The sequence below is a fragment of the Mytilus galloprovincialis genome, chromosome 13 (assembly GCF_965363235.1).
Source record: "Mytilus galloprovincialis chromosome 13, xbMytGall1.hap1.1, whole genome shotgun sequence".
NCBI lineage: Eukaryota > Metazoa > Mollusca > Bivalvia > Mytilida > Mytilidae > Mytilus > Mytilus galloprovincialis.
In genome coordinates this window covers 779,616-1,933,048 of record NC_134850.1, presented here as the reverse complement: position 1 = coordinate 1,933,048, position 1,153,433 = coordinate 779,616, and the positions used below count along the sequence as shown (strand labels likewise).

The 1,153,433-nt window shown below is 32.4% G+C and overlaps 22 protein-coding genes and 2 long non-coding RNA genes across 37 annotated transcripts; 13 read left to right on the top strand and 11 right to left on the bottom strand.

Moving 5' to 3' along the window:
* The first annotated feature begins 27,445 nt into the window (after nucleotides 1-27,445).
* Nucleotides 27,446-29,119, top strand: LOC143057362 (cyclic GMP-AMP synthase-like receptor 2). The gene has a single exon (XM_076230666.1). It carries the CDS (start codon nucleotides 27,446-27,448, stop codon nucleotides 29,117-29,119), a length of 1,674 nt encoding a protein of 557 aa, XP_076086781.1.
* A 15,579-nt stretch (nucleotides 29,120-44,698) lies between these two features.
* On the bottom strand, nucleotides 44,699-60,932 carry LOC143056116 (uncharacterized). Its single transcript, XM_076229199.1, has 5 exons — nucleotides 60,855-60,932; nucleotides 57,516-59,325; nucleotides 49,763-49,960; nucleotides 48,288-48,449; nucleotides 44,699-45,998 (listed from the first exon to the last, which is right to left on the bottom strand). Exons 2-5 carry the CDS (start codon nucleotides 59,283-59,285, stop codon nucleotides 45,414-45,416), a joined length of 2,715 nt encoding a protein of 904 aa, XP_076085314.1. The 5' UTR covers nucleotides 59,286-59,325; nucleotides 60,855-60,932; the 3' UTR covers nucleotides 44,699-45,413.
* A 3,635-nt stretch (nucleotides 60,933-64,567) lies between these two features.
* LOC143057361 (uncharacterized) lies at nucleotides 64,568-67,916 on the top strand. Its single transcript, XM_076230665.1, has 2 exons — nucleotides 64,568-64,812; nucleotides 66,859-67,916. Exons 1-2 carry the CDS (start codon nucleotides 64,568-64,570, stop codon nucleotides 67,667-67,669), a joined length of 1,056 nt encoding a protein of 351 aa, XP_076086780.1. The 3' UTR covers nucleotides 67,670-67,916.
* Nucleotides 67,917-119,805: 51,889 nt separating this feature from the next.
* Nucleotides 119,806-127,349, bottom strand: LOC143057925 (uncharacterized). Its single transcript, XR_012972871.1, has 4 exons — nucleotides 126,971-127,349; nucleotides 124,149-124,305; nucleotides 121,444-121,521; nucleotides 119,806-120,122 (listed from the first exon to the last, which is right to left on the bottom strand). It is a non-coding gene; the product is annotated as an uncharacterized LOC143057925 (long non-coding RNA).
* Nucleotides 127,350-213,036: 85,687 nt separating this feature from the next.
* On the top strand, nucleotides 213,037-214,821 carry LOC143057360 (cyclic GMP-AMP synthase-like receptor 2). The gene is made up of 2 exons (XM_076230664.1): nucleotides 213,037-214,010; nucleotides 214,807-214,821. Exons 1-2 carry the CDS (start codon nucleotides 213,126-213,128, stop codon nucleotides 214,819-214,821), a joined length of 900 nt encoding a protein of 299 aa, XP_076086779.1. The 5' UTR covers nucleotides 213,037-213,125.
* Nucleotides 214,822-257,967: 43,146 nt separating this feature from the next.
* On the top strand, nucleotides 257,968-275,765 carry LOC143057729 (uncharacterized). Of its 3 annotated transcripts, none has more exons than XM_076231101.1 (9): nucleotides 257,968-258,475; nucleotides 258,829-258,968; nucleotides 260,022-260,319; nucleotides 261,192-261,359; nucleotides 262,658-262,831; nucleotides 264,093-264,245; nucleotides 267,728-267,833; nucleotides 268,556-268,677; nucleotides 272,013-272,443. In XM_076231101.1, the coding sequence occupies exons 1-9, from the start codon at nucleotides 258,026-258,028 to the stop codon at nucleotides 272,283-272,285; spliced, it is 1,884 nt and encodes a 627-aa protein (XP_076087216.1). In that variant the 5' UTR covers nucleotides 257,968-258,025; the 3' UTR covers nucleotides 272,286-272,443. The 3 variants fall into 3 exon arrangements, with proteins under 3 accessions (XP_076087216.1, XP_076087214.1, XP_076087215.1); XM_076231099.1 differs by lacking the exon at nucleotides 272,013-272,443 and adding an exon at nucleotides 270,977-271,289; XM_076231100.1 differs by lacking the exon at nucleotides 272,013-272,443 and adding an exon at nucleotides 275,478-275,765 and having other exon boundaries at nucleotides 257,969-258,475.
* A 5,612-nt stretch (nucleotides 275,766-281,377) lies between these two features.
* Nucleotides 281,378-314,203, top strand: LOC143057866 (uncharacterized). 4 transcript variants are annotated; one of them, XM_076231304.1, is made up of 9 exons: nucleotides 281,383-281,764; nucleotides 299,455-299,548; nucleotides 301,058-301,210; nucleotides 302,181-302,327; nucleotides 302,879-302,951; nucleotides 303,378-303,602; nucleotides 307,145-307,242; nucleotides 309,054-309,122; nucleotides 312,508-314,203. In XM_076231304.1, exons 1-9 carry the CDS (start codon nucleotides 281,738-281,740, stop codon nucleotides 312,684-312,686), a joined length of 1,065 nt encoding a protein of 354 aa, XP_076087419.1. In that variant the 5' UTR covers nucleotides 281,383-281,737; the 3' UTR covers nucleotides 312,687-314,203. The 4 variants fall into 4 exon arrangements, with proteins under 4 accessions (XP_076087421.1, XP_076087419.1, XP_076087418.1 ...); XM_076231303.1 differs by lacking the exon at nucleotides 281,383-281,764 and adding an exon at nucleotides 287,647-287,695; XM_076231306.1 differs by lacking the exon at nucleotides 301,058-301,210 and having other exon boundaries at nucleotides 281,378-281,764.
* Nucleotides 314,204-320,010: 5,807 nt separating this feature from the next.
* LOC143056584 (uncharacterized) lies at nucleotides 320,011-328,221 on the bottom strand. The gene is made up of 3 exons (XM_076229685.1): nucleotides 328,124-328,221; nucleotides 322,294-322,914; nucleotides 320,011-320,894 (listed from the first exon to the last, which is right to left on the bottom strand). Exons 1-3 carry the CDS (start codon nucleotides 328,143-328,145, stop codon nucleotides 320,623-320,625), a joined length of 915 nt encoding a protein of 304 aa, XP_076085800.1. The 5' UTR covers nucleotides 328,146-328,221; the 3' UTR covers nucleotides 320,011-320,622.
* A 217-nt stretch (nucleotides 328,222-328,438) lies between these two features.
* Nucleotides 328,439-333,937, top strand: LOC143057203 (conserved oligomeric Golgi complex subunit 7-like). The gene is made up of 2 exons (XM_076230461.1): nucleotides 328,439-328,788; nucleotides 331,787-333,937. The coding sequence occupies exons 1-2, from the start codon at nucleotides 328,491-328,493 to the stop codon at nucleotides 333,751-333,753; spliced, it is 2,265 nt and encodes a 754-aa protein (XP_076086576.1). The 5' UTR covers nucleotides 328,439-328,490; the 3' UTR covers nucleotides 333,754-333,937.
* Nucleotides 333,938-340,755: 6,818 nt separating this feature from the next.
* LOC143055840 (prostamide/prostaglandin F synthase-like) lies at nucleotides 340,756-348,367 on the top strand. Its single transcript, XM_076228883.1, has 7 exons — nucleotides 340,756-340,955; nucleotides 341,989-342,193; nucleotides 343,164-343,215; nucleotides 343,863-343,926; nucleotides 344,210-344,285; nucleotides 345,660-345,826; nucleotides 348,123-348,367. Exons 3-6 carry the CDS (start codon nucleotides 343,178-343,180, stop codon nucleotides 345,821-345,823), a joined length of 342 nt encoding a protein of 113 aa, XP_076084998.1. The 5' UTR covers nucleotides 340,756-340,955; nucleotides 341,989-342,193; nucleotides 343,164-343,177; the 3' UTR covers nucleotides 345,824-345,826; nucleotides 348,123-348,367.
* A 47,729-nt stretch (nucleotides 348,368-396,096) lies between these two features.
* On the bottom strand, nucleotides 396,097-406,627 carry LOC143056947 (myeloid leukemia factor 1-like). Its single transcript, XM_076230158.1, has 6 exons — nucleotides 406,466-406,627; nucleotides 403,510-403,744; nucleotides 403,087-403,221; nucleotides 400,878-401,037; nucleotides 397,502-397,675; nucleotides 396,097-396,420 (listed from the first exon to the last, which is right to left on the bottom strand). The coding sequence occupies exons 1-5, from the start codon at nucleotides 406,513-406,515 to the stop codon at nucleotides 397,506-397,508; spliced, it is 750 nt and encodes a 249-aa protein (XP_076086273.1). The 5' UTR covers nucleotides 406,516-406,627; the 3' UTR covers nucleotides 396,097-396,420; nucleotides 397,502-397,505.
* A 14,425-nt stretch (nucleotides 406,628-421,052) lies between these two features.
* On the top strand, nucleotides 421,053-935,713 carry LOC143056233 (solute carrier family 35 member F6-like). Of its 3 annotated transcripts, XM_076229318.1 has the most exons (9): nucleotides 421,053-421,394; nucleotides 422,582-422,651; nucleotides 425,232-425,454; nucleotides 439,851-440,021; nucleotides 440,950-441,060; nucleotides 443,493-443,648; nucleotides 444,200-444,520; nucleotides 446,185-446,212; nucleotides 447,635-449,778. In XM_076229318.1, exons 1-8 carry the CDS (start codon nucleotides 421,306-421,308, stop codon nucleotides 446,196-446,198), a joined length of 1,155 nt encoding a protein of 384 aa, XP_076085433.1. In that variant the 5' UTR covers nucleotides 421,053-421,305; the 3' UTR covers nucleotides 446,199-446,212; nucleotides 447,635-449,778. The 3 variants fall into 3 exon arrangements, with proteins under 3 accessions (XP_076085433.1, XP_076085432.1, XP_076085430.1); XM_076229317.1 differs by lacking the exons at nucleotides 446,185-446,212; nucleotides 447,635-449,778 and adding an exon at nucleotides 935,491-935,713; XM_076229315.1 differs by lacking the exon at nucleotides 446,185-446,212.
* Nucleotides 460,096-474,269, top strand: LOC143056237 (glycine amidinotransferase, mitochondrial-like). Of its 6 annotated transcripts, none has more exons than XR_012972258.1 (8): nucleotides 460,096-460,200; nucleotides 461,766-461,917; nucleotides 465,502-465,765; nucleotides 466,208-466,379; nucleotides 469,806-469,971; nucleotides 470,931-471,052; nucleotides 472,035-472,185; nucleotides 474,049-474,269. XR_012972258.1 is itself a non-coding variant. In XM_076229322.1 (7 exons), exons 4-7 carry the CDS (start codon nucleotides 469,863-469,865, stop codon nucleotides 474,198-474,200), a joined length of 534 nt encoding a protein of 177 aa, XP_076085437.1. In that variant the 5' UTR covers nucleotides 461,779-461,917; nucleotides 465,502-465,765; nucleotides 466,208-466,379; nucleotides 469,806-469,862; the 3' UTR covers nucleotides 474,201-474,269. The 6 variants fall into 6 exon arrangements, 1 of the variants encoding a protein (XP_076085437.1); XR_012972260.1 differs by lacking the exon at nucleotides 474,049-474,269 and adding an exon at nucleotides 473,982-474,024; XR_012972259.1 differs by lacking the exon at nucleotides 474,049-474,269 and adding an exon at nucleotides 473,777-473,855.
* Nucleotides 499,673-572,979, bottom strand: LOC143057338 (uncharacterized). Its single transcript, XM_076230640.1, has 9 exons — nucleotides 572,909-572,979; nucleotides 570,340-570,405; nucleotides 552,630-552,875; nucleotides 547,613-548,167; nucleotides 544,720-544,841; nucleotides 541,614-542,795; nucleotides 536,438-536,495; nucleotides 503,799-504,002; nucleotides 499,673-499,704 (listed from the first exon to the last, which is right to left on the bottom strand). Exons 1-9 carry the CDS (start codon nucleotides 572,922-572,924, stop codon nucleotides 499,673-499,675), a joined length of 2,481 nt encoding a protein of 826 aa, XP_076086755.1. The 5' UTR covers nucleotides 572,925-572,979.
* On the bottom strand, nucleotides 577,586-609,555 carry LOC143057337 (uncharacterized). The gene is made up of 6 exons (XM_076230639.1): nucleotides 609,519-609,555; nucleotides 582,435-582,499; nucleotides 580,906-581,077; nucleotides 579,155-579,460; nucleotides 578,021-578,075; nucleotides 577,586-577,688 (listed from the first exon to the last, which is right to left on the bottom strand). The coding sequence occupies exons 2-6, from the start codon at nucleotides 582,465-582,467 to the stop codon at nucleotides 577,586-577,588; spliced, it is 669 nt and encodes a 222-aa protein (XP_076086754.1). The 5' UTR covers nucleotides 582,468-582,499; nucleotides 609,519-609,555.
* LOC143056806 (uncharacterized) lies at nucleotides 622,451-633,821 on the bottom strand. The gene is made up of 3 exons (XR_012972521.1): nucleotides 633,584-633,821; nucleotides 624,202-624,772; nucleotides 622,451-623,548 (listed from the first exon to the last, which is right to left on the bottom strand). It is a non-coding gene; the product is annotated as an uncharacterized LOC143056806 (long non-coding RNA).
* On the top strand, nucleotides 649,923-664,857 carry LOC143056234 (glycine amidinotransferase, mitochondrial-like). The gene is made up of 8 exons (XM_076229319.1): nucleotides 649,923-650,004; nucleotides 655,095-655,259; nucleotides 656,514-656,777; nucleotides 657,104-657,275; nucleotides 658,270-658,435; nucleotides 659,333-659,454; nucleotides 660,134-660,284; nucleotides 664,647-664,857. The coding sequence occupies exons 2-8, from the start codon at nucleotides 655,147-655,149 to the stop codon at nucleotides 664,796-664,798; spliced, it is 1,140 nt and encodes a 379-aa protein (XP_076085434.1). The 5' UTR covers nucleotides 649,923-650,004; nucleotides 655,095-655,146; the 3' UTR covers nucleotides 664,799-664,857.
* Nucleotides 692,108-741,308, bottom strand: LOC143056236 (uncharacterized). The gene is made up of 6 exons (XM_076229321.1): nucleotides 741,087-741,308; nucleotides 730,902-731,516; nucleotides 721,733-721,854; nucleotides 704,228-705,454; nucleotides 697,755-697,809; nucleotides 692,108-692,227 (listed from the first exon to the last, which is right to left on the bottom strand). Exons 1-4 carry the CDS (start codon nucleotides 741,169-741,171, stop codon nucleotides 705,197-705,199), a joined length of 1,080 nt encoding a protein of 359 aa, XP_076085436.1. The 5' UTR covers nucleotides 741,172-741,308; the 3' UTR covers nucleotides 692,108-692,227; nucleotides 697,755-697,809; nucleotides 704,228-705,196.
* Nucleotides 809,352-958,622, top strand: LOC143056235 (glycine amidinotransferase, mitochondrial-like). The gene is made up of 7 exons (XM_076229320.1): nucleotides 809,352-809,499; nucleotides 811,738-812,001; nucleotides 812,442-812,613; nucleotides 950,578-950,743; nucleotides 951,933-952,054; nucleotides 952,743-952,893; nucleotides 958,456-958,622. Exons 1-7 carry the CDS (start codon nucleotides 809,387-809,389, stop codon nucleotides 958,605-958,607), a joined length of 1,140 nt encoding a protein of 379 aa, XP_076085435.1. The 5' UTR covers nucleotides 809,352-809,386; the 3' UTR covers nucleotides 958,608-958,622.
* LOC143056661 (glycine amidinotransferase, mitochondrial-like) lies at nucleotides 813,068-817,808 on the top strand. The gene is made up of 4 exons (XM_076229820.1): nucleotides 813,068-813,192; nucleotides 814,562-814,682; nucleotides 815,371-815,521; nucleotides 817,606-817,808. Exons 1-4 carry the CDS (start codon nucleotides 813,068-813,070, stop codon nucleotides 817,755-817,757), a joined length of 549 nt encoding a protein of 182 aa, XP_076085935.1. The 3' UTR covers nucleotides 817,758-817,808.
* Nucleotides 863,293-888,439, bottom strand: LOC143056051 (uncharacterized). Of its 2 annotated transcripts, none has more exons than XM_076229122.1 (7): nucleotides 887,879-888,439; nucleotides 886,442-887,029; nucleotides 885,732-885,830; nucleotides 884,467-884,769; nucleotides 881,701-881,928; nucleotides 869,903-869,941; nucleotides 863,293-865,255 (listed from the first exon to the last, which is right to left on the bottom strand). In XM_076229122.1, the coding sequence occupies exons 1-7, from the start codon at nucleotides 888,411-888,413 to the stop codon at nucleotides 864,420-864,422; spliced, it is 2,628 nt and encodes an 875-aa protein (XP_076085237.1). In that variant the 5' UTR covers nucleotides 888,414-888,439; the 3' UTR covers nucleotides 863,293-864,419. The 2 variants fall into 2 exon arrangements, with proteins under 2 accessions (XP_076085237.1, XP_076085238.1); XM_076229123.1 differs by lacking the exon at nucleotides 863,293-865,255 and adding an exon at nucleotides 865,264-867,353 and having other exon boundaries at nucleotides 887,879-888,433.
* Nucleotides 958,623-1,004,677: 46,055 nt separating the features above from the next.
* On the bottom strand, nucleotides 1,004,678-1,057,053 carry LOC143056232 (uncharacterized). The gene is made up of 10 exons (XM_076229314.1): nucleotides 1,056,944-1,057,053; nucleotides 1,054,663-1,054,719; nucleotides 1,047,205-1,047,504; nucleotides 1,045,413-1,045,712; nucleotides 1,032,507-1,032,761; nucleotides 1,031,088-1,031,645; nucleotides 1,030,072-1,030,190; nucleotides 1,026,813-1,027,997; nucleotides 1,015,563-1,015,623; nucleotides 1,004,678-1,006,000 (listed from the first exon to the last, which is right to left on the bottom strand). Exons 3-10 carry the CDS (start codon nucleotides 1,047,323-1,047,325, stop codon nucleotides 1,005,180-1,005,182), a joined length of 3,420 nt encoding a protein of 1,139 aa, XP_076085429.1. The 5' UTR covers nucleotides 1,047,326-1,047,504; nucleotides 1,054,663-1,054,719; nucleotides 1,056,944-1,057,053; the 3' UTR covers nucleotides 1,004,678-1,005,179.
* A 4,155-nt stretch (nucleotides 1,057,054-1,061,208) lies between these two features.
* LOC143056231 (uncharacterized) lies at nucleotides 1,061,209-1,067,677 on the bottom strand. Its single transcript, XM_076229313.1, has 5 exons — nucleotides 1,067,589-1,067,677; nucleotides 1,064,671-1,064,842; nucleotides 1,064,012-1,064,317; nucleotides 1,062,111-1,062,165; nucleotides 1,061,209-1,061,299 (listed from the first exon to the last, which is right to left on the bottom strand). The coding sequence occupies exons 1-5, from the start codon at nucleotides 1,067,619-1,067,621 to the stop codon at nucleotides 1,061,209-1,061,211; spliced, it is 657 nt and encodes a 218-aa protein (XP_076085428.1). The 5' UTR covers nucleotides 1,067,622-1,067,677.
* A 34,073-nt stretch (nucleotides 1,067,678-1,101,750) lies between these two features.
* Nucleotides 1,101,751-1,111,725, top strand: LOC143056809 (glycine amidinotransferase, mitochondrial-like). The gene is made up of 7 exons (XM_076229971.1): nucleotides 1,101,751-1,101,904; nucleotides 1,103,309-1,103,572; nucleotides 1,103,937-1,104,108; nucleotides 1,104,876-1,105,041; nucleotides 1,106,096-1,106,217; nucleotides 1,108,682-1,108,832; nucleotides 1,111,572-1,111,725. The coding sequence occupies exons 2-7, from the start codon at nucleotides 1,103,532-1,103,534 to the stop codon at nucleotides 1,111,721-1,111,723; spliced, it is 804 nt and encodes a 267-aa protein (XP_076086086.1). The 5' UTR covers nucleotides 1,101,751-1,101,904; nucleotides 1,103,309-1,103,531; the 3' UTR covers nucleotides 1,111,724-1,111,725.
* Nucleotides 1,111,726-1,153,433: the final 41,708 nt, after the last annotated feature.

Sequence of the window (1,153,433 nt, the reverse complement as noted above, 5' to 3'; positions counted from 1 at the left end):
CGAAGTAAAGGTTCGAATGAGTCACACAAATTAAATGCATAAATAAATAAATGTTCTTCTATCTAAAAATGTAACTGCTGTGGGTTCTTATTCGATTCAAGAAAACATACTTTACATTACCACCCACATATCGTTTGGATTATTTAAAGCAACATTATAAATAGCCATTACTGTTTTTATACTTATATTTATAATGATTCTGTATTGTTCTGTTTAAAGGGATGGCGATGCAAATAGTTGGCTCTGAGCGTTCCCGATAAAGGTAAATCAAGAAAAGCGCTTCGGACGCATTAAATTATTAAACGTGTTGTTTTTACTTTTTTATTTTGTAAAAAGTAAACCATAAAAGGCCAAGACCCGCTTTTCTATATTTTTACTGTAATGTATAACATGTATATTTAGATTGTTTTTAATAAGTTTGCTTATACAAGATTGAGTTATTGTAGTTTAAGGAGTATACATTTGTACATCAATGAGACAATTTTCAATAAGAAATGAAACATTTGTTTTTTTGTTTTTTTCTGATATAAAATGACTGTTTAGTGGCATTTTAAGATTTAATGTTCCAAAATTAAGCTACCCTATACATCAACAGATGACATGACATTAACACATATTATATATGTAGGACTATAAAGTGCGATGGTAATATAAAGTGCGATTGCCACGCTAAAGTGCAATGGTCTACGCTAAAGTGCAATGGTCTACGCTAAGTATGGTGTTGTCTCATGCTAAAGTACGATGGTTGTTTGGTTGCTAAAATACGGTACTAAATCACGCTAAAGTGCGATGGATCAATAGGGTTAGGTTCGAGGGATTTGAAAAAAGTTAACGAACATTCAACATGTTCAATGTTAAAAAAATGTCTTTTTGCAAAATCACGTATTATAAGGTATACCATATGTGAAACCCATTATACTTTAACAGTAGTCTGATGTGAATGATACCAAATGACCTAGTAATAATTGCTAAAAAGGTAGTTTAGGTGTCACACAATATGATATTTCTTGTAAATGAAAAACAATGCATCTGTGTTAAATATTGAGATATTGGGGTAGTTTGCCGATAACATGTTGTACATGTAGTCTATCACTTGTGGGAACACCTTCTCTTATAATCGTCTTTGTAAAGCACAAATACAAAATTCGATCATTGTCGGAATATGTAACATTAATTTGTTTACGCTTTGATTTAAATAGGAGAGAAAGGCGATGTTCGCAGAGCTTCATTTTCTCCTTTTGTAGCGACTTCACATCCATATTTACATGCAATGTACAAACTAATGTTTTAACCGACAGTTTATAATTTACATATGAACACATGTAGCTTTATTTGTTTTGCCGACGTTACTTTTCAATAAAACCGACAATATTTCCACAGGGACCGCAAAGAAAACAAAAAACTGCTACAAAAAAAAATGATTCAAATGTATCCATTCGTTTGAAATAAAATCAGGATACAGGATATTAATGTGAATACTACTTTTATCTTTAGAACCAAAAAAAAAACCGGTCGACTGCAGGATCTAAGTTCTTCTTCCAACTACCAAAATAATCACCATTTGTTTTAGGCATCAAAGCAGGTAAGGGTCAGTGTAATTTTGTCACTGATATTTGGATTAAAAGTTCTTAAATAAATATTTGTAATTTGCCTCCGATGTGTCCATGTTTAGTTTGTATAAACGACTATCAAAGTCATAATCCAACTACGTTTTTCACGCCTATACTTTCGCATACCATCGGACATTAGCGTATGGAGGAATCGCACTTTAGCGTATACCATCGCACTTTAGCGTGATCATCGTACTTTAGCGTCCCCAACGCACTTAAGATTCCTACATATACATGGATAAATTTGTGAAATACTTGAATATAGTTTTGTTGTTCTACTGCTTAAACGTTATTGATTATTCGTGAAGTCAATTTTCCCTCTTTAATTGAATTAGAAAATTATACAATTCAAACAGATAGCTATGCAACTCAGTATAAATTTCGTTTGCTCATATCACCTCTTTTATGAGTCAAAAACATATATTTAAATCAATGTGGTTTTATCTAGAAGGTACATCATTATTTCGGCAGTTCAACTGAATATAAAGATTTCATATTCAATTCAGTAGCAACAGTCTCTTTGTTGCAGAATTGTACGCTTTATTCGGTAATAATTATACAGACTGTTAGAATACTTCTGGTGAGGTGTTCATGTCGCCCAATAATTCTAAAGCAATTACAAATAGCGTGTATTAGCCTGTACTGTATATCAATAAACGTTCTCATGTAACCAGTTGTAGACCTTCATGGGAATCCTGATATTCTCTCACACTATTGACATGATAATGAGAAATACAACTATTCTGCTTTTAGTCTTAGAATTGCAAAGAAGGAAATAAACATGCACGGTGTTAGGAAAGAAACCCGATTTATTCTGTCCCTCAAAAGTTCGTCTGGTATTAACCGTATGAGATATACGAACATTATTTTAGCACATCAACAACACTCTACTCGTGGTAAGATGCAATTTAAGTGGTTTATAATGGAATTTTTGACATAGAAATATACCGGTACACTTTAACGGGAGTACATTTCGATATGATATAGAATAGCGGATGACGTGTCAAGCCATATTGAATTGTTTTGTCTTATAAAAATGAAGCTAGTTTTTGTCTTAGATGCGTATTTTGATTCTACTTCATGTTATTGTAGATTTTTGGGGGTCTGTTAGATCTGTACTGAGTATCATTTTGTTCCATTCTCAATTTTATATTCATTTGTACTTTGTTTAGGTACGTGCATCTTAACTTACTAACATCAACTTAGTCTATGGTAGTATTTATAAGTTTTACTGACAGTCATACCACTTTTTTGTTAGATTAAGAAAGTTAGGTCCACTTTATCATGTTTGCCATGTATTTTTTTTACATAGGCCATCCCATGCAAAAACTTGTTCTTTTGACTATTTTGTTTATTAGAAACAAGCAAAATCGAATTACAACATTTTTCAGGATTTAATATATCATGTATATTAAAAACTGAAAGGGTGAGATAAAATTTATTTACGAATTTTCCTCTTCGAATTTGTGAGTCGGGATACGACCGAGGATATTCCTAATATGAAGTGGTTGACTCATTTTAAATGCATATATAACTGAGTTAGTTTTCAATCACGAGACTATTTGTTAAGGTTTCCAACATTTTTCAGCGAGCAACTCCGCAGAATTTAGAGTGCCTATATGAACAAAATGTTCTACAACAGATTGTCATGTTTTTTTTTATCCTCATAGAGCATATGCTATAATGTTAGACTGTATCAACAAGTATGAAATAACAGCCTTTGGTTGTGGAAGAATATTAATTTAAATATACAAAATGATATTCGGGTTGTAAATTCGAGATTTGGTATATATCACACTGCAGAAAAAACTATAAACTATAAAATAAGAAAATTCAGATTCATTTTTGTACATAATAGTTATCAAAGGTACCAGGATTATAATTTAGTACGCCAGACGCGCGTTTCGTCTACATAAGACTCATCAGTGACGCTCATATCGAAATAGTTATAAACCAAACAAATACAAAGTTGAAGAGCATAAAAGAGGAAAAGAGGAGCTCTTGTGATTATGGACTTTCCGAATTTATTTTCCTCTGAGTTCAGTATTTTTGTGATTTTACTTTTTATAACGGAAGGATTTCCGTTTATGCGTGTGTTAAAATTGTGTCATTCATTTTAACCTATACTTCAAATTGTTCGTACTTTTTTTTTACATAATTACAATCATTTTTATATATTTTGTAAATTTTCTTTTACAAAACTTTAAATTTTTTGAAAAACTAAGGACTTTCTTATCTCAGGAATATATTACCGTAGCCGTATTTGGCTCAATTCTTTTGGAATTTTATGTCCTCAGTGCTCTTCAACTTTGTACTTGTTTGGATTCATAACTATTTTGATCTGAGCGTCACTGATGATATTAATGAAGACAAAACGCACGTCTGGCGTATAAAATTATAATCCTGGTACCATTGATAACTATTGTAACTTGTAATCTAGAATTTGTAAAAATGAAAGTAAAACTTCAAAAATTGGATGCGTCCGAAGCACTTTTCTAGAGCATCATGAACGCCAAACTATTAAAAGAAGGACATGCGAAAGAGCAATAAATTGGTCTTTGCATAAAAAGTCAGTTTATTCAACGATTTTAAAATTATGACTTTTGTGGTAATTTTAATTACCATGTTAAGATAGTCTTGATACATTTCACGTATATTGACCAAAAGATGTCATATCAAGTGTAGTTTTTAGTCAAAACATATATGATTAACCGACAATGATATTTTATACAATTAATCCATGGCGTTGTCAGTTTATTTTAGCTTTATGAGTTTGACTGTCCCTCTGGTATCCTTTGTCCCTCCTTTAATCACCTCCGTAAAATACATTTTGTAGTATATATTTTTGTTATGGTAAAGTTGTTGTTCATACATTTTGTACCTGCAGGCACATCTAGTCGGATTTTGGATATCATTGATTTCTTGTATTCCTTTATTGAATATAGTGTTCATCATATCTATTTTACCACAGTGCAGTTTTTTAATGATTACTGTATTTGCATATGATTTACTTTTCGTGCTTATGTTCACCCCTTTTGTTTTATTTGTTCCTTTGAAGAGAAGGAAGTACGCATTTGCTAGTTCCTTGCACAATTGTGTCACTACAACGGAACTATACACAGCTTCTAGTGGTCGTCCAAGTAGAAGCTTACGCAATCTATACAACCAGGTTCAACACAGCACTTTTTTCGAAAACAATTATTAATCAAGTCCGGAGTATGCGTAACTTTTATTGATATATCGTTTATAATCTGTTGAATATCAGAGTTGGAACGCTGTACAGCCTGGTAAATTGAACAAAGCGGATATAGACACATTATGAGTGTATAAATACTACTGTTTTATCAAATGACAAAATCAAAACATAAAACGAATAGATAACAGCTGTCTATATTCCTGATTTTGTACAGGTATTTTCTTATGCAGAACATGGTGGCTTGAACCTTGCTTTAAAGTTATCTAAACATATCACTTGTATGACAGTTGCATAAAATTCCATCATATTGATAACGACGTGTCAACAAAACAAACAGAACTGATAGATACAAAATGTAAACCAATAGAGATACAGCAGTTAACATTATGTAATAATATAAATCATTATGAAAACAAATACATATATACATCAACAAAATAAAACGGAGAGGGATATGGACAGAGCACATAAGTAAACACAAAAGACAAATATAATTAATTTGACATAGCTCAATAACCACTTCTTTTGTTTTTATCCAAACTCTAAGGTAGTTTTATTTATTGTAATCAATATTACACAGCGAATTGTTATGAACTACTGCCCATGTTAAAACATTTATATAGTATTAAAGTTTTATTTGAAACAAAGACAAGATCTAATTACAAATTTCTTCGCTTCCTTTGTACACAATTGTGTATTGTACCTTTGTTTGAACTTTAACCATGTTTATTGTACCTTGAATTTTAAATGCATATTACAAGGCAGTTATACGTATGTTTAATTATATAGAAACGATAGAACGGACAAATCTGATTCAGACTAAATCCTATAACAGGCTAAGAAGATGGCAGGTAAACAGTTTTTTTTTAAGATAAAAATAATGTGATTGAAAGTTGTAAACTGTCATCTTTGATAAATATATTTGAATGGTTTATGACAAACGAGACGATTTTAATTTTGAAATTAACAATCCCCCTTTCGCACCTTAGTAGCAATATACCAATTTTACCTGCATATTGGAAATTTATTTCTCAACCTATTCGGTGTTCCAGAGCTTGCAGCTCCTACCCAGACTCTGTAAAATGTCACAAGTGTGTTAGTAGAAAGTTTACAAACCAAGGGTTTGTCAATGAATTTCTCGTTCTTTAAAAAAAAATATATCGGAAGGTAGCTAATTATTCTCTATCAACTTCACAAATACTAAACGATGGTTTTGATGCATAGATTCTGGGTAATAAAGCTGTTTATCATTTTACATGTAATAACGTGTTACAGTATTCTTTTATTTGTCTTGATTAGTATGAATTTCACTGGTTTGTCTGTTTCGATGATATCCACTTGGCGTGGCTCTGTACTTGTACGTCCAATCATTGTGTTACTGTTCTATGATAATTTTATATTCTTGTCTTTCATTTTCGGTAACGTACTGCGTTTATATGTCTGTTTCTGTTTCTTTAATACATATGACGTGGCTCTGTACTTTTACATCCCGTCATTGTGATATTGTGCTGTTGTACATTTTGTATTCTTGTTTTTCATTTTTGCTAATGTACTTTGTATATATGCCTGTTTGTGTTACATATTTGTTTGATTCACAGTGATAAATAGTATTACCTTATCCTGAGATCGTGACTCATTGCTCGACTGAACAACCAGGCGGGATACAACAACATGCTTTTGTTAAACGAATATTAGAATGATGCATAGTAGGATAGCGTGATTTTGTTTACATATGGTGGGAAATATTTAAATTGTTGCGAATTTATTGCGAATTATTGTTTATTTTATATGAAATGAAAATTTCCAAAAAATACGCTTAGATTTTATACAATTTTATTGGTTAATATCGTGAATAACTGTAAAGTAACGGTCTGATCGAAGAAGTATGAGAATGAATCACGGATTGCCAGGCTAAGGGGATAAAAAGGGGGAGTATAGGGTCATTAAGCAGAAGTTGAAAGGGAGGTTCTGAATCTGGAATGTTTTGGTCTTATGGTTTGTAATTTTCTATAGAACATAAATTCAGGAATCGGTAACTCTTAATTAAGCTTCTTGACCAGGAAAAATAAGTAGGCATGAGGAAAGGTATCACTCGGCCATCAAAAGCTTTTTGATAAGAGCCTAGGATGCCACACGGTCTAGCTAGACTGGCAAAGTGCGGGCGGTTTCATGCCACAATATCAATGAATATCTCGGTAGCATGTGATCGAGTCCCGACGAGGGAAGAACAAAAAAAAGTGTGAAAGCAAATTTACAGATCTAACACTGTTGGGGTGTTGTTAAGACGAATAAAACAAAAAAATACACCCTTTTCATCTGTGACACAAATATCGGTCATAAAGTTATTAATAATATATAGAAGGAAGATGTGGTATGATTGCCAATGAGACAACTATCCACAAAGGACCAAAATGACACAGACATTAACAACTATATGTCAACCAACGGCCGTCAACAATAAGCAAAGCCCATACCGCATAGTCAGCTATAAAAGGCCCCGATAAAACAATGTAAAACAATTCAAACGAGAAAACTAATGGCCTTATTTATGTTAAAACAAATGAACGAAAAACCAATATGTAACACATAACAAACGACAACCACTGAAATACGGGCTCCTAATAAGTCTAAATTGCAAAAAACGTTCAAACCTATGATTGCGTTGGATAACAACCGCAATTTGTATACGTGTGTATGCAACACATTTCGTTGTAGAAATGTTTAAATACAGCACAAACAAGAAATCCGATAAATAGGTAGGTCACATTCATGAAAGGGAAAGGGATTGTAGTTAACAAAACGCATTTGATATATATTCCAGTTTTAATTGAAAACAACGTTTAAACTTATGATTACGTTGGATGAAAACTGCTTTTTGTATACGTGTGCTATAAAAATTTCACTGCAGAGGGATCTGAATACAAAACAAACAACATTGTTCAAAAGACCGAAAGAGTGGGAAAATATATTTTAACAAAACGCAGTTGTCTAACTGGTCACAAAATTGAAGTTTTAAAACCCTGCTTAATGTCATTGACGATTGCCAAATCAATTGATCACAAAATGTACTAAACTGGATCTTTATATTTATTTTATATCAAGGAGAAAACAATGAACATGCGGAAAAGATGGTAAACCACAACATGAGATGCTTAATTGTTGACATTATATACGGATTTCGACAACTAGTGTCATTTCAGTGATGTTTGGGATCGAAAATTAGTTAGAAAGTCATTTAATTTACCTCAAATTAGAATAGACTCTTGAACTTAAAAGAGTCAAAATAGAATTAACGGATTATATAAACCGGAGGGAAAATATAATACAAGACGTAATGTTGGAAATTAAAATTCAATTTAAATACGTGTGCATGTTAACAAATCCGTTGAAGATGGGTCTAAATACAACACAAACAACAATTTATAAAAGACCAAAAAGAGTGAAAAAATATATTTTAACAAAACGCCTTTGACTAAAAGAGGGATACAAGATACCAGAGGGACAGTAAAAGTCATAAATCGAAAATGAACTGACAGCGCCTGGCTAAAAATAAAATAAAACAAACAAACAAACAAACAAAAGAGCACATGACACAACATAGAAAAACTAAAGAATAAGCAACACGGGGTGATCTCAGATCCTCCTGAAGGGTAAACAGATCCTGTTCCACATGTGGCACCCGTCGTGTTGCTTATGTTATGGCAAATCTGGCATATAATCTAATTCGATAGGTCACATTCATGAAAGGGAGGGGGATTGTAGTTACAACCTAAGAAGCATATCCGATATCACTTGTGAAACGGTTATTCCATAACGGTCAACCAACTCGTGATGGCGTCCATAAAATTTACGAAGGGATGATTTCAACTTCACCTTTTGGAACTCTCGGTTCTTGTGAGCAGCAACCCTCTATCAAGAAAATCATCATAGGACATGCAACCACGGGAAGATCGTAACAGTTGGGAAATATATACCCCATATGCAGGTGCTGCACAACAGTATCAACGTTTAAAGCAGAATATTTTTTCCCGTCCGGAGCACCGGATTCTATCCCTAATTTTGATGGGGTTCGTTTTGCTTAGTCGTAAATTTTCTATGTTGTGTCTGGTGTACTATTAGTTGTCTGTTTGTCTTTTGTTGAAGACTTCGTGTTGTCATTTTTCTTTCGGTCTAGAAGTTTGAATGACCCTCTGGTAACTTTTGCCCCTCCTTTCACATAGGAATAATACTGCCTTAAAATCAATAGTAGTTTTTATTGTTTTTTTAATTTTGCCATGTGATTATGGACTTTTTGATTAAATTTTCCTCTAAGTTCAGTATTTTTATGATTTTATTTTTTCCTTAAGGATAGTATTAATTAATTCAAAAACACGTTATTGTATATTTCAAATACTTTAAAATAACTGACAATTATGACTTAAACTGTTGGTATTTGTTACTGCTTTTGATCATGGACCCCCGTTTTTTTGTTAGGATGCTCATCTGACCCATATACATTTTGTTTTTTAATTCTTAACCTATTTTGATAGAAGGGAAGTGCCAATATTTTTAAGAAGGAAATGGACCATGATAGATAATTGTATATTGATCTTTTAAAGATTTGTTGCGTTGAATAAACGACATTGTCTTCGGACGCAAGAAATTATTAAACGTGTAAGTTTCAGTTTTTTGCACATTTTTATGTGAAACATAAGATATAAAATTGTTTAATTTGTGGACCAAACTTAAGGTTTTATTTACCATGTTTACCCTAATCATGTATGATTAAGTAAAATATAATTGATAATGGAAAGGGGGAATGTGTCAAAGAGACAACAACCCGACCAAAGATCAGAAATCATCCGAAGTCCACCAATGGGTCTTGAACACAGCGAAAAAATTCTGCACCTTGAGGTGGGATTTAGCTGCCTTCTAAATAATAAAAATGTTCTACTTCAGTGAAAATGGACGTCATACTAAACTCCAAACATAAATGAACTATAACTTAAGAACATACAAGACTAACAAGAGATGGAGGATCCTGACTTTCGACAGTCGCAATAACGCGGCGGGATTAAACATGTTTTGTAAGATCTAAACTCCCTATTCCTCTAGTCAATTTATAATAATCATGCACACAACAATACGCAAAGTATAACTTAGTTTTAAGGGAGATCCAGTCCGATGTCAGAAAAGGTAACAAAAGAAGCTAAGCAAATTGATAATAATACATAAATCAACAAAAACTATTAGCTGAAAACTGAAATGCCAGCTGCAGATTTCAAGTATTCAATTTAAACAAACAGGTTTTTCGTTATTGTGCAACATGTGCAATCAAACATAACTTTTGTCAATATCAAGTATGTGTCTTCAGAAGTGATTGGACATGTAAAGTCAGATTTGAGTACCGAGTACCAAGTCCGTTTTGCTTCATCTCTTTTACTATTTTATGCTTTGAAGACTGCATTTGCTGGTTTTTTTGTCAATGTTCATATGAGGTTGTCAAGTGACATTAACTTTAGTGTGTTGAAGGTGGTCACTGCTGAAAAAAGTAGAAGGTTTTCAGTTTTTCCGTTCTTCGATATATACATCCTTTATGTTGTATTATACATATTTTGTGTCGATTGTTACGTGGGGTTTATATTTTCTCCCTTTTTGATATGTGTCACCACTAATGTTGTGTTCAACATGTTTATTTGTGCGTATATTAATCTATAAAAATCATTAAACTGCCCGGACCTTTACCAGTGTGCGCTTTTGTTAAATGTTTTTCTTCATTGAAGTGATCTGATGAGTTGGGCACTTTTAAATCTGAAATCTTTGCAAACTTAGTAATATTTAAATATTTTAACTGAGCATCCTATACGAGACATTTATAGTCGAAATGAACATATTGTCATCGTTTATCTTATTTTAGAGAATATTAACGAAGTGATGTTTTAAAAAGTTCCATTTATCCCTCCCAGAAACATTATGTGTGCACAAAAGTTTGACATTATCACTAACATATCTTGTCATGTTATCAATGGTTTGACAAAATAATTAATGATCTGTTCTAATTTACCTACTTCCTTCTCTAAACTGTAATTACTTATAAGGAACCTATCTAGAATCAATATAAAGCAGATGTGTAAATCCAACTCTAAATGTATTTATTCACATTCTTAGGTAGGTTTTACCTTAGACGTATTTAACACAACAACTTTTTGGAATTTTAGATCCTCAATGCTCTTCAACTTTGTACTTGTTTGGCTTTATAACTAATTTGATATGAGCGTCACTGATGAGTCTTATGTAGACGAAACGCGCGTCTGGCGTACTAATTTATAACCCTGGTACTTTTGAGGCATTTCAATCTTTAATATACTATTAATAATTATGAACTGCTGCCTATGTTACAAAATATTGCACAACTTAAATATCAACAGTAACATAAATAAATAACAGTAGTATACCGCTGCCCGAAGTTCATATATCGATTGAGAAAAACAAATCTGGGTTACAAACTAAAACTGAGGGAAACACAACTATGAGAGGAGAACAACGACACAAACCCGATCTATCAATCATATCTGTAAACAAGATCTATATACAACCTAATTCACACCTTGTGTACACATTTTTTATTGATGTGTTAGTTTGTCACAATGTGTAATTTACCTGAGTTTTTAAATGCAAGTTACAAAGTAGTTTTGTCTACATACAGGTGTTATCAGTTGGTTTAAAATAAATGGAAACGAAAGTTGGTATAACGGAAATACACATTTCATATAAAATCGTATAACAGGCTGAAAGGATGACAGGTAAACAATCTAACTTTAATTTATATCAACAATCTTAAACATAAAGTGAAAATGAAGTAACGGTCTGCTGTCTATGTAAAACATACACATATTAAAGTTCAATATGAAGATAAACAAACACACTAATATATAATTTGTCACGTGTGTATACAATTTTTGTTTTAATATCTTAGTTGTCCTTTTCGCCATATTGATATACCTGGGTTTTAAATTCAAATACAAAGTATTGCGTAGGTGCTATATCTACGTGGAATTCAAATGGAAACGAAAGTTGATATTACGGGAAAACATATTTCCTATCAAATTCTATAACAAGCTGAGAGAATGGCAGTTAAACGATTTAACTTTAATCAGCATAGACAATCTTATTTATAATGTGATAGAATAGTAACCAACTGCTTTTTTTAAATGTAAATCTTGTCGTGTTGTATGTACATGTACATGTTTTTTAAATTAGAAACGAAAGCATATATTACAAAAATTCACGGTTCAGCCCCAAATGTATAGATAATTAACGATAGGAAATGAGAAATCATATCTTTTATCATAAGTTTTAGTATTAAGCTTTCCGTTAATATTATAGATATCAAGATCGAGGAAAGGGCAGTGGTCATTGTTAGTATAAGCTTTATTTGAAGTAAGTTCAACAGAATAAATTTCTTTAGTATACATACTGAAGTCGTCATTATTGAGAGCCAAAATATCATCCAAATATCTAAAAGTACTATTAAATGTGTGTATCAGATGTTGTTCGATGGGTCTTTGCTGATTTTTTTCATAAATTGTAACTCATAGCAATACAAAAACAGATCCGCAATTAGTGGTGCACAGCTAGTCCCCTTTGGAACTCCGATAACCTGGCGATATACGGAATCTCCAGAGCGAACAAACATGTTATCTAGTAAAAATTCAAGTGCAGATATAGTATCAAAGCATGTCCAATTGACAGAGTTTTTTGGTTTATTGCTACTAAAAAATGACCTAATAGAGTTTGAATATATATATTATCATTCTGACTTTTTAAATGCCCATTTAATTAGGTGTGTGAGTTTTTTCTTAATGAGAATGTGAGGCAATGTGGTATATAGGGTAGAAAAATTTAAACTTTGAACAGATTCAAAAGCACCAATATAAGCATGCAATTTATCAAGTACTTCCAACAAGTTTTAGACACTCCAAAAGTAATTAACTCCACTTTTTTCGAAGGCCTTATTTGCACAATTCATTATCAGGGTTTTGATTGTACCAAGTGTACTGGTAAGAAGAATAGATAATTTAGTAGTGGAACAATGGTTTGAAGACGAAATAAATCTATATTTGTAAGGTATTTCACTGTTTGTAGCTTCGGAAGCCATTACATAGTTAGGACTTTCATTTTTTTTTGGTTCTGCTTGTACAGCGGTAGCTAAAAGTTTATAGATATAGGAAGATTTGGTGTGAGTGCCAAAGAGACAACTCTCCATCCAAATAACAATTTAAAAAAGGTAAACCATTATAGGTCAATGTACGGCCTTCAACACGGAGCCTTGGCTCACATCGAACAACAAGCTATAAAGGGCCCCAAAATTACTAGTGTAAAACCATTCAAACGGGAAAACCAACGGTCTAATCTATATAAAAAAACCAGAAATATGTGTTACAGATGTTGTTTTCTGAAAATGAAGTCAGTTGGAATGTTGGTGAATTGGTGATTTCTTTTTGTAGAACCTCAATGTAAAATTTATGTCAAACAATTGTAATATTATTAGCAGCTTTATCTGCCGGGACAAAAACAAATTCCTTGGCTAGTTCTTTAAGTTTATGTTTGACACGCGAAATGTTTATTGTGGTTATTTTTAAGAGTAAAATGTTCTTTAAAATGTTGAATACGTATATCAACTATGTTCATTACTAAATAAAAAAAAGTCCAAAGATTTTTTGTCAGCTTTTTCCCGTTTTATCCATTTCAAACAGTAAGTTCTGAGTGAGTCATGGGTGATATTACGACACTCATTCCAATTAATAATTGACAGGGGACGGTATTTAGGTCCTTTACTGAGGAATGATTTTAACTCTCGGTCTTGAACGTATATTAACATCTTTAAAAAAAATGGCTATTATTAAACACAAATTTCCGAATAGATTTCTTGTAAATATATCACAAATGAGAGGGAGCTCAGTATTATCAAAATATTCAGGAATTTGTTCTTTAACAGAATGAACGTTTAAAATACAGGCTATATTTACAAAATCAAAACTGTCATTAACGTACTTTATTTAATAATAAAATGTTTTTATGATCTTCAGGGTGATCAATTTTGGGAAACAGTTTAGAGTAACAATATGCCATTATAATGTGAACGATTTCATACTTACATGTAGGACTGCTATATGAAATTGTGTTGCAATCCTATAAAATTTTATTTAACCTGTTAATCGGTAATGAACAGACCTTTGTTAACAGATAATGTCTGCCGTTGTTTTTTGAAATAGAAATTAGGTCCGAAATATTGGTATGATTAGTCCGAAATTTTCTTTAATCATGTTAATTGCAATTTAGTCTACACAGCTACGTTTGCATACGTACTATTTCTGTACTAAAAATATGCAGTACTGAAAACTTACTTTTAATATTCAGTACTGTTTTGTTACTTTAGAATTATTGTAATATTTAGGTACCTGTATTTTACAGTACTTAATTTGTACTTGAAATGTATGTACTATAGATTTTTGGATAACACCGTTACATTCTCAGTATTTTGAAAATTTTTCTATTTTAAATATCTTAAAATTATGATTTTTAAACATGGAATATTGTATCATTTCTGTACCAAAATATTTAGTACAAATTAAGTGCTGTAAAATTCAAGTACCTAAATGTTACAATAATTTTAAAGTAAAGACATAGTACTAAATATTAAAAGTAAATTTCCAGTACTATAAATTTTTAGTACAGAAATAGTACCTATGCAAAAGTAGCTGTGTACGACTATGAGAACAGTTTTTTTTTTAACAGTTTTAGAAACTATATCCAAAATGTTAACAGAATCAGTTCCTGATATATTGCCAATTTCCATGATATTATCATTAAGACCGAGAGGGTAGACTGTCGGTAAAATTTTAATCCAATTTAATTCAATTATTTTCCGTAATCGTACAAACTTTGAATGAGATTCACCTGGCTGCTTATTTACTACTTCCTAAGGTTGAACTACTAAATATTTAATAGGATGATTGTGCTTCTTAAGGTGTTGATAAATTATACTTTTGATTTTTTGGAGTCTTTTTAAACGTTACAGATGTTCTTGAGTGCGTTTAAATATCGTCTAGTTTCACATGTTTCACCTACGTACCGAATACCGCATCCCGGTTTATTTCATGTGAGTAAATAGATCATACTGTTTGTTTTTCAAGTTATATCAGTTTCAAATTCTAAAGAAAATGTGCGACCATTAAACGCGGACTTTAGCGTATTGTTGATGGAAAGACGGGGAGATGTAAGTAATTTTTTGGCATGACACTTATCGATATAAGGGTAACCACGATTTTTATTCTTAAAAATGTTAGCGATGGTACTTTTAGATAAGCGATTTGGAAGATTGAGACTTGTAAATAACTTTTGAACAATGTTGAACGAGTTTAGTATTTAATAGTTTTCCATTTCTTAGCTTCATATTTGTTTTTTCTTTGTGAATTATATTAGAAAGGAGCAAAGACTAGCGTCCAGAATATGAACCAGCATACAATGAATTAAATTATGTAAAAAAGATAAATCTGTTCGGCTAAAGATGGTTCGGCTAAAAATGTCAAAAGCTATCCGTATTAATTACCCAAAACAGATAGGTATATCAGGGTAGCGACTGACGTCTGACTAAATAGTAGAATGGGGCTGAATATTGAAGTACTACTTTTACAAAAATATCCCTAAAGTAACGAACTAGAGAAGTTCTCGCTCTGACACACACTCCATAATCTAGTATATTATAAGAGCATAAACCTGAAGCACGGGGAGGCACTACAAGTAATCGATGCCTTGTTAAGACTGTTTAAAAAAAAAACCAGATCCCTGGGATTTTATTTAACAATAAAAAACTATCCAAGCAATATATTCAGGGAGAGATTACTCTAATACAAAATATATTTAAATTAATTCAAACAAAATGAGAAAATTTTGCGCGACTTTTACAGTTTGAGTATGAAAAATAGTACGGTCACTCATACTTCAATAGGCGTTTTGTAGAAAAAAATCTATATTATGGAAGAGTTTGAAGGAAATACGTTTTCACCAACGTTACGTTTAATTTGTGTCTCTTATTTCTTTGTTTTGATTTGTAAGTCCACTTATGTATTTAAGAGCTTTTTCCTGACGCAAATTAATTTATTTTGAACTTTTACTCTACTAATATTTTTATTATGTCACATCATCTGCATATTCAAATCTCGTTTGATTTAAGTGTAATGTTGAAAACAAATGTACTGTGGAGAACTTAACTGTTAACAAAATTAGTGAAGGAATTATAAATGTACAGTTTTGGATATGTACCTTGAACAATGTTCTTACCATGTTTGTTTTAATTTTCTAATTACAGATCTTATAACATCAAACATATCACTAGCTCTGTATAACTATCTATGTCATAACATCGTAGGAACAGAAGAACATGTTAAAACAATCAGATTAATGAACGCGATGAGAGATAATTTTTTAAGTAGCAAGTCACCTACATGTATAACAAGTGGAAGCTATGGAGAAGGACTTGAAATGCGAGGAAGTGATTTAGATATAATGCAAGTAATAACATCTATTAAGGTGAATGCGGATAAACAACCCGACTTTGATACAAGTTTTACTTATCTGTCCATGGATGCAGACAATGTAAAACCTGGTTTTACTCAATTAAGGCTAGAATATAGCAGAGATCTGGATATTTTGAAATGTTGTGAAGAACATAATGGTAAACATTTTTTTTCGAGTGCATTATGGAAGAGAACTATATTATTGTTTATGGGAAACGGCAACACAATTCATGGACCGTGTATAACTGACAAAAAGGGAGCTTTTGATTTGGCCTTTTCTTTACATTGTAAAACGTGGATATCTTCTGCTGTAAATTGGATAACAAGATCAAGTAGCTCATGGCCAAGTCATAACGTCATACAAAGTATTATAAAACACGGAGTACTTTTTGTACCGATAGGAGTTCACGGATCACCAAAGGAGGATCTAGAATGGCGAGTATCTTTTTCGGTGGCTGAAAAACTTCTAATTAATACATTTACTCATACCCAATTAATGTGCTATGCTCTCTTGAAAATAATTTTGAAAGATGTTATAGCAAATGACGATGAATGTAAAGATTTACTCTGTTCTTATTTCCTTAAAACAATTATTTTCTGGATATCTGAAGAAATACCATCATCTGTATGGCAGCCTGATAATCTTATACCTTGTTTTATGTGATGTTTCAGACGATTAGTATATTGTGTCGAGCATTCAGTTTGCTTGCATTACTTTATTACAGAAAACAACATGTTCGCGAACAAAATAGAGGGCCGTGCTCGTGATGTACTTTTAAAAATAATAAACACGTTACACAGCTATGGTTGGCGATGCATTTTATTTTCAGATCAAATATCTATCTTTGATGTAGCGATGTGGAATTTTCCAATTGAACCATTTACATTATATGTGAATGACGTTAAGAAAATAGTGCCATCCAGTATGTTGTATACTACAAATGGTTTATTCGACACTTTTTCTGAGTTAGATATATTCAACTCAGGATTGTTACACAACATATGGTGTGACCATTTTCCACTAAAGCAATTATATGCATACTACATGTCACGGAGGTGCAGAAGACTAGCTCAGAGTTTACCACTTGCTGGTGCAATTATCAACAATAAATACCAATACAAACGGTACAAATCCTGTTTAAGTACTCTGCTAACAAATGTCTATCATGATGCTATTTCTGGATGGCTTATGGTAGCTTCACTGTTTTACAAAACAAAGCAATACAGGAAAGCTTTACACATCATTAGGTATTCTATATCGAAATGTACTTTCGACAAAATGTTCCTGGGAATGACTTTATCAGAAATCCATTACCAGTCACTTAAACGGTTGTCATTCAACAAGAAGAGTGTTGTTTATCTTCTGAAAATACTATTCGTAGATTTAATACAATTAAAAGTGAATTCAACGTTAACACCAGACGAGCTTGTAATGGAGGGATGGAAAAAACAATTTGTAATTCCATCCACAGCGTATGCTTATTTCCTAAGTGTTCTTTGTCATTATCACCTCAATAATGTTAGAAATTGTCAGGATTCTCTTCAAGACTTAAAACTTGTTATTGAAGAACGATATTTGATGCCAGATTCGAAGTGTATAGCGGAGGCCTACACCTTATTAGGAATTGCTTTACAATTATTTGGCGACACGGAATCCGCACGACAAGCGTTTTTACAATCTTTAGCAATCGATTCCGATGAATCGTACAATTCTGCCGCAAGGAGACTTTTGTAATGCTGTGAAATTGGTAAAAGTCACCACCATTTTGCCAACGAATTATTCAAAAACAATGTATTTTTGTTTTGAAATGATATGCGCATGACAATTCGTGGACTGTGTATAACTGATGAAAAAAAGAACTTTTGATTTGCTTACTCTCTACATTGTTGAACGTGGATATCTTATACAGTACATTGGATAACACGATCAGGTAACTCATGGCAAAGGCAAAATGTCTAGCAAAGTATTTTATACCAAGGGGTACTTTTTATACCGAGAGGAGTTCACGGATCATCAAAAGAAGATCTAGAATGGCGATTATCTTTTTCAGTGGCTGAACAATTTCTAATTAATACATTTACTCACACTCAATTAGTCTGCTCTGCTTTCTTGAAAATAATTTTGAAAGATGTTATAGAAAATTACCCTGAATATAACATTATATATAAATGTTTGGTCAAGAATGTAAAAACCATCATAAAAGAATAATAACTGTGTTGCGATGTGGCCATGGATTTATCTTATTTACATGACCAATACGACGGGTGCCACATGAAGAGCAGTATTTGATTTTCCTTTCCGCTATGCTTCACCCGAGATCCCTGATTTTGGTATGCTCGGTTTGTCAGCCTTTTTGATTTTTTGTTTTGTTTTGCCATGGCGTTTATTTTCGGATTATGAGTTCCAACACTGTGAGGAATGGTAACGGTATAATGTTTTGCTCGGCTTTTCCGCCCCTATCGGGTTTGGCAACGGACTTACCTCGTTTTGAATCAAGACACCATAACACACAATGAGCCAAATAGACAATACGAAATCGTAGGTGTTTATTATTTTTTATTACAGAAGGCAATCGGTAGCACTTATGACTTCCCACTAAACAGGACTGTTACAGTATTGTTATTAATATGTGAATTACAGTATGCAGATGGAGTGATTAAATTTGATAACACTCATATTGAAATATAAACCTTATTGCTAAAACATATTTGGTAATCGTAAGATAGAATAACTCGTATAAAACAGTATATACACATTATTTGTAAGAGTAATATCCAAAATCAGTGGACATATAAACCAAATGTCTTTTTCACGCAGGTCATGTTATGGAATTCCAGCAGACATTATACATGTACTGTTACCTCTCATTGTGTGGTGGTGCCTGGCATGATTTATTTACCACAAGTATGATAAGGAATGTTTAACATGTTCTAGTTTGTGTTGATCATGCATATTTTGTAACTGTTTAGTGTGTTAATTTGAAAATTTACTTGAAACTGCATTGTTTTGCATTTGTGTGAATACTTTGGAACACTAACATTAAGATTCGTAAGGCTTATACTTAAGGAATAACAGTACTGTAGTTGAAGAGTTGCCACCACCAATTGTCGATTTCCCGGTGGCAACTCTTCCGCTACAGTACTGTTATTCCGATTGTAATGCATTACTAAAAGAAATAATATCTTAGAGCTTGAAATAATGTATAATTCCGTTAAATCACATTAAAACGGCGAATTAGAGGTAGTTGTTGTTTTATTTTCGATAATATTGTAGTAATCGAACATTTGTTGATCCAATCTATTCAAAATGGCGGGTCCTTCCTTAGTTACGCCTGATCAACTGTGGATTTTAGCCGATGAAAATTTGTGAAACAAAAATTGCATTATAATTTACGTTTTACTCTATAACACATTATCATGAGACTTGATGTGTGCATTTGAACACAACGGTAGCTACGTTTTAAGCAGAATCTGCTTTCCCTTCCGGAGCACCGGATATTACCCGGAATTTTGATGTGGTTCGTGTTGCTTAGTCTTAAGTTTTATATGTTGTGTCTTGTGTACTATTGTTTGTCTGTTTTTTGTTTGTTTAAGGTATGGTGTTGTCGGTTGTTTTTTTTTTTATCTATAAGTTTTAATGACCCTCTGGTATCTTATGCCCCTCTTTTCAAATAGAATAAATACTTCCTTAAAATCGATAGTAGTTTTCCTTAAGGATTGAAGTATAAATTCAAAAATACGTTATTGTATATTTCAAATACTTAAAAATAGCTGACAATTATAACTTAAACAGTTGCTATTTTTAACTGCTTTTGATCATGGACCACCGTTTTTGTTTGTTAGGATGCACATCTGACCCATATACAATTTGTTTTTAATTATAAACTTATTTTTTAAAGAAGGGAGGTGCCAATCTTTATAAGAAGGAAAAGGACCATGATAGATAGTTGTATATTGAACTTTTGAAGATTTGTTGTGTTGAATAAACGACAATGCCTTCGGACGCAAGAAATTATAAAACGTGTTGTTTCAATTTTTTGCACATTTTCATGTGAAACATAAGATATAAAACTGTTTACTTTATGGACCAAACATTATGACTCATTTACCCTAATTTTTTTTGATTAAGTAAAATATAATTGATAATGGAAATGAGAAATATGTCAAAGAGACAACAACCCACCAAAGAGCAGAAAACAGTCGAAGTTCACCAATTTGTCTTCAACACAGCGAGAAAATTCTGGAACTTGAGGCGGGATTCAGCTGGCTTCTAAATTAATAAGTGTTCTACTTCACTGAAAATGGACGTCATACTAAACTCCAAACATAAATGAACATAAATGAACTATAATTAAAGAACTAACAAGACTAACAAAAAATAGAGGATCCTGACTTTGGACAGGTGCAATAACGCGGCGGTATTAAACATGTTTTGTAAGATCTAAACTCCCTATTATTCTAGTCAATTTATAATAATCATACACACAGCAATACGCACAGTATAACTCAGTTAAAAGGGAGATCGAGTCCGATGTCAGAAAAGGTTACAAAAGAAGCTTAGCAAATTGATAATGTTACATAAATCAACAAAAACTACCTGTAGCTAGTGACATGCCAGATTTCAAGTATTCAATTTAAACGATTATTATTTTCGTTATTGCGCAATCAATCTTAACGCTTGACAGTATCAACATGCGTTTTCAGAAGTGATTTGATATGTAAAGTCAAATTTGAGTACCAAGTACCGAATCCGTTTTGCCTCGTCTTTTTTGCTATTTTATGCTTTGAAGACTGTATTTATTTGTTATTATGTCAATTAAAACATGAGGTTTTCAGTTTCTCCGTTATTCGATATTGACATCCTTTATGTTGTATGTTTTGTGTCGATTGTTACATGGGGTTTTTATTTTCTCCCTTTTTTTATATGTGACATCCTTAGTATTGTGTTCAACATGTTTTTTTGCGTTGATTTCTATAAAAATGTTAAAATGCCCGGACTCTTCATCCAGTGTGCGCTTTTTGGTTAAACGGATTTTTTCTTCATTGTAGTGACCTGATGAGTTGGGCACTTTTAAATCTTAAATCTCTGCAAACTTAGTATTATTAAGATATTTTGAACTGAGCATCCTAGACGAGATATTATTAGTCGAAATGCATATATTGTCATCGTTTATCTGATTTTAGAGAATATAAACGAAGTGATGTTATCCCTCCCCATGACAATATATATGTACCTATACGTTTGACATTTTAACTTAGATATCTTGTCATGCTATCAATGGTTTGACAAAAAAAATAATGATCTGTTCTTATTTACCCACTTCATTCTCTATTCTGTAATTACTTATAAGGAACCTATATAGAATCAATATAAGGCAGATGTTAAATCCAACTCTAAATGTGTTTATTCACATTCTCAGCTAGGTTGTAACCTTTAATATACTATGCATAATTATGAACTGCTGCCTATGTTACCAAATATTGAATAACTTAAATATCAACAGAAACATAAATAAAGGTAACAGTAGTTTACAGCTGTCAGAAGTTCATAAATCGATTGAAAAAAAATCAAATCTGGGTTACAAACTTAAACTGAGGGAATCACATCAACTATAAAGGCAACAGTAGTATACTGTTGCTCAGAACTCGTAAATCGATGGGAAAAACAAAATCGGGGTAACAAACTTAAACTGAGGGAAACGCATTAATTATGAGAGAACAACGACACAACAGAGACATAACACCCAAAGGTAACACCAAAGGTATATTTTATAAATATTTTGATATGAGCGTCACTGATGAGTCTTACGTAGACGAAACGCGCGTCTGGCGTACTTAAATATAATCCTGGTACCTTTGATAACTATTTAAACCACTGTGTCGATGCCACTGCTGGTGGACGTTTTCTCCCCGAGTGTATCACCATCCAAGTAGTTGACACTTCGGTGTTGTCATGAATATCAATAATGTGGTCATTTTTATAAATTTCCAGTTTACAAAACATTGAATTTCTCGAAAAACTCAGGATTTTCTTATCCCAGGCATAAATTACTTTAGCTGTATTTGGCACAACTTTTTGGAATTTTGGATCCTCAATGCTCTTCAACTTTGTACTTGTTTGGCTTTATAAATATTTTGAAATGAGCGTCACTGATGAGTCTTATGCAGACGAAACACGCGTCTGGCGTACTAAATTATAATCTTGGTACATTTGATAACTATATACAGATACGAACTATAAATTGAGGGAAACAATCAACTATAAGAGGAGAACAACGACATAACATGTATAAACCAGATCTGTATACAACCTAATTAATCCCGTGTGTACACATATTTTATGGATATGTTAGTTTGTTTAATGTTTTCAAATGCAAATTACAAAATAGTTTCGTCTACATACAGGTGTTATATGTTGGTTTAAGTTAAATGGAAACGAAAGTTGGTATAACGGAAATACATATTTCAAATAAAATCTTATACTAGGTTGAAAGGATGGCAGGTAAACAATTTAACTTTAATTTATATCAACAAATTTAAACATAATGTGATAAAGTAGTAACGTTCTACTGTGCGTGTAAAACATGTATATTTTAAAGTGTAATATGAAGATAAACAAACACACTAATACCTAATTTGCTGCGTGTGTACACAATTTTTGTTTATTATATATACGTTTTCCTTTTGACCATGTTTGACTTACCTGGGTATTTAAATTCAAATTACAAAGTATTGCGTAGGTGCTATGACTATGTGTAATTCAAATAAAAACGAAAGCTGATATAACTGGAAAACACATTTCTATAACAAGCTTAGAGAATGGCAGGTAAACAATTTAACTTTAATTAACATAGACAATCTTATCAATAATGTGATAGAATAGTTACCAACTGCTGTGTTTTAAAATGTAAAATCTTGTGTCCGTCTTGTATATACATGTACATGGTATTCAAATTGGAAACAAAAGCAAATATTACAAAAATTCAAAGTTCAGCCCCAAATGTATATAACACTCTAAGAGGATTAAAGGTAAACAATTTAGATTTATTTCATATAAAAAAAATCATATATTATCTTTAAGTTCTTTTATCACAAAACCACGAATAGATTTAAACACATGAACAATCTCGAATACATCATTATCACAACCCGTCATCTTCCTTTAAGGGCATACGATACAGTTACAGGGAAGGTAATGACGATGTTAACGTAAATTGTTATTTTAGCGCCGTCAAACGGTGACTTTTTGGGTAACGATGCAGTTTTCGGCTGATTTTTATCATTCAAACTCATATATCTTGAAAACGTGTTCGTAGACCCCTCTTTTTTTTTAAATGACATTTGATTTGATTACGTAAGAAGATTAGGTTTACCAATTTTCCTGAAATCGTAAATAGTGCATTTTTTTTAAATTTGATTAGTATACAGCAAACAACTATGTGTTTTTCTACATTCATGAACTTTTGATAAATTTAAGTTACTTGATAAAATAATATGTACAAAGGACAAGGTACAATAAGGGCTATTTGTGGCCCCCTCTCCAACTTGAATTTTATAATTTCAATAGACTAAATATAAAAGCTTTAAAGGGGCGGATCCACCCATTTTGAAAGGGAGAACTCTATGTTCCCATTCAAATGCATTGATTGTCCAAACAAAAGAGGGGTTCCTTCCGGACGCCCCTCCCCCCTGGAACCGCCACTGTTAATAACCTTTTGCTACACACTCAACGACATCGGCTGCAATATTATTTCTTCAAATGACTTCTTTTCTACTTCTCTTAGAGACGACATCAAAAGTTCAGGATAAAAATTCACATAGTTTATCCACTGCTTACCGCCATCCCCACCCCTATCTCCCTTAACTTCATTTAGGAAAAAAATAATTGACCAATAGGGATACATGAAAATCGATGTCAAAGAAACAAAAATAGCAGCAATTGTAGCATCCCTCCCAGTAATGAGTCCCCTACCGACGAAGTGGGACTTTAGTTTTGCACTTAATCCATCTGTCTGTCTGTCTGTCTGTCTGTCTGTCTGTCTGTCTGCCCATCCGTCAGTCCGACAAATCAGCTTTCCACCCTTTTTTTCTTCGTTCTTAAAGATATTGATTTAATATTTGTTATATGGTTTTATCATGACAAGTTATAGATCAAGTTTGAATTTTGTTCCATTCTGAAGATGTAGTCCAGAGCTATGGTCCATAAAAATCCCTATCTAATGTTAGAATACTGTGTTAAACCATATTTCTATACAAAGAGAGATAACTCATTTTTTTAAAGAAATTCATTAGTAAATTGTTTGAAATATTTGTGCCAGTTTGATTGTTATTTTGTATTGACTAATTTTTTGAACGCTATATATATATAAAAATAGTATCATGTGGCATCCTTTAACTAGATAATAATCTATTTTTATTACAGTATATATTTCATTACATTACATTGTATAGATACAAGTTGTTGACACTATAAATAAGTTACAAATCTATATTAGTTTGTGACAAATGAAAGAAAAAATATTTGGAACTATTAATTATATATTTGATTATAATTTGAAAATAGATATACATTATATTACATCAATAATTTTAGAGAACTATTAATCATATCCAATGTTAAGAGTGTTTTTCCAAACTTTTTTCGTCATGCCTGCAGATATTGATTAATAATTGGTATATAGTTTTAGCATGACAAGTTCCAGATCAACTTCAAATTTTTGTTTTGATCTGATTATTTTCTGCATATTATGGTTCTTGGACTTGAAACATCCACTCCTATAATCAGTTATTCACACTGTTTTTAGTCATGCTGAGATATAATGACTTAATATTTAATTTTTGTTTACACCATGACAAGTAATAGAATAAGTTAGCATTTTGTTCCAGTATAATTTAATTTTTACTAGGTAGGTGACTATGTATTGCCATGCATTACTCTAAGAATGCTTGTTTAATATAAATATGTTATCCTTCATTGATCTTTTGATGTCGTCCCTTATTGAAAAAATAATTCCAAAGTGAAAAAAAAAGGAATGAGGCTCAAACTTAGAATAAAAACCTGTTACATCCCATTGAAATGACTCAAATTGAAAATGGAAATGGGGAATGTGTCAAAGAGACAACAACCCGACCGTAAAACTTTATGTTTAAAAACCAGACTAAATATCTGGCTATTTTATCATGAACTCGAACATTTGTCTGCTCCTCCTTCTTTTTTGAAAGAAGACAAAATTATAAAATGATACAAATTAAAAAAAAATTTAAAAAATTTACTAGTGATAGTGATGACATTCGAACGTAAGACGTCCGGACAAAAGGCAACGGTGTTCCCATTACACTACGTTGTCACCCTGTCAAGATGTATGCAAAACGACATACTTAACACTACTGTTGTTTTTTTTTTTGTTTTTTTTTTATCCGTTTATTCTATTTGTCGACGAAATTTTTCGGACATTGGAAATTATCTTTTGGCAAAAATTGTTAAAATTTTATGTTAATTCATAACAAAAATCTCCGGTTAATGATAGGTAAAAAATGGTGTTTTCGGCGGTTGTCAATTTTTCAAAGTCGTCTGCAACCGGACCGATATTTTGTGCCATATTTTTACATATTCTGAGTAATGTTTGTACTTGAAACCAAACATTTTTGTAATCATTCAAATTCTTTGTAGCTTTAATTTATATTATGACTCAACTGGAGGTACATAAAAATGTGTATCGTGTGTGCCAAATGCATGTACGTTTTCGCCATTTGTTTGTTGATCCAAATTGATTAAACAAAATCTAGATTGATAAAAAGAAAAGAAATACCATTTGAAAAATAATTGCCAAATCTTAAAACTTAAAACCTCACCTTTGGACATATTCTTGATGTAGTTGATGGTGTCTGGTAATCACAGCCGAATGCGGTGTTTTCATTCCTTTCTCCGATTTCTCTCCGATTTTACTATTACGGCGAAATTGTTGTTTTTTTAGGAGAGAGTTTTATTCATATTTGAAGGCCTCCGCCAACGAGAGCCAATAGTTTTTTTTTTCCTTATCAGAAAATTCCGTTTGAATGCTATCCTTATCACCAATCTTTTCTGTATCTTAATCCGTATTTTGAGGAAATATCTGAAATTTGAACCTCAATTTTCTCTAAAAGTAGCACATGAAGGTATATTTTTTATTAAATATTTGATTTAATCAGGTAAAAAATAGCATACATGCACATTTTCATCAAAGTTTAAATACGGGATCAAAACTGTATCGTATGCCCTTAATTGTGATATCAGGTAATATGGCTTATCCCCGAGTTTAGAATTATCAACATAACGATTGTAACTGGTTTGAACTTACCTTTAGGTAAACCAAGTTCTGGAAGGGTTCGTGTCAATTTTCTTGTTTTTATCTAGAGGTTGTTCGAAAAATACCCCAATTGCTATGTTTCTTGCCATTTATAACCAAATTACAAAGTGAAAAAGTATATTGCGTAGAAAGTATTTTTAGTACGTCAGTTTTATTTAGGAACAAAATAGATTTTACAGAAAAAAACACCTAAACTGCAGGCTATCGATATTGTAGCTAAGCAACGGCTTTAATTTGTATATTCTTACAATTTTTTTAAATGAGTACGAGGAAAGATTTATCTTAAGTTATTCTGTTTTCACATGGAAAATGAAACATGTGCAATTTTATGAAAGCGCATCACCATAGCTTAGAAGTGAGTTAATTGTCATCAAAATTGTCGAATACTTCATAGATGTACAGTTTTTGTTTATATATCTTTTACAATGTTCTGACAATGTTTGTTTTACTTTTTTAATTGCAGACACTATTACACCCAACATATCACTAGCTCTTTATCGCTATCTATGTCAAAATATCGTAGGCACAGAAGAACATGTTAAAACAATCAGATTGATGAACACGGTTAGAGACAATTTTTCAAATAGTGAGTCATCTACATTTATAACAAGTGGAAGCTATGGGGAAGGACTTGAAATGCGAGGAAGTGATTTAGATTTAATGCGAGTAAGTAAAACTATTAAGGTGAATGCGGATGAACAAACCGATTTTAATCCAAGTATAACTTATCTGTCCATGGATACAGACGATGTAAAACCTGGTTTTACTCAATTAAGGCTAGAATATAGCAGAGATCAGTATATTTTGGAATTCTGTGAAGAACATAATGGTAAACATTATTGTTCGAGTGCATTATGGAAGGGAAATATATTATTGCATGGGGGTGATAAAGGCAAAACAATTCATGGACCATGTATAACTGACAAAACAGGAGATTTTGATTTTGCCTTTTCTTTACATTGTGAAACGTGGATATCTTCTGCTGTAAATTGGATAACAAGATCAAGTAGGTCATGGCCAAGTCATAACGTCACACAAAGTATTATAAATCACGGAGTGCTTTTTGTACCGATAGGAGTTCATGGATCACCAAAGGAGGATCTAGAATGGCGAGTATCTTTTTCTGTGGCTGAAAAACTTCTAATTAATACATTTACTCACACCCAATTAATGTGCTATGCTCTCTTAAAAATAATTTTGAAAGATGTTATAGCAAATGACGATGAATGTAAAGATTTACTCTGTTCTTATTTCCTTAAAACAATTATTTTCTGGATATCTGAAGAACTACCATCATCTGTATGGAAGCCTGATAATCTTATACCTTGTTTTATGCGATGTTTCAGCCGATTAGTATATTGTGTCGAGCATTCAGTTTGCTTGCATTACTTCATTCCAGAAAACAACATGTTTGAGAACAAAATAGAGGGACGTGCGCGTGATGTACTTTTAAAAAAATTAAACACGTTACACAGCTATGGTTGGCAAAGCATTTTATTTTCAGATCAAATATCTAACTTTGATGTAGCGATGTGGAATTTTCCAATTGAACCATTTACATTGTATGTAAATGACGTTGAGAAAATAGTGCAATCCAGTAATTTGTATATTGCAAATTGTTCCTTAGAATCTTATTCTGAGTTAGATATATTCAACACAGGATTATTACAAAACATATGGTGTCATCATTCTTCACTAAAGCAAATATATGCATACTACATATCACAGAGGTGCAGTATTCTAGCTCAGCGTTTACCATTTGCTGGTGCAACTATCAACAATAAAAACCAATACAAACAATACAAATCATGTTTAAGTACTCTTCTAACAAATGTCTATCATGACGCTGTGTCTGGGTGGCTTATGGTAGCATCATTTTTTTACAAAACAAAGCAATACAGGAAAGCTTTACACATCATTAGGTATTCTCTATCGAAATGTACTTCCGATAAACTGTTCTTTGGAATGACTCTGTCAGATAATTATTACCAGTTACTTAAACTGCTGTCATTCAACAATAAAAGTGTTGTTTATCTTCTGAAAATAATGTTCGTAGATTGTATACGATTTAATGAGAATTCAGCGTTAACACCAGACGAACTTGTAATGGAGGGATGTAATAACGAATATTATATTCCATCCACAGCGTATGCTTATTTCCTTAGTGTTCTTTGTCATTATCACCTCAATGATGTTAGACATTGTCAGGATTCTATTCAAGATTTAAAAATTGTTATAGGAGAAAGATATTTGATGTCACATGTGAGGATTACAGCGGAGGCCTACACTTTATTGGGAATTGCTTTACAATTATTTGGCGACAAGGAATCCGCACGACAAGCTTTCTTACAGTCTTTGGAAATCTACACGGATGAATCGAACAATTCTGCCGCAATGAGACTTTTGTAATATTGTGAAGATGAACACATAATTTTCGAGTGCATTATATAAAAAAAATATATTCTTGTTTGGAAATGATATGCGCATGACAATTCAAAGACCTTGTTTGGAAATATCCTCGGATGAATTGACAATTCTGCCGCAAAGAAACTTTTGTAATGATGTGAAGACGATAATGATAAACACTATTGTTCGAATGCATTATATACAAAAAATAATATTCTTGTTTGTAAATGATATGCGCATGACAATTCCTAGACCGTGTATAACTGACAACAAAAGAAAATTTGATTTGCCTGCTCTCTGCATTGTTAACGTGGATATCTCCTTCAGTATATAGATAACACGATCAGGTAACTCATGGCCAAGTCATAATGTCAAACAAAGTATAATAAAACACGGGGTACTTTTTGTACCGAATGCTAGCGCTCGTCACTTTCGTAATTTACGATTACGAAAGGTTTTTCGGATTGACGAAAGGGTTTTCGGATTGACGAAAGTATTTCAAATAAATTTCATCACTAAAATTTTAAAAGTGTAAAAATAATTTCGCATTAAAAAACAATGAATTTACCTGTCTTCGTGTTTTTGACAGTTTTATAACCCCAGGTAGTTAACATTTTCAACAGGTGTTAGAAGTTGTGATTACAACTAATCCGATTATCGACATCAGATGGGTCACTAATCCGTTAATTATTAATAAACCTCATAATTGACCATCATAATTATTATTCCAGGAAAATCAGTCAGTTGGAATTTCAACAACCAGGAGTATACTATAGTTTTCGTCATTTGATCGAAATTGTTACCCGGGACAGTTCGCATTTGAATTTCAATATTTCTCAAACGATCACAATTTGAAGTTCGTTTGTCGATTTTATTCGAATGCATTTGCGTCATAATTGATATAAATTGCCATCAAAAACTTTCGACAATTTCCATTTTTAAACGTTTTTAGAGAAGTCTTCACGAGTTAAACAGGTACTTCCTGTACTGAGTGCTACGCATGCGTGAAAGTATTTATGACTATTTATAGACCCGGATTAAAATTGTAAAATACGAAATCATTTAAAATCAATTAAACGAGAGATACAAAGATATATCTCTTACTAAAAGAACTTAAACCGAACAATGATAATTTCCTGATAAATCCGGACTCGTTTCGATTTTATCAACCACGTGTCACTTCCCGGAAAAAAAATTGATTGCTTATATGATGGTTTTGATTGGGTTAAATGATTAAAAAATAATGCCCTTAAAAAATGAAGATTAGAGAAATTAGTGGTCTAATTTTTTGAAGATTAGAGAAATTAGTGGTCTAATTTTTTGAAGATTAGAGAAATTAGTGGTCTAATTTTTTGAAGATTAGAGAAATTAGTGGTCTAATTTTTTGAAGATTAGAGAAAAAAGGGCTGAAATTTTCGAAAATTAGAAAAAAAAGGAGTGAAAATTAAATGTTTACAGATAACACCCCCCCCCCCCCCCAATCCAGACCCTCTTAAATAGGGAATCACTGAAATGTGACTGGAGCGGGCCCCCTCTTAGGCAGTTAGTGATCCCCCACTTATGAAAATTTCTGGATCCGCCACTGGGCCAATACAGTCAAATCATACAATACTGACTGCAAATCATGCCTAAGTCCTTTAAAATCTGACAAAGTCAAAGATGAGGCTAGTAATATATATCCTTGGTTCCTTACTGTTACACAAACACAAAGGTTGATTTTCATAGCGCGCAAAAGTGACTAACGCCTTCAAAAATCCTACAGAAGCTTCAATGGAGTTAACAGTTTAGTCCATCAGCTGGTAAGGTAAAATTTCAGTTCTGTGTTACACCCCAGGGTACCGCAATTTTTTTTTTTGTATAAATCTAAAGTGTAATGTTTGAAGAATATTGTAAGAGGTGTTAGACTTTTGAAAAAGTGTCCAAAAGGGGTTAAAAGGGGTCTTATTTAAGAGTATATCAAAATCTTCGTTTAACCCATATATACAGAAAACAGAAAATGTAACCAAGTATTCGGTACTATTTCTCTTATCAAATTGAACAAATCATATCCTATTAAAACGGAGGCTAATTTTTATTTAATTTTTAAACCGTATAGGATCAAGAAAAAAAAAGGTAGGGTAATATCCAAAATTCATGATAATGAATGAAACAAAGCATACATACTAGTTTTCTTGATAAAATTTTTTTACACTGAACATAGAGCATCAAGTAACTAAAGGCAGTTGAAAACAAATTCAAAGATAAGAAAGGGAGAAAAACATGGAATCAACGACAAACACAAACATAAGCAATGTACATCACAGTCATAAAAAACACACACAGCACTAAAAAAATAAAAGAACTGTCAGGGTTTCAAGATTTATATTAAAGTTCGTTTAACAACAGAATCACCACATTTTAATGTCATGAAGAAGGTCAATCCATAGAATCATCTTCATTTTCGTCAACGCCATCTACCGAACTATCACCACCATCATCTTCATCATCTTCGTCGTCATCTTCAACCATATCAACGATTTGATTACTTTTGTTGCTACGAGCATTCGTACATTTGCAGACATCTGTACAGGATAAACCTTGTAGAACACATGAACATATTTTGGTGGCACAACCAGCTTTACATGAACAGCTTACCAGTATCAATAAAACATCTAAACTGGCGGTTGGTCTAGTCAATTGATGCTGATCAAATCGTTCTTAACAATCAAACAATGGTTGTTTGGCGATGGAACAGCGTTGTGTTGAAGAGCAGATTTCCAAATCTTTGCCTGAAAGTTGGCTCGTTTGATGTGCTTTAACATTGCATCTTTTGTTAGGGGTAGTAGATGATAGTTACACATTTATTAATCTGCATTTGAAATATGAATATTAGAGCTGATATAATTCTGAAAATAGCAGGCCAATTCTTCCACATCCGTGTCAGACGATTTTATACCAATGGAATCGTAATCTTTGTCAGCTACGTGTTTAGCATGAAGACACATCTTTGTGTCGGCTTCTTTCTGTATGCTTAGAAGCTCAATGCATTCTATACTTGTCACTATTTCATTTTCAACATATATTTTGTGGCACTGACTTCCATATGATACAAATAAACTGGGACTATTATACTTATAGTATTAGTTTTAGTCTACCAACTGACAAACATTTCTTCAATTGCCGAGGACAAGATTGTTTTGATCTAGACATTGTCGTAATGATTTGGCCTCCAAAGGACCTGCGATCTCGTTCTAAATTTTTTATGGATATTGTGGGATACTGATCAGTGGGAAAATCAATGCAGGAGCTCTTTCTGAAACTAAAAGGGTGTTCTATTAAACAACAATTGCCAAATCAGAGAAAAGTATTTGGTATCTTAGTAAAGGATTGAACTGCCGTACCATCAAATATCTACATGCTTTCCTCAGGAATGACTTGCATTTGTTCAACGTCCTTTTCTTAAAGACCACATAGGACAGATATACTTGTCTTTACAAGAGACCATGGAAGAGGACATAATTCAAACTGGAGTACCTCTCGTATATCCAGCTGTCTAGTCTGGGCTACGACATGCAGGCTACCAAAAAGTTGTTTATCTGCTTTTTAATATGATGCTGTTCTTATCACCCATTAACTGTTAACCTTTTATTTCCTTTGTTGAAAATGTAAGCAATGATTGTCTTTTGATTAGTTTGAAGATAATGGTTGACTTTTGAATAAGCCGTTCATTAATGACATTTTCTGATGCCGACTTTCCCTTTTCATACGCGTTTGGAAGGTCGCACCTTAATTCCGAAGAAGCAACAGTACCCGAGGAAAAGCCAGATAACTGCTTAGAGGTTTCAAATGGATTTGTCTTCCTTTGCAGTGTCTGAACCAATTTTAATAGTCAGTTTCTCCTCGCTTCATTGCGTTTTTCAAGTTCTTTTTGAGCGGATGTTTCAGGATTAGCAATTCCTGCCAAATCTCAACATTTTAATGATATTGAAGCTCTTTCATGTGCATTTAACAACCAACATTTAGTAAAACTTTGATTTTCACTGAAACCAACAATGCCGTCTCCTGTTTTTGTATCTCTGTTCAATGTTTGCTCTATTGTTTGGTTTACTGGAGATCTAGAAAATCCATGAGAGCTTCTCTGAACACAAAAACAACCAGATGAAAAATATTCATGCGCATCAGGATTGATATTTTGCATATGAAGCAAATAGACTGACATGTATCGGGAATAGTTTTGACGGTCATATGCAAAAAAACTGACTGCAAACAAAGTAACAAAATCATTTGACAATATGTACAAAATTTAAAAAGCAAGACTAAATTCATTGAACAGTGATGCAATATGTCCAAGCAAGAAGGAAAGAAAATGGAGAAAAACACTATCAAATGAAGAACAATGTATACATTACGAAAAGCAAATAAATAGTAACCAGACGGATGTCAAATCGACTTAGTTTTGTGCCAAAGAAAGTAAAAAGTCTTAACAAATTCCCAAACTGACTATTTGACCTTCTTTTAAAGCAATGTTTGTCGAATAAATGACTTAACAATCTGAAATCAATCACGACATAAGTAAAACACAAAATGTAAACACGCACACCTTTATTAAGTTCGATAGAGTGCACCCTTTCAGAACGCAAAAAAATAACTTCTATTTGTCATTTTTTCATAAATATGTTTTTACACATTTACTTTATATGGAGGTATATTCACTCAGGTATGAATATATTATCGACTGAATCGAAGACGGTAATGTGAAGATTTCCGGTATTTCACGAGTATTTGCACGTACATATGTTTTATTGAATAATTCATATTTTAGACGATATATAAATACTGCAAATAGTTTAAACATTGCATACCGGTCAATTTTAAATTTTAATTCACAAAAACGGATAATTGCATTATGAATTTCTATATGAAATGAGAAAATATGCCTTAATTTTAACCCCAAAAATCGGATTGTTTGTAATGTAAATAAACATTTTTTTTAAAACAAAAAATCTTCAGAGTTACATTAAATATGATATTTTTACATCTGTTTTAGTTGTTTAAACCTATAATTTATTTTTTTTAGTCGCTTTATATTGAAAATTTTAATTAAAAATTACTTAGTCGTGATAGCTAAATGAGGGGATCATTGAAAGGAACGTTTTTAAACCTCTATTGGACACTTTTATTTTAGTCTAACACCTTGTATTTTATCAATAAGATAATGAAGTTGAATTCTATCAAAAAAATCGCGGTACCCTGGGGTGTATCACAAACTCCTTAACTAGAGCGCTTTTGAAAACTAGCTGATGGACTATTTATGATAGGGTCGAGAAAGACAATAACAAAACAATATCGATGACGACACTCATCAAAAGTTATATCTGAATAATGATTGTGCATTTTAAAGTTATTATTTGTTAACCATGTTCATGTTAAACTGTGTTAGGCCGTGTTCACATTGACCTAAACTCGGTGTAGTGTAAGTGTAACTCACACGTAAACTAAACAAAATTACGTTCCCATTGATAAAATACAATGTGTACATGTAGTGTAAAACATGTTTTGTCTACATGCAGTCGATACTCGGTGTAGGCCTTGTGTAGATTAAGTGTACACAAAACTAGGCATTTAAAACAAGTTTCACCGTGTATATTTAAAAAAGAAACATTTTTTGAATAAAATTGATATTTATAACAATTATTAATAAAAATGTTTGTCACTGGTCTTAACTCAAACAACCATTCACTCATAAATGCATTACTTAAAAAGTGTGAGGTAAATGTATTGTTTGTCTAGTACATGTATCTCGGATCCGTTAAATTACCCTTAAAACTAAAAAAAAAAACATTACCCCTCCCTTTGCCAAATACTCCTTGGAAAAGAAATATACCATTTGAAACAAACAAAAAAGATAGGAAAATAGTGATCTCTAATATAATCATTCCTTCGTCTCCTTCAATCTCTGTACCGATGTAATGCATTGGCTTTATGAGAATAAAAATACATATTCTTCGCCTGTAAGCACGCTGCTGCAGCCTACGTTTTCTAATGCTTGATCGAGACATCTTTATTATTTTTAAACTACTGCAAATCATCAAAATGGCTTTCATAAAGAAGCAACCACTTAACATACAAAAAGGGGGGGGGGGGTATTTTGTTAATTTATCTTAGCCAGAAATTTTTCCGCGCAAAAGTTTTATTCCGGTTTTTTTTTTCGATGCTGGTAATCAATTTTTTTTCAACATTTAACACTATAATGTATGGGGAAACTCTTGATTTAGAATATATTTGTATCATCTGTAGGACCTTTTTTTTTATCCAATTGGGGTTCGGAATATTTCCATCGATACCCCCACCCCCATTTGAAGTCAAATGGTCGTTCCCTTACTGCTAGAAAAGTTGTCCGAAAACTTTGCATTCGGTTCTACGTAATGAACATTTAAATGACATAGAGTTTACAAATGTGAACAAATCTTATGTACAGGTAATTAAACAAGGTGTATAGATGTGAACAAATTTAATGTGAAACCAATGTCCAGTACGTTAAACTAATTGTAAACAAGTTTACTGTACATGGCGTTTGGTGTAAACACGGCCTTATTCGAATATACATGCAAATGCACGATGGTTTATGTTCAGTATTTTTCAAGATATTTGCTTAAGAAGCTTGAAAACCTGAAAATTAAAACCTGCCAATATTTGCTGCATATCAATAAAATAATTTGGCAAACATCATGTACATTACTAATCGAAAGGTCCTTCATTTTCAGAGTTTTCCAGCAAAAAAATCATTAGCATGATACACATTTTGAAAGTATGATTATTTTTAAACCTCAGTTGTCGAGCACACCCATCTGCTTTTATCACGTGTACATTTATTTGTCTTTTCGTGAAAATAACCATTTAAAAGTCTTTTTGTGCAGGTTAACCAGTTTTATACAGTATTATCTTCCTATTAATCTTTGTGCACTTTTAAGAAAATGTCATGTCAATATTTTTATTGTGGTATTTTCGGTTTTCTCGATCTATTCATATTTAACGTTTACATCGATATAGAGCATGATTTATTTGGCTTAGTAACCTTATAGTTCTTAATGTCTGTGTCAGTTTGGTTTCTTGTGGAGAGTTATCTCATTGGCAATCATACCACATACTCTTTTTTTTTATCTTAATTTAAAAAGTGCCAGTCTATTCTGCATATCTATCGATTCCTTTAAATTTTTTCCCGTATTTGCTCTGATCGATCTATATATGTATATACGCAAAAGCAGCTGTTGTCATCGTTTGCTACTTAAGGGGGAAAATGAGAATTTTGAATGATAGTTTTATTTTTATTTTTACTTATTTTTTTTTACAGGAACGTTTTTCCGTGAAAACTAAACTGATAGCGTCCTTGTTAAAATGGGACAAACATTGACAAGATCTAGTTTTTCATATTGACAGGGGAGGTAATACTTTGTCACTAGATTACCTCTGCATTTATTATACTTTTTTCATACGGAATGATTCAGAAAATAAAGGCTGAAGCAATGTTAAATATTTTTAAATCCTGTAAAGTTAAAAGATTTACATTTATCAGGACGAGGATAGCAGGAAGTACTAAAATTCAACGCATCAATCGTCAACATCCCAATATCCAGGCGAAAATAAACAAACCAAGTACCACATGATCATGATTATAGTTATTGAAAAATATAACAAATTTTTTTTTTAAATTGTGTTTTATATAAGTTCATTGTACCGTGATGCAGGCAAACCATATGTAATTTGTTCAATTAAAATTAAATATTCTAACAAGATGTAACTACGTTGCATGTAATTGGAAAGAGTCATGTGAATTTAAACGATAACGGTTTTCTTACATTTTAAATACCACTTCCTTATACCCAAATATAATTCGTACAAAGTTACCTTATATAACAGGTAAAAGTATTCAAATGTGTCGATAGGTTAGAATAAATGACACCATTATAATACAAAAAATAAGTGAAATTCCTTTTTAATGATCAAAAGTTTCTGCATCGTCTTCCTATCACATTCTTTTCTATTTGTCATGTTTGATATGATAACATACATAAATCTACAAACCAAATATCATTTTGAATATTTAATGCAGTATTAGTTAAAAGTAATTACTACTTTTTATATTTGTTTATACTTTATAGCTAACAGTATAAAAGACTGTATTATACAATTTACAATCATGCTAAACTATAATAAAACCGTATACTAAAGAAAGAAACCTTAAACCCTGACACGGTTAATTACTGTGGATTTGCTTGCTTAACAATGTTAAAAAGACACTAAAATGTTTTTTCACTAAAACTTTATCAAGGTCGCTCCATATGAAATAAGTCCGCTTTTTAATATTGAACATGTATTCACTTGCACCAAAAGCTCACGGACAAAACATGTTTTCGTTGTTTGAAATAATTTCTTACTCTTAAAAATTGAAGTTACAAAGAAGAACGTTTAAAGTTTGAATGCATACTAGTTTGTTCATTCCGAAAAATGTATTGATATACGATTTACTTGTTCAACCTATGTATAGAAAGAACAAATGACTAGCGTTTAACATGGCATTAATTCAATGCGCATAAAAAAAGTAGACCTTTACTTTTGGACGTTTAGAAAAACCCGTAATATTTGTTTTAAACTCTATGCAAGAAAATCAAATAAAATGTAGTAGTAGACTACTACAGACAATATGCAATGCCTTTTACATTATTCAAATTTTTAACTTTGTTTGATTCGAGTGTCGCTACTGAGTTTTTGTAGACAAAACGCGCATCTTGCACAAATGCAAAAGTTATATCCTGGTACATGTATATATGATGAGGGTATTAACGCACATGAAAAGTTCATATATTCCGAAGTTTAGTATGACGTCCATTATCAATGGACTAGTACATACTTTTGTTTAGGGGCAAACTATAGGACGCCTCGTTGGCGTTTTTTTTTTCATTGTATTGTAGACACATTGGTGGTCTTCGGGTGTTTTCTGTTCTTTGGTTTAGTTTTTGTCGCTTTGTCATATATCCTATTTCCATTCTTAATTTTGAATCAATATAGTATACATGTAGTTTGCTATAAAAGAAGCCGATGTACAACAAATGATTAAATGTTAAGCATTCATACCTGGACTTACATCTATAAATTGACACTGGGGGTTGGTAGCGGACAAAAGAGTTTGTAAACAACGATTGGGCTATCGCTCGGGAAAAAAATAATTACGAATATATTGCCTATTCATGTTTAAATTACAATAAAGTATAGCTTGCATCAATTATTTTTTAAACATAAACAGGAATTACGATTAAAAAATATACAAGACTAACAAAAGGCTACCGGCTCCTGACTTAGGACAGCGCTAAATATGCGATGAGGTTTAACATTTTTTGCAAGATCTCAATCCTCTCCTATACATCTAGGCAATGTAGAATGAATAAACACAGATCAATACGCACAGTAAACCCCAGTTTAAAAGAAATCTGAATCCGATGTCAAAATAGTTTTTAAAAAAAAAACTTGGTCAAATTGATAATGATACTTATAAATGCACAAAGGAATACTAGTAGTTTCTAACATGCCAGCTCCAGACACCCAGTATCAATTTAAATGTATTTTCGTTATTGTACAATCACCCTTAACTTGTGAAATTATCAAAACTGACATTCACGAAGTGACGGGACAAGTAGAGTTAGATCTGCCTACACTTATCATAAGCACCGAATTCGTTTTGCTATGTCTTTAGCTTGCTATTTTGTGCCCTGTTGACCGTATATACTTGGTCTTCTGTAGATTATCATTTAAGGTTTTCAGTTTTACACTTCTTTGATATGTGACAACCTTTATGTTGTGTTTTACGTGCTTTGTGTTAAATGTTACATGGAGTTTTCAGTTTCTCCCGTCTTTGGTATGATACATTCTTAATGTTGTGTTCAACGTAATTTTCTGTGTGCGTATATTAATCTAGAATGAAGATTTACTGTCCAGATTACGGATCCACATCCGGTGTCTGCTATTGTTTGAAATGTCTTTTTCTTCTTTGTCGTAAATATTTGCAAACTTAGTCATATTTTTAACTCAAGCATCACTGACAAAAGTTTTCGAAATGCACATCTTCCAATCGGTATCCTTTATCTTATTTCAGAGAAAACTAGGCAGTGATGTTTTAAAAAGTTCAATGTATCCCTCTCTTTGAGAAAATATTTATACCTACGTTTGAAATTTTCAGTTTGATAACTTGTCATGAAATCATTAATTAAACAAAAAATAAAACTTTCATCATCAAATTTAACAATTATTGATCTGTTCTTATTCCTCTACGTCTTGTTTATACTGTACTTATAAGAAACCTAGCTAGTTTTAATTCAAGTCAAATGTTGATATTTAACATTTCCATACAAGCGGGAGGTTTGGCGAGCCACGGAGCCAGGTTCAGCCAACCATTTTGTTCAAATGTCCTTTGCCCAGTCGGGAGAATGGCCATTGGTGTTATATATTTCGTTTCTATGACTGTAGTATTTTTTAGTGTTTCTGCTGTGTCGGTGTTTTCCTCTTGTGTTTGATGTGTTTATCTCGGTTTTAGTTTGCAACTCGGATTTTTTCTTCTGCTTTTATATAACAACCAACTCTTCATGTTTGTATTTGTATTTCTAGGTAGTTTTTGTTTTTGCATTTCAATCATAAGTACACTACGAATATTTATGAACTGCTGCCTATTAAAACATAGTTCTAAATATCAATAATCCGTTTTAATTTACCTACTCCAACCTTTAAACAAATTATATATAAGAAGCATAGCTAGTACCAAATACGTGAAAATGTTTAAAGCAAACTCTTAATGTTTGTTTCCACATTCTATGTAGTTTGGTATTCGTTTCAATCTGAAATATACTACGAATAGTTGTAAATAAAGGCAACAGTAGTATACCGCTGTTCAAAATTCATAAATCACACAAAACTATGCTCAGATGCCTACGTTACAAAACAAATTATAATATGAAAGAAAGAAAAAACCAGATCTATTTACAACCAAATTCATCACGTTTGTACACTTTTTAACTAGAGATAAAGGATACTACAGATACAGTTAAGTCAGGCTCATATATTGACTTACATCTAGAAATTGACAATGAGAGTCGGTTGAAAACAAAACTTTACGACAAAATAGATGATGTCAGCTTTCCAATTGTGAACTTTCCATTTCTATGAAGCAACATGCCAGCAGCATCTGCATACGGGGTATATATCTCCCAATTGATACGATATTCCCGTGCTTGCATTTCCTATCATGATTTTCTTGATAGAGGGTTGTTGCTCACAAGGAAGCTATTAAACAAAGAGTTCCAAATGGTGAAGTTGAAATCATCCCTTCGTAAATTTTACGGACGCCATCACGAGTTGGTTGACCGTTATGGAAAAACCGTTTCACAAATGATATCGGATATGTTCCTGACGTCGTAACTACAATCCCTTTCCTTTTCATAAATGTGACCTACCGAATTAGACTATTTACCGGATTTGTTATCACATAAGCAACACGACGGATGCCACATGTGGAGCAGGTTCTGCTTACCCTTCCGGAGCATATGAGATCACCCCTAGTTTTTGGTTTTGGTTCGTGTTGTTTATTCTTTAGTCTTCTATGTTGTGTCATGTGTACTATTGTTTGTCTGGTTGTTTTTTTCATTTTTGCCATGTCGTTGTCAGTTTATTTTAGATTTCTGAGTTTGACTGTCCCTTTGATATCTTTCGTCCCTCTTTAATGGTATGTTTTTACTTTCACTATGTACCTTGGTTTTTAAAAGGCAAATTACAAAGTAGTGTGTAGGTGATTTAAGAACGTGTTATTTAAATGAAAACGAAAGTTAATATTCCGGAATACAATTTTTACATCAAATCCTATTTCTGGCTATATAGATTTAATTCATATAGAAAATCTGCAATATATTGTGCTAGAATATTAGTAGTTACAAAAAAATATTGGGAGGAAACACACCATACATGTAGGTCGATTTACTATCTAATTGGTCCTGTGTGTACATAATTTTTTTTATTAGACCTTAGTTTTCATTTTCACCTGGGGTTTTAAATGCAAATTACAAAGTATTGCGTAGGTTTTAAAACTACGTGTTTTTCAAATTAAAAGTTGATATTACGGAAATACATAGTTCATATCAAATCCTTTAACAGGAGGATGGCAGGTAAACTATTTAACTTTAAGTTCCATATAACATCTTATTTAGAATGTGATTATATAGTTACCAACTGCTGTTTTTAAATGTCAAAATATTGCATACATTGTACGTGTTAAATATTTTAATTAAAACGAAAGCACATATCATAGAATGGCCCAACTCTAAAACAGACTAACCCATTCAATTTGATTTTACATAGAAAAATAATTCCATTTCATCTATAAGTTTTCTTTACTCACAGAGAACAAAACCACAAAATAGATAAACACATCATGCACATGCACAATCTCGAAAAAATCATTATAACAACCCGTCTTCTTTCTTTGATAGTGATATAAGCTAGTTAGACTCATACCCCCTGAGCTTAAACCCAAACTTGTACTAAAAATTATCAACATAACGATTGGAACAGGTGTAACCTGTTCCACTTACTCTTTGATAAATTTATTTCTGGAAATTTTTGTATCGAATTTCCTGTTTTTCATTACATTGCTGTTTCTTTCAAATTCATGAGTTTTGAATGTATTGCATTATACACGATGGGTTTGAAGTATAGATTCTAGATACTGACATTGTTATCACCTCAATAATGTGTTATATAATTCTTGCATTTGTCTTTGGGAATATTACTTTTACTGTTTAGTCTATTTGTAGAAATATATCCATGTAACATGGTTTGGTACTTAAACATCCCGTCATTGTATTATTCGATGTCATTGTGCTATGGTAAATTTTTGTATTCTTGTTTTTAATCTGTGCTAATGAGTTTTGTCTATATGCCTTTTTGTGTTTCTTTGTTGACATATTTGTTTGTTCTAACAGTAAAACAGATTGTAACACAAGATTGACTGTTGTTACCCTATTTCTGACATTTACAGCTAATATGTCTCTTTATTTTGTTCAAAATCGTTGTCAATATATTGGTATTTTGTGCAACTTTCATACAAGTGAGAAGTTTAGCAAGTTATAAAACTAGGTTTATTCACTATTTTCTACATAAGAACATGCCTGTATCAAGTCAGGAAGACAACAATTAAAATTCATATGTGTTGATGTGTTTGAGGTTTTGATTATGCATATTGACTATTGACTTTCCTTTTTGAATTTTCCTCGGAGTTCTAAATGGGTCTGTGAATGTATTATATGTAAGCACATCTAAACGATTCTTTTTATTCATTTTCAAATGGTTTTGTATACAGAAATCGTTGTGAACAGATACGATCAGATATTGTGTATGGTATTTTATACATTTTGTTATATTTCATATAAAAAAGAACTCGTTGTTATATCCACAACTTTAAATATTGATAAACCATGTGTGTAAACACAATTATTTATATCTTGAACTAGTTTAAAAAATACTCCAATTGCAATGTTTCTTTCCATTTATAACCGAATTACAAAGTTAAAGTATATTGCGTAGTCGTTACTAATAGTCCGTCTGTTTTGAATAGAAACGAATATAGGCTTTACAGAAAAACACACATCGCACCTTAATCTAAACAGGCTATCGAGATTGTAGGTAAGCAATACCTTTTATTTGTATGTTCTTTCAAATTCTTAACTGAGTATGAGCAACGTTTTATTTTATACTCTAAGGTTTTTACATGGAAAATGCAATTCAAATGAAATCACATCACCATAGCTTAGAAATGACGTAATTGTCAGCAAAATTATCGAATACATTATAGATGTACAGTTTTTGTTTATATATCTTGTACAATGTTCTTACCGTGTTTGTTTTTACTTCTCTAACTACAGACACTATTACACTCAACATATCACTAGCTCTCACTACAAACTCCTCAGAGTCTGAATTGACCAGTTTTTGTGCTCGACCAGTAAAATCGAGCACACATTTTACTCGACCTGGCTCGACCTGGTCTCGACAGTACTTAACTGTACTGATTTGTACTCGACTTCAGTCTCGACTTTACTTGAAAAATCAGAATTGGTCTCGACCTTTTCTCAACCAGTCTCGACTTGTCTCGACAGTGCTCGACCAGTCTCGACCAATGCTCGACCTGTCTCGACCAATGCTCGACCTGTCTCGACCAATGCTCGACCAGTCTCGACTAATGCTTAATCAGTCTCGACCTTTAAATTGAGTCTCGACTGGTATCGACCAAGTCTCGACTGGTATCGACCAAGTCTCGACTGGTCTTAACCTATTCTCGACTTGTCTCGACCAAATTTTCCAACCAAAAAAAATATTAGAAGAAATCTACTTTGTGTAGTAACAGATTTGAATAAGAGTTACTTCCCCTGGCTATCATTGCAACAATAATTTAACAAAATAAATCTACATGTAATTACATTCATGTCTTGGAATATTGAAATGTAAGTGATTAAGACTTAATTTCAAAATTATTTGAATGATAATTTGAATTTGTTACCTAAATGAACTTTGACAAAAGATAAATGGGTGTATCCAAACACCACCAAAGATATCTTAAAAAATACTGCAATACAAAGTGATGCAAAATAGTTGTGGGTATAAAAACTAATCATCATACAACAGGTTTTAAAAAAAAATACCATATCTTAATTTTTGGATGAAAACACTATGTTAGGTTTTGAGTAATTTGATATATCCAGATAAAAAAAGATTTTGTTTGATAACACATGTCAGTAATCGACCGTTATAAAATTCCTGACCCATGAAATCATGCAGTGATTAAATTATATATTTTTATTCCTTCTGTTGATTATAATTGTTGTAGAAGTTATAAATCCTTGTTTAAAAGAGGGACGAAAGATACCAGAGAAATAGTCAAACACATAGATTAAAAATAAACTGACAACACCATGGCTAAAAATAAAATGACAAACAGACAAAGAATGATACAGAAAACATAACATGAAAACTAAAGACTAAGTGCTAGCCTGCATAATCAGTGGTTGTTGTTTGTGTTTGTGTAACATAAGTAAGGCCAATAGTTTTCTCGTTTGAATAGTTTTACATTGTCTTATAGGGGCCTGTTATAACTAATTATGCGGTATGGGCTCTGCTCATTGTTGAAGGCCGTACAGTGACCTATAGTTGTTAATGTCTGTGTCATTTTGGCCTTTTATGGATAGTTGTCTCATTGGCAATCATACCACATCTTCTTTTTTATAAGCAACATTAACCCCACCAAAAACAGGGGGTGATCTCAGGTGAACTGTTAAAGCAGATCCTGCTCCACATGTGTGTGTTAGATTTTTTTTCTTTTTGAAATGACATATAAACTGCCAAATATTGCAGATGCTGATATCATTTTAAATGAATGTTCAAGACGAACTTGGTGATAATAAGATGACGAGTTATTGATGTAATTCAACAAAGACGTCTTTTTTTTCAATTTAATTTCTAGATGTGTAAAATAAGAGATGTATATACATAGATCAAATAATTTATTTCCAGCACAAACTCAATATTATAAATAGTGATATAATATATATAACACAAAACTTAAAACTATATATATAATAAAACAGATAATAAAACAGATATACACACATTTACTCTTTAAACTAAACAAAATTTGTGTTAAAATTTAAAACAGTTAAAATACAGCACAAAGCAAATCCAGGATATGAATAGTTTCCACAAATTCTTCAAATTCTATTAATTTCAAAATGGAATTTTATTAAATAAATTAATTCACTTCAACTTCTGCTAAGTCATGCATTTAAATAGAAATACACGCTATTCTTTTATTAATAATCAATATCAATAAGGCATAACAAAGATATTTGTTATTATTATTAAACAGCTCTCAGAAAAACAAATGGTCTTATTTCATACATAGAGATTCATGCAATTTCCCCTTAAAAAATAAAGTGTTGTATCTGAATAAATTTTAAACTGTTAATGTATACATCAAGAGGCTTATATCAATTTAAAGTTGTTCCCATCAAAATTATTCATTAATTTAGGAAAATTTAAAACTACAGATATCCTACACTGTCATGACTGTGAAAGCAAGTGCACACTTTATACAGTCCATGAAAAATTTATTTATTTTATTTAGGAAGTTTTAAAAACACAAAGGTATCCTGCATATTAGGCACAGGCACATCCTAAAATTCTTATGTGTGGTGATCCTTATGTACGATAGATGTTATCACTAATTTAATCATACATTCAAAAACCAACGATTGTCCTCTTCGACAGCAGAAACAAGTGGATCGCTTATGTCACTCAACAGGCAAAGATTTGTCATTAAAGTCTTGTTTTCAGAAAACCAAAATAGTCCACATTGTTCTGCTAATGGAAAACGATCCAGCAGTACCCAGGTGTACACATTGTTCCTAAATGAATGTCTGTACAATTTTTTTATTTTGCCAAAAACCTTTGAAGGATCTCTTGTATGAATTATAAAATCACATGATCTTGCTGAAATTTGATGGGACTCTGTGGCAAAGAAAATGTCCTTTCTTTTGGTTTTGTCGTATCTTGTTGTTGTTTGTATTGATTCTACAACTGGATCAATGTCGCACATTTCAATGTCAGAATTGCTGAATATTTTGCAATACTTTTCCTTGATTATTTTGATGTGATCAGTTGGAAGCATTGTCTTACTTGAATGTTTGTTGGTTTTTAGCAAGTCTTCTTCTGAATTGCATATCTTCTTGACAATTCGTCGAAGTGATGTCTGCCTATCAGTTGTTTCTTGTTTAACTGTACCGCTTAATAAATTAAACACACTCCAATCATAAATCTGAAAGAAAAAGAAAATTAATAATAAAATGCAGGACATCTTTAAATAAACTATTATCAATGAGATATGTCTCGCCTTTTTTTAATTTTGATTACCATTATGCAAATGTCGAAACTAAAATAGCAAATATTCAAAGTCGACGAACTATGACTGAGGTACATCGCTTAAGAATCTCCATGTAAATGAGATGTGCCAATGCGAATACAACTGCATACCAAATACCATTGACTTTTTATAAACTGTTGTCCCTTTCAACAAACATAAACTTGTTAACTAAGTCAATGAACCATGAAGAGGTGGGAAAAAGGGGGGGGGGGAGGGGCAAATATAATCTCCATTGAAATGATTGCTTACTAATTATCATTGACTTCACATAAGTAGTTCCTCTACACTGATCTAATCAGAAACTTATAAATTTAAACTTAGCAAGAGTTTACAAGTTGTTAGACAATGACTGAGGGGGCATGGACAAATATTCTCAATGGAAATTAGATGTACAAATGCTTATGCAATTGAATACCAATTTACATTGGCCTACAACTAATGGTTCCCATTGAACTGACCTAATCCCAATCAAATACATGTTAACTTAGTCAAATTTTCAAAGTCAATAAACCTTGACTGAGGGGGCAGTGGAAAATGGAAATGAGAATGTGTCAATGCTAAGGCAACTGCATACCAAACAGGATTGACCTACATGAATGAATCAAAATATACAAACAGGTGTTAATGAAAATTATTTTTTTCATATAAAGAAACAGATTTCTACATAGTTACTTGTGGATTATCAAATTTATCAAATCTCAATAGTTAAAAGTATGAATTTTAAAGGTCCCACCTAGGCTTGGGCTTAAAAAGGAGTAGGTCCAGTAAGACCCCTTTTTGGCCCCAAAATATAACAGTTTTACAAAATTGTTAAAATGTAAACTTTAACTTATTTATTGGACAGTTGAATGCTTCTGCTACATAAAAATTGGCTGTTTTTGACAATACAATTGACATATATCATGTTGTGGCACCATTAAGTCATGCTAAATTACTGAAAACTTCAAAATTCTATCATTTTAGTTAAATTTTTGACGGTTTCCCTTTTAAAGCGAAAGTGGCCGCATTCATGTTCATCCCTAATATTGAAATGTAAGTTGTATTTTATGATAATACATAACATATATAGAGGTTGTGGATGAACACGGATGAGGCCACTTTCAATTTCGACAAAAACAATCTGAAAAGTGACCTTTTTTGGCATATTTGAGAAATTTTGCATATTTGAGCTTGAATCGGATCAATTTTAATTACTAAATCAGTAAAAATCTTTCACATTTACTAATTGAATCAAGTGAAATAGACACTTAAGGTAGTATGGGTGTCTTCCTCCATCTTGGATTGTTAAAAACAGAGAACCAAAGGTCCAGATTTTCTAACAAATTAGCAAAATTTGATGCAGGAATGCAGATATTTAATATGAATTTTCATTAAAAAACCAATTTATAAGAATATAACTTATAAATATTAACATTTTTGAAAATGTTGATTAATATTGTTTGTTTTTTTGTTTTTTTTTAAATTGGCATTTTAAGGGGAGGTATAGCTCTGAAACAATGCATTTTCTAAAGGATTCTACATGGAATTTTCCTATTTTGTATTTTAGCTGAAAAAAACGTACAGTGACCCTATCTTTTCCTTTGATATTCTCCGAGCATTGTCTGAAAGCTATCTTTTCCTTTTTCAACAATTCTATCATTTTGTTTACTTTTTAATCACAAAATGGTGTTTATTCCTGTATAATCCATACAAAATGTGTCATTTTGTCACATCCTGTAGCTTGAGAAAATGCGCGGTGACCTATCATTTTTATTATATTTTTCAACATATATCAATAGATACTACGTTTTGGCAAAGTATGAACAAATTCTATCATTTCTATTTTAGACTCCCAATACCACCTTAAATGTTTAAAAAGTGGTCAAAATCTTTTGTCAGATGAAACTGAAATTTGAGGCCAAAATGAGTCCTTACCGGACCTACTCCTTTATAATTCAACTATCTTGATCAAATATTTAGTAACATGGACGCGGAACCTCTTGTGATTCTTGCTGCAGTGAATATAAAGTTTTATCAAAGACAATTTTCAATGATTTTAGATGATAAGAAAATAGAAAATTTATATTCCTATTATAAGACAAAATATTGTGCCGATAATTTTTTTTTTTTTATCCTTATACCGCAATTTTTTAATGATCAAATTGTTTTTTAGCACTTGTTGACAAAAATAAATTTAAAACTTACACGATATGTTTGCATAACTGTTGACTCCTCATGACCATGTTGCACGATCTGTCTTGTAATCCAACTATTGGCTCTTTCTAATGGATACAACCATCTGTCGTACAATGGCCCAAAATCATTATAGCCTTCAGAAATGTGATGAAGTAAGTGGGTGGTCAAGTTCTGCAAATCAAGAAACAATTTCTACACATTATAATTATTATTTGTTGTAAGTGTAAAGTGATTCTTAAAATAAAGTTAGAACCTGTTAGGCTGACATTTATTCCAATCTTTCAAGTTATTTGGAAACTAATTAGTATCACCAGAAGTAAAGTTTTCATATGCCAAAGAGGTCAATGCATATTACAAAACACACATGTTGATTATTTACTGCAATTATAGAGAGAACAGGAACTGCGAACGAGTTAATTATACTAAATTGAATTAATTAAAAGGGGGATCCTGCATTTATTACATCATATGACTCATACACTAGAAGTCCTACGATAAGGCCCTAATCAGCAAAGGTCACCATTCTTATCTGGCCACTTCAATACATTTTGTGAACATAATTTTCATATAAACATGATAAATCATTTTGTTTAATAAACAAACCCATAAAATATATATAAAAAAAAAGGATTTATGTGGTATGATTGCCAATGAGACAACTATCTACAAAAGACGAAAATGACACAGACATTAACAATTATAGGTAAATGTACAGCCTTCCACAATGAGCAAAGCCCATATACCACATAGTCAGCTATAAGAAGTTATTTTATGTCACAAATTTATAAATAAAAACACTTTCTGCGGTAACAGGTTTCAGATGTTTGGTATAAATCATATTATAAGCAAAAATAATATAATATCTAAAGCTAAACAACTCTGTTAAATCCGCCCACCAAAGGCCATCTTCATCACAAAGATACTTTTCATTTTTCCCACCATGTTCTATTTTCAATAAAATTGGCTGTCCTCGTTGGTTGCCAAGTCATTATTATTATATATGTAAATGTATATGTACCCAGCCACGTCTAATCTGTGTTTATTTGTTAGATGTATATTTCTATTTGTACCCATATGGTATCCATCTGATGAGTTAAGCCATTTCAAACAGATTTTTATAGTTATTTAATATGTTGTACTGTAACACTACTGTCCCACTGTTTCACCCTGCCACATTCTGTATGTATGTACCTTCTCAAGTCAGCAGCCTGTAATTTAATGGTTGTTGTTTGTTGATGTGTTACAAATTTATTCTATTCATATTTTGTACATAAATTAGACCATTAGTTTTCTCAACTGAATTTGTCATTTACACTGTAGTGTCCTTTTATAGCTGACTATGCGGTATGGGTTTTGCTTATTGCTGAAGGCCTTAGTTGTAAATTTCTGTGTCATTTGGTCTCTTGTGGAGAGTTGTCTCATTGGCAATCATACCACATCTTTTTTTATATATTTTAAAGTACAGATCTGTAACCCTATTTTACCTGTAAAGTGAGTGGAAAATCCCTTTCAAGCAATGCCACAGCAAGATGAGTGTCTGCTATCAATGATGGTATTTCATCTTTCATGAAGGTTGGTTTAACCAGTCGACTAAGAACAGTAAACAGTTGGAAAAGGGTTTGTTCCTGTTGATGTCCAAGTAGTCCTCTCAAACACCAGGCAGCTACATTGTAGGTCACAAACTAAAACAGAATTTAAAAATTCAGAATGCATTGATATTCAAATTCTATTTATTAATGTTCTACTCTACAAACCCATCCTTACCATGATTCATTTGATTTATTTGTAAAAACCTTTCTAACTTGCCCCATGTAATTATTATGGCTCATTGTTATAGTTTTTAAAGGCAGTGCTTTAAGGCCTGACTTTCAAGTCATGAGGTTCATCTTTCCTTACGCAAATATTTGCTGGGGGTCATTTTGCAAGAAATAGATCCGGAAATGTTTAAATTTCTCCTCTACTTTTTGTGGTATGTATTGGTTTTTGTTCCTTTCATTTACATTGGGAAATAAAGAAACGATCAGTGTGTATTGTTCGTTTTAAAAATCTGTTTATTAATGTGTATTTTGCATTATAAGCAGTCAATCTGATTACAAACTATCATTATTCGAATTCCGTGTGGAAAGAGGTCCGTTCAATTTCGAGTACTATTTGCGATCTAAAGATATTTTAAAATCATTTCACTCGTTGATATAACATGATATTATAATTAAAAGTCGACTGACCGTGAATTATAATGCATATATACAATTTAAAGTATTTCTGTACGTGAAGCCGTATGACGTTATAGTTATTTCGGTCTCAGTTATGTAAAATACGAAATTATCGTTCCTGAATAGGGTTCCACTAATTAAAGACAAGAAGCGTCAAAAAGTGATAAGAAGCGACAATAAAATTAAAATAGCGATAAGAAGCGACAATATAATTAATTTAGCGAGAAGAAGCGTCAAGAAGACTATATAGCGACTATACATAAATAAAAAAAATGTCATTGCAACAACTTATTCCCCATAGATATTAAAAAAAACATGCATTATTTTTTATTATAGGGGCGGTTATAAAACATTTTTTATATTACTGTACATTGATAGATAAAAATATGTTTTTATTAAGAAGAAAGGGATTAGTTTTTATTAGATATAAAAAAAAATATATTTTATGCACACGCTAAAAATTGGCCATCAAAACCAAAAAATTTCAATTTCCTTTTAAAGAATTTATTGAATCAAAACCATTCCTTTCTAACAGTGAAATTCTTCTTTTTCATAGGGACATATTTGATAGGTGTAGCTTCACCCTATCACATCAAATGAGAATAGCCTCGTGAGAGAATTACGATTCGCTTGTCCCTTGATAGTCGGTTAAAGAGCTCACCAGAGCTCATGTTTTCTCTGTTATAATGTATATATATGCCGACTCTAAACAAAATTTACTTACTTACTTACTTACTTGTTATTTATTGTCGCTTCGTCACTAAATTAAACTTCTTGTCGCTGTTTGTCTCTAAAATTCTTCTTGTCTCTTATTAGTGAGACCAGTCAGTTCCGTCCTTAACTTCCGTTTTTGCACTGCAAAACAATCACACAATTAACGATGCCTAGTCCTTGTTGGTGTGTACCTGAGTGTCATTTAAGAGGAGGACTTGCATTTCTAAATGACTTAATAAGAAGGAAAAGTTGGATCAACGCCATGGCTCAAACGTAAATTTGTCATGTGCGATGCAATCGTAGAACCCATATCAATCAGCTGTTGTTTGCAAGGCACATTTTACTGAAAACGACTACGTTCAGGAAACTATTCATGGTAAAACTTTATTTTCTTTAAGAAATATATACTGTTATTTATATAATCGCCATGCAAGTAAACCAAAGTCTGTTTGCAACCGCAATTATCTATCTATCTATCTATCTTCCCGTCAAGGAGTGGACTCATATTTGAGTGTATATACTCCAGCGTGAGTGAACAGCTAAAAACCTTCAAGTATGTACAATTAAAAGAGATCTGTATGTACAGTTAAAAACGGTGCTGTAATTTAGATGTGGAGTAGTGTCGACACGCTGACATCTTGGATGGCGTGTCGAAAGTGTTCCACAGACGGGGAAGCTCGGATATCTGGAGGTATGTTGTTCCAGGATATGATGGTGGCTGGGATGAACGAATATTTAAAGCAGTCCAGTCTGGTCCTTATCTGTCTGATGTTATTTGATATGGAACCACGGGTTCTGGTATCATGATGGCAGAGCAGGTGGTGAACAGGAACTTCTACAATATGGTTTATTATCTTGTAGAACATGATGACTCTGCTCCTGGCTCTCCTATGTTCCAGTGGTTCCCAACCTAGTTGCTGAGTCATTTTAGTCACACAGCCTGGTTCTCTTGAGAAAAAGTCCCCCATTACGAATCTAGCAGCCTGGCGTTGTACATTTTCCAGTTGTTGAATTTGTTGTTGCTGGTAGGGATCCCAGACAGCGCTGGCGTACTCAAGGACGGGTCTTACTAAAGTCGTATATGCTTGACTTTTTACTTCCTGAGGACAACTCCGGAGGTTCCTTCGCAGGAATCCAACAGATCTGGAGGCTTTGGCTGTGGTCTGGTTGATGTGCTCACGCCAAGACAGGTCCTTGCTGATGTATAAGCCAAGGTATTTCCCGCCTGGGACGCTTTCAAGGGTATGGCCATGCAGATGGTAATCGCATATGGTGGGTTTGCGTTTCTTGCTGATATGGATGGTAGTACATTTTTGCGGGTGGAACGCCATTTGCCAATCATTTTCCCATTTTTCTAATTTATCAAGGTCATCTTGTAGCTTGATGGAATCGCTAGTGGATCTTATAGGACGGTATAACAGGCAGTCATCAGCAAACAATTTCACGCTCGAGTTAACCGATTCAGGGAGGTCATTGATGAAGACAAGAAAGAGCAGGGGTCCCATTACTGTACCTTGTGGTACACCAGAAACTACCTCTGCTTCGTCTGACATTGTTCCCTCCACTAGAACATGTTGTTTCCTACTGTTCAGGAAGCTCTCCACCCATTTGAGAGTATAGTCACTGACTCCATAGTATTGGAGCTTATGGAGAAGTCGCTTGTGTGGCACCTTATCAAAGGCTTTGGCAAAGTCTAATAGTATTGCGTCGATTTGTTGGCCATCTGATAGTCCATTTGCCAGTTCATGAATAGTGGCGATCAGTTGAGTCTCACATGAGCGTTTTGTGCGGAATCCATGTTGGGCTGGTGTTAAAATGGAGTGCTTTTCTAGATGTTCCATTATCTTCGAGTGGAGTATGTGCTCCATCACTTTGGAGCAAATTGCTGTTAGAGACACAGGACGGTAATTTGCCGCAGTACTCTTGTCTCCTTTCTTGAAGAGGGGCACCACATGTGCCATGCGCCAGTCATCTGGAACTTGTCCAACATTAATTGAGACTTGAAAGATGTGTGCAAGAGCAGGCGCTAATTCTGATGATAACTCTTTAAGGAAGCGAGACGATATCGAGTCAGGTCCTGTTGCCTTGTGTGGGTTTAAATTTTGAAGAAGCTTGGCCACACCTGTGGTTCCGATGATAATAGGTGCCATTTTGGGATAGGGACTAGGTCCCTTATCTGGCATTGTGTTTGTATCCTCCTCTGTGAAGACAGATTTAAATTATCGTTTTAGAATAAAAAGGGGGGTGAATTCAAGACGTCACAACTTTTGGGATTACGATTCAATATCATGTTTGACATTTTTTGGTTAATACTACAATTGTATGGTTTTTCTACAAGAGATATATTATACTGATAATTATTTTAGCAGTAATTATGTAAATTTCGGTTGTAATGACAAGAATTCATGAGCTATGCCCCGGGCTTTCTTGAAAAATATCAATGACAATGTAATCAGGAACAAAACATTGACATGAATGATGCTCTCCACCTATGTTATAGTTATTTAGGTATGTGTGTTGCACAAGTCTTTCACAAGTTTCAAAAAAGCTAATGTTATAAAACTTTTTTCAGGGTACATACCCACTTTATAGAGACTTGTCTACTGCTGTGACGGGATTGCTTCCCTTAGAATAACTTAGTAGACACTTAGTCAGCCGTAAGCGGTTGAGCTAAGGAAGTACTTCTTTAGCTCAGTCGGTATACGCGCTGCCTTGTAACACAGAGGTACCGGGTTCGAGTCCCGGTGGAGACAAGCAATTTTGTAATGAAATTCGTGCTCTCCGGTTACATTGGCGCCCAACAATAATAACCCACGGTTAGAAGAATTACCTAGCCAGGTTAAAATATAAATATAAAAAAAAAAGATGAAAATATCATCATTATAGAGTATAATGACTCTTGAGGTGGGGGAAGTGTGACGGGATTGCTTCCCTTAGAATAACTTAGTAGACACTTAGTCAGCCGTAAGCGGTTGAGCTAAGGAAGTACTTCTTTAGCTCAGTCGGTATACGCGCTGCCTTGTAACACAGAGGTACCGGGTTCGAGTCCCGGTGGAGACAAGCAATTTTGTAATGAAATTCGTGCTCTCCGGTTACACTGCCATGCATTCCCATCCTATTTGCATGCACCATTTGTAAGCAAGAGACTGAATGGTTTACAAAATTAAAAATCAGGACGGTGTCCCGTTAAACCAAAAGAACTAAACTGGATGAATATTGTAGGAGAAATCTAGAGGAAAGTTTTGATTTGTGAAATTGGTTTTCCTGAACAGATGTACATTCATCCTGCGGGAAAGATTTATAACTCTCCACCACCAACTGACGAGCTAATGTTGAGCTTTACAGATGGAATTACTCAAACACCATAAATGCCTATGTTTTCAGCACAGATTTCACAAATCATGACACAGCTGTGCATTTGTATGCCCCACCTACGATAGTAGGGGGGCATTATGTTTTCTGGTCTGTGCGTCCTTTCGTCTGTTCGTCCGTCCGTCCGTCTGTCCCTCTTCAGGTTAAAGTTTTTGGTCAAGGTAGTTTTTGATGAAGTTGAAGTCCAATCGACTTCAAACTTGGTACACATGTTACCTATGATATGATCTTTTTAATTTTAATGCCAAATTAGAGTTTTTACCTCAATGTCACGGTACACTGAACATGGAAAATGATAGTGCGAGTGGGGCATTCGTGTACTGGGGACACATTCTTGTTTATACCTGTTAAGAGTCGAAAACTAAATATTATTTTTATATAAATAAACATATATTGTGTCATTTTAGAACTTATATTTTTCCAAAGGATGCATGAATGAAAGTAGTGAAATTCATTTTGCTTTGATATATATATAGATTTGAATTACAATTGTTCATGTTATTGTAATGCATATAAAAATAAGGAGATGTGGCACAATGTAAATATATGATATTCTGTGAGTTTATCAAACTGAAGGGGATAAGAAATGGGTATAAGCAGTTACAGGACTGTACTACTGTACAATCTCCAACAATGAGAAAAACTCATACTGTAAAGAGAATTTCATATTTACAAGTAAGTTTTGTTTTTGCATTGAATAATTTTCTTCTATTGTCTTAAAAGCAAATATGGGAAGTGGTTAAAATGCTAATGAGACAGCTTTTATGGCCACCAGATGTCATTGTTACCTTGATTAAAAACTCCTTTTTAGCTCACCTGACCTGACTCATCACTTGGTTTCGTCGTCCATAAACTTTTACAAAAAATCTTCTCTGAAACTACTGTGCCAAATTTAACCAAACTTAACCAAAATCATCATTGCGGTATCTAATTTAAAAAATGTGTGGTTAGACCCGGTCAACCAACCGAGATGGCCACTATGGCCAAAAATAGAACATACAGGTAAAATGTAGATTTTGGCTTATAACTCTGAAACCAAAGCATTTAGAGCAAATCTGACATAGGGTGAAATTGTCTCTTCAGTGAAGATCTATCTGCCCAGGAATTTTCAGACAAATCTGACCACCCGTTGATGGATTGCTGCCCCCAAATTAGTAATTTGAAGGAAATTTTGCAGAGTTTGGTTATTATCTTAAATATTATTATAGATAGAGATAAACTGTAAACAGCAATAATGTTCTGCAAAGTAAGATCTACAAATAAGTCAATATGACCAAAATTTTAAGTTGACCCCTTAAAGAGTTATTGCCCTTTATAGTCAATTTTTAACAATTTTCATAAATTTTTGTATTTTTTGTTAATTTGTTTATTATAGATAGAGATAATTAATTTGTTTATTATAGATAGAGATAATTAATTTGTTTATTATAGATAGAGATAATTGTAGCACCAAGAATGTTCAGTAAAGAAAGATCTACAAACACATCCCCATCATCAAAAACACAATTTTGTCATTTCATATGTGTCCGTTGTTTAATATGCACATAGACCGTCCAAGGTGAGCGACACAGGCTCTTGAGAGTCTCTAGGTCATTAATACAGGTAGATAACTTGATCATGTTTATACTGAAAAATAATCTTGCTTGGAGGGAGAATTTTAAAAAAGTTCTGTCTTCAAAAGAGTTGACATGTTACTATGTACATTAACCATTATGTTACTTGATGTTCTAGCAATACACACAGAACGGAGACTAGTCAATCTTTGTGAATTATTTTTCATAGGATAGGAGTAATTGAATATGTGTATATAATCAATAATTAAAAATAGTTTTATTTACATTAAAAAGGAAAAGTTCTTATGTCTTAAAAATGCATTTCATGGCGAGGTACAGAAAATATACTGTAAACAGTAGACTATAGATATAGGTGAACTAGGTACAAGAGAATTCTAAATCTTAAATACTACAAACCACCTCTGTTCTATGGAAGATAATGATATAACTGGACTAGAAATACACACAACCTGTAATTAACTGCCTTTACAGCGCTTTCGCGCTTTGATTTAAATTGTTCCTGATCAAAGTTCTGATGATATGTAAGTGTGAATGGTTCTCTTAGTTAAACTTATGTCAAATCTTTTTTTTTTACTTTTCAGAAACTTATTACATATCTTTAACCAAATTAATTGACAGTATCTACTTATATAATAGATAATAAAAAAAAAAATTTTGTTAATCAAATAACTATGGAGCTTTGAATCAATATATTGATTTGAAAATAATAACACTGGTGTTTTTTTTTTTTTTTTTTTTTTTTTTTTTTTATCTTAAACTAATAAACATGAGGTTGCAGAGATTATCATGGACTCAATACAGGTCCATTTATAAACAATTAGATATATATATGTAAAGGATCTTATCTCAAAATACATATATATATCCTAGCTCACTTTGACTTTAAATTTCTAAGAAGCCAGATTCTCAGATTTTAACAACAAAAAGGGTAAATTTACTACAAAGGTACGTTACACAATTCTAATATGATCAAGAAATTTCAACAAAAAAAAATTTAACATGTTTGAGAGATTAAAAAAAAACGACTTTTCAAATATCAATAAATATATTGAAAAACACCAGGATTTGTCTAGCTTCAATGGCAATATTTGGATAAACTCAAAATAATTTTCAGATTGATAACTCTTCACCTGTGATTCTGGCATAAAATTATGTAATTTAATCTTGGACCAATATTTGATTTGAATTTTAATGATTTTGGTGATTTTGAAAAAAAAATTATTACAAATATTTTAAAAATATTATTATAAAAGAGGGACGAAAGAGTATAAAGTATTATGAATTTGCTTCAAAAATTTAAAAACCCTGAAAATATCCCACAGGTTACATGCCTCTAAAACATAACAATTTAAGAAATTACTTACTTGTTGCTTTCCATGCATGGTTCTCAGAGTCCATTGTCGGGTGAAGTGATCAGCTGGAGTGTAGTCAAAACCTTTTGGGTATTCTATTGAACCAGCTCTTTTGTCTGCAACCTTAATTTTTAATTTGGAAAGTGACCATGGTGCCTCTGGTATTGTAGGTGCCTCTGGTATTGTAGGTGCCTCTTCAAGACTAGTGGGAGTAGATTTGGGTTTTGGCAGTTGAGTTTTCTTGCGCTGCTTTGATGGTTTGGCACAAGGTGCATCTGGTGCCTTTCTCTTCATATTTGGCCATGTCTCTTCAAATCGTTGGTATTGTTTCTCACAGTTACGAACTTTAATGGTGTCTGTCTTGCCACTTATCAAGTCTAGGATGTTGCTGATGACATCAGAGATAGTGTGCATGCCATCAGTCTGCATCTGTTTAAGTCTATCAAAATATGGTAGTGAAGTAAGTGGATGGATACCCTTTACACCAGTTTGCTTTTGAAAATTTGTCTTTTGATTTTTGTTTGGTTTTTGGTCAAACTCCCGTCTTGCTGCCATTTCTTCCTCATTAGTGAAAGACTCAGGTCTGGTACTGTTTATTGCACTCTTTATGGCAAATGATTTACTATCAAGTCGTAGTGGTGAATCTGCTGGTAAAAATTGCCTATTACATACATGTAAAGTCTTGTTCAGTGTGTTGCTTCGGACACCATCTTCTTTACAAAACACACAGGATCTCAATGCAGCTTGGCCTGATAAATGCAGCAGCTTGGAAAAAGCAGGGATGTCGCATAAGTACTGCAGCAAAGCTATCTTCACAGTTACAGGTGCCTCTTTATGGGAGTCATACATCTTTGATTCCATGTTCACAAGTAGTTCATCAACTAGAATCGATATGTAGGGGTCAAGAGATTTTGGTTCTTTACGTCCATGACCTGGTACGATTCCCAATAACATCATTGGACCTAAGACATAGCGGATATCCTGTGGAAGAGTTATCCAAGTAAGAATGATAGGCCACATCGATTTTAAGGCTGCAGTGTTTTTATTTGGATTAACTCCATCTGTGAACAAAGCTAGTGGTACACAGCTAGATACATCAGAATCTTTAAAAATACCATGTTTCATCTGATCTATGAATATTTTACCATCAGTATAGTCACTAAGTTGGCCATTTATTTTCACCTTATCTGCATGTATAAGTTTTGCAAGATTTTTTGTACCGTACCAGCGGTTGATCCTAGGAACAACAGGCATGTAGTTGTAAGTTTTCCTACACCTATTACTGTCTTTGTAATGTAGCAGTTCGTTACACACTGAGCAATTGCGGACATCATCATTTATTGGGAAGCATTTACAGTCATTAATGCAGCATTTGTACTGTATAATTGGCATCAGAAGTGGCTTGATGATATTAAGTGCTTCTTTATAGGTTGCTGGAAGAAGGTTAGGCTGTGGAAGGATATGTTTCTCATGCTGTAAACACTCTGTAAGAGCTGCTTTTGACATGCCATTGTTCGTTGAAAAAATTAGCATATGTTCTGCTATTGCGTCAAATATTGTTCTTGAAGATCCATCAAAAAGTGGTGTCTGATAAACATCTTTCTCCTGGCTTTTCTGCAAATTGTAAAGGTGGTCTACATCAGAGAAGTTCTGCACATCTGCCAAATTGTTTATATGTTCATCATGTGCATTCTTGCAGTGTAAACGAAAGGTCTTTATGTTCACAAATTTCCCATTGCAGGTGTTGCACATGCAACAATGTCTCTTGCTGTCTGATGACATGATAGAGTAAAATATGCCTGCTGGTGACGGCACAACCTCACTGAAATATAAATTGAAATTGTTACTAAAATTGATTTTTTGAGATTTTTTCCCAAATCAATAACACTATCAAGAATAAATAATTTTGCTGACTACTGTTCTAATTCATGACTGATAAAACAATGGATTCTTAGGGACGACATCAAAAGATCAATGTAAGATAAAAAACTTATTTCAAATAGTTTGGGGGTGGGGGGTTGAACTGCTACAAGATTTGGTTATCCGACGTTGATTTTTACATATATAACCATGATAACCATATGGGTTAATCAATTTTTCCCCAAAATAAGTTAAGAGGGGGGTAGAAGGTCAGTGGAAAAACTATGTGAATTAAGTTTTTTATCCTTCATTGAACTCTTGATGTCGTCCCTTACGGTATCTAGGGATTTTATACTTTACATTTCTGTGTTAACTTATGATCGTTAATCAAATTGTTTACTCTCACAATTTTTGTCATTTTTAGACTGTTTTTATTATACGCCTGGGACGGGATGTATTATGGTATACCGTTGTCCGTCGGTCTGTATGTCCATCCGTCCGTCCGTCTGTCGTCCACACTTCGGACAATAACTCAAAAACACCTTCACCTATATCCATAAAACTTAAGTGAATTGTTTATATCTATTGGCGTAAGCTCCCGTTCGTTTTTTTTTTAATTTCAGATTTTAAGTTTTGGATTTATGGGGCTTTATTCATAAAAAAGGGGTGATTTTCAACACTTCGGACAATAACTCAAAAAGGCTTTCACCAATGTCCATGAAACTTTGGTGAATTGTTTATATCTATAATTGAAAGCTCCCTTTCACTTTTTTTGTAATTTCAGATTTTAAGTTTTGGATTTATGGGGCTTTATTCATAAAAAAAAGGGGGATTTTTAACACTTCTGACAATAACTTAAAAAGGCATTAGAAAAAATACATCGGTGTTAAAGAATGACTGACCAGGAGCCTGTTTAACAAAATACTATGGCTTGATCTGGGCGGAGTCTCTGATCTGGGTCACAAAGATGGCCATACGCGACGGCATAAAAGCAATTGCTTTAAAAAATGATAAGGAAAGACAACTGTTAAGGGCAGACAATTTAAAATTCTGTTAGAGCAATTTTAAAAATCTGTAAAATTTAAGAAAAAAAGATAGGATGACTTTTTCACTTATAAAATATATAAGTAAAACAATCTGAATGTCTAAGGGATATAAGTAGGCCAATTTTATTTTAACATGTAAAAGTAAATAAAATTCACTTGTATAAATATCCTACAAATAACTTGTATATATAAAGTATCCTACATATTCCATTATATAAGTATATTTTATTTTACTTTTTCAAGTAAATAAAAATCACTTGTACCAGTAGTACCTAGCTTGCATGCATTTTTGTTCAGGTTGAACCAACTATGAGAAATGAAGGTGATATCAAATTAAAAACATTAATTAACTTAGAGAATTCGCTTCACAATTGTTCAGTTTATATATAGCTTATTACAGTCATTATCATAGACTAAAAAAAAAAGTTTAAAAAAAAAGACTCACCAAAATTTCCTGGTCTTCACATCTTGAATTTTAGCACATGAAACAATGATACAGATAAACAAAACTATAATCCTCTTTAACATTTGGAATTTAAATCAGCTTGTGAATAGTTTTACTGCTGTACCTTACTCTTAATACCTGTAATTAGTATGTTCTGTCAACCCAGCAATGATTGACAATTTTATTGCCCTGAATACTTTTGATTGGTTAAAAGAACTTACCTTGCCTTTTGACACTCCCACTAGATTTATTAGGCCATTTTAGAAATATATCTATAGGTGTTTTTTTTTTATATAAATCCTGTTAATAACACTAAAAATTGTAAGGAAGTTCTAAAACCGAATATAAATAAGCTGTTCATATAATAATACCACAAGGAAAATCTTTTTTTTCTCTCTATATTTCTCACCTTTTCCCCCCTTTTAGATTTAGGAAATATATTTGGTTTGCTATACTATTAAATGTAGTCTACTAAGCATAATTTTTCTTATAAGGAATATTTTAGACAGGTAAGAATTAAAGAATAATTCTCTTTTTTTCAGATTTATTTTGGTGGACTTCATATCTTTATTGTTACAATTAAATATTTAAGATGCAATATCTGAATGAATAATATAAAGAAGATAAAATCTGATCAGTTATCCTTCATATTGATTTTTCTGATTGTGCAAATCAGTATTATTTTGGTGTACAATCTATGTAAGTATGCGGGGACGAATCCAGCCAAATTAAAATGGGGGGTTCCCAACCCAGGACAAAGGGTGGGTTCCAACCATATCCCCCCAATGATCGGCCAAAAAAAGGGGGGCCAACCCTTTTTGGTGATAAACATTTTTCATTTAGACTCAAACCATTAAAATCAAAACTGTACTGAATTATGTGGTGTTGCATGGGATCTTGATTTTCTCTGCAAACATTTTTTTTTTTATCATTTTGAGACATAGTATTTGTATAGATTTTTTTCTTTCTAATTTGTGAACTTTTAATTATGTTTATTTGGTTCAAATTTATACAGAAGCATTAGAAATTACATGCAAGATATGAAATTATGACATGATATTTGATAACCCTTCCACATCAAAATTCTTGATTTGAAAAAGTTTTAAACAAATTTACAGAAAAATTTGTTTACTAAAAATATGAAAAAATGAATAAATAGAAAATGTCTTAATGTTAATAAAAATAATGACAAAAGATCAGATTGCTCAATCAGTTTTCATTAAAAGTACACCTGCAGTATTTAAATTAATAATATTTAGTAAATTTATAGGTGTGTTATTTTTATTTCATAAAAGTAACATTGTTTTAGTGTTATGTTTTCCTTCATACCTATTTATTGGTTAATCATTATAAAGCATTTACAAGAGCCAGGTGGTCAGAAAGGCAGAAATTTTATGACCCCTTTAATCTGTGTTAAATAACAACAACAAAGTAGTATTAATTATCTGATATTTAGAAATAGTGGTAATTAACCTGTTAAATAACATGCATGTTTATGGCTTATGAAAGGGTTAATTTCAGTTCTAGAAATTGATAATTAATTAATGATAATTCAACCTGTAATAATTACACTTTGATGACCAAATGATAACACCCAAGAAGTGTGAACTATCAGCTATATGAATTTAAAACTTATGTGGTAATTAACCTGTAATAAAATTAAAGTTTAATACCCATTAAAGGGTTATGAGTTTAAGGCTGCTTTGAAGTAGGTGGCTTCTGAAGGAAATTTCAACCTATACAAATTTTGTTTTATATATCAGAAACTGGATGTCTAATATATACTTATATGAAATAAATGATGACTATTTTAAATTATCAGAATTTTTTAAAATAGGCCTACTGATCCATTACTTTATTTTTTTATGGTTATAATTGAGCTGTTGAGTTTTTCATTTCAAATTTTTACTTCTTTTCCCACAGCAAAACACTTAAAACCTTAATTTGAAACTTTGTCAACATAGTGATGAATTATATATATACACAGTATGAAAAAAATACATTGTCCTAACTTTTATGTAACATGGAGTGTTGGTATAACACGTACTGCCCTAAATTTCAGGCTTTCTTAGTAAAGTTCAAAGTTTATTTGTTAAGATTCTGTAATGCCTACTATCATTTTACTTAGGTCTGCGGGAGTCTAAATCTGTACGCCATTTTTAGAATGGCAAGTTTAACCTAGATATCATGTACTTTGACTACGTCTGGGTTTTTTTTCATTGAAAATTATTCAATAAAGTGGAGATGAAGCCTACTATGAAGGAGACTTGAATTATTTGTTAATATGACGGCCGTTATTTGTCCTGTAATGGTTATTCTTTTACAAATTGTGACTTGAATGGGGAGTAACTGACTTGTGTCATTGGTACCAATACCACATCTTCTTATATTTATATATATGTTAAAACAGGCGATCTTTAAAGGTTTTCATAGAAGGTTATTATTCTATAAATATGTCTTTGTGCATTCATAGCAGAGGTGGATTTAGGGGGGGGGGGGGCAGGGGTCCCGGGGCCCTCCTTTTTGGGAAAAAATTTGGTTGCTTATACAGGGAATGACTAAAGCGTGACTGGAGCGGGGCCCCCTCTTAGGTCAGTCAGTGGGCCCCCACTTATGAAAATTTCTGGATCCGCCACTGCATAGTTATTGATTCATAAATGATTCTTAGCAGCTGAGTTCTAATAGTATATGATATCATCTAATTAAAACAGTGCTAATGCTACATCATATCTAGTTGATTGATAGTTGTGAAATGCGACCTTAGCAGGCTTCATCACATTAAAATTTATGCTCTTGTTATAAATTATTGCAATAAGAAAAAGATGTGTATTTAAGTTTAAGAGGTATGCTTTCTATTAAAAATCAGTATTGTAAATACATGTACATTTTTATGTCCACCTTATGATAGTAGAGGTGCATTCTGTTTTTTGGTCTGTGGGTTGATTCGTTCACTCATCCCTTCGTTCGTCCTGCTTCAGGTTTAAGTTTTTAGTCAAAAGGTATTTTTTGATGAAGTTGAAGTCTAATCCACATGAAACTTTTTTGTTTTGTATTGTACATGTTCCCTATGGTAGGAACTTTCTAATTTTAATGCCAAATTAGATTTTTATGACCCACCTACGATAGAAGTCCAATCAACTCCAAACTTAGTACACATGTTCCTTATGATATGATCTTTCTAATTTTTAAGCCAAATAAGACTTGACCCCAAGTTCAAAGTCGACTGAACAAAGAAAATGAAAGTGGAAGTTTCAGGTTAACCCTTTTTGGTCAAGGTTGTTTTTGATGAAATTGAAGTTCATTCAACTTTAAACTTAGTACACATGTTCCATATGGTATGATCTTTCTAATTTTAATGACAAATTAGATTTTTTACCCAATTTCACAGTCCATTGAAAATGGAAAATGATAGTGTGAGTGGGGCATCTGTGAACTATGGACTCATTCTTGTTTACCCCAATTTTACAGCCCACTGTACATAGAAAATGATTTTGAAAGTTTCAGGTTAGAATATTTGGTCAATAAAGTTTTTGATGAAGTTGAAGTTCAATCCACTTGACACTAAGTACACATGTTCCTTAATGCCAAATTAGAGTTTTTAACCTAATTTCACAGTCCACTGAACATAGAAAATGATAGTGCCAGTGGGGATTCCATGTACTTGGGACCTATTCTTATTTATTTTAATTAATACAAAATATGGATTGATTTTCATGAATTTAAATAATTTCCAAATTAAACAATCTTTTCTAAATTTCATTTCACAGGCAGAAATTAACAGAGTAGTTAAAGATAACAAGTTCCACAGCACATCAGATAAAGGGTTTTGGTTTGAATCTGCCGTTACCTGCATTGTTAGCTTTTTAAGTGGCCTCCAACATACTCCAACAACAAGAGATAAGGTGAAGCAAAGAGTAAAGAAAAGAATTTATAACCAACAAAGTTACCAGAAAACCAAGTAAGTATTATATACATGTACTGAATTCAAATTAACCAAGCTTAAGGTAGATGGGGTGTCTAAATTTTAATCCATAGAATTTTTTAATACTTTGCCACAATGTAGTTTATATTATATAATGCTTTTTTTTTCAATAATAAAAAAAATATGAAGCTGACAGATTTTGTATAGATTATGCATGGAAAACCCAATTTTCCGCAATGAAGCATAAACTACACCATAGAATTTTGAGATATATATCTTATGAAAAGATAACTAAAATAAAATGCTTTCGGAAAAAGTGGGGCCACCGGACCCGTTTTCTTGCTACTTTATAAAATAGGTAAATTCCTAACACATTCTATTGTAAAGTTACTTTAATCTGAATTATCTGCCCTTGAATTTGCGGTACCTCCCCTTAAGTGGAAAAGTTGGAAAAAATTTATTCAAACAAAAGTGTTCTTTTTTTTGTAAAATACAACCATAAGTATAATAAAACATGTCATTTTCTATATTGAAATGAAAGTTCTTACACCTGAATTATCTACTTCTCTAAAAATTTGCACATTTTATTAAAGATCTAGACTTTGTTTTCTTGAATTTCCATATCCAAGATGGAGGAAGACACCCTATCTACCTTAAAAGAGAAACTGATAAATCTTTCCATTTTTTGGACCACATAAAAATTTCTGTCATATTAAGACATTTGGTTTTCAGACAATCATGGTAGCAAAAGTTTTTAAGTAAATGGATCATTATGAAATTGTACCACAAGGTTCCATACTACAAAGGAAGGTTGCATTTGATTTTGGGGGTTATGATCCGAACTATTTAGAAATAAGGGAATAAAAAACAAGCATTTTATAAAACTTTTAGATAAAATGTTTATCTTGACCAATTTAATATGACGAATCTGAATTGTGTACCTTAAGGATGTTTGCTTCTCTATTTTTTGAATTTTGTCAGATTTTCGGAATCCTCTGGTTTTATCCATGTATTACCCTTTGAAAAATTGGCACACTAACTCCTATATTTCTTTTTATATTTTTATTGCATATAGGTTAAGAGGCCATATTTAAAAATGTTATAAAATTGTTGTTATTTTTTTATAGTTTTTTAAACAAAAAAAGTGCCAATGTTAAATGTAAGAAAAATCTAGAGAGAAATAATTTCCCGCCAAATTTTCAATGGCTTATATCTCGAAAACAAGCACACGGACCCTCAATTTTTTTCTGCTTTTTTAGTTTCATTATTTATATCCTATCAATTTATAACAGTCTTTTAAAAAGCTTGTTATTTTTAAACAGAGAAGTGAACATCCTTAACTTTTTATATTTTTTTTACTTGTTTTCAAGTTGGTTCAAAATTGAACTGTGTTCGCTTAAATTAATAATCAAATTCTCCAGGTCTCTGTTATGTGCCTTATCTTAATTATTTATTAGTACTGTGAGTTGTAATGTCCTTGTACATGTATATCAATCTGATTTAAATGTGTTTATTAGCTATAGGTCTTGGTAGGCATTGGTCTGCACTGTTTTCAGTTTTAATATTCATGAGTTATGGTCCTTGACTGTGAGAAAAATTAAAATAAATATAACTTTTCTTGCTTTTTTTTTTATAAATTACATAATTTCTATAAAGAAATATAAATATTGTTATTTCAAGGCAATTTTTCCTTTTGGGTATTCATGCTACCAATGTTAATTTCTACACAAGAGACACAGAAATTGACAACTATAGGTCGATGTACAGTCCCATATTGCACATTAGTATACTTTTGAGAACATTTCAACTACAAATTCAAACATATTATTCTTTATATGAAAACAGATGTAAATATTAATTTTAAAGATTTTCTTGTGCTGTAATGGAATTATTGGCCCGAATAAGTACAAACAATGGATTGCTGTCACCTGTAAAATCTTTTTCAGTATTTAAAAATAAGACTTACCAATGAGTTTTCAACTTGAGTTAAGAAAATTATACATGAATATTAAACTGAAATACAAAAATGATATTAATGAACTGAAATGCAAAACTTTACTTATGAACTTAACTTTTATTTAGACAGATTGCTGAAGCCAATGGTGTCAGTGTTAAAAAATGCCAATCTGTAGCTGTAAAAAGAAACTTAACTTACCCAATTGAAACACCACCAACAAATACCAAACAACCAAGAAAATCTTCTCCAGTCCATTCATCTCCAGTCCTTTCATCTCCAGACCGTTCTTCTCCAGTTCGTTCATCTCCAGTTCGTTCATCTCCAGACCGTGCATCTCCAGTCCGTTCATCTCCAGTTCGTTCATCTCCAGACCGTTCTTCTCCAGTCCGTTCATCTCCAGTTCGTTCATCTCCAGACCGTGCATCTCCAGTCCGTTCATCTCCAGACCCTGCATCTCCAGTCAGTCCGTCTGCAGTCCGTTCGTCTCCAGTACATTCTTCTTCAAGTAGATCTTCTCCAGGTCAACCCGTCACGTTGAGCTCACCTGAAGCTGTTGGGTCACCAGAAACAACTAAGTCATTAAATCCACAAGATATCATATCATCACCAGCATCAACTTCATCTTCTGTCACAACAAGGGTTAAAGTCTTCAAGAATTCTTCTGGTGTAACATTTCATATTCAGGACACTGTTTGTATTGTCCGTGGTAAAAACAGTTGCGATTATGCAAAGGTAACAAGTGTTTGGAACACAAAGGTGGACATAACTTACTTAAAGAAGACAGCTAAGGGCTTGAAAACATGGATCGTTTCCCATGACAAGCCATATACAGACAGCGTTCACATCAACACAATCTTTTTTTCATTTGGGAAAGCAGAATGGTCGTCCGACATTCATTGTACAATTAAAGATAAGCTAGCCAAGTTGTTTGAATAGGTGAACCAAATATGAATCAAAATTGTTATATTGTGTGAAATGCTATCAAAAGGCACATGTAGCTTTGAATTGAACAATGCCATGCTCTTATTATATAAACTGCAAAATATTTCACAAGTGTACATGTTTGCTAACTTGTAATGGAGTTATGTTTATATATATATATATATGTAGGATCATTTCTCAGTATTGTCAAAAATGTTTACATTAATCATGATAATGTTTTTAATAAATAATCAGTGCTTTTTATTCCTGTACTTTTTTTGTGGTCATTTTGAAGAGAATAATCTATGCATCCTGAAATGAATCTTAAAACCCTAGAAAAAAAACCAAATGATGGTTTTGAGTATATATTTTTGAAAACACACTGTGTTGCTATTATACATTAAAATAGAACATAAGAAGACACATGATACATGTAAACAACACTTGCTATTTTTCATCAGAAAGTATAAAAAAGACACATTGAATCCTCCATACATTGTCTATGAGCTTCATACTTTTATCTCTATGAACACCACTGAACAGAATTAAATCAAACTATGCAAATATGTTTCTGTCTCTTCGGGCTGTAACTTTGTTGTTTAGTCTTGTTATATTTAGAAGGTCTTCTCAGACCTCAATTGGTCAATTTGGTCAAATTTCAAAGATGTATCTTTAATTTTTTATACTTGTTTCAACTTTGGTGTCTGTTGTTATATCAAAATGTCTAATTGTGAATTTCGAAGCCTACATTCAAACCTCTGTAGAATTTGTTACTTCTTTCTTATTGCGCATATTTGATGTTGATCACAGAAAAACAATCTCAGAAGTATAGATCATGAAAAGGTGTCTACACATTTTTGGTTTTTGGACATGCAAGACCATTTGATAAGACCTAAAACAATTGTGTAGGTAATTTTTCTCGCTTTTTTTTATTGATAGATATATATGTGCAATAAAAGCAGATTGGGTGATTAATGCTCCTAGAAGCCTCAATATAATTTATTATAAAATACTTGTATTTAAATGATATTTTGAATATATAAATTCACAACTTATTAAAATAATATAAATGGTCAGGGAATACGACATTTAATGGAAAATAAGGAAATGAAAATCTAATTACACATGAAGTAATGATCACAACACAATAATTTTCATTTTAAATATATTCAATTTATTGTTATTTTTTTTATAAGAAAATTCATATAACAAATACAAAAATATAGCAGGGACAGTTAATATTTTTGTTATTTTAAATCAATCGATCATACTATTTAAGGTGTAATGTTATTTTTTGTAAATAGATTGAAGAAATAATGCAATGAAATAGAAAATCACAAATTTCGATCTAGGGAAGGGAAGCAACTCTTTTATATAAACAAATACAAAAGTATAGTCATGATAGTAAGGAAAGTTATTATTTTGATTATTTTAAATCAATCATACTATTCAAGTTGTAGTTCTTTTTGTAAATAGATTGTTGAAATAATGCAATGGAATAGAAAATCTAATGTTGATGATTAAGGGAAGGGAAGCAACTCTCTTGTATAAACAAATACAAAAATATAGTAAGGAATGTTAATATCTTAAATATTTTAAATCAATCATACTATTAAGGTTGTAATGTTCTTTGTGTAATTAGATTGTTGAAATATTCGCAAATAGTAAACATATTTAATCTGATTAGAATATTTTGTGCATAGCTACTTTTTTGATTGTAATTATGTTCAAATGCAATGAAATAGAAAAATTAAATTTTAATCAAGGGAAGGGAAGCAACTCTATTATAAATTTTTCCCTGTATGGTCAAGACTAATTCAGACTATGTCGAGACTAATTCATACTATGTCGAGACTAATTCAGACCATGTCGAGACCAGTCGAGACTAAATTTAAAAGTCGAGACAGGTCGAGACTGAGTCGAGACTGATCAAGCCTGGTCGAGACCAGTCGAGACTGTTCAAGAATTGGTCGAGACTGGTCGAGCATTGGTCGAGACTGGTTGAGCATTGGTCAAGACTGGTCGAGCATTGGTCGAGACCAAATTTAGACTTTAAAATACTCAATCAGACTTAATAAGTAAAGTCGAGACCTTAGTCGAGTACAAATCAGTACAGTTCAGTACTGTCGAGACAAGGTCGAGCCAGGTCGAGTAAAATGTGTGCTCGATTTTACTGGTCGAGCACAAAAACTGGTCAATTCAGACTCTGAGGAGTTTGTAGTGTCTGTGTCGCTATCTATGTCAAAATGTCGTAGGAACAGAAAATCATGTTAAAACAATCAGATTAATGAACATGATAATTTATCAAATGACTAACGGAACACATTTATATTCAGTGGAAGCTCTGAAGAAGGTGTTGACATGCGTGGAAGTGATGTTTTAAAAAAAGTTCAATTTATCCCTCTCTCAGACAAAATATTTGTACCTACGTTTGAAATTATCAGTTATAACTTGTCATTTAATCATTGGTTTGACAAAATATCTAACTGTGGTCATCAAAATTAACAAATATTGATCTGTTCTAATTCACCTACTTCCTTCTCTAAACTGTACTTATAGATTATCGTTGATCATCTCAACGAGATTGATGTTCTCGCTTGAGCCGGGACGGCGAAAGCAAAAAAGGCTATCGAGTTTAGATGACCAATGATAATTTATTTATCGCTATTTTACCTATGACGACGTTGTCAATTTCATGTCAACCTCGTTAGCAACGCCACGTGCCTGCTTAGTTTCTAGCGATAATTTTCCATCTCAAGCGAGTAGCCTGATATGAAAAATGATCACAAAAAAATATCAAAGGAAAAATGAACAAAATAGCGATAATTATAAGAATCCTAGCTAGTTTCAATTTTAGGTAAATGTTTACAACCAACTCTTAATATTTTGATTCACATTCTTATGTAGACTTAGTATACTACGAATATTTATTAATTGCTGGCTTTTTAGAAAAAAAGTTCTAAATATTAATGATCTGCTTAAATTTACCTACTTTACACTCTAAATAATTACTTAATATAAGAAATTTAGCTGGTAGCAAAGAAGGCAAATGTTCAGATCTACAATCTATTCAGTTTTTATTCATTTCAATCTTTAGTGTATATACTATAGTCATAAAGTGCTGCCTATGTCACAAAACAAATTAGAATATGAAAAGAAAAAAAAATTAGATCTATTTACAACCAAATTCATCATGTGTGTACACTTTTGTTATGGTATATTTTACTTTCACCATGTCCTTGGGTTTTTAAGGGCAAATTACAAAAAAGTGCGTAGGTGATAAACATGTTATTTAAATGAAAACGAAAGTTATTATTCTGGAATTCAAGTTTCATATTAAATCCTATTTCAGTCTAAGAGGATGGCAGGTAAACAATTTTACTTTAATTGATATAGAAAATCTTCAATATATTGTGATGTAATATTAGTAGTTACAAAAAAATATGGGAGGAAATACACCCTAGATCGATTTACTATCTAAGTGATCCTGTGTGTACACAATTTTTCATATACCTTAGTTTTCATTTTCACCATGTTTAATTTACCTGGGTTTTTAAATGGAAATTACAAAATATTGCGTAGGTGTTATAACTACGTGTAATTCAAATGGAAACGAAATTTGATATTACGTAATACACTTTTCATATTAAATCCAATAACAGGCTAGGAGGATGGCAGATATACAATTTATCTTTAATTTTCATAGAAAACTTTAGATATAATTTGATAAAATGTTACGAACTGTTGTACACGTTTGATTGTATTAAAGTTTATTATGACCCGATATTTGAGGGTTCGTGTTGATTGTCAAGTTGTGTCAGGGCATTGTCAGTTTCTATTCAACTCCTGAGTTTATAAATGTCTCTTGGTGACTATTCACTACTTTTAAATAATACACGATCAGCTCAATAATATGTTCTAGTATTCTATTATTTGTGTTTGTGAATAATATTTTTACTGGTTAGTCTGTTTTTGGTTATATCCCTTCAAAGTGGTCGAATGCACCCCGCCCTCGTGCTACTGTGCTTCAGTAAAAAAAAATATACTTGCCTTTTTTTGCAGATGTTCTTCGTTTATATGACTTTTTGATTTTTTTTATGTTGACATATATGACATTGAGATTATAACACAATGTTGACTGTTGTACCCCTACTTTGTTTTTGTCACCTATTATGTCTGTTTGTTTTGTCACATATCGTAGTCAATATAATGGTATTTTATGTAACTGTCATAAAATGAGAGCCTTATCTAATTATAACACTATTTTAATCCACCATTTACTACATAAGAAAATGTCTATAACCAAGTCTGGAATATGACAGTTGTTATCCATTCATTTGATGTGTTTGAGCTTTTGATTTAGCCTTTTGATTATGCACTTTGCATCGGAGTATTTCATGGATCTGTAAATATATTAACGTCTAAACGAATGATTTTATTCAATTTCAAATGGTATAAGGTCGAGCTCTTCATTTATTTTCATAAGTTTTGGATTTTTTAAATATTTTGAATCGGGAACCACTGGAGACATTCCTTGTCGAAATATGCATCTGTTGCAGAAAATTGGTATCATTAATCTAATTTTTTTAAGAATTTTCACGACGTGATGATTCACAAAGTTCGTTTTATCCCTCTACGTTTAACATTATCAATTAGACAATTGTGTTATAAATAATTTGCAAACGAATGAACTTGGTCCTCAAAGTTTCATCAATTGAAGATTTGTTATAATACTCTTTTGACATTTTTCTTACTTATAATGAACTATATAAGACCCAAATTAGGATGAAGGTTCAAAACCACTTCTATAGGACTATATCCTCTGCGCCATTAGATAATGGGCACAGGTCACAATTGCTACCTTACTCTGGTGCATGTTGAGTCAGTACAGACTTCATGAACAGGATTGTACCCCTAACTACTTAAAACAGGCCGCAGATATCAAAGGGATATCAGTCGACGATAATATCTAAGAGAAATACAGATAAAACAGCAGCCAGCTCAACTCAAGAAATCGAAGTCACGGTTATAAAAGGTTGTGTTTTATGCACTACTGTTTGTCAGTTTATTTCGACTTAAGTGTTTGAAAGTCCCTCTGATATCTTCCGTCTCTGTTTCATATGCTTGCATCTATTGTAATACAAAACAAATACAATCAAGTCAATTACACTGTTCAAAACAGTATATTCAAGTAAAGGCTGTTTACGGCTAATTTGTCACACAGCCACTGCAAACCTTTACTGGGATTAAAACTTTATTCTGAATCACAAGGACATTTACAAAAGCAAGTTTTTTTAAATGGAAGCAGCAGGAAAAGACATTACTTTCTAGACAGGGTTCTTTTGACATTTTTGCACTGATATTACAATTGTTTTATTTCCCCCATTCGTAAATTGATATTGATATTGCCAAATTGTATTTTGCAATGATGAAATGTTTTGAAATTGATGTCCAATGATGCTGGATAAAAGCTCGCTATATTTGGTATTCACACATTTGACCCCTACTGTATTAGATTGCACAACATGTTAAATATCTAATGCTTAACAATCATATTTGCAATATTACTACAGAATTCGTGGTTTAAAAATTTTGTAGTGTTTTAAAACACTTTGGACCAATTGTTCAAACTCAATTATATTTCTGTTTTGAAATAATTTTTGTCGCCAGTTTTGCATGTATCGAATTTAATGTATATAACCAATACGTTAGTTTCCGCTTTCAATGAGGTATTCTAGATGGTTATATTAATAAATATATATTTATTTATAATTTCATATAAATGTTGTAAAGTTGCGACGGCCGTTGTTCTTATTACTTAAAAGATAAAATTGAGAATGGATATGGGTAATATGCCAAAGAGACAACAACCCGACCATAGAAAAAAACAACAGCAGAAGGTCACCAATAGGTCTTCAATGTAGCGAGAAATTCCCGCACCCCGAGGCTTCCTTCAGCTGGCCCCTAAACAAATATATGCTAGTTCAGTGATAATGAACGCCATACTAATTTCCAAATTGTACACAAGAAACTAAAATTAAAAATAATACAAGACTAACAAAGGCCAGAGGCTCCTGACTTGGGACAGGCGCAAAAATGCGGCGGGGTTAAACATGTTTGTGAGATCTCAACCCTCCCCTATACCTCTAGCCAATGTAGAAAAGTAAACGCATAACAATACGCACATTAAAATTCAGTTCAAGAGATGTCCGAGTCTGATGTCAGAAGATGTAACCAAAGAAAATAAACAAAATGACAATAATACATAAATAACAACAGACTACTAGCAGTTAACTGACATGCCAGCTCCAGACTTCAATTAAACTGACTGAAAGATTATGATTTCATCATATGAACATCAGGCACAATCCTTCCCGTTAGGGTTTTAGTATCAAACCATCATAACATATATGAGAAGATCATAACCCGTGTCATGCCAACAACTGTTTTTTGAATAAATGTGTTTAGTTCCGATGCAAAGACCCTATAAGTGAATCAATATTAACGCCAAAATATGCAATCTTTAATGACCTGACAACAGTATCGTAACTTTATTTTTAAAAGAGTACACAATTTTAAACTGAAAAATTACCCCCTCCTTTTTGTAAAGTTGCATACGTGTACTCGGAAAACTAATTTCTAAATGAGTTTCCATTTTTTTTGTATTGCAATCTAAATAAGAAAGAAAATAAATTCAATTTTGTTTTTCCTTGAAAACGACATGCGATCTTAGATCTTGATTTCTGATAAACTGCCCTATATTTTCTTTTGACGACCAAGTCTCAAAGTACACATATTTCCAAACCGAATGATATCTTTAATAGCCGTATTATATTTTTCGACAATTAAAATTGCATAATTCCGACATTGATCACCGGCCTACACGCAACAGGTAAATGTTTTAACCACATCAGTCACTATATAAGATTTCTATCTGAAATTTTGAACGATTCTAGATTGACATGTCAGGTGAAACATGCATTGCAGGAGGTGATTATCCTTTAAAAAGTTCATGTTAAAAAAATGGATAAATTTTGTAACTATTTATATTTTCGTGTTTTTTTTTTAATTACTTTTAAAACCAATTGCGTATGTTCTATTATCTGTAGTCAACTCAATATTACACATCATCTGCATATTCGAATCTTGTTTGATTTAAAATGAATGTATAACCAATATATACTGTGAGAACTTTAAATTATAAACAAAGTCATCGAATGCATAAAAACTGTACGTTTTATTTAATAGATGTTTTTATTCACTTACTTTGTTTATCTCATTTTTTTACAGACATTTCAACATCAAACATATCTCTAGCTCTTTATCGCTATCTATGTCATAATATCATAGGAACAGAGGATCATGTTAACACACTCAGATTAATGAACATGATGAGAGATAATTTGTCAAATGAAAAGCTGAAAACAGTTATAACAAGTGGAAGTTTTGGGGAAGGACTTGACATGCGAGGAAGTGATCTTGATATAATGCAAGTTAGCAAATCTATTGAGGTGACCGAGGATGTAAAACCTATCTTTGATCCATGTATGACTTATTTGTTTATGGATACAGACGATGTAAAGCCTGGTTATTCTCTACTAAGACTACAATATAGCAGAAGTCAGTCCCTTTTGGAACACTGTGAGGAACATAATGGAAAAACATATTTTTCGGGTGCACTATGTAAACAAAATGCCTTCTCGGTTGGGTTTAAAAATGGCGAGACAATTCACGGACCGTGTATATCTGACCCTAACGGAGTTCTTGATTTAGCTTTTTCTGTACATTGTAAAACGTGGATATCTTCAGCAGTACAATGGCTAACAAGATCAAGTAGCTCATGGCCAAGTCATAATGTCAAGCACAGTATTATGAATCACGGGGTATGTTTTGTACCGATCGGCGTAAAAGGGTCGCCTAAGGAAGATCTAGAATGGCGAGTATCTTTTTCAGTGGCTGAAAAACTTCTTATTTATACATTTACTCACACACAATTACTCTGCTATGGTCTCTTAAAGATCATTCTTAAAGATGTTATAGCAAAAGATTATCAATGTAAAGATTTACTCTGTTCTTATTTCCTGAAAACAATTATTTTCTGGATATCTGAAGAACTACCATTATCTGTATGGAAGCCTAATAATCTTATTCATTGTTTCATGCGATGTTTTAACAGGCTGGTTTATTGTGTTGAGTACTCCGTTTGTTTACATTACTTCATTCCAGAAAACAACATGTTCGAGAACAAAATAGAGGGACGTATTCGTGACGTTCTTTTACAAAAATTAAATACGTTACACAGCTATGGTTGGCGATGCATTTTATTTTCAGATCAAATATCTAACTTTGATGTAGCGATGTGGAATTTTCCAATCGAACCATTTACATTATATGTAAATGACGTTAATAAAATAGTGCAATCCAGTATTTTGTATTGTGCAAATAGTTCCTTCAAAACTTATCCTGATTTAAATATATTTAATACAGGAGTAAAACACAACATATCGTGTCACCAATTTTCACTAAAACACTTGTATGCATACTACATATCACAGAGGGGCAGTAGACAAGCTCAGTGTCTACCACTTGATGGTGCATTTATCAATAATAAATACAAATACAAACAGTACAAATCCTATCTCAGTACTCTGCTAACAAATGTGTTTCATGACGCTGTTTCTGGGTGGCTTATGGTAGCATCACTTTTTTACAAAACAAAGCAATACAGGGAAGCCTTACACATCATTAGGTATTCTTTATCGAAATGTACTCCCGAAAAGCTATACAAAGGATTGACTCTGACAGATATCCATTACCAGTCACTTAAACTGCTGCCATTTATCAAGAAGAATGTTGTTTATCTTCTGAAAATAATGTTCATAGATCTTATAGGATTTAATGTGAATTCAACGTTAATTCCAGACGAACTTGAAATGGAGGTAAGGGGTATCACTGATTTATTTCCAGCCATAGCGTATGCATACTTCCTTAGTTTTCTTTGTCATTATCACATCAATAATGTACGACAGTGTCAGGATTCCTTAGAAGGTCTAGAACTTGTTATAGCAGAAAGTTATTTGATACCAAATTGGAATACGAAAGATGCCTACATTTTATTGGGGATTGCTTTAGAATTACATGGCGACAAGGAATCCGCACAACAAGCTTTCTTATAATCTTTGGCATTCTCCCCTAGATGAATCGTACAATTTTGCCGAATGGAGACTTTTGTAATACTGTGAGGATGATGATGGTAAACACTATTTTTCGAGTAAATTATATAAAAGAAATATATTTTTGATATGCGCTTGACAATTCATTGACCGTGCATAACTGACGATATACGAACTTTTGATTTTGCTTGCTCTCTAGATTGTAAAATTCGGATATCTTCTGCAGTACATTGGATAACACGATCAAGTTACTCATGGCCAAGTCATAATGTCAAATAAAGTATTACAAAACATGGGATACTTTTGGTACCGATAGGAGTTCACGGATCACCTAAAGAAGGGTAAGAATGGCGAGTATCCTTTTCAGTGGCGGAGATGTTTCTTATAAATACATGTACGCACACCCAATTTCTGTGTTAACAAATTTTTCACAAGATGTCATAGCAAAATACTGTGAATGTAAAGATTTACTCTGTTCTTATCTCCGGAAAACAATTATTTTCTGAAGAACTACCATTATCTGTATGGAAGCCTGATAATCTTAGACCTTGTTTTAAGCTAGTCTATTGTGTCGATTACTTCATTTCAGAAAACAACATGTTCGAAAACAAAATAGAGGGTTGTATAACCAGTATATTTTAGATACAAGAATGTTAAAATGTGGAATTCAAAGATTTGTTATAATTTAGTATTAGTTCAGATATTTAGCACTAGCTTAAGAAATAATTTACTTGATAAATAGTTAATATAAATCATCACAATTTTAGATAGGTGAAAAGCAAATTATTATGTAATCCTCTGAGGGCTAAATTGACATTAGAGACTTAAGGATTACAGAAGTGTTATATATATAAAAAGGATTACTGACTTTTTAAGATAGTTAGAGTTATGTCACAAATACTGGATATTTGGGAAATAGATAAACTAGCATTATTATGTAAATTACGTACAGTCACGTATTGGACACTTGTATTTTGACACTTGCAGTGGACACTTGTGTTTTAGACTTGGATATTAGATAGTTGTAATGAGTTGATATTAGACATGCAGTTTTAAGTATGACTCCACCTAAGAATCATGCAATATGAAGAAAAAGTGATTTACCCTATGTAACCAATATGCTAGATATTTGGTTATGTGACATACTTTGAGTAAAAATTAACATATTTTCAACCATAATTGTTAATGCCTACTATAAATGTCATTTATACCCTAATAAAAAATCAGATGGGCATGTTTTTCTCACTATATAAGTATTGGAAATATGATGGATGCTATAACATATATCTGTCGTGAGCAGGCGAGTTTTAGTAAACCAAATAGCATTTCAGAAAATATGGAATCTCCCAAACAACATATCAAAAAATTATATTTGTAGCCTATGATCAGTAAACAGTTATTTTCATTTTAAATTACCCGCTTTTTCTTACTATTTCAAGGAAATACAACTCATAATGTATTCTGCATTTATTATAAAACTGCAATTAACAGTGTTGAGGAATTGATAATTTAGTGTAGATTCATTGTTTATTGCGTTAAATTGGATAGATAAATCATTTTTACCGATGATTTTTGTTCTGTGCATCGTGTTTTGTAAACAATTTATCACTTCCGGTTCTGCTTCACAACATGTGGAGGCAAATTTACGATGTTGTTTATCATACAATATGAAGCTGTCAGCAAAGAAATTCTAGTTGTGTTCTTTAATAATGTTACCTTAAAGACACAACTAAAGCTAAGTTTGTGTCACAGAGATGGAAAATATCATTTGAAATTATCTTCTGGACTGAAAAGTATCGCTCCGTACAAATACTTCAATCAAGAAATAACAACTGAAGAAAGCAGACTTGTTTATAGTGTTATCTCACAGAGAATGGATGTTTACTACTTACACTTCACTCAGAGTTTATACACCATACTGTTACAAACTTGGTATAGAGTTTCAATAGGGTAATTAAAAGTTACAAATGGAAACTTGACATGATGATGAAGACAAAATACAGACAGTCAGAGGCCTTTTCATAGCCAAAGGAGCCTGAAGGAATACAACATACTTCTCCCAGTTGAAAGTGGTAGGTTTAACAACATGATTACTTTTGTTTTTATTAAATGTGGAATAAAAGTACATTCAGAAAATTTTTATTTTTTGGAAAGGGGGAGGGGCAATGACTCAATTTAGTATGTACATGTACGTGACCAATAGCGTTCAAGCTGCTGGTCCCAGTGAAATGCTAGACATGTAGTCAAGACAGTTAGCCTGTTTAGTTGAATTATTTATTTTAATGTTATTAATATTAAATAAACCTAAATATTTGAAATATCCAAACAGGATGATTTGGAATGATTGCCGTTCGCCCTGATTCACGTTCACCCTAGTACCTGTTCGCCCTGATACCTGTTTGCCCAAGGTCCATTCGCCCTGATTTTTTTTTCCAAAATGTTTTCTTGTTTCTTTGTTTATTATGACTATAATGTGAACAGAATATATTGAAATTTTGTTGAAAAATTACCCTAATAATTGTACATATATCATGTATATAGCCGAAACTAATTTATTATTTTTCCTTTGATTTGTTATGTCATTGATCAATAATTGATCAAAACAAGCCATCAGCTTTTAAATATTTCCATGATACAGTTTTCATAAATTTAAAGAATAAAAATATCTTTATTCAACTTCAATGCTCTCAATATCATTTTTTAGTAGGGCGAACAGACTTTACATGTATTGGCGACTGAACCCAGGGTGAACATGTTATTAGGGCGAACGGACCCGATAGCAATGAAAGCATTCTCAGGTTGTTGTCGCTTTGACACATTCCCCATTTCCTTTCTCAATTTTATTTATTACCATGCTACATGTTCATGATGTAATAGGTAGACATGCTAGAGATCAATTGATAGTCACATAAATGTACTTTCTATGTTACTGTCATTAACACTATACATCCTTCAACAATGAGTTAATCCATACTGTGTAGTAAGATCTGAATAACCCAGAAATAACAAATGTAAAGCATTCCAAACAGAAAACTATTAAACGGTCTGCTTTATATCCATTTTTTTTATATAAAAAACAAATGTCGTAATGATACATGTACATGTACAAAATGATGTATATACATGTATATACATGACATATATACAACATTTATTTAGTACATGTAGAAATGTACATAACCAACATGAACAAAGGACAACCACATGCACTGAATTATATGTATTACAGACTTTTAAGTGAGTAATTTGTGCTTTCTTGTTATCGTTAATGTTATATTTTTTTTTGCCATTTACATGTAGTTGTATATTGGGAATTTATGGATGCAACTCCACAAAGACAATGAAAGACCAGGACTTGGATTGCATGAAACTTTCAGAAATCTTCAATATCTTGATTACTATGTCATGATGCCTTTGCATTGTAAAACTATTTTTCTTAATATGTCAGAGTGAGCAACTGAAATTTTACATAAATTGTTTTTACTGTAATATATCACAGTGGACATCACTGACTCTATATTACTCTTTATAATTACTGTTGCCCGACTCACTTTTAAGAATCTTGGAATTGCATTTGTATTTCACTTTTTTTTTGTATTCCTAATTAATATAAAAAAGAACATGTGGTATGATTGCCAATGAGACAACTGTCCACAAGAGACCAAAATGATACAGACATTAACAAATATAGGTCACCGTACGGCCTTCAACATTGAGCAAAACCCATACCGCATAGTCAGCTATTAAAGGCCCCGATAAGACAATGTGAAACAATTCAAACGAGAAAACTAACGCCCTTATTTATATAAAAAAAAATGAACCCAAAACAAATATGTAACACATAAACAAACGACAACCACTGAATTACAGGCTCCTGACTTGGGACAGGTACATCCATAAATAATGTGACAGGGTTAAACATGTTAGCGGGATCCCAACCCTCCCCTAACCTGGGACAGTGGTATAACAGTACAACATAAGAACATAACCCAATATATATACAAAAATATGTTTTGAGAAAAGGTATGAAGGTTAAAATTGAGAATGGAAATGGGGAATGTGTCGACCATAGACACAAAATAGAACAGACAGAAGGTCACCAGTAGGTCTTCAATGCAGTGAGAAATTCCCGCATCAAAAGGTGTCCTTTAACTGGCCCCTAAACAAATATATATACTAGTTCAGTGAAAATGAAAGCCATACTGAACTCCATATTCTATATTTAATTTGTTTTGTTTAGCTTAATTTAAAAATCAGATGAATATTTATTATTATTAATATTAATCTGTTTTTAAGGTACCTTCTACAAGTCATCTAGTGTCATTTAAAGTTACTAGAGCAGAAATGTAAGCCATGAAGAAAGTGATGCATTGTTTACATGGTAATTAACCAATAGAAAATATTTTTTTTTTAAATATTCTTATATTAGACAAATTAGTTGTTAAAACAAACATATAAATAGAGAACTGTTAGTAGATTGTGCCACTTTTGTTTTCTTGTTCTTATTTTTAAAGTTTATTTCAAATGAACTAGTACTGATCCTTTTGATTTCTTTACACACATTGTAAAAGTACATTATATTACAACTAGGCTGAAAAAGTTCAATTTCATTGATATGAAATGTTGACCAATATATACATGTATATGAATATTAAAGAATACTTTATTAATCCAATTATGGACCCTTGCCGGTTTTAAATTTCGTACAATGATTACAATGATTTGTGTTATAACAATGAAATACATCACAATATATTGTTAATACATATATTACAACAGCACTTTAAAGAGTCAATTTTGTTTTGAAAACTTGGATCAGATAAAGATAAATATAGATTTTTTTTTTACTATTTATCAAATCTATTCATAACAATGATAACTGCTAACTGTCTACTTCCACTTTTTCCTCTCCCAAAGCAATTAAACTAAATTTAACGGTTTCAAGTTTTGATGTCATATGCTTGTTGAGTAAACAGGCGTTTATACAATGTAAGTATGACATTTGATTTCTATGATTTTTATTCTTACAATTATTTTAAACATGATCATACATGTACCATTATTAATTTGCATGTATTATAATATTTTCATTTCTGTTTTGTTGATTTTCTAGAGGAACTACATATTGAGTTACATAACAGACATAGAGCTATCACAGTCACACACATATAATGTCTTGAAGTAGCATTTTATAAGATATCAATAAGACAGTAGACATACTACCCTTTTGGATGCATTATAGCCTGAAGAAGTTTTGATCTGACATTAAGGACTGGGCCATACAACTTTTGCCCAAATGCTTCAAGTGGTTTGTTTAGAAGGGACTGAATAAACTTGTGTGTGTCTGCATCTTTAAAGGAAAAGACTTGATTGACTATTTGTAAAAACAAAAAATTTATAGAATTATAAAGAAAATAATGCTAACTGATTTTTGTATTGCCTGTTAAAATAGAGCTCTATATATGGGAGACGATTTACTGATTACTATCTGGCTGCAGCAGTGTAAACTATTTGTATACAGCTTTATATTTTAAAGGGGAGAAGACATGGATGCTTCAAACCTTTTATCGAAAACTTTATGCTAAGAAGTTTCCTTCTGTCAGGTGTCCCTTTTCCTTGACAACATTTTAATGTTTAAAATAAACAAAACCATAAAAAAATATAATTACCAGATAGTTTGATCTGCTCTTGACCTCATGTTCATGATTCATTGGTCAATGTTAAGTTTTGTGTTTTGGTATGTTTTTCAATTATAATAAGCAAAACAAGATAAAACTACTTTAGTGTACTGAAGTGAACAATTGTAAGGTGTACATGTCTGTCTGACCTTGACCGCAATGGCTCATTGTCATGGATCTTTAAAAAATGTTTAGTTGATGAGATACATGCGTATTCTGATCCTATAGAGCAACCAATTTGTTGTCCTTTTTAGAAACAGTGTTGAGCTTTATCTTGAACCATTACTACTATATTGATAGGGTTCTTACCCCCCTTTTCTTGTCCAAATTTCACATTCACATTGAATTCTCTAGAAAAAATTAAGGAATAAGTTCATTTTTTAATGATTCAAAGGCTATTTCTTGCACTACAACATTTTGTACAAACATATCTGAAAAGCTTTCATTGATGAAATATAGAGCTTAACTGTCAGGAGGGGGGACAAATATCGTCCAACGGTTGTTTGAAAAATTTAAATATAGCATCAATATTTTATATTTTTGCTCCTTACAATGATTTTGTACAGAAAATCATAGTTTGAACAAATATTGTTTAAGTGATTTTAAACGAAGATTTTGTAAATGTTGGCATTTGTCTCCATGACGACCAAATTTCCTTTAATTCATTATTTTAATTAATTTGATGTTACTATGTATAACATGGAGAAAAATTTAAAAAAAAATGCTTGATTAAAATTTTATCATTATAAAGCATACATTTATCAAAAATGTGTGATTCTCAAAATTGGTGTGTTCTGTTTCCATGGAAACTAGTAGTTTGATTTAAGGATAATGATAAATAAGTAACTGGTTTCTTTACTTGTTTCAATATTTAGGTGTCATATAAGCTAAAAAGACACAATCAAATGAATTGTTCTATAGACACATGAAAATAATCAAGCTTATTGAAAGAAAAAAAAATGCAAAAAAAAAAATTGAGAAAAAAAAAACTTTTTTTTCTGAAAAATCTAAAGGAGGCTACAAACGATTTTTTTTATGTTATAGACAAAGGTCCAATGAACAAATGCAAACAAACAGGTTATCCATAGGACCCTGCTCTTGGAAGAAAATAACATTTGAAAAACGTAATTTTGACTCCTTTTAAGAAAATGAAAAACTGCAAGAATTGTAACTTTTGTTTATCAACTTCAATTTTTAGAACAAATGAGGAACTATGATAACATATATTTGTTTTATCGAAATTAATTAGCAGTTTATAAAAAAATCTGTGATGAAAAACAGAAATTTTTAAGGTTTTAAGACTGAAATTAAAGGGTTGATATGGTGCCATCGTAACCATAGCAACCAAATGTACAACACATGTGTAATTGTTATTTTTTTTAGTTTCTTATCAAAATAGAACATATGAAGCCCCAAAAAGTCAATTTGACAACTATCACTGTATCACCCTCTGCATGATTCTTAGGTGGAGCCATACTTAATATGTCTCAGGAACTTATGTGATTATTGTGATTGATAAACTAGACTGAAAGCTGATTTAATAAACATTATATATAGAACTTTAACCTGTGTTACGTTGACATGTATTCATAAAAAAGCTACCAGCTAGTTCCCCCAACCTAGCAAGATGAGTAACCAGGTCAGGAACGAGCATAGTACTGGCCTTGGTTATAGTTGTGCTCGTGAAATACTTATAGAAAAGTTGTATACGTTGCCTAGCTATGATTGGCGATGCATCTTATTTTCAGATCAAGTATCTAACTTTGATGTGTTGATATGGACCTTTATCAAACCATTAACCTCATAGGTAAATGATGTTTAGAAAATAGTAGAATCCGAAATGTTGTTTTATGCATATAATTAAAAACTTTATTCTGAATCTTATATATATTCAAAACAGGATTAGCATACACACTTATGTCAACAATCTTCATTAAAATGTACAGCGAGATGACCTTGTCAGTTCTCCATCACCAATCACTTAAACTGCTATCATTCCACAAGAAGAGTGTTGTTAATATGTTGAAAATAATGCTTGTGACTGTATACAATTTACCGGAGATTCAACATTACACCAGATGAACCTTTAATGGAAGGATGGAATTGTCCATTTCCTCCCACAGCATATGCTTATTTCCTTAGTTTTCTATGTTATTTTTACCTCAACAATGTAAGGTAGTGTCAGGATATCATTGATGGTATACAACTTGTTACAGAAGAAAAGTATTTGATACCAAATTGGAATGCATGGGAGGCCTTCGCTTTATTGGAAATTGCTATAAAATTATTCAGCGGCAAGAAAATCCATGCGGAAAGAATTGCATTGGTCTGTTGAAATTTTTCAGAATGCATTGCGCAAATTTGCTGCAAAAAGACTTTTATTATTGAATTGTGCATTTTTGTACCTATAAGTTAAAATAAAAGTTATTAGAACTATGTTGGTGATAAAAGAGGTGAGAGATGGAGCATACGAAATTCATATTGGGATGCGTAGATCGCTTATGATATACACTATACCTCGCAACCTACATGTACTAGCTGCTGTAGGATGAAAATAAATAAGCTCATTCTTAGACATGGGTTGATTTTTGAGTTATTACTGGGTGATTTTTTCACATGTCTTGATCAGAGTAAGAAACAAATTTATCATCAATACTGAAATATCTGGTCTCTGTGTTACGATATTTTTCAACTCTCAATAGTTAAATTTTAATTATGTATTTCAGGAGCTTTTCTTAACTCAAATTCAAATATTTTGAACTTAGTTTTACCATTATTTTTGATTTATCATATAATTTGCATATTCAAATTTCGTTTGATTTAAGTAAAATGTACAAAGAATATATATTGTGAGGAACTTAAAATGCTTTTAAAATGTACAGTGTTTGTATACATGTATATGTTATGTGCAATGTTCTGACACTGTTTGTTTAACTTTTATAATTGCACTGTAACCGGCGCGCTAGAGCATGGGTTCGAATCCTGGCGAGGGAAGAACAAAATATTTGCGAAAGAAAATTTACAGATCAAACATTGTTGGGTTGATGTTTCGACAAGTTGTATACAGAATGTACACAGCCATGTATCACCATGATTGCTGGTGATCCGATGGATAAATCTGTTGTAGAGTTGTCACTGGTTCAGACATACTTATAAATATAATTATTTTCTGTGACTGTATCTTGCATTAATTTGTAGGATCCTTTACTATAGATAATTGAGCTGATCTGTAACAATAACATCTTCATGTCTTATATATCATGTACTGTATTACGACGCTAGATTAAAACTGACGAGAAAAGGTGACACCTGGCCCGGAAAGATTTATTATTGTGAAGTCAAGGTGGTCGTGTGGTCTAGCGCACCGGATACAGTGCAGGCGAGTTGGTGTCACGATATTGCAGTAGCATGGATTCGAATTCCGGCGATGGAAGAACAAAAAAAAATGCCTTTTTTGGGGGGGACTGCTATCCATGCAGTTGTTACATCTCAAATGTCACCATCTTTGAAAATTTAGAGTTGTGCCAGTACACATCGCAAAACACTTTTTTTTATTTTGGCATATCTTTGTAGTCTTTGCGCCGTATTTGAAAATTTTAAAATTGTACCAGCGTCTGTGATGTTCGCTTGAATTGTATAAACTTAAAGATTTTGATAGTGTTTTAATTTGAACATATTGACATGATTTATTTTAAATCGTGATATTACCGAAGAAGAATATATGTTATCCGAAATATCTAATATTTGTTCATTCTAAAGTTATTTTTATGGTGATATGTACCCTTTTAGACTTAATATTTATCATATTTTGTAGTATACTGTATCATAATTATTTAATCTATCGCCCCGTAAGATTTATCGTCGAAAAAATATTCTCATGAATTTGACAGTGTAATTAATCCTACATTTTATTGCATTTAAAACATTTCTGTGTCATAAACATATGTCTTAGGTATTTCAAAACACGATTATTTTTTATTTAGGATTTCTATAGAATATTTTGTAATCTTGAGGTTTCATGGTGACTAAACCTTGATGGGTATATGCAATGCAATGTTATGTGAATTATTCCTTTAGAACTGGACAGGATAAAACTGTACTCATGCCAAATAAAGGCAACAGTAGTATACCGCTGTTCAAAACTCAGAATTCCATGGACAAAAAAAAACAAAGTCGGGGTAACAAAATAAAACTGAGGGAAACGCATTTAATATAAAAGGAGAACAACGACACAACATTAAAATGTAACACACACAGAAACGGACTTAGCATTAGACAAAATCCTATGAGAATAACAAATATAACATCAAACTCAAAGACATGAATTTGGGATAGATAAGTACCGTGACACGTCTTATAGTAATGTGAATTCACACTCAAAAATAAGAGAAAACAAACGACACAACGGAAACACAACGTTAAAATGTAACACACCCACAGAAACGACTATAATATAACAATGGTCATATTCCTGACTTGGTACAGGAATTTTTAAAGGCAAAAATGGTGGGTTGAACCTGGATTTGTGGCATGCCAAACCTCCCTCTTTTATGGCCATGTAAAATATAATATTAAAATGTATGACAAGTATTTCTTTATTTGAAACAAAGATAAATTCTGCACATTTTTTTTGAAAAGTGCAAATTTAAAAAAGACAAATAGGGGAAAATCAATGGTGGTATTACATCTAATATGGGAAGCTGAACATGCATCTTTGACTTTGTGAGTAATCTCATGTGTTAAAATTTCTTGCTATTTAAGTGAAATACTACCCCAAAAAAATAAATATTCTGAGTGGATTGCGTCTCCAATAATATGCACCACGGAAGTTTTTGAAAATCCGTTTCTTGGTCTGTTAAATTAATTTTAAACATGTTAAAGGAACCGACGTTTTAATAAAAATAATTGTGTCAGGTAATGGGGTGTTGCACTGTGTGAGTGCATCTTCGAAACCCGTTTCATGATAAAATAATTACTTTTATACATTTTAAAGAAACCGACGTTATGATAAGAATAATTGTTTCAGGTAAAGGGGTTTTGAACCGTCTGAGTGAATCTTTAAAAATCGTGTCACGTGATTTGATTAAAATCCGTTTTATGATATATTAATTTCTTTAAAGCTTGTTAAATGGACCGACGATCAAATGGGGATGTATCAGGCAGTCGATTTCTATTTCATGTAATTGCCCGAACTTCATGTCTACCTTCCGTCAAACAATTATCACCTTAGTAACATATCAACAATAAACTTTAGATATGAAATTTACCGTTTTATATATATTTAATTATTTAAATTATTGCTTGAGTGGCTCCGTTTTTGAATACTATATATATATATTTAGATATTTAAATGTGTAATGAAAGGAGAATATTACTAAATTTTGTGGTTATGTACTCAAAAATAAGGATATTAAAAGTAAAAGATTTACAATTGATTTGAAAAATGGTGATACTACAACGTTTATTCTTTATTTGTGTTAACTGTATACTTTCATTTGTTTATTCAAGACATTGTGATATTACAATACGTGTGAAAGAATTACGATGTGACTGCAGTTCAAGGAATGTAACATTCATACCGGCAGAATGTCCATCAAACACAACAGATTTACTTCTGATGAAAAATAACCTTAATAGTCTAGGTAAGAACATTTTTACTAGATATACACAGCTGAGATAACTGGATATAAGCAGCTGTAACATAAGTGCAATAGATAAATCAGCTTTTGAAAAATTGACACTTTTAACCGAACTCAATTTATTCGATAATCCAATGAAAACGTTTCAAGGGAATATATTTGTACCACTAGATGACCTACAAGTACTTCATATATCACATGACTTGTTGTCAACGTATCCAAGAGAGGCGTGGTCGGATGTTTTAAATTTAACAAAGGTGTTTACTTATGGTGGACCGTCAAATGGATCATTCGCGGAGATATTTTCTGTCATGAAAAATCTTCATTATTTCCATTGCGATTATGAAGGTTATGTTATACATAACTATACATTTGATTCATTTAAAAGGACGCCATTAAAGTATTTATGTATCAATGGCGGTATACGAGAAATAGAAATCGATACTTTTGCACCGTTAGAAGTACTTTCTAGTCTTAGTACGCTAGGTCAAAGATTCTCGAAACTATCAAATACTTTACAAGCTTTACATGTGTTTGAAAATCGACAGATGGATGAATTGGAATTGAGCGATAATTTCAAAAGTTACGGCGAATACGTTATTTCTGCTGATCTATTTGCATATATCGGTAACATATGCGTAAAACGATTATCTTTAAGAGACAACGATATCAGATATAGATGCATCCGCCTTCCAGAAAATGAAATACAGAAACTGTCTTGAGACTTTAGACTTAAGTAAGAATAAATTTGATTTTCACCAGGAATATATCTTTTTATATTTCAATTTCTTTATCAATATCAAGAGAATAGACATGTCTTTAATTAGTGGTAACTTTATACAAAATATTCAAAAACAAAAGAGTGATAGTTCTAGACGAACGAGAGACCATGGTCTTAAAACTGATAAAAGATTACTCAATAAGACTTCCTTCTTCTCTTGAATTCTTAAACGCCTCCTTTATAATTGGCCATGATTTTGGCATGATCAACAGTATAACATTCAAGGGTATCACACGATTGAAAATCATTGATTTTACAAACACATCACTTGCGGACTGCAACTACACATTTAATGGACTTCAGAACGTGGTAATACTTAATATTTCACATTTCAAATGCGGACTTTTAAATCACAACCTTCTGCAATCTGCCGTTAACTTGGAACAGTTAATAATGCAAAGTTCTTCACTAAGTGTTGGTCTTAAAGAGGATCACCAAGGTAAATTCCTTGACGGACTCAAACATTTGCAGTATATAGACTTTTCAAGAAATGCATTCGAAGACCAATTCAGAACTTCAACATTTAAAAGTCAATTAGACAGTTTACAATGTTTGATACTTGAAGGAATTTGTTTTACAAGTATTCCATTAAATCTAGAAGACTTGAACATTCTTAGTTTCCTTAACATCAGAAACAACAAAATAGCGTATTTAACAACTAAAGAAACTCACGCGATTGAAGTGCTATTTGAAAAATCAAATAGAACAATGACAGTCTTATTAGAGGGCAACCCTCTTGTTTGTACTTGTGCTTCATTAGATTTTGTAGACTGGTTATTTACTACTAAAGTGAAACTTGACAGCAATGGTAGTTATTCGTGTGTCGGAAGCGATGGAAATATTACAACAAATGTTGTCTACAATCAATTGCAAATTATGAGAGTAAGATGTATTACGACAGTATGGTTAATTTTCTGCAACTTTATTCGGTGTACTTCTATTATTTATTCTTCTTGGATATCGCTACAAATTGCACCTACAATACTTTTGTTTATTTATCGGAATGGCCAATCCACTTTTCCAGAAGTCAAAAGAAGAAACACTTGAATATGATGCATATATAGCTTATTGCGAAGGCGACTATAAATGGGTGTATGGACCGCTGCGTTCATTTCTAGAAGAGAGACGCAATTATAACTTCTTTTGTCAGACAGAGGAGATGGGGATGTACGGCCTGGTCAAAATAGACTTGCCATAAGTAATTCCATTTCAAAATGTAAAAAGATGATCTTAATTATTTCAAATGAGTTTGTGAACAATGAATGGGCGAGCTATAAAGATACTGGTGGAATTGAGCATTTTATTGGGTTACAAGCAAAAATAATTGTTATAAGCTTGGAGAGTATTACCAAATCAGAAATACCGCAATGTGTAATGCAAATGGTGTCACTGGACGCCAATGACCACATTCGTAAAACAGACACATTAAATGAAAATAACATTTTCTGGAAAACTTTGGATCTAGCCATGAAACGTTAGTGAAGACAACTTTGTCATTTATAAATGATAGATGATTAAATTACGATATTAAATAATTTTTGAATTCATACTTTTTGAATTTATATATATGCTGAGATATATAAATTAGTGGGCTTTGTATTAGTATAAAAAAAGAGAAAGACATCAATATATTACATTTATCATATTTTTTGTTAAATGGGGAACACTAACCCCTAAGAAAAATAATTGTCGAATATTTTTTAAATCATGTAGAGATAAAATTTTACATCTATTTGGAACGATAACTGTATTTATCAAAGTTTTCACACGAAAAAGGAAAGAGGAAGTACCAATATTCAACGTATCAATCACCAACATCCAAGTACCCAACAAAAAAGGAAAAGAGGAAGTACCAAAATTCAACGCATCAATCACCAACATCCAAGTACCCAACGAAAAAAGAAAATAGGAAGTACCAAAACTCAGCGCATCAATCACCAATATTGAAGTACCCAACGAAAAAAATAAACAAAGATCACGTGACTGTCATTGAAAAATGTGTAATTATTTTGTACAATATGTGACGCATACAAACCATGTGTATTTTGTTCAATGAAAATTAAATATTCTAACAGGATGTGACAACGTTGCATGCAATAGTAAAGTTTCATGTTTTTAAACGGTAACGTATTTCTTTCATTTTAAATACCACTTCCTTATACCTAAATATATTTTGTATAAAATTTCCTATTTTAACAGGTAAAAGAATTCGAACAAATTGAAATAAAGGTTTGAAATAGTAAATTTTTAAAAATGTAACTGCTTGTGTCCTTTTATTAGATTCAAGATAACATACTTAACACTTCCACCAAATATCATTTGGAAAATCTAAAGTGATATTTTTAAATAGCCATTACTGTTTTTATACATGATAGTGCATTGTTCTGGGGACACAAGCTACGAGATACATACAAACTTTTGTTCAATCATTTATTAAACTGAAATAAATACAATTCGCTATTAGCAGTCAGAATGCTTATATTTTGTCAAAATAAGCTAGAAAAACATCGATAATTAATTAATTATTTGCAAGAGAATAATAAGACCTCATTGAATTCGTATCCAATTGAACTTTAATTTAACCCTTTAGCTAGAGATGGATTATACATGACTAATGATTGTTATGATATATAAAGGAAAAGAATGTCAGCATTCATTGAAAGTGAAACAGAGGTAAATAATTTGATGTGTCTGATTCAATCAACTAAAAATCATTCTAATACAGGTAAAATCGAAAATGTACATCCTTTTAACCTCAAAATTGAAATCACAATGACATAGAAATATCCATTTGCATTAGGTCCATATATCTAGTTATAGTTATGTTTATATCGTGTTATATGACCGTCGGGTGTTTCATTAGTCATCTCGATAGTTATTTAGATGGCGCCTAGGCTAAAACACACGAAACGAAGCTACATATTATCAATCGCATGCCTTGTGAATTGCTTAATTTTGACTTTTTATAAATTGGATAAATATTTTATATGTTTTTATATTATAAATCTAATATGAGAATTTGAGTGCAATCGATGAACATAAATTTGGGAGCTAATGCCCTTATAAAATGATGCTTAGCTTTCATAAAGTCATCTGCTAAAAAATAGATTCCTAAATAAATTTGAAAAAAACAGGTTAAATAATCTCGATAATTTGTTCATAAATTCTTGTATAATGTCAAACTCATGTATTTGACCTAAAATGCAATTTCAATTTTATAGATTTTTTTATAAAAATACATGTTTATATAAGCGTTTACCGATAATGATATTTTACTTTTACAGTCATATGATCGTCTGTAATAATATTTTTATATACATTTGTGTTAAGATAAATTGTTGCTCATACCTGCAAGCACATCTAGACGTATTTTGATGTCATTTGTTTCTTTCATTCCTTTCGTTCATATAGTGGTCATCATATCTATATTACCACCGTGCAGGTTTTAAATGTTTACTTTATTTGTATACGTTTAAGACTGACAATGCATTTGTACAATGAAACAACAATTGTTGAATAGCATGAATTGAAAAAGTCATCACGACACTGTTCTTCATTAACGTCTCATTGCTTGATCTAAACATTTCCAGAAAATGTTATTTTCATTTAATATGTCTATTTTGCGGATATGATCGTTGGCGTCCAATGACATCATTTGAAGAACACATTGCGGTATTTCTGTTTTGGTTATATGTTCCAGGTTTATAACAATTATTCTCGCTTGTAATCCTAGGAAATGTTCAATTCCTACAGTAGCTTCATAGTATGCCCAATCATTGTTTACAAACTCTTTTGAAATCACTAAGATTATCTTTTTGCATTTTGGAATTGAATTGTTTAAAGCAAAAAGTCTATGTTCTCCAGCAAGGACATCTCCTCTATCTAACAAAAGAAGTTTGTAATTCCGTCTTTCTTCGAGAAATATGCGCAGAGGTCCATATACCCATTTATAGTCTCCATCGCAATAAGCTACATATGCATCATATTCAAGTGTCTCTCCTTTTGACTTCCGGAAAAGTGGATTGGCCATTCCAATGAATAAACAGAAGTATTGTAGGTGCAATTTGTAACGATATCCTACTAGAATGAATAAAAGAAGCATACCAAATAAAGTTGCAGAAAAAAATAACCATACTGTAGTAATGCATCGTATTCTCATAATTCGCAAGTGATTGTAGACGACATTTGTTGTTGTAATATTTCCATCGTTTTCGACACACGAATAACTACCATTGCCGTCAAGTTTCACTTTTGTAGTAAATAACCATTCTACAAAATCTAACGAAGCACAAGTACAAACAAGAGGGTTGCCATCTAATAACACTGTCATTGTTTTATTTGATCTTCTAAATAGCACTTCAATGGCGTCAGTTTCTTTTGTTGTCAAGTAGGCTATCTTATTATTTTTGATGTTAAGGAAACTTAGACGGTTGAATTCTTCTAAATTTAAGGGAACACTTGTGAATAAATTTCCTTCAAGAATCAAAGATTGCATACTGTCTAATTGACCTTTAAATGTTGATATTCTGAATCGGTCTTCAAATGCGTTTCCTGAAAAGTCTATATACTGCAAACGTTCGAGCCCAGAGAGGAATTGGCTATGGTGATCATATTTAAGGCCAATACTTAGTAAAGAACTTTGCATTATCAACTGTTCCAAATTGACTGCAGATTGCAGAAAGTATGGATTTAAAAGACCACATTTGAAATGTGATACATTAAGTATCAGCACGTTCTGAAGTCCCCTCACTGTGTAATTGCAGTCGTCTGCAAGTGATGAGTATGAAAGGTCAAAGATTTCCAATCGCTTTATACCCTTGAAAGTTATACTGTTTATCGGATCATTTCGTTCGATTATAAATGATGCATTTAGAAATTGGAGTGAAGAAGGTAGTCTTATAGACCAATCTGATCGAGTATCGAATATAGCTCTGTGATCCAGGATTCCTGTGCAATTACTGTTTTGTTCGCGAATGTTTTCAATAGATCGACTTGTTATCGAAGAAATGTCTATTCTTTTAATGTGAATAAAGAAATTAAGATAAAAGATAATAAGATACTGGTGATAGTCAAAGTCATTGTTATTTAAGTTTAAAATCTCAAGACAATGTTTGTATTTCATCTTCTGAACGGCGATAGCATCTATCCTCCTAATGCCATTCCAACTCAAAGATAATTTTTTGACGCAAATGTTACCGATATATGCAAATAGATCAGACGAAATTACATATTCACCATAATTTCTAAAATTATTTCTCAAATCCAATTCTTCCATTTTTCTATTTTCAAACACGTGCAAAGCTGGTACTGTTTTTGATAATTTCAGAAAATTTTGATTTGTAATAATAAGACTAGAAAGTAATTCTAACGGTGCAAAAGCATCGATTTCTATCACTCGTAAATGACCATTGATATTCAATTGCTTTAAAGGCGTCCTTTTGAATGATTGAAATGTAAAGTTATGTATAACAACACTCTGATAATCAACTTCGAAGTAGTTTAGATTTTTCATGGCAGAAAATATCTCAGAAAATGTTCCATTTGATGGGCCATCATCACAAACCAATGCAGTAATTCTGCAAACATCAGACCAGGACTCTCTTGGATACGTTGACAGCAAAATATGTGAAATGTGAGATAGTTGATATACGTATTCAACATTTTAAAGAACATTTTACTATTAACAATAACCAAAATAAACCTATTTCTCGTATCAAACATAAACTAAAAGAATTAGCCAAGGAATTTGTTTTTGTCCCGGCCGATAAAGCTGCTAATAATATTATTATTGTTTGACGTAAATTTTACATTGAGGTTCTGCAAAAGGAAATCACCAATTCACCAACATTCCAACTGACTCCATTTTCAGAAAACGAAATCTGTAACAAACATAAACTTTTAGCCACCGTTTTACAAGCAGAGCCAAATACAATAAAAGTCCCAACAATGTATTGGCTTCCGAAGCTACACAAAACCCCTTACAAATATAGATTTATTTCGTCTTCAAGCCATTGTTCAACTACTAAATTGTCTATTCTTCTTACCAGCACACTTGGTACAATTAAAAACCTTATAATAAATTGTTCAAATAAGGCCTTCGAAAATAGTGTAATAAATTACTTTTGGAGTGTCAAGAACTCGTTGGAAGTACTTGATAAATTGCATGTTTATATTGGTGATTTTGAATCTATTCAAAGTTTTGATTTTTCTACTCTGTATACCACATTGCCTCACATTCTCATTAAGAAAAAATTCACACACCTAATTAAATGGGCATTCAAAAAATCAGAATGTGAATATATATGTTCAAACTCTTTTAGGTCATTTTTTAGTAGCAATAAACAAAAAAACTATGTTAATTGGACATGCTTTGATACTATATATGCCCTTGAATTTTTACTAGATAACATTTTTGTTCGCTTTGGGGATTCCGTATATCGTCAGATTATCGGAATTCCAATGGGGACTAACTGTGCACCACTTATTGTGGACCTCTTTTTGTATTGTTATGAGTTACAATTTATGACAAAAATAAGCAAAGACCCATCAAAACAACATCTGATAAACAAATTTAATAATACTTTTAGATATTTGGATGATATTTTGGCTCTCAATAATGACGACTTCAGTATGTATATTAATGAAATTTATCCTGCTGAACTTACTTTAAATAAAGCTAATACTAACAATGACCACTGCCCTTTCCTCGATCTTGATATCTATATCACTAACGGAAAGCTGAATACTAAAATTTAAGATAAAAGGGATGATTTTTCATTTCCTATCGTTAATTATCCGTTTTTAGATGGTGACGTTCCCTTGTCACTATCTTACGGTGTTTATATATCTCAACTTGTACGATTCGCTCGTGTATGTAACAATGTTTTAGATTTTAACGAGAGAAATTTATGTATTACTGAAAAATTATTACACCAGGGTTTTCGATATCACAAACTAGTCAAAACATTTACTAAATTTTATCATCGGTATAAAGACATCATTCGTAAATATAGCTCAACATGCAGACTTCTTATACGTTCAGGTATTTCACATCCAATTTTTTATGGAAATATTCTTTATAAAGCACAAAGGTGTCAGTATTCACCTCAGAAACTTAAAAAACCTTTGAATAGACTTATTAAGAAGGGATATAATTACGATACTGTTGTCAAGTCATTAAAGATTGCATATTTTGGCGTTAATATTGAGTCACTGATAAGGTCTTTGCGTCGGAACTAAACACATTTATTCTAAAAACAGTTGTTGGCATGACACGGGTTATGTTCTTCTCATATATGTTATGATGGATATAGGAAGATGTGGTGTGAGTGCCAATGAGACAACTCTCCATACAAATAACAATTTAAAAAGTAAACCATTATAGGTTAAAGTACGGCCTTCAACACGGAGCCTTAGCTCACACCGAACAACAAGCTATAAAGGGCCCCAAAATTACTAGTGTAAAACCATTCAAACGGGAAAACCAACGGTCTTATCTATATAAACAAAATATGATACTAAACCCCTAACGGGAGGGATTGTGCCTGATGTACATATGATGAAATCATAATCTTTCAGTCAGTTTAATTGAAGTCTGGAGCTGGCATGTCAGTTAACTGCTAGTAGTCTGTTGTTATTTATGTATTATTGTCATTTTGTTTATTTTCTTTGGTTACATCTTCTGACATCAGACTCGGACTTCTGTTGAACTGAATTTTAATGTGCGTATTGTTATGCGTTTACTTTTCTACATTGGTTAGAGGTATAGGGGGAGGGTTGAGATCTCACAAACATGTTTAACCCCGCCGCATTTTTGCGCCTGTCCCAAGTCAGGAGCCTCTGGCCTTTGTTAGTCTTGTATTATTTTAATTTTAGTTTCTTGTGTACAATTTGGAAATTAGTATGGCGTTCATTATCACTAAACTAGTATATATTTGTTTAGGGGCCAGCTGAAGGACGCCTCCGGGTGGGGGAATTTCTCGCTACATTGAAGACCTGTTGGTGACCTTCTGCTGTTGTTTTTTATTTGGTCGGGTTGTTGTCTCTTTGACACATTCCCCATTTCCATTCTCAATTTTATACTTTAATACAAGATATATTCAGGATTACCTACTACGTTGATACAAGATATATTCAGGATTACCTACTACGTTGATACAAGATATATTCAGGATTACCTACTACGTTGATACAAGATATATTCAGGACTACAAGTGTTGAAGGAAACAATAATACAATATCTGGAGGATGAAATGAAGGACCAATGTTAAGGGATTTATCAGTATTATCAAGTTTTATCCCATCTATCTAAACTTTATTTTGAATAAATTGATTGTTGTTATCCGACATGTCTAATCTCCTCAGATGTGTAAACAAATTGATATATCAAAGCATTGTAACTTAAGTTTAAACTCTCCAAACAATGTTTGTATTTCATCTTTCATCTTTTACATGTTTTGTGTTAAATCTTACATGGGGTTTTCAGTTTTTCCCTTCTTTGATATGACACATTCTTTATATTTTGTTCAACATTTCTTTTTTTTTTGCATATACTAGAAAAAAGACTGTCCGGACTCCACGTTCGGTGTTTGTTTTGTTAGATATTTCTTTTTCACTGTGATAATCTGATGAGGTCAGCACTTTTTAGTCGTAAATATTTGCAAACTTAGTGATATTCAGATATTTTGAACTAAGCATCACTGACGAGACATTAATTTTCGAAATGTGCATCTTCCAAATCGGTATAGTTTTTCTTATTTCAAAAAATTGATAAAGGAAGTTAAGTTCATCCCTATCTAAGACAACATATTTTTACCTACATTTTGTTTTATCAGTTAGATAAATTATATGTAATCATCGGTTTGTAAAAAAACCTGTTATCATCAAAATTAACACTTATTGATCTGTTTTAACTCACTTACTGCCTTCTCTACATTGTACTGATAAGAAATCTAGCTAGTTTCAATTTACGGCAACTCTTAATGTTTTTATTCTCCTTTTTATGTAGTTTTTATGCATATCAAGCATAAGTACACTACGAAAAAGTTCTAATTATTAACGATTTGTTTTAATTTACCTACTTCACACTCTAAACAAATTAAATATTAGAAAAATAGCTAGTACCAAATAAAGGAAAATGTTCAAAGCATACTTTTAATCTTTTTATCCACATTCTATGTAGTTTTTTGTTCATTCAAATAATATACTACGAATAGTTATAGAAAGTGCTGCCGATGTTACAAAACAAATTAGAATATGAAAAGAAACAAAAACCAATTCAATTTACAACCAAATTCATTACATGTGAACACTTTTTTTTTTGATACTTTTTTACTTTGTACCTGGGTTTTTAAAGGCAAATTATAAAATAGTGTGTATATGATATAAGAACGTTAAATTTAGTTGAAAAAGAAAGTTATTATTCAGGAATACAAGTTTCATATCAAAAGCAAAGAGGATGACCTTTAATTGATTTATAAAATCTTCAATATATTGTGATGTAATATAAGTAGTTAAACAAATTAATGGGAGGAAACACACCCCAGATCGATTTACTATTTACATGATGTAATTGGCCCTGTGTGTACACATTTTGTTATTAGACCTTAGTTTTAATTTTCACCATGTTTAATTTACCTAGGTTTTTAAATAGATTACAAAGTATTGCGTAGGTGTTATAACTACGAGTAATTCAAATAAAAACGAAAGTTGATATTACGGAAATACACAGTTCATATCAAATTTTATCACAGGAGGATGGCAGGTAAACAATTTAACTTCAATTTACAAAGAAAATCTGATTTATAATGTGATAGAATAGTTACCAACTGCTGTTTTTCAAATGTAAAACATTGCAAACGTGTTAAATGTTATTTTAATTAAAACGAAAGTAAATATTACAGAAAGACCCAACCCTAAAACACACAAAGAGAATGACAAGTAAACCATATAATTTTATTTCATATAAAAAAATAATTTCATTTTATCTTTAAGTTTTATTTTTTTGCAGAGAACAAAACCAAGAAAATGATAAACACATCATACATATGAACAATCTGGAATACATTATACACCATTATTTCAACCAGTCAAATCTCTTTGATTGTGATATCAGCTAATAAGACTATACCCTCTAAGCTTATACCCAAATTTTTATTTAAAAAAATATCAACATAACGATTGGCACACGTGTAATATGTTCTTCTTGGGCTGCGTGCACACCAAACATCGTGTACAGTAAACATGTTTACAATTAGTTTAATGTAATGTACACTAGTTTCCCATTAAAGTTGTTCACATTTATACACCTTCTTTAATTACCTGTACATAAGATTTGTTCACACTTGTAAACTATATTTCCTTTAAATGCTCATTAAGTTGAACCGAATGCATATTTTCGCACATCTTTTTCAGCAGTTAGGTAACGACCATTTGAACTAAAAACAAAAGGGTGTGTGGATTTTTTCAATTTCTTTGCTATCATCGAATAAAGATGAATAAAAACGTTTGCCCTTTTTCTTTTGTTTTTGCTCCTTTATAAAGGCAATTTTGATGATTTACACTAGTTTCAAGATACCAAAGATGTCTCGATTACACATTCAAAAACGTAAGCTGTATCAGCGTGCTTACAGGAAGAAAAAGAATTGAGATGTTAAGTATCACTTCATTTCGATCTTTTGTATCTGTTTCGAATGGTATTTTTTTTCTTTTCCAAGGAGTATTTGGCAAAGGAAGGGGTAATGTTGTTTTATTATTATTTCTAAGTGTATTTTAACGGATCTGAGATACAAGACAAACAAAACAATTTACCTCACTTTTTTAGTCATGCATTTATGTCATGCAAATATACATGGTGAAATGAGTATTGTTAATGCCTAGTTTTGTGTAGACAAAACATGATTTACACTACATGTAAACATTGAGTGTTATCAATGGGGACGTCATTATGTTTTTTTTACGTGTGAGTTACACTAACACAACACCGAGTGTAGGTCAATGTGAACACGCCCTTATTCTGAGAAAAACTAAGTTTTGGAAGGGTTCGTGTCGATTTTCCAGTTTTGTCATTGCATTGTTGTTTCTTTCAAATTCATGATTTTTGAACATGTTGAATGTATGGAATAATACACGCTGGTTTAGAATTATACATTCTAGATACTGACATTGTTATCACCTCTTATTTGTCTTTGTGCATATCACTTCAACTGTTTAGTTATGTTTAGAAATATCCATGTAAGGTGGTTTGGTACTTATATATCCCGTCATTGTGTTATTCGATGTCGTTGTGCTACAGTAAATTTTTGTATTCTTGTTTTTCATTGTTGATGATGTGCTTTATCTATATGTTTTTTTTTTCTTTGATGACATGTTTGTTTGTTCTTACAGTAATACAGATTATAACATAATGTTGACTGATGTACCCCTATTTCTGACATTTTCAGCTTATATATCTCTTTGTTTTGTACACACATCGTTGACAATATATTGAGATTGTAGTTAAGCAACAACTTTAATTTGTATTTTCTTTCAAACTTTCAAATGAGTATGAGCAACATTTTATTTTATACTATTCTGTGTTTACATAGAAAATATAATTTAAAGGAAATTACGTCACCATAGCTTGCAAATGACTTATTTGTACTGTAAACAAAAAATTAACATGTTATGCTATTTTGAGATATATTAAGTATAATTCACGATGTTTGGTTGTATAATAGCATTACATAATAAGGTTAAGTTCTTTGCTTAAATCTGTAAATATTTTGACAGATTGGCAAACAATGTTTGACACAGTTTTATAAACAAGGAAACACAAGTGTTTTATGCAATATTTAAACTATACTAATCAACAAAAGAAACGATACACGACTTTGGAATAAAATTAATCAAAAAGTATAAAATATAAAACAAATTAAGATACATTATTTTAAAGACCTTTCATTTGCAATGTATGCACTTACGATAATGAAAATAAAAACCTTTCGAAAAGTAACTAAATTCCGTGTAAATGATCCTAGGGTGCAAATTATACACACAATTTTCTAAGTACTAAATGAATTTTCAAATTTGTTTAAAAATATTCAATATGCTATTCAAGTCATGTTCATTATGTAAAGCTGGGGTCACACATTCACGATTTTTACTGCCGTCCCTGACAAGACCATTCCCGATTAAAATTTATTAAAAGTCTGATCAAGATCCTATGAATCGTGGATGGAAATTCAAACTTTAATTAAAATCTGTAAAAAAAATGTTTTAATCACGACAACAATCAGATATTGTTCAGGAAGCGTCGACATACAACCGTTTCCAAGCGAACGCGACCAGTAGGAATCTATTACGAACTAAAACGACTGCGTTCAGACAATAATAGGACATTCCAGATAATTGAGGATACTAATCCGACTTTTTCACTTTTCGTGTCGTATCGCTGTCTGATCTCAAACGAAAGCAATAATCGGCAATGTGTGAACCCCGCATAACAAATGGGTTAAACTAATGTTTTTTTTTAAATTTTGGAAATCTAAAAAAATGCACAAGAAAACAAGAAATAAATCGCCTCAAATAAAAAAAAACAGCAGATGGTAACTATTCTATCACATTATAAATCAGATTTTCTATGTAAATTAAAGTTAAATTGTTTACCTACAATCCTCCTGTGATAGGATTTGATATGAGATCATTTAAATAGTGAATCGATCTAGGGTGTGTTCCCTCCCATTAATTTGTTTAACTACTAAAATTACATCACTCTATATTGAAGATTTTATAAATCAATTAAAGGTCATCCTCTTTGCCTTTGATATGAAACTTGTATTCCGGAATAATAACTTTTTTTTTCAATTAAATTACACGTTCTTATATCATCTACACACTATTTTATAATTTGCCTTTAAAAACCCAGGTACATAGTGAAAGTCAAAAAGTACCATAAGAAAAGTGTACACACGTAATGAATTTGGTTGTAAATTGATTTTGTTTTTGTTTCTTTTTTTCATATTCTTATTTGTTTTGTATCATAGGCAGCACTTTTTATAACTATTCGTAGTATATTATTTGAATGAACAAAAAACTACATAGAATGTGGATAAAAAGATTAAAAGTATGCTTTGAACATTTTCCTTTATTTGGTACTAGCTATTTTTCTAATATTTAATAGAATAGATGGCAAACATTGGCTTTACCTTTAAACGAGAGAATGGAATCATTAGTTGGAACTTCTGTTTTTAAAATTGTCGTTTTATGAAAATTTTGTCAAAATATTGAAAATTGCCAAGTGACGTCATGAAAGCAAAGTTACATGAACAAAGCCAAAGTGTGGTATACAATATGTAGGACAAACAGGACGGGAGTTTTTTAAACGAACACAGGAACATCTACACCGCTTCCGAAAACCTTAGAAATTCAAAAGTATAATTTATCAACATGAAGGTAAAAACAACCACAATATTACATTAATTAAATTTCAACCGCTCGAAACGGTCCAGAAACAATTTGAAGATTCCCGTAAAATTATCAAACTGTCTTGGATTAAACGACTTCAAACAGCTTATACCCTGGGTCTAAATGACAATATACTTGGACAAGGGAACACATCTACTACTTTTTTATTGATATCATGAATATTATTGCTGACAAACAACGAAATAATAGGTCTCATGGGAAACGTATCAATAGAAATCAACGAGTTAAACATCGTATAAATTATACACTTGGTAATCTCCTATATATATTTAAAAAAAATGGTAGGCATAATTTATTATGTTTTTAATTATACGTCGGTTACATCAGACGTGAATATAGATATTAATACTCCCTTAACTTAAAACTGTGAATCGTCGAAGTTTAGATATGTTCCCTATGGACATGGTATAAAAGGGGATCTTAATATCGTCCAGGATAGAGATAAAAAAAACTTTTCAAAAAAAGGACTTTAATATCGTCCTCCATATAAAATAGGTTGGAAAGAGTGTCGTCAAGTCACCAAAGATGCTCTTTTTTCTCGTTTTGTTAAAAATGGTGTAAACGGGAAAAATCTGATAAAAAATCTCTAGATTTTTATTTAAATATATGTATGAGTGTGGTAAACGAGAGAATATCACATTTTGAAAATAATTTAGAAGTAAACAATAGAATACATAATACACCTATTTCCAGAATAAGAAATAAACTTCAAGAACTTTCAACGCGGTTTGTGTTTGTACCGTCCGACAGAGCAGCCAACAATAGGGTGGTGGTATGCCGTAAATGTTACACGGACGTTCTTAAGAATGAAATTTTAAATTCATCTACATTCAAGTCCATCCGCTCAACAGAGAGTCATATAGTAAACAAACATATCACAACCACATCAAAGCTTAAGGCTTCTTCTAAACATGTGAAGGTCCCTACCATGTATTGGCTACCTAAACTAAACAAAAAAACAACATTTAAATATCATTTCAGCTAGGCCTCAAGTAAGTGTTCTACAACAAATCTTTTAGTGCTCTTAACTAGTTTATTAACTTCTATTAAAGAGCTATTCATAAACTATTGTAGTAAAATATATGAACATAGTGGTATAAACCATTTTTGGAGTGTAAAAAATTCTTTGGATGTTTTAGATAAGTTACGTGCATTCGGTGGTCCTTTTGATTATGTTGACAGTTTTGATATTTCTACTCTTTACACTACACTTCCACACTACCTTATTAAAGGAAAGTTTTCCTATTTAATTAAATGGTTGTTTGGTAAAGCTGAATGAAAACATATTTGCTACAACTCATTTAAAGCCTTCTTCTCTGATGAGAAAGGTAAATATGCTAGATATACTTACTGGAGGTGTGATGAGATGATTGAAGCTGTTAATTTTCTTCTTAATAATATTTATGTACGTTTCGGCAACAAAGTTTATCGACAGGTTGTAGGTATCCCAATGTGCACTAATTGTGTCCCTTAAATAGCAGACTTGTTTTTGTACTGTTACGAATCACAGTGTATAAGACCCGTCGAAATTGCATTCAATTGATAAATTCAACAACACCGTTATCTTGATGATATGTTTTCGTTAAATAATAAAAAAAAAAACATCTCAATATACTGCTGAAATTTACCCCAAGGAACTTATTTTAAACAATTCAATTTATTCGGTAATAACTGTCCTTTCCTGGATTTAGATATTTCGGTTTTAAACGGGAAACTCCACACTAGAATTTACGACTATTGTTAATTTTCAATTTTTAGATGGCGATGTTCCTTTGGCCCATCTTACGGTGTTTATATTTCACAGCTCGTTCTCTATGCCCGTGTCTGTTGTGACGTTTTTGATTTTAACGAACGCAATCTATGTTTTACTGGTAAATTATTAAACCAGGGATATCGTTACCATAAATTACTTAAAACCTTTACTTAATTTTTCCTTAGATATAAAAATTTGGTTTTGAAGTTTGGTTGTATCTGTACTTGTTTCAAACGGGATAGCACATCCTCATTTTTACGGAAAAGTTGGTAACCATGACCGGTAATTTAGAAACGATCCATGTAAACTTGTCGCTCCTTTAAATAAACTTATTCTAAAAGGTTACCTATTTAACATGTTCAACACTGTAATAAGATCATTGCATATTGTTTTTATTGGTATACATATATTGATTGTGTTATCAGTAAATTAAAAGCTAACTAAATATTACTAGTATGTTATATACATATACATATTCATGGATCTACAATATGTCGATACCTATAACTTTTAAGCATTGCACAAAGTCATGTTTTTCTCTCATTGTTTATGACGTCTTTACATTAATTCCATTGAATGTTGGATGTGTACGGATTGATAGGTTAGTCTTAGATGCATGATTTTTTATGAGTTGTTAGCGGCTGTGAACTAGCTGTCAGATAACAGTGAGTAATCTCAGATTTGTTCATTGTGTCTTTTTGTGTCGGGATGTATAAGTACCCAGCCACGTCCATTTGCATTTTTGTCCATCTGATGAGTTAAGCCTTTTTCAACTGATTTGTATAGTTCGTTCTTATATTGTACTGTTATACCACTGTCCCAGGTTAATTTTTTTTTCAAGTAGTCACTGAATTATTGAAATGAGGTCAAGGACATTGCACATGTTACTGACAGAAACTCCGTAACATGAGACATCTATATACAAAGTACCCAGGTTAAGGGAGGGTTGGGATCCCGCTTACATGTTTAATCCCGCCACATTATATATGTATGTGCCTGTCCAAAGTCAGGGGTCTGTAATTCAGTGGTTGTTGTTTGTTTATGTGTTACATATTTGTTTTTCGTTAATTGTTTATATCTGGGCGTCACTGGTGAGTCTTGTGTGGACGAGGCGCGTTTTTGGCGTATTGAATTTTAAACCTGATGCTTTTTGTTATCCATTAATCATGTGTTTCTTTGTCTAACACGTTTATCTATTTATTTGTATTGTAGTCCTGTAATATTATGTTGTCATTTCAATGTTATATTTATCATTGCCATTAAAGTGCAAGGTTTGGCATGCCACAAAACCAGGTTCAACCCACTATTTTTTCCTTTAAAAATGTCCTGTACCAAGTCAAGAATATGGCCATTGTTATATTATAGTTCGTATCTGTGTGTGTTACATTTTAACGTTGCGTCGTTTGTTTTCTCTTATTTTTGAGTGTAAATTCACATTGCGATAAGACGTGTCACGGTACCCAAATTCATGTATTTGGTTTTGATGTTATATTTGTTATTCTCGTGGGATTTTGTCTGATCCTTGGTCCGTTTCTGTGTGTGTTACATTGTAGTGTTGTGTCGTTGTTCTCCTCTTATGTTTGGTGCGTTTCCCTCAGTTCTAGTTTGTTACCCCGATTTTGTTTTTTTGTCCATGGATTTATGAGTTTGAACAGCGGTATACTACTGTTGCCTTTATTTATATAAATAAGGCCGTTAGATTTCTCATTTGAATTGTTTTACATTGTCTTATCGGGGCCTTTTATAGCTGACTACGCGGTTTGGTTTTTGCTCATTGTTGAAGGCCGTACGGTGACCTATAAATGTTAATGTCTGCGTCATGTTGGTCTGTTGTGGACAGTTGTCTCATTGGCAATCATACCACATCTTTTTTTATATTTAAGTATGAAAAATAAAAGGGTCATAACTACTATAATAGCAGTTTTGAAAAAAAGTATGGTTAATCAATATAAGAGAAAAGCATGAATCAAAAACGTTTTTTACTGTACGAAAGAATAAATAAATTTTCAAACATTCCATTTTCTTCATGTCTCCAATTAATTCATGTCAATTTATTAGCTCTCTTATGTATTTAAGAGTTTTTCTCTGATCAATTTCACTTATTTTGAACTTTACTTTACTAATAAGTGTTATATAACACATCATCTAAATATTCAAATCTCGTTTGATTTAAGTTTAATGTTCAAAACAAATGTACTGTGGAGAACTTAACTGTCAACAAAATTAGTGAAGGCATTATAAATGTACAGTTTTGAATATATACCTTGAACAATGTTTTTACTATGTTTGTTTTATTTTTCTAATTACAGACATTATAACACCAAACATATCACTAGCTCTGTATAACTATCTGTGTCATAACATCGTAGGAACAGAAGATCATGTTAACACAATCAGATTAATGAACGCGATGAGGGATAATTTGTCAAGTGACAAGTCATTTACATGTATAACAAGTGGAAGCTATGGAGAAGGACTTGAAATGCGAGGAAGTGATTTAGATATAATGCAAGTAATAAAATTTATTAAGGTGAATGCGGATAAACAACCCGACTTTGATCCAAGTATAACTTATCTGTCTATAGATACAGACGATGTAAAACCTGGTTTTACTCAATTAAGACTAGAATATAGCAGAGATCAGTATATTTTGGAATGTTGTGAAGAACATAATGGTAAACATTATTTTTCGAGTGCCTTATATAAGGGAAATTTTTTATTGTTTGGGGATAAAGACAAACAAATTCATCCTTTCGCTGTTCATGGACCGTGTTTAACTGACAATAAAGGATTTTTTGATTTTGCCTTATCTTTGCATTGTAAAACGTGGATATCTTCTGCTGTAAATTGGATAACAAGATCAAGTAGGTCATGGCCGAGTCATAACGTCACACAAAGTATCATAAATCACGGGGTACTTTTTGTACCGATCGGAAGTCACGGATCACCAAAAGAAGATCTAGAATGGCGAGTATCTTTTTCAGTTGCTGAAAAACTTTTAATTAATACATTTACTCACACCCAATTAATGTGCTATGCTCTCTTGAAAATAATTCTGAAAGATGTTATAGCAAATGATTCTGAATGTAAAGATTTACTCTGTTCGTATTTCCTGAAAACAATTATTTTCTGGATATCTGAAGAACTTCCACTCTCTGTATGGACGCCTGATAATCTTATAACTTGTTTTATGCGATGTTTCAGCAGATTAGTCTATTGTGTCGAGCATTCAGTTTGTTCACATTACTTCATTCCAGAAAACAACATGTTCGAGAACAAAATAGAAGGCCGTGCTCGTGATGTACTTTTAAAAAAATTAAACACGTTACACAGCTATGGTTGGCGATGCATTTTATTTTCTGATCAAATATCTAACTTTGATGTATCGATGTGGAGTTTTCCAATTAAACCACTTACATTATATGTGAATGACGTTAAGAAAATAGTGCAATCCAGTATTTTGTATTCTACAAATGATTTTTTAGGAACTTTTTCTGAGTTAGATATATTCGACACAGGATTATTACACAACATATGGTGTCACCATTTTTCACTAAAGCAATTATATACATACTACATATCACAGAGGTGCAGTAATCTAGCTCAGCGTTTACCACTTGATGGTGCAATTATCAATAACAAATACCAATACAAACAGTACAATTCCTGTTTAAGTACTCTGCTAACAAATGTCTATCATGACGCTGTTTCTGGATGGCTTATGGTAGCTTCATTGTTTTACAAAACAAAGCAATATAGAAAAGCTTTACACATCATCAGGTATGCTATATCGAAATGTACTTTCGACAAATTGTTCTTTGGAATGACTTTATCAGAAATCCATTACCAGTCACTCAAACGGCTGTCATTCAACAAGAAGAGTGTTGCTTATCTTCTGAACATACTATTCGTAGATCGTATACAATTAAAAGTGAATTCAACGTTAACACCAGAAGAACTTTTAATGGAGGGATGGAACAAACAAAATTTTATTCCATCCACAGCGTATGCTTATTTCCTAAGTGTTCTTTGTCATTATCACCTCAATAATGTGAGACATTGTCAGGATTCTATTCAAAATTTAAAACGTGTTATAGGAGAAAAATATTTGATGTCAGGTGTGAGGTGTACAGCGGAGGCCTACACTCTATTAGGAATTGCTTTACAATTATTTGGCGACAAGGAATCAGCAAGACAAGCGTTCCTACAGTCTTTAGAAATATACCCGGATGAATCGCGCAATTCTGCCGCAAGGAGACTTTTATTTTGATTTGAAGATAATAATGGTAAACACTATTGTTCGAGTGCATTAATACACATAGTTATATTCTTGTTTGTAAATGATATGCGCATGACAATTCATAGACCGTGTATAACTGACGACAAAAGAAATTTTGATTTGCCTGCTCTCTGCATTGTAAAACGTAGATATTTCCTTCAGTATATTGGATAACACGATCAAATAACTCATGGCCAGGTCACAATGTCAAACAAAGTATAGTAAAACACGGGGTACTTTTTGTACCGAATGCTAGCGCTCGTCACTTTCGTAATTTTCGAAAGGGTTTTCCGATTGACGAAAGTATTTCAAATAAATTTCATCACTAAAATTTTAAAAGGGTAAAAATAATTTCGCATTAAAAAACAATAAATTTACCTGTCTTCATGTTGTTGACAAGTTTATGACCCCAAGTAATTAACATTTTCAACATGTGTTACAAGTTGTGATTACAACCAATCCGGTTATCGCCATCAGATGGGTCACTAATCCGTTAATTATTAATAAACCTCATAATTGACCATCATAATTATTATTCCAGGAAAATCAGTCAGTTGGAATTTCAACAACCAGGAGTATACTATAGTTTTCGTCATTTGATGGAAATTGTTACCCGGGACAGTTCACATTTGAATTTCAATATTTCTCAAACGATCACAATTTGAAGTTCGTTTGTCGTAGATTCTTTATTCGAATGCTTTTGTGTCATAATTGATATAAATTGCCATCAAAACCTTTCGACAATTTCCATTTAAAATATAGAAATTTATTCAAACGGTTTTAGAGAAGTCTTCACGAGTTCCTGTACTGAGTGCTACGCATGCGTGAAAGTATTTATGACTATTTATAGACCCTGATTAAAATTGTAAAATACGAAATCATTTAAAATCAATTAAACGAGAGATACAGAGATATATCTCTTACTAAAAGAACTTAAACCGAACAATGATAATTTCCTGATAAATCCGGACTCGTTTCGATTTTATCAACCACGTGTCACTTCCCGTTTTCGTCTCTTTTTAAAACCGAAAATAGTAAATGTGATCTATTCTTGATTTGTTTATTACCTCATTTCAGTCATTATACTCGTTCCAAAAAGGATTGTATACAGTTCCAACTTATTAGAAATGATTCTCAAATATCGATTTAAAGTTTTATAAGAATACGGATTATGCAGTGATATAATCATTGCAAGTTAATTTGTGCTGTTATTTCTTGAATCCAACTTTTGTTGATGAGGAATGTCCTCTGGAACAAACTGAAGAGAAATTGTGAACTAAGTTTCCACATCGCATGTCAGAATCTTTCATAATAAGGGCCACAGAGGCTGATTAAGGGGCAACCTCCCCCCTTTTTGGGAAAAAATTGGTTGCTTATATGAGGGTTTTGATTGGGTTAAACGATTAAAAAATAATGCGCTTAAAAAATGAAGATTAGAGAAATGAGTGGTATAATTTTTTGAAGATTAGAGAAAAAAGGGCTTAATTTTTTGTAAATTAGAGAAAAAAGGAGTGAAAATTAAATGTTTACAGATAACAGACACGCCCCCCTCCCCAATCCAGACCCTCTTAAATAGGGAATCACTGAAACGTGACTGGAGCGGGCCCCCTCTTAGGCAGTTAGTGATCCCCCACTTATGAAAAATTCTGGATCCGCCACTGGGCCAATACAGTCAAATCATACAATACTGAATGCAAATCATGCCTAAGTCAAAGATGAGGCTAGTACTATATATCCTTGGTCTCTTGCTGTTACACGAAAATAAAGGTTGATTTTCATAGCGCGCAAAAGTGACTAAAGCCCTCAAAATCCTAGCTTCAATGGAGTTAACGGATCGTCTAAACAAGGTTAAGAATGGCGAATATCTGTTTCAGTGGCTGAGAAATTTCTAATTAATACATTTACTCACACTCAATTACTCTTTTATTCTCTCTTAAAAATTATTTTAAAAGATGTTATAGAAAATTTCTCTGAATGTTATGATTTACTATGCTCTTTTTTCCTGAAAACAGTTATTTTCTAGATATCTGAAGAACTACTACTAGCTCTATGGATGCCTGATAATCTTATACCTTGTTTTATGCGATGTTTCAGCAGGTTACAAATCTTAATTAGACTATTTACCGCCTTTTTTATCACATAAACAACACGACGGGTGTCATATGTGGAGCAGGATCTGCTTACCCTTCCGAAGCACTTGAGATCACTCCTAGTTTTTGATGGGGTTCGTGTTGTTTATTCTTTAGTTTTCTATGTTGTGTCATGTGTACTATTGTTTGTCTGTTTGTCTTTTTCATTTTTAGCCTTGGCGTTGTCAGTTTGTTTTAGATTTATTAGTTTGACTGTCCCTTTGGTATCTTTCGTCCCTCATTTATTACCACTAGGTCGGTGTCTTTGCTGGTGGACATTTTGTCCCGAGGACATCATTCGCCCAGTAGCAATACTACATTTGCATGAATTTACGAAGATCAAACAGGAAACTGGCTCGGACATCGCCCAGTATAAAAAGGTCCGAAACAGACGTCATTATGGACACGGTGTCGTCTGATACGGCAGGTGTCATCTCATCACCAGACATGACAAATATCGCAAACATGACTCATTAAGATCATCGTCCTAGTGACAATAGCAATATTACACATATACAGCCATGTTCAGTTCTCATTAAAGACATTTTGGTTTTTGATGACACAGTACAACACTGTCGCATCTCGAAATGTTGGACCAAAGGATGCAAAACTTGTGCAATTTTCATTACAGATGCTGAATTTACTAGCAATTTGACAAAGAACTCATATTTTATCAGACGTTACGGTGATCTGAATTGTAAATCGATAAATGTCGTCTACGGATTAGAGTTCAACCTTTGCGGATTGGTATACGTCGGTGAAACGAAAGGAAGGCTGAACAAACGTATGTGCGGTCATAGATCAGACATTAACCTCAATGCTAACGACATTCTATACCAGCATTTCAATCAGCCCATTGTTTCTATGACAGTTCGCATTCTTGAAAAAATATACCATAGCTCTAACAATCCTAATCTTTCGACGACTCTCGTAGACAAAAAGAGGACTACTGGATTAGACAATTGGGAACTGCGACACCTTATGGTTGCAATGACAAAATTGATGGTACAGGTATTCCATCAAGTCCTTCATGTAACTCGGTGAATGTGATGAATATTTTCAACTCGACTCCTCAACGAAGGCGCAGTCATGGTCATCGTCATTATGCATCACCTTCTCTACATGATGTCTCTTTTAAATACTTGTTCCCATTTATACAAAAGCCGTTAGGTATTCATCACATTCGCACCAAACTTAATTCATTACTCCTTTCAAAACTTCATTCTCTGTTCAATTCACGTTTTGATTCCACTGTTAAAAACCCTCATTCAAACCAATACAAACTTAAAGCTATAATTTCAGATAATGCAAGTCACAGACTTTTCAAGCCAGTCCGCATTGGAAAAGATGAAAAAGAGAAAAAAAAATTCCTTAATCTTAAGCGTCAACTTAGGCAATATCCTTCATCATAAATTAGTTCAATCGAAAATAGCTCCTTATTTCAAAGACCAGTCTGTACCAATCATTTCTTATACCTATACCAAACCTATTGCAACTAAAATTTTAAATTACAAACACGTTTTGCAGGATCTCGATATTGACGACTTCAAGTCTAAACCTCCTAATTGCACTTGTGCTAGTTACCAATTCACATATAATCCTGCTGGCCATTTTATTACCGGTGACCTCAACATTGTTAATAACACTTCTCTACGAAATGTGTTATCGAAAGATTCGAAAAATCGTGAGCCTAAATTCATCAATTGGAAATACAACTTTAAAATTGTGATAAATTCAATCGAGGATTATGCCAGGCAAAGGGCTAAGCACGAGAAGGAAGACGTAGACACTCTTTCCGAATGGATTGAGGCAGTGAGGTCGTTGATACAAATCAGAATTAAAAAACTGAATGGGTCTATCAATGCCCATGCTACGTCAATCTTTAAAGACCCAAATGTTGCAAAACACCTATCCTACCTCCATGACAAATATGTTGTTGTCCCCGCTGATATAGCCCCAAACAACATAGTTTTTGTGAATGGGTCTATCAATGCCCATGCTACGTCAATCTTTAAAGACCCAAATGTTGCAAAACACCTATCCTACCTCCATGACAAATATGTTGTTGTCCACGCTGATATAGCCCCAAACAACATAGTTTTTGTGAATGGGTCTATCAATGCCCATGCTACGTCAATCTTTAAAGACCCAAATGTTGCAAAACACCTATCCTACCTCCATGACAAATATGTTGTTGTCCCCGCTGATATAGCCCCAAACAACATAGTTTTTGTGTGTAAAACTCATTACATTAACTGCTTGATAAACGAATTAGGTATTGACAATTCACTTGGAAACTCAACATATACCCTCATGACACTTACCAAAGAGGATATCCTTGATAATCACAGGTCTGTTTTATGTTCCTTTGGACTGGATTTTCCATCACTGTATTGGATACCTAAACTACATGTGTCCTTACAAACAACGGTATATTGCTGGGTCTTCCAAGTGCTCCATTAAACCTATTTCTAAATTTTTAACATATATTTTATCAGCAATCAAAGACGGGCTTCCAAGTTATTGTGAAACTGCCTATTCTAGAGGTGGCGTGAATCAGATGTGAATACTTAAAAAAATCCAAAGATCTTTTAAAGTACATGCAATCTAACTCTCTTTCATGTTGTAACAGTACTAAAATATTTGACTTTTCTACTTTTTACACAAGTAAATCACATTCCAACTACAAGAAGAATTGAAAGATTTGGTATTGCTTTGCTTCATAAAAAAGAATAACCAACGTTGATACAAGTATCTGACTTAGAGAGGGATAAATCCTACTTTGTAAAGGATCACTCTGATTCAAACAAACAAATTCTCTGACACTGATATTATCAAGATGCTTGATTTCTTGATTGACAACATATTTGTTACGTTCGGAGGACGTGTCGGCATTCCAATGGGAACAAACTGTGCCTCTCTACTTGCCGACTTGTCACTTTATTATTATGAGGCAGACTGCATGCAGTAAATTCTTAGGAAGAAAGAAGTTAGCAATATCCTTTAACTCTACTTTCCGCTATATAGATGATGTTCTTTCACTAAATAATTCAAAATTTGGTGATTATGTGGAACGCATCAATCCCATCGAACTAGAGATAAAGGATAATACAGATACATATAAGTCGGCCTCATGTCAATTGTGAACTTTTCATTTCCAAGTAGGAACATTCCAGCAGCACCTGCATACGGGGTATATATCTCCCAATTGATACGATATTTCCTTGCTTGCATTTCCTATCATGATTTTCTTGATAAAGGGTTGCTGCTCACAAGGAAGCTATTAAACCAAGAGTTCCAAATGGTGAAGTTGAAATCATCCCTTCCTACATTTTACGGACGCCATCACGAGTTGTTTGACCGTTACGGAATAACCGTTTCACAAATGCTATCGGATATGTTCCGTACGTCGTAACTACAATCCCCTTCCCTTTCATGAATGTGACCTACCGATTTAGACTATTTACCGGATTTGTTATCACATAAACAACACGACGGGTGCCACATGTGGAGCAGGATCTGTTTACCCTTCCGAAGCACCTGGGATCACCCCTAGTTTTTGGTGGGGTTCGTGTGGTTTATTCTTTAGTTTTCTATGATGTGTCATGTGTACTATTGTTTGTTTGTTTGTTTGTCTTTTACTTTTTTAGCCTTGGCGTTGTCAGTTTATTTAAGATTTATGAGTTTGACTGTCGCTTTGGTATCTTTCGTCCCTCTCTTAGTCTATTGTGTCAAGCTTTCAGTTTGATTCCATTTCTTCATTCCAGAGAAGAACATGTTAGAGAACAAAATAGAGGGATGTGCTCGTGGCGTACTTTTAGATAAATTATATATGTTACATCGCTATGGTTGGCGATGCATCTGATTTTCAATTCAAATATCTAACTTTGATGTGTTGATGTGGAATTTCCCTATCGAACCATTTGTGATTGTATACGATTTACCGGATATTCAACATTACACCAGATGAACTTTGAATGGAGGGATGGAATTTTAGATGTCCATTTCCTCCCACAGCATATGCTTATTTCCTTAGTTTTCTATGTCATGTTCACCTCAACAATGTAAGGCAATGTCAGGTTATCATTGATGGTCTTCAACTTGTTACAAAAGAAAAGTATTTGATACCAAATTGGAATGCATGGGGGGCCTTCACTTTATTGGAAATTGCTATAAAATTATTAAGCGACAAGAATATCCATGCGAAAGAATTGCATCGGTCTGTTGAAATTTTTCAAATGCATTGCGCAAATTTGCTGCAAAAAGACTTTTATTATTGAATTGAATATTTGTGCATGTTGTTGAACTTATATTTGTGCATTTTTGTACCTATAAGTTAAAATAAAAGTTATTAGATATTATTATTATTATTATTGTTGGTGATAAAAGAGATGAGAGATGGAGCATACGAAATTCATATTGAGATGCGTAGATCGCTTATTGTATACACTATAACTTGCAACCTACATCTACTAGCAGCTGTAGGATGAAAATAAATAAGCTCATTCTTAGACATGGGTTGATTTTTGAGTTATTACAGGGTGATTTTTTCACATGTCTTGATCTGTGTAAGAAAAACAAATTTCTCATCAATACTGAAATATCTGGTCTGTTTATTACGATATTTTTCAACTCTCAATAGTTAAATTTTAATTATGTATTTCAGGAGCTTTTCTTATTTTCAAATATTTTGAACTTAGTTTTACCAATATTTTTGATTTATCACATAATTTGCATATTCAAATTTCGTTTGATTTAAGTAAAATGTACAAAGAATATATATTGTGAGGAACTTGAAATGCTTTTAAAATGTACAGTGTTTGTATACATGTATATGTTATGTGCAATGTTCTGACACTGTTTGTTTAACTTTTATAATTGCACTGTAACCGGCGCGCTAGAGCATGGGTTCGAATCCCGGCGAGGGAAGAACAAAAAATTTGCGAAAGAAAATTTACAGATCAAACATTGTTGGGTTGATGTTTCGACAAGTTGTATACAGAATGTACACAGCCATGTATCACCATCATTGCTGGTGATCCGATGGATAAATCTGTTGTAGAGTTGTCATTGGTTCAGACATACTTATAAAAATAATTATTTTCTGTGACTGTATCTTGCATTAATTTGTAGGATCCTTTACTATAGATAATTGAGCTGATCTGTAACAATAACATCTTCATGTCTTATATATCATGTACTGTATTACAAAATGTATTACGACGGTAGATTAAAAATGACGAGAAAAGGTAACACCTGGCCCGGAAAGATTTATTATTGTGAAGTCAAGGTGGTCGTGTGGTCTAGCGCACCGGATACAGTGCAGACGAGTTGGTGTCACGATATTGCAGTAGCATGGATTCGAATTCCGGCGATGGCACTGCATGAAATGATGCATTTAATATAAAATTAAATGCATATGTTATGCATATTAAATTTCAAATTACAAAAAATATTATGCATTTACTTTGCTGGAAAATTTCTAATTTAATATAGATTTAAACTAAATTTAATATTGCAAATAAATTCCCAAATTTCAACCTAGTTTAAAGGTATTTTTAAATCTAAATAAATTTCAAATTTAAAGAATTTAAGTATACACTAAATTTGAATAAATTTCTAATTTAAAGAAATGTTTATGTAAATTAAATTTGAATAAATTTGAGATTTAAAGAATTTTTAATATAAATTAAATTTGAATAAATTTCAAATTTAAAGAAGTTTTGATATAATTTAAATTTGAATAAATTTGAGATTTAAAGATCTTTTAAAATAAATTAAATTTCAATAAATTTCAAATTTAAAGAATTTTAAATATAAATTAAATTTAATTAATTATGTAATTTAATTACATGTAAATTCAAATAAATTTCTTGTTTATGACTTATTTAAATTAGAACTTCCATCAAATTTAATGCAATTTAAAGTCAATATAATCCTGTATAACTACTTACAAAACAATAGTGCAAATGAATAATAAAGAAAAGGCAGAATTTTTCCCTCTGCTTTTTGGAAAAGGGATGTTGGGGATTTGTTTTTACTTTAACCCAAATATCTGGTTTGAAAATATCTAATTAAATAAAAAAACAAAAATTAGGAAAAACAGGAATTTTTAATGGTGATAACTTTGTAGCTACTGTACATATAAAATTGATCCTCCAACTTTTCTGATCCATGTTTACAAAGTATTAGACTTGAAAGGCATGGATTGCTGCTCTGTGTATTTACAGTAGAATAATATTTGTGGTTTCAAATGGCAATGTACAAATGTATAATTTGTCAGTAACATTGAAGACTGTATTTTTCAGATGAAACTTAAACAATAATCCAACGAATACATGTCACTCATTTGCAAAGCTCAATACCATTTTGTAAATATGCCTTTACCTATATGTAAAGAATTGCAACGCATCTGAATTTATATAAGAACTTGAAGAGTTAGAATCTAAGACATACAAAAAACACAAACACCAGATATAAACTATAGGACAAGGCTATCTATGTGCGATTTGGATTTTGGCAATGGCAGCAATATACAATACAGGAGATAACAAAAACTTTTGGACAAAGCATAACCATACACAACAATTTCTAGCATTTTCTTATTGTCATCCTGTCTTGGGCATAGTTATTTTCACTTCTAATCGGGTCAGAATAATAAAAAAAAAACAATTTTGAGTTATCTCCCTTTGTATATACTTCAATAAAAGAAACAAAGTATCTAACAAATTAATTTTATTCAGATACTGACAAATTAGAGTTGTTTTGGTGATAAATTAAAATAAAATGTCAAAAAGTTTGTTATACAATTTTAAAAACATTTAAAACAAATAAAAAAACACTTTTGTTTAAAAAAAAGTCAAGTTCTACATCAAAGAACCTCATCAAATTCAAACTAATTAATAAAATAATGGTTATTGACAAATTAACATGCTTACTTGTATAGATTATTTAAGAATCATAACAATTGGGTTATAACAAAAAGCAAACATAGGCACCTCTAAATTTCAAGTTTGGCATCATAAAAATATTAATGAATAATCTCCCCTGCTAGCATTATTTGTCAATTTTAAAAACTTCAAAAAGCAAAAAACAAAAAACATAACATTATTTACATGATTAACATAATTCGTAAATTCACAAGAGTGCACACACTGAAATGTCTCGCCTTCTTTACTTATCATTGATATTATGTTGATAGTCCTAAGTATAAAGCTTTATTAAAAACTGTCACATAAACTTAACATTAACCAAGATAACTAAACAAAGAGCAATGAACCATGAAAATGAGGTCAAGGTCAGATGAACCATGCCAGGCAGACATGTACAGCTAACAATGCTTCCATACAACAAATATAGTTGACCTATTACTTATAGTTTTAAAAAAATAGACCAAAACACAAGAACTTAACACTGAGCAATGAACCGTGAAAATGAGGTCGAGGTCAAATAAAACCTGCGCGACTGACATATAGATCATAAAATATTTCCATACACCAAATATAGTTGACCTATGGCATATAGTATTAGATAAAAAGACCAAAACTCAAAAACTTAACTTTGACCACTCAACCATGAAAATGAGGTCCAGGTCAGATCACATCTGCTCGCTAGACATGTACACCTTACAATCATTCCATACAACAAATATAGTAGATCTATTGCATAAAGCATGAGAAAAACAGACCAAAACACAAAAACTTAACTATAACCACTGAACCATGAAAATGAGGTCAAGGTCAGATGACACCTGCCAGTTGGACATGTACACCTTAAAGCATGAGAAAAACAGACCAAAACACAAAAACTTAACTATAACCACTGAACCATGAAAATGAGGTCAAGGTCAGATGACACCTGCCAGTTGGACATGTACACCTTACAGTCCTTCCATACACCAAATATACTAGCCCTATTGCTTATAGTATCTGAGATATGGACTTGACCACCAAAACTTAACCTTGTTCACTGATCCATGAAATGAGGTCAGGTCAAGTGAAAACCGTCTGACGGACATGAGGACCTTGCAAGGTACGCACATACCAAATATAATTATTCTATTACTTATAATAAGAGAGAATTCAACATTACAAAAACTCTGATCTTTTTTTTCAAGTGGTCACTGAACCATGAAAATGAGGTCAAGGACATTTGACATGTGACTGACGGAAACTTCGTAACATGAGGCATCTATATACAAAGTATGAAGCATCCAGGTCTTCCACCTTCTAAAATATTAAGCTTTAAAAAAGTTAGCTAACGCCGCCGCCCGATCACTATCCCTATGTCGAGCTTTCTGCAACAAAAGTTGCAGGCTCGACAAAAAAAACATCCTGCTGCTGGAACATTGATTAAAATTTCATTCCAAATGCTGTATGCAAGAATAAAAATAATAAGGTGTAATGAAATACTTCAAATATGTACAATTGAATAAAATAGCACACAAATAAACTTTTATCAACAAAATTATGTAATGTCAAGCAAAAAATTATCAATATTGAATATGTACTTGGACAATTGAAGAAAATAATAAGTTTATATGCTTATAAATATATATTTGGTGTATTGACTGTCTCCTGATTAGTTAAAATTTTTTAGTTTTATTTTCAATTTTTTTTGTTTACAAATTTTATGAAGTCAACATGTGCATGATGTGTGTACTTTGTTATTATTTATATAAATAAAATAAAAAAATTCTTTGAGCCTTATTTTTGATAGAAATTTATTTATAATGAATGGCAATAACTTATTTTGATTTTATTGAACCATAAAATTAATTTTCAACTATTTACATTTTACATAATCCTCTTCGCAGATTATCTAATGTGAAGATTCAAAAAGTTATCTCCCTTTGACCAAGCGATTATAAATAATGTGAAATCTTACAGGAAAAATCTTGACAGCAAATACAAGACACTGAAATGAGCCACACTCAAATTATTATTCAGCATTTAATTAATTAGAAAAGGCAACAGAAAGTTTAAGTAAAAAGAAATATGTGTAGCTTAACCAAACACATTAACATAATCTGATGTCACCGATATGCTGCACTTGTAAATAATTTTAATAAAAAATGCAAATGTTGAAATAAAAGAGCAGTAATTCATTTTTTTACTTTAAAAAATAATCAAATTCAATAAACCAAACCACTTCATTTTAAGGGTTCCCCCCTTAAACTGAAAACTGTCAACTATAATTCAAAAGTAAACATGAAGGTATTTTTGTTCTTGCAAATTCCAAAAGTGTACCTTTTCATATGCCCTTAAGTAAAAATCCATGCAAGTTCTGTACATTTCTTGTGACAAGGCCTCTCTGATTTACTTGGACCTCAGCTCTTTGCCTTGTGCATTCAGCTGTCTCTGGTATTTACAGTCTAGTAAATGACTTTAGTTTATCCATGTAAGATTTAAAATCTTGTGACAGTCAAATCCCAGTTGTGATCAGGCGAGTTTATCTACAGAATCACTGTCCCAACTTGACATTAAATCAATTTGCATGGCCTTTCTAAGTTTGTCCTTTTCTGACACTGGCAGTTTCTTGGTTTAAAGGGCCTTAGCTCTATTTTGTAGCTTCTGTAATAAAGTAATAAAAAAAATGTTTAATTTTATTAAATTGACAAGTGATATATATGTGACAAAAGCAATAATTTTCTGCATGCAATTATTCTATCTTAATGCAGTTGTAATCAAAATCATATATTTAAAAGATATTCTAATGAGTGACCCAAAAATATCTCGTGGAATAACTCTATAAAAAGAATAGCTAGAAGTTGTGATAAATTTTCTATTTTCAATGGACCATGAAATTGGGGTCAAACCATTAATTTATCCTTAGAAAGATCATAACATAAGGCACATGTATATTTATTTTTAAGTTGATTGGTCGTTAACATCATTAACAACTATCCTGACCAAAAACTTTTACCAAAACTTGAACCTAAAGCAGAACAGATGAAAGAATAAACAAACAAAAGCATGGATCATTAAACATAAACCCCTTCTACTATTGTAGGCTGGCATAACAATTTATTACAACTATTACACATTGTGATTTATTTATCAACATCAAAAAAATTATTGATTTGTATCAGTTTAGTTTTTCAATTATATTTTAAAACTAACTCCTTCTATCATTGTTTGGTCTTATTCACGGTGTAGAATATATACAACTTTTATAATTTGATGTGTGATCCCCTCAGGGGTTCAGGCTTATATTTTGGCAAGTGTTTGATGTGTCTATGGGCACTATGGAGGTCTAAAATTAGGTAGCACCCCATTTTTTCCCTAGGGAGATTGATATTGGAATAGCTCATTATTGAGTTTGTTGTCTTTATCAATTTCAATATAAATCACAATATCAGGTACAGCAATTTTTTTTTTCTTTTGACATATAAGAAGTATTTGTAAATAGTATTAAAATACAATCAGCTGTATACAATATAACCAAAACAAAAATCTGAGACTGGATTACTGCCCTTTTATCTATTTATTATTTGATCTATAAAATAATATTTAATCAATAGAAATGTGAAAATTTCAAACAAGATTTAAGTCAGTTATTGTTTGATTTGGCTAATTCTACTAAATACACAATTATTTTGATTTTTGTTGTTGTTTTTTTTTCCTGCAATTATTTTGTAACACTCTAATAAAAATGAGTATGAATTCAATCCTCCATGATTCTATTCATGCTATTTGTTAGATGTCTCTACTCTCATTGGCAACAACACTTCATCTCCTTATAAATTAATTTTTGCAGGCCTCAACTAACAGTATTTTCCATAAAAAATATAAAACAATAAAAAGCTAGTACAATCATGACAATGAGTACTATTAATTTATCCCAAGACTTGGTCTGGTCATGTCAAATTAATGTAATCATCAAATAGCTTACTTCAAAATAGAACCAGCTGCTGTTTTACATGTCCAGACTAGATTGTTTATGCCTATAAGCATCACAAACAGCTGCTTACTGCAAAATAAAACATAAAAAGTTCCTAAAATAAATGTGTATTGCCAGGAGATAATTAGTTGAATTTAAACATTCATATTATATTTGTTAAACTTGGTCTAAGGAAAGGGTGTACAGGATTTCCAATACTCAATATATATATATATATGTCTAGCGGGACGGCTGCAGTGCAGGCGATTTGGTGTCACGATATCACAGTAGCATGGGTTCGAATACCCGCGAGGGAAGAACCAAAAATTTGTGAAAGCAAATTTACATGTACAGATCTAACATTGTTAGGTTGATATTTAGACGAGTTGTATATCTGTATATATATATATACATGTATATAGCCCAGGTGGTCGTGTGGTCTAGCGGGACGGCTGCAGTGCAGGCGATTGGGTGTCAAGATATCACAGTAGCATGGGTTCGAATCCCGGCGAGGGAAGAACCAAAAATTTGCGAAAGCAAATTTACAGATCTAACATTGTTGGGTTGATGTTTAGACTAGTTGTATATATATATATATATATATTTTTTACAATGTTTGGCTATTTGAAACATTATGATCACATGCATATATGTATATATTCTGACAGACATTTCAACATACATGTAATATACATAAGGTATATTTATAGATTTTAACAAGGCTAAGTAAGCTTATAATAAATTGTTCAAATAAGGCCTTTGAAAATAGTGGAATTAATTACTTTTGGAGTGTCAAAAACTCGTTGGAAGTACTTGATAAATTGCATGCATATATTGGTGATTTTGAATCTGTTCAAAGTTTTGATTTTTCTACCCTATATACCACATTGCCTCATATTCTTATTAAGAAAAAAATCACATCCCTAATTAACTGGGCATTTAAAAAGTCGGAATGCGAGTACATATGTTCAAACTCTTTTAGATCATTTTTTAGTAGCAATAAACAAAAGAACTATGTCAATTGGACATGCTTTGATACTATTTATGCACTTGAATTTTTACTTGATAACATTTTTGTTCGCTTTGGAGATTCCGTATATCGTCAAGTTATTGGAATTCCAATGGGGACTAACTGTGCACCACTTATTGCGGACCTGTTTTTGTATTGTTATGAGTTACAATTTATGACTAAAATTAGCAAAGACACATCAAAACAACATTTGATACAAAAATTTAACAATACTTTTAGATATTTGGATGATATATTGGCTCTAAATAATGACGACTTCAGTATGTATACTAAAGAAATTTATCCTGTAGAACTTACTTTAAATAAAGCTAATGATAACAATGACCACTGCCCTTTCCTCGATCTTGATATCTATATCATAAACGGGAAGCTTAATACAAAAATTTATGATAAAAGAGATGATTTTTCATTTCCTATTGTTAATTATCCATTTTTAGATGGTGACGTTCCCTTGTCACCATCTTATGGTGTTTATATATCTCAACTTGTACGATTCGCTCGTGTATGTAACAATGTATTAGATTTTAGCGAGAGAAATTTATGTATTACTGAAAAATTATTACACCAGGGTTTTCGATATCACAAACTGGTCAAAACATTTACTAAATTTTATCACCGGTATAAGGAAATAATTCGTAAATATAACTCAACATGCAGACATCTTATACGTTCAGGTATTTCACATCCAAAATTTTATGGAAATATTCTTTATAAAGCACAAAAATGTCAGTATTCTCCTCAGAAACTAACAAAACCTTTAAATAGACTTATTAAAAGGGGATATAGTTACGATACTGTTGTCAGGTCATTAAAGATTGCATATTTTGGCTTTAACATTGATTCACTGATAGGGTCTTTGCATCGGAACTAAACACATTTATTTCTAAAAAAACAGTTGTTGGCATGACACGGGTTATGTTCTTCTCATATATTTTATGATAGTATGATACTAAACCCCTAACGGGAGGGATTGTACCTGATATTCATATGATGAAGACATAATCTTTCAATCAGTTTAATTGAGGTCTGGAGCTGGCATGTCAGTTAACTGCTAGTAGTCTGTTGTTATTTATGTATTATTGTCATTTTATTTATTTTCTTTTGTTACATCTTTTGACATCAGACTCGGACTTCTCTTGAACTGAATTTTAATGTGCGTATTGTTATTCTTTTACTTTTCTACATTGGCTAGAGGTATAGGGGGAGGGTTGAGATCTCATAAACATGTTTAACCCCGCCGCAATTTTGCGCCTGTCCCAAGTCAGGAGCCTCTGGCCTTTGTTAGTCTTGTATGATTTTAAATTTTAGTTTCTTGTGTATAATTCGGAGTTTAGTATGACGTCCATTATCACTGTACTATTATGCATATTTTAGGGGCCAGCTGAAGGACACCTACGGGTGCGGGAATTCTCGCTACATTGAAGACCCATTGGTTGCCTTCGGCTGTTGTTTGCTCTATGGTCGGGTGGTTGTCGCTTTGACATATTCACCATTTCCTTTCTCAATTTTATTATACTAAAAAGGCATATATGTACATGTAACTCTATCTTTTATCAAAGACAATGGCACGTCTCTATTTGAATTACATGACTTACAATGTACATTTATATCTTTTGATAGATTTTTAAAATCATAAATTCAGAAAATGTAGACAAAATATATATATACAATATACAATGATATATACCTTTATATGTGAAGGAACATGGATGGCTGTTGTATTCCCTTATCTTTGAGCATCTGTTTCTGCTTGAAATCGATTCTCTGTAACAATTGGTGCAATTCTTCAACTTTTTCACTGTCATCAAGATTTCTGTTTGGGAATCCATCATCTTCTTTATTAGCTAAGTAAAATAAAAACTTTTTGAGAAAATGTAAATATTCAACATGATGTTCATACAAAATGATATTAAGTTTAAATTCTTTTATATAAATGCCTTTTAAACTTGAGTCGCTGAACTGTAGTAACATGTATATGTTACAGTAAATAGGTGAAATTAGGAATTACATGTAATTACTAAACACTTCAGTAAATACCTGTAATTACTAGCCAATTTAGTAATTACATGTATTTACTAGTTGTTTCAGTGATTACTGGTCACTGATTTTTTTTGTCATTTTTACAGCTACATGTATTTACTAACTTGATGTTGTTTTTTTTTAAATTAAAAACATAATTCAAGATATCAAATAAGAAAGTAAAGGGGTAGGGATTTTAACGGCGCTAACTTAAGGATGTAGGAATATAATGCACATCCAAAGTGCATACTCTTTAGTGTTTGTGAATTAAAACTGGAAAATGGTTGTTTTATAGGTTTTGAAACTCCGTAAATATATGTATGCAAGACAATGATATCTATCCAAAATCAAACTAAAATCTCCATCATGCACTGTGGCTCAAAACTTTAAAAAAAACTTTCTCCAAATATCCTGGATTTCTACCAAACTTCATGAACTTGGACAGAAGCTAAATGTTTATGATCATAAAATAATATCCAAAAGTAAAGTTTGAAAAAAAAATCCTTTTTTTCGTATATTACTTATAAACATGATAAATGGACTAGTTTTGTCCCAGTTAACATTACATACACTCTGTAGTTAAAGTTTTTAAAACATTAGATTTTATAAACCATCCTGGATTTTTACCCAATTTTGACTGAAGCTTCTTACAGTACTAGTCAACAGATAGTATCTAGAGGAAAATTTTAATATTTTTTCCTCATTTTTGTTGAGCCTGCGATTAACAGCAAAAGTAACCGAGACTACATGTATTTGTTCTGCAAAAACCCTTACAATTTTAATAGCTTAATACATCGATAACCCATCTCCAGCTAGGGGTTGATTTGAAGGTCACATGAATACGTATTCAATGAGGTCCAAATATTCACTTGCAAGTGCACAACTCATCAACCTTGTTTCTCAGCTAATTTAACAAAATAAAACCAGAATGGCTGCTAACAGTGAATTATAATTTTACAATATCATTTTTATAAATGATTTAACAACAAAAAAAAGATATTTTTTTTATATATCTCGAAGCTAATGCACATAACAGTTCATTCCAGTTCTTAACCTACATAACGTTATCTTATCTTTACAAGGTCATAAGTCTAAATATTCTTCATATTCAAAGAGTTCTTTAAAAAGTTAAGACATAATGCTTTGGGAGAATTTTCCATTTCTGATTTCCATGTCTGCTAAAGTTGGTCAAAAATTATCTGTATTATAATGCTCAACTTAAACCATTTTGGATTAAAACTAAAGTTACTCTGATTTAACCAAATATTTGAAAGTCCATACATGTATTTATTCAAGATATTTTTTATACATATCAACCATTCAAAATTTTAAGTGTACTAACTGATCTTCTAGTTAGTATTACACAGCTAAAACAATGTTGTATTATGGTCAGGTGATCAAAAGTTATGGTTGTGTTAGCAGTCAGTAAATAGGTGTAAATATTCATTTTAAATTTAGTAATTACTGGTAATAACCATGATAACTGGGCCGTTTAAGGAATTACTTGTATTAACTAAGTGCATGAAGTGCATCGGGAATTACCTGTAATTCCTAAATTTTAGTAATTACATGTAATTCCTAATTTCACCTATTTACTGTAACATATATAAACAGCATGTAAAGGTTTGAAATGTTTCCAAAAAAATACTCAATAATCATAATATAAATGAAGGAAGTATGGTAACCTACATGTATGTATCATTTGTTTGGCTATAGTAATTGGATCAACATCAGTTGGTCTTTAGCGGATAGCATTTATTTTGGAAACATACCACATTGTTTACTTTAATCTAATTAATCTTCATATACAACATGTACAATGTACATATACATGTATCTTAGTTTTCTCGTTTGAATTGTTTTACATTGTCATATCGGGGCCTTTGTGGTATGGGCTATGCTCATTGTTGAAGGCTGTACAGTGACCTATAGTTGTTAATGTCTGTGTCATTTTGGTCTCTTGTGGACAGCTGTCTCATTGGCAATCATACCACATCTTCTTTTAATATATCATTAAGCATTTGAATCACAGGCACTTGTTTCTATCCATTGGAAGACCCACTATCAACGTATATTTTCGAGAAGGTACCCAAGTAATTTTTTCACCTCTCCGCTTAAAACCATTATTTCTGGTAAATATATATACGTTAATAGTGGGTCTTCAAATGGATAGAAACAAGTGCCTGTGATTTGAATTTATACCAATATCAAGGGTACAACTGATATGTCACCTGGGTAAGTAAGGTACATGTACCTATAGAACAAGTCAATTATCCAATAATCTTAAAAACTATAGCACAGTTTGTTATTATTCCGTGACAATAAACAATAATTTGCTTTGCACGACACTTTGACCATGTCCCCTCCTTTTTAAATAAGGTTTTGGGAATAAAATATATTGGGCATGCATATCAGATTAATCATAAAAAGTAAATTGATTGTGTAAGGTTATGTAATATATAATGATCTATATTAAAGTAATGCGGTTACCAAATCGAAAATCATGTTGAATTTGAAGTGTGTTCTTCTTTTGGGATTTGAAAATCCCGCAACATGACGACTTAAACATTGCTATAATAGAAAACACTCGAGACAACCGAAAGGTGCACGGTCGCACTAAATACCAATAATATGTTATTAAGCCAAATAAAATAATGTATCCTAATTGATAGATTGATATGATGCGTATATAATATAATTGTTTAAAAGATGTGAATAACAGAATAAATGACAGACACATGATCTCCAGAAATTAACTAGTAAAGATAATAAAGTATTTTCCTGGTCTACTTTTTGGTCTTAACTTACACTGTTATTATAACAACATTCCAAAAAAAACGCGGGACATGACCAGATAATAAATATAATTTTTCATACGTACAAATCAAGTTGATCGAGTTACCTGGACTCATAATATTCACCTATTAGTATAACCCTTAATATATATTTCTCAAATTATTGCTTTAATAGTAAGCATAGGTACTTGGGTACAGGACATTTTTTTTACCCTACCCTTTTTTTCCAAAATCTGTTATATTTTCGTTTTCTCACTTTCGTATTATTTATTTTTTTCGCGTCTGTCTGTACGTGTCATTAGAACATAAATACACTACAAATTACTTGGTTTTGCTATTTACTATCAATTCCAAGTTTACTATCCACAGCGGTCACGGATATATTACTAAAGAGAGTGAATTTTAAAATAGAAAACGAAAAAATAACGGGGGAGGGTAAAAAAAATGGTGACATCCCATTAGTCTGACAACCATTATTCGGACAGCCCGATACTCCGACAACATGTACTATTCTGACAGCCCATTATTACGACAACCCATTACTCCGACAGCCCATTATTCCGACAATATGCGTTTTTCTTAGTGTATGGATAAATTTTCTCTCTAAAAAAAAAAACCCAACTCCGCTCTCTGATATTTGTGGTTGTCCGTTTTGATTCCAATTTTTTTTTGCATGCGGACATTAATTTTGTCTCAGTATATTGGAGTTGATACACATGATTATAGCAACTGCTCAGTCCTTAACCTCGCCCCTCTTTCGTTTTGCGTGTCTAGTTACTTTATTTATCTTTATATTTCGTTGTTTGTGTGTCTACTATCAGTCTGTGCTGTTCTAGCTCGCTATTTCTTGCATGTGTGTCTTGATCTACCTTCTTTTCACTAGATCTTCGAATCCCCCTTTTCGCGTATCAGGGGAGTGAGGTTCCCCCACTATGAACTACATAAATAAATAATACATCGGAGTTGGAAAACACTACCCGCCCTCTTTGGTCGCAACACTTTCTCTCCTTGTATCACTCATCTGAGTTTTATTTAAATTTATTTTGTTGCAGAAATAATGGGATAAAATAGCGTCAGTCAAAATTAGAAAAACAAACGGAGACAAATACGTACCCTGAACCTAAAAAATAAGAAGACAAATAGGACGAAATATGTGCTCAGAAAAGATGAGCAATTCCAATCATGATCAATCATGAATACGGTATCATGTTCGGGAATGAGAATCCACGAAATACGGAGACAGTACATGTAGCACTTCTAATAGCGATCGTTCAGACATAATCCGAGAGATGACACTCAATATTTTGTTGGGAGACCGATTTTGTATCCTAAGATTATTTTAAATTCTAGAAAGATATGCCTCTTTTTTAATGATTGGTGGAGATGCAGGACTGCATGATGATTTACAACAAAACTTATTACGAAAAACAAATATGACGGACATGAATATTTCGGCAATTTCTATCTAAATATGCATAAGGAAAAGTGATATCGGGTCAGTGACTGTATATGTCATAGAAATATACCGTCAACGCATTTTGACTGCTCAAGTAGAACGAGTGCAGCATAAAAGACAATAACAAACTAGTAGAATAAGACAATGTGTGACATTCTTGTCATTGTGTCTTTGTCAAATTGTTTAATTGTAAAAACTTAGTAATATGTGTTTTGTGGGAAACTTATTTTTCATTTAAAAATTGGTTTCAAGAAGAAACATATTTAGATATCATTGATTTTAAGAAAGGTAATTTATATGTTAATTCAGAATCGGTGCTCTTCCATTACATGAAGAATTGAAAATGCTAAATACTCAAAAAATCGTATTGTACAGCTGATAAAGTTTAGGATGAGCGTCATTTTTCAATCGAATGCTCACTTCATTATAATTTGAGGGAGGAATTCTTTCGCCATATTTCTAGCACATATCAGAACTTTAAAACGTTAGACAATTATGATTAATTTCGAAGTGAACACAAGAAAACTTTACTATTATGGAGAAAAAAATGAGGATCATATCGTTAGTTCTTTTGAATAATGTAGTACATGTCTGGATACTGACTGTTAATTGATATTAATACGTATTTTTTTTTATATATATTTTGTCTTAGCTCCGATTGTGACTGAGGCTTATAGTGCTATAAATATAATTATATCATATTAGTATTGTAATGTCTTAATGTTGACACAATCATTAGACTGGCCGCCGCTTCGAAAAAGTGGGGGTATACTGTTTTATCTCTGTCTGTCCGTCCGTCCAACCGTCCATCCGTCAGTTCGCCGCCCGTCCCATAACTATTTTTGTTGCATCTTTTTCATGAACTACATTACAAGGATTTCTGAAAGGTTTATTGAAGTCAGTTATATCGTGTGATGCTTTTTCAAACTCATTACTCATTACATGACAGCCAAGTTGAAAACTTTTGTCACATTTTTCTCAGGTACTACAATACCATGATTTCTGATATTTAACTTCAAGGTTTATATAAGTCAGTTATACTGTGTAATGCTTTTTCAGATTCACAACTCAAAAACTTTCTATCTACCGAAATATTTGGGCAGGGTATCATCAGTAGCTCGCGCCATCAATGCTTGTTGTTGATTTACATAGATCCTTTAATTTGGAAAATAAAATATTATTTTCTGTTTTATTCTATATACAGATTTCGAATTGAGAATTAACATTGAAAGTATACGAACTACCTTAGCCTTGTATTATATATACGGAGTTATTTCTTAAAATATGTTATTACAAATATAAACGTAATAATACAGACAGACACATTTTATTTTACCCTGATATCCTGATACTTGACTTGATAAGTGTCGGAATTATAGGTTGTCGGAGTATTGGGCTGTCGGAGCAATGTGTTGTCGGACTATTGGGTTGTCAGACTAATTGGTTGTCGGACCAATAGGCTGTCGGATTAATGGGCTGTCGGAATAATGGCGTGTTACCAAAAAAAAACAAAGTTCCGATGATAGTAAGACCCTTATTACTATACACATCCTTGATTCATGACAGTGATATATGCATTATAAACTGTATACAGAAATATACAAGATATTGACTTCTAAATTAACTTAATGTTACCTCAGTTACTGACTCCATGTTGACATTATTGTGTAATGTTGGTGTTAAATGAGATAGGTGTTGAAATTTTTCGTCGAATAACTGAATTTGGTGTGTCGATATCTTCTGATCCTCCACATGCCCCGGGCAAATCCAGAGGCGCTAACCGGGCATTCTTTTGCATCTGACCGAGAAGACTTTCAGAAGGACTGTATAGACGAATCTTTATTTGTTTTAGAACCTTCATCAGACCCGAGTCTTGCATGGAGATGGACACTGATAGACTTAAGTACTGGTACATTGTATTAACGATTTCACTACGAGGAATATCATCATCTTCAGAATGTGAGAGACAAGCAAATCCGCCAGACGACATATCCAGACAGACTTAGTCAATGATGCAAATAATATTCTTGTAGACTTGTAGCCAGACTGGTATATATATATATATATAAGCAGACTGGTGGACGTGTAGGACATGAAGGCAAACTGTTAGAAACGTAATATGGCGGGTAAACATGTATATCGACTTGTAAACACGGAGACAGACTGACGGACACATATATAGAGACCGCGGTTAAAACGTAGTGACTTGTGGACATATCCAGACTGTTGAAAATCATATGGACAGACTAGGGGTCTATAAGAAAGACTTGTGAAAGTAAAAACAGACTAGTGGATGATTGAAAAACTGGTGAACATGTAGACAGACTTGTGCAAATGTAAATTGACAGAAAATATTTGTCAGCCTAAAAATCTAATTCTAACTCTATTGGGTTTGATTTTCAGACTTACATGTATATGAATACGAAATCTATATTCTTTGGGGGGGGGGGGGGGGGTATTATGTTGTAGGGCAAGCTAGGGTAACAGTTATCAAAGCCCCCCCCCCCCTTTTTCAAATAAACGATTTTTTTTATTAATCTTCATTTTGTCGGATTAGAAATGTTCTATAATCTCATCTATGATTTAAGTATAAACTAACACTTTTTTACTTGGTTGTGCTATAATGAATTTAGTATTACCATTTTTTTCAGTTAAGAACAAAAATGAAATAATGGATTATTTAAGGTTCTCTCATTAAAATATTCAACATAATGATTCTTTATTTGCAAAACAAACAAAAAACAATTTTGATTATGGCAAATACATAGACTAAACAAACATAATGAAAAATTGTAAGGTTAAATTAACTGTAATATTTATTTCCAAAATAAATTCAACATCATGTCAGCTCATCGGGTCAATTTAATTAGCCGGATATCGTTGCCTTTACCAATTATTTCACACCACATTTTACACTAGTTTAACAAATAATTCATACTTTTTATACTGATTCAGAAGCGTTGTCTATGTGGTTTATTTATTATAAAAGTTGTAGGTCACTGGGTCATTATCAAACACTACAGGAAATTAAACAATGTATAAATTTGTCTTTGGTATACACGTCTATATACTATACTGACTAATATAAGTTCAGCAGCGCATATTTTAATATATTTCAACAAATAAACAATACATATTGTCTGTGTGTGTGTTACAAGTATGCAAGTGATCTAATTATTACAGGAAATAAATGGAACCATAATGCGTGATTTTCTTTACTTGAAAATGGAAAAACTTGACAGAAATTAAGATAGATTTGACTTGAATGTATCTGTTGTTTTACCTTTTTTGTAAAGCAGTATATTTTGAATTTGTTAATAGTATAGAATTTTTTATTAATAAGTATCTAATCAAGAACCCATAAAGGGCATCATTTTACAACACAATATGTTAGTATACTAGTATATATAATGCGACGTAGGTAAAGATTTTTCTTTATAAAATATTATCATTTCCAATTTTGATGAAAACACATTATGTGGTCAAGAGGATAGCGTTTAAAAACTAAATAAATGCATTTCGCCATTTTTTAAGTTAAATGGTCAGTTTCATTTGGCCTTATTATTAACATTTTTTAGTCGAGCGTCAATGATGAGTCTTTTGTAGACGAAATACCTGTCTGTCGTGAATGTAAAATTTCAATCCTGGTATTTATGATGAGTTTATTTACCATATTTACAAATATCTTTCTATTAAATATACCAACCGAGCTATACACTAGCTGTTGGCGCTTTTAATCTTGGTTGCAGTATTGAAAATAAATTGTAAAAATGAAACAATGTTACTTTTCTTAAAAGAGGATTTACGTATTCAGCTTCTTTTTTTAGAGTGAATGGCAATATATATTTTTGTTTAAACAAATACATGACAGGGTGCTGCCTGAACTAAAGTGAGGGGTATCTCAAGTCAGTTATTCCCTTTATGGTATATAATCAATAAAAAAAATCCCACAAACGGGGGACCCGGACCCGGGCCCGCCCCCCCGCCCCCCAAAAAAAATGGATCCGCCTATACCAACCGAGCTATACACTAGCTGTTGGCGATTTTAATCTTGGTGTTATTTAACATTTGCAGCTATTGAGAATAAATTGTAAAAATGAAACAATATTACTTTTCTTAAAAGAGGATTTACGTATTCAGCTTCGTTTTTAGAGTGAATGGCAATATATATATATATATATTTTTATATATTTTTTAACAAATACAGGACATGGTGCTGCCTGACCTAAAGTGGGAGGTCTCTCAAGTCAGTGAATCCTTATATAGTATATAATCAATAAAAAAATCCCACGAAAGGGCCCCCCCCCCCCCCCAACTGGATCCACCTATACCAACCGAGCTAAACACTTGCTGTCGGCGCTTTTAATCTTAAGCTATTGAAAATAAATTGTAAAAATGAAACAATATAACTTTTCTTAAAAGAGGGTTTAAGTATTTAGCTTCGTTTTTAGAGTGAATGGCAATATTTTTTTTCTTTTAACAAATACATGACAGGGTGCTGACTGACCTAAGGTGGGTGGGGGTCTTTCAAGTCAGTGATTCCCTATATAGTATATAATCACTAAAAAAAAAACCACGAGAGGGGGACACGCCCCTCCTTCCCACTGGATCCGCCTATACCAACCGAACTATACACTAGCTGTTGGTGCTTTTAATCTTGGTGTTATTTAACATTTGCAGCTATTGAGAATAAGTAAAAGAGACAACGACTCGAAAACAAGCAGACGATAGACGAAGGCAATTGGGTCTTCAACGCGGCGAGAATTCCACGCAAAATACGGATATAACTGAAAATGTTCTATAATTGCCGATCCGACACATGTATTGTAACTATCCATGCACCCATCGATTTAATCGAAAAACTCGACGTACGACCTTCGACAATAAACCAACACATGCGAAATGTATATACGTAACAATTTATAAAATGTCCCGATGTGACAAAATGTGAAACAATAGCCTAGAGTATGTAAAAACAAGAACAAAACAAAAAACAAAATTTGATAGAAAGCAACCATTGCATCCCTGAAAAATAACTTTCAATTCAGAAACTCAAATGTATTACGATCTTAGAAATCTTAGAATTCATGGCTATAAAGCTGAAGAGAAATGTTTAAGCAAACTGAGCACTATGAGGTTTTGATTTTTTATAAGTATCAACTGCAATTTCAAGCTTATTTTATGACCTCACTTTCATCGAAGGGTATATTAATTTATCGCCTACAGGTTCGTTCGTCTACCCGTTCGTCTGTTCGTCAAGCTATAGATTGGTTTGTCTGGCTATCACCTCGTACAGTTTTTGAGTTGCAACTGAAACATTTAAGTCAAATATCCTCAAAATTCAAGGTAGTTGGATACATTTTATTATAAAATGCAGAGAGAGATCATCGTTTGTCCTGCTTCCTCTTCCGACATTTTTTTAACTATAAATTTATAGTTTTAATTAATATTTCAGAGGTTGTCTGAACATACAATTGAGATGTTCATGCATCTTGATTTTTGTCAAATATTCTTAAATGCCAGGAAGTTGAACCTTAACAATTATGTATATAACCAGCATCTATAGAGCTACTCCTACATTTTTTTAAGCAAAGACCTTGATATCTTGTAGGATGCAGAGGCGTATCAAAGGAATGCGGTAGCAGGTGGGCCTCCCCCTTTTTTTGTGTTATTGATTATAAAGAGAAGCACTGAAACATGACTGGCACAGGCCCCCTTTTCGGCAGTACTGAGACCCACTTTTGAAAATTTCTAGTTCCGCAACTGGGATGTTTATACGCATAATAGTGATGTGCAAGTCCATATTTAGTCTTAGATACATGATTTGTTTTATTAGTTGTTGGTGGCTTTGAACTAGCTGTCAGTTAACTGCGAGTACTTTGAGATATGTTCCTATAGTGTCTTTTTGTTGGGGATGAACAAGTACCCGGCCACGTCCACTTGTAGTTTTGTCATCTGATGAGTTAAGCCATTTTCAAACGATTTTAATAGTTCGTTCTTATGTTGTACTGTTATACTATTGTCCAATGTTAAGTGCATGGGGTTGGGATCCCGCTAACAGGTTTAACCCCGCCACATAATATAAGAATGTGCCTGTCCCAAGTCAGGAGCCTGTAATTCAGTGGTTGTCGTTTGTTTATGTGTTACATACTAGTATTTTTTTTTCGTTCAATGTTTTATATAAATAGGGCCGTTAGTTTTCTCTTTTGAATGGTTTTACATTGTCATTTCGTGGCCTTGTATAGCTGACTATGCGGTATTGGCCTATCTTATTGTTGAAGCCCGTAGGGTAACCTATAATTATTAATTTCTGTGTCATTTTGGTCTCTAGTGGAGAGTTGTCTCGTTGGCATTCATACCACATCTTCTTTTATATATATATAGGATATTTTTTTCAAATATACATTCATATACATTATAACTAATAATTGGACTAAATCAACTATGGCTGGGGTATTTAAACGTGTCTTATAGACACACATAATTTACGTTTTACTTCTGTATTGCTTTTTGCTAAATGAAATGTATGCAAACCTATGTTGTTTTATGCAGTGGTGTCACAAGGGGGATGGGGAGGGATCTTCTGCATGCATATGTAGTTCCTAAAATTTTATACTATATTCATTTAAATCTGAATTACCCGGCATAGTTTTCTCGTTTGAATTGTTTTACATTGTCTTATCGGGGCCTTTTATAGCCGACTATGCGGCATGGGCTTTGCTCATTGTTGAAGGCCGTACGGTGACCTATAGTTGTTAATATTTGTGTCATTTTGGTCTTTTGTGGATAGTTGTCTCATTTGTAATTATACCACATCACCTTTTTTATGTAGTCTTTCTAAAACATTCGATGAACATCTTTTCATTTTCGCCAATACATTATTTTTTTTCATTCGCCCAAATTTTAGATACATGGCGTAAACACACACTAGTTGATTAATAAAAAAAAACACACTTCTTTCTGCTATTTGCACCCGCCTTGTTCGCCATTGGACATGAATGTGTGATAATCATATATAGGCGGTATGATATAACTTATAATTTTTTGTGAACGGGATGACGATCGGAATTCATTTTTGTTAACTTCGGAAATTAGTACATACATGTACATGTAAAAAAAAAAGTTCTTATTAATAATCGTGTCAAAAATATCGCTCTAATATATATTTTGACAACCTGGCAGTCAGCACTGTTCTTCTTTATAATTCTTAAATGTATCACCCTACGCGACATGCGTTGCGGTAGAAATAAAACTTGTTCATGGGCGTCCGAACGTGTCCGTGTTTCTGTCCAGCCACCTCTCATGTAAAATTCTTTGTCAATTGTGAATCAAACTTATATCAGAGATGAATCGTTACAAATGGCTCGGACCAGTATTGAATTTCAACATTTTTTAAAATATTCGATCTCTCTTTTGCACCGATTATTATTACTATTATCATCATTATTGACATTATTATTACAAACCTCTACTGTTCGCTATTTATATACACATGTTATAAATTGTCATAATAATTGTTGTTCCTTGCAAATAGGCTGCTGTCGTTTTCATCTGGCGCAGAAATAACTGGTTTGTGTGTGTGTGTGTGTGTGGGGGGGGGGGGGTCCAGTCTGTTGGGCTAGTAGAGAGAAAACTCAAGTGAAATTGGTAAATGGCTATCGCAGTTTTGCGGTGACCATTCCTTCCCCCATGAAATCGAGGATTGCTTCACGTTTGACATTATATCTGACGCTCGAAGCCGTCATCCATGCATTCTAAGATGTTGTACTTGTATATGCTGAACTTCAAGTTAGCCATCTCATTGCTGGTCGGCTGCACGCGTTGAAAACTGTAAGAATAACGGTGCAGTTTTTCATGGATGTAAACAGAGTGCTTTTATCTTAATTTTACTGGTATGTTTTTAAACAGTTATACCATTGGCATTGTCCCACGTTAGGGCGATGGTTGGGATCCCGCTAACATGTTTAACCCCGAAACATTATGTCGGTAATGTGCCTGTCCCAAGTCAGGAGCTTGTTATTCAATGGTTGTCGTTTGTATATGTGTTTCATATTTGTTTTTCGTTCATTTATTGTACAAAAATTAAGCCGTTCGTTTTCTCGTTTAAATTTTTTTACATCGTCAGATAGGGACCTTTTTTAAGCTGATTATGAGGTATCGACTTTGCTCATTGTCGAAGGCCAAATGGTGACCCATAGTTGTTAATTTCTGTGTCATTTTTGTCTTTTGTGGGGAGTTGTTTCATTGGCAACCATACCACATCTAAATTCTTTTTTATAATCCTGCTCGGAAGCCTACTTTCACCTCCTCTTGAGTATGTTACAACAGTTATATACATGTTATGATTGACAATTTATAACTTATGTACTGGCTAACGGAAGAGATTTATAATGATCAAAACGACCCTGTAAGTAACATGTACACAAACAACGCAAATGAAACACAAATTCGGCAAAAAAGAAATAAAAAAAAATCAGCGAAAAAGAAATGCAGATCAGACCTGTGCAAATGATGAGTAATCAATGATAGCGTTAAATTAGAATTTGAATGTTATGGTCCCATATCATGGTTTAAAAGAATTAGGGACAAAAAACTGGCCATAATAAGCAAAACAACGTTTTTCTGGTTTCCGGACAATAACTTGTGTAAAAGTGTATTGATATCTATAAAATTATACTACAAATATTTGCACAAGGGAGGGAGGGTTGGGTTTTATTTTGTTGGTTATAGCTCAAACCGTTCAGGAGTAAAGTGCAAACAAGAATGTAAACACAATACACGGATGCCCAACTCGCACTATCATTATCTATTTTCAGTAGATAGTGAAATTGGGGCCAAAACTCTAATTTGGCATTAAAATTAGAAATATCATAGTATAGGGAAAATGTGTACTTAGTTTCGAGTTGATTGGACTTCAACTTTATAAAAACTACCTTGACCAAAACTTTAACCTAAAGCGGGACAGACGGACGACGAACAGACGAATGGACGCACAAAGCAGAAAACATAATGCCCCTCTGCTAGCGTTGGTGAAGAATACAAATGGGTATTTTTAATAATTTTCGGAATATCAGTATACTAGTAATAATATCTATAATTTAAAGCACAAGATTCATAAGACCCAGAGGCCCCCTCCCCATTTTTGTGGGAACAAAATGGTTGATTGTATAGGGAATCACTGAATCATGAATGGAGCGCCCCCTTTTAGGTCAGTCGACGGGCCCCTCCTTATGAAAAATTATGCATGGATCCGCCACTGAGGTTTCATTCCACAAAAGAAAGGTTGGGTCGATTTAGGGGTTAAGGATATATTGCTTAAAATTGTTATAATAATTGAGGCCAAAACAAGACTTTTTGAATACTTTGTAAAACCTAGATAGTTATTAATCAAAGAAACAAAAACCCTTTACTTCTCCGAAATCATTCCAACTGAAAATGTCAGTTTAGTTGTATACATAGAGATGAACGCGTTACGGACATAATTTTGCATTTACTAATCAATACTTGTTGAGTTGTACAATTCATATTTCACTAACTGTTTTTCAATTTTCACTGAAGTTATATAAATATAATATATATGTTCGTGTTCCTAAATTCATGTCTTTAATGTGTAAAGATGTTTAGTAACTTTTTGTCACAGTAGTATTGTCAGTTAAAATATTTTGGTTAATCTTTGGTGATGTATTTTTTTCCCTCAAGTTAAAGGTACATAGAGCAATATGATCTCTTTTTAAAATGCATCAATATACTTTTCTATTGAACCGTCTAAAATATATTATAAGCTTATATAACACATTCACCTTTTAAATAATTTCAATACATCAGTTTTATTTAAAATTAAAGATAATTCTTCTTCTGAACACCCCCCCCCCCCCTTTTTTTCTTTTTTTTTTTATATGTTGTATCGAAAAGAAAGGATCTGAATCAGAATTTACATCTATTTTTATCTGTGATCATGTTTCATTGAACGCAGCTGTGTACCTAGTTGCATGGGGTTGATATAAATGACATGTTAATTGGAAGTTATGCAGTTACTGATAAGTTTCCTTGTCAGTTTTACTGGATAATTTAAGAGTGTTAAGGCCAATTCAGACTGGAGCGTTGTCAATGTGCACAACTTGTGTTTTTAAATTATAAAATTTCAATAGCAAGGTCAACATTCCAAAACTGAATGATTACCTTTGGAAGACAAAAGTTTAGTCGGAAGAATAGCCTGCTACAATATTGTACAGATGCTCGAAAAGCATCTTTAACTGTTGTTTTTGGGAGAGGAGTCGTCAAAATTATAAAAGAGGATGTGTCAAATTCAGAGGCGGATTTAGAGGGGACCAGGGAGCCCCCCGGGTTTCTGGGGGAAGTTTGGTTGATTATATAGGGAATCACTGAAGCATGACCAGAGCGGACCACCCCCCTAATCTTAGGCAGTCAGTGTGCCCCCCACGTATAACACTTCTGGATCCGTTAGTTAAATTCCCTATTCTCATACTATATATTTTTCTTATCATGGAACTTAATGCATTAATTCCCAGGGGAAGGCTATAGGGATAGCTTGGATAGGTCTTTCAAGCTTCATTAATATATGAAAAGGGTGGGAAATTTAAAACGGTCAGGGTTATTTCTAATTAAGTGTCTGATGCTAGTAGTATTTATCGTGTTGCGGTTAAAACCACATTAAAATTTTGTAAATGTGTCAGATGTTTCCGGCATTATTTGTAAATTTGCACCCATTTGACATCAAAAATAGACTGTAGGAATTTGCAAGTGTCGATAAGCTTTGTTTTAAAAATGTTTTAAGAGGGAATGGCAATGTAGCGCAAATCAGATCATTATATAGGTGTAGGTCTCCATTTTGGTATATAAATATCTGGAAATATACATAGACATGTATATCATGTTTAAACAAAAATATACATTAGAAAAGGGACAGGTTATAAGCAGATCCGGGTGGGTGGGGTTAGAGGGGGTCGACGGGGTCGCCCCCCCCCCCATTTCCTAAAGAAAAGGGTTGATTATATAGGAAATCACTGAAGCATGACTAGAGCGCCCTCCCCTTAAGGTCAGTCATTGCCCCAAACCCCTAATGAAAAGTTCTGGATCGCCACTGCAGGTATATGGAGTCTTAATGGCTGACATCTACCTCCAAATAAATGAACAAATTAAATTCAAGATTAAACGGCCTTTTGGGAATAACTTTTTTGAAATGCCTATTTATTTTGATATTTATAAACATCATACAATAATATTTCAATAAAATCTTACTCGCAATGGGGATTCCTTGAAAATAAAGAGAAATTGTCTTTCAAATGACAGCACGCAGAACATGTATCATTTTCTATATACATGTATGTTACTGTACGGCTTCGTTATCGATCCGTAGCATACCACATCGTCTTGGTTACATGTATATGCATAATTGTGTAAATTATGTTTGCATTTTAACCCGTTTGGGTATTATGGTTTGCAAAAAGATTATCAGCTAATTAAACTACTTATTTGGGTTTTTTGGGCCGCTAATTTGGGCTTAAATTTTATTTAAAAATTACCAACTTGACTGCCAAAAAAAATCTAAAAATGTATATATTATAGTCCAGGCATGTTTCATATTAAAGAATTCCCATAATCAAGTTCTTATCGATATTAAAGTCAAACATCGAGTAAGAAAAGAGAAGATAAATGTTTAAGTATCGAGTTAACAAAGTAGGTTCACATTGTCGATCGGACTCAATCAACACTGATCGATGAAGCCACCAGAAGATTGATTTGACTCGTTCAACGAAAATGTTCGGGTGTCTATCTTGCTTGACACTGATTCCAATTTCTATGCGATAACCTTTGAAAGTCAATAAAATTCGAATAGGGATCAAGAAGTAGAATCCATGCACTAGATATTCGTCGGGAAATGTTAGTATATATATAGAGAGATCAAGAAAGGTCATCATACAAATATTTGAGGTAAACGGACAGAAAGTCACAGGACAAAAGTCACAAGACAGAAAGTGAAAATTTGATAGGACAAACTAAGTCACACTTACAATCAGTCACGCCGTTGCCGAGGAGGCATTAATTTTTAACCTTGTCTGTTCGTACGTATACGTAAAAATGTACTAATCTTATCGGGGCCTTTTATAGCTGACTAGGCGGTATGGGCTTTGCTCATTGTTGAAGGTCGCATGATGACCTAAAGTTGTTAATGTCTGTGTCATATTAGTCTCTTGTGGACAGTTGTCTCATTGGCAATCATACCACATCCTCTTTTTTATAAATACGTCCGTACGTTCAAAAAAATGTATCCGTTCTTTAACTTCAGTTTGCCTTAACCAAATGTAAGAATCTCACACACAATGCTTATCACCACATAACACATATCAAGTTTGAATTTTGGTCTCAATAATTTTCACCGTTCCAGAGTTATGCCTTTTACAAATATGCAAAATTGCTGAATATTTCGTTTCCTGTCTCTAACTCAAATTTGCCTCAACCAAATGTTATGAAGTTTAAAAATGCTTACTGCCACAAAACTCACATCAGGAACACACTTTTAATGTTCTTGATTTATGAGCCTTTATAACGTCTTATGCAAGCGGGGGGATTATCTGCATATGGCCCATGCACACATTCCCTATTTAGTTTTTTTATTAAGTGTTTTCTTTTTCAAAGAAAACTAATCTCAGAACTAAATTGTGACTATTTTGCCAAGTGACTTTTTGTCCGTGACTTTTTGTCTAGTGACTTTCTGTCCTACATATTTTAATGGTCAGTACTTGATAAGCTTGACTTTTACTTGATAAATAAATATATACGACGCTTGGAGCTCAATGCCATTAATCTGCGTTTTATCTGTTTTCTAGATTTATTCGAACAATACTTCTTTATCACTGGCTGACTACTGCCACCATTAATAAATCCAAACCTGACCTATATTCGACTCTACCAAACTCGATCGCCTTTTGATTCCTATACTTAACCATGCACATGCACGAGTACAAATGATCGCTACAAGACTCTATGAAAGATATCCACATAGATAGGAAGATGTGGTATGAGTGCCAATGAGACAACTCTGCATCTAAGTCACAATTTATAAAAGTAAACCATTATAGGTCAAGGTACGGTCTTCAACACGGGGCCTATGCTCACACCCAACAACAAGATATAAAGGTCGATAAAAAATTACTGGTGTAAAACCATTCAAACGGGAAAAACCAACGGTCCAGGTCTGATCTATATATATAAAAAAAAACGATAAACGAGAAACACTCTTTCGATCGAGGTATAATATATATCTGTTATTAGGGGCTGAAGGGTCCTGCCAGTCCATTCCATTAATCAAAATATTCATTTCATTATTTAAAATTGGCTATTTTTCAATGTTCACGCGTAATTCGTTAGTTTTCTCGTTTGAATTGTTTTACAATGTCTTATCGGGACCTTAAATAGCTGACTATGCGGTATGGGCTTTGCTCATTGTTGAAGGCCGTACGGTGACCTACAGTTGTTAATGTCTGTGTCATTTTGGTCTTTTGTGGATATTTTTCTCATTGGCAATCATACCACATCTTCTTTTTTTTATATTTCCTCATGCATTTTTACGCATGTTGTTGCATTTAGGTCCTCCGTAAACCCTCTTATAGTCATTGTGAATCAAAATATAGCTATAGTGTCACAGTCAATTTTTTTTTATATTTATTTCACTATTCACCGCTTCGATTTGAATAATGAAACATAAAACATTTTATTATTCATCATTCATTTTTTAATATTGAATAGTGAATAGTGAACTATGAATAATGGACGTACTTCAGCGCGGTTCATATATGATATATGGGTAGGCCCAAATTGAATACTAACTTTTTTGCAATCTTTATAATGTTCATGTCGTGTTTTTGATACTTTTCGTATTTCATCGAGCACCCATAATATTTCATAATTGAAGGATGGCTAAAATATAGAAATAAGAAATATATTGTTTATTTTCAAATACCACAAATATCTGCCAAAGACCAAACGACGGTAAATTAAACAAACAAGTTGATAGACGGCCTTCAACAATGAGCAAAAGCCATAAAATGTAATAAATTGTTAGACAATTCAAACGAAGATCACCAACAGCCTTCGGTATGTTATGATAAAACATGATAAGACAGAAAGCAAAAAATCAGGTCCCTGAAAATTTGATTTTACCCTGAACACAGACTTTAATTTTACATGTGACAGAATCACGTTGTTTTATACTTCGTGCTTAAGAAAATAGACACATGCATGGCCCAGAGGATTTAGAGGTTTTTTTTTAAGTTGGCAGCCCCCCCCTCCCAATTTTTGGTAAAACAAAAATGGTTGGTCAAACAGGGAATTGCCGAGGCATGATTGCAGCGTACCCCTCTTCGGCAGTCAGTGATCCTCCCCCTTATGAACATTTCTAAATCCGCCACTGTATGCATGGCAAATCAGAAAATAAAAGTCAGGAATAAAAGACCAGTTTAAAAATCTTTGTTTTCTACTAACACTGTCTATATTTTAAAAAGAATATTTAAGATAATATCTTATTTGAAAACTATTTACTAGTAGGTTTGTTTGAAATTGGTGAGAGAAAACAATGTTGCAGGGAGAATAAAGATTTTCATTGAACTTTATATTTCACTCTAAGTCATAAGCCCTGATTTTACACATAATTTACAGTTTTATCTCAGCATGTTATCAGTAATCTATCTGTTACATATATAAACTTTGTGGTCACACTTTCTCTATGGTTCACTAATTGTAACCAGATGTATGTTGACTAAGTAAACCTCAATGTTAAACTGTTTTTATCAGAAATTGTTTTGTATAATTGGTATGTCCCTGTCCTTCCACAGGTTTCATTGTATTTTCTGCTCTCTCTGGTCAAAAATATGATGATTTTGAAAAAAAATCTGGGACTATTAGACCTTGTTTACACTGACAAATAAGATCGATCTTATCGAACGCGGCCCTTGTCTTTTTAAGATCGATTCAAATAAAGATCGATTCAGTTTCGTTGCCAGTGTAAACAGGGTCTTATACTATTAGTATAATAGTCCAGATAACATTTATAATAAGAAAAAAATACAAGATTGATAATGAAAAAACGAATATTTATTTTCTATTCCTTGTATTTCTTAATCTAATTTAATTTAATAAAATGTATGGAAAAAAAAATCTATATAAATTTCTCATTAACCTAATGACTTCCTATTTTTTAAAACTATTGTTGAAGTGAATTCAGGAAAAAACAAAGATGTACCATAAACAATTATTCCAGCATCGACAAAGGATCTGATATATATATATATTTTCGTGCGTAAAAATTAACTCTTAAGTAGGCACGAGGTATGCATTGCCCTGCCTGTCTAGTTTGTTTAAATGATCAAACAAACTTTCAATTCCAAGTGTAATACGTAGCTGTAATTAATAGAAAACAAAAACTAACAGATCTTGGAAAAAGGGGGAGGGCTTAACAAAAATATTGTCCTTGATCTATGGATTCATTTTTTATTTATTTTAAATTTTAGATATTGATTGAACTTAAACATACTTTGGAGTAAAGTAGTTTTGAGATTTTAGCTACCATTTATTTTACTTAAACTGCGGAGTCCTTGGGACTTTTCTGCGTGACAATTTCTTTTTGGCTTACGGTAATTCATCTTCTTGAATATTTTGTTTTCTTGGGAAAAAAGTTCTCCCTTGATGTCTTTAGCAAAGGTTTTAGGTCCAAAGTTGCATTCAATTTCTCCTGATTATAATTTTGATAGACACCCTTGACCCTAAACAAGAAAATCTGGAATAGGTGCAAAATGAAGACTTGCTGACAAGAAACCTGTATTTGAAAGACAATCTACTGTAACATTTTTTGCAAGTGTCTGAACGGTTTATTCAATTTCATTTCATTTTGAATATTTTATAAGTTAGTATAAACTATACGAAGATTTCAATTGAACAATTTGTTTAACTTTAAAAATCATCAGAATTAATTAATCTATAAGTAAATTTTATAATTTCCAAGCTGGAAACGTTACAAGGTTTAAAGAAAATCCATAAAATAGGGTAACAAGAATTCTGATGGTTTGTGACCATAACGAATCACCTTCACAATGTTATTCTATGAAACCCTACTATAGAAAATTCTAAAAGGTTCTATACGGAACTAGATACTAGCTTTTGATCATAAACAAGGTTCTATCCAAGTTTGGCAGAAATCAATGACAGTTTGAGAAGGTTATTATCATTTTTAAACCTTTTACCACAGAATGAATATTTGTGGAGGCCGCAACCAACTACGACGGAATGTAGGATGGCTATGTATCGCTTTTGCGACTAAAGTTGCAGGCTCGACAAAAAGGGAGAAATATTAAAAACAAGAAAAATATCTGAAAAAACTGAAGAAAATAAAACATAGTAAATTAACTAACATGCGATACAAAATTTCAAGAAATTCCATCAAGTAATATGGGAGAATATTACAGCACACACAACTATATAAATCGAGATATAAATGTTGAAAAATAAACTTTGAAGTCCAAGAGAATTTGAGCAAACTGGATTTTATGACAATATGCACATGACTTTGTTTCATTTTAAGACAACAAATCCATATTTATTTAAGTACAAATGCAGTAATAGCAACACATGATTTTCAAAAACTTGAAAAACATGAACTTGTTTCAGCTACCTGTATTTACCTATCTGGTTAATTAGTATGATTGTTTTGATAAGCATTCCTTTTTGTTGTAATAACTACTTGCACCTTTTTTTTTGTCATTTCTAAAGATATCTTACATATGTCTTCCTATGTAAGTCAATAAAGGCATATTGCCAAATTCCATTTCTACAAAAACTGAGGTAAATATGTCATTTGATATATAACATGGTGTAGCTTTTGGTGTCATTTCAACGTCGCACACGCTCTTGTCAAAATCAATTTTATCAAAAGATAAACGAAAAATATTAATTACACCCCAAATGACTATCCCCCTTTCTCCCCCATAACAGTACAATGTATTTATCAATTTCTTCTTTTCCAGCCTTGCCCATTAATGCTTGACAATATCTGAACCTATGTCATTCTCTTTTTAAAAGTGTGTAATATCAACTTCTGATATCAAACTTTCACATAGAATCGATTCTAAATTGGCTAGATTTGATTTAGTCAGTTCTATACATAGAACAGTATTAAGAACTCTTTATCTTAAATGTAAATAAGTCTTATTAATAATAATATATACATATTGTGAAGCCAAGGTGGTCGAGTGGTATATATAAATATATAAATATATACATCTCGTCTAAACATCAACCTAACAATATTAGTTCTGTAACTTTGCGTTCGCAAATTTTTTGTTCTTCCCTCGCCGGGATTCGATTAAAACTGACGAGGAAAGGTAACACACGGCCGCTGAAAGCTTTATTATTGTGGAGCCCAGGTGGTCTTGTGGTCTAGCGGGACGGCTACAGTGCAGGCGATTTGGTGCCACGATATGTCAGTAGCATGGGTTCGAATCCCGGCGAACCCATGCTACTGAGATATCGTGGCACCAAATCGCCTGCACTGTAACCGGCGCGCTAGATCACACGAACACATGGGCTTCATAAAAATGAAGCTTTCGCTGGCCGGGTGTTACCTTTCTTCGCCAGTTTTAATCTAGCATCGTACTACAGTACATGCTATAAAAGGCATGAAGATGTTATTTTTACAGATCAGCTAAATTATCTATATATATAGTGAAGGATCCTACAAATTAATGTAAGATACAGTCACAGAAATAATTATATTTACAAGTACGTCTGAACCAGTGACAATTTTACAACAGATGTATCTATCGGATCACCAGCAGTGATGGTGATACATGACTGTGTACATTCTGTATATACAACTCGTCTAAACATCAACCCAATAATGTAAGATCTGTAAATTTGCTTTCGCAATTGTTTTGTTATATATATATATATATATATATAGGGCAGAACAAACAAAAAATACGAGAGTAAATTTACAGATCTAACAGTTCTACCTATAACAGTTTAATACAGTTCTATCTAAAACTGATTCTGACAGTTCTACTAAGAACAGTTTTTGGGGTAGAACTGTTCTAGGTAGAACTGTTCTAGGAGAGTTTACAACAGCTCTATGACAGATTATTCTGACAATTCTAACGAGAGATCAGAAGTTATATCCACTGTATGATTCCAAAAGAAGGTCCTGCATTTATTGTTCCCCTTCTTTTTTTTTTAAATCAGGTCGTCATTTTGCACTTTTTTTTTTTAATGACTCAGAGGACATAAGAGAAAAAGGTAAGCACGTGTAACCTGCCCCAAACGTTAGATTGTGTTTACGATAGAAACAAAAAGAAAAAAAAGCTGTTTACTTAATAAAACAGAATAAAAAGGGTGGGTTACGCCAACCTTGATATCCCTTTCCCAGTCTAGGCGTATCAGTGCATGTTCATAGATCTCCGTTGTAGAAAAACATCTTCCTATATCTATTTGAAATACATCCAATTTGGGGTCCTCATTGCGGTCTGCTTTTAAATCATTTCGATTTCTTTCAGAAACAAATAAAATACAGAATTGTGAAAAATATAAGATTCAACTTTTGATCATGTTCAGTTCAATATAACTACATATGTACAGTCATTTTAAAAATGAATTATCTTAATTTACTTGTCATAGTGTTTCTGAAAAACTAATGCGCGCCAATGTAATTACGCAAACGTAAAAAAAAAACAAGGAGTAATTGTAACAGGATGCTGTTACGAAGTCTCCCAAACAAAGCTCCCATAACTCGCCATTCCTATGGTACCATCCATTTACAAGTATTCAAACAGGAGGGGGTGGTGGTGAACAGCAGGAACTTTACCTACATTTCATTAGATTTGTTTTATCGTCCCATACAAGAATATATATGGTTTAGGGGTGGGGATCTCAATCATTTAAAAGTTGTGGGGTGGGGGTGACCCCATGGACTCTCCCTATATTTCATTTGATGTGCTTTATTCTTCCATTCAAGAATATATATGGTTTAGGGGTGGGGATCTTGACCGTTTACAAGTTTTCTATCAAGATGGGGGTGGGGTGACTCTCTAGGGATATCCCTTTTATTTCATTTCATTTGTTTTATTGACCCCTACAATAATATAGATGGTTAAGGGATGGGGATCTGGACTGTTTACAAGATAATAGCACATTCTCAAATTGAACAGGGTGGGGATGACCCCAGGTACTTCCCTTTAATTTCATTTGATTTGTTTTATCCTCAAATTCAAGAATGTATATGGTTTAGGGGTGGGGATCTGGACCGTTTACAAGTTCTCAAACAAGAGGGGGTGGGGTGACTCCCTAGGGACTTCTCTTTTATTTCATTGCATTTGTTTTATTGTCCCCTACAATAATATAGATGGTTAAGGGATGGGGATCTGGGCCGTTTACTAGTTAATAGCACGTTCTCAAATTGAATGGGTTGGGGGTGACCCCCCATGACATTCCCATTAGTTTTATTTCATTTGTTTTAGTGTCCCATTCAAGAATATATATGGTTTAGGGATGGGGATCTGAATGGTTTACAAAATAATAGCATATTCTCAAATTGAAAGGGGTGGGGGTGACCCCATGGACTTCCCTTTTCTTACATTTGATTTGTTTTATTGTCCTCTACAAGAATATATATGGTTTAGGGGTGGGGATCTGGACCGTTTAAAAGATAATAGCACATTCTCAAATTGAATGGGATGGGAGTGACCCCCGGGACTTCCTATTAGTTTCATTTGATTTGTTTTATTGTCCCATTCAAGAATATATATGGTTTAGGGGTGGGTATCTGGGTCGTTTACAAGATAATAGCATATTCTCAAATTGAAGGGGGTGGGGATGACCCCCATGGGACTTGTCCTATGTTTTATGCAATTTGTTTTATTGTCCTTTGAGCATTTCTGACGACTGCATGTGTCTATCACTTATAGTTTTCAAGTAATATTCTTTTGAAAATTTTAGAAAATAAAATCCCATAGGATTCTATTGTAAACCCCTCCCTTCTTTCTGCCCCCCCCCCAAAAAAAAATACCCCTAAATAGACCCCAATGCACAAACGAACAATAAATTGCTCATCTAGACATATAAGTCTAACATTCTATGAAACCCTAAGTTAATCTGACAAGCGATTTGTAGAAACGCTGCGGACAAGTTCATTTTTAAAGTGGCGGAAGAAGAGGAAGAAGGAGAAGAAGAAGAGGAAGAAGAAGAATAATAAAAATAATAAGAACTGAGCAAAAACAATAAGTCTCCAAACTTTGTTTGGGAGACTTAATAATCACAAAATGCGCGCAAATGAAATGCGTCCGCATAACTTTCACTTACGGAAAAGCGATTTATGTTGTACAAACGGGTATCATTATTTGCGAAAGAGTCGTTAGCAAAATACGACGACTGGGAAAAAAATCCCGTTTACTTCGTGAATATTGTGAAATTTGCGCTAAAACAGCTTTTACTTTTTTTTAGTGTGCCCTTTTATACTAGTATGCGGCACATTTGGTTATTTTTTTTTAAAGAATTATCCACCCATCTGTAAAACTGTGTTGAATATATTAAAAAGAAAGACAAATTTTAAAATGTATAATCTTAAATCTTTACGCTTTCCAATGTAATGGGAGATAACTTATTTTTAAAATAAATATTTTCCTCTGAAACAGATATGATTGTTGACAAAAAGAGTTACATCCCATCATAAATATTATCAAAAAAGTAATACGATAATTAAAAAATATCTGACAAAGTGCACTGTATAGAAGTAAATTTCGTATATATATGATTATTATAAATATCAAATGAAAGAAAAATGTCAAAATGTCAAAATATATTTAGTTTATAATAAGGGGGATAATCAAAACTGCTTGTTTCTAAAAATATATTCTATTTGTGTTGTTGATATGTACATATGTACTTCGATAAATACATGTTGTTTAAACTATTCATAACTGAATTATTCCTTATAAAAGACGACAAAAATCAATCAATGAAATTTAGCCATTATCCAAGCTCTTGTTATTTGTTGTGTTTTGTATTTTCTGTTACTGGGATAAAAGATAAACAGAACGTCCATGGAAATCTGACGAAGACCTTTACTTACTTGAAAATCTCTAAAGGTTTGGGGGATTTTCAAGATTTAAATATTGATTTACGTAAGTTGTAAATATTTTTTCAACGAAAGTTTCTTTTTTCTTCTTCTTCCTTTTGAACAATTATAATAAGCCCGATCGTAAAGTCGTCTTGTTTTCTTAATAACGTTTTCGCTCCATTTTATTTTGTACAACATGTATTCATATGACAGTAGTGAAGCCTTGTTGACCCTTAAGAAGAAGAGTTACTTCATCATTGAAATTAAACAAGAAACATAATATAAAAAAGAAGATGTGGTATGATTGGCAATGAGACAACTATCCATAAAAGACCAAAATGACACAGACATTAACAACTATAGGTCACCGTTCGGCCTTCAGCAATGAGCAAAGCCCATACCGCATAGTCAGCTATAAATGGCCCCGATAAAACAATGTAAAACACGTTACCAAAACTGGCATTAAATTTCAAATTTACCGAAAAAAAATTGATCCGTATAAACTTGTTATTTAATCTAAATTAAATTTCAGTTAAATCGTCTGATATTAGTAGTTTCGATAAAAAATAAACGTATACCAAAACTGGCATTAAATTTCAAATTTACCGAACAAAAATTGATCAGTATAAACTTGTTATTTAATCTAAATTAAATTTCAGTTAAATCGTCTGATATTAGTAGTTTTGATAAAAAATAAACGTATATTTAAACGAAAAATTTAACGGTGATAAACTAGATTTAAACCTTTTAAATAACAAATTTAAACTGCTATTATTTTTCAAATAAATAACAAGTTTAATAACCCATAAATCGGAATTAAACTTAAGAAAATAAGAAATTAAAAAAAATTATTAAACTTTCATAAACTACTAAAATAATTCTTCATAAATCAGACCTGAAATTCAAAACTAGAAATTTAATTTATGAATAAATTTTTTAAACGTATCATTTCATGCAGTGTGGAAGAACAAAAAAAATGCTTTTTTTTTGGGGGGGGGGACTACTATCCATGCAGTTGTAACATCTCAAATGTCACCATCTTTGAAAATTTAGAGTTGTGCCAGTACACATCGCAAAACACTTTTTTTTTATTTTGGCATATCTTTGTAGTCTTTGCGCCGTACTTGAAAATTTTAAAATTGTACCAGCGTCTGTGATGTTCGCTTGAATTGGATAAACTTAAAGATTTTGATAGTGTTTTAATTTGAACATATTGACATGATTTATTTTAAATCGTGATATTACCGAAGAAGAATATATGTTATCCGAAATATCTAACATTTGTTCATTCTAAAGTTTTCTTTATGGTGATGTGTACCCTTTTAGACTTTATATTTATTATATTTTGTAGTATACTGTATCATAATTATTTAATCTATCGCCCCGTAAGATTTATCGTCGAAAAAAATACTCTCATGAATTTGACAGTGTAATTAATCCTACATTTTATTGCATTTAAAACATTTCTGTGTCATAAACATATGTCTTAGGTATTTCAAAACACGATTATTTTTTATTTAGGATTTCTATAGAATATTTTGTAATCTTGAGGTTTCATGGTGACTAAACCTTGATGGCTATATGCAATGAAATGTTATGTGAATTATTTCTTTAGAACTGGACAGGATAAAACTTTACTCATGTCAAATAAAGGCAACAGTAGTATACCGCTGTTCAAAACTCATAAATCCATGGACAAAAAAAACAAAGTCGGGGTAACAAAATAAAACTGAGGGAAACGCATTAAATATAAGAGGAGAACAACGACACAACATTAAAATGTAACACACACAGAAACGGACTTAGCATTAGACAAAATCCTATGAGAATAACAAATATAACATCAAACTCAAATACATGAAATTGGGATAGATAAGTACCGTGACACGTCTTATAGTAATGTGAATTCACACCCAATAATAAAAACAAACGACACAACGGAAACACAACGTTAAAATGTAACACACCCACAGAAACGAACTATAATATAACAATGGTCATATTCCTGACTTGGTACAGGAATTTTTAAAGAAAAAAATGGTGGGTTGAACCTGGTTTTGTGGCATGCCAAACCTCCCTCTTTTATGGCCATGTAAAATATAATATTAAAATGTAGGCCAAGTATTTCTTTATTTGAAACAAAGATAAATTCTGCACATTTTTTTGAAAAGTGCAAATTTAAAAAAGACAAATAGGGAAAAATCAATGGTAGTATTACATCTAATATGGGAAGCTGAACATGCACCTTTGACTTTGTGAGTAATCTCATGTGTTAAAATTTCTTGCTATTTAAGTGAAATACTACCAAAAAAAAAAAATTCTGAGTGGATTGAGTCTCCGATAATATGCACCACGGAAGTTTTTGAAAATCCGTTTCTTGGTCTGTTAAATTAATTTAAAACATGTTAAAGGAACCGACGTTTTAATAAAAATAATTGTGTCAGGTAATGGGGTGTTGCACTGTGTGAGTGCATCTTCGAAACCCGTTTCATGATAAAATAATTACTTTAAGACATGTTAAAGAAACCGACGTTATGATAAGAATAATTGTGTCAGATAAAGGGGTTTTGAACCGTCTGAGTGAATCTTTAAAAATCATGTCACGTGATTTGATTAAAATCCGTGTTATGATATATTAATTTCTTTTAAGCTTGTTAAATGGACCGACGATACAATGGGGATGTATCAGGCAGTCGGTTTCTATTTTATGTAATTGCCCTCACTTCATTGTTACCTTCCGTCAAACAAATATCACCTTGGTAACATATCAACAATAAACTTTAGATATGAAATTTACCGTTGTATATATATTTAATTATTTTGATTATTGCTTGAGTGGCTCCGTTTTTGAATACTATATATATATTTAGATATTTAAATGTTTAATAAAAGGAGAATATTACTAAATTGTGTGGTTATGTGCTCAAAAATAAGGATATTAAAAGTAAAAGATTTACAATTGATTTGAAAAATGGTGATACTACAACGTTTATTTTTTATTTGTGTTAACTGTATTCTTTCATCTGTTTATTCAAGACATTGTGATATTACAATTCGTGTGAAAGAATTGCGATGTGACTGCAGTTCAAGGAATGTAACATTCATACCGGCAGAATGTCCATCAAACACAACAGATTTACTTCTGATGAAAAATAACTTTAATAGTCTAGGTAAGAAAATATTTACTAGATATACACAGCTGAGATATCTGGATATAAGCAGCTGTAACATAAGTGCAATAGATAAATTAGCTTTTGAAAAATTGACACTTTTATCCGAACTCAATTTATTCGATAATCCAATGAAAACGTTTCAAGGGAATATATTTGCACCACTAGATGACCTACAAGTACTTCATATATCACATGACTTGTTGTCAACGTATCCAAGAGAGGCGTGGTCGGATGTTTCAAATTTAACAAAGGTGTTTACTTATGGTGGACCGTCAAATGGATCATTCGCGGAGATATTTTCTGTCATGAAAAATCTTCATTATTTCCATTGCGATTATGAAGGTTATGTCATACATAACTATACATTTGATTCATTTAAAAGGACGCCATTAAAGTATTTATGTATCAATGGCGGTATACGAGAAATAGAAATCGATACTTTTGCACCGTTAGAAGTACTTTCTAGTCTTAGTACGCTAAGTCGAAGATTCTCGAAACTATTAAATACATTACAAGCTTTACACGTGTTTAAAAATCGACAGATGGATGAATTGGATTTGGGTGATAAGTCCAAAAGATACGGCGAATACGTTATTTCGGCTGATCTATTTGCATATATTGGTAACATTTGTGTAAAAAGATTATCTTTAAGAGACAACGGTATCAGGCTTATAGATGCATCCGCCTTCCAGAAAATGAAATACAGAAACTGTCTTGAGACTTTAGACTTAAATAAGAATAAATTTGATTTTCACCAGGAATATATCTTTTTATATTTCAATTTCTTTATCAATATCAAGAGAATAGACATGTCTTTAATTAGTGGTAACTTTATACAAAATGTTCAAAAACAAAAGAGTGATAGTTCTAGACGAACGAGAGACCATGGTCTTAAAACTGATACGCAAAAAGATTACTCAATAAGACTTCCTTCTTCTCTTGAATTCTTAAACGCCTCTTTTATAATTGGCCATGATTTTGGCATGATCAACAGTATAACATCCATTGGTATCGATTTTACATACACATCACTTGCGGACTGCAACTACACATTTAATGGACTTCAGAATGCGGACATTTAAATCACAACCTTCTGCAATCTGCCGTTAACTTGGAACAGTTAATAATGCAAAGTTCTTCACTAAGTGTTGGTCTTATAGAGGATCACCAAGGTAAATTCCTTGACGGACTCAAACATTTGCAATATATAGACTTTTCAAGAAATGCATTCGAAGACCAATTCAGAACTTCAACATTTAAAAGTCAATTAGACAGTTTACAATGTTTGATACTTGAAGGAAATTTTTTCACAAGTATTCCATTAAATCTAGAAGACTTGAACATTCTTAGTTTCCTTAACATCAGAAACAACAAAATAGCGTATTTAACAACTAAAGAAACTGACGCGATTGAAATGTTATTTGAAAAATCAAATAGAACAATGACAGTCTTATTAGAGGTCAACCCTTTTGTTTGTACTTGTGCTTCATTGGATTTTGTAGACTGGTTATTTAGTACTACTAAAGTGAAACTTGACAGCAATGGTAGTTATTCGTGTGTCGGAAGCGATGGAAATATTACAACAAATGTTATCTACAATCAATTGCAAATTATGAGAATAAGATGTATTACGACAGTATGGTTATTTTTTTCTGCAACTTTATTCGGTGTACTTCTATTATTTATCCAACTGGGATATCGCTACAAATTGCCCCTACAATACTTTTGCTTATTTATCGGAATGACCAATCCACTTTTCCAGAAGTCAAAAGAAGAAACACTTGAATATGATGCATATATAGCTTATTGCGAAGGCGACTATAAATGGGTGTATGGACCGCTGCGTTCATTTCTTGAAGAGAGACGCAATTATAAACTTCTTTTGTCAGACAGAGGACATGGGGATGTACGGCCTGGTCACAATAGACTTGCCATAAGTAATTCCATTTCAAAATGTAAAAAGATGATCTTAATTATTTCAAATGAGTTTGTGAACAATGAATGGGCGAGCTATGAAGCTACTGTTGGAATTGAGCATTTTATTGAGTTACAAGCAAAAATAATTGTTATAAGCTTGAAGAGTATTACCAAATCAGAAATACCGCAATGTGTAATGCAAATGGTGTCACTGGACGCCAATGACCACATTCGTAAAACAGACACATTAAATGAAAATAACATTTTCTGGAAAACTTTGGATCTAGCCATGAAACGGTAGTGAAGACAACTTTGTCATTTATAAATGATAGATGATTAAACTACGATATTAAATAATTTTTGAATTCATAGTTTTTTAATTTATATATGCTGAGATATCTAAATTAGTGGGCTTTGTATTAGTATAAAAAAAAGAAAAAGACATCGATATATTACATTTATCATACTTTTTTGTTAAATGGGGAACACTAACCCCTAAGAAAAATAATTGTCGAATATTTTTTAAATCATGTAGAGTTAAAATTTTACAATCTATTTGGAACGATAACTGTATTTAGCAAAGTCTTCACACGAAAAAGAAAGAGGAAGTACCAATATTCAACGCATCAATCACCAACATCCAAGTACCCAACGAAAAAGGAAAATAGGAAGTACCAAAATTCAACGCATCAATCACCAACATCCAAGTAACCAACGAAAAAAGAAAAAAGGAAGTACCAAAACTCAGCGCATCAATCACCAATATTGAAGTACCCAACGAAAAAAATAAACAAAGATCACGTGACTGTCATTGAAAAATGTGAAATTATTTTGTACAATATGTGTTTGATATAAGTTCCTTGTAAACGTGACGCATACAAACCATGTGTATTTTGTTCAATGAAAATTAAATATTCTAACAGGATGTGACAACGTTGCATGCAATAGTAAAGTTTCATGTTTTTAAACGGTAACGTATTTCTTTCATTTTAAATACCACTTCCTTATACCTAAATCTATTTTGTATAAAATTACCTATTTTAACAGGTAAAAGAATTCGAACAAATTGAAATAAAGGTTTGAAATAGTAAAATTTCTTTTATTTAAAAATGTAACTGCTTGTGTCCTCTTATTAGATTTAAGATAACATACTTAACATTTACACCAAATATCATTTGGAATATCTAAAGTAATATTTTTAAATATCCATTACTGTTTTTATACGTATACATTTATAATGATAGTGCATTGTTCTGGGGACACAAGCTACGAGATACATACAAACTTTTGTTCAATCATTTATTAAACTGAAATAAATACAATTCGCTATTAGCAGTCAGAATGCTTATATTTTGTCAAAATAAGCTAGAAAAACATCGATGATGAATTATTCACTTGCAAGAGAATAATAAGACCTCATTGAATTCGTATCCAATTGAACTTCAATTTAACCCTTTATCTAGAGATGGATTATACATGACTAATGATTGTTATGATATATAAAGGAAAATAATGTCAGCATTCATTGAAAGTGAAACAGAGGTAAATAATTTGATGTGTCTGATTCAATCAACTAAAAACCGTTCTAATACAAGTAAAATCGAAAATGTACATCCTTTTAACCTCAAAATTAAATCACATGGACATAGAAATATCCATTTGCATTAGGTTCATATATATTTATGTGTATATCGTGTTATGTGACCGTCGGTTGTTTTATTAGTCATCTCGATAGTTATTTAGACTAAGGATCGAAATTAAAAAGGGGCATGGGAAACTTTTCAACCAAACACTTGTCTTAAAACTCAACTCCGTATTATTTAGTCATGTTGCGGTTTTGGCCTTTTTTGTTCTGTATAGCATGTATATTCTTCTTGCTATTACAAAAGTCTGTATGTAGACTCTTAATGTTGATATTTATGCGTGTCGTTGGGTTGCTGTCGTATTGATGTATACCTTTATATGCATTTTCAAAACCAAAGGTTTGATTGGCAATAGAAATATTGACATCTCTGGATTTCTCCCTTCCGACAGTATATCTTTGCTAAAATTGAGTGCGGCCGTTTAGCTGTTCGGATGTATAAAATATTCAGCCATGTTTGGTCGAAATAAAAATGTCGTTTATTCGATGCCTGGTGTAGTGAGAGTTTCACGCTATCTATACGTTAAAGAACCACCTGAATAAATCGTTGAGGAGGAAATACGATCTACGATTGAAATTTCTAAAAAAAAAAAACAACAAAGGTCACCTGGATCTTTAAAAAAAAGTCGCATGGGTGATGTTAAAACATCTTTTGCACCTTTTGCAAGGTCAATTATACGTAAAAAAATCTTTAAATGACAAAACCGAAACTTTTTTCATCCGATTTTGCTTTTATGACAACTCTACCAGATATATATATATAAAAAATTGACACAGCAAATTTTGCCACCTACACAGGCAAATTGTATTCACATGAATTTCACGTGAATTTAAATTTATGTGAATCTCACGTGAAATTCACATGAATTTCACCTCAAACTTGCTTATACGTGAAACTCACGTGAAATCAGTTTATGTTAGTTTCACATTAATCTCATGTGAGTCTCACGTGAATTTCACATGAGAATCACATGAATTTTGTTCACGTGAAATTCACATGAATTTTTGAAATAAAGTAATTCAAGCAAAATCTAAATTTTCATACTAAAGTAAAATCATTAAAAATTCCAATTTTTTTTTTTTTTTTGGAAAAGTTCATGTGAAATTCATGTGAAATTTTTCACGTGAGAATCATGTGAATTTCAATTCACGTGAAATTCACATGAAAATTTTCACGTGAGTTTCATGTATAAGCTCGTTTGAGGTGAATCTCACATTAAATTTTTCAGGTGAATTTCATGTGAAATTCGTGTGAAATTCAAGTGAGCAAATTTTGCCTGTGTATACGAGACTGCCGTGGTTTTACGTTTCAAAATATGAGTTATTGTATGTACTCAAGGGAGATTTTTTTCTGTTCTCATCCCCTCCTGCTTGTTTGGCTGGATACAATGTAACTCCTGGTGTGGACTACGCCGGTTACTAAATTTTAACAACAAAATAAATTCAAAGAGAAAAATGTCGAAAGAAATTCTAAAATGTACGCTTAAAAAATCAAATAGAAATAAAAATTAAATACACAAAAAATGAAAAACGTTTTTTAGACAATTATCAACTGAGAACTAATGATATATTAATTGCTCCGGTAATGTCCAGTGGCAAATATATCACGCATATTCACGACAAGATGCAAAGTGGATCGACCTGAAGCAAATGATTGACACATAACTAATATATAGAGTTTGCTAGAGGTAAAACGTATGCTGTACTAGAATAAAGTTGAAACATGATCAAAATTATAAGTTAAGCTATTAGCCCACCCCCCTTTTTTCTCCACGGAAGACGCACGCAAAAAACAAAACGACATGAATTTACGATCAATAAAGCCCACTTAAATGTTATGAAATATGGACAAACTTTGTAAATAAATTCCTATTGCAGCCAGCATTTCCCTGTTTCGGACAGGTTTTTGTTTCCACTAAAATACCGTCTGATTATTGACCGAGGATATTTTAAAATTAACCAAAAGCACTTTGATGGTATTTTTTTTTCCTTTCCTATTGTGGACCCCTTAAATTTAAGACGGCGTGTCTAATTAGTCATGCACGATTAACTTTTAGTAAATGGAACCTGCAACTTAAAGACCTACACCGGGTTAATAAGTTCGAGGTACAATAAGTAAACAAAAGAAATCCTATTTGAAATTGGATCGTCCCAAGTATCTTAAATAATTATTTTGCGTTGAATAACAATGACAAATGCACGATCAGGTTTGTAAGTATATGTAAACTGAGTAGATGCAGTTATTCAACTTCCAACAATCAAATTTTTGAAATGGGAAGAACTGTTACTTATTGATACTACAGAATGGTCAGAATATTTCATGAAAACAAAAAAGTGTTGTAGAGATGCTTATTTAAGAACCTTTAAATTATATTTTTTTGCATAGGAGTATAGCAACTAATACCTTTTGTTCAAAATCAAATTAAAAAATACAAGGTTATGTACATTTTGTAAACTTGGAGAAGAAACCATTTAACACCTGTTTTTGAATGCCCAATAACATTTCAATTGTGGCAGTCTTTTTCCAATATTGTGAAACTTTTTTTGTAAACTTTGATCTCAACAAATAGAATGTGTTTCTTGGTTGCAAACATGAAAGTTTATTATATAATCTGCTAATCATAATTACAAAGAATTGTTTATATAAGTGTTTTTTTCATTTTATCTATGTTTAGTTAAGAGAAAAGAAATAATAAATAAACTATGAGCAAAATTCTATTAAAAAGTAAGTCATGCTACATATTGTAGAAAACAGATGAGTGAAAGTATTAGTGTTGTATGTGATATATGTAACCTAAAATATTCTTATACATTTTGTATATTACTTTTTTTCATCTTCTGTATTATTTACCCCTTTGCTCGGGAGTGTACGGGCATCTTTACTTACTAACATGAACTTAGTCTATGACAGTATTAAGATATTTTACTAACAATCATACTCTTTTTTGTAAAAATAAGAATGTAACGTCTTTTTTACCGTGTTTGTCATGTATTTAGTACTAAGACCAACCCATGCTGATACCTTGTCTTGTTCTTCGGACTATTTCGTACATTTATTGACGAGGACAAGAAAAATCGAAATTCATATTACAAAGCAATAACTGAAAGCTGAGATGCAACCGAGGACACTTAAAATCTTAAGTCGTTGACTCAGTTGAAATGCAACAATAATTGAGTAAATTTTGAATGACGAAACTTTTTGTTAAGGTTTCAAACAATTTTCAACATGCGAGTTAGAAGAATTTGGAGGGCCGATACATGTTATATATGAACAGAAAGACTTTTTGTGGTGTTCTACAAAAGATTGTCAGGTTTTTTATTCTTCTATAGAATATGATATAATTTTAGTCAGTATCTATAAGTATGAAATAACAACCTTTGGCTATGGAAGAATATTGGTTTAAATAAACAAAAGGATATCCGAGTCGTTCTTTCGAGTTTTGTATCTATCGCACTGCACAAAAACAATTATACTGTTAAAATAAGACATTTCAGATACGTTTTTGTAATACAGAAAAGATGAAAATAGGAGTTCTTATAACGGAAGGATTTCCTTTTATGTGTGTATTAAAATGGTGTCATTCATTTTAACCTTTACTTCTAATTGTATTTAAATGGGAAGAAAACAAAGACCATCGTTTTACTTCACATAATTTCCTGACCTTGTATTGTATGCAATATAGCTTCGTTCTGTTAAAATATAAAAATATTAAAACTTTAAATAAACAGATAAGGGTTGTTTAAAACACATAATAAGCATACAATCAAGCATGTCTTTTTGACAAAATGATGTGACATTGTTTTTTAATAACAACCGGTGGTAATTTGTAATCTAGAATTTGTATCAATGAAAGTAAAACTTCAAAAATGGGTTTCGGACGAAGCACTTTTCTGGAGTTACATGCACCATAAACACCAAATTCAAAAAAGAAAGACATAAGAAGATTAGAGCAATGAAATGGTATTTTGTATTGAACAAATAGTAAGTGTTTTCAAGGATGTGGTCATTTTTATAAATTTCCTGTATACAAAACTTTGAATTTTTCGAAAAACTAAGGATTTTCTTATCCCACGCATAGATTACCTTACCCGTATTTGGCACAACTTTTGTGAATTTTGGATCCTCAGTGCTCTTCAACTTTGTAATTGTTTGGCAATAAATATTTTGATATGTGCGTCACTGATGAGTCTTATGTAGACGAAACGCGCGTCTGGCATACTAAATTATAATCCTGGTACCTTTGATAACTATTTCAAAATTATGACTTTTGTGCTAATTTGAATAAACAGGTTAAATAATCTCGATATTTTTTTCATAAACTCTTGTGGGATGTCACCTCATAAAATGTCAAACTCATGTATTTGACCTAAAATGCCATTTCAATTTTACATATATTTTGTTTAAAAGTATATGTATATATAAGCGTTTACCGATAACGATATTTTACACAGTCATATGATCGTCTGTAATAAGATTTTTAAATACATTTTTGTTAAGGTAAAATTGTTGCTCATACCTGCAAGCACATCTAGTCGTATTTTAATGTCATTGGTTTCTTTTATTCCTTTCGTTAATATAGTGGTCATTATATTTATAGTACCACCGTGCATGTTTTTAATGTTTACTTTTTATTTGCATACGCTTTACACTGACAATGCATTTGTACAATGAAAAAAAAAATGTTAAATAGCATCAATTGAAAACGGCCATAACGACACTGTCCTTCATTAACGTTTCATTGCTTGATCTAAACATTTCCAGAAAATGTTATTTTCATTTAATGTGTCTGTTTTGCGAATATGATCGCTGGCGTCCAATGACATCATTTGAAGAACACATTGCGGTATTTCTGTTTTGGTTATTTTCTCCAGGTTTATAACAATAATTTTCGTTTGTAATCCCAGGAAATGTTCAATTCCTACAGTTTCTTCGTAGTATGCCCAATCATTGTTTACAAACTATTTTGAAATCACTAAGATTATTTGTTTGCATTTTGGAATAGAATTGTTTAAAGCAAAAAGTATATGTTCTCCAGCAAGGACATCTCCTCTATCTAACAAAAGAAGTTGATAATTTCGTCTCTCTTCGAGAAATATGCGCAAAGGTCCATATACCCATGCATAGTCCCCATCGCAATAAGCTACACATGCATCATATTCAAGTGCTTCTACTTTTGACTTCCGGAAAAGTGGATTGGCCATTCCGATAAATAAACAAAAGTATTGTAAGTGCACTTTGTAACGATATCCAACTAGAATGAATAAAAGAAGCACACCGAATAAAGTTGCAGAAAAAATTAACCATACTGTAGTAATACATCTTATTCTCATATTTTGCTTGTGATTGTATATTGGTTGTTGTAATATGTTCACCCTTTTCGACACACGAATAACTAACATTGCTGTCAAGTTTCATTTTTGTAGTAAATAACCATTCTACAAAATTTAACGATGCACAAGTACAAAGAAGAGGGTTGCCCTCTAATAAGACTGCCATTGTTCTATTTGATTTTTCTAAATAACACTTCAATGACGTCAATCTCTTTAGTTGTCAAATGTGCTATCTTGTTATTTCTTATGTTAAGGACACATAGGTAGTTAAAGTCCTCCATACGTAATGGAATACTTGTGAACAGCTGGGGAAATTAAAAATCATTGTTACTTAAGTTTAAACTCTTCAGACAATGTTTGTATTTCATCTTTTGAATGGCGTCGGCATTTGTCATTTTTATGCCATTGAAGGTCTTTACACAAATGTTTCCGATATAAACAAATGAATCAGTTGCCATAATGAATTCACCATGTACTCTAAAATCATTGTTTAAACTTAGTTCAACCGTTTGTCGATATTCAAACACGTACAAAGCTGGCAAAGTATTTTATAGTATTAGGAAACGTGCATTTGGAATTACAAGACTGGACAGAAATCCTAATGGTGAAAAAGTATCTTTTTCTATCGTCATTAATTTGCCTTTTATCTCTAGATATTTTAATGGCGTCTTTGCAAAGGTATGAAACGAAAAGTTGCGTAAAACATGAGTTTTAATCTCACAATATAAATACTCAAGATTTCTAATGACAGAAAATATCTCTGTGAATGATACATTTGACGGTCCACCATACGTAAACAACTTTGTTATATTTAAAACATCCAACCACGCCTCTCTTGGATACGTTGACAGCAAGTCATGTGATATATGAAGTACTTGTAGTTCATCTGGTGGTTCAAATATATTCCCTACGAAAGGTGTTCATTAGATTATCGAATAAACTCAGTTCTTTTAAATGTGTTAAATTATCAAACGCTGATTGGTGGATTGATGCCACATGACCATCACTTATGACAAGATATGTAAGCTGTGAATATTTAGTGAATGTTTTCCTTTATGTAATGTTAAGATTATTATTAGACAAATCTAATTATGTTGTGTTTGATAGACAATCTGTTGGTATATGTGTTAAGTTCTTTGAGCTGCAGTTACATCTTACTTCCTTTGTAGTTAATGTAATATCACAATGATTCGATAACACATCAGAAATGACAACAATAATCCAAAAAACAATTGAAATTGACAGAAAATCATTTCTAAAAAATCTTCGATAACAACTGCTGAATATCACTGTTAGATTATAAGAATGATAATGTTATTTCAAAAGTTTAAAGTTGTATTTACACACAACAAATATAACAAGCCATGCAAAACTTTACAAAACAAATAGTAAACCTATCACATATCAGTATAATTAAGTGTCTTATAGCTGAACAAAACAATTAAACATTTGTTGTCCAAAATGTAAACCCACATTAAAAAATGACAATAAAATGTGACGATTGTTTTGTTCATTGTTCACAAAACATTAGGTGACATGCATAATAGACATGAAGTACTTACTTTCTATACGGCCCTTGATAACACAATCGACAAATGACTGCTTAAACTGAAATTATCGTATACTATGAGAACTGAATTACATATACATTATGGATTACCCCTGACTTAATGTTATTTTCCACTGCAGGTATTTGTTGAACATACACAATGCAGCATGTATATTCATTACATGTTTATTGTTTCTTTAATATTTTGAGTAATCCATTTAAATGCACCTTTTTTTATTTTGACAATTTTTGTTTCCGTTAAGAAATAGTTTCAATAAAGTTTTAAGATATAATATTTTGTGTCTGTATGTGTGTGTGGCTTTGTTTTTTACAACACATATATTGAAAAACCCAACTTAATATGTTCGGCATACGTGAAGGATTTTTAAATTTGCTGTGAACATAATTTTATCGTGTATGTGATAATTTATAATAACACTTTTAACATTAAACATTAACATTGAAGTATTAAAAGTGTAAATTGCGTGATTTTGTATTAAAAATGTATTTTTGACTGAAGCACGTCATTATTTTCCATCTGTGAGCCTCTGACATTCCTTAGTGTTCTGTATAGCTTTTGACTACGTCACATAGTAACCGGTGTTATGATGACGTTTTTTAGGTTCCAATTGGGGATAAAAACGGCGTATTTACCCCGGCAGTTTCCTGAATATATACTGACATCTCTGTGTTGTTATCCAATCACAAACCTCGACACATTTGTAATCCGTAATATACAAATATATCATAGGGTTGTTTTTTTTCCTTCTGTTGAGGCGTATGTTAGAAAGATTTCATATCGGATGTACTAAATTTGGCGTTTGACGATCGTAAACTTTTCACCTTTTGAACTTTTACCATAGTCAACTATAAAAAGTAAAAACACAAAAAAACTGAACTTAGAGAAAAATCAATTCGGGAAATCCATAATCACATGGCAAAATCAAATAACAAAACGCATCAAAAACGAATGGACAAGAACTGTCACATTCCTGACTTGGTACAGGCATTTTCAAATGTAGAAAAGGGTGGATTAAACCTGGTTCTATAGTGCTAACCCTCTTACTTTAATGACAGTCTCGTCAAATTCCGTTATATTTACATTCATGCGTTAAATAAACAACCACAATAAATAAAATAGTCTATTAAAGACCCCAAAATGAAAATGTAAAATAATTCAAACGAGAAAACTAACTTTTTGTGATTAAACTCTTCAACGGTTTTATTATCGATTAAAGTTCAAATGCACAGAAGGTAAGTAATTGTGGCGACTGTACGGCCTTCAACAATGAAAAAAAAAACAAATACTGTATGGTCTGCTATAAAAGTCTTCGACATGAATCGATTTTGATACAATTAAGTTGAGAAAACTAACGAGTATATTTATACCAAAATATTCTACGAAAAACAAATATGACAGACATGAACCAACGACAACCATTGACCTAACGACTACTGACTACGTACAGGAACATAAATAATGTGGCGGGATTAAACATTTTTGTGAGCAATTAACCCTCCCCTAAGATTGGCCAGTGGTGTAACTCTACATAAGAACAAACTATACAAATCAGTTGAAAAAGGCTCAAGTCATATATAAGATGGATATAAATAAAAGTACATCAAACACAACACAGAGTGGACGCGAACGAATACTTATACATTCCAAAAACAATCAAAAAACCACACTAAGTACAGATCTGAGGATTCTCGCAGTTACTGGCCAATAACTACTATTGCAAAACATCACGTATATCAATCAGTACAACACCCAGCGTATTATACTAAGATATAACATAGGAAAGATGAAAAATAGATTGGAATGTACTAATTTTATTCCCTTTTGATTATATATTTAAAGCTAAATAACACTTTAAATAATGTGCATTTGTCATTTTTATATATGTAGTATGGTTTAATGATTACATGCATTGTTAATAAAATGACTAAAAAACCAACAATAGACACTATAATGATATAAGAAGATGTGATATGACTGCCAATGAGAAAACTCTCCATCCAAGTTACAATTTGGAAGAGTAAACCATTATAGTTCAAAATACAGTAAAATTCATCAGATGAATACAAATATAATTACATCTACAAAAACAGGGTGGACGTGGCCGAATACTTGTATATCCAAACAAACAAAAAAGACACAGAGTACAAATCTGAGAATACTCGCAGTTACAACTACACATAATAAAAATCATGCATGTAAGACTAAAATGTAAAAATTAATACCCTTATTCAAAATATCTTGTTTTTCAAATAGCTGTTGAAAAAAAGTAAAATCACAAAAAATACTGAACTAGGGGAAAATCAATTCGGAAAGTCCATAATCACAAGGCAAAACCAAATAACAAAACGCATCAAAAACGAACGGACAAGAACTGTCATTTTCCTGACTTGGTACAGGCATTTTCAAAGGTAGAAAATGGTGGATTAAACCTGGTTCTAAAGCGCTAGCCCTCTCACTTTAAGGACAGTCTCATCAAATTCCGTTATATTTACATTGAAGTTTGCGGCGTACCTTACATATAAGAGGATTTTCTTAATTCCCATTCTGAACACATGTATTTATAAGATAAATGTCACTTGATAAAAGCGGCTAGCAACAAATTTTTTTTTATTGGAGAATGTTCACAAAGGGTTTAATTGCCTTCAAATCGAGAGTAGGTTACCTTTAGCATGATAAGAATAGCATTATCAATTCAAAAACACATAAACGTATATTTAGAATATTCAGAAGATAAAATGACTAATCAAAAATCAGTACATTAACACTCATTATTAGAACACCATTATCATGAAATCTTATGAAGAAAATTGTAATTAGGACTTAAACCTTCGCTACACTTTAACGGTTATTTCTCATCGTGGTGCCATCAGCCACCTTTTTTGTTAGGATGTACATCTGACCTATATAAGTTTTGTTTAAATCATAAACTGATTTTGATCGAAGGGTGGTGCCAATCTTTTTAAGACAAAATGTACCTTAATATATATTCATTCACATAAATGAACATATTACAGCTACTGAACCTTCCCGTTTTTCCGTTTTCGCTCCGTTTTTCATTCGTTCCGTTTGCGTGTTTCGTTCATTCCGTTTACGTGTCATTCATTCCATTCATTTCGTTCATTCCATTCCGTGTTCCATTCCGTGTTCCATTCCGTTAATACACGACATAGCATTATAACAAGCGTGTTGTTCGGTAAATTGTGAAGCTAATCATTTCGTTTTAGAACGTTTACAGCGTGTGTGAACGATTATATCATTCTAAAACGAAAGGTAATTGGGTTCGTTTCACAGATAAATTTCGTATTTTATAATCACATCATCACATGTATTTTTCTTTATTAAAAAACAAACGACAATCACCACATGATGGTCACTGGCTCAGGTTTGAATAGACCGTCTTTTTTAATTAAATGATGTGAAATTTTGTTAAAACTTTTTTGTTCGCAGTATAGTCATTAAAAAACTTGTTGAGACATGGAAATATTATATTTTACTTTCATGCTGAGATTAAATGTATTCACAGGTTCATTATTTATTTTTTGTAAAAAGGATGTTTAAGAATATCCCTATATTAAAGTGTACTCTACACATGGCTTACTGGATATACCGAGTTGCAAATATCTACATGTAACTTATTTACAATAAAACGAATGTAGAAAATTGTAGTACGGTAGTTTGTAAATAGTCTTCTTTCTATTTTAAATGATTAAAAGTAAATGCTGAATAAAATGTATCAACGATTGCTTAAAACATAGGGACAATATTTCAATAAGTCTGTATTTCATTTAATTTGATTTAACAAGCTAGATTTATATATTTTTTTAATACAACTACTGTAATCTTAGTATTATAGGAAAATATTTTTTTTTATTTGCATATCATAAATACAATGAAATATCATGCATATGAAACATGTATATGCAGCCTTGTGTTTAAGTTTAGTGGACTATTGACAATAACATATTTCTGTAAAGCTAAATAGACATTTTATTGCAACAGATGTGTATTAATTAAAGTGGTGATAACGTTTTCGAGGATTTCATACATTTTTTAATCAATCCATTAACCAGCGGGCGTACTCTGCAGGACATCTTTTTAAAACTTGCCAGACATTTCACACTTAGCTTAGTTGTTTAACAGATAATTATTCTACTGCCAATCATTAAATGGAACTTTTATTTTTGTTATTTTTAGCAAATGAGACTAATAAAGATATTGATATATTTACAATGATCTTGATTTTTTTTTGGTGTTTCAAAGGAGTAGGTCCGGTAAACCCCCGGGCCTTTTTGGCCCCAAAATATAACAGTTTCACAAAATTGTTTAAATGTAAACTGTTAGTTATTTATTGGACAGTTGAATGCTTCTGCTACATAAATATGGGCTGTTTTTGACAATACAATGCACATATATCGGGTTGTAGCACCATTAAGTCATGCTAAATTACTGAAATCTTCAAAATTCTATCATTTTCGTTAAATTTTAGACGGTTTCCTTGTAAAACGAAAGTGGCCGCATTCGTGTTCATCCTTAATATTGAAATGTAAGTTGTATTTTATGATAATACATAACATATATAAAGGTTGTGGATGAACACGGATGCGGCCACTTTCATTTTTGACAAAAACCATCTGAAAAGTGACGTTTTTTGGCATATTTGAGAGATTTTTCATATTTGAGCTTGAATCGGATCGTTTTTAATGACTAAATCAGTTAAAATCTTTCTCTTATACTAATTAAATCAAGTGAAATAGACACTTAGTTATAAGTCTTTAAAAAGTGGTCAAAATCTTTCGTCAGATGAAATTTGAGGCCAAAATGAGTCCTTACCGGACCTACTCCTTTGTTCAGAAATATAATTCAGTATTTTTATTTCCTTTATTTGAAATGTTTACGCTTTCAGCTAATCTGTCAATAACAGTGTAGTTATAACGTGATACATATTAAGAGAATGATAAACGAAAAAAAAAGTCACAGGAAAAAAGTCCCGGGAAAAAGGTCACAGAGTCCCTAGAAAATAAAGTCACCGGAAAAAAAGCTACAAGAATAAAAATCACAAGAAAATAATCACAGGGAGCTGACAATGCGGTATGGGCTTTGCTCACTGTTGATGGCCGTACGGTGACCTTTATATGTGAATTTGTTAAAATTTCTGTGTCATTTGATCTCTTGTGGAGAGTTATCGCATTCCAATCATACCACATCTTCTTTTTTTATATATGTGTTGTGCAAAAAAAAAAAACCCATTACCGTGAAGTTGTCGATTTATTCATTGACAGTTGCTTTTTCAAATTTAAACAATTTTTTTAAAGAAAACATTTACATATTTAGGTTCTCAAATATGGAACAGTTTACCAAATGAAATAAAAATGAGTAATACACTTGTATCTTTTAAAACAAAATGTTACATATTTTTCATTAATTGTGCAAATTAATATGCTTTTTCATTATTATTTAAATACAATTGTATATTGTGTATAATATAACTTTAAAATACTCTATGTACTTATAAATATGTTATTATTATTTTGAGGACTCTGAGGAAGATTAGTTTAAACTTATGGGATCATCCTCTTGAAATAAAGATTATTTATTTATTTATTTATTTATTTATTTATTTCAGTTAGTGAAACCGTTAATAAAAACAGTCACGTACTTTGACGTTTAAAACTAATTTGAATAAGCAAAGCATACATGTACATATAGATACATGTATGTAAGTTTAACACTAGTAATTTTGAGGCCCTTTATAGCTTGTTGTTCGGTGTGACCTATAATCGTATACTTTTTTTAAATTGTTATTTAGATGGAGAGCTGTCTCATTGGCACATTTTAGAAAACCATAAATAATATGTGTAGATATTTCAGCTTTGTCTTAAACTTTGCAATAAAAAAGTACCTTCAAATATTGAATCAAAACTCTTTTGAAACAAAGAAATTTGTCCAGATACATGTATATATATGTTGTATAAAGAATATTTTTTTCCGTGTTCTATTCCGTTTATGCACCACATAGAATTTTCCGTTCCTTATCAATTGTACTCATGACTTAAAGTAATGTGAAATTTTACAACAAATCATCTATAAAATTGTACTTTAGTGTCAGTAAGGACAAAAAGTCATATTTAGTGTAAAGTGCAAAGTCCAAAAATGTAGTTAGAGTGATGAATTTTCGTTAATTCACATTTTATAAGAAATATTAACATTAAACCGGGATAAAAAAAACTCAATTATACTAAGAAAAGAATATTCAATGAATATTATACAATATGCTTCTTCGTAAATTCGTGTAAAACATTAGACAAATAGTACAGTTGCATTTTATCGACTGGTCAGTGTTCGGAACTTATGATAACAAATAGTTATAGCGTATTAAGGACGAGAAAACGAATAAAAAGCTATGTTTCGCAAGAAACAAATATTCACCAGAGACAAAATGACTTATAGATGTTAAACTGGTCCGCCGTTCCATCTATACATGTAGGTTTGCACTTCGAGGTGAACACAACAGGGGTCCAGTTTGTATAGATGTGAATTAATAAAGGTAGCCGTCTTAAAATCCTATGCCCGTTTGAGTTTCAATTCCGCGATAATTACACGGGTACATCAACGTGACATATACTTAATATTCGTTAATTTTAAATACTCAGAATGAATAGCTTGATCGTTTATACAGAGAATAACATAAATTTAAAATAAAAAAAATATTTGGTATGATTGCAAACTAGACAACTATTATGCACGTGTCACACTGTCCCGATTTTTATATACGATGGACACCCGAATGCGAAAATTGTAAGTTCGTACGAAGTTGGTCCCGATCTCGTTAAAATACAAAAAAGTGACTGAAGCAAGTACGATGAATAACGAAGTCTATACGATGTTGCCGAAATTATATACGATAGCAAAAGATGGACATACGAAGGTTAACCGAAGACGGGTATTTAAGCTTCATATCTCAGCCGAAGCCTACACGATAGATCACAAAGGCTACACGATGGATTACGAAGGCTACACGATGGATTACGATGATGGCGCGATGGCCATACGATGTCAAAAAGATACGAACAGAATTTCAACAACATATCGTTTCTGTACAAGTCGGCGGGAAATCGATCTTTTTGTCTAATTCTTATAAAACTTAGTTTATTATCCCCTCGCCTATTACATGTAAGATGCGTGTAGATAAAATTGTTATGGACACTCTAGAACCAAAATGCTCAAAACTTGGTATGGTGTTACTCGTTAAGAATATCTTAAGCGCTATTGACTTTAAAGTTCAAAGGTCAAGGTCACAGTGGCAGTTGTAATACAAGGCAATATCACCCTTGTGGACACTCTAAAACCAATATGCTTCAAAAGATTTTAACCACATTTGGTATATTGTTCCTCCTTGTAATGATCTGACATTTTTTACGTTCAAGGCCAAAGGTCAAGGTCATGCAGATGGACTGGTTTTTTCTCCTTAATATAGCATAATACACAGGAAATTGGTTGCTCATTTTTTTAACTGCTGGTTCTAAAGACAATATTAAAGGTATTTCCAGTTACTAAATGCTTTGGTTGATTTCTAAAACAATAGTTTATGTATCAAATATGCATATTCAATTTACCATTTTCTGCATGTGTCATATACAAATATAGTGTCCATATTTGTCCCCAATATGTTACATACGAGGGGATGCCACGCTCGGCATTGCCTTGTTTGGACTGTAAAATGTGTGCACTAGTCTGAATAATCACCCATAATTATGCCCATGTCTACTGATCTATCTTAAAGGTAAGGTAATGGGTTCGTTGATCCATTTTATTCAAAAAGAGCTCTTTCCAGGAGAATAACATAATAACATAGACAAAAGGAAGGATGTGGGGAAAGCAACAAATGCGGCAAAATATGACATATAGAAAACAAAATGGTTATGGAGTAAACATTCGTGTGACAACAACTCAGACGATACATAAAAAATCAAAATAATGAAGAAAAAGTTGGTTTCCCTATATACGTGTACCTGCAGTGTTGGTGTACGAGGCGCGTTTATGATTTTCATTATGTTACTTGATATGAAAAATTGACAAAAAATATTTTTTTACTTGTAAAAGTAAATCCTGAGCCTGTAATAGCTGCTCTTCTTGTTTCATTTCAATTAATAGAAACAACGCTGTCGCCTTTCTTGTTCTCATAGAATCATATGATATGAGCTCCATGTTTTGTGAACGTCTTTCTTAATTGTCGTATTAGACTGACCAGTGCATATCGCGCATGGCACTTTAAATGTATATTAGCGCGAAAATTAACTTACATTTAGCTGGATTTATTGCCGTCGTAGTTCCATCTTGCCGCCTTCGTACTTTTATTCGATGGCAACACGACGGGATTACGAGGTCTTCACGAAGTCGTGTTGCCATCGTAAGACCTTCGGGTATCTTCGTGATTCATTCGTGGTATACAGACATCGTAATGTCAAAACTGCCCGATGGAAACGATGGAAAGACGAATGCAATACGATGTGCAAAGATGCGTTCCCGGTGACATTACGATGATGAGGATGGTGATACGAACTCAATACGAACCCTTAACATCGGACGCACCTTCGGGGATTTTTTAACATGTTAAAAAATTTAGAACCCTTCCCGAAGTTGTCCCCGAAGACTAGAAAAAGTGGCCGATGGTTCTACGATGGTTAAAGATGGCACTACGAATAGCCCGATCTGGATACGATCAGTCCCGATTTTAAAAATGTCCATTATCGTGTTGCCATCGGCGTAAAAATCGGGACAGTGTGACGCAGGCATTAACCAGAGTAGATGACAGATGAAAGCAACCATAAGTAACCTATAGAAAATCCATACCGAATAGTAAGCTCTAAGAAGGTTCCGAAACAAAACAATTCAAACCAGGAAATAATTAATCCTGTTGCTGTAAAGACTTTATAACAGTTGTGTTCATGAATAAAATGGTTAAAGAAAGCATCGATCTGTCGATTGCTTTCTTTCGCTTACTGCGCTACATCGATGAGTGTCAATTTCATTTTTTGCGAAAACAGAAATATTTTGTTAAAAAGAAAAACAACCTAAACATCAGAGATACATTTAATTTCAGTTCTGTTTCTGTATCAATTCGCAGTTTTTCTTAAATATTTTTTTCTTATATGCGAAGAGATTCCGTGCCTTCAGTTAGGTTTAGTATCATATAACCGAACGTTTAATTATAATATAATATACTAGTAGGAACCAATAAATTATTCGGTCCAAGGCCTGATTGATGAAAGGGAATTATCGACAACACAAAAGCAGGAAATAGTTGTATACAAGAATTGAACCACGCTGAAGTACATCCATTATTCAAGGTTCATTATCTATTAACTAATCAAAAGGTCGCCTAGTTACAGTAACTGTAAGTAGAAAAGGGTATACATTTGCATCTGCATGGATAGTAAGATTGTACAAGTAAAAAGTAAAACGCTAAGTATTCCACACCTTAGGTGTTAATTGACTTCTTCATTTATGACTTAATAGTATTATATATATATATGTAAACGAATTGGGAATCTGATTTATTCTTCCCGTAAAGTGGACAACCTTAGCGTGAATACAAGTACTTTTTCGTGATAATTACAGCTAATATCTTTATTCATGCAGGGTAAGACTTTGGTAAGTTTGATTGCTTTGTTTGGATATTGACAATTGGAATTGGGATAACTTTCAATCAAATTTTAATATAAAATATACTTGTTTTAATAATTCCTGTCTATATTGTTTGCAGAAGTCGATCTTTATAATAGTGCTTAAACTAACGTTAATACAAACAAACCAAGCAAGCCAACTGAAGTTTTACTCTACAAGCATTAGGAAATTAGCTGTAATGGTACAATTAAAGCCAGGAGCATTTGAGATCGTAAATAAGTTACTGCAACCTAAAACACAGCAGTAATCCGTTTTAAAATCGTTTAATGTGTCATTGTAAATAACGTTGTCTTGTCAATATAATTTTTATTTCTTAAACACATGTATGCATGGTCACTGCTTATCAATCTTAATCCTCAACAATTAAGTGAACTTTCGGGAATTATCGCGTGATTCAATAGCTCGGATTTTTAGATTAGATATGCGCCGTTAAATGTGAAACTGATCTTACTAGGTAAAAGTGCCTTAACCTTTGTTGAGTTATCGCATGCACGTGAGTAACTTACTTAAAAAGTACATGATTTTGTCTTCGCCGTTTTACTAAACATACAGCTTTTTAGTTATCACTATACTGCATATAAGATATATACATGTACCCTCCCCTCCCCCCCGAAAAAAGAACAAACAAAAAACAACATTCATTGTGGAAATATTGCGCTTAAAAAGAGGGGCAAAAGATGGCAGATATCAGAGGGACATTCAAACTCATAAATCGAAAATAAACTAACATCGCCATGGATAAAAAAGATATAGATAAACAGACAAAATATAGTTCACAGAACACAAAAATAGTTCACAGAACACAAAAATAGTTCACAGAACACAACATACATGTAGGAAACAAGGACTGAGCAACACAAACCCCACCATATTTCTTTATTGTTCAGTAGCTGTCAAAATTCTTATTCTATTTTGATGAACACATTTTAGTATTGTAGTTTTTCGTTATAACTACTTTTTCGTCCGGAATATAAGTGAAATACTTGCCACTGTACGTTAAGAAAACGTCACAAAATAAGCTAAAAATCAATTCACAAAGCTATCATACATTATAAAATAAAAAGAATATATGCTAATTTGTTGCTATTATAAGTATTTTTTCGAAGTTATATGTTTTAATATCAATTTTGAATAAGTACATGTGCAAAATGTACCTGTGTGTTGTAAGTATAACGGTGTCGTTCAATTTTTATTCAGTAGGGGTTACGGGGTTAGGACCTACTTTTTTTTACGATCAATGCCTTTTAATGTGGTAATATGATTGGAACTTCAATTTATCCTGAGTTGGAACCCACTTTTAAAAAAAATGCTGGATCCACCCATGAATATTTCCTAATTTCATCATAGATACTTGTATTCAATAAGACTATCCTTGAATTATCCTGGATTTCCAACTTAACATGACGTAAAATTGAGAATGAAAATGAGGAATGTGTCAAAGAGACAACAACCAGACTAAAGAGTCGAAGACAGCCGAAAGCCACCAATGGGTCTTCAGCACATAGAGAAAATCCCTCACCCGGAGACGTGCATAAGTTTGCCTCTAAACAAAAATATGTACAAGTTCAGTGACCTTGGACATCAAGCTTAATCCGAAAATTATAAATAAACATATTAAAATTTAGGCAATTAATAAGTTTGCTATAACAATTTTGCCAACGATTAAATCTATCCGAAACAAGTGTACAACAATTAGCAATTTTCTGATTTATTACTAAACAAATTCCTAAATCATCGATGATAAACGTGATTAATCTGTAACATTATCACGATTTTATTTTGACTGTTCAAACAACAGAAAAGTTCCCGATTGTGAAATGGATAACGACTTGTTATTTTTCAACCCAGATGTGAAACTTCAAAGAGTGAAGGTGATAGACGGATGCTAAAAATCAACATGTAAATTATATGGACGAGTAATAAAAAGGTGTTAACTGTATGAAGTTATTCTGGAAACTGTTATCAATTAGCGAGATTCCGATCAAAGCTTTGTATTTGCAATCTTCGAAGAACGCAAAAAAAAAAGGCAAAAATAAAGAGTGATATTATAAATGTAAAAGTTCAAAAAGTTTATTTTAACATATTTCTATTTCCAAGCCAATGGTCACTTACTCACATTTAACATAAAAACAAATATGTTTTAAATATTTCTTAACAATATATTGTTTTTAATATTTGGTCTTTATTCTACTTTTCAAGACATTTCCAATATTTGCATATATAATTATATATATATTTTTTTAGATATTCAAGGCAGTTTTATTTCTTTTTCAATAACTTTTAGAATGATTTCCTTCTCTTATTTTTAGTTAATTTTCTGTATTTTATAAACGTCTTTTTTTATGTGCGTTAGATATATTTTCTAATTAAATCAACCGTTTAATTGTGTTGAGTCATTTAGGAAAACAGAAAACACAATATAATAAATGATTATTTTCTTCACTGAATATTCTTGCTACATTATGTAAGTATATTTGTGAGCGTAATTCGTCCTGAACATTCATGATATATGTGCCACTGGACTTCAAGAAACGAACAACCAATCATTACTAGCTAGTGTTTGCACTTGAATAAAAAAATAAAAACAAATACAGTACCACTGTACATGCATATGATAGCGGATTATGCGTGCACTAACAGATAAATTGACTGACTTTAGAAGTACTAGGTTATTTTGAAAAAGGTTAAATATACGGATCATACGCTAATGTAAAAGACGGGAAATGATTACACTAAAGTCATCGAAAAAAATGTTTTCCCTCCATGAAACGAAATAAGAATATTTTTCATCTATTTTTTGGAAAAACTTAATGGGCGTTAGTTTTGAAATAATTTACAAACACGAATAGGGTCGTTCATTTCTTTAATAAAGAAAACTATGCAAATAGTTTGACGTGGATAACGAAAAAGATTGACACACACACATGTTTTGAAAGCATAATATAATTTATTCTATTTATTTTAACCAGGGATAGCGACTGCCACTAAATTATGTTTCTGAGATACTCCTTAAATTCTCACGTCTTTTACGATGTACATCTCACTCACTTATATGAAAATAAGTAGAAAAAAAATGACAACTTTAATAATAAATATGAATAATAAAATAAAGAATGTTTCCATCCTATTTTTTTAAGAAGAGAAGGTATTTTGATATTTAAATTGATCTTGTTTGCCTTTCATAATTTAATTATTTTTTTTATTTTACTATTTATCTATTCATTTCAGAGCTATCATTTTTATTTTAAATGCAATATCCAAGTAATGTAATGAATTCTATTCATAAATAAACAATGAGTAGTACACTATACCGATTAACTTTTTATATTTATTCGTTTCATTTGGAAATTTGAAAACTAGCATAATCGCCAAACAACCAATCAGGTGAAATAGTATCGTTTCTGAACGAAACAATGTTTGTTTACACGGAATATATTGATCGTTTCGTTCGTTTCGTTCACACACGACTTTGAGCGGAAAAACACGAGTTGACTTTAATAAACGAAATGAGTGGAGATACACGATTCTGACTGCTTTAACTCGTTCGTTCTCATTTCATTCCATTCGCGTGTTCGTTCCGTGTTCGTTCCGTGTAAGAGGGAACGTTGAGTGGTTTAGTAGCTGTACATCAAACTTTTGAAACTCTGTAAACATTGATAAACAAAACAATGTCTACTTTGTACATTTTCGACTGAAAATGTGAAACATAAGACATCAAATATCACTGTTAGGCAAAACATTAAGCCTCATTTAGGATAAAACGCTATTGTCGCTATTTGTACAAAACCTCTCAACTTGTATCTCTTAACTTCATGAATGTGACCTACCGAATTAGACTATTTAGGGACGGTGCAATATTTATCAAGCAGGGGGGACCGGTGCAAATCGCAAAACCTGTTTGGAAAAAAGTATTGTCCCATGCTGATGTGATAGGAAAAAAAGTTATGTCCCATGACCTCTATTCATTAAAAAAAGTATGTGTCCCATCAATATCATGAATATATTGAGTGAATAAAAACACAATCTGTACCTTAAATAACGTAAAGCAGCAATATTTATTGTGATATAAATGTTTTTGACAATCATTTTAACATTCTCGACTAGTCTTGACCTTCAAATTTAGTTTTGACAGGTCTAAATCAGCCCATCTAACTAAATTAAATATTGATCTTACAAAATTCAAGCTTATTAGGTAGTTTGATGTATTGCTGTGAAATGAAAGAATTTAATTTTACAATAGGTAAAAATCAAAATTATTTATACATAAATTCAGATAGGCATCTTTATTTTTTTTTATAACTTTTTCAAATCAACTTGGATTTTCATCAAACTGTGCAGCTATCTTAGATATATATTAAGCTTACTGAATCCCATGTCATTTAGTTTTTTGTTGTATTGCTGTAAAATTTAAGAATTAAAGTAATCTTGGTAAAAAAAAGCTGGGATTTGCAATAAAGATAGGCATCTTTAATTTTTTTAATAACTTTTTCAAATCAACTTGAATTTGCATCAAAATATGCAGCTATCTTAGAGATATATTAAGTTAACTGAATCTTAGGTCATTTTGTTTTTTGTTGTATTGCTGTCAAATTTAAGAATTAGATAAATCTAAGTAAAAAAAGCTAGAATTTGCAGTTCGAACAAAATAGAGATAGTACACTTTACAATTTAATTGTTAAATTTGACAGCAATACAACAAAAAAACAAAAATGACCTGGGATTCAGTAAGCTTAATATATATCTAAGATAGCTGCTTAGTTTGATGATAATCCAAGTTGATTTGAAAAAGTTATTAAAAAAATTAAAGTGTACTATCTCTATTTTGTTCGAACTGCAAATTCTACCTTTTTTGACCTAGATTGATTTAATTGTTACATTTGACAGCAATACAACAAAAAACAAAATGACCTGGGATTCAGTAACCTAATATATATCTGAGATAGCTGCATAGTTTGATGAAAATCCAAGTTGATTTGAAAAAGTTATTAAAAAAATTAAAGTGTACTATCTCTATTTTGTCTGAATTGAAAATCCTAGCTTTTTTTACCAAGATTACTGTAATTCTTAAATTTTACAACAATACAACAAAAAACTGAATGACATGGGATGTAGTAAGCTTAATATATATCTAAGATAGCTGCATAGTTTGATGAAAATCCAAGTTGTTTTGAAAAAGTTATTAAAAAAATTAAAGTAGACTATCTCTATTTTGTCTGAATTGAAAATCCTAGCTTTTTTTACCAAGATTACTGTAATTCTTAAATTTTACAACAATACAACAAAAAACTAAATGACATGGGATTCAGTAAGCTTAATATATATCTAAGATAGCTGCATAGTTTGATGAAAATCCAAGTTGTTTTGAAAAAGTTATTAAAAAAATTAAAGTATACTATCTCTATTTTGTCTGAATTGAAAATCCTAGCTTTTTTTACCAAGATTACTGTAATTCTTAAATTTTACAACAATACAACAAAAAACTAAATGACATGGGATTCAGTAAGCTTAATATATATCTAAGATAGCTGCATAGTTTGATGAAAATCCAAGTTGATTTGAAAAAGTTATTAAAATAATTAAAGTGCACTATCTCTATTTTGTTCGAAATGCAAATTCTAGCTTTTTTTACCTATATTAATTTTATTCTTGAATTTGACAGCAATACAACAAAAAACCAAATGACCTGGGATTCAGTAAGCTTCATATATATCTAAGATAGCTGCATAGTTTGATGAAAATCCAAGTTGATTTGAAAAAGTTATAAAAAAAATTAAAGATGCCTATCTAAATTTATATAATAATTTTTATTTTTACCTATTGTAAAATTAAATTCTTTCATTTCACAGCAATAAATCAAACTACCTAATAAACTTGAATTTTGTAAGATCAATATTTAATTTAGTTAGATGGGCTGATTTACACCAGTCAAAACTAAAATTGTTTATCATATTCTGTTTCTGTTTGAATGTTTCTTGTGTGTATTTTTGGGCTAATTAAAATAAAATGTTTACTACTTAAGCATTTGAAAAAAGTGTATGTCCCATGCATTAAGATAATGAAAAATCATCAGTTCCCACTACTTTGCACGTTGAAAAAAGTACATGTCCCCTTACCATTTGCACCGGTCCCCCCTGCTTGATAAATAATGCACCGTCCCTTACCGGGTTTGCAATATTATGAGAAACACTACGAGTGACCCATGTGGAGCAGGATCTGCCTAACCTTCCAGAGCTTCTGAGATCAACCCAAGGTTTTGGTGGGGTTGGTGTTGCTCAGTCTTTATTTTTCTATGTTGTTTCTTGTGTACTATTATTTATCTGTTAGTCTTTTTCATTTTTATCCATGGCGGTGTCAGTTTTTTTTTTATTTATGAGCTTGACCCACATCTGGTATCTTTTGCCCTCTTTTACGGCATATTATAAATGAGACTTTGTATCTAAATTAGCAACAAAAGTACTGTTTCACTTCATGAAAATCTGAGGACACTCCTTAGTTTTGTTACGCAGTTTTCTATTGATTTGTTTAATTTCTGTTTAATGTACACTACACGATAAGGCAAATTTACAACAATTTGGGCAATCATGTAAATGTTTGACAAATGTAACTACTTTTCTGCCAGATATATTTGCGGACCTACTAATGTATATGTAAATGCATTATTCCTTTGGCATTATTTAGAACGTTCTCAAAGATATGTTAAAGATAATTATTTTATTTCCATATCTTTATTCGTATTCTAAAGATATGTAAAGATGGGCAGTATATTTGCATGCACTTTCCAGGATAGGAGATGTATGAAAAGTTTAAAATTTACATAAATGTTTTCCAGAGGTGTGGGCAGTTTTGAGAGACCGCGGTTTATAAAACATTTACAACCAATGTAAATGCTGTCAAATGTTTATGTTATATTTGCAAACGTTTTTCGATATCGTTCATGCATGTAAAGAAATGTATTTTTTTTACTAATACTTTCCAGTATTATAGTTATTTTGATAAATATCGATATTTGCAAAATATCTTTACAGACGTATGCAAAGTTTTGAGAGACCGCGGTTTATAAAACATTTCCAACCAATGTAAATGCTGTCAACTGTTTGTATTATATTTGAAAACGTTTGTCAATATTGTTTATGTATGTAAAGGAGTGCATTTTATTTACTTATACTTTCCATTATCATAAATATTTTGATAAATATCGATATTTGCAACATATCTTTACAGACGTATGCAAAGTTTTGAGAGACCGCGGTTTATAAAACATTTACAACCAAGTAAATGCTGACAAATATTTGTTTATTTTTGCAAACAATTGTCGGATGTATTTATGAACGTAAAGAAATGCATTTTATTTACTTCATATATAGTTAGTATACGAAACATTGATACTGTTAAGTTGTCTTCACATATGTATAGCTTTGCGTGACTGCAGTTTATATCTCGCATGCACAACAAACGTAAATGAGGGTCATGATTAGAGCTAAAAGAAGAAAAAAAAAGAAATAATTTACTCCCAAACAATTAGATAAAAAGGGTCTAATATATATAGAAAATAATCAGGCAATGGGCATACAATATAAAAAAAAATAGAGAAATTTGATCTAAATTATCATAGAATACAGATATGAAAGACCCCATCCAGACCCCAGTAAATGCTGTGAGATGTGTCGATTATTTTGCAGTTACGAAAAAAATAAATCCATATATTGTATAGTATTTTTTGCAGCAAAGTTCACGTATTGATGGTTTCAGAGAGTCACGACGAGCGAATATTTGAATTGAAGTAGATATTGTTCTTCCCGATTCAAAACAGAACTGCTTGAAGATATAATTAATGATATTAAAAAATGGCAAGGTGCTTTTTATATGTCGGACCGATGATATTTTTTTTCTATTTGAATAGATAAGGAAATCTCCTATGCTTTGCTCCAGAACCATGGATTTTTTTTTAAACAGTAACGGGATTTTTTTTTTAAGATCTTGCTTGCTTAATAAAACACTGCTTTAAATGTTCAGCTTTTCCTTTTGTACTTCAAAATATGAAAACAGCGATGTCATTAAGAATGAACTCTAAACTAGAATAAATAAGATCAAATCGATAAACACGGTACGTTTTCTCAACCCAAGCTTAAGTCTACCAATCTTGGAGTTGACTTGGAAAAAAGTTAATTTAGCTTCTGCTTATTTGTGATCTTTTTTCATTTTAAACAAGAGAATACAAAATAATTATTTCAATATAACTTGAGCCAAGGCGTGTGTTTTGCATGATCTTATAATTTGAAAATACACGAGTATGCACATACATGTATTTTATCAGAATGTTGTCAGAATGTTTATGTTTACACTTGAAAATGTCTAATAATACAATGAAGAAAGAGATGATGATGATGGGAGTTTTTAACGACCTTGACTGGCTATACTGCGAAGAAAGAGCATGAATTAACTATCCCTTAATAGGTGGCAAATGTGTCACTTGTATGTAAATGAAGGGATTTTCCTGACTGTGAAATGGTTTATCTTTTAGCAGTGTCCTGTAAAAGGCAAACCGTATGTGTTAATTACCAAGATCGATCAAATACAATGTAACCCTAATTGTGTATAATAAAATCCAGAGATTGTAAACAGATTATACCAATTACGCAAGCCAAGAGTTGCCAGATAAAGACATAATTAAACATGCAGTTTGTATTCGTGAAAACCGCAGATACTTTAAAAGTTTATATGCTAGAAAATTAAAAGAGAAATAAGGACAGTTACTGTAACATTGTATCTAAAAATATGTTGAAATTATATACAATAAAACTGTTTTTAAATAATTATCTGTTGTATATAACAAACAAAAAAAAAACATTCTCGTTTCCCCGCTTCTCATACATGTAGCAGATATAATAGATTTGATGCAAAGCAAGTAATTTATATTTTGAATCAGGTATAATCTCTGTAGTTCGTGTTTTAACAAGAATAAAAATGACCAACAGTAATGAAAAAAATCTACATCAATTTCAAATAACCTTCCTGCTCCTGTATCAGTTTTATTCTAAAGATATATATAGTAGTATTCAATCAATTCAAAATTTTCATAAAATATCTTGGTGCCCTTTGGTTTCCCGATCTTGACTTTTTCCTATTTAAAGGTAAACTGTAATGATAAAAAAAAATCACAGTACATGTATTTGTTCTAATCGAAGGCTCAAATTTTTTAAAGCATCGTCAATATCGAACTCTACCTCCATTTTCTCCCCAGTTACAACATATTAAAATTTGAAAACCTTTGGATTAAAGGTTCATAAGTCATCGCACGGAAACGACTGGAGCAGTCCGCCTGCTCGTCCGCAGTACAACAATAAACTGGACCCCTGTTGTGTTCCCTTATCGCTACACTAACGGTGCGAAGCTTAAGATGGAATGACGGACCAGTTTAACTTGGGACAGTGATGTAACAGTACAACATGAGAATATACTGTAGAAATCAGTTAAAAAAGGCTTAACTCATCAGATGGATACAAATAGAATACATCTAACAAAATTAAAGGGGACGTGGAAGGGTACTTATACATCCCAACAACCCAAAGACTTAAAGTATAGAATACTCGCAGTTACTGTCAGCTAGTTGAAAGCTAATAACAACTAATACAAAAAGCATGCATGTTAGAGGCATAATCCGGGATATTATGTTAGTTTTTAGTTTTCTCCGTATATAAGAACAAAGCCATCTATTGAAAAATCTTTAGGAAAAAAAAAAGAAAAGTTAAAACAAGGCATTTTCCCTGTGTAAATTTGTCGTCGAAATTGACGTTTTCTAATTAAATTTACGAAAAAACATTAATGGTGACTGCCATTTTTTTTATCACATATTCCGATGTAACTCGATTAAAAGTACAAGTGTGCCAAACATTTTAGAAATCGGGAGATATGCCATTCGTGTCGTGTTATCTTGAAATATAAGTACACAGTTTTGGATTATGAAGACAAATTGCCCACTTAGAGGGGAACACGAAACTGCATTGAAAATGAAAAAAAAATCTGGAGCAAAATTAAACATACAAATCTAGGTTAGAAAAAGACACTACTTTTAAAAAAGAAATAAAAAAAATTAACATTAAGAGATACAATCATAATAATTTAGTGAAATAAAAAAAGACGTAGATAACTAGAATGGCATCTTCTATGAGGGTGTGGATGGATTTTACAGAATAGAGAATAATGGGCTAAAAAAATAAAGAATAGAAAAGAAAAGGATAGGATAGGCCAAAAATTTAAGAATAGAGAATAGTAAGCTTCTAGAATATAAAAAATAGAGAATATTGGGCAAAATTTATATAGAATAGAGAAAAAATGGCGTAAATAATATTAAGAATTGAAGAACATCCACCTCCCTCCTTTTCCAGGCCCTCTTTTATCCCATGACTGTTAAAAGAAAGAAGCGCCGTAATGCATAAGAACAAATAGATTTGAAATATATTATTTTTTCTCATAAAGTCTTTTGTATAGTTGGACTGAAACATTGTCAACTAGTTATACTTATTATTAGAAATGAAATTGATATCTATTCGTTATTTCACGAATCACAGAGTTCAGTTTACTAGTGCATTTTACGAATAAGGGACAAACATTAAAAGGACAGGAAATCACATGACAAAAAAGTCACGATTTACAAAAAAGTTACGTACACATTAGGTTTGATTATCATTTTTACAATGAACAAGATTTATATTTGGGGTAGTTCATTTTATGACTTTCATTTAACATATTTCTAGTCTTAGGTTATTTTTTACTTTTGTGGACCATTTCGTTCATTGTATTCATCCGCTGGCGTTGTTGCATGTCTCCTCTCTACTCTGACGTCTTGGGTAGCATTTTTCATTTCTGTACTTTTGTCTTTTTGTTGTAAACGTTCACACACTTAATGTTATGTGTAAATGCTTAATGAAACTTTGTTGATAAAAACGAAGCACTCAGTCTGTCATAAATTAGTTTTGGCACAATCTTAGTGCTAAAGATTAAACTCATCTGCTTAGGGTGTATCTAGTAGCAATCTAAGAAGGATTGACCGCCTTTAAACTCATGTTGCGCTTGCAACCCTTAGAGTACTCTTTACCCTTCTCGGAACGATCGGTTAATTTGTATTTGCTCTACTAAAATCGTCTTTGAATTCTCATAGCATATGATATTTGTCAATATCTTTTTTACTAAAAACTTTACAGAAAATTGTAAGAGTGGTCAGGGGCACCCCAATCTTTATCCTAGTTAATGAAAATAGCAACTGCAGTTTTTTTTCCAGCGCATAACTGTTGTCCTAAAAAAACAAGAACCTAAGTTCACGAAACATAACAAGCAGATGCATCACATAAAAAAAAACAATACAAAAAATCACTGTTGCTAGTACCTGAACTATGACCTACGGCCCCCAATGATAGTCTATACGGGACCAGTACTAGTCCATAACTTATGTGCATTGATTAGTAGATACAATCATGAAATGAGTGTGCGTCTGTTGCCAAAAGCAATTCATTTTAACATTCCTTTTTACATTTGAGCCACCTGTGATTTTTATTATTTTTGAAGCATTTTTACAATGACTATTAATTTATAAACTAACCTCACATTTTGAATAGCAATTTGAATATATGGACATTTACATTGATAGATTCTGCCAGATTTGCACTTTGCATAATTAACTAATTACAAATTAATTTATTTAAAAATGTCACGTTTGGTACCCAAAGAACTAAAACTTCAATAGATAAACCTTGAAATTGAAGTTCAACCTGCATAGGTATTACAACATCGTGAACGGAGGAGTTGTATGTAAAATAAAAGATGTCGTATGATAGCCAGTGGTACGATTACTGTTATCTGCCAGGGACCAAAGGAATTGACATTAACAGCTTCAAAGATAAGCATGATGCGAGTTAGATATTGTAAAAAGTGTATTAGAAATGTGCCTAGATATATATATAGACACAGGGGCTTGTCACCTTTTTTGTTTTATTCTTTTATTGGAAAATATTTCAACTTATTTAGAGTTTTAAAAACTTATCAATGCGATTTAACAATAATGGTAGTTTATGTATGTTGCCCCTCTTTCATTATTTCCCGCCTGTGTGGAAAGCAAGTACAATGATACATGTGTTAGACTCGGCTGTTAAAGGACAAATGATACATGTAGTTATTTTAAGACTTTGCGTAAATATGTATAAGAAAGAAGTGCAAGATATTCCATTATTCAAACACGAATCATATACATTTCCGCTAAAACTATAAGTCTAGACTTCGTCTTGTTGTACAGGGTACAATTGCCTTATTTTTTTTTAAAGATAGGGTTGTCATGATACGACCCCTATCAACGTTAGTGTAATATGTATTTTTCGTTTACAAATCTTCTTTTTTTTTATCTTTACAAATCTTCTTGAATTATGTTAAAACTTTTTGAGACTTATATAACCTTCAATCTTGTTCCAATGTTATTTCAATTGAAATGTGTGCAAAGACTATGTTAAATGCAATTATTCGGTGCACCAACAAAAAACACAAAATAAACTTATTTGATCATGATAGAAAATATAAACAGCTCCGCCATGAGCGCATGATACGCCCGTCACCTTTTTAAAAAATAAAGTTCAATAACTTCTCAATGTCATATATATCAGAAAATCATAAAAAAAATAAAGGGAGGTTATCTTAATAGATATAAACCAGTCACCAAAGTTTTATGATAACTGCTCAAAGCATTGTCCGAAAACTGGAAAGTCCTCCCTTGTTTTATAAATAAAATCAAGTAAATTAAAAAGGGAGCTTATGTCAATAGATATAAACAATTCATCAAAGTTTCATAAAAACTGCTGAACGCATTTTTGAGTTCTTGTCCGAAAACTGGAAATTCACCCCTTTTTACATATATAAAACCCCATAACTCGGAAACTTTAAATCTAAAATTTATAAAAAACGAAAGGGAGCTCACGTCAATAGATATTAACTATTCACCAAAGTTTCATGCGAATTGGGTCATAAAATCTAAAATTTATAAAAATCGAAAGTGAGCTCATGTCAATAGATATAAAAAAAAATCACCAAAGTTTCGTGCAAATTGGTGAAAGTGTTCTTGAGTTATTGTCCGAACACTGGAAGATCCCTTTTTTTCATAAATAAAACCCCAAAACTCAGAAACTTAAAATCTAAAATGTATAAAAAAAACGAAAGGGAGCTCACGTGAATAGATATTAACAATTCACTAAAGTTTCATGCGAATTGGGTCTAGCGTTTTTTAGTTATAGTGACGGACGGCCGGACAGACGGACAACGGTATACCATAATACGTCCCATAAACGGGCGTATAAAAAACGATTCCTGTCAAAGTACATATGAACGCTATAAAATTTTAGGATAAAATAGGCGGTAAATGAGATTTCGAATGACTGATAGTTCGATAACTTGTTTTAAGTTTTGCGTATTTAAAACAACACAATCAAATGATAACGGGAGCATTGTTTTAAGACAATTTATAAATCATAAAGAAATGATAATTATTTGTGCCTTATTATATTGATGGATATTGATACTAGCGGTTGTCTTCTATTGATCTTTTCGGACCAGATCTTTCTGTAAAAGGTGATAATTGTCACACTTAACTGCTGATAAACCCCGTTGGTCGGAGGAAGGGCGACATATCGTCGATGGAATGATATTATCTATCGATTTTGTTTGATTTCATTGGTAAATTGTGTGTCAATTATGACACGTGGCTCACTGGTTCTTTGTTTGTAATTTTTAACTTTAACAAGAAAGTTTTGCAGAGGAAGCTTCATGAAGCACAGGGAGTTCAACATCTCGTGACAGGACTTAACGGATAAGGAAAATATTCGTCCATAGATTTAACGTTTATATAATTATGTGTGCAAACTAGCCGATTCTTTAAAAAAAAGCATTCTCTTAAGATGTGTTTTGTGTCAAATATTATGTGGCAACTTTACTACAGATGAAGGAATATTTCTAGACTATTTCAGAAACTTGGACTTTTATAAAAACTTGATAAATCGCTCGATAACCTTCCGAATGCTACCGATTTTAAATTTGTTACTATCTAGTATTGTGTTGGCTTAATTTGTGTATGTGTATTATTTCTACCAGTAACAAGAGACATATATATATATAGTATATACTAGAACACACCCGTGATATCGCGGGTCCGTGACTGAATTAAAGTATATAACTATGCGCAAGCCTTATCTTAGTATTAGTACTGTCATCTGATAAAGTCATGCCGATTATAAGATACACAATTTTCTCTGCTTTCAAATCTGTCTGTTTGAACCCATCGAACTGGAACTTATCAATTATTGGTAATATTAATTATTTGGAAAACAAAAGGTCCTGGAATGGCGTATTTTTTAATCAACAGCATTGTCCTATATTAGTTATAAATAAAGTTGAATTCTTTGATTCGCTGTTTTACGTCATGCCCGCTAACAAATTGAAACTTATTTTTAGTCCAGATTTTTAGTATTCGTATTGTTAATTATCTTAGAAAGTCTTACGGATTAAAATACTACAATAGGTAACAATTTGACAATTTAGTAGTGTCAACCCTGTGATTATGACCCGTGTATATAGCATATTAATCCTGAATACACCGTTTGGTGGTGCGCCTGTCAGATGCGGAACGTACAGATAAGGTAATAGGTAACAGGTGATTATACTATTGTATCGGTATCGGACTCGACCCGGAACTTCCTAATTATTGGCAATATTAATTACGTGGAAAACAAAAGGGCCTGGAGTGGTGTAATTTTTAATCTACACCTTTGTACTATATTAGTTGTATATAAAGTTGAATTCTTTGATTCGTCGTTTTTACGTGATGACGGCTGACAAATTGGACCTCGTAATTTTAGTATTATAGATGTCTCTGCAGTAACATACAATACATATTGTAGTATATGTCTCTTTTAAAAAAAGTAAATTCTATGTTTTATAAACAGAGTGAATTATGACTCGTGCAATTCCAGAAGTTTCAAAGAGATACTCAAAGGAAACGATCGTGTTATGCTACGCGAATGAACCATCATAACTTCCCGAGAGTAGAAAATGTTGATGGATAAAGAAATTCACGCAGTATATCAAGAGATCAAGAACCGATTTTGTAGACCCGATTTGTTTTTTATTAAAACGAAATTATTAAAATACATGTATAATAAATGATATTACCAATATGCCAAAACCAATCCCAAAGCAGCTATATTTGTCATATCATAGCTTAGTAAAGCTATGGCAATATCTGTCCATATAATCTGCACCTTTCAAATATATCAGCAAACTAAAAGCAAATATAACTATTTACCATACATTTCTAGCTGTCTGAAATATCTTTCTTTATCATTTCTTTGCATATGTATTCAAAGTTTCATATGCCCAATATATTTACACATGTCATTTGGCCACATTTCTTAATTAAACAAATTGTCTTCAAATCTCTGTATTTATCATACATTTAGGAATATGCTCAAAGGCTTTTGATATGTTCTGATTTGACATACATTTTAGCTGACTATGAAGACTAACAAAAATATTTCTTTACAATACATTTGACAGGTCTCTGCAGATTAAAGGAAATGATGCTTTACACCCTTCTATAAAGTTCTCGTTTTCAATTGGTTTACATACCAGGCAAATGTAGATGCACCTTACACTTTATAACCCCTATAAAATTATTTAAATGATGATGCTTTGCTGTCTAGTTAAAGAAACACATTTGCGGATAAATTTACATCATAGAAAAATACATGACAAAGATTTCCATTTGCAGAGGTATACAATTTTTTTTTTGTAAGTTTGGTATCGATAATCTAATTTTAAAGAATTTTCACGATGTCATATTTCACAAAGTTCGATTTATCCCACTACGTTTGACATTATCAATGAGATTATATCTCATACATATTTTGCAAACGAATGAACTTGGTCATCAAGGTTTCAACATTTTGATATTTGTTTTAGGGCACCTACTTCTTTGTCTTTTACTTATAAGGAACAACGTTAGAACCACTTCTATGTGTTTTTTTTCAAAATTCAAAGTTTATCATACTTCAAACAGTTATGAACGTTTGGATGGTAATAAGATTTAAAGAGTGTAATACGAAGATAACAAAAATACCTTAAATCAATTTACAACCTCTCTCCGATTGTGTAAACAACATTTTATGGTATCTTAGTTTTGATTGTCACCATATCTAATGTACATGGTGTAAAAGGGTTTTAAATGCAAATTACAAATCAGTGCGTAGGTGTTCTTATTATATTTGATGGATTGAAAAACGAAAGCTAACATACCAATAATACACGTTCCAATCACAACTCTATAGCGGGATTTAGAAGATGTCAGGTAAATAATTTATTTGTTTACTTACATAGAAATCTTAAGTATAATGTGATGAAATGAATTTTGCTTGCATATTATCATAAGGTTCTTGTTTTACGTTTACAATAAACAAAAGAAGTGTATACACATACGAAAAAGTGTATGAGTACCAATGAGTTACAAAACTCCATTGAAGGCATAATGTATACAATGTAAGAAAGTATTAGATTAAAGCACAATTTTTCTAACAAAGAGCTTGGGTTAATAACTAACAGATGTTTTTTCAGTAGTAATTGTTGGAGCTCCTCATAGCTTGCTATTCCTTGTGAGCCACGGTTCCGTGTTGAAGACCGTACTTTGACCTAAAAAAAATTGTGATTTGGATGGAGAGTTGTCGCATTGGCAGCCTTACCGCATATTACACATATTAAATGACAGACTTAGTCCTTGGACAGTTTCTTAATAACTGCTTTGTTAAAGTCTGCTTTTAATATAATTTTTGAAACCAGCTGTGCACACAATTTACTTTGAAGAAGTCAACTTTGATTTAATCTGAACCGTCCTTTAGTTAAGTGTTGGTCTGATCTTATCAAACTTAATACGAAAGAAGGAGATGTTATATAATTGCAAATCAGACCACTATCCCCAAAGTAAAAATAAAGTAGGTTGGAGCAATTTGTGTTTAGTTGTTTCCATAACCACCTTGGAGATATAAAAACAAATGATTTAATATTGTCATCTCGTTGATAACACTACAATACATATTAAACTTTGATTGAATTCAAATAAAGGAAATATACCGTTGTTCAAAAATCATAATGCGATTGAGATTTAGTTTTTGATCTGCCTTTTAAAAACCCAAAACAGATATTTGTTTGCCTTTTTAAAATTTAAACAGCTTACGCAAATAACCTTTGTTCTAATATCGATTAACAATTGCCATATCTTCCCTTTAAATTGAAACATCTCAAGTTTGATAAATTATGATATATTAGATTATAAATCATGCTTATTGATAGTAACATTACACGTTACTTGGTGTTGATTGAGAGTGCCTACGCTTCTTCTTTTGTTTTTTACTAAACGGAATCGGCGTCCAACAATGTACAAGCAGAAGTCTTGATATATGAAATAGTTTGTTCAAATGTTTATCTGTATACTTGTAAAAATGTATCAGTTTCAAATTTTAAAGAAAATATGCAACCATTAAACGTGGACTTTACCGTATTGTTGGTGGAAAGACGGGGACATGTAAATCATGACACTTATCGATAGAAGGGTAACCACGATGCTTATTGTTAAAAATGTAAGCGATGGTAGTATTTTTAGATCAGCGGTTTTGAAGAGTGAGACGTGTAGATACCCTCTGAACGAGTTAAGTATTTAATATTTGTCCATTTCTAAGCTTCATATTTGTTTTTGTTTGTGAATTATATTAGAAAGGAGCAAAGACTGGCGTCCAGAATATGAACCAGCATAAAATGATAAATCTGTTCGGCTAAAGATGTTTCGGCGAAAAATGTCAAACGCTATCTGTATTAATTACCCGAAAAAGATAGGGTATATAAGGGTAGCGACTGACGTCTGACTAAATAGTAGAATGGGGCTGAATATTGAAGTACTACTTTTAGAAAAATATTCCTAAAGTAATGAACTAGAGAAGTTCTCGCTCGGACACACACTCCATAATCTAGTATATTATAAGAGCATAAATCTGAAGCACGGGGAGGCACTACAAGTAATCGATGCCTTGTTAAGACTGTTTAAAAAAAATACCAGATCCCTGGGATTTTATTTTACAATAAAAACTATCCAACCAATATATTCAGGGAGAGATTACTCTAATAGAAAATATATTTAAATTAATTCAAACAAAATAGGAAAATTTTGCGCGACTTTTACAGTTTGAGTATGAAAAATAGTACGGTCACCCATACTTTAATAGCGTTTTGAAGAAAAAGAAAATCTATATTATGGAAGAGTTTTAAGGAAAGACATTTTCCCCAACGTTACGTTTTATTTGTGTCTCTTATTTCTTTGTTTTGATTTGTAAGTCCACTTATGTATTTAAAAGCTTTTTCCTGACGCAAATTCATTTATTTTGAACTTTACTCTTCTGATATTTTTATTATATCACATCATCTGCATATTCAAATCTCGTTTGATCTAAGTTAAATGTTCAAAACAAATGCACTGTGGAGAATTTAACTGTCAACAAAATTAGTGAAGGCATCATAAATGTACAGTTCTTGATGATATATACCTTGAACAATGTTCTTACCGTGTTTGTTTTAATCTTCTAATTACAGATACTATAACACCAAACATATCACTAGCTCTGTATCGCTATCTATGTCACAACATCGTAGGAACAGAAGAACATGTTAACACAATCAGATTAATGAACACGATGAGAGATTATTTGTCAAGTGACAAGTCGAGAACAATGATAACAAGTGGAAGCTATGGAGAAGGACTTGAAATGCGAGGAAGTGATTTAGATATAATGCGAGTAAAAAAATCTATCAAGGTGAATGCAGATGAACAACCCGACTTTGATCCAAGTATTACTTATCTGTCCATGGATACAGACCATGTAAAACCTTGTTTTACTCAATTAAGGCTAGAATATAGCAGAGATCAGTATGATTTGGAATGTTGTGAAGAACATAATGGTAAACATTATTTTTCGAGTGCATTATATAAGGGAAATATTTTATTGTTTGGGGATGATAAAGGCAAACAAATTCACGGACCGTGTATAACTGACAGAAAAGGAGTTTTAGATTACGCCTTATCTTTACATTGTAAAACGTGGATATCTTCTGCTGTAAATTGGATAACAAGATCAAGTAGGTCATGGCCTAGTCATAACGTCACACAAAGTATTATAAAACATGGGGTACTTTTTGTACCGATCGGAGTACACGGATCACCAAAAGAAGATCTAGAATGGCGAGTATCTTTTACAGTGGCTGAAAAACTTCTAATTAATACATTTACTCACACCCAATTAATGTGCTATGCTCTCTTAAAAATAATTTTGAAAGATGTTATAGCAAATGATTCTGACTGTAAAGATTTACTCTGTTCTTATTTCCTTAAAACAATTATTTTCTGGATATCTGAAGAACTACCATCATCTGTATGGACGCCTGATAATCTTATACCTTGTTTTATGCGATGTTTCAGCAGGTTAGTCTATTGTGTCGAGTACTCAGTTTGTTCACATTACTTCATTCCAGAAAACAACATGTTCGAGAACAAAATAGAGGGCCGTGCTCGTGATGTACTTTTAAAAAAATTAAACACGTTACACAGCTATGGTTGGAGATGCATTTTACTTTCAGATCAGATATCTAACTTTGATGTATCGCTGTGGAATTTTCCAATTGAACCATTTACATTATATATAAATGACGTTAAGAAAATAGTGCAATCCAGAATTTTGTATATTGCAAATGCTTTCTTCGAAACTTATTCTGAATTAGATATATTCAACAAAGGATTATTCCACAACACATGTTGTCACAATTTTTCACTAAAGCAATTATATGCATACTACATATCACATAGGTGCAGTAATCTAGGTCAGCGTTTACCACTTGATGGTGCAATTATCAATAATAAATACCAATACAACCAGTACAAATCCTGTTTGAGTACTCTTCTAATAAATGTCTATCATGACGCTGTTTCTGGATGGCTTATGGTAGCTTCATTGTTTTACAAAACAAAGCAATACAGAAAAGCTTTATACATCATTATGTATTCTAAATCGAAATGTACTTCCGATAAACTGTTCGTCGGATTGACTCTGTCGGATATCCATTACCAGTCACTTAAACTGCTGTCATTCAACAAGAAGAGTGTTCCTTATCTTCTGAAAATACTATTCGTAGAACTTATACATTTAAATGTGAATTCAGCGTTAACACCAGACGAACTTGTAATAGAGGGATGGAAAAGACCATATGTAATTCCATCCACAGCGTATGTTTATTTCCTTAGTGTTCTTTGTCATTACCACCTCAATAATGTTAGACAATGTCAGGATTCTTTTCAAGATTTAAAACTTGTTATAGAAGAAAGATATTTGATGCCAGATTTGAAGTGTACAGCGACTGCCTACACGTTATTTGGAATTGCTTTAAAATTATTTGGCGACAAGGAATCCGCACGACAAGCTTTCTTACAGTCTTTGGAAATCTCCTCAGATGAATCGCACAATTCTGCCGAAAGGAGACTCTTGTAATAATGGTAAACACAATTGTTCGAGTGCATTATTTACAAACAAATTATATTCTTCTTTGGAAATTATATGCGCATGACAATTCATAGACCGTGTGTAAATGATGACACAAGAACTTATGATTTTGCTTGAGTGCTACAAGTTAAAACGTGGGTATCTTTTGCAGTACATTGGATAAAACGATCAGGTAACTCATGGCCAAGGCAAAATGTCTAGCAAAGGATTATAAAACACTGGTTACTTTTTATACAAGAACAAGAAGATAATGGTCTAGTCATAACGTCACACACAATATTTTAAAATACGGAGTACCTTTTATACCGAGAGGAGTTCACGGATCATCAAAAGAAGATCTAGAATGACGATTATCTTTTTCAGTGGCTGAACAATTTTTAAATAATACATTTTCTTTTTGGAATTTTGGATCCTCAATGCTCTTCAACTTTGTACTTGTTTGACTTTATAAATATTTTGATATGAGCATCACTGATGAGTCTTATGTAGACAAAACGCGCGTCTGGCGTACTAAATTATAATCCTGGTACCTTTGATAACTATTACTCTGCCATGCTCTCTTGAAAATAATTTTGATAGTTGTTATAGAAAATTACCCTGAATATAAAGTTTTACTTTGTTCTGATTTTCTGAAAACAATTATTTTCTGGATGTCAAAAGAACTAACCCTCTCTATATGGACGCCTGATAAACTTATACATTGTTTTATTCGATGTTTCAACAGGTTGGTCTATTATGTCGTGTGCCTTGTTTACATTACTTCATTCCAGAAAACAACATGTTCGGGAACAAAACAGAGGGACATGCTGTTGATGTATATACCTTGCTTAGCTATGGTTGGCGATGCATCTAATTTTCAAACCAAATATCTAACTTTGATGTATTATTGTGGATTTTTTCTACCGAACCATTTACTTTATATGTCAATGACGTTAAGTAAATAGTGGTATCCGAGATTTTGTATTATGTAAATCGTTCTTTAGAATCCTATCCAGAATTAGAGATATATAATATATAATTAATTCACAAAATATCGTGTCAGCAATCTTCCCTAAAACACTTATATGCATAATAAATATCACACTGGTGTAGTACACAATCTAATTTTTTACCAATTATCAGTAACAAATATCAATACAAACAGTACAAATCTGGTCTATGTACTTTAATTACAAATGTCTATTTTGACGCTGTTTCTGCATGGCTTAAGATTGCTTCATTTTTTTATTAGACAAAACAATACTGTAAAGTTTAATACATAGTCAGATATTCTCTTTCGAAATGTAGTCCTGCAGAACTTTACCATAGAATCAAAATGTCAAATATCCATTACCAATTACTAATACATCAATCATTTCACAAGAAAAGTGTTGTTTATTTGCTGAAAATAATGCAAGTAAATAGTATACGATTTGAGATGAATTCAACACTGACTCAAAATGAACTTTTGATATAGAACTGGGTTAATGCTCATATTTTTCCATCTATCCACAGCGTATGCCTATGTTCTTAGCTTCATTTTTTTACCTTATAGTTCAAAATTCATCTGCAATATAACTTTAAGGAAAGGTGTATTATACTATGGTAATATTCAAACTTATAAGTCGAAAACAAACTGGTAATGCCATAAAAAAAATCGTCAAATTACTACCATGACAAACATTTGAACAGCAGTACTAGTACAATGAGTAATCAAATTCTGAGAATGATTTTTGATGCTCTTAAAGGTTAGTAGATCCTGCTCGTCATGTGACATCCGTTACTAGGAAACGTTACTAACGAATCCCCACCCCCTCCTCCTCCCAAATTATGTAAGTCGAAATATTAATATCAATTGTAGCAGGAACTCTAAAAGTCAGACGACAAAATCACACTCAAGAAAAAAATTAATTTCATGTAATGTAAATACAATTTGATAATGTGCGAACAGTTTACTTGATCGGTTTATGCTTTTTAAAGTTCTATTGTAAAAGATAATAATTATGTAAGAACTATAATACAACAATAGCATTGAAGCTCAATGTAAAACATGTGGTACTGCAAACAGAAGCTTTTATGAACCACAATTCCTTTCAATGTTATTTTGAGGAGACATATAACAAGTGTGTGTTACATTGATATATCAAATACATATAGAGCAAATCGGTTAACATTATGTAAATCTTCACACTTAAATGTTGGTGATTATCACACTAGACAGATTTTGTTTTTAAGATGGATTCATTCAAAATGTCCTACATTCAAGAGAAGTTATTGTATTTAGAACAGAAAATAAATCAGTGTATATAAAGTGCGAATCCAGCTAGTTCATTTTCACTGTCATATGCGGGTATTTCTATTGTAGAATAAAGGATCATGGGAAAACTGTATTTGTTTACGTTTTGAAAATACCAAATTAATTGATTTGAAGGAAAGTTTTTACATATTTTCATTGTGAAATGTCTTTAGTATGTACAAACATAGCATTAAAGTTCAAATAAGTGTTATAAAAGCAACATAATATAGCATATCGATTTTTGAAATCGATCCATTTTAACTATAGATGCGATGAATTATCACTGTTAGTGCAGTCATTTCTGATGTGGAATTTTCGAAGATGCGAGGAATTTTTATTGTAGATTTATGTGATAAATGCACTTGAAACAAATGAAAAAAACTTAGTAGATGACTTTAGAATTTATGATAAATGTATTTTCAAATTGAAATACAAACTCCTCATTCATTTTTTATCAAATATATAGCTTTTCAAACTTGTAACAAAAACGCTTCTCAAAATGTCATATTGTATTCTTCAACTTACGTTTTTCATTGATTTAAAAAAAAATTAAAAGATATTTCTGTATTTTTTTTTAAGTCAAAGATTGATATTGCGGAGTTTAAGTGCAGTCTGTGTAAAATAGAGACGAGTACATTTGAGGACGTTATCTTCCACGTAATAAATACACTTGCGAACAGAGAAATATGCATCTTGAAACGCAATGGTGACAGAAAAGCTTATAAAAGATTAACTTTCCCCAGCTGTACCCTCAACTGCTTCGAATTCCATATTCTGAAAAAGACAGTTTTGGTAGAACAAATGTTCTTGACTCGAATGTTGCTTGCACGATTTTAACTGTATAAGGTGAAACGTATGTGACACAAATTATCCACAGTCATTAAAACATGAAATGTAAGGTGTGGGCGAACTTTTTTGTTTGCATTGGTACGTGAAGTAGAGCACCCTTGATACAAAAAAAAATATCCGTAATGAACAGCTCGATACCAGAGTAGTTGGGGACCAGGGGGTTGCCCCCTTTTTGGGAAAACATTTGGTTACTTTTATATGGAATCACTGGAGCGGGCCCCCTTTTATGTAGTCATTGGACCCCTACTTATAAAAATGTCTAGATCCGCGAGTGGATACTACCACAGAGGTCAAACAATGCACATTTGGGTAATTGTACACAGCATGCATGCTACAATTCATGTTTGATGATCTTAGACCCTTTGGACCTCTATGTGGGCTATTTCGGTAACTTGGTAAAAATCCCCAAACTGGATACAAGTTTAGATTCAGCATGTCAAATCAAAGAACCCCACATATCCATAAGGTCTTTTGTCTATAAAAATGCATGCATGGGATACATTTGTTATTGAAGGCATGACTGTAACAATAGGATGAAGATAAAACAATATCTTATTCTGGGGTCTCATTGGGGGGGGGGGTTCTGATCCCTGATCCCGCTTACTGCTTTATCAGATTCCCGTATCCCGCTTATACTATGCAGTTCTCATTTTTTTTAAATTTTCCGTGTCCCGCTATACTTTATTTCTCGTTTTCAAAACACAATCATTTGACTAACACGTGTCACGCTTACAAAAAAATCGGCAATTCTGCGTCACGCTTATTCCCCAACGCGACCCACTATTCTACTCTTTTCTGACTCATATTAAGCCCATTATAAATATATTAAAAAAGTGTGTTTTTTATCCCTTTTTATCCCGTCTCGTTTCGGGTTGAGCCACAGATAGATAAGATGTCATATGTGACAATGAGACAACTCTCAAAACGAGTCACAATTTATAAAAGTATACACTTATACGTCAAAATAAGGTCTTCAACATGGAGTCTTGGCTCACACCGAACAGAAAGTTTTAAAGGACCCAGTGTAAAACATTTTAAACGGGAAAACCAACGATTCTATCTTTATCAAGATGTACGTAATTAGTGGTGAAGTGTCATGGATAAAAAAAACAGGGATATGGAAATGGATAAAAAAAAACAAGGATAAAGATCCCTATACGATTCATAAGAAATTTAAAAAATGGAATACATTTGAAATAAATGTTATTTCTATTGAATGTATTTAGAGTGTTTTAAAACCAAACTTTCCTCCGTAGTCAAATTTTATCAAATCCGTCTCTTACTTTATCTATTGTTTGAGCAAGTCGGCTAAATTAAGGCTTTACAGCTAATTTCCTAATGCATGTAAAGCAAAACTTTGGTTGACTTGATTGTTTAGTTTGTATAATTGTTTAAACAAACTTTGTAAATAAGATTGACATCTTAAAACAAAATGTATCGGCATAGTTTAACCTGTATTTATGTAATTATTATATTTGAACTAAATTGGGTGTTATCATAATGATTGTACAAAAAAAAGCAAGCACGCAAACTAAAGCCTTGCTTTACATGCTTAAAAAAATATGCTGTAATAGTTAAAAAAATATATCATACAGTGAAAATGCGCCGCATATACAATACTAATGAATCGCTCTACAGTGAAAATGAAAGAGTAGTATCATTATTCGACAGTAAACATGACTCGCATAAAGAAAGCATCATAGTGGAATTCAGTTCAATATGAAGAAACTGAATGACAAAACCTATTCTACGTTATACAACTTTAATAATTGTGTTGAAATGAATATTTTTTCTGCAACAACATCTTACCTGTTAATTATAAAACACCTGCACGATCTGTTCGTGAAATGTCCTAAATATTCACCTATTTTGGTATATATTTCACAGCTATTTGGATTTAGGCGCTAAAAACCCCGTTCGCATCTCTTACTTTGTTTTATTAGTATTATGTGTTTCTTAACATATACTTTTTAACTAATTTTCTTCATTTTCTTCGAAAATAAAAAAAAGTCGTCTGTTTATTTATCATTCTACATATAAAATTACTGGCATATACAGTGAAAATGATATTTTAGGATCCGCACTTTACATACACTGATAAATCTATATCGTATTTAAGTACAGCTCTTTATAAGAACCAGGCAGAGTGCCACCATATACATGTGATACATGGGGGGTTTCAGATTATATCTATAATTGGCCTAGTAGAAGCAATAAATGAATCCTGCTCAAAAAATTATTTTGAGTGGGAAAATATGAGTGGTTGAAATGGTAACGGACACACAATTGTTTGGTTGTTAAGCGTAGTAAAATCTTTCAAAAATCAGCTAAATCACCACATTTCAGAGCCTGAGTATGAAAAGAATCATGCATAATTCATTAATTTTCATATGTTACATTGATAGAACTTGGTTTAAGCTTCATTTTAGTGAAGATTGCATGTCAACCAAATTTGTAAATTTTTTGAAAAATTTTGCGAAAAAATGCATATTTTCAACTTTTCCGAAATTATCAAATTTTCTCTGGTGTTTTTCAGAAAAGTGTAAATGTGTACAGAATAGTTAGCACTGTAGTTATGAAGTTTGGATACTACTTTACCAAATTTAATAGTGTGGGATTTTTTTTAGAGTTATCACCATAGCAACCGATTTTTTCCTTGGAAACTGAATTTTCATTTGCAGAATATTGTAGTCTAAGAGCTTAAATGTCCTGAATTGTTTAATAAACGATAAGAAAATACAGAAAAGCTAACGCAAACTTTAAATTACTATCGTCAAGTGTTGTTGACTTCATTTGTTACCACGGAAAGACATATTATCCATAGCAACATCCACTCAAAAACTGCATAAATAGAAATATATCTGTAGTATCCTTTATCTCTAGCTCAATTGTGTGAAAACCAAGAATCGTGTTGTTTATTCTTTAGTTTTCTATGTTGTGTCATGTGTACTATTGTTTTCTGTTTGTCTTTTTCATTTTTAGCCATGGCGTTGTCAGTTTGTTTTAGATTTATGAGTTTGACTTTCCCTTTGGTATCTTTCGTCCCTCTTTTGCATATCCGGTAAGTGCTGCCTTACCTTGTATGTTTATTGTGTTGTAAAATACATACAAGTCCGTTGTGTATGGTTGCCAATAAGTTGGAACTACAATCACATTTAATGTTCCTTTCACTATTTATGATTTCACAATGTCCAGAATAAATAATATAACAACAACATCGAAAATAGCATGTAGGGTAAGTAAACAGTATAGCCAAAAATAAACAATAAAAGATGAAATGCCAACATTTTGTAAAATTCTTTCGTCAATTTTAGAAATTCACCTTTCACTATCAAATAAATGTAAAACTGATATCATCGAAAATATCATGTAGGGTATTTTAACATTGTAGCCAGTTATGTATATTTGAATACATGACACTTTTAACACACTATCGACATTCAACTATTCGTTGCAAATGGATTTTGTTCACAACGAGGTTATTGATGATCTAGCTAGGGTTTTTGGAATACAGAATAATTGGAATCATATGCAAAGTAATGCATGAGTAAAAGTTCAAAAACACTTAAGAATAGTGAAAAATTAGCAAAATGATAAAAATAAAAGAGAGAATAACGAGTCCTATGATAATTAAATAGATTAGAGAATAAAAGTAGTGCTAAGCAGACAATTTCGGAACTTAACTCGGTAGCCGAATTATTCAAATATTAACTTTGTTGGATTTTCGTGACAAATCTATAAAAAAAACAATATGTTTCCAGATAAAAAAAAAAATGATTTGGATTGTTAAGTAGAAGTGTTTGACCTGTCAGAATAAAATCTGTTTCTGCCACTTTTTTTAACATGACTAGATTGCTTCATTATTATATACGAGACGATTTTACTTTACAAATATATTCTGAAAATTAATCTAATATCATGTAAGTCTCTAACAAACAAAATATTTTACTACATCTGTTAGAAATGGTAAATCATGCATGGCCTCTGATGATAACTGACAGCTTTAATTTGATGAAAAAAGATTAAATCGTCTTAAGAAATTAGCGAAGGAAAATGGGGACCTTGTATATTGATAAGAGTTTTCTTTATAAAACCAAAAATCCATTTATAGGGAAACTTATGATAACACTCCAGGCTTTTATTTGCCTACAGAAAATTCAGGATTAAAGATTGTTATTTTTCGCAAGAGGGAGAGGGGGTAATGATTTTGAATCCGTGTCCGATGGAGACCGAAAAACTTAACAATGTGGAGGAGTTTGTTATTCTATTAAGATCCGCTTCATTTAGTGTTTTTGTATTTCTAGTCGTTTGTATTGCATTTTATGAATATCTTATATAAGCTGCCAAAATTGAACCATTTATGGCTTATATTTCCTTTTATCTGAAGCCTATCTTTTTGTAAACCCTATAGTCGTGGTCAAAACCGTGTTTATAATATGAAAAGTTCACATTATGCACGTTATTATGACCGGCATGCTACCTTCTATCGTAGGCGGGCATAAAAAAGAATGTTATAACCTCAATTAGCGCTCCATTATTTCAGATAACAAATTTAAGCTTAGGTTTCTACTTTGTTTAGTTAATACATAAGTACTAAGTACTTGACTTTTATGTATCATTATTAACAAATATATAATACATTGTCCACTTAATACGACTCCATGTGTATGACAACTGGTTGTTAATACATGTCTAATACAGAAAACGCGGTTAAAACAAAAATTTTACTAGTCTCAATACGGAATTTGTAACTTATATACGCCAGTGACGCATTGGAGATTACTGGAGATAACTCGTGTAGAAAACAAAAGGCTAAGGTTTATGATTCATTATTTACCGGTAGTAAAAGGGATGTTCATCGCACATTACTAGTTATAGTAATAATCGACATTCCTTGCAATACAATAATGATTTACTGAAATAGTTCATATGGATTTGACAGCCAATGCCCCTGCAAGATATATGTGCTAGTCAAGAAAAAACATTCTTCCTAATGGATTTGTCAGGATTATGTCTCACATTTAACAGTCGTTCCATGAAGAATCTTTGTTAAAATTTTATAAAACAAAAATAGGTTAATCATACATCTTTTTTATATCAATTCTCTGATCTTTCAAACAAAATAATTCATTATGTTTTGCTATTATCCTCATGAGCATTCATTAATATACCTAAAAACATAATGTTTGATGATATTCAAATATCACATCTGGCTTCGAGCAATGTTCTCGTTGCATTTCTAACAATGAGTTGACCATTTTGTATAATTCTGACAAAAACTATTATAAAAACTAAGGATTTTCTTATTCCAGGCATAGATGTACTTATCCATATTTGGCACAGCTTTTTAGAATTTTAGATCCTCAATGCTTTTCAACTTTGTACTTGTTTGGCTTTATAAATATTTTGATTTGAGCGTCACTGATGAGTTTTAATTTAGACGAAACGCGCGTCTGGCGTACTAAATCATAATCCTGGTACCTTTGATAACTATATACAGAAACGAACTATAATGTAAAATTGAGGGAAACAAATCAACTATAAGAGGAGAACAACGACACAAACACGATCTATAAACCAGATCTATATACAACTTAATTAACCCCGTGTGTACACATATTTTATGGATATGTTAGTTTGTTTAATGTTTTAAAATGCAAATTACAAAATAGTTTCGTCTACATACAGGTGCTATATGGTGGTTTAAGTTAAATGGAAACGAAAGTTGGTATAACGAAAATACAAATTTCATATAAAATCTCATAACAGGTTGAAAGGATGGCAGGTAAACAATTTAACTTAAATTTATATCAACTTTAAACATAAAGTGATAAAGTAGTAACGTTCTACTGTCCATGTAAAACATGAATGTTTTAAAGTGTAATATGAAGATAAACAAACACACTAATACCTAATTAGTTGCGTGTGTACACAATTTTTGTTTATTATATCTACGTTTTCCTTTTGACCATGTTTGATATACCTGGGTATTTAAATTCAAATTACAAAGTATTGCGTAGGTGCTATAACTACGTGTCATTCAAATAAATACGGAAGTTAATATAACTGGAAAACACATTTATATAACAAGCTGAGAGAATGGCAGGTAAACAATTTAACTTTAATTAACATAGACAACCTTATCAATAATGTGATAGAATAGATATCAACTGCTGTGTTTAAATGTAAAATCTTATGTCGGTGTTTTATGTACATGTACATGGTATTCAAATCGGAAACAAAAGCAAATATTACAAAAATTCAAAGTTCAGCCCCAAATGTATATAACCGACTAAGAGGATTAAAAGTAAACGATTTAGATTTATTTTATATAAAAAAAAAATCAAACTGTCTTTAAGTTCTATCATTACAAAACCACGAATAGATTTAAACACATGACCAATCTCGAATATATCATTATGACAACCCGTCATATTCCTTTAAGGGCATACGATACAGTTTCAGGGGAGGTAATGACGTTGTTAACACAAATTGTTATTTTAGCGACGTCAAACGGTGACTTTTCGGGTAAAGATGCAGTTTTTGGCTGATTTATATCATTCAAACTGACATAACTTGAAAACGAGTTCATGGACCCCTCTTTTTTAAAATGTCAATTGGTTTGATTACGTAAGTAGACTTAAATCGTAAATAGTGCATTTAAAATTTGATTAGTATACAACAAAAAAATACGTGTTTTCCTACATTCATGAACCTTTGATACTTTTAAGTAACTTGATAAAAGGTACAGTAAGGGCCATTTTTGGCCCCCATTCCAAATGAATTGAATTTTATAATTTCAATAGACTAAATATAAAAGCTTAAAAGAACGACAATATTTTTTGTAACAATCATTTGTTCGTTGTCTAGCAACATATTTAAAATCTGCTAATTATGCGGTATTTTTAACCATTTTCATTAAAAATATGCCTTTTTATATGAATCAAAATGTATCATTGTACGATATATATATGGAAATCTCAAACAGTTATGTCTTATTTATCTGAATTATTTATACGAGTATTAATCAACATTTTAGCAACCAGAATGACCCTTAGCAATAATAGTTATCAAAAGTACCAGGATTATAATAACACTGTATACCAAGCAACCACAGCCTTTAATATCTCTTCAAGGTTAATGCAACCAATAATGTGTTAACCAAATCTAGGTATCTATTGTTAGGTGATTACAATTGTAAATAACTTACATTTTGTTAGCTTTTTAATACTTAGAAACAACCTAGCAACCGTATCCATTGCATAGCAACGACCTTTCTATATATGATTTACGTTGATATTGTACTTTTCTTAGGTTAATTTGTTATCTATACGGTATTGATATTTGGTAGATTTATCACTATCCGACTATAGATTGAAGAAGCTTGGTGTTTACTAAACGAAAGTAAATTCAACTCACCCCCCCCCCCCCCCCCCCACCCAAAAAAAATAAAAAAATAAATAATTAAAAAGTAATAAAGTCTTACGAAAAAGTTTTACCAAAAATCAAAGTTATAATGACCTTCAAGGCCCTCTCATCATGATATCATAAGTACTACGTTAAGCCCTTGTACAATAGCATTTAAGTTTAAAACAGAATTCATAACTGGAACTTTTGATTTATTAAATGATCAAACAACAATTATATAAACAATTTAATAACAGGCAGTTTTCTTTGACAAAATTACACGATGGTCTGTTAATGTTCGTGGAACCAATGAAAATCATCCTTTGTAAAAAGTTCCACTGTATGAATAAAACTTCACCTTAATTATATCATAAAAATAAAGTTGAAATGGTGAATGTGCATGTCAAAGAGACAAAAATCTGACTATAGAGTATAAACCGCCCAACAGGTATAGTTTACTACTGAGTAAGTTAAGTACATATTACGCAGAAACGTGTAAAAAGCATCTTAAGATATAGTCTAATATGGACAACAAAATGTACGCCATTGTTCTGTATTAAAACTGTCGGATGTATGTATTAAAAGTGAAGGAAATTAGATAAACCTATCATAGTGCATAATCATATAGCAACCACATTCCTTATAGTATATATGTACGTAATACCACATAAACTGTGTCTCCAAAGTGACCAACGTCTGGTTTATTAAAGACACATAACATCACACGTCAATCAGTTCCAAAGAGAAAAAAAAACTTTAATCAGATTTGTTGACAAGGTTCACCAAAATTTTTTTTTTCTATTTCAGAATAATTGTAGTTCATTATTTAGATTTATATACTGTTTTATGTAGAGTATGTTCAGTAAGAGCAACACGACTGATACCTAAGCTATGACTAAAACTCACCTGGATCTAACCTCATTGGCAATCATACCACATCTTTTTTATATATATATATATATATCTGCTGTGTGACTTATAAAATTGTGTACAAACATATTCGTATTCTTAATTAGTGAGCAGATAATTAACAGTAAAGTATGTACGATCTGCAAGAAAGAAATGTATGCAACAATAAAATCTAAAGAATTTCGCAAGACAATAACAAGAATCGGATGTTGATTTCCGAAAATAATAGTTTTTTAAGACAACAATGAAAAAACTCACCCCCTGTTAAATGAATTCACTATTACTATGCATTTACATCTTAACCTCTGTCAATAAATATGAGTGTAAGAGAGTCACATAAAATAGTTCGTATGTGTCTGAAACAACTACAAATGTATGTTATATCTACAATTTATATATGAACTCCCTTTATATCCGATTTCGTTAAGTGTGTAGCCAAAGGTAATATCTTTGTTTAGCTTGCTTTTTAGCTGAACCATTCGGTCATTATTAGGTCAGGTGTACTACCCTCTTTTCAAAGTAGCTTAGTCCAACATTCAGTTAAATTTGCCATCTGTCGGACTAGTCTACTCTTTAAGTAGGGTAGTTAACCAAACCTGACAATGACTACTGTTCAGCTAACAAGCAAGCTTAACAAAGATATGACCACGGGGCGGATCCACCAATTTTAAAAGGGGGGACTCTATGTTCCCATTCAAATGAATTGATAGTCCAAACAAAAGGGGGGTTCCAACCCCCTGATTCCGCCACTGTTAATTACCTTCGGCTACACAGTCCACGAAATCGGCTGCAATAGTATTTCTTCAAATGACTTTTATTCTACTTCTCTTAGAGACGACATCAAAAGTTCAGGATAAAAATTCACATAGTTTATCCACTGCTTACCGCCTCCCACACCCCATATCTCCCTTAACTTCATTTGGGAAAAAAAATAATTGACCAATAGGTATACATGAAAATCGATGTCAAAAGAACAAAAATAGCAGCAAATGTTATCATCCCTGCCAGTTATGAGTCCCTACCGACGAAGTGGGACTTTAGGTTTGCACTTCATCCATATGTCTGTCTGTCCATCCGTCAGTCCGGCAAATCAGCTTTCTATCCTTTTTTTCTTCGTTCTTAAAGATATTGATATTTAGATACATAGATATTTGTTATATGGTTTTATCATGACAAGTTATAGATCAAGTTTGAATTTTGTTCCATTCTGTTTTAAAAACCAGATAAAATATCTGTCTTTTATATCATGAACTCGAACATTTGTCTGCTTCTCTTTCTTTTTTGAAAGAAGACAAAAAATGATAAAATGATACAAGTTATAGTGATAGTGATGAGATTCGAACGTAGGACGCCCGGACAAAAGGCAACGGTGATCCCATTACACTACGTTGTCACCCTGTCAATGTGTGTGTAAAATGACATACTTAACACTACTGGGTTTTGTTATTTGTTTTTTTTTTTCTCCGTTTATTCTATTTTTTTGAAATTATTTTTTGGCAAAAATTGTTAAATTTTCATGATAATTCATAAGAAAAATCTCCGGTTAATGATAAGCAAAAAATGTTGTTTTCGGCGGTTGTCAATTGCTCAAAGATGTCTGCAACCGGACCGATATTTTGTGCCATATTTTCACATATTCTGAGTATTGTTTGTACTTGAAATAAAACATTTTTTTATCATTCAAATTCGTTGTAGCTTTAATCTATATTATGACTCAACCGGAGGTACAAATGAAAATTACTGTTTATCGTGTGTGCAAAATGCATGTACGTTTTCGCCATTTGTTTGTTGATCCAAATTGATTAAACAAAATCTAGATTGATCAAAAGAAAAAAAATACAATTTGAAGAATGATTGCCAAATCTGAAAACAAAAAATCTTACCTTTGGACATATTCTTGATGTAGTTGATGGTGTCTGGTAATCACAGCCGTATGCGGTGTTTTTCATCCCTTTCTCCGATTTCACTCCGATTTTACTATTACGGCGAAATTGTTTTTAGGAGAGAGTTTTATTCATATTTGAAGGCCACCGCCAACGAGAGCCAATAGTTTCTTTTCATTATCAGAAAAAAAAAATTCTGTATCTTAATCCGTATTTTGAGGAAATATCTGAAATTTGAAACTCAAAAAGCAGCACATGAAGGTATACTTTTTATTAAATATTTGATTTAATCAGGTAAAAAAGCCTACATGCAAATTTTCATCAAAGTTTAAATACAGGATCAAAACTGTATCGTATGCCCTTAACTGTGATACCAGGTAATATGACTTATCCCCGAACTTAGAATTATCAACATAACGATTGTAACTGGTTTTAACTTACCTTAAGGTAAACCAAGTTCTGGAAGGGTTCGTGTCAATTTTCTTGTTTTTATCTAGAGGTTGTTCGAAAAATACCCCAATTGCAATGTTTTTGCCATTTATAACCAAATTCCAAAGTGAAAAGTATATTGCGTAGTGAGTATTTTTAGAACGTCAGTTTTATTTAGGAACAAAATAGATTTTACAGAAAAAAACACCTAAACTGCAGGCTTTCGAGATTGTAGGTAAGCAACAGCTTTAATTTGTATATTCTTACAATTTTTTAAATGAGTACGAGAAAAGATTTATCTTAAATAAAGGCAACAGTAGTATACCGCTGTTCAAAACTCATAAATCCATGGACAAAAAACAAAATCGGGATAACAAACTAAAACCGAGGGAAACGCATTAAATATAAGAGGAGAACAACGACATAACACTGAAATGTAACACATATAGACAAAATCCCACGAGAATAACAAATATAACATATATATATATAACATCAAAACCAAATACATGAATTTGGGATAGACAAGTACCGTGACACGTCTTATCGCAATGTGAATTTACACTCAAAAATAAGAGAAAACAACGACACAACGTTATAATGTAATACACACAGAAACGAACTATAATATAACAATGACCATATTCCTGACTTGGTACAGGGCATTTTTAAAGGAAAAAATGGTGGGTTGAACCTGGTTTTGTGGCATGCCAAACCTCGCACTTTTATGGCCATGTGAAATATAACATCAAAATGACAACACAGGACTACAATATAAATAAATTGGAGAACACAATTGACAAAGAATCACACGAACAACAGCCAACAAAAGGCAACAAGTTCAAAATTTTAATACGCCAGAAGTGTATTTTGTCCACACAAGACCTATGTGTGACGCACAGATACAAAAGTTTGAAAGCCGAAACGAGTACAAAGTTGAACAGCATCGAGGACCAAAAGATCAAAAAGGTTGTGCCAAAAACGGCAAGGGTTTTCCGTTAAGTTACCAGAAAATCCCTATAATTTAGAGTAATTTATACTTTTGCAAACAGTAAATTTAATAAAATGAATATTCAAAAGATGTACATGATAAAGCTGAAGTATTAACTAATTACAGGAAACAACTGAAATACATTTACATAACCAGACATTTGAAACACAAAAGTAGACACATCCGAATACGTTTAAACCTCTACGCCAAGTGACGTCCTATTTGAAACTGAAAAATGACGAAAAAATGACGTCATTAGAATTAGTAAAACAGAGCATCAAAAAATGAAAAATGACGAAAAAATGACGTCATTAGAATTAGGATTAATTTAAGATTATATATTTGAACTAAATACTGATATTGCATTTAATAACAAATCACATTTTAATTCTTATTAATATAAAACTGAGGTAGCAATTAACTATATTATAAAACTATGTCAGGTTTGTTATGAATCTAACTTCAAACGTAAAATATCGTACTGATTACTTTGAACGAAATCAAATCTGATAAATGAAGGCGGTGATTAATTTTCTTTACCATAACACATAAATATAATAGAAAAGACGTCAACACATTTGACAAAATCCGATGAGAATTACAAATATAACATTAAACATTTAAACTAAATACATGAATTTGGGATGTATAAGTACCGTACCACGTCTTATAGTAATGCGAGTTCACACTCGGCAAAACAGTCACAATCGGGAATAAGTCACGTTTGGTAATTAAAAGATTAGACGACATTATGACAAAACACAATCTACCATGTGGTAAAAATGTCCTTAGCTAGTTTGGTCAACGAAACATCGTATGGATCCACCAAATCGTGATGGTGTCCATAAAATTTACGGAGTGTCAATTTTAATCTGTCCTCCTCATAACTTTGTTGGAGCAGTTTCTGCGTAAGGAGCACACTCCTGTATATGAAGTCCGTATAGTGTGAACAAGCACGTGAATAACGTATCAATTGTGATACGTAAACACCATACGAAGGGGCAGAGGGTATGTTACTGCTGAGAAATGGGAAATTGATAATTGGGAAGTTGAAATCGTCCCGTTTATCATAGATTTTCGTGTGAAGTCGTCCATCTACGTCAATATTGAGGAAAAGATCAAGGTATGAAGCAGTCCTTCTAGTATCAGTGGTATCCTTAATTTCAAGTTCACTTGGATATATGAGATGTAAGTATTGGCTGAAATATGGGTTATTCAATGATAGAACATCATCAATATATCGGAAAGTAAAATTAAAGAATTTCGCAAGGTGCTTTTTCTTTTTGTCTTTTAGAAGGTTCTGAATGAATTCTGCTTCATACGAGTACAAAAACAAATCAGCCAGCAGGGGTGCACAATTAGTACCCATTGGAATACCGACTGTCTGTTGAAATATAAATCCTCCAAACTCAACAAATATATTGTCGATCAAAAAGTCCAGCATTTTGATAATATCATCTTCTGTATATTTTCTGGGAGATTCAGTGTGATTTTTCACAAAATATGAATTATTGTAACCCAAAACAAGAAATTTGTATCTACGATTTCCATTTTTATAGAAAAAGCTTTGTTTTATGAGATGGTGTAGTCGATCTTTCAACTGAGCATGGGGAATAGTAGTATATAGCGTAGAAAAATCAAAAGTTTTTATGTTGCTGCAAAATTGCAAAGATTGTGATTGAAGGTTAAGCAGTAGATCTTTCGAATTTTTGAGAATCCACATCTGGTTAACACCACTGGTAGAATATATCTCCTCACAATATTTTTGAAGCCCATCTTTAACTGTCGAAAGAATAGTAGTCAGTACTTTAGAAAGATGTTTGGTTGAACATTTTGAAGACCCAGCTATGTATCGTTCTTTATATGGAGTTTTGTGTAATTTGGGTATCCAGTATAATGAAGGCAAGTTTTCTTCGTTTTCTTTGATGTTGATACCAAAAGAAAGAAGGACAGATTTATGATTTTGTAAAAGTTCGTCCTTGGTAAATGATGTTAAAGAATATGTAGGATTACCAGTAGTTTTATCAATTCCAAGCTCTGTAGTGAGACATTGCAAATAATGATTTTTACATATGAAGACAATATTATTGGAGGCTTTATCTGCTGGAACAACGACATATTTGTCATGCAAAGAGGATAAAGCATCCACAACCTCCGGATTCTTGAAAGGGTTAGAAACTTTAGTACTCATATTACATCGTAGTTTTTGTATGCGCCTCTGAATGCATGATCGAATAGCTTTGATCCATTCAGACAAAGTATCCAGTTCTGGTTCGTCTGGTTCGCGCTTCACCCATTTTCTTGCATAGTCCTCAACTGCATCCATCAGTAACTTGAAATTCTTTTTCCAGTTGATGGGCTGGGGGATTCTATATTTTTGGTCCCTTGGCTAACAACTCTCTTAGTTGTTCATTGGTAACGATGCCAAGGTCTCCAGTAATAATATGACCAGCTGGACTGTAATTGTATTGTGACGATGCACATGAGCAATCCGGAGGCTTGGATTTTGTATCTTTGAGGTTAAAAGCCTCTAAAACTCTCTTGTGGTTGAAAATCTTGGATGCAATAGACTTGGTGTAAGTATAAGAAATAACAGGTGTAGCTTTATTTTTGAAGTAATCAGGTATAGTTTTTTGTACAGATTTTTGATGGAAAATATTGCTAATATTTATAGCATCTAAACCTTTATTGGCGAATTCTACCTTAAAAAAATAACGTTTTTCCTCACTATTGGATGTAGTCGATACGGGTTTGAATAGTCTATGGTTAGCAATGTCCATGATAATTGCAACTAATCTATACAAAACAGAACGAGAATCAGTAACGGAAGTATTTTGGGCATCTTGAAATAGTAAAGAAAGTTTTGACAATGGAATGGAGTATAATTTAGTTCTAATATGATGAATTCCTAAAGGTTTTTGAACAGACGTTAATAGACTATCAATTGTCACGGTGTGTACAGCAGGTGGTATATATTTTCTGTGACCATGACTTCTAATTCGTCGAGCAGAAGTATTAAACAATTGTAATGTATTGACAGTACTACACCTGGGACTAGACAAAATACCTACACCATCAATTTTGTCATTGCATCCATAGGGAATGGCTGTTCCCAACTCTCTTATCCAAAAGTCTTCTCTTTGTAAACGATATGGTGTACTCAATATGGGGTCATTTGTTGGATGATATATTTTCTCTATAATCCGGACTTTCATTGAAACAATAGAATGGTCGGGCTGATTGAAATGTTTATAGAGAAATTTGTTGTTATTAGGATCATTTACATTAGACCGATGATCATTCATCCTAAAATTGAGTCTTTGTCGAGTTTCCCCGACGTAGATCAATCCACAAAGAGTACATTCAATACCGTATACAATATAGGAAGCAGTGCAATTCAAATCCTCATGACTATGTGTATTGTAATTTTTGGTGGTTAAATTACTTTGAAAGTGGGTATCAGTTATAAGTATATCACAGGTTTTACAATTTTTACGGTTACATTTGGAAATAGAGCAATATTGATGGTTGTCATTGAAATCTAAAATATCTGAAAGTTGAACAGTACACGGCCGAATATATTCAAACTTGTCTGAATTTTTATAGTATAATGAGGATTCAGAAGACTGCACGTGTGTCATTTTCATAACATCATTTAAGATGATCCTTGGGACACCTGATAAAATCGGTGTTGTTGTGTCCTTGACAACAGCCGATTGACACCTTTTTATCCTGGGCGTCGTATCATCCAGTATAATATTTTTTGTTCTACTAGTTTTCATGCTGTTAGGCTACCGGACTGGTAGAATCCTCGGGGACAGATTGTCCACCAGCAGAGATTCCGGTCCGGTGGTGATAAATAAAGGCAACAGTAGTATACCGCTGTTCAAAACTCATAAATCCATGGACAAAAAACAAAATCGGGATAACAAACTAAAACCGAGGGAAACGCATTAAATATAAGAGGAGAACAACGACATAACACTAAAATGTAACACATATAGACAAAATCCCACGAGAATAACAAATATAACATATATATATATAACATCAAAACCAAATACATGAATTTGGGATAGACAAGTACCGTGACACGTCTTATCGCAATGTGAATTTACACTCAAAAATAAGAGAAAACAACGACACAACGTTATAATGTAATACACACAGAAACGAACTATAATATAACAATGACCATATTCCTGACTTGGTACAGGGCATTTTTAAAGGAAAAAATGGTGGGTTGAACCTGGTTTTGTGGCATGCCAAACCTCGCACTTTTATGGCCATGTGAAATATAACATCAAAATGACAACACAGGACTGCAATAAATTATCCTGTTTTCACATAGAAAATGCAACATGTGCAATTTTAATGCATCACCATACCTTAGAAGTGACTTAATTGTCATCAAAATTGTCGAATACTTCATAGATGTACAGTTTTTGTTTACATATCTTGTAAAATGTTCCGACCATGTTTTTTTTTTACTTTTTTTATTTCAGACACTATTACACCCAACATATCACTAGCTCTTTATCGCTATCTATGTCAACATATCGTAGGCACAGAAGAACATGTTAAAACAATCAGATTGATGAACACGGTTAGAGATAATTTGTCAAGAAGCGAGTCAGGTACATGTATAACAAGTGGAAGCTATGGAGAAGGACTTGAAATGCGAGGAAGTGATTTAGATTTAATGCGAGTAAGTAAATCTATTAAGGTGAATGATGATGAACAACCCGACTTTGATCCAAGTAAAACTTATCTGTCCATGGATACAGACGATGTAAAGCCTGGTTTTACTCTATTGAGGCTAGAATATAGCAGAGATCAGTATATTTTGAAATGTTGTGAAGAACATAATGGTAAACGTTATTTTTCGAGTGCATTATATAAGGGAAATATTTTATTGTCTGGGGATAAAGGCAAACAAATTCATGGACCGTGTATAACTGATAGAAAAGGAGTTGTTGATTATGCCTTTTCTTTACATTGTAAAACGTGGATATCTTCTGCTGTAAATTGGATAACAAGATCAGATAGCTCATGGCCAAGTCATAATGTCAAACACAGTATTTTAAAACACGGAGTACTTTTTGTACCGATTGGAGTTCACGGATCACCAAAAGAAGATCTAGAATGGCGAGTATCTTTTTCAGTGGCTGAAAAACTTCTAATTAATACATTTACTCACACCCAATTAATGTGCTATGCTCTTTTGAAAATAGTTTTGAAAGATGTTATAGCAAATGATTCTGAATGTAAAGATTTACTCTGTTCATATTTCCTTAAAACAATTATTTTTTGGATATCTGAAGAACTACCATCATCTGTATGGCAGCCTAATAATATTATAACTTGTTTTATGCGATGTTTCGGCAGGTTAGTCTATTGTGTCGAGCATTCAGTTTGTTCACATTACTTCATTCCAGAAAACAACATGTTCGAGAACAAAATAGAGGGCCGTGGTCGTGATGTACTTTTTAACAAATTGAACACGCTACACAGCTATGGTTGGCGATGCATTTTTCTTTCAGATCAACTATCTAACTTTGATGTAGCGATGTGGAATTTTCCAATTGAACCATTTACATTATATGTAAATGACGTTAAGAAAATAATGCAATCCAATAATTTGTTTACTGCAAATAGTTCCTTAACAGCTTATTCTGAGTTAGATATATTCAACACAGGATTATTACACAACCTATGGTGTCATCAATTTTCAATGATACACTTTTATGCATACTACATATCACATAGCTGCAGTAATCTAGCTCAGAGTTTACCACTTGATGGTGCAATTATCAACAATAATTACCAATACAAACAGTACAAATCCTGTTTAAGTACTCTTCTAACAAATGTCTATCATGACGCTGTTTCTGGATGGCTTATGGTAGCTTCACTTTTTTACAAAACAAAGCAATACAGGAAAGCTTTACACATTATTAGGTATTCTATATCGAAATGTACTTCCGACAAACTGTTCGTGGGAATGAATCTGTCAGATAACCACTACCAGTCAATTAAACTGCTGTCATTTAACAAGAAAAGTGTTCTTTATCTTCGGAAAATATTATTCATAGATGTTATACGGTTTCACATGAATTCAACGTTAACACCAGAAGAACTTTTAATGGAGGGATGGAAAAATCAATATTTCTTTCCATCCACAGCGTATGCCTATTTCCTTAGTATTCTTTGTCATTATCACCTCCATGATGTTAGACAATGTCAGGATTCTATTCAAGATTTAAAACTTGTTCTAGGAGAAAAATATTTGATGTCAGGTGTGAGATATATAGCGGAGGCCTACACTTTATTGGGAGTTGCTTTACAATTATTTGGCGACACGGAATCCGCACGACAAGCTTTCTTAAAGTCGTTGGAAATCTACCCGGATGAATTGTACAATTCTGCCGCAATGCGACTTTTGTAAGATTGTGAAGATGAACACTTAATTTTCGAATGCATTATATAAAAAAAATATATTCTTGTTTGGAAATTATATGCGCATGGCAATTCATAGACCTTGTTTGGAAATATTCTCGGATGAATTGATAATTCTGCCGCAAAGAGACTTTTGTAATGATGTGAAGACGATAATGATAAACACTATTGTTCGAATGCATTATATACAAAAAATTATATTCTTGTTTGTAAATGATATGGGCATGACAATTCATAGACCGTGTATAACTGACGACACAAGAAATTTTGATTTGTCTGCTCTCTACATTGTAAAACGTAGATATTTCCTTCAGTATATTGGATAACACGATCGAATAACTCATGGCCAAGTCATAATGTCAAACAAAGTATAGTAAAACACGGGGTACTTTTTGTACCGAATGCTAGACCTCGTCACTTTGACAATTTACGAAAGGGTATTCGGATTGACGTAAGTGTTTCAAAATAAATTTCATCATTAAAATTTTAAAAGTTTAAAAATAATTTCGCATTAAAAAACAATAAATTTACCGGTCTTCATGTTTTTGACAAGTTTATGACCACAGACAGGGGTCGAAATTAGCGCTAGTCCGGTAGTCCGGGACTAGTAAAATTTGCGTCGGACCAGTAGAAATTTGTCGACAAAAATCACTGATTGCATCGCAATCTCCGTTTGTTTACAAAACAATTTACCTGTGAAATCAATTACACGGTACTGGGGGGTATTACAATTGATCAAGTTAATTAATATCTCGGGTGAGCGTCCTTCACAACAATATAAAATGTGGAAATTTTTGGAAGGAGATAAACCGACGGACTGAAAATCAAAAGGAAGATCGAAATAAAGTATACGAAAGTGACAAAGGAAACGCAAATACCAAAAATCATGGGAAAAAGATCGTGAATGGTTGCATTATATAGTAGATAGGAATTTAATGAACTGTACAATATGTGAAAAATTTGCAGTGACAGACCTAGATAGGAAATGTATTTTCGTAACTGGATCGTCACATTTCAGATTGGATTATGTACTTGCTCATGAGCAATCAGAACAGCACAAAAAATCTACGGCAATAAAAGACAGGAAGGCACCCGAGGAATCCAAGGCAGGGAAAATTATTCAAACTTTAAATGTTGATAGTTTTTCTGTCCTTGATCCTGATTTTGATAAAGAAAATCATTGAGATTACCAAAGCCTTTATCAAAATCAGAATAAAAACTATTCCTTTGTCTAACTTATGTAAACGAAAGCATCAAAATAAAATTAAACGTCTGTCATTTATATTAGTGTATGTCACAGTAATGTCATTTTTGCAGGATCAGTAGATTTAGAGCCGGACCAGTAGAGTTTTCAGTCCACTGGTCCGGCTGGCCAGTACACAAAAAAGCTTAAATTCGACCCTGACCACAGGTAATTAACATCTCCAACATGTGTTACAAGTTGTGATTACAACCAATCCGATTATCGCCATCAGATGGGTCACTAATCCGTTAATTATTAATAAACCTCATAATTGACCATCATAATCATTATTCCAGGAAAATCAGTCAGTTGGAATTTCAACAACCAGGAGTATACTATAGTTTACGTCATTTGATCGAAATTGTTACCCGGGACAGTTCGCATTTGAATTTCAATATTTCTCAAACGATCACAATTTGAAGTTCGTTTGTCGTAGATTCTTTATTCGAATTTGTGTCATAAACTTTCGACAATTTCCATTTCAAAAATAGAAATTTATTCAAACGTTTTTAGAGAAGTCATCACGAGTTAAACAGGTACTTCCTGTACTGAGTGCTACGCATGCGTGAAAGTATTTATGACTATTTATAGACCCTGATTAAAATTGTAAAACACGAAATCATTTAAAATCAATTAAACGAGAGATACAAAGATATATCTCTTACTAAAAGAACTTAAACCGAACAATGATAATTTCCTGATAAATCCGGACTCGTTTCGATTTTATCAACTACGTGGCACTTCCCGTTTTCGTCTCTTTTTAAAACCAAAAATAGTAAATGTGATCTGTTCTTAATTTGTGTATTACCTCATTTCAGTCGTTATACGCGTTCCAAAAAGGATTGTATACAGTTCCAACTTATTAGAAATGATTTCCAAATATCGATTTAAACGTTTTATAAGAATACGGATTATACAGTGATATAATCATTACAAGTTAATGTCTGTTGTTATTCCTTGAATCCAACTTTTGTTGATCAGGAATGTCCTCTGGAACAATCTCAAGAGAAATTGTGAACTAAGTTTCCACATCGCATGTCAGAATATTTCATAATAAGGGCCACAGAGGCGGATTAAGGGGGGACCTCCCCCTTTTTGGGAGAAAAAAAAATATGGTTGCTTATATGAGGGTTTTGATTGGGTTAAATGATTAAAAAAAGAATGCACTTAAAAAAAGAAGGTAAGAGAAAGGAGTGGTCTAATTTTTTGAAGATTAGAGAAAAAAGGTCTTAAATTTTTAAAAATTAGAGAAAAAAAGGAATGAAAATTAAATGTTAACAGATAACACCCCCCCCCCCCTCCCCAATCCAGACCCTCTTAAATAGGGAAACACTGACTGGAGCGGGCCCCCTCTTAGGCAGTTAGTGATCCCCCACTTTCTGGATCCGCCACTGGGCCAGTACAGTCAAATCATGCCTAAGTCCTTTAAAATCTGACAAAGTCAAAGATGAGGCTAGTAATATATATCCTTGGTCCCTTGCTGTTACACAAAAACAAAAGTTGATTTTCATAGCGTGCAAAAGGGAGTAAAGCCCTCAAAATCCTAGATTCAATTGAGTTAACGGATCGCCTAAACAAGATTAAGAATGGCGAATATCTGTATCAGTGGCTGAGAAATTTCTAATTAATACATTTACTCACACTCAATTACTCTTTTATTCTCTCTTAAAAATTATTCAAAAAAATGTTATGGAAAATTTCTCTGAATGTTATGATTTACTATGCTCTTTTTTCCTGAAAACTATTATTTTCTGGATATCTGAAGAACTACCACTAACTCTATGAATGCCTGATAATCTTATACCTTGTTTTATGCGATGTTTCAGCAGGTAACAAATCCGAATTAGATTATTTACCGCCTTTGTTATCACATGAACAACACGACGGGTGCCATATGTGGAGCAGGATCTGCTTACCCTTCTGAAGCACTTGGAATCGCCCCTAGTTTTTGGTGGGGTTCGTGTTGTTTATTCTTTAGTTTTCTATGTTGTGTCATGTGTACTATTGCTTGTCTGTTTGTCTTTTTCATTTTTAGCCTTAGCGTTGTCAGTTTGTTTTAGATTTATGAGTTTGACTGTCGCTTTGGTATCTTTCGTCCTTCTTTTATTACCACTGGGTCTATGTCTCTGCTGGTGAACATTTTGTTCCGAGGACATCATCCGTCCAGTAGAAAAAACTACAATTGCATGAATTTACGAAGATCAAACAGGAAACTGGCTCGGACATCGGCCAGTATAAAAAGGTCCGAAACAGACGTCACCATGGAGAAGGTGTCGTCTGATACGGCAGGTGTCCCCTCATCACCAGACATGACAAATATCGCAAACATGACTCATTCAGATCATCGTCCTAGTGACAATAGCAATATTACACATATACAGCCATGTTCAGTTCTCCTTGAAGACATTTTGGTTTTTGATGACACAGTACAACACTGTTGCATCTCGAAATGTTGGACCAAAGGCTACAAAACTTGTTTAATTATCATTACAGATGCTGAATTCACTAGCAATTTGACCAAGAACTCATATTTTATCAGAAGTTACGGTGATCTGAATTGTAAATCGATAAATGTCGTCTCTGGATTAGAATTCAACCTTTGCGGATTGGTATACGTCGGTGAAAAGAAGGAAGGTTGAACAAACGTATGTGCGGTCATAGATCAGACATTAACTTCAATGCTAACGACATTTTATACCAGCATTTCAATCAGCCCAATCATTCCATCGTTTCTATGACAGTTCGCATTCTCGAAAAGATATACCATAGCTTTAACAATCCTAATCTTTCGACGACTTTCCGTAGACAAAAAGAGGACTACTGGATTAGACAATTGGGAACTGCGACACCTTATGGTTGCAATGACAAAATTGAGGGTACAAGTATTCTATCAAGTCCTTCGTGTAACTCGATGAATGTGATGAATATTTTCAACTCGACTCCTCAACGAAGACGCAGTCATAGTCCTCGTCATTATACATCATCTTCTCTGCATGATGTCTCTATTAATGACGTGTTGCCATTTATACAAAAGCCGTTAGGTATTCATCACATTCGCACCAAACCTAATTCATTACTTCTTTCAAAACTTCATTCTCTGTTCAATTTATGTTTTGATTCCACTGTTAAAAACCCTCATGCAAACCAATACAAACTTAAAGCTATAGTTTCGGATATTGCAAGTCACAGACTTTTCAAACCAGTCCGCATTGGAAAAGATGAAAAAGAGAAAAGATTTTTCCTTAATCGTTCATTTGCCAACAAAGGTTTCGATGGCGTCAACTTAGGCAATATCCTTCATCATAAATTAGTTCAATCGAAAATACAATGTAGCTCCTTATTTCAAAGACCAATCTGTACCAATAATTTCTTACACCTATACCAAACCTATTGTAACTAAAATTTTCAATTACAAGAACGTTTTGCATGATCTTGATATTGACGACTTCAAGTCTAAAGCTCCTGATTGCACTTGTGCTAGTTCCCAATTCATATATAATCCTGCGGGCCACGTTATTACCGGTGACTTCAACATATTGTTAATAACACTTCTCTACGAAATGTGTTATCGAAAGGTTCGAAATATCGTGAGCCTAAATCCATCAATTGAAAATAAAACTTTAAAATTGTGATGGATTCAGTCGAGGATTATGCCAGGCAATAGGTTAAGCGCGAGAAGGAAGACGTAGACACCCTTTCCGAATGGATTAAGGCAGTGAGGTCGTTGATACAAATCAGAATTAAGAAACTGAATGGGTCTATCAATGCTCATGCTACGTCAATCTTTAAAGACCCAAATATTGCAAAACACCTATCCTACCTCCATGACAACTATGTTGTTGTCCCCGCTAATATAGCCCCAAACAACATCGTTGTTGTGTGTAAAACTCATTACATTAACTGCTTGATAAACGAATTAGGTATTGACAATTCACTTGGAAACTCAACATATACACTCACGACACTTACCAAAGAGGAAATCCTTGATAATCATAGGTCTGTGTTATGTTCCTTTGGAATTTCAACCAAAGATGAAGAACTGGATCTTCCATCACTGTATTGAATACCTAATCTACATGTGCCCCTACAAACAACGGTATATTGCTGGGTCTTCCAAGTGCTCCATTAAACCTCTTTCTAGATTATTAACATATATTTTATCAGCAATCAAAGACGGGCTTCAAAGTTACTGTGAAACTGCCTATTCTAGAGGTGGCGTGAATCAGATGTGGATACTTAAAAAATCCAAATTTCTTTTAGAGTACATACAATCTTACTCTCTTTCATCTTGTAACAGTACTAGAATATTTGACTTTTCTACTTTTTACACAAGTATTCCACCTTCCAAATACAAGAAAAAATGAAAGAGTTGGTATTGCTTTGCTTCTTAAAAAAGGAATGGTCAACGTTGATACAAGTATCTGTCTTTGGGAGGGATAAATCCTACTTTGTAAAGGATCACTCTGATTAAAACAAAAAATTCTCTGACACTGATATTATCAAGATGCTTGATTTCTTGATTGACAACATATTTGTTACGTTCGGAGGACGTGTCGGCATTCCATTGGGAACAAACTGTGCCTCTCTACTTGCCAACTTGTTTCTTTATTATTATGAGGTAGACTTCATGCAGTAAATTCTTAGGAAGAAAGACAAGAAGTTAGCAATATCCTTTAATTCTACTTTCCGCTATATAGATGATGTTCTTTCACTAAATAATTCAAAATTTGGTGACTATGTGGAACGCATCCATCCCATCGAACTAGAGATAAAGGATAATACAGATACAGATAAGTTGGCCTCGTATCAATTGTGAACTTTTCATTTCCAAGTAGCAACATTCTAGCAGCACCTACATACCGGGTATATATCTTCCAATTGATACGATATTCCCTTGCTTGCATTTCCTATCATGATTTTCTTGATAAAGGGTTGCTGCTCACAAGGAAGCTATTAAACCAAGAGTTCCAAATGGTGAAGTTGAAATCATCCCTTCGTAAATTTTACGGACGCCATCACGAGTTGGTTGACCGTTATGGAATAACCGTTTCACAAATGATATCGGATATGTTCCTTACGTCGTAACTACAATCCCCTTCCCTTTCATGAATGTGACCTACCGATTTAGACTATTTACCTTCCGAAGCACCTGAGAACACCCCTAGTTTTTTGGTGGGGTTCGTGTTGTTTATTCTTAAGTTTTCTATGATGTGTCATGTGTACTATTGTTTGTTTGTTTGTTTGTATTTTCAGCCTTGGCGTTGTCAGTTTATTTAAGATTTATGAGTTTGACTGTCCCTTTGGTATCTTTCGTCACGCTGTTAGTCTATTGTGTCGATCATTCAGTTTGTTTCCATTTCTTCATTCCAGAGAAGGACATGTTCGAGAACAAAAAAGAGGGATGTGCTCGTGACGTACTTTTAGATAAATTATATATGTTACAAAACTATGGTTGGCGATGCATCTTATTTTCAATTCAAATATCTAACTTTGATTTGTTGATGTGGAATTTCCCTATCGAACCATTAACCTAATATGGAAATGATGTTTAGAAAATAGTACAATCCGAAATGTTGTTTTATGCATATAATTTATAACTTTTATTTGAATCTGATATATTCAATACAGGATCATTAAACACGATATTGTGTCAACAATCTTCATTTAAACACTTAAATGCATGTTGTATATCACATTGGTGCAAAAAATCAAGCTCAACGTTTACCACTTGATGGTCCAATTGTCGATATACCAATACCAACAATACAAATCCTGTTTAAGTAATCTGCTAACAAATATCTATCATGACGCTGTATCTGCATGCCTATTGATAGTTTTCTTTTTTTACAAGAGAAAACAATACAGTTAAGCTTTACACATCATACGGTACTCTTGATTGAAATGTACAGCGAGACGACCTTGTCAGATCTCCATCATCAATCATTTAAACTGCTATCATTCCACAAGAAGAGTGTTGTTAATCTGTTGAAAATAATGCTTGTGATTGTATACGATTTAGCGGAGATTCAACATTAACACCAGATGCACTTTTAATGGAGGGATGGAATTTTACATGTCCATTTCCTCCCACATCATAGGCTTGATGGTCTACAACTTGTTACAGAAGAAAAGTATTTGATACCAAATTGGAATGCATGGGAGGCCGTCAGTTATTAAAGTTATCCTAAAGTTATTAGAACTATGTTGGTGATAAAAGAGATGAGAGATGGAGCATACGAAATTCATATTGAGATGCGTAGATCGCTTATGGTATACACTTTAACTTGCAACCTACATGCCATTGCTGCTATAGAATGAAAATAAATAAGCTCATTCTTAGACATGGGTTGATTGTTGAGTTATCACTGGGTGCTATTATCACATATCTTGATCTGTGTAAGAAACAAATTTCTCATCAATACTGAAATATCTGGTCTGTTTATTACGATATTTTTCAACTCTCAATAGTTAAATTTTAATTATGTATTTCAGGAGCTTTTCTTAACTCAAATTCAAATATGTTTAACTTAGTTTTACCAATATTTTTGATTTATCACATAATTTGCATATTCAAATTGCGTTTGATTTAAGTAAAATGTACAAAGAATATATATTGTGAGGAACTTAAAATGCTTTTACAATGTACAGTGTTTGTATACATGTATATGTTATGTGCAATGTTCCGACAATGTTTGTTTAACTTTAATAACTGCACTGTAACCGGCGCGCTAGAGCATGGGTTCGAATCCCGGCGAGGGAAGAACAAAAAACAAAACATTTGCGAAAGAACATTTACAGATCTAACATTGTTGGGTTAATGTTTCGACAAGTTGTATACAGAATGTACACAGCCATGTATCACAATCATTGCTGGTGATCCGATGGATAAATCTGTTGTAGAGTTGTCTCTGGTGCAGACGTACTTATAAATATAATTATTTTCTGTGACTGTATCTTTGTATTAATTTGTAGGATTCTTTACTATAGATAATTGAGCTGATCTGTAACAATAACATCTTCATGTCTTATATATCATGTACTGTATTACGACGCTAGATTAAACTGACGAGAAAAGGTAACACCCGGCCCGGAAAGATTTATTATTGTGAGGTCAAGGTGGTCAAGGTGGTTGTGTGGTCTAGCGCACCGGATACAGTGCAGGCGAGTTGGTGTCACGATATTGCAGTAGCATGGATTCGAATTCCGGCGATGGAAGAACAATTGCTTTTTTTGGGGGGTAAGGGACTACTATCCATGCAGTTGTAACATCTCAAATGTCACCATCTTTGAAAATTTAGAGTTGTGCCAGTACACATAGCAAAACACTTTTTTTTATTTTGGCATATCTTTGTAGTCTTTGCGCCGTATTTGAAAATTTTAAAATTGTACCAGCGTCTGTGATGTTCGCTTGAATTGAATAAACTTAAAGATTTTGATAGTGTTTTTATTTGAACATATTGACATGATTTATTTTAAATCGTGATATTACCGAAGAAGAATATATGTTATCCGAAATATCTAATATTTGTTGATTCTAAAGTTATTTTTATGGTGATGTGTACCCTTTTAGACTTAATATTAATTATATTTTGTAGTATACAGTATCATAATTATTTAATCTGTCGCCCCGTAAGATTTATCGTCGAAAAAAATATTCTCATGGATTTGACAGTGTAATTAATCCTACATTTTATTGCATTTAAAAATTTTCTGTGTCATAAACATATGTCTTAGGTATTTCAAAACACGATTATTTTTTATTTAGGATTTCTATAGAATATTTTGTAATCTTGAGGTTTCATGGTGACTAAACCTTGATGGCTATATGCAATGAAATGTTATATGAATTATTTCTTTAGAACTGGACAGGATAAAACTTTACTCATGCCAAATAAAGGCAACAGTAGTATACCGCTGTTCAAAACTCATAAACATGGACAAAAAAAAACTAAATCGGGGTAACAAAATAAAACTGAGGGAAACGCATTAAATATAAGAGGAGAACAACGACACAACATTAAAATGTAACACACACAGAAACGGACTTAGCATTAGACAAAATCCTATGAGAATAACAAATATGACATCAAACTCAAATTCATGAATTTGGGATAGATAAGTACCTTGACACGTCTTATAGTAATGTGAATTCACACTCAATAATAAGAGAAAACAAACAACACAATGGAAACACAACGTTAAAATGTAACACACCCACAGAAACGAACTATAATATAACATTGGTCATATTCCTGACTTGGTACAGGAATTTTTAAAGGAAAAAATGGTGGGTTGAACCTGGTTTTGTGGCATGCCAAACCTCCCTCTTTTATGGCCATGTGAAATATAATATTAATATGTATGCCAAGTATTTCTTTATTTGAAACAAAGATAAATTCTGCACATTTTTCTGAAAAGTGCAAATTTAAAAAAGACAAATAGGGGAAAATCAATGGTGGTATTACATCTAATATGGGAAGCTGAACATGCACCTTTGACCTTGTGAGTAATCTCGTGTGTTAAAATTTCTTGCTATTTAAGTGAAAAACTACCAAAAAAAATAAATATTCTGAGTGGATTGAGTCTCCAATAATATGCACCACGGAAGTTTTTGAAAATCCGTTTCTTGGTCTGTTAAATTAATTATAAACATGTTAAATGAACCGACGTTTTGATAAAAATAATTGTGTCAGGTAATGGGGTGTTGCACTGTGTGAGTGCATCTTCGAAACCTGTTTCATGATGAAATAATTACTTTTAGACATGTTACAGAAACCGACGTTATGATAAGAATAATTGTGTCAGGTAAAAGGGTTTTGAACCGTCTTAGTGAATCTTTAAAAATCGTGTCACGTGATTTGATTAAAATCCGTTTTATGATAAATTAATTTCTTTTAAGGATGTACTTAGGTGAGGTTTTGGAATTTGTGTCAAATGTTCGGACTCCTTGGTGTTTTTCCATACAATACAATGCAAAATATGTTGCCCCATAGCACCCATTTATTTTTTCATATAAGACTTAATAGCTCATAAAAGGGCATTTACCAAAATTTTAGAAGATTCTTAATTGCAAATATAAGGTAAAAGTCCGAGTCAGCCTTTTCCCGCCATATTTTAAATCTCATATATCTCGAAAAGAAGGTCCATGACCTGTTAATATGTTTAGCTTATTTTTATCTTTAATTGATGCTCTACCAGTTTATAGTATTAATTTTAACTTCTTAATTTATTAATTTTCACCTAACCTCACCTAAGTACATCCTTAAGCTTGTTAAATGGACCGACGATAAAATGGGGATGTATCAGGCAGTCGGTTTCTATTTCATGTAATTGCCCGCACTTCATAGTTACCTTCCGTCGAACAAGTATCACCTTAGTAGCATATCAACAATAAACTTTAGATAGGAAATTTACCGTTGTATATATATTTAATTATTTTGATAATTGCTTGAGTGGCTCCGTTTTTGAATACTATATATATGTTTAGATATTTAAATGTTTAATGAAAGGAGAATATTACTAAATTTTGTGGTTATGTACTCAAAAATAAGGATATTAAAAGTAAAAGATTTACATCTGATGAAAAATAACCTTAATAGTCTAGGTAAGAAAATATTTACTAGATATACACAGCTGAGATATCTGGATATAAGCAGCTGTAACATAAGTGCAATAGATAAATCAGCTTTTGAAAAATCGACACTTTTAACCGAACTCAATTTATTCGATAATCCAATGAAAACGTTTCAAGGGAATATATTTGCACCACTAGATGACCTACAAGTACTTCATATATCACATGACTTGTTGTCAACGTATCCAAGAGAGGCGTGGTCGGATGTTTTCAATTTAACCAAGGTGTTTACTTATGGTGGACCGTCAAATGGATCATTTGCGGAGATATTTTCTGTCATGAAAAATCTTCATTATTTCCATTGCGATTATGAAGGTTATGTTATACATAACTATAAATTTGATTCATTTAAAAGAACGCCATTAAAGTATTTATGTATCAATGGCGGTATACGGGAAATAGAAATCGATACTTTTGCACCGTTAGAAGTACTTTCTAGTCTTAGTACGCTAGGTCAAAGATTCTCGAAACTATCAAATACTTTACAAGCTTTACTTGTGTTTGAAAATCGACAGATGGATGAATTGGATTTGAGCGATAATTTCAAAAGTTACGGCGAATACGTTATTTCTGCTGATCTATTTGCATATATCGGTAACATATGCGTAAAAAGATTATCTTTAAGAGACAACGATATCAGGCTTATAGATGCATCCGCCTTCCAGAAAATGAAATACAGAAACTGTCTTGAGACTTTAGACTTAAGTAAGAATAAATTTGATTTTCACCAGGAATATATCTTTTTATATTTCAATTTCTTTATCAATATCAAGAGAATAGACATGTCTTTAATTAGTGGTAACTTTATACAAAATGTTCAAAAACAAAAGAGTGATAGTTCTAGACGAACGAGAGACCATGGTCTTAAAACTGATAAAAGATTACTCAATAAGACTTCCTTCTTCTCTCGAATTCTTAAACGCCTCCTTTATAATTGGCCATTATTTTGGCATGATCAACAGTATAACATTCAAGGGTATCACACGATTGAAAATCATTGATTTTACATACACATCACTTGCGGACTGCAACTACACATTTAATGGACTTCAGAACGTGGTAATACTTAATGTTTCACATTTTCAAATGCGGACTTTTAAAACCCAACCTTCTGAAATCTGCCGTCAATTTGGAACAGTTAATAATGCAAAGTTCTTCACTAAGTGTTGGTCTTAAAGAGGATCACCAAGGTAAATTCCTTGACGGACTGAAACATTTGCAGTATATAGGCTTTTCAAGAAATGCTTTCGAAGACCAATTCAGAACTTCAACATTTAAAAGTCAATTAGACAGTTTACAATGTTTGATACTTGAAGGAAATTTGTTCACAAGTATTCCATTAAATCTAGAAGACTTGAACATTCTTAGTTTCCTTAACATCAGAAACAACAAAATAGCGTATTTAACAACTAAAGAAACTGACGCGATTGAAGTGCTATTTGAAAAATCAAACAGAACAATGACAGTCTTATTAGAGGGCAACCCTCTTGTGTGTACTTGTGCTTCATTAGATTTTGTAGACTGGTTATTTACTACTAAAGTGAAACTTGACAGCAATGGTAGTTATTCGTGTGTCGGAAGCGATGGAAATATTACAACAAATGTTGTCTACAATCAATTGTAAATTATGAAAATAAGATGTATTACGACAGTATGGTTAATTTTTTCTGCAACTTTATTCGGTGTACTTCTATTATTTATCCTACTTGGATATCGCTACAAATTGCACCTACAATACTTTTGTTTATTTATCGGAATGGCCAATCCACTTTTCCAGAAGTCAAAAGAAGAAACACTTGAATATGATGCATATATAGCTTATTGCGAAGGCGAATATGAATGGGTGTAGGGACCGCTGCGTTCATTTCTAGAAGAGAGACGCAATTATAAACTTCTTTTGTCAGACAGAGGAGATGGGGATGTACGGCCTGGTAAAAATAGACCTGCCATAAGTAATTCCATTTCAAAATGTAAAAAGATGATCTTAATTATTTCAAATGAGTTTGTGAACAATGAATTGGCGAGCTATGAAGCTACTGTTGGAATTGAGCATTTTATTGGGTTACAAGCAAAAATATTTGTTATAAGCTTGGAGAGGATTATCAAATCAGAAATACCGCAATGTGTAATGCAAATGGTGTCATTGGACGCCAATGACCACATTCGTAAAACAGACACATTAAATGAAAATAACATTTTCTGGAAAACTTTGGATCTAGCCATGAAACGTTAGTGAAGACAACTTTGTCATTTATAAAAGATAGATGATTAAATTACGATATTAAATAATTTTTGAATTCATACTTTTTTAATTTATATATACATGCTGAGATATCTAAATTAGTGGGCTTTGTATTAGTATAAAAAAAAAGATAAAGACATCAATATATTACATTTATCATACTTTTTTGTTAAATGGGGAACACTAACCCTTAAGAAAAATAATTGTCGAATATTTTTTCAATCGTACAGAGTTAAAATTTTACATCTATTTGGAACGATAGCTGTATTTATCAAAATCTTCACACGAAAAAGGAAAGAGGAAGTACCAATATTCAACGCATCAATCACCAACATCCAAATACCCAACGAAAAAGTTAAAGAGGAAGTACCAAAATTCAACGCATCAATCACCAACATCCAAGTACCCAACGAAAAAAGAAAATAGGAAGTACCAAAACTCAGCGCATCAATCACCAATATTGAAGTACCCAACGAAAAAAATAAACAAAGATCACGTGACTGTCATTGAAAAATGTAAAATTATTTTGTACAATATGTGTTTGATATAAGTTCCTTGTACCGTGACGCATACAAACCAGGTGTATTTTGTTCAATGAAAATTAAATATTCTAACAGGATGTGACAACGTTGCATGCAATAGTAAAGTTTTATGTTTTTAAACGGTAACGTATTTCTTTCATTTTAAAAACCACTTCCTTATACCTAAATCTATTTTGTATAAAGTTACCTATTTTAACAGGTAAAAGAATTCGAACAAATTGAAATAAAGGTTTGAAATAGTAAAATGTCTTTTATTTAAAAATGTAACTGCTTGTGTCCTCTTATTAGATTCAACATAACATACTTAACACTTCCACCAAATATCATTTGGAAAATCTAAAGTGATATTTTTAAATAGCCATTACTGTTTTTATACGTATATATATATAATGATAGTGCATTGTTCTTGAGACACAAGCTACGAGATACACACAAACTTTTGTTCAATCATTTATTAAACTGAAATAAATATAATTCGCTATCAGCAGTTAGAATGCTTATATTTTGTCAAAATAAGCTAGAAAAACATCGATGATGAATTATTCACTTGCAAGAGAATAATAAGACCTCATTGAATTCGTATCCAATTGAGCTTCAATTTAACCCTTTAGCTAGAGATGGATTATACATGACTAATGATTGTGTCAAAATTGAAATCACAATGACATAGAAATATCCATTTGCATTAGGTCCATATATCTAGTTATGTTTATGTTTATATCGTGTTATGTGACCGTCGGTTGTTTAATTAGTCATCTCGATATTTATTTAGATGGAGCCTAGACTAAAATACACACAAAACCAAGCTACATATTATTTATCGCATGCCTTGTGAATTGCTTAATTTTCATTCCGAAAAAAAGTATTGAAATAACGTTTCGCGTACTCGCTCCAATTTATGGATCTCAATACATCGAGTATAAATAAATAGTTTTAGCATGGCCTTAGTTCAATACACATGATAAACATGATTATTATAGAAGAACTTACTTTTTGGCGATGAATTAGCCGCATCTTTAAAAATTATATGCACTAACAATTAAACAAAGGGAAGTATGATTGCCATTTAAACCACTGAAGACCACTAGAGACCAAATGAAATGCATATAAGTAACCAAAGATGCCCGTATGCACTTGCATTGATTGCGCTTATCTTTAGTTACAAGAGTATACAAAAGTAACAACAGAGATGCTATAAGAAGAAAGTGAATTGTTACTAAAGTGTTCACTAATATTTGAAATTAATATCTTAAATACAAAATTGAACAGATTATAAAGAGATCGGTTATTGACTTTATTTCTATAAAAGACACAGATAAGAAAATGTGGTATGAGTGCTAATGAAACTACTCTTTATCCAGTTCACAATTGAAGATGTACCCAGAAAAGCGCCTCGGACGCATTAAATTATTAAACGTGTTGTTTTTTTTTTAAATACAGCACTGGGTCGATACCTCTGCTGGTGAACAATCAGTCCCCGAGGGTAGCATCAGCTCAGTAGTCAGTACTACGTACGGTACTGACATGATTATAACAAACCTTTCTAAAATTGGCCGTTGATAAATTTTGAAATAATAAAGAAACTAAGGTTTCAACTCTCTCCGGCAAAGTTTACCTTAGATGGATTAGGCTTTATTTAGGTATTTTTTGTTATATACTTCTTCAACTGTTTTGGTATTTATACATCATCGGCTTTATTTAGGTATTTTTTGTTATATACTTCTTCAACTGGTTTGGTATTTATACATCATTGGCTTTCTAATATTTGGCTCTGAACGTCACTGATAAAAGTAAATCTAGAAATGCGCTTGGGACTCATTAAATAATTAAACATGTTGTTTTCAGTTTTTGTTATTTGTAAAAAGTAAACCATTAAAGGCGAAGACCCGAATTATGTTACTGTGATGTATGACATGTATATGTAGAAAAAATTAAATCAGTTTGCTTGATACTTATACAAGATTGAGTAATTGTATAATAAGGAGTATACATCAATGAGACAGTTTTCACCAAGAAATGAAATACACATAATGTTCGTTTTTTTAATATATAATGACTACCTGTTTAGTGGTATTTTAAGATTTGTTTTAATGTTCCAAAATTAAGCTACCCTATACAGTTACAGATGACATTACATTAACACATATAATATACATGGTTACGTTTGTGATATACTTGAGTGTAGTTTTGTTGTCTTACTGTTTAAACGTTATTGGTTATTCGTGAAAGTTTCTTGATAACTATTTCCCACTTTAATTGATGACGTGTGTGTGTGTGTGTGTAGCAGGGCCATTGGGGTTCGTACTGTTGTACGTTGGGTGAGTAGCATGGTCATTGGGGTTCGTACTGTTGTACGTTGTGTGTGTATCGGGGCCATTGGGGTTCGTACTGTTGTACAGTTCTTTGTTTTTTGGTGAATTGTCGTTTTTCTATGCCATCAGATTATCAGTATGTTTTTGACTTATGAGCCTCAATATGTTCTTGGTGTCTTTCGCCTCTCTGGTTAGTTTAAGATCAAATTATGCTTGCGATACTATTTTTAAGTGACTATCTTTCTGACAATAAACTCATCATAGATTCAAGGATTAAATTTAGTATTAACGCAAGGTGTACATTTCGTCTACCAAAGACTCATCAGTGACGCTAAGTTCCCCAAAAAATAAAAAGGTCAAATAAAATACGAAGTTGAACAGTGTTGAAGAGCATTGAATCCAAAATTCCTAAAAGTTGTGTCAAATACAGCTTAGGTAAACTATTTCCGAGGTAGAAAAGACTTAGTATTTCAAAACTTCAAAAGACAAATGAGAGTTCTAATAAGCAAACAGTTCTACATCAGAAAGTTTGATATGTTTATCAAAAGGATCGTTCGTTGAATACACTAGCAATGTTGTGTGTTCCTTGTTTAAAGTACAATTAATTTGGATATAACTTTAACTATAGTTATTCAAAATCAAATTATAACTTGGCGTTAAGATATCCACAACCTGCTATAATATATTTCTATTTCCCTAATCTCTCACACCTAGAGATGTTTTCTATTTTGTTCATGCATTGTCGCATACCGAGCTTTTTTGCTAAGTTGGTTTACATTTTCCTGTACTGAGTCTGATGTTGTAGTTGTCGTTTGTTGAGGTGGTTCATAAGTGTTTCTCGTTTCTTGTTTTTTTTAAATAGATTAGACTGTTGGGTTTCCCGTTTGAATAGTTTAACACTTATCTAGTAACTTTTGGGATCTCTTTTTTTGAGGCCTGGACTGAGTCGGGTGTGTCTATTCTGTGTTGGTCATTCATTATGTATTCGTGTTTGTTTTATGTAATGAGTTAATACTTCAGTTTCATTATGTATATCTGTTATATTCAAATAATTAGGATGTTCTTATCCCAAGCATACAAACTTAGCCGTATTTGAAACAACCTTTTTTCAACTTTTGATCTTCAGTGCTGTACAACTTTGTACCTTTTTTTTTTCGCTTTCAATCTTTTATATCTGGGCGTCACTGGTGAGTCTTGTGTGGATGAGGCGCGTTTTTGTCGTATTAAATTTTAAACCTGATGCTTTTTGTTATTCATTAATCATGTGTTTCTTTGTCTAATACGTTTTCCTATTTATTTGTATTGTAGTCCTGTTATATTATGTTTTCATTTCTATGTTATATTTAACATTGCCATGAAAGTGCGAGGTTTGGCATGCCACAAAACCAGGTTCAACCCACCATTTTTTCCTTTAAAAATGTCCTGTACCAAGTCAGGAATATGGCCATTGTTATATTATAGTTCGTTTCTCTGTGTGTTACAATTTACCGTTGCGTCGTTTGTTTTCTCTTATTTTTGAGTGTAAATTGACATTGCGATAAGACATGTCACGGTACTTGTCTATCCCAAATTCATGTATTTGGTTTTGATGTTATATTTGCTATTTTCGTGGGATTTTGTCTGATGCTTGGTCCGTTTCTGTGTGTGTTAGTTACATTGTAGTGTTGTGTCGTTGTTCTCCTCTTATATTTATGCGTTTCCCTCAGTTTTAGTTTGTTACCCCGATTTTGTTTTTTGTCCATGGATTTATGAGTTTGAACAGCGGTATACTGCCTTTATTTAGCGTGTGGTTCAGTGTGAGCCAAGGCTTCGTGTTACTGAGATTTCTGCCAGTGACATTTTATTCTTAGATATTTTGAACTTTTCTTCTTTGGATGATTTCCTATATTACATTCAATGTGAAAAGGGGTCTTTACAGTCAGTAAATGACCTTATTAATCGTGAAAATATGATTTTTTATATAAATTTGAGCAATTTCAAGAAAAAGTACAAATCAACAATTTTATTAAATATTATGGTTTGATATCCCTAACACCATGAAAAAAATGCTTTAAAGAAAACTGTCTAAATCAAGATTTAGATAAGTCTAACACTGGTGATACTTTCTTTAAAAAAAAAAGAGGTGTAATGTGAAAGCCAAATTTGTAAATGAAAACTGAGTAGATGAAGTTATCAACTACCAACAATCATTTTTTTGAAATGGAAAGAACTGTACTTATTGATACTACAGAAAGGTCAGAATATTTCATGATAACAAAAAAGTCTTGTAGATATGCTTATTTAAGAACCTTTCAATATAAATTTTTGCATAGGATTATAGCAACTAATACCTTTTTGTTCAAAATCAAATCAAAAGATACCTGGTTATGTACATTTTGTAAACTTGGAGAAGAAACCATTGAACACCTGTTTTTGAATGCCCAATAACATTTCAATTGTGGCAGTCTTTTTCCAATATTGTGAATCTTTTTTAGTAAACTTTGATCTCAACAACGAGAATGTGTTTCTTGGTTGCAAACATGAAAGTATATTATATAATCTGCTAATCATAATTACCAAAGAATTATTTATATAAGCATTGTTTTCATTTGATCTATGCTTAGTTAAGAGAAAAGAAATAATTTATAAACTATGAGTAAATTTATTCCTATTTATTGAATCTGCTAATCATAATAACAAAGAATAATTATTTTAGTTAAATGAAACAAAACCAAATTTGATTGACATAAAGAATAAAATGAAGAAATATCAATTTCTTGAAAATATCATGTTGGTCATGCATTTAGTACTAAGACCAACCTATACTGGTAACTTGTCTTGTTCTTATGACTACTATGTACATTTATTGACGAGAACAAGCAAAATCGAATGCATATTATAAAGCAATAACTGAACGGTGAGATGACATTTTTTTATGATTTTTCCTCTTCGAATCTTGAATATTTTTTTTAAGTCTGTGAGATTGAGTGCAACCGAGGACACTTAAAATCGTAAGTGGTTGACTCAGTTTAAATGCAGCAATAATTAAGTCAATTTTGAATGACCAAACTTTATGTTAAGGTTTCCAACAATTTTCAACAAGCGAGTTAGAAGAATTTGGAGGGCCTATACATGCTATATGAACAGAAAGACAGCTGGTGGTGTTCTACAAAAGATTGTCAGTTTTTTTTTATTCTTCTATAGCATTTGATATAATTTGAGTCTGTATCTATAAGTATGAAATAACAACCTTTGGTTATGGAAGAATATTGGTTTAAATAAACAAAATGATATTCGAGTCGTACTTTCGAGATTTTGTATCTATCGCACTGCACAAAAACAATTATAATGTTAAAGTAAGACATTTCAGATACATTTTTGTAATACAGAAATGATAAAAATAGGAGCTCTTATAACGGAAGGATTTCCTTTTATGCGTGTATTAGAATGGTGTCATTTATTTTAACCTATACTTCGAATAGTTCGTACTTGTTTACATGATATATAAGGTAATGTTCAACAACTTAGATATTGATCTGAATATTGATATAAGGAAGTGTTATATATTTAAATGGGAAGAAAAACAAAGAATATCGTTTTACTTTTCCCGACCTTGTATTTAATGCAATATAGCTAAGTCCTTTTAAAATGTAAAACTATTAAATCTGTAAATAAACAGATATGTTTTGTATCATACACAAATATGCATACAATCAAGCATTTTTGTTTGAAAAAATGATGTGACATCTTTTTTTTTTCCATAACTACAACCAGTTGTAACTAGTAATCTAGAATTTGTATAAATGAAAGTAGAACTTTAAAAATTGTATGCGTCTGAAACACTCTTCTGGAGTTACCTGCATTATAAACACCAAATTCCAAAAAGGAAGACATGAGATAAGATCAATGAATTGGTCTTTGCATAAATAGTCAGTTTATTCAAGGATTTCACAATTATTACTTTTGTGTTAATTTTAATAAATATGTTAAATAGTCTCGATACATTTGTACAGAAAGTCACACGTGATGTCATCTTATAAAATATTGAAATCTACGTATATTGACCAAAAGATGTCATTTCAAGCATAGTTTAAAAAAAAAACACACAACCCTGTCTTTATTGACGTTGCATGGCTTGATCTAGACATTTCCAGAAAATGTCATTTTCATTTAATGTGTCTGTTTTACGAATGTGATCGTTGGCGTCCAATGACATCATTTAAAGAACACATTGCGGTATTTCTGTTTTGGTTATATTTTCCAGGTTTATAACAATTATTCTTGCTTGTAATCCCAGGAAATGTTCAATGCCAACAGTTGCTTCGTAGTATGCCCAGTCATTGTTAACAAACTCTTTTGAAATCACTAAGATTATCTTTTTGCATTTTGGAATTGAATTGTTTAAAGCAAAAAGTCTATGTTCTCCAGCAAGGACATATCCTCTATCTAACAAAAGAAGTTTATAATTTCGTTTCTCTTCGAGAAATAAGCGCAAAGGTCCATAAACCCATTTATAGTCGCCATCGCAATAAGCTACATATGCATCATATTCAAGTCCTTCTTCTTTTGGCTTCCGGAAAAGAGGATTGGCCATTCCGATAAATAAACAAAAGTATTGTAGGTGCATTTTGTAACGATACCCAACTAGAATGAATAAAAGAAGCACACCAAAAAAAGTTGCAGAAAAAATTAACCATACTATAGTAATACATCTTATTCTCATAATTCGCAAGTGATTGTAAACGAAATAGGTTGTTGTAATATTTCCATCTTTTTCGACACACAAATAACTACCATTGCTGTCAAGTTTCACTTTAGTAGTAAATAACCATTCTACAAAATCTAACGAAGCACAAGTACACACAAGAGGGTTGCCCTCTAATAAGACTGTCATTGTTCTATTTGATTTTTCAAATAGCACTTCAATGGCGTCAATTTCTTCAGTTGTCAAGTAGGCTATCTTGTTATTTCTGATGTTAAGAAAACTTAGTCTTGTAAAGTCCTCCAGACATAATGGAATACTTGTGAATAAATTTCCTTCAAGTATCAAAGATTGCAAACTATCAAATTGACTTTTAAATGTTGAAATTCTGAATCGGTTTGTAAATGCATTTCTTGAAAAGTCTATATACTGCAAACATTTGAGTCCAAGGAGGAATTTACTGTGGTGATCATATTTAAGGCCGATACTTAGTAAAGAGCTTTCCATTATCAACTGTTCCAAATTGACGGCAGATTGAAGAAGGTTGTGATTTAAATGTACGCATTTGAAATGTAAAATATTAAGTATTTTCACGTTCTGAAGTCTATTAATTGTGTAATTGCAGTCAAACAATGAATAGAATGCTAAATCAAATATTTGCAGTTCTTTGATTCATTTCAATGTAAGGCTGTTGATTGGTTTCCCTACTACTTTGATACAAGATATATTCAGGATTTCCTACTACGTTGATACATGATATATTCAAGATGTCAAGTGTCGAAGGAAACCATAATACAATATCTGAAGGATAATATGAGGGAACAATGTTAAAGGATTTATTATCAAATAGATCAGTATTATCACGTGAATGTTTTATTCCATCTATCTTAACTTTTTTTTATTAAATTGATTGTTGTTATCCGATATGTCTGACCTCCTCAGATGTGTAAACAAATTGAAAACCATATTGTTAAAAGCTGGTGAAAATCAAGGTCATTGTTACTTAAATTCTCCAAACAATGTTTGTATTTCATCTTCAGAACAGCGTCAGCATTGATAATTTGTATGCCGTTGAAGGTCAAAGATAATTTCTTTACACAAATGTTACCGATATATGTGAATAAATCAGTTGCTATAATGAATTCACCGTGTACTCTGAAATTATTGTTTAAATTGAGTTCATCCATTTGTCGATTTTCAAACACGTGCAGAGCTGTCAAAGTATTTGATAGTTTTAGGAAACGTGCATTTGGAATTACAAGACTGTACAGAAATGCTAATGGTGAAAAAGTATCTTTTTCTATCGTCATTAATTTGCCGTTTATCTCTAGATATTTTAATGGCGTTTCTGCAAAGGCATGAAACGTACAGTTACGTAGAATCTGAATTTGAATATGACTATGTAAATACTTCAGATTTTTCATCACAGAAAATATCTCTGCAAACGACCCATTTGACGGTCCATCATAACTAAACACTTTTGTTATGTTATGAAAATCCGACCACGCCTCTCTTGAATATGCTGACAGCAAGTCATGTGATATGTGAAGTACTTGTAGGTCATCTGGTGGTGAAAATATATTCCCTACGAAAGTGTTCATTGGATTATCGAATAAATTCAGTTCTTTTAAATGTAATAAATTATCAAACGCTGATTGGTCGATTGCTGTCACGTTACAATCACTTATATCCAGATATTAAAGCTGTGTATATTTAGTGAAAGCTTTCTTAGATATTATTTGCAGATTATTATCAGACAAATATAAATATGTTGTGTTTGATGGACAATCTGTTGGTATATGGGTTAAATTCTTTGACCTGCAGTAACATCTTACGTCCTTTTCAGTAAATGTTATATCACAATAATTTGGTAACACATAAGAACTGACACCCATAAACAAAAGAAACCATAAACATTCACAGTAAATCATTTCGAAAAAGTCTTCGATAAAATTACTGAATATTACTGTTAGATAATACAAATTATAATGTTGATTCACAAGTTTAAAGTTGTATTTAAACACATCAAAAATAATAAGCCATACAAAACATTACATATATTTATTAAAGTTATGTACACCGGTATGTAAACATTACCACGTGTAATTGTTTATAAAATTACACGTGTTTGAAAGTATATAATAGGTTAAATGTTTTTCATTGGTCGAGTTAGAACTGACCATAATATTTGAATAAGGTCATTTCAGATATTTCGTGCTATACTTTTGGCGGTTTTGTATATTAAAGATATTGTCATTCGAGGTTCGCGTTTGGTACAGTAAAGTTTCCCACCCTCCCACCAGACTTAATGTATTTTATTTGTGTTATTTTTTATTAATGGGAATAATAATGTGTGTAAGAACAAAATCTTTATTTGATTCATAAAATGTATTTTCGTACATAATGAAAATTGTTTTTATTTTTGTAGATTGGTTTTTGTGTTTGTTACCTGCAGCGGCCTAGGCAGACAGTAACACTGATGAGCATTTTTTACGTTGCATTTGTCTTTAATAAAATCAAAGCTTTGCTGCACACTGTCAGGCGAGCTGATCCCATACAAAGGTGTTGAGTTTATTTTGTAAATAATTTATGTTCGCTTGAAGTTATGAATTAGAACATAAAAAACAAATAGTAACCTATCACATATCCATATAGTTAAGTGTCTTATAGCTGAATAAAACAATTAAACCTTTGTTGAACAAAATATGAACAAACTAAAAAGAAATTCGGTGAAGATAACCATTACAATTTCCCGAGCTACTTATTTTACAGTTCAAAAAAGTTCAAGGCTACAAAAAAAAACATGTAATATTTCCTGTTGATACGAGACTTGATAACAAAAGGACAAATGACTTCTATTTAACCTTTTTACACCTGCAGTTCAGAACTACTACAACATGTGAGAAAAAAATAGAATTGAAACAATTGTATTGATCGCATATGAATATTTTGATTGCCAATGAGACAACTACCAAACATAACGTACAAGTTTTCTTCAATATCTGTTAATTTAAATTCACATGTCATAGTGGTATTTCTCGTTACTGTATTTCTCTTTAATTCGCCAATTTAATGTTCAACTTGAAATTAATATTCAGCGACGATACAGTTTCAGTTTCGATTTTCTCACTTCAATTATCCAGTCTATTTTTCCGTCGCTGGACAGGTTACTGGACACAGAAGTTGTATCTGACCAGAAAGAGTAGGGAGCTCGTGAAATGCATCGCCCTATTTGTTGTACCGCCAAAACAAACTTGGTGCAAATTAGTCCACACAAATAAACTGCATCAGCTACAATACAATAAATTGATATCAAATACATATCAAGAAAAGCACTTGGAGTCACGTCTGATTCAGATATAGATTTGAATCTTATGTTGTTGATTTTTGTCATTTTTTTTGCTAGCAATCAAACACAATGCAAAATATAAAACAGACATTTAGGGTCACGATACGGTCTCATTCTTGTTTAAGACCACTATCCCTAACCCCAAAAATAAAGGAATGAAAGGAAATTAAAGTACTGTCTTTGATCGAATAAAAAGGAAAATATTGAGAGAGCGAAGCATAGTGTCAAATATTAATCAGTAAACTAAAAGTTACATTGTGACAAAAACTTACCAATTGCAATGACAAACTCGTTCATAAATTCTGTAAGGCGCACACAGCATGCGTAACTATATTATCGATGTGGCTTTTGTCCTTCAGATTTAACAAGTTCAATGTTAAATGTTGAATAAAAGTATGTTACAAGAATGTTGGACAAAAGGGAGAGATATAATTCATATTTGTTTGATAAGGAATGTTTTGCATGTTCTGGTTTGTGATTGTTGTGTCTATTTTGTAACTGTTGATTGTGTTTATGTGAACATTTGCTGGATAAAATTGAGAGAAAGGAAATGAGGAATATGTCGAAGAGACAACATCCCGACCAAAGAGCAGAAAACAGTCAAAACCCACCAATAGGTTTACAACACAACGAGAAAATTCCACACCCGGAAGCGGATGCAGCTTGACCCTAAATAAAAAGATGTATTTGTTCAGTTAAAATAAACGTCATACTAAACTCAAAAAACATATAAATAAACTAAAACTAAAAAGCATACCTAGCAAACAAAAGCCAGAGGCTCCAGACTTGGGAAAGGCATATATGCAACAGGGTTAAACATATTGTGTGATATTTCCTCTACCCATGCATATAGCCAATGTAGGATAAACAAACACACATCAATACATACAGTAAAACACAGTTTAAAAGAGGGCCGAATCAAATGTCAGAATAAGTAACGAAAGAAACTATTAGCAAATTGATTATGATACATAAAAAAACAACGGGCTACTGGCATTCCGGCTCCAGACTTCAATGTACACGTTATTGTTGTTATTGTACAATCACTCTTATGTTGTGACATTATAAAAATGAGACTTCCGAATTGATTGGATATGTAGAGTTAGATCTGATTTCACTTCAAAAGCATCGACTTCGTTTTGCTTAATTTAAAGTTCGCTAGTTTGTGCTTTGTTGGCTGAATTTACTTTTAATTGTCTTTTGTCGATTGTCATATAAGGTTTTCAGTTTGGTCTTTCTTTGATATGTAAAATCCTTTATGTTGTGTTTAACATGGTTTATTTTGTATATTTATCTATGAACAAATTTTTACTGTCCGGACTCCTCATCCGGTCTTTGTTTTTGTTAGATAACTTTTTCCTTTTTGTAGTTTTTGTACTTGCAAACTTAGTGATATTCAGCTATTTCGAACTCATGCATCACTGACGAGACATTAACCTTTACTTTTTATCTTATATCAACGAATACATAAAGGAAGTTCAGTTTATCACTCTCTAAGACCAAATGTTTGTACCTACGTTTGAAATTATCAGTTATATAACTTGACATGTAATCATTGGTTTGACAAAATAATTTACTGTGATCATCAAAATTAACAATAATTGATCTGTACTAATTGAAATTGAGAATGGAAATAGGGAATGTTTCAATGCAGCGACAAAACTCCCGCACCCGGAGGTGTCCTTCGGGTAGCCTCTTAGCAAAAATATATACGAGTTCAGTGATAATGGACCTCAAACTTAACTTCGAATTATACACAAGTCTAACAAAGGCCAGAGGATCCTGAATTGGGACAGGCGCAAAAATGCGGCGGGGTTAACCCTTTATTTTTATAGATTTATAGCTGGAAGCAAATATATGAAATGCTCAAAGCAATGATTTCATCAGCATTCTATGTCGTTTAAATTCATTTCAATGCCAGCTCCAGACTTCAAATATCACTTTAAACGTTATTTTCGCTATTGTACAATCACTCTTAACTTGTGACATTATCCAAACGACATTCCAGAAGTGACCGGACAAGTAGAGTTGGACCGGATTTCACTTCATAAGCACCGAGTCTGTTTTTTAATGCTATTTTGTACTTTATTGACAGTATGAATTTGATCTTTTGTAGATTATCATATAAGGTTTTCAATTTTACACTTCATTTTGATATGTGACAACCTTTATGTTGTGTTTTACATGTTTTGTGTTAAATGTAACATCGGGGTTTTCAGTTTCTCCCTTCTTTGGTATGATGTTGTGTTCAACGTAATTTTCTGTGTGCGTTTATTAATCTATAATGAAGATTTACTGTCCAGATTCCGGATCCATATCCGGGGTCTGCTATTGTTAGAAATGTCTTTTTCTTCTTTGTCGTAAATATTTGCAAACTTAGTCATATTGAGATATTTTTAACTCAAGCATCACTGACGGGACAAAAGTTTTCGAAATGCACATCTTCCAATCGGTATTCTTTATCTTATTTCAGAGAAAACTAGGCAGTGATGTTTAAATAAGTTCAATATATCCCTCTCTTTGACAAAATATTTATACCTACGTTTGAAATTTTCAGTTTGATAACTTGTCATGAAATCATTAATTAAACAAAAAATAAAAATTTCATCATCAAATTTAACAATTATTGATCTGATCTTATTCCCCTACGTCCTTCTCTAAACTGTACTTTTAAGAAACCTAGGTAATTTATATTCAAGTCAAATGTCGATATTTAACAATGCCATAAAAGCGGGAGGTTCGGCGAGCCACGGAGCCAGGTTCAGCCAACCATTTTGTTCAAATGTCCTTTGCCAAGTCGGGAGAATAGTCATTTGTGTATTATCTTTCGTTTCTATGAGTGTAGCATTTTAGTGTTTCTGTTGTGTCGTTGGTCTCCTCTTGTGTTTGATGTGTTTATCTCAGTTTCAGGTTGTAGCTCGGATTTTTTTTTCTCAATCAATTTATGAAGTTCTAACAGCGGTAAACTACTGTTGCCTTTGAATTACAACCAACTCTTCAGGTTTCTGTTTGTATTTCTATGTAGTTGTTTTTGCATTTCAATCATAAGTACACTACGAATATTTATGAACTGCTGTTTATTAAAAAAAATCTTAATATTAATGATCTGTTTTAATTACCCTACTTCACACTCTAAACAAATATCATATCAGAAACATGGCAAGTAGCAAATACAGGAATTTTTTTTAAAACAAACTCTTTTATGTTTTTAGCCACATTCTATGTAGTTTTTTTCCATTTCAATCTTTAATATACTACGTATAGTTTGCTGCCTATGTTACAAAACAAATTAGAATATGAAAAGAAACAAAAACCAGATCAATTTTCAACCAAATTCATCACGTATGTACACTTTTTTATGGTATGTTTTTACCTTAATCGTGGTTAATGTACATATGAACCTGGTTGTATAAAGGCAAACTAAAAAAATAATAAGTAGGTGATAAAAGAACGTGTAATTTAATTGAAAACGAAAGTAATTATTAGGGAATACATCATCTGCATATTCAAATCTCGTTTGATTTAAGTAAAATGTACAAAGAATATATTCTGTGTAGAACTTGAAATGCATTTTAAATGTACAGTGTTCGTATATACATGTCTTCTACAATGTTCTGACAATGTTTGTTTTACTTTTCTAATTACAGACACTACAGCATCAAACATATCACTTGCTCTGTTTCATTATCTGTGTTATAATATCGTAGGAACACACGATCATGTTAAAACTATCAGATTAATGAACGCGATCAGCGATATTTTTTCAAGTAACCAAGCATCAACAGTTATAACAAGTAGAAGCTATTGGAACTTGACATGCGATGTAGTGATTTAGATGTGATGACTGTATGGAAATCAGTTGAGTTTATGAGGATTTAAAACCTAGCTTTAATCCAGGTTTAACATATCTTTCCATGGATACAGACGATGTAAAGCCTGGTTTTACTCTATTAAGACTAGAATATGGCAGAAGTGAGTATATTTTGGAATGCTGTGAGGAACATAATGGTAAAAATCATTTTTCGGCTGCATTATGTAAACGAAAAGCCTTTTTGGTTGGTTAATTAATGGCGAAACAATTCGCGGACCGTGGATAACTGAAGTTAAAGAACTTCTTGATTTAGCTTTATCTGTACGTTGTAAAACGTGGATATCTTCAGCAGCTCAATGGGTAACAAGATCAAGTAGCTCGTGGCCAAGTCATAATGTAAAACTAAGTATTACAAATCACGGAGTACTTTTTGTACCAATCGGAGTTCTCGGATCACCAAAAGAATATCTAGAATGGCGAGTATCTTTTCCAGTGGCTGAAAAACTTCTAATTTAAACATTTACTCACACCAATTAATGTGCTATGCTCTCTTGAAAATAATTTTGAAAGATGTTATAGCAAATGATTCTGAATGTAAAGATTTACTCTGCTCATATTTCCTTAAAACAATTTGTTTTTTATATCTGAAGAACTACCATTATCTGTATGGAAGCCTGTTAATATTATACATTGTTTTATGCGATGTTTTAGAAGGTTCATTTATTGTGTTGGTTACTCAGTTTGTTTACATTACTTCATTCCAGAGAACAACATGTTCGAGTACAAAATAGAGGGTCGTGTTCGATAAGTTCTTTTACAAAAAGTAAATACGTTACACAGCTATGGTTGGCGATGCATTTTATTATCAGATCAAATATCTAACTTTGATGTATCAATGTGGAAGTTTCCAATCAAACCATTTACATTATATGTAAATGACGTTAAGAAAATAGTACAATCCAGTACTTTGTATTGTGCAAATAGTCCCTTCGAAACTTATTCTGAGTTAAATATATTTAATACAGGAGTAAAACACAACATATAGTGTCATTAGTTTTCACTAAAACACTTGTATGCATACTACATATCACAGAGGGACAGTAGACAAGCTCAGTGTCTACCATTTGATGGTACAATTATCAATAATAAATACAAATACAAACAGTACACATTCTATCTCAGTACACTGCTAACAAATGTGTTTCATGACGCTGTTTCTGGGTGGCTTTTGGTAGCTTCATTGTTTAACAAAACAAAGCAATACAGGAAAGATTTACACATCATTAGGTATTCTTTATCGAAATGTACTCCCGATAATCTATACAAATGATTGACTCTGACAGATATCCATTACCAGTCACTTAAACTTCTGGCATTAATCAAGAAGAATGTTGTTTTTCTTCTGAAAATAATATTCGTAGATCTTATACGATTTAATGTGAATTCAACGTTAATTCCAGACGAACTTGTAATGGAGGTAAGGGATATGACTTATTTATTTCCAGCCATAGCGTATGCATACTTCCTTAGTTTTCTTTGTCATTATCACCTCAATAATGTAAGACAGTGTCAAGAATGGCGAGTATCTTTTTCAGTGGCGGAGATGTTTCTTATAAATACATTTACGTACACCCAATTACTGTGTTAAAAAATATTTCACAAGATGTTATAGCAAAATACTGTGAATGTAAAGATTTACTCTGTTCTTATTTTATGAAAACAATTATTTTCTGAAGAACTACCATTATCTGTATGGAAGCCTGATAATCTTAGAGCTTGTTTAAGGCTTGTCTATTGTGTCGAGCACTCTGTTTGCTTACGTTACTTCATTTCAGAAAACAACATGTTCGAAAACAAAATAGAGGGTCGTGCTCGTGAAATACTTATAGAAACATTGTTTACATTGCTTAGCTATTGTTGGCGATGCATGCTATTTTCAGATCAAATATCTAACTTTGATGTGTCGATATGGAATTTCCCTATCGAACCATTAACTTAATATGTAAATGATGTTTAGAAAATAGTACAATCCGAAATGTTGTTTTATGCATATAATTTAGAACTTTATTCTGAATCTAATATATTCAATACAGGATTAGCAAACACAATATTATGTCAACAATCTTCATTAAAACACTTAAATGCATATTGCATATCACAGTGGTGCAAAAATCAAGCTCAACGTTTACACTTGATAGTCCAATTGTCAATAATATATACAAACAGTACAAATCGTGTCTAAGGAATCTGCTAACAAATATCTATCATGACGCTGTATCTGGATGCCTATTAAAGTTTCGTTTTTTTAACAAGAGAAAACAATACGGTGAAGCTTTACCCATCATACGGTACTCTTTATTGAAATGTACTTCCGAAAAACTGTACAGCGAGATGACCTTGTCAGATCTCCATCATCAATCATTTAAACTGCTATCATTCCACAAGAAGAGTGTTGTTAATCTGTTGAAAATAATGCGTGTGATTGTATACGATTTACTGGAGATTCAACATTAACACCAGATGAACTTTTAATGGAGGGATGGAATTTTACATGTCCATTTCCTCCCACAGCATATGCTTGATGGTCTACAACTTGTTACAGAAGAAAAATATTTGATACCAAATTGAAATGCATGGGAGGCCTTCACTTTATTAGAAATAGCTATACAATTATTTAGCGACAAGAAAATCCATGCGGAAAGACTTGCATCGGTCTGTTGAAATTTTTCAAAATGCATTGCGCAAATTTGCTGCAAAGAGACTTTTATTATTGAATTGAATATTTGTGCATTCTGTTGAACTAATATTTGTGCATTTTTGTACCTATAAGTTAAAATAAAAGTTATTAGAACTATGTTGGTGATTAAAGAGATGAGAGATGGAGCATACGAAATTCATATTGAGATGCGTAGATCGCTTATTGTATACACTATAACTTGCAACCTACATGTTATTGATGCTGTAGAATGAAAATAAATAAGCTCATTGTTAAACATGGGTTGATTGTTGAGTTATTACTGGGTGCTATTATCACATGTCTTGATCTGTGTAAGAAACAAATTTCTCATCAATACCGAAATATTTGGTCTGTGTATTACGATATTTTTCAACTCTCAATAGTTAAATTTTAATTATGTATTTCAGGAGCTTTTCTTAACTCAAATTCAAATATTTTTAACTTAGTTTTACCAATATTTTTGACTTATCACATAATTTGCATTTTCAAATTTCGTTTGATTTAAGTAAAATGTACAAAGAATATATATTGTGAGGAACTTAAAATGCATTTGAAATGTACAGTGTTTGTATACACGTATATATTATGTACAATGTTCTGACAATGTTTGTTTAACTTTTATAATTGCACTGTAACCGACGGGCCAGAACATGGGTTCGAATACATGTATACAGAATGTACACAGCCATGTATCACCATCATTGCTGGTGATCCGATGGATAAATCTGTTGTAGAGTTGTCACTGATTCAGACGTACTTATAAATATAATTATTTTCTGTGACTGTATCTTGCATTAATTTGTAGGATCCTTTACTATAGATAATTGAGCTGATCTGTAACAATAACATCTTCATGTCTTATATATCATGTACTGTATTACGACGCTAGATTAAAACTGACGAGAAAAGGTAACACCCGGCCGGAAAGATTTATTATTGTGAAGTCAAGGTGGTCGTGTGGTCTAGCGCACCGGATACAGTGCAGGCGAGTTGGTGTCACGATATTGCAGTAGCATGGATTCGAATTCCGGCGATGGAAGATAAAAAAAAATGCTTTTTTTGGGGGGGGGACTGCTATCCATGCAGTTGTAACATCTCAAATGTCACCTTCATTGAAAATTTAGAGTTGTGCTAGTACATATCGCAAAACACTTTTTTTTTTATTTTAGCATATCTTTGTAGTCTTTGCGCCGTATTTGAAAATTTTAAAACTGTAACAGCGTCTGTGATGTTCGCTAAAATTGGATAAACTGAAAGATTTTGATAGTGTTTTAATTTGAACATATTGACATGATTTATTTTAAATCGTGATATTACCGAAGAAGAATATATGTTATCCGAAATATCTAATATTTGTTCATTCTAAAGTTATTTTTATGGTGATGAGTACCTTTCAGACTTAATATTTATTATATTTTGTAGTATACTGTATCATAATTATTTAATCTATCGCCCCGTAAGGTTTATGGTCGAAAACAAATATTCTCATGAATTTGACAGTGTAATTAATCCTACATTTTATTGCATTAAAAACATTTCTGTGTCATAAACATATGTCTTAGGTATTTCAAAACACCATTATTTTTTTATTTAGGATTTCTATAGAATATTTTGTAATCTGAGGTTTCATGGTGACTAAACCTTGATGGCTATATGCAATGAAATGTTATGTGAATTATTTCTTTAGAACTGGACAGGATAAACTTTACTCATGCCAAATAAAGACAACAGTAGTATACCGCTGTTCACAACTCATAAATCCATGGACAAAAAAAAAACTAAATCGGGGTAACAAAATAAAACTGAGGGAAACGCATTAAATATAAGAGGAGAACAACGACACAACATTAAAATGTAACACACACAGAAACGGACTCTTATGAGAATAACAAATATAACATCAAACTCAAATACATGAATGTGGGATAGATAAGTACCGTGACACGTCTTATAGTAATGTGAATTCACACTCAATAATAAGAGAAAACAAACGACACAACGGAAACACAACGTTAAAATGTAACACACCCACAGAAACGAACTATAATATAACAATGGCCATATTCCTGACTTGGTACAGGAATTTTTAAAGGAAAAAATGGTGGGTTGATCCTGGTTTTGTGGCATGCCAAACCTCCCTCTTTTATGGCCATGTGAAGTATAATATTAAAATGTATGCCAAGTATTTATTTATTTGAAACAAAGATAAATTCTGCACATTTTTTTGAAAAGTGCAAATTTAAAAAAGACAAATAGGGGAAAATCAATGGTGGTATTACATCTAATATGGGAAGCTGAACATGCACCTTTGACCTTGTGAGTAATCTCATGTGTTAAAATTTCTTGCTATTTAAGTGAAATATTACCAAAAAAAAAAAAAATTCTGAGTGGATTGAGTCTCCAATAATATGCACCACGTAAGTTTTTGAAAATCCGTTTCTTGGTCTGTTAAATTAATTTTAAACATGTTAAATGAACCGACGTTTTGATAAAAATAACTGTGTCAGGTAATGGGGTGTTGCACTGTGTGAGTGCATCTTCGAAACCCGTTTCATGATAAAATAATTACTTTAAGACATGTTAAAGAAACCGACGTTATGATTAGAATAATTGTGTCAGGTAAAGGGGTTTTGAACCGTCTGAGTGAATTTTTAAAAATCGTGTCACGTGATTTGATTAAAATCCGTTTTATGATATATTAGTTTCTTTTAAGCTTGTTAAATGGATCGACGATAAAATGGGGATGCATCGGGCAGTCGGTTTCTATTTCATGTAATTGCCCGCACTTCCTGTTTACCTTCCGTCAAACAATTATCACCTTTGTAACATATCAACAATAAACTTTAGATATGAAATTTACCGTACGTGTATATATATTTAAATATTTTGATTATTGCTTGAGTGGCTCCATTTTTGAATGCTTTATATATATTTAGATATTTAAATGTTTAATGAAAGGAGAATATTACTTAATTTTGTGGTTATGTACTTCAAAATAAGGATATTAAAAGTAAAAGATTTACAATTGATTTGAAAAATGGTGAAACTACAACGTTTACTATTACTTTGTTTTAACTGTATTCTTTCGTTTGTTGATTCAAGACATTGTGATATTATAATAAGTGTGAATGAAATAAGATGTGACTGTAGTTTAAGGAACGTATCATTCATACCGACAGAATGTCCACAAAACACAACAGATTTACTTCTGATTAAAAATAACCTTAACAGTCTAGGTAAGGAAACGTTTACTAAATATACACAGCTAAGATATCTGGATATAAGCAGCTGTAATATAAGTGCAATAGATAAATCAGCTTTTGAAAAATTGACACTTTTAAGTGAATTGAGTTTATTCGATAATCCAATGAAAACTTTTCGAGGGAATATATTTGGACAACTAGATGACCTACAAGTACTTTATATATCACATGACTTGCTGTCAACGTATCCAAGAGAGGCATGGTCAGATGTATTAAATATAAGAAAGGTGTTTACTTATGGGGGACCGTCAAATGGATCATTCGCGGAGATATTTTCTGCCATGAAAAATCTTCAATACTTCCAAGGTGATTATCTCAGTGTTGTTATACATAACAGTACATTTGATTCATTTAAAAGGACGCCATTAAAGTATTTAAGTATCAATGGAAATATACGAGAAATAGAGCTTGACACGTTTGCACCGTTGGAAGTACTTTCTAGTATTAGTATTCAAGGTCAAGAGTTCCTGAAACTATCAAATACATTACAAGCTTTACGCGTGTTTGAGAATCGACAAATGGATGAATTAGATTTGAGCAGCAATTTCAAATTTTTCGGTGAGTACGTTATTTCGGCTGATCTATTTGCATATATTGGTAACATATGCGTAAAAAAAATATTTTTAAGAAACAACGGTATCAGGCTTATAGATGCATCCGCCTTCCAGAAAATGAAATACAGAAACTGTCTTGAGACTTTAGACTTAAGTTACAATAGATTGTGATATTCTTTTTATATTTTAATTTCTTTATCAATATCAAGAGAATAGACATATCTTTAATTAGTGGTAACTTTAATCAAAATATTCAAAAACAAAAGATTGACAGTTCTAGACGAACGAGAGACCATGGTCTTAAAACTGATAAGTAAAAAGATTACTCAATAAGACTTCCTTCTTCTCTCGAATTCTTAAACGCCTTCTTTATAATTGGCCATGATTTTGGCATGATCAACAGTATAACTTTCAAGGGTATCACACGATTGAAAATCATTGATTTTACATACACATCACTTGCGGACTGCAACTACACATTTAATGGACTTCAAAACGTGGTAATACTTAATGTTTCACATTTCAAATGCGGACTTTTAAATCCCAACCTTCTGAAATCTGCCGTCAACTTGGAACAGTTAATAATGCAGAGTTTTTCACTAAGTGTTGGTCTTAAAGAGGATCACCAAGGTAAATTCCTTGACGGACTCAAACATTTGACTTTTCAAGAAATGCATTGGAAGACCAATTCAGAACTTCAACATTTAAAAGTCAATTAGACAGTTTACAATGTTTGATACTTGAAGGAATTTTTTTTACAAGTATTCCATTAAATCTAGAAGACTTGAACATTCTTAGTTTCCTTAACATCAGAAAAAACAAAATAGCGTATTTAACAACTAAAGAAACTCACGCGATTGAAGTGCTATTTGAAAAATCAAATAGAACAATGACAGTCTTATTAGAGGGCAACCCTCTTGTTTGTACTTGTGCTTCATTAGATTTTGTAGACTGGTTATTTACTACTAAAGTGAAACTTGACAGCAATGGTAGTTATTCGTGTGTCGGAAGCGATGGAAATATTACAACAAATGTTGTCTACAATCAATTGCAAATTATGAGAATAAGATGTATTACGACAGTATGGTTAATTTTCTGCAACTTTATTCGGTGTACTTCTATTATTTATTCTTCTTGGATATCGCTACAAATTGCACCTACAATACTTTTGTTTATTTATCGGAATGGCCGATCCACTTTTCCAGAAGTCAAAAGAAGAAACACTTGAATATGATGCATATATAGCTTATTGCGAAGGCGACTATAAATGGGTGTATGGACCGCTGCGTTCATTTCTAGAAGAGAGACGCAATTATAACTTCTTTTGTCAGACAGAGGAGATGGGGATGTACGGCCTGGTCAAAATAGACTTGCCATAAGTAATTCCATTTCAAAATGTAAGAGATGATCTTAATTATTTCAAATGAGTTTGTGAACAATGAATGGGCGAGCTATAAAGATACTGGTGGAATTGAGCATTTTATTGGGTTACAAGCAAAAATAATTGTTATAAGCTTGGAGAGTATTACCAAATCAGAAATACCGCAATATGTAATGCAAATGGTGTCACTGGACGCCTATGACCACATTCGTAAAACAGACACATTAAATGAAAATAACATTTTCTGGAAAACTTTGGATCTAGCCATGAAACGTTAGTGAAGACAACTTTGTCATTTATAAATGATAGATGATTAAATTACGATATTAAATAATTTTTGAATTCATACTTTTTGAATTTATATATATGCTGAGATATATAAATTAGTGGGCTTTGTATTAGTATAAAAAAAAAAGAGAAAGACATCAATATATTACATTTACCCCTAAGAAAAATAATTGTCGAATATTTTTTAAATCATGTAGAGATAAAATTTTACATCTATTTGGAACGATAACTGTATTTATCAAAGTTTTCACACGAAAAAGGAAAGAGGAAGTACCAATATTCAACGTATCAATCACCAACATCCAAGTACCCAACAAAAAAGGAAAAGAGGAAGTACCAAAATTCAACGCATCAATCACCAACATCCAAGTACCCAACGAAAAAAGAAAATAGGAAGTACCAAAACTCAGCGCTTCAATCACCAATATTGAAGTACCCAACGAAAAAAATAAACAAAGATCACGTGACTGTCATTGAAAAATGTGTAATTATTTTGTACAATATGTGACGCATACAAACCATGTGTATTTTGTTCAATGAAAATTAAATATTCTAACAGGATGTGACAACGTTGCATGCAATAGTAAAGTTTCATGTTTTTAAACGGTAACGTATTTCTTTCATTTTAAATACCACTTCCTTATACCTAAATATATTTTGTATAAAATTACCTATTTTAACAGGTAAAAGAATTCGAACAAATTGAAATAAAGGTTTGAAATAGTAAATTTTTAAAAATGTAACTGCTTGTGTCCTTTTATTAGATTCAAGATAACATACTTAACACTTCCACCAAATATCATTTGGAAAATCTAAAGTGATATTTTTAAATAGCCATTACTGTTTTTATACATGATAGTGCATTGTTCTGGGGACACAAGCTACGAGATACATACAAACTTTTGTTCAATCATTTATTAAACTGAAATAAATACAATTCGCTATTAGCAGTCAGAATGCTTATATTTTGTCAAAATAAGCTAGAAAAACATCGATGATGAATTATTCACTTGCAAGAGAATAATAAGACCTCATTGAATTCGTATCCAATTGAACTTTAATTTAACCCTTTAGCTAGAGATGGATTATACATGACTAATGATTGTTATGATATATAAAGGAAAAGAATGTCAACATTCATTGAAAGTGAAACAGAGGTAAATAATTTGATGTGTCTGATTCAATCAACTAAAAATCATTCTAATACAGGTAAAATCGAAAATGTACATCCTTTTAACCTCGAAATTGAAATCACAATGACATGGAAATATACATTTGCATTAGGTCCATATATCTAGTTATAGTTATGTTTATATCGTGTTATATGACCGTCGGGTGTTTCATTAGTCATCTCGATAGTTATTTAGATGGCGCCTAGGCTAAAACACACGAAACGAAGCTACATATTATCAATCGCATGCCTTGTGAATTGCTTAATTTTGACTTTTTATAAATTGGATAAATATTTTATATGTTTTTATATTATAAATCTAATTTAAGAATTTGAGTGCAATCGATGAACATAAATTTGGGAGCTAATGCCCCTATAAAATGATGCTTAGCTTTCATAAAGTCATCTGCTAAAAAAAAGATTCCTAAATAAATTTGAAAAAAACAGGTTAAATAATCTCGATAATTTGTTCATAAATTCTTGTATAATGTCAAACTCATGTATTTGACCTAAAATGCAATTTCAATTTTATAGATTTTTTTATAAAAATACATGTTTATATAAGCGTTTACCGATAATGATATTTTACTTTTACAGTCATATGATCGTCTGTAATAATATTTTTATATACATTTGTGTTAAGATAAATTGTTGCTCATACCTGCAAGCACATCTAGACGTATTTTGATGTCATTTGTTTCTTTCATTCCTTTCGTTCATATAGTGGTCATCATATCTATATTACCACCGTGCAGGTTTTAAATGTTTACTTTATTTGTATACGTTTAAGACTGACAATGCATTTGTACAATGAAACAACAATTGTTGAATAGCATGAATTGAAAAAGCCATCACGACACTGTTCTTCATTAACGTCTCATTGCTTGATCTAAACATTTCCAGAAAATGTTATTTTCATTTAATATGTCTATTTTGCGGATATGATCGTTGGCGTCCAATGACATCATTTGAAGAACACATTGCGGTATTTCTGTTTTGGTTATATGTTCCAGGTTTATAACAATTATTCTCGCTTGTAATCCTAGGAAATGTTCAATTCCTACAGTAGCTTCATAGTATGCCCAATCATTGTTTACAAACTCTTTTGAAATCACTAAGATTATCTTTTTGCATTTTGGAATTGAATTGTTTAAAGCAAAAAGTCTATGTTCTCCAGCAAGGACATCTCCTCTATCTAACAAAAGAAGTTTGTAATTCCGTCTTTCTTCGAGAAATATGCGCAGAGGTCCATATACCCATTTATAGTCTCCATCGCAATAAGCTACATATGCATCATATTCAAGTGTCTCTCCTTTTGACTTCCGGAAAAGTGGATTGGCCATTCCAATGAATAAACAGAAGTATTGTAGGTGCAATTTGTAACGATATCCTACTAGAATGAATAAAAGAAGCATACCAAATAAAGTTGCAGAAAAAATTAACCATACTGTAGTAATGCATCGTATTCTCATAATTCGCAAGTGATTGTAGACGACATTTGTTGTTGTAATATTTCCATCGTTTTCGACACACGAATAACTACCATTGCCGTCAAGTTTCACTTTTGTAGTAAATAACCATTCTACAAAATCTAACGAAGCACAAGTACAAACAAGAGGGTTGCCATCTAATAACACTGTCATTGTTTTATTTGATCTTCTAAATAGCACTTCAATGGCGTCAGTTTCTTTTGTTGTCAAGTAGGCTATCTTATTATTTTTGATGTTAAGGAAACTTAGACGGTTGAATTCTTCTAAATTTAAGGGAACACTTGTGAATAAATTTCCTTCAAGAATCAAAGATTGCATACTGTCTAATTGACCTTTAAATGTTGATATTCTGAATGGGTCTTCAAATGCGTTTCCTGAAAAGTCTATATACTGCAAACGTTCGAGCCCAGAGAGGAATTGGCTATGGTGATCATATTTAAGGCCAATACTTAGTAAAGAACTTTGCATTATCAACTGTTCCAAATTGACTGCAGATTGCAGAAAGTATGGATTTAAAAGACCACATTTGAAATGTGATACATTAAGTATCAGCACGTTCTGAAGTCCACTCACTGTGTAATTGCAGTCGTCTGCAAGTGATGAGTACGAAAGGTCAAAGATTTCCAATCGCTTTATACCCTTGAAAGTTATACTGTTTATCGGATCATTTCGTTCGATTATAAATGATGCATTTAGAAATTGGAGTGAAGAAGGTAGTCTTATAGACCAATCTGATCGAGTATCGAATATAGCTCTGTGATCCAGGATTCCTGTGCAATTACTGTTTTGTTCGCGAATGTTTTCAATAGATCGACTTGTTATCGAAGAAATGTCTATTCTTTTAATGTGAATAAAGTAATTAAGATAAAAGATAATAAGATACTGGTGATAGTCAAAGTCATTGTTATTTAAGTTTAAAATCTCAAGACAATGTTTGTATTTCATCTTCTGAACGGCGATAGCATCTATCCTCCTAATGCCATTCCAACTCAAAGATAATTTTTTGACGCAAATGTTACCGATATATGCAAATAGATCAGACGAAATTACATATTCACCATAATTTCTAAAATTATTTCTCAAATCCAATTCTTCCATTTTTCTATTTTCAAACACGTGCAAAGCTGGTAATGTTTTTGATAATTTCAGAAAATTTTGATTTGGAATAATAAGACTAGAAAGTAATTCTAACGGTGCAAAAGCATCGATTTCTATCACTCGTAAATGACCATTGATATTCAATTGCTTTAAAGGCGTCCTTTTGAATGATTGAAATGTAAAGTTATGTATAACAACACTCTGATAATCAACTTCGAAGTAGTTTAGATTTTTCATGGCAGAAAATATCTCAGAAAATGTTCCATTTGATGGGCCATCATCACAAACCAATGCAGTAATTCTGCAAACATCAGACCAGGACTCTCTTGGATACGTTGACAGCAAAATATGTGAAATGGAAAGAACTCTTAGCTCAGTTAATGGTACAAGAACATTACTTTGAAATTTTTTCAATGGATTATTTAAAAATTTCAGGTTTTTTAATTGTGTCAAATTATTGAAAGCTGATTGGTCGATTGACGTTATATTACAGTCACTTATATCTAGAAAGCTGAGTTGTGTATATCTAGTAAATGTTTCCTTACCTAAAAGGCCAAGGTCATTGTTAGCCAGATATAACTCTGATGTATTTCGTGGACATTCTGTTGGTATAAATGTTAGATTCCTCGAACTACAATCACATCTCATTCCGTTCATACTTAATGAAACATTACAATGTCCAGAATAAAACGAAAAAGTACAATTTACACAAAGAAAGAATAAACATAGAATTGTCAACATTTTGGTAAAATTATTGTGCAGATTTTTTAAATTTAATCTGATTCCTGAATATATCACCACGAGATGAATAAAACACAGTATCATTAAATATCTTTTGATCGGTTTTTTATCATTTCAAATGAAGCCAGTCAGGCAATACGTAAACATTTAAATATAGATCTGTAAAACTTATACCTTAAGTTCATTGTGATAAAAAGCTATTGTTACCAATATTTTAATTGTTTAATTGTTAAATAAAAGGTTTACAATCAAAACAGGAAGTTTCGCACTACTGCGTCCAAATTGAATGTAAATCCCCACTACATATAACAATACATCCATATGATGTCGTCAGTTGCTTAATTAATATCTAATTATATGATGAAATAGATAAAAATAGATTCAAATTAATTTTTTTAATCATCACTGGGTTTTTACTTACATGTGCAACACGACGGGAGCACCTAAGATCAACCCCGTTTTTATAAGGATGTTGTTGCGTGTTTTTGGTTGTTTTTTTTTTTTTGTTATTTTTTTAGGAGGGGTCTTTTTACTTCTTTTTTTCATGATGTTATTTACTCTTTTGCCTTCGAAAGTTAATTTTTTTATCTCTTTTACAGACAGAGATATATGTTACAATAATTCTGATGAAATGAATGAATTATTTTTGACATGCGACAAACGGACTGAAAAAACATCACCATCACCGACTACAGTAGTAGAGCTTAAATCAATCTTTTGAGACCCGTGAGTTACAAGTATAACTAGCATCTATATGAGTCTGATCTATAACAATAGTTGTCCAATAGAACACAGTCGAAAGCCTCACTCATCTTTTCACTATCAAATCTTTTTGAATTATGTCTTTGTGTTTATTTGATTTGGAATTACACGTGAGAACATTGCATGTATGTTACATTATAATACGTTATTTTGGTTGGCTTACAGCAATCTCAAGACATTCTAAAATTAACATTCATTTCAAAATTAAATCTAACATCCATGAGAACACGAGCAGGTAAATAAAGAAAATAGAAAGTTGATAGATCGTGTTTTTGTGATCCTAGAAAAATGTAATTATAGGTATTGGATGTTTCTTTAAGAAATTTATAGAGTTGTAAAGGCGTTGACCGTGCGCATGCTTTTAGAGTGACGCACAACAAAATGTACTTCGATCACCGCGTTTACATCCCAAAGTTTTAAAACAAGAAACATTTAGTTCTTAAATTTAGGGATGATTGTTAAGAAATTTAAAAAAAAAAATCGCAGATGCTACTAAAATGTGAGCAATACCTGGCTCCCGTTGTGTTTCTTACGTCTGGACAAAAACGTTATTACTTTCATTCGATGATGCCATAGTCGACACTTTTGGATGAAAGAGCATTGATGATGTTGCGCCAGTCATAAATATTAAAAAAATATGGATCATTCATTATCTGGTTAGAAGATATAACGTTACTCAAAATTTATAAACTAGCGTGATTTACTTCATCATGTTCATATATTTAAAAAGATCGAAAGTTTTTCTCTAGTTGACCGTTATGAAATATCTTTGTCACAAATGACTTCGAATAAAGCAATCTGTCTTTGTAATAAATACGTCTGAAAACACCAATGGAGCAGAAACCTCTTATTTTGTGCTGTAAATGTAATAGTGGTAATGGCATCACCCTTTTATAACATCTATATAATCACCCTTCAATAAAACCTCGGCTATTTATCAGGTTCGTGTCGCCAAATCTTTAATTTTCTGTCTAAAGTTCTGTTATTGTTGTCTGTATTTTGTTGGTCATGGTTTTGTCTCTTGAATCGTTGGTGAGCTTTTACTTATCTTTTCATTTAGTTTGATAGCACCAAAGATAATCATAATTTACTGATTAAAAGAATAGAAAAACATATTACGCATAAGATATTACAGTAACTGAAGTTTTGTTTAAATGGCTCACACTATTTTCCCTTTGTTTGTCGGCGAAAGCAAAAACCGAACAATTTTATGTTTTGAATGGGTTTTTTTCTTTATCATATAGGTGTACACATTTTAATATTGTTTTATCAAACCTATGTTAGTTCTACCCCACTTCTATACACACAAACAACACGTTGTTTAGATAGTAAAATAGACAAGAAAAATCTATATATTGCCCCCTATATGTCATTTGGTTATATTTGTTTTTGAATTTGGTTTCTTTTTAACTATCGTATAATCCATTCCTCATTTTATTCATATCAATCTGGAGAATGGAATTGAAAGCAAGAAAATGCATATTTCAGTGACGAAAGTCTCTGAACATGAAATGAGCATCCATTCATGGCACCGATCAAGACATTCAACAACAGAATTATACCTTTCGTTCACTTATTAAGACAACTGTAAAGATACGCTTCAAACGTGTACAATTATAGAACTGTCTAGAAAGTAGGACAGTCATTTCGTAATTTAAAGATAAGAGCTATAGTATACATGTACTATCAGAGTTTTCACTAACTTCAAGTAGAACTATCACCATTAAGACAAGTCCAAAATGGCGATAAAACTATTTCTTTTTTTGGGCTATTTTGCGTTGATTAGCTGTTTTAAACCACCATCAACGTCGGATATTTCTGAAACAGTTCATAAATTGTTCGAAACAATACGCGGAATGCAAGCAACAAAGACCATGCTGCCCGATCCGCCATTAGAATGGGCAAAATTCAAAGGAAATTATGAAAGTGATGTCAAGTTGTATTTCCATGGTAACTCGACAATGAGTGCATTACGGTATATGTTTAAAGTGTATGATAATAACATGTTTGCCACGGCATGGATAACGTCTTGTTTGGTTGAGGCCTATCGCTATGGAAACGCACCAAAACCAACAGAAGACCAAATAATTATGTCGGTTGATGCCATTATGGATCATAGAAATAAGAATTTGAAATATGCAAATTCAATCATGGCGTTTTGGCCTCAAATTTTGGATGAAGAATTTAAGGTTTGTTCAAAGGTTTTGTATACATTATTAAATTGTAATGAATGTTTTAAAAGCGGTCTTTTTCTTTGCTCTTAGTTTCTTTGTAGTTCCTGTATTGATATGTTTCATAAATTGCTACAATGTAGCATTTCTCTTTTACAACTCATGACAGAAAATTAAAAATAAATTTAACAACAACAACAACATAAACAGCAGACAAACATAACAAAAAGACAAGAATAAATTTGAATTTAATCGAAATATTGAAATTTTCTAACTTAACTTTGACACAGAGTACTCGATGCTATATTTATCCTTTTACTGTCTAATAATAACTGTGATGTTAGTTTCATTTTATCCAAATTCACTTGCAGGTTTATCAAAGTACCCCTGTTAATCTTTTAGCTATGTTTAATTTGACGCAGACTACAAATTGGACTTTAGTTTATGATCTGTTTGATAAAATTGGACTGCATGATGTCACAGAGATTATGAAACATCTTCTGGCAACAAGGTAAAGTAAAAGAACTACTTTTGTTTGTAATGCAATTAGACATGTAACATCAGTTTTGATTGGCAAACGTCTTTTATTAATTTAACTACTGACGGTCGGAGTCATTGGCAATAACATCGCGCAATCGCAGTCAACGTTTACAGGATATTTAAAAGAGAGCGTGGAGAGGGTATACAGAAAAGATAATAATTGACAATAATAATAAGGGATATAGAAAAAAAATGGGTCAAAAATTAAAGGGTAGAGAATAATGAGGTGCTGAAATATAATTAATAGCGAAAAATGGCCTAAAACCTAAAGAATACAGAAATGAAGGACTCCCATCCATCATATATATCGTCAATTGGTCACCAACAACAATGAATACTATGATGAAAGATATTCAGTAGTAATTATACAATCATAATGTGTTTATATCCGCTTTAATGTTTCAGATACCAAGATCTATAACTTCAAACTCTGGTATTTAATAGATTATAAACGATATATCATTAAAAGTTACGCGTACTCCAGACTTGATAAATATTTCTTTTCGAAGAAAATGCTGGGTTAAACCTGGTTGTATAGCTTGCTGAAGCTCCCACTAGTAGTTGTGTATAGTTTCGTTATAGAGAAAATTTTCTATGAGCAACTAGCAATGCGTAACTTCTCTTCAAAGGATTGATTGATTATTGGTTGCTTAACGTCCAGTAGTAAATATTTCATGCATGTTCAGGACGAAAACAAGTTAACATTAACTACAATAGGTTTGTCTTTTTATAGAGGCCATCCGGGATGAAGGTCGAGGAAATTCGGACTGACACCCTGAAAATGAGGGTATATTCGATAATGAAGAAAACAACTTAAAACAAAAGGGGTGAACTTGACATGGCAGAATGTGCAACTACTCCGCAACAATTTTGTATTTTTTTAAGTTGTTGATATGTTTTTGTTGGTTTTACAGTCATTGCTGTTGAAGATGTTTTGTACTATGCTGCTGTTTTGATTTTCTAGTACTGATAGTTATCTTGAAATTTCGTCACTAAGCAATATTTTTATTTATTTTTTTTACAGAGAAGGATATCAACACGTGTTCAAAATCCCACCTGACTTCGACGACACTTCTGTCAATTTAGGTCTAGGATCACTCCTGAGAGACAATGTCATACACTTCCCGTACGCAAGCGCAGCGTGGGAAGGACAAAACAGTAACTTGTCGTCTGTGTTCAATGCCATGAAGCACTACGCTTACCGACCGTTGTCAGGAGACAGACGTGTCAACACCATAGATACCAGAACATACTTTTACATGAGGAAATTTTTAGAAAAAGCTGCTTCAGAAAAGAAAGACGTTTCCTTGGTTACGACTTGGGTAAGTCCAGATAAAAATATTATTAATGATTATCATGAAGAACAAATGTACTCGTTTTGAATTAATTCCAATAAAGCAGCCAGTGCCATGATCAGGTAAAGGCGTATAGAACATTACACAGAAACAATCAAATATGCAAAACAAGCCTAACAATTTGAGATGAAAAAGCACTTTTAAAACATTGTTACATGTGGAGCAGAATCTGTGGAACATCTACTATAACTCCATGTTTTCATCGAGTTTGGCTTGGATATTGTTTATTTGTCTATGTCTTGTTTTAGGCTTGTTTTTTTTTTATTAATCCAATTTATTTTTTTTTTGGGGGGGGGAGGGGGGCATTTTGTTACAATGCTGGACTCATCAAACGAAGAATCATTACAATACATGTGAAAACGCGTATTTTTATTTTTTTTAATTATGAGTTTGGATAGTCCTTGTTGTATCTTTCTCCTCCGTTGTTGTTTTTAGTTTATCTTTCTTGTGTTTTGTCTATATTGCAATTGTTTAATATGAAAATCACTGTACTGACTATGTCCATAATGGATCCTCTATTGTAAACTTTATCTGATCTTATATAAAAAAAAAAGAAGATGTGGCATGATAGCCAATGAGACAACTCTCCACAAGAGACCAACATGACACAGATATTAACAACTATAGGTTACCGTACGGCCTTTAACAATGAACAAAGCCAATACCGCATAGTCAGCTATTAAAGGCCCCGAAATGACAATGTAAAACAATTCAAACGAGAAAACGGCCTTATGTATGTACAAAAAATGAACGAAAGACAAATATGTAACACACAAACAAACGACAACCACTGAATTACAGGCTCCTGAATTATAGTATATTCAATTGACATTTTGTAGGTACAAGATCTTGTTGATGTTAAAACCCAGTATTTCCAAGGTATCGATACTCCTGGTAATGTTAACAACGTTGATATAACAGTGTGTGCCAATGCTCTTTTCGGAATCACTAATGCAATATTATCTGGTCTGGTGACGTCAGAGGTACTTTATGATCCAGTTTTACAGGTAAAAATATCATTTTGTTTATGATTTATTACTTCATTTTGAAGAACTTAAAATTTCTTTTTAAACCAAATGTAAGATACTACGCTTGAATCAAAACGAGAGAAGGTTAAACTTATACTTTTATTTCCCATGATCGACAGTATTGATTATACGACTTCGATCAGCACTGTCTTTTTTTATCTTCCATGGATCATCTTCGCTTTTAGGAAGTGATAATTTATCACAAATTTCAGTTTTGATATTAATTTTCCTTTTAAATAAAAGAAGGATTTTGCGGAGAGTTGTACCTATCTTCTCATTCTATTTATTTTAACTATATTGTAAATAGATTCAGTCGACAGTAAGCATTTACCCAAAACACATTTAGAATTATGATGTCATTGATTTCAAATAATGTGGACTAGTAATGCAAAAGGAATAATAAGATATGGAGTTGTCTTTCTTTTACCTGGGTTTTTAAAAAATTTTGTCAATAAGACGGCAAGTATACCAAATTACCTGGATTTTTTTTTATAATTTTTGTCATTAAGACGGCAAGTATATAGCAACCCATGAAAAAAAAACATTTAACGGTTATTTACATTTGAAATCTTTTGTTGTTGATGAGAGTTGGTGTGCTCTGTTCATTAACTATATAACTAATTTGAAAATGCCTGTACCAAGTCAGGAATATGACAGTTGTTGTATATGCATTCGTTTGATGTGTTTTATCCTTTGATTTTGCCATTGGGCCATTCCAGTTAATATCTGATCAAGGGGGTTGGATGGTCCTTTCTGAGGGGTATAAAATTTATACATCTTAGGGGTGAAAATTTGGGTTTTTCATCTGACACGCAAAAAACTTCTGAGGGTCTTGCAGCGGTAAATAATTTAAAATAATTACATCTTAGGGGTTACAAAAATGCCCATGTCAGATCTTAGGGGTACTTTGGAATGTAGACAGTTGCGTATCATGCATTATCTGGTATTGTATTTAAAATTCTGATGGGTACAATCCTTGCAGTAAAAAATTCTGATAGGTCATTTTTTCCCCATGAAAGCCCATCCACCCAGTACGAACAGAAACTCTACATCTGATAGGTCTTAATTTTTAGATCTGATAGGTAGTTTTTCATGATGTTGTTTTCTGATACGTATAAACAAAATTCTCCCCATCCATCCCCACCTGACAGAAATTAACTGGAATGGCCCATTTGAGTAACAGACTTTCCATTTTGAATTTTGCTCGGAGTTAAGTATTTTTGTGATTTTACTTTTTACCATACATTGCATTACGTGTTCTTTTTTTCTTATTGCAGCAACTTTATTTGAATACATCAACCATGATCGAGTTCCAGATACAAACCAACTTTTCAGGTAGACCAGATCTAGCACTCACATATTATCCGTCTGTGTTCGAGTTCTACTGGTTCGTGGCTCGAACATACACGCAATTAGAACGAAAGGCAAGGATAGGAGAACTACCACATGAGGTATAATAGTTGTTTTACGGAGGGGAAATTTCATAAAACGTAAATTGTATTTGATTTTTGCTTATTTACTAACATAGATTTCACCTCTCGATATAATTCTTCAATTTAACGGTAAAGAATTCAAATTTTTATTTGGCATTAATTGGGTTCTTTTTTTGCGAGGTTAAAAAAGAATTCTAAAAAAAGAAAGCCATGACAATAAACGTTAAACGAGGAACAAATACATAGAAAACTAAATATTGAGCAAAACGACTTCTACAAAAGGGCGAGCTTCGGAAGAGTTACAGATGGTACACACACATTGTTACTCAGTTACGTTTTTCGGGTCACTGACTGTGTTATTCTGTAATTAGGATTATAAGAAATAAACTCATCGTAGATACCAGGACTAAATTTTGTATATACGCCAGATGCGCGTTTCGTCTACAAAAGACTCATCAGTGACGCTCGAATCCCCAAAAAGTTTAAAATGCCAAATAAAGAAAGCGATAGGAGTGCAGTTTTTATTAATTCCTCTTTTAGATATTAAATCTAACATGAATAAGTTCAATCAATAGTAGTATTGACTGTTTTGAAGAGAACTTTCATTTTTTTACATGAATAAGGGCGTTAGTTTTCTCGTTTGACATGTTTGAATTGTTTTACATCGTCTTATCGGGGCCTATTATAGCTGACTATGCGGTATGGGCTTTGCTCATTGTTGAAGGCCGTACGGTGACCTATAGTTGTTAATGTCTGTGTCATTTTGGTCTTTTGTGGATAGTTATCTCATTGGCAATCATATCACATCTTCTTTTTTATATTGTCAAAATCTGACTTTAATAACATGTATATTTATCTCAAAATATAATACTGGTACTGATTTTAGATATTACATACTAAATGTACACCTGTAATATAACAAAACGTTTTGAAGAAACCCGTAGCATATAAAAGTTTCATGGATATTCGGAGAATGGTTTCAAGAATTATATCTCCTTGTTCATAGTACAAATGCTTTAACATTTGAATTAATCTTTATCTTAAACTTCTGAAAATGATTCAACTTGCAATAATAATACATACCACAACTGTCTCGTTGTTTTTTGTTTTTTTTTTGGATTTATAGTTTTCATTTGAAATCGATATTTAATTCCTGAACTTTCATATATAAATTGAAATATAAAACAGAACAATAATACCAAATACCAAGCAAAGTATAAGTATTTGAAGAATAGAAAATAAACCAAAGTTGTTACGATAATGTTAATATTTTCTTTAGGCAATGAGAACTGTAATGGAAGGTCTTGGTAGTGCACTTAAAGGCAATATGACACAACATGTTATTTCTCAATCTAAAATGGAGGGCAACGATATGATTTATTATGATGACTTCCTTGGTGATGGGGATATAGATAATAACAAAAATCATGTGGTGAGTCTTTCATGTAACAATTGGTGGGTCGTTCTACTTCATTACATCAATTTTACAAAGAAGTTACAAAGAAGTTAAATTTTGCGGGGGGGGGGGGGGGGGGTGATAACAGCTTTATAGTTGAAGATAAAGCTCATTCTACTTGCAAGGTGTATGGTGTCTCCCTCGTACTAATATTAAATTCGGCAACCACAGCTTATATATTGTCAATAAAAATAACGAATGTCTTTCAGTATATAGATACATAAATTTTTGTTATAATGAGTCATAAGGAACAGTCAAACTCATAAATCGAAAATAAGATGACAACGCCATGGCTAAAAATGAAAAAGACAAACAAGACAAATTATAGTACAGAAGAAAACAACAGAGAAAACTAAAGACTGATTTAATTCTTATCAGAGAAGAATCTAACAATGTTGTTTGTTAGGTAAGACCCTCACCCGGGTTAACTATTTGTCACCGGAGATGAAAACAACTTTATATTGTAGGTTGACATAAGACATAAGACATACAGCTTTATATAGAGTCAGCTTAAGCAAATAATTACAAACATAAGCCCTGAAGAGTTTAAAACCGACAGAAAACAAGAGGCTCTCAAGAGCCTGAATCGCTCACCTGGTAAACAATGCCTTATTGAACATATTGAACCATGCCAGGCAAACATGTACAGCTAACAATTCTTCAATATTACAAATATATATGACTTACTGTTTATAAATAAAGAAAATGAGACCAAAACACAAACACTTAAAACTTAGCAATGGACTGTGAAAATGAGGTCAAGTTCAAATAAAACCTGCGTAACCGACATATAGATCATAAAATATTTTTATACACCAAATATATTTGACCTAATGCATAAAGTATTAAAAAAATAGACCAAAACTAAAAAAGTTAACTTTGACCACTGAATTATGAAAATGAGGTCAAGGTTAGATGACACCTGTCAACTAGACATGTACACCTTACAATCATTCTATACACCAATTTTAGTAGACCTATTGCATATAGTATAAGAAAAACAGACCAAAACACAAAAACTTAACTGTAACCACTGAACCATGAAAATGAGGTCAAGGTGAGATGACACCTGCCAGTTGGACATGTACACTTTACAGTTCTTCTATACACCAAATCTACTAGACTTATTGCTTATAGTATCTGAGATATGGACTTGACCACGAAAATTTAACATTGTTCACTGATCCATGAAATGAGGTCGAGGTCAAGTGAAAACTGTCCGACAGGCATGAGGACCTTGCAAGGAACGCACGTACCAAATATAGTTATTCAATTCTGCCGCCGGATCACTATCCCTATATCAAGCTAACTGCAACAAAAGTTGCAGGCTCTACAAAAATGATCAAGACAATTTTTTTAATTAATCATTTATTAAGAGAAAAAACTTGCATACATGTACTTACTATACATCTTTTTCTAAAAAAAAATTTACCCTGCTAGGTAGAGAATAGGTAGGTAGATTATGTTGGACATTGTTAAACTTTGAACCCCTTAACTAAGAAACATTGACTATGAAGATTACCTCAGTATACCATAGTATTAGTGTGTTAAAATATGGCCACAATAAAAAATCCTCAATTCTCATCCCCTCCCATATTGATTTTTGAGTCTCAAAAAAAAAAATTAGATTTTTAGCCAATTTTATGTGATTTTGTTTTAAATTGACATCTCTTTCAATTAAAATAGTTGACTGCTAAGCATTGTACAACTGACCACTTCAAAATGCCAAACCAATCTACAGCATTTAAGCTAAGAAAAGTGTTACGAAAATTTTAACATTTTATAGTATCGCCAAACAAGATGAAGTTTGTTGATCATGCCAAAAGCACTTATACTTTACAACTTGTCACAACAAAGCTGAGGTAATCTTCATACCAAATATTAAATCAATCTGATGCAAAGTAGCTGAGAAAATCTCAGTTTTCAAGACAAATGGAAGGACAGGCATCTGTAAACCTTAAAACACAATACAACGGTGTTGCTTGAAGATAAAAATATATCGATTTATAGTTAATCATCGTAAATACCTGTAGTAAGGGATAGACAAAGAAAAAAGATGCAAGGGGTCAATTGACAATTTTGGTCATATTAACCTATTTGTAGATCTTACTTTGCTGATCATTTTTGCTGTTTACAGTTTATCTTTATCTATAATGATATTCAAGATAATGACCAAAAACTGCAAAATTTCCTTAAAATTACCAATTAAGTGGCAGCAACCCAACAATGGTTTGTTTGATTCGTCTGAAAATTTCAGGGCTGATAGATCTTGACCTAATGAACATTTTTACCCCATGTCAGATTTGCTCTAAATGCTTTCGTTTTTGAGATATAAGCCAAAAACTGCATTTGACCCCTATGTTCTATTTAAAGTAAGGGCGGCCATGTTTTTTTAACGGATCAAAAATCGAAGCACACACTTTGTGCAGGATAATCTAAGGAACTATCATGCTAAGTTTCATCCAAATCCATTCAGTAGTTTCAGAGGAGAAGATTTTTTAAAGTTAGCAAATATGATGATCAAATTGTGAAAAATTGTCATTAAAGGACATTTACCCCTTAAGGGGTCAATCGACAATTTTGGTCATATTAACCTATTTGTAGATCTTACTTTGCTGATCATTTTTGCTTTTAACAGTTTATCTTCATCTATAATAATATTCAAGATAATGACCAAAAACTGCAAAATTTCCTTAAAATTACCAATTAAGTGGCAGCAACCCAACAATGGTTTGTTTGATTCATCTGCAAATTTTTGGGCTGATAGATCTTGACCTAATGAACATTTTTACCCCCATGTCAGATTTGCTCTAAATGCTTCCGTTTTTGAGATATAAGCCAAAAACTGCATTTGACCCCTATGTTCTATTTTAAGTAACGGCGGCCATGTTTTTTGACGGATCAAAAATCGAAGCACACACTTTGTGCAAGATAATCTAAGGAACAATTATTTTAAGTTTCATTCAAATCCATTCAGTAGTTTCAGAGGAGAAGATGTTTGAAAATTTGTTAACGACGACAGACGACGACGACGACGACGGACGCCAAGTGATGAGAAAAGCTCACATAGCCTTTTAGGCCAGGTGAGCTAAAAAGTACAACAAACAAAACAAAACATAAGATAAAAAGATTAAAAAAAAATCGCATTTTTAAAAAAAATCGAACGATCTCGAGTCTCTGTGAAAGTGGACAAAAGACATATGTATACCTTTTTGCAAATTCAAAGTCATGTACTATTAAATAGAGGATAGAAGCTGTTACTACCCTTTTCCAGATACTCCTGAAATCGGGATTTTTTTTAGTTGTTTGTTTAGTTTTATACTCTAGTATGTAGAATTGTTAGTGGAATTTTTTCATATAGATGAGAGTTCTTATATATTATATCTAACATCAACGATACACTCTTTTCAATGACAATAGAAAGATGTTAACCGTATATTGTGTATTTCTGCTGACAGGAGTTTGGAGAAGATCGTCTGTGGACTACATCAATGGCTATAAATGCCCTCATTACAACATGGACAGTTTATAATGACGCCACACAAAAACTTAACTGGTACGATGGTGAGTTTCCCTATTATCATGCAACATTGTATCCTGTCATATAGAGGGGTTAAATTTGTTTGCAGGCAACCAATCCTTCTCTAATCTGGGACAGTGGTGTATCAGCACGACATTTAAACAAACAATAAGAATCAGTTGAAAAAGTTGTACCTCTGTGACGGAATTGCGTCCCTTAGAACATGTGGTAGATTTTAGTCAGCCGTAAGTGGTTGAGTTATAAGGAAGTACTTCTTTAGCGCAGTCGGTTAACGCGCTGCCTTGTAACACATTTCGATTCCCGGTGGAGACAAGCAATTTTGTAATGAAGTTCATGCTCTCCGGTTACACCTCATAAGATCGAGAAAGGACGTGGCCGGTTATTAATGCATCCCCACTACAAAACCACACCAAGTTCTGACTTGAAAGTATTCGCAGTTACGGAGACAGCGGCTAGTTCAAAGCCAATAACAACTGATTGAAAAAATCATGTATTTTAGTAAATGTACACCACTAAGATATATAGCGATGTTTTTACGTCTGTTTTCTTTTTTACTATGATCGATTTTTTTTTAAATTATTTTACAGTTTATCATTTTATGTAATAGCAGTTGCCATGTAATATTTGAACAGTTTCAATATTTAATGAATGAAAAGGATTTTTTTTCATATTTAGAAATAAATCAATACTTTCACATATAATTATTGACATGAAGAGTAAAATACCTTGATCTCATATTATCTAGATACACCAACAGAGGTCAAAACGACAGTGCAGAAGGCGACGACTTGGTTAAACACGTACATTTTGAGCGGGAAATATCAGCCTTGGAATGCGTTCTTCTCGGGATCATTCAAAGGCTTTGGTGTAAGTTTAAACTCATATAATGTTCTAGCCGGGTACCCGGTTGAACAATGTATTGATCTTTTTCAGTTCATGCCACTGTTTTTACTTAAATTGCATATTCAATATGGACTCTCGATATTTGAACTTTGAATTATCATATGTAACACAAGAGTTGGGGTATATAACTTTTAAGACTCCTTGCGTTTAACATGTTCAAGTTTAGTACTAAACAATATAGCACTGTCCATGCGTTTATTCAAATGGTCACGTGTTACTTTATTCGTGACCCGTTCTTTTGAGTTTACACTGCATCTCTCATATTCATAGGTATCAGTAAGAACCTGTATGTGGATCTTTTTAAAAATACAAACCGATACATGTGACGTTTGAATAAATCTTAAACTATTGCAAATGCTAATATCATATGTTTAAAATAAACAATATAAGCACTGCTTAAGACAACCGAATAACCATATGTTATAAAAGAACATTTCGGGTACTCTTTATGGAGTATTTGTGCCAGGTCTTTTGTTTTATTATCACAATATTATACCCAGGACAATATGCAGCTTGGCACATTGTACCCCGGTTCATTGTATAATACTGTATTGACACTAATGGTACATAATTTCTGACAAGATGCGCATTTCGACAATACATTCCCTACACCAAAATATTTAAAAATCAAAAACTTATTAAAACTACGAAGATTTCGACATAAATCTCGATGATTAAAAAGTATTGTAAAAGTCTGTAAAGTAATCGGAGCTTTTGCATGAGGGGGATGTATTCCTAAATTTAAATATGCTGCACTGCACTCTAGACAATTTTTTTACTTCTCTTTTCCTTTTTAGCTCACCTGGCCCAAAGAACCAAGTGAGCTTTTCTAATCACTTGGCGTCCGTCGTCGTTAACTTTTACAAAAAAATCTTCTCTGAAACTACTGGGCCAAATTCAACCAAACTTGGCCACAATCATCATTGGGGTATCTAGTAAAAAATGTGTCCGGTGACCCGGCCAACCAAACCAAGATGGCCGCAATGGCTAAAAATAGAACATAGGGGTAAAATGTAGATTTTGGATTATAACTCGGAAACCAAAGCATTTAGAACAAATCTGACATGCGTTAAATTGTTGATCAGGTCAAGATCTATCTGCCCTGAAATTTTCAGATGAATCGGACAATATTTTGTTGAGTAACTACCCCTGAATTGGTAATTTTGAGGAAATTTTGCCGTTTTTGGTTATTATCTTGAATATTATTATAAATAGAGATAAACTGTAACCAGCAATAATGTTCAACAAAGTAAGATCTACAAATTAGTCAACATGACCAAAATGGTCAGTTGACCCCTTAAGAAGTTATTGCCCTTTATAGTCATTTTTTACCAATTTTTCGTAAAATTTTGTAATCTTTTACAAAAATCTGCTTCTCTGAAACTACTGGGCCAAATTTAACCAAACTTAGCCACAATCATTATTATGTTATTTAGTTTTAAAAAATGTGTGCGGTGACCCAGTCAACCAACAAAGATGGCTGCCATGGCTAAAAATAGAACATAGGGGTAAAATGTAGATTTTTGCTTATAACTCTGAAATCAAAGCATTTAGAGCAAATCTGACATGAATTAAATTGTTGATTTGGTGAAGATAATTCTACCCTGAAATTTTCAGATGAATCGGACAACCCGTTGTTTGGTTGCTGCCCCTGAATTGATAATTTTAAGGAAATTTTTTTCGTTTTTGGTTATTATCTTGAATACTATTATAGATATTGATAAACTGTAAACAGCAATGATGTTCAGCAAAGAAGTGAGATCTACAAATACATCAACATGACCAAAATGGTCAGTTGAAGGAGTTATTGCCCTTTATAGTCCATTTTTAACAATATTAGTATACGTTAAATTGGTATTTTTTTTTTAATTAACTAAAAGTAACTAAAGGGCCAAGTTTATTATAGATAAAGAAAATTGTAAGTAGCAAGAATGGTCAGTAAAGTAAGATCTACAAACACATCACCATCACCAAAACACAATTTTGTCATAAATTCATCTGTGTCCTTTGTTTAATATGCACATGGACCAAGGTGAGCGACACAGGCTCTTAAGAGCCTCTAGTTTTTAATTGCTTTCTTATGGTTCTTGATCCATATAGTTCTGTTTTCCTCACTTTTCCTGTGAGTCCGGGGAGAAACGCCGATGTTCAACAAGAAAACTTTCATTTAATTATGATTTCACTGAGACAAAAAGAAATTTAACAGAAAACCCATCTGTGTTGTCAAAAGATATCCCTTGGTCAATATAAAATTATTTCACAGACATCACAAACGGAATATCCAGCCAATCGTGATGAGTATTTCAATGGTACAAAGATACCAGGGGACGAACACCATCATGGGCCGACAATAAGAGGAATGGAAGGAGTGGCGACAGAAGATTGGTACAAACAACAGTTAATGATACCCCATTCTGATCGACTTACTCCATTAGACTTCCATGGTTTCAACGACCAAGACACATACTTTCCGTTCTGGAACTCTGAACCATATACATATGTTACTTCTCTGTTGGCGCTGGCAACGTTTTCTAACATAGAATAGATGAAATTAAAGCATGTTTGTTTTTTCTTTATTAATTGGTTGTTCTTCCAAGAGGGAATCGAATGGATTGTAGCTTTTAGTCCGTTATTGGATGGTGTATAATACATAATAAATAGGGATGTCAAAAGATCTGAAATTTAATACTCGAATACTCGGTCAAGATACTCGAGTACTCGCGAGTACTCGGATGAATCTTAAACGTCTATTGAAAAGTTTAGATTTTAGGTGGGATGCAGTATTTTTGTTACAACTTTTCATAAACATAAGACAAATGTACTACTAGTTTGCTCCTCTGGTTTTTTTTCTGTGTCAATTAAACAATGAATTACCGACCGCCGTTTCTACAAATAACATATCATAATACCAATTATTGTTTGTGTATAGTACGTGTTCATGAACCAAAATCCGTTCCTGAGAAGTTGGTATTTGTTATGATACGACTTGTCCATTAATTTGTCAACAAGAATTTGGACTTCAAATTACTTGTGCTTTTTCGTGTTGATCAGTCTTATTTGTTCTGTGTCTTTTAGTGTTTTTTTTTTTGGACCATGATGTTACGTTGGTTATTTTTATTCTGGGGTTCGAACAATGAAATTATCGTCTTATATGGGGAAAATATAGGTGTTATGAAAGGCCACTACGCATGCACCTGATACAATGTAGCTACATGCATGTATTTAACTTTTGTATATATTGGTGATTTTATTTTAGCCAATACTAATTATAATGGTAAACCATTTGATCGTTTTTTCAGACCTTTTGGTCTCAGTTCCCAGCGAACCGAGATGAATATTTTAACGGAACAAAAGTAGCTAAAGACGGTAAATATCACGGTGGAGAGACAATTCGTGGAATGGAGGGTGTAATGTCAGAGGACTGGTACCAACAACAAATTAAATTAGACCACGCTCCAGTCGATTTCCATGGTTACAACAGTCAATCCGATTTTTTTCCATTTTGGAATTCTGAACCATACACTTATGTCACCTCACTCTTAGCGTTGTCAACTTTCACAAACATAGAATAAATTGAATAGCTAGAGATTTCTAAATCTAATAGTTAAATAAATGTTATATTATTCAAGTGCTATATTATTATTTTGCTGGTGTTTGTATAGCCCAACATGTACACTTTATAATATCTGTACATAACGTAATGTCTATAGTAAATAAATATAACACGGTTTCGTGTTGTTGTTTTTTTTTTATATACTTCGTACCACTCCCATAGAACACTGAAAGCATTCTTTAGTTTGTCTTTATATCAACTTAAAACTTAATACAAATTGGTATTTATGAATTAGACTATATTTATAGTAAAACCAATTTATAGGGTTTAGACCCAAATTGTGTGGTTCATTTAACATGAACATTGTGCGAGCGAGGTACGGTGTCCAATGGACACAAGTCATTTTCGTTTTAATAATACATTAAAATATAACAGGGGAAACAATTACGAACATCTAAACAAATCATACCAACGAAAACCCGTGACTCCTACGGAAAGAAAACCGAAATATTATCAAAGGCAAACAACAACAAAAAGCTAGGTAGATATAACTTAGTGTACAGGCACAAAATTGTGTTAGGTTAAGGATGTTCGCTTATTTTAAATTTTTGTCAGATATTCGGTGCACTTTGGTTTTATCCATGTTATGCCATTAAACAGTTTGCTTCTAATCCTTTCTTTCTTTTCATTAATTTGTTACTTTTGACAGGTCATATTTAATAATCTTATATATCCTTATTAATTTTTTTTATAGTTTTGGAAAGAAAACAAAGGAGTAGGTCCGGTAAGGGCCGATTTTGGCCTCAATTTTCAAGTTCATCTGACGAAAGATTTTAGACACTTGTTAAACACTTAAGTGTCTAAATCGGATGATTCAATTATAATGTGAAAGATTTTTAAATATGAAAAACTCATCAAATATGCCTAAAAATATCACTTTTCAGATGGTTTTTGTCAAAAATGAAAGTGACCGCATCCGTGTTCATTCACAACCTTTATATATGTTATGTATTATCATAAAAACCAACTAACAGTAAAATATTATGAATGAACACGAATGCGGCCACTTTCATTTAAGACGGAAACTGTCTGAAATTTAGCTAAAATGCTAAAATTGTAAAGATTTCAGTAATTTAGCATGTCTAAATGATGCTGGTACCCGATATATGTGCATTGTATTGTCAAAAACAGCCCATATTTATGTAGCAGAAGCATTTTACTTTCAAATGAATAACTAAAGTTTTACAGCGTAACAATTTTGTAAAACAGCTATATTTTGGGGCCAAAAAGGGGGCTTACTGAACCTACTCCTTTCAATGTTAAATGTATGAAAAATATAGAGAAAATCATTTACCGCCAAATTTTCAATTGTTTATCTCGAAAACAAGTATACGGACCATTAACTTTTCCCCTGCTTTTCTAGTTACTTTTTAATTATATTCTATCAAATCATGACAGTCTTTTAATAAGCTTATTATTTTGAAACAGAGTAGACATAGGGCTTTGCTCATTGTTGAAGGCCGTACGGTGACCTATAGTTGTTAATGTCTGTGTCATTTTGGTCTTTTGTGGATAGTTGTCTCATTGGCAATCATACCACATCTTCTTGTTTATATAGGGAATATTCTTAGCAAATGTGTTGCATGGGATAGAAATCAAACTTAAACAAGTGCACGCATAGTCGTATATATTACGTCATGATATTAGAAGGTTTGGTATGAGAGCCAATAATACAACTCTCCACCAAAGTCACAAATAGTAAAAAGTAAACCATTATGGGTCAAAGCACGACCTTCAACACGGAGTCTTGGCTCATACCGAACAGCAAGCTATAAAGGGCCCTTAAAATTACTAGTGTAAAATCATTCAAACAGGAAAACCAACGTTCTATTCTATATGAAAAAGGGGAAACACTAAGTCTTAAAACAAACGAGAACCACTGAACAACTAGGTTCCTTACAGGTAAAATAAACCAAATGCAGCTAGTTTGAATGTTTTAACAGGCGCCAACCTTCACCCTAATATGAAGTAGTGGTATAAGACTTTGTTGATTTTGGAAAGTTCAAATTTGGTGAATGTTTGTGTAATTGGCAATTATACCACAACTTCTTATTTTTATATACCGGTAAGCGAATAAAAGATGGCGCATAATTTGGAAAAAGGATGGAAAATTGCTCGCTATTACAAGATTCTTATTAAGAAATCCATAACCTGTGTTAAAATACTGTCGCTCAAAAAGTAACTTAATAAAAAAAATCTTAACACACATTATGTAGTATCATTATTAAAGTAAATTAAAATCTCCAGTTTTGTAAGATGCATTTAGTAAGTATTTTTAGTCTCTCTCTCTCTCTCTCTATATATATATATATATATATGCTCTAAATTCGTAAGACCAGTGATGTATAATGCAAACGACTCGTCTAGACGATATCTCATGATATCACGTGGCCATCGTAATTTCACAGAGAAACGTACGAATTAAAATCTTCTTTTTAATTAAAATTTAACAAAATGTATTTGGACAAAACCTATACAAAACCATTCATATTTTTACATAAATAAGGCCGTCCAATGAGACAACTATCCACAAAAGACCAAAATAACACAGACATTAACAACTATAGGTCACCGTACGGCCTTCAACAATGAGCAAAGCCCATACCGCATAGTGAGCTATAAAAGGCCCCGATAAGACAATGTAAAACAATTCAAACGAGAAAACTAACGGCCTTATTTATGTAAAAAAAAATGAACGAAAAACAAATATGTAACATGTTTCTGAAAAGACAAGACTTTTCAATTGTGAAGTTCTTACAATTTTAAAAACTGTTGAACAAATATTGAAAAAGCTTATTCAAGAACCATTAAAATTGTTACATGCAATGATAACACATATACATGCTCCCCTGCTTACCATATAATACAGGCGTCTTAACTTACCCTTGGTTTTTTATGATTTATTTTTTTTTTTTGGGGGGGGGGGGGCGGGGAGCTTTCGTCTTTCTCAGTCTCTAGTTATCTTTATTGCAGGCTGTTGTCTGTCTTTTCGTATTTATTTTTTTTAATAATTTTGTTGTCATTTGGTATCTTCCACCTATCTTTTAAGAGACTGAAAGATTCTGATTCTGATTCGCATTCACTTTTTATTTTTTATTTATCATTTATACTTTTAACAATACAGAACTGTAATTAATTTTATCGTTTTCAGACATCCTGGTCTTCCTACCCAGCTAACAGGGACGAATATTTTAATGGGACGAAAGTACCTCATGATGGTAAACGGCATTACGGAGAGATCATACGTGGTATGGAGGGTGTTATGGAGGAGGACTGGTACCAGCAACAAATTAAATTAGACCACGCTCCAGTCGATTTCCATGGTTACAACAAACAATCCGATTTCTTTCCATTTTGGAATTCTGAACCCTACACTTACGTCACTTCACTCTTAGCGTTGTCAACTTTCACAAATATAGAATAAACGTGACCTTCTGAATTAGACTTATCACTGGTTCTACACTAACACTAGCAATACGACGGTGCCACATGTGGAGCAGGATCTGTTTTACTCCCGGTGTACTTACAACTCCTCCCCCCCCCCTCAATTTTGGTTGTTTTTGTGTTGCTAAATCTTTATTTTCTATGTCGTGTTTTATGCATTGTTGTTCGTCTATTTGTCCTTTTTCTTATTTCGCCATGGCGTTGTCAGTTTGTTTTTCTTGTTTCGCCATGGCGTTGTCAGTTTGTTTTTCTTGTTTCGCCATGGCGTTGTCAGTTTGTTTTTCTTGTTTCGCCATGGCGTTGTCGGTTTGTTTTTCTTATTTCGCCATGTTATCTTGTTTCGCCATGGCGTTGTCAGTTTGTTTTTCTTATTTTGCCATGGCGTTGTCAGTTTGTTTTTCTTGTTTCGCCATGGCGTTGTCAGTTTGTTTTTCTTATTTTGCCATGGCGTTGTCAGTTTGTTTTTCTTATTTTGCCATGGCGTTGTCAGTTTGTTTTTCTTGTTTCGCCATGGCGTTGTCAGTTTGTTTTTCTTATTTTGCCATGGCGTTGTCAGTTTGTTTTTCTTGTTTTGCCATGGCGTTGTCAGTTTGTTTTTCTTGTTTCGCCATGGCGTTGTCAGTTTGTTTTTCTTATTTTGCCATGGCGTTGTCAGTTTGTTTTTCTTGTTTTGCCATGGCGTTGTCAGTTTGTTTTTCTTGTTTCGCCATGGCGTTGTCAGTTTGTTTTTCTTATTTTGCCATGGCGTTGTCAGTTTGTTTTTCTTGTTTCGCCATGGCGTTGTCAGTTTGTTTTTCTTGTTTCGCCATGGCGTTGTCAGTTTGTTTTTCTTGTTTCGCCATGGCGTTGTCAGTTTGTTTTTCTTATTTCGCCATGGCGTTGTCAGTTTGTTTTTCTTATTTTGCCATGGCGTTGTCAGTTTGTTTTTCTTATTTCGCCATGGCGTTGTCAGTTTGTTTTTCTTATTTCGCCATGTTTTCTTGTTTCGCCATGGCGTTGTCAGTTTGTTTTTCTTGTTTCGCCATGGCGTTGTCAGTTTGTTTTGCTTATTTCGCCATGGCGTTGTCAGTTTGTTTTTCTTATTTTGCCATGGCGTTGTCAGTTTGTTTTTCTTGTTTCGCCATGGTGTTGTCAGTTTGTTTTTCTTATTTTGCCATGGCGTTGTCAGTTTGTTTTTCTTGTTTCGCCATGGCGTTGTCAGTTTGTTTTTCTTATTTCGCCATGGCGTTGTCAGTTTGTTTTTCTTGTTTCGCCATGGCGTTGTCAGTTTGTTTTTCTTATTTCGCCACGGCGTTGTCAGTTTGTTTTTCTTGTTTTGCCATGGCGTTGTCAGTTTGTTTTTCTTGTTTCGCCATGGCGTTGTCAGTTTGTTTTTCTTATTTCGCCATGGCGTTGTCAGTTTGTTTTTCTTATTTTGCCATGGCGTTGTCAGTTTGTTTTTCTTATTTTGACATGGCGTTGTCAGTTTGTTTTTCTTGTTTCGCCATGGCGTTGTCAGTTTGTTTTTCTTATTTTGCCATGGCGTTGTCAGTTTGTTTATCTTGTTTCGCCATGGCGTTGTCAGTTTGTTTTTCTTATTTTGCCATGGCGTTGTCAGTTTGTTTTTCTTATTTTGCCATGGCGTTGTCAGTTTGTTTTTCTTGTTTTGCCATTGCGTTGTCAGTTTGTTTTTCTTGTTTTGCCATGGCGTTGTCAGTTTGTTTTTCTTGTTTTGCCATGGCGTTGTCAGTTTGTTTTTCTTGTTTTGCCATGGCGTTGTCAGTTTGTTTTCGACTTATGAGTTTGGATGCACTTTTGGTATCTTTCGCCTCTCTTGGTAATTAAGTATGAACGTAATATATTTGCATAAGAAGCCATATTTATAATGATCTTAGACAAATTCTTTTTACTGAATCTTTGAAATTGATGAACACTTTTATATAGTTTTACCGAATCAAGATAGTATTAGATTATGTGCTGTTACTTTTTTCTGAAAAGACGTCGAAAAGTTTTAAATTGTAAATAATATCACAATTATGCTGTATATATGGGGTCATGTTTAAAATAAAATTGGCTTTTTATGACTTTGCGCGAAACAAAATTCTGATTAAGTAACCCGAACCCGCCCATCCCACCTCCCCAAACCCCATCCCCTTTTTGAAGTTAAATAGTCGCTTCCTTAAGTGAATAAGATTTTGTTATACTAGACGGATACCTTTAAATATTATACTATGATGCCATGTTTGCCATATAGCAGACTCTGAAATTATTTTCTTTGCAGTGTAGAATAGATCGTATATGCAGTTCAGCTATTAATATTCTAGAACTTCTGGGAATATAGATTCTAATAACAGGTCAAATACTTACTTAACAGATTTTATTTGAAAGCTAGCTCCATCTTGGGATTAAACACAGACAAAAACAATCGCTTAATTACCGGGAAAAATTGAATATTTTATGAATTAACTGTCTGTCGCAGGAAGACTTGTTATTATCGTGTATTACCATATACATATAAGATGGATTAGGATTAGGGATTATGCTATGACCATATATATATGTATAAAGCATAAAAACTTATCTTAAGAAGTATTTTATAACTCTTATTTCTCAATTTATTTGTCTGGATTCTCGTATCTTTGAAATGATATAAAAGTACAATGTTCTTTCCTGTCAGCGTAGTGTATTGGTAAATCGGTCAGCGTTAGTTTGTCGGTAATTAGAGAGTGTAAGACAAGAACAGAAAAACAAGGTATTATATAAAGATGTTTATCATTAACGTTGAGGAAAACGGATTTATATAAGTTTTTTTTAAATAAAATTGAGAATGAAAATGGGGAATGTGTCAAAGAGACAACAACCCGAACATAGAAAAAACAACAGCAGAAGGTCACCAACAGGTCTTCAATGTAGCGAGACATTCCCGCACCCGGAGGCGTCCTTCAGCTGGCCCCTAAACAAATATATACTAGTTCAGTGATAATGAACGCCATACTAATTTCCGAATTGTACACAAGAAACTGAAATTAAAAATCATACAAGCCAGAGGCTCCTGACTTGGGACAGGCGCAAAAATGCAACTTGTTTCAGAATCCAATATTTGAACTTCATTGAATATTGTAATACTTTATTCTAGCGATGTTTCATTAATAAATATATACTGTTTAAACTAAGATTGAGGAAGGATGCAAAGCTAAACGTTTCATTTCTCCAGATAGAATAATTAAGCTCTTTGCAACTGATTTTACAGTATGTGCTGTTATAACACTGTCATCTTCGCTAGCCAAGGATTACGATTCATTCCCTTCCTCTCCACGGAGGGGAATGGATCGTAATCCTTGGCTAGCGAAGATATACACATGTCCAAGGTGAGGAGATGGATTTGGCCCTCTCACTTACTTATGGGGTTTTAACGACCTTGACTGGCTATAAAGCCCTCGCAAGGACGACCCTGGCTTGCGCCTTTTTGAGTATTTTTTTTTAATCTCTGGCCCTAACAAACATGTTTAACCACATTATGTATGTTTTCCTGCACAAACGAGTGCTAGACGATATCATTTTACTTCTTCTTATTTATAAGATTTTCCAATATAAAGAAGCCGATAAGTCTATGATACTGTCTGATGTTAAACTTTACCTTTAATATTTTTAAAATCAGTAATTTGTTTTGTAATAGTAATCCCATCGCTGTTTTTTTTTTTTAGCATTCGTGTGACATAGAAGTAAATTAATCTGTGTTTCATAGAAGCTCTAATTACATTTCTGAAAATGGTTGGCACATTGGTATCATTGATTTATAATTTCATATTCCTTTAAGGTGGTACCTCACACTTTCACTAAAATTAATTTGGCTCGTTTAATTTTCTTAAAATTTTGACAAAGTATTTACTTTGACCCTTTAACAAAAAATATAAAATTTGGAATCAACCGTTTTGTCAGAAAAATTACACTGGTTATGTAGCAGTTTGACATACACCAATTTTGATCATTGAGAAGCTTAATATTCCATTAACAACACAACGTAATTAAAACGTTTAGCTGATTTTACAGAGTTATCTCCCTGTAGTGTTAGGTACCACCTCAACTTATGTCTTACTTCCTATAAGCTTTAACACTTCTATCATGAAAAGCTAGCCGCACTCCGCCACAATTCCTGTGTCTGCCAGGAGCCTTGCAGTGGTTGTTTCTGATCATATCCGATCATATCATAAGTAATGTGTCTTTTCGAGAATTTGATACTGTTTTTACGTGTTGTCTGGTAGCTGTTTCATTTTCTTTAAACCACATTTTTCGTATTGTTGCTTCTCGTGCGGTTTCCTCAAAATAACTATTCAACTACCAAACCCCTCCATCCGGGCTATACATGCAAAAAAAAGCACTATATGACTGATCCCGTGCAAAACTAACAACTAACGATCAGGAATATCACACCCTTACTTTTACGGTAATATCGATGTTGTTCTTGGAGCCTGTGTTATATACCATCATTGTAAGCTCATAAATATTTAAATAAGCTTATTTTCAAAGGTTATCAATTTTAATTTTGTACAATTCTATGATTTTTTTAATTTTTGTATTCATCGGTAAACAATTTTCTTATCATGCAATGAATTTAAACATAAGATATGAGAAGATGTAGTATAGAGCCAAAGACTAGTAGCGTTAACCCATTCAAACAGGAAAATCAACATTGCTGTATCATGTTTGTTCTTTGTTTACTTAAAATACTGTATGTGTTATAATAAAATAAAAAACGCAAGTCAAGTGGGTAGAAATGTCTGTGGCAACATAACACCGGAATGCCCTCACGATCATATGCTGAAAAAGAACATTTGAACGATTTAAACAAAACCCGCTATCAACTGTTGCCGATTAATGGTCATCTAATTCGAGATTCCCTATAGTTATAATCGATATATTTACAAATACTTGACCACAGTAATTTTATTTTTCTTCATTAGTTTGGTGACGTTAATTTTATTTTACTTTTACAGAACATTTTCCGTTTTATTTGATATGTTACTAAACAGACTGAATAAAGGTCGTCTAAATCGAAATTTCCTATTTATAACCGATTTAACAAATACTTTTGACCACGGTAATTGCTAAGTAGTTTTTCTTCATTATTTATTGAACTGAAATGTATTAAAAAGATAATTTTTATACTAATTCTTTAACAGAATATTTTCGATCTAAATAGAAGAAAGAGGCTTTATATTGTATTGCATAAACTGAAAGAATGGTCGTCACTAATTCGAGATTCCCTATTTTTCTAACCGATATATTTACAAAGACTTGACCACAGTAATTAGTATTTTCTTCGTTATTTATTGAACTGAAATGTGTCAAAAAGCTAATTTTTATACTATATATATTTTAACAGGATATTTTCCATCTTAATAAACAAAAATAGTGGCTTTATATAGTTATTGTATAGACTTTATTTAATAATGTCAAGATTTGGTTCTTCTGGTTGCTTATTATTTATTTATCATGTTTATTGCTACAAACGAAGTCATTTGAAGGGTGTTACGGAGAGTATTGTATTTCCAATAAAAAGTTCCTCGACATAATATCTTTAGTAATTATTTTACCAGAGAAGTGCGATGTCTTATTTAATAGTCACGCCGCGGCTTAAGAGTGACCACAACTGTATAATTTGACCATTGGAAATAAAAAATCGCTAATATCAGAAATTTACATACTGCAAAAAACATCGGCATCAGCACTTAAGAGCCTCGTTCTCATTAAATGTCCTTTAGCAGCCCACGATATTACGCTTGTGTCTAGACTGATTCTATTAAAAGCTACGAGCTGACCAAATCAACTTCCGCACAGACGAAGTTTTTCAATGACATAAGCGATGAAATAAAACTTCTTTTACCATACAAATTACGTGGCCAGACACTGGATTAATACATCAATCCGGCAGACTTTGGAAAAACATGATTAGTGTCCGGTTTTTTTACTTTCGATTGTCGGTATACGATGAAAATCACAGCTTGCATTCTACAGGTAAGTTTAATTTAATAATAATTTTAAATAATATTTTTGTCTTTTAATTTTAAAACCCGAGGAACAAATTATTTATTTTATTTTTTGGAGGCAAATTTCAAAAATCTTATTTATTTTTTGGCATAATTTTACTGCCTTGTTTGCCATTGGCGACAATGATGGCAAAAATTAAATCGGATCAAAGATGATTTAAGTCGAGGAGAAAATTCCGAAACTTTATTTCGGATTAAAAAAGATATGGAAAATGCCTTGTTTCTGAACATTAGAGGGATAACAATCGTTTGTTGTCTGTACATATATTAATCTTTAAGTTTATTATACTATTGTACTCAAAAATAGTTATAAAAATGAAAAAACCGTGACTTTATAAATTGCATGTGTCCGAAGCGCTTTTCTGGATTTACCAGGGAAGTACAAATCCGAAAATTTGAAAACAAAGTATGTAACAGAACCGAAACCAGACGAAGAGCTTTATGTCCGAAATTGACTTTAATTAACCTTTATAACTATTTCAGTAAAGTAAATACTACTAGCACTGTGCTATTTATTTTTTTACTTTGGTTTCTCTAAATGCGGGAGGGGGGGGGGGGGTGTTTGACTATTATTTATCTAAGGTATTCTCAAAGCGAGCGAGAGAGGTTAACTAAAGTAAAGCTCTCCCCCTTTTTAAATCCTTTATTTTTTCTTATTTTCAGTATTTTCATGTATTTCTGTGTAATAGTTGCATAAATATAAAAGAGACAGCATTTGTTTACGGTTTACTATCACTTGCTAGTTCACTAGCCACAGCGGTCACTGATAATCTAGCTATGGTATATCACTAAAATAATTGAAATTAAAAGAAAACTATATAAATAACAGATGTGGGAGAAGGAAAAAAAAGGAAAGGGCAAGCCTCCGAAGTACCAATGTGAATACTCAGTCTTGAATTATGCGTTATTTTTTTATGTTGGAGACAAAATCTAATTTCCATCCATAGAATTTCTGTTTACTTGAAGTGTGAAGAGTGATTGCAAAGAAAAGCTGCGACAGAAATTTAGGGAGAAAAGAAAATCAAAACAACACAAAATGACAATACTGAACACCCGAAGCCATTAGTCCATCAATCTTACTTATTAAACAAAATACTCTTCCCTTTCCTTTATTTCCAAATAACTTGATCAAAATATAACAAAAGAATAAACCCTCCCCTAATGACCCAATCCCTCTAAAAAAAACTTGTCTTTCTAAGTTTTGTTGTTACTCTATTGTTTCGGGAAGGGATGAAGGCTTGTATCTATATTAAAACGTTAAAACCCGCTGCATTTGTGTGCACCTGATGTTTTTAGTCAGGAAGCTGATGTTCAGTAGTTTGTGATGTGGTTTATATGTGTTTTCTCGTTTCTCGTTTATATATATATATAAGACCGTTGATTTTCCAATTTGAAATTTTTGTCGCACTTTATAGCTTCACTCTTCGGTGTGAACCAAGGCTCCATCTTGAAGACCGCACTTTGACCTATATTTCTTTTTTTTTTTACTAATTGTGACTTGGATGGAGAGTTGTCTCCTTGGTACTCATACCACACCTTCTTATATCTATATAACACAAACACACACCAAAGTTACCTTATATTTAACGAAATCAACAGTCCATATGTACAACCCCTAAAACATGTTTTTATGCCCCACCTAGGATAGTAGAGGGGCATTATGTTTTCTGGTCTGTGCGTCCGTTCGTCCGTCCGTCTGTCCCGCTTCAGGTTAAAGTTTTTGGTCAAGGTAGTTTTTGATGAAGTTGAAGTCCAATTGACTTCAAACTTAGTATACATGTTCCCTATGATATGATCTTTTTAATTTTAATGCCAAATTAGAGGGTTTACCCCAATTTCACGGTCCACTGAACATAGAAAATGATAGTGCGAGTGGGGCATTCGTGTACTGGGGACACATGTTTTTAATACTTTTTCAAACAGCAAAAACAACCTATAAGAAGAGTTAATATATTTATATAGTGGAGAGGGCTTACACAGGCTATGCCTGTTGCCCAATCCAATTCAATTTATTTGAATAAAATATTGTTTAAACTAAACTTGTATACTTATGGGAGATATAACTTATACGGTTTAGTATAGTTTAAACATATTTATTTATAGTGGATTAGGAAACAAGTTATTTCCACTTTGCGGGTGCGAGTGTTGCCTTGTAGCGGCATTAGCCTGCTCTTTTTCGGGTGTATTTTACGTTCAAGAGATATGGCTCTCTCTTAACACGGGTCAGCCATTGATCGTCCTCTTCCGATTGACTATCATGGTTTCTCAAGACCATACTCGCAAATGGTGTCAAATTAGAGACGAAAATTAAGTCCCTGAAGTTTTGTCCCGGAACTTTTGTGTTTGTAGTCCGATGCACTAACCACTACACCACGGTTCTCCTATAATACGGTATAAAACATTAGTAGATATTCTATTATCAATTATTTGCACCTGTTTAGAAACTTAACATGACATTAGGTCGCTTCTAATATCTACTCCTAGGTACTTGGGACAGGACAATTTTTTTGGACCTCCTCTTTTTTCCCAAAATCCGTTATTTTGTTTTTTTCTTTAAATTCAATTATTTTCGTGTTTTTATGTATTAAAAGAACATATAAGAGGGCCCTCATGGGGTTTTTGATTATGTGATTACTTGGCCGTTTTTTTAATGATTATTTGATTATTAAGCCAAATATTTCATGATTATTTGATTACCTAGGACTGTATTTTTAGTTTATGATTATTTGATTACTAAAGATAAGCAAATATTTAATGATTATGTGATTATATTGGCAAAAAAATGGTGATTATGTGATTACTAGGACCCCCCCATGAGGGGCCTCATATAAATATGCACAAATAACTTGTTTTTTTACTATTTACTATAATATTAATTCCAAGTTTACTATCCACAGCGGTCACAGATATATCTCTGTATAATGTTCTTATAATACAGAAAACGCGAAAATAATTGAATTTCAAAAGGGCATTCGATACAGTCAGTTACAGCGGAGGTAATAACGTTGCTAACGTAAATTGTTATTTTCGCGACGTCAAACTGTGACTTTAAAAATCGTAGAAAAGATGCAGTTTTCGACTGATTTTTATCATTAAAATTGAATTAACTTAAAAACGAGTTCATGATCCCCTGTTTTTAAACTGACATTTGGTTTGATTACGTATGAAGATTATGTCATGAATAAGTCAATAGTGCATTTTTTTTTTTAATTGATTAATATAGAGCAAAACATAACGTTATTTTCCTACGTTCATGAACATTTGATAAATAAGAGTTATTTGTAACAATATAATGTACAAATTTATAGAACATTTATATAGAAAAAAATGCAAATAATTTAATAAAAAATGGTCTGTGTTTATTTTGCAAAACAAAAACGTTATGTATTTCTGTGAAAAGGAAAAATACGTCCACAAATCCTAATTTTGAGGAAGTATCTGAACTTTCAACCTCAATTCACTCAAAAAGTAGCACATGATGGTATATTTTTTATAACATAAATGATTTGATCAGATTAAAATTAGCCTTTATGCAAATTTTCATAAAATTTTTAATAAGGGATCAAAACTGTATCGTATGCCCTTAAAAAGGGGGAGCAGAAATTGTACCTGTGCCCCTATTTTGAAGATGGTTTATAAAAACTACTTTTAAGTACAGCCACCGCTTTTTTTTTATTTTAGGGTTACATTATTTTATGTCAGAAGGTTCAGTACTTTGACATTGTCTGTTTCTATGCGATAGTAATGTATGAATATCTTGCCTACCTTTACATGTCTTTTATGTGAACTGTTGAACATGTTGTGTGGTTAATGTCTATTTAAAGGTTACACTAATAACATAATAAGAGTGATGTTCGTGTGTGTCCAACACATATGGCCCAACGGGGTACATCTACATTCCTTAAAAAAAAATTACCAATTAAATAACAAAGTCGGATTTAATGCTCGTTTTCTTGTACCACGCAGTCTCAATTTATAATTGCCATTTTACAAATCCATCCTTTCAATATTATAGAAATTTTTAAACTAAAATAATCATGCAATTGTCTATATTGTCTAAAATATTTGTCTACACGCAATTGTTTAAATTTATCTTAAAAGATAAGAATATTAATCCTTAATCAATCTACATTGAAATCTAATGTGATGTAACCTTTCGTGATGTTCTAATATCTCTAGTGCCACCTCTCTCAGGAAAAATGAAAAACACTTTAGAGGGGGCGTGTTTTTTTTGTTAATTTAATCGTTTGTAAGTAAAGACGAGGGATATAAAAACAACTTCGATAAAACAATACAATTCTTGTTTATGTATGTTTATATTTAAAAAGCAGGGGTTTTTTCAAGTATACAATAAGTGTTTGTCCTTAGGAATAAAACATCTCTCCCTATCCTTAACCATATATCCTCACAAATTATGAACAGTCGATGGCTTAGATGGTCTCTTTGGTCTCTCTTGGTCATGTAGCTCCACGCGTCTTAATATAATTATACTAGGCTTTTAATTAAGTACTTGGCTGTTTGCATGGCGATACAACCACCGACAATCGGCAAGAAATCTGATAACCCCCCTTTTTTGACGATCAATGCATTTGAATGAGGACATGTAGATGGAACCCCCCCCCCCCCCCATTTCTGTCCTGGGTTAGGATTCCCCCCTTTTTTTGAATGGCTGGATCCGCCCCTGGCACATACTATTATCTATTATGGAAAACATATTTCTATAGCTATCTCATTTACACAACCACCGTCTAGTACTTTCTACTTCTACTCATTTAAATCATGCACAGTATACAAAAAGAAAAAAAGATTGGTCATATGAAAAAAGTAAAACAAATAGTTGAAATTAATCAGTAATAGTAAAGAGGGACGAAAGATACCAGAGGGAGAGTCAAACTCATAGATAAGAAAATAAACTAACAACGCCATGGCTAAAAAGACAAACATACAAATAATAGTACAGAAGTCACAACATAGAAAACTAAAGACTTAGCAATACGAACCCCACCAAAAACTTGGGGTGATCTCATTTGCTCCGGAAGGGTAAGCAGATCCTGCTCCATAGTAAAATTCGCATGAAGCTACACTAGTATTTAAAAAGATGATTTTTTTATGAATTTCACTCCTTTGCAAAAAAAATAACAAATGTGATTTCAAGTATCATATGTGAACCTTTTAAAATGTTGATACTACGAAGTTAAACATGCAGCCTAAAGTGTGGTCATTTATACTTATAACTATTAAACTTGATAAAATTGAAGACTGTTTATAAATCTCCCCCTCTTTATACACACGTTAGTTTTATCTTTTCATGCCTAACATATTTAAAATTCCACGTTGAATAAGTTAAGTCATTTTTACAAATTAAAGAAATATTTTTTGTCTTTCAAATCTTGATAAAATTCTTTTGTTGCAATCCGTTGTATATAATTTAATATTATGAAGAAAGTGAACATTAAAATTTCCGCGTTCACTCTTTATCGAGAATATAATGTGAATTAAATGCAACTAAAGCGGTAAATATTATTGTTGCTTGAGGAAATTTTAAATAAAGTTTATTTATAAACGCACGAAATACACTATGGTATTGTTATATTTAAATAGGCATGTTTGCCAAATAATGAGGGCCCTCATGGGGTTTTTGATTATGTGATTAGTTGGCCGTTTTTTTAATGATTATTTGATTATTAAGCCAAATATTTCATGATTATTTGATTACCTAGGACTGTATTTTTAGTTTATGATTATTTGATTACTAAAGATAAGCAAATATTTAATGATTATGTGATTATATTGGCAAAAAAATTGTGATTATGTGATTACTAGGACCCCCCCATGAGGGGCCTCAATAATGGAGGGATTCTCAATGTTAAAATCTGGATTTGTTTTGATTCGTTATACGGTAGGTAAAGAGAACATAAAGAAAGATACCTTAAATGATATATATAAAACTTAGAATAAACATAAAACATTCGAGGATAGTTGTCTCGTTTGGGAAGCATACCACATCTCATTTTTATCTTGAAACAGATAAAAAGTTAAAGTGCGTTTGATATACTTGATTGTAATGAGCTATTTGGTTAGTACTAGCTAATGCTATGAAGATAAGTAAAACTGTCTGATAAAAATATGACCCTTTTCATTCAAAGCACATTGTAAATGCCTGTCTATGTTTAATGCTTTTACACTAGTAATTTTGGGGTCTTTTATAGCTTGCTGTTCGGTGTGAGCCTAGGTTCCGTGTTGAAGACCGTACCTTGACCTATAATGGTGTACTTTTATTAACTGTGACTTGGATGGAGAGTTGTCTCATAGCCCGAGTTCACTTGAAACTCTCCAGTTAACTTTACTTACTCGGGTTTCAACAAAACGATTTTACTTGAACCACTCGAGTTAACCCCTCATACCCTGGTTCCAACCCTCACCGAGCCAGAGTTAAACTCGAGAAACTCTTGAATGACGTCAAACCAATGAGAATATTTTATTTTTTATGCTTGGTCAGGGCCTTATCCTAGAGTTACTTAGAGTTGTTCCGAATATCAACTCAAGTGCGTACACGTGATAATCTATTAACTCTGAAGTCGATTGAAGAGTTTCAAGTGAACTCGGCCATTGGCACTCACACCACATCTGCCTATCTATATTTAACTCGTTTAAAGCCTTCTTTCTAATTTTAAAGTGTTTAAAAGTCATAGGTGTTAACTGCTTGTCGATTTTTAAATATTAGTAAATAACAATCGTTGATCGCGTCACTCTCACTTGTGTACCTTTGATATGTTATGTGCTACCTTTACTGTAAGAAGACGCAAAATGAGAAAAAAAAGCAACGTAAATCTATCCCCAGACAAAAGGATATTTATAGTCTCCTAATTAAAACACGCCTAGAAATACATTTTTATGGCCCCGCAACGAAGTTGTCAGTGCCATATAGTTTTACCATTGTCCGAAATTCCGATATTCCGTAATTCCGTAATTCCGTCATTCCGTCATTCCACAACAAACCATTATACGGAGTTTTTTTCTAAACACCTTCAGATATTGGGCTGATTTTTGGTATGTGAGTTTACCATGATGAGTTACAGATCAAGTTTAAAGTTTTGTTCCGCTCCACTAATTTTTTTACGAAATTACGGGCTTTGGACTTTAATAAATTGTTAAAAATCACAGTTAAACGGATTTTTTTTCTAAACGCTTACAAATATTGGGCTTATTTTTGGTATGTGAGTTAACCATGATGAGTTACTGTAACAGATCAAGTTTAAGTTTTGTTCTGCTTGGCTAAATTATGCCGAAACTGGGTGCTATGGACTTTGATAAATTGTTGAAAATCACAGTTATACAGACTGTTTTTCATAACGCTTTCAAATATAGGACTAATTTATAGTATGTGAGTTACCCATGATGAGTTACAGATCAAGTTTAAGTTTCCTTCCGCTCTGCAATTTTTTGCTGTAATTTCGGGCTTTGGACTATGATACATTTTTGAAAAATCACAGTTATACAGACCTTTTTTCTAAATGCTTTTAGATATTGGGCAGATTTTTAGTATGTGAGCAAACCATGACTAGTTACAGCCGAAGGCCACCAATGGGTCTTCAATACATCGAGAAACTCCCGCACCCGGAGGTGTACTCCAGCTGGCCCCTAAACAAAAATGTATACATGCGTTTCTCCGTTGCAGTCGTCAGTGATGAAAAAAACGATTTACCTCCACATTTCTCGTTTAGAGATGTATACTCCTCTGGTATTAATGTATATTTTAATGGACTTCATGACTTGGCTTTTGTATAAATAGTTTCGTACTTTTAATTAGCTGTCAGTGTCAAAATTTTAGGTACCTGCTATTTAATTGTCTGCTCTGGTTTTATTGCGGTTGTTGTTTTACCGAGACGCACTCAACATCGTTCCACGTCTTTGAAACCGTCAAATAACAAACAAACGTAAAACAGATGCAAACTTTAAATTTAATCATAAGCAGAACTTAACATTATTTTGTTTTCTGATCTTGATCGCATGTTTTTGAACCTAATCATAATATTAGCATGCAGACGAATGCTTATGATATTTCGGTAGATGTTTTTGAATTCTCAATGGCCGCTTGTTTGTTTTTATTTCTTTCTCGGTGTAAACGTGACCTAGCTGTACTAATTAGTTTCTGTACAAAATATCGTGTTACTGGATAAGAAAGCAGTATCTTAAGTGCAATCTATGAAGATTTGAAATATTAATTGGCATGTGTCTGTTAACCGGTACACTTTAATTTCTGATAATAAGTATAGATTTGCCAGTATTTTCTAGTGACAAGTTGAATATAATTTTATAAATCTAAATAACTTTAAAAAAAACAATAGAATTCTTAATCAGTGTCCTCTTTGAGAAAGATCTATACTAGAATTGGTGTAAAATAGAATAGAATTTCAGTTGTTCCATAGTTGCATGTTGACACTGGACGGTCATCAAATTATAAACATAAATATCTAAACCCTCTCATTTTTACAGTAGGGGGACAACTTCCAAAACATGCAAAAGATTAAACACATGCATGTAGACCATTTTTGAGGTTTCGGCTTTTTACAATTTTCTATAGATATAGAAAGATGTGGTGTGAATGCCAATGAGACAACTCTCCATCCAAATAACAATTTAAAAAAGTAAACCATTATATGTTCGGAATAACTTTTCTTCCTGAGCATCTGAGTTCAACCACGTTTTGTGATTAAGTTTATGGTGCCCGTTCGTAAGTTTGTTATATGTCTTTTTTTGACAGTCTTTTTGTTTATTTCATTTTGCGATGGTGCTGTTTGACGTTTTGAACTATGCTATCGAGTACCTTTGCGATGGTGCTGTTTGACGTTTTGAACTATGCTATCGAGTACCTTTGCGATGGTGCTGTTTGACTTTTTGACCAATGCTATCGAGTACCTTTGCGATGGTGCTGTTTGACGTTTTGACCTATACTATCGAGTACCTTTGCGATGGTGCTGTTTGACGTTTTGAACTATGCTATCGAGTACCTTTGCGATGGTGCTGTTTGACGTTTTGACCTATGCTATCGAGTACCTTTGCGATGGTGCTGTTTGACGTTTTGACCTATGCTATCAAGTACCTTTGCGATGGTGCTGTTTGACGTTTTGACCTATGCTATCGAGTACCTTTGCGATGGTGCTGTTTGACGTTTTGAACTATGCTATCGAGTACCTTTGCGATGGTGCTGTTTGACGTTTTGAACTATGCTATCGAGTACCTTTGCGATGGTGCTGTTTGACGTTTTGAACTATGCTATCGAGTACCTTTGCGATGGTGCTGTTTGACGTTTTGAACTATGCTATCGAGTACCTTTGCGATGGTGCTGTTTGACGTTTTGACCTATGCTATGGAGTACCTTTGCGATTGTGCTGTTTGACGTTTTGAACTATGCTATCGAGTACCTTTGCGATGGTGCTGTTTGACGTTTTGACCTATGCTATTGAGTTCCTTTGACAACATTTCACTTCTGTTCTCCATTCAGAAATTTTGAAAATATGGTTTATTGCAAAAGGAGGCGGTAAATAAAAAAGGGATACTTAAAGTTAGAAACGAACTGACAGTGTGATGACAAGAAAAAAATCAAAATACTAAAATAAGACAAAATATAGTGTATAAGACAGCAACACAATTGACAAAACAGAACATCTAGACGGTTGTTTACGGTCTTCAACAATAGACAGGTGTATATTTTACAATGCATGTGTCAAGCTCTTCAATTCCTTGTGGCTTGAAAAAAGAGTTAACGTACAGTATTTAATATCATCAAGGTGTAATACTAGCAATTATTTCCCCCTATTAGTGTTTATTACATTTAAAAATTGTGCAGAATTTATTTTTGTTTCAAATAAAGAAATACTGGCATGAGTAAATTTTTGCCTGTCCAGTACTATAGAAAACATTTCACATAATATGTCATTGCATATAAAGAAATAACCATCACTGGAAAATTACCAATGAAATGTCCCCCTTATTTAACCTGTGTACAATCTTTAGTAACCATGTAAGCTCCAGTTTCCAAAATATTCTATAGAAACCCCGGAAAAAAATAAATAATGGTGCTTTGAAATACCCAAGACAAATGTTTATGACACAGAAAATGTTTTACTGCAAACATGTAGCATTAATTACCTCCAACTGTCAAATTCATGGGAAATTTTTTTGTCTTTCTATTTTCGTATACAACCGGATGTGACGTGGCGTACATTGTACCATGATTTGGTGGAATTACATCTCAATACAAAAGTTTTTTTTTTAAATTCTAAGAATAAAAATTAGAACCAAAAAAACATTAAGTTATTACATGTAATAGCTGGACACGAAGGTGCTGACTTGCTAAATCCAGCTTATCTTGCAATGTTTATCCCACTCCCAACTTATTTTCTTTCTTTTTTCCACATACAACATGTTGATCCCTTATATCCCTTCTAATAGTCGGTTAAAGAGCTCACCAGAGCTCATGATTTGCTTGTTATTATGTATATATATACCGACTCTAAACAAAATTTACTTACTATATCCCACGTCCCTATACTTTTTTACCCCTTATATCCATAATCCCAAAAGTTTGTCAACATGGACCAAATAATTATCTGTGTACAGTCTTCAATCTATTAAAAAGTTGAACTTTGTAAAGGTTTCCTGAAATTTATTGGCTCGTTCATATACAGTGAAACCTGTTTAAACTGAACCTCCTCGCGACTTAAGATTTTGTTTGGTTTTACCAGGTTCACAACGCACATAATTTGATACGACGGTGCTCACGAACATGTTTGGTTTATGCATGTTTTTGGTTTATATAGGATTCGGTTTAGTCAGGTTTCACTGTAACTGTATACAGAACATTAAATTCAGTCATAACTAGGGCTTCAATATCTGATAATGCAGTGTAAATGAATATTTGACACCGTAAAAGTACGAGGAAAAGACGCGCAATGGTCATAATCAATTTAGCGGTCGCACATTTAAATAAATGGACATTACTTATTGGGTGTTGGATACTTGACAATTTTTTTCTCTTTACTACAAGCGGAGAGCGGATAATTCATTTATAGGATTGCCTTCATGATTGACCACAGTAATAAATGACCTTTTTTCTGGTCATTTCCAAAGATCGATCTTACTCGGACAATTAAGCTAATGGGGTTGTCTTGGCGAACAGAAATAATTTATAAACCTTATTTGTAGAAATATTCAGACAGTTTTCTATTCCTGTGAGAATTATATTTGGAAAATTTCGTCGTCACTAATGATGAAGAAAGAAACTAAGGAAACAATTGAGGGGATGATTTGGAAGGATGTTAATTTAAGAATATTTATTTTTGTATTCTATATATATTTTTTTGCAATTATTCTCTATTCTCACCATTTTTATTTATTATTTTTTAATTATTTGTTTTTAAATTTCTGTAGATTTGGTCCATTATTCTCTTTTCTCTTTTTTCACTTTTTTAAATTTTTCATTCTTTTTTTTCCTGTAAATTTGGTCCATTATTCTCTATTCTCTTTTCTCACTTTTTTTATTTTTTGTTTTTCATTTTTCATTTTTTTTTTTCTGTAGATTTGGTCCATTATTCTATATTCTGTACACCCTATCCAGATCCTCACAAATTGAAAACAACCAATTGAATTGTTTCAAATTTTTCATGTCGGTGCCTTTTATAGCTAACTATAAGGAATGAGTTTTTCTCATTTTCAATGAAGTTGTCTATAGTCGCTTACATCCACTTCATTTGAACTTTGGTGGATACATAGTTGTCTTATTGGCAATATTATTTCCTCATTTTCATATCATTTAAAACGTGCTTTGTTTTTTTTTTGTTTTTTGTTTTTTTTTTTTTAGATTAACTTTTAGAACTTTGACATTTCTAAATTTCCACTTTGTATTGCATACAGTTCAAAATTATTCATTCTAATGAATTACCATATCTTTATGAATATAAATTACGAGTCATCTTCATGAAAAACCATGCCACCATCATTTATAGACTTAAAGGTTGATTGTCAATGATACCAATATTATATCTCTGATACCACACTTGTTTTGTCCAGTCAAATTACTATTAAGGCGTCAGTAAATCAATCATTAATTTAAGCATTCGCTTCAAACAGTTTATTGACCATGAAAAAAATTCTATATGTCATGTCGTGACTGATAATCCAAGTTAATCTGTTTATTCCGAGATAACACTACTTAAGTGTTCTTTGTAATAATCGGCAATTTAAAAAAAAAATTAGAACATGGCCGAAAACATAACACCGACATAACCATTCATTTTTAAAGTTATCCTTATCCTTAGTTAGAAACGGTAGGTCTTTTGTTTCAGCGTGTCTGGTAATTCAAGAAATCTCGTGTTAAATTTTGATTCGATTGAAAGCGAACTACGGAGTAGCCCGCCCCCCCCCTCCCCCTTAATGTTTAATTTCTACTGCATTTTAACTAAATTACATCTTTAATTACAAGATTAGGAAGAGGAATCGATACTATATTCGTGCACAATTCTACAATTTGAGAATAAATTAATGTCAACTTGAGTGTGGTTTTTAGTTTTGATTTGTCATGATTCTTAGTAAGTTTGGCGCTTATTATTAATTTTTAACATCTACTTTATCAGCAATCAAAGCCGGGCTCCAAAGTTATTGTGGAACTGCTTATTCTAGAGATGACGCGAATCAGATGTGGATACTAAAACATTCCAAAGATCTTTTAGAGAACATACATTCTAAGACTCTCTCATCTTGCCATAGTATTAAAGCATTTGACTTTTCTTTACTAAACACAAGTATTCCCCATTTAAAACTTAAAGACAAATTGAAAAAGTTTGCATTACTTTATTTCATTTAAAAGGATGGCAAACGTAGATAAAAGTATTTTGCCATGGAGAGGGATAACTCAAACTTCGTTCTTATGTTGTACTGTTATACCACTGCCCCAGGTTAGGGGAGGGTTGGGATCCCGCTAAAATGTTTAACCCCGCCACATTATTTATGTATGTACCTTTCCCAAGTCAGTAGCCTGTAATTCAGTGGTTGTCGTTTGTTTATGTGTTACATATTTGTTTTTCGTTCTTTTTTTACACAAAATTGTTGACAATGAGGGTCGGTTGAAAACAAAACTTTACAACAAAAGTTATAATTTCAGCTTCCCAATTGTTAACTTTCCATTTCAATGTAGCAACATTCCAGCAACGCCTACATACGGAGTATACATCTCCGAATTGATACGATATTTCCGTGCTTGCATTTCCTATCATGATTTCCTTGATAAAGGATTGCCGCTCACATGGCAGCTATTAAACCAATAGTTCGAAAGGTGAAGTTGAATTCATCTCTTCGTAAATTGTACGGACGCCATCACAGGTTGGATGACGGTTATAGAATAACCGTCTGACAGATGATATCGGATATGTTCCTAATGTCGTAGCTACATTACCTTTCCCTTTACATGAATGCGTCCTACCGAATAAGCCTATTTACCGGATTTGTAGTAACATGAGCAACACGACGGGTGCCACATGTGGAGCAGTATCTGCTGGACCATTTCGGAGCACCTAAGATCACCCGCAAGTTTTTGGTGGGGTTCGTAATGCTTAGTCTTTAGTTGTCCATATTGTGTCTGCGGTACTTTTATTTGTCTGTTTGTCTTTTTATTTTTAGTCATGGGTTTGACTGTTCCTCTGATATCTTTCGTCCCTCCTTTATGAACGAACGCGATCATTTATATTTTCAGGTGCGCATGCTTTATTTGTCATGCTTATCCTTTCTTATGAAAGAGGGACGAAAGATACCAGAGGAACAGTCAAACTCATAAATCGAAAATAAACTGACAACGCCATGGCTAAAATTGAAAAGGACAAACAGAAAACGATAGTACACATGACACAACATAGAAAACTAAAGAATAAACAACACGAACCCCACGAAAAACTTGGGGTGATCTCAGGTGCTCTGGAAGGGTAAGCAGATCCTGCTCCACATGTGGAACCCGTCGTGTTGCTTATGAGATAAAAAATCCGGTAAATATTATGAGTGTCTTGATGCGCACTCTTATATTTTTTTGTTTAATAATTTGTTTTTAGCATTTCCTCTTGGTTGACGTGAATTATTACAGGGAATATTGGAGCATCATTGACCATTCTTTAAAAACAAACTTAACTTTTTCTCAGATTAGGAATTATAAAGCAGTTTACTACTTTTCTACATTGGCTAGAGGTATAAGGGGAGGGTTGAGATCTCACAAACATGTTTAACCCCGCCGCATTTTTGCGCCTGTCCCAAGTCAGGAGCCTCTGGCCTTTGTTAGTCTTGTATTATTTTAACTTTGAGTTTCTTGTGTACAATTTGGAGTTTAATATGGTGTTCATTATCACTGAACCAGTATATATTTGTTTAGGGGCCAGCTGAAGGACGCCTCTGGGTGCGAGAATTTCTCGTTGCATTGAAGACCTGTTGTGTTGGTGACCTTCTGCTGTTGTCTGCATCATATAGTCATTCTCATATTTGAGATTTTTTTGGCGTTTTGATTTGAACAATTTCAAATATCAAACATTAGACCTAAAAAATTTAAATGTTGCCAAAAAATGCCTTAATATATAAGCGAAATAAGTGTAATATTTATTAACAATGCTGAAAAAAACAATAATGAGCGACACAAACTCCAATGAAACGGCACACACCATAAAATTGAACAAAAAATGAAAACACTAATTAAGAAAATCAACTTTACTAACCATGAACCTAAACCTTAAACCTGTGTAACACAAACTTCAACCAAGCAACACAAACCATGACTTAAAGGAAAAACAAAAACAAGAGGGACAAAAGAAATAACTTAGCTCTAAATCAAATCATTAAGAATCAGCGACACGAACTACAACAAAGCAACACAATTAAGTCATACATTGAAGGTAAAATGACAACATTAGGCACAATCAAGTTTATAAAGAATAAATCGAAACTTTGTTTAGTCTGAGCAATACACCTTTTCGCTATTTGTCCGCCATTACTGGATATCACACAGGTTCCCGTAAAATTTTGACGTCATAAAGCAAAATATCTGACGCCACAATGGAAAAGTGATTTTTGTATGCGTCAAAAGTTCAAGCGGCCGGGTCAGCCGGGATTAGCGATAAGGTGTATACAACCCCAATCAAAGCAACACACTATTAATAAGAGGGAAAATGAGAACACTTATCTAGGGACAATCAGATTTACAAAGCACTAAATCAAAACCTAAAGTTGAGCAACACAAACCCAAGCAAAGTAACACATACTATAAATTGAAGGGAAAGTGGCAACACTAAGGACAATTAAGATTACGTCTAGCACTTAAACAAAACCTTGAAAGAAAGCAACACAATATCATCAATATAAAGGAAAATGACAACATAAGAGACATTTTTTACAAAGCAACACATAATCAAACAAAGTAACATCGGTTTATACAAAGCAACACAAATTCTTAGAAAGCAATACAGACTCTTAGAAAGCAACACATACTCTTAGAAAGCAACACAGACTCTTAGCAACACAGACTCTTACAAAGCAACACAGACTCTGACAAAGCAACACAGACTCTAAGAAAGCAACACAGACTCTAAGAAAGCAACACAGACTGACAAAGCAACACAGACTCTGACAAAGCAACACAGACTCTAAGAAAGCAACACAGACTCTAAGAAAGCAACACAGACTCTGACAAAGCAACACAGACTCTTAGGAAGCAACACACTCTTAGCAACACAGACTCTGACAAAGCAACACAGCCTCTTAGAAAGCAACACAAACTCATAAAGCAACACAGACTCTTAGAAAGCAACACAGACTCTTAGAAAGCAACACAAACTCATAAATCAACACATGCAGACTCTAATAAAGTCGTCAGTGTTCTTACTCACCTAATTGCACCCGTAAACTATGAACGTTTAACCATATTATCTCTAAAAGGTATTATAATAGATTCTAGGTATTAGACTAGAAATTACGGAAATGGAAAACTGTTATTACATAGAAGCTAAAGTAAAATAAATAATCAAGACATAAACATAACAAAAAATGCTTTTTTCTTGTCTTATTTTCAATTACTTAAGCACAGACGAGACGATCTTAGAACGAAATAATTCAATCTATCGTGTTTACTATGGAATCTTAGACGGCCAGTCATTATATAACTTCTTACATACGGCTAATTCATTCAGTTCCAATCATTAATGTAGACATATTGATTCCCACCTAATTGTATATAGAACATAGATCATTTCTTCAGCAGACGGTTCGATCTGCACGTGTTAATGTTATGATATATGCAGCAGACGTTTCGATCAGCTTAAGTGATGACTTAAGTCTTGATTTAGTCTACTTTTTTCCAGACATTGTAATGTCTAATTTGTCATGTCAAACATTTTATTGTATCTATTATTCAATAACCATAAGTTAAAGTAAAATTGGTTAAATTGGGTTAAAAAAATGTTACGTCAAAATGTATAGCACAAGGTTATATGAACTAAAGAGTTTAGCTAGTTACAGGAATATGAAGGAAATAAGAAATGACATAATGTAACGAGTTTCATGATTATCAAATAAAAAAGAAAAGAAAACCATGTGAATAAAGATGGATACTCATTTGTAGTAACGTAGCTACATACAAGAGGGGCTTAGTTTGCGATTCTTCATTATTTTATTCTTTTAGTGTTCATCCATTTTTCTCTGTTCATTATAATTAAGCATTTATTATTCTCTGTATGCTTATACCTGTTTTGGTCCTATATTTTGCACGTGTTACCAATTATTCTCTATTCTGTAAACCTAATTAAGACCCTCACACAAATGACATGCTGATATATATTGAAGTAAAATAGCAAAATTACAGAAGGAAAATTCAAAACGGAATGTGTCTTATTAAAGAACAAAATCTTCTGTTTAATTTGTATATTAAAAGTTATAGAATAACAACCTTCTGTTTAGTTTGTATATTAAAAGTAATAGAATAACAACCTTCTGGGTGTTCTCTAAGCATTGAACAAACGTCCTTCGACAGTATTATAGCTGATTTAGATTTTACTAAATATCTCCTCATACTAAAGATTCTTACCAAGTTTATGTTGCTTAAAAATGTCATTAAAACTAACCTAACATTAATCTGCTCTTATGATACCCAGCAATGATTTTTTTGATTTTTGGAGTTGAATTAAAGTACATTTGTTTTGATCTTTTGTTTAGTTTTTTTTTTTTTATTAAGAACTAGAATACATTTGTATTATCTGAATTTGTGGCTTTATGATGTTGAACCTGTTAAGATTTTGTGAATCAATAAACTTGTACATGTTGTTGTCGAGTTTCATTTTTCTATTTATTTTAATGTTGTCTGCTTTTTACCGACTTTTTGTTCTCTTACACATTTGTTAGGCATCTTCTCTTTAGTATATGATTTTCGTTTACATACATATTTGTTGAGTTTCTTCTGTTTTGTCTTTGATTTTTTGTTGTTTTTTCACATTTATTAAATTTGTTTTGTGTTGACAGCTGTAAGAATTATATATTAAAGTAAACAAATCGTCTTCATTCCTATTTGGGTTTTTTTTCTACTTTTTGTTAATATGAATTATGCATCAAGGATTATTACCTGATTTTTAATTACAGATTCTATTACAAATCGGTACTTGTGCGATGGTAAAACATTACAATACTTCAACAGGGAGGTCAGTTTTGTGTGAATCTGTCAAATGCCAGGGAGGTTTGTATAATTCAGTTTTACTTTGACCAATAAGGGTTCATTTTTACAATTTGTGACTTGGATGGAGAGTTGTCTCATTGGCTCTCATCTTTTTATATCCATTTAGCCAATTTTCTGAAGCTTATGTAATTGTTTTTTTTTTGAAGATATTCAAATTGTGCGATACAATAAATCAGGTATATGTATTGTCATCAACGGTTAGATTGAACAATCTGTATGTTAAAAAAAAAAAGAATATGTGACAAATAGTTTCTTTTACTCGAGCTATTAATCTTATTTTTCTTCACTATTTTTAAACAGTACGTCTTGATATTATTGGATATCATATTTTCAATATCAAATATTTATACATATTAAAAATAGCACTGATCGTGTGTAAAAACATCTAATAATGACATATTGATGTAGAACATCTATCCGTGGTGAATGATACACAGATAAAATACTTTTAAATATATAGACGATTTGCATGCTAATTAAATAGACGTCTATAGAATTACTTTGATGTGGTGATGTGACGTCTAGAATAACCTTGATGCGGTCATGTCTTAGTGTCAGTGTGTAAGTTTCAGAATAGAGAAAAATGGCGAAATAGATAAAATAGACAAAATAATCAAGACAAAAGAGAATAATGGCGTTCTTAATTGTACAGAAAAGAAATAATGGTCAAAATGATTTAAAATAGAGACAATGGATTTAATAAATACATGAAATGTAGACACAGGACTCCTCGTTCGGGTAACAAACTAAGATCGATGGTCACTTTAAAAATTGGACCAATAGTTATCAAAGGTACCAGGATTATAATTTAGTACGCCAGACGCGCGTTTCGTCTACATATGACTCATCAGTGACGCTCATATCAAAATATTTATAAAGCCTAAGAAGTACAAAATTGGACCAAACTCTTTCACAACAAAATGATTTGAATTATACTTAAAATTAAACATATAAAATGAATTATGATGGAGTAAAATGAAAGGTAACCAAAACAAAAATACAAAATAATGATAAAATTGAATTCTCAACAAAAATACAAAATAATGATAAAATTGAATTCTCAACAAAAATACAAAATAATGATAAAATTGAATTCGCAAATCCTTAAATAAAGGCAACAGTAGTATACCGCTATTCAAACTCATAAATCCATGGACAAAAAACAAAATCGGGGTAACAAACTAAAACTGAGGGAAACGCATAAATATAAGAGGAGAACAACGACACAACACTCCAATGTAACTAACACACACAGAAACGGATCAAGCATCAGACAAAATTCCACGAGAATAACAAATATAACATCGAAACCAAATACATAAGATATATAAACTCACAACAGCTACCACTGCAGAAATTGTGTCCGCCAGACTTTCATCTACAACAGACTATTCAGTGATGCTCGAATCAAAAAGTAACAATAAAGGACCTTAATTCCTGACGGGAAAATATTTTAATACAATTTAGTATGCTTCAATATAAAATGAAAGAAGTTATAATTTATTTCAGCACTTGAATTTTGCCACGTGAACTACACAAGAGATATTTGTAATCCGTGTCCACTAGGCTCGTATATGGTAGATACGATTGATTCACGATATTTTGAAAATGACAGATCTGTTTTCAAATGTGTTGACAGTATGCATTGGTCCTGCCCACCAGGTAAATTAAACACTAAAAGATTGATCCGTTTTCAAATGTGTCGACATGTTCTATTGGTCAGATTGATCTGTTTTCAAATGTGTCGACATGTTCTATTGGTCAGATTGATCTGTTTTCAAATATGTCGACATGTTCTATTGGTCTTGCTTTTATGAGTGGTCAATATGTTTTCAAATGTGACTACCATTTTCGGAGGCTTACATTTCATGTAGGTAGAGCCCAAAAAGTTCTATCTGTTTTCAAATATGTCAACATGTATGAAGGTAAAACTACAGTAACAATTGTCATTGTTCTCCTGGTGTGTAGAACATTAAGTAAGCAATCTGTTTCCAAATGTCACCAATTGGTTTTGCTCAGTGTTTCCTGTTAAACAATGTAAATATTGATCTGTGTTTAATTAAATCAGTCATTGATCTAGGTAAAACATGTAATCAATGTATACCTCCTCCAATTTCATATATGTCGAAAGTATTATTGGTATTCCTTCTGTGTAATTTCCAGATATGGTCCCTTTCTTCATGGTGACACAACAAAATTGATTGAAAACAATAAAAATATTGCTCCTTAGGTTTAGCCAGAAACGTATTGAGATCAAGAAAACCGCACATCGATGAAAAAAATAATATTCACCAGTTGGTGTATAACTCAAAAACAATTAATGAATTAATGTAACAAATGAGCATTTTGACTTTGACTGAAGTATTTGGAACCTTAATGTCTTATTATTTTTTTTATGGAAAAAGCATGTTATAAATATTGTTCAAACCAAGGCTTTACCTGTTGAGCTGATCATACTCTCATGGACTAACAGTTCCAGTCGTGGTATCGACCTGGTTCTAGTAAATGATGCATTAGCAACTAAAGTCTGATATTTTATTCATGTGACTCGGAAGGGTACACATAAACAGATGATTATACAAGTACATTATGTTATACCACGTGTCAATTCCTCTTATTTACCTTCTTCTAGAGGCAGAGATGGTTTATGGTAAAATAACAGATACTCATCAGCCTCCATGTGAATGTGATAGGTCAAGAGGTTATTATGGGTCAAATTTTTATAATTGTGAGTTAGTAGAGGAACCATGTGGCAAAGGATTAGAATTATCTATTCGTGGTAAGTAGTATTACTAGTCCCTTATATGATATATGGTAAAGCAATCAACAATCAACAAATCAAGGAGAGGAATTTGTATAAGTGACTTATCACTTGTTTTCATGTTTTGTATTGATGTATATACATCTGTTTCTAAATAAAATATTGTTTACACTAACAATCAAACAATATGTGATATACATGTACGTCTGACCAACAGAGGAATTGCACAAGCCATATTGCAAATGATTTCTGAATTTCTTTGTGTCTGTTCCCTTAATGTATCTTTTAATTGATTTACGACATTTGAACATAGGTAAACTTGTGTCGCAGTTTGATAGTATGTGTACTACTACTATTCCTTCTATATGTTATATCAATCAAATGGTATTTGTGATTATCATAAACTTAATTCTTTTTAGTAGTTTATATCAATCCTTTTCTTTAAACATTGAGGTATGTGGGGTATTATTTATTGTACCATGTATATCAACAAATAGATACAAATTTTCTATTGATTTTAAAGAGTCCCTTAATTAAGGTATACGTCATTATTTTAATTTTTATTGAAGGAAACTGTGTGCCTTGTCCATATGGTACTTTCAAAAGAACTAAAAGCTTTGAACTTTGTATCAAGAAAACAAAGTAAGTTTATATATTTTTCACAAATGTTTTGAAGACTATTTGGCAATTTGTGACTTTCGAACAGCGGTATACTACTGTTGCCTTTGAATAAACTCGGTTCTATGAATTTTGCTTCGATTTGTTTGAAGCATTTTTTGTTTTGTTTTTATTGAACTTCAACAGGAACGCCCCAAAAGCACAAAAGTTAAAGGCATGGATTTCCAAATTATTGAGGTAATATACGTCAAAGAGGAATGTATTATAATTTGTAAAGAAAGTATGTACACTGGGGTATTAAAAGATAGCGAAACCAGATTAGGTCAGCTTTACCTGTAGGAGTTGTTACACTAGACAAATAAAAGAATATAGCATTAGATTAATTTTGAAGTTAAAGATCATGTATTTTGAAATGTTTTGATATGATATATGTATTTTCTATATTTGCAGTTGTACATCGTTTAACAGATACGCAATAAGCCTCGGAAGTACTCATTCAGATGCAATTTGTGGGCCTTTAATGCGCATTACATCTTCAACTGAAAAGGGTCATAAACACTATTCAAACAATGACTTTGAAAAGTCAACAGTTGATGTGCATTCTATCCCATACAAGTCCAAAACTAGTGATGAAATATCAAATATTTTTACTAAAAGAAATATTTTTCTTATTATGTAAGTCTATATTTATGTTCATTTATGTTCAACTGAGGTCATACATCCCCAATGCACCAATGACATCGCCTAGTTCATATTCGACATAATTGCTACCAATGCACCAATGACATCGCCTAGTTCATATTAGACATAACTGCTCATAGTAAATTCATTCAATAAAAGGGGGAAAAAGATATTCAAACTCATATGTATATTGAAAACAAACGCATTGCCACGGCAAAAAAAAAATCTTCAGTAAACAAAACACAATATACAAAATTGAAGACTGAACAAGGGGGAATCTAACCAAAAACCAGAGTGATCTGAGATGTTCAGGAAGGGTCAGTAAGAAAGTTCTGTTCCATATGTGACATCCGTCGTGTCATGAAACTAATTGTCCTATTAATTTGAAAAAATTATTGAAAGTGTCAATATGATGGTAAGAACGTCGCATTTTATTTTGCACTAAAAATTGCCAATGCAACTATTACTTTCTGCAAACTAAGTAGGGCAACAGCAGTTTACTGGTGTTAAAAGTCAAAATCGATTGAGAGAAACAAATCGTGGTTAATAAAGGATTATAAATATGAGTTCTTTTGCATTCAACATAATAGACGCACTCAAATGAGGAGAATTTGTGTAAATATTAATTTCAAAAAGTTCATATGTTTCTGGTGGCAATGAAATCGAGAAAGGGAAATTACCAAAGAGATAACCAAAACTCCTCAGTCAAGGAAAATCGGTAACCCAATGACAAAAGTCAAAAAACGAGGAAAGAGAAAACAACACTGCAAAGAAACACTTAAAAGACTTCGTATCATAAATCCCATCAAACACTGGTTAAGATCGCAGATGCACTAACAATGTTTCCTTGTACTACATACAATGTACAGTAATATATGTACTAATCTCAAATAAAAAGCACAAGTTGAATGGCGACAGAAGATCGGAAAGTGTCGGTCGTTGACATATGACATATAAAACATACAAGACAAACTCCATTCTATAAAAAAAATACACAGTGAAATCAAGAAAAGGGTGATATGAATTTCAACAAATAAAAGGTTAAACACCTTAAAATATCTATCCAAGGATACAAAGCTAATGAGTATGTATGCCCAACGTATATATCGTCTATATGGTCCGAGTCAACAATTATCGTCCATTGATTTAGTCCCAAGTGTTGACAGTGTGTTACTTGCGAATATTTTTAAAACCCTTCCGAAGTCTATTTCGCCTTGTTTTATACCCCAAATAGCATTTAGGGGGTCGGGGTTGAAAGTACACCACCAAAACACTTGGTCATCAAATTTAAAGTAAAGTAGTGATTTGATCCAGCTGAAAAATGTTAAAAATAAGCACTACGTAAGCTATCAAAAGCTTTCAAAAACCCCTTTACATAAAATTGTCCATATTTTGATTTAGAGCCGGTGATGTTTTCTATAATTTTGTTATAATTTGTCCCAAAAGTAGTACAACACACTGTAAACTTTTTATTGAGAAAGCACAATGGGATTTTTTAATTTTTATTTATAGTCTAAAAGAAATGCCCTATAATTGTGGTCTCGGACCATATAAGACTTATTAGCAGCAAAAAACATCTCAAGTTTAACAATGTTAATGACCTTGTGAAAGGGTCGCAATAAAATCCCATGCATCATTTAGTGTAAAGTAAAAAAAATTCAATATGAAGACGGTGTGTTCATAAATGACTTAAACAGTACACATATACATATATAAATTTTGATGAAAAGGGAAAAAAATGGAATAACAAATTTTATATTTACCGAATAGACACCAAAGATACAGTTCAGAAAAAAATGGAATTTTCATCTTATGTTTGATTTCTTCCAGTAGGTGTGTGTAGTTGTAGTTGCACTTGATAAATCGATAATTGTTTGACCTCATTTAACCCAATCCAAAATAATATCATTTGTAGACAACAGAATGGAACATCGTTATGTTTCTCTATACTTTAAAACCGTGTCTTTATCTTCCGAGGCGTGTTGACATCTGATAAGAAATTAGGAGTTACGGTATGGTTGCCAATGAGATAACTATTCATCTGTTTTAATGACGAAGATATAAATGATTATATATAAACTCATCATAGATACCAGGACTAAATTTTGTATATACGCCAGACGCGCGTGTCGTCTACAAAAGACTCATCAGTGACGCTCGAATCAAAAAAAGTTAAAAAGGCCAAATAAAGTACGAAGTTGAAGAGCATTGAGGACCAAAATTCCTAAAAGTTTTACAGCTAAGGTAATCTATGCCTGGGGTAGAAAAGCCTTAGTATTTCAAAATTTGTAAACAGTAAATGTATATATATAACCATATGACCTTCATTAATGATAAAAACTCATACCGTTACATCAGACAGTCAAGGCCCCGACTAGAAAAATTTGAAAACAAACAGCCGAATTGATAGCAATGCAATTTACGAAAACATAAATATGACAGGCATGAACAATCGACAGCAACTGAACTTCTGGTTCTTGATTCGGGACAGACACATGAAGACAGCGGCGTGGTAAAACATGATTGTGAACTCATTTATTCCCTTAATCTTGGATATTGGAAAATAATTACAACATTAAAAAATTAAATTACAAAAATAAAGAACTCAGAGGAAAATTCAAAAAGGAAAGTCCATAATCAATCGGCAAAATCAAAAGCTCAAACACATCAAAGAATGGATAACAACTATCCTGGTCCTGACTTGGTACATGCATTTTCTTATGTAGACAATGGTGGATTGAATCTGGTTTCATAGCTAGCTAAACTGTCACTTGTATGACAGTCGCATCAAATTACATTGTATTGACAACGATGCGTGAACAAAGATATATCAGTTGTAAATCACATAACTCTGTCGATCTATAAGAGGCACAAACATATACAAAAAAATGCACACAAAGTACCGACATAAGAGTTTAATTTATATTTAAGTGTAGAATATGTAGAATATGTGCAAGTTTTATTTTAAGACTTAAGTTTGCACATATGTTACAGGAAGCCAAAATTTGTGATAAATTATCCCATCATATTAATATATATTTGTAGGTCGCTTCTAAATAGACTTTCCTAAACAATAATTATACTTGTCTTCCTGTCCTTTGATGACTTATGGATAGTTATCCCATTGGCAATCATACTTTGTCTTCTCTTTTTATAACTTGTACCAGGAACTTGTGTTAAATATTCAATTGTGCGATTTCAGTACGGACAACACCAAATGGGTAGTCAAACTCAGAAGTAAAAAAATGACAAAAGACAATGCTGCGGCAAAAACTGAAAACTACCGAAAAATGCTACGGCAAAAACTGAAAAATACCGAAAGATGAACAAAGTGTACAAAACACAACATAGAAAAACTAAATACACAAAAAATAGACCCTACATATACGCGAGGTTGATCTAAAGTCGATGTTAAATAAACGAATGGAAAGAGGAAAAGGGCAGAGTTTAAAAGATTTTCATATATACTCTTGTGAATGATTTAACTATTTTTCCCAAAATAATAGTTCTATATATCTGTTTTGTTTTATCTTCAGTATCATTATTCCTGCTGTGATATTAGTTATTGTTGGACCCATAGCGATAGGATTTTGTATCAAGAACAAATATTCTGTCCACATAAAATGTTGCATGGGTGAGTAGTTAATTTTACATTTGATTTACCAATATACCAACATAAAATACTCAATAATTCATGAAACTTAAAAATATATACGAATAACGAACTATTGTTAATGTCATTATAGTTTTATCATAGTGTCTCCAAGTGCCTATTATTGACGCAAAGTGATAATATGGTATCTTATGCTTTAAGGTTTATTCATTACTTTGGTGATCATTGAAGTTTTTTCCTTATATTGCCCATAATATTGCGACAATAATGTAGCTCCTCTGGCCTTTATTTCGTTAAAGTTAATATAAAAATCCAAAACTTATACAAATATTCAAGAATCCAGTTTTATTGAAACTTTACATTCATACAAAATTTTGTTAAATACGTTTTGTTTTTTTAACCATGAAACCATCATACAGGAATACTTTTTCGGTTATAATGCTGCATCTTAAGTCTTGAAGTATATACATAAAAAAAAGGAATAGAGGAAATAAACAAAAAGGATTAAGTGCAAGAACAAATGATAGAGGTTCTGAACTTTAGACACGCGCAAAAATGTTGCAAGGTTAAATATGTTTTGTGAGATCTCAATCCTACTCCAATACCTCTGCCAAAGTGGAACAAACAATCACACAACAATTATTTTGAAACATTGTTATTTGCAAAATCAAAGTGTATCACCATTATTATGATAAGTCCACTTAAAAATAGACAATCATGGATGGGACAAAAGGAAGATTTAACAAACACGGAATAGGTGAGCATCTTCTGCAAGTCATACATTTTTGTATATGGTTCTTCATTATGATATATTGAAATTTATACCACAATCAAGGCAAACTCTGTGTCAAGTGTCAAGGGAAAGAGAGATGTTGTGACAGAGTAACATGTCAAAACCATTTGAAACATTATAGCACTTGAACATTTCCTAGATGTCTATTAAAGTAGATCTCTGTGCAGTGATTCATTCATTCATTCTTTCATTAGGAACAAACATCGAGTATATTGAATAAACGTCTCTTTGTGCACTATGTGGTTCAATATTGACATCTACTTACCGTATGAATGTCTTCAGAAGGATATACAATTGAGAATGGAAATGGGGTATATGTCTAGGAGACAACAACCCTACTATATAAACCAAAGAAAAAAAAACAACATAAAAACTAAATAACAGATCAAATGTTTTGCAAGGTCATGTCACAAATATATTGCTAAAATAAATCCACGTCCACAAATGAATCAACAGTACCAATCAATTTTTGCCGACGAATTGTCAATTGTCTACTATACGTTTTGGCAAACCAGTAAAGCCGAAAATCAAAACTTCTACATAGTTCTAGCGAGAAAACTAATGGTTTATTTGTAACAACATAATTAACGATAAGACATACATTATACAAGGCTCTGGACTTGGGACAGGCACATAAATTATGTAGCAGCGTTTGTGAACGCCTCAACTTCCCTTTACCTGAGACAGTGGTGAAACATCAAAACATGAGAACCAACTGTTAACGTTAGGTGCATTTTATCTGTTTGACTTTTGTTTTTATCTCTTGGATTTAAAAAAAAGTGTGTTAGTATGTTTTCCTGGCAGAATCGGTGATATCTAAAATGTGACTGAACGAAAATTACATGTATATAAAACATCAGATATGGCCTAAGATATGACAATTTTGGCTTGTAATTCATTTTCAAGTATCTGTTCCGTGGAAGGTATTCAACGGTACGCAATTTAGCAAATGTCAGAGGAACAACATTAAACTGTTGTTTCTTGCATCGGATAATGAAACAATAAATAAAGGTTGGCATAAATAATTAATATTTTACAGAAATCAATAGGAAGAGTGGCAGATCTAGTAGAAAAACATACGATATTCCTCTCAAAGACCAGGATAAAGGTCAGTTTCTCTATCAAATTAAACCTAGCTGATTGATATATTGGTCAGTATACAGCAATTATTATGAACTGTGGTCAGTAAGGTCAGTTATCCGTTTCTCTATCAAATTAAACCTAGCTGATTGATATAATGGTCAGTATGGAGCAATTACTATGGACAGTGGTCAGTAAGGAAGCAATTACAACAGACTTCTACTTAATTGACTTTGTTGACCGCTTTCAATCTTCCATCGATATCGTTTGGGTCATTGATCTGTTATTGTCCATGACGTTTATGAATACCATGTAAAGAGATACTAAGTATATATTTACCTTTATTGGGAATTTTTATATGATCAATTTACTAGTAAGTGGGTTTTTTAAATGATCACTGTGTGCCAAAGAGCATGATGCAAAAATGCCCTTAAATAAAACAAGCAATTTTAAAAACAGTATCGGAATGAAAAATACCATTGGCTCAAACATATCATTAACATTATCTTAACAATTCATTTTCAATTTATCATTGACGTTGTTTTTTTTTTTAATTTTTTTTTTTTTTTAAATTTTGGTTTGTTTAGCTTTTCTGACTGTTCCTTTGAGGGTCAGTTTAGAGCTTATGATGTCTTCGTTTGTATAGTTTGCAAACTATAAATAAACGTTATTTATTTATTAGAACATTGCCTGTAGAAACCGAGCACTATCGTGGTGAGGGATTATGTTGTAAAAATGCATTTGACAATTGGAGCAGTATCATCGGATGTAGTTATCTTCGTTGGAACCGATTATTCTATATGTAATTCGTGTCATGTAAACATAAGTAAATACGAGTAAAGCTATCTTTAAACAAGAAAATTTGACCTATGTCGGACATTCTGTTTGATAAAATAAAGCCAAACTTATTTTGTTAGCCTGTCACAGATATTGTATTTCAATTTAAAGTGAATAATACTTGTTTTAACTATTACCACGGGAAAAATCCTGCTTTTCAGGAGAATGGCTTCATTTTTTAGAAAAGTCATTTAATTTTACTACTCATCATTCACTGCTTATGGTTATGACAGTCTTAGTACAGTTATAGTATATAGTTATAACTGGGTAAAATTAAGTCCAAGAATAATTTTGAATGCACATTTTATAGATTAAAATATAACCTTAAAGATTGACGTGACCGATAGAATACCGTTACAAATAATAAACCAGATAATTATTTAAACAAACCTATATAGCTATAAGGTTGAGTCTGATCGTCTTTGCAAATTCTTCATTGATTATCACCTATATATATTCTAATGAAGAGAGAGAAAGAAAACTGTTTACAGCTTTTAGTTGTCATCATTAACTAAGAATATATATATCCTTGTTGGTCATTTCTTTTTACTAAATAAAGAAATAGTTATTTAGTCACTGTTTGGGCTTAAATGTTGAATACTTGTGTATAACATAACAAGTAAACTCATCACAGATACCAAAATAAGTTTCAGATGATCTGGAAAAAATCAATGAAAGATTCATGTTGACATTTAAGGAGAGGCAGTCTATAACAACAAGATATAATTATATATATATACAAGGACAGTCTGTGTGTATGAACTTGTTTACGTCCAACCTTAATGTATAAGTGTGACTGGCTATTGGTGCTTGGGAAAGTCCAGAATATGACAGTTGCTTTTCAATCGTTCTGTTAGTTTATTATGTTGAATTTGTTAGTTTTCATTGACTTCAACTTTTTAAAATTTACCTTAATGTTTGATATTTTTCATATGTTCAAATACTTTAAATACTGCTATTCCAGCAGCGACTGTATACGGAGTATATATCTCCCAATTGATACGATATTCCCGGGCTTGTATTTCCTATCATGATTTCCTTGATAGAGGATTGCTGGTCATTAAAGCTATTAAACCAAGAGATCCAAATAATGATGTTGAAATCATTCCTTCGTTAATTTTACGGACGCCATCACGAGTTGGTTGACCGTTATGGAATAACCGTTTCACAGATGATAACGGATTTGTTCCTTATGTCGTAACTACAATACCCTTTCCCTTTTCACGAATGTGACCTACCGAATTAGACTATTTACCGGATTTGTAATAACATAAGCATTTTGACGGTTGCCACATGCGAAGCAGGATTTGCTTACCCTTCTGGAGCACCTGAGAGTTTGTGTTTTTGTTTTTAGCCATGGCGTTTTCAGTTTATTTTTTATCTATGAGTTTGACTCTCCCTCTGGTATCTTTCGTCCCTCTTTTATAGTTTTGGAATATAACCCTTCTATCATTAAAAAGAAAACTTGTGGATTTTGTTTCCAGAATTCTCTATGACTTGTATACATTGTGTTAATATGCGATAGTAAATTGTTGAATTTTTGTCCTTCAGTTTTTCTTTGTGTATATGCTGTTTGTGCATCTTTATTAGATATTACACAATGTTCACGGTTGTACCCCTATTTTTGACATTTTTATGATGGAATTTAATGTGACTGTCATAGAAGTGAAATGTAAAGCTGGCTTAAAAACTACAGAAGAAAATGCCTGTACCAAGTCAGGAATATTACAGTTGCTATCCATTTTTTGGTGTGTTTGAGCTTTTGGTTTTGCAATTTAATTAAGGAATTTTCCTCGAAGTTATTTATGTATTTTTACTTTTTTCTTAATTGATTATGCTATATTTCAAAGTGGAATATTACTTATTTATGACTCACATGAATATTTTCTAATGACATTGCTTCGGAATATTTAAAAAAAGAGGGGTGAAAGATACCATGTATCGAAAATAAACTTACAACGCCATGGATAAAAAAAGAATAAGACAAACAATAGTACACAAAACACAAAATAGATAAATAAAGATTAAGCAACACGAAAAAATATCAAAAACTGCAGTTGATCCCATGTGCTCCGGAGGGGTGAGCAGGCCCTGCTAGCGTTGATCACATGTGCTCCAGAGGGGTTAGCAGGCCTACTAGCGTTGTGTTGCTCATATTAAAGAATTCAATTTGGTCGAACTATTAGATTTATTACCCAACAATAGTTATCAAAGGTACCAGGATTATAATTTAGTACGCCAGACGCGCGTTTCGTCTACATAAGACTCATCAGTGAAGCTCATATCAAAATATTTAAAAAGCCAAACAAGTACAAAGTTGAAGAGCAACAAAAGTTATATAACAAAAATACCGAACCCCAAGAAAAATTCAAAGCAGAAAATCCCTTATCAAGTGACAAAATCAAATGTTCAAACACATCAAACGAATGGAACAAAATTGTCATATTCCTGATGTGGTACAGGGATTACCTTATGTAAGAATTGGTGGATTAAACATGGTTTCAAAAGTAGAGAATTCCATTATTATAAACAAAACAATTAGTCATATCCTTAACGTTATGTGCATTGATTTTCAGGAAGTGTAGGAAGCGGATGCAGTGTTGACCCTCAACCACTCAATGCAGATATTCAAATGGACAATGTACCTGATGGTCAAGAGGAAAGTGACATTACCAGAATAACTGTTCATGTACACAGTAAAAATGATACTCAGCTATTTAGTGAAGATAACAGAAATTCAGAGAATTTACTATAAAATAAATCTTGACAATGAAAATGTCATTTTTAAGGAGTCAATGTAAGGATCTGTATGATTTCAATTACTAACAGACTAAAATACAGATCACGTGTTCAGGCTTTGCTTTCATGGATTAGAACAAATTTTACTTTTAGTTCTGGTAATTATCAAACCAGCCAATGAAATTTAAGCTTTCAGATTTATAAAGGTGTGCAGTGTTTCGACAAATTCAGAGGATCCCGAAAGGTTTCTGAAACAAAAAGTCGATTGGAGTATTTTAAATTATTATAACAAAGCCTGGACAGGTTCTCTGTGTTTTAATCAGATTGTGTATGATTTAAAAAGGCAAATTATTTCATGTATTGGCAGTCAGCTGACCGTTGTGAAATTACAAATGCAATAGGTGATATTTGTTATGCTTTGTTTGTAAATTATATGAAAAGATTTGGGATCACTCCCACTAAGCATGCATAAAATATTAATGCAATGACTATTAACCAATAGACCACTTTCAAGTTTGACCGTCACCGCAAAAAAACAAGTCAATTATGCGCGTCTTGATGACTTTATTTACCAGATAGAAGGGATCGCCTGTATCCCTTCACTTTTAACGTCCATCAAGCGTTTTAGTGATTGTCATTGTGCAGGATAAACTCGAAATAATGTTGTTCTGTAAGTACTTAATTGCAGTTCCCTAATGACAGCAGTGCTGATTGTCAATTATGAGAATCAATTTGCCGAATAATTCATGCAATTGTAACCGTAGAGCATGAATTTCATTACAAAATTGCTTGTCTCAACCGGGACTCAAACCCGGGACCTCTGAGTAACTAGCCAGCACGTTAACCGACTGAGCTAAAAAAAAATGTACTTCCCTAGCTCAATCGCTTACGGCTGACTAAGTATCTACTAAGTTTTCTAAGGGAAGCAATCCCGTAACATTTCCCCCACCTCAAGAGTCATTATACTCTATAATGATGATATCTTCATCTTTTTTATATTTATTTTTTACCTGGCTAGGTATTTCTTCTAACCGTGGGTTTTTATTGTTGGGCACCAATGTAACCGGAGAGCAAAATTGCTTGTCTCCACCGGGACTCGAACCCGGGACCTCTGTGTTACTAGCCAGCGCGTTAACCGACTGAGCTAAAGAAGTACTTCCCTAGCTCAACCGCTTACGGCTGACTAAGTATCTACTAAGTTTTCTACAGGAAGCAATACCGTCACACAATATATCTTAGTTTTCCAACAACTCGCTCAACATAGGAACGGAAGAACGATGCCCCTAAACGCACGAATGGCGTTCACTAAAACCAAAGTTTTTGACGGAAATGCATCGAACTCGAAAGTTGTCTATTGTATATCTGTGTTTTATTGATGTTTGAGTAGAAGGTGCCAGGAATAACAACTCATTACCTCTTTTTATTGTGCCTGTTACATCGACAACTTCAGAAGTGGTTGTTAATTTATCTATATTTGTCAAGTATTGTAATACATTGCTATCATTAAAATTTAGAAATAAAATATAATCTGATTATTTGTTCATTGCAAATAAATAACAATCATATATATATAATCATATATCATATCATATCAAATCATACTTTCAAAAGAGGAACGAAAGATACCAGAGGGAGAGTGAAACTCATAGATAGAAAATAAACTGACAACGCAATGGCTAAAAATAAAAAGACAAACAGACAAAAATAGTACAGAAGACACAACATAGAACACTAAAGACTAAGCAACACAAACTCAACCAAAAACTGTATGTACAGTTGCATATATTACACAAAGAATATGATCTATACTGTTGTTGGCACATGTCATGGTTTGTAAATAATCTAAAAATACAAACACAGTGATGCTTTTTTAAGCCCCATTTATGGGCATTATGTTTTCTGGTCTGTGGCTCCGTCCGTCCGTTCGTTCGTCCGTTCGTCCGTCTGTCCCACTTCAGGTTAAAGTTTTTTTTAAACTTTGTACTTTTTTTCACTTTCGATCTTTTATATCTGGGCGTCACTGGTGAGTCTTGTGTGGACGAGGCGCGTTTTTGGCGTATAGAATTTTAAACCTGATGCTTTTTGTTATCCATTAATCATGTGTTTCTTTGTCTAACACGTTTTCCTATTTATTTGTATTGTAGTCCTGTAATATTATGTTGTCATTTCAATGTTATATTTAACATTGCCATTAAAGTGCGAGGTTTGGCATGCCACAAAACCAGGTTCAACCCACCATTTTTTCCTTTAAAAATGTCCTGTACCAAGTCAGGAATATGGCCATTGTTATATTATAGTTCGTTTCTGTGTGTGTTACATTTTAACGTATCGTCGTTTGTTTTCTCTTATTTTTGAGTGTAAATTCACATTGCGATAAGACGTGTCACGGTACTTGTCTATCCCATATTCATGTATTTGGTTTTGATGTTATATTTTTTATTCTCGTGGGATTTTGTCTGATGCTTGGTCCGTTTCTGTGTGTGTTACATTGTAGTGTTGTGTCGTTGTTCACCTCTTATGTTTGGTGCGTTACCCTCAGTTCTAGTTTGTTACCCCGATTTTGTTTTTTGTCCATGGATTTATGAGTTTGAACAGCGGTATGCTACTGTTGCCTTTATTTACTAAAGTTAGAGTGCGAAAACTAAAAGTATTCGGACGACGACGACACAAGACGACGCAGGACGACGACGACGACGCCAACGTGATAGCAATATACGACCAAAAAATTAAAATTTTTGCGGTCGTATAAAAATACACGTATATCGCAACAAATACCAATGTGCATCTCAAATCCCGAGCAAAAGTTATAACAAAAGAAAGGCAAAAGATACCAAAGGGACATTCAAACACATCTCAATAGATCATCAAAGATACCAATCACATGTACATGTCAAAAGATACCAATCACATGTACATGTCAAAAGATACCAATTACATGTACATGTCAACAGATATCAATCACATGTACATGTCAAAAGATACCAATCACATGTACATGTCAAAATATACCAATTACATGTACATGTCAACAGATACCAATCACATGTATATGTCAAAAGATACCAATCACATGTACATGTCAACAGATACCGATTTCAAATGCATCTCAGCAGATACCAATCACATGTACATCTCAAAGATACCAATCACATGTACATCTCAAAATTAAGATAGCGATTTCAAATGCATCTCAACAGATATCAATTCCATGTACATCTTAACAGATACCAATTTCACATGTATCTCAACAGATATCAATTCCATGTACATCTTAACAGATACCAATTTCAAATGTATCTCAACAGATACCAATTTCACATGCATCTCAACAGATACCAATTTCACATACATCTCAACAGATGCCAATTTCACATGTATCTCAACAGATACCAATTTCACATGAATCTCAACAGATAAGAATTTTCAAATACTAAGGATTTCTCATCCCAGGCATAGATTACCTTAGCCGTATTTGCCACAACTTTTTGGAATTTTGGGTCTCCAATGTTCTTCAATATTTTACTCGTTTGGTTTTATAACTATTTTGATCTGATCGTAACCGACAATTCTTATGTAGACGAAACGAGCGTCATGCATATTAAATCATAATGGTACCTTTAATAACTATTATGTTCTTCCCATTAGACGCCAACTTTATATCGTCCTACATTAACCAATGTATGGTCATCCCAAAAGATACAAGGAAGACCCATTGGCAACCTTCAGCTGTTGTCTGCTTTTTGGTCGGGTTGTTGTTTCTTTCGCATGTTCCTCATTTAATTCTCCATTTTAAATTTTCTATGAATTTCAACTTATATACCAATTGTATGTGCATTCCAATATATACTTCAGGATCCTTATTAACTCAGGTTACAAAACTTGTATACGACTATATTTTGACACAGATATGTACTGCACTTTTAAATGTTATGCTAGACAAAAACAATCAAATATTAACAAACATTTTATTATATACTACACAATATGCAAGTAGTTCTCCGATTAAATATGTAACAACTAACAATAAATAAATGCCATATCAAAATCAACAATAGATATACTGAGAATACATTAGTATTCGTAGGACACTTATATTCCTGCATCTTTTGGTTAAGGTCAACAATGGTTTTACTGTTCAACAAAATACTTATTGCATATAGGCTTGTATTCGTCTTATATTTAAACCAAATATCTAAGTATCCACACTCCTAGATCCATGAATATTGGCACCTACAAATATTAATAATTTCATAGTATCCATATTCAATACTATCTTAACAATCACAACCATTTCAAAACATAACATATTAAAATCAACAAATGCAGACATCAAAGATATACAATTTGATTCAAATGTAACAATAACAATTTCCACATACCCATAACAATAATAATAACATAGAATAAATGCCATAAAAAAACAATATTCTAAATCATTTCAACACATAGAAAAAACAAATAAATTAAATATTATTAAAATTAATGAGCAGTAAAATAGGTGTCTTACATCTACATGTATTACTCCATTTATTTCACTTGACTGGGCGGAGTTTAACCGATTCGCTCACAATAAACCAGTCCATCTATAGATAGGTGTTTTAGGATAAACTCATCAATGAAGTGTCCAGTCATTCTTTTGTAAATTGCTTTGATGAAACTGATAGGTGATTAGAAATCAGTTATAATTATAACAGCAATCATCCTTATCACACACATCTTCAAATAGACTGTCCTTATGCAAATTAAAACGTAAACTCCGCCCGATCAGTTGAAATAACATTGGTAATATGTGAGGTTCGTACTATCTTTTTTTCTAGAAATTAATTAAAATTAATTTATACATGCATACGTGATCCCTACATAAGTGATGCCTCCTCTGTCTATATTTTAATAAAATAAGTGTTTGATTTTATTCCTGAATGAAGAATTTTGTAAAAAGGTACAAACCAAGTATGTCAGCTATTGATATTCTGAAGCAAAAAGGAAAATTTGTTTTAAGTCCTAAACACTGCTTGTAACAACCCGACCAAATAAAAACAACAGCAGAGGGTCACCAACAGGTCTTCAATGTAGCGAGAAATTCCCGCACCCGGAGGCGTCCTTCAGCTGGCCTCTAAACAAATATATACTAGTCCAGTCAAAAATGGGAAAATTATCAAAATTTGGTACTTTCAAAAGGCCGTAGCAAAAAAAGAAGTGCACCACCATATGATTTTTTCTTCATAAATTATTTTTTTACAGACATATAAACCCAAAAATCAGGTTTAGAAAAAAATTTTAATTCTAAAATTATTTGGCTCCTCAGAGGTGTACATGTACATCCTTAATTAAAATTTAAAAATTTTAGCATTAATTAATTAGTCTTGCATTTCATTGTAAACTATATAGGAATTTGATGAGACTGTCATCAAAGTGAGAGGTTTAGCGCTTTAAAACCAGGTTTAATCCACCATTTTCTACATTTGAAAATGCCTGTAGCAAGTCAGGATCTTGTCCATTTGTTTTTTATGTGTTTTGTCATTTGATTTTGCCATGTGATTATGGACTTTCCGATTGGATTCTCCTCTGAGTTCAGTATTTTTGTGATTTTACTTTTTTCTTACTTAAGTTGCTAGAAATCAGTCACATTTATAAATTCCCACAGTAATTTCTGTGCACATTATGACATAATTTATTATCAACATTGTAGCCACAACTGCCTATGAAAAATGTTTATAAAAGATTTGACTTGAGTATTAAAAAGTGTATAATTAAATGCATAACAATAACAAGATACTATTCAGAAATAGAAATATTCATGACGATAAAAAAAACTTTTAAAAAAGTAAAAAATATCTTGCTTTTGAAAACAAATGACAGCTTATAAACACAATTTGCTGAACTAAGTAGAGAGGTTTTGTAAAACTCAAGGAGGTAAAGTCAATTTTCAATATTCACAAATCACTGAAAAGTTTATGTCAACCATTTTCATAAATCTAATGTAAGCTTCTTAGTAACTCAGATTATTCTTATTCTATTGCACATGAATGTTTAAAAAGAGTTGAGAAAAGAGATTATCCATATATTTTTATCATTATACATAATTATCTCCCTTTAATTTTAAATCAATTTTGAGTATCATACCTTGTTTGAATATCTGACCTACTTAAAATTACACTTATCAGTGGCGAATTCAGAGGAGGAACCCCCCCTTTTTTTTGGACGATCAATGCATTTGAATGGGGACATATAGTTGGAACCCCCCCCCCTTTTGTCTTGGGTTGGGAACCCCCCCTTTTTCAAATGGCTGGATCTGCCACTGCTTATTTGTAAGAATTAACAGAACACATACATGCAAAAATATCACAAATTATAAGTATACCTAACAAACAAACATAACCTTAACATGCTGAACATACAAAGAAACACATAGTACACAAAAATAAATCTAATTATATCATGTACCGGGTAAATAAAACAAGAAAAATAGTAAATACTTTCTGAATATAAATAAAAGCAATATGGCAATCAAATATATAAATGCAAAAGAAAAGATAAGGTGCACAATTTATGACATTAAATCCTGATATGTACTTTACTAATACAAAAGAAAAGAAACAGTCAGCCTTAAAAATATTTATCAGTGGTTTTTATATAATTTTAGATTTCATATAAAATGTATCTTTTTTTTAATCAAATTTTTTCATTTATTCCATCATAATTACATCAGCAGTATCTAAAATTATACAAACAGCTTCAAAACACAGGATCATGTTTAGTTTGAAAGAAAATATTCTTGTGTACAATATCCAAACCAAAACTACAAAAGACTCATTGGTGACACTCCAATCAAAAAGGTAATTACAAAAAACTCATCATGAAAATTATTTATATCACCTTACAAACAAATGGTAAAAGGGAAACAACTCTATAGATACCAAGATTTTTTTCTCTCAAAAAAGCACTAAGAGTTATCTGTTCTTGTTATACTATACTGATAATATGAGGCTATGAGCATTTAAAAGGCATAATTTTAGTTTAACAGTTATTGGCTAGTATTCATGGTATTAACAGCACCAATCAATTATTTTTTGAAAGGTAGGGTTGACTTTTTTTTATTAAAAAAAAATGGTTTGCCCTGAGAGAGAAAAAAACAACATATAAAATTGATTATGATGAAAAAGCTGTTTGATTGCCTTTAAGAATGTTAGAAATAGAGTATTAATAGAAAAGTATGAGGTACCAACCTTTTTCAGAGGTATAAAAACTAAGGGCTATTCCAGAAATAAATGTATGGGGGGGTTGGGGGGGGGGGGGGGTTGGAAGGCACATTATATTAATAATACATGGGTCATTGGGTGATGGGTATCAGAGCAACTTTTCACACTATAATGCACTATAATTCTCAAATACAATTGTCTGGGTGGCAGGTGCTGACAAAAACTGCCTTCCAACACCCCCATACATTTTTTTCTGGAATAGCCCTAAGAATAACAAAGGTAAAAAACTTCAAGGAATTGTCTAAAAATTGAATTTCCTTCAAACTATAACCTTGAACAAAAAAATAATGTCCACTGTACACATGATAAAAGCTAGAGATGTTTCTATAGATGCTATCATTAATATTTTAGCTGTTTCGAATAGAAATCATACTTATGTAAACGAATACATCTGTTAACTTATTTCATGTTTAAATATCTATGCAAAGTTTGTATATAATTGAAAATTGAGCTTGTATATGAAAAATCTACACACCAAACCAAAATTCATCTTTTATTTCCTCTTTAAATGATCTAAAATCAATTAATGTTTAAAATACATAATATTTGTATACATGCACTTGGATAAGGTTGATATCTATCAGCTCATTTTATTAAAGTTTTGTATTTTAGTATTAAGTAAAACAAAACTCTGTTTGGATATGAAAATATATCCAACCTATAAAGAAAAATTATATAAATAATCCTCTATCTTTAATTAAGGCTAAATCTAATGCCATTTGTAGGTGACGGCAGTCTTACAAGTCTGGAGTACGACCATTCACTAGACAACTTCCAATTCTTTGAAATCTTTTTCATTTGTTCGTATTCTTTTTCACAATGTTCCAGACGATTGAGAACATCTGACATCTTCAGACGTGGGACTTGTAGAACGACAGCAGACACACCAATACTACCTGCCCAGATCCCTGATGCTACCAACTGCTCTGTATCAACTCCTTTGAAAAGCTGCCAGGCAAGTCGGCCTGAAATTTGAAACATTTTGCAGTTGTAAACATTGGTAAACAGAAAGAAAACAAAGAAAACAAGATTAGTTAACAATCATTGATTTTTTTTTAATTCTCAAATATCATTGCTGTCTAGTCTAGTTAGTACATGTAGTATGTATCATGTATATTTCAGATTTTGTAATGACTATTCATAAACATGTATGTATGTTCTATTCTTTGGGTTTAAGCATGTCTGTCAAATTCTCAAAAAGTTCACAAAGGATTTTGAGTATAAGATCAACTATATACGTCTTATTTACATTTAATAATTGTAAGTTATCTAATATATTGTGCATGATTTCATGTGTATATATGTGCTTCAATGATATTCCAGCACCTTCAGATGTTCCTTTAAAGATGTTAAGCATATTTATTTGAAGAAATCCCTGATAAATCCTGAAACGGTGTAACTGTATTAAGGCTAATTCAATCAAACATGACGTGTCTCTTTTTAAGCTTCTGTCAGATTTATCAGTCAGATCTCAGACATAAACAAGTTGATTTCTGTTTTTGACTTAAAGAAGTCAAAACATGTATTTATTATAAAAATGTGTTTCAATTTTAGACTTATTTAAGTGAGAAAATGACAGACTTGTTTAGGTCTATTTATGTTGATGAAAAAACTTAATCGTACTTGGTGGCCAAAGTACACCACCTATGACAACAAAAACCTGTCTGAGAGTTCACAAGGACTTGAGCTAACTATATTTAATTATCTAATTGAACATCCTTACTAAACACAGATGTTTTACCTCATTATGTGTGGTTTCAGGTGGTTGCATTGTAAGGTTAATTAACATTATCTCTGATTTTTTAGACTCTCATTCATATTTTTCTTTAGAAGACAAAGCATTGTTCTTCAATGTTGTCATTATTTGATTTAGATGCATGACCTTTTTATAAATATGCGTGGGTCTTGAAGTTAACCAATTTTGATAACTTATCGACTCCTACAAGTAGATATTTGCCACTTTTTGATTCTGGTGAATTATTTCTTGCTTAACAATATTTGACTTATCAAAGTCGTATTTTGTCTTCATTAAAGGGAGACAAATCCTAAAACTTACAAATCTAGACCTCTATGAGTCAAAAGCAGATTCAGACTTATTTATGTCCAAGCTCTGACTGTTTATTGTAGAGTTTTATATGGTATTCCCCATCATCATAATACGCAATTCAAACTTGTTGAATAATTCATTGATTGGGTTTTTGTTTACTGTCCAGTGGCAAATGTTTCATACATATAACCAATTTTTGTCATAAAAATTTAGTTTAAAATAAATTTACAATATATCTGTTTTAATATTTGTATGAAAGCAGCTTACATGAATTTTCATAAACTTTGTTTTTTAACATAATTTCCAGAGTAAGATACCTGCACAAATAGCTCCTATTGCTATAGATGAAGTATTAAAGAATCTTCTTTCTGAAGTCGCCTTTTCCTTAACTCCTGTTGACACAGCAGACAACAAAATCTCACAACCTTCTAAAAGGTCAATGACCTGCTTTGACCTTGTAGTCATGGCAACCAAATGGTCCTCTTCAGAAATTGAAAGGTATTTTGTTTTTGTCGACTCTTTCAAAAAAGTTTGAGTTGAGTTTTGAAGTGTTACAACCACATTAGTAACCCTGTCAACTCGACTTGTCAATTCTCTCAGCTGACATTTTGTTTTGGTTGGCACGGTGATGACACTTTCAACTGCATCAACACAAACACAGGAGGAAGCACTGACGTAGACTGTCTCTGAGACAATGACTAGCAACTGTCTCAACTGAGACAAAATATCTGAGATCAGACAGCTATTCCCTGCATTCCGTGAGTAGTAATACTGCAGATAGGTCAAAAAGTCAAGTGTGTGACACAGAAACTTCTGGTTGCCATGGATACCATCTGGTGTCCTTTGTTGTGCCGTCTCTAGGAGATGACTTATGAAATCATTTAAAAGTGTAACGACCTTGACATCCTCTGCAACTGGATCAACCAATGTTTGAAGACCTGTTGATAGAAATTTAGATATATTATAGTGTTATGAACATGTCATGATGAAGTATTGGCTCAGATTTTTAGATTTTAAGAATTTATTGAAATGGTATAAATTTATCATGTTTATATGGTTATTTCCTTGTGTGTTGACGTCACAGAAAAAAAATCCATTTTCACAACATCATATTTTTTGGACTATGTCCAAAGGCGGATCCAGGGGGTCAATCAGAGATAGTCAAAACACTTTTTTTCTAGGATGGAAAAAACTAGAATTGCCTTGAAAGATGTCATAATTATTTCGACTACGGATGCTTTAACGTGTCCCAGAAAAAAAATAAACCTACCCCCCCCCCCTTTAAAAAGTTCTGGAGACTGGATGCACCACTGACGTCTAAAAGCTACATTTAAAGTAATATCCAACAGAATTAGAAGATCTTGTGATAATAGTATTATTTTTCATTTGGGTGAATCGACAATTTAATTCTTTGGCAGCTTCCTTCCTCCTGCTACATGAGATTCACTTGTTGTCGAGTATCGAGTTGCGAGTTACGAAAATCGAGTTGCAAGTTAAGAAAGTCGAGTTGCGAGTTGAAAAAGTCGAGTTGCGAGTTACGAAAGTCGAGTTGCGAGTTACAAAAGTCGAGTTGCGAGTTACGAAAGTCGAGTTGCGAGTTACGAAAGTCGAGTTGCGAAAGTCGAGTTGCGAGTTACAAAAGTCGAGTTGCGAGTTACAAAAGTCGAGTTGCGAGTTACAAAAGTCGAGTTGCGAGTTAAGAAAGTCGAGTTGCGAGTTACGAAAGTCGAGTTGCGAGTTAAGAAAGTCGAGTTGCGAGTTACGAAAGTCGAGTTGCGAGTTACAAAAGTCGAGTTGCGAGTTACAAAAGTCGAGTTGCGAGTTACGAAAGTCGAGTTGCGAGTTACAAAAGTCGAGTTGCGAGTTAAGAAAGTCGAGTTGCGAGTTACAGAGGTCGAATTGCGTAACTTGAAATGTGTAAACTAAAATATTTTAATTTTTTGGTGTAACTGTATAACATTTTGGAATGATGATTGCTTATAGAATTGTACATAGTGTTGTTGATTATTTTTGTGGTTTGGACTTTATCTGAGTCTCTTGTAAAAATAAAATGGACTAGATAATAACTACGTATAGTATTTTCTGAAGAAGCAGATAGCCTTTTGAAATACAGCAGATGGCTTGCAGTTTAATTTTTTTTAAATTTCATACATAGCACCGTCGTATTAAACGTAAAGGGAGATAGCAACTAAACTATAGTACATATATGTAAAACACCCCTTCTGCAGATTTCGTTTAAAGTGGGCTTTTTGGGGCAGCTGCAGAGCCGGGCAATACCGATTCGTTAGGGACCGCGAAATTTATTGTTTGTCAGTGACACTCAAAATTGAGGTTATTAAAATTATATATGTCTTAAACATTGGCTAGAGATGAAGGGGAAATGATGGGCGTGAATAAAACCAGTTTAAACCCGCCGCATTTTTGTGTCTGACCTATGTCAGGAACCTTTAGCCTTTGTTGCTCTTGTATATGTTTTAATTTTGGTTCATCTTTATATTTAGCAGCATAGAATGGCGTCTATATTCTTGATCTATCTAATATTGTGTTTCGGGGTCTGCTCAGGGCTCCCTCTAGGTGTGTGATTTTTCGCTATGTTGTAGACCCAATGACCTTTTGATTTGGTTGCTGTCTCTTTGACTCATTCCCCGTTTTTATTCTTTATTTTATAAATGTAGCTGTCAAAGATACTATTGTAAATACTACATTTGCGCCATTTTACAGGTTTACAAGATTTAATTGGAAAGTACAAAATGAGTATTGCTACATCGTGATTTCATAAGTATTTTTTTAAAGTATTGGGTAACTTATTAAACTGAGTCACTTAGGTTTAAACTTGAGTTATATAGTGTTCACATGTTTGATATTGTCAATTTTAAGTTATTTTTAACTTAATTAAAACCGGCAAAATAGCAAAACTCTATATACATCGCTATTCTGCTGGAGCTTGTAAAATAGCCCCGAAGGGAGTCGACAAAACTGCCACTGCCATATTTTATACGTTGAAACGAAATATTATTCTAAATAAGTCACATACATTTAATTCAAGACAGGACCTGAACTATAAAATCATTACAATTATCATTGTTAAGTAACATATATTCATTTATACTGCACTCGTTCTATTTGAGCAGTCAAAATGTGTTGACCGTATATTTTTATGTCATATACAGTCGGCCCGAAACGGGGAAATAGCTCGGCAGAGCCTCGCATTTCCCCGTTTCTAAGCCTCATCCTTATATCGTTGATATGACAAGTCAATGCACTATTATTGTCTATTTACAATTCGTTTAACATCTAGACTTGTAATAATATACAAATGTAGTTCCCTAAATATGTATGTACAGACACATTCTCAAATATACATAACAAAACAAATTTTGTCTCATTTGAGAGATATGAAAAATTAGCAACAATACTGAAAAATATCTCCTTGAAAAACATCTCCCTACAGATCATCTTTGTACATGCTGGACAACTTGTAATGAAATGTTGTTCATCTTCAACTACATTTCTTACAAATCCTTTAAAATGGTCCCTTGCTATATACAAAGTTTTATATCTTGTCTCTTTCTATTTTGAGATCGTGGGCACTGATTCTGATTTTACATATGACGACACTTCATCAAAAAATTGTTTGAAGATTCATGTAGATACATTTCTTTAGAAAAACAAGTTTTTAATTTGAAATAAAAATCTAATTTACTACTCTTTGTATCTATTCTTTTTGTGTTCCAAAATTTTACCAAACTATAACAAAGTTTTTGCTTAACTGACTTGATAACAAAGTCAAGCTTAAAAAAAAAAAGTTTACTTCCAAATTATGAATATTTCAGCTTTTTAAAAAAAATAATGAATGTGTATGGATGAATTTAAGCATTTAATATTATTAGTGAACATATTTTTGTTACACATAAAGGTATCATATAGTAAACCATCTTTCATATTGTGTTTTTTTTAATTCTAAACCGATATTTCATAATTGATAATACAACTGAAAAATATAAAGGGAATATATCAAGCTCTCCTAGCACAGCTATAAAGTTAGAAGACTATTTGTTTAACCTAAAATATATTTCATATATTTTAAATTGGATTCATCTAAAAAATCGTTCATATGTAAAGGTGCTGTAATAAATATTCTGGCATGCTGCAGAGATAGTTTTGAACATTCCTGTAATTTCACTGCCATTCATTAAAATAGGTTTTATTGTATGGTCATATATATATATGTATGTTATAGAGTAAAATTACTTGGATTGTAAGATGATGAAGTTCGCAATTTGAATATTGCTTATAGTGATTTTTTGTATAACTCTCCCTTTCCATGCTTAAAAAGTCAATATACATTTTAAACCCAGATACTTATAATTGTAAACACATTCAATAATATCTTTTTCGCAATACAAATATTCTTTTAAAAGTTTTCCAGGTTTGTGAAACATATTAACTTTGGTTTTAGATAGATTGACCTCTAAACACCATTTTACAGTACAGGATAAACTATCAAGTCGTTTTTGAAAGACTTGCCTTGGAACTAAACAAACAATAACAAGATCCTCTGCACACATGAGGCAGTCAATTCTGCGGTCATTTATATCAACAGCATCTGGGGTTTCATTAAATGCATCCGGTAAAATTCATTTATAAAAATCTTGAAAAGGTTGGGATTCAAAATATCCCCTTAGTTTACTCTAATTTGGGAATAAAAATTAGAAGTAAGCACATTGTTTATTTTAGCACATAATTCACTTTTATTGTGCATATCTCTCACGATTGCATGGAAATTACTACCTATGTTTGGCGGCAAAAACACACGTTTTTTCAAAACGATGGATGGAATAATGAAAACGGAAAAGATCGATCTTCAATCGGTCTTAAAAGGTCTACTTCCAGATATCGATGTAGTTTTAAAAAGATCAATCTTATTTGAATCGATCTTTTTTCAAGTGTAAATGCTTAGATCGATCGCTTTTTTCAGGTGAATATTATATTCAGATATGAAAATAAATCTGCGCATGTTCGGCGTGTTTAAAAATGATGGATGGAATACGAAAAGTAAACATAGATTCGTTTTTTTTTTATTATCTTCTAAATCAATACGTTCTATTTGTTTGCTGCAAATCCTCATCTTCAAACCCATTGGCCGTTCGTTATTTAGCGATAGTCTACACACATATCTTTGTTTAATGACTTGTGATGTATGATCCAAAATAATGATTAATAAGTCCATACGAAATTCCAATGAGCAAACTATTTTCTCAATGATTTTGCAATGTGTTATAGTTCGCGCGAGATGCAGAATTTCCTTTACTATTCTATTTTTAGGATTATTTGTTTACGAAAGGTAATTTATGGTCAGATCGGTTCTTTTTATGTTGTAGTGTAAATTAACGCTTTGGATTAAATAAGATCGATCTCGTCCATTAAGAATACATTAATTTTTTTAAATGCTTCCAGAACTTAACTTATATTAGAGACTCTTATAAATAAGTATCACATATAACTGTTTCAAATCCCACAATCACGGGAATAACTAAGTTCGGGTACATGCATGTTTTGTTTATCAAATGTGAATCAAACCTGAAAATTCGGTGTAAACAATATTTTTGTAACTCGCAACTCGACTTTTGTAACTCGCAACTCGACTTTCCTAACTAGCAACTCGACTTTCCTAACTCGCAACTCGACTTTCCTAACTCGCAACTCGACTTTCCTAACTCGCAACTCGACTTTTGTAACTCGCAACTCGACTTTTGTAACTCGCAACTCGACTTTCCTAACTCGCAACTCGACTTTCCTAACTCGCAACTCGACTTTTGTAACTCGCAACTCGACTTTCGTAACTCGCAACTCGACTTTCCTAACTCGCAACTCGACTTTCCTAACTCGCAACTCGACTTTTGTAACTCGCAACTCGACTTTTTTAACTCGCAACTCGACTTTCTTTACTCGCAACTCGACATTCTTAACTCGCAACTCGACTTTCTTAACTCGCAACTTGCAACTCGACGATAAGAAACCCTCCTGCTACATGCAGACAAGTAAACATCAGGTTACACAAGATTTTAGGCACTATAACATAATTTAATTGTACTTGTCAGTTGTGTGGTGTTTTTATTGATATTCTTACAAACAAAACAACAGTACCATTTGCAGATTCAGCTGTCATGGTCAGCAAAACACTAAATACCTGGAAAACATGTTTACTTTCTGTTTGACCTTGATTGTTTTGATAGGGAGCCTTTATTTCATTATCAGCAAAGGTACATCATATTTATTGTTTTCGCCAACAAATGATTGAAAAAGAAAGAATAAATATTAAGACCAGACATTTATAAAATAACATATTACCATACAATTTTGTATTTTTCTTATTTTCCGCTAAAACACACTTAAAACTAACGACGTTTAACATATAAAAATAATTTCTCCCTTCTGTATTTATTTCCGGCTCCGGTTTCGTTTAGGTGATTACTTAAAGTTATCCATGTAAATTATTCTTAGGCACGTCAACATGGATTACTCAAAGTTCCTGGAAGATAATTTCGACGTGAAAGAATGGGTAAACAATGCATTCCGAACACAGAAAGAACCAAACGTCTCCAAAGACCAGTATGCCACCACTCTCGTGATGAAGCTGCAAATGTTTATCCAAGAAGTCAACAATGTTATCGAGGAAGCAAGTCAACAAGCCATTCAGAATCTGCCCCGAGTGATGAGAGAACTTGACGCCGTGAAACAGGAAGCATCTTTGCTACAAGATCAAATGAAATCAGTGAAGCATGACATACAGAAAGTAGAACACGATACAGGTAAATTGAGTATTTAGCATTTCTTCTAAAGTAGGTCACAGTGACTTAATTTGCAGAAAAATATTATAATAATTGGTATTCTTTATTTTTCCTGTGTATCCACTTACCCCTGTTAGGTTTTTAGTATACATTAACAGGGCCGTAACTACCTATGAGGCAGGAGAGGCAAGTGCCTCCCCTTAATTTTCTACACCAAATTTTGTTTTTGAAGTAATAAAATAAAATATTGACAATATGTTCACGAAGAACTTGAATTTGTATTATCAACAACACAGGTTTACAGTTTCAACAGTGTTATCATAATACGTGATATATCTGTCATTCCCCGGATTTTTAATCGATTTCTGTATTTGTTTTAGTTTTTTTTTCGAGTGGCCATCCATCTGTTATTCACTAGTTTTTCCTATGTCGTACGAGAACGCATATGAAACTTTGCTTTCGACAATTTTAAATAAAACATAACTAATCACATTTATGTAGGGGCTCAATTAAGCAGAGTAAGTTCCCTTTGTATTGTTAATCTTTTATGATATCGGCACTTCGTTACCAGCTGAATCAGCTGCTGGATATTTTTTTAACGTGTCTAGTCAGACAGTACGTCTCCCGATCGTACGAGAACATTATGGTCAATGCCTTAGTCGTCGGAAATCCCAAACCCCTGCCTCCCATGAATTAAAACCCTAGTTACGGCCCTGATTAATATGGATAATTAATCTTACATTCTAGTGAATTATTTAAAAAAAAAATATATATACAAATATTTTTTTCAAAGTTAAAATTTAAACGATTATGCAAGCAGGCAAATACGAAATTAGAAAGAAAAAAATACAATTTACCCAAAAATATGTATAACAAATTTAATTGCTAAACTTGAGTCTGTGATGTCTTTCGCTCAATTCCAGGAAGTTGATTGATATTTCCTTACATGCCTTAAAGTGGTTTAATTCTTTATATCTACACACCCTTTCAAGCAAAATTGATGTGTTATGACCAAGTCACTGATGTGTCCTGCATAAGCTACACATGTACATGTACCTTTGAAAATACATACATTGTAGATCAAAAGGTTAGTTAACATGGTTAACATGTTTAAAATTTATCTAAATAATGAAATACATGTTTGTATAAGAAAGGAAAATTTTAACAAATTAATTTAAAAAAAAATACAGAATCATCTATGGGTGCTTTATATGCAAATCTAAACATGCTAAAGTGGGGCTGTAATCTTGGCGAAGTAAATGAATGTATAGGTTATGTAGATGGAAAATCAGATTTGTGTTCTTCAAGTTCAATGTACATGATGTATAATTAAAAAAAAATTGTAGGTGAAAAAGCATACCTCCTTTTATAGATACATGCATGGTCATTCTCTAATAGGAACTGTGACTTGAGCTTTGACCAGCTTTATATACTTACCATGCTGACTAAACATCAAAAGAATTTCTAAGTGTCATTTTCCATCTGAGTTTGATTAAAGTTTAACATACACCTGATGTTTGCCTCAATGTGTGTTGGGCTGTGACCTTGACCTTTGACCTAGTTTGACTCTATTTAGTTGCTCTGACCTTGAACTTTGATTTCTTGACTAAACCAAATATGCCATAATGGATCTTATCGAAATTTATGCATGCAACATTTTGTAAACTTAGTAAAAGATAATCGTTCCCCAATTTGATATAAAAATATTGTGGTCAAGCAGATGACAAAAAAATGGAGCTTTGGGCTATGGAATTTTTGGGAAAAAGAGTTTGTTTCCAGTTTTTGGAGAGAAGAAAACATGGAAAAGATTTAAAATTTGTTTTTGACCCTGAGAAAAAAAAATGTTTGTTTCACCCTCAGCTGACATTATTTGCTAAAATTGAAAGAAAAAAATTGTTTTCGACTTGTCGCCAAAACATTGTTTGTCCAGAAAAAAAAATCCATAGACATCCCCTAGAAAAACAAATAGTTGCTGCCTAAATGGGTTCTCCCTTACCTTTTTTTCTTGTTATGTTGTTTTTGTGATGTATGCATATTGCATGGAATGTGTTCTGGTTCAAAGACATGTGTTGATCTGGATGTCTGTTTTTTTGCACAACTTGATTACTGATTACAATATAATAAATAGTACCCCCTAAATCCCTCTTTGGGCGGGGGGATAGAACCTTTTTCGGGACGTCGGGATCGGGTGTCTTAAAGCTCGGGATTAAAGGATTGATCTTTTCGGGATCCGGGATTTCTTTTTTCGAATTTCGGGATGTCGCCGAGGATTTATTATTATTTAAATTCGGGACATCGAGATTTCATATTTTTAAGCCCGGGATTTCGGGATCTGGACCACTCCGACCCCCACCCTTTATTCGTATATAACATATTGCTTCAATAGATTTGTAATTACGATCGTTAGTACGTGTTCTTTTTCCTGTTTAAATTACGTTCCTCAATAGTCGCCCTTGTTTAGGAAACAGAAGCAAAATTCATGTCTTTTGGAAAAACTTTTACAAATATGACGACTTTGATAACTGACTTCTGAAATAAACGATGTGTGGATTGTTGGCATGCTGTTTTTTGCATGCTCAACTTCAGTGTACCCATTATTGCAAAAGAAAGCAGTGGAAATGTAAATAAGACCAGAGAAATATAACGCAAAAGATTCGCAACTCGGCGAACTAACGCAATAACTCGCGGGCACTAGGAAATCCTTAGGAGATCTTAAGTAGTTAAAAGTATTAAAATACTCGAAGTTAAATGATGAATATTCTAAAATTACACCATTAACTGTTATGAAACAATCGGCTTACATGGCTTACAGTGTTAAGATAATCATTAAGTTATAAATTTATGTCTGATAAGACAAACATCTCAAACAATACCAAATCAATAGCAGAAAAGAAAGGATATGGGGTATTCATCCGTGACACAAAATCAGTATAATTATGTGCAGCAAAAACGTTCTGTAATATATCCCGACTTGACAACTTATTTCCCAGTTTGATAAACATTTTATTTTCTTTTACAGCACAATCCATGCAGATGTTGCTGAAGTTGGATGTTATAAAGTCCCGGATGTCATCAGCAGCCGAAGCTTTACAAGAAGCTGACAACTGGACAACTCTTAGTACTGACGTGGAAGATGTTTTCCATTCTCAAGATGTCGCTGATATAACAACAAAACTTTCCAGGATGCAGAATTGCCTTCAGATGCTTGTCGATACCCCGGATTACGCCGATAGATGTCAGCACTTAGAGAAGCTTAAGAATCGTCTGGAAGCTATGCTAAGTCCTCAGCTAATTTCGGCTTTCAACAATCAATCAATAGAAGCCGCCCGAAAGTATACGAAGATGTTTGCCGACATTGACCGTCTGCCTCAATTGTATAAGTACTACCATAAGTGTCATAAAACATCGCTTCTGGCGGACTGGAAAGATCTACTACAGTCCAAAGGAGACAACACTCTGAAAGAATGGCTAACTGAGTATTACGACCAACTTTTGTCTACTTGGCATGCACAGATGAAATGGTGTCAACAAGTATTCTCTGACCCTCTTCCAATCGTATGTGAGCTTATCACAGAAACTCTGGCCACTGTGGATCCACCTTTGGCATCTTGCTTTGCTACTTACCTTCAGGGAAAGGAGCCACTCTTAGCTTTGATTGAAATCAAACAGATCACGGATCGATTTTCACACAGTCTAGAGCAAGCTGTAGACGCTGCAATGGACTCAAACATTACTGAACACTTTTCAAGCATGGAAAAAATGTTGATGTCTATTTATGCTCCATACCGAGGTTACATAGCTAAATATAAATCCTTAGAAGAAATTTCTCTTGCAAATTCACTAAATAAAATTCCTCTGGACCACGAGGATGTGTTTGAAACCGTGCAGCTTCTTGCTGCTTCCGTTAACAAACTCTTTGCAGTGGCAAAAGATGCAGACGATCGGTGCCAGCAATTGACCAATGGAACTGGGTATTGCTTCCTGTTAACCTCTCTCCGGTCGTATTTCCAATCGTACTGTAAAGAGTTCAGGCGAGTTCTTATAAATATCAAAGAAAAGAGTAAAACAACACAGTTTACTGAAGAAGACGAAGAATGGGCTAATTTTCAACAGTCTTTGCGAATTATTCAAACATGTGGAGAATTGATCATGCATTTAGATGACCTTGACACCGTTATCATCAGTAGCATCTTACATACCATTGGCAAATATGTAGTGCCACTGACACCAGAAAAGGAAATCAGTAGGCACAGGTTTTGGGGAACCAGTTCATCTTTACAATCTCATGCAAGCTTGTTGCTTAGTAGCAGAGTAGATCTAGACGACCTTGAACAATTTGTCATCAATTTAGAAAAAGGTGAAACTCCATCTGTTGTATCAGAAATCAAGAAAGATTTCTGTAAATTGAGTGAAGAAGTTCACAAGTTCGCATTTGAAATTGTATTTGGTCCTTTGAAGAGATATTTGGTCGATTTGTCTTCGATGGAGATGTGGACTTCAAGAAGCGCTGGTGGTGCTTTGACCTCTGACCTACCGACCTTCAGTCTCTCACCTCAAGAATACATTACGAAAATAGGCCAATATATGATGACACTACCGCAGCATTTGGAACCGTTCACCATGCAAGACAATCCTGCTGTTTTAGTTGCACTGAAGCACGGACGACTGCCATACACAGACGAAACAGACGTTCCTGAACATACAGCAGATTTGTGGTTGGAATCCATTGCACGAGGAACAATGCACTTCTACGCAGAAGAGATTTTGAAAATTCACGAGCTTTCTCCGCACGCGACAAAACAGCTGATTACAGATATAGACTATCTTTGCAATGTCCTTGACGATTTAGGTCTGCGTGCATCAGATAACATTATTCACATTGAGGAACTTCTGAAAGCGACACCAGACGACTACCCGGATGTTTCAGAACAGATGCCACAGAGAATGACACACGCCATAAGCAACATGAGAAACATTGACTTGTAGTAGACTCAAACATTTGTTTTATTCCATTGTTTGTGAATGTCAGTGATATAAACTTTTTGACAGTAAAATATCAGCGGGAATTTTGTAAAATTTATAGTTTTGCTGATTGCATTTATTATGAAGCAAGGTGTTAAAATAGGCCAGTTTTTTACTTGCGGATATGACGACAAACCATACAATCTTATCTCATGCGTTAATAGCTTTATTGCCGACAAAAACGTATCTCACTTCAACAAGAGTAACGCAACTGATTTCACCAGAGAAGTAGGATTTGCAAACCCGGCCAGAGCAAATTCTTCACAGTTTTTGATTAGTTTTTTTTTTTTGTGCAATATTATGTTTTGTGCACATTTGTCTGATGACATTTTTATGCCCCATCTACGATATTAGAGGGGCATTATGATTTCTGGTCTGTGTGTCCGTCCGTTCGTATGTTCGTTCGTTCATCTGTCCCGCTTCAGGTTAAAGTTGTAGGTCAAGGTAGTTTTTGATGAAGTTGAAGTCCAATCAACTTGAAACTTAGTACAAATGTTCTTTCTAATTTTAAATAAATGCCAAATTAAATTTTTGACCCTCCATATCACGATCCACTGAAGATAGAAAATGATAGTACGAGTGGGTCATCCGTGTACTATGGACGCATTCTTGTTTTAAATGTGCTTTAAATGTAGTCCAGTATTAATGAACAAACATGTAAAAAAAAGTATGCGACCTCGTTTAATATTACTCTGATTTGCTTCACGAAGTGGTAAAACGAAATGTTCAGTGGCGGATCCAAGGGGGGGGGGGGGGTTCCGGGGGTGCGCACCCCCCTTTATTTTTGCCGATCAATGCATTTGTATCGGGACATATGTTTTGCACCCCCCCTTTTGCCCTGGGTTAGCACCCTTAGCACCCCCCTTTCGAAAATTCCTGCATCCGCCCCTGATGTTGGTTACACGCATGCATTATTTGCGCCTGTCATATAAGTGAGAAGTTTTCTAGCTATAAAACCAGGTTTAACGTAACATGTTCTACATGCTGACCAGTCAAAGTCGGTAAAAAAACAAGTAATTTTCTCCACAAGATTTTGTCTGTAATTGAACAACTACTTTGTATTGGACCAAAGACTTTCAAATTGGTATTTCCTATAATCTACACATGTACCCAATATTATATAAGGTTAGGAGTATTTGCAAATAATGTAAATTCCTGCATTTGTATGCCCCAATTATTTGCATTATGTATTCTAGTTTGAGCGTCCGTTCGTTCGTTCGTCCGTCTGTCCCTCTTCAAGGTTAAAGTTTTTGGTCGTTTGAATTGTTTTACATTGTCATTTCGGGGCCTTTTATAGCTGACTATGCGGTATGGGCTTTGCTCATTTTTGAAGGCCGTTTGGTGACATATAGTTGTTAATTTTGTGTCATTTTGGTCTCTTGTGGAGAGTCGTCTCATTGGCAATCATGCGCGTAGCTACGTTTACGTCAAAACGCCCGGGCGTACACTTGAATTTTGGTAAAAAAATATTTAATGTAAATAAATTAAAAAGAAATGGTTAAAAGCACATCAGCCTTGTAAATCTTTCTTCAGTAGCTTTTATAATTGCGAATAAAAGTGACGACACTTACTTTTCAATCTAATGGTACCGTGTTATGTATTTGTTCATTTTCTGTCAAAGTCTGAATCTACTGTGAATTCTACTTACTTTCCTTTTGTTTAAAGCATTTAATTATCTGCTGAGATGCGATATTTGGTTTGCATTTTTTTTCGAGCCTGTGACATTTATGTCGCGAAAGCGAGACATATCGATCATAGATTTCGTTGGCGTCGTCACCATTTAGGTTTAGTATGTGGTTAAAGATTTTTTTTTAATTTCATTAACTTTATCAAACCTTCATGAATTTTTATTTTTTTTTTTTTATTTTTAAGTTGGACAGAAGCTTTTTGTGATTAAAATCCAGAGCATAATGATGAAATAATATTTTTAATTTGCCCGTATTTTACTGATAAAAGGAATATCTATATGAAATTAACAAGTAGATACAGTCTGGGGTTAAAGTATGTTACACATCAATTACTTTGTCAAACCTTCATCGAATTTTATGAATCTTTCGCAGAATAAAATTGAGAATGGAAATGGGGAATGTGCCAAAGAGACAACAACCCGACCATAGAAAAAAACAACAGCAGAAGGTCACTAACAGGTCTTCAATGTAGCGAGAAATTCCCGCACCCGGAGCCGTCCTTCAGCTGGCCCCTAAACAAATATATACTAGTTCAGTGATAATGAACGCCATACTACTTTCCAAATTGTACACAAGAAACTAAAATTAAAATATAAAAGAAGCATTTTTATGATTAAAGTAAAATTTTGAAAGTATTTTTTTTTTTTTTCATTTTTCAGTTGACAGACGGACTTATCTTTTCGAAATTAAAAGACGGTCTGGAATTAGTATTTTTACATGATAAAATTTAAAACCTTCAGAGATTGTCATGAAACTTGGGTAGAAGTTAAAATATTCCAGATCAAGAAAAAATATCTTGAGAAAATGTTTGATTTTTTAAAACCTGTAACTGATAAATGGATTTTCTTTTCGCGGGAAGTAATTCCAGGCGAGAACCAGGCTTCCACGGAACGCTTAACGAATTTTCATAATACACCTGAACATCTATGAAAATTCATTACTTTATGTCCATCAACGAAATTTGCACAAATAAGGGGTTTTCATCGAGTGCGGCTCCTTTTATACATATTTTAAAGTAACTGCTTTGGACATTTTCTCTTAAACCAATGACCATTAGATTCCAAATCAACACAATGAATAAAGTAAACATAAGAGATAAACCAAGGAATTGTATATTTAAATATACAATTCCTTGGATAAATAAATTAGACTCTAAAGTATCTTGCTATTGATGAGTTTTTAATGACAGAAATGGTATCTCATTCTCCATAACTCGTAAGCTTCAGGGTGCTTCGCCCCCTCGAACCCACTACCAGTGGATGCTTTAACCTGGACCCGATTGGGGCCATCAAACCCCTCGTCGAGGTTTGAGCGTACACCTGAAAATAGCGTAGCTACGCCACTGGCAATCAATCTTCTTTTTTATGCCCCACCTACGATAGTAGAGGGGCATTATGTTTTCTGGTCTGTGCCTCTGTTAGTCCATCCGTTCGTCCGTTGTACCGTGTGTGCGTCCGTTCGCTTCAGGTTAAAGTTTTTAGTCGAGGTAGTTTTTGATGAAGCTGAAGTCCAATCAACTTGAAACTTAATACACATGTTCCCTATGATATGATCTTTCTAATTTTAATGCCAAATAGTTTTGACCCCATTTTCATGGTCCACTGAACATAGAAAATGATAGTGCAAAGTTCAGGTTAAAGTTTTTGGTCAATGTAGTTTTTGATGAAGTTAAAGTTACATCAACTTGAAACTTAGTACACGTGTTCCCTATGATATGATCTTTCTAATTTTAATTCCAAATTAAAGTTTTGACCCCAATTTCACGGTCCACTGAACGTAGAAAATGATAGTGGGAGTGGGGCATCCGTGTACTATGGACACATTCTTGTTATATAGATATAGGAAGATGTGGTGTGAGTGCCAATGAGACAACTCTCCATACAAATAACAATTTAAAAAGTAAACCATTATAGGTTAAAGTACGGCCTTCAACACGGAGCCTTGGCTCACACCGAACAACAAGCTATAAAGGGCCCCAAAATTACTAGTGTAAAACCATTTAAACGGGAAAACCAACGGTCTAATCTATATAAACAAAACGAGAAACGAGAAACACGTATATATTACATAAACAAACGACAACTACTGTACATCAGATTCCTGACTTAGGACAGGTGCAAACATTTGCAGCGGGATTAAACGTTTTAATGGATCCAAACCTTCTCCCTTTTTCTGAAACAATAGCATAACATCACAACAAAGAAAAACATACGATAAAATATCAATTGGCAGACTTAACTCAATCAAAAAACGTATGATTAAACAATGAACGAATAAATTTGATATATATACGAGTACTATTTGGCACATAATTTTGGAATATTGGATGCTCTTCAAATTAACTTTGTACTTGTTTGGCTTTATGATTATTTTGAAATTAGCGTCACTGATGAGCAGACGAAACACGCGTTTGGCGTACTAAATTTATAATCCTGCATGATACCTTTGATAATTATCGACATTAACGTGAGTATAAGTGCATATATGGATCTCTATGAAACTGTACCACAAGGTTTCATATAAAAAACGTTTTGATTTATTTTTTAGCTCACCTGGAGGGCCAGGTGAGCTTTTCTCATCACCCGGCGTCCGTCGTCTGTCGACCGTCGTCGTTAACTTTTACAAAAATCTTCTCTGAAACTACTGGGCCAAATTTATCCAAACTAAGCCACAATCATCATTGGGGTATCTAGTCTGGTGACCCAGCCAACCAACCAAGATGGCCGCCATGGCTAAAAATAGAACATAGGGGTAAAATGCAGTTTTTGGTTTATAAATCAAAAACCAAAGCATTTAGAGCAAATCTGACAACTGTTGATTAGGTCAAAATCTATCTGCCCTGGGATTTTCAGATAAAACGGACAATCCGTTGTTAGGTTGCTGCCCCTGAATTGGTAATTTTAAGGAAATTTTGCTGTTTTTTGTTATTATCTTGAATATTATTATAGATAGAGATAAACTGTGAACAGCAATAATGTTCAGCAAAGTAAGATTTACAAATAAGTTAACATGACCAGAATGGTCAGTTCATCCCTATAGGAGTTATTGCCCTTTATAGTCAATTTTTAACCATTTTTCGTAAATCTTAGTAATCTTTTACAAAAATCTTCTTCTCTGAAACTACTGGGCCAATTAAACCAAACTTAGCCACAATCATCATTGGGGTATCTAGTTTAAAAATGTGTCTGGTGACCCAGCCAACCAACCAACCAAGATGGCCGCCAAGGCTAAAAATAGAACATAGGGGTAAAATGCAGTTTTTGGTTTATAAATCAAAAACCAAAGCATTTAGAGCAAATCTGACATGGGGTCAAACTGTTGATTAGGTCAAAATCTATCTGCCCTGGAATTTTCAGATAAAACGGACAATCCGTTGTTAGGTTGCTGCCCCTGAATTGGTAATTTTAAGGAAATTTTGCTGTTTTTTGTTATTATCTTGAATATTATTATAGATAGAGATAAACTGTGAACAGCAATAATGTTCAGCAAAGTAAGATTTACAAATGAGTTAACATGACCAAAATGGTCAGTTCATCCCTATAGGAGTTATTGCCCTTTATAGTCAATTTTTAACCATTTTTCGTAAATCTTAGTAATCTTTTACAAAAATCTTCTTCTCTGAAACTATTGGGCCAATTAAACCAAACTGAGCCACAATCATCATTCGGGTATCTAGTTTAAAAAATGTGTCCGGTGACCCTAGCTGCCAACTATCCAAGATGGCCGTCATGCCTAAAAATAGAACATAGGGGTAAAATGCAGTTTTTGGCTTATAACTCAAAAACCAAAGCATTTAGAGCAAATCTGACAGGAGGTCAAATTGTACATCAGGTCAACATTTAACTGCCCTGGAATTTTCAGATGAATTGGATAATCGGTTGTTGGGTTGCTGCCCCTGAATTGCTAATTTTAAGGAAATTTTGCCGTTTTTTGTTATTATCTTGAATATTATTATAGATAGAGATAAACTGTAAACAGCAATAATGTACAGCAAAGTAAGACCTAAAAATAAGTCAACATGACCAAAATGGTCAATTGACCCCCTAAGGAGTAATTGCCCTTCATAGTCAACTTTTAACAATTTTCATAAAATTTGTAAATTTTCACTAACATTTTCCACTGAAACTACTGGGCCAAGTTCATTATAGAAAGAGATAATTGTAAGCAGCAAGAATGTTTAAGTAAAGTAAGATCTAAAAACACACCACCATCACCAAAAACACATTTTTGTCATGAATCCGTCTGTGTCCTTTGTTTGATATTCACATAGACCAAGGTGAGCGACACGGGCTCTTTAGAGCCTCTAAGTTCTGGTTATGGACCGTTTATAAGAAAGGGGCCAAAACAATATGTTTCTAATATTCTAATACTTTGTATCAATTGATTATTTCTTGGTCAATTTCAACTGAGTTTGGGTTCTTCAATATACTATATTCTAACCGTGGGCTAGGGGCATGCATGCCTGCAAGCGGTTGTAGAAAATATTAAAAGCCAAAGAAATTCAATTGGAACCCTTACAACTTTCGCCAGGTGACTTAAATGTCAAATGGGTAATCATAGTTACTAATCAAGGGTCGATGGCTTTTTTCTGCATTAACATTTTGTTTTTGTAAAAAAAAACTTTGACTGTTTCCTAAATACAGGAACCCGTGATTTTTAATCAATCGGTTTGAATGTGCGTTGACGAAAATAAAAAAATAAATAAAATACTAATGTTTGTTATTATATATAGCTTTCTATATCTAGGCGAAAATTGATTTTACTCGTGTAATAAAAAATGGCAATTTTTTTGGGTACTGAAACAATCGTCTAAGAAACGCTAAAGAGAAGTTATGGCAGAGACATATACACATGTGTATGTATATGTCTCTGGTTATGGTTACTGCATTTATATATATATTTTATGCTTTTTAATGTCTTTCTTTAAAAAAAGAATTGGTTTGTTCAGAAACATATGTATTTATAAGTCTCTGGTTTGTTTTATTACTTTTTATTTTTTATTTAGAACAGCCTCCCTTCTAAAAAAAATTTCGCACACACACTTTGTGAAATTAGGGGGGGTTGTGATCCCCAAATTCCAATTCCCTCATACGTCCTTGAATTGTCATTTTACAGAAATTTATCTAATCCCGCATTATAAAAGACGAACAAGTTTGTGCCGAATACAATATACCAGTACATGTGTACTACAGATACCATTACGTAAGTGGACTATTATATGAGAACGTTTTTGTAACGACACCGTCAAAATATAAACAAACCCCGCCCACACGTGATTACTACACGTGATATTGTATGGAAGCAGTCAAGCAGGTGACAGTGATTATACTCTGGTGTGGTGGGAAGATAGCTTACTCGTCAGCTCGCTTGCTTTTCTCGACACTACAGAATTTATCCAAACGAGCGCTTCAAGTTCCATTGAGTATGGAACTCTCAAAAATAGCAAAAAATCTGGTTAAATGTGTAACAACAGGAGAGGTTTGTTTACATAATTTCATAACAACTGCAGTCTGCATCATTGCAAACTTATATAATTTGCATATTATTGCCTGCTGTTAATATTGTGCCTTTAAATAGTGATTTGCATGTGGGGAAACATACTTTTACTAATTTTTGAATGTGTTAATTTTATTCTGATTTATTAGTTTGAAGATTGGGCCGATCAATGCATTTGAATGGGGACATGTGGTTGGAATCCCCCCTCCCCTTATCCTTGGTTGGGATCCCCCTCTTTTTAAAAGTTTTTAAAATGACTGGATCGCCCCTGAACAGCTACACATTAAATTTGAAATCTATACATTCAAATAAACTTAATATAAGTTGCAAAACTTGTTTCCCAATCCACTATAAATAAATATGTTTAAACTAAACAAATAAACTTTATTATAAATAAACACATAGCTCTTGTGAGCTTTTCAATTAGACTGAATAACAAAACATTGATTGAAAATCACACGTTCCTGTATGATATATAGGAAACAGTTTTTTGTAAGAAACAAAATTTTTGCATGGTTTATGCAGATAATTATTTTGGTTGTTTTGCCTAAGTATACAAACCAATAGATAAATTGTAAATCATCAAACAATTAATTTTATCATATGGTCAACCTATACCCAGGAAATCAATAAAAAGTTGGTATCCACTGACACAATATCAGTATTTCCACAGCAAAAAACACACTAAAATTGAAAGGTACAGCACTAATGTATTGCTGTTCTTCATCTCAAAGGCACACTGAGGCCTTTAACATGGAGCAAAAAACTCAAATTTCACTGCAAGTTTAAGTTTTAATTGTACTATACATGGCCAGGGATACATAATAAAATTTGAATTAGAGAATTCCAAATATTTGACAAAACTTCAGAAACTTATAAATTTGTTTAGCGGCTATAGCCTTATATTTATTAAATGTATGTACTGTACATCAGGTTGTTCTCTCTTTGATGCTTTCCTGTTTCCAATTTTAATCTTGTTACATAACACATTTATTCAGTTTATTATTTATTTCAGAATGTTGCCATTGAGACATTTTACCAGAAGCAGCCATGTGTCATTACGTTCATGAGGAGGTTTGGATGACCCTTCTGTCGCCTTGGGGCGAAACAATTGAGTGCCATAAAGCCTCAGCTTGATGCCAACAATGTAAGATTAGTTGGTGTCGGCTTAGAGGAATTAGGCCTTGAAGACTTCCAAAGAGGGGAATATTTCAATGGGGGTAAGGTTTTAGTACATTGTTATATGAATTGTAGAGGCTAGGGGATTTTCAAAGAACAGCCTTCTTCCAAAAATAGCATTATGGCGAACATGCTATTTTAAATTCCTAGCAAGACTGACCAATTGGCTTATTTTACGGTAATGTCAGAACTTGTAAGAAATGGACAGAAGGGTGTCTGAATTTTCCAAAAAAATCCTTCTAAAAAATAATCTCAATTGAATAGAAATAAGAAGATGTGGTATGAGTGCCAATGAGACAACTCTTCATCCAAGTCAAAATGTGTATAAAGTAGACAATAGTAGGTAAAAGTATGACCTTCATTGTGTGTGACTAGTGTAACATGAGTAAAACCATTCAAACAGGAAAACCTAAAGTCTAATCTATATAAAAACAAGAAACCATAATCACTTATGATCCTTTTCAACAAATGGCAACCACTGAACAACAGTTCCTGATTTATGATAGGTGAAAACAAATGCTTTAACAGGTTCTAACCTTATATTACCTGACAATACAAACTTGTACATGTACTTGTCCTCAAAATAAAAAAAAAGTAGACAAAAGCTTATTGATAATAACTCATGATTATTTTCTCTTAGGTAGTTAAGCATGAAAGATACTCTGAAAAGAAACCCTGTAAATTAAGAAAGTTTTGGGATGTTTTTCTAAGTGTGATGTGATTTAATTTTTTCAAATTTAAAAATTAAATTGCAAGAAACAATCTTGCATTTTCGTTCATTGTTCAACAAGTAGTATGATAATAAATACATGCAAATTTGTTGAAATTACACTCAAATGCTCATTTCTAAATTCAAAATATGTTATAGTCAGCTGAGTCAACCTGACTTATCAAAGCAAAGAATCTAGGTCATTGTGAGCTAAGTATGACAGCAAAGATTCAAGCTTGACCAGGCGGAAATGTTTTATTGATGTGTCTGTTGAATGTTATAGAGTTTGCCATTTTTTTCAGATTTGTATATAGATATGAAAAAACAGTGCTACAAAAGTCTTGGCTTTAGAAGGTAAGTTCATGTATAAAAAGTAAAATCACAAAAATACTGAACTCAGAGGAGAATTAAAATGGGTAAGTATAATAAAATGGCATGAAGAAACAATAACGATAATATCAATTTTTGAGAGGGATAATAAAATTTAATCAAAAGTAATTTCCCAATTAATATTGACTATAACAGTTAAAAATTGATTGGATTAAATTTTGTTGCAGACAAACTTTTCTTTTTTTACTGAAACTACACAGGTTCTTAACCATTGATAAGAAAATATGTACATACACCGGTTTCACATAGTGAAAATAAGTCTAAGAGTTTTTCATCTGGTCATGTAATGAAATTATGTACATGTACATTGATAAATGTTTTGAATATTACTTTTTCTAAAAAAAAACACATTATTTTATCTGTATAAATTCGTAAACAAAACAAATTGTACAGTTGAATATTGATGAAGATTTATTTCAGGCTGAATAAATATAAAATTAAAACATAACTTACAATTGTATGATGTTGATTAATTGTATAAAGATTATTTATTTCAGACTCAATGAAAACAAATGCATACTGATGAAGATTATTTATTTCAGACTTATTCATTGTAGAATACATTAACTAGGAAAATAAGACAAGTATCCAGACATAATTTTATTTTTCAGAATGAATATATTTAATGTATTTCCTGCCATTTTTTCCAAGGCATCAAGAAGTGCAATGTCTAAGGTTAGTATATGTCGTGTATTATAGGACACCCTTGTCAAGATCTTCTATATTGAAGAAAATTGTCAGAAAGGGAGATAATAAAAAAAACTGTCAAAAGGGGAGATAATGAAAAAATAAAATTCTCAGTTATCAATTGTACAAGTATTAATTTAGTACTTCCACACATGTTTAAATTTTGATCTTGTAGAAAGCAGGGTATATTTACATTGGAATATTATTTTATGTTTACCTGAATATGTATTAACAATTAAGAAAGATAAATTATATTTAAATGTTTATACAGGCCAAGGAAGACAAAATTGATGGAGATTTTAAAGGGGATGGTTTTCAAAATGGTGGAACTCTGGTCATTGGAACAGGTCTGTATTTACTTTGACATAATACTGTAAACTTGTGTACCTTCACCAGTTGTAACTTATTATTTTTCAGGATTTTGATGTGCAAACTTTACAGAAATTGCGCATCACACTTTGTGTACTATATATTTATGCAATTAAGGAGGCTCGCTGGTATAAAAAAAATCAGCAAAAAAATAAACATTTGTTTTTTCATTACACATTTTATTTATTACACTATTAGTTATTACTTTATAATATGGTTCAAATCACCCAGACAAATCGATTTGGTTTGGCCACAGATGACTTTAAAAATGTTGATATCATTGAAAAAGCTCCAAATTATCTCCCTTTGGTGCAAAAGTGTCATTTTTTGACGTTTAAATTGAAATATCTTTTTTAACTCATCTGTGACCTATAATTTTTATTATTGTTTTCAAACAAGCTGTACATAAACTAAATAATTGTTAGATTTCTGTAATTTGGTTCTTTTTTATTTCGATATTACCACTATTTCTCCTATTAGTTCAACAGAAAAACAGGACATTAACAAAAAGGAATGTTTTTTTTTGAGGCAGATTATGAGCTTAAATGAACGGTGACCCCATATTTTTTTTTTATTTCTATTAGATATATATAAGATAAAGTTTAATCATAGAAAAAAATAGCAAAATCAATAATTAGAAAAGAAGTTGATTTAGACCTGCGAGCCCCCTTAACATGATCCTTAAAAAAAAACACCTCACAAGTTTTAAACAGTAATTGAGCAGTATCATATTAATGGTTTGTCTGTAACAAAGTTATTTTGTATTTCATGCTTAGACAAAAATAACACAAATTAAAGAAATTGAAATCTGCTCTATCCTAAAAAGATTTTGACAGTGCTGTGTACTACTTTTAGGACAAATTATATCAAAACTATAGAAAAGTCTCCCACAATATAGCAGACATGAGCCAACAATACAGGGTCCTCAATTTGGAAAGGCACCAAACCCTCCCCCTTACCTGAAACAGTGTTGTAACAGTACAACATAAGAACATACAAAAGATAATATCAATTCGAAGGAGAAAACATGTTACAAAACACAGAACAGACATGGCAAGGTATTTCTACATCCCTCACAACAAAAGCTTACAGAGTACAGATCTGAGAGTACTCATAGTTACTGACAGCAAGTTCAATGCCAATTAAAAAACAAATAATAAAAAAATATTTTTTCTAAGACTTAAATATCAATCAGTACACATCCAACATCTAATGCATTAAGTGTAAAGACATTATTAACTGTCAGGGAAGAACTGTTTTCAATGTCAAAACATACATGCAGGTATCATCAGATTTCCATTCTTTTATTAAGTCCCCCTATGTTTGTTGACAAATGTCATATTGTTTTACAGGAGGAAAAGTTCTGTTAAATTTTAAACAACAAGAGCCATCAGACCATGTCAGTCCTAATGAAGTATTAAAGGTGTTAGGTATCCAGGAAACAGTAGAGTATCCAGAGGCCCAGGGAGCCTCTTGTCCATTACCTCAATCAAATGAAGAAACTAAGCAGTCATAGCATGTAAGTCATTAATATCATATCCAGAGGCCCAAGGAGCCTCTTGTCCATTACCTCAATCAAATGAAGAAACTAAGCAGTCATAGCATGTAAGTCATTAATATCATATCCAGAGGCCCAAGGAGCCTCTTGTCCATTACCTCAATCAAATGAAGAAACTAAGCAGTCATAGCATGTAAGTCATTAATATCATATCCAGAGGCCCAAGGAGCCTCTTGTCCATTACCTCAATCAAATGAAGAAACTAAGCAGTCATAGCATGTAAGTCATTAATAGCATATCCAGAGGCCCAAGGAGCCTCTTGTTCATTACCTCAATCAAATGAAGAAACTAAGCAGTCATAACATGTAAGTCATTAATATCAGATCATTTAATTTTTAAAGATACAGTTTCGAGAGTGACTTACTTCTTCGTCCCAAGGGGGACATAGGGCACTACAAAGTCAAGAGTCATCAACATCACATCATTTTCAGATAATGTGGATTCATTTATTTTAGTGGGTACCAATTTTGTGGATTGGGGAAAACTTGTTTATTCGTGGATATTTAAATCTGAGGTTTCGTCAAAGGTTGTTTACATTAATTCCTTTATCAAAATCTGTACTTTGTTATACATTAAGATTCTTGGTTCCCCTGTTCCTACAAAAATCCAGGAAGAAATTGGTATCCCACAATATTAATGAATCCACCGTACAGTTAAAGAGTAGGTGATACAGCAAATGTAAATTGTACTATTTTTATACGCCCGTCTTTTAGACGGGATGTATTATGGTATACCGTTGTCCGTCCGTCTGTCTGTCCGTCCGTCGTCCACACTTTGGACAATAACTCAAAAACACTTTCACGAATTTCCATGAAACTTAAGTGAATTGTTTATATCAATTGACGTAAGCTCCCTTTCTTTTTTTTTTAATTTCAGATTTTAAGTTTTGGATTTATGGGGCTTTATTCATAAAAAAGGGGGTCCGTCGTCCACACTTCGGACAATAACTCAAAAACGCTTTCACCAATTTCCATGAAACTTAAGTGAATTGTTTATATCTATTGACGTAAGCTCCCTTTCGGTTTTTTTTAATTTCAGATTTTAAGTTTTGGATTTATGGGGCTTTATTCATAAAAAAAGGGGGTCCGTCGTCCACACTTCGGACAATAACTCAAAAACACTTTCACCAATTTCCATGAAACTTAAGTGAATTGTTTATATCTATTGACGTAAGCTCCCTTTCGTTTTTTTTTAATTTCAGATTTTAAGTTTTGGATTTATGGGGCTTTATTCATAAAAAAGGGGGTCCGTCGTCCACACTTCGGACAATAACTCAAAAACGCTTTCACCAATGTCCATGAAACTTTGGTGAATTGTTTATATCTATTGATGTAAGCTCCCTTTCAATTTTTATAAATTTCAGATTTTAGTTTTGGATTTATGGGGCTTTATTCATAAAAAAAGGGGGATTTTTAACACTTCGGACAATAACTCAAAAAGGCTTTCACCAATTTCCATGAAACTTTGGTAAATTGTTTATATCTATTGATGTAAGCTCCCTTTCAATTTTTATAAATTTCAGATTTTACATTTCCGTGTTATGAATTTTTATACTTAAAAAAGGGGGGATTTTCCAATTTTGGGACAATAACTAACACTTTCACAAAATTTATGCAACTTTGATAAATTGTTTATATCTATTGACATAAGCTCCCTTTCCATTTTTATAAATTTTAGATTTTACGTTTTCTTAAGTAATGAATTTTTATACTTAAAAAAGGGGGATTTTATGCAACTTTGGTGAAACTGAGAGCAACGGGCCTATCATGCGCTAAAGCGCAGCCCTTTATTAATTATTTCCAGCTCCATTTTGAAATTTATGGTATTAAAGTGTCAGTATTTTTTCATGTCTGCACCTTTGCCACAAGGGGGCATTAAGTTTTACCCTTGTTTGTCTGTTTGTCTGTACATATGTCCAGAAATTAGTTTCTGTTCTCTAACTTACAGTAATTCACAATAAAAAATGCACACATCAATTTCTTAATTAAAAATATAAATATTTTTTTGATATAATATATACACTCATTACTGTAAATCCAGAAGTCATTGCATGCATTTATTATTGTGATTTTTACATGACGCTAAAATGTTAAAACAATGAGTGTAATTACAGGTAAAGCTGCATACAAATATATGTGTCAGATTTCAGAATGAGGGCAATAATTATTGCAATACCGACCCAGTTTCAACATAAAAACAAAGTTTCTGAGTATTCACTAGAGCAAAGATTTTGATGTGCTAATTTTTTTTTTTACAGATTGTCAAGTTGTTGAGTAGAAGCCAAAAGTTATGACACTTTTCCATCATTTGTTCGTTAGTCACAGATCTGACAGAGTGTAGAGTCATGACGTAGGATTCCTGAAACCATAGCAATGGGAGGAGTCCAACTGAGCTATCTACCTTGACCAAGGTTGATTACTACCAGGTGTCGCCTCTGTGACATATGTTTGAATGGTGGACTTGTAATTTGTTAAAGGATTTTAAATGGAGCATTATTATATTTTAAACAATTTCTATATTATGTAAACATATTGTCTCATAAGTGCAAAATGTGTGCTAAGTTTATAAATGTCACTTCTTAGTCATCTTTATCTTCCAGATTCCGATTATTTAAACTAAACATGGTGAAATTTTTGTTATCCCTTTGGCCTATTTTATGTTAGCATGTTTTAATTCATCTTCAATGCTAATTTTTTATTTGTAGAGAAAATAATACCTTCTTTAAATTTACCAATTACTATTTTCAGTATTGAAATGCTTCAGTTTTGCAAGTGAAATGAAGTGTTACTTAGAAAAACTACAAATTATTTAAAAAGAAGTTTCTGTATTTTCAAAATGGGAGGAAGTAAAAGAAGTGTAGATGAATGTAAGAAATAATACCTCATTTTCTCTATTTTTTGTTATTTTTATAATTATTATTAAATTTATACATGTTATATACTAGTATAACAATGTTTTAAGTTTATTAATATATACAAGAGGGACGAAAGATACCAGGGACACAGTCAAACTCATAAATAAAAAATAATCTGACAACGCCATGGCTAAAAATGAAAAAGACAAACAGACAAACAATAGTACATATGACACAACATAGAAACCTAAAGAATAAGCAACACGAACCCCACCTAAAACTAGGTGTGGTACAAACTGCCTTGAACATGTATAGCTCACAATGATTCTATATAACAAATATAGTTGTCCTATTTATCTTGTCCTATTTCTCCTAATTAATAAAATCAGTTGCTGACCATGAAAATGAGGTCAAGGATAACAGACATACCAAAGAAATAAACTTTAAAAAAATATATTGAATAATGCATATTTACACAATTTATGAAGTATCCAATGACTTTTTCCTACTCAAATTTATTGATCTATGCCAAGAGCAGTGCTGCACTGACACCAAACACTGGTGAAGCATTTCTTTGTCCTACAATCGGGGAAAATAGATTAATGTAGCAACACGTCGATGAGGAATCTATGAACTGTTGTATTGAATATTATCTAAAGAGCTCATTGTCTTGCCTCAAACAAATCCTAAAATGAAACTTCACATGTTAGTTTGTGATAAGGTCATATTTAGGGGAACCATTACTGATAGATCACTGAAATTTGGTATACAATTGTATAAGCATGGGCATATCTCTTTGTTTCTGTTGAGAGAATTTACCCCCCGTCATGTCTTAGTTTTAAAAACGTTTAAATTTGTGAATATGTTATTTATTGGGAATCAGGCATGGGGTAATCATAATCAGCTGTAATCCATTACATTTTGCAGTGTAATCCGATGTTATCAGTAATCATGCCATTTCTGATTACAAGTAATCATAATGTAATCAATTACATTGCAAAAACAGGTGTAATCATGATTACTTTTAGATTACTTTAAGATTACATTCATATGATTACCAGCTGTCTCTTTTTTCTATGGGTTTGCAATCTTAAATATGTATGTATTTTATTTAAGGCAACAACCATTTTCTTATTTGGGGGAGGGCCTGGGATTTTTTTGAAAAAATATTTTGTTGGCCTAGCTGACTGAAAAAAAAATCATATTTTGCACTGTAGATAGAAAAAAATATGCTTTGCTGAATTTGAGAATGGTGAAACTAACAACAGTTGAGAAAGTGAAACAGAAGATTATAAACATCTGTCCAGTCTACTGTACAGATAAAGCTAAGATTTCACTTTATCACCTTTTTTATGTTCCTGTAAAATTGTTTGATCCAGAAATATTTAAAAACATACCAAATCTCCTGCATATATGTTACTACATTAAGACCATACTCAAAACTGCAACTATTATAAACACGAAATGGTCATTTCATAACAGGAATATATATGGTATCATAAGCAGTCTTTTAAAGTAGCCCTGATTTTGTATGACACAGACTTGTATACCGGTAGTATTTTCTGTTTGTATCTTTTTTTATACCTCTTTTCAATTGAATGTCAATTATCATAGTTGGAAACAGTGGATGTTTACAACTTAGAGCTACTCACTCTTTGCCATTACATATGGCAATGGTGGCCACTTCAATTCCCATATTAAAATTCAAGGACTGTGGTACCTATATGACGGACTCAGAGAATATCATATTAATTTAGGGAGTGGGCTAAAAAAAACAGCAACATAGACAAGAGCCATTGCCAGAATATAGACGGAGCCATGACTATGCATTTTACATCAATTAGAAAATCAAAATAAATTTTATGTTATTTTATGGTTTGGTGAAAAAAAAAATTTTGCTTTCCTTCTCACAAGAAAAAAAAAATTTATCGGAGGAAGGTTCCGAAAAAAAAAATATGAACACAATAAAAATCCCAGCCCCCCCCCCCACCCGATAAGAAAATGGTTGTTGCCTAAACCAGTATATGACATAAACATTAGTTTTGCAGGATTTTGCGTTCCCATGTTATGTATTCTAATAATTAAATTTTGTGAACCATGTCATCACATATTTGTGTTCAGAACAATACTTTAAGTTATGCAATTCCCATAGTAGGTCATGTACCATAGTTGTTACGAATGTTGTCTATAAAATTGAGAATGGAAATGGGGAATGTGTCAAAGAGACAACACCCCGACAGTAGAAAAAAAACAACAGCAGGAGGTCACCAACAGGTCTTCAATGTAGCTAGAAATTCCAACACCCGGAGGCGTCCTTCAGCTGGCACCTAAACAAATATATACTGGTTCAGTGATAATGAACGCCTTACTAATTTCAAAAATTGTACACAAGAAACTAAAATTAAAATAATACAAGACTAACAAAGGCCAGAGGCTCCTGTCTTGGGACAGGCGCAAGAATACGACGGGGTTAAACATGTTTGTGAGATCTCAACCCTCCCCCTATACCTCTAGCCAATGTAGAAAAATAAACGCATAACAATACGCACATTAAAATTCAGTTCTGTACATGTATATATCTTATTAAAACGAGATATTATATCCTTATTTTGACGATAATATTATTCATAAAGCACTTAAATTTAAATACGATCTCTGATTTAAAACATATTAATCATTGAAAATTACTTATTCCAAAAGAATACACAAGTGAATTTTTCTCCGGTAGTGAATTATTTTTGAAAATTATAAAATCAGTACTAATGCACATTTGTGGAACTTTTAATCGAAATAAATACTTCTCTCTTGATTGACTCTCTTAATGGAAGAAATAGACAGAGTAGCGGTTTTAGGGATGAAAACGAACATCTTGATGTCAAGATTTGAAGCATAAATACCACATCTCCTTATTGCTATATTTTATCATCTATTCATGATCAGTAGCGTAGACACCATCTAATGGTTTGAATTGATTTTCGTAATAAATAAACATTTTATGCTAAATAACTCAAATAACAGAAACTATTTTTTTGCTGCTCTTTTGATAAACATCACAGTTCATACACATGAAAACTATTTGTCAACGCTAAATTACAGTTCGAAGATAAAATTCTCTTCACAGCCTCCCTGCTTTGGCCTTTGTTGAATTTGAGCTATATTTAGTACTTTGCATATTTTTAGACGAACTCAAACAATTTTGCGGTCGTATATTGGTATCACGTCGTCGGCGTCGGCGGCGTTGTCGTCGTCAGTGTCGTTCGAAAACCGAAGGTTTCCAGATAATAAATTTAGGGAAAGTAAATTGAAATCAATAAAATTTCAATACAATGTTTATAACCACAAAAGGAAGCTTGGGATTGATTTTGGGGTTATGGTCCCTAATGTTTAGGAATTAGAGGCCAAAACAAGCATTTATCTAGTGTCAGGACAATAAAATTTGTATAAGTATTTCAATTGTTCTGAAATTGTACCACAATGTTTAATATCACAAGTAGAAGGTTGGTATATATTTAGGGGTTATGAGGCAAACAGTCTAGGAATAAAGGATCAGAAAGGGTCCAAAAACAAGCATTTTTGTAGTTTCAAGACAATAAATTGGAGTTATCTTTCTTTGTCCAAATGGTTGTTGAATCACTTTAAACCAATGCTTTATGAAATCTTCTTTGAAAATTGGGGTTATATTTCTTTGTACAGAATAGTAGTTGAATCAACTTAAATCAATGCAATACACAATATACCATGCAATATTCACTTTTACTACCAATTGATAAAAAAGGCGATCTTTAACATTCAGTGATTACAAGGTATTAGACCGTTGGTTTTCCCGTTTGAAGGGTTTTACACTAGTAATTTTGGGGCTTGTTGTTCGATGTGAGCCAAGGCTCCGTGTTGAAGGCCGTACATTGACCTATAATGGTTTCCTTTTTTTTAAATTGATATTTGGATGGAGAGTTGTCTCATTGGCACTCACACCACATCTTCCTATATCTACCTAGATTGCCATTATAGGGTTATACCCCTTTACAAGTAGACAAAATGAAGAAATTGTTCGTTTTCATTTTTGTTCTTTTAACTTAAGTTTGTCTCAACTACATTTAATGAAATGCTTATTACCTCTAAACTCAGTTTAAGTTAATTTTTTGGCAGGTTCACGTTTACAGTTCTTGAAATATGTCCCTTTATAACGTTATATGCTAGCGGGGACATCATCTGTATCACTTTTGACACATTCCCCATTTATTTTATTAGAAGTTACTATCAATTAATATTGATTTTTACCATGACTGTATGACATTTTATATTTTAATATTTTATGATGTATTTAAATGAGTAGTTACTGTTGCAAACTCCATTAAAAATTTGGAGTGAGATCATTTTAAAAATGAGGAAAAGGGGGTGGTGAAAAAAAATTGGGGGGGGAGGCAATTTTTCTCATTTCAGATTTCATAAATTAAAAATAATTCTTCAAATTTTTTTTAGAGGATTAATATTCAACAGCATAGTGAATTGCTCAAAAGCAAAAAAAAAACTAATTTAAGTTTATAAGACAACATTCATTCTGTATCAGAAACCTATGCTGTATCAACTATTGAATTACAATCCAAATTCAGAGCTATATCCAGCTTGAATGTTGTGTCAATACTTGCCCCAACCGTCAGCGTTCGACCTCTGCTGTCGTATAAAGCTGCGCCCTGCGGAGCATCTGGTTCTGATTTGTTCTCGTTTGTCGCTTTTTTGTCAATTCATTAGACCTGTCTCATTCTTAGATTGATATTCTAAGTTAACTCAGATAAGTTTAATGGTAAAACTCGGCAGGTTCAATTGAAATTAACTTGAATGAACTTGCCAAATTCTACTTACAAGAATTAGATGAATTAAAGTCCAAGAAGCATAGTTTCTCTAAACGGAATGGTACTGGAAATTTTCAATAGGACATAAGCGTCATCTGCTATTCATGCATCACCCACCATGCGATTTTAGTCTTAGTTGTAGGTTAAATAAGTTATCAAAGGTACCAGTATTATAATCTAATATGCCAGACACGCCTTTCGTCTACATACGGATCAAAATAGGTATAACAACCAAACAAGTACACTACACATTTGAAGAGCATTACTGACCCTATACCTCTAGCTAATATAGAGAAAACGCCCAATACCTCAGTTTAAAAGAAGTCCGAGTCCGATGTCAATACCTTTTGTACTAATTCGTTTTGATCGATCGAGAAAAATTATATAATGGTCATATTTGTTAATAGAATTATTAACAGTTCCTTCCTCCACCAAAAATAAATAACTAGGCACGTACATGTATCTAATCAAACGCTTAATCTCATTACAAAGATTTCAATTCACGAAAAAAATGTGATTATAGGGGTTTAGTATTGTCACTCTTTGTCTATAACGACAAAAACAACTTGAATGCGTTGCATGCTCTTAAATATATTTGACCTTTTCATCGAAAAAACAATAACGCTTTATTGTAATGTCTAACCATGAATGTTAAAATCTATCCATTATCAAATCTTATGCAAACATATCTTTTTGATTTAACTCATACGTGTTGTGAGTTGTCTTTTTACTATTTTCCCACCAACCTTTTCACAGATTGATGAAGCTTAATTGTGAATATCATCTTATAATTTAATTTTGGATGTAACGCGTCATCTGATTGGCTGATTTTATTTTGTTATCAGCCCATAGACATAATTTAGTCATGTGACCGTTACATCATCAACGTTTTTTCATGGTTTTCTACGATTTGAAATGGAATTTATAATTAAATTATAAGAAATGACTGTAATATTTTTTTCTGTCTATTGAAAATAACATAAAAAATGTGGTGCACACTGTTAAATAACACGCTACGCGCGTTATTCAGTGTGCACCACATTTTTTAGTCATTCCTTAAATTCAAATCTTAAACGAAGTCGATTTTAGTCACAATGTTTTACCATTGTTATACTCTTTTTTGACTATGATAATCTGATTAAATTCATTATGTAATCAATTATACCTACATTGTTGAAACACACTTTCGAATATTGTATTAAAACTTGAAAATAGGTTACTCGCTTTAGGTACACATTCTCAAAATAATCGCAGATTTGCCACATGTTGAAACTTCTCAATATAATGATATATTCTCTAAAGAAAGTGTACTACTTTGCTTGTTGTACAAAATGCAGATTGGAAAGGAAAGTTTGTTTTATGGTGATTTATTAACGAGATCGTATATCAAAGGAGCATACTACAATTATCATTTAATAAGAATAAATTGTTTGTTACCGGTGAAAATCGTAAACATTGTAAACATACATGTTCGATTATGCTAATTCCTATATTATTCACTATTTTGATCATGAAATGTCATTTTCGCACATCTGTTAATTTCTCAACACCTTTGGGGTACTTGCCACTATGTAACAATGAAATATTAACAGGTTTGATTTCTTTCCATTATAGTTACCGTGTACCGTAAATAACGTTACTTTTGTTTTGGTTTTAGGAAAACCATGCTCTATTTTAAGGTTATATTAAAAGGTTGTGAATGATATAATCTAGTATAAATTTAATTGTATTCATTTTCAAAGCTTTATTATTACTGCTTACTGTGAACTAAATATCCGTTGGTCACACAATTACATACCGACTCTGTTAAAATTTATCATTACACATCTATTAATTTGATGTATACCACTGGACCTGTTACTTCCAGTGTAATATCTCTTGAGAACAAAGCTGAAACACATCAGTACAGACAGGGACAATTTCAATTTGTGCATGAAGGTAAAATATAGTTCAATTTGTGTCATGTTGACGTCTCTAAGTTTTTTTTTTCAAACCTTTCTGCTATATGTATTTGAAGACGTTTAATTGCAAGGTGGTGTGTCTTATCTGAATAAATGATTCCGTTGTAGATTTTTAGTTTCATAATACTCGATGATGGCACTCGAAAAAAAGTTTGAAGTTCAAATCAAATTCGTAGTTCATGGACACCAGAGCAGAAATCTCGATAATAGTTATATGTAGGTATTTAGTAGAAAAACCTGAAGAGTTCTTAATTATTCACTATTTTGTCAGGTTGTTGTGATCATGAAATTCCATTTTCGCACATTTTTTAATTTCTCAACACCTTTGGGTGTACTTGCCACTATGTAACAATGAAATAGGAACAACAATTAAAGAAATACAAGTAATGAGTAAAAATGTCATATTTCCGGCAAAGCAACAAAAGAAGATTAAATAATTTAAACTAGAGGTAAAACTTACAACGACATAGCAGCAGCAACAAAAAAAAAAACAATGGTCAAACGTCCAATTATCTTTAACTTCGTACTTTATTTGGCCTTTTAACCTTTTATTTTATTCGAGCGTCACTGATGAGTCTGTTGTAGACGAACCCGCGTCTGGTGCAAATACAAAATTTCAATCCTTGTATCAATGATGAGATTTTTTAAACGTCTACATGTTTTGTTTGGTATAAAGTTGCTTTTTCTTATGGTGCTACATTCTATTTTTACTAAGGCTTTGTCAAATTAATTTTAACTATAATAATAAATGATATCTTTTTATACGACCGCAAATTTTGAAAAAATTTTCGTCGTATATTGCTATCACGTTGGCGTCGGCGTCGTCGTCGTCGTCGTCGTCGTCGTCCGAATACTTTTAGTTTTCGCACTCTAACTTTAGTAAAAGTGAATAGAAATCTATGAAATTTTAACACAAGGTTTATGACCATAAAAGGAAGGTTGGTATTGATTTTGGGAGTTTTGGTCCCAACATTTTAGGAATTAGGGGCCAAAAAGGGCCCAAATAAGCATTTTCTTGGTTTTCGCACCATAACTTTAGTTTAAGTTAATAAAAATCTATGAAATTTTGACACAAGGTTTATGACCACAAAAGAAAGATTGGGATTGATTTTGGGAGTTTTGGTTTCAATAGTTTAGGAATAAGGGGCCAATAAAGGGCCCAAATAAGCATTTTTCTTGGTTTTTGCATAATAACTTTAGTTTAAGTAAATAGAAATCTATGAAATTTAAACACAATGTTTATGACCACAAAAGGAAGGTTGGTATTGATTTTGGGAGTTTAGGACCCAACAGTTTAGGAATTAGGGGCCAAAAAGGGACCCAAATAAGCATTTTTCTTGGTTTTCGCACCATAACGTTAGTATAAGTAAATAGAAATCTATGAAATTTAAACACAAGGCTTATGACCATAAAAGGAAGGTTGGTATTGATTTTGGGAGTTTTGGTCCCAACAGTTTAGGAATAAAGGGCCCAAAGGGTCCAAAATTAAACTTTGTTTGATTTCATCAAAATTGAATAATTGGGGTTCTTTGATATGCCGAATCTAACTGTATATGTAGATTCTCAACTTTTGGTCCCGTTTTCAAATTGGTCTACATTAAGGTCCAAAGGGTCCAAAATTAAACTTAGTTTGATTTTGACAAAAAATGAATCGGTTGGGTTCTTTGATATGTTGAATCTAAAAATGTACTTAGATTCTTGATTATTTAAGTTTTTTGGTCCAGTTTTCAAATTGGTCTACATTAAGGTCCAAAGGGTCCAAAATTAAACTTTGTTTGATTTCATCAAAAATTGAATCCTTGGGGTTCTTTGATATGCCAAATCTAACTGTGTATGTAGATTCTTCATTTTTGGTCCTGTTTTCAAATTTCAAATTCTACATTAAAGTCCAAAGGGTCCAAAATTAAACTAAGATTGATTTTAACAAAAATTGAATTCTTGGGCCTCTATGATATGCTGAATCTAAACATGTACTTAGATTTTTGATTATGGGCCCAGTTTTCAAGTTGGTCCAAATCAGGATCTAAAATTATTATATTAAGTTTTGTGCAATAGCAAGTCTTTTCAATTGCACAGTATTGTGCAATGGCAAGAAATATCTAATTGCACAATATTGTGAAATAGCAAATTTTTTTTTAATTAGAGTTATCTTTCTTTGTCCAGAATAGTAAGCAAGAAATATCCTATTGCACAATATTGTGCAATAGCAAGAATTTTTTAATTGGAGTTATCTTTCTTTGTCCAGAATCAACTTAAATCTTTGTTATATACAATATACAATGTATATACACTTTTTACTACCAACTGATAAATTTAAATTTAAATAATCTTTACCATTCAGTGATAACAAGCAGTTTTTTTACATCTTAATATTTTATGATGTATTTAAATGAGTAGTTATTGTTGCAAACTCCATTAGAAATTTGAATTGATATCAGTTTTGAAAAAGGGAAACGGGGATGTGAAAAAAAAGGGGGGGGGTTAAATTTTTCTCATTTCAGATTTCATAAATAAAAAGAAAATTTCTTCAAACATTTTTTTGAGAGGATTAATATTCAACAGCATAGTGAATTGCTCAAAGGCAAAAAAAACCTTTTAAGTTCATTAGACCACATTCATTCTGTGTCAGAAACCTATGCTGTGTCAACTATTTAATTTTAGATTTAAAAAGTTTGAAGAAGAAATCTTTAATTGATTTGTAAAATCTTGGCATTTGTTTTGTGTAAAAAAAAACCATGTAATGTCAAAAATTTGATCACAATCCAAATTCAGAGCTGTATCATGCTTGAATGTTTTGTCCATACTTGCCCCAACTGTTCAGGGTTCGACCTCTGCGGTCGTATAAAGCTGCGCCCTGCGGAGCACCTGGTTACTATAAGTAGTAACGTTGGCTTGGATTTCTTCTGTTTGCAATGATGTAATCTTTTTTTTATTTCTTTTTTTGTCTACTTTTTATGTTGTGTTGTCTTTATGTGGAATAGTTGTTTACTGTTCATACACACTTTGCAAAGTTATATCAGAAAAAGCAAAATAATTTCATTAGATACGTATCATATGTTTTATAGTAGACGAAAAGGACAAACATTGGATGTCTTCTCTACTTTTTGTGAATTAAGTCAAAGTGATAAAAATGGTGGATTTATAATATACCTTTAACTTTCAGCATGTGTAGCGAAGATTGTCGGAGGAGATTTTTCATTATATTGTGTGCATTATCTGAAGTTGCAGCACCTCTATTTAGACAACATATTGAAAAACAGTTTCGTTCACAGGGTTTCCTTACATTTCAGGATTTTTTGAACAATCATAAACATTCTATATTTCATATGAAATATCGCAAACGGTGTTGTAAGGATAAATGGAATTGTCAACCAAATCCACAAACTCCGTTAATACAAGGATTTCAGTTCAAACTTCTGTACAATGTAAAAGGTAGTTCATGTTCGCCTTGCCATTGTAGTATTAATGCAAACAACATTAATTTGGATGATATAGATATTTCTCTTTGTTTTCTGCTTCTTCTTAATGTGTGTTCGTTAGCACAACAGGATAAAACAGCATTCGATACCTTACGTCTGTGTAGAAATAAATTTAGTCATAGTGTTGATTGTCACCTAACTGAAAACGAATACAACCAGTCATGGAATGATTTGGAAAGTAACATAGTCAAAATTGACAGCTCAAAAAAAGATGAACTCAGTAGAATTCAGAGTAGGCCTTTAGACGACAGCCTTTGCAGAAAATACCACATAGATATGATCGAAAGATATCAGAAAGTTGAGGTTAGAACAGTAGCTTAACAATTTTTTTTTTATGAAGTAAACTTATCGATCATAAAAATATATTCTATAAACATGAAAACTTATGTTGAAATTGAGAAAGGAAATGGAGAATGTGTCAAAGCGATAACAACCCTTTAAAAAAGGTTTTTGTTATGACACTTTTTGACACATTAAGTCTAAACAAGTATCTTTTTTTTAAAGATATTTACATGAAAAAAGAACGGACCTTTAACTAAAACGATGTCGATATAACCATGTATTGGCATCATTGTCCGATTATTTCTGAGACGAATACTTGCAGGTAGAAATTCGGAAATAAGAAAACGATATCAGCAAATGCAATTCTCTTAAATTGTATCATAGTATTTATTGCAATACAAGTCTTGTACCAGTCAGTATCGTTTGATGTGATTTATGTTTATATTTTGCCATTTTATATATGACTTTTCTAATCTTATTCATTTTGACTGTTAAAAGTATTTTTTGTTGTTGTTATTTCACCTGTTGCAACGGATGCTTCTACCAGCAATACGTATTCTAAATAAACAAATGATGTTTTGCGTATTTTGTTAACCAGTTTGTATTCGACTGATATTGAAAACCCAAGGGTTAATGTGTTATTTCATTTACTATGCAATACATTTTATCCAGTTAATGTGAAAAACTATGAATATCAGTTTTCATTATAACGGTTGTGTTAGACAAGCTCAACTGGCATCTGTCGTCCGTTGTCACAATCATTATTAGCTATCTAGTTACCAATTACCCTGACTGCCAACTAAGATGGCCGACATAGCTAAGTTAGAACATAGGGGGAAATGCAAAATAAAAATCAAATGGTCTTTGTTTTAGGAAATCAGCATCAAAATGGAAAATTTAAGTCAAGACATGGTGAAGTTTAAAAATGAATTAATGACAAAAGAAGACATGGTGGTGTTTAAAAGGGATATCCAAGAAAGTGTGACGAGGGAGATTGAACATCATATACAAAAAGACACTAGTGGTAATTGTTGTAGAAACATTTCATAGATGTGCTTATTAGGCATGGGGTAATCGTAATAAATAATCGTAATCAGCTGTAATCTATTCCATTTACAGTGTTATCCTATGTAATCTGTAATCATGCTATTTTTGATTACAAGTAATCGTAATGTAATCGATTACATTGTAAAAAAAACCTGGAATAATCATGATTACTTTTAGATTACTTTACGATTACATTCATATGATTACTTGCTGATTACAAATATTGTATTTACTATGATGGTCATTTTTGAATGTCATAAATCGTATCAAGTTTTGTATTACCAAGTGTTTTATTTAGTTAACAGTTTACTAAAGGATTTTGTCTTTCGCCTCGCTTTCTACCTGTTTCTAAGCCTTGTACAAATAACATTGATATTTCGAAACAATGTATGATTATTCTAAATATGAATACCGTTTACAGTAAAGCATACTACTATCATGTTTGAAAGTAGTCCGAGATTACTCTGACGTCCAACGGCTGTTTTGTCAGAAAAGCTGGGGCCGTGGGACGTCAGAGCTCGTCCCATATCAAAAAGTGGATATTTGCCCAACCAAAATAGATGCGCTGCCTCGTCGCTTCTGATGCCGACTGATGGCCTTGGAATTATATAAATCGGGTATCAATCTGTTCATTTTTCATTCATCTCTTCATTTATGTAAGTTTCACCTACCTGCCAACCTTTATTTTTCCATATTTTTACAGTTTTCACAGAGACCCATCGATTTCGGCATTTTGACTTTCACTTTCAAATGGACGTAAAGTTACGAGAGAGTGCGTGGTCTCGAGACTCAAAATATGCAAATATTTATATTTTTTCACCTCCTTCATAGGAGATCGATGTTTAACATTTAGTAGCCAACCACCATTTTCACCTCCTTTACAGGAGATCGGAATGAAGCATTCAGTTCCGACCACGTTACAATCGGAATCTCTCGGCCCCAGCTTGTCTGGCAAAACACAGTACATCCGTTGGACGTCAGAGTAATCTCGGACTAGTTTGAAAGAAACAATTACACGAGTTTTCATGTTTAATACTTTGGAGAATTTCTCGTAGTCAGTTGATAATATGTTGTCTAGAATAGCTTTTTGGTAGTCTGTTATATCAATGTTCAGGAGTAACATGTTTTATTTTTACATGAAACCCCTGGGGTTCATGCTTCTATATTGGCGAGTTTTGGATGTGTCTATGGGCCACTCGATATCTCTCGGCCGGAAGTCAGAGTAAAATTCTCGGAACGTCTCGAAAGTTTTCGGTCATTTATACAGGTCTAAACAGGTTGTTATCTACGTCTTAGATATGGTCCCTATATTTGTTTTAAAACGACCACTGTACACTGTGTGTGTCTGGGTCAATTATAACGTTGTCTCGATAACATGTAAACTAATTATGTTTGAAGATTTAACCACGGGATACTGACAGTGTATTTAATCATAGACTTACGAGGAGAACATTCTGGTTAAACTATTTATATTAGATCGGAAAACAGAAAGATAATATTCTTATCAAACTTATTTAATTCAATCGGAATGAAAGAAATATATACCAAATAAATACTGTATTTATGTTTCTGAAGAAACTAATTATGATTGAAATCAGAATATTTTCAGAGTTCCAATTAAGGAATAAGTATTTTGTATGACAAAATACTCTGCTTTGGTATTTTTAAATATTCATTTGTAAAAATTAAATCTAAATAAATTCTTGCATCCTACAAAAAAAATTTTAAAAACAATAATTATTATATTTCTACGTTTATTATTTCATACCGTTTTAGTATTTAGGTTTTATTAGTAGTTATTAATTTTGTTTTGTACTGTAATATATCCATAAACAGAAAGTAAGATAAATTTATTAAATATTTAAATTTCAAACGGTCGTGAATAAAAAATACTTGTTTGTTCTCAATAATGAATTTCATAAAGCATTATTTCAAATCCTTGCAGCGCACAACAACCGTAAAAATAAATTACAATAATAACAACAAAACTTAATTACAACCATAATGTTGATTATTTTATACTGTTTTAGTATGGATTTAGTAGTCTTTGCTTATATTTTCTATAGTAATATATTCACATATATAGTGGAATGTTTTAATTTAGAAATAGATTCATTCGATAAATACAATGCCCATCCGTAAATACTTGACGTTCAAGGTAAAGTGAGAGCAAAAATTTATATTGCGATAGGTTTGTGCAATATGCATATGTCATCCGGTTAGTAGAAATAAGAATTTGCCAAAGGGTTATACATTTGTAATTGGAAAAAGTATGTACATTCCCAAGTAATAAATAAAATAGTCGAGCTTCAAAATGACTATTCAAATCGGCCCATTCAAATAGAAGCTGTAAATATATACTTTCAACTGGCATCTTCTATTTTCAGTCAATTATTTTAATACAAAAGCAAACATAAATTCAGCAACAATCTTTTGGTGACCTGGCAGTCAGCGGTCTTATGTTCATGTATTGGTTTTCTTTTTTAAAAGAAAGCAACTTATTTTTTATTTCATCATTGTTTAAGATGTTAATAGGTTCATCAACAAGTAAATTGATTTATCGATTTGCAAATAAAACAATATTGTTGTGCGTTAGTTTTTCTACATTGGCTAGAGGTATTAATAGACAAATATAGACACGGTTATCTATGACTTGCAATACAAAACCCTTAGTGTTATCTATATTTCCACATACACACTAGTACTAAATTAATAACAAATTAAATACCGAAAGAATTTAAAAACTGTGAAAATATCTTTACAATCTTACAATCTAATACTAGTAGGGTGATAATCTACAATGTGTGTAATTAAAACTACAAGCTATATATTTTGTAACAATATGTCTATTGAAAATATATCATTCGTTTCTTTTTTGTTTTAGTCCTTTTTGTTTTGTCAAATCTTTTAAATTGAACATATATTGTGTTTATTGCTGTGGTATTATATTGAAAAGTAATAATCAACTATTGTTACAATTAGTTACACAACAACAGTATGATTGCGTCATTTGTGTTTTCTGAACGCCAAGTTTTTCTCCACGCATTCAAACGATTTATTATATGAATGTATTATTTTTACATATGCCAAAATGAAAGACATTTTTAGTTATATGATATCGTTTATATATTAGTTAACATAGTTAAAAGAGTGTGGTTTAGTTTCTGAATTTCACATAATTATTTTGCATGTTTTTTTTTTTTTATGTAATTCAGACAAACGCCTATCACATGCAGTGATTAAGTCTCCAATCATTAGTTTTAACATTTTTAAGAACCTACTTCATTTGTATATACAAAAAACAAATTACAAATTACAAATACAAATTAAAGCAACTTGTTAGCTTTAAGGATGTTCGCTTGTCATGTTTTGGAATTTCTGTCAGATTTTCAGAATCCTCTGGTTTTATTCTTTTAAATGCTGAAAAAACAATGCTCACCAACACCCATTTTTCTTTTTAGAAATCTTTTACATGTGTAATTAAAAGCTAGGTAAAAAATATATGATATCTCTAAAAGTCTTATAAAATCTTTGTTATTTTTTAATAGATTATGAGAACATAAACTTGTCAATGATAAAGCTACGAACATCAAGAGAGAATATTTCCCGCCAAAATTTCAATGGCTTATATCTCGAAAACAGGCACACGACCCTATATATTTTTTTCGCTCATTTTGTTTCGTTATTAATCCCCTTTCACTACACTACATGTATATACTTATGTTATGAAAAACTTTTTATTTTTAAACTAAGTAGCGAACTTTCGTAAGTTTTTTTTAATGTATTTCAATCGTTATTTATACAACATGTTTCAAACATAATAAATGCACATCAAGCGTATGATCCAAAGTTAATACCGACACAGCAGACCAAAGCCAATTAACTAATAAAGCCCCAATGCGTTGACCTTAATAGACATTTGATAAAAGAATGACAGGCGTGAACAATGATTAGAGATGTACAAATAAATATAAATTAACCTTGACCGCAGATAATTGATAGCTTTTAATGACCGTCTATAAGAACGATCACAGACAATATACCATAATTACGAAAGTAGTTACTGTTGATATAAAGCCTGTAAACGTCCAGCAGGAAGTTTTCAAGATACCCAGTCTGATTTGTTTGAGTACTGAAAAAATATAAAACATAATAAAATAATTATTCTTATTATACAAATATTTGGGCTTACGGGCATGCAACACATGTTGCAGAAAACTTCCTTGGCGTCAGTGAATAAAAAGCGATGAATGTAAACTAACTGACGCCAACATTATACTTAACTATCCGAGCAGTGTGCGGGGCACACTGTGTGAATGCTTGAGGATATTTTTTTCTCTGGTATCATGTAATTCACTCAGTTCTGTCATATTGTAAACCAAGAACAAACCAAATTACATGCTACCTGCAGTTGACACTAAACACACAGTATGTACATAAAATGATAGTGTGTTCTCAGATAATTAAGGATAATTTGCCGCTAAAATACTGTGCCTGAGCTAGCCACATATCTTTGACAGAAATGCGTCACCATAGTGGTATTTGCATACACGTGTGTGTACGACTACCAGTCTACTTGTCTCAGAGTACTTTAGCAAGCCGTTCCCGAGCGGTATAGCCTTAGTTGATTTTCCACGTGGTACCGCATAAGAGTAAATCTTTGTGGGCATAGACGATGTGAAATACAGCTGTTGAGCAATCAAGATGAGACTATTCCTCGTTAAGGCACGTAGTCACCCTAACTACTCAGAAATGATTTGGGGAAACGATATTATATTTGGCCAAAATAAAATATCATAGCCCAAAACGAAATATGTAAAGTTATGTTGCCTGCCCAAGTTGCATATTGAGTAACCCCAAAAATTGAAGATGTTGTGCCTGATGAAGCCTTGTGTCTTGTTAAAATTAAAGTTGATCTAGAAAAACATTAATGTCAATATAAAATTCCTTAACCACAATCATATGTTGAGATCAACGTGAGAAGAAAAGACACAAGGCTAGGATGGAGGACAAGTTACAAAGATATAACCGATTGTAAAAAACGTTTTCTGCATTGTATCTTGTTATTTAATATTTTCCAGCGCGGATTTAATATCCAATTTAGAAGTTCTAATGTAACGTTTAAAACAATCTGATTTCCAACGTCCCAGTGTTTGTATCATGCTTTCCTCAATACTTTGAGTACTATCACTTGTTGCCGCACCTGATCGAAAAGAGTGTCCGCTATATTCCTTGTCACTATATCCTAATGCTATGTATATTGTTTTCAGCTTCCATATAAAATAGTTCCGGGAAAGTGGTTTTCCGGTTTCTTCAACGAAAAACGAATCATTGTGCTTTGCGTTTAGGTGTAATCTTGCACTCATCAGCTGGGATAGCAATTTATACGGACAAACTACGCTCTCTATCTTGAACAAGGAAATTATAATACCTTGTCGGAATATATCTGTTTTTGTAGCTTTTAAATTGACAGTTACTTCGCATTCTGAAACGAAATTTATGTTAGAAACGCATAAATTTGAATCTGGATCAAACACAGTTCTGCATGTAAACTCATTGCATCTCAGGAAACCAAAATGCCAGAACACACGCTGTTTGAAATGTTAAATCCATATAATTATGATTGAAAAATCCACATTGCAAACAAGTTACTATTTCCTGTAAAATTTAAACGTTATTGGTAACTTTTGTCGTAATGGCTTACTCTCAGATTTTTTTAACTCCATTAAACACATTTTGCAAGCGTTGGTATGTATGACAAAATTTATCACAAAGTGGGATCACATTATCAAAATTAACTCCATGAAAACGAACTCCAGCGAGATATAATTTGATTGTAGAATATTTCAGTTTTAACACTGATTGGCAATGGGCCACGAAATAGATCAATAAATCTTCCGAAACTTTAGACATATTGAAACTCCTTGAGTTGAATCCAGTGATATGATTGCCACAAAATTTAATAAAATATTTATATCCTGTTGAATTAACATTGCGGGTATTCACATTGATACTTTTATTTCATAAGGTGTCGACTGCTTGATCTAACTCCACAGAATTTCGGAATGAGGAGGGCAGGTGCATGGATTTGGCGAAGCGTCCGGTCCCGATTGTTGAAACCGCCTCATCTGGTAACGAGAAAGAGCATCTGCTATGTTATTTTTTTTCCCTGGTACACGTACAGCATGTACAACAAAATTAAATTTAGCCGCATCCCAAGTTAAACGGCGAACAAGATTCATAATTACGTTACACTTTGAACGACCCTTATTAATAATGTACACACTAGACATATTATCACAATGAAAAAAAATGCGTTTAGTAGACCATTCATGCCCCCATAAAATAGCAGATATAACAATCGGATACAATTCTAAGTAAGTCATTAAGAAAGACTGCTCATCGGGCCGAATAAAATCGTCGGGCCAAATGCCTTGATACCACCTTTTCCCAAAATAACCTCCGTATCCGATTGTTGATGAAGCATCCGTAAATAAATGAAAATCGGACGCATAAATAATGTTATCGCTGATAAAAAATGATATACCATTCCACTGAATTAGGAATTTAAACCACATTGCCATGTCATCTCTACATCCCTTTGTAATTGTAATGTGATGATAAAGTTTTGTAACGGAGTGTGCTAATGTCACTAAATACGACACAAACGATCTCCCTGGTATAATTACTTTACATGCATAATTGAGATGACCCAATAAACTTAAAATTTCACGCTTAGTACATGAACGTCTATTAAGATAGCTGTATAAAATATCCTTAATTCGAACAAGCTTCTCATCAGGTAATTTAGCAATCATATGCATTGAATCGAGAATTATGCCGAGATATTCTAATGAAGTAGATGGACCAACTGTTTTATGAGCGCTGAGATGAATCTTTAAACTATAAAATACATATAACATTGTGTTCATATTCCTTGTAGCATCTACGTAAGGATTTTTAATCAGGAGAAAAACGTCAAGCAAATGTAACACGTGCCGCAAACCGTGATTATTTTGTAAGATTCAACATATTGCCACTGATAATGTATCGAATATCTTGGGACTTGAACAACAACCAAATGCTAAACGATTATAAAAATGGTACATGTCATTCCATTTTAATCCATAAAATCGCCATAAAGAATTATGTACAGGTATTAATTTGAATGCATCGGTTACGTCACACTTACATAATTGACTTTTAATTTCTTATGACTTAATTATATTTATAGCGTCGTCAATTCTTACATAGGTTAATGAATAGTCTTCATTATTTATTAAATCATTGATGCTGTGATGCTCATCATTGTTGTGAAGAGCCGAAAGGTCTAGAATTAATCGTTTCTTTTTTTAATATTTTCCTTAAACAATACCTATCGGATTAATTCTATACGTATCAAACAGAGGTTTTGTAAATGGTCCAATAAGGTATCCTTAACGAAGTTCGTCATCTACCAGTTTCGTAACATCATCGGGAAATTTCTTGGTAGACAATAAATTCTTACATTCCAAAGATTTACTTGGTAGTACGTTTATGCCTGTGTCAAAATCATATCGAAGTCCATTAATTAAATTAAAACAAAATTTTTATCTGGATAATGTGTAAGTTCAAATTCAAGTTGATCGATATCAATAGGCGTAGACACTAGTCAATTTTTTGCCTGCGCTTGTTCTCGTGACGGCATTCTGTTCGAAGTACCACCAGTAGATGATCTAGTATTGACATGGGCGAATGAATATGTTGTCCCCTTGAAACATTTTCCTGATAAGAAATTGTTACACACTTCCCGACCACGAAAGAAAAGAACAGGGCGTCTTCGTATATCTGTATTGGAATCAACACGATCGTTACTCCCAGCTTGTGATTTCTGAAAATGATTCTGATTATAAGTTGGTTTGGATCGATTATTCGATTGACCAAAGCTTGGTAACGCGTTTGACAAACAGCTGTGAGATGCCCAAGACTACCGCATGTTTCACATTCCTTAATTATTTGTCCACTTGTGATGGATGAATAGAGTTTTTCGTCTCTAATGATCCAATCTACAACTTTACCGTGGGTTAGTTTGATAGCAGCTACCTTATTTGCGAAAGCCTTGTGATACTCGTAGAAAACGGGACCATTATATCTTGCAGAGATATCAATGACATCTTGAATATACATATCGAATCCGATTCGTCGGTCTTGCTTTTCACAAATAATCTTTTTGTAAATATTAAAAGCTTCTAGAAATTCTTGTATAGACAAGTTTCTTTGAAGGCAGGGATCGCGATGTTTGATTAACAGAACGGACTTGTCGGATTCATCAACGGTTTTGTAATCTTGTACGTTTTCTTGATTGTTAAGAAGGGTAGCCAGATTAATGTACTTGCCGACTGAAATCTTCCGAACGTTCGTTGCCACTGCTTGAACATGCGATAACATGCATGAGAAAACCTTGCTAGTATGATAAGATCCTGTATCATGATGTACTCCATTATTTATATCACTAACGACTGCAGGTTGACTAAAGATATTTGATTCTCGAGCTAAAAGCGACTGAATTAAAGTTCCTCGATTTTGAACCGTTTGCTCCATGTTGTTTAAACTGATGGTAAGTTGAGTTAATGCTGGAATTGTGGGCATAACTGTATTATCCTGTCCTGAATTCTCATTTAATAGATCCAATAACTGCTCCTTTGTGAAAGTTGAGCTCTGATGCCTTGCTTCCTTAGTTTTTCTTTAACTTCGTAAAATGTCAATTCTCTATTGGAATTCTGTACAACTGGTGTGTCACTTTTTTTAATTCTCTTACTGGAAACACGCTTTTTACGAACTGACGGCATCTTAAGGAAGTTGTAAAAAGTTGTGAAATAACCAAATAATATTGATTTGAATTTTGCACTTCTATACTGCTACAACTTATTAATGCAACTGACTGAATAAACCTGACAAAGATTGAAAAATTAACACGTGCATCAAGTCATGAGACGGTCAAGAAATCATTGCCGTCTCTACCACAGACATCATAAATCTAGTAATAAAATGTGTATCGTCCACCTAAATAAATAATGATTTTAACAGAAGCCGAGTCGGACAGAACATGAAACATTAATATAAACATCAATTAAAAATTTCTAAATTAAGGTAGCACAATACAAAGATTTTATACCCCCAATTCCCCAGTTTAGAAATGCTGTAATTTTCTTTATAATGCTTAAAAATTTATAGAAGTGGTATTTATGAATTAATGCAATTAGTAATATAAAACAATTATGCAATCAATTATAATTTTAACTGTGTCTACAAAATTTTACAAGAAATTTCATCTTTTAATTGAAAATAGCTTCTTCATGGATACCCTGAGAGGGTTGATTTTATAATATGTTGTTCCTAGAGCCATTATCTACAAAAGGTGTTTCGGTTTTGGATAGAATGTATAGGTCAAATTTTACACCAAATCAAACAATCTCTACTTTTATGTGGTACGGATGTTTACACTAATTACAGATTAATGAGAGAATGGAATACGTTAGCGATAATTTGAGACACCCCTTTGTAGCTCCTGCTGTGTTAATTAAGATAAGGTTAAAATTTCTTGTGTAGTTATAGAGATGACAGAGCTAGATTCATTTAAGTGAACTACTGATCAAGATTTTGCCATTAATTATATATAACAATTGATAACATAATGATTGCATAAAAAAATATTGCATTCATTTAAAAGATTAATCTTTTATGCATCTCTATATACCTCTTTTATTAATTTATACTCAGTCATAAGAAAGTTACAGCATTTCAAAAAATCTTTGTATTGTGCTACCTTAAAATTGAGTTTTACGGAGGCCAAGCTTAAAACAGACTGAATTTAAAGCTTATTAGCAAAATAAATTTATTGGTTTTGTGTGTAATTCTATGTAATTTGAGATAAATTGTTCATAAAACAATTTAAAAAGTTCGGTTTTTTTTTAAGTTTTAATTAGATATTTAATTTTATGAAGACGGGATGTCTTTCGAAATTTTGGCTGCAGTTATACCTTAAGTCGAATTGTATAAATAATTATTAATTTTGCTGATCTTTTTGTAAAATACCCTGTAGTAATAAATCGGATACAATACACAAACGTTCAAACTTCACATTTTGAAAATAATTTAGAAGTAAATAATAGAGTACATAATACACCTATTTCCAGAATAAAAAAATAAACTTCAAATACTTTCAAAGCGGTTTGTGTTTGTACCGACCGACAAAGCAGCCAACAATGTGGTGGTGGTATGACGTAAATACTACACGGACGTTCTTGAATTCATCTACATTCAAGTCCATCCGCTCCACAGACAGTCATATAGTAAACAAGCATATCACAACCCCATCAAAGCTTAAGGCTTCTTCTGAACATTTGAAGGTCCCTACTATGTATTAGCTATCTAAATCAAAGATGGATCCGATTACTTTCAATGTAATTGATTAAATTACAATTACTTTGTCATTTGTACGATTAAATTAAATTAATGATTACATCATTTCTGAAAGTGTCTGATTAAATTAATGATTACATTGGCAAAGTAATCATGATTACATCTGATTACAATGACTAAAAAAAACAAAAAACATTTTAAACGATGTGAATGAATTAACGTTTAATATAACTATAGCACTTTTTCCAAAGAATTTTGTTTTGTATATTATAAAAGAGTGAGGAAAGATACCAAAGGGACAGTCAAACTCATAAATCCAAAACAAACTGACAACGCCATGGCTAAAAATGAAAAAAGACAAACAGAAAAACAATAGCACACACGACACAACATAGAAAACCAAAGAATAAACAACACGAACTCCACCAAAAACTAGGGGTGATCTCAGGTGCTCCGAAAGGGTAAGCAGATCCTGCTCCACATGTGGCATCCGTCGTGTTGCTTATGTGATTACAAATCCAGTAAATAGTCTAATTCGGTAGGTCACATTCTTGAAAGGACAACCTCAAACTTCATCTATCTAATAAACCACAAAAGTTCACTACATACATACATGAACATTGTGTCACCCATTACACTTTATCATCATTGATCTCTGAATTATTTTGACTTTAATTGAATCTGGCTTTATAAAGAGTTTGCGTTTTGTCTTCTGACCTCTTCCAGACTTTATATGTATTTCAAGGTGCAGTTATGAAAGTTAAAATATGGATAAAATAAAGTTACCAGATAAAGACTATGTAAAATTTGAATAGAATTGTTTAAACAAATTGTTAACAAAATACAATACTATAAATCAATGCATGTTACATGTCCAGTCCAAGTACATACTAAAATTTACTTATTTTAAGCAAGATATTTGTCCAACTTTCAATTTAGTTTGTGCTAATAAGATAAATTTTCACATGTCTGATTAATCTGTTATCATATATATTGTCCTCCAGCTACATTATGTATACTCAATTTGAAATTGCAATAAAAACACACCTTAATCACACATTAATTGGTTTCCTACCTGTCAATTTAGAGTTGACAGAATCACAATATTAAAAAAAGATTATAATACAGGGGTTAAAGAAAAGTATAATATTACTTAAATATAATAGTTTTTAACTAAAAATATATGTACATCTTTAAATTGTGAATATATGTACAATATATTTTACTAGAGACATAAAATTGTATTACATGTCTCTTCTTAGGCTAATGATGACTTTTCAATACTGTTACAGTTTATTTGTTTTACAGAAGTATACAAATCAATTATAAACATGCTTTATAAAGTAAACCAAACTACCATAACTTGTTGAATATTCATTCAATAAGAACAAAAATATTCATTTATTTACCATTAACACAGTTCAAGATTTTTTTCATTGTAATCAGAATGTAATCATAAAGTAATTTTTGGCTGATTAATGATTACAATGATTACTTGGATAACTGTAATCAATTACAGCTGATTAACGATTACAATTACAATTACCCCAAGTCTGACCTAAACTACACAAAAAACCATTTAAATATCGTTTAATCTCGGCCTCTAGTAAGTGTTCTACAACTTATCTGTCAGTGCTCTTAACTAGTTCATTAACTACTATTAAAGAGCTTATCATAAACTATAGTAATAAAATATATGAACATAGTGGTATAAACCATTTTTGGAGTGTAAAAAAATCTTTGGATGTTTTAGATAAATTACGGGATTTTGATGGTCCTTTTGATTCTGTTAATAGTTTTGATTTTTCTACTCTTTACACTACACTTCCACACTATCTCATTAAACAAAAGTTTTCCTATTTAATTAAATGGTTGTTTGGTAAAGCTGAATGTAGGTATATAAACTCATTTAAAGCGTTCTTCTCTAATGAGAAAGATAAATATGCTAGATATACTTACTGGAGGTGTGATGAGATGATTGAAGCTGTTAATTTTCTCCTTGATAATATTTACGTACGTTTCGGCACCAAAGTTTATCGACAGGTTGTAGGTATCACAATGGGCACTCATTGATGAGTGCCCCTTTAATAGCAGACTTGTTTTTGTACTGTTACGAATCACCATTAATGACTAAACTCAGTAAAGACCCGTCGAAATTGCATTTAATTGATAAATTCAACAACACTTACCGTTATCTTGATGATATTTTTCGTTAGATAATCACGAATTTTCTCAATATACTGCTGAAAGTTACCCCAAGGAACTTACTTTAAATAAATCAAATTTATTCGGCAATAACTGTCCTTTCCTGGATTTAGATATTTCGGTTTTAAACGGGAAACTACACACTAAAATTTACGACAAAAGAGACGATTTTTCGTTCCCTATTGTTAATTTTCCATTTTTAGATGGTGATGTTCCTTTGGCACCATCTTAAGGTGTTTATATTTCACAACTTGTTCGTTATGCCTGTGTCTGTTGTGACGTTTTTGATTTTAACGAACGCAACCTATGTATTACTGGTAAATTATTAAACCAAGGATATCCGTTACCATAAATTACTTGAAACCTTTACTAAATTTTTCCATCACTATAAAGATTCGGTTTTGAAGTTTGGTTGTACCTGTAGAAAACTTATTTCAAACGGGATAGCACATCCTCATTTTTACGGAAATGTTGTTAACCGTGCCCGGAAATTTAGAAATGATCCATGTAAACTTGTCGCTCCTGTAAATAAACTTATTCTAAAAGGTTTTCTTATTCTATAAGAAAATTGGTACCGTTAATTTAATTACTACCACTGGGTCGATGCCTCTGCTGGTGGCCAATAAGTCCCCGAGGGTGTCACCAGCCCAGTAGCCAGTACTTCGGTACTGGCATGAAAATACGGATTTTTTGTGTTATTAAAATTTGCTGTTACAAAATATTATAAATTATTATAAATTAAGGAATGCTCCCTCATGCAAAGCTATGATTCCTTTCACGGATTTGGCTATACTTTTTGGACCTTTTGGATTATAGCTCTTCATCTTTTATATAAGCTTTGGATTTTTAAATATTTTGGCCACGAGCATCACTGAAGAGACATGTATTGTCGAGATGCACATCTGGTGCAAGAAAATTGGTACCGTTAATTCAATTACTACCACTGGGTCGATGCCTCTGCAGGTTGACTATTAGTCCCCGAGGGTATCACCAGCCCAGTATCCAGTACTTCGGTACTGGCATGAAAATACGGATTTTTTGTGTTATTAAAATTTGCTGTTACAAAATATTATAAATTAAGGAATGTATCTCCCTCATGCAAAGCTCTGATTCCTTTCACGGATTTGGCTATACTTTTTGGACCTTTTGGATTATAGCTCTTCATCTTTTATATAATTAAGCTTTGGTTTTTTAAATATTTTGGCCACGAGCATCACTGAAGAGACATGTATTGTCGAGATGCGCATCTGGTGCAAGAAAATTGGTACCGTTAATTCAATTACTACCACTGGGTCGATACCTCCGCAGGTTGACTATTAGTCCCCGAGGGTATCACCAGCCCAGTAGCCAGTACTTCGGTACTGGCATGAAAATACGGATTTTTTGTGTTATTAAAATTTGCTGTTACAAAATATTATAAATTAAGGAATGTATCTCCCTCATGCAAAGCTCTGATTGCTTTCACGGATTTGGCTATAATTTTTGGACCTTTTGGATTATAGCGCTTCATCTTTTATATAAGCTTTGGTTTTTTAAATATTTTGGCCACGAGCATCACTGAAGAAACATGTATTGTCGGGATGCGCATCTGGTGCAAGAAAATTGGTACCGTTAATTTAATTACTACCACTGGGTCGATGCCTCTGCAGGTGGACTATTAGTCCCCGAGGGTATCACCAGCCCAGTAGCCAGTACTTCGGTACTGGCATGAAAATACGGATTTTTTTGTGTTATTAAAATTTGCTGTTACAAAATATTATAAATTAAGGAATGTATCTCCCTCATGCAAAGCTCTGATTCCTTTCACGGATTTGGCTATACTTTTTGGACCTTTTGGATTACAGCTCTTCATCTTTTATATAAGCTTTGGATTTTTAAATATTTTGGCCACGAGCATCACTGAAGAGACAAGTTTTGTCGAAATGCACATCTGGTGCAAGAAAATTGGTACCGTTAATTTAATTACTACCACTGGGTCGATGCCTCTGCTGGTGGACGATTAGTCCCCGAGGATATCACCAGCCCAGTAGCCAGTACTTCGGTACTGGCATGAAAATACGGATTTTTTGCTATTAAAATTTGCTGTTACAAAAAATTTATAAATTATTATAAATTAAGGAATGTATCTCCCTCATGCAAAGCTCTGATTTCTTTCACGGATTTGGCTATACTTTTTGGACCTTTTGGATTATAGCTCTTCATCGTTTATATAAGCTTTGAATTTTTACATATTTTGGCCACGAGTATCACTGAAGAGACATGTATTGTCGAAATGCGCATCTGGTGCAAGAAAATTGGTACCGTTAATTTAATTACTACCACTGGGTCGATGCCTCTGCTGGTGGACTATTAGTCCCCGAGGGTATCACCAGCCCAGTAGCCAGTACTTCGGTACTGGCATGAAAATACGGATTTTTTGTGTTATTAAAATTTCCTGTTACAAAATATTATAAATTATTATAAATTAAGGAATGCATCTCCCTCATGCAAAGCTCTGATTCCTTTCACGGATTTGGCTATACTTTTTGGACCTTTGGATTATAGCTCTTCATCGTTTATATAAGCTTTGAATTTTTAAATATTTTTGCCACGAGCATCACTGAAGAGACATATATTGTCGAAATGCGCATCTGGTGCAAGACAATTGGTACCGTTAATTTAATTACTACCACTGGGTCGATGCCTCTGCAGGTGGACTATTAGTACCCGAGGGTATCACCAGCCCAGTAGCCATTACTTCGGTACTGGCATGAAAATACGGATTTTGTTGTGTTATTAAAATTTGCTGTTACAAAATATTATAAATTATTATAAATTAAGGAATGTATCTCCCTCATGCAAAGCTCTGATTCATTTCACGGATTTGGCTATACTTTTTGGACCTTTTGGATTATAGCTCTTCATCTTTTATATAAGCTTTGTATTTTTAAATATTTTGGCCACGAGCATCACTGAAGAGACATGTATTGTCGAAATGCGCATCTGGTGCAAGAAAATTGGTACCGTTAATTTAATTACTACCACTGGGTCGATGCCTCTGCTGGTGGACTATTAGTCCCCGAGGGTATCACCAGCCCAGTAGCCAGTACTTCGGTATTGGCATGAAAATACGGATTTTTTGTGTTATTAAAATTTGCTGTTACAACCGTTCGTTCTTATGTTGTACTGTTATATCACTGTCCCAGGTAAGGGGGAGGGTTGGGATCCCGCTAACATGTTAAACCCCGCCACATTATTTATGTATGTGCCTGTCCCAAGTCAGGAGCCTGTAATTCAGTGGTTGTCGTTTGTGTGTTATATATTTGTTTTTCGTTCATTTTTTTTTACATAAATAAGGCCGTTAGTTTTCTCGTTTGAATTGTTTTGCATTGTCTTATCGGGGCCTTTTATAGCTGACTATGTGGTATGGGTCTAGCTCATTGTTGAAGGCCGTAAGGTTACCTATAGTTATCAATGTTTGTGTCATCTTGGTCTTTTGTGGATAGTTGTCTCATTGGCAATAATACCACATCTTCTTTTTTACTCTTGCATGAAATATAAAATAAAAACGGACATTTTGTTATTCTCGTGGTGTTTTGTCTGTTGCTTGGTCCGTTTCATTTAATGCGTTTCCCTCGGTTTTGGTTTGTTACCCCGATTTTGTTTTTTGTCCATGGATTTATGAGTTTTGAACAGCGGTATACTACTGTTGCCTTTATTTGCCAACATTTCACATATAAGCTATATAGTTTTTCAGATGGTCATGGGACGAATTAAACAAGAGAATGAGACTAGGAGCCCGTATGTAGCTGCCATTAGAAAGTCTGCACACCATCCATTAACCGGTGAAACTTTAATTTACCAGAGAACTGGAAGTGTTAATACCGATTGTAAGCTAGTTCACCAGCAGCAGCCGGCAGTTATTCTTAGCCCAGAGCAGGTTGCTAATACCCAACACATCGTTCCTGAATTGAAGGACCAAATAGCTCAATCAATTTATACTGCGAACATGACACCTACGCCCTGCGCAATCAAAAACACGGACCAGGCTTTGTCAGGTATAAAACCTACTTTCAACAAATTACAAAATTAAGAATGGAAATGGGGAATGTGTCAAAGAGACAACAACCCGACCATAGAAAAGACAACAGCAGAAGGTCACCAACAGGTCTTTAATGTAGCGAGAAATTCCCGCACCCGAAGGCGTTCTTCAGCTCCTAAACAAAAATATACTCGTTCAGTGACAATAAACGCCTAACTAAGCTCTAAATTGTGCACAAGAAATTATAATTAAAAATAATACAAGACTAACAAAGTCCAGAGGCTCCTGACTTGGAACAGGGGCAAAAATGCGACGGGGTTAAACATGTTTATGAGATCTCAACCCTCCCCCTGAACATCTAGCCAATGTAGAAAAGTAAACGCATACCAATACGCACATTAAAATTCAGTTTAAGAGAAGTCCGAGCCTGATGTCCGAAGACGTAACCAAAGAAAAATAAACGAAGTGACAATGATACATAAATAACAACAGACTAATATAAATTCTTAAAGCAATATTGCTCCGGGTAACAGATCCAATGATGATTTTGTAGTGCATATTGCACAGCAAATAAAAGCTCGAGTATGTGGAATTATAAAAACACCTATGAGTTACCTCACATTCTGGACAAATAAAGGGTTGGGGTTAATGCTTATAGCAGAAATCTTGATTTAGATAAAAGTCCGAAAGTACACTTTCCGTTGTCAATGCTTTGTTTAATTTTGTATTTATTTATACTATTAGTAACATATGGTGCTAATGACCTTGAATGATATATATTGGGTCAGTAAATTTCTTATTGAGTGAAGGCGATTTTTTTTTATCAGAGCGTCACTGGTAAGATAGACTCGACAATTAGATTATTATTTGTTCATGCGATCATATTTTATAATTTACTACTTAATTCAAACTGCCTTTTCAAGGATAACAATGATTTCCTTGTACCTAGTATCATTGATTTTCCGTTAAATTGTCCGTCAAAAATGACATTACCAACAACATTTTAAAAAGTGACAAAACTTTCAATGTAGGGGTTGCAGTGGTTTTATTTTGATATTTTCTTACTTATGTTACACCCCTACATCGATTTTACCCAAGTTTTAATATCAATGATCACTTTTGAATATGTGAAAGTCATGGGACTGATTGGTGCAGATTTCTATGGGATATGTCAGATGCTTTTAACAATAAACACCATAAATTTTAAAGTACGTATTTTGTAAATTTTTGATGTACAAATTGTGTGATAACATATTATCTATATTCAGTTTATTTTAAGTCTTGCTCTTGCAATAGTGTGTTACCATTTCTTTACGAGAAGGGAATAGTGATGTTGTAAATTAACTTAATGTCAAACAGGTCATGTCTTATTGTGTCGTGTTTTCTTTTTATATCATAGTGATGGATGCAGGGCTTCAATAATGATGGAATCGTGCAGCATGCAATTGACTTAAACCATATTGATTATATGTATAACATTTTGACAATTTGTTTCAGAAATAACTGCTGAACAAGCTACTTACTATCTGAATGGGAATCCAGATTTCCTGAACGTATATTTATCAGAATATGTGTCGGATGGAAAAATGGCCAATTTGAGACTAAGCAAGGATATTAGAAATAGTAAAATTGATCTCAATAGTAAGTAGGGTAATTTCTGTAATTTTAAAATAAAAAGACTTCTCTAATTATATGGACATTTATTCCTTTCCAAACTCATTGTATAAAAAAATTTAACCAACGTGTGGTTAACGGTGATCTTAGAAGATAATTGGCTAAGTCAAAGGTTCATAACCTTTCTCATCTCCTCGAAACGATCAAAATGTTCTAACAGGTGTTAATGAAATTGACAACTTCGTGCAAAATAGAAGGCACTTGAAGGGGATTTTGGTTAACATGGTTAAGAAAAAAAGAAAATTTTCTTTTAATCATTAGAGAAACAGATTGTTACATAGTAACGCGTGGAATATCGGATTTATCCAATCTCGATAGTTAAATTATAAATTGAGGCATCGGACTTTAAAATTAATAATTTAACTATCGAGATTGGATAAATCCGATAATCCACTTGTATTAATGTAATAATTTATATTTATAATGGTAAAATGTTTATAAAACGAGACGATAAGTCTGAGGGTTTCTATCAATTCTATAAAGTTATCACTATTCTTGTTTGATTGTTATGTACCTTATATATCTTAAATGAACCTGCATACTAAGTGTGTCTCTGTTTGACGTTCGTTGTACATCAAAACGATCAAAAATCTAATTTTACTTTATGAAACACAAGCTGCGTCATACTTTGATATTTTATAATAATGTACGTTTTGTCACTAGTAACATTTAACGTAACAGATTTTAACATAAGTGCTGCTTGCTTTTATTGCCTCTACCAACTTATCCCTGTACCTAGTTCACGACCGCAAATGACGTACATGCATGAATCAACCAGCATTGTCGAGTCAGTGCACAAAGCATAAATTCAGGTATATTCACTTGATAGATATTGGTTGTTGTCTCTTTGACACATTCCCCATTTCCATTCTCAATTTTATTTTTTACAGAGTTTGTCTTTAGTGCCGTATGGAGGCAGTAGAGTGCCTCCCCGTGCTTCAGGTTTATGCTCTTATAACATACTAGATTATGGAGTGTGTGTCCGAGCGAGAACTGCTCTAGTTTATTACTGTAGGAATATTTATCGAAACGTAGTATTTCAATATTCAGCCCCATTCTACTATTTAGTCAGCCATCAGTCCTACCCTGATATACCCTATCTTTTTCGGGTAATTAATACTTATAGCGTTTGACATTTTTAGCCGAACAAATTTATCAATTTTACATAACTTAAATTATTGTATGCTGGTTCATATTCTGGACGCCAATCTTTGCTCCTTTAATATATAATTCACTAACTAACAATTATGAAGCTTAGAAATGGAAAAATACTAAATACTAAATTTGTTGAAAGGGTATATACACGTCTCAATCTTCAAATTCGGTTATCTAAAAATACTACCATCGCTAACATTTTAACAATAAAAATCGTGGTTACCCTTCTATCGATAAGTGTCATGCCAAAAAATGACTTACATGTCACCGTCTTTCCACCAACAATACGGTAAGGTCCACGTTTAATGGTCGCACATTTTCGTTTAATTTTGAAACTGATATAACTTGAAAAACAAACAGTATTATTTATTTACTCACATGAAACAAACCGGGATGTGGTATTCAGTACGTAAGAGAAACTGGACGATATTTATCTAAACGCACTCAAGAACATCCGTATCGTTTTAAAAGACCCAATAAATTCAAAAGTATCATTTATCAACAACTTAAGAAGCACAACCATCCTTTTAAATATTTAGCAGTTCAACCTTTAGAAGTAGTAAATAAGCAGCCTGGTGAGTCGCATTTAAAGTTTGTACGATCACGGAAAATAATTGAATTAAATTGGATTAAAAAATTACAGACAGTTTACCCTCTCGGTCTAAATGATAATATCATGGGAATTGGTAATATATCTAGAACCAATTTCGTTAACATTTTGGGTATAGTTTCTAAAACTATTCGTGAAAACCGTTCTCACGGTCGTAGAACAAATCGCAATCAAAGAAAATTTCGGGCAAATCATACCAATATTTCGGACCTAATTTCTATTTCAAAAAACAACGGCAGACATTATCTGTTAACAAAACTCTGTTCGTTACCGGTTAATAAGTTAATAAAATTTTGGAGGATTGCAACACAATTTCATATATCAGTCCTAAGTATGAAATTGTTCAAATTATTATGGCATATTGTTATTCTAAATTATTTCCCAAAATTGATCGCCCTGAAGATCATTAAAAACATTTTATTAAAATTAAGTATGTCAATAAAGGTTTGATTTTGTAAATATTGCCGGTATATTTAACGACCATTCTGTTAAAGAACAAATTCGTGGATATTTTGACAATACTGAGCTACCTCTTATTTGTTATATTTACAAGAAATCTACCGGAAATTTGTGTTTAATTATAGTCAATTGTGTAAAGATGTTAATATCAGTGAAAATACACCTACTTCATGTAATTGCAGTAATTCCGAATATATTTATGGACCCATTTCCCATGTTATAACAGGAGATCTTAACATCGTTCAAGACCGAGAGTTAATATCATTCCTCAGTAAAGGACCTAAATATCGTCCCCCGTCAATTATTAATTGGAATGAGTGTCGTAATATCATCCACGACTCACTCCATACTTACTGTATGAAATGAATAAATCGGGAAAAAGCTGACAAAAAATCTTTGGACTCTTTTTTTAATTCAGTAATGAAGATAGTTGATATACGTGTCCAACATTTTAAAGAATATTTTACTATTAACAATAACCACAATAAACCTTTTTCTCGTATCAAACATAAACTAAAAGAACTAGCCAAGGAATTTGTTTTTGTCCCGGCCGATAAAGCTGCTAATAATATTATTATTGTTTGACGTAAATTTTACATTGAGGTTCTGAAAAAGGAAATCACCAATTCACCAACATTCCAACTGACTCCATTTTCAGAAAACGAAATCTGTAACAAACATAAACTTTTAGCCACCGCTTTACAAGCAGAGCCAAATACAATGAAAGTCCCAACTATGTATTGGCTTCCGAAGCTACACAAAACCCCTTACAAATATAGATTTATTTCGTCTTCAAGCCATTGTTCAACTACTAAATTGTCTATTCTTCTTACCAGCACACTTGGTACAATTAAAAACCTGATAATAAATTGTTCAAATAAGGCCTTCGAAAATAGTGGAATAAATTACTTTTGGAATGTCAAAAACTCGTTGGAAGTACTTGATAAATTGCATGCTTATATTGGTGATTTTGAATCTGTTCAAAGTTTGATTTTTCTACCCTGTATACCACATTGCCTCACATTCTCATTAGGAAAAAATTCACACACCTAATTAAATGGGCATTCAAAAAATCAGAATGTGAATATATATGTTCAAACTCTTTTAGGTCATTTTTTAGTAGCAATAAACAAAAGAACTATGTTAATTAGACATGCTTTGATACTATATATGCCCTTGAAGTTTTACTAGATAACATTTTTGTTCGCTTTGGGGATTCTGTATATCGTCAGATTATCGGAATTCCAATGGGGACTAACTGTGCACCACTTATTGCGGACCTGTTTTGTATTGTTATGAGTTACAATTTATGACAAATAAGCAAAGACCCATCGAAACAACATCTGATTAACAAATTTAATACATTTTTAATACTTTTAGATATTTGGATGATATTTTGGCTCTCAATAATGACGACTTCAGTATGTATATTAATGAAATTTATCCTGTTGAACTTACTTTAAATAAAGCTAATACTAACAATGACCACTGCTCTTTCCTCGATCTTGATATCTATATCACTAACGGAAAGCTGAATACTAAAATTTATGATCATAGGGATGATTTTTCATTTCCTATCGTTAATTATCCGTTTTTAGATGGTGACGTTCCCTTGTCACCATCTTACGGTGTTTATATATCTCAACTTGTACGATTCGCTCGTGTATGTAACAATGTTTTAGATTTTAACGACAGAAATTTATGTATTACTGAAAAAATTATTACACCAGGGTTTTCGATATCACAAACTAGTCAAAACATTTACTAAATTTTATCATCGGTATAAAGACATCATTCGTAAATATAGCTCAACATGCAGACTTCTTATACGTTCAGGTATTTCACATCCAATTTTTATGAAAATATTCTTTATAAAGCACAAAGGTGTCAGTCTTCACCTCAAAAACTTACAAATCCTTTGAATAGACTTATTAAGAAGGGATATAATTACGATACTGTTGTCAAGTCATTAAAGATTTCATATTTTGGCGTTAATATTGAGTCACTGATAAGGTCTTTGCATCGGAACTTTTTCTTTGTTGTGATGTTATGCTATTGTTTCAGAAGAAGGGAGAAGGTTTGGATCCATTAAAACGTTTAATCCCGCTGCAAATGTTTGCACCTGTCCTAAGTCAGGAATCTGATGTACAGTAGTTGTCGTTTGTTTATGTAATATATACGTGTTTCTCGTTTCTCGTTTTGTTAATATAGATAAGACCGTTGGTTTTCCCGTTTGAATGGTTTTACACTAGTAATTTTGGGGCCCTTTATAGCTTGTTGTTCGGTGTGAGCTAAGGCTCCGTGTTGAAGGCCGTACTTTAACCTATAATGGTTTACTTTTTAAATTGTTATTTGTATGGAGAATTGTCTCATTGGCACTCACACCACATCTTCCTATATCTATAAACACATTTATTCTGAAAACAGTTGTTGGCATGACACGGGTTATGTTCTTCTCATATATGTTATGATGGTATGATACTAAACCCCTAATGGGAAGGATTGTGCCTGATGTTCATATGATAAAATCATAATCTTTCAGTCAGTTTAATAGAAGTCTGGAGCTGGCATGTCAGTTAACTGCTAGTAGTCTGTTGTTATTTATGTATTATTTTTTTGTCATTTTGTTTATTTTCTTTGGTTACATCTTCTGACATCAGACTCGGACTTCTCTTGAACTGAATTTTAATGTGCGTATTGTTATGCGTTTACTTTTCTACATTGGTTAGAGGTATAGGGGGAGGGTTGAGATCTCATAAACATGTTTAACCCCGCCGCATTTTTGCGCCTGTCCCAAGTCAGGAGCCTCTGGCCTTTGTTAGTCTTGTATTATTTTAATTTTAGTTTCTTGTGTACAATTTGGAAATGAGTATGGCGTTCATTATCACTGAACTAGTATATATTTGTTTAGGGGCCAGCTGAAGGACGCCTCTGGGTGCGGGAATTTCTCGCTACATTGAAGACCTGTTGGTGACCTTCTGCTGTTGTGGTTTTTTTATTTGGTCGGGTTGTTGTCTCTTTGACACATTCCCCATTTCCATTCTCAATTTTATGTTATATGATATCAATATAACCCCGTAAATTCTAATGGGTTACATTAAAGTTCGTTTGTCCCCGGGCTACATGTAGTAAAAAGCGGTAATGCCTTCTATTGTACTTTATCTGGCATCGATTATAGACCAACAAACTCGAATGTATCTAGTAGGAATTTGTGAGGTATTTTTCGTACCGATATAAACAAATAAGTTTTTCGTCCAGAAAGACGTTTATTTCTTCCTTTATTTTCGGAGTAATTCGACATGTTCGATACGGAAAGGGTCTTGATGGACTTGCGTCGCCCGTGTCAACGATTTGTCTGTTTATTTTTTTACATCCCATTTTTTTTTTAAATCAATTACAAACGCTTGCTGATATTGCTCTAACAGAGTCAATAGCTGAATCAGATGATTGTGAGTTTTATTTGAATTTGATTTTGAAAGAACAGTGCCGAACTCGGAATCATTATTCATATAATGTTCATTTGATTGAAATTATTTACCTGATTTGATACTTTTTTAAATCTGATTTCTGTTATCTTACATTCTAATAAAATTCCAACGGTATTTTTTTTTGTATCAATGTTATTAATAGGAGTTAAGATTTCAAATACAGAATGTTTGATAATATATGTTTACATTAAACACCGTTCTCCCAAGTTATTGTGTGTTGTACAAGTGGAAAGTCTGGTTCGATTACTCCTGATGTGTTTCTTAGAAAAAATATCCATTTCAACAGGAAAAATAACTCTTTGTCTAAGTTGAAATGTAACGTAAGAAAAAAATGTTTGTGCCAATCCGAACTAATCCTCGACTTCAAAAACATTCTGTCATTCCGTATTTTAATGACAGAAATTGTTTAGGGAAACTTATCTGAGATTTTTTTATCATACATGAAGTCTCGGACTGAATAAATGGCATACTGACATCATCCAAAATATCAAAATCGTGAAATGAAGTGAGCTTTCCTATTGCAACGAGCAGGTAACTTTGCACCACGAACACCTTATAAATCTGTTTTATCTACAGGATAAGGTTTATCTACTTGTATTGCCTTATGAGTGTTTGCTTCAATAACCGAAGCAGCTGCTCCTATTCTAACATTTAAGGGCATATCCAACAGTTTATTTTTGACGGTAAGAATTTTTCCCATGAAGACATTTAATTATTATCAAATTTTGACAAAAAATATATTTCGTCGATTTCGTTTTTGCAAAAAATACTGCTGAAAATTGAACATTTTTGCAATTTTGAAGAAAAAAAAAACGTTTTTTATTTGAAAAAAATAAATATGATTTTTGTAATCAACATATACGTTTTAATTTAAAGCATTAATTCTTACTCAAATGAAGCCAAAAACGTTATGGTGGACCCAAACAACGGCAAGATATGAACCGGATTTTTTTTGGTTGAATTATATTTGTTTCCTCATACATAAGTAAACACCAACATCGTAAGATATTTTCTACTTGTATGTCAGTGCATATATTACAATGTTTTCCTTTTTCCATTTTGTTTTAGTACTGTGTCATCTTTTGTTTTACATTTTTTACCAGGTCGTATTGATTTTAAAGGCTACTGTATATTGGCACTTCAACGCAAAGCTAGATGCATGATAAACATTAATTAACGCCGTATTCTAGTTTTCTCAAGAAAGCATTTTTTTCATCTTTCTCAAGTAAAACCAAACTTTGAGTTTTCTATCCTGAATGACAAAATCTCGGAAAAGTTTGGTAAAGGATTGATTACAATTTGTGTTGCATTCAAACGCAATAATAAATCATTAGGCCTACGCATTTGTTCTCGTTGTTTTCTACTGTATTGAAGATAATTTTAATAAAACGGAAACTTAAGTGAATATAGTCTAGTAATGGTCAATATAATTGCAGTACTCTTATAATAGACCAAGAGGACAAAGATATCTTTTTTTAAGTTTTGAGGTCTATTTCTGTTACTCTTCTGTATGGGTTTTTTGCCAATTGACTTGTGGCTTGAATATCATTCCATGTAGCGTAGGTTCACATAAGTGCCTAACGGGTTATCCAAAATATCTGCATTATCGGTCTCGAATGTGTTAAATTGCTTGAATTTTGGTAATTCGTTGCGTCCTTCCAAATCATAACACTGTGAATTATTACGGGTTACATTAAAATGCGTTAGTGTATAATTGACAGTGTGGCTGCTTCAAACGCAAGACCGAATACAATATAAACATATTAATAACAAGATTTTTAGCTTTAAAGCCAGAGAAAGATTACCCAACCAATAGTTTACAACACAATGCTACATTCATTGAAAGTTAACAATCTAAAAACGTAACAAATCTATCTATTAGTGTCCAGTCATATGCGATAATTACTAGTAGCAGACTATTGTCCTCCAACTAAACTTAGTAAAATAGCGATATTTGCTTCAATCGTAGTTAAATGTAAGAAACATGTATCTACCTTAGCTGTTCCAAATCTTACATACACCTCCCGTGATATTTTCCGTCTGTAGCCAATAAAAACAGTTAATTATCACATATGTTTGTTTAGGGGCTAGCTGATAATAAACTCATCATAAATAATAGGATAAAATTTTACTTCAGACGCGCGTTTCGTGTACAAAAGACTCACCAGTGACGCTCGAATAAAAAAATGTTTAAAAGGCCAAATAAAGTACGAAGTTGAAGAGTATTGAGGACCAGACATTCCTAAATGTTGGAAGACCTATTTGTGACCTTCTGCTGTTGTCTGTTCTATGGTCGGGTTGTTGTCTCTTTGACACATTCCCCATTTCCATTTTAAATTTTAAGTGTTTTAGTCATAGAATAATATAGTATCAAATAAATTTTCTATGCCCCAGAATCGTGTTACAATTTGAACAGTTTAGAATATATCTCCTTCCTAACAGTAGATTGTCCGATGATATAAATACAGCATATCATAGATTATATTTTGCAGGTTCAAAACTTGGAAAGAAATTATTTGTTCTGGAAAGACAAGTTTGTCTGAATTATCAAGGAGTTGTCGACGAGCCAACTGGGGGCGTTTTTATGAATGATGGAAGACTAGTTTTAGTTTCCTATATGGAGAACAAGATCGTTATATTTGACCCAAGTTATGATAGCAGCAATACTGCTCATTTAAAGGGAAAACCGTGGCATATTGTAGCTCTTGATTACAAAGAAGTGGCAATAACATTGCACAAAGACAAAGAGGTAGAGAATACACAGAATTCAATTTGTATTTATGACGTAGATAAAGCCGAGGAAATTAATTCAATTGTCATAAAAGAAAGCCCCTGTTATTGTATTGCCAAACTCGACGAACGTTTTTTTGTTACTGTTGACGAATTTGGTCTAGTTTTCATTGATACGAAGACCTGTAAAATTAAGCCACTTAGAATGTCAGTTTCTAAACACGGCATACTTTGTGCGACAGAAGACAGAATATTTTTGAAAGATAAAAACTCGAAAAAAAAACTTTTGTGTTGCAAAATTTCGAAAAACGCGAAACGGTGCATGAAATTTTCAAAGCGTAGTTTTCCAGGTGAACCGAGTAAAGCCACAATATTACCGAATGGAACTATGTATATCACTTGTACAAATGGGAAATTGCAACACGTTGCTCCCGAAGGAAAGCATAAAACAGTGCATGAAGGTTTGGAAGGTCTAATGAATCCTTCAATTATAAATTTCAGTTCATACCGTGGCTTACTATATGTTGCTGGAGGTGAAGGTCTTGTGAATATTTATAGAAAACTATTTTAGTCTATGCAATAGTATTATTTCTTTTGATTTGAAGCATATTATATGTAAAATACATCTCGCAAGTGGTAATGAGAACAATGAATTCAAAAAGATATGATATGTTCTCAAAGATAAGATGACTATTCGAATTTTAAATTTTCTATTTGAAATCAACTGTGAGATCTGATTGCACCACATTGTTAATTGTTTTTCCTCCATTATCTAGCAACTTTCAGCAGCATCGCTGTCAGTGTTTATGGTCTTAATTGTTCAGGTTTGTTTCATAAATTCATTGTTTCTTATCTGCCATCTAGTAAACAAAAATGTTTTGGTTAGTAATATATTTTTATGAGCTTCCACTAAAGCATCATCATAGTTTCTCTAAATAATACACATAATTGTTCGATGCTTTCGAATGAAGTTCTGTTTGCAAAGGTTATAAATCCAACCATAAATTTCTTATAGTAAGTTTTAAATATATCATTTTGTTTACTTCGTTATTATGTAACGCCTCATTTGGCAACAGCGATTTTGAACTATACCGTTTTCATGCAGTTTTCGGATCTAAGACATTATATCCTTTCCCTTGTCAATGCATTTCTTAATAACTTAAAGTCCATATGCATAGTATATGAGAATCTTTTACTATTATTTATTTTTCTGTCAAATTATCTATTTTTGATAGTCATTTTGAAATCATACCATCAATTATAACACAAGTCTAGTTATATGTAACCAGATAGCTCTTTCTGTTGACGTGTGTTTTTGTCTGTGCATGAGCTAGTACATTAGATAGAACTGAATTCATGATGATGGTAATAAGATTGGATTAAATTTCGATTTTAATTTATAAGATAACATGACGCTTAATTCAATTACAAAATTACATCAGTAAACGATCCAATGAATCTCTATTTATAAAGTATCATCATAATATACTATGACATTCAGCATTTGTATGTGTTTCTTTCGTGTTTAACAAGCAAACAATCATATTATTTATGACATATTCAAGGTCAATGTACGGCCTTCAGCACGGAGCCTTGGCTTACACCAAACAACAAGCTATATATAAAGGGCCCCAAAATTACTTGACTGTGTAAAACTATTTAAACGGGAAAACCAACGGTCTAATCTATATAAAAAACGAGACATGAAAAACACATAAAAATTACATAAACAAACGACAACTACTGTACATCAGATTCCTGACTTAGGACAGGTGCAAACATTTACAGCGGGATTAAACGTTTTTATTAATGGTACCAAACCTTCTCCCTTTTTCTGAAACAATAGTAAAACTTCACAACATAGAAAACACACGAAAAATATCAATTCACAAACTGGTTTATGCTGCATTGTGCTGGTAACACTATCAAGGTGGTATGGGAGTCTAAAATAAAAATGATAGAATTTGTTCATACTTCGCCAAAACGTAGTATCTATTAATATATGTTGAAAAATATAATAAAAATGATAGGTCACCGCGCATTTTTTCAAGCTACAGGACGTGACAAAATGACACATTTTGTATGGTTTATACAGGAAAAAACACCATTTTGGGATTAAAAAATAAACAAAATGAAAGAATTGTTAAATACTTAAGCAAAAGATAGCTTTCAAACAATGCTTTGAGAATATCAAAAGAAAAGATAGGGTCATAGTATGTTTTTTTCCGGCTAAAATTCAAAATAGGAAAATTCCATGTAGAATCCTTCAGAAAATGCACTGTTTTAGAGTTACCTCCCCTTAAAATGTCAATTTTTTTTTTAACAACAAAAAATAATCAATATTTGCAAAAGTATTAATATTTATAAGTTGTATTCTTATAAATTGGTTCTTTTCAATGAAAATTCACATTTTATTATCTGCATTCCTGCATCAAATTTTGCTAACTTGATAGAAAATCTGGACCTTTGTTTCCCGTTTTTTTACAATCCAAGATTGAGGAAGACACCCATACCACCTTAAGTAACATTATTGATATTTTAAGTTATTGATGTTATGTTATATATATAATTTGAGATTGTTTAGCCTAAGAATATTTTCTTCTTCTTTTTCTTTTTCTCATTGTTCTTCGTTTTGTGTTCAGTACTTCAAAAGTAAAATTTTAAATGTGCAGTCAATGGTGATACTTTTGTGTCGTTGGAGTTACTGAAGGGTCAGTGGTGTCACTATTTAAAAATGCAATATTTTTTTTATTAGCAAATTTTTTTTTGTGTATGATGTATCCAAAGGATTATGCATTATCTAATCGTTTAATCTTACACATTTTACATATATTCAGTGTAAGGTGGTATGGGAGTCATCAAATTTTGCTAGTTTGATAGAAAATCTGATTTGTTTAGTAACTAAATACATGTTTTATATTGGTAACACTATTGACATGGTTCTAACAGAGGATGACATATAGTTGTTAAAATTGAAAAAACTCTTCATTTTCCCATTGCATATTTCTGAATGTAGTTGCCATAATATTATAGAAAAGGAGGACATATCTAAAATTTTAAAACAATGACATCATTTTCCAAAAAGTTTTCTTATCAAAGTTTGCAAGTTTTTTTTTATAATGACCCAAATATAAACAGATACAAATAAATAGTATATGCAATATTGTAAAAACGATCAATTTTCATATTTTGAATGGGCTCAAAGAATGACTTTTGAACACCGATTTAGTCACCAGAACCAGTCTTTTACCTTCGTTTTATTTTTCATGTGACATTGTTTTCAAGAACTAAACAGCATGTTAGGCATATTTGCAAACAATCTAAAAACATATGTCAAATATCGGTAGCAGGTAGATAGATGTAAGTACTCTGAATTTTTGTCTTGCAAGTCAATATTATAACGTATCATTCAATTGACTTAAACTGACTACTAAAATCCAATTATTCTTGTAAATGTTTGAACCAATAAAAACACACTTTAATCATATTCAACTTATACTGTCATACTGGTTATCCGTTTTAATATTTAATGACATTATCTCATTTCAAAATGTTCATTTTTTAAATATCAGACAAAACTAGACCGTTGCAAGTTGTTCAATTGATTGACTTCGTGGCTTTTATATACCCTACCAACCACTAGGACATTGTTTCTCCTTTAAAACTTTGCAAAGTAATATTTCTAATTCGTCTACACTTGGACATTTATTCAATTTGATATGATGCTGCTTTAGATATAAAAAAAAGAAGATGTGGTATGATTGCCAATGAGACATCTCTCCACAAGAGACCAAAATGACACAGAAATTAACAACTATAGGTCACCATACAGCCTTCAACAATGAGCAAAGCCCATACCGAATAGTCAGCTATAAAAGGCCCCGAAATAACAATGTAAAACAATTCAAACAAGAAAACTAACGGATTTATTCATCTAAAAAAATGAACGAAAAACAAAGTAGAACATTCCAAATCGTAGCCAAAAGAGATACGAAAGATACAAGAGGATCAGTCAAATTAATATATCGAAAATAAACTGACAACGCCATGGCTAAAAATGAAAATAACAACCAGATAAATAATAGTACACATGACACAACATAGAAAACTAAAGAAGGAGCAACATGAACCCCACCAAAAAATAGGGGTGATCTAAGGTGCTCCGGAAGAGCAATCGATCACACATCAAAATGGTTGCCATCACCCCCCCCCCCCCACCCCCATTTTTTTAGATGTTTCATTCGGATTTATTTATGAAGAAGGTTTTTAAAATAGTGTGTAATTTTATTTATCTCTTTTTGATTATTAAGAACATTTTTTTTTGTCAATCATATAATTGATCTCATTTTTTGTGCCTAATTAGCTTAAATATATTCATTTCGTTTATATTATTTTGTGTTGGTTGTCTATGAGCTGCTATTGGGCCTCAAATTGTTTCAACAGAAATAATGATAATGAAGCTACGGCATTGGACATTTTCGCGAAAACGCCCTGTAGACTTCATGAAGAACGTGTTTTGCACAGTACAAGCCATTGTGTAAGGCTACTTCTTTTTTTGGTTTTATCTTCTCTACAATGTTTGTAACATAAAGTATAGTTGCAGTACTGTAATATGTGACTCTTGGTTTGTTTATCAATAAAATGTTAAATCATTATGTTGATTATTCATGTTTTATATGCCTGCTCTGTATGTATTATTGTCACAGTAACCTGTTATGACTGATTGGGTTGCTCGCCAAATTTTGTCGATTTAACAGAGTTATAAACAACTGTCATAGATCATTTACAAGTGGGAATTTTATTTAGTTTCTTTGGAAACATCGGGAAAAAGAGTAAATTGTACGGACACCATCATGAGAAGGTTCACTGTTATGGAATATTATTTTACCAGATGATAGCGGTCGGATATGTTACAAATGTCGTAACTACAATCTCACTTTTCCCCCATTTGTGACCTATCGGATGAGACTTATTACAAGGTATGTACTAAACAAGAGTACTTGAGGGTGCCACATATGGAGCAGGATCTTCTTACCCTTTCAGGACACATGAGATACCTCCTAGTTTTGTGTGGGGTTTGTGTTGCTTAGTCCTTGGGTTTCTATGTTTTTTGTCTTTTTCAGACATGATAATATTGTCAGTTTAATTTCAAGTAGACTTATGAGTTTGAATGTCCTTTCGCCTCTCATCTGTGATATAAAAAAAAGATGAACAAAAGTGTACACATCGACCAGTCTTTGCTTCTGCTTTTCTTTATTGATTTTATGTTGAAAGTCTTAAAATGGTAAAGTTTTACTGAAAGTATTTAAAAAACTTGACATTTTAAAGATGTACTATAGTATGAGAATGAGGTCAAGGCCAGAAAAAAATCTGACAGATAGACATGTACACCTTACAATCATTCGATACACCTTATATAAATGACCTATTGCTTGAAAAACAGACAAAAACGCAAAAAAACATTACAATGAGCAATGAACTATGAAAATCGGGTCAGGCAAGATAAAACCTGCCAGATTGACATGCACCCTCATGATCATTCTATACACAAGATATATTTGACCTACATCTAAAGTAGTATAGATTGACTATTTAAATCTAGGATACAACACTAAGTGAAGAAGAAATAACCAAAGAAAGACAATCCTTGTATAATATTGCAAATAGAAGTAACTTGTAGTCATCTGATAATTAAAGAACAAATATTATTTCATGGCATTTTAAGCACCAATGGTTATTGCATGGCTGTCAGTTCTTATTGGTTGAGAAAGGAGGAGTAGCCCTAAAGAATAGCCAATTTAACAAGAGGAATACTGACAGTCCTACAAAGCTACTTTTGTGTAAGTACTAATTCTGAACCAGAAATCTCTAATACTGGAAATTTACTTATAATTTTCAGAACTATTTTGTTACTTTAAAATTATTATAATATTTAGGTACTTGTATTTTACAGTACTTGATTTGTACTTGAAATTTAAGTACTGCAGAATTTTGGTTACACCTTTACATTTTCAGCACATTCATTTGACATTGAAAGTTTATATCTTTTTCAAATCTCTTAAAATTATGATTTTTAAACATGGAATTTTGTGATCACTTTAATTATTTCTGTACCAAAAAAATTACAGTACAGATAAAGTACTGTAAGAGACAGGTACCTAAATATTACAATAATTTAAAGGTAAAGATAAAGTACTAAATATTATAAGTAAATTTAAAGTACTACAGATTTTTAGTACAGAAGTATATTACCTATGCAAAAGTAGCAGTTTAGTCCATTAAGATTGAAGTTGAACACACCCTCAATGTGAAGGGTTGGAACTCACAACTGTAGTGTAGATAGTGTCAACAGTAGTTTAAGTAATTGGACCAATCAGCCAGTGAGGCTTCAAGATAACAAAGTATGTACACTGTTTTCTTGTGAGATGGCTCAGAGTAATAAAACTTTTTGAGTGCAAAGAGATAATTTATTTCAAATCTGTCTACAATGAAGGAATACAAAAAAAAACATATGTGAAGTACAAAGTTCATTGTGTATGAAAATACCACTCAATCTGATAACCTGCATGACGGTACTTTTCTCCAACGGTTTCCATGGTAAAATCAAACATTTTTTTAATCACTGATTAGTAAACAATATACAATTTAGATATGTTAGTATCAAACATGAGCTTTCAATGGTATTTTCAAATGTGGTATATTGTTATATTTACCATTAACATTCAACAGTATTTACAGATTTGGTGTATGTCCCTCAAAAACATCAAATGACATTTATAATGTACAAAGTTTAATAGAATTTTGGTCTCCACTGGGTAAAGACGACGATATTATAAATAATGGACAATATTAGTTGGTATAAAATACCCTATCATACTGTCAAGCACACTACATTAGTTAATATAATAACAAAACAATAATATAAATATCCATTGTGGACATACAATGTGAATCTATTTTCAGACTTAAGAAACGATGCAAGAAAATCCCCAAACCATTGTGTTGATTTGATTTATGAATCATGCTTAACAGTGTTCTCCCCAGATATTTTATTTAGCATCCTAGTTAACAGGGGAAATTGAAATACCATCTTGTTTCTAAACATTATAGCATCACATGTACATCCATAACATAATCTAAAAGAAAACCACTTCAGATACCATCATAGTTAAGATTATAGCATCAGATTACCATGATGCTAAAAGGCCCTGGGAAGAACACTTCATGTTAGCCCTATGTGTTTTTGTATAGTTTTAAACTATTTAAAAATCACTTAAAAAAAATACTGGTTTAATAATGAGCACTTCTTCTCTGGGATTTCAATAATAGAATTGAATACTGCATTATTGTGTGACCAAAGTTATATAATTTAATGAACTGAATTTTTTTTCATATATGTATATTTTTTTTTGTTGGAAAAAAGCGATGATATAAATGAAAAAACAAATTGACAAATTCAAACTTATAAATGTCAAACTTCTCAAATGACCAATTTTTACATAATACATATATACTTCAATTTAATAATCTTTTAAATAAACTGTATTTCTATTTTAGGAGTTTTTAAGAATAAATCCTAAACCATCTGACTAAGTTGCTGGTCGTGCATTTCAAGACGTAAATAAAACATGAAATCTTTTACTATGAGTGTATTAAAGAATACTGTTAACAAATATATAAAATATTGAACAAAAATATATCTTATTCTAATACTCTTTCAAGTTTAAGATTTGGAGGTATACATAGATTCTGTGTTTGTTTAAGGAATGTTCTGAGGAAAGTTTTAGTAACAATATAACACTGTTAACAAAGTAATTAACAAAGTAACTAACAAAGTAAAACCCTGCCATTTGGTCATCTACAGAATAAGTGAGAGTGTTATATGGAATTACAGTAATTGTGATCCATAAATATACAACTGTTGATTAATTTTTCTATAAGATGCACTGTATTTAAGGAATGACTGTAATATTTTTTCTGTGTATGAAGGAATAACATCAAAAATATGGTGAACACTAAATAACTTGCGTAGCGGGTTATTCTATAGTGTGCACCACATTTTCTATGTTATTTCGAATAGACAGAAAAAATATTACAGTTATTTCTTATAATTTAATTCTAAATTCCATTTTAAACCGGGAAAACCATGAAAAAACATTGATGACGTAACAGTCACATGACTAAATTATATATGAGCTGAGAAACAAAACGTCAGCAAATCCAAAATTAAATAATTACAAAATAAAATAATTTGGAGAAAATGACTCCTATATATACAAAAACAATTTATTTTTAGTCTTTCAAGTTTCATAATTAAGTCAGATTTATTCATGACCTCAATAGTAATTTAGAAATGGTATGTTTTCAGTTCATAACGTATCAATAAAAAATTAATCCCTTCAACTCATACATGTGTCGTACAACATACAAAAAATCTCCTTACAATAACTAACCTGTAAACACACAGAACAATATTAACTAAAAAATCCTTTTTTTAACACAGCTTTTCCCTCATAAGTATGTACATATCATGTAAAACAGAAACAAATTTGGACCTTAAAGTGGATTTATTTTATTACCTTTCCAGTTTTATTACAATTTATTTTCTGAAAAAATTGCAATTGCCACAAAAACCTTAAGTTTGCATAAATTTAATGCAAAGTTAAAATCTGTGATGAAATGTTAAAGTTCCCTTTTTTCCAACAGTATTTTTTTAAAAAGTTAAGTTATTTTTTCTTTTTCTTTAAGGGATCTCTTATTAAATAACACTAATTTTAAAACCTTTTCATATTTTTTTTTAAATCCGGTTTAATTGCGTTTAACCTTTTTTGCTTAATAATCATCTGCTTAAAACTTGATAGCATTCGTCATATTAATATAAGTTTTATAAAACTAGCACTATTTGAAACTTTCTTTTAAGAAACTCAAGACTTCAAATTTTACAGTTTTGATTGTAACTGATAAACATGGGACTATAGTGTTAATATGGCAACATAAACTAAGTGTAAATTGATATTATTTTTCTAAAATAAGATTATACAGTTTGATTTCAAATACAACAATAACAAAATTTCCATATAATATAAAACACCTTTTGACACATTTAATCAATATCGGACAACAATAAAGTCTTTCGGAATGCTTGGATGATCGTCGAATGGCAACACATTACTCTTCTTGAAGAAGCAGCTGCCATGTATTTTCAAAATGTGAAAAAATGATCAGTTTTTTATAGTTTTTATTTCTGTACATAAAATAAATAAAACTGTCAATCACAGAATGAAGATGGATACCGTATAAATACTGTTGATCACAATCCACACACATTCATCCATTTATCTGAAGAAAAGTATAAAATAAGATTATAAGATGTGGTACAATTCTCCATTCATTCTATATGAATGGCTACTACATATTTGTTATAATCAACGTGTTATGTAATTGTTTGTAAAAAGGTGACATGTTTATACTATTTTATTGTATCTTATGCATATGGCCAATAATACTTTCAACCATGCAGTGACCAAATGTTCTGAAGGTTATCCTTCAGCCTTCATCAATGAGCAAAACCCTAACTGAATTGTAAACTATAATTATATCCTCATAAGTCGGAATTGAGGCATATCAAATGAACAAAAAACAGGCCAAAAATTACAAAATACTCAACAACTATACAAAAGTTTAACAGCCTGTTCTGTTCAAAACAATAAAGGCAGAACAAATATGATAGAAAAACCTTTGAATTACAGGATTCCGACTTGGACAGAGACATACAGAATGTGACAAGGTTAACCACAGACAGTGGTGTATTAGCACATTTCCTTTGCAGCTATGTTGGTCATTGGACCAGAATAAAATTAACAAACTTTTAATCTAAATGCTACAGGTATCATTCATGTGAAATTGCTTTAATAGTTTCCGCTTGAGAAAAAGTTGACATTAAATGGACTTCAATCAGCTGAGATCTCTGACAGTGGTGTAATAGCAAATGTCCTTTGCCAATGGTTGTCGGACCAGGGTATAGTTAACAAACTGTTTTCAGTTTTTGGTGGAGTTCATGTTGGTAAGTCTTTGATTTTCCATGTCTTGTTTTGTGTTCTATTGTTGGTCTGTTTGTCTTTTTCTTTTTTAGCCATGGCGTTGTCAGTATAATTTGTGTTTATGAGTTTGGAATGCCTCTGGCAGTGGCGGATCCAGAAATTTTCATAAGTGGGGGCCCACTGACTGACCTAAGAGGGGGCCCACTCCAGTCACGCTTCAGTGATTTCCTATATAAGCAACCAAATTTTTTCCAAAAAAGGGGGGCCCTGGCCCCCTGCCCTCCCCCCCCCCTAAATCCGCCTCTGTCTGGTATCTTTTGCCCCTCTTTTAAAGCAAAAGTGCATTATTTATTTGAACAGATAAGCTAAAGTAATCGTACTTTCTCAATCTCTTTCCCTGTAAGAGTGTTTGTCTCTCTTTTTACTTCCTTCGATGGCCAAGTTGTCTCTTCTTCGATCAGATCTCTCGCCTCTCCTTGCATATTCAAGCCTAGTTGGTCCCCTAAACTGTTGTGTCTTTTCTGTCCATTCTCTGTCGAATTCTTGGGCTTCGGCTAGATTAAAATAGTAAAAAATATCAGTTTAAGTTTGGCTAAGTATTCAGTAAAGTGCTGTTTCAATGGGTGTCCCAGAAAAATGCATTTTTTTCATATTTTAAATTATTTTGAGTTTTAATGCAGGTAGCTAATCAATTCACTGTATGATGAAGAGATAATATAAACAGTCTCATATGAAAAGTTTATTGTTGAATAAAGTATTTTACAAATGAAGTGTTGAATTCCCTATTTTTTGCATGCTTATTTTGTGACATGGTCGAATGACCCAAAATCAAAATTGTTTTATAAACCTTTTTTTATGAATGTCAACTAGGTAAAAAGGATTTTCAGGTAATACAATAGGTTTGTCAAGGTTTAGGGCATTAAAACATGAAAAATCTTCGAAAAATAAGGATTAAAAACAATTTTAAATGGTCACGTTGTCGGACTAACATTTTCTGTCTTCTTCCTAAGTGAAAATGAAATATAAGTTATGTAACAATAGAGGGCAATTAAATGCACAAAATATCTTGAGGCTTGAGCTTATTAACTAAAATGTGATAATTCATCATGAAGTTACAGCGGAAAGTTTTATTTTTTTCAGGAATTGTCATTAAAGTTTACTCTTGAAAAATCTGTCCAACCGTTACGGGCGAAAATTTCAATTTTCATTTGCAAGTTGCCAACTCAGTTTAAGTTTTTTTTAATGTTTATGACAACAAATTTTACGACAATTGCAATGCACATACAGTATTGCTGTCAACTGTTCCTTTTTACTCGAGGTCAACGACATTGAAGGGGTGAACGCTCTTTCTGTCCAACCAAGAGATGGAAGTTACATCCGAATTAATGTTACGTCCAACATCCAAGATATTCTCTACAATGGCTACCACAAGTCAAGGAATCAATTTCGATTCCACTTTGACAATAACTTAACCTTAAATCTGAGCCTTAAATACTACCGTATATATGAAAAATAAAGAGGTTTTAAACTGTTGACAGTCTAAATTTGACATAATTTTGAAAATTAGGACGTAACAAGAGTCCGATAATGTTCTGTTGGACGAACCTTAGGACAAAATCTTCTAATGTCGGACGTAACAGCTTTTTAAAAGTAAAAAGAAACTTGTTAACAACTAACAAGTCCACATAAATTTAAAAATAGTTCTCAGACCCTTCCTCAACTCTTCTTAAGAGGTGCCCATTTTTAAATTGCCATTAGAATCAGTAAAATAATGAATTCTGTCCTATCTTTGTCCGACAGGGAATATAATCTGTCCTATGTTTGTCCTACAACAAATGAATTCTGTCACTGTTCATCCAACAGTTTTTTTATGGTTTTGTTTTATCCATTTATTTAATAATGAACCATTTTACCTCTTGCTGAGGAACACCAGCTGTAGATATTAGTATAAACAGCATAGTTTTGATTTTGTTTTTAACTTTGAATGATGCAAATGAAACAAATTCTCATCCAAAAATGTCCTTGTTTGTCCGACATATTTTAAGATTTTTCAAACTTCCAAGTTAGTTTTTGAAAAATTTAACAAAATGATATACTTTAATTGAAGATCTTATGAACTGTCAGAGAAAAATTAATATATTTATTAACAAAGCCTTCATATAAAAGGAAAATATTCAATTTTAAATGTCCTGTTTCGTCCAACATAACCTCTGTCCAACATGCTATTTATGTCTAATTTTATATTTTCTGACTAAAAAACTATCTTTTTATATGTAAAACCCTAAACAAGAATCATTCTCCTTTCAGAAAATCATGTTATTATGATTGAAACAGCTACTTTTAAAATCATACATGTTGTCACACACTAACAACACTATACTGAATACTTAGCCATGTACATGATGAAGGTCTGAAAAATGCATGATTTACTGTTGAAACACAAGATAAACAAGAATGTGTTCATAGTACCCTGATGCCTCACTTGCACTATCATTTTCTATGTTTAGTGGATCATGAAAGAAGGATCAAAACTCTTATTTGACATTAAGATTAGAAAATATCATATCATAAGAAAGCATGTGATCTAACCTCATCAGAGACTACATTGACCAAAACCTTTAACCTGAAGTGGGAAAGATGGACGGAAGAATAGAAGAACATGGGTCAATTGGTGTAAATGACATCATCAAACAATGGTTTTTTACCATGACTTCATAACAAAAGCATTGTGACATATTGAAATTACAGGAAAGTGCAATAATTTGAAAGTCATCTACAGTTAACTCTTGTTGTCTTGAACTTGGTTGACTCGAAATTTCGGATGAGTCAAAGTTTTCACGTGGTCCCGAACTTTGTTCCATATAAATGTTTGTAATTCTACTCCTGATGAGACGAAATTTGATGAGTCGAAATTTTGGTTGAGTCGAACTAAATTTAGGGTCCCAAGGTTAACAAAAGCATTCAAAATTCATTATCTATCTCAAACTAATACACATATGTCAAAACATGACCTCTGGGATTTAAATGGATCGAAGAGTTAATCTGACAATACACGTGTAATTAAATTTCTGGTCACTGACCACTGTATTAATTTATGACATGCTATTTCCACTAGTGTTTACATGTACCTAAGAAATCATATAAATAGTTAGTGATACATTGTTAATATTCATAAAAAAGTATTTAAAATGTTTACAAAACAATTAATTGTGATTTATACTAATGAGCTTGGGTGTGTATAAAGTGAGGATTATGACTTCTGTAAATAATCACCTAAAAACTACTGAATTGGCGTCTTTATCATGTTTAATCTTGTTATATTTTCTTTTGAAAAGAAAGAGTGAGATAAAACAAAATGAAGAGAAATCTAAATTTTCTAAAATCTCGTGTATCCGAGAATGAACAATTTTGTCAACTATAAACGATCTGAATAACGAAACTAACGAATGAAAATTACTCTCTCGAAAAAAAGCCATAGGAAAAAATTGTAACTGAAACAATAGAATAAGTAAAATTAATGTTATTATAATAATGAAAGACCATGACATCTAAATACATCGATCTGATATCAGAATATCGATCCCCTTCCCATATTCACCCGGATTTATTTTAGTTTAACCAAGTTAAGCAAGAGTTGTGTCCCTTGGTTTGTCAAACTTCCGGTTTTCGTTTGAGTCGAACTATGTGTAACTCGAAATATTTCTCTGGTCGGGCTGACTTCGAGATAAATGAGAGTCGACTTTATTTGAAACTTACTGTCATCAAGATGATGGAATTCCTGATTTTCATTTTCGTCTCCAGTTCTCCTATTTCTTGACCTTTCAATCACATGACCTCTGTCCTGAATATGATGTCCTATTGCCATTTTCTCCAAACCAGATGCTGAATCTTTCTCCATTTTCTTTGTTTCTTTGATCTGGATGAAAAATTAAGATAATGACATCACACTTCATATAAATTATCAGGGTTTAAGCTAGGATTTTGAGGGCTTTAGTCACTGTTGCGCAGTGTTATTAAATTCAAGCTATGTTTGTGTAACAGCAAGGGATCAAGGATGTACATTACTAATTATCATGATTATAACTTAATTTCTGAATATTATTACAGTTTTTTTCGTTTTTTTGTTGTTCTTTCTTAGTATTCTTACATCATGCACATTGTCTCCCATTAACTGAGATTCTTGTTTTCTTGTTTAACATGTTTAATTTCACATTGCAGTCCTTTTCTTTTTTTAAGTAATATGAGGCAGGCATAACCTGTGAATGGGGACGAAGTCTGTATGTATTATTTTTTTAATTCAATCACGTTGATAAAAGAAACCGAAATACTGTATGTAACGTTCCCGATTTTGATTCTGTTGTTAGGGAATTAGCTGTGACGTTTTTTAAGTTATGACGTCATATTCAATGTAACGTTTTTTTCATATCAAACAATTATTAAAATTGAATTTGTATTGAGATCCAATCTTATATTTTACTAGACTGAAAATATAATTTTTTTCAAAGTCTCATGCAAACAAGACAGATATCTGCGCAAAAGTGGAGAAAACCGGAACAGGAAGTAGATCTGGAAAAAAAAGTTAACGATTTTGAGTTCATTAGTAGAATGAAAAATTCAGGAAATTTTCCTGATTTTTTTTTTTTTTTTTATTTTTCTACCGTAATTGGGGACTTCGTCCCCATATAATTACTTTTGTAAGTATATCATGCTAATTTGTTTTAATAATCATTGACATTGGCAAGGTATTGAGACTTCTTTGGCTAACTGTTTAAACTTTAAAAGTATGACTATGCAAGCTATTATGCCGTCATAATATATTTACTCTCAATAGAAAATTTTATTGGCTTTTTTTTGTAAGTATGTCATGCTATTTTGTTTTAAAAACCATTTAGACTTCTTTGCCTAACAGTTTAAACTTTAAAGTATGACTATGCAAGCTATTAGGCTGTCACAATAATCAATAATGTATATCTAACTCTCAATAGAGAATTTTATTGGCTACTATGGACAGTCTATGGTCCTTCCATTTGCTTATATCATGTATATCAGCCTTTTCAGTTGCTCTAGCTTTTATTCTCATATAAATCACTGATTTCAGACATTCATGACATTAGAACTTATTTGTGAGAAGTTATCAGCAATGATCTCGTCTGTGTTTATATAAGCTTACTTTACTTTGCTGAGTGTAAATTTTAAAACTGTTTTAGGATGAATGGACCGAAATAGCATAATAAACTGATTATCAGTTGTCTCCTTGTAAAATATCATAAAAATACCCCCTTTCTTTTCAAATGCAAGTATTTGATATTTCTTAAAAAGTCTGAAGTTATTAATCCTTTTCTGTAATTTGAAATTTGTGATGACAAAATCTTGTAAACTGTCTGTTAACAAGTATTTGAATTTTTGAAAATAATTTTGTAAACATTTAAAGTTTTAAACAGCTGATCGTTTAGGCCTAATGTGTCTGTCCCAAGCCAGGAGCCTGTAGTAGTTAATTGGTTGTTGTTGGTTTATATCTATAATATTTGTTTTAAGTACATTGCTTTGTTATATTATATTCTTTGATATTAAGCTATTAGTTTTCACAATTAAAATTGTTTTATATATACATATACTCTTAAAGATATCAAAATTATCTCCCCTTGACCACTGATTCTTTCCTCATGCATTTGAATTATTATTTTATGTTTCTTTAATCACTCTGAAATGTTTTTGTCATGTTGTAATTATTAGTTGTCTTAATGGCAATCATACCACATCTCCTAATTTTTATATAGATTTAAAAATATACCCAATAGAAGGATATAAAGCCCCCCCCCCACTTGTGTGGAGAAAAAAATGTTTGATTATATATTATATGCATTAGGGAATCACTTAAGCACAACAGTAGTGCGCCCTCTCTTTAACAGTCAGTGGGACCACTATTATAATATTTCTGGATCTGCCACTGATAATTATTTCTTACCCCTCCTGGAGCTCTACGTGTTGATGATGAGGCTTGATATACTTTTGGTGCTCCGTCCCCAGTATTGGAATAAGACATAAAGGATGACTGTACGAAGCTGTGTCCACCAGCTGCTGGATTGTTACCCACATTGTCCTGAAAACAAATCAAATAAAATTACAATGAAAACATTTTAAACATGCGGAGTCTGGACCAACTAGCCTTCATAACTGCACAATACATGTAAATTTAAAGATATATTATATATATATGCAAATTTTAGGCAGAAAAAGTACATGGAGGTAAAATGACTTAATTATTTTTAATGAATTCCAAAAATTATTTAGGGAATTGTTCTGCAACTTTAGACAATCCCTGTTAGTCCTATTTTTTAATTCTTTTGTAGTAATTTGTTTTGATAACTAAATCTATAATTTAACTTACAAATTGCTGGTGCATATTTGCCATCATATTTCTCATATTACCAAACATCATGTTATCAAACATTCCAAAACCAAAAGGGTCCATTTGTTGTTGCTGCTGCTGTTGTTGTACAGCCCTGGATCTATCAGGTACTCTGGGATCTCTCCCAGCTTGAACCATTCTTGGTCCAATATTTTGCATTTGAAATGGGTCGTTAAACATCTGACTCATATTGGCCATGTGGTTCCGGTGTGCACTAGAATAAATATAAATAATCAATATTACATTATGCAACCTTAAAAATCTACTGGCAGCAAAATTTAAAATGTTGACTCCCTCACCCTGATGTCAGATGATATAGTGACAACGTCAATATGTTGATGTTCACAAATTGATAAAAGATTGCTTTAATTTATCAGTAGGTAGTACATGTAATATTAAATATGACATTGTATAAAGCATTGGTACTACCTACTGATAAATTAAAGCAATCTTTTATCAATTTGTGAACATCAACATACCATTCTGGACAAAGAAAGATAATTCCAATGTTTAAAGAAGATTTAAAAAAACACTGATTGTAGATGATTCAACTACAGTGTTCCAGCTAGGCCGTTTTCAGAGGGCGCGGCGCCCGCCCTTTTCCGAGTGGCGCCCTGTGCCCTTTTTACAGTTTCCAGGGCGCCCTGCCTTTTTGAAGATCGATTGCATATTAATTTGCGTATTGATATGATACGCTAATTACTAAATTTTACCTGGGGAAAAGATTATGACTTTGTTTACCACCCCAAGCTAATCAATGGTTACAACTGGTGTCATAATCTGTTGTTATAGGTAATCCGTTTATCGGATGGGTCATTAATGATCATCAACATTAATTCGTTCAAATAGAATCGGTCAGTCGGCAATTATCTTTGAAGAAATGTGCATACAACAACTTTGGCACAATTTGCGATGTTTACCGTAGTTTCATGGAAGAAACGTAATGACAGAAAGTTGGAAAACCATTATAAACTCGTTGAAGACATTGTTTTACTTGTTTTCTGTAAAATAAACAGAAAATTCAGACGTATTTGTCATTGACTGCCTTCATTTTTTATACGAAAATAACAAAATCGGCCGCCATATTGTGATCATATTTACATCATATTTACGTACTGTTTATAATCCTCCAAAGAAGGAGCACACCCGAATAAAGAAAGATAACTCAATCTGATTTTTTTCCTAGCATTGAGTAACCCATTTACATATTCTAAAATGTGTCTCCATACTTCTTGCTTAAGAATATATATGTTTAGGTATTTATTTTGAGTTATGGGAAAAGTTAAAGAGGGTCTTAGTAGCAGTGTTGGTAGGGTGCCTTGGTCATCTTTTTCTGTATTCTTTATTTTTGATACTATTTTTCACTGTTGCTTTATATCCTAAAATTGTGAATTTACTGAGCACAGCTGTTTTGTGCTGTATTGCCATCAAGCACAGCAGGGGTAGAAAGGTGAAACTGGTAAAATGTGGTAGACCATAGAAACAGTATGAAACAGATCTCCTTTCAAAACATACTGCATATAAAGTTCAACTGTGCCAAGCAATGATAAAAAAACTTGTGTGACAAGCTGCTTGACAAGTTTTTCAGCCTTAAAAGTAGAAAGATAGAGTTCTATATGGGTTTAAGATGTTGTTCTTGTATAACCTGTGATTCAACGAATAAACACAAATGTTTGATTAACATCTTTTATTAAAATATGCCCTTTACATATTATCATATCGCGCGTTAAATGCCCTTTTTCAGGATTGGCACCCTGCCCTTTTGAAAACCTAGCTGGAACACTGAACTATAATCATGGACAAAGTAAGATAACTCCAATTTATTCATTTTTTTACTCGATTGACAAAATGATTGATATTTTTCAAATTTTTCAGCAATTTTAACATTTGAAAAGGGCATAACCATGATAACTCTAGAACAGTTAAATTGACGGAACTAAGATTCTGACTTGATCTGCAAAGTGTTGTAATAAGCTGACAGGCCATTCATTAGGAGGCGGTACCCGGTACTTTTACCCTCCTATGCTATTGACAAGTACCGCCTAAATGTAGGAATTTTTATATAAGATATTCATGGAATAAATTGAAAAGTACCACCTAGAAACGGGGAAAGTACCAGTCAACATGAAAGATAATGAAACCCCTATAAGCATTGTGTATAAGTTTCATAAAATTTGGATTAGAAAAACTTAAGTCATGTAAGTTAGAGAACGGAAACGAAAAATTTAGCAATTTTTCCATTTGTAAAGGGGCATTACTCGAGAACGGTACAAGTGATGACACCACCAAAACTCAAACCTGATATGTATTTAGAGTTTTAAGCATTGTGTATAAGTTTCATAACATTGGTTGAGGCAAACTAAAGTTAGAGAACATAAACCAACTTTGGGATGTACATACATGCATACAGACGGACAAGGGTAAAACTTAATGCCCCCTTAAAAAAGTTCTGTATAGATTTCTAACTTTAACATGTGAATTGTGTGTGTAACACAGTATAAAATTAAACAATCTGGAATGAAACTATTGTCTGATGATCGATATTTGTTGTTTTTATTAATAGGCAATTTTGTGGTGGTGGAAGCCAGAGTGCCTGGAAAAAACACCAACCTTGGATAGGAAAACTAAGATTAGAGTTGTGTGCACCCACGAACGGGGTTCAAACTCACAACAACAGTGTAGACTGGCTAGTGTTGTGATTAAATTTATTGAAAAGTGAAAAATGTTGCCAATTATGTAAATGCATGTGTGTGTCAGACAACCATGAACATACTTATATTGACATTACTGTAAATAGAGCAATATTGGTACCGGGTTTTGGTTTATGAAACGGTTTTATTACCAAGAAGTGAATTTTGTTTATCTTTCACTTTCTCACTTTCTGATCTTATTTAGTATTTATAAAGTTGTTAAGTGGAATTATCCACAAACTTACGCAAAGAATGGATCTTCTTCTAATCCTCTAAACATTGATCTTCCAAACATTTTAGTTGATGTTTTTTAAAGAACGCAGAATAGTATTGAATTTTCCAGAAATGTTCAAGGACCACAGCCAACAATGGTTATCTGGTTCCTACCACGTATCTAACAAATTTTTCTATCGTCTGTTGAGGTAACAAGGATCCAGTCGAATTGCTATTTCCGTCTCCAGTGGTGATAATTTGCGTAAGATCAAGGAAAGGTAACTAATTTTAGGTGCATTTGTGTATACGTCTTAGATCACCTATGAATGTTACCGTAAAAAGTAAAATCACAAAATACTGAACTCAGAGGAAAATCTCATCGGAAAGTCTATAATCACATGGCAAAATCAAATGACAAAACACATAAAAAAACGAATGGACAAGAACTGTCATATTCCTGACTTGGTACAGGTATTATTAAATGTAGAAAATAGTGGGTTAAACCTGGTTTCAGTGGCGGATCCAGAAAAAAATTTGGGGGTGGTCCCAAATGAATATTGAATGGTATGAAAAAGGTTAAAAAATACCTTCGACATTATGGAAGATCATGAATTTGGACAACACCATGCAATGCACATATTCCTAGGTAAAGGAATCTAAAGACATGTAAAACTGATTTTTATTTAAGACTCTATACAATATCTTGCAATCTAAAATAGCACAACATACAACTGTCATCTGAATTAGGCAAGCTGTAAAAAAGGTTTAGCTAAAATGTTCCGAATCGGTAAAAATAGTTCTACGTAAAATTGTTCAAAATTTACTAATTTAACAAACTTAAGAGTCGTTTATCAGGTCATTCAACATCATGCGTCGCGAGTGTTTCCTTGCAAAGTTATCTATAATTTGTTTTATGTTTAGTTCCAAACTGTAGTGCACATGCATCAACGCAAGTCCGTTTAAACAAGATTGTCCCATAGTTGTTTTCAGGTAGGTTTTTAAAAGTGATAACTCACTGTTGGATCGCTTACATTCGCAACTCGTCACCCCCATGGTAGCTATGATTTTTAAGATAACAGAAATATTTGGAAAGTCTGTTTTGCAACATTCTTTCAGAGCACCGGCTACAGTTTCTGGTTTTGAAAGCATTGACTCGCAAGTTTTTTGCCACAAACGCAGTTCGGAATGCATTGTAGATGGACTCGGCAAATCAGTATGGTAAAAGTCTACAAAATGTTTAATTTCATCACATGTTGCGCTTTGTACAAATGCGGGTACCAACTGCAGTGCTTGAATTGCGTTTGATGTTGGGGGAAAAGGGGTGGGGGCTCAAAGAGATATAGATAAACAAATTTAATTTAATTCATTCATAATGATTGTTTTTTTTTTCAAAATGTACATACATGAAATTTAAAACCGAGACTCCGTTAGTTGGACAATGAAAATTATATATGGAAATTTCATTTAAAAATACAAAAATAATTTGTATTTACCTTGCAAAATAAGAAGTCAACTTCTTCATATTGACGAGCTGTTTTGACAATTTAATTACATGTATACAGGTGAAACGCATTGATATCCGTATTCTATCATTGTGACACCTCCAGGTATCCAGGTAATCCATAACCAATTATTGCGATGAAAGGATTAATCTTAAGTGTTAATTTGTTAATTAGCAAGTTATTGAAAAAATAGACACTTTAAAAAATTTTAGGTTCGTCATGGGGGTGGTCCGGTGCGCCGTGGGACCACCCCCTGGATCCGCCACTGGGTTTTATAGCGCTAAACCGCTCACTTTGATGACAGTCTCAAATTCCGTCATATTTACAATGATGCGTGAACTATAAACAGTCATAATAAATAAAATAGTCAAAAAATAGGTACAGCACAAAGGTATACTCGTCTCACAATTTTTGCCCGCTATATACCTTTATATAAAGGTATATAGGAAACAAATTTCTGAGACAAGTGTTTAAACCACGGCTTCAGGTCAGGATACACATGTGAAACCCAACTCATAAGTTATAACCACCGTCAACGACTTCCTACAAGAACATGCCAAGGGACACCAAATCGACATAGGCATATTTAATTTGACATTAGATTTCTCAAAAGCTTTCGGCGACACCCGGCGTACCACACGACAATAAATTATTATATAAAGTTAGATCAATATGGAATTAGAGGAAACACACACAAATGGCTTAAGAACTTCCTAACTGCAAGACCAATGCGAACCATCATAGAAGGCGAATCATCTGGCGAAACAACAGTTGACTCTGGGGTCCCCCAGGGCACAGTCTTAGGACCAATCCTGTTCCTGTGCCACATCAATGACCTACCAGACAGTGTAACATCATCAGTAAGACTATTTGCCGAAGATTGCCTACTATACAGAACAATTAAAAATAGCCAAGACCAACAAAAACACCAAACAGATTTGGAACAACTAGAAATCTGGGATGACAAATGGGGGATGCGTTTCAATGCCAAAAAGTGCTATGTTCTATCCATAAACAAAAAAGCAGACTCACACATCCTACAAGAGGTACAAGTGAACCCGTACTTAGAACTCAAAATCTCAAACGACCTGAAATGGAGCATCCGCATAAATAACATCAGCCAGAAAGCCAATGCCACCTTGAGATTTCTTAGGAGGAACTTGAGGAACGTACCAGAGGCATGTAGGAAAGTGGCATACATATCCCTAGTAAGATCGACAATGGAATATGGCGCAACAATCTGGAACCCATATATGAAAGGGGATATTGACAAATTTGAACGTATCCAAAACAGAGGCATACGATTCATTAAGAAAAATTACAGTAGTCGAGAAACAGGGTCCCTGATAACAAACATGAGACGCCAACGTGAAATGGAGACGCTAGAGGAAAGAAGACACAACCTCAGTCTTATTCTGATTTACAAGGTGGTTGAGGGTCTAGTGCCGGCTCTACCAGCCGACAATTTTGTCATACCAGCACGACCTATAAACGAACGATAAAAGCCAAAACATATTCAAACTGTGAAACTGACAATATCATCGAACGTCAAAGCATCAATAACACCAGAGGACTTAAAGTACCAAATAGCAACAAACCACAGTATATAACATTATTTTTTTTGTGAAAACAACTATTCACTGGTATACCAACTACCAGATAAAGTTGTGCATGCAGGTTCTATAGAGTAAAATTGAGAAAGGAAATGGTGAATATGTCAAAGCGACAACCACCCGACCATAGAGCAAACAACAGCCGAAGGCAACCAATGGGTCTTCAATGTAGCGAGAATTCCCGCACCCGTAGGTGTCCTTCAGCTGGCCCCTAAAATATGCATAATAGTACAGTGATAATGGACGTCATACTAAACTCCGAATTATACACAAGAAACTAAAATTTAAAATCATACAAGACTAACAAAGGCCAGAGGCTCCTGACTTGGGACAGGCGCAAAATTGCGGCGGGGTTAAACATGTTTATGAGATCTCAACCCTCCCCCTATACCTCTAGCCAATGTAGAAAAGTAAAACAATAACAATACGCACATTAAAATTCAGTTCAAGAGAAGTCCGAGTCTGATGTCAAAAGATGTAACAAAAGAAAATAAATAAAATGACAATAATACATAAATAACAACAGACTACTAGCAGTTAACTGACATGCCAGCTCCAGACCTCAATTAAACTGATTGAAAGATTATGTCTTCATCATGAATATCAGGTACAATCCCTCCCGTTAGGGGTTTAGTATCATACTATCATAAAATATATGAGAAGAACATAACCCGTGTCATGCCAACAACTGTTTTTTTAGAAATAAATGTGTTTAGTTCCGATGCAAAGACCCTATCAGTGAATCAATGTTAAAGCCAAAATATGCAATCTTTAATGACCTGACAACAGTATCGTAACTATATCCCCTTTTAATAAGTCTATTTAAAGGTTTTGTTAGTTTCTGAGGAGAATACTGACATTTTTGTGCTTTATAAAGAATATTTCCATACAATTTTGGATGTGAAATACCTGAACGTATAAGATGTCTGCATGTTGAGTTATATTTACGAATTATTTCCTTATACCGGTGATAAAATTTAGTAAATGTTTTGACCAGTTTGTGATATCGAAAACCCTGGTGTAATAATTTTTCAGTAATACATAAATTTCTCTCGCTAAAATCTAATACATTGTTACATACACGAGCGAATCGTACAAGTTGAGATATATAAACACCATAAGATGGTGACAAGGGAACGTCACCATCTAAAAATGGATAATTAACAATAGGAAATGAAAAATCATCTCTTTTATCATAAATTTTTGTATTAAGCTTCCCGTTTATGATATAGATATCAAGATCGAGGAAAGGGCAGTGGTCATTGTTATCATTAGCTTTATTTAAAGTAAGTTCTACAGGATAAATTTCTTTAGTATACATACTGAAGTCGTCATTATTTAGAGCCAATATATCATCCAAATATCTAAAAGTATTGTTAAATTTTTGTATCAAATGTTGTTTTGATGGGTCTTTGCTAATTTTAGTCATAAATTGTAACTCATAACAATACAAAAACAGGTCCGCAATAAGTGGTGCACAGTTAGTCCCCATTGGAATTCCAATAACTTGACGATATACGGAATCTCCAAAGCGAACAAAAATGTTATCAAGTAAAAATTCAAGTGCATAAATAGTATCAAAGCATGTCCAATTGACATAGTTCTTTTGTTTATTGCTACTAAAAAATGATCTAAAAGAGTTTGAACATATGTACTCGCATTCCGACTTTTTAAATGCCCAGTTAATTAGGGATGTGAATTTTTTCTTAATAAGAATATGAGGCAAAGTGGTGTATAGGGTAGAAAAATCAAAACTTTGAACAGATTCAAAATCACCAATATATGCATGCAATTTATCAAGTACTTCCAACGAGTTTTTGACACTCCAAAAGTAATTAATTCCACTATTTTCAAAGGCCTTATTTGAACAATTTATTATCAGGTTTTTTATTGTACCAAGTGTACTAGTAAGTAAAACAGACAATTTAGTAGTTGAACAATGGCTGGAAGATGAAATAAATCTATATTTGTAAGGTTTTTTGTGCAGCTTCGGAAGCCAGTACATAGTTGGGACTTTCATTGTGTTTGGTTCTGCTTGTAAAGAAGTAGCTAAAAGTTTATGTTTGTTACAGATGTCGTTTTCTGAAAATGAAGTCAGTTGGAATGTTGGTGAATTCGTGATTTCCTTTTGCAGAACCTCTATATAAAATTTACGTCAAACAATAATGATATTATTAGCAGCTTTATCAGCCGGGACAAAAACAAATTCCTTGGCTAGTTCTGTTAGTTTATTTTTGATACGCGAAATAGGGTTTTTATAGTTTTTGTTGAGGGTAAAATGTTCTTTAAAATGTTGTATTCGAATATCAACTATCTTCATTACTGAATTAAAAAAAGAGTCCAAAGATTTTTTGTCAGCTTTTTCCCGTTTTACCCATTTCAAACAGTAGGCGCGGAGTGAGTCGTTGATGATATTACGACACTCATTCCAGTTAACAGTTGACGGGGGACGATATTTAGGTCCTTTACTGAGGAATGATTTTAACTCTCGGTCGCGAACGATGTTAAGGTCTCCTGTTATAACATGGGAAATTGGTCCATAGGTGTATTCTGAATTACTGCAATTACACGACATAGGTGTATTTTCAGTGATATTTACATCTTTACACAATTGGCTATAATTAAACACATATTTTCGGGTAGATTTCTTGTAAATATAACAAATGAGAGGGAGTTCAGTATTATCAAAATATCCAGGAATTTGGTCTTTAACAGAATGGTCGTTAAAAATACCGGCAATATTTACAAAATCAAAACCTTTATTGACATACTTTATTTTAATTAAATGTTTTTTATGATCTTCAGGGCGATCAATTTTTGGAAACAGTTTAAGACCGCTCTACAATAACACCGCCCATAACAACGGCGTTCTTCTCAACCGTGTATAAAAGCCTAAACAGGATTCTACACGTACCACTACAGATACAGATACATAGTGCCTTTGGTACAGCAGTCATCATCGTGTAACAATTTTAAAATGAACAATTTAACAGAACACAAATTGAAAACATCTGTCTACAAACACATTCATTGATAAATGGATATCACATAAAACAACTAAAGCGTACATATTTGGCAATCAATGGATGACATTAATCAGGGACTTTCTATACTAAAGTATAGTAAAGTAAGTGTAGAAGTTGTAGTTTGACGAATAGAGAGATGACGACATCGGGGGTTATGAAATGATATTGAAAGTGTGATTGCAACTGTTGCTTTCAAAGCCTAAGGATTTCTTATATATACACCTTCAAGTTGTGGCGTAAAAGAAAAGTTTTTTTGCGCAAACAGATTTTTCCAATTGAAAACACACCAATTGTAACTTATTCCTTCGGTAATATATCCTTAGAACTATATGATAAAAAGATCTCGATTCATATATGTACGTCAACCAGTGGCGGATCCAGAGGGAGTGTAGAGGGCGTACCCCCTTTTTTGCTAGCACTTTTTTTGTTTGTAAAATGACTTTTAATCAGACTAGACTTCGTGAACTTTGCCATTTTCAGTGTATTTAATTTTTATGCGACAATTCTTTACTTATAAAGATATTTTTCGTTCGTATTTACTGTAACATATTATTGATAATGTCAAAGTCAAGTGATTCGCTACCAGTGCGTCGAAAAAACGTCAATCAGTCATTTTCAAATTCAAATTACAGTAACACATTGCTTAGGGTGAGGATGACATGCGTGACACCTTCAAAGAGACAAAGGAATGAGCAAGAACGTGCTGACTTCTATTTCACAATTCTACCAAACAGGAAGAAATACTCTTTTACACTCACAGGAAAAATGTATGTAGCAATATCATTTACATACGAAAGCATGTTTAACACTACACGCCTTCATCTCAGGAGCCTATTAATAATATAGCAGAATAATGATCCCCAGTCAGTAAGCTCTAGATAGATTTAAAGTCTAATGAACGGACCATTTGATTTGAGGAGGCAGTCTGAGATTTTTAAGAGAAAAAAGTTCTGACCGTGAATTTTGCCTTAAACAAAAATGCTGGTCGTATCTGGATTGAAAACAATAATTTTGACTGTCCCCTTTTTTTATTTAGAAACAAAAATTTCCAACGGAATTATTTAGCATTAAAAAAAACGGGTGTAATTTATTTGGGGCCGGCGGTTGCATGTAAATCCCATTTCTGACCGGAATATCTATTTCGCCGAACAGATATATTGAAATAATTTTTCAAGGCCCGACTGCAACCAGCCTACTGGGTGTGACCTTTATGACTCCATTTGTCGATCGTCATTCATAATTTGTTGCCATTTCAGACTCATTCGTAGCCTTTGGTTGGTTTGGAATTTACCCGTCATTTCCCTTGTTGGGTGAAACATTTCAGTCAACCAAACATTTGGATAAAAGTTGTTGTTATCTTTCTTAACTCATGTTGGTCGTATTGTCTTTAAGGACACTCAAAAAATGAGCCATGTTAACGATATAGAGGCTGAGACTACTATTAAACCATATATAAAGGTAGTGTCATTTAAATTTTTTGGGGGACAGAATTCATATATAATGTGAGGGTACCTAATACACTTATTTCATTTTATTTTATTTAACCAGAAAAAAGTGCGCTCGGCAAAGTTTACATACTTCGCCCCCCCCCCCCCTTTCAAAATCCTGGATGCGCCCCTGCGTCATTATGTAGCAATAAAATCATTAGAAACAGTGCGACTCACTATTTAGCTGACAGTTACAACGGAAAGATTAGACCAAGTTTGATTTATCTAAATCAACTAGGAGATTATCTTATAAAAAAAACCAATATACAAGTCATTTAAGGACACTCAACTAAGGAGCCATATTAACGATATAGAGCTGAGACTACTATTAAACCATACTATATAAAGGCAGTGTCATTTCATTTTTTGTGTGTGCACAGTTCATATATTCGACGGCGTAAATAATAGAAGAAGGAAATGTAAGTAACCTTGCATGGTGGAGTGAGGAGCTAACTGAATTATAAAACGACGTTTGTGCATCCGAAAAAATATGGATAAAGTGTAAAATTCAAAATCAGAAAAAAAAAATCGACAAGTTTGTTAATAAAAGGAAACTATTTGATTAAGCTGTCAAAACAGCAAAACGCCAATATTGGCACTCCATTCAGGAAGAATTGAGTAATTCGTGTGGAAATCAAAAAGAATTTTGGCGAAAAATTGGAAAAATTGGTGTAGGTAGTGAGCGCCAAAATTATATTCCCATGGAAGTAAAATTAGATAATGGTCAAATTTCTATTGATAAAGGTGAAGTGATATAAATGGAAGTGTGATTTTTCTAATATGTTTAATAGAAATGATGATAGTGATGTAAATATATGTGAAAATGATGTAGATGTTATATATGATGATATGTTAGATTGTGAAATATCTGTGGAAGAAGTATTTAATGTTTTAAAATGTTCCAAAAATGGTAAATCACCTGGATATGACGAAATACCAGTTGAATTGTACAAGAACCAAACTATGTTAAATGCACTTACTAGAGATTTCAATATTTGTTTTGACTCTGGTAAAGTTCCAGCAATGTGGTCAAAGGGGACTATAACGCCTATTATAAAATGCTCAACATCAGATCCGAGGGATCCCTTGTCGTACCGTGGTATAAATTTGGCACCAGTTTCCTACAAACGGTATTGTGGAGTATTGAACTCTCGACTAACATATAAGCTTGATGATATTGACTTCCTATGTGAGGGGCAAAACGGTTTCAGAAACGGTGGTAGTACTGTCGACAATTAAAGTTCATTGTCTACTATTATAGAAACTAGAAAGCTACGTCAGTAAACAATCAACATATGTGGCATTCGTTGACTTCAAAAAAGCTTACGATTGGATAAATAGAAACTTATTATTTTGTAAATTAAAAACACTTGGTATTAGTTCCAAAATGTTAAAATCACTTTATTCTCTTTATTACAATGTACAGTCTTGTATTTAAGTAAATGGTAACTTAACAGATTGGTCACACAGTTTGATGTAAATTGTGGTCTAAAACAAGGGAGTATCCTTTCGCCGTTGTTATTTAATATCTATATTAATGATCTTGTTGATGAGGTAAAGAAATTGAACATATGAATAGACATTGAAAATGATAAAGTTAGCATGTTGTTATATGCAGATGATCTTGTTTTTATCACTGAGAATGAGAGTGATTTACAAAAAATATTAGATGTTTTGAATATATGGTGTTGTATTAAAGACCTTACTGTTACTTCAGAAAAAATCTGAAATAGTACTTTTTAGAACACAGTCTGTGTCTAGATCAAATTTTTCATTTTTGTTTAATGGTAACAATATTGATATTGTTTCCCAATACACATATTTAGGTTTATTGTTTACTGAGCATTTAATCTATGATAATATGGCAAAAGCAGTTGCTAAAGCTGCTAGTAGATCGTTGGGTCTGTTAATATCTAAATGTAAAGCTAATGGTGGTTTTCAATATTGTACATTTACAAAATTATTTGATACACTTGTATGGTCTATAATAGATTATGGTACCTCTATATGGTGGACACGTGATTTTTCATGTATGAATACGTGTAGTATTAAAACTAGAGCCATGCGTTTTTTCATGGGTGTAGGAAAATACACGCTTATATGTCTTTGTATGGTGACATCGGCTGGATGCCATGTAAAATCAAACAGTTGACTAGTGTTTTTAGAAACTGGACACGTTTTCATTAAAATGAATGGTGATAGAGTAATTAAAAAATAATTGTGCTATTTTGAACAAGGATTTAATCAAAAATATTGAAAATGTATGTTTTAAATTTTTTAAGGAAGAATGGTATGACAAGATTATGTCAGATGATAAAAATAAATCACGTACATATAGAATGTAAAAAAATGTATATGGCGTAGAAAATTATTCGATTTTTTTAATATACAAGGTATAGATACAGGAGTGCTTTGGCAAAATTTAGATGTCGTGTAGCACCCATTAGAATTGAAACCGGTCGTTATGAAAATATTGATATTGAAAATAGCGTATGTTTTAACTGTACTGATGACGTTGAAGATGAAAAACATTAAACTGTCCTGTATATTCAAATATTCGTAATATTAAATTTAAACCATGCTTGTATTGTTGATGAGAATTTTTTTTTACATATGTCTGTGATAATGAAAAGTTTATATTTCTTTTTACAAATGAAAAAAAGGTATTTTATACTGCCAAAATCTGCTATGAAATTTTAACAAAGCGAAAATATATTTTATATTCATGATAGTTGACTTGTATTTGTAAATATAATTCAAGAAACATTGTTGTATGGTCTCCCATAACTCTTTATAGAGTGGCTCTTGTTGTTAACTTGTGTTTTAAAAACCTGTATATTTTATATGTAACAAGTGGTGAGACTTTAATAAAGTTTTTTGTCTTTGTCTTGTCTATATAATGTGAGGGTACCTAATACAGTTGAGAATGAAAATGGGGAATGTGTCAAAGAGAAAACAACCCAACTAGAGAGCAAAAAACAGCGAAGGCCACCAATGGGTCTCCATGAATCAACACAGCAAGAAAATCCCGAACCCAGAAGCGTGCTTGACTACTTGCTGGCCCCTAAACAAAAATATGTTCTAGTTCAATGATAATGGACGTCATACTAAACTCCAAAATATACACATTAACTATAATTGAAAATTATATAAGACCAACAAAAGCTAGAGGCTCCTGACTTGGGACAGCCGCAAAAATGCGGCGGGGTTAAACATGTTTTGTGTGACCTCAGCCCTCTCCATACCGCTAGCTAATGTATATATGAAAAAAATGCAATACGCACAGTAAAATTCAGTTTAAAAGAAGTCCGTGTCCGATGTCGGAAAGGAAAAAAATGAAACTACAAGGAAGCAAAATGACAATGACACATAAACCAACAAAGAAATAATCGAACTACTAACAGTTACTGACATGCCCTGCAGCTTCATCCTTCAAATAAACTGATTGAAAGATTATGTCTTCATCATATCAGATTGGGTTACTTTTTGAGGTGAATGTCGACATGTTTGTGCTTTGTAAAGAATATTATCATAAAAGATTGGATGTGAAAATTCCTGAACGTATAAGATGTCTGCATGTTGATTTATAACACTAAATATGTCCGTGTACCAATGACAAAATTTAGTCACGTTTTGACTAGTTTGTGATATTGAAAACCCTGGTGTAAGAATTGAATTTTCCAGTAAAACATAGATTCCTTTCGTTAAAAACTAATACGTTGTAATGTTACATACACGAGCAAATATATAATCACCATATGATGGTGACAAGGGAACTTACTACACCATCTAGATAATAATAATAGGAAATGAAAAATCATCTCTTTAATCATACATTTTGGTATAAAGCATCCTCTAATGATATAGATATCAAATTTCAGGAAAGGACAGACTGAGTGTTCATTGTTAGTTTTAGCTTATTCAAGGTTAGTTCAACAGGATAGATATTGTTATTTTGATAGCTTTTCACCTTCGTTTATTTATAATCCAGATAAAGGGGTGCCATTCTCACTGGTATTAAAGAGATAATCGTAACTGGTATTGCGACTATCCCAATATGGCGTCGGCAGATATAGGTATAAAATCTTTACAGTCATTTTTCTCAAATGAAGCATGTTTTTGTCGATGGTTTTTTTTTATACCATTACATCATATTTGAATCGTTACGGTGCACTGGAATTGCCTAAGCGCTTTGAAAATTACTAGTGTTAGGAAAAGCTTGTTATTTTGAAACTGATCGAGTAGCGAACTTCCTTAAATGAGGGGGGGGGGGGGGGGGCAAGGAGTTTAACTGTTATGCTGTTATGGGGCAATTTAATTCTTTGTTATCTGTTATTCTGAAAATGTATTTGCTGTTAGCTGTTATTGTCTTATTCTTTGTTAGCTGTTATTGGGCTTTTAGTTTTTTTTGTTATCTGTTATTGTGATAATGTATTTGTTGTTAACTGTTATTGAAAATTGGAATGTTAGCATTTTTTTGACAGCCAATATTCACTAGAAATTGAAGATCATTGGACATTGGGGTCTACTACTACTAATATGTTGATCCCGTATTCGGGGAAGGATTCAATTAACATATACCCATCACAGAAGCTGAGCACAGAAGTGAGGTCCAGGACAATTCCAGTATATCTTATGATTATCCTTTGTAATAAATTTCATTTTTGTTAACATGTATTTAGAATTATCTTTTTTTTTGTATGATGATAATGTTCCTTGTTTCCCGTACGAACATATTAAATTAGAACAATTCTTAATATGACAAAAAGGAAAACATATGGCCAGGAATGTCTGACAAGGATCTGAGATTCTCAATTAAGGACTAGGTCCTTACAACCAGTTAACCTTTTATATTATATGGTACATAGACTCAGCTCTGTGATTCTTTTCAAAGCAGAACCAAATACATTGTACAATGAAAGTTCCAACCATGTATTGGGTTCCGAAGCTGCACATAGCTCATGATCATTACAAATATTTATTTCGTCTTCAAGCCAATATTGTTCCCCTACTTAACTATGTATTCTACTTACTAGTACACTTGGTACAATCAAAAACCTGATTAGAAAATTAGAAAATAGTGGAATAAATTTTTGAAATATTCAATAACTTTTCAATGTCAAATCAGATATTTATAAAAATCGAAAGGGAGCTTCAGTCAATATATATAAACAATACACCAAAGTTTCATGAAAAATTCTAAAAACATTTTTGAGTTATTGTCCGAAAACTGTAAAATACCACCTTTTTAAATGAATGAAACCCCTTAACTCAATAACATAAAATCGAAAATTAATAAAAATCGAAAAGGGCGCTAACAACAATAGATATAAACAATTCATCAAACAGTTTCATGAGAACTGCTGAAAAGGTTTTTGTGTTAATGTCCGAAAACTGGAGGATTACCCTTTAATTAATAAAACCCCTTAACTCGGAAACATAAAATCTAAAATTTGTAAAAATTGAAAGGGAACTCATGTCAATAGTTATAAACAATTCACAAAAATTCCTTGCAAATTTGTGAAAGGATTTTTAAGATATCAGAAAACTGAAAAAAAAACCACCATTTTTATTGAATAAAACCCCATTACTCAAAAACTTAAAATCTAAAATTTATAAAAAACGAAAGGGAGCTCACGTCAATAGATATAAACAAATTCCCAAAGTTTTATGCAGATTGGTTTAAGAGAGTTTGAGTTAAGGTCTGACTTGTTGACAACGGAAGGACGACAGTATACCAAAATACGTCCCGTAAACGAGCGTATAAAAATAATATATAGTATATTGAGTAGTTAACACATTCTAGGTACATAATTCTAAAAACCATGTTCATAGACAATGGAATTCATTACAAAGGATTATACCCGTAATAAGAAATACTTGATTTGTCAATGACCGACTTATATTTTAATATTTCATTTACTGTTATCTGTTTTTGTCCATTTTAATTCACTGTTATCTGTTATAAGCCAAATCAATTTGCTGTTTTGCTGTTATTGGGAACCCCCTTGCCCCCCCTCTTAAATTCCCACCCTTATTCAAAATCGAATAACAAATTTGTTGTTTTGTTTCTTCAAACATTTATAAAAATTGTCATTAGTCCATTCTTGTTATCATTTTTGAAAAATGAATGCTCGTAACATTTTTTATTTTCTCATTTTTAAAAGATGGCTTTTCCAGTTCTGGACGTTTCCTCAGATTAAATTTTCAGCCAAGTCGGGCACACTTTTTCTTTTAAGTTATATACTGTGAACGTTTTGTGAACATTTGAATATATTTGTCTATTTGAAAGACTTGCAATATGTCAAATAATGAAGAAAAAAATGTTTATTCCCTAAAAAACATTTCATGACATTTCATTTCATTTAAGAATTGAATGCTCTTTTTTGTAAATTTATTGGGGTTTAAAAGCGTTGACCGAAGTACATTTTGTATGAAGCGCGGAAGCGCTTCATACTAAAAATGTGCGCACGGTCAACGCTTTTACAACCCTATAAAGTTACAAAAAAAAGCATTCAATACTTATAATTACATTTTTCCCTATAGGATTCTGAAAACACGCCTTTTATGAAGTTTTTATTTCATTTACCTGTGCACTTTATTGTGGGACCTCGTGTCATCATGAATGAAAAGTTTTATTGTGTGATACAACTGCTTAAGGAATAACACGTGATGTACAGTTAGCCAATCAGAATAACGTATTATAGTGAAACATACATTTAATGTAATTATTTATATATAAATATGAAATTAAAGGGATGATAGAATTAATCATAGGTTTGAGTGCTTTTAAATAAAATAATTGTAATCAGCCAATCAAAAATAATGTATGTTTATGAAATATACATTTAATGTAATTATCTGTTATCTAGGATTATTCAGTGGTGTTTTAAAAAAAAGTATGTTAAACGTTCTTCGGTTGTGAAAAGACCACTCGATTTCGTCTGTTCATTTATATAAAAAAAAAACGCACCCAAAAGTCATGTGACATTGAAAAGTGATCATGTGAACTTTCACAATAGCAGAAGATTCTGTCGACAAAACTCCATAATTTTACTTCCTCTTCCTTATACCTGCATTTAAAGGGAACAATTAATTGTGTATTTTTCATCTGACGTCACCTGATTTATTTTTAATGGTTGACGAGAAACAGGAAGATTTTTTGTAAAGTGAAACAAAAATTGAACAGATATAACAAAAACTTTGAGCTGAAAATCTGAACACTTTTAAAAACACACACCACAATGCCTGTCTGTGGAGGATGGACTTTCAGACAGTTGGTACTTGCCATTGTCATGGTGATCACAGGTTCTATTAACACACTGTCAACAAAGTAAGTGACATTTCATCCATCTTCCTCCTTAAATTCTCAAGAGGAGCGAGGGGTCTTTAAATTGTAACCAGAGAGCTAGTCCAAATAAAAATGACGTTTTTGAAAAGCTATTAAATTTTTTTTTGTTGACGCCTTACATCGTCAAGCTTTTCTCCAGTTTCGCAGCAAACAAATAAATTTTACATATCTGACAAATCTGAATCCTTGTCAATTTAAATGTTTTTCTCAGATTTCTTAAAGAAATCAACAAAGTTAAAACGCGGACTACGAAGATAACCCCAAAATGAACTGGTTTGGAAACAGAAATATTTATTTAACTGCTTACTTAACATGGAAGTGGGGTAACAGGAGACGATATTTGTACAAAAACCAACAGCCTAATTTTTAAAAGCAAAGTAGTTTACCCAAAAATAAACTCATCGTAGATATCTGACATTATTGAAATTTTGAATTTGCACTATATGCATGTTTCGTCTACAAAAGAATTATCTGTGGCGCTTGAAACGAAATATGTTTAAAAGCCCAAATATATTAAGAAGTTGAAAAGCATTGAAGACCAACAAATTTTACAAAAGTTTTGCAAAATTCAATTTATTCCCAACTTTTGTCTAGTGAAGCTGCGCTCACATTTACTTGGCACAAACAAAACCAAATATTTCTAACATTCTAACCAACATTTCTATTCTAACTTTTAAAATTCTTAAAACACAAAATTATCCGGAACATATAACATGTATAATGATAATCATGATAATATTGAAGAAACTATACAAAGAACGATAACTCTTAAGAAACTAACTGACCTGATGGCAAATTAATCTACATTCTAACAATTGTACACTCAAACAAAAAATACTGATTAGAGTCCTGTCTGTTGCTGCCATCTTGATGTTTTATTCTTTATTCTTTTGTCTACATTGCTCTTTCAAAAGTAATTGACGTATTTTAAAGACCCCCACATCTTCTTTTGCATCTTTATGAATTGCAATAAACTTCATCTTGATGTTTTATTCTTTATTTTTTTTGTCTACATTGCTCTTTCAAAAGTCATTGACATATTAAGCCCCCCACATCTTCTTTTGCATCTTTATGAATTGCAATAAACTTCTGAAACATTTTTGTAAATTCAAAATTTTTCTAATCTTTTTATTGCAAGAAATCAATATATAACAATTGTTTGTTGACAGATGGGCAGACAGAGAAACAGCACTTGGAACAGCCGAAAAACCACATGGATTCGACCATCCTTTCTTTCAGGTAGGTTTAGCAATATAGAGGAATCTTAATTACCGTCATGACTGTTTATAATGGTTTCAGTCTCATTGACTTCTTCACTTGAGAGGGTCCCATTGGGGTCTAAGCGTGACGCGGGATTGTGATTTTTTGTAAGCGTGAAACGTGAAAGTCAAATTATTGTGTCATGAAAGCGGGAAATGAGGTCTAGCGGGACCTGGGAAATGACAAAAAAAATAGAATTGCTTACGTACATAGTATAAACGGGATAAGGGAGTCTGACAAAACAGTAACATGATCCAGGATCGGAACCCCCAAATGAGACCCCCACTAGAGTGGTCATAATTTTCATCAGGGAAATGTATCCGGTATGAATACTAAAGAACATCTACAGTCAGAGCTCAGACATAAGTAAGTCTGAATCTGCTTTTGACTCATAGAGGTGTAAATTTGTTAGTTTTAGATTGTCTCCCTTTAATGCAAGACAAAATAATACTTTAATAAGTCAAATGTTGTTAAGCAAGAAATAATTCACCAGAATCAAAAAGTTGCATATACCGACTCCTACAAGTCGATAAGTGATCAAAATTGGTTAACTTCAAGACCCATGCATATTTATAAAGAGGTCATGCATCTAAATCAAATAATGACAACATTGAAAGACAATGCTTTGTCTTCTAAAGAAAAATATGAATGAGAGTCTAAAAAATTGGGGATAATGTTAATTAACCTTACAATGCAACCACCTGGAACCACACTTAATGAGGTAAAACATTTGTGTTTAGTAGGGATGTTCAATTAGATAATTAAATATAGATAGCTCAAGTCCTTGTGAACTCTTGTGAACTCTCATTTACTTTTCTACATTGGCTAGAGGTATAGGGGGAGGGTTGAGATCTCATAAACATGTTTAACCCCGCCGCATTTTTGCGCCTGTCCCAACTCAGGAGCCTCTGGCCTTTGTTAGTCTTGTATTTTTTTAATTTTAGTTTCTGGTGTACAATTCGGAAATTAGTATGGCGTTCATAATCACTGAACTAGTATATATTTGTTTAGGGGCCAGCTGAAGGACGTCTCCAGGTGCGGGAATGTCTCGCTACATTGAAGACCTGTTAGTGACCTTCTGCTGTTGTTTTTTCTATGGTCGGGTTGTTGTCTCTTTGACACATTCCCTATTTCCATTCTCAATTTTATCTCAGACAGGTTTTTGCTGTCATAGGTGGTGTACTTTGGCCACCAAATAAAATTAAGTTTATTCATCAACATAAATAGACCTAAACAAGTCTGTCATTTTTTTACTTAGATAAGTCTAAAATTGAAAACATATTTTTATAATAAATACAAGTTTTGACTTCTTTAAGTCGAAAACAAAAATCGACTTTTTTATGTCTGAGATCTGACTGATCTAAGGATCAATTTACTGGTCATGTACAATGCAGGTGACTGATATGAAAAAATCATGCACTGTGTCAGTTATGTTCAATTTAATTTATAGAGATATATATCAATGTTTACACCCGTATTCAATTTTCCCTGATATCATATATAGAAAAAAGAAGTTGTATGATTGCAAGTGAGACAACAACCATCCAAAGACCAAATTCTGTGTCTATGATCACTGTACATACTGTATGGCCTTTAACAATGAGCCCATAGTTTATGGTAATATATATTTTAAAAAGGCCCTAAACATGGCAATTTTAAGAAGAATACAACCTCTATGATTTGTGCTCTATCAAAAAAGTAAACAAGAAACCAATTCGACAGACAGCAACCACCAAATCACAGACTAAAAACTTAGGACAGATAAATGAGGAATGTGGCAAAGTCTGAAGCATGTCAATGAGGATGAGCACAACTAACAAATACCATAGCAGGAGCCGAACTTGTGAGGCCCCTCATTGGGTGTCTCCAAGTAATCATAAATACTTTGGTAATATAATCACATAAGCATGAATTTTTTTAAACATGATAATCATGCATGTAGATAATCAAAAGTACAGTCTGAAATTATTGAATAAAGATGATACATTTGGTCTAAATGGTAATCGAATAATCACTATCAAAATAACCTAGTAATCACATAAGGCCAAATAAAAAAGTTTTTGTGGTTCCAGCCAGTAGCTATAAAAAGTTAGGGTAGGTAGATACAAAGTAGGGATTTTTTTTATTTTATGTTTTCTTTTAACATTGAGGCTATGGGAGCAACATTCAGACTTTAACAGTGCTTAATGAAAAATCATTTAATGACAAAAAACTCTTTAGGGTAGGCTATTATTAAGATGTAAAAGTAGGGAAGGTAGGATAACATGAACCACACATATATTTTTATTTGGCCTAATCAAAACTCCATGAGGAGGGTCACTTGTGGTTGTATTTAGATATAGAAAGATGTGGTGTGAGTGCCAATGAGACAACTCTCCATCCAAATAACAATTTAAAAAATTAAACTGTTATAGATCAATTAATGTTTGGCTTTAAACACAGAGCCTTGGCTCACACTGAACAACAAGCTACTAGAGGGTCCCAAAATTACTAGTGTAAAACCATTCAAACGGGAAAGTCTTTGCACGATCTTATGGCTATTCTCTATTATAATTTTAGGCAGTAGGTATGTTCCTTGGAGAGATGATGTGCATGGTGGTATTCCTGGTCATGTATTGTTCAGGAAGAGGTGTGACCAATCGACAGAGAGATGCAAATTATTGTGGACTGGGTTACAACCCTCTGATATTCTTACCTGCCTCGCTCTGTGATATGACTGGTACCTCATTGATGTACATAGGATTGAATTTAACCTATGCATCCAGCTTTCAGATGTTGAGAGGTAAGATAATCTATATTGTTTAGCTCAACTGGACCAAAGGACCATTAATAGAGCTTGGCCTCAGATGTCATTACTCATGTTACCCTTAGAAAGATAGTCACCCTTCTTACACTGCTGAGCTAATTTTAACTTTCGGTGATCCTTTGTAAAATCTATAGTAATTTATTTAAGTTTGTGTTTTTAAATCTTTCATTCAGTCTTCTTTTGCATTTGAAATAATTGAAAGCTAAATTTGGAAGTAGATTCTTATACAAACCATATGAGTGAATTCAGGTGCTCTGCTTGTCTTCGTATTGATGATATTTTGTCATACCCTCTCCTTGTACAAACAAGTGCTAATTGATATTACACATTACCACATAATTTGTACAAGGAAATTTAATAACCGTCTATGGCCTCTTTCTCTGCTTCTATCTGGCTTCAAGGAACTTCACCAAAATGCTGTAAACATGGTAAAGAAGCTTATGAATAAAATATGTACTGCGTTTCTATTAGGTGTGATTTCTGAAGAAGCAATTTGACTCCATGAACAATAAATTAAGAAGGTATAAAAATCATAGAAGACCAAAACTAAATAGATCATTGTCCAGTTAATCAAACACCAAATTGACATTAAGACTAATGGATTTAAAAATAATTATATAAATGAGAAACAAGTGTATTTAAAACATACTTATAGAGTATAGACCAATTAACAGAACAAAGTAGAACAAAGACTATTGGACAAAAATATAAATGGCCCATATACCTGAGGACTAAACCTTAAACCGACCAGAGACTAGTAAAAACCAACCTGCATCGTAATTAAGTACAAAAAGCCCACAGAACAGTATAGTACTACAAATCGGACCAAATAAATACAATACACATACTAGTGGACAAAGTATGAAATAAGTCAGCAGGCTGTAATAACAAGACAAACTGCATATGCATAGATCACAACTTAAAGGTAGCTTGTATCAGTATATTTTCCTAGCACAAGCTAGTGCTAATTGAATACATAACACCAGCACATAACATGTACAAGGAAAATAACTGATTTCTCAACTAAAATCACAGTAAACCTGTTTTTTAAGCCTTAAATTACACTAGAGGAAAACATTGCACATAGGGATGGTATAACACAGTTACACTCAAATAGCTCTCTGCCATGACCTTAATTACATGTAAATGAATGAGTGAAATATATCATATTTACCACCAACCTTCATCGATCAAACCTTAAGCAAACTTATACGGTCGCAAAAATCAAATATTAGCAATCTTATACGGTTGCAAAAATCAAACATTTCTCCCAGCACAGACTAGTGCTAATTCAAATATCACACCAGCACACAATCAGTACTGAGAGAATTATTTGATTCATTCCTAGAAATAAAAAAAATACTTGCATGTACCATGAAGCTTGACCATCTCACATGGCTAGTGATGGATACAGAAATAATCAAATAGGGGGCCCACTTTAGTAATGCTTGAGTGATTCCCTATATAATTAACCACAAAAGGTGGGACCTAACCCTAACCCCAGGGTTACATGGATACATTTTTGTTGGCAATCATACCACATCTCCTATTTTTATATTTGGACACACAAAAAAAAATGATTTTCTTTTCCTGTATTATTTTTGAAAAAACAATAATATTGAAGAAAATGACTTACCATTATAACCATGTTAACATTTCTGTTTGTGTCAGGTTTCTGTAGTGATGTGTTGTACTACCCTCTTTCCTAGCACAGACTAGTGCTAATTCAATTAGTAAACAAGCACTAAGAAAGTTCCAGGGAAAATGGTATACCAATATCAGTACTTCTTGCAAAATTTAATAAATTTGAAAGGTGCCAGAAAAACTTAATTGAATAGACATTATTGAAAACAAATGCCCTAAAAATGTTTTCTAAATTATCGTATAGTAGAAACATCAGAAAGATTTCCTAGCACAGACTAGTGCTAATTGATATTGTTACACCAGCACATAGTAAATACTTGGAAGACTGACTGACTATAGAAATGAGATTTATGTTAAGGTATCAGGGTAGACAACTCACACATTTCTGTTCTTTTCCTATCTGTCTGTTATCATAAAATCCAGTTGTTTCCTTATCCCTCTCCTGCTAGCACAGGCTAGTGCTAATTAGATTACCGCACAAGTACATAGCATGTTCTAGGAGGAGAAACATATTATCTACAAAATTCAAGATTATTAGTACATAGTCCCAGGAAAACTAAAAGATCATTATTGTAAACATAACTTAAAAGTGTTTTCATGCTGCATGGAATCAAAAAGTAGAAACCTCAGAAAGTTTTCCTAGCACAGACTAGTGCTAATTGATATTGTTACACCAGCACATAGTAAGTACTTGGAAGACTGACTGACTATAGAAATATATAATGTATAAAGAATCAGGGTAGACAACTCTCACATTCATAGATTTCCCATAGCATGTACTAAGAGGAGAGACATACATAATATCTAGGGATACTCATCTTAGAAATAGTAGGCCCATCAGAAAGTTTTCCTAGCACAAACTAGTGTTAATTGATAGTGTTACACGAGCTCAAAGTAAATACTTAGAAGACAGACTAACCATTGAAAGAAGATGTTACGGTATCAGGGTAGACAACTCTCACATTTGGTTATTGACAACTCTCACATTAATAGATTTCCCTTTCTTTTCTAATGTGTCTGTTACAATTTAAATCTGGATGTTTTCTTACCCCTCTCCTCCTAGCACAGACTAGTGCTAATTAGATTATCACACAAGCACATAGCATGTACTAGGAGGAGAGACATACATAATATCTAGGGATACTCATCTTAGAAATAGTAAAACCATCAGAAAGTTTACCTAGCACAAACAAGTGCTCATTTATATTGGTACACCAGCACATAGTAAATACTTAGAAGACAGACTGACCATTGAAATAAGATGTTACAGTATCAGGGTAGACAACTCTCACATTCGGTTTTTTCCCGTTCTGTTTCATTTGAACTCCAGATGTTTACTTTCCCCTCTCCTGCTAGCACAGACTAGTGCTAATTAGATTATCGCACAAGCACATAGCATGTACTAAGAGGAGAGACATACATAATATCTAGGGATACTCATCTTAGAAATAGTAAATCCATCAGAAAGTTTACCTAGCACAAACAAGTGCTAATTGATATTGGTACACCAGCACATAGTAATTAATACTTAGAAGACAGACTGACCATTGAAATAAGATGTTACGGTATCAGGGTAGACAACTCTTACATTCGGTTATTTCCCATTCTGTTTCATTTGAACTCCAGGTGTTTACTTTCCCCTCTCCTGCTAGCACAGACTAGTGCTAATTAGATTATCGCACAAGCACATATCATGTACTAAGAGGAGAAGACTAATATCTTGGGATACTCCACATCTGATCATGAAAATTTAAAAAGATTATACATTGGCGGTAAAAGTGCATGTTTTCATGGAACCTAATAGTAGAAACATCAGACAGTTTTCCTAGCACAGACTAGTGCTAATTGAAATTGTTACACCAGCACATAGTAAGTACCTGGAAAACTGACTGATTTTGGAAATATAATGCATTGAGAATATTGAACATGTTGAATAGAATTTTCTTCATTTTCTCCTCATTTACAATTAATAGATAATGATTGCAATTAAAATCTGGATGGTTTCCAAAAACAAAGAAAGATATGTAAAAGGTGACACATATAAAGACTAGTGTATAACCTTTTTTCCTAGCACAGACTAGTGCTAATTGAATTAGTAAACAAGCACACAGTCAGTACCAGGAAAAATTGCATACCTCATCTTTAAAAGCAACAAGAAATTAAGAAGTAAAACAAATGTTTAAAAAAAGAAAAAGCAGTGTATATAAAATGTATATTGATAGCTTATTATCTTGTTGGTCGATTAGTAGATCACTATCTTTACTAGCACAAGCAAGTGCTAATTGAGAATATACACAAGCACATAGCATGTACTAATAAAGATATGTGATGTTGTCTGAACAAACAAATATATTATGACAAGAGTGAAGAAATTATATGTGTTGAGTGTCACACATTTCTCCTGATACACACTAGTGCTAATTTCAATTACACACAAGCACACAGTATGTACCAAGAAAAATAAGTAATAGCTTTCTAAAAATAGTGATGTTCTGATAATTTTGAATTTGAAAATTTGCCTATCAGAATCAGTGTTCGAGCAGAATATTCCTGGCTTTTCTCCTAGCACAGACTAGTGCTAATTTTAATTGCATACTAGCACAAAGCATGTCCCAGGAAAAATTGCAGAAGAAGACTTAGTAGTGAAAATCTCAATGAAGTACATGTATATATGTCATGTATTTCACTACTCTGTTGCAGGAAACATTATTAATGTTCTTTTTCCTTTTCATCTGGACCTTTTTAGATGCCATCTTTAAAAACTTGTGCCAGTCATTCTTTTCTCCTAGCACAGACTAGTGCTAATTATTACACAAGCACATAACAAGTACCAGGAAAAATAAATAATCAATAAATTCAATTCAAATGAACATGATGAAACTTATAAAGGAACAAAACAGAAAGCAACAACACAAGATCTGTACAACCATGTTATTAGTCTGTCACCATGGTTACTGTCAAAAGATCTTAAATAAGATTTTACCTTTCATCTGGACCTTTTTAGATGCCATCTTTCAAATTTGTACCAGTCATCCTTTTCTCCTAGCACAGGCTAGTGCTAATTATTACACAAGCACATAACAAGTACTAAGAAAAACAGATGACAAACAAATTCATTTGAAATAGAACAAAACTGGAGGCAACAGACCAACAACAAAATAGATGTACAACCATTTCATTAGTCTGTTACTGTCAGAAGATCTTTAAATAGATTTTACCTTTCATCTGGACCTTTTTAGATGCCATCTTTCAAATTTGCACCAGTCATCTTTTTCTCCTAGCACAGGCTAGTGCTAATTTAATTTGTTTCACAAGCACATAGCAAGTACCAAGAAAAACAGATGACATTAATATATACATTTCTAATGAAACCTTGAAAAATACAACTCAAAAACAGAAGAATAAACTAACATGTTACTAAAGTCTGATCCCTTTTCATCTGTACCTTTTTAGATGCCATCTTTCAAACTTGTTCTAGTCACCCTTTTCTCCTAGCACAGACTAGTGCTAATTATGACACAAGCACATAGCAAGTACCAGGAAAAACGGATGACAAATAAATTCTTTTAAATGAAACCTAAATAAGAATTAAATGCAACATTTACCAACAATTTAGATCTGTATTACCATGCCATTAGTTTGGAACTTTTTGAATACCATCTATACACTTGTACCATTCATCCTTTTCTCCTAGCACAAGCTAGTGCTAATTATAGATTGTTTCACAAGCACATAGTAAGTACCAGGAAAAACGAATGACAAATTAATTCATTTTACATAAAACCTTCAAAAGAACAAAACAGAGGGCAACAGCCCAACAACAAAATATAAGTCATAAGTTGGTCATTGTCAAGGATCATAAATATATTTTTCCCTCTTCATCTGGATCTTTTTAGATGACATCTTTAAAACTTGTGCCAGTCATCCTTTTCTCCTAGCACAGGCTAGTGCTAATTATTACACAAGCACATAACAAGTACCAGGAAGAATGAATGACATTGACTCAGGTTCAAAGTTCAACTTCTGATTACTGACTTTGTGGACCAGTTATGAACACGTGTCTTAATATACTACCCTTAATTATAGACTTCAGGAACATGCGATGAAAGTTTCAGTCTTTCCTCCTAGCACAGACTAGTGCTAGTTCATCATAATCAGACAAGCACATAGAAAGTTCTAGGAACAACAACAGAAATGCAAACTCCTTCCCACTCAATAGCTCAATAGGCTTAGTTTTAAAAAACTCACATACACAAACTCTTTAGATTTGAAACTTAAATATTTGAAATAAGAAGATTGTAAAAAAAACATACTGACAACCTTTTAACTTATACATATAGAGGACTGCTGATCGCACATAGAGAAAGTTTGTAATATAGTCTCGTCTTTTCTCCTAGCACAAGCTAGTGCTAATTTGAAATGTAACAAGCACAAAGCAAGTACCAAGAAAAACAACTGACATACAATTTGTTTGAAAATTCATTTTTACATTGAAGATTAGGAATTTAATTCAATTACATGTATATGTTGTGTGTTCATCTAGATATTCCATGAGTAGTAGCCAAACTTTTTTCCTAGCACAGACTAGTGCTAATTTATAATTACACACAAGCACATAGCATGTACCAGGAAAAACTACTGACAAAATTATTTGACAACATAATGTTTAACAATATAATGAAAACTGTGTAAAGCCAATCTTTTCTCTTAGCACAGACTAGTGCTAATTTGTGGACACACAAGCACATAGCAAGTACCAAGAAAAACAATTGACACTGAACTAGATTAAAAGCTAAATTAATGACATCTTAAGGAAATCTGTGAAAATCCAATATTTTCTCTTAGCACTGACTAGTGCTAATTGAGTGGACACACAGGACATAGAAAGTACCAAGAAAAATTTCTGACATAGAATTAGTTGCAAAATCTATTCAAATAACAATAAAGAAAACTGTGTAAAGCCAATCTTTTCTCTTAGCACAGACTAGTGCTAATTTGATAGACACACAAGCACATAGAAAGTACCAAGAAAAACAGTTGACATAAAACTAGATGAAAAATCTATTCAAATAACAATAAAGAAAACTGTGTAAAGCCAATCTTTTCTCTTAGCACAGACTAGTGCTAATTTGATAGACACACAAGCACATAGAAAGTACCAAGAAAAACAGTTGACATAAAACTAGATGAAAAATCTATTCAAATAACAATAAAGAAAACTGTGAAAAGTCAATCTTTTCTCTTAGCACAGACTAGTGCTAATTGAGTGGACACACAAGCACATAGCAAGTACCAAGAAAAACAATTGACATTGAACTAGATTAAAAGCTATATTAATGACACCATAAGGAAATCTCTGAAAATCCAATATTTTCTCTTAGCACAGACTAGTGCTAATTGAGTGGACACACAAGCACATAGCAAGTACCAAGAAAAACAATTGACATTGAACTAGATTAAAAGCTATATTAATGACACCACAAGGATATCTCTGAAAATCCAATCTTTTCTCTTAGCACAGACTAGTGCTAATTGAGTGGACACACAGGACATAGAAAGTACCAAGAAAAACAACTGACTAACTGATATAGAATTAGTTGAAAATTTGACACAACATCAAAAGCTGTGAAAAGTCATATTTTTTTCCTAGCACAGACAAGTGCTAGTTTCCTTAACCCACAAGCACATAGCAGGTAATAGGAAAAATAACTGACATTAATTTTGTCAGAAACATGCATATATTCATATCAGTTAGGAGAAATAGAATTGAAATGTTAGTCTTTATTGTTCATCTGTGCAGACATACGTATGTATGAAAGAAATTGGGGTAGCAGCCAAATCTGTTTTCCTAGCACAGACTAGTGCTAATTAGAAATATAACACACAAGCACATAGCAAGTACCAGGAAAAACTACTGGCTAAAATTCTGGTTTGAAACATCCATTCAAGTATTAAGTTTGAAAAAAATAAATGAATAGAATATTAAATTTCTATACAACTTGTATAGACACATAACAGGAACTGAGTAGTAGCCAATCGTTTTCCTAGCACAGACTAGTGCTAATTGATATTCCAACACAAGCACATAGCAAGTACCAGGGGAAATACTGACAAATTAATAAAAAAATATGTAGTAATATAATACCTTCAATGAAACAGAGAAACAGTCATCTTTTTTTCCTAGCACAGACTTATAGTGCTAATTTGAAATATTAGACACAAGCACATAGCAAGTACCAGGAAAAACAGCTGAATATCTGTTTGACAAAGCAACATACAGACTAATAAAATTGAGAAGGGACATGCTGAAGAGATTTATGTCTGTAGATTTTCTAACAAAATGTACCTAGAAAAATGAAAGATATTCGTTTTGCCTAGCACAAGCTAGTGCTAATTGTAGTTGTTTCATCAGCACATAGTTAGTACCAGGAAAAAGGAATTTTTAAACTCAATATTTCATTTATAGTTAGGTATTTCTGTTTAGTAGCTAAGAATGGTTGAGTTATCATAATTACAAATATAGAAGTCAGTTCTAACTCATTTTTTTCTAGATCAGTTTTATTTTTCTAGTTAAGACTGACAGATGTCCAGTGGCAAATACTTCATGAATATTTAGTTGTATAAGAGAAATAAAGAATATGTGTAGTTATTTCATTTAAAAAAAAATATTATTAGTATATGTGTCATGATTGTAAAACAAAGATTTTCCACCAGAGACAAAATGATATTAAAGTTAAAAAGTTTGTTTGTCAGATGGGGGAATGTTAAAAGATAAGATAATCAATTAAAGTCAACAAATCACTTGTGAAATTGTCATACGTTTGTCCTAGCACAAGCTAGTGCTAATCATAGATACAACAGTAACATTAGCCAGTGCCATAACAAACATTAACTGTGACCCTTGAGGAATTTCTTTTCTTTCCTTTTATGTTTCATTATAAATGAGACAGCATCCCAAAAAAAGAAAGAATAACATCGGAAAAGAAATCTAGGTCACTTGATTGTTTAATAGTATTAACTATACAATTGTAAAAGTAAATTTAAATTTCATAAGTTTCCTCATTCCTGGTGCAGATGTGTTAAAATATTGGCTTAATGTCACAGAAATTGAATCTGTATAAAATGTATTGTAGAGTGACCATTTGAGCACTTTCGTGACTTTTTTTTATTTTATTATTTTTTCTGTTAATAAATGAACTTAGATTTATTATTAACAGTTAACATAGAAAGTTTTTAACGACCTTGACTTGCATTATAGCCTTCCACTGTTGGTAAAGGCATTTCTAGTACTGATAGTTAATACTTTAAAGTTTTAATTAATGGTTCATTTCTATTGAAGCTTTTGTAAATGGTCAATTTCCACTTCCTTGTAAACACAAAATGAAATTTATTTTCCATTTTATTGAGAAAGAATTATAATTTAAATGAATGATTTGTTGTCCATTAGCAATAGCAAGGAAGTCAGCAGTGTCAGTATAACCTTCAAACTACATAAACCACACAGATTCATATTAAATTGTAACTTTATAAGAAAGGGCTAAATAGTCCATTTATTTAATTGTTTCAAAAGACATTTGAAATATAGATTCCATTCATTCCCTTTTTTAAATGCATGCAACTTACTTTTGAAAACAAATGAATTTTTTTTTAGTATCATTAACTATGTTTCAGCAGTTAAAAAGTTAAAATTCACATTCTTTTATATAAATTTTTTTTTATTAAGTTTTAAAAACCAGATTGATTGATTGATTGTTTGTTGCTTAACGTCCAGTGGCAAATGTTTCATGCATATTCAGGACAAGACAAGTTAACAATAAATACAATAAGTAGGTTGTTGTAATAGAGGCCATCTAGGATGATGGTCGGGGAAATTTGAACTGCCACTGGAAAATGAGGATATATTGGATAGGGACAGAAAAACCAGAGCAAATGACCAAATATAATGTAAAAAACCGAGTTGTCTTAATTGTTACATATATATAAGTAAAAACAACTTATCATGTAACATTGTTTCAACGTAAAAAACATAAATTAACATTGTGAAGTTTTAAATATAATTTATGATTATGTAAATTTCAATTCTTTGACTAATATTTTCTTTGTCTAATGAAGTCCTCTTTGACACATGTTTTAAAATGTTGTACTAGTAAATATATTTAATTTATGAACATATAACTTGTAGTGTTCTTGAGATATGTAGTGTTAAATTTATTTTAAATTCTTGATAATGAACATTAATTTATAGTGGACTTTAAATATTTCATTAAAAACAAAATGATTATACTATGCAATTCAAAGTGGGGTTGATAAACTTAAAAAACTAATTCAATTTAGAATATGAATATTCTTTTTAGGGGGACTTAGACTTGTTTTTTTTTTTGAAATATGAAATTAGACCTTAATATTAATTTTTAAGAGGACTCCTTAATTTGTTTAAAATATAATACTTGTGATAAGTCATAAAAAAATAATTAGTTTATCCAAGTAAAACTTTCAAAGTAAATGTCTTTACCTTAAATCTTCAATCCATCTTCCTAAGTCAGTTCAAGTATAATGATGTAGTTATAAAATACCAGATACTTTTATGACCCCTGCATTGTGTAATGCCAATTTGCAACTGACCAGTGGTCATCACCCCCACAGGTGTCTCTTACCCCTTCTGTAACTTGTATGATGTCACATCCCTACTGATGTGGAGCTAACACACTTAAGTGTCATAATGAGGGAGTTGATTAATTAGGAGATTGTCAAACAGAAATTAACATTTAGTTGTAAACACTGGTAGATTTCACTTGTGAAATATACATGCCAGTTGTGACATGTTTATGAAATTTTAAAACTTATTTCAAATTTCATGTTCAAAGAGCATTCAGAAACAAACTAAAACTTGCACTTATTTCCATTTTAATCTGATTATTTAATTAAAAAAAATATGCCATAATTTTAAGGTTTAAAAAATTCAGTTTACAGGAAAACAAATATTTGACCATCTTTAAATCTATTTTGTTTTTATTAAATTAAACTTTGAAAGGAGATTTAATAAAACCAACACTTAAACACTCTTCATAATTTTGTTTATAAATCAAAATTAATAACCTTTTTATAAAAAGAAGTTTTAAATTGTATTCTCCCTAAAAATAAAGTTTTTAAGATGATATTGAAATATTAAGTGGAGTTGTAATTTAAGCTTTTGAATTTTAAACTTTAACATCAGAATAATATAAATGAATAAATTTCTTTAAATATTTATAAGATTATAATCCACTTACTTGTTCTTCCTTGAAATCTTCAGAACAGAATACACCAAAAACTTTCACCTCTCCTTTTTATACCAATCCCCCCTTTTGGCAAGTAATGCTAACTTTTGACACCTGTTTTTAAAATTCTATTCTCAATGCCAGATTAGGATCAAAGAACAGTGCAGATTAATTAATATTTAATTTCAGTCTATACATATGAATGAAATTTACCTGTAATTAAAATATTATAATTGCTGTAAAAACACAACAGGTGTCACTTCAGGGGAAATAACTCTTGTCATGTCTTTGATGTTATTTTAAGAATACATAATTGGATTTTGATAATTTGTTTGTAATTACTAGTAATTTGTAAAGATAATCTGTGAACTTTATATTTGTTTGAATAGCTAATAATTCCTAAGGCTGTAATTCCATTGTATGTTTATTTTTGGGAATTTTTTGGAAAAAACAGTTATTTTACACAAGGATTTGTATAGTCACTATACAAATCCTTGTTTTACATGAATTTTATCTTTATCTGGTTTATTAAAAAAATATTTTAAATGCAGATTTTATACTTTCAATTTTCCTATAAAATATAAATATTTAAACATCATATTTTGAAATGAAATCATGGCAAACATGTAAAACTTACACTTATAATATACTCTCGCAGCTTGTATTTTGATTTTCAAAGAAAATTAGTTGAGCATCATATTTTGATATAAAAAGATTGCAAATTCATCTTAAAGTTGCTGCATCTGGTTAAATCATTTAATTTATGTACATTTTTTTTTATAAAATGGTTAACAGGACTTTAATTAATACTTTTTGGAATACAAATAATTGAAAAGTTTTAATAAATATATATTGTACAACTAAATAGCAGTTTAGTAGAATTTACATTCAATTTGAAATTTAAGATAATTGGTTTTAAAGGAATAATTGTTAGTTGATTAATTAACTTTCAGTGTCAAATATGTCATGCATGTTTTTTTAATACTTTGAATGTTTAAAATAAAAAGTTTTGACAGTTTTTGAGTTATGAATCTACAATACATTATGCTTTAATGTAATAAATTTCTGTTTTATTCTGTGTATTTATTTGTTGTGATCGAAAGTTATAATTGAGCTGCATCTGATAAAAATGGACTTTATGCAAGTGATTATCAATACATGTACATCTGTTGAAAAAAACTCTTTGATTTAACTTATAATTTGAAAATTAAGTTGAACAAAGAAACATTTTTTAAAGAGTTATGCCCCTAAGAATGATATATAATAATAGTTAAAAGTTATTGCTCTTGAACAGAAAAAACAAAAGATTTGGAACTTTGGGACATTGGATCTCTTAAAATGTTCTTTTTCTACATTATTTTATATCTATGTCTTAACATCAATCAGAATTAAGTGCTTAAAGTAGCAGTGACATGGTATAAATAGACTGAAATAAAGTTTATAAAAAAAATAAAAGTATATATCAAGATTGTTCGATTGGTCATTGCTTCATGCTGGTTCAGCACAAAAAAAGAGGCTATATCGCTGTGAGAAGAATGTTTGTATTACACATAAGTCTAAGATGTTGATAGTCAATTGTACTACAAAAACTCTTCAAACACTTTAAATGAATCATTTCCTGGTATAAAGAATTGTAAAGTCATAATTTAATATTTTCTTTAACTTTAATAGTGTGTTTATAGGAAAATTAAAACTGCAAGATTTACTATAATATCTGGGTCAGTAAGGCCAAATAAAATAGTACGTGTGTTTCCAAAAAAAAAAGTGAGAGTAGGTGAGTCAGGATTTCTTTTTAATTTTATGGGTTTTTATACGACCGCAAAAATTAAAAAATGTTTGGTCGTTTATTGGTGTCACGTCGTAGGTGTTGTCTTCAGCGTCGTCCGAAGACTGATGGTTTCCGGATAATAACTTTAGTATAAGTAAATAGAAATCAATAAAATTTTAATACAATGTTTATAACCAAAAAAGGAAGCTAGGTTGGGATTGATTTTGGGGGTTATGGTCCCAAAGGTTTAGGAATTAGAGGCTCAAAGGGGCCCAAAACAAGCATTTATCTAGTTTCAGGACAATAAGTCGTGTATAATAAAATTGAGAAAGGAAATGGTGAATATGTCAAAGCGACAACCACCCGACCATAGAGCAAACAACAGCCGAAGGCAACCAATGGGTCTTCAATGTAGCGAGAATTCCCGCACCCGTAGGTGTCCTTCAGCTGGCCCCTAAAATATGCATAATAGTACAGTGATAATGGATATAAGTACTTCATTTGCTCTGAAATTGTACCACAATGTTTAATACCATAAGAAAAGGGTTGGGATTTATTTTAAGGGTTATGAGGCAAACAGTCTAGGAATTAAGGGCCAAAAAGGGACCAAAAACAAGCATTTTTCTAGTTTCAGGACACTAACTTTTGTGTAACTGTATGGATCTCTCTGACATTTCAACACAAGGTGTATATAACAAAGGGAAGGCTAAGATTGAGTTTCGGGTTAATTTCCTGAACATGTAGGAATAAGGGGCCAAAAAAGGACGGTAAGGCTCAAATCATTTAGCAAATAAGGGCAAAAGTTATAGGGATAAACCCTTGTTTTTCTGGTTAAAGGACAATTTAGACAATTTAAAAGTGTACAGTAAGGGAGGTACAATTTTTCTCAAATATTTATTTTTGAGAGGATTTATATTTAACAGCATAGTGAATTGTTCGAAGCAAAAATATTTTTTTTAAGTTCATTTGACCACATTCATTCTGTGTCTGAAACTTATGCTGTTTCAACTATTTAATCACAATCCAAATTCAGAGCTGTATCCTAAACTTAAATGATGTGTCCATACTTGCCCCAACTGTTCAGGGTTCAACCTCTGCGGTCATATAAAGCTGTGCCCTGCGGAGCATCTGTTTGTTTTACATTGAGCTGATATGAGAAAAATTCTGACTATAACAGTGCCTCATGAAAAATCACAAAAAAATCTTTAGGGTAGGCTATCATCAAGACTTAACAGTAGGGTAGGTAAGGTAACTGGAACCATACATATATTTTTATTTGGCGTGAGATGTATACTGCAGCAAAAGAAGGTTTATACTAAAAATTCTTTTTTAGGAAAAACCTCCAAAATTTTAAGGAAAGTGTTAAAAAAACACATGAAAGAATGACAAGCTTCAAAAATAAGTGTAATATACAAGACTTAAAGTGTTCTACAGAATTAAAATTGCATTATTCTACTGAGAATGTTTAAAAAGCTAATTATACATGTGAAAGAAATTGCCCTACCCCCTAAAACAAAACCCACCAAACAAAACAAAACAAAATAGATCAATTATTTTTTTTATTTTTAATTTAGTTAGAATAAACAAGTATTATATAGTTAGACTCACTATACAAATCATTGGAAATTACTATATATAAAAAATATTTCCAAATTTGTTTTGGAAAATTTGACTTGTTATACAGTTTCTCTGTCTTATTTTAGGTGCTGTTATAATCTTCACTGCCCTGCTGTCGGTAGCTTTCCTCGGTAGAACCATCCGAGCACAGATGTGGATTGGTATAGTTAGTGTAATAGTTGGTTTGGCCGTTGTTGGTGTGTCGGATATTATTTTCAACACTGACAAGAACAAAGATACAAATGGAATTATTGCAGGTGAAGATTATCATTATAACATTTACATTCCTGGTGATAGGAAGTTGTTTTTGTGTTTTTTCAATAATTCTTTTTTTCCAAAATTATATTTTACTCATATGACCTTGACCTCATTTTTATTTTTCATTGGTTATTGATAAGTTTTCGTCAGTTTGTTTTATAGTTTTATCAGATACTTTAAGCAATACGTCAACTATATTGGGCAAACCTCAAAGTATTTAAGAATATGTAGGATTAAACTTAAATCGGACGAAGTATTAATGAAAAAATGTTATATTCCCAGTTAAACTGTCTAGGAATTAAGGGCCAAGTCATTTACGCACCGTTTTAGCTATTTTTAAAAGGGTATTTGGTAACCTTAGATATAGGGGCTGTTCCAACCATTGTTCCCATTCAAATGCATTTATCGTCAAAATAGAAATCCCATACTGCATAGTTTGTTATAAATTAAGACCCTGACATAAAAAAGTGAAACAATTCAAACAAGAAACTAAAGGCCTTCAATGTTTATAACAAAGTGATTTATAAAAAGCAAGAAAAACAGACAGACATGCTGTTTGGTGTGATCCAAGGCTCTGTTGAAGGCTGTACCTTGACCTATAATGGTTTACTTTTATAAATGGTTATTTGGAAGGAGAGTTGTCTCATTGGCACTCATACCACATCTTCCTATATCTATGAACCAATGACAACCTCTGAACTATAGGCTCTTGACTTTGGAGCTTCAGACCATAAAGATTGTGGTAGGGTTTAACATGTTTGTGAGTGCACAACCCTCCGCCTAACCTAGAACAATGATGTTACAGCACAATATGTTTCTCAACCTGAATTTGCATGCTATAACTGCAATTGTACATTTAAAAAAAAACAATCAATCAATCTATTTTACAGATAATTTATTTATAGAACTGTAATTTGTATTGGACAGGTGATTTATTGATTATAATGGCCCAGATTATTGTGGCTGTACAGATGGTCTACGAGGAAAGAGTTATAAACAGATTTACAATACATCCTTTGGAGGCTGTTGGCTGGGAAGGTATAAAGAATAAGAAATTTAGAAAATACGAGAAATCCTGAAAACAATTATAGTATCAAAATTATATTTTTATTAAAAATTTATCCCATCACAATTTTCTAAATGATAAAGCATCACATAAAAAATGACTACTGTTAATACACCCACCAAAAACTTCTGTGTCATTTGGTCTCTTGCAAAAATATCTATTGTCAATTTGATCATGGAAGTATTATATTGAGAGGAACTACAACGATTAATTAGCATTTATTTATAACCCGGGTAGCCCTGTAGAAAAGATATGGAAACTGTCTAATTAGTACGCTGTCGTTAATTTCTTTTGTGACTATCTGCGATGCCGCGGTCATAAATTGACCAGAGATACTTCTTATCAATCACATGGTTTTAATCGAGACAGCTTAACAATATTACCTGTCGGAAAACACCTTTACTTATTTCAATCGCGTCGGTAGACCTTTATTCGTGAACAACTTATTTAAACAAATCGACTGATGCATAAAAAATGAAAATCGGCCCAGAATTAATTATTCTACAACGATTTGAAATAGAGAGTGACATTATTTTATTAGTTTGTGGGTGAAGTTTAAATCGCGATTAAGGTGTGTTCCGGTTACCGCCGGTTAACAATAAATATATTTGATAAATATTAAAACTATGAAATTTAGAGTGATATATATGGTTAAGTTACTGGATAATCCTGGAAAGTAGAAATTTCCAGTTTATAATACAAAAATTAATCGAGCAAGTACCAATCATCAAAATACAGCAGAAGAAAACAGAGATCTAACTACGTTATATAGCTAATTATGTAATATATTTTTGTCCTTTAAAATATGTTATCACTATCTGACCAAATGAAACCGTCCAAATGATACTGGTAAATATTATTGAACAGTCGCACAAGAATTTGTATAACGTCACTATACAAATCCTTGAGTCGCAGTACTAAAAAAAAATGTCAACTAATCGGGGTTAAGCTGAACATTCGTATATACCAACCAATGATCTTACCCTGGATTTAGAGCGAAGCTTAACAATTCCTACATTTGTCTAAAATCTCTTTGATCTTTTAATTTTATAGAACGATTATTTACAATCGTTTTAAAAATGCAGGAAATGTGTGCCACTCAGTGGAGTAAACAGTATTTATTATATAATCACAACTTGCGATATATATTACATATAGTCAAATTTCTACCGAAAAATAAATCAATAAAAATGGGGCATTTATTCAATAAATTTGGTACAAATTTCCATTGTCAATGTGTTTTTCTATAGAATTAATGATGACTCGCATTAATCCATCAATCACTCAATCGGCACACATATGCAGATGTAAGGTAACGGAATCTGCCGAGGTTTGCCGATTGCTGTTTCCTAAGAATTGATCACAACTTTCGATTTCTTCGTTTATTTCCGTAATCCCGAAAGCAACCGAGAATAACAATATCGTAGGGCACCACACGCTGGTGTGTAAATAACGTGCCATGTTTCAAGCTAATTAACATGTCATTAAATTGCGCGCGGCATCGCAGATGAAACGTTTGAAGTCGGGTCGTAGTAGTTCCTGTCAATATAATACTTCCATGATTTGATACACTAATAAAAGAGAGCATATATAGGACACCAAAGGGCCATCCATATAAAGTCATTAGTCAAAAATAAAATAACAGCACCATGGTTAAAATAGAAAAAGACAAACAACAGTACTGGAAACACAACATAGAAAACTAAAGTATTAGCAACATGAACCCAATCAAAAACTGGAGTGATCTCAGGTGATCCAGATGAACTAAAGTATTAACAACATGAACCCAATCAAAAAACTGGAGTGATCTCAGGTGATCCAGAGGAACTAAAGTATTAACAACATGAACCCAATCAAAAAACTGGAGTGATCTCAGGTGATCCAGAGAGATAAGCATATCCTGCTCCTCATATGTCACCCGTCGTGTTGCTTATGTTAGTTACAATCCTTTGATAATTATCAAAGATTCGACTTTTTAATCTTATTATATTTCATTGAAATAAATACTATTGCATTATGTATTCCTCTCTTATAATGGGGCCTCAGTGACCAAGTGGTCTTAGTAGTTACTACTGTAATCACCAGCCATTTAACACTGATGTTGTAAGTTCGAACATGGCTCGTGCAGGTGCACTCCTTAATTGACTAGGATTGTCAGTTTTCCTATCGAAGGTCGTGGTTTTCTAACAGCACTTCATTAATAAAAACTGGACACCACAAAATAGCGTAAATGTGGTCCTTAAAAGTATCGTTAAAACAAAAAAAACAAAAAAATCAAAACCTCTCTTATAACAGTTTCTTAATATTGTATATCAAACATTTTTGTTTGATTGTACTGATCATTTTTGCCACTGGATTTTTAACAATAAACTGCCAATTTGATCATCAGATTTTTATTTTTCAGGTATATTTGGATTTGTTCTCTTAGGCCTCTTGTTGATTCCATTTTTCCACATTGATGCCGGAGCCTTCAGTGAATTGCCAACACACAAATTAGATGATGCTATTGATGCCTTTCATCAGCTGGGACAAAACTGGCAAATTCTTACGGCAACCCTAGGTACAGTATTAACCCTGGAAAACAATCAAAATTAAATCATACAAAACTGGCAAATTCTTACAACAACCCTACGTACAGTATTTACTCTGAAAAACAATCAAAATTATATTAGACAAAATGACAAATTATAATGGCAACCTAGGTACAGTATTTACCCTAAAAAACAATTTAAAAATTAAATCAGACAAAACTGGCAAATTATTATGGCAATCCTAGTACACTAAATAATATACATACAGGTTTTTTGAGTTGCCTTATTTCCTGATTTCATGTCTATGGGCAGGTTGAATTTTAACTGTGTACAACTGTTGAGGAATGGGAAAATACAAGCTAAAAAAATCACCATATAGTATCAAGCTACACTGGTGATGCTGCTCTGACAGGAGAAATAATAGTTACCTCTCTCAAAGGTAAAAATCTGCTTGTTATAAAACATGCTGTTCCTTTGCCTTTGGTTACAGTGCATGCACTGATTTTGTATCATGGATGGATAACTCATATCCTTAAAAATGTGTTTTCTTCTAAATACAGTATTTTAATAAATTTTGCAGGGAATATTTTCAGCATAGCTTTCTTCAATTTTGCTGGAATAAGTGTGACAAGAGAAATCAGTGCTACCACACGAATGGTTCTGGACAGTGTACGAACAATCATTATCTGGGTTGCTGCCCTAGCGTTAGATTGGCAGAAATTTATCCCCCTCCAAATATTGGGATTCGTTGTTCTGATCATCGGAATGATGTTATACAATGATATTGGCATACAGTTTATAAGAAGGACAATTATGACACGTGTTTTACGGAGACCCTTGCCACCTGATGAAGACCAGGAGAGATTGATTCCAGAGGACAATGCTAATCGTCGCGGAGGAAGTAAGTATACCAGTATTAACTGACACACTTGGGAATCAGATAAAATGTTAGATTAAGCAGGGTGTCGTTATACTAAGTTTTTCTACAAGGATAGGAACTCTTTATGACCATGAAAATTGTAGGTTAAAGCATGTTGGAATACTCAGGTGTCGGGATTAGGCAAGTTTCACTGTAGACTGTTTCAGTCCCTGGTCAGGGTTGGTTAGAGTACAAAAATGTACGTTGTGGACATTATGGAAAGGTCAACAAGGGGCATATTGTTTTCAAGTGTGAGGGCAGAGGGATTCATTCTAAAGGGGTTGACAGTCATTTAAATTTTAGTGATACAAAATTGAATGAATTGCAATATGAAGTTAACATTTTTTTGTTAAAAAGTTTAATTTATCTTTTCAATATTTCCATCGATCGCTTTAATTCAAAGTCTAAAACTTTGTGCAATATTTCTATCACTAAATTCTAATCACTGTGGGGTTATACACAGTCTGATTCTAATTTGACTGCTAGCAAGGACACTGCTTGCCATCTAGGTAGTTTCCCTTCCCATGATGCCTAGATTTGGTTTTCAGTTATCTCCCTTGTCATCTAGGTAGGTTCCCTTCCCATGATACCTATATTGGGTTTTCAGTTATCTCCCTTGTCATCTAGGTAGGTTCCCTTCCCATTATGCCTAGATTGGGTTTCAGTTATCTCCCTTTTCATCTAGGTAGGTTCCCTTCCCATGATGCCTAGATTTGGTTTTCAGTTATCTCCCTTTTCATCTATATAGGTTCCCTTCCCATGATGCTTAGATTTGGTTTTTCAGTTATCTCCCTTGTCATCTAGGTAGGTTCCCTTCCCATTATGCCTAGATTTGGTTTTCAGTTATCTCCCTTTTCATCTAGGTAGGTTCCCTTCCCATGATACCTATATTTGGTTTCAGTTATCTCCCTTTTCATCTAGGTAGGTTCCCTTCCCATGATACCTAGATTTGGTTTTCAGTTGTCTCCCTTTTCATCTAGGTAGGTTCCCTTCCCATGATACCTAGATTTGGTTTTCAGTTATCTCCCTTTTCATCTAGGTAGGTTCCCTTCCCATGATACCTAGATTTGGTTTTCAGTTATCTCCCTTTTCATCTAGGTAGGTTCCCTTCCCATGATACCTAGATTTGGTTTTCAGTTATCTCCCTTTTCATCTATATAGGTTCCCTTCCCATGATGCCTAGATTGGGTTTTCAGTTATCTCCCTTTTCATCTAGGTAGGTTCCCTTCCCATGATACCTAGATTGGGTTTTCAGTTATCTCCCTTTTCATCTGGGTAGGTTCCCTTCCCATGATTCAACTGCCTTTTACAAAGCGTAATAATTTGGCATTTAGTATGGCGTTCATTATTACTGAACTAGTATATTATATATTTGTTTAGGGGCAGCTGAAGGACGTCCCCAGGTGCAGGGATTTCTCGCTGCATTGAAGACCTATTGGTGACCTTCTGCTGTCGTCTTTGACACTTTCCCCATTTCCAATCTCAATTTTATTGTTATTTTCAAAAAGAGAAGCGTCTGAACATCCTTGAATCTTATTACAACTGTTCTGGAAATATTTATTACCCGTAAATGCTTCAGACAAATGCAGTATAGATTGATGATTTAGATTTTCTCTAAATGATTAATTAATTTACTTTCTCCACAGATATTCAGGATTAACCACAACATACATGGTATATATAAATCCTGAACTTGTACTTTTTCCTACAATCCTACACTTTGACTGTTTTGCACTTCTACCCATGCATACAACCATGCCAAATAATTTTACTATGATAATGTAATTTCACCAGATGTTTTCTTTTTATGATTTCTATATTTTGTCACATCCAAACCCTTCATTGCTGACTTTGCTCAGTGTACAAATTTGTCAATGTTTTAAACAATAATGTGCACAATATTTTCACTCTTGTGGATAATTTACAATAATACCTTGTTGTTATATTTAACATGTTGAACTTCAATCTGATTATTAAAATATTTATTTTGTTTCTCAAATTTTTGTGCTATTTTCACATTTCTTGATCGTTGTGAGAAAAACTTTTCTCCTCACAAGTGAAAAATTTATTCTCTGCAAATGATTGGTCCAAAATAAATTAGGACGTCAAATTTTCTTGATTTCTTCTGAAATTGCTTATTTTGAAGCCATGAAAATAGACAACCATGCCTGATGATGTCAGATATAAAGAACACAACTTGCTGCAAATCTTTAAAAAAGGAGGGATACAAATAATTAGAGAAACAGATTCCACCACAATATCTCATGTATTGCAGCACAGAGTCCTCACAATGTGGTTTTCCCACCACTTTCACTGTTTCCCCCAATTTTCATCCACTTCCCACAATTTTACAAATATTTCATGTTTTGCACACACTAGAAATACAGTGTTGTAAACCATTATTTCAAGTCTTTTCTTTATTGCAGTATTTTAAAAATTCACATCAGAAAGCCTTCTGTATATGATTTTAAAAATTACTATTGAATACAAATTATTTCCCTTGTTTTAAGGAAATACCAATACAAATACTGGTTCCCTGATGTGAAGCACTACATTTGTGGACAAGAAAATAGAAAAAAATGTATTACTCAAATTACAAGAATATCAGAAGCCAAATGACCATTAATAATTTATATTATATATCATATGTAACTAGAAGTCTTGAAAGGACCAGCCAGCGAATTTTACGTAAGGTGACCTATAGTTGAATGTTGTTAATTAAGTTCTGTGTCGTTTGCTCTCTTGTGGAGAGTTGTCTCATTGGCATTATACCACAATAAAATTCTTTTTTTTATGCCTTATTTTTATTCTTTTTTTCCAGATAAGGAAAACATTATAAAAGTCTAAGATTTGAACAACAAATATTTAAGCTGAACAAATAGCAATCATCAGGGTATACCGGTATATATTAGCAAGGATTTGTATAGTAAGATGATATGCTACTATACAAATCCTTGATATAAGCCTAAAAATATCTTTGAAAAAACTAGGATTAAAAATCATCATCCCTTGAAACAGTTCAGTATTTGTTGAAACTTGATACTTTTTTGTTATGAATGTTCAGATACTATAGGTTTTATTATCTTTTTATTACAGATATTCAAGAGGAGCCTCAACCTGGTCCATCAAATGCTGCTATATAATCGTTTTTAATTGGTTCATTTGAATTTATTCTTGAATCTGATTGGTGGTTTATGGACCAATAGTATGTTGAAAACATTAGTACATTGTTAACCTTTAAGATTGTGATACAAACTTTTGAACAATTTTTTGAGTACTTAATATATATATTTATAAGAATGGGTGCAATATGATTGTTTTGATATGCCAGTGACATGAGAAAGAATTTATTTGTTATAACACTTTTTGTTTGTAATTTTTGCAAGAAAAATGTATTTGATCAGTTACAAAGTTATAAATTATTTGTGTACTAACTGATAGTGCCTCTGTTGTGCTCCTAGCATTGCATGACCACACAGAAAAATGAAATTAGTAATAAAAACTTAGAAATTAGTACCTTGTAAGACTCTTGTAATCATGGGATTCAAAGGCTGTGATTTTCTTTGATTTGTTTGTTGTTGATATTAATGCTGGGTGGTTTTAGAATATAAAAATGTAACTCTGATGGATATTGAATTTCCATTTTTTTCTTAAATGAGAGTACATATTGTTTTGACATAATAACGACTGGTTTATTTTACAATCAGAGGCAGATTTAGGAAGGCCCAGGGGGCTCCCCCCTCCCATTTTGAGAAAAAAATTGGTTGGTTATATAGGGAATCACTTAAGCGTGAAGGGAGTGGGCCCTCTCTTAGGCAGCCAGTGGGCCCCCACTTATGAAAATTTCTAGATCCGCCACTGACAATGAGATTGTTCGACACACTAGTACTATTTACTAAGCGTTACATTTTAATGATTTAGTACTTCATGACTCTTTTAGTTGTCTTTAAATCCTCATCCCTCTGCTCCTATGCCAACATCCAGCAAAGTATTCCACACAATTTTTTGTTTGGGGCTATCTTGCATTGATATTTGCTTATAGCTTCAATTTTAAGATGAGAACAAAGCATGATTTTTGTAATCCAGAAGATGTTCAAATCAGGTTCCGCTCTATGATATTGTTTTGTGTTTATGTTCTTTGAGATTCTATTTTTTTCTCATGGAGAACCATTTTACAATTGTTTTATTTCATTTTTCAAAAAACTTTATATGAAATATAATGGTTGCAATATAATAGCTTTTGGCAGATGCACAAAACACTGTGAAAAAAAAGGGTCAAGGTTGCACTGTAAAAATATCACATCAAACTCAAAATTAAGTATATTTATATAAGGTTGGACTGTAAATATCACAATGCTTGTTTACATGGCTGTCACCAAAATATATAGCTCACAAAAAGTATATTTACTATAGGTTGGACATTTAAAGTAGCACATTTTTTGTTGCAAATAGCATTTACAATGAAATTATAATTTAAATATATACAACGTGTACAATGGGTTGAATTGGAGAGACTTAATTACTTTTTGAATATTTCATTTAAAAAGATTGATATTTAATCCCAAATAACTTGATCCCTTTCTGTACCCAATCTTTTCTATTTATGAAAATAAGTGACTGGATGCCACCGAGGCTGGATGGTGTTTATGAAATAGAGACTAACTGGGGACAAAAGAATAGAAAAAAAAACATTGAGTAGATAGTAATGGGCATAATAAAAGGAACATAGATTTTTTATCCAATAAACTAAACAAATTAATGGAATGAAGATTCTCATTGATTTAGCAGTCGTGGAAAAAGTGTATCTTTAAAGCTTTTGGCATGTTTAGATTTACAGTGTTCATAGATATATTTTAAGCTTCTGTTTAACAAAGATTATTTTAATGCTTTTTTTACACTTTAAACAGGCATTGATGAAACTGGCTATTACACAAGCATTATTACTTTTAAAGGACTTATTTCCCTTAGATAAAGCTGTAATATGATTGGTTAATTGTTGTTTACTTTATTTCCAGTGGCAAATATTTCAATAATGTTCAGAAAGTAATGGATTTATCTATTTCTGATCTTAATGTATGATAGGTTAAAATAGCAAAGTCATGTCGCATATTGCATAATGCATACATGATGAAATATGACTTGACTACATAGTAATTTTGTATCTTTACTTTTTATTTGTTAGTACACAACAAAATTTTTTGTAAATAAATGAAAATAAAAATTAATATAAATGCATTTTTGTCGAGCCTGCAACTTTTGTTGCAGAAAGCTCGACATAGGGATAGTGATCCGGCGGCGGCGGCGGCTACGGCGGCGGTGTTAGCTAACTTCTTAAAAGCTTTATATTTTAGAAGGTGGAAGACCTGGATGCTTCATACTTTGTATATAGATGCCTCATGTTACGAAGTTTCCGTCAGTCACATGTCCAATGTCCTTGACCTCATTTTTATGGTTCAGTGACCACTTGAAAAAAAAGTTCAGATTTTTTGTAATGTTGAATTCTCTCTTATTATAAGTAATAGGATAACTATATTTGATATGTGCGTACCTTGAAAGGTCCTCATGTCTGTCAGACAGTTTTCACTTGACCTCGACCTCATTTCATGGATCAGTGAACAAGGTTAAGTTTTGGTGGTCAAGTCCATATCTCAGATACTACAAGCAATAGGGCTAGTATATTCGGTGTATGGAAGGACTGTAAGGTGTACATCTCCAACTGGCAGGTGTCATCTGACCTTGACCTCATTTTCATGGTTCAGTGGTTATAGTTAATTTTTTGTGTTTTCGTCTGTTTTTCTCATACTATATGCAATAGGTCTACTATATTTGTTGTATGAATGATTGTAAGGTGTACCTATCTAGCGGGCAGATGTCATGTGACCTTGACCTCATTTTCATGGTTCAGTGGTCAAAGTTAAGTTTTTGAGTTTTGGTCTTTTTATCTAAAACTATATGCCATAGGTCATCTATATTTGGTGTATGGAAATATTTTATGATCTTTATGTCAGTCGCGCAGGTTTTATTTGACCGTGACCTCATTTTCACTGTTTACTTAAACTAACCAACAAATTGGCAGAAATGAAACTTTTGGTGAAAGAGAAATATATTAAGACAATTTTGAGCTAAAAATTTACTTGTTTATGAGTTTGCATTCAAAATTGAGGATTAAAGCACTCCATAGTATACTAATTTAAGATTTCCAGACTGAAACCAGGGGTTATTTTTAGTGGTACCTCTATTCGGAAGACCGCTTCTTTGTTATATGATTTTAAACATCTGTTGAAAATTGGCATGTAGAAAGCTGATACATGTACGATTCAGGATATATATACCTGGTTTCTATGAAGTTAAACTTAAGGTAAAATATTTAGAAAGCTGTGAAAATTGCAAAATTTGGTTGAACAGATAGGGACTTTTAATTGGTGGTCTGACATCTATTACTATGCCAGTCGAGATTTTTTTGACAGAAGTAGCAAGCTCGACAATAATTACTATCCACATTGATATGTTTCCACACCGGTAATTTTTTATATTAAATTAAGGCTTTGATTTGTAGTTTTGCCGGTCAAATAGCCACTGCCATTTAAAACTTTTTGTTTCTGTTTCAAAAGAAAATAACTTTCACACTCGAGTTTTTTTTAACATAACTGCATGTATTCAAATTCTGTAGAGTGTGGCGCTCATATTCGCCGGGGACACAATTTCACCGTTTTATGATTTTGAGGTGTAAAAGCTTCCAAAGGATTGGTGAAATGGAAGAAATATGCCGGTAAATTAACAAATATGGATATTTTTAAAACTTTGACACAATTTCGGCACTAACCGTAAAGGACCGAAAAACAAACAACGATTTTCGATTAATTTCCTGAATGAAAAAAAATATTTCAAAGAAGTATTTCTTAGTAATTCTTTGACTGATTGCACTAAATTTCAGATCTTTACTCTTTACACCTTTGAAATGTCTGCTATTCATCTATAATGAAATTGATTTGATCAATATTGTTTAAAGCTGCAGTTTTTTTTTAATTTTAAATAAATGTATAAAAGCGTCGAATATGTGTCCCCCTTCGACAAAACTATGATATCAGGAAATTTCAAATCGCCTTTAATCTAACTTTTCTCTCTCCATTACCTTTTCTGACATACATTTCATTAAAATCCATTCAACATTCAGAAAGAGTTTCGCTTAGAAGATTAGTAATGCCATACATTAAAGTAACGAGTATCTCCCCTGTAACATTTAGAACTTTCTCGTGTAAATATTTCTTTAATATCCATCCAGATGTTCAGGAGGAGATGCCCTTAAAAGAGATACATTGATAGACAGATAGGGTGCAATATGCCTGCAACTTGATCAGACGCGTACAAATTCCCATCTAGGAGGGACATTCCAATGCAACCTTTTTTATACGACCGCAAAATTTGAAAAATTTTTCGTCGTATATTGCTATCACGTTGGCGTCGTCGTCGTCGTCCGAATACTTTTAGTTTTCGCACTCTAACTTTAGTAAAAGTGAAAAGAAATCTATGAAATTTTAACACAAGGTTTATGACCACAAAAGGAAGGTTGGGATTGATTTTGGGAGTTTTGGTCCCAACATTTTAGGAATTAGGGGCCAAAAAGGGCCCAAATAAGCATTTTCTTGGTTTTCGCACTATAACTTTAGTTTAAGTTAATAGAAATCTATGAAATTTTGACACAAGGTTTATGACCACAAAAGAAAGGTTGGGATTGATTTTGGGAGTTTTGGTTCCAACAGTTTAGGAATTAGGGGCCAAAAAAGGGCCCAAATAAGCATAATTCTTGGTTTTCGCACAATAACTTAAGTTTAAGTAAATAGAAATCAATGAAATTTAAACACAATGTTTATGACCACAAAAGGAAGGTTGGTATTGATTTTGGGAGTTTAGATCCCAACAGTTTAGGAATTAGGGGCCAAAAAGGGACCCAAATAAGCATTTTTCTTGGTTTTTGCACCATAACTTTAGTATAAGTAAATAGAAATCTATGAAATTTAAACACAAGGTTTATAACCATAAAAGGAAGGTTGGTATTGATTTTGGGAGTTTTGGTCCCAACAGTTTAGGAATAAAGGGCCCAAAGGGTCCAAAATTAAACTTTGTTTGATTTCATCAAAAATTGAATAATTGGGGTTCTTTGATATGCCGAATCTAACTGTGTATGTAGATTCTTAATTTTTGGTCCCGTTTTCAAATTGGTCTACATTAAGGTCCAAAGGGTCCAAAATTAAACTTAGTTTGATTTTAACAAAAGTTGAATCCTTGGGGTTCTTTGATATGCTGAATCTAAAAATGTACTTATATTTTTTATTATTGGCCCGGTTTTCAAGTTGGTCCAAATCGGGGTCCAAAATTAAACTTTGTTTGATTTCATCAAAAATTGAATAATTGGGGTTCTTTGATATGCCAAATCTAACTGTGTATGTAGATTCTTAATTTTTGGTCCCGTTTTAAAATTGGTCTACATTAAAGTCCAAAGGGTCCAAAATTAAACTAAGTCTGATTTTAACAAAAATTGAATTCTTGGGCCTCTTTGATATGCTGAATCTAAACATGTACTTAGATTTTTGATTATGGGCCCAGTTTTCAAGTTGGTCCAAATCAGGATCCAAAATTATTATATTAAGTATTGTGCAATAGCAAGAAATTTTCAATTGCACAGTATTCAGCAATAGCAAAAAATCTTCAATTGCACAGTGTTGTGCAATAGCAAATATTTTCAATTGCACAGTATTGCACAATAGCAAGAAATATCTAATTGCACAATATTGTGCAATAGCAAGAAATTCCAATTGGATTTCAATTGGAGTTATCTTTCTTTGTCCAGAATAGTAGTTGGATCAACTTAAATCATTGTTTTATACAATAGACAATGTATATTCACTTTTACTACCAACTGATAGATTAAAACAATCTTTACCATTCAGTGATAACAAGCACTTTTTTTACATTTTAATATTTTATGATGTATTTAAATGAGTAGTTATTGTTGCAAACTTCATTAGAAATTTGAATTGAGATCAGTTTTGAAATAAGGGAAAGGGGGATGTGAAAAAAAAATTGGGGGGTAAATTTTTTTCATTTCAGATTTCATAAATAAAAAGATAATTTCTTCAAACATTTTTTTGAGAGGATTAATATAACAGCATAGTGAATTGCTCAAAGGCAAAATTTTTTTTTTAAGTTCATTAGACCACATTCATTCTGTGTCAGAAACCTATGCTGTGTCAACTATTTAATCATAATCCAAATTTAGAGCTGAATCCAGCTTGAATGTTGTGTCCATACTTGCCCCAACCGTTCAGGGTTCAACCTCTGCGGTCGTATAAAGCTGCGCCCTGCGGAGCATCTGGTTGACAAATTTTAATCGGAAATAGTCCTGTCAAGGACGGCAGTAAAAGTAGTGAATGTGTGACCCCAGCTTAACTCTGATGCACGCCGTTTCCTGATGATGTTTTTTTTTTAAAGTATAAATCCAAACTATAGAAACGCAGGATAATGTGTGAAAATACGGGGAACTTTTGTGACACTATCACTGCAATTTCGCAAGAAACCAATTCGTTTTAAAATGGTTGCGAAAAACGCTGCTTGCAAAAAATAAAAATAAAATTCTTTTGGAAAATAGTACAGGATATAATTTATCGCAAATACATAGTACAAGCAGCCGTTGAAAATCAGGCAGAAAATGATTTTTTGGAATGGAATAACTGACAAAGAAGAAGAGTAAAATTGTCCTTGAACTTGGTTATTTTGGCGCACAACTTTCCCTATATCAGTGTTCTAAGTGTAACAAGTTTTGGAATAGTATTGGACTGTACAGAAAATATAAGTTACTGAAGAAAAAGACATTGGAGTAATTATTGACTCTGAATTAAATTTCCCGGCGAAAAACATATAAGTGAGAAAGTTAATAAAGCAAATTCCATGTTTGCACTACTGAGAAGGACTTTCCAATATTTAGATACACTGTCAGATACCTTTGAACCACTACACAAGACACTCGTAAGAACACATTTAGAGTTTGCAAGCTCAGTATGTCATCCATATAAAATAAAATATATTGACATGATTGAGAATGTGCAGCGCCGGGCAACTAAACAACTACCAAGATTAAAGAATTTAACATACTCAGGCTCAGAGAGACTCGAAAATTAAAACTACCATCTCTAAATTTTAGACGGGTCCGAGGTGACATGATTGAATTATATAAAATACTGAACGGAAAATATGACAAAGAGGCGGCACAATTTGTTAAATTATGGAAGGATATGACTACAAGAACAGGGGTACGCGGCAAAAGTCTGAAAATATTTCCACAGAGAGCAAGAACAGAATTAAGGAGGAATGCATTTGTTCTACGAGTGGTAAAAACATGGAATACACTACCAAAAATTATAGTGACATCACCAACCACAAATACATTTAAGAACAGACTAGACAAATACTGGACGAACCAAACAATGGTGTACGAAGATTATATATCAACAATCACTGGAAGTGGAGAAAATTTAGATATAGAGACTGATGAAGAGGAACTTTAGTTCCTGTATCAGTAAAAAAACCTATGTAAACCTAAGTAAATAAAAGAATAATCAGAATTTTGATGAAGGTAAATCCAGAAACGCGCTCCGGACGCCAAAATAAAATAAAATGCAAAGTATAGTAAACAAAGTAGAAATGCCGAGATATTCCATTCCCATATGATTTTATAATTTACATAGGATGTTACATTTTACTTCTAGTAATAATGTGTTTTTCGGGGGAATATTGCTGCATTAAATAAACAACCCGAATATGATTTTATTCAAGCAGTGGTATAAGTCGTGAAGAGACAATTACATGGCTTATAGTTATGACACTGAAGTTGTCTTAACTTTTTGATTGTCTTATAGATGTGTATTTTTGTAATATGTGCATCATTTCGTTTTGTTGAAAGTATGACATTGTGGCGACGTCAAATAATGTTAACGGACAACCTTGCAAGACATTTTCATTAATCCTTAATTTTTACAGGAAACCCTGTAATCTGAATACAATTTGGTGTAACAATTTCAACTTTTAGAGTACTTTTTATTGGTATAGTAATCAAAGCAGAAAAATAATCTTCATGAAATCAAATCTCTGTTTTTTTGGCAGTAAAAGTTTTGTGAAGGCAAGAAAGTTTTACTCGGACATTACCGCAAGACATTGCAAACCTATTGTTTTGAATTGAATATGCAGCTCAATTCTTTCATTAATTTGAACTTTTGGAGCTTACACTTAGTAAAAAACGATCGTGCTTACAATTGATAAATTATATGTCAATTTTTTTTTTAACTGAAATGTTTCAAGTTTCCAAACTAAATTTCCCCTGAGACAGTCATTTATATATATTCTTTTCAAAATATCTATGCTAATTTTACTTTGAGACGGCCATGTAAACCAGTAGTGAAATATATCATGTCATAGAACATTCATGCACAATTTCGAAGAGTTGCGTGAACATTTCGCGAATTGCTTGAGTTTAATGTTTTAAGCTTGTTACATGGGACAACGCCAAGTGAACGTTTTTTTATCATACAGAGAATATACTATATTAAAACATGTATTATTTATCTTTCACTTTTGCAACTGACGGAATGTTTTTTATCCAACTGACTTCATTTTCAGAAAACGACATCTGTAACAAACATAAACTTTTAGCTACTTCTTTACAAGCAGAACCAAACACAATGAAAGTCCCAACTATGTACTGGCTTCCGAAGCTGCACAAAAAACCTTACAAATATAGATTTATTTCATCTTCCAGCCATTGTTCAACTACTAAATTGTCTGTTTTACTTACTAGTACACTTGGTACAATAAAAAACCTGATAATAAATTGTTCAAATAAGGCCTTTGAAAATAGTCGAATTAATTACTTTTGGAGTGTCAAAAACTCGTTGGAAGTACTTGATAAATTGCATGCATATATTGGTGATTTTGAATCTGTTCAAAGTTTTGATTTTTCTACCCTATATACCACTTTGCCTCATATTCTTATTAAGAAAAAATTCACATCCCTAATTAACTGGGCATTTAAAAAGTCGGAATGCGAGTACATATGTTCAAACTCTTTTAAATCATTTTTTAGTAGCAATAAACAAAAGAACTATGTCAATTGGACATGCTTTGATACTATTTATGCACTTGAATTTTTACTTGATAACATTTTTGTTCGCTTTGGAGATTCCGTATATCGTCAAGTTATTGGAATTCCAATGGGGACTAACTGTGCACCACTTATTGCGGACCTGTTTTTATATTGTTATGAGTTACAATTTATGACTAAAATTAGCAAAGACCCATCAAAACAACATTTGATACAAAAATTTAACAATACTTTTAGATATTTGGATGATATATTGGCTCTAAATAATGACGACTTCAGTATGTATACTAAAGAAATTTATCCTGTAGAACTTACTTTAAATAAAGCTAATGATAACAATGACCACTGCCCTTTCCTCGATCTTGATATCTATATCATAAACGGGAAGCTTAATACAAAAATTTATGATAAAAGAGATGATTTTTCATTTCCTATTGTTAATTATCCATTTTTAGATGGTGACGTTCCCTTGTCACCATCTTATGGTGTTTATATATCTCAACTTGTACGATTCGCTCGTGTATGTAACAATGTATTAGATTTTAGCGAGAGAAATTTATGTATTACTGAAAAATTATTACACCAGGGTTTTCGATATCACAAACTGGTCAAAACATTTACTAAATTTTATCACCGGTATAAGGAAATAATTCGTAAATATAACTCAACATGCAGACATCTTATACGTTCAGGTATTTCACATCCAAAATTTTATGGAAATATTCTTTATAAAGCACAAAAATGTCAGTATTCTCCTCAGAAACTAACAAAACCTTTAAATAGACTTATTAAAAGGGGATATAGTTACGATACTGTTGTCAGGTCATTAAAGATTGCATATTTTGGCTTTAACATTGATTCACTGATAGGGTCTTTGCATCGGAACTAAACACATTTATATCTAAAAAAAACAGTTGTTGGCATGACACGGGTTATGTTCTTCTCATATATTTTATGATAGTATGATACTAAACCCCTAACGGGAGGGATTGTACCTGATATTCATATGATGAAGACATAATCTTTCAATCAGTTTAATTGAGGTCTGGAGCTGGCATGTCAGTTAACTGCTAGTAGTCTGTTGTTATTTATGTATTATTGTCATTTGATTTATTTTCTTTTGTTACATCTTTTGACATCAGACTCGGACTTCTCTTGAACTGAATTTTAATGTGCGTATTGTTATTCTTTTACTTTTCTACATTGGCTAGAGGTATAGGGGGAGGGTTGAGATCTCATAAACATGTTTAACCCCGCCGCAATTTTGCGCCTGTCCCAAGTCAGGAGCCTCTGGCCTTTGTTAGTCTTGTATGATTTTAAATTTTAGTTTCTTGTGTATAATTCGGAGTTTAGTATGACGTCCATTATCACTGTACTATTATGCATATTTTAGGGGCCAGCTGAAGGACACCTACGGGTACGGGAATTCTCGCTACATTGAAGACCCATTGGTTGCCTTCGGCTGTTGTTTGCTCTATGGTCGGGTGGTTGTCGCTTTGACATATTCACCATTTCCTTTCTCAATTTTATTAGTAACCTTTTTTGATGGCTTTATTAGAATTAAATGCGTCTTTTAGACGCAACAATTTCAAATTGTATTGTATCGTCCTGAACATGCCTGAACTATTTGCCACTAGACATTTGCAACCTCAAATCAATCATTTCAAATTGTACATGAAAATCCCTGTTCACTCAATAACATTTTTTAAGCTTAATGTGCACACTGTTAGTTGGAAATAAAACTAAATCAGAAGAATTAATAGGAAATTTACAAAACCAGACAGGGGAAATGGAAACAAAATAACAAACACCGTTCAGATCCCGTTACATATTTTTTCAATACCTCTCAGGAAAAAACACGTTACTCTATATTAAGTAATGTCATCCTTTTTCTGCCAAATTATATGCATATCAGTTAGCTTTGAAGCAATTTATCTAAAACAAACAATGATGGTTACATGTGTCTCTTTACATGCACGGGAACACAATAAAATCCCGGAAATTGTTAGTTTTTAGTGTTTCTCCATACATATAAGAGATCGGAATGAATTAGTGACGAGGTTCGGCAGAATATTTTTTTCGTTTCTTTGCCATTTTGGGAAATTTTCTGCGACTGTCATACACTGAGTGAAAGGTTTGGCTAGCAAAAAAAACAGGTCCAATCCACCATTTTCTACTTAAGAAATTCGGAATATAACAGTTGTTATTCATTTGTTTGATTTTGCAGTGACTTTCCGTTTTTATATTTCCTCGGAGTCGTTTGTTTGTTTGTTATTTTACTTTTTGTTAGCACTTTCTTGAATCTTTTGATTAACTCATTTATTAAACAATTGTTTTCTTGGTTCAATCCACCATTTTCTACATTTGAAAATGCCTGTACCAAGTCAGGAATATGACAGTTCTTGTCCATTCGTTTTTGATGCGTTTTGTTATTTGATTTTGCCATGTGATTATGGACTTTCCGAATTGATTTTCCTCTGAGTTCCGTATTTTTGTGATTTTACTTTTTGCTAAATTTTAATAATTTTAATATACATATTTGTCTCCTTTTTATCCCCTTTTCTCCTTTTTCCTGCCCTTCTCTCCTTTCTTCCGCCCCCTCCGTCTCCCTTCTCCCACCCCCTCTCACCCATGCTCCCAATACCCTGTCCAGGCCCTCCTCTATAATTTTATTCTTTTAACATGTTGCCGGTGCATTTCCATTTAATTTCTAACTATTAAATACATTAAATACAAATTTAGAAGTATTGTTTGCAATTATCTTCCCTAAATTTCTAAAGTCAGGAAATAACGAAACACGTAGCTAATACCATGAATACGAAAGTCAATATTTGGCTACGCGTACCCCTATACCCCCGCATGCAGGTACGCGCGAACACTGCCCTCACCCAAAAAAAATTAAATAGGTGTCAGACCATTACTCCCTCCAATTTAAAAAAAAGAAGCCCTACTCTGACACAAAATAGTGCTTTTGATGTCCTTGTTTACTTAAACTAACCAACAAATTTGCAGAAATGAAACTTTCGTGAAAGAGAAATATATCTAGATCATTTTGAGCCAAAATTTACTTGTCTATGAGTTTGCATTAAAAATTGAGGATTAATGCGCTCCATAGTATACTAATTTTAGATTTCCAGAAAACCAGGTTTTTTTTTTGGAGTACTTCTGTTTGAAGGTCAGTTATTTTGTTAGAAGGCTAATTAAAGATATGGTGAAAATTGGCATGTAGAAAGCTGATACATGTACAATTAAGGATATACCTGGTTTCTACGAAGTTAAACTTAAGGTAAAATATTTAGAAAGCTGTGAAAATTGCAAAATTTGGTTAAACAGATAGGGATTTTTAATTGGTGGTCTCGGTCTGACACCTGATAGCCAACCGCAAACGGTTTTTTTTCTTACTTCCGGTCGAATGTAAACACAAAACATGTGGTACTTCTACAGAGATTGATCGCCAGTATTTTCAAGCATATCTTTTGACACGTTTAAAATATATAGTTTTTACGTAAAGGTATGTTTTCCTAATAATCAACAGAAGGATAAAGAACTACCCCATATATATGAAACATTAAGAACAACGGTATGGTGTGTGAAAATAATAAATGTTACATGTTACAGGGATACTGCCGTCAAAGAAAACGGTAGTACGATTTCACGAATGGTAAAATATTTTTTTAACTCAATAAAGTTCTCTAACATGTATAAGCAAATCAAAATTCGTTTAACGAATTTAAAAACCAATTTTTATAGCATATTTTAATTTAAAATTGATACAAATCACAAAGAGAAAGTACTATTGGGACAAAGAGGAATAACTCTATTTAAAAACTAACTTTTTAATTTTATTTAGATACAGATTAAATAATCATGCATTACACTCAAATTCTTCAGCTGTCAGTGGTGATTATTTAAAAAAATTGAAAAGGAAATGGGGAATGTGTAAAAGAGACAACAATCCAACCATAGAGCAGACAACAGCCGAATGCAGGGCGACATATATAACACAATGTTTCACATATTAACTGCATAAAGGAAACATCTCAATTTCAATTATTATTCAATATTGTTAGATTTATAAACATGTACAGATGGCATATGGATGCAGCATGCAAATGAAGTCACTGTAGCAGAACAAAAAAAATCCCCCTTAAAATTTCTTTAATTTGTGTTTATATTCATGATATTACATGTATAACATGTATAATGAATGATTACCAGTCAGGGGACTTACTGAAATAAGTGATTTTTAAATCACTTATTTGAGTAGCAAATTTGAAGTTTTGTCACAAATTGTGATTTTGTAGTTTTACCAAAATTTTAAACACATAGGTTTAAACAATATCTTTTCATTAATAAAATTGGAAAAATGAACTTTTTGCTTCTTTTATGTAGCAAGGTTTATGCCTTTGAATTGATGTTATCATTTATCTGCAAATTCTATTTTAGTTGAAAAAATGCTATAATAATGGCTTTACATTGTACATAATGGAATGATACTTTCTTAACAGATTTTTCCCAGCAGTGGGAGTATTTTTCCTGTAAAGTTCAAGGTTTCATCTTTCAAATTATGTGATAAAATTCTACTGTTCCCGATAAAAATTTCACTGGGTGTGTTGAAATTAGTGGGAGTTATTAAAATAATGATACTTAAATAAGTGATTTTTGGGAATGAAATTGAGGTATGACACTTAAACTAGTGATTTTAATGTCAATATCCTAGATTCAGTACAAGGTCATCACCTGAAATGACCTGGTCATCCTAGACAACACAGATGTTGGTTCTGATAATTTTAGAAACATAATTATAGTCCCTGGATCATTCTATATTTAAAGCTACATGTATACTAAAATTAAATCACTTCTTCTAGTGATTAATTTGTACTACATAAATAGGTGATTATTAAAGAAAGACAACTCTTACTTCCAATCTTTCTGGAAATAATGTTACTTAATTCAGTGATTTAGAAATTCACTCATTTAAGTAAGTCCCCTGACTGATTACAAAATGTATCATCCTAATTCTGGAAGGACTGTATGTTTTTACAGATTCAAGTAACACCAATGATTATTTTTCAGCTGATATTCTATAATAACGTATAGGTAGCTGATTCAAAGATGAAAATTGTGAACTCTCACAATGAATGGGATCCTTTAGAAGAAATCATATTGGGAGTACCAGATTTTTGGTGTACACCTCAAAAAGAACCAGGATATTTACCTACTAGCAGGTATGGAAACATATGTGATAATCATGTATATTAATATACTATACTATAAATCAATGTAAATAATAAGTTTTAAATGTTTATAAAAAAGAAGATGTGGTATGATTGCCAATGAGACAACTATCCACAAAAGACCAAAATGACACAAACATTAACAACTATAGGTCACTGTATGGCCTTCAACAATGAACAAAGCCCATACTGCATAGTCAGCTATAAAAGGCCCCTATAAGACAATGTAAAACAATTCAAACGAGAAAACTAACGGCCTTATTTATGTAAAGAAATGAACGAAAAACAAATATGTAACACATAAACAAACGACAACCACTGAATTACAGGCTCCTGACTTGGGACAGGCACATACATAAATAATGTGGCGGGTTAAACATGTTAGCGGATCCCAACCTTCCCCTAACCTGGGACAGTGGTATAACAGTACAACATAAGAACGAACTATAAAAATCAGTTGAAAAGGCTTAACTCATCAGATGGACAAAAAATACAAGTGGACGTGGCCGGGTACTTATACATCCCGACACAAAAAGACACAACGAACAGATCTGAGAGTACTCACAGTTATCTGACAGCTAGTTCAAAGCCACTAACAACTAATAAAAAAGTCATGCATCTAAGACTCAACCATAACAAAAAAAAAACACCATTAGGCCATAAACAAAACCAATTTTAAAAACTAAGGTACCATTTTCATCGTAACAGCTAGTAGAACACAGAAAATATAATGAAAATTTAGACAGGAGGGGAAAAATTTCACCTTAAGGTAGCACTCCACAGTTAGGTGTGTAGTTTCGCATTTTGGCCCCTGTGGATTTTTTAAATATGAGAGCTAGTGTGCAATAAAATTCATTTTTGGAAAGCTGAGTATTAAAATAGCCTTTGTATTGGGTTTATATGAACATCAAGATTATGTAATGTATGTAATATAGGCTGTTTTCTGTATGACAATCCGTATTTGCATGTCCCTACCATACATTGGTCCGGCAATTATTGTAATGTTTTTTTCCAACTTTTTATCGCACGAACTTTGTGATTGGATTTTACGAAAAAATGAGGCGAAAGACACCCATTTTTTATTTGATCATTAGGAAGATTTATGAAAACAGTTTCTAAAAAGGTATCACTCAAAGGCATTGAAATTCTAGTTTGATCCAAATTTTGGGGGGATATGTGACATGTCCACCCCCCTTTTTGCAATATTTCATGGTAAATAAATGCAGAATGTTGCCATGGATACACATCAAAGGAATTAATTTTCACTCTTTTAACTTTTGAAAATCAAATCTATGGAATATACTGATTACATACATATGCACATGTACCTGTGTACAACACAAACAGTTAAGTTTATGTTTTAGAAATCCAGAAATAGGAGATGATAAAACATTTTGTGGCTCATTTTTAATTTTATTTTCTAACTGTGGAGTGCTACCTAAGGATGTATTCTTCTGACATTTCAGTCTCATTGAGTCTCATTGAAATATCGTTAGGAATTATTTCCAAAACATATGATACAAGTGGAAAATAGCAATGAATTTGATTATTATCATAGTGAAACTTAACTCTGTGAAAGAATTTTGTATTTCCAATAAGTAGTTTTTGAGTAATGAATTTTTCAAATTTTACACCAAACAAGTCAGTCTTTTAGCTGAAATTCTGAGAAAAATGGGTGAGGGGTACAAAAAATGATTTTTACCAGAAACATAAACATCCCATATAACTTTTTCTTTTCAAATTTCTAAGATATGCATTTTTTTCAATCATTTATAACAAGGATGTTGAAATAATGTGCATTTTCTTCTTTAAACAGAGAAAAATCACAAATTAACAAAATTGACAACATGGTAAATTTGACAAGAAAAAGTAGCAAAATATGATAAAACTTTCTTAAATTATCACCTATCTATAGTTTTTTTTTTAGATGAATTTATTCAGATTGGTCTACTTCACCTTTATTGAGAGTATGAAAAAAAGTTAAATTTTGGAACTGTGATTTTTTTCAAGATAATAGCCCAAAAATGGGTAAATATCGATGAAAAATGGGAAAATCATCAAAATTTTATACTTTCAAAGGGCCGTAGCATAAAAAGAAGCGCACCACCATATGATATTTTTCTTCACCATTTAATCAGGTTTGGAAAAAAGGTTTAATTCTAGAAATGTTTGGCTCCTCAGAGGTGTACATCCTTAACCCTACCTATCCAGAAAAAAAACTGCCTACTCAAAATCTTTTATTGTCCTGCTGTTATTTTTTGTATTAAGATAGGCATGAAGACTTAAATAGACATCTAACTTTATAGCTTGTTGTTCGGTGTGAGCCAAGGCTCCGTGTTGAAGGCCGTACATTGACCTATAATGATTAACTTTCATAAATTGTTATTTGGATGGAGAGTTGTCTCATTGGCACTCAAACCACATATATATCTATCTAACACTTCAATTTCGCTTTGAAAGAAAGAAAATAAAAAAAAATGCCTACTAGTATCTTTCTACACAATGTCTCAATGTATGGGTAGGGTTTGGGCAATCCAAATATTTTTAAGTGTATAATTAATATGCATAGTTGTTAATGTCTGTATCATTTTGGTCTCTTGTGGACAGTTGTCTCATTGGCAATCATACCACATCTTCTTTTTCATATATTTTATGTAAATTTTGAAATACTAAAAAACAGTTATTTTAAATATTCTTTAACATTAGTTGTCTGTCATTTGAACAAAAAGGATTGTTTTTAATTGAGACATATATCATGTATATGTAAATCTTCTAGCATTTAAGTTTTAATAAAATTAAGAATGGTTACCATGGTCACAAGGATTCTTTCAAAGAGACAACACCCAACAAAACACCAGCAATAAATATATAATTGAACAATAAAAAAAAGAAGAAAAAACATACACGACAAGTATTGATTTAGGATAAAAATACTTAAAACAAATAGTTTAGGGGTGGGGGTAAAAATTGCTGCAAGTTTTGTTTATCCAAAATCGATTTTACATATATGCATATTGGTCAATCTATTTTTCGCAAATTAAGTTAAGAGAGGGGAGAGGGGGGTCAGTGAAAAAACTATGTGAATTAAGTTTTTTATCCTACATTGAACTTTTGATGTCGCCCCTTACAAAGGCTAGAGGTTCCTGACTTTGGACAGGTACATGAATGCAGTGGGACTAAACAAGTATTGTGAGATCTCAAGCCTAGCCAATGTGATATAAACAAAAACACAGCATTACACACAGTAAATATAGTTTACCGGAGAGCCATATTTTTTATTACAAAATTAATTGTCATCTCAAGAAGGTGATTCCCTATATAATCAATCAAGTTGTTCCCACGGAAGGGGGAGGGGCCCAGGCCCCCTGGATCTGCCTATCCTCTTACCACTGACTATAACAAAAGTATCTACTAATGGAGAGAAGCAATTCCGTCACACATATTTGTCTAAAAGTATATATAAATGTTCTGCAATATAAAAGTAATTAACCTTGATTATTGCAGTAGGATTAAATTAAAATATAGGATCGAAAGTGGATCTTAATTATTAAATATCATTTCATATATTTTCCAAGAACAGGAAAACAGAGCGACGAATACATACACAAAGCAGCTCTCCAGATTGACAACTTAGAGAGGGTACTTAGATTCCAGTGTAATGTTACAGTCAGAAGACCTGATAAAATTGATTTTACACAACCCGTGAGGACACCGTTCTTTTCAATTGAGCATCAACACGGAGCTTCCTGTCCACGTGACACCCTGCTGGTAATCGGGAATGAAATCATTGACTCCACTATGAGCAGTAGAGCTCGATATTTTGAGTCTATGGCATACAGGTAGATATTAGATTGATAAGTTTTGTTTTAACCACGTGTACAACCAAAACAAAACCACCAAAAATATGCCTAAAATCAGAGGAGGAGAGTTATATTAAGGATACTGTGTTATTTTATTTGGAATATTTTCAATTAAAAAAAAAAGATTTCCATTACCCAGATGATCCATAAGATTCTTACGTTTGTAGCTCATTATAAAAGGGGTTTATATGATAAACAACAGCAGTCCTACAAGGGCATGATTAAGGAGGCAGATAAATACAAACAATGTATACACATTAGAGGGTTTGTTTTTAAAGGTTGTCCTGGAGAAAAAAAGAAAGGAATTTAAATGTAACTTCTTTTATTAAATTTTCTATTTTGCCATAATCTTTATGTATAAAATTGGTATTTTACATTTTTTTGCTCAATACTGTAAAAATAAAAAAAAATAATCTTGCAGGACAATACTGAATGATTATTTTGAGAAGGATGAAGATATGTTATGGACGATGGCTCCCAAGCCTACTATGTCAGAAAACATGTATAATTCAGACTTTCCTTTCGACACAAATTGTCAGGAACGTAAAGACTGGATACAAAATTATAAATATGTAATCAATGAAGCAGAACCGGTAAGTATTTATAAATAAATAAAAAAATGACTGATATCAGACACAAACTTTTGTGGATGCCAGTTTTTATGCATTGAGAACAAAAATGTGATTTTTGTGGATATTTTATTTTATGCCGTTAACTATTTGTCACTGGACAGCCTTCAACAATTAGCAAAATTCATACCAGATTTTTAGTAATAAAAGGCCTTCCATGAGTAATTGTGAAACAATTTAAACAACAAAACTAACTGCCTGAATGATACTAAAACATTAAAAAAAGCAAATATAGCAGAGAAAAAAACACAGAAATACTGGCAACTGACTAGGTTCAGGTTGACAATAGTTGAAGACCAATATGGCGATTGATATTTATATAAATGTGATGTGGGCCTCAAACCTTTTGTTGTCTGGGAGACTATAAGGTTGAATCACGGTTTTAATATATCGATCAATTTTATTCTACTGCCATAAACAAAACCACATGGATGGCAGACGACACTAACTGTTACCTGCCTACACGCAGAGGAAATTATGTTCTACATTTCCGGCAGCGAGGTATATACAACACATGTGTGACAGGATTGTTTCTCTTAGTACGGGTAGTAGATACTAATCCAGCCGTAAGCTTCTGAGCTTTGTCAGTTAGAGCGCTGACTTTTTTACACAGAGGTACCATGTTAGAATCTTAGAGTACTTTTACTATTTGTAATTAAAATCATGCTCTCCAGATACACCTGTGAAGGAAAAACTAGACAAATTTTATTTTTATATTGTATAATATTTTTGGAAAATGACGCAGTCATTGTTCCATAACTGCCGACCTGAACTTCATTACATTTCTCTGCCTACCGCGCTTGGTTTCGTATTTACTATTTTCTATACAAACTGGAATCTGCTTGTGTTATCATTAATTATGCATGAGAGGTCATTGTGTAGTAATCAGCCAGGAACCAGTTTACAAACTAACTGGTTTCTGCTTGTATTCCACTACACTCGGACAAAGTGTTGTAGTTTGACGGGAACCAGTTTAGAATTTGTACAAAACGTAATCGGTTATTGTTCATTCCGTTTTGGTGTTTCATACCGACTTTTATGGTTTGAATAAGCTTAAGACCCTTCAAACATTATTGTGATAGGTATATTAAAGACTGTTTTACAAAAGGATGGAACTGTTTTGCTTTCAAAGTCGTACTATAGTGATATCTGTTATGTACGGATTTCCACTCTCACCGGTTAATTTCTTTTTTTACATTTGCTTTTGAAACTTCCTGTTTAAACATCGCAAGTTTTAAAATTGTTTTTTGAGTGAATTTAACTTATTTTAACAATCATGAAGCGTTCCAGAATCATTTTCAAGCAGTTTCTTCTTCTCTTTGATGATGGAAAATAGGTTTTTCTCAAGAAAATACCGCAAACGATCGCAGAGGAATTGAAACGTACAAGTCAAGTCGGCACCTGGTTAAATTGGCATCTAGTCAAATCGGCACCTATTTGACGTCAATTCGGCATCCAATAATATTTGATATAATATTTTCTATTCAATTAATTAATAACTGTTACCAATTACATAGTGAATATGTTGTTGTGTATTTAGGTAAACAACGAAACCAAAGTGAAATTATGTTGTTGTGTATAAAGGTAAACAACGAAGCCCTTACCCAAGCTGTTGTTTTAACAATTAGACAATTATTAAAAAAAAATGGAAAACTATGAGTCCCTTTCAATAAATCAAACTTTCATGCCAAATAATAAGCAAATTTAAGGTGTTTTTTTTCAGTAAAGTTTAAAAAGCATTAAACAAACAATCCTGTAAAATGCTCAACTGGTTTAAATAATGCATAAAAATATCCAATATCTCATGTATTAGTCCAAATAATTATGACGTCTGGCAAGGCTATTTTATTTTTTTTCTGTGACGTCTTCTTACGAAGTTCGTAGGAAGGCTTTCTTAGGAAGGCGTCCCAGAAAAAAATTAACATAGCCTTGCGGTCATAGAAAGGTGTCCCAGAATAAAATTTAAAAAGCCTTGCCAGACGTAATAATTATTTTGACTACTCATATATATATCATTAAAAATACACCAAAAATGTCATTTAGTTGAGAAAAATAAAAATATACAAAATGTACAATGAACACCCAAAAATGTGAAAGTTAGTATTTAACTCTTTTTGCTTAAATACTGAAAAAAATTCTGGCAACCCCTTACTTATTTTTACTCTTTTTGCTTAAAATACTGTTAAAATATATATTTAACATGGGTGCCGAATTGACTATATCAGGTGTCGATTTAACCAGGTGCTGATTTGTCCAGGTGCCAATTTGTCCAGGTGCTGGTTTGACTAGAATTCTTTGACAAATGTTTGAAATTACCTGAGTTTCATTAGACCTTTGATAACAGTAACAAAAAGATTATTTACTTAATATTTTGTAGCATCAGGTCTGTTCGCGCCCAATACACTTTCGCACCTTGCAGGTTCGCACCTCGCACGTTCGCACCCAAGGTCCGTTCGCACTCTACTCATTCGCGTTCAATTTTAATTCAAATTCAAGTTGAATAATTGGAAAATCATGATTGTTGTTTTAAATTGCTTTGGTGTAAATACTGAATGTATTTATAGCTTGGTATGAGTAAAACATTGAAGATTTTAAAGGAAAAACACAAAAGATAATTGTTTTTAACAGCTTGGTCCCTTTGATCTGAAACAACGAAACAATAAAATATAGGAACCAAAATATAGCAATCCACTATTATAACCAAAACATGATAAAATCTATTCAACACACAGAAAAAAAACATAGTCAGAATCTCACTTCATTTTGAAAGAAGTCAATGAAACAAAGTTATAGCAATACACTAACCAAAACATGATTAAGAGTTATTCAACACAAAATAAAACGTTGACAAAATACCACTTTAATTAGAAAGGATTATTATTATTTTTAACAATACGCTATCCAAAACATGATTAAGATTTATTCAACACAAATAAAAACGCTGTCTCACTTGATTTTGAGACAATGACAACAATTATACTTATAAGAAAACACTTGCTTACAGAGTTATTAAACACAAAACCAATTAAGATTGGGTGCGAACATTTAGGGTGTGAAAGTGAAAGGGGGCGAACATGAGTGGGCGCGAACGGACCTGGATTCAGACTATGTACCAGTGAGAAATTTACAAGCCTTTCTACGGTATTTATTTGTACAATTCAGGTAGTCTTGACCTATTCATTTGTCTTAAAAAAACAGCCAGTTGTTACCTTCACTTCACACACACACATATATATGAATATCAATTATATGCTTACGAGACATGTTGCATTGTTAAACTAATTACGGTATGTGAAAATCAAGACTTGCATAAAAACTATCCCAATATTAGAGACAGTTGCGTCATTTTTCTTCAGAGCTTTCAGCTCTTTGATTTTTAAATTTTACTAGTGTTTTGACGCAGCTGAAGTTTTGAGACTTTGAAAAGATCTGATTGTGCAGCAGAGCATGACAGCTAATAGAAAAGGCATTGATTGGCTCAGACGTCACGTGAAATCTCGTGGTTATCGAGTACACGAAGTTCACTTTCCTGGTGATCTGAATCCAGTACATATAGGTTGTACATATTGAAACATATTTAATATATTTTATTGAGTAAGCTGTATATTGGTTTTCAATTTTGTCATAAAGAAAACCAATACCTCTTTATTTTTAATATGAATATTTTGTCAAGATGATTGCATGACCTTAGAGTTAGTAGTCCACCATAAAATTTATATTTAACAAATTGACTTTCTCTGACCAAACAAATGAAAAAGGAGTTATTGCCCTTTATTTACAATTGTTTGTGCTTTTGGCTATAATCATGAGAAAACAATAATAAATAACAATGTAATTTTTGGAAGATAAAGTGTTGTCCTATAATTGCAATGATTACTCGTTTTTTAGTATGTGTTAATCACATTGTTGATGTTATTTCTTCATACACAGAACAAATGTTACAGTCATTTCTTATAATTTAATTCTTAATTTCATTTTAAACTGGGGTTAATTATTAAAAAATCATTTATGACGTCACGGTCACATGAAAAAATTATGTCTATGACCTGATAAACAAAACAAAGTCAGCTAATCAGGAGACGCGTTACATCCAAAATTAAATTATTGAATAATGTAGTTGACAAATAGGACTTAAGAACTGTAAATAGTAAAATTATTATCAATAATTATCTCCTTATAGAAGTAATTAAGGTACCAATTTATGTATTTACGACTACTGTCATAATAATTATTGTAAAGTATATAAAGTAACAGTTGCGTGTGAGAGGTTACAGGGTAAAAGCTCAATTGATGATTATTAGACTATCAGATAAATTTTATAGTAAACAAAAAATTATGACACTCCCAACAGATGATAAAATGGCATTCACCTGGGGTACCATGTATGATTTTATTGAACTTGTCCTATATAAAATACATTAAGTCTTATTAAATATTTCTTGGGTGATTGATTCAGGACACACATTGTTAAAGTCTATAGTTTGTTGTTTTATTCTTATTTTCAAAATTGAATAGATGCATCACTGGTCCCATTAGTACCACCTACCAATGAAAGGAAAGGTATCCTCGTCAACCCTCCAGATCGACCAATCACAAAAGAAGATAAAGACAGAATATTCACAGGTTCATCTTGGGAAGTGAGTATCTATATAAGTTAAATCAGTTATTATAATTTCTTATAACCTGCAACACAAGGAACTAATCAATGCTCTGAAAACCACTACCCTGATTTTTGACTTTTTGTTAGATATTAAAAATTATCTTGTTTATTTTCATATGGTGGCATTACACATTTTTTCCGCTTACCACAACTTTTCTTTTCCTGATTCTAATACACAATTATACATTCTTTAGTTTTTTTTTCAATATCTTATAAATCCTTGTTTTCATGTCACCTTTAGTATGCCCCATGTATGGGCATTATGTTTGTAGGTCTGTGCCTCTGTCCGTCTGTTTGTCCGTCCCTCTGTCAAGCGTCAGGTTAAAGTTTGTGGTCAAGTTGAATTCCTGAATCAACTTGAAACTTAGTACACGTGTTCCCTATGGTATGATCTTTTTTTAATTTTAATGCCAAATTAGAGTTTATACCCTAATTTCAAGGTGCACTGAACAAAGAAAATGACAGTGCGAGTAGGGCAATTGTGTATTATGGAAACAATCTTGTTTGTTATTTTTTCAAAGGTTTTGAAAGAAAAAGGGTCTGCTTGCTTTTTTTTCGAGCCTTTGACTTTTGTCGAAAAAGCGAGACATAGGTGCAATCCTACATTCCATTGTCAGCCTAGTCGGTGTCCACAAATATATGTTTAAATGGAACAGTGTAAATTAACCTTCTTTTTTCTAGATAATTGATGCTCCATTTCCTAATAGCATGGTTGTACCAGAGTCCTGTCAGTCTAGTGTCTGGCTGAGTATTAATCTGTTTATCTAGATATTTTTTATCTTATCTTTTTCTAGATATTTTTTATCTTCTCTTTTTCTAGATATTTTTTATCTTCTCTTTTTCTAGATATTAGATGCTCCTTTTCCTAACAGCATGATTGTACTACAGTCCTGTGAGTCTAGTGTCTGGCCGAGTATTAATCTGTTTTTCTAGATATTTGTTATCCTCTCTTTTTCTAGATATTAGATGCTCCATTTCCTAACAGCATGGTTGTACCAGAGTCTTGTGAGTCTAGTGCCTGGCTGAGTATTAATCTGTTAATGGTAGGACCAGATAAAGCAATTGTTGAAGAAACTGAAATACCTACCATCAACTTCCTTGAGTCATTAGGTATGATAAATCTATTTGTATATGCCTGCCATGGGAGACGGGGCCATTAAGTGTTACCCTTGACCATCCACCTTTCCATCTTTTCGTTAATCCGTCCTATTTTCTATTGTTTGAAGCCTGAGCAAAGGAATTCCTGTCCTCAGACATATTCTTCCTTTATAATTCTGTTTATTTCCTGATTAGGATATGCTATCTTAGATAGTGGTTCCACTTATGTTTTAGTCTGGGGGAAACTAGATTATTTATTTGTGTATCATTTGGCTTTGAATTAGCTTCCAGTTACAGAACCTTACCAAATGGTTCTAACAATTTGCACAAACGATGCTTACATTAGATCTAATGTGATTGCATATATAAGGTTTTTAACATGCAAATTAGGTGAGCATTTTGTAAGCAAAACATATTTCACATATGAAACTAACCTAATTTGCATGCTAAAAATATTACTTGCAAATGATCATATTAAAAGCTTACAAGTATTACAAAAACATCTCATTTTATCAAGATTGTTCATATGAGTAGCTGCTCACATTTTACATATGTGAAAATTAGTTGACTAATTTGTTTGTTATGGAGCTACCATTTGATTTGTATGGGGGCTAGGATGAAGTTTGAAAAAATGCAGACAGATTATACACACAGAAGAAGAAGTATACTTAACAACACAATTATTTTCATTTACATGTGTATAATACGACGCAGGTTTTTTAATTTTTTTCAAAAGTGATGATTTTCTACAAATTGTTTAACATTTCACAGCGGTATCATACTCAAACTTTATTTAAAACTGTTTATTTACTTATAATTGTTATTAGCTATCTATTTACAGTCAGGTATCAAAGATCAAATTTATTCTGTCGTTCTGTGTTAATTTGCGTTTTTTGATTGTGTTACGCCTTTCAATTGATATTTTATAGTGTGTCTTTCTATGTTGTGACTTATTGTTATACTATTGTTTCAGAAAAGGGAGAAGGTTTGTTACCATTTAAATGTTTAATCCTGCTGTAATCTGATGTTCAGTGGTTGTCGTCAATTTATGCAGTTCATAAGTGTTTCTCGTTTCCTGATTTTACATAGATTAGACTGTTGGTTTTTCTGTTTGAATGGTTTTACACTAGTAATTTGTGGGGCCCTTTATAGCCTGCTGTTTAGGTTTGAGCCAAGACTCCGGATTGAAGGTCCTTGACCTATAATGGTTTACTTTTATAAATTGTTACTTGGATGGAGAGCTGTCTCATTGGCACTCATACCTCATGTACCTTCCTATATCTATATAGCTAGGACAGGAGTTTTGAGTAAAAATACAGCAGGATTAGACACTTTACAAAAAAAAAGCCGGATGACAGTTTATGTAAAAAAAGTCATAAAAATGAAATGGTAGCTCCTTTATCTAAATATCTCCGAGATAATGATTAAATTTGACCTAAAATCAAAACAAAATGGCTGCTTCAAATTAGGATAAAATAGCATATGCAAATCAGTTTTTTATACAGAGATTATTTCAGATTATTTAAGTTCAGTAAAAATAAAAACGTATTTGTAAACAATTAAAAGACTGTTTCAGAATGTTAAATATTTATATATATTTCAGGTATTAAATGTATCCGTGTACCATACAGAGATTCGTCCAGATTGGTTAATATTTATATATATTTCAGGTATTAAACATATACCTGTACCGTACAGAGATTCATACAGATTGTTCAATATTTATATATATTTCAGGTATTAAATGTATTCCTGTACCATACAGAGATTCGTACAGAATGATTAATATATATATATATATATTTCAGGTATTAAATGTATCCGTGTACCATACAGAGATTCGTACAGATTGTTTACTATTTATGTATATTTCAGGAATTAAATGTATCCGTGTACCATACAGAGATTCTTACAGATTTGGTGGTAGCATTCACTGCCAGACTTCAGATGTCCGACGTATTGGTGAATGTCACAATTACTTTCCAAATATGGACAGCAATGAAAATCAAACAACCACAAACAGATGATATTTTACACATTCATGTATTTTTAATCAATTTGTTTATGAAAACATAATAAACATGGGTTTAAGGTTATGGTTATTTCTTTTCCTATAATGAAACTGTCTTAATGGTGTATTTATATGGTGTATAATGTTCTCCTGAAAAGGACATTTTATGTAGTTGTGCATATCGACAGGAAATTACGATTCATTTTTTTTCTAGGAGTTACGCCCCTTTGAACTTATTTGCTTCAATGTACTACTGCAACAGTTTTGTCATCGCAACTTCTCTGAAACCACACAACAGAATTTCATGAAACCTTTTTAGATAATAAGGACATACTATCTAGATGTGCATATCGACAGGAATTTACGATTCATTTTTTTCTAGGAGTTACGCCCCTTTGAACTTATTTACTTTAATGTACTACTGCAACAGTTTGTTATCGCAACTCCTCTGAAACTTCACAACAGAATTTCATGAAAACTTTTAAGATAATAAGGACATACTATGTAGATGTGCATATCGATAGGAAATTACGATTCAATTTTTTTTCTAGGACTTACACCTCTTTGAACTTATTTGTTTTAAGGTACAACTTCAACAGTTTGTCATCTCAACTCCTCTGAAACCACACAACAGACTTTCATGAAACTTTTTAGATAATAAGGTCATACTACGTAGATGTGCATATCGACAGGAAACGACGATTCATTTTTTTTCTAGGAGTTACGCCCCTTTGAACTTATTTGCTTCAATGTACTTCTGCAACAGTTTGTCATCTAAACTCCTCTGAAACCACACAACAGAATTTCATGAAATTTTATAGATAATAAGGACATACTATGTAGATGTGCATATTGACAGGAAATTATTTTTCAATATTTTTTTCTTGTACAATTTTTTTTTCTTACACTTATTTCATTTCTCCAATGACAATATGGGGACGTGGGGTATGTGAGCTTATTTGCTTCAATGTACTTCTGCAACAGTTTGTCATCTAAACTCCTCTGAAACCACACAACAGAATTTCATGAAATTTTATAGATAATAAGGACATACTATGTAGATGTGCATATTGACAGGAAATTATTTTTCAATATTTTTTTCTTGTACAATTTTTTTTTCTTACACTTATTTCATTTCTCCAATGACAGTATGGGGACGTGGGGTATGTGAGCGTTCTCACTAAGGTTCTTTTATTAGTTCCGCCCCCTCATTCATGCTCTATTGACTTTGAAACATTTGCTTTAAGTTTAGATGTATTAGTTTGTGATTAGATTAGTTTAAGATAAACTGCTTAATATGTTAACTTGTTAATTCAATGATATTTGGAATGCAAATTTATTGCCATTTGCAAGGTTTGTTTCCATAGTGATTATATAGCCCCCCCCCCCCCCCCTCCTCATCATGTTTCATTGACTTTAAACTTTTGCATAATTTACAAATTAATGTATGTGTTTATGTTTGTTAAAAAGGGAACGACTTATAGTAAGTCTATGGTATTTGTATTGCAGTTTTATTAGCAGTTGCACTTTCATTTCCATAGAGATTGTTTAGCAATGAACTTCAGTCATGGTTCATCTACTTTGAATATTTACATAACTTACATGTTACTATCAGTGTATGTAAAGTGCGGATCCTAAAATATCATTTTCACTGTATATGCCAGAAATTTTTGATGTAGAATGAAAAATAAACAGACGACTTTTTTTTTATTTTTGAAGAAAATGAAGAAAATTAGTTAAAAAGTATATGTTAAGAAACACATAATACTAATAAAACAAAGTAAGAGATGCGAACGGGTTTTTTTCGTGCCTAAATCCAAATAGCTGTGAAATATATACCAAAATAGGTGAATGTTTAGGACATTTCACGAACAGATCGTGCAGGTGTTTTATAACTAACAGGTAAGATGTTGTTGCAGAAAAAATATTCATTTTAACACAATTATTAAAGTTGTATAACGTAGAATAGGTTTTGTCATTCAGTTTCTTCATATTGAACTGAATTCCACTATGATGCTTTCTTTATGCGAGTCATGTTTACTGTCGAATAATGATACTATTCTTTCATTTTCACTGTAGAGCGATTCATTAGTATTGTATATGCGGCGCATTTTCACTGTATGATATATTTATTTTTTTTATCTATTACAGCGTATTTTTTTAAGCATGTAAAGCAAGACTTTAGTTAGCGTGCTTGCTTTGGTTTTTTTTTGTACAATCATTATGATTACACCCAATTTAATTCAAATATAATAATTATATAAATACAAATTAAACTATGCCGATACATATTGTTTAAAGATGTCAATCTTATTTACAAAGTTTGTATAAACAATTATACAAACTAAGCAATCAAGTCAACCAAAGTTTTGCTTTACATGCATTAGGAAATTAGCTGTAAAGCCTTAATTTAGCCGACTTGCTCAAACAATAGATAAAGTAAGAGACGAATTTGATAAAATTCAACTTACGGAGGAAAGTTTAGTTTTAAAACACTCTAAATAAATTCAATAGAAATAACATTTATTTCAAATGTATTCCATTTTTAAAATTTCTTATGAATCGTATAGGGATCTTTATCCTTGTTTTTTTTTTATCCATTTCCATATCCTTGGGTTTTTTTTATCCATTTCCATGACACTTCACCACTAATTACGTACATCTTGATAAAGATTGAATCGTTGGTTTTCCCGTTTAAAAGATTTTACACTGGGGCCCTTTATAACTTGCTGTTCGGTGTGAGCCAAGACTCCATGTTGAAGACCGTATGTTGACGTATAAAGGTATACTTTTATAAATTGTGACTCGTTTTGAGAATTGTCTCATTGTCACATATGACATCTTATCTATCTGTGGCTCAACCCGAAACGAGACGGGATAAAAAGGGATAAAAAACACACTTTTTTAATATATTTATAATGGGCTTAATATGAGTCAGAAAAGAGTAGAATAGTGGGTCGCGTTGAGGTATAAGCGTGACGCGGAATTGCCGTGATAGTCAAATGATTGTGTCGTGAAAACGAGAAATAAAGTATAGCGGGACACGGAAAATTTAAAAAAAATGAGAACTGCAAAGTATAAGCGGGATACGGGAATCTGATAAAGCAGAAAGCGGGATCAGGGATCAGACCCCCCCCCCCAATGAGACCCCAGATTAAGATATTTTTTTTTATCTTCATCCTATTGTTACAGTCATGCCTTCAATAACAAATGTATCCCATGCATGCATTTTTATAGACAAAAGACCTTATGAATATTTGGGGTTCTTTGACATGCTGAATCTAACCTTGTATCCAGTTTGGGGATTTTTACCAAGTTACCGAAATAGCCCACATAGAGGTCCAAAGGGTCTAAGATCATCAAACATGAATTGTAGCATGCATGTTGTGTACAATTACCCAAATGTGCATTGTTTGACCTCTGTGGTAGTATCCACTCGCGGATCTAGAAATTTTTTTAAGTAGGGGTCCAATGACTACCTAAGAGGGGGCCCGCTCCAGTGATTCCATATAAAAGTAACCAAATGTTTTCCCAAAAAGGGGGCAACCCCCTGTCCCCCTAAATCCTCCTCTGGTATCGAGCTGTTCATTAAGGATAATTTTTTTTTGTATCAAGGGTGCTCTACTTCACGTACCAATGCAAACAAAAAAGTTCGCCCACACCTTACATTTCATGTTTTAATGACTGTGGATAATTTATGTCACATACCGTTTCACCTTATACAGTTAAAATCATGCAAGCAACAATCGAGTCAAGAACATTTGTTCTACCAAAACTGTCTTTTTCAGAATATGGAAATTGAAGCAGTTGAGGGTACAACTGGGGAAAGTTAATCTTTTATAAGCTTTTCTGTCACCATTGCGTTTCAAGATGCATATTTCTCTGTTCGCAAGTGTATTTATTGCGTGGAAGATAACGTCGTACTCGTCTCTATTTTACACAGACTGCACTTAAACTCCGCAATATCAATCTTTGACTTCAAAAAAATACAGAAATATCTTTTAATTGTTTTTTTTTAAATCAAGGAAAAACGTAATTTGAAGAATACAATATGACATTTTGAGAACCGTTTTTGTTACAAATTTGAAAAGCTATATATTTGATAAAGAATGAATGAGGAGTTTGTATTTCAATTTGAAAATACATTTATCATAAATTCTAAAGTCATCAACTAAGTTTTTTCATTTGTTTCAAGTGCATTTGTCACATAATTCTACAATAAAAATTCCTCGCATCTTCGAAAAGTCCACATCTGAAATGACTGCACTAACAGTGATAATTCATCGCATCTATAGTTAAAATGGGTCGCTTTCAAAAATCGATATGCTATATTATGTTGCTTTTATAACACTTATTTGAACTTTAATGCTATGTTTGTACATAATAAAGACATATCACAATGAAAATATGTAAAAACTTTCCTTCAAATCAATTAATTTGGTATTTTCAAAACGTAAACAAATACAGTTTTCCCATGATCCTTTATTCTACAATAGACATACCGGCATATGACAGTGAAAATGAACTAGCTGGATTCGCACTTTATTTACACTGACTATTGTAATTTCAAAATTTGCATAATTAAAATTACAAAAAGGCGAGACATATTTCTGTGATATTATCGTTATTTCTTATGTTTTACTGCTACACCAATGTTCAAGGTTAGGGAATGTGGTGTTGGGATCAGGCTTACATGTTTAACCCCGCCACATTCTGCAAGTATGTGCCTGTACCAAGTCAGGAACATGTAATTCAGTGGTTGTCATTTGTTGCTGTCTTACATAATTGTTTTCGTACATTTTTATGCCCCACCTACGATAGTAGAGGGGCATTATGTTTTCTGGTCTGTGCCTCCGTTGTACCGTCCGTTCGTCCGTCCGTCTGTGCGTCCGTTCGTCCGCCCGCTTCAGGTTAAAGTTTTTGGTCAATGTAGTTTTTGAAGAAGTTGAAGTCTAATCAACTTGAAACTTAGTACACATGTTACCTATGAAATGATCTTTCTAATTTTTATTCCAAATTAAAGTTTTGACCCTAATTTTACGGTCCACTGAACATATAAAATGATAGTGCGAGTGGGGCATCCGTGTACTTGGGACACATTCTTGTTTGTACATAAATCAGGCCGTTAATTTTCTCGTTTGAATTGTTTTACATTTGTTATTTCGGGGCCTTTTATAGCTGATTATGCGGTATGTGCTTTGCTCATTGTTGAAGGCCGTACGATGACCTATAGTTGTTAATGTATGTGTCGTTTGGTCTCTTGTTGTCTTATTACCATTGATACCACTTTTTTATATTCAAGTTCTTTTAAAGAAGTTTGTGTTTGTACCATCTGCCATAGCAGTCAACAATGTGAAATTCGTATCATGGCTGTAAATACTATACTGTCATTCTCAATAAATTGAGGAATGGAAATGGGAAATGAGTCAAAGATACAACAACCCAACCAAAGAGCAGGAGGTCACCCGTAGGTCTTCAACACTGCCAGAAAATCCCACATCTAGAGTCAGGCTTTAGCTAGCTTGAATAAAAATAAATTACTATGTTATTTAAATTGGAAGTCGCACTCAACTCCAAAATATATAAGTGAACTTAGAATTAAAAACATATAAAACTTCCAAACATCCGAGACAGTTTTGACTTTTCAACTTATTACACAACACTTCCACACAATCTTATCAAACAAAAGTCTTCTTATTTAATTTAATTGTCGTTTGGTAAATCGGAAAGCAATCACTTTACTATTTGATAAAGAACTTTTCAATTCGAACTTTCCTGGATTTTGTTATTTGACTTTTTATTAGACCGCACAGCACGTGCTCCATATCTTTTAAGAACAGTTAAACTAGTTGAGCAGTGAGTTATTTTATTGTAGCTAATATAGTATATGTAAGGCCCTATAGTGATCAGTCAGTCCGTCCGTATAAGAATATGTCCCTCAATATCTAGAGAACCGTGATAATTTGATACTTTATACTTAACATGTTTATTAACCAACTTCAGAGGGTGTATCATAATGTCTAAAGAGGGACAGTCAAACGCATAAATCACAAAGGTCACATCTGGTGTGTTTTGTATATGTGACTTTTTGTGTTTCAGTGGTTCTTATAACGTGACTCTGTACTTTAAGATCCTGTCATAATGATATTGTTCTATTATGTGTCATTATGATATACATTTGTATTTATATTATGAATTAGAAAATACGTTGAACCACAAACTTCAAAATTATGCAATCGCGTAGTGGAATGAACTATTTATGGATTCTTATAAATTATATACAACTTTTGGACTATTTGGAATCTCGGTCTATTTCTGAAATTTATTTTTACATACTTCTGATTTTTTAACACTGAATGCTAACATTGCCCATGTGGAATTAAATTGTTTGTATATGCAAATATATGTAACGTATACAATTTTCTGACATCGATGAATGTGTTTGTAGATTGATGTTTTTGTGTTCTGTTTAGTCAATTGTTCCTTTTAAAATTGTTACACGACCAAAATTTTGACTATTTAATTTCTTATGTCTGTTTAGTTCACGCATCATTTAAAATATAACAGAATTTGGTGATCCTGTCATCAAAGTGAGAGGTTTAGCGCTTTAAAACCTTTTACAGCTCACTATGCGGTATGGGCTTTGCTCATTGTTGAAGGCCGTACGGTGATCTATAGTTGTTACTGTCTGTGTCATTTTGGTCTTTTGTGGATAGTTGTCTCATTGGCAATAATACCACATCTTATTTTTTGTTTTTATATTAATCCACCATTTTCTACATTTGAAAATGCCTGTACCAAGTCAGGAATATGACAGTTCTTGTCCATTCGTTTTTTATGTTTTTCGGCATTTGATTTTGCCATGTGATTATGGACTTTCCGATTAGATTTTCCTTTGAGTTCAGTATTTTTGTGATTTACTTTTCAATATTAAAAACTGGTTTCAATTGATAATCCATGTCTAATGATTAAGATCGTGTCCGCTCTATGTCTTGAGAACTGATATCTATGTCTTGAGAACTGATATGATTTCAAAGTTGAAATACTTGACATGTATATTGACCAACACCAGAGGGGCTGCCATAATGGGGCGTATGACATTTGCGCCGATTTTTAAAATTTTCATTCTTTCATTTGCGCCGATTTCATTTTTTCCTAATTGGATTTACAGGTAAGTTAATACTTGTATATGTACTATACCGTGCAGGTATATTAGTAAAATCTGTTTATAAACAAAGGTTTTAGTTAATTTTGATTCATATTGTTCTGAACTTTGCTGTAATTGATGGACATATTGCACACTACAACGAGCCGAGGAGTCAATTTTTTTAACCATCGACGGCCAAACACATAAGTACGTTAATAGCAAGACAAAGAAAAGATGGATTTCGTTATTGACAATTACAACAAATATAGAAGAGACGAAATCACAAGAAAGGAATATATTAGATATGTTGCCTATAAATACTCAGCAAGAACAGATTTATGATTTTAATGTATTCCGTTTTTATGGATTTGAATGCTGTAAATAGATTTTCAATTCGTCATTTTAGTATAAACCAGAGTGCTTTTATTTAAGGTTTTTACTTCTTGATATTAAAGTATGTGAATATAGTGCACAACTGGATGACGGAAGAGGTCTATAATGATAAATGAAAAATAACATGACTTGGATGGAGAGTTGTCTCATTTGCACTCATACCACATCTTCTTATATCTATTCACCTGTAATTAACCTGTAATTTACCTGTAAAAAATCGGCGCAAATGAAAACAAAAATCGGCGCAAATGAAAGAAAAAATCGGCGCAAATGAAATGCAGATCGGCGCAAATGCAAAACGCCGCCATAATGTATGTACAACTTCCTAGGTCTAAGGTCAAGATCAACAACTTTAGTTTCAGTAACTTGTGACAACCCTATGTTCTATGGTAAAGATATACATTTTCACCACATGTTATTTAGAGCGGGTTCACATACATGGCTGCCATCTCACTGATGTTTAATGTCCGAATAAAGTTCCGTTCTTTAAAAACGCATATACACGAAATAAACCAAAAGTTGTTCTGTTACATATATCTATTTGCTAAAGAAATCCATGTCTAAAATTATACGTTCTTGTGGTTTTGTTACTTCATGTTTTTATAAGGAGTGAACGTCTATGTGAAGTTTCATTCTCTTTAAAATCTGATCGTTTTCCATTTTTTTTCTTTATCATGTAAAAAAACGAGATTTGGACATTTTTGAACGACTGTTGAGGCACTGCAAGTTCAGATAAGGATTTTTTTGCCCTTCTATTCAGGATTTATCAAAAGGTAATATTTATCATAATTATTTCTGTCGGAATTTTTTATGTATTTTTTTTTTTTGTATAATCATATACATTATATCTGAACATCTGCGTTCTCGATTTAATTACAATAAATCACTATCTTATATGTCAATCGATCGAATGACTTAGTTAAAGTATATAGAAAGACTCCTCCAGAGATTTTGCTTTTCACATCGTGAGGGCATTCCAATGTATTGCTATCGCCTAGATGTCCATTACATAATATTCGTTTTAGGTTTGTAACCGATCTATAAGCATTATAATAACGCGAACATTAACGGGTGCCACATGTGGAGCAGGATCTGCTTACCCTTCCGGTGTGGTTCGTATTGCTATTTTTTATAGTTTTCTATGGTGTGTCATGTGTACTATGAATTGTCTGTTTGTATTTTTAATTTCAGCCATAGCGTTGTCAGTTTATTTTCGATTGATGAGTTTGACTGTCCCTCTAGTATCGTTCATCCCTCTTTTGTAACAAGTGCAAAATTACATTCCTTTTGTATAAATACATCTTTTCAACGAATAGTGATAAACATATTTTTGATTACAACATGAATTATTAATATGAAATATGTTTGTCTTTAGATATATATATATATATGTGAATAAAAAATTATTGATAATATCTATGCACACGAAACGAAAAATTGTGTTAAAGCACGCGGAAGAAGATCTCAAGAACGTTTTGCGATAATCCCGTAAAGGATCTGCTTACCCGTCCTGAGCCAACTGAGATCACCCCCAGTTTTTGGTGGAGTTAGTGTTGCTTAGTCTTTCGTTTTCTATACATGTTATTCCCTGTACTATTATTTGTCTGTTTGTCTGTTTATCTTTTTATTATTTTAGCCATGGAGCTGTCAGTTTATTTTCAATCTATGAGTTTGACTGTCCTGAGGGTAACTTTCGCCCTTCTTTGTCCAATTGACTCGTTTGGTTGCTGTAACAGTGTTGTGATCCGAGCATATAATTAATAATATAACACAATATATATGAAACTCACCAGGGTTTATTCAGGTGATACAACAATAATTATACATAAAATGCAGTTATGATGGAAATAATCAATGTCAATACATGTAATAAGGTGAATAGTCCGGGATCGTGTGTTCTGTGTACTACGTCACGGATACATGATAAGGCACATATAAAACATGGACTGGTTCCGTACTGTATATTAGTGTTCAGCACCACAATCGCCCCATCTCAGTAGAACCAGTCCAGGGGTAAATAAAACGACTAGAAATAACGCACTGTCTGTGAAAGTTATCCATATAGTAATTTCGGAATAAACGGTATCATTTTACACATACAGTTGCACAAAAGTTCATGAATAAATCCACATCATAAAAGTTCAATATGCCTTGAAACATGTTAGATACCAGTTAAGTTTCATAGTTCATAAAAAACACAAAATAAAACGGAATAATATATGTTTTTCCTCTCTGGAAACATTACTCAATACGATAGGATATATAGTGGAAATACGCAAAGATAAACGGTCCTAGGCACAAAGTATTCATCTTTCTCTTCGGAAACATAAACCAAAGCGCTAAAACGGGTAGCTACTGTTTGACACTATTGTCTTTGTCTTGGAATCTGAAAGAATTTCAGAGCATTGTCATTAACAGTCCACATCAACACAGACAATGGTATGTTCCTCAATCGACTAACTTCCTTGGCAATCACTGGAAGATTCCATGGATGGTTTACTGGGCACCATGGGAACGGTGATAAAAACGGCGAATCAGTCTCGAGCACAAGCTGGTGTGGCGGAATCCTAGGAATTACTTCTAGACCGGTATTGTCCCTAATGAATTTCCCAGATACACCGAAAATTATAGTTGGTAGTTGTTGCCAATCAGTCATCTCCTCAATAGTCCCGTCAAAACAGTGGCGATAGAATTTCATGTCAACTAGATCATGGTAAAGTATTATTTCTAGAGTACGTTTGGCGGCTGAACCGTCACCGCAATCTCTGCAATGAATTATGACGGGAAAATGTTTCCTCCTGGCTAAGAGCAGCATTTGTACAAAGGCCTCCTCCTGATTACGACGTGCCTCTTCTTTACACTTGCTAGGATTACGACAGGGACGACAAATACAAGTTGTAGTGTAATCAAGTCCTACTTCACCTATGGCTACACATAAATGGCTATCTGTCAGTGAGTCCAGCTGATCCATCTGCCTCTTTGATATGCCTTCTGCAGTAATATGTGGATGTATTCCAAAAGAGACATACACACTACGTGCAAAGCCAACGTCCGAAGCCCAGTTGTTCCATCTTGATGGGAAAACATAATTTGCAACTCCATAATAAAAATATTGAGAGCAGCCAGGTGCCACTACTGATTGTAAGTGTTGAAAGTTTCTTAGTCTCATTCTTCTTAGTATTTGGTCTAAATGGAAATGGCTATCCACGAATGCAAGTTGATCTTCTGACTGTGAAATTGGTTCAGCTATGTTAGCACCTTCATATGTCAAGCGTTGTTTCTGTACTAAAAATCTTTCTTGTTTCACTGAACCGACTCGGGACAGGAGAACTGCTATCAGTTCCCAGTTGAATAGACAAATGAGATGGTTTGGTGGATTGCAAATATAAGTTGACACTGATGAAGGGCAGTAATTATCGGCCCAAAAGGTCAAAAGTTGAAGCTCTTGTGATGAAAATTGGTTTTTGACGAACGTGTACAGTTCTCTCTGTAAAATATAGTCTAAGAGATCGTCAAGAGTGGAACATTCTAACCATGACCTTATTTGATGAAGTGATCCCAACATAAGCTGGCACCACAGATGCATATGCTCTTCGTCAAATACAGTACTTTCTACCCCATGTTCCATGGTATGTCGCTGCGCCAAAGAACCGGCTTGCGCCTCTTGAACTTCACAGCTCCAACATGCCGTGTGTGGTTCCCAATACCAAGGCAAATGTGTCTTCAAGACATGCCGTCTCATCTTGCCATGTGTAACTAATCCACAAACAAAACATTTATGTGACCTACTCTTAAATGTGGTCATTGAATTACTTTCAATTTCTTGTGAACTTGATGTAACGGTATACAGTGCGGGACCTAGGGCCCCTGCAGACCTCTGATTATGAACATACTGTTTGTATATTCCTTCGTCCTGTACTTCACGGCTATCAGATGGTTCGTCGGTGTTGTCTTCATACCCAACTTCATCAATAACCATCATATCAGAAAGCTCTGTTGCTTTAGAAGAACTGTCATCACCAATCGACTCTCCATGAGCACTAAGTGAAAGAACGTCATCCTCCATATGTCAGGTCACTGCAAGACACAAAAAGATAACGTAAGTATATACAATCCATTATTATATACAATATTTACACTACGTAGCTAGTGGAACTACTCGAAATCTGTGTACCGAGCCGGAGGCTTAACTGTTCGACCCCGCCTGGTACATGGATAGTCATGACTGATGGTCGGAGACCTGGTCCCCTGAACCTCTGAAATGAGAAAATCATCATTAGTAGACGAGGCTAAAAGCCCCTGTGGTTCTTCATCGTCCGGATTGTCCTGATCAATAAATAGCTGCTGGAAATCATCATTTAGAGAAACGTCACCGACCAAATCAAGGTTCTGTAACAGCTGTCCACCGCAATAAGGCAGGTTGTTGCCAGACGCTGTTAGTGTGTCTTCATCTGTACTCTCGTCATTATGCACAAAACTTGTATCATTGAACATACTGTGTCTCAATCGGCGCAACCACAGTGGTATCTCTCTGTCATGACATTTCTTCAAACGGTCATGGTGAATTACAGACTCTCCCTTTCGATCTTTTATTGTGTAAAGCGGAAAGTGATCTGAAACGACTAAATAGGGTCCAATCCATGGAGATCGAAGTTTTTTACTGTGTCCTATCTTAGTTGATGAATCAATCTTGTACACCAAGTCTCCATTATGATACTGATTTTGTGCAAGTCGCAGATCATAATCTCTCTTCTGTCGATGTTGGGTTGTCCGAAGGTTTTCACGAGCAAGTTTATGCACCTCAATTAATGATGTTGCCAGATGCGCTACCCAGGAATCGGGATCGAATTTACCCATGGAACAAGGAACAGTCCCTAGTAATAACTGTATAGGCTGAATTGTTTCTCTTCCTAACATGAGACGATTGGGTGTATAACCGGTTTGCCGGTTTACCATTGAATGTAATGCCATCGTTAGTAATGGCAAATCAACGTCCCACAACTTGTTTTTCTTCTGAATGTAGCAACGAATCATTTGCAACACAACTGTGTTATATCTCTCGACCTGCCCATTTGATGAAGGATGATAAGGAGTCGTCCTTGTTTTAGCAATTTCCAGAATTTCACAGAGTGCCTTAAACAAATTGCCATCAAAGTTACGGCCCTGGTCAGTGTGGACCTCTAAAGGACATCCAAAGGTGACTATAAAATGCACAACAAATTTCTGGGCTATGAGAAGTGCTGATTGCTCAGGTAAGGCGGCCATCTCTATCCATTTCGAGAACTGATCAATCATCATGAGTACGTAACGATTCCCACTTTCACTGGTATTAAAAGGCCCTAAGATATCTAGGTGAATACGTTCCATAGGACAGCCAGCATGAAACTTGCTTAATGCAGCTCGGGGGTTAATGTGTGCCTTTTTATTCTGGTTACAAATATGACAAGACTTAACATAGTCAATACAGTCTGAATGAAGGTGGTACCAGAGGAACGACTGCTTCACACGGTCCAGGGTTTTCTGTTGTCCAAGGTGTCCAGCCACTTTTGAATCATGACAATGCAGAAGAACATCAGATTTTAAACTACTGGGTACGACCAAGCATGGTTTCCGTCCCGATTGGTTAATCCATTTGTAGTAAAGAACACCGTTAATTACTTCTAAGCAGGAACCGAATAACCTTAAAGCTCGGGTAGCTGGACTCTGTAATCTCAGCTCAGCATCACTAGGGTCGTACTGACTTTCTATCCACTCTATGAGGGGGAAAAGGTCTGAATCCTGTAACTGTAACTGTCGTAGTTGTTGTGGACTATAATTCTGCATCCAGTTAATGTGGACATTATCTTCCTCAGTATTAGGTTGAGTCATATCATGATCTACTGAGTCTGCTGAATTAAAAGATGAGGCTTGGAGCCCCTGAATTGATGAGGTGACGGACTCATCTGACTGATTATTAGGATTTTCTTCTACACTTACTATCTTGACTTCAAGTGGACTAACTTGTCTCTTAGCTAATGGTATGACATCATCAACATCATTCAGAAACCGAGTCCACTGAGTATGAGCCCTTTGACAATACTGGCAACCTTTACATGGCAAGTTTTCTACGTCAGCACCTGCGTTATAGCAGTCGCAATCTTCAAGACATTCAGGTATTCTACTTAGGCCATCAGCATTAAGATGTTTCTTCCCGGGGCGATGTACAATCTCCATGTCGAATTGGGCAAGCTCCTCTAACCACCTTGCCAGTTGTCCTTCGATGTGTTTGAACCTCATCAACCAAACAAGACTATTGTGGTCTGTCCTTAATACAAAACGTCGTCCAAGCAAATAATGCCTAAAGTGTCGGCAAAATTTAACCACTGCTAAAAGTTCTTTACGGGTTGTGCAATACTTCCTCTGTGGTTTCATCAGAACATGACTTGCATAGCAAATGACTTGCCCATTTTGTACCGCTTCAGATTTTGTTGGAGCTATTTTTATTCCTTCTGCACTGACAAGCTTGCCTAAAAACTCTACTTCCTCCTGGAAAAGCTGACATTTCTTAAGTTTTAACTTCAGGGAATATTTCCGGAACCGTAAGAGTGCATCTCTAAGACTCTGAATACAATGGTCGAAACTTTTGCCTAATATCACTACATCATCCAGGTAAACTAAAACTTGATTCCAGGTAAGTCCCCGGAGTACTAACTGCATCGCTCGTTGGAATGTAGCAGGAGCATTACAAAGTCCCATTCCCATTCTTGTATGTTCGAATAATCCATAGCGTGTTATAAAGGCTGTTTTTTTCTGGTCTGACTCCTCTAGTTCTATTTGATAATATCCGCTGGCAAGGTCCAGCGTGCAAAAGGTTGTTGCGCCTTGCAAAGAATCCAAACAATCTTCAATGATGGGTAATGGAAAACAATCTTTTACGGTCCTATCATTCAAGGCTCTATAATCGACACACCATCTAACAGATCCGTCGCGTTTTCTTACAAGTACAGGTGCCGAAGACCATTCCGATGTAGAGGGCTGTATTACACCTGCAGCCAACAACTTAGTCAGATATTCCTGTTCCACATCCTGGAACCCCAGTGGTGTTCTTCGCATTCTATGTTTTACTGGCGGTGAATCTTTTGTGTCAATTCTATGTTTGACCGCAGTTAAACACCCAAGATCTAAATCGTGTTTTGAAAAAACGTCTTCAAATTCAATCAACAATGACCGTAACTTAGATATCTGATCATCTTTCAAATTTGTGATTGAACGATCGTATAAATTCTGCAGATGGTCAGGCAACGGTTTATCTTCCTGATCAATAAAGGTCCCTGGTGGAAGATGCACTTGCTTTATGCTATAGGTATCCTTGTTGGACAAGTTGTCATCTAGAATTTCATCTACTGGTTCAGCGTAGCCCAAACATGATCCTCTCTTTATCTTAACGTGAAGTCCAGTATCATTCACGATGTTTAATATGCATTTTGGCCCAGTCCCCATGACGTTGGATATCAAGACAGGCAAACTGTTACGTTTTGGGACGATCACATAGTGGTTCTCGGGTGGCGATTTAACTTTCACTGTTATGAGCATACTTGAATTTGGAGGAACTTTAACAGAGCGGGACAATAGTACTTCTGATAAAGACTGATTGTTCCCACCGACTAGTTGTGCAGGTATGGATTCTCCATTTAAAACAACAGACATGTGCACCAAGTCCACCACAGCACTGCATGCATTCAGGAAATCTAGTCCAAGTATGATGGTATCGGTCATATCTATGACACACACGTCCCAATACATAGTAGTATGTCCTATAGCAATAGCGGTGTTTTTTATGAGTTTACCAATAACTGGTTGAGGTCCTATTCCTTTTAAAACTACAGATTCACAGTTTTCTTGAATATGTGAAATCAGAGAACTGCTAACTAAAGTAATCATAGCAGCAGTGTCAATGGTAGCCTTGACTGGGGTGGAATTTACAGCTGCAGGTATAACTAAACTTCTACCAACAGTTCTTCTAACAACCAGCTCATTAAGGCTCTCTTCTTCGTGGGTCAGACGGGAGCCTAGAGGCCTGACCCTGTCCGGTTTAAAGTCTGGTCTTTTGATAAGTTCGAGGACGAGGTCCTCTGAAAAGATGGTGAAACTGCCCTTCTAAATGGCATGTTGTCTTGTTCTTTACTTGACCTTGGACCTCTATGTGGTGATGGGGAGCGCGAATTCTGAGGACTTCGGAAATTAGATTGTGACCTAGGTGGGGTTGGTGATCGGGCATAATTGCTTTGAGGGCGTCTGGAGGGCGAGTTGTAATATTCTCGGTGCCTCTCGGGAGATGATGATTGATTACTTCTTCCATCTTTTAATAATTTGCCAACTAGAGACACTAAGTCTTTAATATCAGTCTGTAATGAGTTATCTACCTTTTCAATCACCTGACCATGTTGCAAGGCCGTGGGCCTTTGCGGGGAATGATCAGAATCATTAATATCAGAAAATGTTACTTGCCGTTGATAATATGACTGAGGTCGGCCTGAGTAAGATTTCCTAGCTCCATAAATGGCTTTTTGGTTAGCTAATGAAGACTTAATCCATTTCAAAGCTTCATTTATAGTCCTTGGATTTTTCTCTATCACGATCCGTGGTGCCTCCTCCTGACATCCACGGAGGAATGCCTCAGTACCTATTTGATCTATTATGTCATTGTTACTTCGGTAATACCCATCCATTGTCAAGAAATGAACTCTTTCTGCGTATTCTTCTACGGTCTCTCCGTCCAGCTGTCTGATGTACTGTAGCTGTCTTCTTGCTGCAGAGGCTTCCTCCTTCTTACTAAATCGCCTTTTCATATATTTCCGCAAGTCGTCATATCTTGATATATGCGATCGTCTGGCATATTCTAGTGCAACTTCAGACAAACAATCAAGAAAACGGCACGTTTTCTTTGCGTCATCCCAGTTACGGCGATTTGCAGTTCTTTCGAACTGATACACAAAAGCTTCCCAAGATAAATTACCAGAACCAGTAAAGACTGGCATCTTCGGGAGTTGCGGACTCTTGCTTCGCTCTCTAGTATGGGACTCCTTCCAACGGGATGATTCTCTGTCTATCGATTCATCACTTGATGAAGAGGATTCCCTCTGGCAACGCTTCCTGCCCCTGCCTCTGTGCCTTTCGTGTGAAGCTTCACTTTTGGTCTGATCAGAAGCATTCACAGACTGTACATGGGAAGGCATAACTACTGGAGTATTCCAATGTACTGGGATTGAAGGGATGTTTGTAGTGTCTTTATTTGATCCTGGATGGAAAACTGCAGTAGACGGTACAGTCGATCCATTATTTTGTTGTACTCCTGGCGGTGGAACACTGTAAGACCAAAATGGTGGCTTGTTATGTATTGCAGAACCTTGAACTATGATTGGGTTACAAAATGACGATGGGGCCAAAGTCCCCTGTCCAGTGTAACCATGCGATACATTGTTAAGTATTTCATGAGTTGAAGTATTCGAAGTGGAGACCAAAGGCCCCTGTCCATCTTTAGACTGATTGTCCAATTGTCCATGCTGAATGAAGCTTGGTTCAGACTTCACTTCCAAAGTTGACTGAACGGGCACCATGTTAGAAGTAACAAAAGGGGGAGCCGAGGGCCCCTGTTCAACATGGATTTCAGTGTTGGGTTTCACGTGGTGTTGGTAAGCCGCTTCAGTTGCAGTACTTACTTTAAGAGTGGACGCTGCAGATGCATACATATCGTCCTGTAGATTTGTGTTGGTAGTGAATGACTCACCTAAACTAGAAAGTCCAGTTGGTTTACTAATTGGTGACACCTTGGAAAAGTCTGGATATGTTGCTGAACTAGCTGGGGTACTAAATGTTTTGGGTTTAGTTCCTAATTTTTCCTCAGCCTGGTGGTTTTTCTGAGCTATCAAAGTATCAACTGTCGCGCCAAAACCACCAAATTTCTTCTCTGATTGTTCAACCTGTTCATAATGATCGTCCTGCAATAATGGCAGAGGATTTTTAAACTGAATAGTTGACCCCATTAATTGAGTTTGTTCCATTTTAGTCATGCGAGCACATAAATCATCAAACTTCTCCGTCATGTTGTCAATTTGGGAGGCTTTTTTGTCTACCTCATGGAGTCCTGATATGACATGAGAGAGTTCCTGCCTATTTTCTGTTAGTTTCTGGTACAAGAATAACATGCCAGGTTCAATGAAGTATTTCTTTAAAGTTGATTTTGGCAAACCAGTAATGCCGGACACTGCATTAAGGTCTATGAAATGTGAGGCATCTCTAACCTCAAGTATATGTATGGCCATTTCATTGTCTATCCCCTCAACTGATTGAAGTTGATCCAAGGTGGCATCCATTAGTGTAATAAGTTTTGACATTTTAAAATTTTGTTAAATTGTATGGTCTATGGCTGTATTTGTCATCAACCACGATGCCTGTACTGTATTTGTGCACGAAACGGTGTTTGTTATTAACCACGATGCCTGTACTGTAGTTGTGCACGAAAGGGTATAAGTCGTCAACCACGTTGCCTGTACTGTAGTTGTGCACGAACGGTGTTTGTAGTAAACCACGATGCCTGTACTGTAGTTTTGTCAAAGCATGCGCAGAAATCCAACTTCCGTCCTGCTCAATTTGGACAAGATACAGCTAATGGCTATTCAAAATGGCGACTCACTAAAACGAGAAACTAGCCAAGCATTAAATTTTTAACAGTGAATATAATGTGTAGTATTGCCTAAAAAGGTAATAAAACTTTCCAAAATTGATGGAGGTTTTAATTTAAAATATAGCGGAGGCTATATAACTTGCAGTAATTGAAAGCAAATGGTGTGAAACGTACCGTGCTGAGCGGTAGTTTCAAAATAAACAGATTCGAGCTGTCGGCGACGCCAATGTTGTGATCCGAGCATATAATTAATAATATAACACAATATATATGAAACTCACCAGGGTTTATTCAGGTGATACAACAATAATTATACATAAAATGCAGTTATGATGGAAATAATCAATGTCAATACATGTAATAAGGTGAATAGTCCGGGATCGTGTGTTCTGTGTACTACGTCACGGATACATGATAAGGCACATATAAAACATGGACTGGTTCCGTACTGTATATTAGTGTTCAGCACCACAACAGTATCATTTACGAATATGCACAGTCAGCACCATGCTGTCTGCATGTTAAGAACTTTTGCAACATTCCCTTCCTTCAAATGTCTGTACATTTAGGTGACCTGTTGCAAGGCAACATTCTGTCCTTATCCACTTTTACTCTTATTTTTTACAAGGCACACGCCGACTGCTTCTATTTTGGGACCTACCTATTGTCTAGTGTTAATTTGTTTTTGTCTAAAATTGACAGTGTGTGCCTATGAATGTTAAGCAACAAACAATCAATCATTGTGTGACAATGAGCTATATGAAATGTCTGTGTCATTGATTTATATTATACATCCTATTCTAGGATATGCCTCGTTGCCCTTTTTATGCGACCGCAAAAATAAAAAATAAAAATTGGTCGTATATTGGTATCACGTCGTTGTCGGCAGCGTCGTCCGAAGACAGATGGTTTCCGAATAATAACTTTATTATGGTAAATAGAAATCAATACAATTTTAACACAATGTTTATAACCACAAAAGGAAGGCTGGGATTCATTTTGGGGGTTATGGTCCCAAAGGTTTTTGAGTTAGGGGCCCAAAACAAGCATTTTTTTCTATATAAATAAGGCCGTTTGTTTCTCGTTTGAATTGTTTTACATTGTCTTATCAGGGTCTTTTATAGCTGACTATGCGGTATGGGCTTTGCTCATTGTTGAAGGACGTACGGTGATCTATGAACTGTGGACAGTTGTCTCATTGGCAATCATCACATCTTTTTTTTTTTATATTTATCTAGTTTCAGGACAATAAGTTGTGTATAAATATTTCAATGCTCTGAAATTGTACCACAATGTTTAATACCATAAGAAGAAGGTTTTGGATTCATTTTAAGGGTTATGGGGCAAACATTCTAGGAATTAAGGACCAAAAAAACAATAATTTTTCTAGATTCATGACAATAACTTTTGTGTAACTGTATGGATCTCTTTGATATTGTACCAAAACGTTCCAAATAACAAAGGGAAGGGTTTCATTGAGTTTTGGGTTAAATTCCCCGAACATGTAGGAATAAGGGGCCAAAAAGGGTAAAAAAAAGCATTTTTCTAGTTTACAGACAATAACTTGTGTTAAAGTGTATGGATCTCTCTGAAATTATACTACAAAGTTTCTTACTACAAAGGAAAAGCTGGAATTGAGTTTTAGGGTTTTTACTCTAAGGGGAGTTTCAATAAGTTGGGGGCAAAAAAGGGGCCCAAATAAGCATTTCTGTAGTTTCCTGTCAATAACTTGTGTTTAAGTGTATAAATCTCACTGAAATTATACCACAAGTCTCCATACTACAAAGGGATGGTTAAGGGGGGGGGGGGGGTTATGGCACAAATCATTTAACAAATAGGGGCAAAAAGGCGGAAAACAATTTTTTTCTGGTTAAAGGGCAATTTAGATGATTTAAAAGCAATGTGAGGGAGCTAATTCAATTCCATTTAAAGAATACTGTTATATATATATATATATAAGTACGTCTGAGTCAGTGACAACTGATCTGTAACAATAACATCTTCATGCCTTATATATCATGTACTGCAGTACGCCGCTAGATTAAAACTGACGAGGAAAGGTAACACACGGCCAGCGAAAGCTCTTTATTTTGAGAGCCCAGGTGGTCGTGTGGTCTAGCGGGACGGCTGCAGTGCAGGCGATTTGGTGTCACGATATCACAGTAGCATGGGTTCGAATCCCGGCGAGGGAAGAACCAAAAATTTGCGAAAGTAAATTTACAGATCTAACATTGTTGGGTTGATGTTTAGACGAGTTGTATATACATTATGTACACAGCCATGTATCACCATCATTGATGGCGATCCGATGGATACATCTGTTGTAGAGTTGTCACTGACTCAGACGTACTTATAAATATAATTATTTTCTGTGACTGTATATTACATTAATTTGTAGGATCCTTTACTATAGATAATTTAGCTGATCTGTAACAATAGCATCTTCATGCCTTATATATTATGTACTGCAGTACGCCGCTAGATTAAAACTGACGTGGAAAGGTAACACACGGCCAGCAAAAGCTCTTTATTTTGAGAGCCCAGGTGGTCGTGTGGTCTAGCGGGACGGCTGCAGTGCAGGCGATTTGGTGTCACGATATCACAGTAGCTTGGGTTCGAATCCCGGCGAGGGAAGACCCAAAAATTTGCGAAAGTAAATTTACAGATCTAACATTGTTGGGTTGATGTTTAGACGAGTTGTATATACATTATGTACACAGCCATGTATCACCATCATTGATGGCGATCCGATGGATACATCTGTTGTACAGTTGTCACTGACTCAGACGTACTTATAAATATAATTATTTTCTGTGACTGTATACTACATTAATTTGTAGGATCCTTTACTATAGATTATTTAGCTGATCTGTAACAATAACATCTTCATGCCTTATATATCATGTACTGCAGTACGCCGCTAGATTAAAACTGACGTGGAAAGGTAACATGATATATAAGGCATGACGATGTTATTGTTACAGATCAGCTAAATTATCTATAGTAAAGGATCCTACAAATTAATGTAATATACAGTCACAGAAAATAATTATATTTATAAGTAATTTCTTCAAATATTTTTTTTAAGCCAAAAACAAAAACAAGTTTATTAGACCAAATTCATTCTGTGTCAGAGACTTATGCTTTGTCAACTATTTAATCATAATCTAAATTCAGAGCTGTCTCCAGCTTGAATATTGCGTCCATACTTGCCCCAACTGTTCAGGGTTCGACCTTTGCGGTCGTATCAAGCTGTGCCCTTCGGAGCATCTGGTTCACATTTCTTTTAACATTTGTTTAGTTGTTTTATTGACTTAAATACCATTCAGTATTTGTGTAGCCAATGTTGCCTTTTTAGCTCATCTGGTCCGAAGGGCCAAGTGAGCTTTTCTCATCACTTGGCGTCTGTCATCCGTCGTCGTCGTTAACTTTTTACATTTTGAACTTCTTCTAGAGAACCACTGAATGTAATGAAACCAAACATGGCATGAATGTTCCTAATGAGGTGTTGAGCAAGTGTTGTTAGTTAATAGCGAATCAATCATCCGCCAGCGGGGGACTTAGTTAACATAGGACCGTATGGGAAATGCATACAAATGACTTCTTTTGGAGAACCACTGAATATAATGAAACCAAACATGGCATGAATGTTCCTTATGAGGTGCTGACTAAGTGTTGTTACTTTGTAGCCGATCCATCATCCAAGATGGCCGCCAGCGGGGGACTTAGTTTAACATAGGACCCTATGGGAAATATATAAAAATGTCTTCTTTTAGTGAACCACTCAATGGATTGAAACCAAACATAGCATGAATGTTCCTAATGAGACACATCAAGTGTAACCCGAATAATTCAGTCGTTATATTCCGCTGATTTACGAAGGCTACATTAACGCCTGAACGTCCTCCTCGATAAAGACCGTCAACCGGAAAATTCACACCGCTATGCAATATGGGAATTTTTTGTTGGGAAAGGGCTTGAATTATTCGAGTTAGACCAAGTGTTGTTACTTTGTCGCCATTCCAAAGTCCAAGATGACCGCCAGTTGGGGACTTAGTTCAACATAGGACCCCGGCTATGGGAAATACATACAAGTTTCTTCTTATAGAGAACCACTGAATGGAATGAAACCAAACATAGCATAAATGTTCCTTATGAGATGCTGACCAAATGTTGTTACTTTGTAGCCGATCCATCATCAAAGATGGCCGCCAGTGGGGGACTTAGTTTTACATGGGACCCTATAGGAAATACATATAAATGTCTTCTTTTAGTGAACCACTGAATGGAATGAAACCAAACATAACATGAATGTTCCTAATGAGATGCTGACCAAGTGTTGTTACTTTGTTGTCATTGCAACAACCAAGATGGCCGCCAGTAGGGGGACTTAGTTTAACATAGGACCCTATGGGAAATGCATACAAAAGTCTTCTTCTAAAGAACCACTGAATTGAATGACATCAAACATAGCATGAATGATCTATTCCTTATGAGGTGCTGGCCAAGTGTTGTTACTTTTAGCCAAATTTTATATTTTTTTATATGATTTCAAAAACCCAAGTAGAATCAGGTGAGCGTTACAGGCTGTTGAGAGCCTCTAGTTCTTATCTGCGTCGTAAGGCAGCAACCATTTGATTTTCGGGGGGGGGGGGGGGGGGGTTCTAGACAATCTTTTTTGTTTGGCGACAAGTCGAAAACTATTTTTTTCTTTCAATTTTAGCATTACATATAGTGGCAGCTGAGGGTGAAACAAACATTTTTTTATCGGGGTCTAAAACAAATTATTTTTTTCTCAAAAAAAATCCATAGCCCCGCCCCGAAAATCAAAAAGTTGCTGCCTAAAAGTATAGTAACTTACAATGACGTATATTCAAAATATTTTGTTATCTGCGTCGTAAGCGTGTAGTCTCATTGACGTATATTCAACCTCTGTGTATTATCTGCTCCGTAAGGGTAAAGTCTCATTGACATATATTCCACCTCTATTCATTATCTGCGTTGTAAAGATAAAGTCTCATTGACGTATATTCCACCTCTGTTTATTATCTGCGTCGTAGGAGTATAGTCTCATTGACGTATATTCAACCTCTGTTTATTATCTGCGTCGTAAAAGGTAAAGTCTCATTGATGTAAATTTCACCTCTGTTTGTTATCTGCGTCGTAAGAGTATAGTCTCATTGACGTAAATTCCACCTCTGTTTATTATCTGCGTCGTAAGGGTATAGTTTCATTGACGTATATTCCCCTTTTTTATTATCTGCGTCGTAAGAGTATAGTTTTATTGACGAATATTCAACATCTTTTTATTAACTGTGTTGTAAGGGTATAGTCTCATGGACACATATTCCACCTCTTTTTATTATCTGCGTCGTAAGAGTATAGTCTCATTGACGTATATTCCACATATTTTTAATATATGCGACCTAAGGGTATAATCTCAATGACGTATATTCCACCTCTTTTTGTTATCTGTGTCGTAAGAGAAAATTCTCATTGACGTATACTTCACCTCTGTTAATTATCTGCGTCGTAAAGGTAAAGTCTTATTGACATATAGTCCACCTCTGTTTATTATCTGCGTCGTAAGAGTATAGTCATATTGACGTTTATTCCACATTTTTACATTATCTGCGTTGTAAGGGTATAGTTTCATTGGCGTATATTCCCCCTTTTTTTTATTTTTTGCGTCGTAATGGCATAGTCTCATTGACGTCTATTCCACATCTTTTTATAAACTGTGTGGTAATGGTATACTCTCATTGACGTATATTCCACCTCGGTTTATTATCTGCCCCGTAAAGGTAAAGTCTCATTGACGTAAATTACACCTCTGTTTATTATCTGCGTCGTAAGAGTATAGTCTTATATACGTAAAATCCACCTCTGTTTATTATCTGCGTAATAAGTGTATAGTTTCATTGACGTATATTCCCCCTTTTTTATTATCTGCGTCGTAACAGTATAGTCTTATCAAAGTATATTCAACATCTTTTTATTAACTGTGTTATAAGGTATAGTCTCAATGACAAATATTCCACTTCTTTTTATTATCTGCGTCGTAAGAATATAGTCTCATTGACGTATTTTCCACAATTTTTAATATCTGCGACCTAAGGGTATAATCTCAATGACGTATATTCCACCTCTTTTTATTATCTGCCTCGTAAGAGAAAATTCTCATTGGCGTAAACTTCACCTCTGTTAATTATCTGCGTCGTAAAGGTAAAGTCTCATTGACGTTTATTCCACCTCTGTTTATTATCTGCGTAGTATAGTCATATTGACGTATATTCCACATTTATACATTATCTGCGTTGTAATGGTATAGTCTCATTGGCGTACATTTCCCCTTTTTTATCTGCGTCGTAAGGGTATAGTCTCATTGGCGTATATTCAACATTTTTTTATAAACTTTGTCGTAATGGTACATATATAGTCTCATTGACGTATATTACACATATTTTGATTATCTGCGACCTAAGGGTATAATCTTAATGACGTATATTCCAACTATTGTTATTATCTGCGTCGTAAGAGTATATTCTAATTGATGTATATTCCACATATTTTGATTATCTGCGACATAAGGGTATAATCTCAATGATGTATATTCCAACTCTTTTTTTCTTATCTGCGTCGTAAGAGTATATTCTAATTGATGTATATATTCCACATATTTTGATTATCTGCGACATTAGGGTATAATCTCAATGATGTATATTCCAACTCTTTTTATTATCTGCGTCGTAAGAGAAAATTCTCATTGACGTAAACTTCTCCTCTGTTATTGATCTGCGTCGTAAAGGTCAAGTCTCATTATCGTATATTCAACCTCTGTTTATTATTTGCGTCGTAAGAGTATAGTCATATTGACGTATATTTTACATTTTTACAGTATCTGCGTTTTGAGGGTATAGTCTCAAAGGCGTATATTCCCCCTTTTTTTCTGCGTCGTAAAAGTAAAGTCTCATTGACGTATATTCCACATCTTTTTTATCAACTGTGTCGTAAGAGTAGTCTCATTGACGTATATTCTACTTATTTTTATTATCTGCGTCGTAAGAGTATATTTTTATTAACGTATATTTCGAATATTTTTATTATTTACGTTGGAAGGGAATAATCTCATTGATGTATATTCCAAATATTTTGATTATCTGTGTCGTAAGGGTATAATCTCAATAACGTATTTTCCACCTCTTTTTATTATCTGCGTCGTAAGAGTAGTCTCATTGACGTATATCCCACCTCTGTTTATTATCTGCGTCTCGAGAATATAGTCTTATTGACGTCTATTCCACATATTTTCATTATCTGTTAAAGGTAAAGTATCATTGACATATATTCCACATCTGTTTATTATCTGCGTCGTAAAGGTAAAGTCTCATTGAGATATATTCCACATCTGTTTATTATCTGCGTCGTCAGAGTATAGTCTCAATGACGTATATTCCAACTTTTTTTTATTTTCTGCGTCTTAAGGTCATAGTCTCATTGACGTATATTCCACCTGTTTTTTTTATCTGCGTCGTAAGAGTATAGTCTAATTGACGTATATTTCACATATTTCCATTATCTACGTCGTAAGGGTAATGTTTCATTGACATATAATACTCCTTTGTTCATTATCTGCGTCGAAAGAGTATAGTCTCATTGACGTATACTCCCCCTTTTTTCTGTGTCGTAAGTTCATAGTCTCATTGACGTATATTCCACCTCTTTATATTATCTGCCTCGTAAGGGTATAGTCTCATTGACGTATATTCCACATGTTTTTATTTTCTGCGTCGTAAGGGTAAAATCTCATTGACGTATATTCCACATCTTTTCATTATCTGCGTCGTAAGAGGATAATAGACGTATATTACATATTTGGTTTTATGTCTGAGTCGTTAGGCCGGTATGGTCCCATTAACGTATATTCCCCATCTTTTTAATATATGCATTGTAAGGGTAAAGTCTCATTGAGGTATATTCAACATTTTGTTTTTCTACGTCGGAAGGGTAATGTCTCATTGACGCATATTCCACATCTGTTAATTATCTGTGCATGTAAAGGTAAGGTATCATTGAGGTATATTCCACATATGTTTATTATCTGTGTCGAAGGGTATAGTCTTATTGACGTATATTCCACATATGTTTATTATCTGTGTCGAAGGGTATAGTCTTATTGACGTATATTCCACATATGTTTATTATCAGCGTCGTAAGGGTAAAGTGTCATTGACGTATATTCCACATCTTTTTATTACATGTAACTGCCTCGCAAGAGTGAGTATAGTGTCATTGACGTATATTCCACATCTTTTTATTAACTGCCTCGCAAGAGTGAGTATAGTGTCATTGACGTATATTCCACCACTTTTTATTATCTGAGTTTAAAGGGTAAAGTCTCACGGACGTATATTCAATATCTTTTTTATTATCTGTGTCGTAAGGGTATAGTCTTATTGACGTATATTCCACACCTTTTTATTATCTGCGTCGTAAGGGTAAAGTTTTATTGACACATATTCCACTTCTGTTTATTATCTGCGGCGTAAAGGTAACGTCTCATTGACGTATATTCCACATCTTTTTGTTATCTGCGTCGTAAAGTTATAGTCCAATTGACGTATATATTTGTATGTGTTAGTTCTGTAAACTTAGCGTATATGACAATCCTGTATTGTTTATTTGTGTCGTTTGGTTACTGTCTCATCTACATATGTCACATCATATTTTATGTTTTGTTTCCTTGAGTTACTGCATCATTGACGTTTATTTCGCATAATTTGACAATTTTTCGTTTGTGTATAGAAACATTGACGTATACCATTTCTTTGACCTTCGTTTTCGGAAGGACGTGAAATATTCAAGGTTGGTTCCAGAACGTCCAGTGGCAAATATAGGACCAGACGGGGGGAACATAATGTACTGCATACATTTATGTCTATCAGAATTACCAGGAGGTAGGGTCTATGACCTTGAGAGTAATAATGACAAATTAAAATTTTAAGGTTTTTATTTCGAGGAGAGATTAGGATTAAGGACATACATATGGTAAAATTAAATAACAATCTTCATTGCAAAAAGCAAGACCCAGGCGACGGGTTAAAATGCAAAAACTAACATTTGTATTATATGTACAAAATGTACAAAAAAAAAACACTCACGACACTTCAAAACGTTAAAATGAATAATATATACATAAAACTATAGTTGCAGGTTCGTAAAGGATGCTCTGAAACAGCAAATGGAAATGGAACAAGAACAACACGTCCTTGACGTATGCAAAATATCCTGCAAATTGCATAAAGAGCTTCAAGGGACAATCATTTTATCATACATGAACAACAAAATGCTTTTAGTATTGAACCTTTAATATAAAAAAGAAGATGTGGTATGATTGCCAATGAGACAACTATCCACAAAAGACCAAAATGACACAAACATTAACAGCTATAGGTGACCGTACGACCTTCAACAATGAGCAAAGCCCATACCGCATAGTCAGCTATAAAAGGCCCCAATTAGACAATACAGTATTGTAGTAATTATGTAATATAAATCATAATTGATTAAGTTGAATTTGTACTCAGTTGATAACATACTAATCCACACAATCTATTTCGAATGAATATTTGCAAGAACAAATCTGAATCGAATAAACTAACTAATGTTCATATATGTCCGTTTTTTCTAATGTCAAATAAAACAAACAAACACACCTGTCGTTATGAATATTACATACGAATAGAATATTTTCTTGTGTGTTAAAATAAATTCCAAAAATAGCCTATTCACTCAATTTAGTTCAGTAAAAGTTGAATAATATCTTCTCATAAGAGTATGAATTATACATAAAAGATACAATCATAGACATTGTTTTTTACTCGAAAAAAAAAATCGATTTTCAAAATAATAATATAGAACAACTAAATTTTCAATGTTTTATAAATGGTGATTTTTTTTTATTCAAACAACGGTAATTAAATACGACAGCCCAGGAAAATCCAAGTTACATTTTCAAAATTAATTATATTTTTTTTTGTAATTTTGTTTTGAAAGATGTTGGAACACTGTCATATGAGTCTAGGCAGCGTTAGACCATGTGTTATTTGTAAATGATGAACATGAAATTTGTAAAACCTTCAATTTGGAAAATAAACAAACGAAAACTTTAAACATTACATTTTGATGTGAATAGAATATTTATGTGGTTAATCGGTTGGGTGTGAATCGTCCAGTGACAAATATCTCATTTCCATTCCGGATGCAAACAAAAAAACAATGTAAATGGTTTAACAAAAGAGTATGCATTTGAAAACCGCACCAGTCAACGTGCTCAGAAAATATTTACAACTTGCATATCAATATAGAATATTTATTTCGAATTTACAAATGATTTTAATTAAAATTTCCTCTCAAACCATCCGTTAGATTTGGTGAAATATTAATCGATTTTTTTTTTCTTTATCTATAAAAAAGTAATTGGACAATCTGTAATCACACCATGTATTAAGTCTCTTTAATATTTCTTTAAATTTCCATTTAAAGTTGAAATGTTGTCGCACATTAAATTAAATCTTTAACCCTCAACTAGTAGGGACTACATCATATAATTGTAATAATGTCTTTTAATCTTAATATGGAATGCAGCAGTACAGATGACGGTAATTCGTTTTGTTAGATTAAAAGTAAAGTAAATTAATAGAAGTTATTTTGAATGATTAAATCAACAAACAGATCCGAGTCCAAATAAACTCATTGTCTGAAAGAATTATTCATTGTTATTTATCATGGTTTCTTTTTCACCTCAAAAAGAAATGCCTTCTCGCCATATAGATTACTAACAAGCAGAATGTTTTCTTTTTTGTCAAAATAAATTCCCCACGGTTTATCCAATCCATCTGATTTAGTTAGAAGTTCTCTATGATGTTTACCATCATCTGATACAACTATTACAGTGTGTGTCCAGTCATCCGTCACATAGACATTCCCTTCGTTATCTGTTGTTACACGATTTGAATATTGATATCCATCCATTTTAAACTTCCACATTAAGTTTCCATCTAACGAGCAGCAGTATATTGATGATGTATAGTCTATACAAACCAACCTGTCTCTGTCTACTGTAATGTCGTGGATATCGTCTGTAGGTAAAGGTATAGTACGTATTACTTTACCTGTCAGATCCATCACATGTATTATACTGATACCCATAACAAAGTACAGGTTATTATCATTATATGATATTCCGTAGCAGTTACCACTGGTGTTGATTGTACTGGTGACAGAACGTGTAGATATATCTATTATCAGTATTGTATTGTTATCACTACAGGATACTGCTACAGTGTTACTATCTATCTCTGTTATATAATATGGTTTATAGGACAGAGGAATGTGATTGACATCAATACCGTCTGTATTACAAATAATAAGTCGGTTATTTCTACAGTCGGTAAACACTAATGTATTGCCTGTTTTGATACAGCTAGTAATGGACATAATTTCATTCGATGACTTTGTGATATTTAACTGTTGACGCAAAGTGACAGAAACAGGAAAGTTGTTTTTGACATATGCTTGATTCTCATCGAATGCTTCTTTGTTTGGTTCAATTTCTGAAATAAATAATCAAATATTGATTTGGTTATTTCAACAATTGATTTCTTAATCTATAATGCAAATTACCGCTAAAAGTGATTGAATGTTGAACTATTTCTTATGTTTTGCTAACTGTATAATGCTTTAAAAAATTAAATTTTTCACGACCTCAAATTTTCTCTCAGATGTTTACGATTTAATAGAGTTTTTTTTCCCACTTATACAAATCGAGCTTGATTCGACAACAGCATATGATTCATTGAAAATAGAAAAATATATAAAAAATAAAATCACAAAAAATACTGAATTTAGAGGAAAATCAATTCGGAAAAAAAATTGAGAATGGAAATGGGGAATGTGCCAAAGAGACAACAACCCGACCATAGAGCGGAAAGTCCATATAAATGACAGATTAAAAAACTATGACTCCTTCTTAAATGTTCAGAATTAAATTTATTTGAGGTACAGATTACATAACATATAAAAGAAATAACATGACTTTCACGGTTTTTTGCAAGTTTTATTTGTGACCATTTAAACACATAATAAACAATCCTGAATAATGAATACATCGGTACTAAAACAAAATATTAATCTAAACACATGTCTTTTTGTCTGTCTGAGGTCACGAGCCTTAGCATGTCAGTCGTTTTTTTTTTTTTGTGTCAATCTCCTTGTATTTATTCATTTGTTGAATTTAGTATAGGTTGCTGATCTTTAAAAATCTTTGATGAATTGTTGAAATTCAGACTTTATTCAGTCAAATTTTGGGCTTCTGAAAGTGTAAATTGATGAAATCCGTACGCATATTATTACCAAGTAATAAACGTTTGTCATTTGGTCACTGTTTCATTGACAGATACACCACATCTACTTTATTCTTACTCATATTAATCATTTTAAATAGAGGTAAAGAGAAAGTAATACATTATATACATAACATTCAGGTCTGCTGCCTTCGTCTTAACAAGAACCCAAAGGGTGACTGGAGAATAGAGATACGGTCAATAAGGTCTTCTTTCTACCGGCAGAACAACCCTTGCCAAGGTGGAGCGTCATGTTGGCTATGCGGGATGGACAAGTACGCAGCCACGTTCACTCAGAATTGGGACATTGAATTCTAAGCTTCATGTAGAGTGACTGCCATGCTGTCTGCACACTGATAACCCTTGCAAAAACTCTTTGAGGAGTCCGAAGGTGTCCTGTTGTAAGAAAAAATGTCCGTATCCAATTAACACTCATTTCCCAGTGGCAGTCACTTTTTCTCCTACTTTCATCCCAAATGGCCTCTATTAAATACAGGACCTACCTATTGCATTTGTTATTAAATAGTCCTCGAGAAAGTTGGAATCCTTGTAATTTAAGAACCAAATGTTGTATAAATCATCTCGATACCAAAACACCTCCTCCTCAGCTGGGGAATTACACAGTACTCTCTGCAACACTTGTATCAACCCAGTTTTATAATTATGCACATCTTAGTGCATAATGTCTCACGACAGAAAAATCGGTTCAAATCTTTCCTTTAAAGGACTAAGGTCTCGTCTCATGGTGCTTCACGTTGTTCTACTGGATGTTTAATCCCCGTCAGATCAGAATTGGGACGTTGAATATGATGTAGGGTACTGCTGACACGCTTTCTACAGCTTTACATTACAGTGTTTTTGGGGTTGCCTATCCGAAGCAAAATTGTTGTATAATCCTGGTACCTTTGATAACTATTGACCCTATGTAACATGTCAATGATTTTAAGGCTGTCAAAATCCCGAATTTCCCGTCCTTCATAGCAGTCGAATATATAAAAAAAGGAATATGTAGTATGATTGCCAATGAGACAACTATCCACAAAAGACCAACATAGCTAGGATGAAATTTGAAAAAAAGGCAGGACAGGAGTTTTGATTAAAAAAAAGACAGGATGAGACATTTTGCAAAAAAAAAAGTCAGGATAAACTAATAAAAAAAAGGCAGGACCGAATAGAGTGAAAAATAAAAAGGCAGGACAGAGATTACAACTAAAAAAAATGCAGGACAAAATTTTTCATCCTAGCCCCCCCCCCCCCCCATAAAAATCAAATGGTAGCTCCCTTATTTCACCAATCGATTATCTTATTTATAATGCAGTTTATAAATTACATATAAAAGGGCGTAAATAATGAAAAAAAAAATATTTTGCATACTTCATTTTTTGGTATTTCACGACCCAAAATTTCTCTCCAAACGATTTGTTTGAATACGTGTTACTTTGAACTCAATTACAATTTAAGGAAAAACGTAAAAAAGTTTACAATGAAAATAGTTATATGACAGAAATTGAAAAACAGATGTGAAGAGCATTGTCAAGTGCTAATGCAGTGGAGTAATATATATGTTTGACTTCCTCTATCCGAATCACGGAAAGTAGGAGGGGTGTCTTTTTCTGTATACAGACGTTTCGCTAGGATATATGCGTTTTTGATATGTCACATATATATGTATGTTGTTATCCATTTGTTTGATTTGTTAAAGCTTATGATTTTCCCCATTTGTTAAGGGACCTCCTGTATAGAATTTCCTAAGAGTTCGGTATTATGAGTTCCCCATTTGTTAAGGGACCTCCTGTATAGAATTTCCTAAGAGTTCGGTATTATGATTTTCCCCATTTGTTAAGGGACCTCCTGTATAGAATTTCCTAAGAGTTCGGTATTATGATTTCCCCATTTGTTAAGGGACCTTCTGTATAGAATTTCCTACGAGTTCGGTATTCTTGTTATTTTACTTTTTGCAATTCCACCAAGGTAAAATGTAATGAGTCAACATTTTTTATCTTTCGATTGAATAATTGTATATGTGTGTTTCCGCTTTTAAATTAGATTAAGATATTAAAAAAAATGTACTGGTAACTAAGAACGGGTTATAAATTCATTTGTCTTGATTTCAACATCATTTCAAAATACGAAGGAGTTCAAGTACCAGCTGCGCTGCACGTCTGTACCAACAATCTACCTGCAAAATCCTCCCCAACCTCCATGGTCCTTACTACATTCAACTTTATCATGTTTATATAGCATATCATTTTTATTTTAAAAGAAAATTACCATCCGAATTAAATGCGTCAAAATGAATAAAGTAGAAACACATCGAAGGTGTTAGCTAGTAGATCGTTTTTTTACGAAATGAATTTTAATTGTCACACGTTACATTACCTGCATTCAAAAGGTATTCTTAAAAATAATGAAATATTTGTGACTGAACGTAAAGCAAATAAGAATTAATCAATCGATCTTTAATGATCTTACGTCAGAAAACATGTATCTTCGGATTTTGATTGACATTTTAAATGTGGGGGAAATGAATATTTTAACTACGCACATCTTAGTACATGATGTATATACAACAACTAACCACGATAGAGACATCGGCATAAACCTCTCTGTTTACGGGCTAATGTTTATGCTCCAGGTGCTACACGTAGTTCTGCTTGATGTGTAAAAACGCGTCCACATCAGATCTGAATCGGCGCGTTGAATTTTATGTTGGGTAACATGCTGTTGTTGACGCTTTAATACAGTTTTAAATTACAATGCTTTGGAGTTCCCTATCCGAAGCAAATTTGATAACACTATGTAACATGTCATCGTTTATGAGGTTGTTATTTTCCCGAATACCCCGTCCTTCCTTCCAGCCAAAGACTATTAAATGTGTTCAAAAATTGTGATCGTTGTTCTTCTTTTTAATTAAAGCCAATCAATCGTTTTTGCCAACTGTATTGTTAACTCATGATGTATATCATTTTTTTTTAGATGAAAATGTTTTCCATTGATTTATTTGCAAATGTTGGTAAAACTGGTACCAACAAAAATAAATAATCCAAAGTATTTATTATTATTCCCCAAAGGGTGACTCGAGAATTGAAATATATTTTTTTTTTATTTAAAACTTTATTGAAAAGCACTTTACGCCCATATGGACCAATGGCTTAAAACATTATACATACTGTACAGTTTACATAAAACAATGAAAATAAACAATGGACACACTTTGAACTGTAATTTGTCTTTTTTTTTAAATCAATATATTTATATATATATAAGAGATTCAAATTATATCAAGGACTCCCTGCCCTCAGTCTTAGTGACTTTTTTTAAAAAGGAGCCTAATTTGCAAGTGTCCTGTTTTGTTTCAGGATTGAGAATATGTTTTAATTTATCTATATCATTTAAGTTATTATATTTATTTTCATTTAAAAATTCTTTTCTTAATTGTTCATTTATTTTACATTTAAAAAAGAAATGAAACTCATCATCTAGTACATCACAATGTGTACATAGTCTTAAATCTCTGGGAATTTTCCTGTATCTTCCAGTTTCTATTAATAAGCAGTGGTCACTTATTCGAAATTTAGAAATTAGTTGTCTATATTCAAAGTTTTGAGAAAGTAGGTATGGTTCAAAGTTATAGCTTTTCTTTATTTTTTTAAAAAGTTGGAGTTTGCTATTCTCTTGTAAATTTAATATTTTATCATTATATAAATTTTCATAGGAGTTTTCTAGATTTTGTTTGTATATTAGCCTATTATTTTTATCCTTATTTTGGTTAACAATTTCTAAATCATTTTGACTTCTGACATGATTTACATAGGAGTACCAAGAATAAATACCTGCATTATGTAAAGTTTTTGCCAAATTTAGTGTCTCTTTTAGTAAGGGACTAGTTTCTTCCCTTAATAGTCTATCATGAAAAAGAAGAGTTTGTCTTTTTATAAAGCAATCAATAGGGTAGCTGCCTAATTCAGATCGAGCAGCTATATTGCAAGAGCATTTTTTTACTCCTAAAGTAGTTTATTAAATTTATTTAGTACTTTATCAGGTGGACTACTTTTTGTCGAGCCTGCAACTTTTGTTGCAGAAAGCTCGACATAGGGATAGTGATCCGGCGGCGGCGGCGGCGGTGTTAGCTAACTTCTTAAAAGCTTTATATTTTAGAAGGTGGAAGACCTGGATGCTTCATACTTTGTATATAGATGCCTCATGTTATGAAGTTTCCGTCAGTCACATGTCCAATGTCCTTGACCTCATTTTCATGGTTCAGTGACCACTTGAAAAAAAAGTTCAAATTTTTTGTAATGTTGAATTCTCTCTTATTATAAGTAATAGGATAACAATATTTGATATGTGCGTACCTTGAAAGGTCCTCATGTCTGTCAGACAGTTTTCACTTGACCTCGACCTCATTTCATGGATCAGTGAACAAGGTTAAGTTTTGGTGGTCAAGTCCATATCTCAGATACTACAAGCAATAGGGCTAGCATATTCGGTGTATGGAAGGACTGTAAGGTGTACATGTCCAACTGGCAGGTGTCATCTGACCTTGACCTCATTTTCATGGTTCAGTGGTTATAGTTAAATTTTTGTGTTTTGGTCTGTTGTTATACTATATGCAATAGGTCTACTATATTTGTTGTATGGAATGATTGTAAGGTGTACCTATCTAGCGGGCAGATGTCATGTGACCTTGACCTCATTTTCATGGTTCAGTGGTCAAAGTTAAGTTTTTGAGTTTTGGTCTTTTTATCTAATACTATATGCCATAGGTCATCTATATTTGGTGTATGGAAATATTTGATGATCTTTATGTCAGTCGCGCAGGTTTTATTTGACCGTGTCCTCATTTTCACGGTTCATTGCACAGTGTTAAGTTTTTGTGTTTTGGTCTATTTTTCTTAAACTATAAGTAATAGGTCAACTATATATGTCTGCCTGGCATGGTTCATCTGACCTTGATCTCATTTTCAAGGTGCATTGGTCTTTGTTTAGTTATCTTGGTTAATGTTAAGTTTATGTGACAGTTGTATAAAAGCTTAGCTTTATACTTAGGACTATCAACATAATATCAATGATTAGTATAGAAGGCGAGACATTTCAGCGTGTGCACTCTTGTTTGTTATTTTTATCTCCTTTAATTGAAGCTTTATGAAAGGATGAGTATGCATCCATATACCATATTTCACTGTTATAAGTTAATATTGGTCTGACGAGAGAGTTAAACAAATGGTTTGACAAATTTACAGGAGTCTGATGAATCGAATTACAATATGTTTTTATAGAATACATTACTTTCATAGATTTTTTGGCTAATTCTTGTGCTGAATGAATAAGATTTCCATTCTGACTAATGATATAACCAAGAAATTTAAACTTTTCCATTTGCCCTAATTTATCACCATTATAGTTAAAAGAATGGTTAAGATTTTTCCTATTGTTACTTGTGCTTAAAATCATAGTTTTATTTTTTTTACAATTTACAGTTAACTGCCATTTATCACAGTATTGAGACAAATGGTTTAAACTTGACTGGAGACCCTCTTTAGTTTCAGACATTATCAAAATATCATCAGCAAATAGGATGCTTCCAATATTTGTCTGTTCTATTTTCAAGGGATCACAGTCATCCTGTTTAAAAATTTGAGGTAGATCATTTATGAAAATATTGAATAGGGTGGGACTTAAAGAATCCCCTTGTCTTACCCCTCTAGTTACTTCAAACCAGTTAGTGAGTTTATTATTAATGTTTATTGAAGATTTAGTGGTTGAATACATATTTTTTATTACTTGATACATTTTACTGCCGATACCCTGGGACAAAATTTTATATAATAAAGCTGTTCTCCAAATGGAGTCAAATGCTTTACGTAAGTCAACAAAACAAATATATAATGGTTTCTTTTTTAAATTTAAATATTTATTAATCAAAGTTTTAAATACAAATAGACTATCTGTAGTTCTTAATTTAGGAAGAAATCCAAATTGTTCCTGGCTAAATTTGTTTTCCATATATTTAATTATTCTGTTATTTAAAATTGAGCTAAATATTTTGGCAATACCATTTATAAGAGATATTCCTCTGTAGTTATTTGGGTCTTTGGAATCTCCCGACTTAAATATTGGCACTAATCAGTCAGGGGCATTACTTAAACAAGTAATTTTTTAAAGTTACTTATATAAGTAATTTTTGTTTTTGAAAATAAAAAAAATACTTAATAGAGTTATTTTAAATTTCAATAAAACATAGACTAAATGTAGTTTTGATGAGTGTTTACATAATTTCATATCATAAAGTTAAGAATTTATTATATTTGAGAGGATTATAGAGATGAAGGGTTACTTTAAAAATTATGACAAAAATATTACTCGAATAAGTTATGTGATACATTTTTTATAAAATTAGTATAAAAACTTATTTAAGGAACATGTGTACTTACTTGGTTTGGGTTACAAATTATAAATAACTTCAATCCTTAATCAATTCACAAGTATCTATCTATTTATATCAGTCTACCTTTTAGATTTTGGAGGAAAATGAGAATTTAATTGTCCCCAGATACCAATCTTTGACCAAGAAGCGTCGGTATGAAAGATAAGTGCGTCAGAAAGTTAATTAGTGTTTTAGAAGGATTAGATTTAATATGTCAGGGGAAAAATAACCAGATGACTGTGAAAAATTGTTAAACCTAGTAAAATCTGTATTATTGGACACCTATAAAAATAATATTCAGAAAAGTTACTTATATAAGTAATATTTAAAATAGCCTCGTTTTCAACATTACTTGAATAGGTAATTTTAATTGTTACTTGTTTAAGTAATGCCCCTGACTGCTAATAGAGAATATTGCCATGTTTCAGGGAACATCCTGAATCAAGAACAAGGTTATATAATTTTGCGTAGCATTTAATAGTTACTGGACTACAATATTTAATCACCTCATTTACAATGGAGTCTGGTCCAGGGGATTTTTTCATTTTAAGGGATTTTATAACTTTATTTACTTCTGATATAGTTAATGGGCTATCAGTTATTTCATTAAATCTATTTTCACTCTCTTTGTTTTTCAAAAAAAGGTTTATCTCATCTTCTGCTTTGTCGCAAGGTTTGTTCCAAAGACCTTGCTTTTGAAAATGGTTTGTTAGGTTATCTGATTTCATATTAATTTCTGTGGTATTCATATTATTTCTTAGAGATTTAAGAAGTTTCCAAAATTGTTGAGGGTCTTTAGTTTGAAGATTTGATAGTTTTTCAATCATTTGTTGTTGATATTGGATTTTTTTCTTTTTACTTGCTTTTTTTAAATATTTTGCAGTTTCAAAAAATTGCTGTTTTAAATTTCTATCAAATGGTTTATGTTTTAGTTTTTTACCTAAATTATTGATTTTACTTTTTAAATCTTTTAATTCATCGTCTGACCAAGGGTTCTTTTTTATTTTACTTTTCTTTTGCTTTATTGGAAATTTTATTATACATGTTTTAGAGGCTACATTATCTAGAATTTCTGTTAATGATTTTGAAACTTCATTTATGCCTTTTTCATTTCTTACAAAGTGGGTGATTTCAAAATTTAAAATCTTATTTTTCACTTCATCAGAGTTTAATGCTTCATACATCTTACCATGTGACACATCAGTCCATCTGTATGTTGTGAATTTTTTCATATTATTATTATTAAAGTCCTTTTTATTTATATATTGTTTTATATCACATTTTAGTTTAAATGAGATCTGTACATGGTCCGATAAAAAATTCAGATCAGATGTACAAAAATATTCTACTGAGGGCAGGAGATCCTTGCTCAATAGTGCATAGTCAACTGTGCTACAGCCATTTTTAGAAAAATATGTGTGATAAGCCAACGAATCTCCTAAATATCTACCATTTAAGATCCTAAGTCTTGAGGATAAACACATGTTCAGTAAATTATTACCTTGTTGGTTTAAAATATCTAAATTATTTCTTTTAATAGGAGAATCTAGATCATAGTCTTGGGGTAACATATCCTGTAAAAATTGGATTCTATTATTTTCATTTTCAATGTAGTCAGCTTGTTCCCCAGTTCTGGCATTAAAGTCCCCAATTAGGGCTATATCCCCATATTTTGAATAATTTGCTATCTCAGCCTCTAAATTAAGTAAATCATCTGCAGTGTGTGTTGAATTTAATGGGGGGATGTACACCGCACAGAGATAGATATGTGTTCCTGTCCCAAAAAATGTTTTATTCAGTTTAAGCCCCATTCTATTTGGTGACTGAGAGCCATTCTTTAGATATTCTATTCCTGGATATATTTGTTTTTTTATATAAACTATAATGCCCCCGCTATGTCTCTTAGACCTTTTATTTTTTTTCCTAGATTTTGAGATTGATACAAATCCATTTATTTGTGTATCTGCACTTTCTCCTTTCCATGTTTCAAGAATTACATTTATATCAGATTTAATATTTTCAATAAAACTAGGGTCCATGTATTTATCCCCAAGACCATGAATATTCCAAGACGCTACTGATAAATGCTTTTGTTGAAAAGTCATAATTACAAAAAAAGTGAAATAAGTTTTAAATTCTGGTGGGATAGTTCCAAGAGTTTTACTAAAGTATAACAGTTATCTCCCTTTGTACATAATGTGAATATATTACACACTTAATGTTATTCAATAGTATACATACAAGTACAAAATATTTTCATTTAAATATATATGTCAATTATATATAAATATTCTTAAAGTTTCAGAAAAAATTTCAAGCTGTAACTATTTTCAATTAAAACTTTCTAGATGTACTTGTACATTCAAATGTATTATTTAAATTTTAGTGTAAATATTGTTCTCTAAGTGCTTAGCTTATATATATCTATGTAAACCGAACAATGTAAATAAATTCTTATAAAATACAGCAAATGTATTTCTTTGTCCTTATGAACCACAAAACATATTGTACTTCCTGTACTACTAAAATAAACAATTCAAAAATAATTAAATCTTATGTTTTCTTTCTTTTTTTTTCTTTTTTTTTCTGTGAAGAAAGTTAAAATATTAAAAGCCTTCAGCACCTCATCGAATCTTTCGACATCAAGTTATCATTAATTCTGAACAAAAATTTAAACAGTACCTTTCAAAATTTGATAAACTGTACATGATAAATACAAAACAATAAATTGTTACAAAGCAAATTTAATTTTCAGAGTTATTCATGTTGTTTATGATTTTGCAAAAAATATCTAATTAAAAGACAATTTTCTTAATAGTTGTTTCATCAGTATTTCCATGTTGTCATTTTCATGATTCACATTGTTTCTCTCCTCTGATTGGTACGGGTAGTTTTGATCCGTTTGAATGTGTCTATTTTGGTATTCTCTCTCATTTGGGTATCTTTGATATTCTTGTCTCAGATGTTCCCTCTCATTTTGGTAACTTGGGTATTCCCTCCCATTTTGATATTGGTTATCATTATAGTTTGCATATTGGTGTCCATTAGAGTATGACTGATGACAGTTTTGTATTCCATATTGGTGATTATATCCTCGGTTGTACTGGACTCTTTCTATCCTTTGTTGATTGTTCCCGGAACTGATTCCTAATATTGGGTTCAAAATTTCCTTTAAATTTCTGACGTACGTAGGGACCCCCTTTTCCAATGACAGATGTATTCCATCCCTGAAGTCATTTCGTGTCATGTTTTTCTGTCTAATGATTGTAAATCCATATTCTTCAGTGTGATTTTCAAGGATTTTATTAAAGTCTAGCCTTTTTTCATCAAATTTTCGTGTTTCTGTTCTATTTTGGTAGAATCTAGGCAAAATTTCTCCAACAAAGATGTCGCAGTCAGGGGACATACTCTCTTTTGTTTCTTTCAATAATTCAATAAAAGGAGGAATAACTTGGTCTACACTGTCCTCAAAATCTAAATCATTAGAACCTACTTGTATAACCACATTATTGACAGGCATTTTGTTGCTTTGTGATTGAATAAAGCTTCTAGCCCCTTTTATTGTTTTTTCTTTCAGTGTATTAATTTTAACTTGTTTATTTCTGTATATTTTTCTTGGCTCTAGATCTTTTACCACTGATGTTCCTATAATCAACACGTCTATATTTCTTTGTGGTTCGTTTGATTTTGATGAATTCAATCTGTTGATATTTTCAATCCTCTCAATTTTATGTTCTGACAGTTCAGTTTTTTCTTTTGTTTTAGATTTATCACTTTTTTCCAATTTATCAATTATTTCTTTTAAGCATGTTTCATCAATTTTTTCAGTTGAATGTAGAATTTTGGCTGTATTTTTATCCTGTGTGGTCAATATTGTTTCACACTTTTCTTTGATACATTTTTGAGTTTCCATGGTAATATTGTCAACAGCTTTAGAAATATTTTGTCTGTAAGTTTTCTTGTTTCTTTGTGTTCCTTTTCAACTTTTTCAGAAATTATAATCATTTCAGATTTAATTCCTTTTGTTATTGTTGACATTTCTGTAATTTTATGACACATGTTGTTATTAGACATTTCTAGAGATATCAATTTATTCGCAAGTTCATTTACTTTGTCAATTGTTTGAAATTTTTCAATAAAGAGCAGTTCCATTTTATGTAATGTTTCTTTGATTTAATCAATATCTTTTTTACATTCACAATTTCTTTGGTCACGAGTTGATTCGTCTTCCTTACTGTTTGTATCATTTGGGATACATGTATAATTACTTCTTGTAATGTGTTCATCCTCTACTTCACTGTTCTTTTCTGTGTTGTCAGTATCTTTATCATGAACATCAAGTAAAGTTTTGGGATTTGTTTCCTCAAAGTCCTCATTGTCATCACTACTATGATTGGTAACTGATATTTCTTTTTCTGAGTTTTTATTATCAATAATTGTAAAGTTCGGGGGCCTCATGTTTTTGATTTTCCCATCTAGAATTTTTGGATTATCTCCCTTTAAACACATGTTAATCATTTTCTTAATGTTATCGAATTCCCGTTTAATCCAACCTTGGCACTGAATTCCTTGAACTAAACATTTGTACGTAGTGTAAAACAGTGTAATGGTTAAAAGTTTATTCCCTTTGTAATGGATTTGAACCACCGACTTGAAGAGATTTGGGTCCAAAATCTTCTCCGAGAACGGTTTGCTTTCATCGTTCAACGTGAGAAGTCTTGATTTTTTTATCATAATCAGACCATACAATATTAGTTTGAGGGTCTTTAACTGCATCAGTGAAATAACGTATTAATAAAGTTCTTCTCCAATACCCGACTGACTTTTTATTAAGCTCAAAGGTAATCTGGCGTTGATCTCTTTTTTGTTGGATACCGGTGTCGTCTGCCATGTTATTAATTTGGTTCATGTAAATGACTTTTTTACAATTATTAACGAAAGTTCTTGTGATATGTAGTTAGAATTTGTGATTGGTTTGTTTTATAACAAGCTTATTAAGTCTTAAACAGCTTGGAATCCACCAGAATTCAACTTTTTTCACCTGCCTGATTTAGCGTGTCCACTCACTGTGGCGGCCATTTTTTTTTATTGCAACCATTGGTCTCCCTCCGACCGTCAGTAAAACCCTCGTCAAAGTTAGATGTCCTGTTGCTGTGTAGGATGTATCAATTACACAGCCACGTCCTGTCACAATGGAAACCTTTTAAGCAGTCCGTAGGTGGCCTGTGGCAAGGCTAAATTTCTGCCTTATCCAGTATACCCTCATTTTCCTGTGGTGACTATAATCAGTCAAGTACGGGCTTTTGAAAGTCTATTGCGTATTATTACCAAGCTAATATTATGTCATTGTCATTGTCGCTATTTGTTTGACGGATACACCACATCTACTTATTTTTACTTATAATAATCAGAACATTATTCTATATACCAAATATATAATTTAAGTCTGTGTTCTTGTTCAGATGGTCAGCAAAGGGTGACATGGGATTAGAGATATTATCATTAAAGTCAATGTGGAACGTGGTCTTGGGTTTGCGGGATGTAAATGTACGCAGCCACGTCCAATCAGACAGATGTTTAATCCGATGCCTCATGTAGAGAGATTGACATGCTCTTTGTAACACGTCTCAAGGGTCCGAAATACGCATTCACGTCAAATCATAATTAGGGCGTTGTATATAAAACAGGGTAATGACACGCGTTTTACAGCTTTACATTACCATTTTAGTCATTATGGCTCCCACCAACAGTGATCAGGGAAATATAAATATGGTCACCATTGGTCTTCCTTCGACCGGCAGTAAAACCCCCTCCAATGTTAGGCGCTCGTTTGGCTGTGCTGCATGTATATGTATCAAGTTCGCAGCAATGTCCAGTCAGAATGGCGACTTAAAATGCGATGACTGGTGTATAACGAGTGCCATGATGACGTTTCGCACGGTATTCGGTCTATGTTTCGTTTGACCATTTCCTGATGCAGAAGTATGACAAAAACAAATCAAATCTACGCATTATTGTATCGTAACTTGTCTTGATTTTTCATTTGAATCGAAATTAAATAAAACCTGATTTGATTTTTATAAGTTTAATGTTTTGTCTCATTATATGATTAAACAATGATTTTCTGTTCATAATTTGCCATATTTGCCGTATAAGACGTAACAACAAGCGTCAACCATCCAAATGTAAACGAAGAAAAAATACTAACTACTGAATGAATTTCGATAAAATTTGTACAGATGGGATATGATATGATCATATTTATTATGTTAACCGGTCACGATAAATATCCTGTCAGTTCGCAATCTAGCAGCCATTTTCCAAATTTCATATAGCTGTAAGATTTGAAAATTCGAGTACACAAAAATGAAAGCTAACATTTCAAAATTATAATATTTTCACATAAATAATAGGAAAGGTTCGCCACCTCTACATAACAATGTGATTTTATTGAATTTTACAAAAATATTTTATTTTTAACATAGCTTCTCCCATTTTATTTTTTTTCAATATTTTCCGTGTCTCCCGTAAATGTTACCATATAGCCATTGTTCAAGATTTTTTAGTACAGCTACTGAACCACTCAAGTTTCCCGTTTTTCCGTTTTCGCTTCGTTTTTCATTCGTTCCGTTTGCGTGTCATTCATTCCATTCATTTCGTACATTTCGTTTAAGTTCATTCCGTGTTCTATTCCGTGCTTCATTCCGTTTATACACGACATAGCATGATAACACGCGTGTTGTTCGGTAAATTGTGAAGCTAATCATTTCGTTTTAGAACGTTTACAGCGTGTGTGAACGATTATATCATTCTAAAACGAAAGGTAATTTGGTTCGTTTCACGGACATATTTCGTATTTTATAATCACATCATCACATGTATTTTTCTTGATTTAAAAAAAACGACAAACACCACATGAATAGACCGTCTCTTTTAATTAAATGATGTGAAATTTTGTAAAAAACGTTTTTGATCGCAGTATAGACATTAAAAATTTGTTGACACATGGAAATATTATATTTTACTTTCATGTTGAGATTAAATGAATTCACAGGTTCATTATTTATTTTCTGTAAAAAGGATGTTTAAAAATATCCGTACATTGTATATTAAAGTGTACTCTATACAAATGTACATGGCTTACTGGATATGCCGAGTTGCAGATATCTAACTAATTTACAATAAAACGAATGTAGAAAATTGTAGTATGGTAGTTTGTAAATAGTCTTCTTTCTATTTTAAATAATTAAAAGTAAATGCTGAATAAAATGTATCATACACAAGAATTGCGGACAGCTCAGCTTTTTTTTAACGTTATTGTCTACGGGGAATTATGACCACTAGTTAGATTAACGAATACTTTGCCTATACTATAGATATCATATAAAATTAACAAATTATAAAAATTGCACCATTTTTATAGCTTTAAAATGGTGTAATAAAATTCACTTTATCTTGAAATTTACTGATGTCCTTATCGTGTTGAACGTTGGGGCATCTTCTGGTTGAATATAGCAAATACGAGGTATACATGTCTACTAAAAAAATCATATTTAATTAATTTTTTATTGTAAATTAAATTAATAAATTATACAATATTGGCAAAAAGTTTTCCTATCAAATGGTATAAAAATCATCATTTTAAAATAATGTTTACTGTTGTCCCTATGCTCTTAAAAGTGGAACTTCATAATTTTTTGTTATGCATACAACGTATATTCAGACAACTAAGATTGACCGTATTCAAAGACGAATTGTGGTTGGTGTTATAAGTTGAATTCTCCATTTTATGATGTGAATTTCCTTTCTTTTGGACATCCATTATTTAATATATCTAGTTAGGTTTTAAGCAATACACTAATTTCTGTTATACCAAAGATGTCTTTAAAGTAACATCAAAGTTAAGAAGTGTGGTTCTGTCGACATCTTTGAGACAAGTACAGAAAAAAAGATTTTTTTCTTCTAAAAAAGGCTTTGTCTAAATAAACTTATTTAGTTTCAAGTAACAATAGCATTAATTTGTTATCAATTAATTAAATACACAATAATGAATGATTGTATTGTTGAAAAAAAAAAATGGTTACATAGTCTGAAAAAGTAAATTGAAATAGAATATAGATGGCAATGTGAAATTTTTTATTGTTATTCAAAACATATAAAAAATATTTTCGTTTTGTCTTGTGGAGAATTAAAGTTGCCTGTTATTTTTTTAGGGGGTATTGTTGTCATTATATGAAATAGATCAATTATGAGGTAAATGCAAGTTTTTTGAATGTAAACAGTAAGACAGTATAGCGTCAAAATCATTGGTACATGTAGAATATGTTATTTTTATGTTCTCATTCGTTCATTGATTTAATTGTTAAGTATACTCATAAAATGTCGTCTGATAATAAAAATGACAAAATACATCGAAAATTCATTTTAAGAAAATCTCCATAATTATCGATCTAAATATGGAAGTATTATATAATACTTCCAGCATCTAAACTGCCATATAAACACGAATGTGTCAATATTTACATAGTATATAAGCGTCCCATGGGGCCACGACAAATCCTTACCAGTGCTGTATCCCAAATCAATACCATATGTTACTATGTTATCTTATCATGGAAGATATTGAAAATAAAGTATTTCACACACAGGCTCTTGTTGAGTGCCCCCCTTTTTTCATTTTATTTTGGTTAAGTTTTATTTGAAAATATTCTTTCAAGTCATATTTCATTTTTTTTCTTTCTTGTATAACTCTTATTCTGGCGATTTAACCATACTTATTTATATTTGTTGTTCTCTATTCGTTTGTATAAGAGTATTCTTATTTCTACACATAAGAATATACAGAGGGTTATACATAAAAAAAAAACGTATTTTATTAAGTGATAATAAATTTAGAAACCTTGAAATATGAACGAATATTTTCAAAAACAAACAATAAAAAAGGGATGAACTTAACGAGCACCTGACTTTCGTGTGTCATGACATTCCTCATTGACAAATGTTTTGCGCTTTTAGATATTCTGTTTCTGTTCTGAATTATTTTCGTGTATTTGCTTACTGACAGTGGTTGTTGGAACTTACTCAATAAATCCGTAGGACGGTTACAATCTTTCGTAAATAACAACAACTTTGTGTCAGGATTTCTGTTTATTTGCGGTCATTACTGGTTCTTCGTTCATAAAATGTATTAAATTTCTGTTCCGTGTATATTTGGTAATAATATGTGATTCTCTCTATTAAACTTGCGAACAAAGAAGATTTCCTACTTTGTGTTTATCACTGTTGGATTAGTTAGGTCTAGTTGAGTTTCGAATATTTGTGAATGGATTAACGAAAATGTCCTTCATACTAAACTCCAAAAATTAAACACATAAATGAACTAAAATTAAAAACAACCCACAAGAATAACAAAGACAGACCAGGAGCTCCTGACTTGGGACAGGCGTAAAAATGCGGCAGGGTGAAAGATGTTTTGTGAGAATTGAACCCTCTCGCTATACATTGAACCTCTGGCAAATGTAGAATAAACACATCAAAACTTGTTGATACATTTGTCTTAAATAAAGTATATAGAATTAACAATAAATACATAGTTAAGCAAATAATTTTAAATTTTAATGACAAAATCAGACTTTACAGCTTCAAGTTCTCTATTCTACAACTTTTTACACCGTTACTTTTCAAAAACAATTTAAGAGAATGGTCTGTATCATATAACCTCCCTGTTCATATTTACAAAATCAACAGATAATTTATTATTGATATCTGCTTCGGAAATTTCTTCTAAAATCAAGGATCATAAACCTTTATTTCGCTGACCTAGAGTTTTTAAGGTCATTTGTCAACGAATTAGAACTTTTTCATTAGCCTTTTTCCCCCTTTCTTATTATTAATATGTCCTGAGTCATATATATACGTATATATATGTCTCTGGTATGTCCATCGTAAAGGTCTGGCAAAACTTTTCTTTTTTTAATTATTTCTTTTCTGTCAGCAGTTTCTCACCATTCATCTGTTTAAAGTCATAGTGGGGATCCCTTCTAAAATCTATTGCGTTTGGAATTATCGTATAATTGCTAATATCATTAATATTTACGCGATATGCCTAACGGCAAATCGACATCTATTGGTGGGGTGTTTGTTTAGGGGAGTTATCTTTTCTTATCTGCTGGTCACCAGACGATGAGAACAAGATGGGAACCAGAATAGAAAATTCACACGAGTTATCTCGCCTTGAAATGTCCATAATTCTTGTACATGTTACGATTGCTTAAAACATATGGACAATATTTCAGTAAGTCTGTGTTTAATTTAATTAAACAAGCTAGATTTATATTTTTTTAATACAGTTACTGTAATCTTAGTGTTATAGGAAAATATTTTTTTATTTGCATATCATAAATAGCATGCATATGAAACCTGTATATGTAGCTTTGTGTTTAAGTTTAGTGGACTATTGACAATAATATATTTCTGTAAAGCTAAAAAGACATTTTATTGCTACAGATGTGTATTAATTAAAGTGGTCACAACGTTTTCGAGAATTTCATACATTTTTTAATCAATCCAAATAACCAGCGGGCGTACTCTGCAGGATATCTTTTGAAAACTTGCCAGACATTTCACACTTAGTTGTTTAACAGATAATTATTCTACTGCCAATCATCAAATGGAACTTTTATTTTTGTTATGTTTAAAAAATGAGACTGATAAAGATATTTATATATTTACATTTTTATTTTGTTTTGGTGTTTAAAATTTGGTTAGAAATATAGTTCAGTATTTTTATTTCCTTTATTGAAATGTTTAAGCTTTCAGCTAATCTGACAATGTAGTTATAACGTGATGCCTATTAGGAGAATGGTAAACGAAAAAAAAGTCACAGGAAAAAAGTCCCGGGAAAAAAGTCACAAAGTCCCTAGAAAATAAAGTCACCGGAAAACAAGCCACAAGAATAAAAATCACAAGAAAAATAATCACAGGGAACTGACAATGCGGTATGGGCTTTGCTCACTGTTGAAGACCGTACGGTGACTTTATATATAAATTCGTTAAGAATTTCTGTGTCATTAGATCTCTTGTGGAGAGTTATCTCATTGCAATCATACCACATTTTTTTTATATATATATGTGTTGTCGATTTATTCACTGACAGTTGCTTTTTCAGTTACTGAAACCTTTAATAAAAACTGTTACCGTAATTTGACGTTTAAAACTGATTTGAATAAGCATGATAGCATACCTATAGATACATGTAAGTAAGGGCTGTATAGCCAGTCAAGGTCTTTAAAAACTTCAATCATCATCAATGGCTTTTTGGGGGGGGGGGGGGGGGGTAAATTATAGATTATGATGATGTTTCTAAAAACTTGTGATCTTTTAACATGTTTAACAAATTTATATAAACTAGAAATTAACATTCAGCCCTAAACGTTGCAGATGAAAGCATTTGAGAAAACCATAAATAATATAGTGTTAATATTTCAGCTTTGTCTTAAAATTTGCAATAAAAAAGATATTGAATCAAAACTCTTTTGAAACAAAGACATTTGTCCTAATATATATAAAGAATATTTTTTTTCCGTGTTCCATTCCGTTTATACACGACATAAAATTTTCCTTTCCTTATCAATTGTACTCATGACTTAAAGTAATGTGAAATTTTACAACAAATCATCTACAAAATTGTACTTAAGTATCAGTAAGGACAAAAAGTCATATTTAGTGTAAAGTGTAAAGTCCCAAAAATGTAGTTAGAGCTTTGAATTTTCGTTAATTCATATATATCTCATTTTATAAGAAATATTAATATTAAATCGGGATAAAAAAAAATCGCAATTATACTAAGAAAAATATTCAATGAATGTTATACAATATGCTTCGTTGCAAATTCGTGTAAAACCTTAGACAAATAGTACAGTTGCATTTTATCGACTGGTCAGTGTTCGGAACTTATGATAGCAAATAGTTATAGCGTATTGAGGACGAGAAAACGAATAGAAAGCTATATTTGTTATTATTTCGCAAGAAACAACTATCCATCACAGACAAAATGACTTATTGATGTTAAACTGGTCCGCCGTTCCATCTATACATATAGCTTCGCACTTCGAGGTGAACACAACAGGGGTCCAGTTTGTATAGATGTGAATTATTAAACGTCACCGTCTCGAAATCCTATGCACGTTTGAGTTTAAATCCCGCGACAATTACAAGGGTATATCAAAATGACTTATAATTAATATTCGTTAATTTTATAAACTCAGAATGAATAGCTTGATCGTTTATACAGAGAATAACATAAATTTAAAACAACAAATATGTGGTATGATTACAAACGAGACAACTATTAACCAGAGTTAATGACAGATGAAAGCAACCATAAGTCATCATACAGAAAATCCGTACCGAATAGTAAGCTCTAAGAAGGTTCCGACACAAAACCATTCAAACCAGAAAATAAGTCATCCAGTTGCTGTAAAGACTTCATAACATAAGCAAGCAAGCCAGCTAAAGTTTTACTCTACAAGCATTAGGAAATTAGCTGTAATGGTACAATTAAAGCCAGGAACATTTGAGATCGTAAATAAATTACTGCAACCCAAAACACAGCCGTAGTCCGTTTTAAAATATTTAAATGTGTCATTGTAAATAACGTTGTCTTGTCAATATAATTTTTTTTTTATTTAAATGATTCTCATATTGGTTGTACATGTGAACGCAAACACTTAATCGGGTGAGTGTGTGTCCATGTCTGCAAGGTTTACTGCTTATAAATCGCAAGCCTCTTTTATAGTTGACTATGCGGTATGGGATTTGCTCATTGTTGAAGGCCTTACGGTGACCTATAGTTGTTAATGTCTGTGTCATTTTTGTCTTTTGTGGATAGTTGTCTCATTGGCAATCATATCACTTCTTCTTTTTTATATCAACAGATTGATGAATTTTCTGGAATTATCGCGTTTGGATTTTTAGATTAGATATGCGCCGTTAAATGTGAAACTGATCTTACTAGGATCAATTTCAGAATAAAAGTCCCTTAACCTTTATTAAGTTATCCTATCCACGTGAGTAACTTACTTGAAAAGTACATGATTTCGTCTTCGCCGTTTAACTAAACATACAGCTCTTCAGTAATTACTGCCAAACATCACTATACTGCATATAAGATATATACCCCCCCCCCCCCCCCCCCCACACCGAAAAAAAAACAAAAACAAAAAACAACTAACCAGTACATTATTAGAACCCCAAATTATTCATCGTGGAAATAATGCGCTTAAGAAGAAGGGCAAAAGATAGCAGATATCAGAGGGACATTCAAACTCATAAATCGAAAATAAACTGACATCGCCATGGATAAAAAAGAAATATACTGAACGAATTAAGAAACGCAACACTCATTTTGTTGATTTTTTTTAACCAAATCTTGTTTGATTCTCTCACAACTTCTTTCCATGTTTATCATGCTTCTTTCTCCTTACAAAAAAATCAAAATCTGACTTACCTGTGGTTACTGAACATATCGAATTTTTGAAGTCGCACGAATTTCTTAAAGCAAAATTTTGGACCCATGAAAGATTGTTTCATTTTTTTTTTGCTTTGAATCAGTTCTTTCAATCCTTTGCCTCACTTAAATCATTTAAAAAATGTTGCATCTCCATTTTGCCAAGACTGAGAAATAAAAACCTGAATTAGCCCTTAAGAATACTGCAAACATGAAAATATGAACGTGCTGCAATCATACTGTATGACTTCAGAAACTCGTCTATAATACTGTCCTTCCGACAACGATACAAGTAGACAAGATTTGTTGCTGGCCATCAATGAACAGATTAACGTGCAGTGACAATGAAACGTCAACAGAATTTTATTATGCAACGTCATTTACCAGACATGTTAACGGCCGCAAAGTCAACTGCTAATCAAATTGTCGATTGCCATTGAGTACAGATTCATGCCATACATGTTTCCCATCAACTGAATTGCCAAAGAATCGACGGAAGGAAAACCTTTAAAGCCCTCAACTTCCAACAGTATAAATGACAAAACCAATTAATGGGTTGAACAACTGCAAAATCAGAAGGTGTAAAACAGAACCCAAAACATGTTAGACATAATTTGTTGACCTCTCTGACAATCATTTTGTCGTTTGTAACAGGCAGTCATCGCTTTTGACGGTGACACATTCATTGAAAAGAAACACAAAAATAATCTAGTGTTGCGTTTCTAAAGTCGGTCAGTATATATAAACAGACAAAAAATAGTTCACATAACACCACATAGGAAACAAGGACTGAGCAACACAAACCCCACCAAACACTTGGGTGATCTCAAGTGTTCGGGACGGGTAAGCATATCCTGTCCCACATGTGGCACCCGTTGTGTTCTCATATTAACCATAATTCCAATTTGATTTAATAGCTTTGTTTTAATTTGTGTTTCAGACATGAATTATTCAGTTTTTGGTTAAAATGCACACAAATGATTGTTTTTACAAAAATGTTTTTAAGGAGAATAATATTATGAACCCGTATGCATAAATGCTTAAAACATAGAAAACAAATAGACAATAACTGTGTAGTGTCTTTAAATATCAGCTGTATGTGTAAGAGGCTAAGCCACAGGTGTAATGCGAGCTTTAGCGAGCTATTACTCCTCTTTCGAGCAGAGTACAAATACAGCTAATATTTAAAGACACTAAACAGTTATTGTCTTTATCCTGCATTTAATTCTGTATTTTGTTCGTGTTTTGAAAGACACAAAACTTCACATTTTTTTGCATTTATTTTCGATTTGAAATCCCTTGCGTGACGCGTAGTAATATTAAAATCACAAATTCAGCTGAAGACGGGTTCAACAATAATACATCGCTTAAGGTAAATAATTGTTTATTTTAACATAACAACTAATTTCAACAGTAAAAACAAATAACAAAATATTGTCCAATTTGAAACAGAAGTGTACGAGTAATAAGGGTATATTAATAAACAAAATACGATGTTTATACCAAAACAACGTGATGAAATTCTCCATGGCTGGTCATTTTGTAATGGTATCTCGTCAATTGTGAGCTATGATTTTTCTCAACTCTATTTTTTGTTAACCATTTTAACCATTTATCTTTTCTTAAAATCCTTTTGAAAATGTTTTTTGAAAATTATTGCATTTATTGGTTTTATTTTATTTGATTTTTTTGTGAAAATACATGTATTGGGTTTAGAAGATTTGGATTGTATGGATAAATGTTTTTTTCTTATAAAATCCTAAAATTTTATTAAAAGAATGTGTGCGAAAGATATTGAAACTTTCCAACTCTAAAAAGTGTAAAACATCATTCTTCTCACCTCTTGAGTCTCTTTTTCATTTTCTCATGGAATATTTTCCCAAGGTCAGATCTAGGTAAGGGCGTACAAATATTATAATTTCACTGAGGGGAGCAAGGCGAAACACACTGTATTTTTCTTTTATGCAAAAAACAAAAAACGATACCTCCTGCTCTTAATTCAATCCTTTAAATGTTACAACATTGTATAGTAATGCAAGAATATAAGTGTGTAGGAGTGTACTATTTTTTAATGTATTTTGCCCTTCTGTATATACTACGTTACAGTAAAGGATTTTTTTTTGTCGTAGGCGAATATTGTACTCTCAAAATGTATGCCCTTTATAATATTTTTTCATTGTTCAGTAGCTGTCAAAATTCGTATTCTAATTTGATGAACACATAAGTATTGTATTCTTTCGTTATTACAAGGAATTGTATATTTTTAAAAATATACAATTCCTTGGTTTTTACTACTATTTCGTACGGAATATAAGTGAAATACTTGCCACTGTACGTTAGGAAAGTGTAACAAAAAAAGCTAAGAATCAATTGACAAAGCTATCATACATTATAAAATAAAAAGAATAAATGATAATTTGTTGCTATTATAAGTATTTTTTCGAAGTATTATGTTTTAGTATCAAATTTGAATAAGTATCTGTTTGTCATAAGTATAACGGTGTCGTTCAATTCTTATTCAGTGTGGGGTTACGGGGTTAGGAACGATGATCAATGATTTTGAATGGGGTAATATCATTGGAACTTCCCTTTATCCTGGGTTGGAAGCCCCTTTTTAAAAAATGGCTGGATCCGCCCATAAATATTTCCTAATTAGATACATGTATGTATACATGTATGACCCGGCGTTTTGCATTTGCGCCGATCTGCATTTCATTTGCGCCGATTTTTTCTTTCATTAGCGCCGATTTTTTTTTCATTTGGGCCGATTTTTTTACAGGTAAATAACAGGTAAATTACAGGTGAAATGATATAAGAAGATATGGTATGAGTGCCAATGAGACAACTCTCCATCCCAGTAATGTTATTTTCATTTATCATTAAAGACCTCTTCCGTTAGCCAGTTGTACATATGTTATGAATTGTCAATCATAACATGTATAAAACTGTTGTCTTCTGCTTAAAATCAAGAAGTAAAAACCTAAGATAAAAGCACTTTGTTTATACTTAAATGACGAATTAAAAATATATGTGCAGCATTCAAATCCATAAAATCGGAATACATTCAAATCATAAATCTGTTCTTGCCGAGTATGTTTAGGCAACACATCTAATATATTCCTTTCTTATGATTTCGCATCTTCTATATTTGGCGTATTAGTTGACCGTTATTGAATGTGTACTTGCACGTTGTCTAAGAATGTATGACATTTGTCAAACGTGAAGCAGTCATCGATTTCATTTAGGGAAAGGAATGGTAACCTGAAACATTGGGATAGCCATTTACCAATTGCAATGTCACTTGATTTGTCTTTATACTCTGTGCTCAGCCAATATAAAAGTATAAACTTACCTGTAACTTACCTGTAAATCCAATTAGGAAAAAATATAAAATCGGCGCAAATGAAAAAATGAAATCGGCGCAAATGAAAGAATGAAAATTTTCAAAATCGGCGCAAATGTCATACGCCCGTATGACCATGATTAGAATATCCTGGACATTTCCAACTTAACATCACGTAAAATTGAGAATGGAAACGAGGAATGTGTCAAAGAGACAACAACCAGACTAAAGAGTCGAAAACAGCCGAAAGCCACCAATGGGTCTTCAACACATCGATAAAATCCCGCACCCGGAGACGTGCTTTAGTTTGACTCTAAACAAAAATATGTACTAGTTCAGTGACCTTGGACATCAAGCTAAATCCGAAAATTATAAATAAACATATTAACATTTAGGCAATTAATAAGTTTGCTATAACAATTTTGCCAACGATTAAATCGAAATGAAACAATTGTACAACAATTATCAATTTTCTGATTGATTACAATTTAAACTAAATCGTAAATTATCGATTATAAACGTGATTAAACTGTTACATTACTACGATTTTATTTTGACTGTTACCTATAGAACACAGAGGCATGATGATTAATTTATCGTGGAAGGAAAAGAAGCGACACACACAATGAGGTCTTCTCGTTTAATAGTATAGATAATAAAAAAAGAATGTTCGCGTCCTATTTTTTTTTAAAGTAATATATATTTTTTAAGAAGAGAAGGTATTTTGATATTCAAATTGATCTTGTTAGCCTTTCATAATTTAAATATTTTTTTTTTATGTTACTATTCATCTATTCATTTCAGACTAAAATAGTCGTTTCGAGTAAAGCAGATAAGTTACAACAGCTTTCTGCTTCATTTGAGTTCTGGCATAATGGTATACACCATACCGATCTTAGAAACAAATGCCTTTACGAGTAGAATGACGAATGCTGTTGGACAGTTTTTGATGCATACCACAACTTGAAACAGTGTATTCTTGACAGCACAATTAATGTTTTTTCACCGGCATATTGTACCTCAAATTAAAAGTAGGAAAAAAGTGTGTTTTTTAATAATTTCCAGGATATGGCTTTAATAGAGAGCAATTTCATGACTACTGGAAAGACGCTTTTTCTGTGACATAGTCACTTGTTTCAGAATATTTCCCCCTATACTTAATGGTATATTAAGGTATAACAAAGACAAGTTTTATTCTGTAACGAGTGCCTGTGATCTGTGATTTAGAGCAGTTTGTCTCATCGCTCAAAGAAAGTAAGTGATGATGAAGGCAGATTTGACCTTGCTTATATTTTTACGTATAAACACGGTATGAATACTTCCAGTTAACAAAAAAATATTTATAAGATAACAAAATAATTTTTTAAATTGGTATATATTAATTTTGCACATTTCAAAACAAATAAAAGAAATTATAGATATACTTAAATGTCTGTGATAAACTAATGAAAAATACGAGTATCTAGTACATTACGGATTTTGTAACGATTTTAAATTCAATAAAAAAAAACTATATTTATAAGATATAATTATAACCCTGTTCAAGGTAGACAATCAAAATATTGACTTTATGAAATTAAACATAGACTCATAGTTCAAAGAAATATAACTCTTGTATACAAATGACACATCAATCGAGTTATTTAGCTGCGAATTCGTGCGCCACCTTCAAGGAAGATTCTAAATTATCAATATAACCACAAGTTGTTAATCTATAGATACTGACGACTAATGAATTCTAACCACAGTAAAGAATATTTGTTTGGAATATTTTAACACTTACTCAGAAAAATGCTCGAACTACTTGACTTTCAAAGCTAATAATTAACGTGTTTACACACTGATATAATATGGTTGTTAAACATTACAAACCTGTAATCGAATAAGACACTATACACCTCGAGTGCTTGCATTAACTTATCCAAAGATATATTTATTTCAAGCCTAAATATTTCGACATGATATTTACATTTAATAAATTTTAGAATCACAATTTCCGGCTAAGATTTGACTAAATACCAAATTATTAATATCGTCAGGTAAATATGCTACATAAAGGGTGATTACAATTAAACAAAAACAATAGTCTTGGCCTTGTCTTTTGACGGAATACCTGTTCAAGGTATGAACATAGATAATGTGACGTATTTTCATGTACTATAATTAGCATCTATCGGGCTATTTAACACATGATTTGACTATCTTATCGAATGAAAAGAATCCCGGGGAAAATGAAGTATGTCCAGTGCACGATGTTTTGTCGATATTGTCAACATCGCAATGTCAACTTTATAGTGTCGTTATTGAGTTTACATTGTATCCTATCAATATGTTCTATACCTTTCTGTTTACATCGTTCACATTGTATACATCGCAATGTTAACAATAACGTGTCAACATCGTGTTTATATTGTATTTGTAGAGTCTATACCTTTCTGTTTACATCGTTCACATCGTATACATCGCGATGTAGACAATAACGTGTCAACATCGTGTTTATGTTGTATATATAAAGTCTATACCTTTCTGTTTACATCGTAAACATCGTATACATCGCGATGTTGACAATATCGTGTCAACATCGTGTTTATATTGTATATATAGAGTCTATACATTTCTGTTTACATCGTGCACATCGTATACATCGCGATGTTGACAATAACGTGTCAACATCGTGTTTATGTTGTATATATAAAGTCTATACCTTTCTGTTTACATCGTATGGCGTAAACATCATATACATCGCGATGTTGACAATATCGTGTCAAAATCGTGTTTATATTGTATATATAGGGTCTATACCTTTCTGTTTACATCGTTCACATCATATACATCTCGATGTCGACAATATCGTGTCAACATCGTGTTTATGTTGTATATATAAAGTCTATACCTTTCCGTTTACATCGTTCACATCGTATACATCGCGATGTTGACAATATCGTGTTAACATCGTGTTTATATTGTATATATAAAGTCTATACCTTTCCGTTTACATCGTTCACATCGTATACATTGCGATGTTGACAATATCGTGTCAACATCGTGTTTATATTGTATATATAGAGTCTATATCTTTCTGTTTACATCGTTCACATCGTATACATCGCGGTGTTGACAATAACGTGTCAACATCGTGTTTATGTTGTATATATAAAGTCTATTCCTTTCTGTTAACATTGTATAGTGTAAACATCGTATACATCGCGATTTTGACAATATCGTGTCAACATCGTGTTTATATTGTATATATAGGGTCTATACCTTTCTGTTTACATCGTTCACATCGTATACATCGCGATGTCGACAATATCGTCGAGTCAACATCGTGTTTATATTGTATATATAAAGTCTATACCTTTTCGTTTACATCGTTCACATCGTATACATCGCAATGTCGACAATATCGTGTCAACATCGTGTTTATATTGTATATATAGGGTCTATACCTTTCTGTTTACATCGTTCACATCGTATACATCGCGATGTCGACAATATCGTCGAGTCAACATCGTGTTTATATTGTATATATAAAGTCTATACCTTTTCGTTTACATCGTTCACATCGTATACATCGCAATGTCGACAATTTCGTGTCAACATCGTGTTTATATTGTATATATAGGGTCTATACCTTTCTGTGTACATCGTGTACATCGTATACATCGCGATGTCGACAATATCGTCGTGTCAAAATCGTGTTTATATTGTATATATAAAGTCTATACCTTTTCGTTTACATCGTTCACATCGTATACATCGCGATGTCGACAATATCGTGTCAACATCGTGTTTATATTGTATATATAAAGTCTATACCTTTCCGTTTACATCGTTCACATCGTATACATCGCGATGTTGACAATATCGTGTTAACATCGTGTTTATATTGTATATATAGAGTCTATACCTTTTTGTTTACATCGTTCACATAGTATACATCGTAATGTTAACAATATAGTGTCAACATCTAGTTTTTGTTGTGTATACATATTTATTTTTCTTTTTTTTCTAAAATAAGTTAAGCAGTTAATTTTATAGATTAAATTGTTTTCCATTTGCCATTTCGGCGTCTTTTATTGTTAACTATGCGATATAAACTTTGCTCAATTTTAAAGGCCATACGGGTATCTACAGTATAGATGATAATAAATGTGTCATTTAGTATGTATGTAGTTGAAATTTGACTTCTTTGCAATCATACGACCTCTCCTTTTTTGTATACACCTTTCGGTTAGATTGTTCACATAGTAATACTTACAATATTGTGTCAAAATCGTGTTTATATTTTATATTAAGTCTATAGAAATTATTCAAACGTTAAACTAACTGCATTTGTTTGCACCTGTCCTTAGTCAGGAATCTGTCTTACAGTAGTTTTCGTTTTGTGCCTTTTATAGCTTGCTATTTGATAAAAAGCAAACTCCGAGTTAATGACAATACTTTGACCTATACTGGTTTACTTATAAAACGTTTGACTAAAATGAAGAGTTGTCTCATTTGCACTTATACCACATATTTTTATGTGTAAGCGATGTACACCCAATATTTCAACATTGTATACATCGCGATGTTAACGATGTCAACCATGTAAACAATATATAAGAGTTCAAACAATGTTAATGAAGTTGACACGATGTCAACCATGTAAACAATATATAAGAGTTCAAACACTGTCAACGATGTTGACACGACATCGTGTTTACATTGTATACATCGCAATGTTAACGATGTCAACGGTGAAAACACTGTATAAGGGATCAAACAATGTAAACGATGTTGACACAACATCGTTTTAACATTGTAAATATCGCGATATAAACAATGTTAACACAATACATTTTCAAAATTGTATACATTGCGATGTTAACAATGTCAACGATGTAAACATTAAATAATGGTTGAAGCAATTTAAACAATGTTGACACGATATCGTGTTAACATTGTAGATATCGCGATGTCGACAATATTGAATAAACATCCTGCACTAGACATGAATGGGGAAAATGGCCATGACTCTTCCCCTGTTTATGTATCATGTAATCTTTTTGATTTTCTTATAAAACAGATTTTAACATATAATGCAGAAATGTCATTCATGGATACATATCAATCTTATTATAGAGCTAAAGGCAGATTAAATCCCAAAACAAAGATATAGATTATTTTTTAATATTTGGATAGAACTCCTTTCGAAAAGGTTCATGTTAATTTCTGAAAATATATTCTAGGTAATAGGTAACCAATAGAAAAATACATCAAAACACAAGCAATTACCGAAAACATAAACCCATTACTAGAAGAAAGTTACATATTAAGTAAACACCATGATTCACAAGGAATTTGGTCCACTGTTATCAAAGATTCTACTCAAGAAAAAGTGTTTCCTGTCAAAATATGTAACAAGTAAAAAAAAAAACCTAAAGACTTGAATTGTGAATATTTCAAGCAACTTTTATTCAGAACTACTGGAAAATGAAATAAACAGTTTAAACGAAAATAACAAACTTTTTTTACAAAAATATTTAAGTCAAACAAGACCAAGAGTTATCCAAATGTTGAAACTAGACGTTTATTTACAAACATTAGAATTAGTGATCATACTTTACTCATAGAGAAGGGTAGATATCTAAAAATACCTCCAGACAATAGAACATGTTTAACTTGTAAAACCTTAGAAGATGAAAATAACTTTTTCCTCTCCGGTCAAGTTAATAATATATTAAGTACAGATTTTTTTAATGACATGGCAAAAGATAACCCGATGATTCCGAATCTGTCTGATACTGAAAAGCTAGTAGTCCTGCTAAATCCTTCAAATATAAAACAAGTGAAAAACAGGTTTCTTTATAAAACAGTCTTTAGAGCTGAGGACAGGGGACTCTTAGATATTTTTACTCAACATTGTTGGATTGATTTTTAGACGAGTTGTATTTACATAATGTGCACAGCCATAAATCTGTTGTAGAGTTGTCACTAGCTCCGACGTACTTATAATTATAATTATTTTCTGTGACTGTATCTTACATTAATTTGTTAGACCCTTTACTATGGATAATTTAGCTGATCTGTAAATAAACATCTCCATGCCTTGTAATATATCATGTACTGTAGTACGACGCTAGATTAAAACTGACGTGGAAAGGTACCACTCGGCCACCGAAAACTTCATTTTTATGAAGTCCAGGTGGTCGTGTGGTCTAGCGGGACGGCTACAGTGTAGGCGATTTGGTCTCACGAGATCTCAATAGCATGGGTTCGAATACCGGCTAGGGAAGAACAAAAAAATAACGAAAGCAAATTTATAGATCTAACATTGTTGGGTTAATGTTTAGACGAGTTGTATATACATAATGTACACAGCCATGTATCACCATCACTGCTGGTGATCCGATGGATAAGTCTGTTGTAGAGTTGTCACTGACTCAGGCGTACTTATAAATATTTTTTTTTTCTGTGACTGTATCTTACATTAATTTGTAGCTAGGATCCTTTACTATAGATAATTTAGCTGATCTGTAAAAAGAACATCTCCATTCCTTATATACATTTATCATGTACTCTAGTACGACGCTAGACTAAAACTGACGTGGAAAGGTAACACTCGGTCACTGAAAGCTTGATTTTTATGAAGCCCAGGTGGTCGTGTGGTCTAGCGGGACGGCTACAGAGCAGGCATTTGGTGTCACGATATCTCATTAGCATGGGTTCGAATCACGGCTAGGGAAGAATAAAAAAAATCGCGAAAGCAAATTTACAGATCTTACATTGTTGGGTTGATGTTTAGACGAGTTGTATATACATTATGTACACAGCCATGTATCACCATCATTGATGGCGATCCGATGGATACATCTGTTGTAGGGTTGTCACTGACTCAGACGTACTTATGAATATAATTATTTTCTGTGACTGTATCTTACATTAATTTGTAGGATCCTTTACTATAGATAATTTAGCTGATCTGTAACAATAACATCTTCATGCCTTATATATCATATACTGTAGTACGCCGCTAGATTAAAACTGACGTGGAAAGGTAACACATGCCCACCGAAAGCTCTTTTTTTGAGAGCCCAGGTGGTCGTGTGGTCTAGCGGGACGGCTGCAGTGCAGGCGATTTGGTGTCACGATATCACAGTAGCATGGGTTCGAATCCCGGTGAGGGAAGAACCAAAAATTTGCGAAAGCAAATTTACAGATCTAACATTGTTTGGTTGATGTTTAGACGAGTTGTATATATATATATATATATATATAAAAATTTCCATTTTATGAAATGAATATGCATAGTTATCAAAAGTACTAGGATTATAATTTAGTACGCCAGACGCGCGTTTCGTCTACATAAGACTCTCCAGTGACGCTCAAATCAAAATATGTATAAAGCCAAATAAGTAAAAATTTGAAGAGCATTGAACTGGGAAATTACACGGGAAGTAAAAGAGAAATATTTTATTTCAAAATTTTAAATCACGAAATAATGCCAACTTTGCATTCTCTATTGTGTGATAATGCCGTTCAATACTTCTATATATATACTAAGTGTAATACGACTTATCTCCCTTAAAATACTGAACAACAACTATGACGTTACATACCTACCGTTACATAGTTACGTTGTATAGTTCATCTGAAGATTGTTAAAAAAAAATGAAAGTACTTGTGAAGTAAAACTATTTATACCGGAAATGTTAGTTTTAATAGTAATCCACACATATATATATATATTAGAAAGATATGTTGCTACTAAATGTAAAAATTCACATTTGTAATTTGGTAAGGCTGTGGCCTTTGTAAATACAAAAGACATAATTATTTTAAGTTTACAATTTTTGCTATTACAGGGGCCAAATAACGGCATGCATTAAACCTCATTAAATGTGTGCCGTGATTATTCCTGTTTACATTGTCTCCTTACTTAACCATGTTAACATCAGGATAAACCTGACAGAGAAAGTAATCTATGTGTAGAAAATAGTCAAAGGAGAGATATATGTGGAGAAAAAATGAACTTGTAAAACTTTTAAAGTCATCTGTTAAATTAACACGTGTACGTCTAAATAAAGTAACGTCCCCTTCTATGTTGTTCCCTCCATATAAAGTGGAATATTATATAGATACGACCAAGGAGTTATACCGCCATTAATATATAAAAAAAGTAAAATCACAAAAATACTGAACTTAGAGGAAAATCAATTTGGAAGGTCCATAATCACATGGCAAAATGAAATAACAAAACACCTAAAAAACGAATGGACAAGAACTGTCATATTCAAAGTCACTTGTCAGCTAATATGTGTGGTAGAGAAATAATGCCGATTACAAATTAAAGATGCAAAAGAAGAATATGTAAATATTCATACTACCTGGATTTTGGTCATCCTGCGTAGTGTTAATTTTCGCTCTGTCGGGAATCTCTTTAACCTGAAAAAAAAGAAGTTTAATTGAATACTAAAACGACATAATTACAATATAGCTTTAATATAGTATATATACCAATACCCATAATTAACAGCGCCTGGTGATGTTTTATAGCCTGACCGGCTACACGTGTCCTATATTGCCTACAATATAGCTTTACTATTCATAATGTTTTACTGAACATCTAACAAGTATGATCATTGGGGAGGTTATGCAAAATTAAAACTGTAAGGTAACTAGTTGCAAATATAGTTCTTGTATCCGTATGCTTTACTGTTTTGGTGATCAGTCAGAAGTCATCAATCCGTCACTGATAAGTCAAATTCATGTCACCAATCCGTCAAACTTATAATGTGAAGACTGGCAAGTCGGTGATTGAACTTTACTTATTACTGCCTCTGGATTGAAACGTCTGCTGGGGGGGCTTTGTGACCACGATTATATCATAAGCCTAGCAGTCAGTATTTTGATACTTGCATGAAAATACGAATATTGTTTTGATTTAAATTGCTGTTATACAATTTCGGAATAATTTTAAATCAAGGAATGTAATTCCCTAGTGCTAAGCTATGTCCAGTTTTTGCTTAACGTTTGATTTTTTTTTTATTTAGTCCCTTCTTTGCGTTTGTATAGGATTTTGGAAATTCAAATTTTGAGACTTTAACGTCAATGAACACACGTTTGTAACTAAATGCGCTTCTGGTGCAGTAAAATGAGTACCTTAAATGTTAAGGTTACTAGTAATATCCATTGGAATTATACTTCAGCTGGTGAACTTTTCGTCCCCGAGAGTATCATTTGTATTGGCGTCATATCTTGACTAACATCTAGAAATTGACAATGAGGGTCGGTTAAAAACAAAACTTTACGACAAAAGAGATGATTTCAGCTTTCCAATCGTGAACTTTCCATTTCTAATTAGCAACATTCCAGCAGCACCTGCATACGGGGTATATATATCCCAATTGATACGATATTCCAGTGCTTGCATTTCCTATCATGATTTTCTTGATAGAGGGTTACTGCTCACAAGGAAGCTATTACACCAAGAGTTCCAAATGGTGAAGTTGAAATCATCCCTTCGTAAATTTTACGGACGCCATTACGAGTTGGTTGACCGTTATGGAATAACCGTTTCACAAATGATATCGGATATGTTCCTAACGTCGTAACTACAATCCCCTTCCCTTTCATGAATGTGACCTACCGAATTAGACTATTAACCGGATTTGTAATCACATAATCTACACGACGGGTGCCACATGTGGAGCAGGATCTGCTTACCCTTCCGGAGCACCTGAGATCACCCCTAGTTTTTGGTGGGGTTCGTGTTGTTTATTCTTTAGTTTTCTATGTTGTGTCGTGTGTGCTATTGTTTTTCTGTTTGTCTTTTTCATTTTTAGCCATGGCGTTGTCAGTTTGTTTTAGATTTATGAGTTTGACTGTCCCTTTGGTATCTTTTGTCCCTCTCTTTGCCTACTATAGTCATAGAAATACTTATATTGACTGATATTGTTTCATTGAAATTGCTGTTAAATAAATTTGAAATCATTTTAAACTAAGGAATGTATAATCCCCATGCATAACTCGTTGTCCGAGTTTAGCTTTACATTTGAACCTTTTTGGTTTTATCAGCCGTTTGTATTCGGTTTTTGATTATCAAATACAAATTGGTCTCGAGCATCATTGATTGTCTAAATGCATATTTGGTGGAGTTGAACTGGTACTGTTATAGTTCACTTGATTACTACAACTGGATTGATATATCTAATGGGCGTTTAGTTCCCAAAGATATCATGAGTCCACTCGCCAGTATTTCAGATTGATACATTGGTAATAACAGATCGTACTCTATTTATTACTACCACCGGCTCGATACATATGCTGTGTGACTTTGTGATCACGAACCGATACATCTCCTGGTAATTTTTAAGTATACGAGAGTTCCAGTCGCCTATTAGCTAATACTTTGGATTCATTATTATTCATGTGATACCAATTTTCGTGGATTTCGTTGGTACAGGTGAACCACGAAATTAAATATTCAACTAATGTATGACCAATTTTACATAGGCTTGTATGCAGACTTCGGCAAAATCACGAAATTCAATTTCCACGAATATGCAAGATTTTATTAAACCACGAAAATTGGTACCCAAAAAATCAAATGAATCAACAGAACTTCGATACTTACATGAAGTTACGGTTGGTTATTGTTTTATCCCATTGGCTGTTTCGAATTCATTTGAAATTAGGCAATCATTTATCTCCTTATACATAGTTCTGATTCATTGTACAAGGAATGTACTTTCTAATGCACAGTTCTGTTTCTGTTTTTTGTCCTTTTTACTTTTTTCAGCTTTTCAACTTTTGTATTAGTACTTCCAGAGAATATGCGATGGATTTTAATTAAGTTTGTATTTCCCAGTTTTCCAGGCTTTTAGTTTTGTATAATACTGATAATTGTTTGGTTGTTTCCTGTTTTGGCCACAGCGTTGTCAGTATGTCGTTGACATGTGATTTTAAAATTCCCTTTGTTACATTCGTTAATTGAGCATATGCGAAGCTTTACACTTGAAATGGTTAACAAAACGCCGACAAGAGAACTAAAATGTTAGTATCACTAGAAATATCAATGTCAAACAAACAGTTACTCAGGTTTAAAGCTATCGCAGTATCTAAGGTTTTATTTCAAAAACTCTCGATATGCTCTGATGTGCATATGTCACACACTATTTATGCTCGATATGCATATATTACGGGATATGCAAATGCATGTTTAAAATTGACATGCCATAAATATAAAAAAAGATATACGATAAACTCATCATAGATACCAGGACTAAACTCAGTATATATACGCCAGACGCGCGTTTCTTCTAAAAAAAGACTCATCAGTAACGCCCGAATCCAAAAAAATTTTAAATGCCAAATAAAGTACGAAGTTGAAGAGCATTGAGGTGGGATATGAGTTCCAATAAAACAACTCTCCATCCAAGTCACACTTTGTAAAAGTATACCTTTATGAAAAGAATGGCCTTCAACACTGAGCGTTGGCTAACACCGAACAGCAAGTAATAAAGGGCCCCACAAAATACTAGTGTAAAACAATTTAAACAAGGAAACCAACGGTTTTATTTTGTAAACTAGAGGCTCTAAAGAGCCTGTGTCACTCACCTTGTGCATATAAAACGAAGGATGCAGATGGATTCGTGACAAAACTCGGTTTTGGTGATGGTGGTATATGTAGATCACACTTTACTGAACATTCTTGCTGCTTACAATTATATATATGTATAATTAAATTGGACCAGTAGTCACAGGGGAACATTTTTTGTAAAGAGCAATAACCCCTAAAGGGGTCAAGTGACTAGTTTGGTAATGTTCACTTTTTTCTAGGTCTTACTTTGCGTAATTTTGTTTTATTTACAGTTTATCTCTATCTATAATATTATTCAAGATAATAACCAAAAGCTGCCAAATTTTCTTAAAATTATAAAATTCAGGAGCAGCACCGTTTCAATAGAGATTGATTTTGACCGGATAAACAATTTCACCTCTGATTTGCTCTAAATGCTTTGGTTTTAGCGATATGAGCCAAAAACTGCATTTGACACTATTTACTACTTTTAGCCATGTAGGCCATATTAGCCATGGCGTTTTCAGTTTATTTTCGATGTATGAGTTTGACTCTCCCTTTGGTATCTTTTGTTCTCCTTTTGGTTTGCAGGCAGGGTCATCAAACACAATTTTAAAACTATATACACTGATGATGATTGTGGCCAAGTTTGCTCTAAATGCTTTGGTTATAGAGATATAGGTCAAAATCTACATTTTACCCCTATGTTCTATTTTAAGCCAAGGCGGCCGGACATCTTGGTTAAATTTGTCTAAGTTGTTTCAGTGGAGAAGATTTTGGTAAAAGGTTACAAAAAATAACGACAAATTGTTAAAAATTGACTATAAAGGGCAATGAATCCTTAAGGGGTCAACTGACCAGTTTGATTATGTTGATTTATTTGTAAATCTTACTTTGATGTTTACAGTTTATCTTTATCTAATTATATTCAAACTATTGACCAAAAACAGCAAATTTTCCAAAAAATTACCAATTCAAGGACAGCAACCTAACAACAGGTTGTTCGAACATTACACAACTGATAAGAGACATTTTTAACGGTGTTTGTACACGGATTAAAACTTTTATGGATTTATAATAAACTCATCACAAGCCGTAAAAATGTTACCTTTATTTGTTAATCAAGACTTCTATTATGTAAACTTCATTGGTATGAAATGTATATTTAAAATCATTTAACTACTCTGTATTTGAAACTGAACTTTGATGGTTTTATTTACAAATTAAAGATGAAGTCGAAAATAAACTGCAAACGGCATGGCAAAAAAAAAAGAGACCAGACAAACGATAGTGCAAAAAAACACAGAAAAAGTAAGACTGAACAGCACGAATAAGCACAAGTAACTAAAATCCAATATTGTTGTTGCCAATAAATTTACAAATCGTATTTTATAATTTTATAAAAAAAATACGAACTCCTGAGGAACAGATGATACAAACATGTATATTGTCTACTTTGTCGGACACTATGTGTAAATGTTTTGATTTTTGTTTGGAATAAGGTTCATGAACACGAACACAAACAGTTATTGCTGTTATGATTATAGGTTATTTATAGAAATGGCGGTCGGTAAGCCGTTGTTTAATTGACACAAACAAAACAGCCTCATGCTATGTTTGTAGTACTACGTTTGTCTTTCGTTAACATGTTTATGAACGGTATTTACAAAAATACTCCACATCCCACCTAAAATCTAAACTTTTCAAGAAACATTTAAGCTTCACTGGAGTGCTCACGAGTTCTCGAGCATCATGACTGAGTTCCCGAGTATTACCTTTCAGATCTTTTGACATCCCTAACATTTATGGATATAAAACTGCCACATCATCATCCTTCCAATAATCATTATAATTATCATTGTCATTTCAACAGAGTAAAAACTGTTTACAATGTACACAGACAGTATCGGACTGAGTAAAGACTGTTACAGAATCCAAATGATAAAATGATCAAACTATAAAATTGCTTTTTTAAAACATACCTCAGTATCCATCCAAGGCGAGTATATCTGTTCAGATAGATGTGCTGCCTGATGCTGTGGACAGAAACACTCCTGGTTGTTTGTCAAAGTATCATATTCAAAAGTATCTTTATAATAATCGCCATCACTGCATTTAAAATGGAGTTTAGAAGATATGTTCACCTGATACTTCTCTTTTATTTCCTCAATAAGTTGTTTTACTTTACTGTATATATCGCTACAAGTGCTTCCAAATCCCTTTTGAGCGGAAAACGACACAACCTGAAGAGCAATTGTATCAGTCGACATGGTAACCAGAATCTTTTTCCAACCAGATTTTTCAATGTCAAACATACAAATTCCACGATATAAAGCAGTATCATTGTCTACTGTGCTGGGCTTGTAATTTCTAATAAACCAGGCAGATAGATGGTTAAAGAAAAATGGTGGAAGAAATTCAAATTTGAAACAAAGCCAGGAAGTTCTTTTACATTTTCCGTCATTAATGCCAAATTTTGCACAAACATCGTTAAACGTAGAGGACGGCATCATGCTTGGCATTATATAATAGTTTGCGATTTCTATTTTGACCAGTATATCAAGCTTTTCGATAACTGCATGCAAATTATTTGTCTGTCCTAAAAACTTACTTTCATCTTTTGCTTTGAAAAATTCTGTTATTAACGATTCACTTATTTTTCCTTGTCGTATAAACAGTGTCCAGTCCTCGCGGTGGTGCAATCTGTTGTTATCAACCCTATCTGAGACTAAACACCTGAAAGCATCGGCTAACCACTGAGGATTTAATATGATTAAATCCTGTATATTTTCGAAGAAAATAATATTCCCTACAATATGCTGAAATCGAAGAAATAACAGCAAATCATCCGCCTTAAGTATTTTGATATCTCTATGTTTAGCCAATTTTGACATTTCAGTAAAACTGATGAAATTTTTGCCATTGTTTTTATTTATTTCAATCAAATGTTCTAAAAGAACCCATTTCAACGGAAATAGATTACCCCAATTATCCATATTCTTTGCAGTTTTGTAAATTTCGGATCGCAAATTTTCAAATTCTTCGTCAGTATCTTTCAAATTTGATAGATAAAACTTTTTGTGCAAGTGATGATATTTGCTTCTGAGTCCAAACGCTTGGTCTATTTGATAAGTAAGTTCCGTTTGTCTTTTCTCAAAATCTGCCTACAAAACAACATAAATGAGACAACAAATATCATGTTTGATACTTTAGCGATAATTATTAAAAATATTTCAAAGGTGATGAACCTCCAATATACACTATCGTTTTTCAAATGTACAACTACAATGTAGCTCTCTTATGTCTTCATCATATGAATATCAGGCACAATCTCTCCCGTCAGGGGTTTATTATCATACCATCATAACATATATGAGAAGAACATAATGCGTGTCATGCCAACAACTGGTTTTTAAATAAATGTGTTTAGTTCCGAGGCAAAGATCCTATAAGTGAATCAATATCAACGCCAAATACGCAATCTTTAATGTACTGATAACAGTATCGTAACTATATCCCTGTTAATAAGTCTTTTTAAAGGTTTTGTTAGCTTCTGAGGTGAATACTGACATGTTTGTGCTTTATACAGAATATCACCATAAAAAATTAGATGTGAAATACTTGAACGTAAAAGAAGTCTGCATGTTGAGCTATATTTACGAATGCTGTCCTTGTACCGATGATAGAAATGTCGACTGATAACGATAATTATTGATGCACCTTCATTATCTTTTTTTAAATTATATCACTAGGTCTCTTGATAGTTAGAAAGAAATGAATGTGCTTTCTATAGTTTACTATGTTGTTTGTATTTTTGTCGTAGTTGACGGACGTACATTTTATATGGATAATTCTCGTATCGATATCATATCACGTCTCGTTATGAAAACACCACTGTTGAATGGGTTGTTATTTAATAGACATCCCTTGGTCTTCTAACAACAGACAGTAAATCTCTTGCACAAATAGGTATTTCATTTGAGTAAGAAGGATGTCTAAATTAGCGCCCAGTCTAAATAGAGACAATACAATATGTGTCTCGTGCAGAAAGGATGCAGAGCTCTCTGTGCATTAACAACCCTTGCATCAAAAGAGGAACGAAAGATGCCAAAAGGGACAGTCAAACTCATAAATCTAAATTAAACTGACAAAGTCTGGCTAAAAATTAAAAAAAACGGATGAACAACACATGACACAACATAGAAAACTAAAGAATAAATAACACGAACCCCACCAAAAAATAGGAGTGATCTCAGGTGCTCCGGAAGGGTAAGCAGATCCTGGTCCACATTTGGTACCCGTCGTGGTGTTTATGTTGTACCAAATCCGGTAAACTGTTTTATCCGGTAGGTCACATTCATAAAGGGAAGGGCATTGTAGTTACTAGTAAGACGTAAGGAACATATCCGATATCATTTGTGAAACGGTTATTCCATAACAGTCAACCAACTCGTGATTGCGTCATGAAAATTAACGAAGAGATAATTTCAACTTCACCATTTGGAACTCTTTATTTAATAGATTCCTTGTGCGCAGCAACCCTCTATCAACTCTTTAAACGTTCCGGACAGTGGTATGTTGCCTTGTTTAATTTCTGTTCCTTTTCTTCATAACCTCATTTTCAAGAGTTCCTTTTATTAACTGTGCGACCTTCCTATCTGTTGAAATACTTACCTACGATTGTTTAGAATATTTACAATAAATGAGGACATCCTGGATGATGTTCGGGGATATTCAGATTGTCAATGGAAAATGAGAATATAGTGGATATGGGAAGAAACTTGACCTTTCAACAGCCCTACTAGAAACCCCTGTTGCAAAGGTTTTTAATGTGCAAATTCCTTTGAACATAGTCATCTCTCTACACGAGGAACGGGATTATTAGGCCTCATTCTAACCGGACGTTGCTGCGTACTTTATACAGCCTGCACAACCAAACAGGCGCCCCATCTGGCATCGGGTTTTACTGCTGCCTGGCAGAACTGTAGTAACCATATTTCCATTCCACATTCACCCTTTGTGAATAATAAGTCAATTGTGTATAAAACTCAGATAAAATTGACAAAACACGATCTATGATTGTATTACCTTGTCATATTTATCTTTTCCAGTGAAAACTAATAATATTGGAGGTTGAAAGTACCTATTAGTAGCTCGTTCGTCGTCTGTCCGATGGCAATGGATAGAATCAAACCAAAATTCAACATACTCTGAAATATATTAAAACTGTTGAAAAAATATTGTGTCGAGATAATAATTAAGATTGATGTATCTTAAATATATGAATATAATACAAACATTATTTTTTACTATAGCAGAACGCATTTTCCAGTTGTCAATTTTGTAAAAGAAAATATGGATATATTCATTTTTTTAAATTTAGCTTTCCTCTTTTTTATGAAAGACTTTTGTTTTAGAGTAATATTTTATAAATCTTTGGAATCTGAAATGTTTTATTTTTCTCAAATACTATTTAATATAATATGTCCTTTGACGTTATTTTTACTTAGTTTGTGTTTGTTCATAAGTAACATTTGAAGATAGATTTATCCATATCTGAAACACCATATACGAAACAGTACGATTATTCTATTGAACAGTATTAAAAAACATCAGAAGAAAATTGCCAATCTTACTCATTGGTCATCAAAATAACGAAATTTATAATCGCTTACGGAATCAGATTAGATGTCAAATAATTCTTTCAAATATCTCATTTGCTTTACCTTCCCGACGGTACGAGACTTTAAATAAGTTAAACACCTCCTAATATCTTTATTCTTTACTGAAACTCGTGTTTGAAATTCGATAAGTATTGACAGGAACACTAAAAGGACAAACAAAAAAAAAACCTGACTGACAGTACATTTAAAATAATGAACACTTTTAAACATGTTTCATTAGAGCCCGTAAATATTATTGACAACTAGTAATGTATTTTTCGTATATAATACAACGCGAAACGCGAAATAACCGAACGTGCTATCCATGACCATGTTAAAACAATGTGCAGAAGAAGAAAATGAATAAAATCCAAGATATAGTTCTTAATATCATAGTTGTACCATGAAAAGTAATTTAGGAATCATATGCTTCTTTTTATTACGTTATATAGTTGTGAAGGCGTTGATCGTGCGCATATTTTTTAATATCAAACGCTTCCGTGCGTCATAAAAACGTCATAAAAATGTGATAAGGTCAACGCTTTTAAACCCGCATTGTCAAAGAGACATCAATCCGACTAAAGAATAGAAAATAGCCACAGGCCAACAAAAGGTCTTCAACACAGCTATAAAACTATACACCCGGAGACAGGCTTAATATATTCAGACTGCCATTTGATTAGGGTCTTTTCGATGGAATTTTCCTCGGAGTTGAGTATTTTTGTAATTTTACATTTTACTGACATGTCAGCTGAGAATAATCTCAATTATACTGATTGAAAGATAAAGTCTCTATCAAATAAAAATCAAGCACAATCCCTCCCGTTAAAGATTAGTATGATGCAATCATAAAATATATGGTAAGATAAGAACATAAGCGGTATCATGCCGACAACTGGTTTAATAATAAATATGTTTATTCCGATGCAAAGACCATATGAGTGAATCAATATGTATAAAAAAGGCCGGCTATACTTGCTGGTCCTTTTTTGTTTATAGCTCTTCATATATTTAAAGTAGATCATCGGAATATATATAATTGTTTTATACTTTGCTTAAATGAAGATTTAATTATGCTTTTTCAAAAATATGATAAAAGGATGGGTCACCGTGCTGTTTTTCAAGCTATGAGTCATTGAAATTGCCTAAATTTGCGTAGAATTATCATGATAAAAAAAATACATGTTTGTGCATTATAAGAAATCTATAAAATAGAATTTTGAAAAAAATTGTGAGATGATAGGTTTCAGAATATGTTTTAAGAAAATAAAAAGAAAAAACGGTGTCACCGAACTTGTTTTCTTGCTACAAGTTGAAGTTAAAAAATTGCCCTTTCTGTCGAAAATAAATTTTGTACTAAAAGAGTTATCTCCCCTCAATAGGCTTCATTTTCAAATTTCTGGCCAGCTGGTTTGTTTAAACAGTTTCACAATTGATGGAATACAATAGATAGATACAAAGGTTAGTAAAGACTTTGTCGAGTTTGGTTCAGGCTAGGTGGAGTACGGTTCAGACAAGCTCGAGCATGGTTCTGACTAGGTTGAGCATGGTTTAGACGTGTATAATAGTCGAGTACAAGTTCAGACTCGTTTCTTGCTTTTATATATATAGATTAGAGTTGGTTTTCCCGTTTGAATGGTTTAACACCAGTAATTGTAGGGGTACCGTTCTGTTCGGTGTGAGGCAAGGCTCGTGAGAGTTGTCTCATTTACACTCATACAACATCTTCTTATATCAATGTTAAATATGGGATGCCGACTACAGTCGAGTATTGTCAGACCAATTTAGACTGCTCGAGTAAAAATCAGTACAGCCGATTTGTTACTGGTTTGTAGTGTCATCCTTAACTATAACTATGACGTTTTAGGTTTGTTTTTTCATCGGAGAGGTATATATCCAGCCTTAACAACTGTTGCTCAAGTAAGCTATGCCACAGGTAACTTTACAGTAAAATATACACATTTTTTGCAGACATACTGGCACCAGTTAGATAAAGGTATCAATCAACAAAGTATATGTCCTTAATTAAAAAAAAAATATGCAAACAAGTACTTTTAGTAAATAAATAAAACATCACGCATTCGTTTCTTTCTTTCCAATACGTTAAAGTACAACATATAATGTAGTTGTACCGTTTACCTTAAAACCGTTTTGAAATATAACAGGTGGTAGCAAAAATGTCCGAACGCATCGTAATAGTATGTATATATGTACTCTACATCAATTTTAACTTTAGAAAACAGGTATACTACTGCTGTTATAGTATACTAGTATTTGGAAGTCTTACTAAATATTGATTATCTGATTCGAAAACATACCTCCAACATGTTGAAAATCGGCAAAACACTGACTCAACTCGTGTTTACGTATGTCATCCTGCATATCTGCAACTACAAGGTATACTGCGCTACTGGTTAAAAATGCTTGGTGTGTAGCATAAAATTCTCTTTGTCCTGCAAAGTCCCATAATTCGCATAATGCATAAAGGTTCGAAGGTGTGTTCACAGTTGACTTAGAAAACACATGCGACATCAAATCTTCAGGCATTACCAATGGCGTCTTCTTAACTTTTTTTTTATACATATCACGTGTATGGGTCGTTGCAAATACATCTTCATTCTTATGAAGAATAGCATTTGCTTCGCTTGTAGAATTATCAGGTGTTTCCAATGGTAAAAACTCATTTTTATCTTTACTTTTATCCTGACTAACCGCTGCGTTGATTGTGTTATCTTCTTTGTTAGAAGCCTTTTCATCACGTTGACTTATCAATACATTATTGGCCTCATCTATCTGCATATTATGAATGTCTCCATCTTCGGCATTCGGATTAAGTGCTCTCTTGATCCGGCCAACCTTATCATTATCAATATCTTAAAAAAATCAATATTTTTTTTATTTATTTCCAAAATCAATAAATTATAAACAATAAAATGGCAACAGGAATTACAAGTTTTTTGTTTTATTGAAAAAGTACTTAGTTGATTTTCTCTCTCGACAAGAGGAATATGTTAAATCCGATGTCTCATCTGAAGAGAATACAATGTTATAACACAATTGATATGATGTCGACTGCTGTACCTAAATTTTGACAAATTTACCTATTATGTTTGTTGGTTTTTCTTACGCATTGTTTTCAATATAATGGACGTGTATGCGACTGTTATCGCTAGGGAAAAACATATAGTGGCATAAGGTCTTTTTCAGACCGGCAGTATATAGTTTTAAAAGAGGGACGAAAGATACCAAAGGGACAGTCAAACTCATAAATCTAAAACAAACTGACAACGATATGGCTAAAAAGCTATCTCCAGGAGACTTATCGTTGACACTGAGATTGGGACATTGAGGACCAAACATTCCAAAGAGTTGTGCCAAAAAGGAAAAATATGCCTGGGATAATTAAATTCTTAGTACTTCGAATATCGCATACTTTTGCAAACAGTAAATTTATAAAAATAACTATATATTAATTGATATTCTTATAAAACACCGATAATGACCGAAGTGTTCACTACTAAGCTGGTTATACCCTCGGGGACGAAATGTCTACCAGCATTGGCATCGACCGTTTCGAAGTCGGGCGTCAGCTGAGCTGTGCGGGATAAATGAAGTCCGATTAGAATGGGGACGTTAAATCCGATGTCTTGTGTTGAGAGAGTGCCACGCTCTTTTCACCACGTTGGGAACCATTGCAACAACTCTTGGAGAGAAACATAGGTGGCCAGCCCGTTCATATCCAATTAACCCTCATATTTAGTTGCTATTAAAAATTCTCCGATGTTGTCCCGGACGGCCTTACTAACAAGACATACCTACTGGTTTTTTCTCTTCCACATCAAGCATGAAATATTTGCCACTTAACAAGAAATCCGAAAATGATTCAAGAATAAAGGTTAAAGTTAGCTAACTATTAAACCAGGTTTACAGCAATATGTTCTTCCGTAACAATGTACCGAGACATAAGACACTTGTTTTATATTCGTTTGATGAGTTGGGAGCTTTTAGGTTTGCCAAATGTTTGGGACCTTAACATTTTGAATATATATTGATATTTATTTTATTTTCGTTTCATTTTTTTCAAAAGCAGATTAAACGACAGGAAAACTATTGTCATATTCCTACATCATGTACATGAATATCCTTATGTAAAAATGATGGATTAAACCTCTTTCTTATATTTAAGTTGCAAAAAAATGCAGCATATTGATAACAATGTGTGAACAAACAGAAATAAAATATACCAGTAATAGGTAAAAATGTCAAAAACAGGAGTACAGCAGTCAACAGGGTTAGCATTTAATCTCTATAAAAACAAACAAAAATTTCTACAAATGAAATCAAAATGGCATAAAAAAAATAACACATACGCAATAATGAAACACAATAATACAAAACATAATCACAGCAAAATGCAGAATAGCGGGATGTACAAGTACTGAGTAACTCCTAAAGGATATGCTACTATAAATAGATCAAACAGTATATGTCAATAATTTACAAAGACAAGTAAGATTATGAACTATGCCAGTATCTATAATATATACATCATGTTGTTATGGAATATTAGTGAACAAGGTCTTGGCATCTGCAGATGATTTTTTTTTTTTTAAATATTTGACGTTCTTTGACATAATCCTGGTTCATTTTTGTCTACTTATACACTGGTGACGATTTGCAAAGTCCATGTAGCTGCTGAAAGCTCTTGTATGCCGAATGAGTTGGGAGATGTATATCTTATATGCAGGTTGGGTTAGTATATTGCTACTACGGTCGGGGAAATTGATATTTTTTAAATTAGAATCGTCTTGTTCGTCACTGAGATGACCAAGGTATGAGTCGGAATAAGCCGTGTCTGTTGCTTCTTTAATATATAGTTTTGGAGGATATATAAATGTTACCCAATCAGAAAAGTGAATTATAAATGGAAAGATCATCATCAAGATATCTGAATGTGAAATGAAATGATCTGATAATTGGGATGGAACAATTCCATTAATCAATGTACCGCAGATATGAAAATGTTAAATAATATGTAGAGATTTAAAGGCACATAAAACGATTTTCTTTAAATTGTATTGTGAAGAATATTATGAAAACAAGGCATGTATACATACCTATCCCTAACCCCTATACGAAATTCTTAACATGTGTTGCCAATCCAAATCATTAAATCGACAAACATGCTTCATCAGTAAAAAAAATAGTAGTAACCCTTTTTTTTTTCTTACATACATTTACCAGGCTTGACCTTGATAAACAATTTGTAGACTCATAAAGAACGTGGAAAAAATGTCCGACGAAAAACATGCATGGCATTTTTTTAAAAATTCTATCTATGCCTTTGGTTGGTTGCCTAACTTGCATTAGCAAATAAGTCATACATGTTCTGGACAAAAAGAAATCAGCAATACATACAATCGTTAGGTTCTGTAATAGAGGCCTTCCGGGATATGGTCAAACATATTTGGACTACGACGGGGATATGAGGGTATATTGTATAGAGACGGATATTTTGCCTTCCAACAGTCCACCTACGGGATACCAAAACAGATAAGGGTTGTTTCGCTCCGTCTACACGAGGGATCGAATTTAACGTCTTCATTCTGACCAGACGATTTTTTCAAACTTGTACATCCCGCACATCCACCGGACTGAGTTGAAACACTCACAAGCAATGATGGTAATAATGCAACTTGATAAGTGTAGGTTTCTGTTTATATAGGAAGATGTGGTTTGAGTCAGCGGATCTATTTTATCAGCAATCAAAGACGGGCTTCAAAGTTATTGTGAAACTGCCTATTCTAGAGGGGGCGTGAATCAGATGTGGATACTTAAAAATTCCAAAGATCTTTTAGAGTACGTACAATCTAACTCTCTTTCATCTTGTAACAGTATTAAAACATTTGACCTTTCTTCTCTGTACACTAGTATTCCACATTCCAAACTTAAAGACAAATTGAAAGAGTTGGTATTGCTTTGCTTCGTAAAAAAGAATGGCCAACGTAGATACAAGTATCTTGTCTTAGGTAGGGATAAATCATACTTTGTAAAGAATCACTCTGATTCGAACAAAAAATTCTCTGAAACTGATATTATCAAGATGCTTGATTTCTTGATTGACAACATATTTGTTACGTTCGGAGGACGTGTTTTTCAACAGACTGTCGGCATTCCAATAGGAACAAACTGTGCCCCTCTACTTGCCGACTTGTTTCTTTATTATTATGAGGCTGACTTCATGCAGGAACTTCTTAGGATAAAAGATTAGAAGTTAGCACTATCCTATAACTCTACGTGTCGCTATATAGATGATGATCTTTCACTAAATAATTCAAAATTTGGTGACTATGTGGAACGCATCTATCCAATCGAGCTAGAGATAAAGGATACTACAGATACAGTTAAGTCGGCCTCATATCTTGACTTACATCTAGAAATTGACAATGAGGGTCGGTTGAAAACAAAACTTTACGACAAAAGAGATGATTTCAGCTTTCCAATTGTGAACTTTCCATTTCTAAGTAGCAACATTCCAGCAGCACCTGCATACGGGGTATATATCTCCCAATTGATACGATATTCCCGTGCTTGCATTTCCTATCATGATTTTCTTGATAGATGGTTGCTGTTCACAAGGAAGCTATTAAACCAAGAGTTCCAAATGGTGAAGTTGAAATCATCCCTTCGTAAATTTTACGGACGCCATCACGAGTTGGTTGACCGTTATGGAATAACCGTATCACAAATGATATCGGATATGTTCCTTACGTCGTAACTACAATCCCTTTCCCTTTCCTAAATGTGACCTACCGAATTAGACTATTTACCGGATTTGTTATCACATAAGCAACACGACGAGTGCCGCATGTGGAGCAGGATCTGCTCACCCTTCCGGCGCACCTGAGATCACCCCTAGTTTTTGGTGGGGTTCGTGTTGTTTATTCTTTAGTTTTCTATGTTATGTCATGTGTACTATTGTTTTTCTGTTTGTCTTTTTCATTTTTAGCCATGGCGTTGTCAGTTTGTTTTAGATTTATGAGTTTGACTGTCCCTTTGGTATCTTTCGTCCCTCTTTTAGTTTCAGAGACATTTCTCTGTAATTTGTTATTAGTTATTTGATATGATATTTTTGAAAGTTCTTATGTATCTTATCTAATTAAAATTTACAGATAAGTATATATGTGTCTTTCTAGGAAGACGACGTTAACGTTACTAACGACGAATCTTATATACAATGTATCGTATATGTTATATACTTATTTGTGCTTTTCGATTGTTTACTTTTCCTGTTTGTTAATATTCATTATTTACCACCACTTAGTATTTGTATACCTTTGCCGATTATCCATTTGCCATCTTCTATGTTGATTTTGCATCTACGAACAACAATATCAACTCCGTCCGTACTTTTCACACCTGATAAGCTTTTTTTCAATAATCTTCTCAAAAGACATGTTTTTCCAGTCGACTCCTTTCCAACTATCATAATTCTTACAAAATATCTCTTTTCTGTTTTTTCAGTTTCCAGAAGCTTATTGAATCTGATTTTATCTTCCTCTGGTAGATGAAAGATGGATTCTAGCCAAAAAAATAAGTTAATACCTGTAGCGTGATGTTTTACATTTGATATAGAAAAGTAAAAACAAAAAGGTGGTCAGTGGAAATTAAAAAAAATAATACATAAATAAACAGATTGAACAGAAAATTGACGTATCATTTTTAGTTGACTTTCTCATATCATACATAGTACATGAAGTAATTAATATATCAATTTTGTTTGAGTTCGTAATTTATTAAATCTTCAAGATATACATTATATATTTATATTAATAATTCATGTGTGTTTTAATTTGAACATATCTATTGTATTTAAACATTAACGTTGAAACGGATATGAAAGTATGCATACTAATTAAGCCAAAACGTATTTACTATATAGCACATTACTTTATTGAATCTTTCAAAAAGTCCATTTGCAATCACGTATAATGAGCAACTGCAAGCTTGGGTAAAGCAACAGAGAAGACATATTTGAAATGAGATGAAATATTTGACATAAAACATTGAGACTGAAATTAATGATTAATATTAAAAACAAAAGATATGATGTGATTTCCAATGAGACAGGTTTTTACAAGAGACTGAATTACACAGAAATTAACAACTATAAGTCACTGTACGGATTTCAACAATGAGCAAAGCCCATACACTACCAACAATTTGACTAGCATTTACATGTACATTAAATGCCGCTATATAAACAGTACTTTTAGGAAACATCACTAATCAAAACATTAAATGCCACTATATAAATAGTACTTTTAGGAAACATCACTATTCAGTACATTAAATGCTGCTATATAAACAGTACTTTAAGGAAACATCACTATTCAGTACATGAAATGCCGCTATATAAACAGTACTTTTAGGAAACATCACTATTCAGTACATTAATTTTTATATCATTTTTTTTAATGTTGGGAAAAAGTTGTTTACAGTACTGAAAATTTCAGTCATTTTTCAGTACTGAAAATTTCAGTAATTTTTCAGTACTGAAAATTTCAGTCATTTTTCAGTACTGAAAATTTCAGTCATTTTTCAGTACTGAAAATTTCAGTCATTTTTCAGTACTGAAAATTTCAGCCATTTTTCAGTACTGAAAATTTCAGCCATTTTTCAGTACTGAAAATTTTAGTCAAAATCAAGACCTAATAAAAAAAAAACTCGGTTATGCTATCACAAATATCATAAGCCCCAAGGGTGAGTTGGGAATAGAAATATGGTATCTTGGTCCTGTTCCGACCGGCAGTAAAAAGCTTGCCAAAGTGGGGTATACGTCTGGCTGTGCAAGATGTATCAAGTTTGCAGCTACGTCCTGTCAGAATGCATATGGCGAGGTTAAATCAAATGCGTCATGTAAAGAAAGTGGCAAGATCTCTGCACGTTAAGAACCCTTGCAACAACTCTTCCTGTTGCATGGCAAAATTTCTGTCCCTATCTAATATACCTTTATTTTCCAGTTGAAGTCGAAATTCCCCCCGATCATCATCCCGGTGGGCCTCTATTAATACAAGACCTACTAGTACCTGTTGTATTCATTGTTTACTTGTTCTCGTCCTCAACCTTCGTGGAATATTTGCCACTAGACATAAAGCTATCAACAATCAATCAATCATCAACAAATATCATAAGTTTGTTTGGGATAAAAACAAGTATTTTATTTTAAAACTCCATGGCTATATGTATTCTTTCATTTAACACATTAATACATTGAAGATGATTCTGTTAATGAAATTTATGACCACATTCTTTATGTGCCTGTTTCAAGCCACGACTTCTCATTTTTGATTGTCGTTATTTGTTGTATGTCATAATTGGTGTTATTCAATGTTTTTGACGTAGATCAGTGCGTTTTTTTTATCCTTACGATTAGTTATCAAGTAGACTTTTACAGCTTTCCATGCGCAATGATGTTTTTATTGTTGATTTATGTGAAAGACGGAAATGGAACGGTCATAAAGACAGTCAAATTCAATCACATAAGCAACAAATACAAAACCATCAGACAGAGGTCACCAATACAGTTCTTCAATATTTAGCAGTCAACACCATACAAGAAGTTCTGAATAGCTCCGACAAAAAAAAAATGATGTCATCTAGATGTACAGCACAATGTCAGAATATCGTTTATCAAACTTAATGTATAACTACACAAAGACATATCTATAACATGACTTTGTCCGACTTGGGACAGAGATGCATATAAATGTGGCGGGTTAAACCGATTTTGTCGACGTCTGACGTTGAACATTATGGTTATATATATAGTGTCCTTGTTCTATTGTTGTTAGTTGGGAGGCATACCACATCTCATTGTTTTATTGATAGAACTAAATATGTAGATTATATATGCAGTCGTATATATTAAAACTGTTGCTCTTTCATACTTTCTTGTAGCACTTATATTGCAATGAAGTCTTTAATATAGTTCACGTTTCTCCTATAGATAGAAGAGATTCTTCTGATACCATTACAGTTTGTTATCAGTAATAATTTCAAAGTAATTTAAAAGAATAAGCACACGTTTCAAGATATTTTTATAACATGAACCTTGGACCAAGTCAGGAACCTGTAGTCTAGTGGTTGTGGTTGGTTCATTTCGGTCATATTTGTTGTTTGTAAATTGTTTTGTTATATATCAGGCAGTAAATATTCTCATATGAATTGTTTCATATTCATATTTCACATGTTTAAACCTTTTAAAGCGACTTTCACTCACTCTATCGTACAGTTGACTACAATTGCGTATATCTACCTAAAACGTTGGTGAATTGTAGTTGTGTCGTTGAAAATTATAACCACATTCATTATTTTTACCAACATTGATATTTTCTATTCAACGGCAAGAAAATAGAACTTTGCTTCTTATTGTTCTTTGTGTGGTTTTAATATAACATAAGATTTTTGACAGCAGTAAATTTTGAATGAAAAGCTGGACTAATTTTTAGGGTAGTAAGGCAGAATCCAATTAAAAAACATATTCTAAATATAAAAAGAAAAAATTAGTTAAATCCCCACGAAACAGTCACCCTTCTGCCAAAGATATTTCAGTCTATTACTATATGGAGTCTAATTCGGTTTTCTTCATCTTTTACGTTACAAGTAAAAGAGAGTTCAATTGCAAAAAACTGCATTTTTTTTGTCCATGACCTAAAGCACTTTCAAAATCACGGTTAGTGTAAAAGAATTATCTAAACTACAGACAAATTTTCTACCTATGAAATTAAAGTGAATCGAGCTATCACATGATTTTTTTTTATGGGAAATGAACACGAATCGAGCCTTCACAAGAATTTAACAGTAACTGAACATATTTTAGATACTATTATATAAAGTAAATATGTCTTCTTTTTGGTAGTGAGCATGTTTTATACAACCTTTCTTTATTTCTTTCTTGATCAAATTTCTTGGTCCTCTACTATAAAAGTCAGTCCTGTAAGCTCTCACCAATAATGTCTCAAATACAACTTATCAGATGCAACAAGAATGCTCAAGCTGAGACGTCTCGCTTTTCTATTCACGAATTATTTTATGCTGATAGTCCAAGGATAGAGTTTTAGTACAAGTGTCACATACACCACGCATTGTCAAAGATCCATGAAAATGAAGCCAATGTGAGATAAACCAATCTAATCCAGAAAGACATGTATAGCTGACAATCATTACACACACGTCATATAGTTTCGCTATTGCTTATCTTATACAGGAAACAGACAAAACCATGAAAATTACATATTGACCAATGACCATGAAAACATATAGTCAAGGTGACTCGTCAGATGAACCCTGCTAGACAAGACATTTAAATCATAAAATCATTTCATACAATAGATCTAGTTTTATCTATTGCTTAAAGAAATAGACAAAAACAAAATTTAACATTGACCAATAATATGTGCAAATTAGACAAATAATAGTACACAAGGAACATAGAAAACTAATGACTAAGCATCACGAACCCCACCATTGGTTTGATCTCGGGTGCTCCTGAAGGGTATGCAGATCCTGCTCCACATATAATGTAGCACCCATCATGTTGCTCATGTTATTACAAACCCGGTGAATAGTCCAATTCGGTATTTCACTAATAGGTAAGTGAGAAATCAACATAACAAAAATAGAAATTTGTTTTAAAGCAGTTGCTTGACAATGAAAATGAGGTCAAGGCCAACAGACATAATACATACTTTCGTTTTACATGAATAAGCCATCTGTACACAAGGTATGAAGCCTCCAGTTCAAGTCAATTACCATATAAAATATCAAGCTCAATACAAATAGGTAACGCCGTAGGATTGTTATCTGTATCTTTCGCATGTCACAGGCGCAAAAATAAAGCAACAAGACAAGCAATGTCATGTACATCGATGACATCCTGGATTTTATTTGTATTTATAAAAAAAAGAAGATGTGGTATGATTGACAATGAGATAACTTTCCACAAGAGACAGAGACCAAAATGACACAGACATTAACAACTATAGGTCACCGTACGGCCTTCAACAATGTGCAAAGCCCATAATAGAATAAGTAGACAGCTCTCTCACAAGCAAAAAAACCCTAACTGTAAAAATATAAGTGCATACACTACAGGCACGGGGACACATTTTACTGAATGTACTGAGTTGTTGATCAACTTTGAAACAAATTACTCTGGGAAAAGAGTCTTACTTGCAAAAGACAGAACGAAAGATGTTCATTCTTTTATGATTTTTTTAAAATCCAGTTATCAACTTAATATTCTAAAAATAATTTATCCAAACGCCTGTACCAAGGTAGGAACCTTCTCATTGCTTGTCTCATGTCAAAAAAAACCATAAAAAAAATCTTTGTTGCTTTAGTTTTGATTCACAATGGAGAGCATGCTACATGTATCAAGTGTACGGATGTTTCCCTTTTGATCTTTGTTTGGTGTTTTTTATCGATTGATTGATGTCAGATTCGAAGGCGGTTTTTTTTTTGGGGGGGGGGGCAGGGACCCAGTCCCCTATATGGAGATACATAAGTGGTTAAAGCATAAACTTTCTACATGTCCCACAACATGGAAAGGACTAAAAGTTTATAAAAATTATTTTTATTTCATTGTTTTGTACTTTAATGTTTCATTTAAAACTAAATTTTCTTTTTTGAGACTTAATCTGTAATGTTCATACAATAATTCTAATTTAAATTGTATATTATTATGAACGAGCTTCTGGTTGGGAAAATATACACTCATGGCAAGTTATTACAGGTTCTTTCGTTCTCTTTAAAATACACCACTGTATGTCTCTTACATTGAAGTATTGTTTAAATGTTCTCCCCTGCACATAATTACTATTAGTACCCATGGATTCTTTCATGTATTTGTATGTTATATTCTTGTAGGATGTTGATTCAATGATAACATCCTGTTAAATAAACCGTATTAGACTCTTGGAATTCTTCATTCTGTTGCTGCAATCTAAAAATAAAATTCAGGGTACAATTTTCGTAAAATAATCATCAAATAATACAGTAACCTTACCAATCAGGGTTATTACTAAGAAATTTTAAAGATGAGTCCACATATTTCGCATTTCTGACATGTGCAATGGTGAGATTAAGGAATTTTTGTAATTTATAATTTATCATTGCATTCTCCATGATAAACTAGAACAAGAATTTTTTTCTAATAAGTTTATACCAATGTTACCCCTAAAATTAGATCTATATTTATTTTTTTGTTATTGGGATAACATTGATTTTATTATAAGTACATACAAACCATAGTTTATATGGGAGTATTATACACATATATAATTATTCTTTTAAATTCTGTATTTTACTGATAAATATACTCACTTTTTAAGTCAACATCACACTTTTACACTAACAGCAGCAACTGCAGATGAGACACAAGAGTTCTGTGGACCCCCTTAGAAAATGTCCAATCTAGATATCCCTATGAAGATTTCTTGTTCCCTAGTTTGGTAAAATAATTAAGCTCATTAGTATATCAGATGGGAACAGTTTTTACAATTTTAGATAAGTTAACAGATAATGATAACGTGGATAAGTTGGGGCCCACTGACTGCCTAAGACGGGGCCCGTTCCCGTCAAGCTTCAGTGATTCCCTATTTAAGCAACCAATTTTTTTCACAAAAAGGGGGTTCCGGGCCCCTGGACCCCCCCCCCCCCTAAATCTTCCTCTGACATCATTTCGGCATCGTACTGAATTCGCAAGAGATTCACTTGTTGTCGAGTATCGAGTTGAGAGTATCGAGTTGCGAGTTAAAAAAGTCGAGTATCGAGTTACAAAAGTCGAGTTGCGAGTTATAATAATAATATCTTTATTTAAAGAGAGTAACTCATTTGGATTAAACCAATTTTCAATAACTAAAGGCTCTCTACATACAATTTCAATTACATGAATAAAACATAATTAATCTACTAATATACAAATGTAAACAATAGATGTATATAAACAAAATATAATTTCAACAACAACCAGATGCTCCGCAGGGCGTAACTTTATACGACCGCAGTGGTCCAACCCTGAACGGTTGGGGCAAATTTGGTCACAATATTCAAGCTTAATACTGTCTGAATTAAGATTGTGATCGAATTTTTGACATAATAAAGGTTTTTGTCACAAAATAAATGTGGTCAAAGATCTAAAACAATCTACTGCACAATACTGTGCCATTGAAGATTTCTTCGGAAACTTTTCAGAATTCGAAATTTGAAAAAAAAAAAAAAAAAAGAATCCCTTAAAAAAATTGTAAACAACACCCCCCCCCCACCCCCCCCCCCGTAGTACAATTTTAGAGAGATCCATTCACTTAAACACCAGTTATTGTTTGGAAACTAGAAACATGCTTCTTTTTTGTCCTTTTTGTGGACCCCAATTCCTACATATTTTGAGCACTTGATCCAAAACTTAATACCAGCCTCCCCCATGTTATATGAAATATTGTGGGACAATTTAAGAGAGATACATACAATTACACACAAGTTATTGTCTTGAAACTAGAAAAATGCTTATTTTTTACCCCTTTTTGGCCCTTAATTCCTAAACTTTGGACCCATAACCCCATTAATGAATCCAACCATACCTTCTACTTGTGGTGTTAAACATTGTGGTACAATTTCAGAGCAATTGAAATACTTATACACAACCCAACCCAACCTTCCTTTTGTGGTATTGAACCTTCTGAAAAAAATTCATAAAAATCTATTCTCCATAACTTAAGATACTGTCCGGAAACCAATGTATCTTCGGACGACGCAGACGACGACGACGACGACATCATACCATTATACGATTCCAAACAATTGTTTTCGGTCGTATAAAAACCACCTATAGTTTACATAGTGGCTTAACTTATAAAATTTGAGGTAGGGCCAATTTCCCGATAATTTTTTTCACAGAACGGCCACTTTCAAAAAGTGCTGAAAGAATAAAATGTACTTTAAAAACAAAAAATAAAAATGCTTTTTGATCAATATCTCGATTATTATATATCATATGTGTGAAAGATAGTTATTACAACCCTAAAAAAGGATGAAAGTCAAATATGCAGAATTTAGGGTGTTTTCAGGTTGGAAAAACAGGGATCCCCCAAGAAGGCCATTTCAAACAAACAAAAAAAGATTTCTTTTTTGTTATTTTTGTAAGTAATACAACTTTTCCCTCAAAAATGAAATTGGTTTAGTGTGTCCTTATTACCTAAGCCGAAACAACTTTCCAATGAAAAAGTGGAACATCGCTCAATTGTACCTACACATGTATATAGTTGATTAATACCAGAATTAATTATATGCACCGCCGTGGCTAAATTTTCCAATTTATATGTGGTACGGACATATTAATTGGAAAAACACAAAGAGGACGTCTAGTATTATTACATACGGACCATAAAGAGTTTGAAGTTCTCCTTCGCGATGAACGAGATTATCGTATATTTAACAAAGTGATAACCGACGATTTTAAAGATGTAAGAACAACAAAACTGATGACTGATACAGTGTGTCAAGGAATATTAGAGATGGAAAAACTTGTAGAATATAAAAAGCTGTAACAGTTTATTTTTTTCAGTATTTTATAATTTGTTTTTGTAGTGAGAATTGTGTATGTTTCTGTGAAAAAATTGGGAAAATGTTTTTGCTGAATAATGAAAATTATATTGTGATGTTGTTTTCTTGTCTTATAAATGCTTATAATTGACTTCATATTTTTAATACTTTTGATTTTATTTGCGTTGTGGAATGGACACCAGCCCTTTGCGATTTTTTTTCGATTGTATCATTGTTCGTCATATATTCGACAATAAGACTGTAGAAACAATTAACTCTTTAATTTTTTCATTGTATTCTGTGTAAGTTTTTTTATTATTTTGAATGTATGAGATGAATGGAAGATTAGAAAGTGATTGAATATAATTATAATCTGGTATATATGATGTTTTTGTATAGAAAGTGATATATGAATTGATATATTAATATAAATATGAGTATACACAAGTTGATAATCAGACAATCATGTTCGTGACAAATATTTCCCGCAATATATAATTAATGTTTCAAATATGATTCATTTCAGAGAAAAGATAATAACTAATGGCAATGTTTTTATTTTTGTGTAATACAAACTGTGATATGTATATATGAATTGTGAATATAATAAAGATAAAAAAAGAGCCTAGAACTTGAAGAATAATATTATTATCAAGAAAGGGTTCGAGTCTCACATGGATTTTTTTATTTTTTTAGTGTTGAAATATTAGATATTAATGTTTTTATCATATTTTTGGTGATGTTTGCTTAATTCATAGAGTCATTCTGGATCATTTTTACTATATATCATTTTATTAAAGAAAAAAAATAATGTATCGCTTATTGCATGCATTCCTATGACTGTACATACTCTTGACTAACTCTCTATTCATGTGTTCACATTTATTACATATTTGCAAGGAACAACTGTCGTCAAACTGAAGTAGATGCCTGTACATAACCAATAACGCGAGAATTGATTATATAGCAATGAAGCTCAAATGTTGCATGTGTAATATACACATAACTTAAAATAAGGCCATCGTGTACAAGTTTCAAAACAACACAAACAAGTTTGGGAAACCTTTTTTGAACATGGTATATATGTAACAAATGCAGTCAACAGCAATGCTGTCGCCAATCAACCAACTGTGTAGATACTAGTACTGAAATTTTTACCACTGTCCCTGTACCGGTACCTAAGTCGTCAGAAAATAAAACAACACCACAGAACAATTCAATTACACTACAAATCGTAATTAAATGTAAAACATGAAGAAACTGTTGTATTTGTTAAAATGCCAGGAAAGGCCATATTACATGTGTTGTGTGGTTGTAACACAAGGTGTTTTATGACCAACTGATGTCAGATTTTGTCGTCCGGTTAAAATATATATGATTTTATCTTATCTTATAGACGATAAAACCTTAAAGACCAGGACAAATACAGATATACATATATTCAGAATGAGATAAACAGCATCCCATTTGAATTTGTTCGATATTATTTGGCTTCGTAACAAGTTACTTATGCGCATAAAGGGTGTTAACAATTAGATAAAATCAATAAAAAAAATCAATAGTCTTGGTATTGTTTTTGTAGTAATACCTTTCAAGGTATGAAAATATATGATATGACGTATTTTAATGTACTATAATTAGCATCTATCCGGCTATTTAAAACATAATTTACATATCTTATCGAATGAAAAGAATTCACGGGAAATTTGCCATACCTCTTTATACTTTTAAAAATATAATGACTTGGTAAGAGTATTTGAAAGCAGATATACTTTTTGATTTTTTAATTTCACTGGATAATGAATTCCACACTTTTGGACCACTAAAAGAAAAACTTGTATACTTCTGTATTTGATTTAGTGACAATACAATTATCCGATGATGAAAGTCCAGTATTGTACGATTGTTTACTATTTGTAGGCACAATAAGAGTTAAGAAAGTCGAGTTGCGAGTTAAGAAAGTCGAGTTGCGAGTTACAAAAGTCGAGTTGCGAGTTACAAAAGTCGAGTTGCGAGTTACAAAAGTCGAGTTGCGAGTTAAGAAAGTCGAGTTGCGAGTTAAGAAAGTCCTGTTTCGAGTTTAGAAAGTCGAGTTGCGAGTTACAAAAGTTGAATTGCGTAAAAATGTGGAAACGAAACTATTTTTTTTTGGTGTAACTGTTTAACATTTTTGAAGGATGATTGCTTATAGAATTGTATACAGTATTGTTGATTATTTTTGTTGTCTTTATCTCTTCGTAAAAATAAAATGGATTGCTTACATAATCACTTCTATAGGATTTTCTGAAGAAGCAGATAGCCTTTTGAGATACAGCGGATAGCTTGCACTTTAATCATAATTCATAGCTAGCACCGTTATATTAAACGTAAAGGAAGATATAGCAACCAAGCTATGGTACATATATGTAAAAGACCCCTTCTGCAAGTTTCGTTTAGAATGGGCTGTTTAGGGCAGCTGTAGAGCCGGGCAATATTCGTTAGGGACCTCAAAATCTATTCTTTGACAATGTCACTCAAAATTGTGGACGTTAAAATGATATATGTCTACATTGGCTAGAGATGAAGGGGAAATGATGGGGGTGCATAAAACCAGTTTAAACCAGCCGCCTTTTTGTGTCTGACCGAAGTCAGGACCTTTAGCCTGTGTTGCTCTTTTATATTTTTTACAATTGGAAAACTTGCTGAATTTTTCGTTTCTATTCTCTTACTTTAGTTTGTCTCAATCAAATAGTGTAAAACTTATACACACTGCTTATTATTACAAAACGCAGATCAAGATAACATTGTGGTGGGGTCACCTTTACCGTTCAAAAGTAATGCTCCTTTAAAAAAAATTGCTGATTTTTTTCGTTTCTGTTCGCTATAAACTTTAGTTTGTCTCAACCAAATGTTATGAAACTTATAAACAATGCTAAATACAACAAAAAAAAAACAGATCAAGTTTGAATGTTAGTGGCGTCATTCTACCCATTTTAGAGTTATGCCCTTAAACAAATGAAAAATGATAATTCTTTTTTTTTTAACTTAAGTTTTTTTTTTAACTACAGTTTTTTTTTAACTTAAGTCTAAACTGCCTAAACCAAATGTTATGTAACGTATAAACAATTCTTATTACGACAAAACTCGGATCAAGTACACATTAAATTTAGGTAGTATCACTTTTACTGTTCCTCAGTGCTGTCCTTTTATAACTTTATATGATATGCAAGCGGGGCTGCGTCCAATGGACTCCTTACCTATTTATCTAAATTCTTTAAAGTAACAGATATAATTTATAGAACAGACAAGGGGTAGTTGCAAATATTTCATGTATATTTTGAACACATGCAGAGAAGTTTGCTTAGGAACCCTTTGCCAAAAAATGAAACCTTCTTTTTCTTCTATGTGCCCGCCTTCAGATGTTATGTTTTGAATTTAAGTTTCACTTTCCATATTCGGTATTTATCCTTAGGTACTAAGCTCCTTTTGGCAAAAATAAAGTGATGCAAGAATTTATTATCCTGGAATTAGGCTATTTATTTCTTTTTGTGGCGGGTATCCAAGCAGACAACGTGCATGTGTTTATCGGCAATATAGATTTTCTCTTATGAAATAAAATTAAAAAGTTGCCGATCCGGCAAAAATAAAGATCGGTTATAAAGCAAGGTTTTGATTTTAATTTAGATAAAAAATCTTAATTTGAGGATTGAAATTGAGAGCACAAAAAAGGAGGTGTCCCTCAGGGAATCTTTTTATCTTATGCACTCTCATTTGGAAGCTTTATTTTGTTTTTATGTAATCAAAACAGAGAAAACAAATGTTAGTCAACTTGTGCAACTTTTCTGAATGTTAAAGTCTGGTGTTCTGAATCTTAACATTTTGTTTTTTTTAACATGTTTTGTGTGTTCAAAAAGTAATACATGGCTGTTGAACGCGTCGACGTATTAAGATTTTGAACATTCGGACACGTTAAATCTTTGAACACTAATGTTAAGGTATCTAACATCAAGTGTTCAAAAATGAAACAAAAAAACTGAACACCACACATTCAATTGATGAACACTAGTGTAAACATTTGGAACACCATTACACGTTCTTAAAGTGTTACAAAAATGCGTTCAAGCAGTGTTCTATTTATTTACACTTAGATCTACAGTGTACTCGTCAATACATTAGGACCACCACTTTCTAAGAACTTTAATCGTACAAATGTATATGTTTTCAAGGTACAAGTGTGCAAGGTAATGGCGTTTTTCAGACTGTTTATGACTAAATCCGTTTCTTGTGTAATGCTTGACAGAGGAGGATTTAGGGGGCGGGGTTGATAATATACTGAAGCATGATAAGAGCGAGTATCCTCTTGCTCAAACCCCCTTATGAACATTTTTTGATCCGCCAGTGGTTGATACTTTAGTCTGGAAGAGCATGATTTATATGCTGGTTTTTATTGGCTTTTAACTACTAGTAGTTTTCAGTTACTACAAAAACTCTTATTTAGGTGCTTCGCGTTTATAGTCTTTAGTAAATGTTAGTTGTTTTTGTGTCTCGTATCGATCTTTTGGGTTAATCCAATTGCAACAGACTTTTAAACGTTGTTTTTATGTTATACTATTACAACACTGACTGTCTAAGTTTAGTGGTTGAACGCTCACACACATGTTGAATCCTGCCACATTATCATGAGCATGTAGTTGAGTGGTTATTGTTTGTTCATATCTGTCGACTCATATTTGAAGTTTTTAGAATGGGTTTGTTATATATCGTTAGGCCGTTAGTTTATTTCGTCTTAATTGTTTCACATTTTTTGTCGTGGCCTTTTATAACTGATTTACAGTATGGATATTTGTCATTTTTTAAGGCCGCACGGTTGGTTTGATTGATAATACTAAAGTACTTCATTGAACTCCAGTTGATAGTTGCCAAATTAGCAGTCATACCACATCTCCTTACTTGTTATGATATTGTATACATGACTTAATTTCGCGTCTTGTCTAAACATGTATGAAATAGTAGTCGCTTGACGTTAAAAACAAACAACTAAAGACGTGTTTTATTTTCTTTCAACATGTTTGAGGTTGAATTCAACCAATAACCTGGTTAAGAGTAAAACTTAAAACAAGTTTCAACACAAAATAAAACGGATTAACCAAAAAACCTTAAACAAACGCATAACTTTATATCAATTTAAACTCGTGTTCAATAAGGAGAAAATCGTTTGATTTGTTGGGTTAAAAGGGGAAGGTGGCAGGAGTATCTTAAATATGAATATGGTGGCCTGGTAAGAGCTGGAAACAATAGGCATGATTAGCGACAAGTTAAATCTTTAAAATGATTACAAAATTCCGCAAAAAGATCCTCCTGCCCCATTCCCATCCTTAGAATAACAAAAGGTCGTACCCTTACTGTAATTGTTCGTGTGTTTTTATTATTTATCCAGCTAGTTCAAAGTTCTTATAGTGTCCTACTAAGGAGACGACTATTTGATATTCTGGGGTGGGGAGGAGGATTTTGAAAAAAAAAGTAACTAAGCTTTGATAATCACAAAAATCAAAGGTTTGTTCTTTGATAGTTTGAAAATAAATAACCTGACTTACAATGTATTGAAAATAAATAGCTCTGCAGGTCTATTCGAAAGTTTTAGATAGCACCTGATTCTTCATAAATTTTTTTCCAAAAAAAAATCGGGAAACACTTCCGTAAACTTCATATAATAAAATTATCAATATTATTTAAATATACTTGAAATGTCTGAAAATGGGTTTCATTTAAGTTGAGATATATTGTGGTAGAAATACGAGTTGGTAAATATTAGGTACGAGTTTGCGAAGGTACGAGTTGACATGGCTCCACAGCGACATCGTGTGGAATATTGTGAAACTATTTTATTCTAGATTTGCAAAACTTTCAGACTTGTCAAACTTCTTAATTTGTAACATGTTGATTTGTTACTTTTATTTTTTTCTTTAGAAACGCAACTTCTCTTTGGCTGGCAGCGGTAACAATAACACAGACGCGATCTCACAAAACGTGACTAAAACAAAGTGACTACATTTCAAAAATTTAGAAATATAGAAATTCATGTAACGAAGGAAGAAAATACGTTAACAAAAATTAAGAAATTGTACGTGTTTACATATGTATCAAGAAATGTAGAAATTCGTGTAACGGATGGAAAAAATACATGTTACAAATTAAGAAATTACATTTTACAAATTAAGAAATTGCATATGTTACACCTTATTTGATTTCAGGACCACCATACTCAAATGTGAACTACTTTGATATATTTCGCAACTTTTTACCTTAAAGAATCCTGGTCCTAAGTAGATTTGGAAGTTGTCGTCAGCAAAAGATTAAAACACCGTTCATTGCGGGCTTCCGTTGTCGTTGATTTTTATCTTTGTGCAATGTCAATTTCATCATGGAACACTTTCTCTACAATCAGGGGTTCGTTAAGGGAAACAAATAAATATGATATTTATGCTATTAGTATATAATAGTTACGATTTAAAAATCAATGTTTTAATTTAAGTTGCAGTATAAAAACAATATTAGGTCAGTGTCATAAAGATATAAACTTTTTGGTATTCTGAATAAAACTGGGGAAGATAAGGGCGCAGTAAAATCTCGTCCTTCCCCAGTTTCTCAGTCTCAGTAATATTTTTTGTATGAGGCTGAGAAACTGGGGAAGGACGAGGTACTACTGAGCCCTTCCCCATTTTTGCGCCGAGTACAAAAAAAAATATTTTTCTGACATTGACCTAATAGTATTTTTAAACTGCAACTTAAATTAATAAATTGATAGCTATTCAAATCGTTACACAAATGTCAAACTTATTTTCATCCCTCAATAGACCCCTGATTGTGGAGAAAGTGTTCCATGATGAAATTGACCTCGTACACAATATAGCTGTGTTACTATATTCTGTATGAAATAAACAGAAGTACTTACAGATGACAAAAAGTTAAGCTTTGAAAATGACTAAAATTTTCAGTACTGAAAAATGACTAAAATTTTCAGTACTGAAAAATGGCTGAAATTTTCAGTACTGAAAAATGGCTGAAATTTTCAGTACTGAAATATGACCGAAATTTTCAGTACTGAAAAATGACTGAAATTTTCAGTACTGAAAAATGACTGAAATTTTCAATACTGTAAACAACTTTTTCCCAACATTATTAAAAATGATATAAAAATTAATGTACTGAATAGTGATGTTTCCTAAAAGTACTGTTTATATAGCGGAATTTAATGTACTGAATAGTGATGTTTCCTAAAAGTACTGTTTATATAGCGGCATTTAATGTAGTGAATAGTGATGTTTCCTTAAAGTACTGTTTATATAGCGGCATTTAATGTACTGAATAGTGATGTTTCCTAAAAGGACTGTTTATATAGTGGCATTTAATGTACTGATTAGTGATGTTTCCTAAAAGTACTGTTTATATAGCGGCATTTAATGTACATGTAAATGCTAGTCAAATTGTTGGTAGTGTACCGCATAGTCAGCTATAAAAGGTCCCGAAATGACAAATGTAAAACAATTCAAAGCAGAAACTGAAGGTCTGATCAATGTACAAAATCAGTTTGAGTTCCAAGTATTTTCGTTTGTCCATAAATTATGTAGTTTGTTATTATTTCCACTCTATTAGCCAGTTTTTCGGCACTGACACAAATTTCATTAAATTTGCTGTAAAAAAAAAAAAAATTAAAAAGTGTAAAAATCATTCTCGTGTTTAGCTCTGATTCAGGGTTCAGCTATACTGTCGTCCTTGTTTGTCCAGTAAGCTCTCATGCAGTACCAACAACCCTGTAAAATTTATAATTTGTACAAACTTGCATCTTTCACACAACATATTTACAGTATGGTCAGTCATAGACAATTTCAACTACTGGACGAAAAAACAACTGTCCATACCAGTAACAGTCATTGTACGCTTGGTTAGTTTGTTGAAGACTGAAGAAGACTGTCAAATCTGTCCCAACACTTTCTGGGTTGTAAAAAACATCAAATACTACTATCAACAATAAGTCAAATACTATTCATAACAGTCTTTCTAAAAGTTGTGGCAGTTGTATAATGTTTCGAACCACAGATACATCAGTAGGGTTTAAATAAAGGCAACAGTAGTATACCGCTGTTCAAAACTCATCAATCCAGGGACAAAAAACAAAATCGGAGGAAACGCATTAAATATAAGAGGAGAACAACGACATAACACCGAAACGTAACACACCAGAGACATCCACACAATTTATAAAAACAGAACTCAATAAAGATAACAAACGTTTGTGTCAGAATCAATAATGGCGCACGAATTAAAACAATTTGAAAAGCCATTTCAAATAACACCATGCAGAACATTGGTTATGTTCATTTGTAAGGCGGTACGGTGACTCATAATTGTTTTTGCTCATTTCTTATTATTTTTATTCTTTTTCTTCTTTTTGTTTTCCTTCTTCCGCCACTTTAAAAATGAACTTGTCCGCAGCGTTTCTCCAAAACCACATGTCAGAATTACTTAGGGTTTCATAAAATGTTAGAATAGTATGTCTAAATGAGACATCAATCGTTCGTTTGTGTATTGGGGTCTATTAAGGGATGTTTTGGGGTGCTAAACAAGGAAGGGTTTACTATAGTCTCCTATGGGATTTTATTTTCGAAAATTTTCAAATGAATATAACTTGAAAACGTTAAGTGATAAACACACAGTCTTTACAATGATCATAGGACAATAAAACAAATCACATGAAATAAAGGGGGAATCCCTAGGGGGTCATCTCCACCCCCTTAAATTTGAGAATATGCTATTATCTTGTAAACGGTCCAAATCTTCACCCATAAACCATATATTTTCTTGAATGGGACGATAAAACGAATGTAATGATACAAGATGGAAGTCCCTGGGGTTCACTCCACCCCGTTCAATTTTAGAACGTGCTATTGTCTTGTAAACGGACCAGATCCCCACCCCTAGACCATATATACTCTTGTAGGGGACAATAAAATAAATAAAATGAAATTTAAGGGAAGTCCTTGAGGGGGTCACCACCCCCTTATTGTTTGAAAACTTGAAAACGGTAAAGATCCCCAACCTAAACCATTTATATTCTTGAATGGGACAACTAAACAAATCAAATGAACATGGAACCATAGGAATGTGAGTTATGGGAGCTTTGTTTTGGAGACTTCGAAACAGCATCCTGTTACAATTACTTCTTGTTGTTTTTATATGTGTCCTTTCGCGGTCCTTTATAGATGACTCTGTGTATTTGCTCATTGTTGTAGGCCGAAAAAATGACCTATAGTTGTTAATTTCTGTGTCATTTTGGATCTTGTGAAGAGTTGGCTCATTTGTTATCACACACCAAATTCTTTTTGATATGTGTGGTCTACTTCCTTTTTAAATAAACTAGAGAACAATGATATAGAAAAAAAAGCATGTTTATATTGAATGTACTTACTGCTATGTATTTCGATAGATCGCTGCAATCGTCGCCAATTCATCAGTAAAAAAATACATACAACAACTGAAAGACATGTTCAGAATCGATAGGCAATCAGTTGTGTCACTACATGCATAATTACAAACAAGGGCGTATATTGAATAGTTCTAATATGACGTTCGTCAAACGCTTTGAGTACATACCCTTGGTTAGATATGAATGTATTGCTGGGCAGTACCGATCATAGTCCTACGTTATATGATTTTTATGAATAAGCTTTCCGACGTAATTGAACTGTTGATAGTTTGATCATGTTTTGTCACTGATTCAGTTTGCTCCGTTTTTTTAAGTCAATTTATTAGTTGGTTTATTTACGGGAACGGCAAATATTTGCCTCCATATAGAGCACTTTGAAAGAAACAAGTTGTTGTACTCGTCCCTTTATAATGGAAACAATTCATGGGGTCTTGGATATGTTGCTCGTGGTAAAATATTCAGCATAAACGACCAACCCGTGGTAACATCAGTATAAATTCAGGCCCCCACTAGTCATTTTTAATTTTCCTTTGTTGATCTAACCGTGTGTCAGTATGACATCTAGTCCATACCTTTACGAAAAATCTCCAAACAAAATCTTGTTTCGAAAATATCAGAAAATAGGACACGAACATCGTTATAAAAAGTTACATAATTCTGTTAGCATTGTTTTCAAATATAAACAGAATGAGGATATAACGGCAGGGTTTATCCAAGTGATTTCTCATTTAGAAATCGTTGTTTATCGGATATTAAATAAAACCAACTTTTAACTCTGTCTTAATCACTGTGACTTTGAACAGATATATCATGTTATGGTGGGGTATTTGCGAAAAATACCAGTCAAACGACTAAGAAATTTCAAAAGCTGCCATACTAATACTGGTAGCTTTCGGAAGTACCCCTCCATAACATGATATATCTGTTTAAATACACCAAATATGTTTTGATTGAAACTATCTGTAAAGATGAAGGGAAATATTTTGTTTGTACTGATAAGCTATAATCCATAAACATGTGTATGCACTATTTTTGAGGATAAGAGAATATCATAGTACCACGGGAATTATATTTGTCCTGATACACGTTAGTGGTGTCTTAATGTACTGTCATGGTATTAACATTGTATGTGATCGTCTCTCCATCATTAAATCTTTTATTTGTATAGACGTCTTTTTCATCGAGCAGTGGTGTTTTGAATTAACATTATCAATCAGCATTGCTTTATGGTGTTGCCTTAAAAATCAGAATAACGTTCCGAATCAATTTGGCTGGATGAAACACACGAGGGTAAAACAGAGTTATATATTTAGTTATCAAAAGTACCCGGATTATTATTTGGTAATAAAATGGCAAATACAACGATATACAGGGGAATTGAAGGCATGATATTCACTGGCAGTAATTGAAACCAAGTAAACTCGTTTGAAGTAAGGGAAGTTTGCGAAAAATTTGCTGGCTACCAAACAATCTAAATCCGTAATTTTTATATAAGGTGTAATTTTTAATATTTGCTTTTGTGGGTTTTATTTGTGATGTACATTTACTGACGACATGGAAGGATCACTACAGCCTTTATTATCTATTATTATTTGCAATAAAAAAATGTATATTTCATCTAATACTTAAAAATCGCCTTTTATCAGTGTTCATAGAAATAGAGAATTGTTGTATTCTTTTAAAGTATGCACGGTACATAATTTCATTAAGGGCCAGCTGAGGACCAACTTCGGGTTCAGAATTTTCGCGCTACGATGAAGACTAATTGGTGGACTTTGACGGTTGTCTGCTATTTGGTCGGGTTGTTGTCTCTTTGAAATATTCCCGATTTCTCTTTTTTTATTTATTTTGGTGGTTTATTTTTTTTATATATATCATAAATGCTTATTACATAGAAATATAAGCAACGTTCGAATACACGATTTTACTAATCTACAAAAAAATGTGTGCGACATTCTCCATAGCAATTTTACAAAAATATAGCAAGTTTAAAACTTTGCACATTTTAATCATTATGTGCACGATTCTTTGCATGATTTGAACATCTTAAAATACCTTTCCCGTAGCCTCTTCTAAATATGCTTAGAAAAAGTAAAGCAGAATTAAAAAAAAAATCGAACAGTTCTTTATTAAATAAAAGCAACAGTTACTGTAGTATACCGCCGTTCAAAACTCATAAATCCATGGACAAAAAACAAAATCGGGGTAACAAACTAAAACTGAGGGAAACGCATTAAATATAAGAGGAGAACAACGACACAAAATTAAAATGTAACACACACACACACACAGAAACGGACTAAGCATTAGACAAAATCCTATGAGAATAACAGGTATAACATCAAAACCAAATACATGCATTTGGGATAGATAAGTACCGTAACACATCTTATAGTAATGTGAATTCAAACTCAAAAATAAGAGAAAACAAACGACACAGCGTTAAAATGTAACACACACAGAAACGAACTATAATATAACAATGGCCATATTCCTGACTTGGTACAGGCCATATTAAAAATGTTCGTATACTATATTTTAAAGTACTTACAGTTTGCTAATGACATCACTAAAACCCATTTAGCTGCTTCGATGCGATATTTATCTGAAATTATACAATACAAAGCTAATGAAAGTATAATACATTTAATTAAATTCCAATTGTCGATTTTTAATAAAGAATAAAACAACAAAAATACCGAACTCCGAGGACAATTCTGAACGGAAAGTCCCTAAGCAAATGGCAAAAGAAAAAGTTCAAATTAACATATAAATCGAATGGGTAACTACTTTCATTGAATTTTATGGAGATGGTGAGTGGAATCATTTGAAATCAATGCCGTCGTTTTATTGCATGTATCCAGTCATTCGGTTTTTTCTGTTGTGTTTATAACTTGTCGATTACTCTTCACATCATTTTTATCAAGTTACATAAACAAAAAATCACATTGCACGAGCTATGTATACATTAGTTTTGAAGAAAAAACAACAATACAACAAATTCATGGCTTTTGACATGAACAGACATGCAACCAAATCGCGTACGTTCCAACTTTTCATTGAAGATCCCTTTGGTTGACGGATTATAACATACTTACTGCTTTATCGAATGTCTTTTTCGTATCTGAACTAATACGTCACGCACATAAATGTTCATACCATGCAGCTTTCCTTTAAAGGGGATACTCCTAATACAAAAACTGTCTCACCAGAAATAAGAGAAAGAACGACTACTGTCAACGTGAGTTTTACGATAACATTGAAGAATTATCGACATAACGATGTTTTAACTGATCAACTCACTAGACATGAGTTTGCAGCCTTTATTCGTTAGAAGGCATTTTTTTACTCTGATCTGTAATTTAACCGATTGCACTGATGATGCATGCAAAACAGGGGACGCTTACCATGTCGACGCACAACCAGATGACGCTATTATTGGGGCTACATGCTTGCCATTTCCTCAACATTTATTTTTTGCCACGATCTATCACTTCTTATTCGATTCACGAAATTATTATTCCACTCCTGTTGCCTAAGTTTAACAGTGAATATACCTTTAATTGTTCTAGTGATACAGCTCTTGGAATCTTCCCAAAACACGTGTATGGCGTAATGGTGTATTGCAAAAGGTGGAATGGTAGAAGGTGTATGGTGCTATGGTGTATGGTGTATGGTGTAATGAAGTATGGGAAATGATGTGATTGTGTTACATGTTTATAAAGTGTGGTTATTGGATTTCAAAACTATGTAAAATATTGCTATGAACTGATTTTTAATTTTAAACATTAATTTACAATATTGTGATGAAAATTCGTTTTCTTTTTGAATAAATAAATATTGTTGTAGTCGCATGCTTTCTTTAAAAATTAGATTGCATTATGGGTAATTTTGGATTGTGTAGATAGAATGCGTAAGTTGTATGATGCAAAGGGGTAACTTGTATGGTGTAAATGCACAGGGTGTATTGTGAATGGTGTTTGGTGTTAGTAGGGATTTTACACCATCAAAAGACTGTAATTATAATTTTCAATTTCTTCGAATATTTTGCTTAAATACCACAAAGGTAGTTTGGTTAGCGACATGGAACTTGATTGACAATCTTAGTCGAAATATCGGTTTATTTTATTGAGATAAATCTGCCAATGTTTTTTGTAAGTTTTTACACCTCCACCATCATCAGCTTAATAGTGTTTCAACATATTTGTTGTTGTTATATATCATAAGATTAATTTAGTTTTTATTTTCATCGTTAAAACCAAATATCCATTCAAACAATGTATCTAATTAGTAATAACTAATAAATTATTAATAATTCCATGGCTGATTTAATGTTTTTTGCATAACGTTTAGTGTCAAATAATTCATGCATATTTATATTTAAAACGGAATATAGTGACTGCGGACATAAATCATATGTCTTTGCCTATTTCACCTAAGTGACATTTTAACGTTAATTGTTTATATATTGTTTCATACTGGCGTACATTTATACCTATGTTCTGTACAATTGATCTAATGCAATATCTGAACTATTCAAATGAGTTACCTCATATGTTGAAAATTCAAAAAAACAATTCATTAAGTCAATTATATGTATGAGTAGCCAAAGGTTTTATTTACAATGTTCTTCAACTTTATACTGTATTTGACATTTTTTTTAACTTGTTTGATTTAAGCGCTATAGATGAGTCCTTTTTGACAAAACGCGGGTCTGGTGAAATATTAAATCCTGGTATTTATGATTCGATGCTGGCGGGAATTACTTCCAGAAAGTTTGACCAGCACACTAGTCAGCACGTTTGTGATTACATGAATTATCATTATCTTAAATTCAAAAAAAACTTTAAATTGGTCAAAATACAAATGTACTAATTATTTTCTACCCTAGGAAAACATACATTTAGCTTAGTTAATTTTGGAAAAAAAATATTTGGCACTTTGAATTCTCAATGCTCTTACTTTGTATACTTTACACAGTCAGGGGCATTAATTAAACAAGTAACATTTAAAATTACCTAAACAAGTAATGTTGAAAACGTTTTATAAATTACTTATATAAGTAACTTTTCTAAATATTATTTTAATAGGTGTCCAACTATACAGATTTTACTAGCTTTAACAAATTTTCATGGTTATCTGGATATTTTTCCCATGAAATATAAAATTTAATCTTTCTGAAACACTAATTGCCTTTCTGACGCACTTATCTTTCATATTGACGCTTTTGGGTCAAAGATTGGTCTCTTGGGACTATTAAAATGTCGTTTTCCTCAAAAATCTTGAAGGTAGACAGAAATAAATAGATAGAAACTTGTGAATTAATTAAGATTTGAAGTTATTTATAATTTGTAACCCAAAACAATTACATATGATCCTAAAATAAGTGTTATTACTAAGTATTTCAAAGATGTATAAAATAACTTATTCAAGTAATATTTTTGTCATTATTTTTAGTAACCCTTTATCTCTATACTCCTTTAAAATCTAATGAATTCTTCATTTAAAAATTATGTAAAAATTCATGAAAACTACATTTAGTTCATGCTTCTATTGAAATTTAAAATAACTCTACTGAGTAATTTTTTTGTTTTTTAAAACAAAAATTACTTATATAAGTAACTAAAAAAAAATTCTGATTAAATATATTAGTCGAAACTTGCAATATCAGCCCTGATTGATGATGTATTAAATCATCAGTCATACTGTTTACATTGATTTGTAATGAAGGCAAACAGTATAATAGTCATTATTTGGCCCTAAATTCTAAAAATGAAGAAACTGTTGCAAGCCTTTTTGAATTTTGTTAAATTGTAATAACAAAAACAACAGGTAAATATAATATTGACACCAAAATGTATAAAGGTCAGCTTACACCAAAAAGATAGTTTGCTCACGATAAGCTTTGTAAATACATTTTATAGCTTTTTTATCTAGCTGTTTGCATGTGATAAATACAAATCACAAAATTGTATTATGTTGGCAAATTTTGCTGTTTTGAGCGAATCGTTTGACGTCTGATGCCCTTATCCGAATATGTCAGAAGCAAATTCAAAAATACAAATGAAATAATGTTAATGTTCGTAAGACTGATTTCCTATGCACATTTGTATGATGACTGTTGATCAATTTATAATATCTTTAATTTCAAATTCTAAGGCCAGGAAAGAGACTTCAACAAATTTCCTTTGGTATTACCGATAAAAACATATTTAGCATTTTCGAACGATAATTAGTTAGTACTTAATAGTTTTCCCACGAGGATGCTGTGTGTCAGTGTAAGATCACCCCGATGGCCGGAGGCCAGAGGGTGATTTAACACTGACACACCAAGTCCGAATGGGATAACTATTTTACACCCCAGCTGTTTTTAGATTAGACGAAAAAAACATTTACAGTTCACAAAATCTAGTTTAGAACGCCACACAACCATTATAATATACTTTATATATTACTATATGATGTATACCCTTTATGACCCCCGAACACGATGAGTAGATATCAAACAATGTCAACTCGCCCCACTGGCCAATCGGTCCACACTATATCGCCACTTTATAAAAAAAATCGCCCCACTCTTGTTTACCGACTCGCCCAACTTTAAAAAAAATGTAAAATCAAATTTAACAATCAGTCTGACAACTCACTTATTAACGAAAAGGGTTTAAAACCCACTGAATAAAGGTCTGCCAACTCACCCCACTTATGAAAATATCTTGCTCCCTTTTTTAAGTATGTTAAATTACCGATAGTTCGTATCCAGTCGTCCTGGTGTAGTGGTATGTGTCGTGGCTTGTAATAAAGATAAAAAAAAATGTGTCGTGGCTTGGTATGCTAAAGGTCTTGAGCTCGAATCCCAGCATATACACTGGATTTTTTTCTACATGAATTTAGATAGATAGTCTTTTCTGTACAATTAGTTATAAGTTTTATAGTGAATTCGACATTCCCGCCAAAATGTTACAGAACAAAGGAAAGCATGCATAACAAAGAAACTCAAACTGGGGTGATCTGGTAGGGGTGATCCGGCTCAGATCAACCCTGTTAGAACAAAGGAGCTCGGATGTTACATTTGTTATCATTAATTTCCCAAATCCAGACTGTCAAGGTTTTGTTTAATTTTTTCCTACTGTCTTTTAATCGAATAACAATTAAAACTTCTAAAAATATATCTCAAAACAACGATTTACTTAATTTATTATTGATTGATTCGTTATGTATCGCGTACTTAAGATACCAGCGATACATTCAAACTCATAAACTTACTAGTAGGAATATGTTTTAGGTTGTATTTGTAGTTATCAAACTCTATTTTCTGTGATATATTAAACCTGTAAAAAAAGCATATAGTACATAGTTACTGTAGCATAGATCGTACAATACATTTCATAAAAAATATTCAAAATATCAGGTTTAAAGAATGTAGTTTTTGAAGTTTCTGAAATAAGTCGTCGTTAACATAAATGCAAAACTCTTTTCTTTTTAGTATAAGTATAACATATCCAAACTTTGGAGTCGATATTGTTTTGCTCATAGTGACAACTAACATTGATCATATGTTCACACGAGTTTAATGAGACAAAATACTTACCGATTTATTTTGAATAATGTGTAGTAATTGATGGACATATCAAAGCAGTTTGAGAAATAATCAAAAACTTACATATCTCCTAAATGAGGGCTTCTTGTTATTTTCAATTCATGATAGCATTTAATGTCTGAAAAATAAAAAAGTCTCTTTTATGTAAGCGGTTCACATATGGAGAACATTTTTCAGTAAGTTGTAATACGCGTTAGCAAGTTAGTATACACAATTAATACTCTATGTCAAGCTCTAACGCGTACAAGTCTGTCAAACTTGTGAACTAATGTAATAGTAACCTGCAATTTCAATCTAGTACTCAATAAACTACATTAAACTATGCAACAAATACTGACGGGATTCCTGTTTTATGGCTAACACATGAACAATACAAATGCAAAGAGCTTAATACAATGGCCAAATATATCAGGTTTAAATCTTTAGAATAATTCAACATGTACTAATTTAATTTTGGATGTAACGAGTCTTCTGAATTTGCTGAAGTTTTTTTGTTTATCAGCTCTCAGACATAATTTTGTAATGTAATCGTGACGTCATCAACGTTTTATCGTGGTTTACTTCGGTTAAAATGGAATTAAGAATTAAGTTATATGAAATGACAGATATATTTTCTACCTATATGAAATAACATTAGAAAATGTGATGCACTCTTCGTCTCTCTTTAAAATAAACCGCTATGTGGGTTATACAGTGTGCACCACAATGTTGATGCTATTCCGTCATCGACAGAAAACATATTACTGGCTTTCCTCAATAAACATTAAGTGTATATAGTATCAATTTATCATTATTAACTGATATGAAAACAAAAGTGCTAACTACTTAAATAGACATACCCCGGCGGCTAAACGTCAATCAGTTATATCAATGGACTAGCCTTATTAAAAGAAAAGGATACTTAACCCGAAAACTACTTTATAACATTCATACCAAGCAGTTTATGTAATTTTTAAAGAAAAACGGTATTGTCATTGGTTCATCTGCATTCAGATTTTTGTTGAAAGCTTCGTGCGAATTTGACGAATGCTCAATTGCTTTTGTATAAATGACAAAAGGTCATTAACAGACAACCTGGGGAGCAATTGATAACAATGAATGTGTCTGCTTCTATGTCGAATTGAATAGGTGAAGTTATTCATTTTGATCAAAAATGAATATTGATTAGATTCAAAACTGACAAAAAATTCATTTTACCTCTCAGTCCAATCGTTTCGTTGTATGAATTGATTCCAAGATAACAGGAGCAATCGTCAGTTGAAGGATTGCAGTAACATTGGTTATTCGAGTTCCTGACAAAAGTATATCCTTTATCAGTATTACAAATACATGTTGTGTCTGATCTTGTGTTGCTATTTTCATATGTCTCCTGACCTAGGCTGTTACAAAGTGATTTTTGAAAAGTGCAGTCACTGTACCCAACTGTCTCAAAAATGAAAGGCTGATATCGATTACCACTACATGCTGCTCTGTTTAAGTTAGGTTGAAAGACGTATTTATAACCTGCAAAGAAAGTGAATAATATTCATGGACATGAATGTTTGAATACATTTACTTTGATAACGTTTCTTTTTTTATATATTAAGTGAAATTCTGCTATATCTGTAATTTGCCATATCAATAGTCACCAAAATTAAATTTTTAAACTTGATATTATACTTTTACTACCAAGTCGAAAGGAGTAAGACCCCTTTTTGGCCCCAAAATATAGCAATTTTACAAAATTGTTAAAATGTAAACTTTTATCTATTAGTTGAACAGTAGAATGCTTCTGTTACGTAAATATGGGCTGTTTTTGACAATACAATGCACATATATCGGGTAAAAGTACCATTAAGTCATGCTAAATCACTGAAATCTTCACAATTCTAGCATTTTAGTTAAATTTTAGACGGTTTTCGTGTAAAACGAAAGTGGCCGCATTCGTGTTCATCCTTAATATTAAAATGTAAGTTGTATTTTATGATAATACATAACATATATAAAGGTTGAGGATGAACACGGATGCGGCCACTTTCATTTTTGACAAAAACCATCTGAAAAGTGGCATATTTGGTAGATCTTTCATATTTGAGCTTGAATCGGATCGTTTTTAATGACGAAATCTGTTAAAATCTTTCACACAAACTAATTGAATCAAATAAAATAGACACTTTAGTGTTTAAAAAGTGGTCAAAATCTTTCGTCAGATGAACCTGAAATTTAGGGCCAAAATCGGTCCTTATCGGACCTACTCCTTTGTGATTATAACACAACAGCTCAATTGTTAGGACTCATTAGAAAGATATTTCACTTGACCTATGTATTTATCTATTCGAACGGTAAAATTTCATTTAAGTGTATTTGAACCTTCAGCCTCAAAATACATGATATATTAGAATAATAAAATCTGAAGCGAGATGATGTATCTAATATTTTTCTTTTATACGTTTTCAAGACAGAATTGTCAACTCAAACACTTCTAAACATTAAAAAGTGTACTCTACTTCCCCTTTTTGATGATTTTTTTCCTTTTTTGGGGGATTTTTTTTAAACAAAAACTGTCACCGGGGGTAAAATTGCTAATTGTTGGTTTTTAACAATAAGGAAACAGTGACAGGCTGAAACATAAAGATGTTGACAACAGATAAAATTGTGAACCTTATAATCAGCACGACTTTATCAGATTACAGTACTAGCATTCTAAGCTTTAGATAAGGCGTATGTACTTTAATTTAGTCAAGATTCCGCGATGTCGCTGGTGTTTTTCAGTATCTTTAATACTGAAAGCTAATCTATTTACATATCTGTTTTATCATGAATCGAACATCTTAATGTTGAATGTTTAGAAAATATGAGATTTGTTTTTTATTTTGCCATGTTCAATCTGATGAAGCTCAAAAAGAAAAGAAAAAAGAAACTCTCCTATCATGACCTTTATGGAACAAACGTTTATAAAAATAACTTACCAGGACCTACAATGCTAGGTCTATAACATCTATCTCTGTATACATTTATTTGAAGGTTTATGTCGAATAAACAAGTATAGTTTGTTGTCGGATTACACATGGATTTGGCTCGAAGATTCCAGTGTGCCTGCGATGGACAGATGAACTCGTATGATCCAATTAATGATACCATCTACAAAATAGAAGTAAAGAATACAAGTTCAAACAGAATTTTCTTTTGATACCCTTTCCTGATAACAAAAGTGCTGTAATAAATTAATTCTGTAAATTGATCTATAAAGTGATCTGCAATTGTTTCAAGGTTATGAGTGTAAATGAATATGACTGTGTTAAACATTTCTGGGATTTGGGCTGACGACATGATTGTTTTTATAGTTTTTTAAGGTAAAAATTCGTTTTATTGCAGTCCTTTCAATTTCAGATTAAAACAAAATACGCAATATATCAATAAAAATCGTGTATGAGGATACTATGGCCACACATACCATTTATCGAACAATTTAATTGACTCATTCCTTAGAATTATTCTAGTACAGTTTCATCAGATTCAGAATTGGTAAGCATATTACGTAATACATATACTTTTAATAACTGTATAGAAAACAAAGACAATCAGGTATCAGCAAAAAGTAAAATAGCAAAAAAAAAAACTAAATGCAAAGAAAATTTAAAGCGGAAAGTGATTTATAAAATGACCAAATCATATGCTTCAGCACATCAAACGATTATAAAACAACTGTTATATACTTTAATAAACAGACGGTTTTTTTTTTAAATAAACCTGGTTCATCAACTATTATAATTAGAACACACACTATTGACGTTTATTTCGTCCGATTAGCAGCTGCAGGTTCTTAAATACGTGAGATGTATATCCCATTTCCAATTGTAGTTGGGGTATTCTAAGGTTCTGAAATTTGTTATTTCAAAATCAAATCGTCTCGTTTGCTTTAGGTTCTAGTACTAAGATGACCGCTCGAGCCAAATCGAGATATAAGTCTAATAATGCGACGGAGGTAGCCGTGTCTATTGTTTCCTTTATTCTAGTTCTGAAGGATATATTAATTGAACATACTCAGAGTTTAAAGTGTAAAGGGAATGACCATCATCAATAAATCATACGATATCTTTTTTTAATTTCTATTGAAACGCTTTTTTTTTCTAAAGGCCCATTTAGAACAGTCATAATTCTCTACATTGGATTTAATGTCCTATTATATATATAAAACGGGAAACACGTATGAACCACAACAACAAACGACAACCACTAACAGGAACGTATTATAGTACTTTGAAATCAAAGCTACCTTTAAAATGTACTGTTTAAACACTCTTCCATTTAGGTGCTCATGGAACAGTAAATTGGCATGTAAATCAAAACGTTTAAACCAAAAGTATCGTATGTGCTTAGTTTTATTTTGATGCGATCACTTCATGGTAAACTTACCGGTACTTATTAGGAAGGAATGAAACGGGAAAGTAAGAAAAACGCTCTATAATAAAATGTTTCAGTTTTATATTATACATACCTGAAAGACAGTCAGTAAGATTAAGATGTCCATCAAATTGTTTCTTCAATTCTTAAATTTGCCACCTAAAACGATCACATTATATTAATTAACTTTTTGATTGAATGGCGTTTACTTGACGCCGCATCGCCACAAAACGGATCCATGATATATCGACGAGAATATATTATCTTTTAAACAAGCCAGTTTCAAAAATCAGGTCTTTCAATTTACTAAACCTTTGATTTTAAGCGCATCTATATTTGCACATACAATATACCTAGATGTTTCAGTGACAACATTTTTAAATCATTTTGCACTCATATAACATATTTATATTTTGGAATATGTTATAAATGTTCTTAAAATTGTTAATTTTATTTAGATTGGAATATTGTTGAATAAATCATCCATTTTATAAAATGTGTTCTCAAGATATCTGAAAAGTCGATACATTTAATTAGATATAGAAAGATGTGGTGTGAGTGCCAATAACACAACTCTCAATCCAAACACATTAAGTTGTATATTTGAAATCGTAAGGTATCATTGTCGTTTGTTGATGTAGCTCGTAAGGGTTTTTCGTTCTTTATGCAGATTAGACAGTTGGCTTCCCTGTTTTAAGGAATTTGCACTAGTAATTTTTGGGCCCTTTAGAGCTTACTTTTCGGTGTGAAATGGCTTAACACAATCAAAATACATATTCACAAAAAGTATACATGCACTGAACGAACAAAAAATTGATCTTAGACACAATGTAAATAAAAAATTATTTAAACAAGTTTTTTTCATGTACATCAGTATCAGATTAACAACCATAACTTTACACAAAATGCCGCCACGTATTTAAATGTGGTTGTAAACGAATTTCTAATGGAATAATCTTGTTTTCATGTTAATTTTTCTCCATAATATCTTCATGAAAGGGATTGGCAACATTTTAATAATTGATTGCCTTCAAATGCCTTTAGCGTGACGGTATATGCGAGATCAGACTTAAAGGAGAGAGTGAAGGATAGTCAGATTCTACATACAGACTTTTTATTTGCGTGGTTATAAAGGTAGCAAGACATAGACGAAACTTTGGTAATGCACAGCCTTGACAAATTCGATCGTTGATTCTCTTTCGGAGCTATACTATATGAAACCATTAACTAGTTTAGACCAAACGGGACATCTATATACATTTATTAACATTTGAGATCATCAGCCCAGTCAGAGCTACCCATAACGTTTAAACAATTCAAAGCTTTAACATACTTCGATTTTAACTATTTGATATGGGGAGAAGTTAACCTTCTGTAGCGATTTTAGTTTGTCAGTATTATTAATTATTACATTTCTATATGAGAGTGATATTGTGTTATTGAATAAGGATTATTGTTCGACTGTTATATTATGTTGAACTGATATTATACATTTACATTGTGATTTAAATTGAGACTTTGCGTTGTGGTTTGTTTTCTTTGTGCCATTTTAACATGGATTTTACGTAATTTACGCTACCTCAAAATAACACATCGACAAACAAGAATCCATAAAAAACCGACTACGCTACACTTATATAAAAAAAGAGACAATAAACGTTGTTATTTCCCGATAATTTTTTATGTTGAAATTTTAGATCAATCCAGATGCCCTTTTTTCAACTCTACAAGAACACCTCTGTACTTGGCATTCTATATTAATCATATATTATACTATGTGACAAATTGAAAATCTGCAATTGTTGTTTTTTTATATCTGTTCATCAAACGTCTTCATAAAAAAAGGCTTACATAAACGCATGAACAGACACTATCATTCAATGGTATTTTGCAAGAATTTTATTGATTCCTTATATTTATTAAATTGTTTTTCGATAACACAACTAGTAACTAAGAGACCAGCAACATGTATGAGGTAAATAGTGGGATATTGAGAATCTATCCCTTAAAAAAACTTTAAATATTGCTACTCTTTTGTCCAATTAAAGTTTTTAATAATAGAAACTGATTATTAATAACTTATGCGGATATAGTAAAAAATACTTTATCAGAATGAAATAATAAAGATCACAATTTAGAAAATAACAAATTGAAATGGGATACCATAAAAAGTGAAATAAGAGGCGCAACCGTCAAATATTCGAAATATAAAAACATTAAATTACGGGAAAGAGAGCCCAATTTAAAAAAACGACAAGACGAAGTTCAGAAAACTCTCTATGGTACATATTTAGATAAAGATATACATAATCTTTTGATTGAATTAGCCACTGTTAAAGAAGATTGAGAGCAAATAGTAAATAACCAAACAAGGGGGCTATTATACGATCACACGCCGAGCACTGTGAAGGCAATAAAGGAAATTCAAAATATTTCTTATCATTAGTAAAACGCAATTATAAAAATAAATGTATAAACAAATTAGTTGTAAACGACATTGAAATTGTGTCACAAGAAAAAATTCCAAACGAAGAGAGACATTTCTATGTAAATTTATACGCATCTAAAGAAGACCCTGATAAATATTCAGGTGATTCTAATTTTTTTGACTTAAATTTTATTCCTGAGCGTACAGATCTGGAAAAGGATATAGGCGATGCAGATATTTCAGAATGTGAATGCGTTAAAGTTTTTAAAACATTTAAAAATAATAAAAGCCCTGGTACAGACGGGCTTACTGCTGAGATTTACAAATTTTTCTGGATTGATATAAAAAAATATGTGTTTGAAAGGTATGAATATTCCTTCGAAACCGGACCCCCCCCAATAGACCAAAGCCGGGGTATTCTTACTCTTATTCCAAAGAAAGATAAAGATATAACAATATTGTCGAACTGGCGTCCCCTCTGTGTCTTAAATTTTGATTATACATTATTAGCCAAAGTTATTGAGGAAAGAATGAAATTATTTCTTCCAAAGCTTATAGATCCGGACCAAACGGGATATGTGGCTGGTAGATACATTGGTGAAAATCTACGACTCGTTGTGATATTATATTGTTAAATACTTTAAAGAATTACCCAGGGCTTATATCACTGGTCGATTTCGAAAAGGCGTCTGTTACGCTAGAATGGAAATTTATTAAAAAAACATTGGTTTGTTTTAATTTTGGTAGCAATTTCCGGAAATGGGTCTTAACTTTATATTCAAATATATGTAGTCTTGTCGTTAATAATGGATTTAGTTCTAGTCCATTCACAATTGAGAGAGGTGTTCGACAAGGGTGTCCTTTGTCTCCTTTTTTTTATTTATTCTGCCCGTTGAACTGCTGGCAATAAGTATTCATAAGAACAACCAGATATCTGGTATAAAAATTGGGTATACTGAAATCAAAATGTCACAGTTGGCTGATGATACAACTTGTTTTTTGAAAGATGTATTCTCCGCGCAAATGTTATTAGATTCCTTTAACGGTTTTGAGAAGTGTTCAGGATTAACAGTACATTTTTCTAAAACCGAAGCAACATGGATTGGAAGAAATAAGTTCAACAAAGAAGGTTCCCTTCCTATAAAATGGACAGATGGTTTTAAAACCTTAGGTTTAAAATGTAATGCTTTTGAAGAATGGTTTGTTCTAATTTAGATACATGCATACAAAAAATGGAATCAATAATCAAACTATGGAGGATCAGAAACCTTTCCTTGATCGGAAAAATTGTAATTCTTAAATCACTTGCAATATCGAATAAAATTGAAAATGGAAATAGGGAATATGTCAAAGAGACAACAACCCGACCATAGAAAAAAAAAAAACAACAGCAGAAGGTCACCAACAGGTCTTCAATGTAGCGAGAAATTCCCGCACCCGGAGGCGTTCCTCAGCTTACCCCCAAACAAATATATATTAGTTCAGTGATAATGAACGCCATACTTATTTCCAAAATGTACACAAGAAGCTGAAATTAAAATAATACAAGACTAACAAAGGCCAGAGGCTCCTGACTTGGGACAGGCGCAAAAATGCGGCGGGGTTAAACATGTTTATGAGATCTCAACCCTCCGCCTATACATCTAGCCAATGTAGAAAAGTAAACGCAAAACAATACGCATATTTAAAAATCGACGCTTGTGTATGTCATTTCATCTACACATGTACCAAAATCTTATGTAATTAAAATACAACGTGGTTTTTTTATAGAATGGTAGTACTCCGAAAGTTAAAACGGAAGTTATTCAAAAGTCTCTTAGCGAGGGGGGGGGGGGGACTGAACGCTCCAAATTTTGAAGTACAGCTGTGATCTTTTCGTATTATGTGGGTAAACAGATTTCTGTCAGAACATGACTCCAAATGGAAACATGTTTCCAAAGCATTTTTTCCCTTCTTGATTTAAAGGACTTGTTTATGAGCAGATGTGAATTTTTTGAATTTGAAAACACCTCTTTTTTATATAGAAGTGCTATCTGCTTGGATACGTTTCAAGGGTATTTTCATCCCGTTAAATGCATTTCATGTTAAAAAGGAATTTATTTGGTTCAATCCGTTTATCAAAATTGATCAAAAAAGTATTTTTTACAGATCTTGGTACATAAAAGGCATAAGGTTCACCAATGATATTGTAGATGATAAAGGCGAATTTTTGTCTCATGACGCTATTAACAAAAACTATTTAATTAAATTTATTTTTTAATATGGTTATAGTATAATGTATTCCCAAGTATTCTTAAGACGTATCATATACTGAGTATTCACACCACTAACTTGTAAATTTTTACAATGTCTTATTTGCATAATGTCAATAGTATAACAATGCAACACATGTCATGTAATTCACTTGTGTCTTGTAAAAATGTATGTATGCACTGTAGTTTGAGCACCAAAAAGATCAATAATTAAAAAAAAAAGATTATTAATAACTGAGTGTTGTTAATAAATCATAAAGTAATACACTGCTCTTAATTTCAAGTTTTGTTGCAAACAAATATTAGATTTAGTCAGTTTTATTATGTATAATTACTCGCCAAATTTGTGTTATACTAAAAATAGATTAAGGACTGAAAGCATATTTACATAATATTTGTGTTATATGAATTTAAGGCGCAATTACTACATAAGTAAGCCGCCTACCAAAAGCAATAACAACAACAAGTATGATTTGCATTTATTTTGCATCATTGTTCCTCTTTATTTTATCTTCCTAAATTACAATAAAATATCTGACATTTATATTGATATTGAATTCATATATATTGAATTCATATATTTTGGAGTAAACATATGATTTTTATTACTTTTAACCGGCAAATAAGGGAATAGTGGGAACATCCTGTAGTTTTCCAGCCAATAAAGAATCAAGCATGTTTATTTGTAATTTATTTAAACCCCCCTCCCCCTCTCTTTTTCCGTTTTTTTTTCCAATGAGAGTCAAATGTTAGCTTAATTCGCTCAAAATTTTCATACACTGCTTGCGTAAAATATCGCAATAGTGTATGACGTTTATCTTTTATTTGACATGTTTTTTTTAAATTATTTAATTCTTGAATTCTCAGCTGACGGAAAGGGGAAAAGTTTTGTTTAAACATGTTAAACTGTAACCTACATTTACTGGTATTTGGACATTTAAGTTTCTAGTCAGTCTAATTTTGCTACTTCTTCTAAATTTAAAATTTCCGGTTAACAAAACTATGAATTTTACGAAAAACTAAGGATTTTCTTATCCCAGGAATAGATTACCAAAGCTGTATTTTGCAGAATTTATTTTGTTATTTTTGGGTCTTCAATCCTCTTCCGATTTTTACTTTTTTGGCTTTATAGCTATTTTGATCTGGGCGTCACTGATGAGTCTTGTGTAGACGAAACGCGTGTCTGCCGTATTTAATCATAATCCTGGTACCTTTGATAACAATTTACACCACTGGGACGATGCCACTGCTGTTGGACGTTTATTCCCCGAGGATATCACCAGCCAAGTAGTTAGCCCTTCGGTATTGACATGAATATCAATTGTATGGTCATTTTTATAAATTTTCTGTTTACTAAACTATAAATTTTACGAAAAAAAATAAGGATTTTCTTATCCCAGGAATAGATAACCTTAGCTGTATTTTGCACAATTTCTTTTAGAATTTTGGGTTCTCAATGCTCTTCAACTTTGTACTTGTTTGACGTTATAGCTATTTTGATCTGGGCGGCACTGATAAAAAATGTGTAGACGAAACGCACGTCTGGTGTATTCAATTATCATCCTGGTACCTTTGATAATAATTTACACCACTGGGTCGATACCACTGCTGGTAGACTTTTCGTTCCCATAGGCTATCACCAACCCAGTAATGAGCACTTTGGTGTTGACCAGAATATCAATTATACGGTCATTTTTATAGATTTCCTGTTTAAAAAACTATGAATTTTACGAAAAACTAAGGATTTTCTTATCCCAGGAATAAATTATCTTACCTGTATTTTGCACACATTTTTTTGGAATTTTGGGTCCTCAATCCTCTTCAACTTTGTACTTGTTTGGCTTTATAGCTATTTTGATCTGGGCGTCATTGATGTGTCATATGTATAAATTTCATGTTTACAAAACTATGAATTTTACCAAATAATAAGGATTTTCCTATCCCAGGAATAGATAGCCTAAGCTGGATTTGGCTCACATTGTTTTGGAATTTTGGATCCTCAGTCCTCTTCAACTTTGTTCTTGTTTGGCTTTTTAGCTATTTTGATCTGGGCGTAACTGATGAGTCTTGTGTAGACGAAACGCGCGTCTGGCGTATATATACTAATACACGAGAAGACCTTATTTTGTGTGTCGCATCTCTTTTTTCCACAATAAACTATTCATCATACCTCTGTGTCCTATAGGATACATACATAGTCGCATTTGTCATCCATTCTTATGATTATTCAGTTTGGGTTATTTGGGGAGAAAAACTAAAATGATTTGTTTTTCAATAACGTGGTGTATAAGGTGAAATAATTGAGTAATAGCGTTCACATTTGTTTCACCACCTTAATCTGTTAGACGTATTTGAAAATTGAAACAACTTTTCCGTATATTCAAACACTTAACTTGGTATTTATAACAGGAATAACATCAAATTCAGACAGTTATCACTAGTATTATATGGAAAAACAAAAATAATGTTTCAATTGCTTTGGTTTTCGGCTTAGTTATAACCTCTTTAAATGATTATGACTTATTATGGATTTTTTTTTCTAAATTATAACACAATCGAATATTTATAATAATGAATATAAACTCTTTTTTACACCTATTTGATGGTTTATCCTTAAAATAAATTTTAAAAATACTTGTAGTTGCCTTATATGTAAAAACATCTTGTTTGAAATTTACCAATACATTTATTACTCCCAAATTTGTTAAAACTTATAGAAAAGTGACTGAACACAGATTTGTTCTCAAGGTGGTCAAATATTTAGTCTCTGCTATATAAAACTAAATGTTATAATGTCTTAATTAGAATCAATATCATTAGGGAACAACGAGCTGCTTTGTTACAAAGGAATTTAAATGCATCTTAGAAGGCTGACATCTAGAAAATCAAATGTTTTGCTATATCTTTTTTCGTATTAATTTTGAGTATGCCTTAAAACAGTCAATGAAAGTTATGACACTCATATTTCTATGAAATTGAAAGAAAAAAACACTTTATAAATATCAGCTGGATAGATTTTCAAGTATTGGAAATCCAGTGATGTGTAAAGGATGAATCAGTTAAATAGCTGGGTTAGACCGTGGGTTTTCCTGTTTGAATTGTTTTACACTAGTATCTTTTTTTTTTAAACCAGTATTAAACTTAGCTGCTCCAGAAGGGTCAGCAGTTATAGTCACAAAAGTGACTCCTGCCTGTGTGCTGTTGTATAATTAAATTGATTAGTATGTCCAGTATCTATGCATATAGCTACTATTACAATAGCAGGTTGATAACTCAAACCTTAAGAATCACAATTTACAACTGTATACAAAGTTTCTTAAAATTTACTAAAATTACACGTTTGATTTGAAATGAGGGTTTCTGGGGAATGAATAAATAAAGGCAACAATAGTATACCTCTGTTCAGAATTCACAAATAATGTGTGGACAACAAATCCATGTTACACTTTAAATCAGAGGGAACACATCAGTTATTCTAAGAAACAACTAAACAATAGAAACACTGAATTGCAACAAAAACAAATGTCAAATTACAACATAAAAACACTATTTAATAGATAAGAATATTTTAATGGGTGACTTTGTAATTTTTTAAAAGAAAGTCGAAAGATACAGAATGGATGTTTAAATTTACAAGTAAACGACAAACTGCCAAAGTCATGCCAAAAATGAAACATGACCAAAGGCAAACAACAATATTTACATCACAAAATGGGAGTTAAATTAATGTCGATCAACATGAACTACCACAAAATTTGTACATGCTACCTTTGATGTAATTACAGCAATTTTATATGATAGAAACGAAATCCTTAGAATTCTTCGCATTAAAATTTGATGTATTAAAAAATATCAGAAAAGCCGTTTTTCGTTTTCTCTTTTTTGCTGCCATTTCGAAAATTCTCGATATTAAAAAAAATCTAAATGCAACAGATTGACTTACTAGATAAGATATTTATATTTCATTTACTTTTAGAAAAGTTGTGTGGGTTGTTTTTAAACATGGTTGTGTAATTTAGACGTACACCATGTTGGAAGTCTCTAATTGGGTCCATAGCTTCAAATTATTATTAAACATATGTTAAAAACTGTGCAAAGTTTCATTTTATTATCACCTATCCCACGATTTTGCACGTACCAGCTGATTTAGTATAACGCACATTGATCCCCTGATGGAGTTTATGATATCGTTAAACAAATATAATTTAATTTGAATAACTTAAGCATTGTTCAGCACTTAATATATAGTTAATCTAATCATGTAAAATTGAAGTTCGTTTGATGTTAGTATAAAATGATGGTATGAAGATTGCACTTGACATGATAAAATAACAAATTACTTGTAAAAGGTTATAATATGTCACGTAATAATATATCAACGGATTTGCAATAACAAAGTAACATGCCTTTTGGATAGGATAGACTCATAGTCCTGTTTTGTTTGAAGTATTCACTGACCTGTTAAGGGAGCTCGCTTCTCGGTAAATAATTAACTTTTCAAGACACTAGTTTATATTGATAGGGGACTAATAATGGAATCCAAAAAGCAAAAAAAATATATAGGTCACCGTGCTTGTTTTCGAGATATTAGCCATTGAAATTTTGGCGGGAAAATATCCTCTCTTGACTTTTCATAGCTTTATCATTGACAAGTTTAAGTTCTCAAAAACTATTAAAAAATAATTAAAATTTTATAAGACATTTACAGATGACTTATCATTATACATGTAAAAGATTTACAAAAAGAAAAATGGAGGTCACCGCGCAAAGCATTCAAATGGATAAAACCAGAGGATTCCGAAAATCTGACAAAAAATCTAAAATATGACAAGCCAGCTTCCTTAAAATTCCTTTGGAAATTGTAATGATTTAATTATTTCCAGCCCACCTGGTAACTGTTTTTTTTTAGTAAGAACCTTATCCTTCTAAACATTTATCTGATTTTATTTTCAAAATCGTTTTTTTGTTTGTTTGTTTGTTTGTTTATCTTCAACGTTAATGCAATTGTAATATAACACATATTATAACACATATTATAATATTTACATTATATTAAACAAAGTCTTCAACGATTTAATAAGTAAATGCGTTGGAATAATTATAATATTGTGAGTGTGTTAACTATTCAGAATGACTTAAAAATAGGCTGAAACATAAGAAGTATACAGGTAAATATATCTACAACATTTCTGTGTTTCCAATTAAGGTCTTTCCTTTTTCAAAAGGGAAAGACCTTACTGTATTTCTTCTGTTTATTATTATTATTATTATTATTATTATTATTATTATTAGGTCTTTCCACTTTTCTGTGGAAAGAACTATTGTTTTTCTTCTGATTATTTTTTTTTCTTCCGCCAAATTTTGTTCTTGCGATAAACATTTGTTTCGCAATATGTCGCTTAGAGATTTGGTATATGATATCGAACAGTTTATGCGCTTTTAAAATTTACCCTGCGTAACCGAATACTTTTCTTTGTAGGAGTTATCTCCCCAAACACTGTTTTAGTTGTGATCACAACTCCTTCGCAACCGTAAAAGATTACGACAAATTTATTTTATAAAATTGCTCGTTATATCCTTCGCATGATTTATTCAATTTCGACCGAAGCAATATGAACGCTCCATATGAGAGTTATTTCCCTTTTTGTATTTGAAATTTTGAAATGTATTTTAAACTGGAACACCATAAGTGATAGAGACCTAGGATCTTTTGATTTGAGGTCCTTGGTCCAAAAAAATGAAAATTAGGTAAAGGTCAAAGGTCAAGGTCGTATTTTAGATTTTTATTTGTTTTTGGTTTCCCTATAACTTTGGAATGGTTATAGATACAGAAAATTTAAGTAGTGAGCTACGTTATGACTGTATTGGTTTTACCATTATGTAAGGGACATAACCCCCATTTATGGTTTATAAAAAGCCATTATTAGGCAAAACTCTTAAACAAAAGGTCCTTGACCCATAGGGTCTTTTGCAATGACATTGTGGAGCAATGACCTTGACGAAGGTCCAAAGGTCAAAGGTCAAGGTCATGTACTAAGAGGCAAATTATGTTATTTTGGCACTATTTAAAGAGTTTTATGTGTGTTTAAATTCCAACCAACCAACCAACCAACCAACCACTCAATCAATCAATCAATCAATCAATCAGTGCAGGCATGCATGTTTCCGTCTCATGTGTTTAATATGGAATCCAAGATCGCATTTGTTTCTTTCTCGCTTGTTTCAACCTAACCCACGTGTTTAACCAATCAACCAACGTGTTTGATCAACCAATCAACGTGTTTAACCAATCAATCAATCAATCAGTGCATGTTTACGTCTCATGTGTTTAATATGGGGTTCAGGATCTCATGCGTTTCTTTCTCGCTTGTTTTAGGAAACCTATCTAACGTGTTTAACCAACCAACCAACCAACATGTTTAATCAACCAATCAACGTGTTTAACCAACCAACCAACCAACCAACCAACCAACCAACGAATCAATCAATCAATCAATCAGTGCATGTTTCCGTCTCATGTGTTTAATATGGAGTGCAAGAACTCATTTGTTTCTTTTCCGCTTGTTTCAAGAAACCCTATCCAACGTGTTTAACCAACCAACCAACGTGTTTAATCAACCAATCAACATGTTTATCCAACCAACCAATCAATCAATCAATCAATCAATATGTATGACAGTTTATTTATTACAGTAGATTTAAAACAATATGGAAAGAAAAAACTCTCAATTATTCAAGATTTTGAATTTTAATATTTTTCTTACATCTCTTCTCAAAAAAAAATCCACATGTACTCTGAAACTACAAGTCCAATCGACCCCAAAATTTGCAGTCAGCAGGGCATACATGTACTAAAGGTTCATAAAACAATGTGGTGCAGATATCTCTCAAGACTTTTCCTAGAGAAAAAAAGTGGTAATGTCGTAAAAATTGCTTGCTAGGTCCGTAAATCTCAGTGACATCCTACAATAAAATGTCCGCTCCTAGATTGAAATACTAATCTGTGTTACAAACAGGTGCTGAAAAATGTACATTATCAGAAAATAATCCTTAAATGTGTATTAAAGTTACACCGGATCAATTAAATCCAAAACATGCACTGCTGGTGAACTGTGATCAAAATGTCAATTTCCTACAATGTCAAAAGAAATTACATTGTGTACATTCTGTCTCTATACATGTTGTCTGTTCAACGTCCCCACCTAAAGAGAAATAAAAAGACTAAGTTTTCGTTATTATAAACCCGCGTCACGTGATGTCTCCTCAATCTGGCGCGCGCGCTGTACCTAAAATAAAATAAAAACTTTCCAAACTAAACATGGAACCCCTCCGGTAACAATGATATAGACCCCATACAGAAACAAACAAACAAACAAACAAACAAACAAACAAACAAACCCCCCCCCCATCCAATCAATTTCAAAGGGGAAAAGACCGCCTCCAATTGCTTTTTAAAAGCAATTGATTTATATTTATTAGGTCTTTCCACTTTTCTGTGGAAAGACCTATTGTTTTTCTTCTGATTATTTTTTTTTCTTCCGCCTAATTTTGTTCTTGCGATACACATTTGTTTCGCAATATGTCGCTTTGATAATTGGTATATGATATCGAATAGTTTATGCGCTTTTAAAATTTACCCTGCGTAACCGAATACTTTTCTTTGTAGGAGTTATCTCCCCTAACACTGTTTTCCTTGTGCTCACAACTCCTTCGCAACCGTAAAAGATAACGACAAATTTATTTTACAAAATTGCTCGTTATATCCTTTGCATGATTTGTCCTATTTGGACCGAAGCAATATGACCGCTCCATATGAGAGTTATTTCCCCTTATGCAGCTGATATAAGTGATATGCATTTCTATCTTATAAACCATAAGTGATAGAGACCTAGGATCTGTTGATTTGAGGTCCTTGGTCCAAAAAAATGAAAATTAGGTCAAGGTCAAAGGTCAAGGTCATAGCCTAATATTTGAATTTGGCTTATTTTCACTTATATCCAAAGACCGTATAAGATATCAACAAATTATTTTTACTAAATTGTTAGTTGCGACATGTCGTAATACATAAATTTTTATTGCAAGGGCACGTTGAACATAAAAGGGAGTTTTCTCCCCTCTTGTATTTAAAAATATGTGTTTAGTGATATAAGTCATTAACCAAATATAATTAAGACCTATGGTCTTTTGATTTGAGGTCCTTAGTTCATGACCTTGAAATTGATCTCAAGGTCATATCTTAATTTGACGTTCTAGATTTTGACCTTTGCTTTTATTATATATATATATATATACATGATAAAGCTATGAAACTTTTAGAAAAAATTATCAAACCATTTAACCTTAAAAGAAACAACCGGAAGTGACCTTTTGTAAACCGGAAGTAGCTATTTTTTGTACTTTATTAATATAACAGTATATAGAACCAGATATTTTTGGAATCAGTGTCAAGTAAATATTCAAATATAATCGTAAGTAACATTTTTCAAACCGGAAGTAACAAATTATCTCCCTAATTAAAAAAAATGTATGGAAACCAAATATTTTTGGAATCAGCGTACTAGAAACTATCATTTGACGATTGAAATGACATTTTAAACTTAGTTTCACAACTTTCATATCAAAATACATTGTTTTGATGGAAAGACCTTCAATTGTTCTCTGAACAATTAGTTTTTAATTATTATTTTTATTCTTCCGCCAAACTTTGACGAAGTAAGCAGCCTTAACCGTAAGACGTGTCGCTTTCATGTTCACACTTTGTATCGGTGTCATGAATACCTATCCGGAACTCACCCTGTGAGTCGAAATATTTTGTCGGTTCGGAGTAATCCCTCTGAAACCCAAAAACCTTGTTATCGTTCCAACACCGTAACCGTAATAGGTAGAAAAAAACGAAGGGTGAAATTTGTTCAGGACCAGACCTCGCTTCTTCGTCACATTTGGATCGAAAGGATTCAACGACTCATTGGTAGGGTTATGCCCCTATGAAAATTAACCGGTGTCAGTTGGCCAACAAAACTCACAAACCGTAAGTCTTAGACACCTAGGATCTTCACCATTCATCATCGCTTCATGTGACTTTGAAAAATACCTCAAGGTCAAATGTGTATATTGACCTTGACCTTTGACCTAACACCTTGTTATGGGATAATCTCAGAAACCATTATACTTACAGAAGTTTTGAATAGTGGAAAATGTTTGGGTCATTTAGGCTCAACTTTGTTACATTTTGACCGAAGAGATTAGACCTTTCTGTAAGGGGCATAACCCCTGATTTAGGTTTCTGAAAAGACAAAATCAGCTTTTACTATATAACCAAAGGTCCTAGACCCATGGGGTCTTCAGCAATGACATTGGGGACTAATGACCTTGACAAAGGTCACAAGGTCAAAGGTCATGTCCCAGATAGCGAATTATATGTTTTTGACCTTATTTTAAGGATTTTTAGTGTGTTTTAAATGTTTTGTAGGTTGACCTTGACCTTTGACCTTTCAACTTTTTAGTCGATATCTCAAAAACGGTTAATTTTACAGGAATAGTGAACAGTTAAAAATGTTTAGGTGACTGAGGCACAACTTTTTTACAGATGAGTGCGGTCCTAACCTTGACAAAAGTTAACTTAGAGTTAACTTGTTGACTGCCTTTTAAGTTAACTTGAGAATTTTTAAGCAGACCAGCAAGTTAACTTCGTCTACGGTGGACCAGACCTACGGTCCGCTTTTTTATGACTGCTGCAGACCTATCGACGGGTCTGTTCCAGACCAGACCTGTGGACAAGTCTGCTTTTGACCAGTCCTGAGGACAGGTCTGCCCCAGACCAGACCTGTGGACAGGTCTGCCCCAGACCAGACCTGTGGACAGGTCTGCTCCTGACCAGACCTGTGGACAGGTCTGCTCCTGACCAGACCTGTGGACAGGTCTGCTTCTGACCAGACCTGTGGACAAGTCTGCTATTGACCAGACCTGGGGACATGTCTGCTTATGAAATGTTATCGTTTTTGCGACTTTTCATATCAGACTTGAGCTTTATTAAAATATGTATAAACAACATTCGCATTGTTCTTCCCAAGAAGGCCTCTGATAGCAAATTTCTTTACTCGCTATACTCTACTAGACATTATTCATAACAACACAATTCTTTCTTTCTTTTATTTTATATATTCTTATAAACATTAGTCAATTACATAGAGCTATCATATTTTTTCAATTAGAAGGCGGATAGAAATTAGGGTTATCCAACGCATCGGAACAACATTCGTATATCATGGGATATCAACATCTTTGTCGACGTTACTTCGTTCCCCGTTTTTATCTGTCCCTTCATAATTTTTACTTTACGCATTTATACATGCAGGGATATTTCATTGTTATTCTACTTGTTTGGATTGGATTTACTATTCTTTTTTCGCAGAATATTCTAACGAAAATTGTATAGTTGTACAGTGTCCGGATATGTACGATGTGGTGAAACTACCAACAATCTCCTCAAATTCGTCAGATTTGTCGAGAGATTTGTGCACATGAATGAAATAGTTGTCACTTGACGTTTAACTACAAACAAAATCAATCAACCGACATAATAGATTAACACTATACTATTACCAGAAGAGAACCTCAAATACATTTTTTTTTATTAAAAAGCACAAATGAATTCAGACATGTTAGTGTTGGTACATGTACTTGGATGATGTGGCCTAATAGTTTCGTTTTACACACTGTAGTGACTGTTCAATATATTGAAAACAGAGATGAAATGCTGACATTCTCATTGTATGCGGAATAAAATTGCATTAAGTGCCAGGAGAAGACATAATTAGGTGCCATCGCAACAGCGGTCATTTATATTATACATTGAATCCAGACATCAAAAATATTGCTGATTTGTTATGCAGATATATATATAGATTTTTAAATTAAAGCTAGTGCACATATGCAGGTCAGTTTTTGATCGATGCAGTCAAATAATTTTGTTGTATAAGTCAGCATGAGGTATCAAATCTACTGAAATTTTGTTACATATCAATATTTTGAATAAAAGGAGGACATGCTGACATCCAAAATTAATGCGAACACAAATTTGTTGTTATTATATTGCAATATTACTGTCCATTGTATTATACATTGAATCCTGACATAAAAAAATATGGCTTATTTACTATGCGGGTATACATGGTATATAGATTTACAAATTAAAGTGTACATATGGTCAGTTTTGGTCAATGCGGTCAAATCATTTTGTTGTACAAGTCAGCATGAGGTATCAAAACTACTGAAATTTTGTTACGTATCAATATTTTGAATAAAAGGAGGACATGCTGGCATCCTAAATTTATGCGAAAAAAATTTGTTGTTCATGTTGTTATTGTATTGCAATATAGCTGTCCATTGTGTTATACATTGAATCCTGACATAAAAAAATGTAGCTGATTTACTATGCTGGTATATAGATTTACAAATTAGAGTGCACATATGGTCAGTTTTGGTCTTGGTTAATGCTGTCAAATTATTTCATTGTACAAGTCAGCATGAGGTATCAAATCTATTGAAATGTTGTCACGTATTAATATTCTGAATATAAGGAGGACATGCTGGCACCCTAAATTTATGCGAAACAAAACTTTGTTGTTATTGTATTGCAATATTGCAATCCATTGTATTATACATTGAATCCTGACATAAAAAATATGGCTGAATTACTATGCGGGTATATATGGTATATAGATTTACAAATTTAAGTGCACATATGGTCAGTTTTAGTGGAAGCGCTCAAAATATTTTGTTGTACAAGTCAGCATGAGGTATCAAAACACTGTAATTTTGATACGTATCAATATTTTGAATAAAAGGAGGACATTCTAGCACCCTAAATATATGCAAACACAAATTTGTTGTTATTGTATTGCAATATTGCTGTCCATTGTATTATACATTGAATCCTGACATAAAAAATATGGCTGATTTACTATGCGGGTATATAGATTTACAAATTAAAGTGCACATATGGTCAGTTTAAGTTGATGCGGTCAAATAATTTTGTTGGACAAGTCAGCATGAGGTATCAAAACTACTGTAATTTTGTTACGTATTAATATTTTGAATGAAAGGATCACATGCTGTCACCCTTAATTTATGCGAACAAAAATTTGTTGTTATTGTATTACAATATTGCTGTCCATTGTAATATACATTGAATCCTGACATAACAAATATGGCTGATTTACTATGCTGGTATATAGATTTAGAAATTTAAGTGCACATATGGTCATTTTTAGTTGAAGTAGTCAAATAATTGTGTTGTACAAGTCAATATGAGGTATCAAAACTACTGAAATTTTGTAACGTATCAAAATTTTGAATAACAGGAGGACATGAAGGCACCCTAAATTTATGCAAACAAAAATTTGAAAAAAATTGCTGATTTAGTATGCTGGTATATAGATATATGAATAAAAGTGCTCACATGGTCAGTTTTGGTAAACACGGTCAAATAATTTTGTTGCACAAGTCAGCAAGAGGTATCAAAACTACTGAAATTTTGTTACGTATCAATATTTTGAATAAAAGGAGGACATATGCTGGCACCCTAAATTTATGCAAACAAAAAATTGTTGTTATTGTATAGCAATATTGCTGTCCATTGTAATATACATTGAATCCTGACATAACAAATATGGCTGATTTACTATGCTGGTATATAGATTTACAAATTAAAGTGCACATATGGTCAGTTTTAGTTGATGCAGTCAAATAATTTTGTTGTACAAGTCAATATGAGGTATCAAAACTACTGAAATTTTGTTACGTATCAATATTTTGAATAAAAGGAGGACATATGCTGGCACCCTAAATTGATGCAAACAAAAAATTGTTGTATTGTATAGCAATATTGCTGTCCATTGTATTATACATTGAATCCTGACATAACAAATATGGCTGATTTACTATGCTGGTATATAGATTTACATATTAAAGTGCACATATGGTCAGTTTTAGTTGATGCAGTCAAATAATTTTGTTGTACAAGTCAATATGAGGTATCAAAACTACTGAAATTTTGTTACGTATCAAAATTTTGAATAAAAGGAGGACATGCTGGCACCCTAAATTTATGCGAACAAAAATTTCAAAAAAATATGGCTGATTTAGTATGCTGGTATATAGATTTATAAAAAAAGTGCTCACATGGTCAGTTTTGGTCAACACGGTCGAATAATTTTGTTGCACAAGTCAGCAAGAGGTATCAAAACTACTGAAATTTTGTTACGTATCAATATTTTGAATAAAAGGAGGACATATGCTGGTACCCTAAATTTATGCGAACAAAAATTTGAAAAAATATGGCTGATTTACTATGCGGGTATATAGATTTATAAAAAAAGTGCACACATGGTCAGTTTTGGTCAACATGGTCAAATAATTTTGTTGCACAAGTCAGCAAGAGGTATCAAAACTACTGAAATTTTGTTACGTATCAAAATTTTGAATAAAAGGAGGACATGCTGGCACCCTAAATGTATGCGAAAAAAAATTTGAAAAAATATGGCTGATTTACTATGCGGGTATATAGATTTATAAAAAAAGTGCACACATGGTCAGTTTTGGTCAACATGGTCAAATAATTTTGTTGCACAAGTCAGCAAGAGGTATCAAAACTACTGAAATTTTGTTACGTATCAATATTTTGAATAAAAGGAGGACATATGCTGGCACCCTAAATTTATGCAAACAAAAAATTGTTGTTATTGTATAGCAATATTGCTGTCCATTGTAATATACATTGAATCCTGACATAACAAATATGGCTGATTTACTATGCTGGTATATAGATTTACAAATTAAAGTGCACATATGGTCTGTTTTAGTTGATGCAGTCAAATAATTTTGTTTTACAAGTCAGTATGAGGTATCAAAACTACTGAAATTTTGTTACGTATCAAAATTTTGAATAAAAGGAGGACATATGCTGGTACCCTAAATTTATGCGAACAAAAATTTGAAAAAATATGGCTGATTTACTATGCAGGTATATAGATTTATAAATAAAAGTGCACACATGGTCAGATTTGGTCAACGCGGTCAAATAATTGTGTTGTACAAGTCAGCATGAGGTATCAAAACGTAACTTAATTTTTTTACGCATCAATATTTTGAATAAAAGGAGGACATGTTGGCACCCTAAAATTATGCGAACAAAAATTTTTAGTCATGTGTTAAAATGATGCTTTCCTCTTAAATACGTCCTTTCATAGATATACATATAAATAAAGTGCAAATATGGTTGAATTTGATAGGTATTGGAATATATATTCAGTGCCCGTTATCATTGTAACCAAGATCGTTTTTTAATTTATAGATTGGCAGATTACAGATAAATTTGTGTTACAAGCAACGTTTCATTCGTACTTTATTTTCAAATATTTGTATTAAATCCTGTTTATATAACGGAAGTATTAGTTTTACTTTATTTTCGTAGTTTATACTACGAAACAAAGATATTAAAAAATATTTTTAAAAAATCGATGTAGAGCGGTCCTGGTTACAAGTTAACTTAGTGTTGAGCAGACCAGTCAAAAGTTAACTTGGGAACAGGTCTGGTTTCGATTGGATTTGTCAAAGCAAAAGTTAACTTATGTTAACTTTGTGGCAGGACTGGTTTCGAAGTTAACTTATGTTAACTTTATGGCAGGACTGGTTTCGAAGTTAACTTATGTTAACTTTACGGCAGGACTGGTTCGAAGTTTACTTATATCAATAGCGGACCTGTTTCGAAGTTAGCTTTTTGGCAGACATAAAAACAGTCCTAGGACTAAGTCCGCTTTTCAAGTTAACTAGATTTTGGTCCTAGGACTGGTCAGAGCAGTCCTAAATCCGGTCACAGGTTAACTTTGACCAGTCCAAATGACTGGTTATCAAGTTAACTTGCTGTACAGGTTAGGACTGCACCCATCTGTACTTTTTGACCGAAAGGATTTGACATATTCTTAAGGGGCATAACCCCAGTTAACGGTTTCTGAAAAGGTAAAATTAGCTTTAACTCTTGAACGAAAAGTCCTAGACCCATGGGGTCTTTTACAATGACATTGTGGACCAATGACCTTTACAAATGTTACAAGGTCAAAAGTCAAGGTCATGTCAAAATTAACGAATTTGTTGTTTTTGTCATTTTTTAACGGTTTTGTGTGTATTTGAGAGCTTTTCAATGCATTCTACGCCTACTGGAACATGTACTTTACATTTGAAAAGGAAAGACCTCTCAATTGTTCAAGAACAATTGACATTTTAATTAAATTTGCTTTTATTGACGTATAACATAAAAGATCACATGTCTTCTGAATTCAACCCTTCAGATAACTCATATCTAACATAACAAGGCATTATATTTACATGTAAAGTGTAGTGCCATATGTGAACACAGTTTACCATTCCAACTGTGTTCCTGCAAATTATAAAAATATGCTTACTATTACAATTACTATGAAGACAAGGCATTTTTGAAAAAAGCGGCATGACTTTCGGAAATTTAATTGACTAAAGGTGTTCCTGATATTTGTCGGTAATTCTCTTCGGCTTCTTTCAGCAATAAAATAGATAATATTGCTAAAGTGACGTTTAACACCAATCAATCGAGTTAAAATAGATATAGTGTTAAATGTTTATATGAAACACAAATAATAGTGAATATTTACATAATCTCAATACCACTACTATTTCGCATTTAAGTTTCCGTTATCAGCTTGATGATGTGTTATGTGTTAATGGAAAAGTTGGCTAACAAGTGTTACATTCACGTTAAAAAAACTTGCTTTTCAGCAAACTATTACGTATGAGTGCATAACTTCTTTTCTAAAATACTATTTTGTTTTGGAAATTACTCTCAAATGTGCAATTAGTTATCAAAGGTATCAGCATTATAATTCAATACGCCAGACGGGTGTTTCGCCTACAAAATACCCCAAACATTTAAAAAAAAAACGCTTTTCTATTCTGTAATTTATATTTTGTTATGACAGAACTGACAAATTTTATCGAAGGTAATATATTTTAATTGTTAACGTTTCTTACTCAACATGTCTATATACTATAAATACAACGCAATATCAATTGTACTTTATTTTATGGCTTTATCTGGCAAGATATGACAAGATATGACAGCAGAGTGTATTATTCAACATTAAACTTGACAAAAATATGTTTTTTTGTTGAGTATGTCTTTAATATAGAAGTGTATGTGTATGGCTCTAAATAAATACCATCATTTTCAAGCATACATAAATTGTATGAGCAGATATTTCTTGCGCCTGACGTCCTCATCTTGTTTTTTGTTTTCTTCTTAGTCTAAAAGCTATGTAACCAACGAGGACATAAAAATCTGATACACAATAACCAGAAAGATTTCATTATTCAAAGTGTAATGTCACGCTGGTTCTATTATGAGTAATTGTCATTTGTTTACTCGTTCAAATTGTTAATTACTGACCGTTCAGTGTCAAACTGTCTATGTATATTCAGGACACATTATAACTAAATATAATAGTTAAGTCCTGTAGTAGATGTCGTTGATGATGAAGGTCACAAGATGTTGACTGCCAATGGTAAATAAGGTTTATTGGATAGACATTTGGGCTTGCGACAATCCACCCACGGACCCCAAAAAACGTTTTTGCAAGTGTTCTAAACATAAAAATAGTGTCGTCTTCTTTATACACGGATATTGAATGGTGCTTTTATATTCCTTACATATAAACGGAGGCCCCAGGGTAAGAGTTTTACAGCCGATCGCAATCATACCAAGGTGGCGGTATTTCAATTGCTTATGGACTAAAACTAATAACAAATATGAATAAATATAAAAGGTAGTCAACTTTTCATAATAGAGAATCATCTTACAGGCAAAATAAACACAATTATTACAATGACCACCTGAAATTTGACATTCATATTATTGTTTAAACATAACTGAAATAAGGTAAAATGAAAATTGTAATGATTGAGAACAACTGGCAGCAAAATTGATATGCAGTTAAAATTAAATAGCGAGACAAGCTTGCAATGACAGAAAAAAGGAATCCTTTGTTTTACCGACATGCAATAAAACAATATATCTAAGAATTATTAAAATATTTTACTCCTCCTATTTTGATAACAAAAAGTATATAATCAACATCAAAATAATATTTTTTTTTTAAATTTAGTCTGCAAGAACTTTTATGTTTGTGTACACAGTCCTTCCTATTCTAACATTGTAACGTAATAGTAAGAAGTGAATGAGAGAACTAGAACTACAACTGAGTTAAGAAATATAAACTTTTGTTGAGAAAGAAATGATAATGCTCAAAGTACCATTCAAGTAAATGTGTACGAGAAGGACATGACAAATTGTTTACATGAACTGTTATTTAATCACAGGCTATTTATACATGTTATAATATGGATTTCAGACGGTAGAATATACACATGTGTATAGTATGTGAAGCGGTAACAATCACAAGATAACGAAAAACACAACAAAATCCGTGTATCTGTTTAACTTCGTTTGATTGAATTATACATGCACTTTCTTATTGTTTTCGATACATTGTCTAAGTGATTGCTCAAGACGCTTATTACATTGATGTTTAGAGAAAAAAAATGTCTTTGCTTTTTAACAAATAATACATAAATTATTTTTACATAAAACATTGACATGATCGAATCCGTCCGATTGACCGATGTGTATAACACCGAATTCATCTGATGAGTATAATAACGAGTCCCCCGGTGAAATATTGTAATAGTTGGTAGTATTCCTGTTCTTTTGGCTTTCATTCTTTTACTATGTTTGAGCAATATGATGATACAAAAGTTGTTAACTGAACAATTATACAATATATAGTGTTCGAAAAAAACCCAACAAATATTGAAAAAAAAAAATTGTGCAATTCTAATACAATCTTTTGATATTGAAATTTCAAATAATAGATTTAAAATATATGTTAATCATCGTTTTTACCTTTGAAAAACCAGTCAATCAAATGATTTAACATTGTTTCACTTTCAATGTTGACATTCTTTTCTTTTAATAAATTGATTATGCACGATTATCGCGTTATCCTTCACTAGCTAAGGAGTTACATTGAAGTGCACATGCATACTAATTTAATGAGGTCGAATTATTTAGGCGCAAGGAAATAATTAATCTTCAATGTTTCTTAGCTTATTTTGTCAAAATTGAACCATACTTGCTGCTTAGAGCGAATTATTATTTCACTATTAAACTGTTGATGACCTTCTGCTGTTGTCTGCTCTATGGTCGGGTTGTTGTCTCTTTGGCACATTCCCCATTTCCATTCTCAGTTTTATCATCATTGATTGAACCAAAAAAATCCCACTTTAAATTTTTGATATATTTCGTAGCTAGTGCCCGTTTAAGCAATTTAACTAGAAACTAAAATTAATAATCATACAAGACTAAGATAGGCCAGAGGCTCCTGAATTGTGACAGGCGCAAACATGCGGCGGTTTAAACATGTTTTTTGATATCTCCATCCTCCCCCTATACCTCTAGCCAATGTAAAAAAATAAACGCTTTACAATACGTACAGTAAAATTCAGTTCAAGAGAAGTCCGAGTCCGATGTCAAAAGAGGTAACAGTGAAGCTTTACATGCTGACACACCCAGTCTCGCTCTTTTTGAAGTATGCAGTGTTGTTGGGGTTAATTTCTACCTGATTTATATGTTCCTAATTATATGATCAGAAGTTTTTTCTATGATGTTTAAAATGGCATATTTTGTCGTAGTACATCGATTACCTTCTTTAAGTTTAATTTGATGAAATGTCTTGATATTTGCAAATCCGGACCCCAAACAAGATCCGGTTAACAAAACAAAATAAGGTTTGTAGAGTTCAGCAATGGTAATGCTGACATTAATCTAAGTATCATGTGTTTCCTTTTAAAGTATGTTAGCATAATAACGATAATAACTTAAACCGACCATGACCGTTATGTAAACTACATAGCTTAATGTGTAAGGATTTTGTAAAGGTATTGAACATACACTGTTTGAAAGGCGACCGCCGTAAATCACCAAATAAATATCCGACATTTCCTTGGATTAAAAAAAAAACACAAAAAAACAAGGACTTGTCTCTAATTTTACCGATTGTGATATTTTAACTCAGTGATGTACTCACGCGTTTTCGTGTATACCAATAAACAACATAATTTTTCATTTTCCCATTTATCAAGGACGATAACTCCTGAATGATAAGAGTGAAAATGTCCACTTTCAAGCTGGATTCCTCATTTGTCATCACATAAATTTTGAATGGAGAGCGGTTGAGTAGAAACAGACCTTGACACCAGTCGTACTACCAACGATCAATAATAAATTATCGTAGGATTGATGATACCTTAATAGTTATCAAAGCTTACATGTTTATAATTCAATACACCAGACGCGCGTTTCGTCTACATAAGACTCATTAGTGACGCTCAGATAAAAAAGTTTAGAAACCCAAAAAGTACAAAGATGAAGAGTATTCAGGATCCAAATTTCCCAAAAAATTGTGCCAAATGTGGCTCAGGTAATATATGCCTGGAATAAGAACATCCTTAGCATTTCGAATAATTCACATTTCTTAAACAGTAAATTTACAAAAATGACCATACAATTGAAATTCATGTCAACACCGAAATGCTGACTACTGGGCTAACGAAACGTCCACAATGAGTGGCATCGACCCAGTGATGTGAATAGTTATCAAGGGTACCAGGATTATAGTTTGATACGCCAGACGCACGTTTCGGCGTCTACATAAGACTCATCAGTAATGATCAGATCAAAATAGTTAAAAGTCAAACAAATACAAAGTTGAAGAGCATTTAGGACATTATCGAACATACTCTAGAAACAAGGTATCAAATCAAAAGAGGACTGATTACATATGAACTTTAATGTTACGGAAAGACTCAATTCTTGAAAGAAATGTGAAGGGTTTAATAAAAATATAAATCAATTTTACATTTAACAAGATATGGAATCATAGGACACAATAAACGTAAGGCCAACTATCACTGGCTTTGAGAGTAAGGAGGCTGATGGATCTCAATGTAGTGTATTTATTCTGTTTCTTAAACTCATTTAATTTAGATCCTCAATGCTCATCAACTTTTTCCATGTTTGACTTAATAAATATTTTGATATGAAAGTCACTGATGAGTCTTATGTAGACGAAACGCGCGTCTGGCGTACTAAATCATAATCGTGGTACCTTTGATAACTATATACAACTGGTCTCTGTAATTTATTGAAACATTATAAAATGTAGAATCTGAGAGATGAATTTAAAATCTGGACATGAAACCCTAGATTAAGTTGCCTTCTTGTTAGCTGCAACCGTATATCATAGACACGCAATGCCTAGAATATCGTTTCTTCTTCAATGTACAATTCCAAAGAAAAAATAAATATCAGCAAAGCCGTATTTCAGTTTATTCATTTTCTATTTTTGCGGCCAATCGAAAATGTTCACCATTTTGAAAACAAAATATTGTTAAGTCCAATATAACGTCTTGACATACTAATAAAATTAAAATTGAGAATGTGAATGAGGAATATGTCAAAGAGACAGCAACCCGACCATAGAGCAGACAACAGCCGACGGCCACCAATGGGTCTTCAACGTTATATTACATTTTATTTGTTCTTAAAATATTTTGTTTGCTTTTTTTTATGCAAGGCTTTAACATTTAGACTAATTTGTCGCAATCTTGAAAATGACCCTCATATTGAATGACTCAGAGTGTTTACATATTTTAAATTGATAATCAGACACAAGTCTACAAGTAGGAACAGTTTCATTCTTTTATCACCAATCCCACAATTTCTCGTAATTTCTCGTAATATATGCACGTATCAGCTGAATTGATATAGCGCATATTGATCCCGCCATGCAGTTTTATCATCATTTATCATAATACAAATATAGAATTTGTATTGATTAAGCATTTACATTTGTCATCTAATCTTCTGAAATTGAATTTGTTTAATGTTCAGTATTATATTATATCATACAGTTTACACTTTAAAATTTGACTTTACTGCTAGAATGTTATAATAGTTAACGCAAAACAAGTTGGGTCCCTTTGGTCTTTGTGCCCTGCTATTAAGTAAATAAAATACATTTTCTAATAGCTTAATTTCTAAAGATTGTCTCACTTTATCGATTGATACATTTTAGCTGAGTGATGTATCATGCGTTCTCGGATATACAAAGAAAAAACTTGTCATTTTCCCATTTATCAAGGACGATAACTCCAGAATAATAAGAGTGAAAATATTCATTTTCAAACTTTATTTCTTAGTTGTTATATCAGAATTTTTAGATTAATAATGGCTGAATGCAAATAGACCGTGACACCATTCGTACTAACCAATAATGATTAATCGTCAAGAAATTTAAGTTTATGTTGACAAAAATATTCCAAAATGTCATAGTCACTAGTGAGATGTAACCATACAGACAGTTTGCAAAGCTCTTAAAACAATATCAGAACAAATTATCGACAAACAGATTACGCAAAGTTGTATATAAATTGCACAAATATTGGTGTCAAGCTAATAATAAAATCCGCAGCGTATACGATTGATTGCCCTTATATGACGTTTATGTTTTGCCAAAATAGCTAACTCGGAAAATATATACATGAAAAGAAAATATTTGTTCAGCAAAATGATCGACAAGATTACTAGATATTTACACACTAACCAATTGTCGTCCTTATGTGGTAAACATGGTAAAGTGTCTTAATCTGTGTGTCAATATATCTTAATAAAACTATCAACACGGATGAACAACACATTCTTAAATGTACTTCACCTTATCTGATAAGATATGACAATTGTGTGTATTTAAAATACTTAAAAACACAATTCGACTATTTTGTTATTGGAGTATTTTCTACAAAGTAGTGTATTCGTCCGGCGTTTGATAAATATCATCATTCTCATACCAATTACCTGCGTATGTTGCCCTTATCTTAATATGTTCATAAGGAAATGCTCAAATCGTATCTCTTAAAAGCAAGGCATGTATAAATATGTATGAACATTCAAAACATATAAATAAGGATAAACAAACTACGTATAATTTTCATTTGTCGTATCTTATAAATGAAAAAATAAGCTTTGAGAAACAGCTAGTTAACATTTGAATCTTTAAAGATTTAATCAAAAAATTTCAAGTTATGCCATTACATAAACCCACTAGATGCCATTTTGAATTTATAGAGAATGAAAACTCATGAATGACAGAAGCGAAAATATCCTTATTTTGAGAAATTATGTATGAAGAATGGTTATACGAAAACGGCAGGAAACATCTGTCGACTACAAAATATTGATAATAAATCAAAGAATGTCCTGATCAAATGTGATGGGTTGATGCTACCTTAACACAGTCATTGACAGTGTATTGTTAAAAATTAGTCAACATTAAAAACTAGTATTTTTACTCACCCTTTAGTTGTATCATCAATACTAACAAATAATGATCTCGTGATGCAGTTTTATTATCATATCATTGAACAAATAAAGTATTTGTGTAACATTTGATCTATTCATCTACAACCTAATTTAACTTAATATTTGGTAGGATATTATGTCATGAAGCTACATGTAACTGTTCGATGATTAACATCTTTCAGTGACATAATCTGTTTTCATTTTTTTTTTAGAAAAACACCCAGTTCATAGTGGATGGTAATTTGGAAATCTCAAATATAGCAAATGCATGCAAGCCAATATCTAGGTCAGTTTGATGTTTGATGGAAAACCATATTTCATCGTTGTTTGTGCAGGTGCTGGTTTATTGTATATATAACATCTCCATCCATTCTTACAAATGAATACCACCAAACAAACAAAATTGGGGAACAAATCATAGTAACAAATGATAAACAAATCGTATGATTTCTTTGTGATTTGAAAGTGATAAAATTTCACATGCAAATGAGCTATCAAATCACAATAACAAATCACGAACCAATCGCTTACAATTCATAAGCAAATCATAAACAAATTGTGAAGAAATTGTTTTAAAATCATTAACAAATCAGAAATAATTGCTTTCCTACTTCAAGCAAATCACAAACAAATTGTTTTCAAATCGTAAAGAAATTGTAAAGAAATTGTTATTAAATCTTTAACAAATCAGAAGTAAATCATATTCCTACCTCAAGCAAATCATAAACGAATTGTTTTCAAATTATGAAGAAATTATAAACGAATTGTTATGAAATCTTAAACAAATCAGCAGTAAATCATATATTTCTACCCCAAGCAAATCACAAGCAAATCGTAAAACATTAATTCACAGATTAAATTATTAACATCCAGATCAAAAATTGTTCTGTCGCTGAAACCCCCTAACTTTGAAACGCAATTGTCTTCATTTTACCTTTAATAGCTACTTCTTTAATTGCAAAAAGGAATACTATCTATGGTTGCCTTGAGGGACGAATTGTTCCCTCTGTGTAGGTTTTTCTTACTTTTCTCCCGAATTTGACTATAATTAAATTTGAAGAAAAAATACATAGACAACCACGTGTACTTAGTAGAATGATGTCGAATAGGTGTTGGGTCTTAGTCTTGGTCAAAATCTTCTACATTGTAATATAGCTGTGTCCATTTTGCCAGGGACCTGGTCAGTAAGCAACAATTAAAACATTAAACTTGCCAGTAAACTGTGTCTGCTGGCTCGGGAGGCTAGTCTTGAAATGAATGTTTTGATCTGTTTACACATCTTTTACACATTTCTATTTTGAAAAAATAATCCCTACAGCACAAAATTATCATGATTATATATAACGAGATACTGCAATGCAAAGTTTATGAATTTTAAAGGTTAATTAACGTATGAATAGTATAAGTTGAATATGTGAAATTATAAATAAATAACAGAGATTCTTTACCACCGTGATCTTTCATAGACTGAATAAAACTCCTCATCTTGCAACCTTCTTTGTTCAGTTAATATAGAACAGTATTTGAAATTTGAATTTGACCTCAATCGAAAGTCAGAGAGATAGATAAACAAAGAAAATTTGAATACATTAACATTTTATTCATTGTAGCAAATCATCAATGAATCACACTAAGATAGTTAACAAAATTAACAAATCAATTCCAAATCATTTCATATGATATTCAAAGTTATCAAATAATAAAGAAATCACACCATGCTAGCTTACAAAGTTAACAAATCTCTTTCAAATCATTTCATACGATATTCTAAGTAAACAAATCATCCGGAAATCGCACAAAAACAGAGACAAATTACTTACAAATCATACAATGGAAAGAAATCACAAAGAAATCAGTTTTAGGGAATTTTGAAAATTTTGATTTGTTTATGATTTGTTAAATGAATCGCAAGCAAATGGTACTAACAAATCGCAGAATCACGATTTGAAAAAGATGTGAATACGATTTGAAAGCAATTTGTTCATTTATTTTTTCTGTTTGGGTGCATGCAACTCTTTTTACAAACCTATTTCTAAACTTTTTATACAAACTTCTTCTAAGATTCGCCATATCATCGAGCTTTTCCCGATAATTATTTGACCAATATGCCTTACCCCAAAAAGGCACGTTATTTTATTATATTTGAGTCGTTGTGTCTCTTTGATTTGTGAAAAGGTGCGTTTTGATCATCTGTATTTGTACATCATGGGTCCCACTAAAACCATTTAAACACTGCCTACCCGAATTATTGAGCGTAAATTAACATGAATCTAAAATCAAAATGATTTTAAGATCTTGTTGGTATTGTTATGTCAATTTGTTTTTGTCGTTAGAATGATATTGGTTCATAAAAATATCTCTTTATATTTTTTGTGTTTTAAGCACTGCTGAATATTGCTTCACCACAGCACCAATCTTTCAATTATTGTAGGAACATGTTTTTTTATGAATGATTTATTTCAGAATGGAATAACAGAGGAATATGTAACGATATTTGAATGAATATTTCTTTTTTACCTAATCGAGTGAAAACTTCGGTGTTGACATCTTATATTTCTAAGCGTATATGAATGTTATTCTCATTCCGATATTGACTGCGCGTATACGATAACAGTGAAATCATTTCGTGTTCCACTAGTTTCAGAAAACATATCTCATGTTTTCTCTACAGTCCAAAATATATCCGAGAATGTTTACATTTAGAACATTGGGAATATTGTCTGTCTAATGACCAATTCGTTTAATGTTCTATTTGTCTTCAATTCAAACCAACAAACTATTTTCTATTCAGCTTCCAACTTTTGTCAGTACAATGCTTGTTTTCCCTCAATTATATTCGTTGCCTTTTCAGATCAACTGGTATACAAAGTAACTTGACGTCCGTCTTCGTCGTCGGGAACTTTTACAATAATTTCTCCTTTGAAACTTTAGCTACATTAAATCAGTATTGGAGTGTTGCGTTGAAAATTCCCTTCGATGACATCGCCTACCAACCAAAAAAGGCCGACATGGCTATAATAAGTACATAGAGGTAGAATGAAATTAAGTTTATTTCTTTACAAAAAATTTATATAAATAGAAAAATTCTGAAAGGGCAAAACTGTTCAGAATGTTGACCTTAGATGAATTCGGCTATATGTTTATATAAGGTATACTTGTCATATAGCTCTTCAATTGTTTCGGTACTTATACATTCTCGGATTCATATGTTTGGCTCCAGGCGTTCCTGATGACGATATTTCCATACCAAAAGGGTATCGGACGCATGCAATCATTAAACGTGTTGATTTAATATTTTTGAATTTTATCAATTGTTTGGATGGCATAAGTGTCAGACGACTTTTTGTGAAAGTTATAGTCCTTAAGAAGAATGGAGAGTAGTTTTTAAAATCCATATGATTTTTCTTCTATAGTAAGTCACAAATATAGTTTTTATCATGTTTTTTTCAAAAATATGAAGAAAAAAAATCATCGGACTGTTTTCACGCTACAGTTTCGGGAATTTTTTCATAACAACGTATGTGTCATATTTTATTATGTTTGTAGTTAGTAAGTGTTCTGTATCTTTGACGGATATGTCATCTGTTTTATATATGTTATTAAGACACTGTCTCATTGACTAAATATGCCACATTTATCATTTGCGTTGTTCGGATATCGTCTTGTTGACGTATCGGACACATTGTTCTTTATCATTTGCATTGTTAGGATATCGTCTTGTTGACGTATCGGACACATTTTTCTTTATCATTTGCATTGTTAGGATATCGTCTAGTTGATGTATCGGACACATTTTTCTTTATCATTTGCGTTGTTAGGATATCGTCTTGTTGACGTATCGGACACATTTTTCTTTATCATTTGCGTTGTTAGGATATCGTCTAGTTGACGTATCGGACACATTGTTCTTTATCATTTGCGTCGTTAGGATATCGTCTAGTTGACGTATCGGACACATTTTTCTTTATCATTTGCGTCGTAAGGATATCGTCTAGTTCACGTATCGGACACATTTTTCTTTATCATTTGCGTTGTTAGGATATCGTCTGTTGACGTATCGTACACATTTTTCTTTATCATTTGCATTGTTAGGATATCGTCTAGTTGACGTATCGTACACATTTTTTCTTTATCATTTGCATTGTTAGGATATCGTCTAGTTGACGTATCGTACACATTTTTCTTTATCATTTGCATTGTTAGGATGTCGTCTAGTTGACGTATCGGACACATTGTTCTTTATCATTTGCATTGTTAGGCTATCGTCTAGTTGACGTAACGGACACATTTTTCTTTATCAATTGCATTGTTAGGATATCGTCTAGTTGACGTAACGGACACATTTTTCTTTATCATTTGCGTTGTTAGGATATCGTCTAGTTGACGTATCGTACACATTTTTCTTTATCATTTGCATTGTTAGGATATCGTCAAGTTGACGTATCGTACACATTATTCTTTATCATTTGCATTGTTAGGATATCGTCTAGTTGACGTATCGGACACATTGTTCTTTATCATTTGCATTGTTAGGATATCGTCTAGTTGACGTATCGGACCCATTTTTCTTTATCATTTGCATTGTTAGGATATCGTCTAGTTGACGTATCGGACCCATTTTTCTTTATCATTTGCATTGTTAGGATATCGTCTAGTTGACGTATCGGACACATTGTTCTTTATCATTTGCGTCGTTAGGATATCGTCTAGTTGACGTAACGGACACATTTTTCTTTATCATTTGCATTGTTAGGATATCGTCTAGTTGACGTATCTGACACATTACTATTTATTGTCTCATCTCGGTAGTGTTCTGTCTCATTATAAAACATGCGACACATAAATATGTGTAGTTTGAGTACGGTCTGATTGACCTACCTTCTACTCTGTTCAGCGTCGTTAAGGTACTGTCACATTGACGAATAATATTTTTGTTTGTGTTGAACATGTATAAGTACAGTGTCATTACTGTATACGATACATCCTACTTAAGTATATGCTTCAATAACCTATTACATGTTTGTTTAATTTGTGTTGAACATGTATGAATACTGCGTCATTGGTGTATACAATAATCCTACTTAATTATATGTTTCAATAACCTATTACATATTTGTTTAATTTGTGTTGAACATGTATGAGTACTGTGTCCGTGGTGTATACGATACATTCTACTTAAGTATATGTTTCAATAACCTATTACATGTTTGTTTTATCATGTGTGTCGTTTGAGTGACATTGAAGTATACGCACACCATTTTACTGGAAGTGAGAGTTCAGTGTTGACTGTCGTCAATACCCCATTACATGTTTGTTTTATCATGTGTGTCGTTTGAGTGACATTGAAGTATACGCACACCATTTTACTGGAAGTGAGAGTTCAGTGTTGACTGTCGTCAATACCCCATTACATGTTTGTTCTATCATGTGTGTCGTTTGAGTGACATTGAAGTATACGCACACCATTTTACTGGAAGTGAGAGTTCAGTGTTGACTGTCGTCAATACCCCATTACATGTTAGTTCTATCATGTGTGTCGTTTGAGTGACATTGAAGTATACGCACACCATTTTACTGGAAGTGAGAGTTCAGTGTTGACTGTCGTCAATACCCCATTACATGTTTGTTTTATCATGTGTGTCGTTTGAGTGACATTGAAGTATACGCACACCATTTTACTGGAAGTGAGAGTTCAGTGTTGACTGTCGTCAATACCCCATTACATGTTTGTTCTATCATGTGTGTCGTTTGAGTGACATTGAAGTATACGCACACCATTTTACTGGAAGTGAGAGTTCAGTGTTGACTGTCGTCAATACCCCATTACATGTTTGTTCTATCATGTGTGTCGTTTGAGTGACATTGAAGTATACGCACACCATTTTACTGGAAGTGAGAGTTCAGTGTTGACTGTCGTCAATACCCCATTACATGTTTGTTCTATCATGTGTGTCGTTTGAGTGACATTGAAGTATACGCACACCATTTTACTGGAAGTGAGAGTTCAGTGTTGACTGTCGTCAATACCCCATTACATGTTTGTTCTATCATGTGTGTCGTTTGAGTGACATTGAAGTATACGCACACCATTTTACTGGAAGTGAGAGTTCAGTGTTGACTGTCGTCAATACCCCATTACATGTTTGTTCTATTTGTCGTTGGTGAAAATGTAACAGCTTTCTCTTATTGGTATCTTTGGTTTACTATCTCATTTAGGTATATGACACATTTTTCATAAATTACTTGAGCCATTGATGTACTGTCTTATTACTTACATAAAACTTTTTCTTATTTATTTGCGTCGTAGATGTACCCTCTCTCTCTATATCGTATATGCCATATTTGCCTATCGTCTCATTCACCATTTCTGTTGTGTTGTTACCGTCTCGTTGATGTCAGGAAATAATCATGTCACTTTTTGTTTACACTGTTGTTAATATACAATTACTTTCTGATTGGCGAAATTGGCAATTTATTTTTATTTTGACTTGTTTGAGTATCGTGTCATATGTCATACGGGTTCAGGCGACATCTTTTTTATAATTTGTTGCGTTGGATACTATCCGTTTACGTCTATTCAACATATTTTTTTTCTATTATTGCATTTATTAATTCTGTTCTAATCAGCTGTTAGTCATATTTGTCTCTATTTCAGGACCATCCTATTGTCTTGTTTGTTGAATTGTTTTCGTCTGATATTGGAATATTGGAATATTGTGTCACTGGTCGTTAAGCAACAAACAATCATTTATTGACGTAAAAGACACATTGTTTCATGTTTTTTGTGTCCCCCGTGTCAAAAAATTACATGCAACATCTGTTATATTATTTCTTTCAATGACCATGACGGATGCCTCAGGTTGCGGCAGTTTCTCGATGCATTGATAACCCATTGGTTGCCTTCGGCTATTGTCTGCTCTGTGGTCGGGTTGTTGTCTCTTTGACACATTTCCCATTTTATCACTGATTTATAGCATACATCCTATATATTCTAGGATATGTCTCGTTAACCTTTTCCCAATTTTTATTTTATTGGAGTTGTTTCTTTGAATTAAATAACATTTAGTACTTGTGTCGTCAATGTATTTAAGTTGTCTTTTTATTATCTGCGGCGTAAGGATATAGTCTCATTGACGTATATTCTACACCTTTATGTTGTCTGAGTCGTAAGGGTATAATCTCATTGACGTATATTCCACATATTTTTTTTGTCTGCGTCGTAAGGGTACAGTCTCAATGGCGTATATTCCACATTTTTTTTTTATCTACGTCGTAAGGGTATAATCTCCTTGACGTATATTCCACATCTTTTTTATTATCTGCGTCGTAAGGATATAATCTCATTGACGTTTATGCCATATATTTTTATTAGATGGTTGGGTTGGGTTTTTTTTATTGTATGGGCTATGAACTGAAGAATAGTAATAACACATTACACTTTTTGATTTTAAATCGAGGACATACTAAGGTAAAGGATATACAACTTTACTTAATAATCTGTATTGCAATAAGCTAAACTCTCGCAGTGAGTTAAAATCCAAACATTTCACATGTTGTTACATGTACACAAGAAACATACGCCACGTCAAACAGATTAATTTACTAATATGTACATAAAACAATATTTGTGGGTTGTTAAAAGAAGCACTGAACTAGCGAAAGGAACTGGACCAAGAACAACACGTCCTTGGCGTGTGCAAAATGTCATACAATTTGCATATACAGCTGTTTCTTTAAGTGACAAACACTTTGCTCAAAATATATAGCCGACTATAATTGCTTAAATCCATTTATTTTTTTTAACTTTGACAATCATATCACATCTCCTTATTTTTATATTGAAAATATAAATGTGGTTTGATAAAATGTTGTTCTCATTAAAAAAAACTGTTTCGTTCGTTTGTCGGATGCTATAGTTGGGAATATTGAAAAGTTTCTGAATCATGACATTGATATAAAAAAAAATCATGTTGAAGGATTTTGTGTTTTCTCTGTCTTTCAGATAACATGTCCTCTCCCATCCTAGATAAAATTTGATTTACTGGAGTTTTTTCTACCAATAGCTATAGCTTGTAATAAACAGACCTCATTTGAAATTATACCACATCTTCTTATTTTAATATCCTGCTTATTTACATATACGTGTCTTTTCTTGGATCAGGGGTTAGCTTCCACCGTCCCACATTCGAATTCCGTTATCAAGTTACAATATCCAGATCCTTTGATGAAAAATGCTTTGTTGTATTGTTCAAATATGTATTGATCATCTTTTTGTAAATTGCTTGTGAATAATATATTTAGTAAAATTCAAAACATGCTACTCACACCACATCTTCCTATATCTAATTACCCTTCTAGAGCATCTAGTCACCATTCGGTAAAAATAAATATTTATTTTGTACGAGGATTATTTTCATTTTTATTTTAGATTATATTCTTAACATTTTTTGAACTGCATGTCCTTTTCTGTTTGTCTTGTATACATGTACGTATTCAGTGGTTGTTTGTTTATGTGTTACATGTTTGTTTTTCGTTCATTTTTTTGTACATAAATAGGCCGTTAGTTTTCTCGTTTTACATTGTTGTTTCGGGGCATTTTATAGCTGACTATGCGGTATGGTCTTTGTTCATTGTTGACGCCCGTACGGCGAACTATAGTTGGTAATTTCTGTGTCATACCACACCTTCTTTTTTTATATCTATTGTACACGTTTTGTTTTTGTCTCTGGTATAGTCGCCTTAAAAGGATTCCTTGATATAATCTTAATTGTCAAAATGACTGGTTTTGTGCTTATTTTTACTTCAAATACCATAGATGAATATAATAGGACAGCAAGAAACAACCAATGCAATATATATGCAATGCATGTGCAATGTATTTAATAAATTTGGCCAAGCAATTCTACAGGAAAGCTCCAAGTGATTGTACAGGAAGGCTCCGAGTGATATTACTGTAAACTTGCAAGCGATTGTACAGTCAATAAAAATATCCGACATGGAGAAAATGTATATCTTTGGATTTCTACTGGGACAATTTTTTTGAAACTTTCCGACAGGTAAGACTATATATCAGAAAAGGTACATGTGAAAAATCAGGTAGCAAACATTGATTTGTCGATGTTTATTTGACATTTTTGATCGCTGTTGTGTGACAATTTTGATCGTTTTACACGGAGCTCCACCATTCTAAGGAAAACGTTTGGATGCATATATCGTTCTTATTATTGTATTGGTTCATATTTATCATTATATTAGGATATGAACACACGAATACACTTAAACATGTCATATAGTTTGGTAACAATATCATTTATAATGGGCTAATCTGATGTTTGTCGTCCAGAGGCAAATATATCATGAATATTTAGTGTGAGAACAAATGGACATTATATTTTGAATGTACATGCAAGTCTTCCAGGATGGAAGACAGAAATGTATTGGCAAATGACTGAAAACCGGAAACCAGTCAATGAGACAGCAACCCAACGACACAATACAATTTTAATTTATTTCGATTTTTTTTACAAACAAAACATTCGTATAGAATATTTGTTTTGATTTTATTTACAGCCAACACATCCGTATATAATATTTGTTTCGCTTTTATTTACAACCAACGCATCTGTATAGAATATTTGTTTCAATTTTATTTACAACCAACGCATCCGTATGGAATATTTGTTTCGGTTTTATTTACAACCAACACATCCGTATAGAATATTTGTTTCGGTTTTATTAACAACCAACGCATCCGTATAGGATATTTGTTTCGCTTTTATTTACAACCAACGCATCCGTAGAGAATATTTGTTTCGGTTTTATTTACAACCAACGCATCCGTATAGAATATTTGTTTCGTTTTTTTTACAACTGACGCATAAAAAAATGTTGAGGACATACATATGACTTGAATTAAAATGTCTATTTAACAATGTATAGATGGTTTTAAGAGATATCATGAATTATTATTTTTCTTCCGACTATCAAACGATAAGTGGACGTGAATCGAAGAACCACATGTCATATTAATATTTCTCTAAATCTTCAAATACATTTGCTTTGTTATCACACATTAAATTTAGCCGTTGATCTAACAAGACATTTATACTGCAACTAGTTAAGGATGTATTCTTCTAACTTTTCAGTCTCGTTGAAATCTCGTTCTCGAATTATTTCCAATACATGTGATACAAGTGGAAAATATCTATGAATTTTAAAAATATTATAATAAAAAATAACTCTGTGAAACAAATGTGTATTTAAAATAAACGTTTTTTGAGTAATCTAGATTTCAAATTTTACGACCAATCAAGTCCATATTTTTAGCCAAAATTTTGAGAAAATGGGTGAGGGATACAAAAAAATTATTTACAAGAATCATGTACATCCTTAATCTCTTTGGTCTTTTCAAATTTCTTAGATATGTATTTTTTTTTCAATCATTTATAACAAGAACGTTGAAATAATATGCATTTTGTTCCTAAAACCGAGAAATATCACAAAAATAGTAAATTGACAGCATGGTAAATTTGACACAAAAAAGCGTCAAAATATGATAAAACTTTCTTATATTAACACATACTATAGGTTTTTTTTAAGTAAAATGTATTCAGATTGGCCCCCTTCATCTTTATAGAAAGTATGGAAAAAAGTTTAATTGTGGAACTGTGATTTTTTTTCACGACAATAGCCCAAAAATAGGTAAAAATCAATGAAAAATGAGAAAATCGTCAAAATTGATCATTTTCAAAGGGCTGTAGCAAAAAAAGAAGTGCACCACCATATGATTTTTTCTTCACCAATTATTGTGTTACAGTCTTATAAACCCAAAAGTTTAATTCTAGAAATGTTTGGCTCCTCAGAGGTGTACATCCTTAAGTTATTTCCTTAATATAGTTACACAGCTATATTGTTTGCAATGTCAATTTCATCATGGATCACCTTTTCTGCAATCAGGGGTCCATAAGGGGATGAAAATAAGTTTGAAATTAGTTTAACAATTGAAATAGATATCCATGTATTTTTTTCAATTGCAGTATGACAACAATATTAGGTCAATGTCAGAAAAATATCAACTTTTTTTGTTTTCGGCACAGAACTGGAGAAGGATCGGTCACAAAAGTTGATATTTTTCTGACATTGACCTTAAATTGTATATGTACATAACAAGATTGTTTACATTGTCTTTCATCTGACTAGTGACTACTGTTAATTTAGAAATTATTGCATGCATTAATTATTGCGATTTAGTCATTTCTCACAAGAATGCGATATTGAGAAAAATCCTGTTTAATGCATATACAAAAAATCAAAATGCGAGTTTAAATTATTGCAATTAAAACCCTGTTGCATTTTTTGCAATTATACACCCATAGCAATAATTTATGAACCAAATGTGATTGAGTTAAAGAATAAAATAAAGAAATACCAATTTCTTGAAAATCATATTGCAAAGAAAAATGATAAAGTCCAGGTTTGTGAAAAATTTTGGTCTCCTTTACATGTAATATTTAACTAAGTGTTGTTTTCATATTATATATGTTTAGTTCAGAGAAAGGAAATAAGTTATAAATGATGAGCAAATTTATTTATTTCATTGAAATTTTTTTTACTAAAAAGTAAGTCATGACACATATTGTGGCAAAACAAGATGAGTGAAAGTATTAGTGTTGTATGTGAGTAAGTCACGCGGAGAGAGAGGAGAGATAAATCAAATACAATTTATATGTAACCTAAAATATTTTTATTGTTAAAAAATAATTAGTCAGAGATTAATTTTGTATATTGCTATTTTTTTCTTCTGCATTTACCCCTTAATACCATTGTCAGGTGGTAGTGTAATGGGGTGTGTAAAATCGTGACTATTGAAAAACAAATAAAAGATAAATAAAATCTGAATGTACATATATGTTTCTTTATGTTGATTTCCTTTTCACGTCACAAAGAAAAGCCTTTCCGTCCTTATTATTACAAACAAGCAGAATATTTTCATTTTTGTCGAAATAAATTCCATCCGGCTCATACAATCCATCTGATTTAGTAAGAGGTTCTTTATGACGTTGACCATCATTAGATACAACTACTACAGTGTTTGACCATCGATCGGTCACATAGACATTCCCCTCATTATCTGTTGTCACACAACATAAATCTTGAAATTTATCCTTTTCAAACTTCCAAATTATTTTTCCATCTAACGAGCAGCAGTATATTGATGTATAGTCTATACAGACCAACCTGTCTCTGTCTACTGTAATGTCGCGGATATCGTGTGAAGGTAACGGTATAGTACGTATTACTTTACCTGTCAGGTCCATCACATGTATTATACTCCAATCAATAACAACGCAAAGTATATTATCATTATATGATATTCCCAAGCAGTAACCACTGATATTGATTCTACTGCTGAGAGAACGTGTAGATATCTTTATTATCAGTACGTTACTGTCTGTACAGGATACTGCTACAGTGTTACTATCAATTTCTGTTAAATAATGTGGTGTATAGTACAGAGGAATGTGATGCATATCAGTACCGTCTGAATTACAAATAATAAGTCGGTTATTATTATACACGGCAAACACTAATGTATTGCCTATTTTGATACAGCTAGTGATGTTCAGAGTTTCATTTGTTGACTTTTTTATCTTTAAGTGTTGAAGCAAAGTGACAAAAACAGGAAGATTGGGTTTGACGGGTGTTTGAGCTTGGGTGAATGATTCTTCTGCCTTTGTTGTGTTTTCTTAAATAGATAAAAAAAACAACAAAAACACATTGCATAAATATCTGAAAAAGGATTGAATATTGTAACATTAATCATTTGGTTAAGTAAACAATGAAGTGTTAATTGGGGAAAAATAGGGGAGATATTTTCGGCAGATTGACTTCATTTTCATCTGTAACTAAACATGCTTATTTTTTTCGGCTTCAAAATATCCATTCTTCGCCTCTCTTTTAGTAAGAGTAATCGATATACATCAGCTAAGAAATATATGAGCAGAACATTAGTAGTCTATAAACAAAATGCAAAATAACAAAGGATCTCAAAATGACACGACTTATTAAAAATCATAAAAAGCGTCTCCTTCGGCAATCATACCGAATCTAATGATTCTGCATATACTTTAAGGATATACATTGTATATACAATTATCGTATTTTACGATTTTTTCTTGTTCACTGATAATTTCATTTCTCAGCGGAGTCGAGTGATATGAAAATTATTAACTAAGGAAACACTTGCCGTTGTCAAGGAAATTTACAACATTTTCATAAGTAAAATAGCGATAAACAGATAGCATTGATCATCTCAACTCGATTGCTTTGCTCACTTTCGCCGTACCGGCTTAAGCAAGAAAATCAATCTCCTTGAGTTAACCAACGATAATCTATAAGTATTGGATACTGTAATAACATAAATATTTTTTTTAAAACGCTGATGGTATATACATTACATTTTATATTTTCCAGCTGTTTTAAGGCGTTCATGTATTTGGTCTGCATTTGCTTATCCATACTACATGTCTTATGCAGTTTTATAAGTCGTTCATAATTTGTCTTGTTGAAAAAGTTCAGATCCATTCTACAACCAATATCACGGAACTTGTCGAAGTAATCATCAAATTCATCTATTCCAATGTTTGTGTTACATCGGTGAGCCAAATGGTTTCTGTAACGACGTATGCGTTCTACATCATCTGCCAGTTTCATATCTGCTTTTTCTGGATTACTTCCCCATCCTTTTGTAGGAGGACTTATCAGCGATAACTGTCTTAACAACTTATAGATCAATGTAATGTCCATTGAATCATATGAATTGGACGAGTTCGCACCATTTAATACAGTTTGCTGATCAGAGGAGAAACTTTTCAGATGCGACAAACACATTTGGTACAATTTGTTAGCAGAAATATTTGAGCGGATTATATCTCTGAAGATATTTGGGAACGTGTCAATGATAACTCGTGAAACTCTTGAATAACGTTCTATGTTTTCACTATCCTCATCAACTGTTTGGATTACTACAAATACACTAAACGCAGTTATACATGTTATATGAATACTTTACTTAATCATTTTAAGAGTCGCCACCAATGATATCTTACAGAAAAAATTGTGTTAACGGTCAATATAAGATTAATTCTCCTGGATATATGGGTGCCTCTACGACAAGATGCAAAACAGACAGTACGATACTAATATCAATATGGGTGTCATTTTAAAAATGCAGCGGAGATTTATCCTTTTGAGATGCCAATCAGCAAAGCCCAATTGACGCACTTCAATCCGGATATTTCATTAATTTAAGATTAATTAAAAATGTACATCATATCAGCCGTTGCGTTATTTCATACATGACGAATAATACCCTTACGTTTGAGAACTACACATTCCGATAAAAATTCATTGAAAGGAACTAAATGTTGACATACTAATATAAGTCAGTATTACACGGGTTTCAATAATAGTATCGATCATAACCACTCTCTTTCAAAACACATACAAGAGCGATTATTGTTAAATATCATGAATATCTTATGTAAGTGTTATAATTGTTAGTTGTGTTATTTATATTCTGACTTGCATGAATTTCACTCGTTTTATGGTTAATCTTATGGGATATCAAATATGTTTACGGTTAAACGTCATAGTTTTATACTACTATTAACCATACCATTGACTTGCTGCATAAGTGCCAGTTGTTAAAGCATATCAGTAATATCAATATCAGAGTTCTGAATTGTTTGGTACAATTGTATAGAAGTATCTTGACACAGATACTTATCCACTCACTTTAGTACATCTTGTGTTCTTTTTTGGAACTCTTCGTAATAAAGCTGTGATATTTCCTCGGACTTCCTACTAATAACGTCATTTGTTGCATTAAGTATTCTCTGAACATCATCACCGATTTCAACATCTGTATCGTGTGAAACATTCCCCCACTTACACGACGGTTCACTAAACACATTTTCGTACCGCAATATTTTATAGCATAGTTCGATGGAGAAGTCATCTATATTTGGAAGTCGTACCATTAAAGATATTTCATTCGCTGTAAAGTCAATAGTTATGAATTTCTGTTTATATTTTCCTTGCAATCCTCTTGGACTAACACATTCTTTAAATATTTGTTGCATTACTTTTGGGAATACATTCTTGACAATATTGTGTAATCTTGCTTGTCTTTCTTTAGACGCAGTAGACATATTACCTGTGGTATGTTGATGTGTTCCAATTATATACTGTAGAAATAAATAATAAAAACAAATCATGTACTTTACAATTGATAAATGTATGGTGAATTTGAAAGTCCTTGTGAGTAGCTGAGATTATATAAATAATTATAACATGTATACAGAAATAGTTTATTCAATTGTAAAACATATTGAGGAATTCATAAAGCAAACGAATGATGTTTTGTTGACCATACAATCGGCTTTTAATTATATTGAGTAATTATAGCTGGCAGTGTAGGCTACAATTGGTTTACAAACATGGTGGTTTGAAATCATTTTGAAATATGATATATATAAATTCAAAAAAACAATTTCAAAAGGAAATCATATCTATGGCAAGTAAATACATTTAAGCATCGAAAAAGACAAATATTATACAAAGTAACCAGCTTGAAGACGAGTTTATTTGCCTGTTGGAATGCACTGCATATAAAAAGGAAAGACATTATTTTGAGGACACGTGTATTAATTGTAAACAAAATTTCCTTAAATTGAAAGTTCTCACAAATAATTTGGTTGATGTCCAGTGAGTCCTGAAAATGATAATGCATACTTGACAAAATTTATTAGTACGTGCACTGAAATAAAAGAAAATTTAAATTCCAGTGACTAGATATACATGTAGTAGTGATTTAGTTCGTGTTCTATGTATTACAAAAAAAGTTTTCAACGCATATACTTAATCTACATCTTGGGTGTCTAGTGTAAGAAATGTGTTCAATGATATCCCGCCTTCCAAGCAAAATGGCGGATATGCCAGACATGACTAAATTATTTAAGTGTGTTTATTATTGTGAAATCTGCTGTGAATAGAGAAAATTTGACGGGAAAAACAAAATGTTGGGATCTACCTACTGTCAATTTACGTCAAACCTGTCAGACGACTTCTTATCGGAAGTGTTGCCCTTTTAATGACACTTTGTACCATTTTGTTTTCAATTTTGTCTATTAACTTGAAAAATATAATAGACATAGAGAAACTTTTGAAACCATAAGTTAACAAGAACAGCAAAAAACACCCAACAAATAAGTTCAACATGCCTGGAATTGTCCGACGACTCCTTGTTGGAGTTATTGCCCTTTTACTAACGATTTTTATAAATAAAAAAATAGGGATCTACTGAATAGAAGAAATGCTTATTAAATCTGTTTTGTTTTAAATTGTAGGTTTATACCAACATCAATCAAGTAAGTCAAACGAGTGTAGAATATAGTAACTATGATTATGCTGATGTTTGAATAGAATATTGAACTGTACAGTAGTATTTTCTTGAGAGATTACCTAACCTTATCACAACGCAAAGTACACAACTCAAAACCTAACATTGGTGTCGTGACTAACGGAGAGAATGGTCATAAGTAGATTAAAAATCTTTGAGAGCGGGGAACAGAGCAGCGGTGACAAAAGTTTTTAATGAACTGGAGGACGCCATCTGTGATACGCCTTTCGACCCGGAGGAAATCTCAACATTGCTGAAAGCAGTTGATACGAAAAAGAACATACTACTGTACAGTTCAATAATCTATGTACACATAAGCATTAACATAGTTACAATATTCCACATAGATACAAAGTATCAGATTGTCGCTAAAAATACGACAGTAGAATTTGCCATCGTAAATATCACACATCACTTTGCAAGAAAAATACAACGACGTCTCGATCGGATATTAAGGACAAAACAGAAACTTCAATATTGTACACATCGGCAAGTCAAGCAACTTCAACCGTTTTGCTTAAAACACAATATCCACCATAGCATTACCGATTCAGAGCCAGAGTAGAAAAATAACACCGGGACTACACTATCTACATAGATTATCTTTAGGATACCCCGTCACAGACGCAGATTCTTTTGAGCTTCATCTTCTACTTGGAGCAGACTTTTTTGGAATATATTGCAAGATAAGGTAATACGTGGACATGGTCCGACTGCTGTAAGTTCTAAACTTTAAAAACTCTAAAAAGTTTTGTTGTCAGGTCCAGTACCAGTCACGAAAATAAGAAGTCAACTTCAATGATGAATGTATTGATATCGCATAAACAGGGAAGTTGTGATAAAGAGGAATGTTGGAGAAAGAAGTCTTTAGGAATTGACAGAAAGGAAGTTGATATAGAGAAAGCATTTTTTGCATATAAAATTCGACGTAATTGACAGAGATGTTACGAGATTGTTTTGGTTACAGAACCCCAAAAATCTGAACAGTCGATTGATAGCTTACAAGTTTAAAGTAGTACTTTTTGATGCAACCTGTTCAACGTTTATTTTGAGTGCTACATTGATGACACATTTTAGAGAAACCCCATCTAACACATCAACAGAACTGCATAGAGTAAAATTGAGAATTGAAATGGGGAATGTGTCCCAGAGACAACAACCCGACCAAAGAGCAGATAACAGCAGAAACATATATGTAGATAACATCCTCACAAGGTTTCCTGATGAAACATCTCACCTTAACTTTTATTCAGAATCTAGCACACTATTACACGAAGCCGGTTTGAACTTGAGATCATTGAATTCTAACAATAAAACTTACGAAATATTGCAATATAGGAAAAGGCAGGAGACGAGGATCAGACAGTTAAAATACTAGGAATGCGCTGGAACACAAAATCTGATAATATTATATAAAATCAACTTAATTTGACAAAAAAGGATGACATACCATTTACACAACGAGAACTGTTGCGCCAGTTGTCAACTATTGAAGTAGGGTACATCGTACAAGTTCACAACGATTCAAAAAAAGATCTATGTGGAGGTTAGCCGTCGTGAAAGATTTATTTCGTGGAAATGGATTTCTACGAACTTACAAACTGCTATAAATCAAAACAGATACTAGTATAACAAACCGATTAAATTTTAAATTATATCTGTTGGAATCACAAGGACCAAATAGTAAAAATTGTAAAACACACTAGACTCTTCGTTCCCGCCAAAAGAAAATTCCCAGTTTACAGAGTTTGGAAGGAAAAAACATTACGATTTAAATAGTGATTATGGACTGTAAAATCTGTTTTATGGACTGTTACAGTGGTGTTCACTTTCAATGACATTCATTGACCGAGGGTCAATTTTAGAGACAATTATGGTTTTAGTTAAAATATGATTTGCAAGTATCGTATATTACAGAGATAGTAACAGTATTATCTTTTTAATTCTTTGGGATTGTAAATTTTTATTTATTTATTGGTAATTTTCATTTTCCGTGTCACGCAGGATGTCGAGGATTGCGGGAACGTAAAGCGTAACTATATGTGCCATCGCCACTAACTATAAAGACGTCGCGTATCTATGTATCTATGTATAATATTAAAACTATGTTTATGCTTATGTTTGAATAGAATATTGAACTACACAGTTGTATTTTTTTCTAATCAACTGATACCAGCAATGTTGAGAAATGTCATGAGTTTTTTTTCTTTAAAGAAGCTGAAATTCTTTTGGATTTTTTTTTTTTTTTTGAAAGTGTTTTTCAAAACTTTTTATGTTCGTCTTTTCTCTCTCCATTTGACAATTTGTTTTTCTTTTGTATATCTTAAAACCTTTGTATAAAATTAGCCAGTGTATATCCAAAAATACACTGACTACTGTGTAATAACAAAAATGAACATGTGGAGAATTAAGTTAAGAACCTTTTTGACAAGGAGCTGTGACAAATTTATAGACATTTAAATATTTTTTAAGAGTACTACATCATTATTCTAAAAAAACTAGTGTAATGTGTACCTGTTTTTAAAACAGCATTTGATTTTAAAATGTTAAATTGTTTAATTTAAACATGAACAAAGGAGTAGGTGCAGTAAGACCCCTTTTTGGCCCCAAAATATAGCAGTTTTACAAAATTGTTAAAATGTAAACGTTTAGTTATTCATTAGACAGTAGAATGCTTCTGCTATATAAATATGGGATGTTTTTGACAATACAATGCAAATTTATCCGGTACTAGCACCATTAAGTTATGCTAAATTACTGAAATCTTCATAATTCTAGCATTTTAGTTAAATTTTAGACGGTTTTCGTGTAAAATGAAAGTGGCCGCATTCGTGTTCATCCTTAATATTAAAACGTAAGTTGTATTTGATGATAATACATAACATATATAAAGGTTGAGGATGAACACGGATGCGGCCACTTTCATTTTTACCAAAAACTGACATTTTTCGGCATATTTGGGAGATTTTTCATATTTGAGCTTGAATCGGATGGTTTTTAATGACTAAATCTGTTAAAATCTTTCACATAAACTAACTAATTCAAATAAAATAGACACTTAAGTGTTTTAAAAGTGGTCAAAGTCTTTCGTCAGATGAACCTGAAATTTGAGGCCAAAATCGGTCCTTACCGGATCTACTCCTTTACATTCCTAGCTAAAAATAACCTTATGGTTTCATTTGCCTCATTAAACATAACTGTATGATTAATCCCATTTATATTGAAACAACAAAAAACTACTGAACCATCAACATTGAATGAGTTTAAAATTATAAATATGTAATATTCCATCTGCTTGTTTATACAGGGTTACGTTTTAAATGTTCTACATAACAAGAAACATTGTAGTTATGATAATGAAATGATAAATTTAAACCATATGTTTATTTCGCGTCATACTTGGCTCATTTCAGTCTTCCAATAAATATTTCTTGCTTGAAAGTTATGTTTCCTTATACCTTTTACCTTATTTCTGTGGCTTTCTATATGTATTTGTTTCTAGTGACGTCACACAGTACAGGAGAGGGGCGCTGTCCTAATTTCGCATGGGTTTCTTATCTTTTTGTACATGTCCCCCAGGGGAATTTTATGCATTAACTATTTCAATAATACACAATATATCACCAAACTAAAACGAAAATTAAGACGTTGATGACTAGAAGAGGAAATACATATATTGTAAAACTTTTTTCAAGGTTGTATAGGGTAGTTATGCTTGATAAATCAAAAACAGTGATCTAAGTACGCTAAAGAACAGGAACATTTGAATAGTTTTTGCAAAAAAGAAATTAACCGTCAGAGAGAATGAAGACACAGACTTATAAAACATATATATAAACAAATATATAAAATGTGTAAAAAAGTAAACGTTTACGATATAGCAGGAAGATTTGTCACGTTCGTTTTATATAAAATATATAAAATGTGTAAAATAGTAAACGTTTACGATAAAGCAGGAAGATTTATCACTTTTGTTTGATATAAAATATATAAAATGTGTAAAAAAGTAAACGTTTACGATCAAGCAGGAAAATAGGTCAATATGAAAAAGAAGATGTGGCATGATTACCATGGAGACAACTCTTCATAAGGACCAAATGACACAGCAATTAACAACTATAGATCACTGACGTCCTGTAACTATTTGATATGAAATATATAAAATGTGTAAAGGAGAAAACGTTAACGATAAAAAAAAAAAGTAAAACTTTTTACGTTCAATTGATAAAAAATATGTAAAATGTGTAAAATATTAAAGGTTTACGATTAAACAGTAAAACTTTTCACATTCGATTGATATAAAATATTTTGACCGAGGCTATTAACTATCAAATGTATGTTTCAAGATTGAATACACATGTTTAGTGAAATCGTTGAATTGTCTTTATTTTATGGTAACTTTTCAAAGATGTTAAACGTAGGTTTTTAAGAAATATAAAACGTAGAATGACAATGTTTATTAAACTTAATATGCTTAAATGAAACTGCTTGATATAGAGGTAAATAACACGAATATGTTGAAATAAAATTGAGAAATGAATTCTTTATGTTGTCCGTTATAAGTAATTGAAATTAATAAAAGTACAGAGTACTCATAGTGCAATTGTTTCACATATTTGTCATTGTAGTAAAATAATAGTTGATCATGTTGATATAAATTCCATTTTAGCGCAACGGATACCGCATTTGAATTATATTTTATGATTCGTGTGGACAATCGCCAATACTTATAATTGTTCTATATACATTTGTTCCTTTTATTGCGATACATTTGAAATATCTGGTTGTAATGTAAATCGAAATAAAAACACGACACTTGATATTTGTCAATAGAAAACTGACATACCATAAAAAAGACTTTTGCTCTGAAGTTTGAAGTCTGTTATTTAACATTGACAAACGTGTAAAGATGTATTTCAACAATTCGAATACAGTCACTGAATTTAAATTTGATAAGAATTGATTTAATAGTCGTCCAGATTTTAAAGTTTATGTGCTTTTTTTATTTTTTAACGGAAACTTTTGAATAAAAGCATACAGAATAACTCTGTTATTATACATAATCACAACAAAAGAGTAATAACTTCACATGTTGAAAACAGATCATATTCTAGTTTGTGTAAAATAAATGATTTGCGTTTGAACAGGAATATATAACTACCCCAGCAGACACCCGATGTTGTATAGACGTGGATATTTGGTTGAAAATAGGTCGCAACGTCGGCGACCTAAATTGAAAAAAAGGTTCAACATTGACTGACAAACGTCTATCAGACGTTATAGATCGACATCTATAAAACCTTGCTTTTTGGTCGCAACATTATACAACGTCAACACAACGTCGGATGCCGTATGTTGGTGGGACGTCTAAATTTATCTAACATATCACACGTTCAAGAACATCAAGTCTTAAATTATATAATATCATGTCATATTACTAAAAGTATCCTATTTCGTTATCTAAAAATTAGAATGAACTATGAAATAAAGTTTAATAGAACTCTCTACTAAGATAAATAACATCTTATTCCAGTGTTTCTTTTAAACCTCTTTTCCCAAGGAAAACTTGCTGCCCTTCAGGTGACGCAATACTCAATTTACTCTTTAAATGATTCGATTGCTCAATTTTAATGTTCGTAATAAAATCTGCGTAATCGTTATCTTTCGTGCTAATACATAAAAAGGTAACGTCAAGTTTAATGTTTATGCACGTGTAATTGATGAATACTTATTTGTGTGTGCGGTTTAGAGACTTTTTGGGCATAGTTTAACGGAAGGAGCCACACTTTATTTAATTTAAATCAGCTAAACGCTAATAAAAGGTTTGTATGCTAATCGTATAGTTTCTTGATTAATTGCAGTTGATTATTTCCTTAAAATAAAGAACCAGGTTTAATCCACCATTTTCTACATTTGAAAATGCCTGTACATGTACCAAGTCAGGAATATGACAGTTCTTGTCCATTCGTTTTTGATGCGTTTTGTTATTTGATTTTGCCATGTGATTATGGACTTTCCGAATTGATTTTCCTCTAAGTTTAGTATTTTTGTGATTTTTATTTTTACTTGCAAAATGGTTGAAATACCCATATAGAAGTATAAGATAAAGATAAACGCTTTTGCTTTTAGGGATTTACATCCATAAAGAGATACACAAAACAAAATTATTTTACTCTAATTACCTAAAGCAACCCGTGTACATAAAACTGTCAACTAAAACTCATGTGCGACAGTCAAATGACAAAGAAGGATTTGTTTACGTTTAGAAGGTTGTCCAGGTATGACGAACATAGCCGGTTTAAAAATACACTTTTAAAACATCACTAGTTACCATAGTATTAATAAACTCTTACTCTTGTAACAAAAGAAGCGATGAAGTTGTTTTTAAAATTGTTTCGATCGTTATGTATACGTGATGAATTTGATGAAGTAGGTATTTGTGTTCCGTCTGTGTCATTATTAACAAAATCATAACGACCTCAAACTCTTGAAAATTATCATACGAAAACAAGTTTGAAGACACAATTCTAAATTTACAAAAATGACAAAGTTCTTTGATATAATCGTAGTTTATTTAATTGAATGAAACGTTTCCAACATTGTTTTTCAAATATTGATATTTATTGTGGTATTTTTACAAATGCATACAACCGTGCATTTACGGTTTTATATGTAAACGTTGCATAATTTTTATTTTATATACCTTACTGAATGGTATACACAAACTGATTCAAAACATTTATGAGGAAAAACGACTGGAATTTAACGGTCAGAGTTACGAATTGAATGTCTCAATACTTTAGCGCCATGTTTCGCGGTCTTAGATCTTTGGACATCAGAAAAAATAGTATGAACTATAATTTTACCGGTTGAATCCTCATTGAATGTGACATTTCAGTAAGTGTAGATTTGCATGGCAGGTGATGCATGCACAAAAGCTGACGCTTATCTGTCGACGCAATTGGTCAATTACCTTTAAAGTACCTACGATTCCCGCATTTTTCGTTTGCTATATTGATTTGTCTCTTTTAAACCAATTTACGATAATTGAACCTTAAAAAATATAACTGTCGTCTGTAATTCAAAGACACTTATTTATTAATTAAATTGTATCTGGTTGTGATGCTGTTTCATTGGCATTCGCCCAAGTTATCACATTTGTCACGTTGATTTTATTTTATAAAATGAGTAACGTTAAGTAGATTAAGTATAACATGCATTCTTTGAATCCAGCGCTTACTTCCTTTTACTGATATTTATCATTCTTCTTGTCTTTTCTTCTTAAAGAAAATCAGTTTTGTTATTCTGAAACTTTAGATCTTTTCCCCCTTTTCATTCTTTAAAAATCAATGACCCACATCTTAAAAGTGACAGAGGTCATAGCTTTGTTATTTGATCGTGTAGTTTAAACACTATTTGTAATACTGTGAATACTTTACACAGAAAATTACATTGTCTTCACTTTGTTTTAACATATTTAGACTGACCTAGGGACATTTACAATCAAAACGAATTATCTTTTGTTTTAAGATATTAACATTAGGTTTTTAAGATTGATTAAATGTACAATAAAGTTTATTAAACCAAATGTGCTTACCTGAAACTATTTGATCGAGAGTCAAATAAGACAAAGATGATGCAATAAATGTTTAATGTTGTCCATGATAAATTATTGACTTGTAAGTAGTGTCCATTGTGCAATATCATCACACATTCATCATTTTATTGAATTGTTATTGATATAACTTCCATTTTCAACACAACGGATTCTGCATTTGAACTTTAAAAAGATATTTTGGGATTCATCCGGACAAACTACAAAATGTATAAATGTATTATGTTTACATTGCGACTGATTTAAAATAACTCGTTGTATTTTAAATCAAAATTTTAAACAGGATACCTGATATTATTCCCTAGAAAACTAACAGACCATGCACATGATTTTTGACATAAAGTTTGGTATTTAACATTGACCTAAATTCGAATTGCAAACGTGTATTTAAATAAAGGCAACAGTAGTATACCGCTGTTCAAAACTCATCAATCCATGGACAAAAAACAAAATCGGGATAACAAACTAAAACTAGATTTTAAAGTTAAAATGTGTATTTTTTTATGTTTTAGTAAAATAAACTTTTGAAGGAATGCGTAAAGAACAATAATATTCATTCTCTATAATCTCAACAAAAGATTAATGTTCTCACATGTTAAAAACCGATCATATTTTAGTTTATTTAAACAAATGATTTATTTTTGAAAATGTGTTTAAAACTGCCCCGAGAATGCACCTAATGTTTTACAAAAGTGGATGTTTGGTTGAAAATAGGTCATAACGTTAGCCATCTGAATTAAAAGTCGGCTGACGTGATAGAACCTTGGTTTTTGGTCGCAATCTTATACAATGCCGACACAACGTCGGATGTTATATGTCGGTCTGTACTCTTACCTACAATTGTTTTCGTTACTCATTGTGACTTGGATGGAGAGTTGTCTACTTTACACCCATACCACATCTTCTTTTCTTGTAAAACAAAACAAGGAAACATACACTGAACGAATAAGATTGGTGTATGACACAATATTAATACAATATTACAGCGTAAGTGCCTCTTTAACAAAGATGTTACAGGTAATAATAAAAACGAAAAAGAAAATGTAGGAAAAAAGTCATTAAGACCACTCTTACCTAAGACAATATGGCGTTGAATAAAAAAACTTTCACAGGTAAATCTAAATTTAATTATTTTGTTGTTTGGAGTACGGAAGTAAACATTTCTTTACACAACTAATAAAATTATTGTTCAGAGTAAGAGTACAGAAGTGAACTTTTAGCGTCATAATAAATACAAAAGATGGTATCACTTGATATTAGCTTGGGAATAATTGATACTATACTTTAATATATTTTCGAAAGCATTACTTCTTCCATTATCTCATATTGTTCATAGGAAATGTATTTTTTTGCAAATTAGCTTAAACATAGGTGAATTTATCTCATCCTTATAAATATACTTATATATATATAGATTACGTTTTTATTAGATTAGACCATTGGTTTTCTCGTTTGAATGGTTTTACACTAGTAATCTTTGGGGCACTTTATAGCTCGCTGGTCAGTGTAAGCCAAGGTTCCGCATTGACGGCCGTACCTTGACCTATAATGGTTTACTTTCATAAATTGTGTCATAGATGGAGATTTATCTCCTTGGCAGTCATACCACATCTTCCAATCTATACTTTTAAATGAGAGGACCCCATTTTGTCTATTCCTTCCACAATAAATTAATCATCATGCCTTTGTGTCCTATAGATACAATGCATAGTCGCATGTATGATCCTTGTTTATGATTATTCACTTTGGGTTATTTTAGGAGGAAAACGAAAAAAGGCGTCCGAATATTGTTTCCGTGATCGGAATGACTTTTGAGTCATATAAAAGACTTTCGTTTAGGACTGTTTTAAAATTACACATAATCTTTATAAGAACTTTGGGACAGGGCAACTTTTTTCGCGTTATTCTGTATACAATGATCATACATATTATGTAAATAAAGTGTATTTGCTATTAACTATCCGCCGCGGTCAATGATATATTATATAGAGAGTCTTTATATAATATATCCGTGTTTGTTAGGTTTATAGTATTTATATGCCGGCCGGTATGTTCATAGTATACAGAAAAACATAAAAAAATGTCGGTCTTTTGGAATAAAGGGGGAGTGCTAAAAAAGTTCCTGTACCCAAGTACATTGTACCTATGAATTTTGGTACCTTTCCTGAAATGCTCCAGTTATAACTTTTTTTAACAAAAAAATATCCTACGACAGTTTACCTACGTTCTAAATGCCCGCGATTTTGCGGCTATGTTCTAGTATCTAATTAATATAATATTAGAGGCCCAACACATTAAACTTCCGCCATCTGGTCTAAGTTGTAATGCCTATATCAAAAGTCCGTAAGATCGGTTTCTACGTGAGAAGTCATATTACAACATTTTTTTGTGAAATTAATAAATCATTGATTAATTGATCGATCTTAATCATCTGGCAGGCTACCAAGGGGACTAGCTGCTACAATACATTGATTCCGGTTGTAATCAGTACAATTGAAATCATCAACCAGAAACATGATTATAATTAGTAAAAGAGGAACCAAGTGAAATAGATCATATTAGACATGTACAGAATATATAACCATAAACAAGTTAATGTAACAATTATAAATAAAACGTTGGATAAACAACAGATGATTAACACAAGATTCAGTGATTAAGGAGATCATGTAAAAATCCCGATGTTAAAGTGTATACATGTATAATGTCTTTAGTTTAGATTTTTAATTTTCATTATGGTTTATAGTGTTTATAGTGGAACTCTTTGACATACGTGAGTTAGGGTCCTGAGAAGAAGAAGAGGGTACCATTCGCCTGACATTTTCAGCTTTGTAATAATATCTGTTGGTGCTTTAACTAAAGTTGCAACATATTACATACGACTTATCAAATGATTTATATGTTTATCATCAACACAATGGGTGCCAACTGTGGAGCAGGAACTGTTTATCCGGTCGGAGCGATTGAGTGCTCCCCATTTTTTGTAGCGGTTTGTGGTCCTCAAGTTTGAGTTTTCTGTGTACTACTTTGTTACTGTTGTTCGTTTTCTTGTCTTTTTTAAAATCATATCATGGTTAACAGTAACTAAGGAGTAATATAAAGCCGTGCCTGTTTTTCATTTTTTTGCGACAACCTTGAAAACAAATATTTCAAAGCACACCAGTCTGCTAGAAGATAAATACTAACTCCTATGACGATTTGTCATTCTAATCATTTGCTGTTTACCTTGTAGTTAAAACATATGCAAAAACCAATCACACTATACTGTTTTACACCATTTTTTATACCAAAAAACGTTTTATTTAATAATTACAAAAACTTTAACATGCATAAAGTGAATATGCCGTAACACTTTATAATCTAATCCGATAAACAAAACATACGGGTAAAAATAAATATTATGTAACTGAGGGTTTTCATCAAAAGTTTGTTGGTCTTCTGTCGCTTTGTTTATCGGTGGCTTGATACAAATCTCAAGAGGAAATGTTTTTATTTGATTTACAATTTGTCCAAGGTTCAGTATTGAGTATACTGTGTAGGTTATTGATCACAAACACATCACATTCTGTATCTGTCTTCCCGAAACCAGACACCTGTAATTCAGTGGTTGTCGTTGTTTGTCTTTTGTCGCTTTGCATATCTGTGATATTTTACAACTTGTCCGAGGTTAAGTATGGGAGGTAAACAATCGATAAATAACACATCACATTCTTTATGTGTCTTCCCGAAACCAGACACCTGTAATTCAGTGGTTGTCGTTGTTTGTCTTTTGTCGCTTTACATATCTGTGATATTTTACAACTTGTCCGAGGTTAAGTAAGGGAGGTAAGCAATCGATAAATAACACATCACATTCTTTATGTGTGTGCCCTTAGCCAGACACCTGTAGTTCAGTGGTTGTCGTTGTTTGTCTTTTGTCGCTTTGCATATCTGTGATATTTTACAACTTGTCCGAGGTTAAGTATGGGAGGTAAACAATCGATAAATAACACATCACATTCTTTATGTGTGTGCCCTTAGCCAGACACCTGTAGTTCAGTGGTTGTCGTTGTTTGTCTTTTGTCGCTTTGCATATCTGTGATATTTTACAACTTGTCCGAGGTTAAGTATGGGAGGTAAGCAATCGATAAATAACACATCACATTCTTTATGTGTGTGCCCTTAGCCAGACACCTGTAGTTCAGTGGTTGTCGTTGTTTGTCTTTTGTCGCTTTGCATATCTGGGATATTTTACAACTTGTCCAAGGTTAAGTAAGGGAGGTAAGCAATCGATAAATAACACATCACATTCTGTATGTGTGTGCCCTTAGCCAGACACCTGTAGTTCAGTGGTTGTCGTTGTTTGTCTTTTGTCGCTTTGCATATCTGTGATATTTTACAACTTGTCCGAGGTTAAGTATGGGAGGTAAGCAATCGATAAATAACACATCACATTCTTTATGTGTGTGCCCTTAGCCAGACACCTGTAGTTCAGTGGTTGTCGTTGTTTGTCTTTTGTCGCTTTGCATATCTGTGATATTTTACAACTTGTCCGAGGTTAAGTATGGGAGGTAAACAATCGATAAATAACACATCACATTCTTTATGTGTGTGCCCTTAGCCAGACACCTGTAGTTCAGTGGTTGTCGTTGTTTGTCTTTTGTCGCTTTGCATATCTGTGATATTTTACAACTTGTCCGAGGTTAAGTATGGGAGGTAAGCAATCGATAAATAACACATCACATTCTTTATGTGTGTGCCCTTAGCCAGACACCTGTAGTTCAGTGGTTGTCGTTGTTTGTCTTTTGTCGCTTTGCATATCTGTGATATTTTACAACTTGTCCGAGGTTAAGTATGGGAGGTAAGCAATCGATAAATAACACATCACATTCTTTATGTGTGTGCCCTTAGCCAGACACCTGTAGTTCAGTGGTTGTCGTTGTTTGTCTTTTGTCGCTTTGCATATCTGTGATATTTTACAACTTGTCCGAGGTTAAGTATGGGAGGTAAGCAATCGATAAATAACACATCACATTCTTTATGTGTGTGCCCTTAGCCAGACGCCTGTAATTCAGTGGTTGTCGTTGTTTGTCTTTTGTCGCTTTGCATATCTGTGATATTTTACAACTTGTCCGAGGTTAAGTATGGGAGGTAAGCAATCGATAAATAACACATCACATTCTTTATGTGTGTGCCCTTAGCCAGACACCTGTAGTTCAGTGGTTGTCGTTGTTTGTCTTTTGTCGCTTTGCATATCTGTGATATTTTACAACTTGTCCGAGGTTAAGTATGGGAGGTAAACAATCGATAAATAACACATCACATTCTTTATGTGTGTGCCCTTAGCCAGACACCTGTAGTTCAGTGGTTGTCGTTGTTTGTCTTTTGTCGCTTTGCATATCTGTGATATTTTACAACTTGTCCGAGGTTAAGTATGGGAGGTAAGCAATCGATAAATAACACATCACATTCTTTATGTGTGTGCCCTTAGCCAGACACCTGTAGTTCAGTGGTTGTCGTTGTTTGTCTTTTGTCGCTTTGCATATCTGTGATATTTTACAACTTGTCCGAGGTTAAGTATGGGAGGTAAACAATCGATAAATAACACATCACATTCTTTATGTGTGTGCCCTTAGCCAGACACCTGTAGTTCAGTGGTTGTCGTTGTTTGTCTTTTGTCGCTTTGCATATCTGTGATATTTTACAACTTGTCCGAGGTTAAGTATGGGAGGTAAGCAATCGATAAATAACACATCACATTCTTTATGTGTGTGCCCTTAGCCAGACACCTGTAGTTCAGTGGTTGTCGTTGTTTGTCTTTTGTCGCTTTGCATATCTGTGATATTTTACAACTTGTCCGAGGTTAAGTATGGGAGGTAAGCAATCGATAAATAACACATCACATTCTTTATGTGTGTGCCCTTAGCCAGACACCTGTAGTTCAGTGGTTGTCGTTGTTTGTCTTTTGTCGCTTTGCATATCTGTGATATTTTACAACTTGTCCGAGGTTAAGTATGGGAGGTAAACAATCGATAAATAACACATCACATTCTTTATGTGTATGCCCTTAGCCAGACACCTGTTATTCAGTGGTTGTCGTTGTTTGTCTTTTGTCGCTTTGCATATCTGTGATATTTTACAACTTGTCCGAGGTTAAGTATGGGAGGTAAGCAATCGATAAATAACACATCACATTCTTTATGTGTGTGCCCTTAGCCAGACACCTGTAGTTCAGTGGTTGTCGTTGTTTGTCTTTTGTCGCTTTGCATATCTGTGATATTTTACAACTTGTCCAAGGTTAAGTAAGGGAGGTAAGCAATCGATAAATAACACATCACATTCTGTATGTGTGTGCCCTTAGCCAGACACCTGTAGTTCAGTGGTTGTCGTTGTTTGTCTTTTGTCGCTTTGCATATCTGTGATATTTTACAACTTGTCCGAGGTTAAGTATGGGAGGTAAGCAATCGATAAATAACACATCACATTCTTTATGTGTGTGCCCTTAGCCAGACACCTGTAGTTCAGTGGTTGTCGTTGTTTGTCTTTTGTCGCTTTGCATATCTGTGATATTTTACAACTTGTCCGAGGTTAAGTATGGGAGGTAAGCAATCGATAAATAACACATCACATTCTTTATGTGTGTGCCCTTAGCCAGACACCTGTAGTTCAGTGGTTGTCGTTGTTTGTCTTTTGTCGCTTTGCATATCTGTGATATTTTACAACTTGTCCGAGGTTAAGTGTGGGAGGTAAGCAATCGATAAATAACACATCACATTCTTTATGTGTGTGCCCTTAGCCAGACACCTGTAGTTCAGTGGTTGTCGTTGTTTGTCTTTTGTCGCTTTGCATATCTGTGATATTTTACAACTTGTCCGAGGTTAAGTATGGGAGGTAAACAATCGATAAATAACACATCACATTCTTTATGTGTGTGCCCTTAGCCAGACACCTGTAGTTCAGTGGTTGTCGTTGTTTGTCTTTTGTCGCTTTGCATATCTGTGATATTTTACAACTTGTCCGAGGTTAAGTATGGGAGGTAAGCAATCGATAAATAACACATCACATTCTTTATGTGTGTGCCCTTAGCCAGACACCTGTAGTTCAGTGGTTGTCGTTGTTTGTCTTTTGTCGCTTTGCATATCTGTGATATTTTACAACTTGTCCGAGGTTAAGTATGGGAGGTAAGCAATCGATAAATAACACATCACATTCTTTATGTGTGTGCCCTTAGCCAGACGCCTGTAATTCAGTGGTTGTCGTTGTTTGTCTTTTGTCGCTTTGCATATCTGTGATATTTTACAACTTGTCCGAGGTTAAGTATGGGAGGTAAGCAATCGATAAATAACACATCACATTCTTTATGTGTGTGCCCTTAGCCAGACACCTGTAGTTCAGTGGTTGTCGTTGTTTGTCTTTTGTCGCTTTGCATATCTGTGATATTTTACAACTTGTCCGAGGTTAAGTATGGGAGGTAAACAATCGATAAATAACACATCACATTCTTTATGTGTGTGCCCTTAGCCAGACACCTGTAGTTCAGTGGTTGTCGTTGTTTGTCTTTTGTCGCTTTGCATATCTGTGATATTTTACAACTTGTCCGAGGTTAAGTATGGGAGGTAAGCAATCGATAAATAACACATCACATTCTTTATGTGTGTGCCCTTAGCCAGACGCCTGTAATTCAGTGGTTGTCGTTGTTTGTCTTTTGTCGCTTTGCATATCTGTGATATTTTACAACTTGTCCGAGGTTAAGTATGGGAGGTAAGCAATCGATAAATAACACATCACATTCTTTATGTGTGTGCCCTTAGCCAGACACCTGTAGTTCAGTGGTTGTCGTTGTTTGTCTTTTGTCGCTTTGCATATCTGTGATATTTTACAACTTGTCCGAGGTTAAGTATGGGAGGTAAACAATCGATAAATAACACATCACATTCTTTATGTGTATGCCCTTAGCCAGACACCTGTAGTTCAGTGGTTGTCGTTGTTTGTCTTTTGTCGCTTTGCATATCTGTGATATTTTACAACTTGTCCGAGGTTAAGTATGGGAGGTAAACAATCGATAAATAACACATCACATTCTTTATGTGTGTGCCCTTAGCCAGACACCTGTAGTTCAGTGGTTGTCGTTGTTTGTCTTTTGTCGCTTTGCATATCTGTGATATTTTACAACTTGTCCGAGGTTAAGTATGGGAGGTAAGCAATCGATAAATAACACATCACATTCTTTATGTGTGTGCCCTTAGCCAGACACCTGTAGTTCAGTGGTTGTCGTTGTTTGTCTTTTGTCGCTTTGCATATCTGTGATATTTTACAACTTGTCCGAGGTTAAGTATGGGAGGTAAGCAATCGATAAATAACACATCACATTCTTTATGTGTATGTCCTTAGCCAGACGCCTGTAGTTCAGTGGTTGTCGTTGTTTGTCTTATAACATAATTATTTTTCGTCAAATGTTAACTCCTATGCAGATTTGTCATTCTAATCATTTGCTGTTTACCTTGTTGAGAAAACATATGCAAAAACCAATCACACTATACTGTTTTACACCATTATTTATAATTATTTTTCTTTAATTGCTTTTAGCATAAAACGTACAAGAAAAAAAGATAAAAAAGGAAAATTCAAAAATGGCAAAATACAAAAGTTAAACATACAAAAAATTGTCCTTCGATCTTTTAAGGTGTGTTGTATTATTGGCATAGTACCACACATTTCAAACTGGAATCAGCCATATGAAAGATGTATCACATTGGACTAGAATTTAATATTATTTTGTCTAAAGTATCATAGAAATAAAATGTAAGGTATACATCGATACATTAAATGTACTAGTACTTTATATTTTTTCTCATTTAGGAGTTGCATGGGGAAATATTTAATGAACAGTATAGGCAATAGCTAGAAGGGCTACAAAGGATTAAATGAAAAGAGAAAGCATTTATACAAATTTTACAAATATATCATGTTTTGGACCAGTTTTGCACACACTGTGGAAATATGGTGTTGTAAACAATTATTTCATGTCTTTCCTTTAGTGCAGCATTTTAAAAATTCACAACAGAAAGCCTCGTGAATATGATTTTAAAAATTACTATTAAATACAAATTATTTACCTTGTTTGGAAGAAATACCAGTATAATACAGTAGCCCTTTTCACAAAAAATCTTATGTGTAAAAATTATTTTATGATAAAACTATGTAGTTGAAATGTTAAGAAGTATTTTAGACTTATAAATTTTACATTTAAGATTTTTTGTGAAAATGCCTTCTGGTTCCCTGATATGAAGCACAACATTTGGTTACAAGTAATTAGAAAAAAAATGTATTACTTTAATAACAAGAATATCAAAAGCCAAATGACCATTAATAATTTATATTAACTAGGACACACCCGCGAAATCGCGGCCATTTAGATCGTATGTAAATTGTTGTCGGATAAATTGTGTTAGCCCACCCTCCCCCTTTTTTCCAAATAACGATATTTGTTGTTTATGTTTTTTTTCTGTATACTATGAACATGCATATACTTTAAACGGTCACTAATATATTATATAGAGACTCTCTATATAATATATCACTATTCCAATACTTTACTATTCACGGCGGTCACTGATTCAGTGGGTAATTAACTATTGGAATAATAGCTTTTATTATCTTTTTAAATTTAGTTATTCAAGAGGAGACTCAACCTGGTCCATCACATGCTGCTTTATGATCGTTTTTGATTGGTTCATTTGAATTTATTCTTGAATCTGATTGAAGGGTCATAGACTAACAGTATGTTGAAAACATTTGTTCACTATTATCCTTTAAGATTGTGATACAAACTTTCGAACAATATTTTGAGTACTTAATACATATATATATGCGAATTAGTGCAATATCATTGTTTTGATATGACTGTGACATGAGAAATAATATATTTGTTATAAAACTTTTTGTTTGTAATTTTTGCAGAAATGATGAATTTGATTAGTTACAAAGTTATAAATTATTTGTGTACCAACTGATAGTGCCTCTGTTGTGTTTCTAGCATTGACTACACAGAAAAATGAAAAAAAACTATACTATAAGTTTATACTGAAATATTAACGACAGGTTTATTTTACATTCAGAAGCGATTTAAGAGGGGACAGGGAGCCCGGGCCCTCCTTGGAGAAAATTTGGTTGGTTAAATAGAGAATTTACTGAAGCTTGAAAGGAGCGGGTCCTCTCTTGGGCAGCCAGTGGACCCCCACTTATGAAAATTTCTAGATCCCCCACTGACAATGAGATTGTTCGACACACTATTTACTAAGCGTTACATTTTAATAAGGCATTTTAATGACTTAGTACTTCATGACTCTGTAAGTTGTCTATAAATCATCATTCCTCTGCTCCTATGCCAACATCCAGCAAAGTATTCCACACAAACTTTTGTTAGGGGCTATCTTGCATTGATGTGTGCTGATAGCTTCAATTTAAGATGAGAACAAAGCATGATTTTTGTAATCCAGAAGATGTTCAAATTGGGTTTCGCTCTATGATATTGTTTTGTGTTTATGTTCTTCGAGATTCTATTTTCTTCTCATGGAGAACCATTTTACAATTGTTTTATTTTATCTTTCAAAAAAATTTATATGAAATTCAAAGGTTGTAATATAATACCATTTGGCAGATGCACAAAACAGTTGTGATAAAAATAAAATTTGATCAAGGTTGCACTGTAAAAATATCACATCAAACTCAAAATTAAGTATATTTATATAAGGTTGGACTGTCTAAATATCACATAGCTTGTTAACATGGCTATAACCAAAGTATATAGCTCACAAATAGTTTATTTACTGTAGGTTGGACATTGAAAGTAGCACATTTTTTGTTGCAAATAGCATTTACATAGAAATTATTATTTAAATATATAAAGCATGTACAATGGGTTGAATTGGAGAGACTTATTCACTTGTTGAATATTTCGGTCCCTCCCTGTACCCAATCTTTTTTACTTATGAAAATAAGTGTCTGGATGCCACCGCGGCTGGATAGTGTTTATAAAATAGAGGCTAATTGGGGACAAAAGAATAGAAAAAAAAACATTGAATGATTAATAAAGAGTAGATAGTAATGGGCATCATCACCATCATGATAATAAAAGGAACAGAGAAAAGTTTTTCAATAAAATAAAAAATAAAGGAATGAAGATCCTTATTGATTTAGCAGTCGTGGAAAAGGTGTATACCCTTGATCTTTTAAGTTTTTGGTATGTTTAGATTTACAGTTTTCATAGATATATTTTAAGCTTCTGATTAACACAGATTAGTTTACTGCTTTTTTACACTTTAAACAGGCATTGTTGAAACTGGCTATTACACAAGCATTATTACGTTAAAGGACTTAATTCCCTTAGATAAAGCTGTAATATGATTGGTTAATTGTTGTTTACTTTATTTCCAGTGGCAAATATTTCAATAATGTTCAGAAAGTTATGAAATTATCTATTTATGATTTAAATGTACGACAGGTTAAAAAAGCAAGTAAAGTCATGTCGCATATTGCATAATGCATAGATGATGAAATATGACTTGACTATATAGTAATTTTGTATTTTTGTTTGTTTGTCAGTACAGAACAAAACTTTTGTAAATAAATGAAAACAAATAAATAATATAAATGCATTTTTATACATTTGAGTTGTTTTCATTTTATGACAGAAATCCAGATACATAATACTAATGCCAGAATGTTACTTAACAAAATAAAAAAGAAAGGAAATGGCAATGCAAAATCATAATTCATGATGCTATTAAGACATTCGCAACCTAATTATTTATATTCCCTTTGTCCTTGAGATCGCAGGAAGACTTCTTAACAAATTATTTTCCATATGTTGGTTTACCTGGTTCATAGTCTAAAGTTAGCTAACATTAAATTATTACAAAAAAAATATTCTAACTTGTGAACACTGCCAGACAGACATGTACACCTTACAATTATAACATGCTTTAAATATAGTTGGTGTGTTGCATATAGTGCATGTATCTAAGAAACACCTAAACAAGGAAAACTGAAGATTTACCAATAATCAATAACAATTTGGTCATGGTCAGATGATAATTAACAGGCAGACATATACACCATACATTATTCCATACACCCAATGTGGCTGATCTCTTGTTTAAAGTATTAGAAAACAGAACCGTTGAAAACCGAAAATTAACATTGGACGATGAACCGTGACAATGAGATTAATGTCAAACAAACCATGCCAGAATGACATCTATATCCTTAAATATTTTTGTATGCACAAAATATAGTTGTCATGACCTATTGCATACAGTATTAGAAAAACGGTCCAAAACACAAAAACTTTTCTTTAACCGCTGAACCCGGACATTGAGGTCAAGGTCAGATGACATCTACAAGTTGGACATGTACACCTTACAATCATTCCATACTCAAATATAGTAGACCTATTGTTATAGTATATGAGATATGGACTGGGCTACGAACACTTTACCTTGTTCACTTATCCATGAAATAAGGTCGAGATCAAACTGTTTTACGGATTCTATGGACTTTGCAAAAGTTACCCTGTTACTCATAAGAGATTAATTAAGAATGCAAAATCTTTGTTTTCAAGTAGTCACTGAACCATGAATATAAGGTTTAGGATAATGCATGGATAATTTTTTTAACATTGTCTTATCGGGGCTTTTTATAGCTGACTATGTGGTATGGGCTTTGCTCATTGTTGAAGGCCGTACAGTGACCTATATTTGTTAATGTCTGTGTCATTTTGGTTTCTTGTAGACAGTTGTCAATCATACCACATCTTCTTTTTTATATGGACATGTGACAGACAGAAACTTCATAACACATGACAGCTGTATACAAAGTATGGAACATTCAGGTATTCTGAAATATTAATCATTCAAGAAGTTTGTTAACACCGCTTCTGAGTCGCTTTTAGGTGTCACACCACCAATTACTCCCTCCAATTGAAAGTAGGCCCACTCGGACAAAAAATAGTGCATTTGATGTCATTGTTTACTTAAACTAATAAACAATTGGCAGAATTGAAACTTTTGGTGAAAGAGAAATATATTAAGACCATTTTGAGCTAAAATTGCTTGTTTATGAGTTTGCATTCACAATTGACGCTTAATGCACTTCATAGTATACTAATTTGTAAGATTTCTAGAAAACCAGGGGTTATTTTTAATGGTACCTCTGTTCGGAAGAACTCTTCTTTCTTGTATGATTTTAAACATCTGTTGAAAACTGGCATGTATAAAGCTGATACATGTATGATTCTTTAGGTAAAATATTTAGAAAGCTGTGAAAATTGCAAAATTTGGGTGAACAGATAGGGACTTTTAATTGGTGGTCTGACAACTTTTAATTTTCACACTTGAGTTTTTTTTAACATAGTATATTTATTCAAATTCAGTAGCATTGGCGGATCCAGGGGGGTTCTGGGGTTGGAACCCCCCTTTTTTGGCCGATCAATGCATTCGAATTGGAACATGTAGTTGGATTCCCCCCTTTGTCCTGGGTTGGAACCCCCCTTTTTTAAATGACTGGATCCGCTTCTGAGTAGAGTGTGGCGCTCATATTCGCCGTTTTATGATTTTGAGGTGTAAAAACCTCCAAAGAATGTATTAAAAAGAATAGGTAAACACCTGACTAAACTCGGAAAATTAACAATTTATTATTCTTTCATAATGTCCAACTTTAACTACTGCCCACTAGTTTGGCACTTTTGTGGGGAGGTAAATACTAAAAAGATAGAGAAAATTCAAAAGAGAGCACTAAGGTTCATCTATGAAGACCATTCAGCAAGTTATGAAGATCTACTCTGCAAATCAAAATTACCATCTTTAAAAATAAGAAGAATGCGATCTTTGGCGATTGAAGTTTTCAAAATTATAAATAAAGGTTGTCCTGTATATCTCCATGATTTGATTCACTTAAAGGAAAACACTTACTTTTTCAGATACCAGAATACAGCAGATCTACCACATGTAAGAACAACTGCATATGGCCTACAATCCTTCAGGTATGCGGGTGCTAGGTTTTGGAATGAGCTGCCAGATGAGCTTCGAAAGCGATCATCTTTAAATCAATTAAAGAACTTGATAAATTCTTGGTCTGGCAGCTCATGCCAATGCTTTGCCTGCAAAACCATTTAATCTATGTTCATTATTTTTTTTGGTTTGTTGCTTTATTTTCAGCATTGCAAATTTATTTTATTATCTTTACTATACATGCTATAGTGCTTCTGCTGCTCTGTGCTAATTTTAGAAACTGTATGTGCTTTTAATATGCTTTCTATGTGCAAACCATTTTATTTGTGCTTTTGTTTTTATCTCATAATTGCATGTATCAGTATGTGTTTAACTTATACGATGCTTAAAGAACTTTTGTGCTGCATGGTTATATACTGATATGAACTCTTGCTTTATATGTTTAATTGTGTGTGCATGACTTAATATGTATGTTTTGTTTTACTTGTTGTTATGTCGGGTTTAAAAGCTCTTCAGAGCTTATGTTTGTAATTGCTTGCTTATACCGACTCTAAATAAAGCTTTATGTCTATATGTCTTATGTCCAAAGGATTCGTAAAATGGAAGAAATATGCCGGTAAATTATATTATTATAACTAATATGAATATTTTTAAAACTTAGACAAAATTTCGGCACTTACCACAAAGGACCGAAAAACAGACAACGATTTTCGATCAATTTCCTGAATTAAAAAAATATTTCAAAGAAGTATTTCTTTGTAATTCTTTGTAAATATATAATAATGTAGAGAAAACAAGTAAATGGGTTAACATTGTAAAAGACTGGTTAAATAAATTAGGTTTTGGTCATCTCACTTTTAATACTTTTAATTTAAAATATCACATAAATAGTATCCAACAAAGAATCTATCACCAGGCTTATCAAATTATGAATTGTTCTATCAATAAATGTGAAAAATTAAATTTCTTTTGTCATACTAAAAGAATTAGAAAAAGGCCCCCATATATTGATATATGTAAATTCAAAACCGACCGATCAGTTTTCAGTAAATTTAAACTAAGTGCGCATTCCCTAGCAATTGAAAGAGGTCGTTATACCAACATTGAAAGAAGTAAACGCATTTGCTTATCCTGTAACAGACAAGAAAATTGAGGATGAATACCATTTCTTCTCAATCTGTCCATGCTATAAATCATTAAGGGATACCTATATACAAAATATTAATAAAAATCTTAATTTCAATTTTATTAAATTGCAGTCCACTATAACACTAAATCATTTGACTGTACTTTTAAATAGCAGTCAACCAGTCATTATAAAAATCACCATAAAGTATATTAATGATTGTCTTTTATTAAGAACATCTGTATAACTTTTTTTAATATGCAACCTAATTTTTGTTTGTGTTATTTTTCTAATTGTTCATGAACATTAACAATGTGTTAACTGTTGATATTTATAGCCTTTTTCTTCTACGCTGTGAATACCACTGTCACTCTAATATAATTATAATCAATTTAACTATTGTCAGTTTATTGTCTTAATTTTGTATGCCATAACCATTTAATGTAAATGTGTTTGTGCGAATAAAATATTGTCTATTGTCTATTGTCTATTTGACTGATTGCACTAAATTTCAGTTCTTTGCACCTTTGATAAAAACGTCGAATATGTGTCACCCTTAGACAAAATATTAGGAAATTTCAATGGTCAATTATTATATTAAATCAAATCAATTTATTTGAAAGTTAACCTTCAATTATTATATTAAATTAAATCAATTCATTTGAAAGTTCAAATTAGTTCCAAAATGTACGCCGAAAATTTGTCTCCTGATTTGACCCTCAATAAACGATGTCATATATAAAAACTTACGGGTAGCTAGTATATTTATGAAATATGAGTAATGATGAGTTAGTGCTTACATATTAAGCATGGGTCATATTTTAAATATTGTATAAGTATAGGTCAGAATCTTTCTCCAATAAATATTTATATAACCAGAGACATATAATAATTGTATTATATGTCTCTGATATAACTATACTGTAGGTACTGAATTTCAGTGAATGTTATATTAAAATGGGCAAAAATGGCACACCTCTACCAAAAAAATATCGAAGTTATTTGAATAACGGACATGCAGTTCATTATATAACACGTTTAATAATTTTTTTGCGTCCGAAGCGCTTTTCTGGCTTTCAATATTTGGCTACGCGTACCCCTATACCCGCATGCAGGTACGAGCAGACATTGCCCCCACCAAAAACAAAATAGCCAACCGCAAACGTTTCTTTTCTTACTTCCGGTCGAATGTAAATAAAAAACATGTGGTACTACTACCTGACTACAGAGATTGATCGCCAGTATTTTCAAGCATATCTTTTGACACGTTTAAAATATATACTTTAAAGGTATGTTTTCATAATAATCAGCAGAGGGACAAAGAACTCCCCCATATATATGAAACATAAAGAACAACGGTATTGTGTGTGAACAGTAAATGTTACAAATAGTGAAATACGTTCATCATGTACATGTAGTGATGTACCTGCCTTCAAAGAAAACGATAGCCCCCAAATTATTATAGTACAGTGCGATTTCACGAATGGTAAATTATTCTTTTTAACTCAATTAAGTTCTCTAACATGTATAATCTAATCAAAATTCGTTATAACTAATTAAAAAAACAATTTTCATAGCATATTTTAATCAATACAATACAAAGTACAATTGGGACAAAGAGGAATAACTCTATTTAATAACTAACTTTTTATTTAAATATTTAGATACAGATTTAAAAATAATCATGCATTACAATCTAATTCGTCAGCTGTCAGGGGTGATTATTTCATAAAATTGAGAATGGAAATGGGGAATGTGACAAAGAGACAACAACCCAACCATAGGGCGACATACAACACAATGTTTCACATAAGGGAAACAGCTCAATTACAATTACTAATATTGTTAGATTTATAAACAGGTACAGATAGGGGGTGAATAATGACGTAATTAAGTAAAAACTTTTTTTTGTTATGTAATTATATTTGACAAACATATTTTAAGATATAAGATATAAGATTTTATTAATATAAAAATCCAAAATCTGGATTGTCATCAACACATACACAAAGAACAAACAAACAGTAATCATTACAATCAATTATATGTACATAAAATGGTAATATATATTTTCTTTCTTATCTATCTATTTGACTGAGGAGGTACAGTTTTACATCATAGTTATACAATTTATATACTAAATATACTAAATAACGTAAAATAGCTTAAGTTAGTGAACGTCTGAACTTGTACATCTCACTAATACCTTTTATGCAACATTTACTGACATCATAATCGTTACTTCGAAAAATGAGGTGAAATTTTTCTATGTCTGAAAGATTATTGAAAGATGGTAAAATATCTGAAATATTCTGAAAAAATTTAATTCTCAACTCATTGAGTTTGGTACATTTTATGGTGAAGTGTAATTCATCCTCAACTTCAAATTTACATAGAGGGCATATTCTGTTTTCTAAATCAATCTTTCTGTGTCTGCCCTTTTCAATCATAAGGATACTATTACTAATTCTAATTCTCACAAAGTTTGAAATATCAGCTCTGTCTATATCTAATTTTAAAAAGTCTTCCATCTCAAATTTCTTTTTCAAATCTTTGTAAGTTCTTAATTTATTTCCTCTTTTATCAATAATATTTTTTGAAATAGAATGGTCCCAAAATTTTATGAAATCATTTTTCAATTTTTTATATATAGAAACAGTCAAACGATTTTTACTAAATGAATTTTGATTTTCCCAGACATGGTCAAATCCAACTTTTTCAAATAACAATTTCATTTTAATTCTATACCAGTCTTACTTATTATTAAGGTTTGATGAATAAATTTTATTTATTAAGCTATCCGGATTTGAATTGACTATATGATGCCAGTAACCTACACAAAGTTTAGTAGCATCAACAGAGCATAGGATCATACCCAATTCTCCCAAAACTGCTAAATTTGAAGCAGTTTTGTTAACTCTTAAGATATATTTAGCAAATTTAATTTGTACTTTAACAGTGTGATATAAAAAATATCTAGACTCCATGGAAACATTATTTTTCAACAAAGTATCTAAACATAAAACTTCACTACAATAAAGAAGTATAGGTTTAACACATGAATCAAATAATTTAAGATTTGGTAATATATTTAATTTGTCTGAATGCAAAGTTTTATAAATGCAAAATGATGCTTTCCTTGCTTTTTTACATAAGTATTCATTTGCCTTGGTAAAGCTACCTGAAGGTTTAAATAATACTCCAAGATATTTGTATTCTGATGTAATTTCTAATACATAATCTTTGTACTTAAAATTGTGTTTTTTAATTACTCTCCCAGATTTATTGAAAATAATAACCTTTGATTTGTCTATATTTACTGATAAATTCCATGTATCACAATAATTTGATAACTTACTTAAACAATTTTGCAAACCATTTGCAGATTCTGATATCAAAACAATATCATCTGCATACATAAGACAAGATAAATTTACATTAGACATTATTTATTACAGTAGGGTCACATGTGTTGTCAAATATATTAACCATGTCATTTACATATAAGGAAAAAAGAGTTGGACTTAAAATACAGCCTTGTTTTACTCCCACTTTTGATGAAAATGACGTTGTTTCGCCTTCTGTATACTTAATTGAGTATTTAACTTCAACATACATATTTTTCAAAATATTGAAAAAACAGCCTGATAAATTATAACAGGACAATTTATACAATAATGCTTCTCTATTAACTGTATCAAAAGCCTTCTTAAAATCAATAAAACAGACATACAATGATTTAGATAGCTTGAAGGCCTTATCAATAAGACATTTTAAGGTTAAAATATGATCACTAGTTCTACAGTGTTTTTTAAATCCAATTTGTTCACTACAAACAATATTATTTTCCTCAAGAAAATCATCCAACCTGTTTAACAATATTTTAGTATAAAATTTTCCAAAACAACTAGATAATGCAACTCCTCTATAATAAGAGGGGTCATTGAAACAACCACCTTTAAAGATTGGTTTTATAAAATTTTCTCTCCATAAATCAGGGTAGGTTTCACATTTTAATATAGCATTGAAAAAACAGACAAACACCTTAGGATTAATATTACATGTAATTTTTAACATTTCATTCAATATACCATCAGGCCCACTTGCCTTTTCAAACTTCAGCTTCTTTGCTGCCTTCTGTACCTCCTCAGTTGTAACCTCAGAATTTAAAATTTCAATGTTTTGATTTTTGTAAGAAGATGTGTGAGTATCTTCATTTTCATAACTATTTATATGATCTATATTCATTAATTTATTAAAATAATTCAACCATTCCTTTGGGGATATATTACAACTGGGATCATTACTTGCTTTTTCTTTTAATTGATTTACTGACTTCCAAAATTGTGATGGATTCTTGTCTTCAGATTCTAAAATATTTTTTAATAATTTATTTTTAAAAAGTCTATGTTTTTTTCTGGTTAATTTGTTAAATTCCTTTTTATTTAAAGCAACTTTTTGTCTCAAATTTTTGTCCCAAGGATTATTACTTAAATTCCTTGCCAATTGTTTCACATGTCTGTACTTAACTTCACATTCATCATCATACCACAATTTTTTCTTTTTTCTCCTTTTCTGAAAATCTGATTTATTTGACATATTTTTTATATCATTTTTACTTTTTGTTGTAGCACTTATCAAAAAAGAAGAAAATTCAGAAACTTTTTCATTTAATTTTATACCAGAACCTTGCTTATCAAGTGAATTATTAATATTTTCTAGGTCTTTACATAATTTTTCAAAATCAAAATTTAATAAGGTTGACTTAAAAGTAATTTCCTTCCTATCATTCCATCTAATGTTTCTCATACTTTTCTTTAAACAGTCTTGTAAATTTCTATCAGTAACTTGAGATAAAATTTTTACATGTATAGGACAGTGATCAGATAGTATACATGGTATAGGATTGAACTCATCTACCTTAAAACTCACAATGTTTTGTAAAAAATTTGAGTTACAAATGCAATAATCATCAATTGAGGCTCCAATATAATTATGATATGTTGTTTTCCCTATTGAATCACCAATGGTTCTACCATTTAAAATTCTAAGTTGTGCATCAATGCATAAATCAACAATATTCTTTCCATATTCATTTGTGTTTTGATGTATTTCAGTATTACGAAATTTTTGTATATTATCTGCCACATAATTAAGTGGTAAAAAATTGTCAAGAACATGATCTGAGTCATTTACTATAAAATCTTGTTCCCCTTTGTTAATGTGAGCATTTAAATCCCCCATTACCATAATATCTCCCATCAGACTAAATTTTGAAATATCCCTCTCTAATTTTACAAAAATTATTCTATCACAATTTGTCTTTAATGTGTAAGAGGAATTCTTTGGAGAAATGTACACAAAACACAAATATAAATCTTTAGAAAATTTGAAAAACCCTTTGTCTAATTTGAACCAAAGCATATCTTTTTCTGACTTGTCAACCAATTGAATACCATGTATAATACTTCTTTTAATAAAAGTTGCGAGACCACCACTTGGTTTCTTTGATTCATTTATACGACAGTTCATAAAACATTTATAACCTTCATATTGTAAAACATCTTTTGAGTTTGCATGTGTTTCTGCTAGGCATACTATATCAGATTGCATATATTTACTTATATCTCCATCACTCAGTTTACTTGATCTTTGTTTATTTATATTCCTAATAAACCATTTACATTCCAGGAACTTATAGAAATGCATTTTGACACTTTAATGCACATTATTATAAATGAAAATGACCATTTCAACAGTACAGACTTCAGCATATTATCTAGTATCTTAATTAGCCAAGAGTTATCTTTCTTGTTCCATAAATTTTTTTTAATGAGCTTTTCATCAAAGCATCATGCAAATGAAGTCACTGTAGCCGAACAATAATATCCCCCTTAAAATTTCTTCAATTGCACGCAGTGTTTGTATTACATGTATAATGAATGATTACAAAATGTATCTTCCTAATTTTGAAGGACTGTACAGAGTTTTTACAGAGTCCATTAACACCAAGATTATTTTTCAGTTGACATTCTATAATCATGATAATAACGTATTAAGGATGTATTCTTCTGACTTTTCAGTCTCGTTGAAATCTCGTTCTTAGATTATTTCCAAAACATATGATAGAAGTGGAAAATATCAATGCATTTTAAAAATATTATAATCAAACATAACTCTGTGAAAAAATTGTGTATTTACCATGAACGGTTTTTGAATAATCCAGTTTTCAAATTTTACGACCATTCAAGTCAGTATTTTTAGTCAAAATTTTGAGATTATTACATGTATAATGAATGATTACAAAATGTATCTTCCTAATTTTGAAGGACTGTACAGATTTTTAACAGAGTCCATTAACACCAAGATTATTTTTCAGTTGACATTCTATAATCATGATAATAACGTATTAATAGCTAACTGATTCAAAGATGAAAATTGTAAACTCTCACAATGAATGGGATCCTTTAGAAGAAATCATATTGGGAGTACCAGACTTTTGGTGTACACCTCAAAAAGAACCAGGATATCTACCTACTAGCAGGTAAGGAAACTTTTGTGATAATGAAAGATTATCGTTGATCATCTCAATGAGATTGATTTTCTCGCTTGAGCTGGGATGGCGAAAGTGAGAAAAGCAATGAGTTGAGATGACCAATGATAATCTGTTTATTGCTATTTTACTTATGACCATGATCAAGTTCATTTCAATTTCTTAAGCAACGTCATGTGTCTCCTGAGTTTCTAGCGAAAGTTTTCTATCTCAAGTGAGAAGCATGATATGAAAAATTATCACAAATAAATTATAAAGATCAAAGGAAAAATGCATAAAATAGCGATAATCATGTATATCAATTAACTATACTATACAAGAGGGTGGTAAAGAGGGGTACTGTACACGGAAACAAGTGAAATAAATATCGCAAAAACATTGCACGAAAAAATAAAAATTGGGAAAACGAAGCACGAGAAATAAAATCGTTATTATTAAGGAAAAAAGTACCAGAAGTTATTACTCAGCCGTTCTTGGAGATCATGCAGCAATTATTAATGGACATGAAGACCTTGTGGTTACCTTTTAGCATCTGATTAGAAAAAACTATTATTCATAGTAATTTGATGAACTTTATTACATACCAAACATATACAATAGAAATGCAAAAGTAGATGTGTAACAATATACTAATCAAGTTCTATTAGATTACTCAAGTTTCAGAAGGTATTATACTGAACACACTCACTGTTAATAAGTCCCGGTTTACTTTTTAATCAAAATTTTAATGCGGGACACGCACGAGAAATTAAGAGTACCGACACGAAACACGGAAAATAAATAAGAGGAAACACAAAGCATGCACATCAAACCAAACACGAGAAAAAGAGAAATAAAACGTCAAAACACGAAAACACGTAAAATAATTAGAGCAGCAATAAACAAATAAATGAACCAAAATTAAAAGAAAAACCACACACGACTAACAAAGGCTAGAGTTTCCGAATTGGGACTGGTACATGCATGCAGTGGGACTAAACAAGTATTGTGAGATCTCAAGCCTAGCCAACAGAGGGAGAGGAGGCCCAGACCCCCTGGATCTGCCTATCATCTTACCACTGACTATAACAAAGTATATCTACTTATGGAGAGAAGCAATTCCATCACACATATTTGTCTAAAAGTATATATAAATGTTCTGCAATATAAAAGTAATTAACAGTGATTATTGCAGTAGGATTAAATTAAAATATAGGATTGAAATTTGATCTTAATTATTAAATATCATTTCATATATTTTCCAAGAACAGGAAAACAGAGCGATGAATACATACACAAAGCAGCTCTCCAGATTGACAACTTAGAGAGGGTACTTAGATTCCAGTGTAATGTCACAGTCAGGAGACCTGATAAAATTGATTTTACACAACCCGTGAGGACACCGTTCTTTTCAATTGAGCATCAACATGGAGCTTCCTGTCCACGTGACACCCTGCTGGTAATCGGGAATGAAATTATTGAGTCCACTATGATCAGTAGATCTAGATATTTTGAGTCTATGGCATACAGGTAGATATTAGAGTGATAAGCATTGTTTTAACCATGTGTACAACCAAAAACAAAACCCCAAACATTATGCCTAAAATTAGAGGAGGAGAGTTAAAGATACTGTATTATTTTATTTGGAATATTTTCAATTAAAAAAAGGAATTCCATTACCCAGACGATCCATAAGATTCTTACGTTTGTACCTCATTATAAAAAGGGTTTATATATATGAAAAATAACAGCAGTCCTACAATGGCAGAAAAAAAGAACCATAATCTTTATGTATAAAATTGGTATTTTACAATTTTTTGCTCAATACTGTAAAAATAAAAAAAAAAATCTTGCAGGACAATACTGAATGATTATTTTGAGAAGGATAAAGACATGTTATGGACGATGGCTCCCAAGCCCACCATGTCAGAAAACATGTATAATGTAGACGTTCCTTTTGACACAAATTGTCAGGAACGTAAAGACTGGATACAAAATTATAAATATGTAATCAATGAAGCAGAACCGGTAAGTATTTATAAATAAAAAAAAATGAAGGATATCAGACAAAAACTTTTGTGAATACCAATCATGCCAATTTTTATGCATTGATTTTTTTTTATATTTTATTTTATGTTAACTATTTGTCACTGTACAGCCTTCAACAATTAGCCAAATTCATACTAATTTTTTAGCAATTAAAGGCCTTGCATGAGGAATTGTGAAACAATTTAAACAAGAAAACTAACTGCCTGATTGATACTAAAACATTTAAAAAGAAAAACAAATATAGCAGAGAGCAAAAATACACTGAATTACTGGCAACTGACTTGGTAAAGATTGACAATAGTTGAAGACCAATATGGCGATTGATATTTATATAAATGTGTCGTCGGCCTCAAACCTTTTGTTGTCTGGGAGACTATGAGGTTGAAGTCACGCTTTATCGATCAATTTTATTCTACTGCCATTGACAAAACCACATGGATGGCAGACAACACAAACTGTTACCTGCCTACATGTATAGGAAATTATGTTTTACTGCTATTGACCAAACCACATGGATGGCAGACAACACGAACTGTTTCCTGCCTACATGTATAGGAAATTATGTTTTACTGCTATTGACCAAACCACATGGATGGCTGCGACAATACTAACCGTTACCTGCCTACAAGCAAAGGCAAAGTATATAGTCTAAATTATGTTCTATATTTCCGGTAACTAGAAATACTGAAAAGAGGTATACAACACATGTTCATGATGTGTGACAGGATTGTTTCTCTTAGTACAGGTACGTGTAGTTGATACTAATCCAGCCGTCAGCTGCTGAGCTAGTTTAGTTCTTCTTATTACCTTAATCAGTTAGAGCACCAACTTGAAACACAGAGGTACCAAATTACAGTCCCAGATGACTTTTCCTTTTTGTGATAAGAATCATGCTCTCCAGATACACCTGTAAAGTAAAAACTAGACATATTTTATTTTTATATTGTATAATTTTTTTTTTTAATTTTACTAGTGTTTTGACGCTGCTGAAGTTTTGAGACTTGGAAAAGATCTGATTGTGCAGCAGAGCATGACAGCTAATAGAAAAGGCATTGATTGGCTCAGACGTCACATGAAATATCGTGGTTATCGAGTACACGAAGTCCACTTTCCTGGTGATCTGAATCCAGTACATATAGGTTGTACATATTGAAACATATTTAATATATTTTCAATCTAGTCATAAAGAAAACCAATACCTCTTTATTTTTAATATGAATATGTGTCAAGATGATTTCATGACCTTAGAGTTAGTAGTCCACCATTTTTTTTTTACAAATTTACTTTCTCTGACCAAACAAATAAATAAGGAGTTATTGCCCTTTATTTACAATTGTTTGTGCTTTTGGCTGTAATCATGAGAAAACAAAAATAAATAAAAATGTACTTTTTGGAAGATAAAGTGTTGTCCTATAATTGCAATGATTACTCGTTTTTTTAGTACGTGAGCTCTTCAGTGTTAATCACATTTTTTATGTTATTTCTTCATACACAGAACAAATGATACAGGTAGTCATTTCTTATAATTTAATTCTTAGAATATCATGAAAACACGTTTATGAAGTCAAAGCTGAAAAACAAAACAAAGTCAGCTAATCAGGAGACGTGTTACATCCAAAAATAGATTATTCAAAACTGTTGTTGACAAATAGGACTATTGAACTGTAAATATTAAAATGATAATCTTTAATCATTTCCTGAGAGAAGTAATTATTGATTGATGTATTTACGACTACTGTCATAATAAATATTGTAAAGTATAAGTAACAGTTGAGTATGAGAGGTACATGTAACAGGGTAAAAGCTCAATTGATGATTATTAGACTATCAGATAAATTTTACAGTAAACAAAAAATTATGACACTCCCAACAGATGATAAAATGGCATTCACCTGGGGTCCCATGTATTTTATTGAACTTGTCCTTTATAAAATACATTAAGTCTTATCTAATATTTCATGGTTGATTGATTCATGACACACATCGTTAAAGTCTATAAGTTTGTTATTTTATTCTTATTTTCAAAATTGAAATAGACGCATCACTGGTCCCATTAGTACCACCTACCAATGAAAGGAAAGGAATCCTCGTCAACCCTCCAGATCGACCAATCACAAAGGAAGATAAAGACAGAATATTCACAGGTTCATCTTGGGAAGTGAGTATTTATAAGTTAAATTAGTTATTATAATTTCTTATAACCTGCAACACAAGGAACTAAGCAATGCTCTATAAACCACTACTCTGATTTTTGACTTTTTGTCAGATATTCAAAATCATCTTGTTTTTTTTTTATGTTGTGTCAATACAAGTTTTTCCCGCTTACCACAACTTTTCTTATTTATATTCCAATACATATACATTCTTTAGTTTAGAAAGGTGTTTTTTGATATCTGAATATCTTATAAAATCCTTTTTTATGCTGCATTTATTATTGCCCCATTTATGGGCATTATGTTTGTAGGTCTGTGCCTCCGTCCATCTGTTTGTCCGTCCTTCTGTCCAGCTTCAGGTTAAAGTTTTTGGCCAAATTGAATTCCGTCCAACTACAAACTTAGTACACATGTTTTCTACGCATGCTACGGTATGATATTTCTAATTTTAATGCCAAATTAAAGTCTTTACCCTAATATCACGGTACACTAAACAAAGAATGTGGCAGTATGAGTTGGGCAATTGTGTACTATGGATACAATCGTGTTTGTTATTTTTTCAAAGGTTTTGAAAGAAAAAGGGTCTGCTCGAAAAAGCGAGACATAACTGATCCTTCATGCCATCGTCAGTATAGTCAGCTTCCACAAATATATGTTTAAATGAAACATTCCTGTTTTTTCTAGATATTAGATGCTCCATTCCCTAACAGCATGGTTGTACCAGAGTCCTGTGAGTCTAGTGCATGGCTGAGTATTAATCTGTTAATGGTAGGACCAGATAAAGCCATTGTTGAAGAATCTGAATTACCTACCATCAACTTCCTTGAGTCATTAGGTATGATAAGTCTATGTTTATATGCCTGCCATAAAAGACAGGGACAGTAAGTGTTACCATTGACCATCCCTTCCTTCCATCATTAAGTATGATAAGTCTATGTTTACATGCCTGCCATAAAAGACGGGGCCATGTAGTATTACCCTTGACCATCCCTTCCTTCCATCATTAGGTATGATAAGTCTATTTTTATATGCCTGCCATAAAAGACGGGGCCATGTAGTGTTACCCTCGACCATCCCTTCCTTCCATCATTAGGTATGATAAGTCTATGTTTACATGTCTGCCATAAAAGACGGGGCCATGTAGTGTTACCCTTGACCATCCCTTCCTTCCATCATTAGGTATGATAAGTCTATGTTTACATGTCTGCCATTAATGACGGGGACATTAAGTGTTACCCTTGACCATGCCTGCCATAACAGACAGGGACATGTAGTGTTACCCTTGACCATCCCTTCCTTCCATCATTAGGTATGATAAGTCTATGTTTACATGTCTGCCATAAAAGTCAGGGACATGAAGTGTTACCCTTGACCACCCCTTCCTTCCATCATTAGGTATGATAAGTCTATGTTTACATGCCTGCCATAAAAGACTGGACATGTAGTGTTACCCTTGACCATCCCTTCCTTCCATCATTAGGTATGATAAGTCTATGTTTACATGTCTGCCATAAAAGACGGGGACATTAAGTGTTACCCTTGACCATGCCTGCCATAACAGACAGGGACATGTAGTGTTACCCTTGACCATCCCTTCCTTCCATCATTAGGTATGATAAGTCTATGTTTACAAGTCTGCCATAAAAGACGGGGACATTAAGTGTTACCCTTGACCATGCCTGCCATAACAGACTGGGACATGTAGTGTTACCCTTGACCATCCCTTTATTCTATCATTAGGTATGATAAGTCTATGTTTACATGTCTGCCATTAAAGACGGGGACATTAAGTGTTACCCTTGACCATGCCTGCCATAACAGATAGGGACATGTAGTGTTACCCTTGACCATCCCTTCCTTCCATCATTAGGTATGATAAGTCTATGTTTATATGCCTGCAATAAAAGACAGGGACATTAAGTGTTACCCTTGACCATCCCTTTCTTCCATCATTAGGTATGATAAGTCTATGTTTATATGCCTGCAATAAAAGACAGGGACATGTAGTGTTACCCTTGACCATCCCTTCCTTCCATCATTAGGTATGATAAGTCTATGTTTACATGCCTGCCATAACAGACAGGGACATGTAGTGTTACCCTTGACCATCCCTTCCTTCCATCATTAGGTATGATAAGTCTATGTTTACATGTCTGCCATTAAAGACGGGGACATTAAGTGTTACCCTTGACCATGCCTGCCATAACAGACAGGGACATGTAGTGTTACCCTTGACCATCCCTTCCTTCCATCATTAGGTATGATAAGTCTATGTTTACAAGTCTGCCATAAAAGACGGGGACATTAAGTGTTACCCTTGACCATGCCTGCCATAACAGACAGGGACATGTAGTGTTACCCTTGACCATCCCTTCCTTCCATCATTAGGTATGATAAGTCTATGTTTACATGTCTGCCATTAAAGACGGGACATTAAGTGTTACCCTTGACCATGCCTGCCATAACAGATAGGGACATGTAGTGTTACCCTTGACCATCCCTTCCTTCCATCATTATGTATGATAAGTCTATGTTTATATGCCTGCAATAAAAGACAGGGACATTAAGTGTTACCCTTGACCATCCCTTTCTTCCATCATTAGGAATGATAAGTCTATGTTTATATGCCTGCAATAAAAGACAGGGACATGTAGTGTTACCCTTGACCATCCCTTCCTTCCATCATTAGGTATGATAAGTCTATGTTTACATGCCTGCAATAAAAGACAGGGACATTAAGTATTACCCTTGACCATCCCTTCCTTGAGTCATTAGGTATGATAAGTCTATGTTTACATGTCTGCCATAAAAGACAGGGACATGAATTGTTACCCTTGACCATCCCTTCCTTGAGTCATTAGGTATGATAAGTCTATTTGTACATGCCTGCCATAAAATAAACGGACATGAAGTGTTACCCTTGACCATGCCTGCCATAAAAGATGGGGACATTAAGTGTTACCCTTGACCATTAATGTACACATCTTTCCATCTGGCTGGTCATAGGAGACGGGGACATTAATTGCTACCCTTGACCATCTCTTCCTTATATCTTTCCCTCTGGCTGTACCATGTTGAAGCTTGATTATAGTTATCAAAGTTACCAGGATGTTATTCACCACACACACTTTTCATCTACATAGGACTCATCAGTGAAGCTGAGATCAAAACTGTTGTAAAGCCAAACAAGTTCAAAGACATAGAAATATAGGCTCAACGCATTTTGACTGCTTAAATAGAACGAGTGCAGTATAAAATGTTTCGTCTACATAAGACTGATCAGTGACGTTCTGATCAAAACAGTTGTTAAACCAAACAAGTACAAAGTTGAAGAGCATTGAGGACCCAAACTTCCCAAAATTGTGCCAAATATGGCTAAGGTAATCTATTCCTTGAATAAGAAAAGCCTTAGTTTTTTTCGAAAAATGTTTAAGTTTTGTAACAAACAAAATTCCAAAAGGATTAAGCGAGAGCATATTCTTCTATTATTCTGTTTATTTCTAGAGTAGAATATTTTATCTTAAGGTGGTATAGAAGTATACTTGATAGAATTTGTTTATACATTCCCAAAACGAAGTATAGATTGTGATATGTTCAAAACTATAATACAAATTATAAAATAACACATTTTGTATGGTTTTATACAAGAAAAAACACCATTATTTGATTAGATGCTAAACTAAATGATAGAAAATTGAAATACAAGAAGATAGCTTTTAGGAAGTGCTTTGAGAATATCAAAAGAACAGATAGTGTGCCGTACGTTTTTTCCCGGCTAAAATACAAAATAGCAAAATTGCATGTAGATTCCCTCAAAACATGCACCACTAAACATGCTAAATCAGAGTTATATCCCCATAAAATGTCAATTTTAAAAACAAATAAGAATCAAGCAAAAACAATTTGCACTTGTAAAAATATCAATATTTATAGTTAAATTCTTATAATTATTTTTTTTTAAATGAAATTCATATTTATAAGCTAACTTCATTCCTCGTATTATTTTGCCAATTCATTTGCAAAATCAAGACCTTATGTTCTCTGTTTTTTACAATCCAAGATGGTGAGAGACACACTTACCACCTTAAACAGTGGCTGCACTTATCTTACAGTTCAGGGGGAGGGGTAGGGGACGGAACTTGATTATTTATTTGTGAAATTTGGCTTTGACTGCTTCAAAATAGGATAAAATTTCAAATGAAAATGAAAATCTTAGATAGTTGAAAATAAAATAAATGACATATCATATTTATAATAGATATAAAAATATGTGGTATATAAAGGCAACAGTAGTATACCGCTGTTCAAAACTCATAAATTCATGGACAAAAAACAAAATCGGGGTAACAAACTAAAACCGAGGGAAACGCATTAAATATAAGAGGAGAACAACGACATAACACTAAAATGTAACACACATAGACAAAATCCCACGAGAATAACAAATATAACATATATATATAACATCAAAACCAAATACATGAATTAGGGATAGACAAGTACCGTGACACGTCTTATCGCAATGTGAATTTACACTCAAAAATAAGAGAAAACAAACGACACAACGTTATAATGTAATGCCAATAAGGCAATTCTCCATCCAAATCACAATTTATAAAAGTGAAACATTATAGGTCAAAGTACGGTTTTCAACATGAAGCCTTGGATCACAAAAAACAGCAAGCTATAAAGAGCCCCCAAAAAGACTAGTGTAAAACCATTCAAACGGGAAAACCATTATTACCGGTTTTTTTTTTTAAACGAGGAATGAGAAACACTTATGAACCACAAAAAAAAAGACATTTACAGAACATCAGAGTCCTGAACAATTGCAGAGGATTTAAACATTTTAATAGGTACCAACCTTCACCCTTATCGGAAACAATAGTGTAACATCAAAACATAGAAAGCGACAGTGTAAAATATTAATTGAAATGGCTAAACTCAATCAAAAGACATAGTATAAACACAAGTGAACATACACTAAACAAATACATTTAATATTCTTTATTAACGTTAGTTATTATATAAAAATAGTTATTTTTGAAGTTCATTAAAAATTTGAGGTGTCAAATGAATCAGTTTTCCATACAGAAATTATTTCAAATTACTTAATCTCAATATATTTCATATTAAATGCATATATTTGTAAACAATTAAGCGTTTTAAGATTGATTAATATTTATATATATTTCAGGTATTAAATGTATCCGTGTACCATACAGAGATTCTTACAGATTTGGTGGTAGCATTCACTGCCAGACTTCAGATGTTCGACGTATTGGTGAATGTCACAATTACTTTCCAAATATGGACAGCAATGAAAATCAAACAACCACAAACAGCTGAAATTTTACACATTCATGTCTGTTTTATCAACTTTTATATCAAAGCATAATAAACATGGGTTTAAGGATATTATTATTTCTTTTTTTCTGTAATGAAACTGACTTTGTAGTGTATTTGTACATGCTCTTTTGTTCCGACGTTGGAAAGTTCCAGGCGGAAAGAACTAACTAGCCCGGAGGAACTTATTAACTAGTTACTTTGTTCTTCCTCTGGTTTAAAAGTTCCACCGGAACAAAGTGACTAGTTGAAAAGTTCCAACGGAACATATCAACTAGTTAGAAAGTTCCTTATTGCCAAATTAGTCAAAACCAGAACTAACAAACTAGCCCAAAAGTTCCAACGGAACATATCAACCAGTTACATAGTTCCATTTGGAGAATTGATGCAGGAGGGGGTTATTCTTCCCTCTCTTGAGGGTACTATGAAAACTAAATTTGCAAGATAATGCAACTTATTCCGTTTTATGTGAGCTATGAAATACAACTTAAATTTTGCTGAGGGAGTTTGTTCTTCCCCCTCAGTACATCAAAATTTAAAAACATTTTCATTATTTCCCCAAAAGTTAAGTTCCATGTCCCTTTTCCCCAAAGAAACCCCTTTCAGTGCAATGGGTATTATTGTAAATTAATGCTTTGCTCTTATATATACTGATACTCATTCTTCCCCCTCTTTCTACAAAAAGGACGAAATATGGTATATTCGGAACGATGTAACTAGTTGTTCTGTTCCGCAAGAACTATTCAACTATCTACATTGTTCCGGGTCTTTTCAACTAGCTCCTTTTTCTGGAAATTTTCAACTGCACTTGGAATAAAACAACTAGTTGGAAAGTTCCATCGGAACAAAATAACTAGTTGAAAAGTTCCGACGGAACAAAGTAACTGACGGAACATAGTGGCTGTTACATATTTATATGGTGTATAATGTTCTCCTGAAGAAACAATTCAAACGAGAAGACCAATGGCTTAATTAGTACGAAAACAGTTTATGACAAACAATATGACAGAAAAAGACCAACGCACGATATAAAGATGTGGTATAAGTGCCATGCAGTGAAACAACTCTCCATCAAAGTAAACCATAATAGGTCAAAGTACAGTCTTCAACATGGAACATTGGCTCATTCTGAACAGCAAGCTATAAAAGGCCCAAAAAATTACTAGTGCAATTTAAAAACATTCAAAGGGGAAAACCAAAGGTCTAGTCTATATAAATTAAAAAAAAACAACAAGAAACACTTATGATCCACATCAACTAAAGACAGCTTCTGAACATCAGATTCCTGACTTAGGAGAGGTGCCAACAATATTGCAGCGGGTTTAAACGTTTTAATGGTACCAACCATTTACCTGTATCATTCTTATCTGAAACAATAGTTTAACATTACAACAGTTCATTTCAGTTTCTTGATATTCCTCCATTAGTTGTGGAGCACTACCAAAAGGGTATAGTTTTAGCAACTATGTACACCTTAAAACATAAGGAAACAAATAATTATATACAGATGACTGAATTTGGTTATAATAATCACTAAATGATAAATATCATAATTAATTCATAGGATTGTCATCATAAAGTTTTAAAAGATATATAATAATTCATATGTGCTGGGTTGTAAGAAAATTTTAAGAGACAACTGCATATATTTACAAATAAGAATTAAAATGGTCTCAAATAAAAATTACTTATAATTATTAGTTAAGAGTGCTATAAATACATCGGGAACTATAATGAAAATTATATTTTATAAGACTTATGTAAAATGGTTGGGGTTTGGAAAAATTTAAGCTAATATATATACATAAATTTTCTTCACAGTTTAATTTGCTATATGGGGATCTTGTCATTATTCTTTAAATTATAACTGATATCTTACAATTTTAAAAAGAGAAGATTTATTTTTATATACATGTACTTATAAGTCATAAAATAGTAAGATGATATACTATTTGTAATGAACTGTTTTATTTTAAAAAGTTTGCTTATACTGTACTTGTGATTAAGTTTTTTATCCTTTTTGTGCGCAGCATGTGCATCTCATAACACATATTTCTAGCCAGAGTTTCAATGCTTTCATACACAGTTGAGTAACAGTTTATGTCTTTGCTAGTACAGTCCATTATGAGCTGCAGTAAATTCCCTTGTTGTATGATCTTCTTGTATGTTGAGAGGTATCAATTTCATCCATTGTCTGTTCAATTTTTGAGAAGTATTTAGATCTAATTTGCTCTAATTCTTTGCAGTGTAGAATAAAATGTTCTAGATCTTCATTTCCCTGTTCACAGATTGTACACATCGGGTTAACTTTCGGATCGAACTTAGCTCTTTTGGCTTGGAATATGTACGTTTGAGTACTTATTCTTGCTTTTATTTCTCCTACCTTTACATCTTTACTATTGTTTTTTACACTTTTCCATATATTGTGAGCTTCATTTAATAGATTGTTCTGTATCTCTATGTATTTAAGTGATGTTTTTTCCATTTTTTCATTATGACATTCATTTTCCCAGTATTCCTTGATCTTTATTCCTACTAGTCTTTTCCATTCGATTTTATTCAGTGGATTTTCTATGTAGTAGCTGCTAGATTTCAAATTGTATTTTGATAGAGTTTTTTCTACTCTGTTGATAAAGTCTTTTCCTCTTTGGTCTGAAAATGCTATTTGTCGGCGCAGAATTTCACATTCTATGGTTCCTGAATTTCGAACAATATTCATGAAGAAGGTAAGTACATTTTTGTCTAATGTGATGGCAATAGGTTCTGCTCCTACCAGGGTATAGACAGCCATATTTGCTGTATCATTTGGAAGCCCTTGAATTTGTCGGAGGATTTTTCTCTCTGCCAGTTCTAGCATATCCTTTTCTTTTGCAAGTAGGTTCATCACCTCAAGTCCGTATATGCTTCTTGGTACTGCATATGTTCTTCATAGCTTGTATGCGACCACGGGTGAGAATCCCCTTCTGACATGTAACACAGCTCCAAGAAGGCTGTATATTGTTGCCCCACCGGTTCTTATTCTTTCTGAGATATTTGCACGGTTTTGCTCGTTTCTTTTGATACCTAGATGTTTGGTTTCATTGGTTATATTCATGTCATTGTCTTCAAATTGCAATATTGATATGTTTGAGCCTTTTGCATTGTATAGAACAGCTTCAGATTTAGTTGGATTGATTTTGACTAGATCTCTGCTTGTATGGTGTTGCACTATGTCTAATATTCCTTGTGCATCTGCAGTACTATTTGTCAGGACAGCAATGTCATCGGCACATGTTGGTGCAGGGACTTGTATATCACCAAAACATGCTCCAAGTCCACTTTTTAATATGCTATCCAGTATGACGTTGTTGTAGCATTTATATAGTGTTGTAGATAGTTTTGCACCTAGTTGAATTCCTTGTAGCACCATTACATCTTCTGTACATTGCCCTTCCCATTTAACCTTAATGCTCCTTCCTTTATACAAGTTTCTCAGTAATATCCAGAGTTTTCCTTTTATTCCATAATGGTACAGTTTGTTGAATAGTATTTCATGGTTTAGCTTGTCAAATGCCTTTTCTGCATCAAGAGTTATTAAGACAAGCAGTATCTTTAACTTCTTACTTTCTTCGATTGCTTCTGATGTGAGGAATGCTGCACATAGTGATGATACTCCTTCTGTAAAGCCTCTTTGCAGGGAGTTTTGTATGTTGTTAAATACAGAGTCAACTCTATCCTTCAATATACTTTGTAATATTTTTGCAAAGGTTTTAGTTACAGTTATTCCATTGTAGCTAGATGGTAATGTTTTGTCTTTTTCTTTCTTTAAGATTGGTGTTAGAATCCCTGTCTTTAGGAAGATTGGTACATCCAAATATGTTAAGATTAAATTTAGCAGATGTACTATAAAGGGAGTTAACTCTTCCATCCCATGTTTGTAGTGTTCTGCCGAAATTCCATCTTCATCGGGTGCTTTTCCTGCTTTAAGTTTTTCTATAGCTATATTTACTTCCTTTACATTAACAAGATCTATGCCTTGACCTTTTTCCCTTTCTATGGATTCTATTATATTGTTTTGTATTTCTAATAGCTCTAGTTTTTCAGTGTCAAAATGTTCCTCTATTGTTGGTGTAGCTAGTTGTTGGAAATGTTCTTGCCAGATGTTCATTATGCTTGGTCCATCTTCTGCAGTCTTTTCATTTAGTTTCAGTTACTTGGTATTAGTAAGTGGTGTTTTTCTTTGCATGTTGATAAGCTTGTAAAAAAGTTTTGTATCTGCATTTGAAGCTTTCATAATTTTTCCCGCTGTTGATTCTCTCTGCGAAGCATAGGCTTGTCTTTGTGCTTTTCGAAGTATTCTCTTTGCAGCTGTCATTTTGATTTTGAGCTCATTACTTCTTTCTTGAGGTGCTCCATGTTGCCTCCATACTTTATATGCATTTTTTTATTGCTTTGATGCCTTATCTATTTGGTCATTCCATATCGCCTTTCCCTTTGATTTGATTTTGATTTTTCTTTATACTTTGGGATTGCTGCTTCTCCGGCTTTATGTAGCAATTTTTCTAGATTTCTTATATCTTGCTCAATGATTCCTTTTGATTTTTGCATGAGTTTTGGTAGATCTTTATTAATGACTTTCTTATAAATTTGATGGTCGCAGTCAGTCCATTTAGGTTTTGCTATGATATATAGTTGTTGCTTTTTCCCTGACTTTTTTCAGTTGACTATTCAGTGTCAAGATAACAGGTACATGGTCCGAGGTATTCTCTGGGTCAGTATCAAGGACATCAATTTGTCTGATTTTGTTAATGATTTCTGAGTTACTTTTGAAGAGGAAGTAATCAATTTGTCCTTTCGACATACCATTCTGGTGATAAAATGTCTCTTTTACTGGGCATTTCTCAGTATTTCCTATACATCTTTCCTTGCAGAATGTCTTTAGGATTTTATCATGAGGTGTCGAGCTTCTATCAAGTGACCCGTTCATGTCTCCACATACTATAATTCCGTGTGTGTCTTTATAGTTCTCTATCATTTTATCAATTTGAGCCAATGTGTCTTTGTATTCGATGTCTGCATTTTTGCTATCTGATGGCATATATACATTTATAAGACATATTGGTTTGTCTCCTTGTTGAATATGTATGGCTTGTATTCTATTTCCACCGTCTATCAGTTCCTTTATATTTTCATTAATTTCTTTTTTCCAGATTATGGCTACTCCACCATATCCCCTTTTCATTGATACGTTGAAATCAGGGTCGTCATTATCATCAACACTTTTAGCTATGTATCCGCTATTTTCAGTAATTTCAGCTATGATTTTCTTTTCCGCATTAAAAAGCCAGTGTTCTTGAATGCATAACACATGTACATCCCTTAACAAGTTTTTGATATAGAGGGCGTTTGATTTCACATTTTGTACATTGAGTGTACCTATAATGATATCCTCCCTTTTATCTTGTTTGATCGGCCGCTGCCTAAAAAATGATTTGGTTTTTTTCTATTCCCATCTTCTTTTGCTTCTAGATTGTCAGCCTGAACTAGTCCCTTTAGATGCTTAGGACCACCAAAATTGGCCCCCCTTTGAGAGGGGAACTTCTGATGGCAGTCCGCTTCCAGCGGGGCGTCCCCACTAGAAGCCGTTGTTATAAGACCAGTTCTGGGCGTGACATCTACTTGATGGCTTACTTCTGTATGTGCTTTGACTTCATCATTTTTTGCGGCAGCTGAATTTGTCAGATTGATGGTCATTCTAGCTTCTTCTGTTGGTTCTTTGTCTATTTGGATAATATTATCAGCCTGATTTGTTAGCTGTTGCAATTGTTTTTGTCCTTCAATTTCTTCTGCATGACTTTGTTTAGCTATTACTGGCATGCTTGTTCTTTGGTCATAAAATCTTTTATTGATGTTCCTTTGACTTTGTTCCTTTCTGCTTGTCTGTTGTTGACTATATCCTTGGTGGTGATTTATATTTTGTGGTATAGGTTGTGCAGTCATCCTATATTGTTGTCTGTATAAATGTGCATTTTGTATCATGTTAGTGTTGATACTGCCAGTTGGTACATGTATACTTCTATAGCCAGGGTAATGGTGGCTACTTTGACTATTTACAGGTATAGCTTAGGTCTCTATTTTCCATTTCTAGTCGGAAGTTGTTCAGCATCATATCGACTTTGTTTATAGTCTGTTCCTGCGAATTGTTGCTACAGCCACAATTTGGCTGGTAGGTTTTTAAGTTACTTTTGTCAATAGTGCTTTCTTCTGATTGCATCCTAAGTAGATTGATTGTATTTCTATAGTCTCTATTGGTATCTTCCATTATGACTAGTCTTGCTCTGCATTGTGCTAATTGATCTTCAAGCTGTTGAGTAGTTTCATTTATATTTTTGCACTTATATTGCCTTTTCGGTTTTGTCTTGATGTGTTTTGGCTCATCTACATTTTCTATTTGTACATTCCTGCTGTTCTGTACCATTTGGTTATGCTGTTTGTATGAAACCGTTTTGTTCATTTCTAGCATGTCTAGTACTTCTGTGTTAGAATTTCCTGTTTCTTCTTCCGTGATCTGTGTTCTAGTTGGACACTAGAAAGACACTCTATAAAATATCAATTGAAATGGCTTAACTCAATTAAAAGAGTAAGACTTTTCCAACTATTTTTTGTCACATTACTGAGTCAAAAAACGAGACGTATACATGAATGTTGTTTCCGGCATCGGGGGCATAAGCAGCGTCGTCGTCAAATAATGTATTAGTTAGTGATAAGGTCTGGTTAATGGTGAACCACAAGTGGTAGGTCAATGATATATGGTATACAGTTATAACGATCAGCATTCACTGGGGTAAAGCTGATGACCGTAACTGCATTCACGGTCATCCCAAGATGTCGGATGAAAAATTAGGTCAGTTTCTGTATTGTCTGTTAAAGTGTTTCTATATCATTTTCTTTACAAATCATACATTGAAACGATGTAAATTTATAAAAGAATCACTCGGAAATCACTAATTACTTCCGAGAAATGTGCATGAAACGGGAAATTCGATTTGAAAAAATCGCCAAGATGACCGTAAATCACAATCGAGATGACCGTAACAGAATCAGAGATTCATAACAAGGCTGACCGTAACTGCTTTTAAGATGACCATAATTTGTAAATGATGACCGTAACTTTTAAAGGATGACCCTCAATTCTAAGAAATATCCGTATTTATATAACTATCTTTTTATATCAAATGATTAATCGTGTTGGTATACACATATTAATATGAGAGTTTTATCCTATAGGTAGAAGAAAATAAGACGTGCTTCAAATGCAAAGATTACCATATGTATTTTTTTTACAGTAGAGGGTTTAATTTTTAAAATGAATTTGACAAAAGACATGCAAATGAACAGGAAGGGAAAAAATGCTACAAAAGCGCGATAAAATGACACCTTACAAGCATAATGAAAAAAATGCGGTGCACAGCCTTCAACTGCTCGACAAAAGATTTGTTTTTGTTTCTGGGATTCCTTTAAAAGACATATAATAAATACACATTTTTAAAAATGCCAAAAATTTGCATGTACACCCATTGATATTATATCGTCTTTCATTTTGTCATGCAAATAAAATAACAGAAACATTTTGAAAATATCATTCGAATAAACTAGTGAAGGTGAGCTCCAGTAGATCCTTAAAATAGTATTGGACGAAAGGCGTATCACAAGGCGGAACGTTGTCAATTTGTATATATACAGAAATGTTATTCATACAGTCAGGATTCTACTTCTTCAAAATTATCTCCCCATTACGCCAGTTCATGCTCACAATCGTAGAAATGGAAGCCATTGTAGGGATGACGCTCTGCCAATTTTGCTCTTGAAAACTGATAAATTTATCCACATAGCACCATTACGATTGATCGTTATATGTCAGTTATATTTTAAAAGACAAATGTATCTACTAGCTAATGAGCATTAGTTAATGATCTTTTCTGCATTGATTCAACTTAAAAATATTGTCTGTTCGGATGTCAGATGGAATTTTTGAAAATTCTTAAGCATTTAAAAAAATTCTTATTAAATATTTCGTGGAAGGGCAGACTAAACATTTTCAGTATTTGAAGATTATGAACCCTAGTTATCACACACAAGAAAATCATATTTTTTCGAAGATATCCATTTTCATCATCCAAATTAAAAGACTGTCGTCAAGTACTTTTAGAAAAAATAGCTATTCGAACACACCTACTCTGTTTTTGTGATTCTTTAGATAGGTATCTCACTTGACCCATATATTTCATCTTTTCGTACTGTCATTTGTTTACGTTATAAAGTCAACTTGTAGCTTTGTTATATAATAATGATAGAATCTGAAGCGAGATGCTATATAAAATACTCTTGCTTTGTACATTTTAAAGACAAAATATACACCCCAAACATGCCCTAACATAAAAAGGTGCACTCGATTTTTCTCGTTTCGATACAATCGTTACCTGTTTTGGGGAATTTTTTCTTGATTCACATAATGGAAGGACAGACACGAAAATTTCTGAACTAAAAGATTGATATGTTCTCCGTCCGTGATAAAAAAAAATCGGAGGTTATGCATTTTCTACATCCAACTTATAGATACTATATATAAAAAAGAAGATGTGGTATTATTGCCAATGAGACAACTATCAAGAAAAGACCAAAATGACACAAACATTAACAACTATAGGTAACCGTAAGGCCTTCAACAATGAGCAAAGCCCATACTGCATAGTCAGCTATAAAAGGCCCCGATAAGAACCATGTCGTCGACTTGATATCTTATTGTTTTGCATTACTATGTAATAGATACATTGAAAACTTATGCAAATGGTGTTTTTAAAATAAGAAAATTGTCGTTTTATTTGTTTCTATTAACTTTTTAAAATTGTGTTACTATATCAAACATTACAGTTAACATTGATCGCTTTCTCGATAAACACAGAGCTTCGATTCTTTTGTTCTATTTCAAAAGTGTTTCCGCCTGCATATATCAAGACAAATTAAGATTTTAATCTGCTTCCTCTGGAACCATACACATGGGCTCGATTACCAAATATTCGTATGTATTATTAATGTTTTTAATGCTCCATTTATTGGCATTATGTTTTTCTGGTCTGTGCGTACGTTCGTCCGTTCGTCTGTTTGTTTGTCCGTTTGTCCAGCTTCAAGTTAAATAAAATTGAAACTTAGTACACATTTTCCCCTATGGTATGATCTTTTTAATTCTAATGCCAAATTACAGTTTTATCCCATTTTCATAGTCCACTAAACATAGAAAATGATAGTGTAGATGAGGCATCTGTGTACTAGGGACACATTCATGTTTCTTCAAATTTTCGTCGTATCGCTGTCAATTTGTGTTAAAATTTTAACGTCGATATCAATAAATATTTCATTGTTTACGAGAAAAATGCAATTTACGGTCATCCTTTACAAGTTACGGTCATCTTTTTACCAATCACGGTCATCCTTGTTTTATGTTACGGTCATCTTGAAAATATTTTGATTATGATTTACGGTCATCTTAACGATTTTTTCAAATCGAATTTCCCGTTTCATGCATATTTCTCGGAAGTAATTAATGATTTTAGAGTGATTCTTTTATAAATTTACATCGTTTCAATGTATGATTTGTAAAGAAAATGATATAGAAACACTTTAACAGACAATACAGAAACTGACCTAATTTTTCATCCGACATCTTGGGATGACCGTGAATGCAGTTACGGTCATCAGCTTTACCCCAGTGAGCATTGACACATCTCATTTCAATGGAGTTTATTTGGCCCTGCCACCTTAGTCATGGTCCATTGACGTTTGAAAATTTTTCAGTTTACATGTATTAATTTGTGATTAGGTCAGTCTATGGGGAAGCACTTGTGGTAGGTGATATTTAGTATACAGTTAAATAAGCATTCGCATACAAATGTATCTTATTTCCATGGAGATTATTTTTCTCCGCCCCCTTAGCTATGGTCTGTTGGTCTTTTTCCCTTAGTTTACATGTATTAGTATGTGATTAGGTCAGTTCAAGGGGAACCATTGGTAGAAGGCCAATGTTTATTGCTATTTAGTTGATAAGCATTAACACATCTCATTTCCACGGATAACATTGAGTTTCGCCCCCTCAGTCATGGTCTATTGACTTTGAAACATTGGCTTTATAGTTTAGATGTATTAGTTTGTGATTAGATCTGTTTAAGATAAATTGCTTATCATATTAAGTCAATGATATTTGGAATGCAAATGTATTGGCATTTGCATGTATTGTTTCCATGGTGATTATATAGTCCCACGCCTCATCATGGTTCATTGACTTTAAACTTTTGCATAGTTTACAAATTAATTTTTGTGTTTATGCTTGTTAAAAAGGGAACGACTTATAGTAAGTCTATGGTATTTATATTGCAGTTTTATTAGCAGTTGCACTTTCATTTCCATAGAGATTGTTTAGCAATGAACTTCAGTCATGGTTCATCTACTTTGAATATTTACATAACTTACATGTTACTATCAGTGTATGTAAAGTGCGGATCCTAAAATATCATTTTCACTGTATATGCCAGAAATTTTTGATGTAGAATGATAAATAAACAGACGACTTTTTTTTTATTTTTGAAGAAAATGAAGAAAATTAGTTAAAAAGTATATGTTAAGAAACACATAATACTAATAAAACAAAGTAAGAGATGCGAACGGGGTTTTTTCGTGCCTAAATCCAAATAGCTGTGAAATTTATACCAAAATAGGTGAATGTTTAGGACATTTCACGAACAGATCGTGCAGGTGCTTTATAACTAACAGGTGAGATGTTGTTGCAGAAAAAAATATTCATTTCAACACAATTATTAAAGTTGTATAACGTAGAATAGGTTTTGTCATTCAGTTTCTTCATATTGAACTGATTTCCACTATGATGCTTTCTTTATGCGAGTCATGTTTACTGTCGAATAATGATACTATTCTTTCATTTTCACTGTAGAGCGATTCATTAGTATTGTATATGCGGCGCATTTTCACTGTATGATATATTTATTTTTTTATCTATTACAGCGTATTTTTTTAAGCATGTAAAGCAAGACTTTAGTTAGCGTGCTTGCTTTGGTTTTTATTTTTTGTACAATCATTATGATAACACCCAATTTAATTCAAATATAATAATTATATAAATACAAATTAAACTATGCCGATACATATTGTTTAAAGATGTCAATCTTATTTACAAAGTTTGTATAAACAATTATACAAACTAAGCAATCAAGTCAACCAAAGTTTTGCTTTACATGCATTAGGAAATTAGCTGTAAAGCCTTAATTTAGCCGACTTGCTCAAACAATAGATAAAGTAAGAGACGAATTTGATAAAATTTAACTTACGGAGGAAAGTTTAGTTTTAAAACACTCTAAATAAATTCAATAGAAATAACATTTATTTCAAATGTATTCCATTTTTAAAATTTCTTATGAATCGTATAGGGATCTTTATCCTTGTTTTTTTTTTTTTTTATCCATTTCCATGACACTTCACCACTAATTACGTACATCTTGATAAAGATTGAATCGTTGGTTTTCCCGTTTAAAAGATTTTACACTGGGGCCCTTTATAACTTGCTGTTCGGTGTGAGCCAAGACTCCATGTTGAAGACCGTATTTTGACGTATAAAGGTATACTTTTATAAATTGTGACTCGTTTTGAGAGTTGTCTCATTGTCACATATGACATCTTATCTATCTGTGGCTCAACCCGAAACGAGACGGGATAAAAAGGGATAAAAAACACACTTTTTTAATATATTTATAATGGGCTTAATATGAGTCAGAAAAGAGTAGAATAGTGGGTCGCGTTGAGGTATAAGCGTGACGCGGAATTGCCGTGATAGTCAAATGATTGTGTCGTGAAAACGAGAAATAAAGTATAGCGGGACACGGAAAATTTAGAAAAATGAGAACTGCAAAGTATAAGCGGGATACGGGAATCTGATAAAGCAGAAAACGGGACCAGGGATCAGACCCCCCCCCCCCCCAAATGAGACCCCAGATTAAGATATGTTTTTTATCTTCATCCTATTGTTACAGTCATGCCTTTAATAACAAATGTATCCCATGCATGCATTTTTATAGACAAAAGACCTTATGAATATTTGGGGTTCTTTGACATGCTGAATCTAACCTTGTATCCAGTTTGGGGATTTTTACCAAGTTACCGAAATAGCCCACATAGAGGTCCAAAGGGTCTAAGATCATCAAACATGAATTGTAGCATGCATGTTGTGTACAATTACCCAAATGTGCATTGTTTGACCTCTGTGGTAGTATCCACTCGCGGATCTAGAATTTTTTTTAAGTAGGGGTCCAATGACTACCTAAGAGGGGGCCCGCTCCAGTGATTCCATATAAAAGTAACCAAATGTTTTCCCAAAAAGGGGGCAACCCCCTGTTCCCCTAAATCCTCCTCTGGTATCGAGCTGTTCATTAAGGATAATTTTTTTTTGTATCAAGGGTGCTCTACTTCACGTACCAATGCAAACAAAAAAGTTCGCCCACACCTTACATTTCATGTTTTAATGACTGTGGATAATTTATGTCACATACCGTTTCACCTTATACAGTTAAAATCATGCAAGCAACAATCGAGTCAAGAACATTTGTTCTACCAAAACTGTCTTTTTCAGGATATGGAAATTGAAGCAGTTGAGAGTACAACTGGGGAAAGTTAATCTTTTATAAGCTTTTATGTCACCATTGCGTTTCAAGATGCATATTTCTCTGTTCGCAAGTGTATTTATTGCGTGGAAGATAACGTCCTCAAATGTACTCGTCTCTATTTTACACAGACTGCACTTAAACTCCGCAATATCAATCTTTGACTTCAAAAAAATACAGAAATATCTTTTAATTGGTTTTTTTTTAAATCAAGGAAAAACGTTATTTGAAGAATACAATATGACATTTTGAGAACCGTTTTTGTTACAAATTTGAAAAGCTATATATTTGATAAAGAATGAATGAGGAGTTTGTATTTCAATTTGAAAATACATTTATCATAAATTCTAAAGTCATCAACTAAGTTTTTTCATTTGTTTCAAGTGCATTTATCACATAATTCTACAATAAAAATTCCTCGCATCTTCGAAAATTCCACATCTGAAATGACTGCACTAACAGTGATAATTCATCGCATCTATAGTTAAAATGGGTCGCTTTCAAAAATCGATATGCTATATTATGTTGCTTTTATAACACTTATTTGAACTTTAATGCTATGTTTGTACATAATAAAGACATATCACAATGAAAATATGTAAAAACTTTCCTTCAAATCAATTAATTTGGTATTTTCAAAACGTAAGCAAATACAGTTTTCCCATGATCCTTTATTCTACAATAGACATACCGGCATATGACAGTGAAAATGAACTAGCTGGATTCGCACTTTATATACACTGACTATTGTAATTTCAAAATTTGCATAATTAAAATTACAAAAAGGCGAGACATATTTCTGTGATATTATCGTTATTTCTTATGTTTTACTGCTACACCAATGTTCAAGGTTAGGGAATGTGGTGTTGGGATCAGGCTTACATGTTTAACCCCGCCACATTCTGCAAGTATGTGTCTGCACCAAGTCAGGAACATGTAATTCAGTGGTTGTCATTTGTTGATGTCTTACATAATTGTTTTCGTACATTTTTATGCCTCACCTACGATAGTAGAGGGGCATTATGTTTTCTGGTCTGTGCCTCCGTTCGTCCGTCCGTCCGTTCGTCGTACCGTCTGTGCGTCCGTTCGTCCGTCCGCTTCAGGTTAAAGTTTTTGGTCATTGTAGTTTTTGAAGAAGTTGAAGTCTAATCAACTTGAAACTTAGTACACATGTTACCTATGAAATGATCTTTCTAATTTTTATTCCAAATTAAAGTTTTGACCCTAATTTTACGGTCCACTGAACATATAAAATGATAGTGCGAGTGGGGCATCCGTGTACTTGGGACACATTTTTGTTTGTACATAAATCAGGCCGTTAATTTTCTCGTTTGAATTGTTTTACATTTGTTATTTCGGGGCCTTTTATAGCTGATTATGCGGTATGTGCTTTGCTCATTGTTGAAGGCCGTACGATGACCTATAGTTGTTAATGTATGTGTCGTTTGGTCTCTTGTTGTCTTATTACCATTGATACCACTTTTTTATATTCAAGTTCTTTTAAAGAAGTTTGTGTTTGTACCATCTGCCATAGCAGTCAACAATGTGAAATTCGTATCATGGCTGTAAATACTATACTGTCATTCTAAATAAATTGAGGAATGGAAATGGGAAATGAGTCAAAGATACAACAACCCAACCAAAGAGCAGGAGGTCACCCGTAGGTCTTCAACACTGCCAGAAAATCCCACATCTAGAGTCAGGCTTTAGCTAGCTTGAATAAAATTAAATTACTATGTTATTTAAATTTGAAGTCGCACTCAACTCCAAAATATATAAATGAACTTAGAATTAAAAACATATAAAACTTCCAAACATCCGAGACAGTTTTGACTTTTCAACTTATTACACAACACTTCCACACAATCTTATCAAACAAAAGTCTTCTTATTTAATTTAATTGTCGTTTGGTAAATCGGAAAGCAATCACTTTACTATTTGATAAAGAACTTTTCAATTCGAACTTTCCTGGATTTTGTTATTTGACTTTTTATTAGACCGCACAGCACGTGCTCCATATCTTTTAAGAACAGTTAAACTAGTTGAGCAGTGAGTTATTTTATTGTAGCTAATATAGTATATGTAAGGCCCTATAGTGATCAGTCAGTCCGTCCGTATAAGAATATGTCCCTCAATATCTAGAGAACCGTGATAATTTGATACTTTATACTTAACATGTTTATTAACCAACTTCAGAGGGTGTATCATAATGTCTAAAGAGGGACAGTCAAACGCATAAATCACAAAGGTCACATCTGGTGTGTTTTGTATATGTGACTTTTTGTGTTTCTTTGGTTCTTATAACGTGACTCTGTACTTTAAGATCCTGTCATAATGATATTGTTCTATTATGTGTCATTATGATATACATTTGTATTTATATTATGAATTAGAAAATACGTTGAACCACAAACTTCAAAATTATGCAATCGCGTAGTGGAATGAACTATTTATGGATTCTTATAAATTATATACAACTTTTGGACTATTTGGAATCTCGGTCTATTTCTGAAATTTATTTTTACATACTTCTGATTTTTTAACACTGAATGCTAACATTGCCCATGTGGAATTTTTAAATTGTTTGTATATGCAAATATATGTAACGTATACAATTTTCTGACATCGATGAATGTGTTTGTAGATTGATGTTTTTGTGTTCTGTTTAGTCAATTGTTCCTTTTAAAATTGTTACACGACCAAAATTTTGACTATTTAATTTCTTATGTCTGTTTAGTTCACGCATCATTTAAAATATAACAGAATTTGGTGATCCTGTCATCAAAGTGAGAGGTTTAGCGCTTTAAAACCTTTTACAGCTCACTATGCGGTATGGGCTTTGCTCATTGTTGAAGGCCGTACGGTGACCTATAGTTGTTACTGTCTGTGTCATTTTGGTCTTTTGTGGATAGTTGTCTCATTGGCAATAATAACACACCTTATTTTTTGTTTTTATATTAATCCACCATTTTCTACATTTGAAAATGCCTGTACCAAGTCAGGAATATGACAGTTCTTGTCCATTCGTTTTTTATGTTTTTCGGCATTTGATTTTGCCATGTGATTATGGACTTTCCGATTAGATTTTCCTTTGAGTTCAGTATTTTTGTGATTTACTTTTCAATATTAAAAACTGGTTTCAATTGACAATCCATGTCTTATTATTAAGATCGTGTCCGCTCTATGTCTTGAGAACTGATATGATTTCAAAGTTGAAATACTTGACATGTATATTGACCAACACCAGAGGGGCTGCCATAATGGGGCGTATGACATTTGCGCCGATTTTTTAAATTTTCATTCTTTCATTTGCGCCGATTTCATTTTTTCCTAATTGGATTTACAGGTAAGTTAATACTTGTATATGTACTATACCGTGCAGGTATATTGGTAAAATCTGTTTATAAACAAAGGTTTTAGTTAATTTTGATTCATATTGTTCTGAACTTTGCTGTAATTGATGGACATATTGCACACTACAACGAGCCGAGGAGTCAATTTTTTTAACCATCGACGGCCAAACACATAAGTACGTTAATAGCAAGACAAAGAAAAGATGGATTTCGTTATTGACAATTACAACAAATATAGAAGAGACGAAATCACAAGAAAGGAATATATTAGATATGTTGCCTATAAATACTCAGCAAGGACAGATTTATGATTTTAATGTATTCCGTTTTTATGGATTTGAATGCTGTAAATAGATTTTCAATTCGTCATTTTAGTATAAACCAGAGTGCTTTTATTTAAGGTTTTTACTTCTTGATATTAAAGTATGTGAATATAGTGCACAACTGGATGACGGAAGAGGTCTATAATGATAAATGATAAATAACATGACTTGGATGGAGAGTTGTCTCATTTGCACTCATACCACATCTTCTTATATCTATTCACCTGTAATTAACCTGTAATTTACCTGTAAAAAATCGGCGCAAATGAAAACAAAAATCGGCGCAAATGAAAGAAAAAATCGGCGCAAATGAAATGCAGATCGGCGCAAATGCAAAACTCCGCCATAATGTATGTACAACTTCCTAGGTCTAAGGTCAAGATCAACAACTTTAGTTTCAGTAACTTGTGACAACCCTATGTTCTATGGTAAAGATATACATTTTTCACCACATGTTATTTAGAGCGGGTTCACATACATGGCTGCCATCTCACTGATGTTTAATGTCCGAATAAAGTTCCGTTCTTTAAAAACGCATATACACGAAATAAACCAAAAGTTGTTCTGTTACATATATCTATTTGCTAAAGAAATCCATGTCTAAAATTATACGTTCTTGTGGTTTTGTTACTTCATGTTTTTATAAGGAGTGAACGTCTATGTGAAGTTTCATTCTCTTTAAAATCTGATCGTTTTCCATTTTTTTTCTTTATCATGTAAAAAAACGAGATTTGGACATTTTTGAACGACTGTTGAGGCACTGCAAGTTCAGATAAGGATTTTTTTGCCCTTCTATTCAGGATTTATCAAAAGGTAATATTTATCATAATTATTTCTGTCGGAATTTTTTATGTATTTTTTTTTTGTATAATCATATACATTATATCTAAACATTTGCGTTCTCGATTTAATTACAATAAATCACTATCTTATATGTCAATCGATCGAATGACTTAGTTAAAATATAGAAAGATTCCTCCAGAGATTTTGCTTTTTACATCGTGAGGGCATTCCAATGTATTGCTATCGCCTAGATGTCCATTACATAATATTCGTTTTAGGTTTGTAACCGATCTATAAGCATTATAATAACGCGAACATTAACGGGTGCATGTTAAGAACCTTTGCAACATTCCCTTCCTTCAAATGTCTGTACATTTAGGTGACCTGTTGCAAGGCAACATTCTATCCTTATCCACTTTTACTCTTATTTTTTACAAGGCACACGCCGACCGCTTCTATTTTGGGACCTACCTATTATCTAGTGTTAATTTGTTTTTGTCTAAAATTGACAGTGTCACTGTGTGCCTATGAATGGTAAGCAACAAACAATCAATCATTGTGTGACAATGAGCTATATGAAATGTCTGTGTCATTGATTTATATTATACATCCTATTCTAGGATATGCCTCGTTGCCCTTTTTATGCGACCGCAAAAATAAAAAATAAAAATTGGTCGTATATTGGTATCACGTCGTTGTCGGCAGCGTCTTCCGAAGACAGATGGTTTCCGAATAATAACTTTATTATGGTAAATAGAAATCAATACAATTTTAACACAATGTTTATAACCACAAAAGGAACGCTGGGATTCATTTTGGGGGTTATGGTCCCAAAGGTTTTTGAGTTAGGGGCCCAAAACAAGCATTTTTTTTTTATATAAATAAGGCCGTTTGTTTCTCGTTTGAATTGTTTTACATTGTCTTATCAGGGTCTTTTATAGCTGACTATGCGGTAATATATCATACCACATCTTTTTTTTTATATTTATCTAGTTTCAGGACAATAAGTTGTGTATAAATATTTCAATGCTCTGAAATTGTACCACAATGTTTAATACCATAAGAAGAAGGTTTTGGATTTATTTTAAGGGTTATGGGGCAAACATTCTAGGAATTAAGGACCAAAAAAACAATAATTTTTGTGTAACTGTATGGATCTCTTTGATATTGTACCAAAACGTTCCAAATAACAAAGGGAAGGGTTTCATTGAGTTTTGGGTTAAATTCCCCGAACATGTAGGAATAAGGGGCCAAAAAGGGTAAAAAAAGCATTTTTCTAGTTTACAGACAATAACTTGTGTTAAAGTGTATGGATCTCTCTGAAATTATACTACAAAGTTTCTTACTACAAAGGAAAAGCTGGAATTGAGTTTTGGGGTTTTTACTCTAAGGGGAGTTTCAATAAGTTGGGGGCAAAAAAAAGGCCCAAATAAGCATTTCTGTAGTTTCCTGTCAATAACTTGTGTTTAAGTGTATAAATCTCACTGAAATTATACCACAAGTCTCCATACTACAAAGGGATGGTTAAGGGGGGAGGGGGGGGTTATGGCTCAAATCATTTAACAAATAGGGGCAAAAAGGCGGAAAACAATTTTTTTCTGGTTAAAGGGCAATTTAGATGATTTAAAAGCAATGTGAGGGAGCTAATTCAATTCCATTTAAAGAATACTGTTATATATATATTGTTATTGTTACAGATCAGTTGTCACTGACTCAGACGTATATATATTTGTAAATATAAGGCATGAAGATGTTATTGTTACAGATCAGTTGTCACTGACTCAGACGTATATATATATATATATATATATATATATATACGTCTGAGTCAGTGACAACTGATCTGTAACAATAACATCTTCATGCCTTATATATCATGTACTGCAGTACGCCGCTAGATTAAAACTGACGAGGAAAGGTAACACACGGCCAGCGAAAGCTCTTTATTTTGAGAGCCCAGGTGGTCGTTTGGTCTAGCGGGACGGCTGCAGTGCAGGCGATTTGGTGTCACGATATCACAGTAGCATGGGTTCGAATCCCGGCGAGGGAAGAACCAAAAATTTGCGAAAGTAAATTTACAGATCTAACATTGTTGGGTTGATGTTTAGACAAGTTGTATATACATTATGTACACAGCCATGTATCACCATCATTGATGGCGATCCGATGGATACATCTGTTGTAGAGTTGTCACTGACTCAGACGTACTTATAAATATAATTATTTTCTGTGACTGTATATTACATTAATTTGTAGGATCCTTTACTATAGATAATTTAGCTGATCTGTAACAATAACATCTTCATGCCTTATATATTATGTACTGCAGTACGCCGCTAGATTAAAACTGACGTGGAAAGGTAACACACGGCCAGCGAAGGCTCTTTATTTTGAGAGCCCAGGTGGTCGTGTGGTCTAGCGGGACGGCTGCAGTGCAGGCGATTTGGTGTCACGATATCACAGTAGCATGGGTTCGAATCCCGGCGAGGGAAGAACCAAAAATTTGCGAAAGTAAATTTACAGATCTAACATTGTTGGGTTGATGTTTAGACGAGTTGTATATACATTATGTACACAGCCATGTATCACCATCATTGATGGCGATCCGATGGATACATCTGTTGTACAGTTGTCACTGACTCAGACGTACTTATAAATATAATTATTTTCTGTAACTGTATATTACATTAATTTGTAGGATCCTTTACTATAGATTATTTAGCTGATCTGTAACAATAACATCTTCATGCCTTATATATCATGTACTGCAGTACGCCGCTAGATTAAAACTGACGTGGAAAGGTAACATGATATATAAGGCATGAAGATGTTATTGTTACAGATCAGCTAAATTATCTATAGTAAAGGATCCTACAAATTAATGTAATATACAGTCACAGAAAATAATTATATTTATAATGCAAAAACAAGTTTATTAGACCAAATTCATTCTGTGTCAGAGACTTATGCTTTGTCAACTATTTAATCATAATCTAAATTCAGAGCTGTCTCCAGCTTGAATATTGCGTCCATACTTGCCCCAACTGTTCAGGGTTCGACCTTTGCGGTCGTATCAAGCTGTGCCCTTCGGAGCATCTGGTTCACATTTCTTTTAACATTTGTTTAGTTGTTTTATTGACTTAAATACCATTCAGTATTTCTGTAGCCAATGTTGCCTTTTTAGCTCATCTGGCCCGAAGGGCCAAGTGAGCTTTTCTCATCACTTGGCGTCTGTCATCCGTCGTCGTCGTTAACTTTTTACATTTTGAACTTCTTCTAGAGAACCACTGAATGTAATGAAACCAAACATGGCATGAATGTTCTAATGAGGTGTTGAGCAAGTGTTGTTAGTTAATAGCGAATCAATCATCCGCCAGCGGGGGACTTTGTTAACATAGGACACATGTAGGACCCTATGGGAAATGCATACAAATGACTTCTTTTGGAGAACCACTGAATAGAATGAAACCAAACATGGCATGAATGTTCCTTATGAGGTGCTGACCAAGTGCTGTTACTTTGTAGCCGATCCATCATCCAAGATGGCCGCCAGCGGGGGACTTAGTTTAACATAGGACCCTATGGGAAATATATAAAAATGTCTTCTTTTAGAGAACCACTGAATGGAATGAAACCAAACATGGCAGGAATGTTCCTTATGAGGTGCTGTCCAAGTGTTGTTACTTTGTAGCCGATACATCATCCAAGATGGCAGCCGGCGGGGGGATTTTGTTTAACAAAGGACCCTACGGGAAATACATACAAATGTCTTCTTTTAGTGAACCACTCAATGGAATGAAACCAAACATAGCATGAATGTTCCTAATGAGACACTGACCAAGTGTAACCCGAATAATTCAGTCGTTATATTCCGCTGATTTACAAAGGCTACATTAACGCCTGAACGTCCTCCTCGATAAAGACCGTCAACCGGAAAATTCACACCGCTATGCAATATGGGAATTTTTTGTTGGGAAAGGGCTTGAATTATTCGAGTTAGACCAAGTGTTGTTACTTTGTCGCCATTCCAAAGTCCAAGATGGCCGCCAGTTGGGGACTTAGTTCAACATAGGACCCCGGCCATGGGAAATACATACAAGTTTCTTCTTATAGAGAACCACTGAATGGAATGAAACCAAACATAGCATAAATGTTCCTTATGAGATGCTGACCAAATGTTGTTACTTTGTAGCCGATCCATCATCAAAGATGGCCGCCAGTGGGGGACTTAGTTTTACATGGGACCCTATGGGAAATACATATAAATGTCTTCTTTTAGTGAACCACTGAATGGAATGAAACCAAACATAATATGAATGTTCCTATGAGATGCTGACCAAGTGTTGTTACTTTGTTGTCATTGCAACAACCAAGATGGCCGCCAGTAGTGGGACTTAGTTTAACATAGGACCCTATGGGAAATGCATACAAAAGTCTTCTTCTAAAGAACCACTGAATTGAATGACATCAAACATAGCATGAATGTTCTTTTCCTTATGAGGTGCTGGTCAAGTGTTGTTACTTTTAGCCAAATTTTATATTTTATTATATGATTTCAAAAACCCAAGTAGAATCAGGTGAGCGTTATAGGCTGTTGAGAGCCTCTAGTTCTTATCTGCGTCGTAAGGCAGCAACCATTTGATTTTCGGGGGGGGGGTTGGTTCTAGACAATCTTTTTGTTTGGCGACAAGTCGAAAACTATTTTTTTCTTACAATTTTAGCATTACATATAGTGGCAGCTGAGGGTGAAACAAACATTTTTTTATCAGGGTCTAAAACAAATTATTTTTTCTCCAAAAAAATCCATAGCCCCGCCCCGAAAATCAAAAAGTTGCTGCCTAAAAGTATAGTAACTTACAATGACGTATATTCAAAATATTTTGTTATCTGCGTCGTAAGCGTGTAGTCTCATTGACGTATATTCAACCTCTGTGTATTATCTGCTCCGTAAGGGTAAAGTCTCATTGACATATATTCCACCTCTATCCATTATCTGCGTTGTAAAGATAAAGTCTCATTGACGTATATTCCACCTCTGTTTATTATCTGCGTCGTAGGAGTATAGTCTCATTGACGTATATTCAACCTCTGTTTATTATCTGCGTCGTAAAAGGTAAAGTCTCAATGATGTAAATTTCACCTCTGTTTGTTATCTGCGTCGTAAGAGTATAGTCTCATTGACGTAAATTCCACCTCTGTTTATTATCTGCGTCGTAAGGGTATAGTTTCATTGACGTATATTCCCCTTTTTTATTATCTGCGTCGTAAGAGTATAGTTTTATTGACGAATATTCAACATCTTTTTATTAACTGTGTTGTACATGTTGTAAGGGTATAGTCTCATTGACATATATTCCACCTCTTTTTATTATCTGCGTCGTAAGAGTATAGTCTCATTGACGTATATTCCACATATTTTTTATATATGCGACCTAAGGGTATAATCTCAATGACGTATATTCCACCTCTTTTTGTTATCTGTGTCGTAAGAGAAAATTATCATTGACGTATACTTCACCTCTGTTAATTATCTGCGTCGTAAAGGTAAAGTCTTATTGACATATAGTCCACCTCTGTTTATTATCTGCGTCGTAAGAGTATAGTCATATTGATGTATATTCCACATTTTTACATTATCTGCGTTGTAAGGGTATAGTCTCATTGGCGTATATTCCCCCTTTTTTATTTTTTGCGTCGTAATGGCATAGTCTCATTGACGTCTATTCCACATCTTTTTATAAACTGTGTGGTAATGGTATACTCTCATTGACGTATATTCCACCTCGGTTTATTATCTGCCTCGTAAAGGTAAAGTCTCATTGACGTAAATTACAGCTCTGTTTATTATCTGCGTCGTAAGAGTATATTTTTATTGACGTATATTTCGAATATTTTTATTATTTACGTTGGAAGGGAATAATCTCATTGATGTATATTCCAAATATTTTGATTATCTGTGTCGTAAGGGTATAATCTCAATAACGTATATTCCACCTCTTTTTATTATCTGCGTCGTAAGAGTAGTCTCATTGACGTATATCCCACCTCTGTTTATTATCTGCGTCTCGAGAATATAGTCTTATTGACGTCTATTCCACATATTTTCATTATCTGGTAAAGGTAAAGTATCATTGACATATATTCCACATCTGTTTATTATCTGCGTCGTAAAGGTAAAGTCTCATTGAGATATATTCCACATCTGTTTATTATCTGCGTCGTCAGAGTATAGTCTCAATGACGTATATTCCAACTTTTTTTTATTTTCTGCGTCTTAAGGTCATAGTCTCATTGACGTATATTCCACCTCTTTTTTTATCTGCGTCGTAAGAGTATAGTCTCATTGACGTATATTTCACATATTTCCATTATCTACGTCGTAAGGGTAATGTTTCATTGACATATAATACTCCTTTGTTTATTATCTGCGTCGAAAGAGTATAGTCTCATTGACGTATACTCCCCCTTTTTTTCTGTGTCGTAAGTTCATAGTCTCATTGACGTATATTCCACCTCTTTTTATTATCTGCCTCGTAAGGGTATAGTCTCATTGACGTATATTCCACATGTTTTTATTTTCTGCGTCGTAAGGGTAAAATCTCATTGACGTATATTCCACATCTTTTCATTATCTGCGTCGTAAGAGTATAATAGACGTACATTACATATTTGGTTTTATTTCTGAGTCGTTAGGCCGGTATGGTCCCATTAACGTATATTCCCCATCTTTTTAATATATGCATTGTAAAGGTAAAGTCTCATTGAGGTATATTCAACATTTTGTTTTTCTACGTTGGAAGGGTAATGTCTCATTGACGCATATTCCACATCTGTTAATTATCTGCATGTAAAGGTAAGGTATCATTGAGGTATATTCCACATATGTTTATTATCTGTGTCGAAGGGTATAGTCTTATTAACGTATATTCCATATATTTTAATTATCTGCGTTGTAAGGGTAAAGTCTTATTGACGTATATTCCACATATTTTTATTATCTGCGTTGTAAGGGTATAGTCTCATTGACGTATATTCCACATATTTTTATTATCAGCGTCGTAAGGGTAAAGTGTCATTGACGTATATTCCACATCTTTTTATTACATGTAACTGCCTCGCAAGAGTGAGTATAGTGTCATTGACGTATATTCCACCACTTTTTATTATCTGAGTTTAAAGGGTAAAGTCTCACGGACGTATATTCAATATCTTTTTTATTATCTGTGTCGTAAGGGTATAGTCTTATTGACGTATATTCCATATCTTTTAATAATCTGTGTTGTAAGGGTATAGTCTTATTGACGTATATTCCACACCTTTTTATTATCTGCGTCGTAAGGGTAAAGTTTTATTGATACATATTCCACTTCTGTTTATTATCTGCGGCGTAATGGTAACGTCTCATTGACGTATATTCCACATCTTTTTGTTATCTGCGTCGTAAAGTTATAGTCCAATTGACGTATATATTTTTATGTGTTAGTTCTGTAAACTTAGCGTATATGACAATCCTGTATTGTTTCTTTGTGTCGTTTGGTTACTGTCTCATCTACATATGTCACATCATATTTTATGTTTTGTTTCCTTGAGTTACTGCATCATTGACGTTTATTTCGCATAATTTGACAATTTTTCGTTTGTGTATAGAAACATTGACGTATACCATTTCTTTGACCTTCGTTTTCGGAAGGACGTGAAATATTCAAGGTTGGTTCCAGAACGTCCAGTGGCAAATATAGGACCAGACGGGGGGAACATAATGTACTGCATACATTTATGTCTGTCAGAATTACCAGGAGGTAGGGTCTATGACCTGAAGAGTAATAATGACAAATTAAAATTTTAAGGTTTTTATTTTGAGGAGAGATTAGGATTAAGGACATACATATGGTAAAATTAAATAACAATCTTCATTGCAAAAAGCAAGACCCAGGCGACGGATTAAAATGCAAAAATTAACATTTGTATTATATGTACAAAATGTACAAAAAAAACCACACACGACACTTCAAAACGTTAAAATTAATAATATATACATAAACCTATAGTTGGAGGTTCGTAAAGGATGCTCTGAAACAGCAAATGGAAATGGAACAAGAACAACACGTCCTTGGCGTATGCAAAATATCCTGCAAATTGCATAAGGAACTTCAAGGGACAATCATTTTATCATACATGAACAACAAAATGCATTTAGTATTGAACCTTTATTATAAAAAAGAAGATGTGGTATGATTGCCAATGAGACAACTATCCACAAAAGACCAAAATGACACAAACATTAACAGCTATAGGTCACCGTACGGCCTTCAACAATGAGCAAAGCCCATACCGCATAGTCAGCTATAAAAGGCCCTAATTAGACAATACAGTATTGTAGTAATTATGTAATATAAATCATAATTGATTAAGTTGAATTTGTACTCAGTTGATAACATACTAACCCATACAATCTATTTCGAATGAATGTATGCAAGAACAAATCTGAATCGAATAAACTAACTAATGTTCATATATGACCGTTTTTTCTAATGTCAAATAAAACAAACAAACACACCTGCCGTTATTTATATTACATACGAATAGAATATTTTCTTGTGTGTTAAAATAAATTCCAAATATAGCCTATTCAATCAATTTAGGTCAATAAAAATATAATCGTTTTATAGACGAAACCGCCGAACATTTCGTTGAATAATTTCTTCTCATAAAAGTATGAATTATACATAAAAGATACAATCATAGACATTGTTTTTTACTCGAAAAAAAAAATCGATTTTTAAAATAGAAATATATACATGTTATAGGACAAATAAATTTTCAATGTTTTGAAAATGGCGATTTTTTTTATAATTCAAATAAAGCTAATCAAATACGACAGCCCAGGAAAATTCAAGTTACATTTTCAAAATTAATCATATTTTTTTTTGTAATTTTGTTTTGAAAGATGTTGGAACACTGAAGAGTATGCATTTGAAAAACGCACCAGTCAATGTGCTCAGAAAATATTTACAACTTGCATATCAATATATAATATATAATATTTCGAATTTACAAGTGATTTTAATTAAAATTTCCTCTCAAACCATCCGTTAGATTTGGTGAAATATTAATCGAGGTTTTTGTTCTTTATCTATAAAACAGTAATTGGACAGTCTGTTGTCACACCATGTATTAAGTCTCTAATATTTCTTTAAATTTCCATTTAAAGTTGAAATGTTGTCGCACATTAAATAAAATCGTTAACCCTCAACTAGTAGGGACTACATCATATAATTGTAATAATGTCTTTTAATCTTAATATGGAATGCAGCAGTACAGATGACGGTAATTCGTTTTGTTAGATTGAAAGTAAAGTAAATTAATAGAAATTATTTTGAATGACTAAATCAACAAACAGATCCGAGTCCAAAAAAACTCATTGTCTGAAAGAATTATTCATGTTTATTTATCATGGTTTCTTTCTCACATCAACAAGAAATGCCTTCCCGTCATATTGATTACTAACAAGCAGAATATTTTCTTTTTTGTCATAATAAATTCCACCCGGCCTATCCAATCCATCTGATTTAGTAAGAAGTTCTCTATGGTGTTTACCATCATCAGATACAACTATTACAGTGTGTGTCCACTCATTAGTCATATAGACATTCCCCTCATTATCTGTTGTAACACGACTTAAATTTTGAAATTCATTCTTTTCAAACTTCCAAATTATTTCTCCATCTAACGAGCAGCAGTGTATTGATTTATGGTCTATACACACCAACCTGTCTCTGTCTACTGTAATGTCGTAGATAGGGAATGAAGGTAACGGTATAGTACGTCTTACTTTACCTTTTAGGTCCATCACATGTATTTTACTGTTATTAATAACAACGTACAGGTTATTATCATTATATGATATTCCGTGGTTTACATCACGGGTGTATATTTTACTGGTGATAGAACGTTTAGATATTTTTATTATCTGTATGGTGTTGTTAGTACAGGATATTGCTACAGTGTTACTATCTATCTCTGTTATATAACGTGGTATATAGGCCACTGAAATGTGATGGATATCAGTACCGTCTGAATTACAAAAAATAAGTTGGTCATTCGTATCGTCAGTAAACACTAATGTATTGCCTGTTTTGATACAGCTAGAAATGGACAGGTTTTTATTCGTTGTCTTTTTGATATTAATTTGTTGACGCAATGTGACAGAAACAGAAAGGTTGGTTTTAACAGATGTCTGATCCTGAACGTCTTCTTTGTTTGGTTCATTTTCTGAAATAAATAATTAATTGTAGAATTAGTTATTTCAACAATCGATTTTTTTTTAATGCAGTTTATAAAAAATACAAATAAAAGGGCGTAAATGATGAAAATTTTTCTCTCCAAACGATTTGTTACAATTAGTGTTACTTTCAACTCAATTACAATTTAAGGAAAATCGTAAAACAGTTTACAATGAAAATCGTTATATGACAGAAATAAAAAAAAAACAAATGTGTAAAGCATTGTCAAGTGCCAATGCAGTGGAGTAATATATATGTTTGACTTCCTCTATCCGAATCACGGAAAGTAGGAGGGGGTCTTTATCTGTATACAGACGTTTCGCTAGGATATATCACATATATATGTATGTTGTTATCCATTTGTTTGATTTGTTAAAGCTTATGATTTTCCCATTTGTTAAGGGACCTCCTGTATGTTGTTATCCATTTTTTTGATTTGTTAAAGCTTATGATTTTCCCATTTGTTAAGGGACCTCCTGTATGTTGTTATCCATTTGTTTGATTTGTTAAAGTTTATGATTTTCCCATTTGTTAAGGGACCTCCTGTATAGAATTTCCTAAGAGTTCGGTATTATGATTTCCCCATTTGTTAAGGGACCTCCTGTATGTTGTTATCCATTTTTTTGATTTGTTAAAGCTTATGATTTCCCCATTTGTTAAGGGACCTCCTGTATAGAATGTCCTAAGAGTTCGGTATTATGATTTCCCCATTTGTTAAGGGACCTCCTGTATAGAATTTCCTAAGAGTTCGGTATTATGATTTTCCCATTTGTTAAGGGACCTCCTGTATAGAATGTCCTAAGAGTTCGGTATTATGATTTCCCCATTTGTTAAGGGACCTCCTGTATAGAATTTCATAACAGTTTGGTATTCTTGTTATTTTACTTTTTGCAATTCCACCAAGGTAAAATGTGATGAGTCAACATTTTTAATCTTTCGATTGAATAATTGTAAATGTGTGTTTCCGCTTTTAAATTAAATTAAGATATTAAAAAAAATGTACTGATAACTAAGAAATATATAAAAGGGTTATAAATTCATTTGTCTTGATTTCCACATCATTTCAAAATATGAAGGAGTTCAAGTACAATCTACTTGTAAAACCTTCCCCAACCTCAGTGGTCCTTACTGCATTCAAATTTATCATGTTTATATAGCATATGAATTTTATTTTAAAAGAAAATTACCACCCGAATTAAATGCGTCAAAATGAATAAAGTAGAAACACATCGACGGTGTTGGCTAGTAGATCGTTTTTTACAAAATGAGTTTTAACTGTTACACGTTACATTATCTGCATTTAAAAGGTATTCTTAAAAATAATGAAATGTTTGTGACTGAACGTAAAGCAAATAAGAATTACTCAATCGATCTTTAATGATCTTACGTCAGAAAACATGTATCTTCGGATTTTGATTGACATTTTAAATGTGGGACAAATGAATATTTTAACTACGCACATCTTAGTACATGATGTATACAACAACTAACCACGATAGAGATATCGGCATAAACCTCTCTGTTTACGGGCTAATGTGTATGCTCCAGGTGCTACACGTAGTTCTGCTTGATATGTAAAAACGCGTACACATCAGATCTGAATCGGGGCGTTGAATTTGATGTTGGGTAACATGCTGTTGTTGACGCTTTAATACAGTTTTAAATTACAATGCTTTGGAGTTCCCTATCCGAAGCAAATTTGATAACACTATGTAACATGTCATCGTTTTTTAGGTTGTTATTTTACTGAATACCCCGTCCTTCCTTCCAGCCAAAGACTATTGCATGTGTTCAAAAATTGTGATCGTTGTTTTTCTTTTTAATTAAAGCCAATCAATCGTGTTTGCCAACTGTATTGTTAACTCATGATGTATATCAAGACTTTGTTGATCAAAATGTTTTCCATTGATTTATTTGCAAATGTTGATGAAACCATGAATTTCCTCAATCCACTAAAACTGGTACCCACGAAAATAGATAATCCAAAGTATTTATCATAATTCCCCAAAGGGTGACTCGGGAATTGAATTGGTCTCCCTGCTACCTTCAGTAAAACCCTCGTCAAAGTTAGCTGTCCGTTTTGCTGTGTAGGATGTATCAATACGCAGCCATGTCCTGTCACAATGGGAAACCTTTTAAGCAGTAGGTGGCCTGTTACAACCTAAATTCCTGCCTTATCCAGTATACCCTCATTTTCCTGTGGTGACTATAATCAGTCAAGTACGGGCTTTTGAAAGTTTATTGCGTATTATTACCAAGCATTATGTCATTGTCATTGGGTCGCCATTTGTTTGACGGATACATCACATCTACTCAATTTTAATAATAATCAGAACATTATTCTATATACCAAACATATAATTTAAGTCTGTGTTCTTGTTCAGATGATCGCAGCTAAGGGTGACATGGGATTAGAGATATATTCATTAAAGTTAATGTGGGGAGTGGTCTTGGGTTTGCGGGATGTAAAAGTACGCCGCCACGTCCAATCAGACAGATGTTTAATCTGATGCCTCATGTAGAGAGATTGTGATGCTCTTTGTAACACGTCTCGAGGGTTCGAAATTCGCATCCACGTCAAATCATAATTGGGGCGTTGTATATATAACTGGGTAATGACACGCGTTTTACAGCTTTACATTACCATTTGTTTTGGGTTCGGTGTTCGGGGCGGAATTGTTCAAAAGAATTAATATTTCTTTGTCTTGAGGATGTGAAAATCTCAAAATACCCTGTTCATCGTACCAGTCCTAGACTATTCAATTTATTCCAAAATTGTTGTCTCTTTTTTTTTTTTTTTTATTAAATCAATATTTTACGCCGACTGTTATGTTAATTGGTAACTCATAGATGAAACGCAATATACTTTTAGCATTTATAGACTTTTAGATAAAGATGTTTTCTATTGGTTTGTATGCAACTTTTGGTTGAACCACGAAATCAAATATCATTAATCTACGTAAATAATTAGTCCATAGTAGTCATTATGGCTCCCACCAACAGTGATCAGGGAAATATAAATATGGTCAACATTGGTCTTCCTTCGACCGGCAGTAAAACCCTCTCCAATGGTAGGCGCTCGTTTGGCTGTGCTGGATGTATGCATATGTATCAAGTTCGCAGCAATGTCCAGTCAGAATGGCGAATTGAAATCCGATGACTGGTGTACAATGAGTGCCATGCTCTTTGTACTTAAGGAACTCGTGCAGCAAATCTATGTCCGTATGTGGCTCCGAAAGGCTATATTTCTGTCCCTCTCCGAGATACCGTTATTTGTCCGTAGCAGTCCAAATTTCCAAGACCTTCAACCCGGACGAACTCTATTACCGATCCTATCTATTGTATTCATTTTTAATTTGTTGTTTTTGTAAAGAAAACAAACATCCGAATGTTATGGATCTACATAAAGTTAAAACACACCTGCGAGATTTGGTTGTAAGGCGGGATTTTACAAGTGGATTTTTAAATTGTTTAACTTTACAGTACTTGCTTTGAAAGGTATTTTTACTTTGTTCTCTTCTAAAAATTAATGATGCCATATCGGTAAACGTCTCTCCGTTAAAAACCAAGTTTTCGACTCAATGGTCTTCACGCATTTATATGTGGAATGTATAAATACGCATCCACGTCAGATCAGAATTAGGATGTTAATTATGATGTGAAGTGTTCCCTGAATATATCCTTTTTACCAGGGGAAGACTTAAATTTGTGTCAAAATTGTGCTCCTTGGGGTTTTGTTATTAAAATTAATAATATAGTGTTCTCGCCGATTGTTCTGTTAGTCGGTGAATCACAATTGAAATGGGTTATCAATGATATGAACTTTACCCTAAGGATGACTAGTGTAGAAGAATAATTGCTCCTCCAGCAACAACTTTGACAAAGTGGGACGTTGCTTTGGCGATGTTTAACTACACAATCCCGTCAACTCGGATTGGAAAGTTAAACCAATGTTATGTTATCTGTTCGTTAAAGAACCATTGCAATACCTGTCACTGTTTTTGACCTACGGTTGTGCTTTGTTGCTTTCTATTGAAGTAGCTCGGTACTTATACATCATGTCACTGTGCAATTGTTAATTTTTGTATTCTTAAGCCACATCAATTTGATACCTTGTTCGACGGACCCGCCCGCAGGTTTTTTTTTTCAAAACTGATTTTTTATCTTATTTTCCCGCTTCCTGCATCCGGAAAAGTAATTATGTCTATTTCGCACGTCATTTTTATTTTTATTTGAAAGATAATCAAACTACTGGAGTACTGAACATCGGATGAGCGCAAGTTCTTGCGGATGGTCAAAAGCACTTGTCACAGAAAAAAAATATCTCAATACTGAAACTGAGGTTTATGTACTGAGATTAGTTCGTGCGTGGATGATGAATAAGTGACAAGAAATTCAACCGCACCGTAATAACTATTACATTGTAGTGATACAAATCCGTATGGCTGGTTTGTTGTAACATGAATATATAGTCTTCATTCAGTTGTATATCATTCTATTCTACTATTCTAATAATAGTGCAGTGCAAGTGCATGGTTGCCACTCTGTAAAAATCTATCTTTCTAAAAGATTGGGATATGAGTAGGCATTCATATTTTCCGCAGAAAACCATTACATAGTTACCGGTCCTTGTTGGGATTGTCGCATAACGTTCTTGAGATATTCTTCCGCATGCTTTAACACAATTGTTCGGTACATGTGCATAGACAAATCATGTTTATGTTCCTAACTATTTTTTATCAGTTTTCATTGAAGAGATGTATTTATAACAAACAATAAGGAAAGTTAGTTTGATCTTGTTAATATCCGCGCATTTATCATGTTTATAGATAGGTTACAAATTCAAAACGAAAGTTACGTTTGCGCATCTAGGCGATAGCAACATATCCATCACGGTCATCTCAATGTATATAGCGTTTTAGTCAACAACAAATGCAGTCCTTTTAACTGTTTCATGCATTAACACAGATTTCTTAAACTAATGCCGGTGTTAGTGCATATATCGTTTGCCGGGGGAACAAACATGCCCAACTTTTATTTTTGTTGTAAGAAGTGTAACTTGAAACAACAATATATTATATAAAGAGAAATAAAGATTAAAGTATGAATATTGGTCATGATTTGTAAAACTCAGAATTGTCAAGTAAATTTAAGACACAATTCAAAATGATAAGAATATGTCAAGCCATACTGCGAAAAAATAAAAATGTTGACAATATGTCGAGAAATTTCAAGACAGTATTCAAATGTCAAGATTTGTCAAGAAATTTTAAGACAATACTCAGAATGTCGAGATTATGTAGAGTAAATTTCACACAAATTTAATACGAATGAGAATTTGTCAAGAAAAATTAAGACACAAGTCATACTTTGGAGAATGTCGAGTAAAAAGTCATGCAAATTCAGACAAAAACTGGTCTTTTCAGACATTTTGATTTATGTAGTCGGGTGTTTGGAGGTACTTTAAGTTTGTTAAATAATCTTAATTTCAATGAAAACTATTCTACGTCAATTACCACTACTAATCCTTGGATTCCTTTCATCATGCTCTTTGTTTAGTTTCGCCGTTACCTGAAATAAAATAGTAACTTTAGTGTTTGCAACGCGCTAAAACATAAACCATTAAACGATCAAGTACCTTGAGCTCTTTAGTTATTACAGCACCCAACCTTTTAAACATGCTTACAAAGGAGTAGGTCCGGTAAGGACCGATTTTGGCCTCAAATTTCAGGTTCATCTGACGAAAGATTTTCACCACTTTTTAAACACTTAAGTGTCTATTATATTTGAATTAATTAGTTTATGCGAAAGATTTTAACAGATTTAGTCATTAAAAACTATCTGATTCAAGCTCAAATATGAAATATCTACCTAATATGCCGAAAAATGTCACTTTTCAGATGGTTTTTGGAAAAAATGAAAGTGGCCGCATCCGTGTTCATCCTCAACCTTTATATATGTTATGTATTATCATAAAATACAACTTACGTTTCAATATTAAGGATGAACACGAATGCGGCCACTTTCGTTTTACAAGCAAACCGTCTAAAATTTAACTAAAATGCTAGAATTATGAGGATTTCAGTAATTTAGCATGTCTTAATGGTGCTAGTACCGGATATATGTGCATTGTATTGTTAAAAACAGCCCATATTTATGTAGCAGAGGCATTCTACTGTCCAATAAATAACTAAAGGTTTACATTTTAACAATTTTGTAAAACTGCTATATTTTGGGGCCAAAAAGGGGTCTTACTGAACCTACTCCTTTGCCGGCAATTTAATATGTGTTATATGTTTAATCGAAATGCTATGAAACGATTAAGTATTTTATTCTTATACAAAATACATATCAGAAGTTAGTATTCATCGTGTAGGACAGGCATGTGAACATGGCGCAGCTGAAAACACTAATTCTGATATTACAACGACCATTATAATGTTAAAGCCTAAATTGACATCAACATACCATGTCTATTTTGTTTTTATTTTGGTGTTGCATATAAGTTTGAAATATTGTCACGATAATTTAGTGGCAGATCCGTGATATATATCGAGTAAAACGGATTAGGTACAGATATGAAAATTAGACGAAAGAGACAAAAACAATTACGCCATGAAATTACGTATAGGGAAAACAACTTAGAAAACTAAAGACTAAGAAAAACAAGCCATACCAAACACTTGGGGTAATCGTGGATGCTCCGGAAGGGTAAGCTTATCATGCTTCACATGTGGCACCCGTCGTGTTGCTAATGTAAGTACAAATCTGGTGAAAACATGCTACACAGAGGAACAAATGATCAGTATGAAAGAGTTTCTTATTGACAATTTATTTGTTGAATTTGGATGTAGACTCTTTCGATAATCTGTTGGCATTCCTATTGGAACTAATAAACTCATCATAGATACCAGGATGAAAGTTTGTATTTGTGCGCCTTTTCTTTACCTTCTCTTCCTGCTTTCATATGAGTCCGAGTTCCTTCAGACACTTGTCAAAAAACTAAAAGATAAAAGCTGCCAGATATTTAAATTTCGCAAGCAGATGTATTGATAATATTCTTTCCATTAACAATCCAAATTTGGCAGATTGGGTTTAATTAATATATCCCCGATAATTAGAAACTAAAGAAACATCAGACACAGCTACCTCTGCCTCATATTTAGACTTATACCTCGAATTTTACTTAAGTGGTCATCGTGATACAAAAATCTTTGACAAACGAGACAATTTTAATTTTGTAATCATAATTATCCCCAACCTTAGCAATATTTTTTAACTTCACCTGCATATGGAATATACATTTCCCAACTCATTCGACGTTCATGAGTTGAAGTTGCTACTCAGACTTTATAAAACGTCACCAGTGTCTGAACAGAAAGTTGATGATCCATGGTTATGTCAAAGGATATGTCGTCCTTTAACTAAAAATGTTCATCGGAAGATATCAATATCTTGTTGATAGTTATTCCGTATCAACTTCACAAATAATGCATTATGGTCTTGAAGCATAGATTCTAGGTATTGGTCATCATCTTAATAACGTACTACCATGTGATGAATAACAATATTTTAATAAAATTATACGTATAGGTGCACTACTGCCTATAATTTCAAATTATGCATTTGTAAACTATTATCTTATGATAAAGAGAAATGTTTTAAAGTGACAAGTAGATTCAACGAATCAAGATAAACAAAGTTACTGTACGTAGAAGAAGAAAAAAAAAGTAAATTCACAAAAGCACTGATCTCCGAGGAAAATTCAATACCGAAAGTCCCTAATCAAATGGTAAAATCAAACTGTCATATTCCTGACCTGATACAGGTTGCACTTTGTAAATACAGCTGTTTCTCAAACCACGCCTCTTTTGGGGAGATCTTGAATATGCATAGACAACTAATTTTTTTTACATACTGGTTCCCAGTTATGCTCTCTGTGTTCCATCTCATAGAGACACAACTTGGGAATGTTACCAGTAAATATACATTTGCAAATTGTTTACATTGAAATATGTAGTAACCCTTCATTCGAGGTAGGGGTAGATAAGAAAACTAGTGTTAGTTCAAACTCAGAAAAGTTCAGGGCATATAAACGTTGAAAATATGCCGCATAGCCCTATATTTTGACCTTTGAAAAAAATGTAGTGCATATGAACTTTCAATTCTAGGATACGATTTTTTTCAAAACTTCATAGTTAAAGTGGAACAGTTTTAGCCGTAAAAGGAGTTTCTATGGGAAATTGCTTTGTCAATATTTACAGAAATGCAACCTTTATAGGGTAAAAAAAGAGAACACTCAGATTCTAACCAAATTTGCTTTATCTCAGAGATTTTAAAGAAATTAACTCAAACATGAGTTTTATAAATATTTCATGAAGATTGATAGAATCCTGGGCCTTAGATATGATAACTCAGCATACATTCACAGTTTACAGTATGCACAGTTTACTTAAAGTTCTGGATACAAAATTAATTCATTATATTTGCATGAATGTAAGTTTAATTGTTAAGAGTGCTTATATTTACTCTTTGCAGTCATTGAAACTCATCGATCCTTCCTGAATATTATTTATGGGGTGTTTGTGTCCTGTCGATCACCCAAAACTAAGCCGTAACACCTAAATCTGCTTTATTGTCACAATGACATAAAAAATACAAGCTAGAAATACAAAAATATGTCAAAAAAACTTATAATAGTTTGTTCTATTTTGAAAATGTACAAAATATTCCAAATTTGCTGGAAACAGCAGAATAATTTAGAAAATATGAGGCCCCAGGGGCAAAAAACATAGAAAATTGCCAACCCCCTGAGTCATAAAACAGATAATTTTACTTGCAAATGCTATGATTTTATGATGTTAAAGTTCTTGATATAGAAAAAAAATAACTATGCTTAGAAGTAATGCAAAAATCAGATGTTAGTAGTCATCTCTATTATTACATTTTAAGTGAATTTATATCTCAGACTGGTATCTGCATACATACAACTATTGCAAATATAGCTTTGTTTGAACACTTCTAGTATATTTATTAGCTAAGTTGTGTCTGATATATGGTAACAGATGATACTGTTGTGACAAGATTTCTAAATTGACCATTTGAGGCAGAACATGTGAACTTTAATTGACAAATAGGCATACAGTTAGATGTGGACTGGAGACCGAGACAGGATTGAATACTTTATATAATCTTGAATGCTGTAATGATTGACTGCTAAACATCACATTTATAGTATTTTGATATGCTTTCAATATGTTACCAAAACAGTTTTAAACAGGTTCTAGGCATTTTATATCCGAAAATATGCAAATAGGGTAAGCTGGCAATAATTAAAGTCTTGTTTTCAAATACTTTTAAAAATTGAAACAGGGGAGGGGGTATAAAATGTACAGTAAAAAAAACCTTAGAGTAAACACAGTGATTTCTTTAAGGTTATACTTCTAATAGATGAGTATTAATGTGGGAAAAACTAATGTTAGAGAGTTTTCTATTTGAATAAATGTTTATATAGGTTGCACTTTGTAAATACAACTGTTTCTCAAACCACGCCTCTTTTGGGGAGATCTTGAATATTCATAGAAAATTAATGTTGTTTACATACTGGTTCCCAGTTTTGCCCTTTGTGTTCTATCTCATAGAGACACAACTTGGGAATGTTACCAGTAAATATACATGTGCATATTGTTTACATTGAAATCTGTGGTAACCCTTCATTTGGGGTAGGGGTAGATACGAAAATTAGTGTTAGTTTAAACTCTGAAAAGTTCAGGGCATATAAACGTTGAAAATATGCCGCATAGCCCTATATTTTGACCTTTGAAAAAAATGTAGTGCATATGAACTTTCAATTCTAGGAAAAGATTTTTTTCAAAACTTCATAGTAAAATTGGTACAGTTTTAGCCGTAAAAGGAGTTCCAATGGGAAATTGCATTGTCAATATTTACAGAAATGCAACCTGCAGGAAATCACCCAGTGAGATTGGTAGGTTACTTTTTATTCTTAGAAGTATAGTGTTGTTTAGAAACGAAAATTAATGTATCTATACTATTAAACGAGAAGATCTCACTTTGTGTGTCGCTTCTCTTCCTTCCACGATTAATTCATCACCATGCATCTGTGTTCTATAGTTAACATGCATAGTTGCATTTGTCATCCATTCTTATGATTATTCAGATTGAGTTATTTTTGGAGAAAAACGACAACAAAGGAGTCCGGATATTGATTCCGTCATCAGACTTACTTTTAGTCATAGATAAGACTTCCGGTTTAAAACAACCAATCGTATGATAGATAACAAAAATTGAAAAATAAATAAGCCAATCAGTGCGTTCTCCATATCATGGTGTTTAGATCGCAAGAAATACAACTATTATACCTCCTTAGAGAGGGCAATTATTTTACGCGTTTTATCTACATGTAAACTACGATTATGCAACTTTAATATATAGATCCTCTCTGTATTCTGCCTACTGTTTTCTTTGAAATGTTTACTATGTAAGGGGTCATACCAGTTGCATATATATAAAAATAAATAAAACATTTGGAAACAAGAACGTGTCCATAGTACACAGTGCCACCTCGGCACTGTATTTACTAAGTTTCGAGTTGATTGGACTTCAACTTCATCAAAAACTACCTCGACCAAAAACTTTAACCTGAAGCTGGACAGACGGACGGACATCACGAACGAACGAACGAACGCACGGATGTACAGACTATAAAACATAATGCATATAAATGGGGCATAACAATTTATTGTTAAAAGTGAATGAAGTGATTTGGCAAAAATGAAAGTAGGGTAGAGACTAAAGGGAGGCAGGACCTTTTTCAGGACTTCGGGATGGGGTGTTTTTAAGCTCGGGATTTGGGGATTGATCAATACAGGATCCGGGGAATACATTTCTTTAAATTCTGCATCTCGGGATTTCATGTTTTTAAGACCGGGAATTCGGGATCAGGACCCCTCCGATCCCCCACCCCCGGATCCTATTGTCCTAGAAGCATATTTTATTAGACTAATAATGGTCTTTATATAAGAAGTTACATTTATTTCATGTTTAAAGCGGTGCAAATTTTAAATTTAATTTGACTTTCACCAAAAGATGCATTGCAGCAAAGGAAAAGAATAATTGTGGTCTGAGGCCAGAAACACGAAAATAGTTGAATTTAACAAAAAAGAAACAAATTTCGAACTTTGGAAAAAGGGAGAGGGCTTTTGATACCTTTGATGAAATTCTCCATACATAATTATCTTTTACAAACATCATCCTACAACAGTTCACAAGCTGTATATGCCCGCGATTTCGCGGGTGTGTTCTAGTAAATAGTTATCAAAAGTACCAGGATTATAATTTTATTCGCCAGACGCGCGTTTCGTCTACATAAGACTCATCAGTGACGCTCATATCAAAATAGTTAAAAAAGCCAAATAAATACAAAGTTGAAGAGCATGGAGGACCTAAAATTCCAAAAAGTTGTGCCAAATACGGCTAAGGTAATCTACTCCTGGGGTAAGAAAATCCTTAGTTTTTCGAAGTAACACTTATATTTAATAAGTGTGAATGTGTCGATTTTACAAATATAAAGAATGAGAAAGAGAGGATCATGAGGATATAATAGAAAATAAAATTATAATCATATTTCATCTCATATTGGCCAGTGGGGCGAATAGCCATGGTTTCATATTCAAGCATCGTGTTGGGGGGTCATAAAGGTTATATATTATATAGTAATATATGAAGTATATTATAATGTTTGTGTGGCGTTCTATAATATATTTTATAAATTGTAAATGCTTTTTTGGTCTAATCTAGAACAGTTTGGATGTAAAATAGTTTCGGACTTGGTGTGTCTGTGTAAGATCACCTCTGGCCTCCGCGTCCTCATGGGATAACTATTACTGAAAGCTGCCTCCATTCACAAAAATAGAAGCAAACCAACAAATTAGTAGAAATAATAGTAAACTAAAAAAAAAATCATACTTACTATGTCGGCATACTGTAACCAGGTTTTCTCTACATCGTCTTTACTATGCATTTCATTATGTTCAGGACACAAGTAGTGTCCATGTTCACACATTTCACCAAGTTTTTTAACGGTCATTCTGCCTTCTTTATTAGAGTAGTCACCATTGCTACATGTTGCTTTAATATCGTAAGATATGCTCTGTCTTAATCTTTCCTTTAACTCCTCAATCTTTTTACATACCTCTTCTAAAATAGTGCTATACATGCTATCCTCTACATCCGATAATGTCCATACCTGTAAGGCTATGGCATTCTTTGAGAAACAGATACATAACTTTCTGAGTCCAGTTGTATCCAAATTGACCAATGTCTTTCCTCTATACAACGTTTTCTGCCCCGCTTTCTCACATACTGTATATCTTGTGATATAATAGAATAAAATGTAATTGAAATAAGCCAGGGGGAGAAATTGAAATTCAAGTATCAACCATGGTGAAAAACTAAATTTACACTTTTCACTTTGGAACATTTTCCGAATAATATCGAGAGAAGTCGATTGCTTTGTAATCATGCATGGCATATAATATGGATTAGGACTCGGACTTGGATCGTTGTTGACAGCTATAAACTTGGGCCTTACTATTATGTCAAATTTTTCCATCACTTTAAGAATGTGAGTTTTATATTTTCTAAACTCTAACGTAGGTTCTTTTTCAAAAAGCTTATCAATAATGTTATCTGATAACTGTCCTGTCTCCTCCAGATTGTTACAGTCAGTCATTCCTACTATATCAATATTTTTTTTAAGGTGATGATCATCACATACTAGACACCGGAAACACTTGACTAACCAATCTGGCCGTAAAATGATATATTCTTGTATGTCTTGGAAAAATATAATGTTCCCAATCTTATTTTGGTAAGTAAGGAAAGGGAGAAGTTCTTTTACTTCGGTTAAAGTAATTTGGGCTAATTCCACAATATTCTGTCATGACAATATATTTTGTCCCGAGTCCTTTAACACGTTTAAGGCATTTTCTAGTTCAATCCACCGTGTCGGAAGATTCTCAGCAAAAAACTTCATTTCTTTTGCAATTTCTGAGATTTTGTCTTTCAATTTGTTAATGTCTCTTTTTTGAAAATTTTTGTTAGAAATAAAGAAAATGCCTCTTTTGTGATTTACTTTGTCTTGACTTTTAAAAATGTCTCTAAAGGTTTTGATATATTTTGTTTTCCTCTCTTCAACCTGAAATAAAACAAAGATAGAAATCAAAAATTTTTGTAAAAAAGGTAAAAGCTATAGACATGTGACAACAATGTTACAGATACTACTGTGATTTTTGTGTGTATTGTAAAAATCTTATATTCAGAACATTTCGGTTTCATGGAGATAAGTTTTACAAATGATTTCTAACTCTTTTACACCTTTTATATGTGCATTCAAAATCCTACACATACACACAAAGAGCATATCAGCAACACTAAATACACATTCATTTACAGGGATACGAAGGAATGTAAATATAATCTACCTAGCTAAACCTCTCACTTGTATGACAGTCGCATACAATTCGATAACGTTGACAACAGTGAACGAAACAGACATACTAGGTAACATGTCAAAAATAGGGGTATTGAAGTCAACCTTGTGTTATAATCTTAAGTGAAAGACAAGAATAGAAAATATTACCATAGCACAATATCAAAATGGCGGAAGTACCGAACCACGCCAAAGGAATATTACCAAAAAAGTTTATGTCAAATTAGAGATATATGTCTACGAAATAGGACAGAGGAAGCCGTTTTTTCATTTTTTTTTTAATATCTAAGGTAAACATGTTTTTTTCAAATTTCTGCTAATAGTTTGTTCACTTAATGTTCAAAAAGATTTAAGCCACACAGTATTTAATGCAGGAAATTTAATTTTATCTTGATTACACTTTTTAAATCAAACATTAGAATATGAAAATGACAAGTTTCGAAGGTGTATGCTCGTTTCCACGTAAACAAAAATTATCTCACAACATACATTGGGCCTTTGGTACAGTCTTATATAATAGTGATTGCATACTGGGTGCCCAGTTAAGCCTCATATTTAAAACAAATAACATAATGAATATCTTTGAAATGCATGTGTAATCATATCTCATTCAGACAGTTTCCTCCTCAATGTGCGATTGTTTTAAATGTTTCAATCATCTATCTTCTCACTAAAAGACAGAACGCAACAAATAAATATAATAAACAACTACAAGAAGCAGACATCATCGTTCCTAAGTCTGTAAAAAGACCAGCTACAAAGTAGACCAATATGCACGAGTAGTAAATTAGAGATAAAAAAAACAGCAAACAGATTTATTTACAATGTTAGATTTTAAATGTCGGCCTCTGATGAGGAGTTTCCTGGGTATATTCCGACAAGAACCCGAACCATTGCAAATTACATTCTTAAGAATTAAGCAATTATTATCAATAGTACGTTGATTCAGGTCAGAAATATTGATGCGATACCATGAATAAGTGGGTTTATGGTCATTTTTTAAAACAACTTGATACGGTGAATATTTCAGTAGTTGTGATCTCCCCCGTTAAATCAGGTTCTATATTATTATATAATTTTTTATCTTTTTTATGCTATCGTACGACGTATTTCTGGTCGAGAAACTACGTACGACACTATACTATATGCACAATGTAATAGTATACATCTTTCTATATGTATATAATACTGTACAAATTTCTTTATGTATATGATACTGTACATCTTATACAATATACATGTAACTATTTATGTAAATAACATAGATCTACTATATAACTATAACATTTTACATAACTAACAAAGATCTACCTTAACACAATAAAGTAATGCATAAAATAATATAAATATAATGAAATAATACAGAAACAAAATGTATGTATATAACATCCAAGACACTGATATATATAATATATGTTACAGGCATTTACTAAATTAGACATTTTGTAAAATGACTGAAATTTGTAGGCATTTTCTAAAATGCCTGCACGATTTAAAAATTGACTATTTTTTTTAAAAATTGTAAGGCATTTTACAAATTGCCTAAAAGACTAAAACTGAATGGAATGTACCCAAAATTAAACGACTGGAAATAATATGAGGCAGGCATAACCTGTAAATGGGCACGAAATCTGTATGAATTATTTTTTGTAACTCAAATATTTGTTAAAAAAAAGAAACGGAAATACCGTAACGTTTCCGATTTTGGTTCTGTTGTAAGGGATTTTAGTTGTGACGTTATTTAAGTTATGACATCATATGCAATGTAAACAAAGAAATGCTATCATCAGGTAAAGTTTTTTCATATCAAGGAATTATTAAAAAATGAAATTGGTATTGTGTTCTTTCCTATTTTATACTAGACTGATAAATATATATTTTACTCAAAGTTTCACACAAACGAGACCGGAAAAAGGAAGTACATTGTAGATTTCTGTCCAGATGCGGGAATTCAAAACATGACATCAAAAAGATTGAACGATTATGAGTTCATTAGTGCAATGAAAATTTCGGGAAAATTTCCCGATTTTTTTTTTTTTATTGATTTTCTACTGTTATTGGGGACTTCGTCCCCATATCAAATATATAATTTTATTTTATCTTTAATATAGCATGCAATTTAAACATAACAGTTTTATTATTGTACGTAAATCATTTACATTAACACTGATGATGACAATTATTTGTTGCTACATGTAATGTTTGGATGACAGCAACTGTTACACATTTGTCCTGACTTTTTGAAAAGACAACGTTTAGTGTTACATGTAGTCTTACCACTAGCACTACAGCCACATTTTGTGTAACCCTGACCATCACAAATAAATTTTACTGACAGTTGTTCTTTCAGTAACCTCTGTCAAAACTCTTTTCGATAGATTTCTCATCCTGACAGCTTGCTTTGTCATTGAGACTGATGCATGCCTTCTTTCATTTCTGATAACCTCTTCATTTGAACACATATGACAAGTAATAGTATCAGACATGTTTCCTTTTTAACACAGCTCATGTATGAAATGTGCACAAGTCGAACACTGGATATTCGAAAAACATGGCTTTTTACACACAGCACACACTTGCACATCTAATTCTGTTTCCTGAGTTTCGGATAGATTCAATGCTGCATGCTCGTTTGGCTTATCAGAGCTTTACTCATCTGGCTTATCAGAGCTTTGAAGATGCTGAATCAGATTTTCCTCAGTCTGTAAAGACCCAAGAATCTATTGAGGTAGTGATGATGACGATAGTCTAAGCCAAACGAGCATGCAGCATTGAATCTATCCGAAACTCTAATCTAGTTTAGAACGCCACAGAACCGCTATAAAATACTTTATATACAAATGGAAAAAAGTATTGCAACACCTTGATTATTTAAATCTTGAAAAATCGGACTCTTTTTTTGATGAAATATAATAAAATATTTGTATAAAATTATTGAAACATAGTTTATGTTAACATTGACATTTAAACAAACAAATGATTTATATAACAACAATTTTAATAACAAAATGAAGTGTTTTTTTGTACAAAAAAAAATGCATTTCACAACTCTTACTGTTGTCGAACTGTACAAAATTAATCTTCAGATGACTGTTCATATCATTGGTGATCGTTATACGCCAAAGAATTAGTACTTTGTGCGCAGCCTTCATTCAAACGGATAACCGCATCATAACGTCTTCTGATTCCTGCCATGAATCGAATAATCGACTAAGGTAGCATCAACCATTTCTGATGGGCATTTTTTTTCATGATGTGTTTGAACTGGAGTGTCCTTTCGCGCACTTTCCGCCCAATAGTGTCCCATATATGCTCGGTATGGTTCAAATCCGGGCTACGATCGGGCCAAGGAAGATGAACCGAATTCTATTGGAACAATGGATCTTCCTCCACGATGCTAATTTTCAACTTTGGCTAGCTCTGCACTACATTGGATACGGAAACATGTGTGTCTGTTCGTAAGCAAAGGTCTCCGAAATGGTCTTATCACACGATAATCAGTAGCGATGAGTCGAGCTCGAACAATTCTTGTTAAAAGGCTCCTGTTTAACTACCACTCTCTCTTTATTGTATTGTATGCAATGGGTTTCCTTCTGACCAACCGTTATTATGCTTGATTTGACCTAGCAAATGGTATAGGGGGTCTTCTTTGTCTCCGAAGGTCTTTAACATCGTTTATTGCCTGATTTTTATTCTCAAAACGACTTATAGTGGAATAGTGATGACCAACAATACGTGCAGTTGTTACAGCGACACCCCTGCTTCTCTCATGCTGATAATCTATCATCTTGCTGCAATTAGGAGTTGTCGAGGACCCATTATAAGGTGTAAATCACATAACTTTAAAAACTTGGTTATTTAAAGTGTGGAAAACAATGAAGATACAAACACCTGTTTTGCTGTTTACGGGTACAGTAGCTGCATGTGCAGATAAAAACTTATCGAGTAAATATTTATTGATTAAGCTCAGGTGATACTTAAACTGTTTACAATGTTTTACTAATTCTATTTTATCAAATTATATCACAAAAAAATAAAAAGTGTTTTTTTAATTTCAATTTCAATTTGGTGTTGCAATACTTTTTTCCATGTGTATATATTTCTATATAGTGTATACCCTTTATGACCCCCGAACACGATGAGTAGATGTAAAACAATGTCAACTCGCCCCACTGGCCAATCGGCCCACACTAGATCGTCACTTTATAAAATAAATCGCCCCACTCTTGTTAACCAAATCGCCCCACTTTTGAAAAAGGCTAAAATCAAATTGAACAATCAGTCTGACAACTCACTTACTAACGAAAAGGGTTCAATCTCCACTGAATAAAGGACTGTCAACTCGCAAATATCATGCTTCTTTTAAGTATGTTAAATTACCGAAAGTTGGTATCCAGTCTTCCTGGTGTAGTGATATGTGTCGTTGGTTGATATACTACATTTTAAAAGAATAATCTTCAATTTATTTAACTCAACCCTTTTTTGTATCTTTATAATATATTTTTATCATCTATTTCATGGATTTCATATTTACACAATTTGCCTGAAACAGACACAAATTTCAGGCATTTAACAAAATGACTAGGTTTCTTTAGGCATTTTAGAAAATGGCTAAAAGTTCATTCATTTTACAAAATGCCTAAATTAAGAATTTACCTGTAACATACATGTACGTTTTAACCATTGACAACTCTACAACAGATTTATTCATCAGATCACCAGCAGTGATTGTGATACATAGCTGTGTACATTCTGTATATACAACTCGTCTTAACTCAACCCAACAATGTAAGATCTGTAAATTTGATACTGAGATATCGTGAAACACAAATCGCCTGCACTGTAACTGGCGCGCTTGATCACACGGTCACATGGTCTTCGCGATATCTCACTAGTACAAGGCTAGATTAAAACTGACGTAAAAAGGTAACAACCGGCCACCGAAAGCTTTTCATTTTTATGAAGCCCAGGTGGTCGTGTGATCTAGCGCGCCGGTTGCAATGCAGGCGAATTACAAACGAATATTGTTGTCAAGGAACTATTGAAGTTATACTATTATACTAGCAAACAACCTTATGCCATCACTATATCTTAGGCCTAAACATACATTGTTGCAACTGGACGTTAAGCAACTAATATCGATAATTCATTATTATGTCAAACCGTTAAAGCTAACATGGAAATTAATTACAGACTCATATGATTGCAATGAACTATGGAAGTTATTCTATTATACTAGCAACAGATCGTTGGCGTTTCAATGCGCATTGCTATATTTAAGAAATAATTCATGGAAGCCATAGATTTGTTAGAAATTTACACATGGCCTGGGCCGTGATATTCGAATTTTATCCTGAGCGTTAGCGAGGGATAAAATTAACGAATATCACGGCCCAGGCCATGTGTAAATTTACAACAAATCTATGGCTTCCATGAATTATTTCGATTCTAATAGGACAAATACGATCATTAAAAAACTGAAGCGATGATGGGTATACCGTGTGTGTGGCTGTTTTATTTTACCCACTGTTCGATAAATGTAAAACAAATCTAATAAACCTGCATGAATGATTTCTTAAATAACCGCTAGAAAAAAAATGTGATTACTTTTGTTACTTCTCAGTAAACCCAACATTTGCAATTTTAAATTTACATTTTTTATCGTAAGCTACCGTCAAATTCACTGTTGACATGTTGTAATAAAGGAGCCGCCATGTTGACTTGTGAAATCAGTAAATCTGCGAATAATGCAATAGAACAGAAAACAAGCAACACCTACCTCAATAATTTATTAATGCAATTGTATCCGAGTTTAGAAGGTAAACGCAATAGAAAAACGTTCAGCTTTGACGTTTTCATTCGTATGACGTCATGTTTTGAAATGACGTTAATGCGCCAAAATCATTACTGGAATTTCGCGGAATTTTAATTTATTTTGTTTTTGTCCATTTTTCTGTTCTCTAATGTGTAAATTATTTTGGTTATGCGTCATATCAGAATAAATGTTCTGTAGGATTTTATTCAATTGTAATTGTTAACACAGCGAAATCCACAACCGTTTACACATAGGTTACGATACATGTGGATTTACGTGGGAGGCATATTTAAACAGCCATTTGTGTACATCTTGGAGTCTGCGCTAAGTATAGATATATCGAGAATTTTATCACGGTGTTGTTTACAAAGCGAAAGGAGCACGTCATATTAGAATTGACCATAATTATAAACAAAAACAAATAAAGAGCAATGGCCATGGCTAAAAATGAAAAAGACAAACAGACAAACAATAGCACACGTGACACAACATAGAAAATTAAAGAATAAACAACACGAACCCCACCAAAAACTAGGGGTGGTCTCAGGTGCTCCGGAAGGGTAAGCAGACCCTGCTCCTCATGTGGCACCCGTCGTGTTGCTTATGTGATAACAAATACGGTAAATATTCTAATTCGGTAGGTCACATTCATGAAAGGAAGGGGATTGTAGTAACGAATTAAGGAACATATCCGATATCATTTGTGAAACGGTTATTCCATAAAGGTAAACCAACTCGTGTTGGCGTCCGTAAAATTTACGAAGAGATTATTTCAACTTCCCATTTGGAACTTTTGGTTTAATAGCTTCCTTGTGAGCAGCAACCCTCTATCAAGAAAATCATGATAGGAAACGCAAGCACAGGAATATCGTATCAATTGGAAGATATATACCCCGTATGCAGGTGCTGCTGGAATGTTGCTACTTAGAAATGGAAAGTTCGCAATAGGAAAGCTGAAATCATCTCTTTTGTCGTAAAATTTTGTTTTCAACCGACCCACATTGTCAATTTCTAGATGTAAGTCAAGATATGAGGCCGACTTGATTGTATCTGTAGTATCCTTAATCTCTAGTTCGATGGGATAGATGCGTTCCACATAGTCACCAAATTTTGAATTATTTAGTGAAAGAACATCATCTATATAGAAGAAAGTAAAGTTAAAGGGTAATTCTAACTTCTTATCTTTCTTCCTAAGACGTTCCTGCATGAAGTCAGCCTCATAATAATAAAGAAACAAGTCGGCAAGAAGAGGGGCACAGTTTGTTCTTATTTTGCCTTGTATGTAAATCAATTCAAAACGAAAACTTTATACAGTACTTGCAACCTTAGGCGTTACTATTTCAGCGATCAATCAGCGGTCATCGATCAGTCACCGATCAGTCAAGTTCGCGTCAAACTCACGTCAGCAATCCGTCAGACTTATAGTAAAAGTAATTGACTGATCGGACTGATCGGACGGATAGTACCGATCGACCTTGATGACGGATTGAACTTTAATACGTCACATGATAAACTAATACAAATTACGGAATCTTAGTTTCGTTTAATTTAATTAAAATGGCGACTCGTGAAAATCGAACGTTCAGTGATACATTTTGTTTATCAATTATTTAGCAAAGTTTTATGAATTGAAATGAAAAGAAATGTACAGATAAAACCTAAATTAAAATATCATCACTAAAGAATGGTCTTTTTCGTTTTATTTAATAGGTTATATACATGTATTTCCAAACCCGGCGAAATTGATTTTATTATTTTCCAAACATACTCGGGAAAAACAAAATGAAAGGATCAGTTATTGAAAAATGTAGTCTATTTTTTTCAATATTTCAAATTTTTGTATCCTTATCATCATATAATTCTTTAAAAAAAACTTATCATAATCATGGACTTTCTATATTCTCGTCACAATCGAAGCCTTTAAAATAACAAATTATCAAAATAAATGCTGTTTTTTAAACAAGAAATATGAATAATTTTAAACAACGCAACCAACATTACATTATATTTTTCTAATAGTCTTTTTTTACCTTAATAAAAAAAATAACTACTCCTAAACAATAAAAAGTACAAAAATCCAATGGTGGTAAACATAAATATATTCCTTAAAAATAAATAAATAATTTTAGGCAGATTTATTCTTGAATAATTCACATTTTCTACAAAATACATATGAAAATCATTTATAACAACTGATTGCAATTGAAATTATAATATTTTCCAATATGAGAAGAAATATTTGCATCTTTGGCACCGCGTATAAAAAAAATATCTTTTTCCATAAAGTAGCCATGTTTTATGAAGAACAGCCAATCCTGATGTACAAAAAGTACTCAAAATTGAAATCATATGATGGTTAATAATTTGTATCAAAATAAATCAATAACTGCATTCTTATTCCACAAAAATAAAAGTTTAAGTACCGGTATTTTAATTCTCACTAAATCTCAATTCTAATAAGAAGACTTGTCTCAAGAATGCAAGATGGTAAAAATAACTGATTTCAAATAGAATAGTATCATTTCTGATAAAAAGAATAATAATTTTGGTTATTTTAAACAATGCAAAAAAAATTTTAGTATGATTTTTCTGATATTCTTTTAATTTTATGACAAAAAAACTATTCTAAACTATATAAAGTACAAAAATTTAATGGTGGTCAATAATTTTCAGTAAAATGAAGAAATATTTGCATTTTAGGCAACGCGTACAAAAATTTAGTATCTTTTTCTTTAAAGTAAGCATATTTTATGAAGAACAGCTAATCTTGATGTACAAAAAGTACTCAAATCATATGACGGTTAATAATTTGTATCAAAATAAATCAATAACTGCATTCTTATTCCACAAAAATAAAAGTTTCAGTATTTTAATTGTCATTATATCTCAATTCTGATTAGAAGACTTGTCTCAAGATGGTAAAAATAACTGATTTCAAATAAAATAGTATCACTTTTGATAAAAAGAAGAATAATTTTGGTAATTCTAAACAATGCGAACAAAATTTTAGTATGATTTTTCTGATATTCTTTTAATTTTATGACAAAATAACTATTCTAAACTATAAAAATTACCAAAATTTAATGGCGGTCAATAGTTTTCAGTAAAATGAAGAAATATTTGCATTTTAGGCAATGCGTACAAAAATTTAGTATCTTTTTCCTTAAAGTAAGCATATTTTATGAAGAACAGCCAATCTGGATGTACAAAAAGTACTCAAATCATATGACGGTTAATAATTTGTATCAAAATAAATCAATAACTGCATTCTTATTCCACAAAAATAAAAGTTTCAGTATTTTAATTCTCATTATATCTCAATTCTGATTAGAAGACTTGTCTCAAGATGGTAAAAATAACTGATTTCAAATAAAACAGTATCACTTTTGATAAAAAGAAGAATAATTTTGGTAATTCTAAACAATGCGAACAAAATTTTAGTATGATTTTTCTGATATTCTTTTAATTTTATGACAAAAAAACTATTCTAAACTATAAAAAGTACAAAAATTTAATGGCGGTCAATAGTTTTTAGTAAAATGAAGAAATATTTGCATTTTAGGCAACGCGTACAAAAATTTAGTATCTTTTTCCTTAAAGTAAGCATATTTTATATGTAAATCATAATTTTCGTTTGTCTGCCGAGACCTGTCAAATATATTTGAAGGAATACTTTGTTTTATATAAAATTACCAGAAACCCACGTTTTCATGGTATGGCATCAATATTTCTTTGTTATTATAAAATAAATGACCAAAAACCAACTTATTCATGGTATGTCGCTAAATACATTTACATAAAACTTGCATACTTCTTTAAATCCGATGTTTCGTGTAGTGAATATTAAAAAAAGACGTAATGAAAAAACAAAAAGAAACACTCAAGAATTAAATCAGAAAGTTAAGTATCATCCGTGTTCAGATTCATATACTTTAGTAGCTTGTCCTCAAACCTATACCATTTCACACTAAAACCTTTAAACCAATTATTCAATTATATTTGTTGATTTATTAGCCGTGAAATGGTGTAAAACATGATTATGACAAGTCTTTATTTTTCAATAGTAAACAATATCTGAAATGCTTGTTTTTGTCTCAATTTTAATAATTCGCAGTTATTTGTAATTTCGATGATATTGCAGTCAAATTGCGTCTGCAAGACTCGCTGGTGTCAACGTGATGATCGTAACTGCAACTTTGTATTTTATCAAGAAACATCTTAATAAGCATTGTCATTGAAACATTTTTTCCGTTCATGATGGAAAAGCAACAAGAAGAATAAAAATCGAGATACAAAAAATCACGATGATGATCGTAACTTTTATTTATTTTCACTAACGATGATCGTAACTGTCTATTCCAACGAAGTATTTTTTGATAAATAAAGCTGTCTGGTATGCAAAAAAGTGTACATTATCAGCTAATATTTTGAACATAATGTAAAAAGATCACTGAGGAGAGGATAACGTCCTATTGGTAAGTGCAAAAGTGGTTATGATTTCGCGAGATTTCGTTTTTTTTTTTCTATCTAGTTAATATTAAAATGCATTGGGGTTAACAACTTTTACTGATTACATCTATACTATTAAACGAGAACACCACATTTTGTGTGTCGCGTCTCTTCCTCCCACAATAAATTAATCATCATGCCTCTGTGTCCTATAGGTACCATGCATACATGATGTCGCGTTTGTCATCCATTCTTATGACTATTCAGTTTGGGTTATTTTAGGAGAAAAACGAAAATTAAAAGTGTCCGAATATTGTTTCCGTTATCAAGCCGACTTTATGTCAGATATGACTTCCGGATTTAACATTGAGAACCAATGGTATGATAGATAAGAAAAATGAAAACTAATAAGCCAACAATCAGAGCGTTGTCTATATCGTGTTTTTTAAATCGTAAGAATCACTCCTATTGTACCTCGGTTTTAACTTAAACATAATTTTCATTAAGTACTCGGACGAGGACAGGACAACTATTTTCGCGTTTATCTGCATGTATACTATGATAAATATACTACTATAATATATAGAGACTCTCTATATAATATAGCAGTGATGACCAAGGAGAAGAAACTTTGAATCGATAGTTAATAGAAAATTAAATACTCTTTACTATTTATAATATAGATACGTATGTTTAAAGTATACAGACACTCGAAAATAATGGAATATACCGGAAAACAAAATAATAACGGACTTTGAAAAAAAGGGCTTAAAAATATTGTCCTGTCTCCATTTACCTATATGACTTTTGATATAATTTCTTAAATTCTCAAGAACATAAAATCTTTTACAAAAATTCATCCTTAAATAGTTAACATACTTTCAACCAAGCTTGAAATGCCCGCTATTTCGCTTTTTAAGTCAAGCAGGACTTCCGGTTTTAAACTTACACATCAATTGCATTAAAGTACTCGGGACAGAACAATAACTAATGCGTTGATAGAGACTCTCCAAATAATATAGCAGCGATCGTCTAGGAGAAGAAATTGATAGTTAATAACAAATACACTTTACTCAAAGTATACGTAATTTCAAATTATATACGCAGAAATAATGGAATTTAACAGAGAAAAAAAAAATAACGGACTTTGGAAACAAGGGAGAGGGCTTAAAATGTTTCCAAGTATCTATGAATTTTGTTACCTTTTCTAAAATTCTCCAGATATGAAATCTTTTGCTGAAATTCTCCACACTCATAATCTCACAAGCTTTAAATGCCCGCGATTTCGTGGGTGTGTTCTACTATATTTTATATAAATAAGGTATTGGACATTTCATATAAATGGCCAGTTTGGTAAAATTAGGGATTTTTTTTTCTTTTTTTCCCTACACTTGGTAGGGACAAAAGTACCTTTCGAGAGCCTGATATTTTTGGGGAATTCAGACTTTATAGTTCTTTTCTATTAACAGATATAAGCTTTTAAAAGGGGAGGTTGAAAAAATATAGTAATAAGAAGTGTAACCATTTCTGTTAAATGCAATTAAAACCATCAATAAAGGGAGCTATAGTTTGACTTTAATTGGGGGGAGGGGCTAGGATGAAAAAAAATGTCCTGCGTTTTTTTTAAAGTTATGATCTGTATCCTGCGTTTTTATTTTTACACTCTATTGGGTCCAGCTTTTTTTTTCATTAGTTCATCCCGATTATTTTTACCTAAATTGTTGTCCTGCTTTTAGTTTTTTTTTGGCCAAGTTGTTCAACAGGCCATTTTTACTCAAAACTCCGGTACTGCCTTTTTTCCAAATCTCATCCCTCCTTTTGCTCAAAACAAAAATCAAATGGTAGCTCCTTTATTGATTTTTTTGGCTTAAACAACTTCTTCGATTAACGTCAATAATTAATACATGTGAAAAAAAAACATTGAATCTAACCATCAATTTCAGATTTTCCTACTTGACATATATAGCCAATCCAGGGTAAATAAAGCAACAGTAGTCCAGTAGCGGATCTAGAAATTTTTATAAAGGGGGTCGGGACTGGCTGCCTTAGACTAGGCCCACCACAGTCATGCTTCATTGATTCTCTATATAATCAACCAATTTTTTCCCACAAAAAGGGGATGCAGAAACCCTGACACTCCCTATTAATCCTCTCTGTAGTCTACCAATGGTGAAAAGTCATTGTTTCAAACTTTGTTTAAGAAAATACAAGACCAGGCAACAACATGAACAAGTTAAAACCGTTAAACTGGGGTCACACATTCACGATTTTTACTGCTGTCCTTGACAGGACCATTCCCGATTTAAATTTGTCAAAAAACTGATCAAGATCCTGCGAATCGTGGATTGAAATTCAAACTTTAATTAAAATGTTTAAGAAAAATAAATTAATCACGACAACAATCAGATATTGTTCAGGAAGTGTCGATATTCAACCGTTTCCCAGCGAATTTGTCCCGATAATCCCGTTCTCAATTCGCTTCTCATCGGATTTGTATCTTTCGCATGGTTAAATGCGACCGATTATGTCACGACTGCGTCCCGATTCTACCAATGTATTCCGATAGAGATCCGACAATGACCAGACAATGAACTGACGCTGACGGAAGTTATCCGTTCCAAAGCTGTCGACATACTCGGGATGATCAGGTACTGTCGGAACGTAATCCTATAACGGTCCGCTTTATGCTCTTCAACTTTGTAATTGTTTGGCTTTATAAATATTTTGATATGAGCGTCACTGATGAGTCTTATGTAGACGAAACGCGCGTCTGGCGTACTAAATTATAATCCTGGTACTTTTGATAACTATTTACACCACTGGGTCGATGCCACTGCTGGTGGACGTTTCGTCCCCGAGAGTATCACCAGCCCAGTAGTCGAACACTTCGGTGTTGACATGAACATCAATAATGTGGTCATTTTTGTTTTATAAATTTCCTGTTAACAAAAGTTTAAATTTTTCGAAAAACTAAGGATTTTCTTATTCCAGGCATAGATTTCCTTAGCCGTATTTGGCACAACGTTTTGGAATTTTGGACAACGAAATACTATCCTTGAGACAACGTAGTAAAATTACGTTGGTACAACGTAATTTTGTGAACTCCAAGGCACGTGCTGACAACCATCCACACAACGTTGGCACAACGTAATTTGTGACGTAATTTATTACCATCATAAGAAATTGTAACAACGTCACAGCACAATTGTAAATGTCCCTTGTCGTCATTTAATTGATAGGATCAATGCAATTCCATTGAAGAAGTATGTAAACAGGGTCCTTATTTATTTTTGACCAGTTTAAGTTGTTAATTTTTCTATGTGGGAAAGATGGACACAATGTCGATATGTATGCAATCTATAAAATCAACAAATTATAAATTGATAAAAAAAATTAATACAAGAAGAATGTGTCTATGAGCCACAAATGATCTTATTAAAGGACATATCTAGAGAACAGTAAAGCAGATGCTCTCCAAATTCAAACTCTGGGTTTTAAGATAATCAGCGTTGTGTATTGGTTGCATAACATGTGGTTTAGGCAAACGTTAGACAACAGAAACCAATTAAAGGCCCCGAAATGACAATGTGAAACAATTCAAACTAGAAAATTCACCGCCTTATGTATATAAAAAAAATGTATGCATGACAGTCCAACAAAGCCTTAGGAGAACAAAGTGACACTTTTAAATGCATTCCAAAAATCATAAGTTTTATGTTTGATCACATATTTAGTTAGAGTTGATTGTACATGTAGCTCTTCATTGATAAACATGTAGATTTCATACTATAAATTGTGCAGCAAAAAAGATGTCCCTATGTACTGTTTTTTAACACCTGTTAACTGGGTTTTACCCTGAAAACAAGAAAATTTTAACCAACTTTCAAGGCTGGATCCTAGTCTAAATCATTATGACACCTTCAAGACTTGGAAGGCTGTTTTTTATTTTTTTTCTTGGATGCCTTCCTACGACGACCTAGTCCCATTACGGCAACTTTGACGGCTATCTTATTTTTTTTCTGTGACGCCTATATTTTACAACATCTTTATTGGCACAATTGTCGATTCCCTTGTCAGACCCAGTGATACAATGATTGAGTTTGAAATGTGCCGAGTTTGTAATGGACCCAGATATCTAAAGTGTTGAGATGTTTATCTTCGCATTTTCTGATATTGATAACATGGATAAGACTTTTATGCTTCAATGATTATCAAAAATTAACAGAGCAAAAGACACTTGTAGCCTTAATATATAGGGATAGTAGCTCTTGTCACAGATAGAAAACAAGTGCCTATGGCTGTGCACCCCTCCCCTCTTTTTTTTTACTTTCTACAGTTATTACTTATTTTTAATTGCATATATCTAAGGAAACCACACAATCAACCAAGCAATTTGATAAATTGATTCAAATAACACACATTTTGGCTAACATATCTTGTATCAGTGCAATGTATTGACAGTATAAGAAAAAGTATCATATTTCAACACGGTCACGTATAACAGACTTAGAAGAGGCGCCCAACACGGCAACAGCTGTTTTATTTTCAGCAATCAAACTTGTTTTTATCATGGATAACCTATTTGGCGTAATTTGCAACCATTATATTACCTTTTTCTTGGTCCTGAAATCTGGATGAAGCTAAATGTCCACTGCAAATTTATCACTGTTTTTAAAAATCAAGCGGCAAAAGTGCGCATGCTCAACCTTTTCATAGAATGCAGCGGTAAAACCCGAGTACTGCTGAACGTTACACTAATCTAATCGTAAAAATCGATTATGAAATCGATTTGATAAATGATGACAAAAGTTTAATGATATATTAAACAATAAATATTCATATAAAATACATATATTAGAACATGAAGATTGGATTTGCAATATTTTCTTTGACATCTGGGTGCAAATATGTCTGCGGGAAAAAAAAACGCAATTTTTTTTTAAATTGATAAAATCGTAAATATATTCTAGTGAAGGTGAATGATATATCCAGGAATACTCATTATGACATACCCAAACAAAATCGTCCCATAAAACCAGATTTTAACAATGTATTCACTACAAAATGGTATGTCGGATTATGACAGTTATAAACACGTTGTCACAACGTAATAAAATGTTACGTCCTGACAGGGTACTAAATTTAAGATGTTCATTTTAAAAAAAAAACATCGTAAATTTTGAGTTACGATCATCTTTTAATAAAAACAAGTCCAAGTTACGATCATCCTTAAACGAAGTTACGATCATCATCGTGATTTTTTAAAACTCGATTTTCGTTCTTCTGATTGTTTTTCTATCATTTATGAAACACACATTCAATGGTAATGCTTATTTAGATTTTTCTTGATATAAAACAAAACTGAAAATAAGCTATTAAAGTGGAGAAATCGGCCTTCTAAAATTTCTCTAAATTTGTGTTCGCCATATTGGGATGATCGTAATTGCAGTTACGATTATCACGTTGACACCGGTGAAGACTAGCATTATGTTTCATTTTCTTTCATACCTGCATTTTGCAGGTTTATTACAGTACCAAATAATCATATCGTCTATTTAGTTTTCTTTTCGAACAGTCAAAGTATTCCTTCTCCTTTGAACATTTTATCATTATCTCGGAGTCTGATAAAAATAATCTTCAAATGTGTATACGTGTCTTTATGTTCAGAAATATACAAATATTTTAGAAAGCAACACAATGCATGTATCATTATACTGTACCTCCTTTTCTGTCTTGTACTTGTCAATATGAGTGCACACTACAATGACGGGTGGATATAAATCATGTCCTGAAGAACTTGTGCTTAGACAGTGAATACTGTCAAACCAAAAATCGATGTATTCTAAAATGAAAAAAAAAAATTAATTTGTTTCTTCATCTATCATCTATTGGTTAAATTTCTATACAGTTTGGATAACATCTAACCTTTCTTAACACGCTGAGATTAATGTATGATCGAACTGCTGAAAGCATTTCAATATCTGTTCTGAGGTAGCTTTCTCAGAATCACTTCTAGAGTAAAAGTGATCTTAGGTTGAACTGTCCAAATCTGAGCATGGTAAAACTGTACGCATATGTTCTCGGGGAAAAAAGTTCTTAACGACTTTGATTTAGAACAGCTGGGTTGTCCTTACAAATCAGATTATAAAATCGTAAAACAAATAGTCTATGATGTATGTTTATGTTTTTGTTTTCTACTCAATATTTATAAATAATTTTTAATCAAATATATATATTTATTTGTATAAATAATGAGGAAGGTAAATACACTTCTAATATTTACGTTATTATTATCGAAAATACTAGTAATACTTATCTTTAGAAAGACATTTCTAAATGTCGAGGATCACTTATTACAGGCATAATGAGAGTGTAAGTATTATAATAATTATATGGATTACGAAAAGGATTAATTCCCAAGTCTACGTGGCATAAAACAATCAAAACATGTGGTTTAGTTTTGTTATGTTAGTGTATCACCCGATAATATATACATGTATATAAAATTAAGAAATGAAATGGGGAATGTGTCAAAGCGACAACAACCCGACCACAGATCAGACAACAGCCGAAGGCTATCAACGGGTCTTCAATAAAACGAGAATTCCCGCAACCGTAGGTGTCCTTTCAGCTGGCCCTTAAACAATATGTATACTAGTACAGTGATAATGGACGTCATACTAAACTCCGAATCATACACACGAAACTAAAATTAACTAGAGGCTCTAAAGAGCCTGTGTTGCTCACCTATGTGAATATTAAACAAAGGACGCAGATGAATTCATGACAAAATTGTATTTGTACTGAACATTCTTGCTGCTTACAATTATCTCTATCTATAAAGAACTTGGCCTAGTAGTTTCAGTGGACAATGTTCGTAAAAACTTACAAATTTTATAAAAATTGTTAAAAATTGACTATAAAGTACAATAACTCCTAAAGGGGTCAATTGATCATTTTGGTCATGTTGACCTTTTTTTTAATTTTACTTTGCTGAACATTATTGCTGTTTACAGTTTATCTCTATCTATAAATAATATTTAGGATAATAAGCCAAAACAGCAAAATGTCCTTAAAATTACCAATTCAGGTACAGCAACCCAACAACGGGTTGTCCAATTCATCTGAAAATTTCAGGGCAGATAGATTTGCTCTACATGCTTTGGTTTTTGAGTTAGAAACTGCCAAATTCCAAGACACCTTTAATGAGCAGGACATAATTTTGCGTATTTCTATTTAAAACTAATAGAACTTTTAATGTATTAATTAGCGTGTTTAAGTTATATTCTTAGACATTTACATACATATATATATATATGTCGTATATGTATATATATATGTTGTGTACATGTTATTATTTTGTACATGTTATTACTTGTACAAACATTTAATACAAGTAATTACTTGTATGAAGCCATCATACAGGTTATTACATGTACAAAAACAATTGTACAAGTAATTACTAGTACAATTTTTATTGAGAAAAAATAATAACTTGTACAAATCATTATTCTACGTTGGCCTATGTGATGTTCTCAACAAATTGTTTCGTATTAAACAAATAATTTATGAATAAAACCGTAAGGCATACAACATGTGTGTACTTTTCGTTTATCAAATGCATGTATGAGCAAAACTAAAAAAAAAGAAGGCAAAACTAAAGTGTAAGATAGAAAACAGTGTAGAAACAAAATAGTATAATGAAATGATTAATTTTATCATGACAATATATCTTCTAATAATTCGACATTCACACGCGTAAGAATATTATTTATGTAAAGGAAGTAAAGTTAAGTTCCAAAAACACAGCGCATCAAAGATATTTCTTACGGCAGCATGTTGTTTTGAATGTAGCAGAAATCGAAAAACTCATTCGCAAAGGAGACGAAATTATTTTTGTTGTACAGTTGATAGACCGAGGTCCGAATGACTATAGAAATTGCAAAAGAGTTGTGCTGAATATTGCTTAAAAAGGGATACAAAATAGAAACAAAAGTTGGAATCATGATTGGTTTAATGAGTCAAAATCAATAGAAAAGATTCAGAGACAATGTTGGACATACCAGAGAACACTGAGTTTAACGTCATGAAAGCAGTACAATTGCTTACTTTAAGTGTTGACCATGGCCATGTTCACTACAGCTGTCAAAGTGGTTGTCAGACATATTGTGGAGTTCCAGATGTCATGCGTCCCTATCTAGTGCTAACCAATAGGTTATTTGATTTATCAAGCTTTACTTTTGTTTCCAATATCTGATATTACATATGCAACTTTTTATCATGATTTATGTTTGAAAATAAATGGTTGAAGGATTTTATTTTATTCTTGATTTGAACGACTTTGTCACTTTGCACCAGTAGTCTGTATGTGGCAACAAGCTGTTTAGGTAAATTTGCTCGAGGTGTCATGTTACCTAATGTTGTTATTTGTAATCTTCCAACATTTAAAAAAAATATCATTGAAACTCAGTTGATATAAAAGAAAAGAAAAAACAAACCAAATATAGATTTTAAAAAACATACACTGAATGATAAGAATAAATAAAAAAAGAACGAATGAATAAATACCCAACAATTGACAAAAATTCCAAGACTTACAAACCCAAAGAAAGGAGTTTTTGAATAAAACATTAAAAGCAAAAGAAGAAACAAATATAACCCATATATATTGTGTTGTACAAGTTTTTATCTTTTTCTCACCAAAAATTATATTTGTACAAGTAATAACTTGTATGATGGCATCATACAAGTAATTACTGGTACAAAGTTTTTGTACAAGTAATAACCTGTGCAAAATAATAAAATATACACGACATTTTAAAATAACAAAAATAGAACATAAAATCAATAATAAAAAGAAACAACATATCCCAAAAAATCAATAGAAAAAAGTAGATAAAAGAAAAAAAATAGAGAAATAAATAAAATGATAATAAAAAAGATAAATGGATAAATACAAACAAATGAATAAAAAAAACCAAATAAATAAAGAAATGTTATATGGCAAAAATATACAATAAATAAATGAAATGGAAAAAAAAATGAATAAATACATTCAGAAAAAAAAATTAATATAAATAAGACTAGTCATTGCGAATGAAATATATGATACATTCATGACTATCATCATGATCATTTAACGCATTTTAATTTAAAAATGTTATACTTGTTCAAGTTTAAGTGTCAAAATATCAACATGGCTGATGGTTAATATAACTTGTTTGCGTGATGTTTAGGAGTTACACGATAGGTGTCAAATGTGGAGCAGGATCTGCATACTTTTCTGGAGCACCTGTAATCAACCCTGGTTTTTGATTGGGTTCGTATTGCTCATTTTTTATTTGTATCTGTTGTGCTTGGCATACTGTCTTTTTTTACCATGGCGTTGTCAGTTTATATTTGTCCGCTCTAATTTTAAGAAAAACAATAAATTAAATAACTATCCATGTAAAAAGATAAATTGTACAGTTGTCCAAGGATGACTGGATAAAAGACATTGTTTTAAGGCTGATTTTAATATTATTGGTGTTATAGACATTACAAGAACTTTCCCTGTGACACCTGTTAACCGTTAATTAGTTATATTTTCTTAGCATCTGACTTAACTTTATAGAACTATTGCAGTTAATTAGTGCTTTTTATCTATGGTCGTAAAGTCGCCACTGAAGAACACTTAAAGTTTCTAGTTATTGTAATGTTTTAACAGTAAATGATAAATATAAAAAAAGGAAGATGTGGTATGATTGCCAATGAGACAACTGTCCACAAGAGACTAAAATGACACAGACATTAACACCTATAGGTCACCGTATGGCTTTCAACAATGAGCAAAGCCCATACCGCATAGTCAGCTATAATAGGCCCCGATAAGACAATGTCAAACAATTCAAACGAGAAAACTAACAAAAAACAAATATGTAACACATAAACTAACGACAACCACTGAATTACAAGCTCCTAACTTGGGACAGGCACGTACATAAATAATATGGCGGGGTTAAAAATTTTAGCGGGATTAAAGACCGATTAAATGTATATTCTGGTCAGTTTTAATGCTGCTGTTGCTCCATGTGAAAAGCTGGTTAGATGTTTTTAATTATATTGAGGTGTAACAGACATATGGCCACTGAGATATACAATTACGCAGCCAAATCCGGTCAGCGTGGAGACGTTCAATTCGATTTCTCGTATAAGGAGAAACATTGTATAAATCATTGAAGGTACGTTGGTGGCCTGTTACAGGGCACAATTTCTGTCGCAATCAAATAAACATGCATATTGTGTGTAATAGTTAATTGTTCTCGTCCTGAAATATTTGCTTTTGATCGTTTAACAACCAAACATCTATCAACTGAAATTGTTCCAAGGAGATCACACGAAACATGAACATGCCTTTAGGATGCAGAGGAACCTTATCACTAAGTAAGAACTAACGTCTAAATATCGTAATCGTTTTTTTTTATGCTTATACTTGTAAATTTTATTATGAGAGCATTTAATTGAAAAGAAATTCGATTCCGTATTGGACTGTTTTAATCACTCTAATGTGTTAATGACAATTGTTTCCGATTAGTACAGATGTTTTTGGTTATCAACTTGCCTTAAAAGAAATCTTTTATTTATGATATATTTGCTGTCTTTGTACAGGTATGTGTATTTAACAGGTTGAAACAATTATAAAGTAACTTGAAGTTGTCTAAGGATTGGCGAAACGCTGCTGATAAAAGATAAACTTGATACGAACAAGATGAAATAAAATCGTGTTGACGAATATTTAGTCTCAATTAATTTAAATATATATTAACAATGTGTTCATAAATCATTTTACAACAATATATAGCATAACTGAAAAACAAGCTTGCAAATTGCAAATTGGTGAAATCAAAACTAACACTGCTATGTTACCACATAATTAATTTTTCAGAAAGAAATTTAGAAAAGAAAATGGGCAGAACAAATTATGGCAACGTGTTAAAACCGAAAACGGTGAGCATAAATTTAACATTAATTCTATCTTGAAAGAACAAGTAAAATTATACTTAACTCTTTACCACGGAAGGCTGGGACAAAACAGCGGGAGAAAAAAAAATTATCAGTATATAATAAATAAGGTAAGTCAGGAAGACAAAGAAATGTTAGAGATATAAAAGTAGAAAAGGTACTTAAATTACTTAAACAGAACAAATTACCTGACGAATATGGTATAATATCAGAGTCTTTTATTTTCTAAATTAGTTTACTACAAGAAATTTTAATGATACCATATTCAGTTACTCTCAACATAAGGGGGTATTAACATTACTACACAAAGGAGGAGGAAAGGAACATATAAAAAAAATGGAGACCACTAATTCTACTAAATTGTGATTATAAAATTATTGCAAAGTTTCTATCTGAATGACTAAAGATAGTGTTACCTAAAAGTATTCAGACAGATCAGAAAGGTTTGTTGAAGGTAGAAATATAAGCGAGGCTAACCGAATTATTTAGGACATTACAGAATATATTGATAACGAAAATACAGAAGAAATTATGTTTATTTTTTTATCAACATAAAACGTTTGATAGGGTTGAAAGAGAATAGACAGACTTTGTACTGTACAATATGAATTTGGGGAGAAATTCATAGCGTGGATAAAAATGCTGATATACAATGCTACATCATGTATTAAAACTAATGGATTTGTATCAAGATACTTTTCGATTACTCGCTCTGCTAGACAAGTATCACCAATAGCGCCTCTCTTGTGTATAATACAGGCTGAACCCAGGGCATGTGCGATAAGGGGTGAAATTGAAATAGAAGGATTAAAATTACTAGGAGAGGGAGAGAACTTTATAGAAAGTAGATAATGCATGTTTACAGATGAAACCCAGGTATTTAATAAAAATGAAAAATCTATAGAAAATAATTTTAAGATGTTGTCCTTTTACGAAAAAGCTTCGGGTTTTAGAATAAATTATGACAAAAAGAAGGCTTATTTAGGGGCTTCTAAAAGAAAACGATTTAACTTTGATAAAATAAAATGGATCACAAGAAATGTTAAAACATTAGGAGTGAGCCATGGTTATGAAATAGATGATGATGATATATGAAGAAAAATAATAGATAAAGTTAAAAATTGTATACACGTATGGAGAAGCAGGGAGCTTACATTTACAGGTAAAACACTTATAGTTAAAACATATGATACTTTCTCTCTGTTCTTACGAGATTGAAATACGAGGAATTACGGATAAATATCTTAAAGAGCTAAATGATATAATTTGGAATTTAACATATGGAAAGAAAAGCGAATCAGGAAGATAGCAATGTCTGATGTTTGCATGACATAAAAAGGGGAAGAGTATAGTTAGTATAGATGTGTTTACAAAAAGAAAACAAATAAAACTTTTATATCGCTTAATGCAGGAACCATTGGAAAGCTGGAATGCGATTGCCTTCGGAAATACGATGAAAAATATAATGATACCTTTTTTGTATGTACATGTTCAAGTTTAAATGGTTTAGAAATGAACCAATTACGTCACTTTTATCAGAACATTATAAATACTTATTGATCAGTTTTCATTAAAAAGTTATCAAAAATACAAGAGTTATAATTTAGTACGCAAGACGCGCGTTTCGTCTACATAAGACCCATCAGTGACGCTCATGTCAAAATAATTATAAAACCAAACAAGTACAAAGTTGAAGAGCATTGAGGATCCAAAAAGTTGTGCCAAATACGGCTAAGGTAATCTATTCCTGGGACAAGAAAATCCTTAGTTTTTCGAAAAAGTCAAAGTTTTGTAAACAGGAAATTTATAAAAATGACCACATAATTGATATTCATGTAAACACATTGATACACCATAAAATAAAACAGATGTTTTAAATACGAGAACATTTTGAAACTCTTTTATTCTGTTAAAAAATAAACCTTTGTTATACCCTTCTTTTTTAAAAGCGATATAACAACTTTCAAGGACGTTTGAAAATCATAAACTATAGATTTTATTAGCTGTAATGAAGTTTATAGGAAGCTTATTTTCTAAAATTAAAAAGGCAATTCCTAAAGATTGTGTGCAAATTTTGAAAATTTTGCGGAAAACAGGAATTTATTTGCATAATGAAATGAAACTAAAGATATCAAACGACCTTGATATTAAAAACTTTAACAACCAAACAATAAAAACATTAAAGTTAAAACTCAAATACCTTCGTACATTATCAAATAAAGATGCCTCTCCCCAATGTCAAATTAAGAGGAAGGAAATATTTCGAAACATATACTTTAAGGAAAATATGTGATCGGGATTAAAACAGTTGAAAATTGAAAATAAAGTAAAAGAATTTCAATGGAGATCCGTGCACAATAATTAATATACTGAAGAAAGATAAAAATAAAAAAAAAAGATATCAAATGGAAATATAACTCTTGTCAAAATGACAACAACGTAGAAACCCTGCAACACTTATTTTTAGTTGTAGTACATCACTCATAATAGTAAACAAGCTCCAATAAATACTTATTAAATCAAACATAGGTATAAATAATCGTATTGTTGAATAGGACATGTTGTTCGGTAAAAACGCAGGAGCACTCAAATATGATCATTTTTTAGACACAATTATCATATATTCTAAATGGAATCTCTGAAAAATTAGGAATTCAATCAAATATAGCAAAATGCATAAGGCACCTCATAATATTTATAATATCTGGAAACATAACTTGAAAAATAAGCTAACACGTGTCCTTGTATTGACAGGCATTGACATCTTCGATAAGACATATTGAAGTCGCTGATAATGAAAATTTAGACAATACATATAGTATTAACTTGAGACAAAGTAATTTTTTTATGGATAATTGTATAAGACTATAGATTTTAACAATATATACACACATACATACAAAAAATGATAAAAATAGTGTCCTGTGTGTTATAGTAAATGCACATCGTTTGTGTGGGTGTCTTATTCGAGCGTCACTGGTGAGTCTTTTGTAGACGAAACGCGCGTCTGGCGTATATACAAAATTTAGTCCTGGTATCTATGATTAGTTTATTTACAACCACTGGGTCGATGCCACTGCTGGTGGAGATTTATTTCCCCGAGGGTATCACAAGCCCAGAAGTCAGAACTGTTTGTGCTGACATGAATTATCATTGATATGGTTATATTTACAAATTAACTGTTTACAAAATTTTTAAATTTTTGGAAATACTAAGGCTTTTCTACCTCAGGCATAGCTTGCCCTTAGCTGTATTTGGCAAAACTTTTAGGAATTTTGGTCCCCAATGCTCTTCAACTTCGTATTTTATTTGGCCTTTTTAACTTTTTTGGATTCGACCGTCACTGATGAGTCTTTTGTAGACGAAACGCGCGTCTGGCGTATATACAAAATTTAGTCCTGGTATCTATGATGAGTTTATTTATAAACTTATTACTTACTATATTGAACCTAAGGTAAATAACTGTTAGATGCTTCTAACATTATGTGGATATATATTTTCGAAACCAATTGTAATTCCATGGTCAAATATGGACTATATTTTTAGCCTCCTATTACCCCTGGAGAGATGTTTCATTATGTAAACAGAGACCCGTTACCTTTTACCTGGACGACTAAATTAATTGTATACAGGAAACATTTCGGAATAAAACGTTTATATGTGTTAAAAATAAATAGCAAACTTGCAGAATTTGGTAGATATGGAGAAGTCTTTTTTCGTTCAAAAGTTTAGATGATTCCAAATAAGCAAACTATTGTTTAAACCAGGACTGGCTACACTATTTATATTAAAAAAAAACTCATACTAGATACTAGGACTACAATTCTAAAAAATACATAAAAAGTTATATATTGGTTTGTCCTCCTATTGACAATCTACAAATCTTACCTTCAATGGAATCAAAGTTTGTATTATCTTCTGTAGCTGCTATGTCTTCAGATATATTTGTAACAAGAAGATAAATAGCATGTGGATTTAAAAACGTTTGATGTGTGGCATAATAGTCTTTCTGACCTGCAAAATCCCAGAGACCACATTCTACTAAACTCTCAGATGTCATTTTGTGTTGATCTTTCTTGGCTCCAACAAGAATTGAATTCATTTGTTTTGTAATCTGTATCCTCATATCGTCAGTGTTAACCAAATCTTCGGCTTTTTGTATATCTCTTGACAGAACGCGATCATTTTCGTAAGGTATGTCAATTTCAGACTTTTCTTCAACGATGGTAACATTGTCTCCTATGTTCACTTTGATTTCACCTGTCAATGACTGTTCCACTGTATTTGAACCTAGTGTTGCTATTCTTATTTTATCTTTAGCTCGGAATTCTTTTACTTGTTTTCCTCCAACTTCAGACAACGATTCGTTTGAAGTAATTGATTCATTTTCGTTGTTCTCTCTTTTACATGGAATTGCTTGACTATCAACTGGTTCGCTTTGCCTTTGTTCTTTACGAATTGCCTCTTGTATCCTTTTCATTATTTTGTTCCTCTCTGTTTCAACTGTAATACGTTTTTTTTAAATATATATTTAACAGACTTATGGATACATAAAAATATTTCTTGTGTTTTATAAAGATTGTGTAATGAAAATATAATAGATAAGAATTGTTCACGCCGGACTTTAAATATTAAAAACAAGTGTGAATTAATAATTTTACGCTAAGTCACTGAAATGACAAGTTATTTTAAAATGTTGCACAAAATCCTCAAAAGTACAACAGTTAAATCAATTGAAGGTACTTAATACATGTGGTCAAACAAAATTGTGCTATGATGTGTCACATAATCGGCTCATTATATACTAGTCAACAAAAGAAACGATACACGACTTTTTCTCAAATTTCAAGATGAGATTTTCCGGTTATAGGACCAATATCGAAGGTCAAACTTAATGACCAAGGAAATATAAATCCTTTAAAAAAAATTTTTTTTCGCTTTTATGACGTCATTTTGCGAAATTTATTTTATTAACAAAATTTACAAAAAAACGACAATTTTAAAAACAGACGTTCTAACTAATGATGCCAACCTCTCATTGAAATTTAAGACATTGTTTGCCATCAATTCTTTTTTTTAAATCGTACTGTTTTTTTGTTTATTTGTAAAACATAGTTCGGCCCCACTAGAAATCGTTCAAATGTATACATTACTAATTGATTTACCATAGACAGAATGTGTAAAGTGAAATTAAAAAAGACAATAACAATCTTAAAAAAAATCCGAAAGGTTCAAAATTTACAGTTTGTTGCTTTCATATCTAAAGCATTGATTTGAGACGAAAATATGTGTTTCTTTTTATGCATTTTTTGAGATTTAAAAAAAAAAACTTTTTTTTACCAAAAATTAAAAAAAAAAAACAATATTTCAACCCATTTGTTAGAATATGAAAATAAATTAATTAGCATATTTAATATTATTAAATCAATGTGAAAATTCATTTAGTACTTTGAAAAGTGTGTGCCGATTTTTTATCCAACTTTCCGCAAAAATAAATTGCACCGTAAGATCGTTTACACGGAAATGTGTTACTTACCAACATGATTAAATTCTCATTATCATATGTGCATGCATTGCAAATGAAAGCTTTTTAAAATAGTGTATCTTATTTTGTTTTATACTTAAAATACTTTTTGATCAATTGTATTCCAAAGTCGTGTATCGTCTCTTTTGTTGACTAGTATAATATAATATCTGTAGATCAATCTAGGTTTGAATGCTGCAATTTTTTAATCATTTGTTTTCCAGCGTTTTGCATCATGCGTACCGGATGAATTTTTATCCAAAGAACACGTTTTTTTTAAAATTTTGTTTTGGATGATTACTTCTACACATATCTACATTTGCAATTCCTTTGTTCAACTGTAATTTAGTACTCGAGTACTCGGTGATAATACTTGCGAGTCCTTGAATACTCGGACACACCTTTAACGTCCGACTTGTATTTTGGATCCTCAATGCTCTTCAACTTTGTACTTGTTTGACTTTATAAATATTTTCATATGAGCGTCGTTGATGAGTCTCATGTAGACGAAACGCGCGTCTGGCGTACATAATTATAATCCTGGTACCTTTGATAATTATAGGCAACCTGTAGAGTTAGTACATAATTTGTCAAAAAACTATTGAACTTTAAATTACTTTAAATACGAATCGATATTTAATTATAATTTAAACAATAATAAAGTTTCAAATAAACATTTATTACACAAGATGTAAATCCGATACAGATCACGATAATAAAGAAGTCTTGGTTAACAAAAAAGTACATTGGTGGCATGTGAGTTATAAATTCATGAAAATGTTAATCCGTGTACCTTACACCGCTACACATGTCTCTATTTATCACCAGCCCAGTAGTCAACACCGAATTGTTGACATGATTATCAATAATGTGGTCATTTTTATAAATTTCATGTTTACAAAACTTTTGAATTTTTCGAAAACTAAGGAGTTTCTTATTCCCCGTATTTGGCACAAATTTTTGGAATTTTGGATCCTCAATGCTCTTCAACTTTGTACTTGTTTGGCTTTATAGATATTTTGACATGAGCGTCACTGATGAGTCTTTTGTAGACGAAATGCGCGTCTGGCGTACTAAATTATAATCCTGGTACTTTTGATAACTATTTACACCACTGGGTCGATGCCACTGCTGGTGGACGTTTCGTCCCCGAGGTTATCACCAGCCCAGTAGTCAACACCGAAGTGTTGGTAGTCAACACCGAAGTGTTGACATGAATATCAATAATGTGGTAATTTTTATGAATTTCATGTTTACAAAACTTTTGAATTTTTCGAAAAACTAAGGATTTTCTTATTCCAGGCATAACTATTTACACCACTGGGTCGCTAATTTATATTTATAATTTTGTACGCCAAACGCACGTTTCGTCAACATAATTATATTGAAAATTAACGATAAAAATGAACTTGCAAATTTATAAGTGCAATTAATAAAAACCGATTTCTACTCTTAGACTATTAAAAATCATAACTAAAAAAGTTATGCTTATAAAAACTAAAAACTATTGTCTTCTATCAATCCCCCCCCCCCCCCTCTTGATTCCTCTTAGCAAAGTAAAAAAAAAACAATAATTAAACTAGATAAAACTGTTTTTGATCTAAGTCAAAATTATCAAATCTAAAACTTTTTTTTTTTTAAACATTAACTGTCTACATTGAAATGATAATATATGTCAACTAATTGACGACAACAGTAGTATACCGCTGTTCGAAACTCATTAATCGATAGAAAAAAAAAAATCCTGGTTACAAACTAAAACCTGAATGGAACGCATTAAATATAAGAGGAGAACAACGACACAACAGAAACACACGAATAAATATCACACACACAGAAACAAACTGAGCATTAGACATAATCCGATGAGAATAACAAATATAACATCACATTACTTCAATTATTTATCGCTGTCATTTTCGGAGGTTGCGATGTCTAACGGACACAGTTTTGTTATTAGTCTAATTAAAACAAGTGAAACTTTTGCAACGCGAACATGAGCATCTTTGCCAAGGAAAACTTCGATTATTGTGCCAAACGGCCATTGTCCTCTCTGAACGTTCAGATTCATCACAGGCACAATATCATCGTTACAAAACATCGGTTTGCATGTCCCTTTTCGTTTTAGTCCAATTGTCACGTTTGTTAAGTCCCGGCAACCATTCTTTAATCCAACGTTTCCAAAAGTGTCTAATTAATTCCTGTAGTCTTCTCACTCGTTTTCTCGGGTTGAAATCAGTACTATCAACGGTTTCTTGAGCGAACTGACCACCTTATTGTCCGTGCAAGAAGTTATTCGGATCGGTAGCTGACTGGTACATAAGCGGTGTCGAATTGATAAGAGCCTCAGCTCCGGTAAATGCCGTTAAAAGTTCCTCATCATAAATGTCTGCATGTCTTAAAATTGCACCAATAGCCAATTGTATCAGTGTCTCATGAATACCACAAAAATGCGGAGCCAGTAGTGGATTGAAACGCCACTTAATCCCTTGGTTACTAATTGAATTCTGTATTTTATCCTTGTCTAAAAGCACAACTAGTTCTTTCAGTTCTCTATTTCTCCAACAAAACTAGTTCCATTGTCAAAAATTATACTTTTTGAAAGACCTCGCCTATACTCCCTCCGATAGAATGCGTTAAGAAAAGAGTCCGTATCTATTCCAAATACAACTTCCAAATGCACTGCGCGTGACAATAAACATGTAAATAGACATACGTATCTTTTCTGACGTCATTTTCCTCTGCCATCAACTGTTATAACGGTCCACCAAAATTAACTGATGTAAGAGCAAAAGCATGTAACGGTGTTTTGAATCAAATTTCCGTAGTGGAACATAACTTGCTCTGCAACTTTAGCTTTCCTCTTACGCCACGATAAACACTCATGTTCATATGATATCGGATATGTTCCTTACGTCGTAACTACAATCCCCTTCCCTTTCATGAATGTGACCTACCGAATTAGACTATTTACCGGATTGATATTACATAAGCAACACGACGGGTGCAACATGTGGAGCAGGATCTGCTTTCCCTTCCGGAGCAACTGAGATCACCCCTAGTTTTTGGTGGGGTTCGTGTTGTTTATTCTTTGGTTTTCTTTGTTGTGTCATGTGTTATATTGTTTGTCTGTTTGTCTTTTTCATTTTTAGCCATGGCGTTGTCAGTTTGTTTTAGATTTATGAGTTTGACTGTATAATATAATCGGATATATTGCATCAAATGATAGAAAATCGGCGAACTCTAAACGTCCATCTCATCTAATTAATCCATTTGTATCAATTCGCAGTAAAGTAGTAATCCTAACAATTTTATATATTTTGGCAAATCTTTACTGTTGATGAAAGCGTTATAATCGTCTGAAAATGCCTCCCTTTGTGCATCTTAAATTATTTCCAATTCGGCATCTTCATATTCGATGGTAAATAAGCTTCTTTGGCGACGTTGTTCTAGCTTTAGTCTGCAATCGCCAATAAATCTGTACACATACGCTTGTTCACGAACTAGTCTTACAAAACTTAAATAGCGTACGGTATCTAAACGCTAATCTGAACCACTTGTATGAATACTTTTCAGTGTAGTACAGTTAGTTTAGTTATCACTTGTTTTCTTTTGACACTTCAATTCGGTATCACGTGCGTTTTCTATCTGAATAATATTTTCTGGTCATTGCGGTTCCTCATCTTGTAGAATCTCCGGTCCATTCCACCAAATGACGTCCGACTGTAATTGTTTATGATGCGATGAAGTGTCAATTTCTCCGATTCCATTAGCTACAAATAGCTTGTACTCTCTACTCCTGCCTTTAATCCAATACAAAACGTTCATACTGTCTGACCAGAATGTCATGTTATCCTAGTGTACTTCTTATTCGTGTTTAACTGAAAGTGATAATCTTAATTCTAAACTGCGGCCATCAATTCAAGTCTTTGAATGCTGACTGAAGTTAAAGGAGCAACTCTCGATTTCGCTGCTATTAATCTCGTAGATATCATTCCACTCTAATACTCGTGTCTAGCATATATAACCGATCCGTAAGCCTCCTGAGAAGCGTCGCTGTATATCAATACAACATAGTTCACCTAGTTCACGGAACCACTCTGTAACTTTTTTAACAAGTTACTTCGTCTAACTGATCACCCGAGTCTTGACCTACTGTCCACATCTCTTGTAGTAGTAGTTTTTCTCTTATTTTGTACGGCAAAAAAAATCCTAACGGATCAAATTACGGAATAACGTAGCAACTTTGCTTAGATTGTTTCGTTTAGTAAATTTAAAATCATCTGCCGGTGGGTTAGCTTTAAACTTGAATATGTCATTCTCGGTCTGCCATATAACTCCTAGAGTTTTCAATGACAGTAAATATCACTCACCTAGATCGACTTGTGACTCTCGATCTTCTTCTAGAATGCATTGTAAAACTGCATTCGAATTCGAAAGCCATCGTCTTGCATACATCCCTGCTTTTGCCCATAACTGTGATAGTTGACTTTAAAGTTCGATGCCTTGTTCCTCGTTGATAACAGAGTCCATGCTGTCGTCCATGTATGTAGATTTGGGAACTGTTTCGGCGGCTCGCGGATATGAATCTTTTGTTATTTCAGCATGTTTTCTAGAATCAAATGGAGCTTGAAATGATAACGAATTTACTCCAAAAACAACACTAGTGAATTCTTATTCCCAAACAAATCTGTGAAACGGCCTATCGTCCGGTACAATTTTAATTCTAAAATACATTTCGACGATGTCGTTAACAAGTGCAACTGGGTACTTTCTGAATCGTAATAGTACATCAAATAAATCATGCTGTAACTTTGGTCCTTGATTAATAGTGTCATTTAGCGAAATCCATTGGAACATTGCAGACGTATCAAATACAATCCTCGTTTTAGTTGTTTCCTTGTGCGGTCTAAATATAAATTTCCCGCAACAGTCTCCTTCTTTGTCGACACTTTGCGAACATAACCTTTCTCAATATATTTCTCTATGGTTTTGCAATAATTTGGTCTTTGAGTTAGGTGTAATACCACCAAATCTTGGTACGTCACATCCGGTTGTATACGAAAATAGGTTGAAAAAAAATATTCCCTTGAATTTGACAGTTGTAGGTAATTAATCCTACATTTTATTGAAGTAAAACATATTCTGAGTCATAAAAATATGTCTTGGGTATTTCAAAGCACCATTATTTTTTTTATTTGGGATTTCTATAGAACAGTTTGTAAACTTGAGGTTACATGGATTCTAAACCTTGTACACAGATTAAATAAGGGGAGAAATGTGATTGGTTAGCTTCCAGTGATGGTTGTTTTCTTATATGCAATGAAATGTTATGTGATTTGTTTTGTATAGTACTGGGCAGGATAAAACTTTACTAATTTCTTTATTTGAAACAAAGATATATTCTGCACATTTTTTTTTTGAAAAATGCAAATTTAACAAAGACTAATTGGAGAAAATCAATGGTGGTATTACACCTTTAATAATCTTTTTCTGTATTTTCTAATCTACTTAAAATCATATTATAATTATTCGGTAATGAAGGTGTCTCTTCTTTTCACGGTACGTTAACTTCGTAGTGTCCATCCTTAAGTTCCAAAGATTGCGCTACCTTAGACAACGCTTTTTGCTCATCACTGCTTAGAAATACGTTTACTCTTGGTGTTATCACATTTTCGATTTCCCAAAACTTCCAAACAATTAATATTATCTAACTCATTTCGATCCTTTTGTCTACGAGCAAAATAAGCACGGTTCAAAAGTGTCTGATCCTGTCCGCTTTTCGGATCTTCGATGCATGTCCAACCTAACGGCGTTAGTCTAGCAATTGGCTCTCCAGGTTTACCACGTATATATCAATAAGAATAATGTAGATTCGGAAATTCAATCCCTGCAAGATGATCCCATTTCCAAGCGTGTTGTTTCCAGTCAACAGGTTGTAAACTTCATTTATTTGCTTCTCGTTGTTTTTTTCTTTCGAAGTAAAATTCCATTTCCTTTTTTCCATCTCTTTTGTTGTTTTCCCCAGATTTAGAATATCATTCCAGCCCTATGCTTATATTCGTCATAAATATTCCCCATTATATCCATCGTTTTTTTCCGCATTTAACAGTTTCTCTTGAAATACTTTTTCTTTACGATCCGGAAAATCTATTTCAAGAACTTGTAGTAATGAATGTCTAGTTTTTGTGAATGCAGATTTCGCTTTTGCTTTTTCCATCTTCAGATTTTCTAATTGTACACTTTCGTCCGGTTTAGCAATTACGGTTTCATCCATTTTGTCTCCCTCGTATGTCTCTGCTTGTATTTCTAAATCCAAATTACTCATTTTCTCACAATACGATTACGATTACAGTTCCTTGAACCACGCTCTGCTACTAAAATGTTGCGGAGACGATTGAAATGTACATTGGAACAAATTGTTCATATAAAGTTCGACGATTTGGGATCTGGGAGTTCGACGATATACCAATAGCATTATTAAATCAATAACATATATATATATAACTGACTCGAATGTTTGCTAATACTGTAACTACGTGTTGATCCAACATTTACAATATTTACAATCATTTCATATAACAATTTCACAAAATTGTTTTCGATGCTAATTTATCGCATGATAAAGTCGATTTCTTTACGTCTAAACATTAGACATAACATTTCATACTAATGTAACCTGATTCTCAGATGATCAAATCTAAGTAATTGAATCGCTACAGCTGCAATTTGCAGACGACTATTATTTGAATTATAAATGACTAGACTGACCTACTGAAGGTGTCATAATTAGGAATCCCGTTCAAATATTTTTTTTATCTTTAATTAATCTTAGCAGACGAAAATGTAGCTTTAATTCAACATAATTATATTGTAAATTAACGATAAAATAAACTCGCAAATTTATAAGTGCAATTACTAAAAACCGAATTATACTCTATTAATAATCATAACTAAGAAAAACAATCATACATATGTAAAACACACAGAAACGAACTATAATTTAACAATGACCATTGTTATATTATAGTTCGTTTCTGAGTGTTTTACATTTTAACGTTGTGTTTTTGTTGATGTCGTTTGTTTTCTCTTATTTTTGAGTGTGAATTCACATTACTATAAGACGTGTCACGGTACTTATCTATCCCAATTCATGTATTTGGTTTTGATGTTATATTTGTTATTCTCATAGGATTTTGTCTAATGCTTAGTCCGTGTCTGTGTGTGTTACATTTTAATGTTGTGTCGTTGTTCTCCTCTTATGTTTATTGCTTTTCGCTCAGTTTTAGTTTGTTACCCCGATCTTGTTTCTTGTCCTTGGATTTATGAGTTTTGAACAGCGGTATACTTCTGTTGCCTTTATTTATACTAAAAGAAACTAAAAACTATTGTCTTCAATCCAGTGATTTTTCTGACAATCTCTATCTTGAGGTGTACACCTTGTATTCTATCAATGTACCTCAGTTATTCGTAGTTGTGTCCTAATATACTTTTTTTTTATTTATTTATTTATTTTATTTTTTACTTCTACCAGAACGCCAACAGGTTTGAACGAGTCCCTTCCATATAACTGATATTACAAATACCATTATAGGTCTAAAAGTTCTGACACGTTATAGAGCTAGTCAGACCGACATGTTTCCGTACAACATGAAATGTACAGAACTTTTAAAATGTGAAGTCAAATTTGTAAGCCGTCATGACGTTAACAGGACGAAACAAATAATTACATTTAACATATAATAATACAGGACAATAATGTTGATTACAAAAGAGAGCCGAATAATACCAGAAGAACATTCAAACTCTTTGATCAAAAATAAACTGACAACGTCATGGCTAAAAAAAGAAGGGAAAAAACAAACGACATGAATAATAGTACTCAACACACAGCATAAAAAGTACAAATTACACAATTCTAGGTACTTTGTTTATCTCCTAATTAATATTACCAACAATTAACAAGTTCCGATACCAATACTCTTTAGTACATGTCACATGCAGTTTATTATTTTAACAAGAAAATCAGAACTGGTTCAAAAAGAAAGGTTTAAAAAGTAGAGAAAATTGCATGACTTTATCATACGATGATAAAAATATTTAAAATCCAGGCAAAACATAAAGCATAGGTACTTTACTTTGGTCAATGACGCGCGATGCGAGTGTATCTATTTTTATATTTTTTTATATAAGACATACAAACAAATCTTCCCTTAAAATATTGTTAAAAAGGTCCTTTCTATGCATTTCAGAAAACCTGATAATACATTCTTTGAATTTCATCAAATTTGAAAAATCAATTTAAAACAAGTTGAATAAATAGAAATTCATTGTCATAAAAATAAGTATTTCATTCCACTATATAATCTAAAAATTGATAATAATGGGGCTCCTTTATCTTTTTATCTCTTTAATCAAAATAATTTGTCAAATAAGATCCACTTACTGCTAATAATATACAAAATGCTATTTACAAAAATGAACGGTAGATGCAAGTCCTTGTCATATTGTTATTCGATTTTTAATAGGGTGTAAAAATTGTAACTCACCTTTTCCAATGACCCATTTACCATCAGTTGTTCTAATTTGGCATTTTTTAACAATATCGATTCCATCCGTGCTGTCCACTTTCATATTAGAATCTCCAACTAATCTACGTACAAGACTTGACTTGCCAACTCCTTCTTTACCAATAACCTGAATTCTAACGTAACGTCTTTCTTCTTTTCTGTCTTTAATTGCTGCTATACCATAATCCAGTTTTTTTTTCTTGCTTTCTAAAAATGATGCACAATATTAAATGATAAAAGATATGATTTGAAATTTGACATCAAAAGGCCGTGTTGTCAACACATTGTAAAAAGAACGGCAACATGATGCAATGGAACACTAATGAATTAATTTCAAACATAATTCAACCTTTTCAGGTTTGTGCAATTATTATATAATATTCAATAACATGTTTGACAAAAAATATATAATACACTTGATATTTAACATGTTTAAGATTAAGAATGATCAAATTTAATTGTTTTATTGCTGCGACAACTAATTAAACCATCAATAAAGCAGAATGTTATATAAGATAAAAAACAAATATTGGAATTGTAGGTTTCAGAACACTATTGACCATTCAATGAAAGATGCTTTGTTTAATAATATCACTTCTTTATGTGTATGTGCTAATAAATTTATGTTCGGTTGTTCATTGTAATGAAGTGACATGTTTATAGTGAAATAAGAAATGTATTGCTCCATTTTTGCTGGTATTTGTGTCCATAACAAATACATGTATGCAAATTTTGTATTTAGTACTTAAAGGCTGATTGCTTAATTGTAAGACTTTTTGAAGGCACTAACCCGTCACCTATCTGAGACAATGGTGTAACAGTACATCATAAGAACAAAGTAAAATTCACTAGAAAAGGTCTTAACTCATTGTATCGATACAAAGCAGAAATTTATCTAACAAAAATACAAAGTGGACATGACAGGGTACTTACACATTTCCCTCCGATTTTCTCTTGCAAAGCACTTAACAGTTTATAATAAAAAATGCATCTAACACTTAAATATCAGTCAGTACACATCCAATATTCAATTGATTCAGAAACGGAATGCATTGATATTCGAATTCGAAAAATTACATTGTGCAATGTCAAGATACAGGTATCGAAAGATCGTGGAGTCATGCATGTATATAAAAATAATATTTGAGATGATTTTGATTTACTGCACGCACTATGTGTCCTTACACAAAGAAAATAGTTGTGTTCGATCTTTTATGATCAAACAATTATTTAACTTCTGTCCGGAATTTAAAAAAAAATAAAAATATTTGTTAATAAAGACGCAAACCACGCTGTTTTTATGATTATCTAATCAAGGTAATGACAATGTTCATACGGATCAAACTGACGAAAATATATATTTTGGATCAATATTTAATTAAGGATATTACAATATAGACAAAATTCAGAGAGTCGTGGTGTAGTGGTTAGTTCATCGGACTACTAAGACAAAGGTTCCTGGTTTGATTCCCGTTCCGGGATTAAAATTTCAGGGATTGAATTTTCGGTTCTCCCTTGACACCATTTGCGAGTATGGTCTTGAGGAAACAATGATAGTTCGTCAGAAGGGGACGATACATGACTGATCCGTGTTAATAGAGAGAGCCATATCTCTTGCACGTTAAAGATACCCTTGTAGATTTCAAAAAAAAGCAGGCCAATGCCACTAAAATGCAGCACTAGCACCCGCAAAGTAGAAAGGGATTAATATAAGTTACAAAACTTCTTGCCCAATCCACTATAAATAGATATGTTTAAAGAAAGACAAGGTTCAGTCCATGTTAACATTTTCCCGAGAAGGTTTTCCTGTTAAAAACAATCTAATAAAATATTGATGAAAACCAATGAAGACATAACAGAAAGTTGAAAAACGTACACTGTTTCAGTTGTTCTAAACTGTTATCTACTTTTCGGAAAGGATCGACAATAATGGCAGAAACCTTACAAACAGTTTAAATTCTCGTTTAAATGAATATTTGAAAATTGTGGATAATAAAACTATTATTTTGAAAATGATTTGGAAAGTTAAGAAAGTGTTCATCATACACACATTTGTATGAGAAGAAACATACTTCGAATACAAGTAAAAACTCTTCGTGGTCGCATTGACCGAAAAAGCAGTCAGCAATTTGTTGCAGGAACATGCCTGTGATTACTCCACGAAAATTCTGTAGAATCAAAATGTAACATTTTCTAATTTTCAAATCTGTGAAATCAAGAGAAATCAACAAAATGTTGGCTAAACTAGACTATATCAATTGAAACGGCCCTTTTCAAATTAAGCACTTTATACAATTGTGTCAAAGGTGTCTATGCTGCTCTGGGATCAGTATACCTAACGGGAAATGAATCTGATACGCTTTTCAGTATAAAATTTAAAAACTCTCGGACTCCCCGAGACTTCCCGAGATATATAGATTTTGGTAGCGTCTGACTGAAAAACTATTGGAACTGCTCAATATAAACCACATAACTCTATAGTCATAAATAAATACAAGTTTTATCATTTAGAAAATATTTTGTCATATAAAATTACTAAAATATGTTTAATTTATTTGATGTGAAGTGTTTTATAATAGTTAGGGAACTTGTAAATCATGGCGGCTTTGGCCGCCATTTTTTATTACCGTGTTTGCATACTTCACAGTTCTGTGATGAACTGCTTTGCAATTTTAACAAATTTGAAGTGACCGAATACAAGTTTGATACACTAAAGCCAGAAAATTACTAACCTGATCTAGGTTATCCCTTTTGATAATAATTTTAGGTCAACAATGAACGGGAAATTTTTGTCGCTCTTTAATTTTTCTGTGACATTACAAATGGGTGCAGTTCTAAACTGTACAAAGGTAACCTTTGAGCTCACTTGTTGACTGTTTTCCAAGTTAGCTTGAGAAATTATACACAGACAAGTATGCTAACCTCGTCGTTGATAGACACCCGACCTAGGTCTTTGTCTTAGGACTGCCCCAGACCAGACCTGTTGACAAGTCTGATGCTGACCAGACCTCAGAAAATTGTGTGTTCAGTTGACCTATGATGTTGCTATACAATTTCAAATTATCATAATATATTATGATCATCAGTCAGGAAAAGAGTCCAAATTGATACTACCTTGTAGATATAAGTCATACTTATACATATTATATCATATGAATCAGGGTTTCACCTGGATCAATTATTTTTTTTCTCCACCTCTTTCGCCAAAACGATATATTTTTCGCCACTTCATACTTTTTTTCGCCAAGTAACATACATATATTTTTGTTTAAAAATTTCCTTCTTTCTATCCCCCTAAAAAATAAAAATGAGTTTCCCCGATTGTTGTCTATGATTATTGTCTTAAATTTATCTCTTAGTCTTCATTAATTGTACTGAATACACACTAAAAATGTACGTTTAAAAAGATACTGATAAAATAGCAATATAGAAATCATTATTTTGACTTCAGAGAACTCAAGATTCATCTTCAATTAAGTGGGTAGCCTTGGTAACACCAAAATATTCCTCTCGTTTATTTTTTCTTATATTTACATCATTGAACAGGTAGGGATCCATGCGTCATCTGCCGAAGTCTAATGGAAATTGACCGTTTCCTCTTATGTTTAGGATATATTGAATATGACCAGATTTGTGGTACCCTAAAAAACCGTCGAAAACACTAGCAGGCAAAAAACATTAAATGTTTTTGCACATGCTGTCATCAGACATACCCCTGACTGTTAAATTGCATAGAAGAAACTTATCTTCAAGTAAATCTGAAACATAATGGTAATACAAATATACTGCATGTAAAATAGCGGTTTTTAATAATTGATATGGCGAAAAGTCTGGTCAGCTCAGATAAAAAAAAAATTCAAATCTAGTCAGAAACAAATTTTGTCGTTTAATTCCTGCAAAAAATTGTTTAAACATATAATTGGTTAATAATTATTAAAATCACAAACTTTTATCGAATTTGACAGTTTGAAATTTCGATTTTTTCAACAAGTTGGCTTACAAGGCACAATTTGGGACAAAAATCATTTTTCCCTCACAAATCCTCCTAAATAGTTATCAAAGGTACCAGGATTATAATTTAGTACGCCAGACGCGCGTTTCGTCTACATAAGGCTCATCATCCTAAAGACTGTCTTTGCATTCTTTAAATGTGTAATTGTCAAAGGAGTACTGTTCCCATAATAATTGTAATTGATTTTATACGGGACGACTATCTTTATGGGACGAGTTGTCATGATTGTTTATCACAACAATTTATTGGTTTCTCTCTCCAGAATACAAAATGCCCCTGTCTTCAAAAGCAAACGCTATCAGAGTTCATTGTTTTGACAGTCTGTCGTTATCTTAGTACTGTCTTTGTGTTAATGTAGATTATCTGTTAGCATAAGCTTGTACTAGGGTTCTTTAGTTTAATGTTTGGTGGTGTCAAACATGTACAGCTTACTGGATCTGTCTGCATCATTATCACAGCCAAATGTAGACAACATAAATGCATGATCACTGTTTAATTTACGGCTATGTTAAAACGCACTAATGACTTTCAATACATATGTAAGAGTTGTCTCCCATATACCAGGTAGTCAATCGGATATATGTATGTCCCTTCCTGTTGAAGTATAAAGACTAAAGGCAAAGATTTTTCTTACTTTTGAACTAAGAAGTGTTTTTACAACAAAACATTTTTTTCACTTGAAATGTATCCCTCATTTAAGGGGTAATCATAACAATGAAAAGGTACCCCTCATTTGAGGGGTTGTTCCCAACCTGTTGTATATCTTTCTTCATTATGAAAATTTTCTTTTCTGTACCATCATAAACAAGGATTTGTATAATAAAAAAGTTGACACGTATTATAAGTTATAACTATGCTTTATCACAGCTTGACAATCTCTATACTTGAGACAACAGCGTAAGCATCTTCGTATTCAGTCATCACGTACATTCAAATAATGTAAAACAGTGGCAAAGAATTTACTCTCGGTCCGAAGAAGACGAAACACGATCACATCTTTATTCCCAAGTTATCCTTAAATATTTTTGAAACTTACTTTTACGAAATTGGATCCATCGTGGAAGAAATGTATAAACAAAAATACAAACAGCAACTGCAAAAAAAATATACTGTTTGTTAAGAATGGAAGTCCTTAAATGTGCTGTATTTTGGAAAGTACGTGACGATAACTTCAAGTTTAATATATACATTTCGAAGGATAAAAATAAATCAACATGATGTACGCAGACAATCTAGAAGGATAATACGTAATCAAAGCTTTTTTAATTTCACCACAGTGTGTTGGATTGGACTTTTCTTTTTTTTTAAGTTCCTCAAGTTACGAAGAAGTCATACGCTTTTTGTTTTCATATTGTTGGGTTTGAGCTTTCCTGGTATAGAAAGACTTCTGACGCACTAAATTGCAAAGGTTCTAAATGTGTCAACTATTTTTACTATGCGTTGAGTTTTAAACGTTAACTAATAAGAAATGTCGGCTGTTTGTTGGTTGGTTTTGTCTACTGTACTGGACTATATATTATATTATGTTTGTTATATCATGTATGTTTAATTTCATACATTGAATCTCAGTGAGGATAGAATATTTGTATTCAAATTTACAAGTGTTTCATGGCATAAGTTTGTCATTTCCATTTTGATGTTGTAATAAGAACTATTTTGTTCGGTCGGCATTTTGTTCGATAATTGTTTTTTTTTGCAAGATGTATTTGATATCTATCATTTTGACTAATAGTATTTTAAAAATTAAATTACTCGGAAATGTGTTTGGTTAGAGAAATCTACCCGTTTGTCTTGGTACTAGTACATTTTCGCGACCGTAAAAGATATATTTATTTTCACAATTTGTTCTATTGTATGAGTAGCTTATAAATCACAAGTAAACATATAATTATGCTTTTAATTTGTAGGTGGACAATGGAAGCCAAAGTAATTATACTACACTTTTCTTTCAGAAACAGTAATAGTTATTTACAAAGTTACGTGTTTTACATACAGTACTTGCAACCTTAGCCGTTACTGTTTGACGTGAACTTGACTGATCGGTGAATGATCGGTGACGGATGTTTGACTGATCGGTGATCGGTGACCCATAGGATCCGTCAGATAAGTCAAATAACCTATGTGAGAGTTACTGTGACAACGGTCATCGATCGATCAGTAAATCAAATTCATGCACGGATCGGACGGATACGTATATATTTCAAATTCTTATGTAAACCGAATTCAACAGTGTTTACAATCCATGAACGCGGACCTCGACGAAGACACCATAATTTACACGTTAATTTGTAATAAAATTGGTTGCAATAAAAAATTAAAAATAGTATAACAGTATAAGATGCTTAATTAAAGCGATGAATTGTTTGTGTTGATTAATAGTGTTGTATTAAATATTGTAAACATCAGAGACATATATAATAAATAATTGCATGTTTCAGTGAACATGAACTTCTTCCTACGAAAATGCCGGTAATTTTCCGCCATCGGAGTTTTGAACTTTTGATAGTTTAGAAAAGGTCGTTTTTTCATAAAATTAAAAGAATGTCAGATAAATCATATTAACATTTTGTTCGCATAATTAAAAATTACCAAAAATTAATCTCCTTTTTATTTAAAAACTGACACTATTTTATTTGAAATCAGTTATTTCAAACAACTCGAGATAAGTCTTTTAATTAGAATTGATATATAATAAAAATTAAAATACTTAAACTTGTATTTTTGTGGAATAAGAATGCAGATATTACTTCATTTTGATACAAATCATTAACCGCCATATTTTTTCAGTACTTTTTGTACATCAGAATTGTCTGTTCTTCATAAAATATGCTTTCTTTAAGGAAAAAGATACTAAATTTGTGTACGCGTTTCCTAAAATGCAAATATGTCTTCATCTTACTGAAGTTATTGACCGCCATTGGATTTTTTTTACTTTTTATAGTTAAGAGTAGATAGTTTTTCATAGAATTAAAGGAATGTCAGAAAAATCATACTAAATTTTTGCTCTCAATTGTTCAAATTTACCCAAACTATTCTTGATTTTATTAAAAATGATACTTTTTTTTATTTATAATCAGTTATTTTTAAATCTCAAGACAAGTCTTTTAATTAGAATTGAGATATAATAAGAATTAAAACACTTAAATTTTTATTTTTGTGGAATTAGAATGCAGTTATTGCTTTATTTTGATATAAATTATAAACCGCCATATGATTTCAGTACTTTTTGTTCATCGGGATTGGTTGTTCTTCATAAATTATGTTTATTTCAAGGAAAAAGATATTAGATTTTTGAACGCGTTGTGCACAATGTTGTGTAAAATGCAAATATTTCTTCTCATATTTGAAAATATTGTAACTTCAATTGCAATCAGTTGCTATAAATTCCTGTTTATGACTAATTTTGTATAAAATGTGAATATTTGAAGAATAAGTATCTGTTTACTTTTGCTTTTGTTGACCAGAATGCAATAATTTCTTCATTTGAAAGGAAATTATTCACCACAATTTGATTTTTTTACTGTATATAGTAGTTTTGTCATAAAATTTATAGAATGTAACAGAAATCATACTAAAACTTTTTTCGCATTATTTAAAATATCCAAAATTGTTCTTTTCATTAATAATGATACTATTGTATTTGAAATCAGTTATTTTTAACATCTCGAGACAAGTCTTTTAATTAGAATTGAGATATACAAATATTAACCACCATATGATTTCAGCACTTTTTGTACATCAGGATTGTCTGTTCTTCATGATATTTGCGTTCTTCAAAATATTTGCGTTCTTCAAGGAAAAAGATACTAAATTTTTGTACGCGTTGCCTAAAATGCAAAAAAAATCTTCTCATATTTGAAAATATTGTTACTGCAATTGCAATGAGTTACATTTCATATGTAGGTACTTTGTACAAAATGGGAATATTCAAGAATAAATCTGCTGAAAGTTTTGTTTTTGCTGAACAAACATAAAATTTTTCTTCATTTTCATGGAATATATTGACCGCCTTTGGATTTTTGTACTTTTTATTGTTTAAGAATGGTTATTTTTTAATAAGGCAAAAAAGACTATCAGTAAAATATAATGTAATGTTGTTTGCATTGTTCCAAATTATTCATATTTCTTGTTTAAAAACAGCATTTTTGGTAAATTGTTGTTTCGATTGTGACAAGAATATATAAAGGCCGTGATTGTGATAAAATAAATTTACAGAATTTTATGATGATAAGGATACAAAAATATAAAATATTAAAAATAATAGACTAAAATTTTCAATAACTGATCTTTTCATTTCGTTTTCCCGAGTATTTTTGGAAAACAGTAACATCAAAATCTCGATATAGACACCATTTTAGAACTCGCCGGGTTTGAAAATATTATAACCTAAATGAAAACGAAAAGACCATTCTGAAAATATTTTAATTTAGGTTCTATCTGTACATTTCTTTTCATTTCAATTCATAAAACTTTGTTAAATAATTAATAAAGAATGTATCAGTTGAACTAGAACGTTCGTATTTAACGGGTCGCCATTTTAATTTAATCAAACGAAACTAATATTCCGTAATTTGTATTAGTTTGTCATGTGACGTATTAAAGTTCAATCCGTCAGCAAGGTCGATCGGTACCATCCGTCCGATAAGTCCGATCAGTCAATTATTTTTACTATAAGTCTGACGGATTGCTGACGCGAGTTTGACGCGAACTTGACTGATCGGTGACTGATCGATGACCGCTGATTGATCGCTAAAATAGTAACGCCTAAGGTTGGAAGTACTGTTAATTCGGGACTGAAATGTTTTTACGAAATGAAACGGTGCAATGTAATAGTTTTGTTTATGTTTTAATGTTTAAGTAGGTCGCATGTGGATAGCCTATTAGTTTTTAGACCTAGGGTATTTCGAATTAAACATTTTGGTTTGTGAACTTGAATTTTAGGTCAAGGCCAAATGTCAATTTGACGCTGTAGATTTTGACCTTATTTAATTCGGAACTGGAAAATAACATAACCATGAGGTCTTTCTTGATTATGCTGAAAGACCTATGACATTGAAAAAAGATTTTGTGTACAAGAAGTAACAATTTCTTACGATTTATTTATAATAATTCATTAAACTAAATATTTCTGGAATCACTGAGTAGTAACGTAGCATCTGAAATCGGGAGTCAAATTTGGTAAACCAGAAATTTCAACTGCTGTATTTGTATCTATATTGCAACTGTACTCTGTAATTTTGTATTTATTTTTTTAGAGAATAAATTATTAATCTATCTATCTATTTAACTTATCTTCTTTTTTTTTTGAAACTAACAGTTAGAGCAAACCATATAATTTTGGAATCATTGGTAATATATATATAGTTCTTAACGCCGGAAGTGACTCATATACCGGGATGGGTTTATCGAATCCCTCATTCATAAAAACTGTCTTGTCCCACCATATGTTAAAGATAGCATAGCATGAAAATAAAGGAAACATCTATCATTTATATAACTTAGTGTCCATAAAAGGAAAATTGAAAATACGGAAGGAATAATCGTCCCTTTTGTCGTAATTCTTTTTGAAATAAGTTATCAAAGGTACCAGGATTATAATTTAGGAGGCCATCCGCGCGTTCGTCATTTATGTTCGACAATGATGTTACTTTGGCACCCTCTTACGATGCTTGTATATCCCGTTTCGCTTGTCATTCTCTTGTCTGTAATGAGGTTTTGGATTTAAATTAACGTAATATATGTTTCACTTGTAAATAATTAAGCTTATGATTTTTATAACAAATTACGCAAAACTTTTTCTCAAGTCTTTTTTTTTCTAGATATAACAATGTAGCTGTGTTGATAACCAGATCCGTAAAATCATAAACGATGTGGGTAATTATCGATCATTAAAATAATATTTTTTTCTATAATTTTATTTGGTCATTGTTGAAGGACGTTTACCTATAGTTATTACCATCTTTGTCTTTTGGTATCTAGTATAGAGTTGTTTCTTTGGTAATCTTACCGCGTCTGGCGTACGAAATTATAATCCTGGTAAGTTTGATAACTAATTACCACATCTTCCTTTTTTATATAGTAGTGATGTGTACAATGCTTTTGTTTTAGTCTTTGTCAATATGTTGCTAAAACCAACATGTATTTATGTATAATAACAGCAAAGATAATATTTATTGAAAATCATCATAAAACCAAATTGTACTTTAGATAGATGGCGCGCATCAAATAAAATCGATATAATTGTATATAACTCTACCAAATAAAGTTTACTTTAAGCTGGAAAATGAACCCAATTAATCCCCCCCCCCCATTACTTAAATGATATTTTATTCAAATTGAGGGGCAGGTTTTTATAGTCTATATAAGATTGCAAAATTTCAATTACGTCTCATATTGGTTTCCCCTTTATTGGTTTCTTGGGGAAAGTATTGGAGGGTCATGTCCAGGTTTTAAGAGAGCAATATTGTTCCTTGTATAGATGAAGTCATTTTATTAACTCCATGGTTAAAATCGAAAAATAGTTCGGACCTTTTACACTGACAATCTTTAACTGTCTACATTTCAACTCACTTAAAAGTTAGGAGAATTTGACAGTTCAATGAATACCCTTTCCTCTTGTTACAATATCCAATTCTGAAGATAGTAGATTGATTATGAGACTTCATTCAAATGTACTGGACTGAAATCATGTATTTGGGATACTTTTCCAGTCGTAAAAAGTATGGATCACTCGGATTTTCTTTAGTATACAGATTTTGAAAGAAAAAAAAAAATGTTTTATAGATAATACATAGAAAAACCAAAGTTGTGTGATATAAAGAAAACTATATAACATTTGCAATAAAAAAAAATCTCATATCCTCCTTCCAAACCCGTTCAGAAACAAGAATGAAGAAATGGAAAAAATATTTTGGAATTATTTTATAAATCTGTTCCTATATTCTAAAATACTTACGGTAAACGAATAACAATGTTAATACAGTTATGGCTGCTTTGGTACGATATTCATCTACAACAGTACAAAATAAAGAATTTGTTGCGGACGTGTGCTGTATTTTTACAACATTTGCACTACTTGTTTTTAATTGATGTAAAGTTCAGATATTTTTAAAATTGAATGTTATATTCTGTAAGTGCGTTCTATGTTAGATGTTGATAACAAATACAAATTATCCAAGTTTGAACGAAATTTTGACGGGCAACATAAACGTTTAAAATAGGCATTGTTGCATGTATCGTTTCATGCGTTTCTTTTTATCTGTTAATTTTGTCCAATATTCTCTGTTAAAGTAGTGATTGCATGATAATACAAACATACACAAAGACGCCTGATGTATATCAACCTTACTTTACTATTTCGTGGCAGTCAGTTATCAATCGTTGAAAGGGAGTGCCCGGAGAGAACCACCGAACTTTGGTAGGGAAAGTAAAAAATCACAGTAAATTACGATAGGAGACGATAACAACTGCCTTGTTGGGGATTTGAACTCACAGCCTGAGTGTTGACAAGCCAGTGATGCGAAAGTTCGACTTATTAGACATCTACTCATCAATAAACCTATCATAACAAGAGTAATGATGACAATTTAAAAAAAAAAACCATCTCGTACGCTTTTGTTAATTGTCCTTAAATGTTTCAAATTTTTAGGTCTTCCGTCTTTTGGGTTATGAAAAATCTTATTATTTGGCAAAAAAACTCAAACGGATTTCCATTACAAATACACCGTATATGATATAATCGTTATGTTGGACTTTTTAATCAATAACATATTTGTTGACTTTGATTGCCTGATATTTCAGAAAACAGTAAGTTTTCCGATGGATACAAATTGTACACTCAGCACTACTATCTAATTTGTTTTTTGTAAGATGAATATATGAAGCTGGATTCACAGAGACCCTTCTCAAAAACCAAACAAAAAGATTTATGTAAATTTTTTGATAATTTTAATTTCGGATTTACAGATGATACTCTATCATTCCATGCTTCGTACTGTTCTAATAAAACATGCCTCAAAAGCTTACAGTACATTCCCGCGATACAATATGAATATTTATTGTATGTCAGTTCATCGCCGATGTCATGATGTATTTGCGCTGTTTCCTTCATACTCACTTATGCTTTCAATGAATGAGTTACCCGATATCAAGCAATATAAATGACGTCATTGAATGATGACATAAGATGACGTAAGGATTCTACCTGAAAATTCACGAATGCAAAACTGAAGTTCACCAAAACTAACGTTGATCAATAAAAGTAAGATACTCGTTTAACTTTGTCAACATGTACGTTATTGAAATCCGTAAAAACATGCCATTCATTCAGTTTTGTGTATGTTTATGAAGAGTGTTAAATAACGAAAACAGCAACTAAAGGACTTCACCAAAAGCGCTTGTAATCATAGGAATTGCTGTAATTCCCTATCACATTAGAGATAATTTATGGGATTTAAAATTACCGCCTACAGAGTCAAATTGACACCTTACTTTGTCAGGGGATGTTTTACCGGTCGGAAAAAAGACCACGGGTGACCATATTTCTATTCATCAGTCACCATTGGTAGTTCCCTCTTATTTCGAACTAAATATAATTGTTTATTTAATTCAGAGTATGCTTAAGTTTTACTATTTTACAATTTTACAATTGTTTTAAAATATGACTGAAACAGATGGCAATAATGGTAAAGCAACAAACTTTTATATGGTGTAAATATGTATTTGAAATTAAACGTTTGGTAAAAATTTGCCATTGAAACGTTGTGTTATCGATCCGAAATGGTAAAACTCAACCGAGGGCTACAACTATACAATTAAGGCCACCAATGGGTCTTCAATGCAGCGAGAAACTCCCGCAACCGGAGGCATCCTTCGTCTGATCCCTAAACAACTATGACTTTGTATCCCAGTTTAGTGATCATGGATGTCATACTAAACTCCGAATTATACACAAGAAACTAGAATTAAAAACCATACAAGACTATTGAAGACCAGAGGCTCCTTACCTGAATAGGCGCAAAATTGCGGCGGGGTTAAACCTAATGTTTGAGATCTCAACCGTCCATCTATACCTCTAGTCAATGTAGAAGAAACAAAAGCACAACAATACGCACAGTTAAACTCAGTTTAAGAGAAGTCCGAATCTGATATCAGAACATTTTCAAATGGTTTCTATCATTATCATATGACATTTTTGTCAATTTATAAAATTATACATTTTGAAGGTATTCGTTATAGATGACTGTTTGTGTCATCGTTTATAATTCAGAAAGTTCACTTGACACATATACTTAACGGATTTTTTTTTATTAAACATTCAAGCAGTTTGGTAATTTATGACCGAATGATTCGTATGTGCTATAACCATTGATACACCATCAATAATTTTGAATACTTTAGTGTCAAATAGTACGAAAAACGATAACTATATATTGTTTTCAAATTATTTTATCATGTTTAATTGACCCTTCCTTTATTAGGTTAAAAACTTACTTGTCGGCAAACAGTTAATGTTGTATTTGTAGTTGTCAAACTTAATGACCTTTGATGTCTTTGATTTATTAAACCTATAGAAAAGACATACACTTTTATTGGTGCATAGTTTTGTACAGATCAAATGAGTAAAGTAAACAAAAAAAACAAATTGTAACATCAACAATAACGAAGTGAGGGTACCATTAGCAGAATCTGACTTCCTTTTTATCGACGTCTCTGTTTTATATCACGTGAAGTATTTTTGTCTTTATTTCAGGATCTTGTTGCTGCGAGCATCACTAATACATCCTCATCCATTTGGTATTGGTATACAACCTGAAGACCTGTTGGTGACGTCTGCTGTGGTCTGCTCTATGGTCGGGTTGTTGTCTCTTTGACACATTCCCCATTTCCATTCTCAATTTTAACATAGAAATTTTGAAATTCATTTACGAATCATTCTAACTTAGGATGTATGTTCTTTTATACACGAATTTTAAGAGACAGTACACTAAGTATATAGGTATAGTTAAAGCAATGTTTAATAATAGTTGCACATAACAAATGGACATAATTTTGAGAACTAAACTAAAACTTACCAATCTACTAAGAACGGACTTCTTGTCATTTTCAAGTCATCATAGCATTTGATGTCTAAAAATATAATTGAGAAATTTATTGATATAAAATAGTATTCAATTTTGTACAAGACAAAAAGACAACCTGTTTCCGTCAGTAGCAACATTCCAGCAGCACCTGCATACGGGGTATATATCTCCCAATTGATACGATATTCCCGTGCTTGCATTTCCTATCATTATTTTCTTGATAGAGGGTTACTGCTCACAAGGAAGCTATTAAACCCAGAGCTTCAATTGGTGAAGTTGAAAACATCCCTTCGTAAATTTTACGGACGCCATCACGAGTTGGTTGACCGTCATGGAGTAACCGTTTTACAAATGATATCGGATATGTTCCTTACGTCGTAACTACAATCCTCTTCCCTTTCACAAATGTGACCTATCGAATTAGACTATTTACCGGATTTGTTATCAAATAAGTAACACGACGGCTTCCACATAAGGAGCAGTATCTGCTTACCCCTCCGGAGCACGTGAGATCACCCCTAGTTTTTGGTGGGGTTCGTGTTCTTTATTGTTTAGTTTTATAGGTTGTGTCATGTATACTATTGTTTGTCTGTTTGTCTTTTTTATTTTTAGCCATGGTGTTGCCAGTTTGTTTTAGATTTATGAGTTTGACTGTCCCTTTGGTATCTTTCGTCCCTCTTTTGTAAGGGTAAGTAGAGAAATAAGGGTGCACAATATCGATAACCAGCATGTATGCTAATACACTCCATGCTTGAGAAATTGTGTTCAATAAATACAAAAAGTAGGTCCGGAAATTTGGAATGCCACTAGAACATTAGGATTTATTTGAAAGGGACATAATTTGGCCTTAAAATTGGAAACAAACAGACGTATGAAAACTAAATTGAAATCCAACAACATCTTTTATAGAGAGAGAGGACCATTCTGTGTCTTACTCAAAGGAAATAAATCTGACAAAAAAAAAAGAATTGTACTTTACCCATCAATCCAACCGTTTCGTTTTTTGGATTTATTCCGAGATAGCAGGAGCAATCATCAGTTGAAGGATTACAGTAACATCGGTTTTGCCAGTTCCTGACAAAAGTATATCCTCTATCAGTATTACAAATACACGTTGTGTCTGACCTAGTGTTGCTGTTATCATACGTCTCCTGACCTTGACTGTTGCAAAGTGATTTTTGATAGGTACAGTCACTGTACCCAACTGTCTCAAAATTAAAAGGCTGATATCGATTACCACTACACGCTGCTCTGTTTAAGTTAGGTTGAAAGACGTATTTATAACCTGAAAGTGTTTAATTATCAATATTATGTATGAATTAGATTTTGTGTGTTATATTCTACTTCATCAGTAATTTGTCAATTCAGAACATTCGCTACAAAGTTATAAACAATGACATTGATTTCTTTAATGTAAACGGCTTTTCTATTCAAGACACTTTCTGTTTATCATATTTCAAGTATGTCTTTTTAAATGAAAATACAGTTATTGTTTAATATATTAAAATTACTTTATTTCATTGCAATATGAATTCTAAAATTTGATACGGTATCATATTAGGGAACAAACACAAAATTGAAAAATACATACCAGGACCTAGAATTCTAGGTCTGTTACATCTATCTCTATATACATTTATTTGATAATTTATGTCAAATAAGCAAGTATAGTTTGTTGTCGCCTTACACATGGATTTTGCTCTTAGTTGCCAGTGTGCCTGCGATGGACAGTTGAAGTCGTATGCATCATTAAAGCATAACATCTACCAAATAGACAAATCCATTATCAACACTAGTAAAAGCAAAGTTACCCTATACCTACAGTACTTGCAACCTTAGGTGTTACTATTTCAGCGATCAATCAGCGGTCATCGATCAGTCACCGATCAGTCAAGTTCGCATCAAACTCACGTCAGCAATCCGTCAGACTTATAGTAAAAGTAATTGACTGATCGGACTGATCGGACGGTTAGTACCGATCGACCTTGATGACGGATTGAACTTTAATACGTGACATGATAAACTAATACAAATTACGGAATCTTAGTTTCGTTTAATTTAATTAAAATGGTGACTCGTGAAAATCAACCGTTCAATGATCATTTTGTTTATTAATTATTTAGCAAAGTTTTATGAATTGAAATGAAAAGAATTGTACAGATGAAACCTAAATTAAAATATCATCATTAAAGAATGGTCTTTTTCGTTTTAGTTAGGTTATATATTTTCAAACCCGCCGAGTGTCTACATCGCGAAATTGATTTTATTATTTTCCAAACATACTCGGGAAAAACAAAATGAAAGGATCAGTTATTGAAAAATGTAGTCTATTTTTTTCAATATTTTAATTTTTTTTATCCTTATCATCATAAAATTCTTTAAAAAAAAACTTATCATAATCATGGACTTTCTATATCCTCGTCACAATCGAAGCAAGAAATATGAATAATTTTACACAAGGCAAACAACATTACTTTATATTTTTCTGATATAAATATAAAAATAACTACTCCTAAACAATAAAAAGTACAAAAATCCAATGGTTGTAAACATAAATATATTCCTTAAAAAGAAAGGAATAATTTTAAGCAGATTTATTCTTGAATAATTCACATTTTCTACAAAAAACATATGAAAATCATTTATAACAACTGATTGCAATTGAAATTACAATATTTTCCAAAATGAGAAGAAATATTTGCATTTTTGGCAACGCGTACAAAAAAATAATATCTTTTTCCTTAAAGTAAACATAATTTATAAAAAACAACCAATCCTGGTGAACAAAAAGTAATGAAATCATATGGCGGTTAATAATTTATATCATAATAGCCAATAACTGCATTCTTATACCACAAAAATAAAAGTTTAAGTATTTTAAGTCTCATTATATCTCAATTCTAATTAGCAGACTCGTCTCAAGATGGTAAAATAACTGATTTTAAAAAAAGTACAAAAATTTAATGGCGGTCAATAATTTTCAATAAAATGAAGAAATATTTGCATTTTAGGCAATGCGTACAAAACTAAGTATCGTTTTCCTTAAAGTAAGCATATTTTATGAAGAACAGCCAATCTTGATGAACAACAAGACTTAGTACTCAAATTATATGACGGTTAATAATTTGTTTCAAATTAAAGCAATTACTGCATTCTTATTCCACAAAAATAAAAATTTAAGTATTTTAATTCTCATTATATCTCAATTCCGATTAGAAGACTTATTTCAAGATGGTAAAAATAACTGATTTCACATAAAAAAAAAAAGTATGATTTTTGATAAAAAGAAGAATAATTTTGGTTTTTTGGTTATTTTAAACAATGCAAAGAAAAATTTAGTAAGATTTTTCTGATATTCTTTTAATTTTATGAAAAAAAACTATTCTAAACTATAAAAAGTAAAAAAATTTAATGGAGGTCAATAATTTTTCAGTAAAATGGAGAAACATTTGCGTTTAAGGAAACTCGTACAAAGATTAAATATCATTTTCCTTAAAGTAAGCATATTTTATGAAGAATAATCAATCTAAATGTACAAAAAGTACTGAAATCAAATGACGGTTAATAATTTGTATCAAAATAAACCAATAACTGCATTCTTATTCCACAAAAATAAAAGTTTAAGTATTTTGATTCTCATTATATCTCAATTCTGATTAGAAGACTTGTCTCAAGATGGTAAAAATAACTGATTTCAAATAAAATAGTATCATTTTTGATAAAAAAAAGAATAATTTTGGTTATTTTAAACAATGCGAAGAAAATTTTAGTGTGATTTTTCTGATATTCTTTTAATTTTATGAAAAAAAAACTATTCTTAACTATAAAAAGTACAAAAATTTAATGGAGGTCAATAATTTTCATTAAAATGAAGAAACATTTGCATTTTAGGCAATGCGTACAAAAACTAAGTATCTTTTTCCTGAAAGTAAGCATATTTTATGAAGAACAGCCAATCTTGATGTACAACAAGTACTCAAATCATATGACGGTTAATAATTTGTATCAAAATAAATCAATTACTGCATTCTTATTCCACAAAAATTAAAATTTCTGTATTTTGATTCTCATTATATCTCACTTCTGATTAGAAGACTTGTCTCAAGATGGTAAAAAATAACTGATTTAAAAAAAATAGTATCATTTTTGATAAAAAGAATAATTATTTTGGTTATTTTAAACAATGTGAAGAAAATTTTAGTATGATTTTTCTGATATTCTTTTAATTTTATGAAAAAAACTATTCTAAAATATAAATAGTACAAAAATTTAATGGTGGTCAATAATTTTCAGTAAAATGAAGAAATATTTGCATTTTAAGCAATGCATTCAAAAATTTAGTATCTTTTTCCTTAAAGTAAGCATATTTTATGAAGAACAGCCAATCTTGATGTACAACAAGTACTCAAATCATATGACGGTTAATAATTTGTATCAAAATAAATCAATTACTGCATTCTTATTCCACAAAAAAAAAAGTTTAAGTATTTTAATTCTCATTATATCTCAATTCTGATTAGAAGACTTATTTCAAGATGGTAAAAATAACTGATTTCACATAAAAAAAAAGTATAATTTTTGATAAAAAGAAGAATAATTTTGGTTTTTTGGTTATTTTAAACAATGTGAAGAAAATTTTAGTATGATTTTTCTGATATTCTTTTAATTTTATGAAAAAAACTATTCTCAAATATAAATAGTACAAAAATTTAATGGTGGTCAATAATTTTCAGTAAAATGAAGAAATATTTGCATTTTAGGCAACGAGTACAAAAATTTAGTATCTTTTTCCTTAAAGTAAGCATATTTTATGAAGAACAGCCAATCTTGATGTACAAAAAGTACTCAAATCATATGACGGTTAATAATTTGTATCAAAATAAATCAATAACTGCATTCTTATTCCACAAAAATAAAAGTTTAAGTATTTTGATTCTCATTATATCTCAATTCTGATTAGAAGACTTGTCTCAAGATGGTAAAAATAACTGATTTCAAATAAAATAGTATCATTTTTGATAAAAAGAAGAATAATTTTGGTTATTCTAAACATTGCGAACAAAATTTTAATATTATTTCTTTGACATTCTTTTAATTTCATGAAAAAAACAACCATCTCGAAACTAGAAAAAGTTCAAAAATCCCAATGGCGGTCAAAAATAACCATTTTCGTAGGAATAAGTTTGTGTTAATAGAGTCATATAATACAATTATGTATTATATGTCTCTGATGTTAACAATATTTAATACAAAACTATTAATCAACACAAACAATTTAACGCTCAAAGCTTCTTATTCTGTTATACTATTTTCACTTTTTTATTGCAACTAATTTTATTACAAATTAACGTGTAAATTAAGGTGTCTTTGTAGAGGTCCGAGTTCATCGTTTGTAAACACTGTCGAGTTCGGTTTACATAAGAATTTTAAATATATACGTATCCGTCCGATCCGTGAATAAATTTAATTTACTGATCGATCGGTGACAGTTGTCAGGGTAACTCTCACATAGGTTATTTGACTTATCTGACGGATCCCATCGGTCACCGATCACCGATCACTCATCGATCAGTCAAACATCCTTCACCGATCATTCAACGATCAGGCAAGTTCCCGTCAAACAGTAACGCCTGAGGTTGCAAGTACTGTAATCACCTTTTTATTTGATCAACACACATACACAGCCCACCCCACCCCTACACTTACACACACAACCGAGTTTTAATGACGATGTAAAACCTGTTGTTTAGTAGTTGTTGATGTGCCTCATAAGTATTTCTGGTTTCTCGTTTTTTTATATTGAATAAACCGTTGGTTTGTCGATTTAATTGGGTTAACTAGGCATTGTTGGAGCTATTAGCTGCTTTCTATTCGGTGTGAGTCAATGCTCCGTTTTGAAGACCTTACGTTGACCTATAATTGTTTACACATTCTGGATTGAATGAAGAGTTGTCTCTTTATTACCAAATCTCCTTTTATCTACTAACTTAATTATAACATGAACGACAGTACGAAATCTGAACAATGTTCAAATACTGCTTGCTCTAATTTAGGTTCTTTTCAACACTCCGTTATTATTTTAATTTTAATTAGTGTACCAATAATATTGTAATCAATTTTTTTCTGGAAATTCAGCTCGAAATTATATGAAAAACATAACAGACCCTCATAGGGAAACTAAATCTACTTTAAAGTTGCACGGTAGATATATACATTGATGTGATATTCATTAAAAACATAGATTTGGGAATGTCTTTTAAAGTTTATAAAAATTTCAACAGGACACTTGCGGCATATCACCACTGTTCAATGCCAAATAAAGGCAACAGTAGTATACCGCTATTCAAAACTCATAAATCTATGGACAAAAAAATCTATGTAACAAACTAAAACTGAGGGAAACGCATTAAATATTAGAGGGGAACAACGACACAACATTGAAATGTAACACACACAGCAACGGACTAAGCATTAGACAAAAACAGATGAGAATAACCAATATAACATCAAAACCAAATACATGAATTTGGGATAGAAAAGTACCGTGACACGTCTTATAGTACACTCAAATATAGGAGAAAACAAACGACACAACGGAAACACAACGTAAAAACAACAAGTGAAACACTATACCTGTATGTTAAGAATAAATACAAAATTAAGGAATCGGTAACATTGCCATTAGCTGAAAGCACAACCAAAAACTTTGACTGGACAATATAACTATTCATAAATATAGTTTAATACAACACTATAGATATCGGGGATGTAAAAAAAGGGATTTCTCCACGTGTTGTGTTACTGTTACTGGGTAGAGACATACATCTGATGCTTTTATCTGGAGATCCCCCGCCAATTATTTTGATACTGTTTAAGTGAGTTGACATTTTTGCTGTTTAAGTTGTAAGGATTTATTTAAAATACTCAAGTTTTTCACCTTACTATTCATAATAAAAACAAATATCTACATAATAATTTGGAGCACAGCTGCATGGCAGTATGACGTAACATTATCGTGATATATAAATTAATTTTCTGTCTTAATGTATGCATTGATACGAATAAACACGTGTAAATGCTATTATTTTCTTATACTTTATTGTAATTTTCATCGCCATGTAACGTATTTGTTAAAGAGATGCGATTAACTTGTCAATTACAGAAATTGAGCGGTGAAAAAATTATTTAGTGCAGTTTACAAAAAAGTTGTTTGGAGTGTGTGCAATTTGAACACACCTATGGTCATTTTCTGACACAGATATTTCTTAACTGTCAACAACACACGATTTCATACGTCAACATGACGAAGTAGTGATCCAATTTAACCATAAGATCGTCCTTGTTAGCAGTCGTATTTTATCAAAAATGTCCTAATGATGACGGTGGTAAATAAATACGGTCTTCCAATCAAAATATGGCATTCGATTGGTTGTGTCGACTTTTTTTTTTAACTTAAATAAACCATGTCCGAATGGGGACGTGCATTCTGATCCGTCAGGTACAAACCAGTGCCAAGCTTTTCAAAATCTACCTTTTATATATATTGTTAAAATGTTCACGTACCGAACATACATGGAAAACTTGGCACTAGACGTTTTGCAAGATATAATAAGTCAACCGTATGTCAAGAATATATTTCAACGAAACACAAGCTCTGAAATGATGCATACACTGGAGGAAATATATTCCACATATAGGCGCTCAAAACATTGTATTCATTTTGGTACAAAATATTACAAATAAAGCAGCGTTTATAGACGAACGACAAAGAATGAGGGTATCTAACCTTTGCTTCTTAAACAATGGAAAATTTAGTCTTCTGTAATTAAATCCAACATTGAAATGCGAACATTGACGTTATTGTTTAATTCATGCTCATATAAATTGTAGTACCAGTTTCCTATCCATGTTAACTGTAATTAAATGGTCTGTGACAAATCATAAATTAACAGATTACTGACAAATTATATTTTACAGATCTGCATAAATCTTAGAATATAATACTTACTTGGATATGTAGTCGTATAATCAAATGCTACTAGTCAAACTTCGTGACTCTTGATTTAATGGTAGTTACACGTGCATGTATTGCTAAAGGTTGTGTGTTTGGTCAATTTTCTGTTTAAATTTAAGCTTTTATTGCTTGTCCACATTTTTGACTACAGTTATTCGAAATATTATTAATTCGTTCCTTGTTCTGAATATTTGACGAATGAATTGTTCTCATACAGCTATTGATTAATCTTGCAAATTATCAATTGGTTTCATACGACTCAATTATAAGAATGATGTTCCAGAGACGCGTAAAATGCGTCTGAAAAAACTCCAATCAGTTACGTTTTCATGTGGGTTTTTTTTAATGAAAATAAATGTAATGTTCATTATTATGTCTTTCACTTCGTTGTGTAAAAGTTCAATCGAGTAATAAAACAACTGTGTTTCTTTTTTAACGCATGGGTAATAAGTTTTTTGATAAAACAAAAATATTCCAGTATCAAGGGCGAATACAAGATTTAAGAACATATTGTCCGAAATTAAAGATAACATTATGAACTACTTTTTGGATTTTTTAATGTCATAAAAAATATATTTTTTTATCTAAGGAAATGTTGCGTTCGCTAGCTATGCCATATGTAAATCCGGTCACAACGTATCGAATAAAAGTAGGTTCGATATAGTCTAAGTATTGAATACTTTATCATGTTGATAAGCAACTAGTTTAAATACCATACGTTAAGATAGTCATTGGCAACATGAATGCGTTACACAGTGCGCTAGTAAAGCTAATATGATATATATTGGGTCAGTAAACTCCATATGGGGATTACACCTTCAGCTTCGACCCATTTGAAGGACAATAAAAGGTATTTGCCCAGTGATTTGATATAAATCAAGTAGTTGGTAAATATCTTACAATATATTGTAAGACAATGAAAAATAAATGGAGAAACCAACATTAATGAACTAGAATAAATGAATTAGTATTGCACATATTAGGTAAAAAACAAAGAGTTACGGTTCTTGATTTTCTGCTTTACAATTGGAGTTTGGAATGTATATGTTATGATACAAATGGCAACAGACACATAGTGTAGTTTTCATTCTTTCCATTCCACAGTTTATTGTTCAAATTTAGAAACTTTTTATCCGGTTAATTCATTTCCTACTTCTTTATCTACAATTATGTTGACAGAGTGTGGTTTACTTTTTACAAAATTTACAGAATCTTTTATTATTTGTCAAAGTCATCTCAATGAACTGCAGGAACAGAATCGTCTGCGAAAGAAATCTAAGTGTTGTGGCATTCCTTTACATCTTTCGTCACATAATTTGAAAAACAAAAAACGATCGGGAAAATTGAAAGCTGATAGATATTTGACCAGCCAACAAGTGGACGAGATAAGCAAGTAATACGGTTCAGTCTTGCTAGTTAGTACACGTACGTACACATTTGCAATGTTTGATAAGTACACCTCTCACATGTAACCTTGTGTGTACAGTCTTATTTATTAAAGGAATTTCAACAATCTTTCATTTCCAGTAAGGAAATCCACCTTTCAACTTAAAAAAAAAGGGGGGGGGGTATTTATATTTTTCTAAAAAGTTGTGATCCCCAATTTGAAGGAAAAAAAATCTTCTGACAAAAAAAAAAATTATGAATGCAGATTTATCCGTACCTTATGGTTTTCAATACTGAAAAAAATATAAGATTGAAAGTGCCATCCCATGATCCAAATCTTCTGACAAAAAAAAAAAATTATGAATGCAGATTTATCCGTACCTTATGGTTTTCAATACTGAAAAAAATATAAGATTGAAAGTGCCATCCCATGATCCAAGCTCCAACAACAGATACCTTTTGGGTCTGTGTGTGGCAGTACCTGACATAACTATTGATACCTTATTTTAACCCTGTACAGTTGTTGTACACATCACATAATCTTAACTGTTTTTGTTCCTGTAAATACACAATTTTTTTGTTATTTTTATCTGCGTTATGGAATTTTCGACTGCAGATTAATCACTTAGAAGAAGAAGTTGAAAAATTTGTACGCACTTCATGTGAAAAAATATTTCTGACTCAGAAAAAAAGACCATAACGTTACTCCCCCCTTGAAGTTAAATGGTTGCTTCCTAAATAGCCAACAACAACCAGAGTGGGTGGACAAAATTATTTGTCTCCTGATTATTCATGTTATTCAATCTGCATTAATTTCATTACATCTTTTTCAACCAAAAAAAAAATAAGGCTATTGCTTGTCTCAACAACTTTGAATTCAGCTCTGATGGGCTAAAGGTGTGGAGAGCATACAAAGTTGGACCATGTATGTTGTAAAAAAATCGTTTTTAACATTAATTGTCTATAGCTAACCTGATCAAAAGGATACTTTAAAAACAAATTTGCTTAGACTGTGTAGAACCATGAAAATAATTTTAAACGAAAAAATATTGATTGAATCTAAAGTATCTGCTGTGTTATGATATTTTAACATAGTTTGCATTTGACAACGATGAAAAAAAATATTTTGAGAAGTAAATAAAAATGTCAAAATACTTTGTTATCTCTGATTTTAACCTTAATTTATTTTATGATTTTTAACTTATATAAACAAAATAAATAAATGTTTATAATCATTTAATGAAATTTTTCTTTTCAGGGAAGCTGATACCATGTAAAAATAATGCAGTTACATGCTTACAATTGAATGTTGTCCACATATGTTCATCTGATGTTATTTCTGCCATTCTTCCACCAGGTATATAATGCTTTTCTTGATGTTTGATCTGACTTTTATTTACTTAATTTATATACCAGACAGTATGACTATACTGATATGGTATGACCTTTCATTTATATGGTTGTACCAAGGTTGATGAAAACAATTAGAAAATTGTAATATATTTTAGATTCATCTGGAGTATAAAATACCTTTTTGTCATAAAAGATGTTGAATCCTGCTTTATCAAGCAAATCAAATATATTGGTTTCAAGAAAAGAATCTTTTTCAATCTTCCATTTACTTTGGGAAAAAAAATCAAACGTAAGATGGGAACTTATTATGCATTAGTTCAATGCTGAGTACTGAAAAACTCCGGAGAATGGTATTATAAGATTTGGTCACTCTGATCTTCACTTTTCACTTGATTGACCAGTTAAATTATGTCTTACATCTGTTTCTCAACAAATATAAATACTATCTTGTATAAACAGTATTATCCTTATCTTTTGAATCATTGGATATCAAATGAATATTTTTTATTCTTATAGATGATGAATCTGAGGCACATGATGAATCTGCCCAGCAAGCTTTTAAAAGAAGAAAAAACATCTGACCATGTGTTTAACTGCTCTAACGATGACTGTGACAGATCAATCAATACAATGACATCACTAGATAATCACCTTCTTCTTGGCAATTGTAATGTGCATGTGAAGAAAAAAGTAGTAGACATGTGTAAAGTAATGTACAACAATAAACTTCAGACCATTATTGCCATCACTATTCAGTCTGATGACTCTGAAAAAAAAAACACCACTGATGTACCCGAGGAAAGAGGATGGGCATTAAAAGTGAAAAAACCCAAAGTTTTGTTCACGCAGGCTAACAGTATCTGTCTGAAAAGTTTAACATTTGCAAAGTTACTGGGAATAAAGAAGACCCTGCCAAGGTTTCCAGAGATATGCCATATATTCTTAAAGATGGTCAGAAAAGGTTTACAAGGGAACACTTTTTAACAACTTCACAAGTGGCTAGTTACTTTTCTAGAGTTGCTCTGAAAGACAGAAAAAATGATATACAGGACCAAAATTACTTTACAGCAGCATCTGCTGACAAAAAACGCTTTCTCATGGTTAGATATTGTGTTGTTTCGTTCAGGGTCACTTATTCAGAAAAAAATTGTGAGACATGAAAAAAGTTTTTATTTTATGTAAGAAGGGCTGCTTCAGATAAGATTTAAAGAAATGCTGAAATGTTATAATTTTTAATAAAACTAATTGTACCACAAAAGTGGAACCAGTGTAGCCTCTTCTCAGTACTATCACTAGATTTAATTTAGATTTTATCTTGCTTTAAGGCCAATAGAATATATGGAATTGACAATTGATGTCAAATGTAGACCATTTTATATGCTTTACTACGGGAAAATAAAAGTGACCCTGAACCTACAATGTATGTTATTGTTCTTATTAGAAAAAAGTTGATTCCATGAAGGGTCATGCATTTGTTTTATATTGCAGTGGTGTTTAAGGCTTTTGTTTTTTAAACTTTAAGGCTTTTTTTTATACGCCCGTCAAAATTTTGACGGGACGTATTATGGTATACAAATGTCCGGTGTCCGTCCGTCTGTCTGTCCGTCCGTCTGTCAGTCCGTCCGTCCGTCTGTCCGTCTGTCCGGCGTAAACATGTCGCACCGTTACTTGAGAACGACTTATCCAAATTTCATGAAACTTAATATAGTTGTTTCTTATGATGGTCAAATGATCTGTATACTTTTTTGTGAAAATAAGATATAAACTTTTTGAGTTACGGCACTTTGTAACTAAAACAGGGGTGTGTTTTTTTTCACATGTCGCACCATATCTCAAAAACGTTTCTTGATTATTGCTTAAAACTTTACACACTTCTTAGTTATATTAATCTTAATATCTGTATACTTTTTGGTGATGATTCAAAATTTCATTTTTGAGTTTTGGAGTATTTTGTAAAAAAGGGGGAGGGTTTTTTTACATGTCGTACCGTATCTCAAAAATGATTTATTATTATTGCTTAAAACTTTACACACTTCTTTGTTATATTAATCTAAAGATCTGTATTTTTTTTTGGTGATGACTCAAAATTTTATTTTTGAGTTATTGAGTATTTTGTAAAAAAGAGGAGGTTTTTTTTTACATGTCACGCCGTATCTCAAAAACAATTTATGATTATTGCTTGAAACTGTACACACTTCTTTGTTATACTAATTTAAAGATCTGTATACTTTTTGGTTTGATTCAAAATTTTGTTTTAGTGATATTTGTAAAAAAAAAAACAGGGTGGGGGGGGGGGGGTGTTTCACATGTCCCTCCGTGTCTCAAAAACAATAAATGCTCATGGCGCAGCTGTTTATTTAAACTACCTCTACCCTTATAGATTAGGAAGGTTTGTGTCATTTGAGAAAATTAGGAAATATAATATAAAACATAAATTTGACTGAAATTTCAATTGTCAGTTCACATGAATACACCCACAAATCTGCACATATAGAAATGTTAGAAAATAATATATTGTTATGATATAAAACAAGTTAATAGGAAAGTTAATTCACAAGAAAGAGAAATGATTTAAGATTTTATTTATGGAGAAGTTTCCAGAAAACGTATAAAAAATATTTTTTGGAAAATTAATAAAATTTTCTCCGATTGGTCTAATTGAGGCAAATTTTTAGAAAAACAATTAATTGCATCACTAAAATTGAACTAGTGCAGCAGCTTCTGGTACATTACTAGATTTCATACAGATTTTAAGGCCAATGAAATGTATGTAATTGACAAATGATTTCAAATAAAGCCAATTTTATTTCAATTACTACAAGAAAATCCATAATGACCTTGAACATATGTGATAGTATTCTTATTGTTGGAATCAGAAAAAAACTGAATCCATGATGGCTCATACATTTATTATGTATTGTGAAATAACATGTGCTCTAATGTATTATGTGTCAAGTGCACACATTATGACATGGAAATGGACAAACAACCTTGCAATATGTGCTTATAATATCCATGACGCAAGATTCTAAATTTTATTATATTATAGTTATAAGCTGGTTGTAATCCTTGTTATGATGGTTTTCCTTGGCAACCATATAATCAGTTTTAAACTTTATTATTCAAAATAAACTGTTTTATTATATAAATGAAGTAATGTGTTAAAAAAAATATTTAAACATTAATAATTACTTTGTTGGATTTTTTCGGAATTTTTTTTTTTACAGAAAAAGTGCTTAAATATGCATTTTTCAAGCAATCACTGTACTTAGATGCAACATTTCTCCATAAATGTTTTTGTGTGTATGAAGTCTCATAGCCTTGAAGATCATTTTGTGCTATTGCCCATATTTGTATGTACTGGGTAAAATTGTAAAAATAATTGATGAATTGTAGTAAAAAGTATGTTTTTTTGGGCAAAATGCCAACTAACAAATTCTGTGGCAATATTCATTAAATATTTTTATTTTATCAAAAACAATTTAATTCAAATTGAGAATGGAAATGAGGAATGTGCCAAAGAGACAACAACCTGACCATAGAAAAAAAAACAACAGCAGAAGGTCACCAACAGGTCTTCAATGTAGCGAGAAATTCCCGCACCCGGAGGCGTCCTTTAATTGGTCCCTAAACAAATACATACTAGTTCAGTGATAATGAACGCCATACTAATATCCAAATTGTACACAAGAAACTAAAATTAAAATAATACAAGACTATCAAAGGTCAGAGGCTCCTGACTTGGGACAGTTGCAAAAAGGCGGCGGGGTTAAACATTGTTTGTGAGATCTCAACCCTACCCCTATACCTCTAGCCAATGTAGAAATGTAAACGCATAACAATACGCACATTAACATTCAGTTCAAGAGAAGTCCGAGTCTGATTTCAGAAGATGTAACCAAAGAAAATAAACAAAATGACAATAATACATAAATAATTGTTTATATATATATCAGTCTAAAGATTTGCACAGTATCGCCTATTTTAGACGATCCGGTACATAGTAAATTTGCTGGTTGGTCTTTTTTATAGACTTTTTTATATATATATATATACATATATATAGTAATGTTAAATGAAAATAAACCAACATGTTTGCACTGATATTGTGTTTTCTTTATTTTAAGGTCAAAGTAGACACAATTTACTTGTTCGTATTCAAATATGAAAATATGCTTGATGGTTTCCATGGCAACCGAGAATTTTTTTCGTCATATATGATTATATCTATTTATTTTGGCCTCTGTGGAGTGGATATGGCAAATATTAATACAATCTGTGACATCGAGTGGCCATACCTATCCTTCATTCTTTGGTTTTTACATAGAATTCATATTAATTCACTAGCGCACTATACACTTAAATTTCTTTTCGATGAGACTTGGGGTTTTCCATGTGTTATAGTTGTACTATTTATTAGTTCAAAACTGGTGAGAGTAGTTCTATAACGGGTTCCTGTTGTTTGTTATAAATATATATGTGGGTAACATATTCACGCGAAATACGGCCTTCAACAATAAACAAAGCCCATACCGCACAGTCAGCTATAAAAGGCCCCGAAATGACAATGATAAAACAATTTAAACGAGAAAACTAATTTACACCACTGGGTCGATGCCACTGCTGGTGGACGTTTCGTCCTCGAGGGTATCACCAGCCCAGTAGTCAACATTTAGGTGTTGACATGAATATCAATAATATGGTCATTTTTATAAATTTGCTGTTTACAAAACTTTGAATTTTACGAAAAACTAAGGATTTTCTTATCCCAGGCATATATTACCTTAGCCGTATTTGGCACAACTTTTCGGAATTTTTGATCCTCAATGCTCTTCAACTTTATACTTGTTTGACTTTATAAATATTTTGATATGAGCGTCACTGATGAGTCTTATGTAGACGAAACGCGCGTCTGGCGTACTAAATTATAATCCTGGTACCTTTGATAACTATTATGTACAAAAAAATGAACGAAACATAAATATGTAACACATAAAAAAAGACAACCACTGAATTATAGGCTCCTGATTTTGAACGGACACATACATACGGAATGTGGTACATGTAGGGTTAAACATGTTAGCTGGATCCTAACCCTCCCCTTACCTGGGACAGTGGTGTAACAGTACAACATAAGAACAAACTATAAAAATCAGTTGAAAGAGGCTTGACTCATCAGATGGATAAATATACAAATACAAGTGTTAAATTGTTTAATTGATTGGTTGAAAGAATTGCCGTTAGTGGCTCTTGCATTTTTTCAAAAACATTTTTAGATAGAAGACGTTGACGGATTTTTTTTTTACAAAGGTACACAAGATGACGGCGATAAGAAAAACACAAAACATTTTCATTTCATTGATAGTGTGTAATATTGGTTATCAGACATCAAATTTCATGTAGAACATTTTTTTCCAAGAAACCAGAAAATATATTTATACTCCAGTCCATTTTAACTACTGAAATATACTATTGACGTGTAGTAGAGGTTACGAGTAAGGTGATTATATTTATTATCTCCAAATTAACGGAATTATCAGGGTTAAACGCATTTCTAATGGAATTTATTGGTGTTTAAACAAGACCAAGTGACAGCAAAGCTATCCCAAGAGTCCGACCGACTTTTATTTGCTAATTTCTCTGAAAAGGCATTAAAACTTCGAATAACTTTTATTAATCATTAGACTTATTTTTTACAGAGTTTTAAATGTCAGTTGTCCGAACAGAAATCGTTAACAGACATTTGATCAGTGAATATAAATATCATACTAAAACTGGATTATCGTGTTGGGTTATCCTGATTAAATTGATGAGAACTGATTACCTATTGCATATATCAACACTTTTTGTTTGTGTTCAGGCAAAGTATCAAATATCATCGCAGGAATTTGTTATCTCATCTTTATCCGAAGAAGTCCAACTGTTTGAATATGAAACGATATAGTTAGAGTAATAGAATTAATGAGATAATATCATCTAAAAAACTGATGTTAAAAATGTGCTTTTGTCTTCTTAGCTGTAGATCTTTTAACAATATGAGAAATAACGCCATGACATGTGTACAACGTCTATCATATTTCAAAATATCAACATCTAACACACAGAAAACACTGCTTCTTGATCAATCTGGGAAATCCAAATGTTGTCACAGCTACGCAATTCAAAGACATCATCTAAAAATTGCATGTCAAAGATATGCAAAATGTAAAAACTACAACTACCACGTCCACATGTATTTTTCTCCATCTGATGAGTAAAGCCTTTTTCAACTGATTGTTATAAATCGTTGTTATGTTGTACTGTTATATAACTGTCCTATATTTGGGGACGGTTGGGATCCCGCTAACATGTTTAACCCCGCCACATTCTGTATGTCTGAGCCTGTCCCAAGTCAGGAGCCTGTAATTCTGTTTTTGTCACTTGTTTATGTGTTACCTAAATGAGGTCGTTAGTTTCCTCGTTTGAATTGTTTTACATTATATATTAAAAAAGAAGATGTGGTATGGTTGTCAATGAGATAACTCTTCACAAGAGAACAACATAACACAGAAATTAATAACTATATATCACCGTACGGCCTTCAACAATAAGCAAAGCCCATACCGCATAGTCCGCTATAAAATTGTCATTTCTGGGCCTTTTGTAGCTGACTATGTGGTATGGGTTTTGCTCATTGTTGAAGGTCGTATGGTGACCTATACATGTTAATTTATTTGTTCTTTTGGTGTCTTGTGGAGAGTTGTCTCGTTGGCAATCATACAACATCTTCGTTTTTTATATATAATAATCATATTTAGAAGACGAAATTTATATAATCCAAAATCCATACACACCATTCGTACTTTATTTATATATTTTATATATTTATCATCATATAAATTCCATGATAAATTACCAAATTTGACATTCCTTATGCCGTTTAATATAAGGTGTTCACATTACGAAAACTAGACTGGAATATTTGGAAGTGATTATCATTTAATTCCTATTTATCACTATAATTTGTGGAGACAACAAGTGATCTGTCTCAGACATACTTTACCGAGAAGACAATACTAACCGTTTTACTACATGCTCCTCGAAATACATCTTCACTTAATGATTGTACCTTTACACCTAAGTCTATCATATGCTTATTTTATAAAACAAATAATTTTGATTAAAAAATTCCCCTTCAAGCTTAAGGTTGAACTAGTTTTGCTGTTTGTATAGAACAACACAGATGCAGTATTCAAAAACTGATTATTTGTAAAACCACATTAAAGCATAAAATATAGATGTAAATGCCAGATAATCAAGGGATAAAACATGAACTTTTGCTCAATGGTCGGGTTGTAGTTTTTTTTTTACACATTCCCAATTTTCATTCTCAATTTTACAATCGAATTCATTTAACTCCAATGCTGTGATCGTTGTTATCGGTTAGCAATACATAATAGTAAGTACTAGAAGCACTTACACCTCTTTCAACACCTATTGTTAACATCCGATTTAGCCGACATATTCGACACTCTTGACTTTAAAACATGCAAACCAAGGTTGAGCCCGGGATCCTGCACGTTCACGACAAGAACAAATTCACAATAAATACAATAGGGTCACTGGTAAATGAGGATATTTTGGATATAGACAAACATTTTGCCTTGCAACAGGCTACATATGGAATCCGTAATGCACCGGATTATTGACCATATGTGGTTGTGTATTTGATATTTCCAACACAGTCAAATGAACTGTTTTAATCTTAGAAGAAGACTAAAGAGACCAGTCACCCTTGAGGGTAAGAATGAAAAAGAAGACGACTCCGCAGAGGACTAAATCACAATATTTTAATTTCCAATTATTCTTTCTTATTTTTTTAAGAATCATAGATATTGCTGAAGATATTGAAGAGTTGTAGTTAAACAGCATTTTAAAAATTCAAGAATGTCAACTAACTTCATCAATATGTTTTTATTTGTAGCTTTTTTTCTCAATTTAAGGAACATTTCCCAAATAATGCATATCTTGCATGATATAACTATTCAATACATTCTTTCTAAACAATTTTAACTCTGCGCAACAGATTTGTTTTACATGAATAAATATATGATTATTTGATGAGAATTGTATTTTGATAGGGATGGGGACACGCTCTTTGACTCACTGTATATAGCTTTTGCCGAAGACACGACAAAGAACAATGAGCCTTCTTTCAAGATCTTCATATTTTTTTTCACTAATTGAAAATATTTAATGAACTGTGAAAAGCTAACAAATGTGTTCTTAAGTTTCAATTTGGTGTAGCAATGACTTGATGGTTGATACACACATTGACATGTATACACAATATTTTCGTTGGTGTATCAATGACTCGGTGAAAAAGTATTTACACAAAATATTTAACCTGAAAATAAATTGATTTGAAACCATCACAGATATGAGGTCAGATAACATTAAAATTGGGATTAAAAGTCGTTAATATGCATACTAACCTAAGAATAACATTAGCATACACATATGAACAAAATGATGTATTAAGTTTAAGTGCACTTCGTGGTAAATTCTATTAATCGTTTTCTTTAACATGAAACAACGAGATGGAAGAACAGAAAAGAACAATTATATAGTTCGAACATTAAAACGATACATACCTGAAGGAGAGTCAGTAAGATAAACATGTCCATTATGTCTGATCGTTATAACTTCTTTATGCCATCTAAAATATGAAAATTTACAAAATGTAAGATAAAGACTATATGCTATAGGCTGTACATTACATTGCTTAACAACAAAACCCAAACAAAAAATGTTCCTGGAACGCTTCCGTTTTGTAGGGAAAAAGATGTGATTTTACATTGTGGTAACATTTACTTGTGGACTGCAAGTAACATACAAAAAGAATGATATTATATAGCGTTATGAAAAACAAAGTTTGCAGTCTGGATAAAACCTCGTATAATCAGTCTGAAACCTTGGTAGCACCTTGTGTCTCATTGGCACTCATAACACATTTTTTAATCGAAACATTGGTAGCACCTTGTGTCTCATTGGCACTCATAACACATTTTTTAATCGATTTGCTTACCATAGATTAAAAGGGTGTTAGGGTTCCGCGGAACCCAGTGGCTCGCCTACTTTCGTTGATAATCGCAGGCTCAAGAAAAAACGAGAAATAATAATAAATATAAAGCAATTGTTTTGAAAACAATTGTTAGGCAGTCTTTCCCCTCTGATGAATGGACAATTGATTTTTTTTATTTATTGATTTGGAAAAAGGGGGCGGGGGGGGGGGGTATTTGTTTGTTTGTTTGTTTGTTTTTGTATAGGGTCTATATTATTTAGTTACCGGAGAAGTTTCATGTTTAGTTTGGAAAGTTTTTCTTTTATTTTAGATACAGCGCGCGCAAGATTGAGGAGACATCACGTGACGCGGGTTTATATTAAGAAAAACTTAGTCTTTTTATTTCTCTTTAGGTCGGGACGTTAAACAGACAACATGTATAGAGATGGAATGCACACAATGTAATTTCTTTTGTCATTGTAGGAAATTGACATTTTGATGAAAGTTCACAAGCAGTGCATGTTTTGGATTTAATCGATCCGGTGTAACTTTAAAACACATTTAATGATTATTTTCTGATAATGTCCATTTTTCAGCACCTGTTTGTAACACAGATTAGTATTTCAATCTCGGAGCGGACATTTTATTGTAGGTTTTTACTGAGATTGACGGACCTAGCAAGCGATTTTTACAGCATTGCCATTTCTTTTTTCTAGGAAAAGTCTTGAGAGATATATGCAAACAGTTTTTTTATGAACCTTCAATACATGTATGCCCTGCTGACTGCAAATTTTCAGGTCGATTGGACTTGTAGTTTCAGAGAATATGTGGATTTTTTTTCAGAAGAGACGTAAGAACAATAATAAAATAAAAATTTTCTTGAATAATTGAGAGTTTGTTCCTTCAATATACTGTCATAAATAAACAGTCATACATATTGATTGATTGATTAGTTGGTTGATTGATTGGTTGGTTGGTTGGTTGGTTGGTTGGTTGGTTGGTTGATTAAACACGTTTGATAGGGTCACTTAGAACAAGGGAAAAAAAACCAAGAGACCTTGCATCCCGTATTAAACGCATGACACGGAAACATACATTAAGTGATTGATTGGTTGGTTGGTTGGTTAAACACGTTAGTTAAACATGTTGGTTGAACACGTTGGTTAAACACGTTGGCTGGTTAAACACGTTGGAAAGGCTCAATTTAAACAAGCGAAAAAAAACATCTTGGATCCCGTATTTAACAAATGAAACGGAAACATGCATTGATTGGTTGATTGGTTGGTTGGTTGGTTGGTTGGTTGGTTGGTTAAACACGTTGGTTAAACACGTTAGTTAAACATGTTGGTTGAACACGTTGGTTAAACACGTTGGCTGGTTAAACACGTTTGATAGGCTCAATTTAAACAAGCGAAAAAAAAAAACATCTTGGATCCCGTATTTAACACATGAAACGGAAACATGCATTGATTTATTGGTTGGTTGGTTGGTTGGTTGGTTGATTAAACACGTTGGTTAAACATGCTGGTTAAACACGTTAGTTAAACATGCTGGTTAAACACGTAGTTTAAACACGTTTGATAGGCTCAATTTTAACAAGCGATAAAAAAACCATCTTGGATCCCGTATTTAACACATGAAACGGAAACATGCATTGATTGGTTGATTGGTTGGTTGGTTGGTTGGTTGTTTGTTGGTTGGTTGGTTGGTTAAACAAGTTGGTTAAACACGTTGGTTAAACACGTTGGCTGGTTAAACACGTTAGATAGGCTCAATTTAAACAAGCGAAAACAAACATCTTGGATCCCGTATTTAACACATGAAACGGAAACATGCATTGATTGATTGATTGATTGGTTGGTTGGTTGGTTGGTTGGTTGGTTGGATGGATGGTTGGTTGGTTGGTTGGTTAAACACGTTGGTTAAACATGTTGGTTAAACACGTTGGTTAAACACGTTGGCTGGTTAAACACGTTAGATAGGCTCAATTTAAACGAGCGAAAAAAAACAAAACATCTTGGATCCCGTATTTAACACATGAAACGGAAACATGCATTGATTGATTGATTGATTGGTTGGTTGGTTGGTTGGTTGGTTGGTTGGTTGGTTGGTTGGTTAAACACGTTGGTTGGTTGGTTGGTTAAACACGTTGGTTAAACATGTTGGTTAAACACGTTTGATAGGCTCAATTAAAACAAGCGGAAAAAAAGAGACCTTGAATCCCGTATCAAACACATGAAACGGAAACATTGATTGATTGATTGATTGATTGATTGATTGATTGATTGATTGATTGATTGGTTGGTTGGTTGGTTGGTTGGTTGGTTGGTTGAAATTCAAACACTCATAAAACTGTTTAAATAGTGCCAAAACCACATAATTTGATTACCTTGACCTTTGACCTTGTGACCTTCGTCAAGGTCATTGCTCCAAAAGGTCATTGCAAAAGACCCTATGGGTCAAGGACCTTTTGTTTAAGAGTTTTGCCTAAAAATGGCTTTTTAAAAACCATCGATGGGAGTTATGTCCCTTATATGATGGTAAAATCAATACAGTCATAAAGTAAAAAAGTTGCCCCTTAAAGTACCAAGCATTTTTCACTGCTTAATTTTTTTGTATCTATAACCGTTCAAGAATTATAGGGAAATGAAAAACTTATAAAAATCTACAATATGACCTTGACCTTTGACCTTGACCTAATTTTCTAAGTTAGGACCCTGGGGACTCAAATAAAAACATTCCAGGGTTATACGGTTAACGGTTTAGGAGTTTAAAAAACATACCGACAAATTTATTCCGTAAAGGTAGATAACTCCTATAAAATTTCATCAAATCGCTTCGATCCAAATACGCCAAAAATTACTGAGGATGTAACGAACAGTTTGTAAAAAGAATTTTGTTTTTCTTATTTTGTTACGAAGGAGATGCACACAGAGGATAAACAGTGAAAAGGGAGATAACTCTTACATAGAAAATGGTTCGCCTTAGCAGGGTGAAATTTAAAAGCGCATAAACTATACGATACCATATGAGAAATATCTAAGCGACATATTGCGAAACAAACATTTTGCGCAAGAACAAAATTTGGCGGAAGAAAAAAATAATAATAATAATAATAATAATAATCAGAACAAAAACAATAAGTCTTTCCACAGAAAAGTGGAAAGACTTAATAATTATAGTCCTATCAATATTATCTTTTGATTGTAAGAAGCTTCTGTCAAAGATTGGTAAAAATCAAGGATAGTTTATAAAACTTTTAAATGTTTTGTTTAAACTTTAACTGCAGTCTGTATGTAATTTTAACTGGCAGAAAACAAGTTCATTTATAAGTTAAATACGAAAATCAGATGAAAAGAATTAACAAAATTTCCTTCTAGTTACTAGCGTTTGATCATTAACAAGCTTTTGTCCAAATTTTGTACAAACCTAGGATGGTTTAATAAAGTTATTAGAATTTCAAAACGTTTACTACAGAGTGAATGTAATGTTTCCTGGCAGTAAAACTGAGTCCATGTATAAGTAAAATATGAAAAAACCGTAATATTATTTTTTTAAATTTACTTCTGGATACTGTCTTATTATCATAAACAAGCTTTGTCCAAGTCGAATGGCTTGAAAGACAAGAACACGCCAAATTATAACCCAGAACAGCACACAAAAACAGCGCAACAGAACCACGTACTGTCGTCATACGACAGGATTGTTATGATATTGTAATTATTGTATTTGTTTATGTTGGCCTGATTTGTGTTGTGTGGCCTGATAGTTGTTTACAGAATAATCTTAGAACTGTGAAGATTAAAAATCACTGGAACAATACAGAATGATTGGAACTTTCCAGAATGATCATAATAAAAGATGCGTTACATAAACTTCTACATTTTACTAGAAACTTCCTTTGTAACTTTCTAGGATGTTCCATTCGAGAGTGTTCTAGAATGTTCCGTGACACCTATATATATATACACTAAAGTTGAACTCTTGCACTTGGACTTAGACATCGATATACACTAATATTCATAGCATTTGGATTGACACTTTTATTCTACAAACAACATCATACTGGATTGTGACCTTAGTAGTGAACTTAATATTTAGATTGGATTCCGAAAGATATCCGGATACAGATAAAGATAAAAGATTGGACTCATATTTTGACAGTTAAGTTGACAGTAATATTTGTGTAATACTTCTTGTAAGCGTCTGTTTAATAAATATTGTTAAATTTTATGATTGATTTGTGTCTTTTGTTGGCTACAATTTAAAGGCGGTTTCTGTCCGTAACAGAAATTGGGGCCTCGTCCGGGATCTTGAAAATATCGTATTCAAAATTCATTAAGTAATTTTTATTATGACTAGCCAACAAAATTCTACAAAATGGCATTTAATGCCGGTAAATTTTTGAAAACGCCAGACCTGGAGAGTTTTGATAATTTAAAGAAAGAGGAATTAGTGTTGCTTGCTAAACATCTGAAATTAGATTTTGAAGTATCTATGAGAAAACAAATTATAAAAAATTTGGTAATAGATAAATTAGTTAACTCAGAAATTTTAGATGAATAGGCTCTAAAACTTAAGGTAGAAACTGTTGACGCTATCAAATTAAAGCAGCTTGCATTAGAACATGCACTTTAATTAAAAGAACTGGAAATGAAGGAAAAGTTGGAGATGGAGAATATAAAAGAGAAAGAAGATGAATTTAAATTAAAACAAGATGAATTTAAGTTAAAACAGGCAGAACTTGAAATGAGGAAAAGACTAGAGATGGATAAACTAAAACTTGAAATGGTCAAAGAAGAAAGCAACACTAAAGTCCAGTCAAAGTCAGAATATTTTGATGCAGCAAAAAATATACTTTTGGTTCCCAGGTTTTGTCATGTTTGTGAAAAAACAGTCGATAAATATTTTCCACATTTTGAGAAAATTGCTCATAATTTGAATTGGCCAAATTGGACTACAATGCTACAAAGTGTTTTTGAGGGTAAGGCCGCTGAAATATACTCCGCACTTCCATCAGAAAAAAGTTCCGATTTTGACACGGTGAAACAGGAAGTTTTGAAAGCTTATGAGCTACATTTTTGTACTACCAGAAGCATATAAACAGAAATTTAAATCTTATAAAAAGTTTGATTCGCAAACCTATGTGGAATTTGCTCGGGAAAAAGAAGATTTATTTGATAAATGGCTTACTTCAAAGAAAACAGATAACAATTTTGATAACCTAAGACAATTGATGTTATTAGAAGAGTTCTAACAATGTGTTCATTTAGACTTAAAAACACATTTAAACGACAAAACTGTTGGGACAATACATGATACAGCTGTAATTTCAGATAATTATACCCTTTCACATAAAAGAAAGTTCAAGGGTCAAAATATTAATACTTCAAGTGGAAATTACAAAAATCAAAGCACCGAGCGTACTGATAGTAAGCCTGTTGCACACAATAAGAGTCAGTCGAGTTATAATATGTCTAGTCCAAAATTTGATACTTTTGAGAAGAAGTCACTGATTTGTGCTTATTGTAAGAAAAACGGTAACCTGATGGCTGATTGTTTTAGACTCCAGAAGACTCCAGAAGAAGAATGAACGTAATAATAATCCGAAGACCAGTGCTCGTACGACACTAAATTACCAGTACGTTGGAATGTCCTGCGAGTCAGGCTATTAAGTCTAGTTTTTGTGATTACATTGAGGAATATAAACCCTTTATGTCTGATGGGTTTGTTTCTTTTGTTGATGATACCACTCTTCAGCCTATTAAGATTTTACGGGACACTGGAGCTTCTCAGTCTTTATTGTTAGAAGGTGTGTTGCCTTTGTCCGAGAATACTTCTGTTGGTTCCTCTGTTTTGTTACAAGGTGCAGAGTTAGGTTGTATAGATGTTCCTCTCCATCGTATTTATCTGAAGTCAGATTTGATACCTGGACCAGTTATTGTGTTTGTTCGTCCTAATCTCCCTGTTGAGGGTGTTACGTTATTGCTAGGAAATGATCTAGCTACGAACAAAGTGGTTGCTGAACCAATTGTAACAAGTGAACCGGTGGTGGATGTTAAATTACCTGAAGATGATGCTGAATTGTATCCAGCTTTCGTTGTAACTAGGGCGATGGCTAGAAAACAACAAGATGAGGATTTGCAAGAAAACCAGTTTGATTACATGGACTTTCTGACATTGAAGGTCCTGGTAGCTCAGAAAAGGCCATAATAAGACCACCTAATGTTAACAAGAACGTAAGTATGCCATGGCCAGACGTAAACAGTCATTCACTAAATAGAAAGAATCTTTTCGAAGAACAAAATAAAGACCCTGGGGTTCTTCAGCTCCGCAAGAGGGCTCAACCACAGGAAGAAGCAGACAAAGTGGCTGAATGCTATTTCCATCAGGACGGCATTTTAATGAGGAAGTGGAGGCCTCCTGATGCTACCCCAGAGGAGGAATGGAGAGTGGTATACCAAGTGGTGGTGCCTAAAGTTTATAGGCAAGACGTTATTGGTTTTGCCCATGACACCCCCTTGGGTGGACACTTAGGTATAAGGAAGACTTGCCTTAAGATCTTGCAGCATTTCTACTGGCCAAGACTTAGAAATGATGTTGCAGAGTTCTAATTGACTGCGTTGGACCTTTACCAAAGACTAAAACTGGAAATGCGTATTTATTGACAATCATGTGTACATCCACTCGCTTTCCTGAGGCTATTCTGCTAAGAATTATCAAGACACCTACTAATGTCAAAGCTTATCAAATTTTTCACATTAGTAGGACTTCCTAAGTCTATACAGTCCGAACAGGGATCAAATTTCATGTCAGGTTTATTTCAGCAAGTCGTGTACCAGTTAGGGATTGTTCAGTATAGATCAAGTGCGTACCATCCATAATCTAAAGGTGCCTTAGAACGTTTTCATCAAACATTGAAGAACATGATTAGAACTTTTTGTCTTCAATTTGACAGAGACTGGGATGATGGAGTTCACTTTTTACTTTTTGCAGTCTGAGAGGCTGTTCAAGAATCCCTTGGATTTAGTCCCTTTGAGTTGGTATTTGGCCATACTGTAAGGGGACCGTTAAAATTGATTAAGGAAAAGTGGCTTACTGAACATACTGACTTGAATCTTTTAGACTATGTATCTAGATGTAAAGAAAAATTGTATACTGCTTGTCAAATTGCTCAGAAAAACATAAAAAAATGTACAGAACAAGATGAAAATTTGGTATGATAAAGATGCCAGGGATAGAGTTTTTGAGCCTGATGATAAGGTACTTGTATTTTTGATAGTCCCTGGGCATCCTTTACAGGCTAAATATTATGGTCCTTATACAATAGAGAGTAAAATCAATGATTTGAATTATATTGTAAAAACTCCAGGTCGGCGTAAACAAAACAGAGTGTGTCATATTAATATGTTAAAACCATATTAACAGCGTACTAATGAATGTGAGAGTAAACCAGTTGCCACTTTAGGCATGGTTAAATTTGGGAACAATCATGACAAACTAGATGTAATTGAACCACTTTTTAGTTCTAAAACTATGGAAGAGACAGTTAGATTGAAAAATTGAGAAAGTTTGTCAAATTTAGACTCAAAACTTGCACATCTGTCTTTTGATCGTAGACAAGAAATAAAAACTTTGGTATTTTCTTTTAAAAATCTTTTTTCTGGATGTGCCAAACAAAACCACTGCTGTTTGTCATGATGTTGATATAGGAGATGCTTCTCCAATTAGGCAACATTCTTACCGGCTCAATCCACTCAAACTTGAAGCTATGAGAAAAGAAATTAAATATATGATTGACAATGATAATATTGAGCCGAGTAACAGTGAATAGAGCTGGCATGAAAAGTGCACCAGCTACATTTCAAAGAATGATCAATAATGTTATAAAAGATTTAAACTGTTGTTATGCTTATATTGATGATCTAATTGTATGTAGTGATAGCTGAAAACAGCATTTAACACATTTGTATGATACTTTTGATAGATTGTCACAATCAAATTTGACTATTAATCTTGATAAAAGTGAATTTTGTCAGGCCACTGTTGATTATTTAGGGCATACAGTTGGCCAAGGTCAAGTGAAACCTATTATGGCTAAAGTGGAAGCCATTTCCAAATTTCCTCCTCCTACACATAGAAAACAACTTATGAGGTATTTAGGCAGGATTGGATTTTACAGAAAATTTTGTTCAAATTTTGCTACTGTGGTTCAACCATTGACTCACCTTTTACGAAAAGATTCTAAATTTATCTGGAGTGAAAATTGTCAAAACGTTTTTGAAAATAGCAAATCACTTTTAATTAATAGTCCAGTTCTGATTACTCCAGATTTGAAAAACAATTTAAACTTGCCGTTGATGCAAGCGATGTTGGAATTGGAGCTGTTTTATATCAAGAGACATATGATAATGTTGAGAAACCTATATCATATTTTTCCAAGAAATTATATAAACATCAGAAAAATTATTCAACTATCGAAAAAGAGTGTTTTGCAATGTTGTCAGCACTTCGACATTTTGATGTATATTTGAATCCCACTGTATATCCTATTTGTACTGATCATAATCCTCTCACCTTCATACATAAAACGAGAAACAAGAATCAGAGGTTGACTAGGTGGAGTTTATTGTTACAGGAATATGATGTAATTGTAAAACATATCAAGGGTAAAGATAATGTAATAGCAGATGCTCTATCTAGAGCTTATTAAAACAATTTGTATATAGTATGTATATTGGTTCATATTATTCATGATAAGTTTTTGTTACACTAAAACTTCTTTTAAGGGGGAGGTGTTATGATATTGTAATTATTGTATTTATTTATGTTGGCCTGATTTGTGTTGTGTGGCCTGATAGCTGTTCACAGAATAATCTTAGAACTGTGCATAATAAAAATCACTGGAACAATACAGAATGATTGAAACTTTCCAGAATGATCCTAATAAAAGATGCGTTATATAAACTTCTACATGTTACTAGAAACTTCCGTTGTAACTTTCTAGGATGTTCCATTCGAGAGTGTTCTAGAATTTTCCGTGAAAACTATATATATATAGACACTAAAGTTAAACTCTTGCACTTGGACTTAAACATCGATAGACACTTGTATTCATAGCATTTGGATTGACACTTTTATTCTACAAACAACATCATACTGGATTGTGACCTTAGTAGTGAACGTAATATTCAGATTGGATTCCGAAAGATATCCGGATACAGATAAAGATAAAAGATTAGACTCATATTTTGACAGTTAAGTTGACAGTAATATTTGTGTAATACTTCTTGTAAACTTCTGTTTAATAAATATTGTTAAATTTTATTATTAATTTGTGTCTTTTGTTGGCTACAATTTAAAGGCGATTTCTGGCCGTAACAGGATCAACGTAAAAAAAATGACGTCACAGGTCAATTTGAATAAATATACTATAATTTAAGATGAGGTTTGTTATTATGTTTGCTTTATGTATTTTATAATAATTACAAGAATATTGATATAAAAGTAGAAAAATTAAAGTTAAAACTTTTTCTGTCCCTTCTCACTTTTGTATAATTCATTACCAATCAATCCAAACCTCACAAAAGTAATTAACTGCAAGACTCACGTCACATGACACAAGTGTGAAAAACAAAAAACATGTTGGATTGATGAAGTAGTAAAAGTATATATCAGTAGTACATTGTAAAGGTATATGTAGTCTGTTATTTTTAAATTCCTTTGTTAACTCGTGACGATTTTTTACCTTAATGTATTTTTACAGACTGTTTCAAATTTTTATTTTCTAAATTGTGATATTTATCATTACATTCTGATAAAGTATATTTTACTATATCCACATAATTTTTATCTGTCAGTAAACCCGAGTTGAATTTCCAGAAACCGGGACCTCTCTTACTAACGTCCTCGCCGGAAAGTGTCAATTTGATAAGACTATGATCAGTTTTTATAGACGGGACAGTGGATGTTTTGTAACACTGCTAGACATTGTATAAGAGGGGTTCTTTAACGCCAAGTATATAATCTAGAATCAACATTCTGTGTCCTCCAAATATCACATAACTTAAAATCTTCTGTAAAATCTTCGAACTTACTCGTATATTTGGCCGGTGTGTTATATTTTGAAGCAGCCATTTTGTCTAAAAATTAATTAAGTATCGTATTAAAATCTGCACCCAAAACGAGATTTTGATATAACCTTTCGTTTGATTAAGTCTTGATTTTTTCGATATATACTATTTGTTCATTTTCAAAATTTTTCGTGGGCGCATAATAATTTACAAAAACAAAATATGTCAAAATATATCAATCTCAACAGTAAGAATGAGATACCTTCCGTTTTCGTCTGCTAATTTTCCTTTAATATATAATCGGTTGAACAGTTAAACAAAATAGCAGTACCTCTGGAGGTCGTTTCCCCGTGCGAAAAATAAATATCTCTAACCCATTCTTTTTTCCATATAGTTTCAAAGGATTCAATACTGTGTGTTTCTTGTAAGAAAATGATTTCCTTCTGAATTTTTTTCAACCAAAGAAACATGGATTTGCGTTTAAAATCGTTTCCAAAGCCATTAACATTAAGAGACGTTAAATTGATACAATAATTAGCCATTATCTAGTTTCGGCTTTACAGTCTTATTAATTTCATATGTAATACACGTAACGTAGTTGAACATTATATAACTAAGTAGAAAAAAAAATACAAAAAAACATATCAAAAATACAATACAATACAAAAAGAGAGAATTATCTCTGTTCGGTATGCCTGACCTAAACCATATGTTCAATATTAATGTTTCTAATATTCATTGTTCAGTCTCAATAAAACACATGTAACTTTCATTCATTAATGACAACAATACACTATAAGTATACCGGTTACGGTTTAAAGTACATGTAACTTTCATTCATACATAAAAACAATACAATTTACAACCTTTACTATAGATGACCCAATTACGGTTTAAAAGAGGAACGAAAGCTACCAAAGGGACAGTCAAACTCATAAATCTAAAACAAACTGACAACGCCATGGCTAAAAATGAAAAAAGACAAACAGAAAAACAATAGTACACATGACACAACATAGAAAACTAAAGAATAAACAACACGAACCCCACCAAAAACTAGGTTTAAAATACACGTGCACAGGTACACAGACATTCTTGTCGTAAATTGTCGACGCAAGAATGTGGGACACAGTTGTAATTGCCAATATATTTTTAATAGCAACAGTAGGTTGCATTTATCATTGGATTCATGAATGGATAGTAGTTTGCATATTTACGATTGGATTTAAAAAGATTTGTAATGGGTGCAAAAAGGTATAAAAATGCGCTTAAAAATGTGAATGGCTGTATATATACCTTTTTGATCACCAACATAGCCTAGCTGGGGAAAGGAATTCGTGCTTTACAAAATGTTTATTCTAACGTGTGCATGTGCAATGTATGTAAATATATTGTCAACAAAGAAAAAAGTGGGATTTTTTTCTCCGGGATTATGGTAATATACAAAGAAGATGGTTACATTCATGATGTCTGCGTACCGGTGCCGTAAGTAAATTATGTTATGTAAAATTGTAATATATGCTGCATGTATTTTATTAACTTTTTTTTAATTTAATGTGACATAATTTCAATAAAGAATCGGATTAACTTCTATGTACATTAGTTTTGTCTACAAATGACCTAAGTATTACATTTGAAGTTCATTTACTTATAAATTGACTTGTATTTTATAGGTAGTGATGACATTTATATATATACATTACATAACATAGAGAATGGATACTCTTAGATACTTTGAAAAAAGTTGATGTATAGGCTTTGAAAAGAGAATACATGAAACTTAATATATAATATCTAACAAATTGTAAACCTGAAAGAAAAGAAAATTACTATTCAGCATGTTTTACTACATGTAAATTGACTATCAAGATGAGTTCAAACAACAGTAAATTGATTAAAAGTTTTATTTTCTACATTAGAGAAATACTGGACAAAGTTACAAACTATAAAATACAATATGTTCACATATGACATTCGACTATGAAATTCCCACCTCAAAGATGAAGTCCGTAAGATATATTTACAATATTTATTGTTTCTTGTTCCGTCCAACAGTCAAGAAGAATTTATTTGCGACACTCTAAATGCTTAATGAATTTACAAATATGACAAAGAAGGGTTGTCAATAGACGCTAAATACATTCAAAATGTTTACGAAGTATGACGAACATAACCGGTTTAAAAATACACAGTTAAAACACCGCTATTAACCATAGTATTAATAAACCGCTATCCTAATAACAAAAAGTGTTGATCTTTTCATTGAGTCGATTTGAAAAATTGTATTCATCTGTATGTATACGTCTTGTAGTTTTAAATGCATTAAGAAAACAAATTTTGTCCTGTCTTTATCAATCTTATTAAATATTAAGATTTATTGTGAAAACATGTTCACAAATTCAGAATTTCATCTACCGTACAATTACGATTTTATATGTAAACATTATACAATGTTATTTTGTAGATTAAACTCAATTTTGTACAAAAACTGCTCAAACAGAATATTTAGGAAGAACGACTGACATTTTACGGTTACGAATCACGAATCGAATGACCGATATGATACGTAGGTGTCCAAATACTCTAGCGACATGCTGCGCGGTCTTAGTTCTTTAGATATCGGAATAATTGTCTGCACCGTCAATTTACAGGTTGTGATTTTGTCGATTGCGCCAATTTAAGTGCTTGCTGATTTGCATGGCGGGTATGTCTGCTTTGAAATCAGCGCTTGTCTATCGAAGCACATGGTTACAGTCAATTTGAAGTTCTTGCGATTCCTGCAGGTTTTGTTTGCTACCATGATGTGTCTCTTTTTACTAATTTATCTTTCAATAATTTGAACCACGGAAAACTACTGTCGTCTTTAATTCATAGACACTTATATGTGATTAAAATTGTATCTGGTTGTGATGCTGTTTCATTTGAATTTACCAAAGTTATCATGTTTGTCACGTTGATTTTATTTTATAAAACAAGCACACAAACAACTTGCATTATGTTACTTATATTTCTTTTAAGGTGTAATACTACCAACTCATAGTACGTCACATCCGGTTGCATACGAAAAAGGTCGACAAAAATCATTCCTTTGAATTTCACAGTTGTAGAAAATTAATCCTACGTCATTGCAGTAGAATAAATTCCGGGTCATAATCATATATCATGGGTGTTTCAAAGCACCATTATTTTTTTTTATTTTGTGTTTCTATAGAATGTTTTGGAAACATGAGGTTACATGCTTACTAAAGCTTGTACACAGGTTTAAAAGAGGTGAACATTTGATTAATTAACTTCCAGTGATGGTTATTTTCTTATATGCAATGGAATGTTATGTGAAATTTTGTCTATAGTACTTGACAGGATGAAACTTTACCCATTGCTTTATTTGAAAGAAAGATAACTTCTCCACAATTGTTTTTAAAGTGCAAATTTAACAAAGACTAATAGGGTGAAATCATTGGTGGTATTACACGTTATTAACTAAGTATACATCAATTTTCTCAAAATCAGAAATATGATTGTGATAATTTGATTTATGTTTAATCAGCAGTTATTTCCTTCCTTATCATTCTTAAAGAATAAAGGACTCACATCTAACAAGTGACAACGGTTAGCCTGCTTTGTTATTTAATAGTGTAGTTTTAAAACAATATTTGAAATTACGTGAACACATTGTAAAGATAGTTTAATTGTCTTTAATAAGTCGACATATTTAAGACTAACATGAGGATATTTACAATCATATCATTTTGTGAAGATTGACTTAACATGGTTAGTGAAATCGTGTAATTGCATTTTGTTTGTGGTTACATTTTTAAAGATATTAAAAATGATTTAAGATTGATAAAACGTAGGATGACAATATTTACTAAACTAATTTTGCTTACCTCAAACTACTTGATCCATTTACAAATGTTAATAAAACAAAGATGATGAAATAAATGCTAAATGTTGTCCATTTTGAGTTATTGGATTGGAAGTGCAGAGTGTGTATTATGCAATTTCATCACATATTCGTGAAATGTTATTTGGTATCACTTCTAACTCAACGGATACTGCATTGGAACATTCAAAAGGGATATTTTGTGATTCGTTTGCACACAGCACAGTATTTATAGTCGTTTTATGAATATGTGTACCTTATATTGACATATTTTAAATAACTTGTTGTATTTAAAATAAAAATTTAAACAGGATTTCTGATATTTTTTCAATAGAAAACTGACAGACCATGCAAATGATATTTGAACTAAAACTTGAAGTCTTGTATTTAACATTGACCTAAATAAGAATTATAAAATTTTTGTTTAACAATTTCAGTTAAGGTACTGAATTTAAACTTTCAAAAATGATTTAAATATCGTGTTCAGTACTTTTTTTTTAGGTAAACGTTTGAATATAGGAAATGACCAAAGTTTGCGAACAGGGATACAGACATACCTGTGATAACAGATACAGTACTTGATTTTAGTAGAAACAGTTACTGAAAAACATGTTAAATATACTTGGTTTTAATGTTGTGTATACGGTCATTTTTACGAAATTTGAAAATCAAATAAATATTGTTGTCATTTATTCATAGATATTTATTTGTGATAAAAATTGCATCATAAGTTATTGAATGGAAACGAAATAAAGTGTCAGTTTCCAATAAATCAAGGACCATACCTCCTGAACGGTAATAATCAAATATATCGAGCTTGATCTCAATTTTTGTCATCATTATTAGCATATCACAATTTGAATAGCATTACTTGAAAGGTTTATAAGCCATTGCACGGACACGGTTGTCAACCACCAGTTTCCAACACATCAAGGGACATACTCCTGAACGGTAAAAGTAAAAAAAGTCTATACTGAACTTGACCTCCATTTTGTCATTAGTAATAACAAATCAAAATTTGAAAATCAATTGTTGAACGGTTTATAAGTTATTGCACGGAAATATTTGAAGCCGTCCGCCTGCCTTTCTCTCCAAAAAAAAAGTACAACTTAAGATAGATAAACTATAGAATGACCATGTTCAGTTAACTTAATATACTTACCTGAAACTATTTCATCCAGAGTTAAACAAGACAAAGATGATGCAATGAATGCTTTATGTTATCCATTATAAGTAACTGACTTGAAAGTATAGAGTGTCCATTGTGTAGTGTCTTCCCATATTCATCACTGTTATGAAATGCCATTTGATATTTACTTCCATTCAAACACAACAGATTCCGCATATGAACTTTAAAATGATATTTAGTGATTCATTTGGACAAACCCCAAACTTTATAATTGTATGATGTACCTCACATTGCGACTGATTTAAAATAACTCGTTGTATTTTAAATCGATATTTTAAACAGAATACCTGATATTTTTCAATAGAAAACTGACAGACCATGCAAATGATTGTCCAACTAAAGTTTTTTGTCTGGTATTAAATATCGACCTAAATTAGAATTGCAAAAATGTATTTCAAAACCGTCCAGAATTTAAAGTTAAAATGTTTTTATTTTTTTGGTAAAGGAAACTTTTGAATAAATGCATAAGGAACAATTATGTTCATTACTAGTATCTATAATCCAAAGACAAGAATAATGACCTGACATGTTGAAACAGATCATGTTCTAGTTTGAGTAAAATAAATGAATTTCTTTTATAAATGCGTTTAAAACTACCACCAACAGGCACCCGACGTTGTACAGACGTGGATGTTTGATTAAAAATAGGTCGCAACGTCGGCGACCTAACTTCAACGTCGGTTGGTAAACGTCTGTCTGATGTTATAGAACGACATATATAAAATCTTGCTTTTTGGTCGCGACCTTATACAACTCAAACACAACAGCGGATGTCATATGTCGGTCGGACGTCTAAATTAATCAAAACTTACTGAAATCTCACGTACACGAAAACAAAGTTTTTAATTATATTTATCTTATATGCAATGGAATGTTATGTGACATTTTGTCTATAGTACTTGACAGGATGAAACTTTACCCATAGCTTTATTTGAAACAAAGAAAACTTCTGCACAATTGTTTTAAAAGTGCAAATTTAATAGGGGAAAATCATTGGTGGTATTATACGTTATTAACAAATTTTACATCAATTTTCTCAATTTTCTCAAAATCAGAAATATAATTGTGATAATTTGATTTATTTCTTATTATCAGTTATTTCCTTCCTTATCAAAGACAAGAGTAATGACCTGACATGTTGAAACAGATCATGTTCTAGTTTGAGTAAAATAAATGAATTTCTTTTATAAATGCGTTTAAAACTACCACCAGCAGGCACCCGACGTTGTACAGACGTGGATGTTTGATTGAAAATAGGTCGCAACGTCGGCGACCTAACTTCAACGTCGGTTGGTAAACGTCTGTCTGATGTTATAGAACGACATATATAAAATCTTGCTTTTTGGTCGCGACCTTATACAACTCAAACACAACAGCGGATGTCATATGTCGGTCGGACGTCTAAATTAATCTAAACTTACTGAAATCTCACGTACACGAAAACAAAGTTTTTAATTATATTTATCTTATATGCAATGGAATGTTATGTGACATTTTGTCTATAGTACTTGACAGGATGAAACTTTACCCATAGCTTTATTTGAAACAAAGAAAACTTCTGCACAATTGTTTTAAAAGTGCAAATTTAATAGGGGAAAATCATTGGTGGTATTACACGTTATTAACAAATTTTACATCAATTTTCTCAATTTTCTCAAAATCAGAAATATAATTGTGATAATTTGATTTATTTCTTATTATCAGTTATTTCCTTCCTTATCATTCTTAAATAATAAAGGACTCACATCTAACAAGTGACAACGGTAAGCCTGCTTTGTTTTTTTATAGTGTATTTTTAAATCAATATTTGAAAGTATGTGAACACATTGCAAAAAGAGTTTAAATGTCTTTATAAGTCGACTTGTTTAAGACTAACATGAGGACATTTACAATCATATCATTTTGTGAAGATTGAGTTAACATGGTAAGTGAAATCGTGTAAATGCATTTTGTTTGTGGTTACATTTTCAAAGATATTAAAATGATTTAAGATAGATAAAACGTAGGATGACAATATTTACTAAACTAATTTTGCTTACCTCAAACTACTTGATCGATTTACAAATGTTAATAAAACATAGATGATGAAATAAATGCTGTATGTTGTCCATTTTGAGTTATTGGCTTGAAAGTGCAGAGTGTGTATTGTGCAATTTCACCACATATTTGTCATTGTTGCGAAATGTTATTTGATATCACTTTTAACTCAACGGATACTGCATTGGAACTTACAAGGGATATTGTGTGATTCATTTGGACACAGCACAGTATTTATAATTGTTTTATGAATATGTGTACCTTATATTGACATATTTTAAATAATTTGTTGTATTTTAAATAAACATTTAAAGAGGATACCTGATATTTTTTCAAATGAAAACTGACAGACCATGCAAATGATATTTGAACTAAAACTTGAAGTCTTGTATTTAACATTGACCTTAATAAGAATTGTAAAATTGTTGTTTAACAATTTCAGTTTAGGTATTGAATTTAAACTTTCAAAAATGATTTACATATCGTGTTCAGTACTTTTTATTTAGGTAAACTTTTGAATGAATGCATACAGAACGATACTGTTCAGTATCTATAATCCCAACAAAAGAGTAATGACCTCACATGTTGAAAACAGATTATATTCTATTTTGTGTAAAATAAATGAATTTTCTTGTTACAATTTTGTTTAAAACTTCAATACTCAAAATCAGAAAACAAACTATGGATAGGAAATGACCAAAGTTTGCAAACAGGGATACAGACATACCTGTGATAACAGATACAGTACTTGATTTTAGTAGTAGCAGTAACTGACAAACATGTTATATATACTGGGCTTTAATGTTGTGTATACGGTCATTTTTACAAAATTGGAAAATCGAATAAATATTGTCGTCATTTATTCATAGATATTTATTTGTGATAAAAATTGTATCATAAGTTATTTAACGGAAACGAAATAAAGTGTCAGTTTCAAATAAATCAAGGACCATACCTCCTGAACGGTAAAAATCATATCTATCGAAATTGATCTCAATATTTGTCATCATTATCAGCATATCATAATTTGAAAAGCATTACTTAAAAGGTTTATAAGCCATTGCACGGACACGGTTGTCGGCCGTCAGTTTCCAATAGATCAAGGGACATACGGTAACTCCTGAACGGTAAAAGTAATGAAAAGTCTATACTGAACCATTTTGTCATTAGTAATAACAAATCAAAATTTGAAAATCAATTGTTGAACGGTTTATAAGTTATTGCACGGAAATGTTGGAAGCCGTCCGCCTGCCTTTCTCTCCAAAAAAAAAGTACCACTTAAGATAGATAAACTATAGAATGACCATGTTCAGTTAACTAAATATACTTACCTGAAACTATTTCATCCAGAGTTAAACAAGACAAAGATGATGCAATGAATGCTTTATGTTATCCATTATAAGTAACTGACTTGAAAGTATAGAGTGTCCATTGTATAGTATCTTCCCATATTCATCACTGTTATGAAATGCTATTTGATATATAATTCCATTCAAACACAACAAATTCCGCATATGAACTTAAAATTGATATTTAGTGATTCATTTGGACGAACACCAACATTTATAATTGTATGATGTACCTCACATTGCGACTGATTTAAAATAACTCGTTGTATTTTAAATCGAAAATTTAAACCTGATATTTTTCAATAGAAAACTGACAGACCATGCAAATGATTTCCAACTAAAGTGTGATGTCTGGTATTTAACATCGACCTAAATTAGAATAGCAAAAATGTATTTAAAAATCGTGCAGACTTTAAAGTTAAAATGTTTTTATTTTTTTTTTGATAAAGGAAACTTTTGAATGAATGCATAAGGAACAATTATGTTCATTACTAGTATCCATAATCCAAACAAAAGAGTAATGACCTGATATGTTGAAAACATATCATGTTCCAGTTTGAGTAAAATAAAAGAATTTATTTTATCAATGCGTTTAAAACTACCAAAAATAGGTCGCAACGTCGGCGACCTAACTTCAACGTCGTTTGGTAAACGTTTGTCTGACGTTATAGAACGACATATATAAAATCTTGCTTTTTGGTCGCGACTTTATACAACGCAAACACAACAGCGGATGCCATATGTGGGTTGGACGTCTAAATTAATCTAAAATACTGAAATCACACGTACACGAAAACAAAGTTTTTAATTATATATCATCCTTTCACATTAATATGAAAATATATATGTATCCTATTGTTATTTAAAATAAATATGTCTTGTGACCCTTAATTAAATTTCTCCTGCTTGTCTTTTTGGCGAATGATCCTCTTTAAATGAAGGGTTGGTGTAATGGCTAACATGTATTATAGTATAACTCGGTCAAGATTAGTTCAGTCTATAAAATCAACTTCGACCGACTATAAAGTCAAATTGGACCGTTTATAATGATAACTCAGACAAAGTATGTCAATAGGTCAACTCAATATTAACTTACTCATACAGCTTTTAAACAGCAGAAATGAAAATAAATCTATGGAGTGTCATTAAATCTTCAACATTAGACGGATGCATATTAATACCATTTGTACTGAGTCTGTAATCTTGAATTATCTCATCTCAGACGGTCTTAGTTGTCTTTTCTATCAATTATAGTCAAAACAACTCTTCCTTAAGTCTTCCTCGTATGAAAGGCCTGAATTCTCATCAGACACACTTTAAATCGTCGAAAAAAATCATTAAATTATTTGTATAAGTAAAAAATCTCCTTTTATAATTTTCCAGATTTTTTTAGTGTAGTCGGTCCGATTGATAGACGGTTCTAGTTGACTTTATCAATAGTCCCAGTTGACTTATTGACGGGGTCTGAGTTGTCTTCATATACAGTGCGGGTTTTTTCTCTCTTTTTGTAGAGGGTCCTAGTTGTCTCGCACCCGCTAATTACATGTCTAAAACATGTTATGCATTCCTATCTTACAATAGACCTTTTCACTAGTTCAGAAACTGTGTCACTTGAGCATTTGAGACACACACATTTTTGGTTTCATGATGTTCATCATGCTTGAATAACACATGCGTGTCTTAAAAAAATGAAAGTGTAACCAGTGTGTATACCGTGCAATGCAAGTATACAATTAAACATATTTTAATTGAATATTTTGACTTTTCCGATATCCGAAAAAAACCAACATATGAATGTTAAACAACATATTAATGTAAATAATATGTGTGATTTGTTTAATAATATTTCTGTTGAAATAATTGTTTCATTTTTAAAAGAAATTGGAATACATTCCAAAATTTGAATTTGATGTATTAGTTTAAAATGATTTTAAGTTTTTATCATATTATCTTATTGATGAGTTTTCATTTGTTCATAGGTCTTTTGTTTTTAAGTTAAAGTTTCAGTAAAATGAAATACTTTTTGTCTGTTTTCAAAAAAAAAAATGGAGTGCTATGGTATTTAGAATAGCCCTGTACGCGATATAGCCCTTTTAAAATGATTTGGCGTAAAGTAATCATACAATAATCACTTTTATTTTTCGGCGACAGACATTTTCTCTTCCATCTCATGTGAATGTGGTCTTGTGACATCATAGTTTTACAGGAACATGTGTGATATCCAGCTGGAGTTTATATGCTATTTGAAACTCGATTATATGCACAAAACAGCAATACATGCTTTTATTATTCGGTCATGTATTACATAGCAGAACAACTTGTCATAAGAAAAGATGTTAAAAATGATGCGTATACATAAATTATACGGTTTTTTTTCTTTCATAAAATGGCGCTTTTTTATTAAACATAACTTTTTAGTAAATTAATGTCTAGACGTATTGTTAAAAAGTATTGCCTAGACAAAAAGTTAATTTTCACTGCGAATCTTATATAAATGGCTCAAATACATGTACTGATATTATGCGGTAAATATATAGTTTGAATAATTTGTCTCCACCAGAATTATTTCAGGTTAACAGACATGAGACTTTCCCGGTTTCGGCCATAAATTCCTTTACACTGATTAGACATGTTTATGTTTCATGTATAAGTACATCTGCATGTTTAAATATGTTCAGGTTTTCATAGTATACTTACGTTTGTAATTAAAATGCTTGATGTTTGCGTGACAGCATACGGTTTTTACACTGAAAGCAGATATATAATATCACATGCGAGAAGTGAACGTTCTCTTTTAGGCACAGTTAAAAAATATAATCTTGGCCAACAATTTTTTTATGTTTGCATGCGTATGTTTTATGGTTTTCAAGGTTTGTAAAGCTTGTCATACTTGAAACGTTCGCGCAAGGTCAGAGCTGATGCTAGAGCATTGGCTCTTTGGTACCAGTAGTGTAGATGAAGATAATGTATCAGTAATTGAGTGTTAAGAAGAACATGGATCTGGAAATGAAAGAGAAAAAATGCATCTAATAGGATGGAAGCATGGTACTGAAGGTAATACGACTTTAAATGTTTCAAGTGGCGAATCAGACTTTCGATTTCTGGAGGATGTCGGCTCGTCTTATCTAAAGCAATACATTGGCCATGTTACCTCTGATAACGAAGAACCATGTTTGTCATTGAAGGAAAATTTAGTTGACTGGTCAACAAAATTACAAGATCTTGTTTAGATAAACTGCTGGTAGTCTTAATTAGTGAGAGGTTTTAAATCCCAAAGATGCTCACACATTATTACAGAACCCCAAAACTGAACAATGTGGAGACCAGTATAACTATTATGGAAACAAGTGCTGGTTAAGATAAATAAGAAGATGTGGTATAAGTGCCAATGAGACAAAAAATTATAGGTCAAAGTACGGACTTTTTTATATATATATTTACAGTGCAGGCGATTTGGTGTCACGATATCTCAGTAGCATGGGTTCGAATCCAGGATAGAATCTAGAATAAACAATACTGTGCAGATAAAGAAAAAAATCTAAAAGTCTACAGATTTGCCCAACTGTACTTAAAATCATGTTAACAAAAATTTAGGCTGAACAAATATCCGTCGACAGTGAACACGTATTGCTATTATCATGTATATCTATACAAACCTAAAAGATCTTTGAAACAACAGGGGTTAAAAACCATCATCGCTCAAATAGTTCAGGGGTCAGACCACCAATTACGCCCCCCAATTTAAAATGTATGTAAGAGTAGCCTTACTCTGACACAAAATAGTGTTTTTGATGTCATTGTTTACTTTATAACTAACCAACAAATTTGCAGAAATGAAACTTTTGGTGAAAGAGAAATATATTTAAGACCAATTTGAGCCAAAATTCACTTGTCTATCAGTTTGAATTAAAAATTCAGGATAAATGCGCTCCATAGTTTACTAATTAATGATTTACTGAAAACAAGGTGTTATTTTTGGAGTACCTCTATTCGAAGGTCATTTTTTTTCTTAGAAGATTTTAAAGGTATGCTGCAAATTGGCATGTAGAAAGCTGATACATGTACAATTGCAAAATTTTGTTGAACAGATATGGATTTTTAATTGGGGATCTAACACCTTTCAGTATTTGTTGATATTTTTTGTCATGAATGTTCAGACACTATAGATTTTATTATCTTTTTACTTTAGATATTCAAGAGGAACCTCAACCATCAAATGCTGCTATATAACCGTTTTGATTGGTTCATTTGAATTTATTCTTAAATCTGATTGGTGGTTTATGGACCAATAGTATGTTGAAAACATTGGTTCATTGTTAACGTAAAAGATTGTAATAAAAACGTTTGAACAATTGCGTTAGTACTTAATATATATATTTATGAGAATGAGTCCAATATGATTGTTTTACATAACTGAGAGTTGAGAAAGACTTTATTTGTTATAACACTTTTTGTTTGTAATTTTTGCAAAAAATATGTACGTATTTGATTTGTTACAAAGTTAGAAATTATTTGTGTACTAAATGATAGTGCCTCTGTTGTGCTCCTAGCATTGACCACACAGAAACATGTAAATAGTAATATTAACTTAGAAATTAGTACCTTGTGAGACTCTTGTAATCATGGGATTCAAAAACTGATTTTTTGGTTTTTTGTTGTTGATATCAATGTTGTGTGATTTCAGAATATAAAAATGTAACTTCAATGGATATTTGATTTCTATTATTTTTTAAATGAGAGTACACATTGTTTTCATATACTATAGGTTTATACTGAAATAGTTACAACTGGTTTATTTTACAATCAGAGGCGGATTTAGGGAGGGGGGCAGGGGGCCGCCCCTCTTTTTGAGAAAACATTTGGTGGGTATATAGGACATTTATTCAAAAACCAGTTGTTGGCATGACACGGGTTATGTTCTTCTCATTTATGTTATGATGGTATAATACTAAACCCCTAACGGGAAGGATTATGCCTGCATGATGTTCATATGATGAAATCATAATCTTTCAGTCAGTTTAATTGAAGTCTGGAGCTGGCATGTCAGTTAACTGCTAGTAGTCTGTTGTTATTTATGTATTATTGTCATTTTGTTTATTTTCTTTTGACATCAGACTCGGACTTCTCTTGAACTGAATTTTAATGTGCGTATTGTTATGCGTTTACTTTTCTACATTGGCTAAAGGTATAGGGGAAGGGTTGAGATCTCACAAACATGTTTAACCCAAGTCCCAAGTCAGGAGCCTCTGGCCTTTAATAGTCTTGTATTATTTTATTTCAGTTTCTTGTGTACAATTTGGAAATAAGTATGGCGTTCATTATCACTGAACTAGTATATATTTGTTTAGGGGCCGGGTGCAGGAATTTCTCGCTTCGTTGAAGACCTGTTGGTAACCTTCTGCTGTTGTTTTTTTCTATGGTCGGGTTGTTGTCTCTTTGGCACATTCCCCATTTCCATTCTCAATTTTCCGTGCTTCAGGTTTATGCTCTTATAATATACTAAATTATGGAGTGTGTGTCCGAGCGAGAACTGCTCTAGTTCATTACTTTAGGAATATTTATCAAAAAGTAGTATTTCAATATTCAGCCCCATTCTACTATTTAGTCAGCCATCAGTCCTACCCTGATATATCCTATCTTTTTCGGGTAATTAATACTGATAGCGTTTGACATTTTTAGCCGAACAGATTTATCAATTTTACATAACTTAAATTATTGTATGCTGGTTCATATTCTGGACGCCAGTCTTTACTCCTTTATACATGTAGTATATTTCACTAACAAAAACAATTATGAAGCTTAGAAATGGAAAAATATTAAATACTAAACTTGTTCAAAGGATATCTACACGTCTCAATCTTCAATATCGGTTATCTAAAAATACTACCATCGCTAACATTTTTAACAATAAAAATCGTGGTTACCCTTCTATCGATAAGTGTCATGCCAAAAAATGACTTACATGTCCCCGTCTTTCCACCAACAATACGGTTAGGTCCACGTTTAGTGGTCGCACATTTTCTTTGAATTTTGAAACTGATATAACTTGAAAAACAAACAGTATTATTTATTTACTCACATGAAACAAACCGGGATGTGGTATTCAGTACGTAGGAGAAACTGGACCATATTTATCTAAACGCACTCAAGAACATCTGTATCGTTTTAAAAGACCCAATAAATTCAAAAGTATCAGTTACCAACACCTTAAGAAGCACAACCATCCTTTCAAATATTTAGCAGTTCAACCCTTAGAAGTAGTAAATAAGCAGCCTGGTGAATCTCATTCAAAGTTTGTACGATCACGGAAAATAATTGAATTAAATTGGATTAAAAAATTACAGACAGTCTACCCTCTCGGTCTTAATGATAATAGCATGGGAATTGGTAATATATCTAGAACCGATTCAGTTAACATTTTGAATATAGTTTTTAAAACTGTTCGTAAAAACCGTTCTCACGGTCGTGGGACAAATCGCAATCAAAGACAATTTCGGACCAATCATACCAATATTTCGGACCTAATTTCTATTTCAGAAAACAACCGCAGACATTATCTGTTAACAAAACTCTGTTCATTACCGGTTAATAAGTTAAATACAATTTTGGAGGATTGCAACACAATTTCATATAGCAGTCCTAAGTATGAAATTGTTCAAATTATTATGGCATATTGTTATTCTAAACTTTTTCCCAAAATTGATCGCCCAGAAGATCATAAAAAACATTTTATTAAAATAAAGTATGTCAATAAAGGTTTTGATTTTGTAAATATTGCCGGTATATTTAACGACCATTCTGTTAAAGAACAAATTCTTGGATACTTTGACAATACTGAGCTACCTCTTATTTGTTATATTTACAAGAAATCTACCCGGAAATTTGTGTTTACTTATAGTCAACTGTGTAAAGATGTAAATATCAGTGAAAATACACCTACTTCATGTAATTGTAGTACCTCCGAATATATGTATGGACCCATTTCCCATGTTATAACAGGAGATCTTAACATCGTTCAAAACCGAGAGTTAAAAGCATTCCTCAGTAAAGGACCTAAATATCGTCCCCGGTCAATTATTAATTGGAATGAGTGTCGTAATATCATCCACGACTCACTCCATACTTACTGTATGAAATGGATAAAACGGGAAAAAGCTGACAAAAAATCTTTGGACTCTTTTTTTAATTCAGTAATGAAGATAGTTGATATACGTATTCAACATTTTAAAGAACATTTTACTATTAACAATAACCACAAAAAACCTATTTCTCGTATCAAACATAAACTAAAGAACTAGCCAAGAAATTTGTTTTTGTCCCGGCCGATAAAGCTGCTAATAATATTATTATTGTTTGACGTAAATTTTACATTGAGGTTCTGAAAAAAGAAATCACCAATTTACCAACATTCCAACTGACTCCATTTTCAGGAAACGACATCTGTAACAAACATAAACTTTTAGCTACCGCTTTACAAGCAGAGCCAAATACAATGAAAGTCCCAACTATGTACTGGCTTCCGAAGCTACACAAAACACCTTACAAATATAGATTTATTTCGTCTTTAAGCCATTGTTCCACTACTAAATTGTCTATTCTTCTTACCAGCACACTTGGTACAATTAAAAACCTGATAATAAATTGTTCAAATAAGGCCTTCGAAAATAGTGGAATTAATTACTTTTGGAGTGTCAAGAACTCGTTGGAAGTACTTGATAAATTGCATGCTTATATTGGTGATTTTAAATCTGTTCAAAGTTTTGATTTTCTACCCTGTATACCACATTGCCTCACATTCTCATTAAGAAAAAATTCACACACCTAATTAAATGGGCATTTAAAAAGTCAGAATGTGAATATATATGTTCAAACTCTTTTTGGTCATTTTTTAGTAGCAATAAACAAAAAAACTATGTCAATTGGACATGCTTTGATACTATATATGCCCTTGAATTTTTACTAGATAACATTTTTGTTCGCTTTGGGGATTCCGTATATCGTCAGATTATCGGAATTCCAATGGGGACTAACTGTGCACCACTTATTCCGGACCAGTTTTTGTATTGCTATGAGTTACAATTTATGACAAAAATAAGGAAAGACCCATCGAAACAACATCTGATAAACAAATTTAATAATACTTTTATATATTTGGATGATATTTTTTGGCTCTCAATAATGACGACTTCAGTATGTATATTAAAGAAATTTATTCTGTTGAACTTACTTTAAATAAAGCTAATACTAACAATGACCACTGCCCTTTCCTCGATCTCGATATCTATATCACTAACGGAAAGCTGAATACTAAAATTTATGATAAAAGAGATGATTTTTCATTTCCTATCGTTAATTATCCATTTTTTGATGGTGACGTTCCCTTGTCACCATCTTAAGGTGTTTATATATCTCAACTTGTACGATTCGCTCGTGTATGTAACAATGTTTTAGATTTTAACGAGAGAAATTTATGTATTACTGACAAATTATTACACAAGGGTTTTCGATATCACAAACTAGTCAAAACATTTACTAAAGTTTATCATCGGTATAAGGAAATCATTCGTAAATATAGCTCAACATGCAGACTTCTTATACGTTCAGGTATTTCACATCCATTTTTTTATGGAAATATTCTTTATAAAGCACAAAGGTGTCAGTATTCACCTCAAAAACTAACAAAACCTTTGAATAGACTTATTAAGAAGGGATATAGTTACGATACTGTTGTCAGGTCATTAAAGATTGCATATTTTGGCAATAATATTGATTCACTTATAGGGTCTTTGCATCGGAACTAAACACATTTATTCAAAAAACAGTTGTTGGCATGACACGTGTTATGTTCTTCTCATATATGTTATGATGGTATGATACTAAACCCCTAACGGGTAGGATTAAGCCTGATGTTCATATGATGAAATCATAATATTTCAGTCAGTTTAATTGAAGTCTGGAGCTGGCATGTCAGTTAACTGCTAGTAGTCTGTTGTTATTTATGTATTATTGTCATTTTGTTTATTTTTTTTTTTGGTTACATCTTCTAACATCAGACTCGGACTTCTCTTGAACTGAATTTTAATGTGCGTATTGTTATGCGTTTACTTTTCTACATTGGCCAGAGGTATAGGGGGAGGGTTGAGATCTCACAAACATGTTTAACCCCGCCGCATTTTTGCGCCTGTCCCAAGTCAGGAGCCTCTGGCCTTTGTTAGTCTTGTATTATTTTATTTCAGTTTCTTGTGTACAATTTGGAAATTAGTATGGCGTTCATTATCACTGAACTAGTATATATTTTTGTTTAGGGGCCAGTTGAAGGACGCCTCCGGGTGCGGGAATTTCTCGTTACATTGAAGACCTGCTGGTGACCTTCTGCTGTTGTTTTTTTCTATGGTCGGGTTGTTGTCTCTTTGGCACCTTCCCCATTTCCATTCTCAATTTGATATAGGAAACCACTGAAGCGTGAAGGGAGCGGGCCCTCTCCTAGAAAGCCAGTGGGCCCCCACTTAGGAAAATTTCTAGATCTGCCACTGACAATGAAATTGTTCAACACACTTATACTATTTACTAAGCGTTACATTTTAATAAGGCTTAGTACTTCATGCCTCCATTAATTGTCTATAAATCCTCATCTTTCTGCTCCTATGCCAACATCCAGAAAAGTATTCCACACACACTTTTGTTTAGGGCTATCTTGCATTGAGGTGTGCTTATAGCTTCAATTTTAAGATGAGAACAAAGCATGGTTTTTGTAATCCAGAAAAGGTTCAAATTATGTATCACTCTATGCTATTGTTTTGTGTTTATGTTCTTTCCGATTCTATTTTTTTCTCATGGAGAACCATTTCACAATTGTTTTATTTCATCTTTCAAAAAACTTTATATGAAATTCAAAGGTTGCAATATAATAGCATTTGGCAGATGCACAAACATTTTTGATAGAAATAAAATTTGATTAAGGTTGCACTGTAAAAATATCACATCAAACTCAAAATTAAGTATTCTTATATAAGGTTGGACTGTGTAAATATCACATTGCTTGTTTACATGGCTGTAACCAAAGTATGTATATAGATCACACATAGTTTATTTACTGTAGGTTGGACATTGAAAGTAGCACATTTTTTGTTGCAAATAGCATTTACAATGAAATTTTTATTTAAATATACAAAGGGTTGAATTGGAGAGACTTACTTACGTGTTGAATATTTTGGTCCCTCCCTGTACCCAATCTCTTTTATTTATGAAAATAAGTGTCTGGATGCCACTGCGGCTGGATAGTGTTTATGAAATAGAGACTAATACGGGACAAAATAATAGAAAAAAACCATTAAATAATTAATAAAGAGTAGATAGTAATGGGCATAATAAAAGGAACAGAGAATTTTTTCAATAACATAAAAAGTTAACGGAATGAAGAGTCTAATTGATTTAGCAGTCGTGGAAAAAGTGTATACCTTTCATCTTTAAAGTTTTTGGTATGTTTAGATTTACAGTGTTCATAGATCTATTTTAAGCTTCTGATTAAAACAGATTAATTAACTGCTTTTTTACACGTTAAACAGGCATTGATGAAACTGGCTATTACACAACCATTATTACTTTTAAAGGATTTATTTCCCTTAGATAAAGCTATAATATGATTGGTTAATTGTATACAGAACACAAATTTTGTAAATAAATGAAAAAAATTAAATAATATAAATGTATTTTTATACATTTAAGTTGTTTTTCATTTTATGACAGAAATCCAGATATATAATGTAAATGCCAGAATGCAACTTAACAAAAAAAGAAAGAAAGGAAATGGCAATGCAAAATCATAATTCATGATGCTATACAGACATTCACAACCTAGTTATTAAAGAGAGAAATTAAGAATGGAATTTTTTTTTTTCTAGTAGTCATGAACCATGAACATTAGGTTTAGGATAATGCATGGACATGTGACAGACAGAAACTTCGTAACAGAAGGCAGCTGTATCCTTAGTATGGAAGATTCAGGTCTTCTACCTTCTGAAAAATTAATCTTTTAAGAAGTTTGTTAAGGCCTCTTCTGGATCGCAAGTTCGACAATAATTACTATCCACACTGGTAGTTTTTAATATACTTTGATCCGTAGTTTTGCATAGAAAAAAAGCTGATTTTTTGCACATGTATGTTGAAGGATTGTTGTCTACTCCAGGGACGAATTTGGAAGCCCCTGGTTGGGGATCCAAGTATTCACAGTCAGTGGCGGATCTAGAAATTTTCATAAGTTGGGGCCCACTGGCTGCCTAAGAGGGGGCCCGATTTAATCACGCTTCAGTGATTCCCTATATAAGCAACCAAATTTTTTTCTCAAAAGGGGGGGCCCGAGTTCACTGCCCTCCCCTAAACCCGCATCTGACAGTTCTCGCAAATGGTTTGGCAAAATAATCATATAATGATAAATCACAAATTGTATATAGATTTAGGGAGATGTGTTAAGAGTGTCAGTGAGACGACTCTCCATCCATGTAACAATTTATAAAAGTAAACCATAATAGGTCAAGGTACGGCCTTCAACACACAGCTTTGGCTCACACCAAACAGTAAGCTTTAAAGGGCTCCAAAAATTAATAGTGTAAAACCATGCATTAAAACGGGAAAACCAACAGTCTAATCTATATATAAAACAGAAAAACGAGAAACACATATATATATATAGTTATGAACCACATAAACCGACAACAACCACTGAACATCAGATTCCTGACGAAGGACAGGTTCAGACAATTGCAGCAGGATTGCCAATGTAATCATATAACCATTAATTATTAATATATAACACAATTAATCAAAACTACGTTCAGTCCTAGATTATCAAATAATCATGAAATAATTGAACTGTAAATCAAATGATCACAATAAAAACGGCAGAGTATAATCATCAAAAACCCCATGCAGGAGGAAGCTAAGGTGTGTCCTCTCCATCTTTGTTGATTCATATGCTAAAAAGTATGATGTTTGTTATTTCAATGAGTCGAGTTTTCATTAGAGACCAAAGTTTAGAAACTAAAGGTCTGATGTATAAGTTGTGTAAAAGTTCATTTCTATGTTGTGTACAAGTTCTTTTATATGTTGTGTACAAGTTATCATATATTGCATTGTATTGTGTGTATCAATATTTTTTATAACATACAATTAATCCGTACCACATTTTTTTGTGCAAGTTATAAGTGAATTGTATTGTCAAAATAACAATTTAAACAAAGTCATTATATGAATTATAATTTGTACTAAATGATAACTTGTACGTTTGTTTGCATTTGATCATTGTTATTTATTATGTAATAAATTTCAAAAGACTATACTCTGCTTTATTTAAATCTATTTTCAAATTTTGTACAGGTTAAAATAATTTTTTAGCAATATTTTGTACATGAAAAGAAAGTATAGAAAGTCCCCGAACCGAGGAACAAGTTGAAAAACAAGACCTGAACTCTTAACTACCTCTTGTTTGGACTCAATTGTAAACATTGATTTAAGTATAAAAAGTATTGTCAAAATGATGCATGGAAAGCTATTCAGAACGTATTTACAGAGAAGAAAAAGAATCCTGTCTACATATGTACCATGATATGCACACATGACGCAGATTCAAAGGAAGCATTGGCAGTGTAATGTGTAGTTCATGTTTGGAGTGGCAACATTTATCATGTGCTAGACTAAAACAACTTTTAAAGGCAAAACAAATGTTTTGTAACAATTGCAAATGTTAAATCATGTGTCCATTCGAAATTCGTAGCAAACAACTATTAGTATTGTTTGTTTTATGATTAAGTTTTACAAAGCACTATTTTTAGCACATGCAGGATATTTAAACCATAGATTTTGCACAGATATGAAAATTAACTTTAAATGCCCAATTTATGGGCATTATGTTTTCTGGTCGGTTCGTCCGTTTGTCCGTCCGTTCGTCCGTCTGTCCAGCTTCAGGTTAAAGTTTTTAGTCGAGGTAGTTTTTGATGAAGTTGAAGTCCAATCAACTTGAAACTTACTACACATGTTCCTTATCATATGATCTTTCTAATTTTAATGATTTGTCCCTATTTTTGCGGTCCATTGAACATAGAAAATGATAGTGCGGGTGGGGCATCCGTGTACTAGGGACACATTCTTGTTTATAAATATTTGAGAAAAAAATGTATTTAATAATTTCAAACACATATAATATTGTATAATATTATTTGAATAGTCTTTTTTTAAATGTTCTTGAAGTATAAATTTCATATTTTCAATATTAGCGCAAATTATAGATATCAATTGACAGTGCTTCTCACGCCCTTGAAGGCTGGCTGATTGACTTTCAAATTGTATTAATGTATGTAAAAGATATTATATCAGGTTGCATTATAAAACAAAATTATATACAAATGTGTTTTCATGGTTTTTTTTCTTTTAATAATATAAAGTTATAAATTATTTGTTTATAAACATCTTAAACATCTTATTGGTTGATACTGTGATAAAATAACTTTAAATCATTATTTTGCCTTTTGCCTAATCTCTGACTTCTAATTACATTAATCAACAGTTTTATATCGAGCTCGAGCCGGCAAAATAGCATTTTTATCTATTTTACCGGTGCCGACTAAATAGCCACTGCTATTCCACGTCCTATTCATGTTATTGTTTTGTTTCTATTGCAAATCTTATAAGAATAAGAAAATAATTCGCCTTCAAGTTTAGCGCTATAAAACCAGGTTCAATCCACCATTTTTTACATTTGAAATGTCTTTACCAAGTCAGAAATATGACAGTTGTTGTCCATTCGTTTAATGTGTTTTGTCATTTGACCAGTTTTGCCATTTAATTTCCGTTTTGAATTTTCCTCGGAGTTATTTTTGTGATTTAACTTTTTAATTCATCATACATAACACTTAATTTTCATTTTAACCTAAATATGAAGACCTGAAATTAAAGGAGCAAGCAATAAATCTGGAGTTATGATTGGATATATATATATACTTTAAAAAATATTTTTAGTCCTTTTTTAAAAATATTTTTAAGTTTTTGTTTCTGTTTCGATTTTAATAAGAAAATCACTTTCACACCGTCGAGTTTTTAACATATATTTATTCAAACTCAGTATAATTTTATTCTTTTAATGTGCACTTACATTTACTTTCTTTTTTTCTAACTAAAGTCCTGACATTAAATACAAAATAAAATAAAAAATGCCATTATCTTCACTGAATTCCCAAAGTCGGGAAATAACCGACAGTTTATTATAAAATCGGTTTCGGGGTACGCGTAGCTAGCTACGAAAGTCAATATTTGGCTATGCGTACATGCGGGTACGCGCAACCCCCCCCCCCCCCCGAAAAAAAAAAATAAATAAATTGACCAAAGCGAAGTTCTTGTCTTACTTCCGGTCGAATGTAAACACGAAACATGTGGTACTTCTACAGGGATTGATCGCCAGTATTTTCAAGCATATTTTTGACACGTTTTTAAATATATACGTAAAAGTATGTTAATTTCCCTAATAATCAGCAGAGGGATAAAGAATTACCCCATATATATGACACAGTAAGAACAACTGTATTGTGTGTGAAAATAATTAAATATTGCAAATACCTGCCTTCAAAGAACAGGGTAATCCCAAAAATTATTACAGTACGATTTCACGAATGGTAAAATATTCCTTTTAACTCAATAAAGTTCTCTAACATGTTTAAGCAAATCAAAATTCGTTATAACGAATTAAAAACCCAATTTTCATAGTATATTTTAATCATTGATACAAATCACAAAGAGAAAGTACACATTTTTGGGACAAAGAGGAATAACTCTATTTGAAAACTATCTTTTTAATTTTATTTAGATAAAGATTAAATAATCATACATGACAATCTTATTCTTCAGCTGTCAGTGGTGATTATTTCATAAAATTGAGAATGGAAATGGGGAATGTGTCGAAGAGGCAACAATCCAACCATAGAGCAGACAACAGCCGAATTCAGGGCGACACGCAACACAATGTTTCACATTTATATAAGGGAAACAGCTCAATGAGGGGGGTAGGACTTTTATCGGGACTCTGGGATCGGGTGTTTCTAAGCTCGGGATTTCGGAATTGACCCTTTCCGTAACTGGGATTTTTTTCTCTCGAATTGTTGATGTCAGGATTTAAATTTATCAAAATTTAGGATTTCGGGATCAGGACCCCTCTTACCCCCCCTTTTCCTCAATTACAATTATTATTCAATATTGTTAGATTTATAAACATGTACAGATGGCATAGATGGGGAGTGATTAATTAAGTAATTAAGTAAAAACATTTTTTTTTTCTTATTCGGCATATAATTATATTTCACAAACATATTTTTAAAAACACTAGCTTTAACATGTTTTATGAGCTTTTCACTGAATATTAAAAAAAACATACTGTGGATTCATTTATTTTCGTGGGTATCAATTTTCGTGAAGTGGTAAAAACTTGCATTTTCGTGGATATTTTATTTCGTGGCTTTGCATACAGAGCCTATTGAAAATGTGTTATTCGTTCAACATTTTCATTCGTGGTTCATCTGTATCCACGAAACCCACGAAAATTGGTATCCAACTAATAAAAATGAATCCACAGTATACAATAACAAAAAAAAACTAGACATACAGCATGCAAATGAAGTCACTGTAGCAGAACAATAAAATACCCCTTAGAATTTCTTCAATTTGTGTTTATATTACATGTACATATATAATGAATGATTACAAAATGTATCTTCCTAATTTTGGAAGGACTGTACAGAGTTTTTACAGAGTCAAGTAGCACCAATGATTATTTTTCAGCTGACATTGTATAATAACATATAACTAGCTGATTCAAAGATGAAAATTGTGAACTCTCACAACGAATGGGACCCTTTAGAAGAAATCATATTGGGAGTACCAGACTTTTGGTGTACACCTCAAAAAGAACCAGGATATCTACCTACTAGCAGGTAAGGAAACATGTGGGATAATGAAAGATTATCGTTGATCATCTCAATGAAATTGATTTTCTCGCTTGAGCCGGGACGTCGAAAGTGAGAAAAGCAATGAGTTGAGGTGACCAATGATAATCTGTTTATTGCTATTTTACCTATTACCACACTAAAGTTCATTTCAATTTCGTAAGCAACACCATGTGTCTCCTTAGTTTCTAGCGAAAGTTTTCTATCTCAAGTGAGAAGCATGATATGAAAAATTATCACAAATAAACTATAAAGATCAAAGGAAAAATGCATAATCATGTATATCTATATACTATACTATACAAAGTTTTAAATGTTTATGTATAATTAAGATGCATACTCTTGACTTTGATATGCATATTTTATGTAAATTTTGAAAACATTTTTTTTTAGATATTCATTGGAATTAATATCTATCATTTAAACAAAAAGGATTGTTTTTTTTTTGTTGAGCTATACATGTTTCAGCATTTACATAAGAGACAACACCCAACAAAAGAGACAATAACTCAACAAAAAAGACAACACCAAACAAAAGAGACAACATCCAACAAAAAAGACAACATCAAACAAAAGAGACAACACCCAACAAAAGAGACAACACCAAACATGAGACAACACCAAGCATAAGAGACAACACCCAACAAAAGAAATAACACCCAACAAAAGAAATAACACCCAACAAAAAACACAACACCAAACAAAAGAGACAACATCCAACAAAAAAGACAACATCAAACAAAAGAGACAACACCCAACAAAAGAGACAACACCCAACAAAAGAGACAACACCCAACAAAAGAGACGACACCAAACAAAAGAGACGACACCCAACAAAACAGACGACACCCAACAAAAGAGACGATATCAAACAAAAGAGACGACACCAAACAAAAGAGGCAACACCAAACAAAAGAAACGACACCCAACAAAAGAGACAACACCAAACATGAGACAACACCAAACATAAGAGACGACACCCAACAAAAGAGACGACACCCAACAAAAGAGACAACACCCAACAAAAGAGACAACACCCAACAAAAAAGACAACACCAAACAAAAGGGACAACACCCAACAAAAAAGACAACACCAAACAAAAGAGACAACACCCAACAAAAGAGACAACACCCAACAAAAGAGACAACACCCAACAAAAGAGACGACATCAAACAAAAGAGACGACACCCAACAAAAGAGACGACACCCAACAAAAGAGACAACACCCAACAAAAGAGACGACACCCAACAAAAGAGACAACACCCAACAAAAGAGACGACACCCAACAAAAGAGACGACACCCAACAAAAGAGGCAACACCAAACAAAAGAGAACACCAAACAAAAGAGACAACACCCAACAAAAGAGACGACATCAAACAAAAGAGACGACACCCAACAAAAGAGACGACACCCAACAAAAGAGACAACACCCAACAAAAGAGACGACACCCAACAGAAGAGACAACACCCAACAAAAGAGGCAACACCAAACAAAAGAGACGACACCCAACAAAAGAGACGACACCCAACAAAAGAGACAACACCCAACAAAAGAGACAACACCCAACAAAAGAGACGACACCCAACAAAAGAGACAACACCCAACAAAAGAGGCAACACCAAACAAAAGAGACGACACCCAACAAAAGAGACGACACCAAACAAAAGAGACAACACCAAACAAAAGAGACAACACCCAACAAAAGAGGCAACACCAAACAAAAGAGACAACACCCAACAAAAGAGACAACACCAACAAAAAAGACAACACCAAACATAAGAGACAGCACCCAACAAAAGGCTAGAGTTTCTGAATTGGGACTGGTACATGAATGCAGTGGGACTAAACAAGTATTGTGAGATCTCAAGCCTAGCCATTGTGATATAAACAAACACACAGCAATACACACAGTAAATATAGTCTACCGGAGAGATGAATTGTCATCTCAAGAACGTGATTCCCTATATAATCAATCAAATTGTTCCCCCAGAAGGGGGAGGGGCCCAGGCCCCCTGGTACTGCCTATCCTCTTACCACTGACTATAACAAAGTATTTACTTATGGAGAGAAGCAATTCCATCACATATATTTGTCTAAAAGTATATATAAATGTTCTGCAATATAAAAGTAAGTAACAGTGATTATTGCAGTAGGATTAAATTAAATATAATAGGATTGAAGTTTGATCTTAATTATTAGATATCATTTGATATTTTTTAAGAACAGGAAAACAGAGCGATGAATACATACACAAAGCAGTTCTTCAGATTGCCAACTTAGAGAGGGTACTTAGATTCCAGTGTAATGTCACAGTCAGAAGACCAGATAAAATTGATTTTACACAACCCGTGAGGACACCGTTCTTTTCAATTGAGCATCAACACGGAGCTTCCTGTCCACGTGACACCCTGCTGGTAATCGGGAATGAAATTATTGGGCCCACTATGAGCAGTAGAGCTCGATATTTTGAGTCTATGGCATACAGGTAGATATTAGAGTGATAAGCCTTGTGTTAACCATGTGTACAACCAAAAAATATTTTAAAAAATGCCTAAAATCAGAGCGGATGTTATAATTTAAAGATACTGCATTACTTTATTTGGAATATTTTCAATTAAAAAAAAAAAGATTTCCATTCCCAAAACGATCCATAACATGCATAAGATTATTATGTTTGTAGCTCATTAAAAAAGGGCTTATGAAAAAAAAACAGCAGTCCCACAAGGAATACGGAGGCAGATAAATACAAACAAAGTATACACATTAGAGGTTTTGTTTTTAAAGGTTGTTCTGGAGAAAAAAGAAGGAATTTAAATGTAACTTGTTTTATAAAATTTTCTATTTTGCCATAATTTTTATGTATAAAATTGGTATTTTACAATTTTTTGCTCAATACTGTAAAAATAAAAGAAATTAATCTTGCAGGACAATACTGAATGAATATTTTGAGAAGGATAAAGACATGTTATGGACGATGGCTCCTAAGCCGACCATGTCAGAAAACATGTATAATTTAGACTTTCCTTTTGACACAAATTGTCAGGGACGTAAAGACTGGATACAAAATTATAAATATGTAATCAATGAAGCAGAACCGGTAAGTATTTATTAATAAAAAAAAATGAAGGATATCAGACAAATACTTTTGTGAATACCAATCATGCCAATTTTTATGCATTGATTTTTTTTTATATTTTATTTTATGGTAACTATTTGTCACTGTACAGCCTTCAACAATTAGCCAAATTCACACTAATTTTTTAGCAATTAAAAGCCTTGCATGAGGAATTGTGAAACAATTTAAACAAAACTGCCTGATTGATACTAAAACATTTAAAAAGAAAAACAAATATAGCAGAGAGCAACAATACACTGAATTACTGGCAACTGACTTGATAAAGATTGACAATAGTTGAAGACCAATATGGCGATTGATTTTTATATCAATGTGTCGTGGGCCTCAAACCTTTTGTTGTCTGGGGGACTACGAGGTTGAAGTCACACTTTATATCGATCAATTTTATTATACTGCCATTGACAAAACCACATGGATGGCAGACAACACGAACTGCTACCTGCCTACACGCATAGGAAATTATGAATTTACTGCTATTGACAAAACCACATGGATGTCTGCGACAATACTAACTGTTACTTGCCTACAAGCCAAGGCAAAGTATATAGTCTAAATTATGTTCTATATTTCCGGTAACTAGAAATACCGAAAAGAGGTATACAACGCATGTTCATGATGTGTGACAGGATTGTTTCTCTTAGTACAGGTACATGTAGTTGATACTTATCCAGCCGTAAGCTGATGAGCTAATTAAGTTCTTTTTATTAGCTTTGTCAGTTAGAGCACCAACTTGAAACACAGAGGTACCAAATTACAGTCCCAGATGACTTTTCCTTTTTGTAATAAGAATCATGCTCTCCAGATGCACCTGTAAAATAAAAACTAGACATATTTTATTTTTATATTGTATAATTTTTTTTTTTAATTTTACTAGTGTTTTGACGCTGCTGAAGTTTTTGAGACTTGGAAAAGATCTGATTGTGCAGTAGAGCATGACAGCTAATAGAAAAGGCATTGATTGGCTCAGACGTCACGTGAAATCTCGTGGTTATCGAGTACACGAAGTTCACTTTCCTGGTGATCTGAATCCAGTACATATAGGTGGTACATATTGAAACATATTTAATATATTTTCAATTTAGTCATAAAGAAAACCATTACCTCTTTATTTTTAATATGAATATTTGTCAAGATGATTGCATGACCTTAGAGTTAGTAGTCCACCATTTTTTTAACAAATTTACTTTCTCTGACCAAACAAATGAAGAAGGAGTTATTGCCCTTTATTTACAATTGTTTGTGCTTTTGGCTATAATCATGAGAAAACAATAAATAAAAATGTACTTCTTGTAAGATAAAGTGTTGTCCTATAATTGCAATGATTACTCGTTTTTCAGTATGTGTTGATCACATTTGTGATGTTATTTCTTCATACACAGAACAAATGTTACAGGTAGTCATTTCTTATAATTTAATTCTTAGTAAATCATAAAACACGTTTATGAAGTCAAAGCTGATAAACAAAACAAAGTCCGCTAATCAGGAGACGTGTTACATCCAAAATTAAATTATTCAAAAATGTAGTTGACAAATAGGACTATTGAAATGTAAATATTAAAATGATAATCTTTAATCATTTCCTGAGAGAAGTAATTATTGATTTATGTATTTACGACTACTGTCATAATAATTATTGTAAAGTATAAGTAACAGTTGAGTATGAGAGGTACATGTAACAGGGTAAAAGCTCAATTGATGATTATTAGACTATCAGATAAATTTTACAGTAAACAAAAAAATTATGACACTCCCAACAGATGACAAAATGGCATTCACCTGGGGTACCATGTATGATTTTATTGAACTTGTCCTATATACTTATTAAATATATCATGGGTGATTGATTCAAGAAACACATTGTTAAAGTCTATAGTTTGTTATTTAATTCTTTTTTTCAAAATTGAAATAGACGCAACACTGGTCCCTTTGTATTACCTACCAATGAAAGGAAAGGAATCCTCGTGAACCCTCCAGATCGACCAATCACAAAGGAAGACAAAGACAGAATATTCACAGGTTCATCTTGGGAAGTGAGTATCTATAAGTTAAATCAGTTATTATAATTTCTTATAACCTGCAACACAAGGAACTAAGCAATGCTCTATAAACCATATACTACTCTGATTTTTGACTTTTTGTCAGATATTCAAAATCATCTTGTTTTTTTTTTATGTTGTGCCAATACTAATTTTTCCCGCTTACCACAACTTTTCTTATCCATATTCTAATACATATACATTCTTTAGTGTAAAAAGTTGTTTTTTGATATCTGAATATCTTATAAAATCTTTTTTTATGCCGCATTTATTATGCCCCATTTATGGGCATTATGTTTGTAGGTCTGTGCCTCCGTCCGTCTGTTTGTCCGTCCCTCTGTCCAGCTTCAGGTTAAAGTTTTTGGCCAAATTGAATTCTGTTTAACTACAAACTTAGTACACATGTTCCCTGCTGTATGATCTTTCTAATCTTAATGCCAAATTAAAGTCTCTACCCTAATATCACGGTACACTAAACAAAGAATGTGGCAGTATGAGTTGGGCAATTGTGTACTATGGATACCATCGTGTTTGTAATTTTTTCAAAGGTTTTGAAAGAAAAAGGGTCTGCTCGAAAAAGCGAGACATAGCTGTGATCCTTCATACCATCGTCAGCATAGTCGGCGTCCACAAATATATGTTTAAATGAAACATTCCTAAATACATCTTCTGTTTTTTCTAGATATTAGATGCTCCATTCCCTAACAGCATGGTTGTACCAGAGTCCTGTAAGTCTAGTGCCTGGCTGAGTATTAATCTGTTAATGGTAGGACCAGATAAAGCCATTGTTGAAGAATCTGAAATACCTACCATTAACTTCCTTGAGTCATTAGGTATGATAAGTCTTTGTTTACATGCCTGCCATAAAAGACAGGGACATAAAGTGTTGCCCTTTACCATGACTGTCATAAAAGATGGGGACATTAAGTGTTACCCTTGATCATTAATTCCTTCCATCTTTCCATCTGGCTGGTCATAGGAGATGGGGACATTAAGTGTTACCCTTGACCATTAATTCCTTCCATCTTTCCATCTGGCTGGTCATAGGAGATGGGGACATTAAGGGCTACCCTTGACCATTAATTCCTTCCATCTTTCCATCTGGCTGGTCATAGGAGACGATGACATTAAGTGTTACCCTTGACATTCTCTTCCTTATATCTTTCCCTCTGGCTGGTCATAGGAGATGGGGACATTAAGTGCTACCCTAGACCATCTCTTCCTTATATCTTTCCCTCTGGCTGTACTATTTTGAAGCTTGATTATAGTTATCAAAGGTACCAGGATTATAATGTAATTCACCAGACGCACTTTTCATCTACATAAGACTCATCAGTGAAGCTCAGATCAAAACTGTTGCAAAGCTAAACAAGTTCAAAGACATAGAAATATAGGGTCAACGCATTGTGACTGCTTAAATAGAACGAGTGCAGTATAAAATGTAATACGCCAGACCCATGTTTTGTCTACATAAGACTGATCAGTGACGCTCTGATCAAAACAGTTGTTAAACCAAACAAGTACAAAGTTGAAGAGCATTGAGGAACAAAAATTACCCAAAGATGTGCCAAATACGGATTTATATATAAGGTAATCTATTCCTGGCATAAGAAAATCCTTAGTTTTTCAAAAAATTTAAAGTTTTGTAACAGGAAAATAATGAAAATGACCATATAATTGATATTCATGTCAACACCGAAGTGCTGACTACTGGGCTGGTGATAACCTCGGGGACTAAATGTACACCAGCAGTGGCATCGACCCAGTGGTGTAAATAGTTATCAAAGGTATCAAAGGTACCATGATTATAATTTATTTTAATACGGCAGATTTAACACTAAACATGCTAAATCAGAGTTATATCCCCATAAAATGCCAATTTTAAAAACAAATAAAAATCAAGCAAACACAATTTGCACTTCAATGTAAAAATATCAATATTTATAGTTAAATTCTTTTTTTTTTAAATGAAATTCATATTTATAAGCTAACTTCATTCCTATTATTATTTTGCCAATTCATTTGCAAAATCAAGACCTTATGTTCTCTGTAATTTACAATCCAAGATGGTGAGAGACACACTTACCACCTTAAACAGTGGCTGCACATATCTTACAGTTCAGGGGGAGGGGTAGGGGATGAAACTTGATTATTTATTTGTGAAATTTGGCTTTGACTGCTTCAAAATAGGATAAAATTTCAAATGAAAATGAAAATCTAAGATAGTTGAAAATAAAATAAATGACATATCATAGTTATAATAGATATAAAAATATGTGGTATGAATGCCAATAAGACAACTCTCCATCCAAATCACAATTTATAAAAGTGAAACATTATAGGTCAAAGTACGGTTTTCAACACGAAGCCTTGGATCACAAAAAACAGCAAGCTATAAAGAAGCCCCAAAAAGACAAGTGTAAAACCATTCAAACGGGAAAACCATTATTACCGTTTTTTTTTAAAACGAGGAACGAGAAACACTTATGAACCACAAAAAATAAGACATTTACAGAACATCAAAGTCATAAACAATTGCAGAGGATTTAAACGTTTTAATAGGAACCAACCTTCACCCTTATCGGAAACAATAGTGTAACATCAAAACATAGAAAGCGACAGTGTAAAATATTAATTGAAATGGCTAAACTCAATCAAAAGACATAGTTTAAACACAAGTGAACATACACTAAACAAATACATTTAATATTTAATATTCTTTATTAACGTTGGTTATTATATAAAAATAGTTATTTTTGAAGTTCATTAAAATTTGAGGGGTCAAATGAATCAGTTTTCCATACAGAAATTATTTCAAATTATTTAATCTCAATATATTTCATATTAAATGCATATATTTGTAAACAATTAAGAGTTTTAAGAGTTTCAGATTGATTAATATTTATATATATTTCAGGTATTAAATGTATCCGTGTACCATACAGAGATTCTTACAGATTTGGTGGTAGCATTCACTGCCAGACTTCAGATGTTCGACGTATTGGTGAATGTCACAGTTACTTTCCAAATATGGACAGCAATGAAAATCAAACAACCACAAACAGCTGAAATTTTACACATTCATGTCTGTTTTATCAACTTTTATATCAAAGCATAATAAACATGGGTTTAAGGATATGATTATTTCTTTTTCTGTAATGAAACTGACTTTGTAGTGCATTTGTAAATGCTCTTTTGTTCCGACGTTGGAAAGTTCCAGGCGGAAAGAACTAACTAGCCGAAAAGTTCCGGAGGAACTTATTAACTAGTTACTTTGTTCTTCCTCTGGTTTAAAAGTTCCACCGGAACAAAGTGACTAAGTTGAAAAGTCCCAACGGAACATATCAACTGGTTAGAAAGTTCCTTTTTTGCCAAATTAGTCAAAACCGGAACTAACAAACAATCCAAAAGTTCCAACGGAACATATCAACCAGTTACAAAGTTCCATTTGGAGAATTGATGCAGGTTGGAGTTATTCTTCCCTCTCTTGAGGGTACTATGAAAACTAAATTTGCATGATAATGCAACTTATTCCGTTTTATGTGAGCTATGAAATACAACTTAAACTTTGCTAAGGAAGTTTGTTCTTCCGCCTCAGTACATCAAAATTTAAAAACTTTTTCATTATTTCCCCAAACATTAAGTTCCATGTCCCTTTTCTCCAAAGAAACCCCTTTCAGTGCAATGGGTATTATTGTAAATTAATGCTTTGCTCTTGTATATACTAATACTCATTCTTCCCCGTCTTTCTACAAAAAGGACGAAATATGGTATATTCGGACCGATGTAACTAGTTGTTCTGTTCCGCCAGAACCATTCAACTAGCTACATTGTTCCGGGTCTTTTCAACTAGCACCTTTTTTCTGGAAATTTTCAACTGCACTTGGATTAACACAACTAGTTGGAAAGTTCCATCGGAACGAAATAAGTAGTTGAAAAGCTCCGACGGACTGAGGCCATACGGTGACCTATAGTTGTTAATATATGTGTCATTTTGTCTCTTGTGGAGAGTTGTTTCATTAGCATTTATACCACATTTTCTTCTTTATATTCAAGAACTTTCAAAGCAGATTGTGTTTGTACTCTCCGACAAAGCAGTCAACAATGTGAAAGTGGTATCATGGCTGTTAATACAATACTGACATTCTTTATAAGATTAAGAGAGAAAATGGGAAATATGTCAAAGAAACAACAACCCAAACAAACAGCAGAACACAGCAGAAGGTCACACCTAGAGGCAGTCTTCAACTAGCTTGAATAAAAAAAAATACTAGTTCATTTCGCACTAAACTTAAAAACATATAAATGAACTTAAAATTAGAAGCTTGCAAGACTTCAAAACAACTGAGATAGTTTTGACTTTTCAACTCTTTACACTACACTTCCACGCAATATTATCAAACTGTGACAACAGTCTTCTTATTAGGTCTTTCCACTTTTCTGTGGAAAGATCTATTGTTTTTCTACTGATTTTTTTTCCCCATGCAAATTTTGTTCTTGCGATAAACATTTGTTTCTCAAAATGTCGCTTAGATATTTGGTATATGATATCGAACAGTTTATGCGCTTTTGAAATTTACCCTGCGTAACCGAATAGGTTTCTTTGTAGGAGTTATCTTCCCAACACTGTTTTCCTTGTGTCCACGACTCCTTCGCCATCGTTAAAGATAACGACAAATTTATTTTACAAAATTGCTCGTTATATTCTTCTCATGATTTGTCCTATTTTGACCAAAGCGATATGAATGCTCCATATGAGTATCTCATTATTGACCATCGTTATTACTTTAGTTGTGTCGTTAGGATACTATCTCATTATTGACCATCTTTATTACTTTAGTTGTGTCGTTAAGATACTATCTCATTATTTAACATCTTTATTACTTTATTTGTGTCGTTAGGATACTATCTCATTATTGACCATCTTTATTACTTTAGTTGTGTCGTTAGGATACTATCTCATTATTGACCATCTTTATTACTTTAGTTGTGTCGGTAGAATACTATCTCATTATTGACCATCTTTATTACTTTAGTTGTGTCGCTAGGATACTATCTCATTATTGAGCATCTGTATCACTTTAGTTGTGTCGTTAGGATACTATCTCATTATTGACCATCTTTATTACTTTAGTTGTGTCGTTAGGATACTATCTCATTATTGACCATCTTTATTACTTTAGTTGTGTCGTTAGGATACTATCTCATTATTTAACATCTTTATTACTTTATTTGTGTCGTTAGGATACTATCTCATTATTAACCATCTTTATTACTTTAGTTGTGTCGTTAGGATACTATCTCATTATTGACCATCTTTATTACTTTAGTTGTGTTGTTATGATACTATCTCATTATTGACCATCTTTAATACTTTAGTTGTGTCGTTAGAATACTATCTCATTATTGACCATCTTTATTACTTTAGTTGTGTCGTTAGGATACTATCTCATTATTGACCATCTTTATTACTTTAGTTGTGTCGTTAGAATACTATCTCATTATTTAACATGTTTATTACTTTAGTTGTGTCGTTAGGATACTATCTCATTATTTAACATCTTTATTACTTTGGTTGTGTCGTTAGGATACTATCTCATTATTGACCATCTTTATTACTTTAGTTGTGTCGTAAGAATGATATCTCATTATTGACCATCTTTATTACTTTAGATGTGTCGTTAGGATACTATCTCATTATTGACCATCTTTATTACTTTAGTTGTAACGTTAGGATACTATCTCATTATTGACCATCTTTATTACTTTAGTTGTGTCGCTAGGATACTATCTCATTATTGACCATCTTTATTACTTTAGTTGTGTCGTTAGGATACTATCTCATTATTGACCATCTTTATTACATTAGTTGTGTCGTTAGGATACTATCTCATTATTGACCATCTTTATTGCATTAGTTGTGTCGTTAGGATACTATCTCATTATTGACCATCTTTATTACTTTAGTTGTGTCGTTAGGATACTATATCATTATTGACCATCTTTATTACTTTAGTTGTGTTGCTAGGATACTATCTCATTATTGACCATCTTTATTACTTTAGATGTGTCGTTAGGATACCATCTCATTATTGACCATCTTTATTACTTTAGATGTGTCGTTAGGATACTATTTCATTATTGACCATCTTTATTACTTTAGTTGTGTCGTTAGAATACTATCTCATTATTGCCCATCGTTATTACTTCAGTTGTGTCGTTAGGATACTATCTCATTATTGACCATCTTTATTACTTTAGTTGTGTCGTTAGGATACAATCTCATTATTGACCATCTTTATTACTTTAGTGTGTCGTTATGATACTATCTCATTATTGACCATCTTTAATACTTTAGTTGTGTCGTTAGGATACTATCTCATTATTGACCATCTTTATTACTTTAGTTGTGTCGTTAGGATACTATCTCATTATTGACCATCTTTATTACTTAAGTTGTGCCATTAGGATACTATCTCATTATTGACCATCTTTATTACTTTAGTTGTGTCGTTAGGATACTATCTCATTATTTAACATCTTTATTACTTTAGTTGTGTCGTTAGGATACTATCTCATTATTGACCATCTTTATTACTTTAGTTGTGTCGTTAAGATACTATCTCATTATTTAACATCTTTATTACTTTATTTGTGTCGTTAGGATACTATCTCATTATTTAACATCTTTATTACTTTAGTTGTGTCGTTAGGATACTATCTCATTATTGACCATCTTTATTACTTTAGTTGTGTCGGAAGGATACTATCTCATTATTGACCATCTTTATTACTTTAGTTGTGTCGTTAGGATATTATCTCATTATTGACCATCTTTATTACTTTAGTTGTGTCGTTAGGATACTATCTCATTATTGAACATCTTTATTACTTTAGTTGTGTCGTTAGAATACTGTCTCATTATTGACCATCTTTATTACTTTAGTTGTGTCATTAGGATACTATCTCATTATTGAGCATCTGTATCACTTTAGTTGTGTCGTTAGGTTACTATCTCATTATTGACCATCTTTATTACTTTAGTTGTGTCGTTAGGATACTATCTCTTTATTGACCATCTTTATTACTTTAGTTGTGTCATTAGGATACTATCTCATTATTGAGCATCTGTATCACTTTAGTTGTGTCGTTAGGTTACTATCTCATTATTGACCATCTTTATTACTTTAGTTGTGTCGTTAGGATACTATCTCATTATTGACCATCTTGATTACTTTAGTTGTGTCGTTAGGATACTATCTCATTCTTGACCATCTTTATTACTTTAGTTGTGTCGTTAGGATACTATCTCATTTTTAACCATCTTTATTACTTTAGTTGTGTCGTTAGGATACTATCTCATTATTGACCATCTTTATTACTTTAGTTGTGTCGTTAGGATACTATCTCATTATTGAGCATCTGTATCACTTTAGTTGTGTCGTTAGGTTACTATCTCATTATTGACCATCTTTATTACTTTAGTTGTGTCGTTAGGATACTATCTCATTATTGACCATCTTGATTACTTTAGTTGTGTCGTTAGGATACTATCTCATTCTTGACCATCTTTATTACTTTAGTTGTGTCGTTAGGATACTATCTCATTTTTAACCATCTTTATTACTTTAGTTGTGTCGTTAGGATACTATCTCATTATTGACCATCTTTATTACTTTAGTTGTGTCGTTAGGATACTATCTCATTATTGACCATCTTTATTACTTTAGTTGTGTCGTTAGGATACTACAGTTGGGTGCAGACCAAGCATTACATGTAGACGGGCCGAAAAAGTTAACGCGGCGTTTACTCGCGTGCACTTCATGTAAACGCCGCGTTAACTGTGCGTTAACTCCGAAATTGCAGTAGACATTAAAAGTAAACGGGCGTTTACTTTCGCGTTTACCTCCGCGTTAACGCAAAAACGGCGCGTCTTCTAATTTTGTAAAGAGTAAACGGGCGTTTACTTTCCCGTTTACCTCCGCGTTAACGTGGAAAAATGCGCGTCTTCTATTTTCCTAAAAAGTATAAACGCGCGTTTACTGTTTGTAGTAAACGGCCGTTAACGCAGATTGTCATCGTAACCTGGATACACTGACCTAAAATATGAAATGATAAGGAACATCAAAATTAATTGACCAACCGCGGTCATTTCTGCTTGACATATTGACGATAAAAGTTATTTAAAAATGTCACACATTTGTATTTAATTGAACAATAATTATAGTAAATGTCTTGTTCATCTTAGACAGACTGACTCGTAAAACAAAATTATTTGATATCATTCACCAAAACTGACAATATTTACCTCTTAACAAGTTATCTTATTCTATATAGAAGTAATTCAGTTATATTTTCATGCCATAATTGACCATATAATACGTAACAATTGATAGCAATTATTGTACCAGCCTGACGGACATGACCTCTTTTTATTCAAAATATTGAATAGTAAACAAAATTCAGTAGTTTTCATACATCAGACTAACTCGTAATATATAATTATTTGTTTGCAACACCAAAACTGACCATATAAGCAAATTATTATGTAAATCTATACAGCCGGCATAGTAAATGAGCTATATTTTGATATAAAGATTGATTGTGTAATAAAAAAGGAAGCAATATTTAAATATTATGACATAGTTTGTTTTTTGGCATCAATTTAGAGTGACAGCATGTCCTTTTTCATTCAAAATATTGAATCACAAACAAAATTCAATAGTTTTCTTACCTTAGACTGACTCGTATAATAAAATTATTTGTCCGCAACACTCAAAACTGACCATATAAGCATTTCATTATGTAAATCTATATAGCCGCACAGTAAATGAGATATATTTTCATGTAAGAATTGATTGTATAAGAAAATAGGTAGCAATATTTGAATATTATGACTAAAAAATTTTGTTCGCATCAATTTAGAGTGCCAGCATGTACTTTTTTATTCAAAATATTGAATCGTAAACAAAATTCAGTAGTTTTCATACCTCAGACTGACTCATATAATAAAATTATTTGTCTGCAACAACCAAAACTGACCATATAAGCATTCTAGTATTTAAATCTATATAGCCGCATAGTAAATCAGTTATATTTTCATGTAATGATTGATTGTATAATAAAATAGGTAGCAATATTTGAATATTATGAATAAAAAATTTTGTTCGCATCAATTTAGAGGGCCAGCATGTCCTTTTTTTATTCAAAATATTGAATCGTAAACAAAATTCAGTAGTTTTCATACCTCAGACTGACTCATATAATAAAATTATTTGTTCGCAACAACCAAAACTGACCATATAAGCATTTAATTATGTAAATCTATATAGCCGCATAGTAAATGAGTTATATTTTCATGTAATGATTGATTGTATAATAAAATAGGTAGCAATATTTGAATATTATGACTGAAAAAATTTTGTTTGCATCAATTTAAAGGGCCAGCATGTCCTTTTTTTATTCAAAATATTGAATCATAAACAAACTTCAGTAGTTTTCATACCTCAGACTGACTCATATAATAAAATTTTTTGTCCGCAACAACCAAACTGACCATATAAGCATTCTATTATGTAAATCTATATAGCTGCATAGTAAATGAGTTATATTTTCATGTAAGGATTGATTGTATAAGAAAATAGGTAGCAATATTTGAATATTATGACTAAAAAGTTTTGTTCGCATCAATTTAGAGTGCCAGCATGTACTTTTTTATTCAAAATATTGAATCGTAAACAAAATTCAGTAGTTTTCATACCTCAGACTGACTCATATAATAAAATTATTTGTCCGCAACAACCAAAACTGACCATATAAGCATTCTAGTATTTAAATCTATATAGCCGCATAGTAAATGAGTTATATTTTCATGTATGGATTGATTGTATAATAAAATAGGTAGCAATATTTGAATATTATGACTAAAAAATTTTGTTCCCATCAATTTAGAGGGCCAGCATGTCCTTTTTTTATTCAAAATATTGAATCATAAACAAAATTCAGTAGTTTTCATACCTCAGACTGACTCATATAATAAAATTATTTGTTGGCAACAACACAAACTGACCATATAAGCATTTAATTATGTAAATCTATATAGCCGCATAGTAAATGAGTTATATTTTTATGTAAGGATTGATTGTATAAGAAAATAGGTAGCAATATTTAAATATTATGACTAAAAAATTTTGTTCGCATCAATTAAGAGTGCCAGCATGTACTTTTTTATTCAAAATATTGAATCATAAAAAAATTCAGTAGTTTTCATACCTCAGACTGACTCATATAATAAAATTATTTGTTCGCAACAACCAAAACTGACCATATAAGCATTCTTGTATGTAAATCTATATAGCTGCATAGTACATGAGTTATATTTTCATATAAGGATTGATTGTATAATAAAATAGGTAGCAATATTTGAATATTATGACTAAAAAATTTTGTTCGCATCAATTTAGGTTGCCAGCATGTCCCTTTTTTATTCAAAATATTGAATCGTAAACCAAATTCAGTAGTTTTCATACCTCAGACTGACTCATATAATAAAATTATTTGTCTGCAACAACCAAAACTGACCATATAAGCATTCTAGTATTTAAATCTATATAGCCGCATAGTAAATGAGTTATATTTTCATGTAATGATTGATTGTATAATAAAATAGGTAGCAATATTTGAATATTATGACTAAAAAATTTTGTTCGCATCAATTTAGGTTGCCAGCATGTCCCATTTTTTTTTCAAAATATTGAATCGTAAACCAAATTCAGTAGTTTTCATACCTCAGACTGACTCATATAATAAAATTATTTGTCTGCAACAACCAAAACTGACCATATAAGCATTCTAGTATTTAAATCTATATAGCCGCATAGTAAATGAGTTATGTTTTCATGTAATGATTGATTGTATAATAAAATAGGTAGCAATATTTGAATATTATGAATAAAAAATTTTGTTCGCATCAATTTAGAGGGCCAGCATGTCCTTTTTTTATTCAAAATATTGAATCATAAACAAAATTCAGTAGTTTTCATACCTCAGACTGACTCATATAATAAAATTATTTGTCCGCAACAACCAAAACTGACTATATAAGCATTTAATTATGTAAATCTATATAGCCGCATAGTAAATGAGTTATATTTTCATGTAATGATTGATTGTATAATAAAATAGGTAGCAATATTTGAATATTATGAATGAAAAAATTTTGTTCGCATCAATTTAAAGGGCCAGCATGTCCTTTTTTTATTCAAAATATTGAATCATAGACAAACTTCAGTAGTTTTCATACCTCAGACTGACTCATATAATAAAATTTTTTGTCCGCAACAACCAAACTGACCATATAAGCATTCTATTATGTAAATCTATATAGCTGCATAGTAAATGAGTTATATTTTCATGTAAGGATTGATTGTATAAGAAAATAGGTAGCAATATTTGAATATTATGACTAAAAAGTTTTGTTCGCATCAATTTAGAGTGCCAGCATGTACTTTTTTATTAAAAATATTGAATCGTAAACAAAATTCAGTAGTTTTCATACCTCAGACTGACTCATATAATAAAATTATTTGTCCACAACAACCAAAACTGACCATATAAGCATTCTAGTATTTAAATCTATATAGCCGCATAGTAAATGAGTTATATTTTCATGTATGGATTGATTGTATAATAAAATAGGTAGCAATATTTGAATATTATGACTAAAAAATTTTGTTCGCATCAATTTAGAGGGCCAGCATGTCCTTTTTTTATTCAAAATATTGAATCATAAACAAAATTCAGTAGTTTTCATACCTCAGACTGACTCATATAATAAAATTATTTGTCGGCAACAACACAAACTGACCATATAAGCATTTAATTATGTAAATCTATATAGCCGCATAGTAAATGAGTTATATTTTTATGTAAGGATTGATTGTATAAGAAAATAGGTAGCAATATTTAAATATTATGACTAAAAAATTTTGTTCGCATCAATTTAGGTTGCCAGCATGTCCCTTTTTTATTCAAAATATTGAATCGTAAACCAAATTCAGTAGTTTTCATACCTCAGACTGACTCATATAATAAAATTATTTGTCTGCAACAACCAAAACTGTTTATATAAGCATTCTAGTATTTAAATCTATATAGCCGCATAGTAAATGAGTTATGTTTTCATGTAATGATTGATTGTATAATAAAATAGGTAGCAATATTTGAATATTATGAATAAAAAATTTTGTTCGCATCAATTTAGAGGGCCAGCATGTCCTTTTTTTATTCAAAATATTGAATCATAAACAAAATTCAGTAGTTTTCATACCTCAGACTGACTCATATAATAAAATTATTTGTCCGCAACAACCAAAACTGACTATATAAGCATTTAATTATGTAAATCTATATAGCCGCATAGTAAATGAGTTATATTTTCATGTAATGATTGATTGTATAATAAAATAGGTAGCAATATTTGAATATTATGAATGAACAAATTTTGTTCGCATCAATTTAAAGGGCCAGCATGTCCTTTTTTTATTCAAAATATTGAATCATAAACAAACTTCAGTAGTTTTCATACCTCAGACTGACTCATATAATAAAATTTTTTGTCCGCAACAACCAAACTGACCATATAAGCATTCTATTATGTAAATCTATATAGCTGCATAGTAAATGAGTTATATTTTCATGTAAGGATTGATTGTATAAGAAAATAGGTAGCAATATTTGAATATTATGACTAAAAAATTTTGTTCGCATCAATTTAGAGTGCCAGCATGTACTTTTTTATTCAAAATATTGAATCGTAAACAAAATTCATTAGTTTTCATACCTCAGACTGACTCATATAATAAAATTATTTGTCTGCAACAACCAAAACTGACCATATAAGCATTCTTGTATGTAAATCTATATAGCTGCATAGTACATGAGTTATATTTTCATATAAGGATTGATTGTATAATAAAATAGGTAGCAATATTTGAATATTATGACTAAAAAATTTTGTTCGCATCAATTTAGGTTGCCAGCATGTCCCTTTTTTCTTCAAAATATTGAATCGTAAACCAAATTCAGTAGTTTTCATACCTCAGACTGACTCATATAATAAAATTATTTGTCTGCAACAACCAAAACTGACCATATAAGCATTCTAGTATTTAAATCTATATAGCCGCATAGTAAATGAGTTATATTTTCATGTAATGATTGATTGTATAATAAAATAGGTAGCAATATTTGAATATTATGACTAAAAAATTTTGTTCGCATCAATTTAGGTTGCCAGCATGTCCCTTTTTTATTCAAAATATTGAATCGTAAACCAAATTCAGTAGTTTTCATACCTCAGACTGACTCATATAATAAAATTATTTGTCTGCAACAACCAAAACTGACCATATAAGCATTCTAGTATTTAAATCTATATAGCCGCATAGTAAATGAGTTATGTTTTCATGTAATGATTGATTGTATAATAAAATAGGTAGCAATATTTGAATATTATGAATAAAAAATTTTGTTCGCATCAATTTAGAGGGCCAGCATGTCCTTTTTTTATTCAAAATATTGAATCATAAACAAAATTCAGTAGTTTTCATACCTCAGACTGACTCATATAATAAAATTATTTGTCCGCAACAACCAAAACTGACTATATAAGCATTTAATTATGTAAATCTATATAGCCGCATAGTAAATGAGTTATATTTTCATGTAATGATTGATTGTATAATAAAATAGGTAGCAATATTTGAATATTATGAATGAAAAAATTTTGTTCGCATCAATTTAAAGGGCCAGCATGTCCTTTTTTTATTCGAAATATTGAATCATAAACAAACTTCAGTAGTTTTCATACCTCAGACTGACTCACATAATAAAATTTTTTGTCCGCAACAACCAAACTGACCATATAAGCATTCTATTATGTAAATCTATATAGCTGCATAGTAAATGAGTTATATTTTCATGTAAGGATTGATTGTATAAGAAAATAGGTAGCAATATTTGAATATTATGACTAAAAAGTTTTGTTCGCATCAATTTAGAGTGCCAGCATGTACTTTTTTATTCAAAATATTGAATCGTAAACAAAATTCAGTAGTTTTCATACCTCAGACTGACTCATATAATAAAATTATTTGTCCACAACAACCAAAACTGACCATATAAGCATTCTAGTATTTAAATCTATATAGCCGCATAGTAAATGAGTTATATTTTCATGTATGGATTGAGTGTATAATAAAATAGGTAGCAATATTTGAATATTATGACTAAAAAATTTTGTTCGCATCAATTTAGAGGGCCAGCATGTCCTTTTTTTATTCAAAATATTGAATCATAAACAAAATTCAGTAGTTTTCATACCTCAGACTGACTCATATAATAAAATTATTTGTCAGCAACAACACAAACTGACCATATAAGCATTTAATTATGTAAATCTATATAGCCGCATAGTAAATGAGTTATATTTTTATGTAAGGATTGATTGTATAAGAAAATAGGTAGCAATATTTAAATATTATGACTAAAAAATTTTGTTCGCATCAATTAAGAGTGCCAGCATGTACTTTTTTATTCAAAATATTGAATCATAAAAAAATTCAGTAGTTTTCATACCTCAGACTGACTCATATAATAAAATTATTTGTTCGCAACAACCAAAACTGACCATATAAGCATTCTTGTATGTAAATCTATATAGCTGCATAGTACATGAGTTATATTTTCATATAAGGATTGATTGTATAATAAAATAGGTAGCAATATTTGAATATTATGACTAAAAAATTTTGTTCGCATCAATTTAGGTTGCCAGCATGTCCCTTTTTTCTTCAAAATATTGAATCGTAAACCAAATTCAGTAGTTTTCATACCTCAGACTGACTCATATAATAAAATTATTTGTCTGCAACAACCAAAACTGACCATATAAGCATTCTAGTATTTAAATCTATATAGCCGCATAGTAAATGAGTTATATTTTCATGTAATGCTTGATTGTATAATAAAATAGGTAGCAATATTTGAATATTATGACTAAAAAATTTTGTTCGCATCAATTTAGGTTGCCAGCATGTCCCTTTTTTATTCAAAATATTGAATCGTAAACCAAATTCAGTAGTTTTCATACCTCAGACTGACTCATATAATAAAATTATTTGTCTGCAACAACCAAAACTGACCATATAAGCATTCTAGTATTTAAATCTATATAGCCGCATAGTAAATGAGTTATGTTTTCATGTAATGATTGATTGTATAATAAAATAGGTAGCAATATTTGAATATTATGAATAAAAAATTTTGTTCGCATCAATTTAGAGGGCCAGCATGTCCTTTTTTTATTCAAAATATTGAATCATAAACAAAATTCAGTAGTTTTCATACCTCAGACTGACTCATATAATAAAATTATTTGTCCGCAACAACCAAAACTGACTATATAAGCATTTAATTATGTAAATCTATATAGCCGCATAGTAAATGAGTTATATTTTCATGTAATGATTGATTGTATAATAAAATAGGTAGCAATATTTGAATATTATGAATGAACAAATTTTGTTCGCATCAATTTAAAGGGCCAGCATGTCCTTTTTTTATTCAAAATATTGAATCATAAACAAACTTCAGTAGTTTTCATACCTCAGACTGACTCATATAATAAAATTTTTTGTCCGCAACAACCAAACTGACCATATAAGCATTCTATTATGTAAATCTATATAGCTGCATAGTAAATGAGTTATATTTTCATGTAAGGATTGATTGTATAAGAAAATAGGTAGCAATATTTGAATATTATGACTAAAAAATTTTGTTCGCATCAATTTAGAGTGCCAGCATGTACTTTTTTATTCAAAATATTGAATCGTAAACAAAATTCATTAGTTATCATACCTCAGACTTACTCATATAATAAAATTATTTGTCCGCAACAACCAAAACTGACCATATAAGCATTCTAGTATTTAAATCTATATAGCCGCATAGTAAATGAGTTATATTTTCATGTATGGATTGATTGTATAATAAAATAGGTAGCAATATTTGAATATTATGACTAAACAATTTTGTTCGCATCAATTTAGAGGGCCAGCATGTCCTTTTTTTATTCAAAATATTGAATCATAAACAAAATTCAGTAGTTTTCATACCTCAGACTGACTCATATAATAAAATTATTTGTCCGCAACAACAAAAACTGACCATATAAGCATTTAATTATGTAAATCTATATAGCCGCATAGTAAATGAGTTATATTTTTATGTAAGGATTGATTGTATAAGAAAATAGGTAGCAATATTTGAATATTAAGACTAAAAAATTTTGTTCGCATCAATTTAGAGTGCCAGCATGTACTTTTTTATTCAAAATATTGAATATTGAAACAAATTTTAGTAGTTTTCTAACCTCAGACTGACTCGAATTTTAACCAAAACAGACCATATTAGCACTATATATAGCTGCATAGTAAATTAGTTTATTATATCCATGTAAAGATAGCAATATTTGAACATTTAAATACACTGTACAATTTACGTCTCTTTTTTTTTTTATCATTTGTCAAAACAGAATCTTATCATGTTAATCCAAGGCAAACAAGGTGAATTTCGATTAAAAATAATGGTTTTAAATACCCCGAGTTATAGTAGGAATTCGAAGAGACAATTATGAATGGGGAACGAAACAATAAAAACCATGATGTTTATATCCCATCATATTGAAATATTCTCCCGATGTCTCGGATAACCTTTCTTTTCGTATCGATATTTGCACATGTAACTTTTGGAAGAAAACTATAGAAAATCTGCCTATCAGTAAAGTTAATGGACTTAATGAAAGTGATTTTGTGTAATTTAATATTTCGAATTAAAAGAGTTTTTGAATTGTTCTGGTTTGAAACACATATACGTAAAATATTAAGACTGAAGGTCGTTTTTATAAAATAAATGTGCAAATGAACTTGAAGTTTATTTCTAAATTTACCCAATCAGTTAACGCGAAAAGTAAACGTGCGTTTACTTTCATGTGCACGTAAAAATATACTTGTAAAATCTGTACTAAACGCCCGTTTACTTTTAAGTGCACGTAAAAATAAATTTGAAGAATTCTGAAGTAAACGCCCGTTTACTACTGACTAAACGGACACATAGTAAACGCCCGTTTACTAAGGTAGACATTAGAAATTTCCATTTCAGCCACGTTAACGTAATTATAGTAAACGTGCGTTTACTAGTAAACGGGAGATTTGAAGTTAACTAACGAAATATGTGCACGCGGCGTTAACTTGCGTTTACTTTATGTAATGCTTGGTCTGCACCCAACTGTATCTCATTATTGACCATCTTTATTACTTTAGTTGTGTCGTTAGGATACTATCTCATTATTGACCATCTTTATTACTTTAGTTGTGATGTTAAGATACTATCTCATTATTGAGCATCTATATCACTTTAGTTGTGTCGTTAGGATACTATCTCATTATTGACCATCTTTATTACTTTAGTTGTGTCGTTAGGATACTATCTCATTATTAACCATCTTTATTACTTTAGTTGTGTCGTTAGGATACTATCTCATTATTGACCATCTTTATTACTTTAGTTGTGATGTTAAGATACTATCTCATTATTGAGCATCTATATCACTTTAGTTGTGTCGTTAGGATACTATCTCATTATTGACCATCTTTATTACTTTAGTTGTGTCTTTAGGATACTATCTCATTATTGACCATCTTTATTACTTTAGTTGTGTCGTTATGATACTATCTCATTATTGACCATCTTTATTACTTTAGTTGTGTCGTTAGGATACTATCTCATTATTGGGCATCTGTATCACTTTAGTTGTGTCGTTAGGATACTATCTCATTATTGACCATCTTTATTACTTTAGTTGTGTCGTTAGGATACTATCTCATTATTAACCATCTTTATTACTTTAGTTGTGTCGTTAGGATACTATCTCATTATTGACCATCTTTATTACTTTAGTTGTGATGTTAAGATACTATCTCATTATTGAGCATCTATATCACTTTAGTTGTGTCGTTAGGATACTATCTCATTATTGACCATCTTTATTACTTTAGTTGTGTCTTTAGGATACTATCTCATTATTGACCATCTTTATTACTTTAGTTGTGTCGTTAGGATACTATCTCATTATTGACCATCTTTATTACTTTAGTTGTGTCGTTAGGATACTATCTCATTATTGACCATCTTTATTACTTTAGTTGTGTCGTTAGGATACTATCTCATTATTGACCATCTTTATTACTTTAGTTGTGTCGTTAGGATACTATCTCATTATTAACCATCTTTATTACTTTAGTTGTGTCGTTAGGATACTATCTCAGTATTGACCATCTTTATTACTTTAGTTGTGTCGTTAGGATACTATCTCATTATTGAGCATCTATATCACTTTAGTTGTGTCGTTAGGATACTATCTCATTATTAACCATCTTTATTACTTTAGTTGTGCCGTTAGGATACTATCTCATTATTGACCATCTTTATTACTTTAGTTGTGTCGTTAGGATACTATCTCATTATTGACCATCTTTATTACATTAGTTGTGTCGTTAGGATACTATCTCATTATTGACCATCTTTATTACTTTAGTTGTGATGTTAAGATACTATCTCATTATTGAGCATCTATATCACTTTAGTTGTGTCGTTAGGATACTATCTCATTATTGACCATCTTTATTACTTTAGTTGTGTCTTTAGGATACTATCTCATTATTGACCATCTTTATTACTTTAGTTGTGTCGTTAGGATACTATCTCATTATTGACCATCTTTATTACTTTAGTTGTGTCGTTAGGATACTATCTCATTATTGACCATCTTTATTACTTTAGTTGTGTCGTTAGGATACTATCTCATTATTGACCATCTTTATTACTTTAGTTTTGTCGTTAGGATACTATCTCATTATTGACCATCTTTATTACTTTAGTTGTGTCGTTATGATACTATCTCATTATTGACCATCTTTAATACTTTAGTTGTGTCGTTAGGATACTATCTCATTATTGACCATCTTTATTACTTTAGTTGTGTCGTTAAGATACTATCTCATTATTGACCATCTTTATTACTTTAGTTGTGCCGTTAGGATACTATCTCATTATTGACCATCTTTATTACTTTAGTTGTGTCGTTAGGATACTATCTCATTATTTTACATCTTTATTACTTTAGTTGTGTCGTTATGATACTATCTCATTATTGACCATCTTTATTACTTTAGATGTGTCGTTAGGATACTATCTTATTATTGACCATCTTTATTACTTTAGTTGTGTCGTTAGGATAATATCTCATTATTGACCATCTTTATAACTTTAGTTGTGTCGCTAAGATACTATCTCATTATTGACCATCTTTATTACTTTAGTTGTGTCGTTAGGATACTATCTCATTATTGACCATCTTTATTACTTTAGTTGTGTCGTTATGATACTATCTCATTATTGACCATCTTTAATACTTTAGTTGTGTCGTTAGGATACTATCTCATTATTGACCATCTTTATTACTTTAGTTGTGTCGTTAAGCTACTATCTCATTATTGACCATCTTTATTACTTTAGTTGTGTCGTTAGGATACTATCTCATTATTGAGCATCTATATCACTTTAGTTGTGTCGTTAGGATACTATCTCATTATTAACCATCTTTATTACTTTAGTTGTGTCGTTAGGATACTATCTCATTATTGACCATCTTTATTACTTTAGTTGTGTTGTTAAGATACTATCTCATTATTGAGCATCTATATCACTTTAGTTGTGTCGTTAGGATACTATCTCATTATTGACCATCTTTATTACTTCAGTTGTGTCTTTAGGATACTATCTCATTATTGACCATCTTTATTACTTTAGTTGTGTCGGTAGGATACTATCTCATTATTGACCATCTTTATTACTTTAGTTGTGTCGTTAGGATACTATCTCATTATTGGGCATCTGTATCACTTTAGTTGTGTCGTTAGGATACTATCTCATTATTGACCATCTTTATTACTTTAGTTGTGTCGTTAGGATACTATCTCATTATTGACCATCTTTATTACTTTAGTTGTGTCGTTAGGATACTATCTCATTATTGACCATCTTTATACTTTAGTTGTGTCGTTAGGATACTATCTCATTATTAACCATCTTTATTACTTTAGTTGTGTCGTTAGGATTCTATCTCAGTATTGACCATCTTTATTACTTTAGTTGTGTCGTTAGGATACTATCTCATTATTGAGCATCTATATCACTTTAGTTGTGTCGTTAGGATACTATCTCATTATTAACCATCTTTATTACTTTAGTTTTGTCGTTAGGATACTATCTCATTATTGACCATCTTTATTACTTTAGTTGTGTCGTTATGATACTATCTCATTATTGACCATCTTTAATACTTTAGTTGTGTCGTTAGGATACTATCTCATTATTGACCATCTTTATTACTTTAGTTGTGTCGTTAAGATACTATCTCATTATTGACCATCTTTATTACTTTAGTTGTGCCGTTAGGATACTATCTCATTATTGACCATCTTTATTACTTTAGTTGTGTCGTTAGGATACTATCTCATTATTTAACATCTTTATTACTTTAGTTGTGTCGTTATGATACTATCTCATTATTGACCATCTTTATTACTTTAGATGTGTCGTTAGGATACTATCTTATTATTGACCATCTTTATTACTTTAGTTGTGTCGTTAGGATAATATCTCATTATTGACCATCTTTATAACTTTAGTTGTGTCGCTAAGATACTATCTCATTATTGACCATCTTTATTACTTTAGTTGTGTCGTTAGGATACTATCTCATTATTGACCATCTTTATTACATTAGTTGTGTCGTTAGGATACTATCTCATTATTGACCATCTTTATTGCATTAGTTGTGTCGTTAGGATACTATCTCATTATGACCATCTTTATAACTTTAGTTGTGTCGCTAGGATACTATCTCATTATTGACCATCTTTATTACTTTAGTTGTGTCGTTAGGATACTATCTCATTATTGACCATCTTTATTACATTAGTTGTGTCGTTAGGATACTATCTCATTATTGACCATCTTTATTACTTTAGTTGTGTCGGTAGGATACTATCTCATTATTGACCATCTTTATTACTTTAGTTGTGTCGTTAGGATACTATCTCATTATTGAGCATCTGTATCACTTTAGTTGTGTCGTTAGGATACTATCTCATTATTGACCATCTTTATTACTTTAGTTGTGTCGTTAGGATACTATCTCATTATTGACCATCTTTATTACTTTAGTTGTGTCGTTAGGATACTATCTCATTATTGACCATCTTTATTACTTTAGTTGTGTCGTTAGGATACTATCTCATTATTAACCATCTTTATTACTTTAGTTGTGTCGTTAGGATACTATCTCAGTATTGACCATCTTTATTACTTTAGTTGTGTCGTTAGGATACTATCTCATTATTGAGCATCTATATCACTTTAGTTGTGTCGTTAGGATACTATCTCATTATTAACCATCTTTATTACTTTAGTTGTGTCGTTAGGATACTATCTCATTATTGACCATCTTTATTACTTTAGTTGTGTTGTTAGGATACTATCTCATTATTGAGCATCTATATCACTTTAGTTGTGTCGTTAGGATACTATCTCATTATTGACCATCTTTATTACTTTAGTTGTGTCGTTAGGATACTATCTCATTATTGACCATGTTTATTACTTTAGTTGTGTCGGTAGGATACTGTCTCATTATTGACCATCTTTATTACTTTAGTTGTGTCGTTAGGATACTATCTCATTATTGAGCATCTGTATCACTTTAGTTGTGTCGATAGGATACTATCTCATTATTGACCATCTTTATTACTTTAGTTGTGTCGTTAGGATACTATCTCATTATTGACCATCTTTATAACTTTAGTTGTGTCGTTAGGATACTATCTCATTATTGACCATCTTTATTACTTTAGTTGTGTCGTTAGGATACTATCTCATTATTAACCATCTTTATTACTTTAGTTGTGTCGTTAGGATACTATCTCAGTATTGACCATCTTTATTACTTTAGTTGTGTCGTTAGGATACTATCTCATTATTGAGCATCTATATCACTTTAGTTGTGTCGTTAGGATACTATCTCATTATTAACCATCTTTATTACTTTAGTTGTGTCGTTAGGATACTATCTCATTATTGACCATCTTTATTACTTTAGTTGTGTCGTTATGATACTATCTCATTATTGACCATCTTTAATACTTTAGTTGTGTCGTTAGGATACTATCTCATTATTGACCATCTGTATTACTTTAGTTGTGTCGTTAGGATACTATCTCATTATTGACCATCTTTATTACTTTAGTTGTGCCATTAGGATACTATCTCATTATTGACCATCTTTATTACTTTAGTTGTGTCGTTAGGATACTATCTCATTATTTAACATCTTTATTACTTTAGTTGTGTCGTTAGGATACTATCTCATTATTGACCATCTTTATTACTTTAGATGTGTCGTTGATACTATCTCATTATTGACCATCTTTATTACTTTAGTTGTGTCGTTAGGATACTATCTCATTATTGACCTTCTTTATTACTTTAGTTATGCCGCTAGGATATTATCTCATTATTGACCATCTTTATTACTTTAGTTGTGTCGTTAGGATACTATCTCATTATTGACCATCTTTATTACATTAGTTGTGTCGTTAGGATACTATCTCATTATTGACCATCTTTATTGCATTAGTTGTGTTGTTAGGATACTATCTCATTATTGACCATCTTTATTACTTTAGTTGTGTCGTTAGGATACTATATCATTATTGACCATCTTTATTACTTTAGTTGTGTTGCTAGGATACTTTCTCATTATTGACCATTTTTATTACTTTAGATGTGTCGTTATGATACCATCTCATTATTGACCATCTTTATTACTTTAGATGTGTCGTTAAAATACTATCTCATTATTGCCCATCGTTATTACTTTAGTTGTGTCGTTAGGATACTATCTCATTATTGACCATCTTTATTACTTTAGTTGTGTCGTTAAGATACAATCTCATTATTGACCATCTTTATTACTTTAGTGTGTCGTTATGATACTATCTCATTATTGACCATCTTTAATACTTTAGTTGTGTCCTTAGGATACTATCTCATTATTGACCATCTTTATTACTTTAGTTGTGTCGTAAGGATACTATCTTATTATTGACCATCTTTATTACTTAAGTTGTGCCGTTAGGATACTATCTCATTATTGACCATCTTTATTACTTTAGTTGTGTCGTTAGGATACTATCTCATTATTTAACATCTTTATTACTTTAGTTGTGTCGTTAGGATACTATCTCATTATTCAGCATCTTTATTACTTTAGTTGTGTCGTTAGGATACTATCTCATTATTTAACATCTTTATTACTTTAGTTGTGTCGTTAGGATACTATCTCATTATTGACCATCTTTATTACTTTAGTTGTGTCGGTAGGATACTATCTCATTATTGACCATCTTTATTACTTTAGTTGTGTCGTTAGGATATTATCTCATTATTGACCATCTTTATTACTTTAGTTGTGTCGTTAGGATACTATCTCATTATTGAACATCTTTATTACTTTAGTTGTGTCGTTAGAATACTGTCTCATTATTGACCATCTTTATTACTTTAGTTGTGTCGTTAGGATAATATCTCATTATTGACCATCTTTATTACTTTAGTTGTGTTGTTAGGATACTATCTCATTATTGAGCATCTATATCACTTTTTTGTGTCGTTAGGATATTATCTCATTATTGACCATATTTATTACTTTAGTTGTGTCGTTAGGATACTATCTCATTATTGACCATCTTTATTACTTTAGTTGTGCCGTTAGGATACTATCTCATTATTTACCATCTTTATTACTTTAGTTGTGTCGTTAGGATACTATCTCATTATTCAGCATCTATATTACTTTAGTTGTGTCGTTAGGATACTATCTCATTATTGACCATCTTTATTACTTTAGTTGTGTCGTTAGGATACTATCTCATTATTGACCATCTTTATTACTTTAGTTGTGTTGTTAGGATACTATCTCATTAATGACCATCTTTATTACTTTAGTTGTGTCGTTAGGATACTATCTCATTATTGACCATCTTTATTACTTTAGTTGTGTCGTTAGGATACTATCTCATTATTGACCATCTTTAATACTTTAGTTGTGTCGTTAGGATACTATCTCATTATTGACCATCTTTATTACTTTAGTTGTGTCGTTAGGATACTATCTCATTATTGACCATCTTTATTACTTTAGTTGTGCCATTAGGATACTATCTCATTATTGACCATCTTTATTACTTTAGTTGTGTCGTTAGGATACTATCTCATTATTGACCATCTTTAATACTTTAGTTGTGTCGTTAGGATACTATCTCATTATTGACCATCTTTATTACTTTAGTTGTCTCGTTAGGATACTATCTCATTATTGACCATCTTTATTACTTTAGTTGTGTCGTTATGATACTATCTCATTATTGACCATCTTTATTACTTTATATGTGTCGTTAGGATACTATCTCATTATTGGCCATCTTTATTACTTAAGTTGTGTCGTTAGGATACTATCTCATTATTTAACATCTTTATTACTTTAGTTGTGTCGTTAGGATACTATCTCATTATTGACCATCTTTATAACTTTAGTTGTGTCGTATGGATACTATCTCATTATTTAACATGTTTATTACTTTAGTTGTGTCGTTAGGATACTATCTCATTATTTAACATCTTTATTACTTTGGTTGTGTCGTTAGGATACTTTCTCATTATTGACCATCTTTATTACTTTAGTTGTGCCGTTAGGATACTATCTCATTATTGACCATCTTTATTACTTTAGTTGTGTCGTTAGGATACTATCTCATTATTGACCATCTTTATTACTTTAGTTGTGTCGTTAGGATACTATCTCATTATTTAACATGTTTATTACTTTAGTTGTGTCGTTAGGATACTATCTCATTATTTAACATCTTTATTACTTTGGTTGTGTCGTTAGGATACTATCTCATTATTGACCATCTTTATTACTTTAGTTGTGTCGTTAGGATACTATCTCATTATTGACCATCGTTATTACTTTAGTTGTGTCGTTAGGATACTATCTCATTATTGACCATCTTTAATACTTTAGTTGTGTCGTTAGGATAATATCTCATTATTTAACATATTTATTACTTTGGTTTTCGTTAGGATACTATCTCATTATTGACCATCTTTATTACTTTAGTTGTGTCGTTAGGATACTATCTCATTATTGACCATCTTTATTACTTTAGTTTTGTCGTTAGGACACTATCTCATTATTTAACATCTTAATTACTTTAGTTGTGTCGTTAGGATACTATCTCATTATTGACCATCTTTATTACTTTAGTTGTGTCGTTAGGATACTATCTCATTATTGACCATCTTTATTACTTTAGTTGTGTTGCTAGTATACTATCTCATTATTGACCATCTTTATGACTTTAGATGTGTCGTTAGGATACTATCTCATTATTGACCATCTTTATTACTTAAGTTGTATCGTTAGGATACTATATCATTATTGACCATCTTTATTACTTTAGTTGTGTCGTTAGGATACTATCTCATTATTGACCATCTTTATTACTTTAGATGTGTCGTTAGGATACTATCTCCTTATTGACCATCTTTATTACTTTAGATGTGTCGTTAGGATACTATCTCATTATTGGCCATCTTTATTACTTAAGTTGTGTCGTTAGGATACTATCTCATTATTGACCATCTTTATTACTTTAGTTGTGTCGTTAGGATACTATCTCATTATTGACCATCTTTATTACTTTAGTTGTGTCGTTAGGATACTATCTCATTATTAACCATCTTTATTACTTTAGTTGTGTCGTTAGGATACTATCTCAGTATTGACCATCTTTATTACTTTAGTTGTGTCGTTAGGATACTATCTCATTATTGAGCATCTATATCACTTTAGTTGTGTCGTTAGGATACTATCTCATTATTAACCATCTTTATTACTTTAGTTGTGTCGTTAGGATACTATCTCATTATTGACCATCTTTATTACTTTAGTTGTGTTGTTAGGATACTATCTCATTATTGAGCATCTATATCACTTTAGTTGTGTCGTTAGGATACTATCTCATTATTGACCATCTTTATTACTTTAGTTGTGTCGTTAGGATACTATCTCATTATTGACCATGTTTATTACTTTAGTTGTGTCGGTAGGATACTGTCTCATTATTGACCATCTTTATTACTTTAGTTGTGTCGTTAGGATACTATCTCATTATTGAGCATCTGTATCACTTTAGTTGTGTCGTTAGGATACTATCTCATTATTGACCATCTTTATTACTTTAGTTGTGTCGTTAGGATACTATCTCATTATTGACCATCTTTATAACTTTAGTTGTGTCGTTAGGATACTATCTCATTATTGACCATCTTTATTACTTTAGTTGTGTCGTTAGGATACTATCTCATTATTAACCATCTTTATTACTTTAGTTGTGTCGTTAGGATACTATCTCAGTATTGACCATCTTTATTACTTTAGTTGTGTCGTTAGGATACTATCTCATTATTGAGCATCTATATCACTTTAGTTGTGTCGTTAGGATACTATCTCATTATTAACCATCTTTATTACTTTAGTTGTGTCGTTAGGATACTATCTCATTATTGACCATCTTTATTACTTTAGTTGTGTCGTTATGATACTATCTCATTATTGACCATCTTTAATACTTTAGTTGTGTCGTTAGGATACTATCTCATTATTGACCATCTGTATTACTTTAGTTGTGTCGTTAGGATACTATCTCATTATTGACCATCTTTATTACTTTAGTTGTGCCATTAGGATACTATCTCATTATTGACCATCTTTATTACTTTAGTTGTGTCGTTAGGATACTATCTCATTATTTAACATCTTTATTACTTTAGTTGTGTCGTTAGGATACTATCTCATTATTGACCATCTTTATTACTTTAGATGTGTCGTTGATACTATCTCATTATTGACCATCTTTATTACTTTAGTTGTGTCGTTAGGATACTATCTCATTATTGACCTTCTTTATTACTTTAGTTATGCCGCTAGGATATTATCTCATTATTGACCATCTTTATTACTTTAGTTGTGTCGTTAGGATACTATCTCATTATTGACCATCTTTATTACATTAGTTGTGTCGTTAGGATACTATCTCATTATTGACCATCTTTATTGCATTAGTTGTGTTGTTAGGATACTATCTCATTATTGACCATCTTTATTACTTTAGTTGTGTCGTTAGGATACTATATCATTATTGACCATCTTTATTACTTTAGTTGTGTTGCTAGGATACTTTCTCATTATTGACCATTTTTATTACTTTAGATGTGTCGTTATGATACCATCTCATTATTGACCATCTTTATTACTTTAGATGTGTCGTTAAAATACTATCTCATTATTGCCCATCGTTATTACTTTAGTTGTGTCGTTAGGATACTATCTCATTATTGACCATCTTTATTACTTTAGTTGTGTCGTTAAGATACAATCTCATTATTGACCATCTTTATTACTTTAGTGTGTCGTTATGATACTATCTCATTATTGACCATCTTTAATACTTTAGTTGTGTCCTTAGGATACTATCTCATTATTGACCATCTTTATTACTTTAGTTGTGTCGTAAGGATACTATCTTATTATTGACCATCTTTATTACTTAAGTTGTGCCGTTAGGATACTATCTCATTATTGACCATCTTTATTACTTTAGTTGTGTCGTTAGGATACTATCTCATTATTTAACATCTTTATTACTTTAGTTGTGTCGTTAGGATACTATCTCATTATTCAGCATCTTTATTACTTTAGTTGTGTCGTTAAAATACTATCTCATTATTTAACATCTTTATTACTTTATTTGTGTCGTTAGGATAATATCTCATTATTGACCATCTTTATTACTTTAGTTGTGTCGTTAGGATACTATCTCATTATTGACCATCTTTATTACTTTAGTTGTGTCGGTAGGATACTATCTCATTATTGACCATCTTTATTACTTTAGTTGTGTCGTTAGGATATTATCTCATTATTGACCATCTTTATTACTTTAGTTGTGTCGTTAGGATACTATCTCATTATTGAACATCTTTATTACTTTAGTTGTGTCGTTAGAATACTGTCTCATTATTGACCATCTTTATTACTTTAGTTGTGTCGTTAGGATAATATCTCATTATTGACCATCTTTATTACTTTAGTTGTGTTGTTAGGATACTATCTCATTATTGAGCATCTATATCACTTTTTTGTGTCGTTAGGATATTATCTCATTATTGACCATATTTATTACTTTAGTTGTGTCGTTAGGATACTATCTCATTATTGACCATCTTTATTACTTTAGTTGTGCCGTTAGGATACTATCTCATTATTTACCATCTTTATTACTTTAGTTGTGTCGTTAGGATACTATCTCATTATTCAGCATCTATATTACTTTAGTTGTGTCGTTAGGATACTATCTCATTATTGACCATCTTTATTACTTTAGTTGTGTCGTTAGGATACTATCTCATTATTGACCATCTTTATTACTTTAGTTGTGTTGTTAGGATACTATCTCATTAATGACCATCTTTATTACTTTAGTTGTGTCGTTAGGATACTATCTCATTATTGACCATCTTTATTACTTTAGTTGTGTCGTTAGGATACTATCTCATTATTGACCATCTTTAATACTTTAGTTGTGTCGTTAGGATACTATCTCATTATTGACCATCTTTATTACTTTAGTTGTGTCGTTAGGATACTATCTCATTATTGACCATCTTTATTACTTTAGTTGTCTCGTTAGGATACTATCTCATTATTGACCATCTTTATTACTTTATATGTGTCGTTAGGATATTATCTCATTATTGACCATCTTTATTACTTTAGTTGTGTCGTTATGATACTATCTCATTATTGACCATCTTTATTACTTTATATGTGTCGTTAGGATACTATCTCATTATTGGCCATCTTTATTACTTAAGTTGTGTCGTTAGGATACTATCTCATTATTTAACATCTTTATTACTTTGGTTGTGTCGTTAGGATACTATCTCATTAATGACCATCTTTATTACTTTAGTTGTGTCGTTAGGATACTATCTCATTATTGACCATCTTTATTACTTTAGTTGTGTCGTTAGGATACTATCTCATTATTGACCATCTTTATTACTTTAGTTGTGTCGTTAGGATATTATCTCATTATTGACCATCTTTATTACTTTAGTTGTGTCGTTATGATACTATCTCATTATTGACCATCTTTATTACTTTATATGTGTCGTTAGGATACTATCTCATTATTGGCCATCTTTATTACTTAAGTTGTGTCGTTAGGATACTATCTCATTATTTAACATCTTTATTACTTTGGTTGTGTCGTTAGGATACTATCTCATTATTGACCATCTTTATAACTTTAGTTGTGTCGTATGGATACTATCTCATTATTTAACATGTTTATTACTTTAGTTGTGTCGTTAGGATACTATCTCATTATTTAACATCTTTATTACTTTGGTTGTGTCGTTAGGATACTTTCTCATTATTGACCATCTTTATTACTTTAGTTGTGCCGTTAGGATACTATCTCATTATTGACCATCTTTATTACTTTAGTTGTGTCGTTAGGATACTATCTCATTATTGACCATCTTTATTACTTTAGTTGTGTCGTTAGGATACTATCTCATTATTTAACATGTTTATTACTTTAGTTGTGTCGTTAGGATACTATCTCATTATTTAACATCTTTATTACTTTGGTTGTGTCGTTAGGATACTATCTCATTATTGACCATCTTTATTACTTTAGTTGTGTCGTTAGGATACTATCTCATTATTGACCATCGTTATTACTTTAGTTGTGTCGTTAGGATACTATCTCATTATTGACCATCTTTAATACTTTAGTTGTGTCGTTAGGATAATATCTCATTATTTAACATATTTATTACTTTGGTTTTCGTTAGGATACTATCTCATTATTGACCATCTTTATTACTTTAGTTGTGTCGTTAGGATACTATCTCATTATTGACCATCTTTATTACTTTAGTTTTGTCGTTAGGACACTATCTCATTATTTAACATCTTAATTACTTTAGTTGTGTCGTTAGGATACTATCTCATTATTGACCATCTTTATTACTTTAGTTGTGTCGTTAGGATACTATCTCATTATTGACCATCTTTATTACTTTAGTTGTGTTGCTAGTATACTATCTCATTATTGACCATCTTTATGACTTTAGATGTGTCGTTAGGATACTATCTCATTATTGACCATCTTTATTACTTAAGTTGTATCGTTAGGATACTATATCATTATTGACCATCTTTATTACTTTAGTTGTGTCGTTAGGATACTATCTCATTATTGACCATCTTTATTACTTTAGATGTGTCGTTAGGATACTATCTCCTTATTGACCATCTTTATTACTTTAGATGTGTCGTTAGGATACTATCTCATTATTGGCCATCTTTATTACTTAAGTTGTGTCGTTAGGATACTATCTCATTATTTAACATCTTTATTACTTTGGTTGTGTCTTTAGGATACTATCTCATTATTGACCATCTTTATTACTTTAGTTGTGTCGTTAGGATACTATCTCATTATTTAACATGTTTATTACTTTAGTTGTGTCGTTAGGATACTATCTCATTATTTAACATCTTTATTACTTTGGTTGTGTCGTTAGGATACTATCTCATTATTGACCATCTTTATTACTTTAGTTGTGCCGTTAGGATACTATCTCATTATTGACCATCTTTATTACTTTAGTTGTGTCGTTAGGATACTATCTCATTATTGACCATCTTTATTACTTTAGTTGTGTCGTTAGGATACTATCTCATTATTTAACATGTTTATTACTTTAATTGTGTCGTTAGGATACTATCTCATTATTTAACATCTTTATTACTTTGGTTGTGTCTTTAGGATACTATCTCATTATTGACCATCGTTATAACTTTAGTTGTGTCGTTAGAATACTATCTCATTATTGACCATCTTTAATACTTTAGTTGTGTCGTTAGGATAATATCTCATTATTTAACATATTTATTACTTTGGTTTTCGTTAGGATACTATCTCATTATTGACCATCTTTATTACTTTAGTTGTGTCGTTAGGATACTATCTCATTATTGACCATCTTTATTACTTTAGTTTTGTCGTTAGGATACTATCTCATTATTTAACATCTTAATTACTTTAGTTGTGTCGTTAGGATACTATCTCATTATTGACCATCTTTATTACTTTAGTTGTGTCGTTAGGATACTATCTCATTATTGACCATCTTTATTACTTTAGTTGTGTTGCTAGTATACTATCTCATTATTGACCATCTTTATTACTTTAGATGTGTCGTAAGAATACTATCTCATTATTGACCATCTTTATTACTTTAGATGTATCGTTAGGATACTATTTCATTATTGACCATCTTTATTACTTTAGTTGTGACGTTAGAATACTATCTCATTATTGACCATCTTTATTACTTTAGTTGTGTCGTTAGAATACTATATCATTATTGACCATCTTTATTACTTTAGTTGTGTCGTTAGGATACTATCTCATTATTGACCATCTTTATTACTTAAGTTGTGTCGTTAGGATACTATCTCATTATTGACCATCTTTATTACTTTAGTTGTGTCGTTAGGATACTATCTCATTATTAACCATCTTTATTACTTTAGTTGTGCCGTTAGGATACTATCTCATTATTTAACATCTTGATTATTTTAGTTGTGTCGTTAGGATACTATCTCATTATTGACCATCTTTATTACTTTAGTTGTCTCGTTAGGATACTATCTCATTATTGACTATCTTTATTACATTAGTTGTGTCGTTAGAATACTATATCATTATTGACCATCTTTACTACTTTAGTTGTGTCGTTAGGATAATATCTCATTATTGACCATCTTTATTACTTTAGATGTGTCGTTAGGATACTATCTCATTATTGGCCATCTGTATTACTTTAGTAGTGTCGTTAGGATACTATCTCATTATTTAACATCTTTGTTACTTTTGTTGTGTCGTTAGGATACTATATCATTATTGACCATCTTTATTACTTTAGTTGTGTCGTTAGGATACTATCTCATTATTTAACATGTTTATTACTTTAGTTGTGTCGTTAGGATACTATCTCATTATTTAACATCTTTATTACTTTGGTTGTGTCGTTAGGATACTATCTCACTATTGACCATCTTTATTACTTTAGTTGTGTCGTTAGGATACTATCTCATTATTGACCATATTTATTACTTTAGTTGTGTCGTTAGGATACTATCTCATTATTGACCATCTTTATTACTTTAGTTGTGTGGTTAGGATACTATATCATTATTGAATATCTTTAATACTTTTGTTGTGTCGTTAGGATACTATCTCATTATTGACCATCTTTATTACTTTAGTTGTCCCGTTAGGATACTATCTCATTATTGACCATCTTTATTACTTTAGATGTATCGTTAGGATACTATTTCATTATTGACCATCTTTATTACTTTAGTTGTGTCGTTAGGATACTATCTCATTATTGAGCATCTGTATCACTTTAGTTGTGTCGTTAGGATACTATCTCATTATTGACCATCTTTATTACTTTAGTTGTGTCGTTAGGATACTATCTCATTATTGACCATCTTTATTACTTTAGTTGTGTCGTTATGATACTATCTCATTATTGAGCATCTGTATCACTTTAGTTGTGTCGTTAGGATACTATCTCATTATTGACCATCTTTATTACTTTAGTTGTGTCGTTAGGATACTATCTCATTATTGACCATCTTTATTACATTAGTTGTGTCGTTAGAATACTATATCATTATTGACCATCTTTACTACTTTAGTTGTGTCGTTAGGATACTATCTCATTATTGACCATCTTTATTACTTTAGATGTGTCGTTAGGATACTATCTCATTATTGGCCATCTTTATTACTTTAGTAGTGTCGTTAGGATACTATCTCATTATTTAACATCTTTGTTACTTTGGTTGTGTCGTTAGGATACTATATCATTATTGACCATCTTTATTACTTTAGTTGTGTCGTTAGGATACTATCTTATTATTGAACATCTTTATTACTTTAGTTGTGACGTTGATGTATGGTATGGTTGACGTATATACCACATATTTATTATTTTCCCGTTTCGTTACAGTTCAGTCTCATTGACGAGCATGTCTCTTAGAAATTTCCAAATATGTTTTAGTACGTTCTGATTGTGCCACAGTTTTTTGTCTTGCGTTGTTAAGGTATTGCTTCATTGATGAATATGCTACAACTTTTGTTTGATTTTTGTCGTGAGTGTCCTGTGCCGTTGATACACACAATCCTATTTAAGTACTAGTATATGTCTTTTGATAGGTAGTAAAATCATAATTGTGTTACATTTAAGCATCGTTTAGTTGTGCGGACTGTACAAGAACACGGACTGCACAAACACGCAGACACGTCCAGTTAGCACCATGCTCTCTGCACGTGAAGAACCTGTGCAACATTTCCTTCCTTGAAAGATCTATACATACAGTTGGCATGTTTCAAGGACATAGTCTGTTTATCCGCTTCAATCCTTTTTTTCAAAGGCAGTCAGCAAACTCCGACTGCCTCTATTTCAGGACTTTTATTATGTCTTTATTGTTAATTTGTTTTCGTCTGAAAATAAAATTGTATGCCACTGCATGTAGAGCAACAAACAATCAATCACTGAGTTCTGTGCCATTGCTTTATATGAAAAATCTTGTTCTAGGATATGTCTCGTTAATGTTTTTCACATTGATTAGATATAGGAAGATGTGGTGTGAGTGCCAACGAGACAACTCTACATCCAAACAACAATTTTAAAAAAGGTAAACCACTATAGATCAATGTACGACCTTCATGTTTTATTTTTTTTATTTTTTGAAGTTGTTACATAGACTTAAATAACATTTAGTACTTTTGTCGGCCTTTTTATTACAGTAAATTCAGAAATTATTGCGATTTTTTTTTAATTTTTTTGAAAAATGCGACAGGGTTATAATTGCAATTATTTATATTCGCATTTTAGAAATTTTTCATGTGAATAAACAGGAATTATTGTCATTATCTCAAAAAATTAAAATCGCATTGTAGTCTAAAATGACAAAATCGCAATAATAAATGCACGCAATAATTTCTCAATTTACAATATCTGTATCGTAAGGGTAAAGTCTAATTGATGTATATATATTCCGCATCTTTTTATTATCTGCGTCGTAAAAGTATAGTCTCATTGACGTATATTCCATATATTTTATTAATCTGCGTCGTAAAAGTATAGTCTCATTGACGTATATTCCACATCTTTCTATCATATGCGTCGTAAGGGTATAGTCTCAATGACATATATTCTACATCTTTTAACTATTTGCGTCGTGATGGTTAAGTATCCTTGACGTATAATCCATATGTTTGTAAAATCTGCGACGTGAGGGTATATCTCACATCGACGTATCGTTCACATCTTTTTATTATCTGCGTCGAAAGGGTATGGTTTCATTGATGATTATTCCACATCTTTTTATTATCTGCGTCGAAAAGGTATAGTCTCATTGACGATTATTCCACATCTTTTTAGTATCTGCGTCGTAAGAGTATAGTCTCATTGACGATTATTCCACATCTTTTTATTATCTGCGTCGAAAGGGTATAGTCTCATTGACGATTATTCCACATCTTTGTATTATCTGCGTCGAAAGAGTATAGTCTCATTGACGATTATTCCACATCTTTGTATTATCTGCGTCGTAAGAGTATAGTCTGATTGAGGTTTATTCCACTTTTTTCCATTATTTGTGTCGTAAGGATATCGTCTCATTGACGATTTTTCCACATCTTTTGATTATCTGCGTCGTAAGAGTATAGTCTGATTGAGGTTTATTCCACATTTTTGCATTATCTGTGTCGGAAGGATATCGTCTCATTGACGATTATTCAACATCTTTTTATTATCTGCGTCGTTAGAGTATAGTCTCATTAAAGTTTATACCACATCTTTGTATTATCTGCGTCGTAAGGATATCGTCTCATTGACGTTTTTTCCACACCTTTTTATTTTCTGCGTTGTAAGGGTATAGTCTCATTGAGGTTTGTTCCCCATCTTTTTTTATTATGTGCGTCGTAAGGGTATAGTCTAATTCACGTATATTCCATATCTTTTTATTCTCTGCGTCGTAAGCGTATAGTCTCAATGACATATTTCACATCTTTTTATTCTCTGCGTCGTAAGCGTATAGTCTCAATGACATATTTCACATCTTTTTATTATCTGCGTCATAAGGGTAAAGTCTCGTTGATGTATATTTTACATCCTTTTGTTATCTGCGTCGTAAAGATATATTCTTATTGACGTATATTAAATATCTTTTTTTATTATCTGCGTCGTAAGGGTAAAGTTTCATTGACGTATATTCCACATCTTTTTATTATCTGCGTCGTAAAGGTATATCTCATTGTGCATGTTGTGGTATATTCCACATTTTATGTATTATCTGAGTCTTAAATGTATATCTCACTGACGTATATTCTATATATTTTTGTTATCTGCGTCGTTAGGGTATATTTTTTATTGACGTATATTCTATATCTTTTTATTATCCGTGTCGTTAGTTATATTTATTTGATGTATATTCTATATCTTTTCATTATCTGCGTTGTCAGGGTAGAATCTTATTGGCCTATATTAGTCATATGTTTATGGCCCCGCAACGAAGTTTTACCCTTGTCCGAAATTCCGTAATTCCAAAATACCGTAATTCCGTAATTCTGTCATTCCGAAACAAACCATTATACGGAGTTTTTTTTCTTCTAAACGCCTTCAGATATTGAGCTGGTTTTTGATATGTGAGACTATCATCATGTGTGTGCCCGTGTGTGTTATTAAAATTGCATTTTTTTTTTAACTTTTTGGGACGGGGTCATTCGTGTCGCTTTGACACATCTAGTTATTATCAGCGTCGAAAGGGGAAAGTCTTATTGACGTATATTCCCCATTTTCTGATTATCTGCGTCGTAAGGGTATAGTCTCATTGACATATATTCCACATCTTTTTATTATCTGCACCGTAAAGGTAAAGTCTGATTGACGTATATTCCACATCCTTTTTATTATCTGCGTCGTAAGGGTAGATTCTTATTGATGTATAGTAACCATCTTTTTATTATCTGCGTCGTAAGGGTATATTTCATTGACGTATATTCCACATCTTTTTATTATCTGCGTCGTAAGGGTATATCTCATTGACGTATATTCCACATCTTTTTATTATCTGCGTCGTAAGGGTATATCTCATTGACGTATTTTCCAGATCTTTTTTATTATCTACGTCGTAAGGGTATAGTCTTATTGACGTATACTCCGCATCTTTTTATTATCTGCGTCGTAAGGGTATATTTCATTGACGAATATTCTACATCTTTTCAATATCTACGGCGAAAGGGTAAAGTCTCATCGACCTAAATTCCACAACTTTTTATTATCTGCGTTGTAAGGAAAATATACGAGACATCTGTTTTGGTGTGGTGGGGAGGGGGGCTCCCCACTACCCCAAAACAGATGTTTCGCTTATTTTCATCCTGAATCTGTATTAGATTCGTCCCCGATATATATGATACAGGAAATACAGAATTACAGTATTACATTAGCATGATTAGGGATGTATATTTGATCATCCGACTAAAGTAAATATATACTTTACGCACACATTACTTCATATATGGACCATTAAGCCGAGGTTTATAGAGAAGTGCCCTTAATAGTAAGTTTTGCTGTGATTTGTTTTATGGATGCAGCTGTTTGTAAAACCTGTTGGTTTTTCAGCAAGAACTGACACCCAGGAGTGAAATAGTTTACAAGCCTTACTTTTCGAAATATCAAAGCGCCGTCCCAAATAACCAAACATCAAACTAAGTGTTAACATCATCAGTACGACTGAGCAACAGCTGATCTGCAATATCGTTGTTCCACTAAAGTAAAGAAAACTTAGTTACATAAGACATTTATACAATAAGGCGTGACTGTCATTCATTATATGTCGATCTATATACGCTGACTTGTTTTCCTGATTTTATTCAATTTTAAACTCCTTACTCCTTTGTTAACAATATGTTTGTCTGGGTTAATGATGTCGGAACGTCTGTCCATTTTGCAGCCTAAAGATAGTCGTCATGTATAAACAAAAAATCGTCTCTTCATACTTGTTTGATTTGCATCCAATTATAACTACATGCATGTAGCATCGGGGTAGGTTTCATTGTTATTATCTAAAGAAATGTGCAGGACGGATTTAGGGAGTGCCAAGGCCCCCTTATGAAGCTTCATTCATGGATAATTAATTAATTAATTTTTACCGCTTCCACTAAAAATTGTGGATCCATCTGATGTGAAGATCTTCTATACAACAAAGGCAGATGCACACTGTAGTCATCGGATTAATTTTCATAGATAATTTCGTTTGACGACGTGTCAACATTCGTCTGTCAGTGTAATTTTACTTTCATAACAGTTTTATTAAAAAATATAGGATTGTGTGCAGTCGCCACAACTTGTATAGTTCACATATTTTATTTATTGATTTTTTTGCACATCTGAAATTTTCTACAATTATTTGTACAACTATTAACTGCATAAGAAATGCCTCAACCTTTTTTTTTATAACTATCGACAGTATCCATAGCGAAATAATTGAGAAAATGAAGGAAATACAAAATTTATGTAAACAGAAAATACTGTTTTGATCAGTACACGCGTGCGTTATTTTTCACGGTTGTAATGGCGGGTCGGTCACGTGGGAGGTTAATGGATGCGCCCATGTTTTCTAGGTCAATTATAGATAAACCCGTCTAATAAATATTATTCATCCCTTATTTTATTTATTTTGTATTTACATTGTATCATAGATCAAATTTATTCGTTCAGTGTTAATATGTCTTTTGATTGAGTTATCCATTTCTATTAATATTTTATAGTGTGTCTTTCTTTGTTGTGATGTTACACTATTGTTTTGGATAAGGGTGAAGGTTTGGTACCATTTAATCGTTTAAAGCCGCTGCAATTGTTTGCACCTGTCCTTAGTCAGGAATCGGATGTTCAGTAGTTGTCGTTTGTTGATGTGGTTCAAAAGTGTTTCTCGTTTCTATAGATTAGACCGCTGGTATTCCCGTTTGAATGGTTTTAAACTAGTAATGTTTGCTTGTTGTTCAGTGTGAGCCACGGCTCCGTGTTTAAGACCGTTCTTTGACCTATAATGGTTTACTTTTATAAATTGTGAATTGGATGGAGAGTTGTCTCATTTGCACTCATACCACATCTTCGTATATCTAATAAGCAATTCTGAACCAGTGACAACTCTACTCTATCCATCGGATCACTAGTGAAGGCAATACAAGGCTGAAAAACACATTCTGTATATATAAATCGTCTAAATAACAGCCCAACAATGTTAGATCTATATGTTTGTGGACATATACGGGTGTTTAGCATGTTCCACACACATGTAAGCATACAGTCGTGTGTTCTGCAGGTAAAATACTTGATAAAAATTAACATCGTTTTGGTCATTATCGTACTTTTCAGTATACTACTCATGTTTGGAATTAGTTGATACCACACACAGTGCACACGTGTACATCATTAACATGTTCTTGAAGATAATTGGCTTAAAACAAGCAAAAAGAAAATAAGATACAGTGAAACATTCAAAAATAGTGTCGACAAGTTGAAAATATAAAACACCTATATTGAAACAAATTTCATTTTGTTCTTAATTAAAAGAATGATGCAGATTGGATAATTTTTCAAATTTTAATAAGGCAAAGTAAAATGAAAAAATGCTGCATTTTTCATTTTCAAATTTATTATGTTGTAATGAAAAATACTCCATGTTGGAGCATTTTTCATTTTTCAATTTGAAAAATAAAATTGAAAAATGCTCGACGTTCGAGCATTTTTCATTTTTCAATATAGAAAATCAACAGTGAAAAATTCTCCACGTTGGAGCATTTTTCCTTTTTCAATATCTTAAGTGAAAATGAAAAATGCTCAACGTTAGAGCATTTTTCATTTTTCAATATTTAAAATACAATGGAAAAATGCTAAAGGTCAGCAATTTCAACATTTGCTTTTTAGAATGAGATTGAAATATGTTTTTGTCCTAAAAACAAGCAAATGTTAATGTTTTAATTTATTCAAACTGTTGATAAATTAAACAATTTTTAACACAAATTTCTCATTATTTTTTTTTAATATCCTCGTGAAAACAAAATATGTAGTTCATGAAAATAACAAATTTCAAATCTCTTTAAGAAAATGATTTTTCGAGAGTGACATAAAAAGATTTTTGTTACATTTTTCAAACCAATTAACTTTCAATATTGTAGAGCATTTTGCAAACTCTATTTTTTCAGATAAAAATGACAAATGTTTGGCGTAAATATACACGGTCTTACAGGCATAACGTCCAACGACGTATTTATTTTTGTCTTTCATGGAATCGAGACAATTAAGAGCGAGACATCTAGACAATGTTTGGTCACCAGTCTATTTGTCGAAGACTGTATGTATACATGCATCACGAATTTGTTTTGTTATTTCTGTCGTTGGGCAACTGTTTCACTGATGTATGATCCACATCTGTATCTCCTTCTACATACATGTCAACCTGTGACGATGAAAATGCAGGTCCTGACCTGCATTGAAGAATCAAATCTCAGAACTTTTTCGAGATGAATTTCAGTATTTATGGTACATTTTCTTATAATGTATATCAAAGATACCAAAACATCAATGCATGTTCACTTTGTTAAGTCATTTTAAATCTTATTAAATATTGTGTAACTCAGTCTTATGTGCTTTACTTTTTGAGAAAATACACTACAATCATCATGTGATCATCAAACACTAGAATTTAATGTAATTCTTAAATGTTTGAGACTATTTTTTTTATAGACTATTGACTATGTAGCCTTTAACCATAATATTTTTCATTGAACAAGGAAATTAGACTATGTTAAAATATAGTAATACAGTTAAAGGAAGTATAAATGTAAAAAATAATTTTCAACTTTTTAAAAAAATTTGTATAAAGGTATAAAAATAATGAAAAGTTATTTTTCAATATGTATTTGAATTTTATATTTTTTATGATTTAATCTTTTTCACCCTTAAAACGTAAATATAAGGAATAATTTTTAATGGTGACAAATAAGGGGAAGTAACTCTAGTTCAGTTTGTAAACCAATGGTGCAATTTATTTTCGACCTAAAGCTAAGGTAATTGGTGTTAATTAACAGTGTGTTTGACAGCAAAGCTGTCAAGTGAAGCCATGCACTTAATGGGTCACTTTATTTGACAGTTTACATAGCTAGATGAACTTCCTGTTCATGGAAGAATTACGAATTTGCCGGTATTTCAAAGGAATATTACTTATGAAATCAATCTCAAGGCTAAGAAATACGGGTGAAATCGGATCATTTTCGGAATTCCCGGGTTATTTCAATGACCCCGCGGGTGCTCCGGGTGATCCCCCAGAATTGTTAAAATCTCGGGTCACACCAGCAGAATACAGGTCAGTTGACAGGTATGCTTCTATTTCACACTTAATTTTCCGTGTACACTGCTGCTTAAAAATTATATATATATATAAATCTGATAGCACTTACATGACATATTTATATGACACCTGTCTTAGTATTGTTGAAGACTATACACGTCTACCTCTAGATGTCTTTCTGTTATTTTTGTAGTTGGATTTCTGTCTCAATGACATTGTTATTTTTGTAGTTGGATTTCTGTCTCATTGACATTGTTTTTTTTGTAGTTGGATTTCTGTCTCATTGACATTGTTATTTTTGTTGTTAGATTTCTGTCTTATTGACATTTTTATTTTTGTAGTTGGATTTCTGTCTCATTGACATTGTTATTTTTAAAGTTGGATTTCTGTCTCATTGTCATTGTTATTTTTGTAGTTGGATTTCTGTCTTATTGACATTGTTAATTTTTTTGTTAGATTTCTGTCTCATTGACATTGTTATTTTTAAAGTTGGATTTCTGTCCCAATGACATTGTTATTTTTGTAGTTGGATTTCTGTCTCATTGACATTGTTATTTTTGTAGTTGTATTTCTGTCTCATTGACATTGTTATTTTTGTAGTTGTATTTCTGTCTCATTGACATTGTTATTTCTGTTGTTAGATTTCTGTCTCATTGACATTGTTATTTTTGTTGTAAGATTTCTGTCTCATTGACATTGTTATTTTTGTTGTTAGATTTCTGTCTCATTGACATTGTTATTTTTGTAGTTGGATTTCTGTCTCATTGACATTGTTATTTTTGTAGTTGTATTTCTGTCTCATTGACATTGTTATTTTTGTAGTTGTATTTCTGTCTCATTGACATTGTTATTTTTGTTGTTGGATTTCTGTCTCATTGACATTGTTATTTTTGTTATATTTCTGTCTCATTGACATTGTTATTTTTGTTGTTAGATTTTATCGTAGTTGTATTTCTGTCTCATTGACATTGTTATTTTTGTTGTTAGATTTCTGTCTCATTGACATTGTTATTTTTGTTGTTAGATTTCTGTCTCATTGACATTGTTATTTTTGTAGTTGGGTTTCTGTTTCAATGACATTGTTATTTTTGTTGTTAGATTTCTGTCTCATTGACATTGCTATTTGTGTTGTTAGATTTCTGTCTCATTGACATTGCTATTTTTGTAGTTGGGTTTCTGTTTCATTGACATATGCCTCACATCTCCTTTTATTTATGCTGCACTTAATTTTCCGTGTGCTCAAAATGGCTGATAAAAAAAGTTTTATCATTTAATTCTGATAGCAGTACCAGGTTTTCTTTAGATCCTTATATCTTTCTAGCGAGTCGATTTGTATTGTTTTCGGATTAACGTCCCGTGTTAAATACTTCATGCATATAAGAGCTCTTGTTTTAGAAAATCTTATTGTAAATATTTTACACTTGTGACTTCTTTGACACTTTTTTGTGGTGTTTTCTTAATAATGGAAGAACCAATTTTCTAGAGACGCACCAACGCACCTGCTTCAAAAGTGTTTTTTGGGGTGTCAAGTAAACAAGAAAAGATTTAATACACACACAATTCACGGAAAATAACGCAGATGTCCTTGCACGTACAATGCAAGTTTTACTAATTTTCTGAAGACAAATTAACATGAGCGCAAACTTTAAGAAGATGAAAGGAAAAAAGAAACTCCCCTTTTTTTCGTGATTATATACTTTTATTTCTACATTAGATTCTTTTTTTAATTTTTTTTATACTCTAAAAAGAGCCGTTTTTTATCTGCAATTGTCTTATTTTGTAATATTCAGTCCCAGGGTAATGACTTTTACCGCTTCTTCAGAAGTGTTTTAACATTTGGTTTTCCTTTTACACTGCAGTGTAAACCGATTTGTCAGTTCCTATCTCTGTATGTTTCTCTTTATACGATTCATTGCATTGCCTTCCTCTCTGCATGGTCAACTAAGTTGATTGTTTCTGCACAGTTCCGTTAATTCTGGTACCATTCTTACATCAACTTTGACTTACGACTTTTCCCCCAACACGAAATGGTTATTCCCATGTGACTCTGACTTTGACTAAAGACAGACTTGCAGTTGTAATCGTTTACGATGAAATTATGCATTCTGTTTGTGTTGTCGATACAAGAAGGTGTGGATAGAGGTTTTCAATTAGAGAATAAGGGACAAAAAAATGTAAAGAATAGAGAATAATGGACACATAAAGGTATGAGGAATACAGAAAACTGGCATAAAAAAATAAATAATACAGAAATAAAGGAGTCCAATCCAGACCCTCATACTACACCGAGATATAAAATGTACAGTCAACTACTCTGTTTACCCTCATACCCCACTGAGATATAAAATGTACAGTCAACTACTCTGTTTATCCTAATACCACACTGAGATATAAAATGTAGTCATCTACTCTGTTTACCCTCATACCCCACTGAGATATAAAATGTAGTCATCTACTCTGTTTACCCTCATACCACACTGAGATATAAAATGTAGTCATCTACTCTGTTTACCCTCATACCACACTGAGATATATACTGACCGGCTTTAGAAACGCACCACTAGATTATTCTTTTCAATTTTCATTTTTAATTATTCATTTTTTTGTAAACAAACTTATGAATAGAAAGTTCTGTCATTACTATTAGATAATAATGGACATATAAAGGTATGAGGAATACAGAAAACTGGCCTAAAAAATTAAATCATACAGAAATGAAGGAGTCCAATCCAGACCCTCATACTACACTGAGATATAAAATGTACAGTCAACTACTCTGTTTACCCTCATACCCCACTGAGATATAAAATGTAGCCATCTACTCTGTTTACCCTCATACCACACTGAGATATATACTGACCGGCTTTAGAAACGCAACACTAGATTATTCTTTTCAATTTTCATTTTTAATTATGCATTTTTTGTAAACAAACTTATAAATAGAAAGTTCTGTCATTACTTAAGGTAAGGTTTGCATGAAATCTGGATTTTTTTCTTGGTGATATTATAGCAATATGATACATCATTTTGTTCAGGGAGGACGACCCAATCATTTAATGAAAAAAAATCGAATTTCGCCCGTCCCGTTTTTTCAGGTGAAAAGCTCAAAATCCCGATTTTTACGATTTTTAGGGGGAAATGTATTTGAATTCTTCTAGAATAATAATGTATGCGAGTGAATATAAAAAAATAAAACTGAATAAAACGTGTATAAATAATTGTGGTTCATTCATTAATAATAAATTTGAATTTAAAATATCATAAAAAAAATCCTGAAAACATGTGCCGTTTTCATTCAATCCTGCGTTTCTATAATTTGTATTTATATGTATAAATACTGTATAAAAAATCGGAATCGGCGTGCATCAGACTTACAAATTCAATAAAAGACAGCTTAACAATCAGTGAAAAAGGGGTTCTTGAAGCAGAATCAACAAAACTTGTCTTGTGAAAGGACAAGACGGGGACAAGCCATAAAAAACACATTAATATTAGACCGATTTCTATTGAAATCAGCTTCCCATACATCAGTTGATGTTTTTTTAGTTTTTATGGCGGGAGACAAGAAAAATGGGACGGGAGAATGGAGAAAGGTATCCCCTGTCCGACCATTCATAAATCTATAACTGTAAAAGTGACGACATCAAAATTAAAATCTATTCTGTGTTTTTGTGGCAAAAAGCATTGTGCATAAATTTTATATTAGTTGGTTGAGGAAGACTATTCTAAAGTAAGAGAATGGAAACCAATTTTGTAAAAACAGACGTACACTATAATACGTACATTCGGATAACGTACAAACAGACAAAGATACAACTTAATGCCCCCTTTGCTACAGCGGGGGCATAAAAATGTACATTTATGAAATAAAATAAAACTCCGCGAAACTTAATGAATTGTTTTTGCACATAGACGTTATGGATAAACGTGACGTCATATAATGAAAACTAACAAACTGAAGGTCATAACGTTACTTGTACGATTCAAATTTTGATAAAATTACACCAAAACGGCAAATTTGAGGTAGGTGTTGTTTTATTTTCGATAATATTGTAGTTATCGAACATTGGTTATTCAAAGCAATTCAAAATGGCGGGTCCCTCCTTTTTTCAATTATTTGAATTCGAGTTATCTCCCTGTGTACGCAAACCTTACCTTAAATGTTTGAAAAAAAAAATGCAGTTCGAAAGTTGAATTGATTACGTCATTTTCGATGTTCAAATATTGTGGTATACACTGAAACCCTGGTTTTCCCCTTACCAATGAACATGTCACCGTCAAAAGCAATGACTGCCTGTAACAAACGCCAAAATGATTGTCAGAAAGGTCAACCATTTCTGTTCGGCACGTTTTGGTTTCTGTTTTGCACCTTCTGATTTTGCCGTTGTTCCACCCATTACAATGTGTTTTGTCAATTATGCGGTTAAAACTTTAAGGCTCTAAATGTTTTTCTGCAGTCGATTCTTTGCCAGTTCAGTTAATGGGAAACATTTATGGCATACATCTGTGCAAAATTTCATTCACCAATTTGGTTAGCAGTTGACGTTGCGGCCTTAGATCTGTCTCACAAATGACGTTGTCTAATCAAATTCTATTGACGTTGCATTGTCACTACATGTTGATCTAGTCTTTGATGGTCTTCAACAAATCCAGTCTACCGGTATCCTTGTCGGAAGGACAGTAAGACGAGTTTCTGACGTCAATTTTTTGTGTTGCAGCACGTTCACGTTTTCCTGTTTGCAGAATTCTAATGGGTTGATTCAGCTTTTCATTCCTGAGTTTTGGCAATATGGAGATGCAACATTTTTTAAATGATTAAAGTGTGTCCAAGGATTGAACGAACTGTTTCACAAAGAAAAAAAACCGGAAAAAATCTTTTATTGGCTCGAAATTTCTTTCTGAAATTTCGTGCGATCTAAAAAATCTGGTATGTTCAATAACCACAGGTAAGTGAGATGTTTATTTTTCGAAAGGGAAAGACATAGGATGAGCATGAATAGTAGTTGTATGAGGATCAAGCATTATTTGGTGAAAAAAAATCTACAAAATGAGTGTTGCGTTTTTAAAGCCAGTCAGTATAAAATGTACAGTCATCTACTCTGTTTACACTCATACCACAATGAGATATAAAATGTAGTCAACGACTCTGTTTACCCTCATACCACACTGAGATATAAAATGTAGTCATCTACTCTGTTTACCCTAATACCACACTGATATATAAAATGTAGTCATCTACTCTGTTTACCCTCATACCACACTGAGATATAAAATGTAGTCATCTACTCTGTTAACCCTCATACTACACTGCGATATAAAATGTACAGTCAACTTCTCTGTTTACCCTAATACCACACTGAGATACAAAATGTAGTCATCTACTCTGTTTACCCTCATACCACACTGAGATATACAATGTAGTCATCTATTCTGTTTACCCTCATACCACACTGAGATATAAAATGTACAGTCATCTACTCTGTTTACACTCATACCACAATGAGATATAAAATGTAGTCAACTACTCTGTTTACCCTCATACCACACTGAGATATAAAATGTAGTCATCTACTCTGTTTACCCTAATACCACACTGAGATATAAAATGTAGTCATCTACTCTGTTTACCCTCATACCACACTGAGATATAAAATGTAGTCATCTACTCTGTTAACCCTCATACTACACTGCGATATAAAATGTACAGTCATCTACTCTGTTTACCTATTTACCACTGTGATATAAAATGTAGTCAACTACTCTGTTTACCCTCATACCACACTGAGATATAAAATGTAGTCATCTACTCTGTTTACCCTCATACCACACTGAGATATAAAATGTAGTCATCTACTCTGTTAACCCTCATACTACACTGCGATATAAAATGTAGTCAACTATTCTGTTTACCTATTTAACATTGAAACATTATCACATTCTATAGCTGATGTTTATTATTAGAAAAATATAGTGCACGGCACCTTCCAGCCCCCTTTTTCTAAAAAGACAATGTCAATACACATAACAATGTAACATGTGTAAAAGGTAAAAGAACAAAAATCTCTACACGCGCTGCGAGACAAAACAATCCACATCTGTCAGAGGTTAGAATACGTTGTAAAAGATTTAAAAGCCTTATATAGTACACAATTTGTAAAATTTCCTCAGAGAAGGTATTGGCAAAAATCTGGTTAGTTTGTATACATTTGCACCTAGTCTCATATTTCTAGTAAGTTAAGAGGGGGTGGGGAAACAAATCTTTCGTCTTATCCTGTTACATTTTGTGAGTATCCCATGTCAGGAACGTTGTCGTACACATTTATATCATATCGACGTATTGTCCCCCTCCATTATTTAGAGAATTTAGTGTTAACAGTAGATCTTTGATTGCTTCTGTTGTATCTATTTATGTATGTCATGGAATCGAGGCGATTAAAAGTGAGACATATGTTTGGTCACCAGTCTATTTGTCCGAGAAGACTATATGTATGCATCACGAATTTGTTTTGTTATTCCTGTCCTTGGGCTGCTGTTCCATTGACGTATGTCCAACATCTAAATCTCCTTCTATTGTCACAAAATGGAAGTTCCTACATAATATAAGTTTCAAATGGAAAAACTATTCTGGAATATTATTTCCACTGGAATAAATATTACAGTATATGTTCCTAACGGAATAAATGGTATAGAATATTTGTTCCAACGGGAACAGATATTATGACATTATTTATAACAAAGTTTCCAGTGGAACTTCTGTTGGGCGGAACAAATATACGTTTACACTTAATTTTCCGTGTACACTGCTGGCTGAAAAAAAAATTATATATACAAATCTGATAGTACTTATATGACATAATTTTTATGACACCTGTCTCAGTATTGGTGACGACTATACACGTCTACCTCTAGATGTCTTTCTGTTATTTTTGTAGCTAGATTTCTGTCTCATTGACATGTACCTCATATCTCATTTATTAAAGCAGCACTTAATTTTCCTAGTGCACAAGCTGGCTGAAAAAAGTATTATAAATATCCTGTTACAAAACTTTGAATTTTTCGAAAATCTTATCCCAGGAATATATTACCTTAGCCGTATTTTGCACAACTTTTTGGAATTTTTGGTCTTCAATGCTCTTTAACTTTGTACTTGTTTGGCTTTATAACTATTTTGATCTGAGCGTCACTGATGAGTCTTATGTAGACGAAACTCGCGTCTGGCGTACTAAATTATAATCCTGGTACCTTTTATCATATAAATCTGATAGCATTTCTGATAGCAGTACCAGTTTTGCTTTGAATCAAACATAACGGATTGATATTTTTTTCTCCTTAACTTTCAGTGGCAAATACTTCTTAGATATTAAACACGTTGTTTCAGAAAATCTATGGGAAACGATATGACATATGTGACTACTTTGACACTTTGCTGTGGTGTTTTCTGAGTGATGAAAGAACCAATTGTCCGGAAACGCAAACACGCACTTGCTTCAAATGTGTTTTTGGGTGTCAAGCGAAAAACAAAAGAATTAACACGCACACAATTTTGTGAAAATAACGCAGACGTACTTGCAAGCTCTACGTAAGTCTTAGTAAATAACGCCGACGTCCTTGCAAGCTCTACGTAAGTCTTACTAAATAACGCCGACGTCCTTGCAAGCTCTACGTAAGTCTTACTAAATAACGCAGACGTCCTTGCAAGCTCTACGTAAGTCTTACTAATTATCTTGAAACACATAAACATGAGTGCAAACTAAAAGAACAAGAAAAGGAAAAAAAAAAAAAACCCTCTTTTCGTGATTATATTTTTAAAACACCATGGAGAATAACACAATGGCGGGGTGTATAAGGACAAACCCACGTAATATGTAACAGAAGAACACAATAAGGCATATATAGACAAAGCATATTAGCAATAATAAAAAACAAAAATACAAAATGGATTATGGAACAATAACAGAATGACAGGATGTTTAAGTACAGAGCCACGCAATTTTTTACAAACAAATAGGGAATAATGAGGTGCTACAATATAAACCATGATAAAGAATAGAAAATAATGAACAAACAGTATAACGAATAAAAAAAATGAAGAACCCCATCCACACCCTCATACCACACAAATGAAAGAAAAAAGAAGTATCAGTCCATAAGACAAGCAACCCGACGACACCAACAAATTGTGAATTTGCTCTGATTTTGATTTGCAAACTTCACATCCGACAAATTAATAAGGAGACACATATGACTTAAATTTCTTTAAAAAGTTTTCAAGGATATGATGAAGTCTATCTTGAGTCATGGTTTTCTCTGAAACAGAAAGTGTATGTAAATCAAAGAACATTATGTCTTTGTAACATTTCTCTAAATTTATTATAAAATTGATTTGTTGTCACAGATGAAATTAAAGCGTTTATCGCCCAATATACAGCAACCCAACGACATAATCCGATGTGTAATTTATTTCAAATTTGTTTACAACTATTACATCCGTATATGTTTCGAATTAAAAAAATTATTGAGGACATATATATGATTAATATTAATATTTCCTCTTAAACTAGTGATATATGGTTTAAAAAGATATCATGAAATATATTTTTAATTTTTGTTTTTTGTCTTCAACTATCAAACATCAAGTGGTGTTAATCAATTTAACAACACGTCTCTGTAATATTTCATTAAATTTCCAAATCAAGTTACCCTTTTGTCACACATGAAATAAAAGTGTTAATTTCCCCCAAAACATGTACATAACAAATGTGTTAGTTTTATTTTCTGTACATTAAATGAAATTCATTTAAGTTAGATTGATAGTAAAGAAAACAAAATTTGATAAAAAATATTTTGAATGACTAAATGCACAAACAGATCCGAGTTCGAATACACTCATTGTCTGAAGGAATTATTCATGTTTATTTATGTTGATATTTGACGTCAAAAAGAAAAGCATTTCCGTTTAAATTATTACAGACAAGAAGAATATTTTCTTTTTTGTCAAAATAAATTCCATACGGCTCATCCAATCCATCTGATTCAGTAAGAAGTTCTCTATAATGTTTACCATCATTTGATACAACTATTACAGTATGTGTCTCTTCATTTGTCACATACACATTCCCCTCATTATCTGTTGTTACACGACGTAAATCTTCAATTTCATCCTTTTTAAATTCCCACATTAACTTTCCATCCAACGAGCAGCAGTATATTGATCTATAGTCTATACAGACCACCCTGTCTCTGTGTACTGTAATGTCAGTGATATAATAGTCTGAAGGTACCGGTATAGTACGTATTACTTTACCTGTCAGGTCCATCACATGTATTATACTCCTATCTATAACAACGTACAGGTTATTATCATTATATGATATTCCGCGGCAGTAACCACGGGTGTTGATTGTACTGGTAAGAGAACGTGTAGATATATTTATTATCTGTATGGTTATGTCATATCTACAAGATACTGCTACAGTGTTACTATCTATCTCTGTTATATAATATGATCTATAGGACAGAGGAATGTGATGTTTATCAGTACCGTCTGAATTACAAATAAAAAGTTGTTTATTATCATAGTCGGTAAACACTAATGTATTGCCTAATTTGATACAGCTAGTAATGAACAGATTTTCATTTGCTGTCTTTTTTATATTAAACTTTAAGCGCAAATTGACTGACGCAGGAAGGTTGTATTTGACAGGGGTTTGAGCTTGGGTAAATGAGTCTTCTGTGGTTGTTGTATTTTCTGAAATAGATAAAAAAAAAAAAAAAAAAAAAAGAAGCTTTTAACAAATACCTGATAAAATGGATTGAATGTTGTAACTTATCTCTTTAAGTTAAGTGCACTATGAAATGTTAATTGGCAAAGAGAGGGTTAGCGTTGGATTTTTTTTTCAGATTTACTTCAGTTTACTCGATTGTATTGTTCGGCGGCTTTTTATTCACCTTTGCACATTGTCCTATAGTTTGTGTTGACAGAATATTCTTTTCATCCGGTTTTAGAAGTTATTATTTTTCAGCTCTTTCGGTTTATAAATCCGCTTGCCCCACCCTAGCAAATCTTCCCCTTATTCAAGGAATGTATTAATGATAGACATTGAAAACAAAAGAGAAATGTGTTGAATATATTCGTGTACTGGACAGATCTATGCAGAAGAACAACTTATTTATTTCAAGCTATCTATGTCATGTTCTAGAAACAAACAAACTATTGTATAGGCGTCCTCTGTCCTTTCTTCCATGCATTTTATTCAGCATATTGTTGGGTTTTTAAGGATACATATCAATTTATTGGCTTTTTCGTTTATTTTTCTCGGAAATCATAGAACCAACCGATAAAAAAACCACAAGACGCTGAAAAAAACTTGTCACAATGAATAAAAGTAGAAACACAAGAGATATTGGAATGATTGATTGGTTGATTGTTGCCTGTCCCTAACCAAATTACCCTCATTTTCCAGGAGCAGTCTAAATTTCCCCGACGCCTTTATTACAGAACCTACCTATTATGTTTATTGTTAATTTGATCTCGTCCTGAATATGCATGAAATATTTGCCACTGTACGTTAGCAACCAACATCAATCAATGAATCAATTTTAAAATTATAATTTCTGAGGCAAAGAAAGAAAACTAGAAATCCGGACTATTATGCCGGCTGCATACACTATGAAAAATATTACCATTTAGCGCCATGATCATTGTTCCTCATTTGTTCATCAACTTTTAATTGCAGTTCTGATAAATATAGTATATTATATTGTCCCTGAGTGCCATTCAAAAGGGTGACTGAGAAATAAAAATATGGTCAGTACAGTTTTTCGTCCAATAGGCAGTAATGCTCTTGACAGTGTGGGGCGTCCGTTTGGTTATGATGGGTGTACAAGTACGCAGCCACGTCTAGTCGGAATGGGGATGTTAATATATATGTCCCCTGACGACAGAGTGCTACAACCTGTACATTAAAAGCTGTTAAAACAACTCTTTGATAGGTCCTTCGGTGGCCTGTTGTAATTCTGAATATATGTACTTGGCAAAACTGTTAGGAATGTCCTCAAAGTCCTTAGTGCTCTTCAACTTCGTTCTGTATTTGGCTTTTTAATTTTATTTATTCAAGCGTCACTGATGAGTAACCAAATTACCCTCATTTTCCAGGAGCAGTCTAAATTTCCCCGACGCCTTTATTACAGAACCTACCTATTATATTTATTGTTAATTTGATCTCGTTCTGAATATGTATGAAATATTTGCCACTGTACGTTAAGCAACCAACATCAATCAATGAATCAATTTTAAAATTATAATTTCTGAGGCAAAGAAAGAAAACTAGAAATCCGGACTATTATGCCGGCTGCATACACTATGAAAAATATTACCATTTAGCGCCATGATCATTGTTCCTCATTTGTTCATCAACTTTTAATTGCAGTTCTGATAAATATAGTATATTATATTGTCACTGAGTGCCATTCAAAAGGGTGACTGAGAAATAAAAATATGGTCAGTACAGTTTTTCGTCCAATAGGCAGTAATGCTCTTGACAGTGTGGGGCGTCCGTTTGGTTATGATGGGTGTACAAGTACGCAGCCACGTCTAGTCGGAATGGGGTGTTTAATATATATGTCCCCTGACGACAGAGTGCTACAAACTGTACATTAAAAGCTGTTAAAACATCTCTTTGATAGGTCCTTAGGTGGCCTGTTGTAATTCTGAATATCTGTACTTGGCAAAACTGTTAGGAATGTCCTCAAAGTCCTCAGTGCTCTTCAACTTCGTTCTGTATTTGGCTTTTCAATTTTATTTATTCAAGCGTCACTGCTGAGTCTTTTGAAGACGAAACGCGCATCTGCAGCAAATATAAAATTTCAATCATGGTATCTATGATGAGTGTATCTGTCCCATATAACCTCATTTCCAAGTGCCAGTGCACATTTTCCCGACCCTCAAAACGAACGACCGCTATTAAAGGAATTTACTCTTTGTATTTATTGTTAATTTGTTTTCTTCCTGATCATGAATGCAATATTTGCAACTGGACGTCACACAATCAATCATATCACGGTGTGACCAGTTGTTTAAATGGTTATTATAAAATTTTACGTAAATATTACTGAAAAAAGACACAAAGCACGGACATTTTAATGCCTTTAACTGATTGCACCTACATGTAATCATGTAATAGGGGTTTTCATATATGCACATTTTACATTTGAATGTCTTTTTTTTTTTTAAAGTTTCATAGGTCAAAACGTTGCTTATTAAAAGAGGGACGAAAGATACCAAAGGGACAGTCAAACTCATAAATCTAAAACAAAGTGACAACGCCATGGCTAAAAATGAAAAAGACCAACAGAAAAACAAAAGTACACATGACACAACATAGAAAACTAAAGAATAACCAACACGAACCCCACCAAAAACTAGGGGTGATCTCAGGTGCTCCGGAAGGGTAAGCAGATCCTGCTCCACATGCGGCACCCGTCGTGTTGCTTATGTGATTACAAATCCTAAAATGGGATTTTCAGGAATGAAATTTAAGTGCTAGAAGTGTGCCAGAATGCATAAGTTTGCACAATTTATCTTAAAATTTCAGGGGGCTTTAAGCAGCCCCCATCACCTTTGCCAAATAATAAATTTAGTTGATGCTTAACAGTATACCGAGTCATAAATAAGTTGACAATTGTATGGATAATAATTAACGTACCATGACATATAGGGGCTTCTGTTTTATAGTTCCTTACTTAAAAAAACTTGCCGTTTAACTTTATTCTTAACATGTTACCGTCTTGAAAATGAACGACACATTTGACACTGGACGTATTAAGCAAAAAACATTCCAATTATTGTTCTCTTATGAACTTACTTTGAACGCTTTGTGTTGTTTTTCTTGGTATTCTCGCATGACTAAAAGTATTTTCTTTTATTAATCGGAGAAATTAAATACAGTTTTGTGCACTTTATTACAGGATATCTTTCGGTTACTCTCATATCTCTCAGGGAGCAAGCTTTTCAAAAGATCATCCTAACCCAGGATACAGAAATCGATATGGATATTAATATCTCGGTTTGAGGGTCTTTGTTGCAAGTGGTCTCCGGTGAATCTGATAAAAGTATAAATACGCACTAACATCAGATTATGATTGGGTGAATGCATTATATGACTTTAAAACGACTTTCTGTAATTTTGGGGAACCTCATTTTGCCTATTGCGAAGAAATGTTTTTGTCTAACGGCATCATGACCACATTGTGTACATATAGGTGTCAATATCTTAAAGCCTTTCACAACAGTTGATATATGTTCAGGGTTGACTTTTACATGTGTTCTCATGTTGTGCTCTTTCATAATATGAAATATGAACTCGAAATCCCAAAAAATGAATCTTTACAAATCTTATGTGAGTTGGGTACTCATTGATAAAATGCAATATCAGAGATAACCCTCACAGTTTAGTGCAATGTTAGTAATATCATTTTGATGTGGATCGGTACTTATACATCCCGCCATTGTGTTATTGTGTTATGGTCATGTTTTCAATTCTTGTCTTTCATTTTTGCTTGTGTGTTTTTATGCCATTTTGATTTTTCCTTGTTGACATATTTGTTGGTTTTTATAGTGATCAAGATTGTAACACAACGTGGACTTCTGTAACCCTATTTTTGACATTTATTTCCTATTACGTCTGTAATTTTTGTTCACACATTGTAACCTAAATGCGACATACAAGTGAGCGGTTTATCTAGCTATACACCCAGTGTTAATCAATCATTTTCTATACAAGAAAATACCTGCACCAAATCTGAAATATGATAGTTGTATTCCATTCGTTCGATGTGTTCGAGCTTTTGATTTTTACATTTGATACGATTTCTCGAATAAATGTAGTAATGTAAAGATGTGGTATGATTGCCAAGGAGAAAAATCTCCACGAAAGATCAAATGTCTTAGAATTTTACAACTATAGGTTATCGTAAGGCCTTCAACAATAAACTAAAGCTAGTCCGTATAGTGAGCTATAATAGATCCCGAAACGACAAATGTAAAACAATTTAAACGAGAAAACTAACGGCCTGATTTATCCCTGAAATAATAAAAGTAGACACAGTAAACAGCAACAAACGACAGGCACATACAAGCGTGTCGAGATTAAACATATTCGCTGGCGTCAAACCATCTTCAAAACCTGGGACAGTTGTGTAACAGTACAATATATATAGAAAAAAATCAGTTGAAATTGGCGACTCAAAGTACACATCTGAGAATACTCGCAGTTAACCTAAGCTAGTTAAATGTCAATAACAACTGATCTAAAATCATGTTGCTTACACTAAATTTCTCTTTGAATTGACAACTATTAGTATGTTATATGTCTTTTCTGTCGCCTATCCAACTTACCTTCAGATGTTTGAGTTTGTGCGTTTGCTTCTTCTTTTTCTGAAATACAAAAAATGTTGATAAAAAAAAGCCTCGATTATATATAGTTGGTTAAATTAAAGTGCCTAAGGTGGTATAGGAGTCTAAAATACAAAAGATAGAATTTGTTCACACTTTACAAAAAAGTAGTATCTATTGATATATATAAAAAAAGAAGATGTGGTATGATTGCCAATGAGACAACTATCCACAAAAGACCAAAATGACACAAACATTAACAATTATAGGTCACCGTACGGCCTTCAACAATGAGCAAAGCCCATACCGCATATAGTCAGCTATAAAAGGCCCCGATAAGACAATGTAAAACAATTTACGCGAGAAAACTAACGGCCTTATTTATGTAAAAAAATGAACGAAAAACAAATATGTAACACATAAACAAACGACATGAATTACAGGCTCCTGACTTGGGACAGGCACATACATAAATAATGTGGCGGGGTTAAACATGTTAGCGGGATCCCAACCCTCCCCCTAACCTGGGACAGTGGTATAACAGTACAACATAAGAACGAACTATAAAAATCAGTTGAAAAAGGCTTAACTCATCAGATAGACAAAAAATAAAAGTGGACGTGGCCGGGTACTTTGTTGCCGAAACGTACGTAAATATTATCAAGGAGAACATTAACAGCCTCAATCATCTCATCACACCTCCAGTAAGTATATCTAGCATATTTACCTTTCTCATTCGTGAATCGAAGAAGGCTTTAAATGAGTTGCAGCAAATATATCTACATTCAGCTTTACCAAACGACCATTTAATTAAATAGGAAAACTTTTGTTTAATAAGATAGTGTGGAAGTGTAGTGTAAAGAGTAGAAAAATCAAAACTTTTAACAGAATCAAAAGGACCATCGAAAGCCCGCAATTTATCTAAAACATCCAAAGAATTTTTTACACTCCAAAAATGGGTTATACCACTATGTTCATATATTTTATTACAATAATTTATGATAAGCTCTTTAATAGTAGTTAATGAACTAGTTAAGAGCACTGACAAATTAGTTGTAGAACACTTACTAGAGGCCGAGATGAAACGATATTTAAATGGTTTTTTGTGTAGTTTAGGTAGCCAATACATAGTAGGGACCTTCAAATGTTCAGAAGAAGCCTTAAGCTTTGATGTGGTTGTGATATGCTTGTTTACTATATGCCTCTCTGTGAAGCGGATGGACTTAAATGTAGATGAATTTAAAATTTCATTCTTAAGAACGTCCGTGTAGTATTTACGTCATACCACAACCACATTGTTGGCTGCTTTGTCGGCCGGTACAAACACAAACCGCTTTGAAAGTATTTGAAGTTTATTTCTTATTCTGGAAATAGGTGTATTATGTACTCTATTATTTACTTCTAAATTATTTTCAAAATGTGATATTCTATTATCTACCACATTCATACATTTATTTAAATAAGAATCAAGAGATTTTTTATCAGATTTTTCCCGTTTTCACCATTTTTTACAAAATGAGGAAAGAGCATCTTTGGTGACTTGACGACACTCTTTCAAATCTATTTTAGATGGAAGGCGATATTTTGGTCCTTTTTTCAAAAAGTTTTTTTACCTCTCTGTCCTGGACGATATTGAGGTCCCCTGTAATAACATGGCCATAGGGAACATATCTAAACTTCGACGATTCACAGTTTCAAGTTAAGGGAGTATTAGTATCTATATTCACGTCGGATGTAACTGACGTATAATTAAAAATTAAACTTCTGCTGGGTTTTTTGTATGTGTATGAAATTATAGGTGGTTCTATATTATCAAAATAGGGAGGTATAAAGTTTTGAACGGTAGAGTCATTAAATATACTAGATAAGTTGATAAAATCAATACCTCTTCTAATATATTTAATTTTCAAAAAATGACGTTTATGATCTTCAGGTTTGTCGATACGTGGGAACAGCCTATGGTTGCAAAAAGCTGTAATTATACGAGAATATTCATACAGTGGGCTGAAGAATGAGATGGTGTCACACTCTTTTAAAATATCGTGTAATTTACTAATGGGTATTTGACCCAGTTTACATAATAACTGATGCCTACCATTATTTTTAAATATAGAAAGGAGATTATCAAGTGTATAACGATGTTTAACTCGTTGATTTCGATTGATACGTTTCCCATGATACCTATTATTTCGTTGTTTTTTATCAATAATATTCATTATATCTATCAATAGAGGACGTAGTAGATATATATGTTCCCTTGTCCAAGTATATTGTCATTTAGACCCAAGCTGTTTGAAGTCGTTAAATCCAAGACTGTTCGATAATTTTACGGGAATCTTCAAATTGTTTATGTGACTGCCCTTGTTGTTTCTGGACCGTTTCGAGCGGTTGAAATCTAATAAATTTAATATTGTGGTTGTGTTTACCTAAATGTTGATACATTATGCTTTTAAATTTCTTCGGTTTTCGGAAGCAGTATAGATGTTCCTGTGTTCGTTTAAAAAGCTCACGTCCTGTTTGTCCTACATATTGTATACCACACTTTGGCTTAGTTCATGTAACCAGATAAATGAGGCTTTGGGTTTTTCATGTTATGTCACAGGAAAAAGAAAGCGAAAAAGCTCTCCCGTTCACTGTTGACCTTATAGTATTATCAGAAGATAATCTAGAACAGGTTTGTCATTTTCTGGCATTGCACGGAAATATTTGTGGATATCCACGTGCATTTTTATTGAATAATCTGGCTGCAGCAGCATTGCCACCTTTAACACAATTATAAAAACTGCTAAATTTAGATGGGGAATTTCGATTGACGGCGGTTGAATTTATATTTAGGATAAGGTTTTTATAGCACGTGAATATCCTTGAGGGATTTGAGTTTAGTGTTTTCTTACCATTTCGTAAAATCATGATTATTTAAAGGGTTATGAGAAGATAAAATGAGGCCGAAAGTCATAACATTGAATTAAGAGTTACAGTAACGGAATATATATAAACAATTTATAAAACAGTCGAAGAATTCTTATAAAAAACTATATTGAACAGCCCGACAAACAAAGGCGTATATAACAAGACAGACATGAAACAAATATAGGTCCGAGAAAACAGTTATGATGTAGTGAATTTATCTATAACAGAAAACAACAAAATTCTTTTAACAAAAATTAGCACGTGCTCGATCCAAAAAATATTTTTAAGGTGTAGTGTATTTATTTGGGGACACAACATCCTAATTTATGACTTTTTCAAACTGGACCAGATCACTAATTTATCTAACATAAAATTACTATGAACTGTTTAGACATGTAATTTCCATTCCATATGACTAGAATATTATAAGGAAATCAAATTGAATCAAATGTAAAACACTGTCCGCATTAGGGACTATATTCGTAGACAACGAAAGAAGGACGATAACTGTGTCCCGGACTTATTAAAGAAATTATAAGAACACTTAGTAAAGCCATAGATGGGGGCAGGATAAAAAAAATAGCGTATAAGAAATAGATCATTAATCATGATAATAGAATAAGTAGACATCTCTCTCACAAGCAAAAAAAACCCTAGCTGTAAAAATATAAGGGCAAACACTATAGGCACGGGGACACATTCTACTGAATCCACACAGCACGAGTAACAAACCCTGCAGAAAATATAAAAAAAAAAGATGTTGAAAAATATAATAAAAATGATAGGTCACTGCGCATTACTCAAGCTACAGGACGTGACAAATTGACACATTTTGTATGGATTACGCAGGAAAAAATACCATTTTGTGATTAGACACTAAACAAAATGATAGAATTGTTAAAAATTTAATCCAATTTAAGTTAAATCCTTCAGAAAATGCAGTTTTAGGGTTACCTCCCCTTAAAATGCCAATTCAATTTTTTTTTTAAACAACCAAAAATAATCATAATTTACAAAAATATTAATATTATAAGTTATATTCTTATAATTTAATTCTTTTAAATGAAAATTCACATTAAATATCTGCATTCCTGTATCAAATTTTGCAAACTTGATAGAAAATATTGTCTTTTGGTTCTCTATGTTTTACAATCCAAGATGGAGGAAGACACCCATACCACCTTAAGGGGGGTTTATATTTTATTATCCACCATTTTACAGTACTTGCACATTAATTGTATTATTAATTTGTTCTCGTCTTGTAAATGAATGAAACATTTGATACTGGAAGAAAATAACCCCAGTGTGATTGGTGAATATAAATTTGTTCACTAAAGGACTTTTTTCGACCAGCAGAAAAACCTTTTCAAAAGAAAACGCCCTGTTGGCTGAATGGGATGTACAAGTAAGCAGTTACGTATGGTCAGAATGGGAACGTAACATTCGAAGCTTCGTGTAGAGAAAGTACCACACACTCTGTGACATGGCAACTCTTTGACCCTATCCAATATACACTAATTTTCAAGTGGAAGCCAAAATTACCCCGACCGTCATCCCGGACGGCCTTACACAGGACCTACCTTTTGTATATTCTGTTATTTTGTTCTCGTCCTAAACATGTATGAAATATTTACCACTGGTCGTAAGCAACCAATCAATTGTCTTGATAATGAATGAAATGTTTGCCACTGGTCCCTAAGTAGACAACAATCAATCAATATAGGACTTATGAACTGCTTATCATAAAGAACATTTTGTTTTGTGGTTTGTGAACTAAGAGCAATTGGATATTATAATAATAAGGGGAAAAGTTTTATTATATATGAGTTCTTTCCGTTTTGCAATGATCTGGTATGGAATAAAATCATCATAAATACCAGGATAATAATTGTTGATTCGCTTTTGCAATGATCTGCTAGGGAGCAGGTTTCTCGACGAAGCTCCTCTAACCAGGATAGGAAAATTTTTTAAAATCTTTCTTTCACAGGGGTTGGGTGTTGTCGCAACAAGTTTACTCCGCAGAATGTTAGTATATGCATCCAAGTCGGAACAAAAGAGGGACGAAAGATACCAAAGAGACAGTCAAACTCATAAGTCTAAAACAAACTGACAACGCCATGGCTAAAAATGAATAAAGACAAACAGAAAAACAATAGTGAACATGACACAACATAGAAAACTAAAGAATAAACAACACGAACCCACTAACAAAATAGGGATGCTGAATAAATAGATATTTGTAGAATAATGCCCATCTTCCTGGAGTTAAATTCTTACACCATTGCTTTACGAAAACCGTAGTCGGCCTATTATGAGGCTTAACTTTTGAGCACATGTCACCTGCCATCAAAATCCTAAAGCCCTCCATAACATTCCACACACTTTGATGATTGATTGATTGTTAAAGAACAATGACAAATATTTCATGGATGTTAAGGTCGAGAACAAATTATCAACAAATACAAAATGTAGATCCTGTAAGAGAGGCAATCCGAGATAAAGGTCTTTCTTAACACGAGTCATCAGAATCAACATTTCAATTCTTACCATACCTGGCTGCAAACTTGTACATCCCGCACAGCCAAATGAACGCTCCATTTTGGCGAGGGTTCTACTGCCGGTCGGGAAAAAACAATGGTGACCATATTTATATTCCCCCGTCCTCCTTGGGGTCACAAACTTTGTATGGTGACTATTAAATATGATTTTAAGTTGTGCTCTTTTTTGATATGCGACTGATCTTGTAGATAAAATATAAAAACCAACCAATCTTCGTCGAATTATCTTTTGCTATTTGGTGACTCGTGGAAAAATACAGTTTGTTTTTACAATTTGGATATCAGAAAATAATTAAAATGTTGCATTCATAATTAAAGAGCCTGTAATAAAAGATTTGTTCAAATGTTCTTGCCATATCTCATGTTTTGAGTGGCAATGATTAATTATCATTGTCTCTTGTAACGAACATCGGACCAAGAAAACTCGAATGAGGTTGAATTACAATTCAGGTAAGTACATAAATGTAATAGGTAGGACCAAGTGATTCAAGAAGCTTAACAATATAAAACTGGTTGTCAGAATTAGATTATACTTTGCACTTCGATTATGCTGTAGTTGATGATATTATTTGGGAGACAAAAAAGCTGTATTTTTTTTTTATAAATTAAATGAACTTTGTGTGCTGTTTGGCTTTACGATATATAAGTATTGTTATAAATCCATTCTTTAAAGAGGCATAATCTGTTTTAAACTCCTGTTCACTGATTTCACTCAAATTCTCATATTTGATCAACAAAAACTAAAACGTGTATCCAAATTACAAAAAGTCTAAAATAAACAATAAACAATGCATGGACTTCATATTATGTATCGGCATTTTGTGCGGTTTTTTTTTGTGTTTATACGTCATCAACCGCAAAGGTTGACTAGGAAATATAAATATGGCCACTACAACTGTTCTTCCGTCCGGCAGTTTAACCATTGGCAAAGTCGAGCGTCTGTTTGACTGTGCGGGATGTACAAGTACACAGTCACGTCCGGTCAGAACGTTAAATCTGATGCCTTGTTGAAGAAAACGAGAACGGAAATAGGCAATGTGTTAAAGAGACAAAAACATGACCTAAAATCATGTTAAGAACCCTTGCGACCACGTGCAATTGGATTTTTCTAGGTCTGTTTCATTCATATTGTTGGTTAAAAAGTCTGTTTATCATCGTTTATACCTGTATAAGAATGATTGTTAATGGATCAAATCATTCAATGAAATGGTTCATCCTTATTTCACTTTCAATGCTGACATTATTTTCCTTTTAAAAGCTGATTATATAGGTAACCCAACTACAGATAAGGGTTTAAACTGAAGGTCACACGAACACGTATTCAATGAGGTCGAATTATTCACTTACAAGTGAAAAATATATCAGAAATATTCCTTAGCTTATTTTGACATAGTTGAAACAAACTGTATACAACGTATTATTATTTAACTATTTCACTTCATAAATGATTGAAGAAAAAAAATCATATATTTTTTTTTACGTTGCTAATGCCCCCTTTTAGTGAATAGAAGGTAAATTACTAATTGTAGCTACTTTTTAAAGTTAAAGAAGACAATTGTTAATTTTCAAAAAGGCAAAATTCTAGTAACACAACGTTTTTGGCAGTCAACTGTTCAACCTGTTTGAAAATAATTGTTTGGTTGCAGAAGTTGAAGATGTTTAAACGTCCTAAACGACAATTTATCATAAATTAGATGACAATAAGAACATACAATACCTAAAAAAATAAATGACAATAGGAATGTCCATTTGCCATTTGCCATTCTTGAAATAAAAGGCTTTTTTAGTAAATATTTATACAAATTTGTTTTACAAAATTTATTTTCGCCGCCTGGTCCAAAGGGCCAAGTGAGCTTTCCTCATCACTTATCATCCGTCGTCCGTCGTTAACTTTTACAAAACTCTTCTCTCAAACTACTGGGTCAAAGGAGTAGGTCCGGTAATGACCGATCTTGGCCTCAAATTTCTGGTTCATCTGACGAAAGATTTTGACCACTTTTTAAACACTTAAGTGTCTATATTTCTTTTGAATCCATTAGTTAATGTGAAAGATTTAAAAAAAATGATCCAATTTAAGCTCAAATATGAAAACTCTAGCAAATATGCCGAAATATGTCACTCTTCAGATTGTTTTTGTCAAAAATGAAAGTGCGCTGCATCCGTGTTCATCCTCAACCTGTATATATGTTATGTATTATCATAAAATACAACTTACATTTCAATATGAAGGATGAACACGAATGCGGCCACTTTTGTTTTACACTAAATTTAACTAAAATGCTAGAATTGTGAAGACTTAATGGTGCTATTACCCGATATATGTGCATTGTATTGTCAAAAACAGCCCATATTTAATTGCAGAAGAATTCTACTGTCCAATAAATCACTGAAAGTTTACATTTGAACATTTTTGTAAATCTGCTATATTTTGGGTCAAAAAGGGGTCAACATCTTTCGTTAGATGAACATGAAATTTGAGGCCAAAATCGACTCATACCAGACCTACTCTTTTTCTGACCAATCAGGCTACCCGTATCCTTGATTTGGTAATTTTAAAATTTTGAAGCTTTTGGTTATTATCTCCAATATTATTATAGATAGAGATAAACTGTCATGACTGTAAACAGCAATAATTTACAGCAAAGTAAGACCTTCAAATAAGTCAACATGACCAAAATGGTCAATTAACCCCTGAAGTAGTTATTGCCCTTTATTATGAAATTTAAAAAAAAATATTTTCCTCTGTAACTACTTGGCCAAGTTCATTATATAGATAATTGTAAGCAGCCAGAATGTTCGGTTAAGTAAAATCTACGAACCCATCATTGACATCACCATCACCAAAACACGATTTTGTCATGAATCCATCTGTGTCCTTTGTTTAATATGCACATAGACCAAGGTAAGCGACACAGACTCTTAAGAGCTTCTAGTTATAATCACGTTAAACCGTGTCTTTTCAACGAATAATTTATGTTCAGAGGTTATATCATAAGGTAACTGAGATAGAAAATATGATATTTTGAAAACAAATTTCTTTGCACGAAACTTACACTCTCTGACCCATTAGAAAAAAAAACGAGGAAAAGTTTGTACGAGTTTGATATTTTATTGTTTAAAATAAGGGTATGAATAGTAAACTAAAAGTTTTATCAGGGTTGATACATTTCATAAACGAGGTAAGACAATCCTATTCGTGTGTGGTACAAAATAAGAAACAGTATAATCGACTTTAATAAACAGTTAAACAAATGTTCAAATTCTGTACATACATGTAAGCACGGGTTTTTGATTCTTGTAAAATATAAATATTAGAGGTGTCCGGGTATATTTCATAACACATAACTAAGAGACAACTTAGCATAATTCAATTCAGAAAAATGCAGAAAAAGGTTTTAAAAAAATAATAAAACTGATATGAATTTGCTTTAAACAGGTCCGAACCACAATAATTTTGACATTATACTACATTCGTGTACCATTATTGACTAGTAAAATTTGTAAGGGTTCCACGGAACCCAGTGTCTCGCCTACTTTTGCTGTTAATCGCAGACTCAACAAAAATGAAGAAAAACATCAATAAAAATGTTCCTCTCTATACTGTCTTTTGATTGAAAGAAGCTTCCAAGTTTGGTAAAAAATCCAGGATAGTTTATGAATCTAATAAATGTTTTATAAACTTTAACTGCAGACTGTATGTAATGTTAACTGGAAGAAAAACTAAGTCCATTTATAAGGAAAATACGGAAAAAGTGAATTTTTTTTTTACAAAATTTACTTCTGAATAATATCTTATGATCAGAAACAAGCTTTTGTCTAAGTTTGGTAGAAATCCAGGATAGTTTAAGAACAATATAAAAATTTTAAAAACTTACACTACAGAGTGAATGTTTTGTTTCTTGGAAAAAAACTAAGTCCATTTATAAGTAAAATACGGAAAAGTGGAAATTTATTTTTACAAAATTTTCTTCTTGATACTATCTTATGATCATAAACAAGCTTCTGTCCAAGTTTGGTACAAATCAAGGATAGTTTATGAAAGTTATTAAAATTTTAAAAACTTTAACCACAGAGTGAATGTAATGTTTCCTTGCAGAAAAACTAAGTCTATTTATAAGTAAAATACGAAAAAAATGGAATTTTATTTTTACAAAATTTATTTCTGGATACTTTCTTATGATCATAAACAAGCTTCTGTCCAAGTTTGGTAGAAATTCAGTATAGTTTAAGAAAGTTATTAAAATTTCAAAAACTTTAACCACAGAGTGAATATTTGTGGACGCCGCCGCCGACGACGACGCCGACGACGACGGAATGTAGGATCGCTTAGTCTCGCTTTTTCGACTAAAGTCGAAAGCTCGACAATAAATGTGTATAGGATTATGAATTCTAAGTGAAATATCTTAACTATTTTATGAATGGAGACAATATGTGGTTATGAATGTTTATACTTTTTCCGTTGCATAAGAGAGATTTCTCAGAAGTTCATTAAACAAAACTGAAACCAACTTAGAAGCCTATTAACAACTGTTTGAGGGGTCCATAGATGGCCTGTTGCAAATCTACGTAAATACCTCATTTCCCAGTGGCTATCAAAATTAATCGGTCCTTAAGTGTGACTGGGGAATAGAAATATGATCACTGCAGGTCTTCTTCCGATCGGTAGTAAAGCCTTTGACAAAGTGGGGCGTCCGTTGGCTCTGTGGGGTGTACAAGTACGCAGCCACGTCCGATCAGAATGGGTACTTTAAATCCAATACCTCCTGTAGAGATAATGCCATGCCATCTTTACATTGAGAACCTTTTTAACAGCTCTTTGAGGGGTCCGTAGGTGGCCGCTGGTATAAATAAAGTTCTGTTCCTATCCATTATACCCTCATTTTTGTGGCTCTATATGTGATGAATTTTTAATTAGTTCTAATTCTGAACTTGCATGACATATTTGCCACTGGACGTTAAGCAACCAGCAATGGACGCTCAGTAAGCATTAATCAATTAATATATCATTTTTACAGTTTAGACATAATTACCTTCAAATTATCACGTGTTGCTGTTGATAAGTTTTATCTTGGGTAATCGCGATTTATTAGAATAATACAAAGATATTATCAACTAATTAATAATTTATTCAGATAAAACTAGGGTAGGGACATGTTAATTTAAAAAAAAATAAACTAGTTCTGCATGAAAATAAACACCCACGCGGCAATGTTTCTTATAAGCGTGCTCGCATAAAAAAAATAAAATTAGTTCAAACTAGAATGGCTGAAATATAGATATAGAATATAGATCCGTTACATTTGTTTTACGTTTAAAGTTGTTAATTGATGCATAATATAAATATCGTTTCAACAAAAGTTGCTCTGGGTAACTTAGAGGAAAAAGGGAATTTTACAAAACAGAAAAGCAATTGACAATAAAATAATGTCCATCTCAATTTTGTTCTCATGTATATTTCAAAAAAAGGCAAATTTCAATTAGACATTTTTTAGTTTTGATCGCACGGAATTATGAGAGGTGTTTCAGTTAATTGTGCCTATGGAATGCTGTCTCATTGACATATATCCAACATCTCCTTTATTAAGATTTTACAGCAATCGAAACACTAGTTATATTCAATGAATTGTATAATTGTTAATACAACGAAACAATTTAAAAATTATGAACCTCGATTTATGTTCTCACAAAACATTAACGGATTGTGTGCACCTAAATGAGCGGTATCATATGCTACTTGAATGATATTTCCACGAACAAAATATTGTTACATATATGTTTGTATATTCAAAAAAATCTGATCAGTGGAGTATTCAATGTAACTTCAAATTTGTTGTGTGCTAAAAATTATCTAGAATATAAATGATTTTTATGAAGGTCCTGGATTCTTTTCACAAATTCTTAAAACGGAAATTGATTTACCCTAACTATTTAACAAATACGAAGTAGCGCGAAAAAAAAGTTGGAAAGCTAATCCAGTACAAAAGTCAGCTTTCAAAACCAAACATTCAGAAAAGTTGTGCCAAATTCGGCTAGGCCAGTCTATATCGGAAACCCTTAGTGTTTTGAATATTTCAACATGTTATTAAAGGTAAATTGATATTTTAATAATACTTCAAGTTAGCACAAACATAATGTAAAAAGTGTTTTCTTGAAATGAAACTATCGTAATTAACTCCGGATGCGAACTCCAGGTTTGTCCATCACTTTAGTTTAAAAAAAACAGATATTCGTATTTCTGCCTTAAGGATAAAACTGCTTCTTTTATTGGGCTGAAGTGAATGTTTTTTTTTTTACCATTTTTTAAATTTTTATATTCATTAACATTTCTCCTACCGGATTTTACGAGTTCTGCATATACATCTGTTTTCCCCAGGAAGTTTTTTCCATTTCCTTTCATAAGGAGGGTATTAAAAACTCCTTTTAAGGTTCTGTGTAAGCTGTCAGTCGAGTGGAATATCTTATTTTTTACTTCAAAATTAACAACCACATGTCCTTTGTTTCCCATCAAGCATGTTCCTGTGCCTTTTTCTGGCAGGTTAATTTTTGGTTCTCCGAACTCTTCTGTAACATTGAAAAAAACATTATTCATTAAACCATAAACTTTCAGAATAACATTTCTATTAAATTGATTAAGCTAAGATAGAAATCACAATGGGAAACACGATGAAAATAGTTGCCTGATCAATACATTTTAATTGAATATTTATAGTGATGCAAACAAGGGGGTATCGAAAGAACAATCTATGAGACAGTATTTTTTATATTAAATCGTTATCTCAAAGTATACACAGAAAAATTAAAATACGAGTATTAATTTAAACTTGTCATATGCTTGGCAAAACAATTGAACTCAACGTCATATGACTTTCTGCCATGTTTTTGCAAATCACAATGACTTAATCAGAATGTATTTGCAAAAGACATTTATCTATTTTGAACAAGTTAATTGTCTCTAAGTAATATCACACCTTAATACCGTAAATTGGGATTTCTCTGGAAAGGCATGTATTTTATTTTGATGTGTGTATTCTTGGGGCTTCGTCCGATCGATGTCTTCAATTTTGGAATAGTAGTAGTGAACAAGTTCATTCATATCTGCCTTATTTACCCGTTTATTGATAAAATATAAATGACCTTAACCCGAATAATCCAGTGGTTATATAACATTCACTACGATCACCCCATTATCCTCGAGAAAAGTAGTGGATAGAGGGCGCTGAATTATTCGAGTTGTAATGACCTATACACAAACTAAACACGACAAAATAACCCGAATGAAAGAATCGGATACGGATGTAATTGCAAATGAGTCCGTATCGCAGGGTTCAAAGCTGAATGAAAATATGAAACAAAATCTAAAAGATTAAAATCACTTTTTGAATAGATTATTTATATTTTTACAAATTTTAATCATTATCTTAATAGCAGTACATGTTTATCTTTTGACGATTAAGGATCTAAATTTTAATCCTTATGCCTCCGGCAGTACATGTTAATTAACTGAAGATAAATAATTACAAGGAGTTTTGATATGATAAATTACCAATAACGGCGTCCAATCAGCACTAGATTGGCACATTTATGACATGTGTGAATGAAAATTCATATTGTGTTTTCTTAACAATTTCAGAAAATGACAATTAAGTAAAAACCATATAATCTTGTTGTCAAATCATACCAAGTATTTTTAAAAAAAACTATGGATAGAATTGTAGGAATTATACGCACGATATAATAGCATAACGTATACTTCCCAATAGAAGTGGGACATTTAAAGACGTATCGTATCCGTATCTGATACGTTGACGTATCTAAACGTATATACGGGTTATTATTCAAGTAAGGGAAAAGAGATTGGGGGAAAAGGAAGGGGCATTGTATTTTTTTTATTTCTTTCATTTCTGATATATAAATAATGTTGAATAATTGTTTAATTTATGTATTAGTTATGTTTACATACTTGCTTCTTGTATGTCAAAATCTGGACTTCTTATAGTTATTGCGCTAAAAGTGATGTTTCTACTTTATTTCATTACTTATAATACAATTATAAAAACATTGCACGGACGACAACAGAAGCTAACATTTACACACATATAACAATCACATGATGTCCGTGTCAATCTATATACTTGTATATGTTTTTAAACTTGATATTTAAATCATTAAAACTAGTCTACCCAGGCGTGAAGTTGAAATTTAAAACAAATAAAGGTAAACTAACGTTAACAATATTCATACACTTACTTTAGATTTGCTAATAAAAGGGAATTGAATCATCCACATCATATGAGTCGAATTGCTTACTGATACCATTAAACTAAATTTATAAATTAAAATGTAGCAGGCAATCCTTTTTTCAAATATGTAGTGAAGTACACCTTCTAGGGTGCGCTCGACTTTAGTGACTTAATCTCGGACTTAATACGAGTTTTGTTTTTGAATAGTTGTTAAACAATAAACGCTAGCACATTAAGAAGTGTGTAAATTATGTTTAAAATTTTATAATAAAACTTTCTTTATTCAAGTCTGTAGATTTTAATATATTTGCCACAAAGTCGCGATTTTCTGAACGAAGTTTTCTTTGTGTATATGGCAAATCTCTATTGTACCATTGGTGTTTTGATTTTATTGCACAATTTCGTAATACACATGGCTACAGAAGGACTCATAAATCTTAAATTCACCACGGAGAAGTGGTAATTGTTTAAATATCGAGTGATTAGCTGTATAGGAGTATTCATAAATTGAAAACTATCATGTAATAAAAAGAGTGTAGCAATGGGTATAAATGAAAGAAAGATATCAAAAATAGAAAGACATATATTTAAACCTGAAAATAATCTATTTAACAATAACACATAGATATTTTCTCAGATACGTCAACGTATCAGAAATGGATACGATACGTCTTTAAATGTCCCACTTCTATTGATTAATATTACGAAATTATCATACAGGTAAGCGATTTCGGTGTTTCAATTTTTAGTCTTTGCTTTATTTTCGAGTGTTTAATTTTGGCACTTTCATTTGAGGCACCAATTAAACCAAAATAAAACTACCACCAAAGTAACCCAATTTTCGGTAACGCTTACTTACCTGCATCACTTGCAATTACTGCATATGTTTGTGTACGGAAATAGCATGTCAATTTACAAAACTTGAAAAGTTTTTGGATGAAGTTGCTGACTTCACTCTGGAATAGGCCGTCATTTAGAACTACTTTGTTTTTAACATCAATAAAAAGAATGATACTGCCTTTCTCGGCTCCTTTGAAAAAGATGTTTTCACTGTTGACATGGTTGAGATCTTCTTTTAGCGAATTTATACGATGGACTACGTCTTCACTATCGTCTACTTCATGAATTATTATTTTCATTTGTGTGTAGCTCTCCTTTAGATCTTTAATAAAAAATGCAAATTTTTAGAGATGAATTTATTTATTTGCAATTCTTTTCTTCTAAATGAAGAAAACAATATGGTATAGCGTATACTGACGACTGATTTTTTTTTCAAACTTTGCCATATAAGGGGAAATAACTCATGTAGTAATATTTATTAATGAATGTGTTAAAAATTATACATATTTTGCTTTGAAGATAGTAAACAAGTCTTGTGACCTCAATTGTGGTTTTTTTCAGAAGTTATAAAAGTCATTTGTTCATGTTTATCTTTAAGTTATATCAAATAGTTTTCTTTTTAAGACCCATAGCTTGGTTTGTGATGTATAACCTTTATAAATTGTATAACTTTTACAAAATCTTATTTTTTTGCTCAATCTATAGCTTAAAAGTCCACAAACTGTTACTTTTTACTATATTTTTGCAAAAAAAGCGTGATATGAATTACATTTTGTCAAATTGTCTTATTCTATCAATTTTAATTTTAAAAGACACCTTATTTCCTTATTTTGATTTAATTTGATATAAAGTTGATAAACAGGACAAAGTTTCCAACATCCCCATCATGTGCAAAATTAATGAATGGATTTGAAAAGAATATAATAATGTAATTGGACCTTTTATTTGTTGATATTTTCCTGCAGTATGCTATTTAAACAACTCACTAAGTTATGAGTAAGCAAATACAGCTATTTAACAGCATACCCGAGGCATGTAACTAATTTATATGACACTTTGCAAAACAAAGGAAAGACGAAAAGTATGAACTATTTTTTGATATGCTTTTTTTTATTAAAAGTTCCGAGAAAAATTGATAAATAAGTTCTTGTTTTCGAACTCAATAAAGGAATAATTACACGTAAATAAACAAATGTAAAAACTAACTTTTACTGTATATGAATAATGTGGTAAACTAAATTTATAATTGGATTAAGAGCAATAAAACATCATGTTTAATTTTACCTTCTTCTGCTCTAATCTTTTCAATTGCTGCTTCTGTCGACTTTCCTATAAAAATATGAATTTCTTTTCCTGGATTTCCAATAACAAACCTGAACTTTTCTACAAAAGGAAATTATGATTATAAAAAAACAAATCAAAATGTGCATTAATTCAATACCATTGTTATCGTATGACAAATAAAGGCAACAGTAGTATACTCATAAATCGATAGGGAAAAAAAACAAATCCGGGTCATAAACCAAAACCTAGGGAAACGCATTAAATACAAGAAAATAACGACACAATATTAAAATGTAACACACACAGAAACGAACTAAGCATTAGACAAAATTCGATGCGAAACGTTATATATTCACATAGACATAATTTAAATTGACTTCTAAAGAGGTTCTGTATAAGACAGCTTTTATTCACATAAAAACAAGATTTAGAAACCAAAATCTAAGAGATGTTACTGACCTACCAAACCTTAAATTGTCACACAAGTTAGATTATAATATTTGTCGTCATACAAATCGTTATTTTAATTCGTTCCATTCTGGGCATCATACAATTGACGAAGCTTTGAAGGTTGGCAATGTTTTATATCAATACACTATTTTAAGTGCTTTTGCATAACTTAGATTGTCATGCTCTGAAGAAAAAAAATAGGATGATTAGGTCAACACATTTTTGGGAGCACACACATCAAGGCGCCAAAAAAACCATACCTTTCAATTGTTCAATATCTGCTCGAGCATCGAGTAGTTTCTTTTCAGTTGCAGGATCAAGTACACAAGTCTTGCATTGCTCGACCTCATGTGCATATCCATTGTTTTTGGGTTTATTCATGTAAGCATCTATTCTCTCTCCGACTGCTATAAAGGTAGCGAAAAAACTTTCAAACATGGGTTCCGATATGTTTGCATTCACTCTATGAACAAAGCTATTCCGTTCCAGCCTTATACGTTCAATGTCATCACCTATTCCTAGTTCTTTGTTATTCGGGTTCGCCCCCCATTGTCTAGATGGTGGCGGTATAGGAAGCAGCTTGACAAAATTTACAATTATTTTGTAAGATAGACTTACATCAATTTTGGTATATTCATCGGTCATTAATGTATCTACCATATCAAGCTCAATTTTGTTTAGTTTTCTTCTGAAAGGATTATTCCCCATAATATCGGTGTAGAGGGTTTTTGCTGGAGTTCCGGTTTGTGCCATTAATCCTTGCATTATCATTGGAAATACTTCCATGACCACCATACTACACTTTGCACATCTGTTCTTGTCTAGTGGTGAAATATATATGGTTGCATCTGTAAATTAAAACGCAAACACCAATAACCATGATTCATTAAATCAGTTAAATTTCAAAAACAAAATGGTTTGATTGACAAAATCAACGTATCAAAATTGGCAGACGACTCCTTATAAGAATAGATTCCATGCAGAAACAAATGTAAACCATTAACATTTTTTCCTCATTATCTTGAAAAGATACCATACGGGTAGAATTTTTATATAACAAAAATGATCCACTTGACAAAGTCGTCAAATCAGTGAATTATCAGAAATCAGAAATCGTAAGAGAACTTTTTCTATGAGTTAATCCTTCGAATCGACGATAGTTATTATAATTTTGTTTCTTTAATTGTCCATTATGTTGAAAATTATTATACATAGAGGTCAGCCTTAAACGGCACTAATTATATAATTATCAGCAAGTTAAGATTTATTAATAGGTAAACTGGTAAATATCGTTGGAATATATCGAACATATATAAATGGCTAATTTTATTATGGCACAATTGTTATTGTAAATATTTTTTTTATCAAAATCCTCATAAACGACTGCTATTGAATTATAAAGGTCTCACTTACGTCTTGTTTAACATGTTGCTACTCCTATGCAACGTAAGGAGATATGTAGCATCAATAATTGTGTTAATCTTGAAAAGTTTTCCTTCATATATATTTAAGTTGATTTTAACTTCTAATGTTTATGGTATAGAGCATTAAATATTTGTAAAATTGTAGAATTGTGTCTAGCCATAAGGGGTTTCATTTGGTATGTTTATTGTATTTTTTATTGTTTAAAATATAATAACAAAAAAAAAAAACGCTAGACTTTATACATCTAGACTTATTCTACAATACGGCATTACCATTGATTTCTTGCATCAGTGTCAGTTCTTGAAGCTTACCAGATATATTAATATCAGAGCTGTGAAACGTTTGGTACAACTGTGAACAAGTATCTTGACAGAGATATTCGTCCACTCTCTTTAGTACCTGTTCTGTTCTGGTTTGAAATTCTTCGTAATAAAGCTCTGATATTTCCTTTGACTTTCTACTGATAACGTCATTTGTTGCATTAAGTATTCTCTGAACGTCATCAGCGATTTCAACTTCTGTATCGTGTGGAACATTCCCCCACTTGCACAACGGTTCATGCAATACATTTTCGTACCGCAATATTTTATAGCATAGTTCGATGGTGAAGTCATCTATGTTTGGAAGTTTTTCCATTAAGGATATTTCGTTCTCTGTAAAATCAATAGTTATGAATTTCTGTTTATATTTTCCTTGCAAACCTCTTGGACTAACACATTCTTTAAATATGTGTTGCATTACTTTTGGAAATAGTTTCTGTACAATATTGCATAGTTTTGCTTGTCTTTCCTTAGACGCAGTAGACATATTCACTATTGTTTGTTGCTGTGTTCCAATTATACACTGTAATAATAATAACAAGAAAAATCATGTACTTTACAAATAATAAATGTATGGTGAATTTGAAAGCCCATTGGAGTAGCTGAGATAATACAAATAGCTATAAACAAATATTTTATTCAAATGTAAAACATATTGAACAATTAAGCACACAATGGATAGTTTGTTGCTCATAAAATCGGCTTTAAACTACATATATTGAGTTGTTATTGCTGGCAGTGTAGTAGTGGATATGCTGCCTTTTTTGGGTAAATATCAAAGCATCAATTGGTTTACAAACATAGTTGATTGATACATATCTGGTTTATTAAGATATATTGATGAAATGTGATATATTTATATATATATATTAAAAAAAAAACATTTTCATAATGAAATCAGATGTACGTCAAGTAAATATAATTCAGTATCGAAAAACACAGATATTATAAAAATATCCAGGTTGAAGACGAGTTATTTTTTTATGGACTCCAATGCATTTGGTTGATGTCCAGTGAGTCCTGAAAATGTTAATGTATACGTGGCAAGATTTATTACTAAGATTATTTTTTTTGGCCGATATTGAAAATGAGAAGAAAATAAACATCAGGTTGATTTGAATCCATGTGGAAATACACCAAATATAATTCCTCTATTGTAGCATAGAAAAACTCATATTCTATACATGCACATGGACATTGTCTCTAAAGAAGAGGCATTCTTTATGTAAAAGAAGGCAAAATAATGAGGTACCCTGGAATAAGGAAGAAAATCATTTTACATTGTGTACAGGCTTTGGTGAAATTAATAACTCGAAACACGAAATTATGTATTGTTTGTGGTTACCTCTAACATGTCTGATGATCCTCTTAACATTCCTGAGGTATGGGATGGCAAAGGTAACATGTTATAGTATAATCCATTCAAGATAAGTTAAGTCGCCAAATTGTTTACCATTGGGGAACCTAGAGAACTTGGAACCACTAATGAAACATATGGACCGTCTATAAAATCAACTCGTACCGTCTATAAATACTATTCAAACAATTTATAATGAAAAAAAAACAACATACAAATTCTGTCCATAATTCAACTCAGGTGGTCTATATTTATTTACTCATACATCTTTTAAAAACTGAATGGAACATTAATGTAGGTAAAGTCATTGAATCTTAAAAAAATATACAGAACAGAAATTATCCTGATTCTATAATCTTGAATTGTCTCGTTTTGGACGGTCCGAGTTGTCTTATTCGTCATTAATTGTCAAAACAACTCTTCCTAAATTCCGTACTATAGAAAACGTATGACTTCAACTCAGACACAGTTTTATCGTCGGAAACATTCATTGAATTATGTTTAGGGGCCAGCTGAAGGATTACTCCGGGTGCGGGAATTTCTCGTTACATTGAAGACCTGTTGGTGACCTTCTGCTGTTGTCTGCTATATGATCGGGTTGTTGTCTCTTTGGCACATTCCACATTTCCATTCTCAATTTTATTACGTGAACATTCTCCTTTAATGCTTTGTCTGAGTATACTTCATAGACGATTCAAGTTGAACTAATAGACGGTTCAATTTGAACTGATAGACAGTCCGATTTGAATTGACAGAAAGTCCAATTTGAACTGATAGACAGTCCGATTTGAATTGACAGAAAGTCCAATTTGATTTGATAGACAGTCCGATTTGAATTGATAGACAGTCCGAGTTGACTTATTTATAGAGTCTGAGTTGTCTTCATAGACAATTCAAGTTGTCTTTTTTGTAGACGGTCTGAGTTGTCTCGCACCCGAGCACAATCATTTAATGTATATCTTTTGTACATCAGACATTTTTACTAATTGTCAAACTGTGAACATGATTTTTAGAGACACACACACTTTTGGCTTCATCATGTTTGTACAATAATCACTTTTATTTGATAACTTCAGACCTTGTATCCACCATGTCTTGTGCAGTGTTCTGGTGATATTACAGTTTTACAGAAACATGTGTGATATCCAGCTGATGCATGCTTGCCAACAGATGGATTATCATGCTGATAGGAATACAACTTTAACTAATTCATTTGACGAATTTGTTGAGGATGTCAGCTCGTTTTATTTAAAGCAATACATTAACCATGTCCTCTAATAACGAAGACCAATGTTTGTCATTGAAAGTTGATAAGTCAAAATCAAAATTACAAGATCATGTTTACATGAACTGTTGATAGACTCGAATAGTGAGATCGTCGAAAAAATGCTCACACATAACAACAGACTCTTTTAACTATAAATTATATAGAAAAATATAGTTTTATACAGTTTATCTATGAACATGATGAAGGAATGAACTGGTTAAGATAATTTCAAAGATGTGATATTAGTGCCAATGAAACAACTCTCCATCTAAGTCCTAGTAAATATTGACTGTACTGACTTCAACACGCAAAATTGGCCCTAAAAGGTATAGTATAAAACGTTTTAAACAGGAAACCCAACTGTCATAGCTGTTGTAGCAACCGGATAAACCAATATAATTCCATGAGCTTTGTTTGGTATTGAAAAAGCCATAGTATATACACTTTATCATATATAAACCCCACGAAGTTGTGACATGACGTTTTAAAGATTAGGGGTTGGACATGACATGGTACATACATGTATAAGGGTTGAACATGACGTCATGCAGATTAGAGATATGATATGACGTCATACAGATTATGGGTTTAACATGACGTCAAACAGATTAGAGATATGGCATGACTTCATGAAGATTAGGGATTGAACATTTCATCATACAGACTAGAAGTATGACATGACTTCATACAGATTAGAGATTCAACATGACATCATATAGATAAGAGGGTATGGCAGAGTATGGGTTTGATAAAGCCTTTGCAGCAGTATTGGAATCGATCAAGTGACATAATACACAGGTATTAGGTGTGATGAAGCCCGTTTAAACCATGACTGCAAAATATCTGTATTCACTACTTAGTATATAATCAGCACTATATCAACCCAATCACTCAATAATAAGACAGGTCACGTAAAAACCAAGATGGTTGCTATACAACTTATAACCATGATCTATCAGGTTGAATTTATAACATGGGCATATTGAATCAACTGAACAAGTTTTGAATTTTCAAATGTATTTATTTTATTACCGTCTGTTATTTTATATAGCATTTTTATCTTTTGCTTCCATGTCCATCGTGTCAGTGTTGACCGAACATTGTAAAACATCCGATTCGGTGAATATGAACCTGATCGATGACAATATGATATATGTTGACTATGGAATTGCAAAGTAAACGTATTAATGGAATAAAGACTGCATATTTCAATGCAGAGAAGCGCTGTTTTGTAAAGTTATGACATTATTTGTTTGTGTGCAAACTTTACCTAGTGTCGGATTTGTTCTGTTAAGATATGGACCTACCTTTCGGTCATTTAGATTCTGCATTAAAATGCGTTGTTTAATACCTGACTTCAAACTTAATTGTAGAAAGCAGTCGACGGGGAAGCTGAAACAAAGCGAACACATATTTCCTTATAAACGATTGATAAAGTACTTGAGCAGATTATTATCATATTGATGTTTAAAAACATACAGAGTGAAAACTACGTATGGAAAGTGTGAATCACTTGTATAAATACTGTTTAAGGAAATTGAAACACAACTTTACTAAATCATCATTCAAAACCTGGTGCCATTGTTTTAAACATTAGTTTCTTTGTAATTAAATGTAACAGTCCAAATTTTTTTTTCTCTTTTGGAACCTGATAACGATATATGCACATGTAAATGGTTTACATTAGACACGATTTGTACTAGTTCTTTTTTCACATTAAAACTAAACAATTCAATTACGTCAATATAAAAATAAGCATATTAAACATCAATAGACCAATTACACATCAATAGGCGAAACACTAGAGCTATATATTATAGTTCACCGTTCGGTCTTTAAAAAATTAGCGCCCACCACACACAGCGCACAGGAAGCTACTCAGGGCCACGACACAAACAATGTGAAACATTTCACAACACGAATTCTATTGCGTCACTTAAAATGCTCCTGGTAGGTCAGTTTGTACTAAAAATATTTTATAAAGATATCACCTTACCTATCGTTGCTTTATACTTCACCATCACTTCCATTATAAAACAGACGTTTAAGTAAAACTCAATCACAAAGATAAAAGTTTCCGGGTAAACGAATAGTAACGTACTTGTCAAGATCAAAATACAGATAGAAATCTATTTATAATGTTTTATATTTAATTTCCTGGTGGTAAGAAGTTGTTCAAAAAGATATATAACAAAATATATTCATAATTTGTTTTTTTTTCAAAACTTTCTATAATTTTGTTCTGGATACACATGTTGCTTAATGCCTCGCCATATTATGTTTTATATAAAGCAGTCAATTCAAGAAGCTGAGGAAAAGAAAGATCATTTTCGGTAAACGAGTGATACAGTTCATGTTCAGATTATATTAGATATTAATTGTTGTAAAACAAAGAGATGGAAATTTTATTATCAAAAGGGCAAATCCCCTTCAAATGTCCTTTCCTTTCAAGGATATAACAACATCCATTATATTTTTATATATAATTTCCCTTCGGTCAACTGTAAGAAGGTAAGTTTAGTGACTTATTCTGATATTTTATTGTAATTCCGCCACTTTCAACTCTGACGAGAAGATTTTGTTTCGCAAAATGCTTTTGGTCAGTAAGTAGCCCTTTCATGAGAAAGACATTTTTTGTTTTACTTTTTTTGGACTCTCATCTATTCACTCTTAATACCCAATTATGTTTTCTATTTCCAGATATGATTGAAAGATATGTGATCAAGCTACTGGTGACATGATCATGCTACTGGTGATAAGGGAGTTAATGAGCCAATCTTCAGGAACAAAAAATGTAGAAGAGGTTAATATCCACAATTTGTTTTTCATAACCAAAAATTAAAATTTTAATTAAAAAAAAAATGAGCTGTGGTGCGATGTGAATAACACAACTATCCTAAAAAAAATCAAATGAAGTGAATGCAAGCAATTATAGGCACATCATTTAACAGTGAGAACAAATCCATACCGTATAGTTTGCTTTAAAAGGCACCAAATTATAAAACTAAGACAAAATTCAATTGAGAAAACTAACGGTCCAACAAAACAATTTAAGAATAGAAAAATCATTAGGGTTCCGCGGAACCCAGCGTCTCGCCTACTTTTTCTGTTAATTACAGGCTCAACAAAAATGAGGATAAGAATTAATAAAAAAAATCTTCTTGATTGTAAGAAGCTTTTGTCCAAGTTTGGTAAATATCCAAGATAGTTTATGAATGTAATAAATGTTTTAAAAACTTTAGCTGCAGACTGTATGTAATGTTAACTCGGAGCAAACAAAATTTCCTTCTAGATACTAGATTTTGATCATACAATAGCTTCTGTACAAGTTTGGTACAAAGTTGAAAACTTTAACCACAGAGTGAATGTGTTGTTTCCTGGCAAAAAATATAAGTTCATTTAAAAGTAAAATACCGAGAAAAAAATGATTTGTTTGTTTACAAAATCTCCTTTTAGATACTTGCTATATATCATAAACAAGCTTCAGTCCAAGTTTGGTGCAAACCCAAAATAGTATAAGAAAGTTATTAGAAATTTGAAAATTTTAACCACAGAATGAATGCGTTGTTTCCTGGCAGAAAACCTAAGTCAATTTTGTTTTTACAAAATTAACTTCTGGATACTGCTGTGTTATCATAAACAAGCTTCTGTCCAAGTTTGGTACATACCCTGAGGAGTTTGAGAAAGTTATTAAATTTTAAAAACTTTAATCATCGAGTGGATTTTATGTTTCCGGGCAAAAAAACTAAGTCCATTTATAAGTAAAATACGGAAAAAATGGAATTTTATTTTTACAAAATTTGTTGTTGGTTGTTTTCATACTGACGTCTATGTAACATTTTCACTTTTTGCGTGCAAGGATGAAGCCTTATTTATTCATGATCAATATTTTGCACTATTTGATTTGCAAGGGTATTCTGTATCATTAACGTATATGTCACATTGTTTTTATTTATTGATGTTGTCTGTGTACTGTGTCATTAACATATATATCACATTGCTTTTATTTTTATTGATGTCGTCTGTGTACTGTTTCATTAACGTATATGCCATATTGTTTTTATTTTATTGGTGTCGTCTGTTTACTGTATCATTACTGTGTACGTCACATTGTTTTTGTGTTTATTGATGTGGTCTGTGTACTGTGTCATTGACATATATGTCACATTGTTTTTATTCGTTGATGTCGTCAGTGTACTGTGTCATTGACGTATATACCATATTGTTTTTATTTTTATTGATGTCTGTGTACTGTGACATAGTTTTTATTCATTGATGTCGTCTGTGTACTGTGTCATTGACGTATGTACACATTGTTTTATTTATTGATGCCGTCAGTGTAATGTGTCATTGACGTATGTCCACATAGTTTTTATGTATTGATGCCGTCAGTGTAATGTGTCATTGATGTATGTCCACATTGTTTTATTTATTGATGCCGTCAGTGCAATGTGTCATTGACGTATGTCCACATTGTTTTTATTTATTATTGATGCCGTCAGTGTAATGTGTCATTGACGTATGTCCACATTGTTTTTATTCATTGATGTCGTCTGTGTACTGTGTCATTGACGCATGTACACATTGTTTTTATTTATTGATGCCGTCAGTGTAATGTGTCATTGACGTATGTCCACATTGTTTTTATTTATTATTGATGTCGTCAGTGTAATGTGTCATTGACGTATGTCCACATTGTTTTTATTTATTGATGCCGTCAGTGTAATGTGTCATTTACGTATGTCCACATTGTTTTTATTTATTGATGCCGTCAGTGTAATGTGTCATTGACGTATGTCCACATTGTTTTTATTTATTATTGATGTCGTCAGTGTAATGTGTCATTGACGTATGTCCACATTGTTTTTATTTATTGATGCCGTCACTGTAATGTGTCATTGACGTATGTCCACATTGTTTTTATTTATTATTGATGTCGTCAGTGTAATGTGTCATTGACGTATGTCCACATTGTTTTTATTTATTATTGATGCCGTCAGTGTAATGTGTCATTGACGTATGTCCACATTGTTTTTATTTATTGATGCCGTCAGTGTAATTTGTCATTGATGTATGTCCACATTGTTTTTATTTATTATTGATGCCGTCAGTGTAATGTGTCATTGACGTGTCCACATTGTTTTTATTTATTATTGATGCCGTCAGTGTAATGTGTCATTGACGTATGTCCACATTGTTTTTATTTATTGATGTCGTCAGTGTAATGTGTCATTGACGTATGTCCACATTGTTTTTATTTATTATTGATGCCGTCAGTGTAATGTGTCATTGACGTATGTCCACATTGTTTTTATTTATTGATGTCGTCAGTGTAATGTGTCATTGACGTATGTCCACATTGTTTTTATTTATTATTGATGCCGTCAGTGTAATGTGTCATTGACGTATGTCCACATTGTTTTTATTTATTATTGATGTCGTCAGTGTAATGTGTCATTGACGTATGTCCACATTGTTTTTATTTATTATTGATGCCGTCAGTGTAATGTGTCATTGACGTATGTCCACATTGTTTTTATTTATTATTGATGCCGTCAGTGTAATGTGTAATTGACGTATGTCCACATTGTTTTTATTTATTATTGATGTCGTCAGTGTAATGTGTCATTGACGTATGTCCACATTGTTTTTATTCATTATTGATGTCGTCAGTGTAATGTGTCATTGACGTATGTCCACATTGTTTTTATTTATTATTGATGTCGTCAGTGTAATGTGTCATTGACGTGTATTTCACATTGTTTGTTTTATTTTATGCATATGTGTCCTTCAACTATTTACTTTTACAAACAAACTCATCTAAACGCGTTTTTACTGACTAATTGCAACTGAAATTACCTTATTTCTGATATCAAAAAAGAAACAATTGCATTGTAAGCAACACATATAAAAATGTAGTATCTCTTCCTTAACATTAAGAGTATGTTATGAAAAACAACCAATACAGATAGACAAAGCGTACTGAAATCAAATGGCGGTTCATAAGTTTCATTCATATTTAACACAAGTTTAAGTATTTTTTTCCTAATATTATTAAAATTTGTATACGAAATCTTATCTTGAGATCTTTAAAATATATAATTACAAAAAAAAACTTGCATTATGTTCGTGTCAAAAGAAAAAAATATAGTAAACAATGCAATCATTATTTAAGTATATTTTCTCTGATTTTCTTTTTTACAAAAATAAAAGTTTATGCATATTTATCATTAAACTATTCACATTTAATACAAACTTTCTGGTTGCAATTGACAATGCATTATATCTGAAATTAAATTTTGCATTTTTAACCAACCCATATAAAATTTAGTATCTTTTCCCTTAAATTCAGCCAGCAAAAAGGACTGAAATCAAACGGCGGTCCACAATTTCTATCAAACTAAAGAATTTTTTCAATTCATATTCAATAAAACAAAATTTTACGTATTTTGTTCCTTATATCTTTAAAATTTATATGAAATATCTTATCTTGAATGAGTTATGGCCCTTCAACCAAGGTGATTAGTGTTTCATAGCTCCGCAAAAAAAGTGATTGTTTGAAAGATTGCAGCTAATAGTATGTTATGAATTGTTGGAGACTGTATACAATACATGTTTACAGTTCTTTTGAGACTAAAACAGTCAAAAACTGACAAATAATTTAGTACTTCTTGATGTGTAAAGACAAACACAATCCAAACGAAGAAAACAAAATGGCCACCTCTTATGCCGAAGCAGCTAGAGATGAAAATAGATACAAAAACAAAAATGATGACTGCAAGATTGGTAATGTTAAACCATTCCTAATAAATACGAGCAATAGAAGAGCAGGTATCCGTTAGAGCTTTAATTGGGTTACAGTGAGTTCGAGGCTATATTTCGACAACGAACAAGACAAAAAAGAGCTGCTGTCATTGGGGTTAACCATCAGAAGAAAATCAATAACCTTGTACTTGAGAAACCCAAAGGTAACTATGAATGAAGAACCAAATGCTATAAAGATACGAGTCAAAAATGTCCCTCTATCAGCAGATGGCGACCAGATCTTAAGAACTCTTGAAACCTCAGTTAGTAAGTGTGAGATAATCACTCACTCCTGGGAAAGATTGAGAATTGACATTCTTGAAGCAAACTTAAGAACAGGTGATAAGATAGTCATAAGCAAACCTTTCAATCCACATCTGCCAAAGTCGTTGAAAATAGGCAATTACTGGACTTCTATTAGCCATTTTGGCCAAGCATCTACAAACAGACCAAATATTAAATGCAGTTAGTGTCTAGATGAAGGACACACAACAAATACTTGTCCCGATGGATGGAAAAGCAAAAAATGTGGTCAACTAGGAAATAGGCAATATGAGTGCGACGAGCATTCTGATGTTGAAGTTGAGGAAGACAATACATATATGACCAACATGAAAGGTGTCTGCAATTCAGATGTTTTCCATGCAAGTGAACATAATGTACAGACAAATGACTAGACTGAAGATAAGGATGAGTCATTCCAGGATAGTGATATCGATTCCAAAAGCCCGACAAAACCTCTCCTGAATACCAAATGTAGAAGTAGGTCATAGAGTGACACGGAGCATTCGCAATTGAACATTGGTACTCAGGAAAGTGAGTCCGCTAGAAAAGACTATTTCCAACAGCGACACAACAAACAGCACACCTAAACATTCAAAAACAAAAAACGTGAAAAAAATCTCCAGTTACTCCAACAGAGAATTTACATGACGCAACGAGGATGAGGCTGCTAAGAAGCCAAAACAACAAAGAGACGTTAGTTTTACATCAGTAAATTAAAGTACAACACATACGACTAGAACTCTTTTATTTTAAATTATATAAAAAAAAAAGATGTATTGTATCAATCATATTTGTCACACAACACTGACTTTATCTATTTTAAACTGTATATATTATTCGAGATACGTCTCAAACTGTTTGTTGTTATGTGACACAGCTGATGAAGATTGTCCACTTAAGATACATTTTTAAATTATTGATGAGCACAATGATTCTGATGGTGGATCTATTTTTTGATCAATATTGAAATAAATGAGAAAAAAATACACCCTAGTAAGTAGCTATATGCTCCAAATTGATCAAGAGAAAGAAATAGTTTGTTCAAAACAGTTAAATCTTATATAAATAAATACGGATTATGTCAAACAATTCTTGGGGCTGATTTTAATGACATCTAGTCATTAATTGAGACGAAAAATAACAAGAACTATCTTTAAAAAAGATATCCGACGTATTCAAATTTGAGTATATGTTTAAAACTATCATTTCGATAACCTTCAGAAGCACAATAACTAAATGATGCAGGACATCTTTAACCGGCATAGTTTGACACAATTTGTCATTGGTGGCAACGCCCGTTCACTACCTTCATCTTGTGAACAACAATGCTCTAACTATCTAAAAATCAATGAATTACCAACAAAAGAACGTTACAAATTGTTTTGTGAATATTCCGATTATATTTAAATAAGTGATTTACCATTTAAATAACGTGTTCTTTGTTTGTGTTCAGTATTCCCGGTCCTCGTATCTTTCTGTTTACTTTTATACACCAAAGCCCCGCAGAAATCTCACATACGTAGGTGCGTTCTAAAAGTCATGTACGTTCGTACAACAAAGTTTACATTAAAGATATATAATTGTCCCGAATAAACAGCTGTCATGGATGCAAAGAGCTATTGGAGAAACAATCATTTTAATAAAAATATAAATCTTTGTAAGATCTAGTTCATATATTTATAGTTTTTCACTTGCTTTCCATCACGATATAATTAACGAGACGTTTTTTCAAACACAACCAAAACAGCCACCATGACAGCATTGTGTTCAATCACAGGATTTTCGAGCATGCGTATTCTATTGCAATAGTTAATCGTCCTTATGTTCAAAGGGCACAAACCAAAACTATACCAACTACGTCGGAAAAACAAGTCTTCCAAAAAAATTTAAAAGCCAGTTACAGGTTTAAAAGGACTTACAAAATCGTGGTAATTAATAGACATCTGGAGAAGTAAAAAAAAAATCTAATGCAATATATTTGTTGTAGGAAAGATAGATCAGAAGCCACTACAATTGATTATTTTCTGATTTCAAAAGAAGTACCAAAAAATTGTAAAAGTTGCGATATTAGACCTATTGTACAGAAACTACCTGACCATAATGCAGTATCCTTAAAAATTGATACTGATAGAGGAAATAAGAGGCGTGGTTACTGGAAATTAAACTCCAGTGTATTAAACAATGATGACTATGTAATGGAAATAAACAAATTAATAAGAAAATATGAAAATGAATAAATTAACTGTGATAATTTAGGGATACTATAGATCAATTTGAAAATAGAGGTCAGAGATGCAAGTTTAGATTATTGTAAAAGAAAAGCCAAATTAAAAAAAAGATAGAAGAAATATTCTAGAAAACAGCTAAATGATCTTAATAGTAAAGCAAATAATGGTACAGATGTAAATCAAAATTTACAAAAAGACATTGAGAATGTGGAGAATGATCTAGAAATTTTATATAAAGACAAAATTAAAGGACAAAAAATAAGATCAAGAGTAAAATGGTTTGAAGAAGGAAAAAACAATAGTGCATACTTCTTGGGACTAGGAAAAAGTCGTCAAACAAAAAAGACTATAACGGAAGTATATGATGAAAATGGGCTTGCAACAACTGATCAAGATAAAATTCCAAATTTACATGTGAAATATTACAAAAACTTTTATGAGTCAACTAATCCTTGTAATAATGAAGTTAAAACATATATTAATGAAACAAAATTAACAAAAATGCTTAAAGATGCAGATAGTAATCAATGCGAAGAGGAAGTAACAGAAATTGAATGCACTGATGCAATTTTTAAAATGAAGCTTAATAAATCCCTAGGTCTTGATAGCATGACAGTAAAATTGTATAGGCAATTTTGGAAAAGTCTAAAACATATTGTAGTCAAGGTATTTAATTATAATTATGAAAAAAAAGAACTTACAAATTCACAAAAGAAAGGTGCAATTTCACTTATTTTCAAAAAGATTAATCCTCTTTTTAAGATAATTATCGTCCGATAACTTTATTAAATATTGAGACCTAATTATTAGCTTATGTGTTAGCTCAAAGACTTAAAACATTACTACCTTCTATTATTAGTCTAGATCAAACAGGATATGTTAAAAATAGATATATTGGTTTCAACTTCAGACAAACTCAAGATATAATAGATTATTCTGAGAAATTAAATATGGAAGGAGCAATACTTTTTTTTAATTTTTGTAAAGCTCTTGACTCACTAGAATGGACTTTCTTGACGGAAACATTGAAACGGTTTGGATTTAAAAGTAGCTTTATCAGATGGGTTGAAACTATGTATAACGACATTAAGGGATGTATATTAAATAATGGGTGAGTCTCGGGTCCGTTTAAAATATATCGAGGAATACAACAAGGATGAACGATTTCAGCTCTTCTTTTTGTAATAACAGAAGAATTAATGGCAATACGACTTAGAAGTAATAAAGATTTTAAAGGTATACATATAACATTAGATGGAAAATCTTGTAATTTAAAAATTTGTCAATTAGCTGATGATACAACACTTTTTCTTCAGTCAAGGAAAGAAATAAGTTTAGCTCTCAGTATAATTGAAACATATGGAAGTTATTCAGGACTTAAGCTTAATAGAAATAAAACAGAAGGGGTATGGTTAGAAAGACTAAAAAATTTAAAAGATAAATATGAAAATAAAAATTGGACTGACAAATTAATCAAAAGTCTTGGAATATATTTTGGGTATGACAAAAAAGAGTGTCAAACATTAAATATTGAAAAAGTGATGGACAAATTATCAAAACTTGTAGAAAGATGGGCAAAAAGAAAGTTAACACTACTTGGAAAAATATTAGTATTATCTGTAGTAAAAGCTCTTATGTTACCAAACATAACCTACATTGCTATGAACATGATTAACAGTATAATTGCTAAAGAAAACTTACAAAATATAAATAAAATCTTATCAAATTCATTTGGAACAAAGGAAAATATAGAATAAAAAGGTCAATAATAACAAAAAAAAACTTTACAGAAGGGGTGATAAAGATTATTTATATAGAATCCTATATAAAATCTATACATGTAAAATGGATCATAATAATATTAGAATCAGAAAATGCGAACTGGTCTGTAACATCAAAACTATACCTTAATAAATTCGGAAAAAACCTTCTCAATTTCAAGATGAATGTAAATAACACAAAATTTCTAGATAGAACAGTACACCAACCTTCTATCAATAGACGATAAAAACATGGGTAAATGTAAGTAATTCTGAAAACAATCATCATGATCAAATCGATAATTATCTATAAATTAGAAAACAAGTTATATGAGGAAATAGATATATAACATTTCAAGGAAAATGTTTATTCTTTGATAACTGGATTGATAGTAACATACTATATATAAATGACATAATCTGATAATAGATGAAAGTGGAAATATATCAGAAAAAATAATTACTTCAAAATTAAGAAATAAAAGGAATTGGATTTCTGAATACTCAAAACCAAAAAAATCTTAACCGAAGCAATGAACAGATAAATTAAAATCAGAAGAGTCATTCAAAACAAAAGTCCATATCAACCGAACAAAAACTTAACTTAGAGATTATAATGATGTACTAACTATTAATGCTAATAATATATACAAATTAGTATTAAGTGTGTCAAAAACAGAAATACCAGTAGGGTTTTTGAAATGGGAAAGAGTCTTAAGCAAAGAGAGACTGATAAAGGAATCCAAAGACTCTATTAAATTCAATTTTGAATATCTTAAAGATAATAAAATAAAAATGTTTAGGTGGAAATTAATGCACTATATTTTGCCAAATGAGGTGCTGATTTTTCAGTGGAAAATTTCACAAAACAATTTGTGTTCATCTTACAATGAAATATATTATTATAATCATTTTTTCATTACATGTTCATATCATTAAACATTCTGGAAATCAATGAAAGTTTTAATTAATGTCTTTATAAACGAAAATGTAATAAGTCTCCATTCATTGGTTACAGGATACAAAATTCATGACGAGGCATATTATGCGCTAAATCATCTGCTTAGCTTAATGTTTTTTTCAATCTATAAAACACATTATGTCTCTAAGAAAAAAACAAAAGCAGTAGACACATTAAGAACTTTTGAATACGAGGTAGAAAATATAGTATATTTATATAGTATGACCAATATACAATTATATAGAGATCAGTGGTTTATTAACAAAGGTATCGACTATTTGAAGAATAATGAATGATGTCACATTATAGTAAACCTAAGGTACATCTAGTAAAAAAACAGATGCTATCTTTACTATTATGTGTGACTGTGTGTGTTTTTTTCTTCTTTCTTTCCTATATCATAAATGTACGATGCAAGTAAATATCTATAAGTGTTACATGTATGCCTATGGTATGATCATGTGTGCAAGCTATGGAAAGAAATTTGTTTGTAAAATGTATCAAGTGACACTGTATGTTTGCACAATATTGTTACTATGAATGTAAATGTGGGTACTTCGGCTGTATTAGTATGTATAGGTGTGTGTGAGTGTGTGTGTGTGTGTCAATATATAGGTACTTCAACACTTGTACGCTACATTGAATTTGTTTACTACAAAACTTTGGTAGTTACAGTACTTATCTGGGTCAAATTAATAACAAAATTTATTAAGATTGAAAGTGCAACTATGAAAATTATATTTATAACCCAACTTACCTTTTCACATCATTATTCCAAACTTTCAAAACCACATCGCAATTAATAGTCCAAATTCCCGAAAAACTTCAAAAAATACATCATCTAAACAAGAGGATAAGAAAAGTCGTGCGAGGTCACTTGACCGCAATTCGTTTCTGATAAGGTAATACAAGAATCCCCAAAGTCATTCTGGATGAATGATCAATTTCCGAAACAAATTATGTGTAGATATTTTTTATTAATTGTATAGCAAATTTTTTTTTTGTGAAGTAGCAAAGACTATTTGTAACAACTATAATATTAGTTTGTAGTTTAATGTATTCAGATAATTAAACAAATATATTTTTTTTTACTTAATTTTACTGAATATTCTACCCTGGTATTCAGTGATAATTAATCAGGGAATCTTGTTGAAATGCTGTACACCAAGTTTAATTGTTAAACAGCAATATATGCAATAAAGAATCAATGAGTTTAGTTTGTATCAAAAGAAGAAAACTAGTAATTTTAAACAATGCGAATAATATTTTATTATATTTTTCTGATATTCTTTTAGATTCATGAAAAAAGCTACCAGTCCTAAACTATAAAAGTACAAAAATCCAATGGTGGTCTCTAATCTTGATTAAAATGAAGAAATGATTGCATTCTTATTCAACCGAAACAAAAGATTATGCACATTTTTCCTTCAACTATTTACATTTTATACAGACTTTCTGGTCGAAAGGATTTTTTAATGACTGATGGCAATTGACGTTTCATAATTTCTGATATTAAAGAAGAACTTTTGGCATTTTTAAGATACTCATAAAAATATTTGATAGCTGTTCCTTAAAATTCAGCATATAAAATTTATATAAAAGATGTTATCTTACGGACATTTTTAAAACATGTTGGTGGAGAGCTAAAGGAAATGTAAACTTGGGAGTACTTATACTTGTATAAAAATAGTCGCTGAGTCATATAGATCATACTTCACAAGGTCGTTCTTAACAGTGTAAGTCATTGTTCAATTCGATATACCACTGAAACATTTTGATACATTATTCCTCAATGTTTTCTGTTAAAATCTTATATCTCCAAAGAAGCATACGGTCCATGTTTTGTTTGTCGATAATTAGTTGGTATTGTGTTTAGTCCTTTTAAATAGTATGTAAAAACTAAAAACGCTTAAAATATTGACCCAACGGTAACGTATTGAACAATATATAACAAAGTTGCGCCATATACGACGTTATCGATACAGCTAATAAATCAAAGTAAAACGTACGTTAATTACTCATTCAATATACTTAACACTAGAAATAACTTCTGACAACTTATATAAACTCTCTTAATACAATAATAACAATATTATTTTACTTGGAAATAACCAATATACACATTTACAGCATGTAATCTAAAGGATGTCCAACTCCCAGTAGTTAGTGTGACAGAAAGTAATCGAAAAGGTTTCCTTCACCCAGTAGTTAATATGGCAGAATGTAATTAAAAGGTTGTCCTACACCCAGTTGTTAGTTTGACAGAAAGTAATCAAAACGGTGTCCTACATCAAGTAGTAAATGTGACATAATGTAATCAAAAGAATGGCCTAGACCCAGTCGTTAGTTTGACAGAAAGTAATCAAAAGGGTGTCCTACATCCAGTAGTTAATGTGACAGAATGTAATGAAAAGGATGTCCTACACCCAGTAGTTAGCTTGACAGAAAGTAACCAAAAAACGGTGTCCTACATCTAGTAGTAAATGTGACATAATGTAATCAAAAGGGTGTCCTACACCCAGTAGTTAATGTTACAGAATGTAATCAAAAAGGTGTTCTATACTCAAAAGTTAATGTTACAGAATGTAATCAAAAATGTGGCCTATACCCAGTAGTTAATGTGACAGAATGTAATAAAAAGGGTGTCCTACATCCAGTAGCTAATGTGACCGATTGTCATCAAAATGGTGTCCTACACCTAGTAGTAAATGCTTCAGAAATGGTAGGAAGTTCTTGCTTGTTTTTTTATTGATTCTCAACTGATAACACATTTCAAGTGCACGTTTTATTCTGCATGTTTTAATTTAAACTACTAAAAACGGAAATTACTATGATGTACTAATATTTCACACGAACGTAGTCAGTACGTTGTATTTCTTTGTATGTTTTAATTTAAACTACTGACAACGGACAGTTACTATGATATACTATTATTATACGTAGTCGACAATAAATTCTTAGCAGATGCCTAGATCAAAATTTGTGAACCAGACGCAATTTTCATCTACTAAAGATTCACCAGTGACGCTGTAATCAAAAAGTAAAAAGGCCAAATAAAGCACGAATTTGAAGAGCATTGAGGACAAAACATTCCTTAAAGTTTTGCCAAAAACAGCTAATGTAATCTATTTCTTGTGAAACCTTTAATTTCAAATCATGACCATAACAATGATAAAACATGTCAACACAGAAATAATAAGTACTAAATAATCAGTTAGTTTACAAAAAAAACATAGATCTTTTCTCTTGAAATTTGTTAATTTGAAATAGAGACTGATATGTACTTTTTGAGGGCTGCTAATAAGAAAAGACGCGAAAGATAACAAACAGGGCATTCAAACCCATAAATCGAAAATAAACTAACAACGCCTTGCATATGATATGGCTAAAATAAAAAACATAAAAAAACAGTACATAGAACACAACATAGAAGACTGAGCAAAACAAACGTGGGTTGATTTCAGGTGTTGTGGAAAGGTAAGCAGATCCTGCTACACATAAAACAGATATTTTACATGCATGTTTGTATCTTATAATCATTTAAATTTCCGTAGTTTATGTGTCAAACAGTATAAAAAAAATAGATGATTAATTAAGACACAACCTGATCTACTTATCATAGCCTTACACGTATATGTATTCCAATCGATTTAAGGATGCACATAGGTTAGATTTTGGATTTTTTTTGTCAGATTTTTTGACTTTTTTTTTCTTCCTACAATAAAATTGAGAATGGAAATGGGGAATGTGTCAAAGAGACAACAACCCGCCCAAATAAAAAACAACAGCAGAGGGTCACCAACAGGTCTTCAATGTAGCGAGAAATTCCCGCACCCGGAGGCGTCCTTCAGCTGGCCCCTAAACAAATATATACTAGTCCAGTGATAATGAACGCCATACTAATTTCCAAATTGTACACAAGAAACTAAAATTAAAATAATACAAGACTAACAAAGGCCAGAGGCTCCTGACTTGGGACAGGCGCAAAAATGCGGCGGGGTTAAACATGTTGCATATTTTTTTGGTTTGCCACCATGACTCACATTTAAAACTTCCTATCAGACTGCAATAGCTCATAAAATGTCATGTATGAATTGGTTTATTAGTTATACCTAAGTATATGTACACTTTTAGCTCATTCTTTTGAAAATGTTGGGGTTCAATTTAAAGTCTGGCGTACCTAGTTTTTGCTGTTAAAACGTTTGATTATAATACGTAGTAATAATCATTGCTTAAAACGACAGCTTATGAAAAATACTAAAATTGCAATGTCCAGATTCAAATTATTGAATTAGAAATATATAGAGGAGAAACAATGAATACTTACTGTCAGCACCTTTGTATATGATGTGTGTATCAACCGAAAGAAAGTCAAATAACAAACTGACACATTCACATCATATTAAGTTCATTCGACGTATTAATTGTTAAGGCCAAACACCATAATTTATTGATACGGTTAACATGATATTGTGTAATGAAAAGAGAAAACCTTGACCTTTTTTAATTGTTTTTTGGATACTGGACATATATGTTTTAACGAAACAACCCAAAATAGTTTAGGTTTGAAAAATGTCCAGTGTACCGAGTCATAGAAAAACAAGACTTATAAACTTCTATGTCCAAAACTTTTATCTTGGTCAGGAACGCGCAATGCCGAATACTTGAAAGCTACAATGTATGTATCTAATTTTGAGATATATAATACTTTTTCCATATTCTGTTTTGTTAAAGTTTTCTTAATACATGTACATTGTGCATGTTTTCTTGAATTTGTAATTCCGTAACTTATTTTAACTATGGAGTACATGCAACGAAGATTAACCACGCAGACTCTTCAAATACTGTGTTTTTCATTTACTCTCACTTAACTGTATTCCAATTGATTTAATGCAACCATTTGGACAAAGTTGGGGTTTATTAATGAACAATTTAATTCACTTTCTTTGAAATCTGACATTGTTATGGTCTGAAGTCAATAAATTGAAATTATTTTTGCTCAAGACAACAAATGAAATTAACCTAAAATGGCCTGAAACAATAAATACGGAAATTTTTAAAACATGTTGATTAAGGACGAAAGGAAATACAAACTTGAAATTTGTTCAATGAGTTGTAATTTCCATCTGTTTCCCACGTTGTTCTGGGAACTTTTGAAAGCTAAAAATATAATTTTGAGTTAGATATTATCGTTTTCTTTTCTTTTTGCGGCGGCTTTTCATACATGTAGACATATTAATTATAAAATTTGTAAATCCTCAAATTTTTGTTACAATGGAGTATATACAACAAAGCTTAACCATGGTAGACTCTTTATAAACTTCTTTTTTTCATTTAACACAAGTACGTGTTAACCAATCTATTTAATTCATCCCTTTGAACAATATCGGGGTTAATTTATCAACAATATAACATGTTTTCCAATTGAAGTCTTGCATTGACATGGTCTGCAGTCAAGCGATTTGATTATACTATAGTGTAAATAATTTAGCTTAAAAGACAACTTTAAATAAACTACAACGTAACATGACATGTCACCAGATGTACGGAAATTATTAAAGTATGGTTATGGAGGACGGATTGAAATACTTGAGAGTACTTCTACTGATCTAAAAATAGTCTCTGAATCATATAGATCATACTTCACAAGTTGGTTCTGAATAGTAGTAAAATACTCGGTACTAGTATAGCTCCAAAATCTTGTCTCATTGGCAAGGAATAAAACCACTAATTAATGGTCCCATTGCTTTCTATGTTAAATCTTTGATATCAAGCTTTCATATCTCTTTCGTTTTAAGTTCAAATGAAGTGAGACGCATTCCATGTCAAAACAATATATTCTGGTTACCCAAGCTGGAAAAATTATCATACCTTTAATTGAAAATAAGACCGCACTGGTTACCGGAAGAACGGAAGTACTAAAACATTTGGATGGAGAGTTGTCTCATTGGCACTCATACCACATCTTCCTACATCTATCTACTTCAGATCTGAGAATCAGGCAATTAATGCATTCCTGTTTCAATTTCATACAACTTTTTTTATTATTTAATACATTAATTTAACAAAGGTTCTAAAATGATCCACAGTCATTCACCTTTCATTTGGACCAACATTTTTCAAATTAGAAAAGTAACAGCTATGCGTAGGAACTATTTTGATTTAAATATGTACTACTTTCTTGTGTGTTCTTTCAGACCAGGCCCGAATTAGTGGTTCTATACCTTAAAGAGGGATATTTGACTAGCCTTATATTTAGGTTTAACTCATCTTTTTTTCTTAAAACGTACTGTACCAAGTAAGGAATTGGACAGTTGCTATCTAATAGTTGGTTTTTATATTTTGGTGTTTGTTTTTGTTGCACTCAAATGCTCATGTTGTGCCTTTGCATAGTTGATGAGTTCCACTGAGTTTTAGATAATGCATTTGAACAACTTAATTAACCTACAATAATAAATTTTATCATATATTTTAAAGAATTCCTCCGGATTATTTATTATAAACAAGTAAGTTGATCACCTTTATTATATATTTTCACATATATGTAACACTCCATCATTTTCCACATTTGAAAATGCCTGTACCAAGTCAGAAATATGTCCAGTCGTATTTGATATGTTTTGTCATTTGATTTTGCCATGTGATTAGGGACTTTCCGATTTGATTTTCCTCTAAGTTCAGTATTTTTGTGATTTTACTTTTTACAACTTTTCAACATTTTACAATTGAGCGTCACTGATGAGTTTTTTATAGACGAAACGCGCGTCGTTTGGCGTAAATATAAAATTTCAATCCTGGTAAAGATGTATCTATGATGAGTTTATTTACAACCTCTGGGTCGATGCTACTGCTGGTAGAGTTTTTAATCCCCGAGGGTATCACCAGCACAGTAGTCAACTCTTCTGCGTCGATTTGAGTTTAGCATTAATATGTTCATAATTATAGATTAACTGCATGTTAACAAAATTTTAATTTTTTAAAATACTCAGACTTTTCTACCTCAAAAATCGATTACCTTACCTGTATTTGCCAAACCTTTTAGGAATATAGGGTCTTGAATGTTCATCAACTTCGAACTTAATTTGGCAATTTTAACATTTTTTTATTCCAGCGTCACTGATGAGTTTTTTTGTAGACGAAACGCGCGTCGTCTGGCGTAAAAAATTAAATTTCAATCTGATATCTAAGATGAGTTTATTTACAACCACTGGGTCGATGCTACTGCTGGTGGAGTTTTAATTTCCCGAGGGTATCACCAGCCAAATTGTCAGTATTTAGTTACATCATTATTCTACATCAGCAATATTTTACTATAATTCATATCGTTTTGTTACAAAAAAGATCGGTATGTTTTGTGAATGATATAATAGCGTATTGACACAAACACCCTAAATATGTGACATCTAGTTTATTCGAATATAGGCAGAGATGCAGTTTTAAAGGAATGAAAGAGGATAGTGTCGAGACAGCAATAAAACAAAATAATAGTTCAAACACAAGAGGTTACACTTAATTTTTTGCAACTAAAGTATATTTCCACGAAACATGTCACATTTGTGAATTACATTTGAACAGTTGACCGACATTTACATGATTTGCAATTATTCACAGACAAAAGTTCAAGATTCTATTCGTAACAAAACATATTTGATTTTAACATACAATACATCTATAAAAGGATATACTTAATGCGTTTGTTATAAAAAGTTTATTGTTTCCTGGTATTTAACACTGCATGCATTGTATGTACTAATTTATTCTGCTCGAATTTCAAATTCAAATTACCGAACTTCCGACAAAGTGTAGACCAATTTTCACATGCCGAACGAGTATAAGCATTCCCGCAAAAATTGAAATCATCTATCATTTTACAGCTTTTACACGTTTTGAGATGTAATAAAATGTAAAAACATGGTTTTAGGAATAATTGTTTTGTAGTAACATTAATAGTTCATGTATATATGTGGTCTTTGTATCAGTTAAACAAATCTGAACACGGAAGTCTTTTAGTTAGATATATGCCGAACTCGTAGTTATTATGTCTTATTTTTTATTGTTAGTTATAAATAGTTAACCTATTTAAAATTTCACGAATTGTTTTGTTTTAAACAACGCCATATGTGCTTAATAACTGCATTTACATCTTAATGAATCGAATAGGAAATGGAAACGGGGAATGATTCAACGAGACAACAATCGGAACAAAGAGCAGGAAACAGCCTACTTAAAAGACGATTTTAACATAAACTTATACATAATTGTATGCATGTTTCCAATTCATGTAATTATTATACTCTTTGCATCTAGTCTAGAGGTTAAAAATTTCTAAAGAATAAAATACTAAAATAAGTAGGAAACAATGTCATCAGGTTCACAAAGACGCTTATTAATCGTATTATAAAAATTGGTGTAAGCGGGCCAATTCTGATAAAAATCTTCACTTATTTAAATGAATTTACGAATGTTGCAGATATTCGACTATCACATTTTGAAAACATTTAAAAATAAGTTTTAAAAAAAGTACATTTAACATTCTTCAAGTACTCGCAAAGTGGTTTGTGTTTGTACTGGCCGGCAAAACAGTCATCAGTGTGGTGGTGGAATGCTATAGATACTACACTGACCTTCTTAAGAATGAATTTAAATTATTAATTTAAGGTTCAACGTTCAACAGGTAGTCAAATAGTAAACAATAACAGCATAACCAGTTCACAGGAAAAAAGCCTCTTATCAACATTGAAGGTCCCTACTATGGTAACCTTAACAACATGAAAACCAGAAACAAATCTATGCATATCGACACATAGTTAGTGTTCAACAACTAATCTTAGTCATTTTAACTTTAAAAAGAAGATGTGGAATCATTGCCAATAAGAAAACTCTCCACAAAAGACTACAATGACACAGAAATTAACAACTATATGTCAACGTACGGCATTCAACAATGAGCAAAGCCCATACCGCATATTGAGCTATAAAAGTTCCAGACATGACAAATGTGAACAAATTCAAAAAAAAAAACTAATTGCCTAATTCATGTACATATGAACGAAAAACAAATAGGTAACACATCAACAAACAACAACTACTGAATTACAGACTCCTGACTTGGGACAGTAACAAACATACATAATGTGGTGGGGTTAGACATGTTATCGGGATCCCAACCCTTGTTTGCGACTTGTCAGATATAATGTCTATTAACAACATCATAATATAGAACAACGCTTGGACTATGGGGGTATTTCGAACATTTTCTTTATTAATTCTCATTGGTTGTTTTGTTTAATCTAAACATTGATAAAATGGAAAAAAAAATATTTGGATTATTTAGTCAAGCGTTTGATACAATATGGTCACCTAGCTGAATTTGTCTTCTATTTGGGACTCGAATTTACTGTTTAAATAAACTCATCATAATTATCAGGATTACAAGTTTGTATTTGCACAAGGCGCTTATTTCGTTTACAAACGACTCATTAGTGACGCTCGAATAAAAAATAGTAAAAAAGGGCAAATAACTGTTGTTATTCGCTTTCTAATGGTGTTTTTGTTTAGACAAATAGTATTTTTGGAAACCTTTGCAATCTTTGTATCAGTCGTCCCTCTTTTGCATGTGACTCGTCAATTTCATGAATGAGCAGTCACCGTTTCGATCAAAATTAGAAAAAAAACTCGAAAAAGATATGATAGTTTCTCAGCAAAGAACACAATAAGTTACAAACACGCGAATGTTTTACGAATATTACTGTCAACGCATGCAATGAACAATGATGAAGACGTAATTTGTATATTCTAGGACGATAAATACGTACCGTTTTGAAGATAGAAAACATTAGCTTTTTGTATTTTAAATATGTTAAAAACAACTATTGAATAGAGAGATTGAATGATGCTTGTATACTAATTTTGAATGGTATGCACATTACGAGTTAAAAAACTAAATCACGAAGCTAGGAAGTCTAAAGTTTACTAGCCGACCAATCAGAGGACTGATCAATCCAAATGCTCTAATAGTAAAGAAAACTGTTTCACGCAACTACCAACACAAAACTTTTTACGTTCCAAGTAGACATTCAATTGTAACTCCAGGAAAATATCTAGCAAAACTATTTGTAATTATAAAAAAGAAGATGTGGTATGATTGTCAATGAGACAACTATCCACAAGAGACCAAAATGACACAGAAATTAACCACTATAGGTTACGGCTTTCAACAATGAGCAAAGCCCATACCGCATAGTCAGCTATAATAGGCCCCGCAATGACAATGTAAAACATTTCAAACTAGAAAACTAACGACATAATTTAGGTATAAAAAAATGAACGAAAAAATATCTAACATTTAAACAAACGACAACCACTAAATTACAGGCTCCTGACTTGGGAACAGGTACATACATACAGAATGTGGCTTAACCTGGGACAGTGGTATAACAGTACAACATTAGAACGAACTATAAAAATCAGTTAAAGGCTAAACTCATCAGATGAATAAAAATACAAGCGGACGTGGACGGGTACTTGTACATCCCCACAACAACACAAAACACTAGGTACATATATGAGAGTACTCGCAGTTTAGTGACAGCTTGTTCAAAGCCTCTAACAACTAATAAAAAGAATCATGCTAAAACTAATGCATTATTATGTTCTGTTGTGATGCGTTATGCACTTATATAGTCTACATCCAGTAATATTTGCTTTCTGTCAATACGTTTGCATTCATGTCACGCCACAGTGTAAACAAAAAACACAAACAAAAACAGATAATTTGATATTACGCTTCGATCTATTATTTGTTTTTTTAAATATCTGATTACGCAATGTAGTTTCGGTTTTGATATGTGTTAATAATAGTCCTGAATAGCTAGTTTGATTATCTTTTAAATTAGTACAAATGTGTCACACATAGGTAAGATTCATTGCTATATATCATTAATTGAAATGGAAAATCTGACTACCATTATGATTACCAATTAACTAAATGAAATATCATTAAATTCCATAAAACGTCCAAATAATAAAAAGGTTTGAGTTACACCACAGACGTCACTAACAACTGCTTGAATGATGATGTAACATAATAACATTTGTGATATGATAAGCTTTAATCTTAAAAATGTTATACTAGTGTATCATTAACAAAGTGTGTGAACATTTAGTTATCCCCTGTTTTTCACATCTGTGGAAAGTATATATTATATAAACATTAATTAGCGTGCTTCACTAGACGAAATTCGAATGCTTAATTATTTTATATACACCCTAATAAAATTGAGAATGGAAATGGGGAATGTGTCAAAGAGACAACAACCCGACCAAATAAAAAACAACAACAGAGGGTCACCAACAGGTCTTCAATGTAGCGAGAAATTCCCGCACCCGGAGGCGTCCTTCAGCTGGCCCCTAAACAAATATATACTAGTCCAGTGATAATGAACGCCATACTAATTTCCAAATTGTACACAAGAAACTAAAATTAAAATAATACAAGACTAACAAAGGCCAGAGGCTCCTGACTTGGGACAGGCGCAAAAATGCGGCGGGGTTAAACATGTTTGTGAGATCTCAACCCTCAAATAACCCTATTTGTTATCTTTATGATCAAAAAGTTGGACCTTCTATTAATTCAAATCATGGATTTATATGGAATGATGTATATAGATATCGGAAGATGCGGTGTGAGTGCCAATGATACAACTCTCCATCCAAAGAAGAAATTTATAAAAGATAACCATTATAGGTCAACATGTGGCCTTCAAAACATGTTCGATTAGATAATAGCACAATGAAAAAACACCAGGTTAACGATAATGAGTATCAAGTTCTTTATTTTTTTAATTTTCGTCGTTAGTTACTATTTCCACAGTTCAAAATGTGTTTTACCTAAAATCTTTTGCCAAAAAATATTGAAATTCAGTATAAATGTACAGATTCAGTTTTATTAAAAAAAAAAAAAAAAGTGGTCAGCTGTCATTGCGGTAATATTTTCAACCACAGTTCAGTTACAAATCTTCATTTCTTACATGCTTATCACATGTATAAAACAGCTCTTACCTAATGGAAATATGTAAACCGAAATGAACAGTGAATTCTTTGACATTTTCATCGTATAATTAATATAAAAGAGTAAGACACTTAATTTTGCATACTCTATTTTAAACAGCTGACCGATAGATATTTAAACACTTTCAAATACTGACTCATAAAAATAATTCATAAGGTTCTAGGTGTAACCAGTCAAGGTTGCATATTTTATAACAATAACTTCATTGATTTCAGTACACGATGCACTGGTAACATTATATGATTGATGTTCGTTAATAATACTTTAATTGTTTCCTGTAACATATTACTGTAAAAATTTATATGAACCAATCAAATTGTTCCTACCTTTTACTGTTCGATGTTGTGTTGTGCAATAATGACACATGCCGAACTTCTGATGATGTGAAAAACAATTTTCACCTGCCGAACATGTATTAGCTTTCCCGCCAAAAATCAAATTGTATGATATTTTTGTGCAATTGCACTTTTTCGATGTTCGTTTGGATATTTGAATTATTTTTTTTACATATTTGTATCTTCTCATCCCATCATATTAGATATGTATTTGTCGTGTGTTACCATTTACGAATATCTTGATGCGGAAGTGAATTATTCATTTTTGTGCCGAACTCGAGTTATTTTCTTTCGATTTGATCGTGTTGTCATCAATTGTTAAATCTTGTTATAGTCCAACAAATTGCTTTAGTTCATGTCGAAATTTGTTAGTTCGCAGTAATATTGTATAAAAAAACAATCACTTATCAATTATGAATTAAAGTCATTTCGTACCCCCAATTTCGTTCCCTGGCAAAAACCATTTCGTACCCTGACCATTTCGTACCTCATGGAATATTAAAAATATAATACCATTTCGTAGCTCATGGGAGATAAATATGTATGCCATTTTGTACCCCATGGAGGATTAATATGTATGCCATTTCGTACTTCATGTACGGTTTATATTTAATACCATTTCGTTCCTCATGGAAGATTTATATGTAATACCATTTTGTACCTCATGGAAGATGACTATGTATGTTTTCTGAACCTCATGGAAGATTATTATGTATGGCATTTCATTTTTATGTGTTACGTGTCTTTGTGAAAACTGTTTAAAAGACGTATATTGCACATACGCATAATTAACAATTACATAATCGTGAATAATTAAAAAAAAGAAAAAAAAAGAAACAGACTTAATAAACATTTTATTGCACTGTTGGTATGCATATACAAAACAATATAAACAGAAACCACTAATAAAAACAATCCTGTAAGGCCAAAATGGGGAACGAGCACATATAAAAACATGAGATAAAAACATGAGATCTTCTGCGCTACATTTGTAAATGTCTTATCTATGAAGCATTGTAATTAATTTAGTTTCCAAGTGCTGCTTCATCAATCCAATCATCGGTCTTTATAACATTGTTACGTCTAGATGCATAATTTTATTTCATATGTTATCTTTAAAAAGACAACAACATTAAAATCATGAAAACTGTACAAAAAAAATATGATACGAAATACTAAGTCCACGAGGTACGAAATGGTAAATGCATTTGGCTTATTGGCGAAATGGATATCATCATGGGTACGAAATGGTAAATGTTGGGTACAAAATGGCAGATTTGGGTACGAAATGGCAGAAGTACGAAATGGTCAGGGTACGAAATAACTTGCAATGGGTTTTATTTTCGATTGTATTGTTTCGATATTGAATGGACGAGTACTTTAGATATCAATTACATTGAAACATTTTTTAAGTGCCTATGGTAGTTCGTGCGACATTGACATCTCAAAATTTCTTTGTGTTTGTTAATGAATAAAATATTCCAGGAAAAATACATTATGAAATAATGTCAATATAATGTACTTTACAATTGCTTAAAATAGGGTCAAAAAGTATGAGACACTAAGGGGATCATACTTATCAGCATAATTTTATTCTAGTTTTAAACTTCTACTGTTTTAATTAAATTTACTGACCATTTAGCTAATGTGTTGTTTTCATATTACTTTATATTTTTGATGACAATTTTAAAATTTCTCTGGTGCATCTTTGGCTTTATAACCTTTTTGATCTCAGCGTCACTGATGCGTCTTATGTAAACGAAACGCGCGTCTGGCGTATTAAATTGTAATCCTGGTACTTTTGATTACTTATTTTACTTGATTTTTAATTTCTTAAGTGAAATTTGTTTTCGTTTTCTGAATAAAAAGAACGGATTATATCTGAAATTCAAAATACAACAAACCGGCACGTTTTCTTTTCTTTAATATTTTTGTAAAAAAAAATACGCCTCAGAGTAATCACGAAAAAAGTATGCACTTCTGCCATTATTTTTTTAATTATTAATGAACATTTTGTTTGAACATTTTGACTAAAACGATCGGTGCTCGAGTAGAGCCTAACCATTCACCTGCACATGCCAGTTATCAGTTATATTTCATTGGGATTTTTGGTAATTTCAAATTTCTTCAAACTCAAAAAAAATAGTAGGCACATCTGATTTTGCCATTGACAATGTAGGTAAGAACATTTTTTTATAATAGTACTATTGTGATATTACTCATTTGTATGGATCGCCACAGCTGCCTTATGATAACAATAACTTACTATATCATTAAGGGTAGAGATTTCATACTATTTTGTGCTCTATTGTCACCTCAGTATATTTTAACGATAAATTTGTATACTATACAATCATCTCGATATAACAAGTAACAATTTTGTCATACTTTTATGTCAAATAACTATCTTATAAAGACATAATTTAATATCAAGCTAACAATTCTTATATCACGAGATGTCATCTGTATACCAGTAGACTATTTGATTACACTATCAGGCCATTTCATCATATCATAAGACCATTATACCATACCATAAGACAAATCTATAAATAGCGGCGAAAATTCCCCGCTAAATACATCAGTTATATCGATTGTAATAAAAAAAAGACTGTGAGAAAAATCGTTTTAGGTACCACCTAAATATAAACAAACAAAACTTAAATAATATACAAGACAAAAGCAAAAGGATGGCTTATATTCTTTTCGCCAAATTTTGGTAATCATGAAAGCAAATTGTTTTTATATAGTTTAATAAAGCAAATGTTTGCAAATTATGCTGACAGGGACGGTGAAAAATGAATAACCCGTATACCGTACCAATTTTCCCCGAACCAATTATAATATAGCCGCATTCTTGAGTATAATTAGTAACCAAATGCTGAAAGATAGTTCAGATCGTCAGATGATTGAAATCACATTAAGTTAAAATCACAATGATCTGTAAAATGAATTTAACAAATCAATGCTAAAAGTCGAGAAATATTTACTTTTCTATCTACATTTTACGAAATTATCTAGCGTTTTACATACGCATCTTCGGTTCAAAGGGGAGGGGTTTGCACTATAATATTCAATTGATAGGGGGTGCCGTTGGGGTTCTTTTGAGCCACCCTTTCGTATAATTAAGATTTTTAAAATGTAAAACATTCGTATGTAAAAGTGTAAACTTCTTCCATTTTTGTTTGATTTCTTCTGTGTTGTTTAAAACAATTACTACCAAAGTGTCGGAGAGAGGAAATTAGTGGATAGAAACACAGCCATGCATACCCAGACTTTCGGCTGTGGAAAAAAAATTACCGGGCTTATTATTTAACAAGTAATAGGAACTTTTTTGTATCATATCATATATTTCTGATATAATCTCGTACCTATTCGCATATATTTTTTGGGAGAAATGTGACATATTCCAGTCGCACGTCCTATAACCTAGTATATATCAAGTCCCTTCTTTTAAGATGACAACATGCTGAAAGCATTTATGTTTTGATACATTATTATTTGAAGATTTTTCAAAAAAGAAGTGTTCATCTTTGATTTATGTACCCAAACCGAACGGAAATACTCGTACCAATACCAGACAGGTACGCTATTACTAGTATTGGATGCCTATAAAGTGCGAAACGAAATAGAAACGAATGAAAGAAACCGAAATAAACGAAACAAAATGAAAATTAATCAAATAAATAATAACATCGATGCGAAATATATGTACTTTATCCCGTTGTATTTTTCAAGTTTAAGATAGGATTGATAATGAAAAAAATGATGAAAGTGATGAGAAATTGTTTAAAGTCCAGTAACAAATATTACAACTATATCGAAACAGGAGTAAGTTATGGTAGTTTGAATATGAGCATGTTTCATACAAGACATGCGTCCTGAGTTTGATTTTATACGTTTTTAGTGCAAAAAACTAACAGTCTGCAAAGACGACATTTCATTATTCCAGGACGCAAGTTTCCTACACATAGCCGCCAAGTTATTGCTCTTAATGATTAACTTGAGCTTAAGCCATAAGTTTCCGTCTGTCTGTCAACATTTGTTTTAAAGATTTCTGAAATCACTGGACTAATTTAAACCAAACTTGGCCGCAGAAATACTGCTAAGGCTTTCCTAGATATCTTCTTGTTCGGTATTATGGCCCTGCCTATTTCTGAAATCTGAAACTGGGGACCTTTTTTCAAGAATTGTCTCCATTTCTAGTCCGAGCTTTTTTTTTTAATTCAAATTGATGTTCACTCTCATGGAAACCTTGGTTGAGCTCAATTTTCAGAAAAATCTGAAGTGATCCAGAAGGACCTTTGTTTTGGGAGAGGGACGTGTGAAATTGTTAAGGTTTAATGCAATAATCATAAAATAAATAAATGTAAACATAAATGCTTTCAGCATGTTGTCATCTTGAAGACGTCAATTTTTTCTGATAATTGACATGTGAATAGGTATATATAATAAGATTAAAAAAGCACCCCTCCCCCTTTAACCAGAAGGTGCATATGTAAAACGCTGTTCAAGTTCAAGTTCGTAAATTAAGATAGAAAAATAATTGAGTGGTTAACTTCATTTTACAGATCATTATGATTTAAACAATAATGTCATTTCAAACATCTGCCGATCCGGACTATCTTTCAGCATTTAGTCAATAATGATATTTAAGAATACGACTAAATTATATTAGGTACGGATAAAGTTGGTATGGGACACGTGTTACACATTTTGCACCGTACCTGTCAACCTTATTTGCAAACACGTACTTTAAGTAAACCATCTGAAAAAACAATTTGCTTTCATGATAATCAAAATTTGGCGAAAAGAATATAACCCATCTTTTTGTTATTGTCTTGTATGTTATTTAGTTTTTATTGTTTATATTTAGGGGGTGTTGTGTCAGGATTATTTGCATTATTCTTTTAATAGTAACCTTCATACATTCGTATTTCCCGGCGTATTTTTTCCGCGAAACTAGGTCATACATGTTTTCACTTTTTGTACACTTGCTTGTTATGCGGAATGATTTTCTATAGTTACAACATAATTACCTTATTCAGAAGTTATGTATGCATCCTATTTAATCCATAATTATCCTTTTATAATGTTAGAATTATCCCAAATCGAACTTGTCAACTTTATGGCCATTTTGGTTACTTTCCTTTTGTGTACACACGTACTATTTTTAGGTGTATTGATTAACTTGATCTTTTAAACGTTTGGAGAAAAGTATAGTGAGTTTTAAATTAGATCGCAGACAGATCAGCTGTTTTTAGTAAGTGACCTAGATTTTACTATTCATGTATTTTCACTATTGTAGCACACACTGCAATTCTATTTAGATATATTGTAATTGATTCATAATTATTATTTATGATATTAGCTTTTAATAAAGCTGCATTTATTTAATTCCAACAAATCTTATTCTTGATTATTCAAAGTTTGGACTTCAAAACAGTTTGATTCCTTCGACTTTAAAATAGATATTTATATAATATCTGCCAACCATTTACAATAACGGTTGGCGCTTCAGGGGGTACCAACCTGTATGTGTCGCCTTTCCGGTCGACATCAAGGTTTTTCAACTCTGCTTCGCTGATTGCAAATGCAATATTTGGTCGATAAATTTATTCATATTGAAACCGATTTCCTAATGTCCGCAAAACGATTTCATTTGCGGTCTTTTTTTTTTTAATTACAATCGATGTTGCTGATAAATTTAGCGGGGAATTTTCGCCGCTATTAATAGATTTGTCTTATGGTATGGTGAAATGGACTTATGGTATGGTGACATGGTCTTATGGTATGATGAAATGACGTTATTGTGTAATCCAATAGTCTACTGGTATATATATATATTACACCTCGTGACATAAGAATTGTTAGCCTGATATTAAAATATGTCTTTATACGATAGTTATATGACATAATAATATGACAAAATTGCTCCATGTTATATCGAGATGATTGTATAGTAAACAAATTTATTGTTATAATATACTGAGGTGACAAAATAGTATGAAAGTTGCTTAGTGTTATACTAAGATGTCTTCATAGTATAAAATGTATCTTTATGACATACAAAATGTAGCAATATCACATAATAGTTTAGTTAAATGACAAATCAGTATAAAAAGGTAGCTCCATGTTATATCAAGATGTCTTCATAGTATGAAATAATACCCTCATAACAAAGTGAAATGAAGGAATAGTATGAACAGGTATCCCTATGGTGTATCAAAGTGTCTTCATAGTACATATATATGAATTTATCTTAGTGATATAGCAAATTGACAGAGTATTATAGTCAAATGTCGTTGTAGTATTTGCTTCATGATATATATCTACCCTTATAGGCGAGTGACATTCAGACCTAAAAAAATATTATTAATGCACCTATCTAACACACAGCTATATTATATATCAATCAAAAGGAAAACATGTGTAGATTCCATTTTTCTCGGTCGTAAAAGTGAAATATGGTGCAATTTTTTTAAATTGGGATCAAAGGTCATTTATAAAAAATTGAAAGAATAACACTTTTGTGGTATTATTGTCTTATTTGAAGCAGCTGGTAATAAAGTAAATTCAAATTTTACTTTACAAGATGCTATGATAACGTCTCTCTGATTCTTAGTTGCATATCGTACATGGTTTGGCGATAATTGCAGCATTTTGATGTTTTCACCCTGCTATAGGTAAAACGGTACTTTTTACAAAAACGACGTATAATAACAAATATTTGACTTTAAATGTGTTAATATTTACTATAATTGATGGTGTACCATGCAAAACAAAAAAATATGATGAAATATTTGTAAGTAAGACGAGTAAAAGGGAGAAAAAAAAACGCAATAAAGAGAGTAAAAAGTAGACGTCTTTGTCACAACAACAGTGACAATAGTCTCCTGTTTGTTAACAGTCTACAAACCGTGTCAAGATCGGAAATCACTATCTTACATGTTTAATAGAACCACAAGCAAAGTTACAATCACGTTTTAAGTCTGTCCGTCCGTCATTCCCCATTTATATGCGGCCCGTGTCGAATTAAATCAGGTAACTAATACATGTATACAGATATACAGTTTATCCAAAAACCAATGATTTCAAATATAAAATGCATTTCTTTGAACTATAGAACTGATGTTAAACACACTTAGTTCGGAGATGTATTATGGGATTGCACGTGGTTCTTCATAAAGTAAATCAGTTCATTTTAACATTGACATTGACATTTGAGCCGTCAAGTTTTCAAACATTGTTTGATTCGTGCTTGTCTGGTTTGTGTCCGGTCCATATTTTTTGAACCGTTGAACCTGGGTTTTCCAAACTAAGTATGCATATACATCATATAATAGGGGATGGCCATAAACTAAAATCAGGTCACTGTGATATGGATCCAATCATAATGGAATCCTGCCCGCGACATATATAGCATCAAAGCTAATGATTACCAAACTTCAGATACAGAAGTCGGTTTCACAAAAAAAACTTAAGACAAGATTAATCGTAAGTAAACTGAACTTTTCATGACTTACGACAAGCTTTAGTCGTAAAAGGAGTAGGTCCGGTAAGACCCCTTTTTGGCCCCAAAATATAGCAGTTTTACAAAATTGTTAAAATGTAAACTTGTATTTATTAATTGAACAGTAGAATGCTTCTGTTACATAAATATGGGCTGTGTTTGACAATACAATGCACATATATATATATCGGGTACAAGCACCATTAAGTCATGCTAAATCACTGAAATCTTCACAATTCTAGCATTTTAGTTAAATTTTAGACGGTTTTCGTGTAAAACGAAAGTGGCCGCATTCGTGTTCATCCTTAATATTAAAATGTAAGTTGTATTTTATGATAATACATAACATATATAAAGGTTGAGGATGAACACGGATGCGGCCACTTTCATTTCTGACAAAAACCATCTGAAAAGTGGCATTTTTTGGCGTATTTGGTAGATTTTTCATATTTGAGCTTGAAACGGATCGTTTTTAATGACAAAATCAGTTAAAATCTTTCACATAAACTAATTGAATTAAATAAAATAGACACTTAAGTGTTTAAAAAGTGGTCAAAATCTTTCGTCAGATGAACGTGAAATTTGAGGCCAAAATCGGTCCTTACCGGACCTACTCCTTTTTTGTGAAACTTTTTATTACGACTCAATTTTTTTCACTCACATTCGTGCAGTTAAAAAATGCAAGCATTAATTTCTTACAGTATTCAAAACTTAGATATATATAGATATTTACTAACTAATATGAATTTGCGGTTTTTAGTTCGGCTAAACCTATATATAGTTTTTTTTTCGCATTCTGGGGGAGATTCTATGAATAATATATTTCTTTAAAAGAAGCGAAATAAATCTAATTTATTACAAATAACTCAATTTTGTGATTTTTAACAATATAAGACAGTCGAAATTCATATTTAAAAACTGAGTCTGTCAAGCTTTGGCTTTACTGGAACAATTCCTGATACTTCGCTGTAACTGACATAATTCAGTGTAACAGAGGCTTATAATGATTTCAGTACATGCACAAGTTCCCTAATGCATAAATGTTTCCTTCACAAGAACAATTTATAAAATCCTGAAGAAAGTATGACGTATAAAGACCACTTTTGTCATCCGTACTCCTACTTTGGTAAACCTCCTGCCGTATGTGTTTGTTATGACGCCATGTCTTTGTTTGCTAGCTTTCAGAACATGTAGTTTGAATGATGATGCACTTATTGGTACGTGTAGGCGTGACACGATGGCAATCTTTTTGGTTGGATGTAGCTTGCTCAAATCGTCTTGATAAGACTTATACATACTTATTTTTGATATCGGACACTTTAGAGTTTTCTTACAGCACCGATCTTCGTGTCAATATGAATTTTTGTTTAATTTGTGATAGACCCGCCATCTATTGATGATTTTGACGATTTCGAAAGCGTTAAAAGAGAGTTTTCTTAGGAACAAAGATAGACGATGAGCTGTTAGAACATGTCATTTATATTTTTGATGACAATTTTAAAATTTCTCTGGTGCATCTTTGGCTTTATAACCTTTTTGATCTCAGCGTCACTGATGCGTCTTATGTAAACGAAACTATATCTAAAATGTTAACGGAATTGGTTCTAGATATATTACCAATTCCCATGATATTATCATTTAGACCGAGAGGGTAAACTGTCTGTATTTTTTTAATCCAATTCAATTCAATTATTTTCCGTGATCGTACAAGGCGATTCACCAGGCTGCTTATTTACTACTTCTAAAGGTTGAACTGCTAAATATTTAAAAGGATGGTTGTGCTTCTTAAGGTGTTGGTAAATGATACTTTTGAATTTATTGGGTCTTTTAAAACGATACAGATGTTCTTGAGTGCGTTTAGATAAATATCGTCCAGTTTCTCCTACGTACTGAATACCACACCCCGGTTTGTTTCATGTGAGTAAATAAATAATACTGTTTGTTTTTCAAGTTATATCAGTTTCAAAATTTAAAGAAAATGTGCGACCATTAAACGTGGACCTTACCGTATTGTTGGTGGAAAGACGGGGACATGTAAGTCATTTTTTGGCATGACACTTATCGATAGAAGGGTACCCACGATTTTTATTGTTAAAAATGTTAGCGATGGTAGTATTTTTAGATAACCGATTTTGAAGATTAAGACGTGTAGATACCCTTTGAACAAGTTTAGTATTTAGTAATTTTCCATTTTTAAGCTTTATAATTGTTTTGATAGTGAATTATATAATAAAGGAGCAATATTAATAGGATTTTTTCCTGTATTGGGAAACGGTTTTATTTAAGAATAGAAAAAAAAGTGTAAATTACAATAATTGCATGAAGATGGTCATTTAACATTAGATTTATTCAACAGATGACATCCAAACATTTAAGGCTATCTGTATATGAAGTTACAACAGATGACATCCAGACATTTAAGGCTATCTGTATATGAAGTTTCAACAGATGACATCCAGACATTTAAGGCTATCTGGGTATGAAGTTACAACAGGGTGCAAATAAGTCAGAACTGGCTTATTTTTCTACGGTTTGATTATAAACTTGCCCCTTTTCATTGACCAAACAGCTGTGTTGCTAGACTAAATGGTCATATCACGGTGGGTATGGTTGTCCTGCGAGAGAACGTTCTGTGCTGGTGATTTGGTCCTGACGGGTGCTGGTGATCAATGAAAAAATGTAAACAAAGACGAAAATGATGATTTTTGACATTTTCACTCATAAAAAATGAAAGAAAACAGTTGAGATTTTTCAATTTTGTTTCTTATGGGTTCATATGTAAACCATTTAAAAGTTGACCCTTTAAACTGTTTCAGTAAGCGTAACACAAAAATGCTCATTTTCAGAAAATCTAGACTAAAAAAATAAAACAAAAATGCTCATAGAGTCCGCTTTTTATACCGCAATCCACACGACAAAACTATTTTGTGAAAAAAACATTGCAATTTATTAAAATTTAGCTTTTTCTCAATTTATTCATGTCCTGATACTGTGCTGGTGGGTCCTGATACGGTGCTGGTGATTTTGGATAAGAAGTTGGTCATATTTGAAACAAATGTTACAACAACAAAATTGGGCAGATAATTGTTGTCAATAGAATCTATGACTCCTATTTTATCTCTTGTGCATCCATTTGGCTGTTTAATAAGTGTTTTCAAATGATCGTAACTTGTATTACATAATTACATAAAAGGGCAACATCTTTCGTCCAATATATAGTATCTAAAATAAGAATAGTTTTATTAAGATATTAAATGCCCCTTATATTGATGCTTCAACAATGATCAAAGCCCATGCCGCATAGACATGTTTGTTAGCGCTCCGCATACCCCTCCCCACTTCCACCCAACCTACCCTCCTCATTTCCTCCTTCATTGTTACCGAGTGGTGTACCAACACAACAATTTATCACATAAAATAATTACACAAAGACACACATTATTGAACAACGAATGCTCGCAGGTACTGAAAGCTAGTTCAAAGCCGCATTTTCAACTAATAGATAAGCCATGTTCTCATATACAAAAAATCCCAATCGTGTCGATTAAAAAAGTCTCAAAACTTAAGTTCACATTTTAATGTTTGATAAAGCAGAACTTTAAAAGTGTGCATTGAATCTTGTGCTCACAACAGTTGTTGTCATAATTATGTTTACATAAGACTTATAAAGGAATTAAGAAGGTACCAAGAAATATTTTACAGTTCAATTTAATGATCATGAATGGAAGGAAATGGTACGGAAGTTTACATAGGACAAAAAGAAATTGATAGTATTTTTTGGCGAAAGACTTCTATAAAAGCATGCAAAAATAACTTTGATTGACTTGCTTGCTATGTTTGCTTGGATGTTTTCAAACAATAGGTAGGCGGAGTTTCAATACATAATTGGATTTGATTGGACAAATACAAACTGACAGGAATTGAAGTTAATGTTTATTGTCCAAACAAATTCTAGTATATAGTAAACAGACTACTTACCTGTCGTTTACAAACATCCAACCAATCATAGCAAGCAATTTGATCAATGGTTTGCTTTGCATATATTTATAGAAGAGCTGTAAATTCTAAAAAAAAATTCTTGTTGTCGTAGATGGTTAAATCCTCAACAAAATCGCAATAACTTTGTTGGAACGAATAAAGGTTTTAAATCAAATTTTCGTGGACTTTTTAGCTTCCACCCTGACGAGGCATGTTAGCTGTTCGTATGCTGTTGCATCTGACGCACGGAAACTTTCACATTTCCATCTTCTTTTCTGGAATATTTTACCCAGCTCATACTTGACAGGATTGTTATCCTAGTAAAAGGTGTAACCAATGAATTGAACACAAGTTAAAAATCCCACAATACTTCATATACAATTCATTGTATGTGTCAATTTGTTCGAAATAAGTCGAAAAGAAGAGAGTTTTTTTAATGTCATGATTATCTGTCGCTTTCTAGATCTATGCTTAGCATTTATTTCAGATGGCTTGGACTCCTCACCCTGGTGACCCTGCTGCCTTTCATAACTTTATCTGTATACATATATTAATAGATAAATAAAAGGCCGCAACTGGTATTTTTGTATTTAAAATGATAAGTTGTAACGAGAATATTTGTGGTGAATGGAAACTGTGAGGGTCAAAATCTTAAATTGCTTATAAATGTTGCTGGACCCAGTTTCGTTATCTGATCTGAATTTTCTGAAATGTGCAAGGTAAATAGACATTGGCCTTTTGATTTTTTTTTACTCGGTAAGTTTTGCCCTAATTGCTTGAACTTTTGCAATATTAAAGCCGATTTCAATGAGTGTGTAGACAAAGGGAATATCTTTGGTTATCTTGCTTGCTGAACAGAAAAATCATTGTTAGGTTATGTAAACTACCCTACTTTTAGAGTAGACTAGTCCGACAAATGACACATCTTTCTGTCTGTAGGACCGGGCTACTTCGAAAGGAGGGTAGTATACCTTACCTAACAATGACTTCACGGTTTAGCTAACAAGCAAGCTAACCAAAAATATTACCTTTGCCTACATACTCAATGGAATCGGCTGTAACTAAAAACTCGAATTCATTTTAACAGACAGTGGTCATGTTTGTTGATGAATATTGTTTTTCCTAGATTCACTATTGAAAAATCATTTGGTAACATTTGGTCAAGTAATTTCAGAAAAGATCTTTTTGTAATTGCGTACGCCTAGTGAATACATGAACCTCACACGATCCCTCGACACAGGTGAGCTTATATATGATCTTATAGCGATTCGGAATGATAACCAGTTGAAATTAGGCGTTTTTGTCTGTGTATATTTGTATTGTTTTAAACTGTTATGCCCTTTTCAAGTTTTAAATGTAGGTGTTTAATCTAAGAATTTCTTTTTTAAACTTATATACTAGTACTTGTTTTATACTCAATTGGTAGTATGAAGCTACGAGATATTTTAATTTTTGAAATTGACATATTTTAGTCTGCCCTTTCATAAAATAGTGATTTTTTTTAGTGTTCTATCGAACTATCGAAAAAAATACCTGATAACCGTTCAGACAAAAAATTATGTTGAAAAAATCTTACAGATACAGCAAGTGATTATAAATAGCTATAAGATACATTTTTCTTTTAAAATACAACTTTTAAATCTTACGGGAAACTATTCCAAGCTTAAAACTTTCACTGTTACCTCGCTTTAACTTATCCTCCATCCCCCCCCCCCCAAAAAAAAAAAAACCCAAACAAACAATATATAAAAAAGAAGATGTGGTATGATTGCCAATGAGACAACTATCCACAAAAGACCAAAATGACACAGACATTAACGACTATAGGTCACCGTACGGCCTATACTATTATCATTCTTATAGTCAGCACTAAATTGTTCACAAAAAAATGTGTTTTAAGCTGATAAAGACATATGATTCAAACGCTCAGAAAGTCCTTTGTTCTATATTTTTGCTCTCCATTTTTATGCAAAACCTTTTACATTTTTATTTTATGGGTTATTGTTGAAGGTCGTACGATGACGTATGGTTGTTAACACATACTTCCTTTGGTTTCTTATGGAAATTTGTCCATTGACAACAAACAAACCACATCATATACTTTATATAAGTATTGTATAAATTACAACGTATTTTGGTGATCTTGCAAAATGATCGTAATCCCGAAAATCGTAAACATATTTTCTTATCTTAAAAGGGGACAAGAAGGGTTCCATTAACAGGCCAATAAATAAGATTACAGTTAATTTAAAAAAAAAAAAAAAAATAGGGGTATTTTTTCTCTCATAATAACAGTAAACAGATTCACAACAATGTCAATTTCAAGAAAGCAGACAACAGTTAATTAGTCAATGATCTTGGATATATGCCCACTTTTAACTAAAATATAAAGGCACAGAACCAGGACCGTTTTTCTTATCACCAGCACAGCGTCAGGACAATTCCGTTTAACGAACTTGCACGACTTTTGCAATATAATATTGTTGTAATATACTTTGCATGGTACTTATGACGCATCAGAGAAAAATTAAGCAACAAAACAGTCGTTTTATTGCCGTTATGATACATGTAAACACACCCACCAGCACAGAATCAGGACCCAACAGCACCTGACAGGACCAAATCATCAGCACAGAACGTTCTCTCGCAGGACAACCATACCCACCGTGCATATGTTTATTAGCATTGATGACTGAAAACTAAATTACAATCGATTCACTAATTCTAAACTATTTAAAAAATAATAACTTACCTGTATGTGGAAGTTTGTTTTGATGTAGACATTAAACCTGCAAAGCAAACAATCGTCGTAGAAATAATTTAATGGCGATTTTTTTAAAAGATCTTTTGCTTGACAAGACTATTATGATCAAGAATGCTATAATACATGTATATGTACCATTAATCTGATGTTCTCTTCGTCGTACTCGTACCGATTGGTCTCACCCATTCAATAATTAAAAAAGCGAAAGCTCTATGTAGTTAATTAGAGCTTTATATATGTTCCGGAGCATATGAGTATTTGGACCATACGAGTATGGTCATGACCATATGGGTATATACTCATATGGTCCGACCATACGCGTATGGTCGGACCGTACGCGTATGATCGGGGTAATTAACAGGTACATTTATGCTTACTTCTTTATATAACCCTTCTAGTTGTCACGTTATTAAAAAGACATTACCAAAGGTCATTTCTTTATTAAAAATTAGTAATAACAAGATTAACAAAATAAAATAAGGAGTTTCATACAGTAAATTCCATCACTAGTCAAAACTATAGTAAACACATTTTTTTCATTACCGATATGTTATTACAAGTGAATGGCAGAATGTCGACCTAGGAAGATAGCTTCCAAAAATATATTAATGAATTGTTACACAAGAAGTCAACAGTTTTACTATAACCTGACGTAAAGGTCGACAGGATAAAGAGTCTAATTAATTGCTTACTTTTGAAACTTAATATAGTTAGCATTAGCAGTGCAATATTCATAATTTTTTATACTTATACGTGTTTTGTAAAAATAAAACGAATGACGTCACTGGCAAGGACACTAGTTTATGTTTTAAAGTGTCTGGTGATACATGTATGATGTACTTCAGTCATGTTACGATATTGGAGATCTAGAGCTTTTTCACCGTAAACACATCGGAATGACCAAGGACCCAAGCAAAGCTATGGTACCGTTCGGACGTAAATATCACCCTACGCATCCATGCAAGATGACAATTAGCGATGAAAACTAACTTTGGCATCAGTATTTAATGTTATTTGAATTGTAAATAATACAATTGCATGTAGCAATCATTGTTATTTTATAAAGTTTTCTCATGCATATTATTGAAAAATATACCTATATGGTCCAAATACTCATATGGTCCGGCATGTTTATAACCAAACGAGTACAAAATGTATGTAGATAACATTTTTTGGTAAAAAAGTGTGTTTTTTTTTAAATATTTCCATCGCTCAAATTCAAAGACTAAAAACTTTATCACTATATTAAAATGACTATTGGTTTTGACAACGTTAAATTATAATCAAGCCTGCTAGCAAGGAGGACACTGCTTGCCATCTAAGTGGGACTTCTTCCCATGATGCCTAAATTTGGTTTTCAGTTATCTCCCTTTCAGCTAGGTAGTTTCCCTTCCCATGATACCTAGATTTCGATTTCAGTTATCTCCCTTTTCATCTGGGTAGGTACCCTTCCCATGATACCTTGATTTGGTTTCCAATTATCTCCCTTTTCAGCTAGGTAGGTTCCCTTCCCATGATACCTAGATTTGGTTTTCAGTTATCTCCCTTTTCATCTAGGTAGGTTCCCTTCCCATGATACCTATATTTGATTTTCAGTTATCTCCCTTTTCATCTGTGTAGGTTCCCTTCCCATGATACTTAAATTTGGTTTTCAGTTATCTCCTTTTTCATCTGGGTAGGTTCCCTTCCGATGATACTTAGATTTGGTTTTCAGTTATTTCACTTTTCATCTAGATAGGTTCCCTTCCCGTGATACCTATATTTGGTTTTCAGTTATCTCCCTTCTCATCTGGGTATGGTTCCATCCCATGATTCAACTGCCTTTAACAAAGCATTATAATATGGCATTCATTATCGCTGAACTAGTATAATAATATATATTTGTTTAGGGGGCAGCTGAAGGACATTTCTAGGTGCGGGGATGTCTCGCTGCATTGAAGACCTATTGGTGACCTTCTGCTATCGTCAGTTCTATGGTCAGGTTGTTGTCTCTTTAACACATTCCCCCTTTCCATTCTAACTTTTATTGTTATTTTCAAAAAGAGAAGCGTCTGAACATCCTTGAATCTTATTATACGACCACAACATTTTTGAGGTCGTTTATTTTAGTATGGGGTTGGCATCGTCATCGTCGTCTTCTTCGTCGTCAAAAGACATTTAATTACATTATCATCGTAAAATCGGGAAATTTATACACAAGGTTTTTGACAACAAAAGGAAGGTTGGGATTGATTTTGGAAGTTTTGGTCCCAACAGTTTAAGAATTAGAGGCCAAAAAAAGGTCCAATTAGCATTTTTTCTTGGTTTTCTTGGTTTTCGCACAATAACCGTAGTATAAGTAAATAGAAACCTATGAAATTTTGACACAAGGTTTATGACCACAAAAGGAAGGTTGGGATTGATTTTAGGAGTTTTTATACCAACAGTTAAGGAATAAGGGCCTAAATAAGGGCCCAAATATGCATTTTTTTTTTCGCACAATTACTGTAGTATAAGTAAATAGAAATCTATGAAATTTAAACACAAGGTTTTATGACCACAAAAGGAAGGTTGGGATTGATTTTGGGAGTTTTAGTTCCAACAGTTTAGGAATTAGGGGCCAAAAGGGTCCAAAATTAAACTAAGTTTGATTTCATCAAAAAATGAACTATGGGGGTTCTTTGATATTCTGAATCTAAACGTGTATTTATATTCTTAATTTTTGGTCCCGTTTTCAAATTGGTCTACATTTAGGTTCAAAGGGTCCAAAATTAAACTTAGTTTGATTTTTACAAAAAATTAAATCTTGGGGTTCTTTGATATGCTGAATCTAAACATGTGCTTAGTTTTTTTTATTATGGGCCCAGTTTTCAAGTTGGTAAAAATTGGGCTCCAAAATTAAACTTTGTTTGATTTCATCAAAAATTGAATATAAGCGGTTCTTCGATATGCTGAATCAAACCATGTATTAAGATTTATGATATTTGGGCCTGGTTATCAAATTGGTCCAAAGTGAGGTCTTAAGGGTCCAAAATAAAACTGTATTTGATTTTATCAAAAATTGAATTTTTTGGGTTCTTTGATATGCTGAATCTAACCATGTATTTAGATTTTCGATATTGGAATACCACAAAGGGATGGTAAGAACTGTCTCTGGGAGTTATGGCTCAAATTGTTAAGGAATAAAGTGCAAAACAGGGGGGAAAGGGGTTTCCAGGTTAATGGACAATTACTTAAGTACAAAACATAATTTAAAAGCTGTGTAAGGTTGGTAATTAAAACTCATTTTAATATCTCACCTAAACTGCTTTTACATTATGTATATTGGAAGTTTGCTAAAAACTTTATATTAATAAATTCCAATGAAAATTTGCCAATAACTTTAGTTTAATGAACTTCATTGGAAATTTGTCAATATAAAATGTTGCTGATGAAGCTTTTTTGTTTATCTCACCTAAACTGCTTTTAAATTATGTATTTTGGAAATTTGCCAAAATAAAATGTTGCTGATGAAGCTTTTTTGTTTGTTTTTAGCCATGATTATTATTCTTTGAAAATTGGAGTTATTTTTCTTTTTTCAGAATAGTAGTTCAATCACCTTTAATCAATACTATATACAACATACAATGCAATATTCACTTTTACTACCAACAGATAAATTAAAACAATCTTTGCCTTTCAGGGATTACAAGCATTTTGATTACCATTCTAGGGTTATACCCCTTTACAAGTGGAAAAATTGAAGAAAAAAAATCGTTTTGTTCTCTTAACTTAAGTTTGTCTCGACTAAATGTAATGAAATGTTTATATAATTCTTAGTACCTCTAAACTCAGTTCAAGTTCAATTTTTGGCAGCTTCACTTCTACAGTTCTTAAGTCCTTTTTTAACGTTGTATGCTATCGGGGGCATCATCTGTGTCCCTTTGGACACATTCCCCATTTATTTTTTTAGAAGTTACTATTCATTAAAATTAATTTTAACCATGACATTTCATATTTTAATATTTTATGTTGTATTTAAATAAGTAGTTATTAATGCAAACTTTTTTAAGAGGATTAATATTCAACAGCAAAGTGAATTGCTCAAAAGCAAAAAAAAATGTTTAAGTTCAGTAGACCACATTCATTCTGTGTCAGAAACCTAAGCTGTGTCAACTGATTAATCACAATCCAAATTCAGAGCTGAATCCAGCTTGAATGTTGTGTCCATACTTGCCCCAAGCGTTCAGGGTTCGACCTCTGCGGTCGTATAAAGCTGCGCCCTGCGGAGCATCTGGTTTATAAATGGCCCAGTTTTCAAGTTGGTCCAAATCGGGGTCCAAAATTAAACTTTGTTTGATTTCAACAAAAAATGAATATATGGGGTTCTTCAATATGCTGAATTTACACATCTAATTAGATTTTAAATAGTTGGGCCCAGTTATCAAATTGGTCCACATTCAGGTCTAAAGGGTCTAAAATTGAACATTATTTGATTTTATCAAAAATTGAATTGTTGGGTTTTTTATAATGATATGCTGAATCTAACCATGTATTTACATTTTGGATATTGGATCATAATAGGTAAATGTCCAATTTAAAAATTTTAAGTTTTTAAGTTTTAAGTTTAAGTTCTTAGACCACATTTATTCTGTGCCAGAAACCTATGTTGTGTCAACTATTTAATCACAATCCAAATTCAGAGCTGTATCAAGATTAAATGTTGTGTACATACTTGCCCCAATTGTTCAGGGTTCAAACTGTGCAGTCGTATAAAGCTGCGCCCTGCGAAGCATCTGGTTACAACTGTTCTGGAAATATTTATTACCTGTGAATCCTTCAGACAAATGCAGTATAGATTGATGAATCAGATTTTACTCTAACTAATTAATTAATTTACTTTCTCCACAGATATTCAGGATTAACTACAACTTCCATAGTATATATAAATCCTGAACTTCCACTATTTCCTATAATCCTACATTTTAACTGTTTTGCACTTTCCCCCATGCATACAACCATGCCAAAAAATTTTACGATGATAATGAAATTTTCTCCAGTTTTTTTCTTTTTATGATTTCTATATTTTGCCACATCCAAACCTTTCATTGCTGACTTTGCTCAGTGTACAAATTTGTCAATGTTTTAAACAATAATGTGCAATCATTGTGCAATAATGTGCACAATATTTTCACTCTTGTGGATAATTTACAATAATACCTTGTTGTTATATTTAACATGTTGAACTTCAATCTGATTATTAAAATATTTATTTTGTTTATCAAATTTTTGTGCTATTTTCACATTTCTTGGTCGTTGTGAGAAAAACTTTTCTCCTCACAAGTGAAAAATTTGTTCTCTGCAAATGATTGGTCCAAAATAGATTAGGACGTCAAATTTTCTTGATTTCTTCTGAAATTGCCTATTTTGACGTCATGAAAATAGACAACCATGCCTGATGATGTCAGATATAAAGAACACAACTTGCTGCAAATCTTTAAAAAAGGAGGGATACAAATTATTAGAGAAACAGATACCACCAGTGACAATAACTCGTGTATTGCAGCACAGAGTCCTTACCATGTGGTTTTCCTCCACTTTCACTTTTTTCCCAAATTTTCATCCACTTCCCACAAATTTTACAAATATTTCAGGTTTTGGACCAGTTTTGCACACACTGTGGAAATATGTTGTTGTAAACCATTATTTCATGTCTTTCTTTTAGTGCAGCATTTTCAAAATTCACATCAGAAAGCCTCGTGAATAGGATTTTAAAAATTACTATTGAATACAAATTATTTTCCTTGTTTTGAAGAGTTTTATAAATTGACCATAAACCTACCTATTCATAGTATGGTATCAATATTTCTGACCTGACACTATGTACTTTTTATTGCTTAATTCTTTAGAATTTAATATGCAATGTATCTGGTTTTTTCGGGAATAATTCCAGGTAAACCCTCATCAGAGGTCGACCTTTATATATTTATTTCTTATCTAGTATCATAGATAGATGTGTGTCTGTTTTATAACAGTTTTTTTACTCAAATTTACTACACGTGTAGCTGAACAAATAGCAATCATCAGGGTATACCGGTATATATAAGCAATGATTTGTATAGTAAGATCGTATGCTACAATACAATTCCTTGATATAAGCCTAAACATATCTTTGAAAAAACTAGGATTAAAAATCATCATCCCTCGAAACAGTTCAGTATTTGTTGATACTTTTTTGTCATTAATGTTCATATACTATAGGTTTTATTATCTTTTTATTACAGATATTCAAGAGGAGCCTCAACCTGGTCCATCAAATGCTGCTATATAACCGTTTTGATTGGTTCATTTGAATTTATTCTTGAATGTGATTGGTGGTTAATGGACCAATAGTATGTTGAAAACATTAGTTCATTGTTAACCTTTAAGATTGTGATACAAACTTTTAAACAATATTTTGAGTACTTAATATATATATTGATGAGAATGGGTGCAATATGATTGTTTTGATATGACTTTGACATGAAAAAGAATATATCTCGTCATCTTTCACAACTTCATCATCCGCTAGGGTTACGTTACATTAGAACTATTATCTTTCCACTGCCAGGTAATTTTCTTAAACGAGAAAGAATTTATTTGTTATAAAACTTTTTGTTTGTAATTTTTGCAAAAAATATGTATTTGATCAGTTACAAAGTTATAAATTATTTGTGTACTAACTCTGATAGTGCCTCTGTATGAAAAAAATTATATCAACTTACAAATTAATACCTTGTAAGACTCTTGTAATCATTTGATTCAAAGACTGAATTCATTTGATTTTTTTGTGGATATCAATGTTGGGTGATTTTAGAATATAAAAATTTAACCGTTTAATGGATATTTGATTTCATATTTTTTTTAAATGAGATTACATATTTTTTCGACATACTATTTTCGACATACTATAAGTTTATACTGAAATAATAACGACTGGTTTATTTTACAATCAGAGGCGGATGTAGGGGGCCCCCCCTTTTGAGAACAAATTTTGGTTGGTTATATAGGGAATCACTGAAGCGTGAAGGGAGCGGGCCCTTTCTTAGGCAGCCAGTGGGCCCCCACTTATGAAAATTTCTAGATCTGCCACTGACAATGAGATTGTTGATACACTATTTACTAATCGTTACATTTTAATGATTTAATACTTCATGACTCTGTTAATTGTCTATAAATCCTCATCCCTCTGCTCCTATGCCAACATCAAGCAAAGTTTTCCACACAAACTTTTGTTTGGGGCTATCTTGCATTGAGGCTTATAGCTTCAATTTTAAGATGAGAACAAAGCATGATTTTTGTAATCCAGAAGATGTTCAAATTAGGTTCCGCTCTATGATATTGTTTTGTGTTTATGTTCTTTGAGATTCTTTTTTTTCTCATGGAAAACCATTTCATAATTGTTTTATTTCATCTTTCAAAAAACTTTATATGAAGTTCAAAGGTTGCAATATAATAGCATTTGGCAGATGCACAAAACATTTGTGATAAAAATAAAATTTGATGAAGGTTGCACTGTAAAAATATCACATCAAACTCAAAATTAAGTATATCACATTGCTTGTTTACATGGCTGTCACCAAAGTATAATATAGCTCACAAATAGTTTATTTACTGTAGGTTGGACATTGAAAGTAGCACACTTTTTGTTACAAATAGCATTTACAATGAAATTATTATCTAAATATATAAAACATGTACAATGGGTTGAATTGTAGAGACCTATTTACTTGTTGAATATTTCGGTCCCTCCCTATACCCAATCTTTTTTACTTATGAAAATAAGTGATTGGATGCCACCGCCCGCTGGATAGTGTTTATGAAATAGAGACTAATTGGGGACAAAAGAATAAAAAAAAACATTGAATGATTAATAAAGAGTAGATAGTAATGGGCATATTATTATAAAAGGAACAGAGAAAATTTTTTCAATAAAATAAAAAATAAAGGAATGAAGATCCTTATTGATTTAGCAGTCGTGGAAAAGGTGTATACCTTTGATCTTTAAAGTTTTTGGTATGTTTAGATTTACAGTTTTCATAGATATATTTCAAGCTTCTGATTAACACAGATTAATTTACTGCTTTTTTTTTACACTTTAAACAGGCATTGATGAAACTGGCTATTACACAAGCATTATTACTTTTAAAGGACTTAATTCCCTTAGATCAAGCTGTAATATGATTGGTTTATTGTTGTTTGCTTTATTTCCAGAGTCAAATATTTCAATAATGTTCAGAAAGTTATGAATTTATCTATTTATGATTTAAATGTATGACAGGTTAAAATAGCAAGTAAAGTCATGTCGCATATATTGCATAATGCATAGATGATGAAATATGACTTGACTATATAGTAATTTTGTATTTTTTTTTGTTTGTCAGTACAGAACAAAACTTTTGTAAATAAATGAAAAAAAATAAATAATATAAATGCATTTTTATACATTTGAGTTGTTTTCATTTTATGACAGAAATCCAGATACATAATGCTAATGCCAGAATGTTACTTAACAAAATAAGAAAGAAAGGAAATGGCAATGCAAAATCATAATTCATGATGCTATTAAGACATTCGCAACCTAATTATTTATATTCCCTTTGTCCTTGAGATCGTAGGAAGACTTCTTAACAAATTATTTTCCATATGTTGGTTTACCTGGTTCATAGTCTAAAGTTAGCTAACATCAAATTATTACAAAAAAAAACTCGTGAACACTGCCAGACAGACATGTACACCTTACAATTATAACATGCTTTAAATATAGTTGGTGTGTTGCATATAGTGCATGTATCTAAGAAACACCTTAACAAGGAAACCTGAAGATTTACCAATAATCAATAACAATTGGGTCATGGTCAGATGATAATTAACAGGCAGACATATACACCATACATTATTCCATACACCCAATGTGGCTGATCTCTTGTTTAAAGTATTAGAAAACAGAACCGTTGAAAACCGAAAATTAACATTGGACGATGAACCGTGACAATGAGATTAATGTCAAACAAACCATGCCAGAATGACATCTATATCCTTAAATATTTTTGTATGCACAAAATATAGTTGTCATGACCTATTGCATACAGTATTAGAAAAACGGTCCAAAACACAAAAACTTTTCTTTAACCGCTGAACCCGGACATTGAGGTCAAGGTCAGATGACATCTACAAGTTGGACATGTACACCTTACAATCATTCCATACTCAAATATAGTAGACCTATTGTTATAGTATATGAGATATGGACTGGGCTATGAACACTTTACCTTGTTCACTTATCCATGAAATAAGGTCGAGATCAAACTGTTTTACGGATTCTATGGACTTTGCAAAAGTTACCCTGTTACTCATAAGAGATTAATTAAGAATGCAAAATCTTTGTTTTCAAGTAGTCACTGAACCATGAACATAAGGTTTAGGATAATGCATGGATAATTTTTTTAACATTGTCTTATCGGGGCCTTTTATAGCTGACTATGTGGTATGGGCTTTGCTCATTGTTGAAGGCCGTACAGTGACCTATATTTGTTAATGTCTGTGTCATTTTGGTTTCTTGTAGACAGTTGTCGCATTGGCAATCATACCACATCTTCTTTTTTATATGGACATGTGACAGACAGAAACTTCATAACACATGACAGCTGTATACAAAGTATGGAACATTCAGGTATTCTGAAATATTAATCATTCAAGAAGTTTGTTAACACCGCTTCTGAGTCGCTTTTAGGTGTCACACCACCAATTACTCCCTCCAATTGAAAGTAGGCCCACTCGGACAAAAAATAGTGCATTTGATGTCATTGTTTACTTAAACTAATAAACAATTGGCAGAATTGAAACTTTTGGTGAAAGAGAAATATATTAAGACCATGTTGAGCTAAAATTGCTTGTTTATGAGTTTGCATTCACATTTGACGCTTAATGCACTTCATAGTATACTAATTTTTAAGATTTCCAGAAAACCAGGGGTTATTTTTAATGGTACCTCTGTTCGGAAGAACTCTTCTTTCTTGTATGATTTTAAACATCTGTTGAAAACTGGCATGTATAAAGCTGATACATGTATGATTCTTTAGGTAAAATATTTAGAAAGCTGTGAAATATGCAATATTTCGGTGAACAGATAGGGACTTTTAATTGGTGGTCTGACAACTTTCAATTTTCACACTTGAGTTTTTTTTAACATAGTATATTTATTCAAATTCAGTAGCATTGGCGGATCCAGGGGGGTTCTGGGGTTGGAACCCCCCTTTTTTGGCCGATCAATGCATTCGAATTGGAACATATAGTTGGATTCCCCCCTTTGTCCTGGGTTGGAACCCCCCTTTTTTAAATGACTGGATCCGCTTCTGAGTAGAGTGTGGCGCTCATATTCGCCGTTTTATGATTTTGAGGTGTAAAAACCTCCAAAGAATGTATTAAAAAGAATAGGTAAACACCTGACTAAACTCGGAAAATTAACAATTTATTATTCTTTCATAATGTCCAACTTTAACTACTGCCCACTAGTTTGGCACTTTTGTGGGGAGGTAAATACTAAAAAGATAGAGAAAATTCAAAAGAGAGCACTAAGGTTCATCTATGAAGACCATTCAGCAAGTTATGAAGATCTACTCTGCAAATCAAAATTACCATCTTTAAAAATAAGAAGAATGCGATCTTTGGCGATTGAAGTTTTCAAAATTATAAATAAAGATTGTCCTGTATATCTCCATGATTTGATTCACTTAAAGGAAAACACTTACTTTTTCAGATACCAGAATACAGCAGATCTACCACATGTAAGAACAACTGCATATGGCCTACAATCCTTCAGGTATGCGGGTGCTAGGTTTTGGAATGAGCTGCCAGATGAGCTTCGAAAGCGATCATCTTTAAATCAATTAAAGAACTTGATAAATTCTTGGTCTGGCAGCTCATGCCAATGCTTTGCCTGCAACACCATTTAATCTATGTTCATTATTTTTTTGGTTTGTTGCTTTATTTTCAGCATTGCAATAAAATTGAGAAAGGAAATGGTGAATATGTCAAAGCGACAACCACCCGACCATAGAGCAAACAACAGCCGAAGGCAACCAATGGGTCTTCAATGTAGCGAGAATTCCCGCACCCGTATGTGTCCTTCAGCTGGCCCCTAAAATATGCATAATAGTACAGTGATAATGGACGTCAATTTATTTTATTATCTTTACTATACATGCTATAGTGCTTCTGCTGCTCTGTGCTAATTTTAGAAACTTTATGTGCTTTTAATATGCTTTCTATGTGCAAACCATTTTATTTGTGCTTTTGTTTTTATCTCATTATTGCATGTATCAGTATGTGTTTAACTTATACGATGCTTAAAGAACTTTTGTGCTGCATGGTTATATACTGATATGAACTCTTGCTTTATATGTTTAATGTTGTGTGCATGACTCCATATGTATGTTTTGTTTTACTTGTTGTTATGTCGGTTTTAAAAGCTCTTCAGAGCTTATGTTTGTAATTGCTTGCTCATACCGACTCTAAATAAAGCTTTATGTCTTATTTGTCTTATGTCCAAAGGATTCGTAAAATGGAAGAAATATGCCGGTAAATTATATTATTATAACTAATATGAATATTTTTAAAACTTAGACAAAATTTCGGCACTTACCGCAAAGGACCGAAAAACAGACAACGATTTTCGATCAATTTCCTGAATGAAAAAAATATTTCAAAGAAGTATTTCTTTGTAATTCTTTGACTGATTGCACTTAATTTCAGTTCTTTGCACCTTTGATAAAAACGTCGAATATGTGTCACCCTTAGACAAAATATTAGGAAATTTCAAATAGCCTTTAATTAGTCCTATATATCTTTTCAGATGAAACATATTCAAACTAAGAATATTTTGTGTTTGATGTTATCTTCATATAACATGTATAAAAATATCAGTATACTTCGGGGGGGGGGGGGGGTAACTTCCTGTTATTGGGTATACGGGGATGTGCCAAAAATATGGGTCATAATTTTGCGAGATTTTATCTAAAAATGACCCTCCTTTTTAATGACATCCTATAATAAAATGCATTTACGTTTGATAACTGTATATTGATTTGGGGTATGATCTACATATAATAAATAAATATGCTATTGAGAATCTTACATTATTAATGGTCAATTATTATATTAAATCAAATCAATTTATTTGAAAGTTAACCTTCAATTATTATATTAAATTAAATCAATTCATTTGAAAGTTCAAATTAGTTCCAAAATGTACCCCGAAAATTTGTCTCCTGATTTGACCCTCAATAAACGATGTCATATATAAAAACTTAAGGGTAGCTAGTATATTTATGAAATATGAGTGATGATGAGTTAGTGCTTACATATTAAGCATGGGTCATATTTCAAATATTGTATATAAGTATAGGTCAGAATCTTTCTCTAATAAATATTTATATAACCAGAGACATATAATAATTGTATTATATGTCTCTGATATAACTATACTGTAGGTACTGAATTTCAGTGAATGTTATATTAAAATGGGCAAAAATGGCACACCTCTACCAAAAAAATATCGAAGTTATTTGAATAACGGACATGCAGTTCATTATATAACACGTTTAATAATTTTTTTGCGTCCGAAGCGCTTTTCTGGCTTTCAATATTTGGCTACGCGTACCCCTATACCCACACGCAGGTACGAGCACACACTGCCCCCACCAAAAACAAAATAGCCAACCGCAAACGTTTCTTTTCTTACTTCCGGTCGAATGTAAATAAAAAACATGTGGTTTTACTACCTGACTACAGAGATTGATCGCCAGTATTTTCAAGCATATCTTTTGACACGTTTAAAATATATACTTTAAAGGTATGTTTTCCTAATAATCAGCAGAGGGACAAAGAACTCCCCCATATATATGAAACATAAAGAACAACGGTATTGTGTGTGAACAGTAAATGTTACAAATAGTGAAATACGTTCATCATGTACATGTACCTGCCTTCAAAGAAAACGGTAGCCCCCAAATTATTATAGTACAGTGCGATTTCACGAATGGTAAATTATTCTTTTTAACTCAATTAAGTTCTCTAACATGTATAATCTAATCAAAATTCGTTATAACTAATTAAAAAAACAATTTTCATAGCATATTTTAATCAATACAAATCAAAGAGAAAGTACAATTGGGACAAAGAGGAATAACTCTATTTGAAAACTAACTTTTTATTTAAATATTTAGATACAGATTTAAAAATAATCATGCATTACAATCTAATTCGTCAGCTGTCAGGGGTGATTATTTCATAAAATTGAGAATGGAAATGGGGAATGTGACAAAGAGACAACAACCCAACCATAGGGCGACATACAACACAATGTTTCACATAAGGGAAACAGCTCAATTACAATTACTAATATTGTTAAATTTATAAACAGGTACAGATAGGGGGTGAATAATGACATAATTAAGTAAAAACTTTTTGTTTGTTATGTAATTATATTTGACAAACATATTTTAAGATATAAGATATAAGATTTTATTGATATAAAAATCCAAAATCTGGATTGTCATCAACACATACACAAAGAACAAACAAACAGTAATCATTACAATCAATTATATGTACATAAAATGGTAATATATATTTTCTTTCTTATCTATCTATTTGACTGAGGAGGTACAGTTTTACATCATAGTTATACAATTTATATACTAAATAATAACGTAAAATAGCTTAAGTTAGTGAACGTCTGAACTTGTACATCTCACTAATACCTTTTATGCAACATTTACTGACATCATAATCGTTACTTCGAAAAATGAGGTGAAATTTTTCTATGTCTGAAAGATTATTGAAAGATGGTAAAATATCTGAAATATTCTGAAAAAATTTAATTCTCAACTCATTGAGTTTGGTACATTTTATGGTGAAGTGTAATTCATCCTCAACTTCAAATTTACATAGAGGGCATATTCTGTTTTCTAAATCAATCTTTCTGTGTCTGCCCTTTTCAATCATAAGGATACTATTACTAATTCTAATTCTCACAAAGTTTGAAATATCAGCTCTGTCTATATCTAATTTTAAAAAGTCTTCCATCTCAAATTTCTTTTTCAAATCTTTGTAAGTTCTTAATTTATTTCCTCTTTTATCAATAATATTTTTTGAAATAGAATGGTCCCAAAATTTTATGAAATCATTTTTCAATTTTTTATATATAGAAACAGTCAAACGATTTTTACTAAACATGCTAAATGAATTTTGATTTTCCCAGACATGGTCAAATCCAACTTTTTCAAATAACAATTTCATTTTAATTCTATACCAGTCTTACTTATTATTAAGGTTTGATGAATAAATTTTATTTATTAAGCTATCCGGATTTGAATTGACTATATGATGCCAGTAACCTACACACAGTTTAGTAGCATCAACAGAGCATGGGATCATACCCAATTCTCCCAAAACTGCTAAATTTGAAGCAGTTTTGTTAAGTCCTAAGACATATTTAGCAAATTTAATTTGTACTTTAACAGGTTGATATAAAAAATATCTAGACTCCATGGAAACATTATTTTTCAACAAAGTATCTAAACATAAAACTTCACTACAATAAAGAAGTATAGGTTTAACACATGAATCAAATAATTTAAGATTTGGTAATATATTTAATTTGTCTGAATGCAAAGTTTTATAAATGCAAAATGATGCTTTCCTTGCTTTTTTACATAAGTATTCATTTGCCTTGGTAAAGCTACCTGAAGGTTTAAATAATACTCCAAGATATTTGTATTCTGGTGTAATTTCTAATACATAATCTTTGTACTTAAAATTGTGTTTTTTAATTACTCTCCCAGATTTATTGAAAATAATAACCTTTGATTTGTCTATATTTACTGATAAATTCCATGTATCACAATAATTTGATAACTTACTTAAACAATTTTGCAAACCATTTGCAGATTCTGATATCAAAACAATATCATCTGCATACATAAGACAAGATAATTTACATTAGACATTATTTATTACAGTAGGGTTACATGTGTTGTCAAATATATTAACCATGTCATTTACATATAAGGAAAAAAGAGTTGGACTTAAAATACAGCCTTGTTTTACTCCCACTTTTGATGAAAATGACGTTGTTTCGCCTTCTGTAAACTTAATTGAGTATTTAACTTCAAAATACATATTTTTCAAAATATTGAAAAAACAGCCTGATAAATTATAACAGGACAATTTATACAATAATGCTTCTCTATTAACTGTATCAAAAGCCTTCTTAAAATCAATAAAACAGACATACAATGATTTAAATAGCTTGAAGGCCTTAGGCCTTATCAATAAGACATTTTAAGGTTAAAATATGATCACTAGTTCTACAGTGTTTTTTAAATCCAATTTGTTCACTACAAACAATATTATTTTCCTCAAGAAAATCATCCAACCTGTTTGACAATATTTTAGTAAAAAAATTTCCAAAACAACTAGATAATGCAACTCCTCTATAATTAGAGGGGTCATTGAAACAACCACCTTTAAAGATTGGTTTTATAAAATTTTCTCTCCATAAATCAGGGTAGGTTTCACATTTTAATATAACATTGAAAAAACAGACAAACACCTTAGGATTAATATTACATGTAATTTTTAACATTTCATTCAATATACCATCAGGCCCACTTGCCTTTCCAAACTTCAGCTTCTTTGCTGCCTTCTGTACCTCCTCAGTTGTAACCTCAGAATTTAAAATTTCAATGTTTTGATTTTTGTAAGAAGATGTGTGAGTATCTTCATTTTCATAACTATTTATATGATCTATATTCATTAATTTATTAAAATAATTCAACCATTCCTTTGGGGATATATTACAACTGGGATCATTACTTGCTTTTTCTTTTAATTGATTTACTGACTTCCAAAATTGTGATGGATTCTTGTCTTTAGATTCTAAAATATTTTTTAATAATTTATTTTTAAAAAGTCTATGTTTTTTTCTGGTTAATTTGTTAAATTCCTTTTTATTTAAAGCAACTTTTTGTCTCAAATTTTTGTCCCAAGGATTATTACTTAAATTCCTTGCCAATTGTTTCACATGTCTGTACTTAACTTCACATTCATCATCATACCACAATTTTTTCTTTTTTCTCCTTTTCTGAAAATCTGATTTATTTGACATATTTTTTATATCATTTTTACTTTTTGTTGTAGCACTTATCAAAAAAGAAGAAAATTCAGAAACTTTTTCATTTAATTTTATACCAGAACCTTGCTTATCAAGTGAATTATTAATATTTTCTAGGTCTTTACGTAATTTTTCAAAATCAAAATTTAATAAGGTTGACTTAAAAGTAATTTCCTTCCTATCATTCCATCTAATGTTTCTCATACTTTTCTTTAAACAGTCTTGTAAATTTCTATCAGTAACTTGAGATAAAATTTTTACATGTATAGGACAGTGATCAGATAGTATACATGGTATAGGATTGAACTCATCTACCTTAAAACTCACAATGTTTTGTAAAAAATTTGAGTTACAAATGCAATAATCATCAATTGAGGCTCCAATATAATTATGATATGTTGTTTTCCCTATTGAATCACCAATGGTTCTACCATTTAAAATTCTAAGTTGTGCATCAATGCATAAATCAACAATATTCTTTCCATATTCATTTGTGTTTTGATGTATTTCAGTATTACAAAATTTTTGTATATTATCTGCCACATAATTAAGTGGTAAAAAATTGTCAAGAACATGATCTGAGTCATTTACTATAAAATCTTGTTCCCCTTTGTTAATGTGAGCATTTAAATCCCCCATTACCATAATATCTCCCATCAGACTAAATTTTGAAATATCTCTCTCTAATTTTTCCAAAATTATTCTATCACAACTTGTCTTTAATGTGTAAGAGGAATTCTTTGGAGAAATGTACACAAAACACAAATATAAATCTTTAGAAAATTTGAAAAACCCTTTGTCTAATTTGAACCAAAGCATATCTTTTTCTGACTTGTCAACCAATTGAATACCATGTATAATACTTCTTTTAATAAAAGTTGCGAGACCACCACTTGGTTTCTTTGATTCATTTATACGACAGTTCATAAAACATTTATAACCTTCATATTGTAAAACATCTTTTGAGTTTGCATGTGTTTCTGCTAGGCATACTATATCAGATTGCATATATTTACTTATATCTCCATCACTCAGTTTACTTGATCTTTGTTTATTTATATTCCTAAATAAACCATTTACATTCCAGGAACTTATAGAAATGCATTTTTGACACTTTAATGCACATAAATGAAAATGACCATTTCAACAGTACAGATTTCAGCATATTATCTAGTATCTTAATTAGCCAAGAGTTATCTTTCTTGTTCCATAAAAAATTTTTAATGAGCTTTTCATCAAAGCATCATGCAAATGAAGTCACTGTAGCAGAACAATAATATCCCCCTTAAAATTTCTTCAATTGCACGCGGTGTTTGTATTACATTTATAATGAATGATTACAAAATGTATCTTCCTAATTTTGAAGGATTGTACAGAGTTTTTACAGAGTCCATTTAACACCAAGATTATTTTTCAGTTGACATTCTATAATCATGATAATAACGTATTAATAGCTAACTGATTCAAAGATGAAAATTGTAAACTCTCACAATGAATGGGACCCTTTAGAAGAAATCATATTGGGAGTACCAGACTTTTGGTGTACACCTCAAAAAGAACCAGGATATCTTCCTACTAGCAGGTAAGGAAACATATGGTATAATGAAAGATTATCGGTGATCATCTCAATGAGATTGATTTTCTCGCTTGAGCCGGGATGGCGAAAGTGAGAAAAGCAATGAGTTGAGATGACCAATGATAATCTGTTTATTGCTATTTTACTTATGACCATGATAAAGTTCATTTCAATTTCTTAAGCAACGTCATGTGTCTCGTGAGTTTCTAACGACAGTTTTCTATCTCAAGTGAGAAGCATGATATGAAAAATTATCACAAATAAATTATAAAGATCAAAGGAAAAATGCATAAAATAGCGATAATCATGTATATCAATTAACTATACTATACAAGAGGGTGGTAAAGAGGGGTACTGTACACGGAAACAAGTGAAATAAATATCGCAAAAACATTGCACGAAAAAATAAAAATTGGGAAAACGAAGCACGAGAAATAAAATCGTTATTATTAAGGAAAAAAGTACCAGAAGTTATTACTCAGCCGTTCTTGGAGATCATGCAGCAATTATTAATGGACATGAAGACCTTGTGGTTACCTTTTAGCATCTGATTAGAAAAAAATATTATTCATAGTAATTTGATGAACTTTATTACATACCATTTGTATTCAGATATCGCAGATCAAATTTATTCGTTCATTGTTTAATCATACGTTTTTTGATTGAGTTAAGTCTGCCAATTGATATTTTATCGTATGTTTTTCTTTGTTGTGATGTTATGCTATTGTTTCAGAAAAAGGGAGAAGGTTTGGATCCATTAAAACGTTTAATCCCGCTGCAAATGTTTGCACCTGTCCTAAGTCAGGAATCTGATGTACAGTAGTTGTCGTTTGTTTATGTAATATATACGTGTTTCTCGTTTCTCGTTTTGTTAATATAGATTAGACCGTTGGTTTTCCCGTTTGAATGGTTTTACACTAGTAATTTTGGGGCCCTTTATAGCTTGTTGTTCGGTGTGAGCTAAGGCTCCGTGTTGAAGGCCGTACTTTAACCTATAATGGTTTACTTTTTAAATTGTTATTTGTATGGAGAGTTGTCTCATTGGCACTCACACCACATCTTCCTATATCTATATACAATAGAAATGCAAAAGTAGATGTGTAACAATATACTAATCAAGTTCTATTAGATTACTCAAGTTTCAGAGGGTATTATACTGAACACACTCACTGTTAATAAGTCCCGGTTTACTTTTTAATCAAAATTTTAATGCGGGACACGCACGAGAAATTAAGAGTACCGACACGAAACACAGAAAATAAATAAGAAGAAACACAAAGCATGCACATCGAACCAAACACGAGAAAAAGAGAAATAAAACGTCAAAACACGAAAACACGTAAAATAATTAGAGCAGCAATAAACAAATAAATGAACCAAAATTAAAAGAAAAACCACACACGACTAACAAAGGCTAGAGTTTCCGAATTGGGACTGGTACATGCATGCAGTGGGACTAAACAAGTATTGTGAGATCTCAAGCCTAGCCAACAATGGCCAATATGATATAAACATACACACACCAATATATATACACAGTAAACATAGTTTACAGGAGAGCCATATTTTTCATTTCAAAATTAATTGTCATCTCAAGAACGTGATTACCTATATAATCAATCAAATTGTTCCCCCAGAAGGGAGAGGAGGCCCAGGCCCCCTGGATCTGCCTATCATCTTACCACTGACTATAACAAAGTATCTACTTATGGAGAGAAGCAATTCCATCACACATATTTGTCTAAAAGTATATATAAATGTTCTGCAATATAAAAGTAATTAACAGTGATTATTGCAGTAGGATTAAATTAAAATATAGGATTGAAATTTGATCTTAATTATTAAATATCATTTCATATATTTTCCAAGAACAGGAAAACAGAGCGATGAATACATACACAAAGCAGCTCTCCAGATTGACAACTTAGAGAGGGTACTTAGATTCCAGTGTAATGTCACAGTCAGGAGACCTGATAAAATTGATTTTACACAACCCGTGAGGACAGAGTTCTTTTCAATTGAGCATCAACATGGAGCTTCCTGTCCACGTGACACCCTGCTGGTAATCGGGAATGAAATTATTGAGTCCACTATGAGCAGTAGATTTCGATATTTTGAGTCAATGGCATACAGGTAGATATTAGAGTGATAAGCATTGTTTTAACCATGTGTACAACCAAAAACAAAACCCCAAAAATTATGCCTAAAATTAGAGGAGGAGAGTTAAAGATACTGTGTTATTTTATTTGGAATATTTTCAATTAGAAAAAGGAATTCCATTACCCAGACGATCCATAAGATTCTAACGTTTGTACCTCATTATAAAAAGGGTTTATATGAACAATAACAGCAGTCCTACAATGGCAGAAAAAAAGAAGGAATTTAAATGTAAATTGTTTTATTAAATTTTCTATTTTGCCATAATCTTTATGTATAAAATTGGTATTTTACAATTTTTTGCTCAATACTGTGAAAATAAAAAAAAATAATCTTGCAGGACAATACTGAATGATTATTTTGAGAAGGATAAAGACATGTTATGGACGATGGCTCCCAAGCCGACCATGTCAGAAAACATGTATAATTTAGACTTTCCTTTTGACACAAATTGTCAGGAACGTAAAGACTGGATACAAAATTATAAATATGCAATCAATGAAGCAGAACCGGTAAGTATTTATAAATAACAAAAAATGAAAGATATCAGACAAAAACTTTTGTGAATACCAATCATGCCAATTTTTATGCATTGATTTTTTTAATATTTTATTTTATGGTAACTATTTGTCACTCAGTACAGTCTTCAACAATTAGCCAAATTCACACTAATTTTTTAGCAATTAAAAGCCTTGCATGAGGAATTGTGAAACAATTTAAACAAAACTGCCTGATTGATACTAAAACATTTAAAAAGAAAAACAAATATAGCAGAGGAAAAAAACACAGAATTACTGGCAACTGACTTGGTAAAGATTGACGATAGTTGAAGACCAATATGGCGATTGATATTTATATAATGTGTTGTGGACCTCAAACCTTTTGTTGTCTGGGAGACTATGAGGTTGAAGTCACGCTTTATATCGATCAATTTTATTCTACTGCCATTGACAAAACCACATGGATGGCAGACAACACAAACTGTTACCTGCCTACACACATCGGAAATTATGTTTTACTGCTATTGACCAAACCACATGGATGGCTGCGACAATACTAACTGTTACCTGCCTGCAAGCAAAGGCAAAGTATATAGTCTAAATTATGTTCTATATTTCCGGTAACTAGAAATACCGAAAAGAGGTATACAACACATGTTCATGATGTGTGACAGGATTGTTTCTCTTAGTACAGGTACATGTAGTTGATACTAATCCAGACGTAAGCTACAGAGCTGATTAAGTTTTTCTTATTAGCTTTGTCAGTTAGAGCACCAACTTGAAACACAGAGGTACCATATTACAGTCCCAGCTGACTTTACCTTTTTGTAATAAGAATCATGCTCTCCAGATACACCTGTAAAGTAAAAACTAGACATATTTTCATTTTTATATTGTATAATTTAAAAAAAAAATTTACTAGTGTTTTGACGCTGCTGAAGTTTTGAGACTTGGAAAAGATCTGATTGTGCAGCAGAGCATGACAGCTAATAGAAAAGGCATTGATTGGCTCAGACGTCACATGAAATCTCGTGGTTATCGAGTATACGAAGTTCACTTTCCTGGTGATCTGAATCCAGTACATATAAGTTGTACATATTGAAACATATTTGATATATTTTCAATTTAGTCATAAAGAAAACCAATACCTCTTTATTTTTAATATGAATATTTGTCAAGATGATTGCACGACCTTAGAGTTAGTAGTCCACCATTTTATTTTCAACAAATTTACTTTCTCTGACCAAACAAATGAATAAGGAGTTATTGCCCTTTATTTACAATTGTTTATGCTTTTGGCTATAATCATGAGAAAACAAAAATAAATAAAAATGTACTTTTTGGAAGATAAAGTATTGTCCTATAATTGCAATGATTACTCGTTTTTATGCTCCACCTACGATAGTAGAGGGGCATTATGTTTTCTGGTCTGTGCGTCCGTTCGTCTGTCCGTCCGTCCGTCCGTCCGTCCGTCTGTCCCGCTTCAGGTTACAGTTTTTGGTCAAGGTAGTTTTTGATGAAGTTGAAGTCCAATCGACTTCAAACTTAGTATACATGTTCCCTATGATATGATCTTTTTAATTTTAATGCCAAATTAGAGGGTTTATCCCAATTTCATGGTCCACTGAACATAGAAAATGATAGTGCGAGTGGGGCATTCGTGTACTGGGGACACATTCTTGTTCAGTATGTGTTAATCACATTTTTGATGTTATTTCTTCATACACAGAACAAATGTTTCAGTCATTTCTTATAATTTAATTCTTAGTAAATCATGAAAACACGTTTATGAAGTCAAAGCTGATAAACAAAACAAAGTCAGCTAATCAGGAGACGTGTTACATCCAAAATTTAATTATTCAAAAGTGTAGTTGACAAATAGGACTATTGAACTGTAAATATTTAAATGATAATCTTTAATCATTTCCTGAGAGTAGTAATTATTGATTGATGTATTTACGACTACTGTCATAATAATTATTGTAAAATATAATATGTATAAGTAACAGTTGAGTATGAGAGGTACATGTAACAGGGTAAAAGCTCAATTGATGATTATTAGACTATCAGATAAATTTTACAGTAAACAAAAAATTATGACACTCCCAACAGATGATAAAATGGTATTCACCTGGGGTACCATGTATGATTTTATTGAACTTGTCCTATATGAAATACATTAAGTCTTGTTAAATATTTCATGGTTGATTGATTCAAGATACATATCGTTAAAGTCTATAGTTTGTTATTTTATTCTTATTTTCAAAATTGAAATAGATGCATCACTGGTCCCATTAGTACCAACTACCAATGAAAGGAAAGGAATCCTCGTCAACCCTCCAGATCGACCAATTACAAAGGAAGATAAAGACAGAATATTCACAGGTTCATCTTGGGAAGTGAGTATACGTATCTATAAGTTAAATCAGTTATTATAATTTCTTATAACCTGCAACACAAGGAACTAAGCAATTCTCTATAAACCATATACTACTCTGATTTTTGACTTTTTGTCAGATATTCAAAATCATCTTGTTTTTTTTTATTTTGTGTCAATACAAATTTTTCCCGCTTACCACAACTTTTCTTATCCATATTCTAATACATATACATTCTTTAGTTTAGAAAGGTGTTTTTTGATATCTGAATATCTTATAAAATCCTTTTTTATGCTGCATTTATTATTGCCCCATTTATGGGCATTATGTTTGTAGGTCTGTGCCTCTGTCCATCTGTTTGTCCGTCCTTCTGTCCAGCTTCAGGTTAAAGTTTTTGGCCAAATTGAATTCCGTTCAACTACAAACTTAGTACACATGTTTTCTACGCATGCTACGGTATGATATTTCTAATTTTAATGCCAAATTAAAGTCTTTACCCTAATATCACGGTACACTAAACAAAGAATGTGGCAGTATGAGTTGGGCAATTGTGTACTATGGATACAATCGTGTTTGTTATTTTTTCAAAGGTTTTGAAAGAAAAAGGGTCTGCTCGAAAAAGCGAGACATAACTGATCCTTCATGCCATCGTCAGTATAATCAGCTTCCACAAATATATGTTTTAATGAAACATTCCTGTTTTTTCTAGATATTAGATGCTCCATTCCCTAACAGCATGGTTGTACCAGAGTCCTGTGAGTCTAGTGCATGGCTGAGTATTAATCTGTTAATGGTAGGACCAGATAAAGCCATTGTTGAAGAATCTGAATTACCTACCATCAACTTCCTTGAGTCATTAGGTATGATAAGTCTATGTGTATATGCCTGCCATAAAAGACAGGGACAGTAAGTGTTACCCTTGACCATCCCTTCCCTTCCATCATTAAGTATGATAAGTCTATGTTTACATGCCTGCCATAAAAGACGGGGCCATGTAGTATTACCCTTGACCATCCCTTCCTTCCATCATTAGGTATGATAAGTCTATGTTTATATGCCTGCCATAAAAGACGGGGCCATGTAGTGTTACCCTCGACCATCCCTTCCTTCAATCATTGGGTATGATAAGTCTATGTTTACATGTCTGTCATAAAAGACGGGGCCATGTAGTGTTACCCTTGACCATCCCTTCCTTCCATCATTAGGTATGATAAGTCTATGTTTACATGTCTGCCATTAAAGACGGGGACATTAAGTGTTACCCTTGACCATGCCTGCCATAACAGACAGGGACATGTAGTGTTACCTTTGACCATCCCTTCCTTCCATCATTAGGTATGATAAGTGTATGTTTACATGTCTGCCATAAAAGTAAGGGACATGAAGTGTTACCCTTGACCACCCCTTCCTTTCATCATTAGGTATGATAAGTCTATGTTTACATGCCTGCCATAAAAGACTGGGCAATGTAGTGTTACCCTTGACCATCCCTTCCTTCCATCATTAGGTATGATAAGTCTATGTTTACATGTCTGCCATAAAAGACGGGGACATTAAGTGTTACCCTTGACCATGCCTGCCATTACAGACAGGGACATGTAGTGTTACCCTTGACCATCCCTTCCTTCCATCATTAGGTATGATAAGTCTATGTTTACAAGTCTGCCATAAAAGACGGGGACATTAAGTGTTACCCTTGACCATGCCTGCCATAACAGACAGAGACATGTAGTGTTACCCTTGACCATCCCTTCCTTCCATCATTAGGTATGATAAGTCTATGTTTATATGCCTGCAATAAAAGACGGGGCCATGTAGTGTTACCCTCGACCATCCCTTCCTTCCATCATTAGGTATGATAAGTCTATGTGTATATGCCTGCCATAAAAGACAGGGACATGAATTGTTACCCTTGACCATCCCTTCCTTCCATCATTAGGTATGATAAGTCTATGTTTACATGCTTGCCATAAAAGACGGGGCCATGTAGTGTTACCCTTGACCATCCCTTTCTTCCATCATTAGGTATGATAAGTCTATGTTTATATGCCTGCAATAAAAGACAGGGACATGTAGTGTTACCCTTGACCATCCCTTCCTTCCATCATTAGGTATGATAAGTCTATGTTTATATGCCTGCAATAAAAGACAGGGACATGTAGTGTTACCCTTGACCATCCCTTCCTTTCATCTTTAGGTATGATAAGTCTATGTTTATATGCCTGCAATAAAAGACAGGGACATGTAGTGTTACCCTTGACCACCCCTTCCTTCCATCTTTAGGTATGATAAATCTATGTTTACATGCCTGCCATACAAGACGGGGCCATGTAGTGTTACCCTTGACCATCCCTTTCTTCCATCATTAGGTATGACAAGTCTATATTTATATGCCTGCCATAAAAGACAGGGACATGAAGTGTTACCCTTGACCATCCCTTCCTTCCATCATTAGGTATGATAAGTCTATGTTTACATGCTTGCCATAAAAGACGGGGCCATGTAGTGTTACCCTTGACCATCCCTTTCTTCCATCATTAGGTATGATAAGTCTATGGTTACATGCTTGCCATAAAAGACTGGGCCATGTAGTGTTACCCTTGACCATCCCTTTCTTCCATCATTAGGTATGATAAATCTATGTTTATATGCCTGCAATAAAAGACAGGGACATTAAGTGTTACCCTTGACCATCCCTTCCTTCCATCATTAGGTATGATAAGTCTATGTTTATATGCCTGCAATAAAAGACAGGGACATTAAGTGTTACCCTTGGCCATCCCTTTCTTCCATCATTAGGTATGATAAGTCTATGTTTACATGCCTGCCATAAAAGACTGGGCAATGTAGTGTTACCCTTGACCATCCCTTTCTTCCATCATTAGGTATGATAAGTCTATGTTTATATGCCTGCCATAAAAGATAGGGACATGAAGTATTACCCTTGACCATCCCTTCCTTCCATCTTTAGGTATGATAAGTCTATGTTTACATGCCTGCAATAAAAGACGGGGCCATGTAGTGTTACCCTTGACCATCCCTTTCTTCCATTATTAGGTATGATAAGTCTATGTTTATATGCCTGCCATACCTTCCATCTTTAGGTATGATAAGTCTATGTTTACATGCCTGCCATAAAAGACGGGGCCATGTAGTGTTACCCTTGACCATCCCTTTCTTCCATCATTAGGTATGATAAGTCTATGTTTATATGCCTGCCATACCTTCCATCTTTAGGTATGATAAGTCTATGTTTACATGCCTGCCATAAAAGATGGGGCCATGTAGTGTTACCCTTGACCATCCCTTCCTTCCATCTTTAGGTATGATAAGTCTATGTTTACATGCCTGCAATAAAAGACGGGGCCATGTAGTGTTACCCTTGACCATCCCTTTCTTCCATTATTAGGTATGATAAGTCTATGTTTATATGCCTGCCATACCTTCCATCTTTAGGTATGATAAGTCTATGTTTACATGCCTGCCATAAAAGACGGGGCCATGTAGTGTTACCCTTGACCATCCCTTTCTTCCATCATTAGGTATGATAAGTCTATGTTTATATGCCTGCCATACCTTCCATCTTTAGGTATGATAAGTCTATGTTTACATGCCTGCCATAAAAGACGGGGCCATGTAGTGTTACCCTTGACCATCCCTTTCTTCCATCATTAGGTATGATAAGTCTATGTTTACATCCCTGCAATAAAAGACAGGGACATTAAGTGTTACCCTTGACCATCCCTTCCTTCCATCTTTAGGTATGATAAGTCTATGTTTACATGCCTGCCATAACAGACGGGGCCATGTAGTGTTACCCTTGACCATCCCTTCCTTCCATCATTAGGTATGATAAGTCTATGTTTACATGCCTGCAATAAAAGACAGGGACATTAAGTATTACCCTTGACCATCCCTTCCTTGAGTCATTAGGTATGATAAGTCTATGTTTACATGTCTGCCATAAAAGACAGGGACATGAATTGTTACCCTTGACCATCCCTTCCTTGAGTCATTAGGTATGATAAGTCTATTTGTACATGCCTGCCATAAAATAAACGGACATGAAGTGTTACCCTTGACCATGCCTGCCATAAAAGATGGGGACATTAAGTGTTACCCTTGACCAGTAATGTACACATCTTTCCCTCTGGCTGGTCATAGGAGATGGGGACATTAAGTGTTACCCTTGACCATCTCTTCCTTATATCTTTCCCTCTGGCTGGTCATAGGAGACAGGGACATTAAGTGTTACCATTGACCATCCCTTCCTTATATCTTTCCATCTGGCTTTACCATTTTGAAGCTTGATTATAGTTATCAAAGTTACCAGGATGTTATTCACCACACACACTTTTCATCTACATAGGACTCATCAGTGAAGCTGAGATCAAAACTGTTGTAAAGCCAAACAAGTTCAAAGACATAGAAATATAGGCTCAACGCATTTTGACTGCTTAAATAGAACAAGTGCAGTATAAAATGTTTCGTCTACATAAGACTGATCAGTGACGTTCTGATCAAAACAGTTGTTAAACCAAACAAGTACAAAGTTGAAGAGCATTGAGGACCCAAAATTCCCAAAATTGTGCCAAATATGGCTAAGGTAATCTATTCTTTGAATAAGAAAAGCCTTAGTTTTTTTCGAAAAATGTTTAAGTTTTGTAACAAACAAAATTCCAAAAGGATTAAGCGAGAGCATATTCTTCTATTATTCTGTTTATTTCTAGAGTAGAATATTTTATCTTAAGGTGGTATAGAAGTATACTTGATAGAATTTGTTTATACATTCCCAAAACGAAGTATAGATTGTGATATGTTCAAAACTATAATACAAATTATAAAATAACACATTTTGTATGGTTTTATACAAGAAAAAACACCATTATTTGATTAGATGCTAAACTAAATGATAGAATTGAAAATTGAAATACAAGAAGATAGCTTTTAGGAAGTGTTTTGAGAATATCAAAAGAACAGATAGTGTGCCGTACGTTTTTTCCCGGCTAAAATACAAAATAGCAAAATTGCATGTAGATTCCCTCAAAACATGCACCACTAAACATGCTAAATCAGAGTTATATCCCCATAAAATGTCAATTTTAAAAACAAATAAGAATCAAGCAAAAACAATTTGCACTTGTAAAAATATCAATATTTATAGTTAAATTCTTATAATTATTTTTTTTAAATGAAATTCATATTTATAAGCTAACTTCATTCCTCGTATTATTTTGCCAATTCATTTGCAAAATTAAGACCTTATGTTCTCTGTTATTTACAATCCAAGATGGTGAAAGACACACTTACCACCTTAAACAGTGGCTGCACTTATCTTACAGTTCAGGGGGAGGGGTAGGGGACGGAACTTGATTATTTATTTGTGAAAGGCTTTGACTGCTTCAAAATAGGATAAAATTTCAAATGAAAATGAAAATCTTAGATAGTTGAAAATAAAATAAATGACATATCATATTTATAATAGATATACAAATATGTGGTATATAAAGGCAACAGTAGTATACCGCTGTTCAAAACTCATAAATCCATGGACAAAAAACAAAATCGGGGTAACAAACTAAAACCGAGGGAAACGCATTAAATATAAGAGGAGAACAACGACATAACACTAAAATGTAACACACATAGACAAAATCCATCGAGAATAACAAATATAACATATATATATAACATCAAAACCAAATACATGAATTTGGGATAGACAAGTACCGTGACACGTCTTATCGCAATGTGAATTTACACTCAAAAATAAGAGAAAACAAACGACACAACGTTATAATGTAATGCCAATAAGACAATTCTCCATCCAAATCACAATTTATAAAAGTGAAACATTATAGGTCAAAGTACGGTTTTCAACATGAAGCCTTGGATCACAAAAAACAGCAAGCTATAAAGAGCCCCCAAAAAGACTAGTGTAAAACCATTCAAACGGGAAAACCATTATTACCGGGTTTTTTTTAAACGAGGAATGAGAAACACTTATGAACCACAAAAAAAAAGACATTTACAGAACATCAGAGTCCTGAACAATTGCAGAGGATTTAAACGTTTTAATAGGTACCAACCTTCACCCTTATCGGAAACAATAGTGTAACATCAAAACATAGAAAGCGACAGTGTAAAATATTAATTGAAATGGCTAAACTCAATCAAAAGACATAGTATAAACACAAGTGAACATACACTAAACAAATACATTTAATATTCTTTATTAACGTTAGTTATTATATAAAAATAGTTATTTTTGAAGTTCATTAAAAATTTGAGGTGTCAAATGAATCAGTTTTCCATACAGAAATTATTTCAAATTACTTAATCTCAATATATTTCATATTAAATGCATATATTTGTAAACAATTAAGCGTTTTAAGATTGATTAATATTTATATATATTTCAGGTATTAAATGTATCCGTGTACCATACAGAGATTCTTACAGATTTGGTGGTAGCATTCACTGCCAGACTTCAGATGTCCGACGTATTGGTGAATGTCACAATTACTCTCCAAATATGGACAGCAATGAAAATCAAACAACCACAAACAGCTGAAGTTTTACACATTCATGTCTGTTTTATCAACTTTTATATCAAAGCATAATAAACATGGGTTTAAGGATATGATTATTTCTTTTTTTCTGTAATGAAACTGACTTTGTAGTGTATTTGTACATGCTCTTTTGTTCCGACGTTGGAAAGTTCCAGGCGGAAAGAACTAACTAGCCCGGAGGAACTTATTAACTAGTTACTTTGTTCTTCCTCTGGTTTAAAAGTTCCACCGGAACAAAGTGACTAGTTGAAAAGTTCCAACGGAACATATCAACTAGTTAGAAAGTTCCTTATTGCCAAATTAGTCAAAACCGGAACTAACAAACTAGCCCAAAGTTCCAACGGAACATATCAACCAGTTACATAGTTCCATTTGGAGAATTGATGCAGGAGGGAGTTATTCTTCCCTCTCTTGAGGGTACTATGAAAACTAAATTTGCAAGATAATGCAACTTATTCCGTTTTATGTGAGCTATGAAATACAACTTAAATTTTGTTGAGGGAGTTTGTTCTTCCCCCTCAGTACATCAAAATTTAAAAACATTTTCATTTTTTCCCCAAAAGTTAAGTTCCATGTCCCTTTTCCCCAAAGAAACCCCTTTCAGTGCAATGGGTATTATTGTAAATTAATGCTTTGCTCTTATATATACTGATACTCATTCTTCCCCCTCTTTCTACAAAAAGGACAAAATAAGGTATATTCGGAACGATGTAACTAGTTGTTCTGTTCCGCAAGAACCATTCAACTATCTACATTGTTCCGGGTCTTTTCAACTAGCTCCTTTTTCTGGAAATTTTCAACTGCATTTGGAATAAAACAACTAGTTGGAAAGTTCCATCGGAACGAAATAACTAGTTGAAAAGTTCCGACGGAACACAGTAACTGACGGAACATAGTTGCTGTTACATATTTATATGGTGTATAATGTTCTCCTGAAGAAACAATTCAAACGAGAAGACCAATGGCTTAATTAGTACGAAAACAGTTTATGACAAACAATATGACAGAAAAACACCAACGCACGATATAAAGATGTGGTATAAGTGCCATGCAGTGAAACAACTCTCAATCAAAGTAAACCATAATAGGTCAAAGTACAGTCTTCAACATGGAACATTGGCTCATTCTAAACAACAAGCTATAAAAGGCCCAAAAAATTACTAGTGCAATTTAAAAACATTCAAAGGGGAAAACCAAAGGTCTAGTCTATATATATTTAAAAAAAAACAAGAAACACTTATGATCCACATCAACTAAAGACAGCTTCTGAACATCAGATTCCTGACTTAGGAGAGGTGCCAACAATATTGCAGCGGGTTTAAACGTTTTAATGGTACCAACCATTTACCTGTATCATTCTTATCTGAAACAATAGTTTAACATTACAACAGTTCAGTTCAGTTTCTTGATATTCTTCCATTAGTTGTGGAGCACTACCAAAAGGGTATAGTTTTAGCAACTATGTACACCTTAAAACATAAGGAAACAAATAATTATATACAGATGACTGAATTTGGTTATAATAATCACTAAATGATAAATATCATAATTAATTCATAGGATTGTCATCATAAAGTTTTAAAAGATATATAATAATTCATATGTGCTGGGTTGTAAGAAAATTTTAAGAGACAACTGCATATATTTACAAATAAGAATTAAAATGGTCTCAAATAAAAATTACTTATAATTATTAGTTAAGAGTGCTATAAATACATCGGGAACTATAATGAAAATTATATTTTATAAGACTTATGTAAAATGGTTGGGGTTTGGAAAAATTTAAGCTAATATATATACATAAATTTTCTTCACAGTTTAATTTGCTATATGGGGATCTTGTCATTATTATTTAAATTATAACTGATATCTTACAATTTTAAAAAGAGAAGATTTATTTTTATATACATGTACTTATAAGTCATAAAATAGTAAGATGATATACTATTTGTAATGAACTGTTTTATTTTAAAAAGTTTGCTTATACTGTACTTGTGATTAAGTTTTTATCCTTTTTGTGCGCAGCATGTGCATCTCATAACACATATTTCTAGCCAGAGTTTCTATGCTTTCATACACAGTTGAGTAACAGTTTATGTCTTTGCTAGTACAGTCCATTATGAGCTGCAGTAAATTCCCTTGTTGTATGATCTTCTTGTATGTTGAGAGGTATCAATTTCATCCATTGTCTGTTCAATTTTTGGGAAGTATTTAGATCTAATTTGCTCTAATTCTTTGCAGTGTAGAATAAAATGTTCTAGATCTTTATTTCCCTGTTCACAGATTGTACACATCGGGTTAACTTTCGGATCGAACTTAGCTCTTTTGGCTTGGAATATTTACGTTTGAGTACTTATTCTTGCTTTTATTTCTCCTACCTTTACATCTTTACTATTGTTTTTTACACTTTTCCATATATTGTGAGCTTCATTTAATAGATTGTTCTGTATCTCTATGTATTTAAGTGATGTTTTTTCCATTTTTTCATTATGACATTCATTTTCCCAGTATTCCTTGATCTTTATTCCTACTAGTCTTTTCCATTCGATTTTATTCAGTGGATTTTCTATGTAGTAGCTGCTAGATTTCAAATTGTATTTTGATAGAGTTTTTTCTACTCTGTTGATAAAGTCTTTTCCTCTTTGGTCTGAAAATGCTATTTGTCGGCGCAGAATTTCACATTCTATGGTTCCTGAATTTCGAACAATATTCATGAAGAAGGTAAGTACATTTTTGTCTAATGTGATGGCAATAGGTTCTGCTCCTACCAGGGTATAGACAGCCATATTTGCTGTATCATTTGGAAGCCCTTGAATTTGTCGGAGGATTTTTCTCTCTGCCAGTTCTAGCATATCCTTTTCTTTTGCAAGTAGGTTCATCACCTCAAGTCCGTATATGCTTCTTGGTACTGCATATGTTCTCCATAGCTTGTATGCGACCATGGGTGAGAATCCCCTTCTGACATGTAACACAGCTCCAAGAAGGCTGTATATTGTTGCCCTACCGGTTCTTATTCTTTCTGAGATATTTGCACGGTTTTGCTCGTTTCTTTTGATACCTAGATGTTTGGTTTCATTGGTTATATTCATGTCATTGTCTTCAAATTGCAATGTTGATATGTTTGAGCCTTTTGCATTGTATAGAACAGCTTCAGATTTAGTTGGATTGATTTTGACTAGATCTCTGCTTGTATGGTGTTGCACTATGTCTAATATTCCTTGTGCATCTGCAGTACTATTTGCCAGGACAGCAATGTCATCGGCACATGTTGGTGCAGGGACTTGTATATCACCAATACATGCTCCAAGTCCACTTTTTAATATGCTATCCAGTATGACGTTGTTGTAGCATTTATATAGTGTTGTAGATAGTTTTGCACCTTGTTGAATTCCTTGTAGCACCATTACATCTTCTGTACATTGCCCTTCCCATTTAACCTTAATGCTCCTTCCTTTATACAAGTTTCTCAGTAATATCCAGAGTTTTCCTTTTATTCCATAATGGTACAGTTTGTTGAATAGTATTTCATGGTTTAGCTTGTCAAATGCCTTTTCTGCATCAAGAGTTATTAAGACCAGCAGTATCTTTAACTTCTTACTCTTCGATTGCTTCTGATGTGAGGAATGCTGCACATAGTGATGATACTCCTTCTGTAAAGCCTGTTTGCAGGGAGTTTTGTATGTTGTTAAATACAGAGTCAACTCTATCCTTCAATATACTTTGTAATGTTTTTGCAAAGGTTTTAGTTACGGTTATTCCTCTGTAGCTAGATGGTAATGTTTTGTCTTTTTCTTTCTTTAAGATTGGTGTTAGAATCCCTGTCTTTAGGAAGATTGGTACATCCAAATATGTTAAGATTAAATTTAGCAGATGTACTATAAAGGGAGTTAACTCTTCCATCCCATGTTTGTAGTGTTCTGCCGAAATTCCATCTTCATCGGGTGCTTTTCCTGCTTTAAGTTTTTCTATAGCTATATTTACTTCCTTTACATTAACAAGATCTATGCCTTGACCTTTTTCCCTTTCTATGGATTCTATTATATTGTTTTGTATTTCTATTAGCTCTAGTTTTTCAGTGTCAAAATGTTCCTCTATTGTTGGTGTAGCTAGTTGTTGGAAATGTTCTTGCCAGATGTTCATTATGCTTGGTCCATCTTCTGCAGTCTTTTCATTTAGTTTCAGTATCTTGGTATTAGTAAGTGGTGTTTTTCTTTGCATGTTGATAAGCTTGTAAAAAAGTTTTGTATCTGCATTTGAAGCTTTCATAATTTTTCCCGCTGTTGATTCTCTCTGCGAAGCATAGGCTTGTCTTTGTGCTTTTCTTTGCAGCTGTCATGTTGATTTTGAGCTCATTACTTCTTTCTTGAGGTGCTCCATGTTGCCTCCATACTTTATATGCATTTTGTGATTGCTTTGATGCCTTATCTATTTGGTCATTCCATATCGCCTTTCCCTTTGATTTGATTTTGATTTTTCTTCTATACTTTGGGATTGCTGCTTCTCCGGCTTTATGTAGCAATTTTTCTAGATTTCTTATATCTTGCTCAATGATTCCTTTTGATTTTTGCATGAGTTTTGGTAGATCTTTATTGATGACTTCCTTATAAATTTGATGGTCGCAGTCAGTCCATTTAGGTTTTGCTATGATAGTTGTTGCTTTTTCCCTGACTTTTTTCAGTTGACTATTCAGTGTCAAGATAACAGGTACATGGTCCGAGGTATTCTCTGGGTCAGTATCAAGGACATCAATTTGTCTGATTTTGTTAATGATTTCTGAGTTACTTTTGAAGAGGAAGTAATCAATTTGTCCTTTCGACATACCATTCTGGTGATAAAATGTCTCTTTTACTGGGCATTTCTCAGTATTTCCTATACATTTTTCCTTGCAGAATGTCTTTAGGATTTTATCATGAGGTGTCGAGCTTCTATCAAGTGACCCGTTCATGTCTCCACATACTATAATTTCGTGTGTGTCTTTATAGTTCTCTATCATTTCATCAATTTGAGCCAATGTGTCTTTGTATTCGATGTCTGCATTTTTGCTATCTGATGGCATATATACATTTATAAGACATATTGGTCCGTCTCCTTGTTGAATATGTATGGCTTGTATTCTATTTCCACCGTCTATCAGTTCCTTTTTTTTTTCTTCATTAATTTCTTTTTTTCCAGATTATGGCTACTCCACCATAACCCCTTTTCATTGATACGTTGAAATCAGGGTCGTCATTATCATCAACACTTTTAGCTATGTATCCGCTATTTTCAGTAATTTCAGCTATGATTTTCTTTTCCGCATTAAAAAGCCAGTGTTCTTGAATGCATAACACATGTACATCCCTTAACAAGTTTTTGATATAGAGGGCGTTTGATTTCACATTTTGTACATTGAGTGTACCTATAATGATATCCTCCCTTTTATCTTGTTTGATCGGCCGCTGCCTAAAAAATGATTTGGTTTTTTTCTATTCCCATCTTCTTTTGCTTCTAGATTGTCAGCCTGAACTAGTCCCTTTAGATGCTTAGGACCACCAACATTGGCCCCCCTTTGAGAGGGGAACTTCTGATGGCAGTCCGCTTCCAGCGGGGCGTCCCCACTAGAAGCCGTTGTTATAAGACCAGTTCTGGGCGTGACATCTACTTGATGGCTTACTTCTGTATGTGCTTTGACTTCATCATTTTTTGCGGCAGCTGAATTTGTCAGATTGATGGTCATTCTAGCTTCTTCTGTTGGTTCTTTGTCTATTTGGATAATATTATCAGCCTGATTTGTTAGCTGTTGCAATTGTTTTTGTCTTTCAATTTCTTCTGCATGACTTTGTTTAGCTATTACTGGCCTGCTTGTTCTTTGGTCATAAAATCTTTTATTGATGTTTCTTTGACTTTGTTCCTTTCTGCTTGTCTGTTGTTGACTATATCCTTGGTGGTGATTTATATTTTGTGGTATAGGTTGTGCAGTCATCCTATATTGTTGTCTGTATAAATGTGCATTTTGTATCATGTTAGTGTTGATACTGCCAGTTGGTACATGTATACTTCTATAGCCAGGGTAATGGTGGCTACTTTGACTATTTACAGGTATAGCCTGTATTCTGCTATTGTGGTACATTGGCGCTTGAATATGGCCAGGATTTATTCTGCTCTGCTCTGTTGGTATTTGGCTATAGTGTGGAGGTGCCATAGGTGTCATGAATGGTGAATTGGCTTGGTTAGGAATCCTGGATTGCTGGTTTATAAGCTATACACCAGTATGCTGATCACTCATTTGGTGTTGGTTTGAGTTCCTAGTATTGTCCATATTCTGATTATAAGGATAATATTCATGACTTCCTGGTCTTTGCCACATTCTTACTTCTTTCTGTAATTCCATTATTTGCAGTTTGTGTCTTAATTCATTCATCTTCATTTGATGTTTTATTCTTAGGTCTCTATTTTCCATTTCTAGTCGGAAGTTGTTCAGCATCATATCGACTTTGTTTATAGTCTGTTCCTGCGAATTGTTGCTACAGCCACAATTTGGCTGGTAGGTTTTTAAGTTACTTTTGTCAATAGTGCTTTCTTCTGATTGCATCCTAAGTAGATTGATTGTATTTCTATAGTCTCTATTGGTATCTTCCATTATGACTAGTCTTGCTCTGCATTGTGCTAATTGATCTTCAAGCTGTTGAGTAGTTTCATTTATATTTTTGCACTTATATTGCCTTTTTCGGTTTTGTCTTGATGTTTTTTGGCTCATCTACATTTTCTATTTGTACATTCCTGCTGTTCTGTACCATTTGGTTATGCTGTTTGTATGAAGCCGTTTTGTTCATTTCTAGCATGTCTAGTACTTCTGTTTTAGAATTTCCTGTTTCTTCTTCCGTGATCTGTGTTCTAGTTGGACACTAGAAAGACACTCTATAAAATATCAATTAAAATGGCTTAACTCAATCAAAAGAGTAAGACTTTTCCAACTATTTTTTGTCACATTACTGAGTCAAAAAACGAGACGTATACATGTATGTTGTTTCCGGCATCGGTGGCATAAGCAGCGTCGTCGTCAAATAATGTATTAGTTAGTGATAAGGTCTAGTTAATGGTGAACCACAAGTGGTAGGTCAATGATAAATGGTATACAGTTATAACGATCAGCATTCACTGGGGGTAAAGCTGATGACCGTAACTGCATTCACGGTCATCCCAAGATGTCGGATGAAAAATTAGGTCAGTTTCTGTATTGTCTGTTTAAGTGTTTCTATATCATTTTCTTTACAAATCATACATTGAAACGATGTAAATTTATAAAAGAATCACTCGGAAATCACTAATTACTTCCGATCAATGTGCATGAAACGGGAAATTCGATTTGAAACAATCGCCAAGATGAAATAAATCACAATCGAGATGACCGTAACAGAATCAGAGATTCATAACAAGGCTGACCGTAACTGCTTTTAAGATGACCATAATTTGTAAATGATGACCGTAACTTTTAAAGGATGACCCTCAATTCTAAGAAATATCCGTATTTATATAACTATCTTTTTATATCAAATGATTAATCGTGTTGGTATACACATATTAATATGAGAGTTTTATCCTATAGGTAGAAGAATTTAAGACGTGCTTCAAATGCAAAGATTACCATATGTATCTTTTTTACAGTAGAGGGTTTAATTTTCAAAATGAATTTGACAAAAGACATGCAAATGAACAGGAAGGGAAAAAATGCTACAAAAGCGCGATAAAATGACACCTTACAAGCATAATGAAAAAAATGCGGTGCACAGCCTTCAACTGCTCGACAAAAGATTTGTTTTTGTTTCTGGGATTCCTTTAAAAGACATATAATAAATACACATTTTTAAAAATGCCAAAAATTTGCATGTACACCCATTGATATTATATCGTCTTTCATTTTGCCATGCAAATAAAATAACAGAAACATTTTGAAAATATCATTCGAATAAACTAGTGAAGGTGAGCTCCAGCAAAGTAGATCCTTAAAATAGTATTGGACGAAAAGCGTATCACAAGGCGGAACGTTGTCAATTTGTATATATACAGAAATGTTATTCATACAGTCAGGATTCTACTTCTTCAAAATTATCTCCCCATTACGCCAGTTCATGCTCACAATCGTAGAAATGGAAGCCATTGTAGGGATGACGCTCTGCCAATTTTGCTCTTGAAAACTGATAAATTTATCCACATAGCACCATTACGATTGATCGTTATATGTCAGTTATATTTTAAAAGACAAATGTATCTACTAGCTAATGAGCATTAGTTAATGATCTTTTCTGCATTGATTCAACTTAAAAATATTGTCTGTTCGGATGTCAGATGGAATTTTTGAAAATTCTTAAGCATTTAAAAAAATTCTTATTAAATATTTCGTGGAAGGGCAGACTAAACATGTTCAGTATTTGAAGATTATGAACCCTAGTTATCACACACAAGAAAATCATATTTTTTCGAAGATATCCATTTTCATCATCCAAATTAAAAGACTGTCGTCAAGTACTTTTAGAAAAAATAGCTATTCGAACACACCTACTCTGTTTTTGTGATTCTTTAGATAGGTATCTCACTTGACCCATATATTTCATCTTTTCGTACTGTCATTTTTTTACGTTATAAAGTCAACCTGTAGCTTTGATATATAATAATGATAGAATCTGAAGCGAGATGCTATATAAAATACTCTTGCTTTGTACATTTTAAAGACAAAATATACACCCCAAACATGCCCTAACATAAAAAGGTGCACTCGATTTTTCTCGTTTCGATACAATCGTTACCTGTTTTGGGGAATTTTTTCTTGATTCACATAATGGAAGGACAGACACGAAAATTTCTGAACTAAAAGATTGATATGTTTTCCGTCCGTGATAAAAAAAAATCGGAGGTTATGCATTTTCTACATCCAACTTATAGATACTATATATAAAAAAGAAGATGTGGTATTATTGCCAATGAGACAACTATCAAGAAAAGACCAAAATGACACAAACATTAACAACTATAGGTAACCGTAAGGCCTTCAACAATGAGCAAAGCCCATACTGCATAGTCAGCTATAAAAGGCCCCGATAAGAACCATGTCGTCGACTTGATATCTTATTGTTTTGCATTACTATGTAATAGATACATTGAAAACTTATGCAAATGGTGTTTTTAAAATAAGAAAATTGTCGTTTTATTTGTTTCTATTAACTTTTTAAAATTGTGTTACTATATCAAACATTACAGTTAACATTGATCGCTTTCTCGATAAACACAGAGCTTCGATTCTTTTGTTCTATTTCAAAAGTGTTTCCGCCTGCATATATCAAGACAAATTAAGATTTTAATCTGCTTCCTCTGGAACCATACACATGGGCTCGATTACCAAATATTCGTATGTATTATTAATGTTTTTAATGCTCCATTTATTGGCATTATGTTTTTCTGGTCTGTGCGTACGTTCGTCCGTTCGTCTGTTTGTTTGTCCGTTTGTCTAGCTTCAAGTTAAATAAAATTGAAACTTAGTACACATTTTCCCCTATGGTATGATCTTTTTAATTCTAATGCCAAATTACAGTTTTATCCCATATTCATAGTCCACTAAACATAGAAAATGATAGTGTAGATGAGGCATCTGTGTACTAGGGACACATTCATGTTTCTTCAAATTTTCGTCGTATCGCTGTCAATTTGTGTTAAAATTTTAACGTCGATATCAATAAATATTTCATTGTTTACGAGAAAAATGCAATTTACGGTCATCGTTTACAAGTTACGGTCATCTTTTTACCAATCACGGTCATCCTTGTTTTATGTTACGGTCATCTTGAAAATATTTTGATTATGATTTACGGTCATCTTAACGATTTTTTCAAATCGAATTTCCCGTTTCATGCACATTTCTCGGAAGTAATTAATGATTTTAGAGTGATTCTTTTATAAATTTACATCGTTTCAATGTATGATTTGTAAAGAAACACTTTAACAGACAATACAGAAACTGACCTAATTTTTCATCCGACATCTTGGGATGACCGTGAATGCAGTTACGGTCATCAGCTTTACCCCGTTGAGCATTGGCACATCTCATTTCAATGGAGTTTATTTGGCCCTGCCACCTTAGTCATGGTCCCTTGACGTTTGAAAATTTTGCAGTTTACATGTATTAATTTGTGATTAGGTCAGTCTATGGGGAAGCACTTGTGGTAGGTGAAATTTAGTATACAGTTAAATAAGCATTCGCATACAAATGTATCTTATTTCCATGGAGATTATTTTTCTCCGCCCCCTTAGCTATGGTCTGTTGACTTTTTCCCTTAGTTTACATGTATTAGTTTATGATTAGGTCAGTTCAAGGGGAACCATTGGTAGAAGGCCAATGTTTATTGCTATTTAGTTGATAAGCATTAACACATCTCATTTCCACGGATAACATTGAGTTTCGCCCCCTCAGTCATGGTCTATTGACTTTGAAACATTGGCTTTATAGTTTAGATGTATTAGTTTGTGATTAGATCTGTTTAAGATAAATTGCTTATCATATTAAGTCAATGATATTTGGAATGCAAATGTATTGGCATTTGCATGTATTGTTTCCATGGTGATTATATAGTCCCACGCCTCATCATGGTTCATTGACTTTAAACTTTTGCATAGTTTACAAATTAATGTTTGTGTTTATGTTTGTTAAAAAGGGAACGACTTATAGTAAGTCTATGGTATTTGTATTGCAGTTTTATTAGCAGTTGCACTTTCATTTCCATAGAGATTGTTTAGCAATGAACTTCAGTCATGGTTCATCTACTTTGAATATTTACATAACTTACATGTTACTATCAGTGTATGTAAAGTGCGGATCCTAAAATATCATTTTCACTGTATATGCCAGAAATTTTTTATGTAGAAAGATAAATAAACAGACGACTTTTTTTTTATTTTTGAAGAAAATGAAGAAAATTAGTTAAAAAGTATATGTTAAGAAACACATAATACTAATAAAACAAAGTAAGAGATGCGAACGGGGTTTTTTCGTGCCTAAATCTAAATAGCTGTGAAATATATACCAAAATAGGTGAATGTTTAGGACATTTCACGAACAGATCGTGCAGGTGTTTTATAACTAACAGGTAAGATGTTGTTGCAGAAAAAATATTCATTTCAACACAATTATTAAAGTTGTATAACGTAGAATAGGTTTTGTCATTCAGTTTCTTTATATTGAACTGAATTCCACTTAGATGCTTTCTTTATGCGAGTCATGTTTACTGTCGAATAATGATACTATTCTTTCATTTTCACTGTAGAGCGATTTATTATTTTTTTATATGCGGCGCATTTTCACTGTATGATATATTTATTTGTTTATCTATTACAGCGTATTTTTTTAAGCATGTAAAGCAAGACTTTAGTTAGCGTGCTTGCTTTGGTTTTTTTTTTTTTGTACAATCATTATGATAACACCCAATTTAATCAAATATAATAATTATATAAATACAAATTAAACTATGCCGATACATATTGTTTAAAGATGTCAATCTTATTTACAAAGTTTGTATAAACAATTATACAAATTAAAAACCAATTGTTCAGAGAACAATTGAAGGTCTTTCCACTGAAAACAATGTATTTTAATATGAAAGTTGTAAAATTAAGTTTAAAATGTCATTTCAATCGTCAACTGATAGGTTATTGTACGCTGATTCCAGAAATATATGGTTTCTATACAATATTTTTTAAATAAGGGAGATAATTTGTTACTTTCGGTTTGAAAAATGTTACTTCCGATAATATTTGAATATTTAATTGACACTGATTCCAAAAAGATCTGGTTCTATATACCTTTTTATTAATAAAGTACAAAAATAGCTACTTCCGGTTTACACAAGGTCACTTCCGGTTGTTTTTTTCAAGGTTAAATGGTTTGATACCTTTCGCCAAAAGTCTCATGGATATATCATGTATAAATATGAGCTGAGAGCAAAGGTCAAAAACTAGAACGTCAAATTAATCTATGACCCTGAGATCAATTTCAAGGTCATAAACCAAGGACCTCAAATCAAAAGACCATAGGACTTAATTATATTTGGTTAATCAGTTATATCACCATACACGTATTTTTAAATACAAGAGGGGAGAAAACTCACTTTTACGTTCAACGTACCCTTGCAATCAACTAACAATTTAGAAAAAATAATTTGTCGATATCTTATAGTTTCTGGAAATTAGTGGAAATAAGCCAAATTCAAAAATTGGAATATGACCTTGACCTTTGACCTTGACCTAATTTTTATTTTTTTGGACCAAGGACCTCAAATCAAAAGATCCTTGGTCTTTAGCACTTATGGTTTACAAGATAGAAATGCATATCACTTATATCAAATGCATAAGGGGAAATAACTCTCATATGGAGCGTTCATATCACTTCGGTCAAAATAGGACAAATCATGCGAAGGATATAACGAGCAATTTTGTAAAATAAATTTGTCATAATATTTTACGGTTGCGAAGGAGATGCGCTAACAAGGAAAACAGTGTTTGGGGAGATAACTCCTACAAAGAAAAGTATTCGTTTACGCAGGGTAAATTTCAAAAGCGCATAAACTGTTCGATATCATGTACCAAATATCTAAGCGACATATTGCGAAACAAATGTTTATCGCAAGAACAAAATTAGGCGGAAGAAAAAAAAAAAATAATCAGAAGAAAAACAATAGGTCTTTCCACAGAAAAGTGGAAAGACCTAACTAAGCAATCAAGTCAACCAAAGTTTTGCTTTACATGCATTAGGAAATTAGCTGTAAAGCCTTAATTTAGCCGACTTGCTCAAACAATAGATAAAGTAAGAGACGAATTTGATAAAATTTAACTTACGGAGGAAAGTTTAGTTTTAAAACACTCTAAATAAATTCAATAGAAATAACATTTATTTCAAATGTATTCCATTTTTAAAATTTCTTATGAATCGTATAGGGATCTTTATCCTTGTTTTTTTTTTTATCCATTTCCATATCCTTGGTTTTTTTTTATCCATTTCCATGACACTTCACCACTAATTACGTACATCTTGATAAAGATTGAATCGTTGGTTTTCCCGTTTAAAAGATTTTATACTGGGGCCCTTTATAACTTGCTGTTCGGTGTGAGCCAAGACTCCATGTTGAAGACCGTATTTTGACGTATAAAGGTATACTTTTATAAATTGTGACTCGTTTTGAGAGTTGTCTCATTGTCACATATGACATCTTATCTATCTGTGGCTCAACCCGAAACGAGACGGGATAAAAAGGGATAAAAAACACACTTTTTTAATATATTTATAATGGGCTTAATATGAGTCAGAAAAGAGTAGAATAGTGGGTCGGGTTGAGGTATAAGCGTGACGCGGAATTGCCGTGATAGTCAAATGATTGTGTCGTGAAAACGAGAAATAAAGTATAGCGGGACACGGAAAATTTAAAAAAATGAGAACTGCAAAGTATAAGCGGGATACGGGAATCTGATAAAGCAGAAAACGGGATCAGGGATCAGACCCCCCCCCCCCCCCCCAATGAGACCCCAGATTAAGATATTTTTTTATCTTCATCCTATTGTTACAGTCATGCCTTCAATAACAAATGTATCCCATGCATGCATTTTTATAGACAAAAGACCTTATGAATATTTGGGGTTCTTTGACATGCTGAATCTAACCTTGTATCCAGTTTGGGGATTTTTACCAAGTTACCGAAATAGCCCACATAGAGGTCCAAAGGGTCTAAGATCATCAAACATGAATTGTAGCATGCATGTTGTGTACAATTACCCAAATGTGCATTGTTTGACCTCTGTGGTAGTATCCACTCGCGGATCTAGAATTTTAAGTAGGGGTCCAATGACTACCTAAGAGGGGGCCCGCTCCAGTGATTCCATATAAAAGTAACCAAATGTTTTCCCAAAAAGGGGGCAACCCCCTGTCCCCCTAAATCCTCCTCTGGCATCGAGCTGTTCATTAAGGATAATTTTTTTTTTGTATCAAGGGTGCTCTACTTCACGTACCAATGCAAACAAAAAAGTTCGCCCACACCTTACATTTCATGTTTTAATGACTGTGGATAATTTATGTCACATACCGTTTCGCCTTATACAGTTAAAATCATGCAAGCAACAATCGAGTCAAGAACATTTGTTCTACCAAAACTGTCTTTTTCAGGATATGGAAATTGAAGCAGTTGAGGGTACAACTGGGGAAAGTTAATCTTTTATAAGCTTTTCTGTCACCATTGCGTTTCAAGATGCATATTTCTCTGTTCGCAAGTGTATTTATTGCGTGGAAGATAACGTCCTCAAATGTACTCGTCTCTATTTTACACAGACTGCACTTAAACTCCGCAATATCAATCTTTGACTTCAAAAAAATACAGAAATATCTTTTAATTGTTTTTTTTTAAATCAAGGAAAAACGTAATTTGAAGAATACAATATGACATTTTGAGAACCGTTTTTGTTACAAATTTGAAAAGCTATATATTTGATAAAGAATGAATGAGGAGTTTGTATTTCAATTTGAAAATACATTTATCATAAATTCTAAAGTCATCAACTAAGTTTTTTCATTTGTTTCAAGTGCATTTATCACATAATTCTACAATAAAAATTCCTCGCATCTTCGAAAATTCCACATCTGAAATGACTGCACTAACAGTGATAATTCATCGCATCTATAGTTAAAATGGGTCGCTTTCAAAAATCGATATGCTATATTATGTTGCTTTTATAACACTTATTTGATCTTTAATGCTATGTTTGTACATAATAAAGACATATCACAATGAAAATATGTAAAAACTTTCCTTCAAATCAATTAATTTGGTATTTTCAAAACGAAAACAAATACAGTTTTCCCATGATCCTTTATTCTACAATAGACATACCGGCATATGACAGTGAAAATGAACTAGCTGGATTCGCACTTTATATACACTGACTATTGTAATTTCAAAATTTGCATAATTAAAATTACAAAAAGGCGAGACATATTTCTGTGATATTATCGTTATTTCTTATGTTTTAATGCTACACCAATGTTCAAGGTTAGGGAATGTGGTGTTGGGATCAGGCTTACATGTTTAACCCCGCCACATTCTGCAAGTATGTGCCTGTACCAAGTCAGGAACATGTAATTCAGTGGTTGTCATTTGTTGATGTCTTACATAATTGTTTTCGTACATTTTTATGCCCCACCTACGATAGTAGAGGGCATTATGTTTTCTGGTATGTGCCTCCGTTCGTCCGTCTGTCCGTTCGTCCGTCCGTCTGTGCGTCCGTTCGTCCGTCCGCTTCAGGTTAAAGTTTTTGATCAATGTAGTTTTTGAAGAAGTTGAAGTCTAATCAACTTGAAACTTAGTACACATGTTACCTATGAAATGATCTTTCTAATTTTAATTCCAAATTAAAGTTTTGACCCTAATTTTACGGTCCACTGAACATATAAAATGATAGTGCGAGTGGGGCATCCGTGTACTTGGGACACATTCTTGTTTGTACATAAATCAGGCTGTTAATTTTCTCGTGATACCACTTTTTTTATATTCAAGTTCTTTTAAAGAAGTTTGTGTTTGTACCATCTGCCATAGCAGTCAACAATGTGAAATTCGTATCATGGCTGTAAATACTATACTGTCATTCTAAATAAATTAAGGAATGGAAATGGGAAATGAGTCAAAGATACAACAACCCAACCAAAGAGCAGGAGGTCACCCGTAGGTCTTCAACACTGCCAGAAAATCCCACATCTAGAGTCAGGCTTTAGCTAGCTTGAATAAAAATAAATTACTATGTTATTGAAATTGGAAGTCGCACTCAACTCCAAAATATATAAACGAACTTAGAATTAAAAACATATAAAACTTCCAAACATCCGAGACAGTTTTGACTTTTCAACTTATTACACAACACTTCCACACAATCTTATCAAACACAAGTCTTCTTATTTAATTTAATTGTCGTTTGGTAAATCGGAAAGCAATCACGTTACTATTTGATAAAGAACTTTTCAATTCGAACTTTCCTGGATTTTGTTATTTGACTTTTTATTAGACCGCACAGCACGTGCTCCATATCTTTTAAGAACAGTTAAACTAGTTGAGCAGTGAGTTATTTTATTGTAGCTAATATAGTATATGTAAGGCCCTATAGTGATCAGTCAGTCCGTCCGTATAAGAATATGTCCCTCAATATCTAGAGAACCGTGATAATTTGATACTTTATACTTAACATGTTTATTAACCAACTTCAGAGGGTGTATCATAATGTCTAAAGAGGGACAGTCAAACGCATAAATCACAAAGGTCACATCTGGTGTGTTTTGTATATGTGACTTTTTGTGTTTCTTTGGTTCTTATAACAGTCAGGGGCATTACTTAAACAAGTAACTTTTTAAATTACCTATATAAGTAATGTTGAAAACGAGGCTATTTTAAAAATTACTTATATAAGTAACGTTTCTAAATATTATTTTTATAGGTGACCAATTATACAAATTTTAATAGTTTTAACAAATTTTTACAGTCATCTGGTTATTTTTCCCATGAAATATAAAAACTAATCCTTCTGAAACACTAATTGCTTTTCTGACGCACTTATCTTTGATATCGACGCTTCTTGGTCAAAGGTTGGTATCTGGGGACTATTAAAATATTGTTTCCCTTCAAAATCTTGAAGGTAGACAGATAAAGATAGATAGAAACTTATGAATTAGGTAAGACTTGAAGTTATATATAATTTGTAACCCAAAACAATTACATATGTTCTTTAAACAAGTGTTATTACTAATTCTTTCAAAGATGTACAAAATAACTTATTCAAGTAACATTTTTGTCATTATTTTTAAAGTAACCCTTTTATGTCTATTCTCCTCTCAAATCTTACAAATTTTTAAATTTATGATATCAAATGATGTAAAAATTCATGAAAACTACATTTAGCCCCTGTCTCTATTGAAATTAAAAATAACTATTGAGTAATTTTATATTTTTTAAAAACAAAAATTACCTATATAAGTAACTAAAAAAGTTACTTGTTTAAGTAACGCCCCTGACTGTATAACGTGACTCTGTACTTTAAGATGCTGTCATAATGATATTGTTCTATTATGTGTCATTATGATATACATTTGTATTTATATTATGAATTAGAAAATACGTTGAACCACAAACTTCAAAATTATGCAATCGCGTAGTGGAATGAACTATTTATGGATTCTTATAAATTATATACAACTTTTGGACTATTTGGAATCTCGGTCTATTTCTGAAATTTATTTTTACATACTTTTGATTTTTTAACACTGAATGCTAACATTGCCCATGTGGAATTTTTAAATTGTTTGTATATGCAAATATATGTAACGTATACAATTTTCTGACATCGATGAATGTGTTTGTAGATTGATGTTTTTGTGTTCTGTTTAGTCAATTGTTCCTTTTAAAATTGTTACACGACCAAAATTTTGACTATTTAATTTCTTATGTCTGTTTAGTTCACGCATCATTTAAAATATAACAGAATTTGGTGATCCTGTCATCAAAGTGAGAAGTTTAGCGCTTTAAAACCTTTTACAGCTCACTATGCGGTATGGGCTTTGCTCATTGTTGAAGGCCGTACGGTGACCTATAGTTGTTACTGTCTGTGTCATTTTGGTCTTTTGTGGATAGTTGTCTCATTGGCAATAATACCACGTCTTATTTTTTGTTTTTATATTAATCCACCATTTTCTACATTTGAAAATGCCTGTACCAAGTCAGGAATATGACAGTTCTTGTCCATTCGTTTTTTATGTTTTTCGGCATTTGATTTTGCCATGTGATTATGGACTTTCCGATTAGATTTTCCTTTGAGTTCAGTATTTTTGTGATTTACTTTTCAATATTAAAAACTGGTTTCAATTGACAATCCATGTCTTATGATTTAGATCGTGTACGCTCTATGTCTTGAGAACTGATATGATTTCAAAGTTGAAATACTTGACATGTATATTGACCAACACCAGAGGGGCTGCCATAATGGGGCGTATGACATTTGCGCCGATTTTTTAAATTTTCATTCTTTCATTTGCGCCGATTTCATTTTTTCCTAATTGGATTTACAGGTAAGTTAATACTTGTATATGTACTATACCGTGCAGGTATATTGGTAAAATCTGTTTATAAACAAAGGTTTTAGTTAATTTTGATTCATATTGTTCTGAACTTTGCTGTAATTGATGGACATATTGCACACTACAACGAGTCGAGGAGTCAATTTTTTTAACCATCGACGGCCAAACACATAAGTACGTTAATAGCAAGACAAAGAAAAGATGGATTTCGTTATTGACAATTACAACAAATATAGAAGAGACGAAATCACAAGAAAGGAATATATTAGATATGTTGCCTATAAATACTCAGCAAGAACAGATTTATGATTTTAATGTAATCCGTTTTTATGGATTTGAATGCTGTAAATAGATTTTCAATTCATCATTTTAGTATAAACCAGAGTGCTTTTATTTAAGGTTTTTACTTCTTGATATTAAAGTATGTGAATATAGTGCACAACTGGATGACGGAAGAGGTCTATAATGATAAATGAAAAATAACATGACTTGGATGGAGAGTTGTTTCATTTGCACTCATACCACATCTTCTTATATCTATTCACCTGTAATTAACCTGTAATTTACCTGTAAAAAATCGGCGCAAATGAAAACAAAAATCGGCGCAAATGAAAGAAAAAATCGGCGCAAATGAAATGCAGATCGGCGCAAATGCAAAACGCCGCCATAATGTATGTACAACTTCCTAGGTCTAAGGTCAAGATCAACAACTTTAGTTTCAGTAACTTGTGACAAGCCTATGTTCTATGGTAAAGATATACATTTTTCACCACATGTTATTTAGAGCGGGTTCACATACATGGCTGCCATCTCACTGATGTTTAATGTCCGAATAAAGTTCCGTTCTTTAAAAACGCATATACACGAAATAAACCAAAAGTTGTTCTGTTACATATATCTATTTGCTAAAGAAATCCATGTCTAAAATTATACGTTCTTGTGGATTTGTAACTTCATGTTTTTATAAGGAGTGAACGTCTATGTGAAGTTTCATTCTCTTTAAAATCTGATCGTTTTCCATTTTTTTTCTTTATCATGTAAAAAAACGAGATTTGGACATTTTTGAACGACTGTTGAGGCACTGCAAGTTCAGATAAGGATTTTTTTGCCCTTCTATTCAGGATTTATCAAAAAGTAATATTTATCATAATTATTTCTGTCGGAATTTTTTATGTATTTTTTTTTTTGTATAATCATATACATTATATCTGAACATCTGCGTTCTCGATTTAATTACAATAAATCACTATCTTATATGTCAATCGATCGAATGACTTAGTTAAAGTATATAGAAAGACTCCTCCAGAGATTTTGCTTTTTACATCGTGAGGGCATTCCAATGTATTGCTATCGCCTAGATGTCCATTACATAATATTCGTTTTAGGTTTGTAACCGATCTATAAGCATTATAATAACGCGAACATTAACGGGTGCCACATGTGGAGCAGGATCTACTTACCCTTCCGGTGGGGTTTGTATTGCTATTTTTTATAGTTTTCTATGGTGTGTCATGTGTACTATGAATTGTCTGTTTGTATTTTTAATTTCAGCCATAGCGTTGTCAGTTTATTTTCGATTGATGAGTTTGACTGTCCCTCTAGTATCGTTCATCCCTCTTTTGTAACAAGTGCAAAATTACATTCCTTTTGTATAAATACATCTTTTCAACGAATAGTGATAAACATATTTTTGATTACAACATGAGTTATTAATATGAAATATGTTTGTCTTTAGATATATATATATATATGTGTGAATAAAAAATTATTGATAATATCTATGCCCACGAAACGAAAAATTGTGTTAAAGCACGCGGAAGAAGATCTCAAGAACGTTTTGCGACAATCCCGTAAAGGATCTGCTTACCCTTCCTGAGCCAACTGAGATCACCCCCAGTTTTTGGTGGAGTTAGTGTTGCTTAGTCTTTCGTTTTCTATGTTATTCCCTGTACTGTTATTTGTCTGTTTGTCTTTTTATTATTTTAGCCATGGAGCTGTCAGTTTATTTTCAATCTATGAGTTTGACTGTCCTGAGGGTAACTTTCGCCCTTCTTTGTCCAATTGACTTGTTTGGTTGCTGTAACATTATCATTTACGAATATGCACAGTCAGCACCATGCTGTCTGCATGTTAAGAACCTTTGCAACATTCCCTTCCTTCAAATGTCTGTACATTTAGATGACCTGTTGCAAGGCAACATTCTGTCCTTATCCACTTTTACTCTTATTTTTTTGCAAGGCACACGCCGACTGCTTCTATTTTGGGACCTACCTATTGTCAATTGTTAATTGGTTTTGGTCTAAAATTGACAGTGTCACTGTGTGCCTAAGAATGTTAAGCAACAAACAATCAATCATTGTGTGACAATGAGCTTCATGAAATGTCTGTGTTATGATTTCTTTCGTACAGTGCCATTGATTTATATTATACATCCTATTCTGGGATATGTCTCGTTGCCCTTTTTATGCGACCGCAAAAATAAAAAAAACCATTTGGTCGTATATTGGTATCACGTCGTTGTCGTCAGCGTCGTCCGAAGACAGATTGTTTCCGAATAATAACTTTATTATGGTAAATAGAAATCAATACAATTTTAACACAATTTTTATAACCACAAAAGGAAGGCTGGGTTTTATTTTGGGGGTTATGGTCCCAAAGATTTTGGAGTTAGGGGCCCAAAACAAGCATTTTTTTCTATATAAATAAGGCCGTTTGTTTCTCGTTTGCATTGTTTTACATTGTCTTATCAGGGTCTTTTATAGCTGACTATGCGGTATGGGCTTTGCTCATTGTTGAAAGACGTACGGTGATCTATAGTTGTTAATGTCTGTGTCATTTTGGTTTCTTGTGGACAGTTGTCTCATTGGCAATCATACCACATTTTCCTTTTTTATATTTATCTAGTTTCAGGACAATAAGTTGTGTATAAATATTTCAATGCTCTGAACTTGTATCACAATGTTTAATACCATAAGAAGAAGGTTTTGGATTTATTTTAAGGGTTATGGTGCAAACATTCTAGGAATTAAGGACCAAAAACAATAATTTTTCTAGTTTCATGACAATAACTTTTGTGTAACTGTATGGATCTCTTTGATATTGTACCAAAACGTTCCAAATAATAAAGGGAAGGGTTTCATTGAGTTTTTGGTTAAATTCCCCGAACATGTAGGAATCAGGGGCCAAAAAGGGTAAAAAAAGCATTTTTCTAGTTTACAGACAATTACTTGTGTTAAAGTGTACGGATCTCTCTGAAATTATACTACAAAGTTTCTTACTACAAAGGAAAAGCTGGAATTGAGTTTTGAGGTTTTTACTCCAAGGGGAGTTTCAATAAGTTAAGGGCAAAAAAGGGGCCCAAATAAGCATTTCTGTAGTTTCCTCTCAATAACTTGTGTTTAAGTGTATAAATCTCTCTGAAATTATACCACAAGTCTCCATACTACAAAGGGATGGTTAGGGGGGTATGGCTCAAATCATTTAGCAATTAGGGGCAAAAAGGCGGAAAACAATTTTTTTTTTCTGGTTAAAGGGCAATTTAGATAATTTAAAAGCAATGTGAGGGAGCTAATTCAATTCCATTTAAAGAATACTGTTATATATATATATATATATATATTATTAGGTTTGAACGTAGTTTTCAATTTAGACTCGTATATATATATAAGATTAAAACTGACGTGGAAAGGTAACACATGCCCACCGAAAGCTCTTTTTTTAGAGAGCCCAGGTGGTCGTGTGGTCTAGCGGGACGGCTGCAGTGCAGGCGATTTGGTGTCACGATATCACAGTAGCATGGGTTCGAATCCCGGCGAGGGAAGAACCAAAAATTTGCGAAAGCAAATTTACAGATCTAACATTGTTGGGTTGATGTTTAGACGAGTTGTATATATATATATATATATATAACTCGTCTCAACATCAACCCAACAATGTTAGATCTGTGTTGGTTCTTCTCTCGCCGGGATTCGAACCCATGCTACTGTGATATCGTGACACCAAATCGCCTGCACTGCAGCCGTCCCGCTAGACCACACGACCACCTGGGCTCTACAATAATAGAGCTTTCGCTGGCTGTGTGTTACCTTTCCTCGTCAGTTTTAATCTAGCGGCGTACTACAGTACATGATATATAAGGCATGAAGATGTTATTGTTACAGATCAGCTAAATTATCTATAATAAAGGATCCTACAAATTAATGCAATATACAGTCACAGAAAATAATTATATTTATAAGTACGTCTGAGTCAGTGACAACTCTACAACAGATGTATACATATATATACAAGTCTAAATTGAAAACTACGTTCAAACCTATGATTGCGTTGGATAAAAACCGCAATTTTTATACGTGTGCATGTAAAACAAAATTTCGTTGTAGAAGGGTCTGAAAACAGCACAAACAACATTTTCCAAAAGACCAAAAAAGTGAAAAAGTATATTTAAACAAAACGCATTCGACTAACAGGTCGAACAACTGATGTTCTTTAACCCTGCTGACTGCCATTGGCGATTGCCAAATAAAATTGATCACAAGATGTAACAAAATGGATCTTAATATAAATTTAATACTAAACAGAAAAAAAATTTAACTTGTGGCCATGATGTTATACCACAAACATACGGTGTCAATATTGTTTTAGTACACCAGATCCGGATTTCGACGATAAATGTCTCTTCAGTGATACTAGGGATCGAAACGGTATTTGGTGGAAGGCCATATATAAAAAGTACCCTCATTTTTAGATAAACTCTTGAATTTTAAGAGTCAATATAGGATGAACGGATCATATAAACCGGAGGGAAAATATGATACAAGCTCAAACGAAAAAATATAAACGAGTCTAAATTGAAAACTACGTTCAAACCTATGATTGCGTTCAACTTGGATAAAAACCGCAATTTCTATACGTGTGCATGTAAAACAAATTTTGTTGTAGAAGGGTCTGAAAACAGCACAAACAACATTTTCCAAAAGACCAAAAAAGTGAAAAAGTATATTAAAACAAAACGCATTTGACTAGCAGGTCGAACAACTGATGTTCTTTAACCCTGCTGACTGCCATTGGCGATTTATATATTATATGTTTGATTACCTCCCTTACACTGCTTGAAAATTATGTATTAAGAAATGATGATTGTCTTGAGATTAATTTTTTAGAAGTTACTATCAATTAATATTAGGGGGATACGAATTTGTGAATGGGGGGGGGGGGGTACAATTTTTCTCATTTCAGATTTCAGAAATCAAAAGGAAAATTTCTTTAAATATTTTTTTTTTATGGGATTAATATTCAAAATCAAAAACAAAAACAAGTTTATTAGACCAAATTCATTCTGTGTCAGAGACTTATGCTTTGTCAACTATTTAATCACAATCCAAATTCAGAGCTGTATCCAGCTTAAATATTGCGTCCATACTTGCCCCAACTGTTCAGGGTTCGACCTTTGTGGTCGTATCAAGCTGTGCCCTCCGGAGCATCTGGTTCACATTTCTTTTAACATTTGTTTAGTTGTTTTATTGACTTAAATACCATTTAGTATTTGTGTAGCCAATGTTGTATTGTACATGCCTTTTTAGCTCACCTGGCCCGAAGGGCCAAGTGAGCTTTTCTCATCACTTGGCGTCTGTCGTCCGTCGTCGTCGTTAACTTTTTACATTTTGAACTTCTTCTAGAGAACCACTGAATGGAATAATACTAAACATGGCATGAATGTTCTTAATGAGGTGCTGACCAAGTGTTGTTAGCTAATAGCGAATCAATCATCCAAGATGGTCGCCAGCGGGGAACTTAGTTAACATAGGACCCTATGGGAAATGCATACAAATGACTTCTTTTAGAGAACCACTGAATGGAATGAAACCAAACATGGCATAAATGTTCCTTATGATGTGCTGACCAAGTGTTGTTACTTTGTAGCCGATCCATCATCCAAGATGGCCGCCAGCGGGGGACTTGGTTTAACATAGAACCCTATGGGAAATATATAAAAATGTCGTCTTTTAGAGAACCACTGAATAGAATGAAACCAAACATGGCATGAATGTTCCTTATGAGGTGCATACCAAGTGTTGTTACTTTGTAGCCGATCCATCATCCAAGATGGCGGCCGGCGGGAGGATTTAGTTTAACAAAGGACCCTACGAGAAATACATACAATTGTCTTATTTTAGTGAACCACTCAATGGAATAAAACCAAACATAGCATGAATGTTCCTGATGAAATGCTGACCAAGTGTTGTTACTTTGTAGCCGATCCATCATCAAAGATGGCCGCCAGTTGGAGACTTAGTTCAACATAGGACCTTATTGGAAATACATACAAGTTTCTTCTTATAGAGAACCACTGAATGGAATGAAACCAAAAATAGCATAAATGTTCCTTATGAAATGCTGACCAAGTGTTGTTACTTTGTAGCCGATCCATCATCAAAGCTGGCCGCCAGTGGGGGTCTTAGTTTTATATAGGACCCTATGGGAAATACATACAAATGTCTTCTTTTAGTGAACCACTGAATGGAATGAAACCAAACATAACATGAATGTTCCTAATGAGATGATGACCAAGTGCTGTTACTTTGTTGTCATTGCAACATCCAAGATGACCGCCAGTGGGGGACTTAGTTTAACATGGGACCCTATGGGAAATGCATACAAAAGTCTTCTTCTAAAGAACCACTGAATTGAATGAAATCAAACATAGCATGAATGTTCCTTTCCTTATGAGGTGCTGGCCAAGTGTTGTTACTTTTAGCCAAATTTTATATTTTTTTAATTGATTTCAAAAACCCAAGTAGAATCAGGTGAGCGATACAGGCTGTTGAGAGCCTCTAGTTATTATCTGCGTCGTAAGGCAGCAACCATTAGATTTCCGGGGGGGGGGGGGTTCTAGACAATCTATTTTTTTGGCGACAAGCCGAAAACTATTTTTTTCTTTCAATTTTAGCATTACATATAGTGGCAGCTGAGGGTGAAACAATTTTTTTTTATCAGGGTCTAAAACAAATTATTTTTTCTCCAAAAAAAATCCATAGCCCCGCCCCGAAAATCAAAAAGTTGATGCCTAAAAGTATAGTAACAATGACGTATATTCAAAATATTTTGTTATCTGCGTCGTAAGCGTGTAGTCTCATTGACATATATTAAACCTCTGTGTAATATCTGCTCCGTAAGGGTAAAGTCTCATTGACGTATATTCAACCTCTGTTTATTATCTGCGTCGTAAAGGTAAAGTCTCATTGATGTAAATTTCACCTCTGTTTATTATCTGCGTCGTAAGAGTATAGTCTCATTGACGTAAATTCCACCTCTGTTTATTATCTGCGTCGTAAGGGTAAAGTCTCATTGACGTATATTCAATCTCTGTTTATTATCTGCGTCGTAAAGGTAAAGTCTCATTGATGTAAATTTCACCTCTGTTTATTATCTGCGTCGTAAGAGTATAGTCTCATTGACGTAAATTCCACCTCTGTTTATTATCTGCGTCGTAAAGCCCCAGTCCCACTAGACCACGATCGCACCACGCTCACCACGCTTCTACAACGATCCCGCTACGATTAAACCACGTTCTCACCGCGCTTATTCTGCGACCTCACTACGCTTATAAAGATCTTTCTACGCTCTCCACGTTCTCACTACGACCATACCACGAGTTACTCGATTGCAACACGATCTTACTGCGATTATAGCACGTTCTTACCACGATTATACTACGTTCATACCGCGATCTTACTACGTTCTCAGCAATACCGTCAATATCGTGTTTCATATCAATATAGTTCCATTCCTTCTATTCCTGATTAAAACGGAGATTTCTCGGAAACAATACAGTCATGCCACCAAAATCGACTAGAACACGTGGGCATGGTGGTAGGGGTTGATGTAGAGGCAGAGGGAGCAAAGTATGAACGCCATACTAAACTCCAAATAGTACACAAGAAACTAAAATTAAAAATAGTACAAGACTAACAAAGGCCAGAGTGCCTGACTTGGGACAGGCGCAAAAATAGTGGGGTTAAACATGTTTGTGAGATCTCAACCCTCCACTTATACCTCTAGCCAATGAAGAAAAGTAAACGCATAACAATACGCACATTAAAATTCAGTTCAAGAGAAGTCCGAGTCTGATGTCAGAAGATGTGACTAAAGAAAATAAACAAAATGACAATAATACATAAATAGCAACAGACTACTAGCAGTTAACTGACATGCATGCCAGCTCCAGACTTCAATTAAACTGATACTATAAACATAAGTAGTATAATACTTGTCATCAAGAGATGTCGGAACGACCAATCAAACCTAAATTACAACCGATTGCTGGTCCATAAAGCTCAAATGACTATATTTTAGTGAACGATAGCAGAGATGACACAGATGTGTCAATATATATAGGAAGATGTGGTATGAGTGTCAATGAGACAACTCATCAACGTAAAAATCTATAAAAGTTAACCATTATAGGCCAAGGTACGGCCTTCAATACGGAGCCTTGGCTCACACCGATCAGCACGCTATAAAGGGCCCCAAAAAATACTAATGTTAAACCATTTAAACGGGAAAAACCACCGGTCTAATCTATATAAAAACGAGAAGCATGGTTGAGCCGTAAGAGCAAATGGATAAATACATTCAGACAAACAAAATCTATTGATTTTTTTTTTATATATATTATGTGAAAATGACTATAAAAATGATGGTCGTAGTGTGAACGTAGTAAGGTCGTGAGAAGAGCGTGATGAGGACGGCAAGGGCGTGCTAGAATCGTACTATGGTCGTGAACAGCGTGGTAAAGTCGTAGTGGAAGCGTAGTTGGGTCGCGGTGAGAACGTGATGGTCGTAGTAAGGTCGTGATAACGTCGCTGTGAGATCGTAGTGCAATCTCTCCGAATAGAATCACGCCTTCGCTACGCTCTCGCTACGATTGTACAGCGACCTTTGCGATCTTACTACGATCTTAGTGCGCTCTCACTACGTTTCTACTACGACCTAATTTCGCCACGACCGCACCACGATTGTTTTGAACATGTTCAAAGTTGGCCACGCTCTTCACGATCTTGAAGACCTCACCACGACCGTGGTACGACCTTACTGCGACCTACACGATCGTACCGCGATCATAAAAAAATGCAATTTTTTCACAGATCGTAGTGCGATCGTGGCCTAGTGGGACTGGGGTATAAGGGTATAGTTTCATTGACGTATATTCCCCTTTTTTATTATCTGCGTCGTAAGAGTATAGACTTATTGACGAATATTCAACATCTTTTTATTAACTGTGTTGTAAGGGTATAGTCTCATTGACATATATTCCACCTCTTTTTATTATCTGCGTCGTAAGAGTATAGTCTCATTGACGTATATTCCACATATTTTTAATATATGCGACCTAAGGATATAATCTCAATGACGTATATTCCACCTCTTTTTGTTATCTGTGTCGTAAGAGAAAAGGCTCAATGACGTATACTCCACCTCTGTTAATTATCTGCGTCGTAAAAGTAAAGTCTCATTGACGTATATTCCACCTCTGTTTATAATCTGCGTCGTAAGAGTATAGTCATATTGACGTATATTCCACATTTTTACATTATCTGCATTGTAAGGGTATATTCCCATTGGCGTATATTCTCCCCTTTTTATTTTCTGCGTCGTAAGGGCATAGTCTCATTGACGTATATTCCACATCTTTTTATAAACTTTATCGTAAGGGTATAGTCGCATTGACGTATATTCCACCTCTTTTTATTATCTGCGTCGTAAGAGTATATTCTCATTGATGTATATTCGATACATTTTTATTATCTGCGACCTAAGGGTATAATCTCAATGACGTATATTCCAACTCTTTTTATTATCTGCGTCGTAAGAGTATAGTCTCATTGACATATAAGACACCTCTGTTTATTATTTGTGTCGTAAAGGTAAAGACTCTTTGAGGTATATTCCATCTCTGTTTATTATCTGCGTCGTAAGGGTAAAATCTCATTGACGTATGTTCCACCTCTGTTTATTATCTACGTCGTAAGAGTATAATCTCATTGACGTATATTCCGCATACTTTCTTTATTTGCGTCGTAAGGGTAAAGTCTCATTGACATTTATTACACCTTTGTTTATTATTTGCGTCGTAAAGGTAACGTCTCATTGACGTATATTCCACCTCTGTTTATTATCTGCGTCGTGAGGGTAAAGTCTCAGTGACGTATATTCCACCTCTCACTCTGTTTATTATCTGCGTCGTAAGAGTATAGTCTCATTGACGTATATTCCCCTTCTTTTCTGTGTCGTAAGATCATAGTCTAATGGACGTATATTCCCCATCTTTTTATTATCTGCGTCGTAAGGGTATAGTCTCATTGACGTATATTCCACCTCTTTTAATTATTTGCGTCGTAAGAGTAGTCTCATTGGCGTATATTCCACATGTTTTTATTTTCTGCGTCATTTGGTGGTCATTAGGGTATAATTTCATTGACGTATATTCCACATCTTTTCACTATCTGCGTCGTAAGATGTCTCATTGACGTATATTACATATTTGTTTATTTTCCGAGTCGTTATCGGGTATAGTCTCATTAACGCATATACCACATCTTTTTAATATCTGCATTGTAAAGGTAAAGTCTCATTGAGGTATATTCAACATTTTGTTTTTCTACGTCGTAAGGGTATAGTCTCATTGACGCATATTCCACATCTGTTAATTATCTGCATCGTAAAGGTAAGGTATCATTGAGGTATATTCAACATTTTTTTTATTATCTGTGTCAAAGGTCTTATTGACGTATATTCCACATATTTTTATTATCAGCGTCGTAAGGGTAAAGTGTCGTTGACGTATATTCCACATCTTTTTATTATCAGGGCCGTAAAGGTAAAGTCACATTGATGTTTATTCCACATCTTGTTATTAACTGCCTTGCAAGAGTGAGTATAGTGTCATTGACGTATATTCCACCACTTTTTATTATCTGAGTTTAAAGAGTATAGTCTTATTGACGTATATTCCATATCTTTTAATAATCTGTTTTATAAGGGTATAGGCTTATTGACGTATATTCCACACCTTTTTATTATCTGCGTCGTAAGGGTAAAGTCTCATTGACACATATTCCACATCTGTTTATTATCTGCGGCGTAAGGGTAAAAGTCTCATTGACGTATATTCCACATCTTTTTGTTATCTGCGTCGTAAAGTTATAGTCCAATTGACGTATATATTTTTATGTTTTAGTTCTGTATATGACAATCCTGTTTTGTTTCTTTGTGTCGTTTGGTTACTGTCTGATCTACATATGTCACATCATTTTTTATGTTTTGTTTTCTTGATTTACTGCATCATTGACGTTTATTTCGCATAATTTGATAATTTTTCGTATGTGAATAGTAAAATTGACATATACCATTTCTTTGACCTTCGTTTTCGGAAGGACGTGAAATATTCAAGGTTGGTTCCAGAACGTCCAGTGGAAATATAGGACCAGACGGGGAGAACATAATGTACTGCATACATTTATGTCTATCAGAATTACCAGGAGGTAGGGTCTATGACCTTGAGAGTAATAATGACAAATTAAAATTTTGAGGTTTTTATTTTGAGGAGAGATTAGGATTAAGGACATACAATGTTTTAAAAATGGCGATTTTTTTTATAATTCAAATAAAGCTAATCAAATACGACAGCCCAGGAAAATTCAAGTTACATTTTCAAAATTAATCATATTTTTTTTTTTGTAATTTTGTTTTGAAAGATGATGTGTGTGAAGTTAGCAGCCGGTTCGTTATTCGTTATTCGATATTCAATATCCAACCGGCTGCTAGCAGCCAGTTTGATATTCAAAATTTAGTGAAAAATCATAAGAAAATTTAATACTTGAAATTATAAAAAGCACGATTTTCATAGTCAAAAGGACTGATAAGATACGTAGGAATCATTAAATGACCTTTTCAAGCTGTCGCAATTTCTCGTTGTCCTCGAATATAAACCCTTTTCCGTGCGACTTATTTGTCTGTATGTAATATAGACTTTTGTCATAAAACGACTTCAAAGATGTACTTTTGTGTATAATGTTTCTTACGACAAAAAGAAAAACCAATAACTCTAGAAATATTTTTAACTATAAATAGAAATATATATGGAAAGCCAAAAAAAAAAAATTCAGTCAAAAAATGTCCAAATTTTAGGACAAAGGGCACAGGGTGATGGTGAGAGCCCCCTGATCTCTCAATCTTTCTAATATTTAATAGACATTTAGTCAATAGGTAGATACAAACGTGACTAAAAGGACTTTGGGTACACTTCCTGTCTTCTATGTTTACGGATCGCCCAAAGTGCCAGTTGGATATTCAAAATATATAGCGAAAACCTACCCGAGACCGCTTAAATGAGGTTGAGACCCCCCTGGTCTTTCAATGTCCATACAATTCAACCAAATCATTGACTCTGTATATATAAAGATTGTATTAGATGGAGTTTCCAGAAAAACGTCATCTTCAATATCTACGGAGGGCTAAGATTGTCACTTTTCAGTCAAAAAATGTCCAAATTTTAGGACAAAGGGCACAGGGTGATGGTGAGAGCCCCCTGATCTCTCAATCTTTCTAATATTTAATAGACATTTAGTCAATAGGTAGATACAAACGTGACTAAAAGGACTTTGGGTACACTTCCTGTCTTCTATGTTTACGGATCGCCCAAAGTGCCAGTTGGATATTCAAAATATATAGCGAAAACCTACCCGAGACCGCTTAAATGAGGTTGAGACCCCCCTGGTCTTTCAATGTCCATACAATTCAACCAAATCATTGACTCTGTATATATAAAGATTGTATTAGATGGAGTTTCCAGAAAAACGTCATCTTCAATATCTACGGAGGGCTAAGATTGTCACTTTTCAGTCAAAAAATGTCCAAATTTTAGGACAAAGGGCACAGGGTGATGGTGAGAGCCCCCTGATCTCTCAATCTTTCTAATATTTAATAGACATTTAGTCAATAGGTAGATACAAACGTGACTAAAAGGACTTTGGGTACACTTCCTGTCTTCTATGTTTACGGATCGCCCAAAGTGCCAGTTGGATATTCAAAATATATAGCGAAAACCTACCCGAGACCGCTTAAATGAGGTTGAGACCCCCCTGGTCTTTCAATGTCCATACAATTCAACCAAATCATTGACTCTGTATATATAAAGATTGTATTAGATGGAGTTTCCAGAAAAACGTCATCTTCAATATCTACGGAGGGCTAAGATTGTCACTTTTCAGTCAAAAAATGTCCAAATTTTAGGACAAAGGGCACAGGGTGATGGTGAGAGCCCCCTGATCTCTCAATCTTTCTAATATTTAATAGACATTTAGTCAATAGGTAGATACAAACGTGACTAAAAGGACTTTGAGTACACTTCCTGTCTTCTATGTTTACGGATCGCCCAAAGTGCCAGTTGGATATTCAAAATATATAGCGAAAACCTACCCGAGACCGCTTAAATGAGGTTGAGACCCCCCTGGTCTTTCAATGTCCATACAATTCAACCAAATCATTGACTCTGTATATATAAAGATTGTATTAGATGGAGTTTCCAGAAAAACGTCATCTTCAATATCTACGGAGGGCTAAGATTGTCACTTTTCAGTCAAAAAATGTCCAAATTTTAGGACAAAGGGCACAGGGTGATGGTGAGAGCCCCCTGATCTCTCAATCTTTCTAATATTTAATAGACATTTAGTCAATAGGTAGATACAAACGTGACTAAAAGGACTTTGGGTACACTTCCTGTCTTCTATGTTTACGGATCGCCCAAAGTGCCAGTTGGATATTCAAAATATATAGCGAAAACCTACCCGAGACCGCTTAAATGAGGTTGAGACCCCCCTGGTCTTTCAATGTCCATACAATTCAACCAAATCATTGACTCTGTATATATAAAGATTGTATTAGATGGAGTTTCCAGAAAAACGTCATCTTCAATATCTACGGAGGGCTAAGATTGTCACTTTTCAGTCAAAAAATGTCCAAATTTTAGGACAAAGGGCACAGGGTGATGGTGAGAGCCCCCTGATCTCTCAATCTTTCTAATATTTAATAGACATTTAGTCAATAGGTAGATACAAACGTGACTAAAAGGACTTTGGGTACACTTCCTGTCTTCTATGTTTACGGATCGCCCAAAGTGCCAGTTGGATATTCAAAATATATAGCGAAAACCTACCCGAGACCGCTTAAATGAGGTTGAGACCCCCCTGGTCTTTCAATGTCCATACAATTCAACCAAATCATTGACTCTGTATATATAAAGATTGTATTAGATGGAGTTTCCAGAAAAACGTCATCTTCAATATCTACGGAGGGCTAAGATTGTCACTTTTCAGTCAAAAAATGTCCAAATTTTAGGACAAAGGGCACAGGGTGATGGTGAGAGCCCCCTGATCTCTCAATCTTTCTAATATTTAATAGACATTTAGTCAATAGGTAGATACAAACGTGACTAAAAGGACTTTGGGTACACTTCCTGTCTTCTATGTTTACGGATCGCCCAAAGTGCCAGTTGGATATTCAAAATATATAGCGAAAACCTACCCGAGACCGCTTAAATGAGGTTGAGACCCCCCTGGTCTTTCAATGTCCATACAATTCAACCAAATCATTGACTCTGTATATATAAAGATTGTATTAGATGGAGTTTCCAGAAAAACGTCATCTTCAATATCTACGGAGGGCTAAGATTGTCACTTTTCAGTCAAAAAATGTCCAAATTTTAGGACAAAGGGCACAGGGTGATGGTGAGAGCCCCCTGATCTCTCAATCTTTCTAATATTTAATAGACATTTAGTCAATAGGTAGATACAAACGTGACTAAAAGGACTTTGGGTACACTTCCTGTCTTCTATGTTTACGGATCGCCCAAAGTGCCAGTTGGATATTCAAAATATATAGCGAAAACCTACCCGAGACCGCTTAAATGAGGTTGAGACCCCCCTGGTCTTTCAATGTCCATACAATTCAACCAAATCATTGACTCTGTATATATAAAGATTGTATTAGATGGAGTTTCCAGAAAAACGTCATCTTCAATATCTACGGAGGGCTAAGATTGTCACTTTTCAGTCAAAAAATGTCCAAATTTTAGGACAAAGGGCACAGGGTGATGGTGAGAGCCCCCTGATCTCTCAATCTTTCTAATATTTAATAGACATTTAGTCAATAGGTAGATACAAACGTGACTAAAAGGACTTTGGGTACACTTCCTGTCTTCTATGTTTACGGATCGCCCAAAGTGCCAGTTGGATATTCAAAATATATAGCGAAAACCTACCCGAGACCGCTTAAATGAGGTTGAGACCCCCCTGGTCTTTCAATGTCCATACAATTCAACCAAATCATTGACTCTGTATATATAAAGATTGTATTAGATGGAGTTTCCAGAAAAACGTCATCTTCAATATCTACGGAGGGCTAAGATTGTCACTTTTCAGTCAAAAAATGTCCAAATTTTAGGACAAAGGGCACAGGGTGATGGTGAGAGCCCCCTGATCTCTCAATCTTTCTAATATTTAATAGACATTTAGTCAATAGGTAGATACAAACGTGACTAAAAGGACTTTGGGTACACTTCCTGTCTTCTATGTTTACGGATCGCCCAAAGTGCCAGTTGGATATTCAAAATATATAGCGAAAACCTACCCGAGACCGCTTAAATGAGGTTGAGACCCCCCTGGTCTTTCAATGTCCATACAATTCAACCAAATCATTGACTCTGTATATATAAAGATTGTATTAGATGGAGTTTCCAGAAAAACGTCATCTTCAATATCTACGGAGGGCTAAGATTGTCACTTTTCAGTCAAAAAATGTCCAAATTTTAGGACAAAGGGCACAGGGTGATGGTGAGAGCCCCCTGATCTCTCAATCTTTCTAATATTTAATAGACATTTAGTCAATAGGTAGATACAAACGTGACTAAAAGGACTTTGGGTACACTTCCTGTCTTCTATGTTTACGGATCGCCCAAAGTGCCAGTTGGATATTCAAAATATATAGCGAAAACCTACCCGAGACCGCTTAAATGAGGTTGAGACCCCCCTGGTCTTTCAATGTCCATACAATTCAACCAAATCATTGACTCTGTATATATAAAGATTGTATTAGATGGAGTTTCCAGAAAAACGTCATCTTCAATATCTACGGAGGGCTAAGATTGTCACTTTTCAGTCAAAAAATGTCCAAATTTTAGGACAAAGGGCACAGGGTGATGGTGAGAGCCCCCTGATCTCTCAATCTTTCTAATATTTAATAGACATTTAGTCAATAGGTAGATACAAACGTGACTAAAAGGACTTTGGGTACACTTCCTGTCTTCTATGTTTACGGATCGCCCAAAGTGCCAGTTGGATATTCAAAATATATAGCGAAAACCTACCCGAGACCGCTTAAATGAGGTTGAGACCCCCCTGGTCTTTCAATGTCCATACAATTCAACCAAATCATTGACTCTGTATATATAAAGATTGTATTAGATGGAGTTTCCAGAAAAACGTCATCTTCAATATCTACGGAGGGCTAAGATTGTCACTTTTCAGTCAAAAAATGTCCAAATTTTAGGACAAAGGGCACAGGGTGATGGTGAGAGCCCCCTGATCTCTCAATCTTTCTAATATTTAATAGACATTTAGTCAATAGGTAGATACAAACGTGACTAAAAGGACTTTGAGTACACTTCCTGTCTTCTATGTTTACGGATCGCCCAAAGTGCCAGTTGGATATTCAAAATATATAGCGAAAACCTACCCGAGACCGCTTAAATGAGGTTGAGACCCCCCTGGTCTTTCAATGTCCATACAATTCAACCAAATCATTGACTCTGTATATATAAAGATTGTATTAGATGGAGTTTCCAGAAAAACGTCATCTTCAATATCTACGGAGGGCTAAGATTGTCACTTTTCAGTCAAAAAATGTCCAAATTTTAGGACAAAGGGCACAGGGTGATGGTGAGAGCCCCCTGATCTCTCAATCTTTCTAATATTTAATAGACATTTAGTCAATAGGTAGATACAAACGTGACTAAAAGGACTTTGGGTACACTTCCTGTCTTCTATGTTTACGGATCGCCCAAAGTGCCAGTTGGATATTCAAAATATATAGCGAAAACCTACCCGAGACCGCTTAAATGAGGTTGAGACCCCCCTGGTCTTTCAATGTCCATACAATTCAACCAAATCATTGACTCTGTATATATAAAGATTGTATTAGATGGAGTTTCCAGAAAAACGTCATCTTCAATATCTACGGAGGGCTAAGATTGTCACTTTTCAGTCAAAAAATGTCCAAATTTTAGGACAAAGGGCACAGGGTGATGGTGAGAGCCCCCTGATCTCTCAATCTTTCTAATATTTAATAGACATTTAGTCAATAGGTAGATACAAACGTGACTAAAAGGACTTTGGGTACACTTCCTGTCTTCTATGTTTACGGATCGCCCAAAGTGCCAGTTGGATATTCAAAATATATAGCGAAAACCTACCCGAGACCGCTTAAATGAGGTTGAGACCCCCCTGGTCTTTCAATGTCCATACAATTCAACCAAATCATTGACTCTGTATATATAAAGATTGTATTAGATGGAGTTTCCAGAAAAACGTCATCTTCAATATCTACGGAGGGCTAAGATTGTCACTTTTCAGTCAAAAAATGTCCAAATTTTAGGACAAAGGGCACAGGGTGATGGTGAGAGCCCCCTGATCTCTCAATCTTTCTAATATTTAATAGACATTTAGTCAATAGGTAGATACAAACGTGACTAAAAGGACTTTTGGTACACTTCCTGTCTTCTATGTTTACGGATCGCCCAAAGTGCCAGTTGGATATTCAAAATATATAGCGAAAACCTACCCGAGACCGCTTAAATGAGGTTGAGACCCCCCTGGTCTTTCAATGTCCATACAATTCAACCAAATCATTGACTCTGTATATATAAAGATTGTATTAGATGGAGTTTCCAGAAAAACGTCATCTTCAATATCTACGGAGGGCTAAGATTGTCACTTTTCAGTCAAAAAATGTCCAAATTTTAGGACAAAGGGCACAGGGTGATGGTGAGAGCCCCCTGATCTCTCAATCTTTCTAATATTTAATAGACATTTAGTCAATAGGTAGATACAAACGTGACTAAAAGGACTTTGGGTACACTTCCTGTCTTCTATGTTTACGGATCGCCCAAAGTGCCAGTTGGATATTCAAAATATATAGCGAAAACCTACCCGAGACCGCTTAAATGAGGTTGAGACCCCCCTGGTCTTTCAATGTCCATACAATTCAACCAAATCATTGACTCTGTATATATAAAGATTGTATTAGATGGAGTTTCCAGAAAAACGTCATCTTCAATATCTACGGAGGGCTAAGATTGTCACTTTTCAGTCAAAAAATGTCCAAATTTTAGGACAAAGGGCACAGGGTGATGGTGAGAGCCCCCTGGTCTCTCAATCATTCTAATATTATGCAGACATTTAGTTAATAGGTAGATACAACCGAGACTAAAAGGAATTTTGGTACATTTCCCGTCTTGTATGTATACGGAACGTCCAAAGTGCCAGTTGGATATTCAAAATATATAGTGAAAATCATCCTGAGACCGCTTAAATAAGGGTGAGACCCCCCTGATCTCTCAATGTCTATAAAATTTATTTAAATCATAGACTCTGTATATATGAAGGTTGTATTAGAAGGATTTCCCAAAATATTGTCATATTCGATATATATAAGGAGGGCTTATATTGTCACTTTTCTGCTAAAAATTATCAGAATTTTAGGACAAAGGGCACAGGGCAATGGTGATAGCCCTTTAATCTCTCAATCTTTGTATTACTAAGCAGACATTTAGTTAATAGGTAGGCAGAAATTATAACCTTATGTTGGAAAGGGGCAACCATATCCCCACTTGGGGTTGTGAGAGATTAAACAAGCAGCTGATCACCGTCTTGACAAAGAGAGAGACCGATTGAGCTCGGCAAATTGTGAGCTATGGGATGAAAAAAAAACAGGCGCACCGTGTATGATTACCACGAATTTTATATATTTTGATATGGACGATAAGATCAAAAGCTGGGTCTAAAAACCACTTAATCGTGGATATTGGTTTTAGGTGAAACAAATTGATTTTATTTTGGATTGTTATAAAGATTAAGACATCGATCCAATAGCTATTAATAGCTGGAATTAGTTGTTGAAAACGTCAAAGCCCTGAGTGGTATTGCCAAAATGAACCACTGCCGATGGGACTCCCGGATGAGGAAGGATCAGTTGGATCAGTTGATCGGAACGAAGACCAACATTTTTTTAGCGTTGTTCCAACCCTATACTAGGAAGGATATTATCACCCAAGCCAAACAGCATGAGTTGATAGAGGTTAGCAGGATGTCGAAAGATTGACTACTGGATAAGTTACAGGAACAGATCAGAGAAGATAGGAAATCATTGGGTGATAAAATTGAGGTACATCAACTGAAGAAAGCCTTTAAAGATGTATTTACTACCTGAAAGATGACCACTATTATTGACATGGATGTGCAGACCTTCCTTGAGGTCTCTCAGATGTCAAGAGTGGAACTTATAGACGATTGGGCATTGAAAGGATAACAAGTCAATGTGATGCTGCACTATGAAGATTAACCCAACAGGTAAGATGGATGATGAGAACGTGGGATACTTTCACTCGGGAAACCAGATTTTCCCCTCAACCACGGACTTGCTTGAAACCCTTGAGAAGATGGATGAAAAGATCGGAGAGAAGATTGCACAGTGGACCTCTGAAAAAAGTGACTGGACATCGAAAGCAATTGTAAAATTTCATGTCAATATTACCAACGACCGCTGGGTAGGTCACAGTACATTGATTAGCCGGCATGGATCAAATACAAGAAGGCTGTAATCAATGTGATAAATAACGACGAGGAGTGTTTCAAGTGGGCCATTCTTTCGGCCTTGCAGGTAGACCCAAAACAAACGGACAGGGTTACACAGAGCTCAATCTGGTAAGCCTTCAGGATATTAATTAATTTGAGAAGGCCAATTCCACCCTGGCGGTTAATGTATTTAGAATAGATGATAGTGAAGTATACCCGCTGCACATTTCAAACATTGGTGAACAGCGGGAGAGAGAACTCAACTTACTGCTGATCCAAGGCTACATGTGCTTGAACCACGTTTATAGCAAGAAAGTTCTGGAAACCAACAAAGAGTGTTGCGTCAACCACAAGGCAGCCAAGATCAGAGCTGCCCAAAGAAGGGACATACCAGCTGACTGTTGTCAACAACACCCACCCGATGAGAGTCCCTTTCGTAGTGTACGCGGACTTTGAGTGCTTGGATTTACCGATAAGGTTGAAATAAAAAACGATAAGGTTCTGTAGCAATACACAGTTTAATAGAAGTTTAGTATCGCATTATGGCCATGGTGAATTTTTTAAATATGAAAGTTTTTGTACAATGAAATAGATTTTTAGATAATTGAAGAATAATATAGCCTCATTAGTGGGGTTATATGAACATTTAATTGTTTTTATCATGTTTTATATGGTATGTATCTGTTTGACAGTCCGTATTTTTCTATCCGTACCACCCATAGGTCCATAAATTATTGTAGTGTTTATCACCAAATATTTATAGCTCGACCTTTTCAATTCAAATTATGGAAAAACGAGCAAAAATGCATTTGTGTTTTTTTTAACCTTTCGATAGATATATGCCTATAGTTTCAGGAAAGGTACAACTGTTCAAACCAACGCTTAGGGGCGTTCAAAAAATCGCTTACAGGTATTCAAACCTTCACTTAGAAAGGTTCACGTCAACGCTTTAAATAAATGAACGTTTATAAAGATTACAGACCCTAAACAGTATGAGGCGCTCACCAGGGAGTTGCAAGAGATCAAGCGGAAGATTCAAGCCAGTAACATGCAGCATCGCCTCGAGAAGATTGGACTCAACCCTGACCTTTCCAAGGTGTTAAGCCTGTGGTTGAGGCTCAGCGAGAGGCAGATTCACCGATCACCTAAACGATCGTTTAACTTCCTGCAGCAGTGACAGCCCTCCAGCCTCCACCGCCAAAGTTTGACTACCCACTACCCATTGCACCACCTATAGACACCATCCTCGGACTCCGAGCACAGCAGTATTTGCAGATCAGTAACGATCCTTCGCCGACCACACCTTTGGATCTCGATCTCTTCATCGGAAGCTAACCAGTTACTTCTGACGGCGATGATATTTTCGTGGATGGTGTGAGGTACATAGGAACCCTTAACCTCTGGGAACTCATGGTGAAAAAGAAATCAGAATCTTTCGAGTCCGAAGTTTTTAAGACCTTGTCGACTATGCAGTGATCCTGAACAGTTCCGGTGCCATGTATCAAGGCAATTAACCCTCTCGAGAACCCTAAGGCGATAAAGATCTAAGTGGACGAAGATTGTGTCTCACATCTAAAGCAAGATAAGCATTGTAGCGGACTTCAAACCGTGTTTCTACCCTCCGACTTTGACCAGCTCCTTTATTGCTTGGATCTGTGCAACACTGCATACCGTGCTGGAAACAATGGTGTGCGCAACGCGATTATGGCGATCATCGATGCCATAAAGAAAGGTGAACACATCAGCATCAAGGAATATAAGCAACTTCATCGTAATATCCTCAATTAAGAAAGGTTTTGTTTGAAAGTATGCATACGGTGGTAGAAGTTTTTTTGACACTATCGCCAGTATCGCTGGTCGCATGTTCACCTCCTCTGCTGCCAAGACATTGAAAAGTAGGCCTATGAGCACTGCCACCAATGCAGCCATGATAGGAGTGGTAGGTGGTAGTCGTCAACCATGTCGTTGACAAAGTGACCCGCACTCGAAAACCCATTGACCAACGCAGCAAGCCCAATCAACAGCTCAGTGTTAAACGCAGAAAGCCCAACAACCAAACCCAGTTAAACAATTTCATCTCTGGTCGTGGCATCGGTATCATCCCAACTTCCTCCAATGCTATAAATAAATACATAATGTCTGACATCCTTACAATCACAGAAGGGTTGACCTTCGATGAAAGTCTTCAAAAATATTAATACTAGGTTCACGAATTCGAACCTTAAGCCGGCGCCCAACTTACCAACTCTGGAGCGTCACTCCTGCAGACGAAAACAAGATGCAACTGTACAAGACCATCCAGAAAAAATCCACGATCCTCTGTGAATTTCGCATGAGACAGTGTGATTTCATAGTCGTTCCCCAAGCCTCACAGTTTAACTGCCGCCTAGCTGCCAATAGTGGTCGCGAAAAGCCAAGATATATTATCGTTGCCTCTCAAACCGACAGAAATAATGACAAAACCCATAATGCTTCCATGTTCAATCGCTGTCGATTGCAAAATATCCATGTCACCTTCAAAGCTGAACGCTACTCAGACGTCGACTTTAATGCCGGTTTTTTTCCACAAAACAAGGTTGCCATAGTGTTCAAGGAGGATGTAGACTTCAGAAAGAAATTCTACAACATTGACACACTCCGTAGTAACGGTGATGTCAACCCCTCTGATTTCATTGACATATAGCCGCTGTTGGTCATCGATGTAAGTCATCAGTCCGAGCGGACATCCAGATTCGAGCGGAATTCGCGCGTTATGTTCCCGCCAACACCGAAGCATTTGCACTTCCAATCTCCGTAGTTCGAATCGGTCGGTCAGTAGTTGAACGTCGTGTTTTAATAAATTAATGGACACCACACTGTTGCAGCAAATCGTCCAAAACACAGACCAAAAACAAGGGTTTTCCATCCTTGTCTCTAGAAACAACAGTCGCATTTTTACTCGGTTCAACCCCCTCCCCCAACTACAATTGTTACAAAGAGGGTGAATACATTGTTAGCATCAGAAGCATCAACAGCATCCTGGTGAACAGTGGCATCATCAATAGCAGCTACATACAAGGCTCCTAACAGTCCACTATCTGAAGCTTCACCCCTCCCCCCCCCCCCCCCCCCGCAATCGATCCCGGGGTAAAGATCATTCAAACCCCCCAAAAATATGGTGTACTTACCCGTGATCTTGAGTACCATCAATCGCATGCAGAAATACCTCACCAATCCAGACGGCGATCCTCCACAATCTCCGCAGAGAACATCTCACCATCCGCTTCCATCTTCGCGAGGCATGAATAAATATACTGAGTGCCAATGAAAACGCAACACTTGGTTTTTCAAAAATAAAATTTATATTAGAAATGATAATCTTTCAAAATAAATTGTTCTTGAAAATTAACAATTCTAACAATAGATCGATATGAAACAAAAATGTTTCATTGTCATCTTTCCGACGCTATAGGTAAACGAAACATCCAATGTCGAATCATCAACTCACAGTCCTAACAAAACATGTTACAACCCCGTTATGCAGCGCAATCTCGACAACGCCGTGGAACTCATCATCCCGGACGTTAAATGTGATCTCAAGGAATGTTGGTCCACTTATCCCGTATATCAAACTCAAGCTGACTTTATGATATTGGTGGTGGTTTTCATCGTCTAAACCATGTCCAATCTGATGCAAAATTTGCTCGATCGGACCAAAATCGGGCAAAACACATGACTTTTGGCCAAGATGGGTGCCAAATGTCTATGTTACCACCACTGACGGTTTTTGGTACACAATGAATGATTTTTTGTCTAAAGAATTCGATATTTACGCCTTACGGCCGTTAAGATGTCACTAAGGAAAGACTTTGGTGCTCTTTAGCAATTCCTGCGCAAATGGTGCTTTACTGGAATTGCTCCAAAGGATCTACCATGACCACCATTGAACTCTCGTGACCTTTGTTTACCCATCAGAGTCAATATCGAATATGTTTAAGACCAAATGTATCGGTCTGGCTGAGCCATTCTTGTTTTGTGTACCCCGGGATGTCGCTTATCATTAAATGATCCATTTTGGTTGAATTTGTGGATGATTTGGGTTATTGTAGAGGCTACAACTTCAGTCTCCTCGTAGTTGTATGCAGTGAAAGGCTTCATTGGATCATGCCCAAAACTGCATGTCGCTGGTTGTCAGAAAGTCCTTGCATTTACTCAAATGTTTATTGCAGTTTCCTTACAATAAGGGCGGGAAAATTCATGACATTAGCCAAGCTTTAAATGACAAAATCGTGAAAATGGTGCGTAGGTTGAAAAGCGGTGAACTCGGTTTATTTCCGTTCAAAATAACCCTTACTTCGCATTTGTTCCAAAAATCACTCAACCGTAAAGTTGTCGTCAATTGTCTTAAAAGTCATTTTAAACCAACTATACAAAGTTCTAATATAGATAAAATAAAAATTATAAGATTTTTTTTGAAAAACATAAGTGTTGCGTTTTCATTGGCACTCAGTATATTCTATCGAAATACGGTTTGAACTTTATAAAAGGTCAATCTAAATATTACAGAGAGCAGACAAAAAAGGTTTCCCGGTCACCATTCGTTTATCCCACACAAACCTGCATGGTGAACACAAGATGTTGCTTACCCCGCGACAGATTGAAAAGATCACCAAGCTACTACAAAATGGTTCTAGTGGAAAAAAGCACTAACCAATTGAAGAAAAACATTCAAAAAGAAAGTGGATTCCTATCCATGTTAGCGGAAAGGGCAATGCAAGCCTTTCCTATGTTGGCGAACACAATTCATGTCAGCATGAGGTGTTGGAGCCCTAATTTGTCTGTGTGAAATAGCGATCAACAATGCATTTGGACCTGGATTTAAACATCAAAAGGGGTGGTTGTGTGAGCTGTGTGAAGGTGTGTGATAAAGGTCTGTATATTTTCCTTTCAACCTATAGTGACGGTTTGTATTTTAAACTAGGTCATCGATTCTACTAGGCCTAGGGTTCTGGTCTGATCTGATCTACAGCAAACAGTCCGTTCAAGAACATTCCACTTTTGATACAATCTTTATATATATAAAATCTATGATTTGGTTGAATTTAATGGAAATTGAAAGACCAGGGGGGTCTCACCCTCATTTAAGCGGTCTCAGGTAGCTTTTCACTAAATATTTTGAATATCCAACTGGCACTTTGGGCGCTCCGTAAACATAAAAGACAGGAGGTCTACCCAAGTTCCTTTTTTGTAATGTGTGTATCTACCTATTGACTAAATGTTTGCATAATATTAGAAAGATTGAGCAATTAGGGGGCTCTCACTATTGCCCTGTGCCCTTTGTCCTAAAATTTTGATAATTTTTAGCTGAAAAGTGACAATACAAGCCCTCCATAGATATCGAATATGACATTATTCTGGGCAATCCTTCTGATACAGCCTTTATATATACAGAGTCTATGATTTACTTAAATTTTGTGGACATTGAAAAACCAGGGGTTCTCACCCTCATTTAAGCGGTCTCAGGTAGTTTTTCAATATCTATTTTGAATATCCAACTGGCACTTTGGGCGCTCCGTAAACATTAAAGACAGGAAGTCTACCCAAATTCCTTTTAGACACGTGTGTATCTACCCATTGACTAAATGTCTGCATAATATTAGAAAGATTGAGCAATTAGGGGGCTCTCACCATTGATATGTGCCCTTTGTCCTAAAATCTAGATATTTTTTAGCTGAAAAGTGACAATACAAGCCCTCCATAGATATCGAATATGACATTATTCTGGGTAATCCTTCTGATACAACCTTTATATATACAGAGTCTATGATTTACTTAAATGTTGTGGACATTGAAAGACCAGGGGGTCTCACCCTCATTTAAGCGGTCTCAGGTAGCTTTTCACTATCTATTTTGAATATCCAACTGGCACTTTGGGCGCTCCGTAAACATTAAAGACAGGAAGTCTACCCAAATTCCTTTTAGTCACGTGTGTATCTACCTATTGACTAAATATCTGCATAATATTAGAAAGATTGAGTAATTAGGGGCTCCCACCATTGCCCTGTGCCCTTTGTCCTAAAATTTTGATAATTTTTAGCTGAAAAGTGACAATACAAGCCCTCCATAGATATCGAATATGACATTATTCTGGGCAATTCGTCTGATACAACCTTTATATATACAGAGTCTATGATTTACTTGAATTTTGTGGACATTGAAAGACCAGGGGGGGTCTCACCCTCATTTAAGCGGTCTCAGGTAGCTTTTTACTATCTATTTTGAATATCCAACTGGCACTTTGGGCGCTCCGTAAACATTAAAGACAGGAAGTCTACCCAAATTCCTTTTAGTCACTTGTGTATCGACCTATTGACTAAATGTCTGCATAATATAAGAAAGATTGAGCAATTAGGGGGCTCTCACCATTGCCCTGTGCCATTTGTCCTAAAATTTTGATAATTTTTATCTGAAAAGTGACAATACAAGCCCTCCATAGATATCGAATATGACATTATTCTTGGCAATCCTTCTGATACAACCTTTATATATACAGAGTCTATGATTTACTTAAATTTTGTGGACATTGAAAGACCAGGGGGGTCTCACCCTCAATTAAGAGGTCTCAGGTAGCTTTTCACTATCTATTTTGAATATCCAACTGGCACTTTGGGCGCTCCGTAAACATTAAAGACAGGAAGTCTATCCAAATTCCTTTTAGTCACGTGTGTATCTACCTATGGACTAAATGTCTGCAAAATATTAGAAAGAGTGAGAAATTAAGGGGCTCTCAACATTGCGCTGTGCCCTTTGTCCTAAAATTTTGATAATTTTTAGCTGAAAAGTGACAATACAAGCCCTCCATAGATATCGAATATGACATTATTCTGGGCAATCCTTCTGATACAACCTTTATATATACAGAGTCTATGATTTACTTAAATTTTGTGGACATTGAAAGACCAGGGGGGTCTCACCCTCAATTAAGCGGTCTCAGGTAGCTTTTCACTATCTATTTTGAATATCCAACTGGCAGTTTGGGCGCTCCGTAAACATTAAAGACAGGAAGTCTACCCAAATTCCTTTTAGTCACGTGTGTATCTACCTATTGACTAAATGTCTGCATAATATTAGAAAGATTGAGTAATTAGGGGGCTCCCACCATTGCCCTGTGCCCTTTGTCCTAAAATTTTGATAATTTTTAGCTGAAAAGTGACAATACAAGCCCTCCATAGATATCGAATATGACATTATTCTGGGCAATCCTTCTGATACAACCTTTATATATACAGAGTCTATGATTTACTTAAATTTTGTGGACATTGAAAGACCAGGGGGGTCTCACCCTCAATTAAGCGGTCACAGGTAGCTTTTCACTATCTATTTTGAATATCCAACTGGCACTTTGGGCGCTCCGTAAACATTAAAGACAGGAAGTCTATCCAAATTCCTTTTAGTCACGTATGTATCTACCTATGGACTAAATGTCTGCAAAATATTAGAAAGAGTGAGAAATTAAGGAACTCTCACCATTGCGCTGTGCCCTTTGTCCTAAAATTTTGATATTTTTTAGCTGAGTCTATGATTTACTTAAATTTTGTGGACATTGAAAGACCAGGGGGGTCTCACCCTCATTTAAGCGGTCTCAGGTAGCTTTTCACTATATATTTCTTTTATGGGCTTTCCATAAATATTTCTATTTATAATCCTAATTGTTTTCTAGAGTAATCGCTTTTTGTTTTTGTTTTTAAGAAAAATCCGGTATAAAAGTACTGTACCTCTTTGATTTTTTTTTTATTGACAACAATCTATATTACATTTAGACAAATATGCAAATTAGAAAAAGGTTTATATTCGAGAACAACGAGAATTTGCGACAGCTTGAAGAGGTCATGAAACTATCTCCTACCTTTTAACTATAAAAATCATGCTTTTAATGTTATTTAGTATTATTCTTTTTTTATTTTCAACTTAATTTTGAATATCCAACTGACTGCTAGCAGCCGGTTGGATATTGAATATCGAATATCGAATAACGAACCGGCTGCTAACTTCACACCCATTGAAAGATGTTGGAACACTGAAGAATATGCATTTGAAAAACGCACCAGCCAATGTGCTCAGAAAATATTAAAAACTTGCATATCAATATAGAATATTTATTTCGAATTTACAAGTGATTTTAATTAAAATTTCCTCTCAAACCATCCGTTAGATTTGGTGAAATATTAATCAAGGTTTTTGTTCTTTATCTATAAAACAGTAATTGGACAATCTGCTGTCACACCATGTATTAAGTCTCTAATATTTCTTTAAATTTCCATTTAAAGTTGAAATGTTGTCGCACATTAAATAAAATCGTTAACCCTCAACTAGTAGGGACTACATCATATAATTGTAATAATGTCTTTTAATCTTAATATGGAATGCAGCAGTACAGATGACGGTAATTCATTTTGTTAGATTAAAAGTAAAGTAAATTAATAGAAATTATTTTGAATGATTAAGTCAACAAACAGATCCGAGTCCAAATAAACTCATTGTCTGAAAGAATTAGTCATGTTTATTTATCATGGTTTCTTTCTCACATCAAAAAGAAATGCCTTCCCGTCATATAGATTACTAACAAGCAGAATGTTTTCTTTTTTGTCAAAATAAATTCCCCACGGTTTATCCAATCCATCAGATTTAGTTAGAAGTTCTCTATGATGTTTACCATCATCTGATACAACTATTACAGTTTGTGTCACTTCCTTTGTCACATAGACATTCCCTTCATCATCTGTTGTTACATGACGTAAATCTTGAATTTCATCCTTTTTAAATTTCCACATCACTTTTCCATCTAACGAGAAGCAGTATATTGATGTCCAGGTTATACAGACCAACCTGTCTCTGTCTACTGTAATGTCGTAGATATCGTCTGTAGGTACCGGTATAGTACGTATTACTTTACCTGTCATATCCATCACATGTATTATACTCATACCAACAACGTATAGGTTATTATCATTATATGATATTCCGTAGCAGGTTAAACTGGTGTTGATTGTACTGGTGATAGAACGTGTAGATATATTTATTATAAGTATGGTACTGTCCTCACAGGAGACTGCTACAGTGTTACTATCTATCTCTGTTATATAACCTGGTTTATAGGACAGAGGAATGTGATGGATTTCAGTACCGTCTACATTACAAATAATAAGTCGTTTATTACTATAGTCGGTAATCACTAATGTATTGCCTGTTTTGATACAGCTAGTAATCATCGGATTCTCATTCTTTGACTTTTTGATATTTAACTGTTGACGCAAAGTGACAGAAACAGGAAGGTTGTTTTTGACATATGCTTGATCCTCATCGAATGCTTCTTTGTTTGGTTCAATTTCTGAAATAAATAATCAAATATTGATTTGGTTATTTCAACAATTAATTTCTTAATCTATAATGCAGTTTACCGCTAAAAGTGATTGAATGTTGAACTATTTCTTAGTTTTGCAAACTATATAATGCTCTGAAAAATTAAATTTTTCACGACCTCAAATTTTCTCTCAGATGTTTACGATTTAATAGAGGTTTTTTTTTCTCCACTTATACAAATCGAGCTTGATTCGACAACAGCATATGATTCACTGAAAATAGAAAAATATATAAAAAGTAAAATCACATAAAATACTGAACTTAGAGAAAAATCAATTCGGAAAAAAAATGGAAATGGGGAATGTGCCAAAGAGACAACAACCCGACCATAGAGCGGAAAGTCCATATAAATGACAGATTAAAAAACTTGTATGTGTAGAGCATACATGTAGTAATGTACTGGACATACCAATGCAGATATTTGTTTGACCTTCCGATTTAAAATCATTTACAAGATAAAAAAAAAAAATATCTAGAGACTTTTTTCTGTATGAAGGTATATAATTGCATGTCAAATATATCAGCGAGTTGCTATTTCTCATAGCTAAAATGTTAATGGATCAATTTTTTTTTATCTTTCGATTGAATATCTGTATACATGTTTTACCGCTTTTTAAATAAAGTATGAGATACCAAAAAATCCACTGATAACTAAGAAATATATGAAGAGGTTTTAAATTTGTCCTGAAATATATTCATTGGCCGTGTTTTTCACAATACGTCAATATATAATTTTTTTTTCTTTCTTTTAAATACCAGCTGTGCAGCACGTTTGTACCACAATGACATGTTGCTTTACATTACAATGTTTATGGGAAAGCCTAGCCGAAGAAAATTGTTGACCCTATGTAACATCTCTTCGTTTTTAAGGTTGTCAAATTCCAAAATATCCCGTCCTTTATACCAGCTAAAGACTATTATTATTTTTCCTAAATTGTGGTCTTTTTATTTAAACCACTCTATCGTTGTCGCCGATTGTAATGTTATTTGGTAATTCATAGATGAAATGCAATATACCAAGAGTTTTAGATGGAAATGTTTTCTATTGGATTATATTCGAATTTTGGTTTAACCTGGAAATCAGATATCCTAAATCCAAAAAAAATGGGTACCCACGTTAATAAATAATCCACAGTATTCATTATGACTCTCACAAAAGGGTGACTGAGGAATAGAAATATGTCTTCATTGGTCTTTCTCCGACTGTCACTAAAACTCAAAGTGGAGCGTTAGTTTAGCTATGCAGGATGTATAAAGTACGCAGCCACGTACGGTCAGAATTGGAAAGTTAAATCCGATGCCTTGTTTAAAGAGAGTTGCACGTTAAGAACAGCAACTCTTTGAGCAGTCCGTAAGTGGCCTGTGGAAAGGCTAAATTTCTGCCCCTTTCAATGTACACTCATTTTTCAATGGCAGTCCAAATTTACCTGACCTTCATCCCGAACAACCTCTATCACATGTACAGGACCTACCTATTTGTTCTCGTGAACATGCATGAAATATTTGCCACTGGACGTTCAGAAATCAACAATCAATCACTATGACTCCTTAAATGTTCAGGATTAAATTTATTTGAGGTACAAATTACATAACATATAAAAGAAATAACAGGACTTTCACGGCAAGTTTTATTTGTGACCATTTAAACAAATAATAAGCTTTCCTGAATAATGGTACACCGGTAATAGTATGTATTATACATTGTAGGTCTAAAACAAAATAGTAATCTAAACACATGTCTTTTTGTCTGTCTGAGATTACGAGCCTTAGCATGTTAGTCGTTGTTTGTTTTTTTTTGTGTCAAATCTCCTTGTATTTATTCATTTGTTGAAATTAGTATAGGTTGCTGATCTTTAAAAATCTTTGATGAATTGTTGAAATTCAGAGACTTTATTCAGTCAAATTTTTGGCTTCTGAAAATGTAAATTGATGAAATCCGTACGCATATTATTACCAAGTAATGTTTGTTTGTCATTTGATCACTGCTTCATTGACAGATACACCACATCTACTTTATTCTTACTCATATTAATCATTTTAAATAGAGGTAAAGAGAAAGCAATACATTATAAACATAACATTTAGGTCTGCTGCCGTCGTCTTAACAAGAACCCCAAGGGTGACTGAAGAATAGAGATATGGTCAATAAGGTCTTCTTTCTACCGGCAGAACAACCCTTGCCAAGGTGGAGCGTCATGTGGGCTATACGGAATGGACAAGTACGCAGCCACGTCCACTCAGAATTGGGACATTGAATTGTAAGCTTCATGTAGAGTGACTGCCATGCTGTCTGCACACTGATATCCCTTGCTAAACTCTTTGAGGGGTCCGAAGGTGTCCTGTTGTAAGGCAAAATGTCCGTATCCAATTAACACTCATTTCCCAGTGGCAGTCACTTTTTCTCCTACTTTCATCCCAAATGGCCTCTATTTCAGCACCTACCTTTTGCATTTGTTATTAAATTATCCTCAACAAGCATGAAATATTTGCCAATGGATATTAAGCAACCAACAATTAATCAAACAACCATGCCCGAGAAAATTGGAATCCTTGTAATTTAAGAACAACATGTTGTATAAATCATCTCGATACCGAAACACCTCCTCCTCAGCTGGGAAATTACACAGTACTCTCTGCAACACTTGTATCAACCCAGTTTTATAATTATGCACATCTTAGTACATAATGTCTCACGACAGAGAAATCGGTTCAAATCTTTCCTTTAAAGGACTAAGGTCTCGTCTCATGGTGCTTCACGTTGTTCTACTGGATGTTTAATCCCCGTCAGATCAGAATTGGGACGTTGAATATGATGTAGGGTACTGATGACACGCTTTCTACAGCTTTACATTACAGTGTTTTTGGGGTTGCCTATCCGAGGCAAAATTGTTGTATAATCCTGGTACCTTTGATAACTATTGACCCTATGTAACATGTCATCGATTTTAAGGCTGTCAAAATTCCCAATTCCCCTTAGTTCAAAGCAGTCGAATATAAAAAAAAGAAGATGTGGTAAAAAAAAGAAGATGTGGTATGATTGCCAATGAGACAACTATCCACAAAAGACCAAAATGACACAGAAATTAACAACTATAGGTCACCGTACGGCCTTCAACAATGAGCAAAGCCCATACCGCATAGTCAGCTATAAAAGGCCACGATAAGACAATGTAAAACAATTCAAACGAGAAAACTAACGCCCTTATTTATGTAAAAAAATGAACGAAAAACAAATATGTACCACATAAACAAACGACAACCACTGAATTACAGGCTCCTGACTTGGGACAGGCACATACATAAATAATATGGCGGGGTTTAACATGTTAGGGGGATCCCAACCCTCTTCCTAACCTGGGACCGTGGTATAAGAAAACAACATAAGAACGAACTATAAAAATCAGTTGAAAAAGGCTTAACTTCAGAAGAACAAAAATACAAGTGGGCGTGGCCCGGTACTTATACATTCCGAAGACTGTTTAATTTGTTCCGAAAGTGTGCTCTTTGAGGTCTTCTTTAATTTAAACCAATCAATCGTTGTTGCCGACTGTTATGTTATTTGGTAACTCATAACTCATTGATGAAATGCAATATAACAAGACTTTTAGATGAAGATGTTTTTTATTGGTTTATATGTAAATTTTGGTTAAACCACGAAATCAAATATTCTCAATCCACGAAAATAAATAATAGATAGTATTCATAATGACTCCCCCTAGGGTGACCAGGAAATACAAATATGGTCACCTGGTAATAGTTGTTTGTCATTGGGTCGCTGTTTCATTGACAGATACGCCACATCTACTTAATTTTCACTTTATATAAATCATTTTGAATAGGGATAATCACAAAGTTATTTACTGTACAAACTTATCATGTAAGTCAGCTGCCTTTATCCCAACTAGAATCCCAAGGGTGACTGGGGAATAGAGATATGTTCACTAAGGTCTTCTACCTACCGTTAGTACGACCCTTAACAAAGTGGAGCGTGGTGTTGGTTTTGCGGGATGTACAAGTACGTAGCAACGTCCAGTCAAGAAGAGGACTTTTTGATGCTTCGTGTAGAGAGACTGTCAAGCTCTCTGTATGTTAAGAAACCATGCAAACACTCTTGGAAGGTTCATAAGATGGCCTGTTGTAAGCCAAAATTCCTGTCAGTCTCTTACATACACTCATTCCCCAGTGATAGTCAAAATTCCCTCCACCTTCATCCCAAACAATATTTATTACAATATCAACGTATTGTATTTATTGTTATATTGTTGTCGTCCTGAATATGCATGACATGTTTGACATCGAAACACTGCCTACTGATCAGTACTCCCTGCAATACTTGTATCCGCCCTGTGCTGGTAAATAAGCATAACACTTTCTTGTGTCTACAGTGCCTATCTTGATTTCCTTTCACGAGGAGCTCTCAAACTGGTTTAGGATTTACTTTTGATTCCCATTCGTTTTGTCAACTCTTTAACGTTTTGTATTAGGATTAGGCAGGATAAACTCGGACGAAACCTGAATCACCGAAATTCGCACGTGATGCAATAAAATTGGTACCGTTAATGGTGTTGATAACCAGGGATGTAAAAATATGTTGCAACGTTAGGAGATTATCACCGAAAGAGACATAAAAATAGCAAAATTATTTTAATTTCAACTTTGTCTGGGGTAGTAGGAACCTTAGATTATAATTTAGTACGCCAGTATTTGGCTATACTTTTTGGACCTTTTGGATTATATCTCTTCGTCTTTTATATCAGCTTTGGATTTCAAATATTTGTGCCACGAGCATCACTGAAGAGATATTTATTGTCGAAATGCGCATCTGGTGCAAGACATTTGGTACCGTTAATTTTATTATAAAGCCAACCAAGTACAAAGTTGAAGAGCATTGAGTTTCAAAAATTCCAAAAAGTTGTGCCAAATACGGCTTAGGTAATCTATGCTTGGGATAAAAACATCCTTTGTTTCGAAAAAATCAAAGTTTTATAAACAGGAAATTTATAAAATGACCACATTATTGATATTCACGGTCAAAACCGAAGTGTTGACTACTGGGCTGGTGATTTCTTAATTCATTACAAATCATGAAATCATAAACAAATATATAAATCAAAATTCACATCTGAATTTTTAAACCAGTTTACTGTTCTATAACGGAAAATATATAAGATCACCGTTCCACCTTTAACATGCTTTATACGAAAATCAAAAAAAAGTATTATAAATATGACAAATACACGAAACAACATTAAGATGTGCATAAGACATATGTCTGTTGGACATCATTTTTTGTTGAGTCTTCTGTATGGCATTTTGACTTTAAACTTTTTTACTTGAAGTGCAAGACCAATAAAATTGAAAATAATAGCCTACATGTATTCTAGATCTTGTCATTAATATATTTATATCAGCCGCGATATTGTGGGTCCGTGACTGAATTGAGACATCTGATTATGATTTTTATGTAAACCTTATTTTAGCCTGCATTTTTAGTATTGCTATTGGCATCTGATAAAGTCATGCTGAGTATAAGAGTTTTCTCTGCCTTCAAAATCTTTCTGTTTGAACCCGTCGACCTGGAACTTATTAATTATTGGTAATATTAATTATTTGGAAAACAAAAGGGACCTGGAATGGAATAATCTTCAATCAACAGCATTGTCCTATCTGCTGACAATGATTGAATTTAGTAGTATCAACCCTGTGATTATGACCCGTGTATATAGCAAATCCCAAATACCAGTACACCGTTTGGTGGTGCACCTGACAGATGCGGAACGTACAGACAAGGTAATAGGTAACCCGTGACATATAATGACATGCCTCGACGAAAATCGCATCGGATAGTTCCGGAACTTATTAATTTGTCTAATTGCTCATTGATTGAAAAAGTAATCGATGTAAAAGGGCAACATTTTCAGTATACCCTACATGTATCAAGTATATATCCCCTTATATAAGTTTGACTTGAAGCTTTCTCCGGTATACGTTGATTAGGTGAACAAAAACGGTCTTCAGATTTAGTAGTAGACTTGCAGGTGAGAGCTGATTTATCCTCTAAATCATGTTCTTCGTCTGTGGGCTCTTGCAAGGGATGCGGAAACAAACGATGCCTTACTTGCAAGCAAATACTGAAAACCCAGACTTTTAACAGTCACTCCACTGATACGGAATACACCATATTTTGCAATGTTAATTTCAAGACTTCACATAGTGTGTATCTTCTACAGTGTTAATGTGGTAAGCAGACTTGTGAGTCAGAACAGCCATTTCATAAACGTATGAACAGCCATCGTAGTGACTATGAATGCAAGCCAAACCTTTTTTCAGATGACATTTGAGATCCTCTGACAACACTAAGGCAGATCTCAATCGACTGACCATTACAATCATTGTCCACAACACTGCTTGGTCAAGAGAGGATATACTTGTTCGACAAAGATTTTGGATAAGAAATTAAAAAGAAAAATTGCCATCAAATGGGATCAATGAAATATGTAATTCTTATTCGTACGGTGCATTTAATTTGTCTATATAACATACCTACACATTCTTTGTTGCTATTCCTTTACCTTTGTCTACTATAACATTATTACGGGTTGAATCGCAGGGTACTAAAGGGATACATCATTGGGGATGTATAGGTGTAATACCACCATTGATTTTCCTCTATTAGTCTTTGTTAAATTGGCACTTTTCAAAAAAATGTGCAGAATTTATCTTTGTTTCAAATAAAGAAATACTTGGCATAAGTAAAGTTTTATCCTGTCCTGTTCTATAGAACAAATTCATAACATTTCATTGCACATAAGAAAATAATCACTCATTGGAAGTTAACCAATCAAATTTCTCCCCTTATTTTATCTGTGTACAAGGTTTAGTCACCATGTAACCTCAGATTACTTAATTTTCTATAGATATCCCAAATAAAAAATAATGGTGTTTTGAAATACTCAAGACATATGTTTATGACACAGAAATGGTTTTACCGCAATAAAATGTAGGAATAATTACCTACAACTGTCAAATTCAAGGGGATATTTTTTTCGACCTACTTTCGTATAGAAACGGATGTGACGTACCATGATTTGGTGGTATTACACCTGTATAAGTACGCAGCCACTTTCAATTCCTTAACCTTGGTCAACATTATATTGTATTAAATCATTATCAAACTGCTTTTTTTAGGTGTGTAAATACGTAGCCTCTGTTGAAACTACTTTACCGTCGTCAAATTTGAAAAAATTATTTCAGCTCAAATTGGTCAGTGCTGTTCATTGGGAATGTGTTTCTGCACAGTCTTAGTAATAACTTATCTTTCGTCCCCTTTGAAATAATAAATATATACCACTTCATATCACACAGTACTTTTTTTGTTCGAGGCATATTTATGCAGTCTCTTGTAAATACCTAACCAACGTCATTTTTAAAAATTTAGAATTGTACCAGCGTTGTTGTTTTCTGTTTTAATTGCATTAATTTAAAGATTGTTATAGTTAAATCAGAAAAGATTGATATGATTCTTTTTACATCATAATCATACTGATGAAGGATATATATTATCCGAAATATTTATAGATAATTACATTTAATGTTTCCTTTTTTAGCTCACCTGTCCCGAAGGGACAAGTGAGCTTATGCCATCACTTGGCGTCCGTCGTCGTCCGTCGTCTGTCGTCGTAAACTATTTCAAGAATCTTCTTCTCTGAGACTACTGGGCCAAATACTTTCAAACTTTAACTGAATGTTCCTTAGGGTATCTAATTTATAAATTGTATCCGAAGTTTTGATCTATCAACAAACATGGTCGCCATTGTTAAAAATAGAACATAGGGGTCAAATGCAGTTTTTGGCTTATAACTCAAAAACCAACGCATTTAGAGCAAATCTGACATGGAGTAATATTGTTTATCAGGTCAAGATCTATCTGCCCTGAAATTTTCAGACGAATCAGACAACCCGTTGTTTCGTTGCTGCCCCTAAATTGGTAATTTTAAGGAAATTTTGCTGTTTTTGGTTATTATCTTGAATATTATTATAGATAGAGATAAACTGTAAACAGGAATAATGTTCAGCAAAGTAAGATTTACAAATAAGTCAACATGACGGAAATGGTCAGTTGACCCCTTTAGGAGTTATTGCCCTTTATAGTCAATTTTTAACCATTTTTCGTAAATCTTAGTAATCTTTTACAAAAATCTTCTTCTCTGAAACTACTGGGCCAAATACTTCCAAACTTTAACTGAATGTTCCTTAGGGTATCTAGTTTGTAAATTGTATCCGAAGTTATGATCTATCAACAAACATGGTCGCCATTGCTAAAAATAGAACATAGGTGTCAAATGCAGTTTTTGGCTTATAACTCAAAAACCAAAGCATTTAGAGCAAATCTGACGTGGGTAATATTGTTTATCAGGTCAAGATCTATCTGCCCTGAAATTTTCAGATGAATCAGACAACCTGCTGTTGGGTTGCTGCCCCTGAATTGATAGTTTTAAGGAAATTTTGCTGTTTTTGTTTATTATCTTGAATATAATTATAGATAGAAATAAACTGTAAACAGCAATAATGTTCAGCAAAGTAAGATCTTCAATTAAGTCAAAATGACCGAAATTGTCAATTGACCCCTTAAGGAGTTATTGCCCTTTAAAGACTTTTTTCACAATTTGTTCATCATGTTGACTTACTTTAAAAAATCTTCTCCTTTGAAACTGCTGTATCAATTTCAGCCAAATTTAGGCTAAATGAGTTTCAGAGTATCTAGTATAAATTTTATATTTTATTTCCTTGTATGTCAAGAAACATAGCTCCTATGGCTAAAATAGAACATAGGAGAACATGATTATTTTTTTTGGCTTTTGAAGAAGATAGGACGATCCAAAAAACATTTAAATAAATTGAAAAGCCAAAATAATCATTGATGAGAGATATAACAAAAAGAATTAAGGTGAGCGATTCAGGCTCTTGAGAGCCTCTTGTTTAATATTGGTGTTGTTGTGCACACTTTTTCGTTCGTATGTATATAAATATTATTATATATGTAATTGGACAAAAACTAAATGAACAGATTATGTCATACATGTAAATTCGATATGTTTATAATGACATCGTACCATCACAGGTGACCTGGTTACGTGTTCATATTAAATCCGCATGTTCATTTGTAAATACAAATAACATAATTGTGATAAGTTTGGTTGTTGCCAAATAACGACCATTAACCGGACAGAGAAAGCATCATGATCAACCTTTCGCCGTACAGAAAGTAACATACATGTAAAAGGGAAGCTGTATTTGAGGGAAAAAAACAAGTATTTGCAAAACTTTTAAAGTCCTCTGATAAATTAAGGTTGATACTTCTGAAACAAAGACATCTCTCCTTCTCTGTTGTTTTCCTCGGTATACAGTGGAATATTCTAACGAGAAGACTTAGGAGCTATACCGCCATTTATTAATATAGCTTCTAAACTAAATGATATCGGTTAAAAGATTTAAGATACGAAAGGAAAATATGTAAACAACGATATTACTTAGATTAAGGTCATCCTGCCTCGTTCCTTTTTTTGCTCTGTCATCAGGAATCTTTTCAACCTGGAAAAAAAACAAAAAAAAAAAACTTTAATTAGAAGAAAATCCAACATAATTATAATGTTGCTAAACTGTATATTATGTTCTACTGAACATAAAACACGTCTGATAATTGAACTACAAAGGATAATAAAAAGGGAGAGGGGGTGTACACAAAATATAACAGCATTATTATATAAAATATGTCTGTGGATTTTTATCTCAATACAAACTAAATAGTTGTCCCATGTTATGAAAAAAATCCAGTTTGAATTAACACTCGTAATAAAGGTATTTGTAAATTATATGACCCTAAAATTAATAAATAAATAACTTGCATTTTTATACCTATTCATAAGAAATACACGTGCACCAACATCAAATCAAAAGATCAATAAACATGTAATTGTAATTGTCATAAATAACCTGAGAATATTCATAATATTGTTTAATTTTACTACGCAGAACATTTTTGTCCCTCGACAAATAGTTGCAAAATGTACATGTTCCGAAAGATTGTTAACATTAGCTCTTCAACATTAAGTCTTTATTAATATTGTTTGGTAATGCTGGAAACGAGTCTTTTGATAAACCATTGTGGAAAACAAAGAAAAAAATATATATTGCGAACGGAGAAATTACATTTATTAAAAAAAAAAGGAGCAATGCATTATTTTTTCATAAAAAAATAAATAAAGGCAACAGTAGTATACCGCTGTTCAATCGTCTTAAACCGATTAAGCGAAAACACATCCGGGCTACAAACTAAAACCGAGGGAAACACATCAACTATAAGAGGAAAACAACGGAACAACAGAAACACTAAACTGCAAGAAAACAAACACCAACATAAACTATTGGTAGTCTTAAACAATGCAAACAAAATATTAGTACATTTTCACTTTTATTCATCCTATTTAAATAAAAAACAACCCATCCTTAAGTACAAAAAAAAAAAATACATATATTCAAAAACAGTTCATAATTTCCAATTATATTGAGAAATAATTTCACGTGTATTCATAACAAAAGTCAAAGTATCTTTCTTTATTCTTATATTATTGAAATATAATGAAAATCAAATGATACAGAGGAACTTAAATGCCTGACGGTAGTATGAGTTTGAATGTCATATTGTTATATTTTGGCTCTCTTTAGATTATTTCAATCCCGATAAGAAAATAGCTGAAGTCCTTTCCTAATCAATACAAACCAGAGTTTAAGTATCTAGACGTATATATTATTCAAATTATATATAAAAAAAAACACCTTATCCAGAAACACTCAAATGATTGATTACAAAAACTTTACATGGTTGGCAATAAAAGACAAATAAATAGTGACACTCTACAACAATCGACATTTTTCTTATGTATGCATTATATAAATTGTAATTCTAAACAATGATGATAGATTTTTATTAAGTCAATTAAATATTAATTGAATTTGTGCATTTATCTTTGTAATCATGATTCCTGTCTTGATTTGTAATTAGTTTATAATAACAAAAATAATTATCAAAAAGAAGTATTTATTATTTGTTGTTTATTCAATGAGCTTGCACTGTTTTCTTTATAATATCCAATATTAAAAAGCTCTGACCCAAGCTGTTCTAAAATAGTTATTATAGAAATAAGGAGATGTGGTATGATTGCCATTGATACAACTCTCCACAATGACCAAATGACACAGAAATCAACAATTATAGGTCATCGTACGGCCTTCAACAATGTGCAAAGCCCATACCACATAGTCAGCTATATTACGCCCCAAAATGACAAATGTAAAACAATTCAAACGAGAAAACTAACGACCTAATGTTTGTCTAAAGAAAATTATTATTTATTTGTTTACTTTGAAATGAACGAAGCTAACTTAGGGAATATTATTGTTAAGAAAAACACATGTCGATTTTTATGAAAAATGGAAACCTCAAAACTTGTCAGATGTTTTATCGTTGGACACTGATCTTGATCCTGTTTTAAAGCTATGCGATTATACAGAATATGCCTCAAGTAAATGCGCGCAGTAGAAACTTTAACACTACTACTTCCCCCCTCCTCCAAAAAACCCAGCTATTCCTATTGGAGAGGTATTAAAAACATCTCTGGCTTATGAGGGACATGAACTAAAACAGCCTGGTCAACACATCAATTCAGTGACGCACGACAACAACGTTCCCCTGCAACATAATAACAGTCTACACCTGATAGTTCTGAATCTATACAGTTGACATTTTTAGGGTGAATTGTAAAGAAAACATCGCAAACCTTACTGTGTCAAAGAGAAGCGCAACTATCATAGGGATATTGAAACTCATAAGTCGAAAAAAAAACTGACAACGCAATGACTTACAGGAAAAGATCAACAGACAAACACCAGTACAAAAACACAACACAGACAACTAACACCTGAGCAACACGAACTCCCATGCGCAACTGGTCTTTAAATCAATACGGGATCAAAAATGAGTACCATTCACTTCAAAATAGTATCTCTGCTAGGGACTGGCGAATACAGGTGATTTCCATCCTTTTTGTCGTGACCAAAATCAAACTTTCACAAAGCAGTGAAAGGAAACACATTTTTCGAAAACTTTACATACACACTAAGTAGAGTCCTACGGCATTTTAACATGGTCCGGTATTAACAACGATTCAGAACAAACACACATTTTATAGTATTGATATACACAAAATAATTTTATGTCATGTTAAAGAATAAGAAAAAAAAATAAAGACTAAGACCGTATATTCGGCTTGATGTGCAGAACATTCACTGATTATTTCCATACAAAATAATCCAAGTAATGTGTTCGGATGTTCATTTTACAGTATAAAATATGACTTTAGATTGATTATTGAAAAACAAGCTGTTTCGTCATTGATCAACAACATAACCTTATTCGATACTTATAAAATCTAGATTAAAACCTTTTTCTTTTTGGAATATTGTCAAAATATTGAGTTCAATCACGAAACTTGATGAATCTTTGTTACAACACTATTAAATACAATCAACATAATAAACATTCAACTTCACCAAACTGTACTATTTGAAGTAGATATATGTGGTGAATGAAACAGAATTGTTTACATATTTATCTAATTCAAAGATGAAAAAACATTACATCAAAATTATCCAAATGCAGATCTAGTTTTGCTGACAATGGTTTTACCAAAACATGAAAATACGCAAAATATTGTGATATGACGACAGTAACTCCTTAAGATGCAACAGGAAACAGATAGATCTTAACATTCTGAGCATGTGTGCTCCGTCAGATTTTTTCTATCTCTTATGATTTACGTAACATAAAAAATACCTATATGTCTTAATGATCATCCAAATTGAGTTTGATTCGGTACCGGGGGGAAAAGAGCTTACGACGATGAACGATCAGACGGACGCTAAGTGATGACAATAGCTCACATGGACAGGATGAAGGTCGGGGAAATTTGGAATGTCGCAGGAAACAAAAGGAATATTGGAAAAGGACAGAAATTTGGCCTTGCAACAGGACATCTACGGACCCCTCAAAGAGTTGTTACAAGGGTTCTTAACGTCAAAATAACGTGGAACTCGCTTTACCCGAGGCATCGGATTCAACTCCCATTCTGACCGGACGTGACCGCAAACTTGTAAATCCCGCACAGCCAAACGGATGCCCTACGTTAGCGGGGGTTTTACTGCCGGACGGAGGATGACCAATGGTGACCATATGTCTATACCCAAGTCACCCTTGGGGGCTTGAGGAATGAATGAAGAAAGCTATTTATGATATCTAGAAGGAAGAGACATATATATGTTGGATAAACAGAGTAGATGTGAGTGGCATGCATGATTCACAAGGAGTACCAAATGTACCAATTTGACGTTTTATATTGTTATCTGTTCTGTATATACCACAATGGTAGGTTATATATGAACTATCGATAATGAACGCGTATTCACCGTCATCCACACGCATGAAATGTTATATGATATGTTGTTCCAAATTTGTTCATTTCACGCAAGGACCTTTTTCTGGAAGTTTTCGGATCTTTGATTACTTAAATCTACAGCATCACAGCTTATGTGTTTCTATAATCTAACATCACTTATGTTGTGATAAATTATAAAATAATCAGAATTTTTGATTGATTGTAGTTATGTACGAGAACATTTATCAAAACATAGAAAGACTAAAGAATATTTTTGTTACACCTGTAATTCAAACCCCTCCAAAAAACGGGTTTTTTATTAGGAAATTGTCCAAAAAGGACAAACACACATTTTCTAACAAATTTAATTGCAGTTGAGCCTCATAGCTGACAGTCAAACATGGTTAATATGTTTCTGAATGTAGTATAAGTAAAACACATAATGTATAGTGAAATCAATTTGGGGCTTATAGTAGCAAATGACACTTTGAAAAAAGATAACAACTTCTGATTTTGTGCTCCAGACGCATGTTTCGTCTACAAAACTCATGAATTTAACATACAAAGAGAACAGATGAAACACATTTAGATTCAATAAAAGAAAATCATCGACGTGAAAGTATAATTATGATCCGACAAACACATGACTTAATAGTACATTTTTTGATCTACTGATTTAATATTCCGCTGAAAATATTAGTTAACATTCGGATACAGAAAAGACCATGTTCTCCACAATTATACTTTTCAAGAGAGAAACACAACATTTGGAATATATGAATATAAATGTTTGAGTGAGAACATTTATTTAATTGGTTTATTTCATTTCATTTGGTAGTCCAGTTTTGTTTATATCTATCGCGATTCTTTTAAATTGGATTGTTGTTTGCTAACTGAGGATAACAATTTAAGTTGGAATTGAATTTTTATTTGCTTACAGTTCGGCCTCGAGCTTCACAAAAGACATTATTTAGCATATGGTGAAATTTTTTTGTTAAAGATTTTATTTTTAAATGCTGATTTTCCGAGGTGAACGCACTTTTAAGGCGTCAATTCATTGTGATGTATCATTGCAATGTGTTTAATCACCCTCTTAACTTGAAATATTTTCATTGAAAAATCTGTTAAATATAGTACTCACCTCGATTATTTTAGATTCAAACCATTTTACATGAGTAACGGCACTTTGACGATCTGTTTGACAATGGTTGCAAAACTATGTGTAGTTGATCGTTATCTTGTGTGCCATACCGATCTGACCAGTTTTACATGAGTTGTTAGACTACTGCTATTTTTTAAAGTATTGAGACAATAACATCTTGTAAACGCAACTCCTCTTAACCCGTTCACCTAGACACCTGTCATACTTAGTATGACTGGTTGTCATCATGTGTAGATGACCATACTGTACCGTTATTTTGATTTGACTATTTGAATGGGAATTAATGGACTTTTTTTATCATATTTTGAATATAAGACATATAATGACACATAGTTTATTTTCTCATTAACACAGCTCGGAGTTGCACCATTGTTTATATGTGTATATAAAGACTGACTGTATACAAAATTGAATTAACAAATTGCTTCATTTTACCACCATTTAAAACAGTGTTTTAATTTTCGGATAGCTAAAATAGATTTTTAAAGTTTAAAATAATTTGCTTTCATTAAATTATTCAATATATGAGTACTTTTAATTCATTTTTTTTATTATGTCTTGGATTAAATTGGCTACTAGTAAAACAAATTATTTTATTTAATTTCAATTAAGACATTTATTTGTCGGATCTTTGATACATAATTGAACTCTATGTTTCATCTCATAGAGACATATCTTGGGAATGTTTCCAGTATGCAAACACATGGTAGCGGTGATAATTGAATTATGAGGAAGACCAAAGTGTAGGTAAGGGTAGTACAGAATTTCAGTATAGATTTAAACTCTTAGAAGTTCGGAGCATATAAATGTTGCAAATATGCCGCATAGGCCTATGTTTTGACTTTTGAATAACATAGTAGTGCATATCAACTATCCGTTCTAGGATATTATTTTTTACGAAACTGTATAGTGAAAGTATCACAGTTTTAGACGCAAAGGGAGTTCCTAAGGAAAAATTACATTGTTTATATTTACAGAAGTGCAACATATATTGGGCGAAAAAAGAGAACATATAGAATTTCACCAAATCTGGTTTATCTCAAGAGATTTAAAATTATCTAAAAAAATAAAGTTTTATAAATATTTCTTGAAGAATTAGAAGATCATGGGCCTTAACTACATGTATGATAATTCAGCATAAACTCACAGTTCACAGTAAGCATAGTTTACTTAAAGCCCTGAATGCAAAATAAATTCAGAATATATGCATATTCGTAATTTAAATTATATTTACTCTTTGCAGTCATTAAAACTCATAGATCCTTGATGAATATGGTTGTGTGGGTGTTTTTGTCCTGTCGATAACCCCAAAGTAAGTCTTAACACCTGAATGTTTTGTTTTTTTTTGTGACCGCGGTATAAAAAATACATGCTAGAAATACACAAATTTTTAATAAAACTAACAATAGTGTTTTCTATCCAACGTATGTACTAAATATTCCATATTCACAGAAACAGCAGAATAATTTAACAAATTTGAGGCCAAAGTGGCAAAAAACAGAGAAAAATGCCTATCTTTGGGTCATAAACCAGATAAATTAACCTGTAACTACTTTTTATTTTAAAGGGTTTAGTATAGAAAACAGTAATTGTGCTTGAAAGTTATGCAAAAATCAGATGTTAGCAGTCAGTTCTATAAAACTTTAAGTGAATTCATACATCAGACTGGTAACTTCATACATACAATTTTTGGCAAATATGGCTTTGGTTAAACACTTCTAGTTCATATATTAGTTAGATTATGTTTAGATATATGGATATTTATGATATTGTTGGAACATGATTTCTAAACTGACCATTTGACGCATACATTGTGAACTTTTATTGACTAATAAGCATACAGTAAGATGTGGACTAGAGACATAGTATTGGATACTTTATATAATCTTGAATGTTGGACTGATTATCTAACTTTACATAATAAGTAGTCTGAACTGCTTTCAATTAGTTTTCAGAATAGTTTCAAACAGGTTCTAAACATTTCATTTCAGAAAACAGGGACTAAAGATACCAGAGGGTCAGTCAAACTCTTAAATCGTTAACAAACTGACAACGCCTGGCTAAAAATGAAAGATGACAAACAGACAAACAATAGAACACATTACACAACTTAAAAAAACTAAAGAATAAGCAACACGAACCCCACCAAAAACTAGGGGTGATCTGAGGTTTACCATTTGTAACTCTATGTTTAATAGCTTCCTTGTGAGCAGCAACCCTCTATCAAGAAAGTCATGATAGGAAATGCAAGCACGGGAATATCGTATCAATTGGGAGATATATACCCCGTATGCAGGTGTTGCTGTAATGTTGCTACTTAGAAATGGACAGTTCACAATTGGAAAGCTGACATCATCTCTTTTGTCGTAACGTTTTGTTTTCAACCGACCCTCATTGTCATTTTCTAGATGTAAGTCAAGACATGAGGCCGACTTAACTGTTACTGTTGTATTCTTTATCTCTATTTTGATGGATATATGTGTTCAACATAGGCACCACATTTGCAAATACTGTAAGCTGACAAAACTTAAAGTCTTGTTTTCAAATTCTTTAAAAATTAAAACAGGGGTGGGGGTATAAACAGCTATAATTGATTTGATTTGATTTGCTTTTTGGTGGTGTAACGCCACTTTCAAGCACAGCTTTTAGGCTACTTCGTGGCGGTAGGTTTTTATTGGTGGAGGAAGCCGGAGTGCCCGGAGAAAACCACCGACCTTCGATAGGAAAACTGACAATCCTAGTCAATTAAGATTGGAATCGAGTGCACCCGCACGAGCGGGGTTTGAACTCACAACCTCAGTGTTGACTGGCTAATGATTTCAGTAGTAACAACTTAGACCACTCGTCCACCGAGGCAACAGCGATAATTGGTTTTTGAGGAAGGCCCAAAGTAAAGGTTGGGGTAGTACATAGTTTTAGTATGATGTTATATTTGTTATTCTCATCGGATTTTGTCTAATGCTTAGTCCGTTTATGTGTGTGTTACATTTTAATATTGTGTCGTTGTTTTCCTCTTATATCTAATGCGTTTCCCTCAGTTTCAGTTTGTTACCCCGATTTTGTTTTTTGTCCATAGATTTACGAGTTTTGAACAGCGGTATACTACTGTTGCCTTTATTCAGTAAGAGTTTAAACTCTTAATTGTGCGGCATATTTTGTTGTTAATCGTTGAAATTTTATCGCAACTTCGGTTTTGGAGATTTTGTAAAACAAAAAATTATAATGGAAAAAGGAACGATTCCTCTTACTGCCAATTTAACAAAATGTATATAAAAATTAAATTTATGTTTTGTAGATGAATAGATGAACTATGCTATATAAAAAAATTGATATAAATTTAATTATAATAATAAAATATTATAAAATAAGAATAAGGTGCTTCCAGTAGTAGAAACATGTCTATAGATTTATGATTGGTTTAATTCAGCAGTACATTGACACTTTTGATAGTTTTAATTGTTTGTTTGCAATGTTTATCCGTAACTTATTGTTCAACTCTAAAAATATGAGGTTAATTACCCATCATAAGGCATAACTATCTTCAACTGTTTTTAAACTACCGCATTTTTTTCGGCTGTATAATAGTATGGTTTTGTTTTGTCAGACTCGTCGTCGTCGTTCTCCAAAGATATTTGATTTCCAGACAATAACTTGCGTATAAATTAGTGGATCTCCATGAAACTGTACCACAAGGTTTCATACCACAAAAGAAAGGTTGGGATTGATTTTAGGAGTTTTTGTCCGTAATGTTAAGGAAGTAGGGCCAAAAAGCGACCATAAAAACCCGAAGCTTCTGATTTCTGAACAATACCTAAAGCATTTTATTATAGTTTTTAAAATGTTTTGACAGGAAATGCAGTTTAAAAGGACACAAGCCAATATTTTCTCAAGAAGGAAACCATTAATAAAATAAAGGGCTGCGCTTTAGCGCATCGACGGGCGTATAAAGTGGCAAAAAAAGACTACAATGACAATGAGGAGCAGCAAGAAGGTAACAGGGAAAGTGAAGATGGTGAAAGTGACTCTACTGAAAGTTATGATCTAAATGAGGAAGTAGGTGATGAAAGAAAGGATTTCATTGACGACGGGCGTATAAAAACGGCAAAAAAGACTATAATGACAATGAGGAGCAACAAGAAGATAACAGGGAAAGTGAAGATGGTGAAAGTGACTCTACTTAAAGTTATGATCTAAATGAGGAAGTAGGGGATGAAAGTAAGGATTCCATTGATGATGAAGATAAAGATTTCATTGATGATGAGGAGGCCTCTTCTGAGAATGAAAATGAGGATTTTTCTGATGATGAGGGCAGTGATTACAGTGAAGAAGACACTGATGATTAAACCTAGTTCAGCTTTTCAATATTTAGCATACAAAACAAATATCATTAACATTGGCATATAACATAGAAGTCTTCAATGCAATATAAGGAAAGTGATATATGATTATGGGTTTTAGTAATTCTATGGCTGATTTCCAAATTTTATAGAAAGATATATTTTGAAAGAAGGTAATTTTCTTGTGGTATATTGCTCATAGTTAGATTCTGTTGAACACAGTAAGGAATCCATACTAAATTATACAAAGATGTATGCAAAAGTTGTTCAAATGGTGCTTAATATGGTGGATAATGATTATTACCTTTTTATTGTTTAGAATATTCACAAGATGATCATATTGATAAATGTTTAGGAGACTTGATTTCCTTATTTTTTTTCATAAAATGACACCCTTTAACATTTAAGGAATATTTAGTCACATGTTAGGATTTTCATGTTGTCACTTGTTCACTTATTATGTGCTATTGTAGACTAGTTATGTTTTATAACATTTTTTATTTCGCTCAACCCTTCCACCGAAACCGAACTCTATAAAAAAGCTGCAATGCTAAGGTATCATTTGTGATTTCAATTGCAACCAATTTTAACAAGAATAAAACATCCTATATGCAAAAACAGTATTTGAGTTTTATCCATAGCTTAGATAGTAAAAAAGTTATCATAAAATGATATATGCCTCAGGGAACAGTTAGTATCTCAGGGACTGATAATGTGCTTTCATCCTTGCAACCATTCAATAATAGTACAAACGTATGACATTCATGGAACCTATTTTTTACAAGAAATTTAATGTTTTAAATTGAACTAAAGATTTTACAAATTTTATGTTTTCATCAGATTTTATTAAGTATTATGTGTTACATCAATAAATATAAAAAATTCATAAATCCAAAACTTAAAATCTTAAATTTATAAAAATTGAAAGGGAGCTTACATCAATAGATATAAACAATTCACCAAAGTTTCATGGACATTGGTGAAAGCCTTTTTCAGTTATTGTCCGAAGTGTTAAAAATCCCCCTTTTTTTATGAATAAAGCCCCATTAATCCAAAACGTAAAATCTGAAATTTATAAAAATTGAAAGGGAGCTTACATCAATAGATATAAACAATTCACCAAAGTTTCATGGAGATTGGTGAAAGCCTTTTTGAGTTATTGTCCGAAGTGTTGAAAATCCCCCCTTTTTTATGAATAAAGCCCCATAAATCCAAAACTTAAAATCTGAAATTTAAAAAAAACGAAAGGGAGCTTACATCAATAGATATAAACAATTCACCAAAGTTTCATGGAGATTGTTGAAAGCCATTTTGAGTTATTGTCCGAAGTGTGGACGATGGACGGACAGACGGACGGACGGACAACGGTATACCATAATACGTCCCGTCTAAAAGACGGGCGTATAAAAAGTGCAAATTATCTGATCAATCAAAGAACTTGGTTTGACTTTTTAAATTTGAGAAATATGGTACGAATTAGCATACATATAAATAATTCCAGGAGGTACGAAACTGATTTTTCAAGAGCAAGAAAGCGGGATACAGAATTACTATGATTAATCTATTTGGATGGGATAAAATAACTTTAAAAAGATTGAACTCAATTGACAGTCATTTACTTATTTTTTTTTAAACCTGTTTAATTTACCTCTAATCTATGTCAAAGAGGGATAATATCATTTATTTCGATCAATCTAAATTATGGTTACTAATGTAAGAAAATTTTGTCAGTTGATGTATAAAAATGATAATGTGACCATTTTTTTTAAAGATACCGTTTAAGAAACATACCTCATTCTTCAACCATGGAGAGTATATCAAGTCAGATTGATGTGCTGTTTTATGCTGAGGACAGTAGTACTCCTGTTGACTTGACAAGGTCTCGTATATAATTGTATCTTTATAATAGTCCCCATCACTGCATTTGAAATGGAGTTTAAAAGATATTTTCACCTTATAACTCTTTCTTATTTTTTCGACTACATCTTTTACTTTATTATAGATATCGTTACACGTTTTTCCGACATCTCTCTGTTTGGAAAACGAGACAACCTGAAGAGCAATTATATCAGTCGACATTGTAACCAGCATCTTTACACAACCAGAACTATCAATGTCAAACATACAAATTCCACGGTATAAGGCAAATGATCCATTATCACTGTCCAGTTTGCTAGGGTTGTAGTTTCTGATAAACCAGGCAGATAGATGGTTAAAGAAAGAAGGTGGGAGAAAATCAAACTTTAAACAAAGCCATGAAGTCCTTTTACAGTCAGTATTTCGAATACCAACATTTCTGCATACATCTTCAAACGTCGAAGCTGGCATATTGCTTGGCATTATATACAAATCAGTATCAACTTTGACAATTATGTCAAGCTTTTCCATAAGTTGATGCAAATTCCCCTGTTGTCCTAAAAACTGACTTCCCTTTTTTGATTCAAAGAGTTTGCTTATTAACGATTTACTTATTTTACCATGATTCTTTAACAATTTATAGTCACTAAGGTGGTGAAATTTGGCTTCAATCCTATTTGAGACTAAACATCGGAAAGCATCAGCCAACCACTGAGGTTTTAAGATGATCAAATCCGGTATATTTTCAAAGAAGATAATGTTCCCAATGTTATGCTGAAATCTAAGAAACACCAACAAATCCTCTTTTTCTATTATATTGATTTCAGGATGTTTTCCCATTTCGATCATGTCTGTAAGTTTGACGAAATTTCTTCCCTGGTCTTTATTTATTTCAATCAAATACTCTAAAAGAATCCACTTCATAGGTAAAGCCTGACCCCAGTTATTCATTTTTCTTGCAGTATCAAAGATTGCAGTTCTTAACCCTTGAAATGCATTATCATGATCTTCTGTATTTGACAAATAAAACTTGTCGTGCAAATGATGATGTTTGCTATGATAACCTAATACTTTGTCTAACTGATCATCGAGTTTCTCTATTCTCTTCGGAATATATTCCTACAAAAATAAAAAATAAATGAATCAACGATTATCAAATTTGCTATTTTAGAATTACAGGCGTTTTAAACTGATCAACGTACACAGATATATGAACTGTATTTCTTATCACACATTTTTCAAATTAATATTTGGGTAAAGCTTAGAGATTATTATCAAGAATTGTTTTCTTTCAAATCAATCTTATGCAAGTAACATTAATATATATGTTTTCGCTACTTTATGCATTTTATGTTTGCCACCAGGCGTTTAACAACAATGAACCATTCTTATTATTATATGCAGATAGAATGACATTTTCTTAGCACTTCATTTGAAACCAAAATTTGCATATAAACTAGTGATAACTGCCGTATTAAAACAATATGATAGCAAACGTAAGTGCAAAGATTGTGTTTATCGAAAACAGTCTTACATTGTTCATAATCTTACTTTTAATATAATGTCCTCAACTAAAATGGTCTTCAACTTTTTGATATAAGACCTAAGGTTTGTGAACATTGACTGATCTATACAAGGAACAGGACATACAATCCAACATCCCCAGTTAATGTATTTGCCACGAAACAACAAATCATTGTCAACGATTGGACGGAAAAAGGTGTTATAACGGGAAACGAAATAATCGTATAGAATTCTTTTACAAGATCCTTACTATGTTTTTTTTTCTTATTTTATATTTCCCCCTTAATATGCTATTAACAATAATTAGAGAATATGTCCATGAGACACACATGATGCCCCCTCTTGCATATAACGTTATAAAGGGTAACAACTCAAGATCAGTAAATCTGACGCCATCCAAATTCAGACTTGATCTGTGGTTTGTTGTTATAAGCATTTTATATCAGTTTGATGATATTTGGTTCAGCAAACTCAAGTTAGAGAACGGAAACCAATTTTGGAACGTACATACATACGGACAGACGAACGTACATACTGATAAGGGTAAACCTTTATGGTCCTTCCCGGCGGGGGCATACAAATGAAGACTAGTTTTAATTCATGGTAACATTAACATTTTCAGGGGCTTTTCTTTCTGAGCAAATCATTTAATACAAATCAATTCTGGTATATTCAAACGAATGGAAAATATATTTCAAATGCCTGACTTTGTACAAGCATTTCATTGTGTAGAAAATGATGGAATAAACCTGGTTTTATATCTACCTTAACATTTCACTTGTACGAAAGTCGCATAAAATTCCATTATATTGACACCAATGTGTGAAGAAAACATACAGACCATAATCGTTAGAAATGTCAAAAATATGGGTACAGCAGTCCAAATTGTGTTATAATCTTAATCACTATAAAAACAAACACATATGTCAACAATTAAAAAATAAAATGACACATGGACAAAGCGCATTAGCAAAAATGAAAGACAAGAATGCAGAACAAAATAGTCTATAAAACACTACACAAAAAAACAAAAGATTAAGCAACATAAACATTGCGAATAACTGCGATTTTCCAGAGACAATTACTTTCTACTTTTTTGGTGTCTTGTTATTGATTTCTGTCCAGCCTTTACTAACTTATTGTTATGTTGGGTTCTTTTATCGCTGTTTCGATCTTTAGAGAATTATATCCGTATGACCATGTTTTACAAGTGAAGCCACAAGTATATGCGTATGTCACCCGTCCGGCTTCAGTTGTCTTGTATTTACATATCAAAACTGTTTTCCGTTATTGTTCTGGTATAAACCTGGTCTTTGGTTTATTCTTTTAAATTAGCTTTTGATAGTGTTTCCCTTAGGCTTTTTAAAGCTTACTAGCATGACTATGTTATATGGATCTGTTATCTTGAATTCTTTACATACCGCTCAATTAGTTTTTTTATGGGAAGCTGGAAACTGACATATCATATCTTCTTCATGTATAATTGCATCTCAATCAATACATGTAGATATAATAAGATGTGGATAGAGTGTCAATGAGTTAACTCTCCATCCTAGTCACAATTTGTAAAAAAAAAATCCATTTTATGCCCAAAGTACAGATGTTAACAAAGACAGTCTTTGACATATATCAGATAAAACTGAGAAACAAATTTCAACAACTGTTTTACCTTGTCACATTTATCCTTCCCAGTAAAAACTAATATAATAGGTGGGTCGAAGTGCTCACTCTTTGGATCGTCGGCCGTTCGATGACAATGGATAGAATCAAACCAAAAGTCAACATACTCTGAAATATTGTTTAATTTGAAGTGTAAAGAATATAAGTATAAAGTAATTTTATTATGATATTCGATGGATATTTTCATTGATAACCACAAAGCCCATACCGCATAGTCAGCTATAAAAGGCCCCGATAAGACAATGTAAAACAATTCAAACGAGAAAACTAACGGCCTTAATCATGTAAAAAAATGAACGAAAAACAAATATGTAACACATAAACAAACGATTTACTTAAGAATCCTCTAGTAGACATACCACTAAGGAGATACAATACACTTGTATTGCGTTTATTTGCAAATTAACTCACTTTACACAATTGAATGCCGATGTACCTAAACAGAAGACAATTCTGGAATATTATAACGTTACAAGTATCATAATTGAGAACTAAGATGCAAAGACTGAATCAATTTTGAATGTATAGTCTGCAAAATTCAGTCTTCCACATAATTTTGTTCATTTGACATTAATATTCGCTGATAATTAAGTTATTGTTAGACTGCCTTGACAAAACAAAATTTAAGAGATATTACATTTCAAGTATTAGAAGTTGAAGAATTATTTATTTTATTAAAACAGAGGTTTATCCTTTTACCAGACTGATATATCCTTGCCAAGTTTACTTCAAGTTAAAAAGCCTGGCAACATGTTTTTATATCGATAATTTGTTCTCGTGGAGAACATGCATACAAATAGTTGCCACTTGAAGTTAATCAACCAATTATTTACAGAACTAGCATTTTCCATTATGTTTTTTTTTAATTTTTTATAGGAAACAATTAAAACATATACACAGTAAATTAGTATACCTGTATCATATGTATTGTCTACCTACTTTATATAATTCACACATCTTCAAATATTGTTTTTCTTTTGCATTTGATTTTATTATCAAGCATACCTCCAACATCTTGGAACTCTGCAAAATACTGACTAATGCCTTGTTTACTAATATCTTCATTCATATCAGCCACCACAAGGTATACTGCGTTACTTGTCAAAAATGCTTGATGAGTGGCATAAAACTCCTTTTGTCCTGCGAAGTCCCATAATTCACATAAGGCATAAGGGATCAATGGAGTATTGGTAGCTGAGTTAGTAAACACATGTAACACCAAATCTCCAGGCATAACTAATGATAAAGACGCATTATTATCTATATTTTCTTCAATATATGCCTTTGTAAACAACTCATTATGATGCCTTATCTTTCCTTCCTTTGTCGGATATTCGTTTATGTCTGTAGTGGTAGTTGTCTCATCCAAAACATCATGTTTCAATCCCATTGAAGGTACAGTATTTTCGATTTTAGATGTATCATCTTGTGTACTGCTATCTTTTTTCTGCATTTTCCTTATTTTAGCCAAATCCATTTCTCTATCATTCCCTGTTGTAATGTTTGCTCTTTCATTTGGACTAAGTGCTCGTTTAATACGGTTCACCTTATCATCATTAGGAACTAGAAGACACAAAAAATGAATGTTTTGTATGTTCATTAAGCAATTACCCCACACAATGTATATACAACTAAGGAGATGTGGTATGATTGCAAATGATACACAAACACACCAAAGTTCAATTTCAATAGATGCAAGTAATAATGGCAACAGTACGGCCTTCAATCATTATAAAACCTCAAACCGTATTTCGACTATAAAAGGCCTCCAAAATGAATCAATTCAATTGAGAAAACAAACGGCCTAATGTATAACAAAACAATTTTCGAAAAACATGTGACAGACTAAGACAACGACAACCACTGAACTAAAAGCTCATGACTTGAGACAGGCTAATATAGAATTGAGCGGTGTTTAACATGTTCGAAGAATAATAGCATTTGTCAAGTCAAAATAATCAATACTACCTTACATTGTGTACGTATTTCAACTACTTGGATGTCTTAGAATAAACTCTAAAATTTCATGTTATGAATGCAAACTTTTACTATATTCATCTTATGTTCATAGACAAGAAGTATTATAATAATAGTCGGGCAACATTATTGTTTACTTTTAAAATAGCAATGCTACGATTTCATTTCTGGCTAAGTAAACAAGCAGTGTCCACAATAAGAAAATATTGAATGAAATTGAAGTTTCAGCAGAATTGTATGATTTACAGCAATAAGCGTGGTCAGCAATCCAAGCTTCCAAAAATATTCTCATTTGATAGATAAAATGTATCGAGCATTCTTAATGTAAATATTACGTTAATCAATAGTAATCGATTGATACTTTTTCCGTAAGTTCATGAAGTGAACACCCAATGGTATTGTTGAACTTTAAATCTAAATGTATCACCTCTAGGAGTAATTATATACCTTCCTCGATTTTCCATTTGCCATCTTCTAAGTTAATTTTGCATCTACGAACAACAATATCAACACCATCTGTACTGGTAACATCTGATATGTTTTCCTTCAATAATCTTCTCAAAAGGCATGTCTTTCCAACCGATTCCTTTCCAACTAACATAATTCTTACAAAATATCTGTTTTCTGTTTGTGTACTTTGCATCAGTTTATTGAATCTTAATATATCTTCCTCTGATAATTGATTGATGGCTTCGGGCAAAACTGAAAACAACATATATTGTTGGCGTCATGTTTTGGCAAAACACAAAGTAATCATTATACAAAAAAAGAAATGTCTTAACACAAACAAAAAAAAAGGTGCAACAATAAAATATAACAAAATCAACACATGCAAATCTACAAACATACATTGTTTTTCGTTCATTTTTTTTTACGTAAATAAGGCCGTTAGTTTTCTCGTTTGAATTGTTTTACATTGTCTTATTGGGGACTTTTATAGCTGACTATACGATTTGGGCTTTGCCCATTGTTGAAGGCCGTACGGTGACCTATAGTTGTTGACATCAATTCTCTGTATGCATCAACCAACAGCTGGCCACATAAAACAAATAATGTGATAGAAAAACTACCTCTAACATCAAAGTTAGTTGCATTATTCCTAAAAAACAGATTGAAATCTTAATCATCCCAGTCCTTATTGTCGGTGGCTAAGGAACATAAATTTCCGTAGCAACCAAGGAAAGATTTACCTCAAGATGACCAAATTTCATTAATGAACAGCTCATTTATTATGGCAGATAGCTTTTGATAGTTTACCATTAAATGAACAACAGAATATGCTTTATAAAGATATATTTATTAAAGTAAATTATATACGGTGAAATACTGTGTAGAAACTGTGGATCTTAAACAAAAAGAGTCAAATTCGACCAAGTTTGGTCCCTAAAATATTTTTTGCAGAAATATAGCCAAAACATGACTCAGGAGCATGTAATTCAGTGGTTGTTGTTTGTTTATGTGTAACATATTTGTTTTTCGTTCATTTTTTTTACCTAAATAAGGCCGTTAGTTTTCTTGTTTGAATTGCTTTACATTGTCTTATCGGGGCCTCTTATAGCTCACTATGCGGTTTGGGCTTTGCTCATTGTTGAAGGCCGTACGGTGACCTTTAGTTGTTAATGTCTGTGTCATTTTGGTCTTTTGTGGATAGTTGTCTCATTGGCAATCATACCACATCTTCTTTTTTTATATTCACTACTCTTAAAGATTAGGTCTTTAGCTAACCATTAATGAACAAATATCTCTGGGTAAACATATTTTAAATCAATCTCGGATAATTCAAATTTGGTCATATTAGGGGTGTAAACTGTTCATGTAGGCCATTTTTTTTTATATGTTTGCTATCATGCCAGACAATTTCCACATTATAACCAACTCTAACATGTTATATTTATGTTGGTGTTTGTTGAATATGTTTGTTCAAATGACTGACATATGGTTGACAATAAAATACCTTAATACAAACCTTAAAAAAGAGAAAGGGGGCGGGGGGGGGGGGGGGGGGGGGCAAGGTAGTCACATAAAAAATATTCTTTTTTTTTTTGCACAAAAAAAATAGAAATGGAGAGGCACTAAAATCAAAGAATTTTGGGATGGATGCTTCAAATTATTTTCTTTAAATAAAGAGATAAACAAAATGGGTTCATCAGTAGGTTCATTATATTTATGGAAAATTTGGGTTTTATGTTAAAAATTGGGGATTTTGAGAATCAATTTATTTTACAGGGTTTACTCTGAGTAGATAAGTAAAAACTCTTTTGAATCAAAACTGAACATATAACTTGATAATGTTTTTCTTGAACTCAATTTAAAGTAAAAGTTAGAGGACAAAATACTACATCTTTGTTGAAAAACTGTAAAATAATTTTGGAATGAAGTGTACTTTAGGCAGATGCTAATTTTAATAAGTATCAGTGGCAGTGCTACTGTTGTTTAGTATTCATACTTCAACTAACTTTTCTATGTTGTGATGTTATACTATTGTTTCAGAACTAGAGGCTCTAAAGAGCCTGTGTCGCTCACCTTGGTCTATGTGAATATTAAACCAAGGAAGCAGATGGATTCATGACAAAATTGTGTTTTGGTGATGGCAATACAAGACAAAATATTGTATTTCCTCAGACACAAACATGTACAAGAGGTCAAACCATAATAAAGTATACATATACATCGATGGTGATGTGTTTTACATCTTACTTTACTTAACATTATTGTTGCTTACAATTATCTCTATCTATAATAATGAACTTGGCCCAGTATTTTCAGTGGAAAATATCAGTAAAAATTTACAAATTTTATGAAAATTGTTCAAAATTTACTATAAAGGACAATAACTCCTTAAGGGGTCAATTGACCCTTTTGGTCATTTGACTTATTTTTAGGTCTTACTTTGCTGTACATTATTGCTGTTTACAGTTTATCTCTATCTATAATAATATTCAAGATAATAACCAAAAACAGCAAAATTATCTTAAAATTACCAAAGGGGAAATAACTCATTTTTCGAAATTACATCCATATTAGTTTGAGCATGACATTTTCAATTGCTGGAATATGTAATATGATATATTTACCGTCAGTACATCTAAAAATAGTTTTTTTATAAGAAAAGACTATTTTATCATGAAAATAGTTATAAAAATATTTATTTACAAATAGAACTTAAAAAAGGGAAATTTCAGGGTAAATTACAATGACTAGTATTCCTCTATTGGTCACTTTTTGCAACAGTTACCCAAGCATTTTTTTGCAGCATTTTGTTGACAAAACATCCATAACTTTATATTTTATAGTCCTTTATGTCAGGATTTCTGCGTTTTCGATAGATAGTTATCAAAGGTACCAGGATTATAATTTAGTACGCCAGACGCGCGTTTCGTCTTCATAAGACTCATCAGTGACGCTCATATCAAAATATTTATAAAGCCAAACTAGTACAAAGTTGAACAGCATTGAGGATCCAAAATTCCAATAAAACCAGATGTAATAAAATGAAAAAAATCGGCAAAAATGCCCTGATGTTCCAAAAACTGTTTTTATTCGAAAGATTTGTCAGTTAGCAGTTTAAATGATTGAATTCTTCTCTTATACCCATGAAAATAACATTTTTACCATAAAATACAATGTTAGCCATTTCTCCTTGCTATACTAATATATACATATGAGTTCACGTTGTTTCCATGGCAACCAGACTATACAGATTGTTTTTATTGATTTTTTTAAAAATTTGACTGTTAGTTTGGACCATTTCAACTTAAAAAAAAGTATTCGAAAAAAAATAATCTGGCCAAAATTTTTCATATTTGGTCTATTTTTACAGAGAATTGATGTTAATGTTTGTGTCATTTTGGTCTTTTGAGGATAGTTGTCTCATTGGCAATCATACCACATCTTCTTTTTTATATACAGATAGTACTGAAAATGGGTATCTCATTATTTGTCAACTTTCTCATTGCCTAACTTTTGAAGCAATCTCTTATTGTTGCTTGAGTTCTTCGTCAATCATTAGCCCTTACATACTTGTATACAATAATTCTTTGCATTTGGTTGAATAAGAATATACGTGTTGTTTTAAATACATGCATTTTTTTAAAACTCACATGAAATGCATAAAAATAACGCTTAATATCGAATCTGTGTCAAATACATATTTCCAAAGAAACTCTTTATACATTTAGTACTTTTTAAACGACCATTTGGATATTAGATTATAATCTTTTATTTGATGTCAATGCTGAAAAAAAGTTAATCTGAACTTCAAAACCCTCTGAAATCACGTAAATTGAAATGGCTTTTGTTTTTTTTAATTTTGTTGACACAAAATGCATGGCACAACAGTGAAGAAAGCAAAATGTATTCACATGTTATTTGACGAGGTAGGATTAACATTGAGAATATAAATGAGGAATGTCAAAGAGACAACAATCCGACCAATTGGCAGACAAAAACCACAAGCTACCAATGGGTCCTCAACACAGCGAGATAATCTGGAGGCGGGTTTCTGCTGGCTCCTAAACATAATGTGTACTAGTTCAGTAAAAATGCACGTCGCACTAAACTCCTTATAGGCGCAAATGGGGCAGGTTTCAACATGTTTGGTGATATCTCAACCCTCCTCCTACACCTCTAGGCAATGTAGAATAAACAAACACACAGCAAAACGCACAGTTAAACTCAGTTTTAAAGTAGTCCGAGTCCGATATCTGAATAGGTAACAAAAGGGACTAATCAAATAGGGACGAAAGATACCAAAGGGGCAGTCAAACTCATAAATCTAAAACAAACTGACAACGCCATGGCTAAACATGAAAAGGACAAACAAACAGATCACACATGACACAATATAGAAAACTAAAGAATAAACAACACAAACCCCACCAAAAAACTAGGGGTGATATCAGGTGCTCCGGAAGGATAAGCAGATCCTGCTCCACATGTGGCACCCCTCGTGTTGCGTATGTGCTAACAAATCCGGTAAATAGTCGGTAGGTCACACTCATGAAAGGGAAGGGGATTGTAGTTACGACGAAAGGAACATATCCGATGTCATCCGATGTCATTTGTGAAACGGTTATTCCATAACGGTCAACCAACTCGTGATGGCGTCCGTAATAATTACGAAGGGATGATTTCAACTTCAAAATTTGGAACTCTTTGTTTAATAGCTTCTTGGTAAGCAACAACCCTCTATCAAGAAAATCATGATAGAAAATGCAAGCACGGGAATATCGTATCAATTGGGAGATATATACCCCGTATGTAGGTGCTGCTGGAATGTTGCTACTTAGAAATGGAAAGTTCACAATTGGAAAGCTGAAATAATCTCTTTTGTCGTAAAGTTTTGTTGTCAACCGACCCTCATTGTCAATTTCTAGATCAAAGTCAAGATATGAGGCCGACTTAACTGTATCTGTAGTATCTTGTATCTCTAGCTCGATGGAATAGATGCGTTCCACATAGTCACCAAATTTTGAATTGTTTAGTGAAAGAACATCATCTATATAACGGAAAGTAGAGTTAAAGGATATTGCTAACTTCTTATCTTTCTTCCTAAGAAGTTCCTGCATGGAGTCAGCCTCGTGATAATAAAGAAACAAGTCGGCAAGTAGAGGGGCACAGTTTGTTCCCATTGGAATGCCGACAGTCTGTGGAAAAATACGTCCTCCGAACGTAACAAAAATGTAGTCAATCAAGAAATCAAGCATCTTGTTAATATCAGTTTCAGAGAATTTATTGTTTGAATCAGAGTGATCCTTTACAAAGTAGGATGTATCCCTCCCAAAGACAAGATACTTGTATCTACGTTGGCCATTCGTTTTTATGAAGTAAAGCAATACCAACTCTTTCAATTTGTCTTTTAGTTTGGAATGTGGAATACTAGTGTAAAGAGTAGAAAAGTCAAATGTTTTTATACTGTTACAAGATGAAAGAGAGTTAGACAAGTATACATAAATTAACTAAGGACTACTAGCAGTTACTGACAGGTCAGCTACAAACCTAAATTAAACTGATTAAAGATTGTGTCTTCATCATAAGATTTTTTTCTTAATAAGATTATGAGGCAAAGTGGTATATACGGTAGAAAAATAGAAATTTTGAACAGATACAAAATCACCAATATAAGAAGAATGCAATTTATCAAGTACTTCCAACTAGTTTTTGACACTCCAAAAGTAATAATTCCACTTTGGCCTTTTTTGAACAATTTATTATCAGGTTGTTCATTGTACAAAGTGTACTAGTAAGTAAAATAAACAATTTAGTGCCAATCAGATGACACACGTATTTTCTTTTTAACTTGTCAGCTTGCAAATAAAAAATTAGACCCAGTGAATGGGACTATCACAAAACAGGGTTTGATTTTATAACACATGAAAGTTTTCTTATCATGATATTCCATGCAATATTTGCCGCTTGACATTAAAAATTGCATATCCAACTAACGCTCACCTGTAATTTCAGTTTCAGGCATTTGACTTATTTGTAGATCTAACTTTGCTGAATAATTTTGTTATTTAAACTTTCTCTCTTTCTATAATAATATTAAAGATAATACATAGCCCAAAACTGTAAATATTTCCTAAACTTGAACTATTTTTGGACAGTAACCCAACAATAAGTTGTTATATTGATCTAAATATTACTTGACAGGTAGATCTAAACCTTTTTAACACTTTCAGGAATGTTGGCAATGTTTGTTGATGGATCAAAACTTTGGATACAATTAATAAACAAGATATCCTAAGAAACACTCAGTTAAAGTTTACAAGTATTTGGCCCAGTAGTTTCAGGGAAGAAGATTTTTGAAAAAATAATAGACGAACGAAAAAATGTTAAAAATAAACGTTTCAAGGGCGAACCTTCCGTAAGGAGTCTATTGACTGTTTAGATCATTTGACTTATTTGTAGATTCAACTTAGCTGAATATTTTTTTGCCATTTACACTTTCTCTCCATTTATTATAATATTAAAGATATTCACCAAAAACAATAAAATTTCATAAAAACAAAATATTTCGGGCAGTAACCATACCGTGGGTGGTACAATTTGTCTGAAAATTTCATAGCATATAGATCGTGACTTATTCATTACTATAACTCTATACCACTTTAACTCTAACTGCTATAGTTTTTGAGATAAAAACTGAATATGACTCCTGTGTTTTATATTTAGCCACGGCGGTCATGTTTGTTAGTGAGTGAAAACTTCGGATACAATTGATAAACCATGATATTTGAATAAATATTTACTTTAAAAACAAAAACTCTTCCAATTTTCAAATCTACCGACCATGCAAGGAAACACCTATAAAAGATTGAGACCCCTAAGGAACATTCAGTAAAAGTTAAGAAGAATTAGGCCCAGTAGTTTCAGAGGAGAATTGTTTTAAATGTTAGCAAACATGATGAACAAATGTGTAAAATTGTCTTTAAGGGGTCAATTGACAATTTTTGTCATTTAACTTTTTTGTAGATCTTTCTTACTGAATACTTTTTTCTGTTTACAGTTTATCTTGATCTTCAAGAATATTCAAGATGATAACCAAAAACTGCAAAAAAAATCCTTAAGATTACCAATTTACTGACAGAAACCAAATAAAGTCAACAATAGTATACCGCTGTTCAAAACTCATAAATCTATGGACAAAAAACAAAATCGGGGTGACAAAATAAAACTGAGGGAAACGCATTAAATATAAGAGGAGAACAACGACACAACATTAAAATGTAACACACACAGCAACGGACTAAGCATTAGACAAAATCTGATGAGAAAAACCAATATAACATCAAATCAAATACATGAATTTGGGATAGAAAAGTACCGTGACACGTCTTATAGTAATGTGAATTCACACTCAAACATAGGGGGGGGGGGGGGGAAACAAACGACACAACAGAAACACAACGTAAAAATGTTACACACACAGAAACAAAATATGATATAACAATGGCCATTTTCCTGACTTGGTACAGGACATTTTTAAAGAAAAAATGGTGGCTTTAACCTGGTTTTGTGGCGTGCCAAACCTCGCACGTTAATGGCATTGTTAAATATAACATTAAAATTACAAGATAATAATACGGGATGACTATACAAATACATAGGAGAACGTTTTAGGCAAAGAAACACATGAATAATAGATAACAAAAGGCAACAGCTTTAAAATTCAATATGTCAAAAACGCGACTCGTCCACACAAGACTTACCAGTGACGCCCAGATATAAAAGTTCGAAAGTCAAAAAAAGGGGGACAAAGTTGTACAGCTCTGAGGATCAAAAGCTGAAAAAGGTTGTGCCAAATAAGGCTATAGTTTTCTGCTTGTGATAAGAACATCCTTATTATATGGAACAATGTATCCTATAGCAAACAGTACATTTTATCAAATGAATATAAAAGATTTACATGATAAAACTGACGTCTAAACTGATTACAGAAAACAAAACCCGAATACATAATACATTGAAGACCAACACAATGGATTGTTTGCTTCGTCTGAAAATTTCATGACTGATAGATCATGACCTATTGACCCTTTTACCATATGTCAGATTTGCTTTAAATGCTTTCATTTTTGAGATATAAACCAAAAACTGCGTTTGACCTCCCTGTTCTATTTTTAGCCGTAACGGCCATGTTTGTCGATGGATCAAGACTTTGGATACAAGGTCTGTCCTGATAAAAGTGATGTTTTCGTAATGTACTTGTTACGACCTTTCATTTGATATACCACAAGCATACCGTCGGAACCTTTTGGCTTTTTTACACTTAATGAACCCATCCGCCTAAATTTTCGATATCGGAAGTATGATATATGTAATGTAGATTAAGTGACCTTTTATTTGATATGCGACAACGCCATGTTCTAGAAAACTTGATTTTTGCACTTAATAACCCCATACAACAAATTTTTGGATTACAGGAATTGGATATTTGAAATGAACACGTGAAAACCTTTCATTTGATACAACCTTATCTTAAAAGAAAATATATGTTTTGCACTCAGTGACCCCACCAAACACATTTTTTGGGGACGTCAACTTGGTATTTGAAATGTACGCTTTACAGACTTTCATTTGATATGCAACAACCTAGCCATCTGAGAAGTTTGAATTGTTTGCACTAAATGACCCCACCCTTACCCCTGGGATCAACAAAGGGTTTAAAATTTTCATTTTTAAGTAGAGTTTATTTTAAAAGACCTTCAATTTGATATATCAGATGACCCCATTTGACAAAGCGCCAAAAATGATGCAATATCAATTATATAAATACTTATGCAACTTACAAAGTCAATGCAAAACGTGAAAATTTGAAATTGATTTGTTGCTGGGTTTTTTTCCATGGAATGTTTTTGGTATTTGGTGAAACATATAACTATGTTAACCTCTTCAATTTCCAAAATATTTTAAGTGGTAACATGTTGTTGATTCATAAGTACATGCCTCCGCTCGCAAAATTTGAAACTGCATTATCTCTAAAACGACAATATATATGTCAAATCTGTTAAATAATAAATGATCTTCAGTTGAAGGACAACAATGTAGAAAAAAGTTTCGGACAATTCAAAGATTCATCAAGGTCAAAATGAATCATCACATATATGATGCAATACACAACTTGAGAACCGGAAGTCGTAGAGACATAGGACTACCACCATTCAATTAAGGACCACTTGACCTTTTAAATGTCACAAGGTCAAGGTCATAATACACTTTGAAGGTCAAGGTTAAATTTCATCATGACCTGACATTGACCTCAAATTGAAGGTCTTAAACTACTGATCATTTTTGCAGTTTATAGTAGGTTGATCTCTGTTACCATTAAAAAAGATATACACACAATTTTATACTTTTAAGAATCATCCCGTCGTAACTTTTTAACAGACAGTCGGACACTTTTGAGCTCAGTGCATAAAATGTAGAGCTCGTCGAGAGGAACATTTTATACGCTGTAAGTATGCAGCAAACTCTTATGGTTTTCTTAATATGCAAGCTTGAAATTGCAGCGTAAATAATTTTTCACTCTGTGACCTTTGACCTTGGGTGCAAATTGAAGGTCACATGAACTTAAGATTATTGGTGTAGGTCCCTAGTCTTTACGACTTCCGGTTCTCGAGATACAATTTCTTAAAAATTGTGTATACTTTTTCAAGGGAAATAACTCCTTATAAGGGTTAACAACAAAATGATTGCATATGTTTATTAACATTGCCATCTGTTCTTGTACATGTTGCCGTTTTCAAATCGATTCTATCTGGAATACTTTCTGAGAAAAATGCAAAAGAAATTGCTTCAAGGGGACATAACGACATAACTCTCATATGGAATGATGAAATCCTTAGCAGCCTCATATGGTAACACATCATGATGAGATATACCTATTGCCCAAATAAGATAATGATATCTTCAAAAACAACTAGAGGGGGCTATGTCGAAAAAAAAACAATAAAAGGGAGATAACTTCTACAGGGGATAATGAAATCCTACACAGCCTCATCTGGTAATACTTCATGATGAGATCTACCGAAAGTCCATATTTGGTCTTGATAACTCCAATAGAAACGGGGAAAGGCCATGTCAAAAAAATGCTGTAAGTAAAAAAAAAAAAAAAGAAAAAAAAAACATGAGAACTAGTATAAACAATTGAAAGGTCTTTCCAGTAAAAGTGATATTTTTGAAATGTACTTTGTACGACCTTCCGTTTGATATATGATAAGCATACCTTCTAAAACTGTTCGCTTGTTAGACTTAATGACCTCATTCGCCTACATTTGCGAGATCGGAAGTATGATGTATGTAACAAAGACTTGATGATCCTTTATTTAATATGCAACAACGCCATGTTCTAGAAAGCTTGCTTTTTGCACTTAATAGCCCATCCAACTAATTTTTTGAGGTCAGGAATTTGATATTCCAAATTAACACAACATGACCTTTCATTTGATATACAACAACCCTATCTTAAAAGAAAATTGATACTCAATAACCCCACCCAACCAAATTTTTTGGGATGTCAATTTAAAATTTGAAATGTATGCTTGATGTTCTTTTATTTGATATGCGACAACCTTACCATCAGAGAAATTTGAATTTTTGCACTAAATGACCCCAACCGTTCCCCTGGAATGAAAATATGGTATAAAATTTTCATTTTTAAATACAGTTAATTAAGACCTTCAATTTGATATATCATATGACCCCATTTGACAAAGTGCCAATAATGATGCAAAATTAACTATATAAATAGAAGTTATGAAACTTACAAAGTCGATGCAGAACATGAACATTTCAAATTAATTTTTTTGTGTTTTTTTCCATGGAATGTTTTTGGTATTTAGTCAAACATATACCAATGTTAACTTCCTCAATTTCTTAAACATTTTAAGTAGTAAGCTGTTGTTAATTCAGAAATATAGCCTCCACTCGCAAAATTTCAAACTGCATTATCTCTAAAACGACAATAGATATTTTAAATCTGTTAAATGATAAATGATCTACAGTTAAAGGACAATATTATAGAAAAACAATTGGGACAATTTCAAAGTTCATCAAGGTCACAATGAATAATCAAATATATGATGCAATACACAACTTGAGAACCGGAAGTCGTAGAGATATAGGACTACCACCATTTAACTCAGGACCACTTGACCTTTCAAATATCACAAGGTCAAGGTCATAGTATACTGTGAAGTTCAAGGTGAAATTTCATCATGACCTTTCATTGATCTCAAATTGAAGGTCTTGACTTACTGATCATCTTTGCAGTTTATAGTACATTGATATCTGTGACCTTTAAAAAGATATGCACACACAACTATACTTTTAAGAATTATCCCGTTGTAACTTTTAAACAGACGGTCGGACATTTTTGGGATTACATTATAAAATGTAGAGCTTGTCGAGAGGAACAATTTACACGCTGTATGTATGCAACGAAGTCTTATCGTTTTCCTAATATGTAAGCTTGAAATTGCAGCGTATTTTTTTTTGCATTCAGTGACCTTTGACCTTGGGTGCATATTAAAGGTCACATGAACTAAAGATTATTGGTGAAGGTCCCAAGTCTCTATGACCTCTGGTTCTCGAAATAGAATTTTTCAAAAACTATTTATAGTTTTTAAAGGGAAATAACTCCTTATAAGGCTTAGTAACAAATGAATTGTTTATGTTTATAAACATTGCCATCTGTTCTTTTACATGCTGCCATTTTCAAATCGATTCTATCACTAATACTTTTAAAGAAAAATGCAAATAAAAGAGATTGCTTCAAGGGGAAATAAATCTCAAAAGGGATTATGAAATCTTAGGCAGCCTCATATGGTAATACATTATGATGACGTCTACCTATTGTCTAGATAAGGTCATGATATCTTTAAAAACAACTAGTGGGGGGATGTCGAAAAAAACCAATAAAAGGGAGATAACTTCTAAAGGGGATGATGAAATCCTACACAGCCTCATCTGGTAATACTTCATGATGAGGTTTACCGATGGTCCATATTTGGTCTTGATAACTCCAATAGAAACGAGGGGAGGCCATGTCAAACAAATGCTGGAAAAAAACCAGGAGAAAAACAATAAGATCTTTTCTCGCGAGGAGGAAAAACCTTCAATATATACTAAGCCAAAAACGTTTTGCAACACAAATGTAAAATTTTATTTTATTACAAAACCATAGCAACATTTCATTTTAATAATAACGTCACGAAACATTGAAGCAACGTCACATGTTCATGTTTATCCGGCACAATTTATCAATGAAATGAACACCACTTCATTCATACAGCCGAACAACTTTCACAACTTTTTGTACGCGTAAAAATAATTTTATTGACAATTTCATTTTATTTTGTAATCTTAACTAAAAATATATTATCAAAACAAAAATTTACGATAAAAAGAATAGTGACATTGTATCTTGTGATACTGACTTTATCAGCTCGAATGTCAGCTCATCCTTGCGGGCTCGCTCGATATTCTTGCTGATGTTGTCAGCATCAAAATAAAAAATGTCAATATTCTGTTTATGTCTCGATACATAACTTTAAAATAGGGGACGAAGTTTTACTTACAACAAAGTTATACATTCACAAGCCTGGAAATGTCATGACGGGTCACATATGTGGGGACAAAATATGACACGTTTGAGAGCATAAGAAGCAAAAATTACTTAAAAGAAGTATACGGTACAATAAAAAATCTTATAAATAATTACCCAAAATAGGGGAACAACTGGCAAATATGAATAAGAAAAATGAAAAAAAACAAAAAAACATGCCGAATGGTGTCAGTGAATATAAAATTGTCATGTTCAACTAGCATCTAATTGAAAAATAAAATTCTTACCTAATTTCAGTGTCTGCTTGGTTTTAGACTCAGAATAATGACTTTTGACATCCTCTTCATAAACGGAGCGCATTTTTAATTCATAATATGTTTCAGGTTGCAAATGTTGAAGTTTGTACATGCGTTGTCCATATTCCTCTTTCAAAACATCTTTAGAAAGGAATGTCCCGGTAGACCAGTCCTTTGTTCGTTGAGGCCGATAATCAAGCTCATACGATAGGCACTCGTCTCGGACATCAATAAACCATTCAATGGTTATTGAACAATCAGTGCATTCAACTATGTCAAGTTTCCTAGGAGCTGTAAATAGATAAATAAAAATGTCATCGAACTACCTGGCAATCTTGTAGTTATTCAAAGAAAGGAGAAAATGATCTAAAGGGGTAAATGTCATACAATAAGTAAAAAAATACCAACAACGTCGTTATGATAGGACAAATACACATTCTCCTTAAGGATCACAAGTTCCTACATGAATAGTGAAAGAAGCTTAAAATCTTACAAACTGTGTTAAATCATCACCAGATAGAAGATTAATCAATATAAAATGGAAAATGGAAATTGGGAATGTGTCAAAGAGACAACAACCCGACCAAACAGCAGAAAATATCCGACAGCACCAATGGGTCTTTAACACAGAGAGACAATCCAGCACTTAAACAAAATGTGTTCACATTTACTGGACATTAGTATTGATTTTGATCTGAAACTATTATTTTTATTTGACCAGCTCTTCAAAGACTGAATATTACATTTTTAAGTCATGTTCAGACTTATCCACTGCGGTAAAGTCAGAAATGTACAGACAGTTCACTTTCAGATAAAGATATGTTCAGTAGCTTTAAATTACATGTACATATCAACATGATACTGAATGGTCAGAAAAGCTACTGAACAGAATATAATTGACTGCAATAAGTCAATTTTCAAGTTGTTATTACTCAAGACACTAAAAGTGGTGTGAAAATAATAAAAAAAAACAAATTAATATATCTAACAAAAAAAAAAATGAGGCAGTAAACACAATAGTCGGTCATTTAAATATACGCATGTACAAGTTATTTTTTATAATATCAAATTGGAATATATACTTAGCCAAAAATGTTTTGCAACAAAATGTAAAATTTTATTTTATTACAAAATCATAACACCATTTAATTTTAATAATAACGTCACTAAACATTGCAGCAACGTCAAATGTTCATGTCCATCCACAATTTATCAATGAAATGAACACCACTTCATTCATACAGCCGAACAACTATCACAACTTTTTGTACGCGTAAAAATAATTTTATTGACAATTTCATTTTATTTCTTAATCTTAACTAAAACATATTATCAAAACAAAAATTTACGATCAAAAGAATAATGACATTTAATTTTTTGATACTGACTTTATCAGCTCGAATGTCAGCTCATACTTGCGGGCTCGCTCGATATTCTTGCTGATGTTGTCAGCATCAAAATAAAAAATGTCAATATTCTGTTTATGTCTCGATACATAACTTTAAAATAGGGGACGACGTTTTAGTTACAACAAAGTTATACATTCACATGGCCACATATGTGGGGACAAACAATGACACGTTTGAGAGCAAAACAAGCAAAAATTACTTTAAAGAAGTATACGGTACAATGAAAAATCTTGTAAATAATTACCCAAAATAGGGGAACAACTGGCATATTTGAATAAGAGAAATAAAAGAAAAAAAAATAAATGCCGAATGGTGTCAGTGAATATAAAATTGTCATGTTCAACAAGCATCTAATTGAAAAATAAAATCCTTACCTAATTTCAGTGTCTGCTTGGTTTTAGACTCAGAATAATGGCTTTTGACATCCTCTTCATAAACAGAACGGATTTGTAATTCATAATATGTTTCAGGTTGCAAATTTTGAAGTTTGTACATGCGTCGTCCATATTCCTCTTTCAAAACATCTTTAGAAAGGAATGTCCCGGTAGACCAGTCCTTTGTTCGTTGAGGCCGATAATCAAGTTCATACGATAGACACTCGTCTGGGACATCAATAAACCATTCAATGGTTATTGAACAATCAGTGCATTCAACTATGTCAAGTTTCCTAGGAGCTGTAAATAGATAAATAAAAATGTCATCGAACTACCTGGCAATCTTGTAGTTATTCAAAGAAAGGAGAAAATGATCTAAAGGGGTTAATGTCATACAATAAGTAAAAAAATACCAACAACGTCGTTATGATAGGACAAAAACACATTCTCCTTAAGGATCACAAGTTCCTACATGAATAGTGAAAGAAGCTTAAAATCTTATAAACTGTGATAAATCATCCCCAGATAGAAGATTGATCAGTATACAATTGAAAATGAAAATGGGGAATGGGTCAAAGAGACAACAACCCAACCAAACAGCAGAAAACAGCCGACGGCACCAATGGGTCTTTAACACAACGAGAAAATCCCGCAACGGAAGTAGTGTCACGTGTGCTTAATCTGTTTTCTATTTATACTCGGTTACAGCCTCTGTTTCATATATGTATACGTCATTATGTAGTTACAACTAAACTAGATCAGGACCTGAACATGTCTGTTCAATAAGCAACACGTAACATGGTGTCAGATTAATCCATTCAAAATAGAGATGAGGACTATTCATGCAGAACACTTCGCAATGTAACAAGTTTTGCAAATTGTCAAGATTCTGTAAAAAGGAATTTAAGATTGAATCCACGCTAGGGTCAACGCCTAAAATGGACAGGGAAAGTGGTGACTTGCCGACAGCATGGAAAACGTTCAAACAACACGTGCAGTTTATGTTCTAAGGACCACTTAAAATCAAAGAATGAGGAAACAAAATGTAACTACCTCATAATATGGGTGTGAAATAAAAGCCGAGCTATTAAGTTGCAGAGGCCAAGCTTTTAAAGACGTATTATGATAAATTCGAAAACTACGTAAAGCCTAAATCAAATAAATTGTATGCAAGGTACAAATTCACAACAAGAAAGCTATCAGACGTAGAAACTTTCGAACATTTTGTTACCGATTTAAGGATATTGATTAAGAATTTTGACTATCAACGAAAAGAAGAAATTTTGCGAGACAAGATCGTATTTACCGTTAAATCACAGAAAATAAGAGAAAAACGAATAAACGAAGAAGTGATCTAACTCTAGAAAAAGCAATCGATATTGCAAGAGCATACGAACTCTCAAAACAACAACTAAGGTCATTGAATGGAGACGTTATATCAATTCATGCGTTAAAAAAGAAACCGTCCGCGCACACATCATCAAGACGAGAAGAATATGTGCATAGAAAGTACAACTCACAAAGGAATTAAAAAAAGTGTGGAAAATGTGGACTTGATCATCGCCGAAATGAGCAAAGCCCTGCCGAAGGTAAGAAATGTAACAAATGTTTAAAGATGAACAACTTTGCTGCAATGTGTAAAACAAAACAAAACAAATCACGTGATTTTCGCAACAAGAAGAACATACACACGATTAGTGAATCTGACAGCTCACCAAATGGTGAATTTTATGTAGGAAATATAGACGCTCCTATACACACTATAGATAACACGTGGTACGAGACCTTGAAAATAAACAATCAACCAATCAGATTTCAACTAGACACTGGAGCTAAATGCAACGTCATCTCTACAAAAACATTCTTGAAGCTAAATGTCGATGTAATCAAAACAAAACCAGACATCTCATTAAAGTCGTACTCAGGTCACAGTATCAAACCACGATATGCAGTAAAAATTCCCTGCACTTACAAAGGTCAAACTTGTGATGTCAAATTCTATATTGTTGATAGAGATTCAACATCAGTACTTGGAGGAAAAGCATGTGCAGACTTTGAATTAATTAAAAGACTCTACACAATACAAACAGATGACAACCAAATCATTGAAAGCAATCAAACAAATCCAATACAGGAAGATCTCCGAAAGAATTAGGCAGACATTTCTAAAGGCATAGGGTGTATACCAGGAGAACACCCAATTCAAATTGACAGTACAGTACAACCTAGTACACGCAGTTAGAAAAATACCAATAGCAATAAAGGACAAGGTTAAAGAGGAGTTCCAGAGAATGGAACAACATGAAATAATTGTAAAACAAACTAAACCTACTCCTTGGGTTAATTCTATGGGAACGGTTATAAAGTAGAATTTGTTAAGACCCAATAGACCTCAACAAATGGATCCGTCGAGCGCATTATCCATTAAAGACTATCGAAGAAGTGATAGGTAATATGCCCGAAGCAAAAGTTCTGAGTAAAATTGATGCAAAAAATGGTATTTGGCAGCTCCAGCTCACAGAAGAGAGCTCGAAGCTCTGAACATTCAACACTCCATTTGGGAGGTACCGACTCAAAAGACTACCGTTCGGAATCGTCTCAGCCTCAGAAGTGTTTCAAAAGGCAATGTCTGAAATGTTTGATGACATAGAGGGCGCAGTATCTATCATAGATGCTGTTCTGATAGATTTACGAGAACACAACGGACGCCTTAAAAAAAGTTTTAAATAGAGTAACAGAAAACAATCTATAATTGAGTCCTGAGAAATGTGAATTCAGAAGAAATCAAATATCGTATGTTGGACACTTACTAACATCAAAAGGAGTAAAACCTGATCAAGAAAAAGTAAGTACTGTAGAAGCTATGAATCCGCCTGAAAAACAAAAACGAGCTGTTGACGTTTCTAGGATTTATAAACTATCTTACCAAGTTCATACCAAATATGTCAGAAGTAAGCGCACCATTTAGGCAATTTCTTGAGAAGAAAACTGCATGGCATTGGAACGAACAACAACAAACAAGCTTCCAAAAGCTGAAACATATGGCTACAAACTCGCCAGTACTTAAATACATTGATCCAAAATTACCATTAACTCTTTCAGTTGATTCAAGTCAAAAGGGATTGGGTGCAGTGATTCTTCAAGAAGGAAAACCGATTGCGTACGCGTCGAAAGCTGCGACAATAAGTCAGCAGAGATATGCACAAATAGAAAAGGAATCACTAGCAATAGTGTATGACTGTGAAAAAATCCACCAATATATTTTTGGACGAAAGGTACTTGTTGAAACAGACCACAAGCCGTTACAAGCGATATTTAAAAAGCCGCTATACTAAACTCTGCCAAGATTGCAACGTCTATTTTTGTCATTACAAAAGTACGATCTCAATGTACAATACAAGCAAGGGACACTAATGTTTCTAGCAGATCACTTGAGTCGAAATTACCTACAGGAAACCAAGAAGACTTGGTTCCTGATTAAACGGTAAACGAATTAACTTTATTAGCGTATTTGCCAATCTCACAACAGATGTATGATAGATTTCAAAAGTCAATAGCCGAAGATTTTGAACTCAAAGAATTAACAAAAACAGTTATCGAAGGATGGCCGCTAGATAAGTCAGAATTAGTAAAAAGTATGACTCCTTACTGGACATTCCGAGATGAGATTTCATATGTAGATGGACTACCTTTTCAAGTCACACAAACTGATTGTACCGAAAAGTATGCAACGTGGAATGCTAAATAAAATCCATGAATCGCATATGGGTATCAACAAATGTAAAGCCCGAGCACGAGATGTGTTGTTTCGAATGGAACGGCCGCTCAAATAGAAGATTTCATTAGCAAATGTTCAACATGTCAAAAGAATGAAAAAGAACAAACAAAAAACCGATGATTGAATCAGAGCTACCGGAGAGACCGTGGTCGAAAGTTGCCGCAGATATTTTCCATTTGAATGGAAATGATTACATTTTAATCGTTGATTACTACTCCAAATGGCTCGAGATTCACAAATTAGATAATCTTACTAGTAAAAATACAATTGCTTACTTGAAAAGTACATTTTCAAGATGTGGAATTCCGGATATTTTCTACTCAGACAACGGATTCCAATTCAGCAGTCTTGAATTCAACGATTTCGCAAAGGATAACGGATTTCAACATCTTACATCTAGACTTACTTACGCATAATATAATGGGCAAGCCGAAAGGACAGTTCAGATAATTAAATCTTTACTGAAAAAATCCAAAGACCCCTACAAATCACTATTGGATTACCGCAATTGCAGAATTTGAATTACCACCAGCACAAATATTCTATGGACGTAGACTGAAAACTACATTACCAACAACAGCACCGCTACTAAATGTTAACAGTTCACAGGATATTCGCCGCAAATTAAAGGAAAGACAAAGCAAACAGAAGCACTATTATGACAGACATTCAAAACCGTTAGAACCACTTCAAAACGGACAGAAAGTTTTAGTACGCGATGGAAATAAATGGTCGAAACACGCGACTGTATAACGTAAGCAATACACTCCAAGGTCGTACGTAGTAGAAACAGCTAATGGGAGATTTTTCCGGCGAAATAGAAAACATTTAAGACCTACTAAATGTAACAAAGATCAACATACACAGAACACAGATAGTGAATCATACTCATCAAGTTCATAATGAGGTTATCAATCAACACACCCAGTGCAGACGAAACATCAGCATATGTAACTCAATCCGTCGTTACAAAAAACAAGGTCAGGGGAAAATGTGCAAATCCCAACAAAATTTAATGATTATGTGCGATAAGCGATGTCAATGTTCAATGTTATATAAAAGTGTTTATCATTCAAATAGTGTGAAACAGAAAATAATACAAGATCAAGATAAATAGTAGTGATGAAATATATCAAATTAGAACATCGAATATATAACAATCATAGAGACGGGATGTATATAGAGGATTTCATGATTATTTGACTTTGATTAGGCATAGTTAGGATATTTAGATAAGGATAGGACATTAGAGACACTTATATGAACAGTTAAATTCATAAGTGTTCATTAATCAGATGGACAGTAATTGATTTTTCTTAATAAAATGTTTATGACAGTTCAATTTCAATATCAGCAAACCGAATAAAAACAAATTTCATTTTGAAACTCTTTCTATATATTTTAATGATTTATTTAAATTAATTAATTTCGTTAATTTCTCATTTGCATATTTCTTTTTATTTTAATCTGCTACTTTCATTTTCTGATAAGGGGAGATGTCACGTGTGCTAAATCTGTATTCTATTTTTACTCGGTTACAGCCTCTGTTTCATATATGTATACGTCATTATGTAGTTATAATTAAACTAGATCTGGAACTGAAAATGTCTGTTCAATAAGCCACACATAACAGGTAGGCTTCAGCTGGCCCCTAAACAAAATGTGTACTAGTTCTAATGAAAATGGACGTCACACTAAACTCCAGGACATAAAGCATCCTTCAGAGAAAGGAGAAAAGATCAATAAATATGTTAACAAAACAAATTTATTTTGAAGTTCACATTTTTCAGGACACTAGTATTGATTTTGATCTGAAACTATTATTTTTATGTGACCAGCTCTTCAAAGACTGACTATTACATTTTTAAGTAATTTTCAGACTTATCCACTTGCAGATAAAGATATGTTAAGTAAATCACATGTACATATCAACATGATACTGAATGGTCTGAAAAGCTACTGAACAGTATATAATTGACTGTAATAAGTCTATTTTCAAGTTTTTATTACTCAAGACACCAAAAGTGGTATGTAAATAATAAAAAAACAAATTAATATATATAACAAAATAAATTCAGACAGTAAACACAATAGTCATTCATTAAAATATACACATGTACAAGTTAGTTTTTATAATATCAAATTGGAATATATACTAAGCCAAAAAAGTTTTGCAACAAAAATGTAAAATTTTATTTGATTACAAAATCATAACACCATTTAATTTTAATAATAACAAAAGGGAATTATGACACGTAAAAAACAACATGCATGTTTATGATTCACATTCACAATGAATGTCTTTGTATGGAGCTCAGTAGAGTCACAATGCGGGAATGAGTAGAAACTTATTCAAAATCGTTTATCGTCAATGCTCCTCGTGCATCGATAACGGATTGGCAAACACTCCAGTACATGTACCTGGTCTTAGTCTATGCACTACTCGTGTGGCCGGAATAAACTTGCCACGTGTTGATGTTAAGCGAAGGAAGCGCTCTTTCCTTGACGTTAGTTGTTTTGGGTATAACAGATCTTGACCTATCCTGCGCAGTTGCAGTTTGTCGATATCTGAGCGTTAGTATCTAAAATGTTTACTTATGCATATTTAATCTAGCCGCGACGTCGTCAACACTCATTCCGGCATCAACCATTTTAAGAGCTTTCTGACGGTCATTTTCGTTAGGATTTGTTGACGCCCAATGCAATTTCTTCTCACGTTTATGTGTTTTTCTTGTCAATGGTATGTCTCTGAACGTCAGTGAACAATAAATTTCAAATTTCGTGCAAAGCTTAAAGGTACGAAATCATACACCCGGAAATAAGTACGACTGTTTAAAATTACAGGTAGACCTTTAGGATTATATCAATGATGTTTATTTTGATTTGGCAGAAACAACACATATAAAATTAAAAAAAAAGTGTTGCTAAACTTTTTTGGCTCAGTATACATAGTTTGCCTTTCTACATTACCAAGATCGTCAAACTACTTCTTGTATGACTATTTCTTCTAATTGATTGGCATTTTGCCTATTATCTTGACACTATAGTACTTAATTTTATTCCATACAGCTGCAAGTCTTAAATATGAACAAAAAAAAACCAGCCGAATTATACATCTTTGTTTAGGGAGTACCTTAATCCCACCTCCAGCTGCAAGATTTTCTCGCTTTGTTGAAGACCCATTGGTCGCCTTGTGCTGTTTTCTGCCTTTTTGGCGGGTTTCTCTCTCATTGACACATTCCCATTTTTATTCTCAATTTTAGACTAATTGTCGAAAATGATTTTGACGTTACATAGTACAGCATTTGAAAACTAACGTGTCTATCGTGCAGATTTATATTCAATCAGCGACATAGTATAATTAGTAAAATAAAATGCCACACTCATTGCGCGTTAAGAATCAATTCGAACAAGGTCTTTGGTTGCAAGGCAAACATTGTGTTCATATCCAACATTAGATATTTTCTAGTTGCGAAGACATGCCACTTCCTCCATCCGTATTTGCTTTTGTACATTTTATTTTGTTCTCGTGATGATTGTGTATTAAATAGTTGCAGGTAGATGCAAAGCAAGCAAGAATAAACCATCAGTTAGAAAAATTGGAAATTAAAATTGTGTGCACAATTGTCACAATAATAGGAACAGCGTTATGTGTTTGTCTATATATTTTACGAACTTACTACTACGAGTTTTTATCCGTCCTCGGATTGCTCTTTCAACAATTATCAAAACAACGACTGAAAAAAGGAGAATATTTATGGTCAGAATAGAAATTTCTAAAAGTACATAAGTCGAAAAAGTGAACAACGGCAAGGTCAAAACATTATATTTTAACAGTACAGATGTAGTATCACATGGTTATGAAGGGTAACAGAAAAAAATGTAATGTTTGTATTCTTAAAATATTCCGTTATTTTTCTTTCATTTAAATCTGTTTGTTGATAGTCAATCGTATTTTTTTTTTAAATCAGTCAAATCATATATTTTACTGTATTTTACAGTTTTACACATAATACAGATTTTTTTTTTTTATATCTGAAATGTATTTGACAAATCACGCCGATACCGAAACATAAAGCTGATGGTACTATTGAGGACTAAGTCTATTATCAGGAGAACTTAACTTGAGTTTTGGTCTGTCCATGACGTGAATAACTGCAAAATAAAGCACTATTTAACCTGGTCATGTGCGAACAAAGAGACAGAAGTTACCAGAGTGAGATTTAAAACTCATAGCAGAAGAGAGGGCAAGATCAAGAGCTCCTTTTCACACACATAATTTAAATTGTTTTTATACATTTGGTAAATGATTGACATTTGTTGTAGTGCCGAACTATTTTACAAACACGATCTGATTTATCTTTCATATAACACAGGTTGACAAGCAACTATGCCTCATCTGTGTCTATGCTGGAAGACAAATTATCAAATGTGAATTACATAGCATATTTGAAGAATGCACATCAAAATTGTCTTCACATTTATTTATAAGAGATCAGATTAGCAAAACTATTGAAAATGTCTAAATGATACCCCAGTTTTATTTTAAAGTTCGGCTTCAATTTACACCAAATAACTTTATTTTTTGTCAATCAGCATTAACTTTTACAAGTGAAATATATGTCCAATACAACAAACATACGCGAAAACTAATGGCACATAGAATTTATTTGTGTGAACTTCCCTCAATATTGGGTAGGGTCGCTTATAGACTTTTAGTGCAGACTAGTGCAAAAATACAAAATACAAATCAAATACATATTTGTAGTTTCCGAAATATTGAAATGCAGACTGTTTTCATCCTATGGGGCATGGTCAAATGAATAAATATATATTCCATAATAAAAGATCATGAGGATAATCATTTTAGAACTGTCCAATTGAAGTATTGAAAATAATGAGCTATTATGTAGAAAGAAAGCTGCTTTCTTCTTTGCTATGATGCCAAATAATTTAAAGTTCCATTTAAGAATCCGGGGTGCACTGTTGTTTTTGTTTGTTTGTTGTTTTTTTAGGGGGGGTGTAGGGAGGGTCAGTAAACATGTTGATCGTTTCAGTTAATACAACTTTAGTGGCTACGAATCATGATCTGTCAAAAAGCATAGTCACTATTTCTGTCATTTTGATATTCCTGTTGGTCCAGATAATTTATACGTTCATGCATGATTAAGTATTCATTGCAATATTTCAGTATTCCAGATTGCTTCTGTATTTTCAAACTCTCCGTTGATGAGAAATGTAACAGAGTGTGGGTGATTTTGAAAATGACAGACTAGATAAGGTCACTGCATACGGAAAACTATCGGCGAATTAGTATATTGGAAGACAAAAAATAATTCAATAGCAGTACATTTTTAAAATTTTTATAATATAAAGGATATTGGTATGCCCCACCCAGGGGCATTATGTGTCTCGGTCTGTGCGTCCGTTCGTTAGTCAGTCCGTTTGTCCGTCTGTCCCGCTTCATGGTTAAAGTTTTTGATCAAGGTACTTTTTGATGAAGTTGAAACCTAGTACACATGTTCCCTATGATATGATCTTTCTAATTTTAATGCCAAATTAGAGTTTTGACCCCAATGTCGGTCCACTGAACATGATAGTGCGAATGGGACATCCGTGTACTATGGACACATTCTTGTTTTCACTAATAAGTTCACGTACACTTGTGTTATACATGTTGTAGCCATTCAAGTATATAAAACATATTACACTTTTTTTTCACTTGACTTTAATATATACAATTGTAACACACACGATTTTTAATTCATTGGTTGAATAATGTTATTGCTGAATTAAAAAAGAATTTTCAAGGCATTCACCATATAACCATAAATTATATTACAAAAATCCTTATAAGCATTGAACATTTGCATTATTCAATGCAAGATTCTTTTTTTGATGTAGACCTTTTGAATAGTTTCTCATAAACTTCTTCTTAGCCCATTAATATAAACTACTTACCGCATGCAAATGACAATAGCAAAACCAATATAGCTGCTAAAATGCGATATAGATCTGCAAAAATACAAAAAGCAGCTAATAAAAGTGGCTTGTATTTCACGACATTTTTATTGTCGATTTTGTATAAATGTATAATTTTACTACCAAAGACGGTAATGTCAACTGATAGTTTGGATCATAAGCTATTTTTCAATTGAATGTTTTGTTTAGTGTCGGTGTTCAATGTATAGATGGGTGCAGTCCTAACCTGTACAGCAAGTTATCACCAGCCCAGTAGGAAGTACTCCGGTACTGGCATGAAAATACGGATTTTTTGTGTTATTAAATTGGCTGTTACAAAATGTTAAAAATTATTATAAATTAAGGAATGTATCTCTCTAATGCAAAGCTCTGATTCCTTTCACGGATTTGGCTATACTTTTTGGAACTTTTGGATTTTAGCTCTACATCTTTTAGCCACATGTGGAGCAGGATCTGCTTACCCTTCCGGAGCACCTGAGATCACCCCTATTTTTTTGGTGGGGTTCGTGTTGTTTATTCTTTAGTTTTCTATGTTGTGTACTATTGTTTTTCTGTTTGTCTTTTTCATTTTTAGCCATGGCGTTGTCAGTTTGTTTTACATTTATGAGTTTGACTGTCCCTTTGGTATCTTTCGTCCCTCTTTTATATAAGCTTTGGATTTTACATAATTTGGCCACGAGCATCACTGAAGAGACATTATTTGTCGAAATGCGCATCTGGTGCAGAAAAATTGGTACCGTTAATGTTATTAACTTGATAACCAGTAATTTGGACTGGTCAAAGTTAGCCTGTGACAGGATTTAGGATTGCTATGGCCAGTCCTAAGACCAAAATCTTGTTAACTTGAAAAGCGGACTTGGTCCTAGGACTGTTTTTATGTCTGCCAAAAAGTTAACTTGGAAACAGGTCCGCTCAACACTAAGTTACTTGTAACCAGGACCGCTCTACGTCGATTTATTAAAACATGTTTTAATATCTTTGCCAAATTGTTTTTTTGGTATAAACATCGAAAAATAAAGTTAAATCAATACTTCCGTGATATAAACAGGATTAAATACATATATTTGTAAATAAAGTACGCATAAAACGTAACTTGTTATACAAATTTATCCATGATCTGCCTTTCTATGAATTAAAAAACGATCTTGGTTACAATGCTAACGGGCATTGAATATATATATTTCAATACCTATCAAATTCAACAATATTTGCATTTTATTATGTATATCTATATACCCGCATAGTATATCACCAATATTTCAATGCCACGATAGAATTTATAATACAAAATGAAAGCAATATTGGAACACATGACTACAAAATTTTGTCTGCATATATTTAGGGTGCCAGCATTGCCTCCTTTAATTCAATATAATGATATATAACAAAATTTTAGTAGTTTTGATAAATCAGGCTGACTTGTACAACAAAATGTGTTGACTGCATCAACCAAAACTGACTATATTTGCACTTTATTTTGTAAATATACATAGCCACATAGTAAATCAGCCATATTTTTTATGTCAGGATTCAATGTTTAATAGAAATGACAGCAATATTGGAATACAATAACTACAAATTCTTGTTCATACATTTAGGGTGTCAGCTTGTCCTCCTTTTATTCAAAATATTGATACGTAACAATATTTCAGCAGTTTTGATACCTCATGCTGACTTTTTCAACAAAATTATTTGACCGCATCAATCTAAACTGTCCATATTTGCACTTAATTATAAAAATTTGTATACCCGCATAGTAAATCAGCCATATTTTTTATGCGAGGATATAATGTATAATACCAATGACAGGAATATTGGAATACAATAACTACAAATTATTGTTCGCATAAATTTAGGGTGTCAGCATGTCTTCCTTTTATTCAAAATATTGATACGTAACAAAATTTCAGCAGTTTTGATACCTCATGCTGACTTGTACAAGAAAATTTTGACCGCATCAACCAAAACTGACCATATGTACACTTTAATTTGTAAATCTATATACTTGCATAGTAAATCATCCATATTTTTTACGTTAGGATTCAATGTATAATACAAAGCAATATTGGAATACAATAACTACAAATTTTTGTTCGCATAAATTTTAGGTGTCAGCATGTCCTCCTTTAATTCAAAATATTAATACGTAACAAAATTTCAGTAGTGTTGATACCTCATGGTGACTTGTACGACAAAATTGTTTGACCGCATCAACCAAAACTGACCATATGTGCACATTAATTTGTAAATCTGTATACCTGCATAGTAAATCAGCCATATTTGTTTTGTCAGGATTCAATGTTTTATACAAATGACAGCAATATTGGAATACAATAACTACAAATTTTTGTTCGCTTAAATGTAGGGTGCCAGCATGTCCTACTTTTTTCAAAATATTGATATGTAACAAAATTTCAGCAGTTTTCATACCTCGTGCTTACTTTTACAACAACATTATTTGACCACATCAACCAAAACTGACCATATGTGCACTTTAATTTGTAAAACTATAAACCCGCAGAGTAAATAAGCCATATTTCGTATGTCAGGATTCAATATATAATACCAATGCCAGCAATTTTGGAATACTAAAAACAAATTGTTGTTCGCACACATTTAGGATGCCAGCATGTCTTCCTTTTATTAACAAATTTGATACGTAACTAAATGTCAGTAGTTTTGATACCTCATAATGACTTGTCTAACAAAATTATGTGACCCCATCAGCAAACACTGACCATATGTGCACTACAATTGTAAGTCTATAAACCTGCATAGTAAATCAGCCATATGTCAATATTCAATGTATAATACAAACATGACAAATGACAGCAATGTTGGAATACAATAACTACAATTTTTTGTTCGCATACATTTATGGTGCCAGCATGTCCTCTTTTTATTAAAAAAAAATTATACGTAAGAAAATTTCAGCAGTTTTGATACCTCATGCTGACTTGTACAACCAAATTATTGTTGTCAATATATTGGAATTTTATGCGACTGTCATATAGGTAATAGGTTTTTACCAAGGCAGTACTATAACAGTTGTTTTCCATTGTGTGATGTGTTTAAGCTTTTGTGTTTTCCCATTTGATAAGGGACTTTCTGTTTTGAATTTTCCTCGGAGTTGGGTATTTTTGTTATTTAACTTTTTTGACATTTAATGATTTTAATCATTTTGAGAACGACCCACAGTTTCAGAGATGATCCCTGTGGTTGATATATGAAAATGCTTAATATATTCGTCATTGTCTCTATCCTTTGAACATATTCAAGATTCTTCTGATAATTTTTATGTATTCCGTCTGTTTGAGCCATGAACAACCTGACTGTATGAAGAAACCACACAGATTTCAACAGCAAGTACAACGAAGATGATATTTTCAGAGTGCTTTTTTTTTTATTGACCACATATTTGTTTGGTTTCGTGAATTCCCATATCAGACGGTCGGTATTCAAATAAGAATTATTGTGCACCATTACTAGCCTATTTGTTTTTGTACTCATATGAATATGAATTCACACAAAACCCTCTCAAAGACAACAAAAAATCCTCTTGCCAAGTTTTCCAATTTCATTTTCATATATATTGACGATGTCCTGTAACTCAATAACCCACATTTCAATGAGTGCGTACATATATTCCAGTGAACGTAATTTTAAGGATACTACCGAAAGTAAAAAGTATGATTCATATTTTGTTTTTTTCACAAGCTTGAATCTATGACAAACAAAATGATTTTACAATTGTCAACTTCACAATTCTCAGCAGTTAACCCTTTGTTCCGTCGTATGGGGATTTTATATCTCAACTGAAACATATTGTTCGTGAATGTTCACAATATGTGGACTTCGTTAACAAAGGCCTTACACAAAAACTACTTCAAGGGAGTTAAGAGAAAGAACAATTAACATTTCATAAGTTGTATGGTCAACAACACGAATTGATTGGCCGATGCGATGTGTCAGTGTCTTAATTAACCAGCGATATGTTTTCCCGGTCTTAAAATCTTAGATATCAGTATATTCTACTAATCTGTAATTTTTCCGATTGTGCCTATTCCCGATTGCGACATTTGACTGAGTTTATAATTGCATGATGCCTGCACAGTTGGGTATGCTAACTTTTGTTGTATCTGTTTTCTTTTTATTTAGTAACGATGAAGATTTACACAATTCAACTCAATAAAAACCGATTATATTGTCTTCTAATTACTTTATTATTTTAGATTGGTATTTTGTTAATCAGGTTTGAACTTACTTGTAGGAACGTGTACGTTGTATATGTAGTTGTCAAACTCAACGATCTTAATTTTCCTTGATATATTATACCTATAAAAAAAATGCGTAAACATTTTCTTGTCGCATAGTTTTGTACAGATCGAATCTGAAAAATGTTCATAAAACTATATAATTTCAACTCCCTAAGTTACAGATAGCAGAATCTAAGATATTTTTTCGATGTTACTTAGATGAATAATACAGAAGTTAAATAGTTATCAAAAGTACCAGGATTATAATTTTATACGCCAGACGCGCGTTTCGTCTACATAAGACTCATCAGTGACGCTCAGATCCAAATAGTTAAAAAGCCAAACAAATACAAAGTTGAAGAGCATTGAGGACCCAAAATTCCAAAAAAGTGTGCCAAATACGGCTAAGGTAATCTACTCCTGGGGTAAGAAAATTTTTAGTTTTTCGAAAAATTCAACGTTTTGTAAACAGAAAATTTATAAAAATTACCATATAATTGATATTAATGTCAACACCGAAGTGCTGACTACTGGGCTGGTGAAACCCTCGGGAACGAAACGTCCACCAGCAGTGGCATCGACCCAGTGGTGTAAATAGTTATCAAAAGTACCAGGTTTATAAAAGTATGAAGCATTTGAAATGTTAGGAACTTTTCGCCGTGAGCATATCTGATAAACCTGTATCCATTTGGTATTGGTATTATGAAATAAAAACTTTGGAATAGATATTCACTTGCGCATCATGACAACTTAAATTTATGTTTTTTTTTTTTAATAACTTCAACGAATGATACTAAATATATATAGATATATAGATATATGTAGTTTATTGTATAAAGATAATTGAACAAAACAAAGACATATAATTTGAGACATAAAAAATCACTTACCTATCTCCTAAGTAACTGATTCCTGTCATTTCTATGTCATCATAGCAATTGATATCTGGAAAATATAATTGAGAAGTTTGTTTTTCTTTATATAAAATGTTTCCCTTCTATAAGTGGTATACACATGAATATCCGAACTTGTTTCGTAACAAATTAGATAACCATCATGTATGCAAATGTAATCAATTGTCTTCATTGCACTAATAAAGTTTGTTAGTTATAAACATACACCAGGGATTCGTTTTCTTCATATTAAGATGCTAATACTTCACATTTGTGTGTAACATGTACATTTTTAAGAAATAATTATGGAATTGTAAATAATGCATCAAATTTCAATAGTAACAATCAAGGACCCATTGTTTCCATCTAGTTCTAAATGAAATAACTCAAATACTGACGGGGATTCTGACATAGGACCAATACATGAGCGATGAAATGTCAAAAAATAAATTCGACTCATCAGTGGCACAGTTAAAAGTCAAATAAAAACTAAAAAACAAATAGTTGCATACCAAAATTCATCTATGGTATGTCAAATACGAGTAAAGGTATTTATGCCTGGAGGGAGAACATCCTTATAATTTTTAATATTTACACTTTTAATAAAAAAAAAGTCCATTTGCATAAAAATGAACGTTGTTATAATCCTTAATAGCAACACAAAAGTGCTTTAGCCTTACTACTTGACTGGAAATATCATTGGTACTAAATGTCCACATGCACTGAAATCGACCCAGTAGTAACAAAAGGCCTTATTATATTAATACTCATAGCCTTAATCCCTATACTGATTTTAATAAACAGGCTAAAATCTATGTAACAAAATGTTTGATAATGGTTAGGCTGAAGATTTACCGACAAAAATGTATCAGACATAAGAATTTACGATATAAAATATTAATGAATTTCACTGTTTGCAAAAAAGTAAATTATTCTAAATAATAAGGATTTTCTTATCCCAAGCAGAAAACCCTAGCCGTATTGAGCACAATCTTTTTGAACTTTTGGTCCTCAGTGCTGTTCAACTTTGTACTTGTTTTGGCTTTCAACCTTTTTGTATCTGGGCGTCACTAGTTAGTCTTGTGTGGACGAAACGCACTTCTGGCGTATTAAAGTTTAATCCTGGTGCCTTTTGTTAGCTATTATTCGTGTGTTTCTTTGTCCAATATGTTCTATTTATTTGTATTGTAGTCCTGTAATGCTATGTTGTCATTTTAATGTTATATTTAACATTGCCATTAAAGCGGAAGGTTTGGCATGCCACAAAACCAGGTTTAACCCACCATGTTTTTCTTTAAAAAATTCTCCTGTACCAAGTCAAGAATATGGTTATTGTTATATTATAGTTCGTTTCTGTTTGTGTTACATTTTAACGTTGTGTTTCTGTTGTGTCGTTTGTTTCCTCTTATAGTTGAGTGTGAATTCTCATTGCTATAAGACGTGTCACGGTACTTTTCTATCCCAAATTCATTTATTTAGATTTGATGTTATATTTGTTACTCTCATCGGATTTTGTATAATGCTTAGTTCGTTTCTGTGTGTGTTACATTTTAATGGTGAGTCGTTGTTCTCCTCTTATATTTAAAAAAATGCGTTTCCCTCAGTTGGAGTTTGTAACCGGATTTGTTTTGTTTCAAACGATTTATGAGTTTCGAACAGCGGTATACTACTGTTGCCTTTATTTAGTATAATCTAAAGATGAAACAGTTTTTGTCTGTTATTAAGTTTTTATAGAAAATCACGTTCACTTGATAGAATATCGGTCAATGGGATGCTAAACTTAACCCTAAATATAAATCCAATAAAACATTTTTGGCATCATTACGAGAGAGACAGCACCATATTTTTGTTACATATTGATAGTATTTAGGCCTGATTAAAAGAGACTAGTAATTTACCTTTCATTTTAATCGTTTCGTTGTATGGATTTATTCCGAGATAGCAGGAACAATCTTCAGTTGATGGATCGCAGTAACACTGGTTTTTCGGGTTCCTGACAAACGAATATCCTCTATCGGTATTACAAATACATTTTCTGTCGACCGAAGTGTTGCCAATTTTATACGTCTCCTGACCTAAGCTGTTACAAAGTGATTTTTGATAGGTGCAGTCACTGTTCCCAATTGTGTAAAAAAGGAAAGGCTGATATCGAGTTGCACTGCATGTTGCGTTGTTTAAGTTCGGCTGAAATACGTATTTTTGTCCTGCAAATGTTAAATAAAGAAAGTGCTTTATAATTTATTAATGTTTCACAGTATAAGTTATTCCACCGAATTTGTCACTTCTTAATTCAGGTACATCGAAATAATATGATTAAAAATGTTCACAACAAAATTATTTTATTTACAATGAAATGCGATAAATGATAAAAAGACTAGTATTTTTTTTTATTAAGAAACGTTCTGTTTAATTGGTTATCAAATTTTTTTTTTGTATATCAAAATACAGTTATTGTTTGAAATATTACTTACGGTTTTACTCTGATAAAGCTCACAACTAAATAATTTTACATGATATTATTAACTGGACAATTGTTTAGATATTTAAAAAAGCTTACCAGAATGTAAAATTCTAGGTTTATTACACATATCTCTGTATACATTTACTCTAAATGTTACGTTAAATAAGCAAGTATAATTTTCTGGAGGCTTGCACATGGATTTTGCCCGAATAATCCAGTGTCCCTGTGATGGACAAGTGAAGTCGTATGCTTCATTTAAGGATAACATCTACAAAATAGATAAATGCATACTCATCAATAATTTAAGCAAGCATTCAATCAACATTGTATTTTGTCAACACAGACGCACATAGGTGAAGATTTGTGAGCATGTAAAAAACTTATGAACACACCAGCCTTAGTATTGTGTATGCCAGACGCGCGTTTAGGCTAAATAAGACTCACCAATAATGCTGATATGCCAAATTAAATACGAAGTTGTACGGATAGTGTGTTATAAAACTTTGCTGTTGGAAATTATTTGAAATAAAGGAATATATCTCTCATGCAGGCTCTGATTTCTTGCTTGGCTTTCGACTATACATTTAAAAGAGAGGCGAAAGATACTAGAGTCACATTCAAACCCATAAGTCGAAAATTAACCGACAACGCCATGGCTATAAAAGGTTATTGACCAACAGACAAACAATAGTACACAAAACATAGCATAGAAAATTAAAGACTGAGCAACATGAACCCCACCAAAAACTTGGGGTGATCTTATGTGATCCGGAAGGGTAGGCAGATCCTGCTCCACATGTGGCATCCGTCGTGTGGCTCATTTTAGTTCAAACCCGGTAATAAGTCTAATTCGGTAGGTAACATTAGTGAAAAGGGGAAGGGATTGTAGTCACTAGATGAGGAACATTTGCACTATCATCTATGAAACGGATATTCCATAACGGGCAAACCACTTGTGATGGCGTCTGTAAAATTTACGAAGGGGTGAATTCAATTTCACCATTTGGTACCATTAAGCTGTACTTGGCAAAACTTTTAGGAATTTTTGGTTCTCAATGGTCTTAATCTTCGTACTTTATTTGGCCTTTTTAATACCTTCTGATTCGAGCGTCACTGATAAGTCTTTTGTAGACGAAACGTGCGTCAGCGTAAATAAATGTAATCCTGGTATCTATGATGAGTTTAGTTGGTACTGTTGGTTCAATAGTGTCATTGAAAGCATAACTCCTCTATAAAGAAAATCATAATGGGAAATACAAGCCCTGGAATAGTCCTGGCATATCGTATCAGCTGGGAAATATATCCTCTGTATGCAGAGGCTGCTGCAATTCTGCTGCAATTATGCTGCATATAAATGGAAAGGCCACAATTTGGAAGCTGAAATCATCTCTGTTGTCGTAAAGTTTTGTTTTCAACTGACCCTCATGATCAATTTCTAGATGTAAGTAAAGATATGAGGCAGACATAACTGTATCTGTTGCATTCTTTATCTCAAGTTCCATGGAATAGATGTGTGAATATAATCACCAAATTTTGAATTATTTAGTGAAAGAATATCATCTATATAGCGGAAAGTAAAGTTAAAAGATACTGCTAACTTCTTATCTTTCTTCCTAAAACGTTCCTGTATAACGTCAGCCTCGTATGAATAAAGGAACAAGTCGACAAAACGATGGGCACAGTTGGGAATGCCGATTGTTTGTTGAAAAATAAGTCATCAAACGTAAAAATATGATTTATCCCTCCCTATGTCAAAATACTTGTATCTGCTTTGTTTTTTTTAAGACTGGTTCCACACTTTACATTTCTGCATTAGGGAACCATGAAATCGGAGTAGAATCGTTATTTTGAATATGATTAAAAAACGTGTACGACCATTTAATGCCAGTTTATGTAATTATTCGCTCTACACAAATAGTATCTAATATGTATTTCGATGTGCCCCGTTGTTGTATAAATTCTTATAAATCCATTGGATGATGGAGGTGTAATGATTGATAATCTAGTCTTAGATTCATGTTTGTTTTTATTAGTTGTGTTTTGGCTTTCAACTAGCTGTCAGTAACTGCGAGTACACTCGGATATGTACTTAGTGTCTTTTTGTTGTTGGGATATACAATTACCCGGCCCCTTCCACTCTGTGTCTTTGTTAGATGTATTTCTGTGTGTATCTATCTGATGAGTTAAGCCTTTGTTAACTGATTGTTATAGTTCGTTCTTATATTGTACCGTTACACCACTGTCCCATTTTAGGGGGAGGGTTGGGATCCCGTTAACATGTTTAACCCCGCCACATTCTGTATGTATGTGCCTGTCCAAGTCAGGAGCCTGTAATTCAGTTGTTGTCGTTTGTAGATGTGTTACATATTTGTTTTTCGTTAACTTTTTGTTCATAAATAAGGCTGTTAGTTTTCTAGTTTGAATTGTTTTACATTTGTCATTTCGGGCCTTTTATATCCGACTATGCGGTATGGTCTTAACTCATTGTTGAAGGCCGTACGGTGACCTATAGATGTTAATTACTGTGTTATTTTGTCTCTTGTGAAGGGTTGTCTCATTGGCAATCATACCACATCTTGTTTTTTTATAATTATAATGTTTGATTTTTTTGCCAGATTCATTGTATAGATATTACTCCATAGTTTTGTTCTTCAATTCAGTTGTGGTGAGATCTTCAGTGTGCAAAGAATTCCATTCAAACCAGTGCTAGGGGGCGTCTTAAACTTGCAGTGAGGTGAGATTGTTTTTGCTCCGTGTGCAAGGCCTTACTGTGACTTTGAGATGAAGAACAGCAATTAAGTCGCTGTGTCATTGCTTTTCATGTTGTTGGTCTGCATCTACTGATTTTGTGTCATCGATGGATTACCTCACATCCTTTTTCTCTACTACGTTAAATTGAACATATGTACTTAGTATAATTTTGATGTGACAACTGTATGGTAAATTTCCTTATTCTGAAGCAAGACGGAGACATATAAAATAAAACACAGGTGTCAGATTTAAATCATACATACCTGAAGGAAAGTCAGAAGGATGAACATGTCCATGATTTGGTCTTCAGTTATAATCTATGCCATCTAAACAGATAAATATTTAATAAATCTCAGGTTAAGATATTGGACCTTAAACAGTGGATTACAATGCTGAATAACCAAACCTTTGGCTTTATAATTTTGCATATTCTTGATGCATCGTTGGTCAATGTCAAGATATATGTTATATTGTATATCCGGGTAAATATATCTTCAAATTATTATAATCAAGAAGACAGATATCCTTATTTTTTAAACAAACATGTCCACATGAGTTAATGATGAGAGGATTAGAAAGTATTTTGTAAGAATACCGAGTCATAAAAAAATCAAGACAAATAGGTAGAACTCGATAATACTATTTTGTAAAATAGTTTCAATGTGATTCGGCATTAAATGCAAAGGCCACACAAATAATAAAGCCTCTGACTTATGTTTGAAATTGCAATATTCCAAACCTTGATTTTGCAGGTGACAAATGGAAACAGTAAAACGCGCTTAAGTTTGTGTTGGCAAAGGGTGTAAATGCTTACACCGGATTGAATATGGAGGATAACTTGTAGATTAATGTCAGTAACATCAACTAACATGTTTAAAACTATTTGATGTACAACACTTGAGATATAACGCTTCTAGTGCTCACTGTTCTTAAAAATATTAATAAAACGGAAATAAACAGAGGATCCCGAAATTATTTTCTTTCTTTTTTATGTCTTCCCGTTTTCTGTGGAAAGACCTGTTTTTTTTTTTGTTCTGATTATGATTGTGTTCTTCTTCCGCCACATTTTTATCTTACGGTGAATAGTGGTTTCGCAGGATGTCGCTTAGATTTTTTGCATATGATATCGAACAGTTATTGCGCTTTTGATACTGACACTGTTTAACCAAACATTTTTTTATTTTAATAGTTATCTCGTCAAAAACCATGTTTCTTATGTGCGCAGTTCCTTCACAACCGTAAAAGATTACGACAAAATCATTTCACCAATTTGCTCGTTATATCCTCAGGATCGTAAGAATAATAATTGACCAAAGCGGTCCGTATACTCCATATGAGAGTTATTTCCGCTTCTGTACTTAAAATAACTGAAATGTTTTTGTAACTGTTAAGCCATAAGTGATAGAGACCTAGAGTGTTTTGAATTGAGGTCCTTGGTCCACCAAAAAGAAAATGGGTCAAAGGTTCAGATTCTAAACTTTTATTTTGGCTTAATATTGTTTCTTTTCAGAAACCGTATAAGATATCGACAAAACATTTTTACTAAACTGATATTTGCAACATGTCGGCAACATGTCGTAACATACATATTTTGGTTAAAAGGGTGCGTTGACATTTGATGGGAGTTTCCTCCCCTCTAATATTCAAAAAAAGCTGTATTGGGTTAGAACTCATTTCCCTTTGATTGTTGAGACTACGGGTCATTTGATTTGAGGTCCTTGCTTTATGACCTTGAAATTTAGTTTAAGGTCTAAGGTAAAATTGACGTTCTAGATTTTGACCTTTGCTGTAGATTTATATTTATACTGATGTTTTGCAATAGGTTAGTAGCATAAGTATACAAAAACTGTATATTTTTAGAATCTGAGTAAAGTAAGCAATTATTTGATACCAGAAGTGACTTAACTGGACGTGACTTATTATCTCCCATAGTGAATTAAAAACGTGCCTAAAACATAGTATTTTCAAAATCAGTTTGTGATACGCTATCAATTCAGCCCGGACATAATGTGTTTTGATCAAATTATTTTTATATTGAGTGAATGTGAGTGGAAAGATCTTCAATTGTTCTCTGAACAATTTGTTTTCAATTTTTATTCGGGTTTGTATAAAAAAAAAGTAAGATGATAACCTAGTTCCTTCATACTGGATACCGAGACTTAACAAAATGTAATAATTTATGAAGAACGGTAGTCTTTCCCCAATTGTTTACTACCATTCGTTCTACAGTTAGATGTCTGGAGAGTTGTATAATAGGTCTTATTATGCATTTAGTTAAAAAAGTAAATTAAAAAAACGATTAGGGTATTTTGAGAATTTTCACATTAACTCTTGTTTGGTATTTGAGTTGTCTGACTTGTAAGTGCTTCTTTCAAATTATCATTTGGAAAAACAGAGAGGTTTGTTATCTTATATTTATAAAGGCTGCACGATGTGAAATATATACCAAGTAAATATTTTATTAGAGAAATACTGGACACAATTACACAGTATAGAATACAATATGTTCACGTATGGCATTTGACTATGAAACCTACAATTCCCATTTCAAGGAAGACGTCCGTCACATTGATTTACCATAGTATTAGTAAACTCCAACCCTTATAACAAAAGAAGCGTTGAACTGTGATCTTTTCAAAAAGTCGATTTGAAAAAAAGATGTATTGATCTTTATGTATACGTGCGTCTTGTATGTTTAAATGCTTTAAGAACAAATTGTTTGTTCTGTCTTTATCAATCTTAACAAAAGAATAACGCCTTTAAATTCTGGTTTATGATCAAGTATCAAAATTTTACACAAATGAGAATGTGATTGTACAAAAACAATTATGAATATATAAATGGCAAAGATATTTGGTATAATCGTAATTCATATATAACCAAAAATTGTTTTCAACGGTTAAAACTTGTACTACAAATATAGAGATTTATTGTGAAAGAATATTCACAAATGTAGAATTTCATCTACCGTGCAATTACGATTTTATATGTAAACATAATACAATTTAATTTTGAAGATTTCACCCATATTTATACAAAACTGCTCCGGCAGAATTTTTAGTTAGAACAACTGCAATTTTACAGTCACAATCACGAATTGAATGACCGATATGATACGTCGGTGTTTCAATACTCTAGCGACATGTTGCGCGGTCTTAGTTCTTTAGATATCAGAATAATTGTTTTCACTGTAATTTAACAGATTATGATCTTGTCGATTGTTACAATTTAAGTGCTTGTTGATTCGCATGGCGGGTATGTTTGCTTTGAAAATAGCGCTTGTCTATCGACACACATTGCTTTGTTCCATTTAAAGTTCTTACGATTCCTGCAGGTTTTGTTTGCTACAATGATGTGTCTCTTTTCACTAATTTAACTTTCATTAATTTGAACATCGGACAACTACTGTCGTCAATAATTCACAGATTTATATATGATTGAAATCTTATCTGGTAGTGATGCTGTCTCATTGGCATTTACCCATTTTTTCACTAATATTTCTCATTTTTGTTGCATTTTCTTCAAAAGAAAGTCAGTATTTGAAATTAAAAAAAGGAAAGCCGTTGAAAACAAGTTTATCTTAATTTAGTAATTATGAATATAAAGAGGGCGGGTAGATATTATCGCTTAACGAACGATTTAAAAAGGGTACAAAGTAAAATAATGTATCAAATAACGTCGCCAGAAAAATTAATTGGTCTTTGTTAGTCATATTAACAGTATCAACTTATTGGCACATTCGATTTTTTAGGTGTAATACCACCAAATCATAGTACGTCACATCCGGTTGCATACGAAAAAGGGTCGAAACAAATAGTCCTTTGAATTTCACAGTTGTAGGAAATTAATCCTACGTCATTGCAGTAAAACAAATTCCGGGTCATAAACATATATCATGGGTGTTTCAAAGCACCATTTTTTTTGTGTTTCTTTAGAATATTTTGGAAACATGCGGTTACATGGTTACTAAAGCTTGTACACAGGTAAAAACGAGGTGAAAATTTGATTGGTTAACTTCCAGTGATGGTTATTTTCTTATATGCAATGGAATGTTCTGTGAAATTTTGTCTATAGTACTTGACAGGATAAAACTTTACCCATAGCAATTATTTCTTTATTTGAAACTTGTTTTAAAAGTGCAAATTTAACAGACTAAAAGGGGAAAATCAATGATGGTATTACACGTTATTAACAAATTTTACATCAATTTTCTCAAAATTAGATATATAATTGTGATAATTTGATTTATTTCTAATAATCAGTTATCTCCCCCTTATCATTCTTAAAGAACAAAGGACTCACATCTAACAAGTGACAACGGTTAGCCTGCTTTGTTATTTAATAGTGTAGTTTAAAACAATATTTGAATATATGTGAAAACATTGCAAAATAGTTTAATTGTTTGTATAAGTCGACATATTTAAGACTAACCTGAGGACATTTACAATTGAAGATTGAGTTAACATGTTTAGTGAAATCTTGTAATTGCATTTTGTTTGTGGTAACATTTTCAAAGATATTAAAAATATTTAAGATTGATAAAACGTAGGATGACAATATTTACTAAACTTATTTTGCTTACCTCAAACTACTTGATCCATTTACAAATGTTAATAAAACAAAGATGATGAAATAAATGCTGTATGTTGTCCATTTTGAGTTATTAGCTTGGAAGTGCAGAGTGTGTATTGTGCAATTTCATCACATATTCGTCATTGTTGTGAAATGTTATTTGATAGCACTTCTAACTCAACGGATACTGCATTGGAACTTAAAAGGGATATTTTGTGATTCATTTGGACACATCACAGTATTTATAATTGTTTTATGAATATGTGTACCTTATATTGACATATTTTAAATAACTTGTTGTATTTAAACTAAACATTTAAACAGGATACCTGGTATTTTTTCAATAGAAAACTGACAGACCATGCAAATGATATTTGAACTAAAACTTGAAGTCTTGTATTTAACAATGACCTAAATAAGAATTGTAAAATTGTAGTTTAACAATTTCAGTTTAGGTACTGAATTTAAATTTTCAAAAATGATTTAAATATCGTGTTCAGTACTTTTTATTTAGGTAAACTTTTGAATGAATGCATACAGAACGATAATGTTCAGTATCTATAATCCCAACAAAAATTTGAAAATCGAAAAAATGTTGTCGTCATTTATTCGTAGATATTTATTTGTGATAAAAATTGTATCATAAGTTATTGAACGGAAACGAAATAAAGTGTCAGTTTCCAATAAATCAAGGACCATACCTCCTGAACGGTTAAAATCTTATATATCGAACTTGATCTGAATTTTTGTCATCATTATCAGCATATCACAATTTGAAAAGCATTACTTGAAAGGTTTATAAGCCATTGCACGGACACAGTTGTCAACCGTCAGTTTCCAATAGATCAAGGGACATACGGTAACTCCTGAACGGTACAAGTAAAAAAAGTTTATACTGAACTTCACCTCCTTTTTGTCATTAGTAATAACAAATCAAAATTTGAAAATCAATTGTTGAACGGTTTATAAGTTATTGTACGGAAATGTTGGAAGCCGTCCGCCTGCCTTTCTCTCCAAAAAAAAGTACAACTTAAGATAGATAAAATATAGAATGATCATGTTCATTTAATTAAATATTCTTACCCGAAACTATTTCATCCAGAGTTAAACAAGACAAAGATGATGCAATGAATGCTTTATGTTATCCATTATAAGTTACTGACTTGAAAGTATAGAGTGTCCATTGTATAGTATCATACCATATTCATCACTGTAATGAAATGCTATTTAATATTAACTTCCATTCAAACACAACAGATTCCGGATATGAACTTTAAAATGATATTTAGTGATTCATTTGGACAAACCCCAAAATTTATAATTGTATGATGTACCTCACATTGCGACTGATTTAGAATAACTCGTTGTATTTTAAATCAAAAATTTAAACAGGATACCTGATATTTCTCAATAGAAAACTGACAGACCATGCAAATGATTTTCCAACTAAATTTTGATGTCTGGTATTTAATATAGACCTAAATTAGAATTGCAAAAATGTGTTTAAAAATCGTCCAGACTTTATAGTTAAAATGTTTTTATTTTTTTGGTGAAGGAAACTTTTGAATGAATGCATAAGAAACAATTATGTTCATTACTAGTATCTATAATCCAAACAAAAGAGTAATGACCTGATATGTTGAAAACAGATCACGTTCTAGTTTGAGTAAAATAAAAAAAAATCTGTTATCAATGTGTTTAAAACTACCACCAGCAGGCACCGTACGTTGTACAGTCGTGATTGAAAATAGGTCGCAACGTCGGCGACCTAACTTTAACGTCGTTTGATAAACGTCTGTCTGATGTTATAGAACGATGTATATAAAATCTTGCTTTTTGGTCGCGACCTTATACAACGCAAACACAACAGCGGATGCCATATGTAGGTCGGACGTCTAAATTAATCTAAAATACTGAAATCACACGTACACGAAAACAATATTTTTATAACTATTGCGAAAAAAATATTATTGTTTGGTGTTATGAACTACCTTCAACATACCCTAAGAAAATCCATTACGACCAAAAAGATTGAACTCCGATAAAGCAGTCAAGCACCCTCTTATCAAAGGTCATCTGCGCGTTTACAAATACACTGTTTCTCCAGGTGGTCGTGTTAGTGTTCGTACATTGGTCAGTCGACTTCTCAGAGGCAACCGAAGAGCAAGTCTTGATGTATAGAGACCTGTACTAACAGGTAGGAACTCTACCGTCAGGTTTTAATGGGATAATGACTATCTATGCTTGAACATAAGAAGCTGAGAAAACACTCATTGTTCAGATGGTAGTCAGTTTCTTTTACTGCCAGTAGACATCATAATACAAAATTCGCAGGGAAACAAAACGGCCTATGACCAAAAACAATGTTTGCACAAGGACTGCATTCAGTGCTGGTCGTGTTCCAGTACGGAGTTGCTTCTTATACCCTTATAAGCTGGGTACGCATATTCTGCAGGGCAACATAAACAGACAGACATACAGAGATTTGGTGCCTTAAAACATTGTAGTCCCTCATTTTAATAATCCCCCACTTGCGTCTACATTGCCAAGACCCTTGTACATGGACGACAATGCTATAACACATAGGGCAAGGATTTTAACCGAGTCCAAAGAGCAACAAGCCATTTACACTATTTTTTAGCCTTCCATGTCCCCATACATAAACCCTATCAAACATGTCTGAGATGCCATTGGCGGAAATCTCAATCACAGAGATCCACCTTCACAAAATGTTGTCGATTTAAAAGGGGTATTTGTTCATTAATGCAACAGACTTTCCTAAACTAAAGCTTGAAGGCTTACACCGAGAATGATACGCCGTGTTATGAAACTGTACCGGAAATGAGTTTGTGTCACATGCTATTGACTAAAATATTGACATTAAATTTGCCGAACATGCCAAAGCTTATGTGTAGAAAATTTTAATAATATTGGGTGATCAATTGTTGTAAAAAAATAAAATAACAGTGAAACTTAAATTCTGTTTCTAAATTGTGTAATTTACACTATTTCTATGAACGGAAAACCTACATGCATAGAACCTTCATAAGTGACAGAAATTCCATTTCTGGTTTGTTTATGGTATACATTAACAAAATTGCTATATAATTGTTTTCTTTTTTTCGTGGAATAATTGATTTTTAGAATTTGAAAAAAAATCTATTCAATAAAAATAGGTGGTGCTTAACTTTTGGCGAGACAAATCGGATCCAATATTCAGTCAACTCGGACAGTCTATAAAATCAACTTGGACCGACTATAAAGTCAAATTGGACCGTTTATAATGATAACTCAGACAAAGTATGTCAATAGGTCAACTCAATGTTAGCTTACTCATACAGCTTTTAAACAGCAGAAATGAAAATAAATCAATGGAGTGTCATTAAATCTTCAACAATAGACGGATGCATATTAATACAATTTGTACTGAGTCCGTAATCTTGAATTGTCTCATCTCAGACAGTCTTAGTTGTCTTTTCTATCAATTATAGTCAAAACAACTCTTCCTTAATTTTTCCCATTATAGAAAGTCTGGATTCTCATCAGACACACTTTTAATCGTCGAAAACATTTATTAAATTATTGGTATAAGTAAAAAATCTCCTTTTATACTTTTCCAGATTTTTTTATTGTACATGTTATAGACGGTCCGATTGATAGACGGTTCTAGTTGACTTTATAAATAGTCCCAGTTGACTTGTTGACGGGATCTGAGTCGTCTCCCTTTACAGTGCGGGTTGTTTTCTTTTTGTAGAGGGTCCTAGTTGTCTCGCACCCGCTAATTACATGTCCAAAAAAATGTTATGCATTCCTATTTTACAATAGATCTTTTCACTAATTGAGAAACTGTGACACTTAAGCATTTGAGACACACAAATTTTTGGTTTCATCATGTTCATCATGCTTGAATAACACATGAGTATCTTAAAAATGAAATTCAACCAGTATATATATGTATACCGTGCGATTGCAAGTATACAATTAAACATATTTTAATTGAATATTTTGACTTTTCCGATATCCAAAAAAAAAAAAACAACAACATATTAATGTAAATAATATGTGTGATTTATTTGATAATATTTCTGTTGAAATAATTGTTTCATTTTTAAAAGAAATTGGAATACATTCCAAAAATTTGAATTTGATGTATTAGTTTTAAATGATTTTAAGTTTTTATCATATTATCTTATTGATGAGGTTTCATTTGTGCATAAGTCTTTTGTCTTTAAGTTAAAGTTTTAGGAAAGTGAAATACTTTTTGTCTGTTTACAACAACAACAAAAAAAAAACAAAAAAACAAAAAACAAACGGTGTGCTATAGTATTTAGAATAGCCCTGTATGCGATATAGCCCTTTTAAACTGATGTGGCGTAAAGCAATCATACAATAATCACTTTTATTTTTCGGCGACAGACATTTTCTTTTCCATGTCATGTGAATGTGGTCTTGTGACATCATAGTTTTACAGGAACATGTGTGATATCCAGCTGGAGTGTATATGCTATTTGAATCTCAATTATATGCACAAAATAGCAATACATGCTTTTATTATTCTGTCATGTATTACATAGCAGAACAACTTGTCATAAGAATAGATGTTAAAAATGATGCCTATACATAAATTATACGTTTTTTTCTTTCATAAAATGACGCTTTTTTATTAAACATAACTTGAACCTGGTTTTGTGGCATGCCAAACCTCGCACTTTAATGGCAATGTTAAATATAACATTAAAATGACAACATAATATTATAGAACTACAACACAAATAAATAGGAGAACGTATTAGGCAAAGAAAAACATGAATAATAGATAACAAAAGGCATCAGGTTTAAAATTCAATACGCCAAAAACGCGTCTCGTCCACACAAGACTCACCAGTGACGCCCATATATAAAAGTTCGAAAGTCAAAAAAAGTATAAAATTGTACAGCACTGAGAATCAAAAGTTGAAAAAAGTTGTGCCAAATCCGGCTATGGTTTTCTGCTTATGATAAGAACATCCTTATTATTTAGAACAATGTATGCTATAAAACTGAAGTCATAACTAAATACAGAAAACAAAACCCGAATACATAATACTAAGAATCAGACTTACGATTTGTGAATGATGTCGGCTCGTCTTATCTAAAGCATTACATTGGCCATGTTTCCTCTGATAACGAAGAGTCATGTTTGTCATTGAAGGAACATTTTAGTTGACTGGTCAACAAAATGACAAGATCTTGTTTAGATGAACTGCTGATAGTCTTAATTAGTGAGGAGTTTCAAATCCCAAAGATGCTGACACATTATTACAGATCCCTGAAACTGACAATTCTAAAGAAAAATGTTGAAACCAGTTTATCTATTATGGAAAAAAAGTGCAGGTTAAGATAAATAAGAAGATGTGGTATTAGTGCCAATGAGACAAAAAAATATAGGTCAACGTACGGACTTTTTATATCTATATACATATATATGTGTAGGACTCTAAACCGCAATGGTACTCCGAACCGCGATGGTCACGCTGAGTTGCGATGGTTTGACGCTGAAGTGTGTTTCTGATCCAGCTGAAGGGCGATGGTGGCATTTTGACGCTATCTTGTTGATAGCTACGCTGAAGTGCGATGGTCTACACAAACTATATTTACAATACTGTTCATGTCGATTTGTATGTCAGCTTTTTAAGTTGAAAAGGGGCTTATAATCTTTAAAACTACAGCAAACGGGAAGGATTGGTGAATAGGGGAGAGTTTATCTTCTGCATCATTTTTTTTTTTTTTTTGAAATCTACGAAAGGTTCTGTTTTAAGTACAATTGGGATTGACATTCTCTAAATACATACGGGTCCACAGACAGACTCTCTTTATTATACTATAACGTAAGCGATGAACTCAAAAGAGACACAACGTATAGAGGATGATCTCTCATTTAGTATGCAACTGGACAGCTATAGAACACGAATTATAAATGTTTTTGATCCTCAATGCTCTTCAACTTTGTACTTGTTTGGCTTTATAAATATTTCGATATGAGCGTCACTGATGAGTCTTATGTAGACAAATGCGCCTCTGGCGTACGTACTTAATTATAATCATGGTACCTTTGATAACTGTTCTATACTAACTATTAAACATTCTACTTCTCATGATAACTGTACGTCTGTAGATATAAACTATCAATCATGCGTCAAATCGGCTTATAAACTTAAATACTACGAGAAACGGGGAGGATTGGTGGATAGGGGAAAGTTAACCTTTGGTGGCGATTTTTTTTATAAATCTACAAAAGGTTCTTCATTCTGTAAATTATATAGACATACTATCTGTATTACGATATTACGGTAAACGAAAAACGCATGAGAGAAACAAAGTAAAGATGAAATGTTAATACAGAAATATGTCCACATGTAGAAAATCAGAGGACGATCTCTTATCTAGTATGCAACTGTAATTAAGGACAGACATATACAATAATGAATATAAATTCATTTACTAACTTGTTAAGAAATCTACATGTACTTCTCATAATAATTGCACATCCGTAGATTTTAAACTAACAATCATGCGTCAAATAGACCAGCGCACTTCAGCGAACAGACCATCGCACTTCGACGTAAACCATCGCACTTCAGCGTGACCATCGCACCTCAGCGACCCCTTCACACCGAGTCCTACATATATAAAAGACAAGAATCGAGAAACACCTATGAACCACACCAACAAAGGACAACCACTGAACAACAGTCTCCTTACTTAGGAGAAGGTCATAAAAATGCAGCGGTTTTAACGTTTTAACGAGCGTTAAACCTCACCCTAGCCTGAGACAATAATGTAACATTACAACATAAAAATACACACTATAAAATATCAATTGACATAGCTTAACTCGATCAACTAGACCTGTCCTAAGTCAGGAACATGTTGTTTAGTGGTTGTCGTTGTTTGATGTTGTTCATAAGTGCTTCTCTCTTTTTTACATAGATAAGACCATTGTTTTTTTATTGAATTGTTTTACACTAGTCATTTTGGGGCCCTTTATAGCTTGCTTTTTGGTGTGAGCCAAGACTCTGTGTGTAAGCCATACTTTGACCTACAATGTATAATTGTTTACTTTTTACACATTGTGACTTGGATTGAGAGTTGTGTAATTGGCACACAAACCAGGCCTGAGTTGTCTTGCCTACATCAAAAATCCGTTAGATCGGTCTCTGTTTGAGATGTTATATTATAACATGCTTGTGAAACTAGCAAATAATTAATTAAATGATCTTATCATCCAGTAGACTACCAAGTGGACTAAATTTTACCAGACATTGATTATTCTTGTGATAAGTATAAAAATAATCATAAACCAGAAACATGATTATAATTAGTAAAAGCAGTACCAAGTGAAACAGATCTTACGAAACATGTACAGGATATAAATGGTAACCATAAACAAGCTATTGTAACAATTATAAACTAAACGTTGAATTCATAATAGATTAACAACCGAAAAAAGTGAAAACAACACGTTAAATAATTTCATGTGTCTGAAGCGCTTTTCTGAATTTACTGCATCAGGAACGCTAAAAGCCAAATATTTGAAAGCAGAGGATGTACAAGAACCGACACAGTTGAAGGGCTACAGTACTTGCAACTTTAGGCGATACTGCTGTGGCGTGAACATGTTACATGTTACCTGTTACCTGTCTGGTAGGTTCACCCTTTCTAAGGGTCCCTCCCAATGGGATTTATTTAGGGTAGTATTAAATATGTACATTATGTACAGTTGTACATTTAAACTTTTAAAGTACTAATACCTGTACAGTAACACCATCATCAACAAAGCATAAAGTTCGTGTGATATTCTTAATGTCTCTGATATTTTGATATTTGATGTTAACTATTTCCTTGAACATGACTGAACGGTGACTGATCGGTGCCGGATGTTTGACTGATCGATGACCCATAGAATGCGTCAGATACGTCAAATAAGCTATGTAAGAGGAGCTATGATAACGGTCAGCGATCGATCAGTAAATGAATTATATAGATATAAGAAGATGTGGTTTGAGTGCCAAATCTCCATTCAAGTCACAATTTGTAAAAGAAAAACCATTATAAGTACGGATTGGACGGATACGTATATAATTACAATTCTTATGTAAAACGAACTCCACAGTATGCATGGTATATAAACGCGGACCTCTACGAAGACACCTTTACTCATTAATTTGTTATCAATTTGATCGCAATAACAGTTAAACATAATATATAAATTACTTTCCACGCATTATATTTAATATGAGGAAGGCGCTACCTTAAATACCAGCTTTATACATGTACATATTTATGATATACATATAAGCTGTATTGCTAACTATTAAATAAATACTAAGACAATGTTCTATATATATTGATTGGTTGTTGGTTGTTTAACGTCCAGTGGCAAATTTTTCATGCATGTTCAGAACGAATGTCTCAGCCTACATTAACATATTATTTAATTTCAGATGAAACATGTTTAGGGAACGATCATTGAACTTGAAAAGGCAGGAGGGGTTATGGTATTTTTCCTAAAAAAATATCATGATTCCCAAATTGATTAATAAAACATCTGTTCAAGCAGAGGACAAAAAAATTATTTTGAATACAGACCTTCACCAAAAATGATTTTATCTTTCAGATATGCCAAATAAATTTAACTTTTATATATCTAAAAACATTTAAAACTTCCCAAACCGCACAGATAAGTCTGTACACAGTAGTTTTTTAGGTGATAATGGCCATATTTGCCAATTTGTTATGATAAACCTTAATACTAGTGTTAAATTTTGACTAGATAATGTTAATTGATAGCGCTGAAAGGCTTCGGTGAAAAAAAATATGACTCGAATAAAAAAACATTTGTATTCCTGATCATCTTCAGTTTGTGAGTCTCATGTATTCAGAGTCAGTTTTATGTCATTTCTTGAATATATATTTTTTTGTTACATGTACATGATGTAGCTTACTTTTCAAGTTTTTATATGACAGCAGAATAAAATTGAGAATGGAAATGGGAAATACAAGCATGTCAAAAATTTGCTTTCGAGTAATGCTTAATCATGTCATAGTTGTTTTCGAGAAGACACATTTGGTTTCCACACAATAACTTGAGTATAAGTAAATGGATCTCTAGGAAATTTTACTAGAAGGATCAATACACAAAAGGAAGATTAGAATTGATTTTTTGGTTATGGAACAACATTTTTGGGTTGGTTTTTTTTCAAAATTTTGGGTTTTTCTTCCAAAATTTAACTTAATTACATTGATTTTACTGGCCTAGTATATATAGATGCAACAAATACTGATTTGGCAGGAGATGCACACAAAATAGGATGTTTTAAATATTGTATCTGTAATTGGTGCATTTTTCCTATGATGTGTACTTGATACTGTCGACGGGAGTATCGTGATAAAGAAAATATATTTGGTTAGTATATATATATTCACAATTGATATGCGCCAGTGCGCTGCAAAAGGATCTTCTTTCCCTTTTTTTTTCTTTCTCACAGAAACACATGAGTTATTTGGTAAATAAAACACTTGTCATTGTTTGAAACTTTCAGTAATAAAAATTTAGTTTAGCCTGTTTAAATGTTTCACATATTGTGTGAAAATTTTAACAGAAAATGAACAAAACACTTGATAAAATTGCATTATCTGCAAAATAATTGATAACTTTCCACACTATATATTCACAAGAACATATAACTAACATATTGTCCATGCTATTCTGATCTGAGTTTTTATTCATACATACATGTATACTGGCATGACTGGTGCTGTTCCAAGTTGTCTTCTTTTTCTGTTTCTTGAGAAGTATTTGTTTAACCTGTTCAGTCACTATAAAGTGTTACAATTCTTATTTAGACGCAACACATAAATCATGTAAATAGTGACCAAAAAGGTACCGCTGTCACATGAGAGAAGCTAGAAAAAAAATTAAATGTACACATTTTCAATATTTTTGTAGGACTTACTATCATATGAAATTAAGGAGTTAAAGACTTCTGCTGAATAGAAATGTTTGAGTTCACCTGATACCTGTTTTCAAATTAGTCCATATTGAAGTTTGAAGGGTCCAAAATTAAAATATGTTTGATTTCAACTGACATTAAAATTTGGTGTTTTTTATATGCTAAATATACATCTGTGGTCGTATCAGGCTGTGCATTGCGAAGCATTTTATTGCCTTTAGGTTTGTACTTTTTTTTTTGGTCATGAAAATAAATTTGTAGTTTTGTTGTGAAGTTGCTTACATGAGAATACCCAAATTGCACCTATATTGTCAGGTTTTTTTCATGTACCAGGCAAAAGTTTATTCTGTGCTTATTTTGTAGACTATCCTTGTTTACAATATAGTTACACCAATTTAATTTTGAGTCCATGCAGAGTCATAGAAAAATGAATTTGAAATGACCTCCAAACAATCCATGATACTGTAATGAGGTCAGTACCCAAATTCCATACATCATTACATGTATGGTTAATTTCAAATCCTTAAAACTGGAATCTAAACAGATGTTTTGTTTTATTTCTTCAAATATTTCAAACAATTTGACATTATTCCATGCTTCAACTATTATTTTTGAAGAAAAGGATGCTGGTAACAAATTTAATTTGCTCATTTTAAAAAGATGATAATTATATAATTTTTCATGGTGAAAGAAAACTTGTAAGATTTCTGCAGGTTTTTTTTTGCTGATTAGGTGCAATTTGGTAACTGAGTGCAATTTTGGTACTGTGATGTTATATACATGTAATCATTAGTGTGTATTGCTAAATAAGTTGAAATGTGAACCTGATAGTAATATAGTGATAAAGTACTTGGTAGAGTGAAAATGTTTTGATCAGGTTTAAACTGACGCATAAATTTATACAGGGGACTGCTACAGCTTGAATTTTAAAGGATGTAGCCCACATACTTCCAAGTAACATGCCCTGTATATACCTATTAAAGTCATGGTATTCTCATGGGTTATCATAATCTTCCCATAAAATCCAATTTTGGACAATATGGGAGCATACAATATATACAGTATTAAATGTACTACTCAGACTCAAGTCTCCTTTTATGATTAAACTAAGAGAGAGAGAAAACAAAACAGTGTCCTTCTCCTGGGACTTATAAGGTAGATATCTGATATGTGGCATAATCAATAAAAAGATTTGTTGAGAGTTTGCCAAAGGAAGTACAGAATTAAAAGATTGTGAATTATTTGAATATTTTGTTTTGTTTTAAACTTTTGTTATTAAAGTTGTGATTTAGTCTGTGGGCTACCATAGGCGGATTCGGGGAGGGGGGGGGGGCTTTTTCGTGGGGAAAAATGTGTTGATTATACAGGGAATCACTGAAGCATCATGACTGGAGCGCCCCGTCAGCGTGCCCCCCTTATGAAAAGTTCTGGATTCGCCATTGGCTACATGAATAACCGTGATCACATTCAACAGTATAACCAACGTCATTATCATTGTTCCTTGATGTGTGGAATGAATTATGTGGCAGATGAACATAAGTAGTCCTGGTCAATCAGTGCACCGGAGTTTACCCCGCATGCCGCATGGTCATTATAAAAAAAATCCGAAATGTATTGCTTGCAGAGGTTTTTCTGTGTTCCCATGGCTGGACGGAACTTTTAAGCTAAAGATGTTATCGTTAATTATGATTTTGTGACTTTTAAATGAAGTACCTGTGATTATTCAAGTAATTTGTTTTGACCTCACTGATAATGGAAAGTTGAAGCAGACGAAACATGTCGTCAGATGTTGTTGTTCTAAATTCGGTAATTTCCGTGGTACAATAAAATTTAAATAAGCTACACAAGTTACTAAACTTTCTGAATTCTTGTTTTTGTAAACAAACAAAAATTCATGTCGTATTTAACATCGAAATTATTCCGATCTGTCCCGTTTTTTCAAGCTCGCGTTGAAACCTTTAATCGGCCGCCATTAGAATAAATAATCGTACGAGATTTAACGAGAGAGACGAAACTTTTCAGATGGGTCGTGTAGAGAGAGTTATCGTTCTTATTCCAAAACGACGCTTCTACCATAAGTGCCAGCTAAAGCTGGCATATTACTTCATATTCTTTTATTTTTCTGCCAAATAAATTACATAAGTGCAGATTAATGTCATACTCAGAATGCTTCTGTATCACTAAAAAGCGATAAAATGTTATCATTTGAAATAAGTACCCTATCTAGCAATCATGCATTTAAGATGATGGAAATAAAAATAGTATAACAGTAAAGATACGTTGGCTTAGAGTTCAATTATTTCTTTATTTCAATTGAAATCATAAACTGATGTTTGATGTTAGTACTGTTTGTACATCATGCTTAGTTGTTTTTAATATGGTGAATTTCTATGGAAAAGATAGTAAAAGTTTTGTTCGCATTGCTTTAAAATGCAAAGAAATTCTTTTTTTGCATCAGAAATAATGCAACGTTATTTGCAATCAGACATTATAAATGTCTTTCGATAAGTAATTTAGTATAAGATGAGAATAATGCAACGTTATTTTTGTAATTAGTTATTCTAAAGGCCTCACGATAAGCTTTTCTGATAGAGTTTTAATATAATAAGGATAAAATTACTTAAACTTTTGTTTGTGTTTGAATACAAATCCAATTATTTCTTGATTTTAATAGAAATTATGAACCACCATTTGATTTCAGTACTTTTTGTATATCAGGATTGGTTATTTTTCATAAAAAATGTGAATTTTAGGGAAAAGATACTAAATTGTTGTTCTTGGTTAAGAGTTTAATTATTTCTTTATTTTAATTGAAATCAGGAACTGACGTTTGATTTTAGTACTGTTTGTACATCATGTTTTATTATGCTGAATTTGAAGATAGAAGATAGTAAAATTTTGTTCGCGCTGCTTAAATATGCAAATATTTTTTCTTTTATATCAGAAATAAAGCAACGTCAATTGTCATTAGTCATTATCAATGCAAGTTTGTAAAAGATGTGAATAATTTAATGATAATGATAAATAGGCACAAACTTTTGTTTTTTTTTTTTTGTGACTAAACAGTACATCTAAAGCCAACTTTGTCTGAGGGAGTTGAAACCTTAGTTTATTCAGAATATCAAAATTTATTAACGGATAATTTTAGAAAGCTTATAAATCATCTCAGTACCGAGATACTAACTACTGAGCTAATGTTACCATGGGACTGATAGTCCACCAGCAGAGGTATCTACCCAGGGCTGTAAAAAATAAAACAACAGTGATTAGAGAGATCACATGAAAACCCCGATGTAAAAAATGTATATAATGTCTTTGGTTGTGATTTTTAATTTGCATTGCGTTTTATACTTTTGGTAGTGGAACTGTTTGACATATGGAAGTATGGTTACCCTATGAAGGGTGTAAAGGTCCTGATAAGAAGAAAAAAAGGTACCACTTGTTTGAAATTTTCAGCTTTGTAATTTTATCCGTTGGTGCCCAAAATAAAGTTGCAACACATTAAATACGACTTATCAAATGATTTATATATGTATCATCAACACTATGGGTGCAAAATGTGGAGCAGGAACTGCTTATTCTTTCGGAGCACATGAGTGCTCCCCATTTTTTGTCGAGGTTTGTGTTGCTCAAGTTTCAGTTTTCTGTGTACTACTTTGTTATTGTTGTTCTTCTTCTCGCCGTTTTTTTTTTTTTCTTCAAGTCATGGTCAAAAGTAACTAAGTACCAAATAAAGTGTCTGTTTTTCATTTTTATTGCGACGACCTAGAAAGAAAATCATTTCAAAACAGCCTGCCTGATAGAAAATAAATACAAACTTCTATTAAGACTTGTCATTCTCATCATTTTATGTATACCTTGTTGTAAAAACATATGCCAAAACAAATCACGCCATACTGTTTTATACCTTGTTGTAAAAACATATGCCGAAACCAATCACGCCATCCTGTTGTATACCTTGTTGTAAAAACATATGCCAGAACCAATCACGCCAAATTTTTTTATACCATTTTTGTTTATACCAAAAAAAGTTTTACTCTTTAATCATAAAAAATCAAACATACATAAAATGAACACTTTATTATCGAACCGGTAAAAAATAGACATACGGGAAGAAATAATGTTATAAATTGAAAGTTTTTTTTAAAAGTACAGTCACAAAAATACTGACCTCCGAGGTAAATTAAAAACGGAAAGTCCCTAATCAAATGACAGAATCAATGCTCAAACACATCAGACGAATGGATAACAACTGTCATATTCCTGATTTGGTACAGGTATTTTCTATGTAAAATATGGTGGATTAAACCTGGTTTTATAGCTAGCTAAACCTCTCACGTGTATGAAAGTATCATCAAATTATATTATATTGACAACGATGCGTGAACAAAACAAACAGAAACAGACATGATAGGTAAACATGTAAAAAAAGGAGTACAATTTCAACATGGTGTTGTAATCAAATCACTTAAAAAACTCAATAAATATGTTACACAGAAGCACAAAATCGTATATAGACCAATCATATAAGCAAAAATTCAGACAAGCATACCCAAATTTAACATATTACCATAACACAATGACGGGATGTTTAAGTACAGAGTCCTGTCATATATACATTAAAGAGACATTAAAGGGTATATTGACAAAGCACATAGCAAACATGAAAGACAATCATACACACATGTTTTACAAAAGCACAGAGCCACGTGTTTTTGTCTTTCTCGCTTTGTATATCTGTGGCTTAATACAAAACTTACGAGGACATATTTTTATCTGATTTATAATGTGTTGAAGGTTTAGTATGGAGGATAGGTAATTGATCACATTCTTTCTCTGTCTGTCCAAAGCCAGAAGTCTGTAATTCAGTGGTTGTCGTTGTTTGTCTTTTTTCATAGTTATTTTTCCACATAAAAAGTATCGAACTCAAAGAAAATTCAAAACCTATCAAATGGCAAAATACAAAGCTCAAACATACAAAAACATTGTCCTTTGTCTTTTGGAGGAGGTGTGTTTCGTTATTGGCAATCGAACCACATACATGTATTTTTGAATAAACTATATGCATGATGTATAACATAGGACTAGATTTTAATAATATTTTGTCTAAAGTATGATAGAAAGAAAATGTAAGGTATATATTGATGTATTGTATGTACTATTACAGTAGTATTTTATATTTTTCTTTTTAGGGGTTCATGGGGGAATGTTTAATGGACAGCTAGAAGGGCTACTATTTATATGTTCAATTCGACCAAAAATATAAAAATCAGAAAAGCTGTTTCTCAGTTTGTTCTTTTTAACCTTTAATCGGCTATTTCGAAAATATTCTAAATTTTGAAAGAGTATTTCAAAGTTTAATATAACATCTTGACTTATTAGTACATTTTTATTTACTTTTATGATATTTTGTTTGCTTTTAGGCAAAGTTAACATATTTTATCACCAATCCCACAATTCTTGTCAACATGAACTGATATAACGCATTTTGATTCCGTGATTCAGTTTCAAATCAAAATAATATTATTAAACAAATATAGAAATTGTATCATGGGGAAGGTCCGGTAAACGCTAGTTTTTGCCTTAAATTTTCAGTACATCTGATGAACTAGGTTTTACATGTTCGTATGTACTTAAGTCGATTCAATTAGAAACGACGTTTACATTTAAGCTTGAGTATCCAAAACCTATCAAATAATTCATAAAACGTTACTTTCAGATGTTTTTGTCTAAAATGGAAATGGCTGCATTCTTGCTCAGTCTCAACCATTATATATGTTACATTGCATGTTTTAACATCAATTACAAGATATATTTAAATGATAAGAATGTTCGCTTGTAATGTTTAGGAATCATCTTGTTTTATCTATTTGAATGCCTTAAACAATTTGCCCATTGACCCCAGTTTTACTTTGCATGAAATTGAGAATGGAAATTGGAATATGTCAAAGAGAGAACAACCCGACCATAGAAAAACAACAGATAAAAAACAATAAATCTTTTACAAGTATAAGTATAAGCCCTCTGTTAAATTCGTTGTTATTTTATAATAGTTTTTGGATTATTTAAACTTGTCAATGATATGTCAGGGTATACCGGTATATATAAGCAATGATTTGTATAATAAGATCGTATGCTACAATACAAATCCTTGATATAAGCATAAACATATCTTTGAAAAAACTAGGATTAAAAATCATCATCCCTCGAAACAGTTCAGTATTTGTTGATACTTTTTTGTCATGAATGTTCAGATACTATAAGTTTTATTTAAGAATTGAATGCTTCTTTTTGTAAATTTATTGGGGTGTAAAAGCGTTGACCGAAGTACATTTTGTATGAAGCGCTTCCGCGCTTCATTCTAAAAATGTGCGCACGGTCAACGCTTTTACAACCCTATAAAGTTACAAAAAGAAGCATTCAATACTTATAATTACATTTTTTAGCTATGATCATGAAAACACGAATTTTATATATTTTTTTATTTAATGCACCTGTGCACTTTATTGTTGGACCACGTGTTATCATGAATGAAAAGTTATATTGAGCAATGCAACTGCTTACGGAATAACGCGTGATCTGCAGTTAGCAAATCAGAATAAAGTATTATAATGAAACATACATCTAATGTAATTATTATCTTTTTATTACAGATATTCAAGAGAAGCTTCAACCTGGTCCATCAAATGCTGCTATATAACCGTTTTGATTGGTTAATTTGAATTTATTCTTGAATGTGATTGGAGGTTTATGGACCAATAGTATGTTGAAAACATTAATTCATTGTTAACCTTGAAGATTGTGATACACACTTTTGAACAATATTTTGAGTACTTAATATATATATTTATGAGAATGGGTGCAATATGATTGTTTTGATATGACTGTGATGAGAAAGAATTTATTTGTTATAAAACTTTTTGTTTGTAATTTTTGAAGAAGAAAAAAATGTATTTGATTTGTTACAAAGTTATAAATTATTTGTGTACTAACTCTGATAGTGCCTCTGTATGAAAAAAATTATATCAACTTACAAATTAATACCTTGTAAGACTCTTGTAATCATTCGATTCAAAGACTGAATTCATTTGATTTTTTTGTGGATATCAATGTTGGGTGATTTTAGAATATAAAAATTTAACCGTTTAATGGATATTTGATTTCATATTTTTTTTAAATGAGATTACATATTTTTTCGACATACTATTTTCGACATACTATAAGTTTATACTGAAATAATAACGACTGGTTTATTTTACAATCAGAGGCGGATGAAGGGGGACCCCCTTTTGAGAACAAATTTTGGTTGGTTATATAGGGAATCACTGAAGCGTGAAGGGAGCGGGCCCTTTCTTAGGCAGCCAGTGGGCCCCCACTTATGAAAATTTCTAGATCTGCCACTGACAATGAGATTGTTGATACACTATTTACTAATCGTTACATTTTAATGATTTAATACTTCATGACTCTGTTAATTGTCTATAAATCCTCATCCCTCTGCTCCTATGCCAACATCAAGCAAAGTTTTCCACACAAACTTTTGTTTGGGGCTATCTTGCATTGAGGCTTATAGCTTCAATTTTAAGATGAGAACAAAGCATGATTTTTGTAATCCAGAAGATGTTCAAATTAGGTTCCGCTCTATGATATTGTTTTGTGTTTATGTTCTTTGAGATTCTTTTTTTTTTCTCATGGAAAACCATTTCATAATTGTTTTATTATCTTTCAAAAAACTTTATATGAAGTTCAAAGGTTGCAATATAATAGCATTTGGCAGATGCACAAAACATTTGTGATAAAAATAAAATTTGATGAAGGTTGCACTGTAAAAATATCACATCAAACTCAAAATTAAGTATATCACATTGCTTGTCTACATGGCTGTCACCAAAGTATAATATAGCTCACAAATAGTTTATTTACTGTAGGTTGGACATTGAAAGTAGCACACTTTTTGTTACAAATAGCATTTACAATGAAATTATTATCTAAATATATAAAACATGTACAATGGGTTGAATTGTAGAGACCTATTTACTTGTTGAATATTTCGGTCCCTCCCTATACCCAATCTTTTTTACTTATGAAAATAAGTGATTGGATGCCACCGCCCGCTGGATAGTGTTTATGAAATAGAGACTAATTGGGGACAAAAGAATAGAAAAAAAACATTGAATGATTAATAAAGAGTAGATAGTAATGGGCATATTATTATAAAAGGAACAGAGAAAATTTGTTCAATAAAATAAAAAATAAAGGAATGAAGATCCTTATTGATTTAGCAGTCGTGGAAAAGGTGTATACCTTTGATCTTTAAAGTTTTTGATATGTTTAGATTTACAGTTTTCATAGATATATTTCAAGCTTCTGATTAACACAGATTAATTTACTGCTTTTTTACACTTTAAACAGGCATTGATGAAACTGGCTATTACACAAGCATTATTACTTTTAAAGGACTTAATTCCCTTAGATCAAGCTGTAATATGATTGGTTAATTGTTGTTTGCTTTATTTCCAGTGGCAACTATTTCAATAATGTTCAGAAAGTTATGAATTTACCTATTTATGATTTAAATGTATGACAGGTTAAAATAGCAAGTAAAGTCATGTCGCATATTGCATAATGCATAGATGATGAAATATGACTTGACTATATAGTAATTTTGTATTTTTTTTTGTTTGTCAGTACAGAACAAAACTGTTGTAAATAAATGAAAAAAAAAAAAATAATATAAATGCATTTTTATACATTTGAGTTGTTTTCATTTTATGACAGAAATCCTGATACATAATGCTAATGCCAGAATGTTACTTAACAAAATAAGAAAGAAAGGAAATGGCAATGCAAAATCATAATTCATGATGCTATTAAGACATTCGCAACCTAATTATTTATATTCCCTTTGTCCTTGAGATCGTAGGAAGACTTCTTAACAAATTATTTTCCATATGTTGGTTTACCTGGTTCATAGTCTAAAGTTAGCTAACATCAAATTATTACAAAAAAAATATTCTAACTTGTGAACACTGCCAGACAGACATGTACACCTTACAATTATAACATGCTTTAAATATAGTTGGTGTGTTGCATATAGTGCATGTATCTAAGAAACACATTAACAAGGAAAACTGAAGATTTACCAATAATCAATAACAATTGGGTCATGGTCAGATGATATTTAACAGGCAGACATATACACCATACATTATTCCATACACCCAATGTGGCTGATCTCTTGTTTAAAGTATTAGAAAACAGAACCGTTGAAAACCGAAAATTTACATTGGACGATGAACCGTGACAATGAGATTAATGCCAAACAAACCATGCCAGAATGACATCTATATCCTTAAATATTTTTGTATGCACAAAATATAGTTGTCATGACCTATTGCATACAGTATTACAAAAACGGTCCAAAACACAAAAATTTTTCTTTAACCGCTGAACCCGGACATTGAGGTCAAGGTCAGATGACATCTACAAGTTGGACATGTACACCTTACAATCATTCCATACTCAAATATAGTAGACCTATTGTTATAGTATATGAGATATGGACTGGGCTACGAACACTTTACCTTGTTCACTTATCCATGAAATAAGGTCGAGATCAAACTGTTTTACGGATTCTATGGACTTTGCAAAAGTTACCCTGTTACTCATAAGAGATTAATTAAGAATGCAAAATCTTTGTTTTCAAGTAGTCACTGAACCATGAACATAAGGTTTAGGATAATGCATGGATAATTTTTTTAACATTGTCTTATCGGGGCCTTTTATAGCTGACTATGTGGTATGGGCTTTGCTCCTTGTTGAAGGCCGTACAGTGACCTATATTTGTTAATGTCTGTGTCATTTTGGTTTCTTGTAGACAGTTGTCGCATTGGCAATCATACCACATCTTCTTTTTTATATGGACATGTGACAGACAGAAACTCCATAACACATGACAGCTGTATACAAAGTATGGAACATTCAGGTATTCTGAAATATTAATCATTCAAGAAGTTTGTTAACACCGCTTCTGAGTCGCTTTTAGGTGTCACACCACCAATTACTCCCTCCAATTGAAAGTAGGCCCACTCGGACAAAAAATAGTGCATTTGATGTCATTGTTTACTTAAACTAATAAACAATTGGCAGAATTGAAACTTTTGGTGAAAGAAAAATATATTAAGACCATTTTGAGCTAAAATTGCTTGTTTATGAGTTTGCATTCACAATTGACGCTTAATGCACTTCATAGTATACTAATTTTTAAGATTTTCAGAAAACCAGGGGTTATTTTTAATGGTACCTCTGTTCGGAAGAACTCTTCTTTCTTGTATGATTTTAAACATCTGTTGAAAACTGGCATGTATAAAGCTCATACATGTATGATTCTTTAGGTAAAATATTTAGAAAGCTGTGAAAATTGCAAAATTTGGGTGAACAGATAGGGACTTTTAATTGGTGGTCTGACAACTTTTAATTTTCACACTTGAGTTTTTTTTAACATAGTATATTTATTCAAATTCAGTAGCATTGGCGGATCCAGGGGGGTTCTGGGGTTGGAACCCCCCTTTTTTGGCCGATCAATGCATTCGAATTGGAACATATAGTTGGATTCCCTTTGTCCTGGGTTGGAACCCCCCTTTTTTAAATGACTGGATCCGCTTCTGAGTAGAGTGTGGCGCTCATATTCGCCGTTTTATGATTTTGAGGTGTAAAAACCTCCAAAGAATGTATTAAAAAGAATAGGTAAACACCTGACTAAACTCGGAAAATTAACAATTTATTATTCTTTCATAATGTCCAACTTTAACTACTGCCCACTAGTTTGGCACTTTTGTGGGGAGGTAAATACTAAAAAGATAGAGAAAATTCAAAAGAGAGCACTAAGGTTCATCTATGAAGACCATTCAGCAAGTTATGAAGATCTACTCTGGAAATCAAAATTACCATCTTTAAAAATAAGAAGAATGCGATCTTTGGCGATTGAAGTTTTCAAAATTATAAATAAAGATTGTCCTGTATATCTCCATGATTTGATTCACTTAAAGGAAAACACTTACTTTTTCAGATACCAGAATACAGCAGATCTACCACATGTAAGAACAACTGCATATGGCCTACAATCCTTCAGGTATGCGGGTGCTAGGTTTTGGAATGAGCTGCCAGATGAGCTTCGAAAGCGATCATCTTTAAATCAATTAAAGAACTTGATAAATTCTTGGTCTGGCAGCTCATGCCAATGCTTTGCCTGCAAAACCATTTAATCTATGTTCATTATTTTTTTGGTTTGTTGCTTTATTTTCAGCATTGCAAATTTATTTTATTATCTTTACTATACATGCTATAGTGCTTCTGCTGCTCTGTGCTAATTTTAGAAACTTTATGTGCTTTTAATATGCTTTCTATGTGCAAACCATTTTATTTGTGCTTTTGTTTTTATCTCATAATTGCATTTATTGTATACCAATATAATATTTCCCACATAACGTAACCAAAAGTTAGCGTGCAATAAATTCTAATTAAATCTTCAAAATTCATGACGTCATCAACGTTTAAATCTTAGTTTAAACCAATTTTTTACTTACAAATATTATATTGCTATACAATAAAAGGGTTATTGCATGAATATTGGGGAATATTGTCCCTCGTAGAACATATATTGCACTCGCAAGCTCGTGCAATATAAAATCTACTCGGGACAATATTCCCCAATATTCATGCAATAACCCTATAGTATCAGTATGTGTTTAACTTATACGATGCTTAAAGAACTTTTGTGCTGCATGGTTATATACTGATATGAACTCTTGCTTTATATGTTTAATTTTGTGTGCATGACTCGATATGTATGTTTTGTTTTACTTGTTGTTATGTCGGTTTTAAAAGCTCTTCAGAGCTCATGATTGTAATTGCTTGCTTATACCGACTCTAAATAAAGCTTTATGTCTTATATGTCTTATGTCCAAAGGATTCGTAAAATGGAAGAAATATGCCGGTAAATTATATTATTATAACTAATATGAATATTTTTAAAACTTAGACAAAATTTCGGCACTTACCGCAAAGGACCTAAAAACAGACAACTATTTTCGATCAATTTCCTGAATGAAAAAAATATTTCAAAGAAGTATTTCTTTGTAATTCTTTGACTGATTGCACTAAATTTCAGTTCTTTGCACCTTTGATAAAAACGTCGAATATGTGTCACCCTTAGACAAAATATTAGGAAATTTCAAATAGCCTTTAATTAGTCCTATATATCTTTTCAGATGAAACATATTCAAGCTAAGAATATTTTGTGTTTGATGTTATCTTCATATAACATGTATAAAAATATCAGTATACTTCGGGGGGGGGGGGGTAATTTCCTGTTATTGGGTATACGGGGATGTGCCAAAAATATGGGTCATAATTTTGCGAGATTTTATCTAAAAATGACCCTCCTTTTTAATGACATCCTATAATAAAATGCATTTACGTTTGATAACTGTATATTGATTTGGGGTATGATCTACATATAATAAATAAATATGCTATTGAGAATCTTACATTATTAATGGTCAATTATTATATTAAATCAAATCAATTTATTTGAAAGTTAACCTTCAATTATTATATTAAATTAAATCAATTCATTTGAATGTTCAAATTAGTTCCAAAATGTACCCCGAAAATTTGTCTCCTGATTTGACCCTCAATAAACGATGTCATATATAAAAACTTAAGGGTAGCTAGTATATTTATGAAATATGAGTGATGATGAGTTAGTGCTTACATATTAAGCATGGGTCATATTTTAAATATTGTATATAAGTATAGGTCAGAATCTTTCTCTAATAAATATTTATATAACCAGAGACATATAATAATTGTATTATATGTCTCTGATATAACTATACTGTAGGTACTGAATTTCAGTGAATGTTATATTAAAATGGGCAAAAATGGCACACCTATACTAAAAAAATATCGAAGTTATTTGAATAACGGACATGCAGTTCATTATATAACACGATTAATAATTTTGCGTCCGAAGCACTTTTCTGGCTTTCAATATTTGGCTACGCGTACCCCTATACCCGCATGCAGGTACGAGCAGACACTGCCCCCACCAAAAACAAAATAGCCAACCGCAAACGTTTCTTTTCTTACTTCCGGTCTATACAAGACTTACATATCACCAGTACTACTCTACGGGATGGAGCTTCTGACACCAAAATCAGCACACTTGGAAACCCTAGAGAAGTTCCAGAAAAAGATGCTCAAACAAATTCTCTCAGTCCCTATGAGTACTCCTGATCCAGCAGTGTACATTCTAACCGGCATCCTACCAGTCGAGGCACAAATCCATACCAAAATGATGACATTCTTTAGTAACATATGTCAGCAATCAGACAATAGTGTTGAAAAACAGCTTGGTAAAAGACAACTATCTGTAAAATCCTCAGGAAGCCACAGCTGGTATATTGAAGTACAGAGGGTCATGTTCAAATACAACCTCGGCAGAGCCATTGATATGCTGAATAATGCAGATGTGACTAAAACCACTGTCAATCAAATAAAAAGACAAATTGCTAACCACTGGGTCAACGAAATATCAGTTATTGCCAACCTGTATCAAGGGCTAAAATACCTTCAAACAGACAACTTCATGGCAGGCAAAATCCACAGCATACTGAAGATCAAAAGATACACCAACAAAGACCGTTTTAGAATTCCAATCAAACTAAAACTCCTAACTGGAACCTACTCACTGCAGCCCCTGAGATATAAAATCTACAAAGAAGGAAACCAGGAAATATGCAACGCATGCAGCCAGGAAGTGGAAACGGTTGAACATCTATTGATCAAATGTAAAGCTTGGGATAACATCAGAAGACCTGTAATTAAAGAGATAGAGAACATATTAACAATCAACAGCAAAATAGAGTGGGAATCTCTTAATGAAGGGACCAAAATACAGATATTGATGGACATAACCATGGTACAACGACAACTTCGTCTGAACAGTGAAGAAGTCTCAAAGATAGAACACCAAGCAAAACGTCTCATATACCTTATACACAGCGCCAGATGTAAACTTCTACTTCAACCATAGCTGATTGGAAGATGCTTTGATCAGGGTTTATGGTAGGGTTGGGTCTGGGTGTGTAGGGCAGCCAATTCCAAATAAGTCGAGCTCACTGTATAACATGTTAATTTCAAACGCTTCGGAATTCATGGGTGTAATTTGACCATATTTACAATGAACATTATGCAGAATGCTGCAACAAATACGTAATATGGGTGTGCCGGTGCCAATATAGATGTGAGATAAAATCTTTTACCTTTTAAAGACAAGCTTTTAGAACTATATTAACAAACATATGACAATTGCTGTTACATTACAGTGCGTGCCTAGATCGTAAACGTCGCACAAAGTGCTAATATATAGATGCAACGAAATCTTAAAAATCTTGTTTTATATTTTATGATGTGAAATTGTCTATTTATATGCGTGGATTAAGTTTTTAGGCAATATGAACATTTTAATCAATTTTAAGTATATGAAAAGGAAAGAAAGTGATTTTCTTTTAGCTTTTAGATCTTTTTATCATATCACGAAAGGCGAACTATTTTACATTTTACTGCTGCAAATCTATTATTCTTTTTATCAGTGCGAACTTGAGTGTAGCAACTTATTTTACAACATTGTCTTTTAAGAATGAACTATTTTACTACATTGTCTCTTAAGAATGAACTATTTTACTACGTAAACATATATAATCCAATTGTATATATGTCCTGTAACTAGCCTAACAATTTTAAACGCAACTAAGAATACATACAACAAGATATATGTGAAACTACAAAAGTGATCCTGTATATAGCGGTGGAGGATGGAATTATTCAAATTATAGTGTAAATATATTCCTACTTGTATGGTGGTGGGTTTTGTTTTACATGCCTTAACGGTGTGGTTGTCCTACAAAGGATGTGAAGATTTGGAAGAAGAAGAAGAAGAAGAAGGTCGAATGTAAATAAAAAACATGTGGTACTACTACCTGACTACAGAGATTGATCGCCAGTATTTTCAAGCATATCTTTTGACACGTTTAAAATATATACTTTAAAGGTATGTTTTCCTAATAATCAGCAGAGGGACAAAGAACTCCCCCGTTTATATGAAACATAAAGAACAACGGTATTGTGTGTGAACAGTAAATGTTACAAATAGTGAAATACGTTCATCATGTACATGTACCTGCCTTCAAAGAAAACGGTAGCCCCCAAATTATTATAGTACAGTGCGATTTCACGAATGGTAAATTATTCTTTTTAACTCAATTATGTTCTGTAACATGTATAATCTAATCAAAATTCGTTATAACTAATTAAAAAAACAATTTTCATAGCATATTTTAATCAATACAAATCAAAGAGAAAGTACAATTGGGACAAAGAGGAATAACTCTATTTGAAAACTAACTTTTTATTTAAATATTTAGATACAGATTTAAAAATAATCATGCATTACAATCTAATTCGTCAGCTGTCAGGGGTGATTATTTCATAAAATTGAGAATGGAAATGGGGAATGTGACAAAGAGACAACAACCCAACCATAGGGCGACATACAACACAATGTTTCACATAAGGGAAACAGCTCAATTACAATTACTAATATTGTTAGATTTATAAACAGGTACAGATAGGGATGAATAATGACGTAATTAAGTAAAAACTTTTTTTTTTGTTATGTAATTATATTTGACAAACATATTTTAAGATATAAGATATAAGATTTTATTGATATAAAAATCCAAAATCTGGATTGTCATCAACACATACTCAAAGAACAAACACACAGTAATCATTACAATCAATTATATGTACATAAAATGGTAATATATATTGTCTTTCTTATCTATCTATTTGACTGAGGAGGTACAGTTTTACATCATAGTTATACAATTTATATACTAAATATACTAAATAACGTAAAATAGCTTAAGTTAGTGAACGTCTGAACTTGTACATCTCACTAATACCTTTTATGCAACATTTACTGACATCATAATCGTTACTTCGAAAAATGAGGTGAAATTTTTCTATGTCTGAAAGATTATTGAAAGATGGTAAAATATATGAAATATTCTGAAAAAATTTAATTCTCAACTCATTGAGTTTGGTACATCTTATGGTGAAGTGTAATTCATCCTCAACTTCAAATTTACATAGAGGGCATATTCTGTTTTCTAAATCAATCTTTCTGTGTCTGCCCTTTTCAATCATAAGGATACTATTACTAATTCTAATTCTCACAAAGTTTGAAATATCAGCTCTGTCTATATCTAATTTTAAAAAGTCTTCCATCTCAAATTTCTTTTTCAAATCTTTGTAAGTTCTTAATTTATTTCCTCTTTTATCAATAATATTTTTTGAAATAGAATGGTCCCAAAATTTTATGAAATCATTTTTCGATTTTTTATATATAGAAACAGTCAAACGATTTTTACTAAATGAATTTTGATTTTCCCAGACATGGTCAAATCCAACTTTTTCAAATAACAATTTCATTTTAATTCTATACCAGTCTTACTTATTATTAAGGTTTGATGAATATATTTTATTTATTAAGCTATCCGGATTTGAATTGACTATATGATGCCAGTAACCTACACAAAGTTTAGTAGCATCAACAGAGCATGGGATCATACCCAATTCTCCCAAAACTGCTAAATTTGAAGCAGTTTTGTTAACTCCAAAGACATATTTAGCAAATTTAATTTGTACTTTAACAGGTTGATATAAAAAATATCTAGACTCCATGGAAACATTATTTTTCAACAAAGTATCTAAACATAAAACTTCACTACAATAAAGAAGTATAGGTTTAACACATGAATCAAATAATTTAAGATTTGGTAATATATTTAATTTGTCTGAATGCAAAGTTTTATAAATGCAAAATGATGCTTTCCTTGCTTTTTTACATAAGTATTCATTTGCCTGGGTAAAGCTACCTGAAGGTTTAAATAATACTCCAAGATATTTGTATTCTGGTGTAATTTCTAATACATAATCTTTGTACTTAAAATTGTGTTTTTTAATTACTCTCCCAGATTTATATGAAAATAATAACATTTGATTTGTCTATATTTACTGATAAATTCCATGTATCACAATAATTTGATAACTTACCTAAACAATTTTGCAAACCATTTGCAGATTCTGATATCAAAACAATATCATCTGCATACATAAGACAAGATAAATTTACATTAGACATTATTTATTACAGTAGGGTCACATGTGTTGTCAAATATATTAACCATGTCATTTACATATAAGGAAAAAAAAGTTGGACTTAAAATACAGCCTTGTTTTACTCCCACTTTTGATAAAAATGACGTTGTTTCGCCTTCTGTAAACTTAATTGAGTATTTAACTTCAACATACATATTTTTCAAAATATTGAAAAAACAGCCTGATAAATTATAACAGGACAATTTATACAATAATGCTTCTCTATTAACTGTATCAAAAGCCTTCTTAAAATCAATATAACAGACATACAATGATTTAGATAGCTTGAAGGCCTTATCAATAAGACATTTTAAGGTTAAAATATGATCACTAGTTCTACAGTGTTTTTTAAATCCAATTTGTTCACTACAAACAATATTATTTTCCTCAAGAAAATCATCCAACCTGTTTGACAATATTTTAGTAAAATTTTTTCCAAAACAACTAGATAATGCAACTCCTCTATAATTAGAGGGGTCATTGAAACAACCACCTTTAAAGATTGGTTTTATAAAATTGTCTCTCCATAAATCAGGGTAGGTTTCACATTTTAATATAGCATTGAAAAAACAGACAAACACCTTAGGATTAATATTACATGTAATTTTTAACATTTCATTCAATATACCATCAGGCCCACTTACCTTTCCAAACTTCAGCTTCTTTGCTGCCTTCTGTACCTCCTCAGTTGTAACCTCAGAATTTAAAATTTCAATGTTTTGATTTTTGTAAGAAGATGTGTGAGTATCTTCATTTTCATAACTATTTATATGATCTATATTCATTAATTTATTAAAATAATTCAACCATTCCTTTGGGGATATATTACAACTGGGATCATTACTTGCTTTTTCTTTTAATTGATTTACTGACTTCCAAAATTGTGATGGATTCTTGTCTTCAGATTCTAAAATATTTTTTAATAATTTATTTTTAAAAAGTCTGTTTTTTTCTGGTTAATTTGTTAAATTCCTTTTTATTTAAAGCAACTTTTTGTCTCAAATTTTTGTCCCAAGGATTATTACTTAAATTCCTTGCCAATTGTTTCACATGTCTGTACTTAACTTCACATTCATCATCATACCACAATTTTTTCTTTTTTCTCCTTTTCTGAAAATCTGATTTATTTGACATATTTTTTATATCATTTTTACTTTTTGTTGTAGCACTTATCAAAAAAGAAGAAAATTCAGAAACTTTTTCATTTAATTTTATACCAGAACCTTGCTTATCAAGTGAATTATTAATGTTTTCTAGGTCTTTACATAATTTTTCAAAATCAAAATTTAATAAGGTTGACTTAAAAGGAATTTCCTTCCTATCATTCCATCTAATGTTTCTCATACTTTTCTTTAAACAGTCTTGTAAATTTCTATCAGTAACTTGAGATAAAATTTTTACATGTATAGGACAGTGATCAGATAGTATACATGGTATAGGATTGAACTCATCTACCTTAAAACTCACAAAGTTTTGTAAAAAATTTGAGTTACAAATGCAATAATCATCAATTGAGGCTCCAATATAATTATGATATGTTGTTTTCCCTATTGAATCACCAATGGTTCTACCATTTAAAATTCTAAGTTGTGCATCAATGCATAAATCAACAATATTCTTTCCATATTCATTTGTGTTTTGATGTATTTCAGTATTACGAAATTTTTGTATATTATCTGCCACATAATTAAGCGGTAAAAAATTGTCAAGAACATGATCTGAGTCATTTACTATAAAATCTTGTTCCCCTTTGTTAATGGGAGCATTTAAATCCCCCATAACCATAATATCTCCCATCAGACTAAATTTTGAAATATCCCTCTCTAATTTTTCAAAAATTATTCTATCACAATTTGTCTTTAATGTGTAAGAGGAATTCTTTGGAGAAATGTACACAAAACACAAATATAAATCTTTAGAAAATTTGAAAAACCCTTTGTCTAATTTGAACCAAAGCATATCTTTTTCTGACTTGTCAACCAATTGAATACCATGTATAATACTTCTTTTAATAAAAGTTGCGAGACCACCACTTGGTTTCTTTGATTCATTTATACGACAGTTCATAAAACATTTATAACCTTCATATTGTAAAACATCTTTTGAGTTTGCATGTGTTTCTGCTAGGCATACTATATCAGATTGCATATATTTACTTATATCTCCATCACTCAGTTTACTTGATCTTTGTTTATTTATATTCCTAAATAAACCATTTACATTCCAGGAACTTATAGAAATGCATTTTGACACTTTAATGCACATTATTATAAATGAAAATGACCATTTCAACAGTACAGACTTCAGCATATTATCTAGTATCTTAATTAGCCAAGAGTTATCTTTCTTGTTCCATAAAAAAATTTTCATGAGCTTTTCATCAAAGCATCATGCAAATGAAGTCACTGTAGCAGAACAATAATATCCCCCTTAAAATTTCTTCAATTGCACGCGGTGTTTGTATTACATGTATAATGAATGATTACAAAATGTATCTTCCTAATTTTGAAGGACTGTACAGAGTTTTTACAGAGTCCATTAACACCAAGATTATTTTTCAGTTGACATTCTATAATCATGATAATAACGTATTAATAGCTAACTGATTCAAAGATGAAAATTGTAAACTCTCACAATGAATGGGATCCTTTAGAAGAAATCATATTGTGAGTACCAGACTTTTGGTGTACACCTCAAAAAGAACCTGGATATCTACCTACTAGCAGGTATGGAAACTTTTGTGATAATGAAAGATTATCGGTGATCATCTCAATGAGATTGATTTTCTCGCTTGAGCCGGGATGGCTAAAGTGAGAAAAGCAATGAGTTGAAATGACCAATGATAATCTGTTTATTGCTATTTTACTTATTACCATGATAAAGTTCATTTCAATTTCTTAAGCAACGTCATGTGTCTCCTGAGTTTCTAGCGAAAGTTTTCTATCTCAAGTGAGAAGCATGATATGAAAAATTATCACAAATAAATTATAAAGATCAAAGGAAAAATGCATAAAATAGCGATAATCATGTATATGAATTAACTATACTATACAAGAGGGTGGTAAAGAGGGGTACTGTACACGGAAACAAGTGAAATAAATATCTCAAAAACATTGCACGAAAAAATAAAAATTGGGAAAACGAAGCACGAGAAATAAAATCGTTATTATTAAGGAAAAAAGTACCAGAAGTTATTACTCAGCCGTTCTTGGAGATCATGCAGCAATTATTAATGGACATGCAGACCTTGTGGTTACCTTTTAGCATCTGATTAGAACAAAATATTATTTATAGTAATTTGATGAACTTTATTACATACCAAACATATACAATAGAAATGCAAAAGTAGATGTGTAACAATATACTAATCAAGTTCTATTAGATTACTCAAGTTTCAGAAGGTATTATACTGAACACACTCACTGTTAATAAGTCCCGGTTTACTTTTTAATCAAAATTTTAATGCGGGACACGCACGAGAAATTAAGAGTACCGACACGAAACACGGAAAATAAATAAGAGGAAACACAAAGCATGCACATCGAACCAAACACGAGAAAAAGAGAAATAAAACGTCAAAACACGAAAACACGTAAAATAATTAGAGCAGCAATAAACAAATAATGAACCAAAATTAAAAGAAAAACCACACACGACTAACAAAGGCTAGAGTTTCCGAATTGGGACTGGTACATGCATGCAGTGGGACTAAACAAGTATTGTGAGATCTCAAGCCTAGCCAACAATGGCCAATATGATATAAACATACACACACCAATATATATACACAGTAAACATAGTTTACCGGAGAGCCATATTTTTCATTTCAAAATTAATTGTCATCTCAAGAACGTGATTACCTATATAATCAATCAAATTGTTCCCCTAGAAGGGAGATGAGGCCCAGGCCCCCTGGATCTGCCTATCCTCTTACCACTGACTATAACAAAGTATCTACTTATGGAGAGAAGCAATTCCATCACACATATTTGTCTAAAAGTATATATAAATGTTCTGCAATATAAAAGTAATTAACAGTGATTATTGTGATTATTGCAGTAGGATTAAATTAAAATATAGGATTGAAATTTGATCTTAATTATTAAATATCATTTCATATATTTTCCAAGAACAGGAAAACAGAGCGATGAAGACATACACCAAGCAGCTCTCCAGATTGACAACTTAGAGAGGGTACTTAGATTCCAGTGTAATGTCACAGTCAGGAGACCTGATAAAATTGATTTTACACAACCCGTGAGGACACCGTTCTTTTCAATTGAGCATCAACATGGAGCTTCCTGTCCACGTGACACCCTGCTGGTAATCGGGAATGAAATTATTGAGTCCACTATGAGCAGTAGATCTCGATATTTTGAGTCTATGGCATACAGGTAGATATTAGAGTGATAAGCATTGTTTTAACCATGTGTACAACCAAAAACAAAACCCCAAAAATTATGCCTAAAATTAGAGGAGGAGAGTTAAAGATACTGTGTTATTTTATTTGGAATATTTTCAATTAAAAAAAGGAATTCCATTACCCAGACGATCCATAAGATTCTTACGTTTGTACCTCATTATAAAAAGGGTTTATATGAAAAATAACAGCAGTCCTACAATGGCAGAAAAAAAGAAGGAATTTAAATGTAAATTGTTTTATTAAATTTTCTATTTTGCCATAATCTGTATGTATAAAATTGGTATTTTACAATTTTTTGCTCAATACTGTAAAAATAAAAAAAAATAATCTTGCAGGACAATACTGAATGATTATTTTGAGAAGGATAAAGACATGTTATGGACGATGGCTCCCAAGCCCACCATGTCAGAAAACATGTATAATGTAGACTTTCCTTTTGACACAAATTGTCAGGAACGTAAAGACTGGATACAAAATTATAAATATGTAATCAATGAAGGAGAACCGGTAAGTATTTATAAATTAAAAAAAATGAAGGATATCAGACAAAAACTTTTGTGAATACCAATTATGCCAATTTTTATGCATTGATTTTTTTTATATTTTATTTTATGTTAACTATTTGTCACTGTACAGCCTTCAACAATTAGCCAAATTCATACTAATTTTTTAGCAATTAAAGGCCTTGCATGAGGAATTGTGAAACAATTTAAACAAGAAAACTAACTGCCTGATTGATACTAAAACATTTAAAAAGAAAAACAAATATAGCAGAGAGCAAAAATACACTGAATTACTGGCAACTGACTTGGTAAAGATTGACAATAGTTGAAGACCAATATGGCGATTGATATTTATATAAATGTGTCGTCGGCCTCAAACCTTTTGTTGTCTGGGAGACTATAAGGTTGAAGTCACGTTTTATATCGATCAATTTTATTCTACTGCCATTGACAAAACCACATGGATGGCAGACAACATGAACTGTTACCTGCCTACATGCAGAGGAAATTATGTTCTACATTTCGGGCAGCGAGGAATACAACACATGTGTGACAGGATTGTTTCTCATAGTACGGCTAGTAGATACTAATCCAGCCGTAAGCTTCTGCGCTTTGTTAGTTAGAGCGCTGACTTTTTTACACAGAGGTCCGAGTTAGAATCTTAGAGGACTTTTACTATTTGAAATTAGAATCATGCTCTCCAGATACACATTTAAAGTAGCATAGAGTATTTTGTTTTCATATTGTATAATATTTTTTTAATTTTACTAGTGTTTTGACGCTGCTGAAGTTTTGAGACTTGGAAAAGATCTGATTGTGCAGCAGAGCATGACAGCTAATAGAAAAGGCATTGATTGGTTCAGACGTCACGTGAAATCTCGTGGTTATCGAGTACACGAAGTTCACTTTCCTGGTGATCTGAATCCAGTACATATAGGTTGTACATATTGGAATAGATTTTGTATATCTTATTTGATAAACTGTTGATAAGTGGTTTTCGATTTGGCATGAAGAAAACCAATACCTCTTTATTTTTAATATGAATATTTTTCAAGATGATTGCATGACCTTAGAGTTAGAAGTCCACCATTTTATATTGAACAAATTGACTTTCTCTGACCAAAAAAATATTTAATAGAAGATGTGGGGGTGTATGGATATGAGACAGTAAACCCAAAGACAACATACAGGGGCAGATCCAGCTATTTAAAAAAATGGGGGGGGGGTTCAACTACATGTCCCCATTCCAATGCAATGCTCTTTCAAAAAAAGGGAGGGGGGTTCCAACCTATAATCATGAGAAAACAATAAAAAAAATGTTCTTTTTGGAAGATAAATTGTTATCCTATTATGCAATGAATACACTTTTTTAAGTACGTGTTAATCACATTTTTTATGTTATTTCTTCATACACAGAATAAATGTTACAGCCATTTCTTATAATTTAATTCTTAATTTCATTTTAAACTTGGGTTAATTATGAAAAAAACGTTTATGACGTCACGGTCACATGAAAAAATTATGTCTACGACGTGATAAACAAAACAATGTCAGCTAATCAGGAGACGCGTAACATTTTACAGTAAACAAAAAATTCTGACACCACCAACAAATGATGAAACGGCATTCACCTGGTGTCCCATGTATGATTTTATTGAACTGAGGCCCCTCATGGGGGGTCCTAGTAATCACATAATCACCATTTTTTTGCCAATATAATCACATAATCATTAAATATTTGCTTATCTTTAGTAATCAAATAATCATAAACTAAAAATACAGTCCTAGGTAATCAAATAATCATGAAATATTTGGCTTAATAATCAAATAATCATTAAAAAAACGGCCAAGTAATCACATAATCAAAAACCCCATGAGGGCCCTCTGAACTTGTCCTCAGCCTTATCAAATATTTCATAGGTGATGATTCAGGATACACATCGTTAAAGGTTATAAATTTGTTATTTTATTCTTATTTCAAAATTGAATAGACGCATCACTGGTCCCATTAGTACCACCTACCAATGAAAGGAAAGGAATCCTCGTCAACCCTCCAGATCGACCAATCACAAAGGAAGATAAAGACAGAATATTCACAGGTTCATCTTGGGAAGTGAGTATTTATAAGTTAAATTAGTTATTATAATTTCTTATAACCTGCAACACAAGGAACTAAGCAATGCTCTAAAAACCATCTACTACTCTGATTTTTTACTTTTTGTCAGATATTCAAAATCATCTTGTTTATTTAGCTCACCTGGCCCACAGGGCCAAGTGAGCTTTTCTCATCACTTGGTGTCCGGCGTCCGGCGTCCGGCGTCGTCGTCCGTCGTTAACTTTTACAAAAATCTTCTCCTCTGAAACTACTGGGCCAAATTAAACCAAACTTGGCCGAAATCATCATTGGGGTATTTAGTTTAAAATTGTGTCCGGTGACCCAGTCAACCAACCAAGATGGCCGCCATGGCTAACAATAGAACATAGGGGTAAAATGCAGTTTTTGGCTTATAACTCAGAAACCAAAGCATTTAAATCAAATTCGACATGGGGATTACATTGTTTGTCAGGTCAAGATCTATCTGCCCTGAAAATTTCAGATGAATCGGTCAACCCATTGTTGGGTTGCTGCCCCTGAATTGGTAATTTTAAGGAAATTTTGCTGTTTTTGGTTATTATCTTGAATAATATTATAGATAGAGATAAACTGTAAACAGCAATAATGTTCAGCAAAATAAGATTTACAAATAAGTCTATACTACCGAAATGGTCAGTTGACCCCTTTAGAAGTTATTGCCCTCTATAGTCAATTTTTTACCATTTTTTGTAAATCTGAGTAATCCTTTACAAAAATCTTCTACTCTGAAACTACTGGGCCAAATTAAACCAAACTTGGCCACAATCATTATTGGGGTATCTAGTTTGAAAAATGTGTCCAGTGACCCGGTCAACCAACCAAGATGGCCGCCATGGCTAAAAATAGATAATAGGGGTAAAATGCAGTTTTTAGCTTATAACTCAAAAACCAAAGCATTAAGAGCAAATCTGATAGAATTAAATTGTTTATCAGGTCAAGATCTATCTGCCTTGAAAATATCAGATGAATCGAACAACACGTTGTAGGGTTGCTGCCCCTGAATTGGTAATTTTAAGGAAATTTTGCTGTTTTTGGTTATTATATTGAATAATATTATAGATAGAGATAAACAGTGAACAGCCATTATGTTCAGCAAAGTAAGATTTACAAATAAGTCAACACGACTGAAATTGTCAGTTGACCCCTGTAGGAGTTATTGCCCTTTATAGTCAATGTTTAACCATTTTTCGTAAATCTTAGTAATCTTTTACAAAAATCTTCTCCTCTGAAACTACTGGGCTAAATTAAACCAAACTTGGCCACAATCATCACTGGGGTATTTAGTTTAAAAATTGTGTCCGGTGACACGGTAAACCAACCAAGATGGCCGCCATGGCTAAAAATAGATAATAGGGGTAAATTGCAGTTTTTGGCTTATATCTAAAAAATTAAAGCATTTAGAGAAAATCTGAAATGGGGTTCAATTGTTTATCAGGTCAAGATCTATCTGCCCTGAAAATTTGAGATGAATCGAACAACCAGTTGTTGGATTGCTGCCTCTGAATTGGTAATTTTAAGGAAATTTTGCTGTTTTTGGTTATAATCTTGAATAATATTATAGATAGAGATAAACAGTGAACAGAGATAATGTTCAGCAAAGTAAGATTTACAAATAAGTCAACACTACCGATATGGTCAGTTGACCCCTTTAGGAGTTATTGCCCTTTATAGTAAATTTGTTACATTTTCATAAATTTTTGTCGATTTTTAGAAAATATTTTCCACTGTAACCACTGGGCCAAGTTCATTATAGATAGAGATAATTGTAGCAACAAGAATGGTCGGTAAAGTAAGATCTATAAACACATCACCATCATCAAAACACAATTTTGTTATGAATTTATCTGTGTCCATTGTTTAATATGCACATAGACCAAGGTGAGCGACACAGGCTCTTGAGCGCCTCTAGATTTTTATGTTGTGCCAATACAAATTTTTCCCGCTTATCACAACTTTTCTTATCCATATTCTAATACATGTACATTCTTTAGTTTAAAAAGTTGTTTTTTGATATCTGAATATCTTATGAAATCCTTTTTTATGCCGCATTTATTATGCCCCATTTATGGGCATTATGTTTGTAGGTCTGTGCCTCCGTCCATCTGTTTGTCCGTCCCTCTATCCAGCTTCAGGTTAAAGTTTTTGGCCAAATTGAATTCCGCTCAACTACAAACTTAGTACACATGTTCCCTACGGTATGATCTTTCTAATTTAAATGCCAAATTCAAGTCTTTACACTAATATCACGGTACACTAAACAAAGAATGTGGCAGTATGAGTTGGGCAATTGTGTTTTTTATTTTTTCAAAGGTTTTGAAAGAAAAAGGGTCTGCTCGAAAAAGCGAGACATAACTGATCCTTCATGCCATCGTCAGCATAGTCGGCGTCCACAAATATATGTTTAAATGAAACATTCCTAAATACATCTTCTGTTTTTTTCTAGATATTAGATGCTCCATTCCCTAACAGCATGGTTGTACCAGAGTCTTGTGAGTCTAGTGCCTGGCTGAGTATTAATCTGTTAATGGTAGGACCAGATAAAGCCATTGTTGAAGAAACTGAAATACCTACCATCAACTTCCTTGAGTCATTAGGTATGATAAATCTTGTTTATATGCCTACCATTAATTCCTTCCATCTTTCCATCTGGCTGGTCATAGGAGATGGGGACATTAAGTGTTACCTTTGACCATTAATTCCTTCCATCTTTCCATCTGGCTGGTCATAGGAGACAGGGACATTAAGTGCTACCCTTGACCATCCCTTCCTTATATCTTTCCCTCTGGCTGGTCATAGGAGATGGGGACATTAAGTGTTACCCTTGACCATTAATTCCTTCCATCTTTCCATCTGGCTGGTCATAGGAGACAGGGACATTAAGTGCTACCCTTGACCATCCCTTCCTTATATCTTTCCATCTGGCTGGTCATAGGAGATGGGGACATTAAGTGTTACCCTTGACCATCTCTTCCTTATATCTTTCCCTCTGGCTGGTCATAGGAGACGGGGACATTAAGTGTTACCCTTGACCATCTCTTCCTTATATCTTTCCCTCTGGCTGGTCATAGGAGACGGGGACATTAAGTGTTACCATTGACCATCCCTTCCTTATATCTTTCCCTCTGGCTGTACCATTTTGAAGCTTGATTATAGTTATCAAAGTTACCAGGATTATAATGTCATTCACCAGACGCACTTTTCATGTACATAGGACTCATCAGTGAAGCTGAGATCAAAACTGTTGTAAAGCCAAACAAGTTCAAAGACATAGAAATATAGGGTCAACGCATTTTGACTGCTTAAATAGAACTAGTGCAGTATAAAATGTAATACGCCAGACCCATGTTTCGTCTACATAAGACTGATCAGTGACGCTCTGATTAAAACAGTTGTTAAACCAAACAAGTACAAAGTTGAAGAGCATTGATGACCAAAAATTCCCTAAAGATGTGCCAAATACGGATAAGGTAATCTATTCCTGGCATAAGAAAAGCCTCAGTTTTTTTAAAAATTTAAATTTTTGTAACAGGAAAATAATAAAAATGACCATATAATTGATAGTCATGTCAACTTCTAAGTGCTGACTACTGGGCTAGTGATACCCTTGGGGACTAAATGTACAGCAGCAGTGGCATCGACCCAGTGGTGTAAATAGTTATCAAAGGTACCATGACTATAATTTATTTTAATACGCCAGATTCATGTTTCATTTACATAAGACTCATCAGTGACGCTCATATCAAAACAGTTGTTAAACCAAACAAGTATATAGTTGAAAAGCATTGAGGACCCAAAATTCCCAAAAGTTGTGCCAAATATGGCTAAGGTTATCTATTCCTTGAATAAGAAAAGCCTTAGTTTTTTTCGAAAAATGTTAAGTTTTATAACAATCAAAATTCCTAAAGGATTAAGGGAGAGCATATTCTTCTATTATTCTGTTTATTTCTACAGTAGAATATTTCATCTTAAGGTGGTATAGAAGTATTCTTGGTAGAATTTGTTTATACATTCCCAAAACGAAGTATAGATTGTGATATGTTTAAAACTATAATAAAAATGACACATTTTGTATGGTTTATACAAGAAAAAACACCATTATTTGATTAGACGCTAAACTAAATGATATAATTGAAAATTGAAATACAAGAAGATAACTTTTAGGACGTGCTTTGAGAATATCAAAAGAACAGATAGTGTGCCGTACGTTTTTTTCCCGGCTAAAATACAAAACAGCAAAATTGCATGTAGATTTCTTCAGAAAATGCACTAAATCAAAGTTATATCCCCATAAAATGCCAATTCTAAAAACAAATAAGAATTAAGCAAAAACAATTTGCACTTGTAAACATATCAATATTTATAGTTAAATTCTTATAAATTATTTTTTTTAAATGAAATTCATATTTATAAGCTAACTTCATTCCTCGTATTATTTTGCCAATTCATTTGCAAAATCAAGACCTTATGTTCTCTGTTATTTACAATCCAAGATGGTGAGAGACACACTTACCACCTTAAACAGTGGCTGCACTTATCTTACAGTTCAGGGGAGAGGTATGGGACGGAACTTGATTGTTTATTTGTGAAATTTGGCTTTGACTGCTTCAAAATAGGATAAAATTTCAAATGAAAATGAAAATCTTAGATAGTTGAAAATAAAATAAATGACATATCATATTTATAATAGATATAAAAATATGTGGTATGAGTGCCAATAAGACAACTCTCCATCCAAATCACAATTTATCAAAGTGAAACATTATAGGTCAAAGTACGGTTTTCAACAAGAAGCCTTGGATCACAAAAAACAGCAAGCTATAAAGAGCCCAAAAAAGACAAGTGTAAAACCATTCAAACGGGAAAACCAGTATTACCGTTTTTTTTTTAAAACGAGGAACGAGAAACACTTATGAACCACATAAAATAAGACATTTACAGAACATCAGAGTCCTAAACAATTGCAGAGGATTTAAATGTTTTAATAGGTACCAACCTTCGCCCTTATCGGAAACAATAGTGTAACATCAAAACATAGAAAGCGACAGTGTAAAATATTAATTGAAATGGCTAAACTCAATCAAAAGACATAGTATAAACACAAGTGAACATACACTAAACAAATACATTTAATATTCTTTATTAACGTTGGTTATTATATAAAAATAGTTATTTTTGAAGTTCATTAAAATTTGAGGTGTCAAATGAATCAGTTTTCCATACAGAAATTATTTCAAATTATTTAATCTCAATATATTTCATATTAAATGCATATATTTGTAAACAATTAAGAGTTTTAAAAGTTTCAGATTGATTAATATTTATATATATTTCAGGTATTAAATGTATCCGTGTACCATACAGAGATTCTTACAGATTTGATGGTAGCATTCACTGCCAGACTTCAGATGTTCAACGTATTGGTGAATGTCACAATTACTTTCCAAATATGGACAGCAATGAAAATCAAACAACCACAAACAGCTGAAATTTTACACATTTATGTCTGTTTTATCAACTTTTATATCAAAGCATAATAAACATGGGTTTAAGGATATGATTATTTCTTTTTTTCTGTAATGAAACTGACTTTGTAGTGTATTTGTAAATGCTCTTTTGTTCCGACGTTGGAAAGTTGGAAACTAGCCGAAAAGTTCCGGAGGAACGTATTAACTAGTTACTTTGTTCTTCCTCTGGTTTAAAAGTTCCACCGGAACAAAGTGACTAAGTTCAAAAGTCCCAACGGAACATATCAACTGGTTAGAAAGTTCCTTTTTTGCCAAATTAGTCAAAACCGGAACTAACAAACTAGCCCAAAAGTTCCAACGGAACATATCAACCAGTTACAAAGTTGCATTTGGAGAATTGATACAGGAGGGGGTTATTCTTCCCTCTCTTGAGGGTACTATTAAAACTAAATTTGCATGATAATGCAACTTATTCCATTTTATGTGAGCTATGAAATACAACTTAAACTTTGCTGAGGCAGTTTGTTCTTCCCACTCAGTACATCAAAATTTAAAAACTTTTTCATTATTTCCCCAAAAATTAAGTTCCATGTCCCTTTTCTCCAAAGAAACCCCTTTCAGTGCAATGGGTATTATTGTAAATTAATGCTTTGCTCTTGTATATACTGATACTCATTTTTCCCCCTCTTTCTACAAAAAGGACGAAATATGGTATATTCGGACCGATGTAACTAGTTGTTCTGTTCCGCCAGAACCATTCAACTAGCTACATTGTTCTGGGTCTTTTCAACTAGCACCTTTTTTCTGGAAATTTTCAACTGCACTTGAAATAAAACAACTAGTTGGAAAGTTCCATCGGAACGAAATAAGTAGTTGAAAAGCTCCGACGGACTGAGGCCATACGGTGACCTATAGTTGTTAATATATGTGTCATTTTGTCTCTTGTGGAGAGTTGTTTCATTAGCATTTATACCACATTTTCTTCTTTATATTCAAGAACTTTCAAAGCAGATTGTGTGTGTACTGTCCGACAAAGCAGTCAACAATGTGAAAGTGGTATCATGGCTGTTAATACGATACTGACATTCTTTATAAGATTAAGAGAGAAAATGGGAAATATGTCAAAGAAACAACAACCCAAACAAAGAGCAGAACACAGCAGAAGGTCACACCTAGAGGCAGTCTTCAACTAGCTTGAATAAAAAAAAAATTACTAGTTCATTTCGCACTAAACTTAAAAACATATAAATGAACTTAGATTTAGAAGCTTGCAAGACTTCAAAACAACTGAGATAGTTTTGACTTTTCAACTCTTTACACTACACTTCCACGCAATATTATCAAACTGTGACAACAGTCTTCTTATTAGGTCTTTCCACTTTTCTGTGGAAAGATCTATTGTTTTTCTTCTGATTTTTTTTTCTTCCGTCATGCAAATTTTGTTCTTGCGATAAACATTTGTTTCTCAAAATGTCGCTTAGATATTTGGTATATGATATCGAACAGTTTATGCGCTTTTGAAATTTACCCTGCGCAACCGAATAGGTTTCTTTGTAGGAGTTATCTCCCCAAACACTGTTTTCCTTGTGTCCACGACTCCTTCGCCATCGTTAAAGATAACGACAAATTTATTTTACAAAATTGCTCGTTATATCCTTCTCATGATTTGTCCTATTTTGACCAAAGCGATATGAATGCTCCATATGAGTATCTCATTATTGACCATCTTTATTACTTTAGTTGTGTCGTTAGGATACTATCTCATTATTGACCATCTTTATTACTTTAGTTGTGTCGTTAGGATACTATCTCATTATTGACCATCCTTATTACTTTAGTTGTGTCGTCAGGATACTATCTCATTATTGACCATCTTTATTACTTTAGTTGTGTCGCTCGGATACTATATCATTATTTAACATCTTTATTACTTTAGTTGTGTCGTTAGGATACTATCTCATTATTGACCATCTTTATTACTTTAGTTGTGTCGTTAGGATACTATCTCATTATTGACCATCTTTATTACTTTAGTTGTGTCGTTTGGATACTATCTCATTATTTAACATCTTTATTACTTGAGTTGTGTCGTTAGGATACTATCTCATTATTGACTATCTTTATTACTTTATTTGTGTCGTTAGGATACCGTACTACCTCATTATTTAACATCTTTATTACTTTAGTTGTGTCGTTAGGATACTATCTCATTATTGACCATCTTTATTACTTTAGTTGTGTCGTTAGGATACTATCTCATTATTGACCATCTTTATTACATCATTTGTGTGGTTAGGATACTATATCATTATTGAACATCTTTATTACTTTAGATGTGTCGTTAGGATACTATCTCATTATTGACCATCTTTATTACTTTATTTGTGTCGTTACGATACTATCTCATTATTTAACATCTTTATTACTTTAGTTGTGTCGTTAGGATACTATCTCATTATTGACCATCTTTATTACTTTAGTTGTGTTGTTCGGATACTATCTCATTATTGACCATCTTTATTACTTTAGTTGTGTCGTTAGGATACTATCTCATTATTGACCATCTTTATTTCTTTAGTTGTGTCGTTAGGATACTATCTCATTATTGACCATCTTTATTACTTTATTTGTGTCGTTAGGATACTATCTCATTATTGACCATCTTTATTCCTTTAGTTGTGTCGTTAGGATACTATCTCATTATTGACCATCTTAACTCCTTTAGTTATGTCGTTAGGATACTATCTCATTATTGACCATCTTTAATACGTTGGTTGTGTCGTTAGGGTACTATCTCATTATTTAACATCTTTATTACTTTAGATGTGTCGTTAGGATACTATCTCATTATTGACCATCTTTATTACTTTATTTGTGTCGTTACGATACTATCTCATTATTTAACATCTTTATTACTTTAGTTGTGTCGTTAGGATACTATCTCATTATTAAACATCTTTATTACTTTAGTTGTGTCGTTAGGATAATGTCTCATTATTGACCATCTTTACTACTTTAGTTGTGTCGTTAGGATACTATCTCATTATTGACCATCTTTATTACTTTAGTTGTGTCGTTAGGATACTATCTCATTATTGACCATCTTTATTACTTTAGTTGTGTCGTTAGGATACTATCTCATTATTGACCATCTTTAATACGTTGGTTGTGTCGTTAGGATACTATCTCATTATTGACCATCTTTATTACTTTAGTTGTGTCGTTAGGATACTATCTCATTATTGACCATCTTTATTACCTTAGTTGTGTCGTTAGGATACTATCTCATTATTGACCATCTTTATTACTTTAGTTGTGTCGTTCGGATACTATCTTATTATTTAACATCTTTAATACTTTAGTTGTGTCGTTAGGATACTATCTCATTATTGACCATCTTTATTACTTTAGTTGTGTCGTTAGGATACTATCTCAGTATTGACCATCTTTATTACTTTAGTTGTGTCGTTCGGATACTATCTCATTATTGACCATCTTTATTACTTTATTTTTGTCGTTAGGATACTATCTCATTAGTGACCATCTTTATTACTTTAGTTGTGTCGTTAGGATACTATCTCATAATTGACCATCTTGATTACTTTGGTTTTGTCGTTAGGATACTATCTCATTATTGACCATCTTTATTATTTTAGTTGTGTCGTTCGGATACTATCTCATTATTGACCATCTTTATTACTTTAGTTGTGTCGTTAGGATACTATCTCATTATTTAACATCTTTATTACTTTAGTTGTGTCGTTAGGATACTATCTCATTATTGACCATCTTTATTACTTTAGTTGTGTCGTTAGGATACTATCTCATTATTGACCATCTTTATTACTTTAGTTGTGTCGTTAGGATACTATCTCATTATTGACCATCTTTATTACCTTAGTTGTGTCGTTAGGATATTGAACATCTTTATTACTTTGGTTGTGTCGTTAGGATAATGTCTCATTATTGACCATCTTTACTACTTTAGTTGTGTCGTTAGGTTACTATCTCATTATTGACCATCTTTATTACTTTAGTTGTGTCGTTAGGATACTATCTCAATATTGACCATCTTTATTACTTTAGTTGTGTCGTTAGGATACTATCTCATTATTGACCATCTTTAATACGTTGGTTGTGTCGTTAGGATACTATCTCATTATTGACCATCTTTATTACTTTAGTTGTGTCGTTAGGATACTATCTCATTATTGACCATCTTTATTACCTTAGTTGTGTCGTTAGGATACTATCTCATTATTGACCATCTTTATTACTTTAGTTGTGTCGTTCGGATACTATCTTATTATTTAACATCTTTAATACTTTAGTTGTGTCGTTAGGATACTATCTCATTATTGACCATCTTTATTACTTTAGTTGTGTCGTTAGGATACTATCTCAGTATTGACCATCTTTATTACTTTAGTTGTGTCGTTCGGATACTATCTCATTATTGACCATCTTTATTACTTTATTTTTGTCGTTAGGATACTATCTCATTATTGACCATCTTTATTACTTTAGTTGTGTCGTTAGGATACTATCTCATAATTGACCATCTTGATTACTTTGGTTTTGTCGTTAGGATACTATCTCATTATTGACCATCTTTATTATTTTAGTTGTGTCGTTAGGATACTATCTCATTATTGACCATCTTTATTACTTTAGTTGTGTCGTTAGGATACTATCTCATTATTGACCATCTTTATTACTTTAGTCATTTAGTTGTGTCGTTAGGATACTATCTCATTATTGACCATCGTTATTACTTCAGTTGTGTCGTTAGGATACTATCTCATTATTGACCGTCTTTATTACTTTATTTGTGTCGGTAGGATTCTATCTCATTATTGACCATCTTTATTACTTTAGTTGTGTCGTTAGGATACTATCTCATTATTGACCATCTTTATTGCTTTAGTTGTGTCGTTAGGATACTATCTCATTATTGAACATCTTTTTTACTTTAGTTGTGTCGTTAGGATACTATCTCATTATTGACCATCTTTATTACTTTAGTTGTGTCGTTAGGATACTATCTCATTATTGAACATCTTTATTACTTTAGTTGTGTCGTTAGGATACTATCTCATTATTGAACATCTTTATTACTTTAGTTGTGTCGTTAGGATACTATCTCATTATTGACCATCTTTATTACTTTAGTTGTGTCGTTCGGATACTATCTTATTATTTAACATCTTTAATACTTTAGTTGTGTCGTTAGGATACTATCTCATTATTGACCATCTTTATTACTTTAGTTGTGTCGTTAGGATACTATCTCAGTATTGACCATCTTTATTACTTTAGTTGTGTCGTTCGGATACTATCTCATTATTGACCATCTTTATTACTTTATTTTTGTCGTTAGGATACTATCTCATTATTGACCATCTTTATTACTTTAGTTGTGTCGTTAGGATACTATCTCATAATTGACCATCTTGATTACTTTGGTTTTTCTCGTTAGGATACTATCTCATTATTGACCATCTTTATTATTTTAGTTGTGTCGTTAGGATACTATCTCATTATTGACCATCTTTATTACTTTAGTTGTGTCGTTAGGATACTATCTCATTATTTAACATCTTTATTACTTTAGTTGTGTCGTTAGGATACTATCTCATTATTGACCATCTTTATTACTTTAGTTGTGTTGTTCGGATACTATCTCATTATTGACCATCTTTATTACTTTAGTTGTGTCGTTAGGATACTATCTCATTATTGACCATCTTTATTTCTTTAGTTGTGTCGTTAGGATACTATCTCATTATTGACCATCTTTATTACTTTATTTGTGTCGTTAGGATACTATCTCATTATTGACCATCTTTATTACTTTAGTTGTGTCGTTAGGATACTATCTCATAATTGACCATCTTGATTACTTTGGTTTTGTCGTTAGGATACTATCTCATTATTGACCATCTTTATTATTTTAGTTGTGTCGTTAGGATACTATCTCATTATTGACCATCTTTATTACTTTAGTTGTGTCGTTAGGATACTATCTCATTATTGACCATCTTTATTACTTTAGTCATTTAGTTGTGTCGTTAGGATACTATCTCATTATTGACCATCGTTATTACTTTAGTTGTGTCGTTAGGATACTATCTCATTATTGACCATCTTTATTACTTTATTTGTGTCGTTAGGATTCTATCTCATTATTGACCATCTTTATTACTTTAGTTGTGTCGTTAGGATACTATCTCATTATTGACCATCTTTATTGCTTTAGTTGTGTCGTTAGGATACTATCTCATTATTGAACATCTTTTTTACTTTAGTTGTGTCGTTAGGATACTATCTCATTATTGACCATCTTTATTACTTTAGTTGTGTCGTTAGGATACTATCTCATTATTGAACATCTTTATTACTTTAGTTGTGTCGTTAGGATACTATCTCATTATTGAACATCTTTATTACTTTAGTTGTGTCGTTAGGATACTATCTCATTATTGACCATCTTTATTACTTTAGTTGTGTCGTTCGGATACTATCTTATTATTTAACATCTTTAATACTTTAGTTGTGTCGTTAGGATACTATCTCATTATTGACCATCTTTATTACTTTAGTTGTGTCGTTAGGATACTATCTCAGTATTGACCATCTTTATTACTTTAGTTGTGTCGTTCGGATACTATCTCATTATTGACCATCTTTATTACTTTATTTTTGTCGTTAGGATACTATCTCATTATTGACCATCTTTATTACTTTAGTTGTGTCGTTAGGATACTATCTCATAATTGACCATCTTGATTACTTTGGTTTTGTCGTTAGGATACTATCTCATTATTGACCATCTTTATTATTTTAGTTGTGTCGTTAGGATACTATCTCATTATTGACCATCTTTATTACTTTAGTTGTGTCGTTAGGATACTATCTCATTATTTAACATCTTTATTACTTTAGTTGTGTCGTTAGGATACTATCTCATTATTGACCATCTTTATTACTTTAGTTGTGTTGTTCGGATACTATCTCATTATTGACCATCTTTATTACTTTAGTTGTGTCGTTCGGATACTATCTCATTATTGACCATCTTTATTACTTTAGTTGTGTCGTTAGGATACTATCTCAGTATTGACCATCTTTATTACTTTAGTTGTGTCGTTCGGATACTATCTCATTATTGACCATCTTTATTACTTTATTTTTGTCGTTAGGATACTATCTCATTATTGACCATCTTTATTACTTTAGTTGTGTCGTTAGGATACTATCTCATAATTGACCATCTTGATTACTTTGGTTTTGTCGTTAGGATACTATCTCATTATTGACCATCTTTATTATTTTAGTTGTGTCGTTAGGATACTATCTCATTATTGACCATCTTTATTACTTTAGTTGTGTCGTTAGGATACTATCTCATTATTTAACATCTTTATTACTTTAGTTGTGTCGTTAGGATACTATCTCATTATTGACCATCTTTATTACTTTAGTTGTGTTGTTCGGATACTATCTCATTATTGACCATCTTTATTACTTTAGTTGTGTCGTTAGGATACTATCTCATTATTGACCATCTTTATTTCTTTAGTTGTGTCGTTAGGATACTATCTCATTATTGACCATCTTTATTACTTTATTTGTGTCGTTAGGATACTGTCTCATTATTGACCATCTTTATTCGTTTAGTTGTGTCGTTAGGATACTATCTCATTATTGACCATCTTAACTCCTTTAGTTGTGTCGTTAGGATACTATCTCATTATTGAACATCTTTATTACTTTGGTTGTGTCGTTAGGATAATGTCTCATTATTGACCATCTTTACTACTTTAGTTGTGTCGTTAGGATACTATCTCATTATTGACCATCTTTATTACTTTAGTTGTGTCGTTAGGATACTATCTCATTATTGACTATCTTTATTACTTTAGTTGTGTCGTTAGGATACTATCTCATTATTGACCATCTTTAATACGTTGGTTGTGTCGTTAGGATACTATCTCATTATTGACCATCTTTATTACTTTAGTTGTGTCGTTAGGATACTATCTCATTATTGACTATCTTTATTACCTTAGTTGTGTCGTTAGGATACTATCTCATTATTGACCATCTTTATTACTTTAGTTGTGTCGTTCGGATACTATCTTATTATTTAACATCTTTAATACTTTAGTTGTGTCGTTAGGATACTATCTCATTATTGACCATCTTTATTACTTTAGTTGTGTCGTTAGGATACTATCTCAGTATTGACCATCTTTATTACTTTAGTTGTGTCGTTCGGATACTATCTCATTATTGACCATCTTTATTACTTTATTTTTGTCGTTAGGATACTATCTCATTATTGACCATCTTTATTACTTTAGTTGTGTCGTTAGGATACTATCTCATAATTGACCATCTTGATTACTTTGGTTTTGTCGTTAGGATACTATCTCATTATTGACCATCTTTATTATTTTAGTTGTGTCGTTAGGATACTATCTCATTATTGACCATCTTTATTACTTTAGTTGTGTCGTTAGGATACTATCTCATTATTGACCATCTTTATTACTTTAGTCATTTAGTTGTGTCGTTAGGATACTATCTCATTATTGACCATCGTTATTACTTTAGTTGTGTCGTTAGGATACTATCTCATTATTGACCATCTTTATTACTTTATTTGTGTCGTTAGGATTCTATCTCATTATTGACCATCTTTATTACTTTAGTTGTGTCGTTAGGATACTATCTCATTATTGACCATCTTTATTGCTTTAGTTGTGTCGTTAGGATACTATCTCATTATTGAACATCTTTTTTACTTTAGTTGTGTCGTTAGGATACTATCTCATTATTGACCATCTTTATTACTTTAGTTGTGTCGTTAGGATACTATCTCATTATTGAACATCTTTATTACTTTAGTTGTGTCGTTAGGATACTATCTCATTATTGAACATCTTTATTACTTTAGTTGTGTCGTTAGGATACTATCTCATTATTGACCATCTTTATTACTTTAGTTGTGTCGTTAGGATACTATATCATTATTGACCATCTTTAATACTTTAGTTGTGTCGTTAGGATACTATCTAATTATTGACCATCTTTATTACTTTAGTTGTGTCGTTAGGATACTATCTCATTATTGACCATCTTTATTACTTTAGTTGTGTCGTTAGGATACTATCTCATTATTGACCATCTTTATGACTTTAGTTGTGTCGTTCGGATACTATATCATTATTTAACATCTTTATTACTTTAGTTGTGTCGTTAGGATACTATCTCATTATTGACCATCTTTATTACTTTAGTTGTGTCGTTAGGATACTATCTCATTATTGACCATCTTTATTACTTTAGTTGTGTCGTTCGGATACTGTCTCATTATTTAACATCTTTATTACTTGAGTTGTGTCGTTAGGATACTATCTCATTATTGACTATCTTTATTACTTTATTTGTGTCGTTAGGATACTATCTCATTATTGACCATCTTTAATACTTTAGTTGTGTCGTTAGGATACTATCTCATTATTGACCATCTTTATTACTTTAGTTGTGTCGTTCGGATACTATCTCATTATTTAACATCTTTATTACTTTAGTTGTGTCGTTAGGATACTATCTCATTATTGACCATCTTTAATACTTGAGTTGTGTCGTTAGGATACTATCTCATTATTGACCATCTTTATTACTTTAGTTGTGTCGTTAAGATACTATCTCATTATTGACCATCTTTAATACTTTAGTTGTGTCGTTAGGATACTATCTCATTATTGACCATCTTTATTACTTTAGTTGTGTCGTTCGGATACTATCTCATTATTTAACATCTTTATTACTTTAGTTGTGTCGTTAGGATACTATCTCATTATTGACCATCTTTATTACTTTAGTTGTGTCGTTAGGATACTATCTCAGTATTGACCATCTTTATTACTTTAGTTGTGTCGTTCGGATACTATCTCATTATTTAACATCTTGATTATTTTAGTTGTGTCGTTAGGATACTATCTCATTATTGACCATCTTTATTATTTTAGTTGTGTCGTTAGGATACTATCTCATTATTGACTATCTTTATTACTTTATTTGTGTCGTTAGGATACTATCTCATTATTGAACATCTTTATTACTTTAGTTGTGTCGTTAGGATTCTATCGCATTATTGACCATCTTTATTATTTTAGTTGTGTCGTTAGGATACTATCTCATTATTGACCATCTTTATTACTTTAGTTGTGTCGTTAGGATACTATCTCATTATTGACCATCTTTATTACTTTAGTTGTGTCGTTAGGATACTATCTCATTTTTGACCATCGTTATTACTTTAGTTGTGTCGTTAGGATACTATCTCATTATTGACCATCTTTATTACTTTATTTGTGTCGTTAGGATACTATCTCATTATTGACCATCGTTATTACTTTAGTTGTGTCGTTAGGATACTATCTCATTATTGACCATCTTTATTACTTTAGTTGTGTCGTTAGGATACTATCTCATTATTGACCATCTTTATTACTTTAGTTGTGTCGTTAGGATACTATCTCATTATTGACCATATTTATTACTTTAGTTGTGTCGTTCGGATACTATCTCATTATTTAACATCTTTATTACTTTAGTTGTGTCGTTAGGATACTATCTCATTATTGACCATCTTTATTACTTTAGTTGTGTCGTTAGGATACTATCTCAGTATTGACCATCTTTATTACTTTAGTTGTGTCGTTCGGATACTATCTCATTATTTAACATCTTGATTATTTTAGTTGTGTCGTTAGGATATTATCTCATTATTGACCATCTTTATTATTTTAGTTGTGTCGTTAGGATACTATCTCATTATTGACTATCTTTATTACTTTATTTGTGTCGTTAGGATACTATCTCATTATTTAACATCTTTATTACTTTAGTTGTGTCGTTAGGATACTATCGCATTATTGACCATCTTTATTATTTTAGTTGTGTCGTTAGGATACTATCTCATTATTGACCATCTTTATTACTTTAGTTGTGTCGTTAGGATCCTATCTCATTATTGACCATCTTTATTACTTTAGTTGTGCCGTTAGGATACTATCTCATTATTGACCATCGTTATTACTTTAGTTGTGTCGTTAGGATACTATCTCATTATTGACCATCTTTATTACTTTATTTGTGTCGTTAGGATACTATCTCATTATTGACCATCGTTATTACTTTAGTTGTGTCGTTAGGATACTATCCCATTATTGACCATCTTTATTACTTTAGTTGTGTCGTTAGGATACTATCTCATTATTGACCATCTTTATTACTTTAGTTGTGTCGTTAGGATACTATCTCATTATTGACCATCTTTAATACTTTAGTTGTGTCGTTAGGATACTATCTCAATATTGACCATCTTTGATACTTTAGTTGTGTCGTTAGGATACTATCTCATTATTGACCATCTTTATTACTTTAGTTGTGTCGTTAGGATACTATCTCATTATTGACCATCTTTACTGCTTTAGTTGTGTCGTTAGGATACTATCTCATTATTGAACATCTGTATTACTTTAGTTGTGTCGTTAGGATACTATCTCATTATTGACCATCTTTACTACTTTAGTTGTGTCGTTAGGATACTATCTCATTATTGACCATCTTTACTACTTTAGTTGTGTCGTTAGGATACTATCTCATTATTGACCATCTTTACTACTTTAGTTGTGTCGTTAGGATACTATCTCATTATTGACTATCTTTATTACTTTATTTGTGTCGTTAGGATACTATCTCATTATTTAACATCTTTATTACTTTAGTTGTGTCGTTAGGATACTATCGCATTATTGACCATCTTTATTATTTTAGTTGTGTCGTTAGGATACTATCTCATTATTGACCATCTTTATTACTTTAGTTGTGTCGTTAGGATCCTATCTCATTATTGACCATCTTTATTACTTTAGTTGTGCCGTTAGGATACTATCTCATTATTGACCATCGTTATTACTTTAGTTGTGTCGTTAGGATACTATCTCATTATTGACCATCTTTATTACTTTATTTGTGTCGTTAGGATACTATCTCATTATTGACCATCGTTATTACTTTAGTTGTGTCGTTAGGATACTATCCCATTATTGACCATCTTTATTACTTTAGTTGTGTCGTTAGGATACTATCTCATTATTGACCATCTTTATTACTTTAGTTGTGTCGTTAGGATACTATCTCATTATTGACCATCTTTAATACTTTAGTTGTGTCGTTAGGATACTATCTCAATATTGACCATCTTTGATACTTTAGTTGTGTCGTTAGGATACTATCTCATTATTGACCATCTTTATTACTTTAGTTGTGTCGTTAGGATACTATCTCATTATTGACCATCTTTACTGCTTTAGTTGTGTCGTTAGGATACTATCTCATTATTGAACATCTGTATTACTTTAGTTGTGTCGTTAGGATACTATCTCATTATTGACCATCTTTACTACTTTAGTTGTGTCGTTAGGATACTATCTCATTATTGACCATCTTTACTACTTTAGTTGTGTCGTTAGGATACTATCTCATTATTGACCATCTTTACTACTTTAGTTGTGTCGTTAGGATACTATCTCATTATTGACTATCTTTATTACTTTATTTGTGTCGTTAGGATACTATCTCATTATTGACCATCTTTATTACTTTATTTGTGTCGTTAGGATACTATCTCATTATTGACCATCGTTATTACTTTAGTTGTGTCGTAAGGATACTATCTCATTATTGACCATCTTTATTACTTTAGTTGTGTCGTTAGGATACTATGTCATTATTGACCATCTTTATTACTTTAGTTGTGTCGTTCGGATACTATCTCATTATTTAACATCTTTATTACTTGAGTTGTGTCGTTAGGATACTATCTCATTATTTAACATCTTTATTACTTTAGTTGTGTCGTTAGGATACTATCTCATTATTGACCATCTTTATTACTTTAGTTGTGTCGTTAGGATACTATCTCATTATTGACCATCTTTATTACATCAGTTGTGTGGTTAGGATACTATATCATTATTGAGCATCTTTATTACTTTAGTTGTGTCGTTAGGATACTATCTCATTATTTAACATCTTTATTACTTTAGTTGTGTTGTTAGGATACTATCTCATTATTTAACATCTTTATTACTTTAGTTGTGTCGTTAGGATACTATCACATTATTTAACATCTTTATTACTTTAGTTGTGTCGTTAGGATACTATCTCATTATTTAACATCTTTATTACTTTAGTTGTGTCGTTAGGATACTATCTCATTATTTAACATCTTTGTTACTTTAGTTGTGTCGTTAGGATACTATCTCATTATCGAACATCTTTGTTACTTTAGTTGTGTCGTTAGGATACTATCTCATTATTGACCATTTTTATTACTTTAGTTGTGTCGTTAGGATACTATCTCATTATTGACCATCTTTATTACCTTAGTTGTGTCGTTAGGATACTATCTCATTATTGACCATCTTTATTACTTTAGTTGTGTCGTTAGGATACTATCTCATTATTGACCATCTTTATTACTTTAGTTGTGTCGTTAGGATACTATCACTTTATTTAACATCTTTATTACTTTAGTTGTGTCCACTACAAAAGTAAAAAAGTCTGAAAAGACCAGTTTTTGTCTGAATTTGCATGAATTTTTGCTCGACATTCTTAATTTGTCTGAATGATTTTTAAAAATTCTTGACATAGTATTAATTTGTCTAATAAGGTTCTTGATTTTTTCTTGACAAGTGTCTTGACAGTATGAACATTGTCTTAAGATTTCTCGATACATCCTGTATCATCTGATAAGAGTCTGAATTAGTCTCGACCAATTCTTGACTGTCTTAAATTTGTCTCGATCTGTCTTGACATATTCTTGACATTCTTAATAATGTCTGGATCTGTCTTGACATATTCTTGACATTCTTAATAATGTCTGAATGTGTCTTGACATATTCTTGACATTCTAAATAATGTCTGAATATGTCTCGACACATTCTTGATAGTCTAAATATGTCTTGACACTATCTCAACAGTATAAATTTCGCCTTAGAATGTGAACAGACTTATTCTGCACTGATGATGACATTCTATTGCTGTTATATACTTATTATGGCTAAACTAAACTTTGAAGAATCAAGTATTAATTTGGTATAGTAAGATACCCTTTTGGTGCAACTAAATTGGAATATCCTGAATAATCCCCCATGTAGTTTAATTTTGATTTGTTTTTATTAAACGTTGAATTAATTGTTTTTACTTGGAATATAAGTTGAAGTTACTGACAAACAACATTTAGATTTCAGCCGTTCACAAAACTGCCAGTTAAATTTGCTTTCTTTACTAAAACATGTAACATAGGTGTCGTGTAGGCAGTTTTAAAATGTGACCATGCGTCTCTTTTGGACCCTTCTGTGTGTGTGTGGCTAAAAAAAGAGGGGGGGGGGGCTTTTGTGAAGGTCAAAGAATTTGTTCCCATCTTGATTCAAATACCTTATTCCGTAAAAGAAAATATGTTTAGATCTATATTATGCATGTCTTTTTGAGATCCATTTCATAAGACCAATGATTTCTATAGAAAATGGACCAATTATAAATACATTTTTTTTTTATTATGCCTGGAGAAGATAATAGTTTTCTTTTAATATTTTAGAAATATTCATTGTTTATTATGTTAAAATAATTAACTTCATAATTTTGATGAAGAAAATCAATTTTAATTCAATTTTTTTTCATCAAAATGATGATTTTCATGTTCATATATGAACACACTTTTACAATTGTAGTGGCATGGTCGGTCAACTGATAAGTTGTATGGCTAATTACAGGTAAAGCAATAATTTCTATTTGACATTTGCGTGTACTCTGGGGTGTGGAATACCTTATTTTTATGGGGAACATCCTGTCCATGTGTAATACTTAATATATATTCCAACAGATGACATTACACAATTTTTTCTTCTGTTAAATGAATGATTTGTATATCATCATAATTTGGTATTTATATAAGCCACATTTTGGTACAATAATTATTTACCATATAAACATTGAATATTATGAATGTAGATTGAAAAATATGTCTACAGTATGATTGGTTTTAATCATTTAAATTATAAGATTTAGGAATCATAATTTGTAATTAATTAAAAACCCAATTTAAAATTGTTTTATATCAACACATCCACATTTAAATTATTTTATACATTAGATTTCATAGCCATATATGCATTTGTAAATATATTTATATACCCAAATTTTCAATTATTTTACATGCCCAACTTTTATTTTTGAAGCTTAACTTGAAACAACTGTATATTATATATAGAGGAATAAAGATTAAAGTTATATCATGAATATTGGTCATGATTTGTAAAATTCAGAACTGTCAAGTAAATTTAAGACACAATTCAAAATGTTCAGAATATGTCAAGCCATACTGAGAAAAAATAAGAATGTCGAGAACATGTCTAGAAATTTCAAGACAGTATTCAAATGTCAAGAATATGTCCAGAAATTTTAAGACCATATTCAGAATGTCGAGAATATGTCAAGTAAATTTACTATACAAATTTGATATAAATGAGAATTTGTCAAGAAAAATTCAGACACAAGTCATACTTTTGGAGAATGTCGAGTAAAAGTTCATGCAAATTAAGACAGAAATTGGTCTTTTCAGACTTTTAGAGTTTTGTAGTGGTCGTTAGGATACTATCTCATTATTGACCATCTTTATTACTTTAGTTGTGTCGTTAGGATACTATCTCATTATTGACCATCTTTATTACTTTAGTTGTGTCGTTAGGATATTATCTCATTATTGACCATCTTTAATACTTTAGTTGTGTCGTTAGGATACTATCTCATTATTGACCATCTTTATTACTTTAGTTGTGTCGTTAGGATACTATCTCATTATTGACCATCTTTAATACTTTAGTTGTGTCGTTACGATACTATCTCATTTTTGACCATCTTTATTACTTTATATGTGTCGTTAGGATACTATCTCATTATTGACCATCTTTATGACTTTAGTTGTGTCGTTAGGATACTTTCTCATTATTGACAATCTTTATTACTTTAGTTGTGCCGTTAGGATACTATCTCATTATTGAACATCTTTATTACTTTAGTTGTGTCGTTAGAATACTATCTCATTATTGACCATCGTTATTACTTTAGTTGTGTCGTTAGGATACTATCTCATTATTTAACATCTTTATTACTTTAGTTGTGTCGTTAGGATACTATCTCATTATTGACCATCTTTATTACTTTAGTTGTGTCGTTAGGATACTATCTCATTATTGACCATCGTTATTATTTTAGTTGTGTCGTTCGGATACTATCTCATTATTTAACATCTTTATTACTTGAGTTGTGTCGTTGTGATGCTATCTCATTATTGACTATCTTTATTACTTTATTTGTGTCGTTAGGATACTATCTCATTATTTAACATCTTTATTACTTTAGTTGTGTTGTTAGGATACTATCTCATTATTGACCATCTTTATTACTTTAGTTGTGTCGTTAGGATACTATCTCATTATTGACCATCTTTATTACATCAGTTGTGTGGTTAGGATACTATATCATTATTGAGCATCTTTATTACTTTAGATGTGTCGTTAGGATACTATCTCATTATTTAACATCTTTATTACTTTAGTTGTGTCGTTAGGATACTATCTCATTATTGACCATCTTTATTACTTTAGTTGTGTCGTTAGGATACTATCTCATTATTGACCATCTTTATTACTTTAGTTGTGTCGTTCGGATACTATCTCATTATTTAACATCTTTATTACTTGAGTTGTGTCGTTAGGATACTATCTCATTATTGACTATCTTTATTACTTTAGTTGTGTCGTTAGGATACTATCTCATTATTGACCATCTTTATTACATCAGTTGTGTGGTTAGGATACTATATCATTATTGAGCATCTTTATTACTTTTTTTGTGTCGTTAGGATACTATCTCATTATTTAACATCTTTATTACTTTAGTTGTGTCGTTAGGATACTATCTCATTATTGACCATCTTTATTACTTTTAGTTGTGTCGTTCGGATACTATCTTATTATTTAACATCTTTATTACTTCAGTTGTGTCGTTAGGATACTATATCATTATTGACTATCTTTATTACTTTTTTTGTGTCGTTAGGATACTATCTCATTATTTAACATCTTTATTACTTTAGTTGTGTCGTTAGGATACTATCTCATTATTGACCATCTTTATTACTTTAGTTGTGTCGTTAGGATACTATCTCATTTTTGACCATCTTTAATAATTTAGTTGTGTCGTTAGGATACTATCTCATTATTGACCATCTTTATTACTTTAGTTGTGTCGTTAGGATACTATCTCATTATTGACCATCTTCATTACTTTAGTTGTGTCGTTCGGATACTATCTTATTATTTAACATCTTTATTACTTTAGTTGTGTCGTTAGGATACTATATCATTATTGACTATCTTTATTACTTTATTTGTGTCGTTAGGATACTATCTCATTATTGACCATCTTTATTACTTTAGTTGTGTCGTTAGGATACTATCTCATTATTGACCATCTTTATTACTTCAGTTGTGTCGTTAGAATACTATCAAATTATTGACCATCTTTATTACTTTAGTTGTGTCGTTAGAATACTATCTCATTATTGACCATCTTTATTACTTTAGTTGTGTCGTTAGGATACTATCTCATTATTGACCATCTTTATTACTTTAGTTGTGTCGTTAGGATACTATCTCATTATTGACCATCTTTAATACTTTAGTTGTGTCGTTAGGATACTATCTCATTATTATTGACCATCTTTATTACTTTAGTTGTGTCGTTAGAATACTATCTTATTATTGACCATCTTTATTACTTCAGTTGTGTCGTTAGAATACTATCTCATTATTGACCATCTTTATTACTTTAGTTGTGCCGTTAGGATACTATCTCATTATTTAACATCTTTATTACTTTAGTTGTGTCGTTAGGATACTATCTCATTATTGACCATCTTTAATACTTTAGTTGTGTCGTTACGATACTATCTCATTTTTGACCATCTTTATTACTTTATATGTGTCGTTAGGATACTATCTCTTTATTGACCATCTTTATGACTTTAGTTGTGTCGTTAGGATACTTTCTCATTATTGACAATCTTTATTACTTTAGTTGTGCCGTTAGGATACTATCTCATTATTGAACATCTTTATTACTTTAGTTGTGTCGTTAGAATACTATCTCATTATTGACCATCGTTATTACTTTAGTTGTGTCGTTAGGTTACTATCTCATTATTTAACATCTTTATTACTTTAGTTGTGTCGTTAGGATACTATCTCATTATTGACCATCTTTATTACTTTAGTTGTGTCGTTAGGATACTATCTCATTATTGACCATCTTTATTATTTTAGTTGTGTCGTTCGGATACTATCTCATTATTTAACATCTTTATTACTTGAGTTGTGTCGTTGTGATACTATCTCATTATTGACTATCTTTATTACTTTATTTGTGTCGTTAGGATACTATCTCATTATTTAACATCTTTATTACTTTAGTTGTGTTGTTAGGATACTATCTCATTATTGACCATCTTTATTACTTTAGTTGTGTCGTTAGGATACTATCTCATTATTGACCATCTTTATTACATCAGTTGTGTGGTTAGGATACTATATCATTATTGAGCATCTTTATTACTTTAGATGTGTCGTTAGGATACTATCTCATTATTGACCATCTTTATTACTTTAGTTGTGTCGTTAGGATACTATCTCATTATTGACCATCTTTATTACTTTAGTTGTGTCGTTAGGATACTATCTCATTATTGACCATCTTTATTACTTTAGTTGTGTCGTTCGGATACTATCTCATTATTTAACATCTTTATTACTTGAGTTGTGTCGTTAGGATACTATCTCATTATTGACTATCTTTATTACTTTAGTTGTGTCGTTAGGATACTATCTCATTATTGACCATCTTTATTACATCAGTTGTGTGGTTAGGATACTATATCATTATTGAGCATCTTTATTACTTTTTTTGTGTCGTTAGGATACTATCTCATTATTGACCATCTTTATTACTTTTAGTTGTGTCGTTCGGATACTATCTTATTATTTAACATCTTTATTACTTCAGTTGTGTCGTTAGGATACTATATCATTATTGACCATCTTTATTACTTTTAGTTGTGTCGTTCGGATACTATCTTATTATTTAACATCTTTATTACTTCAGTTGTGTCGTTAGGATACTATATCATTATTGACTATCTTTATTACTTTTTTTGTGTCGTTAGGATACTATCTCATTATTTAACATCTTTATTACTTTAGTTGTGTCGTTAGGATACTATCTCATTATTGACCATCTTTATTACTTTAGTTGTGTCGTTAGGATACTATCTCATTTTTGACCATCTTTAATACTTTAGTTGTGTCGTTAGGATACTATCTCATTATTGACCATCTTTATTACTTTAGTTGTGTCGTTAGGATACTATCTCATTATTGACCATCTTCATTACTTTAGTTGTGTCGTTCGGATACTATCTTATTATTTAACATCTTTATTACTTTAGTTGTGTCGTTAGGATACTATATCATTATTGACTATCTTTATTACTTTATTTGTGTCGTTAGGATACTATCTCATTATTGACCATCTTTATTACTTTAGTTGTGTCGTTAGGATACTATCTCATTATTGACCATCTTTATTACTTCAGTTGTGTCGTTAGAATACTATCAAATTATTGACCATCTTTATTACTTTAGTTGTGTCGTTAGAATACCATCTCATTATTGACCATCTTTATTACTTTAGTTGTGTCGTTAGGATACTATCGCATTATTGACCATCTTTATTACTTTAGTTGTGTCGTTAGGATACTATCTCATTATTGACCATCTTTAATACTTTAGTTGTGTCGTTAGGATACTATCTCATTATTATTGACCATCTTTATTACTTTAGTTGTGTCGTTAGAATACTATCTTATTATTGACCATCTTTATTACTTCAGTTGTGTCGTTAGAATACTATCTCATTATTGACCATCTTTATTACTTTAGTTGTGCCGTTAGGATACTATCTCATTATTTAACATCTTTATTACTTTAGTTGTGTCGTTAGGATACTATCTCATTATTTAACATTTTTATTACTTTAGTTGTGTCGTTAGGATACTATCTCATTATTGACCATCTTTATTACTTTAGTTGTGTCGTTAGGATACTATCTCATTATTGACCATCTTTATTACTTTATATGTGTCGTTAGGATACTATCTCATTATTGACCATCTTTATTACTTTAGTTGTGTCGTTAGGATACTATCTCATTATTGACCATCTTTAATACTTTAGTTGTGTCGTTAGGATAGTATCTCATTATTGACCATCTTTATTACTTTAGTTGTGCCGTTAGGATACTATCTCATTATTTAACATCTTTATTACTTTAGTTGTGTCGTTAGGATACTATCTCATTATTTAACATTTTTATTACTTAAGTTGTGTCGTTAGGATACTATCTCATTATTGACCATCTTTATTACTTTAGTTGTGTCGTTAGGATACTATCTCATTATTGGCCATCTTTATTACTTTAGTTGTGTCGTTAGGATACTATCTCATTATTGAACATCTTTATTACTTTAGTTGTGTCGTTAGGATACTATCTCATTATTGACCATCTTTATTACTTTAGTTGTGTCGTTAGGATACTATATCATTATTGACCATCTTTAATACTTTAGTTGTGTCGTTAGGATACTATCTCATTATTGACCATCTTTATTACTTTAGTTGTGTCGTTAGGATACTATCTCATTATTGACCATCTTTATTACTTTATTTGTGTCGTTAGGATACTATCTCATTATTGACCATCTTTAATACTTTAGTTGTGTCGTTAGGATACTACCTCATTATTGACCATCTTTATTACTTTAGTTGTGTCTTTAGGATACTATCTCATTATTGACCATCTTTACTACTTTATTTGTGTCGTAAGAATACTATCTCATTATTGACCATCTTTATTACTTTAGTTGTGTCGTAAGAATACTATCTCATTATTGACCATCTTTATAACTTTAGTTGTGTCGTTAGGATACTATCTCATTATTGACCATCTTTATTACTTTAGTTGTGTCGTTAGGATACTATCTCATTATTGACCATCTTTAATACTTTAGTTGTGTCGTTAGGATACTATCTCATTATTGACCATCTTTATTACTTTAGTTGTGCCGTTAGGATACTATCTCATTATTTAACATCTTTATTACTTTAGTTGTGTCGTTAGGATACTATCTCATTATTTAACATTTTTATTAATTTAGTTGTGTCGTTAGAATACTATCTCATTATTGACCATCTTTATTACTTTAGTTGTGTTGTTAGAATACTATCTTATTATTGACCATCTTTATTTCTTTATTTGTGTCGTTAGGATACTATCTCATTATTGACCATCTTTATTACTTCAGTTGTGTCGTTAGAATACTATCTCATTATTGACCATCTTTATTACTTTAGTTGTGTCGTTAGGATACTATCTCATTATTGACCATCTTTATTACTTCAGTTGTGTCGTTAGAATACTATCTCATTATTGACCATCTATATTACTTTAGTTGTGTCGTTAGGATACTATCTTATTATTGACCATCTTTATTTCTTTATTTGTGTCGTTAGGATACTATCTCATTATTGACCATCTTTATTACATTAGTTGTGTCGTTATGATACTATCTCATTATTGACCATCTTTATTACTTTAGTTGTGTCGTTAGGATACTATCTCATTATTGACCATCTTTATTACTTTAGTTGTGTCGTTAGGATACTATCTCTATATTGACCATCTTTAATACTTTAGTTGTGTCGTTAGGATACAATCTCATTATTGACCATCATCTTTATTACTTTTGTTGTGTCGTTAGGATACTATCTCATTATTGACCATCTTTAATACTTTAGTTGTGTCGTTAGGATACTATCTCATTATTGACCATCTTTATTACTTTAGTTGTGTCGTTAGGATACTACCTCATTATTGACCATCGTCTTTATTACTTTAGTTGTGTCGTTAGGATACTACCTCATTATTGACCATCTTTGTTACTTTAGTTGTGTCTTTAGGATACTATCTCATTATTGACCATCTTTACTACTTTAGTTGTGTCGTAAGAATACTATCTCATTATTGACCATCTTTATTACTTTAGTTGTGTCGTTAGAATACTATCTCATTATTGACCATCTTTATAACTTTAGTTGTGTCGTTAGGATACTATCTCATTATTGACCATCTTTATTACTTTAGTTGTGTCGTTAGGATACTATCTCATTATTGACCATCTTCAATACTTTAGTTGTGTCGTTAGGATACTATCTCATTATTGACCATCTTTATTACTTTAGTTGTGCCGTTAGGATACTATCTTATTATTTAACATCTTTATTACTTTAGTTGTGTCGTTAGGATACTATCTCATTATTTAACATTTTTATTACTTTAGTTGTGTCGTTAGGATACTATCTCATTATTGACCATCTTTATTACTTTAGTTGTGTCGTTAGGATACTATCTCATTATTGACCATCTTTATTACTTTAGTTGTGTCGTTAGGATACTATCTCATTATTGAACATCTTTATTACTTTAGTTGTGTCGTTAGGATACTATCTCATTATTGACCATCTTTATTACTTTAGTTGTGTCGTTAGGATACTATCTCATTATTGACCATCTTTATTACTTTAGTTGTGTCGTTAGGATACTATCTCATTATTGACCATCTTTAAAATATACTTTAGTTGTGTCGTTAGGATACTATCTCATTATTGACTATCTTTATTACTTTAGTTGTGTCGTTAGGATACTATCTCATTATTGACCATCTTTATTACTTTAGTTGTGTCGTTAGGATACTATCTTATTATTGACCATCTTTAATACTTTAGTTGTGTCGTTAGGATACTATCTCATTATTGACCATCTTTATTACTTTAGTTGTGTCGTTAGGATACTATCTCATTATTGACCATCTTTACTACTTTAGTTGTGTCGTTAGGATACTATCTCATTATTGACCATCTTTATTACTTCAGTTGTGTCGTTAGAATACTATCAAATTATTGACCATCTTTATTACTTTAGTTGTGTCGTTAGAATACTATCTCATTATTGACCATCTTTATTACTTCAGTTGTGTCGTTAGAATACTATCTCATTATTGACCATCTATATTACTTTAGTTGTGTCGTTAGGATACTATCTTATTATTGACCATCTGTATTTCTTTATTTGTGTCGTTAGGATACTATCTCATTATTGACCATCTTTATTACTTCAGTTGTGTCGTTAGAATACTATCTCATTATTGACCATCTTTATTACTTTAGTTGTGTCGTTAGGATACTATCTCATTATTGACTATCTTTATTACTTCAGTTGTGTCGTTAGAATACTATCAAATTATTGACCATCTTTATTACTTTAGTTGTGTCGTTAGAATACTATCTCATTATTGACCATCTTTATTACTTCAGTTGTGTCGTTAGAATACTATCTCATTATTGACCATCTATATTACTTTAGTTGTGTCGTTAGGATACTATCTTATTATTGACCATCTGTATTTCTTTATTTGTGTCGTTAGGATACTATATCATTATTGACCATCTTTATTACTTCAGTTGTGTCGTTAGAATACTATCTCATTATTGACCATCTTTATTACTTTAGTTGTGTCGTTAGGATACTATCTCATTATTGACCATCTTTATTACTTCAGTTGTGTCGTTAGAATACTATCTCATTATTGACCATCTTTATTACTTTAGTTGTGTCGTTAGAATACTATCTCATTATTGACCATCTTTATTACTTCAGTTGTGTCGTTAGAATACTATCTCATTATTGACCATCTATATTACTTTAGTTGTGTCGTTAGGATAATATCTTATTATTGACCATCTTGATTTCTTTATTTGTGTCGTTAGGATACTATCTCATTATTGACCATCTTTATTACTTCAGTTGTGTCGTTAGAATACTATCTCATTATTGACCATCTTTATTACTTTAGTTGTGTCGTTAGGATACTATCTCATTATTCACCATCTTTATTACTTCAGTTGTGTCGTTAGAATACTATCTCATTATTGACCATCTATATAACTTTAGTTGTGTCGTTAGGATACTACCTTATTATTGACCATCTTTATTTCTTTATTTGTGTCGTTAGGATACTATCTCATTATTGACCATCTTTATTACATTAGTTGTGTCGTTATGATACTATCTCATTATTGACCATCTTTATTACTTTAGTTGTGTCGTTAGGATACTATCTCATTATTGACCATCTTTATTACTTTAGTTGTGTCGTTAGGATACTATCTCATTATTGACTATTTTTAATACTTTAGTTGTGTCGTTAGGATACTATCTCATTATTGACCATCTTTATTACTTTAGTTGTTTCGTTAGGATACTATCTCATTATTGACCATCTTTATTACTTTAGTTGTGTCGTTAGGATACTATCTCATTATTGACCATCTTTAATACTTTAGTTGTGTCGTTAGGATACTATCTCATTATTGACCATCTTTATTACTTTAGTTGTGTCTTTAGGATACTATCTCATTATTGACCATCTTTATTACTTTAGTTGTGTCGTTAGGATACTATCTCATTATTGACCATCTTTAATACTTTAGTTGTGTCGTTAGAATACTATCTCATTATTGACCATCTTTATTACTTTAGTTGTGTCGTTAGAATACTATCTCATTATTGACCATCTTTATTACTTTAGTTGTGTCGTTAGGATACTATCTCATTATTGACCATCTTTATTACTTTAGCTGTGTCGTTAGGATACTATCTCATTATTGACCATCTTTAATACTTTAGTTGTGTCGTTAGGATACTATCTCATTATTGACCATCTTTATTACTTTAGTTGTGCCGTTAGGTTACTATCTCATTATTTAACATCTTTATTACTTTAGTTGTGTCGTTAGGATACTATCTCATTATTTAACATTTTTATTACTTTAGTTGTGTCGTTAGGATACTATCTCATTATTGACCATCTTTATTACTTTAGTTGTGTCGTTAGGATACTATCTCATTATTGACCATCTTTATTACTTTAGTTGTGTCGTTAGGATACTACTTGTATCTCATTATTGAACATCTTTATTACTTTAGTTGTGTCGTTAGGATACTATCTCATTATTGACCATCTTTATTACTTTAGTTGTGTCGTTAGGATACTATCTCATTATTGACCATCTTTATTACTTTAGTTGTGTCGTTTGGATACTATCTCATTATTGACCATCTTTATTACTTTAGTTGTGTCGTTAGGATACTATCTCATTATTGACCATCTTTAATACTTTAGTTGTGTCGTTAGGATACTATCTCATTATTGACCATCTTTATTACTTTAGTTGTGTCGTTAGGATACTATCTCATTATTGACCATCTTTATTACTGTAGTTGTGTCGTTAGGATACTATCTCATTATTGACCATCTTTAATACTTTAGTTGTGTCGTTAGGATACTATCTCATTATTGACCATCTTTATTACTTTAGTTGTGTCGTTAGGATACTATCTCATTATTGACCATCTTTATTACTTTAGTTGTGTCGTTAGGATACTATCTCATTATTGACCATCTTTATTACTTCAGTTGTGTCGTTAGAATACTATCTCATTATTGACCATCTTTATTACTTTAGTTGTGTCGTTAGAATACTATCTCATTATTGACCATCTTTATTACTTTAGTTGTGTCGTTAGGATACTATCTCATTATTGACCATCTATATTACTTTAGTTGTGTCGTTAGGATACTATCTCATTATTGACCATCTTTAATACTTTAGTTGTGTCGTTAGGATACTATCTCATTATTGACCATCTTTATTACTTTAGTTGTGTCGTTAGAATACTATCTCATTATTGACCATCTTTATTACTTTAGTTGTGTCGTTAGGATACTATCTCATTATTGACCATCTTTATTACTTTAGTTGTGTCGTTAGGATACTATCTCATTATTGACTATCTTTATTACTTTAGTTGTGTCGTTAGGATACTATCTCATTATTTAACATCTTTATTACTTTAGTTGTGTCGTTAGGATACTATCTCATTATTTAACATCTTTATTACTTTAGTTGTGTCGTTAGAATACTATCTCATTATTGACCATCATCTTTATTACTTTAGTTGTGTCGTTAGGATACTATCTCATTATTGACCATCTTTATTACTTTAGTTGTGTCGTTAGGATACTACCTCATTATTGAGACCATCGTCTTTATTACTTTAGTTGTGTCGTTAGGATACTATCTCATTATTGACCATCTTTATTACTTTAGTTGTGTCGTTAGGATACTATCTCATTATTGACCATCTTTATTACTTTAGTTGTGTTGTTAGGATACTATCTCATTATTGACCATCTTTAATACTTGAGTTGTGTCGTTAGGATACTATCTCATTATTGACCATCTTTATTTCTTTATTTGTGTCGCTCGGATACTATATCATTATTGACCATCTTTATTACTTTAGTTGTGTCGTTAGGATACTATCTCATTATTGACCATCTTTATTACTTTAGTTGTGTCGTTAGGATACTATCTCATTTTTGACCATCTTTATTACTTTAGTTGTGTCTTTAGGATACTATCTCATTATTGACCATCTTTATTACTTTAGTTGTGTCGTAAGAATACTATCTCATTATTGACCATCTTTATTACTTTAGTTGTGTCGTTAGAATACTATCTCATAATTGACCATCTTTATTACTTTAGTTGTGTCGTTAGGATACTATCTCATTATTGACCATCTTTAATACTTTAGTTGTGTCGTTAGGATACTATCTCATTATTGACCATCTTTAATACTTTAGTTGTGTCGTTAGGATACTATCTCATTATTGACCATCTTTATTACTTTAGTTGTGCCGTTAGGATACTATCTCATTATTTAACATCTTTATTACTTTAGTTGTGTCGTTAGGATACTATCTCATTATTTAACATTTTTATTACTTTAGTTGTGTCGTTAGGATACTATCTCATTATTGACCATCTTTATTACTTTAGTTGTGGTTATGATACTATCTCATTATTGAACATCTTTATTACTTTAGTTGTGTCGTTAGGATACTATCTCATTATTGACCATCTTTATTACTTTAGTTGTGTCGTTAGGATACTATCTCATTATTGACCATCTTTATTACTTTAGTTGTGTCGTTAGGATACTATCTCATTATTGACCATCTTTATTACTTTAGTTGTGTCGTTATGATACTATCTCATTATTTAACATATTTGTTACTTTAGTTGTGTCGTTAGGATACTATCTCATTATTTAACATCTTTATTATTTTAGTTGTGTCGTTAGGATACTATCTCATTATTGACCATCTTTATTATTTTAGTTGTGTCGTTAGGATACTATCTCATTATTGACCATCTTTATTATATTAGTTGTGTCGTTAGGATACTATCTCATTATTGACCATCTTTATTACTTTAGTTGTGTCGTTAGGATACTGTCTCATTATTGACCATCTTTATTACTTTAGTTGTGTCGTTAGGATACTAGTTCATTATTGACCATCTTTAATACTTTAGTTGTGTCGTTAGAATACTATCTCATTATTACCATCTTTATTACTTTAGTTGTGTCGTTAGGATACTATCTCATTATTGACCATCTTTATTACTTTAGTTGTGTCGTTAGAATACTATCTCATTATTGACCATCTTTATTACTTTAGTTGTGTCGTTAGGATACTATCTCATTATTTAACATCTTTATTACTTTGGTTGTGTCGTTAGGATACTATCTCATTATTGAACATCTTTATTACTTGAGTTGTGTCGTTAGGATACCATCTTATTATTGAACATCTTTATTACTTTAGTTATGACGTTGATGTATGGTATGGTTGACGTATATACCACATATTTATTATTTTCCCGTTTCGTTACAGTTCAGTCTCATTGACGAGCATGTCTCTTAGAAATTTCCAAATATGTTTTAGTACGTTCTGATTGTGCCACAGTTTTTTGTCTTGCGTTGTTAAGGTATTGCTTCATTAATGAATATGCTACAACTTTTGTTTGATTTTTGTCGTGAGTGTCCTGTGCCGTTGATACACACAACCCATCCTATTTAAGTACTAGTATATGTCTTTTGATAGGTAGTAAAATCATAATTTTGTTACATTTAAGCATCATTTAGTTGTTCGGACTGTACAAGAACACGGACTGTACAAACACGCAGCCACGTCCAGTTAGCACCATGCTCTCTGCACGTTAAGAACCTTTGCAACATTTCCTTCCTTGAAAGATCCATACATACAGTTGGCCTGTTTCAAGGACACAGTCTGTCTTTATCCGCTTCAATCCCTTTCTTCAAAGGCAGTCAGCAAACTCCGACTGCCTCTATTTCAGGACTTTTATTATGTCTTTATTGTTAATTTTTGTTCGTCTGAAAATAAAATTGTATGCCACTGCATGTAGAGCAACAAACAATCAATCATTGAGTTCTGTGCCATTGCTTTATATGAAAAATCCTGTTCTAGGATATGTCTCGTTAACGTTGTTCACATTGATTAGATATAGAAAGATGTGGTGCGAATGCCAATGAGACAACTCTCCATCCAAACAACAATTTTAAAAAAGGTAAACCACTATAGATCAATGTACGACCTTCATGTTTTATTTTTTTTATTTTTTGAAGTTGTTACATAGACTTAAATAACATTTAGTACTTTTGTCGGCCTTTTTATTACAGTAAATTCAGAAATTATTGCGATTATTTTTTTAATTATTTTGAAAAATGCGACAGGGTTATAATTGCAACGATTTAAACTCGCATTTTAGAAATTTTTCATGTGAATAAACAGGAATTATTGTCATTATCGCAAAAATTAAAATCGCATTGTAGTCTAAAATGACAAAATCGCAATAATAAATGCACGCAATAATTTCTCAATTTACAATATCTGTATCGTAAGGGTAAAGTCTAATTGATGTATACATATTCCGCATCTTTTTATTATCTGCGTCGTAAAAGTAAAGTGTCATTGACGTATATTCCACATCTTTTATTAATCTGCGTCGTAAAAGTATAGTCTCATTGACGTATATTCCACATCTTTTTATCATCTGCGTCGTAATGGTATAGTCTCAATGACATATATTCTACATCTTTTAACCATCTACATCGTGATGGTAAAGTCTCATTGACGTATAATCCTTATGTTTGTAAAATCTGCGACGTGAGGGTATATCTCACATCGACGTATCGTTCACATCTTTTTATTTTCTGCGTTGAAAGGGTATAGTCTGATTGACGTTTATTTCACATTTTTGTATTATCTGTGTCGCAAGGATATCGTGTCATTGACGATTATTTAACATCTTTTTATTATCTGCGTCGTAAAGGTATATCTCATTGTGGTATATTCCACATTTTTTTAATTATCTGAGTCTTAAATGTATATCTCATTGACGTATATTCTATATATTTTTGTTATCTGCGTCGTTAGAGTATATTTTATTTACGTATATTCTATATCTTTTTATTATCCGTGTCGATAGTTATATTTATTTGATGTATATTCCATATTTTTTTTATTTTCTGCGTTGTAAGGGTATAGTCTCATTGAGGTTTGTTCCCCACCTTTTTTATTATCTGCTTCGTAAGGGTATAGTCTCATTCACGTATATTCCATATCTTTTTATTCTCTGCGTCGTAAGCGTATAGTCTCAATGACATATATTTCACATCTTTTTATTATCTGCGTCACAAGGGTAAAGTCTCGTTGATGTGTATTTTACATCCTTTTATTATCTGCGTGGTAAAGATATATTCTTATTGACGTATATTAAACCTCTTTTTTTATTATCTGCGTCGTAAGGGTAAAACTTCTTTGACGTATATTCCACATCTTTTTATTATCTGCGTCGTAAAGGTATATCTCATTGTTGTATATTCCACATTTTTTTTTTATTATCTGAGTCTTAAATGTATATCTGATTGACGTATATTCTATATATTTTTGTTATCTGCGTCGTTAGGGTAAATTTTATTTACGTATATTCTATATCTTTTTATTATCCGTGTCGTTAGTTATATTTATTTGATGTATATTCTATATTTTTTTATTTTGTGCGTTGTAAGGGTATAGTCTCATTGAGGTTTGTTCCCCTTCTTTTTTATTATCTGCGTCGTAAGGGTAAAGTTTCATTGACGTATATTCAACATCTTTTTATTATCTGCGTCGTAAGAGGTATATCTCATTGTGGTATATTTCACATTTTTTTTTGTTATCCGAGTCTTAAATGTATATCTCATTGACGTATATTCTATATATTTTTGTTATCTGCGTCGTTAGGGTATATTTTATTTACGTATATTCTATATCTTTTTAATATCCGTGTCGTTAGTTATATCTATTTGATGTATATTCTATATTTTTTTATTTTCTGCGTTGTAAGGGTATAGTCTCATTGAGGTTTGTTCCCCATCTTTTTTTATTATCTGCGTCGTAAGGGTATAGTCTCATTCACGTATATTCCATATCTTTTTATTCTCTGCGTCGTAAGCGTATAGTCTCAATGACATATATTTCACATCTTTTTATTATCTGCGTCATAAGGGTAAAGTCTCGTTGATGTATATTTTACATCCTTTTATTATCTGCGTCGTAAAGATATATTCTTATTGACGTATATTAAACATCTTTTTTTTTTATCTGCGTCGTAAGGGTAAAACTTCATTGACGTATATTCCACATCTTTTTATTATCTGCGTCGTAAAGGTATATCTCATTGTTGTATATTCCACATTTTTTTTTATTATCTGAGTCTTAAATGTATATCTCATTGACGTATATTCAATATATTTTTGTTATCTGCGTCGTTAAGGTATATTTTATTTTTGTATATTCTATATCTTTTTATTATCCGTGTCGTTAGTTATATTTATTTGATGTATATTCTATATTTTTTTATTTTGTGCGTTGTAAGGGTATAGTCTCATTGAGGTTTGTTCCCCATCTTTTTTATTATCTGCGTCGTAAGGGTAAAGTTTCATTGACGTATATTCAACATCTTTTTATTATCTGCGTCGTAAGAGGTATATCTCATTGTGGTATATTTCACATTTTTTTTTATTATCTGAGTCTTAAATGTATATCTCATTGACGTATATTCTATATATTTTTGTTATCTGCGTCGTTAGGGTATATTTTATTTACGTATATTCTATATCTTTTTAATATCCGTGTCGTTAGTTATATTTATTTGATGTATATTCTATATTTTTTTATTTTCTGCGTTGTAAGGGTATAGTCTCATTGAGGTTTGTTCCCCATCTTTTTTATTATCTGCGTCGTAAGGGTATAGTCTCATTCACGTATATTCCATATCTTTTTATTCTCTGCGTCGTAAGCATATAGTCTCAATGACATATATTTCACATCTTTTTATTATCTGCGTCATAAGGGTAAAGTCTCGTTGATGTATATTTTACATCCTTTTATTATCTGCGTCGTAAAGATATATTCTTATTGACGTATATTAAACATCTTTTTTTATTATCTGCGTCGTAAGGGTAAATTTTCAATGACGTATATTCCACATCTTTTTATTATCTGCGTCGTTAGGGTATATTTTATTGACGTATATTCTATATCTTTTTATTATCCGTGTCGTTGGTTATAGTTATTTGATGTATATTCTATATTTTGTCATTATCTGCGTTGTCAGGGTAGAATCTTATTGGCCTATATTAGTCATATGTTAATGGTCCAGCAACGAAGTTGTCGGTGCCTTATAGTTTTACCCTTGTCCAAAATTCCTTAATTCCAAAATACCGTAATTCCGTAATTCTGTAATTCTGTCATTCCGAAACAAAAGAGAGACGAAAGATACCAAAGGGACAGTCAAACTCATAAATCTAAAACAAACTGACAACGCCATGGATAAAAATGAAAAAGAAACAAACCATTATTATTATTACCAGTTTTTTTCAAAACGCCTTCAGATATTGAGCTGATTTTTGATATGTGAGACTATCATCATGTTTTTGCCCGTGTGTGTTATTAAAATTGCAGATTTTTCAACGTTTTGGGGCGGGGCCATTCGTGTCGCTTTGACACATCTAGTTATTACCTGCTCCGAAAGGGTAAAGTCTTACTGACGTATATTCCCCATTTTCTGATTATCTGCGTCGTAAAGGTATAGTTTCATTGACGTATATTTCACATCTTTTTATTATCTGCACCGTAAAGGTAAAGTCTGATTGACGTATATTCCACATCCTTTTTATTATCTGTGTCGTAAGGGTAGATTCTTATTGACGTAAAATAACCATCTTTTTATTATCTGCGTCGTAAGGGTAGATTCTTATTGACGTATTATAACCATCTTTTTATTATCTGCGTCGTAAGGGTATATCTCATTGACGTATATTCCACATATTTTTATTATCTGCGTCGTAAGGGTATATCTGATTGACGTATTTTCCAGATCTTTTTTATTATTTGCGTCGTAAGGGTATAGTCTTATTGACGTATATTCCGCATCTTTTTATTATCTGCGTCGTAAGTGTATATTTCATTGACGAATATTCTACATCTTTTTAATATCTGCAGCGAAAGGGTAAAGTCTCATCGACCTAAATTCCACAACTTTTTATTATCTGCGTCGTAAAGGAAAATATACGAGACCTCTGTTTTGGGGTGGTGGGGAGGGGCTCCCCACTACCCCAAAACAGAGGTCTCGTTTATTTTCATCCTGAATCTGTATTGGATTCGTCCCCGATATATATGATACAGTGAAATACAGAATTACAGTATTACATTAGGGATGTATATTTGATCATCCGACTAAAGTAAATATATACTTTAAGCACACATTACTTCATATATGGACCAGTAAGCCGAGGTTTATAGAGAAGTGCCCTTAATAGTTAGTTTTGCTGTGATTTGTCTATGGATGCAGCTGTTTGTAAAACCTTTAGGTTTTTCAGCAAGAACTGACACCCAGGAGTAAAACAGTTTACAAGCCTTACTTTTCGAAATATCAAAGCGCATTCCCAAATAACCAAACACTAACTAAGTGTTAACCTCATAAGTACAACTGAGTAACAGCTAATCTGCAATATCGTAGTTGAAAAGTAAATTGTGTATTTATTCCACTAAAGTAAAGAAAACACAGTTACATAAGACATTTATACAATAAGGCGTGACTGTCATTCATAATATGTCGATCTATATACGCTGACGTGTTTTCCTGATTTTATTCAATTTTAAACTCCTTACTCCTCTGTTAACAATATATTTGTCTGGGTTAATGTTGTCGGAACGTCTGTCCATTTTGCAGCCTAAAGATAGTCGTCATGTATAAACAAAAAATCGTCTCTTCATACTTGTTTGATTTGCATCCAATTATAACTACATGCATGTAGTCTCGGGGTAGGTTTCATTGTTATTATCTAAAGAAATGTACAGGACGGATTTAGGGGGTGCCCAGGCCCCCTTATGAAGCTTCATTCATGGTTAATTCAGAATTTTTACCGCTTCCACTACAAATTGTGTCTTGTTTGAGTTAAGCCATTTCTATTAATATTTTATAGTGTGTCTTTCTTTGTTGTGATGTTACACTATTGTTTTAGATAAGGGTGAAGGTTTGGTACCATTTAATCGTTTAAAGCCGCTGCAATTGTTTGCACCTGTCCTTAGTCAGAAATCGGATGTTCAGTAGTTGTCGTTTGTTGATGTGGTTGAAAAGTGTTTCTCGTGTTTATAGATTAGACCGCTGGTATTCCCGTTTGAATGGTTTTAAACTAGTAATGTTTGCTTGTTGTTCGGTGTCAGCCACGGCTCTGTGTTGAAGACCGTACTTTGACCTATAATGGTTTACTTTTATAAATTGGATAAACTTGGATGGAGAGTTGTCTCATTTGCACTTATACCACATCTTCGTATATCTAATAAGTAATTCTGAACCAGTGACAACTCTACTCTATCCATCGGATCACTAGTGAAGGCAATACAAGGCTGAAAACACATTCTGTATATATAAATCGTCTAAATAACAGCCCAACAATGTTAGATCTATATGTTTGTGGACATATACTGGTGTTTGACATGTTCCACACACATGTAAGCATACAGTCGTGTGTTCTGCAGGTAAAATACTTGATAAAATTTCACATCTTTTTGGTCATTATCGTACTTTTCAGTATACTACTCATGTTCGGAATTAGTTGATACCACACACAGTGCACACGTGTACATCATTAACATGTTCTTGAAGATAATTTGCTTAAAACAAGCAAAAAGAAAATAAGATACAGTGAAACATTCAAAAATAGTGTCGACAAGTTGAAAATATAAAACACCTATATTAAAACAAATTTCATTTTGTTCTTAATTAAAAGAATGATGCAGATTGGATTATTTTTCAAATTTTAATATTGCTTAGTAAAATGAAAAAATGCTGCATTTTTCATTTTCAAATTTATTATGTCATAATGAAAAATACTCCATGTTGGAGCATTTTTCATTTTTTATTTGAAAAATAAAATTGAAAAATGCTCGACGTTGGAAAATTTTTCATTTTTCAATATAGAAAATCAACAATGAAAAATGCTCCACGTTGGAGCATTTTTCCTTTTTCAATATCTTAAGTGAAAATGAAAAATGCTCAACGTTAGAGCATTTTTTTTATTTTTCAATATTTAAAATCGAATGGAAAAATGCTAAACGTCAGCAATTTCAACATTTGCTTTTAGAATGAGATTGAAATATGTTTTTTTCCTAAAACAAGCAAATGTTAATGTTTTAATTTATTCAAACTGTTGATAAATTAAACAATTTTTAACACAAATTATCATTATTTTTTTTAATATCCTCGTGAAAACAAAATATGTAATTCATGAAAATAACAAATTTCAAATCTCTTTAAGAATAATTTTTCGAGAGTGACATCAAAAGAATTTTGTTACATTTTTCAAACCAATTAACTTTCAATATTGTAGAGCATTTGCAAAATCTATTTTTTCAGATAAAAATGACAAATGTTTGGCGTAAATATACACGGTCTTAAAGGCAAAACGTCCAACAACGTATTTATTTTTGACTTTCATGGAATCGAGACAATTAAGAGCGAGACATCTAGATATGTTTGGTCACCAGTCTATTTATCGAAGACTGTATGTATACATGCATCACAATTTTGTTTTGTTATTTCTGTCGTTGGGCTGCTGTTTCACTGACGTATGATCCACATCTGAATCTCCTTCTATTTCACATTTAATTTTCCGTGTACACTGCTGGTTAAAAATTATATATATATATATAAATCTGATAGCACTTACATGACATATTTATATGACGCCTGTCTTAGTATTGTTGAAGGCTATACACGTCTACCGCTAGATGTCTTTCTGTTATTTTTGTAGTTGGATTTCTGTCTCATTGACATTGTTATTTTTGTTGTTAGATTTCTGTCTCATTGACATTTTTATTTTTGTATTTGGATTTCTGTCTCATTGACATTGTTATTTTTGTTTTTACATTTCTGTCCGATTGACATTGCTATTTTTGTTATTAGATTTTTGTCTCGTTGACATTGTTATTTTTGTAGTTGTATTTCTGTCTCATTGACATTGTTATTTTTGTAGTTGTATTTCTGTCTCATTGACATTGTTATTTTTGTTGTTAGATTTCTGTCTCATTGACATTGTTATTTTTGTTGTTAGATTTCTGTCTAATTGACATTGTTATTTTTGTAGTTGTAGTTCTGTCTCATTGACATGGTTATTTTTGTTGTTAGATTTCTGTCTTATTGACATTGTTATTTTTGTTGTTAGATTTCTGTCTCATCGACAGTTATTTTTGTTGTTAGATTTCTGTCTCATTGACATTGGTCTTTTTTTGTTAGATTTCTGTCTCATTGACATTGTTATTTTTGTTGTTAGATTTCTGTCTCATTGACATTGTTTTTTTTTTGTTGTTAGATTTCTGTCTCATTGACATTGTTATTTTTGTTGTTAGATTTCTGTCTCATTGACATTGTTATTTTTGTTGTTAGATTTCTGTCTCATTGACATTGTTATTTTTGTTGTTAGATTTCTGTCTCATTGACATTGTTATTTTTGTTGTTAGATTTCTGTCTCATTGACATTGTTATTTTTGTTGTTAGATTTCTGTCTCATTGACATTGTTATTTTTGTTGTTAGATTTCTGTCTCATTGACATTGTTATTTTTGTAGTTGTAGTTCTGTCTCATTGACATTTTTATTTTTGTAGTTGGATTTCTGTCTCATTGACATTGTTATTTTTGTAGTTGTAGTTCTGTCTCATTGACATTGTTATTTTTGTAGTTGTAGTTCTGTCTCATTGACATTGTTATTTTTGTAGTTGTATTTCTGTCTCATTGACATTGTTATTTTTGTAGTTGTATTTCTGTCTTATTGACATTGTTATTTCTGTTGTTAGATTTCTGTCTCATTGACATTGTTATTTTTGTTGTTAGATTTCTGTCTCATTGACATTGTTATTTTTGAAGTTGTAGTTCTGTCTCATTGACCTTGTTATTTTTGTAGTTGTATTTCTGTCTTATTGACATTGTTATTTTTGTTGTTAGATTTCTGTCTCATTGACATTGTTATTTTTGTTGTTAGATTTCTGTCTGATTGACATTGTTATTTTTGTAGTTGGATTTCTGTCTCATTGACATTGTTATTTTTGTTGTTAGATTTCTGTCTCATTGACATTTTTATTTTTGTATTTGGATTTCTGTCTCATTGACATTGTTATTTTTGTTTTTACATTTCTGTCCGATTGACATTGTTATTTTTGTTGTTAGATTTCTGTCTCATTGACATTGTTATTTTTGTAGTTGTAGTTCTGTCTCATTGACATTGTTATTTTTGTAGTTGTATTTCTGTCTCATTGACATTGTTATTTTTGTAGTTGTATTTCTGTCTTATTGACATTGTTATTTTTGTTGTTAGATTTCTGTCTCATTGACATTGTTATTTTTGTAGTTAGATTTCTGTCTCATTGACATTGTTATTTTTGTAGTTGTATTTCTGTCTCATTGACATTGTTATTTTTGTTGTTAGATTTCTGTCTCATTGACATTGTTATTTTTGTAGTTGTAGTTCTGTCTCATTGACATTGTTATTTTTGTAGTTGTATTTCTGTCTTATTGACATTGTTATTTTTGTTGTTAGATTTCTGTCTCATTGACATTGTTATTTTTGTAGTTGTATTTCTGTCCAATTGACATTGTTATTTTTGTAGTTGTATTTCTGTCTTATTGACATTGTTATTTTTGTAGTTGTATTTCTGTCTTATTGACATTGTTATTTTTGTTGTTAGATTTCTGTCTCATTGACATTGTTATTTTTGTAGTTGGATTTCTGTCTCATTGACATTGTTATTTTTGTTGTTAGATTTCTGTCTCATTGACATTGTTTTTTTTTTGTAGTTGTATTTCTGTCTCATTGACATTGTTATTTTTGTTGTTAGATTTCTGTCTCATTGACATTGTTATTTTTGTTGTTAGATTTCTGTCTCATTGACATTGTTATTTTTGTTGTTAGATTTCTGTCTCATTGACATTGTTATTTTTGTAGTTGTATTTCTGTCTCATTGACATTGTTATTTTTGTAGTTGTATTTCTGTCTCATTGACATTGTTATTTTTGTTGTTAGATTTCTGTCTCAATGACATTGTTATTTTTGTAGTTGTATTTCTGTCTCATTGACATTGTTATTTTTGTAGTTGTATTTCTGTCTCATTGACATTGTTATTTTTGTAGTTGTATTTCTGTCTTATTGACATTGTTATTTTTGTTGTTAGATTTCTGTCTCATTGACATTGTTATTTTTGTTGTTAGATTTCTGTCTGATTGACATATGCCTCACATCTCCTTTTATTTATGCTGCACTTAATTTTCCGTGTGCTCAAAATTGCTGATAAAAAATGTTTTATCATTTAATTCTGATAGCAGTACCAGATTTTCTTTGGATCAAATCTAGCCAGTCGATTTGTATTTTTTTTTTCGGATTAACGTCCCGTGGCATATTAAAGCTCTTGTTTTAGAAAATCTTATTGTAAATATTTTACACATGTGATTTCTTTGACACTTTTTTGTGGTGTTTTCTTAATAATGGAAGAACCAATTTTCTAGAGACGCACCAACGCACCTGCTTCAAAAGTTTTTTTTTTTGGGTGTTAAGTGAACAACAAAAGATTTATTACCCACACAATTTACGGAAAATAACGCAGATGTCCTTGCACGTACTACGTAAGTTTTACTAATTTTCTGAAGACAAATTAACATGAGCGCAAACTTTTAAGAAGAGGAAAGGAAAAAAGAAACTCCCCTTCTTTCGTGATTATATAGTTTTATTTCAACATTATTTTCTTTTTTTCTTTTTTTTTTATACTCAAAAAAGAGCCGTTTTTTTTTATCTGCAATTGTCTTCTTTTGTAATATTCTGTCCCAGGGTAATGACTTTTACCGCTTCTTCAGAAGTGTTTTAACATTTGGTTTTCCTTTAACACTGCAGTGTAAACCGATTTGTCAGTTCCTATCTCTGTATGTTTCTCTTTATACGATTTATTGCATTGCCTTCCTCTCTGCATGGTCAACTAAGTAGATTGTTTCTGCACAGTTCCGTAAATTCTGGTACCATTCTAACATCAACTTTGACTTACGACTTTTCCCCCAACACGAAATGGATATTCCCATGTGACTCTGACTTTGACTAAAGACAGACTTTAGCAGTTGTAATCGTGTACGATGGAATTATGCATTCTGTTTGTCTGTTGTCGATACAAGAAGGTGTGGATGGAGGTTTTAAATTAGAGAATAAGGGACAAAAAATGTAAAGAATAGAGAATAATGGACATATAAAGGTATGAGGAATACAGAAAACTGGCCTAAAAAATTAAATAATACGGAAATGAAGGAGTCCCATCAACACCCTCATACCACACTGAGATATAAAATGTACAGTCAACTACTCTGTTTACCCTCATACCACACTGAGACTTAACATGTACAGTCAACTACTCTGTTTACCCTCATACCACACTGAGATATAAAATGTACAGTCAACTACTCTGTTTACCCTCATACCACACTGAGATATAAAATGTACAGTCAACTACTCTGTTTACCCTCATACCACACTGAGATATAAAATATAGTCAACTACTCTGTTTACCCTCATACCACACTGAGATATAAAATGTAGTCAACTACTCTGTTTACCCTCATACCACACTGAGATATAAAATGTACAGTCATCTACTCTGTTTGCCTATTTACCACTGTGATATAAAATGTACAGTCAACTACTCTGTTTACCCTCATACCACACTGAGATATAAAATGTAGTCAACTACTCTGTTTACCCTCATACCACACTGATATATAAAATGTACAGTCATCTACTCTGTTTGCCTATTTACCACTGTGATATAAAATATAGTCAACTACTCTGTTTACCCTCATACCACACCGAGATATAAAATATAGTCAACTACTCTGTCAGGCGCGGATCCAGGGGTCCGGGGGTTGGAACCCCCCTTTTTTTTTGGACGATCAATGCATTTGAATGGGGACATGTAATTGGAAACCCCCTTTTTAAAATGGCTGGATCCGCCCCTGTCTGTTTACCCTCATACCACACTGAGATATAAAATGTACAGTCATCTACTCTGTTTACCTATTTACCACTGTGATATAAAATACAGTCATCTTCTCTGTTTACCCTTATACCACACTGAGATATAAAATGTAGTCATCTACTCTGTTTACCCTCATACCACACTGTGATATAAAATATAGTCATCTACTCTGTTTACCCTCATACCACATTGAGATATAAAATGTACATTCATCTCCTCTGTTTACCTATTTACCACTGTGATATAAAATGTACAGTAAACTACTCTTTTTACCTATTTAACATTGAAACATTATCACATTCTATAGCTGCTGTTTATTATTAGAAAAATATATTTCACGCCCCCCCCCTTTTTTTTCTAAAAAGAGAATGTCAGTACACAAAACAATGTAAAAGAAACAAATCTCTACACGCGCTACGAGACAAAACAAGCCACATCTTTCAGAGGTTAGAATACGATGTAAAAGTTTTGAAAGCCTTATATAGTACACAATTTGTAAAATTTTCTCAGAGAATCTATTAGCAAAAATCTGGTTAGTTTGTGTACGTATTATATACGTTTGCAACTAGTCTCATATTTCTAGTAAGAGGGGTCGGTGAAACAAATCTTTCGTCTAATTCTTTAACATTTTGTGAGTATCCCATGTCAGGAACGTTGTCGTACACATGTATATTATATCGACGTAATGCCCCCTCCATTATTTGGAGAATTAAGTGTTACATATGTAACAGTAGATCTTTGATTGCTTCTGTTGTATTTATTTTTGTCTTTCATGGAATCGAGACAATTAGGAGTGAGACATATGTTTGGTCACCAGTCTATTTGTCCGCGAAGACTATATGTATGCACCACCAATTTGTTTTGTTATTCCTGTCCTTGGGCTGCTGTTTTATTGACGTATGTCCCACATCTAAATCTCCTTCTATTGTCATAAAATGGAAGTTCCTACATAATATAAGTTTTAAATGGAAAAATCTATTCTGGAATATTATTTCCACTGATATAGAATATTTGTTCCAACGGGAACAGATATTATGACATTGTTTATTCCAGTGAAACTTCTGTTAGGCGGAACACTTTATTTTCCGTGCACACTGCTGGCTGAAAAAAAAAATAAATCTGATAGCACTTACATGACACCTGTCTCAGTATTGGTGACGACTATACACGTCTACCGCTAGATGTCTTTCTGTAATTTTTGTAGCTAGATTTCTGTCTCATTGACATTGTTATTTTTGTGGATGGATTGCTGTCTCATTGACATGTACTTGCATCAAATGTGTTTTTGGGTGTCAAGCGAAAAACAAAAGAATTAACGGGCCCACAATTTTGTGAAAATAACGTAGACGTCCTTGCAAGCTCTACATAAGTCTTACTAATTATCTTGAGACAAAAAAAACATGAGTGCAAACTAAAAGAACAAGAAAAGGAAACAAAAACACAACCCTCTTTTCGTGATAATATTTTTTAAACACTATGGACAATAACACAATGACGGGGTGTATTAGGACAAATCCACGTAATATGTAACAGAGGGACACAATAAGGCATATATAGACAAAGCATATTCGCAATAATAAAAGACAAAATTTATTATAGAACAATAACACAACGACAGGATGTTTAAGTACAGAGCCACGCAATTTTTTACAAACAAATAGGGAATAATGAGGTGCTACAATATAAACCATGATATATATATCTTTATTCTCATAAAGCCAATGCATTACATCGGTACAGAGATAACAAATACAACAATAAATATTTACAATATGTACAAATGATAAAGAATAGAAAATAATCAACAAACAGTATAACGAATAAAAAATGAAGAACCCCATCCACACCCTCATACCACCCAAATGAAAGAAAAAAGA

What these genes read in the sequence shown, in the direction of transcription:
- LOC143056236 (XM_076229321.1), bottom strand. Translation starts at nt 741,171, where the DNA reads ATGAAAGTGGACAGCACGGATGGAATCGATATTGTTAAAAAATGCCAA. An exon ending in TAAATGGGTCATTGGAAAAG is followed by an intron (nt 731,517 to 741,086) that starts GTGAGTTACAAT and finishes AACGTATTACAG; the next exon opens with TTGAAACAGAGAGGAACAAA. An exon ending in AGTACAAGACAGAAAAGGAG is followed by an intron (nt 705,455 to 721,732) that starts GTACAGTATAAT and finishes GTTTTATTTCAG; the next exon opens with GTTGAAGAGAGGAAAACAAA.
- LOC143057362 (XM_076230666.1), top strand. Translation starts at nt 27,446, where the DNA reads ATGGATACAGACGATGTAAAACCTGGTTTTACTCAATTAAGGCTAGAA.
- LOC143056233 (XM_076229317.1), top strand. Translation starts at nt 421,306, where the DNA reads ATGCCTGTCTGTGGAGGATGGACTTTCAGACAGTTGGTACTTGCCATT. An exon ending in CAGCTTTCAGATGTTGAGAG is followed by an intron (nt 425,455 to 439,850) that starts GTAAGATAATCT and finishes GTCTTATTTTAG; the next exon opens with GTGCTGTTATAATCTTCACT. An exon ending in TGCTAATCGTCGCGGAGGAA is followed by an intron (nt 444,521 to 935,490) that starts GTAAGTATACCA and finishes TTTTTATTACAG; the next exon opens with ATATTCAAGAGGAGCCTCAA.
- LOC143056661 (XM_076229820.1), top strand. Translation starts at nt 813,068, where the DNA reads ATGGCAGACAACACGAACTGCTACCTGCCTACACGCATAGGAAATTAT. An exon ending in TGCCTACAAGCCAAGGCAAA is followed by an intron (nt 813,193 to 814,561) that starts GTATATAGTCTA and finishes AAATTGAAATAG; the next exon opens with ACGCAACACTGGTCCCTTTG. An exon ending in TAACTTCCTTGAGTCATTAG is followed by an intron (nt 815,522 to 817,605) that starts GTATGATAAGTC and finishes TATATATTTCAG; the next exon opens with GTATTAAATGTATCCGTGTA.
- LOC143056051 (XM_076229122.1), bottom strand. Translation starts at nt 888,413, where the DNA reads ATGTCTACTGCGTCTAAGGAAAGACAAGCAAAACTATGCAATATTGTA. An exon ending in ACTGATGCAAGAAATCAATG is followed by an intron (nt 887,030 to 887,878) that starts GTAATGCCGTAT and finishes TTTAATTTACAG; the next exon opens with ATGCAACCATATATATTTCA. An exon ending in AGATATTGAACAATTGAAAG is followed by an intron (nt 885,831 to 886,441) that starts GTATGGTTTTTT and finishes TTCCTTTTGTAG; the next exon opens with AAAAGTTCAGGTTTGTTATT.
- LOC143057203 (XM_076230461.1), top strand. Translation starts at nt 328,491, where the DNA reads ATGGATTACTCAAAGTTCCTGGAAGATAATTTCGACGTGAAAGAATGG. An exon ending in GAAAGTAGAACACGATACAG is followed by an intron (nt 328,789 to 331,786) that starts GTAAATTGAGTA and finishes TTTCTTTTACAG; the next exon opens with CACAATCCATGCAGATGTTG.
- LOC143057729 (XM_076231099.1), top strand. Translation starts at nt 258,026, where the DNA reads ATGGCGATAAAACTATTTCTTTTTTTGGGCTATTTTGCGTTGATTAGC. An exon ending in TAGGAGAACTACCACATGAG is followed by an intron (nt 262,832 to 264,092) that starts GTATAATAGTTG and finishes TATTTTCTTTAG; the next exon opens with GCAATGAGAACTGTAATGGA. An exon ending in AAAACTTAACTGGTACGATG is followed by an intron (nt 267,834 to 268,555) that starts GTGAGTTTCCCT and finishes CATATTATCTAG; the next exon opens with ATACACCAACAGAGGTCAAA.
- LOC143056237 (XM_076229322.1), top strand. Translation starts at nt 469,863, where the DNA reads ATGACAGCTAATAGAAAAGGCATTGATTGGCTCAGACGTCACGTGAAA. An exon ending in TCTGAATCCAGTACATATAG is followed by an intron (nt 469,972 to 470,930) that starts GTTGTACATATT and finishes AAAATTGAATAG; the next exon opens with ATGCATCACTGGTCCCATTA. An exon ending in TCACAGGTTCATCTTGGGAA is followed by an intron (nt 471,053 to 472,034) that starts GTGAGTATCTAT and finishes CTCTTTTTCTAG; the next exon opens with ATATTAGATGCTCCATTTCC.
- LOC143057337 (XM_076230639.1), bottom strand. Translation starts at nt 582,467, where the DNA reads ATGGACATCTTAATCTTACTGACTGTCTTTCAG. An exon ending in CGAAACGATTGGACTGAGAG is followed by an intron (nt 578,076 to 579,154) that starts GTAAAATGAATT and finishes TTTATTTTTCAG; the next exon opens with ACATTAAATGCTATCATGAA. An exon ending in AGCCCTCATTTAGGAGATAT is followed by an intron (nt 577,689 to 578,020) that starts GTAAGTTTTTGA and finishes CTTTTTTTACAG; the next exon opens with GTTTAATATATCACAGAAAA.
- LOC143056809 (XM_076229971.1), top strand. Translation starts at nt 1,103,532, where the DNA reads ATGAGCAGTAGATCTCGATATTTTGAGTCTATGGCATACAG. An exon ending in TAATCAATGAAGGAGAACCG is followed by an intron (nt 1,104,109 to 1,104,875) that starts GTAAGTATTTAT and finishes TAATTTTACTAG; the next exon opens with TGTTTTGACGCTGCTGAAGT. An exon ending in TCACAGGTTCATCTTGGGAA is followed by an intron (nt 1,106,218 to 1,108,681) that starts GTGAGTATTTAT and finishes GTTTTTTTCTAG; the next exon opens with ATATTAGATGCTCCATTCCC.
- LOC143056235 (XM_076229320.1), top strand. Translation starts at nt 809,387, where the DNA reads ATGAAAATTGTGAACTCTCACAACGAATGGGACCCTTTAGAAGAAATC. An exon ending in TTTGAGTCTATGGCATACAG is followed by an intron (nt 812,002 to 812,441) that starts GTAGATATTAGA and finishes TTAATCTTGCAG; the next exon opens with GACAATACTGAATGAATATT. An exon ending in TCTGAATCCAGTACATATAA is followed by an intron (nt 950,744 to 951,932) that starts GTTGTACATATT and finishes AAATTGAAATAG; the next exon opens with ATGCATCACTGGTCCCATTA.
- LOC143056231 (XM_076229313.1), bottom strand. Translation starts at nt 1,067,621, where the DNA reads ATGGACATGTTCATCCTTCTGACTTTCCTTCAG. An exon ending in TCCTTCTGACTTTCCTTCAG is followed by an intron (nt 1,064,843 to 1,067,588) that starts GTATGTATGATT and finishes TCTATTTTGTAG; the next exon opens with ATGTTATCCTTAAATGAAGC. An exon ending in ATCAGTTACTTAGGAGATAG is followed by an intron (nt 1,061,300 to 1,062,110) that starts GTAAGTGATTTT and finishes TTTTTTTTATAG; the next exon opens with GTATAATATATCAAGGAAAA.
- LOC143057360 (XM_076230664.1), top strand. Translation starts at nt 213,126, where the DNA reads ATGAACACGGTTAGAGATAATTTGTCAAGAAGCGAGTCAGGTACATGT.
- LOC143056584 (XM_076229685.1), bottom strand. Translation starts at nt 328,145, where the DNA reads ATGACAGCTGAATCTGCAAATG. An exon ending in GACAGCTGAATCTGCAAATG is followed by an intron (nt 322,915 to 328,123) that starts GTACTGTTGTTT and finishes TTCTATCAACAG; the next exon opens with GTCTTCAAACATTGGTTGAT. An exon ending in AATAGGAGCTATTTGTGCAG is followed by an intron (nt 320,895 to 322,293) that starts GTATCTTACTCT and finishes TTCAAATTTCAG; the next exon opens with GCCGACTTGCCTGGCAGCTT.
- LOC143056947 (XM_076230158.1), bottom strand. Translation starts at nt 406,515, where the DNA reads ATGTTTGGAAGATCAATGTTTAGAGGATTAGAAGAAGATCCATTCTTT. An exon ending in CACGTAGAGCTCCAGGAGGG is followed by an intron (nt 401,038 to 403,086) that starts GTAAGAAATAAT and finishes TTTTTCATCCAG; the next exon opens with ATCAAAGAAACAAAGAAAAT. An exon ending in ATTCCATCATCTTGATGACA is followed by an intron (nt 397,676 to 400,877) that starts GTAAGTTTCAAA and finishes ATTTTAATCTAG; the next exon opens with CCGAAGCCCAAGAATTCGAC.
- LOC143056116 (XM_076229199.1), bottom strand. Translation starts at nt 59,285, where the DNA reads ATGTCATCAGACAGCAAGAGACATTGTTGCATGTGCAACACCTGCAAT. An exon ending in CCATGCATGGAAAGCAACAA is followed by an intron (nt 49,961 to 57,515) that starts GTAAGTAATTTC and finishes ATTCTGTTTTAG; the next exon opens with TTTGTGACCTACAATGTAGC. An exon ending in ATTTTCCACTCACTTTACAG is followed by an intron (nt 48,450 to 49,762) that starts GTAAAATAGGGT and finishes CTTGATTTGCAG; the next exon opens with AACTTGACCACCCACTTACT.
- LOC143057866 (XM_076231303.1), top strand. Translation starts at nt 287,660, where the DNA reads ATGTTAAAATCTGGATTTGTTTTGATTCGTTATACG. An exon ending in TTGTTTTGATTCGTTATACG is followed by an intron (nt 287,696 to 299,454) that starts GTAGGTAAAGAG and finishes TTTTAATTACAG; the next exon opens with ATTCTATTACAAATCGGTAC. An exon ending in CCACATAAAATGTTGCATGG is followed by an intron (nt 307,243 to 309,053) that starts GTGAGTAGTTAA and finishes AATATTTTACAG; the next exon opens with AAATCAATAGGAAGAGTGGC.
- LOC143056234 (XM_076229319.1), top strand. Translation starts at nt 655,147, where the DNA reads ATGAAAATTGTAAACTCTCACAATGAATGGGATCCTTTAGAAGAAATC. An exon ending in TCACAGGTTCATCTTGGGAA is followed by an intron (nt 659,455 to 660,133) that starts GTGAGTATTTAT and finishes TGTTTTTTCTAG; the next exon opens with ATATTAGATGCTCCATTCCC. An exon ending in CAACTTCCTTGAGTCATTAG is followed by an intron (nt 660,285 to 664,646) that starts GTATGATAAGTC and finishes TATATATTTCAG; the next exon opens with GTATTAAATGTATCCGTGTA.
- LOC143055840 (XM_076228883.1), top strand. Translation starts at nt 343,178, where the DNA reads ATGAAAAAACAGTGCTACAAAAGTCTTGGCTTTAGAAG. An exon ending in CAAGAAGTGCAATGTCTAAG is followed by an intron (nt 343,927 to 344,209) that starts GTTAGTATATGT and finishes ATGTTTATACAG; the next exon opens with GCCAAGGAAGACAAAATTGA. An exon ending in AACTCTGGTCATTGGAACAG is followed by an intron (nt 344,286 to 345,659) that starts GTCTGTATTTAC and finishes ATTGTTTTACAG; the next exon opens with GAGGAAAAGTTCTGTTAAAT.
- LOC143057361 (XM_076230665.1), top strand. Translation starts at nt 64,568, where the DNA reads ATGAATTTAAATAATTTCCAAATTAAACAATCTTTTCTAAATTTCATT. An exon ending in CAAAGTTACCAGAAAACCAA is followed by an intron (nt 64,813 to 66,858) that starts GTAAGTATTATA and finishes ACTTTTATTTAG; the next exon opens with ACAGATTGCTGAAGCCAATG.
- LOC143057338 (XM_076230640.1), bottom strand. An exon ending in CGATTTTCAACATGTTGGAG is followed by an intron (nt 544,842 to 547,612) that starts GTATGTTTTCGA and finishes AATATATTTCAG; the next exon opens with AGTATGTTGAATTTTGGTTT. An exon ending in TATTATTTGTAATACAGACG is followed by an intron (nt 499,705 to 503,798) that starts GTATTGATGTCA and finishes TACCTTTAACAG; the next exon opens with ATAATGAAAATATGTGGAAT.
- LOC143056232 (XM_076229314.1), bottom strand. Translation starts at nt 1,047,325, where the DNA reads ATGTACAAACTTCAAAATTTGCAACCTGAAACATATTATGAATTACAA. An exon ending in CTCCATGGTTGAAGAATGAG is followed by an intron (nt 1,015,624 to 1,026,812) that starts GTATGTTTCTTA and finishes TTTTTTTTCCAG; the next exon opens with GTTGAAAAGATTCCTGATGA. An exon ending in GCAGGATGACCTTAATCTAA is followed by an intron (nt 1,006,001 to 1,015,562) that starts GTAATATCGTTG and finishes TATTTATTTCAG; the next exon opens with AAATTGAACCAAACAAAGAA.